This window comes from Folsomia candida, unplaced genomic scaffold, assembly GCF_002217175.1.
Source record: "Folsomia candida strain VU population unplaced genomic scaffold, ASM221717v1 Fcan01_Sc025, whole genome shotgun sequence".
In the NCBI taxonomy this organism is placed as follows: Eukaryota; Metazoa; Arthropoda; class Collembola; order Entomobryomorpha; family Isotomidae; genus Folsomia; species Folsomia candida.
In genome coordinates this window covers 855,853-1,953,740 of record NW_019091217.1, presented here as the reverse complement: position 1 = coordinate 1,953,740, position 1,097,888 = coordinate 855,853, and the positions used below count along the sequence as shown (strand labels likewise).

Below are 1,097,888 nucleotides of genomic sequence, written 5' to 3'. Positions count from 1 at the left end.
CCGTATGTATAACGAGCTCCCACTTGCTCGACACACGCTTTGGAGCATCTGCCCGTGTGCGGACGACTGTGTTATAGGGCAGGGAGGGTTATATACGTGCAGGTGGAGAGCATAGGACGGAAGGGGTCTCCCTTCTCCTATATCCGTACACAATCCGCCTGTGAGTTCACTCCTTTCTCCACACACAAGCACTTTCTTCCTCCACTTTCCTCTTCCTCCCGTCCTCTCTTTCCTCCTTCCTCTCTTTCTCTCTCTCTCTCTCCGAGCCATTCTTCACTTTCGTCGCCAAAGTTGTCGCCATCCTCGCCCCCACCGCCATGGGTTGGGGTCCTCAAAGAGAGGGCATCAGCAGTGGGACGGAGTGACTCAGGTGGTCGCGTTCAATAAAGTGACAACTTTCTTTCGCTGACCATCGTCGTCGTCTTCTGTACTCTTCTCACCACTTTCGCAGTTAATTAAGGTAACCACAATTAAGTTAATCTCTCCTCCTGCTTTCCATCCATATTTTTTTTACTATGGTACATATCTGGCTAAACTTTTGGCTAAAACAAATCATCGCATCTGTCCGGAATTTTCTGACCCCACGTTGATTGCTTACAATTAACCTCAGGAATTGCTGGCTGACACTGGAAGCAGTTTTAAATTCCTAGCGATTTGTCGTGGTGTTTCTTTTTTAGCATTCTGCTGTGGCATGTGACATTGAGCACGGAATTAGCTCTCATTTATTTCCTTCACCACCACTCCGAGGCTTCCATTGATGAATGTGAGAGTGGGTATTATTGGCAGAAGGCGGATAAGGCGACAATGATGTATGGCAATGATAAAAAACCGCTACGCGTTCACGCCAGCAGAACAAGGCCATCGATACCTTATCGTCTTCTTCTCTTTCGACATAAGTTCATGTATATGTACGTGGTTGCATCACTTTCTTTTGCCAACTAATAAGCACGACGAGCCTGGCCAAGAACAAAAAGCCCACGTTATCGAGGTTATCGAGCAATGTCTGTCCGATTACACTGCCCCTCGGCGTTAATGAGGCATTTGCATCAAATTAAATCAATTTCTTCCCGGTATCCAATTTCAGATTTTGATTAATACCGATTTTTGCACCGTCTCGCATATCCATCTGTGATCAGCATGCCCTCTTTCTTGCTGGGAATGGGACATGTTTTTGGTGGGGAGCGACTTATTAGCGACTTGTGCCATGTGCAAGAATAATTATGCGGTGGAGGCTACGCTAGAGGATTCGCATCGTGTTCTGCTTTCCTATCCTCTCGTCAACGGTATCGAGTGCCAACAACTATCTTTTTGCCTCTGTTGTTGTATTCCCTGCCAGACCTCGAGCTTCCAAATCTTCTGCTACTTACTAGTTTACTACCACAGACCCACGTAATACATATTCCTTCCAATCTCACATTTGCACTCAGTCAACCACCAACCTACTTGAGAACCACCGCTTGTCCCGGTAATCCACGCCGACACCCTTTGTGTACATTTTTAACTCGGGAATTAAATATTCGGTTTAATACCTCAGATTTTGAGGCTCGAAAAGTGAAATGTTATTCGGAGCGATCAATCATATTTCGAAGGATTTCTGATTTGTGTAAAGTAGTCAACTAATATTAGTTGTGGACAAAGCAATAATAATTATTTGTTGTTGTTGTGATGGTTTGGGGTGAATTAGTGTGACCTCTTCTCCGCCGTAGAAAAACAAAAACAAGGATGGGAATTCGGGAGGAGTCCGTATTCAGCAACACGCCACAATTTTGGTCAGTAAATAAATGTGTAGCTAATTGGCAGAACTTCATGTAAACGGAAGAAGAGAGGCAGGTTGAGACGGTGAGACAATGCATGCACACGCTTCCAAATCTCAGTCTCACCAGTGCGAGAGAGAGAAAGGGAGAAGCCGTGATTGTGAAAGTCTGTTCACTCGGACAGCATTTGTTCCATTCATTCGGATGATAGAATTCCAAATGGATCGATACTCTGTTGCCTGGCTCGCAAAGACCACATTCAATTCATTCACAACTCCTCCATTAGTTCTGAACCCGCACCACGTAAGGCACCCACGGGTAATAGATAGTCTACGTCTATGGGCACCCATTACACCGGTGCAATGCAAATTGACCTTGTCGTGACCACGTCGCGTTTCACCCACTGTGTCATTGATTTCTGTGCCATGTTCGACCTCCTCCAGATCAGCCACCAGTAAGGACATGAGAGGTTCTAATGAACGTGCTCCCGAGATGGATAGTCCAATCAATAAATCAAGCATCGAAAGCAAAACTACTTCTGCATTATTGCCAGCCACACATATTGTTCACATTCTCAGAAATCCTGACCAATTTAGGTTGCCACTGCCAGGACTTGTCCTAGCAGGATAAGTCCTGGCGACTTTGGCATGCACAACATCCTCGTGGTCAGGCTGACCTCAGCTCATCTCGTCATCAAGGCCAGCAGAGTAGTAAATAGGATGCCAACAGCAATCCAGCCTGAAAATGGTAGTATGTGTGCATGAGAATTCATGGGGTGGCCCATATTACGCTGTATGGTGACAAGCAGTCTCATAACCAATAACATGGATGAGCATAATCAGTAAATTATACTTAATGGAACAGGAGTCAGAAAATTATGTCCGGATCTCGGTAATTGGTTGGTCATATTTATTCACCTGCCTAAAAAAACTGGATCCACATTACATTACGACGAACGGGCGTGGTCCAACAACCCTGGGACATTTGTCCCCTTCCTGCATCCGGTCACCTCACCTCATGCGATGGTGATTCGATACTCGTCCGGATCCACCCATTAAGTAGAGCAAATCATCGCCTCCCTCGGCAAACATGGTGCATATTGAAATACTGTGCGAGGTTTTTTATGGAATCTGATCTGCAGATTCTGCAGGGAAATCCAATCCCATTATTACAGCCAAATAATTAATAGGTATTGATCATCCGTCACGCATCATTTTCTTGGCACAATTATCTGAATTTGGCTTTATCTAAATTTGCAATGCTAATTATGTATAAAATGGTGATGCTTAAAAACTTCAAATGCCAAAGCACACATAAATTGGTCAAGTTTGTCCAACGGTAACATTCCGAATATTTGTGCCGGTGACCTGTGATGCCATGAGCTAATTCTTGCATCTACATAAAATGTTGCTTGACTTTAACAAGTCCATTATTTATTGGTCATTTACTACAACATCACGATGGGTTCATCTACAATAAGGCACCACGATAACTTAACTTTTAGGGAGGAAAGCAAGGAAAGTAAAGAAACATAGCGCCATGACTACAAACATGTAGAGCAAAGTGTTTGTGTTCAAATAAAATTACGAATTGTAAATTATTACGATTACACTTTATCTTCCAAATAATAATTATTATTATTTATGAATAATTAATTCCACTTTCCGTCGAGCAGGAACCGATTTTGTTGATTTGTGCATACACAGTGTCCCTCGCCGCACTTTACCTCCCAGAGGTCAGTTCGAAAAGGCACATCGAGGGGAGACCTTGATGATCTCATCATGTCAACTTCTTTCACGCACAATGCTACTTCTCATCGAAAAAAGTGCTGACGAGTATTAATTGTACGGTTTTAATTGCATTGTTTTCTAGGCGTGACTTCGAAGCCGGAGTTAAATCACAGCTCGATCCTTGCTCCAACAACAATAGTCACACTCACAACAGCAACAACAACCACAACAATAGTGTCAATAATGGTGGTCGGATCATCAACAAGGGAGGCGGTGTCGTGGTGGTGCTAGTCGCAGCTGTTCCGGACAAGCGAGACGTCAACAACAACAACCAGACCTCGAGCAACCAGGGGGCGGAGGAGAAGGAGGAGGACTCGTCGAAAGGTCAGCAGCCGGCCACCTTCGTCCGAGACAGTCGCTTCCATCACATCACGATGGCCTCCGAGGACCTCCTCCAACCTGGTCACATTGTCAAAGAGAGATGGAAAGTGGTACGTCCAAACACACGCCTATTTTTCACACACACACAATGTATGCATGGGGTTTGAGAATAATAATGGTTTTGCAGACAAAGAAGATTGGGGGAGGTGGCTTTGGAGAGATTTACGAGGGGATTGACCTGGTCACGAAGGAACAGGTCGCCCTCAAGGTGGAGTCTGCCAAACAGCCGAAACAGGTGCTCAAGATGGAGGTGGCCGTCCTTAAAAAGCTCCAAGGTGCGTTTTATGATTATCATCATTATCACAATATAGATAAGTACGCCACCCAGCAGCCTTTGCCTTGTCAGTTGATTGCATCGGGCGCTGGTTGCGGTGTTTTACTCCATATTTTGGACCACACGCGGAGAGCAGCAAACTTTCTGCTTCATAATCTCACATTCCCATTAATTAGCATCGTCAAATTGTGGTTGTTGACCGACTCTTCTTCTGCCGGAAGTTGAATGAGCTGTCACTGCGACTGATCAGGGCGAATACCAGCGTCCTTTCTCGGAAGGAACTCCATAAACACAAATTAAAAGCCAGTCTCATCCTCATCTCAAAATCTGCCAATCTATTGAGCACAGTTGATTACTGAAAGGGAGTCGTAAACTTCTCGAGCAGCAGTTGGCAGGGTTTCGGGGAAGTGATGATATGTTCTTTCGGCGTAGGGCAAAGCACTCTTGCTCATCATTTGCCACCCGATTTGCCTGACAAGACTTGACCCGGAAGCATGATTGATGTTTACACACCTGCCCCCGTGACCACGTTGTGACCCCACTTCGATCCGATCTCTGTTTGTGATGGGTGTAGTGACCCAGGCGGCGAGACCCTTCCTCGCAGCTCTCCGAGACCAAGGTGTTGTTCTTCTTGGAAGAAAAAAAGAGTGAGCGAGACTCCTAATATTAGTCAACTTGAGATATTTGCACCTATTTTTAGCAACGCCTTATATTATTTTCCCCAATGTTTAGAACGTATACTTGTGAGAGTGGTGGAAGGAAATATCCATCGTTCTCAGTGAAAAGAACGGCATGAAAAAGTGAACTGTTGCATGATGCGCAACCTTTTTTTGCCCACCGATTTTTTCCTGAGCAGTTCTAAACTCGTTTAATGTTTAGATTTCTTGCAGATCCGCACTTTATGTTTGTGTATATTGCAGAAACGAGGGTAACACAGATCTCGCACTCTCGCAGCATTCATGGGACGAATCGAACATGGATTCATGAGGGGTTAATTGGTGCGGAATGAGAATGCATTCGTTTTTTATGTGGAATTATAGTAAGAGGAGTCGCCAGTAACGAGAATGAGAGTCCATAAAATGTGCATCTTCCATCCGCACTCAATCGGAGGAGATGCTCTGATTTTTTTGTCAACCGACGCGTGAATTGAATTCCAGTTCATAGAGAGATTAAAAAGTTTGTTGCTGATTGAGTTGGTTCACCCGGGCCAAATCCCTCCTCCTCCCCCCCATGCACCCAACAAAAACGGTTAAAAAGCTAAGAATACACACTACAAGGACTGTCGTTTAGAAATCAATCCAATGTCCTCCATCCGTAAAACGAGTCCAATACTACCGGGATTCAATAATTATTGTATTGGCAGCAGCACCAAGAGTAGTTTATGATTGCTCGCCGTAATTCTGGGGGTGAGATTTATGAGACGTTTTCTAAACATGGATGGCCTAATAGTTTTTCTCGTCGTCTTGATGTTGATCCCATCGCGTCCAAAAGAAACAAAATCGACGTGAACGGTGTTTTTTTTTGCTGGGCAAACATTGACCCATTTTGAATGCCCTGTGTGGCTGAATTCTGCATGTTACGTATTTTTACTGAGAACTAAATCTGAATTATGTATTTTTCCCTAAATAAATTGAATAAGCCAGGTTGTTTCTTTTTCCAGGAAAGGAGCACGTGTGTCGCTTCATCGGGTGTGGCCGTAACGAACGGTTCAACTACGTGGTGATGCAGCTCCAGGGCAGGAACCTGGCTGAGTTGCGGCGTGCCCAGCCGAGGGTAGGTATCCAAAATATGTTTTTATGTTTCCTATATTAGAACCCATCGTTCTTGTTCTTGTTTTTTTTATAAAAATGTAAAACTAACGGGAATAACATGAATTAATTACAATTTTGTCAACATCAGGGGGCCTTCTCTCTCTCTACCTCCCTCCGTCTCGGCCACCAGATCCTCCGGGCCATCGAGTCCATCCACGAAGTCGGCTTCCTCCACAGAGATATCAAACCCGTAAGTTCACATCCCTCACCACCACCGACACAAGAACGACAGTCGACAGACCGCTCGTAACCAAGCTGTCACAAATAGACATGAAGTTTGACCCCTTTCCACGTGACAGGTGACAAATTGCGACCTTACCACCCACCTCCAATCCCTACCACCACAACTTTCACTCAATCCGAGTTTTAAAAATATTGCCCGGATCAAACTTCTTCACGTTATGCACCTTAATATTTCCGAGTAACTAGACACTCCTCTTTCCATCGTCCCATTTGGGTGGTCTTGACACAAAATGTTGCGACGACAAAGTTGTCCTTTGTTTGTTGGTTCCTCTGTGGATGAAATGTCATCTCGTCACACGATACGAACTTAACCTATACATTTGAATGCTCTCAATCTTATAGTTGAACAAGGAAGCTGCTAATTAGTGACAAAGCTGACTATGTTTCAGAGGTCATGTTGGCCATTACGTATGTAGGGTGGGAGTGACACATGTCAGGATTTGTCTGTCAGAACGACCAATATTATTTTTCCAAATGAGGCGTTCTTGTGTGCACTTGGCCCCCAGTCAGAGATCATGAGGATGGAGATTGGGATCATGTAGGAGGAGGAGGGACTGGGTGCGCCTCGTGCCAAGCAAGAAATGGGTCATCCAAACTCGGATACATCTGACACACATCTCCGAGTGGAACCAAGTATTAATTTTACACGATACGAATTACGTGCTACGTACGACCGACGTGTTGTCACTCATGTCATTAGTTGTGTTTTGGGTCATTTTTTGCCACTGTTATACTTTCACGCGTTCTCATTATGATGTTGACTGATTGGGTGATTGATGACCTGAGCTGAATGTCCCTCTCGCTTTTTTTCTAGTCCAACTTTTCCATGGGTCGCCTCCCACACACTTCGCGCAAGGTGTACATGCTAGACTTTGGCCTAGCACGACAATACACCACGGCCACTGGGGAGGTTCGAGCCCCTCGCGCAGCTGCGGGCTTCCGCGGCACGGTCCGCTACGCATCCATCAATGCCCACAAGAACAAGGAGATGGGGAGACATGACGACCTCTGGTCCCTGTTTTATATGCTCGTGGAGTTTGTCAATGGTCAGCTGCCGTGGCGAAAGATCAAGGACAAGGAGCAGGTGGGCGTCATCAAGGAGAAGTACGATCACCGCCTCCTTCTCAAACACCTCCCCTCAGATTTCAAACAGTTTCTCGATCACATTGTAAGAATAATAAATCTGCTGCTCGTCTTGAGCTTTCGAATCGAAATTGCCAACTTAGATACTTTTTCCTTCTTGCAGCAAAGTTTGGAGTACAGTGATAAGCCAGACTACTCGGTGCGTCCCTACCTCACTAATAAATTGACCAGGTTCAATAATCACTAATTTATCGTGACTCCGTCTTGTTTACAGATGTTGGCTGGCGTATTTGAGCGTTGTATGAAGCGTCGTGGCGTGAAGGAGACGGACCCATTCGACTGGGAGAAACTGGCGAGTGAAGTTTCCTCCCCCAACACCACGCCCCACAACAACCCACCCCATCCCCCCGTCATTAAACCCATCACCGGGTACGAGTTAGTGTTTATTTCTGGTCCAATGTACCCTTTCCTTCATTTCTTTCTCTCTTTCTGCAGAGGTGTGTTGGAGGCAGGAGACACGGCCATCATCATGTCGAGTCTGGACAACAACCAGGAGAACATTGAGCCACCAGACAACAAGAACGCCTTGGAAGCGGCCAGGCTTGCGGAACAGGACGCGAGACGGCGTCGCCGAAGAGAGCCATGCATGCTGGACTCGGTGGGAGGTTCTGGTCTCCAGTCCGGAACGCTACCGGTGGCCAGCGTTAACCAGTTTAGCGAGGGGTCAGCTTGCGGAGGAAACAAGCAGATGCCTCCACAAATGTGCAATAACAACGTGGGAGACTCGCCCAAGAGGAAAAAGAAGGAGGCAGAGCTGCTCAACAACGCCACGGGTGGAGGTCTGGACGGTGGGCTTGGAGAGAAGGAGGACAAGGTGCGGATATGGACATGCGAGTGATATGATAATAATGACCCATAACAATCGGCTCTCTGTTTCCAGGCTGAACTAGGCGTCGCTCTGGACGAGGGTGGAGTAATGCAGGTGGCTCTGTGTGGGAGCAAGCCACCTTCTCAGGATGCGGGGGTGGTGAACAAAGTTCGGCCCAGGTCCACACCTCCAGTGGTAACGAACAAAGGCGGTGGCGGGGCGGCTGGCGTAGGAAAGCTGCGTCTTGGGTCTCAAATAGAAGACAGCATTGGTGGGGTGGATCCACAGCTCACTTGCAATGACTCAATAGGCTATGACTACACCAAAGGTGGGTCATCCCGTTAATTAATAATTATATAGCTACAGGAGTAACGTAAATTGCTTATTAGGACGAGGGGAAGGTCTCTCCATGTGCTCTATCGACCCAGACGGCGACCCTCAAGTCCACCCAACCACTCCTCCCACGACGGGGAAGGAGTCATCTCTTAACCCACCGCCATCCTCTTCTGCCGGTCGTCGCTCCTCTCACGGACTGAGCAGATCCCGGTCTGGTCGTGGGTCGCGACCCTTCAGCCACCCCCACTCGTCCTCGCACTACGGCGGCGGGAAGAGCGTGGCTGGAGGGGACCAGTCTATTACCCAGTTCGCAGAAATGGAGGATGGAGGGATGTCTGCGCATGGGCAGATTACGCGAGGCGGCGGCGGGGGTGGCCTCTTGACGATGGCCTCCCAGTGGAAGTCCCAGTTCGACGATGGGGACGACCAGACGGACAACGAGTGGAGAGCCGCAGAGCAACTGGCCAGTCCTGAGCACAACGTGACGAAAGGGGTGTTGGGCGGTCAGGTATACAGTGAATAATGACGTCTTTGTTTGTGTCGTGGCGTGTGTGGTTGTTGGGGTGATGTCCTGTTGGTTGTTCTTTTGGCCGTGTGTACATGCTGCCCTGTTCTTTCTCCATCCTCGCAGAACCCAGCTGGCAATTTTGTAACTAAGCATGGGATTTTGCAACCAGACCAAAAGAACCTGTTTTTGTACTCCGTACTGTCGAGGGTTTTTAAAAAGGGCATCGATTGACCTTGGCCCACTTGCTGATTGTGCTGGCTGGAACAAAGCCATGAAACATAATCACTTCCGCAATCCATCCAGACAATGACTCCGCCACCACCGACATCCATCCTCACATCACCAGATATTATTCTTGAATGTAGAACAGATACGGTGTGGATGTTGGTACATATGTAGAGTTCATAGAACTGCAATTCTGACATGACCTACTCCTAGCTTTTTTGTCATGAAATGAGCGTGACGGCTTTGGCTCCCCCTTTTGTGTGCCCCGTTCACTTTATTCACCAAGTTTTATGTTTTGTTGCCCTCCTCCGAGGGATGCAGTCTTCTGCATCAATGATGGCGTAGTCTTTTGTGTTTCCCATTTTTTGGTGACACCAATTTTGGAGTGGTTAGGTTCAATAATTTTTGTTGGATGTGACGGGTGTTTTTGCACCAGCAGGGGTTCAAATTGGGTGAGTTGCTGGAAGATGAGGCGGAGGAGGCAGATGAGCAGGGCGTGGTGGTGATAGTTACTCATGACCCCACACCTCCACCCACGATAAAAATACCATCCCCACCGCCAGTCACACACCGCCATCGGTTTGATGTGAGTATCAACAGTATCACCGCTCCCACACCACATCCACCCACTCATCGAGCTATAAAATGTCATGAAAATTAAACATTGCAAATAAATATGTCGAGTTTAGGAAGGAACAACGCAGCAGCAGCGTGGCGTCTGCGGGGGTGAACAGCGTTCTTCACTTAATTATCTCAACCTGGAAGCGTCCACTGAAGAGTCCGCCCTGGTCGGAAGTCTTCCCAAAGTGCACAGCAACCCAGAGATCTCGGAACATATTCGGTTAGTCCATAGATCGTCCTACCCCCTCAACACATGTCTTTGTGGTGAATGAATGGACAGTGGGGTTATCTGTTTTTGTGGTTATATACGTGCAGGCCTGGTCTGGAAGCACCTCTCGTCCTTCACGCCGCCTTTGATGAGTACGCCTACGACTTGGACCTTTCTCGCAACGTGGCTTCCAAACAAGTAATAAGGTTACCCTGTGATACCCAACAGCAACAACACCTCACCCTCCTGGGCGCGCCGGACGGGGAAAACATCTACCGTAGCATGCCGGTGAGTTGCTGCACCTCATAAACTCTCATTTGAATGTCAATGTCCTTCCTCACTTTGCCCATACTTCTAGGCCCTCAACCGTCTGCTGATTGAGAATGAGAATGGAGTCGGAAATGGTGGCGACCCTTCCGCGGAACTGGTCGCAGGTCGACTCGAAATCCGCGTCGTGTCGTCGCCCCTTCCTTCGGGCGATGGGGGCGGTTCTGTCGCCATGAGCAGCACACCACTTCATTTCCTAGGCAAGAAAGAGGAACTCCTGGCTGGGAATGATGGTGAAGTCACAAATGTGCCCCCACACCTGCCCAAGTTGAAGAGTATACTCAAGAACAAGGTGGAAGGAGTTGGAGAGGATGTATCCCAGCCACCTCCACTTCAAACGACGACGACGACGACGAGCAGGGCGGGAGAGGAAGAAGACTTTCAGACGCCCAAGGTGGACCAGATGACGGAGGCAGCTCTCTTCGCCACGGCCAACAATCCAGAGGACGCCTCAGTCTATTTCGATGCCACAGTGGGGGCAGGGCCAGAGGAACTCTCAACCCAACCACCACCACCCACGCTACACGACCACGAGCACGACGTCATCAACGGCAATATGCAAATACCTCTCAATAAGAACGCATTCGAGGTGAGGCAACGCTGATTCGATCGCGATTTGAGACGAGAATGGCGATTTCAAATTGGCGACCAAGTTACTGATTTCACTTATTCTAGATTGAGCTTGGCGGTGATGCTCCAGTGGCGCTGTCGCCAGCCCACACGAGCCTCGCCCTGGGTGGCTGCACACCTGGACTGAGGCGAAGGAGGGAAGCTAGTGAAAAATATGCCACTTCGATCGCCGAACTAGGTCTCAGATTTCAGAGAAGAAGACGCCATTTTGCCGGCAGGTAGTAGAAATTGTACAGAAATTATCGTGCTCGAAACAAACGTGCGAATGCCAAGTTGCTAATGATGCCTAGTTGTCATTATCAAATTCCGTTGGTGCAAATAAGCCTGAATATACACACTGCACTATTATCTAGGAGAACTGCAGGGCAATAACATAAAGGTAGCAGCTTGAGGGAGTAATCTTTTGTGTTGTATTTTGCAGCTCTGGCACTTCCAACGAGAGTGACTCGGGCGGTAGTCTTGGTGGCGGTGGGATCAGGTGCGCCCCACTCCTCGACGAGGCTGCCATGTAAGTCCAAACGAAACTAAAAACCCCCAATTTGGCAAACCCTTCTCACTTCTCACAAACTCATCTTATTGCAGTGATGATCGCGAGCGGGGCGTACCGACCGTGTTGTTGGGCGACAGGCCGAGCCCATCTGGTGGCGTAAAGGAAGATTCCTCATCGAGCAGCAACGACCCGGCCCCTCCCACACCTCCCCCAGGTCACCCACACCACCCGGAACTTCAAACTAGGTACGCACCCCCCACCATTCACCCAATTTTAGAACACCAGACCATATACATACATACATACCCGTCATATATTATTATCCGCATAAGTACTTGTATTGTTTGCAGAATACGACGTTACCGAAGCTCAGACCCATCGGATGGAAAAGACTAAATAATAATAAAGTTATTAAGACTTGTGAAGAAAACCAACCCTGTACACTGATTGATATACGATTGTTGTTGTTGAGTGAGGTTGTGTCCCACCCCAGGCCCCGCTTTTAACTATGTACGTCCTATACGGTCCTTGTTCTCATTGGAGCGAAGATATTTGTTGGGAGCTACGCGATGCGCTGTATTGTATTGCTGCCTCTAATTCGTCACCTCCCCCATCACGTCGGCCCCTCTAAACACCAAGCAACCGATAAAACCACCATCACATTATCATTTCCAAGCAGATTATTACGTACGGTCGTTATTATCTAAATATTATTTAATTTATGTGAACACTTGTATCGATTGAGTCAGAATTATTACTATTATTCAAAATCCTATTATTTTGTCACGTGGAGGCAGATGCATTATTTTGTGTTGAATAGAAAGTATTTTAATTTTATTTACGCGACTTGTTCCAATAACTGTATCAAGTGCCACACCTGGATCCATCTAGTCAGTAGTCGCCCCATAATCTCACCTGCCACTGCTTTTAGGCTAAGGAATACCCCAGTCATGAAGACGTTGATGATCTGACGCCAAGTGAGACGACCTGGTCGGTTCTACGAAACTTGGTGCAAGCCGGGAGGAGGGCGGTCAGGAAGGATATTACATAAAATTTTAGGAGCTATTTATTCGCAGTAAATGATACTCCTCCTCCTCCTCCACTACTCGCCCCACTGCTACTTATGCAAACATGGGGCTTTACTCACTCTTCATATTTGTACGATAAAATACGTGTATGCGGAGCAGCCAACAATTTATAGGAACTAAGATGCACTTTCTTTCGTCCACGAGAACACGCGTTGTAGGAAGACGGATAAAAGTAATGCAAATACTCGCGGCGTGAACAAAAAGTGACAAAGCTTTTTTTGCGCCTCTCTTTTCTAAGATTTTAAAATGGCCAGCGACTGCAGGCGCTATTACGACAATTAACTGAGGACTATTATGCGAGAAGGGTATTTACATTCATACAAACTACAATGCATGATAAGGTTTGAGCTGCGGCAGAACTAATAAAACATGTTGAGTGTGACTTTGATGATTATACTACTAATTGATATAAATGGGAATTAAGAGTGATATATATGTATGATTAAGTGTAAACCTCTCCCAAAAAAGACGGACTTTTATGATTACTGATTGATAATTGTTATTACGATACACACGGACAAATAAGAAGAAACGAAAATAAAGGCAAAGTTTGTTCATTGAATGTCGGTTCTCAACTTTTGTGCATTCGATGCGCATGCATTCATTTTATTCGTTCTCTTTCATTCCCATCTTAACAATGTTGACTTGATCATGATTGTATGTATAGTTTTAGACTCGTCATAATAATACTAATACTAATAATATTACCATTCATATAATAATATTATGTTCTGTTGAAAATGTTTCTTCCTCTTCTTAAATACACTAGTCAATAATCAACGAGGAAAGGGTACACGAAACATCGTCGTATGCGGTACGCACTCATCATGAATGTATGACCTTCTTGCTTCACATGTTAGGGTGGGTGGGTGGAGGAAAGTTAGCGTCATAATATTGCTTAGTTTCTGAGTAGTTGTATTTAGCCTCTTCTCAGCCAGTTCAAATAAGGGTGGAACGGGTGGCACACGGGCAGTGTCATCCGGTGGTAATGCGGGAGTACCGACTGATCTGCCTTTATGGATTGTGAATAGGTTTACTCGCTTTCGGAGGAAGTTTGGGTGGGCTTGTGGGCAGGAGGGGAGCGGGTCTGCTGCCAGGTGAACAGGGTCCACCGCCACTACCATTATTGCCAGCAGGAGAAAAGTGGAAACGTGAATTATTAGTCGTATTATGCTCTGAAGCGCAACTAGTTAGTCCTCCAGCTAAACACACAGATTAAATTAAGTGAAATTAGACTCGTATGATCATCAATATTATAGAATATGCGCATTGTAAAGAGTTAATTGAGTCGCTCACCTCCTGTGCTCGGCGATTGTGACTGGGGTCCATTGGCAATCAGTCTTCTGTTTGGAGAATGTGGAGGAGGCAGTGGGAGTGGGTGGTTGACATGTAGCGGACTCAACTCGGAGTTCGTTGCGGCGGAATTTCTCCTCGGAATAGGTGGGTTGGGAGTGCGTGGAGACACTTTTCTCGGTGGTAACGGAGGTGGCATCTCTAAACTGTCGGCATTGGTCGCAGTACTTGGTACGTGAGGGGTTGTTATGGGTGTCAGAATTTGAGACACTCTTGCCGGCGAAATACTAGCAGTATCCCCCGTGGACTCTTGTCGATTTCGAGCCGGTCTGGGTGGCACTGGAGGTGGGGCTGGATAGGAAGATGACATTTGGGGATGTGGCACTGCAGGGAAGGAAAGAATGAAAACAGAAAGATTTAAATATGTAAATTGGAAGAACTATGATGTACATGACTGCTTACGATAAGCAACTCAAACGGCTTACCTGATCCAATGAGAACTGGAGCAAATATAGAAAAGTCGCCATAGTTGTCCTGGGGTGACGAGGTTGATGGGACGGATGATGGCGTTTTAGGCGTTCGTTGTGCTTGTGGCTGGGCAGACTCGAGGAGTGGGTCGGACGAGTCTGGGGTGAAATTTAGCGTGCGGCTGGAAGCAAGTGAGACGAGGGAATTTTGTGATAGGCTGGAAAATGGAAGGTGAAGAGGTCCAGGATGGTGCACTAGTAACAGAAGAAAATTAAATTATGCTACGTTGAATAATGAGAGCAAAACATGTTGCTCTCAATCGACACAACAATCAAAATCTTACTTCCAATTCTCCCATTTCTCTTGATTCCTGGAGACTTTAATGGCAAATCTGGCCATTTCCGAGGCTATAAACAAGACAGATGAAAAGTAATTAAGCTTAATAGATTTGTGTACTTTTGGTCTTTGCTTTTGTGATCGTCTTTTTGAAATCTTACAAATTTGGGCGGCCCTTTGGCTCCTCTTGGTTCAATTTCCAATGACTTTTCGTAGAGATAGTTTGCAATTTCATATTCGGAAAAGTCCGGAGGGAAAGGTTGGAGCCGTTCGATGTATTCACGTATTTTTGGCTCTACAGAGTGACAGTAGTGAGAGTACTGGAATTGGCGAATCTCACTTGTGATCTCGGCAACTTTCCTTCTCTTCCCAAAATTTATGAGTTCCGGTGAATTTGGGAGAAAATCAAGATTACCTTCCTCAATGTGCAATATGTTGGTCAGGTACATTCCTACAGTCAGAATTATTCACTAGAGTCAAGCCAAAAGTCTATGCATATATTATTTGGGAGTCGTACCAAAAAAAGGAACACAGGGTGGATTGATCGAACGTAGACGCTCCTGGTACTTTTTGTAATGATCGTTCTGCAGTTCTGTTGAGAAAATATAAAGTTAAAAGTCAAGTCAAAATATAAAGTTGCCGAGATTACACGAAATACATTTTTGAACTGAACAGATCAAACCACAACAAATAAAAATTTACATTTACCTTGGGCATCCTCTAGAGCTTTCAACAATCTTGCTGAAACTGACTGCATCATACAAGAAAAATTAGACGTTAAAAAATGATCGTTTTTTAAGCATTGACACCTTATTACATATCTGCCGTGGTGGTTACCTGGAATGTGAAGCTGAGTCTGTGTACGGAAGCCGAACCCATGGCACTCACAACGGCTAGGACACCATTAAAGTTGTTAAGTTCTTGCATCATCACAATCATCACTTCAAGAATCCGGGACACGACAGCGACCCTCTCATCAATATTTTCCGTGTCGACGATCGTTTTTTCAAACCATCGAGTTACGCTGGTCGTATGTTTGATCATTTTTAAGAGATTTGGACTCTGTTGTTCCTTGTTCTTCTTGGTCCACACAGAGCCCACCAACTCTGACGGCTTGACGACCCGGTAATAGTCAAATTCGAGAAGAGATAATTGTCTGGCGAGCTCAATTGGGTGAAACTAGCGAGTTAATTAATTAATTAACCAATTAATAATCCAAAGTATTCTGATCCACCTCTATTTACATACCGTCAAAATATTCCACTCGCTAACGGGACATCGAATATGGTACTCGATGGGTGGGGGTGACTTTACGGCCGATAGATTTCGGTCACATTCAGAGTTGACACTCTCCACCTGAAAAGAGGAGCATGCTTATTTTTGAATACGTCGTTTTTATTAAGGGGGTCCATAAATTACGTAACGCAAAAAATCGCGATTTTCTAGATCTCTCCCCCCTTTAACATGTGTAACATAGGAACGATATCATTGGAGCCTTAGACCCCCACCCCCTACCACCTCTCGCGTTACGTAATTTATTGACTGTCCCCTAACGCCGGGTTGAAACTAATCTAAATTAGTTTTGTTTGTGCGTGTAAATGTAAACTCACAGCTTTTCTTAGGCATCTCCTGACAGATTCAAAAATGCAGTTCTTGCCCCTTCCCTCATCCGCCGTCTCAAGAAAGGCTTCCAGAGCACTCTGCAGGGTCGGGTCGCGCTCAAAGTCATAAAAATGGTGCATTACCCATTGCTTAATTACGTTGAGCACCCTGCATTCGAGTTAATTCATTTATATTAATGGTACATGACCATCCAATTTATGATCCAGTCATCAACATTGGCAATGAACTAACAAAATTTGTTGGGTAACAACAGTGTACCTGAGTTGGATATGCCTCGAGTACTCTTTTCGAAATCTCTTCAGCATCTCTCGTGCATGGATTGACTCTGCATCTTGTGGAGGAACTTGAGGATCAGGAATGTTGAACCGCTCGATAAGTAGTTCTAGAAATTCATGAGGTGAACAGAAGCTGCGGTACGTGGTGAGGAAGGTGTTGACAAAGCTGGGGTCAGAGTATTGATGATGGGTCAACCGTTCTACCAACTTGAGGAGTGTGGCACCCTGAAGAGCAAAACAATGTCAAAATACATGTCACAATGTTTCGTCAATTTCTTTACTTAAAAGTCCAATAATTGTTCACCTTGATGATGAAATGATTTCCGTTATCCTTATCAAACACGATATTTTTCTCAGAGTCTGGGACAGCAAAACGATATTTATCAGAGGGTGGCAATTTGAGGGGATGTTTCTTCTCCTCGTCCGATAAAATTCGGTCCAAGAGTCGATCCAACATGCTAATATAATATTAAAAAGACAAAAAAATATAGAACCCAGAGCTCCAAATTGGAATTACTAGCATATAATCCATAATAAATGGAGAGTAAATACGAGTGAATATTTTTATGGTACCTTTTAGTTGTCAGCATGACAAGAATGGCCATCCAATTCCTCTTTTCGTCATGCGTCCGACAAGAAAGTAGGATGGGTTGTTGGTCACGTGGTGCCACTTCAAACAGGTTTTTCCACTCGTCCCCATCCTCCTTATCGTGGACTTCCACTCTGGACAGATAGAACGCTTCTTTCAGGCGGAGATCAAAGTGACCACCCCCACCACCCGTCACCATCGTGGCTCGACTCCGTGGGTTGGGTTTGCACAGGAAAATGCAGCCATCAAAGAGGAAGGCGTAACGTTCGGAGGCTCTTCGACCAGAACTTATTTTGAGCAGTTCGCCCTCTGTACAACAACAACAACAAAAGGAGAACGAATGTATACATGATTTCATGGGGTTACAACAACCAGGTTATCGCCTCCTCACCACAAAAGAATTCGTTAAAGTAGCCGAGCCCCATCGAATCCACAAACCCTTCCACGAGTTTCTTGAGCTCAGCCACTTTTTGATGAGCGAACTGCTTATTTCCTTTCCCAGAGGTGCGTATCGTCATGTCACTACAAAAAGAATGAAAGTCAAACTCCTTTCTTAAAGTGTGTAAGGTAACAAGAAGAGTGTGGTCAAGAAGAGAAGCATATATGTCATACCCAGGAAGTCCAGGTTTTTTTGGAATGTTCAAGTTGGCCATGGAGGACTGGAGAGGGGTTAGAATGCTGTCCGTTTGGAGCAAATCAGTCTTATCCTTCTCAGACGGGGAGAGGCCGTACAATAGCTGCAAGTCAAATATTGCATATATAGTCTTTTCAGCTGGACAATTTAAAGAATATGTGGCCAATGAACATTATGTACAAATATATATATATATTAATGGCGTCAAAACCTTAATCAAGTCAAAGTATTGAGTACAGTGGTGGAAAGGTTCGAGGAGGAGTTTGGGGAAGTAGAACTTGACGGCATCCACATAGCCTCGCCCTGCCGTAGACACCCTCTTTTCCACGTCCGGCCGGCTCAGCAGCTCCTACAAGTCAAATGCAATGGTAAAATATTACATTCTTTTGGGTTAATAAATAATAAGTAACCTCCAACATTCGACGACAGTCTTCATCGTAGGTCTCGGCGTAGCGGTCGTACACGTCAAAATCCAAATTTTCTGCGAGTTCTAGAAAACAGTTCCCAACGGGTGGCACTTGATGGGGCTCAGTCATCTCGATTGTATCCTCCACTGAGATTGTAAAAACGAGATTGTAGTTCAGGGAAATTAAATTTAGTGTGGTTTTTAGTATATGAAAATCGAAGATGGAATAAATTGATTGAAATTTACCTTGCGACACGAGCGTCAAACTTAGCTCCGTAATGTCCTCAATGGACTGGAATACGAGCTCCAGGTTCTGACACGTAATTCAATTCATTGTTTAATTCGTTGTTTAATAAGTACTTATGATGGTTATCATCATATACCTCGTTCTCCTTTTCTAACTTATCCGCTAGTTGTTCCCTAAATACTTTGATCAGCATTTGGAGGTCCCTCAAATATTGTCGTTCTGACTGAAGAAGGTCTTCCACGACCTGCGAACAAAATATTATATAAAAATAATGGACGTAATGCACTAAAGTCGTAATATACTTTAGTAATAATTATTAGGTTTATGGGTTGCTTGCTTCGTTGTAGGTGAGTGAGCTGGTAGGAATGGTCTCCTCCTCGGTCGCACCCCCACTCAAACTATCTCCTAACTTGAAAAGATCACACAGAACTTTATCACAACACACGGCAGCCTTAATGTCCTGCATCGAAAACTCTCCCCTTCTCGAGTGTTTAACATAATTTCCAACCAAGTGGAGCACGTCTGCCGCAATGTACTCCAGCACTGCCGCAATGTAGAGCGATATGCTGTGGTCCAGCTTGGACGCCATGGTTGCTTCCTTCAAGAGAGGGTGAATCTTATCCATTGGGAAGACGATCCCACAACCCGGCCACGCTCCCACGTCCAAAGTCGAAGACGAGGAGGTCAACGAGTTCTTGCCACTGTGACCACTATTTCCACCAGTGTTAGTGGCCTTTTTGTTTCCACCGTGATTTTGCTTACTCCGATCCACGGTTTTCTGCGCTTCTTCCATCGCCCACTCGTCCACAGGATGGGGGAATATTTTCTTTACTCTGTCCTGCACGTCGTTCAATTTGTGGGGATAAGGTCGGGAGCAAATCATGCCCAGGAGTTGGAGGAGAAGGCGCTCAACATACTCGAGCGCGTCATCCTTGGCTTTCATGGCCGTCGAGGTTTGTGCGAGGACGCGGCGGAGGCCGGGGATGAAAAGACCACGCCAACGGGAGTCCCCAGCAGTGGATGAGAAGGAAAGGTTATGCAAGTCCAGGCTGGAATGGGACAGGAGGTCGGCGGTGGACGCGGCAGGGAACATTGTGGAGGAGGAGGCAGCAATAACTTGGTAGTTACGAGGTGGAGATGGTTGGACAGGTAGGCAGAAGATATTAAAGAGGGGGTAGGTTAAGGTAAGGGTGGTCTCCGTCCAATCTCCTCCGTCTGGTGCAGTAGAAGGGCTGACGACCCACTGCTGCTGCTACTATTATTACTTCCACCACCACCACCACAAAGACATATTAATGGCGACGACGACGACGACGACGACGACGAAAATGTTCCAAAACAAACAAACGAGAAGGGTGAGGAGGGGTTTATCACCATTCTTCCTATTCCTATCGGGATGATTGGATTGTTATAAATAGTAGTATAATAATGTGTAGTAGTGTTGCAGTAGTAGTGGTTGGTTTAGTAGATGGGTGGGTGTGGTTCTTTGTCACCTCAGCTGGCCACACACACTGATCTCTCAAGTCAGTAGTGGAGTCCTCCAACTAATAAACTTGAGAAATACAGTACACATATACACACAGAGTACACATGCAGTTGGTTGAGCTGCTCTCAACTCGCCAATAAAAATAACGTCAGTGAGACGAGGTTTGTTTGCTTGTCCTTGCTCCGACTTGCATGAATATACTACGGGGAATGGATTTCAATAAACAGCATTAATTAAGAGAGCCCCCATCAATCAAAATCGTAGTGGAGCGACCCTTGAAGTCGATGGCGGTGGTCGTATTCCCAAGGTCGAGTTGGAAGGGGGAGGTCCTCTCATCGCAAGTCGCCTGAATGGTCAGCGTCTCTTGTTCCCCATATCCGGCCCACTTTTTGACCATGTAGTTGGCATAACTTGTCAGCTAATGATGTTTAGGTCAGTAACACGACACAGTTGGGGCTGATAATAAATGGCATACGTACAGGTCACATGCATGCGAGATGTTGACATTCAAGTATCCAGTCATTCTTAAGTAATCTTAAGCCGTTTTGCAAATCATTAAAGTATGCTCATTTACTAAACTGATCCGTAACTTTAGAAAAGAATTGTCAACAATATGAAATGATGGGTAGGTAAATAATAACGGTGCGGTACGGACGCCTAGATTATTGAGGTACTAGTAGTATGTTACATTTATTAATACAAATCACGAAATTACTCCATGTACATCTATAATCTATGGACGAGAAGCATTTTATCTGGTCATTGCATCGTAAGGATTATCTCAAATTGATAATAGCATAAGGGGCCGTCCATAAATTACGTAACGCAAAAATCGCGATTTTCTAGACCCCCCTCCCCCCCTTTAACATGTGTAACATAGGCACGATATCATTGGAGCCTTAGACCCCCCCTCCCCCCCTCTTGCGTTACGTAATTTATGGACGGCGCCTAATTATGTTATTGTCATGAATTGCTGACTTTGGTTTCTTTATTTATTCTCAAAAAAACGTCAGGTTCGTGGAAAGGGAAAGATGGCGCCCGGGGTCCGCCAAACTGCTCCTCGCTTCGTTCCTGCTCAACTGGATTTGGTTGGACTCCGGTTTGTTTCGCTCCACACTACAAACAACGACTGCTATCCACACTTACTTTTTAGTATAGTAGTCAGTAATGCATTAAGTGAGTCTACCCTTCACAACAATCAACTTCAGGCAGTCGTAGTGAAAGAAAGGGTCCCATCACCCAAATCCCAACCACCTCTGCTCGTCAGCTCAAAAAAGAAATAATCATCCCCACGGAAGACAGCACAGGTCGTCAAGTTCAAACTTTTTGGTCACAAAAACGTGGACGACGTACCACTTAACGAATTTATATCTACCTTTCAACCGTTTTTGGCAGTTGGTTGACAAAAAAAATCCAACTTTATTTCTTAGTATTCTCGAGTCCTGTTTATCTATAAAAAAATAAAACGTGCCCAATCTTTCTCAACTGAGCGCTGCGCTGGCCGTTCCGCGTCCCTCGTATCATCGTGGCGCTTCTGGTTTTTCGTGACATGATGGACCTTGGTTCTGAAGTGATCACTGAGGTTGAAATCCAACCACAAATGGAAGAGGTTGAAATTGAGTCGGAAGCGTTTGAGGATGAAGATGAAGAGGAAGAAGAAATCGACGAAGAGGAAGAAGATGAAGATCAGGACGACGAAGACGAGGAAGAACAGCAACAACACTCTATTCACATCGAAGAGGAGGATATGGGAGCCCTTGTTTCTGATGACGAAGTTCTTCTCCAAGCTCAGGAGGAAATTGTGGGATATGATGATCCAAATATGGATCTTGTCGACTCTGAACTTCTCATCGACCCTCCGGGTGGACCGTCTTCCTCTACGTCCTCCTCATCATCATCCGCTACAGCCTTTCGTCATCATAATCACCATCATCATCATCTCAAAAAAATGACACCGACACGGAAACTTTATCACAATTCTCTCAATAGGTATAAAAAAACTCAACACACTGACACTCGATCACTAGTAGAAAAATATTAACATTTAAAGTGTATTGTATTCTAAAACCTTGAAAAGCTTATAATTTGTTATGTTTACAGACGTCGCCCCCACCTACATGGTCGTGGTGGCGAATTGCTTCGCGATCCTCTGGGCCCTGGAACCACGCTCACTATTGCGGCTGCGGGCTCGGCTCCACCCACTTCACACAACAAAACAAAACGCTGGGAACCCAAACAAGTGCAAATACGAACATTGGAAGGAGAATTTTCCGTCACGATGTGGGCATCAGGTGCAGATGATGGTCAGTTCCTGATTTTGTTTTTGTTGAATACTTGATTCGACAGAGTAATACATTTAAGTATTACACTTGCATGGTCCTCAATCATCTCATCTATGTAATTATAATTTATGGCGTAGTCCTCTCCGAATCATGTAAAGATCATATCGCATTGCATTTTTTCTATTTTCTGTTTCTGGGTGCAAATCAGGCTGTAGTTTATCTGTTCATTTGAAAGTACTCGACTTGGAGAAGGTGGATCCTTGAAGATCATGCTGGATCCTTTGTTTTGAGTTATGTTGGGTCAGCAGCCAGGCTTATAGCTACTAGCTAGACCGACCTGATGATGTTGTAGACAGTTTGTATATCTCTAAATCCCTACAAAAGACGTTTGAATCTCTCTTATATATAAGCTGATTGTGGTATAGTATTTTTTTGGCTTTTCGTTCGTTGGTTGGCTGACTGGAGGGAGCCGGCTGACGTCACCCATATAGAAAAGAACACACCACCACCATACTCACTCACTTTACTTACTGCACCACAATAACAAACAACACTACTGACTTGGCTACATAAGCGACGACAACTTGTTCACTTACCTGCTTGTCCCCAAATTGTTCTGCCCCCACTGTGTCCAAAAGTGTTGGTGTTTAATTGGAGCAAGAATTAATTCCACTGGGGAGCTGTGTCTGTCGTGTCTGTGCTGGTGGATAAGGTCAGCCATTGTGGAAAATGGATGCTGGGCTGTGCTGCATAGTTATGGCGGATCTTCCTCCATGTTGGCCGACTCCATTATTTTCAATCCGCAAAACCACTAGCTAGAGTCGTATTTATTGACTTCAGTTTAATTAGTTGCTTCATACATAACACGATTTATATAATTCGTCAATACTGATTATTAAGGCCTGACTCAGTTACCATAATGGGGTAAGCATAACAAAACAACAATAACGTGATTTCAAAATAATATATTAGTAATGAATCTAATAAATTAATAGTAGGCGCTTATTATTACATTAATCAAATTAATACATGGTTTGAAAATGTTTATAGGTATTAACATGTATTAATTAATATATTTTGCAGACCCTCTCGTAATGAAACAAGAGCTTGGAGACGAGTTGATCCAGGAGGAAGTAGGTGGGCAAGACGCCGACCCGGACTTTACAGGTTTGTTAGTAAATTTAAAAAAATCGACAATGAGAAATATATTTGTATATCGAGAGGTTAGACTAATGAAATTTTACATTTTTTCAAATCCAGAGTACATGACGGGGAGAAAGACGATCCCACCGCAAGGCATCCCAGGCTTGGACCTTTCTGATCCGAAACAACTGGCCGAATTTGCTCGCCTCAAGCCCAAGAAGCCTGCGGATGATGTTGCCCGAACTATTGCCTGTCCTCACAAGGGATGTACCAAAATGTTTCGAGGTAACGTTTTATTTGTAACATTGAACACCGATATTGTTTGTTATTCACTATATATGTCATGATATTAAATATTGAAATGTAGATAACTCGGCCATGAGGAAGCATCTTCACACTCACGGACCTCGCGTGCATGTGTGCGCCGAGTGTGGGAAGGCATTTGTCGAATCGTCAAAATTAAAGAGACACCAACTCGTACACACTGGAGAAAAACCATTTCAGGTTAGAAAACATTACATATATATATACTACTTGAACATCATCAGTAATTTTCGTGATGCCCGATGATCCCGACTTCATTAATATTTTTTGTTTAAATTCCAGTGCACCTTTGAGGGGTGTGGGAAACGGTTTTCGCTAGACTTTAATCTACGCACTCATGTGAGAATTCATACAGGAGACAGGCCTTACGTTTGCCCTTTCGACGGGTGCAATAAAAAATTTGCACAGTCCACAAATCTTAAATCTCACATCCTCACTCATGCGAAAGCAAAGTGAGTCTTGTTAATATCTCTCAACAATGCCAAATATTTAAGCTAAAGCTAATATCTATTTACTTATCTACTCCGTAGGTCGAGGAATAACTTTATGCGCCAAATGCAGAACATGCCCAACGAAGTCCTAAACGAGCCGCAATACGTTCAAGTGGAAGTAAGTACAGTTGAAGAAGCATAAATTGTACTAATTACTACTTGCGAAAGCCACAAAAATTCTGATAACTAAATGAATGAACAACTGAATAATTTTGTGTGCTTGTATTTATAATTTAAATAATGTATTCATTAAATTGTTTTCCAGGTTGGAGCGGATGACCAGCAATTTATTGTGTATACGGACTGAAACACACTTTGTACCTAATTATCATCATTCTCTCATCAGCCAGCTACATATATATGTATCAGCGTCTTCTCCTTCTTGAAACACTCTAAACAAATAATCCATCTTTTTACACGATAATAAATAATGGCGACGGACACATGATTTTTCATCAGCTGTTGTTATCGAATAATAATATATTATTTAGTTCGTTATTATTATTACTAGATAGTGATGATGATAGTCTTGGTAGTAGCAATATTGTAGCAGTGACTTAACTTGGCTGATTTAGTGATTTTAGTTGGAAAGCAAGGGTTTTAATTGTATCCATTGACGAGCAAGTTCTTTTGTGATTGGTTATTACTATTGAGATAAATATTCCGATGATTTTGATGAGTTATCATGATTCGTTCTGCTATGTTTTCTTCTAAATTATAACAAATTATGTATATCACTATTTCGTAGTCCTTCTTTGCTTGTTCGTTATGTTCTTATAATGTAAAAATGTCCCCGAAATTTATAAAATGTGTTACTACATAGAGAGATCAAATCACATGTGTAGAATTAACAATTGTCACCAGTGTCACGATACATACGACGAAAGTATATGTGGAAGAGGCAGATGAGTATGAATAAATTTGTGGGTTTGTTGTAAAAGAAATTGCTTTTGAAATTGATCTTGATCTCGCCGGACTATCCACTTGGTTTGAGTACACAGCGGGCGGTTGCTTTTTGCGCCGCCTTCTCCAAATTCCCATCTACCCATTCCAAGTGCTGTGATAGCGCCTGGGCCCTCTTTGCAGCCGTCTTCTCTCGTCGAAACGCTTGCAAATCTCGCCCAACATTTTTAGACCTGACCTAAATATATCCATCAATTATATGTTTAATACTACGTAACACAAAATCATTCTCTTCAAAATAATGAGTGTTATTTCTGTGGCGCGTGGTACACATACCTGAATGGCCGTGAGTTCTCTCTCCCTTTGGTACACGTCACGAGCTAGGTCCTTTTTGTGTACTTCGAGTTCAAAGTGTTGCATGGCCCTCTTCCGCGTAGTGAAATCTTGGAGAAGGTGTGTCTTCTCTACCACATTAGCCCCCAGCAGGAAGAACTTGTTCTTGTTGAGCAGGTTGGTGTAGCGCCACATGGCCGACCTGGCCGCCACAGCCCCACGACCAACTTCATCCTCTAGCGCCTTCATCCCCTTTGCTCGCTCCGCCTCGGCGGCCGACTTCCTCAATAACAGTCGCCGTCCCCGTTCCGCACTCTTCATCCGACCCCTGCAACACGACCACCAAAGGAACAAGCAATAAATAGATAGGCACACTCAAGGGGACAATAGCTTCATATATTTTTTTGTACCCCAACTTGTCACCCTGTTCCTCCACCTCCCTTTCCTTCCTTTGGAGTGTCTGGTACAGTTGACGGTTTTCCCCCAGTCTGGGCTCATAGTCAGCAATGCTGTAACCAAGCCTGGCCAGCCCCTGGTTCGTCTTTCCCTTCAAAACCCTCTGAAGGAGAGCGAGGTTGAGCTTAGCCCTGTAGTGACGCATGAGCTGGATCATGAGCGAGACATGGGCGGTGTGAAGCTGGTCACCAAACCCACCCACATCCCTCCTAAAGCCTCGCATCTCCCCCGCTGAGAAATTGGGCTGGGTGAGGACAAAGTCTCTAAACCCTTGAAATAGTTCCGCCAACGCCTCCCCATTCCTTCGCTCCATCTCCCTCCAAGTGGTGAGCTTCAGTTTGAGCGACATTTGGTGGGCGCGCTCTGCTTCGGACTTCCGTTCCAAGAGCGTGAAGAGTCGAGCAGTTACCTGAGCCCAGTCTTCTGCCGCCTGTTGGGCTGGTGGGAGTGGGGGTTGGGACGGTTTCGCCGCCTCCCTCGCCTTCTTGCTCCGCTTGTTCTCCAGGTTAAGGAGGGCTTCCCAGCTGGCGGACCCCTGTTGCTGACTGGCGAGGAGGGAGCGTGCACTCACCCGACGGGGAACCCTTCCACCAGGCATCGTGGAGTCGTCAAACCAGCGTGGTTTACGAAATCGAGCGAAGCGTTTGGTTGCCTTGACTTGTCCGTTGCAGAGGACAGAGGGTTTCTTGTCAACTTTTGCCAGAATATGGGAGGCTGATGAGGTTGCAAGTCGACCCTGGCCAGCCACACTCCTTCTGCTGCTAGTGCCACGTCCTACACCACCCCCACCTACATTAGACGATCATTTTATAATAGTCGTTCTTCTTTCTTATAGAATAACCAATTAAATCATGGTAATGATTGAATTTGCGAAGTATGTATGCTCGTACGGAGAGTGGCTCGTGGTGGTCCAAACTGATAATGAGGATCGAATTTTTGTAGTTTTCTAGAGGAGATGGGTACTCTGGGTTTCCGTTTGGGCTTAATCTGTTTCTGCTGATCCCTTCCCTTTACGACTAAAGGCAGAAGGACTCTCCTACTCGCAACAGGAACATCCGGATGACCCATTGTAATTTCCCTCCCCTTCCGAACAACCTGCAAATTTAATAGACACCCACGTTATAGATTAGACAGTGACCATAATAAATGAATATCAGTGAACTACATGTATATCTATGGTCTCACACCCTGATGACCTCCTCTCCGTCAACCCCCACCTCGACATCCTCTTTCCAGTTCCTTGTTTTGCTCCTCAATACCCTTTGAAACAGGGCGCCGTGAATGTTGACTACTTTGAGCTCCACTTTACGCAAAAAAGAAGGTGCCCTGGGATGGGGGCGCTCCAATTGACGAGCTCTCTTCAACATCCCACGATCAGGTCCACGCTTCAGGTCCGGAGGGGGTCTCGTGTCTCTGAACAACTCGTACGGAGTCCGAGCCTTCTTGGTTAACATTAGGTTGACCTCCCCGTCCCTATGGTGGTGATGATGATGGTGGTGGTGGTGGGTGTGACGGTGATGATGGTGACTCTTGGACCTTGCTTTGCCGGTCGAGCGACCATAGTTGTTATCTCCACCGGCAGCCTCCTTGATTAGTTTTTTTCTGAGACAAAGTCGGGTCAAGTAATCGCCAATGTAGAGATTGTGCTTGGCCAGGACACGGACGCGTCTCATGAGTTCGAGATAGACGAGAATGTACTCTTCTTTGTCAAACGTGTCAATGCTCAACTCTCGAGCTCGCAATTCCAGAGTGGCTTCGTCCAAGGGCTCTTCAATTGGGGTTGTCCCAAGGTCTTCGTCCTCTTCGTCTTCATCCTCCTCCTCCTCGTCGTCACCCTCCTCCTCGCTCTCTCCCTCAGAGTCTGCCCATTCATAGTTACAGATAAATAAATACATAGACTATCACAGATTTACAACCATAACCATACAGAAGATCTTATAAAAGTTACCTTCTTCTTCGTCTACCAAGTCACCCTCATCTTCCTCCTCCTCTCCTCGGTCCAACTGTTCATCCCCCAGAGCATTGTCCCGATCGTAATCCGTGTCATCCAAGAGGTCGTCATCATAGTCGAAATAGTCGAGGTCATTGTCGTGATCAGCATCCAAGTCTACATCCTGATCGTCATTGTTGTCAGTTTGTTGGCTGGGTTTCCTTCGAGGATGGGGGCGTGGTTCTTCTTCTTCGACAGTCTCAATCTCTTGTTCCTCATCTTTTACTGAAACCTCGTCCTCTTCTTGATCTTCAATTTCCTCTGCTATATCCTCCTCTGCTGTAATCAACTCCTCCTCGTCGTCTGGATATTCTAATTCTTCCTCCTCCTCCTCTTCGTCCGCTTCCAGCAGTAATTCTACATGATCTTCGTCGCCTTCACCATCAATGGTCACATCCTCTTCACCTTCGTCCTCCGCCACGATCTCCATACTAGGCGTCTCCATATTGTATTTTATCCTGTTGTAGTAAGAATTACATTGACGCAGCCAAAAATCATAAGCTTTTGTGCATCTTAGCCACAGGACCTACATAAATACCTTTCCACAAAAATCTGTACTAGCAAATACTGTCTTCCACAAAAAAACTCGCAATTCCTTGCAAAATTTTCGAAAAGATTATCATGATTGCTAGGCTTAAAGTGTACCTTGGTAACGCTTACGTCAAGTGTGCATGTTGTACGTGGGATAAGTCTCTTATGTGAGAATATAAACCGAGTCCGGATGCATGTATTTATCAATCCCTACTCGTTTCGAGTCACCCACAACTAGAGATGGGATTCGGTTTAGAAACATATTTGTTATATAAAAAAACATATTTGCTCGGACTCTGGTGACAAAGTGTCGAATAGTCTTGTGCGGAAGGAATCAATTGTTGTACCATTTCACGAGTGTCCGATCGATGAATCCGGCTTGTTATCAGAACTTGCTATTATTATAGGTAATAAAATATTTGACGAGTTAGTAGGGGCTTAATTTTGAAATGTTCTGTTATCTTTTCACTTTTTATTAGTTTTCAACGAGTCGTTTGTTCATCATCATTTTCGTGTACATATTTATAAAAGAATCTTAGCTTCGTCAACGTCTTCTTCCTCTCTCTCTTAGCAGGTCTTTCATTGTGTTCACAGGAATAAAGAACGACTTAAACAGTTAATGCTGGTGTCCTGCCGTGAGCAGGAGAGGTATAACCGCACCCAGCACCAGACCAAACAGCTCTTTCCGACTATATCCATGCTGGGAATCTTTGGTAACTTCCGGAAGCACGTGTACCGTTGCGACGTAGAGAAAAGTCCCTGCAGAAAATAACATGGCCATCGACGTGGCATGCATAGTTCCACCACCGCCGCTATCTCCTTCCTGAAATCCAATTAAACTATTTTGAGACGATTTATTACAACAGGGCGATCAGATTTACAACATACCGGGGAGATGCACATGTACGTCACAATGGCTGCGACTGGGGCAGCAAAGGAGAAAAGGGCGAGGTGCTTTCGGATCCGCTTTCTGTCAAGCCCCTCGTGGAGAAGAAAAGTGACCAGACCAAAGGCTGCAGGAGCCTAGAGAATAATGTATTAATTTGAATATTGAAAATCACTTCATGGGGTATGCCACCACTTTTTATCGCTTTTATAAAAGTAATTTCTCACTTTGTGGAGCATGATGGCAAAAAAGACAATCATTTCAACCTCGGTATGCGACGTGGTTGCGGCAGCACCCAGAGCGATGCCGTCAGCTGTGGATTAAAAAACAAAATATTCAATGTTTGAAATAGTTTGAATCCATTGTTCATAAAGATTGGTGTTGCCCTACCTGCGGCATGAACCACCAAACCCAACGTGGCTGTAAAGCTCTTCTTGGCGTGGGACAAAGATGAGGAGGACTCTAAATCACCTCCTCCCCTGCTGGACGAGGCTGAACGACTACATTGGTCCACCAGGAGCATAAATATGAATCCAAGAACTAGTGCCAAGCCTACAGAGGAGAGCGCTTCAGCTTCAGAGGATTCACCACTGTGTGCATGACCTTGTTCATGGGGTGGATCGTACATTTTGGCTGGAACACCCAGCACTCCTCCAGCGATGGAGGAAGGGGATGAGGACACTTTGAGAACAGACTGTTCAAAGGGGTCACTGTGCTGATGGTGCCGGGCAGGGGTGTTGTGCTGGGCAAGAATCAGGGTGTGGATCCCTTCAGGAATAATTACGGCAAGTGCAGTGCCGACCAGCAGTCCTGCACCCACAATGGAGACGAAGTGAACCTTCTCCTAGAATCAAGGATACAATTATAAATCAATCAATTATTAAGCAGAAGGACTGATAATCAGATTCTGATTATTCTTAAGGACTCTTAAGAGAAGCGAGACTCTCGTAACAATTTGACATTAATTCATCATTAAAATCATTTGAACAGGGGTAGTCAGTCCATTAACTTGAATTTATCAGAATGGCGAGTTGGTTGGTGGGTATGGTATGGTACTGTTATTCCATTTTCCATTGATCAATGGAATAAGTAAAATCAAGGTCTCACGTACCTCTGACAGCGTCATCACAATTGGAATGGATCCTGCAATAAAGCTCCCCAGCAACATGACCCCCGATAACATAATCAACCCTACGCCCCCGTCCATACTTGTTGGAGTGCACCGGAAGGGAGAAGGTATCAAGTAGACGGGTCAATTTAAAGGTCAACTAATAAGAATATAATCCCCTGCACTCATCCCTTCCCCTTATAAGTTAAAAAACTTATCACTGGCTGGTGGCTTATATTCAAAAGACGATAATATTATTTACCGTGAGACTGATTATTAGAAAGTTTTCAAAGTTGTAAATATTTAGCAACTCTGACGAGTGATGGAATGCGCCTTGCTGTTCGCCTACTCTGAAAGCAGGTACCCACAATAAAGCGTCTCACCTTTCCTCACGTCATCTGTCCGTTATCTTAAAGCTTACCGACTGGTAAGCTTAAATTTAGGTTATCTGTTGGTCAGATATGCAAATAGAAAGCTGCTCATATTCCAGCAGAATATTTCATGCATTAATACTATCCTTGATTTGCTTGAGCAAATGCAACGTCAACAAATAAAATCTTTTCGAATTTGTATGCAAAATAAAATTGCAATTTTTGTAAAAACATATTTGAGCTCCCTCGCAAATTCCGCGACTATACAAGCAATTGACGAACCAAGTAAATGCTGTCTACATAAGTCCAGATGAAATCTTTTTTTAATTCAGTTCTTTTTTGAAATATTATTCTTTATAATTTGTAAAGTCTGTGAGTATAATGTATATTATTCCCTGGAGTAATTAATAATATAAACTAGTGGTAATAATAGTAGTACGTAAAATGATCACAGACTCGTAGGAATGTACTTGGATAAATAGAGGTTCTTGATTTACATCGGTCGACATCGATTCATGCAACATCATTTATCATCAGTCAGTCACATCAAACAAGGTCCAAACTTTCAATCAGGACCCAGTCTCGGTCCTCCGGGTCGAGAAGCGTCCTTTGACGAGGTTGTCTCAAATGCCCCTCCAACTTGAGCTTTGTTGCGCAATGCTTGTGCATTCCAGCAGGGTCCAACGCCCACACCTGGTCGCAAAGGGAAACGGTCAAGTCTTGAACAGGAACATTGTCCATGCTCGGCCCCGGCACCCTCTTCCAATAGTCTCCCACAAAGTTGGAGGAGGATATTCCCACACGACGGAATATGGTTCCTTTCGGAGTCAAAGCCCACACACTCGTCTCACTGCACAGAAACAAACGATGAGAGATTACTGCCTTAATATTGGATTCTACATATCCAATGAAATATGTAACATAAGAAGAAAGTCACCTGAGGGCAAGTGACACCGCTTCCACACCCGACACAAGAAGCCACCGAGTTCCAATGGGAAAGTCGGGAAAGACGGCTTCTCTAACGAAGATATTGTTTTTTGAGTCAAGTGCCCAAACCATGTTCCCATTCGTCCCAACGTATACCTAAAAGATATAATATTATTATTGCTCAATGATTATTGGAAGTAATTACTACTACAAGTATGAAACTAACGTACTTTTGTGAAGGTAGAATTTTGAAGGGGTGTTTCGTCCTGGACTTGAACCCATGGTGGAGACATTAGCTCCATGGGAGATGGTGGTCGCAGGCTTCCCACACGAAAGAAGACTCTCCCTCCATGGTCACAACCCCATGCGATGTCAGAACCACATGAGATGTGGACCATGCGAAAGTTCTCTGTTGTTGATTTACATAAATATTCGTTTTAAATATTAAATTTTAACTAAGCCAGTTGAAGTAAGTATGTGTAACTTCATGACGGGCTAAATGTAGGTGGTCACCTTGGGAGGAGAGATCGATACTGGACCATCCATGCCCTTGAGGGTTCACGCTCGAAATGTTATTTCTGGCAAAAATAATGCCCTCCTCGTTGAGAATCCAGAGGGCATCTGGCGCAGGGACGACAGCCAAAAGTGGACTGCTCGTTGGTAGGTCAATAGCAATTGCCTCTCCTCGCCGTCCTTTTGATGGAGAGGACACGTAGAACAGCTTCCCCTTGTCGTCAACAACCCACAAAACTCCTACCTCCAGATAGATGCTCCCACCTAGCACCTTCTTCCAACTGTTGCCTGCCCGACATGGGCGATGCACTTGGATGCTGTCCCATCGGTGACCTGTGTATATATTATAGTTAGCACAATCAAGTCAAATGTTTAGATATAGTCAGGAATGAGTACACATTCAAATAATTGTCGACCAAACCTGTGACTAGAGATTGGTTCAGATGAAGTGTATTTGAGCCACGCAGACCAAACCAAAGAGCTGAGGTTGTTGCAGCTAATATGGGACTTTGACTGTTCTGTGTCCCTCCAGCCCTTGAAACCAGTGACGTCAATCGGTCTGGTCGAAGTGAATCACTCAGCTTGTGCCGAATAGACGACAGAGAAAACCCACTGCTATTACTGCTGCTCACACTACTGATGCTGCAAGCAATTCGAGTACCCACAAGGCAATTATTATCTACATATTTTATAATTGACTATTATAATCTACTACTACCTTCTGCAATCTCCTCCCCCTCCGTCCAATGGACCCCCCGAAGCAGTGTTGAGATATTCTCCTAGGCTGACCTTCCACACTTGATGCGTCCCTTCCTCCACAAAGTAGAGTCCACCTTGATCCCCAACCCACACCGAGTTGGAAGGGCCTGGAGCCAGAGATGTGATGGTGATAGGCATGGTCACCTTCACCCAATCCTCGTCCTCAGGCCCCCGACAAAAGAGGCGTCCATCCGCACCTAGACCCCACAACCGCCGAGAACCTCCCATTGCCACGTGGAACATGGGCGTGGGTGGTGTGGGCAATTTTGTAAACACTTGAGACTGTGCAGAGTAGGAGTATATGGAACCGTCCAACTTCACCACCCAGCCGGAGGGATCGTCAGGGTGATTATCACGACCGGAAAGAGAGATGGAGCTGATGTCAGAGAGAAGACGAGCCCAAGTCGTCCTTGGAGAATTCACTCCGAGAAGTAGGTTAGCGACGTTGATGTTTGGGGCGGAGTAAAGAACGCCACGGAGGAGCCGCCAGACGAGTGTACCACTGGGGGAGAGGGCGATAGCGTCCGCTTTCCATCTGGTCTCCATCCAGTGGAGGGAAGATGTGGTTTGAGACAGATGGGCCACGTAGACGCGCTTCCTCTTATCTATCCCCACCAGGTACGTGTCGCATGTCGTGATGGAATGGAGAGGAGCAGGAGCTGCAGACCAAATCCCACAAACAAATTAAACCAGTACGTGACATTTACATTCACTATCACTAGTACGAGATTAGTACATACAAGTATATTGTAATTTTTACCCTCGAATGAAATCCAGTGGTCGTGTTGGTCCATCATTCCGCCCAAAGCCAAGGGTTCTACGACCATGTCTCGAACCGGCACGAGCTCTTCTGATGTGCTGGGTGAGTCTGGATTGGAGGAGGACAGCGTCCCCTCGTCAATTTCGACAATGTGGGGATGAAGGGTCGTGAGGCTACAGGGGAGAACACTATTTGTAGTGGAGATGGACGAGGGTGGACCAAAACTAAGGGGCGGAGTTTCGTCATCCTCTTCCATTGCCCCCTTTTTTCTATACTTTGTATAAATATCCAGAGATTCTTCAAGGGCTTCCTCCTCCTTCTCCTCTTCTTTCCATGTCTTGATCAAAGTGTCTGACCCTTCATCCTCCATTCTGGAATTTAGATCTGTTTGCATTTGTGGTAGTGACAATGTTAGAGTGGAGGTTTCGAGCTGCGGGGTATTTGTTATATGTTTTTCTCCTGTTGTGGAAGTCCTCTTGTAGTTAGGAAGCAATTCTGGCCAATTCAGTCGCTTTGCTAAAAGTTCTTCCTTCGACTCCAAATCTTTTGTCAGAACTTCATCTTCTATAAGAATAATTTAAAGCCATAAATGTATGTGCATACATATATTGCATTATAATGTAATATGTGTACCCGCTCCTTGGCCCACACTCCAGCTTTGTGACATGGCCACCATCGGAACTAATAGCGGCGCAGTCGTCCCTTTACAACCCTCTTCATCAAGGGTGATATCCCTCGTCGTCATCAGGTTATGTTGCGACGACGATAAGGCAGAAAGTTTCCTTTTTCCACCGCCATTCAGTTGTCCTGCTTCTTCATCCGACGCCGTTGTAGAGTAAGTTGAGCTGGAGAGACTGTGGGTATCTCCGGAAGACTGGAAGACGGCCTCCACCACTGGCTCCTCAACCACTCGCTCTCGCCTCTTCTTCTTCTTGTTCCTTCTCCCCTTGTTTCCGAGAGAGGTCGAGGGGGAGGAAGTGGGTGGCAGGAGGAGGACGTCGTCAAATGGCAGATGTGAGATGTGACCAAACTTATCCACCCCTTCCTCCTCTAAAAGTCCATCCCCAAATAAATGACCATACTGATCATTCTGATGACTCTCTTGAGCCATCTGTGCCTGGGAATCAGGAGGAGGGAGTGGGATTGACGTCATTCCATCACTGATGTCCCCCTCAAACACCTGTCTTAACCCTTGGACGAGAGAGGCGTGGACTGGACCCACGAATCGGGAAGTTTCTTTGAGGGTGGAAGACAATAATTGAGACAGAGGTACCTCCAAGCCTCTTAACTCGATGGGAAGCGGGATTCGACCCCTCAGAAAGTTCGGTGGCCCTACTTCCTGAGCAATTGTCATTGGGAATGTATCTGGCGTCGGAGCAAGACGGATGAGATTCCTATTAGATTCCAGCACAAATATTTCCTTGGTATTTTCTTGGTTAATGGCTACATCTAGAATCCCTTGGAGCTCGGAACAGACGCCAAGAATGGTTGTCTCGATGGGATCGAGGAGGTAAAGACGACCAGAGTGAAATGTGAGGAGGGAAGTAGACGAGAAAGGGAGGAGGCGACCAATCTGAAAGTCGAACGATGGTGATGATGATGGTGTAGGACGAGCTGGGTTGAGGATTGGAATGTTTGCATGTTCAGCGAGAAGGAGTAGATCCTAAAGGAAGAATGTGTTGTATGAAATGTTTGCACTGATTTGAATTATTTACTACAACTGTGTGTTACCTTGAATTTAATAGTGTGCTGTACAAGGCCGGAACTGTCTGCTACCCAGAGCCTGCCTCCGGGACGTACAGAGTAAAGACTGAGTGGTTCCGTGAATGTGAGTCTCCTCCGAAAGATTCCACCAAAACGACCCTGGCTGTTCAAACCATACCCCGAGACACATTTTTTAAGCCGTTATTTATTAAACTACTTAAAGTTTTTATAATGGCATTGGTAGTACATTTTCCGTGCTTGGGATCCCACCCGAACAGTCTCTTTTGTTGTCAGTGAGTACACGACTGACTGGAAGGTAGAACATACAAGGAGATGTTTCCGGCTGTAGCTCAACTGCACAATCTCCTCCCCCTTCTCTTGAAGAAGAGCTTGTGACCTTGTCGTCCCCTGCAAGTCATGCGTTTTATATTTAGAAATCAACACTCCATCTTAATAAAATAGTCAAATTAATGCAACATACAGTATCGAATAGGAGTTCTGTGAGGACCACGCCCCCTCTAACATCACCGCTGAACAACTTAAGACCATTGCTGCTCCATTCTATCGCAGATATTTTGCAGCTATGAGACTTATGTGAGAGCTGGAAGCTACGAACCTAAACAGACATGATATTTACTATAGGACTGACGCTCGTGTCGTCGCCATACTACTAGCATAATAAACAAGACTACTCAAAGTAGCAGGCTTAAAGACTCACGCGACCCTCTGGAGGTATTTGAAAGACACTGAGCTCCCCGTCTGCATTTCCTGCCCCCACGAGAATGTCTGGCCTTGATAGTAGGCTGATGCTGGATATCGGACTGCTCGTGTTCTAACAATAAGGAAGCTTGAATAAATATGATCATTGTTTGGCTGGGACATTGTCCCAGCATAATTGGTACTGCTACCTCGGTCTTGAGCCGGTCCAACCTTAGAGAAGTCCTGTTGAACCAGTAGATGAGTCCGACATTGGTGCCGAGGGCAAGGAACTCCCCCGCGGCGGCCACGCAGGTGAAGTTGAGGGGAAGAGTGGTGAGCCCCTTCTGAGCCTTGAGGGGAATTCGGGAGAGGAGATGAAGGAGGGGGGTAAACTCACGGATCTGCTGCTGACCATCTGCTGTTCCTGTCTCCATCCTTTCGCATCCTGCCAGGCGACTTACGCACGATGACTTTTACAACAATTTGTGGATTTGCTGATAACTCCCCTCTGCTCCGTCTTGTTAAAAGTCTCGTGCCTTGCACACAAATGCTCTGCTGCAGTGCAGTAACTTCTTCACTGTTGTTGTTGTTATCAGCAGATCACTTTGTTTCACTTGGTCGTGTTATCTATCACGTGAGCTAGCCATCAAATTTTACTCACCAGCATTCACGTCGATTATTATATGTGTCCAAATTGAGGATGAGTCACAAAATCCCAAGAACAAAGAATAAACAAAAAATGCATGACTGACTGACTCCTTTATTATTACTTTGTCAGCCACTTTATTAATACCCTAAGTTCTTTCAACCCAGACCCAAGAGCTGAATAGACTTATTAGATGGCATGATAAGAGGCTGTTGGAGGAGAGATAAGTGGGGTGAAGGGGAGGATTAACAATAATAATAAGGCATCAGCTGGTTTGGTTTGTCATCTCACTTCGTCCTTCATTCCTGTACACACTGGGAAATGGACTGCGAGCGGTAGACTCAACTCGTAACTAACTTTACTCGGTCATCCTAATTTCAAAATTATTTCGGTTATTTCAAAAATTTCGACTCCCCACCCCCCTGTTTGTAATTCTGGTTTATTTTGAGACCTCGTCAAGTATTAAGTTTGGGTGTCATGATGGAGCGGACAGTGACAAGTTGGCAGGGTACAGTTTTCCTTCAATCACACCCTTTTTAATTACCAATTAACTTACTGTGTGCATAGTCAGTGAGTGTAACTCATTACTGTTTTTTTTACTCTGCAGATGCCCGTGAGCTCTTCAAAAAATGGCGTGACGAGAACGAGCGACGAAGTGAGGAGGTATTGGAGCTGTGGATCTCGGCTCTCGGACCCAATGTGTCAAAGTTAGGGGATGAAAGTGAGTAATTCATTTGTTATCACTTAAGCATGCTAGACTAACCGTCATGTCTGTACTTATCTTACAGAATGGATGGTGCTCGAGCAAGTGGCCACAGCCGCACTAGACCTTCACAACATGCCTCTAGCTGACGATACACTATTGGAACTTAAGGGCCGATTCCCAAAGAGTGAACGGGTCAAGTGAGTGATTAAAATGCATGCATCGGAATAATAAATAATAAACAATAGTGCTCTACATTATTGATTTTGTTAAGGTTGCTCCAAGTGTGTCGCCTCCAAGCCCTCAACCGCCACGACGAGGCGCTCAAAGGTTTGGACAATATGATTGCCCGAGATCCGACCAATTCTGCAGCGTACAAGCGTAAGATCTCAATCCTAAAGGGCCAAGGACGGATGGTGGAAGCTATCAAGGAGCTTGCGGATTACCTCACCAAGTTCATGAGTGACCAGGAGGGTTGGTCCGAGCTATGCGACCTCTACTTGGGAGAGGGTGACTACGCTAAAGCCGTCTTCTGTGCCGAGGAACTAATTCTTCACACGCCGCATAACTTTTTTGTCCACCAACGCCTTGCCGATATTCGGTACACGATGGGAGGTCTTGACAACCTCAAGCTTGCAGTGGCATACTACAGCCAGGCCTACACACTCAATAATGCCAGTCTTCGTGCACTTTGTGGCCTCTTTCTTGTAAGTCCATCGGCCAAGTTCAATCAATCCAGTGAATAACATAATCTTGGCAACAAGAATACATAATAATTTTTTCTAGGCATCTTCCAATCTCTGTTCCAACCCCAGACTTCCAGCAGCTGACAAAAAGGAGTTGACAAAAGTAGTGGGATGGACTGCGAAGGAGATATCAAAAAGGTAATGCCCAATTACTGTTTGATGAAGCAGCAAAAATAATAAATGACGGCTATTCAATCTTGTTGTTTGTCATTCAGATATTCTGGAAGTTCACTTTTGGAGGAAGCCAAGCAGGTCGACATGTTGGAAAATGTCTTTGGAAATCTTCAAATTCAAGCTTAGCTTTCTCGGTGCTCCACTTCCACACTTTCCGACTTTTCTTCCTTCCAAACCAAATACCAAGTAGATCGAAACAAGTGAAAAAGTCCGTCGTTCATCATTACCCATATTTATGAAGAGAGTATAACAATAAATGATAATTATAATAGTACCGTTATAATTTTAATCACACTGTTTATTGTAATTCCCACTGATTCCAAAGATGTGCAGTTTTCTATACAAAGCGATGCATACAAAATTGCCAATTGATTTATTCGGTTTATTTATGTATGCTAAATTTATGTTGCCCAAATGTCCATAGCTGTAAAGAGTGAAAACTGTAAAATATATAATGTAAAGCAAGAATGCTCCTGGATATGCGAAAATTTTTGTTCAAATTCAATGGTTTTTATTACAATTTGCAGGGTTGGCCAAGATATTTTGTTTCAAAGATACAAGATACAAAATATTTTGAACGAAACCCAAGATACAAGATACTAAATACAAATAATTAGAGTTACACAAGATACAAGATACAAGATAAATTTTATCTGCTGTGATCCCAGATACAAGATACAAGATATTTATTTGAAATAATTTTTTCAAGATACAAGATAAATTATTCGGAGCTTGCAAAAAAAACATGAAATAACGAAGCACCACTTGATTTTTTGTATTGTAGCCGAGTAACTTGTTAATAATGATAGTATACGACTCATAACTGGCATTGTAACTTATAATGCAAGTCCCTGTTTACAATTTATAAACAAATATGAGGATTTCATCTGTGGTGACCCATACTGATTTTTTAAAATTATTCTATGGAACTGAAATTATTATTACTAGTATATTCAGTTGAAATTTGGAATAATTGCTCTAATGGTGGTACAAATTAGGAATATAATGCAAATTAAAAAATTTGCCAACGTGCGAGGGTTTATTTACTGTGGATAAATAAATATTACGACGTTATACAACAGAACCTTGCGTCCGGCTCGGTAAAGCTGTACACTGAGTTTTTTAAATCTTCATAATTCCAAGTTTTAATACTACCAAATATGCAAGTTTCCAGATTTTTCACTAAAAAAAGTATCTTGTATCTTGACTAGTATTTCAAATAAAATATGATTGAAATAAATTCTCCAGATACAAGATACAAGATACAAAATACTGTTTGAGAAACGTTCAGATACAAGATAAAAGATAAGATAAACTCCGTTACACAAGATACAAGATATATCTTGTATCTTTTATCTGATATCTTGTATCTTGTTAAATTATCTTGGCCAACCCTGACAATTTGTAAGTTAATTACTCCATTTGAAATTGGTCTAGAATAATATTGGGTGAAGTTGGGCTCATAGAGAAAAGTAGTTGGAGTTTTAGTACGTACACGACGACACAGTCACAGTAATAAATCTTTGATATCTTGATTTTCCATTTACTTGGTGATTTAATCTTACAGTTTAATTGACAACTAGAGTATAATAATAGTATATGAACACGGAACATATACATTTGGAGCAAGGCATTTATTATATGTGCGCATTACAACTTCTTTTTATCTGGTTATACGTCAGGCTAGACTCCGTAGGCTTTTTTGGGTACTTTAAACTTTGTGCAAGAGTAAGAAAATACTTGGACAGCCCAATGTTGCATTGTGGCAATAGTTCAACAGGCGCACATAGACCATGATGATAATAACATTTGGGACACACATTAGGGAATCAGGAAATACAGTAAAATAATCATACTAATAATAGTTCATCTCTGTACTTATAAATCCTGATGTCATCAATCAACATTGTATATCACGACTTTAAAATGAGTCGAACATTGCATTTAGTGGCATTTCATGTGAGAAAAATGTATGATACACAAATGTATACAGTAGATATATGTAGCAGTCAATTGGAGGAACAAATAACACAGGTCCAGTTGAAACACTAATAAGAAGACCAATAATGGGTTGATGATTTGATTTAATGTGCTGTGATGGCTACTTAGTTGCTGCTGCTGTGATTCGCACCAAACTCATGAAACGGTTCCTTCAATTTCAAAATAAAAATCTATTTGGTAATAATTGTTCTGTGATTGTGAAAGCATGATTGGTTTCGGGCGGTGGGTGGGTGTGGTTTTGGTTATTGGCTGATCTTCCTTAGTCGCCCGAGTGGAAGGGACGTTTCGAAGGTGGGATAAGATGGCTAGGCAACTCGTCCGGTAAATCATGACCATCCAATTTGATATTGATTAGATGCATCGCTAATGCAAACTCGTCATCGTCCAACATTCCGTCCTTATCCACATCCGCCAATTTCCAAACCTATATAGTAATAAAAAGCAGTTTTTTTCAAAGGAGGTCAAAACTTTCAAAAATCATGGGCACCTTCATACATATGTACAAGCTAACACACATGAATTTGAATGATTTAAAAGCACCTTGGCCAAAACTGTGTTTGGAAGTTTAGACTTGACCATTTCGGCCTTGGCTGTAGCACCAGCAACCTTGTCTTCACTGTTCTTCAAACTCTCAAAAATTTCATCATACTTGTACTTCTCCTTGGCCACAATCCAGTCCGATTCACCACGACCTGTGTGAATCATTGCATGTTTAACAACTCATATTCAACTCTCAATAAGCATCCTTGCTTTCTCATACTGTAAATACGCAGTGTTTGCCACTCTTACCTGCTTCCACACCCTCAAACCGTTTGAATCCAAATGGTGTGGATGTGTCCTGATGACCCGTAAAGATTCCACCCTTGACGTTCGACGTAGCTTGTGGCTGGGCTGCATCTTCCAGCGGAATTTGGCCCATCAGCTTGGCAATGTCATTGGCCAGCATGTGGTCAACAATCTCGATAAGTTTGGGCTTCAGAGGGACAAACTTGGAAAAATCATGATTTGCAAGTTCAGCCTGTAAGTTTTATAATAATATCAACATTATAGTCCAATCTCTCTGTAGATATACTTTAACGAACAACCATTAATGAGGGTTGTTGAAAGAAATAGTAATTGTTGATATAAAGTACCTGCATTTTTTTAAGGTCTGGGAAGTCTCCTGGAGATATTTGATGCTCTCTCTGAATCTGGAGATAAATTTCACCCAAATTTTTGATGAGCTCCTTCTTTTTCGAGTCCTTTCCAAACATTGAAGGCATATCTTTCCTTAGCGATGTGATGATATAAGCGTGAACTTTAGCCAGCCTAGCTCGCTTGATGAGGTCGTTCAACTTACGGAGCGCTGCATTACGAGGCAGGCTCTCAAGGTCACGAAACAAGTCTTGTTCTTCAGCCTCAAACAGTCTGAAAATGTAGACATTTGCGGATCAATATTTTCTGGAAATAAATTAGTAATTTCTCGTACTACTCACTTTCGATTCGAGTCGTAGCGAAGGGGTTGGTCCCAGAATGATCCAATGTACACCCGTGCCACTTCTGAAAATTTGAATGAAAATGGCGAGGTTGGTTTTACATATTTGTTATTTACATGTTTAAAAAAATTAAGAAAAATCAATTACTTGCTCTCGGTCAAACCTTCCTATATATTTGTAAATATATTAATTATAATTACCAATACTTACCCGGAGTCTGAAGTACTTTGCCCAGAGACCACATCAAGGCCCCATACACTCTCATGAGTTGTTGATGATCAACCATATCCGCCTTCAAAATAGACAAAGTATGTCAAGTACTTTCTTGCTTTCACATTCAAGATTTACTTGTAGGCCCGTGTAATTATGGTCGCTTACCTTGTTGAGGATTATGCGTATTTTGTCATCATGCCCCCTCAAGGCTTCAATGGACCTCTTGAACTCGTCTGAAATGTCCAGCTTGTGAGCATCAAAGAGTAGAATGATACGATCCACCCGTTCCGCAAACCATTCCAGCACTCCCGTGAAGTCATAGCCACGATCAACCCTGCGGTATAGATACGTTTAGCAATAAGGACTTAAAAGTAAGTATCCTAAGGCACACCTCTGTTTTTCGCCTGACAATATTCCTGGAGTGTCCACGATAGAGATTCCCTTGAGAACATCCGATGCAACCATCGAACACTGGAAACGGTTGAGAAAAGCATTCCCAAACTTTGAGAGGGGGCGAAATTGTTTTTTAGGATCCACGACGAGGGCGTTTCCAGGGATTATGCCATCCTTGTCCCCATGCCTGCCCAAAAGGTTACAATGAGGTTGCTATTACAATCATAAGATTTATGTGCTGGCAATAATGAAGAACTGCTGACTCTTACATGACGGCAATGAATGAATCCGTCGTGGGCTCAGGTCCTATTCTAATCCCAGGAAAGTCCCTCTCCAACAGGTAGCGGATGAAAGTGGTCTTTCCCGTAGAGTACTGACCTACCAACATGATCATGGGTTTCGCCTCAAAGTCTGGATCATCCAGCGCCGGGGAGTGAAAGTCGTGGAAATGGTAGGCGGATTCGAGTGGGAGGAGTTTGTGCTTGTAAATGGATCTCAACCCGGAAGCGACCGTGTCGAATAACTCGGTCGACTTCTTCTTTGTCTCATCGTTTTGCAGCCAGCTGAACATGGTGAGAGGTAAAGTTGCAAATTAGGTTTCCTTCTGCTTGATCTCGATTGCAGCTGTTGTTCGGTTGAAGTGAAGACGTAAAGTGGACGGATTGAGAATTGAATTAAAAGAAGGTGGTATTAAAAGTGCAAACTTAATTATTCAGATTTGTGTGTGATGTGGTGGTGTGACCGTGTGTTTGTCCTGGTGGGTGGTTTGATCTCATTGAGGAATGTGCAAGGTTATTACAAAATTCACTATTTATTCTGCTGACTCTCTGTTGACTCTGCAGATTTGTTACTCACACTGATGATGGTGATGAATAATGGGAGTGACGAAAATCTGCTGACTGATTTAGTGACTGCCAGAGTCGAGTGTTTATTCTAGTTGCTTTCCTCGAGCAAAGCAACCTGCCCCAACGTAGTCGCGGGACACCATCATCGGCACTTTTTCTCGACACACACCAACAACACCTCGTCGTCGTTTTCACCAGGCGACAGACTGACCACACCCACCATGTCTCGTCTCATGAGAAGGGCCTTGCTCATCCGCTCGTCCCCATGTCAGTCGTCAGTGGTGACATCAACTCATCGTCGCCGCTGGGCTCACCAACTTGCTGCTGCAGGAGTGAAGAGAAATAATCTGCCGCACCCGATAGTCACAGCCACACCCACGCAAGCCCCTTACCAGCCCAGTCGTAAGTAACTCCTACTCTTGTCCAAACGGTCTCTTAGTTGCCTTTGTAAATTTTATTAATTTATCTTACAGTTGAAGAACTGATGGCAAAGGATGAAACCCTCCAAAGTCCAGATTACTTCCAAGTCCACAAAATCTTTACGACTAGAGACTTGTTTCGTGCACGTGTTCACCTAGGCCATAAAATGGGGTCCCTGCATCCCAATATGGCCCCTTTCGTCTTTGGATCTAGGTTTGACTCTGTCATACTCGATTTAGATAAGACGGCTTTTCACCTCAGGTACTCAGCCTTTCTCTCTCTTGACCAATTAGTTTTTTTTTAATTTATTCGAATCTGGTCTTAATTTTCTGACGCTACCTTTGGTTGGTTTGTAGACAAGCTTTAAACTTCCTGGCACACATCGCATACCGGAAAGGGATCATTGTTTTTGTGACACGTTCACCTCATGTTATCCATCTCGTAGAAAAGACAGCCATGGAGGTTGGAGAGTACGCTCACTGTCGAGAATGGGATACACACACGCTAACAGATTCACACGTACGAAAATAAAATCATTCTGTCACCTACATTAAAATACCAGTTTACCTTTCATAACTTTAATTTTCTTATTCAGCGTAAGTACGGTGGCATCACCCGCCTCCCGGACACAATCCTCATGCTGAATACATTGGACACGGTGATGGCACCACACCCAGCTGTGAAGGATGCTGCTAAAATGCTTATCCCCACAGTGGGGGTGGTGGACTCGAGCTGCGACCCCAACCTAATCACCTATCCCATCCCAGGTATTCTATCAACTTCAAAACTAGTACATTAAAATTTGTATTACAAAATCGCACTTAACCATAAGAAATGTTTTATGATGCACATTACTTGCTTTATGTACAATAGACAATAGCACATACTAGTAGATAATCACATTTTATTATATTTTAGGAAACGACGACTCCATCCAAGCCCTCACTCTCTATTGTTCACTCTTCAAAGAGGCCATTCTGCGGGGAAAGAACAAGAGGAAGCTGGTGGACGCAGCTTTACTCCAGAATAAGAAGGAAATGTGAACTTGGAGTAATTATTTTTGATACATCATAAGTTGTAGACGCACGTGTCCAGGTCAAGACCAGTTGCATTAGTTTTAATAAGCACACTTGTTCTTAAATAAAGTTGTTATTAAGAAACAGTTTATTGTCCTCTGCTGTTTAATGGAACGTAGAAAGGGAGAACCATTATATTACAAAAACTATTAGAAAATCCTAACTACTGCATTCACCATTACATATTATGAGATTGAAAATTTAAACCCCAGAACTTATCGTAACACTTACAAATATTACATGCACAAACCTGATACATTAAATAAATCTGTTTATGGTGGATTTGCTACAAAAATGATTTAATCATCTTCAAAGTCGATCAGTGTCTACCAAATTCCAATGATAGCACAAAATTGCATTACATACAGCTTAAAGCAAGGGACTTTTTAACCCCAAATACCACACAAAGCAAAGATTGGAAGGCCGTCAGCCACGTTTAATTGTTGCCGTTGCTGAGACTGCTGCTGACGATAAATTGTGAGAGAATCAGTCATTAGATAGATAGGTCGTGATGGTCTTAATAAAATAATAATAGTCCTGAGAGTGGAAAATACTTTCACTTGGAGATAAGCGAAGCTGATGCATAACTAACGGAGGAGTCCGAATGGTTAAAGCATTGGTTGGATTGGGCGTACTTGAGGAACCGCAGTTGAAAATTACTCTTCTCCTTCTCCGGCAAATGTTTCACAGCCTACAAATAAAGACAAATTATTATACTACCTTTCAGCGTCAGTCAACATCGTCTAATAATTAAGTGAGTGACACACATTGAGAAGTACGCCAATTGGGTGTCGGCCACAAATAGTGTTTTGAAATTTGCGGAGGTAGTCTGTGAACGCAGTCGGGTTCAGCGTTTCAATTATGTCCATCCCCTAAGCAAAGGTATAAAAAAACATCGGAGAGATTTATAATTACAGTGTATGTAATGATGTTGTAGTGACATCTCATCAGGTCTACGGGGCCGTTCTTAAATTACGTAACGCTAAAAATTGATTTTCTCGACCCCCCCCCCTCCCCCCTTTAACATGGCGTACATAGGCACGATATCATTGGGGCCTAAACCCCCTCCCCCCCCCTCAAGCGTTACGTAATTTAAGAACAGCCCCTACTTTTAAATTGCACTGCATGCTTACCTGCTTGTCGAGATGTGAGATTGACTGGTGAATGGCCCCCTTGCTCTGGTCGTAGTAAGTATAGCGAAATCGACTCCCCCAATGACAAAAGTCGGATGAAATTACAAACCTATAGTAATACAACCAACCAGCACATTAGAAGGTACTAATCATTTTGGAATGGGGAGCTTGGTTAATTACAAATTGGTCGGATCTGCAAGATAGGGAGCAAAGATGGCTCCGTATACGGCTTCCTTCTCGGGCGTCAATGATCCCACCATCACGGGCACAATTCCAAAATGGTTCTTTCTCCTGAACAAAAAAATCATTCATGTTTCAGATTTAATAAAGTGTACACCATAAATAGGATTTTAATGTCGGGACACTAACTCTTCCATGACCTTCGCGACGTACGGGATTGTCATCTCAAGGGAATGTTCGTCCTCATCCACACTGATCGACATTCGCTCAAATGTCTAGAATTAAATTCGTTAATAAGCAAACTCACACTGATATATATATATCTGTATCTGTATGAAATCCGCGGAATTTCTAGTTATTTAGCAGGATAAGATTTGATGAATGTATGTTTTCAAAAAGTTTGGAGGAGGTACAAATAGTGTTTCTCTATAACAAGGCCTTTCTAAGCTAAGCTTTGCTTCTAACATGTGTATCACTCCGGAATGTAAGGTATTTAAATTACATTGGGATGATCAGCTTCCAATTGATCGTAGACGGCAGTGTCCACATGAAGATCATATAGGGGGCTGGAGTACTTGGTTGCGGATGAGATGGCGCATCCGGACAGTCGAACGTGATGAGAGGGGCCAAGAATGAAGACTCGCGACACCACGTTGGGGCTCACCTGACGATAAGCCCACCCAGCGCATTCCCCACAGTACGAGTATCCAGCATGCCTAACAAATGTTAACAATTATTAAAATCTGTTCGCCAGGAAGAATGGGCCCTTTGTATGGGATGAGTGCTTACGGTACGATGATCGCTCTTGCTGGCCCATGATTCAACTCCGCTGCGGAAAGCCATCTCGTCAGTTGATTGTTTAATTCCTTGGCTATAGAAAAATTGAGGATTAGATGTTAGAAGACATGTCATTCATGTATACCATGCTTTGTAAAACAGTTCCCAAGCAGAACTCTGCCGGATTTAGCCAGAATGCCTGTGACCAAGAATTAGTTATCCTAAGAGTAAGATAACTACCCAGTTGGAATAACTCAAACTAATGTGACGGTTTAATTATTGTTTATATATGTCTGGTCTGTTCTTGAGCTTACGAGAGTCAGAGTACCAGCTCCCCGCATGAGACGCTTTCCTTATTTTGGACGACATTGTTGAGAAGATGGTAGCAGCTGGAGCCTTCTGTGACCGTGGGGTGGGAAGCTGGGTCCAAGTATCCAATTTTTCGAAAAGTTATTCTGGGAGGCGAAGGAAGAACACAGAGCGAGAGAGACAGAGAGAGAGTTGAAATTGTGTTTTCCCCATCAAGAAATATAGCGAGATCCGCCACTTTTGACGTGAGAAGAATTTCGCAGAGATCTCACATTTTGTTCACAGTTTGATATCTTGTTCGTCGTCGTTGTCGTGTGTCGCCTGGTCATGTTGCTGTTCTCCTCCCTTTTTAGGAGGTCTACTCTACTTGTCCTCAGCCCACAGATGCACCAATTCTCCACCTCCCCCATGTGCGCCCTCAAACAAAGTGAGTATTTATTCGATCGTTGGTTGTTAGTTAGTTGTTGTTTGTTGAAGTTCAAGGTTTGACCAACCAAGTATAAATACATGTTTGATATGCTGTATAGTTTTGCGTCGCGAGGAAGGGAATGCAATTATTGTTGAAGGTCAGTACATAGCATCACCTCGAGCAAATCGCCTCCTCCCTCAAACGACCACACTGAACAACGATCCGTGCTCGTGCTCTCTTTGCAAACTTGGACTTCACATCAAGCACACTGTAAAAAAAATACTTTAACACATAGTTAACTATTATATAATATATACTAATTGTAATGTATGATTTCGGTCGGGTCCAGGATGTATTGGTGCTTCATCAGTTCGTTGACACGAAAGGGAAAATTATTCCACGAAATGTGACGGGTTTGTGCAAGCTTCAACACCGACGGATGGATTATCTTTTAGTCATGGCTGAGAAAGCAGGTGAGCTCTGGTTATGACTAGTTGGTAAGGTTTAAAAAAAAATGTATTTGGTTTGTTTGCATTGTCTCATTTTTCAATTAGGTCTCATGAAGGTAAAGAACAAGGAGGGCGAGACAAGGGAATTAGTCGGTTGGGAAACCCTTAACAAGTACTATGACGAGGAGGCCATTGAAGAATTCCTCTACTACAAGACAAGGAGAAGTAGAGCATAAAAAGGATACAATAGTTCTAATAGTTACATAGTAGCATTTGCATCTTATGTATTAATCTTATACAATAAGTTTAATTAAACTATCTCTTCTGTAATCTTAAAATGAGATGAATGGGATCGTTTTACCTTGAAATTATATAAAATTTTCTGATATGAAATGGTCAAAGCAATTCGTTATATTTAGTCATCTCAATAATTGCATAATAGATTTTGCAATTTACATGAAACATGAAATATTGAAATTTAGCATTCATCATGCCCCGGACACCGGATAGGATTCATATGAGAGGCTGGCTCAATCTTCAAAAACATTTCAAAATCTTTTTCATTTCACATTTCTAGTTATCAGTGATAACTTATCACAATTCACAGTCATCATACATAAAGATTCTAAACATAACATTTATTGTGTATTTCGAGAACGTTGGGAATGTGCCACTCCCACTCTACTTGTCTGACATCTATTTCTGGAAATCGTATTATTTCGTAACCTCCAAGAGCCTCCCTAATTAATTATCGCCAATCAATTAGTCACTTCACTGCACTGCACTCAGTGTGCAATTGTGGTGCTGAAAATTTTACGTCTTCAGCAATTAAAACAATGGTTCGAACTCGCAGCGCCACCAGCCATGTTATTGCCACCTCACCCCTCCAACGACGACTTAGAAGTGCAACGAAGAAACCGGAAGCCAGCACCTCTACCTCCAGTACAAATAGTACAATTAATAATAAACCAACTACCAAATCATCCATCCCTCCGAAGAAGGTGACCCGAAAATCTGCCAAGAAGACTGATACACCTAAATCAACTACTACAAATCCTCCAAAGTCTGCTCCCTTCAATATACGACAGGTGGCTGAGCGCTATCTCGTCGAAGCAGAAGAGTATGTTGACAAAGCAGAACGTTTTGAAAAGGAGGCACATCGGTCCATGGATGAAGCTGACTGGTGAGTAATATATAATGAATAACAACTGTCACGTGACCGTGACCTGTGTCCCCGTACACCACACGTCGTCAGTAGAATTTATTAACATCATTCTCGGTCCTGATATTTTTGCAGCTATTCCAAGCGAGGGGAAGATTTTGTCGAGAAAGCGTTAAATGATCCGGGTCCGAACGCCATAAAGCTGTATGAATCCGCCCGTGACACGTACAATTCGGCCCGACGATGTCTCGAAGAATCTGGTGAGTAATAATTACCCTGAATCGATAATCCATGCGATGTATCATGTTAAAAATATGAATTGTATATACAGCATTTACTACATTGTGTACCAGTCATATAGTCACTTTAGTTATTATTATTATACTAATCTGGTGGCTGGTCCTTATGTTTTCAGTTCGATGTAACGATGCTGCAACTCGAAACTACAGAACCGCTCGAGACTACTATGAAGCTTATGCTCGCTGCTGTCCATCCTGTCCAACGACAAGTCCTACCCACTCGTCATCTTCCTCCTCCTCCTCCTCGTCATCATCATCCGCAGAGGATGTCGGATTGGATTAGAAGATTTAAAACATATAAACTATTATAATTACGATTAATTAACTACCAGAGCCTCACACGTTTTCGGCGACGAGGCTTGTATTCAGTATAATTTTTTAAACCCGACACGCAAAGCTCGAAATACCAAATAGTGGTTGATATTGTTTATAAATACTACATGTTTAACTTATTAATTCATATTTCTCTTGACTTAATTGATTAAGTGAATACTTGTTACGTAAGCAGAGTTCATGGTGAAAAAAACACCATGAAAAATGAACCCTATTCATTTTACAATTAAATTTGAGTCAATTACCCCAATTTCAAAATTATGTACTACCATTTTAAAACATGTATAAAGCAAAGTTGGTAGAATAAAATAATAAATCCAGAATCGAACACTTAATTTTTAGTTCATGTCAAATAAAAGCCAGCATTCACAGACTTGGATAGTATACACATACTGTATATAGTATAGATATGCCAGCATTTCACAACATTCCAAAATGTCAACTGTGGGGGAAAGAGAGTCATGCGCGAAAATCTCCTCGTGTTCTTTCAAATGAAAAATTTTATGGAGCTCGATTTTCGTTCAACGTTCCTTTAATTTCACTAATTAAAGTTATCAATTCGTATAAAGCCTAAATTTCAGTTATCGCATTCGTATGAACGTGATGTGTTCTACAAACTTTGCACAAATGGAATAGCTTTCACTAAACAAGTTTAGATACAAACTGTGGATACAATTACAAACCACAACAGACAAACCATACATTTCAATATTTTCAATCATGCGAATTGCTGTAATTGCCGTCCGAACCTTGCTGCATCGTCCCATCATTCTTTGCCGTTTGGGACCGACGAATCTGCCCCTTTGTAGTAGTTCCATCACCCAGTGTCGACAAATCTCAACCTCCAGGAGATTCTGCGGCGATGTGTACATGCCTCAAACTACTACCCAACCTTATGGCGAAGTCGAAGGTAGTATAAGATAGTTTGTCAATTATCAGAAAACCTTATTTGGTCTAGTCTTGCAAGTGCATAATAAATCTCTGATCTGATCATTCATCGTTTTGTAGACATAGTCCCACTCGTATTTTCATCAACATTAAAACAGAAACTGGCTGCGTCAAGGATGAATCGCTTCCAGAAGGTTTTTAACGAGACTCGGAGTCCATTCATCGCGCAAGTGGTCGAGACTCGCGACGTTACTGAGGTGTTAGACTTGACAGAGAAATACGCCGAGACGATGGAGGTGCCCTGTGTTACTGCAGCGATAGAAATCCTATTCAGTTTCATCAAAGACGAAAAGTAAGAGCAAATAACAACCTTATTCTCACTGACGCTGTCTTACTCTATATATCAAGATAAGTTTTTAGCCCGAGTCAGGGCTTATGGAACCGTCATGTCCGTCCGTCCGTCCGTCCGTCCGTCCGTCCGTCCGTCCGTCCGTCCGTCCGTCCGTCTGTCCGGCACGATAGAGCCAAAACGGCTGAACCGATTGACTTGAAATTTTTACCATATGCATATTGGACAAAATTAGGAAACGAGTTCGAAGATGGGCGAAATCGGTCAAGTGGTTGACCGGTGGGGGTCATCGGAGTGGGTGGGGTATTATGCACCAAAATTTCAAAATTGTCGTAGAAAGCTGAAATTTGGTACAGAGGTTGCTAATGGCTCCTAATAGATAAAAATGACTTCAAGTTGGAAAAATTTTCATCTTGAGGGACCCTACAGGGTTACCCATACCGAGTTTTCAAAATCGTCATACCAAGCTGAAATTTGGTAGATAGATTGCTAATGGGTCTTAATAGAAGAATATGGCATGAAATTGGTAAAATTCTTATCTGGAGCGACCCTATGGGGTGACCCATACCAATTTTTAGAAATTACTTTAAAAACATTAAATCTGGCACGGTTATACCTAATGGCTTCTCACGAAAGGATATGAAGCTAAAAGTGAGCAAATTTTAACCAGAGTGACCCTGGAGGAATCAGTGACTCTGTCCCTGACTCGGGCTATATGGAGTCTGCACTGTAGGTTTTTTACTTAAATGATTGTTAATGTCATGTTGAAGGACGCCAACGAGAAGGAAAGAGCTTTGCAATAGTGTGGGGATGCAAAAGTTGTGGAAAGTTTTGAGAAGAAAGGCCCGTCACATGCAATCCAGTGACATTATTAGTGGAATCAAACTCCTCAATCTTCTAGGTCTCCCAGCATCAGACACAAATATTCAAATCATGCTCAAAATTTTGACGAAACAAGCAAATTATTTGGAGCTGAGCGAAATCGTGTATCTCCACTTTCTCATGGGAAAGTGAGTTGAGAACTATTAAGCATAAATATGTGAGTTCTAATTGTGAATTCCACTGACAGATTTCATGGGGATACAAAGTCTCCTCTAACTTATGCCCTAGAAATGGCTCTACCCGTGGTTTTTGAGAGTCAAATAATGACCAAGAGTCAAAATGGAGAGTTGGACCAGGAAAGCATTCAACTTTTGTGTGACTATTTACACTATGCGTCTGATCGAGGCCTGTCAGATAAGACATTGAAACCTTTGGTTACGGCGATTGAAAAAAATGCAAAATCTCTAACACCAAGACATGCAATGAGCATTCTATGGTCTCTGGGTAAGCTGTTTTTCTGAAGTAAATCGCGATGTATGGAATAAAGATTGTAAAATGAATATATCACATATCAAAAATCTTGCACCCCACAGGAGAAGCAAAAAGTGACGACCCGTACCAGGAACACGTAGTCAAGTCCTGTTTCAAAGTGGTGACAGACAATATGGAGTCCTATGACTTGAATGTACTGAGCACTGCGATGAGCAAGGCAAACAGAAAATATGTCGTTAAAAAAGTACCATTCTTTTACGACGAAAATTTTGTTCATTCTTTCTGCAACCGACTCATGAAGAGGCACAACTCGAACGCAGATCAGGCATTGTTTTCCTTGAAAAATGTCTCACTATTTGTAAGTCCTTATTATTATGGAGCGATTCCATCATTTGTGGGCTATTACGTAATTCATCCTATGGATGTTTTATCACTTGTCAGAGGCACGTCCACGTGGAGTACATGGATCGAGGTGTTGCACAAATTATATGAAAATAGGACCAAGTACAATAATATATCTTTCATTTTATATTTCACAGTGGGAGAAATAATCGCATCAAACCCTTCGCTCGTGTTGAACAATGATTTTCTATTCTTCTCATTAGTAAAGTCTTTCTGTGGGTGTAACTACAAGCCTGAAAATTGGCACAAGATTGAGGCAATGCTTCTTAATCATCCTGCTTTATCCAAGGTATTAATCCTGTTTTTGTGCTAACTAGATACTTATTTATTTAAATATATTTGCTTCTATAGGATCTTGGGCCACTCGCCATCAATTTAGCTGTTGACTTTCTGGCGTTGGACACCTACCCTGAAGTATTAATACAGAGGATATTTTCTCCTCAAGAGTTACCCAATCTAGACGCTTTCATTCAGAAAAGCCCATTCCAAATCTCCTCTGCTCACACTCTGCTCCTTCTGCTAAATTCTGTTCAGCTCCTGCACCCGCACTACTCTGGGGCTCTACCCCCGTTGTCAATGATTAACAGGGTATAATGGTTGAAATGCATCGATAATTCCTAAATCACAAATAGTATAAAGCGATTTTTGTCTTTACTAAAAATATTTTTGTGTTAACAGTGGAAAGAGATAACTCGTAACGAGCCCATTAATAGAAATCATTCTCTCAAGGCTGCACTACAGACTGGTTTCGGTGGCGAAAACTATGTACTCAATGGTCTACATTATAACGGACTGCGTATCGGTACTCTACAACTATAATTATTCGATGCTATACTACATTACATAATTACATAAAATTATTTTATGTATATTATTTAGACCATGTTATTGTCATGCGGAAGGGAGGTTACCCCATCGCAATGAATGATACAAGTGAACTAAAAGAGCTTGCAGATATACGAAAACCTGCCGAGAGTGATATGTGAGTTTGGCGTGCGCATAGGGTATACGTAATACGACAATTTGGTATTTACAATTGGTTTGCTATTTTTAACAGAGTTCTCTTGAAAGTGTTTTGGAAGGATGCATATTCAAACAACACTCCGCGTCTTCGAGGGGTGAAAGCTTTGGAACAACGTCTCTTAGAAAAGCTTGGTCATCCGATGATTACGGTGGATGGTGAGAGATGGACTGAATTAGCAGATTATGAAAAAATACCCTTCCTAATGCACCGAATTCGTGAAAAAATTGACAAATTACAATGGAATCAAACTGGCAGTGATGTCATACCTAGATAAATCTAATTCATGTGTCCATTTTCAATATCCTAGTCTAAAATATCTTGTACTGAAAATTGTCAAAGTATAAGTTGTAAATAAATCACCAAATGACATCAAATTTTCATGATGGTAGTTGGTTTAAAGTCGTACATTACGTAATGTACATAAACGTTCATCATGACGAAATCAAGTCGAAATTTTCATCTCACCCTAAAAATGAGCCGGCAGCAGCGTGGCAAAAAATATAATCAACTACTTCGTTTTCTAGTTAGTCACACATGTTATTCATTTATACTGGTTTGTCGACTTTGTCGTTGACAACAATTTCGTCAGACTGAATTTTGAACAAGGCCTGGGATGCCTTTGTTGTTTAGACACATTTTAAATTTGGTCATCTTGATACCCAAGCAAAACCTCCACAGAACTTGGGTACATAGAAAGCACTAATATTTTGTGACAGATTAATTTAAAGGTTTTAATTTAAACTAACTACTCATATACGCTCCTTCTGTAGAAAACTGTTGGACCGTTATCTCCTCCTGCATCCCTTATCTTCCGGCATAACTGCTCCACTGCCTCCACCACCAAAAATATTACAGCTGTGAGAAGATATCGGTGGAATCTACCCAAGGGGTCACTAAAAACGATGGCCGTGTCCCAAGAGCTATTTGACCAAGTCCTTACCCCGGAACTTCACACCCTCGCCTCTCTGTTTGACAAGCACGGGTATGAGCTACGACTGGCTGGGGGTGCAGTTCGAGACCTGATCGCTGGCCAAGTTCCGGCTGACATTGATTTTGCCACTACAGCCACCCCCACCGAAATGAAAGCTATGTTTGAGGCAGAACAAATACGCACCATCAACGCGAAAGGGGAGAAACATGGAACAATCACAGCCAGGATTAATGACAAGGAAAATTTCGAGGTTACCACACTTCGCGTGGACGTGGTCACTGATGGGCGTCACGCCGAAGTCGAGTTTACCAAAGACTGGGAGATTGATGCAGCTAGGAGGGATCTCACTATAAATTCCATATTTTTGGGTAGGATAGGAGGAATTTGTAGTTAATAAACAACCTGTATTGATATTTATCGCATATAAATAAACCCCTTTCGTCAATTTTGCGACAGATCTGAAGGGGACGGTGTATGACTACTTTAACGGTGCTGAAGATCTTGCCAATAAACGAGTACAATTCGTGGGTGATCCAATTCAACGTATTCAAGAGGACTATCTCAGGATTCTCAGATATTTCAGGTGCGTCGCATTATAATGTCAACAAAGCGAAACGTGATTCTCTCAATCAGAAAGCATAACATGATGTGGATGGGTTATTTTTGCTATCATTTTATAATGATGACGTTTTTGATGACGTAATTGGTTGTAGATTTTACGGCCGTATTTGTGACAAGGAAGATTTGCATCAGCCTGCTACCCTCTCCGCCATTCGGGATAACATGAACGGTTTGAAGCAGATTTCCGGGGAACGGATTTGGGTGGAATTGAAAAAGATTCTGGCAGGAAAATTTGCTGATCACCTTACCCTCAAAATGGTGGAGTTAGGAATTGGTCCCTACATCGGACTTCCTGACGAAATGGACACATTAAATTTTAAAAATGTTCATCAACGCCTCGAGAAATTAGGCTCGTACAATCCAATCACGCTTCTAAGTGCTCTGCTTAATACTGAACAGGATGTAAGAATTATTTATTTATTACTTATCTCTATTTATTATAAATATTAGTATTAATTTATTATTTGCTATTTGACGGATTATATTGCGTTACCTAATTATGTGTTACTTATATGTGATGGTATATTTCTTTCTGCATTTGCAGGCAATCGCTTTAAATTCTCGCTTGAAATTGAGCGCATTTGAGAGAGATTTGGCTATATTTATTGTCCTATATCGCAACACCCTTGGGCGTGAACCTTCAATAAAGCAAGTGAAACAGATCATGACATGACCAGCGAGCTGTAATATGATCAGTATTTGATGTGATCTATTTCCATTTGTTTTAGGTCTTTCCAGAAGATTGTAATCTTCTCCAAGAGTAAAATGACTGATGTGAGACTTTGGGTGGAGGAGGTTTACAAGTACAATGGGGCTTTGGACTTGCTGGAAGAGTTTAAAGCATGGGATCCACCAAAATTCCCCATCTCTGGTCATGCTTTGGTGGAACATAAGGTCCCAGGCACGTTCTCAAAAACAACACTTTTGTAATTTGTAATAAAGTCTTTATCTGACGATGTTTTTGTCTGTACCCATGCAGCTGGCAAGACTATGAATCGTGTGTTGATGGCGTTGAAGGACCTCTGGATTGACTCCAACTTCACTGCGGGGGAGGAGCAACTCTTGAAGGAGATCCCAGAAATTCTTGAAGCCTTGGCTCGATCCCCACCTACAACGCCGCCCCAAAAACCTAAAGGAGCAGGCAAATCGAGTGCCCAAACCAAAAAGAAAAAGGAGGAATCATTGGTGGCTTCAAATTCTTAAAATTCATCATCCATTCTCATCATCCTGTTAAGAGTGGGTCGGGTTAGTTTTATAATAATGTATCGTTAAGTTTAATATCCTTCCTGGTAAATAAACTAATAGCTAACGTGATTTGCATAATTGGTTGTACATTTTTATGAGCAGGGGTTAATTGCTAGCATTCGTAAGTACAACCAGCAGCAATATAACTTTATATTTTACATCGTGCCATGGTATGAAAGTTCAGTGGAGCATTTGACTGAGTTCGGAGCATGTATGTAAAGCGAAAGGGAAACCCGGGTTTTTGGCTGGTCCAGTTTTTGCCCAATCGATTAATGTACATACCCAGTTCTACTTCCAGTGGTATCAACGAGTATTGTGGTTTGGAGTAGTCGTGCATATGTGTTACTGCTGGTCGACTTTTGTACCGCCTAGTTCGTCCTTGTCTATCTCACTGGATAGCTTTAGCTATGGCCAGTCCATCATCTTACGTCCTCTGGGCTCCACATGATTATTCTAGGTGTCATTTTAGCTTGTCTCACTCCCATCCAACATAATGCTCTCCTATTTTACTAACAAGCTGAACTTGCTGGGTCAGTCGTAACATCATCCCCTGGTTGGTTGACCTCTCGTGGGTGAGTGAGTGCATAGTAGTGCATACCATCAACTTGGCCTTCTCCATTTGCTCAGACTGCATGGCTCGACTTCAATGTTGTGTAGCTAGGTCAACCGAAATAACAAGTTATTAGTTGGGAGGAAGTGGCCAATAATAACCACAGTCTACCCACGTCGATCGGGTGGGGTCTCGCTATCCACTCTTGTCCATCCATCATTTTCACTCCCCTTCATTAGTAACCACTTAAAGCAGGAGTGTGAGGTATGTCCCTGAAAGACTTGGGTCCGGAAGCTCTTGTGGATGTGAGCAAGGGATTGGTGGTGGACGAGGATGGTTTGGCGGAGACTGGTGGCCTGGAGGGGGGGTCCCCACAGAGAAAAGTGGCGGCGACCGCTGCAGGAGGAGGAGGAGTAAAAGAGTTGAACGAGGACGATGGGAAGAACAACAAGGAGTCGGGTGACGGGGGTGGAAGTTTGCAACCCAGTCCTTGCCACTCATGGATTTCCAATTCTAGCTCCTGCACCAATCTCTTTGAGGACGACGATGACGAAGAGTGCGAAGGGGACGGGGGTAGGTCAACCTATTAAGATCTCCATATGTCTTGCTATTCTGAACTTCAACGGTCAATGCTATCGACTCTTTAGGTGAGGACGACTACGAGTATGACCCTTACACGCACGAGTATGTTCCTCGTATCAAGGAGCCCCCAGATGGAGAAGATAGTGATGACGGCCTTCTTGGTAATAATAATATCATGCATACATAAATAAGTACATATCCATAACTCTCTGATCTTGTGAAACTTGCAGTAAGTCGAGAACAGCGCGATGCATCGCTGTCATTTGTGGCTCAAGCCTTACTGGAAAGTGCTCGGGCGAATAAGGAGAGATGGGACAATGAGCAACAGGCGAGACGCCGATCCTCGACCGAACGAATCTCCTGTGTGGCCAAAATGTTGTTTTGCTCAGGTAATTTGTACACTGGAACTACATATATAGTTATTTATTTGTAGGTAATTATTTACTTACACCCAATTAATATCATTTTTTTAGGGAAAGCACTTTGTCACATCTCAGAAATGCCTCAACATCTACGATTCAATAAGTACATTTTATCTGGCTATCGACAATTAGGCGATTTTTGGACTTGTGTTCGCAGTTTGGGCTACTTGCACAACGAAACACTTAACATTCTTACGCATGGTTCGTGTCATTAATTCGTTTATGGTTGAAGCTTAAGCTAGTTATTACTAAATCAACCAATTATTTATTTGTAGTCGTTCCAATCGTGTACATCCTTCTCTATTGGCAAACCATGTTTCCGTGGGGTGCGATTGAGGGAAACACTTTTCTCAACATTTTGGGGTGGGCTCACATCTCAGCCTCCATTTCTCCATGGATAGGAAGCGTGATTTACCATCTCTTTATGAGCTACAATCAGGGTGGGGACCGTTTCTACCAGCTCCTTCTTCAAATCGACATGTTTGGAATTTGGGTCACAGAATGTTTCGGTATAACACGCTCAAAGTCAATATGTATTGTGTTTCATCTAGTAATGCGGAAATTATGTGGACATTTAATGACCGTTTCTTTGTTAGGGGCCCTGTCAAATCTGACGGCAGCAGCCTGGTGTCTTCCCAAGGACTACCAGACGGCCATGATGACGGTAAAAAAATATGTGACAATCAAACTTATGCATTTTTTTTAGTTATGCTGTAGAATTTGTTATATATTACATTATTACATGTGCACATATTTACTACAGGCATATGGACTGGCCGCGGTGTGGGGTTTGCAGAAGGCATTGACGGCATGGACCCCACTCGCCCGACGAATGTGCTTTGCTCCCGTGTTCATTTCGAGAATCCTGGCTTTCCTCCTGAGGATATCCCCTTGGGGAGGAGGCAACCCCGCCACCCTCAGCGACGTCGTTCTCCAGGCAATGATCCTTGATCCCAATCATTCAAAATATTTAGAAACAATCATTTGACACAGTCAATTTATGAAGCCAATTTCCCATGGCTGATTCAATATTTGGTATTAGAATGGTTGTTCGTTATCGATTGATGACGGGTGACATACATACATGGATGGCTCAGTTTTAGGGAAAACTCTTCATAATTTAGATGTATCGATTTCCCCAATTTCCATTTCAGTAGTTGAATATGGTTCAATCTAGTCAGGGTTGAACATAATTATTGACTTTCCACATTTCATGAAACTCTGCTATTACGTGGGAAAGTTAATCGATCATTCATAGTATAAATCAATCGCTTTCTTTACCTCAAAATGTGATGTGTAGCAAAATAACAGGGCCTAACTCCTGTTGCATTTACTTATTTGAGCCATTTTCATGCTTTGTGATGTATATTTATTATATCCATATTTTGTATGAAATGATGCTGCTACTTTTAGAACTAAAAATTAACAATACTTATTGCAGGATGTCCTGTCAATCCTGGGCGGAATAATTGGGGTGGTTCGCATTCCTGAAAAATGGTTCCCTGGACGGTAGGTCAATCGAATGCGTGAATTATTCCCGTTATCGCTAGCATCCCTACAAATTCATGGATAAGTACTTTTGCAGGCTCGACCTTTGGCTCAATTCCCACCATATCATGCACCTCATGGTTGTGTGGGCGGTGATGCACATGAATGCTGCGACAAACGGGGACATCAACTGGGTCATCGGCAACTATGATCAAGCTCAGTGTCCGGTCACCAATAATTCCTAAAAATTAAGAGACCATATGCAAAAAATGTGCATCTACCTACTCTACCCGTAATACATAATCCTACTTGTATAACTAAAAATGCCTAGTCAAACCAAACTCAACGTTTTACCTGTTATTTACCTGTCAATTAAATATTCCGCATTCTTGTATTATGCATGATGGCCTGTCGCCTTCCTTGTTGGCGAAAAATGAAACGGCTGTTTTACTCTAGTCTTGGTCATGCCAAAGAAGAAGAATATATGCTTCATGTGCAAGAAAGAGTCAAATGTATAGTAATAATATATTGCTAATTGTTAAGTCTTACGCAATAAATACAATGGACCATGTTTAGGCTATGGTGAATCAGCTCAGCTCATCACGCTGAATGATAAAATATATAATAAAAAGAAAAAATGTCCTTAATATTTGGTTCAAAACTATTAATTATTTCTTCAAACACCTTTCGCTAATGAGCCAGATAAAGTGTTTCATTCATTGCATTAAAGTTCTTCTTGTGATGGGCGTTGTTGGGCTGACCTTTACTATTTATGCGATATGTGTTGGTGCAGAAGCGTCGGATAAAAGCGGATCGATATTTTGTGGTGGTGGTTCGTGGTTCGTGGTGGTGGACGTGATGGAGGAGGACATCTTTGCACTCGTCACACGTAAATAAACCCACCTTCATTCCTCTCCTCAGTTTTATGGGTCACTTTTTATGGAAAGGAAAAATACAGAAATTAATTATCACCCTGTCGTACATCGTAGCAAAGTAAATTTAAAGACTTTCAACTCGATTGACCGCAGTTTATATAGGTCTTGTGCGTGTATTGGTAATCCCTACCAAAAAACCCCTTAGAAAAATACAGACCAACATCAACAACAGGTGAGTCAATAATTATGTGGTTTGGAGTTTATTTTTAATTAATAACAACAATCGACCATAAATAAGAGTTACTAAACCGTGACCAAATGAAGTTATAAAGTTTTTGGTGTGCTCCGGATAAAACGGGTTATGAAATTCCATTAAAAAAACGTGTACTGTCGCTGCACATTTTTTAACACGACTTATTTTGGCAATGTTGATCTCCGAGCGACATGGGCGGTATACAATTAGCGTGAGAGCATTATCGTAGTGGTCAGAACGAACTATTAGACGTGAATGATGGATAGATAATTTTGCGTTCCGTGTATGCAGTAATTTTGTGATTTTGCAATTTGCGTGACACTAGCAGCCAGTTGCACTAGCACAGGAGGGCAGTAATAGTTTAGTTAGTAGTGTGGATTTTGGTAGGAGACGAGTAATTGGTGCCATTAAGTTTTTACTGCGCCATTATTTCTCCACACCTTACGTTTAGTGTTGCCGAGCTCCTCTTTCCTCATTGAAATAATAATATTATATTGTTATTATTATCGGTATCTTCGACTTGAGTCTCATATATTAAGGGCCCGGGGGAAGATTTACTTGATTTTATGTTAGCAACAATAATTGCCAGGGCCCCAAGATTATTATCGCTCTGTTAGGTTACGACCACAATTAATTGACACCGTTTCTATGGGACACTCACGTTCAAAAGCTTTGGTTTTGTCACTGCTTTTGAAAAAGTTTCCCTCAAGTCCCTCAAGTTTTTGAAAAAAGTTGTTTCTTTTGTTCCATGGATACTCAAAATGCAATTCCTGCCATTAATTTGGCAATTCTAAGCCAATTTGTCCTCACTTTACGACCAAATATCTCCACTGCACAAGAGGGCAGATCGTCAAAACAAGCTATGCGGCAAAACCGCTGAAAATTTCTATTTTTTCATACCAAATATGAGTTATGGATTTTAATTTTAGAAATCGCGCCATATCTTAAAAACCAAGGCTTATTTCGAAAAAGTCAATCAGTCGAGGGCACTAGCCGGGACCTTCCCCAATACGATCCCGTTTAGTTTAGGTTACCAAAATGTATCGTCTAGGCTGTAGCTCAGTGGAGAAATTGGTAGCCAAAATTGCAAAATTTTTCGGAAATTTGAACTTACCGCCTGTACCTAGCATTATTTCGAAAAAATTTTCGAGTAAATATTATAGATAATGCGGTTATGAACATATTTGCTATTACATACAACTTTGTGTTATGCACCCAATTCATTCAGCGAAACATTTATGATTTCGAAACCGAAAAATCGGTTTTTATTGAATTTCTTGAAAATGGTTCAAGATACCATGAATTAGAAAAAAGTCATTTTAAAACTTTTCGAGAGGCATCTAATGCACTTTACGGCATCTCTTTACGCCCAACCGTTTTTTTGTACGAGCCCCCGACATTTCCCATAAGAGTGCCTGACAACATACTATATGTTCCACATATAGCGCCAAATGTCTCAGGTTGCCCCGACATTTGAGCTTATGGTGGAAAAAATAGAAAAAACTCAAGTAAAATCTAAAGATATGATTAACGCATTAAACATAATTTAAAAAATCTGCCCTCTTGTGCATTGCTGAATTTTATCGTCAAAGTTGACGTGATTTCTAAGCAACTTCCCCCAGGCCCTTAAGTATATTTCACCACCTTGTGCCTTGCTCCTGGCCCGAAGAATAATTGAATACGACCAATAAGTGGGCTGGGTTTGTTCACATATTCGCAGAAGCAGCATGATGGCGGAGGATATGTCGCTGAGGGACTGCGAAGCTTACGTCGCTCGTCACGATATTCAAGGCCTTCTCAAAGTAAGTGCTTTTCAATGATTTGATACATAATTTAAAAAATTTCGACAACAGCTCGTGGAGGCGATAACGATAAACTTTGATTTCTTCTCAAGGACTGTATAGTCCAGCTGTGTGTTCAGAAGCCAGACAATCCTGTCAAGTTCCTCAGAGAGTACTTTCAACGGCTAGAAAAGGTAATAACAATCAACTTTAAGCAACATTATAATGTGCATTTTCTTGTACTTGTAAATATGTAAACTATTTGACCAAATTCTATATTAACCTTTTAAAAACGGATTCCACCAATAAGGTGGAGGGCGATTTCGATCTCTTGGCGACGGACTACACCAATAAGGTGTAGGCCAAATTTTTCGCCTTAGCGACGGACTACACCAATAAGGTGTAGGCCAACTTTTTCTCGTTGGCGACGGATTCCACCAATAAGGTGTATGGTTACAGAATTCCGTTGAGACCGGGCTACATCAATAAGGTGTAGGAAAAAATAAAAATAAAATGACCGAGAAAATTTTCTCAGTTCCATTCTTTCCTCCTTATTTGTCGTTGGTTTTTCTTCAAGCCTGAACTAATTTTTTTAGAGTTTAGAGTTGTAGTTGTAGTGGGGGGAGGAACTCGGAGGAAGTGCATCAGAGGTCACGCCGCGCCCCCGAAAAATTATCCAACATTGGCGCCGCTAATAAATTGGTCGGCGTTGACCTCTGACCTGTATCATGTAAATATGATACAGTTCATATTTTTTTTAAATTATCACAACGTTCTCTTTAGCTAATATATTCGCAATAGTGTCACCACCGATCGGAACAAGTCACAGAACACTGAAGGACAAAATTATAGCTAATAACTTGTTTAAAATATAAAATGCATCCCAAAATTAGTGTCATCAAATTGATGACATGAATGATGACGATTTATTCGTTTAGTTTATTTTTGTAGTACTATCAAAATCAAATCCGATCTTTTTATCAAAATTAATATCGTGTGTTCATTTGGTTCAGTTGCAATTTCATGTTAAAAATGTATTATGTTATAATTTTTGTTGTCGAATCAGTTCCAGGTCTCTAATAAATCATAACTGCATCAGTAGAATATTCAAAATCGGTTTGCATTAATTCAGTCCCCAACTGATTTTATCACCGCCCCACAAGTCGGTCTCAATGGTATTCTGCCCCCCAGTAAATCCGCCCCCAAATGCAATAGAAACCATTTTTAATTCCGTTTTTAAATGGTATCCAGGTCAAAATTAATTAGTTTTTATAAGGTTAATTATTAATTTGAACGATTTTGTTTTATCATCTGTTCAGGAGCAGTCAGTACGCCGCGAAATGCCGGACCAGTCGCCAGAAGACACAGAGGATATGTCTCCGCTCCCAAGAGGAAAGCCTAGTCGACGTGGTGGAATCTCCGCAGAGCCGGTCACGGAGGAGGATGCTACCTCATATGTAAAAAAGGTATCGTGGGAGCCCCCTTCTGCTTAGCTTACTTTGTAAGAGTACTGCTCACTTCACTATTTAGGTAATTACTATGATTTGCTCCAGGTGGTTCCAAAAGATTACAAGACAATGGCATCCCTTCAAAAGGCGATTGGGAAAAATGTGCTGTTTTCTCATCTGGATGAGGCTGAAAGGTCAGACGTTTTCGATGCCATGTTCCAGCAAACGTTTCTCGCTGGCGAGACGATCATTAAAGAAGGGGACGAAGGCAACTATTTCTACGTCATTGATTCTGGTGAAGTTGAGGTATGTGTTGAAATATGCCATCATGAACTTTCATATTATTATTCGGTGGACTGGGTGGACTTTGGTATGAGTGTTGAACAAGTGAGGTAATCATGTGTTGGGTGAAATGTATACCTAGGTGAGCAAAGAGGGCAAGTTTCTGACGAGCATTGGGGATGGTGGATCATTTGGAGAATTGGCGCTGATTTACGGAACTCCAAGAGCTGCCACGGTCAAGGCTAAGTCGGATGTAAAGTTGTGGGTAAGTAGCACTTTTCAGTATCTCTCACCTACCCCCAACCCCCCTAAATATATCATTAAATTGAAAATACATATTCGATTGTAGAACATCGACAGAGATTCATACCGTCGCATTCTCATGGGATCAACTATCCGCAAAAGGAAAATGTATCAGGAACTGTTGAGCAAAGTTTCAATTTTGGGTAAGCCAGCCAGTCATCATCCTTTTTTCTGCAATGTGTTTTGTCTTATTTTTCATACAAATATTGCAGAGAACTTGGATGAATGGGAACGAATGACGGTGGCAGATGCTCTGGAGCCCGTGTGCTTTCAATCTGGGCAAACAATTGTAAAACAGGGTGAACCCGGTGACGAATTTTACATCATTGTCGAGGGATCTGCCATTGTGACACAAACCATTGACAATGCAGAAGTCAAGGTGGGTCTACTTCCTCTACCACAATATATATTTAAAAGGCATGTAATATCGATGAACGGCGACGATATTGTATTGTATCAAAATAATTTTGCAAACTTTGCAGGTCGGGGAACTCGAAAAATCGGACTATTTTGGCGAAATTGCTCTCCTCCTTGATCGACCTCGTGCAGCCACCGTGACCGTTGGACCACAGGGTCTTTTAAAATGTGTCAAGTTGGACCGAGCTCGTTTCGAACGTGTGCTTGGCCCTTGTGCCGACATTTTGAAACGAAACATTCAACGCTATCACTCGTACGTCAGTCTCAGCGTGTAAAAAAGAAACAAACGAAAAAAATCAACTTTTCCAACTCAAAAAACCAAAAGAAACAAATCAATTAATTCTACATACCAGAGAACAAAACAACCTAATCAATCAACCAAAAATTAGCGTTATTATAAATGAAAAATCACCAAACTGGAACAATCAAATTGTACGTACTACTTCTACGTTATGTGACACATTTTGTAACAACAACTTGTACATATGCATGTACGCAGCCAAATATGAAACAATTTTGTCTTGGAAGAAAATGTAAATGTTGTCTCTCGTTCGTTTTGTAAGCAAACAATCCTTTCGTCCGTCGTACTATTTGTTATGTGTTTGAAGAACTTACAAATACTTTGTTCTTTTGCTAATTTAATTATACATAATCTGTAAACTATGAATGCATTTTCGTCAGTGATTGAGTTTAGACGGGTAATGAAGCGAATGAAAATTATAGATCTTGTTATTCTAATATGATAATAATAAGTTGATACTACTAAGTTGTGGACGTGTTACATGTAGGAACTACAGATGTGTTGTTCTATAATTCAATCTGTACAAATAGCCTAGTAGAACATAGAGAATAATCAACGTGGTTGCCCATCTGAGGCATGATTGCAAACTTTGTACTCTGAGACTCTTCTACTCATGTATGTGACATGTCACAGCTATTGTTATCTATATTCGATCCACCCTTGGGATGAGAGTGCGTGAGCTGAGCATAGGCATTGGTATATACAGAATGATGCGGACTAAATAGAGTACCAAAGTTTGAAATGCATAATATACTTTCGCTGCAAATTAACCCTATTTAACCTTGTAGACTAGGTAAAACTAATCTGCTGGTCAGATTTAGTAAATGAACTAGTTTGTAGTACTTACCTCCTTTAGCACTATTACCCTAATTGCAGTGAAACTAATAGAACAAAAGATAATGTTAATCCAAATAATGAGTGTGTCGTGTAGCACTAACAACTCTCTCGCACATAAAGATCCGCTTAGCTGGCCAAAATAGGTCAACTTTAGCGACTTGTACTCCATCTTTTCTATATGCTAATGACCCCAAATAAACTTAGTCGCATCAACTAACATTGATAAGCAGTTAAATGTCATCTTATATTATAAGTGATGCTGTGAAATAAAACTAAAATTAAAAATCTACCCAATCTGTTTTCCTTCTTGAGATCTTTCGTTGCTAAGTTGTAGCTGCATCGTCTTCTTCTGTGATTTTAAGCATCGGAATCAAAACAGCTCAACATTTGAGCGTGAAATAGGCCTACCGAGTCAAACTGTAAATACAACAAACGAAATGGAGGTGCAACCATTAGTGACGGGTCTTCCTCCCCCACAGCCGACCCATGACGAGGAGGAGGAGGGCGAGTGGTCCGAGCTGGTGGGGACAGATGAAGCGGAAGACGAGGAGGAGGAATGGACGAGCGAAGAGGAGGACGAGGGGGACGAAGAAGAGGAATGAGACGTCGAGGAGGAGGAGGAGGAGGAAGTCGAAGAGCTGGACGAGGAAGAGGTGGAACGACTTCGTGCCAAAGCAGAACGCCAACGCCGTCGAGAAGTGAGACCTGAATCACAAAATGTCGAGGGAGCCATCCCAATTGATGTTTTGAGAAGTACGATGCGGCATCGTATTCAATGAGTGGGGGTTGGATCCGATGCCACCCCCACTCATTGAATCACTATCCTGTTGTCATTTTTACACTATGTGACCATGCGTTGTAGATGTGATTAAGAGTAAATGTTTATGAACAGCCTTGTCCAACTCAACACTCGTCCAACTCATCCAGTTCACGCAGAAGGACATTGAGCGTCTCAAGACGGAGAACTATTTCTACGAGCGGACGATCGAGCGGTTGGAAGAGCCGGATAAGCTAGTGGAGGAGATGTTCGCTTCCAAGAAGGGCGACGGGGACGAGGATTCTTCGATCCCCCTCAACACGGCCACTACCATTTGCGCCTCGGATGAGTCAGAGTCGGAGATCCCGGCGGCCGAGGATGGGGAACCCGATTACTCGCCAATCATCCCCATTGACGAGATCAATGTTTCAACCGACTCTTTCTTCGACAACATGTCCGACAATTCCAAGGACGTGGCGCTCAACTACTTTAGAAACATTGGGATCATTGCTCCGCCCCATTATGACGTCATGCGCCACAAATATGGTGACTTGGTCAAGGGGGCGGAAGAAGATCCTGCCTACACCCTCAAGGCAGGTGCAGGTGTGGCTGTAAGTGACAAGCGGAGCATCGTTTTCTATTTCTATTAAGTACTTCTGTCAGACTTAACTTCTTGGGTAAAGACCTTTTGCCTCATTTAGAAACCCACCCGGTTGAAGAGCTCCATGTTCAAGGTAGGGATGGCCTTGTTGGAGGAGAAAAACAAGAAGACGACCGTTTCCGATGCGGCCAAGAGGGTGATAACCATGTTCACCCAGTGGGTTGGGGAAAATGATCCGCAGAATGAGGACTGGGCCAATTTGGAAGTGGACTACCCAGATTTCGACCTTAATGACATCAAGCAATTGAAAGTAGAGGACAAGCTCAAGTTTGCCCTTCAGGTGGAGGATGAGCTCCGTAAACAGTTTCACCAGCATGAAATACGAACTTTGAAGGAGGAAGGGGCCGTGGAGGTCAACGTGGACGCTCACCAGCACTCCATCCGACTTCTCCTCGAGTTGAGCAGGGATTTTAGCATCATCATGCACGACACCAAGCATCCAATGTCCACCAGCGCCATGTCGGACTTTATCCTCAGGTACTGACATAGAATAGAAAGAAAGGGTACTGAGGGCCTTGGGAAGGTTAATACGTAGCAATGTAATTTAGAGACTTGTTTTAATGACTGGATTTGTTTGTTTGATTATTTTTAGGCTCAAACGTAAAATGAGGAATCAGATCTCTGCAGAGGAGACCAAGACGCGAATGGCCATCAGAAATATTATGACCGTGCGTCGTCGAGTGGCACATCAGCTGCGGTGCAGCAAAAAAGCAGGAACTAGCATTTCAGAGATTGACTTTGAATACCTCACGGCAGGTTAGTTAAATAATATCCAAGCAACATTAAGATAACCACATCGGTGTAACAATATCTTTTCAGAAAACGAGATATTCACCAATGAGATGGAAGAAATGAATCTGTACTTGAAGTACTTGAAGCAACTCTCGAGTAAATCAGACTAGACCATCACAAGAGCGGATTAAATTTACCTTCTAATTGCTCTGCTACTGTATGTTTGCAGGTAATTTCTTTCATACTTTGACCAAGGATCATGACGAGGTAAAAGGGCTGACTGCACAAGAGGACAAATTTTCTATCAGAATTGCAAAAAAGAGGATAGCGTTGAAAACGTTTGAAAGAACATTTATCAAATACAAAAATCTCATAAACAAGACTCACACTCGGCTGGAAGAACTCAAACGAAAACTTACGGAATACCATGTACGACTATATTTCATGGATTGATAAATATGCACAGTTCTTGATTTAATATGTAATTGTAGGCCCCCAAACCTTTGGAGTACATACGATTGAAAGCTGCCCAGTATGAAATGGAATCGGAGGTGGCGAGTTTGGAGAAAAAAGTCAAGGACTTGAATTTGAAGCTCATCACAGCCAGGAGCACATTTGCCAAACTTTGTCACCATTATCCCAGCGGGGACCAGACGGAAGCCGAGAATGAGGCCTGGTTGACTGAGGTGAAGGATGAGGTGGGGTCGCAAAACCTGATGGCCGGTTTCGAAACCGACTCTGACGACGACGCTCCCGACCTTCCCCCAAGTCTGCGACAGCCAAATCCCAAAACTCTGTCACGTCTCTCCACGGTTACCTCCGCATCGACGACCAGTGCGGGTGGTCGCAAGAGCAACTTCCCCCTGCGGAAACCCAGGCCAACTAATAAGGCTCCTCTGGAGACACAACAGACACCGAATACGGGGCCGAAAGGTGGACCACTGCGCACAAAAAAGAAGACGGCACAAGGTCTTACGCTAGCAAATGCTTCCGTGGGAGGGTTGCTGTCTCACAGGACGGGTCAGCCTGTCATTTATGACACGGATTTTGAGGCGGAACCAAGGACTCAGATTCACAAATAATTATCTCGAGTTGCTCAACAAACATAAATAAAATACCAGTCTAATTTTGAGCTCACACATGCCAATGACACGTGAAATAAAGACAAACAAATGGTAATTTATACATAGGCTCGTATAACTTTAATCAAATCAATCATACATACCTCATAAGTAAACAATATAAATTCATAACAAACTGCTACCAGGTTCAAACTAATTATTTAAATTCATAATATTGTTTGATGTCATTAACAATTTCTCGTTTAGTTGGGTTTGAACGCGAGTGAGTTGGCTGAGATACATTGCCATCAGGAGGTCCTATAACACGAATGTTGAATGTTAATTGACATTAATTGTGCTCGTTTTTATACGGAAATAAGTCCAATCAAGTAAAGGGTACCTTAATGTTTGCACTCATCATGTTATCCAAATCTTCCCGAGACATTTTTGGGACTGCTTGGACCAATTTAAGAAGATTGCGACCAACGGAATTGTCAGGTGTCACTTTGTCAGAAAGAACATCTTCCACGTAGCTCAGTACAAGAGTGATGGCATCTTCAAATTCCGTAGTTGCATCCGTGATCTGAGGAAGTTCCGCTTTTGGCTCGACTTTGCCCGTCATTCTTGTCTTTACAAGAGTTTTCACTGCAACAATCCATCCAACATTTCCAACATTAGAAATTTAACTCTACACAATTTCGTGGACAGTTATCATAGTTAGTTAACTATGTATGGTTTACACTACTTACGAGCTACAGCTTCTGGTGGATATTGCGTCAAGTCAACTGGAACTGGGCTGAACATGGCCCCTTGTGAACCCTCAGGGACTCCAATGTCAACCCTAGATTGTGAATCAGAAAAGTCGCACATTAACCAAACCATGATAACATATTGAAGATACAAAATGGTTCTTATAATAGCACTTACTGGACAAATCCTTTAATACCCATTTTTCCTGATCGTAACGTGGTGTCAACCAGAAGATGGACAGGGTTAGGACATTGTCGAGCATAGTAGTCGTTAATGGGGACAGCAATACTGGTGACTTCAAACCCAGTGGCCCACCAACCTACAATCACCTCAGAAGGATGAACCTGTTTGTTCAGCTTGTACATTGTGTCGGCGATGTGCATCTCAATCGAAACCTACAAAGAAGAGTGAAGAGGTAAAATTTCACAAACATGAATACTTCCAAGTCAGAGAAAAAATCATTCTTACCGTTCCATCTTGAGGACTGATACTATGTGGGACAACAAAACAGTTACTCACTTCAACACAGTTCTTGTCAATCGTACCTGGCGATTTAGAGAAGAAACAATTTGGATTACATATATTTGCACGCTACATATATTCACTAGTGTCGACTTACCCAAAAGCGTTCCTAGGATGGAAGTGCGGTCCAGATTCCGACGCTCGTAAGCGTTAACAATTTGGAAAAGAACAACAGGATGAACTTTCACCGTCAAATTGAGAACCATTTTGCCTAAATACACGGAGAAAATGCACCAAAGACATTATTACGAAACCATTTTTATCTAAAAGATAAGTGATATTACGTACCAGAATATTTGTTTCGATCCAACGATATTAATTTCAATTGATAAATTGTTGGAGCTCGCCGTTTGTTGGACAGCCGGAAGGGAAGGAGTGTGACTGAGGTGCGAATGGTGGCGGTTGGTTGGGGCAAAAAGAGAACAAACTTGTGCTTGTGGGCTTGTTGGCAGCACGCTCCACCGGCACAAGCACACACTATCCATCCGTCCACCTAATAAATATCCTTCCGTCCCTTCAAATCAACACAAGCAGCCAGCCAGCCAGCAATCAGCCAAATTTTACGAACGTTCAGCTAAATATTTCGAATTGTCAATTGTCTTATCGAGTAGTGATTAACTATTCTTACTGCTTCATCCTATTTACCAACTCCAAGTTGTAAAATAGACTCGTCAACTGCCTGAGGTGAAAATGGTAATAATATTTGACATTCATTTATTTACTTATAGTTATTAAAATTGACTTAATTATTTTCAATTGTATATTGAAAGTTTCAATTTGAAACTATTGAAAGGATGGTTTAAAATTTCCTCTCTTTAATGCTATAGTCGCACACAATTTTGCTGATGCAGCCCGGGCCGAAACCGGAAACTCGAACGTACAGCGACTTCGAATCTGTGAACGAGGTATGTCATCAAAAACTTTTAATAAAACTTTTTGAGAATTATGAATATTTACAGTCATATAGCAAAGAGAATACAAGTACCGGTTATAATTAAATGTTTTGCTAAACAGATATTACGGATTTATTTTTGATACGAATAATAATTATGAATTGACAATGGGATTAGAATTAGTTGTGGTAATTTAAAATTGAGTTTAATTTAATTTACAGTGCATGGAAGGTGTTTGCAAGATTTACGAAGAACACTTGAAACGACAGAACCCACACACACCTTCCATCACCTACGATATCTCACAACTCTTTGACTTTATCGACCAATTGGCGGATCTCTCTTGTCTTGTGTAAGCACTAAGCAGTAACTTGTTATCCATGCAAATTGATGTTTAATATGTAGCATAATCTAATTTGTAACATTAAAAAAATGTTATTGTTTTCCAGTTATCAGAAAAGCACAAGCACCTATGCACCCTACACAAAGGAGTGGATCAAAGAAAAAATCTACATCCTTCTCCGTCGCCAAGCTGCTACTGCTGTCTCATAATTAGTTAGTACTGTCTTATAAAAACAAGTTATGCTATAAACCCGAAGCAAGAAAGGCCATCTCATCCTACTTTACATGTATGTATACATTTGCGTCAAGTACATTATTATAAATATTAATTATTACCATACCTCCTACGACGTTTCGTTTATGTGATCGTAGTAGTAGTAGGATACAAGCATTATCTTTTTTCTGCTATTGACTTTTGTAAAAACGTTGCTTATTGTACGTAAATTATAAATTATAATAAAGTCGGCATTTTATATTTGTTGAAAAATTTACTGTGTAATTTCTGATCCTTTATTTTTCGAGTATCTGACATTCAATTTCGCAAAAAATTTTGAAAACATATCAAGAGGACAACAACAATCAAGACACGGCAAGCACTGGACAATCCTGTCTCCCTTAAATAATTTAATACTAATTATAGAATTTGTTAATCTCTCTCCTAACCCTAGAGATGTTAAGAAATGGACGCTAGAAGTTTATCAAACGAGGAAATAGATTTCGAGAGCGTTATTTTAAATCCTTTTGACACCGGGAAAAGTGGAAAGGGAGGACAATCCGTCTTGTTATCTGCGGAATGTATTTTCTTAATGAGTGACACGATGAGAACTAGAATCTTCAATAAGTAACGATTACCTTCTTGTGTTTCCGAACCACTAAGCTCCAACCACATTTTGTATCGTTTTACCATTCTGAAAAACAAAATAAAAGTTATAATTGTTTCAAACAAGAAAATATATATGCATAGCTTGGGTTTAATAAATAATGAGGAATCCACTCAAATCCACTGTTATTATTACCCAGGACCATGAGCTTTGATATGTTGAAGACATTCCGATTTCCAAGTGACTGCAGGATTTGCTATCATTCGAGACATTGACTGGACAAGTTTAATCTACGAATAAATATAAATACAAGTTGTAGATTATTGTGCCCAATCCACTCTTATTTTATTTTTAAGTATGATTTAGCTTAAACCACTCCCAATTGTGCGTTATGGAAAGTTAAACAATGCACCATCTCTTACCAACACGTTTTCATTGTACATTCTGGAATTTTCAGCTCCTTGCTGGGTGCCCTTCTGTTTCTCATAGCCTGCTTCGTTATAATACGGCTCCGGCCCAAGAATTAGACCTGTTGTTGTGACATACAAATACAAGATGAGAAAATTGACGCATAATAAAGAGATCCGAGCATACCTTGAATGGATACCAACAACTGCAACAGAGAGCTAGAAGTGGTCCAAACTTCTGTCCCTTTGCCGTTCCAGGTTCCCAGGAGGGAGACACAAACTTTACCCTCCTCATACAAGTTGGGATTTAGTCTGTCCGTGCAAAAGGCAATGTAGTGAACAAGAGGGGGAACAGAGGGATAGGCTGGTGGGAGGTGAATGTCGAATAAGAATAGGCCATCCTCATAGGGCGTTTTCTCTGGCCCTTCAATCATCACAGAGTACAAGTCCATCCTGTCTTCAAACCCTTTCACGAGGATACCAATCGGCAGAGATTCGCGAAGCAACATCGTTTCACGTTGAACTGTCTTGAGGAATTGTCTCTGATTCTGGGGAGCAAACGAGGTCAGCCTGTAGCGATGGGTGTCTGGCACGCTATCCATCATGAAAAAGTTTGATGACGAGACTTTCACATCAATACTGGTCGTGTTAGTTGTAGTAGCAGTTTCAACTTGATCGCCATTGGCGACTTTCTCTGTAGTAATACTAGAATCTGCAGCGACTTTGTCCAAACTCACCAAACTCAATTCGTTGGCCAATTCGTTGGGCTCATCTGATAGAACAAATTCAATTATGTTGTATGCTTATTAAATTAAATTATCATAATTTGTTAGTGTGTGTGCTAACAAATAATAATAAAAACTTCGTACCAACGATGTGCAAGCCTTCCAACAATTGTTCTTGAATTTGCTTGAATTTTCCAAATCGGTTTTCATACTCTTTATGAGCCTCAACCAACTTTTGAAGGATGACTGAACACAAACCATATAAAACCATCCCGATCCCAGCAGTTGGATTAGCTAATTGTTCCTGTGATGCTGTTGGAACAGCCGTAGTAGTAGCAATGATAGTAGTAGAAATTTCTGACGAGTTGGAGACTTCGCTAATTGGTGTAGCAATTCCAGGGGGAGGAACTTGAGTGGATTGTGAAGTGTCATCGCCTTTAAAAGGTGCATAAAACAGTCGAGATATTTGTTCAATGATTCGTGATGACCGTGCCGAGGTAGCAGTGGCAGAAACAGAAATATCATTTGCATAACGCCACTTTTTCAGATCCTCAACATCAAAAAACTTGGTTTCCATTATTGTGTCCAAATACCTACAAAAATGCACGTCGTTATTAAAGCACTATTTACAATACTCAAAGTAACTATTAAAACTCACTGGCAGTCTTTGTAAATCATGAGTAATTTCTTGGTCAATCCTCTTTCGTCGAAATTTCCAAGTTTTGTAACCGGGGTTGAGCAGACATTTTCTGAGGAGGAGTCCTCCTGCATACTGACATTTGACGAGGCTACAATGGCTTCTCTCGTGCTCACCAAAGTGGTTTGGATACGCTCAATGAGTTTTCCAATGTTCAGGTAGCGATCTACATCACCACCTTCTGCCGCCACCTCATTATTAGTTCCCCGGTGTTCCCCTCCGTCCTCGTCCTCTGTCTCCCAGGAGGAGTCCGAATTGAAGCTTCCGTTGTCCTCGTCCTCAAGGGCGTCGTCCGTGTCTGACAAGTGATGATGGTCGTCCCACATTTCTCCCTCATCGGAATCATAATCCCCAAGCCGAAATAGGTCTTGTGGCCAACATGAAGACATTACCCCATTAGCCCACCAGACGCGCACTTGACCATCCGGATAGTTATCAAGGATTTGACCTGAAAATAGACAAAGTCCATTGTTTAAAAATATGAAGTTTATTGTCATTGTGTATTTGGCTGAAAGTTGAAATTTTATTTTAAATTAGGTTACTCAAAACATTAACTTCTCTCCTTGCATGCGAAAATGTGTACTTATCAACAAATTGTAGGTCTCATTATTGTCGAATTATTAGCAAATATATCACATTATGCACAACCTAAAGAGTTAATTTGCAACAATGTGAAGGACTGAAGACATACCAGCAGGGCATTGCTGGCTTATCCAATTGGCAACACGAATCACAATTGTACCTGTGTAAATTAGTGTAAATTAGTATACATATTTACATTTGACATTTCTGTGTTAATAAAATAAAATCGCATTACAATCACTCACCAGGCCGGAAGCGGAAGTCGGGATGATCCTTTATATCGTAGACTGACATTTCGGTTTCTTCAAATAATTTGGGCTTCTGCTCATCGTTGAAAGAGTACGTTTCGAACCATTTGACTAGAGCAACTCGTCCTATTAATTAAAAATTATTAGTAACTAATTATAGATATAATTATGATGGCATATTAACCACTTGGAGCATGGAAATCATCTTTTATTTATAGTACTACTTAGTATTTATAGCCTACCACAATGATCCATTTGCTGGATGACGCCATATCGTTTAAAATCGTTGGATTCTGACAAAACTACGAAATCTCCAGGGAAAAATTCATGATCGTCTAAATGATGTATGGGGTACAAGTCTATACTACGCATTCCCTCCTCGTATGTCCCATCCTGAGAGACATTAATTAATAAGGTTTCTCATCTACATATTATTTTTTATCCCCTTTCTTTCCTTATAGAAACTTTTTTTGTCTACCTGCCAGACGACATCCACAACCTGGAAAGAGGATTGACAGATTTTTAGCATGTTGAATTAATTTGTATCAAGATTGATAATGAAGAAGGTTATTTTCTACTTACTGATTGGGTATGCAATGTCTCCACCACGGATAAAGTTTCAGTCTCAATTTTTGGCATGGAGGGCTTGCGCAAGGCTTTCTTTAACTTTTTCTTTCGGAGACTTCTGGTGCATACTTTTGGCAATAATTTTTTTGTGGTAGTCTGAGATTTCTGCAAACCAATTAGTATTTAAGCATAAATATGTGTATGTATAAATAAATTAATGATACCAGGTAATATCGGTCGTTGCTGCTAGTTTACCTCGTTGTTTTTGACTCCGTCCTCACCAGTGACAGCACCATCGTTTTCGCCATTGTTCTTTGCATCCGAATCATCATCGTCATCATTTTGTTGACCATCTACTTTCTTTGGTATACTCCTATGCTCCAATTTGACAGGACTACCACGCTGCTTGTTACACTCATTCCGCAGCTTGTTAGATACCTTCTTGTTCCATTCCCCTTTCTCAATCACAGTGTCCTTTTGCGAGGGCGTGTAATAGCTCACGTCCGAAATTTGCACCGTACAAGATTCAAAGAGATTCAGACATTTAATTCGTTTAATATCTTCCCCAGTGAGATCTTCTGGAGGTGTTTTAAGCTCCACGGTCCCATCAGAATTCCCAGGAGTTTGCCACTGCCACTGGATAGCTATCAACGTTGGTTGGACATCAAGGACCACAACATTCACAAGCTTACGATCCTTGGCTCGTTTCAAATCATCAGCCGCATAGGTAAACTCTGCATCCTTTAAATGTTTCATACGTCCACGAAGTTTTTGGCCAGGAAAAAATACATCGGATGCGGGGAATTCGGAATTACTCCGAATTTCCTCAAAGGTATCTCGTATAGTGTCCCCATCCACGAAGCAGGTGGTTCCATCCGCAAACTTTAATTTCAACCTGTATTTTGCATCACGAATGATTCCAATCCAAGAATCCAAGTAGACAGCCAAGTCAGGTTGGAGAAGCTATCATCAAATAAAACCAATTAAGATTGGATCAATGAGGAGGCTTAAAGGAATTAAATGTTATGCAGCAGCTGGTTATTTTCCTTATTTTATTTTTAGATAAGCCGTACTGGGACAAGGAGACAATATTGTACCTGCACGGGCACCAAATTAGTGGCAGGGACTCCTACGATCACCTTCTTTGTCCCGAGCACCTGCACGTCTGCGAGTAAAAAGAGAGTTGTGGGTTTGTGAAGACAAGTTGGGTTATGATAATGGGAAACTCGTAAATCATAAATGATTAAAGTGATATAAAATAAAGAGACATCAATTTTTGTCACCTGCCATGACTCGAACACTTCGACAGTAACCTCGCTGAGTATCTTTACCGGCGATGAGGCGTCGAACGACATCGCCAGGCATAAGACTTCGATCACTCAGTTGAACCTACGTACATAAATTAATAGTTTATATACGTGGTGTTGTTTTCATATTAGATATATGTATAATATATCGAGCAGTTAAACCTTCTTTTCTTGGACAATTTCGTCCTTTGATTTTGGAAGCCAGGTGACAGCTACACATCCATGAGGAACGTTATCAGCCCTGCCCCCATCCTCCTCTTCATCATCATCAGAGGAGTACATATCCCAGTTCTCGGTGACCATCCCAAACTCAACATCCCCAACCTTATTTATTCGAAATATTTCGTCTTCATAGAAGAAGGATGGTCCAATCGAAGATCTTGCTCCTCCGGTAACGTTGTCTTCCTCCTTTGGCACATCATTCTTCTTGTGCCTTCGATTCATTCTGAGACAGAATTACAAAAAATTAGGCAGCTTGATCGAATTTAAATATTTGTTTTAAAGCAGATCCTTCTGTCGTCTGACGAGGAATCTGCTACTGGAATTTACGACAGAAGGGAGAACTGCGTATTATAAAGATTATATACAAGATATACCCAAGGATTTAAATATTGTCATAGAAGTGTATTTTATATCAATATAAATGCCAAGTATTGCCAAGCAATCGTAATTTAATATTTTTGTGCTTTCTATTGTGAATTTAGTAAATATAATATTTTATTATTACCTGCAATTTTAAGTACTAGACCTCTATTTGGTCAAACCAAAAAGACTGACAAAAGTTGACGATTGGCACAAAATCTAAATGTTCTCAAGAATTGGTGCAAAATTAGTTTATGAATGACAATTACCAAAAGAGAAGGGAGTATTATGAATCAGTTAAATAAAGCGTAACGTACGTCTTACTGTCCAGTCTTCTGTTCTGTCTGACCAGCAGATCTTGTGTGACACACCTCACTTTAATATTGAGCAGTTCTTTGCTTGACACATTAAAATTTAAATAATGTAAACCACTAATTAATTTACATTAAAAGGAGGTGAGATTTCTCCACTTCCTCCCACGAACTCTATTGATCTGTCAGCAGGCAGCTTGTGCCAAGTCGAGAATTAAACAAATCCGCTCTCTTTGTCTTCCATTCGACTAACATGAAGCTCATGAAAGTGATGTACATATTTATTTGTCAAATAAACAAGCGTTTTTAGTGTAATGTAATTTTTTTAATGAATTTTACTTTACGCATTATAAACAGTAAAGATGACAAAACAAGGAGAATTAGTACGTCCGTGTTACTTTGCACAAGACATCCATTTTAGGGATGATCGAAGATGAGGACTGAGGATCTAGAACTATTATGTATAAAGTTAAACTAGATAGATTCCTATTTATTCTTATTATTATTACAAGATTTAACGGGAGTGAGTGAACGATTAAAAGGAAGCAATAAGTAGAATAAATTCTAATTGGCTTCCTCTCTCTTGGAAAGTTGGGGGAGGAAATTTGTTGATTCAGCATGAATTCTCCTGCTGATGAATCTCATAATGTTGTCCTTTGACAAGATTTGCCAAGTCCCCCATGAAGGGGAACTCTGTTTCATCATCTTCCTCATCTGCGGCTGTGGGGTCAGCTTGTTGATACTGATTTTGATACGTGAACGTGGATCCGCCAGTAGCATTTGTTAACCTTTTTCCGGATAAACCTCGTCGTTTCATATATGCGCAAAGAGTCGTTCGTGGAATGCCATAATGGGCGGCGGCTTGGCGAACAGTTATTCCAGATAGGGCGAGATCGGTAGCTTTTTTCAGTCTGTTGGCTCTGTCTGCAATTGAGATATAAATTAACATCGGAAGCGACATATTCAAATTTTTAACAACTAACCTGCTGCATCTACGACGGGGCCGCTAATGGGTGGGTCGGCAATTCTTGCTGCAATTGGACGTGCATCAAGTAGATAAGCTAAAATAAGACACAAAGAAAGTCATATATTATACTCGGTGACTAATGATTATTTGGTTACCTTGTCCAGAGGTTGCTTGTTCTGAGTATAATGTGCCGTCGTCGTACGTGTTATCAACCTGGGCAGAATGAGAGAGAAAAATAGTTAATTAGATTTGATATATATGATACAGCAAAGAATACCATATTAACTTAGCGCATTTAATAGGTAATAGTTTTAAAAAAATTATTACTTCATCGGAGTATCCTTCACCCAACGGGTCACCATCGCATTCAGCGGATTCTGACAACTTGTCCATGTTGTAATCTTCTTCTTCCTAAAATAAGTAATTTAATAATCAATGATGATATGAACGAGCTTACTATAAAGTAAGTAGTGTTGTGACTTTGTTCAGTTACCTTGCTCATATCTTCATCCCCTTTCTCGTATTCTCCATTCAATCGGTGAGACTGAGATTCCTCCAACTCTGTCGTGTTTCTTCGGCTTCCCAACTTACTTGACGACGACTTGTTCTGCAATGCTAAATTAGACGATGGTGACCACGATGATGTAGATGCCTCTGGAGTTTCAATTCTCCTCATTTTCAAAAGTTTTGGGGGGCCTGATGAACTACCACTACTTCCACCGCCATTGGAGGACATGGAAGGTCGCTTTACGGATTGAGTAATAGGAGCTGCCGCTGAGCTGCTTGTCGCTCCACCCACTGTTGGTTTCTGTTCTGGCTTATTAGCCACCCCCAATGGTGTCCTTCGAATTACTTTCTTTTGAGGTTGTGGTGGTGCTGAATCGAACGACTCGTCTTGGTCCAGACTGTTCCGTCTTATCCCTAGATGACTACTGGGAGACTGTTTCTCGTCAGACTCGGTGCTGAGACCTCGAATGTGAAGAGCTTCCGCTGCACGAACCAGCGGTGCGAGTCGGTTTTGTGTAACACTGACTTGCCCATTGTACATGAAATGAATTAGTGCTTGTAACTCCCATAGTTTTAAATCCTTCATGAAAATAACCAAATGCGGCTCAGATTGAAGCTCGTTTAGCAAATTTTCGAAATATGATGAGCAGGCGGAGAGAATTATTCTGTAAAAGTCAAATCAAATTTAAAGGTTAACACATGCCGTAGGTAGAGACAAATATTCGTAATTAAATTATTTAGGGATTATTGTTGGAGTCGTTCCGTGGTCAGTGTGAGACTTACCTGTGACATTTGATGAAACCACCTTCGCAAGCGAGAGTGACGTCGACAAGTCTTTCCTCTTCGAGAAGGTCACGAAAAACGGATTGGAGAACAGAAGTGTAGTTTTTCCAGCGGATGTTGAACTGCTCTGTTGACGAGTTTGCAGAGGTTCCCATTTTGTGTGAATTAATTTCACTGTTTGAGTCAACGGAGCCACTTTCAATTTGTTTACCTGTAAACATATTTTATGCTATTGCATTCATTGTTTTGGACAGCTGACTGACGGACGAATAAACAAATACATAATATTTTATATTTATTTGTTTACCTTTCACCTTTGCAGGTTCTAGAATATTAATTAATTCGTGATTCAATTTTTAGTCTGCTAGCAGGCCAAGAAAGAACTTGAACTTGAATTGCTCTGAATGATGAATTGATGAGGAGAACGAGAATGGTAAGGTCAATGTCTTAATTAATTAAAAGACGTACCAATAATTATCACTCACTTGGTTGTCGTCGTGGTCGTGGTCGAAATTATTTTACGTCCGTCCAGATCGACAAGAGTGAGGGAATCAGTTGGCAAGTGGAAAGTGTCCAGGAAGATGAGCGGAAGAGGCATGAGAGGAGAGTACGAGGGCTGACGAGCAGAACGACAAAAGCTTGTGTCACCAAATCTCACGGCAGCCACCACCAGCAGCATCACATCATCACCGCACGCAACTGGACACACAAAGGCGATGCAGCTATTCGTCACCTGCTATTTCTCATGGCGGACACTTCTGGCGTCTCGATAATACAAAGGCGATAAGCAATCATAAAGACATCTTTTTATGGAGGTGCAGATCAGTCCAGTACTCGACTCTCTTTTAACTTTATTGCGTTAACGGAACAATTAATAATATAGATCATTAAAATTTATCTGCATTTGTCAACTACATAATGTACATTTGCATCACAATTGGTGTTTCATAATATATCAACTTTTTCAACCACAACATAGGTCACGTTAGATTCAACAACAAAAAGGAAATTCAATATAAATGTAAGAATCATGATAAATAAGGGGTGGTAGTAACATCAATTGGGATTGGTGGGGTGGGGAGACTACACATATTTATTAGACTATCGACGTCTGCATTTCCTAAAGCAGCTGGGGATGTAGGAGCCCTGATGGCTTAGAATATACTTTCTGAGGAAGAATAGGGCGATGGCGAGGACAATGGAGGACAAAACTAAAAATAAAGCACATCATCGGTACAATAAAGTATCTTATGGTAAATACTTTATAATAAAGTACCTATGAGCCAGAAAGGTAATGTAGAGTCAACAACGTCTGCTTGAAACGGTACTTTAACATTCATCCCAAGAAACCCACCGATCGCCTGAATCGGAAGGAAGATAAGGGCTACCTCTGAAATTCGTTTCATCTGAAATAGTTAAAACGTGGAATGACCAATGACCATTTATCTCAACTTCATGAAAAAGTAATATTTATTTGCATTACATGCTTACCACTTTTCCCATCTCATTAGCTTCTTGGCTCTGTTGAACACTTGCCATGGTTAGAAATGTGTCTTGTGACCGTTCGAGTATGTGACTAAAGTGCTTCACGTCGTCCAGCAACTCTTCAAATTCTGTACAAATATTTGACAACAGTTTGATCACAGTTCCACTAAGTCTTTTGTTGCATTTGAGTTTAAGTAGTCTCAAAATATTCATCTTGGGCTTCACAAAACGAGAAATTTTGTAAATTTCAAACTCGTACTGGAAGTTCTTTCGGAGAACGCGAGATAGCTCGATCCCTGAAACATAACTGTTCTCACTCTCCGTCTCGGCGATTTTTGCATTCAGGATCTTGGGCTCCTGCATGTGCACGGAATATTACATTAACAAGGTTATAAATATTCAAGTGCTCAGGTGCATAATTGCTTGCATAATTAATACAATGGGAATTTATTAACTTATTAGTTACCATGTAGTTGACACTGTACTTTGCATCTTGGGCAAGTTCTGTCGACGAAAAAGGTCAAAGGTCAAAGGTCAAGGTCGATGACAATGGCCTGAATTAATCACGGAAGATTAGATTCTATAAAGATTACCTATAAAGATTGAGAAGAGGACCCAATCCGGTGACAGAATTGAATTTCCTATAATTAAGTATTACTAATTAATTAATTTAATTAATTAATTTTAATAAATTAAATTATTAATAAAATGGCCATTACCATATGTGCATAGCAAACTGAGGAACCCTGGAATGCACGATTACTTGACATTTAGTATCTAGCTAACGCTTCTTCGGTTGCGACAAATGGTCGAGTTGTAACAAAAATTATTATTTTGAAAATTGGTTTTCATGGGCGAAAAAAACAATATTCTCGAGCAAAAATATTTTTAAACTACATTACCCACGACAATTATTTTAAAATGCAAATTCATTTTGTAACTCGGGCATTTGTCGTCACCTTATAGACTGATAAAGTGAGACATAATCTTACCCAGAACGTCCTTAATACTGCCCCAGTTCTTGTCGTGAACCGTGATGATAAAGTCTGAGAAGAGGAGAATGTTAAAGTCCACGTCCTCGATGGGAGGCATGGGGTCCTTCTCCTCGGAGGACGATGCTGAAGACGACCCGATCGACACGTTGTCTCCAAGGTCGTCTCCACCCACGTTCAAAAATACTGACTCGTTATTGTCTGGGGATTCACCAGTCTTGATGTTGTTGAGATGATGATTATTTAGGCCCGGCTTTTTCTTGGAGTGCGTCCTGTGACTAGACGTGTCATTTTCGGACAGCAGTCTCAAGGAGATGAACATGTAGTGTTTGTACACCTCGATCTTTTCCTCCGTGAACCCATCACGTATGTCCCGCAGAGTGAGGTCATGCACGTTGAAGGCCGAGTTGAGGAGGGCCAAGTCCTTTTCGGAGGGGTCAGTTATGTTCAACCAGTACTGCTTCGACTTGAGTAGTTTGACGTAGTTCATGTCCGTGGATCCTCCCGTCTCAAAATTCTCGTTCGAACTGGAAAACTTCAAGTCTTCAATGGTCGGGGATTGGATGAGTCCAGTGGGTGAGGAAAAATAGAGATATTTCAGATTCTGCATGTTCTTAAACTTGTTGAAATCTAGTACTTTTTGTGCCCCGAGGACAGGATGGTCCGAAGACAAGGTTGACCACATCCCACCCGGACCACTCCCCTGAGCGTTGAATGGTTCGAGTGGTACTGATTCTTCAAAATCCGATTCCTCAATGTCAAACCCGAAATGTGTGGTGGAGGGACGAAAGACATCCGAAGTGGAGGTCGGATCATGGTCACGGGATTTTTTGAGTTTCTCATAAATGGTGATGACCTCGGTGAGACTCGTGTTCTCAATGGACATGGTTCGTCGACGGAAACGAGGTCGAAAGCCGGGTTGGTTGGGCCCTACGTATTCTGGGGAAGAATTCATCCTCTCGCGAGACATTATTTTATTCGGCTCAATCAATTAATTATGGCTTCAATCTTCTTCTCGTGGCGGAAGAGGAGCAAATCGATCCAACAAGAACGGAGTAGTAATAATACAGCTTCGACTTAGAGTTAATCGACTTGTGCTTAATACTTGTGACTATTGATTACGTTTTTCTTTTGTGACTGGTAAATAAATCCACAACGTAGAAATTCGATGAGGGCAAAAGTACTGCTCATTATACGTAAAACGATATGCACTCAAGTAGAATAATCCCTCGCGTGGTGGTTTCACGATACGTACGATTCGCTCTGCTAATGTCCTCACAATTTGATGTGAATGAAAATGACTCACTATGAATTCCGATTATTTTGTACGTTGTACAGATTTCTCGTTACTTGGTTATTATCTCACATCGGAAGTTGTTGGCACAAATAAATAATTCACGTCTCACACAAGATCAGTAGAAAAACATACATCCAACGAGGTGATCGAAAATCAATATGCGAATTCTTGACGAGCAATGAGCGAGTAAAAGTAATACTGACCGTTGTAATACCTTCAATATGCATATGTACATTCGTTTCTTGTTGACTGATAATCTTGGCCTCACGATTAGAAAGGAAATGGACTAGACTCCAGCAAAAGAGTAGAAGAAGCAGCAGGAGACGAGGCGAGACTGAAAAATTATTATTAGTTTTACACACACAAAAGGAAAAGGAAAGAAAGGGTTAAAAGTTGGTGGAATTGGAATTATTCGACCTTGCAGCGTGTTTTATGTTCTTGACGATGCTTCTTGTGGTGCCGGGCCGTCATTAAAGTTCACCAGGGCTGAGAAACACGTCCAATACTCTCCTCCTGACAATACTCTTGCAAGTTGCAACACTGTGTTCGGGCAAGTTCGGTTCCAAAGATATTTTGGGGAGATTGTTATGTAATATCTGCCAGAAGAGAGAAGAGGAAGATGATGCGAGAAGAACAACCGTCGTGCGAAATGTGGAGCAATGTCAGTGCAAAAGTATGCACTCAGCAATTCGGTGTGGTTGGTAACAGAATAAGGAATGAATGAACTCCTCCGTAGTCTCATAATTCTCACAACTCTGTAATTGTACATATTGCATATGTAGTACATGTACACAAGTAAATATGTAGCACAGTTAGTTCGTCATTAGCTCTTCATAATTATGCAGAGTTATTGTATCATTGTTATCTCTTGATGGCTCCGCTCGCTATTGTTTCATGAGTAATTCAATTATCAAGCATAGGCCAACCTTAAATATGAATAATTAAGCCAATGCCAATCAATGATTGTGTGCTTTTGGGAATCGGATAATGTGCGATATCGCCATTTTTAACTGCACATACACAAGTTTTGCATGGCGTGGTGCTGGTGTGTGTCTGGATTAGATTGTGTTGACACAAACCGGTTAGAACAAAGGGCAAAGGTGCATACATATTATTATTAAATAACTTCCATGTGTGATGCCCATGCGACATTTTTCCCACAGTATGTATCATATCATCTCTTCAGTCATCTAATCACCTTGCATGGGCTAATTGTATCCCAGATTGTATCCAGGATTACAAGTCTGACTGATAAGTGGACGTGGGTCGGGTCAGGTTGTTACAATTTCAGTACGAGCCTGTCTGGCTAATTAAATCATACACGTTTTAGAAAAAGCCAAGCAAGAGTTCTAGCATCCTGTGACCGAGTGAATTGTCCTTGTGACCCATAGTGGTACCTACCACGCTAGTTATGCAGTTGTCGGCTTCGAGTAGTTAGTAGAATAACCGACTGACGAGTGATTGATTTTAATTGTTTTGAGTACGCGGCGGAGCTCACTTTACAGCAGCAAAGGTTAACATATGCCGTACCGAAAAGTGTCAGATAACATAACCAGCTCAGCAAAAAATATTTCAACGAGTAGAGAATGTAACGTAACACCGGAGGCGGCGACATAGTCAAGTCCCAACCAAAAGTATAAATATTTAATAAAAATGTTGTAACATAACGAGGTAACAATTCATTGTTAATTAGCAAACTAATACAATTACAATACCCATGTACCTACCACTGCTCCTAATTTGACATTTGTAAGTAGGTCGGGTGCGTGTCATCCATAATAATGGCCATATCCTGCTCGATATTTTTGCTTCCCACGCCCACCACCGCCGTACTGGTTGTGATGAGACCACCCCCCTTTCTGACCCTCCTGGGCAAAACTGGTGGCGTCCTGCTTGTTGTTGAACCAAATCTGACCGCTGCTCGAGGAGGAGGAGGACAGTGTGCCCTTTCCTAAGGCCCGGTCCACCATTCGCTTCACTGCCGTAATCTGATCTCCTCGCTTCGTGGCTGCATAATTGTGTAGAATATTGTTACAACGACAATAATGCTACGAAATAATCCTCCTCGTGTAGAATATGTACCGTAAAGTTCACCAGAAATCCCGAATGTGTCCCAGCATCCAATGTCATTTTGAGGTTCACTCATCACAGCCTGAGGAAATATGAGAATCATGTCACTCGCCTCGGCGATCTCAAGAAATCCACTCTGCTCAATGTGCTTCGTCCCCTCGAATTGTCTGCACCACATTTTGCAAGTCAGTCTCACATTAGCAATGGCATATTATTAGTAACATGTAATTGCTAACCGGCCCGTGAGGCACCCGTGAAAGTAAATATGCAACAAACATCGCCTCCTTTCGCACGTCGTTGGGACGAAATAATAGCCCACCATGTCCAACTGTGGATTTTTGAGACCCGTGACAAATTCACGCTGGTCAAACATTTTAAGCTGCTGCATTAGAGACTGTTTACTTGCTCCTATCATATGTATTATTTGTTGTTTAATTTAATTTGTGGGCGTTTTTCACATAATATTATTCAATCGTGCGACTTTAATGAGATTAATTGATATAAAAACCTGTAGTTTCCCTCATGCGGTGGTCGGAACCATGGAGGAAAACCAGAGCTTCGTAAGGCCTAGATTATCAACACTCTGATGTCACGGATAATTATATAATTTATGATTACGCTTACCCAGAGAAACCGCAGTTTCCGATGAACGACGTATTATCAGGCCTTTCAGTGCAAGGAACTCCAAATTCGTTATTTGTGGGCTGGAGGATTTACATAAATATAAATATTATCAACAAACACAAATAATGAATGGCAAACCACTAATTAGCTCTTTTTCTTCCTCACGCACCAAAAGAAGCTCAGCATCTTGAACCCTAGTTTTGATTCGATGCGGATTTTTAATGTAGCGTTCATAAACTTGTAGAATACTGAGACTTTGATCTGGAAATCATAGGACTTTTTATTATTTGATGCATACATTCTTTGGCAGTGTGATCAGTTAATACCACTACGTACGCACCTGCAGTGAAGAGGAAGTTTCTGAGTCCAGTGTAGACGTAGAGGAATCGATGGCGGAGGTTGACCGGGTCGTCAATCAGACCACGGTACAAGTAGGTCTCGATATCCTTGTGCACCAACTCGGGATTGTACAGCTTGTCACCCGTCTGGTTGAACAGCTTTGTGCACACCTTGTCGTAGTCGTCAATCTTTCCGGATGGAGGGCCGCAGCGATAGTACGCTAAATGGTCAAATCAAAAAACTTGTTTCAAGATCCCCCGTTTAATTTCGACCATGAATAATGCAAGTTAATGTACGTATGTGGCTGCGTACTATGTGAGAATACTGCAATTCCATGGATCGTTGAAGAGTGAGAAATTTGATACATTTGAGCAAACGTTCCTCCACTTAAAAAAATTTGACAATTAGATCAGTTACTTTGTAAGTGAAAAACTGTTGACAAAAAACACCGGTTTTCCTTTCTGTGGGGGTTCGGGAACTATCATGAACCATTTTATGTACCTACCTTGAAAACCCCGAAAGAGTTACACGTTTCTCGTAAACGTTAAAGCTGGCTAAAAAATAATTTGGTTTATTACTGAAATTCCACGCATTTTAATTAAATACGTGTGGGTCGTACGCAATTTTCCTACCGGGACGGGGACGGTTTGTCCAATGGCCTTGCCGAGCAGAAAACCCACCAGAACGACCAAAGCTTTCTTGCTGGAGGAATCCATGATTCTGAGAACGCCTGCTGACAAGACGGTGTCAGGAGAAGGAATAAGCGAATTTTTTTATGGGAAACTCCAACAATGTGACGTATGCATGCAGCAAACATACATGTATAACGAGATTATGTCATTATTTATTCGTATTTGTGTTATGTTGTCGGCTAGTACATGTGTAGCTGTGGTTAAAGAATAGTGTAAATGTGGTTTGCGCAGTGTTTGGACAAAAAATGGCAAAAAAATTCCAATGAATCTCGTCCATTAATATATGTTTGTGCTGACCAATTAAGCAAAATCCGTCCCAAATATGACGAAAATATACTAACCAAACATAAAAGAGTATTTTATTAAGTGTTCTCACATGTTAAAAAATGCATGGTAAACCAATGTGTGAATGGCCAGAGTTTTGCAATCTGCAGTAATAAAGTGCTAAGCCCGAACTGCCCACACGCCGCCCACCTCACACTTGTTCGCACAACGACTCTCGTCATCCTTCTCTTGAAGCAGACTGGAGTTGGGACAGGCGTTCCGAACTCGTTCAACCGTCGCAGGACAATCCAATCTGAAGAGGGAAGAGTGTCCCTGGTCAATCCTGAACGCCTTGATGGCTCCCTTGATGGCAAAGTAGGCGGAGGCTGAGAGGACGAGCGGAGGTTCGCCCAAGCCCTTGGAAGAGTAAACAGCTTTCGGATTCGGACTTCCGCGTAGCAAGGAGACGTAGAATTCTTTCGGGATGTCACCCGCAGTGGGGATTTTGTAGGACCCTGGGCCCTTGGTGAGCATGAGACCTTCGGGGGAGTAGAGAAGCTCTTCCATGCAAAATAGGCCGTAACCCTGGATGAAGGCTCCCTCAATCTGACCAATGTCCACGGCCGGGTTCAAACTCTCTCCAGCATCCATCACAATGTCCGTGCGGAGAAGAGAGTGAAAGCCGGTGAGGCAGTCAAGCTCTACTTCCGTACAGGCCACGCCAAACACGGGGTAGTTGGAGGGACTCATCCCCACGTTGGCCGCAGCGTTGTCAAAGTCGTAGTTCAAGTGGCCCATCCTACATGGTGGTCATAAAGGAAGGGGGCAAATTCTCAGCTTGACACATGTTTGATAGAATTCAAATAGTATTTGTTTTACTCGTAGAATCCAGTCGCAGATAAACAGACGCGGTTTAAATATGCTGCCGAGACCCAGTCCTCCCAACTCCCACCCGGATTGAGGTCTTTGTAGGGCTTTAACCGCTTCCGCAGTTTTTCACATGCATCCTGCATTTCACATTTACGTCATATGTATGTACCGCCACGCACTTATTGTAATTATATCTACTCACAATCACTGCCATTCCGTTCAAGTCGGACGACATGCTCCCACAAGTGGCCGTTGCATTGGGAACCTTGTCTGTGGAACATTCCGAGAACCAGATTTTGTCCGCAGGGACTTCCAGAACCCTGCTTGCGATCTGCACCATTTTGGTGACGAGCCCTTGGCCCATTTCAATTCCTCCAAAGTTTAAAGAGACCGAGCCGTCCGTGTAAACGAGGACAAGAGCTCCAGCCTGGTTCAAGACGGTCGCACCAAATCCCACGTCGTGTTTGATTGGCATGATGGCAAGACCACGCTTCCTCCAACGATTCTCCTCGTTGAATTGGTTCACTTTTTTGAGCCGGTCCTCGTATTCTGAGTTTTTGAAACACTCTGACCAACATTTTGTGAGGGTCACATTCTCAAGTTGCCATCCACACGGCGTTCTATCTCCCTCCACCTTCAGGTGCATTCGTCGAATCTACAAAAACATATACAGCATCATTCGCTATCTTCGTACTTACAAGTTGCATATTTAGTATTAATTTGAATATTTCAATATAGTTCATTTAAAAAAACCTCGACTGTTGGCTTGCCCAAAGTTTCCGCCACAGCGTCCATAATATTCTCGCAAAACATTGCGGACTGAGGTCCCCCGTAGCCACGAAACGCAGTGTTAGATGCCAAGTTCGTTTTGCAGACGACGCCCACCAGCTCCCAGTTTGGAATGGTGTAGGCTGCGTCCATGGACAACAAGGCGCGTTCCATGACCGTGCGAGAGCCATCGTTGACAGAGTTTCCCGCATTCGAATAGAGCGTCGCTTTTACCACCGAAATTCGTCCGTCCCTTCCGAACCCCACCTTGTACTTGCAGTGGAAGGGATGACGCCCACCTGTCGCCACCATGTCGTCCTGTCGATTTTAAAAAAAATCACTAATACTTGGCTTACGTTGAGATTTTGATTTAAATTATAATTGATTCTCATACCTGGCGATTCATCACAGTTCTCACGGCCTTGTTCAACTTTTGAGCTGCCACAGCAGTGACAATGGCAACGATCACGTTGCGTGTTTCCTTGCCCCCAAATCCACCACCAATTCGACGACAATGAACTTTGACCTTGTGGTGGCTCAGACCTAGTGCGCCTGCCACTCCAGACTGCACGTGGTCCAACCCTTGTGCGGCGCTGTAGACGTCAATATCGCCATCTGAGTGTTGTCTCACGATGCATGACTGTGTCTCCAGGTAGAAATGTTCCTGTCCCCCGAGTCGCATCTCCCCCTCAATCAAGCAGTCGCAAGAGGAGAAGACCGAGCCAACGTCACTGTTTCCACTGCGCAACGTCCTCGTTATGAAGAAGGACTCCTGTTGGATGGCCTGCTCAATGGAAACGATGGCTGGAAGAACTTCGTACTGGATGGACACCAGCTTGGCACCCGCTTCCGCAATCAATGGGTCAATGGCAACGATAAAACCTATAATGTCACCTTCACACGTCACCTGCAACATTGCGTCCCAAGACATTAAACGTACATTGCTAGTGAGGTTCATTTGACATGGTAAATCTGTTTGGGTATAAATATGTACCTCGTTGGCCGCAAATATCTCTTGATTTTTCGGAGAAATGGATTTGGCATCAAAGAAATCAACGACGCCTGGGAGCTTGAGGGCAGCCGTGGTATCAATGCTGAGAATCTTGCCGTGTGCGACGGTGCTGAGGACAAGTGAGCCAAACAGTTCTCCCTGAACGGGGACCATGTCGTCGGTGTACTCGGCCTCCCCGGTGGCATGCTTCAGCCCCGAGAGATGCACGATCGGGTCGGCCAACCAAGTCTTGAGCGTTCTGTGACTTTGAAACGATTTGATACAACTGAGCAGTTTTGGCCTCACCGCGGTCACGACGACCCACATTCTCCACGGCGGATATGTCCCTCTGGTCGTAGAGGTCTGCCGCAGACATCAGCCCCAGTTCCACAATCCAGTTGGAGACGGTCAAGAAGAATTTGAAAAACAGACTGGGTGCAAACGTTTAATTCATAAATTAGGTCATTATCTTCATCTTGACTTGTATGGTATCGGATGGTTAATGCAAACCTGGAAGTGATGGACTGTCGATATGAAATCATTCCTCCGGGAGAATTTTCAGACAGTGAGAAATCTTTTGGCAACAATGCCGCAACTTCTTGGACAATGCTTCTGTTCCATTTTCTGCCGTCATATAATTTAGTAAGTAAATGGTTGTGTGAGGATGTAGGCCTAACCTAAAGGGCATTACTACCAATATGATATTAGCAGTTAGTAATTACCTTCCCTTCAAGAATGAGGTAGCACTTTCGGCCAGCCCAGTGACTGCCGACATCCCTCCAAATGCCAACCTGGCGTCGGTGATGATGCAAGTAGAGGAATCAAGCTTGACCCACATGCTCGTCGTCACAATTGAAATGTCGTCCTCTTTCCTTCGACTTTGTTTGAAAGACCAGACATATTCGTCCTGAAATTTTAGAAAATTGGGTAACTTAAAGTGTACACATTTCTGTGTGGTTAATGCACTACTTTTGATGGACACGGAATTTGAATGCTCAGCAGAATCTCATCAGCGGCCACCAGTGTTTTTCGATAGTTTTGAAAGAAGGCTGAGTCTATTGGGATTTTTCGTGTCCCGTTCTCTGTGTTTTTGTTTTTAAAAAGTTCAATTGAAATTATAATTTAAAAACTGATTTAAAAACTCCACATACGTAATAGAAGCAGATTATTAGTTGCTCACAAACCTGCAGAAATAACCGTGGCCTGTGCTCCCACGGCCAACCAGAGAGGATTGAGATCTGCTATTGGACTTGCAGTGATTAAGTTCCCTCCGATTGTCTGGCAATAATTAGCAAATTAATTGTTTGCAATTAACATAAAACGAAAGATTTCAATGAAATTGTTCGCATTACGGCAGCATTTTTCACTTGTTGTCCTCCAAACCATCGCAAAATCTCTTCGCTGGCTGTATAAACTGTACCCTTAACATTGGCACTACTTTTTCCTGTGTTTAAAATACCGCAATTTTATCTAATTCATATTATCATACTATTCTACAAACGCGCAATAATATACTTTTCTGAATTATGCAAAACTGTTCCAAGGAAGTGAGAGTAACTCCAGCTCCAGATGTTATGGTGTTATCATCCGCCGAAATCGTTTGCAAGTCTTCCAGTTCGCCAATGTAGATTAACGTGGGATGCAGGACTCTCTTAAACTTCATACCCACGCCTGAGAATAATCTCATCGAGGTCATTATTATGGATAACACACGTCCAAATTATTCAAATTGCTAACTGATGTGTGCATGTGGATCACCTATTTCAGTGTTTCCTGCTACAAGTTTAGCATTTGGGTACTTGACCCTGAGCTCGAGTAGTTCTTTCAAAGTCGACGGCTTCAACCAGGTCAACCTTGGTCCCACAAACTTTAGAGATTGCTTTCGTAGATGGGCCCCATCAAGCTTGTTAAAATATGCATGTTAACAAAGTTTTCCATATTTATCAATTTTTAAGTTTGTCGACTTTTATGAGGGCTGAGCATTTTCCAACCTTTTTCCCAGGACAAGGGATTAAAAGGGTCCTTTTGTTTTTATGCCTCATTAGAAGGGACACTTCGTTTGAGCATAACTCTGCGTAGTTTGTATGGTCACTTCTGACCACATATTATTACATATGTATGAATGTCTCCTATGTACTGTCAAAACCTTAAAACCAAGTTGTTTAATAAAAATCACCATCAGTCTAAAAATATCTTCCAGCGAGATCATTTTTACTTTCATGGTAGCAAAGCCGTTAGTTTGTATGATTCATATTGTTGGTCTCAACCTGCCTCATTGAGTGTCTCAAAAGTGCCCCAGTCTCAGAGTCTGTTAAAGTCTCACAACGAGAAGAACTGTTTCCTGTTCAACACTTGATAAACTGAAGTAGATCAGTGTTATTGTTGTGAAGTGAAAAGGTCAATTCATCAGTTAAGAATAGCAGTAAGTCTCCACTGCCCAGTGCCAGTCTGGACGGAGTAAGCCTGTAAAAGTGTGCCGTGAATTGGACCATTGTTTGGACAAGAGACATCAACCCTTTGACTCTACCCGAAGCTGAACCTTCCGCCCGAGGACGAGTTTTATTGAGGACGACCACTCTACCCAAATCCTGAGTTCCCGTCTACCAAATCTCGACCTTTTTCGATTCTACTGCTCTTTATTAGGCAAAGAGAAGGTAACAAGTCTATTTCTGTTTTTCGCTTCTGCTTTCCCTACTCCACAACGACAAGATGACATCAATAATCAAAAGAATAGATGTTACGCACATTGTCAAGCTAGACGACACCAATTACGCGAGGTGGAGACTTCAGATAACTTTACTTCTCAAGTCACATGACCTGTGGGAAGTGGTCAACGGCACTACCCAACGACCTGCAGATGAAGCACAACAGCCAGCATGGGATAAGAAGGATATACAAGCACAATCCATCATTGTCCCCACTCTCAGTGCCACTCAAACAAATCATATTTATGACTGCGCTACATCAAAAGCAATGTTTGACAAGCTGAAAAGCATCAATTCAGATTCAAGCTCGCTTAACAAGCAACATACCATGGCTAGATTCTTCAATTACAAAATTGGCAAGAGTCAGTCATTGATTGAAGCATTTGCAGAGGTGGAAGAGCTGGGCAGAAGACTAAATGAAATGGGAGTCGTCATGACTGAAGCATCCATTGTCACAAAGATTGTCTCAAGTCTCCCTGACGAGGAGTATAATGCCTTCAAAAAGGCATGGGACAGCGTTCCGGATAAGGACCAGAGCATGATAATGCTACTTGCCCGTCTGAAGAAGGAGGAGTTGGAGAGGAAGGAATCCAAACCAGCAGCAACCAATCAAGATGCAGCAAAGGCATTCTTGACCCATGACCAGAAGAAAGGCAAGAAGAAACAGAGCATTGAAGAGTTGAAAAAGGCAACAACCTGCCATGGGTGTGGGAAAAAGGGCCACTGGAAAAGGGAATGCAGGAGTAATCCACAAAATCAGAGCAATAAACCTTCAGATAATCCCGCACAAGCCAATAGAAGCCCTGGGAAAGCGTTCATGCTAAATGCAATACAAACCCCCATGCAAGCACCCGTGACTGAACAAGTGTGGCTAAGCGATTCTGGAGCTAACCAGCATGTCTGTGGAGATAAGGCATGGTTTACAAGATATGAAGAGTTTGACACTCCCAAGTCAGTCTTCCTAACGGACAAAAGGGCTACACAAGCACTAGGAAAAGGGACAGTGACACTTGACGCTTACATCAACGGCATATGGGAGGAATGTACCATAGATAACGTGTTGTACATACAAGGGGCTGTCAACCTTTTTTCTGAGGGATCAATGGCTAAGAAAGGGTACTCCATCGTCCGTGACAAGAATGGAGCAACATTTTATCAGGATGGACGGTTTAAGGGGCCAATTGCCGAGTTCAAGAATGATATGTATGTCATGAAGTTTCGTCCCACTTCACAAATTATTGCTGCATACATGCATCCCGTGACTAATGCTAAACTATGGCATCAACGCTTGACACACATTAATATGAACTATGTGGTGGACTCCATCAAGAAAGACGCAGTTCGTGGAATTGACCTGGAGGCCGTGTCACATAAAATTATGTGTGAAGACTGTGAGATTGGGAAGCAATCTCGAAAGCCATTTCCAGCCGCAACAAGAAATGCAACGATAAAACCAGGAAATGGTCCATATGGACTTAGCCGGAAAAATGCCTGTTGCATCCCTGGGAGGAGCTCAATATTTCTTACTCTTGAAAGACGATGCTACTGGCTTCCGCACTGTATATTTTCTCAAGAGCAAAGACGAAGCCAAGGATCGTATCAAATGCTACATTGAATTTATGGAAAATCAAACAGGAAGAAAGGTCAAGATATGCCGTTCAGACAATGGTGGAGAATTCTGTAATTCTACTTTGGCATCATACTTCAGAGACCGGGGAATAATTCATGAAACAACCGTCAGCTACAATCCAGAAATGAATGGGAGGTCCGAACGTGAAATAAGAACTTTAAAAGACTGTGCTCGAACTATTCTGCTGGCAGCTAAATTACCCGAATCTTTATGGGCTGAAGCCGTTGCCACCACCGTCTACGTCCACAACCGAATACTGGACAAGCAAAGTCCAAATATAACCGCATTTGAAGCAATATTTGGCAAGAAACCTTCACTCCGTCATTTGAGAGTCTTTGGTAGCGTAGCATTTGCACATATACCAGCCCAGAAAAGGACGGTCTGGGGAGCAAAGGGAGAGCGACTTATCCTGTGTGGGTACGCATCAGAGAGCAAGAAATATCGTCTTTACGACCCTGAGTCCGGACAAGTGGTTGAGGCAAGAAATGTATCTTTCCACGAAGAAGCTTTTGAACCGACAGTAATGATACATGGCGAAGAAGAAAGAGATGAACCTGATGAATCCAAATCTGAAAAAGATGATGCACAAGATGATGCACAAGATGATGCAGAATGGACGGACGAGGAGAAATACGATCCCGAGGACCCACAGCCTGATCAAGTTGACCCACAGCCAGTACAACCTGACAACGAGAAAATGGGTGACGAATTAGAAGTCCAAGTTAAAACTGAAAAAGGAGACTACACGGCTCGCATTCCATCGCAAGGGACGACACGTGCTGTCTTGCCTGAAACAAGTAAAAAATCAGGAACCACTCGCAATTTAAGAGACAGAGCTAAAATTAAGAAACCAGATAGATATCAAGCTCATGCCATTTATGCAGACAAAGAACCTTCAACTTATAAAGAAGCCGTTGAGTCTAAAGAGAAGGAAGAATGGACAAAGGCAATGCAAGATGAGATTGAAAGTCATAAGAAAAATGGGACTTGGAAATACGTGAAGAGGCCAGCCAATGCAAGATTGCTTGACAGTAAATGGGTATACAAGCTTAAACGTAAAATGGATGGAACAATTGATCGATTTAAAGCCCGGCTTGTCATACGAGGGCATAGACAGAAAGAAGGCGTCGACTATTTTGAGACATTCTCCGCCGTATCTCGGTACGAGTCCATAAGACTTCTACTAAGTATAGCTGCAGCAAAGAAAATGCATATCGCACAGCTGGATGTCCAGATAGCCTATCTCTACGGGATTCTAAAGGAGACCATATACATGTCACAACCTGAGGGTTTCCACAATGGAGATGACTCCATCGTGTGCCTCCTGATCAAGGCTTTATATGGATTGAAACAGGCTGGAAGAACCTGGAATGAAACATTCACCGAATTTCTCGAGAAATTCGACTTGCACCCATGTTACTGCGATCCCTGTATATTTGTTGGAGATGTTGATGCAATAATCACTTATCTCAGCTTATGGGTGGATGATTCACTGGTCATTGGAAAAGATAAAAATGCCGTGCAGAAGATCATCAATGCAATCAAATCCTACTTTGAAATAACGATAATGGAGCCCACAGCCTATGTTGGGATGCAAATAATCAGAGATGGAAATGATGGTTTACTTTTGTCACAACCTTTTTACATCCGTAACCTGCTTGAAAAGTACAATATGCTGGAGTGCAACCCGACGAATGTGCCGATGCAACCTCATGCAGGAGAACTCGTCCCAGCCGCAACAATAAACGAGACCCTTCCGTATCGACAGCTCGTTGGATCATTAATTTACCTAGCCAAGTGCACCCGCCCTGACATCTCATATGCAGTGTCCCGCCTGTCTCAGTTTATGCACGCATACGACGAAACTCACTGGAAAGCTGCAAAGCAAGTCCTCCGCTATTTAAAAGGCACCGAGGAACTCGGAATCAAATACAAACCGTGTGAGGATATGATTCTCAGGGGATATACAGATGCAGATTATGCTTCCGACAAGATGGATAGAAAATCTACAACAGGTTTTGTCTTCATGCTAAATGACAGCGTTATTTCATGGTCAAGCCAAAAGCAACCCATTGTCTCAATGTCATCAATGGAAAGTGAATATATATCTCTCGCTTCTGGAGCGCGTGAAGCCGTTTGGTTACGACGATTTCTAGAAGAATTAGGATTCCCACAAGAGTCCCCAACAATAATTCATGTTGACAACCAGAGTGCAATAAAATTGGTCAAAAATCCAGAGATGCACTCAAGATCCAAGCACATCGATGTCCGGTACCACTACACAAGAGAGCTAGTTAGTACAGGACAGTTGGCAATTGAATATGTACATACCAGTGAACAAATTGCAGATGGATTAACTAAGCCACTACTGAAGACCCAGCATTTCAAGATGAGACACGATCTCAGTATGGAAAGAAATGAGACAAAGGAGAGCAAGGACAACCCAACTAAAGTAAAGAGAGGTCCCCTCCAAGCCAACTTCTCACTGATGAGCCTTCTCACCATCCTTCTTATGTTTATTACGCAAGCTTGTGGGGTGACACATCAGAATGCGATCTCTTTACTATGGAAAAAGAGTCCAATCCCAGTTACAACGGGATATAACCAAGTCCACTTGCTCGTCAAATTCATGAACCCGTGCGAAATTTCAACACAGGATCTACTCCATAAGGATTTAAGTGCCTATGCAACCGAGAAATGTAACAAAATATACGACGAAATGTTCCTGGATGAGCTAGAAAAATTGTGCCCTAAAAGAAAATTCTCCGATCATATTAATTCGCGACATACCGGAGAGATTGGACGAAGAGTGAAGAGAGTCCTCCCATTACTTGCAGTTGGAGTAATAATTGGTGTGACTGTCCTTGTAGCCGGCTTATCAGTTGGTGGAGCAATCAATTCGTTTGTTCAAACTGGAAGAATCTCTGCTTTGCAAGGAACAGTAGCGGAACAAAGAGAGATGCTGGATGAATTGGAACGTCGCGTGGAAATATCGGAAAGAGAGATTGAGAAGCTTAAGGTTAGCCTAAATGCTACACTAGAACAGCTTCAGCTACATCAGCTTGATCACGACGAACTCAAGGGAAAATCCATTGACACCAATTTCGCAATTTCTTACCTTACCAGTCGCCTCATGATAGGTAGAGAAATAATTAGAGAAGCAACAAGACAGTGGCGGCGAGGAAAAGTTTACGCACCACTAATGGATTTCTTTAATTTCACGTTACCCTGTGGTGATGCTTGCCCAGTCAGCTTCGCACAATCTCAAAAGTGCGAAATATCAGATGACAGAACCAAGCTGTATGTGGACTTCACAGCAACTGAAATTAACAAAGATTTGCAACTCATCGAGGCAGACTCCTTCGATCTCAAAGTTGAAAGGAAGAATGAAACCTGCGTTCTAAAGTACAAGGGACCCCATAATGCCATCCTTTCTACGAAAGATGACTGCGTATACTCCATCAATGTTAAGGAGCCTACAACCCCCGACCTAATTGTTTCGCCCACTCGAGGATGCACGCCAACAGCGAAAACAAAGAACTCCAATCACTTTGACATAGACCACTGTTATGACAAGAACCTTGCTGAACCATGGGATTTTGTACAAATCAAACTACACCATGGACAATATCATATCTACTGCCCTGGGTCCAATATTACCATTGAGAGGAAGCTGCAACAATGCCCTGCTAGCGTGTTCATCCTTCCAATGAATGCTAATTTTAAAATAAATGATATTGAATTTTCAGGAACTGAATCCAGCCTTGTTCACCAAGAGGTAGTCGACCCACTATTCACGATGAAAGCCAACTGGCACTTGCAGCCTAGTTTCAACTGGACCAGTCTGATGATCAATGGTTCCACTGACGAAGGAGGGTCAATCCACTACCACACAAGCAATGAACCAGCCTGGTCAACAATGGAATGGATCTTAACCCTTTGCATACTAATAATAGTTGCTCAAGCCACTCTTTGTGTTTTCCTTTTTCTGAAAAGCCGGCCAAATGTAATTTCGGTTAGGGCAAATCCAGTGGAAACTGCCGATATTGAACTTTAAAAATTGAGGGAGGATGTTAAAATATGCATGTTAACAAAGTTTTCCATATTTATCAATTTTTAAGTTTGTCGACTTTTATGAGGGCTGAGCATTTTCCAACCTTTTTCCCAGGACAAGGGATTAAAAGGGTCCTTTTGTTTTTATGCCTCATTAGAAGGGACACTTCGTTTGAGCATAACTCTGCGTAGTTTGTATGGTCACTTCTGACCACATATTATTACATATGTATGAATGTCTCCTATGTACTGTCAAAACCTTAAAACCAAGTTGTTTAATAAAAATCACCATCAGTCTAAAAATATCTTCCAGCGAGATCATTTTTACTTTCAAAGCTGACATTTTTATAAGAAAGTGAAATTTTATATCATGAAAAAGTGTTGCCCAACTCTTGTGTCGGTCTAGCTTTAAATTAAAAATTGACCTGTAACTCTGGGGGGAAAATTATTTCCGCAGTCGGATCGTACGGGAGGAATTCTGACTCGTCAAACAAGATGTCAGCCACCTCTTCCACGTTCTCATTTGTGTCGTAAGCTTCGCAACATTTTCCAGCCGTGCCATTCCCCTGGAAAAGGTCTTTACAGCACAAAGTTCGGAAGCCATCCAGGATTGGTCGGTACCCTGTGCAGCGACACAGATTTCCTGCCGAGAGCGAACAATGCACATATCCTTAGAGCAAAATTACACCTTATTTTGATGGCGAGATAGACAACAACCTTGGAATGCTTCTTCCATGTCGTGTTCCGTAGGTTTGGGGTTATTTCGAAGCAAGGCGTACATGGACATGACGAAACCTGGCGTGCAAGCCCACATTGCGTCCCATGCGACTTGGCAATCCTTTCCTGTGTGATAATAAGAGTACAAAGACTCGGTATGAATGAAGCCATTTTTTACTCGGTGTGATCTAAGAAAGCCAATACGAAACCTGGACAGGATGAAGACCTTGCCGCACACTGCCAATCCCTTCGACCGTTATGACAGCAGACCCGTGGACGGAGCAGAGCGGTGTCAAACAAGCGTTGATGGCCATATTACTGCACCACCACCACCACATTTTTTATTAATTATCCTACATTGAATTACATGAATGCGATATGGCCAAATTACTGAATTTTTCGTGTCTCAGGGTCAAAACGAGACTGCATCACGGTGCATGCTCCACACCCACCCTCGCCACATCCTTCCTTCGACCCAACCAAGCGAACTTTGGGACATAACATGCCGAATTATTCGAGTAGTTCTGGGTTAGATAAGAAGTGAAACATTAATGTCTTACGGTGATGTCTCAAGTAGTACAACAGCGTCCATTCCGGATTCGGCGTATTCTCCACAACCTGTGTACGTATGACTCGAAAATATTTATTGTCGGCTGTGGTTTGTGCATGATATGGAACTTTTAATTAAAGTTAAACCTTACTAACCTTCTTTCCATTGACATAAAAAATCAATGGACGCGACTCCATGATGATGAATTATTTGAGTTTATTATTCTCTTTGGAATTCTACTTGTTGGTTTCTTCAAGAGATTATTCACTCTGCCTCAACGTTTTGTAGCCAAGTAAGTATGCCTACTTTCTCTACACTGGAACAACGTGACATTGCACGACAACTACTTAATATGCAAACAAAGCTTGTCCAGCAGGTTCTATAAGTAGATATGCACGCCTTGGATTCTATTGGCCATGGTAAAAGTGTCAAGTGTAACAGGATCATGATCCATGTAAAAGTATCCAAGGTCAACCATATCGGCCCCAGGGTAGTCACTTGCATTTGCATATGAACAAAGGTACAAATGTACAATCAAATCACACAAGTTATGCCAAAAAATCATTATTTGATTCATTACTTGAAATAAGTCCATTACGCCGAGAGATGATTTTTTAACGCCATAAATGAGATCGCATTTTATTTGCAGATTATACCTTACAATTTGTTGGTCATAGCATTACTTAATCTTAATTCTTTAACAATCTGAATCGGTAAAATTTGTTCGCCCGTTCTTTTAAGCATAATATATTTAAAGCTGTGCAAGGAGTATATAATCACATTGAAAGAAGTGGATTGCATGGAGGATAATATTTATGAAATAACTGGTGCAGTTTGTGAGATGAGAAGACTGTGACGACGGAATAAGAATTCTACAATAAAACATAACACCTAAAGCTGAACTTGATCATGATGAACGTGGAAATCTATGTATCAATTATATTACGCTACGTTTACTTTACAGTTAATTTCTGTTCAAGGAGCAAAACAGCAAAAAGCGCTCCGCTTTGTTAATAGCGTGCCGTGCTAATGTGCTTGCTACGTGATATGTTAACATTCTCGCTAATTGCAGCAGATCAATGCAATTGTCACTATTCAATAATACATAATTCTACTTAGCTAGCTATGTACGTAACGATTCTATTTATGATACAAATTAACTTAGTTTTACTCAATTACATTAAATACAAGTTGATTGATCGGAAAGCTCTGAAAGTTTGTAAATGTACAAAGAGGTACGAAACCAGTGTAAAAATACCACAATAATTTAAATACCACTCGGGCTGAACAGTTTCTCGTTTTGTGCATTTGTGGAAATCTGAGAGATACATTTCTGGACAGTGCGGAAATATCACAAGTTTGTCGTTACATTTCAGTTTCTAAAGGCATACTTTTGCTCCGGCTACTCAAGGCTTTAAAGTCTTCGGACGGAGCAGCTCTTTTGCTCGCAGCTCGACTGGAACTGCTTTGCGAGGGGGAGGAGCTCATGTGGGGGATGTATTGACTCTTGGCTGTCCTTATCGGAGGAAGAATTGGCTCGTCCACGTCCACATTCGTCTCCAAAAATGTGCTCACGGGACGTATCGTCTCCTCCAACTCGTAGTCCACCTCCAAGTCGTCCAAACTCGTCTCTATAACTCGAGCCTTTCGACTTCCAGTCTGATTTTTGTCGTGATCCTGGTCATCAGATCCTGTCGTCGGGGACTCGGAGATGAACGGCGTGTGGTCAAACTCCATGTCTTCCGCGGATGAGTCTGAGGCCGTGGGGAGGGGACGCTTCAGTGTCGGTTTGGTCGGCGGACTCCTCCTCCCCAGATCCTTGTGACTCATTTGTGACGGTGTTACTTCGTTGTTCAGATTGAAGGCAGTGGGCGGCATTGACTGTCGATGATGGTGATTGGGGTCGTGTTCAGGGAAAATGTTGGGGACGTATTGTTGCCCAGTTTCATTGGGGTTGTTTTTATTTCGGTTCACGTCCAACTGGTCGAAACTGTGGTATTGTTGTGGATCCCTGGCGCTGTTACTGGGATGACCACTTAGCGGGTGGCGGAGGAAGATGGGCGTGACTCCCTCGGAGCGAGGGCTGGGCTCGGTGTCAGTCAAGGGGTCCGTGGACGTCGAGGTATTGTTGGTGTTGTTGTGGAGAGGAAATATCGTTGTCGTGGCGTTCGAAGTCGTTCGTGGGAAGTCGATGGCGGACGAGGTGGTGGGATCATGATGCTGGGGTCGAGGAGTACCCCAAAACTCGTTATTGGGTGGGATGGAAGGCATTGATGGAGTCTCCCTAAAGTTCTGATTGTGATAGGTCAAATCAAAGGAAGGCTTGTGAAGAACGTCGGCCTGAACCATGAATCGATGGGTGCGAGGAGGTTGAGGTGGGATTATTGGGAGTCCGTGGATCCCGTTCTCGGGTCGTGGTCTGGGTCGCCCCATCGGGTGTCGTGAAACTCCTTCGGCATCAAAGAGTGAGCTGGCTTGGGAGACCCCGGTGCGTGGGGTTTGCGACTCGTAGTAGTCGTACGACGTGTTGTCCAACGACGTGAAGGCTGAAGGATTCTTCTCGATCGAGTCGAAACTCCCGTTCATTTTATTGTAGTTGTTCAAGTTCCCGGCCGAGGCTGTCGTCGTGTTCAGCGATTTTTGCTGCAATAAAAGAAAGCCCAAGTAAATATTTGTAGTTGTAGGAATTTGTCTCGTTCGTAACGTACTGAGCTCACGATCTCTGCCATCCTTCGCCGGTAGCCGACTTCGGACAGGCTTCCCATGGACGTGAGCGACCTGCTGGAACGGATCGAGGCTCGGACAGAATTCCTCCTCTCCAACCGTTCCACTTGACGCTGCTTGGATTTCGTGTACCAGAAGACGAGGATGAACACGATGAGGATGAAAGCGATGAACACCGAGACCAAAGCACCCACGATTACAGAGTCTGCCGTCCATGCCAACGGGTCAATCCGGATCTTGGGGTCTGATGTAAATTGATAAGTTATAAGGTCAAGGAAATTAAGCAGAAAAAATTGAGCACACACCCGTTTCACAAATGAATGGAAGTCGGTAGGAGCACTCTTCTTCCTGGACGCTGTTGGCCACAAAAACTGTGCACTGGCCGAACCGGTCCACGTCTTGGACCCAAACCCGGTCATAGTAGTCGTAGTCCTCCTGCCAGTTGCGGAGAAAGTGGATGACGGAGTAGTAGTTGGCCTCCACGTAGGGCATCGACGCGTTCTCACTGCGGCAAAAGTCCTTGGCCTCGCTAAACGTCATGTGCCCTCCGACGTACATGTAGCACGTCTCGGCAACCAGAGTGTACCTGAGAGATGGGTTTTAGATGATAAGTACAGTGCAAATACGTTACAACTATTGAGATGTCCTGTAGAGAATGGGAATAAAGTATGCTAGTAAAATTCCAAATTTACCCAGGAGGACATTTTCCACTCAACAACGTCTTGTTGTCCACGCGGAATGGGTCAAAGAGGACGCGGAGCAGGTCAATGTTGTCGTTTTCGTCTTTGATTCGCCCCATGACGGCGATCGTGCCGGGATATCCCCACCAATTGTGACGAGCATCCACAGCGCTCGTCCAGTCGTAGCTGAAGAAAATTTAGACAAAAGCGTCAACTCACAAGTACACTAGTCAATCAATAGTGTGAACTCGAGTTTATGCAAATATCGTAGAAATGCACAGATACATTTTTAAAGTGGTGAAAATTTACTACCTTTGAAGAGCCCTGGGTCTGTTGATGTAGACAAGAAACAGAGATTCATGCGAGCAAGAGATCAGTTCAGGCAACAATAATATTTCAGGACATTAGCGTCAATGGTATAGAGAAACATGCAACGAGTAAATAAAAACAGTTTTTGTTAGTAATTTACATGCATTTTGTAAACTTTGTAGAAAGCAATTGGTTTCGCAATTAAGTGTTTCGTAGCAGATTGCTTACCGTGACTTGTTGACCGTAACCAACTCGTAGGAATTTTCCGGATTTACAAATATATTGTCAATGTATTGCTGCCCCGTACTGGCAGCAACGATGGTAGTTTTGTCCTCCACGTCAATTGCAATATTCCTGCAAAATTATGTCTCAAAATTAACTCTTGGTAAAACAGTGACAACTACATACACATTTTCATTTCACAACCAATCATTATTTGTGCAATAAGTTAATGCATTTGGCATTTATGTAAATCGTGGGCTTACATGAAGAAGGAGTTGTGGGTGCAAGACTGGTAGATTGGGAGTCGCACTTTCTCAAATCCTGAGACTTCCATGATATAATTTCCCCGATTGTAATGGAAATAATTTTCCGTCAGATTGGACACCACTTGGCTCAGAGTGACGACATTTGCAAAGTTGGCATCATTCCTGGTCACAATGTTTCTGTAAAATACAATTTCTTGAAAAGGACTGCTCCGTTTTCCTTCCACGTGAAGGACTTCTCGGTTCGTGTTGTTCTCAAAGAGGTTGTTGTACACGTAGCCCTTCATCGCCGTGGGAGAGCCGCTCGAGTCGGCAGTGATGCTCAAACCACCCTGGTTCCTCCGAACAACATTGTTCTGCCGTGAACAAGAACACAATTCTTAACAATGAAAGGTGATCAATGAACATAATTCAGCGTAAATTATTTAGGTAAATACCATAAAATAAATGTGCTGCATGTTTTGAACATCGAATCGAACCGCACTTTCACAACTGGAGAAATTCCCATAAAATTTCATGCAATTGTCTTCAATCCGGTTCTTCTCGAGTGTGACGGTCGGGCTAATTTCCCCAGCAGAACCATAGTACACTGCACCTCGGCTATTGTTCTGGAATATTGTGTACGTAATGTTGTGCTGCACGTTGCGCTCTGCGAGTACGTGACAAGCGTTATTATTTAGATGAGAAATTATTTAGATGACAAGAGAGGTGCAAACTTTACCAATTCCGTGAGGGGAAACTGGCAGTGTCAGGATCTCGGCGACAAATCCGTTGTATTCCGTAGCACCTGTGGCGTGCACTTTGACACTGAGACTTGGCCAACTGGTGGAATAAAACTTGTTGAGTGGGTTGGACTCGTCACTCATGGTCAGCGTGGCAATTTCCTCCGTCGTGATGTTGTAAATATCACCGTCAATGAGTTTAATGTAGTCTGGCGGCCAAGGTTTTCCGGTTGAGTTGAACAAATTGAATTGCAACAGCCTGAAGTAATCAAGGAATTTAATTAATTAGTGAGAAAAAATGATGACCATGAGAAGAATGTCAAAATGTATATTGGACGCTAACCGGAAGCCTAGATTCTTAGCGTTGTAGACGCTTTTGAAGATTTTGACGCAGTCGACTGGAAAGTTGTCGTATTTGTAGTAGAGCACGACCCTCTCCTCCACAATGATCTCTTTGTTGGTGTCACAAACGTCCACCATGCCGAAAATGCCGTATGGAATTTCAATCTTTTTGAGAGGGTAGAAGGAACTCGAGTCGGACTGTTGAGACTCACCCAGGAGAGAAAGGCCACTGAATCCGAGCCCCATGTTGTCTACAATGCTACAAGAACAACAATATTATATCAAGCTGACCAGGAAGGAGGGTGGATTTATCATTGAAATACGAGCGTACTAGTTCTTTGACATTCGCATCGTTTTGGGGGCCGAGATGAGTGAGATGGCGTGAGAGGCCGATTTTGTAATGTTCACATATCGAATAAGTGGGCTCTGCATGATGCTCAAAACTGCAGGACTCTTCTCACCTATAAAACACAGCATGCAATTTTTAATTAGGCTGGACTGTGTGAATTTGGCATTTTGTTTTCGGTTTTTGTGTGTTTTGGTGGTTAGTAAAGCCACAAAAATTAATTTCATTTATTTGACGTATCACGTACCATGCAAAACTCCTGCCCCGTAGATTTCGACCCATTCCAACACACTCTCCTCCTTGGTGTAGCTGTTGTGAGTGACCGCGTCGTGCATTCGGTCTTCAAAGGATAAACAAAACAAAAAATTAAACCTATTCTTACGAACCACCCACCTATTGGGAAACCAGGAATTGGTAACCAAATCATCTACCACACATACCTTCAAAGAGGTGCTGCTCAAAATCCGGGACGGAAAATCTACAAAGAGAGAAAGCGACGCGGGTGGTTTCAGACAAGCTTTCAAACAAGTCGAGGATTATGCAGAAATATTTTCCTACCGAATTCCACCCCAATATTCCATCGTTTTATTGAGATTCCTTTGCCCACACTGGATGAAGATAAAGTCATTCTCCCAGTGGCACGGATAGTCGTACCCGTAAAGTTGGCCGTTCATCCGGATGGGGCACTCGTCCAAGGTTTTCTCATTCCCTGCACACAATCATAATTCGAATCATACATTACTGGCTCCTTATTACCTTATCACACTAATTGAGCAGAACCAACAATGGAGCGCATCACTGACTCACCAACACACTGAAATGGTTCGGGCCACATGCGGACACGAGAGACGGGGACGTGGTTGTACATGTACTCCCACCGCTTGCCGTAGTCCAAGTAGACGTTCATGTCGTCAAAGCCCAACTGCTTGCAAACCACTTGGACGTTCCTCTCGGTGAATCGATTGTCGCACATGGGCACCCACTGCAGCGTCGTCTTGTTGAAGTACTCGAGGAAACCCTCGTTGATGCCCGGCTCACACTTTTCCTCCGCGCACAGCCGGACGCCCTTCTCCCTGTGCATCGAGTCGTCCAAGTACCTCGCCCTCTCCATCAGCTCCAATTCCTCCATCCTTTTCAACATGATGGGTTTCATGACGATGGGGGCTTCGGGCAGGCCTTGGGCAATCAAAGGTCCCAGTGCCAATATTCCCACGCTGGGGTAGAACTCGAGCTCAACACCAGGCCCAATGGTCAGCATGGCGTTGGGCATGATGGTCAAGTCCGCCTTGACGACGTAAGGTCGAGATCGGCGGTACAGAGTGAGCGGGTGGAGAAGTCGTCCGCCCAGAGTGTCGATCGTGATTTCATTCTCTGGCTCAAAGGTTGTGGAGAACGGGGAGTCGAAATCGTCGCGGAGGAGATACGGCCTGTACGTGGCGATGGCGTAACTGTTCCAGTCGTCAAAGTCAAATATTCTCTCGCGAATTTTCTTGGGATCCGAGGTGCCCCACCTGAATGGAAGGCGAGGGAAGAAGCAGAAATTGTTAGGCAAAGGGAAAACATGACACATTTATTTAGTGAGAATTACCAGTTTTGAATAACGTTGACATAATTGTCCAATTTGGCAGTCTTCGTCCCAGCCAAGAGTTCATAGTCGAGCTGGTTATCGCCAAACAGGTTCTTGGTCACGTTCACCTTTTGATGGCCCTTAAGTCCCAATGCGTAGCTCATTGGTTGATACGTCGCATTGTTGATGGCCTTGACATCGTTTCGTAGACGGGGATTAATCCTGTTGTACTTGACTTGGTTCCGGACGAAATACGCAAACACGGACCCCACGATTTCTGACTGCGAATCTGTGTCGAATTGGACGGCAAACGAGCCTTGATTATTGATGAATTGATTGTTAAAGATGAGCATTTGTTTTTCCATCCCAGTCACACTGAAGAGTCCCCCCTTGCACATGTTGTTCTCAAAGAGACTGCCAATCACGTGCAGCTGGCTGTAATGTCCGGCAATCAGCGTCTCGAAGTCCATATTGTTCCGGAAAGTGATGTTTTCGAAATGGACCGAGTGCGTGTGGTTCTCGTCGTACTGCCACACGTAGGGAAGCGACACCTGGAAACCGCCCTCCTTGTTCCGCTCAATCACGTTATCCCTCAGAATCCAGTGGTACAAGTTGTTCGAGCTTCGCAAATCCCTGCGCACCAATACATTTAATATAGTTATTTGTAAGTACTAAGTCAAGGACAATGGGTGAAACGGGTCTCACTTGCTGTACTGCACCAGCCCTTTTGTGTTGTCGGATATGACCGTGTTGTTAATCATGAAGGTGATTTCGGAAATGTTTGACGTGTAAATTTCCCTGAATGGTGTGAAGACATGGAAGGCTTCTCCCCGGTTGAAGGACAGCTCACAGCGGAGAAGCTCCATCGACTCATTGGCTTTTCTCAGAAACAGGTCACCGTCCTCATTCTCGTACCGATTGTAATGGATTGCAGCAATTCCTCTCCCATTGTACCGGATTTTGGAGTCAATGAGCTTGAGTTTGGGGAGTGGACCCTCCAAAAGTCGTGACCTCGCGTACCGGCTGATGGGAGCACGGATCACTCTCACCAAGAGGATCAAGTTTCCTCGAGGCCTGGACCCGCTGCGGTACCAAATTGTGATCCCATAGGAGCTGCTCACCGTGGGGAAGGACACCTGGTCTCGTGTGACGGACCAGGACTCGAGGTCGTGGAAAAACTCGGTTCCCTCCTTGGCCGGAATGTCGTGCCGGTCATAGATGATCATCTCCTCCGTGCTGTCGTTGTGAATGGGGTTGAGCAGCTGCATGGAGATGACAAAGTTTTGATCTTGGGCGAACACGTTGTACACCTCGTTGATGTTTGGGTCCGTCTTGGTGATGAGATATTTGTAAATGTTCTCGTCCAGGAAGAGGTCCTTGCCTACGGGTTTTAATTGTGTGATGAGATTTATGCATCATTCGTGAAAAACGTGGATTTCTTATTAGTCAGGAAATTGGGTCAAGTTTAATCATCTCAAATAACTGCTATGCATATAGTTATGACTTCACCTTGGAGTGGGATCGTCTCAATCCGATCCTTTTTCCCCACCGTCACCCAGCCTGCAATCTCCCGTTGATGAGCCCTCGTGATGACCGGGTCGTGAAGGATCCCAGCCCCACGGTTGTGCTCGACCACGCAGTCTCTCAACTCCAAGCCCAACTGGCGAAGCAGCACCCCGTTGCCCAGATTCCTTTTGAACTCGGACCGCTCCACCACGTTCACCGTGTCGGGAAAGTATAAATCCGAGTAAATGATGCCAAGGCCGTCCCCCGTGTTGTCCGAGACGGAAATGTCGGAGAGGACGTGGTGACTAAAGTCCAACTGGAGGGCTGCACAGTAAATTGGTAGTTTTACACTTTTACATACGAAATATGATCACTCTGGTCCACATACATAAATGACCTGCATGCAGCGATTTTGCTGCTTACCTGGTTTGTGCTCGTTGGTGTGCGGATCGAGCAGTCCAGCTTTCTCTATAACCGAGTATTTGATGACACTCTTGTCGGCCGTAATGGCCATTCTGATTCCAGCCCACGACGTGTCATAACACTTGATCCCAACAACGTTGTCGTGCAGGCAGGAGTTTTCAATGTCCTCGCTCATCTCTGCGTCACACTGGGTCAAATCGTGGTCCCACTCGTCGCAATGGAGATTGCTGAAATGCGAGAGGACGGGATTACGTATAGGATAAAAATACTTGGCGATGATCACACCTCCGCTGAAACATGAGAACTTTCTCCAGCGTAGAAGAAAGCGAGAAAAGGCTCGGGTGGAATCAGGAGAGAGGAGAGAAACGAGCGAGATAAAACAAAACTGACTAGGATTACCTCATTAAAATGGTTTCCGACGGGGTGGCCTGTGGTATTTCCACCCTCTCCAACATCCAATCATCCGCATTCAGAACGTAGCCCATTTGACGACATGCCACGGCAGCGTCGTCAACATCAAACCCATAATTGCACACCGAGCCCCAAGTGTTCCCCACTCGCACCTGAATAAAAAAAATAATAATAAAACGAGAGATGCTTGGTGGTCTTCTTTCAGATGTTTTATTTTGTCCAGAATTTGACACCACGTTGCAAAAAATACTTGGGTGCGATGTATGTTAAGCAGAATTGCTCGTTTTCTTTTTTGTATATCGTACCTGGAGTCTGCCGTCCTTTCGCGTCCTTCCTCCCACGAGGCGAACGGGGGCGTCCGTGGAGTTAATTCTGCCCGTGTCAAAGAGTGTGAACCGAACGTTGGAACCTTCGGCGTGGGCAAATCCTTCGGCATGAAATTGACCTCCCACCATGATCCCCACTGACGGAAGAAACTTCAACGTCACACCGAATGCGACCTGAAGTTGACCACCAGGTCGGACACTTATGTCTCGGACGACCCTGCAGATTTGTACAATTTAACCATCATCGTATCTCATTGCCCCACTTTTTCATAAGCCAAGATTATGCTACGATATATATGTAAATGTAACATATATGTACTATCCCCGTACTTAGGCTTTGCACCTCATTTGCATATTTTAACGCATTCGCGAGAGCCATAGAGTTTATTCAACATGGAAAGCTCGTATCGCCGAAAATGGGCTATTGAGATTTATGCAAATGAGGTGCAAAGCCTAAGTACGGGGATAGTACTCACTTGTACTCTCCATGATTAAGCGACTCTCTCCCCGTGATTTCCCCCCCAATCATTCGGTCTGCAGAGTCAAAGGTGGGGACGAAGAGTGTCATCGTCATTGCAATCTCCGTGTTGGGATCCGTTGGTGACAGAATGAAGGGAATAAAGTTAATTTTGGCCAAATTGAAGCGATCTTTTCGATCAAAGACGCGATAATAAATGTCCTTCTCGTCCTTGCTCCCAAGCCAGTTGTAGGTGCAGTTGAGAGAGAAACTCTGGTCCGTCATGTGACTCCCAATCTCATATTTGGAGTCTGGATTTTGTAAAATGTTTCGAAACACGTCCACGTTGGCGGAGGAGATGACGACGGGAGCGGCCACTCTGCTCCTCGGGTTGAGTTGGCTCGAAAATGGTTCCGTGATTGTGTTCCAGCGGACAAAATTCTGAGTGAAGGTGAGCTTCTGTCGTGGAGCGTGGTGATTCAGCCCCAGCGACGCCACGAACTGACCCGTGTTCTTCTCAAATACGTTGTTGGACACTTCTAGGTTGACGGGCAGAGTTTCCAGCTCCTTCCAGTCCACACCCTGGATGACGAGGCAGCCTTTGTTGTGCAGGCTGAAGTAGTTGTGCTCAATGACCCCGATGGCGTTGATGAGAGGGTTCAACTTGATGCCAAAGTGATCATTGCTGATGAATCGATTATGCCCAATTTTCAGTTTGAGGGGATGGCCGTAGTTGAATGAACCAACTTTGGACCAGCACGACCACACTTCTACCCCAGGTTTCTTGCTATCCTTGACCACATTCCCACTAATGTTCACCACCGCATTCCCACAAAAGTTGCCCACAAAAATCCCAGCCTCCAGATTCCTTGAGATTTCAGTGTATTCCACCACAGTTTCCTGCTCAGATGGGAGTTTGATGGAGGATTCGTTGAACCAAACTCCAATTCCTCGCCTCGTATTGGCCGCAATTAGACTGCGAGAAATGTTTCGTGACCCACCGCCGTATGTGATGTTCAGCCCGTCGCCGATATTCGACATGATTTCTGTCCGAGAAATGTTGACGAACCCGACGCCCTCGAGAATGTGAATCCCTGCGATGTGGCTGTTCTCCTTGATGGAGGACGCGTGGACGATCACTTGGCTTCGCATGTTCTCCACCTGCAAACATTAGTTCCATGTTGCTATAAATCAGCTATTAAAAAATACTTGGTAGTGGAAACTTACCGCCAGCCCGCGTCCGTTGTTCATGGCGAGGACGGAGTTGGAGACTTTGAGGTCGTAATCCTTACCTGTTGAGTGGATGGGAAAGGACAATGAAAACATTTATGGAGTGAGACCAGCGAATGATGCAATAAGGAAGAAATTGGATAATGCAAGCACAGTGAGTCCCAGCGGTGACTGATTGAGCAAGGAAGCCGTGTGTGGTGAAAGTTTAATTAAAATCTCGACATTTGCACAATCCTTCCAAACCCTCCCTCCTGACTCCCTTGCTCAACCACTTATTATCCATGGACATACGTGCACTGTGCAGGTATGCACATACAAAACGATTCGACTAATCCCATGGGAAATTAGTGATCGGATTAAATTCCAGCCAAGCTTTGCCAACAACCAATAAAACCTTTAGAGGCAATCAAAATGTTTGCTGTCTTGGGTTTCTCTTTTAATTTGCATTCTTCTAATGGTAAGCCTGACGATTTTTAAAGCTTATTTATTATGCAAAAGAGGAAGCTGACGAGGATTGAGAATCTCACCTTTCCCGGCAGAGAGTTCGACGTAGAAGAGGACCCTGACAGCCGGTTTGGCCTTGAATTCCAGGTAGATCGTGTCCCTCATACCCGTGACCGACTGCGGAAAGGTCTCGTTCTTCACACGAATTGTGGTCAACAGGTTTCCCCGAGAGTCGGGACCATCATACACGCTTATCTCCGCCGCATAGTCCACCTTGCTCATCGAGTAGGGAAAGTGCATCGTCAACACGTAGCCGGGTCTCACTTGGAACGTCTGCAAATCCAGGTATTTAATCACTAATACATATGTGTATTGCATAATTTATTTATATTTTTTATCGATTAATTTGTGATTGGCGTTGGTGGGATCGTACGCCGTGATTCACTCGTCCAGGCATTTCAGCTCTGAATAAACGACTTTGCTCACCTTGCGACATTCCTTCCTCACGAGCGAATTCTCACTCTGGTCCAAATAGAAGCGAGTGGGGTAGAGTTGGCCAGCCACGGGGGCTGTGCAGAGGTCAAAAACTTCGATCCCGTCCAGTTTCTGATCGGGAATAGCGTCGTGGAAAAGAAACCTCACCCCGTCATTCCCGTTCGACTCCAGCGTCACCGTGTCCAAATGACAACCACCCCACGAGCTGTTCACGTACACTCCGAACCCTGCGCATAATCAATGCATAAGTGAATATATATATATAATCCAGGGTCCAGGGAAGATGAGGATAAATATTGGAAGCATTATGTCGAATGAAGACGGGTAGCCAGTAATAATTCGCACTGCTAATAATTCAACCCATTTTAGAAATCATAATAAAGGGAAAAGTGCAGAACAAAAGAATTGCTGACTCGACCCACGGTTTGAGCTCTTCGATTCAGTTGGTTGGTTGGGTTAAGTGGGTTCGAGTAAAAACCTGACAAATTCAATTTCGCTTACTCTGAGGCTGAGTGGCTGAGTGTAATGCTGGCAGAAAAAAGGATGAAAGAGGAAATGTAATGCAAAAGTAGTGGATTCACATCATCATCCAGATCAAAGACATCAAAAAATGGGATTTATCACTGAAAAGTGACACTTGAAGTGAAGAAATTGGTAAATACGGTGAGAAAGAAGGAGAGAGGACATCATCACACGGTGGATCATGACGAGATTATAAAATTCGTTCTAAAAAAAGTAAATATAAAGCAGTCGCCACTGAGAATGGACGTTTTGTCCCCGCAGATTCTCTACTCGACTCTATTGTTCGTATTACTGGGTAGATTCGTGTGCATGTGATGTATGTTTACTTTACACAAGTAGTGATCAAAAATATTGTCAACAAGGATGGTCATTCCGGTTGAAAAGATATTTCTTTTACTTAATGTTCATTCAAGACTTTAGGACAGTAAGTAGCACTTCAACAGTCTTGTTGTTTGCAGGCTAAAAAAATATATTTTCTGCTTTGTTAAAAAGTCTCAACTTATTCCCTGCAACTCCGTGACTAACTCGCTCAGAGAATTGCACGACCAACAGATTTTGACTTGACTGACTTGAGACTCGCGTCTTGCTCCATTTACTGACACCCAACCAACCAACCAACTAAACAACACAGTGCGACACAGTGCTTTGAAGCGACGACGCACACAGTTTTCATTTCACAACTGCCAAATCATTTCCTCTCCGCCCAGAAATCTAAAATATGCCTAAAACTAACGTCTTTGCCTAACGGATCTCCGCTATTTCTCTTCATTGTAGAAAACACAAATTACTCCGGACACGAATTAAATAGAATGTGAGTAACGTTCGTTCTATGTAGGGACGCGACGCACTGATTCATGCCGTGGGGTGGAAAAAGGTTCGCTTTGCAATCTCAATTTTTGTGTGTGCGCACATTTTGCAATCACGAGTAGTGATTTTTAGTAGAAACCGCCGTAGTCATTGCGAATATATCTTATGCATCATTTGCATAAATGATTGTAAACTTTCCACCCCGCTTACCAGCATTATTTCTAATGGTCGAGTTGCGAATGTTGATAATTGCGCCCGGGTTGGTGAAGTTGATCCCGTTGTAGGCCGAGTACTCGATGCGGACGTCCGAGATGACGGGGGGCACGCCGTAGGCTTCCACTGCGGAGGACGCGTTGTACGTCGTCCCCACACCCGCGTAGAAAAGGTCGACATGCTTCAGAAAAGAGTTGGATTCTCGCACTCGGAGCGTGTTGTCGTTGATGTAGGTTTCTCGATACTTGGCGTTCTCAAAGCGGATGCCACGCCAGTGCTGATCCACTTTGGATGGGAATCTGTGAAATGGGTCGCAGCGGATTCCCAAGTTCGGGTGGTGGTCTAAATTAATCACTCAAACTAATAAGTATCCACCTACGTACGTACGCCCTTTCTCAAAAATGTCGCATATTATCAGAAACACAAACAAGAATTTGAACGTAAACGAGCCCAGTGAAGTAACGGAGTTTGTATGTCGTGTCCTGGTGGCATGAAATAAAATGAAAATAGGAACAGTGTCCACGATAACTACTTTTCATTGCTGCCTGTGTAAAATTTAAGCCACTTCTCAGGGAATCAGACACGATGTACACACTAACCAACACACAATAAAAAATGTGTAAACATAAACACTCACCACAAACACCCGCCCCCAATTGTCGGGCTTGCCAATTTGAACAGTCTTTGAGATGGCCTTCCAAACCTTGGCAGGTTGGTCGTTCCCACAACATTTGCTTCGTATCATTCAAATGGTCCATCCAATCTAAAACATAGAGTCAACTATTTAGAAATAAGTTCAGGTTGAAATAGAGCTAGTTATTCAATAACATAGCGTAATTAAAAAACGAGGTGATAATAAAGTCGCTCAATCACTGGGTTAAAATCTCTGAAACAATTTCGAATGGGTTCAATAAATACAAATCTACTCACTCCAAAATTCGCCTCCAGTAAAACCAAGCTCTCGACACACCGTTTGCATATCCGACACGGTCCAACTGCGGAATAAAACAGGTTATTGACAGGCCATCAGAGTAAAATGACCTGCGATGGATACGAGCATAATAATAATATTGTTGTCTTGTGCATACTTTCTCGAGTTTGTGCAGACGGATCGCCACTGGGAGCGGTGGTAGACCTGCAGTCGGCCGATGAGTGGGGTCGGGCCTTCCATCAGGCGGATGGAAGGGTCACCTCGGTCTCGCTGGAAGTAGTCTCCCAAGGCCCTCTTATTCTTGTTGATGGGGTGGGGACTTGTGCGGTACTCGAGGAGGGGGGAAGAGTACAACGTGTTGTCATCAAAGGCGCCAAGGACGCTCGAGTCGTTCAGTCTTTCGTTGAGGGCGGAGGCTGGGATCTTGAGCGTCGCACTCGTCATCACGATCCGCTGAGTGCTCGTCCCCTGAGGAAGAAACATAAAAACACGAGTGAAATACTATGGAATGAGCAGCCACTGGTAATACCAGATATGTATGGATTCATTATATTCAAGGATTTCGGGTCTGTCGTTGGTGAGGTGAGAGTAATTGGATGGATGAAAAGGTGAAAGTTTGGAGCAAAGCAACAAGTTGGCTTCATTGAGACGCCGAGGTAAAGAAAATCTACAATTTGTTTGGCATGTGAAGAAGCGTGTGGCTGAATTGAATGGGATGCGGTGGCCTTTGTACTGCACATCGCTTTTCAATTCGCTCCCTTTCCCTTATTACTTGCCTAGAGTTTTATGGAATTGCCTGCCAATGGGAAACGACAAAGTTGCGAAAAACAACAATCGGCGCAAACTCTTTTCAAACACAATTCATGAATAAACACATTCTGAAAACATGGCAAATACCTATGTACAAGACTAACTAACATAAAGCTTAATTTCAGGAGTCAACCAACTTCCTTTTATTACATTCGACTGTATAATTAAATTTAAATTACTCGACTTGTATAATTCTGTTGAGAACGGAATTCGCAATGAATTTGAAGAGATTGAGACATTTTGCCATATGCAAAAAAGTCGTCATTTGTCATTCCATTTTACTTGGCGGATTTGATGTGTATGTAATACATAGAGATACGTATGTATTTCGTATTCCTCGTCGTCAGTGTCAACTCCAACTCATTGATTATCTGTATTATTGTGTCGAAAGGATCCAACCTCACAACTGCACAGTCCTCCTCGAGAAGAGAGTAAAAGGGGTAAAAAGTTGAGCACACGGCGACGAAAAAGTAATCGCAAAGGAAGTTCGGTCGAGTTGTGAAGCATGAAGTTCACTTAACTCCTCAGTCCTCACACCCAAACTCACCAAACAACGGTTCCATTGCGCGACTCGGCATAACAAAATAAGATTTGTCTTTGAATTTTATGCTGCAAAATGGAAATTCAACAACGGAAAAAAATCCACACGTCGTCGTACACAAATCTGACTCGTCTTATTTTACTTCCTCTATTTGAAGTGGAGTCTAATCTCTAATGCAAATAAGCCATCACGTCAATTTCTTCACGGAACATGAATTTCTCAGCTCAACTTTTTTCAAATGATGAAACTTATTACGTTATGTGTTTACTTGGTGTGTGCATGAAACAGATTACTCGTTCACTCACACTTATCATTATGCCGTTTAATGTGTGCTTGTCGTACGTACTTATGTAAAAGTGGAATCGTGAAATGCTGCGGGATTGTGTTTTCATTTTTCATTACGAAGCAGAGCAGATGAGATGCATATATTGTTCAATTGGACATAAGAGAGCAGCCCATGATTTTTTTGTTATGGTTTTCATTCAAGCAGAAAAATTATGTAAACTAATTCGCAAATATGAAAAAGTAGCGTGAGGGTTGTCGCCCATACGCAGCACGTAGTGGTTCAACTCAAAAGGAGTAATGGAGTGAAATTGTAATTCTATGCAATCATCCCACAAAGAAATTTAACGACTGAAAGTCAATCTAGTTCTAATAATGAGTTACCGCACAAACCTGTCATCAAAAATCAATTTCAGCAACATATGCACATAACTTAGAGCACAAATGAACGTGTGTGTATCCGTAACATGACAAATTGAGTCAACACTGGCAAAGATAAGCAAACCTTCGACGATAAAATCAATGCATTCATGGTTGAACTGATAACTGGAATGATATCCGATTCTCTTTAAATAATCTGCATTCGTCATGACACATGATACAAATCCAATTATCCGTCCCTCTTCGTCGGAAAATTTAGCATAGATACTGCAAATATTATACGTTTTGCATACTTGTCTGGGTCGATGTGTCGTGGTATTTAGTAGAAATTGGTCTAAATCGAGAAATTGATGACGACACATTTAAATGCCCATTTTACGCGTAGGTCCATTTCATAAATAACATTGTAAAAGTCGTGAGACGTTTTATCAAAGTCTCATTCGCACAAGATGAGATCGCCTCACGCAGTCCCGTTTACAAAGGGTTTGCTTTGACGCCCTGCCACTCCGTGTTTCTCTCACTTTTTAGAGGAAGGAAGAAATAGATTGCATTTTGCAAGCCTCCCCGTTCTTGGTATCAAACTGCTTCAATTTAGACGCCTTTTGCACTACTGCAAAATGCGGCATACTTCTCGTAATAATTGCAGCAAAAAAAGTTCTCATCAACACCTATTCACGTGAAGAACGACGACAGATAAGCAGTAAGCAGCAGCGGAGTTGATATAATTTTTTACACGAACTTGTAATAACAACAGTCAACAGATTGAAATATGTCCGTCATAATAAAAAGGCCATGCTATAAGTAAACTGCAAGCTGTTGTGTGACAGCCTAAGTTGAGGAAAGAAAGGAACGGTAAATTCGCAAATTGTTCTGGCCTTTTTATTAAAGTGCAGCCAGTCTGATTCATTGCTATTTATGAGTTCAATTTTTCACGGTGGATTGTGGATCTGAGAGAGATTAAAAGAAACCTAAAGTCAATGCCAGCTAATTACAGAAACCGCAGGGCAGACATTATAAAATAATAATTATAAAATAATAAAAGAAAAATTTGACTGCGTCATGAGAAAGTCGTGTTCAGATTTATGTATTAATTACTTCAAGCGGCTCTTTTAGCAAATATGCGAACATAATAATTCCTGTCTATCCTATTTCTGTGTGTACATGAATAGGCGACATATTAATGACATGATGACATGACGGAAAAGTCAATGCTGGTCGGATTATTTAGGGACGAAGACGACAATTTTTTTTACAGGTGCCACAGTCGACACCTGTTAGTTCATTCATATGCTGTTGCATGAAGAACGAACGAAGATAGAATAATTCATCGGCTTGTAATTTTAACTTTGTACAATAATACCAACTTTGGCAGGATAACAATTTCACAGTTTTTTTGCTTCTTCTTCTTCTTGATCTCAATGCTCCACTTAATTAATCCACCTTGAAGCTTGAAGAAGCAACCAACGCACTATGGGACCAAGCAGTCAAAATTTGGCCACGTCTTATAAAAATTTCTGCTACGGATTTCTGGCTACTGTGATAGCCCAAAAATCTAGTAAAACTCTAGATTATAATACACAAAAATCCAGCCACCCGATTTTACCCTAGAAATTAAATTCCAAAGTTTTAGATATTTTCTCATTGTCAGTTGCGGCAACAGACTTTAGCATAGACGTAATTAATTATTTACTAACTTCGCTGTATACATCACATCCTAAATACTTCCACAAGCTATAAAACATGACGTGCGTGGATGCAAGTTGGATTATTAATTACGTTTTTGCTAAAGTGTGTAAACTAAGAAAATTACTAAAGCTGATTTAATTTCTCGGGCAGCTGGATTTTTTTGCATTGTAATCTAGATTTTTGTACAATCACGCTACTCAGAAATCTCTAGGCTTCATAAGCAAATGGCATATGACAAATTTTGACCGCTTTGTCCCACAGTGCAATGGTTTACAGCAAAAAGGGTGAATGAAAATTAAGCAGGAGTACAGTGCAGGGGACTCAAGTATCGTTGCGGCATTTGAGAAGTATCATTACAAGATTCCATCATCTCTCCGCAGAAGAGGATTAAATTACGATGAGTGATTCCCTTTAATAATGACGAATGTTTTTTGGGCAGGTGTTGTAGTGCGCGTCTCTAAGGCCTGTCAAACTGGTCGTTAGTTCACGTAACAATCAAGTTACAAAGTGTTGCAGGAAAAAGGTACGCACGCTCGAAGCAACCGTACTTTAATGGGGTTTTGTTTGTAGATGGAAGTGAGTGGATGTGTCATCAAATGTTGAAAAAGACGGAAGTGTGTGAATGCCCAATGCTTACGCTCCGCAGTACGTAAAGTAGTGCACAGTGTATAAGCACACACTGATTGACCCGTGGGTTACTGTGGATGAAGTTCTAACCCTGCAGACTTATTACACCGCTTTGTAGCATTAATTTCACGACGTCACCGGTCAAAAAAATTTTTTCCTCCAAACTGGTCCAAAATAAAAGTCTAGCATGGGAATAGTATAGAAAAATTATTTTTAGCGTTCTATGACCCCTGGGTCATGAATTAAGGGCCCCTGAAGGGTCAAATAGCGTTCCCTGATAACCCCATGCAAATGGGGTATCAAATTAATCCCCTGGACCAGGGGAACCAGAAAAATATTTTTATAAATTTTTATGACCCTTGAGTCGTGAACTAGGAGCCCTTGAAGGGTTAAATATCATTCCCTCACAACTAAAGGCAAGTGGGGTATCAAATTAATCCCCTGGACAAGGGGAACCCAAAAAATATTTTTCTGGATTTTTTTGACCCTCAGGTCAAGAGTTAAGGGTCCCTGAAGGGTCAACATAGTAACCATGGTAACTAAGGTGAATGGGGTATCAAATTAATCCCCTGGACCAGGGGAATCAGGAAAATATTTTTATGCTTGCCCTTTGCCAGGGGATTAATTTGATACCCCACTTGCATGGGGTTACCATGGTTACTATTTTGACCCTTCGGGGGCCCTTAACTCTTGACCTGAGGGTCAAAAAAATCCAGAAAAATATTTTTTGGGTTCCCCTTGTCCAGGGGATTAATTTGATACCCCACTTGCCTTTAGTTGTGAGGGAATGATATTTAACCCTTCAAGGGCTCCTAGTTCACGACTCAAGGGTCATAAAAATTTATAAAAATATTTTTCTGGTTCCCCTGGTCCAGGGGATTAATTTGATACCCCATTTGCATGGGGTTATCAGGGAACGCTATTTGACCCTTCAGGGGCCCTTAATTCATGACCCAGGGGTCATAGAACGCTAAAAATAATTTTTCTATACTATTCCCATGCTAGACTTTTATTTTGGACCAGTTTGGAGGAAAAAATTTTTTTGACCGGTGACGTCGTGAAATTAATGCTACAAAGCGGTGTAATAAGTCTGCAGGGTTAGAACTTCATCCACAGTACGTTATGAGCTACTCGTCGTCATGATGTCGAGTCGACAGCAAATTGAGTCACAATTTATTACTCTTGGATGAATCATATGTCAATCAAGAGCACAAATGAGACGACTTGCACACTTAACACTGCATTTAGATACTTGTTTCTTTTTAATTCTGAATGATTTTCTCTAAATGCGTTCGTTCTGAAACAAACACAATGGCGTGTATAATAATAAAGATGTCGTAAATGGTTGAAATAATTATATTGTGGTAGCAAGTGACCGTAATGGAAACCCAGTGCATATATTGTCTGCGAGAACAATGAGAAATTAAGCGTATAGGGAAAACGGAGGAAAATGAGAACCTAAACCATGCACAGTCAACTCGGTGTTCCAACCCCATTTGCTGTTTTTTTTTTAGTTTTGCTAACCCACCAAAGATCACATATCGTCGTCATTAACTAACCACTATTTGATCGAAGATTGGACGAAGGAGCACGCAAATTTTCCCAGATGGATGAAATGCAAATGAACCTGTTCTTCACGTCTCCCTGACTCACTCTGGTTCTTTTTTAGCGCAATTTAATTTCGAGGTTGACTAGTTTGACCAGAGTTAACAAACTTTTCGGCAAAGGCGACGCTTTAATAAACTGAAACTGGACCAGATTCTGGATAAAATGATCCCTGATCGGTGGATAAACTGGTGCATTCATGATAAAATTATTTCGTTTGCGTCTGGCAATTTTTTCTTATGAAAACCCAAAGTACATATTGTTATCAAGTGTGAATGTACCTCTGCAATAAGTCTTCCAAACACGGTGATGCCCACCGTCGGCGAGAAATAGAGTTGAACACCTGGCCTAATGACCAGCTCTCCCGAGTGGTCCACGATAACATCTTCCCTGATAAAGTAGGGCGATGAGGTTCTGTCCAGCACGAGGGGGACGGTTATCAGGCCACCAATCTCCCCCCTCACACCTCCTCCCACAAGGCCACACACCACCAGCACACCCACCACAAACACACTCCTCACCGTCACCCCGACTGAGGATGAACCACTTGTTGATGCAGATGCAGATCTGCCACTTCCGCCCGGGCCTGGTCCATGGAGTCCCGGAGCAGGACAGAAGCAATCTCCGACCCGTCTCATTTTCCTCAATCTCACAAATCACCACCACTTTCACCACCACTCTGCTTCTCCCTCATCACGTCGTCGTCATCGTCGTCAGAAACGATGGAAGTGAGGAGGACAGCAGCATTTTCGTTCCTTGGCTGCTTACACCAAGAATCGTGCAACTGTCACTTTCCCCTGAAGAATATTCTCATCAAAGCTAAAACTGTGTATGGCTCCCTTTTGTTCTAACTTGTACTAATGCGAGTTCTTCGTTGGTTAGGCAGATAAATAGTGTGCAGTGCGGCCTATAAAACTTGGTACGTTCCTTCCTTTGCCGACGCTGCAGTTGAACTGATAAGGTTTTGCTACACCTTTTGCGAAAAGTCGACCGTTGTTGTTTTGCACAGCCACCACCACAACATTCCAATTCACAGAAGAGTATGTAATAAGTCGAGGAGCACAGCGAAATTTTCTAATGCATGTCGCTGCCACGTTAAAGTATTTGGTAGTGCACCCTAGTTTCTCGCACGTTGCTGCATCACCCAACTTTTCAATACTTGGTAACACGAACTATAATAGCTTGTAAAAATATGAAAGCAGTAGAAGAGAGTCCATTGTTTAGACGTGCGTTGCTACATTACTGCTCCAGTCAATCACCTACTTAGATAATAAACAATTCAGCAGTGTAGCCGTGCAAAAGAAAAATATGCAATCTGAGCTCAACAGTCAGAAATCACTCTTTCACGGTGCCACAGGAGGAGTACTGGTGGTTCTGAGAAGTGGTTGTGGATATAGTTGCAACAAGGGAGCAAAAGCCATTATATCGGTTGCAGCAGTTGATTTTTTACAGTGTGGGATTTGGAACTCATGGTTTTTCTGTTTGTTGTGTTATCGTTGTTACTGCTTTGGTGGGTTCATGAGATTATTGTACGTTCATCGTCGTCGTCGTATATGCCTTGCGTTGAGGCGTTGTGTGTGTGATGATGGGTTGGGGACGAGCAGTGGAGCTTCTTAGTTGAGAAAAGCTCGTCGAGAGAGTTGAAAATGAAAATGCATGCATGAAATGTGGAAGGAAACCCCTTTGCTCACCTGCCCAACGTGTTTTTTATATGCCAGGCAATCGCTCACCTGGGCCAGCCAACTCCTCAGAATGACCAACGCAGTCCCAGGGGATCGTCCCCATGCGAGCGAGGGACGCCGTCAGTTGGTGGCTTCGTCTCAACTCGCTCTGCTACCCGTAACAGTTGAAAAGGTCTTTTTTTAACCAACCATCAAAAGTTATGTAATGCGAGAGCTCCTCCTGGAGTAAGAAAAGCTTGGTGCGTCAACAAAGTGGATGAAACTTTACATGCTTACCTACATATGTACTCTACTATTAATAGTCGTAGCAGCAGTTTTTGATATTTTGTAATGGTAGTAAGTACACACCTCGTACAGTCTGGAAATAGTGGAGACGTGAAGAATGAACGTATAAGAAAGCCCTTAGCGTGGCTCATACCTTGCAGGTTACAATTGTAGGCACTTGGAAAGGGAGAGTCGACTGAGTGAACCCTAACTCATGTTACGTTGAGAATGGAAAGGGACATGCAATAAATTTAATAATGGGAAGCCAATGTTTCATGAATGGGTTTGTGGAGTGGGCCCTCCGCCCGGTATTCGACAGGAAGGAAGGAGAAACATTTCCATGATTGCACGCAATAATTGCTAGCCACCCTTTTCGATCTCACTCAACTCCGGCTTTGTGCTGCTATTGCTCGTTCAAATTGGTCGAATGTAATATTCAATATTCAACGATGGTAATGAGAATCGTCACGTCATGAGCGGTATTCGGACCGATTGCCTAGTTTATCTAGTTATGAGTTGTCATGTTGAATAAATGTGACAAAAATTGAATGTTTTTCGAGGAATGAAAATTTTGAAATAATTTTGAACCAGCATATTATAGCTTATTTTGCAAGTTGTGTCCCCCTTTTTGTACAGGTGCGTTTTTGTAAAGGATGGCGGAAGGGAGAAATCCGACCTTGGGATGTGGCTTTGGCTGTGTGGGCGCCCGGTGTGGGTGGGTTCCGCCCCCTCGTCTCGTTTTCCCCAGAAGAGATCCCTTAATCGACGCCGTGGGGAGGACGGATAACCCGTGCGACCGCCCCGCTCGATGCCCTCCCTGCTGCAAGTAAGACAACTGCTACCGACCCTCTCCATACCGATAATTATTGAATGACAGACATGAGTTTATTACACAAAAGTTCATAAAATATAAATTACTAAATTGGTTATTAAATTATGAAATTATGAAATTCTCTGGTACACAGACCGACTCCGAAGTTCCGACTGCCAAGAGAAAAGCCCGAGTGTGACATCAACTGCTACCGACAGGAGCAGGCGGAGGCCAAGATCCAAGAATATTGGGAACAACGTCAAAAATATTTGGACCGCTACTGCCCGTGCCCCCCTCCACAGTGCGAGATTGAAATTCTGGACCCATGCAAATACCCCGTGGCAGTAGAAATGCCGTAAGTCATTAAATACTCAAAGTATGAAGCAAATCAGTCTGATTGTGACGAAACCCCGGACAGTGAGGACGAGTCTCCTGAGAATGTGTGGCGTCTAAAGGACCAACCATGTAGAACAAATATAATTGCCGGATTTTTCAATCCCAACGACAACGTTCCAATCGAAGAGATGCGGAGGCGACGGTGCGACCCATTCTTCAAATCCTGTGGACCCGATGGTCTTGCTCCCTACCCTTGTCGAGGAGTGATCAAGTCCGTACCCATATTTATTCAACTTTTATGAATCAAAATGAGTGCTGAATGCTGCAAATGTCATATGTACATATGTGCAATACACAGTTCTCCCAGGCAGGCATGGGTAAGTCTGGCTCAAGAGCAGCGTCTGTGCGTTCCGGAGGATTGTGAGGGGTCACCATATCTGGACCCCGACTACCTCGCTCAACAACAGCAGATTCGCGACCAGATGGAGCAAGAAAAGAGGTTGGAAAGGGACCAGAAGAGTATGTTGACCCGGTCAAACCAACATCCATGCTGCCCTGAAAAGTTCTCTCAGAGTCCCTACTGCCTCTGCAACAAAAATTTTTGCTAATTCGCCACCTCTGGATTTGTGCACGCTTCCAAAATTTGATATGATTTGTTGACTAAGAAAAGATAGAAAATAGTAAATAAAGAGTGAATTTCAGACACTTTTATAACACGGGCTCAAAAAGAGAGAGGAATATGACACGACAAAAGAGTGAATTTATTTAAAACAAAAGTGATCAAGTTTTCACGAACCCCGTCGTTATATTTTATCCCTTAACACAGATTATCATTATTTTATTACTGTTTGCAGTTGTAATTAATTAGAGATATATATATTTTCTACTTTACATAATAATAATATACTCCTCGCTTTGAAATCGACTGATTCACAGGACAAATAATCATTTTATACGTCACAGAGTCGTCTAGAAATATCTGGCGATTTTTTATATAGAAACATCAGTTTAGTGTTGTACAGTTGTAGATTGCAGACTTATACAAAAGGGTTGGTTTTGATAGAGGTACGTACATAATAATAATAAAATAATAAGAATAGTTAGTTGGTTTTGGGTTTGTTTGATTTGGTTGAGATGATGATGATGATTTTATCTTCTTTTTTTCCCTCCCGTGAAATATTTCCGCTTGAAAGTTAGAATATATTTTTTGCACGATAAGTATTTGGCATTCGCTGCTTTTCTGAAGGAGGGCACAACCCCACCATCATCATCATCATAATATTATCTATATTATATTTCTCTCTCTCATCCCTACGATCACATCACTGTTGGTAGAATATAACAAGTAATACGTTAACTCATCCGTTGTACAAGTCGTATATATGTAACATTATTCTCCTGAAATGCGTTGGTATATATATTATATTAAGGTAAAGCGTCTGCATGGGGTATGGTGTACATGTGCTGGGTTAATATACGGTATGTGCCTCTCATTAATCGGTCGTCGTCATACATCAGACGGACCTTCTTCTTATTTTTCGTGTCAGTACACATTACTACTCATTACCACCAAACTCTTGGATACGCGGTAACACCAATTCAATCAGTATTATCATTATTATACATAACTCTATACCCCGCAACTAATTCCGCCTCGGAAAACCAAGTAATTAAAGTGAAACTTCTTCTTAAGCTACAAAGCAACACACCCACAGGGCATCTCCATTATTCATAATCAATCAATTAAAGCAATTAATTCTTGGTCAATTTATAAACGGAATTATTTATGCGGCTCTTGTGTCATTATCACACTAGAAGATACTGCAAGGTTGAAGAACTACTACTTCACCTATTTTTCTTTCGCCTACACTACAGCCACGAAAACAAAAATGTGATCATGACCACGCACATACATATGCAATAGAACCAACTTTATATATATCATCCTCCAATAAACACACTAATAATCTAGAAACGCCTAGACAAGTCCCGTTTGAAAGAATGAAACCAAAAATATTATCAGAGAGAGAGAGAGAGTACGGGAAAGCGTAAGAAGATTTGCATGTTAGTATGCTTTTTCTGAATATTTGGACAAATTATATATTTGTAGTGAGGTAATTGGCTGATACCCACAAAAAAGAATGCGTTGAAAACGTGGTACAAAATTCAAACCCAGTATATAGCATAGCAGTAAAACTACACATATAGTAAATCCAAGTTTGGTTGATGTTCAATTTAAATCACAAATAATGACGCAAAAAAATCAAGTCTTTTAGATAATATTAAACACGACGATGTACAAATATTAACAATTTCGTATTATAAAATTGCGTGTACAATAAGTAAAATTCTGTGATGTGTTTCAGCCACACGTTAAAATTGGCTAAAAAAGGAACAATTGTTATTGTTATAAGTATGTATGTAGAATAATAGTAAAATCATAATAAATTGGTAGGTATACATGAAGGTGATTGCCATTCTTTTGTTTCGAATGTCACATTACTGATTACACACCGCACACACGCGCGGAGTGTCTTGAATGAAGTTGACGAGTTTTGCATTCGGCTTGGAATAACTGGAAACTCTTGAACAGATGGATATACATTGACGATGGTGATGTTTGATGAACATGTGTGGAGTAGGAGTAGATTTGATGGGCATCATTAAGATTCCGCCTACAAAAAATATTACCAAAACTACAAACAGCATTCGACATTTGTTCCAAATCTGCTTAAAATCTGAGAACTTACAGAATCTGCACTATTTGGACATAAAACTTTGTACACCGATTCTATAAAGGTTCGTCTAAAAAGGGGGATAACAATAACGTTGTTAATAATTAATATCATATGCTTGAGTAATAATAGAAAAGTGGTTAATTATACTTGGCTGCTAGTCCTCCCCCAGGTGGCAAGTCTGAGATATTCTCGTCACCTGCAAAACACATCCAGGTTACAATCAAAATATCTAAATCTTTAGCTGCGTTTTATCCTTAATGTACCAACTATTTGGGTTACTATTTGTCAAAAATGTACAACCTCGCAAAACCCAAATGCAAGGGTGACAAGGGTACAAATATTCCGTTTAAAATATTTGTGGACCACTCACCTAGAGTCTGAAGAATATGAGGGAGCTCCACATTACCGTCCGATTCTTTAACAAGTTCCGTAACACGATTTTTCAACAGCTCTTCAAGCTGAGCTTCTTTCTTTGTCGCTTCGTCCACGGGTGGGGGGCATGCCGGAAAAGTTACCAGAACCATACTCATATTATCACGACTACCCTGCAATCGCATCATAAAAATATATAAATCTTCAAACTTATAGGGTGCACTGCACAACGGAACTAGCAGGAAGACACAAAGTCTATTATGGATTGAACTTTACGTGAGACTTACGGATAAAAACATTAAGGAGAAAAAGACAAACCTTGTACAAACAAGTATCGAGCTATTATATATAGTAAGCTAAACAAAGACGAACGTAAAGTAAATCGGGAGGAAAATGCGATATTTTTGATTGACGAATTAAAATGCAATGATAACCCTACACACTGATTTTGGTTTTTGAGACTCATTTCTAGATACAAATATAACAAGTAATGAACGAATTGATAGTTAAGTTATATCTTGTACTTTACCTTATAGAGGCAAGTATCGATGACCTGATTACAAATGCTAGCCAAGTCATTGGTAATTAGCAATCTTGATCTGATAAATCAAAACAAAAATATTTAGTCATTATTCTTCAGAGCTGAGCCTAGTAAATAATTAAGTTAATTCATCATCCTTCTACAAAAAGGCTAAAAATGAAAAACTAACCTAATAAACTCCACCAAATCCTCGTTTGACATGACATCCCAAACTCCTATTGCACAAAATATTTTGTTGTTATTAAAAGCACAAATTTGGTTACAGTTTGTTGTATTTGATCAATATTAATTGTTCATAGCAATTATTATTACCATCACAAGCTAACACCATGAACTCGTCGCGGACCTCGTCACGGGATTCCACTGAAATAAATTAGGATTCAGATTTAATGTAATTGACTCGATTAATTTCAATTGATTGACTAAGATCGTAGAATTGAATTGGTAGGATCGACGGGTTATCACTCGAGTTTGAGCTCAGATAGCTTTTTAGAAACCTTGTTTGCCACCAAATTGATTTCGTAAAATGCATTGAATGGTTTGAAAACATGAGTCGACCACAAAACATGTAGCTGAGCTAATATGTCGTTAAATTTTTATCTTGAATAAACTAAACTTGTACAAGTTTTGATAATAATTTCAGTATTCTACTGTATTACATTGTATAATAAATTATGTATAATTTATACGTAATTTGTTATAGGCATCACTATATTCTTAAATTAAATTAAAATTAGACTCACCTGAAATTTCAGGTTCGGGTGACACCAATTGCTCACATTGGCCCTTTCCTTCCACATTTTTGTATTCGTAATCACCCAAAGCCCTGGACACGGCTAGGGACCCATTTACTCTATAAACACAAGAAAAGTAACATGTCATTTGCAATAGACCAAATACTAAATGTATGGGAAAAGATTCACTACTCAACAAGTGGTGGGTTTGTACCTTTGTATCATTACACTACCTCCAGCATTTTGTATACGCTCTTTTTCTGAAGGATTGATAGGTTTGTGATCCTGAGTTGCAAAACACACTCGTCCATCTCGACAAAGGACAGAACGCGAGTCTCCACTGTGACAATAAAAGTTAACCAAACAATTAATTAACAACAGATAAAGTTAAATGTTGTAGTGTGCAACTTTTGTATTACTTACCAATTGGCAATATAAAGTTGAGTTGGGGAGATCAGTACACAAACTGCTGTCGAACCACTTTTGTCTTCTCCTAAAGTTTGACCACATTAAATCATAATGTGCAACGAGAAATGGAACAATACAACAATCGCATCATCTATAATATATTTTACTCACCACTGGCCATTTCTGGGATCGTTCTCATCTTGTCATCCAGCAACAAAAATCCTACACGCACAAACAAAAACACGTTTATGAATATGCATATTTATGGCTGACAGCCAGAGCAAAATCGGGCAACTCACCATCCCGAATTCCCTTTTTAATTTCGTCGATGGAAACATCCTCCTCATTGACACACTTTGCAATTTGTTCCGTTTGAATGATGGTTTCTAGCAAGTTATCCGCACAGTGGGATGAGACCCGTTCTCCAGCATGACCATCGAAAACAGCAAAGAAAGCCCAGTCCTTCAGATTTCCGGGAAGCCCCATGACTGAAATAAATTAATTAATAAATCATTAAACCCCCCGATTTTAGCACAAAAATAGGTCAACTCCCACTTCAATCATGTTGATAAGGATCGGGCTATCCTTAATTAATTAACTTTACAGTTCATGTTCCATTTGCAATACTGCCTCATACAACTTACTGTTCTGATACAAGTTACTAACCTGCACAGTGGGCATCCTCCATCTCAATTCGCCACCCCTGCATACTGGACAACCCATAGCGAAGCCCGTTCCACTCCCCCTGCTCGTTGTACTTGTCGGTCTTGGGCTTATCAAGCAGTGCCCCCATCTCATTGTTTCTGCATTCAAAGGAAGCACATTATACAACCAATGTTTATCGTTCCAGCATTATGTCGTCTCGCTTATTGGATACTCTACACAAGCGTTAAACCATAGAATCGAACCTCTGAACATCTTTCTTTGTGCGAGGTGAATAGTTTATATGCACAAAAATCTAATGACGTAGGCCAAAGCCAATATATAAGCACAAATTATAAACCTGTAAACCACTATTGTCAAGTAGTGGTACATAAGTATTAAGTACATACATATGATTATCATCTTTGGGCATCATATTTTTAGGAAACGTCGCTCGTACAAAAATGTGGCGAAATAATAAATGCAGCCAAGTTGGGAATAATCGGCAGCACAATATGGATGTTATTGAGCGAGTATTTTGGATTTATGTAATAAAGGTCTCACCCTCTCCCATTTGAGTTTATGGCAATGAAGTGAAAGCGGAAAAGCTTTCGACGAACTAGTTCGAGGTCCATAAATCTACACCTCCTCCTCCTCACCAGTTGGAGGATTACTAAATATGTGGGGACTAACAACAACAAATTGATTGCACAAGTGGTTCACATCATATATCACACGACTATGTATTTCATCCTACCATCCATATAAACAAATACGTATAAAGGAATATAAAACTAAACTCAACGGAACAACTTGAACAAAAGAAAAGAACAACAAGAAATCAGATAATAATTGACAAACGGAAAGAAGTAGGCGAAGCACGTAAAGTTAGCAAGTCAACTCAACATCCAACTTTTCTCTATACGTAAAAATAATGAGTGAAAAAAAAACGAGAGCGATGGACAAACTTTTTACTGCTCGTCGTGGTAGCTTGGATTTCCCAGAGAGAGACAGAATTGTTTTCCCGAATCCTCCTCTCCTCGAGCTATTATTGTCAACTTTCTCCAGGAGAAAGCACGTACTAAACTTATTGGGAGTATTGAGAGAGAGAGAGCGAGAGGACGGGAAGGGAAATTAATTCTCCAGCAACAATTCACTCTCGATTGCTACCACCATTCACTGGTAATATCGCCATGTACAGACATCAAACATGAATTTTACAAAGAAGGAGAGCCGAGCCATGCATATGTCTGATTTAGCACGCGTGGGTGACGTTCACAAAAACTGCATTAATCATTCCATGAAACAGTCGTACATATTTAGTGGTGCTGTCGGTGGTTATCTTTCGGCAATCCTCATGATCATATGCCACTTAACGTTATAGGCAACATTGATTGATGATATAATGGACTATGCACTATGCACTTTTATGATACCATCTAATCTTCCCATCTTCGTATGTTTTAAAACATATATTGCTAAATAGCAATATGTTATGAATACTACACTTAGTGTATACGTGGAGATAGCGGGGATGGATCTTTTATAATAATATACATGGCACATTTGAATTGTGCCATCGGTCTGCAAAGTCCTTTAGTCTCCTACTAATCGTGATTTGAATATGTCCATTGTCTGCTCTAGGAAAAGTGGGAACGTCCAATTCATTATGCTTCCAATTCTGGAGTGACTTTCCATATTCCAGTGAAGTTCGAACGAGTCAACATTATGGATGTAAAATAAGTGGGTTCTCTGCCGGGTGGTGAAAAAGAGGAGAAATCTCTTAACTTTCCCTCGCACTTATTTTCTTCCACTCATATTCCCATTGCATTCATGTACGTGTCACAAACTGCGAACGGCGTCCTTTCATGCAACGGAAATGGAGCAGAGCATATCTACACCACTCGACTCGACTCTGCTCCACTAGGCAAGGAACCAACTCCCAGAACCATTTATTATATTATTATCGCGTGGAATGGAGAGAAATTATACCAGAAAGAGAGGAGGAAGGCAAAGACGTGAAACTTTCCCTGACAGTTTCACGTCTTCTTGAGAAATGTTCAGAACTGGGTGGGCAGCAGCGAGATACCGTAAATGCATACATCTTCTAACGAACGTCTGCTACTCCGTACGTACAGGGTATTCAATTCAGGCCGTCCTTGCTTATTTTATCATGACAATAGCCACGTTACTACACCAGGATAAATAGAACATACATAACTACCTATTAGTCAGATGAGATACGGGGAGTCGCTTATTGTGCCAACAGGAAGAAAGTCACCAAGAAGTTAGTGGATTAACAGAGAGGAGGAGAGGTGATGACATGCGCACAGTCTTCACTGACAAAGTGACCAAATGAAGAGTAATAGTATGAAATAATCTGATAAGAAAGCACGTCACTAGCATCATCACAAATCATGAGAAACGTCGAAATTGTGCCAAGTCAAACCATGCAAGCCAGACTTTTCATAAAAATATATACTACTGCATACTCCTAATCTTAAGAGCAAGGCACATGCAACCAACCAACCAAGCAGAGAGATACTGGTGCAGTTTGCAGCCTGGAGGTCTCCTCAGAAATGAGAGAAAGTCAGACAGGTGAAAACTTGGCTAGGCCCACACACATAATATTTGCTCCTCCATCGAAAATAAATGAAAAAATGGAATGATGAAAGGAAGACCAAGATTCAAGCTCTGCTGTATCCCTTGAGATATCGTATCCACATCTCATCTCACAAGCCACACCACCCAAGCAGAAAGCAGCCTTCTTCGTGCCATGGGTTCTCTCCTCTCGCTCTGCTGGAGGTCAGGTCGTCCTCATCCTCGGCGGATATGTGAAAGGGAAGACAACCATAACCGTGCCCCTGCTCTGGCTCGCTGGATGGAAAGACATTTCTCCCCGCATCACTTTCCACAAAGTACGTGATTTTGCATACATTACTGAGCTGAGAATGAATATTTTATGATTCGCCTCTCATCATGGAGACATTGTTCTAGTGGGAGCTTTACCGGACCCCATTGCCAGCCATAGAACCTTTTACCAATCACCTTCTTTCTCCTCTCTCCTGCTGGCTAGGTTACATCCTTGGCTTGTCATTATTGTTGCGCAAAAAAATGAAGAAATTTCATGCTCATTCATGGGCGTGTGAGATGATGAAATGTGGCAATAGCGAAGCCTAAGCAGAGAGACGGTTGTTGCCCAAGCCCATAAAGGTCTCATGGTGAGGAATAAGAAGTGACTGATGAGTTTGTAGGGCGGTGAAAGCTGTCGCGAGCTGGGCTGATGGTGAAAGTATTATTGCGGACAAAAATAAAATTGGTCTCCCTTTCTGCTCACTACCATCTCATCTCACCACCAACAATTCAGCAGCAGTATGACTACGTACGACTAATCCTAAGCTACCGTCGCCAAATAATTTGTCATCTCCTCTCGTAATAACTTGGTCCAACCAGCAGCACCACAGATCAGAAAGTGAATGAAGGATATGCTCAAAAACTTATTGGCTTTACTTTCCATTACGGTTTGTTTGCATTGTGATGAAAGGTGAAATATCGAAACTTCCGATGCGACGCGAAACATGACAAGAAACTAATGATCTGCTGTTATCAATATAGAATCGCTAGAATCAGTTAGCAAAATGAATACAATGTAAAATACATAGGATAGAATAAAATGGTCAAAACAAAACTATATAAATATACTACTTGTAAAACATAATAATAATAATAATTTATGGAAATTAGATATGTATGAATAATAATTAATATATTTAAATATAGTGACGCACACTCGACGCCTGATGACAACCAGGGCAGCACCAATCTGCCACTTTAGTAGAACATGACGCTTCCTCATTATTATGGTCACCTCGAACTTCTTTCTATTCGGTTTGGTCCGGCCAAAACTCTCCGTCGAATGTTGAATCAATCCAATGTTTCAATGGGACAATACTAGAAAGTAGTTTTCTATCTCTCGAGACAAAAAAAACCGGCAAGTCACCCAATTCCTAACAACAACACTCGGTCTATAATCCCCGAAAACAGAGGCGCACAATAATTGAGTGTGAGTGAAAGTGCACACACTTACACCGCCCGTCTTTGGGAAAGCCTTAGAGCCCCCGTAAAAATGAAAACAGGATAATTTTCCGACTGGCACAATTGTGTAAACTCCCCCGTATTTTTCAAGAAGTAAAATCTGTGCAAATTCTAATTCTGTCCTTGAGAGACTACTAGTTTGTATGGATATATGTAGGTATTGTTATATGGATGGACTCGACTTTCTCAGTCAGTGAGTAGTTCAAATGTGGTCTTACCGAGCCCAAAGCAGCCTTGGAACTAAAGCAGCTCGACTCGGATCCACCAACTTTCTCCAAAAGTTTTCCTGCTTAACACACCAACCCGAGAGAGAGAGAGAGAGAGTGAGTGAAAGAGAGAGCAAACTCAGGCAAAGGATAACAGCCAGCTAAACTACATGCCCAGTATTTGCCCTCCTTTCAGCTTCGTCTTGGCCTTCTTCAAATACACCAAAGTCCAACAGGAGTCGTGTTTCCAATCCAATCTACTTTTTGGTGGAATGTGAATTAGGGAAGCCATTCGCAAAATCCTTTACTCTTCCAACATGGTGGAGGAAAAGGGTTGCATGATGTAAAGGATTTGCTAGAATGCATCGCACTTTGCACAAAATCGTATGTGTACTCTTTCCGCCTGGATGCCGAGATTCCAGTCCAAAAGCACCCAAGGAGAGTTTCAAACAAAGCTTATAGAGAAAACAATCTACTACCAACCTACGCTGGTTGGATTGTGATGAAATGGTTGTAGGACGAGTGATTGATTCCCTTACATGTACTCGCAGCTAACGGTGATGATAACACTGAATGTCTTTTATAGAAAAAAAGAGAAAGCGAGAGTGAGAGGGAAAAAGGGGAAAAATGTTTAAAATGAATTGTGAGCAAAAGAAATCAAATCAAAGTAAGAGTTGTTCAGAGAAAGGACAATAAATAGAGTTAAAGGTGAGTGAGACCTTGGCCCTTTCTCATTGTGACATATTTTACCGCATCTGTCTGCTGTTGTAATATCAGTCTATTTATTTTCTCCGTGTCGAAAGACATGAGACTATTCTGGTAAGAAATTGCATTCACATTTTCAAATGTCGGGAATATATCAGTTTGAGAGAGATTTCGAAATATGTAGGTGGGTCAAGGTAACCCTAAATGCAATCCTACCCACCACAAGACAGGCATTGCATGTTCCATGGGCCCACTGCCACCATTCGTCTTCGCTATCTCTCTCAAGGGAATGAAATGAGACAGAAACAACGGAGCAATAATAATATGCAAAAATAATTCCAATGCCATGTGTATTGTAATCATTTCGCCAACTCCTTCCTCTGACTCAGCGATTGAATGAACCCAAGAGATCAGAAGAGAAAACAAAACCTCATTTCTCTACTACGTTGTTAAGCTGTGGCAGACATACTTAGGAGTAGAATTCCTCATGGATGGAAAGCAGAAAAAATAATAGCACCACATATGTAAATATCCACCAATACAAAAAACATTTCGAGCATATGCACAAAGATAAACCCAAAACGTACATGCCTGATAAACTGCAAGAAGGCAACTGTGCGCCGTGAAGGCAACAAGTACGTTTTGAGAAAATAAGGCAAGGCCGGTGTATTTATAGGCGACTGACTGGATAGAGTGATTCCTGCCTTTCACCATCAAGACCAGAGAAAGAAGGAGACCATGAATTACACAAAAGAGCAATTAAGCCAACAATGCTGCAAACTTTGAGTCTAGTACTCTGACCTGTTTAATTCAAACAATACATTACACACGTACAATTAAGTGCATGCTGCTGATGTAAAGAGGATGAAAAAAAAGTGGAGAAAGTGGGCAAAATATTCGATCCTGGTATTCCTACCAACATAAATACATGTAGATTTGAATCAGGGATTCTTTCTTTTCTTGCAAAGTTTTCCAATCCCGACTACTCCGAGTGTGAGAAGAGAGTTGGTCGGTTAACGGGGCGTAATAGTTTGCTCTGGCCGCTCTATCAGCCAATACAGTCTCTCGCTCAATATTTCTCCCGTATGTTACCCCATGCATTATTTTTTGCACAGGTTTTTGATCTTGTAATTCGAAAACCGAGATTAAATGTGCACTCAAAAATGTGAGACTTGATGTATTACAACTATTGATAGTTGCGCAACAAGGGAGCATGCCCTTTAAGGAATTGATATGCTACTTTTATTTATATTAATCAATTAATCTCGAGGAAAACAAAATTTTGATGGAAATTGATATTGGTCATTTAATATAAATAAAAGTAGCATATCAATTCCTTAAAGGGCATGCTCCCTTGTTGCCCAACTATCAATAGTTGTAATTCAACAAATTTCACATTTTTGAGTGCACATTTAATCTCGGTATAAGATTGAGAAGCTCAAAAAATTGCATTTTTTCCTGATTCGTCTCAATTTGTCATATGCGTAATTTGAGTATGCGTGGTGGGAAGCCACCACCACACATACTCTTCCCACTGGAAACCACTAAAAACATAAACAATGCCAGATGATATTTGCAGTTTTTTGCAAAAAAATTCAAAATTCCCACCGAAACTTGTGAACTTTATACCCCACCGAGTTCGTCAGTTTCGCCACTATGTGATTTATGAGGATTAGAATAACATAAAATATTGTCAACTCTTAACTAAGAAAGCACTTATTGTTTTGCCACTACTCGCCTTTCACTCTTCGTTTTTTGTGCCTGTACATGACGTTGTAGTAAATCTGCTTTCACTCTGCCAAATCTGTGTTTTACTACGTACTCCTGGAATGAATGCATGTAGTTACCACTAAAATGGCTAGACAAATTGCTCGTACTTACACTACATACTCCACAAATAACTTCTAACTCGGCTTAATGTACACAACAGAGGTTAGGGAGCAAATATATGACATGACCACCCGACCCGACGCTCTGAATTATTACAATCCTTCGGCATTATTATTCACACTACGGGGTCAGAGTTTTGCCGGCTACTTTGTCTCTAAGACTGGCCCGTGTGTCAAAGAAGGAGTACGATTTGGTACAACAATGTCTCACCTGGTTCAATCTACAACAACGATGCACTAACAAAGAAGTATTATGCCACAGGCTGCGCTAGCATAATTGAACTGGCAGCATGCTAATAATATCGCCATTCGCTGGCTTATGATTACAATATATGTGTAATCACATCACGCAAACTGATATCAAATTCGGAAAAAATCAAAATTACGTCATGTCACGTCAGCCGACCCAGCCGAGTAAGTATTACACATTACATGGTTTTATCGTTTTTTATAAAGAGCAAACTTTAGTAAATTGGCGTCAAATTGATGTGCTGTAATTGACAACACATTCAGTTTATCAACCAACAAACCCTTTTGTTTCAACAGAGTTCATCCGTCAGCTTATTAAATGCTGTGGATCGCTCTATTACGAAAATTGTAACAAAAAGATCACGATAATAGAGATGTTCGAGGTCGATTCTGGTTCATTAAACTAAACGCGAAAGGTAATTGGGGATCATAGATCTATAAAATTTTGCAGAGAGTCAACTCACCATAACAGAACGATTCAAAATAAAAAAATAAATTTCCTCCCCGACGTCAGCGTGATGACTGCGTGTGAGCGTTGCACGCCCTTTCTTGACCAGAGTAGATTCAAAAATAGTTTCTTCTTACTGCTTCCTCTAAAATTTCCGACAAAGACACCTGTAACGAAAAACGGATAATAATTAATCTTGTCAGTTCTATCATATTTCGCATATAACCATGCAAAATAGCATTCTGGTGATTTTGATGATTGGCTTTAACTCGATGATAATTCTAGTAAATAAGTACTTAAATGCATAATCAATAAAGTGACCCTGACATCTTGATGTAGAGAAGGAAGCTAATAAACAAGTTAACGTTGTCAATAATTATTTTTATGATACCTATTTTTAGCTTTTCTTTCTACACTGTCATAAGGTCACAAGTTGCGAAAATCGCACCAAATTCTTATGATTTGAATTGAAATAAGAACCACGCCCAAAAGAATTAGCAACTTTCTTCATTCTTCAACTAAAAAACAAGTACTAATAAAGCTTGAAACTGTTGGTGGATTTTAAAATTACAAAGCCTTCCAACAATAAAACACCAAATACGCATCCGCTTATTATTGCTACTATTTAGTACTCGTTATTTTTTCAAAACTTTTTGCATTCTAATGACAAATTTGATTAATTCACAACCAAGCCTTCCACCTTCACGGTTGTTTTTTCCGCTCATCTTGATATTATTAACCGTATTATGCATCTTCTTCGCACTACTTACCCAACTAAAATTGAATCGCTTGTTCAATTGATAAGGAAGAAGACAAGGCCGCCGCTGTGTTGATGATGACCTTCCTTGTCGCTTATTATTATTCCAGCTATTATTAACCAACGAATTAATTGTGAGGAGGAGGAGAGGGATAACGACGACGTCGACGATGACAGAAGAAGGAAACTTTGTATAAAGTTGGGCAGAAAACGGTGCAAGTAAAAAGCCAAGCAATGATCTTATTCGTGTTATAGAGTCGTGTGCAGGGATGAATGAATGGAATGAGAGAAGCAGCACAAGAACTTGGCCTGGAACAAGCAACTTGATTTCTTTCGTGCTTCAGCAAAATTGCCAGCAACAGACCGCAGCAGCAGCACCTTCCATCAAGTTCATCAAGCCATCGTCTCCACCCACCACGTCCCCCTCGTCCCATCGCCAATTTCGACATGTGACGCCACCCTGAACCACACCCACGGAAATCCCGACCCTCACACTCTGGGTGGATGCCGTGCTCGCAAAAATCAGTGGGAGTGACGTCATCCGAGCCAATCATCTGAGATGAGGCAGCCCAGCGCGAGTTCTCAACACAAACTATGTTCACTCGCAACAATAAAGAATAACATTGCAAATTTTCACTTTTTGCTGTACACAAAACACAAAGAAATAGGTATAAAGGAAGGAGGCCACAAACTACTTTTACCACTTGGGGAGAGAAAGTGGTGTTTGGCATAAGAACAATAATTTTGACCATTGATTGAGGGACATGGTCAATGACGAATCACATAGTCGTTTTGCTGAGGTTAGTTGAATATTAACAACAGGACCATTCACCATTCTGTTGTGGTAGTTGGTCTCGATCAGCTGAGAAGTTGAATAATTGGATTTCATTTATGATTTCTTCTCATTTCTAGGCAGCCTGCTGAATTATTCATCCGGGAGTGAGGACGAATCAACAACCGGAATCGGTGAGAATGGATGAAGAATCATGCCCACCACTAGAACATGACGTAATTAAGGATGATGACGACGATGACCAAGACAAAGGGAGCCATGAAGATCAGATGACCACCTCGTCGACCAGCACGTTGGCAAAATCTACTGTTGATAATTGTGGAACAGTGTTAGCCATTTATACTGAGGATGCAGCCCCAGTAGATTTTCAGGTAAAAAGAGACGACGAACAGTTCCACCACAATAAGTTTTATAGGTTAGGATTATAATAATTTAATTTATGTATCCATTTCTTTGACAGGTGCCCTCCTCAGATTCAGAGGATGATGAAAATTTTGACCAACTGCTTCTCACGAGTCCTGCAGTCTCCACGGCTGCCTTCGTTGAAAAAGTGCCCTGTCCACTATGCAAAAGGAAAAGACAACGCCTCACATGCAAAGAGTGCCTTCGGAAAGGAGATTTTTGTGTTCAAAATAACAACTACAGAAATGCACCACAGTCTAAAGAACGGTAAGGCAAAACATATAGTGCGCATTACTTAAATTTCAATAATTTATTTTAATTTCATTGCGTATAAGTTAAGCTGAGTATTCAGTAGTAATAAATAGCTAGCTAAAATCAATCACCGTCGGAGTTCTGCAGTTGCCAAGAATGTCCCTATAATTTTAATAAGTCAATTAACTACTCTATGCAAATATTTAATAATTTATATGTACGAACCTCCTCGATCCAGCTGCGCATTTAAAAATAGGGACATTTCCAATAATTCTCGTATTAGAAGTACCCAAGCTTATGTCATGCAAATCCTGCTGACAATAAGGTTGGTTTGTTTCGGGATGAATAACCAATACTCCTTGTCCGTTCGATGTGCATGGTGAACCAAATTTGATGCACGAGACGAGAGGTTGCTGTGTCTTTGGAAATTTGAATAGCCCATAGTTTGGGAAAACCCAGTATGTAGAAATCTGTTAATATTGAAGTGAATGAAGGTTGTCTTTTTCACTAAACTACATATTTGCAGAAATTAATTACCTTTCGTTGTTCGCACTTAAAGTCTCCCCCACTGCAATAGTACCCATCTGTTTTGCATGGATTTCTTTTACACATTGTTGTTGTCCGTCCAACATGATCTGTTGTCGAGATAAAGACCATTCCTGATTTGCATGGACCTTGACGGTAGGCCTCATAGCAGAATCCATCTTGCGAGTTGTAGATGTGACCGTCCTTACAGTCACAGTCCACCACACCAGTCCTACGAAATGGCAAAATTGCGTGAGTATTATTCATTAGTTGATCAGACTGAAAATTGATGCCTACATACTTGTAAATATAAGTTCTCATCCCTCTGGGGCAGTTCTCAGATGATAGTTTGACACATCGACCTTTATAGAATCCAGTGTTGGCATTGTTGGGGCACTTATTTTCCACGCAAGTCCCCTTCCCGGACGCCGCATCTTCTACCAACCATTCCCCAGGAGGACAAGGGAGTCGTTGCAACACTTGCAAGCACTTCCCTTTGTACTCAGTTTGTGAAGGGTTGCTGCACGTGAAATTTAAACTAGAAGAGTAGTTTTGTTGCATTTGATGCGTCGTCATTGTAGAATCCTTCAATATTTGCTGCTGCTGTGGGGGCAGAGTTGTACTTGCAGGGTTCATAGTGGAGGTAGCGCCGAGAATTTGCTGTTCGTCATTGGTAACTTCAGCAAAAACCGGGTTTTGATAGTGCAAAATATTACTATTAGTTTTGCTGCCTTCCGTGCTAGAAGAGATTGCCATCGTGTGTCGTGCCTGAGCAAAAATTGTTAAAATTGGGCTAGCTTTGCTCGTAGAAATTGGGAAGGCTGATAGAGCACAAAGTAGAATTAAAATTCTTTCCATTTTTTAGCACTAATTTTTAATTTTAGCCTCTATTGATTAATACTGTATAGTCTACTACTCGATTTTAATGCTGGTGCTCTCACAAATGTGATTTGATGATTAGTCCTCGTGCCTCAGAAACTTTTATTTATGTACATGCCAAAGAAATGCATCGATCTTAAAAGGTGTTTTATGAATTGATTATGAATGACATCACTTGACGTAATATCCAATTTGGCCATTTACATTCATCATGGTCAAGGTGGATGTAGTGACGTATTCATTATGTTGGTCAATGCAAAAAGAGCAATCAGTTTAGCCTGCTGCTGAATGGCAACGCTTGTACCAAAGCTAAGGAACACTGTAGTTAAATTACGAGTCCGATCGAAATGAATGAAGCTGAGATTCTTATACATCCATGGCTTGTACATACTTACCTTCGAGTAATGACGATAAAAAATAAAGGTGCTAATGGCTTTTGCAAACTCCCAACTCTCACTAGCAAAATCTCAGATTGCGATACCTGCATATGCGGCGGATGGGCCAGATTCACACATGTAAAATCCAATGAGCTGTTTTTTTGGACTAATTTATGATCAAACGGTTTCAGGTAGCGTTATTTGTGATGTTAGAAATGCATTATATGATTCATCCACAGACCCAAGAACCAAATTGTTCAATCGGTAAGTTAAGGCACACTGGTCGTCAGTAATATTTCCCTCAATTCCTGGTATTTATTATTTTGCTTAGATCATGTACCCTGCTCCCTCTGTTCTAGCGAAGTGACTGGGGATTTTGCTAGGAAAGCAAAGTGCGTCAACCCGACTGATCATTTGGTTTTTAACAAATTTTCTACTATGATGAGGGTGTATCCGAAGTTAAAATTATCTACAATACGATACTACAAAGCACGGCACATGTTTTAAAGAAGCTCGACTTGGGGGTTTGCATGCTTATTTGATTATGATCTAACTAAAATCTATCGTTGTAGGCGTCCTACAGTTCCCGAGAATGTCCCTGTTAGAAGAACCATACTTGTTTTTAAGATTTGTATGGGAGACAAGTTAATTAATCTAATAGTTGAACAGCAGTGGATATACCTGCGTGATCCGGGTGCACATGTCAGGATAGGGACATTACCAATAATTTTAGGTGGCAGCGCGAGTTCGCCTTCGTTGCAATAAGGGGAGAATGTGACCGGGTCGAGGACATACTTGGCCGCGCCGTTCGCTCCACAAGGGGACCCCATTCGTTCACAATTTCTCTGTTATACATAAAACCAAATGTTGTATTGTACTACTGCAAGTGGTCATGCATCATGAAGATTGGGGTTCTAAATTGAGTACTTATATTATATTTAATTATATCCATACCTGCTTTGGGCATCGGGGCGCATTGCAGAAATAGTCTTCATGAACGCAGGGGTTGGACATACAGACAGGGGTTCCCTCCGTCCCTTTGGACAATTTAAAGTGCTGTCCGTTTGAACAGGGGCCTCGTGTGTAGGCTTGGTAGCAAGTCCCGTCCTCTTTGTTGAACAAATGTCCCTCTTTGCAGTCACATTCCACCACACCCGACCTATAAATGTACGTCTTCATTCCAGTGTGACACTCGCTCTCGTGACCCACAGTGATGCATTTCTTCTCTCCAAAGGAGGCCGTGTTGGTCTTGGCGTGACACGGGTTTTCCACACATTTGGCACCCAGTGTGTCGGGGTCTTCTATGAGCCATTGGGTGGGTTGGCAGTACTGATTTTGTAACAGGTTACGGCACTCCCCCTGAAAGAATATCTGGTATGTTAAGGGACACGGTTTGGTCACCTCCACTTGCTTTGTCGGAGCTGGCGTGGTAGTAGTCGTGGTCGTGGTCGTGGTTGTAGTCGTGGTTTTCTTCCCAAAGAGACTCCTTCCAGCATTCTGCAAGACAAGTAATAGCTCGAATTCATCTCCACTTCTTCGTTGCGCGAGTGTATCACGTGGCGTAAATATTTACAGAACTTACAGAAATTGGGCTAACAATTTTCCCAAAAAACGAGCTCGCTTCGTTCTTCACTTCGCTGATGATGGATGGCTTTTTGGTGGTCGTGGTAGTAGCGGCAGTAGTCGTGGCGTCAATTGGAGAAGGTAAAATTAAAATTGGGAATTCTGTTTGGCCTCCTTCTTCCTCGTCTGACAGTGGGGTTGACCTACTGGGCGCATCTGGTGCTAGAGATTCTGCTGATGTCACGACGTCGACGTCCACCGACTTCGTTGTTTGAACACTTTGCTTTCTCCTTCGAATCAGCTCTCGGACTTCCTCACTCTTGTCCTCCAAGTGGTCAAAGTAGTCATCCGGGTAGTCGAGGTGCAGTTTTTGAATGTCATCGTTCACTTGGACCAATAATTGGTCGACGTCCCCGTTCGCACTACTCCCTCCAAAGAGCTTTCTTCCTCCCGAGTTGTTGAATATGTTGGGGAAATTTGTCCAAATGTCTTCAAACTCCACGCTATCCGAGTTCTTAACCAGGCTGGAGTTATTTTCGGGAGAAACGATGGACGGTATCATGAAAACGGCGAATATGTCTTTGAGCAACATGTTTGTTCCTACGTATATGAAAAACCTGGCAGTAAATATGTCTCTAATCTGCTCTTTATCCACGGACCAAGACACGCAAATGGAATTTTGCCACAGATATACGATATTTATATACACCTCTTGTAATGTGATTAGCTTGACCATATTATTTTTCTACTGAAGGCTTTTATAAGTCGTCTTCGAGTATGGGTATACTGACCACCCAGTCAGTATTTTGGGGCAATAATCATTATTGTTGCTGGGTATTATGCATATCAAATCAACTACTTGTTTTCTTCTCTCTGGTCATCCAAACCTTGGCCGAATCATTTATGCTGTGCTTTGCAGATGTCATAAATTGCGTGACGACTGGTTGTGGTTATATGCAGAGGATCACGAATGATAACCTCTCTGCATGTGCAAGTTCTACAACACGGGGTTAGGTTGCGGTGGTTGTTTGTCGTCTAATTCTGAGATTTAATCGTGACGTGTTTTCATGAGAATTTAAGTCAGTCATTACTTTGAGTCTTTGTCCAAAAAGTGATGATGAATCAATAGAAATGATTAAACTAGTTTCCTTTGGAACCAGTTTTTGGGAAAAAGACTGAATCTAATCATTAATATTTACTAGAAAAGCACTAATATGAAACTGCGTGCACTTTGTAATTTTATGATTTGCTAATGCTAAATATTTCATGATAATTTCAGATACTCGGAACTGATGTCAAAATTTCTAATCACCCAACGTACTTTGCAAGGTTTGAAAAAACAGTGCTCCCTCTACACGGACAAGAAAGGCAGAATTTCAAAAATCGTAAGCACTTTATGCAGATATACACTGGCCAAATTACATAATATGCATCTATCGACGATTTTGTGTTGTTACAGGCTGACGAAATCGACAAATGCCAGGCTACAATAGCTCTGCAGAATCAGTTACGAGTTTCTTTACATGCAAAAATTCAAAATGGTACTACCTTTATACGTACAAAGGGATTTAAAAATGTATTACATGTTCATTCTGTTCAATTATTTTCTTTGTTTAGCAAAGAAAGAGAGCGCCATGTTGAAAGGGAAAACGGAAGAGAAGTTAGCTATATGGCCAGTTTTCCGCAAGAGATTAGATAACATGAAAACCCAATATGTTCACAGTTGCACAAAATTGAAACGGTTTCACGAAGAAGTACAAAGACGTCAAGAAAACTTGAAACGAGGAACAAAATCCAGAATTATTCAATTAAGACATCACGTTTTCCCAGTCGAAGAAGTAAATCAGGGCAATCGAAGTGGATCCAAAGGGTAACCGTTAAAAAACAATCAATTTTTTGTTGTACTTTTGGTTCTAACGAAATACTAATTTAAATAATATAACATTCAGTTTTGGATCTGGAAATACGGATTCATGGAGTGACGAAGAAGATGACACTGTTCGATCGTTAATGGCTGCCAAGAGTAATTACTGGAGCCGACCCGATGAACTTGTTAGCTCTTTTGGTGCCTGTTACTCAATCACCGGACCACATGGACCCACATTACCTGCTTCTGGGGACTACTCTGCTTACAACATGTGGGGTATGTACAATGTACACCACACAAATCTAAATCTCCACTTTTTATAAGTGATTTGTGTTACATGTACAACTCTGAACGTTATTAAACAGTTGATAAATAATTTACAGCTGAACGAAACCAAACTCCGAGCGGGGTAACTTCCGGGGGCTCAACCCACCGAAATCCTGCCCATTGCATTTCTGCGGCTTTAACTTACAGCACACAATTTGTCAATCTCATTGCTTACTACCTCGACCTTCGGTTACCACACCGCCTCTCATACAGGTACAAGACTGAAGATTTTAGTTTGCAATAATGAGAACTTGAAAATAAATCAGATATGTATGTATTCTGCAAACAGTGAATTTAGAAATGGTGATCTCGTGAACGGAAAATTTAACAAGAAAGTTGCCAAGTTAAACGCAAACGTCATTCATCTGTGTTCTTCTCAAGGTATTCATTTATTATTATTATTATTTATCTATTCATTTTGCAAGCTATTCTTTGATTCTAAAGGGATTCATGCAACTTCACTGCAACCAAGAAAAACCATTTCGAATTTACTTTTGCTATTTGATCCGGAGCAGGCAGATTTAGGACGGTGAGCAAACTCTAAGAAATAGTATAAAGTTTGTTTCTTAATTCTCATACTGTATTGTATTTTGCAGTAGGGGTCCATTTGAAGTCGCTTCACAACTCGCAAAATCGATGGAGGATTCAATTGAAAAGGATTTAGTGATATACGAGGAAGGATCTTGTGACTCTGACACCGAGTGGAACGACTCAACATTTCCATCCGACTGGGAAACGATAAATCGTGCCGCTGTCTGCGAAGAGTTTAGCCTTCAAGAAATGAAGGCAGCAGAATGTGCGAGTCCAACCTTATCCTTCACAACTGACAGTTTTTATCGGTCATCCAGTGCAAACAGTTTAGCTGGAACTGGACTGCTCTCCTCTGTTACTTCCTTTTTTCGGGGATGGAACAAATAAATAAAAGCCTTACTCGCGTCCTCCACTATAAATAATAAAACATGATAACCATATTATACATAGTCGGATGATAATTAGTCTGTATGGTGTTTACTACATTTATAAATACGGCGGATGACTTAATAAAATCGCATTGATCGTAATTAATTATTTGACACACCTTTTCTTTCATGAAAGTTATTTTTCGTTGGTTGTAAACTGTGGGGCTGGATGAATCGAGTTTTATAGGCGGCACTTGGAATTTGGTTCTACTCGTTCTGTTTTCTTTCTAAAACAAAACTCGGTGTTTTCAATTTATCAAATCAAAGTAGAACTGTAATTAAGTATAAAATAGATAGCATCATTACATTGCAAAAAAAAGATTCAAGTGTCGACTAGTTTTATAGATTTGCGACGACTATGCAGTCCACCGTGGGTCTTCGTCACTTGCTCCAGCAGACCTCCCACCGCCTTCCTCTTCATCACACTCACGTCACCTCCTTTAGTTCTAAAACCCCCATCAAGTCAAGCCTGGGAGTAGCCGCTCGCCCAACCTCGGTCACTCAAGGCGCACCCTTTCCCCACACCTACCAAGAGTTCCCCCCCTCCCACGGACTCAACCTCGTCTCCCAACAACAACAGCAGCAGAAAAACAAAACACCAGTGGCGGCCACATCTTCAACAGCCTTGATTAAGCGACAACCCAGGTTGAAGCGAAAAGAGATTTTGCGAATGGAAGAGTCCGAGCTAAAAGGTTACGCCCTGCTCGAGAAGAAATTACCTCTTATCGAACGTCGTGGCGAGGCAACCACGTACCCCCTTCTTAAGTTGGGAGACGAGGCCAGTAGAAGCTACCCGGACTACTTTGCATTCTTTCATGGCGATTGGGATCTCAGACCGCACGTGCTTAAAAGATGGTGGGCTTCACTGGACACGGAAATGGAACTCAAACAACAAGAGTGAGTTAGATAATGGTTCCCAGTTGATGGCCTGATGAGTATTATGTAATATGCTAAATAAATACATATGCACTCATTTCTGATTCTTATTGATCATTGGTACAGGATAAATCCAGCTCGCCAAAAGGTTTTGGGCTACGACTTGTCAGTTGCTCACTTTGTGGTGGCTCGTAAAGGAAAGATTCGCTTTCGAGGTCACACCGACTGGGTTACGGAGTACCGAATTGATGCCAAACCGGGTGTGGATGAGCTGGACCTCCCAGTCATATCCCATGCACTTTGTTCCCTTCCTACGCATTACGACCCGAGGTACAGGGTTGAAGCCATCGACTGCACCGGCCTTCCGCTAATGTACGAAGGGCTCGGCAATTTTCGTAAGACCTCTTATAAAAAACCTACAGTGCAGACTCTATATAGCCCGAGTCAGGGACAGAGTCCCTGACTCGATAAGTCAGACTCCGCTTCTAAATTTTCAGTTAGGAACTAATTTTCTAAATCCAGAAGTGGTTTTTGGCCTCCATACCAAATTTCTGATGGAAATAGCAAGTTTTAAAAACGGTATGGGTCAGCCTCCAGGGTTACTCTGGTTGCAATTTACTCACTTTTAACTTCATATTATTTAATACGAAGCCTTTAACTATCACCGTGCCGGAGTTCATCTTTTTAAAACAATTTCTAAAAATCGGTATGGGTCACCCCATAGGGTCGCTCCAGATAAGAATTTTACCAATTTCATGTCATATTCTTCTATTAAGACCCATTAGCAACCTCTCTACCAAATTTCAGCTTGTTATGACGATTTTGAAAAATCGGTATGGGTCACCCCATAGGGTCCCTCAAGATCAAAATTTTTCCAACTTGAAGTCATTTTTATCTATTAGGAGCCATTAGCAACCTCTTTACCCAATTTCAGCCTTCTACGACAATTTTGAAATCTTGATGCATAATACCCCACCCACCTAGATGACCCCCACTGGTCAACCACTTGACCGATTTCGCCCATCTTCGAACTCGTTTCCTAACTTTGTCCAATATGCATATGGTAAAAATTTCAAGTCATTCGGTTCAGCCGTTTTGGCTCTATCGTGCCGGACAGACGGACGGACGGACGGACATGACGGTTCCATAAGCCCTGACTCGGGCTAAAAATAATACCCCAAACTGCATAGTTAACAAGTAATAATCTAAGGAAATGAATGCTTCATTGAGACAACGATCATCTAATCATTGCAGAAAATCTTAATTATGTAAAATGGCTCAGCTTTAAAAGCACCCCATTCATTGACGATTGGTGCTTGGACAGGATAGCAAGATTGTTTTACGAAAACCTGGAATACATTGATTTGAGCGGATGTACCAGAGTATCAGAGAGAGGAATTGGAGCGTTGATAAAGTGCAAGTAAGTATGATGACTACATTATACTATGAAGAATTTTGTGTGGAAATACTTACATTGTTGTGAATTATTTTTAGAAATTTAAAAACGCTTGTGGTGGAAAACTTGCCGCATGCCAAACATTTGGAAATGGTGACTGCCATGTTGGAGGATCAACTCCCAGAACTTGTCGTCATTGGGGTTGACTATGACAAAAAAATGCAACAGCTTAGAACTGAAGGAGAGGAAATTGAACGCAAATTATTAAAAGCTGCCGAAGAGTTGGAGGCAAATACCATTACCATTGAAGAACCCACATCCGCAGCAGCACCAGAATCACCTCAAGACACAGAACATACACGGAATGAAGGTGTATCGAATAGATAATCAAGTGCTAATACCAATTATTAAGTAGGTAAACTTGTATGAGATATTGTAATTATACTGTTATTCGCAATAAAAATCGTAAATAAATAACAAATTACCACCTCAATTCGGTTTGTGACTAGTTCCACTTGTTTTATTTCTTTTGATTGAGTTTTCTACTGCTGACATTGTTATATTAATTCAAAATATCTCATTTAATGTGTTCCTATTATTTTACAAATCTGAAAAGCCTTCTATCTAGTAATTTACAAATTGGCAAAAGGATATTATATATTATATTGGATTAAGAAGGGATTTGTGAATATTTATTCTCGGTAAAGTATTGCCTACCCGAAATTTTTGCCTTACACGGCCACATACATAAATGCTATGAAAGCATTTTATAAAAAAAACGTGTCTCACTACTCATATCATTATTATTAGTTAGTTCATTACATTTATCATAGCTGCGTAATCAATTTTTCGTTATGTTTAATGATCACACAATTTCGTTCATTTTTGATTATTTATGGATTATTGACTGCAATCGTATTTAAGTCTAACTGTCAAACTGACTTAGGAATCCGGTCCAAGGGTTCGAAACCATCATTTTGAATTCTGTCCTTAAATTTGAGGTACTCTCGTTTCCTATCAAAGTGTTTCACCTACAAAGAAATGTATGTTATAATTTCATTCTAGGCTTAACAACTACCCTGGTTAGAGAATTTTCATACCCATTGAGACGGACAAGAGCTTTCATAAATTGTTCTAAGCTGAGCACACGCACTTTGGGGGTCAGCTTTATTTTGGTCAAGACATTTCCACAACTCGTCACGGGAAGTCCAACATTTCTCCCGTTCAGTTTTTGAAGGAAATGACATATTCCCTACTGGTCACTAGTAAATTGAATACAAATACAAAATAAGTTGCGTTACTCTTTTTGTGTTGAGACTACGTACGACTACAATGGTGTGTCAATTGTCAGCTAATAAAAACACGACTCTGTTAGGTTCAATTTCAATATCAACATTTTGTTTTGATGCCTCGATATCCAACCACCAACAATGAAACAGTAGACGCTAAATGAAACAGTTAGATGGAGTTTATCAAACGGGACGCACGAAAATCGTCAAGTTTTTCGTCTACAGGAAATATTTTATTGCACATTTGCACTTATTCAGTGTTGTTTCGTTCTAATCTAAGTTAGATTATCTAACCCAATCTAGCATATTGTACTTATGCAACAAAACTTAACTGCGAAGAAAAAATAGGGGATTCGTTCCATTCGTCGTCCCGTTTGACAAACTTCGACCAGCCAAACAAGTACGGCTAGTAAATCAAAATAAGATATACTACGATTTAAAAACAGTTCCAATATATTGAATTTAACGGGTGGCCTAGTTCCTAGCTTTTACTTATCCCCAAGTCGAAAGTATATAATAGCAGGTGACAACGATATTTATTGCAAAACTCGACACTTGCTCCACTTTTTTGCGCCCACCACAATACCAGACTGTGTGGCGAGAAGTTATAGTGTGAAGTGAGCAAATAAAATTTATTGAAGGTTTTTTGGATAGTAATATAATCTTACAAAGTCACAAATCAAATCGTACATCAAGGAAAACGACATGCAAATCCAACCCACCCGGCACTTATCCTTCCTTCAGATTAGTACCTACCGAAACCGAACAAACACTGTTTTTGCACAGACTAATCTGGAGCGCTGTTTTTTTTTACAGAAGTGCCGACCAACTTTCGGATTGATATCCAACTTTGAATAATTTGAGACTTTGTAACTTTTTATGTGCACCGACTGCCAAAATTCGTACTCGGTCGGTCAACATCAAAATAATTATTTTGGGAATGAAGAATCTTGCACGCGGGAAGTTTATCTCTATGTCAGCTCGTGCTGATTCAATCCTGACTCAAATTTTGATACCACGCGTTGTCTTTCTAAAATACTCCAATTAGTTCGTTCTTTTTGGTCGGAGTGACGAAATTCCGACGCCCGTCACACCATCATGGCCAAATACCTCATTCAGATCATTGTGCTGGGAACCCAGGCTGTAGGGAAAGCATTTGCAAGGGCGGTCAGGCAAGAATATCAGGTAATTGTGAGTCACAATTTGTGACGAATATCAATTTGTTATATAAAATTTTTATCCCGAGGAGACAACATTTATGAAATCATATCGGTCTGTCCGTCCGTCTTTGACCTGACGGCAGGTGACATTTGTGGTTGGCATACGCTTGATACGAAACCTAAATTTGTGTAATTTGTAGGCCTCACAAGCAGCCGCACAAGCCCGTTACGGTGGCCGACAAAGTGGTGATTCTTCACGTTCAAGTAGCAAGACTGTTGCAGAAAACTTACGACTGGGAATGACCCTAGAAGAAGCTAGACAAATTTTAAATGTTTCCGATAATTCTAATCTGGAAGAAGTCACTAAAAATTACGAGTTTCTATTCAATATCAACGATAAAGCCAAAGGGGGGTCGTTCTATTTACAATCAAAGTTTTATCGGGCGAAGGAACGGTTGGACAAGGAGATAGCAGAGAAACCATCCTCAGATAAGAGTTCTACTGATAATACAACTAGCTCTTCATCCTCCAATTCTAGTCCACCCCCACAAACGTAGTAGTTTCAGCAGGAAGGAAACGAATAATAGCACGCTAATCTTATTACATTATTATATTATTCTTAGGATTAGTTATTTCGTAGCAAAAAACGATAATAATCATATGACAAGTCCAAATATGGGATATATTTATTTAGTAAATATTTCGGAAAATCTCAACAGTATTTTTTTGTCTTATTTCTACGGAGCAAGAAATTGAGGAAAATTGGTCCTAATATATGCTCTCAGTCTATCACATTCATCCTTCATTTCTTCTGGCTTTCGCCAAGCTATGTCCGCCCCTTTATCATGGGTTGCTAGCTCCTTGTAGATTGAATCATTGTCTTCAAAATCGTTCACCTTTCTTGGCACAACGTGGATATGAACATGCTAGTAGTAGTTAAAAAAAGAGCGATGCTCTTGAGTAATTCGTTTAGTATTTAGGTATATGATTAAATATATACACGTACAGGCACTGTTTGTCCGGCATCCTTTCCATCTTGCAAGGTAACAGTGGAAGAGGTCACATTATGCACCGACTCCATGATTTGCTCCACCTTCTGTGCTAAAAGGAATAGGTCTGCTACTTCTTCCGGATAAAGGTCACTCAATCGCTTGGCCACCCGTTTCGTGGAGATCAGCACATCTGCAGAAAAAAATCGCGCAAATGTAAGTGGCACAACATCTACAGCTTAACCAGGGACTCATGCAATCACTTACGTCCGGGAACGATACACTTTCTATTCACAAATGCTCGAGCATTTTTATTTTCGAGAAACACAATTTCATACTTGGCTACAATTGGGCCGAACAGGAATGTTGCTGCTCTACTATTATCAGTGGTAGGAATGGTGCAAAGGCCAAGTTCAGATTTTGTCTCTGGAGCTGCTGCCGTAAGAATATTCGTGACTAATGCATTTTGAGCGGTATACTCGTCCTCCCGCAATCCACTGTCTTTGCCAAGAACGCTAAGCAGTCCAGGGGCCTTGTGTGAAATGACAGGCATTTCTTGCCGAACTTTCTCCAAATGCGCTAGGTCAATTTCGGCGAAGATGAGACCAGGATTCGATCCTTCTGCTTGAGCAAGAATGGTTCCCCAAGGGTCCACAATCTTCAAAATTACAGTAAACACTTTTTTGACGAATCTCAATTATTACTAGTTTTAAGAAAATAGAAAAAAATTACCACTGAATTTCCATAGCTTGCTCTTTTGGCATTGTGTTCGCCACACTGGGCTGCAGCAATGACAAAGCATTGATTCTCAATGGCTCTAGCCCTGCATAATGGTTCCCAGTGAGCCTGTCCCGTGTGTACGGTGAAAGCAGAAGGATACGTAAGGACGTGAGCGCCTTGGGCTCGATATGCCATTCCAAATTCAGGGAATCTGAGGTCATAGCACTGTCGAGAAGTTGAACGGAATTATTCATTGTCCATGACATCGTAATAGAGTTATTTATTCCTTATCTTACCACTCCCAGGCCAATCCGCCCAATTGGTGTCACTTCTGACAAGACTAATTCATCTCCTGGGCGAACATAGGACGATTCATGGAGTGAAATGTTCTTCTCTGGAATGTCAACGTTAAAAAGGTGCATCTTCCTGTAGACGGAGACTAACTCGCCCTCAGGATTGAGAAGAAGGTGGGCATTTCTAAGGCAAGGTCCCCCCTCGTCGTCAGCCTTCCCTCCAGTTGTAGGCTACTTGTGCCAAAAAGATTTTAGTTTTAATAACCAAATAAGTAAAACTGGAAACCATGCTCATGTTAATTTGGATAAATTGGGCTGTACCACGACTCTCTCGCCTTCATCCTTCTCATGTTCATGAAATCCACCCAGAGAAATCCAAATCCCAAACTGTTTCGCCAATTCAGAGTAGCGTGTGATCAGGAAGCCATCCAAAGGTTCCGCGAGCTGCAATGTTTGCGCCTTATTCTCTCCAACAAAATCGAAACATTCTGGAAAGAATATCATCTGCGATGCCAAGATAACAACAACAATCAGGTCTTGTCACGTAATATTTGGAAAATTGTGTTTTACTTACGGAGGCATGTTTGGTCGCCGCCGTTTTAATAAAGTTGATTGCGACCTCCAAATTCTCCTCCTTATCTTCCGTACAGTTCATCTGGGCTACAGCAATCTTGGTTTTGTTTGGTAGGAGTAGCTTTGCTGGTGGAGATGTCCATTTGTACTGCAAATAAGAAAACAAAGGCGTTATTCATCATTCCAGAGGAAATTAGTAGCCCACCATATAGATTATTTATCAACGACTATAGAATGTAATGTCTTCGAAATAATGACGACTACTTTGCCAGATCAGATCATGTTGTTTTGTACCAACCCACCTTCACATTATCAAGATGTGAAACACTTGCGATTTTTTGTCCTCCCCCCTCCCCACCATCACGTCCAGCACAACAAGAGCCCGTTTTCTGAACGAGCGGCCGTGTGGACCGTGGTGATGAGAGGAGAAAGGACATTATCGTCCGCCTCGATATTCCCAACATTAATGCAATATAATGTCCTCCCCAGCCGGTATCTGTCTCTATCTCGACAAGTAAATAGACTAGAACTGAATTATAGTTACCACCACAGGCTCGCCATCGCCATCTCCTTGTCCTGCATGGGTTTCAACCATCTCGTGGAAATCTTATTTACTACTAATACTAGTCTGTCCTATTTAAATTTCCTCTGCTATCGGATAACTGCTAATTATGCACTGACAGCTGAATGACAATAATATGATCGAACAATGTGCTGCACTGTTGCCGCAGGTGTAGTCAGTGCTGTTGGGGAAAGTGGGACGATAAAATTTGAGACTTTTCTTTGTTCATTTCGTTCATGAAAAACATGCTCGCAAAGCAACTATAGTGCGTCAATTGGATTTACCATCCATACAATAGGCATTTTGCATATCTACGAACAAGCGCATCTCACCCAGTCCGCCATGACATCATAAAAGGTGACATTGATTGCATCAAAGTTGCCCTCGTTCCATGCCATTTTCTGCCGGATGATGTACAACCACTTAACGATCTTCTTCCTCCTCACGAACCAGTAGTACCAGTCCCTTCGGTTGAACAGGTTATTGTAGGGGTTGACTTTTCGAGGGAGCTCGGCTTCTCTCTCCCTTGGGTCGTAGGCATAGGCGTCGTTGAACCCAAATGGTTCTGTCCAACGGGAGCGAAACAGGGTCGCGTAGGCCTGACACCCAAGAGGCAAGGGACACAAGGGACAAGTCTCCGACGACTCTGGGGATGACGAGTTACCACGAAGAAAGTATTCTGTCCAAGGTCGACCCCAGCAGAGAGTCCCGGTAATAAAATCAGCCATATTGTCTTCTTCCGGCCAGCAAATGCTGTGTAATCAATTCATTCTTCAGGGTATTGACAGATGGTTATGGTACTAAATATCTAATGCGATTAGTTGTATGTAAATATGCACTCTGCCTCTTCCTTCTCTTCAAAGTTCTCCCACTCTGGAGGGGGTGTGATGTTCTGGTTGAAAATTCCACTCATGACACCCTTCTGCACCGGTGTTCCTTCTGGGCTATCAATTCCAGGAGGTGGGAAATCTCGAAGACGTGCGAATTCCATTTCCTGTACGTTGTAAATCTCCCCAGTCTCCCGAACATCCCACAAATGGTAGAAGTATCCTCCAGGTACGAAGGAGGGGCCATTTTCCATCCGCAGGCGCCACAACCAGGCCCGATTCCCCTGATAGAAGAACGGTCTGGGTTGGGTTGGTGGGAATGGCCAGACTGTCACGTCGTCCCAAACATCAGTATCGTAGTATTGGGGTGGCGTTTCTTCATGGTTGCGGAGCAGCTTGGTCACGCTCTCGTTGAGGATGAGAATGGGCTTTGGTCGGTTTAACTCGAGGCCGCGGTCGAATCGAGAGGCTTGGGAAAAGTAGTGCATCGCTTCCAAGTTGTACTTGTACTTGTCCCAAACGTTCCGCTGAGCCTCGAGTTGGCGACTCTCCCACTCAAAATAGTACTGATTCCCGAGTGCGATGGACTGGGAACGGAAGGCTTCGTAAATCTCCTTCGCCTTGAGAACGTCGATCGCCCTCTCCTCCAGCTCTTGGTGTATGAACTTGGCTTCGTCCACAGGGTTCAACCTGGTCCAGTTCACCTTGCGAATGATCCCCTCCTCGTAGTGGGTCGGTACTGGGAGGATGCTCGCCCGGTTGTAGCGGTAGAGGAAGTGGCGCTTAAATGGGGGTGTGGGCGGTCGGTGGGATGGTCCTGGCAGGGCGGCCCCCTCATAATTCTCTGCGTACTCGGGGTCCGGAGATTCAAAAAGTAATTCACACCTGCGCCCAACAATATACACATATCAAGTTCTGAGTGGGAATAATAATAAGATGTGGCTTGCAAATGGAAACCTGGAGTGAACTCCTGGAGAAAAGTGAAGTCCGTATGGGTAGTCAGGGTCGACTTGGAAGTTTTCAAACGGCGAGGACAGACGGTGTACTTTCCCATCCGAATGGCCTCTGGGGAGGAGATTCATGGCCAAGTCCAGTGGGTTTACTCCCTTATTCCAGCTACTTCTCGGCTCGAAATGCTGGCAGGGGTATTTATTCCAGGCTGATTGACTTTCTCCCCGAGGGAGGATTAGCTCCACAGTGACAGGGTCAGCAGAGGTGTCAGGATCCAGGGCGAGCGTTTGAGGACAGGTGCGTTGCCGCCTAATAATTGACGAGGATCGTGATATTACAAGGTGAAAATATGGGAAGTGAATTCCAGTCGTCACTACTTCCTCTTCACCTCGTTGTGGTAATTCATTATTTATTACCTGTTCCCCGTTGACAAAAACATCCACTCTTCGCTTGAGCAATACGGGCGTGGTTGAGTGGTAGGCACGATCTGCTCCTCAGAAACACTCATGGGCGGTAGAAGAGAAGGTTTTCTGGCCCAAAGGAGAACGAGGGAGGTTCCAGAAGCAGGTTGTTGTCGACTTGCAGAAGGGATAGCGGCGCGTGGAAAGATTACCTGCGAGTGGTCCTTCCCATCCACCCGGTCCGTGACGCTCAGCGCCCGCAAGGAGAAGTCACGCTTCAGAATGAAAACCTCTTTTTCAATCTGATCATCTTCATCATCAAGCTCGGAAGCCTTCTCGTCCGGTAACTGAATTTGCACAAATTCAATTAATCGTAAATAGCATTTTATTGATATTTATTGTTTCTACTTGCTCATGATTCGCATCTTCGCCATCCCAGGCGAGGGGATTATTTTGGATGAGGGAGGAATGTGTGCCTTGGCGTGGGTAGTGGCTGGAAGTCTGGTGGTGGTCATGCTCCTCTTTGAACTCATTGTGCTTCGTCCTGGGTGGTGGGAGGATTTTCATGAGTGGGAGGTTGGATCGAGACGGTCGATGGGCTCGGAGGTCGACCGAGGAGGAGAGGATAACCCTGCGTCGTCCAACGAGGATAGAGTCCTCAACGACTTGCTTCGGGTTTAGGTAATGGACTGGGTGACGCATGATATTGACTGATCAAAATGTTAGGTGGGGGCCAAACTAATTTAAAATAATTACTAGAATTTGTATTACTTGGAATTATCCGCTAATCACATAATTTTGCTTCACTAATCAAAGGCGCTAAATTACAAGCATAAATTGACACCAGCGGGTTGGGTGTCTATAGGAACACCTTGAACAGGAAGACGTACAGTATATTTTCCTGCTCTCGCATCTCACCCATAAGTCCATGTCCGGATAACATGGACTTAAGATGACAACCCGACTAATCCTACATAAGCACAAATATGATATGATTTTACCATCTCTATAAATACATATATGTAACACTTTGCCAATCTCTAAATCTCGACCCTTTGGGGTCACATACACTACATACTCCTAACTTTGATATGCTAATTTTTCTCAATCTGCAATGTTGTTTGCATATTTTCCACCCAAAGGTGATTGAAGTTGATTATGTACGACAAATAAGAGTACTTTTTGAAGTAGCAAATGACAAAAACATCTGGATATTCGTTACACATTGTTTCTTTATTCATTTCATTTCAAAAATCTGCAAAACTTGTCAACAAAGTCCCTCCGATGAAATATAAAATGAGGTACTTGCATGGTTTTAATACTGGATTAATGCTTCATCATTGTGGTGTTTCATTTTGACGTCTGTGAAATAATTTCTTGTATAGTGGATAGATAGACAGCGAATAATGTGACGTGCACTATAAATGGTCATTACGGTTGACAACTCTCAATACATTTCTTATCCTAAGTAATCATAGTCTAAAACTTAAGTAAAATATCGTGTGTGTGTGTGTGTAACATTTTTACATACAAAATGTATAACAGCCTCTGTTTTCAGATTTTCATTGGCACTACAATGAAAAGAACCTAAATCTTCTATCCTCCCATAACAATAGCGATGAGGACCACCACGATTTTTTAACACGTCCCCATCAATAGTTTCACACACATACAATAAAGCTTCGGAGCACACCAAAATAGTTTTAGTAAGGTAGCACGTAGCATAGGAAGAAGAGAAAAGCCAAACTTGGAAGCAGGTATTATCGAAACGGAAACATGCCATCTTTACGAAAATATAGCTATTTAGCCTAAAAAAACCTTAAAAAGTACTGGTGGGGTATCTACATGCACCACTTACGCATTAACTAAGTAAGTATACATGCAAAATATCTTAGGTTATAATAAACGTAGCACAATCTAATTCGGTCGGCAGTAACGGCAATTCTGGAGCAATTTGGAAAGGCCGACTTCTTTTTTAGTAGAATTCTAATTATCGATCAGACGAATGATTGTGACGTGAAGGGTGTGGAGGAGGAGTTGTTTGGTCGGAAGCTCTTCGGCCTGATCATCATGGTCGCCTTCTTCAACGTGTAATCCCATCCCTACACAAAACAACGAAGGAAGATTTATTGACCACCTTCACATGTTCACCATGATAATTGGTTGACTTTCTGTACCTTCCATCTGAACCAAACGATACCCTGTCGGGCGAGGGCAGAGTCGGGCTGTTGGGTGTCGAAGTAGAGTCCGTTGAGACCTCTCCCACAGGACTTCCACCACCAGCCGCCCTTCAACATGCTCGCGCAATTGAGCGAGGACCTGTCGTTGTCCCGATCGTGTGTAGAGAACGCGGACCCATGCGCCCCGTACCTGACAGGAAAAGATGGGTGTCCGTTGATTACAAATGTTAGGGGAAGGTCAGTATGACATCATATGCAACCAAACCGTATTTACCAGGGGTCACTCAAGGCGTCGCCTGCATCTCCACTGTAGCCACCTACTTCCAGGCGGAATCCGTCTGTCTCAGATGCAACCTGCGTGAAAAAGTTGTTGCGATTCGTTATGTGAATTGGTACTAATTCTCAGCAGGAAACCCTGCCTCATGTGCACAACGAGTGGTTCTTACTCTGAAGGTGGAGTACTCTGCGTATCGTTTTTCCCCATCGAAATCCTCCAGTTCGATCCTGAGCACTTGGTCCTCGGAGGAGGTGAGGAGATGGAGGTTCAGATTTCCCATCCACAATTCGCGCATGGGGTCACCGAATCCAGACCGATATTCTACCCAGTTCCGGTGAAAGCTCTCCCTCGGCTCCCCATAGTCCGCCCTCCGTTGAATCACCTGTGCACATTCCACCAGTGTTGGTATCGATATCGAATCATGGCAATATATTAGTTACAACTCAAGTGTGGAATAATCGGGCGTGGTCCACTGTTTACTTATGTCTTGTGGTCGACCTTCCCGATTCATCGTCATGACCAACAACCAGTCTCATTTTGGAATAAATAATTGCATAATTGGCGTCACTTTTTTTAGTCGTCGATTCAGTGGCAATTGACAATAATAACAATGCGAAAAAATTATTACGAATGAAAAAGTCGAAATTATTTTTCTAATTTCATTTTATCGCCTATTATCTGATAATTCTGCTACAAAAAAAAAATCTTGGTCATCACATTAGAAGGATGGAAATCTGACAAATCTGCGGTTTTGTTTGTTTTGAAGGTATTGAGTGAATTGAGTGATTCAGTTTCTTTTGGCAGATCCTGCTAACTTTGTGATCACGATTTATCTTTCACGAGGCCATAAAAGGTGGTAGCTGTGACAAAGGTCAAATAGAGAGTAGCAATCCTGCATGATAAATCTAATCTGTTTTTAGGTACACTATAACCATTCACCATGTAATAAAAGGTTTTCACTGACGAATCTAAAAACATATCATCTCGCAATTTATATGTACGGGCAATTTCTAGTGTCCCCAATTTTCACTGGCATTCAAAACATTACCATCCATCCACCCCCAGAAATGTCCTGATCACAGTAAGTCAGCAATTGCCAGAATGAAGATCGGGCCCCTGGAAGTTTCTGCGACAAAGGAAAGAGTTGGATTAATCTACTTGGCTAGAAAACTGAATAAATGGTCAACTTACGATGTGGTAGAGGCCAGATCGACGCGCTCCTTGCGCCATAAGTTCCGCACAAGACCCCTTCGCCTGTCCAGACTAAAAGAGTTAAATGAATGACTTTGTTCATTTTTATCCAATGCACATATTTCGTTCTCGAGAAACGCGATGGAAATGACGCATGGACTCCTGCATGCCAGTAAATATGATGATTTATGGTTACCCCAGTGAGGAGAGCGTCCGCTCCGTCCAACGCTCCGGCCTCAGCACTCGGTTTGTTCTTGACGGAGGGGAAGACGACAGCAGGGACGCCGCTGGAAGGTGGGGCCCTCAAACTGGAGTTGCCAGGAACGGTAAACCGTTCGTCGAAGGTGACGTCGTTGGTGGTCTGAATGTCCGTGGCCAATTGGTCAGCTTGGTCAATCGAGATTCCACTGCCGGGTGGGAGAGGACCCTTCTTTTGTTGCAAAACGTCCAACTGCTGCTCCATTCATTGAAATTTCGCATGATATAAAAATCTGTTGGGAATGCTCGAATAGTAAAGAAAGTGTTAATTACCTGTTCCACCGTTCCCAACTCTGACATGATTTGTTGAGTCTGGAGGAAGAAGGACATAAGTTAAGTCATAAACACGCAGGTACATACGCATTATTCATAGGAACTTGGCAAAACTCGTCGGAAATAGACTTTCACCTCTCTGCTGTCGGTATGCAAGTAGTTTATCTCAATTTAAATTAACTGTCAGAGAACAAATCAAACATCCTCCCGAGTCATTGTTGAGTTGCGTAACATCGATCGATATCTGTGCTAAATTTTGACTTGGTTCAAACAATCGAAATCTACATCCTCCTCCTGTCTACAAATGCTTGATGGCTCTAAATTGCATAGTCAAACTGACGAACTGCGCCACTTCCTACTTATGTATGTGCATACACAAGATCTATAAATATATGCATACACGCAGCTACTCTAAAGCTATTAGGTCCTTTCAGGCTACTTCGTTTTGCAGGCCATATCAAGGCTATCGTATTTTACACATTGTATGCCTGGTTGGCTAATTATGGGGTGACTCACTCTGACGTTGAGATCGGTTCGGATGGCAGTGATGGCCCGTTCCTGCCTCCTTGACTCCGAGAGAAGCGCGTCCCCCAAGAATTGCGAGGGAGGGACGCTGCTCGTGCCTGGTTTGACGTTGAAGGAGTTGACGGGGGGTGAGGAGAATCCAGAAACGACGGACCACAATCCTTCCACCCTCGACACGAGCGGGGTCAGCGTCCGCAACACACGGTCAACTCGTCGCCCACACTGCGGAACGTCGTCCATCTGTTGCGACAGAGTGAAGCGAGTTTCCAAATTGTCAAACGACTTTTGAATTTGAGATTGGACTTGGTTCATCTGCTCAATTTTCGACACCAGCGTCTCAAGTTTGTTTACCAGCGACGAGAGGAGAGGTCTGCAAAACAAGAAAAAAAATTGATGGTTAAGCGTTTATTGATTCATGCTCATCTTTTAAATAGTAAATTTGTTGAGAACCGGAAATTTACAAGAAAAACAAAGTCATATCATAATTTGGAGGCGATTGTATTATTTCCATCCTTCATTTGTTCCGCTAAGGTTTTGACATCCACTAACGATATCATTGAGAGAGAAAAGCAGTAATAATAAATGCTTTTAAAATCGTGACAAGATTTAAATTGCGTTTCGCCACAGATTGAAAAGCTGTGTGTCTTTTATATGCCCTGTAACAAGGCAGGTGTTGACATATGACATTTTTATCACCAAATAAAAGCTGACAACTAATTAAATTTATTTTTATTAGCGATTTGCCAATGCATACATACTTTTTGTAAGTTTGTAACAACTGGTAGAGATGGAAAAAAGTTGATTACTCTTTCCCCTTACTTTATACTTTACATACATATAGCATCAGCAGTGCTAAAAAGTAATAAAGGAGCAAGCAAAAAATATCATAATGTCTTAATGACGATATCCCAAAAAAGAAATCAATTCGACTTTGCAGCTCAATCATCATTTTGTGGATGCAAAGGCAGAGTTGGAGGAATTGGCAATCGTCATTATATTCTGACCTGGACGATTGAAAGAAAAGTTGTCCATATTCAATTGAATTAGGTGAATGAATGGCGTGGGGATGGATGGGATAATTACACGTTGGTTGACAAGACACCGCTCGCTATTGACACTGTGTGTGCTTCGATTGGATTATTATGAAATGCTGCTCGTCATAAGGAAGACATAACGTCAATGCAAATTATTATATCATCATCATAATCGTCATTATTGCCATCCGACCAACCGACGGTCTTGTCCACGGATGCACTTCTTACCACATTGCAATTATTTCAAAAGCAGCATTTGACAACGAGAGAGGTAAAATAAAATCTCTGTAAAATAAAATCCTTTAAAAACTGTCCAAAAAAGGTAAAGCAAAATTAACGTGCAAAAATAAGTAATAATTTTATTATGATTATGATTATGTACGTACACGAGGAGAATTATTTACTTATTAACTATTATTTTATGTTCGTGTAAATTAACGACCACTTCTGGCTGAACGACCATTCCACTATTTCCACTACATACAAATTATGTATGATGACGAAGATCAAATTACATTATGATTTTATTTCATTTTTGTCTACAATTTGTAACGGCCCACTCCCTGTCGCCTCCCCTCTCTCAATCTGCATATCTCTTCTGTAGGTATATGCAAACAAACCTTAAAAATTTACATGAGGAAGCGTCTCTCACAAAATCATCCGATCGAAGACAATCAGCAACAGCGATTACGAGTCAAAGAATCAATTTTGTAAGTAAGCCGCCACTTTGTCTTGTTTAACAACATGAAGCTCCTCTTTGACTAAATTGGTAGTTAAAATGTGCATATTTGTGATTTATGTCTTCAAATACAATTACTGATCCCCACACACAAACACGACGACCAGGTTGCGAAAGGATAAGATTGAAAATCATGTTACGATGTGTGGGCGTCAAAAATTATTATTGATTTGAATGGATTTTTCATTATAATCTGTAGATTTATATTAATTGTTATCTCATCATTGAAGCAGTGGGACTGACCAACATGCTGAGCCGTTTATAAGGTCGCCTTAAAATCTCATCCGAAAATTCATCAGAGATAAAATCCTCCTCGCCCTGATCACCTTTGTCAGTGTCATCTAAATAAACTCGAGTCGTTGCGACTATGTGGAACAATTTTACTATCAAGTCAGAATTTTAAGCGCATCAGAATATGTGCATACGAAGAGGAAGTAAATACAGCCAAATGTCATAATGCACAGTGCAATGATTTCTTTTTGCAGAGACATAATTAAGACACGTAATATGTGAGTGCATGGTATTGGCTGACCAAGTAAATTGTAAATAGCAATGTCATTTCTGTTATCTCACGAGATACGGTCCACAACAAACAAGGAGTGACCACGCCATGCAGAATAGCCCCACGTACAAAACACAAGAAATCACATCTCTCTCATCAATGCTTTTCATTCATGAATGAGCAAAAAACAAAATGTGGATCAATGTTTTGGACGCATTTCAATTTTCCAAAGTTGACCATGCACTTTTCTCAACTCTTTTAACCAACCAGTACAAATACCTGTTGGCCTTATCCAAATCAATCAACTGGCAATAATATCGTATGCCTGTTATCTCCTTCCTCGCTAAAGTGTGCACTTAACCACGCACATAATTATATTCCACCACCACCAATTGGTTTAAACTCCTGACATTGACACTCGAATAAAATTCTCCCATTTCGATTTCTGAATTGTTTTCACTTTGTCGATCGTTTGCATCCGTCCGGCTCAACGTGTGTGTGCATGTGTTTATTTGGTGATCTGGGAATAGAAAGTGCAATCGCGAAATCTTGATGTGCAACAATTAATTGATAAAAATGCTTCTGCAACGCATACATTATGAGCGATAAGTGAGCCGCAATTGATCAAGCAGAGACACTTGATCAACTGGTTTACCTGTGTGGGTTTGATCACATTCTGCTCATCCATGGGCATTTAATTGCCCTGCCCAATTAACAACAAGAAAGAGAGACGAGAAACAAGGTGACACGACATGATTGACTAACAAAGGTTAAAGGACGGCTCAGCACATTTTTCTGGAAAACTTGACCTCAAGCTACAACACAACCAATAAATAAGTACCAATAAAAATATACGTGCGAAGGGAGTGGTGGAGGTGAGATGACCAATGGTCACACACACATCAACCTTCGGCCAAAAATAGCTACCAACAATTCACAAAATGCGTTTGGGGTGGATCTCACGTACTACATTTTGTTCTGGAAGTCGCAAATCTCGCGATCACGATGCATGCATATTTACATAAATAGAGCAACTACGCTGTAATATTTATCTGTAGGAGATGTCAACAAGGTAAAAAAACTTGCTCGTAAATCAGCAGAGGATACAAGTGAGTCGAATTTTTCTTTCTGCCGTCGTCAATTGATGGAGGGCAGAGGGAGAGGAATTTAAATTGGAGCGACAACAACAATCACTCACGTTTACAAAGCTCATAAATCTCGGGAGGAGAACGATTGGGAAACAATTCGCTTTTTGACTGACGATCGATATCACGCCAATTAACAGAAACTTTTATAAATTGGAGCAAAATGCTAGATAAAAACATTCAATGATTCGAAAGGTTATTGCTGATATCAAAAAGGTGAAAAAATACATGCAAAATTATTCAATACACTTGATTAATTTGCATATTAATAACGTACATAAGTATCGTTAGCAAAAACAATTGAACTTTTGTTGGTTGACACTTTAGTTGATTGTTCCACTGCCATTTGAATATTAATTGTAAATGCATATCAATTAAAATACATGTATGCATACGTAACGTATGCATGTATTACTTGAGAATCTAGGCATCAATTTTTTGCTTAATCCTGCGTAAGAAAACTGTACTAATTAACATATGCGTATAACAACGTAATTAATTATAATCAACGAAACGACAAGTTCTACTCTGTCTTTTTTCGAACGACGTTGTAGTTTTTGTGGATCAAATATTATGCACAACTCATACAATAAAAGGACCAATTTGTGTGTCATTGTCAATTTTGAACGGGTGCCAGGAGCGTCAGTAAACTACATAAATGCCTTGCTTGACCATCACTGTTGACTGTGAACTCGGCATCGTTGGCACATCTTCACTATTTGTTTTTCGACTTTTTCAGCTGCAATTGCCAACTGTAATTTGGCAATAAAATGAGATGAGTCGCACACGGCTGCCGGCTAAATGTATTTGTAGTTGTCTCGTTCATAAAAATATGATTTGTGAAGTAGATACACTTGACATTTACTTTGCTGCAACTATTTAACAGCCCCCCATTCGTCAACTACTGACGCAATTATTTACTGGCGCAGATCGCTTTTTACAAGCATTCTCATCATTTTTAAGACCAAACCATAAATGTCCATGTTTGGATGGATTTTACGACACGAACATAAACAATTTGAAGCAATTAGTGCCACTCATCAAGTTCAGACTTGTCACATATCGCTTCTGTACATTTTTAGCGACTATTTTCAGCAAATTCATGGAATTACCTAGTTGATACTTATCAATGTAAGCCTTATTAATGGACGAGAAACTGTGTTATAAGTGCAGAGACACAAAAAAACATGGTAATATTCATTCAAAGATTCATAAGAGCAACAATGTCTTACAACTAAATAGTTGTTGGTAGATATAGTTCCTCTACATGCATAATTCCACAAGGCTCACATGAAGATCAGGCCGCACTACTCACTAATTTGCATTTTAATTAAATAAAGATGATTTATGACACCCACTTCGCTTGTTCTTCTTAAGGAGCCGAAACATTTGCCTCAGTTCTAAATCATTAAACAAATTAAAACTCTTTAGTTTTCAGCGTATGTAAAGCAACCGACGAATCGTCAGAATGAATATCTGGTCCATGCAGAGTTAAGGACAACATTTCATACACAAACCCAGAAGAACATTTAATTTCAAGGCGACTTATTTATCAGTCAATCGAAGTTAAATAATAGTACGAATGAACTTGAGTTGCAAGTTGTATACTATAATTGACAGATAAATATTGTTCGTCCGTCGTTCAGCACGGAACAAGTCAGCAGGAAAGTTTGACAAAATACAAAAAAGTTGCACTTCAGGAATTGGTAATGGATTAATTACAAGAATTATGTACATACAACCAGTCTTTACGTGTATGTACTCACTTAACTCAGCGCAGGGCGTGGCCATTCGTCAACTTGGTGTGTTACTATCGACGCTAACTTTTTCATATAATCTGCTACTTGGATTTATTGCTAATAAGAGTGGAATGAAAATAATTTCTCCTAAATGCATTCTATGTTCTACAAGTAATAAATGTGAGCTGCTATAATTTTAGAATGGGAGAGGACCACAACTAACCATCAGACCAAGTGGTTGGAGAAATTCTGAGAGTTGGGACAAAAAATATTGCAATTGCAACATCGACATCCTTCCTTCCTACTCACAACAACATTGGGAATTTGTTTTTACTGAAATGAAAAGTAAAATCTAGAAGCAGGGAAAAAAGTGCCTCAAGTAAATATCAAAGTACCAACGAATGTAGTCAAACACTGCTATTACGATCTATTAAACAAGCGAACATGAAGATGATTGATGGATCTTGAATGTCATTGTGTTTCATATCGTCGTCAACCCTCCTGTTTATTTGTGGCCTCCGGTCATAAACAATGCAAGGACAAATCTTCAGACGTATTTTGAACTGTGCCACATTCATGTCAAACTGGCCGAAAATCGACACCAATTAATTAACAATTAGAAAACGATATGTTTGAACTCTGACTTTGCCGTTGGATGCAGTAGAACACTGCATAATTTAATAATAGCTTTCTCACAGTGGTATTGTCCGCTCATTCATTTGGAGCTCGTTAGGAAAGCCTTGCATATACTTTGCAGTGTGACAGACAATATTTAATGCATCAGTTCATTGTTAACTACATCTCTTATTTTTATTAATTTAAGTGACGATTCAGTTGGGAGTTATTTTTTGAATACAAAATGGTAAAATTATTTATTTATGAGGCCCAGCAATGTGGGGGCAAATTATTGCAAATTGACACGACGTGACCCTCGCTGGAACCAAGTATAATGACTCCTCCGAAGCAATTTACAAGTTGATAAATAAATTTGTATATGCGGTGGATTTGTCGCACTTGATGCATAATAAATATGAGAGGGGCAAGAATGGAGAGGTAAATTACTTTTACAAATTACAAATTGGGACCTCATTATCATTATTTAATTCCTAAATGGCTTCCTTCGGTTCACGACTCATAATTCGTCAAGCTTCGTTGTTCACTTTTGACCAGTACTCGCATTCCCAGTGTGTTTAGACTACAATACTACTCTCACAATGCGCAACAGAGTTATTATTACATTTTTCTGTATGTCGACACCCCCAGGGGCTGAAATAGAGAAAAAGGATGACTCTAGTTTTTACCTCCAAATTTACGACCGCTTTCATTTCATTTTGCTACAACAGTGAAACAAATTCCCCTTTGTCGACTAATCTCCAAGCCCTACTTGATAATTCTAATGCAACAAAAACCCCAGTAATTACTCGTTGGGGGTGAATATATTGCATGTCAGCTAATCCAACCTCCCTCTGTCTGCAATCTGCATAGCGTTGTAAATATGCAGTGCAAAGTGCAGTTGAGACCGTTTCCCCAGTGAAACTGCAGCCCAAGCGTCGTCGTCGTCGTCGTCATAATGAGTGGCATAATCGAGACAATCGACCTCCTCCGAGAGTTGGCTTTTCTTGAACCCTTATATAAACTGGTGGTGATGGTTGTTGGTTGGGAATGGCGTCCCACGGCGTGCATAATACTTGAATGGTTTTGCAAATCAATAAAAACTGGAGGGACAAGAACTAGCCAAGTGCCGTCGTCTAAAAGTCTCGTCATATTTTCCACAAGTGCACCAGCAGAATGGTCGCCCAGCTAAGGAACGCTACGTTTAATGACTTGTCTGCCCTTTTAGGAGCAGCAGCAGAGAGCCGCTGTCCACTCCAAGGCTCGTCAGCGTCTCTCTGCAGTCCAGATCATATCGAGCATAATTATACAATGACTACTTATTGGCTTCATGCATTTTATGACGTCGACGTCAAGAACTCTGGTTTGAGGGATTAATCACAATCTGATCAACAACTTTGGCTTTGACAACTACTTGGCTTTACCTTAAATCTGATTTAAATCTCTCGCAGCGGTGGTTAATGGTGTCAGTGGCATTGCGCGAGGGTAAACCGTATCCCACAATTGACACGTATTTATCTGTAGCAGGCCCATTCTGTGGGAAAATCCGTGGTTCACTGCTTTATTGGTGACAATGTCGTTCACTTTCTGGCAGGGATGTTTTTTTAGGAAACAAAACGCTTCGCCAACATTGTGCTTTGAGATGACCTTCATGCCAGCGACGATGGTAAGACATGAGTTACAGATATTGTGCAAAAACTGGTGCGTTTGTGACCCATTTACATTTTTCCTGGCGTGCTGAACAAATAACGAATGTTTATCTCTGGTCAGAAACACGGGGGGAGCAGTCTTCGTCTTGTGTTGGCTGGTGGACTGATTTAGGATTCTCTTTTGTGATGAGCAGTTCGATGTCTTTGAAAATAATGCAAATGAAACAAAGTGACCACAATGTCTTCATCAATGTCACACGTAGCAGCATCCCTCGTGCAGTTTACTTTTCTTTTCAAGGTGACAAAATCACGCAGCACGTAAATGAATTAAGAAGTACATAGCTCTGGTGATGTTCAAGGAACGACACCCCGGAGACAAAGAGGTTGGTGAAATTAAATCCGTGACCACTCCCCCCAGATTTCTATGCTCACCCACCCACGGCTACGTAATGACTTTTCTGCTGGGGATAGCAAATAGTGAAAAAGAAATTACAATAATTAAGAAATGCCGTATTTACATGTGTGCATATAGTCAGACTCGAGTGAAAACTGGAGCCTCATTGAACCCAATTAAAGACATCATCATTAGTAATTACTATTCATTGAAAATGCAGGAAGAATATGAAATACTCTCTCAGACTTGAAAATAATTTCGTTGCACTGAAAATGTGTCGATTGCTTCGAAAGGAAAGTGACGACAAATTTAGTTCCTTCACGCTAACTGATTGATTTTGATGGTTTGATTGAAGTCCGATCCTGATAAACAATCTTCTTCAACTCAGAGTTTGCAAATAAAACATTGGAGCTGTTATTAGAAAACGAGAATAGTACGATCCATTCATCCTGCAAATCATTATGCACATAATGCATCCACTGATATACTCTCTTCTTTTATGCTACAAATACACACTCGAATTCATCCTCGTCGTCCTTTGTCAATTATACACCCGTCAATAAAATATCCACCACCACCGACCGTCTGAAAAACATTGTCAAACACAAATATAAATGAAGAAACATTCAGACTCGATGGCTGGCGGATCAAATCTGTGAATATATTGATAAAATTAAATTCTATCTGGGCTGCCATTTCCATTTCATCGTATTATTCATCGTGCATGGTGATCAGTTGGATAAGTTTTTGTATGCGACTTATTCAGACCTTTCTCTGCTAATGTCGAAGTACGGGGCGCGAGATTGGTGATGTGTGGATGAGGGAATTTTCACCAATTTCTATGATTGAATTGGTGCATTGATCCAATCTGCTGCTGTTGAGTTGCAGAGAAGAGGAGATGACGAGTCGAATCTGAAAATAGCAAAGTGACGAATGGTGGATGAGTTGCAATTTTCTCTCATTCCAACCCAGCCAAGGAGGGTGATTGGGTGGGGCGCACGGCAGATTTCCTCCATCATCAGCTACAACATCGCAGATAATCTCTCAATTCGATTTCCAATGTGCATGGGCCTCTGTTCAAGCGTGTGTGTGTGTGGCAAATAAAATCCTATTGAACAGCTTAAAATATTTCCATGAGCCACAAAAACCCAACCCATTCACTCATCTGCATTGTTGCGTCGTTATGTAAAATAAATGGAGAAATACAAATACTTGAAAATTCACTCTATCTTCAAGCTTTACGACTCCCGAATGGTTTGGTGGACGCTGCTGCCACACAGTTGACTCGCTTTTTCACACCACCACCACCAGCCAGACCAACGCCCCATATTATGTGTCATGCCAATTTCGATCAGTCGACTGGCGTGATTAAAATTCAAATTGCATCTTGATTCAACTGAAAGCACTCAAAATGCAGTTTGAGCGTGACCATTGGATGCATCACGCGTGAACATGCATGCAACGTCAGATGTACATAAGACAAGTACACGAAGTATTGCATTCTGCATGCAATAATCAGAGGAGGAGGATGAATGAATAGATGATCATCAGAAAGACATAAATCATTCATCGAAGGGAACCAGAGCAGGGAATGTTCACAGAATTGGTGGTTCGAAACCCTTCAGGAGAGGAGTTGAAGAGGTGGGAGCAAATTTTCCTGCTAGGCGGAATGCTTGGCCCCAACACCATATAGAGTTTCTGCTGCACTCGCGAGTAATCAGGCGATGCCGAAAGAAGTAATATTCATAATTCGCAGGAGGTAGTGGTCGTAATCCACCTGTAATTATCTCATTTCTCTGCACCCGACATGTCCCCAGGGCACCCACCTCCTTCTAAGGGTCTCTCGATAGGTGCATATGTAGGTATTGCTCATATTCGTACGTATTGCTCAGCCAGCATGGCCAGCTGTCTGTCCCACCAATATCCAATAGTCGATAGTCAATAATAATGCGCCCAATTACTCCACTTTTACAATAATATGCAGAGAATTAAGTACGATGATATGTATTCATAAATATGTATCGAGTACCATTTTATTTCGTGCATAAATAAAGCAAATTTCTCACAACGTCATTATTTTGCATCCAATTTGCCAAATTGCCAATGTGCTACCATTTTTTCCCACTTCTTTCTTAATTTAAGAGGCCTCTTGACAAACAATGAGCAATTTGTAATTGGAAAATTATTAAAATTCTCGCTACGTGATATATCCACTCGTCGAGGGATTTACAGAACGTCGAATATGGTCGTGATGGTTGGAGAATCTGCATACATAATATTTTCTGTGCACGTATTTAGCTGCCGCCTTATAATAATTTTGCCTGATAAAATTGTGTGGAACAGATTGATGGTCAATTCTTTATGCAAATCTAATTCTCTAATTGTTCGCGTCAAGTCAGTAATTTACACCTTTGAAAGACAAAGAGGACTGCATGCCGGGCGGATCAAGTATATTATTGATCGATAATGTAGATCAGTCGTTAAAAAAATTATGCGAAAAACTGGCCACAAATTAAGTGTTCATATTCCCCTCGCAAAAAGTAGTGTCGTTCGTATTCAGGAAAAAATGAAGACAGACAAGGTTTGAAAAAAAATCAGAGTTAGTTATTCGACAAGCAAAACAATGGAAAAGGTGTGAGTTGCATTGATTTGGATCGGAAGCCTTATGTCATCTGTCAACACAAATTATCTCTTTCGCAACAGATAACATCGATCCAACAGAATGGGCAACAACATGCCGCAACAAAAGTAACGCCGATCGTTGAGTCTGAAACGGTATGTAACCATTTATGAAGTATGATGTATCTTTGGTCGGCATGCGTAGTGAAATTTTGCCCAAAACAGAAAATATGTACATATTACCACTTGTTGAGTAGTTGATTAGGAGCAATGAGGGCGCAGACAGCACATTTTTCCAACCAATTGAACCAATTTCGCCACTTTACATCATTTTCAAAAACCATCAATCGATCAATCACCATCGAATAATTGCAGGTTGCCCGTTAATAAGCTGCACAGTTTCCGCTCACCAACTGACCAAAATTCAAGAGCTGTTGGTGTACCTAAAAGTCCTCGCTTTTGTGAATGAAGAAGGAGCAGAAAATAATATGCAAGAATATTTAATTGACCAGTAAATGTATTTGCCCATTTGGACTCTTTCATTATTGGGCAAATAAGTGCATGCATAGGACCAAAATGTATAGGATCACGCAGTTGATGTAATCAGTGGGGAATCTCGATCCACTTCTTCTCCTCCACTATCAATATGTTACATCACACACACACTCTCTGATTGATGGAATCTAGATCTCCGTTGGTGGATAGAGATTGGAGACATGTGCATGCTGAAGAAATGGCACTTATAAATATAGCAAAACGAAATGGTGCTGCTGGCTGATTGTGATAATAAAATAGTGTCAGAAGCTTCACCGCTTGACTACTTCTCAAGAAGGAGGAGAGTAGCGGATTAAGCCCATTATCATCAGAGATAAGAGCGAGAATCACTCCAAAATTGGAGACTTTCTGACCATTGGAAAATTTAGGATTGGCCAACTCACGCACTCGCTTCTCGACGATGGTGATGACAGCAGCGGGTCATGAATGACAAAAAACGTAATGACAAAACAGGACGTAGTTTAGTTACGTATCAAGAGTTACACGAAATAGGCAATCCAGACATTTACGAGCATTTCGTACTTTTTTGGCAGAGCCGAGAATTGAAGTTAAACCAATAAACTCCAACAATTAAACAAGTCCTAAATTCTCCTGTGAGAGGTGTATGAGTCTCTTGACCATTGTTTACGAGTTTTTGGCAGGCTTGTCCCGATCGTGGCAAAGCAATTCGATTGTTTAAAGAGATAACAAAGAGCTAGAGAGATAAGTTTGTCCACAAGTTTTGTTCTTCAGTGAAGGCGTCTCTTCTTGGTGGGGAAAGAGAGAAAGAAAATACGGAAATGCACATACATACCGTTGTCAACAAGGGGTTGCACATTGCAAATCTTGCCCAAGGTGCAGATAGTGCGTTATTTTATGTCTTGTTTCAAAAAAAGGTGTAAAAATACTTACATAAGAGAAGAGAGGCGAAGAAAAGAGTTAGTCTTTTGTAAGTCTCATCATTGAAACATGTCAACGCTCTTTCAGACGTGTTTACTTTCTTATTTAAGCATACAGTTAGACTAGCCTCTCAGACGCTCGTCCAGTCATGTCACCTGATACAGGCAAACAAAAAACAATTGTATGCAAATCTCAGTTTATGAACTGAACTATTTACACTTGATGCGCTTCCTTTTATTTCTACTCCTCAACTATTAACACCAACTTACATGAACCTCTTTTATTGACAACATGTGTCGTGGTGTCAAATTTGGACATGCTTTTTTTATGTTGAGCAAAACTTTTTGTCGAAAATTTGCATAGCCAGCGAGCCTATTCACAGGTGAATTTGGTGGCAGTCTTGATTCTCCTTGTTTTACAAGAATAATATTGCAAGCAAAGCAATGATTAATTGCTCTCTTATCCTACAGCCACAAGTATTTACCAGTGAGACGCAAAAGTCAACAATCACGCTACAATTTCTCAATCATATCGTGTCGCAGGAATGCAGTTCTCCAAGTCGTCTCTTTATCAGACCTCACACAAGACATGCAGGCACACAAGAAATCTGAGGCAGGGGCAACAAACCATCATTAACTTTTATTTTATTGACGTAATTCTTTTCCCTAGAACTTCATTTTAGTTTTTGCATTTTTCGCACTTGTTAAAGTTGCAAAAAAACAATTGAGACCCCTGACCTAACAAAAAGTTGAGAAGAGCCAATTTCTGTAATGAATTCCCATCCACACACTACTCCGTACAATAGCAAATCAATGCAAGTCAAGTCAAAATGTGCGATGCAAAGCATAATAAGGTGTTAAAAAAGTGGGATGGATGAATGACGAATAAAATGGATAGATATTTGGAAATGACATTCATCTCAGCATGCAAAATGGGCAGCACTGCAATTAAATCTTGACTCGAATGTTACACTTATCGTGCACTATTTGACATAATTTATTTCCCCAATTTTCTCCCCCTTTGATAACTACGTACGTACTTAAGTACATAATGTGTGCATGTGTTACACATGCATGCCCAGCTCCTCTAAATAGCAAGGCCTCCAATAAAGACAATCAATAATAGTAAACTAATAATTAACAAGTCACACTCAAGATTTTTTTACACAGAGGCCACTCACCAACCGTACTTGCCAATAAATGAAATAAGTCGTTTTTTTCTTGGTGGCGTGATATAAATAAGAATGAAAGTTTTAGCACAACAAAGCTAAAAATGAAAGGCTGCCACTGTAATCAATTTAAATAGAGTATTTACAATTGTATATAAATAACGTTGTTCTATAGTTTTAGAGTTCAATAAATTATCATTCATTGAGCGCGTTGATGTAATTACAGGTTGTGAAATATCTGCGGCATTCTGATTTCCATTGATCTGACCGTGTTCAAGATCAGCCACCTTTGAGTTGGACTTTTCCCATCGATGATTGAGTGTCATTATCAGATTTACTGGGCTATCGAGACTTTTGAATTATTTACTGTTGCATTTGTACTGCCAAACACGTCGTCTCGTCAATTATATTCCAGTCCTGACTTGATCCTCATGTTTTTTTTTATAAAAAACGGTTCATTGCTCACTAGAACGACGACAGATATTCTCTACACGTTTCCACCAACGCGTCAATTTTCGCCACCCCAATTTGCTCTCTCATGTGTCAGACGTGATGCCGCAATTACAGTAAATATAATGTGTGTAACGAACTAATTGTAACTGCTGCACGGCCACCGTTAAGATTGGCGACAACCTTCAGACAAAAAGTACAAAAAGCCGTCTCGTTTAAAACTTTTGAACTGAAGGGTTTATGTTTGTTAATGTTTATTGTGCTGTAAAACGGCCATATTATCATTGCACTCGAGCAGTGTCCACCAATTCTGACGCAATTCGACACCTAAATACACACCTCTGCTGCTTGTACTAATCGAAGAGCTATTTTAACAAAGGAAAGCCCGTTACGAAATGAAGAGGATGCCATAAACATGCAGCACGATGAGTAACGTGGCAGAGGTGAGGGAGAGTAAATTAATAAATTGACTGATTTACACCAACAACAGAAAATCTGCTCCATTTTTGCATAAGTTGGAGCAAATTCACAAGTCACGACTCCGTGATCTCTTTATTTGTGTTGAAAGACCTACAAACCTTCAACTCTGGCTATCAGCTAAATAATAATCAGCAGCAGCTACTTATTTAACGGACCAACCATTAACAACTCTTGTTAACAATCAATAACAATATCTTTTTTATTGTTGCTACAATTTGCACCTGTTTGCGCAGAAGTATGTAAGGGGACAAAAGAAGAGACAGACACGTGGTTCGTAAATTTGTAACAATTTCCTTTGCTGTGACAAGTCCAATATTTGTGATTGTGAAAACGGTCTAAAATTATGACGTGTATAAATACACACATACAAAAAAGAACACATTACTGTGTTATCCTGCTTTTTTCCCTTTGGTAATGTAATAATAGGGGCAGAAAAATGTCGCAAATGGTAATAAACACGAAATATTTTCTGAAGTTTGCAAAATGTGAGTTGTGTTTAGCAGAGCGGACAGATAGTCACCTTTGAAGTACCCAACCTGCAGACACCGTTCTTTGTTTTTTAATTAGCACTGTTACATAATCCGATTTATAAAGCGAATTGATTTTTTTACGCGTTTCACAAATGAAATCTCAACTATGTACAGATGACAGCACGATTATGCGCTATGCTCCAACTATGAGGAACTGCATATTTATTGTTGTGCGCTGAGAATTCAGTCATTTAGATGTTTCTGTATTTTGAAACAAAAAACAGGAATTTCTAAATGTGACATGAATGCATTTTTAACAAGAAGTGGTTGCATTTTTGTACATAAACATGTACAACCCACCCACACATAAAGTAGTCATATCACATGCATAACAATAAGTATGCGGTCTGCGAAACATAAACCAACAGAGTTGCGTGTTTTATGATAACCATTAATAACCCAGAGTAAATATGTAATATGAGCGAATTCATAATTTGATTACATTACCAGAGCTGCATGCCACTAACTGCCGGTATTTCCTCAAAGAAGCAAGATTGATCGACTGAGTGACTTTTGCATGTAAACAAAATTAAAAATTACAATAATTTTTTATTGCATTTTTGCACATCCATTGTTCTCCACATGTACGAAATTGGTGTGAAATATGAAATGAGAATGATTTCCGTTCCTCATCGAAGCATGAAATTATGCGAGAGTTCTAATTCAATTTGCTCGTCTTCCTTCTAAAATTGAAACCATACTCGCCTGTGAAACACTGCTCTTGCTTTCATTAATAATTGCGGGGAATAATAACGGCATTGCATAACATTGACTAATGCTAAATACAGTTTGAAAATGTGAGGGAATAATTAGTCGACCACTTATGCAGCATAGTTCTCGTTACAATTAGGGTAACAATATAATTAAGGGCAGAACCTATTGTGTTTTTGTAGCAAATATTCGAGTGAAAAGGAATAAGGTGGCAGTAAAGAATCCATAATCATAATTTATCATAACGGAAATTGCAGAAGCCTCAAAAACTCATCAGCTCGTCAACCACGTATTTAGGAATATTGCGAATAAGTAATATAGTTATTTGCTACTGCCGTGGTTTAAGCGAAAGATGGATCTAATTTGCAATTACTTCATTTTTCACTCCTTTTGGTGCTGGGGATAATTAGCATGATTAAGGTTAGCTGATGATGACCCAATTTTAGATAACAACCAAATTATGAATTATCGAAGAGCCCTTTTACTTACACCTCAAGCACGATATTGTAATAATAAATAAGCAACCTTCTCAAGTACGTACTTATTTATTACTCTGCGTATGTGGTAGCAATCTATCACATGAAATTGCATTCATAAAAATATTTCTTACTCTTTGTTCTGATTTTTCTGTGGATTTGGTTCAAACGTGGTTTTCGAGTACCTCGAAAGAAATGAACTTTGATAAAAACAGATCCAAATTTCTAAAAGTTTTATCTGGTGGCGGTGGTTGTGAGGAAAATAAGAAACGTGAATTTTCACAAAGTGCATTGTTGGTTGCACGGGTCATAAAGCAAAAGTGCATTATGTTCCTAATGCAGCAAGTGCAATAACTGCAAGTTAATTGGAGATGAGCCAACGATTAGTCTCAGTTTGGTGGGTTTATTGGGATAAGAAAAGTACCCAAAGTCTTAAACCTACAATCCTCCCATGCTAAATTACTTATCATGAGGCGAGAAACTTACAATTATTAGACAATTAAAACTGAAAAGAAAATGCCACATTTTCGAGAAAAAAACAACAGCATTTATTTTATGACACCGCCTAATTGATCTAATTCATAAATTGATTACACGTTCAAAGCTTGAGAATATACTCTCGATTTCATTTCTCTATTCTCACCCATTCTTGAGAACTGCCATTTTAAACTATGTTTCATTGAATCTCAGACACCAAAACTAGGCATCAAATTCACTACTTAATAAAGTGGAAGTTTAAACGGTACCGAGTGCAACAAGAGAAAAAAAGTATAAAATGCACGTTATTAAAGTATGTATATCATAAGAAACTGCATAAAATGAATGACTGGAGCGTTAATTCACTCGCGTACGTACGTGATATTTAAAACGCTAATAATTGTTTTGTAAATTATTCTCGCGAAAATGAATTTCTTTTGATCTTTGCTCTTCCTGTGTGATAATTGGATTTCTTAAAAATCAAGAGTTCATAATGTGAAAGTACAAAAATCATAAAATTTTATCAGAATGTGAGACAGGTGTCAAAATAATTTTTGCAACTGCAAGTAATTGTTTTTACTTGAAGATGCGTTTCACACGCTAACTAACTCTGCTGTAAGAGTAATTTAATGCTTGACATATGTACGTACGTACGTAATAATAATAGCACTGCGCACACGTACATAAATAAATAAGCACATACGTGTAACCTGTGACCACCTTTTGCCGTGATATATTTCGACAGCTTTCATGTCACACTTCGTGTAATTCGGAGTGCAAGCTTCCTTCTGTGCCGTCTTCTCCTCTTCTCGTCTTACAAAATATTTCGCAGTGTGTACATGCACACGACTAACAATAAGTACATATATTTACATTTATGTCCATACCTACGCCATACGTGCAGCCTGCACTGATGTACTCGTGATAATATGTAGACGATGACCAAATAATATGTATATTAAGCATGTTCCTGATGCAACAAAGGACAACGAGCAAAGCAAACATTGTAAATAAGAGTGGTCATTTCCATCAGCGAGTGAATAAAAGACGCGAGATCGTAAATCACACGTAAATCAGCCGTAAATTTAAATGAAACTTGAGACATGCATACAAACGTAGCTAAATAAAATAGCGAAAATGGCACCAGCTCACAGTCGACCCCTTCTTCCTGTACAAAAGACATGGGCACGGCTTCCATTCAATGATCACTTCATTTCCTAATTAATTTATGCTTATCAAAAATTCGTTAAGCATTATTCTAATAAAAATTCCAACGTGATACGTAAAACTCTTGGACTGCTTGTTCAACTGTCATCAAGAGCTTGTGAACAGCAAAGTTTGCAATGCAGTGATGATGGCGGAATCTTCTTCAAAAAATAGCAAAAGGCATCTTCGATGTGACGAGACGAGATGCTGATGTGTTTGCAGATTCATATTGTGCATGAAGGGCTGAAATGTGTTGTAAGTCACATGTCTTTTCGTTGTTCATCCCTCTAATCGAGAGGATTTTGCATATCGGAAATTGCAGAAAAAGAGCATTCTTGTAAGGTGCACTCTTCTACATGTGTTGGAAATCAAGTACGAGATGTGCTCATCACCAAATAAGTCTTGTATAAATAAATATCTTTAATTAGGTCAAATTTCTGACACTTGACAAACCTCTCAAAATTCTTGGTACGCACTTACTGAAAATTTTGCGTGCGTTTACCGTGTTTTGTGCAATGTTGCTGTTTGATTGATGACAACAAGGTGTAAAAACAGGCGGAAAAGTATAATGACATAAAAATATTTAAATGTCCCTGCGCGTAATCTGACAAAATAAAGATAGGAGTGCACCAAATTCAGGAAATTAACAGTTTTGTTGGCTATTAAACGAAGTTGCACATGTTTCACAGATTCGCACATTTGGTTGGACACTTGTCAGCCATCAGTCAACTCAGCACCTACCCATCCATCCATCCATCCATCCATCTACCACGGGGACTCAATCTAGGTTTGTTTTTTATTGTGTTAAGTAATATATACCCAAAATGTGCAAAGTTACGCTAATTAATGTAATAGGAAATGTAAGCTGTCGTAATTTTAAGAGAATTTTTTCCTTAATTAATTCCTCGTTTCTGTTTGAATGCATGCAGAGGAGTGAAGCGTAAGCAAACATTTGTTCTGTTTCTGCATAAACAATCGCACATGCGGATCATGAAATTGAAATCTTGGTTTCGTGGTTGCGATGTGCATGTTGCATTTATCAGAGTCAAAAAGCCAGAGACCGTGTCCAATTTAGGGCTGCGGAATTGGTTTACACGTAGTTTTTGAGGAATCTGAATGAGCCATCGCAAATCAACAAATATACGATAGGCACGAACAGACCAATATTACATATTTATTTCTAATGTACATACGCACAACAATTGGACTACTACATAAATGTGTACACTATGTAATACTGTAAATAATAAGTACGTATTCACTACCTAGCCCAATAAAGGATTGCAAAATTGCTTGCAAAAATAATGCAAATATCTGCACTGGTGCTTAAACAACAAATTCAAGTCATTCCTATTATTACCAAAGATAGCGTAAAAGACAATGCAGCTTATCAGGCGAATTGAAGAAATGTCGCATTCCTTTATCAAATTGCCTCAGCTATTGCATCAAAAGGGAATCAAGACCAAGAAAACTGCATCCATTCCGCTACAAAATGCAGCCCCTGTCCTCCGTCCGTCATATCATTTCGTCTGCCTGCCTATAATTCCTGCCTGAGTGCCTATGCCCTGTTATTGTTGGCTTCTGTGTGTTGACCAATGCTGCACCTCGTCCATCCTAGTTCATTGCAGTTATAATGTCATCTAAATAATTGACCACGTAATGTAGTTGATAGGCCACCACCACCACCAGAACGACATGAAATGTGAATAAATAATTGGACGAAACTCAAATATTCAAATTAACTGAGTCAATACTCTGTCTGTAATCTGTCTGTGGAGGGATGCGACGATTTCTGGCTTACATTGTGCCAAAACTTGATCATCTTTTTGCATACAAATAATTTAGAGGTAAATTAAAATTGAGGCATGTTTTCTAATAAAGGTTGTGAATTTGGGGTCGTCTTGAAATCGCAGACGTTGTGTCTAGGCTTCCTTCCAACAATTGGAAGGAGATCACACACGACAGAAACCAGACCAAAAACGATGTGATTTATGAGTCTCGGAGATGATAACCATCACCACAATTCCAATCTTCCACCTGTAAGTGTTGCATAATGCCAGACACACATGCAGTTTGAGCATTATTATAGAATTGGAACTTATAGAAAATTACTAATCGACAATAATTAAAATTATTTTTTCTTGAAAAAATTTATTAAAAATTTGCATAATTAACTCTACCCATTCATGAGAGAGTAGATTAAAGAGAGCAATTCAACCTAATGGGTTTGCCTTGTATACATATTTACAATAATAACACGATGCCTTAGCCCATTGAGGAGCTGTGGGGAGTCGCTGTGTAGTAATGCGAGACCATTAAACTGTCTGAAGTACAAGGAACCAATAATGCAGATACGTATGCATTCGAGACTGGATGAGAATTAATAAGGGTGTGATCTCTCAAAAGACATGCGAATTTGGACTCATAAAACCAAAGGGAGACCAACACGCACTCACACAACAATGGGCAATCCAAATCTCTTCGGCTCACCTTTTACTCGTCAGCTTATGCAGGAATGAGTGCAATAAGAACAAGATCATAAATGTGCGATGGGTGAGTATGCAGAAAGGATGGGAGGGACGCCATAAAACGATTTTAATGTTGACTGCAGGACATGAGGTGGACATTGTTTGTGCATCTTCCCAACTTGACTCAGTTCCCATGCAGCAATCTTCTCGAGATCGTATTATCAGATTTGAGCACCAGTTTTCATCATCGTCTCATCAAATGGAGAGAGAGATTCGCTACCATTTAATCTCCACGCAAGATGAGACAATATAATCTGCTTGACAGAGCTCGCTCATATCTACACGCATATTTGTACATACATATTTACGTATTGGGAATCAGTTATATTGAGACGAAAATCAATCCAATCCACGAAAGAGCAGTCAGAAAATAAATTAATAAATTCTGCTCAAGAGCAGGCGATAAATGTCGAGTGTGTTATGCAACATGTCCACCTTCCCATTTCATTTACAACCACAATGGATGATGCAAATGCGCGCATTGTTGTGACCACCATTAAAATCAAACCAAACTCACACACACCTGACATCACACAATTACATAAATATGCAAACTGGGAGAATTAGAAGAGGCATAGTTTTGAATGAAATAAATTGGATATGCGTTTGAACAGGTAAGTTGCACTTGCTGTGGGTTAAACTGTTGCACTTTGTTGTGTGTCGCACACTTTCCATATTTTTGTCATGACGTGAAAATTGTGCACATGCATAAATATAAATTTAGTAACAGTTGATTAGCGATTGAAGCATGGCAAGCGAGCAGAATAAGCAAGGAAGTAGTTGTCGTCGTGATGCAATTGGTGTATCCCCAAGAAAACGGTGGTGGGTGGGTGGGAGTAGGTCTTCTGGCCAGTTTTCCGTTTAAAATGGTCAGTTCTGATGAGAAATAAGAAAGTAAAGCACCTGCCGTCCATCATTCCCATTATTCTTTGTTATTAAGTACGAATATGTATGGATGCGAGGAAGGGAGCGACACGGAGCGACCACCTGAACAGTTCCAATATAAATTGAAACTTAATGGCATGTTTCCTTTTCAATTGACATTAATGACTTTTTGAATATGAATTGTTGTCAAGTTGGGCTCAAGCGTGGTGGAGTGGTTGCATCAACTATTTATCAAATATCTCGCGCAATAATAATACCACTAAATATTGTTTGAATGGTGCCACTGCCAGCCAGCCAACAAATAAGCAATCCAAGTCCCTCTGCACATACGTGTGCATTGTGTTTCAAGTCGTAAAGAAGACAAATGGTGTTGTGGACATGTGTGGGCATCATCATCGCAGCACCAACGACACCGACGACGACGACGACGACGACGATGGGGGACAGATCGTTCAAGTGTTGAGCAAATAAAGAGAAAAGTTATGAGATTGGTTTTTTATTGGTGCATCATCCCACGTCTCGTTTATGACAGATTGCGAATGTAAATACATCATCGGACACTCGGCGTATGCAGTTTCTTCTTGTGTCGCTCATCAAATGTGTGCGCATTTTCCGACAACTTGATCATTTCGATTCCATGCATGCCTCCATATGCAGGCTGCATAGCAATCATCTCATTTCTTCCTTTGTCAACGAGTTTGAAGTTTAAAATATTTATTTATTTGTTCTTAATGATGATTTGGCATGATATGATCGTAATTCGATGCATACGATACTCCCACGCTCTGCACAGCCCTCCGCTATTTCCGTGTCCCTTGTACAACTTTGTGTATTCCTTGTACTCGTTCGATGTATGTGCACATAGGTTTTTGCATACATACGTCATAGTATTTTTGCCTAATATTAAAAAAACAGCATGCAAATGTGAAAGAAATCAATAAAGTAATTAACTTGTAAATTTGGGTAAACGCAATTTTTGATATGGGACACATGTGCAGGTCAATGGGTAAGAATTGTAATTATTTGCGTGTAGTTCTTAGGCACACATACGTCAATATCGAGTGGAGGACCTCACACATTCGACCAATAAATATTTATTGAGTTTAATTACCAATTAACAGAATTACAGAAATTGGTGGAATTTGTGATTGTTGTTTTGGCACTATGATACTCATGCGATATCATAATCTGCATGAAAATGAATCCTGTTGCGGTGGTCAATTTATGGCCGTTTCATGAGCTACCACACACACACAAGCACAATTAAAATCCCATATTTCTAGAAACTGAAACAATCTCAGAGGGAACATGGCAATAATTTCCATTCAGCAAGCGACATGCAATTTCCTCATAAATCAAATCATGACTATCATGAGACCCAAATAGTCACAGAGTGAGTACGACTGCATGCTCACCCACATGTAATATTTTAATATTAATTTCATTGAGTTCTTATCTATAATTTCCGGCCAACTTAAGCCAAGTTTATGTAGTTTGAAGGTTTCAGATTAAATTATATGCTTAAATCCTGCCCCTAAACATGTACTTAAAGTACCAATGTTGGTAAACACATTAAACTTTATAAATAATGAGCTTTGAGGACTAATTTTACACTAAAACCAATGATTTGCTCAAGGTAAACCGCAGTGAGAAATACGCACGTCGAGAGTGAATTTCATTTAGTACAAAGATCAAAGCCGTATTATGGAGCTTTGACTCCATGGCCTTTGACAATTGCTGAAACTGAACAAGGGCTCCTCCTCCTCTAAGAAACCTCGCCTCAAATTAAATAAACTCAAAATTAGTTCAAAAACTCATGGAGAGAAAGAAACAAATAAATTACGAGTAGAATAATGGCATTATTTTTGTGATGGAAAAGTGAGAAAATGAGACGTTTTGCTGTTGGGGCATGTTCACAACGATTTGCATGGTTTGCTCCCATTCCTTCATCTTTTGTGCATAAATACACAATCAGTCCGTCCGGTTGCATAACCATTTGGTTAGCTGTGCTGCGGGAAGGTTGGCGCCCATAAAAAAGCACCTCGTTCAGAACCTAGTAATTTATTGCAATTTCCAATAATACTATTTCTCATGCAGCACTTTACGTTCGTTCATGTTTACATCGTAGGCCCAGTTATCGAGCAAGAAGCTGATGATGAATATGTACAGTGAGGCTAAAAGAAGTCTCACGGCGTCTCACGCTGTGACTTAAAGAGCTTAACATTTTAACAAGCTACTAACAAATACAGACAAATGGCTAAATAATCCCAAACTCATTCTCGCAGATGAAAACATTCAATTGAGATTTTTGAACAGAGTCACGCTGCTCCATTTTGTTTGTCCTTTGTGTGGCAGGCAGAAAGACTTTTCTTTGTGGCTGGAGGATAAATCCATTGACCTTTTACGCACAAGAAATTAATCCTTTCCACAAAAGCTGCAAGGTTCCCAGTACTCAATTAAATGTAGTTCGTGTAGCAGCAGAAGCAGAACATACGAAAATAGTGTACATACACACAATTGACTTAAGCGTAAGTAAGTAAATAAATGAGTAGGCTAAAACTGCCTTCAGGAGTATTTGACATTTTATTAACTTTTAGATTTATTTACTCACTGAGAGTTGCTACCAAGTTGCTGCTTCTGCTACCACAAATTATACGAGATGGGAAATGAAGGTAATAAAAATTGGGTGGTGTGCATTCCTAGGTCAGCAACAAGATCATATTCAATTCGTACTCGTTGTTGGTCGAGGATGTTATCGACAGCTCTGTTTTATTGCATGGACTGTCAGCCTCCGTCTTGGTTGAGGTATGTCTCTCGTCTGATCAGGCATGTGTACCAGGCTTTAATTCTAGCCCGGGCTACCGCCTATCTCGTAATGCAAGTAGCCCGGGCCAGGGATAGGGGAGCCCGGGCTAGAATTATAGTCTGATGTGTACTATTGTGTTGCGTAGTCTTGAATGCAGCCGAGAGTTCATTGTGTTCTCGCTGGGTCATAATAAATACGTATCATTCCATCAAAAAATGAGACAAAGTGCTGTCAAAGCCTTCATATTCTTCTCTTGCCCCAGCCAACGCCAACAGTCGTCGGTGTCACTTCAGTCTTCTTATCGTTGGTAAGTGCAGAATGGGTAATGTCCAACGAGAGATTGAGACAGTAGCTGAACTCAGTGCATGACTGCCCAGTCAATTGAGGATTAGATAATTCTGCACTAATTGGCGAACAATAATATCTCACTTGCCCATTGTGCTCCTACTTTGAGAAGCACTTGAATGGCTTTTCGGACCTATCTTTTCATTTCACACACGTGAGAAACCCAACCCTCTTTTTTAATCCTGGCGTAACCGTCAGTCACATTTCAAGCCGTTTCTCGAGATCCGTTATCAGTGTTCATCTCTAAAAGTGGTGGAAATTGAATGACTATGAGCTATGTACGTATGCATGTAAGCTTGGACAATGCAATACCTACCAATTTCATTATCAAAATTAGTGTCGTTTGGAATGCCCCACATCCATAATATCTATCAGCACTCTGCAGTTACCTCATCACCGATGTTATCACTGATAAGCCACAATTAAACTTAAGGGTAGAAATGTTACTTGTACTGAATGCGACATTGAAGGACAGGCGACATTTAAATACACACAGAACTTCAAGTTATCGTGATTCACGATGCACGACATTTTTTATTTCGCCTAATTTTGAAATATATCACGACAACAAGTTCACATCCAGTAAAAAAAACAGTCCTCGAACGAACACGTGGGGACGCTGCTTCTTCATCATCGTCTCATTCGAAATCTGGACTTGGTTCGTGGTCGGACATGCAACCAAACGAAGGAACAATGCCATGCGAATTTTTAATTGATTATTTTTAGGAAGTGTGACATAAAATGTTTTGTTCAATGATGAATCGTGCGCAGGGACGAGCAAGCTTAAATTCGTGCGTATATGTACTTCCAACAACCACAGGAAATTGATAACATCGCAAGAAGGCTGGATTCATTTAAATGCAAACTAAGCAGATCAGAATAGCATGTCGTTCTTCTAAACTGCTGGATGGTCCATGCTCTTCGCATATTTCGGTGCATTCAAAGGAACTGCTTTGCTCATGATTAGTTGTTATTCACGTAGTAATAAAATCTAATGAGAGTTAGAAACGCCTCTTCTGTGTTCCCCTGTCCAACTTTTTATGAGGGTACAATTTCAAAGGGTACAAAATAGTTCGACTCTGAATTCTACACTAGCCAAGTGAGAATACATACTTATATAGACACTAAAGTGACTATTTGCAATAAAAGCCCTCGCCATCAATCGAGAATGGATGGGTAAATTGTGTGCAAATATGCTTTTTTGGACAAAGAGAACAAGCAAATAATGGATCCTTGGTCCAGCGTAATTCAAAGTCAAACGCATTTTCAATTATTTGCTAACCAAACATGGACAATTTTGAGGAAAGTGTGTGCATAAATGCCACTAAAGCTTGACAGATCCTTTGTTGGCATATTGCTTACTTGACATTCATGCGTTCGCGTTGAACAAACATAAAGAACTTGCTTCTTGACACTGACACATTCTTGAATTTTCAACCGCAGCCCATTTTTATTATTTACTACAGAGTCCTGTTTCACTAAAGTCAACAAAAGTGAGGAATGCATACACTTGAAGCATTTTCGTGTGGCAGGGAGATCATATTTTCATTGTATTAATTGTCGAAACCTCTTTTACACGATCTCCTTTAATACTTTGGTTCGTGGATTATGATGGTCAGCGAGCAAACAGCGTGACACTTGAGTTTCCGTCTTGGAATTACTTCATAAACTTGAGTATCTGAGGGCGTCATCTCCAAGAAAATATATTTTAAAATTATGTAGAACAAAACCGGACCACATGCTGCGACAAGGTCGGCACACGAGTGCACGAATTTCTTCTTGTCCACCACTGTGCTCTTCACAGTTTTTTTTACAATAAATTGGTGTCCATATATTTAGCATAGCACGAGAATCGTGATTTTGAGCCATCGTGAGGTATCATCATCTTCCTCTGTTTGTCATTTTTCCATTAGACGCTACCCATACTGCGTTTAGTAAATGGCATACTGATTTAAATAGGCTTCCAGCAACAGCATTTAAAAAATAAATAAATAGTAGAACAAAAAACTTATTACAATATGCGAATTAATTAGTTTGAATTTTTGCACGTTTATTTGCATCGAGTAGTGTATCCGGCATTGTGTATTATGCACATTTGGTATCCGCCCATGTGCACTGAAATCATCATTTGTTCGTCGTAAGGTTAACTTGCACATTATCTCCTGAATCTTAAGCAGTGAGCTGAGCACAGCAATTAATTTGCAACACTTTTGGGATGGTTCAACACACCACGAGGGTTGAGCTCATTCACTTCAAAATCAATTGATCAATGATCAAGAAACCCATTTTCTTTGAGCATAGAAACAGCAAGACAAAAGTAAATGAGCAACAAACGCTGCTGGTCTCACGAGCAAGGTCGTTCGACAAGTTGCCACCTAGATAAACATGTACCTACGCCGTTTCCTTTCATGAAAACAAAAGGGTAAATCACCAGATTCGCCAATTTACGCGAATTCAAAATTAATTCAGATTCTGCATGCAGCCAGCTAAAAAGGACAATCGATAAAGGCAATCCATGAGTCCGGAACCAATTCTTGTCATAAAAATAGATCAATTTCTATTATTATGAGTATAGCCTGTCTTCTCCTTCTGCTCTGTTGTCGTTCTGCAACAGTGTCCATACTCAATATTCACAATTTCAATGTTTCCAGTGAGTACAACACCCGAACATGTCATGGCCATATGTAGATACATGTTTACCAATATATTTAGATTAATTTATTAATTTTAGCTAGCGTAAAAACTTGGATTCCATGCTTCACTGATATCAATCAGTCTCTATTGGACAGCCTTCAGTGAGCACTTCATAAGAAAATTTTAATTGCAAACTTGTGTCGGAAAGCTGATCAAATTACTCCATCTCGAAATTATCCCTGACAAGTATATATAAATACGAATAAATAAATATGTACACGTCCCAACACCCTCAAAGATTATCTGGTACCATCTCCATTACGTTCAATCAGCTCGTATTATGTTGCAGGCAGGCATGATTTTTATGGAGTCGCAAAAAGGGAAGAATAGCGCAATTAATTTATCATTTTGTGTTGTTGCATTCGAATTTTACTTTACGATGATGGATCGATTCTGCTCTCAAGCCCTGACTGACATTGATTTCCTTCACGCGTGAGTTTTTCTACAAGTTTTGAAGTTTAATTCAATTTCATGCCTCATTAATTCCGATTGCGTAATGCGTTTAGTAAGTTTATTAAAAAAATATTTTTTACTTTGTGTGTCACATTTCAACTGTTCGATAAAAAATTCAAGTTGAGTCATGTATGCATCCAATTCAATTCACACATTTTAAACATCAACGTCTGGTAGAAAAAAAACACTTGAAAAAAGTCAAGTTGACAATCTTTCTACACTTGAACAACTCCAAAGCCTGCATGAGTAGATCCCATGCTAAAAATATTATGTACAACGAACAGTAAAACAAATATGAGATGTAACGAGTAAACATTTAATTGTGATTCACAATAATTTCTCGTTGGCCACCCCAGAATAGTTCTGTACTCGTGTATGCATATGTATGTAGCACTTGTGAATATCAATAAAAACAATTTGGTCCAAGTGGTCGGTGGGAGAAGGAGGAAAAAAGGGCAGCATTTGGCGTGTCTGACTTGGAGAGAATAAGTGAATAAATAAACCACAATCACGCTGAGACCTCTCTCTTGGAGACTTTTTATACACGTCTCGATTGTCACAGACACGATGGTGAATCCTGTTATGCGAGCACAAACAAAACAATTTAGCAAATCTGTGTGTTATCCAAATATGGTTCAACAATGACCACTACCAACAAACGTGAATGCAATGACAATCCATGCTTCTCGTTTACATGCCAATTTTACAACCAATTTGTTTCCATTTTACGATCCCCTTGTACAAATTACAGCACACCATTATGCCAAATATTACATGCACTGCACACCAATCCTTTCCCTTTCTGTCCGTAATGAGTGCGGCGGCTAAAAATAGAAACGTTTAACAATAACACTGTTCAAACTCAAGTTTACCTTTACCACGACTTGCAGTAGGTTTACTTGTAAAGCTGCATTGGCTTTTATTGTGTGTGTGTCGCTATCATCAAAATCTTGTATTCTCTCATCTTGTGTGAGATTTGATAACCTTTCGTTTCCAAAATGGACGGTTAAGTCTGAAATTAAATATTGTGAGCGAAAAGGTGCGAGAAGAGTTCAAAGGAAGGAAAAGAGCGGTGGTGCAGGAATGGACCTAAAATTGGAATAATTTATGGTCTCACTGACTGATTGACCAATTTTAAAGTGGCAGCATTGAAATTGATATTGATTACTGTCACCTAAAAAAGGACTGCGCTTGCACTTTATTAGTCACATTGTGCTCTATCGCGAATAATAATGTGTAGCACATATAAACGACTAATTTATTGACTGGACGCTCCTACATACACCCATCCTAAACTTTTCTCGTCTCCACATATGTGTACAGATCATGCAGATTTCCACAATCTCGTCATCCCCAAAAAATAAAAATAATAAAAAATTTATTTATGAATGAGAAACATTTCGATTGGTACTGCTCTAAAATTGGGACCAATTAATTAGCATTCAAAGGGTAGCGAATATTATTTATATTTTATGCAAAGCGTTTTTCCCTAGTGTCGCTGGTGGGGTGTGTGGTTGCGTCGTGTTGCGGTGTCACTATTACGACGAATGGATTGTTACACCTTTAATTGCTTCCATGCCTGCTGCTTTTGTGCCCTGGGCCCCAATTTCCAATCATAATCACCATTTTCTAGATCAACTCGTTCTTGGTGTAATTTAAGATTGCGATGCATAATCATTGGTCAGCAGTGAGCGCATTTATGTGCATAGCAGAGTTTTTCGAGAGATAAGGGAAAGAATTGGTTGACGATGACGATGACGACGACGACGATCCTTGATGGCATGCATGCAGATTGAGTGCTGAAATTTCTTCATGTCACCTACAAAACTGGTTCATTTATTCGCTGCGCTATTGCTTCCACTTTCTGAGAGATTTGATCTGATCAAAACTTTATTTACTTTCGATTGGATTGTTGACTCGATGCTTGAAATATGGCCGGTTTTCGCAAACAATAATTACTCCCTTTGTCATTAAATCATTACTCATTCATGGGTTCAGTAGTATATGTACATCTCGTGGTACGTACAGATGAATAAGAAGGAGCGGTGGGAAATTGATATCGCACACAGAGCCGTATCACTACTATTACAACTTAATTTACTGATTGCCATTGCGTATGCATTGGAATATTTGGAATGGGATGTGTGCGAGCACGAAATGCAGAATCAAGTAAATTGACCCATTTCTGCTCCGCGTCGACCGTCCGTCTCGGTGGCGTGGCTTTTATTCGCTCCTCTTCTTCGTCCAATTTTAGGCTGGCCGAGAAGCGTAATTGGATGAGGGCGCAGAATATTAATTAATTATTTTACACTCCTTCGCTCGCCGATCTCTTGATGCGTTGATGGATTGCACTTGCACTCGTCGGAAATAATGCTGAGGGAAATGCACCAGAAAAAAAAACAAGTAAATGAGTCTAATTGATAAAATAATCGTTAAATAAAATGCACATTATTTCTCTCAGCCAAGCAGCGAACCTTCTTCATTCAAACAATAATGGCACAGACGCATTATAGACAATTATTTCTGCACAGATTTAATTTTCTACGCCTTTTCTCGATACGATGCTGGTCGGTTTTTGAGGTGAAATATTGCTTAAAAAGAGTTGTACGTATGTGCATCAAATTCTGCATCGATGGATGATTAATGCCAATATTTTTCATCTCTAAAAAGTTTCTCTTGGAAAATCCTCTTCGAAAAGTGGCTCTACATCAAAATTACTACGAAATGCAGTAATAATCCTCTGCACAAGTATGTCGGTTGTTTATATGTGCATAGACATGTTTAAATGCATTTTGGTCGTATAGTGTTTATTAGCGTTTTCTATAATTTGCAAATCCTTGCCTCATTTGCATTTGCTTGCTAACTCTACGCAATAAATCATCTCGTAATAGGAGACTTTGGCTCATGTGTGTGTATGCTCACAAGTATGAATCTGATTACAATTGGAAACTCTAAACAATGACGAAGAGCCTCATCATCATCAGCCGGGCTGAAAAGCGTAGAGAAATTGGCAAAGCAGAAAGAGGATTTCCGGAAACAGTCTCAGCACGAAAGATTTATTTATACCTTCACATTCACGACTCCTCGCTCGTCAAATATCTCGTAATGTGCGTGCGTATAAAAATGACGAAGAAGCGGCCAAAGGACGTCGAGTGTACACTTATCTTCGTATTATTCATTGTTATTCGTATCTGCTTAGCATTCTGATTTCTTGATTGCATTAACTCGCTCCTCAATATTCCATCACATATTTATTCTGTTGGTGATAACACACATGCACCCACCACTTGATCAAGTACGAAATAAAGGGACCAGCACTGCAATCTTGGTGATTATTTATTCCCACATTTAAGAAATGTGAAGGTCCTACGTATCGTAAAACGCATTAAAAGTAGATTTATTGGGAGGTCCTCACTCCTTCATTTGTATGTGTACTTATACCACAAAATGTGTACGTATGTATGTTGCTGTGCAGCTCAGTAATAATTGGACGTGTCTAATTTAGCTTGCTCAAAATTCACAGGGCAAAGGCCAATTCAATTTGTTGGTCATGGCGAATTTGCGAAAAAAAAAGTTAAATGAGTTCCTGCACAAATTACGCTAAAATAAAAGAGGAAATTAAGCGATGTTGATGATCTGGTGTGGCATGTGGAGGAAGAAGTGAAGGCGTCTAAACACATCAATTTCTGCGATTCTCTGACTGAATTGAATATGTTGGCAATGACTTTATTCAGTAGCACTGACTGCATGACAATTCACTCAATCATCAGCAGTTACATATAAAATTTGGTGATGATTTGCATCCAACGCCAACGGCGACCTATGCCACCTTTTTACTGGCACTTTTCCATAGGTCAGCCAACCAACAGGCAAATGCATTATCGTCACAATGTATACAACACGTTAGCACATTTTGCTAACAATGGCAAATTAAATGCATACGTATCTTATCAGCTCAATTGCTACTGTTGGTTTTTGCTAGTGGCAATGGATCTGTCTGATCTTTCCCATGCATGCTTACAGAATTAATGTGATTTGACTTTTCAACTAAAATACGAGAATTACTTCCTCATATTTGGAATTAAAGAAACCAAACCCTCATAATTGAAGCTTATTAAATATTTTAATTTGGTTGAGCCTGAATTTTAATCACCTTTCCTACAAAAAGATGTTTAACATTTGAAAACCTTGCATGTCTTGGGACCAATCCTACGCACTCGTCGGCTATGTGTAGCTATTATCCATATGAATATGCAAATATTTAGCAGCACACTGCACACTAATCCGGATTTTCCTTTAACTTGCTACTTTAATCTGTGAATTAAGTAAGCGGTCGTTTGGAAGCACCAAATTCAGTGAAATTGGCGATTTCATTGAGAATAAGCGTCCACATGGCGGATTTCACAGCCTAAATCCCATCATATTGCTAATGCACAAAGGAAAGCGACCATTCCAATCTCATCATCGCCGATTGTGCTGTTGTGTGCATATCATTATTGTCATTGTGAGTTTAAAACGGTTGGTCATTTCATTTTCAAAAGACATCTCATCATCACTCAACACTCGTTGTTGAGACGAGTGCGAAGTGCGTATGGCGGAGTCGAGGAGTGACCTAGAATCCCACCATTTGAAACTCATCCGTCGCTAAATCAGAATAATTGACAATAAGCCTTCCTGCATCCTTGGAGTAAATTACAGCGGTGGTAAAGAAGTAATCCGCGCCTTAGTGGTTCGGACATTTGGGGAGCGAGTGCACTGTTTAAAAAGATAGGAAAAAAGATAGTAAAGCTAATGCAGATTTATTACGTTGAGCCCACAACAAGATCTTGAGATACGCCAAACCAACCATTGAGATTCTTTTATGCAAAGCAAACTAATGTTTGTGGAAAATGAGATAAAAAGGAAATAATAAAATGCATCGGAATTCTGAATGTCCGTCAACATGACCCAAAATGTAATTAGTGGTTTCAGCCAGTCATCATCAGTCGCTTTTCTTTCTCCCCGTCGTCGTATTTGCTACTGCTGACCATAGCACATCAGAAGTGGTCCATTGGCAGTATCATCATCGCGTAAACTACGCTTTTCCACAGATTTCTCACCATCACCAAAGTCTTTACCAAACGCAATTTCACATCCATTTATTATTGCAACCACGCAGCAAGGACTCTTTCACTTGGGACGACTAAATCAAAGTCAGACGACAAAATTGACAAAACTTTTTACAGAATCTTCAAACTACACTTTTGTTCAGCAAAAGACCATAATTTTGATTGAGTTTGAACATCGAGCAACCCATCTGCAACCCTTTTTTTTGAGTCAACGCTGGCCAAACAATCGACTTTTTTTCACTACCAATGAACTGCAAGGCTTATCCGTTTTATCGAAGGATATATAAAGAGCATTCCCACGGTCAACTTCCATCATGCACATTTTGCACGTGAAGCACTTTCTTTTCTATATTTACTTCCACTTTGTTCTTGTTACACATTTAGTTTAATGCGATGAACCACTTTGGCTACGAACTATAATACCAGAAGAGTCATCGCTTGATGTTACTAAGCTCCCCTCCCAAGCACCACGCAAAGCAATCAATCCAATATTTTTCCCTTCTGTCACCCAAGAATCAACCAGTGGCAGAAAATAATTGTGCGTTCACAGAAAATAATTGTACTCGCGAACAACAAAGTATGTCCAAGAGATACTCACTTACGGTAACGGCTCTTGGGAATTCACTCACTTCCTTCCTTCCTTCCTACACTCTTGTTGGTTCTCGTTACGCAGAGTCGAATTTATTTCTTGCATCGAAATTATCGAGGAACTATTATTCATTATTCATTATTGTGCGCGGACGGGGAGCGGACGATATCCCCATCAAGCACAATGACAAAGCAATTACAAGCCTATCATCAAAATCATTATTCTCAATATCGTACCACTTTGCTTATCAGTGCACTCACCGTACGAATGAAGCTGGTCGAATCTATTTTAAACTTTAACAAGTGTAATAACAATGTTTTGCTCAAATTATCAACGTCATTAATGTTGGTGAGATAAGCATCTTTCTGTTGAATGAGCTATGAAGCGAATAACTAATACCAACCAAACGACTCTTCTTCTTCTTCTGGTCCCTTTGTCTTAAGCGTCGAAACAAAGGTCCATTTCTGCACCTCCTTGGCAAATGGCATACGCAGAGTTAAAAAAGTTTCACTTTTCATATTCACCAAAAAAGAATGACCAATAATACAACAACAATGAAGTAAAATGAAGTATTTTTTAATGCGTTGCATTGAAACAATGGCAGATTCTCCGTTTCTGTCAAATTATGGCACGATTTAAACCAATTTCACAGAGTCTTGGCAGTAAAATATCGAGCCCAAAAATGGAACCATGCCGAATGTCAGGGTGAAGGATAAATAAATAATTCCATTTTACATTTTTAATGCCATAATGCACCAAAAACCAGTGATTTTTCTGACCTTGGGAATTTTCTTAAAGCGAAGCATCCTGATCCCTAAACTGCCAAAACCACATAATATTTATAAGGCAAACTGAAGAATTACAGGTTTTAAGTACTTGTGAAAACGTGAATTTGGCTTTTTCATCCTGCTCATCTTCTTCTTCACAGCATGGACCAAAAAGTGGGATCGAGGAGAAGAAGAAGAAGATGATGATGATGGGCGGACACGCAAATAAGCATATTAAATTATATGCAACTTAAACCGTAAATTGCACGACACAAGTTAAAATGTTTACAATCAGAAAACCACGAGATTGCTATTATGGCAAAAAGTCTGCTGGACTGAGGAGAAGAAGAGTCATTAATTAGCAATTTATGGATCTTCTCTGCCTGTAATTTTATTCTCATCCTGCCTGCCTGCATACGATTCCAATCAAGGACGACCTGGACACGATGTGGTTTATGGACAGCATTATCCACAAACAAACAAATGCCAGGCTCACATTATCATTACGTTCGCATCTAAATGTGATGGGGATCGTTTTCCAAACTTGTGGATTCGACCAAAACATTATTCCCACAGGAAAAATAAGGCCCAGCCAAAGAATAAATTTCCATGCAAAATGACGCCAATTATTTTAAGCAAGAGGATCATCAATTCCTTTCAATGGAGGAGCAGCAACTCGCCCGTCTGGATTATGTAACCTGATAAGCAGGGAACAGCCCATTTCTGATTTTATACGTAACTACTCATGCACTTGGACGTAAGTAAAAATTGGACACTTGTGGACGACTCTTACATATTCGCCAACTCTGGATGGAGATGCCCACCTTGAGCAAACGAAGGCAAACCCAAATTGCACATCATTTATTACATTTCTTCCAGTGAATTCCTCGCCCGTCATTTAACAAGTCTCCTCGGAAGACAAACCAGTGACTGTCCAACCATGTCCAACGTTAGAGAATAATTCATCAATATCGACAGTCGTCGACAGGACTCGATTCATTATGTGGTCTATTCAGGAGCCAGATTTTTACAAATTCTTCCACTTTTTATGACGAGACGAGCCCTTGATTGGATTTTATTGAAGCCAATAAATGTCATCATCCATCATTGCCAAGCGAATTAATAAATACGAAAGAAGAGATCGAGCGAGACGGGCAAAAAATAACCAAATTAAGATTGATTGCAAAGATTTGTATGTAGTAGGTACTTGCTTGTAAAGCTTTTAAAACCATGTTTTATAGGCAAAACGGGAGCAAGTAGTCAATGTCAAATATTGTTATCGCTCTATAGCATAGAAGCAGAATGCATAATAAGACTTATTTTTTGTCTAATTTTAAAATGGGATTGGAATGCATCCTCCTCCTCCTCTTCGCTTAATGCATGTATGAGTTTGCGCTAATGAGTTTGTTATCATGGATCAGAATCAGAATAAATAGCATTATGCGTGCAATTTGCTATAAGTTGTGTTCAATATTCAATAAGAAGGATGTGCACCACCCAAGAATTATTTTATGCTGCTCTTGGACTTGTATGTACAATCGTTTTTTAGACCAAATCAAATCTACATGCGAGATTTCAGAAATCATCGATAAAAAATATTTTTGAAATTGTTGATTAGTAATGAAAGCTTGAATTTGTGCAACGACGGCGAGCTTGTGGTTGCTTTGAAGGTGAATTTTACAAATTAAAGTTTCAACAAGGTATTAATAAGAATTGAAGCATAGTCTCGTTAGAAAAAAGAAATAGGTTTACCGTGACGCTTATCACATTTAACGAAACTTGCTACCCCACAAGAGGCCAGCAGGCAGGCAGGAGCATAAGAACTGGCTGTGCAATTTATTCTCTAGTGGTGATTACAAGAATGGAAAATATAATTCAAAAACCCTTTAAATCTACCAAGATTAGTTAAGCTGCAGTTAAATGATTCCTGTTTACATTATGTACAAGAACCAATCAAAGCAGATCCCAAATCACTAATCAGCAACAACGCTGTATAATTATCGTAATGCACTTTGCAAATTTTGAGCATTTCTCCCTTATCTTCGTCCTTTAAACACGTACAGAGTTCATAAAATCATAATCTGACTGAAAGCAAATTTCTAATTATTATTTTGCCAAATTACTTAGGATTGGTTTGCTCTTCTCTCGTATCTACATTTTTATACACGAATGTATGTGTGTACGTATATACGTATAGGAGGAGATGGATTGTAGGTGGTGGTCGAGTGCATCAATCTGCACACGCCGTAATAATTAATTAAAATATTATCTAACTCGACTGCATCAGCGCAAGAGAAGGAGCAACAATAGTGCCATTTCTATTATTGCATAAAACTGAAACAACTATCACTTACTTTAGCAGAACTAGTTGTGTGACTGCTTTTCTAAAATTTGAATAAATAAAATTAACCAATTTCTTCCCAATTCGTGTAAATGCAGCATTATGACAAGACAATGGGCAAACAGCAATAAGACGAATAACGCTAATAATAGTGATTCCGATGTAACAGGCACTCTCGTTATTTATGAAAGCTTACTTATATACTTATCCTTAGATAAGTATACGTCCATGCAGCTTCCTGTCATCCTAGATCCTATGCTCCCACTTTTTAACGAATACGCAAATATGTACATATTATTATTATTACTCCTTCGACGAAATGAAGTGTCCCTTGTTTGAGAAATTTCTCGAGTGCGTAGATGAAGTGTGCACTCACCAGACTTGACTTTGACAGATGACAAGTTTTGTACATTTCCTAAAAATATATTGTTGCAAACTTTTACTAAACATCCATGCATTTCCCTGCCATGCCTCAAAACTCACTTTTGCCAATAGCAATTTAAACGGTAGGTATTATTGAGTAAAATTTACTTATTATGCAAATTACAACTTGTTCCTTCCGATTTGGGGGAAACGATAATCTGCCAAAGTTTTCAACAATTTTCCACCCTTGTCAATTTCTATAATCACGATTTATTACGGCGAGTAAACAAATGAAGGAATACGAATAAGTAATCTCTGATGATTGAGTTTTCATCGACTCAATAAAACGACTTGATTGGGATAACTGCAAATTGGTGGTGCTCCTCTGAAGAAGCCGATGATAGCCGCAGTCCAACCAAACCATAAAACGGTTAATTCAGTCCCATTCTCAACACGATCCACAAAAGAAACTCTGTCACTTTCATTTTTTATTTCATATTCTGCACATCCAAGTGTCGTAATTAGGCAGTTTGGCTGTCTTACACGCCACTAAAACACTGCTCAAGCTGCGGGGACAAGGGAGGGACGGTACGCGGTGCGTACTTATTTATTTGCATGCATCATCATTATCATACGTACATAAATAAACACCAATGTGCAACTTTAGCCAGCCACCGAAACTTCATAATGTTTATTATTATTAGAGAAGCTAACAAACAAATTTAATTTAATTTACATAATTCTGAATTATGCACATGAAGAAAAGCAGAACAAATTAAGATCTCTCTTGCACACCAAAGCAGTTTTTTATATGAGTTGCATTGTAACGATACTCGTTGTACGTGCACGATATGGTCAGTCCTCGTGTTGTTTAAGGCGTCATGGATGTTTTTCCTCACCTGTGTAAACCTGCCCTCTGACTGAAACGGTGATGAGAAAACAGAAAGTCTAGAGAAGATGAGCAAGTGTCCAAATGCCTCATTCTCGTGCTACACAGCATGCGAGCAAGATTTGTCAACTAACCGGACAAAATCGTTTGACATGCAAATCTTGCGAGTGACAGAGGCGACTGCTGCACTACTTGCGATAAGAGGAGAGATGCGCCTTTGAACTCTGCTATGTTCAGGATCCATGAACATTTTGAGGTTTGACTTTAAGAGAGAATGCCCCCAAGACCTCGAGAAGCTCATTACAAACACACAAGCGTGAAATTGCATTATATTCGAAATGGAATCTCAAAATGAAAATGTGCACGAGGAAAATAAAAAGTCCATTTTCCATTTTCTGAGGTTTTATGCATGTTACATTTTGTGCGGTGTACACGTACTTGTATATGTGCATGCAAAAATGTGCATGTATGAAATACTCATCGGTCTCTCTCTGATCCAAGACGATTTCTATGTGCTTTCTGAGAATTTGGCAAAACTCTGCTGAAGAATTAAAAAGCAAGGTTGTGAACGAGACATTCATAACAAATTTGTATTATTTTGATCCGTTTTACAAAACCACAAGAAACAATTCACGAGCTGTTGGGTGTGACCCAACTTCTCGGAAAACATTTTTTGCACTCACCTGCCTCTGTCTGTGAGTGCAAAAAATTGCAGCTGCTGTTTTCAGCTACACCCATTCGTCCCATGAGTATGCAAATCCATACGAAACAAAAGTGTAACAAATTCATCTCAATTGAAATGAAAAGCAATTTCGCGAAGGGTGTCAATCACTCGATTCGTTCGTTATTGATAAGTGAAAACCTGCGGCAAAGTGGGAAAGCAAATGCTGGATTTAATCGCGCCTTACTTGTTTCTCGGGATGTTGAGCGGTCCGCCGGGTCCGCTGGGTCCGCTGGGCGCAATGTTGAGCATGCGGGCGGAGGAGTTGTTCCCAAAGGGGGGCGCCTGCTGGTGCTGATGGTGGTTGTAGTAGGGAAAGGCGTACTGCTGCTGCTGCGTGGTGGAAGAGACGGACGGGATGGTCGTCGTCTGGGAGGAGGACGTTCTGGCCACACGGACCACGGAGGCAGACGAGGCGAGGTCATGAGGACTCGGGAGCACTCGCGACCTCGACGACGACGACGAAAACGACCTCGACGACTTGGACACGTTCACGGTTTGAGAGGAACGTGGATCCAGAGCTGTGGCCACACCCACCAGGACGAAAAATTGGACCCAGAAACGCCGCATTTTTTGTACGTGGGGTCTCACTCTGTTCACAAAAATCGTCTCAGTTTCCCAACAACGAGAGATTCCGTCACTCACTTATTGGACGCATTCACATTCATTTTTATTATTTCGCACTCCAACACACGTTTGGTCAGTGGATATGACAGAATCGAGCAATAGTTCGATCAATGTAGTAATCAAGAGCAGGTTGATTGGCGTGGTGACACTCCTACTTTAAACAACCACAAATAACCACACGCTGAATGAATATGAACAGATTGGAAGCAGGTTAAGGCAACTGTCGCAACTGTCACAAACTCTTCCTCGTCACGAAATACACCGTTCACAACTTTTGCGTTTTTTTGTCACCCTTCTCGCCGTGTTTGTGAACACCGAGATCACGGAACCGAGGGTGCGATGTCGGCTGCACGGTCGTCAATATTGCTTCTCTGATGAGGTTCACAATCTTGAATCGCCAATTGGAAAATGAGACGATATTGATTTCACTTTCTTTTGTTGGGTGAAACAGGTTTGATCCCAAGATTTGGTCTCACAAGTTAAATAAAGAGTACGCACGCACAGAGGTTGACGCAGTGAACGCCAAGAAAGAACTAATACAAGATCGAGCAGTGGCTGCAACAACAATCCACCACTTGCATCGACCAAGAAAAGGTACCACTTGCGATTGTTGGGCGAGCGAGTGAGTGAGTTGGTTAGCAGGGGAATGGAAGTGCAGAAGAAGGCGAGATGCAAGTGAGAGTGAATCCGAGCCCATTCATTCATTACTTCATCAATAATAACTAAAACTAACAAGTAACGTTAAGTATGTGATACTTTTAACACGATTGTCTTATTACCGTCTCTCCTCTCGCACATTGTCCTGTCCTCAATATGCACAAACCAACGGAGCCTTAAGTTGTGCACATGCATGGTTCGAAACTGTGCTCGAAAAGTGTTTCGAAATTTCTATTTTGTCTCATTTTGAGAACTCGCAGCGTCCTTAATAACCTTCTTACTCAGCCTGTGCTGGGTGTGGAATCGTAAAAACGAGCTAGAAAAAGCATGCTTACTTTTCATAGTGACAATTTGTATGCCCTGCAATTTTTTGACTCGACGCTCACCTGCAGTGAATGAACTATTTTAGAATGGGAATGAACAGGTATGTGTGCATAAAAAATGTGTGCATACATAAATCCACGTACGCTTGTAAAGTGGGATTGGAATGATAACACTAGTAAATTACCCCTCACACACACATGTACAAATGCACTTGGTGAGGTGTAACATGAACACGAGGTGCACAAAGTGGTGCAGCAGACACCTTAATCCCATTCGGCTTTCATGTCAAGCAATTCCTGGGTGCTCAATAGTGCTCGTAAAGTCGATCAGTTAAAAATGTGATACTTGCTCAAAGTCGTAAAGTGAAGAGACTTGTCTTCACTTGCCTCGCAGCCACATAATAAATGTGCAGATTACAGGTTGTTGTAGCATTCTTGGTCACTCCAATTTTGGGCATGCAGAATTTGTGAAGGGCTGCACTGGACAGAAACTTTCTTTCGCCACGATGACCTCCCCCTTGTTCTTGGTTAAGGGTTCAGTCAACCATTTAATTTCTTCCCACTGCACTAATGTTCAAGGGCAATTTTGAATTCAAAGTAGACAAGTGTGTAACAAGGGCATGTGAGTGCAGGGCTGGATGAAAAACTTGTGGCACTTGACACTTCATAACTTATCAGATATGACATTTTATTTAGTTTGGCAAGCTTTTTAGATAAGTTTTGTCCAATTATTTCTACTTCGTAATAACTCTGGCAGCAGCAGATTCTATTGGACGCACGTGTCAGTCCTGGCAAAAACAATCGAATCCCATTAATTATCTGTAAAATGAAAAGTTTTTATTACTGCAGCCCATTAGGATTGATATTTATAATGTGTTTGTCTACTAATTAATTAAAGCATATAGGAATGCCCAATTTCAAAAGTGTCAACGGGGTTGACCATCATATTTATTAATCTTCGGAGGTTACACGTGACCAACAAACATTTTTGCAACACTTTTTGGCACTGCGACCATCTTCTCATTATCATTGTCATTATCGAATTCAACCGGTTTTAATTGTGCTTTTACACTGCTCGTCATATTAAATTAGTACAAGAGACAGGTTGAGGCAACACTCTTGATTTTGGTGATCAACATATTGCAAACCATGAGCAGTGATTAATTTGGTGTCAATTTTTAATGTTACTTGTTACAAAATTATTATAATGTTATTGTTTCTCATCATCAGAAGCCAACATTGCGACACTTTTGGTCGCCAGCAGTATTTTTAAATATCACATAAATCCGCTCAATTGTGTGAACGTAAATATTCGCACAATCTGATTTAAGTATTGTAAATACATAATCTTCATTCATCATTGCTCAATAAAGTAATGGATGCACATTCGTAACAGCATGACCGTGGTAATGGCAGTGATAATGAGAATGACAATTTTATCGAGGGTTTTGCCAAATTTGTACTTCTTTATCAGCCAAATGTACCCAATTTGTAAAACGGTAGATAAGTACTACTAGTTAATTCTACGACAGCAAAATTATGCGAATTTTACCAGATTTGTATACAAATGAGATAAAATAAAGACGATTGCAGTGCCAAAAGTATCAAATCAAATGGCAACCTATGCACAGTGAATAAATAATCTCATCAAAGAGAGACGTAAATAAATGGTTGTCAAATTAGCGAAAAATTAATGTGCGTCTCGTCCCAATCGTAGCACGCTGATAAGGTGTAACTTTTTCAATAATTTTGTAATAATGCAACTCTCGTCGAGTTGTAGCGCAAATTTGTCAGGGTCAAGTTTGTAAATATTTAGCAAAAATTGTTTTCAAAGTAGTTTAGATTTACTTGGCCGTTAAATTGGATGAACATTTCGCAACTTTGTATGGAATTCAAAATCTAGTTCAACTCGAGTCTCGACTTTTTCGCGTTCTTATTTTCAATTACGGGGAATCCTTTTGTGCATAAATAGGATCGTATAGTTTCGTAAAGGTGGAGATGCATGGCTAACAATGGGTGTGCCAGGCTTGTTCTTTCCAGATTTTTTTAAAACGGCTCCATTTTCCACGACTGAATCGGTGTATTCACGGTCCTCAAACGTATGTATGTACATAATAATTTCGCTTTGGAAAGGGTGCATTTTTTATTTTGAAAGTTAAAAAAGTCGATAGTTTTTTAGTACTGGCCCGAGTTTTGACCCAAAAGTTATTTATATTTAGTGAATGTGTGTAATTCTACATGTTGCAAAAAAAAATCTGGAAGGGACAAGTCTGGCACACCCATCGTAAGATGAAATACTGTTAGTATCAATATATCTCCAAAAATAGCTTACTTGTCATGGCCGCCCAAGGTGAAGCTATCCACCATATAATTAACTCTTTTAATTATGACGTTGACATCCAGTTAATAGTTAAGCATTATTTTTAAACATTTTCCCCATTATTGGCACAAAGTTGCAGAGTTGAGACTATTTCTCATGACACATACATAAACGTGCGATTTATTCAGTCAATTCCTACGCAAAAGTTTTTAATTTGCATTGATCAATTTAATTAAGAAGCGGTCAAGGTGCAATATCTTGGGTTGGGTTTTGTTTGTTGCACTTGAGGGTCAGCAAAATCGAAGGTGCGACACAAGTCACACACACCCCGTCCGACCAGCAGAGACCCTTGTTCACCCAATCTTATCGCCCATGCATTGCATTTGCAGGCCCAAAATTGGACAACGACAGCCCTGCACAACGTTTTGCACTCATCACTCACAAAACGTGTAGGGATACATGATGATAACATTTGGCTAAAGTTAGCCTGCAAATTACAACCTGGGCTGTGCGATGCTTTATTGGAAAGTGCTTCACATCTTGACAACCCATACTTACCGCTGCCTAATGCTTCACTTGGCGAACATTTCCATAATTTATCTCATTATTGCTCCGAGCTAAAACAAAGGCAAGAATTTTTGTAAATAATTGAAACATGTAATGCAGGCCTTCGAGAGGACAAAGTCCCCTTATTTATGACTCAATAGGCATAATATCAATGTGTATCACACACATACGCACTCGTATGATTCGTATGTATACACTTGTGTACTATACGCTAAACTATTCCATATTTCAATGATTCACATTCACATGGCATAGCGCATAATAATAATCACACTTTTTTTAAGCTATGAAATTACATTGCAATTAACCTCTTGCAACGAGCAGAGCAAGTTCACCCATCACTTTTTCAGTACATGACACCGAGTTGATTGATGGTGAGCATTGCAGCAGATCAATACTTGGTACCAAAATGTGTTAAAGATTTGTCCATCTAGATAGATATCCATTTGTTTCTGCAGATTTTCATGACATTGACTGCACACTTCATCATATCAATAGTTGCAATTTAAACATATCGCAATCTCTACTCGTAGCTATTTATGACAAGTTTTTTCTGGTTAACAAATCCAAAATCTTCGACAAAGACCCCACGCGGCGCCTATTTGCATAGGAATTGGCAGAACAATATTACAAATTGTGAGTACAGTCTCGCAAATTTGTCGCCCAGCGTCAATTTTGGTTCATGTCGTTTGTGCTCGTGATACAGCGGCGTCTGTGCATAAGCAACCAGGAATAAATTACTTATTGGCTCTGCATACCTGTGGCGGAGACATATTTTATGACGGAACAAAGGCGACAGTAATCTGAGGCACAGCGAGAGATGACAACGAGGAACCCATTTGCATACGTTTTTTCAGCTACTGCATCCATCGTGATAATTACGTGGGGCATTTGTCGACATCTTATTTAATTTTAATTAGAAAAATCCATTTGGGGACACATTTCACGTAAACGATGACAAGATTTGGAGTATTTATATGTAAACAAAAGTAAAAAGTTGCGTCATTCGAATATCCACATTTACTTATTTGCGTAGTTATCATCATGATAATAATGTAACAATATTTACACTTCACGGGGAAGAATTAGCTCAACTCATTCATCTCATTTGTATTGAAAAGGAATTGTCTGACATGTTGGACAGCGTGTTGTTGTTGTTGTGCAGCGTCGACGACTAAATTTCGTCTTATTGTTACAATTTGTCTCGTAAGGGATTAAGGATTCGAAGTGTGGATGGATGGATGGTCATTTTGACTGAGGTTGCCTTGAACTCTTAGAAATCATCGTGCCCATTTCATATTCGCAGAGAGAAACGTGTCGTTAGCGTTGCACTTGTGTCAACTGGAAGAATGGGCGTCGACGGTCCCCAGTTAAATTGGAATTTGAGAGTGAGTCGTGCATGATCCTTAATTATCTCGCGATTAGTTGATGGCTAATTCTATAGTTTTATGATTGATTGGGTGAATCGGCAACTTTTTGACAGCTCGCGATTATTGCTCGACTAAGGTTACTCAGGCAGGGCAGCTACGTGCACAGAGCGGTTTTGTATTATCATGCACACAGTGGTCAACACTCTTGAAAAGGCTATTTATTAAAATTAGGTCCTTCTCTTCTCAAGCGATCACTTGACACGTTGCCATTTTTACGCCTCTTGTTTAATGTCGACGGCCGGATCAATGCCTCGGCCATCGACTACTGTACTAGAGAAACGGCTAAATAAATATGTGGTTGGAGGATAAAAACATGGCCTACATTGATACTTCCGAGTTCCGACAAAAAACGCTTCTGCATATTTTCCAACACCACGTATCTTTGTGAGATATTAAGTAATTGTGAGAAGGAAGTAAACGGCAAGGGACAGGTAAGTGTGTAAAAATAAACGTTGCGGCAGTGGTGAGAATTTGAAAGCAAGAATTCTGCTGAGGCTGGATGGAGTTGCTCGAGAAAAACTGCACAAATTGCGACACATAATTAAGTAATTTTGCATTTGCATCATTTGTACTCGTTCGTTTGGTTTTGACCACGAGTGCTAATTCCCCGCTTAATTTTCTCTGACTTAACAAAGAGGAAGTTTGTGTGGATCGCAATAACTTTGTGGTCCACACACTTTGCAGTAATTTTCTCTGATGTAATGGCCAAGTGTAACAAAGAGGAAGTTCGCCACAAGTACTGCAATCGTGTCTGGTTGCTTGGTTGGTTCACCTATCGATTAATCCGTATAATTGCAGAAATGACCACTCTCTCAAACACGCAGCAGGAGAAGCAGTTTCAATTTTACTTTTGCCAAACATTCGTTTGACACGTTGTTATTCTTGGGTGAACGTATTTGCACAGAGTAAAATTACAGCAAAATATGAGAGAGGAGAGGAATGGGGAGTTTTTGCCGGTTTACAGCTCGCAAAATGAAATTTAATGAGAGTTGTCACCTCCTTTTGGGTGAGGCCATCAAATTTTAATGGGCAGAATCAGGTAGCACACCAACAAGAGGACTTGATGATGAATTTCTTGCATGACACGAGAGTCACGACTTTTGGTTTCCTCTCGGAGTTTTGATTCTTTTTCTGTGACAGACAGACAGCAATACAGCAAAAGGAATGAAATGGATAGCTTATTATTATTATTATTTTCATGAGATTGCGTTGCTGCAATATCATTTCATTACATAAATAGTTGACCATTTGCACTTACGATGGTGATGATATGGCCACAACTGCATTTTGCAAATTTGAATTGAATGCAAACAGCTATAGACTTCCTATTGAATAAAGTGAATACAATAATAATGATGGTAGTTTTCGCTTGCTACAGTGTTGATGAGCCATGCAAATATCAAACACGATATTCATACATAATTTTATTGAAAATGAGACCAATAAAATTAGCTGCAAGTGGAAAAACTACAAGTGTGACCGCATTTTCAATACGAAATCATGAAGCCTGCTGAAGGTTGACTAACTTTGTGATGCACGGATGTCTGATATTCATTTCTCATACCACTTGTTGTCACTTCGTTAATTAAGGGGACAACTTTCTCCCAGTTTTGTGGAAAATCTGCCAGTATTCGGGAACCTCTGGTTCCCGAATCTCAATGACAGTATGTTCATTTATATGAAGCTGAAATGTGGTAAATACCAGGTTTTTTATCGCTACTTCATTGCTGTGAATATGGCTGTAGTGAACGGACGTGTACACAGGGCCTTGTTTGTCATTGTCTCAATCATCTCACCTTTTCTTGAGCAGTAATCAATTCTTCCGTTTCCATTCGTTGGAATCAGTCTCATTTATCAATCAGCACAATCAAAGATCAAAACCAATCACCAAACTCGAATGAAAAACAAACAATAAATGAAATCAAGAACCCAAGCTCATGTCCTGAATGCAAAATAGTACCACAGTTTGTCGTCCTGTGTCAAATACAGTAAAAAAAAATATTAAGTTTATGCTCTCCTCCGGTCGCAAAGTGAGAGGAATTTTAATGAGTACAAGAGTCATTCGAACAATCTATTTTCGAAGGAGTTGAATTTAAATTTAAATTGAAAATGCAAACAGAAGCACAAGTTGAAACTTAATGATTCTACAGTTCATAATTTATACATAGAGGATTGATTACATTGGTTTGGCGCAAAATTATTGACACTTTACGACACGATCCAGTTCATAAAACAATTGCAGATTGACACTTTTGTCAGAATAAAGGCAAGCTTTAAAGGGTTTTGTCTTAATAAATAACTGATTATACACTTTATTACTTTGTGTCCTTTTGTTGTCCCAAAAATAAATCAGTCCCGTGTTGCAAAAGCACATTAAATGAGATAAAGGCCACAAATTGAGAATTTACTTATTCGACATGAACTGCTCCACTTTTGGAGTGAGTACTTAGGGTAAATATAGTCCATTAAAGTAATCAATCTGCATCAGTCATCATCATCGCAAAATAATAATCTCAGCAAAACCACATCCACAATTAAAACAAGGGGACTTTAAACTTTAGCTAAAAAACTGACAGTGACATGGATTTCGTCACCGTATTATTGAGTCTGATGTAACTAATATATTCTGTCCTTTGTGCGTAATGTATCTTTGCCATTTGGCTAAAATGGGTGGCGAAAATTATTTCTAGCGTTTTTCTCGCACTGGGATTTTCAGCGATGAGATTAATTTCGTAATAATAATTGTTCATTGATTTCATGCCTATCATCATTGACAATTAATTAGGATTTCATTTCGACAACTTTTCTCTCTCAGCAGTCACCACCTCATCTGCATACAATTTAATTTCCTCCCCGCATACACACCTACCTGCCTGCGTGTTAGTTTATGTGCATGATAAACTGTGACTAATCCCCGTCACGTCACTAACAAAGTCGTTCGCCATCATTTACAAAATCATTTACTTTTATAATTACTGTGACTAATTTTGATCCCATTGTCAATTTGTAATTATTGTTCATGTCAAATTAAATCAGTTCATGGGCCCGGCCATAGCCCGACCCATTTTTCTACCTTTTTGGAGCTGGCGTTTTATCAAATTGTCAAAAGTCAATGGGACTTAACTGTTTCGGACATTAAACTAATTAAGAATTTCTTAAGGCATGCGACGTGAATAAAATGAGATCAGATAGGTATTAGAAATATGTATATCATCAGATTGCGAAGTTTGGTATGTAAAAATGGAAAAGTTGCGTCAGAACAAGATGTGCATTTAATATCATAATAATATCAATAATCCGATATATCATCATCGATCGACAAGCTATTTCTTTCCGTTATTTATTCTAGCGCATTAAAATGTATACACGGAATAATTATGTTAAGGGGAAAAGGCAGCTGCGACATGCTTTAGTTATCATTCCGCCTAATTGCAGTAATTTTATAATTATTGTAACATTTTACCAAGAAGAACAATGCACGCACGTAGATGGCTGAGGGACTTGCTTCCAAATAAATGGAAATATCTTCAAGTACTCTCGTCGTTGGTTAGTGTTATACAATCGAGTGATTACATGTTGTAGCAGAGAATGCAAAATTTATTGGAAATAAAACTGGTTCACTTTATTGGGCGAATTGAAAAATTATTGTGGGGTAGCACTGCATAGATAGCAGCCTTTGTTAGCCCTTCATAAAAAGTTGATGCATTATTGGGCGAAACATGCAAATATTTTATTATTCATTCGTGTGATATAATTATTGTCAAAATATTTGCCTTCTTATTATCTCACTTTTGAGCAATTATCGCCACCAAAGAGTTACGACGAAGTTGGAATTTTGCACAACGTGTCAAAAACTATTGATGGATTTTCTCGTAAAATCGCAGCCAGAACTCTTTTGACGTTTCCTACTCCTCCATCGAAACGTCGACATCCAAGGAACAACAGAACCACTAAGGACGGCATACAAAAATCTAGTTTACTCATATATTGATCAACTCAGCGGCAATTATTGTGATGCGATTACGAATTTATGCACATACACGACTCCTGTGTTGCGCTTTGATTCTTTCTCAACAATGAGATGGACACTCAATAAATAAAAGTGGCTTAATTACGGCTTATTAGTCCACATGTGCAACGTGTTGGTAATTTGTGGGGAGAAATTCATTGCAATCAATTTACACCTATGTTACACTTTTGGGACAAACTTGCAGACGATTCTGACCTGAATTTCATATGCAAACTTGTCTCTTGTAAATGAAGATATTTAGAAATTGTGCATGAGATTGAGAGAAAAATGCAAAAATGAGACGAGGCGATGAGATTGGAGTTTTTGAGACGAAAAATGAGACGAATGTGAATCACGATTTTCCAACCCGAGTTCAGTCTCAGTTCATCCTGGGCAGTTTGAGGGAAATTCAACTTTATGCCGAAAAGTTATTAATTTTAATTTGTGTGTTCTAAAAAAAAGGTTCTGATTAGATTCGAAGGATTAGAATTAAAAATGACATTTTACCACTTTGGAAACTGCATCGCCCTCGCCTACTTGCCCTACTACCTGGCTTACAAACATTCTGGATTGTGAGTCCTTCGTCATTTAGTTAAAATGTATTAAAATTAACCACGATTTAACGATTTTTACTAAAATATTTTTTTATCCATGATGCAGGTCAGAGTATGGAGCATTCTGGAAATGTATCCAAACTGGATTTATCTACGCGTTCACACAACTCTGCAAAATGTTAGTTCTTGCTACATTTTTTCCAATCCCTTCCAGCGGTCACGAATCACTTAGCTCATCAGAACCGGATGTGTTGGATGGAAAGGATCGTCTCGCATCCGTTAGTGAAATTTCAATAAGAATATTTTAATTATCAAGTGCCTACATAATAAAGCATAAATCTGTCGGTTTACTTCTGTCGTAGGAATTTCTGAAAGATTCGATGGACCTGGTGGACCTCGTAGGAATGTATTTCGCCCTCTCACGAATCCCTGGTCGTGGCCATTCTAAAGTCTTGACGGCTGGAATTGGATGGGGAACTGCTGAACTTTTACTGACTCGTGTCTTTGCTATTTGGGTGGGGGCAAAAGGCGTAGAGTTCAATTGGCGATATATTCAACTGGGTCTGGATGCAAATATTAGTTTGGTGAGTCTACTTATCGACTTGGCACACTCATCGATTTGTTTTAACATATATTTAAATTATTCGTGGGACAGGTTCACAATGTTGCGATTGCAGCTTTAGTGTGGCTCTGGTCACGGCATGACATGAAGCGTACGTATTATCCGGTGGTCGTCTTCCTCGCTGCAACTTCCTGTTACAGGAACCTTTTGGTGAATTTCCTCAGTTTCAGTGATCTCATCGACCCTTGGACTGTGCTGCTCATCAAGTCAATTCTCACCTTACTCATTGGAGGCTGCACCATCAAAATTTATTCTACGGTAGCTTAAGCTTTAATGTTAGAAGTTACACTAGGAGTTATGAATGAATGACTATTTTCGTGCGAATAATAAGTTTGTGTTCTATATTAAACTGTTGTTGAGAAATGACCGCTTTGTTGCATGATTAGGATGGAAGGACGACATGGCTAAATATTATAAATAAAAAATGATTCCGTAAGGGCAACCAAATAATACATACATAATCAACTGTTTGTTCTTTAGAAAGAGTTACTGTATTTTTTAAAGACTCCAACAGCAGAATACAAATAAAAACTTAAGACCTAGGTCTCTCCTTCTTTTCCTTGTACAAAGCGAGGAGGGAGACGTTGGCGACCTTCACCACCTTGAATCGGACTCCGGGAATATCTCCGACGGCGTGACCTTTACGACCGAATCCTGCAACCAGAACTTCGTCGTTCTCTTCAATATAGTTTAAACAACCGTCCCGAGGTACGAACGCCGTGATCTTCTTTCCGTTCTTGATGAGCTGAACTCTTACACACTTTCTGATGGCAGAGTTAGGCTGCTTAGCTTCGACACCAACCTGAATAGAAAATAAATAAGCGTTAAGATTGGGAATTGCACACCAGTAATTTACTTTTAAGTTCCAGTATTTTTTAAGATTCATATATAAAATTGTAAGAACTTCATGAAGCGGCAAAGACAGTAATCAAAGACCACAGGGTTCGACTTTCTCTTTAATTTCGGTGCTATTTCAAGACTATGATTAGATGTTAACTAAACACGTTCTGCCATAAACACCATTCACATGATTTTTGTTGACAATTACGATTCTTCACCCAACTCACCTTTTCTAAAACGATTCCCTTGGCGTGAGAAGCACCTCCGAACGGATTGGCCTTCCACCTTGTTCCCAAATGGGCCTTTTTGTAATCTTTATCTGCCCATCGCTGATCTCTTCGGTGGTTCACGTGCTTTCTGGCTGTCTTCAAACCTCGGGGCTTCCCCATTTTCGACTCTTACCTACTGAAACAAACAACAAGATGACGAATTATTAGTAAATTGTCACAAGATTAATGAAACACTATTATTATTGTTCAACAAATTTGTAACTAATTGCTCCTGTACACCGTATGTGTATTTACAAACTATTACAAACTACTAAATGTAAATCAGCAAGCAAATTAAAGTCAAAAACTTTAACCCCTTTCTAAGGGGCACTCCAAATTTATATGATTGCAAACCATGATAATTCCAAAATGAATTTAAAATCCAGAAACTTACAAAATTTTCTCTAAAAAATCCTGGTGATTCCTTGAGAGCGAGCACGATGTGTGGAGTGAAAGAAATGTGGTTGAACTTTCAATGGCTGACGGGCTCCGCCGGTGATCGGCCGTCGCTCGCTGGGAGCAGATGGCGACTCCGGCCCCCTCTCAGCTTTACTACCAACTTTACACTCCCATATTCTCAATTTTCCGATCAAGTTTTTCAAAATTTTGAAATCAGTATTAGAATTTAAAAAAATTCTTTTGTTTTTTAATCTAAATGTGCAATGTCAAGTTCGATGTCAATCTGCATGAATGATAATATAAAGTCGGGATGAAAGCAATGTTGAGAAATCTCACGCAAGCATTTGACGCATTGAGACTTTTGTCGTGCGGGAGTTGAATTAATTCTCTTTGCGGCGGAGAGGAACTGTTTTTGTTTCGCTCTTTCCCTATTTCCGTGCTTTTAGGTAGTTCTCTCTAATTAATTACTTGATTATATTTTAAATTAAATATCCATTTAATTAATGATGATTTGTTTAAATTGCAGGGAGTTATTGGAAGAGAGACTCGGAAAAGACTGAATTAGAAAGGAAAACCATGTCGGACGATAAACCGGTAGCAGGTAATATATTTATGTAATTATGCAACTTTGAACAGTGAACACATAATAGCCGATTACAATTACAATTTATTGTACATAGATGTGACTTCCGCAGCAGGTGAGCAGATAAAGAAGGAGCTTGAGGAAGGGAATAAGATGGAGGTGGATATCGATAAAGGTTAGGCAGGGAAAACTAATAAAAACTGCTTTATTTTGTTTTGAATTGACGAAAAATTATGGGTCGAATTTGTTTGCAGAGAACAAGGCTGCAGAGGGGACAGAGAGCAAAACTGGAGCCGCTGATGGCGAAAAGAAGGCGGATGAGGCTGGTGCTGGAGGAAGTGAAGGGGTTGCCGAAGGGATGGTAAAAGTAGTTGGGAATGCTTCCGATGGAACTGGAACGTCATTGTCTGGACAAGTACAGGTACAGATAGCTAGAGTATTAATGACTTGTAATTCCATTTTGTACAATGAATTTGTTCTCAACATTTTCAAAATTATGAATAGAAAATCATTGCAAAAGAATTGGATGTCCCTAGCAAAAAGCCGCGTATCGATCTTCAAAGCGTTCCAACCCGACAATATCTGGATCAAACCGTTGTGCCAATTTTGCTCCAAGCTCTCGCCGCACTGAGCAAGGAACGTCCACCAGAACCAATTGATTATCTAGCATCATACCTCCTTAAGCACAAGTCAAAGTTTGACGGATAATAAGCTACGTATGCACGAATAAGGTATCATATTTATATGCATGTTTTGTCACTGTTCCAATTTTAATGCTATTGTAATCTCTGAGGCACTAGCTCAGTGAATAGGCTGATGTTATTTTGTAATTACTATATAAAATTATAAGTAATCAATTATAAGTGAATATGTGAGCGAACGAGCTAATATTTTTAAAATTCAGTTGGCATATTCATTCCTTGTCTTTACTTTCATATTTAATAATCTCGCCCATCCTGCAATTTTATTGGTATTATGTTCAATTTTTTTGGCAAGATAAGAGTCAATGGTAATTCTTTACAGCACTATTTTAAAGGAATATTTATGTGATTGCTTATTATGCGTGGTGACATGGAGTATCTGCTATATGACGTTCCTCTTATTAAAGTTATCTTCTATATAAAATAAGACATAAAGTAGAATGTGAATAATTTAGACGAAATAGTTCTTTAATTAAAAGTTTTTCACCAATGAATATGCGTAATCTCAATTTGTATTATTTGACTAAATACTTTATCAACCTAATTATTGCATCTGCATTAACCCTGAAGAAGACAATGTTTGTTTGTCGAAAGCTTGGTGAAGGAAAAATAAAACCGAAGTTTATTAAATAGTCCTTCTAAGCCGAACCACATTTTCATTAATTATTGCATCATAAACTAGGCCAAGAATGGGGTGCTTTACGTAGTCTCATTATTATTTTTTATTATTCTCATCAGTAGTACTATGTGAAGTCCAGAGGCAAAAGTTTCACCCGAAAGATGTCCATTATTGCTGAGAATTTGGAACTGAAACTCCATGATAATGACACTGTTAGTCGGTTATGTTATTCTAACGTAGTTAAACCAGACTTTACTTACAACAAGAAAAGTCATCATACACAAATTAACATTCTGTAAAAATACATATTATTATTGATTCCGTAATACGGAATATACCGTATACAAATCATAGCACTTACAGTTACAGCTTAAAATCTTTTAAAAAGTTTTATGATTTCGTGTGTGAAATAATTTTGAATTCATTAGAAAATGAGACTTGGTCTCAAATCAAATAAACGAAAATTGTTTTTTAAAATTATTTTCATGATGACTTATATGACTGAAGTCTGATGGATATTTTTCGGTGATTTTCATTGCTACGAATTCCGAAACATTCAAAATGCATGGACTGAATCTCTACTCTTGATCAAAAAAGTGTCTATAAGTACAAACCAAATTATTAATTTTCATCTAGCTTGTTTGGTAACGGTTAGCATTATTGCATGGAGTCCATTGAATAAGAGAGGTACACAGACGGACAGGCAGGTTACCAAAAATGCAAGCCTTTCATTATTGTCATTACTTGATAAAAAATGATACCATTCAATGGATAGATCCAGAGTCGACAGCGAAAGCGAGGCAATAAAAAAGGACGGAGAAATCCAGCACTGCTCCTCCTCAGCATTGTTGGTGTGCAATAAGGGGCCCACGAGACAGAAAGCAAAGGGACCTCTCCTGCCAGTAGGGATTTGATTCTCTCTCTCTCCCTGGTCATTTTTTATATCACTCCATTTAATCCAAAGTCTTTTCGTCATTGACGTGATTCTGGTCCAACTCGCCATGTTGGCCAAAGGGTACCACAAGTCTCATGCACAAGGATTTATTCGAGATACCCATTTCATGGCGTTGTTGAATGCAGAAGAACCCTTTCTCTTATTGTCTAGTAATAATATGAATCCTGGGATGATATGGCACAAAACGAGATGCTAAAATTTTAAACTGGTGTTTAACCATAACGTATACACATATTGCCCATATTGCCAGCGTTAAATTTAGGAAAGTAGGCCTTGGCACTGGGTATTGCATGGACAGCTATGAAATGATTTCACTCATCCGACTACTTGTGTTTGTTTGGTGTGGAGAAAAGGGTTCGCTTTTTTATATCAAAGTCTGATCAAAAAGATTTTTTATGCAGGTCGGAGAGAGGAGCATTTACTCATTTTTTATATCAAGTCGAGATTCAAAGACTGTAGTCAAAGGGTGCACATCCAGGGACCGGACCCTGGATGAAGCATTCCTTGCCCATAAAAAATGGATCTCCTTTGATCAAACACAATGAGCTCGTGCTATCAAATCAAACCTGTGCGGATGGCAGGCAGGCAGGCAGGCAAGGGTTGAATCCATTAAAAATGTTTTTTATACGCCAACCGATAAGTTTTTATTCATTAATAGCAGACATGCTTATGTAGACCTGAATGAGCCGCTCCACACTCTGCTCCCATCGCCGTAATCGGGCTCAGTTGCATTTTGGAAGCATTACGGTTAACATTTTAAATTATTTCACAACTTATTTCTGCTTGTCGAGTTGCCTTTCTCTCTCGCTTACTGCGCTACGGCAAAGCTGCTGAATTACAAGTTCAATTACTAACATCAAATATAATAGTTTGAGTTGAATCCCGATTTGGTGATTTTTGTCGGGTTTTGTCAAGTATCCAGCTCTATTTTAAAAAGTAGACTTTCACTTTCACACACAAATTCATCCACGACATTCAATTTTGAACTATTGATTTTTTTATCCACATACAAATTTAATTTAAAATCAGGTGTGTATGCACTTCAAATGATAGTCTAATTTTAAATTTAAAGTTGTAGGAATAAAGTTTGTTCTTTCTGGAGGAGTAAAAGCCTCAGGATTTTCTGTTTTCTGTGCACTTGGTGGGCGTTGTTGGACTTGTTGGTCGGATTGGTTGGTTGGGGGGCTGGGTGGTGGTGGAAGTTTGGTGTGGGATAAATCTAGAGTCCGCAGACTCGGCCTGAAAGCGGAATGGCCAACTCTGGTGGGGTTGGAGGAGTTGGAAAGCAAATTTGGTTATGCTCGTCGACATTAAGCAGGCCGACTCTGGTCTCCACCGTTCAGTTCCCCTCAACCCTTCCTCCCATGCAAATCCTGTTCGGCCCAATATTCAAAATGCAGCTTCGTTTTCTCAAGTGCTACCACACTCTCCGTGGTGTTACAAGGCGGAAGAGTGTCGAAACGTGGAAGTCGTTGTTCAAATTCAAGAAAAGAAAGTTTACAGTTTCGGAGTTATTAGTTTAATTTTAAGGAAAATTAAAATTTTTAACGGTAATAATAGTTGAGCAGAAGCATTTTGTAAAATATTTTTTTAATGCAAGTGTCGCAGAAGTTCGTACATAAATTCATTTCTCCGAGTTTAGGAAATATATATCCAGGTTGAAAATATTTCTGAAATTAAAAAAGAAAAAAATAATAACTTTCACTTCTTATTTAGAATTTCATTATTTTTTGATCAACCTTCACTTCCTTTATCCAACTTTCGACAGACGCATTGTTGCAAGTATAGAAAAGTAAATAGATAATCCAGTTGTTTAAAGTTCTCAGTAATATTTCCACTTATTTGAGCTCCATCTGAAAATATTACAATGAATTTACTGATATGTATTACATTTTCTTCACTTCTCTCGTAACTTTTAAAGGCATTTTCCATAAAGATGCATTATTTTGTTACTGCTGCTAGTTACTACAATCTGTGCCCTTCACTATTACCGACTCTCACTATTTTTGACAAGTGCTTTCTGCAAAAATCTACCATATTTTATCTACTTTCTGGATTGGCTAATCTTTGCAAATTAATTGGATCTTTTCATGGGTAAGTACGAAGCGGAACTTTCTCGCCTTTTCTTTGCTTGACCAACTCATTTATAAGTAATTAATAATTGCATAGTTGAAATCATCAATTGACCACCTGAACCTGTCCAGTGTACTAGCAGCGAGATTTGCCAGAATGAGAACTAAAGTCATTTTGCTTCACGAGCCGTTAGAATTTATTTTACAAAAATTAGCAAAATTATTACAATTATTAAATTCGTATAATTAAAATCAAAGAATACTGTGTAATATTAGGAATGTCAAATTAAAGTAAAAAGTAGTGTTGGGCAGAGCAGAAAAAAAAACTGGGTGAAAGCGTGCCAAGAGCTTCACAATTTAATAAAAATACAATACGGCGTGATTCGGAGGCAACAAAAAATTCAACCCTTTCTTTCGATTTCGACAAGAATCCCTTTTCCATTTAGGATGATGATAGTGGTTGAGTGTTTTTTATAAAGCACGCACATACGCACCAACCAAATGCTGATGCTGTAGACAGCCCACCTGAAATAAGTGCTCAACCCTTTGATATATTTTTTTATATCAGGTTTTTTATACAGTTTAAATCCAATCTGTCTGTATTAGTTCAATCATTTATTCCCTCTCAGCCCTTCTAATACATACATCCGTCCATTCATACTCGTGAATGGGCGAGAATGTTTTCCCTTCGTATAAATGCAAAGTCATGATGTCAACTGAGGATGAGTGCTTGCATGTGCCGAGATCAGATAATTAACAAATTGTTTATATCGGAATCTAAAGTGTTTTCATACTTTCTATTTCACACTCAATAAATAATGCATTGGATTTAGCCAGGTCCCGACGCTGATACATATTATGTAAAAACAGAGCGTGTTTCTATAATCCGGCACTGAGGATGAGTTAGGGGTGAAGATCTGCAAAATCATAAATTGTCATGAAAAATATTTAGCAGATAGATAAAAGTGTATGCAAATATGTACTCTTTTCAAATATGTCCACCAGAAGTGCTAGGCAACAGAGATTTATAATCCATTCGCTCTGTGTGGTGTACAATCCAATAAATTTGGTCTTCATATCATCCGTTTAGTACAAATAAGTAGTTCTTTCTTGGCTGGTTGGTGAAGAAAGATCCTGATTCGGAACCAGTTCAACCCTTTCCAGTGGTATTAATAGCGGTAGCATCTTCGTCATACTGATTTCTTTCTTGGTTGGTTGGGCATCTCGCCTCCTCAGCCACTTGTTCCCCATCCTGTAGCATTTAAAGGATAAAAAACGGATGAATAAAGATGAGCTCAACCCTTTTTCCTCCCCTCCTCTATTCTAATCTATGTAGATATTGCTCGCATGGTAAAAAATTATAGTGCTGATAAGAGCAACGCCCTTTTGTAGACGCTCCCGACAAATCGGAGGGACGCTTGTTAAATTTAAATTAATGCTCACGCACTCCTTCTAAAATGTTTCACCAGCAGGAAATTGCCACGAGAAAGAAAGTCTACATAGTTGGGAACACAATCCTTTCTATTCATTCTTACACCGACTTGAATACATTTTTATGCACTTTAATAATTTTTAGGACTAATTTATTGTTCGATCTTGGACCAAATTTTACAAAATGTTCAATTCAAAATGTAAATTTTGAAATATGGAGAAAATTACGTACCATTAGAATTAAATAATCGTAAGTGTAAAAAAAATTGTGACAGTTATTTACCTTCGCTTTCTTCTTAATTTTATTCTGCAAACTTTTTCGCTGCAATCAGTGTAATTACTAATTGGTCAAAGATTGGATTGCGTCGTCGTGGTCCTTTCTCCTTCCTCAAGGGTGCGTTCTCTGTGCTTTCACCAGTCTGTGGTGGCTTTCTTTTTTCCCCTGTGCCAAGCTTGGCCACAATCTAGAGCTAACGGATGGGAGACTGAGTGAGCCCGTATTCCGTAAATGAGGAAAGGCTGAGCCCTTGAGGGAACCGACTGGAAGGACGAAGTGAGATCTAACGGTTCTTTGCTGCTCCCAGGGCTCATTCCATTCAAGGCTGCCTTTCAGTGATGCATTGTTACGGGACGAAAAGGTTCCAGCGATTTTTGGGGAAAATTCACAAAATCGAGGAAGATGGAGCGACATGAGTCATTTTAGGCAATTTCTCCAGATATTTTCCAGCGTCATGAATTTGAATTATGAAAAAGTTTAGTTACCGAGTTTTTCAAAAATATTCCAAAAATTGAACTTAAAATGGTCATTACAATAATCTGTACAACGAGTTTTTGGGCCTCATTGAGAAGGAAGGTTTGATAAGCTTTTGCAAACTCAACATTTATGATATTTACTCCGTTCGGTATTTACCTCCAATAAAAAAAGTTAAAAACATTTCAAAGTAGGTCATCGGTCGGAGTGAGCCTTTTCTTTTTTAGAAACAAAGTAGTCGTAATTTACCAAATTAGTATACGAAGAAGCAAAGTCTAGCAACAATGGTTTAAATAAAGGAGCACGTAAATATAGGAAGGTGGCTTCATTTGAGGGGAACCGTTTAGTGCGAGGAGGGCTACTCACTTAGGGGGCTTAGAAAAGAAGGAGGGCGAAATAAGGTTCCAAGATTTGAGAGCCAGATTGTAAAAACAGAGCCGTTTTCGTAGCAGAGACGCTGTTATGAAAATGCACAAGAAGATGTTATTAGCCCAGCCAACCTCGTCCACAATCTGTTATTTTCAAAACTCCAAATCATCCTCGTCAAGTGTGCCTTTTCGTCTTCCTGTTATTCTAAATGCATCCTTGGATAAATGCATAATAATCTTCGGGAGAGGGTTCCTCCACCCCACTTCATAGTCGTAAAACCTTTTTTAGGGATGCAAGATGTAGAAATCCCAGAGAAAAATCACTTGTGCATTGTTAGTCGTATATTTACCACGGATATCTCTAAAAATCTCGCATCTTAAAAAAGGCAACTTCACCCCGAGAGTAATGAACATCATGATTTGTTAAAGACCTGGGCTGATCATGATAGACATTACAAAATCCGTAAATTAAGGGTACACAAATTTCAAAATGCAACCTCATTTTGTAACAAATAAGTGAAACCAAATAGGCGAAGGTGGCTGTGAGATTTCCATTTCTCATTATTTCGCCTTTCTTCATTATTTCCTCTCTGCGACCAAGGTGTTATTATTATCATCATTATTGAAGAAAGATGAGTCGTCATTTTTCTAAGGAATTGTAAAAGCACCGTTACGCATTTTTTTTGGTGGGAAGAAGAAGGCAATTCTGTGGTTTTGTGATATGTATTCACATACATATGCATGGACTAGCTGACTGATAAATACTACGTAAAGTAAAGTGGTCGAGTGGATAATTTCATGAAGAAGAGGAGCGTCATTTTGTAAACCAGATCTAAAAACTGCATCTGTTATCGAATACATGCATCACTAATCTCGCGTATATTTTACAAGATGTTCTCTCCACCACAATTGTCGCTTTTAGTCGGTAACTAAATATGTAGCGTCGCATGTATCTGCACAACCTGTGCACATGAGACAATAATGACCAACCTTGTGTATACATAAGTACGTCGTTTGACATTGGGAATGAATATAAAATCTGGCACATTTGGCAAAGAAGGAGCAGCAGCGGCGTTGGGAATGGGCAAGGTAATGTTCAGCCTGCGCGTAAAAAGGTGGGGAATCTAATGCATATTATACGGGATCGTAATGTCCCTTTATTTTATGTGGCCCACCACGAAACCAGAAGCCGTACATACATTAAGAGTGCAAAAGTAGGCTGGTGAATCTTTAAACTCTTTGGAATTTTGCACTCTGGAGAGTCTTAACCTGCGTCTTTGGAGAGCATGAAACTCTTCCTTTGTTGTTATCAATTCGCTGGCTGTGTGTGTAGCACGGGAGGCATAATGGTCGGAGGGGCAGAATTAGTGAGGAGAGCATTTTTTGAGTACGGAGGTCTCTGCCAGGTGAGCAAGCTGGTCATTTCGTGGGAGAGAAGGGAGGAAGGCGAGGTGGGGGATTAGTACTTTGGGACGTTGCAGAAGGAATTAAGTGGTTTTTAGTATTTCTGGCAGAATTGCTGTCTACATGTTTTGTTTTATTTTATGCTCAAGTAGCAGCTTTCTCCCTTCGTTAGTTGGTAATTCTATATCCGCTCTCTCCCGTCCCAGCCTCAACGTCTTCATGAATCCAATATGGATGAGCATCTCCCACTCACCCAGCAATCCTCCTTCCGCACATCCAACAACCAATTTGGTATCAAGTCCCTCGGCCTATGCACACCTCTCACTTACACACTTTCTCCAAGCCCACTTTCGCCCACGCGGACGACCAACTACACATGTACTCACTCAGGAGAGGAGTGGAATAAAAGAAGAGGATGTTAATGAATGACTACCATACACAATCCGTAATTTGCCCTCTCCTTTTTTGAGAGGGAGAGCAAAGAAGATGGATTTTATTTATGCGTTCTTGAGGGCACCGACAGTGAGGTTTTCTTGGGCTTTGGCGGCTGGGGAGGCAGGAATTGTATATTTATTTATAACTACTTTATAAGGAAATGGAGAATGGATGGCGGCGAGCTTCCCCGAGGAGCAGGTCGAGCCATTTCCTAATGTACATCTTAAATCACACCATGAATAATTTGTGGAGAAAGTCTAAAAAGCATTAATATGGCGCATAAACCTCCACCACCGAGCACTCCGGCTCTGGAGAAAGCGGAATATGTATGGGGCAGGGAATAAGGGTCGTGCAGGGCTCACTCGGCCAGACCTCCACCAGTCCACACTGCTCGCCCACCAGCGTTGTCCACGTGCAGGGTACGCGATGAGAACGGAGGGGTGAAAGGAGACGTTAGTCTGGCAAAATAGCAACATTTTGGGTTCAAGAGATACTCCTAAATGACCTCATATATTTTTATGAGGCGAGTTTTGTGGTCAGCTAAACTTAACTTGGCCACCGTAACGCTCCTGCTCCTCCTGCTCGTCCGATGGTCGTTGGAATGGAGTGAGGATCTAAATTCGCCTTATTACACATATGCACGATAACTTTTGCCCCAGAGCAGATTATGCCATTTCCATTCCACCTGGCAGACACTCCTCCTCAGCTCCCCACCCGAGCTCAAGTCCTGTCGTAAACTTCAACTAAATTTTACTCCATTCACTCCCACATTCCGTCATCATTAAAATTTACATCTTTTTCACTGCCACTTTGCCAAGTCGAATATGCATTCGTCGCTGGGCTCCCGTGGTCTCGAATGCCTCTTGCCCAACACGTTTAGAGGAGAAAACGCACGAGCTGAACCGTTGTTCTTGGGTGAAAGAGCAGAGGAGCAAATCTTGTCATCTCCCATGTACGAGTAAAATTAGTTTAGACTTTCAAGTGGTTGTGGTGGGGGAATGTGCGAGGGGAGAGGAAAGATTGGACCAAGATATGGTCATCCCCAGTCTCATTTTTTTTACAAATGCCCACTTCAAATAATGCACAAGATATATGTGCACGCAGGAGAGTGACCAATAAGTAGATGATGTGATGATACATTTCTGCGCCACCCTCGGAAAAGTCTGTTGAGCTGGTGCAACAACATGGACTTTTAACCCTCCGACTTATTTATGACTTGACTCTGTGATGGTCTTGGTCTCGGCTTATTCACAGCCCCCGAGAGGGAAAGCCCGACAACAATGAGGAGGATGATGAGTATGCAAAGATAAAGTCAGAGCTCTGTTCGCTCCGAATAAAGAAGAATGAGTGGAAAACACATCAATCCAATCCGACAGGAGATGAGAATAAATACGACCTCCAGCACCAGTCCCGTTCCCCTGCAACGACTTTCAGCCACTTTTTCCATAAAATCACCACTCATTTCCATTATTTTTAGCAAGTATTGTCTTCCAACTGCCCCATTCTTCTCTCCTCGTGGATAAGCTGCAGGACGAGTATAAATAATTCTACAAAGTGATACGTGGATCGAGTCTTACGACACGTCTGACGTAGTTCAGAGGAGGACAAGTAATTTCCGGGTGGATTTTACATGGTGGCAGTCTCTCTCTCTCTCATTTCATTGATTTGACACCTCTTCCTCTTCCATGCAGCTCAACTCTTGCTCGGAATACATCACCCGCTCTGTCGTCGTCTTTTCAGGAAAATGCCAAACATTTTCTATCCATCGGATCCCTTTGAGTTCCTTCAAAAGGGAACTTTTCAATCATGGGATGCTTGCTTTGGCTGAGTGGCGATGGCGATGGCGATGGTGGTGGTTGGTGTGATGCGAGAATTGAGATTCGCCCATCCAACACGGAATGAATCCTTTTGATCCGGATTGAATAAACTTGGTTGGACCACACCACGCACTCCACGGTGCATGCCAAGCACTCCGTTATTATTCCCAAATTAAGGTGCAAAAGAGTTTAGAAGCTGTGCAAGGAGAGGTTATCTTAAAAAAATACTTTTATGAGAATGCAGTGTGGATTTGAAATGGTGAAAAGCAGGAAAAATAGTTGGGTTGTTAATTTGCATTTGATGTGTATTCAAAGCGTGAATGGGCATAATATTCGGTTTTGGGCTGAATGACGAGACGAGGAGGACGACGAGGACTGTGATTTCCCCGAAATCCTAAGCCATCATCACCATCACTTTCATTCCCATTATTCCGTCAGACAAAAAGTCCTTCTTTGGTTTTGGCGTTCAAATGCTTTGCTTTGTAAAGCCAGAATTCCCGGATTGATCCTCCTCCGTATTCTATTTTACTTTCTTGTTTCCTAACTAAATTGCATTGCATTCTATTAGACAAAATAAAGGCTGAGGGAATCTGGTGCTCCTGCTCGCCCAATATATTTATTTGAAGAATTGAGGAATCTTCACTTTGTTGTCCGCTTTGAAGTGAGAGCGGATTGGAATTTGAACACCGGACACTTGGTCGGCTGGGTAAATTCGGGCTGGACGTGTGGTCCATGGATATCTACGCGTCCATGTTGTGCAGAAAGGTTGACTGATAATGGAAACGCCAATTCATTCCTCCAAGATCAATTCCAAAAGTGAATCAAGAATACGGATTGCTTTCCTCGGGCGGCTTGTTTCATGGCGCTTCACGTCGAGACTGGCTGGAATAATGGGACGGCAAATGAAAATTGTCTCAATTTGATCAAAAATTTGAAATGCTGGCCGGAGGAATGAGAGATGGAGAGAGTGTGATAAATGGCGTAATTTTTCCTAAATTGAGCTCAACCTATCCAATTTTGATGGAACCTTTCTCTCTCTCGAAGCATCACAGAATTGGAATGAATTTGATATTGAGAGCGAGTTTTTGTTGGCTACATAAAATCCTCGAGTGGATGCCATCACTCAGCCAGTGATCAAAGAAGTGAAGGATGGGATGGAGCAATTTCTCAAATTGATGACGGCAGTTGAACATCTCACTTTCATCCCAAAATTGACCTTTTACATCCAATCCAATCTCTCCTATTTTACATTTCCACCAACCAAACCAACGACTTTGTGTACTCGTACCTCCAATGTCCTCCTCCTATAAATGGATGCTATTAAGTGAAAGTTTCAAACTTCTCTTGTCATCCATCGTTTAAAAAGTCAAAACTTTTTAGGAATATAGTTTTGTTTGATTTACGAGTAGGTATAAAGATGACTTGTTCTATTTCGTGTAAGACAGAGGAGGGGATCTCTGGGAAGGGAAATATATAAGTCTCCACGTCTCTGAATATGTGGCTGTGCGTGCCTTGCTAGCCGTCGGAGTCTGGTGGTCATCTATTTTCCTTCCTATGACGGATTTCCATGTCCATTGAAATAGAAGAAGAAAGTCAAAGTGGACGAGTTATCAGAGGAGCCCAGGCATGGAGGCAGAAAGGGAAACCAATTCCGCTGCTCGTGTATGTAGCACCGACCAATTCAGAATGAGACAGGGTGCTGCATATACAAAATCCGATGGCCATGCCTATACCTCATCCCATGCCTATGCACTCTCCATTTCCAGAGAGATGGTAATATATCTGCTGTCCGCGGGTGGACAGGGCGATAGGGAAAGACAAGGGATCGGATGGGAAAGCAAATCAGAATCCGATGGATGGAATACCAATTCCATATCTTTGCCTTGCAGAAGGGCTGCTCCTGCTTCCCTAGCTGGACAAAAACTCGGAAACTGGACTGTCCAGTTCCTCCTCAGTCCAACCAAATTGCTATTCCATTCTCAATTCTCGATTCACAATCCTCGGCCGCCATCCCCCCTCAGTTGGCAGTACATGCATACATCGTACATGTGCATCCACTCTGCATGAGCCTGGCTGGTTCATTGCCCAGGTCATTCATGTCATCGGGGCAATTAGACAAAGGTTGGGCGAAGGAGTGGTTAAATATGACCATAAATAAGGCCATGGGGAAAGGTGGTTTGAGCTAAAAATGGGCCACATGGAGGGTGCACACTCCGCGGAAGGAGGACTCGATGGCATTATTCGAGGAAGAGATGGACAATTCTCAATTTTCTTATTCTTATTTGAGGAGGAATAAGAAGAGGAGAAAATTCGGTGGGATCGAATACATACAGAATATCGAATAATGTGCGAGAGAGTTGAGCCTCCTGAGCTGGCAGCATTTGTGATGACGATGCAGTGGTCAACGATTCAAGAAGAAGCCCAGAGATCGGATCGGATATTCTTATTCTTCATATTTCTCCCCCTCCACCTCCTCCTCCGATCCTCAGCCACTCTCACAATCAGGCAGAGGAAATGCAATGGCAGATATTCCAAAGAAAATAGATCCATCAATAACAAGGTCCAACCAATAATAATATCCAGATCACAAACTTTCTCCACTGCTCACCACCACCACCTCCACCTCCACTGCACTCCTTCCGTGCATCGTGGAAATTAATATCTCATCTGATTGGACATTTGCCTTTGGAATGACCAGCCATCATAAATTAGCTGTTGTCGAATGTAAAATTATCATGCTGCTCAGAATGGACGGCAATATTTGGACGAGGGCGGAGGAGAATTAAGTACAACACAAAAAAGTGTGGTGAGTGGGAGCGGATGGAAATCGAATGGGAAATCTTTTCCGAATTTGCTTGACCAACAAAGTGGAAAGGAAGGCAGGCTGTCCAGGGAATTTGTGTATTTGTGTATTAACATTATTTTTCCGAGGAGATGGATAAATATTCCTCGGGCATTTTATCGCTCTCTTCCTCCTCACGGACGATGATGATTTTGGTGGTGGCCAAGTGGCGATGATGAAACGAGGAGGACGATCGGGTCTCAAATTTTCTTGGCCACATCCATTCTCGCACTCCTCAGTGAGGGCGTAAGAAGGCAATTCAAAGTAGGAATTTGTAATGCTGAGCGTTTTGGAGGAAGGTTGTGAGTGAACAACAGCTCAGGGAATAGGGCTGGACGGGAGTCCCTGGAAGATTACTTTTGCATTGGGCAGCAGACTTGTGGCCGTGGTCTCGTTTTAGTGGACAACCCGATCCACTTTCGGATCCGATATCCAGAGGAGAAGGAAAAAGAAATGGAATCGGAATAACATAACGACACCAGGATCACATTCACATTTCTTATTTGCTGCGCTTTTGATATTTATTGCCACTCAGCCTTCTTTTTGCTTATGTATAAACCACTTGTACATTCTGCAGAGTGAGCTTCTTCTTGTCTAGTAAACAAGGCACAAGCTCATAACGATCACTATCCAATTTCCAATTTCGCCATGTGCTGCTCCTCCTCAAGCCAAGCAGATCCAGGATGTGCAAAATTCAAGAAAGTGGGCTGGATAATAATATCAAATTCGGATGGGAAAGAAAGCAAACCACATTTCCACCAGAATACAAATTCACATCGTCGCATATAGTTCATCTCGCTTCCAACACAACTCTGCACGACTCCGAAGCGGACACTTCTTGTTGGAGACATGCAAAGTAGGCAAAGCGTGTATGTAGGCGTCTGGGGGACCTCCCATCTGATTCCCACCGCCACATGGAGGACTACGTGGACTATAAAACGCGCGATGTGGGGGTGGGAGAAGCCACACTACATATTTTACTGTTGGAGTATTTTATGAGGGAGTGAATAAGAGGCTGGTAAAAAATGAATAAGATCCGACCGAGATGCTCATTGTAATATCTTGGCGACGCCCACTTCCTTCCTCGCCACCAACAAGGACGCTCCCTCCGTCGTCTCCTTTCCCCGTCCAATTTCCATACCGCTCATGCCGAATAAAACGCTCAATTCATGCCTCACTTCCTTGACGAATGCCGGGATTGGAAAATTGTGTAAACGGATGGGGAGTCGGGTCGCTATTGTAAATCCTCGCGTATTCAGCGGGGAGAGTGTGAACAGGAATTTGTTAACCCTTTTGTGCTCTTCAACTGGGAAATTACAATCACGAAATTTGCTTGTCCAAGTTGATGTTGGCAGTCAAAGTGCATCACATCGCCATTGAACATGGCTCACTTTGGCTGGTTGGAGGTATGGGATGGGGAGAGAAAGTCTACTATTTTTGTGCTAGGAAAACTTTTCCCCATCCACTTGCCTCCTCTCTCTCTCTCTCTCTCTCTTAATGGCTAATGCGTAATAATTTCGTCGCTTATTTTTATGTCACCTCATCCCTCGTAAATTCTCAAATGTGCCACTCGGGAATTACACATTTCTCATCCTTTCAAGTGGAGGCTCCTCCATAAACGAATTTCAACTCGGCCACCATCAAATGCAGATTACGTGGAACCAAAGAGTTCTTCACTCTCATTTTATCTCGGAGAAAGTGCGGTGGTCGCAGTATCGAACGCTGCTGCTGCTGCCGATGGAGTTCATAAAATTCATTTCCAATGAAGTTGGAGTTTATGAAATGAAGTGGTGCTGGTGGTGCTGATGGACATTTGGAGCATAATGTCATGCGATATATTATGGAAAATTCTTGGCTTGGTGAATTTTGGTCTCTCCTCCACCGAGGGCGAGGAAGAGAGAGAGAGGAAAAGAGAGGAGGGTTGGAATGACGGGAGCAATAAAAATTGACATTCAAATACCTCCAGTCAACATCACACTCTTCTCCCTGTCTCTTGGCCCAGTGAAAATTGGTGGTTGAGGGTCCTTCACTAGAAACAAGGCCGCACTTTAAAACCTCCTCTGGGTGAATTGGTGAGAGGTGAAAAGGCTGTTTGACTGGAGGGATGGGTGGGAGCTACATAGGTGTGAGTTGGTTGGTGGCTTTGGTGGGGACGGGGTGGCTGAACGTCTTGGCCGGGAGTCTGGGCGGCGGAAGGAAGGAAGGAAGCGAGGCTCGTGAGGGGGCTTTTCATCCATCTCCTCTCCTGGAAATGAAGTTTGACTGGGATCCATCCGGGCCTTTTACAACCACCACCACCCGCCTCCCCCTCCAACGCCAAGCCAATGCATATGCATTCGGCGGAGATGCCCGCATCATGATTTGTGTATGCATGACTATACATTCACTGCCCAGATCCGCTCCTTCCTTCACACTGCTCCCCATCACGGCTGCCTGTCTGTGGTGCTCTCTTGTCAGTCCGAATTTCCTCCAGCCCGTTCCTCCGTTGGTGGTGAAGTGAGAAAATCAATAGGAAAAGAACATGAATGCTAAAGTAAGTCGATGGGCAATAAAAACGGAATCGTCTCTGAATCTCATTTCACTGGAATTGGAATGGACTTGGATTTTTGGCTGAATTCTACAATCCCACAATTTCCACTCCTCCACTGACGGCTTAAGGACGACGACGCGGATGGAGAGTTCATGTGGCATGTAGTTTTTCTTTCCTTCCTCATCTTCTTCTCTGGCACGGAATATCTGTGCGGGAGAATTTACATGAAAGTTAATGTCCACGAGGGAAGTTCATCGTGGAACTTGGACTTGGACTGGCTGGACAGTATGCAGTCGTGAGGAGTGAGTGAGTGGAAGTGGGGAGAAAGTTGAGCGTGGTGGCCACGGTGGATGGACAGCCGGGGTGGAGGACGACATACATATTCCATTCTCTGTGGATTTTATTTTTATTTTATTCCATTCTATTCTGTTTTATTTGAGAATTTGAGCCCTTCTTGCCTCCGTCTCCTCCTTTGATGTTTGATGCTGGAGAAAGCGGCTTGGTTTTGCTGGTGAGACGTCGGACTTATGTAGAGCCAGAGACGCACATCATGCACATAGTTTTTGGTGGTGGAGGTTTTTAGTATTTTTTAGACTTTCCTCCCAACCCGTGGAGTAGAACGAGGAGGATAAACTTACTTCCTGAGAAAGGGGGCTCCATTCTGTATTCAGAGAATAAAACGGCAATAGAATTGCTATAACTGAGTAAGTTGAACCGACTCCGAGAGGAATAACAAGTTTGACTTCTTTAGACTTTTAGATTACATTCCTCTCCTCCATTCTCTTCAAAGCCAAAATTCCTCACAAAAATACGACCGACTTTAACCCGACTTTTCCTTCTTTTGTATAAATTTCTCAGAGTTTTCGAATAAAGATGGGCTCCCCAAACTCAAGCTGCTCTGCTAACTATAGGCTCACCCCTATGTCCCATGTACTATGTTGCTACATATGTGTGTCGCTGTACGAGGATGGTTGAGAGACGGATTTGCGTGTTCCCCTCTAAATTTCCATTGCGACCAAGTTTGCACTTTTTTATGCTGGAGTGATTTAAACATTTCCACGCTGTGTCCTGCATATTATTGCTGCCTCTGCTGATGCTCCTCGTAGTGGTGAAATCAATGGGGGGAGCAGACGGGAGAAAGTCAGCCAAGCTCTGTCCACACACACAACTTTCTTAATTGGACATGACAACGTATCAACTACACTCACTCTCATGCAACACATGCACAATTCTGATCAACACCGTCTTCCGCGACTTGTCATTCTTCGTCCACATCACCCACACCCTGCAATGGCCAGGGAGCCGTGTAACTTTCACTCTCCCAGCCTGGCGACATATCTGCCATTCTAATGACTCGCATATAAGATCCTGCATGGGGAACATCCATCCAAACTGCTAATCATGTCAGTGATCAGTTGGTGTGTGTGACTGGACGCATTTTGACAATGTGATTTCGTGGCGCATCCCTCTGGCTTCAATTACCATGTGGCTCGTGTGTCCGCAGTCGGTGCGAGGAGGGAGATGTTATTAATATGATGAAGAATATTAGTGGCGGAGATGGCCTGGCATCAGCATGGAATGGCACGAGGAAGGAATAATGTGTGTTGAATGTAGCGAAAACTTTCCTCCTCGAAACGACTGAGGTTGAGGAGCGTGATGATGATAAGAAATAAGCAAGCAGGGCGGCGGTGGTGGTGGTAATAAGTCCTGAGCACCAGCAGCACGGACTTCTTGAGCCAGGGAGGAAATATTGCATTATATTACATCGTGTTATGTGCATTACTTATGAAAAGTTGGTTTCATTTCTTTCACTTTCTCTCATCTCGCCTCCTTCCTTCCCGCTCTCCTCCACATTATGCCAGCCACCAGTGAAAGTGGCTGGCAGAATTTCGGGGAAGAATAATAATACCCGCACGGGCATGTAATGACATGGCCTTATATTCCGTCGACTCGTGTCCTCCGTGCTTAGGCCGTGTTGGCAGCTTAGCATACTTGTTCTTAATGAAAATCACGACCCGACTTTCCCTGAAATGAAATGTGACGCAATTTGAGGAAGGGATCATGCAAAACGTTGACGAAGACGGTATTTACAGATGTATCATCACGATCCTTTTGTAATTTTTTAGTGTAGTGTCGTCATTTCTTGTGAAAACTTGATCGGGGAGTTGTGGAAAAGGGTGAAAAGGAGTTCTGTCCGGAATAGTCAAAAGTAGTAAATGCACTCAATTGTGCAACTGCCGAGCATTGTGAGGTCACCTCTTTCTCCGCGTCCTCCCCACGGATTTAGACTTTCTTTGGAGAGTGAAACGGACGGAATAAGATGTGGATTTTTTAGCATGATGGAAAAGCCATCTCCTGAGTTGTCATCTCGAAGAGAGAGCACTCACTTTGGGGACAACCTTCACTCCCAGATCCGGGCGGGCGGGCGGAGTGAAAGAACGTCATTTGTATCCTCCTTGCCTATGTATGAAACTTTGATGTCGCAGCCGCTCCTTTGTGCGACCAAGTTGGAAATCGAAATGTCTGTCAACCACGAGGGATTTACGTATTGTCCACGTTCGATTTCAAAAGTGTCAAGTGTCGCGGTGTCAGGTTGTCGCCCACCCATTTACCGACTCGAGAGTAATACGCTCACACACAGACATGTCATCTCTCTCTCTCTCGCTCTCTGACGGTGTGTAGCCGTTCGGTGTGGTCATCATGTTACAAAGATCATATACAAACTTTACTGTAAAAAATACATATTCACGTCCAAACGTCGTCCTCCAAGAAATATGGTCAGAGTGGCGATCTCTTTTCCGAGTTTTTTTAAGAAGTACATATTCCCTGGAAATCCATGCGTACCCCACTATCTGAATGCATATCACTGTCTCCTCGTGCACATTATCTTAATGAACAATTGTGTATTCTGAATGGTAATTCTGGTTGGACGCGGCCTGGTGTGATGATAAGTTTGGCGGTGGTGGCATGCTTCTTGGCTGGTGTGATGTTTAATTTGATAAATGTGAAGCTTTGGTGGGTGAATGTGGTGGAGGTCTGTTTTATGTGAAGGCACGTTCTCTCTCCCCACCACGCGGCCTTCTGCTTTCTCCCGTGGTTGGCAATGAGCTTCTTGGCAGGGAGAAAATAAGCGTAATGTATAAAGATGGTGATAATGGGAATGCTCTAACTGATGATGATAATGATGATGATGAGCTGGAAGAGAGATATGGCAGCTCTCTCCGCTGCTTCCTGCAATTGGAATGCCAAAAATATTTCCTTTCCTCCACCACCACCAACGCTCGCTTCTCTGCAATCTACAAATTAAAGCTGCTCATAAATTCTGCATGTAATGTAGAATTCTCCTCTAATTCGTGTGGGCATGGTGGCTTGGTGGGACGACTCTGCTTGTATTTAGTACTGGGTGCGAAACCCGTTTAACACACCTCGAGTCAATTGTGACTTGGTGAGTGAAAGTGGGGGCTGCGTATACGGAGTAATTGAGGCGATGTTGGGGTTCGTATGAGCCTCTTGGTCAAAGCTCCATTTTATTAAACCGCGTCCACTCACCGCTTCTGAAATGAGTTGCCTATAACTAAAACAAAGTTGCAACTTTTTTGGAGAGTTGTGGCATACAATAAATACGTGATGCGAATTTGGGTGACAGTTTTAATGGTTGGTATTCCATGCCTGCCTCCTCTTCTTCCTTCTCTCTCACATCATCTCCCTCGCATGGCGTCGTAATTCCTCCTTCCACAGTTTCACATTCAAAGGAGAGGGCTCCCCACACTTTGTGCTCATATCGAAAAATAAATGCAGGGCTAACAGGTCGCAAGGTGTGGACACATTCGTTCTGGAGCACATAATCCGAACTTTGGGAATCATCTCCATCCTGACCACGACGAGCACGACTAGTCAGATGAGGAGCGAGGCTGTACATATGTATGTAGCGCACAACTTTGGAACTTATTGTCCAAAATGAAGGAGCGAGTCGTCAACTGCTCTCTGGATTCGTCTCATCAACTCATCATCACATTTACCCGCCGCCGCCGCTCCCCATCAGCTTCCTTCTCTTGATAAGTACAAATACACGTATAATTTATCCAAGACGCTACAAAGGGACGTTTCCTCATCTCCAACCAGCCCAATCCAATCTAATCCATTTTGCACGATCTGCGTTTGACTTTTGTTCTTCTGGGGAGAAAACTTGATCGGAATATCCAAGACAATCACCAATAACACACACACACGGGTCTCAGGTGGAGTGGTGGGGATCAACTCATCTGCTCAGGGACATCAACACACAGACGAGACAAAAATGAAGCTTCTCAAGTGACGCGAATCCTAATTGTTCATTTTCCATTCTGGGAGAGTCGCATCTTAACCACCACCACGATCAGTCGTCCTCTATTAACGAAGGTTGCGTACATATGTATTATGCCCGTAGTCGGAATTAAGAGACCGTGGCACGGCGTCCGAGAGAAGCAAACCTGGAGGAAAAGCAGGTTGTGTAGTAGTACATAAGTAGAAGGAGGCAGAGTAAGAAATGGGAAATGGAGGAAAATCTGCCGCATTAATTCTCATCACTTATGGAACAAAAGTCTCTCTTTTCTTTGTCTCGGGCACATTAACCTGAAAGTCTTCACTTAATCATACTTCCTGCTCCTCCATGTTGGTGGGTGGACTCGGTGCTCCTTAATTTTTGCCAAGATTGGATGGGCTCCAATTCATTAATTTCCAAGAAGCAATAATTTGGAAGACTAGCAGAAAACTTATAACAATCCAACTTTGATTTGGGTGGATGATGGATGATGTGTGCACCTGATATTATCCTAGCATCGCCGAGACGCAGTAGTACATGGTGGCAATGGCAGTGTACAGTATACATACGTGCATGGGGTATAGTGGCCAGTTGTTGGAGGATGATGAGGGGCTGGGAAACTGGGAGAAAGTCGTCGTTAATTTATTAGGCAATGGAGGAGCAAGTGAACAATGCAAAAAGAAATGTTTCCTTTTTACTTCTGCATCCTTTGTGTTATTAGTGTGTGCAAAGGGAAGTTCTTTATCATCCCAATTGACGGGGCCCTTCTGCCTCCTCCTCCCCCACATTATTCCGCCAGTGTGAACTCCGCCAGAGCGTCCAACTCCTTCACCACACCAAATGCAAATATTTCTCCACGGGAATCAAACTCAAATGGTTGGAGATTATTGTCGTTATTAGGCAGCAGTTTGTCTCAGTGGTGTGGAGGACATGGTTTATGCACACTACGGGCTAACTGCTATGGGGTACTAATTCCACTCACTACTTGTGTGCTCAATATTACGGGCTGTTGCTGATTGTTAACAATCAAAGAAATCTGGACTAAGGAGAGTGGAGCATAGTCAAAGTCTGTGATTAATGAAGGTCTCTGGTTGCCTGAGCCCCTAATTTCTGAATTTCTTGCCATTTCTTGACCCATTCCGCACATATGTACGTATGTGAAGAGAGAGAGAGCAACTTCTGGATGTGGAATCCATGTGTCGATATTATTTCGACGTGTACATATGTATTCCACACATGCCTCTGCTGGCCATGGCTTTCTTTTAATAATAATGATGCCCTATGCTCCCCGTCTTTCGGAAATAACTTGCTCCTCCAGATTACACACGGCTCTTTTCATATAAATCTTGGCATTTTCTCCTCGTGTCCATGGGGCTTTGAGGAGAGGAAGCATATTCACAAGGCGACTGACTTCCTCTACCCGGCTCATGTTTTATATATCGCTAATCACATTCCCATACCTGCACATTCAGCATTCAGATACTTTCCGTCGAGCAGACACCATGTCGTATCGGACCAGGTTCGTGTCAAGGCAGGGGAAATGTGGATTTTAATCCTCGCGTCGTGTACACAAATTGGAGGACGGATGAATGTGGGATCCGCTCCTTCTCGCTACGCCATCCATCTGCTCAGGGAAAGCAGATCAGATTCCGTTAATGCTCTCAGTCTCATTATTTTCTTACGAAATAGGAATACGAATTTTTCTACGGAATTCATCATCTTTCTCTCCTTCGCCTCCCTCCTTCCCCGCCTGCCTCGATCGCTATTCGGAGAGAGAGCATAAAAATTCTGCCTGAGCCTCCACCAGCAGATTAATCCCTTCTCTGGATTTCCAGATTAATGAGCTCGCCATTAGTTGGATATTAGACTTTCCATCCATAGTCAATAGCTCCAAGCCTGCTTGTTAAGCCAATTTCGACGGACCGTTGTTGCCTCGCCTTCCTATTCATTTATTTTACTCGGATTTATTTATGAGAGCGTCCAAGCCGAATTTTGAACCTCGTATCATCACGCCAAAGGCTTCTTTCATAAAAAAGTGGAGGACTTGTTTGATGTGAGGCTGAGGGAAGCTCTGTGCATGCACTTATTAGGACAAGCAGTGAATGGGGGTGGTTCGGACCGGAAGGAGTTTATCCGACTAAAAGTTCTGTCATTTTCATTTAGCTTCATCTTCAAGTGGTGGACAAATGAATGGATGGAATTCATGGAGGCCAAAGGATAATTTGAGACGAGAGAGTGATGAGTAACCCTTTTGGGTAAGAATTAGCCGTTAGTCATGCTCTCCCTCTGCCGATGGAGTCGACTGCTTTAGCAAATTAGCCTTCTCCCAATATCTCAAATTTGGTGAAATAATCTCGTTTCAAGTGGAATCATCATCGGCCGGCTCAAATGTTCAGCCTTTGAGAGGGAGAGAGAGAGGAAATAGGGAAAGTAGTCCCTCCGCTACCCGATCACTGCTCCAAGTACCTAAAGCAACGAGATGGGATAGTCGCCTGGGCAGAGAATGGAATAGCGTATGATGAGCAGGCAGAATCTTTACACAAGCGTTACATAAGCAAGCGACGAGGACACGGAGAGTTTAAAGTGGGAGCAGAATGTCTCCAATCTCATCACGTATTTAAGGTATGGGTCCATCTGCCTCGTTTTGAGAGAGCCCACTTTGATTAAATTTGTCATTTACTCAATAATACAACCTCAATCAAGACGCTGTTGACTTTGGAGTTTGTCTCAGAAGACCTCGAGTACATAGTCAATTTATTTTATACAAGCAAACTCGCTCACAACGACCACTGCTGCTGCCTGTAGCAAAGAGAATGGGAATCAAAGTTGGCTATTTTGAGGAGACGTAGAAAATATTTCATTAGTTGCCACAAAGAAGGAGGAAGGGTTGCCATTACATTAAGGAACAAAGTCAATGTTTGATTTGAACTCGTTTAGTTTACAGTCAGTACACACATGCGACTCCTGGTTTGATTTTTAGAGCAGCATTCTGCAAGACACGATGGAAATAGTCACTTAATTGTCTCCTCTTAATATAACATTCCTCTTTCCTACTCCTCTCATCGTATAATGCTTCTCACAGAAATGACAAACTTACGCCGTATTCTCTCCCTAACACTGAAAAATTACACCTACCGAACCATAAATTATAAAGTACCATAATAAGTATATCGTAGCATATATATAAAATACTTGATTTTTGAGTAGAAACTTCTCCAAATGAAGATTTTTATTTAATACATAAGTAATATGGAAATCAACAAGTCAATGACCAAGCTTTCATTTCACAATAAATCATGGAAAGGTTTCTCCAAGGAGTCTGCAGTCCACTCCAACTCGAGCGACTTCTCTCCGCATGTCACGATATTCGATTGTGAAATTAAATTTCTCCTCATCTGAAGTTATGTAAAATTAAACAAATGATTTATCTGGCTTAATAAAATTTAGGCATATTCATTTCGTTTAAAAATCTGACCTGACTGAATGTTTCTCTCCTTGAGCACCTTGTCCGCTTCTTCAGAAAGCTGCACTAATTTTTTATGGTAGTCAACTGAAATAAATGAATTTGTATTCCAAAAATTTTCACTCTGCACAAACTCATAACTATAAATCTTAATACAATAATAATAAACCATACAACATTCAAGTTTTGAATTACGAAAATGGTGAAGCACTTACTCTTGGCTTGTTTTAAGTCCTGAATTATTTTACGAACTCTTGGGTCTATTTCAGTAACCTGCAAAATTAGATTTTTTCTTTGATTTGGTTTAAGTTCTTTGAAGTTGTTCAGCTCAAGAGTAAGCAAGACTCAATTTCATTTACTATTTAGAAACGAATGAATTCACATTTTTGCTAATTTCTTCATTCTAATGTCAAGGCAAATATGAATGTATCACTGCATGGTCAAATATTCAGCTAGTCTTGATACGAGCATTGATAAACCAGAATCCCATACATTTTATTATCATATCTGTAAATGAGCATAATTCCACACAAGTATGCGGCTTTAGTCATGCAAGTTTTGGTCAATATCCTGCATGAAACTGTACAAAATGCACACCATGCAGGCAAATTAGTAATACTTGTAATTTACCTCGGCAAGTGGATCACCGATGAAGCAAACCATTTCAGACTTTGATAATGAGATTTTGAATATTTTAGTTGATGGTCTGTATTCCAAGGTGGCAATGAGACGACTAAACCCCTTCAAGTTTCCCATGTTTAATAATAGCACGGCTTAAATACTCTCAGCTATTTATAAATTGACCCTAGAACGAGTTGGCTTTTATCTAAATCAGTAGGTTTACATCTACTTATATACGTACGTAAATGCCTAAAATATGTAGTTACAAGATAGGTGGTGAAGCTACGAGTTTTATGGATGCATTCTCCTTACAGTGAACCTGCTTTGATGTTTGGCTTTCATGATGTTGGACATGTGAAATTCTGATGTTTGATGTCCCATGCATTCCAAAAAGTCTCAAGTTCCTCTGATCTCTTGTCTGTTAGATGAGATCCTGAAACAAATCGCCTCTGTTTAAAGTGGAGAGTGGTACTTGAAATATTTAGCAATCCGGATCCATATTGCGCCGAATTGTATCTCAGTCATTGTAAATTGTAGCTCTGATTAATGAATTCGGCAGATGTGAAGAGATGAATGTTCATATTGCATAATACTAAATTTTGTTGAAACCTGCATGAAATCATGGAGTAAACATGCCTAAAACAAGAAGCGAGACAAAAGCGCATCTAAAAAAAACTTTTGTGACAAAAAATGCTAGTATGGAATATCAAAGGGCAACACTTTTGTGGATTTTTGAAGTTTCTATTATTCCGTGCATTCAAATTTTTTCACCTTTTTGCCCCATTACACCTCTGCCCGTCTCCCCATCTCGCTCTCCCCAAGCTCCACAACACTTGGCATACTTGGCCGTGTGCGTAACAAAGGGGTGAATGAATCTCGTTCTGAATCCGTGAATTTGGAAAAGGAATCCTTTTTTGAGAGCAACTCTAATCCTTTCATCGTGAGCAACAAATGGGTTGAATTTATTTCGTGAGAAACTCCAGGAATCGAGACTTATTCGCCGGTCGCAGTCCTCACCACAGGCCCGGCTTTATCTCCAGTCGCATTACAAGATGTAATCACCTTTTGGCCATTTCAACCCCAAAATGCTAATTTCAGGTGTAAACCTAAAAGTAGCAAAAACTGGGAAAGGGTTTTCCACATTTCAAGATTTTCACATTTTTACTCCTTTCTCGAGGGTTGAATTAAGCTCATTTATTTCCTATGGATTGTCAATACTTGGTTCGTTCCGTTTTTTAAGAGATCCGTCCGTTCCCACAGATTTCTACGGGGTTTCGATTCCCACAATTCAGAAATTCTACGAGAAAAATATTGTAACCCATTTTTATGATTTTTTCAGCATAAATGAAAAAGGGTAAAGTACTCCCAAAATTCAATGCATCTCTTCAATGCTAGAATCCAATGCTACGTTATCAATCCATTATTCCATTTTATTCATTCAAGATACATTGATTTTGTGGAGTTTTAAGGTGTAGAGATTTCCAGAAAAGGGTGAATTCCAAATGATACACTTCTGCTTAGTCTGATCTCAGAGTTCATCTCGGATATCACGATTTGGGCTACATGCTTAGCAATATTTTGAAGTAAGAAAAGCGTCTCAAATATTGCGACAGGTTCTGTCGCAATATTTGTAAACATAAAGTTGATTGACACTCCCACACACCCACGACTCTGTTTTGGTGTTGTTACATGGTTCATTTCATGGGTGCAGTTATTATGCAGACCAACATTTCAATTCCGTGAATTGACTCTCACTACTTCAGTGAAAGCGCGTCTCTGGTTCGATTAAAAATACTCTGGTTTCGGAATTATTAAAAAAACTGTTTATCAAGTGGAGTTGAATCCAGTTATTCAGAAACAAGGAGATAAGTCATCAGCCGTCCTGCTGCGTGTATGGTAAGTATGATTTATTGTTGGGGATTCAGCCCAAGCCAGTCGAAACCAGAAATATATTTACGGCAGCATCGGGAGCAGTGAGCTTATTCGTCCCACGCGTTGAGTGCTTCAATTTATCACACTTTGCCTAAACGGCGAGGAGAATGATTTATAAAATTACGCATTAGATTAGGTAGCGAATGATATGATTTGAGAAATGGCTGGAGCACGGGGGAGCCCTGCACAAATTCCCCCGGAGCCGGGCAGTTTCTACACAGAAGGATCGCAAATGCGGGGTAAAAGTATTCTAAAAACTTGCATTTTACTTTTCCCATTCTGACAATGATGACTCAAAGACTTTTTTAAAAAGATTTTCTCCTCGAGGCAGTTTCTTATCCGAATGTTTAACCAAAGTTGCTCACTAACACTAACAATAAGTCATTTCGAGAAAAAATCCGTGTCTGGGGAATGCCTCCCTCAAAAAAGAGCACTTCCTCTCCGTCCAATCCTTTGAAGAATTACGAGTCGAGTATGTAGAGGAGGACCAAGAAGTAGACGAGAACAACCAAATTCTATACGAGATACTTTCTCCCACCCTCATTTTACTTCCGGGGAGCAAACACACACCACTCGAGCCCACCGTCTGAGCCATTTCACTCTGACGAGTCGGACTGTGACCTTCTTGCGCATGATGGGTTGACCACGTGGTCAGTGAGACGGTCCTTCGAGGCTGACAATGAGCGTATCTTTATCATAAAACTAAACTCATAGTTTGGCTTTGCGTTGGAGTTGGAATCAAAGATGAGTTAGTTTGTTGAAGGGATGAGGAAATATATAAAGAATTCGCAAAGAATCGCAGAAAACTTTTCTTTATTCAATTATCCCATCTTTCATGACTCCCTTCTTCCCTGCTGCCATGATAAAATGTTTGACTTTAGTTGCCAGCAGTCAGAATGTAGAATGTACCAAAAATCCAAAGAATTGGAGAGAGGATTTCTTTCATGGTATTCATCCCAATCATTCTCCTCTCCTTTGATCTCCTCTTAATATAATGTTCCTTCTTCCATAATCTAATGTAATGCTTCTTCAAGAAATGGAAAACTTGCGCTCCTCGTTTCCTCCTCCTTTCGCATCCTCCGTGAAAAAGTGCTGAATCTACCAGGAATTAGAAATCATGCATATGGCTAACGGCTGTCACACTGGACCAGAACAATTCAGCAGAAATTTGTCACATTGGACGATTTTTATTGAATTCTTATTTTGGAAATGAAAACTTCAGAGGCCAAATAATTAAAAAATAGTTTTGACTATTTTCTAAACCAATTCTAGCAATCAGACAATTTATATTTGGTAGGTTTCCCCAAGATCCTTGCAGTCCCCGTCCACGCGTCGCATTTCCCGTCTCATGTCCCGATGTTCAACAATGAAGTTAATTTTCTCCTCAACTTAAAGTATATTACAATTTAAAAAAACAACGATTTTCCAGTCTTGACAAACGTAATTTTTATTAAACAACTGACTTGACTGAATGCTTCCCTTCTTCAAAATTTTATCCGCCTCGTCAGCTAGTTCCGTTAGCTTCTTGTGATAGTCCACTGAAAATAACTGAACTTCTTACCACTGTATTCTAAATTTAAATTATGAAAACGGTTGTCAATCACCACTTACTCTTGGCCTGTTTCAAAGCTTCAATAACTTTTCGAACCTCAGAATCCGTGTTTTCAGTCTACAAATATTTCTACTCTATTGTTACATTGTATCGTATATGTATTACATTGTATACGTTACAGTGTTTCACAACTCATCGTATAAATTTACACAAAATACTTATGGTGTATAGTTGGTAGCTTCCAAATCAAATATTGCAATTACCTCAGCAAGAAGAACATCACCAGTGAAGCAAACCATTTCAGAGCTTAACAATGAGATTAATTTGAGTTAATAGTTACGTTGAAGATTTTATAGCAAGGATTTATGTATTTGAATTCTAATGCGGGACAAAATCAGGTTGCAATTGAACCCTTTACAAAGTTTTTCCAAGTTTAATAATAGCCATACCAAAAGCACCATCAGCTATTTATAACTTGACCCAAGGACGATGAACTCTTTGTGTAAGTTAAGTTGGCCTCTGCATAAATACATGAAATGAATAAATGCATGCATGCAAAGTATACTTTATAGTCTCTTGAAACACCAGACTGGTTGTGTATATGTCCAATTTATATTTCAACATTTGGCATACAGTGGGTGACCCCAAACAAATTTATTTTCCCTGTGAAATTACACCAACTGTTAGGAATGTATGATATGATGAAGCTTATGTATCAGGTTCATACTAGTCAATGGAAGTAGGTATATACATATGTATGAGAGCTTTTCAATCCTCAACTTTGGGTCGAGAAGAATTGAAACTGTCAAAGTTCGCCCAATTTATTTTATCCAAGTCTTTGTTTGGTAATGACACAACTTTTTAAATTACATTATTGTAATAGATGTCATTCAGAAATTTCAAATTAACGTGGATTTGACAACATTAGTCTGAATTTATGGCTGGAAGGGGCCTGTGCTTACGAGGACATTTACCAAAATGCAATTATATTTTTGGAAACATTGCAGCACATGATCATAAAGGAAAAAATTAAGGATTTTACAATGCATTGAGGGATTTATAGTAAAATGCACGAGGCGGCTGTAATTATGGTGCGCAATGTGCCATTATACATACGCTGTTTTATATATGGATATATCTAGTGAGCAGGATCCGTGTGCTGGGAGCAAGTGCATCTCGAAAGAAATAAAAACAGTTGTTTATCATCCATAATAATAGATTACAATAAATGTTACACACTCTCATTGTCCATTTCTGGCAGTTTGTAAAAGAAAAAGGCCATTTCCGCAGCCCATTGTCCATTCGCCTCGGAGGGAGGAAAGAATTCTCTCCGGGTCAATTTTTGAATAATGACAATTTACGAGGCGGCTGGAATTCTCGGGATTTTAGATTCCTCGTTTTGCTTTCACCTACAAACAACGGGAAGTGCCCATCACATAACATGTCATAGATCACATTACATTATATTCAGAATTCAGATGGGAGCTCAAATGGGGGGCTGCCTACCAGACACTATAAAAGAAGACTATATCCTGCCCTTTCTTCCCACTGACTCCAAGACTTTATAAGCGTCACTTTCCTGTAAAATATGGCGCTGTCCACCGACCTTTATTACTCGCCATCCCCGCGTCCCTCCAGGCCTCTCGTCATCCCGCAAGAATAATATCAAAATCCCCACATATATTCTCATTTCTCAAATATGAGTAGGCATAAGCATTACATTTCGCCTAATGTAAATCACCTCATGAAATACATGGCGGTGCAGTGGAGTTACGGAGGACTTAACAAATTCTGTCCTGCGTGCGTGGTATGTGAACCGCCGTGGAACGTCTTCCTTCCTGGAATATGTATTTTTCTTCGCAGTCGTCGTCTTCGTTTCCATGTTTGAAAACTGTGTGTGTTGGTTTGTGGTTAGGTCTGGCTTTTGATTTGAGTCTTTGAGTGGGCAAGTAAATCATGATGAATGCTTGGCGGCGGGGAATATCATGGCCACCACCCTAGCCGGGTATCACCCGAATAATTCCACAATTGTAGAATCCACATCTCCGCTTACATTATATTACATTAGGAGATCTGACAGTCTATTTTTTGCCGACTATCCTATCTCCAGGCGGGCAGAGGAAGGAGAATAGTTGGAGAAAGTGGCGCATGAATACGCAGAAAAAGTGAGCCTGCATCTCGCTCTTCCCGGCCATACATTTTTATATAATGCCACTTTACACGATTTCTCGTGGGATGGGAATTTATGGGAATGTGCTCCCTTCCTCCACTTCCACCTCCATCCAACGTCTTGGCTTACATTACATTATATTTTACTCTCCGCTAAGATGATGGCTTCCACTTTCTCCGCCACCCCAACCCTCAAATACACAGGCTACAAATGCATATTACGTGTACGTATGTGCAGCTCGTGCATTGATCTGCGGAAGAGGATGCCGTTTCACACCCACACCAATCTATTTCCTCCCATTATGAAGAGAATAAAGGGCATAATGAGCTGACTAATTGGTGTTCCATTCCACCACACCCCACTCTCTTTTGGAGACTATAGTGCTTATTTAGCTATGCATTTCTCAAGACAAGGGTGCTCATGCATAAACACAATTCATTCATTAGTTTGGCAGCCCTCCTGCAAATGGAAAGTTGCGAGGAAAGGAGGCTGAGTGCTTGGTGGCAGTCTCTCCTCAGTGGACACGATATATGTAACTGCTCACCATGAATCATAGCCAAAGGCGACGAGAGTGACACTTTCCTCCCATTTTCGCACCTTGATCGGAAGGAAATGCATGGCGAGAGTGTGACAGGGAGACAAGTCCAAATGTGAAATATGGATCGGCTCAGCATAAAGTAAAGTGACAATTGTCAACTCCACTTTTTGGGGACAAAACATCAAAAATTGGAGTTGGGGATCGTCTGCACAGTGTGGCGATGACTTGCACTTTTTGCGACACAAACTCCGTGTGTGTGCAGCATAGATCTGTCCGTCCGTAGAACAGGGTACGACGAGGAGCAGGGTTATGAATAATGACGTCGGAATTATTGAATTGTGACACTCAATTGAATTATTGAATATCGACCCCATCTTCCTTCTCAAAGGACTCCCGACGATGCTCCGCTGCTATCTCGCAACGGCCTCAATGCAAAATTCGTCGCATTCTTCCGTGCTCCACTTTGACTCGTGAATCATTTATTATACGTGTGTACACACCCTTCGAGAGCAGTGTCGTCTCGAGTGTCAAATATTGAATAATAATAAATGATAATCCTTTGTGTGGTGGGATTCTTACAATAAATGTCACACCTCGTATAATGTCGACTCGTTAAGAAGAATGCTGGTTTGTAATATGTTTTGATTATTGTTGATGGTCCGATTTGTCGGATATGGCCAAACCGTTATCGAGTATTCCTCCTTTCGATGATTATGCTCGTCGCCAAAATGTACATATGCCGGTCTAGCTACCTACCTGGGTATTTTGTGTGATTTGTGTATGGCGCACCAATTTGGAGGAAGTATCGATAAGATAAGAAGTGCAGATGCATATAAGTAAATGCAGGTTTTGTTTGGGGATGACAAGAAGAAGCAGCCCAGCAATAAATATGTACACGACTGAGCACTACGTAACAGTGGTCGTTTTTTTGAGAAGGGGACTATTCATCATTTTCCACATTTATTTCATGTCATTATTGAAATATCGAAATATTGCTGAGTGAATGAGTGTCTGCTTCCTTCATGTTTTCCTTCATTGTGCTTTTGTACATCTCATTTCCCTCCCACCACGAAACTCCTCGGCCAAGAATTTCTCTCATTTTCTCTCTCTCATACATATTCCCGTTTTCCCGTCTCCATCCCCTGGCCTCTCTTACGACGTGTGCATAGGAGGCATTATTCTCAACTTTCCACAACATTTGACTCGTCCTGCATTCGTAAACAATTTCAGGAATAATGCTCCAATATACAATTTCTGGGACAAGAATGGAACATAATATTCTTGGACTGGCTGTCTTGATTTATGCCACTTCATTTTCAGACCTCGTGCTCACTCCAATATTTAGAAATACGTAAATTGCAGACATTTCTTTGAAAAACTTGTGTCAAGTTTCAGATTCAGATTGTTTCAGCCAACTGCTTGAGATCTCCTCTGTTCCGCTCACTTATAAGCGAGTTGATGCAAACAGTGAGTGAGTCGGGTGGACATTGGTTGTCCTTGGAATCGAGTTTTTGTGAGTCTTTGTTTCAATTCATTAGATTCGCAAGAATTCAATTTCCAAGCAGACCGGACAAAATGAGTTCAAACAACCCAGCCCCACTTTTAGTTGGCTGGCTTCTCCTTTTCCAGGAAAATGCCACTGCTGCGTAGACCCTGTTTTTGAAGATGATCCCGAGAAAACCAACTTTTATCCAACTCTCAAAGTTATAAAAAAAACTAAATAAACAAAACTCACTTTTCGTTTATTTAAGCTTTCTTCATTCATTTCTGAAACTTTTTTTTCCAGTTTGCGTAGTGCAAGTGGATGGACATTGAAGTTGTTTTGTTTGGTTGGGGACATGATTATTATGATTATGGATGGATTTCAGGGTTGTTGTGAAATACAAACTTATTCTCTGAAGCAGCAGCCTCCTGGAAAAAAATATCCGTATTGTCCTCTCTCGCTCTCTGGACTCATAAATAAAAATCCATTAGAAAATTCTGAAGGGTTGCTCAATCCAGGAGTGGAGTGGGACCAAGAGGTTCTCCATGTTTCCGGCTGCTGTCAGCCAAGATTTTTCGGGGTGCATTATTATTTTGCCATGTGATACGAATCACAATTCACAATGAGCATTCTGTCAACTAGAACATACAGAAATGGTGTGTATCCATTCTGGTCCGCGTGTATTATGTTTCAATCAAATGTGCATCCGCAGAGGAGAGAAAGCAGCATGTCTGTTGGGGAATAATATGGTGGATGGATGTACAACAAGTAGTGAAGCACCCTTGTGACGACTACCTTGGGAGGAGGAGGAGGGAGGGAAGGGATGGAGGAGCAGCTTTACTGGGAAAAGGCTGCTTGGCTAAAATAAATATAAATTAAATTAGAGTAGTTCGGCCTGTACATTAAAAATGATGAAAGATGAGAGATTCATGTTTGAGAGTGAAAGTAGCGAGATTGAGCAAACACAATCATCAACAATGAGAAGATGGCGAGTTGAATGCGGTTGCTCACCAGGCTGGGATGAGTCCAGAGCGGAGATGACCACGTCCTCGCCTCGCTTTTTGGAAGGCTAATGTCTGTTTACTTTTACTTTTTTATTATTATTAGGGACCACCAGAGGGGAATTCTCAATTTCTTCCATTTCCCATCCCTCCAGTCATTTTAGCAGGCGGACCGGTGTGTCACGTTATGCGTGGGTCCACTTCGTATTAGTGGCTCACTAAAATTTGGTCTTTCTTCTTGGACTTTCACCCACGTACGTACGTAGTTTTGGGAAGTGGATGGATGGATTGAAATTGAGCTGGATTCCAATAATGGGAAAGCAATTTCTTATACCACTCACTTTTCGAGATTTTGGTAAATTGAAACATTTTGTAATTGTCCACGGTCCACTTGTTTTCCTTCATTTTAAAATATAATAACTTGCCAACTGGCTGGATGATGATGGTAATAATGAATCATGCATCAAGGAGGATCTGCACATATGGAAGTCGTATAAGGTGTATAACGATGGGAATGGTCAACTGAGTAAATAACCAGACAATATTTTTCTCCTCATGATTTTCTTTAAAGTGAAAATTCTCAAGAGGAGCAATAATAATCCGTCCGCCCTCGTTTCACTTTCTGTTGCGACATGTGTGTGTGACTTGACATTTGCTCTTTGTTTCCCAACTTTTGAACCCGTGGTCAGATCGTGTGAGGGATAAGGAGCTGGAGATTGGCTAATGTTTTCTGGTCTGGAAATTCATACATTCTAACATAGATACGTGGCGGTAGGGAAAGTGAGAAAGATACGTAGGGGCGAGTGTGTGGGGTCATGGTCCAGGCAGGTGTGCATATGGCGTAGCCTAAGATATTTACCCAGTCGGTCGGTGGGTTTGTGTCCATACGAACTCCTCCCACGACGTCTGGACTGATAGATTCCCGTGAGTGGGCAATAATGCGTAGGGATCGTAATAATATAAGCGAGTTCTTGTGTAGTTCATGAATAAGTGAAGAGCTCCGTTGTTTTTTATTCGTTATGTAAATGGGATGGGGTGAGATGTGGTAGTTGGATGGTAATATTTCTCCATTTCCATCATTCCCCGGATGGTCAGCACAGCATGGGCTCCTCCAACATTTTATTCCTTCCGAAAAATTCAAATGGAATCGTCTGAGAAAACCATAAAAACGGAATTTATTGACCGAATCCCATTCCTCCTCTGCGTAATTCAAATAGATTATCATACCACCACCAACCAACTAACAATCCTCGAATAATAAGAGACACCACCACCACCACTTTCTCAAGGAAGACCCAGGAATGACTCCCTCCCAACCTTGCTGCCCATTTCCTTCTTCACCTTCTTACGTCGTGGTCGTCGTCGTACTTATTTGGCTCATCCTCTGGCTCCGTTTTATGGCCTTGAAGGCAAGAGCAAGGAATTCAAATCCACCACGAGACGGAGGCTGGATGACAATGTGGCGATCTCATGAATAGTTTCCGTTGTTTTACGGCTCTATGGAATTTATTTATAAGCCAGGTATGACAGCCTCTTGGACGCCGTCCAGAACAACAGAGAGCGAGCGGAGAGAGATGAGGATCGATTATTGCGACGGCTTAATTGGGTTAGATTTCCTACAATTTTTATGCTTTTGATTGGATTCAGATGTATTATGAAAGGCAAAAGAGCTCGCTGGTCTGGTGGAGAAAGGGGAAACACGGGCATTTCTGTGCGCAGTCCTTGAGCAGTTGTTGGTGGACCCCACTTAAATTAAAAGGACCATCAATAAAACATACTTTAACTTTAATGGGATACTCTCCAGCTCTTCTCCAACTTTCTCTCTCTCGAAAAGTCGGAATTGTAAAAAAAACCTTAGAAATTCCTCTAGCCGAACGCCGCTTTTATTCCAATTTTCACTCAATTTGCCCTTAACTCACTCATCCCAAGTGAAAGTGGAGAAAGATGAGAAACTTGTTGTAAATTCGATTGTGTCATTTGACCAACTGAATAAAGAGTCCGAGTAAAAGTTCCTTGGTCTTAAAAGGATTTTTTTCTTCGTCGTCGTCCTCGTCCTCTTTGAGATTGAATGACGCTGCTGGTTCGACCACAGACTCTGCCGCGGCTGTCATAATCTTGGTCAACTGCTTTCTCATATTTCTCATTCAAGGCCATGTCATCTGTGAACCACTCGGGAGTGGAACGTGTAGAAAGTAAAATGGATTTAAGAATTTCTTTACTCGACTTTCTGCGACAAGTATTGGTTGTTGACTATGTAGTTATTTACCAGTTTTTGAGCCGGCAAAAGTCCATTTTCCATCGCAAAGGACAAAGCGAGAGAGAGAGAACTCTGTCCATTACTTACTTACATTACATTGCATTACTCATCAGAAAGCTGCAACTTTCTCGCCCAGCAAAAGCTGCGTACTTATCTCTCCACGAAGCAGCGTCTGTTGTTACCTGGGGACATTATCACCTTTCTATAACTCAATGCTGCTCTCAACTCGATTGAGAGCTAAACTTGTATTTCGTCGTGTTTGGGACAGGGGCTAAAAAAATTATGATTGAGTTTCCCCTGCGAGAGGAAAATTTTAATGGTGTTCACATTAAGTTGGATAAAAGTCCAATTTTTGTTTGTTTGGTAGCTGGAGAGAGTTTGTGGAGGGCGAGAGATGGATCGCGAGTCAGAAAGTCAGTCACTTTGCGTATACTTTCGCTTCCTCTTCTCTATTACGACATGTCCATTTTATTTCACTTTTATTGTGCCCTGCTGCTCCTGCTGCCTCGCTGTATAATATGTATGAAGGAGGGAGCGACGAGGGTGGGGCTTGTTGACAGTCAAGTCATAGTCAAAGAGAGAGACTCGCACAAAATTTGGACTCTGGCTACGCTAAACTTCCTTTGACTTTCACCAACTTTTATTTCCTATTAACTTTGTCTCTCTCTCTCTCTCTCTGTCAACGGGGCTTGGCATTTGGAATTCTGATTCTGACTTCACCATCACTTTCTCTTTGATGTGTGTCCATGTATATGCATTCTTTTGAACGAGCAGTGGTGGTCGCAGCTCCTGATTTTTCTCCCATGCGGGGCCAGCCACACATCATTGTTCAGTTTCTGCGTCAGGAAACGAAGGGAAAGGCGACTTGCGGCAGGTTGACAAAGTTCACGTGGTTGCCCCTCGAAGCAAAGTTATTGTTGGCGCTTGTTAGTCTCGGCACGTTTTGGGCGACGGGCACCCCAATTTGCGACGGCGAGCAGGAGCTTGACATCCGTGTTCTCGGATTGACATTCTGAGAGGGAGGTCAGGCAGTGACAGGGTGAGAAGGCTACCACCACCACTGCCTCCTCCTCCTCCCTCTTTTGGTATTCTGATTCACCGGACTTCTGGACAGAATGCGGAATATGTAACATCACATCAGCTCCTCAGACAGATAGGCAGAGACGAAAAAAAGTTGCGTTTTGAGAGCCTCCAACAACCAGGTCAGCCTTGGTTTGGGCAGAGATTAACCTATGCAGTGCATTGTTATTCCTCTTTCCAACGTAATTGACGGGCTGAATGGTGGCTCGTTATGTATGCTAACTGACCCAGTGCATTATCATCAAGCCGTGTGTAGTTGGGCATTCAATGATTCAAAGTTGGCATGGCGTGCGTGGAATAGCATATGCTGAGCTCCCCTTTGAAGTGGGGTCTTTGATGAACCCCTCATTTCGCCATGAATTCATTACACTTCTTTAAACGTGGAGACGAGAGGTTATCCAGGACTGGGGCTTATGTAACACGCCCTCCTTGACTGCTGCTTGGGCATCGTCTCTCCTTCTCAAAAAGATTCATGGTTGCGCGACTTGCATCCAAAGCATGTTCATACTTTGTACGTATGCATCATCATTGTGGCGTTGTGGTCCCTGCAACAATTCGAGTTTCACTTTGGTTTAGGAAGAATTGAGCAATAGGGAGAAATTGGAACTGAGTCAGCTCATCCATATGTGTTATTTTATGGTGTGGCGTGGTGCCGGCCGCCCGTGTCTTGGTCGGCGGAATGATAAATTGCCTCATTCAGGGCAGGCTCAGGTGGTCAATTGGTTCATATAAATCGGTTCCTCACTCCAACTCAACGGAATAGCAAACGGGCGTTGACAAATTGAAATTTCTTACGTAGGCTTTACTTGCACTCATCTCCTCTCCCCACACCAAGGCACAAGAAGAAGAAGCAGCGGCAAATTCGTGTACCGCAACAACAAACAAAAGAAAAAAGCAACTTTCCAATTCAGAGATATCGACTTTACACCAGGATCGAGGGATCAACCACGTTGCTCATCCCCGCCCGGCCACCGAGGGGACAGCGGCTACCCATCCGCTCGATGATGAGTGGATGATCCTGGGCCGAGCATTTTCTTTGTGGCAGATTTGGCTTGGAAATGGAAACTTTGAGAATTTGGTAATAATGCGATGCGGATGGGCAATGGAAGTGCGGCAGGAGAAGAATACCAATACTCGAGGAGGAATAATGGGCCTTATTTATCTGTTTCAGTTCATGTGGTGCCATTATGCCTCACCTTCCAAAACTCTTATTACACATTTATTTACGTCCTCTCCTCACTGCTCCCAATCCGAATTTCCAATCTGCCAAAATTTATCTCCTCAGATGAATTATTGGTGCGATGTGTGCCCTTTAAACTCGCAACAACGTTCCTTATTGCTCATTTCGGTCATCTCTGGCTCTAATTGAACCCTCGCCGCTTGTACACAGTTGCATTGTTACCAACTAACTACTAAATACACGGTGAATATGGCAGTTGGTTACACAAGAAGAAGACTAACCACCGACTACTAATAACTCTTAATGTAATTTTGCCTCGCATACATATTTCCACTTTAAAACATCATCAATTTAAAAGCCTCAAATTAGATTAGCTTTGACGGGTCTTGGATTTATTTTTGGCCGAGTGCGAAACCTATAATTATTTATCTTTCTTTGTAATTGGATTCCTCTTCGATTCTCGGAAGTGGATGGATCTTATTATTATTAAGCAGAAAGGAGCTTCTGTTGTTTGGAAGCCCAAAATTTTAATTTTGATTTTGAAATCTTCAATATCATCAACCTTACATATTTTTTTTTATCTCGAGCCGTTCAAAACTAATAATTCATGACCACAGACAAACAAAAGATTGTTAAATCCAAGCACGTAGCGTAATTTGATACGTTGTATGTAATTATTCAAAAATCAAACAAAGGGCCCAAAATTACACTTGCTGATTACCCTTCAGAATTTAATGTACTTTCCACCCCGGTCTGACAAGGGTTGGTGGGCTGGCATTGGAATTAATTCACTCTGAGATTTACTCGGAGAAAATGAGAAACATTGTTTTAAACATTTTGTTCATACATAAATTTGAATTTCAAATTTAGGGATGGAAATTGGGTGAGGAACCCTTGTGAGCTGTTGATAGCTTTTGTGCATCCTTCTCCACATTAAATATTCAAAGGGCGTCCGTCTCATCTACCACAAAATCAAAAAGTGTTGGTCTATATTGTTCTTTAAGCAGTTGATTTTCCTCCTCTCGAAGGAAGAAGCCTCTCCTCTGAGCATGCAAGAGTACCTCCACTGGCATCTCACATTCAATGTGTGGCAACATGCACAAGCAGGTCGAGGAGATCTTGAGGAACTCAAGGTCTTCCAGGTTTCATGGAAATGGAGAGTGGTTTTGGTGCACGAACAAAACAACGGGAATGCTAATGAGCTCCTTCACCAAGACCTTCCTCACTCTCACTCGCTCACAAACTCCCCGGAAATACTGACCTTGAAATGTGAATAATATTTGGAAACAAGCTGGAGCATATTTTAACCGAGGGCGAAGAAAGAAGCGTCGTCGCCTCTCTCGCCTCTTATCATGAGCAAACATCCAAAACCTTGGTGCATGAACAGGGATTTGTTGGTGGTGTGACTTTAATGAGATACTTGAAGGATCATGACATTGAATTTAAACAACACGCTTAAAAACAAACAAAAATGCGGTGATAAAATTTAATGAATTCAACAGCTTTTCAAACCATATACTTTGTGTTCATAAAAATTTCGAGTTGTTGGAGTAGGTTAGTTTAGTTGGCTACATATTTAGTGAGTGGTTGGTTGGTGGCGTGGAGGCAAAAAATCGGTTACTATCACTGTGTTTGATTTCAATTTCTTCATTCATTCACAGATCTGGAGGAGCCCTCAATATTTTGTTGTTGGGCTGGCTGAGCTGCTAATGTTATGTATGCGCAGCCGGGATGAAACAAAAATGGATTTGTGGGACCGGAAGCCTCGCCAACAAACAACCAGTATCCAAAGCTCATTAAGTTTAACGTGGAAATTTATTTGATGTGATAATAAGTTCAAAGTCGGGATGAGGAGAAGTTGACTGATTATTTCCACTCCATTCAATCATTTCTTAAAACTTTTCAAACCAGATCCAAACCTAGCTCAAAAAACGCTCTTCACGCCGCTTAAAAAAGCGTTTACCTTTTCAAAGAAGTCAAAAATACCCCAAATAATGATGATTTTTTATTTCTTCATACGCACCAACCGCGATCAGGGGTCTTTGGATCTCATTACAAGTTGAAAAGTGCCCAAATTGGGGAGAATCCCCGCAGAAACTTTGTCTACTTTTCTCAATAATTGCGTGATGCATGGAGCTCCTCTATAATAACTTATGTAAAATGAGGATCATAACAATTATGATATGATTGCTATTAGATTTTTGACCGGATGTGACTCCATCTTAATTTGGGTATAGACGGGAACGGAGTTGGTGGTGGATATGGTTGAAGAGGAAGCTGAAAGGTGTGTCCGTTGACTGCTTGCATTACATCTGAGCAATTATAAGGGCTTTTGAAATCAATGGCATTTTGGACTCTGGAGTCTTTACGGATTGTTAACAAGTCACTTATTTTCTGAAGATGTTCCTCCAGATAAATTTAGGGTACGTTTCTTCTGACTATAATTTAGGAACGACCTGTGAAATCCTACGGAGAGACTTGAGGACCTGCATAATGTGAAAGAAGGCCTTATTTCATTCTTATCTCCCATTCTTATTACGAGAGGAAGGACCCTGCGAGAGCTAAAAGTGTATATAAAAATATTGTGTGTGCTTACTTTTAGCTCTCTGCTGCTGGGCATGATCGGTAATAGGCTTGCATATTCATCTCGGGTTGTTGTTAAAGAAGGATGTTTGCCCGTGGATTTGTGTGAAGTAGGAAAAAGATGGGATTTATTTGGCTGCACTAAAATTACCTCAAAATCCAGACCCTTTTTAGCTGGAAGTAGGTCAGGGATTTATTTTTAAGGATGAGTAACTAAATTATTTTAAATACAAGATCGTTAAAAATACAAAAGGTTAGAAATGCAGACGATTCCGACCCCAGATATATTTTGGATAGGATTTAGATTCACTTTCCAACCTTATAGACATACTTATTTAACTTTTGAGAGATTAGATTATTAGTTCTGGTGCTGGTGCAGTCATTGTCAGTCACTGAGTGAAAATTTCATGAGAAAATGTCCAGAATCCTCAAAAACATATAGATTTAGATCCTGACCATATTATCATCTTTTTGTGCTTTTGGAAATATTTGTCTTTTTTTGCTTGTCCTCATCATCTTCGTTATCGCGTGGTTCTCGGTCTCTTGTCCTTTTCTGAGCAAGTATGTAACAGGAAGGGCAACTCGTTTTCAGAAATTAGAAAAATCTGAACGATGGATTATGAAACCCTTTTGTTTTCGTATAAAAAGAACGTGCGTAGTTGTGTCATACATGTCATTGTTGTTTAATTTGAAACAAATTGGAGTCCTTTGGTTTGCAGCAGATCACGGCACGACGTCGGAGGAATCAATTGGACGAGATCGGATTTTGAGGAATATAATAAAAACAGAACTCACGCTATGCACCTCTCATTTCATCGCGTTAACAAACAAACGAGGACCAAAAACTCGACCGGAAAGGGCTTTCGTTGGATTGAATAAAACCAAAATTCCAAATTCTGTAAATACTTATAAGTGGATTGTAATTGATATTGGTACCACGCACTGGTCATAATTACTGTTTCATGAGTCATGACTTTTCCTAATTTCGTTCAATCCTGCTTTATTGTCTTTCTTCACATTTTTTTCGTAATTTTAGTTCTTTGAAGAATTGAATAAAATAAAATGATGTGAACTGAAAAATAACTGAAACTGGGGTGAAATGTGGTTTTAACATTATTATTTTTTGTTTTTTGTATTTTTTAATTTATGATTTTTCTTGGTTTTATTTATTTTAGAGAGCGGAGTTTGTTGGTCGATTTATTTATTCAGCATCTGAATATCCATCATTCATTTATTTTCCCGTGAGCATATTTCCCCAAACTTTGGAAAGCTGGACGCCTCCACGTCAATACTTCCCCAGCGCCAGGACCTGTTTGGCGTGACGGGAGGGAGTTCGGCCTTTCGGATGGAGCGGCGTGGTCGACCTCGCAACATTTTGTAAGTCTTGAGAATAATTCTGCCTCTCTGATTCCTTCTTTGAGAATAATAATAATAAACATTATGACAAAGGGCAAGCTTTTATTATTGCATTGTGGAATATGATAAAGTTATTTCCTTCTATTTTCATCCTCCTCGGGAGAGGAAAGTAATAATAATAGTTGAGAGAATGAGAGGACGACTCGGGCCCTGCTGTTTTTCTCATTAATTTCCATCAAAATCCAGTTGCTGCTGTCCATCACGAGTGTAATGAAATACCCGGTGCATGTGCAAATCGTATAGCACACACAACACTACAGCCGCATATGTATGTACCTTCCACCTTCCAAAATATTATACCCAGCAACTTATTTCAGGACTTGCTCATTACTACTAATGATTCCTAGTACGAGGCCTAGTCGCCTAGGAAAGGAGACGGCGAGAGCTAGGCGAGAAATGTGGCTGCGACCAGTGCGGGCATTCCGAGGGAGATAATGAAGGAGAAAGCGGAATAATAGATGATCCAAAAATCCGTCAAGGACACTCCGCTCTCCTCCCTCATATTCATGATGAATTACCCAAAATTGGAGGAGGAAGAGTGATCTGTTCCGAGCTGGAGATGAGACCCATCCTGCTTGACTTTGACATGGATGTGACGTGACTATGAAGCTCGGAAAACTTTTATCACGACGACGACCAAGGCAGGTTCGTCCGTTGGCTGGTTGGTTGGTGGGTGGGTGCAGTTGGCAAACTTACCGAGGTGACGCAAAACAATGTCTGCGAGGACGCTTCATAATATAGCCTTCGTCTCCCAGAAATATTATAATGGAGGAGAAAGTGGAATGACGGCGGAATGGCAGGCCGAGGGAAGCGGTGTATAAATATACGAGGTTGGAAAAGTAGGTGCACGGGCGGAGGAGAGAGAGAAGAGGTGTCACTCCACATTAGAGCATATTGCATTACGCCAAAGTGTGGGCTGCTGTCATGCTGGGAGGAGATTGGCAGGAAATTGGAAAGATTGGACGCCTGTCACTTCATCAATAATCCCAATTCCATAAATTTAGAATTCTACAAAATCTCATTCATTTCAATCAATTTATTCCTGTCCGAGGGAAATCAGCTCTCGAATTTGGAAAATTGAGTTATCATAATAATCCCGTCGTATTTTTGATGGTCGCCGTTTCCGTCCAATTATTTTTGATCGCTTCACGGGAGGCAACTTTCATGGGGAGAAAGGAATAATTTATATTTAGAGTTGAAAATATGTAGCATAGGATTCGTACTTGGTGGCGGCTTGGGCTCCCCTCTCGTCCGCGCGTTCTCGTGGTGTTGCTGAGTTGACGACGAAGGCGAAAGAAGCCATTTCCATTCCTCGCTTGAGGAAACTGCAGCAAGTTAGCAAACAAAGTTATGCCGTGGGATCGTCGTTATTATGGAGAAAAGCAGGAGGTTTTCATGTCATTAGAATGGCATTAACAGCGGGATGTGTCCACTCCACGTCCGTTCCATCCGCCACAGACTTTCTCTTTCTCCTCCAACCAGCCAACCACCACACTACCCGACCGTTCACTTGCTTACGAGACGCGCCACACAACCGGTGTCATCAGCGCATTGAAACACACTCAAACTTTCAAATCATGACGAAATAATGACATGCATTCTTTAAAAAAAACTATTCAGATTCGTCACCCAAGTGTCATCAGTTTTGCAAGGCAGTTTCTGGAGTGAAAGCAGGCTTGACATTTCAGGATTTGTGCATGGTCCTTCCACATTAGGGAACCAGCTATAGTTTTTGAGACAGTTTGGAAATCGGAGTACTAATGACGCCATTATACACCAGTTGAGTACATGACATAATCTGGGAAGATGCTGCAGCAGCTGGAGGGTCGTTTTTATACATGCAGAGTCTCCGAGAAGGAGGAGCAGCAGCAGTGGAGCACAGCTTTTGTGAAAATACATAAATGCGAATATTCTCCGGACAGTTATTCCTCCATTCTCTGGGAAAATATTTGAAGCACGTTTTTCCCATTTATTTCTGGTGGTGGCGATTTTTCCGCCGCTGCCTCCTCCGTGGCGAGCGGAGAACTAATTAAAGTTGCTAATAACTAATGGCCTATTTAGACTCGGGCTGGAAAGTTCGGAATAGAATCTTTATTTATTAGCTACTTGCATTACATTAGTAGTGCACACAGGGCCCAGAGCCCCCATTTTTAGCTCCCATTTCCTCGCCTTCCTTTCTTGGCGTGTTGTTGGTCTCTCTCTCCGCATGGGCTGCCTCCTCCTCCTCCGTATAAACAATTAGAATCAGAATGAGATGGTGGAGAAGTCGCTTAATTATTACCCGAGACCAGCCTGGCATCGCAATTTTTTGCCATTTCATTACTTTCTCCATCTCATACTAATTTGGTGAAATTAGGAGCCTGCATTCTCTCCTCTTCTGAATAAGCCGACACTGCCCAATTATTACTTCTTCTCACAAAAATCTCGCCTCCTTCTGGACGGACATTCAGCTATAATTTAAGACACTGCGAGATTCTAACTATGCGACGACGATACATAAACGGGGAGAAAGCTCGTGGTGGAAATGTTATTAAGTTTCTTGCTGCGATACAAAAGGATGACTCGGCTACCCGACCCTCCAGAACTGAACACTCACTTAAGCACGGGCGAGTGTGGGATAATGAGAAGCTGAGAATTCAGGTGATGCTCCACACTCATTTGCCTCATTAGCACTTCTTTCTCTACTCCTGGGAAAAATCACCTTCAATTCCCAACTAATTTGCGATCGCATTCAAAGTTTCCGATTGGGAGAAACTCTTCATCCTGATCTCATTAAGGAGTCGCACGTGGCGGAGAAACTGATTTCTCGCTATAAATGCTATCCCCATCGTCGTCGTCGTCATCATCACTCTGCTAATAAATACGCTGCACATACATATTTACCTCAAGCGGTGCATGACATTCAAATGACTTCCAGTCCAGCCTGGGTTTGTTGTTTGTTTGCTTTATTCGTGTAAGTGACAGATATTAATTTCCATTGTTCATTTCTTGACTTCTTATTAATGCGGCTGGTGGCAATAAATCCAGTTTGACTGGACCACGATCACTCACTCAAAGTTAGCTTAATGAGTAAGAAACCCAAACAATTTTCCATCTGCTTTGAATTACACTTGTGTCTCGTTATTTGCCTTTGTTTGATTAAAAAAGTGACCTTTAACATGCACATATTTTGGTGAAACACGTCCTGCGAGGAGGAACGTTTCAAAGTTATCAGTCAAAAATATGTGATTAATACAGCGAATGAATAAATATATGCACTTGTCATGTTTACGGCTCATGTTTATTCTCACTCCTTATTTGAATCAGAAAAAGATTAGGCCTGCTTTATTAGCCACGACGTCAAAAAAGTGTTTAAAGAGTTATTCAGAAAACTTTTGATCTCAAAGTCGAACACGCGATTGACTAGCGAATCATGGACAAGAGGAGCCAAAAGGGTAGAAAAATGAGTCTATGAAATGCGCATATGCAAAACGGCGAATAAATGCAGGTGGTATGAATAAATGAATAAAAAACGACCAATAACGACGAGCAAAGGGTTGAGATTCAAATCATGTTGGGCTGGCTCGACTTTGTTCATTTTCTTCACTCTCGCCCATGACTCGCATAGCACGGCGAAGCAGGAGCAGGGCAGCCTCCGAGAGTCGCGCCACTTTTCGGTAGATGGAATCAAAGGGTTGCGCAAACTTTTTTTGCGAATCTCGATAAACGGACGAGTCCTGCCCTGATACATAAGTACGAATTACACACTTGCAACATGAGATTTCCCATCGCTTCAGCACACGTAACACGATTTTGAGTTGCAGGTTGAACTGTTGTGTAACACGTTCGTTGAATTATCATTATTTCCACATTATGATAAATCTGAGGAAGAGAAAAAGCCAAAATGGAACTTCATACACCTGTGCACTCGAAACAATTAAAAGTAAAGCAATCCCATTTCGCTATCGGCATGCAGTTACGTTGAGCGAGTTACGTTTTGGTATGCATGTGATCCTCCAAGATGAGCGAGATGTGGGATGATGGGCTTATGTAAGAGGCTTGTTTTAGGTGCAGCAAGCATAGAGGGGAACCAGATTTTAATAATCGGGAAGGACGGAAGTGGCAAATGGTAATTTTATGTAATTTGGCCCCACATTCAATTTCACTCTGTTTCAAAGGCTTCAGGTATCGCATCATCGGTTGACTGCTCAACGATTTCGCACTCACCTTTTCCTCCATGTGCATATGCATGTAACTCATGTGCTGTTTTAAATGTAAATGATATCACTGCTCGGCAAAAAGAGAGAGAAATTAATCACAAAAAAGTTTACTGTTAATTTTACATTTTTACAAATTATAAGGCTCGCCTCATTTCCCAGTCAAATTCACGACTTCGCAGCGTCTAATGCATGCGTCGTAATAATATCTGTAATGGTGGGGTTTGTGGTTCTTTATAGTTATAAATACATCCCGTTTCCCCATTCAAATTGCCTCGAAGACGGCCAAATTAGAATAATTTTCTGTAATTGATTAAATAATTATGAGAACGGCGGAAGTCGCAGAGGTAGTTTCCTCCCTTCGTCTCACTTTGCCTCTTGGACACCGATCAAAGGCCACCACAACCAAGCAAGAATACGAGATAGTCACTAAAAAAAAGTGGAGAATGGCAAAAAGACGCACATTAAATACCTCTCTCTCTCTGCCATAAGATTCTGAAGAGTTGTGGATACATGAGTATGAAAGGCTCTTGCGTAAATTAACAAAAAAGTGAATATTTCACGGCGTCACGAATCCACTAATTAGCCTGAATATACTTACGCTCGTAGCGTCAAACCACAGTGAGTGCTTATGCCTTGCACTCCTCTCTCTCTCTCGGATAGGAGAGCACATCACATCACTCAAACTTAATGGACGATGTAATACTAAACAAATTCAAATTTTGAACCCTTCACAATTTTTGCTTGGCTCGATTTTCTTTCATGGCGAGTATTCACAATTTGAATGTGCATATGTGAAGGCTTTTAGTTTTTATGAATTGGTGAGACTTATGTAAAAGGGTTGCATAATCATGAAAATAAGAGAGCAAAAACAGGAGCTAATTATTATCGCCATGCATGATGATGATCCCGTTTGGGTCAACATTGTTCGAGTAACGATCCAATTTGTGAGGCTTTTGTCTCACAATAATAATAACTCTTTGTGTCTGCATTCTTCCCATTTAAGCTCGAGAGACGGAGAATCATTAACTTCCACTTTTTCAACATTCGGCTGCCCATGATTTCGACCAGCAGCAGTAGGAGAAGCAGGAGCAATATTACCAATGCACATACAAGTGGATACATTTCCGTCTTATGGCATCGTCGTCCTCGGCATTCGATTCCTTCCTCGCCACAAGTTTCGCCTTCATGTGTGTCTCAAATATCCATACACAAATTACGGCCTGGGAGAAAAACTTGGTCCGCAGCAGAAGTTTGCTCAAGTAGGCATAATAAATATTGTTATGTGCAAAAACTTTGTGGGTAATAATTCCCGAAAATGACACAAAGTGGTCAACTAAGCGTAATAAAATATGGTGATATTTGTTTTGTGGAATGCACGTACGTACATGTGTAGTTGGTTGGAGGAGGAAAAAAAGGATAATTGCTTCTGTTTCAAGTTTCGGAAAAAGTTTTGAGAAAAATATTGCTGCCTCACCTTTCATTTCCTCATTAGGCTGGGGCAGGCTGTGTTATCATAATTTATTGGTTCCTAGCTCAAAGAAAGACTCGCTCATTTCCAAGTTTTGGACAAAGACTGCAAAAGCAGGTACACAAGTAGCTCGGTGGAAGGAAGCGAATATTGTGAGCTTGCAAGTTGTGCTTGCTTGGCAGTGAATAATCCAATGGAAATCATGATTTTCCCTTTGTTTCCATTTCCTCGGTATGAAATGATGCTTGGAAATGGTTCACGTCATCCAACGTAATTATATAAATTCCTCCCGACATGTGTTCTTATTTAGATTCGGCTCTCTCCGCAATCCAACTGATTCATTTCATCCGAATATCATTATTGTTCTTCCAACTTTCGTTCTTCTTTAGCGGCGATAACAATCTGTCTCTCCAACCTTTTTGACAACCACCTCGTAAAATTTACCGCTCAACAAAAACTGGGGGCGAGGTGGAGGCCAGCGGATAAATTTGATCCTAACGATGACATTTACGTTGACAGGGGACGGACTAATAATGAGGCCACTCAATTCCGACGTGGACACTCATTACTGAAAAGGACGAGGAATCCTTCTCTCACAAAGTTGGCAGAGAGAGCAGATTTCATTGTGGAATTATGAATCTGTGCTGAATCATGCAATAAAAAAGTACTTGCGACATATCGTCACTTGTTGAGACAACTTATTTATTAGGAAGACTACAAGTTTGCTCCGAGTGTCAGGATGCCCCACGACCAACTTTTCTCTCCTCTCCTTCGCGATGATAAGACCTGCTCAGGAGTGAGACTCGCCTGGAGAAAGTGAGATCGTTGGAGTGAGTGCATGGTTGCAGAATGTGTTTACTCAAATCCTGTGCCCAGCCAGACTTTGTTTCGCCTCTTGTTCAAATCCAACTTCCGGTTATCTAATGAACTAATGGAATTAAGTCGCTCTCTTTATCCTCCTCCATCCAATTGTTGGACTTTTCCAACATCGTTCGACTCGATAAAACACTTGAAATCACAATGAGAATTCATCCGAGAATCCGAATCGGGAAGTTGCTCTGCCTGGCTGACTGGCGGTGGAGGAGAGATAGCTCATCTGCCCCGTAGTAGTATGCATGCCTCGTCTGAATGGAGGAGGAGGAGGCGAGGGGACGGCAACCGAGGTGGTACACATACATACACAGTCGTGTGTTTGGTTGTGGAAATTCGGAATAAATGCACCGAATTTATTTGGTCTTGGTCCCCGAGATAATTTTCACACTTGGCGAGGTTCTCTTTATACTCGATTGGAGTCTGATGCTCAATGCACACAAAGGCAAGACAAAAGAAATTCCAAAGGGAGTCCGGAGCCAAGGTAAATCAAAGAAGTGGAGAAATCTGGAAATCTAAACATCCGGAAGAAGAAGCTCCAGCTCAGACTTTCTCTTATCGCTCACCCGATAATCACAATCAGCCCATTCCAAAGATTTCCCTGCTGAGGACTGACACGGCCCAACTCATACCAACCAACACAAAATGGCCCACGGATTGAATACAAGAACCTGACTCCGATTCACTCCCATACTCGCAATCACTTGATCCCATTTAATTAGTTCACCTATGTACATGGTCCACTCGTCCAAGGCGTCCATCCACCCACCCAACGCCGCACATTTAATCAAGAGGTTGCCCATCACGGTAGCATTAGTAACTCGCATGGAAATTGAGAAATTGCTGACCTGACAGCCGCATATTTTAAGGCAATAATGAGATTGAGGTAGTGCCAGCTAAATAATTAAACACAACGGAAGTGAATTCACACTCTTTGCTCATTATTATACATGAGCATGAGGATAACTAATGATTACATGGCGGAGGCAAGGTTGGAAGTGCTAATTGAGAGAATTTATTAGTACGAGAGGATCGTATCAAACTACAAAATGAACGTAAGCACATACACCATGCAAATAATATTCGGTCCGTGATTACCTCTGAAATATGTACATCGACAAGAATTGTTTCATTAATTACTCGACCGGGCAAGTGTTGCATAACGTACGGCTAAAGTGCAGATAAGTACATGGTTATATAGCACACACCCACCCACATTTCCCCTCTCGTACACTGCCTGCTCCTGCCACGGGAAAGTTGGCGCATGAAGTGATACAATTATTTTGTGAGGAGAGGTATCTTTCTACCCAGATAGCCTCAGATTCAGATTTGATTGTTATATAAGTTGTTGCACAGGAAGTAAGTGTGTTGCGTTAGATCATGATATGTCTTTTACGCTAATGCAACAAAATCAACCTCCGTCTGCGAGCATGCATCCACCAAAACGAACATCTTTGTTGAAATTTTTAATTTTTTAAGACGGGATACAGGAGATCGACAATTTTTCCTTAGATGCCAATACGTACGAACGAATGCAGGTGATGAGATTCAGAATTTTATATGACTTGTACATAGCACGGGACGAAATATGGCGTGGTGGACTGACAACCAGGTGGTGACGTTGACGTTGTAGCCATATCCACCACTCTCAGGTTGGACATATAACTCTGTCGATGGTCGTTTGATGAAATGATGTCAATGGCACTTTTCAATTGAATAAGATTCATGTGGATAATTGTAGAATTGAAATAAAACCACAATTCTCTTGTCTCTCTCTCATCGACAACCACTGCTGAACGGAACGAACAACACAAAATGGGAAACGCACTTTTGACTAGATTTCAATTTTTTCGGTATAAAATTGAAAAAAAAGTTAATCGGATGTGGTTTGACTGGATTTCTCTCATTATTCGAGCCGTGGTGCATCTGTCATTTGTCACACATCAAAAATTTTTGATTCACATGAGCCCAGCCATGCAATCCGCTATATAGGTGGCAAAATCTAAAACTTTCTCATTTTCCCGACCATTTCTTGACTTATCTTCTTGGCCTCTTAATATTTAATGGTAAATGTTTTCGTGTTTCTTGTATCGCAGGTCGTACAACAATGACAGCGACTGGTTCCTCCTCTGTCTGGAAGAGCAGCGTCGACAGGAAGAAGGTCAGATCTTCGTTTTTTTAACACACACACGTTAACAGTTTCACTCTAGTTGGGCAGCAGCAGGTGAAGGAGAAGTGACCAAAAGCACAACGAGTACATATTTACTTAAATTACGTCACGTTGAGTTTGTTATATGTGTCACTCCATTTTTTTCTTGTGGAGCTCTCATCATCGCCATCATCATCCCGCTTTCCTGTCAACATTAATATTCATCACAATATTAGCATTGCATTAGACGAGCTGCCAGAAAGGAAATTAAACGTCAACGTTTCCTTTGAAGAATGGGCTCTTTGTCATCTCTGCTCGTTGTTCTGCGTGCTAAATGGAAAGTGATGATGCGGACACACCGCTGCAACAAAGAGAGAGATTTATTCAGATTAGGTCTGGTTGACTCGGGTTGGATTAAACAAGAAGGCTCAGCTCTTTTAGAATAAATACAACTTGTCATGCATCTCTGGCTTCTCATTTTGCATTATGCTTCAAAATTAAGAAAAAGAGGTTGATTCTATAAGAGAGCCGAGATTATGAGCATCACCCACAAAGAGGTAGAGCCACAGACAAGTAAATACTTCTCTGACCAGGGAGAAGGACAGGCTCATCTATTTGTGAATTTATGTTTCTTTTTTAGAAACTTGCAGCAAAGCAGATCCATAATTTGTGTGTAGGAATTCGTCCCATCATTTCATTGGATTTCATTTCATTGCCGGATCCAAATGAGTGAGGAATGGAAATTGAAAAATAAGGTTCGAGTAATTCACTGAATGTATAAATAACGAGAGGAGAGTATAAAACATGTAAATTGAGAAGGAATCCCTTACTCACGCTGAGAAACATAAATAAATAAACACACGGTGGACAGAGAGATGAGATCGGCTAATAACAATGCGCTCCTCGGCACGACACTGCCTATTAACTCGCCTTTTACTCCCCTGTTTATCTGTTCCTCTGACCATCTCAACTTGCCCAACCTCCGAAAAGTGAGTAAGTTCTGACCGCATTTAAACGGTCCGCATTTACATGGATCTGAGGAGCTGTTTCTATTCCTGAGGAAATTAGTATTCCATCTCCTCGCACATAAAATCCAATTTCATCCACCGCAGAACAGCTCCCAAGTTTTAATCTCGAGAATAATGAGAAGGTTCAGTAATGACAAATTGGCTCGAGAACGTATAATTGCTGGGAGAAATGCTTATTGAGGAGTTTGGAAGAATGTGGAAGAACATAACCGCACTTATTTCACGCTTTAGGGAAATCCAGTGGTGAATTATTGCCCGCATATTATCCTTCCACCTCCACCTCCACCTCCTCCATCATGGTGATGAGCACAACGGAAACCCATGCACCAAACTTCCTACTGATAACTTGTTATGATGAGCTCATGATAATCACCACCACGTCGTAGGCAAATTATCATGTGCACAACAACAATAACGACGAAATGAGACGCCCATCTTGTTAGAAGATGTGACACCAGCAAAGGCGCAGGTACTTACTTAAATATGTATGTATGTGCGTATCTCGTAGGCAGTGCACGGTGCGAACGGACTCTGCTTAACAAGCTGGAATGGCTTGCACATTATTATTTCCTGTATGAGATTCATCATCATCGCATCACGATACGGTTTCATTTATTTATTTTCGTAATGGTCACAATGACACTAATTCTCGGATTTGAATGACCGTTCCTACTTTAAGTCTGCCAGGCGTGAAATTAGAATCTAGACCGGGACAAGATTTTCTTCGTGGTGACGTGTTTGCTAATTAGTTCAATGGGAAGAGGTTCACATTTTTCTTGTGTGTGCACTGCATATCATTTCGGTCTGATGATGATACGACAAACAAAACACGCACTTAATAATGCGACGAAACAATGGATGCGATGTCGTGAGTTTGCATATTGGCCACGAAATAATTGGTCAACTTTAAATGTGCGTTCCTCACCTGTTCCTACTTATTGTTATTGTTGGATTGTGACAATGAGCAAAAAGGGGCTTCGCGTATGTTACCGTTTGTGGCGAAGGAGGAGGAGACAATTTGTATACCGCACCGGGAAATCTGTCTAATTGACCATTGTACACAACAATGTGGCGTGTCTCAAATTAAGATTATTCTCAACTGCAATCACACCACCATTTGTGTCTGTGGAGAGCATTATACGTGGCATTGGATACGAGCATGAATGAATGACACAGTTTGCTGATGAAGTGTAAAAATGTCGAGCGTTCTTGTATTATTATCGCTCCAATAAAACTCACACTTGTGAGACAAGCATAATATTAATTTGCCTCAAGGGGTGTGCAGCACATGTAGTGCTGAGCTAATTAAGAGTGAGTTATTACCACCTCCTCAGCCTAAATTACTACCAGAGACAACAACAGCAGCAGCAACATCGTCGTCGTCGTGTGAATCGTGCACCTCGAATTGCTCGAGGATGTTGATTCACAATATGTTCAAATTAGACATCGTGTCTCAAGACGTGCTGAATGAATGCAAAACCCAATTGTTGAACGAATAATGTTTGCAATTTGTATAGTTTGCCAAAAATCCTGCAATTAGAATTAAGAACTCAATTAATTTTTATCAGCTTTAATACTTATTTCGGGCGATATCACAAAAAGATGCGCTGAGAGAAATCTCATCGTCTTTACCCAATTATTATCTCGGCTGAATGAGAATAGCAAAAAGTCTGACTTGCTGTTTGACCGTATAGCTGACTGAGAGTGGAACTCCCCGTTACTGTTTATTATATTGTTACACAATGTTTCCACTCTCTTCGGTAATTTATTTATTAATTTGACGGCTTTAACGCAACTAATTGTAGCAGTGTGATTAAGAAGTTATGTTAAAAGTTGTACATATCGGCAGATGCATTTCTTCCCATACATTTATTTAGCGTATGCGGAATTCTGAGTCGAATTGAGAATGAATGTATGGTACATATGCATTTAGTTAATTATATTAATTTGGCAGGAGACTCTGCTTGCATGAGAATCAGGCTACGCCAGGAGATGGTACATACATATTCACACATGGATATGCGGCACGGTGCAGGTCGTTCACCACCAGCAGCAGCGTTGGATTAAGAAATCCTGTGTCTTGAACTGGACCACGACTCTGATCTGCAGAGGATCGTATCCCCTCGACGCTGAGCTTGGTACGGTCAACAACAGCGAGCATTTCCTTTTTCTAAATGCCAGAAAAAGTCATTAGAATCCACCTCTTGATTATTTATTATGCGAAACGAGGCTACGAAATTGAGTCGTGCATGCGATTCTCCGCTTACCAAAAATTATTTGAATTTTAACCCATGTATTCCCCATTCCGTTTAACGACCATCGCTAAATTATCCATTTGGCTCTGTGATGGAGAAGGCGGTTATGAAAATGGGCAAGTTTTCATGATTTCTTGCAAAATAAAAGTACACAATTCAACTACAACACGGAAAATGATGGTCATTCGCTCGCTGGCTGATACGCTGAGAAATTGTGAACTCTTTTGCTGTTTAGTTGGTCGAGTCGTAAAAGCGAATTACTTATTACTATGCATGCATTTTAATTTTAGGATCCATCCAGATTTCAAGATAACCAACAACCTCAGCCAACTCGACGGTACAACTCAGTAACTATGCATACATCTGTCCGTACACATGCACATGCGGCTGATGCTGAGAGAAGAAGTATTAATTATGGCTCAAGGTTTATATCTCCTCCGATATTTTATTACACTCACTCCTTGTAATATTTATGCATAGAGGAAGCTCGTAATATGTAATTAGTCACATTAGAAAGCACTTTACACACGTATGTGCATACATACAGCGCTCCTCCAAAAGTCCATCAGCTCCTCGGCTGCCATTTATTTATTCGCCTTTTGTGGAAAGGATTAGCATTTCCTCGAAATGAATCGCAGTCATTTCGGCGTGCCAAACAAACCCCAGGCCAACTGAGAAGGAAGGGATTTTCGGATGATGGCCATGCATTTTTATGACCACGATGATTAAGTACTTGTCGAAATCGATGATTAATTAATAATCAGATTATTGCACACAATATGTAAAACTCTGTGTGCATATGTAGGTAGATGTTGAAACCACCAATTTGTAGATTAGCAAAGTGTGCAAATTTTTGAACTGGTTCCACTCGGATGAACCCTTACATAAACAAAGTAATCAATTTAGTGATCTGTAGAGTAATAATAAAATGAAGATGTGAATGAATTGCATTTCTGATGTGGGAGATTCACCAGAGGAGCGTGCATCTACATTCGAATACGTACGTACGTATTCATAGGTGGTTCGAGTGCAATAAAAAAGAAGGGTTGATTAATCCGTCTGAGGTGGGAGCAGCGGACCGTGCCAAATCCGGATTTCACGGAAGGCTCAAAAGGTACAATAATTAAATATGTAACATCAACAATAAGGATGAGACGTACAATGTTGTTCGTCCATACGTACGTACGTTCGGGCGATAAGGTAGCCGTGTGGTGGGTAATTAACAAACAAGCTCATTTCTTCTTCATCATCATGCCACAACAGGTGCATCTTCCTTCCCCGCATTTAAATAAAGCCCTCGCCATATACACACACATAACGTTGGTAATAATGAGGACGGTGGGGGTAAAAATCCTTCATAAATCCCATTTTTCTCTTCATTACAGTATTCAAATAAGGTTGAAATTGGGCATGTAAACTACCTCACATCGAAATTGAAGATGTACTCGTCGATTGCCCACTTGTGTATTTGCTCATCGAGAGGGGTATATATTTGGACGTCACGTTCAGCTGGGTGCAGACTGCGTTACCTAAAAATCCACCTAACAAACAAACAGTAGAATCTGCATGAGCGAGCTTATTGCTCTTGAAACAATTTTATGAGGGCGTACATACATGCATCGCTCCAAATTAGCACAAAAATCACATTGTATCGTTTCCTCCATTGAAATTGCACTTATTCACATTGTGCTGGGTACATAGGTTTGTCTGTCTGGGCTTCGGCACAATAGCAGCCGCATAATGTTCACATCTTGAATTATCTCGGCCTCTGGTTCGCATAATTAATGTAAAAATATTAAGAGATAAAGATTAAGTGATAAACTACCACCGCCGCCCGTTTTTTAAAAATTCAATTGACGTCAGCAGCCAGATTGAACGAACGAGTGTATAAAAGCGTGTGTAAGGAAATTTCTAACGAGGAAAAAGAGATGCATGAGCAAATCCCGCTTTTGTAATATGCACTCGTACGTATTCATTCTCGCAGAGATTTCCTCTCACTGAAAAATCAATTGGATTTTTTTCGACTAGATTTGTCCCAGCCTGATTTTAAAGGTGAGCGAGAGTGGATCCGAGGATATTATTTACGGCTCATTAATTTCCTGTGGACAAGTGTGAATTGGATGCTAATTGAATTTGTGGGATGTAAGGAGGAGAGGAGATGAAGGCGTACGTGCATGTCGTGACTGGGAAGAAGAAGATGCATAAAATGGAGCTAAATCCATCATGTCGCTCCTCGTTGGGAAAATGACACATCAAGGCTCACTTTCCTGCAGAGAGGAAACGGGCCTAAAAAGTGGTGTGGAGGATGAGAAATTAAGCACACATTGGAAATCTGACTTGCTGATGGGCACAGGGAGATTGGAAACTTAATTGTTTTGTGACAAATTGCGTGAATTTATGGCTCCCAGTGTCCAAATTGGGTGGCATGTACACGGTGCGAGGTGGTTAACCCATGCGATGTCTGCGAGTGAGTGGATTGAAGTCTATGATGATATCGTGCTCATCTCCCCAAAAAAGGGTTGAACATCCCAATGCAGATTGAGACGCAGGCAGCCAGGGATTGGCTGGTTTAGTATTCAAATGGATTCAAACTTAAAATTCACGACAGTTTGAGTGGGTTGCAGGAGAGGCCGGCGTTCGACGATCTGCTCGCCACCCCGACTATAAAATGACGAGTGGATGGAGAGGAAGAGTTGGATTGGCAACAGGGCTTGTTTGCATGCGCGATTTGCATATGTGGACACGAGAAGGAGAGCATATTTCACGAGGAAGGGCGGACTCTCTGGCTGCTTTATCGTCTATTTATTACGTATGAACGTCTTCCCCTCGCTCGCTCGCTCTCACTCAAAAATCTTGCGCCTTCAAGAGCCAACGGCATTCAGGCATGAAAATATCCGACCATAAAAATTGGGAGAAAGTCGGGAGCGAAGGAGAGGAGAGCGTGCTGTGCTGGCTGGCTGGCGGATGGGCGGGCTGAGAGAAAGGGACGGATGGAAATGTATGCAAATCTGCGCCTGCTTTCCCCAGAGTCGTCGTTTACAATAAAATATTCAATATTCGGGCGGGAGTTGGCATGCAGAAGGCTTCCTCTCGCTTCTCTTCTAGTCCTCGTCGTCGTCTTGTAGATTTTCTCCAGAATAGACGAATAGTGGGAGCGTCCACGTGGAGAAAGCGGGGGCTGGTCAGGAAAAGGCGGCTCGTGGATGGTGTCGTGGTGCGTGGAGGCCCTGGACTGCAGGGTTGAGTGAGTTATGTCTGCATAAAATCAATATGTTATGCATTCCTTCCTCTCACCAAACACATTCAGCATTCACCACAAAACCTTCAACTTTTTTTCTGGCTTTTCCTCCCAAAACTTTCTCTCTCTGCCATTTTAGTGGTGTCCGAGCCACTGTCTCTCCTTCTCTCTCGGTGTGGACGGACGGACGACAAGTTTTCCACGCACGCAAACTTTTTTTGTGGGGTTGTACGAAAGTAGGAATGTCTGTGCTTTTGCATGTGCCCTTATCTCGAGTTCCTTCGTTCGGCACTTCCTGCATCCAAGGAATGGATGGAGCACAATGAGGATTTTTGTGCATAAATGAATGTTGAGACGACGGTGCTGGCCGTTTTTGTTCATTCCAAGGAAATTGGTCACACTCAATTTCCAACGTTTGGTGGATGATGATTCTTTTGGTGGCAAAAAGTGGGAGCCCAAGTTGACTGTGATTTGCGTGATAATTGCAAATTACTCTGAACTTTGAATTCAGAAGAGGTGGAATGGATGATAATGGGCCACTTCCTACACACACACCAACACCTTGGTTGGCAGGGAGAGAGAACAATCGGTGATTTGGAAACCCATTAGCTCACCCAAACAAAAAAGCAATTTAAATTGAATTGAATAAAAAATTACTTAATTTACTCTTTTCCTTTTACATAAACTGCGCGAGTAAGTATGTGAGCGAGTGTACAAATGTCAGGCCATGGTTCACTCATTTTTTACCACTGCGAGAGCCGAGGAGTGGAGGAGAGAACTATAAATCATTGCTCTGCATTTTGCCATGCCATAGACACATTGATACGTAAAATTATGGTAACACAAATTATGCTGCTGCAGATGAATGTGGCAGAATAAAAGTAATAATGATTCCATTGCCAACTCCTTAATGCGCCAGACAATCTGTGCACCTTGCTTGGACAGAGCGAATTTTTGGACGTAGCTGGCCGTGCGGAATGTGCAATAAGCGAGAGGATTTGCGTGTTTGATTGTTTACTCGAAAGCAAGAAATGCGAGGCCCTCATTCGTCATTCTCCTCATTTTTGACGTCTGCTGCTTTTAATATTAAAATCTTGGCACATGGTAATGAGCATGCAGGAGTGGTGGTGCAATGCATATGCGGTAATTAGGCTCTCAGATCGCTTGTTCTTTAGCTGGGTCCTCGTCGTCGTTTTCTTGTGGGGGCAAAGGGGAAGGCGGCTTGGACGAAGGAGCAATTTGTTACTTTTCCCAACTTTTTGCTCCGCACATCAACATAAAATTTACTTAAGAAGACATTAGCCAGGCCCAGTCTCCGTCTCGACTGACATCAAATTATTTTCCCACAATCAACAATCCTCCACAATCGCGTGCTGACCTCAAGTGTCTTGAGCACTGTCTTGGTGCATTTGCATGATGCATAATAATTAGTTCTCTCACAATCCCAACATTTCCACTTTCGAGTTTACAACTTTTTGTCCAATTTCTTTTTATTCACTCGTCATCTCAACTCTCCCCAGCTTATTCCATCTCACAATCTCACTCCTTCCTCACCAGCAATCACAACTTGTTCACAGATTCTCATAAAAATATGCTAAAATTTTGCCATCCAGATTTCCCCACTTTTTTGACTAAAGTGTAATTGATGCTCGTTAGCTTAATGAATTATTTTAGTGACATCTTAATAAATGCTGTGTGGCTTCCTTTTGAAGTGGTTTGGTTTATTTAGCCTGCCTCCTGTCAGCTCTACACATAAAATAATTTTAAAAAAGCTTGCTTAGGTGAGGGGCTGCTAAAAGTGAAAAACAAGGCCTCTGGCATATCTTTTAAATATCTCGCACCTTTATCATTGTAACAGGAGTTGGTGGCTTTGCATCACCGCGAGGCCAAACATTTTTACCGTTTACCATACCACGACGTTTATTACTTACATTTTCTGCTAAGAAATTCAATTATTGCTAATTAAAATTGTGTCTATATGTATAAACGCTTAAACAAACTTATTGCTTCGAAAGGGTTATAAAATTGAGTGGATTTTTAAAATTATTATGCAGAGGACCAATATGATCAATAATGTTTATTTAGCTCATAATTAAATTCGATAGTTAACCAGTAATTCAGGTAGCTAAAAAAATTTGATGGATGTGCACAATTTTAAATAGGTGTTATGCAAAAAATTAAGATGCCGACGCACGAATAACAACGCGAGGGTATTTCCTAATTTTATTTACATATTAAAACAACTAGTTTTCAGTACGAACTAAAACGTGATAAATGCTAATTTTGACGTGAACCCAGATTAGGTTCTTGTGAATTTTTTAGAATATATTCTTTATTGCTAGAGGCTTGGCGTAAAATGTTTGGCCTCGCGGTGATGCAAAGCCACCAACTCCTGTTACAATGATAAAGGTACGAGATATTTAAAAGATATGCCAGAGGCCTTGTTTTTCACTTTTAGCAGCCCCTCACCTAAGCAAGCTTTTTTAAAATTATTTTATTTCATGAATTTTAGGTGATGCACATTTTCAGACAATTAATTGCACCTCAAAATTGTTAAACTTTTTGAAATGAAGACCGAATGTCTTGAATCTTTTTCATTACAAAATTAGTTGAAAATATGTACAGGGGGTCGCAAAATTAATTTAAAAACGGATTAAGGATCAAATAATCCAAATTTTTTAATTAATTTAGCAGATAATAATTTTTCAGATATTAGGTTTTACGAGGATTAGTTATTTCACGAGAACAATCTGGATTAGGGAGGAAGATTATTTAATCTGGATTAGATTATAAATTACAAAATGAACTTATAAACATTTAAATCCAAAATATATGCATATAGGATTTTCAAATTTAAAATTTGTAAATTTGACACAGTACTTAAATATAAAATTATTGAAATTTGAATTTGCAAAAGAATTTGTAATTAATATAGATTAATAATCGTGCCAACACTGATCAGGAGGAAAGTTTTTGTGCGATTGGCCAAAAATGGAAATTACAATTGACCAATTAATTTGGCAAATTAAAATTGCCTAACACAACTACTTGTATTTGGAAAATTGTTATATTGATAGCTAGTAGCAACCAACTAGGAATATTGTAATTCTTGGTTAGCAACATGAATGGTTTCAGATGCTTCCATCAAAACTTTTTCAGTTTTGGACCGATCTTAGTCGGATTTGTTTTAAATGACGCACAACCGATTTCTGCATGATAAAATCAGGTTTTATGCATATAGTCCTGTGGCACAAGTATCTCAAATTTTGATTTTAAAGTTTCAAATCCAAATTTGAGAGCGAAGAATAAAACTTTTCTATCGGGCATATTGAAAAACCACATCTCCTAATTCTCCTCTGCACGATTGCTCTTTACACCATTTGCGTAGGATTAGCTCTAGGCTCGTTTAGGCTCTAGCCTCGCTGACAGTTTCAAAGGGTGTATACGAAAGCATACTTAGGCTTCGCCGTAACCATGGTGACGCTTTTTTGCGGGCACCCATTGTTACTTTTGCCTCACCTAAGAAAAAGAGCCTAATTTGCATTCAGCCCTCGTCCATCTCTCTTCACCAAATTATGTGAAATTGCATAACTTTGTACATCACCTGCCTGCCTGCCTGCCTTCGACTTCTCTGCGACTTACTCAAGCATCAAAATCTGACATTTCTTCATGAATTTCGGCATAATAAAAATGTCAAATTGTGCTGTTCTCTGCCCCCGAGCACTTCCTCAACTTTGTCGGCCGATTTTAAACGTCAAGTGAGAATGTCATGTTTTTATCCCCCAAGAAAAAGAGGAACAGGAGTTGGGATTGAATTTAAAACGGACATGAGATGGGAATATCTAAGCACTCGAATATAAATACGTCCTCTAAACTGGTGAGGGAAACGAGAAACTCGTAATTGCTCTAATTGTGTTCTTAAGTCATTACTGCTGAGCAAAACTAACTGTTGTGGAGGGTATAAACTTGACACTAGTTCTAATGTCAAACCTTATTACTTGTGCCACCAACCATCAGAAGCGGTGCACATAATAGTACTAAAAAAAAGCCATATCTACACATAGTTCACCTGGGATGGGAGAGATTTGCAAGTGCCAATTTTTCCTGCTTTACGACGACGTTTCATTCAGTGAATGAATGTCCACCCCGGCAGCAGATTAAAAGTGGCAACTTTTTTCTGTGGATTTTACGATCGCATCATTTACGAGGATTTTGGTATGTACGAGGAGCGGAGGAACCCGTTAATTTCTTTGCCTGCCTCATTTTCATCTTTCGCTCCAATTTATTACCTTTTCGTATTATTCCTTGATAATACATATTCGTCTCCTTCTTCTCGTGGCATTGTACGTAGAAGGATACATATTTTGTGCTATGGAGCTATTTCCCTTGTTGTTGCGTTTTTTCTGTGTCGTCCCACTTGTTCCGTGGAGCACTAAATTATGGAAGAGAGACAAAAGTGGCAGAGTGTAGAATTGGGGTGTAATTGGTAATTGGTGTTCACATTGTGCTCACCCGTGTTTATTTTAGAATATAAAATTATTTGTCATACATAGAATTTTCGTCTTCCTCCTCCTTTGAGGCGACTGGGTAACGACTTGAATAAGTGACGGACATCTAAATAACCCTTCGTTTACGGTAGTGTCAGCCCAATTGGAGAATCGCATGCTTTTTGAGCTTAACTCGGAGGGTAATTATTGGGTTGACAAAGCACAGTAAAATCTGTGCAATCTGAACGTACGGAGATGGGCAGCGGAGGAGTAAAGTGCAAGGACCCAGCAGAGCAGGGAGAGAAACAGCAGAGTCAAAAGAAGCACAATGGGCAGTTGCAAGTTCAGTTATTATTATGTAACAGGCTCATTTGGAGATCACCACCACTTCAAAATGCAGGCAACAAACTTGTTAAAAAATCTGCTCTTCTTTTTTCCCCACGTCCACCAGCCCAATAAATAAATGCCGACTTTCAATGGATTTTAGAGGTTGTAAAAGACGCAGTATGTACCAGAACTGCACAAAAAGTAACAGTTGTGCACTACGTGGTGCTGAATTCCAAAAAAGCAACTAATACATGCTGCTACGTACGTACGTATTTATGTGCGTCTGCTGGAGAGATGGACCGAGTTCCTCTCTGGACAGGTCAAACCTTAAAAAATAATAAAGGAGCAAGATAATAATATTAAGAGTTGGCCTTGTTTTTTTAGAATTTGACCAAGCATGCAATCTTTGATCTCTTTTGGGCAAGATTCTAACGCACTGCTTATCTTCCTGCAATAACACCGAAACTTATTATGAAACACATTATCCATCCAAGAAAAAAGGTTTTGGTTCAGAACTCGGCTGGAGAATTTGGCCGACATAATGACTTCGACTCGGTATATGTGCCTGATTTCTTGGCTGATCTTGAGTCTATATATGCCTTGCTACACGCATCTTTTACCTTCGATCTCGTCATCATCCTTCCTCTTCACTCTCCTCTTTTTACACTGTTGAACTTTTTAAGCTTCTTCTTCTGCTCATAATTATTTTCCACTTTGGGGTTTCCAGTTGACTTCTGGTTGTTCTTCCAACAAATATAACCTGACCCAAGCCGTGGGCAGCCAATAATCCTTGGACCATTTGGTTATTTAAGAGCACTGGATAAGAGAGAGGGAAAGGGCAAAGGGATGGGTGCTTGTTCAACTGAAAAGTAAAAAAGATTGTTGCATCTTCTCAACTAAATGGAAATGATCATCTCTCTCAACTCAACTAGGTAATAATGCTTTGATGATTTCGTTATTGCATAATTTGGCGAGGAGAGGGGAACCCCTTTGACTGCACCACCGAGTAAGTAAGCAAAGTGAGCGAGTTTCCCTAAAAACGGAAAATTTACTCCACGTTCCCCTTCTTCCTTCGTATATACCTACTCGTCCACATTTGCATGAGTAATGCTCCCTGCCTGCTCATTCTTTCTTTTATGCCGAGTGAAGCAGAGTTGATTCATGGACAATATTTGAATACGACGGAGGAAAGTTTTTGGGCGAAATCACCCAATTTTTGTGAATAGAGTTGCCAAGAGCATTCTCGGATGAGCGTCACCCTTCTCCACGTTTCGCCTCGTGTCAACTCGCCATCACTCCTCAACCCCTTCCATTTCCATTATCGCTCTTCATTATGATTAAAATAGGAGGAATACTCCTCAGTGGGTGAGTGCGTTGGCTGGAGTTGGGGTAGGTCGCTAATAAGCAATGCATGATACAAGCTCCCACTCAAAAATTAAGAGTCGGATAAGTGCATCATTTTCAATTTTGGGTCCAATATTCCGGACAGAGCAGAAAAAGAAGAACTAATAATATTGTAGCTTATTTATGCTGAGGTTCAATGAGCACAGCATCAAAAATAAATTAAACAAGGAAGTGGAGCAGAAATGTGTATGCGATATTTTACCTGAAAAAACTATCATCGTCTCGCATTTCTCTTAATTAAGAGCCATACGGTTGAAGTGGAGCTCCAGCCTGCGTATGTATGTACCTACGTAGGGCTGATGTGAATATGTAGGATTCTCTGAATTTATGGTATTGTGATTTACTCGCGTTAAGATTAAACTGAAAAATTAATTTAGGGTTTGGTTTCGTAATGGATCTCTGCAATTCGACCTCAGAATGGATAGCGTCATTATGAGCCACAAAATATGTAGCGTACTTATTTAGGTATCTGACTGACTGAGCCATTTCCCAGAAACAAAGGTGCATTACGGGCATGTGATAATGCATATTACGTATTACATGGGAATCATAGGAACACGGTGTCATTATAAACATGAGAGATCTGGAAGATGCCCATTTTATCGGGGATTTGGACACGGCACAAGAGCCAGCCACACCACAAAGTCCATAATGATCGTCTCTCAGGGCGAATTCACATTTACACGCAGAGTGGCCTGCGTAATGTGAATGGTGATGAGCTCGTTGTTTCCCAAAAATGGGTACGATTTTGAATCTCATCTTCCCATATTACTCAATAACCTCCATCTCACACATATGTATGCACCACCACAATTACTACGTCCATACTGCATGGGGAGATGCAGTCCAAGTCCAATTTATTAAAATAAATGTTCACATTCCTTGATTTTTAGTATCCATTTTGCATTCTTCGTATGCATGTTTGTTTTTCTGGGTAATTCGCCACCCTGTTTGGACCTTAACTAAAAAATAAATTGAAAATTTATCATTCCTGTATCGTGTCGGTCGGTGTGTGGAAGATGCCGAGCAAAAAATCTCTCTTGCCCAACGAAGAAGGAAAAAGAAGTGAAATAATAAATGTGGAAAGCTGAGATATTTGTTTTGAGTGAGATTCAAATTATTCGTGTGAATGTGGAGAGGAGGACATTTCGTGTTTCGTAGCCATCAATACAGCCAAGTGTCCGTACTCCACTCATATCTCACGACCCAAAACATTTCCATTATTTCAAACCCGATTTAATGTAATCAAATTTGTCCAGGGGAGCGAGTCAGCCTCCAGCAACAATTTCCCATGTGCACCAAATCTGCAGCACCGTATACGTATTACATCTCTCAAAAAAGTCTTTTTATTATTTACACTGACTGACTGCTGGATCTCATCTTCTTCTTGGTCTGTCCGTTCCTATGTGCGTACATATTAAGTCAGAATGGGTGAGGGAGATGAATAATAGCTTATCTGCGAGGGAGATAAGAATTTGGTGGATAAGTGCGCGCGGTTGATCACTCCAAGTCTAATACATATTCTGGGACTTGAACCCATTAAGAGATTCCATGCTGGTCTCATCGTCGTGGTCCGCATGCATGTCCCACCACAATCTTGGGTCGTTCCCCCAAATTCGGAAATGCTTATTGAATATTATTCTTGGCATTAGTATGGAAAAATGGTGGAGGCAGCGTGTCCACCTCGTCCGCTGCTTCCCAAATTGAAATATTATTTAATGGAAGAGCATCTGATTAATGGACGAAATTACGCCCACAACAACTCGCATTCATTCACCAAGCACAAACAATAACTCACTTGACACTGCTTGCTTGAGAACAAACATTGGAATAATTACCGAGCTTGCTGCTTCAGATTCGTCCACTTTTTCCTCCTTGTTCCCATCAGAATATTTCTCACCGTATTCACATTTACATGTGCACCATAAATAAATACTTTATGTACCAGATTCTGTAAGGAAGCAGCAGGATTGTACCCAGAATTCTTGACTTAGGTCAGTTTTATCTTATCCTCATATTATGTAAATGATGAAAATGTGTTACGAGGAGGAAACAAACATTGGACCCAGATAAGTGCATACGTCGTTGGTTGCCCTTAACCTTCCCAATGCTGGTGGACGATCGTATCATGTCCACATCTGGACGGGCTGTGGATGGGCCCTGCTCATAATTCCCTAATTATGCGTTTGAACGACATAATTGATTCCAGGGCAGAGAGCGTACACACGTCGTATGCATGATATTCATGGAAATGTGTATGTCGAAGAAGCGGAAGAGTGAAATTGCTGGGGAATTGTTGAACCCTTCATTCACTGGGTCCGAACATAGCTCATTGAATAACAAGCGACTTTTTTCATCTCGAAAAAACCTGGAAAGTTTTTAAAAAGAGACCTTGAAACTTCCAATTTGGAAGAATTTACAAGTTTAAGCAATTTGGGTTTGAGTGAAGCAACAGAAGGTGACTGGGCAGGAGGAAAGGTTGAGCATGCTGGAGACTCCACTTTTCCGCTGCTATCTTTATTTGAATCATTGCCTTGTTGTTGGTGAGCATTTTAACAATTTGAAAGTAAAAGGAACAACACAACGAGTAAATCTTTGGGTAGGTTAAGGTCGCTCCTTGCTCTGGAGGAGAGACTCTGAGCTTATCACCCACCGATTTTAATACCCTCGTGGAATACGTTCTAGTAGAAGACATGCAATGGTTATGAAATTTTCAAAACTATTTAAAAGTGAAAAAAAGTTTAGTTTGATAAAACAACTATCTTGAGCAAGAATTTTCGAATCCGAGAAAAATTTTTGGCGAGCGCATGGCGCATGAAGACGTTAATTTTCGCAATTTCGTAATTTTTGCCCCTTTGAATTGACGTGGGGGGCCAAATGGAGTCAACCCATTCGGAGTTTTAAAAAATACACTCTTCGGGCACTTAACATATCCAAAGGGCATCAAAATGGGTGGGTGATAAGGTCTGAGTCCCTCTTTCTCAGTCAGTCAGCGGTGGTGATGAGGATGGTGGATGACTCGGCTGCATTATTATTGTGTCTAAAAATGCTCCAATCCTAATACCATCTTTGAATGTAAAACTCTTTTTTACACTCTTAGTCGGTGGTAGTGAGTTAGTTAAACCCATTAAACTTATCTGAATATGTGCAAGTTTGGGAACGGAAATGCAGGTTGTTTCGTCATCCTTCTGTTTAAGCAAGTATGCACGAGGACTTTTTTGCGTCAAGGTTAGCTCCTGTAAGTTCGGTTAGGATGAGACGAATATCAGGTTAGTTTCCAGTGAATTTCATTCATTGACTTAGATAATTAAGCATCGGGGTAATAATTAAAGAACGTCCGGGAATGAATGGGAATGCGCGCTCTAGCGAGTATATTGACAAATCAATAAACCCGCGAACTATAATAATTTAAATTTCTGAAAGCCCACTTCATTAGGGTCAATTTGGTATATCACTCTTAAATTTCAAAAATGGATAAGGGTAGAAGAAGCTTGTTTGAAAGGGAGCTGTTAGCAAAACGAGTGATGGAGTTCTACAACACGACAGCCAACCGAGACTCCAAGGTGACCTGGAACTTTTTTAAGCAGGAAGGAATTCCAAGTTCAAATGTGTATTCCTACATAAAAAAGTTCAAGGATTCCGAAAATGTGCAATTCAAGAAGCCAGCTGGTCGTCCGGCGAAGCTAGCGACCACTCGAGTGAAAAATAGAATTGAAAAAATTTTCAAAACCAAGCCCTCAACGTCAGTAGCTGTAGCTGCCAGGAAAGTCAAAATTTCCAAAAGCTACCTGGGGGAAATTAAGGTCCAATTAGGAATCAAAGCAAGGACCAAAAAACCTGCACCAAATTACAAGCCCGTACAAGAAAGTCGGATCAAGGATTGCTGTCAAAAATTGTTGAAGAAAATGCGTGGAAAAGTAGTGATCCTGGATGACGAAACGTATGTTCCGGTTGACCCTTCAAATCTTCCAGGGCGTCATTTTTTTCATAGCTCGGATCCCTCTGAAGTGGCTTATGAAGAAAAAGTACGAAAAAAAGACAAATTTCCAAAGAAATATTGCATTTGGCAATGCATCTCCAGTCACGGACATGTATCAGACCCGGTAGTTCTCGAAGGGAATATCAATCAAGATATTTATCTGAAAAATTGCGTCAAGGCTGGATTGGAAGCATTTATTAATAGGTTTCACAAAAATGATAAAGTTTTGTTTTGGCCTGACCTCGCCACTTGTCACTATGCAAAGAAAGTGACCGAGTACCTCAGAAAGAAAAATATTGATTTCGTACCAAAAGATATCAACCCACCTAATGTACCCCAACTCCGCCCAATCGAAAAATTCTGGGCACGTTCTAAGTCAGTATACTCCCGGCTTCAAGATGTGCCTGACACCTTTCGAAAATTCAAAGGACGATGGAAGAAAATCACCTCGGAAGTGGCAAAAACTTCGGGAAAAAATTTAATGAAAAATCTTCGCAAGAAAATCGAACTAGTCGCCAACGGGGGTGTGGCGGCCTTAGCTATTAATTAAATTATGTAGGTACGTATTTGGTATTATACATATGCAAAAAGTTTAAAATTCCGATAACTCATTGTGATTTTATGACCACATTTTCAGACCATTCCCATTCATTCCCGGACGTTCTTTATATTGGGTGGACGGCATAGTTGGCGTGGTTGGTGAAGGGTCTGTGATCTGCATGTGCCGGGCGAGGCGGAAGGAGAAGAAGTCATCTGCAACATGGGCAACGAACGTGCCTGCTTCGTCATTATCTTTGAGCCTTTGTTGTCTAACCTTAACCCAATAATGGGCCAAGATCTACCTGTTCTTCTTCTGACCACCAACCAACAACGCCATCCAGACACTCACTTTCAGCCAGTCCGCGTAACAACCAGTTCTTTGGCTTCGTCGTCTGGAGCCAGGCGAAGAAGAAGAAAAGGATGGAACTCCGCTCCAAAAGGTTGACGTGAAACGACTTCCTCTCCTCCGTACTCACTTCTGCTGATTTTGCAACAATTAATTAAGTGCTTGCCAAAAATTGAATATTCCGTGGCTCACGTTTTTTTTACTGGCAAATTGTAGTTATGTAAATGTATGCGAGGGTATGCGAGGTGGGGCAAGAGCAAGGATTTCCCCATGCATATTAATCACATTCTTATTATTCCAATCATATTTTGAGTCATCATGTAATGCATAATTATACATGTGGCCGAGGGTTTTCTGCGCATGTTGTAGTTCCCAAAATTGCACAAAAACTGTGCTGGCCACCACCTTGTGTGAACCACGCTCGCCGCACATCGTTTTCATTACATTACTTTTGATGTTGGACGTTTGCATTACAAAAGGGTCAATTAGCAGCTGAGCTGATTAATGCGATGTGATAAATGAGTAGGCATTACATCGAAGGAGCCCATAAAAATGTTGTTATTTAAATAATGGCGTGTTTTTCTGGGAAATCTTTCCTCCAGATTCCCAAAGAAAGAAACTAATGTCTTGGACAATGAATAATGAATGAGCGAGGCAACTGCCGATCGAGGTTCAGGCCAAGGTCTTGCCTTGCCTCTCAGTCAGTCACCAACGCATGGAAGCAGCCACAATTCAAGGAAGACATTGAGACCACACTCATGACGAACTAAATATCGGTGCCGATATTCATACTGACGTTGCGATTATGCAAGAAATCAGGATGTACGTACCTATGTACATATTGTACCTGGGAAATACATGGCAAATGAGCATATTATTATGTACCTCGTGGTAGTGGCGGCACTTGCAGTGCATGACGCCATCCAGAATCCAAGCACAATCAACTCGTATTAATGAGGATTTGTAAAAATTTAGTAAAATCAGAAACGAATTTGTTAAGGGTGAGATAAGATTATGAGGGCTGTATGAAAACGAAAACTGCACAGAGATGGGAAATACTTGTGCGTTTACGTACGGATTAACGGGCAGTGGTTTATGCAGTGATGGTACGCTACATATGTAGAATACTGGTGTGGATGAAGTAGTGGTCCCTTAGCTCGTAAAGGGCTTGCTGCTACACCCACATCTGCCTCGACGACGACGACCACCACCCGCATCATCTCTCATTGTTACCTAGGTAGAAACCTGCTCATACATTAGTAGTCCGTAGTGAATAATGTTTTCCGTATCCCCAACGAAGCATAAGCAAGTAAGTTAGCGTATTGTTGGTGAGCACTCTCTTGTTGTTTTGGCTTCAGTCTCACTGAGCGAGTTCCAGCGTGCGTACGTTCATGTAGAAGAAGGCGAGTGTTGACTGCGCTTGTCTTTGTCTCCATCAGAAGTGGTCACTCTTCTGACTCCGATTTTTCGGAGTTTCTTCTCAGCCTGATTCCCTGGCTCCCGAGTTTTTACCAAAAGTTCGGGCTCTCGACCACTCTTTCCTCACTCAACTCTGGCCCAGACACCACCACCGCTGACCAGGTCGCCACGTACTCCTTCCCACCAAATCCATGTAGTCCGGTGACGAGCCAGTTGTCAAACTTCTCGGTCGAAACAGGTGCAATACCTAAAGACACGTTGGAAACACCTCTTCGACGGAGACATCCACACGATATTATTATTATCGCAATAATATTCAGCTAAAAGGCTAAAAAACGAAATAACTTCCGGTGAAAAAGTCTAATCAGCGTATTTAAATAGAAGTGAATAAATAGGGTTGTGAACATTTTTGGGACAAGTTTTTTGGTGGACATAAAAGAACAAGTCACTATTTAGTGGTTGGATGTAGAGGAATTTATTTGTTACGTTGCTCTCGTATTCATTGCGTCACACGGCTCGGCTCCCAACAGCGGCAGGTACGACGACATTTCACTCATTCACACTTTTCCCCCTAAACCCCACAAAAGAGAAAGCGGAGAAAGTCTGTTGTTTTGAGACTGTTGTGCTGTCTCACCTGTCCAAGTCTCGCATAGCCCCGAAAGCAAGGCAAGCAAGCCACTTTCATCACCTAGTAGTTGCTCACATGCGAGGCGGTGTAGTTGGGTCATCCAGTGTCTCATGGTGGTAGGAGAGTCGGTCGTCATCGTGAAGCCAGTCTCAGTCTCAGAGTACCGTTCAGGAGGAGGTGGGGATATGAAGCGTGTGCTGGAGTTGGAGGCACACCACCCACCACTGATCCAGCACCTTTCCAACGGTGGGGGCAAGATGACCCGTCTCTCGCCCTCCTCCATCCCCACAAATAACAACAACAACACCCTCGCCACCATCAATAACCTCATCAACGCGTCTGCCCTCAACCTGGCCCCACCCAACCCCATGCTCCTCTCACGTCTCGTCCTCCCACCCAGACCATCCCCGGGGGGAAGTGAGACGCCCCCGCCACAACACGACAGGGACCAGGAGGACGCAGACTTCTCCGACGAGGACGACGAGGGGCCCAAAGATTTCAGAGGTGAGGTCCCTTCCACTCCTGTTCTCGCTTATTATTGTCTTATTATTGTCTTATTATTGGCTGCTCTGTGTTTGTACCTTGGCATAATCATCCTCATTATAATTATTAATGCGGCATAATCCAGAGTCACGGGCAGCCATCCATTCATGTATTTGTTTAAAATCAGCACGGCACACGACACGCAGGATTGAGAAAGTGACCCTTTCTCTCTCTCTCCAGCTCTTTTGTTGTCCTCCAAGTTTGTCCAACTAGGAGGACACGGTTCAGCAAGTTTGATGAAATTCTTTTGAGTAGGCAAAGTGCTCGAGTAATAATTCATGCGACGGAGCAAAGGTCGCACTAAATTCGTCAGTTGTTTCAGTTTTAAGTAAGAGTCAGCAGATGAGGAAATGACCACTCTGCTTCCTGGATGTGAATCAGATTTACAGATTTTGGGGCTTTGGTCAGCGTGCCTAATGCGAAGGCTGGCGTGTGGGGACCCTTCCTCCTCCGTCGTCTTTGTCCCAGTTATTTATGTCCTCTCTCTCTCTCTCGACGACCCAAACTGGTGCATTGTGGATGCAATTTAGCATCAATTTTGTTCGTGGAGGAGTTGTGTAGGTGGTGGAGGAGGAGGACGCACTGATTAATGCGGGCTGATCTCCAACTCATTTCTCGGGCTATTGTTGCTGGGTTGGAACCAAAGCTGACCAGATTTCCGAAAGCACCACATTTGAATGCAATTTTGAATTTCAATCGTTATTACAATTACAATCACACATTATTCCCATTGTCCAGGTTTGAATGGGGCGAACAAAGGTGGCCATCCAGCCCGTGAACTGTGAAGTAGTTGGGTGTATGGACTTTTAAGCGAAAAATAAAATAAATACTTGAGATTATTCATTTCTGTGGCCGAGAGCATCCAATGTGGCAAATGGGTCAGAAATAATTTTACCACAATTCACAAAAATCCAGAGCACAAATCATTAAACTGACTGACTGACTGTTCACCCACTCACTCGTAAATACGACGTGCCTCATGTATGCACATACATCATGCATGCGAGTTGTTCATGCAGTCTCAAAGAAATGAAAATCATGTCTAAAATGACGACCATAATTTCCAGCTCTTGTTTATTTTACGACCTTCGAATCCATCCAGCCAGCAGAGCAGCGTCATCATAAGTATGTACGCACATACATAGTTTTGATCCTCGCATACATACATGGATTCATTTATACCGTTGCATTGGGTAATGAATTCGGTAACAAAATTCATTCAACAAATCAAATCCTGTGGAGGATTAAATCCAGAGAGAGCACAATGCTCCAATCGCTTCGTTTCCATTCGAAATCCGAATTCGTTAAGGTCTGGTCCACACACTCCTCTGAACGAACGAAATGACGAAATTCTGCTGCTGCCTGTTCTATTCTAGGCTCACCACCATTTAATTTATGAATAATATGCTGATGTACTCCCACACCACCACCACCAGCACGAGAGAGCCATGTATGTATGTAAATAACAATGCCACCCTTCTCCCCCACCACATGTAGTAATCGAGGCGATGGATATCCGTCCATGACCCACCCTACCTCAAAATGCCTTGTTCCCTTAATCACGACATGAATTCTTCACTGAAATCAAATGTAAATCGGTTTCCGAATCAAAAATATCAAGTTACGCAGGAGGCCAACCATCTCAGAAATTCTGTTCTGTGTCATGTCAGCATAAGATTTGAATTTCCTATAGGTGCATGCATTACTGTAGTCACTCCTGCACGGTAACTTTTTATGGACCAATTGTCAATCTCACGTCACATGTTGAATGAATTAAGGGCTATCGAATTATTAAAAAGATTGTGCAACATCTCAGCAGAGTCCCTTGAAAATATTGCCACTAATGTAGTTTAATGTGGCTTTACTGCTAATTGAATAGCATTTCTTGAGCTCATGCATCGCGTTGGTTGAAGCGAGAGAGTTGAGAAGAACAAACTAATTCAGATCGTTAAATAAATTGAAAGAATAATTTATCTTGAGCTGCATTAATGTACCAATCTCTCAAATCTCTCAAGTTGGGATTGAATATTGATGGAGACACACAACAACAACAACTTTGTGTCTGCTATTTGTTCAACAATCACTTTTCCTTGCATTGCACCCCAAACGCAGGATCCACCAACCAACCAGCTTGGAGATTATTCACACTGAGATTGTTTTTATGTAAATGTTGTTCTGATAAAAAGTGGTTCAATCATCACTTCAAACTGCTTATCAAACTAAATGAGTAAATTAGTTAGTGTCGAGTCGTATGTATGTATGTATTGCGTTGTTTGTAAATGAATGCAGTAAGGATTTTTGAACTATAAATTCCTCGTTTACGTAACACAATTTGTTTACACACATTGCGATGATGATTCATGAGTAGATTTTCTCGTAGTTTACAGAGAATTTAGAATTTATTCTGCTGCGCTTCCAACTAAATATTCAGGAGGACGTTTTCCCTGCTTGCGTATGTAGTTTGGTAGTCGGAGGAACATTTACTTAAACATTTTGGATGGATGATTGAAAAGCGAAATTGAGTTGTCTGGTGCTGTTTGTGAAGATAAAAAGAAGTTTCAAATGTCCACCACCACGAGACCATTCAGCATTTGTCCTTTATTTGCTGGCATCACAATTCGGAATTAGAATTGATCAGACTCCCTCAAATTCTCCACTTCTTTTGATCTTTTCCCATTTTATGAAAACTCGGCCCTTCTCCACTTATCATCATTCCCCCCAACTTTCCACCTATACCCTCCCATTCTCCTATCTCACTATGTACGTACGTACGTACGTATGTATATGCACTGTAACCAGCCACCAAGAACATCCAATTTCCAATAAGTAACCCAACTTAAATATAAAATACGCATCTTTTTTCCGTTTGTTTTAACAGGAAAAAGTGGGTATTGGATTGCATGTCGATCCTTCATAAAGAAAGGGCTGATGGAGAAAGAATTGATGAGATGCAATTCGTCAGCCCGACTTCCCTCCGCCTCCTTCCTTCAAAAACGGCATCGAGCCTTTTTTAATGTCTGCGCCTGTGGTCAAAAATTGATTAGCATTTGACCATACAGAATTTGTGATTGATTTCCTCTCCTCTACGTACATGGTCGATTATTTGCTTAATAAAAATTTTATGAATACTTGAAATTCGTGGAATGGAATATTTATCGAGGGATCATCGAGGGAAACTAGAGCATTTGGATCGTCAAGAAAATCTCATCATCGTAAAGCAGAGAGTGTAGGCAGACAATAATTTGTGAGAGACAGGTAACAAATGAGACTTCGTGCACAATTTACATCTAATCTAGTTATCCCCGCATTCAAATTTCAGCTCGTTGAGCAACGCTTGGGGAGGTCCTGGCCATATTTGAAATTTAGATGACGCAGACATATTGCCAATTGTTGAGCTTTTTTTCTGCTCAAGAGAACAACTTGGAAATATGTAAACTGATTGATTGGTCCATTATTGCTCTAGAATCAATCACCACGTATGCATGCATGCATGCATCGCTATATTGCACGTAGCTCCACCATCCAATCGCTTCGAAACGACCATTTTGAAAGATTTAGGACGCAGAGAAATTAAATCATGGGTTGGGCTATTATGCAGCATTGTTAAATATTATGAAGCATAATAATTTCTCACGTACATAATTAGTTAAGAAAATAAATAACAGTAAGAAATATTTAGCGGTTGTGGATTAGAAAAACGGAGGATAAAAAAGAAGTTGAAATTAATGCTTTTATTCAAGTATTTAAATTTTATCCACCATCGAGTTCCAAAAATATAAAAAAACAACATCCAATTCGAGTATTCAAATGGAAATCAAATCCAATTTCAGCTTTCTACCTGAGACGGGGGGAGAATGAAGGTCTCCTATTTTTGTAAATCTTTTCTCTCCGCGATGAAGGCCCCCCGTGCAGAGGACAGATTGTTTTTGAGCCCTTTAGGGATGAAAAATCGGGAAATTATGCTCACTTACATCAAAGCCATAAACTAATTTAAATTTTAAAATGTAGGAATGTAAATTGTTTCGTTTGGTTGAAATATATACGATGGCGAGATGTTAAATGAGGATCTGATTTCAAATTCAGCTTAAAAGAGGCAATTTAAGTGGCTGACGACTGGTAGTGATTCTCAACATGTTCCCCACGGTAGGGGGTAAATGCATGCAAAGTCGACTCTCATAATTCTGAGTGAGGGACATTGCAACCGTTCCGTGAACGTTGACTCCAATGACAGCGTGGAATAAGTAGGAATGCGTATTTGGAACGTACGACTTGTGGACGAGCCGCACATCAGCCAATCCGTTGTGAATCGTGAATTGTATAATTAACCCAAATTTTCTGCCCATTCTCTTTCCTTTGATTCATGATTAAGATTGCTCTCTTTTGCCCAGACGAGACTCCACCATCCATCCATCCATCCATCCATCCGCAGGTAGATTAAGACGGATAGAGACAATGAGGCAGTTTTGAGCTGAATGTTTTAAATTATTATCATTTCCACTCGGTAACATTCATCCTTATCATCCTGTCCATCAGTAGTGGCAGTTTTTTCGTCTTCTTCTCCTCCTTCTGCTCCTGCTCCTCCTGAGTGCTTTGTGCATACACAGTTGGCTCATGATTTATACAAATATTGCTCCGCTCAATGCATGCATAATTCAGTAATTTACCAGGCAGATTAGACAGCAGTACTACACTCATTATGCGCCTGATTATTATTTGGATTTGGAGTAATCATCTGGCTTGGTGGAAAATTGAGGCATTTGGGAAACAATTTTAATATTATCATCATATTCAACAAGTCATTACGCATGATTTGCTGAATCGTTTGGAAATTTTCAACTACTTTGCATGCACCGATGACGAATATACGGCTTAATACGGGGAGTATTATTCATGACCTGTAAACAGCCATGTAAGCTCATGTCTGAAAATTCGCTGCTATATATTCCTCTCGTCTTTGCGTCTAGTTTTTATGCTGAAATCAGCTTTGTCATTCCGCGTCGTGCACAATTTCGATTTAATGCGAGAGATCGAGAAATGGCCATCCATCAGAATAATGAAATCAATCTGGGGAAATATGCAGAGCATGGGCTCGATATGGGTGCAGGAATAAGTACGAAATGCTGCGATGGTGGGGGCGGGCGAACGAGGGCATTATTGCATTGCAAATGGTGCAAGAAGTAGAGTAGAAGTGCATCCGAGAAAGTGTTTTTTCATGTGAAGGATGGGAAAAAGTGCGTCTTGTGTAGTTGGGCACGCGTTTCCTGGAATGGTGCTTGGGTGGATGGAGAAATGAGCTTTCTCTCATTTTCTTGGCAGTGGTGCAGTGGTGGCGGTCTTGGGAGTGATGGGTGCATTACTGGGGCTGACGACGGTGGTCACTTGCACAGGTCGTTATGGTCGCGCCAGCAGCTTCCTTTATGCTCACGGCTCACACTTTATCTGCTTTCTCTCCCGGGGAGATGCCAGCCACAATGAGATCCAGAGAGCAAGCTTCTTGGCCGAATCAGCATTCACAATAGCGGATTTATTTATTTGGCTGCACATTGTACATTCGTATTAGTGCAAAGTTGGCATAAATAAACAGAAGCCCTCTCGGAGGAGAGGAAGGAGATTTGGGGAACAACAGCCAAACAAATAAATTTATTTTATCTCTCGCTCCCGCTGGACAACGGCTCGCTCCGGCCTGCTCCACACACGACGCCTTCGACGTGCCCAACTTTTGTCAACTTTCACCACCAACCACGGCCAAACTCGTACGCAGACTTTTACTCTTCCCACGAAAGCATGAAGTTTATGCAGAGCACGCCAAAGTTGTGCATACTTAGTGGATTGCGGCATGTAGAATGTAGATGATGGGATCAGTTAAGGCAAGTCGGCTCAACTGCTATGCTCACCACGACCAGTGGCCGTAGCGTTCTGCTGGAATTAGACTTATTCCCATCGATCGATTTCTCCGGGACTTTGATGATCTCTCTTCAACTCAAGTCTCTGCTTTTCTCCTATTTATGCGTCCAACCAAATATTGGAAGGGCTTCAATGTGTTAAGCAAATAAGTTTTGTCGGAGAATATTCATTCTTCTTCTGCTGCTGCTCCCGTTCTTCGCTCATTCCTTCCCTTCCGCCTTCCTCCCACTCAAGTGCGGGTCTAACTGCCGACGGGAATCTCTAATTTCCACCACCGCCAAAGTTATTGACTCTCCCTCCACCCAGCAAAATGAATTTGGCAGCAGCAGCCAGCAACTTACTTACTTAGCCCAACTCCCTCCATTAACGAAGGTAATGAATGAATATGGAAAGAAATAAGAATACGTCTCTCTCTCTCGTCGTTGAGGCGATGCCATTTGCCCAACTGGACGAGAAATGGTAATTAAGTTATAGCTTTCTGAGCAAACGTATGGCATCGATCGATTCGGGACTGGTAGCAAATACACACATCTCATCTCTACGTATGTACATACGCAGCGTCTCATTTTCCCTTTCATCTCTCAGACCATTTATGCTGTCATATTATATTTGGAAGAATGCGTCGGGACGTAATTAGATTGGCAGGTGGGGCTGTGCAGGCATGTACGAAAACTGTGCGGCGATATGGGAGGATAATTGGGGAGTTAGTTTGGTGGGTGTAATGGGTGGTGGGACGGGAGATTGAGGTGATGATGAGACGGGAGGAAGGAATTCTCATCCTGCGATCAATAGTCGTCTGCTGCGCTCGTAAAGAAGACTGAGTGAGAGTTTTCCCTGGTGCCAAGGAGTGAAAAACGGGTGGCGTTGCGCCGTTTGGGCAGGGAAAGCTGTTTTAAAGTTGGACGATCGATATTATGTAAATCCGCCTCCTTTGCATACAACACCTTTCTCTCGCTCTCTCTCTGGTGGCGCAACACCCAGCCAAACCCCGCCTCCTCCTTCGTCATCAAGAGTCTATATAACTTCATAGCTGGCTTTAATATCCATCCCCAGTTAAAAAACACAGAGTCTCGATTATGGGCATTAAAAACCTCAGGAGTGAGCAGCAGGGGCAGCATTGATGGTCTCACATTACACCCACATTACTACCCACCACAGCATGTCGAACAATGATGATGACGAGCGAGTGAGACATAGTCTCGCGATATTTGATCATCTCTTTAAAACAAAAGTACGTCCAAATCCAATTATTTATCTGCTCAACCAAAGGCTAAAAAGAGACGGGACTATATTAACCCGATTAATTTGATATGCAGACCTTGGGCATGGCACAAGCTGGCCTTAAAATAAGGACAAAAAATCTACTACACCAACCACGACGAGCACAAGAAGAAGGGTTCACAGAAAAAAAAAGAACTCGAAAGGGTTTTGGTCTGGACGGATCAAGTTTTTTTATATTTTTTAATATGGGACGACTTGATATGTCATTGAGGAATATGGCTGGGCTGCTGCTGGAGAGATGTGCGAGGGTCCATTGTTTGTGTACGGGTCGAGAGTGGGGCAGCAGCACGTGAGCCAGCCGCACGGTCACTACTTACCGCATTATTACAAAGATGATCATAATCAGTTATTTATTTTGCTGGCGTGTTTTAAAATGGAAATTGAACTTTGATAATCTACGTATACAGATTTGGCTACATATTCTGCGTCTTCTGCGGCTCTTGTTGCGTCAAAGCATTGCACCACCACCTCATCTCACACAAGGTTTTACATGCATTTATGTATTTACAGCAATTTGCGTATTAGTCACGGAATATTCCTCATAGCATCGCACAAAAGATTTAAAATGCTGCCTTGAATGCATACAAAAAAAGAGCATTTCTTCCCCTAATAAGATGGATGGATGGCGCAATTTGTGAAATAAATGAGTAAAAGTGACGCATATTCCCATCAATTGAGCAATACGAATGTAAAGTAATGCTCTCCTTACATATTGCTTTCATGATGGGAGGCATTTAAAGATTTGAAGGATTTTCTTCGCCATCTCAATTGTAGCCGCAGGATTATAGACAACATTTACAACTTTTTGAATCAAAAAATTCTCTCTAGCTTGTAATAAATGATTTCATTATTTATAACCCGTGCTTTAACGGCGACTTCATGTATGTACTGTGAAGGCTAAGAATTTGTGTAAACAAAACTGAAATCTAATATTTTCCGAGATTTTTTCCTGCAGAATTTAATTTCCGTTCTTTTCATGTTTAAGTTTCAACATTTGTGTTGTAGATGTGTGTGTTTGGTAAGTATTTTTGTAGAAAATCTAAACATGGTTGTGTAAGAAAGCGAGTACAATGAAATAATCCACTCGTTGCTATTTTATGTAAGCTTTATTATTTCGTTTGTCAACACCCAAGGGCCCTTCGCCTTCCTTCTTCCCTTCCACCACTCCTTCTTGAGCAAACTCTGCTCCACATTTTATTTGGGAACAAATTGCCGCATCACAATGGAAAAACAATTTTCTCTCTCACGAATTCCAAATTTACAAAAATTGCTTCTCCTCTCTCCCACAATACAAAAACACATAAAGCAGGAAAAATTGGGCCCTGCGCTCAGCCAACTCGCCCACAATCCAACAGGACGATGGAATAAGTAGGAACTAGCAGAAAACATAATGGATTTGCTCACTTATTCACCAAATAAGTGACTAAATAATGCATGCATCACATCCATACGGCGTCGTCGTCGTCCAGCTTTTTGGGGGAAAATTTGGGAAATTGCGAGTTGTGTGAGCAGCTCGGCTCAAAATTAATAGACCAATAATAATTCCTCAGCCTGAATATTTTCCACGAGGTTGGACAAAAATTGGACTTTGTAATTTGGGAATTTCTTCCTGGACGCCGTGTCGTCCACTCAATATTTATTTCTCCCAAACTTGTCATATAAGTAAGTAGCATAATATATATTTCCACATTATAATGCAGGCTGTTGCCAGGCTGGTGGGGTGGGTGTAAAGCTGGGTGCATGGGCCGTGCTTCGTAAATATTAAATAAGCGATTGAATATGAATTTGGAGCATTTCTTTGTGTTGAGCATATGAACAGTAGAAAAAAGTTGCACGGCGACGACGACGACGACGATGTTTGTCTTGCATTGTGTGTTGAAGGTAATTTTGGACATGCGATATGGCATGATTCTCTCCAGTTTGGGCACTTGAACAAAGTGCAGACGAGTCTTTGTCCAATTGTTACGAATTATTGCTCAACATTTGACATTCGTATTCAAGTACACCACCAATTTCTTCCCTCCATGCAAACTTTTCCTGGAAAATTTTCTTACACTCGGCCCCACACACACTTTCGCCGTGGAAGTCTGTGTGTGCTCGTACATATGGACGGCAGTGAGTCAGGTGGAGGAAGAGATCAATACGTATTAGAGCATTGTGTTGAAATAATGGAATATTTAATCAAAAATGTACAAATAATAAGTATTTTTCTGTAGACTATGAAACGCTACTACCTGCCAAGCACAATGTGCGTACGTACATGCATACGGAGAAGTAGTCCCCGTGTGCATACGAGGCTGTGAGGAGTTGAGGAGTAAATTGAAAGAGTGATGATGATGACACACCGAAATTGTGGAGGTGAACAATGCTATTTTCTGAGCAGGAGGGGTCTATACTGAAATTTTGTGTAATATGCTGAATATTATTTGATTTCCGTGTATCCGGTGTCCATTTTCAGCGTCCTAGTGCAGGAGGTGTCATTAGCCGCGGAGAAGGAGAGACGCGCGTCCCGTGGCGTCTGCTTTCACAAAGTGGCTTCCAACCTACACCGATCCATTTAAATATTTCCCATGCATTCGTCATTTTCAGTCAATAAGTCCGCATCCTGCTCACTCACTCGCTCGCTCTCACCGTCATCATGCTGAGCGTCCCCATTTAAATTCACGACTGATGAGTCCACCTCAGTTTCCCAAATTTTCCTAAATTATGAAAAGACCAAGAAGAGCGAGAGCGAGAGAGTTGAATAACAAGGCATTGTTGTAGGAAACTCTGTGTAGCGCGTTAAGAATTCCATGTCCGTTGTTATTATTATTATTCCGAGAAGAATGTCAATAGAATTTGACAAAGAAAGTCGCAATAGATTCACTCACGGTGATTACGAGAGTCGGTTGGGTAAAAATAACCCTTTTTTATCTTTATTTCCCTGATTTTACGAGGAAACCTTTTATCGACACGTTGATCGTTTTAAATTTACGAGCAAAAAGGTACATTTTTGCCATTAATTCATTCTAATTATTTACGGTTTGATTCAATAATTTTGAACGTGGTTCGTTTTCGTTGGTTCCCTTGCATCTCGATCGACCGCATCAAGATCAACCAGCGACTGAGTAGTGGTTACGCACACTGCTTATTATGATGACGAGGCATAAATTTTTGTCTCTCTGAATTTGGTACACATTTTGTGTAATATGTACGAATTAAAGCAATTCCGTTATGTTTGCGTGTCATGGAGGAGCGGTTGGTTCGTGTTTGTCCGGTTTTGATTTTGTGTAGCGGAGTAAAATGCATGAGGCCATAATTGTAGGGAATTTATGAACTCGTCTGAATGTGTGAATGATATATTGTGTGACACATGTATTACACGAGTGGAAGCATTGTAATTGGAGTGAATCGCTTTTTTACCCCTTTCACTTGACAATGCGAGTGTGTGAGCCACCCTTTGACTCCGCCTCGGCAATATTTCATATCTACTTCGTCTCCTCCACCACCACCACCAAAGGCGACTACATAATGCTACCCTCTGCATAACCTTACCTTCGTAATGGCCCCAAGAAGACGCTTGGTTTCAAGATTTGAATAAGGAGCGAATGCAACAATAATAGTCTTGTTATTATTCAATTAAGTGCCTCCCACCGCCCTCGTAGATTCTCACACAGGATTTCTGACAGTTCGTGTTAGTCTCAAAGTAAGTGGGCTCCATAAAAAGCGATTTCTTTCTTTCTCCCGTGCTTTTGCTAGGTTTTGAGTGGGAGTGCGGGTTTGGTGGCTCTTATAAATATTCGGATGGAAGTGTCACATCCATATGCCACTTTTGACACGGGACTACATTTCGTACTCTCGCATTGCATTACAAAGTCCATTGGATTCCATTCAACTTTCTCCGGATTTCCATTTGGTGCTTGGCCAGTGAGCATTGTGTGAGGTGTGAAACATATTGGGAATACATAAAACGGAGCACTTGAGAACTTTGTCGTACAATTTATACTCAAACTCAATCGCCTCGTATCGTCAATCTTGCCTAAAATCTTATCGCATTATAGTCACTTACAGAATGCTTGTCACCTTTCTCCTCGGTGGAAATGAAATGCGGGGCTGAGTCCACCACCAGCTCACACAAAGGCTCCCTCCACCACTGCTCCAGTCTGGCGGAGAAGGCAATGATGAGGTTTTCCGAATTTCCGAATTTCCATCCTGCCCACTTCCACACCATTCTTATGTATGGAGAATGTTGACGATTCCTCGAGTTTTCGAGTATTTTGACTCTTAATGCCATTTCAAGAGCCCACACCACCACCACCACCGCCACTCACTTGGTGGACGCTTACTTAAATCGAATGGATTCCTTCCTGATGGAATACATTTCTTTGAGAGGGTCCCCATTCAGCGCGTCGTTCATGTTGATGGACTGTGGAGTGGACAAGGCGGCTGAATTTCGCATGGCATTTCTTCCTCTCCTCAAAGTCACACCGATAAATCCATCGACTTTATAATCCGCCTCCCACTCTGACCTATCGTCCGTCCAGATGTGTAGCACAGTCCAAATTTAGCCTCTGACTATTAGCTCAGTTTTCACCCGAAGGTCCCAAAACTACAATTTTTTAGACTTTAAACTTGAAGGCAGATTTTTGTGTAAAATTGTCTCGTCATCCTCAAGAAAAGCGTATTTTGTAGAATTTCTTATAAAATGATGAAATGGAAATCTTTTTAATAAGCATGACGTAAAAAGGAGAGATCCATTAGTTATTGGAGCCATTAGTTCTATGCATGTGGGAGTGGATGGCCTCTAGTTCGTTAGTGGTCGGGGTTGTTGTTGGGCGAAATGGAAAGGTGTGTGTGTAATACTGCCGACGGATGTCATCTTGTCAATGTCAGTTAACATAATAAATAAATACACCTACACATAACTAACTGACACAATGCGGCTGTAGGGAAAATCGCATTTGAATGCATGTCTTATTATTATTATTGCCAAGAAACTTGCATCATCATCGTCGTCCCTCCTCGGCTAATGCCTCGTCCTAATCCACCCATTCTTCTCCCTGCTGACCCTTTTCCTTCGTATTCCACAACCACACCGTGGCACAAAGTAGTGTGACCTAACCATTTCTATTAAATATGTGTGTATTATGGGCTGGAGTGTCAATTTAAATGGGCTCAAGAAGTATACGTACGAGGAAAAAGTTCCATATTTTCTTATTGTTCTCCTCCGTCTTCTCGTGTTTGTTCTCAAGAAAAGTTTGCATCGATTGATTCCTCTGTTGCCTGGGTCTGGGGCCGTCCTCACCATGGGCCTCGTCGGCTAGGAGTGGGATCGGCGAGAGTGTGAGAATTCTGGTTGGGAAGAAAGGAGATCAAAGAGCGTTTTAGAAGAAGTGAATGGAAATGCTTTGTGAGTTTTAATTCTAATGGACTTCTTCACAGTTTTCCATTTGGTTAAGTGAGTCAGAAGCAAGTTCAAAGATTTAAGTTGAAGGCTAAGTTGGGCCCAGGGAACCGTCACACTTGCTCCCTGATCTCGTCCACTTTTAATTAACCCGGAGCAGGAGGAGCGGATCTCACAGAGAATGCAAGGGAGGAGCGGATCGAATAATAGGATCCCCACCAAAGACTATTCCGTGTCCCATCGCTCCTCAAATACCCACGACAGTGAGGAGAAGGACTAAAAAGAGAGAAAGTCTTGAATTCAACGGGTTGAAATTTTTTGATTTCCATTCTTTAAAGTGCGTGGGGGCAAATCTGGGAAATGATTTGGTGATGGGAAAGTTTTTCATCCCAAACAAACTCTCTCTCTCTGCATCTGTGTACATGAGCTTTGGTCAGAATGGCGAGTCCATGAAGTCCGGCCAATGCCAATGTCAATAAAATAGTGGACTCTTCTCTCGCTTTCTTCTCCGCCGATGTTGGATGGATTAGTGAGTGGGGAAAGCAGCAGCAGAACACACACAGGGAAAGCAAAGTGAGGCTTTTGTGTATAATCCGAGCGATGATGAAGTCGCAGTCGACGCTTCTTCACCACTCGCTGGCTGCTCTGCTGCTCCTGCTGTAAAAGTCGGAATGGAAATGCTCGAGTGTCCAAAGTGTCGAATATAATTAAACGCGGAGTGAGAGGAAAAGCAGCCGTGGTGAGGTCATCCATCGAGAATATTATCTCTTATTGGGGACGAGATGAGCGGCGGTGGTGGATTTTTATGAGGAGCTGTGTGCCTGCCCCCTCCAAGGCGAGAGAAAGAAAGAAAGGCGAAGAGAGAGAGTTGTTTCCCAATTCCAAAGATTTTCTCTCACAATCATCATCGGCCCTCATTCCGACATCTCCGCCGCCGCTGCTGCTGCTGCTGGTCATTCTGCATTAAGAGATTCAGATTAAGGGAGCCGTGAGTGACTGCATTATTCGGGTGAGGATATGCACAGGCCAATCGATAGTGGTGCTGAATCGCTGAGTGTCGGGGGAGGTCAATTGACTCCACTCGGCTCCGACGTGAACACTTTAGCATGCGTACGTACGTATGCATGCACGTTCATATCCGTCCGTCCGTCGTGTCCATTATTTCTGCGTCCCTCCTCATTTTCCGTGCAAAATTATTCCGTCACTTAGCATTCCGAATGACCATTCAGATGAGCGGCGGAGAATAGTGCGGTGGCGAGTGGCTGGGCGACGCAGCCTCAATTTCCTGAGCAATTCTCCTAATTGAACTTGCATGTACTTTTCCTTCACCAAGTCCAACACACACTTGGAAACTGGGAATGTCATGCAGATGTTGCGTCCCACATCGTAAACTGAACTGACTGAGAACGGGTAACAAAATTACATAAGTATATTTGGTGGACGCTGCTATTACCATCGAATTACAATGTTTCCCAACCCAGTAATTAAAATGATTGACACTGACGACGAGAGGTATTGTATGTTAAGGTACTCATCAGCAGTGTTTATATCTGGTTAATTTTTACCATCTTGAACACGATACATATTTTATCGGGGGAATTGTACCTCTCACAGCCCTGTGCATGCGAGTAAGTACATTCGTTCGTAGGTAGGTACGTGTATGATGGGTGAGGATCGAAACAGCGAACAAGTGACAAAGAATCCTTGGAAAAGAAGTGAATACCCAAAATTCAGGGAAACGTATATAACATCAAATGGTTCCCTTTGTCCACATTTGTGAGCTAGGATTCGTTTGATTTTCTTCCCTTTTTCCCAAATCCGAGGGATACTTGGTTCGAGGGTGGGGTGGGATCTGAGAGAACATGACATAATCATGCAAATATGCAGGATCTAATATATTCAGGCAGAGAATAACAATAATCATATCTTTCACCATGTATTATGCCAAATCATTCGATTCATTTATCAGAAACTGGAATTCCTGATTTTATCCACATCAGATCCACGCAGCGGCGCCACATTTACATAAATACATCCACACACGTACATATGTACTTACTGACTGCTGGGAATAATATCTCGACTCGGCAATGCAGAGTTCAGAAAATAATATCCACCGACGACGTGGAGAGGAGCAAAAAAACTGGGCCAACATGCAATTTCGCTGGTTGTAAACACTGCCAACATAACTTTGCAAGTTTGTTAATAATGGGTTGCAAATGTTTCATCCTTTCCATCGTGTAATTAACTCTGGTCTAGCGTTTCAACCCCGTCGGTGGATTGGTGGGTCATTTCTTCTCGGACGAGTTAATTCCATATGCAAAAACGTGAGACAGTTGCGGATTTCTTTTTCCAGAGGAAATTACATGCTTCACTACATACTTGGCGTACTCACTTCGGGGAACGAAGGTCCTCTCATCATCGGGAGGACATACTAATAGAGGAGGAATCCTGATCAGGCTCTCTCTGCTCATGTCTCATGGTTTCCAATTTGTTCGCATCTCTCTCGAGTACCAAGAAGACGACCAAGAAAATGTTTGGAGAATGTTGGCTGGCAGTGGAAATGAGGGGCTACTGCGTCGTATGTAAATTGGGGGCTCCAGTGGAGCAGCGAAGGGCCATTTGGGTCAGGAAGCAGAAGGGATGATTGCTGGTGGATGCTCACTTGAGGTACTTATTAGTTGCGAGGTACCAGTGAGCAGGGCTGTTGCGAGGATAAATATGCATGGCTTGGCTGAAAGTAATTTACGAGTTCCAGGAAAAGCTCGCCTCCTTTCAGAGATGAGATGATGATGGTGGTGCTGGTGGTGGTGGTAATGATGAGACGGAGGGTCCACATTATCACGCATCCCTCCCAAAAAGAGGACCCTTCTCCGTCGCTCACTATGCAAAACTCGTGAACATTAGGAGAATGTGCATCAATAAGAATGGTGAAGATCAAGTTGGAAAGATTTAGAAGAAATGCACAACCTTCTCTTTCGTATCTATTTGCTATTTTTATGTACAGCACTGTTTGAACGTGGAGATGATAAATATGAATCGGTGCTGATAGGAATACGTGGGGAGCACCCCGCAGATATCTTGCAATATTTTTCCAAACAAGTGGTTCAATTTGTAGACAAGCACTCGGGGAAGTTTGGACAAACTTTTATGAAAATATTTTCATAACAAATACTGCTGAATTGAAATTGAATATGATAAGTGGTGAGTTGAGAGAGATGGGAAAGATGATGATGATGACGGGGTCCAGCCTAGTGACGTGTGTGGAGGACAACCCGATCGGATATCCACATGTAGTTATACGTTGCCCGAAATAAGGAGGAATGATTTGTTGGACAACTCGCGATAAAAACAGAGAGCGAGCCCTTATTTGCATTGGACCAAGTCGCTCGTCCAGTGGTTTGCTCGTCCATTCATTTCGTGAGGGATTTGGGACTGGGGTGAGTTTCAGATTTGCATGAAATGGCTGTGAACCACCAGAGGCGAAGGAGAGAGGAGAGAGATGGAGCGAGGGGACTTTGTTTGTTTTGGGTGGAAAACACGGAATTCGGATGACCTGACTAGGAGAGAAGACCACTCCATTATTATTCTGAATAGCAAAAGAACTCAAAAAACTAGAATTTAAATAGAAAGCTCTTCGTCTGCAAAGATGACAATGTTTTATGCATTTCCATCCCAGGAAGGTCCACCAACCACTCTGCCCTGCTACTTGCTTGGTCAGAGATAAACTCAACATTGTGTTTTTTGGTCAAAGAAAGGCGGTGAGGAGAAAGGCCGTGCTTCTCATCTATTTTCACAGAAAGAACCCCAAATCAGAATAACAATGAGTTGCTTAAGCAGGACTCAATTCCCGTTTAAGCAAACATTCTCATACAAATGGGTGAATGTTGACCAGCTTTTATTAAAAAAAGCCTCGTATCTTCGAGACGTAGGCAGCTCACAAACACGGTTCACAAATACCTTTATTTTTAGTAGAAGAGAAGAAATTACTCCGCGGATGTGGACGTTCATTAAAATACGAGGAAATCCAAGTGAAATCAAATGTGCGGGTTGGAAATGCATGTATTCCGCTCCTCCTCATCCTTTTCTCCCATCTCTTTGTTTGAGTTTTGATGAAGGGAAAGGAAATCAAGCATTTTCCTGTGTAAATTCAATAATGTATTCCACTTCACCAGCAAAAGCAAGGCAGCCATTTAGATGAGTGCACAACCAAACCTGCATTTCTTCCTCCGAGTCTCTCTCTGTTTTTTAGTCATCAAGAATGTAAAAAGTGTCCTGAGCATCCAAAAAATCTTGTTGGCATTCCCATGTTCCCACACATTTATCCAGCCAAACACATATTACATAAGTGGGCTGCATATACATGTTCTCGTCTTTTTTGGGTGTTTTTTCCACTGCTGGATTTCCCCTGAACACACAAATACATAGAAACAAGGCCGAGCATGTTATGTAACCCTTCTGTAGTTTCACACAATTCTGGAAAGTGCAGCCTCGCTGGTTCATTCAGCGTGGAATTAAATCTCTCTACCTCTCATCCACTACCTGTCTCTACAAATTGGGATTTTTGGGGTTGTGTTTCCATTTCCCTGAATAAACTCAACCCATTCTGCCAAGATTTCCTTAATTTCGTATTTCACTCGCATCCCTTCCTCACATTTTTACCCTTTTTCCATTCAAAATTATTCAAGATTTCCTTCCATGAAAAGGATTGGAGGACGGACGGGTAAAAAATGAAATGCTTCGAGTTCTTCTTCTATGGGCGTGTGAAATTTACCTAGAAATCCTTAAAATTCAATATGCAATATGTGCTCTCGTCGTGGAAAGGAGCATAAATTTATCCTTGATCATTTAACAAAAAATAAATCGTAAAAATAAAAGAATGGGTAATATGAGACCCGTCCGTTGATATGGCTTACATCAAAATGCAGAATACTGATTGATCGCAGGATTTGTGTAGCAGAAACAAACGGTGAAAACTTCTCTCTGTGCAAATAAAGATATTCACACTGGATATTCCATGTTTAATAAGTACTAAAAGTTTTTATGCGCATTAAATATTAGAGCTGATGGCGAATAAAAAAGGACGATAAATAGCAGTTGTAGACAGGGTTTCGTTGCACCTGGATTGGAATATTATGCGAGGTTGGTAGTCATTGAATGGTGTAACGGGTTATATCCGCATGATAAAAGGAGTCATTAGCATTTCAGATTTGTAGAATCAGCATCCAGCACGTTGTGCGTACCACTGATCCCAACCGTCCTCCGACTTACTCACCAACCCATCCGTCCATAAGTACGCGAGCGTTATTATTTATTAAAGGGTTACATTATTCGCATTTTTTGTGAGGTTGGTCCATCCAGCGTTTTAAGGGTTCCATAAGTAGTACTTGTTCCATCCAGCGACGTTTTTGTCCCATTCACCCAGTGTTCGCTGGTTATAGGGAGACACAGATCGGGATCACACACACGTAATAATAATGCACACGTACACGCGAGCCAAAACCAAGGTTTCCTCCGATCAAGAAGAAACTGGAGCATATGAGTCCAAGTATGCACTACATCTCATTCAACAGTCAGTCATTACTGGTGAAGAATTGGGTGCAAATTTGTTTTTTGATTCAGCTGCCAATCTTATTTGAAATGAAGATGAAATGGAAACCGTTTCTCTCTTGGAACAAAAGTGGATGTGTAGCTCAACCCTCTCCCAAACAGAAAAGAAATGTGTATGCACTCTGAAGGAAATCTGGCTAATAAAGAATCGATCTGATTTAAAATTCGGATCGTTTCTTCAGAAATATTGGGCAAACAATTGTTCTTTTTTTTCGGGAGGGCATGGTTAAACTGAACTGGTTCCATTCAGAGTTAAATCTTTCACTTTTCTTCCTTTCTTCTTTTCTTTGGCTGTGTCATATGTGGCGTGATTTCACATTATTATTGGTTTGGCTGCTAATCTGATCCCATGCTGGAGGTGGACGGATGGATGACTGACTACTGCCTGGAATGCAGCCGAGCTATTAAATTTCATTGGGAATGTGTGACAATGAAAGCCGTTGGACATGTGTGTCTCAATTCGGAAGAAATCCTTTACACTCTCTCATTCTTTCGGAGTTCAGTTCAGTTGTAAATAATAAATGCTAAATTGATAAGTAGCCGGATCAGGGATAGTATTCCACTCTTGGTTTTAGCCAGCCTATCCGCCAAACTGTCGGGAGGAGGGTTGGGTGCTCAGGCTTCAATCAAAAGTGGAGCGACACAGCAGCAGCACCCAATTCCGATTTTAATTCCGACTAGAATTTCAATCCTTTCACACACACACGCGGGGACAACAACGTGGTGGGGAATTGGTGACTGAGAGGACTGACATCTCATCAACTGTGAGAAATGGAGTCCTTTTGTCCATCTCAACTCTTGAGCTGCTCGGCTCCAATTCAGATCCGACTAGAGAATCTGAAAATAAAATTTATGTATGCGAGTGAGCCACGCCAAAAAGTAGCGATGGTGCTCCACTTTAAAGTGGAATATGGGAGAGCGGAGAGCCCAATCTAGATATTTATGATTTGATGCTCTATTCAATTTCGTATACATATTTATAACCCTTGTAAAATTCAATAATGCTATTAGCTCATTTCGTATTAATATGCATACATATTTGTAAAAGTAAAAGTGAAGAGAGCATTTTGGAGAATTATTACGAGAAATGCCCATATTCTGCTGCAGAATTTAGTGTAATATCCGAGCAGTGAAGCAGCAATGGCGACGTGGGATATGGTGATGCCCCCCTGACGGAGGCATCATGTTGAATCAAAGCCAATCTGTTTTTTATAAGATTGATTATCATTTGAATTGAAATGAATGGAGTTTGGTTTTTTCACACAAGGATTTACTTATCGCCAGCCAGCCAAGCAAGCTCAACCCTTCCTCATCATGTTCTGCATTTGTGGGCAAGTGACAAGCCCCGGTTTCGATTAGGCCATCAACCCTTCTTCGCATTCATATTTATATGTAGCCATCTCGCTCCTCTCGCATATTCACGACTCCGCGGTACTATGGCATGGCAAGGAAATTAATGCAGAAGCCATATTGCTCAGGCCGGCCCACTTTTGATTCCATAAATAAAATCTAATTTGCTCTCCTTCCTGATCCATTTAAATTCGGGTGGCATATGGGCAAGGAGAGGACGTCACGAATATTGCGTGGGGCGTCATGTATGAGGGGAATTAAGGAGAAGCAACGTTTATGAAAAATGAACAACTGCTGCGACGTGTTTCCAGAAAGTAAACTAATAATTGATTCTCTCTCGGGGAATTGTATTAATGGAGGAATTGAGGCAGCAAATGAGGTTGTCATTAACAGTCGCACATTATCCGGCGCACTGAACTTTACGACATTTTGCCAACTACATCACGAATGCCGTCGAGCTGTGCAGGTGAACGAGGAGAAAATGATTTAGTCTCAATTATTTGTCGTGATTGTGCTCCTTAATAAAATAAATGAGTAAATTAGCTCCCTCAACCACAGACCTGGTGGAGCTGAGAACCCTTTGTCGTCGTTGAGTGGCTGGAGAATGGTCGGCATGGCGAAAAAGTCGTCGTCGTTGGTTTTCCTTCGTCCAGCACCCGAGGCAGCAAGTACTTGACTCGTGACATTTCCATTTAAACGGAACTCGATTCCGGGTTGAGATTTCAAACTTTATTTCATTTCTCATGACTCTCCTCTCTCCGCTCTCCTTCAAAGGACCCCTGCGAGATATTTACTCTCCTGAAATTTCCAAATGCAGGGAAAATTGGAGTGTTTAACTCAATGCACGGGTTTCTCTGAAGTACGTATATCGCCTGCCTCGCTTTCTCCTCTCCTGCATCATCGTCTTCCACCCTGGATGCGTACACGTAGTGAGAGATGTGGTACGAACGTCTAGCCTGCTGGCCATTGGGCTGCCGGATTGGTATGCATGCTTCTTTGAATCCCAATTGAATGTATGCACCGAGAGGGAGTTGGGACGTAAATTTGGCTTTGAAGTGGGGGAAGGAGAAAGTACAATGTCCGCTGGAGCTGGAAAGGGCCCCCAGAGAGCACTATATTAAGAAATAGAGTCCCCGAAGATCCCTACATTGTAATACATTTGTAGCCCGCCAGCCTCGGTGTCCACCCTAATATGAATACTCCCAGAATGGTCACTTTGAACTGTCCGAGTTCACGGGAACCAATTTATGTCGCCTTTTGCATTTCTACGAGATTTACGCGACAGACACACTCCTTCCTCTCTCAAATCTCGACACAACTTTGTCAACCAAATGTCCTTTTCTGGCTCGGGTAAAAAAAACTTTCTTCCTACGTCCACGTGATCATCGGCGTCTCCTTTCTCTCTCTCTCAACTCAGGAGAAGGAGAGAGTAGTCCTCAGTAATAGTCATGGAGGGCATGAAAATATGGTGGTGGACCTCATTTCGCATAATTCATCCCCAGTGAGCTCTCGGGTCTGCGACTTAACGAGAGGAATGAGCCAAGCATTAAATATTTAATCGGAAATTGGAGTATCCATCTTAATTCTGATGATTTTTGATGGGATTTGAATGAAATTAGCTTTCCCTGACTTGCCAGCGGTTGCATTGCCCGGCGCGATGCTTCCCCTCGGTCACTCTGACTCTGCGATATTTCATAACCCTTTATCTCTCTTCATATTCCAGTGGAGATTAGGGGCCAAACTTATTCAAGATAACTTGGCAGCTAATACGGTTACTTTTTCCACACTTGATTGTGGGCATTGTGCGGCTGTGTGAATGGAAGCCCCGCACCGAGTTCTCTGTAACTGGCGAGATTCTCTTGGACGAATGTAATTCCCACCCGCGGAGGATTCCGCAAAATTCGTAAACTCTTTTATTTCTTGCTTCCGATCTGTTGCGTCTTTACTCACATTAGAACTAAAAATCCCCACAAAGCCCACTCTCAGCTCTTGAGCAGATCTTCTTGGGCCAACTAAAATGGGATGACCCCATCATCCATCCATCCTTTTTTGCCTCCTCGTCCTCCTGCATGCACGCCAACCACAAATCTCTGACCCTCTTATAAATTCATCCCGACTGATCCACATGACAATTTGCTTCTCCAAATAGAAGAAGATGCTCCGTGTTTACTGTTTACATCTTCAACCTGAGTGGATTTCCTTTGAGTCTGCGGACCCAAAATAAAATAAGTAGCTCCCTGTTCAAATAGAATTATACGCAAAACCACACATCATCCACTAGCAAATAGCTCTGTGTGCATGTTAGCTTGGTGGTTGGCGACCAAAGAAATAAAAAGTCCTCCACTGTCGAGGATATTATTTATTTCCTGAATTAAGCTAAATAAGTACGGGTGACCCAACCATTTATCCGGATACCCGGACTCAGCCAGCTTAATAATCCATCCGTAGGTGGTAAATTCATTCAAAATTCACTCTCTCATTCATCTTCATCATCGACACCACCATCGGATTGGATTGATCAGTATATAGTCGAACCGCACATGAAAAGCAGTCGTGGCGTTGTTGGGTCTTTTTTTGGTGGCGAGAATCCATCAAGCCACGAGGGAAGGGTGACACACCAACATTTTTGTCATTTGGCAGCTGCTATCCAAATTCAAAATTTCCACATTAGCATGAATGTCAAGGGTGCGGAGAATAGTTGTAGTAGTCGATGGGCTGGTGAAACCGATTTAATTTAAAATTTAAAATAGGAGAACATAAGCTTTGAATGGTTGCACTCATTATAATTTTTTCGCTCCGTTCGTAGCAGTACGAATAACCACCCGTTGTATTGGAGCCCCTCATTATTCGACAATGTCTAAATTTTAAATTTCCTCATTGGAAAACAAAGCCTGTTATTTTAAGCGTCGCATCAACTACCCCTCAAACTGTTTATATATATTTTTTGGAAAGTGATCCATTACAGTGACAAGTCCATCTGACCATTAATGTTATTATTCCCAATGTTGTTATATTATTATCGTTGCTATTGGGTCCAAGTTTTTTAGCCATGTCGGTCGGTGAGCAGGACCCGAGGCCGAAAATGTATGACAACATATCCGTCTCTCCTCCTCGTCGTCGTCGTCTGTTGTTGTTGCACGGGCGAAAGTGTTGACTTGCCCGTCATTACCGTTATCGTAATCATCATCATTAACATCATACATCACTCCGGCCACACTGAAGGAGACAGGCCGACACGAGCTTTCATTTTATTTAACTCCATGTTAATTACGTAATAAAATTAAGTGCTCTCTCCTCCATGGGGAACATGGAGGTCCTAGTATTTTTATCTACATGTGTGTGCATTTGGTTGATGAGAAAGGGTTAAAATTTAAATGTTGAATCATCGTCCTCCGCCCATTCGACGGAGGATAGGAGTTAATCGGACTATGAATATGCGTGTCCACATTTGCGTATACCTGGGATATGCAGAACACTCAGTTGGTGAGTGTGTGCTAATGATATCATCGTCCGATAAAAAAAGGGAAAGGGTTGAGCTACTTGATAGTCACCTTCCGTCTCCTCCAATAAAAGCGCTCATGAATATTCTCACCCTTTCTCTCTTTTTTGCCCCATTTGAATATTCCGTGGAGCAGGAGCGTGTAAAAAATGTCTATTACACAATGACGAGCCACCGATGAACGTCTTCTGGCAGCTGCACGATGCTCGTCGTCGTCGTCGTGCTGGATGGAAGCGAAGGGTTGTTGGTTATTAACGCGTGCTTTGTTGGAACAAACGTGTCAAAAGGGTTTTTTATCGACCTTCATCTTCTTAACTCTTTATTGAAATGTAAGTAACATGACGAGAGATAAAAAAACATCTTGGTTTTTATGCATGCCTCAGCACACCAAATAATCCTTGTCAACCGTTAAGTTTGCGTTTGAGCTCAAGTAGTGGTGATCCTACAACGAAACCACCAAGACCAAGAAGGGCACTGCTGCTGCCTGCTTGCACTGACTGCTTCCTTTGAGCACACATACGCAGTTATGTAATAATAATACTAATACGAGAGAGAAACCCGAAGGTGCATTCCGTTATAGGCTGAAATGCACACTTAAGGCGAAACTTGAGCCTTGGCAGCCTTTGTGCCTCGCTCAAAGTGTGGATGTTGGTTCAGCGAGTAGGAATTTTTTTACGGAGGGGAGAGTAAAAAATGTCTAATTTACATCTTAATGTGAAAGGGAGGGACTCTGGGTCGGAGCCCTTCACACTCTTTCCACGATGCTGCTGCCTCACATTCTGCAGGAGAGCTCGGGACCAACGACATGTTCCTCTCGTCCTAAAAACCTATCCATTCCTGATCGCTTTTCTCGTGCCGGGTTGAGACTTTGCTGACTTTGTGCTGTGCTACTCGAAAACTTGAGACTCATAATTTAGTTGGTTGGTACTTGGTTTTTAGTGAAATTTAACTCGTTTGCATATGTGACTTAATGTGACTCTAAATTATTGCCACCCATGAAATACTGCATACAAACGGGCTCAGTTAGAAAAGTGCACAAAATGAATATCATCGACTCGAGACGATTTGTAGGCCTGCCAGGTGTGTTGCCATAATTAGTTGTTGAATTTATACGATTTGTATGGTGTTAAAGTTTAAGAGGAAAATCAGCAGTGACCAATTTGAGACGAAAAGCTAACGTGGATTTATTTCTTGTTTTTTAGCCGAACCATTGAAGCGGATGGACCGGAGTCTCAGTTCCCCAGCCACAGGTTGGTACTCCTTTTGAGCACATTTATTATTTTACAACTCCATCTCAAACCACTTTACATGAGTTGAATGTTTATGAATCATGCATCGTGTTCATAACTCCCTTTCACCCGCTTTCACCCACTCCCATCCAATCTGTCACATATCTGTTGCATATCTCGCCATTGACCATGATTCAGTGGAGCAGCAGCATTAGTGACTCCGACCTGATAATGGAGACGACACGGGTGACACATGTAAGGAGGAAATCATAATATGAAGACATGACGATGCGGGGGATCAGCGAGTGAGAGATCGGAAATAAAATCACTCCTTCCTCTCAATGTAGTCCTACCCTGCTGCACTGCTGGGTTTGATTGATGGACTTGCCACACATGGGATCAACTGCTCACAATCTCTCCAAATCTAAAAAGCCCAAAAGTTTGGGAGGAAGAGGGTATTTTTTGACACGATATTGAATATTGGATGTGCAGGACAATGCACAAGTCGGCGGCTGCACATTTCCATATACTCTCCGAACTACCAGATTTCCATATTTCTGGAAAAGGGCTGCGCAGTCAAAGTAATAATGATGTACGTATGTACTCGGCCAGTAACACCCGTCAAAGGGTGAGGACACACATGGCACACACTTTACAACTCCATTTCTTCCGCACACATGCATTATTCTCTCGTAAAATGCCATTCATGAATCCTGGTTTTGCGAAATTTGGGATGTGCATCAGAAATCGGTGCAAACAATGTGTTGTTATTTATTAAATACTGGGAAATCGGATGAAATGGTTTGCATTGTGCTTCAGTGGGCCATTCTGGCTCGGAGAGATTTATCAATTTAAATATGTAAGCATTTTGGGAGTGGTGGTCCCCATGAGGAAGCAGGATTTGTGCCCTTGGTCTCATTTCGTCCCCGTGTAGGCTGTGCAGCAGTGAATATGGAAATCTCCCTGAAACCAAATCTATTCCATTTATATTCGTTTGTGACAAGTTGTCCATATTATCAGTCGTCATTATTATTATTAAAAAGGTTCCAGGCAGTGAACGGGACTGTTCCGAGAGCTGCATCTGCATCTGTTTTCCTTAAATAAGAATAACTGTCTTTTATAGCCTCTCTGTGAATTCGATCCCTACTTACTAAATGCTAACGGTGCTTTGAATTCATTACGAGAGTAGGACGGTGAGACCTTTCCTCGTCTCGCACAAAGAAATATCTGCATTCAAATCTCTTGTAAAAAGCGACACTGTCACCGACGACTAAAATGAATTGCGTCCCGTTCTCCGCATATGTAGCAATATTCCTCTCGCTCTCTTGTCTCCTCATAAAATATGCACATCGTCATCTCTCAGTGGGAGAGCACCGTGGTTCTTTCCCCATTTATTAAAAATGGGTCGTCCATCCATCAATTAGTGTGAATATCATTCAGTGAGCTCGTCCTCCGAGTGACACTCACGGTCTGTGTGTGTAGACGCGAAAGATAAAAAGGCAAAACTGTGATCCCATTATAAGAATTCTCCCAAAAACTGAAACTTGGCCCCACTCTGCAGATGATGCATAATCCAGTGCAGCCATGGCCAGTGGGGTTCAGCCACATAAGAACCGACCCTCATCTCACATCCACTTCATGGAGTAGCAAAGTCAGTAAAAAGAAAAAAGAGCACGACATCCATCTTCCTTCCGTCTACATTTCCGGCACATTTTTTTTGGAATTCAGAAATTTACATGTTGTACGTAGATATATATTTAGCTCCTCAGTTCTGTCTGCTTAAAACCAGTCAAAATGTTGTGTCGGGTAGGCTGCGTATTTATAAATATATCGGACTCGGCCTGGTCCATTAATGACGCATTCAAGAGATTATGTGTATGGGCCAAAAATCCAATTCCGCTTATCTCCATCTCCATCCGCTATAAACGTGAAGTGTTGAGTGTGTCCGAGGCATGACATGAATTTAAATTTGGGGATATTCACATTCAATTAAATGCTATCGATGCTGGGCAGTAATCTTCCTCCTCTCAATGATGCTCGTCATTACCCCTCCGAATTATCCAGCATCATTTATATTAGACGGCACGGGCTACTTGAGAAAGTGATTACTCGGATGATAGACCAGAGACTAGACTGCGACTAGAGAGCCGTATGTATTTTATAAAGGAGGCGGCCGTGGATGGGAATAAAAAAGCGAGCGTATGCAAATAAGGCGGAATGGGAGGAGAGTTTGATGTCATCTCATGAATATGTGAGTGTTCAAAGGGTTGGTCTTCCACGGCTCGAGGTGGGAACGATCTGGTGGTTGGCCAGCGCACGTTGGTCCACGGTCTTGCATCACGCATAACTAAAACTTTAATGATGTGCGTGTCTCCTCCAAGAGATGAATGTGAATATGTAATCAACGAGGCTGTAGACTTGCATTCACAAAAGGGTTGCCAGCAAAGGAGCCAGATCGAAGAGAACCCTTTATTCAATTCTCCTCCGGATTCAATTATCATTTCAATGAGTGAACCCTTTCCTGCTACCTGAGATTTTTTTACCTGATTGGATTAGACTATCAAAAAATGAGAAACTGATAGCAGTCACCCTCCAGCAGGAGCAGCACCTCGGCATCATCTCCCTTCGCTCTGTGGGTATTACTAATAGTAATTTACTATCATTATTCGTGGCGTGTGATGAGATGAAGGTGGACGTGTGCTCTGCATTTAATGTCCTCTCTTTTAATCCTTTGATTTCTTTTCCGTTTATTTCGTCCCATTCTCTTGTGATCCGATCCAGGGCTGCTTGTACTCTTTTGCTCTCGGTGATTAAGGCTTAATTGATACAATGGACGGAGGAGTACGATGCGACGGCCATAATTAACTCTCCTCCTTTCCCACTCGTTGATTAATGAAATGTTGATTCATTAGTGATTGACAACAAGGGAACAAAAACTCACAATTCCACTCATCCATCCATCCCATATCCTTCGCTTTCCTAATGATAAAGATAATTCCACTCGCGAGAACAACTCTGTGTGATGCAAAATCATTGAACTGCAGAGTTTTACTGGCTCTTTATTAACAATGCAGTGACGCTCAAATTTACGTAGGTTGTGTACACGCATATGTATGTGCATAGTAGTTAGAGTGCGAACGAGTACATCGACCCATGATGGTGAACGAAAAAATTAAGCAGAGTTAAATGTATATTTCTTCTTTAATATTTATCAAGCCGAGTTTGTGTGCAATGTTCATAAAGACGACTCTCATGTTACACAAGCATGAGCACTTTTTATCCATTTTTTGTCCCATTATTACATTATTTCGAAGCAACAACGGACGGACACTTTTGCCATCATGCACCATCAACGAGTACCCAACAGCCACTCGCTATATGCTCGTAGTATGTACCAGCTCGAAAGAGCATTATTCGAGTCCATCCCTCTTCTCGTAACGATTTAATATTTTTAATATTTACAATCCGACTCGCACCACCATTTGATTTTAAATTTGGACAATGGACTTTAATGTATGAACATTTCGGAGGAAGCAGCGACTCTAAAATTGTCAACCCTTTGTATCAACCGTGGAAAATGCTATTTATCATATTTCTGCATTTTTTGTATCCCGTGCAGCAGCCCTTTCACTCTCTCTCTCGCCGGACTCCTCGTATCCCCGCATTAATCGAATCACGGCCCAAGGGTTGGATTTGATTGGGGGCAAAAAGTGGTGCGTTTGGTTGTTGATGGAGAGAAGCATGCGACAAATGACAAACAAATGCGACTATCAGCATAACCAGGGGTAATAAATTAGGCCCATCCAATCCTTTCCCTGCTTCGTTTGGAATAAATGTAAATTTTTAATTTTGAATGGGCATGCACGATGTGAAAAATAGATGTGAAATATAATATAGGCTCCGAAAGTGAGTCTGGATAGGATGCGATAACGATGGGCAGATGAACAAGTCCAACCCTTTCTCCGTTTTTTGTCCATCTTCATCTTGAATCTCATTGAATTTTGAATAGGCGATTGGCCCTGTTGGGAGGCTGACTATTTGATGAGCTCCTCTCGATGAGGATGATGATGTCGAGATTGTTTGGATTTTAGATTTAAATTGGAGATGCAGATGGTCCACGTCAGCTCAAGTGCTTTTCCTCTACTCGCTCCAGGTCTTCAATTACAATGGCTCGAGAGTCGATTGTACTGCATCGTGATATTTAATAGCAATGAAACGATGTGCATGCTGCCATGTACATATTTTAAATTGGTGTCAGTTTTAACTTTAGACTTTAACCCGTCGTCCAGCACATGCCCCGGCTCAATTTTCTTATATCTACGTCTCCCTTTCTTATTCTTATTTTTTGTCCCACTTTGTAATATTTATCATCGGGAGAGGAGGGAGGAACATGTGCGTGTGCGGTTTGATTATACGTAGACCTTTGATTCGATTCAGAGTGTTTTTATTGCCACTGATGTTTATTTCAAGAGCTCGTCATCGCTCAATTTGGATCCTTTTTTATCTAATCTGTCTTGAAGAAATTTGGTTCTTCTACACATATATGCATTTCGGGCAGGTGTGTTTTTGTAACAACTTAAATTACATGCATTCTTGTTCATTTATTTTTCACGTGAAGAAGATTCAGTTTGGTGGACGGCATATACACGAAGAAGACGAAATATTTATGTGGGATGGAGTAAAAGGTTGTTGGTAACTCTAAACGTCAATCGACAAAGAAATCCCCTCTTTCCCGTCTCGCTGATGACTCGGCCTTTTTCCAAAACTGCATTTTTATTCCTACTTTTGACCCAAATTTGCTTAAGTGCCTTTTTCAACTTTTATGGAAACATTTGATCTCTAATGAGCCAAAGTATGAATAGTTCTTGCGTTGGGGCTGACAGTCCATCAAGTCTCGAATTACAGGGAGAGGTGAGGCAAAGTAAATATATTGCCTCACCACGTATGTATAGCAATACGTAAGCAGTCCTATCGTGTGTGCAGCTTCTATATTTATTTACTTGGTTTTGGGGACAAAGTTGTCTTTTTATGTTTAGAGAATGACGAGTATTTCTGTTCAAATATATTCAAAAGTTGGGTAATCGATCTGGTTTGACAAAAGTTCGTGACACTTTATTCCATCACGTCCTTTGTCCAAAAGGAAATAAGAGTCCCCTTCGTGTCAGGACCAGTCAAAACGACAGACTTTTGTTCCTGGCTCGCACAGGTATGCTTGCTTCCCATTTTGGCCACAATTTGGAATTTTTCTCACTCTCCTCAATAATGAATATGCAATATCCTATTCCTATCGTATTTCTTTGGTATTGGTTTTGGGAAATTGCTGAAAAGTATTTTTTTTGGAATAGTTATCTACGGACAGATGAGGCTATCGTTGGTTCCTTAATTTGCATCCCAAGATTTCGTTTAGTCTAGTTTAGTTTAGATGACAGTCTAAAGTTGGGATGGATTTTATGCCTCTATAAATTCCGCCATGGTTTAATTCTTCCAACCGAGTCCACGGCTATTTACGTATGTACATCGTCGTCTTAAGAGCTCCAGATTGGTGGCGTATTATATGCTGAGAACCGTTCTCTGCTTGCTACCCTTCCCTTTCTTCCACGTCTCTTAATCTGAATACGATTTTTTGTGAGCCCAGCAGTCAGCACTTATTTCTTTAGCAATTCCAATCCAGTGCGTGGTGGATAATGCTTGTGCTGAATAAACAGAACGAAATTGAATACAACAATTTATTCTTTGTTCTGGGAGCGTCCACACGAGGAGTGGAATTCGTGGTGCGACCGGATTGTGGGCATCGTCGAGCAGCGAAGCCTGTTCGGATGGGCGACGTAGTAGTGAATTTGAGTGAATAAAATGGGGTGAAATTTGGTCATGGAGTTGAATGGGAAAATATGCAGGTGCTCTTGATTTCTTGGACTGTGTAATAAAGTGAGTGAATTTTTCTTTGCTTTTCTCTCTCTCGAATGGAATATTGAATGGTTGCTGGTGAGTGACTAGGTGAGTGCGAGTGGTGAGCAGAGGATGTGAATAGCACGTAAGTTGAGGTCCTTTATGAACCATCATTGATCTGGAAAAGAAGGAATATCTAAAATCTTATGGTCTTCAACATTTCCTCAAATATTCCATTTCATACGCCGAGCAGCCAACTGTACTCGTCCCAAGAATACAACGAGAGAATAATACTTTCTTGCTATTCCACACAAATCTTGTTGTTGGTCAACTCTCTCAGCCAGCATGAGCTTAGGTGCGTCTAATAAATGCGTCCTTGCTTCCGTCCCCTCAAGAAGTCCGAGCACTAAATATCTGCTGCTGGTGGATATTCTATATTTATACCCCACGAAGAGCATAGGCTAATGTGGCTGGCTGACTGATATGGATTGTGGCCGAGGAGGACGGAATGCTGGACGGGAAAGGGTTTTATTCACACGCGGAGAAAAGTAGTGGTGAATTTCCAAATCCTCCGCTGGACTCCACTAATCCTTCCCATTCAATAACTTTCCCTTCACTTTACATGCATGCTAACCGGCATAATATGGCTTATCCTCCACTCGTGCGTTGCTGGTGGGTGGGTATTTTCGGCATACGTGAGACCTGCTTTCCCCACATTTCGGGATAATAAAACCGAGTGGTCAACTCGTCCATGCAGCTTTTCCCCAACTCAGCACTACAGACTTATTTGGGGAAGAAGGCAATCGGATATGGACATGCTGATTAATTCGAGAAGGGATTTCCACTACAAAATAAAATTCCTATCTGGACAAATGATCCGAGGAGGAGGAAGCGGTCGTGGCGGCCACTTTTCTTTGCCACCTCCCGTTTTAATAGTCGCTTTGTCACCCGGCTCCTCCATCGCCTTGTCTCCCTAATTAACTACGACTCCTGCTACTCGGGAAAGGTTCCTTATCTGAAGGAGAGGTAGTGGTGCATGGTAGCATCGCCTGGACAAAGGTTGTGGAGAGGGAAATTATTCCACGAGAGAAAATGTGGGCAATTTGTAGTCAGTGGCTGAGAGATAAATGGCAGAGTGGTCATCCCACTTGCAATTCTGGTCTCCAAATTAACTACTCAGCAATTCAGATCTGATGCAAACTAAGTAACTGCTGGTCCGTACTACATCCACGCATATGCGTCTGTGCAGATCTAATTAAATCGTGACTGGATCTCGCTATGCATCACTCTCGGAGTCCTAATTAAAGTCATCTGGGGTGGACGAGGAGGAAGGAGTGACATGGGAAAGAAATTGCCCGAATCGTAAAAGCAGTTCAATAAATAAGTAAATTGCAACCACGCAAGATTTTCCGATGATGACCGTAAATATTTGGAGGCTCCTTCTCGCAGCTCCTGTGGTGATAATGACTCCAGAACATAAATAAGCAAACCAACCAACTGCCACCTCTTCGTGAAATGTGGAATTGGCCTCTGAATGAATTAGCAATTAGTGGATGCGCAAAAGCTCCTCCTCGCATATCCAAATTCTGTTAATTATTCAAATTCAGAGGGGAGTCACGTCACGCAACCCGGGGTCGTGGTGGTGGAAAACCCGTAGAGTTATGGTGGGTGCTAAACGCTCTTGATTCCCATCCAAGTGCAGAAATGAAATATGGCGAGGAGAGCGAGCGGAGAGGAGCTTTGTTGTTGTTGTACGTTCGACTATAAAAAAGTATAAACAGTGCTCCCCAGGAGGTTGGCGAGATTTGTGGCTTATCTGCATATTCCATCTTCTCTTGTCCTTTAGCTTATCGTCCAAACAACCAAAATACGACGAGGATGATACGATATAAGAAGAGCTGGCTGAAAACTGACCACATCAGCATTCAGGATTTTCAGTGGATTTTGTTCCCTGGCATTTATTGGCATAATAATGTTTGCGATCAATTTTTATAAGCAAGTTCTCCTCCACGGAGAACAGAACCTTCACCATCCACCGCTTATTGTTGGCTTAAACGGAGAGATAAAAGTCTTTGCGAGTTCTTTCTCCTCCTGTCACCGCGGAATCATCCCTCTCGTCACCATGGGCCGTCTTCACAAAGATGACGTGAAGACGGACGACGACGGGTGGAGGAGGCCAAGAGCTGAGGTCGTCACATTTTTAGATGCCAACTTCCCAGCGAATGCCCCCTTCCTTCTCGCACCCTCCCATTGTTCCGCGCTCAGAAAGCACCTCACGTCCCACCATCGGCGACCTGCCTCGCTCGCCCCACTCTTTACCTCTTATTATGCCACGTTCTCCGCCTTTTAAGCCGTTTTGCATCCACAAATTTGCCTGGAGAGGAGGAATATCATCAAAAAGCTTACACTTTTTCACCTCGCTCACACAGCTCTCCAAGTTTTCCAACAGAAAAGCAATGCTGGATTTGCATGCATCGAACGTTGCTCAAAGTCCTCACCTCCATTTTTCACTGTTGGGTCGGAGAAAGTTTATATGTTTTCATAGCATCTTGAGATATGTGTTGAGAAGGAGGTATGGACTGATCTGCGGATGAGCACGGTCAAAGTGAGAGCTAAATCTTTTAATGACGTGCCACCAACTTTCAGCGTGACGTTGACACCCATTTATTTCTATGATTTCTCCTCTGCTGGCAAGTCCAATTAAGTGAAAAATGATTGACGACGGATATCACACGGGATTTTAGATAATCATTAGAGGCGAAGGTGTTACGTTCCTCGTCTCCCTCTGATGACTTCTGAGTCTGAGAAGGAAGAAAAAAAGATGAGTCGACATTAGTAACTGATACAATTTCCAAGGCTGATGATGCCACATGACGATAATGCCGGACCGTACCTGTCCTGCCCGTAATTTATCAATTTAGCAAAAGCTCTGATAATATCATCATCATCATGCCAGCCAGGAATTGCCACGCTGCAATCCCAGCAATGCGGGCGAGATATTATTTCCGTGATGATGAGTGGCAGGAGTCCGGGGTTGGGAGTGGATTTCTGGATTTTCATCGGAATTACTTTGTCCAATCAAAGTGTCACCAGAGACTTGCTCATAATTCATTAATGTGTCGCCTCGCCACCATCAAATGTAATCTCATCATCATCTTTTCCTCCAAGAATGAGGTGGAGAAGGTGCGACACTAAATATTTCTCCAGCAAAATTAATTACAAAATACTACATTTTTTGGTCCGTCGTGCCTCTGCTGTTGACAGAATAAGCCAGCAAAGGCATTCACACCTGTCCATAATCCATCCGGACTGGTCTCGATTCAAAGTTATTGTCTGTCTTCCTTTCACTCCTGGTGCACCCGACGCGTCTTCCTTCTCAGACGGTGCACGGGAGACGGAGAGAGAGAGAATGAAATGGAGATTGAGAGTTGGATTGATTTCAGTGGTGAGGCGGTGAGGTCAGTCTGTTTGTTTGGGAAGAGGAAGACGGATGAATGGACATTGATATTGGTCAAGCAAACAGGCAGAGGACACATGCATGGTCCAGCGTCAAACGAGATTCATGAGATCTCACTACTATTCAAGAACCAAATCCTGTTTAATACAACTCGCTCCTATTTTTCATCCCATTCTGGGACCTGCGACTACGTAACGTAGCATTGTAGATTCGAGGGAAATGGGCTTGCATGACATGCACTGTGTGGAGGAATAGATATTGATTCGTGTCGTCCAGCCCGTGGTCCAGCCATGGAATGGACGTCACGCTGTGCCCGGAAGCCAGTCTCAAATCCACTTTTGCCATTAACTCCACTCTTTGTTTTCTCCTCCATTTACATCGACCATTTTAGCATTTTTCTTCCTCTCTCCATCTCCCACACTCCTTCGCCATGCCACCAAGCCAAGCCATTCCTCACTCTGGGAAAAACATGGATAAGTCCTTAACACAATTTCTCACTCTTTTTTGGATAAGCCCACGGCGAGGATTAAGTTCTCCAGGAATGGCTAACAGCTGTCCTCTCCTCCTCGGGGGGCTGTCTCTCAAATTTACATGCAAACTAAATCTTTTCTCTCCGAATTTGCCAGACAGAATTCGACGGCCACGGAGAAAGTCATGTCGCCGAGAGTAATACATAGCCCACGACAGATATATGTATACATCTGGTGGTGGTGGACATGAGAAATGCGATCCGTTTCTCATCTCCACTTACGGGGGAGAGAGAGAGTGTATATGTAGTCGTGATTTCTGGTCCTTTCTTCTCCTCATGCCTGGGGAAAGTTAATCGGATCGGGTTCAGAAGGAAATGGAAAGTCCATCTGATGTTTGCGTCCTCCAGCTGCAGAAAAACTGGACCCATTCTTCTCGTCCATGTCCACCTCTCCTCCTCCTCCTCGTCCAGGATCCATTTGCTTATCTCGTGAATTGGACTATCAATTCATCCGCCAGCCAGAGAGTCCATAAAATAAGTAAATATCTGGAGTGGGTCAGATCAAAGGTGGTGGTGGCCACTGGGGATGAAGAAAAGAGAGGATAATGGTACTTTGTAAATGAGAGAAAGAAATTGAAATAGTCAACGGTGCATGGTGAGAGCGAAGATAAATATCTCAACTCCGCATTATTGTGCATTACATTACATTGGATGAGGATGAGGCACATGGGGATATATGTCCACGTATGTATGCTCGTAAGTACCTAATGGTGAAAGGGTTGGGGACGACACAGTCCGACTGCTTGTCCACTACTCCGACCCACCCTGTTGCTGGTCAGGCTGAGCTGGGTGGCAGGAGGCGTGGAGGGGGACCAAGCCAGAGTGCAGGCCTCGTGTCCCAGGGGAGTGAGATCATTGAGAAGTGACCCAAGTGTCCGAGAGAGCAAAATGAATAGCACCTTCTTGTTCTCTTTATATAAATTAAATTGAATCTTCGCCAACTCTTCCCCACCCGAAAATCACCACCACCAAGAAGCCTTTCACAATCTGCCTCTTTATGACATAACTTTATCGCCACTTCGAACCCCCATTCTTATCCGACGCAATAATACCCACTCAGCTCTTTCCAAAAAATCGTAATTTTTTGAATTTTCATTTTGCATCCAATTTGAATAGAGAGATTCATGGCATGAAGTGCAAGATGGATGATGACTTTGTTGTTGGCAGTGGCCGTTGGTGGTGGCGTGGGGTTTGCCATTCGGAAATGAGATTCTGATCACGTATTTTTTGGTCCGAGCGGAATATATTTGGGAGCAGAATAAGAAGAGCAGCAGCAGCCGCGTGGTGGTGCAAGTTCTTGAGAGAAGATGTATTTTAATCGACGTATTTTACATGCATCTTGCATAAAATGGTCAAAGCGCTGCCCAGAAGTGACCATCTCGTAACCATTCGAGGAATACTAATGTCTCAAATGTCCACCAGAGAGAGAGAGAACAACGTCTCTCTTTCCATTCGTTGTATTCATTCAGGGGGAATTCTGGACATTTGCTCTTCTGGGGGAGTGGGTATGTCGCGTCGTGGCGTGGTCGAAGCTGGAGATGTGGGTGTAGGTGTTGGGAGGACGACTCCGAATCTGTGGGTCCCTCTTACGAAACAGGAAGGGAAGACGTACATGGTCAAGTTCTGCATCAAAGTTCATCCCTTTCTTTCACTTTTTAAGCTATTTTACGTTTTAATCTCCCTCAATAAAGGGAAATCGAGCCCCAAAGACAGTAGAGCAGGGAAAATGTTATCGTCGTCATCCGTATTTTACTATTTTGAATGCATCATGTGTGCTCAAGTTGAGGAAATTGAGATTCAAATGCTGTCCACTACTTCCTCACTTGTACGTACGTACGTATGTACAAGTATGTATGTACGTACTATAAGAAGATCGAGTCTTCCAGCCAGTGAGAGAGAGGAGTGTAATCGATTTCTGAATTTATAGATGACACATGCAACGAGGACACGCATACCATTTAAATTCAACATTCTTTAGACGATCCAATTTGAATTCGCCAGCATCGTTTGGGTGGAGAAAACGAGTTATTGCAGTCACAACTCGTGCTTATTTATTCTTATGCTTATTCATATTCCTTCGTTATTTGGTCGTAGATTATTGTGCTGCAGTCTTCTCTCGATGCTACGGTTGCTCTAAATTATGGCGAATTTAAATCAGTTCCCGTCAACATGTAAATCGAATCACATAAACGAATGACTGAATGACTAAATATTTTTGCCCGCATACCAACCAATGATCATTATTCTGTTCCCCACCACAGTTGTTACTTATTATCCTTCCTTGAAGGGTGGAGGTCGCATAATTGTTATTCTTAGGCTTGCAGTCTCACCTCCTCAAGTCTTTCTTTCTTCTTTTGGCAGAAATGGACGCTGCTGCTGGTCCGACAATTAGTTCTAGTAGTACTTCACCTCCCTCACGGCACCACACGATAAATAGCACAGTGAAAAAGTGTCTGCTGCAAAAACTGCACAAAAATTTCATATCTTCTTGTATTCGGACTCTTTCAGACAATGGGCTCAACGGGGACCTCCTGTCGGAAGAGGAGGAAAGGTCACGCTCGGACTTGGACGAGGAGGATGGGGACTCAATGGACTCGGACAAGGTCGTCGGCGGTGCCCTCAACCTCGTGACCTCCGCCACCCACTCGCCCAGAGCAAGGTCAAGGTCCAACAACAACCACAACAGCCATCGTGACCGTGAGAGGGAACGCCACCTAAACAATAACAACACCAACCTCAACAACAACAACAACAACCATCATCACCACCACATTCACAGCCATCTCTCCAAGAATGGGGGTGGTGGTGGGGGACAGGCGAATGGGCATCATGGAGGTCAACTTTCCCCACCGTCCCCTTTGGCCCCTTCCCCCGCAGGGATCCAGGCTGCACTGGCTGCGTTACAGGCTGGACAATTATCACTTAATCAGGTATGAAAGAGGAAAAATACATTTTCATTCATTCGCCCAATTATTTTAAACTTTTGGCTGGAGTAACCTTGCAATTTGCTGGAATATATGGACTCCAAATGAATGGAGACATTCTTTGTGTATAATTTCTCAATTCTCTCTCGTCAGCATGCAGCCAAGTCAATTTCAGAGAGTCCGTCCAACGGAATAACATTGATAGATTTGCATAGACAAAGGCACCGTCCAAACCCGGCGTACTTTTCATGCTCAACCAACTCAGGATTATTAGCTGGGCTGCACTGCTTCGCGATTTGTGAACGTTGTGCATAATCATAATCTTTAGAATTAAGAGATAAGAATACGAAGAACTGAAAATTGGCACTAGATTTTAGATTTTAACTTATTCCTTGCTTCTCGTTGCAGTTGATGAGTTTGAGTGGTCAGCAATTCTTCCTACAGAATCAGTTCGCATCCGCAGCCACCCTTGGAAGTCAGGAATTACAGGTGAGTTGAAAAACCACAATAAAACTTGCATTAGCAAAGTAAAGTCAGAAGTGAGGCCTTTCCCTCCTCGAGAACCACGATTCGGAATAATTTATTCCATACTTTTATTAGGTTATTATGCAACGTGGTTCAATTTAAAATAATTTTGAATACCATCGAATTGAATTTAGCAAATCATACAGATTCCTCGAATAAATATTAACTAGTTTTACAAGTCTTTCAATTGTTAGAATTTAAATCAGGCAGTGGTTAAATTTGTTAATTTGTTGAGAATCGCATAGGCAAGTGAAAGTGTGATCATCATAATCATAATTTTAATATTATTTCTAATTTGTGTGTGTGGTTAGGCACTTCAGCAGCAGTTGCAACAACAGCAGCAAAATATTCAGCAGACGTTGCAGCAGTTAGTCATGTTTGGTCAGACGGCTGGTGGGACGGGGGGGTCGGCGCTGCCTCCGCCCACTCAATTCTACCTCCAAAATCAGGTAAATACAATTTATTTATTAATAAATACTGCTGGAAGTATACAATGCTTATATATTTTATCCAGTCATTATCATTATAATTAGTAAGACCACCTACTTTTATTTTGCTTATTGTATATACATACTTACCATTTATTAGCCGCCTATGTTCCAACACCAAGCGCCAATAATGTCCTGCTCTTTGGATGCAAATAATGTAAGCAATCTTATAGAAGCGTCGCCTAAAAGACTTGTTGCTTTTTCCTTAAAATAAATATGATGAAGCTCATTTGAATAATGTTTTAATTTATTCAAATTGTTTTTGAAGGTTTCATTCATATTAAGTATTTCTGTCTTGTTTCCATCTGCAGAGTTTGTTGAATCAAAGTCTCTTTTCTTCAAACTTTTCTGGCTTGGCTTCGTCAAGATCGAGCAACAATAATCCTGCAACATCATCTTCCACTTCTTCTTCATCCTCTTCTGCTGCTGCTGCTGCTAGTACTCAGGTGAAGAAACATTTAAATGTGAGTACCACGAAAGAAAATTGTCTGTATTTTTTGAGAAAATCTACCTGCATGAACGTACGTTGGCCACCGCTGGGCAATGTCATGAATCCAACAATGTCCTACCAGGCGAAGGACTTGTAACTCATTAGCATTCATCACATTCAAATTTGCTCAATATTTCAACTTCATGATGTCTTACAACTTGCTAATAACTGGACTATGTAGCTGCTGATCCTGCTTTTGAGACTCGCTTTTGCTTGTTCTTGTTCTTGTCGAGATTACAAATTACATGGCTGGCAAGTGAAATCCGCTTCTGTCTCAACTCCGTTTAGTCAGAATCTGCTTCTTCCTCTCTCTCTCTCTCTCCTACTTTACATAAATATTGTTTTATCTCCTGATCCTTTGAGATGATTACATATTCCTCAGTTCTGACTTCAAAATGTTGAAATGCTAAGCATTAGATGGCACATTTACACCTTCCAACCAAACAAATGAATGCAATTAACGAGTTAACAAATGATTCGTGTGTAATATGTGACTGGACTCTGTAAGATCCCCGCAGTGATGATCATGAGAGAAATGATAATTCGTAATTTGCATGCACTCTCCCTCTCGTCTTGTTTTTATGATGTGCCTGCATGATAATTAATCCATTTTGATTTATGGCAATAAGAATAAACAAAGTGAAATAACAAACCATTAACTTTTTATTTTATTCGTTGATTGAAATTTCAGGTCGCGCAAGCAGCAGCAGCTCATGTGGCGCAAAGCCTGCAACAACTACAGAAATCTCAACAAAATTCCCACTCTCAACAACAGCAGCAACAGCAACAACAACACATTTCACATGGGCAGAATCATCATGGTGTAAATCAGCAGTCGCCGTTCCACCACGCCCATCACCACCATCAGTCGCCCACCCTTCTCAACCATGATCATCACCAGAGGAACCATCAACCCAACCGTGTCACCCCGTCGCCAATTTCTCCAGCGTCCCCTCCTCAAACGCATGTTACTCATCATATCAAGTCATCCACGCCCAGACTGCTCGTTTCTGAACCTCCAATCGACGAAACTACAGACTTGGAAGAGTTGGAACAGTTTGCCAAAACTTTTAAACAGCGACGAATAAAGCTGGGTGAGTTTCCCGTTTCCTAGAAATCGAATGGCGTGTATTCATCATCTTAAGTAGCAGGAAATAATGAGATTGATCTATTGTTGCAGGATTTACACAAGGCGACGTAGGTCTTGCAATGGGCAAATTGTATGGGAACGATTTCTCTCAGACGACAATTTCCAGATTTGAAGCTCTCAACCTGTCCTTCAAAAACATGTGCAAGTTGAAGCCTCTGTTGCAAAAGTGGTTGGAGGATGCGGACAATTCTCTAAACAACCCAAGCGCACTCTCCAATCCGCACACCACGCCGGAAGCAGTGGGTCGGAGGAGGAAGAAGCGCACCTCGATCGAGACCACGGTCAGGGTGGCGCTGGAGAGGGCTTTCATCCAAAATCCGAAACCTACGTCCGAAGAGATCTCAATCCTTGCGGAGAACTTGAACATGGAGAAGGAAGTTATTCGCGTGTGGTAAGTAACCACATACATATGTCTACAAGTGAATTAATAAGTTAATAGTTTGTTTGAATTTATTGTATTGATGTATTTACTTTATTATTTTCACAGGTTTTGCAATCGGTGAGGCTCAAATCTAATTCATTGGGGTTGGGTATTCCTAATTTAATTTATTAAATTAAGAAACATTTAATACCACAAAGTGGTTTACTATATTTCATAAAGTGAAGTTGTACATTCCTTTGTTTTTCTATATTGTCAAGCAGGCGACAAAAGGAGAAACGTATCAATCCGCCGAGCGCAGGGATGGGTAGCCCCCTCGGAAGCCCGAGCCACCCGTCGATGCATCATGCAATGTTTTCCCCACACGGAATGTCTGGAGCCCCGTTGTCTCTTGTCACCAGCTACCCCTCCTCCCCAAGTCACACCCCACCCCACTCCACTAATAATAACCCCCTGACTATCAAATCTGAATGACTGAGTTCCTAGGCTTAGGCTTCCGAGATTCTTCACCATCATCATCATTATCAGCAGCATATTCCTCGTCCTCGACCTACTCCTCCCCCTCCCAAAACCCAGTTCATCACCCAACGACAATTTATAGCTAACTAGCAGCTATATATTGCAACTCCCTATAATTATTACCATGATGGATGACGTAAATTGTAAATTATTTAGCGAGGGCATCATCCTACGTACATACATAATTTCCTGGTGAATATAAACCTGAGTTTTAATAATTATAATATTAATAATCCCGTTGATAAACGGTCCCGGTTTAAAACGATTTTCATAATAATTTAGTTCAGTAGCTGAAATTATTGCAAAATGTGGTTATAATTTTAGGTGATGATAATTTTGTACCTATGTATGACCTAGAACCTAGTATAATTATTAATTATAATTTTGCAGTTGTTATTGCTCGATTATTTGTTATTATTTATTAACCAACTTCATTTAATATGTATGAAGTAGTAAAATGGAACGGTTTTGTTCACTAATTTTTTTATTATTTTATTTATTTTCCATATTATTTATTTTTGATGCATGTTGTAGTTAACATTCCAGCCTGCAAGGTTTTTTGTCTTCATTTTGTGATCAAATTCCATTTATTTGATAGCTCTAAGTAATAAATAAATAAATAAAAAGTGTTTGTGTACTGTACAAAAAAGAAATCTCGTCGAAAATGTCTTGAAAAAGTTCATACGAAAGAAAACGGTGAAAGTTCCTACTTTGTCACATAAAAAATTGATACTTCTTCTTCTCGTGGTGGTGGTGGTGGAGTCCTGTCAAATAAAAATGCAAATTAAAGGTGCAGACTCAGTCAACATGGTAAATGTTCCTACTATTTTACGTGAATTAATAGCAGTGTAGGTTTTAGCCTAGGATTTTCAGGTACATAAATAATATAAAGATCTATGATTTTCACAACCTATTATAACCAACTCTACAGGTAGCAAAATTACATAATAAACCAATAAATGTCGTGAGTCTTATTTGTGAGGAGTACTCCATAGCTCGTAGGATTAGGATATGATAGTCCAACCACACACCCAACAGAGGCATATCTGAGGAAAATCAATCAACTTTTATCTCATCAATTCACTACTCACTACTTACCAGTCTAATAAATAATTATGTACAGGTGTCCACTAATAGCAGGGGACAAGATTATTATTTCTACTTCGGCTACAGATACATACATACATATTCCGTATTACATACGATAGCGTTTCTGTGTACACTTTGTAAAAAATTGATCTGCAATGTCAACTATGATAGAAAATAGAGTGTCTCCGTATGAATAACTTGTAGACTTTTTTGTCGTATCAAAAATTATTGATTTTGAATAACCGAATAAATAGTTACTCAAAAAGAGATGCCAAGCTTTTATATAAGAGTTGGGTTTAAGCGACACACGGTCTTTGTCTTATTTTACGTGTACTTTTAGGATAACAAGGATCGTGGTATTCTTGAAACTGTATGACAATTGATGGAGCGTGCATGTGCGGGGACGATGGAAAACTGTGCAGATTGGCACGATTGAGGTTTACATTCTGATATTTAGTTTGAAAATGATTGTTAACTTTAAATAAAAATTTCGCATTAAAGGCAACAAAATTATAAACTATGAACAAAGCTAATTCTCAATTCAGTCATCTAAATGCATATCCTTACTTTTCATACGCGATTTTCATGCATGAAAACTCGCCGTGCATGCACTTGGAGAAAGATGCCTCCGAAATTCTGCAACGTCCACCCGATGTCCATCTCCGAAAAAGCGTCGACGAAACAGCCGAGTGGCCGAGCATTGACTTTCCCTCGGAATTTCGAATGCTTTCTCCACACTTGCTTTCTCTCCACGGCTGAACCCGCTCTGTGGGCATGCACGCAGTCTGCCTTTAACTAATTCCATAAATTAATTGTTCTTCCGTACACCTATGTACATACTCCACCCCAGTTCTCACAAAATGGACCAACAAGCATTGCGCTGTAATACGTATCATAAAATTGACCTCTTTACTGCGGATTTACACGATTTCGACACCGACTGCTACTAACCGGCCACGAATTAATACACCAACTGTTGAATATTTGCAGGAGATATTCATGAAATGGAGGAGTTAGTGATTGCGATATAATCTTGATTTTCATACGCTTCTACAACGCAACATTATTCAGTTTTCGTTGGGAACTCTCCAGCGCAGTCAAAGTGGCGTGTGTAACGTAACCAACTCTGGAGGAGAGTCAACCAGCAACAGCGACTCCGACCTTGAATATAAATGCCATCAAGTTAACCTGATCCACCAGCAACACATTCCCTGACGGGCCAACCAACTAGATTAAAAAGTGGTTCACAACAACATAGACCCATTGTTGTTACATATCCCAATCCAACAACCAGCAAGTAAACCTCTTGTTTTGATTTCTGTAAAAAATATATATTTTGAGTATTGTCGTAAATTTAATAGTAAATATTTTAACGCTTTCATAAATTCGTCTCGTTTTCCCAATTACATAAGTATCATTGCTGTCTCGATTGGTGAAACTGGTTGCGAAATAGTAATTGCCTACTTCATATTGCACTTACACACTTTATTGCTGAGCAGACTGATTCATCAAGTGTTTGGGTGATGATAAGCCGTGTGGTTCATTGGTGCTGTTGCTGCTGCTGACGAGGATGGTTTTTTATGTAACGGGGTCTTCGCCCAACTGAGGATGAGTTTTTAAATTGGACGACCTTGGCACTCAATAAAGCTGCCGATCAGAATTTGTTTAGTTTACACAAGCCACGGAGACCAACCAACTTTTACACTGCCACACGGACGGCTGCCTAATAAATCTCTCCTCCTCGCAAAACAAGAGTTATTTTCGTTCCATACCACTTAACGGGACCAAGCGAATTTACCAACAGTTTTATTGCAGATTCCATCCAAAGTGCTCGGTTGTATTAAAAAACTGAAAATTTATTGCAGTCGTCAATATCGTTTTTTTCTTCAAATACAATGTTACGTTCACTCCAGATTCTAGGACGGGCGTCTTCCCACAAGGGTAACATATTGCATGCATTTGAACTGAATTGTAAATTAAGCAGAATTGAAAATGTATATTAATATCTTGATAACTGTACAGGGGTAGTTGTTCGGGGTATGGCGTCGTTAAATATCGCAGGTGAACCTTCCGGGCCTTCCATGAAGACGAGCATGCCTGGACCAAAGTCCAAGCAACTGATGGATGAACTCAACAAACTCACGGTTGGATGAAATATTTAAGAAGCATTACGATGCAAAAGTCATTCTTTAAATTACTTATAACGTGTTAACGTGTATGCTATGATTTTCTACAGCAAGCGGGCAGTGTTCAACTTTTTGCAGGTGAGCATAACCACACACACCAATTTTTCATGCAATGCCAGAAGTGGTCGGACTTGATGAAAATTGAGTGTCATTGGCAAGAGTAATAAATAAGACTAATTTGCAGACTATGACAAATCCTATGGCAACTACTTGGTTGATGTTGATGGGAATGTGTTTTTGGACGTGTACACCCAAATCTCGTCCATCCCCTTGGGTTACAACCATCCGGAATTATTTGCCCTCTTCTCAGATCCTCATCACATTGTGAGACTCTTTATTTATTTATGTGCATACTAAACTTGTAGCAAAATTTATGGCGGCGGATTTTGATGAATTGACAGCGCACTCTTGTGAATCGGCCTGCACTCGGCGTTTATCCTGGAGGAGACTGGGTCCAAGAACTGAAGGATTCCGTTCTCTCGGTAATTATTCATTTTTATGCCCCACTCACTCAAGTGTCAGAATCAGAGTTGAAATAGCGTCAATGTCACTGCTACAGGTAGCACCCAAAGGATTAAAACACGTAACCACGATGGCTTGTGGCTCTTGTTCCAACGAGGTAGGATTTTCTCAAACTATTGGTGTCACTTGCCCATAAATAAAAGTTGTCAAAATAAGCACCGTCATTTGTCGTTTCCAACAGAACGCCTTCAAAGCCATTTTCTTCTGGTATCGGAAGCAACAGCGCGGAGGGAAGGATTTCACTCCGGATGAGCTGACTTCATGCATGAACAATTTGCCACCGGGCAGCCCACCTCTTTCCATTCTCGCCTTTCATGGTATGGAAATCAATTTGATTGCCGTGTGAATAATGATTTGATGTACATTTGACCAGTGACCACTAAATATTTTTGTAGGAGCGTTCCATGGCAGAACTCTTGCGGCCTTGACCTGCACTCATTCCAAAGCTATCCACAAGATTGATGTCCCCTCGTTCGATTGGCCTGTTGCCAGATTTCCAGTGTACAAGTACCCACTGGAGGACAACGTTGGAGAGAATAAGGCCGAGGACAAGAAGTGCTTAGCCAACGTTGAAGAGTTGATTGACATTTGGAAGAAGAAGGGCAATCCGGTGGCTGGAATCATTGTGGAGCCCATTCAGGCCGAAGGTGGGGACAATCATGGATCCCCCGAATTTTTCCAAGGCCTCCAAAAGTTGGCCAAGACGAAGGGTGTGGCTCTTCTCATAGACGAGGTTCAAACGGGAGGAGGACCCACGGGCAAAATGTGGGGCCACGAACACTTTAATCTCCCCGAAACGCCGGATATTGTCACTTTTAGCAAAAAGATGCAAACTGGAGGATTTTATCATAAACCTGAATTTAGGTACAAAGAACTTCGAAGCTTATCAGTAGCTACAGCTATAAGTAATCCAAAATTTCGCTAATGTTTACTGATGGAATCTATTTAATTTTCAGACCGGACCAAAGCTATAGAATTTTTAACACTTGGATGGGAGAACCCTCCAAGATTCAGATCCTGAATAAAATTCTGGAAATAATTAAACGTGACAATGTGCTGGAAAATGTGCAGAGTACGGGATCTCTCATGCTGAAGCAACTAAAGGAATTCCAAGTATGTAAAACTATATTTGCACAATATCACAATATGCCCACATAAACCTGCCGAGTATTTATTTTACAATTCTGATTAAAGAACAAGTATCCAAATCATCTCAACTCTGCTCGGGGCTTGGGAACATTTTGCGCCATAAACTGCGCAAATGGACAACTGCGTGATAAGATCATCAACCTCTTGAGAGAACAAGGTATGCACTTTATCTAAGTATTTTGTGGAGATTAAGTTTGTTGCACTTGAAAACCTTTTAATCTTTTTCTTATATCCTTGGCATTTCAAAGGTGTGCAAGCCGGTGGATGTGGCGAGAACGCGCTACGTTTCAGACCCACCCTCGTTTTCCAACCCAAACATGCCAGCATTTTCTTTGATAAATTCGAAACTGTGTTAAAAAAATTGTAAGCATAACACTCTTCTTCTTCCTGCAGCAGGTGGGAACAGTGGGTGCAAATTGAACGCCATTATTTTTATGGCTGCGGTGGCTATAACTCTTACTCTTGAGCTATTAAATCTACATATTCTACTCTGGTGATTGTTACGTACATATTGAACGTATGTAGTATAAATTTACAACAATGTCTTCCATACTCTCTGTCTAATAAATCAAGTCTTCCACGTCTCGACTTTTATGCATCAGGATAATCTTCACGCTTTTTCACACATTACTTGTTTGCTTAAATAAAGTTGTTGAAATAAAGCCTTCTCAGAAACAAAATATCGTGACTATAAAAAATATATGTTGTATAAATAGTTCTCTAAATTGTTTATTGCAATTAGTCCACCACACATTTCTTCATAGCCTAACTCGATTTTAAGTTAGTATCACGCTTGATTATTTTCCGCTTTGTCTTTCTTTTTATTTCTGTCGTCCTCCCATCGTTTCACGCAGTTGAGGGGGTAGCACATGACGCCGGAGAAAATTATGAAACTCCCAGCCACCCAGAAAGGGATGTGGTAGGCTCCAGTCGCTTCGTACAAGAAACCTGCGATGACAAGAAAATGCAATCTTGTCATAATTAATACCACATACGCTAGTACACGAGTGATCTAAATACCTGCTAACGGAGTGCCCAGAATGGAAGCAATGCCTTGAAACAATAGGGTCAAGCCGAACGCATTCGTCAGTTTTTCCAATCCGAGCAGCTCGACGAGTAGAATGGACCTCAAGGAGGCGTAAAAGGCTGCAACACGTTAACGATTAATTCAACATTTACAATTGGTTTTAGCTGAGTTAAGCTAGTGGGTGTTACCCATGGCCAGTCCAAATACGCAGGCAAATGCAACCAGAGCGTTGAACGAGTTGAGAAATGGGACCAATGCAGTGGCCACGCCGATAATGGTCACGGACGCGTTGTTCAGAAAGAGTACGTTGATCTCAGGTCTGTCAGCGATATAACCAGCTACGACTCGACCCGTGGTGTTGGCGATGCCGATAATTGAGACCAGCATTGTGGCGATGGACACGGTTAGCCCCACAGACTCGGTCGCGACACCCTTCAAGTAGATGAATGGCACCTGCGGAATGCAAATGCGCTCAGTGAAGGGGTGTTCTTATATTGATAAACAAATTCATGGGTTCATACGAAGAGGCCCAACATTGTGAAGAATCCGGAAATGGAGAGAAGGAGAAAGGTCGGAGAAACCAGGAGGGAAACGTCCAGCATTTTCTTGAGGATTCCTGGAGAGCAACAAGCACCGCCACCAGCAGAATCGAACTCGTCCTCTCCTGTCGTTCCTGGAGGCACGCTGGACACCGCGGCTGTCCACTCAGTGCTGGTCATTACCTTATTGACCTACATTATGAACTCTTCAGGTTATCAATGTACATATTTGCATGCTACATCCATGATATATGTATTGCTTACGTTATTTGCATATTGTGGAAGTCGTAGCAAACTTCCAGAGTAGAAAATGTCATCTCTGTACATTGGTTTTGTTAGAGAAACTTTGCTCGCTACTCGGAGGATGCGAGACTGCGTCATCTCATTCACAACTAACATCGAGCTCCCAATTTTGGCTACGAATGTAGAATTGCTTCTGGCGACGAGAAGGGTGTGATTTTCATTCCCGTCCATTGCGACATTGGAAGAAGGATCAGGTTTATGGTTCTCTGTAGTATTCACAGAGTTTATTGTTTGAATTATTTGGCAATTGACTAGTGCTGAACCTTTGAGTATTTACTTGCCTGCTTTCTGCGGGATGACGCTCCCTTCTCTCGAATGCTCCTCAGAGTGGTCTTCCTCTGCAATTTCCTTGAGATCTGGCAGCCCCACAAAACTTTTGCCTTTTGGTGGTTGTGCAGGCACGAGGAATTGGTTGTCCACACTGGAGCCCAGCATTGTGGGGACGGAGCCGCGTTTTTGTGCAAGAACGGCTCCAGTGCCACCCAAGGAATGTGCAGACGTTTTCCGAGCGCGATTGTACAACCTTTCTGACTTGACCTTCGTGTCAACCTCTGGAAGAGCCTCGGTGGATGTGAAGCTGTTAACCGAGTCCCACTTTTCCATCTGACGAGCTTTCTGAATTCGTTGGAGCAATGGGGTCCCTTCTGGAGATCCGATTATTGAACTAACTGCACTTTTCCGGCGATTCATATCTGGAAGAACTGCACCAGGACAAATAGATAAGTTTAAGTTTAAATGACTAGCTCATTTACATATTTCGCACCTTTGGTAGGCTTGAGTGGACGATACAGCAATCCGAACAGACCGCACAAGAGGATGCTGCCAGCCTGGAAGAGAAGCGCAGACTGCCACCCGTATCCTTCAATTATATAGTTCATCACCGGCGGAAAGAGGAACGTCCCAATTCCTACATACATTTTTTTAATTAATAACGGCTGATTTTGTCGATAACTGTCGACTTACCCGAACCGCAGATAGCCAAACCAGTCGCCAGAGCTCTCTTGTTATCAAAATAAAATCCGACGGCGATAACTGCAGGGACGTAAATCATGCCAAACCCAATGCCTCCTACAACCCCATAGAGCAGAAACAATGCCAGCATCACGGGCTGATCTCGACATAGGAACCACGCAGATAAAACGGCCAAGGACGCCATAATACTGCCACAGATCGCTACCACCCGGAATCCGAAGCGATTCGCTACCGCGGAGACGACGGGACCTGTACAATTTGATATTTTGCTAATTAGTCAACGTAAGATTGTAGAGTGTCCAAAATGTTTCTCACCCGCGAGGAAGTAGAAACCCGTCGCAAGGGAACCAACCCAGGCAATAGCTGAAATTGGGATCGTCTTTCCAGACGCTTCATGGATTGGGTTGAGCAAAATACCAAAGGAAAATACAGTCCCGTCCACCACTTCATTTAAATTCGCAATAATTACGATTAATGAAATTAATTATTGAGAGAGAAAATTCAGATAAGTGAAGACTTTAGACTCACCCAAGTTTGAGAGGAAGGAAGCGAAAACGATGACCCAACCCCACCCACCATCCGGCGGAACAATGACTTCTTCCAACGTGATTTCCTCGTCATTCGGACCCACAATCTTTGTCGGAAAGGAAAATGACAGAATGCAACGATAAGACAAATAATGACTTCGACAAGTAAAGTGCACACCTTGACCGGTTTGGAATCTTGCTCTCCAATGAAAAAACTTGGCCTTTTCTCATCGTCTGCTTTCTTCTTTCCCTTTCCCATGTCGATACCGTATATATGCAGGAAGAACTATTTGTTAAATATAAGTCACAAGGGTATAACACGAGGTATTAGCTAACACGAGGTTTCTAATTACTTAAGGACAGCTCGGATATTCGTCAGGATGGTGTGGAGGCGAATTGAGACATTTTTAATTGTGACTATGTTGGATATTTCCTAGTAGGAGTTCATTTGAGATATTTTTTTTATTTACGTCGTAATAATCAGTTTCGTCGCGTAAAGAACAAATATTTTCACTGCATCCGCTCCAACGAACTTTTTTAAAACCCACTTCAGTACGATATTCACTTATCAACTTTGATTGAGCACATGTTTTTAAGAGTGCATTGTCAGCAGCACACGTCCAGTTGTAAGCCCAACTGCAGTATTGATTCGATTAGGCGAGACTGCAAATAATGTGCACTATTCCCTCCTGGGTTATCACCCTCTCCCCGTCTCACCATCCAACTTATCTTGACAACTTGACATCGCAGTCAGTTGACACACTCAATGCGTGGTGCTCGTCTGATTTTCACTATCTTCCTCACGTAAGAAATATTGCGTCTTTCGCTTCTCGACTCAACTTGTCCACATGAGAAGATCGCAGTGTAGTATGAAAAAGAGTAGAAAGTAAGCGCATGGATTAGAGGATCCGAGGAGGAATGGTACTGACGACAACTTTTGGTGCATAAGGACGACGTGAAATGGTCACTGATCACCCGTTCGAGGTTGTGGACAATATTCCGCTTATGAATGCGAGGATAGTGACGACACGACGACGATAAGGTCTCAAGAGGAGATGTTGGAGTGGTTTGTCCAAAAAAAACACACAATAATAATTTGTTTGTCTCTTGTTTGTCACTTGCACAATGCTTGGTAGTAGTTGGAAAGATGAGTGCGAGGGTAATGTAGTCGGGTGGTCCGTAGGTCGGTGGGTGATGATGATAAGGAAACGACAAGCGTGCCGTGATTGTCTCTCATAGCTCTCTTGAGCATGTAGTTTGTTTTGCTCAATCACTGCTTATCGATTCCAATTACACTTTCGCCTGCCTATTGCCTCACATGCCTGAATTCCTTATGCAATCCACCAACCCTGTTACACGCTGACTTATTGGCTTGCATATCTTTAATTGTGGCGAATGAATAAATCTGCCCTCACTGAATTGCAGATACATATTTATACATATTGGTCGTTCAAAGTCACAACATGCACCGTTATCTAATGTGCTTCTTCGGAATGGAGTGGTTTTACTTACATGCATGTAACTACTTGCTTGGGTGGTAAAATGAGAATATAAATAACAACGTGCATTTCTGGAGCATGAATTTATAGGAAATAGAGCAGAACTTGTCCAAGCGATAATAATGAAACGATTATTTATGTGTTGACGCGATGAAATGAATGGAGTGAAGAGTAGGAAACTGTGATAGTGCAATGTCACAATTAATGTAAATGAGCTCAAAGTCTTAAAAATTCAGACGACTTTTTGGTCTTTTGCTGTGTGACGATTATTTAACCCCACTGCTTGCAGAGCAGAGTATGAATATTCGCACAGGACAATGGAAAGCAAGACACTGATCTCTCAAAGCAACCACCACCTTGCCTGTTATAACCAATTTTCCTCTCTGCTCTCTTCATTAACGAAGAAAATAAATTCCTCGTTCTCAATCACTTGATCGTCACTTGTGTTTTGGAGCTTGGCCAAAGGTCGGAGTATTGACATTCAACCAGGCATGGCAGAAAGAAGGATGAATGCCTCGTCACGTTTTCATCTACACTGCCTCATGTATCGCTCCTCGATCTATTTGGGGGTTAAATACTTTGGAAATGAAAAAATGAAATCAGAGTGAAAATGTTCCAAATTAAAATCATTTGCAATTTTTCGTTAAACATATATTTCTTTGTATTTTGAAATGATAATAATATGTCAAGTACAATGTAATAAGTTTCAGTTTATCGTCACGAAAAGTAAAATTCCTCAACTACGTAACATAACTAATTAATTATATATGTACAACGTTGTAAAATAAAAACTACACACGCTATTCTACAATTGAAATGTACATAACCTACATTAATTAAAACAGGGTTGAAGAAATCTTGTACGAAATCTACATGGGTTTCGTTGCTGCTTAGGCGAAGCCGTCGTGAAAGAGAAAACCGGTGAAAGGTTTGAATTGATGGGTTTGATTGTATTCATTGAGTTAAGTATTTTATAAATATGAGGCAAGAGTCGCGTATCGCAGTGCTGCTGTTGGCAAGTAACAAGAGGGCTGTGAGTGATGGTATTCCGTTCGGCATTATATAGGTGCAATTTTAAATATATTGTAATTAAGTATTATTACCTTTAGTACAGTTCTCTCAAGCAGCAATTACTTACAAACTATGTATGTATGTAGCATATCATCGTCCTAATCATATTAATCATCGTGCTTTTCTGGTTGGGAGTCGTTGGGAAGGTGATATCACAGAAGTTGCCTACCAAACCACTCATCCTCAGTCTCGCTTGCACAACAGCAAACGCTACTAACTGCTCGAAATGCTTCAAATTATATAGTTTCAAAAGGCATAAAGAACTATATAATGCTGCCATTGAATACAAACGTACACACATCTCTCTCCGTTCTACACAAGCCGTGCAACGTACCGATATTGGAAAATATTCCTAAATTTTATATCATCACATTTTCACATAGGATTCGCCAACAGTTTGAAACGGCGAAGAGTATCCACACCTCAACACACAGAGTCGCATCGGAGACGTGTATGAATATATTCGTATAACAGTATAATTTATGTACTTAATGATATTCATTCTCATTAAAATTACTAATAATATTAGAAACGCCCCCAAAAAATTAAGGTACGTACCTTGTTACATTCATATTCAAACACACGATTCCATAAAAAATATGAAATAACAACAATAAATTACATAAGTTTGAAAAAAAATTATCCTCTCATCACGGCAGAATCACGCATCTCTATAATCTAGTGATTGATGAAACTGTCAAGGAATGCAAAACACTTCATTCATCAGTCGATACTTATACTACCGAATTTGTCAAATATATGTACATATGAACATATTAACAAACAAGAACAACAAATAAACATAACAATAAATGTCATATATGTACACATAATGTTTTAAAACAATAATAATTAGAATCACTGCATATAAGATGAAAAAATAAGATTCATTCCTTGGATCTCCTTGGATTGAAAGGATGTCCATCGTTTTCATTTTTTGAACTACACATCACTGGACAAATTCGTCAAATTCTGTCTGTTTAGTATTTGATGGGAATGACGAATTATCATCTGGGGCGAGGGGTCACGTCTGGATTATTATTTCCAGTTTCTTTTCTTAATTGTTGTCACATCAATGTTTTGTCCTAAATTGAAGAATCTCATAGTGTATGTATATGTATTAGCCTCCTACTCGTCCTCCATTTACAGTGAAGATTCAACTTGATCAAATTTTTCCTTCTTCTCATTATCGTCCAACTCGCCACTATTGTTGTGCGAAGATTCTGCGGCTTCTGGAATATCTTCCAAGTAGCCAACTTGGTAAAGTGGAGGCTGCAGAACTTTCTTGTCTGGGGCAAACCTTGTCACACATGGAACCATGAAGCTTATAGCTGCTGACGTGATTAGAAATCCCCCGGCCACCCAAAATGGAATTTCGTAACTCTTAAATGTGTCGTATAAAGCTCCTGCACACAAAACAGGACAATTGCATGATTTATTTGAAAATCTACATTCTTCAAACTCGGCATGCATCATATATACTAACTCGTGTATGGATCTTACCAGCTAATGGAGCGCCAACAATCGAAGCCCCGCCTCGGAAGAGGATAAGAAGACCGAATGCGTTTGTCAGATTGTCCAAGCCGAGTAGATCCACCAAAATGATGGAAGTCAATGAAACATAGCCGCTCACAAAGAGGCCGAAAAATATTGCCACGCCGATGTAGGAGTAGTAGCTGCTGCAAAAGGGGACGCAAGAAATACAGATTCCGGATAGAAGTATGCACATATTGTTCATGAAGAAGGAATTGATTTGCGGAAGATCTGATAAAATGCCACAAACCACTCGACCTATCGTGTTCGTCTGGAATGGACAATTATAACACAAGGATCAGAATAATGCAGGTAATCAGAATGTGATGTGACTAGAAAAATTTACCACTCCAATGATGGACAATAGTAGTGCAGCATTGTTGCTATCAACACCCTGTGGCAGACAACATGGATTTAATATTATATGCAAACATTTGAACTGGTTAGGAGAGAAATCACTGGATTATTAGCTGTGGAGTACTTACGCTAGCGATCGCAGCATCCATAATGTACACGAATGGGACATAAAACCCCAGCATTCCAAAAACGTTACTGATAGCAATGAATATGAAAACGGGGTTCTTCAATAATGAAAAGTCCATCATTTGCGCCAAAGCAGATTTGAAGGCGCCCGGACCCGAACCGAAGCAAGGGCATGAGGATGGCGCCTCTTTAGCTGGTGACATCTCTGCGTCTAAAGCTATAATATGAAAGTCAAAATAATTAATAATTAAATTAGACTGGTAGGAAAATTTATTTTTATCCGTCCAGATATTACCATCCGCCTGTGTGTCTGTTCTGGGAAGATTGAGAATGCTTTGGCGATAAGAATGAAGGCTTTTCTGACTTTGATACTCTGGGAGATTCTGAAAACATTTAGATATTTATTTAGTCCGGTCTACTTTATTTAGTGATAAATTAACGAAAGTAGTGCACATACCACGATAGATCCCGAGTAGAAAATGTCTTTACGCGACATGGGGCGAACGATATGGCGTGGCTCCGCGGATTGTGTTTTAATAGAACTGCTAAATATGAGACCGTCGGACAGTTCTTGCTTGCTCCACATGGAATTGTAATCATCCTCTTGGCCTCCTGAAATTAATTAAGAAATTACTCACTCAGCAATTAAACATCCACACCAAGGAACACTGACCATATTTATTCATTCCAATTTATAAAAGGCAGGTCTCACCATTTAGCTTAGGTTTAGATGAGACAAATGACAGCACTGAATTTTTAATGGAACTTCTTCTTCTTTCCTGAAGATTTGGTTTGCTGTTTCGTGTTGCTGGATTAACGGACCCGATGGGCACTGCTTTGAAAGAATGTTTCCTTTGCATTTGGTTGAACACTGGGACGCTCCCATTCTTCGGAATGCTTCTTGCATAGTTGAACTGAGGTGCGGAACCGTTTCTCGGTATATTTACTCCAGTTGTGCCTGCAGTGGAACCTGTAATGCTCTTTCTCACAGGGATAGGTTTACTAGGAGTGCGATTTGCCAGTGCTTCCCGTTCCTGATCAAACAAAGACACTCATCAAGACGAGTGTTACAAAATATCCGTAATTAATTTCGTTATGTTTCACCTTGTAGCTGGAACTTGGAGTGCCCTGGTTGGACGAAGGTGATGATGAAGACACAACTCCTTCACTGTTTCTTCTCGGACCACGTCTGGGAATTGGGATGCTCATCGACATTGGAAGATCCCCATCTGGGCTTTCACGCTCTTCTGGTGACTCTGGAATGGGTTCAGGAATGGTGGGCAGGGGGTTTGAATTTGAAGAAGTCTCATCCTGATCTTTCTTATCCCCTCCTGCACTAGATGAATATATCCCACTGCTACCTCCACTCACAGATTCTACAGTTTTCGCTTCCGTGATTGTGGGCAAGGTCGGAACGGGGGTGAGTGCATTTCCAGGTACCAACTGGTCTAGATGAAAACTGGAGTGAACGCCTGGATCTACGTTGAGTGGCATCTTTTGACGACGTTCCATCGTTCCATCGGGAAGTTGAACCATAAAATATGCAGATCCTGCATGTCCCATTGTCAAATAAAAACAGAATTTCAAAAGTGTCAATAAATAATAAATTAGTAATAACTTATTTGTTTTTGTTTTTTTACCAGAGAGTGATCCTCGATCGAAATAATTTCTCTTGTCCTCTGCCATTCGTTGAAGAAGTGGTTTAGTTTTCGGAATGCGATCAGGATCTTCTTCATACTCTTCTTCATCTTCCATCTGAACTTGCACTTCAAGAGGTTTCATGAGCAGTCCAAATCCCTGAAATAACGTATCACATTATAATTAACGATAACAGCAAAAATTTGACACTGGATTTTGTTAGTTTAAGTTTATATGTTACTTACTCCGCAGAGGAGGATGACACCGGCAAATATGAGGTTTGCCTGATCCCAGGTCATCACGCCGAGCAGCATCTGAGCAATTGGGGCGAAAACAAACGTTCCCACTCCTGCCACAATATTAATCAAAATTAAACGTGCATTTTTATATTACTTTAATATGTTAGAATTACACCATTTACCTGAGCCGCACACTGCAATTCCTGCAATTCATGTACATCATAAGAAAATGTGGTTCAGACCGTTGTAAACAATTTCATGACACACTTACCAGTAGCGAAGGCTCTCTTGGACTCGAAATAATACCCGACGCAAACGACTAGAAATAATAGTTATGTTAAATGCAAATTCGAAACGATGTACTCATATTAAGGGGCCTATTAAAAATTGCTCCAACCTGCCGGAAGATAAATGAGACCAAAACCGACCCCTGTAACAAATAAAAACATTAAGAATTTCAAAATTTGATCTCACTTCATCATACACATGTACGCCATTTGCATACATTCAACACATTAATGAATCTTACATAACGCTTGCATATTTGTATATAATGAGGACTGAGGAGATACAAAATCGGCGCTTTTCAATAATTTCATCAACATGTTGATGGCGTGGTAAATAAAAATGTGGTCATTGACAGATAGATTTGATAATGTTCTTGCGCAAGTGAACTATGTACAACTGATTGGTTATGGTAGAAATATTTGGTGGTGGATGAGGTGACATAACCGAGAGATCTCCTCATTATGTTTGTTTTCGAGAAAAAGTCAAAATTTTGATAGACAGGCGACAACCTTTAGCCTCACATCATCATGAATTCATCACCACTACCCTTCAACTCAGCAGAAATTTAACTCAAATATTTAATTGAGTTGAGTAATATTGTAAAGTACGGAATTATTGTGAGTTGAGAGAAAAAGATTTCATAATTTGATTTCATCACCATCCGCTGCCTGCCCTTCCCTGCTTACCTCCGACCACGCCATAGGTGATGAGGAGGATTTCCAAGGAGGAGGAGAGCGAGGACAGAGCGAAGCCGACCGACCTAAAAATGGGATTCACAGACACAAATATTTTTTTAATGAATAAAACACTGTGGGATTTTTGGCGATGGATAAAAATGATGGAGCTTACCCCACGATGGATCCCGCAATACAAACCGTTCTGCATCCAAACTTGTTGGTCAAAGCGCTCACAACCGGCCCTGTAACAGATTGGCATTACTTGTTGATTGTGCAGGTGTAAGCAGGTATCTTGGCGGACACATTATTGTTTTAACATGGCAATCGAAGTGCATAGTACTTGTTGGATATCATGTCTCACATACCTGTTCGTCGATAATAATAAATATGATTTGTGACTTGTCTTGCATTTTGTGTCAAATTTACTCGAGTTACTACCTGTACACATCTACATACGCAACAGTATATCAGGTTAATCAGTAATGAAATAGCAACTCCCAATTCTTATTGTTAATGAAAATCTGAAATTGGTCCAATATTATTCAACTGTCAATTAGTCATCAACCATAAAAGTTGGCATTTACGTATGTATGTACATATATTTATATGCATATAATTGAATAGACTATGTTATTTCCTCCTTCCCTTCAGCCAAGTGCCAAATCTAATTCATGTCTCATTCCAAAATTCCAATCTGAAGCCACTCAAGTTCTTGAGTACACGTATTTACAATAACATTCGAAATAAATTACGTGTTGCTGAATGAAAGCAATGAATGTGCATCCCATTCCTTCCATGTACATAAGTATGTACATAAATATGTATGTATACCTACTAATAATTTGTGGATGCTTCTACTTTTTCATCCAAGAATGTGAAACATGATGACAAAATTGGCTGGATGATTGAGTATGTAAATAGGAATTTGCTTAATATAGTCAACTAAAATTAGTTCGTGAAAATATTGTTGGGGCAGCGTAAACAGGATTTATGCGACACTGTAGAGATAAGAAAAGAGCTGGCAAGCCATGAACTGGAATAAAAAAATGTCATTCCGTCACACAAGTCAAGTTGCATCTATACGTATGTATTTATATTAAAATAAAGATATATATGCAGGCTGTAGCTCCCTCCATCACAAATAGAAAAAAATGTATCACACTTTTCTGGTGAGATTAAGTTAATAAGTCTGCAAAGTTCAGCAGGGATTCAATCCAGAATATCCAGTACATGGACTTACCCACACAGAGATAGACGCCACACAGGAGGGAGCCGGCCCAGGCGACGCTTCCCTATTTAAATGTATTTAAATCAATAAATAAATCAAATAATACCAATAAATTATAAATCCCTCCCCTCACCTTCCCCACACCGAATGCTTCCACGTATTTCGGAAGGAAGACGCCAAAGCAATTAGCAATTCCGTCGACGATAAGATTGCACATGAAGGAGGCGAACACAATGACCCAGCCATAACCTCCATCAGGGACCTGTCACGAATGGTATCATCACAACTTTCCCTTGTACACATGGCCATCATGAATCATGAGTGAGGGTTCTTCACATACCGAAGGTACTCCCACCTCGGCGACATCGTACATCATGATGCCCCCATCGAAGTCGTCCTCGTCGATGGCCTCGCTGACGGGAGAGAGGGGCGCTTTCTCCCCCTTCATGTAAATCCCGTCGTCCTCCCATTTCCCTGAGTTTTCGCTCTCCGACTGAAATCATAGGAATGACTGACCTCATTATGACAACCCACGCAACAAACACTGATTCGGATTCGATGTATTAATTTCGTCACTTATTTGTGCAGTTGCACATTATAGTTTAAATTGTCTGGTTTAGTAGTTCAACAACAAAGGGCCCGCAAATCCAAGTCAGTGCTGTCTGACCAGATGCAAATAGATACTCCGTTCGTCTGCTGAGCACATGTGATGGAAATTGCCTTCTTAACTTGTGGGACATTCAGACCAGCCAGACACCATATTACCATCAAAATTTATGACCCATTCATTCGCGTCATCTCCTAATGGAAACCACCGGGACTCTACGGAACCAATATGCAATGCATAATCTCTTGATACATAAGTTTAAAGTTCTCAGCCTGCCTGACCACATCACCATTTGATTGAACTCAGAAAACCGAAATGCGAAACTTATGAAATTTGAGCAAATAATTTGCTCAAATCGAAATTATTATACATGAGCACGTTCACACTCCATCGACGTGTCAAGAGTGCTGGCAGTAAGTATGTGCATACATATGTAGAGGTGCAATATTTTACATGAACACAGGTCACGGTCGCCCAAGTCGATTCGTGTAGAGCACATGGCAGTCAAAGTACTAATCATTAATCATAGCGATACTATTATTACTACGATGTGCTTGCATCCTCATCAAGGACACAATAATTCGTCGTCTGTCAATCAGTGAAGATAGTGACGAAGTAAAAAGCACGCTTATACATATATATCCATCAGTTGGATAATGAACGTCAACACGTCAACGGGATGTTGATGATGATGATATGGAGACGACAAAATAATGATAAGCCCTTTATTACACCATGATCACAACTACTGCGGATTTTACACCTTAATTGTTATCAGGAATGTGGAGGTTCCACAAACCCAACCTTAACCAGAAGCGGGAACAAGTTCAAGAATAATTTTTCAATGTATTCTCATCGCGTGTGTGGCGTCAAAAGGATTGGTGACAAGGACCTGTAGTATTCCACGTTGCGGTACTGGTGTATGCCCAGCAGGAAGCCGTGTATTGTGCATATTTCAACTATTTCAATAAAGAATGGAAAGTATTAAAGAACACGCTGCAAGCACATGCATGCCCTGGCTATAACTGAGATTATTATTAATTCCTACTATACAATAAGTTCGCGACGACCAAGTAAAGTGGTGACGGCATGATTTCCTGTTTGTTTGTCAATAATTTGTCGAAGTGAACAGAGTCAAACATGATAACAAGAGGACAATAGCTTGTTTGGTCTTAAAGTTTAGTCTCCAATTACAATATAAATTAATCAATTTTTACTCCAACAGCCTCCTCTTTTAATACACGAACAAAGAAGACATTCCAGCTATATATAAATGACTAACTAAGAAATATTGTTTTCGGTGACGACTTGGGTTCATTTCAGGTTACTTAAAAAAATTGTGTATCGTTTCGTTACCTTTGGTCCATTTCCATTTCTATATTTTTGAGATTTATTTGGACTTGGACTCATTTTCGATGCACCACCGCACCCAAAACACCCACCAGAAGTACTAATATACCACTAATATTAATCACGAATAAACAATAGTTAGCTAACTATACGTCGCTTCACAAATTTCACATCCCTTTCCACAATAACTGTGAAATAACACAAAAAAGCTCAAAGAGTGAGATCAATAATTTCTCAAAATGCCTCAAACCCTGGACAAAGATTTCTTGAAAACAACTTTTTCTTCCAAACTACAATTGTGTTTCTTTGTTCAGCTTTGTACAGCGAGGAGTCCTTCCTTCAAGGGTCCTTCCCTGTAATATTTTTCCTTAAGTCACACCAACAGTTGAGGCAATTGTATATATTCTTCACTTTCGCTTTCAAGTTCAAGGCCTTCTGTTTATTGTAATATTGTAAAAGGTGGCAATCTCTGACTAACAACAATCCGGTAAAAAAGTGTAGAAATGCTGAAAAACTAAGCGGAGAACGGCAGAGAAACGCTGCTACTTGCAACGAGGCACGAAGTGAACTGACGAAGTAAACTGATGCTCAGAGCACCACCAAAATCATGTGCTACGCTGCAATGCAAGCACATATTATGCCAGCCCCTTCTTGCTGCCATTTAATCGTTGGTGAATGTCGAGGAGTGAGTCCATCATATAATCTTTTTTAGCGAAAGTGAAGTTCAAAAATAACCCATGGACTTATTATTCGACAACAGCAGGAGCAGGCAGGAGCACCATTTGCACAAAAAACACCCGGGTTTATGAATATGCAACGCCACCAACCAACTGCCATTGCCCCACAGAAGAAGAACCCCTCTCTCGCCTGCCGTTATAATTAAATGGGTGCTGATAAATAAAATATACCCACGGTGACTGAGTCATGGAGTTGGTTGGTTGGTATATACATATACTGACACGATATTTGGCAACACACTTTCAGCAACTCTCACCCAACAAGAAAATGCAAATATTATGCTCACTCCATTTGGTTATTTATTTATATTTGGAGTTTAACGAGTAAAAGTGCCGTTGTGGTCACTTGGTTGGACCACGACAGCTTTCCAAAGTTGGCGAATAGATGTTTGCAAATTGTACAAGTTACTCGACATCTCACTGCCCAGCCAGTCAATGCCACATGTTTCAAAGTACAAAGTTGGTCCTTATTTAGTTGCCAACATAATTTCTCATGTTTAATGGGGTCTAAAAAACCGCACATCAATCACCAGAACTTTCCACAGAAAAACAACGTATTGTTCAAGAAAACGGATGATGTGTGATTCAGCTCTATTTTGAGAAATCTATGTAGAACCGGAAAGGAACTTGGCATCCCCAAAATGAACGTATCAACAAGGATTAAGTAGCATAGTTGGAGCAATTACTATATGCATGTAGGCAGTATTATAAAGAGATACAATATTTATCAAATGGGTTGATCTGGATCAAAAAGTTATTGGAAAATGAATGATTGTTGAAATGCGATTCCCGGAAACAAGTCAAAGATTAGTCAGTCAGACGTTGTCGACAATCAGTCAGCTGCATTCCTGGTTCTGGGACAATATAGTTCGAACATCCACTCGAACTGCAAAATTACATCATCACAAAACTGCACTCTCTGGCTGATAGTTATCAGCGATGGCGATATAAGAATTACAAGATAATGACTTTATTAATTTCAACATCGTTTAACAAAATGCAAATCGTGTTTTATGAAGTGGCTACGAGCTCGTGAAATCCATCATTTTAATTGTCCATGAATATGGATGCACAAACCCGAGCACTCCTGCTCAGCCATTAGAGAAAGAGAGGCTGTTGATTATTTGCACATCACAAATGTGGCTTCTGGCTGTGATGTGCAATGAAATGAGAGGGTTTGCAATTTTTGCAGTGTTCACATTTCGCATGATATCGTATCGTTGGTGGCTGGCTGGCTGGTCCAGTGTGAGGACATTATTATCAGGAGTGGCATATTATGTGTTGAACATGGCACGATGATACCGGATCTCAATGGGTTGAAAAATAAGTTCTGGATTAATCCCGTTTGTTCATTGTCACTGGGTAATCTTGGGCTGACAGCATCAACCAAGTCAAGGCGAGGGCTTCCCCCAACTTTGATACAGTTTTTCATGGCAAAAGTATAGAATGGGTTGGGCGGCTGGATGATGATCTCATCAAATCATGATACCAGCAAAAAATATTACTCACCGAGTACAAGTTTGACTAGCTACTAGCGTGCAAAAAGCTAAATCACTCCAATTTCGCCAAAACTCCCGAATTTCCTGCACAAGACTAATGTTGCGAAATCTTCTCCAGAACAACAAGCTACATAACCCAAATTATCCATAAATATTTGTCCTCCTAATGTTTTTAATTCAGTCAGCAAACTTTTAAGTTTGCTCTTTTTTTTCTTGAGACGCCAACATGTTTCTGTTTTGTACATGAAGTTACTTGTTATTTGCAAAATCAAATAACATCCGATAACAACACATCTCACGTTACATACAACAATAAAATTCGCATACATAGATTCCGTCCGTGGATCCATTTATTCCTGCTAATAAACCTGCTTGCTCTCGTCAAAAGGCAATAAATGTGTGAGAGCAGTTTTGCAACAGTTGCAATATAATATGTATACGTATAGTTAGTGACGTTACGAGCATTACAATAACAGTATGAATAATTGCATGAATAATTGCACGATGGGCGGATCTTGCAAAAAATCATTTGGCATTTATGATGCATAAAGTATTTTTTAAATGCAAAATATTAAAGACCAAGAAGACGAAGGAGTCAATTGGTATTCTGTTGTTGAGACACATTTACTACAAGAGATCCTCCTTTCTCGTGTTTCTTAACTTTGCAGCACTTTGCATACTCGTATCAATAATTTGGAGCAGACCAACTAGTTTTGCAGTGAAAAATTAAAATGCTCCAGATTGAGTTGGCAACAACCACTGACTTGACTGATTCTGATTCTGATTCAGCAACCTAAAAATGACATCATCGCCCACAAAGCCGATAGCAAAGGCGAGCATTGAGAAAGAACCGCTGAGGCTGTCTTATTTTTTGGACCACAAGAACTAGACTGCAGGACGACAGGGCATGGTTTCAGTGGAGAAGCAATCAAATTATTATTTAATCTTGGTCCCCGTAACGCAACGCTACATCAGCAGCAGCAGTCACCAAGCCAGAGCCACCAGAAGCAGGTGAATGGCTTGCGGCTCTCGTCTCAAAGTCCAATCAATTTGTTCCTTGTTATGTTCTTACTTATTGATCAGTAGTGTTGCTGCTGCTGCTGGTGCGGTGGCCATTTTCTGGTTTACTTACATTTGTCTATAAGTAGATAAGCAGTGTCGCCAATTAAACCGTGAATTTATTTTGCTCATTTTGTAGTCAAGAGATCCTTACGTCTCCGCCGAGATCTCCTGAGGCCGAGTTGGCAATAACGAAGAGGAATGATATTTGCAAACCAAAACCTTTCATGAATTCTCAAGTCCATGAGGTTTTTCTCCATCCCGTCGCCTTTCATCAGTTTCCAGCCTAGTCATATTCCTGCCCGATGATGTTTGTCGAGTGTCAACTCTGGCAGATCCCTATTGTGTTGATGCCCATTATTCCGAGAGCTATTTAAAACCAAGCTGTCCTCCATTGAGGAGAGGAGCTGGAAAGCAATTATTTGCCACGACCAAGAGCACGAGGAGTGAGAGTGAGGATGAGATGGACTTTTTTATTCCCGTCAAGAAGCTCAACTTGATCATGAATTCGAGAGAGGAATTTGCTTGCGGTGCTTGGCTCACGTGTGTGTCAAGGGAATAAATCTCATCAGCATTGCTAATAATATCTCATCTCTCTGGACTCTAATCGGTCGTTGGTGTTGTTGCTACCCGATTTATGCATGGAGTTCTGAAGGATTATGCTGCACTTCTCTCTCGGCTAAAGATTTTCAATTTGCTCCAAATAATCGATCATCGACCTGAATCATCATCATCTAAAACACGAATCAGTTAAACGAGAAAGCAGAAAATACCTCTGTGGGCTTCAACCACCCAGCAACAACGTATGCATCCACACATCTCGACATACATACTTTTACAGTGTGATCGAGTTACCTGCTCAACGATAAAAATGAAGATAGCGTGATCACAGGTAATCATGAAAATCAATGGGATGGGTGATGCGATCAGGAGATGGTCCAAATTCATAGAAATCGAATCATATTGTCGTGACATTTACGTACTACTACCTGAACCCAATGTCTAATGCATGTGTATGTATGTGCCTATATGGCAAAATAATGCGAAAATGAGTGGGTCAGGTCAAGGAAGTCGTAGTGGAATTTCCCATTTCTCAAGAAAATTCCGAGAATATGCATGTACAACCATTCTAAGCTTTTGTGCAGTATTTAGAATATTTCCCCACTTCTGAGATAGGTCAAAGTAGATGGATGAAACAAGAGCGAGATTAAATTAATGAGTGCATAGAAGTCTTCAGCAACCTTCCGGCCAAGACCCGCTTTCATCTTTCTGGCATAAGCAGCATAATTGGCTTAATTAAGAAGATGTGCCAAGGCTAACAAACAGGATGGGGAAAAAGATCTCTAGTATGTTCCGTGCTTCTCAATGTTCTGCTGACTGTCTGACATTTCGTTCCCTCGTTTTCATCACGACGACGACGACGGTTCAACCCATTAATCATTAAAATCTCGCTCTTACGTACTCAGTGAGTACTACTCACGCACTAGGTAAATATTTTAGCAGGAGCCATTCCACTAAATACCTGGAAATATTTTGCCGACATATCTCTACATTACACATTTCCAGGATCCACGCTCGCCAATTTTGGCAATAACAATTCTACCGAAAACGGGGAGGAGCAGCATACGTAGCCAGCGGAGAAGAAGAATGTTCTGTCATGTCATCGGTGGCACTTGTTCACTATCGAACACGAAGTGATATAATACTGCAGTGATAATACAATTACGGTGACATTGACAGATATTATGTGCGGACGGACACCGACATCATGTTCGTAAGGATGTCCCTCACTCTTGAGCAGACGATTGCTTAATTGTCGGCGCGTCAAATAAAATTAAGTGCAAACGTTGTTGTGAAAGGTTTGCATTGCCTCCTGTCTCTGCCACTTCAAATAGAATTATTACACAGCCGCATTGTGTGCAATTATTCAAGTATTAATTGCAAAGTGATCTCACCCACTGCCTGTGCTACATTATACAAAAGTCTCAGAATACATGTTTGTTATCACAGAAGGCGGATGGAACTAATCAATAATAACCCGATTCAGCATTTGTCCACTTGCAATTTTCCTCCGCGTGTGTGTATTGTGTGCATACTGTGATTGATCGATGCATTGGCAAATTCTATTCTATACTTTGCAAAACCAATCATCATGCCATCGTGATACCCGCATTATTTGCAAACTCTGGAGCATGGTGATTTATGGGGCATGCAAAATGTCCCATCCTCCCGCGGTGACCTCAGTCGTTGTGCTCAAAACCTCCTCTAATGATACTCAATAATAATTTGGAATAGAAATAATGAGCTCACAATGCAGTCGTCGTCCACTCCGGTGATGAAGATGTGTCCCGGGTAGGAGGAGTGGGAGTAGGACATGACCACCCCACTAGAACTGGACACAGTCACATGGGCACACGAGAGATATTTTAGATATGCCTACACACCACCACGAACTAGGACCAGGAAGGGCACCCGAGCGGGCCCCTGCCCTCCACACCTTAACCCCCCATTTCACTGAGAGCAGCACTGCTCAGTCGGAAGGACTCTTGGTCGCACAGTGTTTGAGATTGGCCGTCGCGGTCGCGCCCACTCTGGAGAGAGATTAGCTGGAAATGTGTGGGAAGATTGTTTTTGCGAGAATTTGGAGAGAGAGGAAGAGAGCGGAGGACGGAAGTGGGCCAGAGAAAGCGAGTAGAGTGACTGAGAGAGAAAGTTGGTCGCACCGGCGTTTTGCGACCCAGGAAAATCGATCCATCGTCCCAGTGAGATTGTCTGTTTTTCCATGCTTTATTATCGCTCGTCGACCTGAGCTGAGTTTTACCCACTCGATTTTGCCAGAGTAGCGTTATTAGTGGCACACACGCATATAGGCGAAATAAGCAGAAGCTTGCTTACCAGTGGATCAAAAGCTATTCTTTGGTTACACATTTTGAGAGATGTTTGGACTGAGCAAATAAACAATTTCTGGCAGAAATAAAGTCAAGATTCCGAACGGGTTGTTTACTCTTCTCTTTTCTGACCATGTTATCAAGATACAAAAGTAACGTAAGAAGAGACTAATCTAATCTGAACGTGTATTGTGTTACATACATGTTGTATTACAAAAATTATGAAAGTAGTAAATAGTACCATTAAAACTAAGAGGTAATTAGTTTATCAGTGCCAGACTGACCATTTTCTTGGTTGAGCGTGTCTTTAGCCCTGGATGACACCCATTTTTGTACTTCAAAAAGTTTGTACTTTTGTGCAGCATCACGAAATAAATGTCAAGTCGACGGTTTCAAGAAAATTAAGGAGATTATTGCGAATCCCAAAAACATTATCCCCCCGATTATCGTAACTGTGTAAAAACAAAAAAAAAGTTATTAATCCATCCGAGTTGGCCAACGACTTTGGCCAAAGTAGAAATGAGACGTTAAAATGAAAATCTTTTGTACCAGTTTTGACGGAGATTTTTTTGGCAATTAGTCTGCCCCCCACGACAGCAATACTGCAACAAATGGCATGACCCAGCAGACATCCGACGCACGTCCCCCAAATATTCTCCGTCGCAGCAATCACAATGACCGCCAACTGCGACCTGTCTCCCCACTCGGCTAGAAATGTCATGGTCAGAGCTTGAAGGTACACGTGGCAACGTTTCGAACGCCAAAACTTCCGTAATCCGCTCCTCTTCTTTTTCTTGGTCGGGTCCTTCTTCTTGGGAAGCGTAACTGCGCCCTTGTCCAGTTCTTCCTCTTGGACGCTCTGGAGGGCTGACGTAGTGGTGCTCCCATCGTCACCCGAGGTCGGAGGTGGCGCAGTGATGGGGTCGCCATCCAGAGGTGTACAACACCCAGAATCTTCAGAGTCGGAGGTTTTATTCTTTTCCACTCCTGCAGCTGCCACCTCAGTCATGGGCACACTTGCTTCCTGCATGAATAAAATTATACTTTGCACTATTTTGAAAATGTGCATCAGTTCAATTCTGTAAATTAATTGGTTACTTCGTCCTCATCTTCATCCTCGGCTTTCATGTCGTCGTCAACTTGCTGAATCTGTTCATCCACGTCTCTCGTCTTTTTCATGGTGAAGCCGTCATGAAGCATTTTGACTCCAAAGCACGTAAATATCACGATTGAGAGATAGTACGTGTACATGCGTGGAATCAGGGTGGACACCAAGCCAAACAACGCTATTAGAATTGGTCACAATGAGTACGCAGTCCTTAGAAATTTACTTGGTGATCTATGTATTACCCGTGAAAATGGTCATGAAGAAGAAGGCCGACATGGCTCTAAAAATGATAATTTATCTTTTGACATATGACAGTGAGTCTGGGATAATATTTAATAGTAAATACGATACCCGATGAACACGACGATTCGCGAATGTCTCATGGCGAGAACGAGGGAAATGAAGAAGGAATTGTCTCCAAGTTCTGAAAGGATGGTGACCTCGAGTGAGGATATGAAGCCGGTCAGAAATCCGGGGCCTTGATTTTCACCACCACCACCATCATCCACCCCTGTGCCATTAATCAGCGGTGAAATTGTGGATGGTTCTCCTGAGGACATGGTCACTTTGCAGAGTGCTGGGATCAGAAGAAGAAGGACGGCGAATGCAGAAATCTTGAACATTTCTACTATAAGAATGTTAACATGCATATTATGTAGGCATATTTTTGAGTAACGGTTTATTGTGTCTATTTATGACTACTTACCAAATTATATCAAATTTAGTTCAGTTTTGAATAACTTATCGAAAATTGCTCAATTCTGAGCAAAAATTGAACAATGTTGATGACGCTGGACTGCGGCGCATGTTGTTGCTTGAAGACCACTCTTCTTTATGACCACTCCACTGGAGCCGCATTATTACTGGACAGATTTCCTCATCATCAAGTTCACTGACAGGTCTGCTTCTCCAGTTCTCATTGTCAACTTCAACCTCTGTCAAGAAATCCCACCGTCCCACCACCACCAGAATAAGCAGCATATTGCCACATTGCCAATTAAATGAACGAACGCTGCATGGATTTCGTGAGCAGCTCTGAATGATATTTTCCATTCCGCTCGACGTCATCATCTTGTGTGGAAAAGGCATAAAATATTTGCAGAGTTCACGAGCTGATTACGCTTGGAAGTTGGATCGGGCAGTTTGGATTAGCGTTAAGTTTCGACGTCCTGATTTTCATAATGATAACCTTTTTCATTTAGCATGGAAAACTACTATACACATAGCTGAGCGAGATTGTTGTGACTGTGCTGTGTTGTGCAGAATGTAGTGCTATCTAATCCTAAGTAAATTGACACTCTTCTATATATTCGTGGCTCTCTAAAGCAAGGACAACAACTAGGATTCTTTTTTACAAGCTCAGCACTCAACTTGCTAAAAAACACCACGTTACTCATTCTGATAAACTGACCAATTCCATTCAGCACAAATGAGATACACATTCGCTAAGAATTGCAAACAACATCCAATGTGTCGCTGTTTCTTGTGGTAGTTCACCGCTGAACACTCTCAAAGTTTCTGGATGCCGATACGATATGCATGTGTATCTCGAAACTGTAGCGAATAATAATGGCCATGACATGACTTTGTACTTCTATCCGCCCGTTCATTATGGAAGCATTGTTCTACATCAAACACTAATTAATCACGAAATGGAGTAGGAAAAAATGTCATGGCATGTATACCGTCGTTGGTTGAGCGATGGAGAACTTATTCTCCTAATTAAATAGTAGGAGTCGCCGTTCAATGTCAGACTCTGGATGTCCATGAATAAAGTCGCATCCGAACAATTGCATGGAGCAAACCAATGCATATTTCACACACGTATGGACATAAATGCTTGCTGACCAGAAGAAATTGGACGTATGAAAATGGCCAGCTGGTCAGAAATAAAAGTTCCATTGACTTAACGAGGACGAATTGATACATAAAATAAAAGTCATTACGTATTATACGATTTATGTTCATAAATTCATGTTCATGACTCGAGTTTGTGTCATCCAAAAGTAGGAAAGCCGCAAATTACATGAATAAACCACAGGGAATAGAACAATATGAAACATTTCGACATTTTTATACAGAAATTGTTTGCATAAAAATATTATTTACGCATGTTATATTGCTTAATATAAATTTCTGCCACTATTTTCAAGTTTATTACCGAAATAGCCGTCGAAATTTTGTAGATAATATCATGCAGCCACCAAGAATTTTAATTCTGGAGATTTTGCTACAACTTTCAGTGGGAGGATCCCTGATCCACGCTTGTGACCTAAACAATTGTCCCTGTACTCAGAATTATATTCCATTCTGTGGGTCGGATGGATCCACCTACGTCAACCATTGTCAGCTCATCTGTGCTCAGAGACATTGTGACTCAGGTAATGGCATCTTGATTGAATTTGTGACTTAACATCTGACCTTTCATTTTACTTTCAACTTATTGCAGAGCTGCGTGTGAAATTTGAAGGCGTTTGTGCAATCCCGTACAGTCGTCACACGGATTGGGGCCTACCCACATTTACGACCAAATCCACACCACGCCCATTTCCACCACCTTCGTGGTCCTCACCTTCCCCCAAAGGTCGAAGGACGACTGGGTTCCCAGCAACGAATAATAGACCGCGACCACTTCCGCTGACCACGACGAGGCGGACCGCTTCACCTCCACCTGCAACAGAACAATATGATCTCAAGGAGGAAACAAGACCTTACTATAACATTGATTGGAGAAAATAAGCCACTTCTGATACAGCATTCCAAACAAAACTGCAAATGATATCTGCAGTGATAAATATACCCCTCTACACATTAATAATTACGAGTAGTACATACTTGCCATACGTTTATACAACATTACTTAATGAAGTTTACATATTTTCATGATTGTCATCTTTCGTAATTTCATAGTAAAAATTCCTAAATAGTTTTCGGGTAGGAAATGACTCGGGAGGACGTAGAGGATTTATTTCCCGAGTTTCAAATCTCCTCTAATGGATGGAGCTCCCGTTCCTGACTGGAAACGCTGGATGGTCGGCTCCAGTTCCGCTTACACACTTCCCAAATCATGTTTCAAATTCACCCTGAACACAAAAACGGCATTTTTCCCATGTTCGTTCATAGTATTCAGTTCTTTCTTAACGGTCTCAGTTTGTGCGATCCCATTGGAAAATAATATTAAAGCTCGTCAACTTTCCACATCACAAGTAACGTAAGGCTGAAACCTTAATCTAGTTCTAGATAGCGGTGAGAGTTGATTTATCGAAATGATTTTTTTACCTGTTTCTTTTACCCATTTCCTACAAGGAAATTTGAACCTGATTTCAAGCATATTTTCATTTTGTGCCTGTGTCATTTCGACACACATTTATGAGAAAACATTGGGATGGAACAAGTATGGAGTCCAAGCGAGGAGTGGATGTTGAAGAGATGCCCACATTTTGACGCATGGAATTTGTGTAAATGATAAAATATGATGATTGCCCTCCCGCTTTTCGGCGTCCTTTCTGTCCTCCGCCGGTGTAAAATACTGTCGTATTCTTATTTTTAATCGGAGACAAAACACGAATGCGATTATAAAGTCCTCGCACCACGCACAAATTGTCACGTCAAATAGTGAGTGGAAGTTTGGATGCAGTTCTTTTTCATTTCCCCCACCCACAAATCTCCACTTGTCCTTGTATCCCTCGTGAGGACGGAAGATAGTCGAGGACGAGGAGGAAATCCCCTCTTCCTTCCTGCACAGGAAACATAACAGCTCCGGCCTGGCTTTTCAGCTGCATTCCTATTATTACGTACATATATTCCTCAGCGGCCGGCTATCTCCCCCCAAAATCTCTCCTCCTTCGTCGTCCAGCCGAATTTTGTAGTAAATTCAGTTTTGTCAATTTCTCAATTCACCAGAATAGAATGGAGAGGAAATAAATATTTAGGGGAACCCCGCGTCCAATGTTGACCGTCATAGGAGAGAGAGCTTTGACATTTCATCTTAAAACGAGTTCATGTGTGGAGCCATTAATAAGAAAGAAAGTTCAGAGTCGGGCAGTGGTCGTGGGCTTTGGTTATGTAAGCTCCATCCGCTGAGTGAGGAGAAAGTCGGTCCATGGGGTGGGTGGATTTTGGTGGTGGTTGTTGGAAGTCAGTTTGGTGAGCCGACCGACTCTTTCCTTCTTCAGTTCGTGCCACTCTTCTGAAGCGGAAGGTGTTCTCTCGCTCCACTCTCGACCAGCGTCTCTCTCCTTGCGTCGTTCCTTTCGTTGGGGTTGTTGGTGAGACTGACTCATCACCACGGACTTCCTCTCATCGCTTTTGAAACAAGCTTCGGATTCAAATATTTCTACACTGAACACGAATTTGAAACAGAGTGAACAGTGTCCGATCTCAACATATTTATTGTTGACGACGAGAAAAAACAGGAGAATAGTAAGGGGTGCATATTTATATAGTGAAGTTGACATGCAGACATTAAGACCACGCGGTCATGTGTGTGACACATAGGCAGCGTCCTTTGATGAATTCCTTGTTTAAGAAACTGGACAGAATTTAAGGGGAAGGTGACAGTTTTATTGTTATTGGGAAAGTAATGTTCCCACTATGCCCCAATATCGGGCAAATGTGACATAGTTGAGACACTGTTGATCATCACACAGGACAGGATAGGGATCCATTTTATTGTGGAGAGACAAAGTACCGCCGCGGATGCAGCTGTTATAAGAACTTCGCGGAGAATTAGTTGCACCATCGGTTTCGTGTCATATCGTTGCCAGAGTCAAAGTCATAATTCTACAGGGACGAGAACAATCTTTTCTGGGAATGGTGGTGGTGGCGTTCTTGTTCGTTATTTGGTGTGACTTGACGTCCTCCTCAGAGAGAAAGTATAAGTGATGTGGATCTGGCTTTATTGATAAGGACGCTCGCACATTACGCTGGACTTTAGCGGCGCTTCTTCACTCTACTTCATCTTCTTCCTCGTGGAATCACGACTGCTTTTTCTGCTGCGAGGAGTGGAGGCGAGGCAAGAAGAATGATTCCCTCGTGGACATTAGCCCTGTACATTTTGGCCGCACTGTGGCGAGGTAAGTCTCACATTTGAGATATTGCATAACCCAAGCGTCATATGATACACACGAGCCGTGTGGTCAATTCTTATGTGAATGGATAAAATATAAGTAGACAGCAAGGAGCGGTTCAGCCTCCCGTCGTAAATGTCTGCATGGCTCTGTTTTTGGTGGAGCGACGGCTTCCTCCTCCTCATCCTCCTCATCTGCAACATTCATCAGTTATGGCTCATTACGGATAAATAAGTGCATTACAAGACGTTAACCCGCTTTTTCCTTTATCTCTCCAGCATTTATTTGTGTATGTGTCGTCATTTTCTGCAATTCCGTCCTCCTCCTCGTCCTCATCCGTGTAATACACGATTGAGACAAACGTGTACAAGGAAAAGAAATAAAGTCGAAGGAATGAATGCGACTGGGGGACCTTGGCTCGTCTTTCTTACATTGACGTGTATATCCATACGTAGATACGTAAATACGTGGCAATGCTGAAGCCATGATTAGTACAGGGCCATGTTCGGAGGGGAAACGGACATTATTTCCAAGACTTACATTATCAATTGAGCGTTAAAGCCGATAACTCTTTTGGATTTGTGAAATGCAAATGAGACCATTTATTAAGTCAGGATGACTGATTCTCTCTCCATCTGATTAAATGCATATGAGTGACAAATGTCCTATTTACAGAGGAATAAAATGTGTGGGATTGGGCTCTGGGGAGACGACGGGCTGAGGAAAGAGAGACACGAGGAATATTGAAAAATGTGCGAGCAATTTTAAGAGACAAAAATGCTGGTAGAATTTCCCACTTAGAGTTTGATATCGCATGCGATGTGCAGTCGGAGAAGCAGGCAGTCAGTCAGTTTGTAAGTAAAAGGGGAAAGTTTTTTAATCGAATGAAATCAAATCATATTGCTTCTCCCCCACTACGCCAAGGGTTATTGGGTAATGGTTTGTAAGAGGAAGCCAGCAGCAGCAGCAGCACATCAGTGTAAAACTGTACTCCTTGCTCCACGCTAGGATCGACCAAGGGCAGTTTCTGAATTGATTTTCCCAGCCCACGACTACTTACTGCATGGGACATACAGAGCTACAAAGCACAACTACCAAGTGTGTAGTGTCATTTATTTCCTATATCTGAGTCATCAAACTAGAACAAGGAGAGAAATCTTATTCCATTTAAATAAGGAAACCCACCACGACACGCGAAAAAACGGCTGCGCTGCAGTGTGTGCTAAAGACTCGGCCCAACTTTTGTCACCATTTTTGAGACGACTTTGTCCATTCACACTGCTCGTATGGCGATGACGATGATGATGGTTTGGCTTTACCACCTTCCACCACTTCCTCCAGTTCCAATTTTAAAACTTTAAATCTCCTCGTTCTGCAAGTGGAGCAACTGGGAGAATGAAGCACGGATTCTTGCAAATGTTGGCCAATGCGGCGTGGTTTTTAAAAAAAGTCAATGTACTTCCGCCTCTCTCTTCAAAAGATCCGACACCTGCTGCTACTGCTGCCTGCCTACTTATGCAATGGAACTGGCTACCACTTTAGCCTCCCACACATGCTCCCTCCTCGGTGAAACCACTCTTTGTTAACGCGCATTTAATTGCAAATGAGTTATTCTCCATTTAAGTAAAACTGCTCATTACGGGCAAAACATGTTTATTTTACTCGATATTGCACACACACCTTTGGCTTCAGGCCGACGCTGCTTATTACTAATTCCGAACTCTGTGCTTTATTTATTAGTTGTTGGTTAGCGGAATAGTCTGACGTTTAATTGACTGGGTCTTTATGCAGACGACGGAACAGACAGACAGAGCTTGCACTGTTGTCGCCTCTGCTGTTTGTCGTGGCGTGGGTGGGTGCATGGATGGATTTTTAACAACTCATGCATAATTTCTGAGGAATACTAATCATTGATGATATGGGTTTGTGACATGGCTTGTTTCCAGCGAGTGAGTGAGCAGGAAAGGTGATCATGTCCCTCACCTCCATCATCCAGGCTGACCCTTGGCTGGCGATGCTGGTAGGCAAGTTTTGGAGGGGAAATAGTAAAATAAGCAAATAAGGTCCAGCCGTAAAACAGACAGGGACCAGGTGTTTTCTTCCTGCCACGAGTGTAAGCCATATGCTTTTTCATAGATATGACCCAAGTTTATTCCTCTTTACCTTGGAAGAGCTTGCACCTTTCTTTACTATTCCTGTTAGTTCCTACTCCCCACGCACACGAGGAGTTCACTTGGTCCGTCCAATGTAGGGCAGGGCTCTCTCCACGATTGCTTCATCATCATCTGCCCAATTAACACCAGAGCGATATTACGTGTACATATTTCATGCCCCATCCTCCCTCCAGCGAGCCTTTGTTTAATCAACTCATCATGTCGTTGGGCTTAAATTAAAACTGGGCCAATTCATGTAGGGTTAGAGTCAACATGTCGCAGAAGCGAGTAAATATGTATGCTCAGTATATGCTCATCGTCATCATCATGCTCAGCATAATAATAATAGTGGCAATAATAATAATATTGAGCTCACCCAGTTATTTCTGCCGATGCAGACCAATAACGATGTCGCCTGGGTCAAATGTTGGGCATTATTGTCTTATCTGCAGGGCGTATCATGTTCTGCTATGATTATGATCCCACATTGTACATAATTCTGCTAGCAACTTGGACTCGAGTATGTACAACAGATGCATGTTGTCCTATGTACATATGTGTGAGTAGGGGTCGTTCGTTGGCTGGTTAAGCAAACCACACACACCATGCATTAAACAATTAAGGAGCCCATGCACCACTAACTGGCCATAGATCTGTGTGTAAGTAAGTGGACTGGTGGTAGAGCCCCACAGACTTTATGACCAACGTCCATGATTCCTTTTACACGGATAGATCTCAATCAGCGAGGGCCATAAAGTACGAAACAAAATTAAGTGCCCCACACCAACACCAATGCTTTATTTCGGACTCAAATTTCATCCAGAATTCATTATTGCGACTTATTTTCCCCAAATCCTTGTTCGCTGAGTAATGAAATTGTCCATGAGCCTTTTGTTCCCGTTGGTTGGTTACGCGTTGAAATGAAACCTGGCCAGGTGTTGCAGCTGCACATGGTCCTCCTCCCAATGCCCAACGCTACGGACTTACTCCTCCGATGTTGCCTTGCTGAAGGTAAAGCTGCCTTGTAAATAATAATCACTTTCCCTGCTTCCTGTCTCACTCCATCCATATCCACCACCAGCCCCATACCTTTCCGCTGATTAGATTTCCAAAGATATTCACAACCTGGCATTACAAACATGGGTTCTGACGCCAGCACATATCGACGTCCACCTACGTCTACATATTATGTATACTTATTTGCTTACTAGCAGTGTGGCAAGATTAAGCAATTCTTAACTCGCCCCTTGCCACACACAATTCTCATCCTCCCCACTCGCTTTTCCCATTGTGAAAAATATTTGAAAATATCCCCTGCCATTATATGACCAACACGTATTTGTCGACCGACACGACCATAATTGCGTGATGAGAAGATGTCGAGCAGAGAATAAAAATAAAAAAGGGCGAATGAGGAACTTCTGGAAGAAAAACGGGTGTTTTTTTGTGTGTGCTGACGACGATTTTTATTTGACATCATGCCTGCTTTTTACTCGCTGACGCCGTTTCTCATTATTGTAAAGTGTGGCAGTTCCGTGATACTGAAATAATAGAGTGTCGTGGTTATTGTTGTAAGTAAAAAAAGGAGTGTGAAGACGGCGGCGTTGTTGTTGTCTGGGTGGGAGCGAGCGAGGAGGAAATGGGAGAAACTTAAAAGCATCGAGCAGTGGAGGAGGATGTGGACACTGCGACAATAAAGTAATAATAAGACGGAGGAAATGGAAGTCGTATTGAATTGAATTGACCGTCCAAAGTACGAATTGGAGTACTTCGGAAGGAAACAACGACGTGGCGACGTGCATCCTTTCACAACAACCACTTCGTCGTCGTCTTCTTACGATTTCAGCACTCTCGCTCCTCTTCCTCACAACGTAAATACGCATAACTCGAGGATTTCTTGACATTATTACAATGCTTTGTAACAATATGGAGAATTTTATGGCAACTGCGACAAATGAGACATTTTGGTGGACAGATTGCTCACATTATTATATTTGCATTACTAAATCCGTCCATATCAGGAGAAGGGTGATACGAGGACGAGGCTCCATTTTTGCATTAAATGTAATGAAAACTTTAAACCAGGCAGGGAAGATAACGACATAATTCATTAGAGCTCTGGCTGTTTGAAATATGAGGAGGCAGAGTTTGTGCAAAAGATGTGGGGATGTGGATTACCTTACAGCCAGCAATTATTATGCTTGTCTCGAGATAAGCGTGTGTTGAGGAGAGAAGGGATTTGTTAATAATGCAGCACCGTCGAAGGAGCAGGAGGAAAGGAAAGTGAAGATGGGATTTCAGCTCCCAAAAGAATTCCTCTCATTTTTGCATACACTTATTTCGACGTTGGACGTACATATCCCGCTGTTATGCAGCTCCTCTCTCAGGCAGGCAACCTCAAACGGAGTAAGTTATCAAATGAGACTGAATGCAAATGCTCCACTTTATTAGGCGGCCCTGACTGAGGAGTGAGTGGTTTGGTTGGTGGTGGTGCGAGTTCAACATGATAAGAACATATGTAATTTGCTTAAAGACATTTGCTCTCGCTGTTGCATTTGCCTGCCTTCGTCGCAAATCCGACGTCGTCTCTCCTGCAGATATTTTCCCGTGAATTGAATCAAACGAGTGTAACTTTTTGGGCATAAAGGGAGAAAGAGTTCACAAATGACAATTTATTTCCACAATGGGACTTTACCATCCAACCACCACGAGCTCCATGAGAAGAGAGCCGTGTGTGTATCCAGTCCTCCTCCTCTCCTTCATCTTTCCCACTTTTCTCCATCTCAAAAAGTCGTCTTCTCGCTTTTTAGTTGGGATTTGTTTGTTGGTGATTGCAGGGAATGTGAGAGTGGTCGTGGTGGAGGAGTGAAAGTGAAGGAAATGATCTTCCCCACTTTCTCCCAGCTTTATTTTCCTCTCTCTCTCTCCTCCTCATCCGCTGCATGCATGGGCACAACTATTGGCATCTTGGGATTACCTTGTCTGTGTGTGGGGATGGAATTCATCCGCTACAATCTTATCCTCCTGCTTAGGGCATGCACAGAGACGAGTCGTGTGGTGGCAGTTAACATGCAAACAAGTTCCTACGTGAGGAAGAATCTGGTCGAGACACGTGTAAAAGGTGGAGAAACAAGGTGGAAATGCCAACCTGGCCTGAGGGATGAATCAATTATTGCCAATAATTAATTGAGTATAGTTACACAGATTGGTCTCATTAAGTTGGTGTCGTACGAAGAGAGAGAGAGGAAAAATGGTTGAGAACTCGTTCTTGTACACCGTTGACCGTGTTCTACGTTCTGCGTCGTGGTAATTCCTTCGTCTTCTGTTCACCCAATTATCTGCAAAAGTTTAGTTCTTCTCGGAGCAAAGTTTTTCTTGTTCTGCTCCATGTTTGCAGGTTGATTTTGCTCCCTTTCTCCCGTGTACGGATGTATGCAGTCCTCTCTGGCTGTTGGGAAGGAAGTGATCAAGATTAGCGGCGATGGTTGAGTTGGGTTGCTGGGTGGGTGTGGGATGGATGGTGCAAGTTTTTCAATTCTTGGTTTTTTTCGCTTGGCCTGGTTTCCTTTTTTGCCTCCTTTCTCTCGGCTCAGTTGCACAGCATGATAATAATTTGGGCAATAAATAGAATGGTAAAGTGTCGATATCTCACATATTGTTTCCTTCTTGATTCATGGACGACGTGGATGCTAAATTTAAACTGTACTTTGAGAAAGCATACATGTGTGTGCAGGCATAATAATAATACTCGCATGTACATATGTACATGTGTACTATAGGTGCATACTTTGGTTGTTGGTCGTACACAATGTGCAGCTGTACATATGTAGCTATGTAGTAGATACGTGTCGTAAACATGTGTCCATTGGTAAGAATAGAAAGAGGTGTAATCATGATGGAAGTTTTGGTTGCTTGGTTGGTGAGGTGCATCACATCAAGTGCTGCTCTGGATATTCATAACCGACCAAGCTGACGGAGATGGTGATGGGTGCCACACACGCAAAGATGTGCTTTAGTTGGCAATCTAAACCTGCCAAATGAGAATTTATGCCCAACTTTTCCTCTCCTACATTATCTCCGACTGGTGGAGGTGTCCAATCCGAAGGAGCGTCTCAGGACACAGGGAACTTTAACTTTATGCACATCCGCCACCACTATCGCCATGCAAATGAAATGCGCCACACCGTTTGGGTTGGTATCATCAAATTATTGTTGCATGGCCTCCCGGCTTGGTCAACATTATCGTGTCATGTCTTACACGAAGTAAGAAAGAAGGATTACTCCGCTATCATCATCATCATCATCATCGCAACCGTTCCAGATAATGACACTGGTGCATGATTTGCGAATAAGGTCAGCAGCCCCGATGATGCAAATCGTTTCATTGGAAATACATCATATTACTCTTTATCTGTCCGTCTTGCTCGCGATCCTTGATTCGAGGAGACTATTAAACGGAATGAAAAGTGAATGGCCAGCTCCCCAGTCACTCTGTAAACGTGCACACGTAGGTATCGCGTTCTCTGTGTTGTGATGAATTATTAGTGAACCCACATGCGGCTCCTTGGATCAAATAGATTTCAATTTCCTCCAAAGTCTATAAACTTATTGGTCTCTCTCTCTCTCTCTTTCACCAGCTGTACATGCTTCGGGATTATTACTCCATTCCTGCAACGGACCCATGCAAAACACGCAATTCATTACTTTCTCCACCACCTATACGTAGGTATGTACGAGTCCAATCTCTGAAATCAAACCTGGTCGGGGCTGGATTCCACTGTGTGCATGGCATGGCCAAAACCCACTCGGATAAATAACGTTTATCCAGTTCAGAGTTAAACAACAACAATCCAATCAAATTGACGAGCCAGCATTATAATCCGTCATCCAGCGCCACGGACACAAAGTCAGATTCAATTCATGGGCTTAGCCGACAAGTACAAATAATAATTTCACGGACTATGATTCCAACAACTGATTACGGACGGGTTTGTGGGTGGGAGGGTTGGATGACATGGCTGCACCACGACCAGACTCGTGTGTATTTCTCTCATGACTTAATTGCCCAACATCTCCTCCTTCCTGTCGCTGGTCATTTGTTCTAGTTCAAGGTTTACATTAAACTTTGCTCTTTGGTACGTTGCAATGCGAACGGGGAACAAAATGAGCTCAGGAGTACATGACCTAACCTCCGCCACCACACAAAACCAATCGTTCCTTTGTTACCCATCCCTTCCTTTGGTTACACGTGATGAGATGATAATGCATACGTGATAATGTGTGAGGATGAAAATGTAAAATATCCATCACACGGTTCGCCTACTTTTTTGCAAAGTTCAAAGATTTCTTATCCGCCTTTATTTTCGCCCACTGTATATATGCACATTGTGGAAAAGATTGAATAGATTGACCCCTGGAGCTGTCACGCGGCCGTGATGAATCGACATGGCGTCGTCGTCGGCGATGCTCCTTGGTCCATCACTTTGTTGTTGATGGGTGGATTGGATGGATTGATTATACTCCTCCTCGTGTCCTGGTGCTGGTCGGTGGTGGGCTATCTCCAGCGTTACGTGAATGCACATCCATCTCATTCTCCATTTTGGTAATCAAAGGGATGGTTCGGTCAGTCCACCGGCAAAGTGACGACGACGCTACTACAACAGACTGCTCTATAATTCTCTCCATTATTTTCAACCCCAATTTTTTGGGTGGATTTGAAGCGATAATGGAATAAATTCTGTGGCAGCAGTCAAGTTGCTCACTGAATAAATGGAATGGACTGATCCATCATCATGAAAAAGTGTTGTGTCAAAGGGTGAATGAATGAATACATTCAATTAATGTGGCCCGCTCTTGCTCACTCACGAACCAAAAAGTACATACATGAAGCTGCTGGGAGAAACGAAGGAATGACCACCAGCAGCACCAACCAACCAAGCTATCAATCCATACAACCACCAACGCCAAGCGACGCAGCAATGTGTGCGTAATGTTTGTAGCACCGCTGCTTCCTGAGCACATTTCCCCCTCAGTCAGTCACATCGTGTAATAATAATGCACGGGAATGTACAAACAGGTTGCTTTGTGGACTGGAGGAATGATTAGTATGTGTGGTTTCGTTTCGTCGTCGTAGTTGGTAAAATAAACTCAGGAAATCTTTACACATAAAATTTCCTGTTAAATGAATGTGAACCTGGTTGTTACGCGTTATTGTTACATTGTCGAGCTCTAATTCTAGATCAAACCCTGCAACGACTGAACGTGTGTAGTGATAATCTGTGAGAGCATGCAGTTCAAAGATCCATCCAGCACCACCGGAACTTGATTTTCCATTTCCTCACACGATTGCACTCTCTCTCTCGCCGTGATCGTGACACTGGCTGCATTTGTCATGTCACACAAAACAACATTTTACAAGGAAAGCTACATTTTCGTCACATATCGTTATTGCTCAATGCCCGTCCATACGTTCGATGCTTGTGTGTTACCACAATAGGTTTTGGGATAAAAGTGAAGAGTGTGGTAAATGTGAAGCAAGTCGTATTTTACTTAAATTCATACACACACAGCGTGTTTGCAAGAGTGAGTAAGCCAGAGCGGAAGTTGGAACCACTCCCATTCAGCTGAACTATTCATTCTCCACAGCACTAAAATTTCACAGCATTTATTGTCAAGCTGGATCAGAGTAGTGGAGCGATTCCGAGCCTCCACACACACCAACCAACCAACGGACGAACGAAATTATACTTTGGTGGTGCAACTTTGTTAATCGTAGTAATGAGCCATGAATAGCATTCAGTGAAATTGCCAACCAACCATCAAATGCCACCATTTCACTCACACACAGAAAGGCAAAGGATTAATATTATTAGTTGAATCCTACTTTCGCTTTGCATCTACACGCGAAATTACTCAAAATAAGTAAAGTCTATTCAGCAGTCCTCCTCTCGAGCCTGCCATGTCGTGATGTGTGCATACTTTACACATCTCAAAACTTTGATTCACAACGCACCAATTTACACGTAAATGCTTTAAATTTTTAATGCTCCATTCCATCCCAATTATCCTTCCACGAGGCGACACGACACAACTTCATCCTCCTCCTCGCCTCGCCTCGAATGGGGACGAGAGAAAGGATGCGAGCTCGTCTTTCTTGCTCGTGGTGGTAAACTGCGTCGCATTAATTTATTTTCCAACTCATCCTTTGTTTCGTCGTCCCGTCACACAAAAAGTGTTTTTCTTTCTCTCGCCGCCGTCTGTACTAACGGGGAATGAGTGATGTAATCCGCCACATTACCATTGAATGGGGCTTAATAAAGACCTTCAATGAGAGACCTGTGTTCTGCCGACGAAGAAGCAGGAAGAAGAAGAAGAAGAGGCCATGGAATCTCTGTCCGGAATGGGAAAAGAAAGAACAACCCCGTGCGACACACAAAAGTAATGACACTCGCTTCGTCGGGTCCTGCACGGAGAAAGCACGGCCGAAATTATTACACTGGGATGATGACTACTGAGATGATGATGATGATGATGAGTTCGCAGCCATTATCACATTTATTTCCGGCTCCCTTTCTCTTTTGAACTTGTTTTAAAAAGTATGGAAATTGGGCAAAGTTGTGTCTCGGGATGGAAAATGGGTTACACAATGGGCAGAGTTCCTTGATCTTGAGGTTGGGGTTAGTTGTTTTTTAAGTCGACTCACTCTCCATGCCCACCTTGGTCCACGCAGAACGGGGGATGTGGACGCGTCTCCGCAGTTTTGGAACTCGAGAGAGAGAGGACAAGGAGGGAGATATTATTAGTCTATATACTTTCAATTCCACCTCGTGTTTTGTTTCCCCATGGGAGCGCGTGAAAATGGAGAGTGGAATTAGACTCGTTGTTTAGAGTTCAAAGGAGTCAGTCAGTGTCTTATCTGGACCGTCAGTTAGTTAGCCCAAAGTAGATCAGATTGGATCAAATGCAACCAACTTGACTTGTTTTCGCTTATAGGCTTCAAGTGACACGGGAGAGAAGAGGAGGAGAAGTAAAGGACTCGCTCTCTTCCAAAGAGTACAAGAGCAAACCAATACATGGCAAAAACTTGTTTGAACTTCCTTCGTCTTCCAACAAGTTTCTGCCTCACTGCTTTCTCCACACAAGTTTCAAAACCAAATAAATTCAACGCATCATCCATTATAGAATGGACAAGAAGGAGAGAAAAACAACAAATGTAGTCGTCCTCCTCCTCGTCGGTGGAGAAGGCAGTGGTGTGACGACCGACGGCATAAATAAACTCGTCGAGCAGAGCTCATTTTTTACTCATTTTTCTCCTTGTGAGTTGTGAGGAGAAGAAGATAACATGATCTTACAACAACTTTTATCTCTTTATCTTTGGTGAACAAAGTTGGGAATCCTGGAGAATATTATATTGGAAATCAGGATAAGAGATGAATCTGTGAATCTATAAATGGTGACATTTTAAGACATTCTATGGGACATTATATGCTCAAAATGGGGGAATCCAAGTGGAATAAAAAAGCTCCCCTTGCGAATATTCCTCCCATATCGGGTTTATTGCCTGCTTATTCTTTTCCTACTCGATAATACATATTATTCCTCGCTATTTCGCCAACCTTCCTTCACATTTGTTCTCTGCTTGTGCATCTCGCGAGAACAAGTGCGAGGAGGATATATAACTGGAGAAAAGCTGGCTTCATTCAGTCACTCGCTCAGCCAGGCCGTCGGTGAGAGAAAGGAGTTCAAACAAGCCTTTAGCCAAAACAAAACGACCCATTCCTCCCACTCTGCGCCCATCCGCTGATCCCATCCCAAAACTGTTTGCACGTTTCCTAAACATGTGAACATTGTTTTGTCATGTGGCCCAAATCGTGTATCAAAAACCTTTCGCTGCTGCTGTTGCTCATACTTTTTCCTCCTCCACTTCTGCTGCTCCTGCTGCTCCTGCTGCTCCTCTTTCCAGGAATCCAAATTTCTCCAAATCGAACCTATATATTTCCAATTGTTATGAGTGAGTAAAAGTAAAATGGATCCTTTTGCTGTTTCAAATTGCATTTGACTTTGAAATGTATTCTCGGGTTTCCACTTTCCCATCTTTTCTTCCTTTGCGCTTCTCCTTACTCTTCGCAAGAGCACGGAATAATAATCCGGTCGACGTCTGTCTTTGTGGCTCGTTCTCAACACGACGTAATAATATCATCATCTCACTCACACAGCCTGTTGTGGATGATGATCTCCTGTTTTTAAGCAAGAAATTTGTCCAACCAAATGTCTTTAATTCATTGGAAAGGAGGAAGAGCGAGAAATTCGCTTGCTTTCTCCATTATCATAAAACTTTCAAGTTTCACGTATCACAACATTGGATCAGATGTTGCTCTTTGGAATGAATATCATGTTGCTCAAACAATGGATGTATTTATGTATGCGGAGTAAAGAAAGAAAGAGATTTTCTTCCCCTTGAATTTCCTCCGTTTGCCTCCACGTCTCTCTCTCTCTCCATTTAATAACATGCGAAATAGGAAAAGTTTCCGTGTTATGTTTCCTACTTTTCAATATTCACTGCCTAAACCAGCCCAATAAGCTCGGCATAATCCACAAGCAGGGTGCAGGCGTAAAGTTCCAAATACACAAGCCCACTCGGAGTCAGTGATGATGTTTCTTTCTACTTTCATACACATGCTCAAAAAATCGCACATAAAATAAAATACTTTTCAAAGTTTGACATCTGTTAGAGTGAACTTTTTCCAGAAAAATATTGGTTACATCGTTGACCAAAGTGTTTGAAGCGTAAAATGAATGTTGTAATCATAGGATTGTGCTGGTTGGTTAGAGATGAAGAGGAGAAAGCCGTACGTGTGTACGTCCGTATGACAGGGGGAGAGAGCGAGATAAAGGCAGCCATAAATTCCTCAACTTTCCATCTCATCATCTTTTTCCTTTATGATTTAAGTTGTGAGTAAGTAACTGGGTTGTTACGAGCTAATTGGAGACGAGGAGGACGAGGAGAAGAAAGGATGATGATGAGAAAGAGCAGGCTGATGATGTGATGCGTTGGTTATTTCATCACGCAAATCCTCCTTACATCCGCCCGCCCTGCCTCCCCCGCTGGCAAAGCTTTTCTTTTGTGTCCCCTATTAGAAGATCGCATCAGATTGCATTGTTCTTATTGTTGCGTGCATAATGCTGCCACTGCTGCTCCTCCCGCTCCTGCTTGATTTTAGTATGAGGATCATAAAAGAGAAAGCAAAACTAGGAGCCAGGCTGATCCAAGAGGCTGGTTGTCGGAATTTGGGATATATTTCCTATTGGGATTGGCCGGGTTGTTGAGTGGTTGGTGCGTGGCGTGGCGTGGCGAAGCTGGTGCTGGAGAGCGAGAGAGATGTAATCGCTGTCTCGAGCTAAGAACATAAATTTCTAAACTCGGTTATGAACCAGGTTTAAAAGCAGTCGAGTGTTCAATTTCCCATCATCGACTCTCTCACGCTGCACTCGGTCTTCCCAACCGCACCAATTTCCGTAGAATTTCCTGCCTGCATCACTATTTGCGTAGCACAAGTGGTTTCCCTCTCTCTCTTAATGGATTGATGATAAGTTTGGGAAAGTGGTGAGGAAAAACTTGGACAAAAGATAAAGTAGCCCTCACCACGGACCCCTTGTCTCATCCGTAAGAAAAAATTATTAGAAAATCGAACTCATCATTCATTAGTTTACGAGAGGCGATCCTTGCAAAAAACAAACACGTACGTATCACATATCCAAGAGGAAAGACAATTTCAGAACACTGCACGTTGATTCATGGGAGTTTGGCATGTGATGAAATTCGGAAAAAAGTTGGACCACAGAAAAGCCGCGTTTTTTTAGAAAACCATACGTCACTTTTTTTTAAGAAAAACTTTAGGATTTTTTCTTCAAGAGAGAAATGATGATGATTGCTAATGTATAAGTTGAGAGGAGTAGATAAGTAGGCGAAAAGAAGTATGTTCTGACAAATTGTAGTAATTCTTGGAAGAGCGGTATTAATAATTTGTGTAATTGTAATGGAACCTCATTTCTCTTTCTTCTCTGCTTTCTTCCCAGGAAGGACATTTGCGTGGGCATTTTTTCATACCTTTTTTCCAAGACTGTTCTGCACGTATAAATTTATTAACTCTCACATTATCCTGGCTGTCACCATGCATGTGTACGTAATGTATGCATGCATACAGAGTTCAGGTCGCAGGTCGGCCAGAGTGAATACAATTCATTAAGATCTCATTTTTATTAATGGTATGGGCCGCAGGGCGGAGCGGGGTAAAAAAAAAGTGGGAAACGGGATTGAAAAATCATTTCAACTTGGCATGGAATTGCCCCACTTTTTTAAGAATTAATATTTATGCCACATTACTTATTAACAAATACAAAAGTCTGCCAAAGTCCACTCTGTTTTGGGCAAAATGCAGACAATGTACGAGAGTACGCATTATTCTTGGGTCTGAATTTCTGGAGGGCAGCTTACACAACACAACACTCTGCTGCTACCAACCTCCAAGACTCGCATCGCATAGTCATGCTGATCTTCTTACTACGTAGTAATATTATTATTATTATTATTCTTATCCGTGTCCTGTGCTTTCTCTTCTTTTTGGAATTATGACATTGTTTGTTGGCTGGCTCCCTTCCTCTTGGACCAAACTTTGTTGCTCAAGCCATGCAGCATGCATGGAGAGAGAGGCGATCCATTCTTATTACGCTCTCTCACTTCTCCTCCACCACCACCACCAAACTTTCTCCGCCATGGAAGTAGCGATGGTGGTGAAAGAGCTAATGTTTATCTACTCGGTCTTATTTATCCTCAAATTAAATACAAGCACACACACACACACATCCCATCATCGCATCATCATCCAATCCAACACATAATACTCGCCTGTGTAGCAGACAAGTTGCCAACCAATTGGTCCACATGGAAGTTGTGGTGTTTGAGCTCGCTCGCTTTCTCCCCGTTCAGCCCACCAACCAACTCGGGAGCCGCAGTAAAGTAACCCAGTTTGCTGTAGTGATGATTATGGGGTTCTTGGTTCTCGAGCAAGTTGAGCCAAGTGACGCTCATGATTTAACTTGTCTCATCTTCACCAGGATTATGGAACGTGTTTCCAGGAAGGAAAAACCGCACTCATTCACAATTCCTTGATTATTGTCTCGAGCTTTCTCCACACTCACCAACCCACATTTGCCTAAAGTCATATCAATGAAGAGCCCTGTCTGTTGTGTGAAAGTGGGTGGCGAGGTTTAGAAGAAGTTTTGAGGGGCACAATGTGCATCCCGTAGCTCGGAGGTAGGAAGGAAGGAAGGAGTTTGAGCTAGTTCTTATTATTCTGGTTCTTTCTTGTTCTTTCACTTTTGCTATGATAATTTATTGAGGTGGTTTGCTTGAGTTAAACTCATGAATATCGTTGCGGAGAATGCCTCCTTCGTCTTCTCGGGAGAAGGCGGCAGTGCAATATGCTCCCTCATTCACTTTATGTAGTGTGAGGATAAAATATTTAGCTCATTCTTTCCTGTAAATACCATTCAAACTGCTAGTTCCCAGTAGTCGGGGCACATACGAAACTTGAATGCGCTTTACCACCACCACTACCACCGGTCGTGCTTCTTTCTCCACCGTCGGTCTCCCTCCTTCCACATACGTGTACATGCTACGCCAAGTGGTGCCACATAATGTGCAGTAGTTGACTCGTTGGGTGGGTCGATAAAAATAGTTCTCCTCACAAAATTAACACATAACTTATTGCACCGAGAGATTATAAAGGGTAAAAGTGTATGCATACTAAAAATATTTGGCTAAGGGCTGAAGAGGAGCGTACGTACGTACGTACGTATGTTTGCATGTACACCACATTTGTATCGTTCCTCTGTGTCTCTGCTGTTGCATTTTTGTGAGGATATGGTTATTTTCTCATGCGAGAGATATGCGACTCCATCCCTTCTCGGCGTGATGGAGGTGGCAGTGGAGCGAGAGGGATATCGAGCAAGGTAGGCATCTTGATGACAGCTGAAGCAGCACTTTGAGACTGGAGGAGATTTTGGGCTTCATTTGCTTTGCTTCCGAATTTCTCTCTTCTGAAAATCAAACCCGGAGCCAGGACGGTGGAAAATATCTTTAAAAGCCAAACCACTCCATGGACGTAGGTCTCTCTTCTCCTCCTTCACGGCCTACCCAGTTCAGTTGACCAATTTCTCTTCCTTGCTGTCCGCACTTCATTCTAAATCTCAATTTCCACTCCATCCAACCCACTAAACCCCTCGGCATCCCCAGTCAGAAGTGGTCAGCCGCCCAGAATGGCCTGCTCACAGAAGAAGAATTCCATTTTTCAGAAAAGCCACAATTCGTGGAGGAATCCTCCACTATTTCTCTCTCCTTTCTGCTGACCACCACTCCTCCTCTATATGCATGCACACTCACTCCTGAGGCCTATATGGTGGACAGGGAGGTTGGGTAACTGGGAGCAAATGCGCTCGGCCTGCCTGAGGGGAGTGGGAGAGGAAGAGGGCAGTTGGACTTTGTGGGATTTGATTTAAATTCCAAATGGTCATGCATACCTTCACATATCTCCTGCTCTACATAACTCTTCATCCAATTCACCGTCCCCACCGTCGTCCATCCACCCGCAATGATTGAGCCCCACGTTCACTATCCACCGAGTTGCGAAAATCTCTTGTCTCACTGCTCCCAACTCACTCCTTGTGAAATTACGTCTAATAATAGCTCACCTCCAGTGGCCGTCAGTTGGCTTCCACCCCAATTGCAACAACAATCTCGCATACACGTCGATGATTTGGTCAACGGTGGAATTATGCGAATATTTGGCAATGCATTCTTGGAACTCATTTGATTTTGATGGGGGGTAGCGGATGACGGGAGGGGAAGGAGACCTGGTTTGCACTGAGCAGACGGGCTTTATTTCTACGTGACTGTTCCCACCACACGTTCTCCTTGCGGCCTTTGTTCCCTGCAACCATTTGTTCTTTTAATGTCCTCCAACTAATCTTGGAGCAGCGGAGGAGACACTTTATGTCTTGGGTCTGTGACTGCTCTGTGGCGTCGGTGGTGGTGGTGGTCACACCGGTCGGAGATTAATTAAGGAAATGGGGCAAGTAATGAGAGGAAATCAATCTTTCCCAATTTTTGTCCCCTGCATCTCGATCCCTGGTAAATGGCTCTGGCTTTGTCATGAGCAGCATAGTAATGGCGTCTGCCTGCGATATCATGCGCTCGTGTATTATTGCTCCTAACCCACTCTGCTCCTTTCTTCTCACATTCCCACATTGAGCGTGACATTTCACCGTTCATTCTTCCTCGGCAGTTAAATCCTGGCAATTCTCAAGGGTCTGAATTATCTCTCTCTCCACTTTCCACTCCTGCTTTGCTCCACTACTCTGGCCCAACCACTAACTAACTAAATATCTGCAATTCTGCATTCATCCACTTCAAGAGTTGCCTCCATAAGAGTTGCGCACCATGCTCCGTAACTAACCAACCAGGGCAGCAGGCACGGATTAGTTTTGCAGTCGGATTAATTAAATCAACAACATTTCATTCCCACAGCCGACATTCGTTCTCTTTAGTGAGTGATTAACACGGGGTGTCAACTAACTAAACCGTGTTTTTATGGGGATTAATAAGACTGATGAAAAATAATCGATGGGATTTGACTCATTCATTTCGAGGAATAGGGGATCGAGTTATGCATGGCGTCTCCTCAGCCCACGCCATCACGTCCATCAGCCCTGCATAATATTTGGCCTTGTAGTTATGCATCCGTACTCTTTCTTCCCTTTGCTTCCTTCCTTCCTTCTCGTCCCCTCAAAGCGGAACTGGTGGTGCATGGCAGAGGCTGATGGTGACTCATTCCTTCCTTGCCCAACAACTTGCTACTTTGTCTGTGCATCTACATGTCCTTCTCAGAATGCTGCTAATAACACAAGAGAATGACATTCATGGAGGCGGATGGGGTCGAGTTGGGAGAAAGCAGCAGGAGGGGCAGCATTTATGTATGTGTGGTGGTGGTGATCCTTGTTGCATAATGGAGAGAGTCGTCCTCCTCGTCCTCCTCGTCGTCGTTGTTTGTTGGGCATTGTCTAATAAAGCTAATGACTGCTCACCCGTGCTTGTTCTTGGGCAAAGTGTGCGCGTACTACACGCCAATAGTTAACGAAGATAAATTGTTTTACACTCCCAGTGCATCTCCACACTTGGCTAATTATTTATTCACAACCGGCATCGTTCCTCCTACTTTATCCTCTCCATTATCTTTCAGCTCCTCTTTCATGCCCACCTAAACTAGGTTTTATTACTTCATCTCCACACAACCTCCACTCCGCCACACCACTCGCACGCATTCCATTCCTCTCCCTCCCACTGCAGAGAGGACTGGTGCGGATAATACGAATTTCCGTGGACTGCATTTTTTTTACCCATAACCAGGTTCACAATTAAGGACTAGTTCCCGAGAAAAGTTTGGAGGAGGAAGAAGACATTATTGCTACATATGTATGTACATACTCATGTGAGCAGAGCGTTGGCCTTCTTGGCGTGTCCGTATGTTACGGGGTCATGATGATGGGGGGATGATGATGATGATGGTGGTGGGAGTGCAGCTCTTGAGAGTACATATGTACATACATAGATACGCCGTATGAGAGGATGGTCCGAGCGACTGTTATCTGCAATAAAGATCATCAAAGCAATTCCTATTTGAAGCCATTCAGTGGGCCTTAAATTGGATGAAATTAACTGGGCGTCAGAGCTATTAGCGTCAGCCGGGGGTCGGGTGGCACACCATCAGGATTATTGACTTTACTGCCGGACCCTGCTCCAACAAACCCCCTCCCCACTCATCCGCAAGGTTAGCCGTTTCGATCGCATGGTTACTCTTTTCAGAGGGACTTACAGTGCGCCTAAGCCGACCGTTGGTGGGTTTATCCATGTTTAACGACTTGGATTAAAGTCGACGTTGGTGTCTTCATCAATTGGTTTTGTTGCCCAGTTTTCCTTTCAGGGGATCGTCTTCATCAATTGGTTTTGTTGCCCAGTTTTCCTTTCAGGGGATCGTCTTCATCAATTGGTTTTGTTGCCCAGTTTTCCTTTCAGGGGATCGTCTTCATCAATTGGTTTTGTTGCCCAGTTTTCCTTTCAGGGGATCGTCGGATGCTGGAGGAGAAAGAGGTGGTGCCATATGTGGTGGGGAGGGAGGTGTAGGCATCGCAGGAAATAGCATGTCTTCGCCATCTTCGGAATCAGAAAGGAGAATGAAACTCCGTGTAACGTGACGACCTCCATCGCTCCTACCGGGATGTTCAGGTGGTGGAACATGGATTGCCAGTGGAGAGGGAGGAGCCGATGCCATTTCTACATCAAGAACTTCAAATATTGGCATTTGGACAGGTTCAACATCTTGATGAAGCAAATGGGATTCGAGGACTCCGACATGTGCTCTTAGGGCGTCGATGAGCTCATCCTCACGGAACACATCAACTCCTACTTCCAACAGCTGGCTGTGCAGCTCTGTGACATGCGCCATCAGAGATTGGATCAGTCGATCGTTATCATTCATCGTGAATTCTGAGATGGTCTTTGTTTGATAAAAAGGAATACTACAAAATGAATATTCACGACAATTAAAACCCAACCAAAACGAGTTAAACGAAATGAATTGAACTAATATTTGCATTGGGTACCTTTGAGGGCAGCGTGAGGAGTAGATGCTCGGAGACCTCAAAAAGGTAAAAATTACGCGGTGATTCTAGCGACGAACCATGTGCAAATTAGGGTCAAAAGTGCACACACAGGGCGGATTCTAATGGGGAAACTATCAAATAAGGAGTGAACTAGTCGGACGGTGGACGAACCTTTAACCCGGTACTAACGAACACTCTAAGCATACAAAAACGCAAAAAGACATGGGAGAATATGGCAGGATGAAGTAACCGAGAACCGCCCCCCTTCATCTGGAGCGACTGTCCACCCTCACAATATACTACCGTTCCAGTCTGTCGGCTTTTACAACTGTAAACAAATGAGGGTGGTGGTTTTGCATGGGCGACTGAACAAGGTCTCCCACCTAACACCTAACGATTACAGTCGATTTAGCACTCCTCTGCGTCATTTCCATGTAGTTGTTGTGAACAATTGGACTTCATATGAAGGAATATTTTAAATTTGTGAATTGGATTGAAATGTAACATTATCTATAAAAATCACGTCATATAATTGCAACAACTACATAGAACTGGGAGATTTTGGCAACCTATTCCACTGAATTAGGCTTGTGAGAGCTCTCTTTTGAAGCACAAATTAAAAAAACAGAAAAAAAATAGTTTTTCGAATTGACCATTAAAAAATTTGTGCTTCAACAAGTGGTGACGAAATCCACTAACTGCCATGTGATATGTAAGTATGTAGTGATTGCATGTATTGAAAATTTAAGTTTTTAATTCGACTAGTACAGTTAAGACCAAAATAGACCCTTCTACGTTTAAATAGATATGTATCCGTTAAAGGGGGGGATGATAATGTGTTTTCAATTGTACACCACAGTCTGATTTTCAAGAATAAACATGATAAATGTTTCAATATTTGGTCGGAAGTCCTCCAAATTATCATCATCATTATTCCAACATAGAGTTACTGCATGTATGAATAACGAGATAAAAAAACCTACAGTGCAGACTTAATTTAGCGGTGAGCATGAATTTGGCCGGTGAGCGGTGAGAGTCCGAACTATGGTCCCGGGGACAGGGGACGACGGACAGTTGAAAACTGTGGGGGCAGGGGACAGGGGGACAATGGGACATTTTTTTTCGTCGTGACCCACTAATCGCAATATCCAAGGCTCCTTTGTGCATACTGGATTAAGTGGGTCTAAATATATTATGAATATTATTATGCAGTGGCCGAATGATATCGCACCCACGATCTTCTCTTCTTATTTCTTCTTGGTTGTATCTTTACTCGTTGCGAAGTGTTAGTGACTACCTTTGCACATTTCGAACGGAGGGTTGCCATCGGAGTTGAGTTTAATGTGTCATCCATAATGATTTAATCATATGTCGACATCTCACAAATCGTCCTTCTGACGCACCCTTTATCCGCCTCCAACGTGCATTGGGGTCACTAAAAAATTTGAATTTGAATTTTGCAATTTGAGAACATGTCTTGTTAATTTTTAAGAATATTATTTAATAATAAAGTTAACACGTTAATATGACACGTATTAAGTGTATGCTAGGTAACTCGAATATGATGTCTCAATGCAAGGATTAATCACCTCACTTGGCCCAGCGAGACCAAGGTTAAGATGTGTGGGAGGAGTAGAGGGTTAAGGAAGGGGGGAAGGGTGGGGGTGGGGGGCTTGTTAATAGGGGCTAGTATTTGTCGAGAAAATTTGCGAACAAGAGATCCAGTCACCAGCAGAAGCATGACGAATCAATAATCAAATAAGGATGAGAATGAGGATTACATTCCGTACTTCCATACGTCTTTCCATCTAGGGTTCTTAATATCCTAATTCCATTAATTCTCTCCCTTTCTCTTAAACCCAACTTTCCGAATTGCCGGATGTAAATTTACAGATTAATGTTAAACTTAATTAAATTTTCTCTTTCTCACTTTTATCAAATTAACAAACAAACAAACAAACCTCGACAGTATGTAATATTCTGGTAGTGCGAGTTTAAGATTCCCTTAGACAGCCTTGCATTGGTTCAATAATCATGATAACAAATTTGGAGTAACGTGGAAGGGCGATGTAACAGATCATAGTGAAACTGAATGAAATGATATGGGAAAATTGACTAGTATATAATAGCACACGCATACAATACTTGTTGTTTTATGCTGGCCCAGAAATTATACATGACCAATATTTTAAAATTACAGATCCACGGGTTTATGAGCAAGTGAAGAGTGGAGCAGGTCCATAAATATGCACCATATATGACAATATAAAATATGGATAATGCATGCTTGATGCCGACTCACAAACATAAATTCCCAACGCTCTGTACTGACAGAAACCTGTTGCGCAAACCGGGTTGTGAGCCACCTATTGGAAATCTAGCATATGATAATGACTTGTATTTGTTGGTAAGGTTATTCAATGTCTAATGTTCAATCCTCAAACCTAAAGCCTCTGAGAATGTCTGCCAGTGACCAAATAGCCTGAAATCACTGTGTCTCAGGTTTAAAAGAGAATTAGCTGTGGCTCAACGGGTAGACGAATAAGTACTTTCCACATTAGTACTTCCGAAAAGCCCGAATGTCCAGTAGAGCTCTCAAATCCTGAGACAGAGAACCAAAGGACAGGCTAATCGTTTTCATAACGTGTACTAAACTTTTAGACACTTAGTTTCCACCCTAACCAGCAAGCCAGTTTATGAACACAACCCGAATGAACCCCCCCGGATTGTGAAACCTTGGTGTCTTCAGCAAACCGGTTGGTTGAATCCACTGGAATGACAAGAGTGTCCAATTTGTACCCACCTGGTAACACGATACAATCATGAGGGTCCCGTGACGTCTTCAGCATCCGGTTGGAGTTATCCCCTGAAATGACAAATTTGCCCGTCCACACTCACATTGTATCCACATTCACCTTTCCTGGTCCTCCTGGGTCACAAGCCGCTACTCTGCATAAAGCGCGACACCTATTTTAGGGATCCGTGGATGATGCAGGCCGCACCCATGGTATCCATTCTTCTTCCATCAATAAATCACAAGAAAAAAATGAATTAGTTTGAGGGTGTTTTAAAAAAATTGAAATTCGTTGAATATTACGGACACAAACACTCAAAACTTCGAAACATTTATCGTTTTTTGTTTGTTTTTTATCAATTAAAAAAAACCCATCTTATAAACATCTTGAACTTGAAATTAGAAAAAAATTGTCGTATTTTGTACAAGATAATTAACTGAACTGGTCGTACTCACTCTGATGTTGTCGTCCTGACCGGCCACGTTTCCGCTGAACTTCTTGAGGGTAATCGCTCTCATTTTCTGGTGAGTGGGGAGACGAGCATCTTGGAGCAGTTGCAGCGCAGGATTTTTACCGTTTTACTGAGAAATCCTGGATGGAAAATGAGGTCCATATGACTCGGCCTGACCACTAGCGCACATTTGGATTGCAGAGTTGGTCATCACTTTAACGACCATTGTAAAATTAGTAAGAAATAAGAACTGGTAGGTGCAATTTAATAACCAATTTCAATTCGTTATAAAATTGTATGAACGCACCAAATAAATAACAGAATTAAATCTCTTATTCACTTACGAACTTAATCTCCACCCGTAAGGTCCTCCTTTTGTCGTAGTCATCTGGGTCGTCCATTTCAAGAGTGGCGGAGAAGTCATCTCCGTTACGGCCAACCTCTTGGCAGTGTAGATGTTCTTCTTTCCGTCGATGGGAGTAGTGTACATTAGTATCTGCTTCTTTCCGCTTCTTGGCCGCGGTGGCTGCGGTCAGATCCGATGAAACAGTTTCCACATTTTTAATCACGCCGTCATAGTGGTAGAGGACGTCTGGGAACTTCCTTTCAAAGTTGACCTAGAATATAGTAAATACCAAAATATTTCAATTAAGCAATAGATGAACAGGCAACCACAAGCAGGATTGTCAAATAAGAAACATTAAAATAATAAAAAATAACCCATAAATAAATTTAAAATCCCAACTTACCGGGTAGCAATTGGCGATCAGCTAAATTTTACCAACGTTCAATCGAAGCGCTCCTTTGACCGGTGAAGTGGTCTTGCCGGGATGAGAGGAAGGTTCGGTCTCTTTTTCACCGGTGACGACATTCTCATATCCTTCATCTCCTACCAGTTGTTGAACTCTGTCAGCATCTAAGAAGCAAATCACACCAACACAAATTATTAGATCTCTCCATCAACAAGTCTCACAGTTCTTATAAAAACGAGGATAAAATCCTTTTTTTAAAAAACAGTAAAATTGAAGAAAATGGTTCACTCACCTTGTTAGATTCCGATTCCTTGTTAGGTCCACCGCCAGTGGGTTCCCATTTGTGAAAATTTCTTCAAAACTTCCAAAAAAATCCGAGAGGTGAGAGCGAAGTTGGATGTTAGATGAGAGTTAGATGTTGACGAGAGTGGAGTTGGTGAGAGACTGAGGGCGAGGTGGTGGCACGCTCTGGGTTTTATAAGCAGAAGTAGGCAAGCAAGCAAGCAGCCTTCGAGTGACTCAATCCAAGGGCGGCCCACGTCTTCTCCAGCTTCGATCCAAAAAACAAGTCGAATCTTGTCAGAAATTCATGTGATGGCTGATTTTCGTGCGAGTGCTGGCTAACGTGCCATCGGCTGCTCAGCTCACCGACCTCACATATATATAACACGATGATATACATATATTACTATAATTATATAACATCGGCTTTTGACTGGTTGAGAAAGAGGGAAATATATTTTTATCAAATCACAAAATTTCTACAAATGACGACAATTTTCAAGAATGTTAAACAGTAAACGAGCAAAATTCACTGATTTTTATGCAAAATGAACACAAATTGCAATTAAATTGGACGAGAAAGATTATAATAATTGAATCGAGACGAGCAAGTTATAATCTTATTTTAATTTATGATTATCTTAAAATTGTTATAATAATGGAAAACGCCACCCATGGAACACTGGGGGTTCGATTTAGGATATTTGCTGGTGGGAGGCTTAATGAAATTTGCAGAAGTCGGAAAACTGGCTTTAAACCAGTCAGGAAGGTCTCCTCCACCCAACACGGTATGCCCTACACCGTCCGTGTGCGTGGGTTATATGTACTGCATTATACTCTACTCTCTGGTCCATCTAAAATCAAACGAGGAGAAAACTGCTTCGTTCCTCTCTAACGGGAATTTCATGAATACCGTAAACAGGAAAAGTGGTTTCCAAATTCCGCCTCTCCACCAGGCCAACAAGCAAACAAATATGACGTCGTGGTTTGGTCAAGCCTGCCTCCCCAGTTTTTCTCCTGTTTTTTTCCACCAGCTCAATCAGCCACAATTGATTTGGGCATAATATTTGTCTCCAAGCCGCATAAAAGTGTCTCATTGGATGGGCAGTGGAAGGCAATTTTCTACTCAGCCAGACATTCTCCTTGCTGGGTTGACGTAATCTAGTCTCTGACCAGCCAGGTTCCAGTACTTGGAGACAGGCAGCAGCGACCAGCACTAAAACCTCGTTAATTATTGATACCTCTTTTCGTAATGAGTGTGTACATTGGATCCGTTCACGGAGTTAGTCCGAGTTGCACAACGAGCAGCAAAAGTCTAATAATCCGCCACCTCCCCAAGTGAAAGCATAATAGGGAGCACAGTGGTGTCGGAGGCGTGTGTGTGCATGTATGGTCCTAGAGCTATGTCAGTTAAATGGGAAAGTTAAAATGAGAGTGGTTTGCTGGGTTGGTTCGGCTGGTTGTGGGATCCTCGAGCTCATGATCATTCTCCAAATGCGATATTATGCTCTTTTATTATCCATGTTCAGTTCATACTCAGCCATTCCGTCTGTAAGGTGCGGAACAGCCTCCTCGACCAACATCAGCCTGCTTAAAAAGTAAGTGTCATCGTACAACTCACTCATTTGGGGCTCAGCAACGGCACGTTTGGGACTTGTGTGTGCACATACGATGAGATGATGGTTTGTTTTGGGGAATAGGGAGAGATATTGTTACATCGAGGTCTGACTCTAGTGTGGAGGTTGGTCCATATATATATGCCAGAAGTATTATTTGCCTCGAGTTGGGTGCATGGATGGATATCAACTCGCAGATTAAATACGAGAACTACTTGCATAATAAAATTGCAAACTTCTTGATTCCTAAACTTTCTCCAATGTTAATGTTTAATTTCCGCTCAGAGTTCAGGTGACTCGAAGCTATCTCGTCCTCCGCCTGATGCTGCATGGTCGTGATAATGATGATGATGCCAATGTCATGCGGCTCATTCAAAGTCATTATTCCCCTTTTTTATGAAAAGTAGAATAAAACTTGTTGATGAAAGCCCATTGTTTCAAGCGGACCTCGTGTGCGAGGCGCTTATACTTCACACTCCTAGACTACGTATAGCTACGTACATAAGTACGTATACGTATCACTGGGTGCCTATGACCTGGTGGGGAAATGGGTGCTCACCAGACTGTGGCATTATTCCCCCACGAACGCCACATGAGCACCTTGGCCTAAGCGTTCTCTCCTAATATGCAGCCAGAGCGGTAAACACGACGCAGGCTGCAATGCACTACTTACTTATACCCTGCCAACTTTATCACGGGTTGAAAGTTTCCGAGAGTAGCAAAAGCTGAGATGTATTTTGTTAATGGAATTGTTGGAAAAGTTTATGAAATTCAATTTGATTTAGAATGGAGAACATTTTAGTTTAGAGATGAATCTATTTGTAGAATTTATAAGGTGGCGTGGTGGGAGTGGTGGTGGTGCAGTGTGTGCGAGAAAGAAGCAGATGAGAGAATGGAGATATTATGACCATTGAGGCATGGAATCATCGAATGAATACTAATTCTCCTGTTCGTGATCGTGATTCCATTGTCTCTCATTTTCTCCCAAGTCCTCCTCCTCCTTATTTCTCACACCATCGTCGTCGTCGTCGTCTTCAGCGCTAACTTGTTGTGTGAAGAGTGAAGACCGGAAAGCGACTTAGTCAACTCTTCTTCTGCTCCGCCATCGCCGCCCCACTTGCTGAATAGAAACTCATTTCCTTCGACTTCTCTCACTCCCAACAATTCACTCAACATTTCTTTCCCTAATATTATATAAATTCAATCCGTGCTATTAACCAACGCGAAGAAAGGCCAGGTTTGAAATGCAGCTGACAAGTTTCAGGCTGAAATCACTTCTTTTGCTTTTTTAAAAACCCTTGAGAGAGAGTCTTATTCTGCCCAAACGTCGAGATGCATACGAACGTGTGAAGGGCTCGGATTTCGTTTCAGTCTGTAATTTGAGACTTTGACGCTCGATGTGCCAACGAAGGACGAGGAGGACGTGTGTAAAGTGTTTAGAAGGCATCACACTTTTAAACTACATACATACGACAGCCCAGTCCAATTTCTTCGTCATAATCACACGTTGCTATAAATGCCATTATCTAAATACACATGTATGCACAGTATGTAATTATACAGACTGTGTGCTCATTGAAATTGGACAGGTTTAAATAAATGCAAAGCATCAGCACTGGTTTGGACGTGGACGAATTCGAGAGTAATTAATCACGACCCTGCGCAGCTCGTGTGACTGAGTGATCCATTTAATTTGTGCGGAACAAATTATTTTCAATTATTTCTGCTTGTCTGCAACGTGATATAGTTTGGATTGGACAATTAATGGGTCGGATTACACTTGATTATTGTGGTGTTACATGATCTGATACCTGTGTGCCATGATTTGATGTGGTATTTGGTGGTGGAGGATGCCGAGGATTGTTTGCATGAAAACTTCAACCGGATGACGACGATCGTACGTACATCACTTGGTGATGATGATGATGATGATGCTAAAACCAACCAAAGTATTCGTTTCATGTTTGCTTTCAAGCACATTCCGCTCTCCTCTTCTGATATCCAGTTGCAATTCTAATTCAAATAATAATTGTGATTTTAGCGAGCTCAGGCATTCGCAAAAGTTTGTGGGTCTCATGCATTGCAAAGTGCGAGCTATGAGGATATGCAGTGTAGACAAATAGTGAAAAACACTTAAGGTTTGGAATTGGATCGAGGCTGACCTCACTCGGAGGATGATTCCATCCCAGCATTTGAATAATTGAGGATGACGAAAACAGACAAAATTTGAGAGAGTCGAATAACGAATTCCAATTCACAAAGTAAACAGTGAAGGATTTCTCGGGTGAACAACAACGTGTAAAGTTACGCCATCGATTACTCACATGTCCGTCGACTACTCATCCCTTCAGAATCTGAGTACTGCTCCCACCTCCTCCTCGTCCTCATCCTCCCTTTCAAAGCATCAAAATTCGATACCTCACAGTTTCCAGTTTGAGCACACTTTCAGTCCCACAACTACCGCTCGCTCGTTGGGAGATTCGGCAGAATAAGCAGAACATGATGCCAGCCAACCCGACAGCAAGCCAGCAGAGATTTTGTGTTTTATTGTAAAAGAACAATGAGCCTTTTTGAGGGCACTTGAGGACCACCTCGACTCCTCTGCATGCACAATTATTTGTCAACCGCAGCAACTCTTGGCCGTCTCCTTCTGCATCTTCTTCACCAGCCTCTCCTCGTGGTTGGAGCACTTTTGACAGCATTTACCGTAGAAGTTTGCATGATTCACTTTATAACAAAACCTTTACAACTGCCTTTTTAGGGTAATTCAGTGTGGAAGCAGGTTTCCATGAGGGGAATCCACCATGCATCGCCTCATCATCCATATGGAGATGAAAGCACCAGAGTTATGTGTTCATTTGGTCATCAATTACTCCTTGCTCCTTCTTCTTCTTCTTTGCTGCTGTCACCACCGAGGTATTATTAGTATTTGTAATTGTCAGTCATCCCGCTTGTGTTGGGTGCCTGGACGTTTGACAAATATATGCACAGCGTGGTTTGGAGTCAGCGGTGTTAATTTTGGTCGCAGCATTGTTCCCCGTCCACGAACTAACTAACTACTACTTGATCCTGGGCATATCTGGCTGATTGTGATCAATTGTAGTAACGGTTGAGGAGAGGGAACAAAGCAGGGAAGGTTTGGTGTGATGGCCTCGATGGCATTCTCATGTAACATGTCGAAATTCTAAATAATCATGGAGCAGAGAAAGGAGTTAGTCAAGTGCTTGGAGCTGTAATGGTCGGATAGGATCACATAATAAATCTGAGGACAAACAATAAATGACTGCATAGCTCAACATACACACATATTTATATTCCACTCTGTGAAGGACTGTGAAGTATGTACGGCTGGGTTTGGTTTTGGTGGTTCGGTGACTGCGTCGAATTTGGATTCAACTTTGTGCTGATGTATTTGCTTAATGATCCTCGTGATGTATTTGCTTTCTTCTTGGGAAATGATTATCCAGCCAGAGTCGCATCATCAGTGACAGAACATTTGTGCCCCCGTGCTCCTGATTAAATAAGCTTTTGTCTCGCTTTCTTTCCATTCATCCTCTCGCTCTCTCAATCAGTGGTGATGATGACACATCCCCCCGGCCAACAACCTACACACGTACACTGCACATCAAACGGCATGGTTGAGCTTGGTGAGCTTGGTTGGTGACATCAATCGTCAATCCATCAACGCCACATTCCGCGAATTGAAAAACAAAAAGAGCACGCAATAAGGCATGAGAGAAAACATGACAAATAATACAATACATGGAATGAATGAGGACATTTGTCCAATTTGCGCAACTACTTTGTGGCTGATAAAGTGTAATTGAGTCAGATTTGGAGAGGAATGAGGACTTAAATTCTTGACGAGGGAGCGGTGGTGGTGGTGGGGCTGTCGTTACTTTAAGATGAGAAAGAGTGGGTTCCTCCAATAACGGAGGTGGTGGTGTTGGGAGAGAGACAGCGACTGGGAGAAGGAGGAGGAGGAAGACATCATTATTTCGATACCCGATGGTGAAAGAAAAGCAACTTGACTGTTTCATGTGGACTGACGTGTGACTTGATTCTTTGTCAGGGCGAGTTTGATGGATGACACTAATCGCCCAACTTTTTTATGCGCATACCCAATTCATCTCGCTCGCTGCTCATCAGGCGAGCGAGGCGCGTAGGATAATGGCAAGGTAGCAAAGCACATAAATAGTTGGACTGAAATAAAAGGGTTCATTCCTCGCTTTCTCTCCTCGATCCATCCATCTGATCAATTATCCGGGACAAATAATGCTTCCCCGCATGAATTAATTACTCCTGTTTGCTTCTGGTCATTACACACAAACAGAAATGAGAGCAGTATTTGCCCTCAATGATGATGATGACGATGATGGCGATACTCTCGCAACCTGGGCTGGGTACGAAACGTGGAAAATGTATCCATCCATCCACCGAGTGAAATAATATAACGTCAATAATAGCATTTTGCAAAGGGGGAACATTATTTGTTCTTGCTTCGTATGTAATAAGCCAATAATTTAATAACTCTCTGGGACTGTGTTCAAAGAGATTGCTTTCTCTCTCCTCATCTCGCCTAATTTGGGTGGCTGCTTGGGTGCGAGTCCCATATTCTCCCCACTCCTGGGGATACATGATAATGGAGCCCACGACTTATTTATTTCCCTCAACAAAGTAATTCCCGTGTTGTGGTTTGATTCACGTCCGCGTTTACCTCCTCCAAAAAAATTAATGTGGTCGTCTCTCAGATCCCTCCTTCTGCCTCTTCTTCGTCTCCTTGTGATGTTTGCCTTCTCCTTGCTTTCCCTTCAACTGCGGAGGAAATGAAGAGTTTGGTTGTTATGTGGTTGGGAAAATGCTTGGAATTAGTTTTAGCAACAACTTTAGCAAGCAAAGAAACAAACAAACGGATGAGAAATCTATCCGTTTACAGCTCCTGCACTGCTTTGTGTTCTTTTTTTTCCTGGGGAATAAAGAAGTCCGTGCAACAGAGCTTTTGTCTGCTGGTGTGGTGACCAAGTGGCCACTTGAGGTGGATTTATGTCAAGAAAAGACACACAAAGTTCGCTCAAAGAAATATCTGGTCGGAATGACCTTTCCTTTTCGCCGTATGATCTCTGCTCCCAGCGGAGGGAACGGAATGCAATAATCAATAATAATTATTACTGTTATTATTACTTTTAGACACTTTATGGGGTTTAGGGAGACAGGCTGGCAAAAGTCATATCATCGCTCAGCCAGACTTCTCTCATGAGTTGCGAGTTTCCTTTCTGAAGGGCACACGCATTTTTCTTCACAACTGCGTACGTACATACATGACAGAAAGTGAAATGTTTGTTTTTTCATGTTGTCGAGAAACTGAGCTCGGGTTGAAATTCGGTGCAAGTGTTTCACGCAGTCTTAAAGATCGGGATGATTTTTCATTTTCCTTTCATTTCGTGGAACAACGTTATAATCGGGAACAAGTTGTAATACTTGGAGACTGCCTGTTCCCCGTTATATGGATTTCATTCAACTGCTTATTTCCGCAGTAGAGCAGTTCCTCCTCCCCTTTTCATCTGTCCCGTAGTGCGGGTTATTGTGAAATGTACGTTTTTATCTGAGAGTAAAAGCATCAACGTCACGTCACTTTGTCTTCTTTTTCTTTCTCCATGACAGACTGTTGAGTTGCGAGAGTGAATATCATACCAAACCAGCGAAACTGAATACGAGTATCTTCTCTACGTGTGTAGCCAACGGGAGAGGAAACCACACACAGAAACCACGTAAATCCGCTCCCACTTGTGCATTTCCTTCAGCTTATGAATTTCAGATTTGGGGCTTTTTCTCAACAAGGCGGAAACGAGGGAGGAAGGAAATGAGATCTGTCTGTCGAGAAAAACAATCTTGGTCGTCCTTTTCCTTCCATTCGCCACTCAGTCACTCACTCAGCAGTCACTTGCTACAAGGCCCACGTTAAATAGTAGTCGTACATAGTGGCTGCTGCACAAGTGGTGGCGGTGGTGCAGCAGCAGTTCCCTTCCGTCCATAACTAGATCAGGCTACAAAAATGCAAACTGCAACAGGGCAGCAGCACAACAACGACAGGAATGCATGTCCGGAACGCAAAGAAAGGAAGGAATTCGGGGCGGAAAGTGATACAACTTTGACGAGAGAGAGAGAGAGAGGGAGATTCTCGAGGAGAAAGTGGGTGCAGTTGCTTTCTCTCCCTTCACGTCCATCTACTTTTGCTTTTCCCACCACTTTTTCTGGTGCGTCCTCGAAAGTGCATCAGGCAGGAGCATTTATGGGGGGTTGGGTCTGATTAATTCCCGAGACCTATAAGCACCATATTATTTATTATACCTGGTTTAGTTTGGATATCTGGATATAGGTGCAGCCTGCTTCTCCTCAGTTGCCATCCGAGGACGGTGTGGTCGGTGAAGGGGAACACTTTTCAGTTTCACTCTCGAATGGAGGGGGATCATCATGATGATGATTATGGTGATGGGCTTGGATCCCACCACCACCAACCAACCCAGTCTCAACTAGTCTCAAGTGTTCAGCAGCACTACAACTTTCTAAATCCGGAGAAGATAGATTCAGGTTAAAGGAGCGGAGGATGAATCCAGAAAAATTTGTTTAGCTCCTTCTCCAGAGATTTGGCTACAAGGAAAAGAAGGGAAAAAGCAGTGCTGCTACGTACTTATCAGGTATAAGGATGGATAGACTCGTACTCGCAGTAGGAGCAACTCCTCCAGGATTTGTCAATAGAATGCTCCAACAAACCAAACCACTCTCTTGTTTCTTCTGTTCCCCCATAAAAACTTATTTACTAACTCACTTAAACCTTTCTCTCTCTTGTTCCATCATCTCATCATCATCATTCTCCTCTTCCGCCTCCTCCAAATATGGCGACAATCTAGAGTCAAACGGGACACGGCCAGGTTGCAATTGCTCTGCAAATATTATGCGTAATTCTGCTTTTGCCGTCTCTTCTTCCTCTGCTAATTGGGGTTCAAAGGTTAATTCTGGTGGGGTGAGAAAGTGGGATATTTCCACAATGCGTATTGTTCGCCCTCAAATACGCGTTCCTACGCCTTGTGCGCATATCTTCTTTTTACAACCTGTCATGAACAAGTCTCTTGCTTTCTCTCTCTGCCTCCTTCGAACGATGTGGTGGACGTTGTTGTCCATCCCGTCATAAAATAAAATTGAAGAGCAGTGGAGAGATTAAAGGAGTGCAACTGTTTTTGGCTGAGGAAACAAGAATGAAATTACAAGTGGGCCCAGTTTATGGGCGTGGATGGCCCAACAACAAGTAAACTACAAAGAGTATAAAGTAAGTGGTGCTGGTAATAAAAAAGTTGTTGTGGGAGCAAAGTTAAAAAGCTTTGGCCTATCAACTACGGGTTCGAGCTGCTATATCCACGCTCCTATCAGCCGCCGACAACCTTTTGCTTTATTCACTAAATTCTCAGAGTTGGTTCAATCCAAATTTTTGGGATGTTTCTCAAGTCCGGCAGTAGTACCTAGTAGGAGTGGTGGTGGAAGGAGTTTTTAGTGGTGCTGGTGGTGGTGGTTTGGTTGGATAAAGGCATCCGGATGCGAATCAGTCCGGTTGGTTTGGTGAGTGAAGGGCGGAAGTTGCTTCTTCGTCTTCTTTTTAGCCTCTGTTGGTCTGCTCGTCTGGCGTGGTTCACGAAACAGGTCGACCCATGCCCCCATTTTTCTCCTCTCTTCTCGGCATTTTTATAAACCAAACAAGGCAAACGTGGTAACCAGCTCCTTTTCTGTTTTCACCTCACATTTCATCTGTATTCCGCTCCTCGTCTCCAGACTGGACAAACATCAGCGAAAGTAGCAGAGTAGCAGCAGAGAAGGAGTGACCTCACATCCAGAGCCGCTAATCCGTTCATGTCCTGGCTGAGCAGGATTTCAACTTTTTTCCCCTCCACCACCACCGACGGCTGCCTCCTCCCATCATCTCCGCCATGTGACACAGGTGGGTGGGTGGATATTTTGGGATGGAAATAACCCTGGTCAAGTCAACTTCGGTCAGAATGACCTCTGCAGATGATGCACGAATAGAGCGTGACAGGGCGAAGAGGCGAGAAAAGTGCTGCTGACATGTGTATTGCTCTCCTCTCGCCGTGTTGTAACATGTTGAGGATGGGTCCGTGGAGACCAAATCCGTTCTCATCTGGGAGAATGTTGATGCTGTGACCACTTTGCTCCACACCTTTCACTTTCACCACCACTGATCGTAGTCGGCAGAGGATAAGACCATTCCTGTCACTCGCTCCCAGGTTACCCGAGTGAAAGCAGCAGTATGGCGCCAGGTTGGAGGAATGAGGTGCTAATGGCTTCATTGAAACTGAAGACCTGCAGCACGTACCCAACAAACACCGGTGGTCTTGTTGGTGGCGATGGTGGTGGTGGATGCGCCGCCACTTTTCCGGTTACTTATCACTCACCTAATCATCACAAACAGCCGGCCAATATGATTACGTACGTGGCTTTTGGGAAATCAATAAACGCACCAATTTTTAATTAGCCATCCTTCCTTTCATTTCCCTCCTTTCACTTTCTGGTGAAAGTGCATAAATAAAGTGTGATTTTTGGTCGACATGCAATAACCCGAGTGCAATTTAGTTGGTGTGTATAACCTCAGGAGCGAGTATTATTAAACTCTTTCCAAAAAGGGACCGGTCGAACACAACACAACACATCAAACAAAAGTAATAAAGCGACAGGCAATTTGTGCAGCAAATGCTGCAGTTTCTGTAATAGCGTTTTCCGTGTGGTCAGTTTAATCTCCCGTGACACTGGCGATGTCATTATGTTGGCTGACATTTATTTGTGGAAAACACGTGTCTCGAAATACGAGATTCTCTCTCGGCTCGGATTTTACCATAATTTGAGTAATTTGTTGTTTGGAGAAATGGTGGAGTGAAAGTGCGTGGTGATATTTAAGTGAATATTATGCTACGTTCCGGGTGTATGGTTGGCTGGCTTATTATTATCCTCTTGATGGGGTGTGGTGTGTGGGGGAGATAGCAATTTGCATTTGCCTACCTGGTGCCTGGGTCCAGGTCTGGATGGCCACGAAGCGGGGGGAGCAATGAGGCACGAAGGAGCTGTCGCAGGCATCGGAGGGCGAGAGTAATAAAGTGAGGGAGGACATTCTTCTACATTATCCGAGCACTATTACGCCTTGTTATTGTGTTGCATTGTTCCCTCGAGCTGTTCGTTCCCCTTTTGCCATTTCCTTCCTCTCTCTCTCTCCACTTTGGCAGATCATTCAATATCTCATGCCACAACGGAGCCATTTTATTGACTTTGTGTCACATGTCGCACCTTTCCATATGCCAGCCAGCCAGCCACACGACCAGTCACCCAACTTCCTACATTGATATGGATATGCGAGGGTATGAGGGAAGAAGAGCTCTGCTGCAGCAGTCCAAAAAAGCCATTGTTGCTCCACACATGCATAATAAATAACTGGCATCCTCTCTCCCACTCTCCCGTGTCCGATGGTCCTACTCCTCCTGCGTATCCCCCTTTTTATTAGTGGGCTATTACGGAAAGGGTGGCAGGAATTTGACACTTTTGCAGAATTATTTCTCAATTTTGTGTCCATATTTTACTACATCCCATCATAACCACCAGATCGCAGGCTGCATGATACAGATGCTCTATTAAATACAGCTATGCAAACGTGTAACAGATTTACACCCTTCCATCGCCGTCTTCTTATTGATTCCTCCTCAGCCAAATCTTAGACAAGAATGCTATTTTTATACTTTCATTTGTTCTCCTCGCTCAAATAAAAATAGGCGTAAATATTTGTCATCACTTTCTCCTTCGCAGTTTCGTCTGATATTTTAGCTCACGCTAATTTATGGGAAATGTTGCTCACGTTTCGCTTCTCATCCTCCTGTACTTGGAGTAGAAGGACACATGGTGAAGTACTTTCTGGTAATTTGGCAAGATACCATCCCTTCGCCCTTGAAGATGCATAACAATGTACGTTGGTCACATATACGACGTGTATCAGGTCGTCCAGATGAAGTCCATGGATATGAATTGTATGGAGGAATACATGGGAAAGGAAGTGGCCTGGTTGGACTGGCCGGAGAGAGATGAGGAGGAGAAGGAGGAAACTATAGTGAAAGTGCTCGGATGCATATTCAACATTCATGGAAGCTCTAATTTTAATTTCTTCTCGCCAACTTTCTCTTGTCTCTGAGAGAGAAAGTCACAAAGTGAAATGGTTAGTTGGCTAGCTAGCTGTTCACTTTGCTCACTTGTGCAACTATGAATTTACTTTATTTTCTTGCTCGCAAAACTTGGAACACGTTCCCTCACATCATCCTTTAAGAGGAGGAAAGCAGAATGAATAAGAGAGTCGAGGCATGAGGGCCGTGCAAGGAGCTAAGTACACACGGCCAACCAGCACTGGATAGGGTTTTAGAGTCCACACTGTATGCATGACTTGGTCCCTTCGTACGTAGCAGTGATGGTCGTGCGACATTTTAACATTTGAGTTTTCAGTTTTGGCAAGTTGAGATGGTGGTAGACTAACTAATGGGAACGGAGAGGATTAAGTGGTCCACTATAATTTTATTCGGAGCATGAACACCACTTTGGATCTTTGTTTCACTTTGTGTGTATAAGTATGTACATGAGCATGCAGTGCGGAGCGACCAACTCCACCAAGAAGTCAGGAGGAGATGCTTAATATCCTCCATTTGTACTCCTTCACTTATTGCCTTTCTCTTCTCCAGCCAGGACAAAAATGGCAGAGAGGGAGAACGGGACCCATTTCTCTAATTGGAATTAGCCAACGAATTTTTCTCTTTGCAAAAACTTGTTTGTCTTGAAGCAACTTTCCAACTTTGTAATGGATCTTTTTCCATCCCGCCTCCTCCTCGGCCAGTGACAACCTTATAATCCGCGCATCCTTGATTTCACCCCCCTCACACATTCAACTACGCCGTCACGCTCTGCAACGCTCCTAATGAGATGCGTCTTAATTTCTTTGCAGGTGTGTCAATGCTGCGACTCGCCGACTTGAAAATCCCCTCTCACACCATCCGCGGCCAACCCGTTCGACTCGAGTGCCACTACGACCTGGAAGGCGAGGCGGTAAGGGGAAAATCCGCGCTTATTGCAACTCTGCCACTGTCATTAGATGTAAAATGTAATCGTTTTTTGCTCTATTTTCTCTAGTTGTACTCCGTCAAGTGGTATAAGGTAAGCTCAACCGTAAGTGTTTGGGTGGGGGGATGACAGGCATGGCACGAAGAGTGAGTGCCTCCTCTCCAGACGGAGAGAGAGGCAAAACAAACCATGTCCTTCTTGTGTTTCAATCTCGATGATATCAATTTGGATGGGATTTCAGGATCAGCACGAGTTTTTTCGCTTCATCGTGGCAGACAATCCGCCGGCCCAAGTTGTAAGTGCTCGTATCTAACATTGCGCTGTGCCTTTGATACATGGTTGTTCATCCTTGCAGGTGAATCTCACTGGAGTCAACGTTGACGTAAGTTAACCATAAATCAACCTTATCCATCCGCTGATGGTAGTTGTAGTGCTATTGCATGAGACTCAGCTCGGAACGTCTAATGTGACCGTGTGTGTGCCATCCAGGCTTAATAAGTTTGAATGCATGCAGGTGTCTTGGTGGGTGGGTCGGTGGTGGGGTAGCCAAATCAGAGGCAACAACATCCTTGGTGACTTACTCTCTGCTGCTCTGGCGTGAAATATGCCAGGGTGTTAGGGAGAAAGTCGACGACACTGAGGAAAAATTGCACCCTCTCAGCCGCCCACCCAGGCCTCGGAGAGACAGAAACCTGTCTCTCCCCATGACATAACATTTTAATATCGCTCCTGCTACTTACTCACTGCCTTCCACGGCGTGTTGCTCCTCCAACCTCAGCTCACACACACGCTCCGCCAAAGCCCCCTCCACCAGGTACAAAGTCACTTCTGGGTTAAAAGCTTATTTATTTTCCTAAACTTTTCTTTAAATGAAAAGTTCCACTTTTTATTTCCTCCGCCTGCCTCCCACTCGCTGGGCCCAGCTCTGCGCCAGTTTTATTTATTCGCAACTTCACAATATCAAGTCCTCTCTCTCTCACTTTCTCTCCTGCCCGCGATGATTTATCACCCGGATACATTACCCGCTCACTAATTATTGTATTTTCTTGCTACGAATTACGGCCCATCTTAAAAATTGTCCTCCTCCTGGCAAAATGTATCCCTTATTATTGCTTCCCAAATAATAGTGGGGGACACACCACAGCTGCACCTGGCTGCCACATGCATAAGTCCGCGTGTCACTTTTATCTAATTTGCAGACCCAAGACCAGAGAGAGAAAGGCATTAGCCTCATTTTGGGAATGAATTATTGTGGTCAAATGAATGACATTCTTCGTCTCCACAACACAATAATACGAGTTGTTTAGAAATCACACTTTCATTAATTAACATTCATGACAAAAATGGGATTCCTTCGCGGCAGGGACTCTTCGTTCGCAACGCGTTGGCTCGTGTCGCAGTTTGCATTGTTTTATGAACACACTGCTGCGTGTCCCAGGGTGTGACATCTCTATGAATTGAGTGAGTGACAACCTTTGTTGGAGGCAGACAAGACAATCTTCTTTTTGGTTTTATTTGTCGAGAGGAATGTTTACGATGGACTACGTAGGCGACCACGGAGAGAGAGAAGGAGAGAGGGGAGAAAGTGGGTGAATTTGGTGTGTTAGTACAACAAAAGTTTGTTTGGTTGGGTGGGTGTGGGTTTGGTGGTGGTGCGTGGAAGCCACTGTGCAGTTCTTGAGAAAGAAGAAGGTTTATCAGATCCGATTCTTCAGCCTAAACCCAATCGAACAAAGCTCGTTACCATCCACCCATCCATCCAAGCTCATGTTTGTCCTCCTCCTCCTCTGCTACCTCCGCCGTGTGTACCTTTCCACTTTCTCCCTGGTCCACCGTCTGCTAGGTAGGCCAGAGAAAGAAAGTTTCATGCAAAATACGGCATCAAGTTAAAATTCTGCTGTGAAAATCCATCCGTAACCGAAACTCGATTAAAAGAAGACGCCACCACTGCTCCTTCTCCTTGGTCTTCTGTCTTCTTCAGCCTGCCAGCCCACGCTAAAAGGAGACGCTGTTACCAAAGAGAGAGAGAGAGAGGAAGATGGATTTCGAGATCATTAGAATCGGAGGGATGTTGTGCATACGGAATGAGTTTGACGACGATTCGACGTGGACAAATATTCCATGCAGATTGCCCACTTTCTTGGCACTTCTCTCCATGTCGTATATGCCGATGAGACGAATTGAGTTACTTTTCTGGCCGGATTGGAGCTCTCCCATCAACTTTGTCTCTCCTACGACTTTTTCTGCCCTACATGAGGGAAGGAAATGCTTCATCTTTATTAGGAGAGAGGTGTCGTCCCTGCATGTTGTCTCACTTTCTCTGCTGACAGCCTTTATCTCACTCCGCTCTGTCTCTCTCTCTGCTAATTTATATGCACCGTCATACTCACTTCATCGAGATGAATACTCGCTCACTCTCTCAAATTCGCATCGAGCCAAGTTAACGAAACTTTAAGTGAAAGTAAATCATGGCTCCAATTACGTGTTCTTCTCTCCTCAAAAGCACGGTTCGGGTTCTCCTCCTCCTCCGCCTCCTTTGAGCACAATGGACTTGTTCCTCTCCTCCTGTTGTAGATTGTTTTATGAGTGGATTAACTACATTCCGTCAAAAATTCTCTTGGCATTCACAACACGCCCGAGATGAGAGTTTTCTTCAATATAAATCAATCAGAGGCAGGCCGAGCGGGCGAGAGGGAAGCTTCTTATCTTTTAAATTATGCCAGTTATTTTCCTGCTTTCTCTTTCTCACTTTCTCCTCCTTGCCTCCTTTCCGTCACCTTTCGCAACCTCAGGAAATTATTAACCGACGCCATTCGGCCACCAGGCTCCTCAGTCCCTCCGCAATTTGCATTTTTTAATATTAGCATGCATACAGTTTCATGTACATATTTTAGTCAGTCATGCACCCGTCCACGCCCACGCCCAGGTTGGCTGTTGGTGACACTGGCAATATGTGTGTGGGGTGGGTTGGCGGATGAGCAGGAGGAGCAGCAGCTGATAAATATTAGATTGAGAAATGAAGTGAGATAAAAAGTAGAGGCGAAAATTGATTTTTCCGTTTCGACGTGGAGTATAATGGATCTGTGGGTGGTGGTGGTGTTAGTGTTGGCGTTGGAATCTACGTACGTACTAAAATGTAGATAGTTTGGGGCTCAGCTCATCCATCAAATACGCGCCCGGAGGGGTCTTCACTTCCCATTATCCTGCACATTTCAACCCGAATATTTTTATTGCACATCCATCCATCCACCACCACCTTTCTCCCAATTTGCACTTTGCATAGCCCGGAAACTCATTCACTTCACGCCAGATCGGATTCAGATCACTCACATGAATTAATTTACTCTCTCTCTCTCTCAGCCGAGGAGGGATCGAGGATGAGTCTTCTCCATCCTAGAATTAATTTAAAAAATTGCTGGGGCTCCCACACGCCAGAAGACACGGCAGTTTTCCAGCCAAAAAGAGAGAGAGGAAATCTCGTCTTCTTATTCTTCTCTCTTTTTTTATTATTAACTCTTTTTTATTCCCTCCTTCTGCGTATTACTAAATCTGGCAAAAATGTGTATCTGCTTCGGTGAGCGGGTGAGTGAGTGAGTGAGGTGACCTCTGATAAATGGCTCGGAATTAGGTTGGAGACAGCTCGGGTGAAAAATGGATTGGTGCAGAAATTGTGAAAATATGCGGAGATTAGAGAGGAAAAAAAGTGGATCTCCTTCATCTTGCTCCATCGTTTTGATATGGCTCACCACTGCTTATCTTGTGGATAACAAAACAGGGTGACACTCACTTAGATACAGAGAATATCAGGAGGATAGCAACTCATCATCACCGCACACAGCTCACTCACTCACTCACTCAGTTACCAAGAAGGTGGTGATACACACGGGGTGAGTGGTTGCGTGGAGAGTTGGCTTGTTTATTTTGGGCTAGACTTTGAAATTTGAAAGTAAAATTAGGTTGGGAAATATGATGGGATGCATGTGTTGGGTGAAGGAGTTGATGTTTATCTTCATATTCACTTATCCAGGAGGAGGATGAGATTTCGCCGCAGTGGTGGCGCTTATGTTATCATGTCTGCACTGCTCAGTTGCTTGGTGAAGCTTGGGGTGGATTACCCATCTATCACGACTCTCCACGACCAGTTTCCCCACCGAGATGGGAATATTATGATAATAGCACCAGAAACAAATGCGGATGTGTAGGTAATAATTGATTTGCTCTTTTTTCTGACACCGCCACAGCTCCCCAACTCCTCCGACAACACGGTGACACTCAAGAGCGTGGACCTCACCGGTTCTGGCGTCTACCGCTGCGAAGGTGAGTAGTTGATGAGATCGTCGCAATACAATTTTAAAATTTTGAAGGAAATTTTGAAATAAAATCTTCTTTTGGTTTAAATTGTTTCAGTCTCTGGCGAAGCACCCACATTCCAGACGGTGGGGGAAAGTGCGCAAATGATCGTTGTGGGTAAGTGTCTTAATCTTCTCCGTTTTTATGACAGCCCTCCTCGACGTGTAACTGATCCGAGTAAACAAGTCCCGCAAGAAGGAAAGCTATGTAGAAGACTAGTTTGTACGTGAACCAGAGGCGGACAAAAAAATGCCTTAATCAGCACATCAATTCTCGGGCAGTTCCCATTTTTTCTTGTAAATGTCACCCGCACGAGACGAATCCTTCATCCTTATAAACAGATTCGTCGTCAGAACAAGTAGATCGCTTCGTTAGCAGTATTGATTTCCACCACCAGCAGCACAAGCATGTAGCAATAGCTCTGCAGCATACCCACCATGTTAGCCCAGCAGTGGCACAGGGCAGCATATGTACAGAGATACGTACGTTCATGTATGAAGTGCAAGGAGCATCAGTCAGCAGGAAGCGAAAAAGTGCATCATAAAGCATAAAATGAAAGGAAGGGTCGTCGGGTGGTGTTGGATGGAAGAAGGAGCCGCGTTGGTCGTGACAGTGAGGGAAGCGGATCCAGAACTGAATTTGCAGTTTGACAAGTGGTCCAATGTCAAGTTCTTCTCCCTCGATCCGATCCGTCATGCCTATTTATTTGTTTTGCCCTATGATATGCCCACCCACACTTATCCGACTTCTGCTTTGGTGACCATCCGTGTACGCAACGGCGTGGTGATGAAATTAGCAATGGTTGCTGCAGTGAAAAGCCTAGTGTTGCATGCATGGTGATGGGGAAAGCATTCGAGTAGGATTGGCACTTATTATGTAACTTGGATGCATGACTCATTCATCCGTCTCGTCTACCCATCGACGAAGGAGGAAGTGGGAATGGGTCCATTTGATGCCAGAGTTGGAAATGTGCGGGATGTGTCGCCATGCATGGAGCAGAGACAACCACGCGACGCCATGCAAGGAATGGAACCAAGTCGAGAGCGAGAGTGACACCCGCAACCTCTTGAATCTTGATGAGATTGAATTTGTGCCTTCACTCTCGCCCTACCTCAACGTGACAAGGCGGCGATGGTCGTGGCGGTCCATTCGTCGGAGGCTCAATGGTTATCTGTTGCATATCTGTTGTGTGGCAGCTCTCATGGTGATTCCAGCACGTCCGCATTGATGTCCCCGCTGCTGCTGCTCCTTTAATAAAATGTTAAAACCAATTTGGACAAAGTGTACGTTTCTGGTGTGCGTGAGGAGAGGGAAAGTAGCAAGAGGAGTAAATTACGCTTTACGAGTCCCCTACTTTCCCACCACCATCTTTGGTGACAATACGAGATTTATCCTCGAAGCCGCACTGTGCATAGTTTAGCCAAGTCTGTCCTGAGTTTTGTCGAGTGAGGTGAGGAGAAGACAAGAAGATACAAATTCGAGTCGTCGCCCGCCTCCAGAAGAACAAAGTCCCCGTTGCGGTCGACTTTGGCCTCTCGAGGTGTACATAGACCGGGATGTATCTGTAGGTACGTACATGGACATGGAAGTGGGGAAGGCGAGAGAGTCTCATCCACGGCCACAGTATTCATTAATTCATCAAAATTTCATTAGAGAAACAATTGAGCCTTGAGCCCTGATGAACTACCGACCACTGGCACTCCTACGACTATACACTCGCTCCTGCTGCACGGACTGCTCTGCTGCCTTTGTTCCGCCAAATAACTTTCTCCCACTTATTTCAGCCGACACCTAGAGAAATGTTTAAACTAAGCCAAAATCTATACAGGCGAGAGAGAAGTCTTCTTGGCTCGTGATATGGAATCCGTCCGTGGTTTGGTTTGGTTGAATGTCGTCCTCGTCGTCGTCCTGGGTGGTGGTGCGGGTGGTGGTGGTGGCGGTTCGTGATGGTCCTAGTAAAGTTCTGTCTTTAGCCAATTATTGTGAGCTCAACCATGACTAACGTGTTCACAACTGATGCAAAACTTTCTCTTGTGTGGAGTGGGAAGGAGTCATAATGAAAAATTGGGTGGGGATGAGCCAACAGGCCTTCAGCACTTTCTCTCCCGATCTCGCTAATTCTCCTCCTGCCACGGTCTTAATTTTAGTGATGGGCACATGTAATCCCCAAATCCACTCCGTTTCTCTCTTGTAAGCCAATATCTGCCAAATTTCAAGTCACTTTCCCTCCTCATCAACGGGGAAGAAGGAGTGGTGCTGTGTCTCCCTTGTTGTGCGAATGTCACTTTCACCTCTGCGTTCACTCTTCCTCGCATCCCACGTCGCTGGCTTTGCTACTTTCCTCCTCTCCGCCGGCACTGTTGGGACGTGTCAAGTAATTGAGGAGAGAGTGTTCATAATCCATAAATCTATTAAGAGCTTTTCTTTATGGTCCTGCATCTACCTCTCATCTCATCTCACTTCCTATTTACAACCTGGCTCTCCCATGTGTGTGGCTCCCATGTGTGTGGCTGGCTCTGCTTAAGGAAAGCCATCAACAATGTGGATGGACAAACAGCTTTGGGCGTCTTCCAATATTAAATTGACGTTGACGTGGATTGCTGCTGCTGCTGCCGCCGTGAGTGAGTGAGTGTCCATTCTAGTGAAGAAGATGACACGCCGTCCGCAATAATAAAGGACGAGCAGGGAGAGAGAGAGAGCAGCCGGACGACAGATCAAGACGACGAGGACGAGGACACAATCGAGGAGTGCACACACTTGGTTAAATTGGCAGAGTGGAGAGTCAGCTCTTAATTGAAGCTAGAGGGAAGAGAGAACAAAGCATTTTTTTCCACATGTCCACCTCACATCAAACTATTCATTGGACTCGACTCGGTCCAAACTTGTCCGTTTTTCTCAAACTTTCCCCGTTTTCCTCGACGACGTCGACGAGTCATCGTGATGATGGAAGTAATAACGGGATGAGGAGGAGGAAGTAATTCAACTCCATTTCTCTCCTTTCCCTGCCATCCTCCTCCGTGGAAAATGAGATGGATGAGGACCACCTCGGGGCATTTTAAGTCGGGTATTTTGCTTGAGAATTGGATACTTTGGTGGTGGTGGGCTGGTCATTGAGGCAGCAGGAACGATGGTGGTGGTGGTGGAGGACAGATCAAGAAGTGAGGGCGGAAAGTGACTTGGCTCTGGGCATTTGGTCAATTGAATTGGATTTCTCTCTTTCTCTCGCGGAATGGGAGAAAGGAGCAGAATGGGAAGATGAGGGAAAGACGATGGACGGGCAGAATTTACGACCACGCCACCATCGTCACGGACTAAAAGCAAGCCAGCACATCTTTGCTCCTTGTCCAGGCGACACTTGGACTTGTCACTGCCACCATCACGCCAGCCTCGTCTCCTCCACATTCGTATGGATCTGCCTGGATGCTGTCCAGTCTACCAATGCTTGATTTACAGATCATGAGCTTTTTATTCCCCTCGCTGCCTATGTCTCTCTGCCTGCCTCGCTAGGCTCGTCCTGGTGGTGGCTACTTCTTTATGAGCTCTCCCAACTCAACGCCAAAGCCAAACTGTATTTCATGCTTGGCTTCTCCAGCCTCCACCACCACTTGATCCATCCAACGGCCAATTCATAAATCCGATCAGGTCCACCCACCCACGCCACGCCGAACCACACAAGTACGTGGCGGCAGTGGTGTAATCCTCTCCCTACGTCCTGAGCTATGTGCGACCTGCATCTAATAAATTATGTACGAGGAGTCGAATCTGCTCCTCATTATAAAATGGTAGAACATTTTTGGGGTGAAAGAGTCAAAGTGAAAGCAGCTCGCTTCGTGTAATCGAATTATTTCACGCGACCCAATTCTGTCCTCCTCAGTCTCTTGATAATCTCTTATTTTAATTGATTTGTCACACATACGTTCTCGCATCCTGCTCCACTCGCACACGTAGAATTGCAATTCAATTGAAATTGCTAGCTGCCAAAGAAGTCTAAAAAAGTCTCACCACCAAAAAAGTGGTTACACAACATAACGCATCCATGCAGACGCGTGTTACGCATCTGGTGAATGTATGTATGTGTGTACATATATTTGTACAATATGCCTGCACTTGGAAGTCGTGTCCTCTGCGTCTTTCTCCTCCTTCTCGTCCCAGTGAATACTTAATTACACGTGTCAGTCCCATTGTTACAAATTCTTATCGTGTCTCCCAAATAGGCGACAGTCCAATTAAATAATGCAGTGGGAGCGTAGGGAAGCTGGAAAGAAGAAGAGCAGTCGTCGTCGTCGGACTGACGAGGATATATACATTCTTCGCCCCGTTTCTAATTACATCATCACGTTTCACGCCTTGGGAATTCCCATCTCTTCTCCTTTCCTGCGACGACTGCTTCTTCTTCCGAGATTTCCTCTCTCTCCAGCCGGACTCGTCCCCATATTCTCCCCGCTCCTTTGTTTCGTGGGGATGGCCGTCATTTGAAATTTTGAAGTGCAGTCATCTCGCCAAAGTATGAATTGTGAATACAAATTTTAAATTTGGATTGTATCTTTGCCGAATGAGATACCTTATTTTTGGGAGCGGCGATTACGTTCCAGTCTTTCTCACGTAATCATCATCCCCATGCCATGTGCGGAATGAGGATCGGTGGCGGTGGTGGTGGTGGTGGTGCAATCCGAGTGATCGGACTTGGATCTGAACAAAGGAACGAGGATGGTTGGAGAAAGAAGGGAGAAAAGAAAGTGGGAGAAAATGGTCCAAACTGAGTGCAATGTTCATCGTCTACGTATGATGCTGGTGGTTGAGTTGGCTCGGTGCATATGGGCATTCTCCATCTTTCTGGGCAGGGAGGCAGGGTCGGGGTGAGTGAGATCGGGTGAATGGCAGTCTTTGAAACTTGAGCAGAAGGAAGAATTTCGTTTAGTGCCCATCTAATAACCTTCGGCTTAGTGACATTCTGTTTCTGTGTCTTAAACAGCTCCACTCCACTCTTGTGTCCTGATTTGCTCTCTCTCTACCAAAACCACCACCACCACTTGTACATACTGAGGAGAGGAGTTTATGATGCAAAATGTGTGCAGAATCCCGGCTGCCCTTTTATTGTGGCTGGGAAACGTGTTCAGAGTTCCGTTTCGAGGTTTTATGACAATTTTTCCCTCTCGTTTTATCACCTTTGGTAAATCTAATGCCTTTGCATCACTCTCCTCCTGGCATGGGACACACGAGGCGGCAGAATTTTCGGCGTGTCCACTCCAACACGCCACGTTGTATGTACATGGCACCTCTGCTTTCACTCGAGCTTCCTCTTTATTTGTACTCCCATTATTGCCCTCCACTTGACTCGCTACAAGCAGCCACTGTTCAAACAGACCACGACAACAGTAGCGAGAAGAGGACCCTTCACACCTGACACCACGACGCTGGTCATACACACAGGCGAGACCCAGGATAATAGGGACGGCTGGAGGAGGACACACGTTTGGTGGAGCCGTTCGTGTCAGTTTCTGGTACAGAGAGTTACGGAGAGGAGACTACTAAGTGGCAGTGTGGGCCACGTTTTCAATTACCGTCCTCACTCTCTCATTACTATAATCTGATAGTGAAATCGAGTGCTGTGGTTGGGATGGACGGACTTGTGTGCATGTACATAAATGGGTACATACATACATATGTATAAAGTATGTACGTAGGTAGGTAGCCTGATGTGGGAGTGACACGACACTCGGTTCATGAGTGCAAGACTTTCTACCTTTTCCTTCCTGCTTTCCTTTGTTTGTTGGTTAACAACTTTTCCGGTGATGCCCAGGAGTGGTGCTGAACAAGTGTGTGCCATGTGTGCGATCGAATGACCATGTCATACCACATGCTGACCATAGTTGAGATACGCTCGTGATCCCAAATATATAATAATTCCGGACCCCTTTATTGTTTTATTTCCCTTCATCTGAAACACAAATTTGGTGGTCAGACGGGGTGTGTGCAATAACTAACTGCTTTTCAATTGCTTTTCCTGGTGGGAACCATACCAGACCTCGCTAACTATATGCTCCTCGCCATTGTTTGTCTATTCCGGATATTCCTCTCCTGCATTTGTTGTCTCGCTTGGTTGGGGCGTCTGCTGGGGCTGGAGTTGGTTTTGTAGTGACTCCAAGAAATTGGGTGGAGAGGAGGAGAAAGCCCTCGAGAGCTGGAGAAGAGAAAGCAACTCTTTTGGACGACAAAAGATGTATCACATGCAGGAGTGCAGTCAGTCAGTGCTTCTGCTGCTATGCTGCCACCCGAGCGAGTGACATCCCGACACTCTCGTCGTGTTATGTTTCCCTGATGCTGCCGGAGAAATTAAGTCAGACAGAAAGAGAGAGAGAGACAGGAGCAAGTTTTTTGTCTTCGTCTTGTTCAAATTAAATGGGTCGTAATTCATTATTTCCTTAATTAATTTTTGCTGGCAGAGTTCAAGACGAGATAAATATGGGATGTTCTGGTCGTTCCATTTCCATTTGGAGTACAATCCTTGTTGGTGGTGGGATAGAGCAAGTGGTGTTGTAATCCTTCTGCAATTTGTGCTCGAGACACACGTTATTGTTTATGAGGCGGCCAAAGTAGGGCGGCTGGCGTGGGGAATGTTTAGTATTTACAATTTATGTAATTTGGGCCTGGTGTCGATGAGTATGTTGCTTGGCTCTTACGCTCCCTGAGGAGATGTTGCTGCCTGACTTCTTTCGCCCTGGAATGGGTTCGGTATGGGCCCAGAGGTTGTTGGTGGTTCTGCTGTGCTGGGTGACCTCATCTGGTTCTGGAGCATTTTCATCTCAGGTCCGGTGGATCTCTGCCAATTCCTTCCTTTCATCGCCATCCAATCAATAAATGTGCTTTATTTTATTTAACTGATCCCTTCGCACCTGCTCTCCACGGATTTCTCCATCTTCAGCCACTTTCTCCGTCTTCCTCTTCATTGGCCAGCTTGACAAATTCTCCAAACCCGCACCACCACTTGACTACTTGGCTCCTTTCCACTCTTTCCGCAGCCTTCCCTCCCGATCTCTTCGTGGGCAGGTAGGTACGTGCGGCAGAGACGGGATCGCATTTAAATAAGTCGTTTATTCCCACTTTGACACCTACAGCTACAGATATTGCGCGAGAGGAGTGGTGCTATCAGCAGAGCAGTCACCACAATAATCCACCGCTCCCATAAATAAATGGCATTGTAGGGCTGACTCTTGTTGACGGTTGTAAAACGGGGGCAAGTTTATTCCTTCCTTCCGCTGCTGCATGTTCTGCGAGGAGGACGCGATACCTACGAGGACATTGTTGATCCGTGTATACGCCGAGGTGGTGGTGATGTCATATCCTAGTTTTAATGTTATTTATTGCCCCTGTTTGCCAACAGATTTACCCGACTCGGGCGGACCACAAATTGAAGGGACTCGACCGCGTTATGGGATTGGAGACACCGTCAGAATCAATTGCACGTCATCCAGATCAAGGCCTGCAGCCAAGTTGGCCTGGTTCATTAATGCCGACCCGGTATCTCAGATGCTCGTACACATACCTTTCTCTCTATTTTCTCTCTCTCTCTCTCCCCACCTCCACCTTCTCCATATTTCTCTCTCTTTCTCCCGTCGGAGCCACCTTTTGTGCACCACTGGCTGTGCGGATGATGAATATCTAATTATTTCACTCTCCTATGTACTCACTTACTCGCGGGTGGCGTCGGTTCAAGCAACAAGGCCACACACAACAACAGCACGAGGCAGTCTTTGGCCAAAAATAGGAGCCATTTCCTCCCTGCTTTCTTTCTCCCACTCGTCTGCAATCCCCGAAGGAAGGAAGAAGGAAGGATTGGCTGATTTATGGGGAAGATTTATAAGATATGAAATCAGGAGTTGAAGAAGAGATGAAGCAATTATTGTTATGCGTGAGAGGCAAGCTTCACCAAATAACCCACCGTCGACGACTCTCTCTGCCCGCTCCTCGTCCCTATTCATAAGTCTCTCAACGGATTTATATAATAATGCGGATGAGAGAATTCCTTCGTGGGCTGCTTGGTTGGTTGGTGGTTTGGTCGACTTGGCTCTGGAAAACATTGCATTATTATTCCGCAACCAGCCAGACAAACATAACATAACGGAATAATGGGGAGAGCGGCGGAGAGACGGCGGCGATGCGGTGGTCGTCGTCGTGTTGTTGTTGTTTGTTGCTTGAACTGATGATGAGAAGGAGCTCATTCCGACTGATGGGAGTAAAAGATGTGCTCGAGATTTCACCCGCTGTCAACTTTATTGTTCCCTCTTCTTCTTCTTCTTCTTATTCGTCGACCGTCCACTTTCACTCTCTTCTTCTTCCTCCTCCTCGTCCTCCTCCTCCTCCTCCTCTCGCTTTGTTATCTCGCCTCTAATTGTCCATGTCTTGTTGATGGTGATGCATTCAGGCGGAGGAAGCTCTTCTTCGACACTTCCCTGTCATCATTGACGACGATGGACTCGAGACGTCCATCCTGGGATTAGAATTTAAGGTACTAATAAGCCTACTACATAATCAGTAATCCACGGCGCTCTAATCTCGCTGGTGGTGGAAGAGGAGAAAAATAACGAGGGCGGTGTGGGTGTGGTTGTTCCAGGTGCGGCACAAGCACTTCAAGAAGGGTGACCTCAAGATGAAATGTTTGGCCACGATTGCGAACCTGTACTGGCGAAGCAACGAGGAGAGCGTGGAAGGGGACCGACCCCAGAAAGCCCCCGTTCTCGAGAGCAGAGAAACCTTTTCACCTGGAAAGAGAGGTATACTTACATGAAAACGCGACTTACATGCTGCTTGCCCGAGAATTATTATTTGTGTTCCGAGTCGTAATTCAGTGTGGCAAATTAGTGCGTGGAAGTAAGTGAATTGGGTCAAAGAGCATTTAGTTGAGCTTCCTTGAGTGTATTAATGGCATGTTGTGGAATAATCCCTGAGCAATTGGTTCCATCCGGAGGGAGACGGATTAGGTAAACAACCCAGATTGGTCTGGCTGACGGAGAGAAAGCGAACCAATAACCCGGCCAACAGTATTTATTCAATATTTATTTCCCCGAATCTAATAAACCCTTTGATGATTATGATGTTGCTTTATGTGATGTGATTTACTCTCTCTCTTCACTCTCGCTCTCTAATGGGAGGCATATCCTCAGTCCTGGGTTTGATTGAGGGAGACGGCAGGGTGCTCGGTATCCATGCATGTTTCGGGCATTACGGGTGAAAGTCTTGTTGATGCTCGGCGGATCGTCTCAGGCCCGTATTAACGTAGTAGTCAGTGAGTGAGTGAGGAGTCAGTCAGAAAGTGAGGCAAGGAGGGAATTACCACCACTAATTGCGAGCTGAAGCATGAGGTTTTATCCCGATGATGATCACATCACCTTTTGGAAGATTACATGACAAGGCGAGTTAAGCTAACAAGAAGGAATTACGTGTACATATGTCGTGTGCTTATGGGTCGTTGTGTATGCATGGTGGAAGGCCTTCCATACTGCCGCCTGCCTCAGTCAGTAGTGCCTCGTTATATGTCACGATTACATCGACCTATTGCAGAGCTAAGAGAGAGAAAGAGAGAGATGTTATCATCGTAAAGTGTGTGGTTTGGATGGAAAAAAATAAATGGCACGCCAACAAGCATTGCCTTACAACATGGCGCAAGAAGCAATCAATTCCTGTCACTCTTTCCGATCCGAACCACTATTTTTGATAAGTAACGCCGTGTAGTGAGTGAGCGGGTTTATAGTTGTACGTACACGAGTCATAACATCTTATCATCAATAATGTCCAACCACCACATACATGCATAACTGCAAATAGCTCCACGACGCGAAATAAAATACTCTCCCTTTGTGACGTAGGCATTGTCGGATTAGGTTTTATACCTACTTTCACAACGTGATGTCTAAAATTACGTAATCGCTTCAGCCTATTAACTGCCGCTCCTTTATGGACTAGTAAATGCGCTCGATGGTGGAAATCCAACCCAGCCAATTACACGATATTTTACAACATTGTGCAGAGACCAATTAAGTGCTTTTGACAAAATTCCGTATTGACAGGAGAAAAGAGAACGCGTTGGCGGAACCATTTGCCACACATTTGTACACATGTAGTATGCATATGCATGTAGCATCTCAGAGCATAATGGCGTATGTACATGTGTGTAGTCGTAGGAGAACGAGTGGCATTTCTTTGTAATATCAAGAGCCACCGGGGACTGTGGTGGTACATATGTAGGGAGTAAGCAAGGAAAAGTAGTGTGACTTGTGAGTGAGTGAGTGAAGTGAGCAGAGTAATTTGTAGATGAAATTGATTTCCATTCCCATTTTTGTGTTTGGTGAGCAAACTGCTCGTTAAATTAAATGACTTTCCTTCTCGGCGGTCGACAAGTATGTAGCCAAAAAAAGGACTGAACTAACCGAGGACCGTTTTCTTTTCTTGTCGTTCTTTTTGCAGAAGCGTCAAGCAGCGTTGGACGGACGGGCCAGCACCCCAGCAACCCCACAACCCTGGCTTCCCTGCACCACCTCACAGTCACCATTACAACCCTGTGTAGTTTAATAGTCAGCTCTGCATTCGCCTCTGATCTAAGATAAGCTTCGGAGGCAGCGCTAAACCACAACCTGTCAAAGATAATTATCCGTTTATCATCTCGTCGCCGCCGGAATATATTTATGCAATTTCTACATAGTTCTAGGAAACATTTTACCAGGATAAAAAAAACACAAAAGAGTTGCAGCAGTTGCACATTCAATTGGACTGTGTCTAAAGTGTATAAAGGATATACAAATTTTAAGTAGAATAAGTTTCTCAGAGTTTACAAATGAACCCGTGCTCATGAAATCATGCAACAACAACTAACAACAAACTCTGCTGTGACGCCATGCATACGACGACGACGAATATGTACGTACTGCATGCCATCATCATCATCCGGGTGGTGGGTGGATGAGTCGGTTTGCTACCCCGATTAGTCGTCGTTGTTGTTTTTTTTACCCCGAATGGCAGGTCACACATTCATTACATTGCATAATGGGATGGTCTGATCTACGTCATTATTATTATGATTACAAACCATTTGGCCATGCGAAGTGGGCATTAGCCGAGAAAAAGAAAAGCATAAAACTCAATTTCACATCCCACTTCTTGCTGCATACATACACTCCACTGCTTCGGTTATCACGGTCCAGCCGCATAACTGTATCCAGCAGGAGTGGATGGTGATACAAGCCTGATTCCCCTTCATAAAAAATGTTTACGTAGGCAAACACAGCGAAAGAGAGAGAGAGCGAGCGAGGAAAAAACCTTTTAGATTTCCAATGAAATTAAGCCAATGTAATGTGAGGGGGATAATAAAAGTATTGCTATTATTATTAGGGCGAGGGTGACCTATAGCCTATGAAGTCATATGTATTTACGTGTAGCTATATGGCTCCTGGTCAGCTCGACTTGTTAGTCGCCTATAAATCAGGAGCGACATAAAAGTGGGGACGACGCTGTGTAATTATCAAGTAACATAAACCAGGAACCAAATCCAACATTAATTACTGCCCATTAAAAGAGCTGTTTATGGCTGAAACATGAATCGGGTTTATTATGCACAAGTACCAGAAGTCCCACACTCCTCCCTAAATGTTGGACGGTTGAGGTTTTGTTGGTGGTGTGTTTACTGTCGAATGGGAGTTTTGAACAGCTATCAAAATCAAAACGTAATAGCTGGACCCAGGACGACTGCCACCACCACCACGTGCACTCACAGGCCAAATGTGGAGCATTACTTTTTACTCAAAGTATTTAACTTGCTCTCCAACACTTGCTCCTCTGTGCTGTGTCCCTTTCTGCTATGTGATCCGAATTATGAGGCGGAATGTTGGTCTGGTGGTCGGGGAATAAAATAAATGCAAATGAGGCGAAATTGGAACAAACACTCTTTGAGACATTTGTTGTAAGTGGTTGTTGTACTTTTGTTGCTTTCCTTACTTAACACGCCAGGTCCCATATCTCCCAAACGTGTGTAACAACCCAAATAAATGTCGTGTTTCCTTTGTTCCGTTCCGAGTTAGAGCAACATGTTCCTCTTGCTAAGCTCGGTCCCGTTCTTGTCCGGGTTGATAAGTGGTTAAGGATAATAAATGTTTCTTAATTACTATATCCACCTGCACATATTGAGCACCCACCTTTCTTTACTTTCCCTCACTCTCTCTCCTCCCCTGCCAACCTACACCGCACCGCACACACCACTTGACACACTAATCTCCCCCAATCTCCTCCCCCATCCGAATCTAGTTGCCCCCATCCCCCCCATTCCCCATTCTCCGTTACTCCGTATTCCTCAGGCACACCCACGTTACACAATTTGCAACTTTTTCATACATGTGCGTCAAGTGAGATTTGCAATTCCAGTCAGTCAGTTAATTATTCCTAAGCTACTAACACATGTATAAGTACGTACGTACATATGTAAGTAAGTATAATATAATGTAAGGTGTGTACGTTTCCTGTATAACGTAGTAGGGTTGGCTGCTGTATGCATAAACTAATTAAGCACGAGTTAAAGTAATTATAAATTAATTGGTGTAAAAGGAATTCAGTGCAAATATGTGTAGCACATGGAGGCGCAAATCAGCATGCATGCACTTATCCTAATTAATTGGGTGGTGGTGGTGGTGCTTGGTATTCATAATTACTTGTTATACTCGTCTAAATAATAAATGTGTACAGAAAAGTCATCCCCTTCTCCGAGCAACAAATAAATACCCACAACACACCCACCCAGCCAACCAACCACCCAAAAAGAGCTAAATACTATTTATAATAATAATCATACCAATAAATGTTACATCGTTGTTACTCTAATTAATTCTAACTGCATATTTAATGCGATGCGATGATGATTAAGTGATTATTGAGTACGACACCGTGTGCACTCCTGCTGCCGGGAGAGAGAGAGGACGAAGAAATAAATAAAGCGTGCGAGTAAAATGAAGTAATGAAAATTGTTTAGCCCACTTTCTTCCTCTTTCTCTCATTTGAATAAAAGTCTCGTCGTCGTCGTCGTGATTCTGCTGCAGCCCTCTTCTGTTATCTCATCAAAGAATGATGCCTTTTCTCCCGTTTTACTTGGCGGGATTGCATTGCACTCATTACTTTCCTCCTCCTCCTTCACTCTGCGACCCACATTCATTCATCCCATTCGGAGGAGGAGGAGGAAGAAGACGAAGCTGAATATATAAAGCGAGGAGAAGATTCATTCAGCCTATTTCGCCCAGATTACACTCACTTAAATTTGAATGAAACTGCTCAAAAGTACAAATCTTTTGCTGTACGAGACAAGTGAAAGTTATTACCAGGCTGTGCTACACATAAGGATAATGCGGTGCATAGCCATGGTTCACCCCTTCACTGGAGCAACGGCTGAGCGTTCCTCTTAATACGACTCCACACAATTACTAAAACTCCCACTTGCTTTGCTTACTCGGATGATAAGAATTCTTCTTAAGTTCTGAGATGTACGTCTAACTTTTGAGCTTTTGACTCTTCCTTCGCTCCTTCCTTACTCCGTTGGTGGTTCGTTTTTGGGCTCAGTCCGTTCATGCAGCATGAGTCGTCTTCCTACTCGGACTAATGATCCCCCTTCCTCGCTCGCTGGGTGGGTGTGGCTGGAAGAGAGGAAGAAATAAATAAGACGGGGCAGCAGTAATTCCTGGTTTGATGGTGGGCATGGGCTCGTCTCGTGCATGGTGGTCAGCGAGGGGAACGAGATGATGGAACTGACCCGGAAATGAAATAAATCGAAATATTAAAGGGAAGGAGACGTGATTAGGAGTCGAGTAGAGGAGAAGTTCGTGGATGGTCATGTCACATACTTTCACCGGAGATTTATCCTGAAAAAGCTCAACTCTTTCTTTCCCCGTCCTTCGTGGGTTTCAGAACTGAGGAGTCGTCTCGTCATTTTATAGCCTTCCACTTTTTTCTGCCGAGATTTCTTTCCCTGAGCAGTGCAGGGTCGTGGTCGTCATTGGAGCCACAAGTCGTCGGTTCATCCGAAGACGACTTTTGGGGGCAGCGAAGTGGAAAAAAGATGTTGCTTCTGGAGCTCTTTTATCTGTTCAAGCGGTCCCATAATTACCAGTCTAATGGGCCCCAGTTAAGAGAAATTGAGGGTGCTCAGCAGAAGACCAAGATCTCCATCTTAAATCTCTCCCAACCTCGAATAATCTGAATTTAAACGGAGGAGCGTAGATTTGTGGCTGGAGATAGACAAGGAACAGGAGGAGATTGGGACGCAGAAGAAGCAAGGGCAGCAGAGGAAGTTAGGCCATGTCCATTATTATCCACAAGAACCGCTGGCCGTCTCCTGCCCTCCTCTCCTTCTTGGCGGCGGTGGTTGGTTAGTTAACCAACTCACTTTAAATGCTAATCCTTATCCAACTCGGTCTCAAATGAGCGATATCATTTTGTCACTCGTCCCATTACTTTCCTTCACGTGACACTAAAAACCCTTAAAACTTCATGACCGACGACCAGTCTGTATCGCTTCATCCCCGCCAAACTCTCGACTGCATCGCTTGCTGCTCATTAATAGATTCACGGCCCGCTGTGCTCCGTCTTTCCAATTGCTCCGCCGCCGCTTGCCAGGAGCAAGAGGAGGACGGATGGAAGGGTTGGTGGAGGAGAAAGCAGAGGCAAAGAGGGCACTGAGTCAAGTAGCCATAAAAAGAGCACTTTTATGAGAGGGACACAGGTCACAGTGGGAGTTGTAGATGGGAGATGAGATGGCAAGTAAATGTCATAAAAAAGCAGAGTCAATCCCAATAAAATACCTGGTCACCACCACATCCAACCTCCAGCAGCACGGACAAACCCCTGTGTCAATTTCCTCACTAAAAGTAAAAACTCATTTCCTCCGCAGTCACATATTGCGGACAGAGTCAATCAAACGAATGGCCATTTTTTGTTGCCCGCCTGCATATGCATGCCTTCGGAGAAGAAAGCAGTGATCAAGTCTTGGGAAAAGAATGGGTCCACCACCACCAGGACTGCTTTCACCAGTCAGTTAGCAGACTTGTTATTATTCCTATGATTTGAATAAGAGTCAAGTGTGCATGGTGGTTGGGGAGCACAATGGCTGTTTCGTTTCCTCGGGTGGAGGAGTAGTGGTGGTGAGATCTTGACATGTGAATTTGGTGGCCTCTGGACTGTGTGGAGGTGGACAATGGGAGACGGACGGCAGGAGGGGGTGGTCAACAATGAGCAGGCCACTCACTCCGGGAGCAGAGGAGGAAGGAAAGGTAATAAAGAAATGGTCATGGATATGCGTTGGCCGTGTGTGCGGAGAAAATAAGAAGCAGGAGCCTCTCCGCCTGGGCATGTGAGTTGGTAATTGAGGAGAAACATGCAAAAAGTACATCAGTTCACATTTCCCCCTGCACCCCATTGTTCTTCTCTCCTTACTACCACTCTTAATCTACATATTATTAGTTCAACGCCATGTCCCTCGTCCTCCAACAACGTGAGCGGCTCTCTCCCTCCCTCAACATTGTAAAAATCTGGAGAGAAAACAAATTTCTCTTGTTTTACAACACGGTGGATTGCCAAATATTAATTCTCTCCAGCAGGAAACATAACCACGGTGCGCAATAAAAATCCGAGGAATTAATAGCTCTCCAGAAGCAGCAGCAGCAGCGTGGCAGGCAGCAGCCTTTCTCCAGCTTTCTCTCTCCCCTCGCTCGTCAACCAAACTCCTCATATTTTGTATGCACTCACTTTTCATCCTTTATGCCAACTACCACACCATGATGACATTTAAATTTGGTTGGCATTTCATTCCATTTGCTGGCCCAACTTATTTATCGCCAGTGGAATGAGACGTTCCCTGTATCATTTGGATTTACTGGCTGGGCAAGGAAATAAATAAACGGGAAGGCCAAAATACCAACCACCTTATCCCGCAACCAGTAGTCTCTCCCACTCCATTGTCATAAGAACCAGTGGAGGACGAGGCAGCAGAAGAAGAAGAAATTAATTGGTGGAGTGAATAACTGGACTAAAGGCTTAATACGTACGTACATAAGTTTTGAGGGAGAAATTGTGCTGGGTCAAATAATAGCGTAACGTGGAGGCAGGGAAAGTGGTGGGGGTGGTGGGCACATAAAGCATGAAATCCGTTTTATCTGATTCTTAATATCCCAGAAAGGAGCAAGTAGGAGAAAAGCGAGGGTGGATGATGGCTGACCGGGTTTGGTTGGAACTGCTTTTTGGATCTAATGATATAATGGAATTACACTCTTAATCCAGAAATTACACGAGTGGACTTAGAGGCGGCGGGTGTATTGCAGTGGACACGCTTTCCACACTAATCCACACTTGAATAATGGGAAACCAAGAAAGATTTATGCCCTCTGTTTCACGACGACGACAACTATTATACTCTCCGGCCTTTATGCACAACAATGCCTCCCTTCCCTTATCTCTGGCCAGTGCCTGCACTTGTACCTGCACTCTCTCCGACGAAACCGAGGCCGAGAAAGAAGAAATTCTTACTAGTGTCGCAAAAGTAGACGGTGCATAAATGTTGGGCTGGTCCATTATCATTGTGAGACGCATATTTATTTACTATTGTCGTGATGAGTCAGGACATGATTTCAATATCCACAAATCCACCCCAAATTCATGGCTTAAAAGAACGAGGAAAGGAAGGAGGGAGGGAGACACCATAAAGTAAGAAATCAATCGGAATATTAGCCCAGTGACAAGCGGTCATCCCCAGATTATGGGTGGCAGCAGTGCATCTCTCTCTCTCTCTCACTTTCTCTCTCTCATCTCCATATTTATGATGTGAGCAGATAGATGCGAACACAAGTCAACCGGGACGCGATGGGATCACGGGACAAATTCGGATGGATGCAGCCGTACAAATCTGCGGGAGAAGGTTTATTGCTTATTCTATTCCCCTCTCTTCTTTTTGACCGGATTTTACTCACCCTCGCACCAACCATCGTACCCACCCGCACTTTTACCATGGCAGTCGGCGGAACCTTCCCTCCTCGTCTTCACAGATGGACTATCAATGACATGACACCACACCCAACACTGCCATGGTTTTGAATTGATTCCATCATTTTTTTTTTGTTTTTCACTGCAGAAGGGGCTCGATGATGCCATTCCACTTGTTCATCATCTCTTTCCAAAACATTTCCCGTTTGTTTTTAGATAATGGAGTGACTGGCATGGTGGTTGAGAGGAGCTCTCAGCCATAGCGGCTGAGTATGAGTTGAAGTCGGTATAGTCGTCGTGGTATCACACAGGGTCCTCAGAGAGCCGCGTTATATCTGGGACCAAAGAAAGCACTTGAGAAGAAGAAGAAGAGAAAGCAAAAGCAAAGAAGCCATTGTCACAAAATTGGGAAGGGCTGCCTCTGCTGCCGAGATTGGGAAAACGTATGTAAACCACTTTGTAAATATTTAAAACTCTTCTTATTCCGGATAGATTCCATCCACTGCCTGGTCCCGACTCGAATTTTTGGCTTCCATTATTTCTCATCCCACTTTCTCCTCCTCCTCTCCGCCGTCGCTGCTGCTGCTGCATCAACATCATCTCATCGTCCTCCTTGTTTGTTGCTGTCGACCTCTCCAAAATATAAAGAAGAAAAACACTGGAAAGAAGTTGTGCCCACATTTAATTAAAATTTGTCAGCACAACGCTCTCTTTGGCTCGCTGTCCTCTGACATTGTGAGGGTGTCGGACGCAGCCAGGCCAAAGGAGGCGTACGTACGACACTGGGTGTGGTGTTGTTGTTTTAGGATGTTGGCAAATTTTTCATGGTGTTATAGTCACCCACTCACCGCTCAGTCAGAACTAATGCTGCTCGTGCTACCCACGAATTAAAATTCAATGAGACTTCTCCATCTCTTTCTCGTTCTCATGAATCTTTCCCCACTCCTTCAGCCTCCTCGTTTCATTACATGTTTTGTGTATTCGAACCACAAAGAAAGTTAAAAGTATAAACTTCTTCTTGTGGGCTTTTGGCTACGGTCGTGTCGCTGCACAAGCTGAGTGGTGTGTGGTGTGTGTATCTATGTGTGTGTAGTTGTGCCTGCCTCCCAGCTAAACTCGTCCATATTCATGGAGTGTGAGATGGAGATAAATTGCACTTTTTCTGATTTATATTCCCCGTCTGTTCCTCCTGTATTGCATTCTAATTCGCATCTCATCTAACCAGCAGCAGGAGACTGCTACATGGTTGCCGAGGCCTCTCAAATCCACCCATCAGGCCACACCACACCAACCATTTATTTATTATGCATCGCCAACGTATGTATCACGGAAGGAGAGAGAGAGAGATTCAGCCCCAAGGAGTATTACTTCCCCATTTTTGAAATGAAAACTACCATCATCACCGACCTAATTAACTAGTCCACTCCAGAATGAACTGCAGAAAGTGTATCAAGAGAACGGATGAGATGAACTGAGGATCCACCAACCAACCAGCCAACCAATCAACCACCCTGTAAATTCATACGACGACAAGGACAGGCATCATCCCTCCGTGATTTCTCCCGTGAAAGGAAGGAAGCCAACCCTCCTCCTCTACCCGTCTCATCTTCTCAGGCACAATGAGAATGTGTGTGTCGCCCTGGGCCACATGTCAAAGCAGAGGAGCTCAAGTATACAACATGCACAATAAGACAAAATGATAATAATAATAATAATGTCACTCGTCCTGGATGACGAATATGTAATGCGGTTGATTACAGCGCCCATATCAACCATCGAGCCATCCATCCGTCCGTTCTAAATCTAAATAGTAATAATATTCTTGCTCTGTCACAGGAAGGATTGCTGGGCCCCTGACTGAACCTAAATGCGTTATCTGTCTCACTTCCTCCCCTCGTCGGTGGATAAGCCTTTCGTCCCACCCACCCACCCAACTCTGGTGGTGGTGGAACAACGGGCGGGAGGTTGTGTGTGGGGGTGGAGGAGCTGGGTTCGGAAATTGAAATTCATGAAGATGGCAACATTCTGCAGATGTGATATTTCATTTGAATACTGCGAGAAATTAAATGAACCCATCGAACTCGAGGAGAATTGGATTGGCATACGGATGGGATGATGCGGATCAGAAATGCGAGCTCCTTCTGCTTACAACTTGCTTATTATATTGCAATTTATTAGAGAGAGAGAGGGCAAGGAGGATCTACCTGTTTATTCAAATGGATCGAGATGGAGGCGGCCGGGAGAGGCAGATAGCATCATAATCTGTCAGAGTGAGTGAAGCGGCTATAAAAAGGGAAAAGGCAGTTTGAACATTAAAATTCAGGGAAGCATTTGCTTTTGGGGTGAAAGTAATGGATGGATGGAAGATATCCACCCAAACCACACCACCACCCATCTCGAAGAAAGAGGGAAAGGAGGGTCTACATGGGGGCGTGGTTGGGTCTACTTTATGCCCCTCATAAAATGATCACTTTCTCCCAGCCATCATAACCACCCATGAACACTTATGTGTGCCTACCTACCTACGACGGGTCTCATCCTCCACTGGCCAGACGAGGAGAGACTGAATGATTTGCATAACTGCATCCAAAGATGACAGCGCTTTTATGCAGCAGTTTCATTCATTTTTTAGCTGTCCCAGGCACTCCCACCCACCCAGACCCACCCATTCCTGTGATTCTGGGGTGACGGATCTTCAATTCATTTCAATAAGTATTCAATCGCAATCCTCAAGTTTCCGTTGGCAGAAAGAATTTGGAAAGGGCATTGGAAGCATTTGGCATTGGAAAGAATTTGAGACGACCATAAATGGATTTGGAGCAGTTTTGTCTGATTGCGACTGCAGCGCCACGCAACGCCGCCCAGCAAAGTCTATCGCTTGGTGAAATCCGTGACGCTGCCCACCTGATCTCGCAGATGCCATGTAGCTCTCTACTTACTTTGGCTACTTACTTTACACTTTAATAACAATGGGCCAGCAGTAATCATATCTCATCCTTTCTTTCTTAGTTCTGTCTGTACTGTGAGCAGAGATCTGTTTTTATTTCTGCAGATCCGATATGTTACCATCCTCCAAAACGTTTATTCAGCTGTGAACCAAGACGGAGACTCGCCCACATCGTCCAGCACACCCACTCACTTTCACCGCAGCCGCAAAATTCCTCCACTGCTGTTATCCTGTCTTGTCGTCGCTAATGAATAGTGTGTCGTGAGGTGCAAGAAAGTGGCGATAAAAGGACGACGACGTTGTTGTCGCCTCTTTATTTTTTGATAAGTGTCGGCCCCAACCTGAGGGCTCGGAAGGATAAGGGGACTGGTGGCCTGGGCAACAGGGCAACATGCCAAGTGCCTCCGTCACCGCAAGATCCAGGACTCGATCTAAACGGCGTACGCTGCGTAGGACAGGTGTGTAGACATATATTCACGTTATTTAGTTGGTGATATGTTATAATTTAACAATATTGTGGTATTGTGCTTTATTTTCTAGAAGTGACGGAAGAACCAGAGTCTGGTGGAGTCGCAGGATGTGCCATCCAGGACGTCGTTGCACCATCCATCCCACTGCCTTTGTTAGCTAGCAATAATCCATGTTCGTCAGGAAATTCTTTAGTTTCCTCGTCGTCGTCGTCGTCGTCGCCGCCGCCGCCGCCGGTTGGAGGTAGCAATGGAGAAGGAAATATGGCGGCGACAGCATCCTCTTCCTCGTCTTCTACATCTTCCACCCTCAATCGCGAACCTTCCCCACCTCTGATTCATCCCCCCTCGATTGTTGCTGTGACGGGGAGTTGTCACCAGCCGCCGTACGACTTGCGAAGAAAACAACCAACATCCTCATCCCTCTTTGTCAGCCATCTGTCTGAAAACTCGCCACAAACTGGGACCGTGCCAGCTCATTCTCATCCTTGTTGCGGTGGGAGTGCGACGGAGGCGGCTGCGGGCTGTTCTAGCGGCGTAAATTCTCCGTCCCCCGCTCCTCCCTCCCCTGAAAGTCCTTCCTCCATGCTCCCGGCGAGAAAAAGACCTAGAAAGTGCACCTCGACCCTTTCTTCAGATAGTTGTAAGGTTTTGGAATATCGATTTTTTGCCAATTCGACCAATAACACTCACTCTTTTTTAGGTGAATCTGGCACCAGTGTTGCAGCTCAATATCTGCAGTATGAATTGCCGGACGAAGTTATGCTGGTAAGTCTACCAAACCAACTTAACAATCACCAATCGTCCCTATATGGTTCATTATTTTGATATGTAACTCTTACTATTATAACTTTCAGACAATATTTAGCTATTTAAAGGAAAAGGACTTGTGTTGCCTGTCTCATGTGTGTAAGTACCTAACCTATTTTCACTGTAATATGTGCCCTTAATCGAATCCTCATATATATATTATCATACATATATAATATATTTTTAATGTTTAGGCAAACGCTTCCAAATATTAGCTAATGACTGTAAATTATGGTAAGTGAACGTGACAGATAATTCGAAATATTTATTTGTCTTAATTTTGTTTAATTTTCTTCTATATTACACTCAATAGGAAAACGATTTATCAAAGGCTATTTGAGTATGATCTCCCCATGTTTCGAAACACTTCTGGGACTTTTGATGTTGTGTCGGTGGACGATTCTGAGTATGAAAATCCCTGGAAAATGTCCTTGATGCAGCTCTACAAAGGGATTCACGTTCGGGAAGGATGCAAAGATATGTATATCGACAATCTCTCAGGGAGGAACATAGTCTGCGTAGATTCAATCGGAGCTGCGTGAGTTTAACTGATAACTTTTCTAATAATTTGTCCATCTGACTTTTTAAACTTTGAATGTAAACTCTTATATTCTACATTTCAGCATCAGCATTGGAGGAGACAATCCTTTAATTTTCGTCCACGCCAACAAATATGTTGGGGAATCGTTGGTAATTGACAACAATGCCGAAATCGTGGGAGCTGCGTGTGGAAATATTGCGGAAAACGTTGTGTTCGAAACGGATCGAGAGTCGACCGTCGTGTTCGTTGAAGGATCGCTTAACAGTTATTTAGGTTACGTCACATTGAAGTTTTCTCCAGATCTTGGGGTGAGTGTGTCAAGTGTTGTGGTTGCTTGTAATTTACGGTACTCATGTGGCTGTTTTTATATAGGCTTCCAATGCACCTCATCAAAGACACTATTGTCTCGAAATTAAAGAAAACTGCTCTCCCACCGTGGATCACTGTGTCATACGAAGTCAGAGTACAGGTCAGCACGGTTTCTTTATTAATAAATTATTCAAATAAAACCACTATTAATCGTTGCATCTGTATGCATTTTTGCATATAGTTGGAGCAGCAGTTTGTGTAAGTGGGGCCGGTTCAGAACCCGTTATAAAATGTTGCGACATAAGCGACTGTGAAAATGTTGGGTTGTATGGTAAGCTAAAGTTGTTCTAACTAGAATTTTCTTGGTTAAATAATCAAAATATTATCATAATGTACTCTTCTAATAGTTACTGATCATGCGAGTGGAACATATGAAGACAATGAAATTAGCAGGAATGCCTTAGCAGGAATTTGGGTAAATTAAGTTAATTTACAAAGTCCATTGTCCATAAATAAACACATGAAATATTAATATTGAATTTACGGCAACAGGTAAAGAACCATGCAAATCCAATAATGAGGAGGAATCACATTCATCACGGACGAGACGTTGGAATTTTTACATTCGACAATGGACTTGTATGATTTTCTTTCTTCGACAATTATCATCTTACATTTAGAAATATTCCGTCTATTGTTAACTATTGCTACAGGGCTATTTCGAATCCAATAACATTCATAATAATCGCATAGCGGGATTCGAGGTCAAGGCAGGAGCCAATCCTACTGTGGTTCATTGTGAGATTCATCACGGACAGGTATTAGAAGTTTACATTTAGTGTATTGATTGTCAGTGTGGATAAGTTTCAACAAGTTAATATTTTTCACTTGATTATTTATTATTTTATTTTACAGACGGGTGGAATCTATGTGCATGGTATTTTAAAACACTACAAAATACGTCGCAATTCTTGTGCTATTTTAAATCTGTTACATATAGTGATTTGATCTATATACATATTTATGCTACATTTTAGAAAATGGACAAGGACAATTCATTGAAAATCAAATACACAGTAACAATTTTGCTGGTGTATGGGTAACAAGCAATAGGTTCGCAATTTTTTAACTTTCAAACTCTTGCACAATTTTACAAAATTTAATATGAATACAGTAATCCCACAATTCGTCGGAATGAAATTTACAACGGCCATCAAGGTGGGTTCTACACAGATACAAATCAATTTGGTAATAAATTGTTCAATGTTAACCCAAATGTAATATTTTTTAATTTTTAGGTGGAGTCTACATATTTGGTGAAGGGCGTGGGCTCATTGAACATAACAATATATACGGAAATGCTTTAGCTGGGATCCAAATCAGAACCAATAGGTCAGAATATTTTTATCTCTTACCAAATATTACAAAATCTTACAACATTTTATATACAATAGTGACCCAATTGTTCGACACAATAAAATCCATCACGGCCAACATGGGGGCGTTTATGTCCATGAGAAAGGAAATGGTAGGTGGTGTGGTGGCATACTTTTCAAACAAAACATTAAATTTACATTTGTATCTATTTGCGAACTCATTGTCATTATTATTGTGCTTCTACACAAGGTTTGATTGAAGAGAACGAGGTTTACGCGAATTCTTTAGCAGGTATTTGTATTTGCATTTATTCAAGTGTTAATCGGTCATAGTCAGTTGATAAAAATTAGCGGTTTATTCCTATGCAGGGGTGTGGATCACTACCGGCTCAACACCGGTCCTTAGGAGGAATAGAATTCACTCAGGAAAACAAGTTGGTATGATGTGATATTTGACCATGCATCATGCACTTGATACTAATGAATGATTCTTATAATAATTGATTTACTTTTTGTTTAAACAGGTGTCTACTTTTATGATAACGGACATGGTCGCCTGGAGGACAACGACATATTTAATCACCTCTACAGCGGGGTCCAAATAAGGTGAGTGGTGATTACGGGCACCTATGCAAATTTGTTTGATGTTTGTACATACATATTTGATGTCAGGCCATCACGACTGTACAAATATTTATTGTGTCATTAGTTGAATGTTGACTATTGTTTTATAGAACGGGTAGTAATCCAGTAATTAGAGGAAATAAGATTTGGGGTGGACAAAATGGTGGCGTTCTCGTCTACAATGGTGGTTTAGGCTTGTTGGAAAACAATGAAATCTTTGACAATGCTATGGCTGGGGTAACAACAACCAAGAAAATTATATTTATAATGATTTAAATAAATTAATAATTCAAATATGAAAAGGTTTGGATAAAAACGGATTCAAATCCTACCCTTAAACGTAATAAAATCTACGATGGTCGGGACGGCGGCATATGCATTTTCAACGGAGGAAAAGGAATTCTGGAAGAAAATGATATTTGTAGGAACGCACAAGCTGGCGTGCTCATATCCACTCAAAGCCACCCAGTTTTAAGGAAGAATCGGTAATTGAAAACTGAAATAATTTTTCACCACTAGTGTTCTACAATCATTTAAAAACTATTTTTCATATTTAGAATATTCGACGGACATGCAGCGGGTATCGAGGTGACAAACAATGCCACCGCAACCCTGGAACAGTAAGTGATACAATAATGTAAGATCAAAAATACGAGAAATGTAATATACATATAAAAACATTTAATATTTTAGTAATCAAATATTTAACAATCGTTTCGGCGGTTTATGCCTTGCAAGTGGTGTTCATCCAACGTGTCGAGGTATGTTTTTATGTGTCTATTCAATTTTAACGCATTCTCGTGCGTATATTAAATGCGCACACGCTCTTATTGTTGTTGACTGTTTAGGTTTAATTCAAATTAAACCAGATAAAAATTAAACCCATTAAATGCTGACTAGAATTAATTACAATTGCAGCGAATAAGATTTTCAAAAACCAAGACGCCGTGGAGAAAGCAGTTAAAAATGGACAATGTCTTTACAAAATTTCTTCCTACACGAGTTTCCCAATGCACGACTTTTATCGATGTCGAACATGTAACACGACGGACAGAAATGCTATATGTGTAAATTGCATCAAAACCTGCCATCATGGACACGAAATTGAGTTTATTCGGCATGACAGGTAAACCCCACAAGAAATTTTGAATGAATTTCATTGATTGATTGATTGATTGATTCATCTCTTGTGAATGAACTCACGTATCCCTTTCGCACTCTTCCCCGTGATGAACTATAAAGCCCATTTTTTCCTTAATAAAACCGACAATTTCCTGCACGGGTCAGTAATAATTCGATTTTAAAAATAGGTTCTTTTGTGATTGTGGGGCGAATACATTGGAATCGCTTCAATGCCAACTGCAGGGTGAACCAACAGCTGACACAGACACGCTCTATGATTCGAGCCAGGTATGTAGAAAGAATGCAATATTTTTTATGAAATTCCGTCTCAAATGGGTATCCAACATTTTACATTTATGCAGCCGACGGAATCTCATACGCTGATGGTGAATTGAGATCTGTAGAGATTAGACGGTTTCAAGCTTACGTTCTAGTATGACGCCGACACTCAAGACAATTCGCTATGTTCCAAAGTACGGGAAACGGATGATGTTAACGTGTTTCCCCGTCCTCCGTCAATTATACACACTGACTGTAATCATTAATGTTATGTAAAATATACATTTATATATAGAGTAGAGAGCAGCTAATACGATTTGGTTGCCAAAATCGCCATATTGTCAACGCGCAGGTTGGACGATCTTTAGATTTGATGATGATGTCGCTTTTGTCCCGTTTTAATTGCCTTAAATGTGTGTACGAAACTCTCAAAGGCCTAATGGACGTTGGTCAAAAAAACCAAAATAATAATGCAGCTCATTATACACGTTTATTCTGTTTTTGATTAAGTATAGTAGTTCCAGTAGCACTCGCATTGTAGAATTTTTGTGCCCGACTCCGCCACTATTGGTTTGTACAATACAAGCATGGTGGGTTATGTAATATTTGACTTTATCAATGTTTTAACAATAGATCTGTCAACTTAATATGCAAGTTGTTTTATTTATTTGACTGTGTTCTCTTCTTTTACCCGATTTTAGAAATTCTTGTTGCTCATTGTTTCTTTTGTTTTTATGAAATTTTACGTTTAGTTAAAAAATTGTATATCAATCATATTTACACAGCCTTTTGTGTGGTAGATGTTTTAATTTTATTAAAGAATATAAATATGTAGTAGTTCAATAATTAGATGCAGTAGAATTTATTATTATTGTTGTTTTTATTGTTATTATGATTCATAAAACTTGGTTCGTTTTACACAAGCAAGCGATCGTGTGTGTAGGTGGGTGGTGGACGGTAATCAATCCAAAGAATTAGAATGCTCAAGAAAGCTAGAGTGGAGGTTCACTCTATTAAATATTTCCGAATCCGTATCAAGAAAATAGATGGATATAATAACACACCCAGACAAATAAGACCCAGATTCTCAAAATAAGTACGGAGATGGACTGGCATTTATTTAAAAAAACGTCTTTAATTACTTGTGTAGAACTCTGTATAGTATTTATAATTTTATTATAAAAACGAAGTTTAACCGAGCGCAATAATAAATTGTTCCATCTCTAAATGTATGTGTATTGTGTGGCCGGAGGAGTAGTTGTGTGTGGATTTTCATGTATGTGAATACAAATATGAAATTAATTAATCTATCTAGTTTTCCACGGATTCCGTTCCAATTGAGCAATTTCTTAAAATAAGCTTGCAAGTGCCGAGCCATTTCGCCTTGTGAGTCTGATGAGACGTGGTCAAATCTCTGGTCATGACGGTCGAGCAACTCCCATCACAGTCAATGCAGGGCCTTGTGAGGGCATATCCATCACATTCCAGGCAATCTAGGCTGGCTTGGTTCTCACGCCACAACACGCCGCATCTGCAGTGAATAAATTAACATGAGTATTGCAATTTTGTAATAGGAAGAAGGAAGGTGATAAGTGGGGCAAATGTCAGCTTAACTACCAAAAGCACGTGCGGATTAGTAAGAACTAATGACGAGATTCATGAGCATTCAATAATATGCATAAAACTCACGTGAAGCAAGATTGAAGATGATCCCGTAATCCTTCGATCGTGATGCTGGCGCTTAGGTCAGAATCCACCGACGAGGCTGCAGCACTGAACGAGTCTGCCGGGCTCACCCCGTAGAAATGGAAGCGTGGTTTCGGACGGATAAATGTATTTTCTGGAAACACAAGGCATCATACAAATTAAAGCATATTTGACATATTTCTCAATTTGAAACTATTTTCAATGCACTGACCAGTCTTTGAGACGGAAAGGAGCGTCTCATCTTCGTCATCGTCCCCGAATTTCCTGCCCAGACCGAGACCCCCATCCTCCAGCGTCATGTATTCGAGATCGTGCATCACAAGGGCGCCCAGGCATTGCGAATTGCTCGTCCTTCGGAGCTGAGGAGGAGGTGGTGGCGGTGGTTTACTGTTGTTGTTGTTGTTATTGTTGGATGTCAAGTCTTCGTCAAACATGAACATTTCGTCCTCGTCCACCCTGGTCAAGGCCCCTGCTGCCTCCAGAGTCCAGTTGGCCACGCTCTCCATGGCGGCCCCCATCATCGCTGCGACGCCTCCCCTGGTCGAAGTCATTTCGAAGGACTGGTCGATCTCACTTCTCTTGTGTTATGAGGAAGAATCACCTTGAAGTTAAGTACGGGAAGGGAGTGAGTGAGAGTAGTTTCACCAGCAACAAGTGGCCACCACTTTCTGAGAGAGCGTTTGGCGATTGAGGGTTCACTCTGACGGACTGCGAGAGTGTGAGAAGAAGAGGAGATTTGTGCTCTTAAAGGTTTATTATTAGGTTTGGTTGAGCTATTTGGTGGTAGTAAGACCTTCCTGCAGGGTGATAATGTTAATATCGTGGAGGGTAATGGTGATGATGCTGTTGGGTTATTATTTATTGCGGAGTAACCTCGGGCTTCTTTTTCTTCACAATAATCATAAAATGGGATGGATTCTTTCTTACGCCTTGCTGAAATCAATCCGAGCTGAAATTAGACTATGGACCGGTCTGGATGAGATGCTGACGGGGACGACGATACCGTCTCGGATAACAATGCGCAGGAAGACTGCTCTGCTGAGGTCGTTTGATACTTGTGTTCTGAGGCTATATTCAGCAGCAGCAGCAGTCAGTTGCTGCAATTTGTATCACCGTTACTAAACACTCTGCCTGCTATTCGAACTATATGCGATTCTCGCACACGTACTCACAAGTACCAAGAACTGCGAAAGGATATGTTCCACAAGTGGAAAAGTACAACTTTCCGTGAAATCATCCGAGCATGAACAATTAATAAATAGTTTGTTTAATGAGGAAATGTGAGACCTTTTACTACCAGCAGCAGCAACTTTTATAGTTTAACGGCGACGGGATAATGTAACGTAAGTAATCGGAGCTATTTCTTGAATCCAGCAACACTTTCAGCAGCAATTAACGCGAGAAGATGCAATCCAGAAGGACATTCAATGCACAACAACTGTCTGATCTGATCTGGATTGGATACAATTTTGCTCTTCTTCTTATCCTTTGGCTGGACGATGTGATGAATTATATTTCTGTCGTAGTGGATGATTTGTTTAGTGTGCAGGTAGTCTCGTCTGTGAGCAATAAATTTCTTCCAGGAAATGTCTTTGTCTCACCGCGATCACACACCCCTATTTATTCAGCACTGGGTAGTCGTAGTGAGCACGAGAGCATTGTTCACAAGTCCATAAAAAGAACCTACCAAATAGTATTTAGTAGTAACTCGCAACGTAAAACTGTCTCACATTTTTCTTCTCGAGTGTCGTTGTTGTACATACGACACGACTAATAATGCGCTGCTGTTACGACTAATAACAAAATCGTAGCAATGTGATTGACTTGTTCCTTTTACTCATTTGATTGATTATTGTGAGACAAAGGCAGCAGGAGCAAAGTGCAGCAAGAGCGTAAGAAATGTGGCAATTCTGCTATTTACCTCGTAGCGTTGGTTCAGACCTGTAAGTGGTGCAGGTCTTCCAGGCAATAATAAGTAATTGGAGCCAGCAGCCGAACACAGAAAAATGCACACGCCCTTCTTCTTCCTTGATTCGATTCGCAAAAAATAGCAAACTTTTAATATGATGTGGATGGATCTGACTATGCTGCACTGCACACAAGAGACGTCGACGAGTGATGATTCTTAATTGGTCCTTTGTTGTTTCGGAGGAACAGCTACAGATCAGCACCTCAAGCTGTTTTTTTACTCTTTACTTTGTGTCACTTTCTAGTCTATTTCAGGGCTTGTGCAATGACAGGTCGTCCATGAAGCACTACCTGAACTGAATTTGATGTACTTTTTGACACGAATAAAGCAGGATGCCTTGTGCACATCCACTCTGACTCGGTCAAATGTCAACTGACTCCTCCAATACGGCTTGGATGGAGATGGACTTGGTAAATTGTGCCATTATCTGAGAGCGCAGATGAGGAGGATGAGCTGTGATATGACACCAACGAGCCGCACTGCATTATTATCAGGTTGTATCAACATAGACCACCAACAGAACTCGACTAACTAATAAATATCCCCCAACAAACCCAATAATATGATATTCCTACTCACGGTTTCCTAAACGGCGTTGGCATTGGGTGATGCGATGGTGGTGAAGAGAGGAATGCTAGTTAATGTGATAAACGAATGTCTGTCAGTTCTTGAGTGCATGAATAAATGGTGAATTGAATAGGAGATGGTGATGAGCAGCTTAGTTTCTTTTATTTGCCAAAGCTTTATTATTACTCATGTACTTACTTTCCTTTCGTTCCTTTTGCATTCAAAAGTGAGGATTTTTGCAACTTTTTTTGCCAACAAGCGACTCAACACGAGCAATCCTGCCCTATCTCATCCCCAACATCAGCAGTGGCTTGGGCAACCATGAAGCAACCAATCTCACCATAACCATCGCCGAATCATCCCCCAAACGCATGAAGATGATGAGATAGCTGGCAACAGCAAGGTTGATGAAATTACTTGCTCAGCTTATATCACTGGTTGGTTGGGTAGTCGCGATGAAGCTATCGGAGGTGCCCAAGAGCAGAAAAAGTTGCTAAATTCCCATGAATTGCTCCTCTCGTTGTGTGGTGCTTGTTATGTTGCTGCTGGCGGAATGGATTTACCCAAATGCCTACGTTATTTATTCGCATTGTTATTATTATTATTATCCATCTCCTTGGGTAAAAACTGGTCTTTTTTATGGAAATCGTAGAAAATGAGACTATACACACACCTCGAGGAAGCAGCAGCGCAGAGGACAGGTCAAATTACACACACACTACGCGTGGCAAATATTCCCAATGTGCACACATATGTAGAAGAGAGGTGAAATGAGACAAGGTTATTTTATTCGCATAAATTGTATTTCAATCCCATCATCATCGCCATCATCATGCCAATTCAATAGTGAGATGGAACAAGTACGAGGATGAAATGGAAATTACGACGAGTGACGATCGAGGCATCTTCAACTTGAGCATTTATTTGCACTTATCAGCAGCGCCATGCACAGAATTCCACGATGACTACCGACCTTAATCAGCCTGCTAGCAAAATGCGATAAATAATCTCGTTATCTGCCCAATGGAGTACTTGACTCGACACTTGCCATAAAAATAGTATGCTTGCCCTTTCCTCCTAGCCTAACGATATACTATGTACGTACGTACTTACATACGACCACTGCATCATTAGTACAGATTTACAGATTACCAAGAAAAGTACCAGCACAACACAACCACGACATGAACAATAACATGATCGATAAAGGTGTTGAGCTTGACAAGGAGAAGGGACACCGGATAAATAATAAATCCTTTGTGAATGTTTTAGATTTATTTCACACGCTAAACCGGATCTGGGTTTGTGAAGCCATGTGAATTTATGCAACCTACCCACCACCTAATTAGCTATGATACTCCGAATTTGCGTCACGACAATATAATTTTTCTATTGCTTTTCCCTCTGCCTGCTGCGGTCTCATTTTACTGCCGGACTTGATTTTATTGGCAATTCTGTTTAAATACGCAAATAATGGTTTTGTATTTATATGCGTGTCTGTTGTTGAATGCGAATATTGTAAATAAAATACGTATTTATATTTAGGTTGCATCCTCTGTCCCACAATTGTGATCCAGTCTGAACTTCAAAACTGATCTGATGTGTGCAGTGCTATCTGTGATGAAATGACCTTGGCAATGAACCAAAGTTAGGAATAATGACCCTTCAATTATTCTGTTTTGCATGTCACACATTATTTATTATACTGATGCGAGCCCCACTTATCTCAGCCACAGATTAGTCGAGATTATTATATTTTTATTATACATCTCCCAATTCACTCCATTTAGCTCTGACTGACTAATCGGTTCTGCTGATAGTGGACATGCACATGTAAGCAAATATGTGTACAGATTATGTGCATGCTAATGTGTATGATTAACTCGAGTGAGTGAATGATCATGTAATATATAATTGTCCGCATTGTGGTTAAGCTGTTTTTGCAGATAGGCTACATCTCTGTGTGAAGAGTGTACAGTAAATGAACCGCTTTTTGGGGCATTTTTGGTTACATCATTCCACTTTTTATCGTCCATGTCATGACCATTGAAATGTTTATGTTGATGAACTGTGTGTTTGGCAATACTTGATAAATCTCAGTTTTTGTTCCCTCAGTTCCAGAAAAGACAGCTGGAGTGGCGATGGATGATGGTGTGACCAGCAGAAGACATCTGCTTATGATGCATACATAATATCTTCACCCCGATGACCTCCTGCCCTTCTTAACTTGCAAGAATCGGGTTTCACCCAATTATTTGCATACAACACGATGATGAAATAATGGAAGAAGGGAAATTTTAAGGAAAGTATCAATGTCTTCATTTCAGGATGTAAAGATTCAATAGGGAAAAAACTACCCGTTCCAACAATGCGGAATAATATATTGTACATATTCGTATGGATACAAACACATTTGGCTTACTTATTACCTCCCTCATAAGGTGTTGCTGTTTTCCATGTGTGTGGGCTACAGTTTTGATGCATGCAATTTGCACGAGGTGTACTGTACATGTCATTTTTTGTCAAAGCTTTTTCATCAGGATGTCAAATATGTGCCTATTTACATGTGCTGCATGCATTCAATGAGTGATGCTTATCAGAAAAAAACTCTTAAATGCACAGCTATTTATGGATCTGCATGGGACCACTGTTAATACTAATAATTCATAATAATAAGTACTGCACACAAGTCGACGTTTTGTGCATGGGCCATAAATACGTACATGGAACTTTGTGCCAGACGCGTGGACTCATCATGTCATTTATTGTCATTTAATGCATATCGTATCAATAATCCATTTCATGTCATCCTCTTCGACTGCTGCCCTTGCTGCTAAATACATACTATGAAATTACTTAACTAAAAGAACTGTCACTTCTTCCAGCATGATTTCACTTCCAGCATCTCGTTCACCATTATTTACATCAGCATGTACTGTGACCGTACTCAATATCTAAGTACCTCCTATACACACGCAGTGCATAAACACTGCCAATAAATAAACCGACAAAACCACGTCTCCATACGTAATGAGAGTTGATCTCAAATGGAAACCAGACCACGAAACGAGCGAGACTGATGGAAAAAGGAAACCCAATCCGCAACAATATTTACAATCCAATTGGACATGAATGAGTGAACGATGGTCATTTGCTGGTCTCGTTAAAGTGATCCACTCACAATTTTCAATTACGTTGAGAAGGAGATCATCCTTTTGTTTATGTCTCAACGGGAAATGCTCCCATCTCGTAATTTAAATGGGGTAACATTAACTAATCCGCTCAACGGGACGAATATTATTTAGGATGGATTTGATAAAAGAGCAACATGTATGTATACACAGTGAGTAGGACACAGCGTCATCGTTGGACTGGAGTGAACTGCATATTACGTGTTGTTCAGGTTATTATTCTGTGTATTCAATGGGATTTGGTGGGTCAAAGTATCAGCAGCGTTCTCAAAAATCCTTCATGAACAATCACATCATGCTCCTTTGCTCACAACTCTATCAACGAAATAAGTATTACATGACAACTCTCATGAATAATGAACCGACTGTTGAGATCATGGAGGAAAATGGGTCCGTTGGCTAATTGCTTACACTGCGAGGTTTGTACGACGTTAAACCTTTTTCTGCTTCTCAGAGGGAAGTTGAGACAAAATCCCAACTAAATCACTGATTAGCTATTAAATCTCACTCGTAATAAGCGTTAGACATTCGTAAATACGTTCACCCAGGTAATTCGTTCAAGCTTCAAATAGTTGTTTACCTTTCAGGCAAGAAATTTCACCTTATCTTCGACAAGCCGGATTATGATGATATTTGATGATCATCATCATTCTTATGATGCACGGATGTACTCAAGTTCTAAAATTATCATCTCTCAATCAAACGTGACTAAAGAACAAAATTCCTCTTTCAAAGTAATTCCTTATGACACGCCACCACCGACCAAAATTCTATCAGGTATTGGGTTACAAAGCAAAGTGAAAGGATACAAGGCACTTATTTGCCTGTGCCTGTAATAAAATAACACTGATTTAAGGCATTCATTGACTTGTATATTTAAGTTCTATCGTGATCAATCTGGCCCCAATGTGACGAGACGATATAACGACAATAATTAACATAATTCGATGACCCTGGCATGACAGCAAAAGAGTTAAGAAAGTGTCAACTTACATGTACTGAAAAAATTGTCCCCTGACATAAACACTCTGAGCATAACAAAAAAATAAAAATAAATGTGCTCTTCGTGCCTTCGCCGGCTTGATTGCATGTGTGTATTAGGTTTTGTAAATACGTTGTAATAAGAAATTGTAACCGCGTAGTAGATGTTCGTAACCTGATAGATTTGAAGGTTCGGTAGAGCGAGGATTGTTGATTAAAGTTACAATATTAAGGAAACGGCATACCCCAGAATAATACGTATCCACACAAATTCGACCTATTTTTTAATGTGGGCACTGCATCAGCAGAGTTATTTCTAATATTTTCATGAGCCAGTTTCCAAACGTGCATGCTGCTATTGTAAAAATATAGGATGCCACTGTTGTTTGTGCCTTATCGGTATATATTGAGGAGAATTATAAGACGGATGGAAAAGGTAATTTAAGATGAAATTGAGCTGTCTGTCTGGATCTGGAGTACGAGTCAAATTCAGACATTAAACTCTTTCTGTTTCACTTTCATCCTTAATACATAGATAGATTTGCAGGATCTATGCTTTCATCTCATATTTTGGTTCCGTTGTTTGTCCGCATTTGCCTCGTCCTCGGGGTAGGAATCTAATGATTACATTTTTACTTAATTAGCATATCAATATCCACTCCTAAAATTGACGGATGTTTTTACAAGGTCTGCTTTTAATATTTTATTACACCCATCGCTACATTTCTGTAGTGCATACATTAGTACAGCCCACAAACAACCGAACCGGGGGATTGTTCTTGGGTAAAAATCGGACGCCTAAAAATGTGGTAAAAGGGAGAGTCGGACAGACAGGGAGATGTATTTACAATGCACAACGTATGGACATGAAGGGTCCGCCCTTCTGGAGGCGAAAAGGCCAATGATATCAAGGACTTTAGAGATCGAAGCTGTCCTATTAGTGCTCATCCCTTTGTTGTTTTGTTTTCGGGAGCATTATACGTTCTTTATCCGCTCATCCTTATTTCCCGAGATAATGGTGTTTGGATACGGTGACGAGACACGAGACCTACCACACCATCGTATCTCGAAATCTACAATGTATCTCTCCTGGAATTACACCACTCCCCGTGTCGTCTTCTTCTTGTCCGGGGATTAGTGAAGAACAAACAAGCATTATCCACCAGCCTCATCGCGGTTGGTGGGTTGTCGTTGTCTTTGTGGATGTGATATGATGATGATGCACATATTGAAAAACTCTTGAAAAACTCTGCATTTATCCAATAATCCAAATCAACGATTACGATCTGATATTTTTGTGGTTTTGTTTCGTGGAAGAGGCATTTTCATCCTCAGTGCAAATCTGAGAGGGCTTCCGTGTCAGAGAGGACTCGACATTATTGGTTCCGGTCCGATTACAGATCGAGCATATTTCCCACAGTGAGACGACTGCTGAATAACTTTCCAATTTAATTACCACAAAAGCGTCTATCGTCCACTCGTATCGTATTGTTCCATGACAAGAATGCATCAGGGGACGGAGGAGATTTTAAAAATGAACGGCAGTGACTCTGGAAGAAACAAGTGCTTCGACTTTAGCATTGAGAATTTGTTGAGAGTTGAGACTGGGAGCAGAAAGGTGTCACAAACTTTCTCACATGTAGGATTTATTAGAACAGATTATGCTACATTGGGTGGGATGGATCTCCGTGGGAGTAATTCTAAGACTGTTGAATCTCATCGTCAAAATATGGTCTCATCTTCACCTTTATCTCAAGAAATGACTCGTCACGAAGAAGAATCTCCAACCTTATCCTGGCTCAACTGCACAAGATTTAATCCCCCAAAAGTTACCCGTACGTTCCATCCCCCATTGTTTCGTGACATAAAATTGTGTACCATATTTAAATGAGGTAGTTTCTTATATACATAAATTCTGATTGATAGGATCCCGGAAACGACCCGGTGTTCAAGAAAGACGACCCGGAAGAGGTCCTCGAATCCCATTTTCCCCAGGACAAATTTCCCTTCTGGAGAAGACTTTCTCCAAATCTCGCTACCTTTCAAGCGACTCCATTGCACGACTTGCGAGTGCTCTAAATCTCAGCAATGACAGGGTAAATGTTATTTTCGTACTCCAATGACAAGCAATTGTTATCAAAATTTCTCAAAATAATTCTCAGGTGAAAATTTGGTTTCAAAATCGTCGAGCTCGATTCAAGCGGGAAGTAGGGTCACACTCTTCAGTTCGAGATCAACTGTCCCCCATTTCTCGCCCATCCACGAGCCACACCCACTGGACGACGACCACCACAAGATCCGCCAACTTAATCAACCTTCTTCGATAAGGCATCCTGAAATCCCATTCTTTGCCACTCGTTCCTCCTCAACCTTCAGTGTATTTCCACAGCTCTGCCATCACGTCAACATCATCACGTCATAGATTCCTTCTTGGCTTGTCAGCCACTAATGTTTTCAAATGACGAACACGGCAGTTTTACAGGTCAATTTAATTTAATTTGTCAAAAAATCCAGTAATACTGTATAACACACACTATATCTTATTAGCTTGTAAATCAGTTTCATCAACTCGATTAACATTTAAATCCATGACACAAATGATGCTGGAAACGTTGCTGGAAATAATAGTAATTATTTGATGCATAATCAGAGACCAAAAAATCAGGGGACACTCGGATTCGAACCAAGGACCTTCCGATCTGCAGTCGGAAGCTCTAACCACTGAGCTATATCCCCACGTACTTAATGTTAACGCTCTCTCAACTCGCTAACCATTTTGGCATGCCAATTCACATTTCACATCCCGTCATTCTCAATGTTGACCTGCGGATTGTATTGTAATCGTTAAATATGCAATACTCCGATGGAAACTTTGGATTAGACTATATTGCCTTGCAATTCTCTACGAATACATCTGCATATGTAGTGAATCTATGAAGACGTCATGTCTGGAAATAAAATACATCTCTAACTTCAAACTTGCATGTATATAATTGTAATTTTATTTGAGCTTGGTATTTTGATTGTGAAGTTAGTAGACATGAGAATAAAATATTAATCGTATCTCATAGTAGTGAATTAAAGTAGTAAAGGAAAAAAATAGAACGACATGATGGTCAGGCCAGAAAGTATCATAAAACTTTTCACAATAATTGGTTTATGTTACTCTTATTGTCAGTCAAGCCACAAAAAAGTGCTGAAACTTGTGTGCTCCTCATTCCTCATTTCAACGAAGTTCGTTGAACGAACTAAGGAATACATACGGATGGTGAACAATCAATGAATTCTGCTATAATACTTTTTCACCAATTGTCAAGCTGCTTTACAAATTAACTATCCAGTAGTATCCAGCTAGACATAGGTAAATATCTAGGAAAGAAGCATATCACTTTTGATAGAGAATTCCTAAGTGATAGACTATCACTGATAGTCGAAATTTCCATTTCATAATGAAATGTTATAATCCGCAGCTCAAAATTGAGGATGATGGGATGTGAATTGGCATGTCAAAATGGTTAGCGAGTTGAGAGAGCGTTAACATTAAGTACGTGGGGATATAGCTCAGTGGTTAGAGCTTCCGACTGCAGATCGGAAGGTCCTTGGTTCGAATCCGAGTGTCCCCTGATTTTTTGATCCCATCTTTTTGCTATTATATTTAATGATTGATTAAATTTTAACCCCAACAATATTGCTTAATTTTTTGCAGCCCTTATACTCTTCTCCCCTTGACTAGATTTAAACAAACAACATGTCCATAACGCACTTGTTCAGAAATAAATAGACGATGTAAATGCGTCAAATAGTTTTAAATACTTGATGAGAAGAGATATTAAAGTTATCCTATTTTTTTAAACAAGGCTATTCTCCTGATGTATATATGCATGGGACCATTTAAAATGATCTACATGATCCGATTCGATTAAATTCATATTTAATTATGTACTCCTGGTTGACTGTATGCATTATATTCTAGCTCTGCGTAAGATTGCGATTACGTAACATAATGAATGTTATCTGTCATGCATATACATCTAATGTATCTCTCTATCCAATAAAACTGCTCATCCTCTTCATTCAATGCCACATGTACGCTGATGCTATATTATGTACATACATAGAATGAACTTCCATAATTCGCGTTCGCTGGAAGAACGTGTCTACAATTTAGCAATTAATTTATAGACTATAATTAAATTGAGTTATAATTGTGGGGTTATAGGGTTTGTTGTAATTACACCTAAAATGAGACTTATTAGAATAGGAGGATCCAAAGTGTGCCATTTGTGGCGTAAACCTCTCGATCGTAACATTGCAGCAGGACATTGGAAACAGTACCACAGTGAGAACGGCGTTTTTGGCCATAATCCACATGGGGAAAACTTGATTCAAAGGCAGCCAGGTAAATACTTACATACATCTTACACGCTTTTTATTACAATTTTTTGACGATTTTAACCATGATCCCAAGTGAAAGTTTCACTTATACTAACTTTGAATATTTTTAACAACAGATTTCACAACCAAGGACCAAAACCGTTCCAATGCTCCAAAGTATACACATAATTATGCACATACTATATTTGTAGGCTTGCATTTGAAAATAACCTTTTAATTTTAGGATTCGCTATTAATTGCCAATCTTGAAAATAGTTTTTACAGACTAGTCACAGCGTTTCGTGAGCATGGTCATCGCATTGCTCAAATTGATCCCTTGGGATGTAATGATGATCAGAGAGACACTGTTCTTGAAATTCTGCAGGAGAGATATTCGCCTACAGAGGAACGTTACGTCCCTGAAGGAGTTCTCCATTTGGGGAATGACAAGGCCAGCGTCAGTGTGTCCGATGGGGTCAAACAACTCAAAGAGACTTACACCAACAAAGTTGGCTATGAGTTCATGTACATTGAGGTAAATGCTGCTGCACCATGAAAAGAAATAATTAGACAATTATTAAAAATAATTTGTCAATGACCCTGAATGCTTATATATTAGGATGAACTTGAAAGAGACTGGTTTGCCCAACGTGTGGAACAATTAGCTAGCGAAAAGTTGGAGGAAAGCTACAAAGTCCAGATCGCACTGGAAATGGCGAAATCTCAAAATTTTGATCACTTTTTGGCAAAAAAGTTCCAAAGTGTGAAGCGTTACGGAGGAGAAGGTTGTGAGAGCATGATGGCCTTCTTTCTGGAGTTGATTAAATCAAGCCGTGAGTTAGGCAACCAATTTATTTATACTTTTTTGTGGTTTTTATGCAATTCAAGTTTTGACCATTCTTCAGCCTCCAACCAAGTGGACCACATAATCCTTGGAATGGCCCATCGAGGCAGGTTGAATTTACTCACCGGTCTCTTGGAGTACCCTCCTGTCAAAATGTTCCAGAAAATGAAAGGGATGCCCGAGTTCCCCTCAGATGCTTTGGCGACGGGAGATGTTTTATCCCATTTGTGTGAGACGCCCAAACCTTCAACTAGTTCAGACTTGTGATTTATGTGTGGTCTCTTTTCCTGTCAGTTACCTCTGTGGACATAAATGTTGAGGGCGGCGGGAAGGTCAGGGTCGGCATTTTACCCAATCCTTCCCATTTGGAAGCTGTAAATCCTGTGGCCGTTGGCAATGTCAGAGGAAAATTAAAGACGCTTAAATCATATGATTACTCGAACGGACCAATTGATAAGGCTTCACGAGTTTTGTGCGTTCAAGTATGTGGAATTGTATTATTTTTATTAAGATTAAAATTCACACGATTCGTAATGTACAATCAGGTCCACGGAGACGCTGCCCTTGCTGGTCAAGGCATCAACCAAGAAACGTTGGGATTTGCATACGTACCTCATTTTCGCGTAGGTACGTACATTGTAATGCATCTGGGTTGAAACATCCAAGCCTCAACTGCTGGTCAATTACTGTTCGGTGGATGGATTTAATTTTGAGTATAAATCCTCATGTCATTCAGTTGATCTCAATTTACAAGTCTTGCATTTTCTAGCAAAGTACTTAATTAATATGTTAATGGGAGTAAAGTTGGTTTTGAAATACATTTTTACACTTACTCATTTTCGCGTAGGAGGTTCCCTCCATTTGGTCGTCAACAATCAGTTGGGTTACACGACCCCTGCCAATCGGGCCCGGTCTTCTAGATACACAACGGACGTGGCCAAAATGATATTAGCACCGGTCATTCATGTTAACGGTGATTATCCAGAGGTGCCTTAAAAGCAAGTACTTGAATTAATATGCATGCAAAGATTCTGTTATTATTTCAATTTAAAGGAATTGGCCAAAGCAACACGATTGGCAATGGAGTACAGGGCCAAATTTCACAAGGACGTGTTCATTGACTTGATCTGCTTTCGTCGTGAGCAACTTTTATTAGTCGTTTTGAGTCTTATTTATTTGTGGTGTAAACGGCCAATGATTCGGTATAATTTTTTCGCCATTTAGGTTGGGGTCACAACGAGTTGGATGACCCAACTTTCACGAATCCACAACTTTACGACTTGATCAGTAGCAGAAAGTACAAAGTCATTTATATATTTTATTGTACATAAATGTCAAATTAATTAATAACGACACCAATGAGTTATTATATATAATTATTTGACGGTAATTTATATTTAGATCGATACCTGACGCTTATTGTGAAAATCTAATCAGCACTGGAGTGCTCACCGACTCCATCCTGAAGGATCATCTTTCCTCTCACAATAATCTTTTAAATGACAACTTTGAGCAAATTGAGACTCACGAACCACAAAAGTCTTATCTTCAAGCCCAGTGGAATGGATTAATTCAGGCACAGGAAGAAATCACAACGTGGGACACGGGCGTTGACATTCCTCTTCTCCAGTACATTGGAGTCAAGAGTGTCCACTATCCAACCGACTTTGTAAGTGGTATCAAAAATAATAATAAGAAATTAAACTCTCATGTATTTATCATAGAAGAATACGATTAAAATATCAAATTTGACGCAGAATGTGCACTCCCACTTGCTCAAAACATTTATTAAAGCTCGCATCGCCAAAGCCACGACGGGAACGAAAATTGATTGGGCGACGGCCGAGGCGATGGCTCTTGGGTCGCTCTTGTACCAAGGCTTCGGAGTCAGACTGAGTGGTGAGGATGTGGGACGTGGTACATTTTCCCAAAGGCACGCCATGCTGGTGGACCAGAAATCTGGGCAGGTATGCAAATACAGTGGAAAGCCAAAACGTCAACTTCGGTGGCGTCCATTCTTCAGTTTTTTGCAGTTGTGTTAAGAAGCGTGATTTTAAATTTCACTTGCAGATATTCATTCCACTAAATTCCATGGTGGAAAATCAGGAGGAAAAGTTGGAGGTATCACTTATTTGTGACTAAGTAAACATATGAATCGACTGTGCTAAATGAAATCCTAAATATGAAATACTAAATGAAATAACAGGTATGCAACTCAACCCTGTCGGAAGAAGCCGTGTTAGGCTTTGAGTATGGCTTTAGTATCGAAAATCCAGGGAATCTTGTCATTTGGGAGGCTCAATTTGGGGACTTTTTGTGAGTTACTTTTAACTGAACTTGTTCTGTGGGGAATTTATAACACAGAACTGGGTTAACATTTCTGTACAAGACCATGACAAATCTCGTGAAGGTATGGAAGAAAATCTGTTTTTGGTTGTCAATCTTCTTGCTTTGTGATGAAAAATCACTTCGTGGTAATCACATTTCTTACGACCAAGTTCTTGATTATATTACAACATATGATTCACTAATGTTCGGCATATATTTTGTTGACCAATTTTCTTCCATCACAAACATTATGCAATAATGCAGATTTTGCTCTTAACCCTTTAAAATACATGTAGCATAAGTAACAAAGTTTGTTGAGACTGACAAAATACGGTCCTTTGTTTCAGCAATGGGGCTCAAATTCAGATTGACACTCTTCTCGCGTCAGGAGAAAGTATGTGAAAAGAGAACATCTTATCTTATGCAATCTGAATCTCATCACAATGACATTTTTAGCAAAGTGGATGCTTCAAAGTGGTCTCGTCATGCTGTTGCCACATGGGATGGATGGGGCTGGACCTGAACACTCGTCTTGTCGAATTGAGCGATTCCTTCAGATGACAGATTCTAACGAAGATGGGAAGGCGGACGGCGACTACAATTCCTTTCAAGTAGTTAACCCCACTACCCCCGCCCAGTACTTTCACTTGCTACGCAGACAGGTTCATAGCTCATCACGGTTATCGAGTTATTTTTTCCTGTCACATATATCATTGACCAAATAATTTTTTTCATGATTGTAGATGATCCGCAACTTTAGAAAACCAATGGTCGTGATTGCTCCAAAAGTTCTGCTCCGTTTGCCAGCAGCAACCTCCACAATTGAGGAATTGGGACCTGACACATTTTTCAAACCTGTGTTGGGTATGCCATATACATATCCATTGAACTGTGTAAATATATGACATTGCTTGCTTATTAGACGATGAGACCTCCACTGTGAAATCTGTCAAGAAGCTCGTGTTTGTGTCTGGAAGACATTTTTATACGTTGAAAGAGAAGCAAGTCGAGCTAAACAGACAAGACATTGCCCTCATTCGTCTGGAATCTCTGTGTCCATTCCCTTCCCTGGAGTTGCAGAGGATAGTGAAAAAATATACGAGTGCTACAGGTGAATCCTTAAACTTGTCGGTCAAATTTTGTAACGTGGTTAGTAGAAAAGAGGTAAACAACAACAAATGAATATCTTGCAGAGTTTGTCTGGAGTCAAGAAGAGCATCAAAATATGGGAGCTTGGTCATTTGTGAAGCCTCGCTTCGAGAATTTTGTGGGGAGACGAATCCGCTATGTTGGAAGAGGTCCACTGGCAGCGCCGGCTGTGGGCGTGGGAAAAGTTCATCACAAAGAAGTAGCTAAATTAATCTCGGACACCTTTGCTCAATAAATTGTAGTGCAAAAAAGGGTTGCATTTATTTTTGTAGTTTCTCATGACCTTTATATGGTATCCTATTCCATGTACAGTACAATAAAGCATTGGATGTGACCACCACAATTATATAGTCGCAAATGGCATTACCACCATTACCACAAAATAATTAATTCCATGTCATAGTATTTCTATTTTCAATTGACTGACCTTATCCAGCCGTATGTTGACGCCGCAAGATGAGACGAATCCACAGCCGCGATATTCATGCCATGTTTCATTTCATTACAATTCACGTTTTACAGGTTCCAATTTGCTTGAGTTGTTTACTTACAACTTACTACTTGATACGCGATAATCGTTAGGGTGGAAAAACTATTAGCAATGGCTGGGAAGCAAACTTTTGGCGTAGTTGCTGTGAGCCTATGTCGCCGGAAACATACAATGTCAACAGTGTATCGTCCCGTGAAAACAATAGCACCGGCGAAAGGAGGAGGTGGATCAACCCAGCAAGTCAATATTTCTAAAAGTCAAAGGGTGGGTAAAAGATTTAATAAGTTTAGCATCATTGCGATGTTATATACTGACCTTCCCTTTCGCACAGTTGATGGCTGACAATGGTCTCATTCGTCAGTCCAGTTGTCCAGGATCATTTCACTTACTTCCAGTAGCCCTCAGGTCACAGGAAAAATTGGTTCGTCTCGTGGACAAATTCATGGAGAAAGCCGGCTGTCAGAAAATACAAATGCCAATATTAACTTCTGAAAATTTGTGGAATGCCACTGGTATGAAATTGTTTAATTCATTATCAAGAAAAGTTACATTTCATATTGAATTGCAGGGAGACTAAACGAATGTGCTCCGGAGCTGATGACCGTGGCTGACCGACACAATAAACGCTTCCTCCTGAGTCCGGTAAAACAGCAACTCAAATTGTTTACTGCATACAAATCAACGGATGATATTTATTTGGTTTATTAGACACACGAGGAAGCAGTTTGTGACTTAATCAATGGTTGCCAAACAAGTTACCGTCAACTGCCTCTTCGATTGTATCAAATGACAGATAAGTTTCGGGACGAAAAAAGACCAAGATTTGGTCTCCTAAGGGCAAGACAGTTTCTAATGAAAGATTTGTACACATTCGATACCACAGAAGAGAATGCAATCAGGACATATGATGAAATTGTTACGATTTACGGACAACTATTCGACTCTCTTGGTCTCAAATGGATGAAAGGTTTAATGAAGAATAATCATAATTTTTGAAGTTGACTATTTTGTTCCGGCTGCTTCGCCCCCCTTTTGGCCCCTCATTATGTAACTTTACATAATCCGAACCAAAATTAATTGTTGTAGCTTCTGGATCCACTGGAACGATTGGAGGAAAGCAATCTGACGAATTTCACTTAATTTCCGAAGTCGGAGAAGATAATTTAATTCATTGTAACTCGTGCAACGTCGCCTTCAATGAAGAACTATTAACGAATACGGAACATCGGACGGTAGCAGTTGGTGCAGCAACGATGTCGCAGTCAACTGCTTCGTCTCCAAATCCAACTTGTATTAAATGCGGCTCTTCAGATCTTTCCTCTTCGAAATCTATCGAGGTAGTCACAATAAATAAATTGGACGAGAGAGAAACTGCTGTTAGATATGTATGCATGTCTTGTATATTTACAACAGATTGGACACGCCTTTCTTCTGGGCACCAAGTATACCCAGCCGTTAAAGACGATGTACATCACAGCCGACAACGAGTCTGTCCTTATGGAAATGGGCTGTTATGGGATTGGCGTATCAAGATTATTAGCTGCTGCATTAGAAGTGTCTTCTACTGACAAGGAACTTAGATGGCCAGTGTCAATTGCACCATATCTCTTGAGTATTTTACCACCAAAGGTATTAATACCATTAATACCTTACCTTTATGTTCATATATCAGCGGAAAACTTATTAGACACCAACAATGCAGTAGTCGATCAGCACGTTAACAATGTCCTTTGTCCATTTTTCGACAGGGTGGCAGTAAAGAAGCAAAAGTCGGAGACTCGTTATTTCAGAATTTTTATAAAGTTATGCACGAACTTTTAGGGAATGACGTTATAATTGATGACCGTTTAGATCAAACGGTTGGCAAACGATTACTGGACACGAAAAAATTGGGAATTCCGTATGTTGCTGTTTTTGGGAAAAGTCTTATAACTGATTCTGGCACTCCCTTGATTGAGTTACAAGATACAAATAATGGAACTGTGCAAACGCTTTCGTATCGGGAGGCAGTGAATTTTATATATGATGCCAAAGTTAAAAGTGAAGTGTGACTAATTAAATGCTAAAAAAATATATATGCAAATAGTTTGTGACTCACAAGTTCAAGCTTTCGCATATTCATTCTTATTTTATGACCATAATCGTTTACAGTTGTACGCAACGCAGGATTACCCAACCAAACAGAAAATCACATAAATATGTACAAGTTTTAAACAAAGTGTTGTGCAGAAAGGAAGGTGCAACTTAATTATCTAAATTAATTAATAGTTAAATTTTAAAGGACGTGGACGCATAAACTCATCAACTTCTTGTTCCGTTATTTTTGCCCTTCGTAGTTGGAGATCAGCAACCATTTTTTGTAGTTCAGCTATCAAAATAGCTTTCAATTCTCCAGTGAGCATTTTCCCAGATGTATAATTCTACGTGAAAAATTGGGGTGAAATTAATTTAGTTTGATTTATTGGTGACGGAGAAAAATTTACCTGACGAATTTCTTCCAATTTATCATCATCTGGGCAAAAGAATCTCAAATACTGATAGGAAACGTCTATATCACAATTTCCACCAAATTCTCGGTGTTCCTCGACAGATGCTTTGCCCCCAGAAAAGGCGAATTTATTAATCTGTAAAACAATCAGTACACCATAATATTACGCAGTTTATGTAATGCCACTCACAAATATGCACTACAAACCTTCTTTTTAATTTGAGCAGCCGTGTCCGTCACAAATATTGCAGAATTTTCATCCGACGCAGACATTTTGGATTGGGCACCTTGTAGGGCAGGAAAAAATGTGGAGTGCATGAGTGCTGGTTTGAGATATCCAAGTCGAGGGGCCACATCTCGCGTCATACGGAAATATGGGTCCTAATAACGGGAGTAGCACAGTTATTGTTTTATTTCTTCCACTCTTACACACATTTAATTAAACATCGTTATTACGAGTTGAAATTGTTTCACACCTGGTCAATCGCACAAGGAATTAGACACGGAATGTCCTTTCTATTTTTGAAGATGTGTGGAAAACTTGTAGCAAGACATGGGGCAGCTTGGATGGATGGAAAGTGAATTTTCCCAATACAATCTGCAACCATTAGACGATATTTCGAGTGTCAGAGTAATTGAATCAACAATTTTACGAAGGATAATACATATGTAATTTGATTTATTTTAGTGATTGTCATACCGCTGTCTCCAAATCCAAAACAACCTCGGGCTTGGTTAAATGTAACACTTCTGGAGACGAGAGCAATGTTCTGGTAAAACTGTGGACACTGGCTAAAAATAATAATTTTGATGTGTTTAATTAATCGTCTCTCAATTCGCTATTCGTTCGCTTAGAATCCTACCCAATATAACTAAAATCTGAGAAAATAAATGTTTTCTCCATGTCAAATCCCACCGAGATGATATCCTTCGCATTTTCTCTAGCCAACTATTGAGAAAAATTACAATGTAATCAAGATGAATGAAAAGTAAATTATGCTACGAAAAAAACAGTTGCTCACCATCATGCTTTCCTCTATCGAAATATTTTTCCATAAAAACTTTTCATCGTCCGTCAACTGAATGACGAGGGGAACATCAAAAGCATCTTGAAGCCATCTGGGACAAGAAAGAATAATTATAATACTAATCACATTTGATATTTAAATATTACTACAAGTTTTTGTGGCGAATTACTTGGTGAACATGAAAGGCACCATGTGTCCAACATGCATGGCCCTCGACGAAGGTCCCCTTCCAGTGTACAAATAGAACGGCTTGTTCTGTTCTTTTCGAGTAATAATGTGAAGGAGGTCGCGATGACTGAAAAACATTCCTCGCCGCAAAAGTGGATGTGCCGTTTGTCCCGTCACTTTCTCCAACCGAGCAATCAACTCGGGCGATATCCGTTCACAGCCAAATCTCTCTGCAGGATCAGGTAATCAATTAATTTCCAGTAAGAATTAAGAACAAGTTTTAACCAAAATAACAAATACTAATCTATAGGAATTAATAATTGAGTAACTCAATTTGAGTTTGGGAGTAGTACGTAATATTATGCAATCTAAATTTAAACATTAGTAAACTTACTTATAAGCTTATCGTAATCAATTCCAGTGTCTGCCTTGCCCGCAACATTCCAAGGATCCACAATATCGTCGTCTTCGTCTGAGGGTGCACCGTCCCCACTTATCCGAGCTTGGTTAGCGAGCTGGTCTTCTAGTTTGGATTCAGCCATATCGTTTAGAAATGCCGACCTGCTTCCAAATTACAAGATTACTTGTATTTAATCACAAGCACAACTGTGAGACTGAGACAGCAAGCTATGAAGTATTATTATGAACTAAACTACAAACCAAATCAAACCTCTTGGATTTTCCGGATATCCTGATGAAACGACCCTTGAAATCCGGTCGCGAGATTACACCAGCAGCTTTCCTAGTGGTGGACGGCCGACGTTGGAGGAGGTTGGACGAAAATAATTGCACATTCAACAAAGTCGGCACAAAAAATTCTGTGCAAGCTGCCGCTGAATCACTCCTCGTGTTGTGAAATGAGCCACGTTTACCAAGCGCCAAATGCCATCACCCAACGATCCAACCCATCAATATTATTATTGTGACTATTGTGAGCTGTCACACAACACATACTTGACCCTTATCAATTGTAGATAAGCTCCGTATCACTACTACTCGACTGTTATCTGAGGCTCTTACGTAATAGGTGGGTTTAGTGAGGTGTCAGTTGTCTCCAAATTTCAAAATGTGGGAAAGCTTTTGAAGATTGACAAAATTAGCTAAAAAATTAATTAACTGTTCTTTTTCCAGTGAACTGGGTTTAAGAGATGTACAGTGACCATCAAGACTACTACGGAGGAGCGTATGGACCAGACGGTGGTTACGGGAATTATGGTCCACCTAACGGTCAGAATCAGCAGCAGCAGTCGTATGGATATGGAGGTGACCCAAATCAAGGGTACGGTCAGTACGGCCAACAACAACAGCAACATGGGGGATACCCACCTCCTCCTGGAGGCGGTGGATTTCCAGGAATGATGGGTGGTCAGATGCCCTTTACGCCAATAATGGCCGACTTTGCAAAGCACTACGGCGAGAATTTAGTTGACCAAGGCAAAACGATGGTGGATGAAAAACTTCAAAAGTTTGTATCCGTTTCCAAGCTCAAATACTACTTTGCGGTGGACACGGCGTACGTCATGAAGAAAATAGGACTCCTCTTTTTCCCATTCACCCATAAAGTGAGACCTTAAGTTGTCACTTAAAATTTAATGTAGTTGTTCCTTTTAATTGAAGTACTTATTGAGTTATCTACATGACCTTTATATGCTTGCAGGACTGGTCCATACATTACGATAAGAACGAGGATGACGCTGTGCAGCCAAGATTTGAAGGTAGGGAAGGAAGAAGTTGAGTTCCCCTTAAATACAAGAATGTACTTCATATATGTCTCTTCGTATTTCCAGTCAACGCTCCAGACTTATATATTCCACTCATGGCTTTCATTACGTACATTTTGATAGCTGGTGTGTCTCTAGGAATGCAACAAAAGTGAGCAAAATATTTAAGTAAATAGTCAACTGGATAAGAAAATCTACAATAATTCGTATATTTTTTTAAAAGATTTACCCCAGAACTTTTGGGCATTCAATGCAGTTCGGCTCTAGGATGGTTAATTTTAGAACTGATGATTTTTACTGGATGTACATACATAATTCAAACCGATCTGAAGGTGTTTGACTTGCTAACGTTCTGTGCGTATAAGTTTGTCGGGTAATAAGAATACGCTGCAAATAGTAGATAACCAAGTTGGCAAACTCAAACTATTAATCCATTGTATTATTTGACCCGTTTTTCAGCATGATTTTTGTCCTGGCGTCGTCCTTGGTGCTGAGCAAGACTGGTTACTACTCTGCCTTGGGATATTTTAGTCTCTCCTTGTCTGTCTTCCTGGTAATCTTAATCTATATAATTAATTGTACATTGGTACATAGTTCGACCATAAGTTCCCGTGAATGCATTTCCGGTGATAAAGCCCAAAGTATTAGAGCTATCTGATAGAAATTTTTGTGGATGAACAAGGTATTAATCTTGTTTAGAAATCATAACTTCGTTTTCACAATTTCCTCCACGGGCTTGTACACAAGACATAAGTCGTGGCGAAAACTGCTCGATCGCGGCACGCACGGATTTCCAGGGAAAAGCGCCAGATCTTCAGTAAGTGCGACCTCAGCCCTTCCACACTTGGGTGAAATTTAGAGCATACTTGTACCTATAATTTTCACCACCAGTCATAATTTAGGGGATTAAGGTCTGCAGATACTGAGCACCGTTCTACGGATGAAAAAAAGTCATGAAAATTCGTCTGAAGCCAGTTTTGGACAATTTTGCACCTTGCGCAGGAACAGGGTCTTGTTGAAAGGTCCAATGTCGATTTTCGGAGGGTCCAGGGTTCAGGTTATTAACGTTTGGCTTTAGGACACTCTGAAAATAATTCTTGGCTTCAACTTGTACCCTTTGCGGTAAAAAACAGAGATTTCATTTCTCCAGCCAACTTGCTCCCATGCACACCACGGTGATGACTTCGTATTGACTTCCGCATACTTAAACGGATGTCAGACTTCTGTACAACAAATATCTGGCCTTTTTTTCTATTAAATTTTTTGCCAACGGTGAAAAGTCTGAAATACTTTTTGCACGAAAATTGGCGCGTACCACGATCAACCTGTGGCCGTCACGAGTTATGTCTTGTCTAATTGCCCGTGGACGAAATCTTGACAAAGAAGTTATGATTTCTAAACAATATTAATACCTTGTTAATCCATAAAAATTTCGAACAGATAGCTCTAATACTTTGGGATTTATTACCGGAAATGCATTCACGAGAACTTATGACCCCACTATGTATATATATTTTTACGTTGACAATCTTTTGTGAACCTGGTCTAAACTATTTGTCCAGATACGAACATTGAAGAAGCAAATCTACAGCGTAACAACTCATGAACATGTCATGTCTGGAAATAAAAGACGTCTCTACTTTCTCCTCACATTGGCTGGTGTCCAACCTCTGTTAATGTGGTGGCTAACATATCATCTTACCAAGTGGTAGTGAATTAAAGCAATACAAGAAAAATTTTATTCGGACAGCCACGGGGAACGTGTTTTAATCATCAACATATTATGTAAAACAATTGCTATTATCCAACCAATCATACATGTTAGTTTAGTCAAAAACCAATGATATTTTGTAAGTGGCTGAGATTAATCTCATCGGAATGCGTACTTATAGTGTCTATTTAGTTAAATGCAGTAACTGTTAATCTAATAATATTTTGACCATTCGCTAAGTTACTTTCAAATTATCTGTACATGAGAAAGGAATAATATTTTCGCTAGAGGATGCATGCAGCATGTGGACTAATCACGTTTTCGAGTCTATCTATTGTTTATTATATATTACTTAATTACTATTCGCAGCTTTCTCAAATAAATTACAAGTATTAACATTCAAAAATACTTAGTTCTGATTAACCCAGAGAGTTGGGTGTAATATTAAACATTTAAACAATTTTTTTAATTTCATATGCAAGTATGAAGGAGGACTTCGTTACTGTCGAGTGATAAAAAGGGTATTAAGCATGTCAATGATGTTGCAGGTATAGTAATATTTAGTACAGGGCAGGTGGATGTATGTAGTTGTATCCTGTATTTAGGTTTCATAGAAATAGACTCTACAACAGGTACCATTAATATTTGCGTGGCACCGATGATTCACATGAACCAGAAGCATAATCAATTTTTGCTGTGCAAGTCGCGCATTATCTCTGGTGGGTGAGCTTGCGCGATAGTTTGGGACATTTGGGATAACCATTTCCCTCCTTCCAAGAAAGTTTCTGTTGCATTATCATTAATTTAGAAAAATTTATGCATTTATGAAGTTAGGGTCAAACCAAACCATTGTATGTTTTTAAGGAAGGAGTTCAATTTTGTTCCCTCCCCCGAATAAAGAGATTCAAGAAGATTATGATGTTTCATCAATCGTTCCATTAATTGTAAGCTATTAGAACACCCGTACTCATCATTTAGCATCAAACAATGAGCGTTCGAATCCGAGCTGGAGAAAACTTTTTGTGCTGCCTCAAACTCAGTTTACAGAGCAAAGAAAATAAATTACTTATGAGAGTATAACTTTTTAATGACAAGAATATGCAACTTCTTCTCCTGCATAACCAAACAAGGTACATTTTATTAACTCCTATTATCCATTATTATAATATTAAGGTAGGAATGATCCATCCATATCTCGTATAAAAACAAATCAGTGTCTTGTATGCATGAATACAATAATAATGACGAAAGGCTTATGTAATAGTATTTTCTTGCAAGACAGAATCAACTTAATTTTGAACTTATCTTTAAAGTATCTGTTGATATAAACAGTACAATGCGTGCACTGACTTGAGACTTGTATAATAATAATTGTCAAAATTCGTCATCTCTGATTCCATTCATACATACAACACAAATAAAAATTGTATCTGCAATGAAGTCAGTCAAACTACAGAGAACATGCATTGCAGGTCTCATATAGGTGTAGTAAGATCTACTCATGTATCAGCTATATAGATATATATGTATACATATACTTATAATATAAATTCAAATATTTTTCTTTTGTTGCCTTTCAGACAACTCTCGCAAAACGACTAAAAATTTTGTTATTTCAATCAAATTGGGAAACATTTACTCAAAAAAAGAAAAGTAATTCCTTCTTCTACTAGAAAAATCTTAAATAAATCAGTTCAGTTAGTAGAAAAAGGGGGTCCAAGCAAATAATTAAATTTCAAATTGTGTCAACGAGTCTTAAGAATAATTACAATAATAATGGTAAGAAATTAAATAATAATTGGAATAACGTTTTTTGTTTCAACAGAAGAAGGTTGTTTCTGAATCCTCTGGCTGATTTCGAAATTTTTTCACTTCCTGAATGTACAAGTAGATATAGGATTATTATCTATTAGTGATACCAAATGATCTCAATATGACTAACTAAATTCATAAAAAAAGCTTACAAAAGGTTGAAGATAACTTCCGGCACGGCATACTCAAAAACACCACTGTTATCCTTAACTGGATGCACTTGGAACTGAAAGTTGACATCGGCCTGGCGATTCTTAACCGTAGCCCAGGTTTCCTTCTCAATTGAAGAGGCTCCTTGTCGGCCCTGCTTCAAGAAAGGACAGAAGATAGAAGGATTAACAACAGGTGAATTCATGAAACATGAATTATTACAATTCAATAATTTGACATGTCAATATTCAGGCACGATAAAGAAGAAGTTGCAATACCAGTGTCATTTCTGACGAGATGTACCACTCGTTAGGTCGAATGGTGATGGGCATTTTGAATTTAACAGAGAATCGATCTTTCCCTTCCGGAGCAACGTTGATTTCAGTGTAAGAAGTTGCATAGCTGACACCCTTTTTGCTGTTATATAAGTAGAGTGAAGTGGGGGCATAGCCAATCTTGGTGGCGTCAAGTCCAGAGAAGGAGAAGCCAAGGATGGACACTGGGCGATCGGACATTAAACTCAAGTTGCAGAGTGAAATGCGCTCACGGACCAGAACGCTTTGAATCTTGCGTTCCTTAGAGTTGAAGGAAAGTCGGTATGCGTTGGCACGTTCTGAAGGAGGGAGCGAGTAGTAGACCAGAACACCCACCATCTCCTTATCACTCAACAAATCGGTGGGTGCAACGTGAAGGGAAAAGTCTTTTACGGACATCAGCGGGAAGCGGATCAGAGCGATGGCCTTGGTCAACAACTGGCGAAGGTTGTCTGCGTTCTTATCGAGACTCTGTTTCTCGAGCTCATTAGATCCCCACCTGTAATTAGATCCCCAATTACGATGGTTTCATATTGTATACCAAATGTACAATTACTATTTTCAAGATAATCGTTATAATATTGATTTACCGAAGCAGACTCTGCCACATTTCCGTTTCCCCAACGTTCAAATCATCCTGTTCAAGAAGGGTGCACAAATTGGTGTAGGAAATGTTAAGGAAATCCATTTCTTTCACCACAGCAAATCCGCGTCTGCAAATCCCACAAATGACAAGATTAACAGACTGTGATGGTTAGTTACATTATGAAACTGGACATACCTTAGAATGTACGACCAGGCAATATCAGCCAGAGAATCGTCTCCAAGCACTAGTAAAATATAATATGATTAATTGCAAGTGTGATGGGGTCCATACAGAGTTAATGTCTTAATAAACATAATTTCAAAGCTTGGTTCCCAAAAATAAAACTATCAAGTTTTAAATATTACGTCCTCACCCCGTAAATAACATTACAATATAATTTCAAGTAAATCAAAACCTCTGAAACACTACACTCACCCTTGGCAGCTTGGAAAATGCTGATGGATGTATTATCACCAACACTGCTCTTGAGGAGTGATACACATTTATCTCCCAAAAATGCTACATCGTATGTCTTGGCAATGAAGAAGACATTCATCACTTGTTCCACAGAAACATCAAAGTTCTCAGTGTACAAGACCTGTCCCCAGAAGAAGAAGAAGGAAAGACATTAAATAATCTTATAAACGAATCAATTGGGCTTACAGTTTCACTCAATGAAATATAAAATTAATTCCTCACTCACCTTCAAGAAAGATCGGAATCCACTCGGATTAAAGTTCATAATTTCAATGGGTTCATCACTATCCGATCGAGCTTGGAACATTTGTTCAAAGACGGCTGACCATAGTGCGAGGATGAACTTATGTCCAAACACTTTTTCACGCTGTTCTCCAATGACAAAGACAACGTCTGAGTTGTAGTGGTTTTCATACATGGACATGAGGTTGAATTTGAGTCCAGCCATTGGGTTCCTCCAGTCGCCACCGACACCGAGGGAACCAGGCGTAGGGCTGCTCACCCCATTGCTCGTAACAGCACTGTCGTCTCCTTTCTTCTCATCTCCATCCAAAGTGAGCACGACAGATGGCTTCAACACGTCAGGGAATGAAGCTCTTTAACGAAATCATCACATAACTTTCATTAGTAATTTAAATTTAACTATATACCTGAATTAACTATCCGCATGTATATTAAAGAGCTACAAGCAGTATCCCCAGTACTCACTGGAATGAGCCGAGCATATATGTATATACAAAATATTTACATACCTCCCAGTCTTTGCCCTCTTCTTGGGTGGTTCCTTGTTCTTTCGTTCACGATCAGTGAAACCATGGGCGAGAAGGGGCAGTCCGGCACGTTCTGAAGCAGGGATGCTGTACTGAATGAGAAGACTGATCATTTCCTTATCCTGCAGGATCTCAGTGGGGGCGACGTGCACCGCGAAATCCTTTGAAGACATGAGTGGGAAGCGAATGTTCTTTAAAGTTCCCTTCAAAACCAGACGTTGATTATCTGGCGTTGCTTCAATTTCTTGCTTCTCACACTCTTTCTGTGCCCACCTAATTGCAAATGGATTAACTTTATTTAGCAGAGAAACTCATACCAAAAACAAAGAACAAGAACCCAATGCAACAATACATATATAATAAGGAGCTCCTTACTTGCAAGCTGCTTGAAATAGTTCGAGTTCCTCCACCTCAAAGTCATCCCGTTCCAAGAGAAAATTCAAGTTGTCATTGGTAATGAGCAAAAAGTCCTCCTCTTGTACGACGGCACTTCCATTCCTATAAGCACATTTCATTCGACAAGACTTGATTAATTCATGAAATTAAACTAAATAGTAACAAATAATCAATTCAACGTATTGACTTGCCGAAGAATGTAGTTGAGCGATTCTTCTGCCAAAGTCTCCTCCTGTAATAGCTTCGCCGCCTGGTACATACTGACCGAAGTCGAATCCTTGATCTCACTCTTCAACACGGACACACATTTCGCAGCCAATAGTGGAATTTCAAATCGCTTCGCAGCGCACAGAACTGGCATCAAGTCTTCCGCTGAGACTTCAAATTCTTCAGTGTACAAAAACTAAAAAAAAGAGTCCCCACAAGAACGTTAACTCAATGTCTAACTCAACTTGAGTCAGTTCATTATTTTACTCATTAAAAAATATACATTTTACCTTGAGAAATGATCTCAAAGCAGCAACACTCATTTCCGGTATTTCCACTGTATCCGGCATCTCTTCAAATACTTTCGACCAGAGCACGAGCAAAAACCTGTGTGCTGGGACAGAGTCCTTGGATTCTCCGACCAAAAAGGTCATGTCACTCATGATGGAATTATCCAACATGTGGAAAAGGTGTCCCTATGTAGAGAAATAAGGACATTGTAATTCTCGCAATATGTTGGTGAATATAATATAGTAATTTCACCAAGCTACCTTGAGGTCCATACTTGAACACCGCCAGCCAGTTTTACTCCCCTTGTCAAAGATCTTTTGCGTCTCTTCCATGCTGATTGAACCACCAGTGCCAGTCTCCATCTCCTCCATAATGTCCATTAATGCCTGATAATTTTCCAGCATAACAAAAAATTCATTATTGAAATTCCGTTACCAAACAAACATTGCATTCCTATGTAGATGCACACGACATTCCTTTCTAAAGGAATTTTCTCATCTCTCACATATTCATTAATTATGTGCATTAATTCTCCAGTACCTCATACTGGATACCCCAAGCCAATTACAGATATACCGCTATCATAAGATAGCTAATAGAAAGATAATAATTATGTCAAATTTGGATAAAACCAAATTAGCTCAACTTTAACGAATTGTCGAGATTAGCCGCCTTGAAGAAAAATAAGAAATATTGAGGGGTCCCTTTTCTTAAACTTGAACGGAGTTATTTCAAAAATAGTGAACACTGTTATTTAGAAACAAGAAAAATCCAAACTAAAAGTACTCTAAATTTAAGGTGTATGTATGTTGTAGGAAAACTAGAACGAGATATTTATATTTCAAAGAAATAGTTCCTGAACGTGTACTCTGAAATAACTACTGCAAACCAATATAAACCCTGTATTTACTATATTTATATAACGCGCTGGTGTTTAATAAACTTAAATGTTATAAAACAGCTCATTCCTAGATATTAATAAAAATCAAATATGCCTTTGCTTACAAGCGCATGTTATTTTAAAATTTATAGTATAAAATGTTGCAAGGCAAGAAAAGCTGGCTCCTTTTCACTTACCGAACTTTGTCCGTGGGGTCCTTATCTCGTCGTCCTTTCTTATCTGCGGACCCTTTGTTTCTTAACAATGGCGAGCGAGAGGATATTTATTTTCTGTGTCTTGGCGTGAAGTTGGAGAGCGAGTGAGAAGAGAGAGGCGAGAATGGCGTCGTCTCTGTCTCTTGGAAATGGTGAAGCCGGCTGGGTTCGCGGACACAGCACGGCGCAAATTTCAAAACCCCGTCTCACTCAACATGTAGAACCACACTCGGTGCTTTATGCTCTGGGATTTGGTGCTGCATTAAATAAAAGTCGGGTTATCCGGATTACCCAGGAATCGGCTTCTAGAACTACTGCTTAATTAGTCTTGCTCGTAAATCATGGTATTTATGAGCAGAATTTTAGTTTCAATCCTCATTTTAATTGGAAAGGCAATCCGCACCGATCCAGTGGCACAAAGCTATAAAACTCTTTGTTTATGTATGCAACTCGGATGACTTTTTGGACTTTGAACAACAAACTGGTCTTTGGGTCTCTTTCTGCACTATGTTCATTACACAGTTTGCATGTAGCTTTGGAGGTGGTTGCTACTATTCGTTCGTGTTGTTATAATCCGTAGCTTTTGAAAATCCTTCAGTGAGTAAATAATTATTATGTCCCTATATCTTCAAAAGGGCTCGCTATTGGGTAGGGCATTACAGAGAGCCGGTATTACAGCTAATTGCAGTGTTGTCCACCAGAAACAACAAATCCAGACTCGCCGAAATTATGAAACCTTATCAGTTAAGCCGGTGGGTCAGCACGTTTCCCATGTTGAGATTAACCGACCTGACAAATTGAATGCGATGAACTCTGTATTTTGGAGGTGAGTAAATGGTTTGCAAATATTATTCGTTTCTAGTTACTGAATAGAATGATAAACTAAATTTTATTTTAGGGAGATGCGTGAGTGTTTCGCAGAACTTAATGATGAGTCAAGGTGTAGGGCTATCGTGTTAAGTGGGGCCGGCAAGATGTTCACCGCAGGACTTGATTTTTCTGACATGGGGAAACTAATGGAAGTTTTACAAGGTGACGACGACGTGGCCAGAAGGTTTAAAAAGATGTTGGACTTTGTGAGACCGTATCAAGAATCATTCACCGCGTTGGAGAAGGTATTTTTAAATAGTATGTAGTGACACTTTAGACTCGTATTCTATGAAATGAGATTACATTCATCATTTATGATAATTTTAGTGTACAAAGCCTGTGATAGCTGCTGTGCATAATGCCTGCATTGGCGGTGGCGTGGATCTCATCACAGCCGCAGACATTCGATATTGTACGCAGGATGCATGGTTTCAAGTGAAAGAAGTTGACATTGGTGAGTAGAATGGATTTATTTATATATGTATTTGGTATGATTTCTTCTTGGCTATGATTGAATTTCCTACATAATGTTACTCTTTCTTTGTTTAGGCATGGCTGCTGATGTAGGAACATTGCAGAGACTCCCAAAGGTTGTCGGAAATGATAGCCTGGTGCGTGAATTGTGCTATTCGGCTAGAAAAATGATGGCAGACGAAGCAGTGACTTGTGGTTTGGTTAGCAGAGTGTTTCCAGACAAAACAAGGTATGCGTATCATTCAACATCCTATTGTATATATCCTTGTTTCATCAGACAAAATAATAAAGAATCGATGACCATAGGTATTTATACATTTATATGCATTCTTGTCCCACCATAGTATGATTGATGCTGCGCTTCAGATGGCTGCCACTATAGGGACCAAGTCGCCCGTAGCGGTGCAAGGTACCAAAGTGCATCTCATATATTCGAGAGATCACTCGGTAGCCGAAGGTCTCCAGGTAGTTTAATTATTTGAGGACAAATATTATTTTGAGTCATCACAAACTAATTATCTGTATGTACACAGTACCAAGCCATCTGGAATGCGGCCATGCTCCAAAGTGAAGACCTCATGAAAGCTGCCATGGCACAAATGAACAAAGCTGCAGCAGAATTTAAGGATTTTTGAATCACACAAAATTACTCTTGACAAAACTTGTATATTTTTATGACTGATTCAATGACGCGTCTAATTGTTCTCTGCGTTATCGATCGTGTTGCATTGCATTCGACAATATATAAAGACATTTATCATCACAGAATGAATAATCCCCGAGTTCTCTTTGTTTGATCCGGAGGGGCAATCCGATTTTTCGGATATGGAACCACCACCTGCATCCAACTTCTTGACAACCATTTGTTGTCGTTCCCTATGCCCAATGGTAACAAGCACACCAACAACAACGTGCCACCACCAACCATTTGACGACGGATCACCTTTATAATACTGCTGCGTACTTTATCATAAAAAAGCCAGTCAGTTGGTTGCATCTATTAAACCAAACCAGTCCGTATTGCCTTCAGTCAGTCATATTATTAACCTTCATTCGACCAACATGCTTACTACTACATGCGAGAGAGTGATAGTATAAGTTAAAATGCAACATACATAGAAATAATTAGGGTAGAAATGTGTAGTAGAACGAATGTGAGAAAGAATAACAATGCTCTTGCTCGTCATGTTTGGGGAGTTTACCATCTTTCTACCGAGAGAGTTTGTTGTATAGTGTGGGCGCAATAATCTACTGTTATTTCAAAGTGACCCTGCTACTGCAAAGCTGCTGAAGGTCACTCCTTATTTCCACAAACAGCATGTATATAGAAGCATCATCCACTTAATTGACCGACTACCGACATAACTCATAATAGTTGCCTTCTGAAGGCAGCCTTCACCATTCGCAATTTGTGTACAACAAGCAACAGTGGCCACGTCAAAGCACGATTATAAATTATAATAACTAAAGTCAATAGCCACCACTCAGTCAAATAATTAAACTATATATATAGTATATACATATAACTTAAAAGTTAGTGCAACTCTTTACCGTCCATACATACATTGTCCTTATCAAATTGCAACAAATACTACACTACACACTACAGCCTTATCCGAAGATACAAGTATTTTTAAGAGTGATTCATTCGATGTTATTAGGATATGTTCAATTAGCTTCCTAATCGTTATACCAGTTAGATGATTGCAGGAGTAAAAGTGAAATCCTCATTAAAACTCAATCGAGAGATTATTTTCAATTTGAACAAGGTGCAGATCGAGTAAAAATGGGTGAAGAATTTGAGCCCGACCAACTGGTCGAATTTTGTCAACGTCTTGGACTCGCGAATGATGGCTACCTGGACGAAAAGGAATTGGCCATTGTGTGCAACTGCATTGGACTTCAGGCACCAGAAGAGGTTAAACAATAAAGATTATTAATTAAGTGGTAGCTTTATTATATAAATAAGCTCTTTGAGTTCTTCACTATTTGATGTCTTCATTAGATGTTGAAGGAACTGTTTGAAACTTTGGATACGGACAAAGACGGTCGTGTCTGTCTGGATGAGCTGAGTCAAATGCTGAGAGGTATGCCCAAGAATCCTGCGTCCCCGGAAAAGCATAAGGTGTGTATGTATGATTTAAAATTATAAAACAGTTGAAACATACTATGTGGAGAAATAATCTTGTTGATTAAATAAACATTGTCCTTGTTAGAAACCCAATGATTCCACCACCGCGACCACGGGCAACGGCGGGCCTTCGTCATCATCGCGTCCAGTAGATTTTTCATCCAATGTGTCCATAGCGAACGGTGATAGAGCCTCTTTTTCAATTTTGGACCCCAACTGTTCTGGTTTCACGACAAGTGGTTTGGTGCTTGACATGTGGTCACAGTGGGGAATAGGACCAACCGAGGGTTTGTCGATATTGAAAGACCTCGGATTTCCTGTCTCCTCTAAAACCTGCTCCATCAATGTCTACGACCTCACGAAAGCACTGGAAGAGGTTGTTACCTTGTCCAATTGACTCGTATCTAAATTTAGTATCGACTATGACTGCAATTCTGATAATTTTCTACAGGAAACCGACAGCGCCAAAGATGCATTGTCACCAGTCATTCAAACAGCTTTGCTCACCTACAAGACGGAAACGCAATATTTACGGTGAGAAAATCCTTATATTATGTGTAAAGACATTATTATTGTGTGTAAAGAAATAGTGATTTTAAAAAGTTAATTTATGATTTCCTGATCAGATCCATCTGTGAGAGCATGGAAGGTGAGCGTGACAAGTTGCGTTCCGATATATTCGAAGCGCACCAACGATCATCTTTGCTCGCACAGGAAGTGGTAAGAGTTATTTTAGGGCACATATTTTAGTGTTATATTATACATTATAACATATTATTTTAAATAATATTTTAAATAATGGTAAGATTATAAATTTGCAGGACGAACAAAATGCCCGTCTGGAGAAGAACGGTCAGATCCTTCTGCAGAAAATGGAAGCCAAATATGCCGAACAGTTGCACGAGTTACAAGTAAAGTTTGGCAGTGAAAAGGAGTCCTTGCAACAAGCTCTTTATCTTGCCGAGTCACAGCTCAAATCATTGGCAGGGGACGACTCAAAGTTAAAAGGCCATATTACAAAACTAAACAATGTAAGAATCCTAATAGTAATAACAATTATTGTTATTCGTATTAATTGATTTCTATAAGTATTAATTAAATGAACTAACTGTAAAATAATTCATTTTTTGACCAGGAGAATTCTGCTCTGGAAAGAGAACTTCAAACTCTAAATAAAGAGATTCGAAACTTGAACAAGGCAAAAACGAATTTGGAGGCGGACATTTCTAGATATGTCGACCTGGAAAATAAGGTTAGTACATACACGGAAATAATTTCTGACGCTCAATAGTATTCTACTTTCATTAATGTTCTTCGTCTCCCTTATTTTCCAGTTACTCGAGATTGAACGGCGTAGTTCAGAAACAACAGCCATCAATGAGGCCAAACTACGCGAGGCCCACGAGGAGGTGACTCTACTACGCGATCAGAATGATGAATTATCCGCCCACGTTGAGACCATGCGAGAGAAAGTGAAGACCTTGAAGGCATTTCACGAGAAAGCACGCTCTACGAACAAGAGAAGGAAGGGTTCGGCCAGTGCGAGCGGAAGTAAATCATTATCTCTTGAAGTTGATGATCGAGGAGGTGGTGGCGGACTGGATGATACGGACAATGAATATCCACTTGAGAAAAAAATGGGCAAATTTCACCTCCACCTCGGTCCGGGTTGTGGAGATGTCACAATGTTATCGTCTGATGGTGAGCGAACTTTATGTTCTCCTGACTCGGAGTATAAATACACAATGTGTTACATAATCGACCTTTTACCCGATCCAATTTCATCATCCATACCACTCGACTAATAATAACGAAAAACTAAAATTTGTGTTTCATCGCTCTCTCTCTGCAGAAGTGGAAGAGTTGGAGACATCGCTAGCCAACTCTTGTGGTGCCAGTGAACCAGATTCTGGCAATTTTCCAGCACTTCGTGCCATCGTAAGTTGCATACGTATCTAATACGCCTTTACTTTCACTTTTACGACTGTGAGTGGAATCTGAATTTCGCTAGGTTATATTGTTTATTTGCCTGGCTTCCACACACACTCTGATTTTCTGCGTTGTTTCGTTTTATCGAATTGGGTCGTATAATTTGTTATTAATTTGTTATCATCTGTGTTCGTCTGTATATCCAACAGAATTTGTCGGCCTGTCTGGGTGAAACGTCCACCGACTCTCCAGTCACATCTATCATGCCTCCAGACGATTACGGCAGCAACACGACGTTAGAACGAGAGCTGGAGACTGTTCAGCGCAAGATTGACAGCACTATACTCGTGGAGAATAAAAAGTTCCACTCTTTGAAGCATGAAATTGACAATTCGGCAAGTAGTGAAAAATTTGGTAGGGAGGCTGTCGAAGTTGCAACACAAACGATGAATACCGATGATCATTCTAAGGATGACGTGGACATGGAAGATATGACCAAGGTTTGTTATCCGTCTTCTGCATTATGCATATATAATTTACATATATAATTTACTGTCATTCTTCAGGACGGAGGACTGGCCCAACTCACCTCCAGAATAGCACAACTCGAGAGTGACGCTATCATCATGGATAAGGAGCGTCGTGACCTGCGGGACACGTGCACTGACTTGGAATTGAGGTAAGTGAAATGCATAAAAAATGCTAACTTTAAATAATCACGACATACGGAAGATTATATCTCCGTCATAAACAGAATATAAAATGGGAGTCCAAGTTCACAGAGAGTTACTACATACTAAGATTTTTAAAGTCAGATAATCGTAAAGATGGAGCTGGTATATATTTTTTTTGGCAAATGGAGAAGTAAGCTGCGCTTCAAGAAAGTGGGGAGGGGAGTGTACGGAATAAAGGCTCCGATGATTTTGAGAGTATTATATTTGCAATGTCTGAATGATGCCATTTTTTCCTCACATAGCCTGGACCTGTTGAGGGAAGAGTACGAAAAGTGTGAGGATTACTGGCACGACAAACTGACGGAAGCTCGCGAGATTTACGAAAGTGACAAGTCCGCCATGGACGAAAAATTTCAGGACCTTCTCACCAAAATCAAAGAGTACGAGGAAACTTTCATAAACAGTTCCTCCATCTCAAACTACCAGCCCATGCGTCTGCCTCCCATTGAGGAGAGGGCGAATTTGGAGCAGCAGGTAACAGAGCTGGAAGATGAATGCGAAGGCCTGCGGAGAGAGTTGAGGTCGCTGAAAGTGGAACAGGACTCGATAATTTCCAACTATCAGCGCCAATGGGAGGTGAGTCAAATTTTAATGGTGGCATATTATGTTTCAAGCTCGGCTTTTTCACGAACTTGATTAATGTATATTAATGTATTGCTTGATTGTGGACAGAGTCGTGCCATGGAGGAATGCAGTCGATTGGAACAGCAAGTGTCCGTCTTGACTAAAAAGTGTCACGAGTATGAGAATCGTCTGAGCTCCTTGGCTGAAGAAGGTTGTTGTGCTGCAGTCTCTCTTGATAAGTTCCACTCACTCTCACCACAGTATCATGATCACCACTCCTCCTTAGAGTACTAATCACAAACACAAACAAAAACTCCATTCATCAAACCATCCCTCCCCCAAAAAACAGTATGAACGTTGTTATCAGCAAATCTGTAGTTTCGCTTTGGGACGTAATGTTTCATCCCTTTTCTCATTTCATCCTCCTGTAGTTTCTTTCCGTATTCCTATTTTTCTAGATCGGCGGTTGTAGGAACTACTTTAACACACAATACATAAATGACAACTTTAAAAAATTTAACAACAATTTGCTTGGGTTCTTTCAGAAAGAAGCACATTGGACTCTTCTGGTCTTTTGGACATGCTTCGTGATCGCGTGAGACAGCTCGAGTTCCAATTGAAACACCAAGAGGATCAATTCCGTACTCAGATATCTCAACTGGAGGAGAGAGAGAAGAAGGCTAAGATGAGGGACAAGACAAGGAGAAGCTGTTCTCCACGAATAGAGACCAAGAACTATTCGAGTGCTAGCAACATTATGTCGTCCTCCCCACAACCGCCACAGTCACTTCCGGCCCAAATGTGGAATAGTAACAATAACAACAACAACTCGCAGGAGGCAGTGGATCTCAATGGGACGAATCTATTGGGATTACTTCAGAACCAAACGAAGAAGGAGGAGGTACAGGGAGAGGAGAATAAGGACAAACTCAGCCCATTTCAAATTTGGCCGCAGCGACATGCTCATAAAGAGGAGGCTATGGGCAACAGCAAAAGCGCGAGTCTCCCATTCATTCCTGTCCCTGTTGGAGAAGGAGGAGGGGAACAATACCCCACTCAACAGAATCTACCATTCTCTACCCATGTGAGTGTACTGATCATGACTATTTATTTTTCTACTGTCCACAAGTACATATATATTCCTGTGAGGTGGAGGACAATATCACTTGATGCATTATTTACATGTTTCTCTCATTTTTCCCAGGTCTGGAACAATCCATCATCCCAATCATACCAGCAACACCCAGTCTTTAGCGACCCTTGGACCCCACACACCCAAAATGGGATCAATGGTCGCAAGGCATGGTGTCACGTGGAGCTTGGCTGGCTGCAGGCTCTCCGGGCTCGTTTAAGACAACGGGAGAATCAGTGTCACGCGCTTCAGAGGGCACTGAAAATTAAAGAGATTGAGACGGACAAAGTGATTACGGGTACAAAAAAAATTATCTGCGTCTTCTTATTACGTATGTAGTATGTAACTAACTATAGTTTTATCCTGTTCCCTCAAGAAATGCGATATCAACGAGACACTGAGGCAGCCCATTGGTCCCACATGATGCAAGCTAACCAGGATCTGCTGTGTCAACAAGCCACCCAGTACAAGGAACAGGGGAGTAAGCTAGCCCAGTCCGAGCTGGTCATGAAGAATCTCTGGGTGGAAAATGGAAAGCTCAGAACGGCGCTGAACTCAACTGAACAACGCGTCCTCCAATTGGAAAATCTGCTGAAATACCACATGAGCCTTCAAAATCAGCAACTTCAGCCTCCTAAACCAGACAACCACTCCCCACGTAGCCTCCCCTTTAACCATCAGCCCAATTTCACTATGTAGACTAGTTAAATCCACAACTATTTATGATTCTAGCAGCGATTAATTAGTGACTAATTTAAATTAGTTTATTGTTGTGCGACCCTCTTGAAGACTATTCTTCTTCTTTCGAGAAGGAAGCAGTCTGCCTACTCTAGAACCCTTGTTTTTTGTTTAGTTAAGTATTAAATATATATCGACGAATATATGAAAAAGTAACGATTGTGATAACTTGAGAACCAGGTAGTAGATTAGACACAAGTCGAGAAACGTACAGTTACCAACCACTAATAACTAGATAGTACCACTACCAAACCTCACATTTCAAATACATTACCACTGTTGGACCAATTTCGAGGTCACACAATGTTGTTACATATCATTGTATTTAGCAAATTCCAAGCACTGATCCTACGGAACTCTTTTGATAAATGTCTCAAGTATGCAACCAGAACAAAGAATTTCGTGTCATGTACTGTCTGTAGGCTAAAAAGTAGAAATAGACACCATAAGCCATATCATAATATAATCATAAAATATGAATAACCAGGGTTATTTTGTGACTGCATTTCCACATACTAATACAGAATCCGTCATTTTCTCATGTGCAACTATATGCAACGATATATTTACTACACGTGTACATAAGAAGAATATTTATTGTGCCCTGCATGAAAACGATGTGCCTGATTTGTTATAAGTTCTAACAAGACTCATTCTTAGATAATATTGTGCTAAGAAAGAGATGAAATATTTGCCTAAAATTATATTATTATATTGTATTTAGATGATAATGACGCGACACAGCTTGTGAACAATGATCAACTAATCCATCCACAAAGTCAGCCTTACTCGAATTATTCTAGTAATATTAAGAAATTGTCAGACAATTTGAGCAATTACCACGTTTTATTTTACCTCGTACATATCTCGTTCATCGAGACGAACAAAATGATAAAAAAATAAAACTTCTATAAAAGTAAGAAATGTGGAATTGGACGGAAGTTTTATAATGCATACGATAACTTGGCATTGGTAATACTATAGTCTCACTTAGGATTAGAGTCACCATTCTAACCGCGTGGGTGCGCCGGAACCTTCTTTGGGAATGTTAGTATACATTTTGTATAGGCCAAAGATTAGGAAGGAAGCAAAGATGAGGACGACGGCAACCACTGCCGAGCTTCTGTTATTTTTCCGAAGTGACTGGAGCCGGTTCTCCTCCCGTAGGAGAATTTTCTTCAATTCCGCTACGTCTTTCTCTGCGGCCTCCCTGCGCATTAAATTACAAATAAATATTTCCGAGGGTGGTCATTTTATTTTGTAATCAAATCCCAAAAAACACATCATATTGTGGAGTTACCTCTCAGCATTAGTCATGGGTTTGTACTTGAGACTACGTTCCAGTCCCTCTAGTCTGAAAAAGTACGAGTTGATAAGCTGCCCTGTCCTGTCCAACTGCAATCAATTCCATGAACAGTAAGTAGCAATATCTAAAAAGGAAGCTCAAAGTAATAATTTCGTAATATTAGTCATGCATACCTCAGACATGACGGATCTCTTTGTTGAAATGGCGTCCCCCTCCATTTGTGTCGTGTATCCACTCAGCCCCCCGCTCCAACTGCGGAGTAATAAAACAGATCACATTATGTCACACCAACAAGACGGTGGGAAAAGAAGGAACATCAGTTTTTAGTCAAATAAAATAAAAGGTTCGAAAGCCATACAAACTTTCATTCCATATGACAGTTGCAGCAATCACAGCGTTCGTTAGTGGAGCATGATGAATGCATGCGGAACGGGTCATTTAAACCTCATCGTTTCGTTTTTATCTTTAAAAACAACACAAACAAATCTGGATGTCACTATTCGCCGGCTCTCCCAGTTTGCTGCCCGATTTCTGAAAGGTTATTTTATCCTCGCCTCGAGTTGGGTTGGTTGTTTTCCATATTCCACCCACCGACTCCTTTTTGATGACTTTAGTTAATAATCCACGTTTACCAACAGTGACACAAAAACTACTTAAGTAACTTTATGTATTCAGTATTAGGATAAGAGAGTCGACTGCAGTCGGGTCGAGAATTTCCATAACCAAGAGCAAGAGCTTACCAACCGTGAGCTAACCAAACCGCAACACGCCATGAGGAGGACGAAAAAGCTATAACCATCACTGCACTGAAATCACCTCATCGCATATCCTCTCATCTGATAACACGTCCACGGTAGGACAGGCTACATAGCTGCACCAACCCAATCGGATATCCACAAGCACAACGTATGTATTTACATATGCCTAGTCACAACTGCCAATTCTAATTTTAGGCCGTCTGCCGGCCCAAGAATGAAGAAGAGGGAGTGAAAATAAACGTGGGGTGGGAGCAACCATGGTCCTCATAGCTCCACAAAGGAGAGCTGGGAACACAGACCTTAGCAGATAACGTCGTGAGGTGGATGGACCCAACAACGACCGGTTCAAATTCAAGTGATGGCCTAATCTCCCGTCTTGTCTTGTACACATATCTACATATCCGCATCATCCGCAAAAAACATTCGGCACTTTCTTCTCTACTCCGTTTACTTGATTGCTTCTCATCTTCGAATATCATCATCATCATCGTCGTCATGAAAAAGGAGGTGATAAGAAGTTGGAGCAAACGAGATCCGATTTCCTCCACTTCTAGGCCGCTGTGCAAGGAGAGGAAGGCTGTGTGAATTATTGCTAACACTCTGCACTGCCAATTGAAACGAAACTAAGCCAGAACGCCACCAAATAGGACCACACATAAAAAAGAAGGTCGCCTTCCACTCCCCCCATTCATATCATCCTCCACAACTTGTTTGTGAAAGACAGCTATTACGAACTCTGGTGACATGCCTGCCCCACAAGTCAACTCGCTCCTTGATTAATCCCATAATGCTCATATAACGAGGGGATGATTAGTGCGATTGGAAAATTAGTGATGTTCTCCTCCCTCGTCACAAGTGATACAACAACAGTAGTGAGATTATACATATAACGCAGATTTCATAAAAAGATAAAAGTGGTGCACTCGAACTCGATTCTAGCTGCAATAATAATAGGCAGATTTATCAGCGGAGGTGAGTGAACTGTGCGACAATTAGTGCAGGGTGGAATGTCGGGCCATGGGGGTAGATGGCCACCGGGCAGCGGTGGCGGAAATAATAGCAGCCGACCGCAATCGCCTTCTCCTTTTCGAGGCCCACCGCCACCACGCCCACCTGGATGGGCGTCCCCAGTACCGCTTAGAATGACCCAGTCCCCACCACCCTTCCTCATCCGGTGAGTACGCTTTCTCCATTGGTATTTTAGAAATTGCTTCAACTATAACTATAACCAACTGCGTTGAATCCTGACAGGCCCATGGTTGGTGGTGGTCAAGGTCAGGGTCAAAGTTCGCCATTTGGTCGACCCAGTTGCACATCGCCCTTCAGCCCTCCAGCACCCCCACAGGGCATGATACAAATGCAACCACCACTGAGATGGACACCAAGCCCGGGACCAGGCACGCCACCACCGCGACACCATCCCTTCGCTGGACACGGCACACCTCCGCCAAGACCTGTCTTCAGGCCACTCATGCAGGTGAGCTTAGTCAATAATATCATTGGGCACAGCTCTCTTGTTATTGTAAATTACAATTTGTAATTGATGAGTGAGTGTAGTTAGTACATATTATTACTTATTAATTACATTATTCTGGACATTCGCCAGAGTCCGGCTCCTGGTCACCCAGCACCGCCCCCACCACCTTTCAGCCCAGAACTCATCCAACTCCAACCTTCGTTCGACATGGAGTTTGTCTATCCAAGTGGCATGGATCCCGACTCGATTCGGCGACACCACGCCATGTCGATTCCCCAGGAAAGCGTCGACGATGGGCCTTCTACTGCAGATATCATTGCGGCCCAGTCACAAGATTACGTGGACGAAAGACTAGCCGAGTACCAGGCGACAATTCAACATCTTCAGGGTAACTACTATGCAACACTTTTTTTTCGCTTTGGTTTTAGCCAACTAACTTGCGACTAAGTAATTTTCCTTTAATACACTACAAATAATATGACGTTACTTACCTTAACTAAGATTGGAGGAGTTTGAAAAATTCTGCACCCTTGCCTCACACGTTCGAAATGTTTTGCATAAAATTTATAAATACAACTTTAAAATTAAACCCGACTACGAGCAGCTGTTTCGGCGATGGTGGAAATCCTTTGTCTCTCTCGCATGCAAACCATGGTTTGGTGTTTTTTAGCTACTCCAAGTCCAATCATGGGTCGATATCATCTTATTATTACACAGAGCAGTCGGTCTATGCTTGCAGTTTGGTGCTGCCTCGTGCTCTTGTTTGCGAAATCTGACCTCGTTTGTGCAAAAGTAGTGTAGCATCAGCGTGGCTTGGGAACCACCGACACAACAACCACCGACTCGATCCTCAGCTGAATTCTGTTTTCGACTGACTACTGCTGATCAGAAAATAAGCTGATCTCTCTCCGAGCAGTGTTTAAGCAATTAGCCGAGTACCAGAGGAAATTAATTGCAGACGAAATTGCCAATCACCTTGTACATATAGTATTTTTGCATAATGAAAATTCCACTCGCGCATTGGCGAATTGAGTAAACACGTATTATATAAAAAGTGCATGAGCTCTCAATGTTTGTAAACACGAGTTTGTGGACGAAACGGAAAGGCAAATAAATTCTAGTTGAGAATAAAATGTGCGAATGCTATTGTGCATTGTTTTCCTACGATTTTGAACTCGTTGGTGACGTGAAGCATAGTCAGAACTGATATGACGAATAGTAGTACCATAATGGTACCACCATTATTTGATCTCGTGAAAGGAACAATAAGACGCAAAAAATTGTGAATTTTAGTCCAAAAGTTTGATTGCAGCCTACTTTGTGGTAAAATACATTTTATACTCGATTTTATCCAATCTTCCTCACAAGGTAATTACGCAAATTTGACCTATTAGACTACTTTTTACTGAATTTCGGATCGGGACCGGGTCGTATTACAAAGTTAGCCCTACTTGATGGACGCAATTTCATTGTTTCCTCCAGAACACGGCCGAATGTGTACATATTTAGTCACAGAATAAACTTGACATTTTACGATTGCATGGCAAACAATGAGGCTACTGGACATTTTTCAGCCTTATCCCATTCAGTGTGAGTTCGAAATTGGGGATAATCGGAGGCTCCGATTAGGAGCACGCTTAGTGAATCATCCTCCAGTCGAGTGACCTCTCATGCCGTAGAAAACGGTCCAAATGTCGAATTTTGTACCAAACGATGCATATGAAAACGTTTATAAAATATTTCACCGGTTAACCTTGCTTGCATCTCAATGTTTAAAATATTCCATGCCGAACTGTCATCACTTGGCTTCCCCCTAAACTTCTTTATCTTGCTGACGGTTGTTGCCTGAAGAGTGTAATGACTATAATTATATAGCTCGAAGAATAATAATCGCACAAGTTCAGCCACCAGGTCTTTATCTCTTTATCCTTTAATCCTCCCTCATGCAAATGCCGGTATTACATGTGGTAATAATGTAGCAGGGATAGTTGTAACACCACTATCGCATGTCCCGTATAGAAAATGTTGAGCTAGGTCAGGACAGGCAGACCTGGCTCAGAGAATATGTGCGAACAAAAATGTTAAATTGCAGCATAACGCTTCTCACATTACGGTTTGATAATTGTCCAATTATTTAGATGCCATTGAATTGATGGATCAAGTTGCATGTTCACATCATGAATGACACCGGCATGAACTGAACTACATACATATGTTAGCAAGAGGATTAGTATTTGTTATTTTATGCAAATGAAACGACATGCATATCATTGAGCAGGATTTAAGAACCAAATCCAATAAAGTGGTTGGGCTCCAATAGTGATTTGATTACCCATGTTTTCCAAGAAGCATCATCAATTGAAAGGATCTAGTGGACCAGTTCATGGTATTATTTGGTATCCAGTTTTTTTATGAGAAAATGCTCATTTGCATAATGCTCTAATTAATATTTAACCATAAACCATGGACATGAAAATTATCCACTTGATTGCAATCAGTCCAAATCCGCCCACCTGCCAATGTTTAGGTTTTAGGTAGTACGGAGTTTGGTTACATAAGCAGGGAGGTAGGCAGCCAGGTCATAAACATCTTCCAGAGTAGTTTTACATAAGTCCATGCATGCAGAATGCAGCAGCAACAGAAATTAATAAAAGTCTAACAATCAGTGCACATAGGGAAGGCGAGACTGTTGTTGTGAATGCATTCTTGAGTACACAATTTGCATTCTAGGATTAGCGTTACTTAGAGTATGTGGAGGTCCGTGTAATAATGACGCTTATATAACCGAGTACCTCGTACACACTTATAATAATAATATCTGATCCGTAGAAGAGTTATAGAGTTGGGGAGACGAGCAAAAAGTGCGAATATGTAAGTCGACCTTGTTGTTGTCTTGGCTGGTTATGTGCTCTTCTAGACAAAACTTACAACTAACTGCCATTCAAGTTACTATCTCTTTCTGCAACCACTTTTACTTAATATCGGTAGATGTATTTATTATGTACCCACTGTGACTATGGAGTGGTCATAAGCACGACTCGCCAGCAGTGTTTGGTCCGCTGTTTTGTATGGGACAATAAGTATTCACAAGATCAGGATGATTATGAGGAGGACTGCAGTTCCTATGTTATTCTTCGTCCAAATGACCAAGGCAAAAGGTGCGGAGAGTTTACTTTTCAGTCAATGTGCACCTCTTAAAGCAACCGGACCTCGATCCGCGTCTGCCCATTTCGTTCACATCAACTTTATCATTCGTTTCATTTCATTTGCGTGCGTGTGTATGTCATTCATATTTCAGAACATGTTAATAGTTGTATCTCCAGAGCAGTGCAGTATTATTATTATACATTTGTTCTAACAGTGCGGTGGATCAGATACACCGATATTTGCAACTATTTATATTAGTAATTAGTAGAGCTACAGTGATACAGAAATACAGTAAATTCCAATCAACAATTAGAAAGTTTGTTAGAAGAGTATCAGGATGGAGAGTGACGATCATGAGTATCATCCCGAGTTGGACGTGATGGACGACGATGAGGGAGAATTATTGAGTGACGAGGATCAGTCGGGTGATCGAAGTGCGAGGGCAAAGCGTCGCAAAAAAACCCGGTCCCGATCCAGATCCAAGTCTCGCTCCCGCATTCTGAATGAGCGAGTCCTATTTTATGAGCAGGTGTTCAAATCTGAGCAACGCAGCAGTGGTGACCCTGATCTGCTCCTCACTGGTGAGAGCAGGGGTGGTGACGAGGAGGGGACTTTGTTGAAGGGAATTGTGGAGCTGGAGAGGAAGTTGGAGGAGAAAAAGAAACGCCAACAGCGAGGGGGAAGTGACAGCGAAGGAATTCTAAGGACACATTCCCCATTTGCCGTCAACCTTAGGCGAACCCCGTCTCGGGAGGGGAACAACTTTAGTCTTACAACTTCCACTACGATGGACGAACAGGATGGCGACATTCCTCACGTGGTCAAGAAAACCTTTTCCTACGAACAGCACTCTTTCACCGAAACGGAGAAGGGGTTGCCGGGAAGAGAATTTGTGAGTCCTGATGGCGAGCGATTTTTCTCGCGAAGGGTCGAGTCGGCAAACTCCTCCTCCCAAAGAACTGTGCTCATGAAAAAGACAGAAACACGAAGAACTGTAGGACAAGCAAGTCAAAATGACCCTGTGGGATTATTAGACTCGTCAGAAACTGGGATTTGGAGCAGCGTGGGTGCTTCTGGGGCTTGGACTCGACCAAACACAGGCACCACACCTCAGCTGCAAGACCATCCAATTTATCAGTCAAAGTCCCCATCGGGCGACCCCAACATCACCACCATCACCAGGTCATCCACTAGCTCCTCCTCTTCCACCAACCGAACTCTGTCCACCCGCATCCTCAAGTACGAGTTCTTGGGGGTAGCCACAGACAATCTCGCCCCAACCACAACGACACGGTCTTCCCCATCGCCTTCCTTTAGTCGTCCATCTTCCGGATCAATTCCATCCCCGTCCCCACCAGCCCAATTTATTGTTCCGTCAGGCCACGTGCACCGAAAACTCCTCGTCAGCACGACAAAGGAGGAGAAGGACGTGGGGGAGGAGGAAGCGGCCTTCAACATTCCCCTCTTAGCAAGATCTCCGTCGAGTGGGATCGGAAGTCCGCCAGACTCTTTCAGAGGCTCGTCATCCTTGCTTCACACCGTGCCCCACACGACGACGACGACAGAACCACCGCTGCCACGCCCAGCTTCCTCCTCCGCGGAAAGTGAGGGGAGCAGTGCTGGAGGGGGAAACCGGGTGTTGGACTGGCGTCGTCAGTTTGAGGACGTGGAGGAGCGTGTGAATCGAAGCATGTGGTGGCGCCACACCCCTTCGCCCGGGTGGAGTGAGGAAAGTGCAGAGTTCTACTCTCAGTACTCCCGCCAGATTGGGGGTGGGGGTCGGCTGGAGGACCAGTTGTCACACCACAACCCTCAGTACACAAGTGCCAAAACTGTGGGGGACTCTTTCGACTCCCACATTGCAGAGATTAGAGGCAAGAGCGACGAGTATTTTCTATTCTAATGAGCAATAATTAATTTAATGCTGCTTCTTCCTTTTTCTCTCGCGCCACCTTCATTAAATTTAATTGCTCTATTTATCGCCCATTATTCTTACTTATTTATGGCGACAAAAATACAGTTAAAATACGACAGTTAATATTACTGGGTTAGTAGTGCACCGTGCAGTGTCGCGTCGTCCATTAATGTGCAATTCTATCGACACCAAGTGAAAAATGGATGGATGACTTGATCACTTGATAGAGTTTGAAGCATGTTGTCGGCGTCTCATGTTGTCATCGGCATTCATTCTTTGTGACATAATCCATGAAAAAAGCGAGTGAGCTTATGTGGAGCAAACGACTTGACACATCTCTCGATTCCTCAGGCTGGCCTCGGCTGCTAAAAAGCTTATTCATCTGTTTGTTTTCATTCCTGACATGACGCCTCGATTCATTCTTGATTTGATGATGATTCAAGTTAAAGTGGAGAAAATCATGGTGGCCAAGAAAATAAACATTATCGATCTCTCGTATTTATGTACGTGTTCTTGCATAACTCGAGTCAAGAGTTTTACTGGAACTGGTTTGGGCCTCTGACCAGTTTTCGCATTTCTTGCCATACATGGAGAGCTAGGGAGATGCAGACACAATAACAATAATGGACGTGATTATCTAAGCAATTTTCTTGACCAGCACCAATCTCTGGCTGTCAAAGAAAACTCCAAAATTGTGATTTATTCACTAGCGACCGAGGGTTGTTTGCAATAAAAGTGCAGCAAAGTCATTCATTACAAAGAGCGCAGTTTGCAATTTTGCATCACAACGAAGTGATTGTATGACTTTGTGTTTGTTTGTTTGGTGATTAGGCATCTCTCCAACTCCAATTAACACTCCTTCCGTCCGTCACCCATTGAATTCACTCTTAGAGAAAATCACTTGATGAGCGATAAGTGTGTAGGGAAGGAGATTATGTACCTGTACTTTGGGACTTTTGAGCAGGGGGTCCTAATGCCAGGGTCTGCATTAGACTACTTGTAATGAGAAGTAAAATGTGAGGTCGGGTGGGTCGGGTGGGTCACGTTATTCGATTTTCTCTACGGATGCTGCCAAGAATGCTCAGAATTTCTATTTGATGGCGAGGCTGGAAGTGTGGTATGCAGTACACCCATTACCAGTTTTGTATTGCTGGCAGATGTTCCCCCACCAGGGTTGGACAATAAAACGGGGGATGATCTCACCTCATGCACTATGAGAGAGAGAGCTTCATTTCATAAACAAAATTCAATGGCAATAATCTATGGCAATAATACACGGCCATCCTTCTCTCTTTGACGTAGGTTTTTTGCCCAAGTTGTTGCTTTGAAAAAAATGCACAGCAAAACCATCCAGCGTGTAGTTATGTGAGAGCTAATTCTCTATTGTTTTCTCATTTCATTTGTCAGCACACTCGGCGTGTATCGGTATATGTGCATACGAATCTGATGTGCCTATGATGTTGGTTGGGTTATCTACGATTTCAATTGCAAAATCTCTTTAGCGTAGAATTGCATAATAGCTTGTATGTAGTTTAATGGGATGATATAGTGCATTTTTAATTTTAACTCCACTACCGTCGTCGTGCGTGCTGTGCTTCGTCGATATGCTGCGATGACCTCACCTCAGTGTACACACACCGTCTCGATCGGCATTAATTGAGTGAATAAGTGCTCATCAGAGTTTTGTCAACTTAATAATGCTGCTCCTACAATTTGCTCTCGTGATTTGTGATGATACGATATCATATTAGGCAGATGATGCGTTAAACGATCCGTAGATGGATGTATGGTGCGTCTTACCATGCAATACAGCCAGTAAATAGATACTTGTGCGTTATTTTGTGTTCCACGATTTGTCTAATTCGCCTCACTCTTGTTTCTCATGTCGCTGTCTATGCATTTCCACAAATGACTTCTTCTTACTCAGGGAACGCATTTTTTGTCCATTTTTTGCACTACTTTACGCAACCTTAGGTACATTTGAACCCATTCCTATGTATTGTATTATTTTTAGCCGAGCGAGTGAGTTAGCGCGACTGAATTACGTACTCGTGAACATTTGTAAACATGATCTTGTCAAATAGAAATCATATGCAAACATAGAGTCAATAATAACGATGGATCAATAAGTGATTAAAATTTAAAGAGCTTCTCATCCTCGTAAGATGCTTCCTGCTGTACTTTAGGATGAGGTTGCTATTTCGCCGGTGGAGGCGACGACGTCGTTGTAGGAGTGTCAAGTATTTTGTTTGTTAATCAATAAGTAAACTTTGGGATGCTGCTGCTACTAAATATTTCCAAGATTGTATTCTTATGATGATGACGATGGCGATATTTCGAGAGATGGACTAATATTGACACACTGGTCCACGCTGGATGTGCAATTTGCATTCTCATACATATTTGTTCATTATTTATTTGTTATTATGAATTCAGTGTTTCTCCGTTCAAAAGGTGTGATGGATGGCAAAGGATAAATTAGAGTAGGTATAATATGCTTAAGTTATTTAGGAAGCTGCAGTAGTCAAGTAGTCCCAACAAGATTGGGAATCTCAATTTGAGTGTGTTGTTGTTGTTAAAAGTTATTATTACCTCCGCAACACAGATTGGCAAAGTCACAATGACGACGACGACTCGAGTGGTGTCTCATGGATCTCCACTATCAAATCAAAGTCAAAAGTATAGTAAATTAACAGGAAATATGACCAAATTAACAAGTCCAGCCTTGTATTCTTAGTTAAGTCAGATGAGCTGAACTCGAGTCGATTAGTATATTTAGGTATCCAATACTTGTAAAAATTAGGCATGAATCAGCCTCTAACGTCATCTTCATTCCTGATCGTGTGCTCATATAATACCGATTTATTTGAGTGGGTTGTGACGGAAAGATTACTATTTGTTGGACCTGGTAAAAGTCAGAGAAAATGGAACATCTTGTGGATGAGTAAGTGAATGTGTGGGTGGGTATTTTACACTGCCTCAAAATTATGGTCAGACAATGTGACCACTGGTGCTGTTAAAATTATGATATTGTTAGTCAAATGAATGTCTGGCTTGCTTGTTTGTTGCCGTTGGTTTGCTTAATTGCTCTATGCTACTCATACTTACAAAACTGATGGCATGCAAATCCTGGCAACTAGGATGCACTACAAAATTTGAGATTAGCATTACCTCTCTTTTTATACCTCTACAGATGAGCAGGAGAGGGTTCAAAAGAAGACTTTTGTTAACTGGATCAACTCGTACCTCGCCAAGGTAAGTAAGAAAATAGAGATATGCGTCACTTCTGTACAAAAACAAACCTGGGTCTTCCCATCATTTCATTTAACGTAGAACATTTTTATTAGCTTGCCATCCAATCGCCCAGCAAAATGACTTATTGCTTTATCATCGCTATTTTCGTTACTTTCTCTCGTCACCAGTCACCAGCAGATATCTATTTAGCTCCATATGTGAGAGAAAGCGTGAGTGCGTACACACGTGCGTTATCACCAGAATCCGCATGGGCGATGATAGATAGCATGACTCCAGACTGTCAGCAGCACATTATAAATAATTTGGGGACGCAGGAAATGATGGAGGATGAATGGAGTTGGAGGTGGCGTGACCTTTGCAAATTAGCCGACGGCCGATCCAGTAGTCAGACTTTGATTCCCTTTATGACAGCCACACAAGCAGCTAGTTACGAGCATATGCATATGTACGCATGCTAAATTGAACCAGGAGGAATCACGAAGGACAGCACATTAGATTAAATAGGTGTTACAGATGGATAGGTGGAATCTCAGCTCATTTCTTATGCCAATTTTTGTAATCGGTAACCTCCGATTGATCACACACACGTCCTGTCCCTGTCTACATAATAGCGAGTCTAAATTTAATATCACGATTATACGATCCTCCTCCAGTCCTCCAGGCAAGACTATAGCATAATCATAAAATGCATTAAAGGCTTATCCTGCATAGAAAGGTACATGTAGGGGACAGACGCGTTCGCCATTGTTTGAAAGGTCATATGATAATTATCTTGTGGCTTCCGCATTTCAGCACGTTCCTCCGCTGCACATTGTGGACCTTATCGAGGGTCTAAAGGACGGTACCCACCTTCTGGCCCTCCTTCAAGTCCTCTCCGGCGAAAGACTGGTGAGTATGCGCTCAAAAGTAGTGCCGGGCACGACGCATCATCTCTAAATTGTTTGTTCTCACTTTTTTCTCCATCCTCCGAACTTTTCCTTTCTTTCGTTCGCAGCCCGTGGAACGAGGACGGAACGCCAAACGACCCCACTTTCTCAGCAACTGCAACACTGCCTTAGAATTCCTGCAGAGGAAAAAGGTAGGCATAAATACACTGCGAGAACCTCGAGTAAACAAACCCTGTCAACTCACTGCTTGTTCTCTAAACATGTTAGATTAAACTGGTCAACATAAATTCTTCTGACCTGGTGGACGGGAGACCGGCCGTCGTTCTTGGACTTGTTTGGACAATCATCCTCTACTTCCAGGTAAACCTTTTCACCTCGAAAGCCATATGTACACCAGGCCATAATTAATTCTCTTGTCAACTATAATTAATTAACCATCACGACTCGTTGTTGGTGGACAATAATTGAGCAATGTGTTCTTGTGTATCTACATAATGAATAATAATCATAACACTGTGCGAATTTACTTGATTACTAATTTTATGCTCACTAATAATGAATAACGTTATTTGTATGTGAATTTCTCCAGCTTCGTTGTAGGGACCCCAAAGTGGTACGTATCTCTCTTTCTCTGTAAATAAACATCTCATTTCACTCCCTAATTTTCTCACTCGTGTATTTGTCTCAACTCGCCTCTCGCTTGCTTCACTCACTTGTTTGTCTCGGCTCGCCTCCTCTTTTTATCAATATTCTCTTCTTTTTCTCTTCATTGTGTGTGATGTGAAGTGTCTTTCCCGGTGTTTATAGTAAATAGCTGGGTGGGTGGAGGTAAATAGTTTCGAGTATAATTTGTAACCTACACAGCAGCATTTTAAAATTATTTATACACTTTGTCACATATTATTGATGATGCGTTTATTTGTAGAAAAGTAGAAACTTGAAACGTCACACAGTTTGCACAAAATTGCATCAAAATATTTCGTAGCACATGAAGCTGACCTTTGTGTTTCTGACAGATCGAGGAGAACACGAAGGTGCTGGCCAGTCTGGGCTACCGTTTCGGCGCCCCCACGCCCACCCCGACTTCACAACTCGACGGTGGCAGATCAGACTCTGCATCGCCAAAGACAACGACCCCCAGCACGCTTGGACGCATGACCCCGTCAGATCGGTGGAGAGACGGAGCACGAAAAGCACTTCTAGCCTGGGTCAAAGAAGTTGCCCACAAGTGAGATACAAAAAACCTCTTTCAACTTTATTTATCTCGATTAGAATTTGCATTCAGAACGAAGTTAGCACTGCACAAAACTTGTATTTAATCCTTTTAACGGCCTTTCAGGAGATTCGGTGTGGCGGTGAATGACTTTGGATTGAGGTAATGATAATGATTTAATTTCCGAAACGAGTAGAAATTATTATTTAAAACTGAGGAAACTTGAGAAAATTTATTTTTATGTAAATATATGAGGAAAATTCATTCTTCTTTACTTATTCGTGGCATTTATACATAATTATTGAGCTAAAACTAAATTACCTAACAAACTGTTCTGCTCGGGAATAGCTGGCGGGACGGGAACGCTTTTCTCGCCATCATCAACAGTATCCATCCCGGCCTAGTTGACATGGAGGGACTGCGCCACGCCTCAAATCGCACTCGCCTGGAGACGGCGTTCAGAGTGGCGGAACAAGAGTTGGGCGTGACCCGTTTGCTTGACCCCGAGGACGTGGATGTGCCCCGACCTGACGAAAAGTCAATCATGACCTACGTAGCCCAATTCCTCCACAAAAGTAATGAGCCCCGTCTTCAGGCCGACTCGTTCTCCTCTGTCCAAGGGCTATACGACGAGCTGCAAACGTGGCTGATGCAGAAGACTCAATACATCGAACACATGAAACAGACAGGGGCACTTCCCCTCTCCTTCCAACAGTACGAAGCCATCCACTCTGAGTTCCAGTTGAAGCAGGAGCAGTACCACAGGCTCAAAACATTGATCGAATCTCACTCCCAAGTTGGAATCACGCCAGAATCGTGGTCCCAACTCCAGTCGCTCTGGAGAAAGTTGGAGTCTCAGGTAATTAAGCACAACAAGTGGCAACAACACGTGCAACTGCATATTGATGCATAACGGTCTTTGTTTGTGGTGTTGCAGTTGAAGGAGTGGGAGTGGAGGCTTGATGCTGCCTTGCCAGATCCCTTCGGATCGTTTGGCGAGTGGCTCGCAAAAGCAGAAATTCTAGTCATGGGGTAATCAATAATTGATAAATGGGTGATATTTGTGAATTTTTGCAAGATTGGAAATATAAATAGCAACAATATCATATCTAAAGAGCATTATGAAACGCAAAGGAACGCGTTGGGTTTTTCTGCTATGTTGTTGTATTCTATTTGTACTATTTTTTATATTGATATTTATTTTCCTCCAACACATTATTCACAAAAGCTATTTTGGTAAGCGATGCTAACAGTCTAGTGTATTGTGTTTCCATTCCAGTGATGACGTACCTTCCGTGATGGACGATGAAGCTGCCAGAATTCTTAACGCCAAAATAGAAGACCACAAAGTAGGAACGACGTGTATTACATTCGATGAACAAAGTCACAATGTTTTTTTATCATGTTAATTCACATTGCCTTTTATATTGGCTTGCAGGCATTTTTCATAAAGTTGCCAGAAGTGTTGTCCCAATTCACAGAGGCTCTGGACACTCCCATAGCTAACCAAGTGCCTTCCGGACAATTGCAGTCGATGGCCACGAGGTAATCAGCGTCCCACTCGTAATTCCGTTCTAAAAAATGCTGTAGCAATATGATGCATAACATTATTTTGTTTAGACTTCACGCGATTGGACCACTTGCGACGAAGCGAGCTGTCAAACTGAAATTCCTGGAACATAAGGTATTTATTGCTAATGATATTTTAGAGGACAGGAAATCAATCATTTTCTTTCCTTCCTTTATTCAATAATTGCATATGTTATCTGTGCACAGTGCTGTTTGGTAGCGTTTATCGTTCTTGTCGAGAATAGACTGAAACAATGGACTGTAAAATACGGGAGAGAGGATCACGTGAAAACACTTCTCGATGGTGAGCACAAATATTTACTTGCTATCAAGAAATGAGCGAAATTAGAAGAAAAAAATTCTAAATACTGCACCTGCAGAGAGACTTCAATTTTGCATGAATTGTGTCAAAATTTGCATTGTGTTTTTTTTTTAATTTTCAGCCTACAACAACTTTGTCAACAGGAACAAGATTTTCCAAGAGTTTGAAAGAGCTGTAAGTATCTTTTTCTAAATAGAAGAGTTGTGTATCCAGATTGTTTGAAAATTAATTGTTCTCTGTTTGTGACAGTATATTGATATGCAACATGTGATTGAAGAATTTAAACGGGAGGGAGGAATCGGTTAGACTAAATTCTTGAAATTATTTATACATAGTTCATGTAGTTAAGTCCTATGTAATTTTTATCGTTTCATCCATGTAGACACACGAGAAGGTCGCGTGGCGGACCACTTTTTATGGGAAATTGGTGAACGGTGGAAGTCTGTGAGCATGGAGCTCCGATGTCTTCAGAGCATGTTAGAGGAGGTGATCGCATACTGGAGGCGATACGACTCGGTGGCCCCTGAGTTGGAAAACTGGATTGACCGATCTCTCCCCATGGTCTCTCACCTCCCGGAGGAAGAACGGATGGAATACTTCCAAGACCTTGGCGTCTGGCACGACAAGTTTAACCTGCTCAACGACACAGTCTCCTTCCTCGGAGCCACATGCGATCCCAGCGTGGTGGATGACGTAAGTATTATTACAGGCTTTGCATTTTTCTTTCACACCGAGAAATAATCTAACCTCATGTCCAATTATTTAACTGGATTTATTTCATAGCTGAAAATTCACTTTTCCGTCCTCACGTCCAAGTGGGAGGCCCTTTTTAGTCACGTCAAGCAGTACAAGTACGCTGGACAGATGCTTCGAATGCGAAAAGACTTTCTCCAAACGCTTTCAGGCCTTCAGAAATGGTTCGTTTTCCTTTTTCCATCAACAATTAACATTATTCTATTCAATTCGAATATATTCTATATTATTCGATTCTAGGCTCCGAAATTCGGAAGAAATTTTGGGCGCCCCCCACCCTCAAAATCTGGATGCTGCAAAAGATTATCAGAACTCACTCCAGGTAAAACTCTTGAACTTTTTAATAACGGACACATCAGAAGATTTTGTGCGACTCAGGACGTGGTTCTCCTTTTTGTTTTGCAGAAAATAATGGCTGAAATTGACGATAAAGACGAAGAGTGGCGTGTCATTAGTAAAAAGTTCCAAGCCCTACTTCCCGAACTGGCCGGGGACGAGGTAGACCGACTGATGAAGACGATTAAAAAAGAGAAAGGTAAGTCCACATTAAAATGAAATTTAGCAACTTCAATTATTACTTACACTTGTGCTAATATGCAAATTTATTTTCTGCACAGAATGCTTGGTCCGCATCCGTGGCGGGGTAAGTATTTATTCATTTGTTTAGCAATAATACTCAATAAAATTACCCAATTTCAAAACAAAAATGAAATCGTCTTTCTAGGTGCCTCAACGGCAAGCACAGATTCATCAACTCCTGACACAGCAAGAATCCTTGGAGGCAGGGCAACAGGAGATCGCCGAGTGGTTAAGCAGTGCCGAAGTCCTTCTGAATTCACACGTTCTCACGGGTGGCCCCCAACAGCTGCAGCAACTGTTGGACAGACATCGCCAATTTTTTGCCAAAACTCTCTACTACAAGACGATGCTGGAGAGCAAGAGCAAAGTGGTGGGAGGGATTGTTCGATCCGGAGAACGAGGTCCAGGTGTGGAACATCTAGTCAAGAACATGCAACTCTTAACGGACCACTTCAAACGAGTAGAGCAGAGTGGGCAGGCTTGGGAACACAAGTTGACAGAGTGTATCCGTTGTTGGCGAAACTATGACGAGAACAAGCAAACTGTGATTGACTGGATGGGCACAGCCGAAAAACTGTTGCAGGAAAGGAACCTCGAGTCAAAACAAACGGTGGAGGCACACAAGGTTGCAAAACACATCTCACTTTATACTTTAATCATAATTAGTCTGACAAGCAGTCCAGGACACCAATATGACAACAAAAATAAGGTATAATATAATGTGCTTTTGGTACAGAATTATTTTGACCAAATCAACGATCGTCCGGTGCGCCACATGACGCAAGCAAGTCGTGATCTCCAACAGTGGGTCAGCCCCGAAGAGATGGATCACATCAACAAGACTGTAACACAACTTCAAGCCAAGTGGAGTGTAAGCCATACCTTTATTTTTACACTCTTTGGTCATTTAGTCAGTTTTAAATATGCATAATTTTTACAAATGTTCAGAAAATAATGGCAGCAGCTCCGATCCATCTAGCCAAACTAGAGTTTCGACTGGAGGAGGATAACTTGGCTTCCTTGCTCAAAGAGATGGACAGAGAGATTACCAATGAGCATCAACTCCTCAACCGGAAGGAGGACTCACAAGCAGTATTAAGCAGACACATGGTAATATCAAGAAATTACTCGCTATTGTGATGCGATCATCATTGTGAATGTGGTATTTGTGTGCAGACGTTCTTCGACAAGGGGAAGGTGAGCCATGATGCAAAGGCCTGCTTGACAAAGTTGAGCCAGATGGAGTCGCGCTACACGGTCCAACACCCAGAGGACACGAGTCTCAAGGTAAGCTGCCACGCCTATAAACGAGTAGCTATCTGATGTTCATGTAGCAAATGTAGAGCTTCCAACTCATGATAAATCAAAACTGACATCTCCAGGAACAACTGTCCCAAGCCAAGGCTGCCTCCAACACCATCACTGAACGCATCAAGAATTTGCGAGTCATTTTAGAAGAAATCCCTGTCCAGATGAATGCCTATAAAGCAAAGTAATAAACCGCTCCCCTTCGTATTCGTATATTTCTGTGTGTGTGGAGGTCGCAAATAAATATCGTAACCGAATTGACAGGTATGAGGAGGTTGTGCTCTGGATGGACTCGGTGGACGTGGCCTTGAAGAGTATTCTAGTCGAATGCACCGACACCGTTCAATTTGAGACTGAAAAAGCCAAATTCGTGGTGAGCTCCCTTTCTTTGGCCTACATAGCCATATGCGTACATCTATGTGCATGTGTTATCCATGTTTTGACTATTTCCTACCGTTGAAACTTTTAAATTATTGCATGTAATTTATTGGCCTAAAGAATGTTGTACTTATTATGCAGCTTGTGCAGTTGCGGGTAAAAAATATTGCTTTTGTCGTAGTAATTCATCAATCGTGTTTTGCCTCATTTCATTCATTGTCAATATTGACGGCTTTCACATTGCTAATAAATAAGGGGCACATTTATATTTGACTTTAATCTATCCACCGCAGGAAATTTGTCGTGAAGTTGACCGTCGTCGCGAAGATATGAAGCAGGTGAGCATATGTATCAAATATACATTACGTAGTAATTATGTATTTGCAGTACAAATACTGGAGACAACGCCTGATCTTATTTTATTTGTCATAGTTGGTCCAGATGTTGGATTCCCTCGTGTCCCGCAGAGCAGACGAGGAGGCGTTGAGAGAGCAAGACCAACTTGAGCAACTTATCACGCGATACAAGAATCTTGTCCCCACAATTGAAATGACCATGATTAAAACGGACGTCTACTCTCGCTGCTACACGTATCGAGAGGCATGAGACTTTGTTCATTTTATTGTTCAGCATTTCTTCAAAATTTCATGGACAAATTAAACCACTTGGGACGCAAAAAATCCCTCGTCATTGTTAACAACCTCTTTATTATAGGAAACTCATCGCGTCATTGGTGCCCTGGGAAATGTGGACGACTTCGCCGTGAACGAGACGCAACCCTCTTCTCTCGAAGAACTCGAACACCTCATTGGGCAGCAACACAATTTCATCAAACAGTTGGACGGCCAGCGGACCACGATCGTCAGCTTGCTCCAAAAGGTATGCAGCAAGCAGTTTCGACGAGCAGATGCTTATGAATTAAATGAAAATCGTAAATGGAAGTAAATACTAACATCTATGTATTTGTGAATATGTGCCCAGGGGAAAGACTTGCAGAAGGATGTCCACTCGCCAAAATTTATTCCGCAGCAAGTGCAACTCTTGGACAGCACCTGGAACGACACATATTCTCACGCTTCCGACAAACTGAAACAGTTGAAAGGGGTGCAGAAAGTGTGGCTCGAGTATAGTTCTCAACGAGACGATATTCTTAACCTCTTGGGCCAAGCAGAGTTCGAACTCAAGAAACTAGTGCCAAAGCATGACCCCAAACAAGTAGCAATGGAACTTCGGGCGAAGCAGGACATGAGCATCGCGCTGAGAGAGGCAACGGAGAACATGTTGAAGAGATTGAGAGAATTGGCAGTGTCTTTGGGCAGCGTTTCCGCACCCGAGAAGGTATAGCCTGCATTGGTACCCACAAGGTATAGTATATTAAAAGTTGGTCTAATGCGGGATGCGGTTTTGATTAGGCGAGCGTTTTGGAAGATGAAGTAGGCGAGATTGAAGAGCGGCTCAAATCCATGGTCGTTTTGTTGGACAACAAAGTAAAGCACTTGGGAGAGTCGAACGCAAAGTGGGGAGCCTTGGGTGACAAGATGGAGGAAATGCGAGGATGGATGAAGGGGGCGCAGAAAGCAGTTCAACAACTACTCTCCGCCAATCTCAGTCCAGAGGAGAAGCTTAGAAAGACAAAAGGTAGCATGACAAAATAGTGTACACGAAAAGCACATGCACGAAAATACCATTGTATTTTCGTAATCACTCTCGTTTCATAGAATTGCAAGCGGAGATTGGGCGTCGAATGGGGATGTTGCAAGCGTTGGAGAAGGAAGCACAAGAGCTTTTGAGGGCAGAGGCGGCTGAGGCCGAAGGGGAGAAGAGTGGAGACGACAAATCATCAAGCGTCATGACACCCATCCAAAACCAGGTCGTGTTGCAACAAGTGGATTCCATGAAAGAGGAGCTGGTAAATCTACACGAGACCGTGGCAGTTCAAAACGCAGCCACGTCGCAGGTCATGGCAGAGGTTAACAAACAGTTTTTCACTTAATTTCCAAGTTTTTTTGCTTGAAGCATACCATTTTTATTATACATGCATTCTTTTATTTATATGTTTTAGTTGGAGGAGTGCAAAGCAGAATTGGGCCAAGTGACGCCATGGTTGGACGCGGCCGAAGTCAAAGTGAGTTATGCTGGATAACATAATATTCATACATTGGCACCTATACCTATTTATCAGGTTAACAACTACTAAAATTTTCCTCTTTTGTTCCTCAGATTGCCATGGGTTGGGGTAAACCCACTGTTCTTGGAGACGCTGTGAGTCACTACTGATGCATACTCTTGTGCAATAATTTAAAGTCGTCAGCTAATAATAAGTTGTGATGTACTTGTGTTGCAACAGAAACAATTGGTGAGCCAGTTGGCCGCCTTTTCCACCGAGTGTGCTGCTCAGCAGGGGAAAATCTCTACCACTGCGAAACGGAGCGAGAAAATTGGTCCCCTTGCGTTGGACGAGATGGAATTAGCCGTCACAAAATGGGGCACAATTCACAATGCTGTATCGCAAAATAAAGAAAAGGCAGAGTTATTGCTCAAAAATTGGGAAAAGTATACGCACAAACATTTGAAGTCAAAACGATTTGACAGTGAGTACTCTTATTCTAAACTTGATACTTGTTCTGCAGGTATGATTCCTCGGTCGAGTCCTTTGGGAAATGGTTGACTGCAACGGAAACGGCACTCCAGAAACCGCTCGATCGACGAATGATGACTATTCCACAGCTTGAACTCGCCCTCACAGAACTGAAGGCTGTGAATAAGGTTTGTGAAATTTAGTTTCAACCTGCCTTATATACTTTTGCTTAGCTTGCGTTGTTCATTTTAAGGGGATTTCCGACCATCAGTCGAAATTGATTGGAGTCACACAAGAGTGTGACTCTGTCGTACAAGGAGTTTCCCCCGAAGGGGCCACTGCTCTCAATGCCAGCCTCACCAAGCTCAAAGCACGACTCTCTGCCGTGTCCAACGAAGTTCGGGGCAAACTTAATTACCTCTCCGACTCCATCATAGCACGACAAGAATTTGATGCCAAAGCTGCCGACTTTGCTTCTTGGGTGGCCGACTTTGAAGGAAAGCAAAAGGCCAGTGACGTTTACTACGACAAGTTGGACCAGGCCATGGGCACTCTGCACGCTGCGATGCAAGAGCATGCTGACCATCTTGGCCAATTTAAGGAGCTAGAGGAGGATGTAAAAATGTACAAGGCTGGACTTGCCGGCCCTGCGACCTTTGAAGAGCTGGGTTCCCAATTAGCATTGAGGAAGGACCTGCTCAGCCAGTGGATTCACTTGTCGGGATGGGTGTGTACAAATTATGAAATGTTATGTCTTATCCGGAATGAATTTAAATACTTTATGGATTTTTTTCTTATAGGTTTCCGAAACCAACGCGGCCATCGAGTATTGCAACAAACAGTTGATGACGCCAGGAATTAAAAAGAGTAAAATCCACGAGATTGAACACACTCTGGACAATTTGGGTGAAAAATGTGAAGAGTGGTTGCCAAAAGCTTTGAAGTTGGATGAGACGTGCCTTTCTGCCAATTTCGCTGTCCTCGACAAATCTTCCTCTCTTCCATTGAGGGCAGAGAAACTGGTTTTGGACACCAAGCAAAAACTTTCAAGGTATGAAAATAAATCAGATATTGTGTCCAAAAATATTTTTCTTATATAAACATCTCTTTGCGTGTGATAGATCTCAAAAGAGCTCGGCTGATCTGATCCAACAAACGGAAAAAATTGGATCTCAGATGGAAAAGGTATTAATTTGATCCTACTGTGAATAAATCCACAGAATTATGCCTGGGAAATAGTTATGTATGTACATGTGAGTTATATTGCAAATATTTCAAAATTTTTAGTTAAAGGAGCTGGACTCTGAGCTAAAAAGATATTTTGCTGACACATCGAAATCATTGGAGCTGCTCAAACCAGAAAAATGCACCCTGGAGGGAGTGGAAGGAACGAAGGATAAGCTACAAAAATTGGTAGAAAATCACGCCGGGATGGAGAAGCTGAAGGCGAGCGTCGTTGCGCTGGGGACCGACCTGATTCGTTCCGACCCAAACAGCTCTTCCGAGTTTACTCCTCTCCTCAAATCCGTGTCCGACAATTATGATCGTTTACAAGGGGCGATGACATCGAAATGGGAAGGACTGGTTGATGGAGTGCACCTCTGGAAAAAGTATGGCGAGGCCAAAGAAGCTGCTCAGGCCTTGTTGCGTGAAGGAGACAAATTGGCGTCGCCAGTGCTTACACAAGTCCCCTCAAATTCGGCGGAGGCCTCCTCTCTTTTGGAGGCGCTCAAACGTGCAGCCGATCTTTTAAACAAGAAAAAAATTGTGGTCGAGAATTGTGGGGCGCTAAACCAACAACTCTGCTCCTGTCTTGGACCCCTCACAGACACTGCCAGCTTGGGTCAGGAGATGGCCGGGATTAAAGTAAGGACTGTATATTGAGAAAAAAAACATTCGATATATTTACAAAATATTAATATTTGTAAAAACCTTAAAAAAATAATATTGAACTATTTCCTGATTTTAACAAAATCTGTTTTGTCTGAAAGATTTTTCATGAGTTAAAAAGCGATTCGGCAGAAATCCATGAAAATATGTAGATAAAAATAAAATGTAATAACGAATGGATGCATATTTAAAATAAGTATTTTTTCTTATTAGGGCTCTTACGACACTTTGTCAAAGGCCGTAACGACGCACATCCCGAAATTGGAGACACATCTCCTCCTCTGGAGAAACATAGAAACGGTGCAAGACGAGCTGGACAAATGGCTTGATGACACCTTCTCATCCCTCCAAGACACCCAGTCCGGTCTGGGAAATAGTGAGCTGGCTCGGATGAAACTTGGCCAGTACAAAGACGAGCTGGGCGACAAGTACAATGCAAAAATGTCCCTCATCTCCAAGGTCAATCAACTCAAGAAAATGAGTGGAGGGAGCCCTGGGTTTCCAAAATTGGACGAGCTTGTGACCAACTTGGATAACAAGTTCAGAGCTCTGGACCTCTTGGTTAGTATTCAATTCAACTATCAAATTAGTACTTGAAATTCAATCACTGGAAATATTTTTTGTTTACATATTACATAATGACCTTTATTTATTCTCATACTTCAAAAAATTATTCGTAAAAAATAATCACACAATTTTTAAATCAAAAGTCGAAAGACTTGGAGAAAACCTTGGGCTCGTTCGAAGATAAGGAACACGAGATCAAGACTGCACTTAAAGGAAATACGGACGCTTTGATCAAGGTTGGTCACTTTTCTTAGCTGTTTTCAGACAGACTGAATTGCGTGACATGCAAAATATCATGTACATGCTTCAAAAATAGTTTTGACTGGCATCTATGCCATTCAAAATATTAAATATTGAACAAATTAGTGGGGAATGTAAAATAGGGTTTGAACTAATCCCCTCACAATTTTATACTTCTTGTAGCTGAAGGAGGGTATTTCCAAGTGTGAAGATAGAAGTGGAACTCCGGCCGATCTCATTGCACGAATTCAAGTCCTCAAACGAGCAAAGTGAGCTTTATTTTATACATTCGGGTTATGTACATTTATGGCGTAGATTAATTTAATTTAAACGGTTGAGATGCAAAATATCTATGTTTCAATTTTTTACCTCCATTTAGATTGGACGTAGATGCTCTGAAACCTCACATTGAGTCAGTCTCGGCCAAAATTACCTCTCTGAAGGAGCAACACCCCTCGTGGGACAATTCAATGACTCTCAACGACATGAAAACACAAAAAAAGCGGCTCACAATTTGCGAAAACCAGGCAAATATGGTTCAAGCTGCGCTGATTACTGTTCTAGAAAAGGTTAGTAGTTCCCAAGTTGTTACGTTTGCCACTAACACTTTTATTTATGAATGAAATCCGCAAGCTGAGAATTATCCGGTGGGTTTAAATGACGCTAGTATTATCCATTCGTGGCTAAAAGATTGGTTCTTTCTTCAATGTTGCAGAATTTCCAAGACAAATATAATTCGCTCGCCAAGATCGTGCACGGACTATTGGAAAAGATAAAGTGGTGCGACCCATCCTCCATCAGCGATAATTTTAGCCTGGAGGCCAAAAAGTCGTCTTTGGCCGAGGTGTGAAATTTATCAAAAATATTTACGTTAAATAATAAGACGAATCTCTGAAAATCATGGTTTATTTTAAGGTGGGAGAAGGGGTGAAGGAGGCGCATGAAAAGATTCCTCCTCTCCAGGACGCCTTTTCCGTCCTCAAGGAAATCCCGAGTGCTGACTACATCCCTAAACTTCAGGAGCACGGTGACACGCTGAACAAGATTTTAAACGATCTCATGATTGTGGAGAAGAATCACAAGCACATGCAAACCAAGTTTAACGACCTGGCCAACCTCTGGCATTCTTTCGACAGAGATGCCGACCAGCTCGGAGCTTGGCTCAAGGACTTTGAAAATATTGTGCGAAATGAAACTCTGAGTCAGATTAGTCTTCCCGAACTCCACGACAAGATCAACGAGACTAATAACCTGTTAAGAGATGTGAAACAATGTGAAGAAAAACTTAAAGACTTGAACAGCACAAGCAGTCGTATTCTTCAACTTTCTCCAGATTCGAGAACTGGTCAGATTCAGACTCACTTGACCAACAGGGTGGCTGCAGTAGCCAAATTTTTGAATAATTTGGTGAGGAAATATATTATACGATTTCTACCGCTCCGAAAAATATATTATTACAAAATGTTATTTTTGGGGTCACGATCTGTGAGAAAAAACAACAGAATTTCTCTAAAGTAATATTTTATTTCCGCTTACACAGAAAGAAAAGTTGAGTGACCTTGATGGGTGCAAGGACAAGTTTGACGGACTCCTGAAGGATGCCAACAGCTATATTGACAGTGCGAATAAGAAGATGACGACGTTGGACAAATCGAGTGCGACCCATCAAGCAAAGGTGAGCAGGGTTTACGCAATCGATGGGATTTCAATTCATCGGGGACATTTTTGGATACTTTATTTGTCATTTTAGCTGGATCAGGTGAAGGAAATATTGGAGTGCAAGGAGGGTTTGGACCTCCTCAACCGAACGATGGAGGCAGGAGAGAGCATAATTGCTGGCGTCACGGCGGAAAGCAAGGAAAGTGTGCGTAAAGACTTGAGGGATTTGAGGGACAAATGGGAAGCTCACCTCGACACGGGAAATGCCATGGCCAAACGAATGGAAGCCTTGCAAATGCAGTGGACTACGTTTGATGGTAAATCTTGTTTATGTATATAGAAATCTGTTTTTATTAATTTCTGCAGGTTCATAGTTGCAAAATTAGCAAAAATGTAGTCATAAATCTGCAAATTCAATAGTTTATTATTGGCTGAACCAGAAATTAGAGGGTATAATTAACTCGTATAAAAATATTACTATTTGTGCAATATGATGAGGCTGCAAAGGGATTGTTCCGATTCGGGGGTTGAAAGTTTGAGGACGACGACGGTGGTGTAGTGGCCTGACCTAAAGATAATTACATACTTGTTTAGTAACGAATCACTTGGTCATTTGACAAGTTGTCCGACATTGTAGAGGAAGGTTTACGAGACTTGTTGAGTGCAGGTCAGAGTGCTCCTGAGAAAGGGACACCACGATTTTGGAAGGAGATAACAGAACGACGCTATTCATCTAATTTGTTCTGCCTATTTTTACCTTACAGAGAGTGTGACCCAGTTGGACAAGTGGTTAAAGGTCAGTCTTATTAATTACGTCACCACTATAAAGATGCTTAAGATTGTCAATCAGTAATTTTGCGCTAAATGTTCTGCACCCGTTACACATGTTCATCGTGACATAATCTTGCTTATGAAATCTATAACTATCATTTTTTTATAGGACGTATCCTCCAAAGCAGAAAAGAGTGCAGAATCTCTCTACCCGACGCTTTTGGAGAAAAAGAGTGGGCTTCAGTCGAGGAGAACGCTGCTCCAAGATGTGTGTTCACACGGGGACATCATCCTTGGTTTACAGGGAAAAGCCACCGAGTTTCCAGACTCTTCCCCCAGACTCACATCCTTTTCCAAGGAGTACGAGATGCTCAAGAAGAGGACACAAGAATGTGTCTCAGAATCCGAACTTTACGTCACGGACCACGAGCAATTTGACTTCCTTATCGACTCCTTCAGCGACTGGCTTAAACGACTCCAGGGTGAACTCGATACTGCGTCGTCAGCGGACATGGGCGACACAGAGTCCCGTCTCCACACGCTCAAACAACTTCAACTCCAATTTCCTGAAGGGAACGGACAGCTGGTCAAATGTGAGAAACAACTGGCCACGATTCTTCCTCAAACCCACCCCTCGGGTCGCGACACCTTACAGGTCACTCTGACCGAGTTGAAACGCGCCTTCCAGGACTTTCAGTCCAGCTGTGGTTCGAGGAAGGAGAAGTTGGAGAAGGAGCACGGCAAGCTGAGCCAGTTTCAGAAGGAAGTGGACGAATTGTTGAGTTGGCTGAAGCAAAAGGAGTTCCAGGTGAGGGACCCTTCATTGAAAAGCACTGTTGAGGCCAAGTCTGCCCATCTGTCAAAACTGGAGAGCATTTCGGGAGAGATGGGAAAGCAAGAGCCACAATTTACTCAACTCGTCCAGGACTCGGAATCACTGGACCCCGAACTGCAGAGCCAAGCGGTGGAGATGAACAGCCGATTCGTCGCCTTGGCGCAACCGGTTCAAGAGAATATCAACCGATACAAAGGCTGGCTGAGGGCACACGAATCCTTCAACATTGCTCATGCCCAGTTCCTAAGATGGGTGGAGGGGATGAAAAAGGACACGAAAGAATTGAGCGAAGTAAGTAAACTTAAGACTAATTAGTATACTGCATACATCATTCCTAAATAATTACGAGTCAATCTCTGCAAACAGGTTCTCGGTGACATGAGTGTGCTACAGGATCGGAGACAGCAACTATCCGCCTTGATGGATCAACGCAACCTGAAAACCCCTGAAATGGAGAGTCTCGTCGAATCTGGAGAAAAACTGTATTCTCAAACAAGCCCAGATGGACGCGAAATAATTCGGCAGCAAATCCGAACGGTTCGCGACGGATGGGAGACGTTGGGCGAACAGATGCAATCATCCTGGCAAAAGGTTGGTCACTTTTCTTAGTTGTTTTCAAGCGTATCGAATCATGTTCATGACATTTAAATTTTGTTTTTACCTGGCAAAAGATTGACGCCTGCCTGTCCCAATTTGGAGACTTTGCCACTTCGCAAGAAGACCTGACCAAATGGATTCAGTCCATCGAGTCGTCTATCCAGATTCATACTCAACCCAAAGCCACACTTCAGGAAAAAAGAGCCCAGCTACAAAATCACAAAGTTAGTTGGCGTATATATAAATTCAAAAAGCATTTAAAGACATAATTTTCTACGTATTTGCATTTTTGTACAGATTGTCAACCAGGAAATCGCGTCGCATCAGGTTTTAGTGGAAGCAGTGTGCGAGAAGGCAACACAGTTGGTGGACTTGACTCAAGACTCGTCACTCCAGGGCTACATTTCTTCCATTAAAACACTCTTCCAGGTGAGCTAATAAGTAACACATCCAATAAGCTTAAAACCTGTGCTTGGATAAAGCTATTTGTAAAAAACGGGACGCTCAAAGTCAGTGGGACAGTATTGAGGTTACAATGCTGAGGGAAAAGTGGTCACCTTTTACGATTTTGGTGTCTATATACTAGGACATCAAGAGAAAGTCTAAAACCTTATTGGATCGTCTTGAATCCTCCGTGGCTGACCATGTGATGTTGAACGAGGTCATGCGGGAATACAACGACTGGAAGACTGGACAGCGGGACAAGATTAGCTCCCTCGAAGACGTAACTGGTGAGAAGGCGGACATCGTTAGGAGACTAGAACAACTGGAAAGTCTCAAAGTTGATGCCCGTGGAACGCAACTGCTCGAAAAGATGGAGGAAATCGCCGGAACCGTATGTCTCAGTACGTCCGAGGCGGGCTCGAAATCTATTGAATCTGAGGTTTCAGGTGAGTTGGGAGTTACTTCGAGTATGATTTTTTAAAAGAAAAACTTGCTGCAAACAGAATTAAACATTTCGAGTGAGGTTAGGGTTTCCTGAAAAATACATTTTCGAAGGTAAATTTTAAAGGAGAATTATTTTTTTCTGTCAAAATTAAACCAATGCAAATAGTTACACACTTAAAAAATATTCCCTTTACACAAAAATTTTGTGGGGGTTCGAGTACGATGTAGATATATTTTAACACATGAAATTATATTGCATGCATTTTTTTGGTCATGCCACACAGCTGCCAGGGACGGTCACGAGAAGCTTGCGGATGACATTGACCAACGTCTTCAACGCTTGCAAGCCATGCTAACCAACTGGCAAACCTTTGAAGCGGGGCTGCAGAACTACACAAAATGGTTTCGTGAGCAAGAAGCCGTCTTCCGATCTCAAGTTCTCCAAAATACCCTTCCCGAAAAAGAACAGGCGCTGGAGAATTTTGTTAAGCAACGCCAAGTCGTGACTACATTTGAGAAGGAAGTGACCGGGTTTCTCGACCAGAGCCACACGCTCTTGCAAACTTCCAATGCAGAGCGCATAAAACCACTCGTGATGCAGATTAGCAATCGCTACCAGTTGCTCCACGTCCTCAGCAAAGAGGTAAAAAACATAACTAGCTACTTATTATTCAGACTTTGATCTATGTTTATCTTATTTCTATTTCGTCCAGGTGGTGAATAAATGGCAAGGAATAGTTGACGACCACGCCGCCTTTGACACCATATTCTTAGAAGCCTCCGATCTCCTCTCCGCTTTTGAGCACAATCACGCCCGACTGTTGGACGAGCCCAATTTGGAGCAAAGAAATTCTCGCCTGGCTGCCCTTACTTCTGAAAAGGAACAAATATCCCTTAAAATCAGCGTTCTAGTCCAAATGGGCGAAAAACTGTTTCCAGACACAGGTGCGAATGGGAGAGAGAAGATTCGCCAAGACCTGCGCTCTCTGCGGGACCGATTCGACCTCGTGGGCCAGGAAATGGCAGAACTTCAAAAGAAGCAAAGTAGCGAGAGTCAGCAGTGGGACATTTATCACGACCAGTTGCAGTCCACGCTCGCCTGGTTGACATCCATGGAGGCAGCTGTAGCTGCAGCTACCGAACCACCAAACTGGCTTTCCGTTCCCGATACAAAGTCCAAGCTTATGAGGGTCAAAGGTGTTTTGCAAGACGCCATTTCACACAGGTACTTGACCACTGTAGTTTAACAACTGTACATGTGTACATGATTAAACATCAACCTGTGGTTTTAGACGAGTGGTGGAAGGTGTGATTGAAAAAGCTGAAGCGCTCTTGGCCAAGAAACCATTTGGTTCTGTCAACCCCGAACAACTCAAGTCCACCATTGACGACATCAACACTCGATACGAATCCTTGCTGAATCACATGCTCACAGCGATCACCGGGATGGAAGAGACGTGTAAGCAAACAAATCGAACTTTGACATTTGTTTACTTGAGCAAATCCCACTGTTTCAAACCCCAATAAATTTTAATTTTTTCATGGAAAATTGAGTTGACTGCTAGTTATATGTTAACATGTATTATGTACAGGTGACCTGGTTCAAGGATGGAATGATGCATCTAAAAAGGAGGCCGACTGGCAGAAAAACCAGTGGGAGCAACTTAATCTGTGCACGGACTACTCTGGAGGGAAGCCGGCCCTTCAGAGCAGACTTAGCAAAGTGGTCGAGTTGCAGGCCGGGTTCGGCGAGGGTGAGGCGTTGCTGGGAACACTGGACGCCACCCTCACTTCGCTGAGTGAAAAGCTGCCATCTGCCTCCAAAGAGAGCTTGGCCAAGGATCTCACAAACATGAAGTGATCCCCACAATTTTAACTTAAGTAGTTAATTATAGAATGACCTTCTAAATACTGACGAAACTCTTGTAGGTTTGACATTGACAAGTTGCGCAGTGGGGCGGAGGACGTGCGTCACACTTTGCAGGAGCGACTCCAACAATGGGGAGAGTATGAGGATGGGTTTGAGCGTTTGTTGTGCTGGTTGGGCGAGGCGGAGGGGACACTCAAAGCATACGCCCTTTGCAACAAGTTGGACGAGAAGGAGGCACAAATGGGCAAGTATCAGGTGCGTATCAGGTGCATACTTGACTAATATTTTATAGATCACCTCCGAAAATTATCCAGGTATATAATATTTCGCTCACATAACGTTCACTCCGACATTAAAAAGATTACTTTTAATTCTTAAATATTATGTTACCAATTTATTTTCGCTTCCCGAGTGAGTGCGTTTGAGTTAATCTGTATTTATTATGATTATCGTATTATCTGACCACCATTGCCATCAAACGCTTACCAATTTACCATTTCCGTATGAAACTTGTGCCTTTTTTTGCACAAACAACGCGTTGATTTCTATGATCATCCGTCACGCCCACTGTTGTTTTTCTACGAGGAAGAGCTACGATTTTTTAAGCGACAATTTTTTTTAAATAAACCTCGCCGCCATTTTTGTATATTTTTGTGGTATTTTTGAACCTCATCATTTGTACAATTTGGTGGATAGGATTTTGCAAAAGTAGTAGAATCCCGGGACAGAATGGTCGAGGACACGGTCCATCTTGCTGACCACATACAGCAAGTAAGCGACCTTCATCTGCACAATAGTAACAAAGTAACAATCTTCGTCAACGTTTCCCTCCATGTCGCCTTTGTTCTAATCATCCGTCAATTTCTTTCACTAATCCTGCTTTTGTGGTCTGTCTTGTAAGTTGTGCGTGAATGCGACTCTCTCGGCATTTATAAATTCACCCCCCACTCAAATCTCACAAGAATCTTACTTTTAGGCTTATACCTATAGTGCAGAAAAGATTAAAATCTTAATCTTATGCATACTTATCAGTTGGAAAAAGCAATTAAGATATCAGTGGGGATGAGGGGGTGGGAGTACATCTGATAAATGCTGGGAGACTCACCTTTTTGTTCTACTTTTCGCTTCTCTTCGCCTATAAAGAAGTATTGAACTCCGACTGCGGAATGTCATGCTCACTCTGCATGATAAAGGATCCATCGATAGGAGGACTCGAGTTGTTTCTCATGTTTAAAATATTACGCTATAAAATTGAACGTATTTCAAATTTCTGTATGATTGCGAAAGGTGATTTCCGTCATTTGGTATTATTTTGAGCTCTCTATCTTTTCACGAGAGGGAACCAAAGTTTAACCTGACAATAGCTTGGAAATTGACTATACAGTTTCACTTCTTGGTCATGAAAATAGCATAGGCAAAAAATCTATTCCAATTCCAACGTCATCTTTCAAAATTACGATTCCCTCAAGAGAGATGTTGCTATATATGCCTAGCTCGCCTTTTGTAAACAATTCTTGCATTATTTTAAACATGTGCAACTCAGTCCGGATGGATTTTTCAAAAAAATTTGGATAAATAATCTGAACATGCTTTCACAACTCCCTCCCGGTTTGTGTGCAGACTTTGCTCAAGACGCTCAAAGACAACGAGGCGTCATTCGACAAGATTTGCTTGGAGAGTTCCGAGTTAATGCAGGCTACGGGCGAGTCGAGAATTGCAAGCAACATCCAACAAATCACCTCACGCTTCCAATCCATACAAATGACTGCAAAGGTACAAACGCTAAAAAATATATATTCCAAAGTTGCAAAGTGTTCAGTATTACCGTGTCTGGAAATTTCAGGAAATTTTGAAAAAGTGCGAAGAAGCCGTCTCCGATCATAAGACTTATAATGACAAGTATTCCAAATTTGTGAACATGATGACCCAGAATGTTGGAGAGAAAGCGGCTGCACTGAACTCGTTGGAAGGGACTCAAGAGAGTCTTAGTGCCAGGTTGGCTGCCATCGAAGCCTTGGAAGCGACGAGACCCTCACACCTGGCCGCCTTAAACAGCGTAGTGGAGGATGGGGAGAAACTCTACCCGTCCACTGCTGACGAGGGGAGGGAGGTCATCAGGATGGAATTACAACGACTCCAAACCTCCTTCGACATGGCATATGACGATCTCAGCGCATTAGAAAGGAGCTTGAGCAACAAGCTAAACAAGTGAGTACTACATACCTCTCCTATGGAAGAGCTATATTTTTATTAACCATGCACCGATTCACAACACGTCCAAATTGCTCATAATTTCAGGTGGTCTGGTTTTGAGGAGAGCAAGAATAAGTTGAAGGGCTGGTTGGGGAAGCTGGACATGCCGAAAGAAATTATTCTTCACGCCACACTAGACGAGAAGCGACACCAACTGCAGCAGTATCGAAGCCTCCTCTACGACATACTTTCACATCAGCAGGACGTACTAGAACTGCAGGGGATGGCCTCTTCCTTGTCCGAGGGGGCGGAGGACGCAGCTAAATATGTTGACTCCCTTAGCGAAAAACATGGCAGCGCATTGACCAAGGCGAAGGATTTCGTAGAGCAGGTTAATACAATTGCGATGTTAACTATAAATCAAAAACTAAGGGTTAAATTGAGTGGTTTCAAAATTATGTTTACAGTATGAGGGCATCGTCTGTTTTCATCAACAGTACAGTAAAGCTGTACAAGACACGACTGAATGGGTCGATGGTACTCACTCGACCGTTCTTATGTGGAGCGATGACAATCAGGAAAGAATCAACCTGCATGCCAATCTGGAGAAACTTAAGGTAACGGAGGTTCACAGGGGTTGATCAATAATGTCAGAATACATAAATGTAAAAATGTCCATATGCATATTATATTCAACTAACAGAATCTGCACATGAGCTTTCCCGAGGAGGAATATCGGATCGAGGAGATTCGAAGTGTTGCGGAGAAAGTAATTCCAGGAACGGTTGAGACTGGTCAGCCTAATATTCGGGCTCAGGTGGATAGTTCACAGCAAGGCAAGTCCCATCACTGTTGAAAAATGGTTGACAACATGGTCAACATAAGAGATGCATAAAAGTTGATTTTGCAAATATGTCATTATGTGTTCATAAATTATAAAATTAAAATGTTAACTGACAGTTATTAACAAGCATTCATCTTTTTGCAGAGTGGGAAGCCCTCCAATCTGCTGTGGGGTACGAATTTACATGAATTAATCCTCGACAAAAATCACCAAAGTGTAGATATCTGACAAATCATTTTATCCCTAAAATTAGCAACAATTTGGGAACTTGTAATTATTACAATTATTTCTCAATGCGAATTTTTTGGGTCAGATTAGATTTTGCCCCTTTTTCATTATCGTTCAAAAATTAAAAAAAAACATTGTCCCCTCATAAGTAATTTCGAGTCCAGATATCTACACATTAAAAATCTGTAGTAGATTTATAGATTTGATTGTGGAATGATGGTTAATTGGGATCTTGTATGTTTGTGCAGATCGAGCATCGAGTCTTTAGTCCTCAAGTTACAACTGTGGAATGATTTTGAGGGTCAGAAGGAGGCTTGCATGGTCTGGTTGAAGGCGACAGAGTCCAAACTTCACGCTGTTGACTTGCAACCCAGTCTCGACGGGAAAATGAAACAGCTTAACTCGCTCCTTAGTTTACAGGGCGAAATTAAGGCGAAGGAACTAGAATTGGACGCGATCTCAGAGCTGGCACTAAATCTACAACGACAAGTCATGTCCTCGAAGAGGGAGTCGGGAGTTTCCTCATCAGATCTCTCCATAAAGTATCAGCAAATCTCGCACAAAATTAAGGTGATAATTCCGTGATTTATGTGTGGCGCAAGCAGGGTTCATTCTTGTTACTACTTTGTTGTTTGAACTGTTTTGTGTAGGAACTTACAAGCAAGTGGGAGGGCTATGTCATTTCGCACCAAGATTTTGACTCCCACATCGACACCTGCTGCCAGTGGTTGGATGACATGAAGGACAAGTTGGCCTATTGCTCCGACCTCTCGGGAGTCACTTTCTCACATAAGGATCTAGAAGCCAAGCTTGGAACTGTTCATGTATTTTTGACATATAATTCCATATAATTTTTTGCATGATAATAATGCTCGATAATAACTATTTGTTTTTTCTTGCTAATTTTACGCAGGATTTGCTTATGTACAAGGACGAAGGTTATGCCAAGATTCAGAGTGTGGTAGAAATGGCTCAAAGCATCCTCGCCAACACAGCCACCACTGGCCACCAAGCAATTAATGACGCCGTACAGAAAGTGCAAGATGAGTGGAGCACTTTGGTATAGCGATTTTTTCCTTGATACAACTTAATTCATTTATTCACACTTCAATATCTCATCATCAACAAAAAATCATTTCATTTCAACATCCTTTTAAAACATACTAGAAATTCTCATCATTACTGTTGGTCGGACCCTTTGGTCCTAAGTACACATCAACTGAAAACTTTTTCATTAAATAACCATGAATAATCCCCCATGACTTCTTATCTACAAAACTCGAATAGGTATGTCGGTTAATACATATAGGGTGGCCTACATCTAGAGGCTTGAAGTCTTTTGGTGTGATACTATTTTTCAATTGTAAAAGGGACGCTATAAGGGTACACATGTGCAAATGAAATTCCCACTTGTAGCGATCCTCTTTACGCACAAGTCCAATAGGGACATTCTTGGGATCAGGATGGTTGCCCTTGTTGTTTTTGTAGTCGGTTACTGCGTCTCCTCTATTGGTGTCCCTTTTATGCACTTCAGCCGTCAGTGCTTGCCCAGCGTAAATGATGAATGGATTGGATTCAAAATACAGAGCAGCAACTTTCACCTCTTCACTCTTTACTTTGACGTTTACTTTCTCGCCCTTCTTTCTTCCTCTCGCCAACAGTTCTCCAAGACTTTCACCCGCTTCTGCTCTGAAGAGGAAAGGAATCTCTTGTGCAGGGTCCAAATTCAATTCTGCTGCTGCTGTTGATGACAATTTGTCGTGAATCTTCAACTCTAATCCACTCTAATCAACTCTAATTCAGAATTTTTATTGCCGAAATGTTCAAAATCCTTTTCTATTCCAGGCCGCCAAAATGGTGGACACGAAAAATCAGCTCGACGAAAACATAACGAAATGGTCTGGATTTTTAGAACAAATTCACCAACTTCGCAAAACTACCGACTACTTGCAATCTGTGTTGAAAGATGTAACACCGTTTTTGGCCACCTTGCAAGAAAAACGCTCACAACTGGACACGATTCGAGTAAGTGAATATTCATTTCATGAAAAGCTATAATTTCTCAGTAGCGATTGATTATTCAAGTAAAAATATCATCTTAATATGTCCATGTATTTGTTATGCAGAATCTTGAAGAAAAAATGGTCTGTGAACGCCTTGAGGTTGAAGGTTTAAAAGCCAAAGCCTCCGAAATGATGGCCTCAGGACAGCAAAGCCAAGCAGCCAGCCAAGCGCAGGAAGTCCTCAAAACTTTTGACACTGTGGGTGATGAAATAAGAAAACTTTTAATCGACCGAGAAGCTCAGTTTCGAGATCATAAAGTATACGCTGAAGCTTTGGAAGAGCTAACTGGATGGTTAAACCGCACAAAGGAAAAGATCCCATCCTTCAAACAGCGCTCTTTGGGGGATCGGCTCATGGATGTGGAGTCGGCGGGTGCAATGTTGGCTTCATTGATGAATAAGAAGCCACAAGGATCACTTCTTGTCGAGAGGTTGCAGCAGTCGGGGGAAGTGGCGTCTGCGTCGTCCTCCCCAACTGGGAAGTCAGCAATCCAAAGCGAGGTGAAAGCTGCCAACGATTCTTTTGAAGCATTGTTTGCAGAAATCCAGGCTCAAAAAGACTCGCTGGAAACCACGATGCTTAAACTTCGGGACTGGAAGGAAGAGCTTGAACGTCTTTCGGACTGGTTACAACAGTGCGAAATCCTTATAAAGGCAGCCAAAACTACGCTGATGAGTTCGCTCGAGGACAAAAAGAAACAAGTCGGCGACATGAACGACGTCATGGCCAAGTTGGAAGCTGGAAATGCTCAGATTACGAAATTCAATTCCGCCGCAGAGGATTTATTGACATCGCATCTCGACACGTGCGTACACAATATTTTAAAATACTTACCTCCAAGGACTAGGCATGATTTTCCCAGATTTCTACCGAACTAATTAGCCGGAAGTGAGGACTTATGAAATCGTTGTGTCTGTCTACCCGTCCAAGCCACGATACTGCCAAAACGGCTGAACCGATTGAGTTCAAATTTAGATAAAGTTAGGAATTAAGTTAGAAAATGAGCAAAATCGGTTAAGTGTTAACCGGTGGGGTCGTAATATGGGTCGATGAGATATAATAAAATTTCAAAATAGTCCTGCAAAGCTGAAATTTTGCACTCATTATAATGTGTGCAAAATGTGGCTGCCCTAGTTCTATTTTTTCTCATTCAAATGAAGTCGGGCCTGTGGGTTATTTTAATTAAGCATGTCTTGAAAATATCTAGATACGTGGGAGGGCAGTTACGTCAACTCAACTCCCGATACCAAGTTCAGTTGAATGTTGGGAAGGATGTGCTCAAAAAGGTGGAAGGAAACTTGGAACAGCATCAGCAATTCTTGAACAATTATGAAAAAGCGCAACAATGGATGGAAAAGTTAGTCCACATACCCATATTAACTAATGTTCCCGAAATAATATATTATTAACCATGTTTTTGTATATTTTTCCAGTGCACGGAAAATAATTAGTGAATGTTCCGCTCACTCGAGTGGATCCTCCTCCTCAGAGGCGCAAAAAGAACGGTTAATTTCCGCATTGGCCAAAATCCAAGAGCTTGTGTCTCGTCAAGAGGAAGGGCAAAACTTTGTCCACAACACGGTCAGTTGGGGCGAGAAATCACTTCGCAACACGCGATCGGATGGACGAGACAGGATAAATGAGCAGGTCAAGGAAGTCCAGTCAGAGTGGGAACGCGTCGTCAAGAAATTGGCCTCTGCAAAAGTTAGTTTGGAAACGGCCATGCTGCAATGGGTGAGTCCATCATCAAAATAAAAGGTTCCCAAAGTCTTACTGTTTGAAATTGGTCTATGTGTCTGCACAGGCGGACTACAACACGTCCTACTCACAAGTTAGTCAGTGGATATCTGACAGGGAAGCCAAACTTCAAAAGGTGGCTGAGCCCAAACCCAGCAGCAAGCAAAGAAGCAGCAGTTCCCGTAAGCGTCACCCAACTCCAGGAATGAGTTCCGCCTCGATCGGGGACAAAAAGCAAGCCCTACGGGCCACAAATACCATTGTCCAAGACATTGTGAGTTTGGAACCCATGATTGAGAGCGTGACATCCAAGGCGGAGAACTTGATGCAAGAGTCATCCCCCGCCTCAGAAATCTCCACCAAATACCAGTCCCTAACTAAACAAGCACAGGAAGTGTATGCTCGCCAAAAGGTAAGCAGTTTGTGAGTGTTCATGTCGCTATGCATTCGATGTAGATACACACTTACCTACAGTCAACTAAATTTTGAATGCCGTTAGAAACTGCCGTTAAAGCGAAGACTATTCAATTGAAACCTAAACATCATACCATTTGCATGAATACATAATTCAGAAATTGCTTCAGTTCTTAAATAAAAATTGAAATTGATACATTCTTGGATTTTCTATGTGAATAGGAAATCGTCGAACAACATCAATCGTTCGTGGATTTGGCTGCAGAGTTCATGAACTGGATGCGGGCCGTAAAGGAGCGATTGGCAAAGATTTCCGAGCCTGTTGGAGACAAGGAGGTCCTTTCGAGCAAGATCACTCAGCTCAAAGTGCTGCAGTCAGAACTACCCGAAGGGTCTGCCAAGTTGGAGGCTGCTCTTATGAAGGGATCCCAAGCCTGTGGAATCGTGGACGGCGAAGATCGCGAGTTGATTGAGGAGGAGGTAGCCGTGCTACAAGAAGAATTTGACACATTCTCGTGAGTTATACCTCTTTTTTGCGATCGCATTTTTCATGCAGTTCAGGTCGGTTCTCATACATGCGTAATCTGTGTTTATTTTTTTGTCCAGGGAATCTCTAGGGAAAATACAACAGCTTTTGGAAATTGGTCTCGTTCGGTGGAAAGAGTGGGAGGACCAGCATCGCGAAGGGTTGGAGTGGCTGAGTCAAACGGAGGAGCAAGTCAAGTCATTCAACAAATTGCAGAACACGTTGACAGACAAAAAGAACTCGTTAGAACAGTTTCAGGCCCAACTCCAAACAATATTTGACTGGCAAAAGGAATTGGACAAGCTTAACCTCAAGGCGCAACTACTTCTCGAAACCTGTGCTGATTCCAGAGTTAGTAATGCCGTGACCCAGATGAGCACCAAGTTTAGCGCTCTCTTATCATTGGCGAAAGAGGTGCATCAATCTGTTACTAATGCATAAACTTTGTTCAATATGTTATGGTTTACATATATACTTGTCGTTACACTGTTTTGATTTTTTTCGCATTACAGGTGATTCGTCGTCTCGAGTTGCACTATCAGGAACACCAACAGCATTCAGCCCTTTATCAGGAATGTCAGGACTGGATTGACCGAACGAGAGAAAAATTAAACCACATTTCTGACCTCAACTACAATCTGAGCGACGTCAACTCCCGTTTACAATCTGTCAAAGGACTTAAACAAACTTTGGAACAAGGGCAGAATAAACTCCGGTATGCTTTAGAGCTCAAGGAAAAAGTCATGCTCGCCACTGAGCCGAGCGGAGCCTCCAAAATCGACGAAGACACCGAATTGCTCAAGTCAGAGTTTGACCGCCTCATGGCAGACATTCAGGACATTCGACAAAAACTGGCCGCCCGTGCCTCTCTCCTCGAAGAGGTAATTTCGTATTTATATCCGCTTACTACAATATGCATATTTGTGCTCATATGTAAATGCGTTATCTTTTTGAAGTTGGACAAGGCGGACAAGTTAATAGGCGACTGGTTACAAGAGTTGGAGCTCAAAATAAATGTGAGTGAGGGGAACCAGTACGTGGACCTGAGCGAGAAGAGGAGTTCCTTGGAAAAACTGCGTGGGATTGAGAAGGAGGTGATCGCCCAGTACGACATGTTGCAACGACTGGAGACGAAGATGGCGGAGGAACCTAACCTACCGAAGGAACCCTACATGCCAACGTTTGCCCGCTACGACTACATAAAAACCAACCTGGAAGGCCACATTAAAAGAATGGAAGGAGTGGTCAGGACTCACGAAGATTATTCCACCCAATTAAACACCACCACCGACTACTTGCGTAAATTGCGGATGGAACTGCAAGCCTTTGGTGAAACACCCAACGCACAAAAAACAGAGGTTGAGAACAAGCTGAGAGATCTGTCAAAGTTCAGTGACTCCCTGGCTGAAGCAGACTCGTTGGTAAAGACGACAAGAGAAAAAGGACAAAATGCTAGCTCGGCTACATCGTCGGATGGAAAGGACGCCATTTTTCAAGAAGTGCGACAACTCCAGTTCGAGCTTGACTCCCTTCATGCCATGTTCAAAGACCAACAAAAGTCTTTCAAAAAATTCATTGACGTTTGGAACGAGTTTGAGAAGGCATTGGAAAGCGTGAAATTACTAATTTCGAGCTGTGAGGTGAAACTCAAATCGGAGTTGGGTGGCGTGGAGCTGGATAAAGCAACGCCAGATGATCTAGAAAGATGCAAGGTACGTAGTACATACACGGTTGGCTGTTTTACGTCAATGCGTTGATGATTAAATTATTTTTGTGTAAAGGGGCTGGCGGCGGAGGTGAGTGGGATTAAAGTACCGCTCGAAGATTTGAGCGACAGATGCGAGACTCTGCTAGAATTTAGTTCCACACCAAGCATTCGTGACGCTACGGTTCAACTTCAAAGCCAATATTCTACTCTTCTTCAAGGCGTGCAGGCATGTTCCTTGATTATTTATTGATCAATTAGTGTGTATCTAATTGGCATTTCTTGATGTGCACAGGCCATGTTGGTCAAGATTCAAAAGAGCTTGTCGGATCATACCGACTTCCTCCAAGAGATCAAGGATCTCGAGGCGTGGTTGGATCGAGCGGAAGGAACGCTACAAGACAGCTCGAAATTTGGAACGGAACTTGCAACCAGAGATAACCTTGAGACCGTCAAGTTGGTCTCAATGCGTCTCACGGAAGGACAACACCTTCTCTCCCTCGTCCAGGACTCGTTTTCACGCGTGGCTGCACTAGTTCCATCAGAACAACAGGTAGCAAATAATGCATCATTACGGCTTTATGAAATTATAATAATTGCTGGACATCATCCAATTTAATTCCATGTACAACGTCCTCCCATTCATTCATCCTGCTAAGACCATTTTCTCTTTGTCTCTAGATTTCCATGCGTCATGACGTGACTAGCCTGCAAACTCGATGGGAGACACTCAACATGGATTTGAAGAATGCACTCTCAGACCTCAAAACCGCTTGTCAACGATGGGACGAATTCAAAGACAACTGCGGCAAGTTTGCACGATGGGCAGACGGGATGGCGGACACTTTGAGAGAGAAGCCGTCCCACAAGGCCGAATTGGGCGACATGAAGGTGAAGGTTACATAAGAACAAAATGTTTTTAAAATAGTGAACAATTCATATTTGTTAATTAGACTCTGCTGGAGCGGTACAAGAATCTGGATGCGGATTTGTTGGCTCAGAAAGGAGAGTTGGAGTCGCTGGAAGGCGAGGCTGACCAGTTGGTCCTCTGGTCTGGCTCGGAGGCTGTGAAACAGCCAATCAACAAGTTCAAGCAACGATGGGCAGGTTTTGAATCGGATGTGAAAGCTACGCAGAAGACGCTAGAAAAGGAGATTGGAGAGGTTAATTATTCGATACATTTGTTTTGGATAATTGAAAATAGTGTTTATTTTATACATAGTTCACCGACTACCATAATGGCCTCCAAGAGACTGAAAAGTGGTTGCTTCAGACGTCTTTCCAGCTCATGGCGCACAACTCACTCTACATCACCAACAGGTCGGTGCAAATCTTAATATGAGAAAATGTGTGTATTAATGATTGCTTTTTCGTTTGTACATGTCAAAACTAACACAACAGGGAGCAAACCTTGGACCAACTCGCGCTGCACGAAGCCTTGCTGGAAGAAATTCAGGCTTACCAGCAGACGCTGGAGGATGTAAAGTCCAAGGGGAGGAGACAGGTCGAGCGATATGTTGGAGAACAGCCGAGTGTGCAAACCACGATAGAGAAACAGCTCAAAAATGTGCAAGACTCGTACGACTCTCTGCTGCACACTGGGCACCAAATAAAGAAGCGACTGATGGAGTCACTCGCAAAATTCCAAGAATATGAGGATGCACTCGAAAGCATCATGCAGAATTTGGACAAGTGGGAGCCGGAAATTGATCACAATCTCGAAGAGCCGATTCAAAACGTTGATGCTTCGTCAAAACGGCTCGACTACATTCGAACCACGCACAATCGCCTTCAGGGCGAGAAGAGTAGACTGTGTTTGGCAGTTCAGGCATGTGAAGCAGCCACAGCGACCTTGTCCCGTCCAGCGTCCCCACAAGAGGCCATTCTCCAGCCAATTCCAGATAAAGAACTTGTGGTACGAGGACGGTTGGAAGACCTAATTGACAAGGTTTGTACTTGGCACAATAGTTGCATGCAATTAAGCACCTGTGATTAATTAGTCTTATGTTTTTTTATTGAGTGACGATTTTTAAGAGTTTTGTTATTTTAATATTGTGAGCTATTTTTGTTTTGTTTGTTTTGTTGAATACGTTAGCCAGAGCATGTGCGTGCTACTCAGGTGGCGTTGGTGACGGCAAGTTTACCTGCTGGACCGCACCCACCCGTTGCTGCAAGTTCATCTTCTCATTCGTCGGTCATCATTTCCAAAATTGACCAAATTTGTGACAAGGTATATAAAAGCAAGACCTCAATCAGTGTAGAATTTTACGGTTTCATGCGACGGGGTTTTACTTATGATGCACGCCTTCATCATCCCTTTCTAATATCTAATAATTTAACATATCGCGCGAGCAGTGGAAATTTCTTGGAAAATAATTTTTTGTACTTTATTTTTTTATGTGTTCAATTTACTGTTTGTTTTTCCCTTTGGCTTATTTATTTAGTATGAAACTTGGATTCTCTGACGACTTGACAATTGGTCCATTGATTTATTGTACTTTACCTTTTGTTTAGATCCAGACACACATGGCACAATTGTCCAGTGCGAGCGTAGAGTTGGAAGAGGTTCGTGGGAACAAGGATGTGATAGCGCGATGGGTGGAGGATTCGCTTAAAAAGTTGAAAGAAATCCAAAACCGACCAGCCAAGCTCCGACCGGACACGGCACAAGTGGAAATGAACCAGTTGCAAGACATTCGCCAGGTCAGAGAGTAGCCCAGTCCAACCAATTAACATATATGCATTTATTATAATAAGTAATGAATATTGAATATATTAAGTAATGAATATAATGCTGCAGGGCGTCGTTGACCGCATGTTGCAATTGACTGAGGTGGAAGTTCAAGAGGCTGGTCTTGTTCAATCCAAATACCTTCCACACCTCTCTGATCAGCTTTCTAGTCTGGACTCGGAAGTCTCAAAGGTGATCGATTCACGACTCGACGTTCACGCCAAGATCAACGACTACCGCAACGCTCTTGCCCACTTATCCACTTGGTTGGAGGAAATGGGCAACAAACTTGATCCCCTCGAAAAGGGTGGTGGTCTAACTCTTCCCAAAAAGAAGGACTATGCGACTGCGATGGAGGTTGAACTGAACGCTGGGTCCCCACGGGTTGATGAGGTCAAGAGGACGGCAGAGGAAATCATGCCGTCCCTGTCAAACGTTGACGCACAGGTGGTGGAAGAGCAGGTTAGTCTTTTTTAATGTTATCATAATTTTCAAAAGAATTAATGATTTAAAATAATTTTCATCGTGCACTCGCAGCTCAAAAGCGTGGACCGGAGATACGGGGAAATGAAGAAAAGAATCTCGAGGAAGAAACAGATTCTCGAAACCACTGCCAAATCCTATCACGACTTTCAAGTAGACTCACAGCAGGTGAATCTCAATTGCACATGATTGCTAATTAAATAGTCCAAACATTTTAGTACACACGATTCATATACTTCTGCACTATACTTAACATGCGTTTCTCATCATGCAGGTGAAAGATGAAATTGAGGCCAAGATGGGAGAAGGGGATGCAAAGCGTGGCTTTGAAATCGGCCTTATGGAAGATCACCATCAACGACTCAAGGCCGCCTTGAAAGATGTCGAGGGAAAACAGACGATTTTGGACACGTTAGACCGTCGGCTGACAACTCTGCAACCGGAGCTAGAGGAGGGAGAGATCATCGAGGCAGAAAATTCGCTCGCAGAAGTGGTCAAACTCCACTCCACCGCCTGTGACACCCTTAGACAAAGACTGAGAGAGCTTGCGGAAGAGTTGGGGTCCAAGAGGAAGTTTCTCGACAAGCTGGAGCGAGCCAAGAGTTGGGTGATGAAAATGGGAATGGAAGTTGACGACAACCAAATATTTCCACTCCAATCCACTGACCTCTCCAAACGAATCGAACTATTGAAGAAGCACCAAAGTGCGGTCAAAGACTTTGGTGATGGTCCCCTAGCTGAAATCAAGCGGGAGGGACAGGGAATGCAAAAGGAGTGCAATCCAGCACAGCAGACGGAACTAGTTGGAATTATCTCAAGTATGCAAAAATCTATAAAGATTACTTTCGCATGTCTGTGTACAAGTTTTTTTTCGTCCATTTCTAGACTTGGAGAGTTCCAAGGGAAAGTTACACTCGGATATGGATTCCCTCATTGCCAAGCTTCGTGATGCCCTACGATCTCGAGAAGAGTTTGAGGCAGGTTGTGAAAAGTGTCAAAACTGGTTGAGCGAGGCAGAAACTGCTCTCGCCTCTGACCTCAAAGGTTCCTCCAATTTGAAAGTTTTAGAGGAACAATGTGCCAAATACTCGAAACTACAGGACGAAGCCACAGCGCTGGGGCCAGAACTTTCCGTTATTATGGAGAAAAGGAAAGCTCTGCTGCCCAGCCTCAAGGAACCCGATCGTCACGTGGTTTCCGATAGGGTGTCATCACTCACGTCGAAAATGTCGCTCCTCTCCTCTTCCATACGCGACAAGTTGGGAGCTCTCCAGACGGCCATTCAAGAGTTTGCAACATTTTCCAACATCATTGAGGAAGCGATTCGTTATACGAAGGACGTCAGAGATCAGGTCAACAACCTTAACAAACCAGTTGGGTCTGCTCTCGAAGACTCCCAAGGTCTTTTGGCATCATATGAGGTGGGTGTAGTTCAAAGTTAATCCAATTTTCTCACTGCTCATGTGCGTTTTCGAAAACAGTGAGAGTTTTTGGTTTATTAATTAAGTGACTTAAACGTTTTTAATAGAAACTGCTGGACGAGTTGAAAGCCTACCGGACTAAACTAGACGGACTAAATCTTCCTAGTTTCAAACGGCGAGGGGAACTGCAGAGTGTGATGAAGGTGAATTTGGCATTTGAAATTTTACACTATTTTTGAAAATTAATTTTTATTAATTAACTAATTTTTACTGGACATGGTTTAGGAACAAGACGACCTCATTTCACAAATAGAATCACAAATTCAACGCCTACGTCACCTTCTTCTTCTTCAGCAGCAGTACCAGTCCCTCATCACCGAGATTACAAACTTTATCATCAAGTACGAAGAACTCGTAGGCGAAGTGGAGAAAGTGGGAGACACCGTCGAGGAGAAAGTCAAACGCTACACGGACATCTTCACGCGAGTCCAAGAGTGTGAGGCCCAGCTCTCGTCCGCAACTGACAAGGGTGAGTACATGAAAGCATCACGGGAACAATTTATCGATCACACATTGTTGAAAAATAAACCATAATTGGTTTGGTTAGGTGCACGTATCGCGGAAGAAGGGACAGTGTCTGACCGAAACGCAATCACTGAGCAGTTGCAGTCTCTTAAACAACAGGTTAGGTTATCTTTTTTTGTATGAAACCATTCAATCTAACTATGCAACAATGATTGTACATTATGAAACAGTTGCACAATCTTCGTCGCATCGTTGAAATGAAACGAGCAGAGCAGGAACTTGCTCTGGCTGAGCATAAAAAGTATGCGGCAGAGCTGGACGGTGTCATTGGGGATCTACATGAGAAAGAGACGATCATCCGGTCCAGACCATTGCTCGAGAGGCCTGCCGCCAGCGTTGACCTCGAGTTGAGGAGACACGAAGAACTCGTGGCAGACGTTAGTCAGAAACTTCAGCAGATTTCCGCCATTGAAGAGTTGCTTCGACCGGAGGAGGTCGGACTGCCTCCAACGCTCGTTGAGAAACTCAGCGAAACTCGGCTTCTATTAAAAACCCTGCCGTTGGAGCTCCAAGACCGCAACTTGTACTTGGAGAGCAACAAGGCCCTTCGAACTCAGTATGAAGAATGTGTGGCTGGAATTGAGACCTGGATTAAGGAAGCTAACAAACGACTCCTTTCCTCCGACGGAGGTCTCGACATGGAGAATATATTTGCAAACATTTCCGCACACAAGGTGAGTCGTAGCAAAGCATTGTACTAACTTGAAATAATCTTGTGTATTTTATTCTAATTGGATGATCATGGTTATTTTTTTACTTTCAGAGCTTTCTTGGAAATGAAAAGATAATTCTGGGCCAAGTTCAGGCGATGAAGGGTCAGGTGGACAAAATGTGGCCCTCCCTCATTCCTTCGGAACAAGAGACCCTTCGAAAGGAACAGGACGAGCTGATTGAACGGGTTCAAAATACCTTCAACTCGGCGAAAACCCATCACTCTCACCTCGAGCAGAATGCTATAGTCTGGAAAAATTATTTGGACTTACTCGCCGTTGTTCAGGGTACTGAGTCATATTTGCCAATTGAAACCATGTCAAATTTAATGATGTAACAATAATTCTACTTCATGCAAAGTCTATCAAACGTAATTTGTATTTTGTGACAGGCGTGATTTCCAAGGCGGAACATCCCGACGAACCGGCCACCACTCTCACTGCCCTTCGAACCAATTTAGCCAATATCCAAAACACTTATGCCGCCCTCAACGTGAGTACATATGTACCTGCATATTATTTTATACTGAGAGCACACTCCAGTGATTGTTTATCTGTATGAGTACGTTTGCGGAATTCTATTTTTTCCTCTTCTTGGACAGACCCAGCAACAGGAGTTGGACAACTTTAACGAGCGATCCAAGAGTGTCGAGACAGAGGCAGACTTGTCGAATCGAGAGCGTATACGAGGACAGACGGAAATTTTGAACGGTAGGTGGATGGAAGCCATGGCTGCTCTGGACTCCAGGAAGGACGCCATTTCCAAACTTGTGACTCAGTGGGAGGTACAAAATTCACAAAGATTTCTGATAAAGCTTACGCCATTCATATTTTGTAAATTCATTTTATTACCATTTATGCAGCAATGCGAGTCCTTGTGGCAAGCATTTGAAGGAGGTTTGTCTGGAATTGAAGAACAATTTTCCCAAATTGACCCCTCGATCCGATCTCAGAGTCAGCTTCAGGAGACGAAGGAAGCAATTTCGTCCATTTTGGAGAAAGCGGTGGCGCTCGGCCCCGTGCACAATAATCTCCTTCAATACGCCCAATTCATTCTGGGTCATCTCCAACACACATCCGACATTTGCTACTCCACCCTCAAATCCAAACTGGAACATTTGTCAACGCAGTACAGCACGTGAGTTGTTTGATAGCAAAATCTGTTCGACACACTGTGCAAATGAATAAGACCTTCTATTATTTGTCTACTGAATTATTAGTATCCTTAAACTCCTGAAGGAGAAGATGGACTGGTTGAATAATCAGGACGCATTTTTGTCCGAGATTGACACAACGATTGAGGGATTACAGCGACTGGTGGACAACTTGGAGAGCGGGGTTGACGCTGTCAATCCATTCAATCCTGATGTTCCCAGTCTGCACACAACACTCGAGGTACGTGTGTTCATGTGTATATTTACATATTTATTCTCAATGACGCCTGTGCCTGATGTTGATTTTTTTATAAAGAACTTGGGACGCCAAGTGGTAGCAGGAGGAAAGTCGGTCGCAGATTTTAGCACAAAAATCAAGGAAAAGTTTTCTTCCCTGAAACAAGTTCTGCCAACTTCCATTGGGAAGAGTATTTCCAATTTGGAAGTGGATGTGGAGCGAATCGGTGGCAATTTGGAGGAAAAGAAACAAGCCGTCACACGCGCCGCTGCCACTCGCCATGAATTCAAGAACGACTTGGACGCCGTGAAGAAATGGATGGTCGAGTCAGAAGACCGGCTCCAAGGACGAAGTCAAGAACCCCATTTGCTCAAAGAAGTCATTCAAAGCTTACAATCTCAACTCCCTCCGATTGTGGACAAATTTGAGAAAGCTCAGAAGAACGGAGGGGTCATTGTGGACAGGACAACGGACGAAGAAGAGAGAGCGAGCGTGAAGAGTGCCCTCGAGTCTAGTGGTGCACAATTGGACCGGATTAAGGCAGCCATTGACGAAAAGAGAACAAAGGTACAATTCGCTGAAAAATGCTAAACTATTCGTATTAATTTTTTTTAACTCAGATCGCTGAGTCGATGGATTCGTGGCAGCGTTTTCTCCAACTTCATGCCCAAGTCAACAATTGGTGCCAAGATAAAAAGGGTCTCATGACGGAGCCACTCGTCCTCAACTCCCTCACCGAAACGAGACAAAAACTTAACGTTTATGACGTACGACACATTATTTATTTGTGCCTTTCTGCATAAATTATATTTTTATGGCGAATTTCTAGATGGCTTCGAAAACATTGAAGACTGTGAACAAGCAATTGAGCGAAATGGGGAAAGAAATTGACAAAGTGGGAGAAACTTCTTCGACAGCCCCTCTTACAGAAAAGTTTGAGGAAGTGGAACACAGAAAAATTGAGATTGAGGCACAACTACTGGAAAGGGTGAGTTATATCACATGCAGCCAAGTACACAATATTTGTATTGTTATTGAGCCTTTGCATTTCTTCTGCAGAATGCCCTTCTCCAAGAAACGACCGAGGAATGGGAACAGTGCGAACGAAAGTTGCGAGAGACGCAGGCCTGGTTGGAAAAGACAAAGCAAGGTCTTGATACTGCGGCCGGCAAAAGGAAACCTCTCCGTGACCAGCTCACCGCTCGGGACAAGGTGCTCGCCGACGTGGCAGTCCAACGAACCAAAATAGGGCTGGCTGTGGAAAAACTGCAGGCGAGTTGGTGGAGGACTTGAACTCATTTTGTGAGACTTGGTCAATAACAGTGTTGGTGGTATCGTTGTACAGGTTCATTTCAAGGCTGGAATCAGTGGTGTCCCCAACGTGGCGAAAGAAGCGGCCGATATGCAAACTCATCTGAATGGCTTTGAGAGTGAAGTGAAGGCTCAGTGCACCGCATTGGAGGCTGCAGTTGCCGAAATTGATAAAATTCAAGAGGTTCGCTACATTTATTTCTCGTTGACTTTTAGTAAAATACCTTTTCTATTTACAAACTCCAGTCGATCATTTGCTTCCACTTGTTTTTTTATCTTGACTTGTTTACATCGTTATCTCCGTCGTATCGTCGACCTAATTGGCATGAGAGAGAATTAAGTCAATACTATTTCCTCGCATCATTTTAATTTTATTCCCCGTTCTGGTTGATTTATTTAGGAACTGCAACAGTTGCGAAGTGAGTTGGGACAAGCGGAACAACAACTTCGCAACGTGAGCAGTCCCGGCTATCTGCCCAACGACCGAGAGAGAGCCGAGGGGGAACAAAAGGTAGGCCAAAAATGTTTTTCACTATGTATGCATAATACGTCTGTTTATTCTGTAATTCTAATTGCTCTCATCTCGCATCGTCATCACGATTCACGATCGCATCGCATCTGGCGTGGAGCTTTATTTTTACTTTTCGTTCCTTGGAATTTGGAGTGGGTCCAAAAATCTAAGTTATAAGCCAGCCACAGTCGGAAACTTACAGACGACAAGTGTGTGGTTTCCTGTTTTATTACGCAGTATAATGGTTGTAATAGTGGACCGTGCAAAAGCGATACTTTTTCATCAGCGTAAATTGCGATGGAACTGGCTCAGTCTCGTTTTTATGTTTCGTCTTGGTCACATTCTCATCCTACGACATTCTAGTGTTAGCCTAGATAATCTACTGTCCATCGTCCAGGGTGTTTGCTACTACTAACTCTGTTTAACCGACGCTGGCGGTGGCTGCCTTTATTCCTTAACTCCATCCATCCATCCTTTTGTTACATCTCGACTCATCATTACAAGGTTTATTCGCTTCATACGCGGCGGTACCAAGAAGTTGAAAACATTCGTGTGTGCATACAGCTCGAATGAACAGCAACAACAACCAGACCTGAACACATGCCATACATGCAAGTAGTAATATTTTTTGGAACTATTGACGCAGACGAGGTCGCATACTTTGGCAAGTCCTGAGATTCTATCCCGTCGTAGCGATAAGAGTGACGCGTATGCACAGACTTTAACTGCGCCACAATCTGACTTGCCCTTCTATTTCGATACTTTCGGGCGTTTTTTTGTATGTTTCGCTTGTTACACTTAATATATGCTATACTGAATGTATGTACTCATGTTCAAATGCACAGCTTTTTTCTTTATTTCCTGCAAGATCAAACCAGCATTAGCAGGTTGGATTGGGAACAAAAGCTCATTCATGTCTCGTTGAGGTTACAGTTTGAAGTCAAGGGTAGACTGCTTGATTCATTACATAAGCGCTTACGACGAACCCACCTTTCATTGTTAGTTGGGGGGATTCAAGTTCACGCCAATGTTTAGAGCAATTCGCTTACATCACGGGCACACGAATTCTGCACACTTGATAAGTCTCGCTAGTGCTTTCATCGCTGAAAGTGGAGAGAAAGTTGTTGAGCTAGATATGTAAGACGGCGACGATGAACGCTCTGGTTGAATGCATCTTTACGTATGTATGTATAATTCCGTATTGATGAGGATGATTCCCGGATAGCACAAGCACGATGGTTTGGGAAAAGATGCCGGACTGGTAATGGAAAATTCTGGAAAATCCCTGTGCGTATTGGGACGTTGTGACGTAGCAGGACTTAACTTTTATGCAAATCATCATCGTTGAAGCGTTATGTGATAGCCAAAATTTATGAGAAACTTTGAAACTAAAAAAGAATTGAATGAATATTAATTTTTATCACACAAAATTTTAATTTTAATAGGGTTAAAAACCATACAGCATACCTTTACACTTTCGACAAAAGTTTGAAATTATGTGATAAAAGTTAATTAATTTCAATTAACGATTGCTCTACAACTCGGAATCTGAGTCAGATTTCACGTTACAGAGAAAACCCTGTACACAATTTCACACACATTAATATATTTAAATATTTCAATTGACCAATCTGCGCATCCGTTATAGGAAGACGAAGAGTAAAGATAGTCATAAGATGTTAAGATGGTCAAGCAATCGTGCTCGCTCACCGTAATGCCAGAATTTTCGATTACCAGTCCGGCATCTTAATGTAATGAATGAAGCGAAATGGGCATGCTGGTGCTTTGCCGACACCGGTGGTGCGATGACTTACCATCAGGCTTATGCTGTCCGGGATGTATGTATGTATGAACATATGTGCTGTCTTCAATCCCATGTCTTGTGCTCGAGGAGCCTGCTTATAAATATGCAAATCTTTTTTCCTTTATTCGTACTTGGTGGTGCTGGTCTAATTTTGGGTTGTTGCTTAATTCTGTTCTTCGTCATGATGCAGAGCTTGCGGGATCGGGTGAAGGGGATCCAGTCCAAGATCACGGCACGCAACGAGCGCATCAAACTCCTCCTTCTCCACGGATGAGTTTGGTCAATATTCACAATTCTAATATTCCCCACTCTTCGCACCTTCGATCGCTGCAACCACCATTCCAGGACGACCACTAAGACGACGAAACGAGGAGGAGGAGGACACACACTGCCCTCGCTTTAAGTGCTTCTTTATTTAAATTTTAAACAGACAATACACTCATTTGTTCTTATTTGCTCATGATTTGCCACGTAAGTAGGATTACGTATGTAGATATTATTGATTATATGGTGCTCGTGTACCCTTCTTCTTCTGCTGCTGCTGCTGACGGTGCTACATAAGTACATATCATATTATTGCTACATTATTACTATTGTATGCTCTTGTAGTTTAAATAAATTCGGGACGAGAAATCAATGTGTAGTGGCTCTAAAGATATTTTTCTTATTGGCACACGCGACTCTGCACAAGAACGCACTTCTGCTTTACAAGGTGACGCAGAGTGCTAGAGACAGCGAGTGGACAATTGGTGGACGAGAGAAAGTGAGGAATAAAGACAGCAAGCGGCTGGTGCTACATAGTAATCGCACAAAGCAAACTGAAAATAGCAAGCCCCCTGCGACATAAGGGTTTAGTTGTTGGATGTTGATCAGGAATTGGAGGGCGTGGTGCTGCTAATACGGAGCAGAGAGTCAGCACTGGTGAAAACCCTCCAAGTCAAGGACCCCCATTCCTCCTTCAACGACATGGCCGCAGAGTCATCCTCCAACCTGACTACCCTCTCACCCTCGCTACGCTCCAGCTATGCCGATATTGCTTTCGGAAGACAGAGTCCTTGCCCACCCGGAGGAGCAGAAGCATTTGTTGATGGTCCTCAAGAGAGAGAATCTCCTCCACTTTCCCCTCCACCACCACCACAAACACCGCCAATCTGCGAGAAAGCGAGTATAATTGTTACGAGTCAAGAGCTACAGCAACGTCCTGTGAACGTACCTGAACAGTCACAACCGCAGAACCACCCTGAGCCACCCCCACGCCGATACCCTCGCCCATCTGAAAAGAAATCGTCCTTCACCAAAAGTTTGGAAAGTGGCCGCCCTGCTTCCGCCAGTCCGCACACCGCTAGCCGACCCCGACGCCCCCCACGACTTGGTCATCCTCACCTCAAGGACTCTGGCCGGACGGAAAGTTTGGACACGCAGAGTGAACAGTTAAATGTTCAACGACCACACTCAGCCCTGCCTCCTGACACAAAGTCCCTGACCTATGACCTCCGCACAGAGAGTCCGAGTGGAGGTGGTTTGTTAGAAGGGGGCAAGTCGCCTTCATATGCTCAAGTCTTTTTTCAGTCCAATGCCTCCCTCTGTTCAGACCAAGACTCTGACCACGGTGACCTCGAGGAACTTCCTCTGGACGGAGTGGCCATTGCCGAGTCTGGTGCTGGCCTTCCCCCACCTCCCATCGACTGGGATGCTTGGGACGCGCTTCCGTCGCCCCTGCGGAAGGAAGGGGTGGACCCAGAGGCAGATATTCTCTATCGTCACCCGACTATACCTGGACTCATTCTGAAGAGAGACACGAGTCCGAGACCGCCTTCACGAAGCAGTCGGCGTCATCGCGGTGCTGGGAAGAACAAGGATGTTGGCGGGGACAGAGGGGAAGAGGAAAATGACGAGTTTTCACTTCCGGAGAAAGTCGAGGTTCAAATTGGTGATGCCCATACACCGCCTCAACCCCCAAAGAGAAAGCAAAAGAAAGTTGGAGTCGCAGCCGCTATAGCGGACGACAAGAAGAAGGTGGACCTTGATTCCTCACTCTCGGAGGCTGGGAAAACGAAAAAGAGCAAGGCCAGTGAAAAGGCATGCAGTGTAAAAGTTGAAGACAAAGTCGCGTCAAGTCCAAGTGTGCCACAGGAATCGCTGAAACAGACAGAACCAGCGCCACTTGACATTGACGATGTGTCCATGTCCTCTGTGTCGGAGGCATGCAGAGGCAGTAAGAAAAAGAAGAAGGACAAAAAGGCCAAGCAAGCCGAAGAGTTGAGCTTAAAAGACGCGACTCCTCAGCCCCTGCCAACTCCGATGAAATTAGAAGACGACAATGATTCGAGCTCCGCAGCCGCCATCTCGGAGGGCGCCACTGGTAAATCCAAGAAGAAGAAGAATAAGGTGAAAAAGCCACAAGAGGAGGACGAGTTGGAAAAAGCATTGAAAGAAATTGCCCGTGAGGAAGAGCTACGGCAAAAACGAGGGGCCGTCGCTTCACTACTCCCTGCTCCTCCACCCCAACCGAAATCACTCGCATTGGATATGGAGACGGATTTCTTTTCCGAGTCTGTCTCAAAACCCAAGACAAGCAAGAGCAAGAAAGCGAAGCAGCAAGAACAACCACAGCCTCCAAAAACTGAAGAGAAAAAAGAGAGCGTGGTGAAAGTTGAAAAAGTTGAAAAATTGCCCGATTCCAGTGTTTCAGTAGAAGTGTCAACGACACCAAGCAAAGTAGATGACGAAGTCGGGGGAGACACGTCCGAAGCTTCCAAATCGAAACCTCAGCCTAAGAAGAAGAAAAAGACGAATGCGAAAGATGGCAAAGGAGAGGACGAAGTGGAAAAGGCTCTGAGAGAGATCCAAAAGGAGGAACTGAAGCACAAAAAGCATCCACCACCAACTGACAAGGCGGAGAAGAAGCAAAAGGGAAAGTCGCCATCACAAGACTCTAGCAGAGTTGACTTTCCCACAGGTTCTCCAAAAGAGGAGGGCATCTTGCTGACGGAAAACGTGACGGAGAAAGCAAGTGCCACAATCAATGACTCTGTTCCACCGCCAGAAAAAGACACTCTCACCAAATCTAAATCTGTTGTGCCGGAGCCACTGCCTCCAAGTCCTCCACCCAAGGCGAGTAAAAGAAAGTCCAAGAAATCAGAGTCGAGTGCTGCTGAAGTTCCACAAGCAGCACCAACGAAAGTGGATGACAAACCTGTGATTGTGACACCAAGCGAAGAGCTTCCAAAGTCCTTGGAGAGCGGTGAACGCCAACGCACTATATCCCTGCAAGCTGGGGACGACTGGATGGCAATTTTGGACGACGACCCTTCTTGCATGAACTGGGACGATGACGAGGAAGAGACTCCATCAGTACCCACAGTTCCAGAGCAAGTAAATGTGACCCCAGAAACTAAGCCGCCACCACCAATGACTACAACCATACCAAAAACACCATCTAAACCACAAGCAGAGACGACCACCAAATCACCTCCTAAAGATACGCCAAGGCAGAAAAGTGGGAAGAGAAAGTCCAAGAAATCCGAATCGGAGAGTGAAACAAAATCGGTTTCCTCTCCAAAGAATGACACCACGGAGCAGCAAGAGGTCAGAATTTCCACACCCCTGCCTGCTGCAGATGTCCCCCTTGCAATTTCACCTGACAAGACAGTAAAGGGGAAATCCAAAAAGTTGGACCCTCCCTCCAAAAATGCTGTCACGGAAAAGCCGACAGCAGATGAAGCACCTCTTCCAAAACCAAGTCCCGTCGTTGCAGAAGTTCAACCAACTGCAGCACCAGCAGTACCGCTACCTTCGAACGAGGTCAAGCCAGCCGCCCTTTCGCTTCATGGAGGCGATGACTGGATGTCCCTCCTCGACGATGACTCCCCAATGATCTGGGATGATGACGAGGACGAGACAAAAGCTGCCACGCCAATTTCAACGGCGACGATAACGGCAGAGTTATCCAAGACTAGCACCAAGCCGACTGATGAACTTGCAACTCCTGTTAAATCCATCCCTCTTGAAAATCCAGAAGTGACAAAACCACTCACTCCGCCTGCTCTTGCGCCTGCTGCTGGAATTTCCCTGGTTGGAGGTGACGACTGGATGTCAATTCTGGACAATGATTCCCCATTGGTGTGGGATGATGAGGATGGTGATGATGAAGGCAAGTCGACAGTGACAGTGGAACATGTCCCAGAAGTGTCACAATACTTGCTAGACACGTACTCCACCTTGGAGAAACCTGTTCAGGAGAAAGTCGTCTCTCCGCTCTTCAGTGCAGAGAGAATGGCCCAGCAGCAGGGCAAGAAAAAGACCCCGCTTCCAGAAGAGTATCAAGTTTTTGATGACCCAGCTCAAGCAAAAACGAAAAAGTCGGAGCCAGTGAAACCCTCACCAGAAGGGAAGGAGAAGAAGGTGACAGGGAAACAACAACAGGCGAGGCGAAAAAATAATAGAAAGTCAGAGTCGGATGATGCGAAAGTGGAAGTTCCAGTGTCCAAGATGGAAACTACCACGCCCACCACCACGACTGAATCAGGTGCAAATGACCAAGGAAATTCTAAGAGCAAGAAAGGGAAGAGAAAGTCAAACAAGTCTGAGAGTGAGGAAGCAAGCATCCCTACGGTGGATGCCATGTTATCACCAATTAAGCCTAAAATAAAGGGCACAGTTTCCATCTCTCAAGTGGAGACTAGTGTGGTTCTGGAAATTGCTACTCCATCCGCCACCCCCACTGTCCCCATGGACAAGACGGACAAGAGCAAGCCAGAGAGTGATAAAAACGTCGTTTCAGCAGAAGGGCCATCCGTCTTGCTTCCACCAGCCCCCACGAAGCCAGAGAAGGACATGGGCAAGAAGAAAACAGACGAGGACGCTGCGACCACGGCTGTCGAAGCTTTGATAACCGCCGTAGACCCAGCGCCCATCAGTCCGGGTCCCCAACGCTCTGGTTCCAAGAAAGGAAAGAGACAGACCAAAAAGTCAGAAAGTGAAGAAATTAAAGTGCTCAACGAACCTCCAAAGGCACCGTCCAGCGAAATCCCACTCCCAAAGGAAGCAGCCAAACTTGACAATGTTAAGGTTGAGCCTACTTTGGAAATTGTTCCTTCACCAGTTGCTACATCCAATTCGAGGGCATTGGAGGCTACGCCAGCACCCATTACTCCTAATCGACCAGGGTCCCAAAAAAAGAGGAACAAGAAAAAGTCCGAAAGCGAGGAAGTGAAAGTGGTGGACGAACCACAAGTACCGTCACCACTGGTCCCACAAGAACCAGTAAAAGCTGATGTCGTTGAGGTCGACTCAGCTTTGGAAACTGTTCCTCCACCTGTTGCCACACCCAATTCTGAAATTGTACCACAAGCCCAAGCAGCGTTTGAAGCTGCCTCAGCACCCATTACTCCTAATCGATCAGGGTCACAGAAAAGGAGGAACAAGAAAAGGTCAGAAAGTGAAGAAGTTAAAGTGCTCAACGAACCAAAGGTAGCATTAAAGGAAATTCCACTACAGGAAACAGCTAAAGATGATGTTGTTGAGATAGTGCTTGCTTTGGAAGCTGCACCAGTTACGACGCCCGATTCTGGAATCTTACCAGTGGCCTCGGTAGGGCTGGAGGCTGCACCGATTACTCCTAATCGAGGAGGGTCCCAAAAAAAGAGGAACAAGAAAAAGTCCGAAAGCGAGGAGATAAAATTACCCGACGAAGCTCCGGTAGCACTGTCACCACCACTGGTCGCAAAGGAAACAGCTAAAGTTGACGCCGTTGAGGTCGAGTCTGCTTTGGAAATTGTTCCAGCACCAGTTGCCCCCGATTCTGAAATTGGACTACAAACCCCAGCCCAAGCAGCGTTTGAAGCTACCTCCGCACCCATTGCTCCCAATCGACCCGGGTCACAAAAAAAGAGGAACAAGAAGAAGTCAGAAAGCGAGGAGATAAAAGTACCCGAAGCTCCCGCAGCAGTAAAGGAAATCCCACCACTGGTCGCACAAGAAATAGCTACACCTGATGAGGTCGTGCCTGCTCTAGCAACCGCGGGAGTTACCACACCCAATTCTGAAAGTTTGTCTTCGAAGGCTATACCAGACCCCGTTATTGAAAATCGTCCCGGGTCGCAAACAAAAGGCAGGAGGAACAAGAAAAAGTCAGAAAGTGAAGAAGTAAAAGTGGTCGACGAACATTCAGTACTGCCGTCACCACCACTGGCCCCACAGGAGTCACCTAAAGTTGACGTTGTTGATGTTGAGTCTATCGTGAAAACTGCAGCAGCTACGACACCCGATTCTGAAATTTTGCCAGTAGCCTCGGTAGCGCTGGAGGCTGCACAGATATCTCCTAATCGACCAGGGTCGCAGAAAAAGAGGAATAAGAAAAAGTCAGAAAGCGAAGAAGTGAAAGTGGTCGACGAACCTCAAGTACCGTCACCACCACCGGTCCCACAAGAACCAGTAAAAGTTGATGTTGTTGTGGTCGAGTCTGCAGTGAAAACTGTTCCTGCATCCGTTGCCACACCCGAACCTGAAATTTTACCACCCCCAGCCCAAGCAGCGTTAGAAGCTTCCCCAGCACCCATTACTCCTAATCGACAAGGGTCACAGAAAAGGAGAAACAAGAAAAAGTCAGAAAGCGAAGAATCACAAATCCCGGCAGAAAAGCCAGCTCAACAAATCGAGCCCAATTCCGTCGTGGAACTAGATTCTCCCCCCGTGGTCATAATTTCTGAACGACCACCGAAAGTTGACCAGACGAACCTTAGTTCCAATCGTCCAGTCTCCAAACAAGGCAAGCGACCAAACCAAAAATCGGAAAGTGAAGAAGTAAGCGAATTGCCAATTGGCCAGGAGGTGAAAGTGGAAGCGACGAAGGGGAAGCGACGTGGAGCGGGGAGAAAGTCCTCTGAACCGGAACCACCGACAGTGAAGGCAATCCAATCTCCCACAGAAGCACTACCTGCTCCTGGTAATAAGGATAAGCAGAGTTTGCTTGGGGAATTAGGACCTGAAGCTGTCGTCAGCACGACCACCACAACCACCCAGTCGAGTACTACACAGTTACCACTTTCTACCAATCGAACGGTAGAACAGACTCCTGGCGTCGCGGCTGCCACTTTGCCCACACCAAAATCTCCGCCTCCAGACGACTCGGACGTGGATCTGACTTCAGTGGGCCCCTCGGACGAATTTATGGCCTCCCAGCAGCTGCTAAATCTCCAGCTGAAGCACCAACAGCAACAAGACGAACAACGAACGGCTGTTGTGGATGATTCCCAACCTCACAAATCTGGATCTCCCAAAACGGGACGATCTGCCAAGACGGGAAAGCTCATGAAGAAGGCGTCGGAGGAGGATTCGTCCTCAGAAGAGAAGCGAGTTCGTTTCAAAGAGACACCGGAAGTAGTCAAGTACTCTCCGACAAATAGCAACGTCACCCCCATTTCTGTCGCCCCAGCCATTGCTCTGTCGCCTTCAGCAGATGGAGACATTGACACGGCCTCCGACGAGAACAGCTCCTCTGCCCCCTCGTCACATTCTGGGGGTATGAAGCACAAGAAGAAAAAGAAACGCTCCGTGACATCCAAAACCAGTGGTGGTCTTGCACAGTCTCCGTTGATGTGGGACAGCGACCCGCCCCCTCGCTCCCCGTCACCACTGCCGCCCTTCGAGAGGGGAGATGATGAGTTTACACTTGTCAAATCCAAAAAGAAGAACAAACCTCCAAACAGCAACAAGGAAGAAGAAGTTGGCGACAACGACGTTCCGCCGTTGGAACCGATTGTTGTGGGAAAAGATGCTGCTGAAATCAGAGACACAAATAGTGAGAAAAAAGAAGAGACCATTGTCGTCGTCGTAGCCGAAAAGGAGACAAAGGCTGCGTTATTTGTAGACGACAACCTGCTGCCTCCACTCGTACCTCCTCCGTTGTTGGAGACAGAGGTGGACGGCAGATCCGATTCTACGGGAGATAGCTGGACAAACATCTTGGACGAGGAAGAGCCTAAACTCACCCTCGCAGTGGAAGACATGGAATCACTTCTCAACCTGGAAGTGGAACAAGTTGTTCGCCACGACAGTCCTCCTCCTACTGGCTCAGATATCAAGAAGAAGGCCAAGACAATTCTCCAGCCCACGCGAACGAGTAAAAATAAAGAACCCACCAAGAAAGAATTACACAAGGAACCGGAGGAAAAGGCAGTGAGCCGTGCGGGGGAAGAGGGGGCTTTGTTTACCACTGCATTTCTCTCTGCCATTCACTCGGAAAATGTAGACACTCCGACCAACTATCTGGACTGCTCATCCGCCGAAACCTTGTGGCAAGAGTACGTAGCTCTCAAGTCCTCTAAATCTGGAAAGACAGAGTCGAAGGACGAAAACACTACCACCCCGATTGTTCTTAAGGACCAAGCAGAAGATAAGGATAAGAAGAACAAGGCGGGGGCTGCCTCTATCAAGCCACAAACCTTGGCTGAGGCAGCAAAGGAGGTTACGGCCCAGATGGAACAGTTGACGAAAAGCATCATCACGCCAGGACCTACCACAACGAATGAAGGAGGTGACGATGGTCGTCGAGATGAGCACGACTACTTGTCCTCGTCCCTAATTCACCTCATTCTCCTCTACAACGACTATGAGCGAGAATTCAGAGAAGGGAGCGAGAGGAGGAGATTACAGGCCCACGAGGAGGAGGGCAAGCAGGGGAAGAAAGAAAGCGGTGGTGGTGGGGGTAGTGGTACTTGCCCTAAAAAACCCCCAGGTTCAGACCAGCAACCTCCTTCGACCGGTGGTGGTAGCAGTGGGGGTGGCAGAAAGGGTCCCGTGACGGAATTGCTTTGTGCAGGTCTGCCTTCTCTCAACTGGGCGGACTGGAGCACGTCTTTGAGTGGGGGCGATGGACTCGTGTGCCACAGCCCTCCGACACCCGCCATGCAAGCCAACTTGTGCAAAATCAAGGTGACAGAGAGAGTGTCCCCTCATCCCCACCCACTACTTGTTGTCTTGTCTCTCTGCATTTTGTGTGGCTAACAGATTGGCAGTGACTATCAATCAATGAATACTGTGTCGTTCAATAACTCGTCCAATGCTTTCCTCGTGTTCATTAATTGTACTGTACTTGCATCCAAACTAATCAACTCTGACCAGACTAATAGATCGTGAGTTTGTGCATTAATTAAAGTATGCGTCATAATTAATTTGTCGTGTCACGTATTTGGTTTAGCAAACTTAACAGCACCTGCATAATAAATAAACCATCGCATAACTCATATTGTGTGGTATATGATAATCATACATATTTTATTATGTGTAATTAATGTGCATCACAGATAATAATGCAATATTTACTATGTGTTCGTGATTGAAGTGTGTCGTTGCTGAGCTGTATAAAATCTCTCCCTATGCCATCAATATATTAATCACCAACAATGCGATGGTGACAGGTGATGCACTTGATCAGATTTCGATCGGACCAAGTTTAATTTGTTCACAACAAGCAATACCAACAATAAGCCAATTGTCGATTTTGGCCTGGTCTGTATCACCTGGCACGAACGCATTGGAGGTTGAAATGTGCGACGGATGGACCATATTTCATACGCTTCTCTCTCAATTCTTTACATAGGAGTCTGCTTTAGAAGATGTCGCAGTGCTAGGTCAAGCTGTGGACGCTGCAATCGCCACCCTGGGCACGTTGTCCTCCGCCAGTCTCACCGACACTGTAGAACGAACCTGGGTACAGACTACTTCAGACATATTCCCCGTACGCAGTTACTCCCCCACACAAAGTCTGTCTGACCATTGCCTTGTTCACTCACAGGAGCTGCTCGGTGGTTTAAAGGACTTGGAGGGTGCGTCCCGTTCTCTGGGAGAAATTCTGGCCTCACTGCCATCGTCGGACGAAGCCGTGGCGGGGCTTGTACGGTCGCTGGGGGAGGTGGAGAAACGGTTGGTCATCGTGACAGAGGAGACGCGTCGGTTGAACGAGTCAGCCAAGGTAACACGATCCACGGAGAGTAAGCGGATGATGGGAGGCCGTCTCACTTTCGGGGCCGGTCCTGCCATCGCCCTCCTCCACCTTCGGAGGCATCAAGCCACCACGTGCAACACCAAAGGGCAGAGGTCCTAGTAGTCCTCCCAGCACTTGTAGTGTCGTCGTCGTCATCGTCGTCGTGTATTGACTATGCAGTAGACCTTGCTTCTCCTGCTATCCTCCAATCCTCCCAATACTTGTAATTGTACATCCACTTGATGACACATACGAATGATGATTATAATAATAATAGCAATAATAATAAAAAGTTAAACTTGTTGGCTCATCGTGATAATCCGGTAATCCTCCCACGCATTTCATGATCCTGCTTATTAATGTGCTTCTCTCTCTTCTCTGGCCGGCCAGCCTTGTGCGGTCTGGTCTGCATATTCGTGAAACAACAACAAGACCACATCTTTGGCAGCATTTCCGCACGGCATTCTCCACCACTGCATCCATCTTATTATGAAGATGATGCAAGCAAGAAGTGGAAAAGTGAAGGTCACACGCCGGGCTAAATATAGCAGTGAGTGTACCACTGCCAAGTGGATATTACACAACGACCAACCTGAGCAGTTTTGGGGTATAGACGTTGACAGGCTGAACGAGCCATTAGCGTCACCTCCCATATGCATACGTACCACGGCTTGTTGGTACGCTCGAGAAACTTGGCCATTTACTTGCACCGTTAAAATGTTGTCGTGTCTTGTTGTTTTATGAATGCATGGCTGACTAGTTAGCGGCCTGGCTCCCACTCCAATCCAATATTTCAGAATAAGCGATACCGACGACGACACTACTACTTCGTGAGTTTTATGCAGCGACCTCGACCTACCTTTTCCTTTCGTCTTTTAATCCTATCTCGCGTGATGGTGTTTCATTTGTAATTTTATAATTGGCTCATTTTCACACTTTCATTTTTCTTCGTCAGACCCAGTTGGAGAGGAAAGAGTGCCCGGTTGCCAGAACGGAGACGACTGGTGATGACGATAAGCAGAGAGCTGACGGTGGAAGCAGCACGCTAGCACCACCATCACCACGGGGTATTAAATCTTCTCTTCCTTTTTTACTCGATCTCTGATCTCTCGCGTGATACGTTTTCCGGATTATGTTCCAATTATCCGACGAGGAATGTCAGTGTTTACAGTGTGTGTTAAATCTGTTACGACAGTTACAACAGTGCCATTGCCGGAGGTGTTGCATGATGATGTGGACACTCATGACACCACGCTCAACACCGAGGACGACGACGTTGAGCAGATCACAGTGAGAGGAACCTTGGTGGCTGCAATCAATGTGGAGGGCAGCCCTTCAGAGGCAAGAGGAGGAGGAACTGAGGATCAGAATCGACCTGCGAACCTAGAGCTAGACATCTGTCAAATGGAGGACAAGGACGGGAAGCTGGCTTTTGCTGCTGCTGAACAAGGGGACGATGATTCCGGGAATTCCTTCTTCAAGACGGTGGAGGAGTCCACATACACCATTCCACCACAAGGTAAGCATTTACATATCTTGTGGCATATGCTCAATTCGCAAATTGGATATCTTGCACTCATCCCATTGTTTTTTATTCGTCTTCAGAAACCATGAGCTTTGTGACGGGTCCGGATGGGTCCAACTATCTGACCAACATGCAGCGCACCGTAGTCGTCAATCAGCGGAGAGAAATGACCCAATCTGTCCAAGTGTCCAGCAGTACGTCTGGTATGGAGACGAGCACCAGTTCAATATCATCCATGACGATGGCATCAAGTGGTGAGGACCAGCGTGCCCTAACTCCGGACCTTGTCGAAGAAATCCCAATCTTCGCACTGCCAGCTGGAATGTCCCAGGAGACGAAGGAATTGGTCCACTCGCCCACACAGAGCAGACGACTCATAACCCCTGACGATGGGGACAGCCTCACTGTGAGGGTGCGACAGGTAAAGTAGATACATTAATTACTATGCAATACTCGTTGTCATCATCCCTCGCTACATATAACACATCTCATGCACCTACAGGTAACGAAACAAGTTACACGACGAGTTATCCGAAAACGACGCCGAATAATTAGAAAAGTAGTCATCGTAAACGGGGAGGAGATCGTGACGGAGGAGATAATTGATGAGCCGGACGAGGTTGACGAACAGACTGCGGAGCTGACGAGTGGCCCCATTGTTGACTACTCATCGTCTTCATCTGCAGTGCAAGGAGGGGGCGGCGACTTCCCACCAACCTCGCCGGGTGTGGTCATCACTGAGATTACCGACTCTTACACGCCACGAGGGGGCGCAACTCCCATGCCCGAGGACATTCCAGACATTCCGCAAGAAGTGGAGGAGGCGGTGAGGGAAAGTCTCGAGTCTTCCGTAGGCCCCATCCTTTCCAGGTAAAATACTTTCATAATCTCAACTGCTACATTTTACAGAGTCGGAACGGGTTTAGTCAAAATCATTCAGTAGCAATTGCACTTTCTCACTTTTTCCCATGATAAACTTTGAACGAGAAGTAAGATTTTTCAGTTCTGTTGTTGAATTTATCAAATGTGACATCATCCAAAGGCAGAAAAATTGAAGATATCAGAGCTTATTTACATTAGTCCATTCCTTAATGTCGCCATTTTTAGGTCACAAGTGGAAGAGTTAGTGCAGCAGTCACTGCTTGTCAAAGATGGGGTCACTCCACCCGTGATTGCTCCACATTCACCGATTGAGACTGAGATTTCCAAGCAGCAGAAGAGTGTAGTCGCACCACCAGTTGAACAATATCCAGAGAAGAAAAAGCAGGAGAAAAGTGACGACTCGCCTGACTCGGTTCATAGTCTTGGAAAGAGAAAATCTTTTCCACCAACTCAAGATTCGAAAACTGAACAAAAACACATAGAAGCTGACACCGTAAAGCATGAATCGACATCTAAATCCACAAAGATAGATTCCACATCATCTGAACCGCATTTTGTAACCCACGAGTCACAAATTCCGACCCAAGAACTTTCCCCCGAGAAGGTAATCACTTCGGATGAGTTACATTTAGAAACCACAGTGATCACATCTCCACAGAAAACGGAACAGTATTCATTCCCAGTTGAACTAGACAATAAAACTCCAGAGGAGACCCCGTCACAAGTGTCACAAACTGTACCGGAGAAAGTCATTCACAGTGTTGCAGCAGAACTGGTGGCGACACAGATTCCAAAACCTGAAGAAGGAACACGAAGAGAAGAGTTTGAACCCGAAAAGCCCATTCCGTCCAAACACGAAGAGGCGGATACGGAGGAGCTGGTTCAAGAGAAAGCAGAGGAATGCAAACTTGAGTCTGAGCAATTGAAGGAACCAGTTCAATCAACCCTTGTTTCTTCGATTGAGGTTGTACAATCAACAACTGTTCCTGAGCAAGTGAGTCAAATTAAAGAGACAATTAAAGTGGAAGAACATGCACCTTCCGACAAACAGGATTCAAAGGAAAGCAAGAAGAAGGCGAAAAAGGGAGGCAAGAGGAAGGAGAAAGAGGAAGAGAAAACTAGAGAAGTTACCTCAGTCCCCGCACTCGATCCAAGCGAGTCAAAGCATTCTGTCCCCAAAACTGACACACCGCCAATGGCTGCAGAATTCGCAGATGATAAACCCTTTGTCCAAAACCTGGAAGATTTCTCGTCGTCATCTCAGACCGAGAGTGGAATTGGTACCCTCACGGACGATGCAGCAATCGACGTGGTTTTGAGTGTCCACGTGTCACAAGAAGAACGCAAGTCTCCGAGTCCTACTCCCAAAAGGAAAGCAAGCAAGACAGACCTGTCTGCAAAAGCGGAAACCACCAAGATGAGTGACATCCCTGAATCCATCAACGTAATCGATCAGCCAATTGTCGACACATGCACGTCCGAACCTCCCTCGCTGATTACTCAAGAAACTCTACAACCCCACGACCTGAAAGTATCAACTGTTGTTGACAAACCTGTAGAACTCAAGCAAGATGAAAGTTTGCTGGTTTCGGATGGTACACGATCGGAGGAAGATGCGGCAGTCACTTTTGAAGGGGATCAGTTTTCGGTGGTGGAGCCAACGACAGTCGACTCACTGCCTAAACCACACTCAATCCCACCCATGACTTCAGAGCCATCCGAATCTAAAGAACCAATCCCAATACCAGATTTAGTAGACCTGGTAGATGTGACTTCAGCTGAAACCATGAGTAAACCGAGAAAGGGGGATGAAATTGAAGTGAAGGAACCAGTGGGTCCCCAGACAGCGATAATTGGAGACACTTGTCAGCTCATTTCAGAATCAGTGACATTCACCGCAACAGAACCTGAGTTTGTGGAAACGGTGGCGCCTGTGGGGAGTCTGGAGCCATGTCAAACAACAATTCCAGAAGCACCCACCAGAGGAGTTCCAACCGAGACCCCCGCCTCACCGGATGTGGCAAAAGGATTTGTGGAGGATTCAAAGGAAGCGGGTGACAAACCGAGAGCGTCTTTACACCCGGTGGAGGACTTGATTTCATCGTCAGACGTTTATTCCACCGTTGTCGATTCGCACATAACTCCACAACCGCCGGGGTCAAAGTCAGAGAAAGATCTCGGAGTTGTACGTGAGAAGGACGTTTCGACCCTAATCCAGAACACCAAGGATGGATTGGTAAGGTTGGAAGACGCGTTACGATGTGAGGACAATCTCACTGTGATCCAAGAAATTGTTTACATTATGGAAACAATAACTGAAATTGTGGAAACGATTCGAATGACACTCGTGAGATTGGAAGAACCGTCCACTTCAATTTCGCCAGCCGACCGGGTGAAAGCAGTCGAGGAGCTTAAAGGTCAGCTGAATGAGGCGTTGCTGCCAATTCACTCCTTCCGAAACATGGTGGCAGAACATCCCTTCATCGATGGGACAACCCGATCGGACGTCTTGTCTAGCCTTGAGCCGGTACTCACTACGATCACGCCCGAACTCATTGAACACATCACCGCGGCATCAAACTCGCTCAGGGAAGGAGAGTTGGCAAGGTCAAAATTGGTTGCAAAACCAGAGCAAGCTTTTGATGACCTAACACCTCAGCCGGAAGTCAGCCCAACGGATAACAAAGAGGAGAAAGTAGTGGTGACTCCATTCGATCCGTCCCTTGAGAATCAAGAATTCAGCGTCCTCGGCGGCGTCCCACCTTCCTCTCAGCCTATTCAACAGACAGGGGAAATTGTTTCCGACGACCAGTCACAAGCTGCATGTCTTACGGAACCATTAACTTCCGATTCATTCCAAACATCTTCATCTAGTAAAGCGACACACACCGATCTAGAAACAGAAAACGGAGTAACAAAGGTAAAAGTGACCCAACTCGAAATTGCCCCACCAGAAGCGTCACGTTTATCCGAAGAAACCACAATGTTAGAGCAGAAGACACAAATTGTTGAGAAGGAAGAACCGATGGACCATCAGAAAACTACTTTGAGCGACTTAGAGACAAAAATCAGCCCCCAAGAAGGCGAGAAAGAGCAACAAGAAGAATTACCACCTGCAGCGCCATCAGCCCAACAAGAAGTTGAACCACAAAAAACGCACCGCATTCGCAAGTCCAAGCGTGACAAAATCAAGCAAGATGTGGAGGAAGAACTGCCACCCGTGGTCTCAGTCGTGGAGATTCTCGAACCCTCTCCACAAGAGCTTGAACTAAAGTCCAAACTGAACAAGGTGATGAACAAACTCAAACAAATTGAGGGACAAAAGTGGAGAAAAGCCTCAGGTCAGCCACCTTTTAGCCTTGTAATGTCACCCGAGGACAGCAAGGACGTTTCCACTCTAACACAGAACTCCAAGGATGGACTGGTCAGATTGGAAGACGCGTTACGACGTGAGGACAATCTCAATGTGATACAAGAAATTGTTTACATTATGGAAACAATAACTGAAATTGTGGAAACGATTCGAATGACACTCGTGAGATTGGAAGAACCATCGTCTTCTATTTCGCCAGCAGATCGGGTGAAAGCAGTCGAGGAACTTAAGGATCAACTGGACGAGGCGTTGCTGCCAATCCACTCCTTCCGAAATATGGTGAAGGATCATCCCTTCATCGAAGAGACAACCCGATTTGACGTTTTGTCGAGCTTGGAACCTGTACTCACTACGATCACGCCCGAACTCATTGAACACATTGCCGAGGTGTCTAACTCGTTGGAACAAGCAAAGACGAAAGAAGTTGCAAAACCAGACAAGAGCTCAGAAGACATAATACCTCAACCGGAAGTGAGCCCAAAATATGATCGCGAAGAGGAAAAAGTGGTGATGAGTCCAATTGTTCCGCCCAAACCGTCTCTGGAGAATCAAGAATCAATCAGCGTCGTCTCGCTTTCCTCTCAGCCTGCCCAACAGAGAGAGGGAATTGTATCCGTCGAACAGTCAGAAGTTGTACGTCTTACGGAACTATCAACTCTTGATTCATTCCAAACATATCCACCAAGAGACGTGACGCACACAGAGCTGGAGGAAGAGAAAAGACGCGAAGTAGATGCTGAACATTCCGTGCCCCGAGACCGGAAGAAGAAAACGCCTGCGAAAGAGAAGCGAGGCGTTGAAAGAAAGGAGACGTCACCCGAAAAAGTTTCACCTCAGCAGAGCCTGATCGAATCAGATCCGAAAGTAGAAACTGCTGATGTGTCCTCAACTGCAGACATAACGGCACCCAAGTCCACACTATCACTAACGCACCAAGAGATTCTCCCCATATCAATTGTTGAACAGGAAAATGATGAGGATGTGAAAGATGGAGAAATTGTGGCGACGGATCGGGTACAGGTCCAAGACCCAGCTGCGAAGAACCTGACGAATGAAGTTCGTGTGGCTAGAGAAGCTGAGGAGAATAAAATCATACCCGCAGCGACGGTCACACACGCCACGTCACTTGAAACGGAAGAGATTTCCACACCCGTTGTTCCTAGAACAGAAGACGAGACGAAAGTAGATTGGGAAACCAGAGTGATCACATCGCCACAGAAAACGGAACAACAATCGTTCCCAGTCGAAGTTGACAGTAAATCTTTTGAATTTACTCAAACTCTGGAGGAGACACTGTTGCAAGTGGCACAAAATGTACCGGAAAAAGTCAGCCAACTAAAGCAGGAAATTGCTAATATTCCAGCAGAATCGGTGGTGATGCCACAGTCCGACCAGGAAAGGGCAACAGAAGCAGAAAAGTCAACTCCCCCCAAGGTCAAGGAGGAACTGGTTCAAGAGAAAGCAGCGGAGGAGTCAGGTCAACTTGAGTCTGAGAAATTAAAGGAACCAGTTCAATCAACCCCTGTTTCTTCGATTGAGGTTGTACAATCAACAACTATTCCTGAGCAAGTGAGTCAAATTGACGAGTCAATTAAAGTGGCAGAACATGCACCTTCCGACAAACCTGATTCAAAGGAAAGCAAGAAGAAGGCGAAAAAGGGTGGCAAGAGGAAGGAGAAAGAGGAGGAGAAAACTAAAGAAGCTACCCCCGGGACCGATCCACACGAGACGAAGCATGTAGTCCCCGCAATTGAAACACAGGAGAAAATCACTGAAAGTGTTGCAGCAGAACTGGTGGCGACACCGACTCCAAAATCTGAAGAGGAAAAAGATAGAGAAGAGTTTGAACCCGAAAAATCTATTCCATCCAAACAGGAAGAGGCAGAAAGTGTCGTTACGGAGGAAGTGGTTCAAGTGAAAGCAGAGGAGGTAGGCCAACTTCCGTCTCAGCACCTGGAGGAACCAGTTTCGTTGATTGAGATTGCAACTGCTCCTGAGCGAGTGCGTCAAATTGAAGAGTCAATTGAAGTAGCAGAACACGCACCGTCTGATAAACCTGAGGCAAGGGAAAGCAAGAAAAAGCCGAGAAAGGGTGGCAAGAAGAAAGAGAAAGCAGCCCTCGATCCTGATGAGACTCTCCCTGCAACTGAGGGACAGATAATTACAAAATCCGCAGATCCCAAACCTACGGTCCAAAAACTGGAAGATTTTTCATCATCATCTCAGACCGAGAGAGGAATTAGTACCCTCACCGACGATGCAAATCTGCCGGAGAAAGTCGACCAAGTTGAGGACATTGACAACGTTGCAACAGATCTGGTGTCTGAAGAACAAAAAGAAAGTGGAGAATTGGGACCCGAAAAGTCAATTCCCTTCACCAAAGAGACGGAGAGTGTTGTTACTGAGGAACTGGTTCCAGTGAAAGCAGATGAATTACGTCAACTCGAGTCTCAGCAATTGAAGGAACCAGCTCAATCAACCATTGTTAAGTCACAAGTTGTAGAATCGGCCCTGGAGGCTAATAAACCGACTGAATCGTCTACAGAGTTTAAAGGCGACGACGTTTTGTTGGGTTCATCGCTGCCTGAAGTCAAAGAGCCTGACCATGTAAAACCCGAGCCATCCACTGCCAGCGAAGATCAAAGAAAGAAAACGAAAGGAAAACGACGTGGAAAGAAAGAAGATGAGCCGTCAGACAAGGGAGTTGCTTCTCAAGGAAAACCTGACTCCACTCCAGGCCACCAGATTGTGTCAGAGAAAGCTGATAAAACCGACGAACCTGTGCATCTGTTGGCCTCAGAAATACTGTCTGTCCAAGTTGATGAGAAAATGGAAAAACCCACAGCAGTGCAATTGTCCCAACGGGAAGACCAGACAACTAAGGATATCGGAAACCGTAAAACTCGCGAGGAAAAGGATGACCGAGTCGGCTTAATTTCACCTCTGGAAATTCAGGAACAAGAACCCGGAGCAATATTTCCACCACACGTTGAACCAGTGGATGCAAAAATACAAGGAGAGATAGGTGAACAAATAGTTTCAGCGAGAGTGGCAGACGACGGTGTGACAGAGACGGATTCCAAAATAGCACACGATCCGGAAGAAGAGCATTTGGTGTCCTCCCTTCAACAACAGCTATTGATGTCCACGGAAATTGAGTCAATTGCTACTGCTGATCATCACTTGACCCCTGTGGAGGAAGTTGTCATCACAAAAACGCACGCGTGGGTATGTGGCACTCCGGACGATGAGGAAATTAGAGCTGACGAATCCGTTCTGCTCCGTCCTACCTCTGCAACTGAAGAGAGCGAAGGAAAAGTTGGATCCCGTGATGAAGAAAAACGAAGTCACGTGGTTGAGACAGAATTCAGCCCAACTGAAATTGCTGAGCCAGAGATCCGACAAGAAGTTGCAGCAACCACTACACTCGCACCATCGCACGATTTGGACGAAGATTCGAAGTTTGTGCATCCGACTGAACCCCGTGTGCCATCAAAGGTTGAAGAACAAGTACTCACTCTTCCATCAGAGGAACCAGCCCACGTGCCCACACGGGCAGGAGAGAAGAAAACGAAGGGCAGACGTGCACATGAAGACAAGGAACTGGACCCATCAAGGACACAAGATCATCAAACGATGACTGGACCCAGCAGCAGTATCCAAGTCTCCCTGTCTTCATCCCCTGATAAACCAGTGGCGCAAATTTCTGAGCCATCCCAAGCGCCCAAAGAATTGAGAGTAAACAAGCCACAGGTTGCTGAGGACATAACCATCGTCCCTGCTCTGCCTACCTCAACCGAGGGCGAGGAAACGAGTGACAAGACTGGTGAAGACAATGGCTCCCCAGTAGTGCTACATGCTATTGTTCCAAAGAACCTTGAACAAATTCCACCTTCTTCAGATGATCATTACGCAGATCCTGCATCACAAGTCTGCACAGATGAACGTTTGTTAAGGCCATCACTGCCTGAGGTCACTAAGACGAGTGATGCCCAACCAGAACCATCACCCCCCGAGGTTAAACCGACGGATGATGAAAAACCAGAACCACCCATTGCTAGAGAAGATCAAAGAAAGAAAACGAAAGGAAAACGCCGTGGAAAGAAAGGAGACGAGCCCTCAGATGGAGGAGTTGAGTCTCAAGGGAAGCCTGACTCCACATCAGGCCACCAAATTGTGTCAGAGAAAGCTGATGAAACCGACGAACCTGCGCATCTGTTGGTCAAGTCAATTCAAGCCCAAGAAACGCACGAACTAGGATTTCCACCAGACGCTGGATTGATATCGCAAACCACAACAGACGAACTTCTAGTGGCGGCACAAGAGTTGGAAATTGATGATTCCATCCCAAAGGACGGAGATAAAGCTAGCAAGCAGGATGAAGAGAAAACGGCCCAAACTTTCCCCGGGTCTCCTTATCCAGATGGGGAGCCAGTGCCCATTCAGACTGACCAATTCAATGTTCAGGAACCTGAACTTACAGTTACAGCAACCACGCTTCCGTCAGTCCGGGACCAAGAACCCGCAAAGGAGCGCGAAGAAGCTGTTTCCAGTGGTCCACCCCCTAAAGCTGAGACTAGGAAGAAGAAAAAAGGGGCCAAAGTGAAACCTGCAGTAGCCGCAGATGACGAGACGATGGGGGTAACAAGTCCATTGGATTATCCCTCTGATTTGCCAGAGCAAGAGAATCCGGTGGATCCGACGTCTATACGCGTTCTCGAACCATCAACCTCGCCCAGTCTGGTGGTCAAGGAATCAGAAATCACAAAAGAAACATTTTCCTCAATCAGCACACAACCTCCTGCAACTGGCACAACTTCCGCTGAGTCGACAATAAATAGTACCAAGGAAGCTATCCTCTTAAAACTTGAACAGTTTCCGTTATCGCCGACAGCAGAAGTGGGGATGAAATCAGAAAAAGTTATTGAGTTTTTGCAACCCGAAACTTTATCCGCGAATTTAGCAGGCACAACTGCAGACACTGATATTGCCAAAGTGATAGTAGACGAAGAGGCATCCCAACCACAAGAACAAGGGGGCGACCATAAAACTACTTCGAGCGACTCAGAGGAAAAAATCAGCTCTCAAGAAGACGAGCAACAGCAGCAAGAAGTTCCATCAGTCAAACAGGAAGTTGAACCCACAAGAACGCACCGCATTCGTAAATCCAAGCGTGACAAAGTCAAGCATGATGTGGAGGAAGAACTGCCACCCGTGGTCTCAGTCGTAGAAACTTCCGAGCCCTCTCCCCAAGAGCTAGAACTAAAGTCCAAACTGAACAAGGTGATAAAGAAGCTAAACCAAATTGGGGGACAAAAGGAGAGAAAAATCACCAATCAGCCACCTTTTAGTCATACAATATCACCCTCCGAGGACAGCAAGGACGTTTCCACTTTAACCCAGAACTCCAAGGATGGATTGGTCAGACTGGAAGACGCGTTGCGACGTGAGGACAATGTCACCGTGATCGAAGAAATTGTTTACATTTTGGAGACCATCACTGAAATCGTGGAAACGATTCGTATGCAACTCGTGAGATTGGAAGAACCATCGTCTTCTATTTCGCCAACCGACCGGGTGAAAGCAGTCGAGGAGCTTAAGGGTCAACTGGACGAGGCGTTGCTGCCAATCCACTCCTTCCGAAACATGGTGAAGGAGCATCCCTTCATCGAAGAGACAACTCGATCGGACGTTTTGTCTAGCCTGGAGCCAGTACTCGCTACGATCACGCCCGAACTCAATGAACACATCGCTGCGGTGTCCAACTCGCTCAAGGAAGAAGAATTTGCAAGATCGAAAGAAGTTGCAAACAACGTAATACTTGAATCGCAAGTGAGCCCAAAAGATGATCGCGAAGAGGAGAAAGTGGCGATGGCTCCAGTTGTTCAACTCGAACCGTCCCTTGAGAATCAAGAATTCAGCGTCCTCGACGTCGTCTCGCCTTCCTCTCAGCCTGCCCAACAGACAGAGGGAACTGTGTCCGACGAACAGTCAGAAGTTGTACGTCTTACGGAACCATCAATTCAAGAGAAGGATCTGAAAGCGGTAAAAGTGACCCAGCCCGAAATGGCGGCCCCACCAGAAGCACCATTTTTATCAGAAGAAGCCGCAATGTCAGTGCAGGGAGCACAAATTGTTGAGAAGGAAGAACAAGGGGACCACCATAAAATTACTTCGAGCGACCCAGAGACAAAAATCAGCCCTCAAGTAGACGAGCAACAGCAACAAGAAGAGATACCAAGTGAACCGCCTTCAGCCCAACAAGAAGTTGAACCTCAAAAAACACATCGCATTCGCAAGTCCAAGCGTGACAAAATCAAACAAGATGTGGAGGAAGAACTGCCACCCGTGGTTTCAGTCGTAGAAATTGTCGAACCATCTCCACAAGAGCTTGAACAAAAGTTCAAACTGAACAAGGTCATGAAGAAACTCAAGCGAATTGGGGGGCAAAGGGCGAGAAAAGCTACAAGTCATCCATCTTTTAGCCTTGTAATGTCACCCTCCGGGGAGAGCAAAGACGTTTCCACTTTAACACAGAGCTCCAAAGATGGACTTGCCAGATTAGAAGATGCGTTACGGCGTGAGGACAATGTCACCGTGATCCAAGAAATTGTTTACATTATGGAAACCATCACTGAAATTGTGGAAACGATTCGTGTAAAACTCGTGAGACTTGAAGAACCGTCCACTTCTATTTCGCCAGCAGATCGGATGAAAGCAGTCGAGGAGCTTAAGGGTCAACTGGATGAGGCGTTGCTGCCTATCCACTCCTTCAGAAACATGGTGACAGAACATCCCTTCATCGAAGAAACAACCCGATCGGACGTTTTGTCGAGCCTTGAGCCTGTACTCACTACGATAACGACCGAAATCATTGAACACATCGCCGCAGTGTGCAACTCGTTGGAGGAACAAGAGCTTGCAAGGGCCAACTTGGTTCAAAACCTAACCGACACACACCAAAAGCTTGACTCCATTAAAACAAGGATGGACGGGATCGTGGGAAATGGAGAGGATCAACCAACTTCTATCCAACTAAAAGCCTTGGACGAATTGGAACTTGAACTTCAAAGAAACGTGAGACCATTAGCTCTTGATGTGATTGAGAAGGTGGACCACCACGCCCACAACTACTCACACCAGGACGACCGCGACTTATCCGAGGAGTCGAACCACCTGCAATCCGACCTAGATCGCATCTGTCTACAATTGGCAGAAGAGAAGGAACGTCTTTTCCAAGTTAACTCGATCGCTGAGGAGTACGAGATGACCTTGCAGGAATTTGAGAAGGTCATTGAAGTGGCCGAAGGACTAGTTTCTCAAAAAATTGTGGTCAGAAATTTACCACACTTGCAAAATGAGGTGAAGAAGAATCGTAAATTCTTTGGCAATTTGAAGCGGTGTCAGCAAGCGCTGGAAAAGTTGGAGTATGGGTTGGACCCCTCGACGAAAAAGACGCACGAGGTGCTGCACCATCGACTCTACGATGAAGCTTCAAGTATTTTGGAACGTGCTGGCAAAAAGCGACAGCAAATGGCAGTGGCTTCCGCACGTTGGGGAAGGCTAGAGCAAGGGCTTGAGGAGGAGAGGAATTGGCTGGGGGCCGTGTCCAAAAAGATTCCGTCACTGGACCAGGTAGCGTCGGGCGAGGTGGACAGATACTGCACCACCTACCAGGTAAAATGCACTCGTGATTATGTATTTTGTGTATAATTTGAAATTATGCTAATGTCACCATCACTCGCAGTCCCTCTACTCTGACATGATCGTCCACCAAGCTCGTCTCATGCAGCTTCGAACCGTGAGTGAGAGTCTGCAAGAGGTTTTGACTTGTGAGACGTTGGAACGTGGGTCGGACGCCCTGGTGGAACAACTCTTGGGGCTAAGTGGACGAGTGACGAGTGGGCTACAGTCACTGGTCGCCTATCGAGACTCGCAGTCCAGCTACGACCGACTGTGTACCCGGCTCCGGGCCTGGTTGCAGAAGGCAGAGGGAAAAATGGACGCCTTAGCACTCCAACCCCTCAGTCATCCCTACGACTTTTGGGTAAGTAACAAAACATCTTTCTGTCGAATATTTCCCTTCCCACGTGTATGCATATATGACATTAAAATACCTTGTTTTCATTGTTTGTGGCGACAGGAATTGAAAGCACAGCTTGAAACCCTTCAACCTTTAAGGAACGAGGCGTCTGTTTTATTGGACCAGTGTATGCGTGCTCTCCACGTGACTGATGAACCCACAATTCGGGGCGTATTTGCCAACTTTGATGACCGCTGGTGTTCATTGGTAGCAGCAGTGGCGTCAACAGAGTTATCCTCCTTTTATGGAGAGCCAGACACGGAGTCTTCCGTCTCGACCAGGCTTGGCGTCATGTCTGATGAATTGTCCACCATGGCTTCCGAGTTATCCACCATGTTGGTCAATGTAGACTCGGAGGACGATCTCTATGTCTACCTGGAAAAATTACAGGTGCGTACATATGCACAACTAGAATGCGATTGCTGATGTAGCCCATTTTAATCATCTCTCTCACTCATTGGCAGATTCTAAAGGCCCAAATTCTGAATAAGCGTCATCAACTGAGCACTTTGCTGTCGAATGAGGGAGGGGTTTTAGAGCCGGAGGATGCGGAGCGAATCAGTGCCATGCTATCCCTCGTTTCGACACTGGACAGCGAAGTTTCTGGAGAGCTGAACGTGGCGCACACTGTTCGAGAGAAGTTTGCCACTTTTGGGAGAATGTCTCTCAAAGTGCGTACTTTACACATAATTATAATTTATGCATATTCATATGCACATATTATGCGTATCTAGAAGCATTTATTTTTATACTATTTTCATAATCATTCAAATGATGCAGACCCGACGACTCCAAGACACCCTTCGTGCTCGTGTTGACCAATGGACGTCCTTTTTCGAGTTATCTCAGGACATTCTCAAACAATCTCTGCAGAACTGTCAGGTATGGATAAGCTTAAATCATCACAATGTAGATGTGCACATGTTTTAACCAATTTGTATCTTCTTCCATTAACTTTTGTATTTTTGCAGACTCTGGATGAAGACATTTCCAAGAATAACGTTGACCTGGACAAGATGCGTCACCTCCTGACCACTTTCCCCTCTACCACCCACCTCGCCCTCAACAAGGGCAAAATGGACCACGAGTTGCACGAGATGGAAGCCACAGTGCACACTCTCAGCGCCAGAATCCAAGTAATTTTATCAATCTTTCTAATTAGGTGTAGATCGTGTAATCCCTATACGAACAGATGCAAAGAATGTCTCATTCGATAGATTAATTCCAACACATTTTCCCCTAATCCATAACCATTTGTTTTGTTTTTGTTGACTCGTTCAATTAGTAATCGAGTGAGTGTGAACGACAGATAAAGTATGTCACGTCACATCGTCGTTCCTCGTCTTGTTGATTGTGATGACAGAGATTAGATAACAGAGTTAGCTACACATGCAACAACATGACGAATAACATGACTAGGATAACCATCAACTTGCAACACAACGCATACACATGGATTTAAATGTACGTACGTACGGAGAGTCGTGCAGAGTTGGGTCTCGGTATTTAAATTCAGTTAGTTGGCATTTGGACTCGGTGGAGTCGGCAACAAATAACTGTTCTGCTAAAAATTGCTATTGATCTGGCCATTGAAATATCCATTGTGCTCTGCGTGCTACGTACGTACTTCTTAAAGTGTGTGTTATGAGTTGAGTAGTCGAGTTGTTGGTAAAAGAAAACGTGTCAATTGTCCTCTTTGGCTGTTGACTTTATGTTCATTAAATATTCTGTATGTTACCCTCCTCGTCGTCGTCAATAAGGATGATTGGCAGTTTTAGTTGTTTGTGACACTCGTCCAATTGACTAACGCAATAATAATGTCCCACAAACTCGTGGAGAGAAATGAGGACGTGACATTTATTCTGAACAGTAAAAAGAAAGTGACGCTTGTGCGAGACGTCGTTGTGTAGGGGGGAAAAATGAGAGATGAGATGCTGTTTAACGTGCTTCCTGTCTAAAAATAGGATCTGAGGAAACGAGTGCAGGAGCAGTTGGGATTTTGGGAGCAGTACGACCAACTTTTAACCTCCATCGCTCTCCTCACCACACAGACACAGACGACGTTGGATCTTGTCGCCGAAGGCCCCACCAAACACGGCCTCCTCCTCGCATCCGACCGACATCTCAAGGTACATGGCTCCACCTTCTCCAGATATTTTTACGTACTCACTCATCTCAGCCCTGCATCTCCGCACCAAGGAAGACGAGCAGTGACCCGTTCGGCACAATTAAGCATAAACTACATGCATTTGCATACCGGCATATGCACATGTACATTTATTTGCATCTGGTTTGGTTGATCGAGTGATGATGAAGCAGTTATTTTAATGGGAATAGTGGAATTTTTACATGTTGAGTCAGGAACACATTTCCATATGGCACAATGCAAACAGAAACAAGTTCGTATAACATAACCCTGGACAGCTTAGACTTTTATAGCACACAAAGAATAACAAATATGTATTCGTACTTCGTACGACTGTATTTCTTGTACTGTCCCAAAACGACTGAATTTGAGAGCGAGTGAGACTGGCTGGAAGCTTTTATTATATGAAGCCAATACTGAACCGTCATCGACCAAGTTGTCAAACCACTCTCTCGTTGCACAGCATAAATACGTGAGGTCCTTTCATTCATGCCAATCCCAAATTATTTATTAATCTGCACCATTTGCTACGATTGCTGGTACGAAGCACATTTGTGTGTGCGAATTACAAGAGATCGAGGCTGACTATGGTTTGACTGGAGGATGGGAAGAAATGTGGATAGAAAATAACCAGCGTATGTAAAGGCATATATGTAGGTTCTATAGAAGAGGAGATGAGAATCAGCTTATTGCTCTTCTAGGGTCACGGCCCAATCAAAGTAGCAGCAAATAACAGTCAACTAATTTTAGCGTTTTCATCATCACACAAATTCCTTCTCTCTCTCGACTCCTGATCCATCCCAGATTACTCTTACTTACCACTTTTATTAGTACGTTCAGTCTCATTTCCTCTCCATTCACGACTCTTATCGTTTCTCTCTCTCTCTCTGCATGAGACATTGAATGACATTCGTACAGTAATTCTTCCTCAGCTGCTTAACTTACCCCGTCTTTTCAGACAGATTTCCTAATAAATTAGGAAAATTCTCAATCACGCATCACTCCTCTTGATCTGGAAGAGAGATAACGACGAGAGTGAGCAGGTAGTTGAGGTTTACATGACAAAAGCAGTATACGTATGCAGGATATGGAGATCTGAGTACTGAGAAATTACATCAATTAGCACGCATAATTCTGACTGACAGTCTAAACGAACCATTCCTCATCCTCTGTTTTGATTTCGAGTAGAACGCTGCAGAGTTGGTGAAGCAAGTCAACATAGCGGATGTGGAAAGGATTGCCACGCAGCTCAAAGCCGACTCACCAGCAGATATTCAAAGGGAGATTGACCTCAGAGTGCAGGAGGTGGTGGGAGAGTGGGGTGCGCTGGTGGGGAAACTCCAGACGGCGATATCTCGCACGGAAACGGCTCTCGTCCTCTGGAACCGTTTAGACGAAAGGAAGAAAGGGCTGGAGGACTGGATTCGACAGTTCTATCCTCAGATTCTCACCCATTATTCCTTCCAACAGGAAGAGCAAGGAGAAGGAGGTGACGGTGGTGGGGTCGTTCTTATTTCAAAGGTATGGGTGCAATATTTCAAAATTTATCGTGGTGGTGCTGGTCTGTTGTGACAATGTGATTATTTCCTGTCTTTGATTGTGGCAGAAATCATCCATCCCAACTGACCTAATCCAACGGCTTGGCTCGGAACTTCCTGCCCAGGAAGAGACGATGAACGAACTGCGAGCGTTGGCCACAGAGCTTTGTCTCACCCTCTCCCTGGACAGTGAGGAGGCCTTGAAACAGGGCCACCAGCTCCCAATTACACTGGAATTGGAAGGTTTGTCTCGAAAACTCCAGTTCCTCAAGAGCTACCTTTCCTCCGTCCACAACCTCATTGTTCACACCCCAGCAGAACAACAACTCTTGCAAGAAGCAACAGTCACACTCTCATCAGCCTCAGAGGTACGCACACTAAATATTTGTGTCATATATACAAATTATTGATGAAGGAACTACTGACATGGATTTATTTGTTGAAACCTTGCAGTTGCTGAATCGTGATCATGGGGAACCAACTCTTGATCTTGTGCAGAAACAGTTGCTCAAACTTGGAGATGCTGAAGGCAAAATGAAGGCTCTCGAAGTGGTTTCCTCCTCTGCTACTTCCGGTGGTGATGGTGGACAGCCACATTTAACACAACTCCTCAAAACGTCACAAGAAGTGTTTCACAAAACGTTTCAAGAGTATGTGCGAATTTGGAATGCAGTTCCGGATAGGGCAGATGCAGAGGAGGTGCTGCAACTGTGGCACGATTCTCTGGAACAATGTCGTCACTATTTGAACCAACCGATTCCAGGTGATGAGTCTCAGTTGGTATCGGACTCGAGCCTTTGTTCCGTCCACCACAACATCCTTCAGGGACAAGGGGACTCTCTCTCCACTCTGGTGGAACAGCGCCCCTCCGACTTTGCTCCCATCCAGGACCAGTACAATCAGCTCGAGGCCGATCTCGCTCAACGCCAAGACGCTACATCACTCCGGCTTCGCAACTGGAGTGAGTACAAAGCAGCCCTCGACGCGCTGTCGATCTGGTTGCAACAGGTGGAACAGGAAAAGCAAACCTTACAACTTCCATTCCTCTCCATGGGTAGAATCCCCCATGTCAAACAACAGATTGAGGTTAGTATACTCCCAACACATAGCAGTACTAGCTGCATATGTACAATCAAATTATGTAGACCATTTTGTAAATATATGGTTTTCTGTAGATCCTCATTGGTCGCCTACCCCGTGGGGAAGACCTCTTGGAGGACTTGAAGCGCCAACACACCACACTCGTCCCCTTGTGCGCCCCAGAACTTGGGACACGACTGAACCAAGAGTTTGCATCCTCTTCCACCCGCCTGGACAATCTGCGTGCCACGTTACTCAAATGGCTGGACCATATCAACCGATTGTTACAAATGAACACAGACACTGAGGCTAAAATGTCTCAAATTTCGTCTAATCTGTCCTCAATCAGGGATCGATTGAAAGAGGAAAGGCCACCCAAATCATTCGCCGAGTTAAAACACTTTATAAAGTCAATCGAGGTATGATTATTCATTCGACCCGAGTTGGTGTTTTGAGTTCCCTGTGTATGTAAAATTATTTTTTTACGCAGAAAATGTACAAGGAAACGGCCGAGCTGTCAAATTCGTTAGAGTCACTGAATGTTTTCATAGAAGAAATAAAGTCGTCCATTAAACCAAGTGATGCTCGACTTCTCCAACAAGGACACACTTCTCTCTCTCAACGCCAGGTCGAACTCCTCGACGATTTGAGCCAACTCAAAGCTGAAGCTGAACAAAAGTTGGACTTACTTCCCATCTTTGACACAAAGTACGCATTTATTTACCTCCTGAACTTGTCTACGACACATCGTGGCAATATTATTGATTTTATTTGTTCGTGAAGGTGCAAGAACTGGCTGCTCTGGGTCAAGGATGCCAAGGATCGGTTGGAACGTCCTTCTACCCAAAACTTGGAGGACTATTTGACCCACATAGAGACCGAGCTTCATCCAGAGCTGGCCATGAAGATGCCCGCCTTCCAAAGTCTGTCAAGATGTGGAGACGACTTGGTAGAAATGACGGCTGGGAAGGAAAAGAAGGAACTGGTGCGCATCCTGAAAGAAGTGCGAGGAAAGTGGAATGAGCTCTACACGCTCGTCGAACAACGGAACGGAAGGGTCAATCACTTATTGAAGGTAACATAAAGGATTAAAGTTATTGGTCGCACGGTTAGATAATCTAATGTGCAACTAACTCTCTCGTTGTTAGTTGTTGCCGGAACTTGAAGTGCGATCATCCACCGTTGAGACCAAGTTGAAACAACTGGAGAATTATTTGAGCAGGCCCATCAACCTCTCCACCTTCTCTGCCCAAGAAATCTCAAAGGCTTCCAACAAACATGAGGTAATCATTTTACTAATTTTGCTTTCACATATGCTAGGACGGTTTTTTAATGAAGCACAAATTTGGTTTGTCTCGCAGACTGAACAGAAACGACTTAATAACGAGTCCGTTGAAGTGAACGAGATTCTAAAGCTGTGCGAGTTGGGGGCGACAGAGTGTGAAGATCTTCGAATGTACACTGACTCCAACCGTCTGCGGAGAATGTCGGAGAATCTCGATGATAGGTGGAAACATCTCATTTCCGGGTTTAGCAGTAAGAAGGCGAGTCTTGTCAACCTCAGGGAGAAAGTTGGAGAGCTGGACGAGAAATGCGACTTGTTGGAAATGCTGCTAACTCAGGTGGAGGAAACTTTAAATGGTCTGGACGAGCAGCAGAGTTGCACTGCTCAGGTCATCGAGCTAGTGACCTCCCTGCAAGCCATGGCACCCAAAGTGGAAGACTTGAGCAACGACTACTCGTTTCTGACGAAGCAGGTCCATGCCTCTGACCCAGGTGCCTTTAGTGGGCGTGTAAAAGGTGTGGTTAGAGACTGGAGGTCTCACCTCACGAGGTGTCACCAACTGATGGAAGCTCTGCAGCGAACCGAAGCTCAAGCCCAATTCGACGACGCCTATTCTTACACGAATGCTTTCTATCAAAGTTTGTGTCACCAGGTACGATTGGCATTTTTTGGAATACTTAATTGACTTATACTTCGTGTTAGTTGATATTTAAGTAATTTATCATTATTTCTTAAGGCGGAGCAACTCCAGTCGTCCACTTCTCTGGACGCAGAAGAATTGTCCAAGAAAATAATGGAGATTCGGGACAACGTGGATCAAAACAAGGGTCTCACGTCCAACTTGTCTGCCCTGGGCAAGATTTATGTGGGAGTGGACTCGAGTGTGAAACAGGCTGTAAAGGAGAAGCAAGCTAACGTAAAATCTCTGAAAAGTTACCTAGAAAATTTACTCATGGGATTGGAACGCGATGTTGAGCGAAGACAGAGGGAGGAGGAGGAAGACGAGGCGTCTGCGGCTGCGGCTGCGGAAGAGAGGGACAGCGTGGTCCAGGTGGACACTCTGAGTGGAGAACATGATGCTGCGATCCAAGTGGAGACGCTGCATCTGTCACAAACGAAGGAATTATTATCGTCATCATCATCGTCTTCTCCGACCGGGCCACAAATTTTGGTGACATCAGCTGCTGCTGCACCTCCTGAAGATCAGGACGAGGAGGATGAACTGAATAGTGAGTCAATGTCATCCGTCACGTTGACCAGACAGGACATATATCTCGAGGTACTCCATTTTCCATACATACATAATATTTAATACTATGTACTTTGTGAAGTATTACGTCTTACTGAAATATAATAATAACCCTACCCAATTCAATTTCTTTCATTTCAGGAATTGGCCAAGACTCTCCACGGCTCTCTTTCCAACATTGCAGAGTTGAAAGAATTGGTGGACAAATCTGCCCCACACGACATGCTTGTCAAGGTACTTGCCCTCGCCCAATCTCAAACTGATCATCTCAACCACATTCATAAGCTGTTGGTGGAAGAGCATCACTTGAGCCCAGAAGAGGCCAATACCTCCCAAGTTTCCGGTGTTCGGACAAAGTTAAAGTCGTTGGAAGAAAAGGTGCGAAGTGTGGGACAATCGTTGAGGGAATCCAGGTGAGTACATGTCCAGGCATATTTAACATATTAGACTGTTATATATTAGAGGGATATTAGACATATTAACATTATTTCATTTTTTTCCTATGTCATAGTCCCAGCAAGAAGGAGGTGACGTGCCCGGCTTGCACCCCAGCCCAAAGGGGGGCTTGGGATTCCACCCTCTGGCGTTTGGAGCAGTGGTTGACCCACGCGGAGGGAAAGTTGAAGTCGACCATGAAGAAAAGACCACCCACTCAAGTGGAGCAGTTGGAGGATGCCGTGTTGCGACACAGGGAGTTGGTACTGGATCTAGATTCTCACCGAAATTTGGTCCACCGACTGACCGGAGTCCTTTCCCACCTTAACGAACACGGGGAAACCTCGACGATGGGCTCCCTCGAGTTGGAAAAACTTCGCGAACGACTTCAGGCCGCAATAACCCTGTGGAAAAAAGTGTGCCACCAAACGGCCCTGTGGCAGGCTCGGCTTCAAATCGCTCTCATGGAGAACTCTGGATTCCACGAAAATTTGGAACATTACGAAACTTGTGTGGGCCAAGTTCAAGACGACATTCAAGCCCTGGAACCCGTTGACCTCTCCCAACCCCGAAAAACTATCCTGGCCAAGTGGAGACGCTTTGCGGTGAGTTGAAATTTAATGTCTTAACTTTTTAATATCAACGGAATTATATGACTGAAAATGGTCACTAACTGCTGTTGATGTACATTTGGGTTTCAGGCCATGCGAGATCAACTAGTTCGGCTTGAACCGGAAGTGACAACGCTGCTGGCTACGGCAGAGCAACTGTTTGTCAATCCTACGGCCATCGAAAGGGAAGGAATCTGCTCCCCTGGACCATCGGACCAAGATGTCTTTGTTGGAGAAGAAAGTGCCACGATCATTGATCGCATCTCGACCGTGAATCATCAACTCAAAGCACTGATAAAAGTCTGCGACGCTTACATCCGACACTTGTCCGCATTTATCCGAGACAGTGGGGCTGACGGAGACCGTGGAGAGTCACCCATGCTGAGCTTATCTGAGGAGGTGACATACATAACCACATTTTTCCTCTTTTTTTATTATTCTATCTGTAGCATATCCTTATCCCTTCACAAATTGTTTGGAATCACTCTTTATGATTATTATTTATTGCCAACACTATTTACGCAGTTATTACGTAGTGCTCACTTGTTTAACAAAGTAGAAAGCGGTACTAAAAACTTATTATTATTTACTTTTGTACTTGTGTAGATACTTGAGAGATCTGCAGGTCGCTCGAGCCCAGCTCTCGCACGAAATCCCCATCACAGCACCACCTCAACCGAAAAGTAATCGTCAAATCCCTCTCAAAGTAATTATCTCAATCGCTAACATTAACTTTCTTATTTGCATGTCTGCAGTGAGGACGGACCGCCACCAGCTTCTGTCCTGGTTCGTGGGGGTCGTTACGTTGCCCGCGTGGTGCGAGCTTCCCTGCCAATCCAAGCCCTCATCCTCCTCCTCCTCGGAGCAGCCACCTTCATCCCCTACGGCGAAGACTACTTGTGCACGCACCACAACAACTTCAAGTACTCGCTCGAACCTATGCTACACTATCCGGATGGACCCCCACCTATTTAGGAACACCACAAGGAAAAAATAATACAATGCACGTCGTTCGAAAAAATTTGAAAAAAACATCCAGTGATTGGTGCTATTTATTAGTCGATATCTTTACAAATATATCTAATTAATTAGTCATGTTAGGCATGAAAAAATAATGTGCATCCATTTTGTGATCTTTTTCCTTAAGCCAAACTCTGGTTATTATTAGTGTAGTAGTGTCATGATTTATCCGACGCACACAAATATATTACAAGAAATATTTTGTAGGATTAGTTTCAGGTTACTTTCCATCCTCTGAGATTATCGAGTATTATAGAGAGCGAGAGAGATTTCCGTGATATTTTATTTTTATTGTGTGATGATAATGATGATATCAATCGATTAATGTACGAGAGTATAGATTAAAATTCCAGAAAAATTGACATCCAACTAATCCATGCCAAAATAAGTGCTTATTTATGGTGGCGTAGATCAAAGTGTCAGTATGGAAAAAGTCGACTGGCTGGAAATCTATTACAATGGATTACATTACGAGTGTTTGTCTGTGATTTAGTCATTGGATGGTGCCTTCTCCTCGTTATTCTTCAAATACAAATGTAGAGTCGTTTATGTAGAAACACAATATGCACAAACTGCAAAGGATGGACTGGGAAAAATAACGGTCGTGTGATCGATCTTAAGAAATTAATTAGTCACTCATCGCTAGTTATCTCATTCAATGAAATTATCTTCGATGGTGGTTTAGCTTTAATTATAATCAACTAATATTAAGTTACTAAATATTCATACATTATTTTTTTCTGCTTATTAAATACACATTACGCAACGGAGTTCAATGGAAGCAAATAAGCTGTGTTTCGTAGTCGTGGTCTCGCTTCCGCCTTATTTTAGTGCATCTTATTGACTGGATTTAAGAATAATAAAGCAGACAGTAAAAAATGTATGTTTTGAAAACTAGGAGGAAATGCAATAAAGAAAGCAAGCAAAACATTATGAACCAAAGAGTAATGTTATTCATTCATGTAAAACTATACTACACAAACGAGCTCGGATACATACAATGTGTGGCGTGGGTGCCAGAGGAGGGTGGCCAAATTATTTTGAGGGTGAGTGAACAGGGTGCAACTCTCTCTCCGGATTCGGAGTATTCGGAGTTCGGGGAGACGGACGCCTTCTGAATCCATGGTTCTAAAAATCAACTCTCACCTCCTATCTCTCTCTCTCTCTTTGATGCAGGAGCATGCATGCATTTCTGATCTACGTCAAATTACGAAAATATCGTTGCGTTTTGGCACAGGAAGGAAGTTTCCCATCACTGGATCGATGTAATGTAATTTGCTTTCCGTTGAAGATGTAGTGATTCCTTTCCTTGCACATATTTGCCAAGTCTAAACGAATGCCACTCGTCGCGAGTGTATGGGCGAAATGAACGTTGTAGTGAGAATGCCCCCGGGTCCGGGTTTGATTACTCACCAAAAGCTCGCATCACAGACACACCAAGTTCTTGATGATGCTCCCCCATCCAACAATGCAATAAATAAGACGGGATCTTGTGCTGGTTGGAGTGGGGTGGGATATGTATATGCAGTGCTCAGGAGGATATAGTGCTCAGGAGGGTGATGAAGATTTGAAGATGGTGAAGAAGTTGTCGGAGAGTTAGAAGAACCAGTTCATTGTTGAGAGCAGACAAGAAAACTCTAGTGCTTCGCTTGTTACTCGTCTGCATCCTACGATTGCCTCACAACAATCAAACCTTCGCCAAAGAAGACGACTCTGAAGATTTGAATATCTTTCCCTGCATATCCTCCACGGCTGCTCCTACATAAGTACATACGAGCTCCGTGTCTGCAACTAATAAAACTTGCTCAACTGCATCTCGCACAAAGAAAGAAATTTTAACGAGCTGTATTTACTCTTTAAAGAAGAATTATTGTACTCAATGGATCGAATGAGAGAGCGGATAAAAGCGTACATTAAATGCTAGACACATTTAATATAGATAAAGCCTAAATTCTGCACCGGCATGTTGTAAATTATAAGTACAACGATACCACGACGAGTGGGGTTGCCTTGAAATTAGGATTAATTACACAGAGCGAGAGCTACTCTAAATATTTGTGATCTTCATTCGGTTCGGTTGTGTAACAATAATAACGTGGTGTGGACGATGAGTCGGTGGTGTTAATGAGGAAGTCATATCTCTGCAAAATTTCTCATTGTCGTCGTGTGTTAATTTGTGAGCAGCGTCTTAATATGTTTTAAATAAGTCTCATCATAATCATAATAATAACGGAGAATTTCTTTGTTGGTGTTGCTGCTCTTGTTGTTGTTAATACTTTGTGATTGTTGTGCGTGCAGCAGTTCTCCTGTCGATGTCATTTTCCAAAAGTTGTTAATATTCTGCTCCTACTGTTCCAACAAAGAAGAAGAATGACGAGGAGGAACGGGATTCATTATTAATATACCTCAATTTGGTGTCATGAGGCTGACGGAATGCAAATGAGCATCATGATAATTATTTCTATTGCTATTATCAAGCACTTGTTGTGATGTGACGACGATAAGGAGAAGAAGAAGAAGACTACGAACAGATACGACGCGATCGAGTTGCAAACACACACATTTTTCAAGACAAGGGTTGGATTTAAAAAATTGCAGCAATTGGAAGCCCATTTCACACGGTGAGTCGTATGACAAGGTCCACGTTATGGACTCTGACTTTAGCTGTCTATTACATGACCAGAATTGGCAATAAAATTGCAAACTGGCCACGAAATGAGTGTGTAACATGATCCTGTGTGAGTGAGACACGTTCAATCTTCTCCAACCATGTAAATACTTGACCATTGTTGACATATTATGGAGACATTTAGTAGTTTGGATTAGACGGAGAGTGGACATTTGGTGACATTTATTTCTCCTTCTTTTCTCTCTACTACAAAAAGCCTCGAGTGGTGGTGACAGTATTAGGAGAAGTCTTAGGAGAGGGGACACCGTGTGTGTGGTGGACATACACTGACAAGAAATCCGCTTAATTGAATTATCCATTGTTGACCTGCCTGCCTGCTTAGGAACGAAATCCCCATAAATTAAACGCTGCTTATTAAAGAAACTGGCCTGTGTTGCGGTGACATGTGCACGATGGTATTAAGGGATTAATTTGCATGATATCCACACATTTGTTGTACACCGCTCTCATCATCAGCATCAAACCATTACTTTCCGTAATTATCCCATTTCATATGCAACAAACTCTTTTTAACTTACCGATGAGAGATATCTGCAATTATAATTATTTTTATGCTCACAATTTTTGCATGGGAATCAAAAGAACATTTATAGGTAAAAAGGTGGGACGGGTTTGTCGTCGTATTCTAAGAAAATGGTGGGCTCGGTTTTTAACTCAACTGGTTAAATTAAAAGTTTACAACAATCAAGATTAATGGAGGCGTTTGTTGAGAGATTGGCGAATGGATTTGCGGTATTCTGCTGCATATAGTTTTAGCCGGTAGTGCTGATTAATCGTGCGGTATATTATAAGAGGGAGGGAGATGTTCATTAGCAGCCATAAATGCTGCCTCTTATTAATAATGAGACCCCACTTACAGAGGGACTCCACTGTAGGACATTTGCATTTTCCTCGTCTCCCAATTTTCCTTGAGATGGATAGATTGATGATGAGCATGCTGTTATTTCGCCAACGAGCGGTACGTGATCCTGGATTAGATAAACACACATATTGTGGGCATTAGTATTGGGTGGGTGGCAGTTTTTTGCGGGTATCATACCCGTGGGCAGAGAGAGAGTTTACATACGTCGTTCCTCCTGTTGTGAGAACCAAAACGACGTCTTCTTGACGGGATATTCATCTGTACAATAATGCGGATTGGCTAATGATGAGCTTTTCATAAGTTCTCTTATTCATCTCTCTTCCTGCTCTGTCCCGTGGTCGGACTCGACCACGCAATACATATAATGTCCAAATTGTATTGTGACCAAGGGATTAAACTAATCCGACCCAACTAATCCCAAGACTAGCTGACCAAACCAAATCAAGGCAAAAATCTAACCACTTACCGGCTTAACTTTTATATTATCGACTTTTTTCTGTCCCAACACGATGTATGTACAAGTATAAAGTATGCATTTTACTCGTCATTTTCCAGACTCAGTTGTTTGTGGCTGTGGTGCAATTTTGGTGTCATCATCCCCTTACACCACCCATTGTATAACAACCCACAAATTAATGAGAGGCAATATAAATGTATTTAGCTGGGCAGCAGAAATATAAGTGCTTGCATGGCTCTCTTCATGCATTAGTTGTGAGTCGCATATAATATATTATTTATTATTCGACGACTCGTTATTGCCCTCACTTTGAGCCATCGTTTGCTATGATATGGGAACATTCCGCATGCAGAAGACGGTGGATGAGCAGACATAATAAAATGTGAGTCTCATTGTATTCGGGCATGTTGTGGATGCAATGTTGTGGAGAAACATGTTCTTCTTGGAAATAGTGGAGTGGCCACTTTTTTCCTTCCGACAGGTTGATCGCCGTTTGCTTATGGTGGTAAAGACGGTGGTGGTGGTGGTGGTGGTTCGTTGGCGTGGAATGAGATAGTTTCATCATAAAATGGAATATTACCTGCAAGCGGATGTGGCTGCCTTTTAGACCCCTTTTACAGGGCCTCCAGGGGCTCTATGATCCACATTACGGCGACTACACGAGTATTAAGAAATCCCTATCTCTCTCTCTCTGTGGGAACGACGAAGGCGAGAACGCGAACTCGAACATGTCTTCGGCCGTCGGTGGAGAGAAAGGACCGAATTAAGAAAAAGGGCTCACCACAAAAAATACGATGAGGCAACAACCACACGAAAGCATACACACCAACGGACAAAACTCACGAAAAAGGAATCATGATTCAATGCACAATCACAACCAACGCATCCTTCATTTCGAACAACTCAGCCCATTTACGCATGCATATCTATGACTAGTGTTCCTGTCATTCCCTCATTGTCACCATTTCTGTCGTCAAGTTGGTTTTTGAAACAATCCCGAGATTTTGATGCTAATTTTTGCAGAAAGAGAAAAAGTCAATTTGGCTCACGCGTAAAGTACATTTTGCTTATTGGACCTGGAGGAGGACCTTTATTCGCGTTGGTGGTTTACGAGTTTGTACTTGATGGGCATGTACTTTGCCCACCTGCCAAATCCCACAATTCCTCCCATGCTTCTGCTGATCTTTCAAAAAATTATTGACGGTTTCACTTTACTTTACTAGTGGTGGCGGTGGTGGTGGAGGGAGTATAAATTGGTCAGCTCGTTTTATGAGAAAGGCATTTTCTTCGTGTCCTACGTAATATGAGGCTGGAGTTGTAAAAGAGTGTGTTGCGTGAGTGGTTGGCCTGCAATAAAGGCTCATCAGGATCACATTGGAATGTTTGGGTGGTGGAGAAGGGAGCACTTATTTTCTTGCGTAAGTAAACGCTAAACTGTGAACTGATGCTCGTGGTGGAGAACAAAAGGGTCGTCCCTGCTTACTCTGAGCACCCTAAGCAACCATCTAATCTACGGACGAGAAGGTTGTAGCAGACGGAGTTTAAATTGTAATTTTTAAAAGATTAGGCAACAGCAAAAAGCTGGCCCAGATGGTGTTCAAATAGATTCGGATTCAAATCACAACAATGTGAATCAAGACAATGACGTTTGCGTTGCGTTGCGTTACTCACTTTCCGCATCTTTCGACACCATCTCACCAAACACCCAGAGCAGTTTCTCTTACTTCTTATTCTTGATTTTATTATGAAGAAATCTCTGAAAAGATTGAATAGCAGTCGACGACGGTCGGTTAGAGATAAGTCCAAGGTTTGGGGATTATGAGATGATATTAAACTTAACCTTTCGTTGCATCATCATCATCTGAACTCTTCCCAACACCAACACCACAATTTGTTTGTGGATTGGATTGGATGCCTGCATAATGTGACCATCACTGCAGTGCATCGTGCCTACGTCGGAACCGTGGCGTTCCCAGGTGGTGGTGGTGATGATGGATGCTCCTCCGACAAGCGTGACATTCAATCACTCCCAAACTCCGAAATTCGACACGCTTCACAAATTATTCACACACATGTATCTAGCAGAGTTGAAGTGCGGGGAGTAAGTAATCCCGTCGTTTCGGGCGAAATCAAATCTGAGCCATGAAATGAAATTCCTCCCAATTTTCGGAAAACTTTAAAAGTTTTATTGCCGGCCACACAGACGGCGGAACGGGGACCTTTGTGGACCACGACATTAATTGATCCTAATTTAAGAAATCAAAGGGCGCTGCATAGTTTGCTCCTGGTCTTCCTTTGTTGCGCCGGTCGCGGTGGACGACGACCAAATAAGAGCCAATTTACGTACTCTTTATTTATTTGGCCCTCCTCGCCTTCCTTTATTATCTATATGACAAACAAATGTGAATCGTGGTGGGGTTCTAATTGCATTTCTTGAACTCGAGTTCTCATGGAATATAGCATTCACAATATCAAACAGGCACACAGACGCTGTGGATAGATAAGCTTCAAAGAGATTGTATGTATGTGCATGTTGTCTCTCTGTGTGTGGGGTCACAAAAAAGCAATCAAAGATTTCACCGCAGACTTTACGACGAGATAAGAGCAGAATTATTTGCGGTTTCGAATGAGAAACTTCTTGGGACCCTGCTTCTGATACAAAGCAAACAACAAAGGATTGTTATTCTTGTTTGTTGTGATTACCAATATTATTTTGCTGTCTTCTTCCTCAGTCAGACACTCGACTTGCAAATGAAATCAAAGTAAACCTCTGCTAATCACAAGAGTGCTACACACAACGCAAGTGGCCGACAACGCACATATGCCTTGCTGACCGACGCCATTAATTATTACGATATCTCAAAAAATTGTGGAATTAAATGAATTCTGCGGTTTAAAGTAAATTGAATTTTTGCGTCGGATCAAAAAATCCTAGTCTTAAAATTTATTTTCTACAAGGAGATGAAAAAATCAATTAAATTTATTTCCATACTTTTTTTGTGACTTGTAATTTATTCTGTTTTACATGCTGGGAAAACGGGGAATTATTGGTTGAGATTATTGAGAGACTGACTCACGACTCGAGGGATGATGCAAAACCAGTCATCATAATGTAATCATCATCATTCCGTGGGGAACACAGTCCGAGCCTACGTACGATCTGTTCGAGAGAAAGTTGATGATGATAGGTATTTGGGAAATGGACAGTTGAAGCTCGTAAAAAGTAATGGTGCGCTGGTGGGAGGAGTTGGGCTTGTTATAGTTGTTATCGTAATTCCATTCAAAAAGCTCCCATCAGCTCCGTCCATGAAGCAGCAGCTCAGCAGAAAATCGGACGCATATCTAGGATGAGTAGTGTACATATGTAAATATCAGTAAATAAATACATACGCAGTGTCGAAAAGAGAAACAGCCACGCAAAAATAAAAAAAAGACATTTCAAAAAATCGGACCGTGAATAGCGTGCAAGGAGCCTTGTTTGTTTTGTGTGCTTTGTTGTATACTTTGAAGACTGATGAAAATAAGAAATACGGTTCTTCTATCCGCTAGCTAAAATGCCAAGTAAGGAGGAGTGGTGCTGAGGAGGAACTGCTATTATTTGGTTAATAAATTTAATTCCCACCATCACCGTGTCATTACGACTAACAAAGTATTATTCATAAGTGGTCACTACTTACTTGGACAAGCACTTTGGTCCATCGGCAGCTCTTCAAACACTGTTGTTTCGTAAAGTATGAAATAATGTGGGGGTGCTGTTTTGAATTCGGCAACACTCGGCTCATGATTTCTTATTATGCTCTCTTTCCGACCTGCGGAGTCACAACGACGGCGACGACGAGCGTGTTGTGTTGCATGTAGAAATGTTTAATGTACAACTCAATTTGGATAATTAATATTTAGGAAGGAGTACAAAGAGAGAGAGGTGAATGCTGCTCATAGCGTTGAATTATTGGTGGTGTTGTGCGATGGGAATTGGCAATTATGTATTTTATTTTCATTCAAAATGACTCTATTCAAAACTCGAGTTGAGCTCATGCAGTCTCATGGACGAGGGTGATGAGATGAAAAATACATGCTTCTTGTGCATCCGAAGGAGGAATAATGGCCAGTGAGCTTTTCTTTAGTGCTGTTTGTTTCCGGTTCTGTGAACAAGTCAGGATGAGATGAAATGGTTGCTTTTTTGGTGCTCATCTTCGAATTAATTTGCTCCTCTCTGAATAGTTACATGAGCTCTCTCTCTCTCTTTTTCTTTCACGGGGACAAAGGAATCACGGTTGTGCGCTCTTTGGTTTGGGGAGGGGGAGGGCAGGGGATGACTAATTGCTGGTTGGTTGGGTGGGGCAGTGGCGCGTGGAGGGGAGGATGGCGATCAGGCATAATTGCAGCCAAGGCAAACCTGCGCCAGGTGTCAACCGACTGATTGATTGGATTGGATCTGCATCAATGATCAATTAGCCATAATCACTTCATGCCGTTCCATACTTATTTGTAGCTCGAGAATCAAATGAGCATTATTAGCATCAAACACATATGAGTGTCACCTCTTTTCCATCGCCAATAATACCACCATTCACATGTGGCACCATTCTTTATGTGTAAAGTCATGAACATGTCGTTGTGCTGGTAAAATGCTCCTTTGATTTCATAACATGTTTAATTTTCACTCACTCGCACAACAGAGAACCGCAAGTTGTTCTATTAGCAAATGAGAAAGATGGAATGTGAGAGATTATTCTGAATCGAGATTTGGTGTGAGTGAGCAATGATGAGATGGGTTTGAATAAAAAAGAGACAAGTGTTAGCTTTTTGGCGAGTGGTGGGTAGGAAGAAACGAGGATTGAAAAATCTCCTGGCACCACTGTATTCCTCTTCTGCTGTGAATTTCTGCTGCGAATGATGATGAGATGGCTGTAAAATTGTGAATGTGGAGTGAAGTTGCACTTTCCCATTGTGAAGCTCTCCTGGTTTTTGGCTTCCTCACAAAGGCAAACATCTCCATTAGCACTTTCAATCAAACACTATTTTCGTCCCCACCACCACCACCGCAAGAGAGAGACCAAGACGCCGGAAAGAGGGCGATGACTCGAACAGACAGAGAGAGACAGAGATGTACACATTCTGCAAGTTTTACATATTTCAGTTTGATTTTCTTCCTCAAACACAATTTGTTGGAGGAAATGCATGCGAATAGAGCAGAAATAATAAATAAGTTGACAATCGCTCCCGATCGTGTGGCACCTGGAATGGATGCGCTGAAATATCAATGTCCAGTGTGTGGATGACTATGGTACAAAAATGGCTGGTGGGTGTTTGGACCAAGTTTTGTAAAATTGCGTGGAAAGATTTTACGATTTAGAGTCCAATCCTTTTCTGTGCTGCTCCCGGTTTTCTGGTGGTTATCCAATTAGGGGTGACATTTATTGGCTCTTTTTCTCTTATCCGTCCCACCACGACTCCTCTCGCCAGCAGAGTTATGATGAATCCCACCAAATTGATTGGCCTCACTATATGCGAACATTTAACTAACTCCACAATTGCTTGCATCAAATTCCCAATCAAATTATTCAACTCTTCAAGTGCATATTCAGTCACTGCTACGAACAAATCGACCAGAGCAGCAGACCGCAAACATTTTTGTTCCTTATTCTTTATAGCGTGATCATTCTGATATCTTCTGATGAGAGCATCAGCACATTAGCAGCACTGTTGTTGGTTGCTGCCTGCCTGATGGGGTTAGTGCACGAGAAGAAATTTGATTAAAAATGAGAAAAAGCCATTCTTTCCCACAAACCGAACCATAAGAATCCAAACCAATAACTGTACGGCGTAATAGCGCCACTAAACAACACACCTTGCCACTTAGGACTGCAAATAATAAAATTCAAGAATGGCAGAGAGATGACGACGACATTCCTCCAATTCCATGTTATCCATATTTATTATACTTGCATGCAATATATATATATGCAAATGGTGGGAAGAAAGATTAAAAGTAGCCGAGTCGAGAGAGCGGAATTGTGGCAGCATAAAAGCACATACAAGGATTTGATGTTCCGATGATCTTGATGAGAGTAAATCCCATAAGCACCTGATCAAGCACCCAATCCATAGTCGCCAAGTTGAGATTTCGTACAATGATGTCGAAGGAGTTCTTGTAACCACTTCATAAGTCACTTCTCCTGCATAGCTCGTCGTATGTACATATACACAAACTTATTGTGCCTCCTCGTCTCAAGTCGCAACTTTTCCTTTGATGGCACTTGTATGTGCATATATTTATTTACTTGCTCCTCCGTATTTGCTTTTACCAACTTGTTCCTCGCTGACTTGTTGATTTGTCAGAGTGATAAAGAAAAAGATTAAAAACACATTTTTTACATGGCTGCTGTTGCTGCGTGATGGGTGTCAAGTTTCTGTGGCTTGTTGTCCCCGGGGGTATCGGGTAGTTGTTCTTCTTGTCGTTGTCATCTAATCCCAAATTACGCTGGATTACGTTGTCACCCTGTCGTTATATTCTGGTTGGGAGCATCTCATTTCACATAATAACGTGTTCATGTTCATTTGCCAGTGACAAGACTATCCACTCTTGGGAAAACAATACCGTGTCTCACCACTCCCCCAATCTTGTTGCCCGTTAGCTTGCAAATTTCACTGCAACTGGAACAGGCTTAACGTTGTGCTTAACCCTTGTTGATGGGAAAACATAATATGAATGAAATCAAGCGGAAAGTGATGTGTGCATAATTTCAAGAGCAAAAGAAATCAAGGAGAGAGAGAGAAGCGGAGCAATTGTAATCTGATTTCAGAACGGATTGGGTTTTGTGGTGAGAATTGGATGGAAATTTAATACAGGAATTTTTTAGACGGAATATCTGGCTTTATTACACATCATTTTACGGATGAGAATGATGATGATGCCCGCATAATGATGTAAATATGGATGGATTTGCATGGATTGGTTGTACATCAAGTGCTGCACAGAGTATGTACATTCCCCTCTGGGGACAGCTCTCTCCTCTCTCTGATTTATTGCATTTTCCCACAAAAAGTGCGGTTTTGAAGTTGACCCTCTAATTTAATCAGTTGATTATCCACACCCCCACCACCACCACCACCAGCAGCAGCAGCGTGAATGCAGAACATAGATGGAGGCTGAGTGTGCGAATGAAGTGGAACATAGCTTCTAATCTAATCCGCTGAGGAGCTAATGAGAAGGGGATGTTTGTCTTTTTTTCAGGTAAAAAGAAGTCCGTTCGTCCTCGTCCCATTACCTGCTACATTAATTTACGCCATAAAAGCTGCTCCCGTGTCCTCTGCTCTTAACTCTGCAGTTGAGGCGACTTGGTTGGTGGTTTGGTTTGGTTGAAACAAAGGAGAGCATTGCGTATTAGAGGAGGAGGAGCATTTAAATCCAATCCACTTTTGCTGAGGCTTCTTCACCGACGACCTAACCGACGCTTCATCATCCTTTGGCTGCGCTGGGAAAGTTTTTGTGTCCACACCATCACAGCTCCGACTGATATTTAGCTCTGACTATTCAGGTCTGAGTTGTTGGTCGTCCAGCCAGTGACCTCTCACTCATCTCAGAGTCGTACATAAACTGCAATACACACGAAATGAAAATGTGTGTGAGCAAAAACCTGTTCCTTCTTTCTCTCCTCGAGTCGACCATCAGTTTACTCAAAATTTCACAGTTTGAGTAACCACTACATCATGTTATTAGAAGAGCGTCCTTTCAGTCCCGCTGCTTTTGCCGAGGCGCATCAAATGTTTGATGGATGGGCAGCCAAATGCCAAAGCCAGAGGTACAAATGTGGGGAGTATTGTTCAGCGAAATTTTGTCGGACTGACCTCATCATCATAATCATCATCTTCCTCTTCTTGGTCGTCTTCTTGGTCGTCGGAATGACATATTGACTGCCCTTCGGGGCTCAAGTTCTGAAAGAGTTATCACGACCATTCATTCCCTGGCTCGTGGATCTTGTTTCCATCATCACGCTGCGTTCCGTCCATCCCTTGAGGGGACATTCGATACGATACGCTTGGTGTTGATTATTTCGACAAATTTTCCGTAACCCGATATCATTTTCTACACCCACATACATATACTTATGAGCTAGAGTTGTGGTGGCCGTAATGTGACGCCATGACGGTGGGGACATGCATAGTTGCATATGGATCACATCACACATGCCAAGCTGGAAGAAAAACCTTCCGAAAAACGGGTGGTTTGGTGTCATTGTTGCTGATAAGCATTTAAAGACTTACTAATGGGAGTCGACTTGTTCAGCAGTACATGCATATGCGAGTGAGAGTTTGCTTAATGGGCGAGAGCGGTGTCATTGTGGAGACAACTCGTTTTCCAGAAAGCAAACTCGTAAAAATGTCCTCGCTACCGTCCACCCGCTGAATATGTACAAGTATGTGCATACGTATGTACATATGGTCTTGAGGCAGTTGTAAGTGTAATAGTTGGTCAAGTTAGTGCTCTCGGTAGTAAGCCGTCGTTGGCTGCAGCTATTCAGAGATCTTTCCGAGAGATAGCAATAAATCAACGACATTTAACCATCTCCATCCATCCGTCCGTATACGCATGCAGAGTGCAGTAAACTAGTTGTACACATATCTCTCTCGAAGCAATGCACTGTCATTCGTGTGTTTGATAATGCTGACGATGTATTGATTGTTGTTGTGTGAATTGACTTGACTTGTGTATTTGCAGGTGGGGTGGCCCATGCACACTGCCACCAACGCGGCCACCACCAACAACATGGACACCGAGTCCTTGAAGAGCGGCTTCTCCGAACTGAGCTCCCGGTCCCGCGGGGGGAGACTCACCCTCAACCCCAACGGCAGCGTCGTCTCCCTCCCCGGAAATCGACCCCATCACCTCAGACCCCAACACCACAGGTCACACAACAACCACAGGTGAGCACGTAGTCTACAACAATGTATCTACATCTCTCGTCGTGGACCATTTTTTGCCGTCCTGCTACTTGTCTGACCACGAACAATGAGATTCCTTCCACCACCATCGTCATCTTTATCATTATTTCTTTTACATTATTTACATATGTACGTATACTGTACTATTATAGCAGGTTCAAATTAAACAGTGCCATATGGCCGATAGAATGCCACTGTCTCTTCGTGTATGAATGCATGCAAGAATTTCCCATGACTCTGGAGAAATATTGATATAATGCTCCAAGAAAGAATAAATGTGGTGGTGCATATTTTTGAGATTGGGCAGCACAGTCCTCGACATGGTCGCCTCCTATTCTTTTATTTTTACTCCCTCCGTTTATCTCGGTGACCTCAAGTGCAGGTGGAAAATTGTCTGGTGGGAAGGAAAATATTCTGATTCCTTCTCCTCTCCAAGCCCTTCTTCAGTGCGTGTGAGCATGTCTCGTAGATGAAAGCAAATGTGTCACGTTGACGAGACAAGAAAGAAGACGAAGAGTAATAATTCATCATCTTTGTCTTGAGACACATTCTTGTCTTGTTCTTGGGCTGAAAGTATTTTGCGTTTCGTGTCTTTTGCTAATTGCAATAGTGCATGATATGAAAAAGAGTACGACAAACTGTGTGCATGTGAGTTTTTTGATGCTCGATCCAATTTAATTTTGTCATCTCTCTCTCTGCGACACTGAACTTGACTGCTGATGATGGAGTTTTGTAGTATCTCTCCCTTTCTGCAGCGTCTTTGTGGCTTGGCAGTGATGGAGTGGTGCAAAAACGTCTCATTCAGTCTCATCAACATTTGTCTCCGAGAATTGCAGGTAGGCAGGTGGACGTCTGCATGTAAAGATGCAGACTGCGAGATGTGACAGGGACGGAAATTACAAAGTTTTAGCAAGTCTACACAAGTAGCAATATTAAGAGGACAACAACATTAAAGTGCTGCGATTTGGCTGCGTGTGGTATGTACTGAAATAAGCTCGAGATGATGATGATGATGATGACGATTGTAGGTGATGATGGCGTGGTGGCAATAATACTTAATTATGGTGACAGTCGTTCTCTCTCTCAATCTCTCCTGCTTACAGTGAACGTTACAATCTAAATGTATTTATATGATATTTTGCAGTCGATCTGGTCGGAACTCTCGGAGGGAGGAGCCGCTACTGGAAACACCAGAAAGCTGTCATGGTTCGGACGGTCTGATGGACTCACCAGAAGCCAACCGTCCCCCGCACGAGGTCATCGAGGTTCAAATCCTACCCCAGGTAACAGCACGTATTTATAGTTGAAGATCATGGTTTTAGCCCTCGCTTGAAGGCTACAGATACCAGTTTCTTGAGTTTTTAGCATACGCACAGGAATAATTTACTCGGTGCATTGTCGTCAGTTTACGCATACAACCAGGAGCCTATATTTTTCTATTGTTGTGGTCGTAATAGTGCTGGTGGAGGTGGTGTTTCGTGTCAAGTGCCGGGTCGGTCGGCAGTTCTCTGTGGGCTCTCTTAATTTGAGGGCATGCTAGGTGAACCACTTTTTACGCATCCACTGCTCCCACTAAACTCTTGCTATTATATTCTGCCAATTACGACGTGAAGGGATCATCGGTTGATCATTACGTCGAAATGTTATTTGCACCCCCGCAATTTATCCCATTTCTCAGATTCTCAACTCTGCATTGCATTGCATGACGGCAGCGAGATTACATGTCCAGTAATATCAAGTAGTCAATAGCAAAGAAGCAAGCGCCATGCTACTAAAAACGACCACTAGTTCCAATGTTTGAGCTGTCACTCATCTCATCACGCCACGCCATGCCGACATGCCCAGCAATTGACAGCTCTTTCCGAAAAGTTGTTGCTGACATGACACGACAGGGCTGGCCATGGGCAGTGCCACATTATAACCAATCTCGGCAGAATCTCGGCAGCAACGAAACTGGCAAATTGGCTCAGTTTACTTTTTGCCAATTATGATTATTAGTTTAGTTCTGCTATTTCACGTTATTTATTGTTTGCGTGTCATAAAGACGATCCCGTCCACAGATTAGAATTAGAACAGTGACATGAACTGTTGGGTACATTCGACTGTCTACATGTGCACTTGGACACATATTGTGTGTATCCAGATAGATAGATAGGTGCCAAGAGGATGACTTCATTATTATTAATTTTGTATATATTTCGATTGGCAGCGCATTTTTGTAACAAAGTTATATGAATTGATTTCATGGCATGGGTTTAACTGGTTGAATGTGTTTCAGGAGGACGAATGGAGAGACACTGCTACGGCTGTGACCGGAAACACCTCGGATCGGTCCAACTCCCCCGTGGGCAATGGGGGCAACCACTCCTCCGTCAAGTGGGCCACCATAGTCACGGACGACAACTCTGGCAACGATGACCTTTCCTGGTGTCAGCGATATTTGGGGAGCGTGATGGGGGCTGGAGTGGTCGTGATGGCAGTGGCCTCACCCATCCTCATGGTCGTAGGTCACAGGATCGGCTGGCCCCCGGCGTCCTCCTCCAGGGGAACAGCTCTAAGTCGGGAATGTGGACCCGAGTGCCACGCCCTCCTCCTCACGCTCGCCGTCAAACTCATCGCCCTCTTTGGCGCAGTCTGGGCGATATTCTGGAAGGGTTCCCCTGCAACAATGCCACGAATCTTCTTCTTCCGCGCCATCGCCCTCCTCCTCGCCTTCCTCGCCGCCTTCTCATTCTGGCTCTTCTACTGGGTGAGCACTATGCGAAATGGTTGATGATGAGGTCATATTTGCACTGCGAAATCCAATAATTCTTACTGTACGGTGCTCCCCAACTGTCTCTCAGCTTCGAAAACTCTTGTTTTTGTCATTTATTTTCTCGAGTATCTGTTTAATGCCCCAGGATTTTTTGACGTGAAGCTGTCATACACATAAGAAAATATTAACCAGGAAAAAATGTTGCTGTATGAAAGAATCATGACGGAAAACTGTGCTTCTTGTGTGACTTGAATTTAAACCCAAGTTTATGACGTATAATTATCCTCCATTAAACAGAAGAAAAGTTTTCCACAATTAAACTTTTATGACTTAATATCTACCTCCACATAACTCGACACTTTTTGCCTATCTAATTCAACTGCTTGTCATGCACATATTTCTATATTGTCAATGACGCCCCGTTTTTTGTGCACCATTCAACAGGTGAGGGCTGAGGAAGAAGGTGACCTTTCGATCGTGGGTGCAACTGCCTTTGCTGGAGGTTTAGCCGATGGTACGATGCATGTCACTTTTATTTTATTACAAATAATTCTATCGTCACTAAATATCCCGACAAATAAAGAAAATCCTTCAGCAATTATCAGTTACATGACTTTACACGTTTTTTAGCCCTCCTTGCCATTCACTACCTCGGCGTTTTGCTCACAGAAGTTCGTCACCTGTCACCACAGTTCCAGGTAAATCAGTCTGACCAATTATTGTGCACAAAATAATTCGACGTGAATTTTATGTTTGCCAAACTACACCGGCACATTTATTCATCCAAATATGTTTACATAATGATACGTACATAAATGGACTGTATGTACGGTATAAAAGAATGTTGCAATTTCTTCCAGATCACCGTGCTTCGATCTCCCGACGGGGTGTCGGTAAGTCCACTTGCATTTTTAGCAATAGCTTATCGTCGATGCCTCGCACACATTAGACATTGAGGCTTTTACTCCTTTCAGGCGTCCTGGGTGGTCGGGAGTCTGAGCATACAGCGTGCAGCGGTGTGGGTACTGCAACGCTACTACGCCGAGTTTCCAGCTTACAACCCCCACCTGGAGAGATTGCCCCTGCTGCGGAAGCGCCATCCCTCATCCGCCATCTCCTCCGCCCCCTCCTTCAAGTTCTACGACTTTGACTCCTCCACATTTGCACCCACGTCAGGAAGTCGCCTCTCGCGCCGAGCCGCCTCCCACAATGAGCGCTTCTACGAGGAGCACGAGTACGACCGGAGAGTGAGGAAGAGGAGGGCGAGGCTCGTCGCTGCCACGGAGGAGGCCTTCACCCACATTCGGAGGTTGCAGGACGAACAAGGTATCCCGACACGAGCACTGCTTTACACACTTACATAAATACACATGGGAATAGCATTGGTATTACAATTTGCATCATGTTAAGGTCCAGCCGTCCCTTTGGATGCGGGAGAAGCAGCTGCAGCGGTGTTTCCATCCCTGGCACGCCCACTGCAGAAATACCTCCGCGTGACACGGCAGGTATGTGTAAATAGGTCGGCCTAGAACCTCGTGCAGTCATGAGTGCACGCATTCCAGCCGATGCCATAGTTCATCACCACAAAATGTTCCAATTTAGTTGACCTCTTGTTTTTTTGCAGCAACCTTGGCACACGGCGGACTCTGTCCTCACCCACCTGGCCACCTGTCTTCGGCTGGGGCTTGCTCCGAGATCATTTCTTGACCGATACTTATCCTACCAACCCGTCCTTCAGGTACAGACAGACTCGTATTCGATATTCCGTGGGTCGTGGGAAAGTAATTACAGCAAAAGAGCCTAAAAAATACAACTCCAGAGAAAATCCATCAATAACTTTAGTTTCAGTCAATCTTATATTCAATCAAGTTTCCCCACTTTTTCCCCCACATACGATGACGATGATGCCAATAATTGGTTTGGTTTTGGTGCGGAATGAGCAATTAGCACCCCAGATCGTGGCTTGTTCATCTATTAACGCCAACTCTGTTCCGTCAAAGATTTTAAGTGTGCCAATCAGAGGATCGTATACATACGTATTCACTGAATCCGTCCAAAAAGCCGGCCGGTCGATTTGCAAGCTCGTTGTTTAAGCCTTTTAAACTATTAATACAAGGACACCATTTCTTCTGAGGGCTGAGCTGGGCTGACTGACAGGGATTAGCACTCACCTCATCATGAAATGAAATTCCAATCCATCCTTATCACATTTATAAATCGATTAATTGCTAATTGTTTGAAAGAAATTCTGATTAAAGATTTATTTATTTTGCTGCAATACTTCATTCCAATGTCCACTCGGTCCAGATGGATAACTTTTTAGTGGTGGTTTAATTGTCAGATCAAGTTTTGGTCAAGAGTTATGGCCCAACGACTTTTACATGCATTGTGATGAGACTGGTACAGGGCACTCGTGGTTGTGGTAGCAGCATCGCGTCTCCTTCTTTCTAAATACTACATATATCTCGATCTGCTCTTTCATGTCCTCTGTACTATTCATGCGAAAGTGAAGCAATTAATCATATCACACTCACACCAGGGAATATAATGACCACACCACGACACCATTTATTTACCGGCCAACCCGCTCATGGAGCATGATATAAATCAATTATTGAAGAAGCAAACACAATACAATCATAAATCTGGTTTTCTTAATTGCGCCCTTTTGCCCCTCTCTAATCCATCCCAATTTGCGGCCCATTAGAGGAAAATAAAAACTACCATTACCTCGTATGTACGTGATAGATTTCTATATTTTACTCAATCCGTTGTGTGAACAGGGTTCTCGGGAAGGGAGCGTCTCGTCCTGGGCGTTGGTGAGCGACCACTCGGTTTCCAGATCCTTGGGAAGGGACAGCCAATTTCTGCTAAAGTCGGGCGATGTGAGCCTCCTCGTCTCCGCCACCCCACTCCCACATTTCAACCTCATGGAGCAAGTGGTCGACCCAAAGAGCAACAAGTTCACCCTGCGATTATCTTCAGAAACCTCTGTCTGAGTGACTCCTCAGGGACCAGGATAGCAGTGGATGCACACCGTATACTGCCCACTGAACCATGAACACAAAACAATACAAAAGGAACAAATACTTATGATAATTACTATACGACACGCTAATTATTTAGCTGCTGGTGATGCTATTAATACTTATTCATTCATCATTATGTTAACTAGTTTCTTTAAATATACCTAAGCATGAATGCTATACGCAGCGAATGGACACACACTACGTATTTATATATGTATACAAACTGCTATTGCATGTTTCAATGTTTCCTGGTTATAGACCAAGGTGGAATTGTCATCATGATATTCTGGTATAAAAAAAGTATTAATTTATAAATGTATGCGATGATGATGTTTAAATTATGCCAACAAAACCACCCTATTTTTTATACACTTCACTATAATATATGCAGTTGGTTCAACTATAATTTATTTACTCATATTGCTACTTGATATTGCTACTGTTATGCATAGTATACATATTTATTTTACGTATTATGTAATGTGTGCCACTCAGTCAAGATATTTGTGGCTGATTAGTCAAAAAATAGGCATATTGATTATAACTATTGATTATAACCGATAATTTTAAAAATATTTTAGGAAAATGAAAGCAATCGTATCATGGAAAGCAAAATATAGAAACCCACGCCAAAGTGTGTTCTTGATAAATCCCATATCATCACCACATCACTTTTCTCCTCTCTACTTTTACATACTGTCGACATATCCTCATGAACTTGACTATAATTATCGTTATGAATATCACCAAAATAATTCATGTACGGCTTTTATGACGTTGTGAACTTGATGTGCATGCCTGTCTGATTTTAATAACTCAACAAAAATCAGTACGTATTCTTCAAATTTGAAATGACAAAACGTGCACTATTTGTTATTTATGTGCCGCATTACGGAAATATCTTTTACCAGAAATGAATATATGCATATATATCGTGCCTAAAAAACTGTCTGCCTATTTATTGCTATGTATGTCGCTGATAAAGATTGTCTTACAACCTGTTTTGTTTTTGTGCTCAAAACTTCTTGTAAAACTTGGAAATTAAAAACGCTACAACTTTGAACAAAAATTACTTCATTGTATGATTTATTTTTGCGCATCGCGGTGCCTCATTGTCATTGTAAGCAACTGACATCATCCTGATTTTATTTTTTATTAACCGTAGTTGTGATTCGTCGTTAAAATGACAACGATTATTGATACTGATAGACATAACAAGTTAATTTTAACGGGTAATATAGAAGACATGGCTATTTATATATAAGCACTTATGTAAGAAAATACACTCCATCCCCAAAAGTACAAGAAATTGTCAACAAGTGTTTCGTTTTGAGAGCATTATTCTTATTCTTAACACTAATCTCTGTCTTCGATTGTTATAAACTCACTTTACACTTTACCATACTACCAAATAACTAAATGCTATGAATAGCGGGGTCATTTCCTCCTCTTTTACCAGCAGCTCCAGCATTTTTGTTGGCATCACCTCCACCCCCTCTGCCATTTGAAGCTGGGCCTGCGGACGACGAGGAGGAGGAGGGACCGCCCCCTACGGAGCACGCATTTTTGATCAGCCTTTCTCTTGCGATGGCCATGCTCACCCGCATGTTCTCCTCCTGATGATAACGCCACAACTTCAGAGTGGCAAATACGAGCAGACCCACAGACGTCGCCCAAGAGGCCCACGCTCCAAATTGTGCCACTCCCATCTGGATGTAGAAAGATGACGTGTCAATCCCATCCTTCTTGTCAATATCGTTGTCCTGCGCATCTCCACACCTAACAAACCAACCAAAGTCAAAAGCAAATTGAATTAGAGTCGTCTTTAAATGTATACCATGCATAGCATAACCAATTAAAACCAACAACAGCTTATCATGAGCTGCTCATGGAATTATGTACAATCGAGTTTCTCACGTTTCGAATCTTTTCGTAATGGATTTACACCAAAAGTCGAATCCGAGCGTGATCATGAGTGCGGCAATGATGGTTAGACAGGCGAGGAGGGCGGACGCGACGACATCAATGAATGCAGACACGAAGGACGAATCTTGTCCCCGGTAGAGGAGGAGGCTGAGTCGATACACTTGGACGGCTGAGACGACAAAGAGGAAAACGCCAACGAAAATGGTGTAGTTACAAAATCCCTGAGACGCCCAGTCCACCTTGAACTGACCATCCGTCTCTTGCCATTCTCCGACCGAGAAGAGGAGACAATAACCTCTGTATCCAACAAGGTGACAGTTAAATAAAATCGTTATATGATATATGATCGTTCTTAAAACAATTGCTTGGGTGAATAAATACCGGAAGTCGTCTTCGTGGATGGACATAGGGATGGTGATACAGAGGGAGAGGATAAGAGTCACAATATGACCCGTCAACTGACTCAAGAGGAGGATGTTGGACAGCCCCATCGTCCCTTTTTTGTGCAATGTAAGTTTTATTAATTTCCAAATCCAGCAGAGTCAAAAGTCGTTTCCCTAATTAATTGTCACTCATTGCTATAATCTAACACCTCACAGTCTCACACACCACATGTTCAACTTTGCCCAATGTATTACTTTCCAGTAGTACTAAAAACTTCAACAATAATAATTCAGACAGATTCACATAATTATAGAGAGGTGGTTATTTGTGTACTTTTGTAGTATTATTATATCTCCGCAAAATAGTTATTTACAAGTTGATCTAAACATTGCAAAATGAGTTGTTTCAATGAGTCATGGGAGTCAAGTCAGCTGAGGAGATTCGTGAGATTCTAATGTCATCCTGCTGAATCAAGTTGTGCTGAGGCTATGTATCTGTGAACTTGAGTGAGGCATGTTAATATGCATAAACAAAGTACTTATCTGGATAAATATGTATCACAAACTTTTATTCCTTCATTAGCATCCAGTATTTAAATACATCATAAACATGTCTCCTTCAATCATACTCATTCGAGTCTAAATTAATGAATTAATTATTAGTAAGGCAGCTGCTCAGTTCTCAGAACAGCAGTGGACACTAGCGTAATACTTTGAGTATAAATAGTGTGTAATAAATTAATTAAATAAGTTATAATAGATGATGATTACGCTGCGTAATCAAATAGATTAAATAAGATTTAACACTTTGTTAAACGTCAACGCTCATCTTCTCGTCTTCATCCGCCGCTGACTTCACGGGTTCGGGCGGAGGAGCAGTTGTTGGCGTGGCGGGCGGCGGTAATTGTTGTTCTGCAGCAGAATTCCCTGTGGGGTTACTTGCCGACCTGATGAGAGCGGATGCGGAGGAAGAACAAGACGGGGCTTGGAGTCCTTCGGGAAACAAGTCACCCAAGTCCTCCAATCCTGGTGGAGGTTGCATGTTCATAAATTCTTTCTTTAACATGGTGAAATTATTCTGCAAGAATTTCAAATAAAAAATAGGATACAACATTAGATTTTATGCTTCCAGTCAAATAGTATTTAGGACAAATTGATTTATATACATATATACTTACCTTATAAACGGTGACAGGGTCTGCAGAACCAGTCACACTCTTTCCAGCTCGCTTATCACTGCGACATGTCACGGATACTTCTTCCATCCATTGATCCAACTGGGCAATGATTTCGGCTCGCTTCATCCAAAAGTGACGTTGGATCACCTAGTTAGCATAGGACATACAATGCAGAAACTATTAGATACGTCCTCATTTATTGACAAGAGAATAAGACAGGATAATTAACTGTATCTTAGTTTGTGAATACTACGGAATGCTACTACTTACATCTTTAAAGCAGGCGGATGGATGTCTCAATTGGTCGAGCATTGCCCACTCCACGGTAGCGATTTGAATGCCAACATTGTACTCACGATTGTTTCTTTCTCCCTGTTCCGTCTGTAATCAGTTAAAAGTTATGCTAATTAATTATGCTCCAATAACATAAAATATGCTATTTATATACTGTACGAACGTTTCGACTCTTTTCGTATCCCGGCTCATTAAAGTATGGCTCAGCGTTCAAGATGAGAGACTGAATAGCGACCAAGACGGGGAGGAGACTAGATGTTTGCGGGTTCCACTTTTCTTCGGGACGGCCGTGCCACGTGTTGAGGATACTGAGACAAACCTTCCCATCCGTGTACAGGTTTGGGTTGAAACGGACTCGCTGTCGTCCGTTCGTTTCTAAATTAATCATCATGGGAGACTGGGGGTAGTCATTGGGAAAAAACACGTCAAACTCAAAGCATCCGTTAGCATATGGAGTTCCAGAGGGGCCGGTTATGAGCACCTATGAATTAAACAAAGAGACAATCACAGCACAAATTAATTTTTAAAATATTTACTTAAGCTGCAACTAAGTACCTTCATGACATCCAACCGATCATTATCGCTTCGAACAAAAATTGCACTTCCGTAAGCGATAGGGAGGGATGACGACAGCGTCACACTTTCCTGGGCTAAACGCTTAAGTCTGGCAGCCGAGCTTCGAGCCCAGTTTGTCCTTACGTTGCTTTCATAATGGTAAGGAACTGAAAATCGAATTCCTCCAGTTCCTCCACCGTCCTCGTCGTCAGTAATAATTTCATAAAAGGCTGCAATAATAAGTAAACCATTGTTATCATCGTAAAAGACAATTTAATTGAACCAATTGCAATTTAAATTCATTGTGCTTGTGTTACTCACCGAATTGCAACTTTTTCATTTCATCAATATATCGTTCCTCCAAAGTTCTGGTGGATGGAATTGCAAGGGAGGATGGATCATCCATCATTTCAATGTCTTCTGGACAACGCTTAAGCACCAACTCGCTTACCGCTTTCTAAGATATTCAGAAAATTCATGGCATGATACATAGTAGAAAATGCATATTATTATTCTATATTTTACAATTATATGAAAGATTGTACCTCTACAAGTATCGCAGTCATTTGAATATCTGGGATAAGGATGGCAAGACCTTCGTCGTCCAATTCTTCCAGTAACTTTGTTGTCGACTTGTTCTTTCCTCCTTTCCCCTTTAGGTTATTTCTAAAAAAACATTATTATTAAATAGAGATCTTACAGTTTCGAGTATTACTTTTTGAATTAAATATTTTTGAAATAATTAATTATTATTATTATTATTTTTATCTATTAAACTCATTAATTATTCTATTCTTACGTCAGTCTTTTCGAGTAGTTGTCTACGACATCTTTCATTTTGCTGAGCAGATTGGAAATGCATTGATCGTCCGCACCCGACTTTCCAGAAGAGGACTTTCTCTCCCATGGAGCAAGTAGGGGGAGGAGTTGGGGGCTGGAGACCAGGGCACGAAGAAACTCTAGCACAGCTTTGTATAATGGGACGTGTCGAGACATATCCAACACAGAGTCGTTCCGCAGATAGCCAGCAATGGCCGTGAAGAGGCACGAGCTTCGCAAGAGATCAATGACCACGTCGGGTAAGGGAAGAGATGTCTGCGACTGCTGTTCTACTGAAGAAGAGGGACCAGCCGTCGTGGTGTTGGTGGTGGCGGCGGCGACGTTGTTTCTGGATATTTTGGGGTTGATGTAGCTGGACATGAGGTGAAGGAGACAGGTCACGTTCTCCTCCTCGTTCTTCTTTTTCTGAATCGCCATCTCAACATCCCAACTTTGCGCCGTAGAACCTGTTCCAAACCCAGTGCCCTTGGCCCAGTAAACGTGTGACTTGTCGTCAGACTTGGACGTAGCAGTGGTCGATTTGTTATTGCCGTCCGAGTACCCTGATTGCGCTTTTGTAGCAGCGATGACGAGCTATGTATACATCAAAATTGAGTAAAGTATTTCATATTATGGTAAAAACAAAATGAATGGACTACATTAACAATTAATTTACACAACATTGATAAAATTACCTCATGTTGTAAGCCAGGGACTAGGACAGGGTCACAATTTTGATGTGTGAATATGGCTAGACAAGCTAAAATGAAGTGCGTGGCATGTAAGTCCACCATCACTCGTCGCAGAGTCCTTCCCTCCTCTGAGTGAATGGGAAGGGCGTCCAATAAACAACGGAGAACTTGGAAAGGCAAGGTTGGCAGAGTTTTGGCAACGGCAGAATTAAAAATGTCATCTAGTTGAAAGAACATAAATAGAAACCAACACAATCAGTACTATCATTAGTTTTAAGACCTTTTGTTGGAGACCGATCGGGGCTGAAGCATGAAAATGTTAATGAAAAATTTAAAGTGTTTTATAAAATCACTTAAGGGGCGAGAAACAACTGCCAGTTGCAGAAAATTTTTTTAAATAACTTTTTCGCCCCCAAAATACAAAAAAAGTGTTAAAAATGCCTTTTTTGGGGACAAAAAAATAATTTTTCGCGGTGAAACACATTGGACCGCATTCCCCATAATTATTTACATTTTTGACGTGAAAATCAAAATTTTGACAAAAATTGTTAAAATTAGTGGTTGACCTTCTCCATAAGTAGGATTGAGTAAAATATGTAGCGTGCGGATGAGTAGAAACCCCTCGCCTCCAGACAAGAGAGTGGAGGAAGCCCCGAGTTTCTTATCATTTCGGCCTCATCGGCGTGCTACATATTTTACTCCATCCAACTTATGGGGAAGGTCAACCACTAATTTTAACAATTTTTGTCAAAATTTTGATTTTCACGTCAAAAATGTAAATAATTATGGGGAATGCGGTCCAATGTGTTTCACCGCGAAAAATTATTTTTTTGTCCCCAAAAAAGGCATTTTTAACACTTTTTTTGTATTTTGGGGGCGAAAAAGTTCTTTAAAATTTTTTTCTGCAACTGGCAGTTGTTTCTCTCCCCTTAAGTGATTTTATAAAACACTTTAAATTTTTCATTAACATTTTCATGCTTCAGCCCCGATCGGTCTCCAGCAAAAGGTCTTAAAATTAATGATAGTACAGATGGAAGCTATTTAAATACATATAATATTTTGCTCAACAACAAAAGTGGCTCACTTCCATCCGCATCGTCCGTTACTCCCATTACAAGTCGAAGCATGCACTGCGCTCCCACTCTTTCGCCCAGAAGGATCTCTGAGAACCTCGGTAGGCTCAGAAAGAGTCCGAAGGCTGCCATTGAGTGGGGTGGAATTCCTGGAGTCACGCTAATCTGTCGAATCCCAGGTGCCCTCTTGGCCAGTGGGGTTGAGGCGACCATGGAGTCTAACATTTCGTCATAAAAGTCATCCGCAGCTTCAATTTTAACCCAGTCATTGTCGTTCATCATGACAGGGCTTTCCTTGTCCATGTTCATCACTACGCCCACAGTTCCCGTAAACTTACTCCCAACCGCGATTTGTCGCAAAGTTTCGGGGTAGACGATAGGCAGATGCTTAGCCAGCAATCCTAGACCACCCAACATACTGAACACTTCCACAGTTGACGGGAGTGGCGGTATGCGAAATACTCCTGGGATGATCGTGGTCGCTGACTCTTTCAAGTTTTGTACTTCACCAATTCCGGGAAAGAGTTGTTGTTGTTCTGGTTGATCCACCAAGTCGGGGACACTAGAGGACGAGGGGGATGGAGAGACGCCGGAGGTGGTGGAAAATCTGTTCATAAATGGAGATCCAAGGTCTGATCGGATAAAGAATACTAAGCTATCCAAAAAGGCGTCCGGCTTCTGAGCACGAACGGCAGCCATTAGTGTCGCGATGGACATGTTTGTTGGAATTTTGACGTCGGGGAACTCTTCCAATTCCAAAATCTAATTACCATAATAATAATAATAAGAGTAATAATATTATTATACACAACAAGAATAAGGGAATTTGAAGCATTGTATAAAATTTTCAATATTTAAATAACTGGGTGTATTTAATAATTTTGACGTACCAGAGTTGGACCTCTCATCTTGTCTCCATCCCCATTACTCTTACAGTCTGGAGCACCTTCAGGTTTCAACTTTTTCGAAGCCATCTTGATTGGGCGTTTCGCCTCGGCAGAAGCAGTACTGGACGTCGTGGAGGACGATCGCTTATCTCTGACGGCGTGGGCCGCCGATTGCATGGCCAGCGTCATTTGATCAATCATTTCCAACCCAGCTTCTGTCAACCCTTGTTCTTTCTTGAGCAGACTTAGAAACCTATTTGGCTCTGACACGGCAACCGCTAACTTTTCCAATTTCACTCCGTTCGGTTCTGTTCGGTGTCCAAAATATTAGTAAATTTTCTTAATTTGTACAAGTGGTGGATGACAACTTACCAATGATACTTATAAGCTCATATGCCGTTGAATGAGTGCTCATGTAAAAGAGTCGATCCCCACCGTTGACGCCCATGGATGGATGTTTGTCCTTGAGTTGGAGGGAGGTCTGAGGAGATTTGAGCGGATATTTGGAACTGCTTTTGATATGAACCACAACTTTTTCGTTCTCCAGGAGGAGCTGAATTAAGAGGCGGCGACAGAATGATGACATGGAGTGCAGAAAGACAGCTTCTACAAACAAACAAGCAAAAACAATTGGTCGGATTGAGACGGACTTTGAAAATAAAATAAATGGTACGCTGAAACTCACTATGCGAAGATGACTTTTGTGTGAGGATGATTTCTCTCAAACAAGTTGCAATAATCTTTTGGTTAGAGGGATGTGACCAGCAACATTTGGAGAGAAAATGGATCACTACACTTTCCAACTCGTACATGTTGGATCCGAAAAATGCAGCCTTGAGAGCACCTGGCAGCGATGACAGTAAGTTAAGGATGGGAAGCCAGAAACCAGACCCTTCTTCCCCAAACCAACTCTTCAAGTCGTTGATTTTACACAGTTCGCCGTAAAAGGCAAGAATCGAAATGAGAAACTCGGTGGAAATGACATGAGTTTGGATCTGAAAAACAACACAATCAAAACATTTCTGGGGGATATATATACGAAAAACTGTGTTCAATAAATTTAGAAAGTATAAGTGCAGATATACTATTAAAGTGAACTAAAATATATTAATAATGCCTATTGAGTGTACCTCCAGTGGGTTGGCCCATTTTTGACTAAAATATCTCCAAAAGTCCATAATGGCCGTGTTGAGGAGTCCCACAAACTGCGACTTTTGCAGGAGTCGTGATGCCATTGGGGACTGGCTGGCTCTGCCCAAAGTCATGAGTTTGCTCCAGGTCAGTGTGGATCGGATGGTGGAAAGGTCTTCCAGCTGGAGTCGATCCCAGACAGCTTCTTCTTCATACCATTGGTAAATGAGATCCTCAATGGGTTGGTTCTTTTCGGTCCAGTCCATCGGCTTCAAGACTTGGGTCATATGATAAAATAAGATAAAATACGATTATAAGTATTATAAGAATATTATACTTATAAGAATAAATGAACTATTCCTTTTGAATACTCACCTTGCATTCGGGTCATGAGGTAGACAAAGAGCCAAGGCTTACTGAAACATATGGAGCACATGACGTGGTCCAACGCAATCTTGAGTTCCGACTTCCCATCCAGTTTTAGTGACCATTTGTACAGTTTCCTAAATTGTTCAGAGGAAAATTTCAAATTATTTAAAGGTTCGTACATAAAAGTAGGCCAGAAAATAACTCACCAGAGAAGTTTTGCGGTGCAAATCTCACTGAGATCAGTCTTTCCAATTGAAGCAATTTCCCAGATGGAAGAGGCGATGGCTTGGAAGTAGGCTGGAGCAGCGACGGAACAGCTTACATTCTGTATCGTCATATGAACCAGGAAAGGAGTAAATTGAGTACAACTTTTTGGGTTTACCTTATGCAAATATTAAACCTAGAACGAGATTGTGTCACTTACCGCAACCGAATTGTCTGCACACGTTTCCAACCATGCTACCATCGCCATCAAGTTGTTGAGACCCCACTGCGGAATGTCACAGCACAATTTGAACAACAATTCCACCACAGTACTGAGTTGAGAAAGACCTCCTCCCGCCGCCGGATTCGTGGCCACCATTCCTAAAAAATACACATTGAAACAACATGTTACTACTACTACTATTCTTTAATTTTCATCACTGAATGCGAAACTGAAGTTAATTTAACAAAGCTAACCATGAGTGAAGCCCATCTGCACCGGGCCCAGGAGAGCGTCCATCAACTGCTTGCTTACGTCGTAGCGGAGATTCCCAAACTGAAATAATACTGAAGCGACGTGCGGCAAATAAATGTCTTGCGCTTTCCCATTCGACACGGGGGCTATGAGCATGGAGTAGCAGGACTCTAAAACATCCGGAATGTTGACAGACGTCTCGATTATCCGGCGACACAACATCCCAGCCGACTCGGAGACTTGGATGGCTCGGTCGAGAATGTACAGCCAGTGGGCACTGAAGATAAAACATGAATACACGGTTTCAAACGAGTTATTTTCCTCCATTTCATTGTTTCTTCCTCAATCCTTCCCCGGAAGAAATTAACTTTTTCACAAGCTTCCTTACCTGGACTCGAAACTCTTAACACAGTCCACTGCTGACAAGCCTTGTAGAGCAGCCTCACTAAATGTGGTCGAGCCCAATAGTCGTATCTGAGAAAGACCGAGATTGCTGGAATCCTTGGGTTTGAAGAGCCGGAGCAACACCGTCTTGGCAACTTCCGGTTGAATCAGCTGGATGATAATGTTGGACATTCCACTGCAATTAACGGGGGGGCCCATGGGAAGGGTTGTGTTGCTCTGATCTCGAGACACTTCTACCATCACGGCTGATGGACATGCTACACATTAATACAAAAAATACAATATTATAGAGGGCAAATTGGGACAAAATGAAGACAGTCGACTAAACTTACTGGAGAGAGAAGTCATGTGCGGAATGATGTGAACTTCTCGAAGTAGGACGGCGCAGGGAAGAGATATCACGATCTGGAATGATCAATCATCATTTATTGTGGTTATTGAAATTCTTAAATTTTTAACCGTTCGCAACGTGAAAAGTTAATATCGTTCATTTCATTTTCTGATATTTTTTATATCTACCACTAACCTCGAGGTAAGTCTCTTCAGGGAAGAAGTGGTAGGACCAAACCGGGGTTCGAGCCCTGCGGTGTGGAGGGGTGGACTGGAGGAGAACTTCGGACGGATGGGCAGAGAAGTTTGTCGAGGTTATGGAACCAAGTGGAGCAACGTTAATTTGTCCTTCTTGAATCTCGATCGGCTCATTGCTCAACTTTTTGGAACCGATGCCAAATAATGCGTTTGTGTCAGTCCGCCCAATGTACTGAGTGAGGATGGAGACGAACGTGGGACACGAGCTGAAGAAGCGTCTCGCACTCACCACAAACTTGTCACAAATGGCTTCCACACATTTGAGCTCGGTGAACTGGCGGAGGTTGTCCTCCTGACTAATCACTTTTAGCACCATCAAGACAAAGGTTTCCGAAACGATAAAGGGACAGCAAAAATCGTCATACGGGGTTTCTGTGAGTGATTAAGGAATAAATATAAAATTAGTGCCAACATTTGTGGGTTTTCTTTTTACTGAAACACGATTTGCACAAGACATTTTTGGGAGAGGCGAAATTATTGAGGCGTCGACACTTACTCGCTAAAAATCTAAAGATTGGCTCTATCAACCATTTGGACTGGGAAGCGCTGTTTTGTATCTTGCAAAAGAGATGGATCACAGCATCGACGACGGTGGCTGGGACTGATGTCTCCATGATGTTGAAGGCACTCACTAAATCACCACTAACAAGGACGTTGATGTTGTTGGGGTTGGCAAGTACGGACATTATACGCATCATGGTCGACTCCATTTGAAGAACTTTTGTTAACGAAAAAAAAACAGAACAAACGCTCAAGATGAAAATAATGGTAATAATGTAACAATATCTTGTTTAACATATCTCACCAATATCTGCAATGGTTTTTGGCTGACTATCACCACATTTTGCCACATAGTGTACCAAGGCATTTTCATACTCGGTCAACTGGAACGACTTTGACATCTGACTCAAAAACTCTTGTACAGTCTTCTCAGACTGCAACCACCAAACAAAAACTCATAAAATAAATAATAATAATAATAATAAAATTTATGGGCTGGTCAGAGATTTAATAGTTTTTTCTTATAGCACATGGAATTCTCACCGTTGATGTAGTTTTGTAGGGAAGGCTCACAAAGGATGCCATAAAGGACATTAATCTAAACATGACATGGTCGAACGTTTGTGGTTTGGCTGGCTTCGTGTCCCCATTTCCATTGTTAGTGGAGGAACACGTGGAATGAAGAGATTTCATCTCACCACCCGGTTTCACTTTTAGCTTGTTTGGACAGAAAATATATTGATGAAGAATTTGAGCTAAAAGGAACAAAGAAAATCCTCGTTTAATAGCTTCATATATATGTAGTTTGGAGGGGAAAGTATGTACGATTATTGCTTGTTGATAACATACCCAACTGCTGCATCAGACTAATTATAGTGGCAGGATTGACGTATGAAAGGTCGGGACAGGTAAGGCGATCCAAGAACTTGTTGAACGCATCGATGGGGAAGTCTGTGGTAACAAATGGACCAGAGAGAAAGAGACTAAGCACGCGAAGCAGGATTTCCTTTAGACATGGAGTCCAAGGCGTGTCCGCACTCAAGTGGCGAAGACGGAGGAGGAAATTGTAAAAATGTTGACAAACGGTTGGGCCGGCCTAAAAACAACACATCAATAAAGGTCCATATTTCAACTCAAACGTCTTAGTATAATTTAAAGAGGAATAGGAAGAAGTGGTGTAGTCTTACAGAAACAATGTGGTTTTTCTGCAGGTGCATCCCAGTACCAGAAATGAAGCGAAGAATCATTTCCGGGAAACACTTGTCGCTCATGATGTACAGCCACATGCCATCAGTCGAGTTGAGGCTCAATTGATTAGAAACTAGTCCTAAACACTGGAAAGCAAGGCCCCACTCTTGAACCCCAATCCCCGAGTTCCTACAAGTCAGAAAGTAGGTATCATCAAACTTGTTTATATTACATTACATGAGTGGTACTACATAAATCCGAAAATGGTGGGTGACATGCAACTCACTTTGTAAAGGCCATCATGAGGGAGGAGACTGAGGCTGAAGAAAGGGGGACCACGGGTTTCACTTCGTGGCTGTCGCCCATCATGCCGCCCAGTTCGACGTTAATACTGATCCACAACTGGAGAACTTTCTCAATGCTAATGGAACAATTTTCGGAAGCCATCATTTGAAAAATCTTTTCAAAACACTCGGACAAGAGGTGACTGGACTGGATTGGGGGAGGAGGCAGGACATAGGCGGGCGGTTCCGGCGTGTCAGCAGTGGCGTTTGCATTCTTGAGCACTTCACTCGGCACCTCGATCGCAGCTTTCAGTGACTGGCTCAACACTTCGGAATCCACGACAGCCATCATTCGTAGTCTAATCTCCGTCGTGCTCTCCACCCCGTTCTCAAGTCTTGAAACAATAAAAGAATGAATAAATATCTCGCCGACTGTTGCATTTTCCTTATTAATGTTAATCAAGGGGCAACTTGGTCCTTTCTACTTTTTCTCCCACTTCATTCAAACTCCACATTTTCATCTTCTCTCCTTCTTCCTCATCACTTGTTTTTATTTTTCTCTGACTAAGAGAGACATTTTTTTGAAACATGGATCGTTTCGTCAAGCGGCTAAGTGCCACCCCCACTCTGTCAACCTCCACCTCCACTATTTCTTCCGGAATGGACACTCCTCCCCCTTCACCCGCTGAACAACCCCCCGAGAAGAAAAAGAAGAGTTCTGTCAAAATTAAGGCTGTACCCCCAATAAGAGATACTTCCGTCGACTGGAAGAACAGGCTCACATTGAGTGAGGACAATGAGGTCGGATTCCTCAACTCTCAAGAAGAATTTGAGAATTTGTACAGTGAGGGTAATGGTTATTTTCCTCATCCGCGTCTGATTATGCAATAAAACCAATTAATTATACAGTAATAATTTCTTGTAGGTCCACCCACCCCCTCGTCATCTAGTACTTTCCTCATGCCGAGCAGAAAGACAGAATCTCCTCTCTTCACAGTTCGGATGGAGATTTTTCACCATCTTCAAGTGAAACATCCCTTCGTAGAGTTCAACTTCGACACGATGGAGTCAACCTCACAATATAAGGATCTCATGGCGGTTTGGAATGCACATTTCAAAAAGTATGAGAAGAGCGACGCTTGGAAAGCTGCTTGTCCTCCCGGTATCACAATCATCCATGAAAATCAACCAGTGGGGGTAAAGTTTGATGGGGGGAGATTATTCTACAAAGTCAGGAAGGTGGGGGACAAATTTAACTGGAACGAGGGCTCAGGTTCCAAATGCAAATCAGAAAATTGCGGTGATAAAAGAATTGTAATTTGATTTAAACATATTGATATCCATCATTTTTGTTAAATGCCTAATTATTATAATATTACTAGCTGGGTGAGTTCTGTCGCAAGCATGCAATTGTGAAGAGGGAGATTCTTCTGATTAGGGACGTAGCAGATTTAGAAAAAATTAATATTGCAATTGTTCATCCACAAGCAAGGAAGACTAAATTTAATGATCTCAACATCAATGCTACTTTGGGGGGATCAAGCTACGACCGGACGAGTATTAGTAAATATATCGCCAATTCACCAACAGCATGGTTTGTAATCGAGAAGCGTTGGGAATATCTACCCGAGGAGAGTGTAAAAATGTTTCAAAGTTTAGAGGTATGTGGCATTAGGTAAAAAAAATCATTTCAATTATTAATATAAATATAACATTTTGTCTACCCCTCCCCCTAGATTCAAATGTCTCTCATGGTGTCACTACACAACTCTGTCACTACAGAACCAATGGAACAAATTCATTTCATAAACTCCGACATCACCACAAACGAAGGGAACTTAGCTGAGGTCAAGAAAGGTTTGGAATTAAACGACATGTGGTTTGGAATTGGAGACGACGACAACTCACTTAATTTCGCACAATCTCCCTATCGTCCCACCAATTTCAGCAACACTCTTCCATTTGTATACGTGGGTGACAACAATGAGGGTGGTTATCGCTTTGGAGAGGATCACGCAGTTTTCCGTACATCAGTTATTAAAGGAGCACGAGGTCATGCAACCCAAATAACAACGATGCAGGGGGTCGATCCCAAGAACATTCATCAAGTGTTTCAATCCAACTACACCACGTCCACAACAGAAGAAATGTTACAAAACGCGAAGGAAGTTGAGACCTTGGGACACCAAAGTGTTGTCGTTGCTCAAATGTTGGAGATGAAGTCGGTTAACGGGAACAATGTTTACAATCTCGCGGAGAAGTTCACTCATTATGATAGTGGTTGGGACGGTGCTATATTTCATGATTTGGTTGTGATGATGACAGGTAAAGAGATTGTTGTAAAGAAAGATAAATTTAAAACTGTTTCGTAACATTGTTGTCACCCACGAATGTTAAGTATATGGTGCCTATTTATAAGACTGTTGGGGTTGGGGAGAAAGAGAGACAGATTTTAGATATTGATAAAATGAAGAAGGCGGATGTTCACACGAAAGTTTATGAGAAGGTTGTAATTAATTGGATTTAAGAGTACTTAGTAAACTGATGTTTTTTCCGGTTTTTGTTATACTAATAAAATGTTGTTGATATAAACCCAGAAAGATTATGTAGGATATTATTATTAGTATTACTTTTTTTGGTCATATTGAGCATCATTTTGGAAGGAAATTTCATCCAGAACTCAATGACGTCAATATTTTTGACTTATTACTATATATATATAATTAAAAAAAAGCACCTGGCGTCCAGTGCAGTAGATACGCTTGTGGCACATGGGGCGAGTCTCTTAGCCGACGAGGAGCTCGAGTTATTTTTCTTTGGCAAAGGCATTGGCTTGCTCGTCAATTCGTTGGATCCAGGGACACAGAAATGAACACTTAGCTCGTCTATCTCACTGTCATCAGATTCGCCAGAGGAACACACGTCCATTGCCACAGGGTCATTTGCTGCCAATTATTAAGATTTATTTATTACCAAATCATCATTATCATCAATGGTGTTTTTTTGTTACCCTGCTCTTGTTCTGCATCCACCTCATCCATCAATATGTCTTCTGCGACAGTTCCAGAGATGGTGTCGGGCGGAGTGGTGGAACTACTACTCTCGTCTACGCCAGACATAATGTCTTCAGCATACAGGTTGGCAGTCTCTGTCTCTCTTAATTTTGAACCATTTTTTGAAGGGAACAGTTTCTCTCCTTCCAAAATATCTTGAATGAGGCACATCACTAATACAAAACACGGAGCACATTGTATAGAATTGATACTACCATATGTAGCTTTAATGTCAATTATTGAATGCCACACTATAATAAATGTATTTGTACATATTTATTTAGACGCTTACCAGCATGTGAAACCCAGGACGAGCTCCAATTCTTCTGTCGAATAAAGTCCGATCCGACCGCGTTCAGGATGAGATTAATGAGTCCTTCACTGTTGAAGATGGAGCCGATGGAAATTGCAGGCCGGCAGGCGGTAGCGATGCGGGCAAGAGATTTACATGTGATGAGAAATACGTCGGAATGGCATGTGGAATCCATACGGAGAAGCAACAGCCCCAAATTTTTGGCTACTTGAAGGCACAACTTTGGGTCTAGATTAAGATTAATCTCAACGTCTGAAGATGGATTGTTCTCATCTTTCCCATCCTTTTGATGACCAGAACTTCGTTTCAACATCATTTCAGACCGTCGCATTTGCAACAAGTCTTTCTGTAATAGCACAATGTTATTATTTAGAAAGCATCTGTTGCATATAGATGTGGGTTTTTTAAGTAAAATTGGAATGAATCCGCATTAGATAAAAAACCCAAATGGATTGGTTGATTTGTGTGCCAACTAAATTAATGTTATTTATTAGTATACAAGTATACTCCTTTTTTACGATAGGATCCTCGACGTCATCACGCTCATTTCTAATATCATTGGTGACGTCGAGGATCGTATCGTAAATAAACGAACCGTAGTTCATAATTTTTCTGGAATATGTAAATTTACTTCTGTTTTTAGCCCGAGTCATGACTTATGAAGCCATTCATGTCCATCGCACGATAAATCTCATTAAACTCGTCCTATCGACTTGAAATTAATAGTTTACCGTATCTGACGACGTGTAGGACTTACAAAGTGTTTGGAAGACTGGAGTTTTATATTCTTTCCTATCGAGGCTTGTTTCTGTTTAATGGCTTCAATTTTATTTCCCAGAGCAGAAAGCTGCATCCCAAGACCAACGGGCGGTTGCTGAACAAATGCAAAAACAATCATACTATAAGCATATAATTATAAATGACTGCATAAACTAAAGTCCAAACCGAAATAGGCAGAAGAGTAAATTTAAATAAATAATCTGGGCAACACACCGTGTATACCTGACTGACGTGGCTCAAACCCGTGGCCACAGTGTCAAGTTCTTCCAATTTTTGCTTCGTGGCCAACATTTTCTTTTGAATTCGTCTCCGAAATCCGCTGTATTCTTGTGGCTTATTGGACCCCGCAATCCTTCGGTAAAGAGCACTTTCTCCTTGGATAAAGTCCCATCGCGACGAAATTCTGAGAGGATTTAACAATCCATAAGTATAAGGTATAGACCATGAGACATCAGTCACAAATACCAATATCGCACATTGGTAAAATAGTGCAAGAAACATAACCTGACATTTTCGTTAATCTTACCTCCAGTCCCATCGAGAAGAAACACAGTTAACTTTAGTTTAAAAAAATGAAAAATACACAAATCAGTAAACACTTGATTAATTAAAGGACTGATTATTAAATATATTTATAAAATGACAACTCACCGTCTTTCCCATCCTTCTCCTTCTTTCCACCTGTAGAGTTTAACCCGTCAGTGGCCAGGGTACAGTTGACCCCGTCCAAACAGAGACAAAGGTACATAACGATCCAACCTAGAAGCGTCATGTCAAGCTTGGAACTCAAAAATCCTTTCGTGTTCTCAACTGGAGAAAGAACGTCGACCAAAAGTTCAAGAGCACTTTCCAAAACATGGGAATTCTGCCAACTGAGCAACGACTTTTGTCCCAGATATACGAGAAGTATAAACACCCTGCGAGTGGAAGTGTAATAAACACAAGATAAGTAAATGTCCAAGACTGCCTACATACTACATAACATATACATGGACTAGTCAAGACATCAGTATCCTTTTACCTGTCCTGAGGGAAGAGACAATTGGTTCCTGAAGAGAAGAGGGATTTGAGCGTGGAGGCGAGAAACTTGCCCCACCAGGACTGAAATCCGCATACGCGAAGCATCAACATGCACGTTGACAACTGACACTGACCGTTCTCCAGAACGCAAATATTTTGAAATAAGGCTTCACAAACTTCTTGGTTCATGTGCGAGTACATCGAGTAGGGCATCAACTGTTCATCAAGAGAAATACAAAAGCATGTTTAATTTCCACAAGTGTAAATAATTATGAACACCAGACTTATATTGTGAATATTAAAATATGGAATTCTCTCCCACGCAACTGAAAGAGCAATCTTTTGCTAAATTTATCCAGCACTATAAGGAATTGCTTCGAGCAAGAAATAAGAATTGTTACATATATTGTTAATTATTTAATTAAGCTAGTTGATAATTTTATAGATTGGTGGCTTTTAAATTACAGCATTTCTGACATGAATTGGAAATCAGTTTGTATTAGCTGATTTTTGTTGACAGTTGAATAAAAGTTTACATACATACGTAAGTATTATATAGTAAGCAAAAGGCTTACATTGGGTCCGAGGGGGGCATTTGAAGCCAGAAAGCTAATTCCGAGTAGGGTTTCAATGAGAAATTCTGAGAGAAGATGAGCCTTGTCCGTCGATATTTCCGACAGAGCTTCGAAAACTTTGAGGGAGGCTGGCGAGTAAGGTGCGAGTGACTTTTGCAACCGTCTTACAACATTCTTGGCCACGTTCAGTTGTTGCTGAAGCGTTATGCATTCCTGTGGGATGACATTTAATTAATTAATACTGAGATGAATCAGTTTGACTCTGATTAATCGAATAGTAATTATTGAAGAATCCACAAGTGCTATCATTTACATGTGCGTAAATACATGCACATATGTGCATGGTAAATGTATTTACCTGATATGCTGCTAGAATAGTTTGATCCGTACAGTTATTCAGTCCCAATTTGTTCCTCTCTTTCCCTTTGGGTAAGTAGTAGGAGATGTGGTCGATGGAGGATATTTCCGGCTTGAGCAGGGGTTCCAAGAGTCTTCTCAGTTTAGCACAGGCCAGCTGGTAGCGACACCCAATGTCCTCCAAGAGGTAGGACAAGACTGAGAGATGGGTTTGCACGTTGACTGGAGTCAGGATGGCCACCTCTGGGGGCGTGGGTCCATGAGCTAGTCCTCCCGGTATATCGTTGGGTAAAAGGGTCGTGTGGCCGTAAAAGAGACCCAATGGGATCCGACACTTTGTTGTCCCCATTCCATACCGGCCAATCACAGTAATCTGTCAATAAAATGACAATATATATTATCGTAAATCTAGTCGACATTTGCATACCGAATAACTCATACCTTTAAATATCGACAAATTGCGGCTGGTTGAAGGTCGCTCACAACCAAAGTTCTTAGTCCAATGTCCGACGCCACGACCAACCGCTGCCCGTCAGTATCTTCACGTTGGAGCCAAATATCGATCGATAGAGAAACGAGGGAACTGCAGGACGGAATTATCATATCCGTGAGAAGTACGGGGGCTCCAAAGTCCAACACGACGAATCTTCTAGCTCCTGAATGCATGCGGTCTATCACGATGGCCTGTTGCGGAGGGACATACATCATTTGCTGCCAAGGGGTGAGAAGAAGGCGCAGCCCGTCATTATCGGGTGAATTTTGTTGCGGAAGTGAAGATGAGCTAGTTGACGCTATTGCTGCTGTGGCTGCTGAAACTGGTATGGATTGTTTCGAAGATGAGGAGATGGGCGCAGAAGCTATCGCTGCTGCAACCGTCGTCGTCGTTGTAGCAGAGGCAGTGGTAACACTGGAGGAAATGGCACCACTGCTACTAAGGGCACCAGCAGATAATGATTTTGATGGGCCAGGTGGGGGTGGTGGGGGCAGTGGAAATGGTTGTGATGCAGGAAGCATGGCGTGAGGGGGTCCAGCTGCAAAACCAATTTGAGCTGGATTAGTTATTTAAAGTACAAAATAGGACTGTAATACGAATCATGCTACTCTTATAGAAAGGAACTTACCCATGTGAGATGATGACGTGTAATGTGAGAGCGTGGGCATCCCAACCGATTGAAATATTGGCGAGTAGATAGATGTAATTTTACCACCGCCGCTGCCACCAGAGCTACTGCTCTGGTGTGTCACTCCTCCACCGGGCTTCATCACCATCGTGAGCACATTTCCGGGTAGATGACCTGCGTGATGGGACAGGGCGGCGAGCAGGTCGGGATTGTTAGAGTAGGGTAGCTCCACCATGGTCCCACCGTAAGCGGAATTCTCCATAAACTTGAGATTGTCAATATAATCAAACATGACGTCAGAGCCGTCCATTTTGAGAGCCTTCTGCAAGGTTAAGGATTTTAATACATATTTGCATTATTATAGTTTTTTAATAAGCAGAATATGATAAAATCTAACCTGCAACATCATCATGTGTTCCATTTTATCGGGCTGGAGTTCAGATTTTTTGGACCCTTCCCCAGTTTGGAGGTTGGTAAATGGCTCGTACGGTGAGGGGAGGGGAACGGTAGAAAACGAGGAAGACGTGATTCCTGCCAATTCACAAGGATAATCAGGAGGAATATACACCACTTTAAAATCTTATCTCGCCTTTAGAGCATGATTTAATTCGGCAAATTATCATTAATCAATCACCTAAATCAATTTTTTCAATGCGAGTTCCATCCGAGGCTGCGTGACATGTGAAATGAAGGGGTTCAACTTCTAGCAGTCCTTGGATTTGCTGTTTTGGCGATAGTGAGCCCATCTTTCCCCACTTGACATTAAGCGGATTGCCCACTAAAAGGTCTCGAAAATCAACGTCCTTGAGTCCCCAAAGATGAAATGTTCCGGAACCCACTGCATTTTGCAAAACTTCAGCTCCGTACAAACCAGCATACGTGAGGGGATGAGAGTACGATTTGGTAACGGGCGGAATTTCCAATTCAAATAGTTCCGACTCGAACGGCGTTCCATATAGTCCAAATCTGTTCCACCAGACAAACATATTGAGGTTTAAAAAAACTCCACAGCAGTGTCTGGAGTAGCGCCGTTCTATTAGTTATAGTAGGTATAGTGGTAGTACCTTGTCCTAAGTAAGGAATGGAGTGGATCCGTTCTCTTTTTGAGCTCTGCCGACACGTCTTTCAAAATTCCTAGAAGTGAGTCGCTCGCAAGTCCTAGATTTTCGCCCCTCACTCTGTTCAGGAGGAGAAAGTACCATTGCAAGGAGCCCGCAGAGTAGCAGGAGACGATATACTGGAGAAGGTTTAAAAGTCCATGTAGGAGAGATTTTGAAAAGTTCACTTCTTCGCTGCTGTGGAAGTTCTCGGACGCTCTGTGAATAATAACAATTTGAATTAGTCAACCACGTTTACTCATTTATTAATTAAGAATGCAGCCACGTGCAAAAAAAATGCTAAAAAGAAAGCAAAGTCTCCCTAAATACTCACTCTATGCAAAGGACGAGCAGTTTGGCACATTTGTGAGCGGTTGAGCGATCAGCCATGAGAATCCCTTGCATGACTAACGCTTCCAGCTTGTCTTGCACAGCTCTGATGAATTTGATCTGGTAGGCCATGGATCCGACTGGAGGGCCACAGAGATTCACAGCAGCAATCCAAACGAGTAAGTCTAAGGCTGCCGACTGCGAGGCGTAGCAACTGTCGTCCGACTCAAGAACCGCAATTCTTAATAGATTGAGAAATACAGGCTCTGACATGAGCAAAGCTTTCCGTTCATAACTAGAAAAAGATTAATTAATTAAACCAAACCAAGAAAACATGTCCTTAAGAATAATAATAGCCTTACTCTTCATTGCGATGTGACGTGGGTTTCACTTGTCGAATTGTAATGGAGATTTCATTGATCCAATCGCAACCCGTGTAATCTCTTCGTTTGTCCTCAGGATTTCCAATCACTCCACCACCGCCGCCGGAAGAAGAATCCCCGCCTCCTGGACAGGAGCTAGGTTTATGAGGACCAATTATGCTGGATGACATCATGTTGGGTCCAGCACCAAAATGTGGGTGGAATGAGGGTAGAATGTCAGACATATCCATAACTGTTTCTTTTCCCCATCCTCCTTTCAGGGCCGTCTTGATCCCTTGAAACTTGGCCTTTTGCATGGCAATTTTTTCCTGATGACTAGCCAGCACAGCAGCCAGACCTTGATTAATTTTTTTCCGTGTGGAGGTGGCTGCGTCAGAAATGTTGTAGTTTGGGGTTACAGAGGGAGGATTTGTAGAAGTCAACACTGATGAGGAATCTTCTAATTTGCCTAAATTCTTGGCCCGAATGTGGAGATAAAAGTTGCGGCCTCTTCTCAGAATCATGGAAGGACTGGTCATTACCACGGTTCCACCAGTGGCAGAGAGATCAACATATGACCCCAAGTCCAACGGACCACAGACCAACTCGGCATGGATAGAAGTAAGAAACTCATTTGTCGGACTTTTGTTGCTTTTTGTATTGGGCTGACTCCCGAAATCAATCCTTTTCTCAATATCAGGCAAATCCTTCAACGAGCTGGATTTGGTCTGAACAGCGCGATACAACGTGATTTCGATGGATGGAAGATAGGCTGCCACGCATCCAGGTTGGAGTAGGAATTTGAGGTCCAAGTGTCCCACTCGAGTAGACTTTGGTAGGGTAATTTCAAAAATGTGTTCTTTCCTTGAAATCCTGAAATTAAAAGGTGTACAAATTGAAAACACGATCTTAAAGGTAAGAAATTCACCAATCTCTACAGGGCTATCTACTCACTTGTTTCTTTGCAACTTCCAAGTCAATGTGCTTCCATTAAACTCATTCTCGTTGTGTTGTAAATGTTGGGGATGCTTTCTTTCTTTCTGGGCTTGAATAACCTTTTGCCAACAGGAGGAAACGTTTGCGCTGAAGGACGGCTTGATATTTTCAAAGTTTGTGAGGTTGAGGAGTGACTTGAGAGAGGAAACGTTGAGAGCCTGGTTCACGAGTAGAGTTGGATCATCCAAGATGAGGGCGAGCTGCGGCAGGTCCGAGGATGACTTGTTGGCCTGTTGGGCGTTGGTAGAAGTGCCCCCTGAGGTTGGAGCCGAAGGGATGGATGAGGAGGTCGTGCTGGTACCTCCTAGTCCCCCTAATTTGACGTCCTCATCATCTAGAACATCCACACCTTCAGCTTCGTCGGAAGGGATGTTGACTGGGTAAAACTCCAAAGTTCCAGAAGATGTGCCACAACAAAGCCGTTCCAAACCTAGAGCACAACATGCATTGATTTATTTTTAATTATTAAAATGACATTTATGGATAAAGAAGCATAATATGAAAAAATAAAATAAAACCAGGTCACTTACTTGAAACATATGAAATGGCGGTGACACGAAGCTCACTTCCGGGTCGTTTTATCACACTGACCACGCTGAGATCTAGAGTTTTCAAGAGCCATACTTCACCACTTTTGAGTGCCGTGCCGAGTAAGGAGTGGGTATTATCAGGGGGCACAAAACATGTTCCGACCACCAACTCTTCCCTCGATGTGAGTTTTCGAATGCAGGAATTATCATTGGATACTCGTACGGAAGTAATATCTGCATAAATTTTGTAAGAAATGATTGCACCGACAGCTTGTTCTTGTTGTTGCTCCGATCTTGAAGCTTGCTTCTTGTCTCCAGAGACTGGCATGGTCCCTTCTCCAAGTATCACAATAAGTTGGGCTCCGTCTGGAGTGGGAAGCAATTTTTGGATGACAACGTGTTTCCAAGCCCCTTCTGGACCAGGTAACGGGACAGATTGAAGGATGAGCACGGTCGTTGGGTTCTTTTTATCTTGTTTAGTAACGACGGTGGTGGAGGGAGGAGGGAGGCCCGTCGCCGCTGCACTAATCTTCTTGGCAGCACTCTTTTTCTTTTGAAGAAATCCAGGAATTGAGGACGCGATCGGAGGCTGACTGATTGTCTGTTGGGAAGTGGGTGAGGGTGGGACTTCAGCGGCTCCCATCACGACAGGAAACTCGAGAAACGCACCAGGACAGGATCCATGCGAATCGGACATGTTGAGGTCAGAGAAAATACTTACTGAGTCTGACATGAGCTCTGCCTCTGAAATGTATGAGGTGAAAGCATCGTCGTCAAATGCTTGGGATTCCTGCTTCGTTCCTAAATATTGTGTATCATCAAATTAAGATAAGATGGCTCAGCTATACGTTAGTGGTTTCGCATGCATATCTACTACCTACGTATCTTTATTGAATAATGTTCAATAAAGCATATGCATATGCATTTGCTTAAGCATATGATTTGCATAAGCATATCCAAATGCATATTATGCATTTGGCCACAAATTAAAAACTTGAAACTTGAGCTTTGCTTGCATTGAATGCCATAACATTGGCCCTGTGTCCAAATGCTATGCACGCGATTTCGAGATGTACCCGAATGCAAAACTAAGTTTTTGATTTGTGACCAAATGCATATTCAACAAGTCAATGATGATATGCTACTTCAAACTTGATAACATACCTGTACTTCCTGAGCTCGTGTAAAAATCGTCACTAGGTTTTGTTCCAGAATCTTCATTGACACTCAAGTGAGCTGCATTGACACCGAGATCATACACCACAATGAATGGCGATGCTTGACTTGAACGGAGGATGATACCACCCACGACAAGGGATGGAGGGACGGGCTTGTTTTCTGCAGATTTGTTCTCAGCATTTGTGGATGGACATCCCAAGAGGGCCACAGAATGTAGAATGACTTTCTCTCTACTCGTTACATTGTTTTCGAGGGACTCTGAAGTTGAAAAGATTACATTTTAAATTTAAAAAGTTTAAGTACTATACGCAAAAAAAATTATTACGAAAGTTTAATAATAATCCAATAAATTTAATAATGCAAGATATACCTTTGGCAATGTGAGAAACGTCACTTCCCAACGTTTCTGAAGTGTCCATCACCCAAGCCTCCTTTGGTTTGAGGGCTACGTCGCAATAACTAGAAAAGTCCTTGAGCTGACTTGCTTGTGCAATCGCTTTAGCAGTCACTTCAATTTGCACCAATTCCTAAAAAAAATACCAGCAGAAAACATGTTAATTTACAAATTCATCACCACAAAATAATGGAAAGCGAGTCATTGATGATGAGATCATATCTGATGATCATACCTTTGCTTGCTTGACAATTTCCCACACGACCACAAGTCCTTGATCATAGCCAATAACTACGCCGGCTGGACATGATGATTTTCCTAGGATAGGAGCGCCCATCCCATTCCTGCAAATTCTTGAAGCGGGTGCAGTAGCAAAGGAAAGACTGAGAGGAACGTTATGAGTATGTTCACCACGAACAAAAGGACAAAATGGAGAATGACGCTCATGTTCAGACCTGAAAACATAACAAAATAAAAATAATATACCAATAGGACTGACTATTTGCCGTAAACAGAATATAAATAATGATACAAGAATACTAGTCTGTCTCTGACAAACTCACCATGGTTCATCAGTAGGTTCCCAACTAACCAGACATACATTGCAAGAGAAGCACAGTGCCCTGTCATCCCCGTTTGCACTGGGATGATGGTAAAATCCAGCTTGGGCCATTTTATCTGGGAGAGCCCACCTACGATAAGAGAATAAAAAACAAAACAAGTTCTAGTACTGGCTGCTTTAAAACAATAATTTAATCTACATAGCATCTCATCCTTACTTGTAGTCACTATGAGGCCAACTGTGGAAAGTATCCAGTCTGGCAGATTCAGAGAACATTTGCGTCTTATCAAGCGGAGGAACCTCGAGTGCTGATTGGACATCTTTCAAGCCTGAATGCAGCATGAGCATGTTGAGCCTCTCTAGGATGGATGATGCGATAGAAAGTTGGGGGATGTAGTGATTTTTCTTAACCAGGTCGGTAACCAGCGATTGGACGCAGTTCTTGATTAGATAATGGGGCAACTGCAACTTGACTGTGTTCCACTAAAATTGAAATACAGAGAATAATAGACAGACTTACTTGGTGTCAAAATTATTATGTTCACTCCACACGTTCACTTAATAACAGTGATTGATAGTACGACATTGACAAAAATAACAAAGTGCGTACCTTTTCCATCTTTCCACACAACAATGGCGACCCTGTCTCCACTTCTTTACTCATTAATGACTTTAACTGGTTATGTACAGAAGATATTTCTGCGTCGTTTGTCTCCAATGCTGAGAGTGAATGGGACAAACTTTCCGCCTGTGATGCAAACAATGTTAATACTAACAATACTCTTTACGAAACTATATCCTCCATCACTTGTACGTGTATTATGTAACATCAATGTATTGCGTATTTTGTTATTCACCTCTGACTTGTTGAGCTCAATCTGGACAATGTCCTTTGAAGATTTGACTTGTCCCTGGAGGACCGAACCCAGGAGGAGAATTCCATTATACTCGCTGCGAATCCCCACAAAGTTCTCTTCCACCACGATTACTTTATCAAGACCAATACCAAAACTCCAATCACGTCTAGTGGGTGGTGATGTGCCAGCTGATGTGATGGGCTGGTCACCTGCAAACAGCCAACCATACAAGTTACAAGAATATTTTGCATAACCCTTCCTCTGTTAATCTTTTAGGTTCATAATCCCCCAAACAAAAGAAAAAGTGAAAAGTGGTGCTCACGGGTGGTCGTAGAGTAGAGGACGTCCCGGAGAGTAGGGTCAACAACGTAGAACTTCCCATCTCCCGTCCCAACAAGAATGACGTTCAGATTTTCATGGTACGCAATTCCAACAATCGTATTACCTCCACCGGCCTCCTCGATGGGCAGGTCAACATTAGTCCCATCATTCCGGAGTTCCTCCGTCATCATGATTCTCAAAACAATCAATCAGTAAGCGAGCAACCGGTCGGGTCAGGCATCGGCGTTTTATATACAACTTCACTAATCCGATTCCTTTAATCTGATGAAAAAGAAAGAGGTAGATAGTAGCTCAAGGCATTCACGACAATAAAAATAATACGCTAAAATAATTACCAGTTATTTAGAAAAGTTTTTGATTTCCTTTTCCTAGACGTCGTAATATGACGTTTTTATACAAAATTTATCCTACAAACCTGCTGGCTTGGTTGGAGGAGGACCTCGAATTGATCCACCCAGACCACCAACCAAACAGGCTAATTCGATAATGCGTCTCCTAATTAAAACCGGTGCGGATTTATTTCAACTGTAAAGTCTAATTGTAGTTGGGTCAATTGGAAAAATGATAGAATAGAATAGGGCACAGAGTCCGACTGACTGTGGCTCTGGTAGCAATATTCTCAGCACACTCACTCACTCACCCAGGAATCGAGTGGAATATTGGCGAGGCAGCAGCAGACAAGACTCGCTGGAGCTGAGATGATCAGCAAATTCACTTTTCCCACCACACCTTCTCACGTCGCCCCCTCGGCCACTGCTCATGCACACTCCTACTCCATCAATTCAGATTTTGCATACTTTCTCCATAAATAACCGTGATATTAATACATTTTATACATATTTTATATTGATGAATATTTATATAGAGTAGCTGTCGGCGATTTACAGTAAACAATTAACACTGTGTTGATAGACTAATTGGGCTAGGTTTAATGATGATTTTTCTACTTTTATTTTATGCCTGGTGGAATTGTAAATCAGCTTTCCATCAAGTTTGCATTCAGTTTTCCATATCGACATTTGCATCGGGTGTCTGAAAGATTTACTCATTTATTTGAAAGATAGGCACAAGATTAGAAATGTATGAAAAATCCAAAAATCCAGCTAAGGCAGACATAAAGCTGCGAAATGCAGCTCAATCGCCGCTATGTTCAAATTCCTCTCATTCCATCACTGAATCGAGAAAGCACGTGTGAGAATTTCTGTATCTTTTTTCCGAATTACTTAGAGCGATTTATTTTTTGACTGACTTCAAAATGGACAACATTAAGCGTTCCAGAAATCTGGCAGTCATGCAGCAGCATGAAGTCATAGATGTGAGTAACACATTTGTAAATTATACATGTTATAACTTATAAGAATCAATATATTGACTTGCAAATATTTTTATTAGACGAGCAGTTCCTTGTATAGTGGAACTTACAGCGACTATGATGACCGATGGGACCTTAAAAAGTTTAAGAAGCAGTTAGAAATGCACGTGATTCGGTGTGACAACACAGAAATGGAGTTTGACATTATCAGCATTGACCCCTCAATTGTGAATGCTTTTCGACGGATTCTTCTGTCCGAGGTTTTCTGCATTACATCATAATTAACAATTTTATAATTAATGCGTAAAATTAAATAATTCGTATGACGAGAAAGACTTAATGTAATAATATTAATCACAATTTATAATTTCGTGTGCTTTTATTGGTCAAAAATGCAGGTCCCATCCATGGCCATTGAGAAAGTATTCATGTACAATAACACGTCCGTCATTCCGGACGAAGTGCTAGCTCACAGGTTGGGGCTGATTCCCCTCAAGGCTGACCCCAGAAAGTTTGAGTATCGTCAAGAAGGTATAAAAACAAAAGAAGTCACCACATGATAGTTACATGTTAAGCACTGAGAATAATAAATTGGTTATGTAGGAGACTTGCATGGAACGGAGCAGGACACGCTGGAATTTGAACTGAAAGTTAGATGTTCTTGGAACCCAGACAAATCTGCAGAGTCAACCGATCCAGATGAACTTTATATTAATCACAAAGGTTTGATAAAGAGAATGACATTCACTTTTGGGACGCAGGCACAAAAATAAGTTCTTAAAAATGATGTTTAGGGCACATTTTTGGACAGAATGGAAAACGGATCGGTAATTCTGTGAAGAAACCCAGTCCCCACAGAATTACCGATCCGTTGTCCATTCTCTCCAAAAATGAGCCCTAAACATCATTTTTAAGAAATTCACTGTCCCAGGCACGGTTAAAACTAATTCATCATTTGTGCTGTAATAATATTCGCATCTGTTTCTAAAGTGTACTCTACTCATCTAAAATGGATTCCGATTGGGACACAGGGCCATCTTTTCAGAGCATCCGATGTAGGTCCTACGGTTGGAGATGTCTCCAGACTTTTAGTATGTACCAAAAAAAGTTAAATGGGCAATACTATTGTGATGACAAATAATGCATCATGGATCCAATTTATCTGTTTAGACACCCACCGAAAAGAAGGGAGTTCTTATCAACAAATTACGCCCAGGACAAGAATTGGATATGAAGTTGCACGCGGTGAAAGGAATTGGGAAGGACCACGCCAAATTCTCCCCTGTTGGTATGTGTGGACGGATGAACGAAAGACTTGAAGCAGAAAATATGTTTTATTAAAACTGTTCTTTTTAGCGACTGCATTTTACCGACTCCTTCCTGACATTCAATTAACGAGATCTGTAGAGGGGGAACTCGCAGAAAAATTACAAAAGTGTTTTTCTCCTGGAGTTATTACCCTCGTAGAAAAGAATGGTAAGATAAAAATATGTAACTACCAATGAACTGACAACGGTCATAGTTGATCCCAAATATTTACTTTATTATTGTAAACTATCCTTCCGTAGGTAAGAAAGTGGCCAAAGTGCACGATGCCAGGTACGATTCCTGCAGCAGAAACGTCTTGAGACATGAAGATCTCGCAGATTGTGTTCAACTAGGAAGAGTAAAGGACCATTTCATTTGTAAGCTTTGTAATATAAATTTTCATAAAATGTCGTATTTACATATGTATGTATGTATGTGCATATGAAAAGGGACCATAGTCACAGTCAGCCGAGTTCCGTTCAAGATTTATTTCTAGGCATTATTTACATCAAATGAAAAAGTCCGAATTCTTGACTTTTCCATCGCAGGAACCACTGTTCGAAACTTAAACAGAAGAATTTCATATCATACTCAGGATTATCCTATGTTAATTTTTAATTCTAAAAAAATAACCAAACAAGCGTTACACATAAGCCCTAAGTAGGTTTTTAGCAGCATTGTTACTGATATATTGAAGCAAGTGCGTATGTTTTTAAGCTCACAGCATTATTTCCAAAATTCGGTCGGCAGGTTGGTAAATTTCTTTGGCTATAAATCTTTTCTCTCTGAAAAGGTTGAGTTTGTGTCGATGGTCCTTTTCAAAGGTCGCACAATACACTACGAAAGTATGCATGGCGTGATCAGAGTGATGATTTTTTGCTTTATATTTTCAGTTACAATAGAATCTCTCGGAGCCATGCCGCCAGATGCCTTGTTCCGAGAGTCGATCCGAGTTTTGAAGGGGAAATGTAGAAAGTTTTTGGCCGAAATTAATCGTGGATACGGAGATGCGTGATGCTTAATTTTGTTTGTATATTTCCTCCAATCTACTCTTTTATGTAGATACGTACATATTTATCGTCATGCTATACATTTATCTGTACTGCGTTTTATACCTGATTAATAATATCCATAGTTTGAAGTGGTCAATTTAGCTTGGTGTCCACTGATGCATTTTGCCTACATTGCATATTAAGTATTAATATCCCATTTTAATTGCGTCAATAGCCCCCAACACGCCTACTTTTCACTTCACGAGGGAAATTAATTTGCCGAATTAGCCAGTTGATTACGTCCGTCTTCCTGGGTGGATATTCCACACGGACTCGACTCACTGACGCGCTTGCATCAATTGTTTCGTGCCAGAGTATAATGAGCGAGCCGTGTAATCCGTCATGAGCCACACTTTCTCTCACACAATCTCGTAATTAACTCGTTTTTCTCTCTCTCTCTCTCTCTATCTCTCTCTCCTTTACTCTCTCTCTGCAAACAAGCCGAGACCACACGTCCTCCAGAATCTGGTCATAAAGTTGGAAATATCTAGCGCGTCATCCTCCCGCACCTGGTTCTGTGTCCTCCTGTGACATCAAACTAGATAGAACAACGATCGCATATACGCCTTATCCAGCCAGTATATTTATAGCCACAAGACTTCACACGTCACCCCCATTTCTGGAGGATGATGATAATTCTGGAGCAAGTCGCCCAGATTTTAATACGTATGTTCCACAGCTGCTTAACTTACCCGCACTAAATATATTCACCATTATTACTTGACATTCATTCAGTTACCTACATACATTTGACACCCGTCATTCGACTGTTCCAATTTATTGTTGTGCTTGCATAATCTCAACTTGTTTCATGTAGAATTTCTATGGGCGAGGCTGGAAATATGTTTTTGTCTCGAGGGGGCTTCACATGTGATATCTACATATCTACACATGACACCGTCGCCTACACAGTAAAAATTTTTAAGTCCGTGCAGAGTAAAATGTAATACTGTGCGGACTTGAAAGTGATTCCACGCTGTGCAGAGTAAACCGAGCGAATTTGCCAAAGGGTAACCGACTTTACCCTGAGCGAGTTGGTGGCTATCCCCGCACAGGGTTAGCGTATAACTCGTAAAGGGGTTACCGTTAACTCGGTACCGAGCTACCACTTTACTGGTTACAGGGTTGTTTTTACTGGTTATGAGTTATCCATGCAATGCCTGTATTAACGGACAATTAATATTATATTCAATTAAAAACTTTGTATTTAATCAGGTGTAACAAAATTGTGTGTAACAATTTAAAGTTATTTTTATGCTTTTCAACTATCTATCTATAACTATGTAAAATCAAAAAATAGAAAGATAGTTGTCCGAATTCTTAATGGCTGTTCAAAGTTCAGATGATGTCCAATGCCCTGTACAAGTTCAACTAGGTCGGTGTCTTTAAATGTCGACAAGGGGTCATCACAGATGAGTTTATCTAAATAATAAAACAGCGTTAAGTATTTAGTACGAATGATTTCAAGTCCCCAAAAAATTATAATAAAAACTGACCTTGAAACTTATGGAAGTAATCACTCAAATCACATTGCTCCAACAGCCGTACACATCACTATATAGTAGTTTGTGTACCAGAGAGTATAGATGGGATTATGCTAACTAATTATTATTAGTTAGAAATATCTATTACTAATTGTTTATATAAGTAAAGCAGAATTATTAAATTTCTGACAGTCAGGTAAAGTAAAAAAAATATTTTGGAGAGTGACGAGTGGTGGACTGACAAAGCTTCGTGCCCGCTCGTGATAGATGGAGTAAAAAGGAAGCGTCCTTTTTACTCCATAAAGAGTAAATCACAGTGTCATAACCCGTGCATGGGTAACATTAACACGGGGACGAGTAAACCAGTCAAAACTTACTCGGCACCCTGTTACTCGTGGATTAACACCACATCGCATTAACGACTTTACTCCCGGTGGGACACGGTTTACAATGTACAGTGTTGGAGTCATTTTTACACAAAAAAGGGTTACCTCGAATTTTTAGTGTGAAGCACATAGTGCACTCGATGTTGCTGGTTCATATTGTTTGCGATGAGCCCAAAGTGATAGGTTTCATGATGTCCTTGTTTGTTGGCCGCAATGGCAGCCTCGCCTCCTACCACACATGTATGCACATGTGATTACGTTGTGCCCATACAAACTCGCTATTGACTTACATACATATTATTGCGTTCATGGAATTCATAGATTTGCGTACTCTGTAAATAATGGAGCTATTTCTGTCATATGTTTACGTGAGTTAGTTGTATCGAACTTGTATTCGACTCCCAACTCTATCAGAGATGGATATTCTATACGAGAGCGAGTTAGGAGGAGAAAGCAACAACACGGGCAGTTAAGCCACCCATAGTTTTGCACAGTCAACGTCAGTGAAACGAAACCTTACACCGCTTTCCTTCCACGACTAACTACGTGTATTATATATAGCTCCAACTTAACCAACGGCTCCTTTTCCGACCGGATGGTTCTCTGTTTTATGGAGCAGCGAAAAACCCGATTTTTGGATGACATGACATTTGATACCCTTTTTCCAGGTTCCAAATAACCTTATTACGCTCATCAGTCGTAAATACGTACGTACGTACTTGTATACTTACATATACATTAGCTTATTGCATCCCATCCTCTCTTCTTCCAAGTGTTTGTATTACGGAAGAGTTGCCCTTAAAATCTATTTCTGGAGAAAATGCTGGAGAAAGCGTTAAGAGAAAGTCGAGCAGAGTGAAAGTATGCACGTTATTTTGTTTGCAAATACAGCTTCATATCATCATTATCATCATCATGGCCGCATCCCATTGTGCTGTTGTCAGTCGCCTAAGCTGATATTTATGGCTTCACGTTTAGCCCGTGTTTCTAGTTCCGAAGATGAGAGAAGATGAAATCAGGGCACTGCTCGCCCGTTTAATTTCATCTCGCTCATTTTCAAAATGAACACTATACATAAGCTATTGGATCACTCCACAGTCCACTCCACGTATCCATCCCATCCACCGTGCAAGATGTCGTTTCCTTTCCTTGTCCTGGAGAGAGCCGCGTCGTCTATTTTGAGCGAGCGACTTTCTCTCGTTCTATTTATGGTTAGCGTCGACCGTGGGAAATATTTACAGTAAGTTGATCCATAGTTGATCTCGTCATTCTCATCCTCGTCCTCTTGGGGTCGAGGACGACGAGCAGGATATCATCCTTCCTCCTCCTTCTGCAGAACGAGAGAGAAAGCGAAAACTTTCTCCAGAATGCCCCACATTAATCCACATTCTCCACTTCTCATTCATTTCATGGCATCAAATTTATTGGATTCCCTCTTTTTTATAAACTCTACACACTCTGTACATCATCATTTCATACGATTTCAGTGATTCCTGGGGAAAGGGAAAGTTTTGACCATATCCTACAAATAAATTGAAAGAAAACCTATAAATGGATTAAATTCTGCTTGTTTGACAGCGAATTAAAAAGTTTGTGTCAGTCATGGAGAACCAACAGAGCGGAAATGGGTGATCAATTTTCCTCCCTCACACCGCCACCCCCACTCCTCCTGCTCAACAACGTGCCCACCAAGCTCGCCTCTGGCCATCACGTGGGGGGAAGGATGATGGATGACGGAGAGTCCGCGTTCATCGGCCGAGTATTATTAATAGCTTCTCCATCACCCGCCTTCTTGTGGCAGCGTGGTAGAGAGAGAGGGAGAATATCGGCGTATGACCAACAGACCTGCTGCTGCCAAACTTTCTCTCTCATCCCGGGCTCACTTTCCTTGTCAAACTATTTTATTTTCTCTCTCTGGCTACAACTCGGCTCGGCCTTTCTCAGCGACAAACAGCTTCCCAAGCATTCCTTCAGACAAATACTTTTCCTCTGCCAACCAAACCCTGGTGTACGCCGAGGTTGAGGAGGAGGAGGGAAATGAAAATAGTAGTTGGCGTGGTCTCCCCTCCGCACGACAGCAGCCACGGTCTGGTGTCTGAAGCGATGTATGTAGAACTGAACATAAAATCAAATCATGGAAACTTTCACTTGTGCTCAACTTTAGTTTCATCACATTCACCTTGAGTCCACAATCAAATTATACGTTGTATCCTTCCACTTGTGTACCTGTGAACACTTATCCTGCACAATGATGGTGGGGGGAAGGATGGGCATGCTGGGAGTGAACTCCCATCGTGCCGTCGTTTGAATATGAGTGAAGGATGCGGATTCACATGCATGGATTTTGAGATGTGTGTGTATGTGGAAGGACCCGAGGGAATGTGGATGGATTAGAGAGTTTGAGACTGGTCGTTGCCTGGTAGTTTGCTGGTTGAGGAGTGCATAGTCGTCATCGTCGTCGTCGTCGCGTATTTCTGACTGACTGGTGGAGGAAGCTGGCGGCTTATAATAATCGATAGCAAAACTGTACCAAGTCACTCTGCTCGATATATGTACAAACATATAGGACACATAAAAGTATATGCTATCCTACTAAATACGTAGTCGGAGCTTCTCATGCCCTCATCTGCCCAACCAACCAGCAAACTTTCTCTTCCTAGGCCTGCTTCATTCTCTGTGGGTGGCTGCAAGGAAATCAGTCCAATGAAATCGGGATGACAGGACCCAGCGGAGGTGACGATGATGATGAGTGTGCATTATTCTCACCTTATCATCATTTGTACTTTTCACCCGCAGCCATACATATTTAGTCCGAGTGTTTGCAGGCTCTGTTTGATGCCATGTCTCATCGCCCAATTCGTGTCTAACTCAAAGTGGCCAAGCGTCCCTTACCCTGGTCACCCGACTGCTACATACCTGCAGGAAGTGACCACCTGCGTAACCATCCCAGACTCATTTGCTTGCATTTGTCATGCCAGTCGTTAAAAAACCGGGCCAAGAAGTAAAATTTATTTTGAGCAATTTGGATAATTTCTTTTGGCCACACAGACTTATGCAAGCATCACACCAATCCCGTGTTCAGTTCATATCGCTTCAATTTGTCGGCCCCATGTTCCGATCGTGGCGGGTGTATGGGCATCCTTATTTTATTTAATGTCATGCTATGTGAGCTATTATTCTGGTAGTCGCGGAGGTCCAATAACGATTAGATTTTACTAGATTTGAACATGTTTCAGATATTGAGCGAGCGGGGACGACGGCGAGGAGAGTTGTTGGATGGAGAAAGTTGCTCTCAGAGTCCAGGCAGTCAGTCCAACTTTCGCCTCCAACCCATTCACACACACGTCCAACGACTCTGCTTTCCATCCTCTAAACTGAACGGCAAAACTCTCTCCCTTGTGAGGCCAAAGTTTCCTCTCTCCTCCTCCCCCCAAAAAAATAAACGAGCCCCCTTCTGCATAATATTTGGACCAGGTCGTCGTAGTTCACATGCGATAGAAAACTTTGCAGTGATTCCAAAAAAGAAGCTATTCTTAGAAAAATATCAAATATTCGCCTCGTCTCTGAGTGATTGTGCTGTCAGCATATTGTTATCCCAGTGTTTGCCTCGTCCACAATAAAGTGCAGACAATAAACACATGTTAAAGAATCATTGTTCTGAAGGGTCAGTACAAATGTACATGAATCATCATTTACTCACTGAACGTACATATTTTTATAACGCTGGGTGAAAACTTGCCTGTCACATGTACAGGATTTTGCGAAGGGTCGACTATTTTCAAAAGAAGTAGTACAGCTCGATCTTTATGATACGGACCAATGCAAATCAGCTTTCACCTGACAGCCATCCAGACGTTAACTTTTATTAACAAGTAATTCTCGAATGTTATCCTTAAATGAAGCTGTGATCAGGTTTGAGGGAGGACATTTCTGTTCCGTGCTGCTGATTGTTGTAGTGGGCGATGGGAGAAGGTCAAGGGCAAACCTTTGAAGTGTCCCTGTCTCCATGCAAAATTTGAAATGAAACTCAACCAGTCCGATTCTCAGAGGTAAAAGTCAGTCCCTCTCAAGGGATGAGGGATGAAGAATGGATGAGGGGACAAAGGGAAGCATCACGCCGACGTCGACGGTGGCGGCGGCGGCAACAAAACGTACAAAGTTTCGACGAACAGGTGGATCCAAGAATGCTTCTTCCTGGTCCTCCTCGGCTGGCTCGAGCTCGGCCACCACCACGACCCATCACCACGCCGCCCTGATTGCCTCCCTACTCGCTGACCTCTCCTCTGAGGTCATCTTTGAGGACGAGCGACAACTTCACCCCGGTCTCCCCATCCGCGCCGCCTCCATCCGCGCCCTCGTTCGCCTCTGTGTTCAGTCATTCAGTGAGTGCCCAGACCAAACAAATATGCGCTTCCCCTTTCGCTCAGCCCATGTCCCACAAATGTCATATATTTTCCCCCTCGTTCTCTGAGTGCGTAAGTATAATGAGAGTCATAATTGTGCCGGATTGTTTGGTCCTTAGATGCCAAGGGGGAGGTTCGAGAGGACCTGTCGACGTTTCCCCGCACTCTGTTCCTCATGCACCAGTGGTTCACGTCGTCACCCCAGCTCGCCTTCCTCTTGATCTCGAGTTGGGAGGGGGCGGGGGTCGTGGCGCCATGCTGCGACCCCCACTGCACTCATTTCATGCTCACCCCCTCCGCCTCCTCTGAGTCATCCTCTTCAAACTCTTCCGCCCACTCCTACGCTCCCCCAACTTCCCACCCGCCCTGCAGGACCCTCAGGTTTCGAGCTCAAGTCATATTCGCCCTCAGGTACGCACACACTATATAAATTTACTCCTCCCCCACATCTCTCCCCACAAATGGTCAATGCAGATTCTGCCCGAGTACATTATGAGAATTCAGTAGAGGTGAAAGCAATGCCAGCGTCATTCGCACTTAAATATGCACTTATTTCCACGTAGGATATGTCATTAGTTAGTCACCACTCTCTTGTCTCTTGCTTATCGTGCCCCTCCTCTCAAGCGCCACGAGTTTCGGCAAGGCAGATATATATGCGCGTATACAGGAGCGCGCGAGTATGTACGAGGGATGAAGTATAATATAGAATCCCACTCCATTTTCCGCGTTGGCTGGTGTGTGACCTTTCCAGCTTCCACATGCATGCATTACACAGAAAGACTATCAGACTCAGTAAACGTGGGCTGGATGGAATTGATATTGCTGGTTGATTCACTTTCTCTGACATTTTTCCGCTTTGATTCACATTTTGAGTCCATCCTCCCAACTTTGATAAAGAAGATGACAAAGTGAAAGTTGGTTGTTTTCGCTGGTCTTGTGCCGTTGGCAGCAAATATGAGCAAGTCTGAGATGAAAGTTGGCAGACAATCAATTGTGCAATGAAAGAAGATGCCCCCAACAAACAGAGGAAGGAGAGTGAAAGAAAGAAAGAAAGCGAGCTAAGGAACTAAAACCAAGTTGCGAGACAAACAGAGCATCAGCAAATGTGATCTCTCCTCTATTCAGGTTGGAATGATGAGCAAATTGCACGCAAAATATAATATCTGTATGCACACATATTTAGCAAGTAGTTACTCAGTATATGGGCAACAACGATGTAAAAAAACTACCAACGCCACGGAGACGTGCCGATATGTATGTGCATACGGTAATATCTTGTCGTATGCTGGTCGCCGATCTAAGGCTGAACTACCATTTGGTTGGTAGATATTTCACCATCATCATCATTATCCTCCTCCACCTAGTGCATTGCATACTGCTTTTCCCCATACTTTACTCTATCACTCGTCCCTTCTCTCACTCTCTGCCTGCACACATACAAACACACACAGCTCACCAGTTTTTTTGCTATTTGAAAAGAAAAGAAGGCTTAATTTGGGTTTTTTTTGGTGAATTTTATCGATCCATTGTCATGCATCTAACCAGCCAAGCCATCCAACCAACCAAGTCAGCCATGTAATGTTTAGTAACCTTTTCCACAATATGCATCCGCGCACCATTTACCACACAATTTCCACTTTCTCCCAGAGAGAGAAAGCAACGTGTGACACGACATGTGCCACCACGCCACCACCACCACCATCCGTCGAATCCAGGAAGAGGATAATGCCTACACACAGTTCTGATGATGTGAATAATGCTCTTCATTATTACGACTCAGCTTCGTGTTCGCTTTGCAAACGGCCTGGTTTCATTTTCTTACATTTTTCCGTCATGATACAAAAAAGTCGTGGACCGTTAATTCTCACTTCACCTCCATCAACCTCATCCTTCTCAATGGGCAAGTGCTGGTGAGGAGACGTATCCAATGGGATCTCACCCAGTCCTGTCACAAAGGGCAGAAATGGAGATGCGAATATTCTCGGAAGTAAGATCAAGTCAAAAAGCAGCTTTTATTCCCTCGGTCGATCAACCGATTTGTCATCCTCCTCTGCCCCCCATGATCCTTTGATCTTTGACTCTAACCATCTCCCCACTCGACAGTTCACTCAATCTGTGCTCACCATGCTCACTTCACAAAATCAGGATGCTAATGATATCATCATTATCATCCGGATCCTCCTTCCATTCACATTCGCAGCCCAATTCTCAGAGTTTTGTTCTGTTCTGCTCAATTTCCCAGAGCTCGGAGGACGAGTTTTTCTCCATGCAGGTTGGGGTATGAAATGAATAACCGGAAAAGGTAAATAGGTGCGTAGTAAAGGATCAAGAAAGCTCAGTTAAATATTATTAATAATACATGTGCTCACTGGGGTGGTCAATCTAAGCCAGGAACTAAACCAATGTCATCAACAAATCCTCCACGTTTCCTGTGACAAATCCTACACGATATGTAGCCTGCTGCATGTGTGCATACAACGTATGTCATGAAAATAATTCATTTCATATGTTCCTGGTTAAATGAATTATGCACCCATTCGTCCATCCGGCTCATATTACATGTTTTAACTCGGATGACACCCATGTTAAGATTATGCAACTTTCGGATACAAATTACAGCTCCAGCTCTATAATTAACTATAGCTCTATAATTAATTAACTGAGCTAGCGTTGGCCGGGTGTGCATAATAAATAATATCCTCAAAGACACTCGCGTTGAGTAATTAATTATACGGTTACGAGTTTCATGGGCAGTGGAGACCCGCCTTGTCTAATTAGCCGAAGGTGGTACCACTCACCCGTAACGGTTTCTTTTTGTGTGTGTTTAGATTTTGGATACGGACCTTCCCGATGCATTTTGGGCTTGATGAGCGGTTGCAGCAGAGCGTGGAGGGTTTTCGAGGCCGGTTAGAGCCATGCGACTCTGCCCTGCTCGACCTCTCGACGCTCCCCAACTATGACTGGATTCGGAACGTGTCGATGCGAGAGGTGGAGGGGGCACGACCCTCCAGAAAAGTCTCCCTCGTTTTCAACCACCTCGAACCCAACGAGCTCGCACTCCATCTCACTTTCCTCGAGCACAAGATCATCCGTCGCATCACGGTCAGACCCCTGAAAACATCTCTGGTCACACCCCAAAAAACGTGAAATGAACACATGAAATGACCTAAAAACACCATTTTTCTTTCAGTTTGAGGACTTGAAGAGCTACGCCGAGAGTGGAACGCTGGAAGAAGTTCCCAAGTTGGAGCGGTCCGTTGCTGTTTTCAACGGACTGAGCCAGGTTAGGTTGCAAAATATGTGGGAACAAAAAGTTCGAATGATTTAAGCAAATTATTTAGCCAAATGAAAATTAGTAGAAGAAATCTCGATATCAGTTACATATGCCGAATTATATCTCGACATCAACGTTTGAAATTAAATTAATTACTTTTTTCAGTGGATCCAGTGTGTCGTTCTCAGCAGACCCACTCCTGCTCAAAGGGCCGATGTCATCGTCAAGTTTGTCCACGTCGCTCAGGTAGGTCATTATCAAACCTATTGGCATTGTTAGTGTCTCCTCCCCACATAACTGGTCACACAACTTGACGAAATTGCGACATCACTTCTAGAGATACATAGGTCTGTAGCATATCAACGCTATGCAATTTCTCCACAGCAGCAAAAACTTTACTTCAAAAAACTTTGTTGTTTACACGCGGCGCAATTTGTTGTAATACGTACGTCAATCACGGACGTTGTTTCAAGGGCAGCAGTTCTGCTCGTCTCTCTCTCTCCTTGTTCAAATTGCAGGCCACGTAAACAAATTCATAGCCAACAGCTAGACACATGTCGTGAAGGATCGGCGTCTCAAAAGCTGAGGCGGCACGAGATGAGAGGATGCGTTTATTGGACACGTATTTCGACCCAACAAAAGCTTATCATTACGCACCGAGGATGGTCCGAGGAGGATGAACATATTTATTGAGTCTCAACTCCAAATGCAATGAATCATAAATATGTGATTTGTCACGAAATGTATAATTGAGACGTGATGGGCCGAGGGGAGCATCAAACGAGGTTGGGTTGGAAGGAAGTGGGCATGAAAACAAGTTCATTTCATGAACCAAGAACTCTTGATTTCGAGCGATTATCAACATGGAGTGTCCTCATCTACGGCTGATGTTTGTGACCAATTCTTGCTGCCTCACACAGCCGGCACATGCATGTTCTTATGTGACGCATTTACTGTAATAATATGTCACACGAATACAAATAAGATCCATGTACGAGGGTGTTAGTTGCGACGTGATCAAGATCAATTCAAATCGAAATGCGTCGTCGCATATCGTCGTCTCCCGCAGGAACGGGCACCACAACTTTAGTGCTTTTCTTCCCATAGATTCCGTGGCTGGCTGGAGGTACAAGTAGTGGTGGTGGTGGTGTCATAATTATAATTTAGCAGGAAGACTCGTGCTATTCAGCAAGGGTCCCTTCAAAGGGAAATGCCACCAGCCATGCTCAATTCAGGTGTCAGCTCGCTCGTCAGACATTCCTGTGCTTTTCAATTCAATTAAAACTTTCACCCGAGAGAGATTCACCTCTCAAATCAAAACTGGAGCACGAATGAGAGCAGACGACGACCATAGACGAGGATGCCATAGTTCTAATAATACAACACGCCAATTACGTCTCATTTCCACTTAACCACGCAGCACTTGGCAAGTGCACTCTTGTCGAAAGAACCGTAGCAGCAGCAGCAGCATCCATCCATACATTCCGGATTCCTCATAAATCATCATATACATTCTTTCTCCATACAAACTCAACAACAAGGCCACCGCCTCAACCAATTATTAAAATACTGGGTAGCATCGGAACAAAAAGAGAGCGGATATGCATGCAGTTACGAAAAATCGATTAAATCTTTATAAAATGAATATCTATTTACAAAATATGTACGAAAGAAACAAAAATAAGAATTTTCGAATTTCTTGAGTACCTAAAAATATGCGAGTTAGGAAACACATTCACAAAATTTGACCATCGGTCGTCATCAAATGGAAAAGTTGAAAATAAACGCATATCCGCCCTCTGATCATAACGGTTGACTTGGCATAACAACCACTTGACGACCCTTCATCCAACCCACGTTGTTTTGAAGGGGCAGTTTGGCGGAAGGTGGATGACCATCTTCTGCGGGTGGCAGCAGTGACGTCGTGTGGCGAGGAAGAGAGGACGTTCTTTCCCCGGAAGTCAATGCCTGATGTGACGTTGACGCCACTCCTTGCTACACACATGCACGCATGCATAGGTGCAGCCTTTGAACGGCACGAGGGGCTAGCTTAGCTCGCATCGAAGGGGTTGCCTATTTTTATGGAATTTAATCTAATTTAATTTTTAATCACGATTTCACAGTTTCGCAGGCTGCTTTAGCAGGTTGACTCCTGTTTGTGGTGAAAACACATCCATCTGCTTGGCCACGACAGTCTCATTTTCATTCTTTGGAAACAGCCATGGTTCCAACTCTGAGGTGAAACGAGGACCACAAAGGTTCCCATTTGAACGGAGAGCGAGGTTTCTCAACGGGCGTAAAAATGGACGGGTGGAAGAGGTGCACATTGTTTCGCCCGAACAGCATTACATATTAACTTATGGGTCCAATTTGGTCTGGTGGTGGACTCTTTATGTGGAAGGAAATTGCTTCAGAACGAACACCTTATGCTCACTTATTTCGCGAGGTGTGGTGGCATTGAAACTCTCAGTCTCACCGTAGCATGATGGTCCCTGTTCCGGTCTTTGCGGTTGTGTAATTATGTAAAATTAAGGCTCCTCTGAATTATGAAGGCTTCCATTCCCTCCGACCTTCGCGAGTTAGAGGGAAGGAGGGGGAATTGGAGGAGCTGGTTATTAAATAGGAATGGGAGGAGATCAGAGATTAGGCCATCAAGGACATGATGAAAGTTGTAACACGAGGAGCGGAAGGAAGGCAATTATGTACGAGAGTCTATTACCCGAGAGTCTCTCTCAGGCCGACAATGGGGAGCTCGTTCATGTTTCAATTAGGCAGCCCTCACACAGAGCTTGTTGTTTCGTTACATCACATCCTGACCGACCGGAATCCCATATTATTGCAGGGCCTAGCCTGGCTGAATATTATGCGTGTATTGTATGTACATGCACATAAATAAATATGTTGGGTCCGCAAAATCCTGCTGCTTGAGCATGAGGAGGATTATCATGGTCCCAAAATACTGCATTTTGTGGAGTGCTGGATGATAAGAGATGTCAAAACCTGCTGCGGTAGAACATTGAAGGCTAATTGCCGCGGCCTGAAAACGCTTCTTTCTCTGTCTTCCTCTCACTTGCTTATTTATAAGACAGATATTTGTACGTGAAAGAGATTTGCATTTGGGACATTCGCTGAGCAGAATTTCGCCGGAATTTTGTTGAGATGCCGTTCTGAATAATTCAGCAAGCCTGGGATGGAGCAAACAACCGAATAAATTCAATTCCAATTCAATTGCGGAGGAGATAGAGCCAGAGAAAGTGAGAGAGAAACTTGTGTGGTACACATCTCTCTCTCTGGAGATGTAGTACTCGTAGTGGCAAAGTACACAAGCTGTTGACATTCGAGATTGATTTTCTTCTAGCTACTGATACAAGTAAAAGAAGGACGAAGCAATTATGATGCACATTCTGGGCTGAGAAGGCGGGATGAAATTGGCAGAGAAGAAGAAGTAGAAAGCCGTGGTCGTCGTGGGTGGTGGATTTGGGGATACAATTACTGACGGGTTTGTCACGACAAAGCCGTGTGTGTGACCCGAGCTACATGGACGTACATTTGTCTCTCCCTTCAGAGAGCCAAGTGAAAGCTACATAATTAAACCTCAAGCTCTGAACCACCAGCCCAAGTTGGGAGGCAGAAACTTTGCTGCTGTATATTTTCTTCTATATATTTAGAACCAGCAACAGGCGCTGGTTCTTCTACTCAGGATTAGAGCATAATCCAAGGGGGATGTTTTTTTGGGTGATGGTGAACCAGGAGGTGAGTCCCTCGGCCCACTCAAAGTGATCATCTCGTTACATTTCAAGTGTCGACTTGATTGCGGCGGAGAGGGCAGCGTCGTTTTCTGCTCACCGTTCCATAGTCGAAAGTGAAAGCCAACTCTCGTGTCGTATAATCGCGATCATGGACACCAATTTGTATTCCCATCAGTTGTTTGGTAGTCGGTGGGAGGATATGTGGGAGGGTTCGTGGTTCTGCTCGGTGCAATCCATCCACACACAAAACAGGCAGTTTAACTAACCAGATGACCTTCATACACGTATTGTGCAGCTTCTGGAGAAAAGGGTCGAATTAGCGGAAGGAGAGGATAGCTTTTTGAGGAAATTGAGTTAACTCCTCTTCTCCTCGGAGAAAGTTGACAACGGGACCAAAATCCTCTCCCTCTCAAAGGCGCTGCAGAGCTTCACTTAATTACTCGCTCAACCTCCCAAGCTGAGATGGAAGTGGAGGTTCATATAAACCAACTACCCAACAACTTGGCCCAATCCTGCTTCCACGTTTCAGACTGGTCCACACAATCAATTCATGCTCCACGCCCGAAAGGGCAAAGGTTGTCAACTCTCTGCCAGCTTCTTCTCATCCGCCAATCTGCATGTGTGTCCAGTTATTGCTTTGTGAAATGTTGGGGATGCGGGTGTGTGGGTGGGTGGAAGGGTTGCTTCAGAACCTGCAGTATAATTTCTTTGACACATTTATACGTGTCACCCACAGATCCGAGGGCGAGAGATTCAATCAAATCCATGAATTATGTGCATATGTGTACTCACTCTGTATACTTGTCCCAATCCAACCAACTATCCAACCAAAGTAAGCAACTAGCAGGGAGTACATTGAGCCACTCGCTCTTCTCCCCTCGGCCTGGTGGTGTTCCTATTGATGTCCTTTAGATTCGGAGCAAAGTTTTAATTGGGAATTAATGTGAACACGAGAGAGAAAGTTGTTTCCACATGACATGCTTGTTTGTTGTCGCCGACGTGGGTCTTTCTCACTCACCTATTTCATTATTTCGCTCGCCCAGTGGCCCAGTGGCTGTGTGAGAAGGAGAAATACATAAGTCGGGAGCAAGGGAGAAAGGAGGATGCAAGATCCAGCAACCAGCCATCCGCCACCAAATGTCAAACTTTCACCAAAAGTCTGGCCCGTCGTCTCCTTATTCCTCATCTTCAAAGGACACAGGTGGTGGGTGTGTGCATGGCGGAGGAGCGTGAACCTGGCATGACAAACTCATGCGGTTGGCAGCCAAGTGAAAGCCAACTAATTTGAGGACGGCCGGAATATCTACAGCTTATCCATCATACGTATGTGCACACACGCCAGGATGATGATGACGATGATGAACCACGACCAACCTAGTCGACGACGACGAGTCTCTAGTGGAGAGTGAAGCACGAGTGGAAACTGGATTTATGCATAAAAGGTTCACAAGTGGAAAGGAGGATCCATTGATTGAATGGGTGGCCCAATAAATATTTGGCTCGTTCCACTACTCTCTTTGGTGGGAGGCAAGTCAACTGCACACAGTCGGCTGCTGGAAAAAAAACCTGGGTGGCTGCATAAAATCTCAAAGAGAGAAGCTGTTACCCAGCTATACACATTCATGCCTGTTGGGAGTACATGTGTATGAAGATCCTGCTGTGGCTGCTTGGCCGGGTGAATTGGATTACTCAGTTGAGACGACATCATGCAGTCATTCAATTTGGCTCTCGTCGTCGGTTTGGTCTCACTCCAAATTCTCAAACTTTGACACTTTCTTGGTCTTTCTGGGTTGGATGGATTCAAAGTTGTATGATTTCCAAGAGTTGAGGACAAATTGAGTTTTATTGATTAGTCTCTGAAATAATTGGGCGACTCTGGGAGAAAGCGAGCACGGCTTTCTCCTCCAATTTGGGCACTAGCGAAGAGCTGCACAATATGTACTCACTCCTGGAGAAAGCACTAGTGGGACGTGTGGTTGGGCCACATGTTGTACCACGTACATAATAAGGACATATTATTGTAAGGATATCTACGAACCAACGTACGTACGTGCGTCGTAACAATGTGAGCAGTGAGTGCCGCGTGGGAAGATGAGCTTTTTTGAATAGTTGAGAGAGACACACGTACCTCCGGCGGGTGAGAAATTGTATGCGGTTAGGATAACCCGTTCTTGAGGGACATGTTCCGTTGGTTCCGCCCGTTGTTCCGCAGTTGTGATGGCACACAAGATTACGCAACAATAAATGTGAATGGAGAGCATATGAAGTGGACTTGCTGATGAAATGTGAGAGCTGGGAAGCAGGTGAAAGTGAAAGCAGGATGAGAGACAATCATCAGAGAGAGACGACTACTCCACGCCACGAGTGAATGGCACGACGCGAAGAAAGCAGACCAAAACTGAATTAAGGAGACGAGATTTTGCGACTGGATGGGTTTTGAGAAAGCAAAGCTTTCCCCACAGAATGCCCACAAAGTAAACGGAACAATTGCCAGCTGAATTCTCTCTATTTGCTCGTGTAGTCAGCAAATTGCGAAACTGTTTCGCACTCATGTTCCTTTGCAAACCAAGAGGCGAAAGATAGACCTCTGATGAAGGTAAATAAATAAGACATTTTCTCCTTTGTTTTCTTTCAGAACTTACGGAAGCTGCAGAACTTCAACTCATTGATGGGTGTGGTTGGGAGTCTTAGTCACAGTGCCTTAGGTACGCGACTAATTGCATTGCCGAGAGGAAAAGTATGGTAAACAATGAGGTAGCTAAATTGTTTGCTCATTCATAACTACAGCTCGGCTGACCAAAACGATGGATTGTGTTCCCGTGGAGGAGCGGAAGGTGTTGAAGGAGCTGACCGCCCTGGTGTCCTCCTCCTCAAACTTCTCCGCCTACCGAAAAGCTCTCACCGAAGGAAAGGGATTCAAAATACCCATTTTGTAAGTGCCCTGAAGTAACAACTCCTTAATGCTCCTAGTACAAATATGTGCAAATATGCATGACTTCGTTTTCGTAAAATGGGTGAAAATTTTAGTGGAGAAAGTTTCAACCTAAGTTCAAAATTGCATGACCTGTGAAAACTGTAAAACAATGAAAACACGTTAAACATTAGTTGTAAGTATGTACAACTCGGCTTTCCCTCCTCAGGCTGCCTGAGAGGAAGTATTTGCTCTCACCACCACTGGCTGATTCTTTCCTAGGTCCCCGTGTACGTAGGTAGCTTTGCCAAACCAACCGAGCACAAAGCCATGTGTTACCTGGACGGAGAAAGCAAGCACAATCCACTAATTCCCCTGAGATTTGTTTAGTCTGTTTGTTCTCCTTAACCAAATTTTGGGGAAGGTGTTTTGTTAACTTGTAAAAATATACTCTGGCTTCGCAAAGGCAAGACGACCACCTCCTGGGCATACATAATGCCTCATTCTGCGGGAGGGTGGAGAATGCGTGCACTAACACTTTCCCCAGAGAAAGTGCAAAGTGGTCCTCTCCTATCGTCCTTCGAATGGAGGCTAACAAGGTGATGATGACATCTCCACACATTTTCACTCCCTCGTGCCTCACTCCTTCTTAGAGGGCTGACAAAATCAGGGTTAATATTCCTCACTGTATTCGATCCAGGTCAGATATGGTACATTCCAGCGATCGCTAGTCCAACAGTAAGCCATTCCCACACCACTCGACCTTTACCAAAATTTAAAGGGAATTTAAAAGCTTTTAGAAGCATTTTTTCTGTCAACATATTTTCTTCAGGGAACAAACTACAAAAAGTATCACAATCAATTGTGCAAAAGTCGACATGCTTTTTAAGTATATAAACCTATGTAGAAATCTATAAAGTTGCATAATTAGTATTTAATCGTGGACTACGGTTCCATAGACTTACACAGCTGTATAAATGCCGTCGGTCGATAGATTTAGGGTCCGCTCTGAAAAAATTATGTCCCTATAATTGATTTTGGACTGTAATGACTGATATTTTCTGACTGTGATCGTGGAAGCTGCCCAATTGAAGATCTGTTTGTAAACCAGCGGCCAAACGCTTAGATCGGAGAAAGTAAATTTCCCATCCGGTCGGTGTACATACATTTATAGGGACGTATGCAATACTTATTCAGCTCCCTTGCGTCGTGGTTGGTTGTAGGGATTGCATGAACGTGTGTTTGTTAGTGAAGAGCGAGTAGATGATTCATATTAGCATGAGAGAAAGCAATGATGATGATGGGATCCAGCAGTCTGTCTGTCGGCCGCCGCGATGTTGGAGTCGATGGATGGCTCGACTCCTCCCAATCGCACCCAATCACCATGTGATACCACAGCCACCAAAGTTCTCATTTGTTTGGCTAGACGCCTATGTTCACACACCAGAAACATTAGCACTTGCAAGACATCCAGCTCCTTTTCTCCAAAAGACTCTGCCCCAAAGATATGTGGAGTACAATAATGTGTGTCATTGATCGCTTCTGCTGCCTAATTGCCTCCTCCCATATCAACTGAGGAGGAGAGGGACCAATGTCGGTTATCTACATAAATCAAATATATGTAGGAACAGTGCTGTACATGTAATTTACTGTAAGAGAGCGACTATAAGCAGCTGATAGTCCTGATTGGTGAGCTATTGTTGTGATCCTCTGGGGGATAAGACGAACCTATTTGGACCCAGAATTGCCTGTAGCCAAGGTTGATACCCGGTAGTAGCGCCTTACCTCGTGCGGAGAAAGTGTACAATAAGAAAGAGAAAGTTTTGTTGCTCGTGTTTGCGTGAACTCGATTGGATTGATTTGCTTTCAGTTGGTGCACTCCTGAGTCATACGTAGTGCTAATTTGATGCGTGGGTTTACTGGGTCTGATCGTGTCTTTCTTTGCAGAGGCGTTCATCTCAAGGATCTCATCTCTCTACACACCGCACTCCCAGATTACGTCGAGGGAGGCTTGATCAATGTGAGCCTTTTCAGCATATCCTTTGGAAATGTTGACAACCAACCAACTTGCACATATTTATTGCATCCAATCTAATCTAATCTCTCTCTCTCTCTAGTTTCGAAAACTGGCTCAGCTCGCCGGCATTTTCACAGAGTTGGACAACCTAGCTCAATCCATGCCACCTGCTCAGGCCAACGTGGATCTTCTCAACACGCTCCGGGTGAGTGCCATGCCACTGCAGAAATTCTATCATGGACAGTGTATGTTAGTTCTGAGAATAATGCCCATGCACACATATGTAAAAATCATTGGTGAGGATCGTCAAATTGTGTGTGTGGGCGACGTGGTGGTGAATACGCCAGGAGAGGAATGCATGGCAGTTGTTCCATGTGGTGGTGACCTCCTGTTACCCCCACACGGTGTGGTCACTTTATGTATGCTCCTAATCACTAGAGTGCATATCATCCGTCCTGATCTCAACTGGTTCGGGGTTGGCTGGTGATTTATAAGCACTCTTCCCAGTTCAACGGTCTCGGGGAAAGTCAAACATGTGATTACCATACATTGCCACTCTCTCCTCTCTCTTGTGTTGGAATGTGAGGAGGAATAATGGGCAACCAATACGAGGGAGCACATTATGTGCAGTCCTTCTTCCTCATAAATCACTTTCACTCGCGCTCGCTAAATTGGAAGAAAATTCTGTATTAGAGCCCTCCAAATTTGTCGGCTCCTTCTCTCACCAGTTTTTACTCTCGTCTAGCCTTGCAAAAAACTGAATGCTAACGTTGTGGATATTTGGGTATAAGTGATTGAATTAGCATATTCATGGTATAATACCAACACAGTCTAACTGGACAACACTTTCGAGCAAAAGTGACCATGGACTAGTACATATTAGACAGGGCAGAGGGATGGGGCTGTATTTATGCAAATTAGTGTATCTGAGAACAGTCTAGTAATTTCTCCAGTTATATAGTTAACTAGAACTAAGTCAGCGTCATCCCCACTAAGCTTCCCTGCCGATACTGGACAGTTGAAGTGGTAAAGATATTACATGGATAGACCATCACGAGTCGCGTTTATGCACAATTTAGCTGTGCAAATAGACGAGACGAGCAAGGATGAAAATTAATTCAACGGGTCATAGTCATCATCCCCTGACTGGCTTCCTTTAGTCCAATTTTAGTTGTACCGAAAGAAAAATTGCTGTTGTTGACTCTGAGGCCACCAAGAATTGCGTATTTGTATCCGTACTGTACTTTTTATATGTATAAATATGTTACCATCAGTATAGGTATTAGTCAAGTGAATGTGACAGTCTGGGGAAGTATGGACCTGGTGAAAGTCGTCAATGTGAGATTTATATTTGTGGCTTCGCCACATCTGTTGGTTCAGGATTTTCAAGCATGACAAACCGAATAGGTGCTGCACAGGTGCCTTATGGTGTGCCTGTGGTAGGAAAAGGGAGAGGCACAAAAATTTTTCCACAAAAAATAAACACCTATTTCAACCTCTCTTGTGTCAAGTGCCAGGTTTTGATTCGGTCACAAAAGCGTAGGAATCATGACAAAATTAGTTTGGTGTTGATCTACTACGAGTGTCGTCGATCGCCTGATGTTTGGTTTGATATGAAATTACATATTTACTATACGCAATAAAGTGGCTCGACTGGGACGGGGAGATTGGAGTTCATATTTGAGATATTAAAATATGTATTTTTATCACTACCATCGAAATCATGCATGTTCGCGTCACTTTTCTGTCACTTTGGGGAGGGCCACAAATAGATGGGATGGATGGTCACAAATAAACGGATGCATGTTGGGCACGCTTGGTTAATCGAACAAGCGGAAGGAGAGACTTTCACTGATTCCATCACTGCTCCTCACACTGGAATTTCGAGCTCCAAGACAGACAGATAGACTTCTATTGCCTACGGAGTGATGTGCTTATGCTGCATCCGATGATGATGATGAGAGTATTGATTAAACATGGAAATTGAGATCGGTCGTCGCACCACCACCTCCACCACGCCAGAGGTACGACCAACTGAGTGGACAAGGTTACAAAGTTACTGCCACGAACATGATGGAATTCCTGCACAAAGGTTGAAAAGCACTATGTGCATACTGAACATGGAAAGAGTTTTTTACGCAGTAGAAGACTAGCCTTATAATTTTAATTTTATCTCGCGTTTGTGAAATTGTTTTGTTTGTTCAACATGTTCCCCAGACTTCTAGCTACATGCAACATAGTCCAAGTCCTCGTTTCCACAAATTCATCACTTTTCCTTATCTTTAAGGCTAGTCTTATTCAACTCATCTTTTGGAAGTTTCCAAACCAGGTCAGAAGTGGCTGTTCGTCTTATGGTCTTCTGCACTATGGTTGACCAAGTCTGTCTTTGTTAGTAGTTCAAATCCAAAAAAAAATCCATCGGAACTCTTTACAGGCATCTCACTTTTATAGTTCATATTGATTTTTGTTTCAAGTCGGCTGCATACGCGGTGGTCCATCTGGAGAGTGTGTGACATGGCAGCGTCATGACCAAGCATTTCTAGGTCTCACCACACCAGTGTGGAACTTGGGAGCAAAAGAACAAGGGAACTTGTATCTCCAAAAGTGGTTTGAGAATATATTGCTCAATATGTTCCTGAGTTAACCTTAACATTGGTGGACATCTTTGATAAGTGGAAGGGGTCATGCCCACCTCCAATACCGACCAACATAACTTGTTGGAAACCTTTTCACTTTTTCGCGAGGTTTGGAAAATCACATCACAGTGGTTGGTGTGGTGGCACTGTGATTTCATATATCATGTGTAGAATTTCTGGAATTATTCTTTAACATGCGTTTTAGATATTAAAACAGTATTGATATTCGGATTCAGCATAAAATTCTGAGCATGTTCATATTCGGTATTTTGACCAACGTTAGCATATGTACAAATCAAATGCAAAATGTAATTTTATCCTTTTCATGAAAAATGCTCAGAATTTCATGCTGAATCCAAATATCAAGTTGGTTTAGTCCTAGAATGTATTTTAAATAAGTTGGTTTACTTTCCCCCAGTAATGTCACAAATAACAAAAAACACAATTAGCGAAAAAATCATGGAGTATGAAAATCACAGAAATCACGCTGAATCATAATGTAATTTCCACAATTCAAACCATGCTTTTCTGAAATAAAAATTCAGGGTGCCATTTTCCGTGTTGTTGATATATTTTTCTGGAACAATCTTAAATGAAAAGGAATCCCTCGTTCAAAGGCACAAAAATCGGGATTTTTTACTTGCCTGAGGATTTTTATATATAGGGCTTTGTCTTCCAGTTTTTCTTGCGATTTTTTTAGACACGAACTATGCTCTTCTTGTGAACAACTCGTTCGTGTCGAATGGCTTTATCAGTAGATGCTTGAGATACATTTAATTGTTTTCGAGTCTGTCGTGGGTTTTCTTTACTGGTGTAGAGATCAATTCCTCGAAAAAAACTGCTTGTCGGTATTGGGGGTTGTTGCGTCTTTGACTCTGATAGACCAACACTTCGATATTTTCTTCCAATTCCAGTTTGGTTTAATACATTTGACCCTGCCTTATAACACATGCATTTCCGGACCCTTGGAGTTCTAGATGACAAATCATCTTTGGAAAAGAACCGGCCGGCCGGGTGAACTTCAGATTGCAGTTTCTTCGTCATTTTGAACCAATTTGTTTCTGATCTGAATAATTATTTTCCACACATTCATGATGGGTGTTTGATAGAAAAATAAAATTTGATAAATCTTTGAATAACGACAAGCATGGCCAGATCACAGGCCTGAATGTGTGGCACAACTTTATGCCTCCTATAGCATCCACTTTATGCCTCCACCTACAATTCGAATTTGTTTTCATCTTCTTATACATAAAAGCCGAAACGTCCTGAATCCTGATATGCAACACACATGGGGCCAGACTGGTCGTTCACCGACCCGAAAGATGCCCCCTCCCTCATGCAGCGAGCCACCATTAGTGTGCACATTTCAACTTTCCTGTTTTTCAGGCGTCCCTGGACCTGGCATACTCGGAAGACGAAATCTACGAACTTTCACTTTCAAGGGAGCCCAAAACTTCGGTATGTCCTTATAATTTGGACGAACAGATTAGCACTCTACTAAATAATGGGCATTGATTGACTCTGTGTCGCGGGTGTGAGGAATAAAGTATGGTGTCGTACGTAGGTCTCTCCCACCCGCTCCCCCGGCCTGGGGGATGGGACGGGCAGTTACGAGAAGCAGCTGCAGACCATGGTGGACGCCGTTTTTCGCAACTATGACTCCAACCACGATGGATTCATCAGCAAGGAAGAGTTCCAACAGATTTGTACCAATCATCCAGCCATCGACGCCTTCTTCGTCCTGGACGAGAACAGGTGAGTGCTTGGTTGAGTTGGTGGGTGGGAGGAGAAGCGGTTGCTCAGTCTTTGTAACTAGAGCTGCAGGGCTGAGAGATTAACCATGCTAATCTTGTAATAATTGTTCTAAGGGACGGAAAGATTAGCAAGTTGGAGCTCGAGCGCTACCTCCGCAACAAGAAGAACGCAGGATCTCGGCACAACTTTCATGAGCAGACCTATTTCAAGCCAACATTTTGCATCCATTGTTCCGGACTGGTGAGTGATCACACTACACCAACTTTATTAACAAGATTAATACCACATTATGCCAAACCTAAGAATTCGTATGTGACGCTGTACAAAAGCCAGGCAGTAGCTCCGTCCTGGGCACATACATTGATTTCCAGACTGCGTAATTATTTTTTTACTCGTTGCTTCCAGTTGTGGGGTCTCATCCGACAAGGGTACAAGTGTCGAAATTGTGGCGTCAATGCTCACAAGTACTGCAAAGAATACATGCTACACGAATGCAAGATGGGTTCCTTGCTCTACTTTCCCTCACCAGGTAATTTCCTCGCCTCAGACTCAGACATTCCACCACGGTGGAATTCCTGAAACAATTCCGCAAGAGAGGAATTTGGTTAAGAACTAATAGTCACAGCCACTCTAATTATTTCCTACAGAACCCCACTCAAAACGGAGAGGTTTCCGGATACGCAAAAAGTCGAGTAGTCAGTCCGAGTCGGGTTCCCCACCAAGTCCCAAATTATTCAACTCCTTGGAACAGTTGTCTCTCTCCGTGGAGTCCACCGACCTTCCCCACAGCCATCACAGCAGTGACCACTCCCTCAAAGCCATGGTATGATCTCACTCCATAGTCTTTGATCTGGTGCGCACTTTCACCCCAATGGGTTACTCCCCCATGAGTCATGTGAATGACATGACTTTGGCAACTCTGCCTATTTACTTCGCCTATTTATTTACTTCATATTAATTCGGTGTTTGTTGATTGCAGACGTCGACCGTATCCACGCCTCGGCGTCTGAGCTCCGTGCTGAATCCCTCGTCCTCCCGCCGACCCTCGACTTCTGTTCCTTCCAGCCCCAAACTCGGCTTCTCCCTCCCCCTCTGGGCCCCCTGCAAGTCTCTCTTCCATCCACCCACCTCGCCTGGAGGGGCGACGTCCTTGCCACAACCCTCCAACATCACGACGACCAACTCTCAACCTCCTCATCATCACCCCGCCGCCGCCTCGTCCTTCGTGTACAGGGCGGGACAAGGTCTGGGAAAGTTATTTGGGAGTCCCAGCTCCAGCCCTCAGTTGTCCAAGGGGCGAAAAGCGGTCGTTCCATCACATCCACCTCCGTCCTCCTCGGCTGCAGATGCTACGAGCATACCACCAAAAACGCCGCACTCGCAAGTATGTACATACATATGCAGCAGTATTTATTACAACTCTCACGACATGCGTCAATATTGTTTAATCTGAAAATAAACCTGGGTGTTTTTTTAGAATCCGTCAAATCAGCAGCAGCAGCAACAACAGCGACAACACATTGGTGGAGTCCACTGAATTTAATATTTTAATACGCGAATTGAATATTAAGCAAGGAACACTGACCAAGATATTTTTGAAATTTTCCACAACGATGACAAATCTTCCAATAAATAACAGACTGCGTCCACACCATTTAGATTGATCAGGAGATCGTATATTTCCAAAATCCCAATCGACTTGTACTCAAATGAACAAGCATAGACTATACGCATTAAATCTCTAAATTAATAATCACAACTTTACACATAATAAAGAAACTCGAGCAAATATCAATACCGTGGAGCTTCGTCTTACAACATATTCCAAAACATGTATGTATATGAAAGAATCATATGACCAAGAAGTATGTACACACTTAATATGTATGTAAAATTCTCTTTTTTATAAAACAATTTTGATTTCTACGTAAAAACCGTTCGGTGTGGACATCGATGTTTGACGATTTCTCAATACGATAATAAATTACATGTTTAAATATTGAATATCACTAGTAAAAACGTTACTGGAAGTGGAAATAATAGGGTGGGAAAGTAGAGAAGCATTTATATAAATTCGATACACAGAGACGTATATCATTAAACCCTAGATTTTAGATACCAAGTATTAGCTTTATATAAACTTTGTAAGTAACATCTTATTCACTGGGTAGATTTATATACTAATTTTAATTTACTGCAGCTAGAAAGCTAGACCGATTTGTCGATCTTGATGCCAATTTGTCAATGCGGCTGGCTCTGTGTTGCAAATGCCATCTTTTTAAATCTACTAAATATTTAATTATTAGTAATAATTTATTACTGACTGTGAGTGACTGTTACCAAACTACTACACAGAATGCATTTATGTAATATGTTTGAGTTACATGCAGTTGTATGACGCGTGGCCAAAGAATCTTTTGGTATGGGATATTACAGTTCTCAATGTACTAGTTTGGCATTTTTGTCCAGTTTACGTTCAAACTTATGCAAAGTAAATATATGCATTATAATTTTTCCATGTTTTTTTTTAACAAGTCTTTGGTGATGCACTAGTTTTTATGATTACATGTCGCAATTCTAATCCTATTCTATTTGAGAGTCGAGCTGTGGTGATTATATCACTTCCATAAGATGATGAGAGATTATTATACATCTATGTTACTTAATTATTAATGTAATACGAAATCTCTAATTAAATCCGATAGTCCCTAAGTAATAAAGGGATAAAGGTATTCATTGGTTTTATGCCTTGTGTTGGTTATTATAATTAATTATGTGCATACATAAGTATCATGTGTGCGTGAGTATCCTTAATGTGAGTACATGCAACTTTATCTCTGGACAACAATTAAAAACATTTGATTGTACTATGCAGATACCACGGGCCAAACAATGTAAAACAAGTTCCAAATTATGGTAAAGTCTCGTGTTTGGCCATCAAACTTATGACTTCTTAATCGTGCATAAAGAATGTGATCGATTGGGGGAGTGGGCGCAAAATGTAATATGCTAATTGATAACCAGGTAAGAGATAGTACATCTCCCCTGTCTCATCTTTACTGATTTATAGCGCATACGGGTACCCCAGGGGATCGAAACTCCCGAAAATCGATCGCAGACAGACTTTGTGTCATCACTTCCCTTCCTTTACATGAATAACAGGTGAAGATGCGTGCGAGTTTAGCTGATATTTTGATTAATTAATTATTAATGAATTAAAGTGACTAAAATGTTAAATATGAGGTTTGATAATAAAAAACCAACCAAAAAATTAAATTATGCTTCATGAGATTTCCTATTGCACCTTTTGCTAATGCTAACATTAAATAAGTTTTGCAACGGGTATCATTGATGACATTTTAAAAACATTGATTTTTCCAACTTGGAACAATCAATGCTGCCATCTTCTTCAGGGAGCGATGTTGAAATTGATATCAAATTACTGTCATTAAATAAATGGTGTTTTTATCGATTATGACTTAATATGACATAATTTTGGTCATATATAGCAATTCTGAAGGAAAGTGGCGCCGTCGGATGTCACCAAACTGTGATGAAGGAACTCACATCATGAAGGGGTGAGTTGGGATCGGAGCCGGAGGAGCGGACTTCATCTGCTCGTTGTTGATGTTTGGGTCCCCTTCACCGTGTCACTTTTTAAATCCCATCATTCACCGGCCCCCTCCAAACATTCTTGGCCACGGTCATCCCATCTCTCGCGGTACAAATCCATGCATTTATTACCACCAGGGAACGACGGGGTGTTATTTTAATAAGTACGTAATTCTGATTTTCCAGGGGGAGAGACATGAAGAGATCTGTGTGGAAAATAGAAAAAAACAAAGAGTAGATGACACTCAAAGTAATTTAGAAATATTATAAAAAGGCGGGGAAGTGACACTACAGAAAGTCGCAAGAAAGGTAATTGTATTAAAGGTAGTGATATGTATCAGGATGTATGTATACACATTATTATTTTGTATAACTTCTGAAAATTTGATTAGAAGGATGCGACGGATCCCTCAATTTGACGGTGGATACGATCAGGACGACGACTACGCAGAAGAGGAGGAGGAAGGATCTGTGTCGTCGTCCGACTATTCTTCCGCGGACAGAACAGAATCAGAGGACGACGAGGAGGAGAAAAATGTGAGGACTGGAAAGAGAAATTCACAACGTCTTCGACAATACATCGAAATGAGTGTACACCACGAGAAGGAAGACACAAACAATGAGCAAGCAACCAGACGCAAAAGTCCTCAACAGCACACAATAAAAGAAAAAACAAAGAAGAGTACAAATCCCCAAGAAACATTTTATACTTCACAACAATTAGAAGTAATGGCTGAGAAGGAGAAACCGAAGCGGAAGCGAGGTCGACCGCCCAAGGAAAATAAAGATACTACTTTAGTCCCTTCTAAAATTCATAGGGGCAGAGGGCGACCACCAACAGTGAAAAAGGGGGCAACAGGGACAACAAAGTCACAAGAGATAACTAAATCACCAACAATACATCAGAATTTACTACTTCCGCCGCCGGCCCCGAATCATCATCGCCATCGCCATTATGATTCCAACTCTTCCATGTCAATTGCTACCTGCCTCAAGTGCAGGAAACCGTTTGAAACTGGAGATGCTCTAAAAAACCATGCCTTTTGGTGTGATAACTCTACAAGAATGACGAGGAGCAAGAGGACAGGGTCAACCTCGTCATCCTCATCTCTAAGTGTAAAAAGAGTGTCAAAACCAAACAAGGAGCCAAAATCGAAGAACGATAAACCCGATACCGGTACGTCAGTCGTGGTGACAAAACATCGGGGTCGGCCGTCAAAGGTGAACTTGGATAATGTGGTGTCGAAAGCAGGCCTATATGAACAAGGGAAACAACTACCTGATCTAAGCAATAAACCAATGATACGCACCCATATTGTCGACGTTGAAGCCAAAGTTAGTTTGGTGACGACTCGGGTTGGACACGATTTGAATGGAGGAAGTAATTTATCAGTAGAACTGAAAGAAACTGAAACTAGTATCGCTGATGACGATGACGACCCAGTTGTTTGCCCCAAGTGTCATGCGAGGTACCGTAAATTAGTCAGCCTCCAGAACCATATGCCCACTTGCGTCGGAAGTGAAAGTAGTGAAGAGGAGGGAGAAGAACCAGAGAGTGATGATGACAGCTGTAATGCGGTACTTGAGCAGAAGTTTGAAAATAATTCCGCTAAGGTTGAAGAAACTGGTGAAACAGAAACCCCGATGGAAAGACTATCACACCCTCTTCGTCTGGTGTTACCACCTGCACCTGTAACATTAGATGGAAGGGAAAATAGGCCGTCGCCGCAGATAAGATATGAGCATCAGTCACCTTGTCAGGATACAAACACGTTTCGAATTCAGAATGGAATTCAACAACAGAAAACTGGGGAGCCCTACGAGTCAACCCCAGTTTTACCACCTCTTCCTCACCAAACAATACCCTTACAAGACCACGTGTACCCACCACTTAATCTCCCTCAGTACGACGGCACTCAACAATACCAGCGTGTGGAACAACAACAAACGCAGCAGCAGCAACATTCCTCTCCTCAAATCCAACTTCAGCAACATGAGATGAGCACGATCCTTCAAGATACAGTCACAGGTCAATTGTTTCGTGTCAACATTCCAATTCCTTTTCACCAAACTCATCAACCTGTCACCTTTACCTTTCCCCAGCACCAGTTGCAGGGACAACAAGTCAACGTCCAACAGAGTCATGGGGGTCATCATCCAGCTCCCCAACCGTCAGCAGCCGCTGAGGTGACGGCAAGTATGTCTCAAATTGACCTACAACAACAGCTACTTCATCATAGTCGTAATATTGATGCCATGATTCAACCACCACTAACGGTAGTCCCCTCAAACAGTGTAGCTTCTCCTCACTACCCTCTCCAATTCCAAAACTCGACCCAACAATTGAACTCTTTCCAAATTAAAACAACTCAACAACCACAAGTAATGTCACCTCCTCTACCTAGCCACCAAATTCTACATCCAAGCATTCCACCCCACACCTCTCAATCCCAGGGCATGGATTATCACAACCCTCAACATAAGGGTCATCGCTCGCATTCCTCAACTATTGCGGGAACCTTCCCCTTCGTCCAACGAGAACGACCCTGTTCACAACAGAATCATAATGAGTATATCCCAAAGCAACAACCACAAATATCAGCACAATTCCAACAACATCCGCTTGGTCAGTTACATGGTTCTTCCAATAACACTGATGAATTTGTTTCAGTATCCGCTCAACCATTGTTCCAGTCATGTTCTTCTTCTCCAAGTTCTAGTTCCGTGGCTTGTTTGTCTGGGGCAGTTGAGCCGAACATTGGAGTTTTATCATCATCTAGCCCCCTTTATGTGGCCCCCAGATCACTCCAGTACCACGACGCTGAACCACGTTTGCCCCACCCACACCTACCCCAACATCAGCACCCACCACAGCTTAGTCTCAACCAACAGTTACAATTGGCACAACAAAATGCTTTTCATCGGACGCAGGTACAACAACTGTACCACAATGAACTTGTTCAAAAGCATCTCAATCTGAAGTCGATTGGTCAGCCGTCGTCCCAGTCGTCGCCGCCCTCTTCGCCCAACGTTTTTCTACCCTCTCAACAACAACCTCTCCAGCTAAGTTATCAGAAGAATCAACAACAGCAACCTTCTGTACCCACCCATTCAAACCAACTGGAACAAAATGGTTCTATCCTCTCACCATCAGTGGCCAGTGAGTTGCAATACCCCTCATTCAGGACTACCTCACCCACCTTCTCGACGAGGCAAAGCAGCCAAATTACTGAAAACCATGAAAAAATTGCCCAGCCCCAACTCCTCAACGCATCCCAAGTTCAAGTGCATCACCATCAAACGGCTGCACTATTACACCATCAACAGCAGCAAGTCCAACAAAACGCAATGTTGGAATCCTTGCAGAGGCAGATTCAACTGCAAACCATGGGTCAGTGCATAGGCCCACAAGTTTCCCATCATGACCTATCCGCTTCGCCGCAGCTCAATCCACCCAGCCAAGTCACCACCATGGCCTTCCAACTGCAACAATTTCCATCGGGCGGAATCGTGCTCCAACCACAGCTGCCTCACCACCACGGGATGGAAAAGTATAGAAAGGTCCTCCCTGCTACTTCGTCCCATGTTCCTAGACCTATCGAGCCTAAACCAGCCCCACAGGTGGTGGAAGAGGCCACAACTTGTTCCCAAAGCAAGCTCGGCAGTGTCAAATCTCAGCTGGCGAATATGATTTTGGAGAAGAGTCAGAATCAATTTCTTCGCAAAAATCAATCTGAAGTCCATCTTAGTGGCTTCCAGGATCAGCATTTGAAACAAATTCCACCCAATCTGCGCAAGAATCCCATTTTGACAGCAGTGGTTCGTCCCATGGAACATCCTCTCCAAAAATTATCTCATCAAATTTCTCAGATTGAGTCGACCTTCAACAGTTTGAGTGGAGGTACTGTCAGTACCTTTGCATCTCAATCTGTTGACACGCTTCAAGGATTCTTAAATCCGAATAATAATACTCACCACACTGCCACCCCCACGACTACCACCTTTAATAACACTCCCCCTTGTGGCACACTTGGGATTCAGAAGGAAGATACAGAGGGAACTTTGGAACCAGCAGCCCGTCTACACCACTCATGGGATAACGGCCAAGGTGCAGTTCATCGTCCGCGACAGAAAAAGAAGGCCAACACCGCCGCCCTTGCAACCTCACACTCCTCGCCGGCCAAATGTGCCACGAGTCCTCCTAAACCTATACAGCTCACTCTCAAACGGAATGAACGGGGAGGTTCCTATTCAGTGAAGCACATTAGTGAGACGAGCAAGTCGGAGGCCAAGTCCAAGTTCAAGAGTTTGAAGATTACGGCCCGCATCACTTCCGGGGAGTTGGAAGGGACAATGACGAATGTGGTGGTAGAGCCCAAGATTCACATCATTCCCACACCAGACCCGGATGGGGACGAACTGGACTCGAATCTTACCATTCCTGAGGGTGGGGAAGGATCAAGTTCCGTCATTCCGAGTATTCCTGTAGACTTTGCAGTGCACGAGGACACGCCCAAATTGGTAAATGTTGAAACAAAAACTCTTTCGTGTGGTCTAGCACACACCATTCTTAATTAATTATTGTGAGAAACAGGTTTCTGAATAAGCTGCTTATTGATAATTATATCTGGGTTGCAGGCCTACCGAGCTGTCGTCGTGTACGAAGTGTCGCATGGGAGCACCGTCATATTCCGATCGAGCGACGTGAGGACCATATGGTGCCAAATTTTTGAAACGGCACAAGGCACTCGGCTCAAGAGGAACCTTCCACCCCTCTCGTATCCTGCAACCACAGTGCCTTTGGGTACTTTCTTCTCCATGCTCATACGCATTCTAAACTCAATTTGTACATTATATTTAAATCCATTTAATCGATATAATAATTTCCTAATTGCTTTCAGTTCATACGTTTAATATGCTCGGCCTCACCCATCGTGCCGTTCAGTTCTTGTTGAACCACTTGCCCCAACCGGATAAGGAGACACCATTCAAGGAGCTCCCGCTCAGGAAAGAGATTCAGTGTGACAATGAGAGTGGGTTTGAGTCGGGTTGTGCCCGGACAGAGGGGTACACGGGACGAAAACCCTTTGACATGTTTGGCTGGTTGGCTTCTAAACACAGAAAACCGTTGGAAAAGATGCCCTCGTAAGTTTCCCAACATGGAAAAGTATCTAGAAAATGTTCCCAGTCATTTTTTTAAATACACTCCTCTCTTGGTTTGTAAATAGGATGGGGGAGGAGATTTGGAAGCCTATCGGCATCCCATTGATACAACGATACCGAAATTTAAAGGAGCGGACAGAAAAAACATTGGTGGTGATGTGGTCCATAATTCATGGGAGGGGACTCTACACGCGGAGGGACATTGACAGGGGGGACATAATTATTGAATATGCTGGAGAGGTATGCACACACACACACCTTGGGTGATTTGGTTAACGATACAATTTAATTGTGGTGAACGTTCTTAACGATATTTGTATGGATGTGCTAGGTCATTCGCTCCCCAGTGTGCGATCAGAGGGAAAAGTTTTATGAAACCAAGGGGATTGGATGTTACATGTTCCGGATCGATGATGAACACATTATTGATGCAACTATGAAAGGAAATGCTGCCCGATTTATTAACCATTCATGCGAAGTAAGTGCTTGGTGGTACTAAAATCCAATTATCCAATATGTATTGTAGCTAGACTAATTGGAGGGATTTCACTTTCAGCCAAACTGCGAGTCTAAACCTCTTCGGATGTCCGGGGCCGAACGTATTGTGATTTTAGCGCTTCGTAAAATATTTAGTGGGGAGGAACTCACGTATGACTACAAGTTTGAAAAGGAAGAGAACAAAATACCTTGCGCGTGTGGTTCCAGAAAGTGTAGAAAGTATCTCAATTAAGGATAAATAATTTGTAATTATTATTATTCCCAAAAGAATACTGACACCATGTGTTCCAAAACATGATCTAACTTGTCTTTCTGTAATATACTTAACTCCTATTTTATTAGGTATGGTAAATATCTATGATGCGATTACGATGCGATTACGATAATTATTATATCAGTGTTTTTTGTTGCAATGCATAATTTCACTCATCATCACGATTTACTATCAATAAGAATGAATTTTTAAACTTCATGACCAACATTTTACTAACTTTTTATACGATGATTATATACAGGCTGTGATATAACAAATGTAAGAGTTTATTTATATGGCTGTCTACATTATTTTATTTTATACTACGTTTTTCACTAGTTAGATAGAACATCTAAATATTTAATTTTTATTGAATATTAAATCATACTTAGTATTTCGCGTTCAGTTCCATAGGATAATATTTGTAAAAGAGTCGGAGAATGACGAGCAAGAACAAATATTTATATTACAGATTCAATCTGAAGATACAATGTATCTACAGGTTAAACTTATATGTGATGATTTGACCCTTCGGAGCAATTCTATACCCCTCTCTCAGCATGAAATAAATGTATTAAATAAACGAATTAAAATCAACTCTGTGTAAAAATATCCCCCGTGGACGGGGGATATTTCTGATGGATAATTATACAACGTTCGCCTCGTCTAATCTTATGCTGTAATAGTACATTACTATTAGTAATATCATAGTTGTTGGTGCAAAAGTCGTCGGTTGAGAAATCAGTCCGAAACATAACTTGTCAGATTAGTAGAATGCGGAAAACACCATGTTTCAGATTGATCGTCAAATCAAATCACACAAAAAAAATGTATCCGACAACTTGTGTTCCAATTGGTTTTGAAGGCGACAACTTCTGTTTCCGACTGGTTCCTCAACGAACAACTTTTGCACCAACAGCGATGATATGCATATCATAAATAAAAATAAATTGACCTATCCTGTTTTATACACACATGGGGCAAGTGGAATCTAAACTGGATACGATTTTTTGAGGGAATCAAGCAACCGTTAATTTCAGATTGCAGTCTGTGTGCACATTGCATAATGCAATTTGCATTGCTTATCCTGCATTATCTACTTGGATTTCATATTTCCATATTATAATATTATTCATTGTCCTGAAATGTTGTATTTGATAGGACTAGGTCTTGGTGATCCTTCTGACATCACGGTCAAGGGTTTGGAAATGGTTCGAAGCTGTGAGCACGTGTATTTAGAGTCATACACGTCCATCATGACTTCAACCTCTTTGTCGGACATGGTGAGTTTGTTGTTGAAAGAATGTTAATAGCCTAGTCAAGTAATCAGTATGTTATATATACTTAACTTAAGATGATTATTATATAGCGAGCGAGTACTATACTAATTGACATTACTGATATCTGCGTAGGAGTCCTTCTTTCAAAAGAAGTTGATCATTGCAGATCGTGACCTCGTGGAGCAGGGGGCTGACCAAATCTTAGAGCATGCAAAGACGGGAAATGCGGCATTCTTAGTGATTGGAGGTGAGATTGAGAATGAGAACTGTTAAACTTTTTTAAAATTAGATACGTGTCATGTAAATATGATACTTGCTAAGCGGTTAAATGTACCACAGACTGGTTATGTGTATTATTGTATTGTTCCTGTTCCAGACCCGTTCGGAGCCACGACCCACACGGACCTCGTTCTGCGAGCTAGAGAGCTCAGCATTCCCACCCAAATCGTGCACAACGCCTCTATTCTTAATGCTGTTGGTGCAACTGGGCTGCAACTTTATTCCTTTGGGGAAACCGTTTCAATCCCTTTTTGGACGGATACGTGGAAACCTGATAGTTTCTTTGACAAGATTTGTCAGAATAAGGCCAGAGGGTTGCACACGCTCTGCCTTTTAGGTAATTAAAGCTTCGATGAGCCTGAAAAATCTCTATGACCATTGATAATTTTATTTAAATATGCCCATATAGTGATACTGGATATGCTGTTTGTTTACAGATATTAAAGTCAAGGAACCCAATTTAGATGCGATGATGCGAGGAAAAGTCGTGTTCGAACCTCCACGTTTTATGACGGTGGCTCAAGCTGTAAACCAACTTTTACAAATTATTAACGCACAAACAACTGATGGTATTTCAAAATCTTTCCAGAGATTATATTCACAAGCGTACTATATAATCGTCGAATATTCTAATATAAGTGCATTTTTGTTGGCTGTTCGGTCTAGATTGTCCCGTAACAAATGGTGACGTTTGTCTGGGCGTGGCTCGAGTTGGTTCCCCCACTCAACACATTGTTGCATGTCCCATTGATCAAATGGTTAACCAAGATCTGGGACCTCCCCTCCATTCTCTTGTTATCCCTGGCAAGTTGCATCCCCTTGAATCCGACTATATTGCAGAATTCATACCAAGGAACACTGTTGAAAATAAAACGGAAGCAGTTGTATTATGAAAAATATCCCGAAATTTATTATTATTTTTATTGTTACATATTACGCATACTTATGTATTCCTAGTACACCTTATGCTGCAATTACATACTTACAATCATATATCTTTATTAGACACATTAATATTTACATACTTTAGGGAATGAGTTTATAGCGATACGTACAAGATTATCAAGCTCTCTCTCTCTCCCTGAAAATTTAACACGTGCAATCAATGATAATCGCCTGGCTTGCAAATATTAATCGCACAGTTGACAGTATTATTATATCCAGCTCATGTACATACACATCTCAGCCTGTTTGTATAGCTGATTCGTACCTAAGATTAGGTACTTTGTCAGACTCCACTTTGAGCGACAATATGAGAAGCTAGGATAGTAACAAAGATAACAATAATTTCACTTGATTACTTGCAAATACTTTAGAGAGGGTATACAGTTAATAGTGGGTTCCTAATGGAGAACGCCACTCAGCACTAGGGCTTTGCGGAACCGATCTATGGAGTAGAATTGTGCAAGGGCTGGATATCTAAGGATATATAAGGATATATATATTAAGTATAATAATTAATGGGTCAAAGACAAAGAGGTACATGAATTTCTCAATAACACACAGATGAATAATTATTATCGATCAACGTGTGGTTTGGAGTTTTTACTTCACAATTACTCATCACCTCCTATTTGACCAGAAGCTTGCGTTTGATTCGTGGTCGTGGTAAATCGTTGCAGTCTTCGTTTTCTTAGTTCGTCCTGCTCAGAAAGAGGAACTGAAGATGAGGAGGAGGTCGACGTTTCTGTGGTAGGGAGACTAGAAGTGGCATCTGTTGTACTAGCCTCTTTAAACTTTTCACTTGAGGATGACTCCGCTTGAGAGACTACTACTGGCGCTGCTGGAGATTTGGTTTGTGAGCTCGACTGGAAGGCGGAGGAGGTCCCACTGAAGCCTGGTCCTTCGGGGGAGGGGACAGATGTGGACGATTGGGTGGGTGGTGATGTCGCCAAGCTAAAGAAATATTAAATATTGCAATAAAAACTGCCATAAAGTAATCAGTTCAAAGCAGATTCGGATTAAGTATATGTATTAACATGTAGGAGCGGTTTGTCGTCGACTTACTTGAGATGGGACATAATAGCACTATATTGTTGCATCTGAACAACTGCAGAGTCTAAAAGAATTTGAACATTTCTTAAACATCGTAGTCGAGCTTCTATATTTTCTCTGGTCACTCCTTCCATCCTAGCAAGGTCGTCATCACTAAGTCCAGTAGTTTGCAAAAGTGGTGGGGGTGGTGGTACTATAACCATTAAAATACACAATCTTACTATATATTTAGCAACGCTTCTTATAGCCAATTGTTATCAGGTGATATCAGGCCGATACAAAATAAGAATTAAGCTATATCAGACCTACCCAGTGGGATGTAAGGCATGGGAGGAAAGGTAAATGGGGTTGATGGTCCTCCAGCAGTCATGAAATCACCAAAAGATTCACCCGTTGGTCGGAAGGCAAATGGTGGAGGAGCCATTGCGGCAAAAGCATTATTCCAAGGTATTTGTGGCCCCCTCGCTCCTAATGTAGGGTCAACTCCCTGCTGCTGCCTCTGCTGCGCGTCTCCACCACCAGCTGCAGGTTGTTGTGGAAGGTCATTTTGCTCACCAGCTCCTCCTCCCCGTGTGGGCGGCATCGGTTGCTGCTGTGGAGCCCCAGCTGTGTAGTCATTTATATTCATTAGTTTATCATTCACAATTTACGCCACCACCAGACCAAATACAAGGAGGTTCTGAATTTAAACTCAAACCTTGTTGTTGTTGTTGTTGAGGAATCCATTGTTGTGGAAAGCCACCCCATATTCCGAAAGGTTGTGCTGCTTGTTGTTGTTGTTGTTGTTGTTGTTGCTGCTGCTGCTGTCCTCCGCGAAACATTCCTTGTCCTCCAAATGCAGGGAACTGATTGATGAAGGCATTGAAATTTCCACCTTGGATCCCAGCAGCACCCCCAGTTGGTTGAGCAGGAACTCGTAGTACATTTAGACGACATGTTGGACACGTTTGTTGTCTTTGAAACCAGGATCGGAGACAGGACACGTGGAAAATATGATTACAAGGAAGCTTTTTCGCCCCTCCGGTCATCTCCTCGCGACAAATGATACAAACATTGTCAGTTGCGGCAAGTTCTTCCTGGGTCACATCGGGGTACAAGTTATTCATATTGTTTATAGCACGCCTTGACATGATGACATCGTTGACAGCTTTCTTAAACGCTCTGAGTGAGGAAAACACGTTAACATTAATTAGCCATCATTAGTTAACTAGTAAAAAATTGATTGCACATAATAATTCAACTTTAATTTACCGTAATGCCAAATAGGTTGGTCGAAGAGCAAATAGAGGTAACGTATACACTCGAACCATAATCATTACAAATACGACGTACAATATAACTTTAAACAGACCTAAATGGAAAAAAATAATTCGTCCGGTCAATAAATAGGCACTAAGGATTTATACAATTGTTGCAAACATTCTAGTGTGTACATACCGATGATAACTTCGGTGTGTAAAACAAAAACAGCTTTATTCTCCCATGGGGTGTCGTTCTGCATGTCAATAACATGAAACACATACTTGGCCACCGTGTTAAGGACAATCGTCGTAAGGATAGCATACTCAAATCCAAACACTAACTGGACAGAGGCCCCCTTTGTAATGGTGGATTGATAAGCCACATTCACAAAGTAGACATCCATCAGGAGTAGTATTGAAAGTAAACCTGTATTAAATAATATAATAATATAAAACAACTTGATAAAATCTACGTATAGATGCTACGCAATGATTGTCAATTGAACTAACTCAAAACTCGAACATGAAACACCCAAGTGATGACTGGACTTCTTTCCATCTGCACCAAAATTAAAAATAAACTTTACCCGTTTATAATATTCACTTTGTTTAGCTGATAAAGAATATCGTACATAGTCGACTCGTTCTTCCGCTAACCAATGGAAGGATTTCAGAAAAAGGAGTAGAGTGAAAAGTGCAAGGAATTTTGGACTGAAATCATCTCGAAAAACAGTGAATGCTAAACAAGTTTCGGTCACGGCGTACCACGATCTTTCTACCAAATGCTGTTAGGAAAATAATAAAAAATATAAGTTAAATAATTAGTTAAACAGTCGTAATACAAACTCATATATTTAATATTTGGGGAACAACTTCACCTCAAATTCTGCAGCTCTCAACTGACCAAAGAACAATTTCCTGAACAGTTTTCCCAAAATGACCACAAACAAAAGAGCTTGTCCATACATTACCTAGTAGTACAAAATACTCAAATTAAAAACAATTGATTCAAAACCAGTTTGTTGATTTTGAATTAGCTATAAAATATTGGGAGACTCACAACCATGCTGGGTTTGGACTTTGTAATGTAGACCACAGTGGGATAAAACTGTTTCTTTTGATAAAATGCATTTCCAATAACCACCGCAGTTGCGAGAGCACACCCCACAATCCAAATACTCCATCGTGCCCACCACATCCTTAACATTGTCCGGATAAAGAATCAAGGAATTCGCTGGGCTTGCTGTTCACTAAACTAATCTTCACCTCAAGGAATAATAAATAATACATCCACGATAATTAATCAATCTTCCTTTTGCCTCCAATGCAATCCAATGTATAACAACGTCAGCAGTAGTGCAACTACTGCTAATTAGTAAATTACTAAACAATTACTCCCAGTACAACCTACCGTTGGGAGAAAGACGTTGACAACCAGAACGCTGAAATCAAATAAGAATTTTTACGAATTAAAAAAATTCCAGGATGAAAAGCAATAGTAAATATCTCCAATGTTGTAGTATTTACTTGAATTCACTTTTGGTTTACATCAAGCATAGTGAATTGTATTTATTTACAATTTCAAAACCTAACGTACTGAACGAATTGGCGATTTTATTTGTGCACAGAGAATATGATGGATTAGATTTGTCCACGTATACTTGCTTGATAATACAGCTCTGCAGAATTCACTTTTCCCAAACCGTCTCAATTTTTTAGCAACAGAAAACTAGGCACGCACACGTTCACGTTTTGCTCAAAGTATTTAAATTAGCATAATAAGCCACTACTTGACTACTATCGAACTTTCAACACATTTTTAGGTATTTACCTAAAAACATTGCCATCACAAATCATTGAGGTATGAAATTGGCAAACGAGTGTGGCCAAAATGGATTTTGTGGAATTTTCAAAAAGTCTCAATCGCCGCAAAGCTGTTTAAAATGAGCTTTACAGTATCGTTTTCGTATACATCCATGATCGTTTTTGAGAACTAAAATAAAACGCAATTGAAACACCTTTAAAAAAAATCTGCATGTCTTGTCAAAAAAGGTCCAACACATCATGATCAACATTGACTGTGACTGTGACTCGAGCACAAACTCCCATGCACAAAGCACTTCATCACTCTTTGCGCGATCTTCAAGCTCACACCTTCATTTCACATTTCGCAACAATGAAATGAAGACATTTTGTGTAACGCAAAATGTGTTTGTTTTTTAATTAATAGTTACTACAAATTAACATAGTAAGTAAGCCACTTCTCACATTCCACAGTCTTATAAGTTCCCACGATGACGGACCAGTTGGTCGTAGAGTTATTGACTGAGTGGGCAAAGTTATCTGACAATCTGTTATCCGGCTGCGACGGGTTGAATGATTTCTCCGAGTCAATTCTCAACAATGAAGACCTTTTCCAAGCGGTGACTCACGTCTTGGAGGAAAACGACAGGTTTCGTTCGGTGGGTGGATAATTTTGTTTAGTAGTATACGGATTCAACGAACTCTATAAGTCGAACCTTTTTAATTTTGCAACATATTCAATATAATAAAAATACCATTATTAAATCATAAAGTTCCAGTCATATAACATCTGGAAATCTTGTTTGTTTTTGCAGCTATACGGGGATGTCATTGCCGTTTTGTTCTCTCTTTATCGAGCACCTCACGGAAAACTCCGCGTCTTCTCTGGGCAGTTCATCCCATCCCTTATTTATGTTTATCTGAACCAAATTCATTCACAAAAGGTAGCATGTCGACCAACAACATGTCAGGAATACGATTATTTATTACGTTGATCTGTTACTTTACTAGAAATGTGTAGCCCTTGAAACTTTGCTGCGAGGAATATTTGAACTAGAATTATCATTTGAAGAAATCATTCCGGCTTCTGCTAGAATCGCTAACGTCAATCTTCCTTCGATTTACCATGATGTAAGACTTACAAGTTGGACGTTGAAATATTCGACGGTCAATAAGAGTAATTATTTAACATTAAACTATTTCAGCCTGGTGGCGTCTCTACATCTTGGTTATCAGACAATGATTTGGACCGTTTGAACTTGAAAACTGTCAAGACGATTACAAGGCAGGCTTTGGTGCTGAACGATGAGCGGATCAGAGCCCCACAAAGACTTCCGCTATGTGTGGAGCTATGGTGGATATTCAATCACAGGCTTCCCCATATGCCAAAGCACTCAATTCCTATGCATCTTAAGGTGATAACAAAGTATGGCCGCCCGAAAATATTATTTGGTTTAGTGCTGTTTAAAAAACTGAACTGACCAACAATATGCGAACTTATGAAATAAAGATATAAACTCAATGTGGAATTTTTTCGTTTCTTCTAGACTAATAACGCAAGGGTTCACTCCCATGAACTCTCAAAAGCTGCAACCACCTGTGAGAATTGTTCTGTCATCCAAATTACTAATTGAGATGGTTCAAACTGCATATTTTTCAGCGTATAATTTCAATCTAAGATCAATTAATTAACTTATTGTACGTAACTGTGATTAGTGATGTCATTGAGATATTTTGTTGACTATAGATATAATGGTTCTCCAACGCTGGCAGAACAAATTTTGGACGAAATTTCTGCTCGTGCAAATTACCAACTTTGGGCAGATGCATTGCTAGCTTGTCATGCTGTCCAGGATTATCTTAAATCATCAGGTCAGCTAACCACCCTTCAATTTGTCATGTTATTATTTTACTTTATTTTTGATCAGGTACACGAGAACGTGGGCAGATTTATCGACATCCTTTCCATTCTGAAAAAATCTTTCCCAAGTTACTCGACATAAACTTCGAACCTGATTGCCTTCCCTGTTATCGCCACCAGTTTTCTCTCTTTGACATGATCCAATCCAAACATCATCATCCTACTTCTTGCTACTTGTCAGTGGTATCTCGAACAGCAGCCAGTTATTCCAATTATTCGACTGGTTCTTTGAGTTCAATATTCCTCGCCTGTATCCCATTCAATTCTAACGTGTTCATTTAATCCTGATAACCCAACTTTAAATTCAACTCCTGGCCATCTCAATAATTTTTGATTTAATAAAATAGTTGCAACAAACATATTTTTGTACCATAAATGTTTCAATTATTGTGATTTTAGAACTACCCATCCAAGTGGAAGTCAGCAGTTTCAAGAAATCTATAATCACGAATGCTTCCTTTCGGACAAAGAAACTTCCAGGTAAATTAATTTATAGTGACATCTGCCTTGTGGTCATATTCGACAGCTCGGGAGGTCTGAGAACCAAAATCTTTATACTGTATACCGCTTAGAAGATTTTTTTAACCTTAGATGACATAGTGGGTGGTGGTGATGATAGTAGTGGTGTTGGGGGAGAAATATGTGCATGACATCTGATTTCTGAACTGTGCATGAATGATCTTGTTGTGCGTGGCACTGCACCACTCCTTGGAAGGACTACACAACTGTATAATTACATTAATCCCTCTGAATTAATTTAATCAACTCGACTTTCACTCTTTCCTATCGATTTGTCTTGAAAATTTTGAACTGGGTATGTATCTCATAAAAATGTGCAAGTCCAGAGTGCCACTAAGGCACAATGTTGTTGTTATATTACCTTATAATATCCATGTTCGTGTATCTTATGTTTTGCATATTATGACGTTAATTTTGACTAAACGTTCATCTGAGCTATAGCAAGTGAAACTTGACTAAACCTTGCATACTTTTCATCTCTATTTACATTTGCTTTTAAGTATTTAAGGTAATAGTAGTAGTAGTAGTAGTAGACGCGTCAAAGACTTGAAACTGACACTCCCCCTAAATTATTTCAGATGACATTCCAATTATTGAGAGGACAGACTCAACCGAGGAACCCGAAACGCCCACACCCACATCACACTTGCATGGATTTAAAGCCAAAAGCAAAATTCCACATATTTTGGCAAAAATCAAGAGAAATTCTGTGGTCGTCATAAACGAAGAAGGTGACGTAGAGACACTGGCGTCGCCTCCAAATGCAGAGAGGAAGAAGAGCATTGATGCCACGGCCGTTTAAATTAAGCCTGACGATAAGTGAAAATAGCTACACTTTTAGTGTATTAGCATGTATAATTGTGACCGAGTTCTACATTATTGATAATATGTTCACTCATAATAATTTGTTGACACATATCTAATTGACCCACTAATATTCTTTAATATATTGTTATTTTATCAAGTCGCGCATTATGGTATGCAATAAATACACAACATGTAAGCCTTCACCATGCAGTCGTAGAAAATATTTCTAATTATAGAATGCATGTAGATACAAATTTTGCATAGGTTAATATAAATTATTTTAAAAATCATAGTAAATTGTTATCGATTAAAAAATAACACAGAACTCCATAGACTCCATGTCTAACTCTGTCGCCGTCAGCTCCCATTGTTATTAGATTTTTCAAATTTCTGAAAATTAGAGAAACATTTCACTAAAATAATGTTTATTTGGTGTCTGGTATCACATTAAAGTGCATCTTTGTAACAGTTAGGTTAAGTTTACTCACGTTAAACTCTTCCTCCAAATATTCATCAATAGCGTTTGACAATTCAATGTTTTCTTTTTTAACGTTAAAATGAACTCGCTTAATGTCCGTGATACTAGAGTCCCAGCCAAACTCATGCGCTATTTTGATATCCAACACCTCCAATCCGTTTGCCAATAGTAGCGCACCATGAAGAAGACACTTGTACTCGTTGCTTAAAAGTTCGACAGCCATTTCCGAGGTTCTTTTCAGTACTTCCGTGATATATGTGCATGTCCATGTAAGAAGTTCGTCGTAGTTCTTCAGAATCTAACACAAGTTAAGCAAGATGCATTGTCATATTTTCAAGTATTTTCTATACTCATAAATTTACTGTAATTAGTTTTTACTACCTTCATAAAAACTTGAACAAGCATAGGTTGAACGTCATATTCAGGGGGACGAACCAATATTTCGATTAAAACTGACGACATTTTCCTCATCTAGTAAAGTATAATCACATAACAATAATTAATACTATAATTGGTATTAAAGTTTTGAACTTTATATTCTTTACAAAAGTCGTTGAGGGGATACGCGAACCGCATAAAAATGCATCCACAACGGTGACCATCCTATGCAAGGCAGTTGAAGACACTTGTGTAAAGAGACCATTGAGGTGATCACAGAAGAAATCGCAAATCACGTCTGCGACCGGAAATGCAGAGTTACTAGTTAAATCTTCTATGATACATTGAAATGTATTTTCATTGTCTAAATCAACATCCTGGTTTTCATCTACTAGGGCATCGTCATCCGTCACCGTCGGCAATTCAACATGTTTAGTGTCCAGAAAACAACTAACAAACACGCGCATATATTCTAACCAATCTTCGTCCAATTGCATGTATTGTGTATCTAAAAAAACTTTGGCATTGGAGGACGCCTCCAATGCTAATTGTTCGTTCTCTTGCAACAGTTGCAACCCTTCATCAGCAGTTACTTCGGGAGGTGAATTCAACGTTGGACCGTTTCCAACGACAATTGCAGCATCCATGGTATTGTTTGAGGGCGATCCTGAAGCGTTTCCAGCATCACTGTCAACATTTTTGCTTATTTCACCATGGTCGTTGATATCTTCTAAATCCAGTTTGGGTAAAACTTGTTCCTCGAACTCTGTATCCTCTTCTTCCTCATCGTTGTCCTCGTCGTCGTCGTCGTCGTCGTTCTCTTCTTCATCCTCATCCTCCACTCCTTCTTCCTCCCCTTCCTCTTCTTCGTCATCATCAGAAGAGCTAAGAACAGCGAATCTGCTATTTACAACAGCTTGATGAACGTAAAATTCGGGATCCAATCTCCGCATTATGAATTCTGATATATTTGGGGAGGATAGTGTTGTATACAAGTCGATTTCTGGTCCTTCGTCTGCAATGCAAAAGTTTCCTGGGTCAATTGGTCGAACTGGTGGTTCGGCTTGAGAGGATCGGTGACCGAAACTGGGTGATTGATAAACTTGCTCGGCCTTGGAAAAGTCCGATGTTCTGAATTGTTCAAAAGAGAAGAATAATAATAATAATAATATTTATTAATCAAGCTTGCTTCTTTACAAAGCTCGTTATGCCTGACATATTCGCATTTCACAGCACATAAGTTTGGTGTATAATTGTCAAATAATTGAATATGGAAATTAATTAATTCAATATAAATTTCAAATGAATTTCTCAAATTATTGTAAATATGTTATCAGATTTTGAATAAATTAATTGGATAATAAACAACAAAAATCACTCAAACCTTAGACCTGGAGCAGTTTCATGGTCCGCAAATCCAATAGCAAGCTGATAAATATATTCAAACCATTCTGATATGTAACTTGCATATTCATTCATATATCAATAAACTTAATATTAAACAAGTACCAATGTTGCAGCCCTTAGTTTTTTCAATGCGAGATCTCCAAGAGCTATTGAAACCTCTTCAGACAAATTTACGCCAATACTTTGTGCCATGGCCTGGATACTTTCTGCACTTAACCTGTACAGATTTTGTATTGTATAGAGCGTATGTACATTCCCCTACATAATATTGAAACGACTTACTCAACAGATCCTGAATATTCGACTCGTTCCTCTTCTTCCTCCACCTCATCATCATTACCATCTTCTTCGTTATCATCGTCCTCTTCCCCAGCGTTATCTCCGTCCATTTCCGTTTCAAAATCTGGGCTATCATTGCTCATCGTCTCATTAGAATTGGAATTATTGGAACTTGGACTTGGGTCTAATCCTGAAGAACCAGAGTAAAGAACAAGTTGGCCATCTTCCTCCATTGACGTGTTCTCCGAGTTCTCCATTGTGAGTATCTGGACAACCAAGTCACCTGTTGTCGGATATGATGATGGTGTAATGTAATTAAAGTTAACCAACACGTAATGATTATAATTTATAATGAATAATAAAGATGAACGAAGTGTTTTTTTCTAAAGCATTTAAGATTTAGTGTTCAAACAATTAAAAATGTGCAAACTGTATTATTTCGCATATGCAATATTTAAATAATTTTTTGTACCTAGTCAATTGTTGTATCGATCTTATCCAGGAAACGAACGGTGCTCCTTCATGGCCGCCCTGCAGTGAAGCTTGCTGGTTTCATTCAACAGTATTTAAAACAAGTTATGATCAAATCAATGAAACGCAATAATAAATAGATACCATTTGCTGATGGTTCGTTCATTTTGTAAAAATAAGCCTCATATTGTGACGGGAAGATTGACAAATACTGTAGAATTATATGAATTTTGTCGGTGAATCAAAAATAGTACAGTACAGTATGTTCTTTGTGTTCCTTTATGTCATGCGGGGGAATCTTAGATTTACGTCAGATTATATCGTTACTATACATAAAGTGAACGAGTTATGTACTGTGCGGGTGGAGCTTAAACCTACGGCCTCCTGAAGTACCTTGTGCTGAGACTAGGGTTTCTCGTGAGTTTAGCTCCATTCGCACAGCACATAACTAACTCACTTCAAGTATAGTGTATACGCCCGTCGATTGGCCCTTCACACTGATCCAGAATGTTTTAAATTGGATTATATGACATGACAAAAGAAATAATATATGCACCTAATTTAGTGCGAAATTTTAGGAAAACTTCTCGTCCATATCCTCCTTCCCATGATGTCGCAATCGAAAAACTGACTTCAGATTCGAAATCAGCGACCAAAAAACTATAAGAATCGATATTTTCCCACTTCCAACAACATTGAAAAAATTAATTGAATTATTTGTAACAATTGTAAACACGGAACATGTGGACATGTAGATATTGGCATATCAGCTATAAGCCACCTCTCCTTTTGAAAACCCCCACTGACCTTTTTGAAACTTTTAATGCACTAAATGCAAGATCATACTGCCCTACTACCAAAAAATAGGCTGATTTGACCAGTTTCAAGTCCGGTCATTGAACTATTTTCTTGCAAAAGTGGCCACATTTAGTGGTTAGGGGGACAAAGTTGCCTAGTACAAGTTCCGTTCCGCAATTTTTTTAGTCTGCGGGAGGCGCTTGTGGGGGACGTGTCCCTGGGTGAGCTCCCCATTGCAGCTGCGCCCCTGGACCGCCCTGCCTCTCTGGGGAGTCGGGTCCACCCGTGGTTTGTCCCACAGCCCCGACTCTCTTCCCGTCGGAGGGGTGGTCCGGGGGAGCAACGCTGCAAGGGGAGAGCCTTACGGGAAGGTCCCCCCTCCAATGCTCCTCCCACCAAGCAGGCTCACCGGGTGGGGAGCCGGCGGGGCTTGCCAAAAGTGCGGGTGGCGCTTGGCAAGTGAGAGGGGCTCTCTACCTCCAACTCTTGGGTGACCGCGCTCTTTAGCGTGCACTCCCCTTGGGGCTGGCCGGGTTCCCGAGTTCGAAGCCTTAATGGGGGCCGATTTACGGGTGCGCTCCCACCTCGTAAGGCGAGCGTCAGACGGGCCCCCTAGGGGAACGCGGTTGCAGAGGCGGTGACGTGGGCAGGGCTTTCCCGGTCGGTGGAGGTAGACCCCCCTTGCGCCTCCGGGCGCAAGTGGGGGCCGACCCGCGTGGAGCACGAGGGAGCGACGTCCTCGTCGTGTGCTCTGGAAACGCCCTTCTTGGGGCGGCTAACAGCTCCCCCCATTTGTAAAGGGAAGGCATGGCGACAACCTTTGTCGCCATGCCATAACTTCGCCATTTTTCGGCCGATTTGCATGACATTTGGCAAAATGCTTCTTATTGGTGTTATCGACATGTCGCAAGGTCACACCCGCCGCCACCACCTTGTTTTCGCCAAATTTCGTCGCCATGTCATAACTTCGCCATTTCTCGTCCGATTTCCATCAAACTTCGACAGAGACTTCTTTTTGCTGTTATCGACATGTCGCAAGGTCACACCCGCCGCCACCACCTTGTTTTCGCCAAATTTCGTCGCCATGTCATAACTTCGTCATTTCTCGTCCGATTTGCATCAAATTTCGACAGAGGCTTCTTTTTGGTGTTATCGACATGTCGCAAGGTCACACCCGCCGCGACCACGTTGTTTTCGCCAAATTTCGTCGCCATGTCATAACTTCGTCATTTCTCGTCCGATTCGCATCAAATTTCGACAGAGACTTCTTTTTGGTGTTATCGACATGTCGCAAGGTCACACCCGCCGCCACCACCTTGTTTTCGCCAAATTTCGTCGCCATGTCATAACTTCGCCATTTCTCGTCCGATTTCCATCAAACTTCGACAGAGACTTCTTTTTGCTGTTATCGACATGTCGCAAGGTCACACCCGCCGCCACCACCATGTTTTCGCCAAATTTCGTCGCCATGTCATAACTTCGTCATTTCTCGTCCGATTTGCATCAAATTTCGACAGAGGCTTCTTTTTGGTGTTACCGACATGTCGCAAGGTCACACCCGCCGCGACCACGTTGTTTTCGCCAAATTTCGTCGCCATGTCATAACTTCGTCATTTCTCGTCCGATTCGCATCAAATTTCGACAGAGACTTCTTTTTGGTGTTATCGACATGTCGCAAGGTCACACCCGCCGCGACCACGTTGTTTTCGCCAAATTTCGTCGCCATGTCATAACTTCGTCATTTCTCGTCCGATTCGCATCAAATTTCGACAGAGACTTCTTTTTGGTGTTATCGACATGTCGCAAGGTCACACCCGCCGCCACCACCTTGTTTTCGCCAAATTTCGTCGCCATGTCATAACTTCGCCATTTCTCGTCCGATTTGCATCAAACTTCGACAGAGACTTCTTTTTGGTGTTATCGACATGTCGCAAGGTCACACCCGCCGCCACCACCATGTTTTCGCCAAATTTCGTCGCCATGTCATAACTTCGTCATTTCTCGTCCGATTTGCATCAAATTTCGACAGAGGCTTCTTTTTGGTGTTACCGACATGTCGCAAGGTCACACCCGCCGCGACCACGTTGTTTTCGCCAAATTTCGTCGCCATGTCATAACTTCGTCATTTCTCGTCCGATTCGCATCAAATTTCGACAGAGACTTCTTTTTGGTGTTATCGACATGTCGCAAGGTCACACCCGCCGCGACCACGTTGTTTTCGCCAAATTTCGTCGCCATGTCATAACTTCGTCATTTCTCGTCCGATTGGCATCAAATTTCGACAGAGACTTCTTTTTGGTGTTATCGACATGTCGCAAGGTCACACCCGCCGCCACCACCTTGTTTTCGCCAAATTTCGTCGCCATGTCATAACTTCGCCATTTCTCGTCCGATTTGCATCAAACTTCGACAGAGACTTCTTTTTGGTGTTATCGACATGTCGCAAGGTCACACCCGCCGCGACCACGTTGTTTTCGCCAAATTTCGTCGCCATGTCATAACTTCGTCATTTCTCGTCCGATTCGCATCAAATTTCGACAGAGACTTCTTTTTGGTGTTATCGACATGTCGCAAGGTCACACCCGCCGCGACCACGTTGTTTTCGCCAAATTTCGTCGCCATGTCATAACTTCGCCATTTCTCGTCCGATTTCCATCAAACTTCGACAGAGACTTCTTTTTGCTGTTATCGACATGTCGCAAGGTCACACCCGCCGCCACCACCATGTTTTCGCCAAATTTCGTCGCCATGTCATAACTTCGTCTTTTCTCGCCCGATTTGCATCAAATTTCGACAGAGGCTTCTTTTTGGTGTTATCGACATGTCGCAAGGTCACACCCGCCGCGACCACGTTGTTTTCGCCAAATTTCGTCGCCATGTCATAACTTCGTCATTTCTCGTCCGATTCGCATCAAATTTCGACAGAGACTTCTTTTTGGTGTTATCGACATGTCGCAAGGTCACACCCGCCGCCACCACCTTGTTTTCGCCAAATTTCGTCGCCATGTCATAACTTCGTCATTTCTCGTCCGATTGGCATCAAATTTCGACAGAGACTTCTTTTTGGTGTTATCGACATGTCGCAAGGTCACACCCGCCGCCACCACCTTGTTTTCGCCAAATTTCGTCGCCATGTCATAACTTCGCCATTTCTCGTCCGATTTCCATCAAACTTCGACAGAGACTTCTTTTTGCTGTTATCGACATGTCGCAAGGTCACACCCGCCGCCACCACCTTGTTTTCGCCAAATTTCGTCGCCATGTCATAACTTCGCCATTTCTCGTCCGATTTCCATCAAACTTCGACAGAGACTTCTTTTTGCTGTTATCGACATGTCGCAAGGTCACACCCGCCGCCACCACCATGTTTTCGCCAAATTTCGTCGCCATGTCATAACTTCGTCATTTCTCGTCCGATTTGCATCAAATTTCGACAGAGGCTTCTTTTTGGTGTTACCGACATGTCGCAAGGTCACACCCGCCGCGACCACGTTGTTTTCGCCAAATTTCGTCGCCATGTCATAACTTCGTCATTTCTCGTCCGATTCGCATCAAATTTCGACAGAGACTTCTTTTTGGTGTTATCGACATGTCGCAAGGTCACACCCGCCGCGACCACGTTGTTTTCGCCAAATTTCGTCGCCATGTCATAACTTCGTCATTTCTCGTCCGATTCGCATCAAATTTCGACAGAGACTTCTTTTTGGTGTTATCGACATGTCGCAAGGTCACACCCGCCGCCACCACCTTGTTTTCGCCAAATTTCGTCGCCATGTCATAACTTCGCCATTTCTCGTCCGATTTGCATCAAACTTCGACAGAGACTTCTTTTTGGTGTTATCGACATGTCGCAAGGTCACACCCGCCGCCACCACCATGTTTTCGCCAAATTTCGTCGCCATGTCATAACTTCGTCATTTCTCGTCCGATTTGCATCAAATTTCGACAGAGGCTTCTTTTTGGTGTTACCGACATGTCGCAAGGTCACACCCGCCGCGACCACGTTGTTTTCGCCAAATTTCGTCGCCATGTCATAACTTCGTCATTTCTCGTCCGATTCGCATCAAATTTCGACAGAGACTTCTTTTTGGTGTTATCGACATGTCGCAAGGTCACACCCGCCGCGACCACGTTGTTTTCGCCAAATTTCGTCGCCATGTCATAACTTCGTCATTTCTCGTCCGATTGGCATCAAATTTCGACAGAGACTTCTTTTTGGTGTTATCGACATGTCGCAAGGTCACACCCGCCGCCACCACCTTGTTTTCGGCAAATTTCGTCGCCATGTCATAACTTCGCCATTTCTCGTCCGATTTGCATCAAACTTCGACAGAGACTTCTTTTTGGTGTTATCGACATGTCGCAAGGTCACACCCGCCGCGACCACGTTGTTTTCGCCAAATTTCGTCGCCATGTCATAACTTCGTCATTTCTCGTCCGATTCGCATCAAATTTCGACAGAGACTTCTTTTTGGTGTTATCGACATGTCGCAAGGTCACACCCGCCGCGACCACGTTGTTTTCGCCAAATTTCGTCGCCATGTCATAACTTCGCCATTTCTCGTCCGATTTCCATCAAATTCGACAGAGACTTCTTTTTGCTGTTATCGACATGTCGCAAGGTCACACCCGCCGCACCACTGTTTTCGCCAAATTTCGTCGCCATGTCATAACTTCGTCTTTCTCGCCGATTTGCATCAATTTCGACAGAGCTTCTTTTTGTGTTATCGACATGTCGCAAGGTCACACCCGCCGCACCACTTGTTTTCGCCAAATTTCGTCGCCATGTCATAACTTCGTCATTTCTCGTCCGATTGCATCAAATTTCGACAGAGCTTCTTTTTGGTGTTATCGACATGTCGCAAGGTCACACCCGCCGCCACCACTTGTTTTCGCCAAATTTCGTCGCCATGTCATAACTTCGTCATTTCTCGTCCGATTGCATCAAATTTCGACAGAGACTTCTTTTTGGTGTTATCGACATGTCGCAAGGTCACACCCGCCGCCACCACCTTGTTTTCGCCAAATTTCGTCGCCATGTCATAACTTCGTCATTTCTCGTCCGATTGCATCAAATTTCGACAGAGACTTCTTTTTGGTGTTATCGACATGTCGCAAGGTCACACCCGCCGCCACCACCTTGTTTTCGCCAAATTTCGTCGCCATGTCATAACTTCGCCATTTCTCGTCCGATTTGCATCAAATTTCGACAGAGGCTTCTTTTTGGTGTTATCGACATGTCGCAAGGTCACACCCGCCGCCACCACCTTGTTTTCGCCAAATTTCGTCGCCATGTCATAACTTCGCCATTTCTCGTCCGATTTGCATCAAATTTCGACAGAGGCTTCTTTTTGGTGTTATCGACATGTCGCAAGGTCACACCCGCCGCGACCACGTTGTTTTCGCCAAATTTCGTCGCCATGTCATAACTTCGCCATTTCTCGTCCGATTTGCATCAAATTTCGACAGAGCTTCTTTTTGGTGTTATCGACATGTCGCAAGGTCACACCCGCCGCGACCACGTTGTTTTCGCCAAATTTCGTCGCCATGTCATAACTTCGTCATTTCTCGTCCGATTCGCATCAAATTTCGACAGAGACTTCTTTTTGGTGTTATCGACATGTCGCAAGGTCACACCCGCCGCCACCACCTTGTTTTCGCCAAATTTCGTCGCCATGTCATAACTTCGCCATTTCTCGTCCGATTTCCATCAAACTTCGACAGAGACTTCTTTTTGCTGTTATCGACATGTCGCAAGGTCCCACCCGTCGCCGCCACGTTGTTTTCGCCAAATTTCGTCGCCATGTCATAACTTCGCCATTTCTCGTCCGATTTGCATCAAATTTCGACAGAGGCTTCTTTTTGGTGTTATCGACATGTCGCAAGGTCACACCCGCCGCGACCACGTTGTTTTGAAGTTGAAGACACTTGTGTAAAGAGACCATTGAGGTGATCACAGAAGAAATCGCAAATCACGTCTGCGACCGGAAATGCAGAGTTACTAGTTAAATCTTCTATGATACATTGAAATGTATTTTCATTGTCTAAATCAACATCCTGGTTTTCATCTACTAGGGCATCGTCATCCGTCACCGTCGGCAATTCAACATGTTTAGTGTCCAGAAAACAACTAACAAACACGCGCATATATTCTAACCAATCTTCGTCCAATTGCATGTATTGTGTATCTAAAAAAACTTTGGCATTGGAGGACGCCTCCAATGCTAATTGTTCGTTCTCTTGCAACAGTTGCAACCCTTCATCAGCAGTTACTTCGGGAGGTGAATTCAACGTTGGACCGTTTCCAACGACAATTGCAGCATCCATGGTATTGTTTGAGGGCGATCCTGAAGCGTTTCCAGCATCACTGTCAACATTTTTGCTTATTTCACCATGGTCGTTGATATCTTCTAAATCCAGTTTGGGTAAAACTTGTTCCTCGAACTCTGTATCCTCTTCTTCCTCATCGTTGTCCTCGTCGTCGTCGTCGTCGTCGTTCTCTTCTTCATCCTCATCCTCCACTCCTTCTTCCTCCCCTTCCTCTTCTTCGTCATCATCAGAAGAGCTAAGAACAGCGAATCTGCTATTTACAACAGCTTGATGAACGTAAAATTCGGGATCCAATCTCCGCATTATGAATTCTGATATATTTGGGGAGGATAGTGTTGTATACAAGTCGATTTCTGGTCCTTCGTCTGCAATGCAAAAGTTTCCTGGGTCAATTGGTCGAACTGGTGGTTCGGCTTGAGAGGATCGGTGACCGAAACTGGGTGATTGATAAACTTGCTCGGCCTTGGAAAAGTCCGATGTTCTGAATTGTTCAAAAGAGAAGAATAATAATAATAATAATATTTATTAATCAAGCTTGCTTCTTTACAAAGCTCGTTATGCCTGACATATTCGCATTTCACAGCACATAAGTTTGGTGTATAATTGTCAAATAATTGAATATGGAAATTAATTAATTCAATATAAATTTCAAATGAATTTCTCAAATTATTGTAAATATGTTATCAGATTTTGAATAAATTAATTGGATAATAAACAACAAAAATCACTCAAACCTTAGACCTGGAGCAGTTTCATGGTCCGCAAATCCAATAGCAAGCTGATAAATATATTCAAACCATTCTGATATGTAACTTGCATATTCATTCATATATCAATAAACTTAATATTAAACAAGTACCAATGTTGCAGCCCTTAGTTTTTTCAATGCGAGATCTCCAAGAGCTATTGAAACCTCTTCAGACAAATTTACGCCAATACTTTGTGCCATGGCCTGGATACTTTCTGCACTTAACCTGTACAGATTTTGTATTGTATAGAGCGTATGTACATTCCCCTACATAATATTGAAACGACTTACTCAACAGATCCTGAATATTCGACTCGTTCCTCTTCTTCCTCCACCTCATCATCATTACCATCTTCTTCGTTATCATCGTCCTCTTCCCCAGCGTTATCTCCGTCCATTTCCGTTTCAAAATCTGGGCTATCATTGCTCATCGTCTCATTAGAATTGGAATTATTGGAACTTGGACTTGGGTCTAATCCTGAAGAACCAGAGTAAAGAACAAGTTGGCCATCTTCCTCCATTGACGTGTTCTCCGAGTTCTCCATTGTGAGTATCTGGACAACCAAGTCACCTGTTGTCGGATATGATGATGGTGTAATGTAATTAAAGTTAACCAACACGTAATGATTATAATTTATAATGAATAATAAAGATGAACGAAGTGTTTTTTTCTAAAGCATTTAAGATTTAGTGTTCAAACAATTAAAAATGTGCAAACTGTATTATTTCGCATATGCAATATTTAAATAATTTTTTGTACCTAGTCAATTGTTGTATCGATCTTATCCAGGAAACGAACGGTGCTCCTTCATGGCCGCCCTGCAGTGAAGCTTGCTGGTTTCATTCAACAGTATTTAAAACAAGTTATGATCAAATCAATGAAACGCAATAATAAATAGATACCATTTGCTGATGGTTCGTTCATTTTGTAAAAATAAGCCTCATATTGTGACGGGAAGATTGACAAATACTGTAGAATTATATGAATTTTGTCGGTGAATCAAAATAGTACAGTACAGTATGTTCTTTGTGTTCCTTTATGTCATGCGGGGGAATCTTAGATTTACGTCAGATTATATCGTTACTATACATAAAGTGAACGAGTTATGTACTGTGCGGGTGGAGCTTAAACCTACGGCCTCCTGAAGTACCTTGTGCTGAGACTAGGGTTTCTCGTGAGTTTAGCTCCATTCGCACAGCACATAACTAACTCACTTCAAGTATAGTGTATACGCCCGTCGATTGGCCCTTCACACTGATCCAGAATGTTTTAAATTGGATTATATGACATGACAAAAGAAATAATATATGCACCTAATTTAGTGCGAAATTTTAGGAAAACTTCTCGTCCATATCCTCCTTCCCATGATGTCGCAATCGAAAAACTGACTTCAGATTCGAAATCAGCGACCAAAAAACTATAAGAATCGATATTTTCCCACTTCCAACAACATTGAAAAAATTAATTGAATTATTTGTAACAATTGTAAACACGGAACATGTGGACATGTAGATATTGGCATATCAGCTATAAGCCACCTCTCCTTTTGAAAACCCCCACTGACCTTTTTGAAACTTTTAATGCACTAAATGCAAGATCATACTGCCCTACTACCAAAAAATAGGCTGATTTGACCAGTTTCAAGTCCGGTCATTGAACTATTTTCTTGCAAAAGTGGCCACATTTAGTGGTTAGGGGGACAAAGTTGCCTAGTACAAGTTCCGTTCCGCAATTTTTTTAGTCTGCGGGAGGCGCTTGTGGGGGACGTGTCCCTGGGTGAGCTCCCCATTGCAGCTGCGCCCCTGGACCGCCCTGCCTCTCTGGGGAGTCGGGTCCACCCGTGGTTTGTCCCACAGCCCCGACTCTCTTCCCGTCGGAGGGGTGGTCCGGGGGAGCAACGCTGCAAGGGGAGAGCCTTACGGGAAGGTCCCCCCTCCAATGCTCCTCCCACCAAGCAGGCTCACCGGGTGGGGAGCCGGCGGGGCTTGCCAAAAGTGCGGGTGGCGCTTGGCAAGTGAGAGGGGCTCTCTACCTCCAACTCTTGGGTGACCGCGCTCTTTAGCGTGCACTCCCCTTGGGGCTGGCCGGGTTCCCGAGTTCGAAGCCTTAATGGGGGCCGATTTACGGGTGCGCTCCCACCTCGTAAGGCGAGCGTCAGACGGGCCCCTAGGGGAACGCGGTTGCAGAGGCGGTGACGTGGGCAGGGCTTTCCCGGTCGGTGGAGGTAGACCCCCCTTGCGCCTCCGGGCGCAAGTGGGGGCCGACCCGCGTGGAGCACGAGGGAGCGACGTCTCGTCGTGTGCTCTGGAAACGCCCTTCTTGGGGCGGCTAACAGCTCCCCCATTTGTAAAGGGAAGGCATGGCGACAACCTTTGTCGCCATGCCATAACTTCGCCATTTTCGGCCGATTTGCATGACATTTGGCAAAATGCTTCTTATTGGTGTTATCGACATGTCGCAAGGTCACACCCGCCGCCACCACCTTGTTTTCGCCAAATTTCGTCGCCATGTCATAACTTCGCCATTTCTCGTCCGATTTCCATCAAACTTCGACAGAGACTTCTTTTTGCTGTTATCGACATGTCGCAAGGTCACACCCGCCGCCACCACCTTGTTTTCGCCAAATTTCGTCGCCATGTCATAACTTCGTCATTTCTCGTCCGATTTGCATCAAATTTCGACAGAGGCTTCTTTTTGGTGTTATCGACATGTCGCAAGGTCACACCCGCCGCGACCACGTTGTTTTCGCCAAATTTCGTCGCCATGTCATAACTTCGTCATTTCTCGTCCGATTCGCATCAAATTTCGACAGAGACTTCTTTTTGGTGTTATCGACATGTCGCAAGGTCACACCCGCCGCGACCACGTTGTTTTCGCCAAATTTCGTCGCCATGTCATAACTTCGTCATTTCTCGTCCGATTCGCATCAAATTTCGACAGAGACTTCTTTTTGGTGTTATCGACATGTCGCAAGGTCACACCCGCCCCACCACCTTGTTTTCGCCAAATTTCGTCGCCATGTCATAACTTCGCCATTTCTCGTCCGATTTGCATCAAATTCGACAGAGCTTCTTTTTGGTGTTATCGACATGTCGCAAGGTCACACCCGCCGCACCACTTGTTTTCGCCAAATTTCGTCGCCATGTCATAACTTCGTCATTTCTCGTCCGATTTGCATCAAATTTCGACAGAGGCTTCTTTTTGGTGTTATCGACATGTCGCAAGGTCACACCCGCCGCGACCACGTTGTTTTCGCCAAATTTCGTCGCCATGTCATAACTTCGTCATTTCTCGTCCGATTCGCATCAAATTTCGACAGAGACTTCTTTTTGGTGTTATCGACATGTCGCAAGGTCACACCCGCCGCGACCACGTTGTTTTCGCCAAATTTCGTCGCCATGTCATAACTTCGTCATTTCTCGTCCGATTTGCATCAAATTTCGACAGAGACTTCTTTTTGGTGTTATCGACATGTCGCAAGGTCACACCCGCCGCCACCACCTTGTTTTCGCCAAATTTCGTCGCCATGTCATAACTTCGCCATTTCTCGTCCGATTTGCATCAAACTTCGACAGAGACTTCTTTTTGGTGTTATCGACATGTCGCAAGGTCACACCCGCCGCGACCACGTTGTTTTCGCCAAATTTCGTCGCCATGTCATAACTTCGTCATTTCTCGTCCGATTCGCATCAAATTTCGACAGAGACTTCTTTTTGGTGTTATCGACATGTCGCAAGGTCACACCCGCCGCGACCACGTTGTTTTCGCCAAATTTCGTCGCCATGTCATAACTTCGCCATTTCTCGTCCGATTTCCATCAAACTTCGACAGAGACTTCTTTTTGGTGTTATCGACATGTCGCAAGGTCACACCCGCCGCCACCACCTGTTTTCGCCAAATTTCGTCGCCATGTCATAACTTCGTCATTTCTCGTCCGATTTGCATCAAATTTCGACAGAGGCTTCTTTTTGGTGTTATCGACATGTCGCAAGGTCACACCCGCCGCGACCACGTTGTTTTCGCCAAATTTCGTCGCCATGTCATAACTTCGTCATTTCTCGTCCGATTCGCATCAAATTTCGACAGAGACTTCTTTTTGGTGTTATCGACATGTCGCAAGGTCACACCCGCCGCCACCACCTTGTTTTCGCCAAATTTCGTCGCCATGTCATAACTTCGCCATTTCTCGTCCGATTGCATCAAATTTCGACAGAGACTTCTTTTTGGTGTTATCGACATGTCGCAAGGTCACACCCGCCGCACCACTTGTTTTCGCCAAATTTCGTCGCCATGTCATAACTTCGCCATTTCTCGTCCGATTTCCATCAAACTTCGACAGAGACTTCTTTTTGGCTGTTATCGACATGTCGCAAGGTCCACCCGCCGCCGCCACGTTGTTTTCGCCAAATTTCGTCGCCATGTCATAACTTCGCCATTTCTCGTCCGATTTCCATCAAACTTCGACAGAGACTTCTTTTTGGTGTTATCGACATGTCGCAAGGTCACACCCGCCGCCACCACCTTGTTTTCGCCAAATTTCGTCGCCATGTCATAACTTCGCCATTTCTCGTCCGATTTGCATCAAATTTCGACAGAGGCTTCTTTTTGGTGTTATCGACATGTCGCAAGGTCACACCCGCCGCGACCACGTTGTTTTCGCCAAATTTCGTCGCCATGTCATAACTTCGCCATTTCTCGTCCGATTCGCATCAAATTTCGACAGAGACTTCTTTTTGGTGTTATCGACATGTCGCAAGGTCACACCCGCCGCCACCACCTTGTTTTCGCCAAATTTCGTCGCCATGTCATAACTTCGCCATTTCTCGTCCGATTTGCATCAAATTTCGACAGAGGCTTCTTTTTGGTGTTATCGACATGTCGCAAGGTCACACCCGCCGCGACCACGTTGTTTTCGCCAAATTTCGTCGCCATGTCATAACTTCGTCATTTCTCGTCCGATTCGCATCAAATTTCGACAGAGACTTCTTTTTGGTGTTATCGACATGTCGCAAGGTCACACCCGCCGCCACCACCTTGTTTTCGCCAAATTTCGTCGCCATGTCATAACTTCGCCATTTCTCGTCCGATTTCCATCAAACTTCGACAGAGACTTCTTTTTGCTGTTATCGACATGTCGCAAGGTCCACCCGCGCCGCCACGTTGTTTTCGCCAAATTTCGTCGCCATGTCATAACTTCGCCATTTCTCGTCCGATTTCCATCAAATTTCGACAGAGACTTCTTTTTGGTGTTATCGACATGTCGCAAGGTCACACCCGCCGCCACCACCTTGTTTTCGCCAAATTTCGTCGCCATGTCATAACTTCGCCATTTCTCGTCCGATTTGCATCAAATTTCGACAGAGGCTTCTTTTTGGTGTTATCGACATGTCGCAAGGTCACACCCGCCGCGACCACGTTGTTTTCGCCAAATTTCGTCGCCATGTCATAACTTCGTCATTTCTCGTCCGATTCGCATCAAATTTCGACAGAGACTTCTTTTTGGTGTTATCGACATGTCGCAAGGTCACACCCGCCGCCACCACCTTGTTTTCGCCAAATTTCGTCGCCATGTCATAACTTCGCCATTTCTCGTCCGATTTCCATCAAACTTCGACAGAGACTTCTTTTTGCTGTTATCGACATGTCGCAAGGTCCCACCCGTCGCCGCCACGTTGTTTTCGCCAAATTTCGTCGCCATGTCATAACTTCGCCATTTCTCGTCCGATTTCCATCAAACTTCGACAGAGACTTCTTTTTGGTGTTATCGACATGTCGCAAGGTCACACCCGCCGCCACCACGTTGTTTTCGCCAAATTTCGTCGCCATGTCATAACTTCGCCATTTCTCGTCCGATTTGCATCAAATTTCGACAGAGGCTTCTTTTTGGTGTTATCGACATGTCGCAAGGTCACACCCGCCGCGACCACGTTGTTTTCGCCAAATTTCGTCGCCATGTCATAACTTCGTCATTTCTCGTCCGATTCGCATCAAATTTCGACAGAGACTTCTTTTTGGTGTTATCGACATGTCGCAAGGTCACACCCGCCGCCACCACCTTGTTTTCGCCAAATTTCGTCGCCATGTCATAACTTCGCCATTTCTCGTCCGATTTGCATCAAATTCGACAGAGCTTCTTTTTGTGTTATCGACATGTCGCAAGGTCCACCCGCCGCGACCACGTTGTTTTCGCCAAATTTCGTCGCCATGTCATAACTTCGCATTTCTCGTCCGATTGCATCAAATTTCGACAGAGACTTCTTTTTGGTGTTATCGACATGTCGCAAGGTCACACCCGCCGCCACCACGTTGTTTTCGCCAAATTTCGTCGCCATGTCATAACTTCGCCATTTCTCGTCCGATTTCCATCAAACTTCGACAGAGACTTCTTTTTGCTGTTATCGACATGTCGCAAGGTCCCACCCGTCGCCGCCACGTTGTTTTCGCCAAATTTCGTCGCCATGTCATAACTTCGCCATTTCTCGTCCGATTTCCATCAAACTTCGACAGAGACTTCTTTTTGGTGTTATCGACATGTCGCAAGGTCACACCCGCCGCCACCACCTTGTTTTCGCCAAATTTCGTCGCCATGTCATAACTTCGCCATTTCTCGTCCGATTTGCATCAAATTTCGACAGAGGCTTCTTTTTGGTGTTATCGACATGTCGCAAGGTCACACCCGCCGCGACCACGTTGTTTTCGCCAAATTTCGTCGCCATGTCATAACTTCGTCATTTCTCGTCCGATTCGCATCAAATTTCGACAGAGACTTCTTTTTGGTGTTATCGACATGTCGCAAGGTCACACCCGCCGCCACCACCTTGTTTTCGCCAAATTTCGTCGCCATGTCATAACTTCGCCATTTCTCGTCCGATTTCCATCAAACTTCGACAGAGACTTCTTTTTGCTGTTATCGACATGTCGCAAGGTCCCACCCGTCGCCGCCACGTTGTTTTCGCCAAATTTCGTCGCCATGTCATAACTTCGCCATTTCTCGTCCGATTTCCATCAAACTTCGACAGAGACTTCTTTTTGGTGTTATCGACATGTCGCAAGGTCACACCCGCCGCCACCACCTTGTTTTCGCCAAATTTCGTCGCCATGTCATAACTTCGCCATTTCTCGTCCGATTTGCATCAAATTTCGACAGAGGCTTCTTTTTGGTGTTATCGACATGTCGCAAGGTCACACCCGCCGCGACCACGTTGTTTTCGCCAAATTTCGTCGCCATGTCTTAACTTCGTCATTTCTCGTCCGATTCGCATCAAATTTCGACAGAGACTTCTTTTTGGTGTTATCGACATGTCGCAAGGTCACACCCGCCGCCACCACCTTGTTTTCGCCAAATTTCGTCGCCATGTCATAACTTCGCCATTTCTCGTCCGATTTGCATCAAATTTCGACAGAGGCTTCTTTTTGGTGTTATCGACATGTCGCAAGGTCACACCCGCCGCGACCACGTTGTTTTCGCCAAATTTCGTCGCCATGTCATAACTTCGCCATTTCTCGTCCGATTTGCATCAAATTTCGACAGAGGCTTCTTTTTGGTGTTATCGACATGTCGCAAGGTCACACCCGCCGCGACCACGTTGTTTTCGCCAAATTTCGTCGCCATGTCATAACTTCGTCATTTCTCGTCCGATTCGCATCAAATTTCGACAGAGACTTCTTTTTGGTGTTATCGACATGTCGCAAGGTCCCACCCGTCGCCGCCACGTTGTTTTCGCCAAATTTCGTCGCCATGTCATAACTTCGCCATTTCTCATCCGATTTCCATCAAACTTCGACAGAGACTTCTTTTTGCTGTTATCGACATGTCGCAAGGTCCCACCCGTCGCCGCCACGTTGTTTTCGCCAAATTTCGTCGCCATGTCATAACTTCGCCATTTCTCGTCCGATTTCCATCAAACTTCGACAGAGACTTCTTTTTGGTGTTATCGACATGTCGCAAGGTCACACCCGCCGCCACCACCTTGTTTTCGCCAAATTTCGTCGCCATGTCATAACTTCGCCATTTCTCGTCCGATTTGCATCAAATTTCGACAGAGGCTTCTTTTTGGTGTTATCGACATGTGGCAAGGTCACACCCGCCGCGACCACGTTGTTTTCGCCAAATTTCGTCGCCATGTCATAACTTCGTCATTTCTCGTCCGATTCGCATCAAATTTCGACAGAGACTTCTTTTTGGTGTTATCGACATGTCGCAAGGTCACACCCGCCGCCACCACCTTGTTTTCGCCAAATTTCGTCGCCATGTCATAACTTCGCCATTTCTCGTCCGATTTCCATCAAACTTCGACAGAGACTTCTTTTTGCTGTTATCGACATGTCGCAAGGTCCCACCCGTCGCCGCCACGTTGTTTTCGCCAAATTTCGTCGCCATGTCATAACTTCGCCATTTCTCGTCCGATTTCCATCAAACTTCGACAGAGACTTCTTTTTGGTGTTATCGACATGTCGCAAGGTCACACCCGCCGCCACCACCTTGTTTTCGCCAAATTTCGTCGCCATGTCATAACTTCGCCATTTCTCGTCCGATTTGCATCAAATTTCGACAGAGGCTTCTTTTTGGTGTTATCGACATGTCGCAAGGTCACACCCGCCGCGACCACGTTGTTTTCGCCAAATTTCGTCGCCATGTCATAACTTCGTCATTTCTCGTCCGATTCGCATCAAATTTCGACAGAGACTTCTTTTTGGTGTTATCGACATGTCGCAAGGTCACACCCGCCGCCACCACCTTGTTTTCGCCAAATTTCGTCGCCATGTCATAACTTCGCCATTTCTCGTCCGATTTGCATCAAATTTCGACAGAGGCTTCTTTTTGGTGTTATCGACATGTGGCAAGGTCACACCCGCCGCGACCACGTTGTTTTCGCCAAATTTCGTCGCCATGTCATAACTTCGTCATTTCTCGTCCGATTCGCATCAAATTTCGACAGAGACTTCTTTTTGGTGTTATCGACATGTCGCAAGGTCACACCCGCCGCCACCACCTTGTTTTCGCCAAATTTCGTCGCCATGTCATAACTTCGCCATTTCTCGTCCGATTTCCATCAAACTTCGACAGAGACTTCTTTTTGCTGTTATCGACATGTCGCAAGGTCCCACCCGTCGCCGCCACGTTGTTTTCGCCAAATTTCGTCGCCATGTCATAACTTCGCCATTTCTCGTCCGATTTCCATCAAACTTCGACAGAGACTTCTTTTTGGTGTTATCGACATGTCGCAAGGTCACACCCGCCGCCACCACCTTGTTTTCGCCAAATTTCGTCGCCATGTCATAACTTCGCCATTTCTCGTCCGATTTGCATCAAATTTCGACAGAGGCTTCTTTTTGGTGTTATCGACATGTCGCAAGGTCACACCCGCCGCGACCACGTTGTTTTCGCCAAATTTCGTCGCCATGTCATAACTTCGTCATTTCTCGTCCGATTCGCATCAAATTTCGACAGAGACTTCTTTTTGGTGTTATCGACATGTCGCAAGGTCACACCCGCCGCCACCACCTTGTTTTCGCCAAATTTCGTCGCCATGTCATAACTTCGCCATTTCTCGTCCGATTTCCATCAAATTTCGACAGAGGCTTCTTTTTGGTGTTATCGACATGTCGCAAGGTCACACCCGCCGCGACCACGTTGTTTTCGCCAAATTTCGTCGCCATGTCATAACTTCGTCATTTCTCGTCCGATTCGCATCAAATTTCGACAGAGACTTCTTTTTGGTGTTATCGACATGTCGCAAGGTCACACCCGCCGCCACCACCTTGTTTTCGCCAAATTTCGTCGCCATGTCATAACTTCGCCATTTCTCGTCCGATTTCCATCAAACTTCGACAGAGACTTCTTTTTGCTGTTATCGACATGTCGCAAGGTCCCACCCGTCGCCGCCACGTTGTTTTCGCCAAATTTCGTCGCCATGTCATAACTTCGCCATTTCTCGTCCGATTTCCATCAAATTTCGACAGAGGCTTCTTTTTGGTGTTATCGACATGTCGCAAGGTCACACCCGCCGCCACCACCTTGTTTTCGCCAAATTTCGTCGCCATGTCATAACTTCGCCATTTCTCGTCCGATTTCCATCAAACTTCGACAGAGACTTCTTTTTGGTGTTATCGACATGTCGCAAGGTCACACCCGCCGCCACCACCTTGTTTTCGCCAAATTTCGTCGCCATGTCATAACTTCGCCATTTCTCGTCCGATTTCCATCAAACTTCGACAGAGACTTCTTTTTGCTGTTATCGACATGTCGCAAGGTCCCACCCGTCGCCGCCACGTTGTTTTCGCCAAATTTCGTCGCCATGTCATAACTTCGCCATCTCTCGTCCGATTTGCATCAAATTTCGCCAGAGGCTTCTTTTTGGTGTTATCGACATGTCGCAAGGTCACACCCGCCGCCACCACCTTGTTTTCGCCAAATTTCGTCGCCATGTCATAACTTCGCCATTTCTCGTCCGATTTCCATCAAACTTCGACAGAGACTTCTTTTTGCTGTTATCGACATGTCGCAAGGTCCCACCCGTCGCCGCCACGTTGTTTTCGCCAAATTTCGTCGCCATGTCATAACTTCGCCATTTCTCGTCCGATTTCCATCAAACTTCGACAGAGACTTCTTTTTGCTGTTATCGACATGTCGCAAGGTCCCACCCGTCGCCGCCACGTTGTTTTCGCCAAATTTCGTCGCCATGTCATAACTTCGCCATTTCTCGTCCGATTTCCATCAAACTTCGACAGAGACTTCTTTTTGGTGTTATCGACATGTCGCAAGGTCACACCCGCCGCCACCACCTTGTTTTCGCCAAATTTCGTCGCCATGTCATAACTTCGCCATTTCTCGTCCGATTTGCATCAAATTTCGACAGAGGCTTCTTTTTGGTGTTATCGACATGTCGCAAGGTCACACCCGCCGCGACCACGTTGTTTTCGCCAAATTTCGTCGCCATGTCATAACTTCGTCATTTCTCGTCCGATTCGCATCAAATTTCGACAGAGACTTCTTTTTGGTGTTATCGACATGTCGCAAGGTCACACCCGCCGCCACCACCTTGTTTTCGCCAAATTTCGTCGCCATGTCATAACTTCGCCATTTCTCGTCCGATTTCCATCAAACTTCGACAGAGACTTCTTTTTGCTGTTATCGACATGTCGCAAGGTCCCACCCGTCGCCGCCACGTTGTTTTCGCCAAATTTCGTCGCCATGTCATAACTTCGCCATTTCTCGTCCGATTTCCATCAAATTTCGACAGAGGCTTCTTTTTGGTGTTATCGACATGTCGCAAGGTCACACCCGCCGCCACCACCTTGTTTTCGCCAAATTTCGTCGCCATGTCATAACTTCGCCATTTCTCGTCCGATTTCCATCAAACTTCGACAGAGACTTCTTTTTGGTGTTATCGACATGTCGCAAGGTCACACCCGCCGCCACCACCTTGTTTTCGCCAAATTTCGTCTCAATATCATAATTTCGCCATTTCTCGTCCGATTTCCACCCAATTTCGACAGAGACTTCTTTTTGGTGTTATCGAAATGTCGCAAGGTCCCACCCGTCGCCACCACGTTGTTTTCGTCAAATTTGGTCGCCATGCCATAACTTCCCCATTTCTCGTCCTATTTCCATCAAATTTCGACAGACACTTCTTTTTGGTGTTATCGACATGTCGCAATGCCCCACCCACCACCACCACGTTGTGTTCGACAAATTTCGTCGCCATGTCATAATTTCGTCATTTCGTGGATTCGCACTTTTTTTTGGTGTTATCGACATCCGACATATCGCAACCGAATTTCGCAAATGGAAGTTGTAACGTTTGTTTTATTAAACATCGACTTACCACATCTTAGGTAAATAAAGCGAGCCTTTTAAAACATGTCTACTGTCTAAGGTTGCTGATTTCAATTGCCAAAAATTGCTAATATTTAGAACCTAAATAGTACTCACGGGGATTAAATTAATTATTCTTGTCGACACATTACTCATAGTTAAAAATCGAAGTATTGTAAACAGAAGTTCAACGGTGGAGTGTGGATTTGTGGATGATTTACTGTGCGAGACAGTGCGAGATGAAGAAGCGTGTTTTCATGAAAAATACAGAATCCGAATGAAAAAGCAGTGGAATTTTATTAACATCTTTTTTATTTTATTGACATCATTTTTTATTATGCCTCACATAACATAGAGTAATTAATTACATAGATATATGGGTTTGTAATTCATTCTAAACAAGGAAACAACCCAATTTGTAATAATATATTTTTATTTTATATACCATTTTCAGAAATATATAGAAATGCATCTACTAAGTATTTGTTCATCAAATTGCGGTTGATAAATTGTCCTCAGAACAACTACGTATTTGTCAACACATTTTGTCAAGCCACGTTAATGTTAGTATATTACTGAATTAATAATTCAAAACACGGCGAGTACACATTTAGTAGCACCATTATTGACAAAAATTGACAAAGTTTGTTCGATATTATTATATGGGTTTGTATAACAAGGTAGTCACGTATTTCTTTCTGTAACGATGCGTTGCACTCAAAACCATAACTCCATCTTTAATGGACAAAGCGTACAAATGATTTAACATGACGTGATTTGGTTCCGGTAATAGTGTTGGCTCGCACTGTTAAAAAAACACAATGCAATGTATATTACTAAATCACTATATCGTGTACGAAGTAAAGATTAAATGATGGGTAGATGCTAAGTACCGAGAGCGGCGTATCCTTATTCAAAATGACTTGGAGCAAGTGAGGTGGTAATATGGGAGGTCCAGTTGTTTTTTCCCATGGTTTGTAACTAGGGATGTCCTGACCCCATTCGCTTGAAAAGATTTAATAAAATAAATATTTAAATTGAAATAAACGGAATAGTTCTTCCTTTAAAAGAAAAGGTAAAGCATGTAATGGTGAACTTAAGTTTCAGTTCTAACTATTTTTGAAAATCATTTTGATGTTTAAAAATAAGTTACATATGCAATAATTCCAAAAATCTTTAGTTTGTATCATGTTAATGGAAGCCAAGCCATGATGGTTGCGGTTTGGCGTGGCTTTGTATCCAAAAATAGGAAACGATAAGGAGTCGTGTTGCTTGTGTGCTTTATTCGTATGAACCTATCGTAGCGCAGCACTCGCTCAGTCAACAAGGTCTGATTTTCACTCCCGAAATTACATCTTTTCGAATTTATTTGTTTCGACACATCCCAAATATTCTCACCTACTGTTACGGTTATCATGTCGTCGAGCAGCAATAACCCATCTACATCGTCTGCTACCACAACTCCTCCAGCGAAGAAGACGAAGCTGAACATTAATCAGACAGTTTTGGTTTCGGAAGAAACCAAAACATCATCATCATCAGTTGATCAATTGTACGTTAAAAGAGATGACGGTACATTCGAACCACTAGAGCGTAAGTTTATTTCAACCAACTAATTATTGCAGCTAATAGTAGAATGAAATTGTTTTATAATTAATTAATTGTTTATCTTTAGAATGTTCCCCTATTAAGACAGAAGTAGCATCATCTAGATTTAATTGGGAACCCCACGTAGAAGTTGATGATGATGAAAAGTGGACGCCACCAGCACAAAATACTAGAGCGGGAATGGTTTTCAACGCCGTGAAAACCTATCTGAAATGGATCGGAGAGGACAAAGATATGAAAAGCTCGCCAGAAATGAAAAAGTAAGTTATACATAATACCAATCCATTTAATACATTAAATTATTTGAGTAAGATAAAATGTCAAACGTTTGAATAGGTTGTTAAAATCTGGGAAAACCTTGGTGGTTAATCTACCTGGCAAAAAAAGATTCACAAACGGAGATGCAAGTCACTTTCAAAGAAGGAAGGATCAGTTATGGCCGTACAGAACCGATCTGCAAGGACGATTATTGCTGGAAACTTGGAAGTGCTGGGAATTTTTGTGATGAACATGGAAACTGGAATAAGACACATTTTCTCATACGGGATACGAGCAACGCCACACCAAGTTTTGCACTTCTGAATACTCGTAATACCCACTCTCCTAAGACGATCGTCACTTTACAAGACATCCTGAAGTCCACGACATAGCTGTTCAAACCACAGTGTGGATCCACAAAGTGGACTGTGGTGTGGAAAGTGGACACGACTTTTTTGTGGTTTGTGGAATTGTGGATTGTAGTTTGTGGAAGGGTTTGTAGTTTGTGGAATTGTGGATTGTAGTTTGTGGAAGGGTTTGTGGTTTGTGGATTAGTGGATTGTAGTTTGTGGAAAGGTTTGTGGTTTGTAGTTGTGGAGTCCATAACTACAATCCACAAAACCACAGACTGGTCCACAATGTGGACCGGTCTGTAGTTTATAGTTATGGTTAAGTTTTGTGGCATTCTTGTGAATGATATAGCCTTAGATAAATATTTAAACACAGGTTTCATGGTTTTTCAAAATGCACACTGAAAACCATGTTATAATCCGTAAGCGGGAATTTTGATCTTCAAATTTCGCTGTAAAAATGCAAATTGTCGCTCACGTACATATACCATTATAACTTCGTTGCAACTGAGCATTACGAAAAATTCTGAAACACGTGTTTAATTATGTATGTAATTAGCCTGTGTAGCTGTTTAAACCAAAGTGTGGATCCACAAAGTGGACTGTGGTGTGGAAAGTGGACTAGATTTCTTTGTGGTTTGTGGAATTGTGGATTGTAGTTTGTGGAAAGTTTGTGGTTTGTGGTGAGATGAAATGAACAGCTATGGTCCACGAAGATCCCTCACCAGTTTTATGCATTTAAGAATTATGAAAACCAACAAGTCAGAACCAACGATGCTGGACAGAGTCTCCCTTCACCATGGGTCTAGTCACCAAGATACTGTCCGGATTGCTATCTCAATCCTGTTCTCACTTGTCAACTCACGACAACCCGACCCTGACAAGCATTACGTGTTGATCGCTGACCAAGTTTTTATCCGGAATGCAAACTGGTCGTTGGTCAAACAACTACTCGAGCATTTCGGTGGTGGGGTAAAGTTTAGTGGGGAGTCTGAGCTTGGGGTCGGTACTGGATCACCACTCATGGATGGGATTGTTTTGGATCGAGCAACGGGAAAGTCTTGGATTTATATGAAGATGGGTACAATTGGGAGGATTCATATTGGTAATATACTATAAGAATTATAATGATGGTATTCCGATCTGATTCAACTTCATAACGTAATATTTGTTCAGGTATCAGAACTCAGAAATCAAATTCCACCGCCAAAACCATTGCTGAATACCACAAAACCGATAGGGATGGACCTGCTATTTTTCAGTGCCAAGATGACAGTTTGGATAAGAAAAACGAGACGGAGATGATGGAAGGCGTTGGTCAAGTAGCAGTTTGTTTCTGTGAGATGCTTGGTGGAGAAATCGACGGGGCTCCCATTCGATGTGATTTTCAGAAGATTGAGAACAAGTCAGGATGGAAGGGACGATATATTGATATGTTGATTAAATTGGTTGGGTTTTTTAGTCGGATAATTCAGATTGATATTCCAGACAGCATTGATTTTAGTATTGTTGATTGGCAGCCTGTGAGAGATTATCTCCGGCCCCCATTGTTCAATTAGTTTGATATTTCTGAAACTGTTTTGTAATAATTGGATTGAATATGAATTGACGAATAAATTGACTTATTACCTTAATACATACATCTGTAGAGCCAAGATCTTTTTTCATTATCATTGTTGAATTCATCCAAATATTTTAATGATGAAGCTTCAGTATTATTTCCCCAAAATTTAACTTACTACTTAGATTCACCATTACAATGCATTACATACCTTCCAGGTGGAGAGCCAGATACTAGTGGAAAAAAATTGCGCATTGATAATACCAACCTTATAACACCACACTTTACTATTTATGATACGAAATGTAGATTGCGTACTTAATTGTGTGGCCTTAGATGACTTAGAATTGCACTGATCCATTGCTAATCAATATATATACATGGTTAGATAATAGATTACGAAATATAGTTTAGTCGATGGGCAAAGCTTGCAGTTTTAGAAGGTTTATACTAACCCAGTGCATCAAAAACTTCAAAGTCTGTTTTCCTAACGGTAATTATGTTGTTAACTGTGCCATCCTCGGTTTGGATAGTTGGCTGGAAGGAAAATTATGGCATGCCCCATGAAATATATGAGACACAAAAAGTAATGAAAGACAACAATAACAAATAAGTTGATTATTACCTCAGATGGGTTAAATTTCCACTCGTCATCTATTAAAAACTTGTACTGGTGTTCTCCTTCTGGCAAGTCCACAATGGCGACATAGTCTTCCCCATCCTTTGCCGTAAAATTACTGCAATGACGCACACACCGTCACATTAGAAATTGTGTTGAAATAATATGTTTAATATGCTATGCATATATTTCGGGTAAACTATTTTTATTTTAGAACCTCTTCACCATCGGTATTGTCTTCCAATCAGAGAACGTGCCACAAATAAATGCAGTTTTGCCACCCCCATCCCATTTAAACACTGTTGGTAAAATTTTAGTTTCTGCATCAATCGATCCACCAAAGTTTGTCCCTTCTGAGACCGTGACTGATCGTGGTCTCCCCGTTTCTGGATAATCTTCCTGTTTCCAAACATATAAGAAACAATCAACAAAACTTTTCAAAATGGCAGAATAAAACATTATCCAGAGTTGACACTACAACACAAATATAGTACCGCCCATGTCGAAAGAAAGCACTACCTGCACACAGAACAGCCGAGCGTGTGAATTTAATTATTGTTGTTATAATCAATCATAGAATACAGTGCAAAAGTTATATAATGTTGTTGGCTGTGAGCAGCATATTTATAAATTGCAGTAATTGCCACTGTTTTAATAGCTCATAATTGTTTTGACTAATCCTGTAATTTCGTAGTAGTTCATCTTCGAGGTTGTTTTATACATGCGTGTATACTGCTCATGAGTGACTAAATTAAAATTTTGAGGTATATACAATTATAATAATGATCATACTTTAAAGGATCATTTCATTGCTTACATATTGCATATCATCTAATTCTTGTCTTTAGTATAGTTATACGTCTGTCAGATTTTAGTTAAAGACAACGAATTGTAAAATGCCTGACACAGTGACACTTCCAAGTAAAATAAACGGAAGAAAAAATTGAAGAAACTTAAATAAAACCGAAAGCAAATAAATGAATACATAAATAAACCCACTTAAACCCAAGCCTCTAATAATAATTTTGAAAATTTAAACCTGAACCATATTGACACAAGAATAACACAAAAACTTAAATAGAGCAACAGATTTTCACACAAAACATCAAAGTTAGGCATCCATTAGTGCAACCATGCTGTTATACAAAAAGCAACCTAAAGAAAAGTAAGAATTACAGAGGAAACATCTTTGGACAGTGACTTGGAAATTGGTTGACGTGTGAAATAAGAAGGTTCGTCATCCTCATTAGATTGAGAGTGTTGTAGAATGATTTTGTGGTGCGGAGGTTGAATGTGAGCACTGTGCAAGTGCGTAGCAGGAGATGACGATGGACTGCTCATTGTTGAAACATTGTTCACATTTGGGGTTCCTACCGATGGACGCTTGTCGAAGGAAAAGGCTTGGCCATCCTTGACCATGCCACAGGGGGACGAGGGTGGGAGGCTGTCTCCAGACTTGTGACGATCACGGATATTCCCACTGTTGGCGTTCCCCATGATTATTAAATTTGTTCCACCTCCAAAAGGTCACGCAGGTGGGTATATTTTATAAACGAACGCACGAGGAAAAATATATCTGCGGGCAAATAGTAAGAATCAAATATGAAATAAATAAGTATCTAATCACATGGCCAACATAAATTATAAATTATAAATTTTGATTTTTAAATCAAAATTAATATAGTTTTTGATTAAAATCAAAAACACAAAATACTTACACACGCTCTTCTAATGTTGAGTTGATGGTATATTAATAAACCAGACGATAAAATTGATCCAGTAGTTGCTCTTTGAAGATAAACTGTTACGGTTGCCTAATAAGCTATTAATAATATTGCGTCTTTGGAGGTGGTTTAATTAATTATGGATTGCAATTAATTAAAGGACAAATTACTTCCTGCTGAGGCGCAATGCGTGAGAATGAGACTGGCTCAGCTGGGTAGAAGGGGCGGTGATTTAGTGCTTTATGCTCTGAACTTGCCTCACAGCTTTCTCGTAAGAAGTTGCTACTTGTACGAAATTTCAGGTCAATTTTTGTCACCATCGTTTTAGAATGTCACCAACACGATGACGGTTGTAAGGTAATAACACGCCACGGTCATACAGAACTATCTTATTTCATTTTCGCCGTTGTTGTTTTTTCATGGAACAGTGCAAATTGCCAAATGCTGGCACATAAAGCTGTAACATAGCCCTGGACTGGATTGCTGCTCTGCCTGCTGGCTGCCCATAATATTTCGGCCCGAAAGTGAATAGTGAATCTGTGTTTACTTAAAGATGATGTCATTTAAAGTTAACATTAAGCAGCCGGAAGTGCAATGAAGTTACATCTCATTAGGCTCGTAATAACGACAAGCAAGCTTGCAAGTTTCCACGTTATAGGCTTAATTTTCCTGGTGTAACATATTGAACAATCGAACCATTCTTTCTTTCATTTGTATAATTCGATCGAATGAAATTGCTTAGCCAATTTGTTTGACAGGCACACTTTCACTGGATACGATAGATTGTGTATTATATTCCTGTCATTTGTCATTAAATTATACTGTGATTATCCCTATTCACTGGTCGGTAGTGTTTTTGTATTTTATTGTTGAGGAGTACGACCTGGATCTCTTCTTAAATTATTAACTAACAATGTCCTTTACGAGCGTCATCGTCAAACTCTTCATCTCCCTCGTGATATTCTTTACGAGCGTCTTTTCCTTTCCAGAACAAGGAAAATGGAATGCAGTCATTAATCAGGTTGGGTACTAGTTTTATGTATGTTTAACATATAGGTTAGAAATTGGTTAATTATTTATGTTCTGAAATTATTATATTAATGCTGAGGCTGATATTCTAATGTTGTAGACTCACAAGTACTATGGGGTCTCCAAGAGTGTTTTCAAAGAGTCGCAGATTTTCATGAGAAGTGAGTTGCATAATAAATATTTCACTTTCTGGTAGCCTTGTAAGTGTCATTATGGTTTACTGAATTTTAGTAAAATGCGTCGACTTATCGGACATGTTAACTGTCCGAATCAACTGGGAACTGCGAGAGACGCCGTGCTGGGACGAATATTGGAGATTAGAACTCCTTGTAAGTCTATCTGCTATCTAGATGTATGTATGTATGATGTATCCGTATTTTATTGTAGGGTAACGATATATTTTTATATAGAGTAAAGAAGAAAGACAGCAAATATGGAATATATACTATGCAGATTCCGTACAAAATACTAATGTAGCAGAATTTCAAGATCATTTATTCTTTAAGCCACCTGACGAATATCGTCACAGATGTGATAATACAATTCATCTGGTAAATAGCAATCTTCTTCATTCTTTTAAATGTATAGAAAATAAAATGTTTATTTTTCTGACAGACTGAATATGCTGAAAATTGTACATTAGCAACATCTACCAGTGGTGGCAAGTCATCTGGCACAGCTAAAAATGGAGTACAAGGACAAAGTACATTCGAGTTTCAAATGTGCCAAAATGACGTATCTTCCTCCGCAATTGTGGTTAGCTTGCTTTTCTTCCTAAGTAAAAATAAAATACGCTTTATTTTAATTGAAACTTGAATAATATTAATAATATTCTTTAGCAATCATCGAGACCTGTGTTTACAATCCCCAAGGATGGAGTCTATTTATTTATCGTAAAATTCGAGCCAGAAGGATCGAGCGAGTTTCACGCCGAAGTTGAAGTGCAAATTAAAGGACCACATGGCTATTTGTCTGCAACTGAATATCCTCTTCTCATTGTAAGTTGTTGTATAATGCATTATAAATAGCATAATTGTTTTAGTGTGTTTAATTAGCCTCCTAACTTATTTAAGTGAATGTTGTAGTTTTATGGTAGCTCTTGCCTGCTGTACACACTGTATGGAGTCGTGTGGCTGGGATTATCTTTCTGGCAATGGAGGGATCTTATTCGAATTCAATTTTGGATTGGAGCCGTAATTTTCCTCGGAATGGTTGAAATGGCAAGTGATTATAAACACTGATTATTAAATAATAGCCACATGTTATATTTAAATAATGTTGTGATCACTTTATGTTGCAGGCTGTATTTTATGCTGAATACTACAACATTAATTCGACGGGCGTGTCCGTGACAGGAGCTGTACTGGTGGCCGAAATCATCTCTTGCGCAAAGAGGACGCTGGGTAAGGTTTTGTATGGGCTAGCCAAGTGCGAATTTCTTAGTTGTTTGTTGATGGAGTTTGCTGGACCAAGAATACATTTTGTGTATCTTAGTCTCAAGTCGGTCCCTGTCTCCTCATGTTCCATTAGTATTGTCAAGACATAACAAATTTGTTTCAAATATATTTACAGCTAGAATGCTCGTCGTAATTGTCAGTATCGGTTTCGGGATTGTAAAGTATGGATTTTAACTGCACATTATAACAGTTGAATTCTATAAAATTCTAATCATCCATTTATAGACCCCGACTTGGAGCCACGTTACACCGAATCCTTATTGTCGGCTCTCTCTATTTCGCATTCGCTTCTTTCGAATCTTGCTTGAGAGTACTACACCCAGTGAATGGGCCTTCAAATAAAGCTCTGATGGCAGGAGTCCCGCTGTCAATTTTAGACGCGGCTATATTCTACTGGATCTTTCAGTCATTGATGGCAACGACGAGAACACTGAGATTGCGACGGTAAGAATAAACAAAATGCATATGACGTAGTCTCGAAGTGTGACCATAAATTTTATTTTAAAATTTCAGAAATCTTATCAAACTGAATTTATACCGGCATTTTACTAATACTCTATTTTTCGCTGTTATTTCTTCCATCATTTTTATGGTGTGGTCAATTCGATACCTGAAGACGACCACGTGTCTTCGGGTAATGTGTAATGACAATCTTGGTTTTCGTATTCTAACTAACTAACAAGTCTATGTATAATTAGGACTGGAAGGAAATTTGGATTGACGAGGCCTATTGGCACATGTTGTTCAGTCTTATTTTGCTAGTCATTATGGTACTTTGGCGGCCAAGTAACAACAATCAGAGGTCTGCATATGTATATAATTTTAATTTTGTAATCAAAGTTTCGTTATATGTACTGACTGCTTTATTGTATTATGTGTCTAGGTTTGCATTTTCTCCTCTTTTGGATAACTTGGACGATGATGACGAGGAGGATCTTGTAGTCAATTCTGCATTTTGTAAGTTGACGAATTGCTCTAACTCCAGCTTAGCACGTTTAACACAATTTTGTTGTAGCTGGAAATATGAAACTTCGTCCTAAGAAAAATGGTGCAACAAATGGAAAACTCTACGGGCGTAGTCAAAGTGTGGTAAGAGAACAATTTACGTCAATTTACAATTTAATTAACGTCATATCATCAGCATAATCATTTACCTTTCTCTGTTGTACCCTCTTTTCAGGAAGATGAATTGAGATGGGTAGAAGAGAACATACCTGCTGACATGGCGGAGGGGGATTTACCTGCCCTGGATTCAGAGGAGGTATTTTCCTAGTTTACTGTATTTTTCATGAACATTAAAAAAAATTAAACTCTTCATTGTTTACAGGAACTCTTGTCTACCAAATTTGAACTGTCGAAAATGCAATAACGACTAAATTCATTGCAGCACAAAAGCACAGTATTTTTTCCAGACACATCTTCTAGTATTTATTTTGAAAGTAACACGAAAAAAAACGGAAATTTCGATATGACAGTCATTTTCCAGTATGAATAGGTATGTACGTGATTTTATGGCAAGCTGTTGTTTTAGTTAGAAGCAAATGCCTTCTAACACACCACAACCGGTTAAGTATTTACCATATTATTGTTATAATGAAAATGAAATAATAATGATTAATGTTAATAGAACATACTCTAAGAATAATCGATTTTATCATCGTTTTGTTTATTATCACACTAAAAATGTCTACATTTAATTGTAAATAATTTTATTGTACACGCACACAAGTATATAGAGCCTACCACATTTATCTCACGTATCAAAATCCGCAGCAATGTCAAAATTTGTCTTGGCCTAGCATAAAAATAATTACAAAAGCTTTATGTTTCTGTCTTTTCCGAGCTATTTTTATGTAGACGCCGTTAACCACACAAAACTAATAATTTGTATAGGCACCTCGTACATAAATATCTTCATTGCAAGCACAATGTTGATCAGAATATGAATAATCATAGGCTCGCACTCTCAACTTATCAAAAAAAACTTAATATGTATTGTACATCATTGAGACCTTTTGTTAGATGACGACTCGCGTCACTCTATAGTCATCTACAAAAGACATAATTATTGTTATGAAAAATGTTTGCATCTTGAAGGAAGCTGCGGAAATCAGAATCTGCAAGAAATGCAATTGCTATCTTATTTATTTACCCAAGTTTTGAGGAAGACTATTTAATTATGTAGCTCTCATGCAAATTCCTGGTTGCTCTTATGCTTTCTCTTATAAGTTAAACGGTGGTACAAAACATAATTGAAACTAATTTGTGTTAATACCCATCAACAAATATTAGGGTTGATTGATTTCAGTTGTTGTAGGAGGAGGTGGAGGAGGAGTAAAAACGAGGTAGTGTAATCTGTCACGAAAAAAAACAAGTCATAATACAACTGTAAATCATTCAACTTTAAAATGTCGAGATCTTATGTCACCATCATCACCACCTCACAATATAAAGTTATGTTTAATTACTACAGATAAATTTATGCTTTTCCTAATTGCCGTTCTAAAAAAAGTCTACGTAACTGGTCTCTAGATGTGTATGGTTGGTATTACTAATGGTTTTTACTCTTTTTAATTAAAACTGTGTCATTTTGTTGGTTTCGGGACCACGAGTAGTACTCGGACAGGAGGAGGCTTCAAGGCGTAGTGAATTACACGGGGCATGATGTGTATTGTAGCATTGTTCTCACAGAGTTTTCGCTTTGGATATCACCTCGTCCACAAATTTCTGCAAATTATTAGGAAATTATTATATAGCATGATGAGTTTCAAAATTTTCAAATAGAAAATCAACAAATCGGTTGAAGGAATCGTAAATAGTGCAGCTTATACACACGCTTACATTTACTATGTCTTGAGACTTCTTGGCGTCCACAAGAAGTGGGAGCAGAAATTTCCGACGTTCCTCGTCCCCGTCCATGTCAAGCACTTCGTCCAAGTCGATCTCAACGTCATGAGTGGAAGATGTCCCTTCCTGCGCATACAAGAAAAAAAGTTTTGTTAGACACTTGTCCTCCAGTCTGACATTTAATAGCCTGACATTTACTACAATCGAGAAAGGAGGTGTAGAGGTTACAGCAATAAAAACATGCATGAAATGCTATATTTTTGATATTCCGTACTAATTTGGGGTAATTTCCAGTAAATCTTAATACAGCTTGACTAACGAGCAACGTAAGGAGGCAATTATTACAGCGAGAGAAAAATTATGTAGTATGTGATTAAATGAAATCTCGATTGGTGTGAAATACAAATGGAATACTTTCCAAGCAATTTGATTTCAACTCCAATAAATCGCTTTCAAAAAGAGGCGTGGCAAGAAGTGACCGATTAATTATTTGTAAATCCGTGCCGGCCGTTCTTGTCGTTGGAGCTAAGCTAAAACCAAGCTGACGGATTCGAAGCACGCTAGAACAAAATATTTTACGAGGGGGATTTTTGTATAACAAAGTAATAAATACAGCATTTTACTAGAAAGAAATAGAGATGGTTCCTTTGAGATAAAATTGTGTGTAAAAAATTATTCTGTTGTTTGAATGATTTTTTTCTCTCGTCTCCTCTTATCGCCCGTGTAATCTTCTCTCAAGTTCTCTCGTAGAATTTGGAGTAAAAGTACAATTTCTCAATCATCATAATCAAAAGAATTGTAAACCCCATCTTCACACCACCAACCAACGCCACGCTACATATATTTTTATAGGAGGAAAATCACTCGCAGGCCACCAAACGCTTTGAAGCTAAAGGAACAACACCACCCTCCGAAGACCCAACCCACATTTCTTGCGTAACCCGTTAATTATTTTTCTGCAGCGCATCTAAAAACACAACTGTCTTGGTACATATGTAGCCTCCTAAATATATCCGATTCGAACACTTTCGTACATTTTCTCGCATTGCATGATAAATTCACTTATCACATTTCTGCGAAATATTCTGCCTACGGATTGGTTTCTTTATGTACAACTCGTATACATATTATGATTTGATGCAGCTCAATGGAAATAATTATATATGGTTATGGGGGTAACAAAGCTTGAAGCTTCGATAAGGGAACCAGATTCACATTTCGAGGAACATTTTCCTTGCTTAGCACCTCAGTTGAAGAATGTAGTAATTAATTGATAATTTATTCATCTCTTGTACCTTCCATGTTACACTACACATCGGAACTTGGTTTTAATTACTCATCCTCTACTGAAATGCAAGTAAGAGCAGCCATTTGAAAGCTTCAGTTCGAAGTGGATTGAGTGCCCAAATTTATCATTTGTTTGAAATATACGCATAAAAACTTGACGTTCTGGTCTATGAGGTTATGATATGCTTGAAATTCTTGAATTGTGAAAAATGCGAAAAATAGCCCGAGCCTGCATGGGCTGGTTTGTTTGGCAAATAAATACGATGAGCATTTGGTATTCAGTTCCTCAGCATTCGGACACATGCAGCGTTTTAGCTGTGGTTATGCACACCTCATCCACCTCCAAAAAACTTCAAACCCCGTTGGGTTTCCTTTCGTGACCGCTTTTGCCAGCGAGTTGCTCACGAAACTGCACATGAAAGAAGACTACGCTCATTGCAAAATTATAGCCCTACCAATTTCACTAACATCTGCAGTTTGGCCTGTACTTTGTAGGACGAAGACGAATCTTATGGAACCTCTTATGGAGGTTGCATTTGTTCATGGGTTTGCCTTTCTTCGGTCGGTAACTTGACTAAATGCGGACAGAAGTTGGAATTTGACAGGAGTTGGTTTAGTAGACGGTTGCTGATTGTTGCATATGTACGTATGGAAGTGAAAGAAAGAATTTTCTCAGAGTAAGTGGTGTAATTAGAGGGCGTCATACTCGTAAAAACAATTATAAAACATGAATATCATGAAAAATTTTGAACTATGACCACTCAAAACGCCATGGGTGGTTTCCTATGCAAGCACACTTTACTCGGGAGTTACTCCATAACAAGAGTCCCGATAAATACATGTAATTTTGTATTCCGCGAGAAAAAAACATGCAGGTGAAATTCTCGTAAAAATGTCTTACCTCGTCTTCGTAAAGTTTCTGGAGCTCATCGTAAAGCCACATTTCCACTGCAAGACGTTTCCGGATGAGACTCATTTGATGACTCCCGTATTTGGCTGTCAAAATAGATAAATAACCTCAATGCTTAACAAGAAAAGAGAGAAAAGTAGAAATTCGACCTTACCCGTCAAGTACTTTTCTCGCTTCTCCTTCACTTCGCCGTGCTCAATGAAGTCGACGTGGAGTTGGGACTTGCCACTCCCCCCGCCGGTCTTGGGCACGGGGGAGGACGAAGTGACGACGGAGGCCGAGGGGGGACTACTACGACTTCCCGCCCCATTGTAGGCCGCAGGTTGTGTGGAGCTCACTTCGCACTCCATGTGGAATGGACCCTTTGCCTGAAATCAGGTAAAACAGGCAACTTGGTGAGTACAATCGTTGTTTTAAAAAAATGTCAAATCAATGCAAAAATATAGTTTCAAGTGCAGCCTTTTTAACGTATTGAGCTTTATAACTTAATACCAGTTAATGAACACTACGTCCAAAGTGGAAGGCCAAACGAGGTTGCGTACCTCAAACGATAACTGCTTGGGGACACTTTGGTCCAATTTTTGTATTTTACTATGTAGCAACCTTTCCCTAACTGCAATAAAGCTCTGATAATCTCATTCGGCTGACTGGTAGGATAGATAATAATTTCACAGTTACATATGTAGCTATTTTTGGATTTATTGGATAGAATTATAACCCAGAGGCCAGCTTGACTTCTTCAAACATTTATGTACTAACAGAAGAAAAGTTTGCAAAATTAGGCCGGCTGGAGCAGAAGCCGACATTTCGTTCAAGCCTGCTTATGATAAAACTTTTAGCCAATACTTTCCCTTATTTTTGCAAAGGAGAACAACTCGACTTCTGAGTTGGCCAGAACACCAATAAGGAACGAGTATATATGCTCCGATTTTGCAAATCGCAATCCTGCTTTGTTGTTTCATATTTTCCGTAAGCTAAGCACCGTCTGTCTGTACTGTTGAGCTAGCTAACTAATTGAAGTATCAAATCAAATTATGATTCATTCTCATTAACCAATTGAGACATGAAATGGGTTTGGTTGCATAATTAGCCAAATGCAAACGCAATTTGTGTATTTATGTAAGTACACATATGAGACTTCCAGGAAATGCATACACGTATTTACAATCATACAGTTCTGTATCGAAGAACAAGGACCCGGACCTCGCTCTAGCATCCCAAGCTCATGCCAATTGATGCACGCACAAAATAATTTCTCGAGCGATTGCAAACCTCAGAAATAGAACTAGCTCGATGCATATTCTCCGTTACTAATGAGCAAACAGTGTGTTTGACTTGTGGTGAGATCACGCTTGCTTGATCTCTTATGCAAATACAATTCCCTATCAACTAGCAACTGCGTTATTCCTTCCCACAGTTGACTTTGTTTTTATATGTACTTTGATGATGACGACGGATCCACTAAATCTGATCCCGTTGGTGTGGACAGGATTTCAAGCAACTCAAATACTACAATTTCGACCATAACATGATGTATGCAATAAAATACTACGCAATAAAATATGTTGGAAAATATGAAAAAAACCTCTTGTCGATCCACCCAGAAAATCTCTAGCCAGAGGAAATATAACAAGGTGCAGCAATATTAAGGACACATCGGACAGCAGGAATTTGTCCTCACTGTCGTCAACAGTTAATAAGTAACTGACAACGAGACGACCAGCCAGGACCACTCAACTGACTAACTACTGGGCTCATGCAGTCAACACAAGCCTGATAAAACCTTTGGATGTTTGAGGAAGGATAGGATGATGATAAGTGTGACTGGAAATTAGAGGATGGGTTTGTTGGAGGTGATAAGAAGATGATATTCATATAAGTAGTCAAGTGTTGACGAGTTTTGTAGCTCCATCTTTTATGCTATGCTACGATGAGGTACAATGGCAAAGTGCTGCTAACTAACCAACAAATACCATGAATGCCACCACCAGAACAAAATAATTATATCTTTGACTTTATCGTCTTATTATCACCCTCGCAGTGCAGTGTTACAATGAGAACATTTCGTGCTTGCTCTCAAATTCATGCACTTTGGTGAAAATCACTTGATTTCCAAACGTCAATATGTTGTAAATATATGCATATCCGATGACATCTCTTAAACTGTAAAAAAGGAAGCACTTAAACTAGCGAAGCTGTTAGTTGTAAAAATAAAAGATTAAAATTGAACGAATCCTCTCCTCGGTATTTTCGATAATTGCATGGAAGATCTAGCTAACTCCCCGTTAAGAAAGAAAGCGTATATTTATTATGGCATCGAGTAAAGGAACCACACCTGACACAGGTACTTGCTTAATACACACATTATTAGGAACGAGTATGCAAATGAATTTGTGGATTTTTCCACTTTTATAAACACTGCATGATCAGTAAAACTCACTGGCAAAAGTGTTGGCGAGTGAGTACAGGAGACGAGACTTACGCGAAATTAGCAATGCCACGCCACAGGTGCTGAGCCCAAAGCACTTCTCCACGTATGCCGCTGATCTGCGGCACGATGCCCTTTGGCCTTTTGTGAAAGGGTTCAGAGTTGACGAGTTCAACAGTCACATTATTGTCGTCACTAGAGTTCAGTCCTGATTAATATTTTGCGTTCTCTCTCTCAGAACACTCACTGGTCACCCGCGTCCAAGGTGGACATATTAACAGAGAGAATGAACGTGTGACAAGTTACATTTTGGTATTATCGATATCGCTATTGCTCAGATATGCACTTGCGGGCGGTGGATGGAGAGATAGTTCACCAGGCGAGGAAACTATGTAAAATTGCCAACAAAATCACCAACTGACGCTCTCAGTGCCAAGAAAAGTGGTGTCTTTGAATCCAAGTGGGAAACGCTACTGGCTGTAGAATAATAATCTCATCTTCTCAACCTCAATATAAATAATAATCACTTTCTTGCAGTTTTACAACAATGGGCAAATTGAATAAATAAACAGGAGATAACTGAATTACACAGCACAGCCCTCACTTCGTATGAACGTACGGCCCAATGTTTGCAAAAGTGTACTTACTGATGTATTGTGGTCAAAAAAGAGAAGTTCAACGTTAATAACTGCTGCGTCGATGAGTAGTTAACCGGACTGCAGCTCGAGGGGAAAGAAACCAACTAAAAACTTGGATTCGCATGGATCAGTTGCATCAAAAGAAGAAGCTTTTATTTTACTACATATATACAACTTTTGTATACCAAACCATCATCATGGCTCATCATCATCATGATAATAATGTGTGTGCAGCCTCATCTCGTATCTCTCTCCCTCGTATTATTACATTTACGACGACCATTCTTCTCAGTATTTGTTAAACCGTGCTGCCTTGACTTCTGACTCTGTATGTGCACCACAAAATGTTGTGGCCGTACGTACTGTACCGAAACCGAAAGGGCTTTCATTAACAGAGGATAAACGAGTGGGGGTGCAGATATTTTGTGGTGGCCAAGTCTTATCTAGACACCACTGCCCAGAACAGCGTATGTTACAAATGAGAAGATAAACGAGATGCTTTGATCCTCCATGATTTCATGAAATGCACAAATTTCTATTAAAACTCTGTACTTCTAGTTGGAAACTCCCCAAGTTGGACATTACGGAGAGTATTATGTATCATTGCATTGCACCAACTTTGCACTATCATCTTCTGTCCCTAAAAAAGCGAGGGATGGTGCGGACGACGATGAAGGGACTTTTTTATGAGGGGATCGATCTGAACATCAGTCCTCATTTTCTCTCGTGCATGGCTTAATCGTCGCTTTGGCTAATTCAACCCCACATTTAGATTATGACATTCCCCATCCGTATGCATGCACACATCTCTTTGTGTGCATCTCTTCGTGGAGGGTTTCAGTTGTGTCATTTCGTGCCTTGTGTGAGTAAGCAGTTCTCTTTTTCATATGTGCTTAAGTAGCTCTGTTTGACTTAAGGGCCCGGGGGAAGATTTACTTTTCGAAAATTGATTTTATGTTAGCAACAATAATTGCTAGGAATCTAGGATTATTTATTACTCTATAAAGATTAATTGACACCGTTTCTATGGTACACTCACGTCCAAAAGCTTTTGTTTGATCACTTTTCCCTCAAGTTTTTGAAAAAGTTGTTTTCTTTTGTTCCATGGATACTCAAAATGCAATTCATGCCATCAATTTTGCAATTCTAAGCCAATTTGTGCTCACTTTATGACCAAATATCTCCACTGCGCAAGAGGGCACATTGTCAAAAAAAAAGTTAGTAAAACCTAAAGATATGATTAACAAATTAAACATAATTTGAAAAATGTGCCCTCTTGCGCATTGCTGAATTTTATGGTCAAAGTTGACATGATTTCTAAGCAACTTCCCCCGGGCCCTTAAGACGCGATGATTATTTTCCTTACGGGGCTGGGGAATTGAAATTATTGTGCATCGTATAACAAATACTTAGCGATGATTCATCAGCTATACACTCCAACACACACTCTGTGCAAAGTGCAGATAAGGAGAAGAATAGTGTGCTTTGCTCTGCAAATATTTGGTTAGGTTAGGTTATTTCACATGATGGCAAAAAACATGGCTAATAAGCAAGCAGTTTTTAGTGGGTCTTGGGCATTATGTAACACTAGGCATCCATTTTAACCAGTTCTGTATACAAGGTTCATCTGTTTAACATTGCTGCTTCATCAGGAGACGTTACATCATGGTTGTTGCATCTCCAAGTAAATGGGTTGTGTTTTGGACGACGCCATGTAAATAAACTGCATACGCAAGACTGAAACCATGATGGGATAAAGGCCTTAAGTCAGTTTTTGAGAACTGGACTTTCAAATCGTCATATGGCCCGAGCTAATACGCAGATTTTTTTAGGACGGATTTCTAGCTTTCTCCAAACGGGGTTGAAAACGTCCAACCAAATTGAAGTTTCTAATACGATTTCGGGCATAGAAGCTGTTGCTCGATGGGAGAGTTGTCAATACTTGTCATAATTTATTATTTTTTTCTTAGATTTTTTACATGAAATGGGCATGGCTTTCAAATTTCAAAAACTGTCAGCAATATGACATAACAAACTGGATGATTTGAATGGTTATTGAGAATGGAGTTCTAATTTTCTTCATTGGCTAAAATCCGTGTCGTCATGAGACACGCCTTACGCAATAGGATCACCCCACTCAAAAATTAGCATGAAAACCAAAGTACACATATGTATGTTCATATGTTATACAAGTGTTAAACCTCAACTTTTGAAGTGGTAAATTGGTTTTCAGAGATTAGCGGATCATGGATTAAGTGCAATAAATGCCCCACGTCAACCCATGTTTACGCTATTTTCATAAGTAAAGAATAATAAGCGTGAAAATATGTAGCTGGTTGGGATTCTGTAAACTGAAGTCTCATGGCTGATCTGCCGAGGCTATGATCTCATCCACCACAATTATGCACAACTTCTCCAATAACTGAGCAATATTCGGATGGAAAGTTACATTCACAATCAATCCAAGTATAGCAATAATTGGTCGCATGTTGAATAATGACTGAATCATCGCAACCATGTTTTCTTTCACACCAAAAAGAGGTGCACGATTTCTAATTACAAAAATAGAGTTACGGGTGCATGCTAACTTTCGAGTCTTGTATAATATGTGCATACATGTAATAGGAATGACTTGTAGGCGGAATTACATAATTTGCTATCCCATTCGAATTACTTTTCTAATATGCATACGAAAGCCACTTTTTACATGACATATCTAACTGAAAAGCTGCAGTTTTCCACTTTTCATCATTTTGTAATTATGTAGTCCAACCTAAAAGTCCCGAATCCGGGTATTTGTATAACGGCGAGCCATGGAAAATCGATGCACGAGAATTTCCGACACATAACTTTCTCCTCCACGTTCTTCTGGTCAGCAGCCCCTTGGAGTCAGTCGAAAGTCAGTGTTTCCCAACCTGCTGCTCTACCAACCATTTGCCACTTGACATTTGCAAGTGAACATGCTGGAATTTCTGCTGGCCTCTAAGCAGATATTTGCCCGCTATGCCGAGAACATTCTCCCTTCGTGGGAGGAGGCTTAATTAGATAACAACTACTCAGATAACTACATATCTAAATAGATTTCTCCGTCAACAAGTTTTCTCCAAGTTTATTTCCTCGTAAATCTAGAATTTCTAGTAGTGTAAATTCGGTCAGCAGAATGGAGCTTTTAGGGCAGACGAGTAAAAATGACAATCTCGAGACATCGTCTTGTCGTAGTCGCACTGTGGTTCTCGTGGTATTAGCAGTGTTGTTGTGGTCTCCGAGCTGCGTGTCCTCCTCCCACAACTCCAACCCCTTTGGCAGCAGCCGCATAAACGTCAACAACGGTCCTTTTGAAGACTCCTTGTTCGACGACGAATTCCCAGCCAATTTGGGTGGTCCTCGCACGTCGTCGGGGGGTGGAGGAGTCGTGTCGTCGTCCATGTGCCTCCCCAACTATGAGATAAGCGAGGGGAGCATCATTCGGACCAAGGATTCTGTGGACTTGGGGGCCCGCTTCCTGAACGAGTCCGACCTGGGGATGAACGGAAGGGAGGAGTGTTTGACCCTCTGTTGTCGCACCCCGTACTGCAACGTCGCCGTCTTCCAAGAAAAGGTTCGTATTTATGCATGGCGGATGTGTCAGTCAGTCAGATATTTAAATGTGGCATGCGTGCGACGGACAGCTTCGTAAACAATGAACTGCATGATGTCCTCTCCATTGATTACTTGACATTGGTCCATTCAAAATCACTCCTTCTCAGCATGCATGGCCAATATTTATTATTTGTTGTGGTACGCACTGGTAGTAAATTACATATGTCTCTTATCTCTCTCTCTCTCCTTCTAATAATTGAGTCTTGTTTGACACTCGATTTTGACATAAACAGTAGTATCAAGATGCGATATTTATGGTATGCACACTAATTATATTCATTCATGCCCACTCGACGAGCACAAGTTTCCAACCCAATTGTAGAGTATCAACAAGTGTTTGTTACTTGTGGCAATTTGGTAGAAATTGCACAACAACAGGCATTAGTACATATGTACCATTGAGCTCGTACATAGGACATTTCAATTGACAATGACAGATCGTTGTGCAAATTATTAGCAGTGCGTCATCAATCGTCGAGCTTCGTTTGCCGTGCTGCCCAACCTCAACAAGTTGCTTTCCTATATAATCTAAAAATAAATAATCTCCGTCTCCCAAATATTATTGAGTACGTAAATAATAAGCTTTTATTGCTTACGAATTTATTTTTTGTTGGTTTTCTGAATTAGTATTTCAGTGGAAAAAGAGAGTCAATCAGAGCCAGTGTCTACAGGTGTAAATAATTGGCAGTTGCACATCTGATAATCTCATTACTACTCAAATTTTCAAGACAAGAAACACCTTACAATCTACATCTAATCTTGTTGAATGGATTTTTGGGAAATTATTCACTTGCATAAATATCTTATTTGCTTTGCATGATGCACAGATTTCAAATGCAAATAAATCAATGTGCGAATTAACACATGAAAAGTTGAATTATCTGAGAAAAAGCCATATCTTGAAAGTACCAGAAATGAGGAGCGGTGTGCATGATGAGCTCATTATTCATCGCATTAATTTATGATTAGACTCATTTTCAGTCAAGAAGATAATGCCAAACTAGTAAAAAAAAGTTACCAATAATGTGATAAAGATTTTCCTCATTGAAAATATACACTTTTATTTTTAACCGTTGAACAATAAACAAGTGGTTTTTGGCTCTGTTGCAATAGACTCGTTGCATTCTAAATTTGAAATTGCGAAGGATTTTATTTGCTCACTTTTACAAATTCCTCAACAGCATCTAAATCGTGATTACAGCACGAGGCGAGGTACTATCTAAAAATGTTCATGCATATGTAGGATTTTGGCTACCGAGACCAATTCTATGCATTTGTCACGCTTGGTGTAAACAATATGTGAATAAGTTAAAGGCTCCTTTGTGGAAAGTTCACTAGGAATAAAAGTTCAATCTCCATGCACAAATTGCAAACCAACAGAGTCGCCGGCTCGAAAAAAACATGGTGCATACAGTTTGGGGCTGTCTGTCCTTTGTAAGGCTGATTAATTAATGCGCAATTTTATGCAACTATTCTACGTTGCAGGAATTAGTTAAGATGAAGAATTTGTAAAAAATAAAACAAAAAAGTATTATACCAAGTATTTAGTAAGGTTGATGGATGTTTTGAGTGATAAGTTTAATCACATGTCCGCATATAATGACCAACATTGGAATAACTGTGTGACATTTTATGCATAAGCTTCCCAGATTAAAATAAAGAACATAATCTCTTGGTTTTCAGAGCTCTGGAAGCTGTTACATGTTCGACTGTGGGCCGCCGGAAGACTTTCGTTGCAAATTTACTTCCCAGATCCAATATATGAGTGGAATTCTGAGAAGAAAGGAAATTCAGACGTCCTCCAACGTACAAAGTGATAATAATCCGCCGCATTCTTCCAACGCAGGTTCAAACGGAAGGGGAAATAACCAACACGAAACAGAGCTAAATCAACTCAGGTATGCACAAGCTTATCAACCATTACATAATTACTTGGGGGATGTGCAGATGCATTAGACTCTGAGTCTCTAAGATGCAGTGATTTATTTCGAAGTCCGTGTTTCGTGTTGTGAACCCAAGTAAAAGTTGTCATTTATCTTTTCGACCCTTGTCGTATTATCAGGAATATGTCAAAAATGGTCAAGAGCACTCTGACCAACCAAACAGCATCTGACAGAATGTAACTTCTGACATGAAAGTAATCTCATCTCCTCAAACTCATTCGTCACCTCGGCTGTACGTCTTCTCTATTTTGATATCAGCTTTTTTACTCTTTCTTGACTTTTCTACTAAAACTAGCAATGATTCGAGCATATTTGGCTGATCCTGAGAGCATAAATTGATTTTACATGCTCATTTTGGTATTTTCTTGATATTGAAAAGGGAGGATAATGTTCAGCCAGATAAAATTGGGACGCATGTGGCACGATATTCTCAGCCCCCATCCATAATCAGGAGGGGAAAAATTACCATGATGATAATGTGATATTGCAAGCCTGTCATTACTACGGAATTTGAAATATGATCCATCATAATGGTAATGAAATGAGACTCATCGTAGCATCGCATCCGCCCAACGTATATACGCCAATCCTAAAACAAATTTACAAAAAATCCTCCTCACAAATTCCAAATTGATGTATCCGTGTTGAGCAAGTTGTAGTAACAACGCTACAAAATGCATATTATAAAAATGAATCGTGAATCGTGATGATTAGAAATTTGTTATTTGCGACACTTTCTAAAGGCACGGCTGGAGTTTAACGCCATAAGGAGAAAGACTCACAACAACAAGAACTCAGTGGGTGAGAAACTTGTTCCGTGGTCTTGTTGTTGGGGGAGCCAAGGCTGCCTGTTCTCTGATATTATTGCTAAATGTGACCAAGATCAGCCAGCTTTCCTGATTTCGTATGCAAGTGGTGTTCACAGAAAGGTAACTTGAACCCAAAAATGGTGCATAATACTCAAAACATGTCATAATGTGGAGCAAGGCAGGCGAATTCCGTAAATTCTATTGTTGCGAGTATTTATCTGTAACTGACACGATTAAGTGGGATGATGTGCACTTCTTGTAGGAAGGAGCAGAAGAAGTAAAACAATGCCCACTGATTTTATGGCATGGGCTTACGTAACGCATAATAAAATAAATTTGCATAAATCGTAAATGAACGCAACCTTATCGGGCAGTCGTACCGTTGTAAAACATGCAAACTTTCCATTATTTGGCAGGAGCCGTGGGGACGAGTTGTTGGAAAAGGGGATGAGCAAAGGCAACCTGACTCCGATTGTCAGCAGCAGAAGTGAGGGGAACAATGTTGGGGGTGGAGCCCTGCCACCCACGTCAGCATCGGCCATCGTCCCTTTGCTAGGCCCACTCGACGGCGGTAAGAGTCACAATTTTCTAATTAATACAGTTTTGCTGTGGGTTTGTACTAATTAAAAATATTTGGACACTCTTGTAATAATTGCGAATTTTTCACGATTTGCGATTTTATTTCCCCCCCCCCTTTCTCATTATGTAGAAAATCAACGTTTGTAAAATTACTGAATAAATCAAAAGTCGTGTCATCTCATGTAGATTTATATTCGAAAATAACCCAGATTATGTTCCTTTGGAAGAAAGAGGGGAGGATAATAACTTGCAGATTTGCATTATATTTATATGGTTATTTTATTGCTAATCTATTGCAAAAATTGAGCGTACAGCGTTAAAGTTGATATGGCTGAATCATTGCCAAATATTGGAAGTTTCCCTTGAACAAATGCAATGGAAGAGATTGGAATAATTAATGAAAGTGGAAGGCGAAAAATTGTTTTGTCACTTGACTGATTTTTTCTCACACAGATCAAAATTGTTTAAAATGAAACCACGTAATTTCATCACGTTAAAACTTTCCCATGAATGAATAATATGCAAGGCTGATTCCAGTCAGACGGCTAAAACCCTTCTGCATATTTTATAAAATGGATGGGTTGCGAACATTTTGATTCTTGGGTGGATTGGCCAAACGTGTAAATTTCATTTTTATGTCGCCCATAATTTTTCCTACACCCGTAAGTAGGCTTTTCAGTCAAAATGGTATCGTTTTCAGCATTTAACAAAGTACTTTAATATGCCAGCCATAGTAGACAAACTGTGAGGAAGATTGTCGACCCACTTCCTCCTCCTCCTACTTTTAAATATTAGTGCTTTCTATTTTGCTTGTTGACGAATTATTCGTACAAGGAGTCGAGAAGAGTGTTGCTTTGTTTCTCCCGTTTCTTGCTTTGATCAGAGTTCGGTGTCATTGTTGTGTCTCTTTTAGCAAGTTATGTTACCAGAAAAAAGTAGAAACTGTTGCTTTGTCTTCATCTTCTTTTCATGAACATGAGAAACTTGTACGTGCTGCTGCTTCTTCGCTCTGTTCACATCTTTTATCAATTAGCAATTCATTATCGCGTCACTTGTTCAGTTTCATTGGTTTAGGTAATCGAAAAGAATGCAATTTCGAGACACTCGTACTCTGATCGTCGTTTCATTGCAAACTGACGACTTGTGCAGGTAATCAAGGAATTACAGAAATTTGCAGATTTTAAATACAAATAAGTTTCTCGCAAATAGTAAAAAACATTTAGTAACAGATTTATCACTCTGCTTGTGTGTAACACATGTACTAATTATCAATTTTACATTTTAATAAGTACATCTTTCAGGCAAGTTTACGACTTCATCAACAAATCATAAAGGGAAACTTGTCATCGTAAAATCTGCCATCATTTTTTGATAACGATAATTAAACCTGTGTAGCGATTATCGACATTTGAGATTTCTCAATTCTTTAATTTTGCACTTCTCAGTCGTCGTGGGGGTGGTGTCTTCGTGACGGTCCTGGGGATATTTTTCCTATGCTTTCTTTGTGAATTAGTACATATCTTCAAGTCGTACAGTGTATCAGACTCAATTGTCGGAGTTATTATTATGATGGTTGAATGTGTAATCATCATTGGTCTCTAATGCATCTAGCACAGCCAGTGGTCACGATGCACCTGTCTGTGCCTCTTATCCTGATTGTGACACGATTCGACTTTACATTGGCACCACTCATTGCAAAATTCACTGATGAAGTGAACCACTGAAAGTCGCAAAAAATGGCATCGAAGCCTTTTATTCAGGAGAGATATTCATATGGAACATCTCTCTCTCTCTATTTATCGTATCGTGAATTCATCGTCTGTCATGAATTTGCACTTAACCTGCGTCCACCACCCCCTGCTTGGCCCCATCCATAATTATGAGGCTCTCTTAATACTGATTTCACCATGTGACCAGACCAAACAACGGCTCAATCACGCACAACATATCGCAAGACACGATTAATTCGATGTTGCGAATTGTAAATGACACATCTTTAGCATTTTCATTCCTTCGATACGCATTTTCTATACGTTGTGCTGATCATATTGGGAGGCTGTGATAAACAACATCACCAAATTATTATTAGTAGTAATAGTATTTTCGATCAATTTTGTACTGCACAAACTTTTAAAGAGAATGTAAGCATGTAACTGATGTATGTACGATAAATCGTCATTATTAAACTGTCATCAACATACGCATTTGTTATTCCTATACATAAGCATAAGTATGCACAGATGGTGCAATGCTTATCAAAATAAGTACGTACTTTGCGTAGAAATCAAGCAACAAGTATGTAGCGTTGTGGTCAATCATACATATCATGAGGAAGCTTTTAGTTGGGAAAAGGTTACAATTCCCTTCAACATACATACACATTGCTTTACATGAGTTGGCTAAAGTTCTGACGATGAAAAGATTCCCGTGGTTAGATATACTTATTGTTGGATACATAATTACACGTCGTCTCCACAAGGAGGTGAAAGCTCCAAGTATCATTACGAATAAATCCGACCATTCAGAAAGTTTTAAGACCTCCCCAAGTAGCACTTTTCATTCAGGCGTTGAAAAGTAATGTGACTGATATGTAGCATCTGAATCTCAGTCTAATATGCAGACTTTATTCCAATTCTCAGCTTCATAAACCCCAAAGTTTTTGTTCCACGAATTATTTCTCATTTTACTTCATTACGCCGGTCAATAGCTGGGTGAATGATACTGTGTACTCGTACATTACTTATTTAAAATGAATGCAGACAGTTTTTTCAGAGATGCCACTATAATAATCTTCCCTTTCTTCGCAGTGCATGGTATGCAAGGGATGAATGCAGGCTTTGATTTGTGGATAGCTGTTGATAGCGTGACGGCTGTATGAATTTGACACGAAGCCGATTTTGAGAGACGACTAGTGATGAACTGATTATACTCTTGCAGCAAGAATAAGAAGCGAGGAATAATAATCCCTTTCTGCAGAATGAAATGTGGGCAACTCATCATAATTATGTCGAGTAATAATGATTGATCGTGATTTCCTGATTGATGGGATTTTCTGCAGTTACGGTCCTTGTATAAAAATCTGACCAGCAGCCGTAGAATAGAAAATAGAAATGTTATGTACGTACGTTCAGATCGTTTCATAATTTGAAACGCATGATAATAATTGCATTTGTTTGCACTTTGCACGTCTAAGCATTTCGCAAACAATCTGCAGTGCAATTCTGATGAAGTGTGGAACTAAAGGCAATTTTATCAAGTCATCAAATGCCAAAGTCGCTTTTCAAGTCCTGAGTGGACCGCCGTGTTTCGGAATGGGAACGGAAGAAAAGCGTTCCCATTTTTGCCCAGTTTCATTTCATTTCCTAACAATTTGGGCCAGATTAATTAAAACAGGCTTAAGACAAGAGTGTAATGTTCCAAAAGAGCTACTTTTAATTCTCTCTGTAGAGCTGGGCAGTAAGAATGCTCTCTTTTTGCGAGGCCAATTCAATTGTTTCCCATTTCCTTGCACTTTATGGAAGGTGTACGTACGTACTTCCTCCTGTGTCAGGTGCTATGATAATTAAGTCGCAATGAAAATGCAATTGGGATGGAGATGTCTCTCTTTGAAAGCTCACAATTTGTTTCCGTGACGAGCACACACACCAGAAGAACAATGAACTATGGCTAACAATCCTGCGTGACATAACACGAGTTCCACATGTGTGGGAACATCCATCTCAATTGCCATATTATACACAAGTAAATCAAGCAGTCATAATGAGAACTATTGAGAATCATGGATGGATGCGTGTGGCTGCCATTTCCTTTAAGACTTTCAGCATTTTCAGAATAAATATCGTGGTTTCTTGTGATGAAGGGTGTTGACCCAACTGAATCGGTGTAAAGCAGATCAATTGTCCCACGATTGAAAGTGGACAAAAAGTTGGCGTCCTTCAAAAATAATACAATCGTGCGGGTGTCGAAATAAAGAATAATTTGTACGGATTGGCTCTTCTCTTGTTGAAATTTAATATGTACGATTTCACAGACTTTTACGCACAATTGTATGAGATTTACCGACCAATTTGAGAACCTTGATTAGCTAAGTGTTACACCTTGCGGTCGTTTCATCTGGGTCAAAAATAAATGTCCCATTATATCACCATTATCATTTGCTTGTTGTCGTCTGCCATTTCTTGCTGCGCTGTGGTTGCAGCAACAGTAATGATTATTGGATGACAACAAACGCCTTGGATTAATTTCATTTGATGAGTTTGACAGGGATATGTAAAGGGACGAGTTGAGGGAACAAGTGTTTGTACATTGAGGACATGTGTACATTTGCAGATTAGTCAGTCAGCGTGGATCGAATTACGCTTTTCTTTATCGTAATCATGTTTACAAACTTCTCAACCTGCCACGGGAAATGAGACATAAATCTCGAGGAAATCTAATAAACGTGTATCTCGAAGGATGTGCAAGGGCTTTGAGTACTGCTGCGAATTTGATATGAAAAATTTAGTATGTAGTTCTTGTCCCTGTCATAAATCGATTTGGGTTGGCATCATCCTGCGAGCAACAAAAGATTTGTGATATTCTTGTACTATCACGAATTCTCACTGAATGAAAGCCACATTTTCAGAAGGCTAGCAATAAGTTAACCTAAATGCAGTATCTTTCGTATGCAGATTGCTGCATGGACTTGTTACACATTTTGCTATTGTGCAACACATCGATTTCACCACTAATTTGATAAACAAAGGAAGCAGAACGAGATGATTAGAAAGATGTGTACGCTATTAATACAAATTATGACATTTTCTACCTGGTGGCAGATTTATAGGTGTCGATTGAAAGCATATAATTCGTACCCTGTTGCGTATACTTGCGAATCAAGAGGAAACTGGTAATCCAAGTGGACTGATTACAACGATTTCACACAACTTCAAGAGTGGAATAAAAATTAGTAATTTGGTTATTCCCATAAATTGAAACAACATTTTGCATATTGCATGAAATCCCGTTATTTGTAAAATTGCAATTTGTAAAAGTTGGTGCACGGTTAATTAATTGGCGAATTTGAGAATAATCAATTCAAAGCTCGCTTCTTTTGATCCCCGTCAGCAAAAGGGTTACAATGGTCTCTCGCTGGGCGAGGAGAGTAATTAACACCAACAACTTTATGCAGCATACTACAGATATGTTGCGATGCAGAATATGAAAACGAAAATGAGATTATGGGTCAATATGTACATATATGCTCACAATTCACCCGATGAACGAATATTAATTGGCTCTTTTGGGTATAAAATGGTTTAAAATGGCTAAAATGGTATTACCTTGGGTTTGCACGGGGCCACGATGGAGAATCCACTATCCATTCCAAATAATGGTGCTCGTCTTAGCTTTGAAGCCATTATAGCGGATTATAGCAGAAGAACTCACTTTAACAACAAAATATACATTTTACAATCTTGTGCACAATTACGAAATGATTAAATGAGGATGATTATAAATCAATTAGCACCGCAGGCAGCGACACGGACTGAACAAGTCTCGTCAAACTCGCTTAATAATGCTCATTAATACAAATATAATGTGTTGCAGATGCTTGAATGAGCTCATTACAAAGACATAAAGCCTTGTCCATAGGTATCTCGTCAGATCAAATCATCGACACCCCATGAAAAACTCATACCGTGAGCTGAGGAGACTTATCATCCTCTGTTATTGCCATTATGCACAAATGTATGCCGTGTTCTTATCTAGAGGAATGTTGTCGAGATTGCCATCCTGCCACCTCGTAATTATTCATCTACATGCATACATCCCATAAATAATCTTTCAAATGGAATGGAATTTTTTGACAAACAATGCATAATCCAAGCTATCAGTCACCAGTTGAGAGTGGAAGTATGCAGATTAAATTTAAACTGGTTGTAAATGTTAATCGGCTAAATCAACTTTTAATAATAAATTCCTATAATCTGTCAGCTCGTAGTTTTAAAAAAAAAGATAGCATGCAGAGCCTGATAGACGGACAATGATAATCTCCTCTCCACTAAATCGTACATATTCCGCATTTAGTTACACATGTATCTGATCATTGCTAAAAACATTGGACTCTTTTACCCCTGTTAATTGGTGGCGAACCGTTTATACCGTTTTCCAAGAATTGAATCAACTGAAATCTAAATACTACGCCACGCACAATAGCTCAACTTGATCCACTCGACATGTGCAATGAAATAAATACTAATAATAACTCTCATGAAACACGAATAGATTCAAAGCAACTAAAAATAATTCCCTTATCGTCTTTGCACTTACAAATCACAAAAAATGATGGAAAAATAGGAAACCAAACACAAATGGATTGGTACGACTCGATCCACGCACAAAATACTGCTCGCGACCACTTTACGAGGAAAGGTAACAACGTTGGCGCACAGAGAGTGGGAACTGAACTACTCTCCTCTTGATGCACGTTATTGGGCAAAGCATAGTACCCCTCGCACAATGTACTTACAACTCAGGTGACTTTTCCTACAACGGCACAATGGGCTTCATCGAGGTACACATTTCACTATACGTAAAACCACTTCAGCTTAGGAGACATCACAGTCCCAGCTCAACTGTAAATTCTCAAAGGCATTTATTATTACATTATTCTGCCCTTATCACACACACACTTTTGTGATGGTCGACGAATCTCATCTTCTCGTTTCGAATATTTCAATGAGCACATCCGCAGCGCAGACAAGCAGATTTGGTTACAAGGCAGTAGGCACTGCTGCTGCAAACAATTCGACATGGTGAAAGAAATGACTTACCGTTCTCTGCTCACTCTTTTTTTAAATTCTCGACTCATTGAGTGTTCTTTTTTATGTTGCATAGAAGAGGAGCTGTAATTGGGTGTGGTGCTTACACATGACGTATTTATGCAATTATTCATAGCATAATCTGTGTGCGTGGCACTTTTGTGGTGATCTAAAAATTACGTGTAATGGTCAATCTCATAAATATTGGTATTTGACGCATGAGAGGGGCTACTCACTTACTTATTATGCACATTGATTTACTAGCAAATGTGTGTTTACTTACTATGATTCAGGTTATGCAGATATGTGAATGAGCTCTCTGTTGGAGTGCAGAGTCCCAAACAAGATCAGGTTGATTAATTGCAAATAATTAGTCATTGCCCATACTACAAATTGTCGTGCGTAAATATAGCGACAAATTTAGATCAAATCACTCAGAAACAACGCATTAGAGGTAGCTCATTTAGCCATGGAATATGCTATGTACGGATTTGGTTAAATATTTACGCATGTTTGGTGACAGGAGTGCATAAGTTCTAATATTAGAGATGTTTAATTAATCTGGTCTGGTGGTACCCGTTTAGATATAGAAGAGATGATTATTTTGAATACTGGCCCCACTCAGATCACGTATAACGACTTTTTGTTGTGATTCTGACAGAACAAATTAATTTTAACATTGACCTGTCCGTCCAAGTTCTGCATGGCACACACATCAACGCATCCCAGTAATTCCACTATTTGAGTACATTTTGGCAGAGATTTGTGCAGCACCAAAAAGTACTTTGAATTTGGCTATAAACAACGCAAAGCATACTTGAGTTGAAAAACCAAGTGCTGCATAAGTACGTACGTAAATATGCATAAAAATGGTTTTGCAGGAAATAAGTCATATTAAAGAGCGGACATTTAATATAATTAAGATTTGAGAAATTATCAGATTCTTATCTGCTTTTGGTCTATAGCACTTCCTCTCATTCTTCTGAAATGAAATGTTAATTTTGACGACTTTGTGCGAATTAAGAAATGCAATTAAAAAAGTTTTGCATATGTATATTTTCCAATTTTTGAAGAAATTTGCCTGACAAGAATTTCAGTTTCTTCATATTTTCATGTTTCACTCACTAACTTTGAACAAAGTTGTGCATATGCTTTTGAACGTGCTGCATTGTGATTAAAGGATGAAAATGGCGCAATCAATTGACGGGATATTCACCCAGTCATGAAGTGCTCATAAAATTGGGCAAACAAAAGAAGAGTAAAAATGAACGTAGCGAACCAACGAAACTGCCACATCTCTGTTGACTGAACAGGAAATTGCTTTCTGCTTTTGTGACTTTTTAAGCCTTGACTTTGAATTTTTGTTTTTAATTTGCAGAGAAGCCTGTAAACGAACGACGACGCTGGTCGTGGTGAAACATAAAATTTTATCTCTATTAACTTTATATCCTTGGTTTTGGGTTGTGCAGCCTCCCTCGCTCAACTCCGTTAGGAAAATTATGTGCTTCTTAGTTGATGTTGACAGTGATGATTTATCGTTTATCATCATTTCGTAAAAGAAAAAAAAACAACTTCCAAAGTTGTCTTGGAGGGAGACGAGTTTTCCATTCCTAGTATCATCTAGTGTGCTCATGATAGCGAGAGGATTTACTTATTAGGCACCATCAACTTTTTGCTTTTAAAAAACGCAGCCCAACTTTGATCATGAAGAATGAATACATATGTACACCAAGACATGACATGAATCGTCGTGAGGAGTAAAAAAGAAAAGTAGGTAACCCAAAAACATCCAATAGCTTGCCCTCCTGCCTGGACCACAGACACGGTCGCATCCTAAACATTGCATACATGTTTGCAGACCCAATTTCTCAATATGTCGAAGATCGATACCAAAATTACACGTAGCATTTTGTAATGTTTGGTTGTAAATATGTGGATACAAATAGTGTGGGATCGCAGTCTACAATTCTACTGATGGAAGGAGCATATTAAATAAAAACTTGGAATTTCGTGATTCATAAGACAATAGATCACCAGTTTCAAAGACAAAAAGTACTTGCACCTCGAGATTTGCATTATTCTCGCTCTTCCTTGCGGGACAGGTTTTGTATTCAATCTCACTCATCCAAAACCAGGATTCCCGTTATGTGCAAAATTAATAACAAAACAGATTCGGCATTTCGTCTTTGTCATCTCCCTCTTGGTTCCATTCTCTTCAAAATTGCAAGGATTCTGAGACGACGGTACTGTCGTCTCAGTATTCAATTGCATTCAATTGGCATGTACAATGTCCACCGTTTATTTGAAGCGACGACGACGACGGCTACTGCAGTAGTTTTACTGTCGGCGACTTTGACTCGAGTAGGTTGACAGTTGACGGTGACGACGCTAATGATGACATTGCTGCGATTCTGTTAAAGATTATAAATTACCTGAGAAAGGTACATGCGTCATGTAATAAATGTGTTGAAAAGGGTTGTCATTTGTTCACGTAATTGCATTTATTTATTACAACCCGAACAATAAAACTGTATGTATGCATGCGTAACTTAATCCATATAGTTGTCGTTCTCGTCAAAGTCAGTTTTATGCAAAAGTTTTTAAAATTCTAGAAATATTACTCGCAAATCTCACCTTTCCGGATATGTCAATCAAACTTTCACATTTCAATTTGAGTCATTCTAGATAATTGCGATTTTAGTTCAAATCATGTGTAATCAGCCACACAGCTATTCAGTATCGTAATCATGATGAGTGTACATATGCACTACTCTTAGGTCAGCTTATTGCATTGACTTTACATCGGAACTTTAATGACTTTCTGTATCCGATTAATCACTTATCCACTCTGTCAGTGGGAGTAACTCATACCAATCTCTGCAACCGACCGACCGACATCGCGTCGGATGAGACCTTAATGAGTTTTCAAAAGTGAATTAACCTCGTCCACCTCTCTCATTTTTTGGCTGAATGTGAGCTCTACGTCTTTCACATGGGATACTGATTTCCTCATTATTATGATACGTTATTGATTTATGTTGTAATCTAAACTTGATTAATTTTTTATAGGTGGGTGAAATTGCTAAAATTTCGAACATTAAGTCCATTTATAGGTTAGGTTAGTCGACGAAGTGCACCTGTGACCTTTGTCTCTCTACAAGACCAAGCAATACTTGGCTATTCTGTATACGACATGCGATGATGATGCGTTGTTCCTTTCGTCTTTCGCCGACGCCACTTGAATAATTCTAATAATTTAGCAACTAAATATCGATCGTCAATCTGATTTGGGTGGTGTTATCAGTAGATTGATCACAAACAAGGCAATACTTGCAAATACCAATTACAATTCAGATTAAAAAAGACAACGAAAGTTTGCATAGTGAGTCAATAACTGACTGAGATTGCATATCTTTGGCCATCGTATAGTCACCCCGGAATAAGAAAGCAGCCCCCGCAATAAATACTGCCTGACATGACATGCTACTTGACTAATAATGGTAGTGAAACACAATTAATATTTAAATGATGAGACTCTCGACAGGTAAGTATGTATGTTGTGCAGGTAATTTGTGTGCCAGCCATAAACATACCGCGAAGCAGAAGCAGAGGGGGTTGACAAGCATGCAGCAATTAAAACTACTATTTCTACTTTATGCATTTCATTTTATTTAATGAATGCCTTGCACATTAGAGAGCTGATTTATTGATCGTACCAATTAATTATTCGTTAATTTGACATGACCTTCAAATTCAAGAGACTGAAAGAATTTGACTCGATGGCGGTGTGGTTGACCTATAATTCTTCTAAAATGAGGTTCATTTGGTCATGGTCTTGTTTAAGACATGCAGCAGTTTTCGGTTGATTGACGAACAACAGTGTAAATATATTTGCTCATTGTTCAGAAAAGGCTTGATCGTGTATTAGAGGTTATAGAGCTAAAAGTACATATGTAGCTGGTGACGTTGCTTATTTATTTACGACTTGTACGCGATTATGTGTATGCAACTACTAAGGACATGTGCATGTGAGTCATTGTCATTGTAAAAACAATCGTTATTAACTGTCGAGTAAAACAGTGAACTAACACTAATTGTTTTAACGTGATCGCGATCTCATTTTGTTTTACTGTGTTAATTACATGTCGTGTCATTTTCAAGCTCGTTTTGTTGAGAACAGTTATTTCGGAAGCCATTTATATATCTCGGGTAAATGTAGAACAAAATGATGATGAACCATGTAGCTCTATTAATCCACTAACTACATACGCACATACATACATACGTGCTTTTCTTGCTGTTATTGTGGAAAAATTTCCCATTCGATTCAATTACTCGGTAATAATATTAATAATATTACGACAATGACGACATTAGTCGTGATAAGTGTAGCACACGATGATGTGTTATTACTTATTGGTCAATTATAACGGATAATCTGACTCTAAACAATTGAGACAATGTCCGTCAACTCTGCGTTATGACGTCATCATGATAATTTTATGAGTCCCCTGCAAACAACTTATTTCTAAATTTTAGCTTTAATTAGCCTAATTAAAAAAATAAGAATACAGTTTTCATGATTTAATAAAGCCATTATTTTTTGCATTCTTTCAGTTTCACGCAGATGCAGTCGATGGCAGTTTGAGTGCAAGTCTTCTGGAGAATGCATCGCAATTTACAACGCCTGCGATGGCATCCCCAATTGTGAGGACGGTTCTGACGAGAGCCCAGAACTTCATTGTCCTTCAGGTACACCTGCAGCTATTTGGCTACCCCAAATAATAATCATAATTGGTGGCAAGTTTTTTATCATTTCTCTGACTCTACAACCTTCTCGCCTCGTCGTTCATGTCCTTTCAACACATTTGTGACACGGTTGATATCATAAACCTCATGTAAAAGGCATAATATACTCACAAGTATTTATCTACGCATGTCGTCAACTTCCCTGAAATTGAAGGTTGCACTTATGCAATTGTTGCTTCACTTTGCATATGTGCCTACATTTGAAATGCAACGGTCCGGTCGAAAGAAATTAGAAAGGACCGTTGTGCAGAATGGTGATGAGGTCCCGTTGCTACCGTTCTATGCATTTGCATTCATACGTATATGTGTGCATACTGCTTCATTCGGTGAAAATGGCGAGGGCAAATAATGACTTTTTTCGGCTGAAATTGTATTCCTTCACAGTTTCATCCTTTTTCATAAGAACTCGACAATAAAAGACTTGTGAAGCATGTGCAAGAAATTCACAGTTGACAAGTAATGCTGAACGGATGATAAAAGATCACAAAACAACTGTGGCACAATCAGTCGGATATTGTGTCCCACCTTACAACACAATGGCTGCAAATGGACACGTGGTTTCTTTCATACGTTGTTGACGTCGCACAAGGAGATGATGTGCTTTTATGCGAATAAAGAAATTATTCAGCTCATCTGCCATCATTATTCGTGTGCTCAATGACATTTGAAATCAAGTCATTATCCTTTCCAAGATTCAGGATGATTAGTACCGTTGTTTGAAGTGTTTCTGGTCAATGTGCAATCACATCACGTCATTAATGACGCCATCATCCAGATTGTTTGTTGCATTGCATGAGCTGATTCTTAAGACTTGAACATGAGGAGAGGAGAATACGAACAGTTTTTTTGTTTTGGAATGTGAATGTCACATGAAAAATATATGTATTCGAAATTGGGCTTTGTTGTTGGATTTGGAAATGAAAGCATTCCCTCCTCCTCGTATTCCTACAAAGGAGAGACCGAGAGAGAGAGAGAGGTACTGAACACTGGGAGCAATAGATAACTAACACCAAGTCGTCAACAAAGGTGCAAATTTTGGATGAATGATTCTGCAATTTTGATTTGGAGAGTGTCTTAAAGGTAGCAAAGCCTTCATTTGATTTCTCTTTCTGAATCACCATTATTGCTCTGATTTTATCAAATTGTCACAGCTCAGCCGTCGTATTTAAATGTCTTGCTATTTCTGCACTTTCGTCTCTCTCAACCGTCACAACAGCGAGCAACTGAAATGCAAATGCATCCCTGATTCGATTATTTGTTTGATCCAAAGAACTTTTCAGAGCGTGTCAATTGAACGCAACATCACACGTACGTACGCCACTCCGCCAACGACGCCATCAAGAACAAAGACATTGTCCTCAGCGGCTGTGTAAAAAGTAGCAGCCGTCCAATATCAATTAGAGATGTGTAGCAGGAGAACCCGTGGGGTTCATGTAACAAATAAGTACGCTCTATGAGGCAACAATAAGGATGCGAGTACAGTAGGAAACGCGTTGCAACTTGATCTCCATCTTATTCATCTACAGCTCAGCAACAGCAGCAGTGATTTGGATTCTTGTTGGGCTTTACAAATTGTGCTGATTTATGGTGAATAGCGTCGTGATATTCTTGGTCAATAAGCCTTGGCTTGACTTTTCCGCAAAGCTGAGCATCTTTCGCTTCCATAAATAATCTTGCGTCACGTAATTATTTGTCACTTTAGATATTATCATGAGATTTTGTTACTAAACCGGATCTTCAAATTAGTTCAAATTGTCAAAACGTTAGAAAGTCGCTTAGTGTTTTGATGTATGGTTTAAAATGCATACAAAAATACCAATTGTTCTCTTATTAAATGGAGGAAAAATGCTACACTTTTGCAGTGATTGGACAAGCACCTCCCTCGACACATGTACATCCCTCAAACTCACAATCCGATCCCGCTTCCGGAGGCAACAACCCCGCAGGGCACAAAACCACTGGCAACGAAGTCAACCCGGGACAGAGAATGGGACAAAGTAGCAGTGGCAGTGGGAGCCCTTTGGGGAAGGGAAACAGCGACCACATCTTCAACCACAAGGGCGGAGGTGTCATGGATCAAAATTACGGGGGCCAGTTGCAGCAGCAGCAAAAGCATTTAAAGTATTCATATACAAATCCAATAATTTGACATAGGTGTGAAATATGTGAAAAATGTTGGTAATGCTGTTTTTGCACAGTCCATTTATGAAGCAAGGGTACGACTATCCAAATGGGGATCAGTTGCAGAACTCTGGTTACGTGGGGCAAAACTATCTTCCGAATTCTCCGCTTTCCAATACTGCCTATGGTACTTTTACTTTTATGCAGATAAGCACAATATTCAGTGAAGCGTGGTACTTAATCGTCATATTGGGTTTTAGGTGGTGCTAGTGGGCCAGGGTCCTACAACCCTTACAACAACGCCGGTTACCAAAACCAAGCCATGAATCTCCCACAATTTAACGGACAACAACCCAACCTGAACTTAAATAACTTCCAAGTTCCCCCCATCTTGCAGCAACAGCAACAGCAGCAGCAGCAGACCTACTACGGTCCACCCAACAGCAATGTCGCCCTCAACCAAGCATCCCAGCAAAACCCACTCTTCAACCCAAGTGCAAGTAACAACAACGCCATGTTGAGTGCCGTTGGTGTGAAACCAGGGGAAATCGAAAGTGCAAATTCACAGAGATTATTGCAACCAAAATCAGACACCACAACGGTACCAAAATTAGACTCGCAGTCAAAATCTAACGCTGTGACAAGTTCGCCTTCGATTCAAAATGCAAACTCAAATGGAGACAAGTCAAGAAAGGAAGGAGTGAAAATAATATCGACCCAAATTCATGGTGGTGCTGAGTTGGAGGCCGAGAATAAGTTGGAAGACGAAATTTTAAAAAACCTTAAAAATCAGCCTTACGACGAGGCTGCAACCGCAGCAGTTCACTTAGGTAGCTCTTCTTACTTTGTTAGTACTATTGGAATCCTTAAAGTATTTTTTATTTGATGGCCAAGTTGTGCTTATTTCAGATTCGGACGAGTTGTCCCCCCACAAGGCAGGTCCAGGTGCGGTCTTTCTCTTTATTGTGGGACTGGGCATGAGCGTCGTGCTGGCAGTGATAGTGGGGTGTCGACTGCGACGTTTAGGGGCGGGTGCAAGAAGGCTGAGGAAAAACAGACTCGACCCTGATTACTTGGTCGACGGCATGTACCTCTAGTAAACCTTGGAGGAGAAACTCTGTAAGAGAACGTGGCGGATGATCCGATGAGAAATTTAAGAGCAAACAGCTCCAGTTTGACATCAACTCTTCCATAATTATAATTTGTACTAAATGCATGCAGACATGAAGGAAATGGTGTAGTACCGTTCATACATATAGTCAGACGATGTTGATATTTGACGTGTTTAAATCTGTATTCGAATAAAACTAATAATATGTCTGCAAGTTTTATCACAAAACAACAGTAAATTTATTCTCGTTAGTTGAGAGAGGGTTTGGTATTATCATTATATATGTATAGGTTAAGATCGAGCGGTTATACGAGACAAACATGACTGACTTGAGTTATAAATCATATAAATAGCAACAGCAGTATCGTTAGTTTAGTTTTAAAACTGAATCCTTTGGTTAGATGTCCTTTTTTGGTTTAAATAGTCTCATGTGTGGCATATCTCATGTTATTTGGGGTTCTGATCGGAACTTTACACGATCGAGTTGCACTCTGATGTACACGTGGGAGGAGGGACTTGTTACTTGTTTGGGGGAAAATTTCAAAACTCTGGAGCCCTAAAATATAAATATTACACATGAATTACATTTTGAGAAGGCCTTGTTCGTTGAGTCAAGAAGAAAGGGAAACTTCTTATTGGAGCTTCATTCTAGCAAAAATATCAAGAGCTTTTTTCAGGTTCACTCGTTCTGGAGTTTCTCTGAAATCCAAAATTCCAATTTTCAGAACTTCTGTTCCATGTAAAGACGCTTTACTCAAATTGTGCTTTGTATTTAAACATGGCTACTTAGTTTACATAGTGCTAAATATTTTATAAGAACGGATTTCTTTAAAGTCATTGATTATTCCTATCTGTCACCGACTTTACTACTTATCACTGATTATCGAAAGTAGAACCGAAATAAACATAGTGCAATGGTCAGAATGAGAACTACGCAAGACAAGTAAAGTCATAACGTTGCACACCTTGTGGGCCACTGTTCGCTTCGGTCAGTGAGCGGAACATAGATAACACCAAACAACGGTTTCCTTGTCACATCACCAGTCAGAGATTTGTCAACTTGTTCTAGTTGTTGGTCACCACCAGCAGGGCCGACTGGCAAGATCAAACGTCCTCCAGGTTTCAACTGCTCAATCAGCTACATCCAAAATTAACAAAATTAGCAATCAGGTAAAATAGCTCAATAATGATGATAATAGTCAATATTACAGCAGGTGGGATTTTGGGTGCAGCAGCGCCCACGTGAATACAGTCGTATGGACCCCCGTCCGCAAAGCCCAAGCGCCCATCGCCAGCTGCGGAATTAAAATAACATGTGCACATGAAATTTACAGAGTTTACTTTGATCAGTCCACCCACCAATAAGTTTCAATTTGCCAGAGTCCAAAAGTTCAGGATGATTTTTTCTGACATTCTGAATGGAAACGGCAACCAGCTCTGGAATATGTTCAATGCCTATGACTTTGCCACTTTCTCCAACCTATTATAGTAAATACTAATGTCATAAAATCCTAACACGTCATTTCATTAATCAAATTATTATTATTACCATCAGCGCCATACATGCCGCAAGATATCCAGAACCAGATCCAACATCTAAACAAGTTGCTCCTTCGATCAAGTGTTCTGACAAATACTCGAGTGCTTGGGCGTGCTGGTAGGGTTAGAGAAAAAAAACATTAAAACTAATCAAAAGCATTCCTAAAAAAGCGTTTGCCATAAATACCATATGAGGGGCTGAGATCTGAAATGAAAAATACGTATAAATGAGCAACTCAAGCTAATTTAGTCAAATCAGTCAAACGGTGTATTGAATTTGTGTCTAACCGTAACACCATACCCAATTCCTTGGGGGGCATCGTTATAAGGGTTGTTTTTCGAGTAGTCGCCGCGGTCCACATTTCGCATCGCCTCTTCAACTCTGTTGCTCTTGATTATTGAGTACTCTGTCCAGGAAATGCGATAATCCAGTTAAACTTGTCGACAAATAATACAAGTACAGAGTTACAACTTTTACTACTTACTTTTCAAATTACTAACCAACTCCTCATTATTATTCCCGTGTGCTCTCCAAGCCATTGCAGAAAAAGTAAAGAAGGTCCGATATGCTAATCCAACAACGCTCAGATAACCCAACGTTTTGCGACCAAATCGGGCCACCATCCAAAAATATTAATTAAATCAACAATTTCTTTTGTGTTCTATGTTGGACACTTGGAAGATCAGCTTTGGAACGATTCAATAATCAGTCAACAATTTAAAAAAATGTCATCGGAACACGCTCAATAAACGGTTCAGAGAGATTTTTTATGGGCGATCTTCCAGGTATCTCACGTAATCGGTATTATATAAAATTCTAACAATTCAATCGTAGTTTTCCCTTAATTGGTAAATTGAATTAAAGGTCAAATATTAAACTTTATTTGACTTAAATTTCACCGGATTGTTTATCACTAATTTGTTTTTGTTTAGATTAGGAGTTAATTGTTTGCTAAACTACAATATGCAGTAAGGTGTTACAAGTATAATTACAAATTAAAAGTACAGCCAATTTCTACACGACTGACTATTGTGTGTGTTGATGGCGATATTTTCTCTCGTCCTTGGTTGGTTTGTTTATTTACGTCTCGACCCCTTCAAAAATCGCTGCTTTGATAAAACGGGGCTGCTTGCAACTTTTCCTTTGTTCCCTCAGCCTCCGTGGTCAGCCCAATTTTTCAGTGCATGCAACAAAAGAATTATCCAAAAATTTATTGATGTAGCGTTATCAATTAATTGGTACCATTTCTGAATTTTCAACTATTATTGCATAATTGAGGTCTCTTGTATTCGTACTGAAGAGAAGATTTGCATCCAACTATAAACCGGCATGGCGGATGAAAAGTATTTTTATGGAGATTTAGTAAATGATAAGAATCTTATCGTCGTTGCATAATATTGGTCAACATCATCGCCGCCTCGTTTGTTGGATTGAATGGATCTTGTGACGGTTCTTCTTGTTCATTGTCCATGTCACCAACTTGTTATAAATCTTTGACAAAAGTCACAAGGGCCCACAATCGCACTCTCTCTCTCGTTATCTCCCATTGTCTTTGGTGTCAGGTTGTAGACATCTCGACTCGTTACCGACCGACTTTCTTATCTAAATCTCCAAAGTCCTCATGCCACTATCGATCCCAACTTCAAGCCTACTCTTCGTGTAGATGTGAGATACGTATGTAGGTGCTCTTACTTATGAACATATGCATGCGCGTTGTACGTAAAGCCGGTAGCAGCTTAAATATATTGTGAGGTTTGACGTACAACAAGCCGCAGAAGGATTATCATTATCATTGTTTGTCCGTAAATAGCGGAAAGAATTTCAAGGGGACGGGATAAAAGGGCTCTTTTCACTTCAAAAGCGGGATTCTTATTACTCTTACTCTGCTAGGCTGCCCACTTTTCACAGGTTAAGGTTCCCATGAGCCAACATATTTCAGGAGAATGCCTTTTAGTCCTCTGAAATTGGTACGAAAATGGAAAGGACTACTGACTGGAGTGAATAGTAGAAGATCCCACAACCTCAGCAGCCAAGGACTATGTACATAAGTACGTATACATACATGCCTGCATGCCAGATGCTCCTACAAAAAAGGATCCCTGATGGATGATGATGATGGTCATTCAATCACTGCAACGAGCGAACTATTTAGCCATCAACATAACCCAACCGATAATCTTGAATGAAAAATGTTTTAAGAACTTGTCCCCAGTTCAGGAAGACCAGGGAGTGGTTCTACACCCCACAAAGTATATGCATTCTGAAACTACATATTTACTCGCAGTGGCCTTTCCAAGGATAGTTTTACCCCGATATGACACTTGACCTTATGGTCTTTCGACCCGAAAACGACAGTGGGTGAAATTTTTCACAAAGTTTTAAATTGGTCTGAAAATATATACACGTCATTGAGATCATTTTAGAAAAAGATAAAGGTAAAGAATATTCACCAAGGATTGGTAAAATGCGTGCTAATTAAAAACTAAAGACAGGATAAATACATTGGCACTGATATCCTGCTTACGGCCGAGCTGGGTAGTATCTGGGGTCGGGGCTTATGATAAATTAGCTCATGGGGTACTACAACATAAGTATACAAAATTAGAAAATTTAACATTAGCCACGTTTTCATTATGGTGAATGTCCCCATCTTTCCAAGTGGAACAATTTTCTTGTCCAATGTACATATAAATTTATATCTACTGACAATGCGATGGTGTGAAGTGTAACCCTCCGAATTGGCTGAAATTTTGAAATTACGTGGTCCAAGTCACTACAACAAACGTTTCTTGAGGCAGTTGTTGCAATGGTCAGAATTTGGCAAAATATTTGAGGTCAAAGTTGAAAAATAGGCAATTTTTCCCTTTTGAAGGAATGGGAGTCGGGTTTGCTCCCTGCGCTTGGTAAAAATCGCCCATTTTTTCAACTTTGACCTCAAATAGCTTGGCAAATTCCAACCATCGCACAAACTGCCTCAAGAAACGTTTGTTGTAGTAACTTGGACCACGTAATTTCAAGATTTCAGCCAATTCGGAGGGTTACACTTCACACCATCGCATTGTGAGTCAGTGGTACTGACTGCGAGTATGTTTGGTGGCAATGTGGCGTGGTTTGGTGATGATGATGATGATGGTTTTAAAAGGAATTTCTAATCTTGGGCCAATTTTGTTGTATCTTTGGTTTGATGGTTGATGGAAGGGCCCTGCTGACAGGTGTGCTGCTGTTGTTGCAGAAGAGAAGAAGGGATCCCCACCACAGCACTTGATCTCATTCTGAGTCCTCATCTTCCGTCGAATTCCTCCCTTCTGTCGTTGTTTTGTTCTGCTTCAACAGGTACCAAGCAATCAAAGGCAAGTTCATCCCTTCGACGGAATCGACCTTTAAAGGAATCCGGGGAAAAAATTTGACTTTTTACTTCAGGTACATTTTTCCCAAGCTGCAATAACATCTTACGTAGTGCACACATAGATAATAATATGTTCTCCTCATTTTTGCAAAATTTGAAAATTATATTTCCTTAGTATGTACATACTCTTCGTAAAATCCGGGTTTAAACCATCACGTAAATTATCTCACGCACACACACCACCACCATCATAAAAAGTCATTCCAGTGTCTGGGGTCGTCTATTTCTCCGATCCAGTGACTTTACATGAACAATAAAAGACGACGATAACGTGCAGTGCTACACGGTAAGACGAACTAAGGAACATACGTACCTAGAAATGCATGGATGGAAGAAGGAAGTTTTTTTTCAAGAAGACAATAATTATTTTATTTTACAGCATTTTCAGGTTTCGTATTGTCTTAAATCTTGCACCGTGGCAGTGTGTTGTCTCCTCCAGCGAGTGATATAGTGCCGTCCTCGTCCAATTGTTGTGTTTGATCGTTGATATAAAAAGACAAGGGATCCCTCTCACTCGTAATACTGACTACACCACAAACTCATCTCCTCCACCAAAAAACGATCCTCTCTTTTATGGGTGGAATTGAAAATCCTGTGGAATTCCTCGTCTCTTTTTTCCCTATTTATGATTCCCCATGTCGTCTTTTTTTAACTTGAAATAAAAGAAAAGACCTAAAACAGCTCGGAACAACTCCAACAATGCCCAACAACTGAGATGGGTGTCTCATCCAGTATTGCACCAACCAAACTGCTATTTATTTTGGGGTCGTCTTCTTCCTCCATGGATTGTACGCAGTGGAGATAAAAATGGTCGAGGAGAATTAATTCCGGAATCAAAGTCGTAGTTTTTAATGGCACTTGCTCACCAGCAGGTTCTAAATTATGTGGATTGAAAGAAACGACCCAAACATTTTTTTGTGGTTGAAATAAATATTTCAAAGTATGTGGTAAATATGTGGGTTAGGTAAGTATTTAAAAATACAATGCGTGCACCTATCTCTAAATCATAAAAGACAAAATGACTATTATTCCGAGTAATTCTCATAACGAAAGTGCTAAATATGCACTTATTTATGTGGAGTCGTATGACTTTGGTGACATTTTGGCATTCTGAGGTCCACGTAGACATGTTGCATGCATATTTAAGGGTAACAATTTCTTATTCAATACTAATCTCTGGTTTGATTGTAATGCGAGTTGATTAATCCGACGTCTAGACAAAATGCAAAATGTCTTTCAAAAAACTGAAACAAAGAATGTCACGAATTGAGGATTAGCTTCGCAACGACGAGGTGCAACAATCTTGTTGGGGAATAAGCAGAGGAGTTATTTGATGACACTCATCGTCATCCCGTCACTATTATATCGCATCCTTGTCTTGTCCTCCATTTTGAAATTAATAATAAGCAGCAGAGCAGTAGGAGCGCTATCATTATGGATGGATTACATATTGATTATTACTTACGTGTACGTATGAAATAAATTGTTTCTCCTTCTTGGCACAATGGAAATGATGGGTTGGGCTGGCTTCTTTCGTCGCTTATTATTATTACGCTGGTATTTCATTCTAAATCTCTAGTCATTCTGACCAGACAGGATTCTTCGCATTTTTCAGACCACTCACTTGCAATCTAACAATGCAACGATCTATACGAGCAAATCAGGTGTCGTGTTTTCGTAACAACAACACAAGCGTCTGCTAGTAACATCATGCAGAATAGCATATTTCATACGTGGTCAACTATTTAACCAACTACTAGCGGAGAGGACTAAAATCTAGCTAAAATTCCCCACCAGCGTTTTTGTCGAAGAGGAGAACGTGAATGAGGCGCATTCCTCGTCATACGTTGTCGTGGTCGGACCACAGAGAAAATCCGGATTTTTAAAGATTTTGCTCATCATATCATTATCTCTTCTTCTGCTGGAGTTTGATAAGCTTCGAGCAACTGTCACATTTTTTTATAGCTCAGAAAAGATTTAGACGAAATTGTTGAATTTAAAGGAATTTTGGAGGTCCTTTGTGTTTGTTGTTGTTTTTGACAGGAGGAATTTATTTTTGTAGGTAGGCATACATATTCGCCGAGTGAGGAATGCAAACTTGAGAGAGAGAGATAAAAAATAACGAATCTTCTTCATCATCATCTCAATATAAATTTAATCACCCATCAACATATACATATTACGTATGCATGTATAGCAGCGTGGAATGCCAAAAACTAACTCACCACACGATATGCAAATACGAGACGAACACAATAAAAATGTAAATTGCACACGAACGACTATTGAATATTGACCATCAAAAAACTAGCATCGCCATGAAGCGAATAATGGATGGATGGACTAGCCCAGAGTCCAGTTCGGCTCGGCATAGTCCCATTCCTTATTATGAAATACATACCATGAGAACATTTTGTGAATAATAATGTTCACTCAGGACCACGATATCGTAAAATGCTCAATGGATAGATACATGTACACAATTTTGGTTAGATTATGGACCATGACTTTGCTATGTGTTAAATTTGTATTTGCTAATAATTTGGCATCTGGCGTCTTCAATCATTCAAAAATCGATTATCGGTCGGATAATTAATGCAATTCGAGAGGAGAACAGCAAAGTTTTTCGGATCATTTCATTCGCCACAAGGTTTATTTTTTTTACAAGTTCCACAAGGGAAATTAATTTCACATTTTCAAACTCACACAGCAGTTCAATTTGGCAATGGCTAAAATAAACGCAATCAATCAGTCATCACATGAATAATATGGGAAGATGCCCAAAAGCAAAAAGTGTGTAACCGTCGTCGTCGTCGCCATCGTCCGGTTTAGTTACCGGCATCTGTTCAGATCTGATGATGAGATGAGAATTCTTGATTTTTAATTCTTTCCACACATTCATTGCAAAAAAGTAGTTTTGGCGATCGAACGACCAAGACGAGGATGGATGATCAAGAAGAAGATGAGCATCTGCTCGCTCATTTTTATTTGATGATGATCGAAAGAGGAGTTTGATTTTTGTTGCGTTTTAACTTTTAACTCTGAAATGTGATGTGATGTGATGTGATGCAACCACATACTTATCAGCACAACCAGGAACGAGGCTTATGTATGCACTACGTTGTTTCATTTCAGGTGTAACTTGACCATGTCAATTCTCAGATCAACCTTAATCCAACGCCTTATTAGAAGTAACCAAGTCCTCTCCCTGCATATCCACCGATATCTTCTCGCTGCTGCTGTGTTGTGAATCGTCTTCTTCTCCTAACGTTAGGAATTAAAGTTGTCAGGCAGGATAAGGATTGGATTGTGGCTCTCGAGACTCGACCGGCTCGTTGAACCGTGGGCTTTATTTTATTTCAATTTGCAGTTTACACTCGCACTCCTCGTCGTGTAATTTTGAGGCAAGTGTGTCGTTTCTCTAGAGGGCTTGTCAGCCTGGATCCGGGTGTTGAAATTGGCAGATAAGTGCAACCTGCGTTTTAGATTAGTCATGTTGCAATCAAGTCGCATGTACCTGCTGCTTGAATACATACATCTGCCTGCAGTTGTTGAACTAGCACCTCATGCACCAATATTGCAGGGCATGCTCAAAATTCCTCATGAATTTAAACATCCTATTGTGTAGCAGTTGCTGACCACTTCTAAAATTACTAATTTACGCTGATGCACGTGATCAAACTATTTTAATTGCTATTCATCAAGAATGTTTTTTTTCGAAATTAGTTGTTGAGGAGAGGAAATATTAAGGTACTCCGGGTTTCGTTGAGATTATGGTCTTTGAGCAAAAAGGCTCCAAGAGCGAGACGACCCCCAAAAAATTTGAGACGTAGTTTAAGTACCTAACTTAATTTAGATACCAGGAATCAATTGGAATTACAATTAGCTTTTGTGCATGCTTGATTCAGGGAATCCAAGCAATTTTGAAAGAACCTTGCCAAATTATGTGGTACTACACAGGGCGAGAGAGAGAGAGAACAATGAAATGTGTGGAGGGGATCCCAACGTTAATTTCATATTCTCCGAATTATTTATTCCCTGCCAAATTGAGGCCTTCGCATTGACGAGCTCTTGTCTTGTGTCATTAGTTGTGAACATATTCAATTATGCTCCATACAAACAGATATCCATTCCTCATGAAAATGTGGATAAATCAAATCGAAAAAGTTTGTTCGTAATAATAAGAAAATGACAACGTGTTTTCGAATTTATCGTCCAAGATGATCCCAATTATCAGAGACTCGCTCCTAAATATGACCATGATTGCTATTTGAGAAAAGTGATACTGATGGATGATGGATGATAACGAGGACTTGGCAGGTTTCTCTCTTGGTACGTAGAATGCTATCCATTGCAGTACGAGAAGGAATACCTGCAACAATTAGTTCAGCTCAGAAAACAACCATTCCGAGTTTATTACTCATGGTGAGTAGATCGAAAGAGTCAAAATAAAAGGTAACCAAACCCTCCTCCCATATAATTAAGCTTGTCATGAAGTATTATATTAGTTCACAGTTCAAAAACCAACAAGAACAAGCATCCCAGATTTCTGGTCGAATTTCTTCGGACCAACCAATTATGGACTGTTCAAATAGCTCGTTGCGATTCACACTTATCGTCCAGTCCAGTCTTTTCGATGCTGTCATTTTAAACCCTTACAATCATAAGCGACATTCAGTTCTTAAAAAAAATGCAATATTTGAATGAGCACATAAATGACGCCAATAACTTTGTGTACCTATGTAGCATCTCGTACCTTGGTAAATTCCTCGACCCTTTGATCCATGCAGTAATGCGAAAGAAATAGCAGGTCATGTTGTCAGAGAAGGATGCACCAAGTAACTGATGACTGGTTAAAAAGACTAATCGTCTCTCGTTCAATTTCGAATCTGAACAGTCCACCATACAAAAAAATATGGAAACTTGGATTACTTGGATGCCGTGTGGCACTTACAAACACATATTTTTATATGTTGACCAGTGGAGCAAGTAGCAAGGGACTTATGATCATAACCATTTTGGCTTATGGCGATCTGGCCAAAGAAAGATTTCCTACCAAACAGTAAAAATTGTTATTTTGCTACCTACGGTTTAGCCAAAGTATTCTTTGCCAAACTGCTAAACCTGAGCTAAAAACAATATAATGCGTTGATAAATACACATGGAGTCGTTAGCGTTTCTAAGCCTGCTCTAAGTCTGCTCTGCTCCCCTTTGACATTTCTAAGATTCGGAGGATGCAGGAGAAGATGCATTGGCATGAAAACGCTCTCATGATCAGTGCGTCTGTCTGTAGGTACACGTAAATAATAAATACGAGATTGTGGGTACACGGAGAAGCAGAATGTGGAAGAGTTAACGACTTTGGGAATTTGAGAGTGCTGGGTCAAGGCTTAAGGTTAGAGTCATCATCATTATCCCTCTTGTTGGATTTCAGTCAGTGTGATTGTGATGCATTTGCATTGTGAACATTTCAGTTCGGAATTTGAACTGACGTGACTTGACAGCAGGCAGGGGCGTTGCTGGGTTGACGTGTATTTCAAATTTACATTCGAATCTTGACGTCAATTGATTTCCAACCATGATTTGTTTACCTTTGGATGGATCTCTAGTACTACGTACAGCGTATGCAATAGTAAGTATGCATCTGCATATGTGTCTGTAGGAACGCGGGTGTTGATTAAAATGGATGCGTGGATGGATGAATAGATGCACAAAAGTAGGATGCACTTTCTCCTGGCTGGAGAAACAGTATAAAACATTACATTTTGATTACGCCTCAGGACTCACTCGCTTCCTTCAGAAAATTTGATAGTGATGGATGTGCTGCAACATCACAACGAACAGCACACAGATAAGCACATTAAATCTGGGCAGCTGAAAACACATTTACGTACGTTTTCCTCCGTAATTGAATTTTTTAAAGCCATTAAAAACACAAAAATTACACAAGAAAGTTCAAATCATCTCATCCCAGAATATCTTGGTTGCTTTCATGGGAGTCTGCTTGTTCAGAAGTAGACTCACAAAACGTAGTACGAAGGACCTTTAGAATAAATTTAGAGAACTTTGACAAGATTTTGGTGGAAGCATTGCAATGGATAAAGTGAAGGGACGAATGTTGCCCTTGGTGGCAGTGGGAGAAGATGCGTCGTATGCACTTGGGACGTGGTGGTGCACTTACATATTTGAGTTGAACATTTAAACATCCGAGACCTGATGAGATAACGATGATTCGGACAGCTGGGCATTTACGAAATACGAACACAGAATACAATTAACACAATGGACGTAGCACACATGGATGGAATGAATGGTTGCCTCTGGTATTGTTATAGTTGGGACTCAGGACTTGGTACTATGAAGCCTTGTGAAGGATCTTCTCATCTCTTACAGCTCCACCAACCAACAAGTTCAAGACGCTGCTGTATACATTTTATTGTCCGAGATTGAAAATGCACACAAAAAAGGGAATCTCTGCATCTTCCACATTCTCTCTTCTTCTGGAGATGAAAAAGGATACTTTTCATGGCGAGGAAGCATACAAATCCATCCAGCAGCCATTCTTTCTCCTGGAATGGAGGGACCATGAGATTCATCCAATCTCTCCCTACGCAAGGTCTCCACACTCTCTTGTACGTAATGCGCTCGTTACATAAGTGGTGGGACATACATATGCCCATTCGCAGTAAAAGTACCCATGTGAGACGGGGTCATAAAATTATATTACGCACACGACCAAATCATACATTCGTGATGGAAAATATGCGACAAAAAAAGTATGTTCCAGGAATTTGTGCAGAAAGCAGTTGGGTTAAAAACTTGCAGACCCACTCTGAGGCGGATGAGATGAGGGTGCATGGTCACATGTGCATATTTACGTGGCGTAAAATGAACATAATTTGTGGCGCCTCCTTAAAACCAACAATTTTCTTTTGGGAAATCAGAGCCCAGTGAGGGAGAGAGGGAGGAGGAAGCAATAACGACCATTGGGTGAGTAGGATGAGGTTCAAGAAAGATTGTAGATTGTCCATACCTCTGAATTGTATGTAAAATGTATGTATGGCATAGGACGACTGGATGAGTGCACATTATCTCCGCAGAAGACGTGTTGCCTGTATAACTCCCACCAAAACTATTCTAGATTACGTTCGTACAAGTTTATAATTTCAAAAGGAGTTTGGTTTACTCCAAGATTTGAATTCAAAGCTCGTGTTGTAGAGAGAGACGTGTAAAACTATGTAGATTTGTGATAGCCCTCCAGGCCCAACCAACCAACAACATGTAAAAAATCCTGCATACAAACTTTTTCGCTTTCCTTCACATTCTCTCTCGCTTAATACATTGCATAACAATGCCTCAGAAAAACATTGTCTAAGAAGAAGTATGCCCTACGTACGACTACGGGCTTGTATGATTGGTGGAGATGGATGTGCATGTGCCTGTCCAGTGGTCATTCTCGTTTTGACAACGACTTTGAATTTCAGAAAATGCTGGCTAATTTCGTTACGGAAAAATTACTTATGTACGTAGTAATTATTTACTATCCTGAAATGTTCCTTAAAATGCAAAGTCCGGTGTCGCATAAAGTCTCATCGTATGATTTTATGCAAATATGTGCATAGTATTGCTCCATGTAAGCTGAACACTGTTATGCACACACTATGTAGTCCTACGCCCAGAGACCAGAGAGCTCTGGCAATAATGAAGGGATTGTAATGGGTGATGTTACAACCATTAGGAGCACAATGCATTCCTTCTCTTCTGACAACAATGAACAATGTTAGTGAACGTAGAACGCTAAAGTGTTACTCCATTATAAATTGTATGTTAAAGAGAGCTCACCTTTAGAGTCCTCCTCTCCCATAACAGCAGCAACAGATCCGTAGCGTAATTGCAGGCAATGTATGCAGCAAAAGGGTTACCTGTTGCTCGCTGCTTCGAAATCCATTCCCAACCAGCCAGGAAGCGTCCAAAAATGACATCGTCTGGTAACGCTGGATGCAAATACTCAATACCGTTTTGGAGTATGCTTGCCCCTGATGGGACCAAGAATTTGAAAAATAAATCCAGATTTTCTAGAAATTGTGACCAATTTTGAACGTGGAGTGCACGGACGTCCCCCGTGAATGTCAGGTTTGGTCATTGGGGGTTAACCAAACCAAGTGAAGAAGGTTAAACCGAATCTTCTTGCGATGATGATGCTGCTGAATATGCTTGTATACCTACCTTTGCTTACATCGTTTGTGTTATAGCTTATACATTTACATTAAGAATTCATAGGATTTATGTGTAATAGAGAGATCGTAAAGGAGTATTACTTCCACCACTACGACGACCACGGTGGAATGGGCCATGAACGAATCTCAATTGTGGAGGGATGCTGCATACCACGACGACGCTCATGAAAACTCCATCCTTTACAACAATAATAACACAATACGAAAACGCCACACCATCCACACCAGCAAGTCATCATCATCATCCTGGTCGTCGTCGTCGTGGTCGTATGCAGTATACGAGGAGTTGAAATGCATTACAAGTTTTACAGTCTTTAAGCAGCATGAAGAAGAAGAAGCCCAAAGGGCAAATTCCTCAGCGAACTGGTCCTAGTTATTTCTCTCTTCTTGACTCGAACCACCATCATCAGCCCCACAGCCCAACGCTGCTGCAACAACGCTTCACAGTTTTTACTGCACACAATATAATACATCTTCTTCTAAACTGCATCCATCCTTCTTCTTTCCTCGAGTTGCGTGGGCTCACCACCACCATCAGATCATCATACAGCAGTTTTTACTATATGAAAACCCATCCAACATTTTTTACCAGTTGGTGAATCCTCGTATAGAAACACAGAAAGAAGCTCCTCTCTCTCATTCCTCACAACAATTCGACAATGTCGGCACTAAACTGATGAGGACGACGAGGCAGGAAAAAGGGTACCAGCAGAAAGCGAATTCCATCCTTTCATCTCCAGTCAGTCTTGCTTCCACTTTGGGCTTGGTCGTACTCACGTCCAGTCCTCGACATAATCGGCATACCGGGTGCATTGCTGTTATTGTTGCAAGAGTACACATTCCGTCAAGCCGACCGCACGAGTGTGATACTTTATTTATTCGCGAGCTCATTATTACTTGTTGTTCAGTGACATATTCTTGTGCGAGGCGGAGAGGATTACTGCTCCGCTGGCGAAATACATAAGCCGCCCAAATCAATATTGACGACCACCCCACAGGCACTGAGTTGAAGGTGGAAATCCCAAAATTGGTGGCGACCAGTACAATTTAACCTAAAAATTCAGCCAAGTGAGGTTGTTTTGTGACGAGGGAGCGATGATCATGAGGATCGCTTAAGCGAACGTACCAGAGCATAAGCCTTGTTGGTTCGTTTGGTGGTTGTTGGGCGAGTTGAGAGTGGAGTGGACCGCATTCCTCAGTGGTCACCTCTCGCATCGCATCCCATCTCATCAACAATCTCCCATCAAAGGAGCTTTATTATACATCAAGCTATACGACGACCACGACGACGGCTACTACCACCACTACTCCAACTGGGCAACAATTCAATGAGGTGACCGAGTGAAGTGAAACTATTTTTTAACTACTCTCTGCTGCAGTATTATTACTACACACACACACCGTGCATCCGCCGTGGAGGGATAGATACAGAGTGATTGGCCACCATTGTTGTTGTCCTCTAATAAAATAAGATAATAATAATTCGCGCATTGGCAGAGAACAAGGGGCAATTACTCGGCTTGCACTACCCCTCGCCTAATATTCTCTGTCACAGGAATACCTCATATTATTGGCTGATCCATTGACAACCACAAACTCGTCTTTCTGTCTGTCTGCCCACTAATTGGAGACGACGACGACGACGACGATATTCATTTATTGGGTTCAATTACTTGAGAGAGAAATCAAAAAGGAAAAATTCGAGTTCGACTATAGGACAAGAGTTTCCACAACTAATTCTTTAAACATTCCTCGACAAAAGTAGGAAAAAAATACTTGAAAGTGAGTGGTTAAATCAATCGTGCAAAAGCTGGAGGATTTCTGAAGAGACAAACATCCAAAAATTCTCACGCTAAAGTTTTTTGCTACGTATTTATTGCACAATAATACGCACATAAGAATTAAGGAGGAGAACAACAGCCGAGTGAATGTGTGGAGTTTGCTAAATAGTAAATGCTAAGAAATTCGAGAGAGAGAGATGAAAAGTGAATTATTGTGCCTCTTATGAATGTGAAATTGGAAATTTATTTGCGGTGGATTTATTATGGTGGGAGCAGCAGCAAAGTGAAAGTGAATAAGTGTGCATGAGATTGATTGATTTGTCCGCAAAATGGATCATAAAATTGGACGAAGAATGGATTGTGCATTTGACCATTCTTATATTTTTCGTGTGCCGTTGGATGCAGGAGTGGAGATGGTCGAATGAGCGGCACGGATTTTTACTTGGAATTGGATGACCGTAAGTCCTTAACTGACAGCAACAATTAGTCTAAATTACGCAGAGAAAGGGACGTTAATCATTTGTGGCATGATTGGTGCATCGTTCGTGCATATTTGTATTATTATTCGCGTCGTTATGAATTCTGTACGTACATACGCGAGGGGATGAAGCATTTGATGTGCACATAAGCCGAGTTAGCTGCATACCACAGCAAGTCAAAAGAGAGAGAGATGACCACCACGCATTTAGTTAAATGGCCACTGAATGCAATTTCATCGCAAAAATAATAAATAATAGTCATAAATTACACGAGCAAACAGCTTTTTTTTCATCTCCAACAATCTCATTACTATTTTGAAGGAATGTGAGAATTTAGGCCGATAATATTCGCTCATATCCTTGCTCATAACTCTTCCTCCTTCTTTTCCCAACCAGCCTTCTACGATTTTATTCATGTTGATGGCAAAAAGAAGGTGGCAAATTTGTCAAACGCACAAAAATACTCTGTATGTATTCATCAGATTGCAAAGAATTCAGCCAAACGAAGTGTGGAATGTTCAAAATGCAACTCGAGACTCGATTCATTTGCGTTTAATTTTCTTTAATTGACGTCAAAGTCTCGTTCCATGAATGAGCAGAGAATGAATGGGAGCTTGGTGGAATGTCATTGTGCAACAAGTGGTCGGCTTTTTCTACCCTCGACGTTACGTTACGCGAGTAACTAAATAATTCGCATAAAAGATATTAATTGTCAGACTGCATAAAAACGGCTTACATTTCAGTAACCAACAACCCAGCTAAATATTTACTTACTGCACCAAGAGAATGTCAAATGAGGCAACAATTACTTATTTACAAGCGTTTTGAATTTAATTGAATTCCATTCGTGTTACGCCAGCATTTCGGTTTGCATATTAGCATACATTTTTTGACGCTGGTAAATAATTCCAGTTGTGAAAAGTGGAGCAGCGCCGCAAAGGATTTAATGGGTTGGAATAAATAATAATTTGGCGGAATGGGAGGAATGTGGCGAATGCCAGTGAAAAAATGCGGCTGACTGTTCCATTTATGCGGACGTAGGAATGCGCGCATTCTCGACGGACGGATGGATGGATGGTGGGTGAACCCTATTGTACTGCCAGTCGTATTGTTGTTGTCGTCGACGTCCTCGAAGAGCAGGGGGCAGAGCTCAACCGTGATTTTTATCGTCTGAATACCTCATTCCATTTTCCATGTATTATTTATTCGTTGAGCAGCTATCTCGTAAATCAGCGCAGCATGAGCATATTGTCAATTGTTGCTCAGCTCACTCAATCCTCTGGTAGTAGCAACTATTTAAATAGCAACTTGTACTTATTTAATAGGTGCATGCGATGCATGAGATGATCTATGTTACAGTCTCAGCACAGCAGTCCCAAAGATTATTAAAATTATATTACGTGCTTTCGCAGCAGTGGTGCAATTTTATGTGCAGAATATGGAAAAGTCAATTAACTTTTTGAAATGGAGTCAGTTCCTCCATCACCTCAAACTTTGTTCCTTCTTCTGCTGAATAGAAATAGCTCTGCCATCCATCCACAATCGGACCATTTTTCCTACTCCTCGTATGGACACTGATGCTGTGAATCTGTCCGAATCTACCTTTCAATGATAATTCGCAGTCTTGCCTACGAATTGGTTTATTAAAATACAAGCAAAAACTCATTTGTATAAAGTTCATGGACAACAAAATATTTTTTAGACCACGTGAAATTGCTCTAAAAACATGACCATTATTACGTGAAGACGTATCTGTGGGTATAATTATCGTCGTCATCATCATCATTGGTACCAGTCAATGTAGCAGAGCAGCTTCTCCCTTCGGAAAGCTCTATGAATTGTATTTCATTTTATGGGCTGTTACGAACAACAGCAAAATAGTATTTATTTAAGATGACCATTCCTTGCATACGGTGTGCATGAAAAAGCAGTCAGTCAGTCGCTCGCTGTGTTACTGGTTTCCTTCAATGTTGTTCCCTGCCTGCAGTCGTAATAACGAGTAACCATCCGTATTATTATATAGCGTTCGTCGTTTCATGTAAAAACGTCCATCCAAGCCGCAAGAAAGAAGGGGCAGCTAGTTTGTTGGCCGTGCAAAAACTGCATTCCATCACCAACAAAGGGCTGAGGAATTTCATACTTTTTTACGCTTACTTACTCGTTGGCTTTACATACAGCACGACGACGACGACGACGAGGACCAAGTAAAGTAGAAGAGGATGATTCTGTGTGCATAGCAGTGATTTAGTGATAGCTGGCAAAGAGTTGCTGCTCCCATGCAATCCGTCGTATTGTAAAAGACAAACAGTAAAAGTCAAAGAATGTAAATAGTTGCGGCGTCATCCATCCGTCATTTCCATCCTCCTCGGCTTCATCTATCCATGCATGATGGCATAAACACACACATTTCTGCTTCCCCAGCTAGATATGCACACACGCTGCATGTATGCATTGTACGTGTAGCGTAATAGATAATCCATCCATCAAGCGATTATAAAATAATTGATTTTCGAAATTATTTTTGCAGCGTTGAATAATGGGGCGAGGGGATCAGCATGCGAAACAACGGGACTGTTGAGGGAGTGAATTTTAATACCAGCACGACGACCACAACGACGACAACGACTGTCGCTCATCACCAACACCATCGTTGTCTTACCGTCGAACTTCTCACTGGAGAACAAATCGTCATCCCTTACGAGGTAAGAATTATTTTGTCCTTCTCGTTTCTCCATTCGCGCAGAATAATAGTCATAAATAGATCAATAGACAATAGTGGTGATGCTGCGCGTATGACAAGCATTACCCACCCAGCCAGTGTCACCAAGTAATGGCGTATGTCACCATGAACGCCATAAAAACCATGATTGCTTGGCTAATAAAATTGTGAATAGCCCAGCACTTTGTTCCTTAGGGATCAACGTCAAGCAATTACTTACTACATGCATTCCGACCCTATCAGAAAATCAAATCACCTGTCGCCAGCCAGCCAAACAATCGAGGAGCGACAAATAATAGTCTTTTGGTGGGTTGTTGCAGTTCATCAGCGTTGGCATGAGTCCGTGGTGGTGGTGAAGGTGACCTCTGCCTGAGTGTCAAAAGTTGGTTAAGATGATGCAGATTTTATTTGGATTGGAATGCGACCTTAGCGCAGCGAGTGGCCTTTGGCAATGATAATTTAAGCTGTCGTTCCCTCCCTCTATGTGCCTGCAATTAATTCCAAATGTGTTGTATATCCAGTTGCAGTGAGTGGAATAATATTTTAATATTTGGATAGTTGATGGTCGTCTCCTATGTGTTGGCTGTACGTGGTGCGAGTTGGTGGTGGCGATGATTTTTGGTAGCTGCGAGGCAATAAGTTATAATAGTTGAACAATAATGGCAATGACAAGTGGAATGAATGTTTGGACGTGTGATGGGGTTTCATTTCAGTTTATTAAGCAGGAATGCTAATTATACGGACGGCATAAATAATATTTTGCCGTGGCACTCACTCACTTGTGCATAATAAATAGTTGAGAATAAGTAGTTGAGCCAGTGACGAGGTGCTTGTGGCGAGCAGCTATTATTGGATGGAGAATTGAAATCAATGCTCATGCCCGTTAATGACTGCTCATTTTTAACCTGTTCTCCCTGTCGCAGTAATTACTACCCTTCTTCCCGTACCGTTTAATTCAATTCTACTCGCCGGATTGGGAAGTAATCGGAGGACAAATGGAAAAATCGCTAATTATTACGCACTGCCCATGTGTTCGCATTGTAAGGTTTACAACCAAGGGTGTAATTAGCACATCACTGTTTAGAATTATTTAGAATTTTGAACTGCTCGTCTTGAGTAAGTGATTGTTGTGCACATTTAGACATTTATGTGCCCAATTCAATTACTGCTATACTCACGGCGTATGTATGTAGATATCTCTACGTATGTAAGTATTATTTAGTGCTATTACTAGGCTTTGATACGTTCAGAAAGGCATTGTTTTCGTACGGGCTGTGTGATGTGATGTGAAATTACGATTGGCATTCAATTCCATTCTTCTTTGAGACTCTTTTGCTTCTGCTACACGGGTGAGGAAGGATTGGTTGGTGCGGAGCATATATTTATGTAAGGACGTGTCGTAGGTATGTATGTATCAAGTATGAAAAGCTGGTAGTAAGGTAACTACCTGTAATTAGCAAATGGTGATTCCTATTCAAATAAAAAGTCCTGAGCAGCTTAGAAGCAGCACCTGCTGGCTTACTTCATTAGTCACTCTCACTCCTCATTTAATCTTAATCTCGCCGTAATTGTTGTGTTGAGCCAGTAATTTATGAATTATGAGTTAAATCTGTTTGAATGTCTTGCATCCACTCGTAGCCATACTGCATATGCATACGAGTGCATACACCCATACATATGCAGACCCAGGAGAGCACAATGTATGTATGTATCTGCATAATGCTCAACATTCCGTTCATGTCTCAATGAAATTTTTGATTGTTGCTCAACTAATAAACGGACAAGTAAGTTGCAAGTACAAATTGATGATGTTGGATGAAATCTCTGATTCTGGTCACATCCACAACATTCCGCTTGCAAAATGAGTTTGTACATACGAACAGAGAATCTCGAGACATATTAATTTTACAGGAATGAATGAATTGCAAAAAAGAGAGTTAAAAAGTGGTCGTGGTTGAATTTTCATTAAGGACTTTGTTGCTTCGTCCATCGTGCCCCCCATTACAACACAACATCTCAGAGTCAGAATTAATTTGCAGTTTTGTTCAGCCAGTCCGACTGACGGACTCCCTCAAGCTGTATTTGGTGTGTCACATCGATATGCAGAATGCTATGTGAATTCCTGGGTGGATGCACATTTTGAGGGTGTACATCTATACGTAGATAATAATCAGTTGGTGAATTTGAATATGAATGGAGTCACATGTCCATGCAATAAATTAGCCGATAGTGTTGGGTGGGAGGTGGGAACTTGCCAAAATTATGAAGCTGCTTATAATAATTTCATGATTAATTGCAGAGGTGTAAATTGAGCATGACGACGGTGGTGGATGAAAACTTGATTTCCACTTCTTGATAATATTTAATGCTGACGATGATAATTTCTGAATTCCAGGGGAAGACAACATGCAACACGATATGGAGAGGAGTCGAGGGGGAGTTGGTGGCGCGTGGGTATGTATTACTATATTATTTATTTGAGGTCATTATTATGTAAATAAATTTAACAACTATTGTTCCTCCTCAATCCCTCCTGGATTCACAGTAATAACAACCTTTAGACGATACTCATGTGCTATCCATTGCATCAAAAGCTCTAAATTGGTCAAATGTTGTGAATCATAAATTTGTCCTTCGTCCTCATAACTGCAATCCTCGTCGTCCGTCTCTCGATCTTCGTACTCCTCAAGAGCAGTATCCTGCATTACACTAATTGGTCGTCTATTAACTAAAAATCTACTGTCTACTCTACAATTAACGTTAACAAAATCTTGTTTGTTGTCTGGTCTGGGGGCATGCAAATAACTAACTATAAATGATCCAAGAATGGTTAATAATTCGGTCTTTTCCATATCTGTTTTGTCATATAATATCCGTCGTGGTTCTAAGGCGAACTGCTGCCCACGATCCTTGCATGCAAAAAGAAGGGTTTTGGAAGCATGCTTCGTTGCCCATTGCTTCTTTGTCCAATCTGTGGTTACTCCTCTATATTCAAAGTGATTATTGCATTCACGATATAACACAATTTTGGATTCTTTAAGTAACTCTTCTTCAAAAGGCATCCCGAATAAGTCAGAGAGACCGACTGACTCCAGTTCTTCATCTGATACGGTTCCTTGTAAACTAATTATTATACCCAAAGAGTCGAGAATTGGTCCAACTTCGTTCTGCAGATTTACGGGGAGTGTGATATTATCCGGTATATACTCGTAGGTGGAATCATTCAACGCCAGGAGAAGATGACAGAACTGAGACAAAATGTAAGACATCATGTACTACTCTGGAGTTATATTTGTAGTTGTTATTCACCTGAAGAGATGCAATTTTGTGCACTGCTGACTGGTGATTATTGAAAATCCATGCTTCTGTGACGATGGATGGAACATTAGGGGTGTATGTCGATTTGCGATCAAGCCACACATTTTGTAAATATGTTCTCATTTGTACATCACTCCAATTGCCATCCACCGAAAGTTGGAACAGTACGTGTCGAATTGGATGGTTGTAATCATATTCTTCGTCTTCATCATCACTGCCACGCGTTATCTCCAATACTACGTGGACATTTGTATTATAATGTTGTGAACAGTTTGGAAAACCAACGGAGATAACTTTGGCTTCTGTTCTGAAACAACCTGCGAAAGAATGATCACTATCATCATCTTAACCTCAACAGACTTTGCAACTCTCATCTTACTTGTTGTCATGCACATTCTACTGCAATATGCAGAGTAACGATAAAAACATTGCTGCTTGTGGCTATACCGAACATGACACTCATTTCCCATCAAATTGACCAAAGGTATTCCCAATAAAGGATCATCCACGACACCGTTGATAAATGCAACAAATTCTAAAACATCAGTTTGACCAAGACCATATGTGGTCTTGGTCATCCCCTCGCGCATTGAAATAATTGTTCCAGATAGTCCTCATCTGATCAGCTACTGAGTCTGGGTGAAATATAATAATAATTACATGTCAAGAACAATTTATTTCAATACAGTGCATTACCAGGCACGGTGTGTCCGGTAGCTTTCTGTAGCTTCACAGGATGTATGTACGGAGCTAAATTCGGTAGTGGGACGCATTCAGGATTAATAATATTGAGTAAAGGTATATCATCATCGACATCCATTGTGTCTGCAAATTGTTAACGTTGTTAATCATCATCATACTTCACTTGGTATTTTAATCATCATACCATCATATAAAACATCTTGAGGTTGGAATACGTGCGTGTAAGGAAGTTGGGCCGTTTTAGCGGCCTCCAAAATTCTGTCCAACATCAAAATTTGTGGTCTGGTCAGTTGTGGATAAGGAGTGCCGAATAATTCTAATATTCTGTTACACGCTGCTTCATCAATTGGATCAAGTGGTTCAACCACCTCTTCAATTTCCATCACATGGTTTCTGTTGACATATTATATTATGAGGTTATTTTGATCCCATTTAATCATTTAAACATGCAAATAATGAAACAAAATAATGAGAAATTTTATATAATACGTACAACCGGAACGTCATTTTGAACCAATTAGTTTTCTATTTAAATTTCATACTTTTTTATTACACGGGCAAAATAGAGTAAAAACACCGGAAGGAAGGATGAAGCAATAATTTATTCCCGCCTTCAAATCTGTCTATCTGTATGATTTAATGCGATTTACCTTATACAATTTCCATTTCAGCGTCGTCCATCCCCAAATTTTTGGACTAGCCATCAAGTCTGGTAAGCAAATATCGCATCGATATTTTCAAAATTCAATAATTTCCAAAAAAGTGATCAACCGCCAACCAAGAGATTTTATTATGTTAACACGAATCGTATTGTTTGACGATGGCAAAAAAGTCTGACCAATGTTGACCAGCGGAGTTCAGGTTTATATTTAAGAAAATAGCAGTGTTGATATTCATGTTTTTAAGGTTCTATCATGTTTGGTTGACTCGGAGTTGGGTCGTTGGAGTTGAATAGTGTCCAAATATGGAAAAGTAAACTTTTACATTTTATTTTATGAAGCAAGTTGGAAGACATTTAGTTGGTTGGTTATTGCTCGCTTGATTTTTTATTCCCCTTCTTCTTCCTTAGGAAGTACATACATGCATTTTGTGTGTATTTCTTGGGTTGAGGAGACCGTGTGCAGTCGCAGTGGTTTGAATTTGAATAAGACATTTGAGGAGGAGGGAGTTGTTCGTTGGGGTGTAGGCCATAAATTTGGGCAACACTCTGGTGCTAGTTTCTCTATTTAAACTGTCCTGTCGTCAATCCTCCTTTCCTTCTTCCTTGCTCACCAACGAGTGAGAGTGCTGTTGACGAAGGTCCATAATGTCCAGATGCCCATCGTCATCGTTCGATAAGAATAAAAAATATACATGGCATATTGAATTTAATTTTCAGGATCCGATTGGGTGTTTGTCGATCCAGACGCGAAGCTGTCCAAGTACTACCCCAATATTTGCAAAGAGGGCAAGTCACAGAGTCAAACCCATTTGTCATCAGCCGGATCTGGGTCAATTAGTGTAAGTGAAACGCTAATTATGAACTACTAGAAATTTTCTATGTTGTCCTTATCGCTATTTTCTAAATATTTTCTTTGAATTCTTATTACGCTTGGGCTTTACACAAAAAATTGTGGTTTCTTATCATATTTTTTTGTTTTTCTTTGCTGCGCTTGGAATATTGGGTAATTCCAAGTTTCGATATGTTGCATCTGTCCTTTTGGAATGTTGGTGCTGTCAAAGGATGACAGGGAAATATGACATTCAAACACGCTCAACCCCACTCGGTCGGTGCACACCTTATGTATGAAGTATGGAAATTAATGCACGGAATTCCAGTCCATTTTGGTTTACGGCATCCAGCCCCAAACCACATTACATCACCGTCAGAAAAGATGAAGATCGTTCGTTTCCTCCTCCAGATACATAATAACGCAGTCCACGGCTTTGTTGCACTGCTCTTTTTGCTGCCTGCGTAGTGCGGCCAGCAATGGACAAAAAATGGAGGAAAGAAGCGTGCGTTGGAAGGAATGTTGTTCCATGTCAAATCGCTTTAGACCCCACAGAATTTGGAAATGACTTTGGGATTGCTGCATTTCTGACCATACCACCACCGGCCATACCACCGACGTATGCACCACAGCTTTGTATGCATTTCCTATAATGTGCGGTGGTCGACATTGGAAATGGAACGATTCCACACTTATGTACCATCATTCCTCGTGTCCTATTCTCTCAATGGTCAACTGCTCTGGAGCTTTCTTTTAGCGTACTTTTTTGGGTGTAGAGATGAGATACGTGAGGATACCGCCGCGTTCCTTGATGGGTTTCCAAATTCGTGTGTGGTGGGTTCTTCGTAATTGTTGCAGCGTATCTGGCTGGATAATTGTTTATGACTCTCTCCGGCACATTCCACGCTTCATATCATAATCATATCAGCACTGCCGTCGTGCTGCAAGTCTTATCCAACCTGCGACCAGGATGAAGAAAAGTGCCATAATTCATAAAAATCATCTAGGTTTGCATCCCACTCAGGAATTTAGATCTCTATCATCTCTCTCTCTCTTATGCAACAATTGCTCCAAGTCATCATTCCTGTTTTATTATTGAAGAACAATATGTTGCAATATATCAGAAACGCACATATTGCTCGGTGGAGAAAAACAGTTTAAAATTCCTTAAAAAAAATTGTAGCTCGAGGAGATAAGTTTTCCGCTCGCTGCATAGACCCGTCAATGGGGATGTTTTTTCTTCTGCTTGGTCCGAGATATTTTGAGAATTGTTGAGTCGAGCGAGGTGAGACCTTTGAGGGGTTGGGTCGGCAGTTGGCTATAATAAATACTAAATACATACAATTACACGGAACACAATGAACACAATGGGGATCGTAAATAAGTCCTAGAAGCCGAGGTGGTGGCCGTCGTAGCGTAGAAATATCAGTCAGGAAGGAATTCTGACCCAAAAGAAATATGTAAGCGATGGATTTCATAAATTCTCCGATCGCATAAATACAATTAGCTGCAGTCACTGAGCATGTTGCTCTCCATGTAATAATTCCACCTCTTTCCACCTCCGTCGTCCCCGTCCTCTCCTACGCGACGAGACCTTTAGGACTTTGAGACCAGAGTGTACGTCCTGGGTCCACACTCGCTCACTATTTATTTAGGTCTGGATTACGAGTTGGAAGGACGACCAGGAGTACTTTTCGAAGCCAGAAGGACGTTCAGTTAAAGGGACGCCTCCACAAAGAAGGTTCACCAAGACGAGTAATATTTTTTGGGGTCATTGGAAATGAGATTGCTCTCGCTCATCCAGTTCACCTCCCCCTCGTTCCACACAAATATTTGAGATCCAATAACCCACCACCACCACCAAAAGTATGCATGTAACTCTAGCAGAGCATGATTACTTTCCGGTGTGATCATAGGCGACTGGCTTTTCCCAAATCAAGTACGAAATGCATGTTCTCGGAAGCGTTAAATATATCAGACGGGATGATTTTAACGGCTCCTTTGTAGAAATCATCGTCCTGCTTCCACCATCGGCAAGCCACGCTTCCAGAAAAATTTGAAATTCTAAAATCTCATTTGAATTCATCCAGAGTAAGGCTGAGGTTCAGGGAGTGCGAGGTATGCACAAATCGGTGGGCAGTTGTGGTGAGAGAGGAATACGAGGAAAATGCTAAGCAAAGCACACAATTATCATTACACCCAGAGGGGTCAACGGTTGAATGGCTGAAGGAAGTCACAGCAGAAGCATCATCGTGATGCTATGTTGTTGTTGCTGCCCGTTGTTGATTACGTATTTCAAAGTCTGCTGGAATTGGTCTTGGCTGTATTCCTTCCTTCCAATATTTCTCGTCTTCATGAGCAGGAGAGCTTATGTAAGTACGTGGAGAGTCGTGGACGATGATGATGCTGAGCTTGGTCTGGGAGTTGCTGGATATCAAATGCTTCGTGTTGAACGCCAAGGATCGAGATTTTAAGAGAACCCATTAAACTTCAACTTGTTACCCAACACACACACACACCTGACTGACTGACTGCACTTGTGTCCAAAAGAAGAATAGAAAAAGCAAGGTTAGAGTATAACGACAATCATGATACGATATACTTTTCCACATTTTTCAAAAATGCAGCTGAAACTGACTAGATATTAAAATTCAAACGATTCTGGATGATACATATTGCTCATGAAGATATGTATTTATGTAGCTGGTTATTATTATTGATGGTGCCTAAATAAAATAACGTCCAAAATTAGGTTCGCCACAACCAATCATGGTTTTTTCCCGTCATGCTGGTCATTTCTGTCGACTATTTGATTGTTATTATTACACCAAGACGTGTCAAAATGCATCCAAATTTCTGGACATGACAAAAAACTTGGCCCAGTTCAACTCCTCAGCAGTCGCTGTTGAGGCGTCGCCGACTGAGACTGGCTAACTAAATACGTTTGTGGGTATACATTTTGGTATGTGTGCATGTGATGAAGTGCACTTTTTTGTCTAATTATTCTTGCCTTTAACAAATAACCGTATTAAATGGAAGAAAAATGAGAAATTCTCATCTGCTTTGTATTCATCATGGGGAGCGATTGATGAAGTCTCGTTTTAATCTTCAAAGCCTTCAAATTGCTTTAATGTCCCTCGTGAACCAAGTCTCGAAGCTCGTGGTTGAATCATAATAATCAAATAATTTTCTCAGCATCAATCAGCCAGACATCAACAACCACGAATTTTCCTATACATTCTTCGCCGTTTCATCCTTACGTCTTCTTCCTCAGAGACGCATTACCTGACTACGCTTATGTCCCGTTCGATATGTATGGATCAGAAAATAGATTACAAAAAACAAGTCATTTTCCAGCATGTTTTCATGCAAGTAACATTAATTTTGTGGAAACTCTGTTTTGTGTTTTCAGAGACAAAAGATCACTAGTTACTTATTTAATTCCGCCACAATTTGTTTAATTTCTGATCAAATAGAAATGAATCGGTCCTCGCACTGCGCTGCATACGGCGTGTAGAAATGTATATCGTACATACGGCGAGGATTGAGGATACCAGATTTTGTAAATAATCCACTCTCCATCATTATCTCTTCGAAGGTTGTTCTAGGATCGCCTCCAGTGGCGAAGGATGAGGAGAGATGGACGAGCTTGATTTTTTTACTCTCCATTTTTCGAAGCTCATGAAGTCTCGTCTTTTTGTATTTATTTCATAATCCAACTTAACTAATCGCTAATGGTTTGAGAGAGCTCATTCCCCAGCACCACCACCACCCGCTCGAAAATACCTCTGGGTAATCATCCTTGGACAACAATAGCTGACTTTGATTTAATAGAAGTAGGAATGACGACTCACGAGTAAATTATCTGGCCTCCACAATAAATTGGTGCCCCATGTTGTTCCCTCTGCTTTTTCCTCTCCTCTCATTATTACATTAATTTTATCCTGGCATTTATTACCATAATTTTCGGGACCAAATCAACCACAATTATATACCACTGCGCCTTCAGTCTCTTCCACATGCACTTCTGCGCTCTATCCATACGCGTATGTCGAAGGATATCTCTCTCATTCAGTGGGTACACTTCTTCTTTTGGGCATACGAATTAATCGGAAGGCAAAACAAATCGCTCTAATTTTTATTCAATTTATGTAGTTCATCCAGCTCAAATTTGACTGGTTCGACTAATGCGCTTGAATTTAATGAGCTGTGGCGAATGAAATGAGAAACTTTGTGATTTGATTTACTTGGGATGCACACAATGTAAGAGTGGCGATCGATGGAATAAGGCTGAGGAATGTGAATGTACAGACGGCATATGAAATCCTTGAGAGAAAGATGAGACGTATTTATTTAGAAATGCGGCTGGGCTGAGGATTATGCTCACTGGATTGGATGGATGCCATTCATTTTGAGATCAATTCAATCAGTTTCATCTGTCAGAATTAATAATACATAATACTTAACACGCATAATTTGACGTTTTTTATGGTCCACTTACACCTGAGATGGGATGGGTGGGTTGTGGTGTGGGCTATAAATTATTCCAATGAAAATGACCGACACATGTATACAAAATGCACACAGGTCTCAAGTATGTTCGCGTATATGGATGCATGCAAAGGTAGAATGTCTTATAAATAATCCCACCAACACCAACGACGTTCGTCCATCTAGAGATTAGTACCAAAAGATGGATGATGACCTTAGCAAATGAATGGCGATTCGCTCAAGGAGGAATTTTTCAAAGTTTGAATTATCGAATTTGAATAAGTTGACGGCCGTGTCGGGCCACGCTCGTCGTTTCTTCCAACGACATTCATCACTTCGCATGGTAAATTTTTTAAACTTATATTACGCGTAACTAGTAAAACCTCTTCGAATGATTATGGTATGTGAAATAAAATTTTTTCAAATGACCGAGGCCCAAAACGACGTGTATGCATTCTGAAATTAAGGTGTTTATTTAGTCGTGTTCTGTACTGTTAGATTTTTTTGTGAGGAAAACCTCATATCAGAAAGCAATGTCTTAGGTGTCCAGTCAAATTAAATCATCCGAACGGTGAATGGAAAGATTCTCATGACATTTCACCAAGTTTATAATATTTACCCCAAGATAAAATGTCCAACGATTTAAATATTTAATTCGACCACAATTTCATTCGTAATTCATAATTTGTGTGGCTCATCAACTCCAAACATGCAACTACCAAGGCGTCGACACCTTGAAACAATTGCATGCCAGCCAACCAATCCACATCACGAACATGTTACGGGAAAATTGTTTATTGTTTGGAAAATGTTAATTAAAATAGAAAGAAAGGCGTGATTGTAGAGTTTGTAGATCCACAACTAATTTGAGCAGAGATTGAGAGACTGGTTTTGTTGGGTTCTTCCTCCAAGAATGTGTACGGAGATGAGGCACGACTGATGTAGTGCTTGAGACTGTGGGACACTTTTGGGGTGTTTTGGAACGACGGAAATGGAGACACTTCTTTATCATTGTTGAGGAGACTGAGTAATAAGTATTGTGGGACAGGACAACATTTTACTAAATCAACAACAGGAAACGACGATGGGAAGAATAAAGAGCGAGGTTGACTTGGTTAGGTGGAAGGGTACCTTCTTCAACAATTTAGTGCCGCGTTCATGTCATGGTGAATGGACGGATGGAATGTCGCCCTAAATATGTATACCCTTCCTTCCTGTCTCATTCTGAACACAGTGCATTCATGAGAATCCACACAATATGTACATACCAAAATGTACTCACTCGGATTCTGGAAGTACATTCTCAAATAATGTTGTTAAAAATTTGTAATTTTCGCACTGCGAGTATTATTTTCTTGGGGTGGTGCAGCATGCCATATTGCCCACATATTTGCCTTGGCTCATCTTTTATCCTCGTGTTTTTTATACACCTCGCGTCGAGATGCAGAGTTTCGATATCGGAGGAGAACAAGAAAGAGGATGAGCACGTATGTAGGAGAGGAGAACAAGTGGATGGATGAAAGTAAGCCAAAGGTCTCTCTCTCTCAGATGCCATGTCATGCCGTGGTTGTGGCAGTGATTATAAAATGTACAATCCGATACGTTAAATAATAGAGAGAGAGAGAGCAAAAACTATCATTACGCCTCGAGGCCATTTCACTCAATTCCGGAAGCTGGTAGTTTCTCTAAAAATTTTACGATCCTCAATCCTCAAATCTACAAGAACAACCACGGAACGAACGAACCTCTTCAAGTGCACACACCTACCAAAAAAAGTACCTCCAGCGCTATATACTGTATCACCCTATATGCATATCGTCATATAAATACGTGCTTAAGTATACCCACTCATCCAACATCTCGCCGTATGTTTGAGGCTTCGTCACTGAGATTCCTTTTCCCCATACGACGACGACGACGAAGGGCGAGAGGGAAGGAAGAAGAGGTGCGTCTTGCATATCACATGCACGAGTAAGATCTTCCCCGTGTCCAATATATCCATGTTTGTACATTCGTCGTTCTTTTCAATGGGGAGAGATTTTCAAGATTAGATGAGCTCTGGAAGAAAAAGGACGACCAAATAAATGAACGGCATGCTTCGTTTTTTTATTGCTTGAAAACGCTGCAGTGATATTTACTGAATTTTTGAGCGGCTTCCACATATCACAGACACGTAAATATGCAACTCGATGAAGAGTCGGACTTTTGAAAATATATTTATGCTCGAAAAATATGCAAGCGGGGATATCTGTAAATGTTTTGGCTCCCTGATTTGATGCTTTAGAAGTAGTTCTTCACCCCAAAATTGTTACGTTAAATTTATGCTTGCTTCATTTTTATTTTTACGCATTCCTCTTTTTCTTCACCCTTTCATCCCCTGAGCACTAGCAAGGCAACCCTTTCCTCTCCTGCTCGTGGCCATTTTTCTCCTTCTCGAGTCATCGAGTTAAAGAATCATCGACACATGAATTGCCGTGGGTGAATTATAAAGGAGTAATTGTTGGACTGGATTTAATTTATTGCAGGACGGGAAGAAACCAGCGTTCCATTGTCGAGTCCACTTCTATTTGGATGCCCTACCCCAAAATTTGTAAGTTATTTACCATCCGAATAAATCTTGTTGACTTGAATATGCTTTCAGTCTCAATTTACTGACAAACATGAATGCTTTCCTCCTCAATAATCCTTCTTCCACGGTGGAGGTGATTGACAGAGTCCATAAAACACTAATTACTGGTCTGGTCATTCTGTCCCACCAACCAGCCAACGTATTCAACCAACCAACTTTTAAGCAGCCAACAATACGTTGTTGTATGTCATCCTTCGCCTCACCCTAAAATTCCACAGATAATTTACAACTGGGAAATTGAAAAAATATTTTACATGCATCTACATATATTTATCAAGCAGTGACCATTTAGTGGATGGATGCTACAGTTAGAAAAGTACAGTTTTGAGCTGAATCGGATTGAAATTGATAAGTCATCCTGCCTGATCTGAGGAGGATGAGTTGGTTGGTTGGACGGTGGAGTGTCTGGTAGTGATCATTTTTCTCCGTCATGTCAACCCCATACATATATCATTTGTCTTGTAAGTTTGACATTTGTGACACTCGCGAGGGCATGACGCAGTATGGACGCTGCTGTTTTGAATCTGAATGTGTTGCAGTCATCCAGTCGTTTATTCTTATGAATTAAATCCAATTCTTCTCGTGTCAAAGCTTTTTAACTTTTTGCTCCAAGAAATAATTTTACATAGAATTTTGGAACGATTTTCGGGACAGATTTTATAATATTATAGTCGCTGCAATTTGTACCAGATTGGTTCCTCGATCGATCTGCTCTCTCCCTCAGAGTTAGACCCAGTACACCACAAACTGATGACTGAGGAGACCTGAAGTCAATCGAATGCATTTTATTGTAGATACTTTACTAGCGATTAAATTATTCGAAGGGAGCAAGTGGGCGAGGTTGGTTGAGCGATTAGGGAGAAAAAGATACGAGATGGATGATGGGATCCCTGTGAAGACCGTGACACCGTGTCCCAGAAGACAACCAACAAGATGCCCATGCCATGTTGCACCACGTTCGAGTTATAGAAAAAAAGAGTCAAACTGATTGATTCAATTTCCAATTCTTTATTCTTTCGTCCGATATGACGACGATGCACTCAATTTCATGACCATTCATAAAAGCATTGCTCCTTGGAAGGATTACAATAGTAATAATAAGATAGCGATCATCATCATTCGAGTCAACATGAGAATGGACGCATGTATCAGCTTGATTTTCTAAAGTGATCAACAAGACAATAATTACGCTGTACTCTTATTTTTCTAGTGATGTCATTTCCCTACATCATTATTACCTCCAACTTCGCCAAAACCTAATATCCGCCCCACGCTTCCCGCCCGCTAGTGTGGTTCAGCCCTTAGCCTATGCCTTCCAATTTGAGCTGGGCGACTGGCGACCCTGTCAGGAATTGCCACGATGGACGAGTTCGCAACCGCTCTTCTCCTCCCTCGCAAACTCCATCGTCAGGGCTCACCAAATGCTCTCAAGCCTGGGGAAGGATGCGGCACGACTGGCCTTCATCAGGGCAGTGATGCCCCAGTACAACATGCATCTCTTCGGGATGACCCTCAAAACCAAAGAAGACAAATATGCTCCGGCCTGGGTAAGTAGATATGTGACCATTTATACAAATCAAAGCACAGTCTGAAATAATTGGGTAACAGGTGCAAACGGTTTTAAACAAACTAAACGAAATTGGATTGATTATTATTATTTTTTATTTCTTACAATTTTTCATAGGTCGGTGTCACTCCCAAAGGAATTGAAGTTTATCAGGTGTGAACATAATAACTATTTTAATGTCATGGTTCGACGGTTGATTGATTCATCACCTGAATTTGCATTTGCTTGCACCACACTCACATTACTCAGTATTTTACTATTTTGTTCTATCTTGCACAGAACGCTGTTGGCTGCAATGAGATTCCTGCTCAACCCAGACTTACGTTTTTGTGGGCTAACATCACCAAGCTCTACTTTGAGGTTAGTTTGGTTCTTATTTGCCCATGTACATAGCCCAAAAGTCGTCTAAACTGCCAACTTAGCAAAGCTGTCAGTGTGTACAATAGTGGTAGGGTGGGATACTACATGAAAATTGTTGTTTACAGAGGAAAAAGTACGGGATCCGGGGTCAGGCGTTTCCGTGGGGGAACTCGACTCAGAAGTTGACATTTACAGCTTCGACCGAGTCGGTACCTCAGCATCTGCTTCACCTCTGCCGCTCCACCCACCAGTTCCATCTCTCCAACCACAAGATTCTCACCGAGTCCCTCAACGGAGGAGGTCAGACGACGAGCGGAGGGGGCAAAGGGTCATCGTCCCTCGGGGAAGGGAGCACGAGTGGGGGTGGGGAGTCGACAAGCAGCTGCAATTCCACCCTCCTCAGCTCCTCCTCCAAGAACAATAACAATGAGGAAAAGATGCTGGACCTGTCCCTCTGGGCGGACGGCCTCCTCCTCACCGGCGAGTCCTCAGAGCACCAACGCGTCTCCGTCATCAGCAACGCGTCCTCCAACACCACGTCAGGTAATACCACGTCAGGTTGAACTACATATATCTCAATTATTGAGATTTTTACTATGGCATTATGTAAAATTTAAAAATCCTTAAATTCTCATTTTCAGGCATCGTCTCGGACAGAGTGTACAGTTTGGATGGCAGCGAAGGTATGTCGTTGCGACTCTCCCGTTTGTTTGTACACACAAATAATGCATGATTGTACCCAACGGGTTTTCCTGTTTACTTACAACAACACAGCGACGCAAGAGCGATTTATTTTTCAGTTCACCCTACTCACAATTTTTACAATTTAAAACGACGGCCAAAGTCACTCGTCTCCTTTTGATGTTTTAAATTCAAAACTTGCTGGTTTACATGCGGTTCGCATGCAATACGTATGATCAAGTCAGCGAAGTGCATATGTACACATCTGTTTAAAATGAAGGTGGATGAACCACATAGCCATTGCATCTAGATACGTAACCTGACCCCTTTAGTATAAGTATTAGACTTGGCTTTTATCGAATAATATGTAGGAACATGGAGAATGTAGGAATTATAATCACGATGCATGTACTGTGCGTCTGGATATGCACATACACCAAGACGTTACGTGGAATAAGCATCATTCTGGTTCTATTAAGCGAGTAATTGTTAGATTTTGACTTATACACGTCCGTCCACATCAGATTCTGGCTGACTGGAGATTTTCTTGGAGCAAAAACTAGTGTGCAATTTGGCGTGTAAAATCAGTCACAGTAGGATAAAAAGACGACGACGAAGAAGAAGAAGCATACTGCTAGTTGGATGTTACGCCTATAATGCAATGCAGATGAGGGAAAGCAAAGTGCAGCCTGATGCACAATGGGATGTTTGGTTTGACCACAATATGTAATCCTAGCCGTGGCGCTATGTATGTAGATGTTGTACGTGGATAGGTAGTTGGAGGCAAGGCTGGCATGGTGGAAGGGACCTGAGGAACAGGTATCAAGTCGCAGGAGTCCAGTGGGAGAGAGTGGACTGCAGGTGTATCTTTTTTTGTGGGTGGTGGAATAATATTCCTCCTCCGAGACTATGTCCATGAGAGACGAGATTCAGTTTTTCAAGGCGAGATGCATCGAGTAAGGGACAATTGGCTACTCGCTCCGCAGGACTTCTCGTGTGTTGTTGTATAATGCTCATCCTTCTCGACTTGCTCGTCTCTCTGGAGGACGATGTGAAGTTAAAGTGTAATCTAATGCATGTTTTCCATCCTTTTTTGTTACTATTAGCAGAAGACTTGGAGATGCGCGAGTTGCCGGATTGCTGTACGGAAAGAGCTCACAATCGAAATTCCACATCCCTTGAATCCCTCAGTCAAAGGCACCCACCTCCACCAAGGCTGCGTCACAACCATCAAAACCTCGCCATCAAAAGAGCTCACAGTCATTCGCATCATTCTCACCTTGCTGCTCCCTCCTCGTCCTCAAACTCCAACGCCACGTCAAACCACAACCACGTCGTCGTCAATGGGACGTCAAATAATATTTCTAGTAATAATAGTAACTCAAAGTGTGGTGCTCCCGGTGGTGAGGACGACAGCGAGTCCAAACACTGGTATTGTGACTCTGACTGTGAAGACTGCGACGACTCCACAGGTCCCTGTCGCTCCATGTTGGTGCGAACCATTGGAGACAAGCGGGGAGGGGGAGGAGGAGGACAGATGAATAAGTGTGCTGGTCACTGCGAGTGCAACTCTTGTGTCACGGACGAGGAGCAGGATGAGGAGGACGATGACGTGGAAGAGGACGAGTGTGACGGTCACCATCACTTCCACCACAACACGCCCTCCATGGCCAGTGAGACCACGCTCAAGGCAGTCGACTTTGGCAGTGGGGTGAGCAGTACGAACAATAGCAGCATAAAGTATGCGGAGGGTGCAGTGATCGGGGCTAAAAACTCAGACTGTGGTGCCGAAAATGGGAAACAGAAAGTGCAAATGATGGAAGGGGAAGAAACGGAAAGTGTCGTCGTCGTCGGAGGGGAGGTCGACGACAAGGATGGCGACAACACCGACGACGACGGAGGAGGAGAGATTGAGGAATACAAATTAGAAGATGAACATGTGTATGGTGAGATAAGTGAGGATCCTGGACCACCCCTCACCAATAAGTCGGGCAGCAACAACGGTGGTGGTGGGATCATCATGAGTGGTGATGCAAAGCTGAAGACTGAGAAGAAGAAGAAGTGCAGGAGAAGAAGTGTAAGTGACCAGCGGTACTCGACCATTGAAGATCAAGGGGATGAGGAGGTCGAGGCCAAAGCACCCAAACCCAAACCACGCTACAGCTGCATCAAGTCAGTAGAGCAACCTCAGCAGAAGCCGGAAAGAGGGTGCCAGTGCAGAGGAGTGAAGGACAAGTGTTGTAATCCGAGTAGGAATAATAAGCATACAAACTACAAAAAGTCGGGGGATCAGAGTAGCAGTAATTGTAGTGAAAGTATTGTGAACAATAATAAGAGTGCAAAATCTACTTGTGCCAAAGACTGTAAAAAGTGCTTGTCTGCTTCAACCTCAAACGTCGCCTCTTCTACGGCACCAACAGGCGCTGGTGGGACAAAGGAGAATGGACTCACACCCAAAGTGGCATCCCTTAAATGTTTACGGAAATCAAAGCCGTCCTGCTCCTCGAACAATGCGCGGAGGCATACGAGCAGCCGACATCACAACCACCAACACCGCGGAGAGATCAACTTTTCTGAACTTCCGCCCGTCAATTATGTGGAGTTTGGAGAAAAGCTGCAACAAGGTCGCTACCCCAGCACGAGAACCGTGAGTGACAACTTTGACACTGACTCGGACTATGTGCAACTCCCACCCCTCGCCTGGTACCCACCACCACGACCACCTCCCAAGAAACCAAATTCACTCAAGTTGTGGAAATGCGTGTCAAAGTCTGCGCATGGAAAACCCAAGCAGGCGTCACCACCCTCATTATCTCCGCCCGTGGTCAATCTAAGTACACTTCCGCGACGAAAGTCGTCTGAACTTTCTTGCGGTGGTGGTGATGGTGGCGGCGAAGGCCGCGGTAATAACAGAGGATGCCAAAGCAGTCTGGTGACGAGTAGAGTCTCGTCCAGGTCCACTAATGCAATCAACCTCGTGGGGCATGCAAAGCCAGAGCCTCCACCAAAACCTAGGAAATCTTTGGCAGATTTGACAACCATTGGGCGAGGAGATGACGACGGGAATCACGAGTACCACAACATCAAGACTGGCGGTGTTCCAGTTGTGGATGCCAGATTCATTGCAACTAAACCTCAAATTTTGATTCAGACGGCATATGCAACAACCGCCCCGGTCGCCATCCCCAGTCAGGCTCAAGTCCTCGTCCGAGGGAGTAAAGTGCTTGGGAATATCACTCCTGTCCCAACTAACAGCCATCTCACAACGTCCCTTCAGCATTCCCAGAGTGTGGACAACATTTACGATACTGTAGCTTCGGAGGAGCCTTCGTCCTCAGGATTCGCCGTGCCCTCCGCAGTCACCCCGCCACCGTACTACCTACTCACCAAAACGTCTGCCCCTCTCATCATCCGACCCAACAACTACATTGACGTTCACGCTTCCTCCGTCAAGAGCAAGTTGTCCACCAGCACGAAGGGTAATCTGACCTCCTCCGCCATTGCCAACCACTACATCACCAACCCTTCAACCACCACGGCTGCCGGTGGTGGTGGTGGAGTTTTCATGGGGAAAAACATTGGAAATCGGTGCGGGAGTGTCCCCAATATCAACAACTTTCTCATCGGTCTCCAAAATCTGAAACCATTGTCTCGCACTCCGATCGTCCATCCTGCGGGTGCCACGAGTTGTCTCACTCTGAACAACAACAATCATCATGGGTCCACCCAATCTCACGCCCAATGTATGCAGGGTCAAATGCAACAACCAAATAGTGCCTCCAACACCACCACCACCACGTCGTCCTGCTCATCCTCTTCAGGAGCATGTCTCAATAATAACAACAATCCGAGATTCACCACCGTCTACACGAATCAACTCACGAGGTCACAAATCAACCGGTACAAAGCACAATTGTACTCTGACATCGACTATGTCATCTTTCCTCCAAAGGACCCACGGGTTAGTCAGCAAGAGTACTTTGACTCCAAGTACACGTCCTCCACCAACAGCAACCCAATGTTGAACCCCAACAACGCCGCCACCTCTGCTGCCTACCAGCTCAATGACATCCCACCCCCGTACTTGCCCCCTCCGCCACCCTACCCATCCACCGCTGCTGTCGGCACTTGCTCAAATGGCCTCTCAAACATACCTCCTCCACTGCCCAAGAAAAACCCAAAAATGTCGACCCGACCTCTGCCAAATCCTCACTCGTCCTCCACCAATGTGACCTCCTCCTTGAGCAATCACAGCATTCCGGCCACAATGGCAACGACGACGACGGGGGTTCCTCCCTGCCATCACAACTCGTTTCAGTCACTCTACCACCCTGGCTCCACCAACTCGCACTGTTCATCCTCCCAGTACGGCTACTACACCGCCACGGCCGTCAGCGGAGGGCTCAACTCTGAGAACCTCCAACGGTTCCTCTCCACACAGAGCTTTACTGGGAGCCATGGCTCATCTGCGCCAATCTACTATCCCAGCTCGGTCCAGTCCGCACCTCCACTTCCGCCCTACAAGCCCTCGGGTCACGTCATCATCGAGAACGGGATGCGGAAAGCAGTGCAGCAGATGATGTGCAGTCGGAACAGCGCCGCACTCACGGCCAGCGACGAGCGGTTGAGGATGAACATCAAGCTATGCCGATCGGAGGAGTCCCTCTACTCGCAGCCAACCAACGAGTCGATGACGGCGGCGGAGGAGCAATTCCAGGCAATCAACAACCTGCACAACCTTCCCCCACCGCCTCCCTACAAGAGGCCTGCGTCAAACCACCCTACTTTCAGTTCGAAACAGGTAACGATTCCTACCTTGTTTTTTTTAGACCGCTCGAATTTGTGAGTGCACGAGTCTAAACACTTGTTTTTTTCATGTCATTGCAGGAGGCGTTCTCCGCGGCAGAGCTGGACTTGGCTTATCTTCGGGCGAGGTGTCACGCGCTAGAACTTCCACTTCTGCGAGCTCTCTGTTCCGAGGGGGAGATGTTGAACAAAAACACAAGTACAAAGGCTATCATGCAGGCGGCCAAGAACAGGATGATTCGTCCAACGGCCCATGCTCACCCCAAGCTCTCCCTCCCCCCAAAGAACCCTCTCCCCATTCCCCCCAAACCAAACAACAATAGTAATCACAGTAGCAGTAGTAATAACCATAATAAAAATACGACGACTAACAAATAAATTAGATAAAGATCGACATGATGGATCAACAATATATGTTATCGAGGATATTGAAGAATGGAATAATGAAGGTTATGTCCATCCCACCTAAAGAGTAAATTATGTTACAAACTACGAAATAGTATTCATGAGCTGCCAGTGAGTTTTTATTTGACAAAAAAGCATGCCAGGAGGACCTGCACAAGTATTTTGTGTCCTTTCTACTACTGACCATGTATTCCGGGTATTCAATTTTTGAAGCTTTAATATTTTCATGCAATTTTGTACAGAAAAAACCTGTCTTCCATCCAGTGCTTCGCATAGATACGTTATGTTGGATAGATAATGTAGGGGGAAATATATAGTTACAAGTTAGTGTTTTACGGGATAATTAAATACAAGGGAGGGATAGTTGATTCAAGATATTGTACAAACCCTAAAAATGAGGTAAATAATGTAAGGAATAATACTGCAGAATAATGATGTACATAAAAGTGTAAATAGTTTGGAATGGTGTTGGATAGATAGATAGACACATAAATATCACAACAATAATGATACACAATACGATACAAGACAACAAACAGTTAAAGCCATATACAGCCATAATAGAATAGATGAATAGCATTCCCACCTACTTGATTACATAAAGCAGCAAAAAATGGTTTAAACACTCTGAATAATAATAATTGTTAAAGAAAGATTTAATTCTAGCCAAAGTTAGAAAAAGAAAAATTATAATAAGTATTGTACTGCTGCGTATGTACTACTCGACAGTAATTACCTCGAGGAGAAAATTTTGCATGATGATGATGAACGAAGGATATTATTATTTCCCTCTTGAAAATCTTGATTATTTTATTTTAATGTGACTACTAATTAATGCAACAAATATTTTGATGTCATACTCAATTGTTTCTTCCATTTCAGCTTTGATTTATCTCTACTTAGTACTTGTCATCAAAATTGTGTGGGTTGTTTGTTGAGCTAATAAAGATTGAAAATTATACGATATTTAACGTTCAGACGTACATGGTATGCGTTGTGTAATTAATTATCCAAAACTATACTCATATAGTATGCATTTTCTATTTGCCAATAATTAGTGAAAAATATTGGTCTACTTATAGATCATATTATTAGTTCATGGTACATTCAAAACCTTACAAAGATGGAAAAGTTATTCGTTCTTCGACGGGAACAATGCTCCAATTTGGCGAATGGGATGCTGACAGCCAATTAAAGTCATCAACAGCATCAAATCTGTACAAACAAGCCAATAATTAATCCTGTATGATTCAAAAAATTTTACAGCCAAAAATGCTCCAAAATTTCAAAAAGTCCAAATGCTCTTTGATTTATTTACTTACCTTTCCAAGTCCGAATCAATTTGCGTAGCTTGGTGCAACTTATTAGACAAAGGATGATCCCAAATGTATGGACCAAATCTAATTCCATTGCATTCTTCAATTATGGCTCTAGATCGGACCCGAAGATAAATGTCAGTGTTTTTCGATGAGTGGGTCCGAAGTTGTTGGCAGCAAAGGAATAGCACGGAATCAACGGAGGACTCCACAAACACAGAAGTGTAAACTGGACCGCCTACATATAATTTTAAAACACGGCAAAAAATTAGTACTTATTTTGTAAACACTAACAAAACAAAAATTTATTTGATCTACATTCTTACATAATATTTTGCAATTTTTGATATTAGTGATTCGAAGGGTGGATGGACTGCCGTGCAAATAAATCACAACATTTGTCAAGTTCCGTAAGAGAACATCAGTTCTGGACACCTTGTCGTCTTCAAGCACGGATGTTGTATTTTCCAGATTCTCAATGGTTATAAAATTTGAATCTACAGTGCTCTGACAAGATAAATGTCATTTTCATTGATCAACTTATAAGTACTCAAGTATGAAATGCACGGTTCCTGCAAATATTAAGCTTGTGCTACCTTGATTAGTTTTATAGAGGCATCGAGCGAATCAGATTTCGGAGTAGCACCAGTGGAATTTTCAATAACTGGTCCTTCTTTCGGCTTTGATTTGAATCCAAACCTTTTCTTGGGAATTAGTTCATCGTCCTTATTCTTCAACGACTTTTCCAAATCTCGAATCTCATTTTGTCTCATCTACAACAAAATATGAAGGAGAAAATATTTTATGATAAACATTTTTTTAAATCAGTCAAATTTTTTTAATAAACGAAATTCCAACCTTGATGGAGTAAGATGGAAGAAACATAGAAGCATCATGTAAGATTTTGTTCAGATTTTGGATGCCATTGAGAATTTCGGTTAGCTTCTCATTCGCGTTAGTAGAATCGGTTGACAAGCTGTCAATTGATACTGATAACTCGTTCTTTTGCTTATTGAAGATAGCCATAAATTCCTCGGACAACTTGGACTGATTGTGAGTGGTGGAAGCTGCTGGAGGAGCGTCACCCATTTTAGATTTTACTTGTTAGACAACTAGCTATTACGACTACAAAGTGCACTTTTAAATGTTAACAATAGGACGAATACCACAGTAAGCCACAGTAATCTCCTACATAATGTACATATGAATACCAAGTATAATTGGTTTAAACTGTCTCTAGCACTATTAACTAAAGACTACAAAAATGTTCACTTGACTGGTGAAGAGCTTTGATTATTATTTCTGGGCAAAAACTGTTCGCCAGGTTTTTGTAAATAAATCGGTTTTGAGTTGGGGTCAGCAGCAGCTCTGAGCACGTCTGAATATCCTTGTGTTTTGCTCGAGTATTCCCTTATCTGACAACGTTACAAAAGACATGCAAGAAGATGTAGCAATAGATAGGGGATTAAATTAGGATTATTAATTTAGTTAACAACCTTATTTACTTCTTGGGGACTGGGTTTAACTATCGCCATAAGCGCAAAGCCAGCTCCGGTCCAAAGTACTAAATATTTAAGGGCTTTTCCATACATAACTTCAAAAATTTACAACTCTGGACGTAAATTAGGCAATCAAAATGCTAATCTTTTTGACTCAGAAATCCTTGGATTCTGGCTTTGCCAAAGCCCAAGTTTGGTTGTCTGTTTGTCGAATTACAATGTTTTCTTTCTTTCCCAATTCGCCAAGTTGATAGTACTTTTCCAACAGCCAAGGGAATCGTTCCTTCAACTGGAAGCGAAAATCTATACGATACATACACAATCAAGAATGAACAATTTAAAAAGCTTGCAGTTATTATTACTTAAATTCAATATTTTCATACTCACCTCGGTCCCTGTTGGCCTTTGCGTAGACAAAATATGTGACCCCAAAACAAACTGCTTCAAAAATGAACAATCCCCCTATAATCTTGCGGCCGAGTGGAATTTTTTTCGGAGTCTTGGGAATCATCACCTGCCTCAAAATGTAGGAACGAACAAGTTGTCCCTGGGTTAAGTAAATATCAATTTAACTGAATGGAGTAACAATTACCCCCCTCGCACTTTTATAATTTTAACTGCAAATTACTCTGAATTTATTATGTGTATTGTGTATTGGAACTTCGCAAGTCGAAAATACAAGGCATGAGGCAACAATTTGCCCGCATTGCATATGGGCTCCATGCGACAAGACAAGATCATCATCATCATGCATGATATGTATCTATAAATAATTAAACTAAACACGATAGTTAATTTAATGGGTAGAAATTACACATGCCTCAGGACCGAAGAATTTGTAAGATTATCTGTATATGAATGTTTCATACTAATATACGTGTATTCTAAATTCTACATACGTGACTTCATATTCACTCGGTTATGAAATTTCATACCATAAAATAAATTTCAGGAATTTTCAGAACGGAGTCCAAGAAAGAGGTGGTTTCAGCAAATAGAAGCTTTACTAGATAGTAAGCTTGAACCATCAGACTTTAGAATGATATTAACTAGCAATTTATTCAATTATCCGAATGGTAATAAAGTGGAATTATAGCTTCTTTAGAATATGCAAAGCAAATGAACAGCACCAAAAATAATATTTTCTCTATTATTAATAGTCCTAACAATTTTATTAATATTATTCCTTCTATCAGTTGGATTTTATAAGTAAGACAAGATTTCTAGTATTCCACATCAAGCGAGAGGATGACAAGTCGCTCTGAAACATCTTGACGTTGACCGTTTACAACTTTTTGATGAAGCTATTGGAGACTGAACAAGTGAGGCCAGTCCCATCCGGCTCAACTTCTAGTGCCTTCACCACCCCATCGTCGACAAGCATGGCGTACCGTTTGGAGCGAACCGTTCCCAAAACGCCAGTCAAGTCAATGTCTAGTTCAATTGCTTTGGTGAACTCTGCACGAGGATCAGCTAACATTTGAACTTTCCCCTCTGCCTTGTGTGCATCACCCTAATTTAGAAAATTAAATAACCACACTCCTTATTGTAACTGAATTATTATTTTAATAAACTAATAGTTTGTTAGACAGACATACCCAGGCGGAATGAACGAACGGGTCGTTAACAGAGACGCAAATGATATCGCTTATACCCTTCCCTCGGATTTCTTCGACTTGCTGGACATATCCTGGTAAATGGGTCTATCAACGGCCATGAAACATTGCGATTACAGATACATACACCACAGAAACAAATTACATCATGCGCACGTTATTTATTAGAACAGTACCTTGGAGCATCCTGGAGTAAAACTTCCAGGAACACCGAAGATGATCACCTTCTTTCCCTTTGTCGCGTCGCTAATGTTGACCTTGTTAGCCGGGGTCCCTTCAAACAGGTCGACACTGGGAAGTTTATCTCCAACCTTCAAATACAAAACCAATAATGAATTATGTTTATAACGAACAACTAACGACGGTAACGACTAGTGACCTTAATGGGCATGATGGCAGATAAGTGGATAGACTTGTTGAAATTTCTGCTGATGACAGGAAGAAGAATGGAGGAGGTGAAGCGACACGCAGTTTGCATTAGGAACTGAATAGAAGATAACTGTCGGTTGCGAAGATTCCCGAGTCCGAATTAGTTCAATTAATCGATACTTGGTAGCCGATCAAAACCAACCGGTGACTCGATAAGATAACTTGCAAGTTGCAAACAAGAAAGAACAATTATTTTCTGTGACGAGAGGCCGAGAGGGAGAGTCATGTGTTTTCCATTCAGTCGCTGAATTTCAGTGGGAGTCTCAACCAGTCGTCTCATCAGCCCCATGTTTTCCGGTCCGGCTCAATAAATTTCTTTTTGATTCATACAACTTCGTAAAATTCGTTCAAGTTTATTTTTATTTATTTTTCTAATTTTGTGAATGAATCCAGTCTAATTTTTTCTAATATCTTGTCTACTACTGGGTATTGGTTTATTACAGTGTAAAAATGTAAAATTGTAAAGAAAACCCCAAATACTAGCGCAAAACAATTTATAATTTACTTTAGTTTACATTTGTCCCATAAACTACGAGATGATGGCAGCTACGAAATTGTTCAGGACCACTTTGACACTAGGAAATCGTTACATCTCGAACTTACCTTGTAATCAAGGCATATTGTCAATTTCACATTCGAGATTTAAGCCAGGAAATCAATCTTACAACAGAAGTTATGGGAGTATTTATGAGCCTGAATATTTAGATGTAAATAAACAATACTAGAAAACAAGATAAATAATAAATATTTGCATGATTTAACCGTTTCAAACCGGCCTTATGTCATTCATTCTTTTTGTAGGCCAAAGTTGTCGAAATTCCAGCGTACGACCTACTAAACATCCAACTAAAGGGGTATGATTTCCCTGTATTAGAAAAATACGGCAAATATGTCCATCACACGGCTGAAAGGTTTGGAATTACTGTAGAAGCAGCGTGAGTAATCTAAATCGTATGCTTATCTCTAGTTATCAAATTGTTCAGCTCATAATGTAGATGCTGATAATGTATTTTTAGATGGCCACATCCCTGCAAAAAACTTAGAGTAACCAAATTGAAGCCGGAAAGTACTGCAATTGACTGCGAGTATCCACTCAATATTTATGAACGCACCGTTCAAGTAGGAATAAATGAATATCAGTGTAAAACTGGTTAATTATTTAGATATTGAATTAAAGGTTGTTACTATTACTTGTCAGATGTCTGATGTGCCGTCTACTCTATTGCCAGTGTTAATCAACGTTGTTGAAGCTGCACTTCCGGCTGGAGTTACGCTCAGGGTCCACCCCCACCTCCCAGAATATACCGAAGATCGGTTTGTTCCTGACTTTGAACTTTTAAAGCTCAAAACCGAGTTGGATGATATGAAGGGGGATAAGAAATAAATTATGTTCTTGAATGTCAATAGTCAAATTTGCTACTATAATCTACTAGACTAAGTACATTATTAATAAACTACTGAATTAATTTGTTTTCATAATTTAGTTTAATAATTCGCAAGTTTGACAATTTGACATGAATGAGCCTCTTTGCTCTTTCTTTTCAAAATCCGAACAAAATTGAATTTTTGGTGAGCCTTTGAGTTTGGCTATTATCTTTTTTGGTTGCTGGCTGGTGGGCCATGACATTAGTGTCACCACTGGTCACTATGATTGTGTTTATTGCATAATTGAGCCTCTCCTCTAAACATAGCCAGTTTATGGTTTTGTTGACGAATGCTCCTGTCTACTGTGTCTAGTACTAAGGATAAGTTTATTTTTTTCACGATGCAATTTGCAAAATTATGAAGTTATACAACATTTACAATACGATGAGTACAATAGATGCGAACACACATAAAATATGTACATATGTGTCTAAATATGTACATGTGTTCTGTCAAACCTTTCACTACAGCCATCGTATAACTGATGTAATTATATGTCATTAAACTTTCCAAACTTTCTTTGGCAAATGAATTCTTTCCAAAACGAGATGAAACCTATCCCCCAACCAATCAATAGTAACAGAAGAAGTGCGTAAATGTGTTTAAGTTTCAGACTTTGTGGTCCGTTTCCAGCTAACTCTGACACAAGTTCCTGCTGACTCCTTCTTGTCTCGTGACCGTCTTTGTTACTTAAAAAATTTCGTGTCAACTGGTGAAAGAGGAGAGAGTAGTCAATCAGGTCCTGCTGTCCTTGGAAATGGTCAAGGATTCCAGCATCCCTTAGGCGTCTCATTACTTTCGTCACCCGGCGTTGAAACGGACCAGGACTCACAGTCCAATAAACCCGATTTGAGATTGACTCGGTCGACAACTCGTAAAACCTCCCACCCACAAAACGTTCGAATCCTCTAGCGCAGGCAGACAATAAAAAACTATCCGCTACGAGGATCATATTTCCCGATGTGAACTGTTTATTTATGTCATACAACTTTTCATCCGCTAGAGCCTTTGTATCTGCTATTTCTTGCAAAATATGCTGCAATAATTCGACCCGCTTTGGATTAGTGTGGCGACATGATTCTATTTCTGAATTTATAAACTCGTCAATTGACGTCGTTTGCCCAGGGCGGAATCCAAGTGCCAAAATTCGTCGTCTTTCCTGGTCCGTTTTCAATTCGGGAAATGTTTTCAGCCATGAAATCCCGATTTGCGGTCGCATCAAGTAGCTCACCAGCGAACTCCGATACGTGTCTGTGATGATGAGACAGTAAAACAACCAGTTGCAGAGAATCAACCGGAAATAGAATTTGATGGAGGGCAATGTCTGGTGCCTCTCTTCACATTGGTCCAACAAGGGACGGACTACCACGGAGGAAATCGTTGTATACTGATCCTTGGAGTTTATATTATTTGTATTCCCATTACTTCCGACCAGTTTCAGTTCCAAGTTAAGCGTCAGTCCTAAAGTGAGGATGTGAACAGCGATAAGAACAAGTGTGGCTAGGAAAATGTTAAAGCCGAGGGGTCCAACGAGCAACAAAAATGTGAGGAAACGGTTGACTCTTCTACACGACATGAATTTTACTTGCACAATATTTCCAGACCAGAATAGCTCGGAACCTTTCCTTCGATCCAACTGCTTCTGGAAAGTGTCCACGGACCAGTTAATGTCGACATGGTGGGCCGAGTCTCCTTTTGGGCACTTGGAGTAGCTCACATTGAGATGCGACATGATGACTTTCAGCGTCATGTGGACTTGACTACGCGCATCTGTCCGTCTCGTAGTTTGATTTAGTTTATCGTAGAAGTCCAAAACAAGGCTACTCATGGATCTTAAGAGATTGTCAATTTCATCGTGAGATCGAATATTTGACCTTTTAGATATTTCAGTGAAAATAATGAGACATTTTTGTCTATCTTGGAGAGTGCTTGTATTTAAGTCAAATTCGCTAAACTTTAGCTGATATGAAAAATTAAATCCAAAAACTACTAGTTGAAATGCGTAATAATTGACAAATCGTATAACTCTCGCCATACTTCTAGATGTGCAATGCCTTAAAAACACTACGCAAGTATATACGCACCGCTTGAGAATAATATGAGTGAAGGAAGAATATACTCACTCGTCATTCGCCAAGAATGGACTAAATTTTGAGACAAGATCTCAAGTACATTTGTATAACTCAGAAAGGCTCATCTCTTATTCTGACGAGTGTTTGCGTTCTTGTTCTATTGTTCACTCATTCAATATAGCTTTCTTTCAGTTTGAAACATTCTTTTGTTACATTCTAAGCACTACATATGTTTCTGAACAATTGGTCTTCAAACATAACATTCAACTGAGTTTATTCTTAAAAAATCAATGGCTACTATTTTATGCTCACAATTTATACACTATATAGTTAAAAATGTGCATTATGTAACAAATATAAATTAGGTGATGTAGTGTTTAAATATATGTTTTTTCATTGTATGTCACGGGATTGTAGTATTGAACGTTTATGAATGCCTTTTTGCATAAAAAGCTACCACAATACAGCTTTGATTTAGCCCGAACCAGTAGTGATTAGTTTATCATTTTAATTCATAAAACTCACCAAAATCATCAACTATGATTCCTAACGCACGACATTGCTAAAGACTAATCAAATTATGTAAAAAAAAAAATAATAAAATGATTGTTAATAGTCGTCAAATCATAGTCGGACCATGGTCCATGGTGCATCGACCATTTTTTCGTGATCCATCCATAGATGGTCCATTGCGAAGTATGGTCGCGAGAAGAGCGAACATGGTAAATGTGGGTCGAGCTGATGCAACGGATTAGGACATCGCCTGGAACTTGCTGTAGAAGACGTATTCGCTCATTTTTCTGAAGAGAGTTTATAATTTGTGCATTTGCATTTGTAGGATAATGTAGGTACAAAGTCATTGAGCGGCGTTACCCATGTTCAGGTGTCCATTCCTTGGTGGAGAGGCATGGGATGAATGAAACAATGAAACCACTTTGGGAGTCTTCTTGTTCCATGGGGTTCTGAACGCATCAAAATCTGAGAGGGGCAAGCAGTGAGAGAGCCATGGAACAAGATATACTTTCCTCAGTGAAACTGATTGGGTTGGCGCTCAACAAGGTTGGATTCTGGTGAATATGTTTTAAATAAAACCAATTCATATAAATTAACGAATATCAAAGTGCAGCAAAATACCAAAATTTTGATCATCTGTGATAACATATAAAATAAGCATGAGAGCTGTCATTCAACGGGTGACGTCTGCTAGCGTAACAGGTAAGATCAATCGTATAGAAGAGTTTATTTTTCAAATGGTAATTATTTTACCCTGCCTTATAAAATAATTTTGATTGTTAACAGTAAACGATGAACTGATCAGCTCTATTGGAAAAGGGATCTGTGTCCTGGTTGGTATATCTAGAGATGACACCGACAAAGATATGGAATACATGTAGAGAAAACAACATACATTTTGTATTTAAATAATTTTAACTTGATGATACTTATGTAAGTAGCTTAGTTTTCTGAAACTTTTAATATTATTACGTATGGAATTAGTGTTCGAAAACTTCTCAACATCCGGATTTGGGACGGGGACAGCGGAAAGCGATGGCAGCAAAGCGTGACTCAGAAAAAGCTAGAGGTGCACCTTTCTAGTTAATTATTTACAACTAACATGTATTGTAATTGATAAAGCCGCTTAATTTTTTTAATAGATTTTATGCGTTAGTCAATTCACTTTGTATCACGTTCTCAAAGGAAACAGCCCTGATTTTCACCAAGCAATGGCAGCAGCAGAATCTAAAGAATTCTTTGACAAGTTTGTGGCTAAACTGAAGGATGCATACGACTCAAATTTAGTGAAAGGTAGCAAAATATATTTAATTATTTAATTGCACTTTTATACAAATGTATTTAATTTCCAGAAGGTAAATTCGGACATTATATGCAAGTAAATATTCAAGGAGACGGACCAGTAACAATTCAACTGGAATCGCCAAAACAAAGTTAACGAATGTCAAGATATTTATATTTTAATTTAAAGTTATGTCTACATACACAAAGACTAGCAAGTTTTATTATTTGTAATATTTAACATTCGAAATATGGTATAAAAGTTTAGTATGAAACTACGAAATCTAAAATGGCAAATATAAAATGCTTTTGTTCATCTGTACGTCATTTTCATTTTGTAGTTAATTTTTGTGCTATGCAAAAATAGACGGTGATGCATAGGATGCATCATCAGCAATAGTGTCGCATCATTTTCCATTTACTTGCAAAGCACTAAAGTCAAATGATAGAGGAAGTTCTGGAATGGGTGGAGCTACTTGTGGCAATTCTGGCAGGCCTTCAATTTCAAGAAGTCTAAGTTTAATTTCCATGTGGAGCAAGGTTTCAAGGTCTTCTTTGGCAGCATCGCTATTCATTGGTTTCCCTGTATTGAAGACAACGTGAAAATTAGTAGAATGAACGAATATACGATAAGATATTTACAAAATATCTAATTTGTAATTACCAAGCAGGGCATTAATCCCATCGGTCCAAACATCAAATGTACGTTTATCTGGGGCGACAAAGTCAACAGTTTGAAAAGACTCCTTCTCCGTAACCAAGCTAAATGCTAAAGAGCCACTGCTTTTCTTGCCCCTGAAAAATTAGCACAAATTTATACACAACCATCACTCAATCACACATAGCTTGGGCGAACAAGAAGACAAATGAAACCATAATTATTCTTCGTACTTTGATTCTTTCATGTGAGGACAATCCTTTCCTGTAAGCAGATCCTTAATATCAACCACGTTTATCTTGCTCGGGAGCTCCTCAGGGAGTGGTGTTGCCTTTTTGGTTAGCAGTAAGAAATATATAATTAATTATTATGCAGTGTCGCATAGAACAGGACAGGATTATCTATCTCGATTTATATTGCAAAAAAGTGACTCTAACCTTTTCTTCACATTCGCCATAATGAAACACCTTTCCATTTGGAGATAATCGGCAGAACCAAAACTTTTCCCTTACTCTAATCAGCGTCTGCCAAAAAATAAGCATGGTTGCATAGACATACAAATAAGGCCAACTTATAGGACCAATTGCGTAATAAATAAAAACTCACCAAGCCACGGGATGTAAACTTGTTAAATCTGGTCCCTGTTACCAAATAATTAATTCTATTTTGCTTGATGAGGTCAATCATTTCAGGTTCCAGCTTCTTTCTTAATTCTTGAATAGGCTGCGCTTGTAACTCCCACTCTTCACGACTAGACCGCTCTTGCTGACGAATTTTCATAATTTCAGCATACGACATACCATTTAATAGACTTCTCACAACTTCAAATGTCTCAGGGGTTTTCCGCAAAGTGCGAACAATTTGTTCTCGAACCACGTCAAATACTTTATCAAAATCTTCAGCGGTTGCTCTCATTTCTTTCCAAGTTTTTGTGACCAACTGGGAACAAATGCAGAACAGCTCTTCGAAGGGCTTATCCTGCATTCGAAGCAAGTTACACATTATGCAAGTGTACCGTAGAAGAAATGAAGCAAAGAGAATGAAAAAAAACTTACATGGCGAAAGAAAAAGGGATAAAAAGTTCCGTTTTGTTCGTCTGGCTGTTCCCCCATTTTGAGTAGTTCAGATAATACATTGACCAAACTAATTGATGATCGGGCAAAAGGACACTCCGCTCCACTGGCTCGGCAAATCCCATCCAAAACAATTTTATTGTAGTTTTCAGTGTGCACTGTTGCAAGATGATACCTATATAAAAAAAATAACCAACATTACGCAGGAGACTTCGTAGAAGGGTTTATCTGATTTTACTGCAGATTGTGTGATTGTGTCAGTGGCTCTTTAAAATATTCAATGATTTTTCGAACTCTACAAGTCTGGAAATTCTCACATGCAATCCAGTGCCAGTGTCCCGGGTGGAACGACGGTAAAATCCATTTCTGGATTAGAGTCGTTCGTGAATCCTAATCGTTGATAGTCCCTCTTCGCATTTGGTTTTTCCCTTTTAGCCGCATACGTATTCGCAGTGTCAAAACTGATGGCGGTATAATTTCCAGAAGAGTCTGCAGATTCGAATGCAATTCTAAATAACTCTTTGATTTTAAAGAGAGCCCCTTGATCCTGGTCCTACAAAAGACATACTTGGTTGAATTTAACAATTTAAATAATTTATCCACTCCACAAACTTACGTCAGAAACGAAGGTGTAAGGATGTACCTGTTGTACATTAACTGGTGTCTGCCTTTTCTCATCCAACATATTCAAAAGTAATGTTTGCATGACATATAACTCGTGTGTAGTTTCTGATGATCGATCTCCCGGCGACTTTAGCTATAATTTTTAATAGCTTAACTCTTCATGCTCATCAATGGCTCTCTTCTTAATATTCTTAAATCTCGTTACTTACAAACTGTTCAATGATAGTATCGCGGAACTTTGGAGATCCGAGTGTCGTCGCCAGTGATTTCCGTTTTGAGAGGTCAGCTTTACTCAATAAAGCATTTATAAGAGCAAGAGCATTTTGCTTAACTCTAGAGTCCGCAGAGGTTTGTATATGCATTTTCATAGTTGTAAGGCTGACTTCCTTTTCTATTTGAGCGTAAGCATTCCCAGAAGCAATTGCGTTTTCCAAAACCTGGAAAAAAAATCGCAGTGTTCATGGTCAAACTATAGATCCAATTTAGAATGTGATAGATTATTATTAAGCAGTCACTACCTGCAACGCAGGGCCGATCAATTTTGGTGGAGGAGATGAGGAAGGGCGATTTACGTAGAACGCGACCCTTTAAATACAAACGTTCGTCATTAACTCAAGACATAATTATCAGTACTAATTTGCTGTAAATTATAAAACAACGCAGGAGTAGTTACCTCGAAATTACTCCAGATTGCACTTTGTCCCACGTCGCATCGTTGGACAACATCATAATGTCCAAAAGAGCTTGTAGGGCAAAAGCAAATCCCTCCTTTTGCCAATCAATCGGCTTCTCTTTCTCCATCAAGTCCAGCAGTGTTGGGAGACCCCCAATGCCCACAAACACATCCGCGACCGTGGGGTCTGAAGCGTTTCTCGAAAGTTTTGCCATCCCATCCACAATTTCCTTGTCGTTGTTGCTCTTCATTTTGGACATGATTTCTTCACAGAGTTTGATTGGAGAGAATTGCATGCTCACTAATTTTCCACTGAGCTCCTTCCTCCTTTCCTCCGTGACGTAGTGACTTGGTGGTTCTGAAAATTTGAGGGCGTAATCACTGGGGTTTGAATAACACCAGACTTTGCAAACGGTTTCCACTGCGAATGCAATTGGTTTGTCATGCGGCAAATGGACCAGTTCTCCTCCTTTGTCTGATTCGCGAAAAGGAGTGGTTATTCCGAATTTGATGTCATTGGGGTTCGACAAGGTCATGGCAGTTGTGTCTCCTGTCTTATGGATCATTGATGAATTGATCTTTTCCGCCTGCTTCGACATTTTATTCTGTAAAATCATTTAGAAATAAATCTTTCATGTATGTCAGATTAAAATATTATACACTCTAAAATGTTGTGTACAATTACAGAGAGATTCACTATTTAATCCGTAGCAAATATGTAAACCCTTGGACTGGTTATTCTACGCCCCCTGAAATATAGAATACATACATGTAATGACATTTGATTTATGTGCAACTTGTTTAAAATTAAATCGTGTTACCTTACATTAATTGGTTTCAAACGCGTGGAAAAAATATATCTTTTAACGCTCGATTCTAGTAATTTTAAAAATTAATGTAGGACTATCTCTGAGCAGTCAGCTCATTCAACCAACAGGATAAATATGTGAAACTTGTAAAGTCCGACGTACTATTAGTCACATCACGAATGAGGATAAATTGACCACATCCGGTACTCTTGTACGGAATGATAGCTTGGCTTGCCTGGTCCAACCAACTTGACAATAATGTTAATAATAGTTACGTTTAAAGCTGTGCAGAAACAACATTTGTTAACTATGTAAGTTCCCGAAACTCGAAATCAAAGCGTGGTTGTTGTAACTAGTTGTAAGTCAGAACACCGGCACGTGGGACAATAATCCTAATTTTTTATAGCAACGTCCAGCCCAGCCCCAATTAACAATTAAAACATTTGACAGTGACACCTTGACACTACACTCGCCGAAGAAATTAAATGTCTGTTTTGATGGGAAGATTACTCATCCAGACTCCGTGTTGGTAAACATGCTTGCTCTATGCTCCGCTCTATGTACCATTACAGCCTTCACTCTCTTGGATAGCCATCCAGAGTACTGGACCAGTACGCTTTAAATTGGATTATATGACATGACAAAAGAAATAATATATGCACCTAATTTAGTGCGAAATTTTAGGAAAGCTTCTCGTCCATATCCTCCTTCCCATGATGTCGCAATCGAAAGACTGACTTCAGATTCGAAATCAGCGACCAAAAAACTATAAGAATCGATATTTTGCCACCCCAAACAACGTTGATATAATTAATTGAATTATTTGTAACAATTGTAAACACGGAACATGTGGACATGTAGATATTGGCATATCAGCCATAAGCCACCCCTCCTTTTGAAAACCCCCACTGACCTTTTTGAAACTTTTAATGCACTAAATGCAAGATCATACTGCCCTTCAACTAAAAAATAGGCTGATTTGACCAGTTTCAAGTCAGGTCATTGAACCTTTTCCTTGCAAAAGTGACCACAGTTTGTGTTTAGGGGGACAAAGTTGCCTAGTACAAGTTCCGTTCCGCAATTTTTTTAGTCTGCGGGAGGCGCTTGTGGGGGACGTGTCCCTGGGTGAGCTCCCCATTGCAGCTGCGCCCTTGGGCCGCCCTGCCTCTCTGGGGAGTCGGGTCCACCCGTGGTTTGTCCCACAGCCCCGACTCTCTTCCCGTCGGAGGGGTGGTCCGGGGGAGCAATGCTGCAAGGGGAGAGCCTTACGGGAAGGTCCCCCCTTCAATGCTCCTCCCATCAAGCAGGCTCACCGGGTGGGGAGCCGGCGGGGCTTGCCAAAAGTGCGGGTGGCGCTTGGCAAGTGAGAGGGGCTCTCTACCTCCAACCCTTGGGTGACCGGGCTCTTTAGCTTGCACTCCCCTTGGGGCCGGCCGGGTTCCCGAGTTCGAAGGCTTAATGGGGGCCGATTTACGGGTGCGCTCCCACCTCGTAAGGCGAGGGTCAGACGGGCCCCCTAGGGGAACGCGGTTGCAGAGGCGGCGACGTGGGCAGGGCTTTCCCGGCCGGTGGAGGTAGACCCCCGCGGATGCATTCGGGCGTCCGCGGGGGCCGACCCGCGTGGAGCACAAGGGAGCGACGTCCTCGTCGTGTGCTCTGGAAACGCCCTTCTTAGGGCGGCTAACAGCTCCCCCCCTTATAAATGCACTGCATGGCGACAACCTTTGTTGCCATTTCGTCGCCATGCCATAACTTCGCCATTTATCGTCCGATTTCCACCAAACTTCGACAGAGACTTCTTTTCGGTGTTATCGACATGTCGCAAGGTCCCACCCGTCGCCACCACCTTGTTTTCGCCAAATTTCGTCGCCATAACTTCGCCATTTCTCGTTCGATTTGCATGAAATTTGGCACAACACTTCTTTTTGGTTCTGTCGACATGTCGCAATGTCCCACGCACCGCCACCCCCTTGTTTTCGCCAAATTCTGTCGCCATGTCATAACTTCCCCATTTCTCATTCCGATATACCAAGGTTCTGAATCTTACTTAGTTACGTGTCTACATAAGGTTAGCTCACTTGATGGTAAATTTTGTGACCGAGAGCTTGGGACGAGTTTGGGAGTATTTTTGGAAAAAAATTCGTTTCCACGCGGAGTTAAGGCCATTTTAATGTAAATTTATAAAATAATTATAATTGAAGCCTTTTCTATGGCACCGCGCCATGAAAACGGTGTAAATTAATCGTGGTCACTGCCGGTGATGACAATTATCATCATTATTTTATAAATTTACATTAAAATGGCCTTAACTCCGCGTGGAAACGAATTTTTTTCCAAAAAATACTCCCAAACTCGTCCCAAGCTCTCGGTCACAAAATTTACCATCAAGTGAGCTAACCTTATGTAGACAAAAATAAAATTAAGTAAAATTCAGGACCTTGCGATATACCATATTGAACCAAATTTGAAATGTGTCTAAATGTGAGTCATTAATCCAATTTCTCAAAATTGGCAAAAACAATAACGGTTTTGGGACATTTTGGACCCCCTCCAATTTTATAAAAAGTTGTCATGAATCGGCTCTTATTTACCTCTTCATGCACATAAAATTACGCAAATTCTAACTATCATACGTCAAAATCGTTGGAATCTTATACCCACCTGTGGATGCAATGTGAACGGAAACAGGGCTGAAGTATATCAAGAAAAATAATTGCATGACAGGATTTTAATAAACATATCTATAGTATTGTTCGTTTGTGACTAATTAATATGAGAGTTGGAACCGCACCGGTAGCCTCTTTGTCTGTTCAATTTCCTGTGGCCACAGTTACAAACACATTGCACATTGTTTTAACTTAAAACTAATTTGTAATATACAGGGTGGTTTAATTGTCAGTTTACAATGGAAAATTTTGCAATGGGAAAAATTCGCAAATATCCATTAGTTACCTCAATTTTGCCTCTGACATTCAATATTTTAAGAATTTTGTCATAAGTTTTAATAAAAATTAATAAAAATCTCAATCCCAAATCCGTAACTAATGGAAATTAAAAAAATTTTCTAAAAATTTTCTAAAAATTTTCTAAAAATTATTTACGGATTTGGGATTGAGATTTTTATTAATTTTTATTAAAACTTATGACAAAGGGTGGAATTCAATATACGCGATCATAAGCATTTGCGTAGATAAGCACATGCTCAGCAAGGTTTTTGCTGAGCAAAATTTCGTATTCAATATAAAGTCGACTTAGGCATGCGTAAGTTTAAGAATGCTTAAACTTACGCAAATTCTGAGCAATGGCTAGGCATTTTGCCTAGCCATTTTCGTTGCCTAAGGCAACGAAAATCTGTGACCTCGTGTGAACTGACAAAATTTTTGCAAAATTTTGATGCTCCGCTCTTTGCATCTTATTTCATTTCGGCTAAAATATCAACCCGACATTTACCACTTTTTAACAAACTTAATTTTTTACAACCTAATTAAACTTTAAGTGTACCTTTTTTGACGTTTTTGAAGTTTGTTGTTGATGGTGCAACTCACATGCAGCTGACATATACCTGGGGAAGCATAACCTCCATCAAAATTTGGCTCCCGCGTGCGTATCCGTACCATGCTAATAGTATGGGAAGGATACGAGCGCGGGATGATGGAGGTTATACTTCCCCAGTATTATTTTAACAACTTTTCCACTGAGTTTGGGCCTGGGTGTTTTCCTGGCTTGTCAGAGCGTCGATTTTTCGAAAAACGGTACGCGTTACGTTTTTGGGGTCTGGTACCTTACAGAGGATAGCAGTCCCGCTAATTTAGATTTTCATCCAATTCCAAAGGAAGTAAGTATACTAGACTCTGTAGAATGAGCAACACTATCCGGATAATTTCAGCTTCTCCAAAATTTTCGTTTGTGACAATTTTCCTTCCGAAAAATGTTTTATGCGATGGTCGACTTCGGATGGGCATTTTCATAATTTCTTGGGCATTTTTTGACGAATTTTTGTCAAAAGCCCTCTAAACTTCCCCTATCCGACTCAAAACAAGATTTTAGGCTTTGTGTAGGAAGAGGTACTTCCAGCTTTGAGAAACGGACGATACTTTAAGAAAATTTCTGTTCCGGTGGAAGAAAATTAGTAATGAACTTGCAGTCTGCCGGAAAAGTACTAATGACGGAGGTGAAGAAAAAAGTTAAATACGAGATGGATAATGGATTAAAGTCTTCTTTGTCCGTAGATATATCCAGTTCGATATGTTTGGAATATTCTACAAAAATTTCAAATTTCTAAACCTATTTTTGACCACTTGGCTACTAAACTTACAAAGTGATGCACTATTTAGTAGATCCAGTATATGTGAAACTGTTTTTGAAGTTTTACTTTGTATGTAATTGCAAATAATTAGAATATTTAATAAACCGTTGCAAGCGAAATGTAACAAAGGGGTGAAGCGAAACGGTCACACGGTCATAGCATGTCAAAACCATGTCGATTTCTGTAATCCTCGCCCCAAACTACGTCTAAAACGATGAAGACACAAAATTTGACATTTTTGACTTTGGTGTCGTCTACACGGTCACAAGGTCATGGCACGTCAAAACTATGTCGATTTTTGACATCCTCGCCCCAAACTACGTCTAAAATGGTCGAAATAAATATTTTTCTAAGCTAAATTATAGTTACGCAAGTCGTTATTCCACCTCCGAGCTGGAATAACTTTAGGCAAAAAATTTAGGAATTTGTGCATATTGAATACAGAAAATCCTACATATTTTGCTCAGCACTTGCTTAGAATTTTTCCTAAGCAACAAATATTGAATACAAATAAAATTTGCTTAGGCAAATTTCTCTTGCCTAAGCATTGCCTAACGTATATTGAATTCCACCCAAAATTCTTAAAATATTGAATGTCAGAGGCAAAATTGAGGTAACTAATGGATATTTGCGAATTTTTCCCATTGCAAAATTTTCCATTGTAACCTGACATTTAAACCACCCTGTACATATAAAATAGTACGACCAATTTATGCGAAATAAATGCAAATTAATCAAAGAATTTCTACTAAAAAAATTCTAATTCCTGATTAATTTATTGAGCTCGTGCACCAAAGTGATCCAACGATCAATCAGACCAATCTGGTGTAATTGTTGACCTTTTTACCTTGCCGATCGAGAGAATGAGAAGTTTCATTTCATGCATGCTTAATATTTATGAACATTATGCACGAGTACACCAGGCGAGAATTATTGGGATATGTTTTACACTTCAATTATTACAAAACTCGCCATCTTCCATTACAATTTAAGTGTTTATTAATTTTTGTAAAGCACATTGGGTCTCTCAATACCGTGCTCATTCATTTTGAAATTGAGAATCCCACTTGCATACCAAACCTGACTGAAAATTTGAAAATGGTCAAAAGTGCAATGTCTAACACAATTCCCTCAAATCCAGTCGTGACAGTAATCCACACACACGTTCCTTTCAATATTAATTTCAGAATTTCCATTTTCCTTGGTGCAATCTTTCATTACTGAAAAATTGGATGAGGCGTTATGGAATAATGATGATGAAATGAGAGTCCTCTCATCTCATCATCATTCTCTACTCCTAGGGGACGGTTACAGACAATGGCCAATGAACAATAAATGCGTAGATAACGTTCCTCATCTGTGTCAAAAATTGAAAGCATAAAAAACATCAACATGTGGTCATCAACATGTCTTTCGCGATTCTCTGGCCACCTCATAATTCTTGTGACACTTTCACCTACCCAGTTAATTATTATCTGTTATGACAGACAGTGTTGTGACGAGAATTGTCAACAGACAAGACGTTGAACAAGATCTTTGTACATATTTCGACTCCTCGTCGTCTCTGTGTGTCCCCCATTATTCAAAATGATGTAAATTGGTGAATTACGTTTAAATGGTCATTTCATCCATCTTTAATAATCTGACTTTCGCGTAGTAAAGTGGAAAAATTACCAATAGAGCGCATCCATCAGAGATTATAACCAGACGCGGACGAAGGAGAAGGCAATAAGCGACGGCCACTCTGCAAGACAGGGCCGCATCTCCCATAATTCCATCAAGGGATCGAGTCGAAGCATTTCACGATCATATTATCTCTAATTACACGTTGTGCTAGTGGCTGGTTACGAGATCAATAAAAATAATGAAAAATTACTCGGCTGGGCTGGGATATCGGCACTTAAGGACAAACCCGCTAATGAAAGAGAAGGCTCATGAAGCACCTTCTCTCCCATTATGTTCGCCTCTAATCTTCATACGAAATCTGCTCTGCAATGAGAAGGATTCGCAAACAGAACAACCATACATAAGCTCAGCCAGTGGGCATGCATATTGTGCGAATATGCCCAAAAACCAATAAAAACCTGCTTGTGCTAAAATTAAATCTTTTCAACGATTCGTTTGTCGCTGTTGCTAAATGGCGAGTCTTTAATTAGCGAGTAGAGAGAGGCAGACACTAAAATGATACATAAGCTTTTACGCCCACCACCCTGCTGAATATTTTTGTTGGTTCAATATGCTTTCGCTTCTCGTGCCACGCTTCAGATTTTAACCAATGCTGTGTACAGATTACACGCATCAATTTAAATAATAACCTGGCTAGGAAAATTGGGTCCAAAGAAATATAATATTTGGCCCTACGGATATTCATACATACATAAAATCTGAGGTGAAAGTCGCATATGGGGAAATTGAGATTGTGGATGTGGAACGGCTTGAAAATGTCATGATTTCTTGCTCTATTATTGAGTAATATTGAGAGGATTATTTTACTGTATTCAGCATACGGCTTGTCTTATACAACAAAATGTTCTTGGTATGGCTACATATTTGGAAATGACCGGAATTGCCAGAAGAGAAGCAATAAGCAGAGTCTCACCATTGTTGTGCAATGTCCTAGTTGAGTTATTATTATGATGCCATACGTAAGCACACATTATTTCGTATCGTCCATGTTCAGTCCTGTTATGTAATGACAGATAGAGCATCATTTTGTCTTTTTTGATATAGCCAACGTAATTGCAACTGTGCTGGGCACTGCTTGGTTAATGGTTTGTGGGAGTTAGTCGAGTGTAAAAAGGGACGAGAGGACATGAGACTGTTTGTGCAGTGATAGTAACGCCTCCAGAATGGGCGAGCCCCCACCGTTTTGTGTAATAAAACGTGATTTAGATTCGAGAGTAGATGGCGATGAGAGATCGGGAGGAGTTGTTATGGTCTCGGACGTGCTGATTTAATCCCCCTTCACAAAGCCCATGTCGGACGCAGTCAATATTTTTACGGCAGCCTGAACGGTTTCTAGGTTGGTGCAACTGCATTGTTTGCGCATTCTTTATTATTTTAATAGTTTCAGCAGCAGCAGTCACATCAGTTTTCGTTGGTCATTTTTGTCGCATTCCTCCGTAACCATTCAGTCTCATGCCCAAGTACTGCAGGGATGCAATTGTACTTAATGGAGGATGACGGAAAGATTTGTCTTTAAATAAATCCAGAAGGAGTACAAAAACTTAAAAGAGAAAGCTGGAATGACAAAATCCGTCTCACTTTCCACCCGTGACTCCACTCCTCGAACACAATGTGACCACAATGCCTCATGCACGTATTCACGCTGATTCTCTCATTAACCACTCGCATCTCATCCTTTGTTCCGGTCGTCGTTATTGTTGCGATCCCTGCTTTTGCTTGGAGACTTTATTAACGTGATCACATGAAATATATTTCGTTTGGTTAGTTAGTGATGACGAATCGTTCGTTGGTGTGGCGCATATCAGACAGAACACAACCAACTCATGCTGCTGCTTTCCCGTCTCCGTTCCTCTCCGCATTTGAGGATATCGAGTTACTCGGACAAAAAATACACAAAAGGGGTTGTCATGACGACGAACGATGTGTAACCCGATCTGTTTGGGTACATTTTTTAGAACTGCGAGCGAGAAGAACAGCAGAAGTTGGACCAAATAAGTCCCAAACCCAACAAACCACCCCTCCACTTACTGCCTGGCTTTCTCAATGGATGCTGAAATGATGGTAGTGCTGATACAAGAACGCATCTGAATCTGATTATACGGATCTGCCATGCACATGATGAGAAAGGGTGTAGAAGAGAATCCATCAATTTATTTCGTGGCAGTATTAGTTGGATAAGCAGATACACGTCCTCTCGGGTTTCCCTCCATGAGTAAATGTGGATCAGGGATGACGATAAGTGAATTTTGGTGGATAAAATATAGGTGCACGTCGTATGTTAACTAAGGTGGATTATTCAGTTCCATTTACCTCCACACACACACCAAGAGGCTGGTCTTTACTTATCTGTAGATTTTCGTTCCTTGAGCACAGAACACACAATGTCGCCCTTGCTTCTTGAGGTGAGTGAGCAGTGTTGCACTTGAGATGGACCGTGATGATAAGATGAAATATCAGATGTCTCACAATGAAATGTCCCACATCATAGATTATTATGCTCCTGCTGCCTCCTTTGCCATGTATCAATGTTGTATCACTAACAACCAAGCCTGGTCGTTGTTTGTCGTCCTCCTCTCTCTTTCCCTTTTGGTGCTGGTTACCTTTTCTTCTGATGGAAATCTTACACCCTCATTTATCATTTTCTTTTACATCCCAGTATCAATAACGTTCTGAATTTTTTATGGTCCAGTATTTCTCCCGTAAGCAGAATCCATCCTTGCGTTATGTTGACACAACAAACATTTTCTCCTGTTCTGCATTTCGTGGAGTGTATCACTCTACATGTAAAATGAGACATCTCATAGCAGTGTTTTTAATAAGCTGTGTGTGTGGATCTCATTGCACCAAAAATTTTCACCTCGTCCACATTGTTGCGAAGGGGGTGGTGGTGGTTGGATGTAGTCATGTTGGTTAAACCAGTAATAATGATGCTTATGTGGGACTTGGGTTTCACTAACGATGCCATTCGATACTTTTCTAAATACAAACAGAAATTGAGAACCTGTCCATTCAACAGATACGTGGAATGTTTAGATGAAAATACATGCACCTATGTATGTACTGTGTATGTATGCACACGTAGTATGGATGTACATATGTACATAAATATATCTGCTTGGGCTGATTTCTTTGTTAAAGCCCAAAAACATAATGACAATGACAACACTATTCTCCGATTTTCTCTGCTGTCGGATTAAGGGATCAATAAAAAGCCAAGCATTATTGAGCTGATCTTGGGATAAGCAATTAAAAGAGTCTTCTGTGGTGACTTTTTATTACGAGATTTGATTTCATGATAAGAGATGAGTGGCTGAGCAAGAAATCATCCTGAATGTTTTGGGCAAACAGGGCAAATTAAATTATAGAAGAGGACGCGATAATAATTATTGTCAGAGGACAGTTTGATTGGCCTCCGGTTGATTTGCATAATTTATTTTGCATAATGCACATATCCCATAATGGGAATTTGTCTAATTTCAAATTATGCAAAATAACAATTTCGCATAACTAGTATTTGCATAATCTTAGTTTTCTTTCGATTTGTACAAATTTTGGTTCTGTCCAGCATTTTTGGTGCCTTGGTTCTCTCACACCACGCACAGTGTTCCAATAAACAAACTAAATTTCAAGAATAAGGAATGGGCTTCTAAGAAATTGAGTAGAATTTCTTCACTAAAAATAGTTCAAAAGGGGAACCAAGCTAAGTATTCCGTGAAATGCCTGGCCCTGAAATGGTCAGATGGTATAAGTATAAGTTCACTTTACATGATCAATCTACATTTAAATTCCTTTTGAAGCTAGTACATAAATCTTTTTTCAACCCTTAAACATTCTTGCAGTTGATTGTATAAATACCTGTGCCAGTTATATTAATAACCCAAAAATACACTTACAAAAATATACTTGAAATCCTAGACTTACCAATTCATTGGCTATTGCATGCATGAGTATACTCAATCCTAAAATTATGTGACATTCAGTTATGTAAAAAGTACTGTTATGTGAAAAGGTGTTTATTCAATAAAGATTAGGCAATATGACCGTTATGCAAAATAACTTTATGCAAATCAACCTATAACCCAGTTTGATTGCATCTGCCACAATGTCTGCTATGCACACGTACGTGTACACCTCTGCCAGAACGAAATAAAGAACAGGTAGCCCGAACTTTGGTATTTCTGTCAACTTTTTTTCCTCAATCCGTGGAGCAAAGTTATCTATCCATCCACCTCTCCTGCAAAACCTTGTCAAGTGCAGTGTCCCCATGTTTTCTTCTTGTTTCATTCCAGTGGAAACAAGTCAGAGTCCAGGAGATAGGACGAGCAGGATAAGCGTACATTTAGTGGACATGTGTATCATGTTCATGTACGATGCACAACGAGGAGGAACATAAACCATTTGAGCTCAGCCCAGTTGTGCATTTGGTTGATGGTGAGTTGTTACCTGGGCGAACCTTATCCCGCATCAGATCTAAATGCTCATCCCCGTACATAATTTGTCACAACAAATTTAATCAGTGAACCATCACAGTTCAGGAATCTCGATCCGATTTGTTTTTCACAGCGTTAAACTGATGGCTCATTATTCCTCCTCGCTCAAAAAGTAAAAGGGGGAGAACAGAACGATACGAAGGGTACATCATCAATCGGCTGTGGAACTATGGGATGCAGCTCGACGTGTGTTTGCTTATGGGGGTGAGATTCTTAGGGTACGTTAAAAATATCAAATTGCCGAGTAAAATGCTGAAATTCCTGACTTTATTATTACCTAAACTGAACCAACCATTCCAATTCACAGTTACACTCACAGTTTTACACTATGTTCATCATCTCCTCAGCATATGCATGTTCAATGCTCACTGAATCAGGTTCATCTTTCGACACAAATTTCAGACCGATTTGTTAATTTTCAATACGCTCCCATAATCGAATTGTAGTTGCAGTTGTACCTCCAACGAATTTTGACTCATTAATGATAACCCGACGTTGGTTGGCTGCTGTTGGCTCCTCGCTATTACTGTCATTAATGGTACATTGGATCTTTTGTTCTCCCCGAAAACTGAGCGCACCTCTCCTCCCTCCCTCCAGTCAGTCACCCTGAGCAGTGATGAGGATAATATGCGAGGTGACGGATGTCGGTCGACTGATTGAACATTGATAATAATAATAATAATAATGGACCCACGGACGAATGGACGGACGGTGTGCCTTGTTACCTGTGATATTATGTACACATCTACCTGTTCAATCCAACTCATTTGAGCATGGAGTGCACACACAAGGAATAATTCCTGATTTCGATTTTCTGATTGGATTAAACGTGGCATGGTTATGCGTTCCTCATTCAAGGGCAGAATTTTACTCTTGTTAAGGCTCAAATGTATACATTTTTATGGCTTTAATGACCCACATTCATGCCCATATGCTGAACAAAGAAAGTTTCCAAACTCTATTTGTGGGTCTCTTTCACTTTGATCCGATCTGACTGATGCATGCTCTGATAACTGGACGTTCAAATCGAGGATCATCTGCTAAATGAGGAGGCAGTTGCTTCTGTGAGTTTTAGATTCAGATTCAGATGCGAGATAGATAAATGTACATAGTCTCCTAATTCAGTGTTATTTGTGCTAGATTGCAAAGTGTGCAAAAGTGCAGATGAATAAATGAATTAGAGCTGTGAGCGAATAATGACGTGAATTAGGAGATCATCATTGGTAGCATTTTCTGTTTCTGGTTTGGTAAAAATCTGGTCGTGTTTCGTTCCTAGTGCAGCCAAGGAGTTGGAGAACAAGGTGAATTGATTGTATCGTAACTGCGTCAATAATGGGCTGCAAATGGACAATAAATAATTTCGGGTTTGGTTGCATTTACGTACGCAGCTTCCAAAAGGCCAACCATATAACTACTCACCCATGCACAAATGCTTCTCCCATTTTCATGTCGTCGGTGTATGAATATTGGGATCGAAATTATCATCCAGCTTGTTGTTGAGAAGATAATCATCAGAGAGCTGTTACAAAGGAGAGAACCCTTCAGTCTTCTTATTATTCTGCTTAGAAATACTTTCCCCTTGCTTCGTCGGTCCTGAACAATGGGGAACAAAGTGTCCAATGGCCTATCCAAATAAGTAGACACGGCTACTTACTACACGACTGGAAGTAAGTGCTTGAATGGGTTTCCTCGGGGTACTTATCAAGACTCTCGAGAGACACCTACTACACAAATGTATGGACAAATCCAGTCCACAATTTCCTCGCTCCCGTGAATTCCAATGCACAGGTCACTCAATTTCGACTCCTTATCTTTGGCGAAATGGCAGGCTCCGTAATCAATGGACAAAGTGCATGTCAAATGAACAGTCCATTCCATGCAAGTAGCAGTTATTATTCTCTCTTTTCAAGCTTATGTGTGTTTGGTAATTCTACCCATTCCACCCGATTAAACAAACCCTGCAGGCAGACGCTGTAAGCTCACAAGCGAATTATGAAATTATGCTTAAGGATTATGTGAAAGATTATCCCACGAATAATAATCATGAGGTGTACGCACATAAATGATTTCAAGTATTCTGTACGATTTTATTGTTGACATTATCAAATAATAAAACATATCTCGTAAATACATTCAGCTTGTTACAAAACAACAAAATATTAACTTTTTCATCACATGTAAGACACAACTTACTAGAATAACTTTAAATGGCTAAATCTGAACATGGTTAAGTTATAGTTAACGGGCCTGCTGCTATGCTCTTCTTTTTTTATCCTGTCGGTGTGCAGGGCATCATAATAAACTAGCATTTTTTGCTGTTGAATATCTGTACAAAAATCTACTCCCAAAACTTGAAATACATACATACACATATGCATGACATGCACAGATATCTGTGTATATATGAACCGCTATATGAACTGTTACGACTTACAAGGTATAATTTGTGCATGTACAACTGCAACTCATAATAATAATACTGGAAAGTAGATTTAAATCATAAAATTTCAAAATAAATTGGTAATTGATTCGCAATTAATCAAATGGAACGGTCATAATTCAATGGAAACGTCCACCCTCTGCGCACCTTGGTGTATCATTACATTAATCATTTCTCGATTAAATATCAATTATCTTTACGCAGTGAATGCCTCACATGATGCATATAAATATTCCTATCCTAGCATAATCATACGATACCCAGAAATATTAAATAAAAATCAAAACTGCACATAAATTTTACACATGATCATTCACACACGAAAATTATCTGTCGTACTCTTTAAAGTAATATCACAAAATTGCATGACCTCATAAACACCGCTGAATTGTATGCAGGCATGCTCGTATTTTTCAGAATTGGAAATGTGCTGAAACTTTTAAAGCTATTTTCAACCTGGGATTTGTCGTGCGAGAGAAATTAGAAAAGGTGAAATGATTGTGAAATTTGTTTCCGAGATAAAGCAGGAATTCTCGCCTCGTATGATGTCTAATGCTTATTGTTAGGGGCCTATTTAGATTTTATTCTGTTTATGGCATGCATTTTTTAAATTTCGAAATACGAATTATTATAATATATATCATCATGAGTAAGTCAGTGTGCAAAGGAATTATGACTGCATGTATGTAACTGGTATAGGATGTATCTGGGCATGTACGTCATTCCTCGCCCAATCGAACGCCAATAATTATGTGTCACATGTTGGGCATCGTGATTTGTTAAGATTACAACAAGAGAAAACGATGGCAATTGCCCTAAGGAAGCTACCAGCAGGATGCACACATTTCGTACAATATTACCCTCGATAACATGTATTTGGTATGCACGACGACATTTCCCATGCAAAACTAATTATGTATTAATGCTGAATGGCTGACGGATATCAATTGCATTGCGCAATAACTTGCAAGTATTCGTATTTATAGATATATCCTAAAAATGTATCGTTTAAGAGTTTGAAATTTTTGTGGAGAATTAATAATTTACATTACTGATTTATAAGTAGAAGTATTTAGTCAAGATGTAAAAACAATGTTCTCGATGATAAATTAGATCGGATTATGCACCAGACTTGTGTTGGATTAACACGTCAGCCAAAGTATTATTTTAATGTGCTTTTATTCTCACGGTGCCAAATGTGACTGACGAGATTATGATTTTGAACGAATGTGTAGGAATATCGAATTGGATTATATTTTAATTCTGCTTGTAGAGGTTATTGAATGAATGAATGAGAGAGAGTAGGTATGCGTAGTAATCAGTCCGCTATAACTGATGATCTCCCACTTATTGTACCTACCATATATCTTGCTCTTATCTAAATGGAGGATTACTAACCCCGAAATGAGTAATGGTGGATAAGTTTCGTGTCACAGGAAATAAAATATCGCGAGTGTAAAGATTTTGAGATTCGTGGCCAACATGCAGCGTGTCTTGCGCCATGAACCAGAGTAGAATGCCAAGTTGGTTGGGGACAAAGAGCACGAGTTATTTTATATGAATGAGACAAGTCTCAGAGTTTGGTTAATAAACAAAGAGTTGGATTTCACAGGGTGGATAAGATCTGTTACTCAAAGAACTGTCACAAATGGTGGTATTCGTGATGGACCCCCAGAGAGGACACGGGAGCGCCCAAATGATGACCACTGCTGCTTAGACTGAGATCCGTCTGTCCGTCCACCTCGCTCCCACCTCCTCCTCCTCGCAGTGACGAAACGCCACCGGCCGCAGCCGCCGCCATTAAATGATGGTGAGGAATCCCTGCAGCAGCCGCAGCCGCCATACTGTGAAATCCTCCCAGTGACTGCATCGCCGACAGGGAAGCGAGGCCGGATGTCATGTGGTCCTACAAAAATCAGCAAATTTTCAAACGTCACAATATGTTCATCACTTAACGTCGATATGGAGCGACTCGTGGAAATAAATTCCACTACGAGATATTACTATTTATATTGTTGTTTTAGACGAGTGTCTCATTTTCCTCGATAAAAATGGGTTTACTGCTAAGCCTACCTCTTCTCCTTCTTCTGAGGTAGCGAGTAAAAGTGTAAAGGAATGTGAGATCAAGAGAGGTCATCATCATCTCCTCGTCAGCATCATAAAGATCATCAATCACGAGAGATAGGAAACGACAGGAAGAGCAAGGTGTGACTTGTGATCAGATTATCACTCTCCGCAATACGTGTGACTTAACAATCCAATGACTTTGCTCCTTTATCCAACAACCTGTCACACTTTCTCTGCCTCCGTCGACTAATAAATGTGATGCGCACTCTTTCCAACAACCCTTCAAAATCAGGCCCATTCAGCGGGGTTGACAATACAATACTTTTTTTATCAAAATCTGCTGTACCTCTCACTATGCGTTACAACTACACAGTTCTTAATCTCGATGGACGGTAGGCATGCATAATGAGATTGCCAGATTATTGGCATGCCACTAGATGAACATACATACTTATTTACGGGCTTCACTACTCAACAGCACAAAAAATTGACTTGCCATTTGATGCTGAGAGAATAGGTTGAGACCGGGAGGGGATGATTTTTGGTTTTGATTGAGTCCGAGCTGGTGGTGGTGGTGGTGATGGTGGTGATGAAGGAATCCGGAGGAATCAATCATGGATGGCTTCTCGTCTTGACTTTCTCCAGAGCTGGAGTCACCATCGGGAGAACCCAGACCGGAATGGGTCAGTTTCTTCCCACTGCTTCCATCCTCTGACCTGTTGTGGATGAAAAAAATGGACAAATCAGCCAAGAATTCACGACTTTTATTAAAACGGGACATTCACGGCACGGCCTCTCATATTACAGGGGAGATAATCGACCCAAGCCCAAAAATTGATTGTGATGTGATCCTCCACACGAAATAATTGAGATTATCGAGTCGAGTTTAGAGAAAAATTGTATTAAGGGAAATTCATGAGAGGTGCTTGCTTCGTGTTGCTCAAAATTAAATGTTTGACGCCGTCGTGTTCTCACCATCTCTCTCGAAACTTGAATAACTATGTAAAATCTGGTTACTCTTCCCCCTCAAGATAATGATAATGATTATGATGATGTGGCTGCATTTACAACCTCAACCACCACCACCACCACAACCGTGGTCATTACATGCATATAACCATTTCCCCTTTGTTTCACCTCACTTATTGTGCTGCCATTTGTGTCAAACCCAATTTCTAATGGTATTTCACTTTGACGTGGATTACTGATTTTGTTTGTCTAGGATGTCAGCACAACTGCACGAAATGAGAAGTACACATACAATCATATCACGAGATGCTGCTCTCAACCTCAAGAATTAACACATCAATTTGATGGATGATGAATAAGGGAGAAAAAAATGTGACTGGCTTGTTGTTCTTCTTGTTGTTGTGTAGATAACGGAAATTACTGACGCGACATTAAATTGATTAAACGTGAGTTGTAGCAACAAGCCCTCTGAATTCGAGACTGTGCATATAAATATATCTTCTAAACGCGCATTGTGTGTGTACATGCATGTTCCATCACGAAGGGCAAAAACTCATTCATGAACCAATTTTCATTGAGATAATCTCCTCTCTGCTGTCTGATTGCCAACGAGAAAGGACGCTGGCTGGCAGTCAGTTGTCACCTTTGACTCGCTGGTTTGAAGTTGGACAATAATACCCAGCAAAATGTGAGACGAGTCAATACTCAGTCAGTCACTAATAACTCACTCTTCTTGGAAGGAAGTTATGTTTCTGTTATCTTAACACTAGAGCTTTACAAGATTCAACATTAAAAAAACAAATAGGAGCTAACATGCGGATAAAACAATGGCTGTTATGACTCTGAGTGTGTGAAATGGTCCGTCTTGTTATGCTATGCGTATAAATATCTATGTAGCAGTGAGTGAAGTAGTCAGATCCACCAGTCCTTTCTTAATCCTTTAATCCGACTAAATGAGCGTCGTCCAACAATGTTCTTCTCACATCAGAGATCTTCATCTTTTGTGTACAACTTACAACTCAGCAGCAAGTTGTTTGGGACCAAGGAGAGACGATGACAACGGGAGTTGTCTGGACTTTCCAGTAGTTTACGCAACACATGTGCGTGATAAAAGAGGAAGGACGACCAGATGCTCCTTCTAACAATCGAACAAGTGTTTTTTGACCGGGATTATTATACGATGACTTTTGGAGACAACTAACCAACTATAAATCACATTATCACATGCCTTGCTCTCGGTATTCTGAGCTGCTGAAGTTACAAACAACTTATTTCAATTTCGAGCATGAAGTCGTATGCACATGTTCGTACGCATCTCACATAAACTCATAAATATCTGCGTATGTTGATTGGAGTAAGTGTCAAAAGAAATGTTTCAGCTTAAGAAGGTTAATTTCTAGAGTCTTGTAGCATTAGTGCAGTAAGTAGTTGGTAGAATATAGACAAAAAGAGACACTAGATATGGGAACTTTAGTTATGCGATCCATATGGCTAACCATCCATCCCTGGAGTCGGGTTACATTTAAATTACAATATTTTCAACTCCACATTATTTTAAAAATTCTCTCCTCAAACAGAACAGAGTGGATTCCTGTGCTTGCTTAAATTGCAACAACAAGGCGTTAAGAGGGCAAGTGAGTGCTACAACACCATTACATGTACATACAGAAGAGGGCCAGAGCCTCAACATGTAATGCCACTCGGGGAAGTTTCCCTAAAAACAAGGTCATTTTAGGATTTCGAGCAGTTATGCCTGTAAAACAATTAAATTTGAAACAATAAAACGGATGTTTGAGAACTGGAACATCTTGGGTCTTTCCGTACCCATGAGTTCTGAGAACGAGCGACTACAGCCCATGCACTTCTTCTCGATCCATCATATGCCTACCCGTAAAACCTGCTGCTGCGATGATAGTGCTGATTGTGTACATGAACGCCTAGTGGTTCTTCCTATATGTTCCCCGTCCTATACAAATTTGGTATAAAGGAAAGTAAGAAAAAGCAAGAAGCCCGGATATCGGGTTTCAGTATTTTGCCACCCACAATGGAACTGAGGAGAACATACGGCGGAGAAGATGAAGTGTATTGAGGATTCTCACATTTCGTCCCTAGTGTGTCCCAGTTGAATGTTAGTTTACTTTGGTGCAGTTTGAGAGAGGAAAAGTAGTTTAGTTTAACCAAACTCTCCGATGAGTTCGGTCGGCCAGAGCTGACACTAATGGAACCTTTCCAAGATCTGATAACCCAAACATTATTATCATTTGCAGATTCTCCTCGTCTCACCCATCCTCCATATGCGCCCATCCACAAAACCTCCTTCCAAGTCGAGACAATATCAATGCAAACATCACAACTTTGAATTGGCGTAAAACATGCATGCAAAGCACAATTCTGCATTATCATAAATTATTACGAGCTGCATATTACAATTAAGTTGCTCATTTTCTTGTAGAACTGCACGTTCTGATTGATTAAAGTTCCACCTACCCAAACCCTGGCACCCAAGAGACAACGTGACTCGAGTTCTCATCTCTCCTGAGCCATTTCCCCGGTGAAAGGAGATAATAATGGGATCGAGAGGTAATAAAGCGAAGCCAATAGTGTTTGCCCAGATGCGCTTCAATTTGATCTCACTCACTCATAGGCACTAAAGCTCTGATGAGTATGAAGAAATGCTTCTTTTGTGAGTTAGCCGGTTCATCGGAATGGGACCAAGAAGAAGACAATTCTAGCATTGAGCAGCTCGCCGTGTGCGATTAGTGAGCAAGAGAGGAATTTTGGAAGACGGTGGAGAATGAGATGACAATGACGCTTTTAAGAACAATACACGGTATCGGTTACAGTCACACAAGTCGGAAATAAGTCACATGTTGGTTGGCTGGCTGGTTGTTTTCTTGACATTGTGCAATTGGCAGCTGAAGAGGAATACCCATTTCCTCACCAATTGTTCACAAAACCGTTCTTTTGTTTCGCAGAACAAGAAAAGAAAATGAATGATGGCGAAAAGAAATAAATCTTTGCTTCATGCCAAATCTCAAGTCGGCAATCGTCACCACACTTTTAACGCTCCCTATAAAATGCTGAATTTGCCGAATTCTAAAACAACAAAGTTTGAAATACATGTGTTTGCAATCCTATAATGTAATCGAGTCGTATGCGATATTCAGCGTGTAAGAAAATTGTGCAGTTTACATGACTTGTTTTCCCAGTCAAATGACACAACGTAATTTAGGACTTCCGATACAACCCCAATAAGCTCAACAACTTGAAAGCGATTAGCCCGACCGAGGACCGCCACCGTCATCAACTCATTGTCTTGTTTATTGTTTAAAATATGTGAGTAGAAATTTGCTTACCTTGGAGGCCCGTCTTTCTGCTCGGCTGCTCTGTCCCGTTGGCGTCTATTTTTGAACCAATTGCTAACCTGTTGTATCACAAATTTCGAATTTAGTCTGATTATTAACCCCCAATCTTGCCATATTAGTAATTCCTGACCTGAGTTGTCGTTAAGCCCGTCGCCTCCGCCAGTTCCCGCTTTTCTCTCGGAGATGGATAAGGATTGTGGGTGTACCTGGCATTATAAAACATGAGGCTTTTCAGAATGTTAAATATGTATTTTACATTTATTCTGTGACGAAAGTAGAGTCTCATATCCACCTTATTTTTGTGCATTTATTTGGCTTACCAGTCTCGCAAAATGGTTCTCGACTTTTCCTTAAAGCAATAGCTCGTCTCTTCGCCTACGAATTTAAATGTTTAATAATTCTGATAGATAAGATACGTACGAGATTTAAATTGATATCCTCACCATCCCAAATTGTCCTTGGTAATGGGAACTTCCTCCGCACACGGTACTTGCCTATTGGGAGGGGGAAAGCCAGAGAGATTGCAGTATTAATAAAAATATTCATATCACATCATCATGAATAATAACAAATAACAGGCGACTGCTTAACCTCCTCCTCCTCATTTGTTTCCATTTCAAGTTACAAAGTCATCAATCAAAATTGATAAACCTTTTAACAACATTTGACACAATACTTGTAAAAAGCGGTGGAATGATTTATCTAATTTATGCGTGGCCTGAATGTCATCTGTTTCTCTCTCGAGAAGGGCGACAAGAAGAAAGGAGTGGTTTCGTTGTGGCAGTCAAAATGAGATTCATTATTTTATTAAAGACAGATAAATTATCGTTATTATGACAGTCGCATGGGGCATTTTGCTTTTAAGCAGTCTGAACTAAATTATCCCTAAGGACCTGCTCATATTTATTAGCATCGTTATATCACGCATATTTTCACTTGTACAGTAAATACCCAAGTTTGAAATTCGTACTGTCAAGTCACTTTTTTAAAAAATTAAGGAAACAAATTTTGAGATTTCAAATAAAGCAATTTTTCGAAGTGATTTTGTAGAGTGAAATAAATTGTATTGATAAAATAGGCGACGACTTACCCACTGCCCCAAGTGGTCGTCCCCTCAATTTCTCAGCTGAAATTATAAAACCCCCGTTAAACTATCGGCACAAGTTATGCTCAGGAACGGGTAAACTATTGGAAACATACCTTCGATGTAGTGCGCCTTCAACCAGAGAGCTTGGAGCTTGGGATGATTATGAGGAGAAAATTGGTGAGATTCCAGAATTTTGTAAAGTTCCTTGAAATTTCCTCGGTGGAAAGCAACGACTGCTCTGGCCTTCAGTACACTCTCGTTCTTTTGCAATTTCTCACAGCTAGAGAAGCAAAATATTAGTCTTAAAATCTCTTTCATATTCACATACCTAATTCTAATTTAAATTATACCAGAAATAAAAATGTTGTGCTAGTTATTGAACATTTTCGCTTTACAAGACTGTCCAGAAAGATATTTACATAAATATATCGAGCTTAAGTTATGATACGTTAAGATTACCTTGGAAGGGACCACAGAAATCTAGCGAGGCGTTCCATATTTCCTGATTGTTGCAAAACTTCGCACACACAAGCCACCTATTACAACAAATTAGAAAATTAGATCTTATAAACTGTGTGGTGTAAAAGCATCACAGAAAATGGCATGTCAAAATTAGCAAACAATTACGCAAGAAAAAATTATACGCAATTTAGTAGATTTTTTCTGACATTCATCTTATTCTTATATGTACAAGAAAATTGCGAATGTTAACTCATCGTGTATGGTTCAGAAGGCTTGTTAAATAGTTTGTGTTACACATCTTCTGAGAGTAAATCAACCGGGTGTGGATTTGTGGGCTTTGAAGTAACACCCGGGTCTCTGTTTTTTTATTTCCTATTTATCCTCTACTTTTCTCTCCCATTTTTTGCTTGGTAGGTTCGAGTTGAGATTAGAGTTTGCAGAGATTAGCGTTTACACGTTTCCCAAGTTTTGAACTTTGCTGTGGGACATTCGAGTTGACATTTTATTTGGAGTCTTAAACTTTACAGCCGTACAACAATAATAGTTAAACGGCAAAGTCGCCTCCGAATGAATAGCTTCCACTTGGCGTTTTGGCTCTGCAGAGTTGTTGAAGATGCAAAAGTCAAACATTGCAATAATATTCCGACGATTATAGCCGACTTTAACGCCCTTTACGTCACGTCCTCTTAATTATGTTGCATACAATTCAAAATTTGCGAGCCTCGAATAACATGATCCGTGTTGAGTAAGCCATGCAAATACATATTTTTAGAAATATTGTCTTAAAATGTTTGCGTATTTAGCCACACAAAAATTATTTATATTTGAATATGTAGGAATTATTGCGTCGTTTACATCAACAACACATGAGCAAGCACAAGTCTCAAATTTCCTTCAAGTTGGATTGAATGTCACTGGGTTTTTATATGGCTTTTTTAATTGTGCTGCTGGAAAAGAGTCAAGCCACCAAGTGCTTGTCAAGTTTCAAAAATAATCTAACCCACCTTTTACTATTTTCGAAACTTGATACGACACTTGATACCGAATACGAGACATTTCATGGTCCCAGTCAGTTAAATATGCGTACTTAGCGTGTTGTTCATAACAGTGTGACTCGACCTGAGGTTGTCACACATATTATTCTAGCCCAGCTTTTGCTTCGGTTTTATTCAAACACGTGTAAGTAAAAAAAAAGGCTTCACACACACACTACGGCATTCTACAGAATCGTATCCGTAAAACCAGACTGGATTTATTTCTACCGTTAACTTATGCAAGCAAAATTTTGATTAGAAAAATGAGAAGGATGCTCATACCTGTTCTTGTGTGAATCCGAATGAGGGTAGGATTGGGTTTGGGGAGGGAGGTCCAAGGCTGAGTGACCCCACGGACGTGACGGAAGGGAGGCAGCTTCCTCCCATGAGATTGTGGCTGGACAAGAGCCCCCCACCACCGTCGCCCATATTGCCCAGAATCATCACAGGGGAATATAGTCACCAGGAGGAAAAAACGAATACTTTTTTGTCCTCAGTTATGTAGTAATTGTTCCCCGATTAAGAGCAATTCTCCACATTACACAAGTCAAAGGTTTTGGGACGTCTGCCAAAAAGAAGTGATCACACTGCGATGAGTTGAGTTTGTCTTCTTGATAAATCGGATTCTTTGCAATGGCGTAAAATTGAATGTTTTATCGACCGTTTTAGTTTTAGTCCAATGTGTGAATTTTCATCGATCACACTCAATTGGAATGTAACTCTATCCTCGTCTCTCGAACACTACTTGACTCACGACAGATTTGTTGGTTTATATGGAGAAAAAATCATGCAGTGATTTTTAATTAGTTTCATTACCGTTTTGATTAGAGTTTTCACTACCCTTCAGAAGACTTGGCTTGATCCGCTTTCTCCACACGAATCAAATTACTTTTTTGTACCACACTCTCAACGATTTGAAAAAGGTTTGGCCTGAATCACCAACAGCATAATTTTTATTTGGAAGAAAGGTTATATTTTGTCCTTATTTCACGTGGTTGTGAAGATCATTAGTTCAACATGTTTGGTGTAATGGTATCAGTTTCACATAAACAAAACACAGCTTGCACATGCAACTTCTCACCTTGATACGTCGATATTTTGTCAATATTTTACGGTCACTATCCATAAAGCAAATCGTTGTTCTTGGTTCTGCCACTTTTCTCAAATTATTCTTAACAACACCGCCGTTGTGTTCACTTTTCTTTTAATAATTATTATGTAAAGTGAGATTTGAGATGGAAATATCCACCTTGAGTTGACGGCGTTAAATCTCTTCAGCTGCTACTCTGGCCTCTTGAAGCCATTCTGCCCTGTCTCAACAACGTCTTGACCTTTTCGGCAGCAAAATGGGCATCGACTGAGACTGGAGTGAGACTTGAGTCGTCTTTAAGTAAGAGAAGATTTCCAGATCGCACTTACTCCACACGGGAGTGCATATCGACCATGCATTTACTTACGAGATGCTAAAGTGAGACCCCTTTTCCCAAGACGACCTTTCTGTGCTCCAATTTGTGCGTATGAATGAACAGAGATTAAGGTGGATAATGGATTAGCGGATGAGAGGATTGCCAGTAAACCGGAATCCGGTTAAACACCAGCCCAACTAATCCAGCAGTGTGAAATGAAATGAGGTTCGGTTAAAAGAGTTTTGTGCAGTTCGTGTCAGGCCAGAGCGGATCTGCAACTGAATCTTGTCGACTCTGTGTGTATGCATTGAATTGAATAAGGTGCTGCTGTTGAGGTTGAACGAGTTGAGTCAATATTTTAACACAGGTTACAACATATGTACATGCATGCATACACATCAAGTGATGTGGGAACGAGATGAGACTCTTCACCCAAAAATCTCTGTGGTGTTGCTTCTTGTTTGTGCATACACACATTCGAATATGAGAATTGGTGCTCATCATCAAATGCAGTACGACGCTCAACCCTTTTCTTGTTCATCTCTACGTGCAGAGATAGTTGTCGTTGGTCCACGCACGGTGTTCGCGGAGGGGTCAGGCTGAGAGGGACGTTGAGATATCTGGCACAAAATCTCACGTGCTGCGTGGATGGGGTGGAGGAGAAGCACTAAAAAGAGGAAAGATACGCCGAGCAAGTGATACTCTCGACGATTTCCAAGTTAGCCAGCCCACGTTTGGTGGTTGGCTGTTGAGGAAGTGAGAGTTTGGGCCGGAGCTTTGATCATTGTGATAATACGACTGTGCGCCCAAGCGCCCATCCCAGAATCGGGTGGAGTTTTCATTTTTGATATCAAAGGAGTTGATATCAAAACTCCTTCTAATCGCCACAACTGGATCCCCTTTCACTCAATTGAATGGATACGCTGCTGGGATCTTGGTTGGTCGATTGCGTCTCATGCTCACATTTTTATCATATTTTCATGCGTATCTTTATATGCGCTAACTCGTGTCGATGTGCTTTCCTTCTTTTTCATCATCGTAGTCTCACTTTAATAAATTTGCCCATTGTTGTTTGTTTCTTTCCTGCAGTGCACTCTGGTAAAATATTTGGAAGCAGTTGATTGTTCGGGGTTTATGTTGTGGATCGTTAATTGCAATTGACGCAAACGTCATATTTATCATCAGAGCTTCTGATTCGTAATTTATGATCGTATAAAAGTGAATAGAGTGTTACACTACTATTACTATTGTAATTATTGGGCTGGTTACGTTTATGACTGCATTCCTCGTTAGAATGGTGCATTTTCTTGGTGTATATATTTTGGAAGCACTAGTATATGTGTACTTATATATGATTCCGAATTAAATAGAATTCAGGGTAGAAAAACATGAAGAAAATATTTTGTATCACTGTCACACAATAAATATTCTCACCGTTGAGTGGATTAAGCTCGTGTGGATTTATCTCGGAGGGGGTAACCCCAATATCTCGGGCGTTATCATGTCTCATCTTCCCGTTATCTCATTTGTGCAAATTCACTCGCAGGGTGTTCATATTCAGTTCCTATCAAATATGTCAAGTCATTACGAACGATTAATTTCCTCCTTGTAAATGGAAATTGACCAGAGCAGGTCGATTCGTGTACTACAAGATTTTTAATGTCAAAAGTCATTTGAAAGGACGCCCAGGATAAAAACATTACGAATTGAGGAGTGAATCATTATGAATTTTAATAGCGATGGGGTCGTGGTTGGCTCGCTGTTTATGAATTTCTCAAGTGCCAACCTCCCATTAACTGTGCGTATGTTTGTTTGTTGTCTTTACCCACTTAACATTTTGATCCCAACCCTCTGTGTGGGATAACCTTGTTTGTAAAAACATACTCACAATTTCCACCTTCTTCCACCTTTCACAATGGAAATTAGATTAGTGGACGGTGACTTGTAGAATTTTCCTCAGCAAACACATCTGCCCTCCTCCCCTTCTCACCTTCACCTCATCATTTTTCTAATAATATTCAATTCCACACTTATTATTACTAGTGGCCCATGGGGAGAAAACAGAACAAGTCGCAAGTGGGTGGGTGGTGGTGGTGGTGGTCCTTTTGGGTGGTGGGTGGCTCTTGTTCTATTCACGTCGACATGTCCGATACATAAATCCACAATTAGCCCATTGTTCCGTCCATGCGAGTGATTCAGATCTCTCGTTTTTAATCTTAACAAAGGGTGTGATTAGGACACAAGTCAGTTATCCAAGTGGAATTGAAGAGTTGAAATGAAGGGTTGGCAGGGGATTTATCGTTGGTTCATCTTTCTCTAAATTTTAAAAATATGTAAAACTTTTCCTAACTTTTGTTAGTACATCATTGTCTTTTTCGTTTTTGTAATCTTGTTTTATTGGTATTATTCAGTGTATGCTGTAATTTTATATAATCTCAAATATTCTTCATGATAAATCATGAGCGCTGTAAACTCAGATATGTACATAACCCAACACGAAACAACTATAAGTGCACACAAGAAATTTTTGGTCTTCTTACATACTTGTCAGCCCATTGTAGAATATTGTGTCCTGACAAAGGGGCGAGTTAAAGGCGGTTTGTTTCCACCATGGTTTTGAAGTTTTGGAAATTTTGGGATTTGGGGCTTTTCATTGTTCATAATTTTGAAAGTAGTTAAACGGCAATTCAGAGTACAAATAGGTGCGTGCCTTTTCCCGTCCCTTCTTCTTTTCACAATTCGACAGTTCTCAATACACTCTAAATCTCTATTCGTTCCTTCCTCTTTCATATTTATTTATCTTTCGGGAAACATTTTTCATTGACAAACTGCTTTGTCATATAACAGGCGAAAACTGTCCACAATTGAGCTTCTCGACCCATTCGCTCTGTGTGCATCGAAAGTCATTCTTGCCATCGTCGTCCTCATGATCCCTCACTCGGCCAGAAACCTATAAAATTTTTGTCTGGTCCTAGCTTCACCAAGGTTTTTGCACTATTAGTACGACTGAGGTTAACAAGGTGAAGAACAAAGTGTGCGAGAAATGATGGGGATAATAACGCCCAATTTCCCTTTTGCTTGTGATCACTCCTGACTACTTTTCTCCTCTTTATTAAGACCACTTCATCATTTTTAGGACTCATTCATTCATCCACCCAGGATTTAGATCCAAACAATCGACCAACAAATGGACAAGGAAGTGAAGGACTCGTGGGCACTTATTCACACAATTCGTCTTGTTCTCCACTTCAGCTCTCCTTCTCCAGTTTTCAATGGACAAAGTGTAACAATAACAAACATCTGAGCCATTGCCATTCTTTGTCCAATGTCTAAACTCTTGTCTACGTACGTAGTAAGACATCGCTACTTGCCTGGCTTCTCTTTCGACGGGGTCTCACTCCCCCGTGGAACAAGATGAAGATGTATTGCCATTTTGTACTCGTTTCAAGCGAACAAGCGCACGGAAAAATCTGAATCAGGTATTTGTAACAGAACACAATAAAAACATCATTGTTCATTCATCAACATCAACTCGGTCTCTGGCAAGAGCATTATCAAGCCCACTTCATTATCTTATTGTTATTTTATCAGCTTACTACTTATCCAGCCAACTTTACCTCTTAAATACTTTTTCAGTCGTATGTATATATTTATGCACGTATTTTAGCAGGCGTTCAGGACAAAATCTTCATATTTCAAGGATGACCCAAACTCCTGCAAATTGTTCAGCTCAGCATGAAACTCAATCATTTCGTGTCGTCGTCGTCGGCACATTCTAAAATTTCCAAGAATTTTATGCTCATTAACAAAGTGTACAACATTTGTACTAGAAAGTTTTTGAGCACTTGGAAAGCAAACCAGGACGAGCAGAATGGAGGACGTCCGACAACTCACTGCTGCTCTGTCATCTGGCCAAGTTCTGTTGACTTTGTCCAATTTGACTTGCTCAATAATGTTCTTTAATTCTGTGTTGGACCTCGTTTAACTGCTGCTTTAGTCGTCCCATGTTTGGATTGTCAGAGTCAACTGTTTATTTAGGACGGCTAGTCTAGTCACCACATCTCCACGCAATACTTACCGTTTTTGGTTGGTCAGTCCTTCTAAACGAACAATTCATGGGCATAATTGCAAACCATCTGCTTCTCTCTAAAAAAATCATCTCGAAGGTTGTCAACAAAACATTCGTCAGAAACTACACGTTTACTACTAAATATTTTGCATGTAAAAATGCATTGAGGAAATTGAGAATAAATTAGGCAAGTCACTACAAGTTCGCCTCTCGACCGTGTGAGATCTCGTTTGGGAAACTTTATTAAAAGCAGACTCAGGTAAATAAGCTAAAAACACGGATAGCGCATTTTGAAATTATTTCATTCGACGATCTGACGACCAAGCAGTTCGAAGCGACTCCATTTGTGGATATGTTCATGCCTAAATTTTCGTTTAATTCAGTCCTCGTCACAACGGTGCTGGTTGTTCATCGAGCCTTGCTTGTGCGTTGTTGCTACAAAGTTGAACTCCTACGTACTGCTTTGGCTGAGAGATGTGGTGCTCTTCATGAGGGATATCGGGTTTCCAATGCATCTGTCTACTTTCTGAGTTCGGATATTTGATACCCCCGTTCCTCCATCCATCCGTCCTTCCTCCAGCCTCGTTTGATGCTTCATGATGATGTCGATGGCTGTTCCTCCAACTACTTCCAAACTTTAGACCCTCTCCAAATCGCACTACTCTGCGGAGCAAACAACATTTTCAGATGTGCAATACGTAGAATATTTACCTACCTACGTATGCAGCTCAGAAAGTGTGTGGTGGTTCAGGTGAAACACTTTCATAATTCATTTCCAGATATTTCTAGTCATAATTGGAGCCGTAGATATTATTAAATTATGAAATTTTGCTATGCTACTAGACAAAATTTCTAATGGGTGCATGAATATCTAGCAGAATTTGGTATCAGTTTAAATGGGGACGTAATTTATGTGGAGTCCTGCCTTGGAGGACAAGACCTTCTTTCACTCTGCTCGTTAGACATGCTTGTTAGTTGAAGTCTTCAATATGCCACCACACCAGACCAATAGCCAGCCAAACCGGGTATTAGCTTACTTTTTACTAGCTTAAAATATGACGGATAATGTTTCACATCATTCAAATTCAATGGTGAATGTCTCCTTTATACGGTGTAAACAGTCCACCCCTTCATTCCTCTAAAAAGCTTTCTTTTGTTGCATCTCATCTCGTAGGCTGCCCATAATTCCGCTGCCTGCATGCATCTCACTTATTCTTTGGGTGAGGGAGACTTTTCTCAGGTTTCTTGTTTACTTTTTCAAGTAATAAGGCCAACCAACCAAGCCACATCATGTGCATATACGTACATATACACACCTCTATATATGTACATGCAGGGTACGTATGTGCATAATGCCATGACCGAAGAATAAGGGACCCTTGGAAGAATTTGACGAAGGAAACCAGAGGGCCCGTGGGAGGTCTATTTATTATACATACGTAATACTCGTACACATTTGGCATTGTTTTCAACTGCTCATCTCATGTTTTAGTGAGAAAATCTCCTGCCTGTTTGTTTTTACAGGTTGTACATACACACTGCCAGCTAATACTAATCCTGTGACCCGGCATGGACATTTTTGTACAAAAACAACGTTATACTACCAACAAATTCAATAACCTTCGTAATAAGTTTGTTAGAAATATGTCGTATGAAATGGTGGCGCAAAAAGTTAGTCAAGTCCTAAATATTCGTGAACCACATCAAAGTTCAAGTGTGATACTCAAATCATGTGTCATTTAGTAAAGTCATGAATGCTAGGAAATAATTAAATTATGATTCATCCACAACTCAACTCTTTTTTCTCCAGCCAGAAGACAAACATGGCTTCTTGGTGTTCAACCCTGTCGCCATTTTGAAGAATGACATTGCAAATATGGCCATAAATCAAGGCGCCTGACATTAATCCCCATATATAATTTCATACTAATGAAATAATGGGAGAGCGAGCTGATCGTGATGATACAGAGCGTGGAAGAACTATTTATATTCTGAGCACTTGCGACTAGAGCAAATTAACTGAGATTTTATGCCTCGGCCAACCAACATGCTCAATTTCTCAACTCGTAATCAGAACGTCGTCTCAAATTTCACGAGTTTCAACATTTGAGACTTGAGACCAAAACATTTTCGTTTCATTCCAACATTAACACTTCATCCCACAAAATTCTCCATAATTCTTTCCCTTCACTCACTCGTCGTCGTCGTCCACGTCGCTGAATTCTTGGAAGAGCGGATATGCTACGCTCTGTACGAAAAGCAAGTCGTTGGGCGACGACGATGACGACGACGAACAAATATTTTCACTTCATTTCTGGCTTTCATTTTCGGAAGGAGGTTGAAAGACATTTTTCAAAACCAGTGTTGAACAAATGGTGCTTGTTAACAGTGGAGGCAACGAGTGAGACGGGGGAAGAGCTATCTGCCTGCACCACACATAACGCGCACATGGAAATATGACAACGATGCAGAAATGTCATCCACACTTTTTTAAATGTGTGAATAGTGTCAATGTCAGGTTGGTGTCAGTCATCTCATGAGAAGATGAAACGGAATTAAATTGGGCTCCAACTGGTGGGACACCAACAACAATGATGCAATGCAAACATGGGAAAAGAAGATTGAAATGTCACTGTCCTGTTATTCCGTCCATTATTACACGCTCTTGTGTATTTACAATCACCTTTTAAGCAACCACAAGAAGTAACAACAATGATGGTGAATGCGTGAACTTAAAATAGTGTCACTCGAGCGAGATAAGGGCCATTCTTCAGCCTCCAAATATTTTTGTGTCTCGCTGCTCTTTAATCCAGATCGGAGTCAGAGATCAACTTCATTCATGAGACACAAAAGATCATTTTTTGAGAGACTTGATTCTTACGAGGATCAGAAGCTGCTAACTATTCATTCAGCTGGGCCCTTGGACCTAGTTTTACATCGTCTTCTTGTACAATAAAAATCACCTCTGAACACCACACTACAGCATTGTTACCTCTTTTTCATTACTGCATATTTCTCTTGTTCAATGGGAATGTCTTCTGTGCATGAAGTTGTAAAAGCCAGAAGATAGATACGATATGAATCAAGTCCATGAGTAAAAAAAATCGAATAAAAATTCCGCACATTTATTTCTCAGATTTAAAGTAGCACTTCAACTCTCCATTATTGCGTCACGCCTTTGTCCGCGGGCAAAGGACATGTCTTCGCAACCGCAGGGGACCAGTCCTCGCACCTTCCAGCCTTTCTGCTCCATGTAGGATTTTGCCTTTGCTGGTTTTTTCTGTAAAAAGTCAACCAAGCTAAACCCTTGGATTTTATTTTATTCTGAATGTTAGATACTCATCTGAGGAAATGTGGAAGATTTTTAAAAATCTTGGGATCTTGGAACTGTGTATCATGTCATGCGAATGATGATGGCTCTCGAGAAAGTTGAAGTCGACACTTAAAACGTAGGAAAGCGAAATTTATTTCTTTATTTGTCTTTGTAAATGTCGACTTGCCCAGAAAGACGGCTTATTGGAGACGTGTGCATAGCAAGCCCATGCAATTCCCAGGGGGTGCGGACTCTAAAAAACAATGTGGAAAGGGAAGAAATTAATCATACATAAGATTCACGTATAAACTTTACTACTTTATTTTTACTCTGCTTGTAATTATTTTTTTTGTTATTTGGAGTTTCGTTTTTATACGCGTGTAAAATATTGGGGATTTTTTAGGCCACGACAAAGTAAGTAGACGCACCACAACACATCAATTACTAGGAAATTGTGCAAGTCGTGTTGGTGAAATATAGCGGAGAAAATGTCGTTTGTGTCCATCTATAAATTTATTTGCTTGCGGATCCAGCCAAGCAAGACGAGGAGGAGGAGGCATTATTACATGAATCACCGTGTCGTTGCGTTGGTTGGTTTGGTGGTAGGAAAAGGAGCCATGATGATCCCATAGAAAAGCTACAAAAGGACACAAAGGGAATAATAATGATATGGGATTGAGTGTGTTTTGTGGATGCGGGGAATTTCATTATTGCGAATGATGACAATGATGATGGGAATTGTGGACGACTGGGAGTTGTTCACTGGTTTTGGGGCTGTTTCCACCCGTTTTGTGGCGAAAGCAACGTCCCACGGTGACGGTGGCATTATGTGATTAGATTAATGGTGGCACCACAACCCCCCAACAAGGCCGGACCCGAATGGGCAATCATTCACAACAATGTTTCTTCCTTTTCCATGCCCTCGTCCTCTTCATACTTGTGTCTACGGGACTTCACATATGCACACATCTCCACACAATGCTTGACAAACTCGACCGTCCAATAGGTGATACATCCTTAAGAATACGTATTTCCTGCATAATTTAGCACACTTTTGTGACGAGACGAAAACTTTTGTTATCAGAAAACTAATAATTTATTTCACATCGGATGAGTTATTTTTTTCATTATGTAGAATATGTATGCAGAGCAAAGTTGACATCCCTGTTGTGCTGTCAAACTACATACATGCACACATTTTTATGTATACTGAAAATTTATCCCCCACCCCAACAAGTTTGTCGACGATTTACCGAAATTCAATTTCGAAACTTTATGCAGAGAGGGTAGACAATGGCAATTCTCAAGTGACTGACTGGACCATCATTATTTCCTATGTTTCAAAATTACACATGATCATCCGACAGATATCCGGCAAAAAAAGCAGTTATAAGATCTGTGCAGCCCTTGAGGGACGGAGACTGGAGGATAAAACACATAGATCCATATCCAGTTGATAAATGGTCGTGGTTACGAATGACAAATGACTCCGCAGTTCGAAATTGACACCTTCACAAATTTCTTTGCTTCCAGTTCTGCTTTTTTACACGTGCATGATAAAAACCATCAAGAAATTTGAAGCAGCCCTTAAATTACAATGTACTGGAATTCATGGTTTAATGCACGATTAATAGATAAATATATGTCCGTATGTGTGATAAGTCGTTTGCTATAATTATTCCTCAGACCACAATTCGGAAGAATATCGTTTCTGTAATGTTGGATATCTGTAATGATGAATCATTTATTTCACGAATGAGAGCTGTTGTCTCTTTTGGATTTGCTTGATTCCAATCAAAATGTTATCAAAATGTTCAATGTCGCATGCAATTAATAATTTTCAAGCGCAGCCATCACTTAAACATAAAAGTAGTTCTGTGCATTTCAAATAGACTCTCGAGGGAATCTCGACAATGACATCTGCATGAGGACGTAGTTCCAGTTGTTGACACATCAGTTGATCAAACTAGTTTCTTGTTGAACCAACTAAATCACACTTTACTAATGACTTTCATCGCTAGAACAAAATTAACCACTTCAACCCTAGGAGACGAGTTTTTTAATACCTTTCACCCCTAGTAACCGCGAATTTTTACCTCCCTTGACCCCGAAATTTTTATCTACTGCATGACGTTAATTCCTGGGCCATGAATTAAAAAATGGTGTTCCCACCGGAATTATTCTGGACACTTTTTTGTGAAAATTGGTATGAATAACCTTTCAAGAAGGTATTTTGAGTTGTAGTTTGCATTTTTGAGTTGTGGCGAACCACCAATGTTTATAGCCGAAAATAGCCAACACGCCGAATTTTAAAAATGATTGTAATTGCATGAAAAGTTAAACAAGCATGGAGTAATACTTGCATAATAGTACGTAAACTCGCAAATATTGATTATAGCGCATAAAGCGCCTTAGGAGCCGATTTTGGGCGGGAAAACCAAAAATCCTTACAATGACTTTAAATAGACAGCAATGACAATGAATAATTATCCCGTGAGAGGAAATTGCTCGAACATAGACTATGGCGCATCTGGTGAATAGAAATCAATTTTAAGCGGGAAAACTAAATTCTACTAATTCCTGGAAATCTCTCAATTTTTAATTTTCCCGCCCAAAAGATATTTCAGCGGCACCCGGTACGTAATCATTAATTTTGACGTAGTTTACCCTACCGGCAAGATTATTTGTGGTATATAATTAAATCCATGCAATGATGCAATTCATAAAACTTTTAGTTTTCTCGCCCAAAACGCCCATTTGTGCTACATGCGAGCAAAACAATTTCTCTAATCTTATCGTAAAGCGTTGTTGAAAGAAATCGGTGTCGAAATTTCCTTGCAAAAAACAGTTTTCACAACTCGGCGTCTTGGCTATAAATTTATTTTGCATCCATTTCTAATATTATTTCCTAAGAGACAATTTATCTTCCCGCCTAAAGGGCGGGTTGTTGACTCATAACTCTTGCTTTGCTTTGCTTGGAGAGGCAATGACCTAATTTTTTTCCGGATACGACACATAGTCGTAGGCCGGTGTGAACGGAAAATACGCCACATAGTCGTATCCGTTGTCAAGGGTCAATGGGTGATATGAATAAAACCAGGGAAATCCTTTTTCCGAAAAAATTGAGGAGAATGCCCCAATATAGATGAATAAAAATTTGGGCATTTGCTTTTCCCCGAGGGAAAGGAAAAAGGGAATAGCTTTTCCCTCAACCTCAAGATTTTCCCTGGAGACGGGGATTTTCGTATGAATAAAACCAAGGTGAAAGCCTTTCCTTCAGGCAATCTCCCCAAAAAATACCGATCAGCTACTATGGTGACCCCAACTAACAAAATTAGCAATAAAACTTAGTTTTTAAGCATCTGTTGTACTTTTTATGAATGTTGGACACTAGTTGGACATGTTAGGGCTTTGAAACTCACAAAACCAGATTTATCGACAAAAATATAGATTTTTATTTGCTATCGACATCGAAAAAATGTATTTTATATTTTCATTGAAAACCTGAAAATATTTTCTGAAATATTTTTAAATTCAGATTTCGGCCAACTGGTCATGCTACCGGTATCGCGCAAGTTGCATATAAATGTTGAAAATTTTCCAAGATTCTAATTAAATTCTGCTTTCGCTCATTTATTCGCCGTTTAAGGGTCCATTGCATGTGGGTTTTGAGTTTGAATTTTTGTGTCTCAACTTTCCATTCCTCCATATAAATGGCGATTTTGAAACCCATTCATCGTCGTGCATATTTTACAAAAAGGGAGGTTTCAAAATTCGAAAATTTTTAGCTTTATACAAAGTTAGGAGGTTAGAATTTTAGTATTTTTCCTGGTTAGGAAATTTTTGAAAATCTATAAAAAATTCAAAAATGAGTTTGATCTTGAATATTATAAAATAACTGTATGGGACAATAATCGTAAAAGAGTTTTTAAATTCCGAGAACAATTTGATTTTTGGCGAGCATTTGAAGGTGGTTTTTTCCAGGTTAGTCTGAGTGAGTTTGGAGGGTGTTCAAAAAATCAAAAATAGATTAAATTAAATACACTTATATACAACAAAACAACGCTGAAATTTCCTTGATTTTTGCAATTCTGAGATGCGCCGATACCGAATTTTAGCCTTTTTAGCGAACATCACAAACCAGTGGGGGTCATTGGGGGACATTTCTTTAAGAATTTGATCAAAATCATGGTCAGAGAAATTTTTGAAATGCATTTGTGTTCGTTGCGATGGTATTATTTTAATTACATGTAATTGAAGTCAGGGGATTTGCCCGAAACCAAGGGGATTTGCCTGGCGAGAAAGGTAAAAGTTTATTCATACGAAAAGGAGCAATAGCCTTGACCTGTGAGACTTTCCCTCAGGCAAATGCCTTTCCCTTTTCCCGTTTCCTTGGAGGATTTCCCTGGTTTTATTCATACCAGTAAATACGACACATCGTCGTATTCCGGTGCCAAGGGAACTTACGCCACATGGTCGTATTCGGTGTAAAGGTCAAATACGCCACATAGTCGTTATAGGGGCGAAGTGGTTAATGAAATTCAGTTTCAGATTCTTATCAAGATTGGCTGTTTTTTCTTGTGTATCACTGGTAGAATGGTACCCTGTATACATATGTACACATAAATAAACAGAATTTGTAATAATACCACGGTTGACGGTAGCGCCATTAAAAATTAAACTGTATGTATGGTCAAGTTTATGTAAAAAAAACATTGTGAAATGGATTGAATTAAAATTCCATCAACGTCGGAGTATCCAAGTTTTCGGAAAATTTCATGCAGGCGCTAACAACCCACTTAACGCGTCACAAATAATTCCCAGTTTTCTTATCAAAAATTTAAAGGCACTCAAAGCCTGTAATTATGCCAGCTTGCTACTACACACCAAAAAAGCCCAAGCAACACTTTTGGTACGAACAAAACCCTTCTTTCACACTTGACTTGTGACTCCACGATTAAACAACATTGGGCCATTAAATGTCAAAATATATTTTCTAATGATTTAGAAGCCCGATCAAGTCTTGGATTAGACTTGGAGATGAAATAAAGATAGAAGAACCAAGAGTGAAGGGATAACAAGCGTTCAACAAGAAACAAAACATGCAGCTTGATTTCACTGAGGCTGAGATGGCAGCAGTAATATGTATGCGTACGTATATCTGGTGTATGTACGTCCGTGTCGAACTAGCACATGTAGTGGTGTTGATAAGTAATTTCATGGAAGTTGGACTGCCAGTTTCATTAGCCATTAACTTGATTGATAAATGACTGTTTTCCGCACCATGAAATTATAGTTATCAACAAACCTCTCGGAGAAATAATGTTTGATTAAGGCACGGCGATAATGCCGGCCACCAAATCAGCTACACAATATTCTTCGCCCTCCCCAACCACCACTTCTTCATCCCACTTACAAAAAAAGGTTTATGCTCTGCAATGATTTCTAAAAAATCTTGATGTGGCTGTGTTTGCATACAAGTTTCTGTGCAGGTAAATCAAAGCATTGCTAACAGTTAGCTTCGTTGATCAATTATAAAATTAATACATACGTAAATCTACGGACAATTAATTTCACAAAAAAATCATATTCCTACACACCATTTCAAAAAATTGGGCCAGAAATAATTGTGTTTCCTCAAAAATTGAATGAACTGCGAGTTCTCATGAAAAGTGCTCGTGTGTACGTACAAGAGATGGAACGAGCGATATGAACCCTTTTTCCAGTACCACGATCAGAATAATATCACCCAGTTTGAGCTAATTGAATCAGGATTTATGGCCAACTAATTGACGCCTTTCATTCTGGGGCTCGCTTTTTTATCGCCAAAGGAGCAGTAAGTAGCGTAGTGGTGGCCAAATTGTAATAGTTTTCGTGGGGTGGGAATAATAATCTACGGCGATGGGAATTTTGTTGGTGTTGAGTTAAGTGGAGGAGGTCGGCATCATTTTGAGCCTAACAAGTTATTATTATTATTATTTCGTGCGTTTTACTGCTTCGCCTTTTAGTTCTTCCGGCACCGAATTTGGATCGGAAACTGGAAAGCTGGAAACATATGCTGGCTGGCTGGCTTCCTTTATCAGCACGGAGGTTCAAAATTGGGCTTGGATGACGATTAGGGTTTTCTCTCCGTATCGTTTGTTCGTGCCCCGCACTTGTTATTTTTATTCTACCCGAAAGTACTTTTATTACGCCATCGCCAGAAAGTAGTATCGGGGTTGCTTTTAGTCCTCGTCTGTACAAACATTTGTGCAATGGGACGTCCCATTACTGCCAATATTGAGCACAAAGGATTTATAGGCGAGAAAGCAATGAATCCTGAAAGTCGATTGGTCCATCTTGTGCGTGTGGTGACATATAAAACAAGTTTTCCCATTGAGATGAACTACTTTGAGGGCTCATCAATCAAGTCCTGCTAATAAATGAATGTCATCTTTCGTGCAAAGACAAGATTAGAGGGAGAGATCGGCAACCGGACTGCTCAAATCAGACCATTTCTCCTTCAAGGCTGTCAGTGAGAAGCCATCAGAATAATGAGGAACCATTGTTACATTTAGCATTTACAATTAGCAGAGAAATGATGATCAAGTCCATGGGTCCATGTGCATCAAGATCAATCACACTGTAAGAGCAGCAATGCTGCGAAAGAGTGTCTCGACTGTTTCGAAAGTCCACCTATATCTACATGCACTTGTCTCCCAGTTCGATAGGAAGTCTGCATGTGGAAGTAAGTTTGGTCGTAGATTTGTGAGGATGATATCACTTTCACCTCTTCACTGAACCATCCATAGATAATCGACAATGAGATGAATTGCCGTCCATCCCACTGTAATTACTTACACCAACACCCGCTCCTTCCACTTTCTGTACAGGCATCACCAACACCTGTTTAATTTAAGGCGTAACCGATCCATTTAATAAGGCGAATGAGAGCCCATTGTCCACTTGCTGAACCTCATTGTGCTAAACGATCTCACCATCATCGTCCGCGCCAGAGACCACCAAAAGAAATTAATCCAACTGCCGACACCATTTTTAATTACAAATTACAGAGCCTTGCCTTCACGTCAGTCACACAATGTCTCGCATGCATTTATCCCTTCCTTCGGTTGGTCAGTTGCTTCGTACATAAGCGATGCCACGACAAACGGAGCTCTTGATTTCTGATTCCAATTGACTGACAATGATTAATTGCAGACGACATCAGAGTGGAGATAAGTGTCGTACCAAAACACCCATCTTTTACTTCTCCGTTTTGACATGCATCACAATACATCATGAGCATATCATTATTATTACGCTTATTATTATCATCATTTATGTACTCCAATAATATTTTCGTCACAAAAGAACCTGCACATACTGTGATGTCTGATGCATAAAATCTACGTATGTCTGGTCAATGTAAATGCTAATAAAAATGGTACGGTTGGTCCTAAGTTTGGTCTCTCGCCTGCATCACCCCATTTGCTTATTGATTAATTGATTAATCAATGTTGTATTGATAAAATAATATGCTTCGACCGTACCATCGTCTCCATTTTCAATCCAGCAGCGGGGCCAAGAGAATGGTGGCTAATAATAATATCTGATATCCGGAAATTGTATATAGTTGCGTGCCTTCGTCATAATCATTGATAAAAACCATGGGTCGTCGCAATCTGATTTATTTGTCCTGGTATTTATAGCAAAAACTTGTCTCTCACAACAATCAGTCTCATTTTATTATCCAACTTTTGGCTTTGCCTTGCAGTATTTGCAGAATCAATGGCATACATAATAAAAATACCTTGAATTGAACAAAAATGTATTCGACATATCTATTTTATATCCCACAACGCAAAGAAAGGGTGAAATAAATAAGTAGTCCGTCTACCCGTTGGGTCAAATAGCCTGGAAATGCATATTATGTCAGAATAATTCATGTTGTACACATCAGGCATGACTAATCGGACAGTGTGACCTTATCATTTAATTATTTACACATCTTACATAATTATACTTATGTATGTGCATATACTGTTCCGCTCAAAAAGTCCAGTCTACTCTGAGCATAAATATTTCTTAAATTTACATGTATGATCGATTTGAGACAATACTTTCGATCAAAATAGCTCCAAACGTAATCCAATCATATTCTGGAACAGTAACATCAGCAATAATTATGCTGGTGCTTCAAGAGACTGAAAAGACCTGTCGTACACGTGGTGCGTTAAGCGCAAACAATTCCTGAACGTGAGTTTTATTGAGTTAGGCAAAAATTTGAACCCGATCCGTAATGTATTTACTTGTGTATCTGGCAATCAACTTAATGAGGAGCCATTAGTACTTTTCTTGACGAAAATATTTTCTCATCTTGTTCTTTTGTTCTATTGTAAGCGGATATGACCCCTGGAACAAAGCACATCGCGATAAACAGGGAAATCATTAAAAATGTTTTGTATTGGATCCACTGCACAAATCACCATTAAAGAAATCTACACTCCTTACTCGTCTAAAGATTTGTAATAATAATAAGTTTCCAGAGTTGGATGGATTCCATTTTGCGCCTGTGTCATTAAATAAATGGAATATTAATGTTGTATAAGCTTCACCCAGCAATTGTGGAATCAGGAGGATACTTTTTCCCAATGTTCGTAATCAAATTCATTGGCGTGATCAGATTTTTAGATGCCATGTTGAATGCACGTAGATATTCAGATGCCAAATGAACGATATGGTGGTACATGTGCACACTTGGTATCATTATGGTGGCGTTCTCCGCGAGCTGAGATCGTGATGTATTTGATATCCTCCTCTCTATCTCTCGCCCCATTCAAATTAAGGGATTTGAATATTAAAATGTAAATTGTAATTGGATACTTTGGTAAACTTCTTTTCTTCCTGATTTCCATCCAGGTGAACCTCTCCGAATAATGGCGCATGACAATCCACCAGTTTGTGGGGAGTCACATTATTATCGAAAGCTACCCTGCTTGCTTCTGCCAAATCAAAAATCAGATCTATGATCTTTGTTGAACATGAGACTCTCCATAAAAAGGATGCGTCTCGTTCACTCCGTTATATAAAAGGAACGGGAAACTTATCCACAAATCTGTTGTTGATGAATGCATGCACAAGTTTCCCAACTTTTGATTTATTAACAAAGAACTCTTACAAACTCCTTTTGGTTTGATGATCGTTACCATTTTGATCATCAAGTTTGTATCTTTTGCATATGCACAAGTAGAAGGTCGATAAAAAATGATGCTGCTTATTCATTCGAGTTGATTGAGACGCTTTGTGCGAATAATGTGTATCAGGATCAGTGAATTTAAATTGTTGGTTGCTACTACTGAAATCGAATCCCAATGGGCAAACGGTGTAAACACAGTTGTACGAATCGGTTTGTTGGTTTTACATGCATTCTACGGCTGCGACCATCCTTTCGTTGGGTCTGTTATGATGAGTTACAATTTTCAATCCGAATCTTGACAAGAATCGCTGTGATGATCAATAATGAGGGATGAATAGGTTCAGCAGATCACTTTCACTCCTCCCCAAAGTTGGGGTTTCCCTTAATTAAAACAGAAATGACTACGTGAAACCGAAGAAGGATGCGAGGGGATAAGGAACAAGTCGAGCGTATGTACTTACATATGTAGGTAAAATGGATATATGTATGAGTTTGACGCAGGAAAATGTATGCTTATTATTTGAATGCATCATATTTCATGTTGTTTTAAGTTCGACATATGTATCTCATGATTGAAAACCAGAAATATTGTACAATGCAAACTTAAAAATGATATTAAACAATTCGCAATAATTGTGCTTTAAAATGCAACAAATTGTCGTAACGTCAATGTGTTTTAGCCACAAATACTTCCCATTGTACATACATATGTATGTAACAATATGCGTTTGTATGAAGAATATATATCTACATTTTTCCTTGTAATACGCGTCTTAGTTCACGACGCGAATAATCAAAAGTGAAATTTCAAGGTTGAACATTACATAATTCCGGTTTTGGATGGATTAATTGCTCTAAATGGAAGGGTCTATTGTTTCAAAAACGAATGCATTCAACTCATTAAGGTCAGAGGATATTTCTTGGATTGATTTTATGATTGATTCGTATGTTTATTAAAATACACGTTGAACTGTTCAATTTTACTTCTCCATCACAAATTAAAGTCACGCCATGAGATCTCGGAAGTACTTCCAGGCAGCGAATCTTCTACTGTTTGGAATTATCCTGTTGTTCATTCAGGTACAACGAGCAAAAGTTAGTGCTTTTCACCATTTTTACGTGTTATTAATGAAACAGAGATTGTGTGATCAAATTATTTATGGTCATTGTCATGTATTGCTGTTTGAACGAGTAAAGTAGCCGAATAAAATTTTCAGACGAAGGAAACTTCGGCCGGAGCGAACCGAGGGGAACGAGGGAAGCTGGTCGTGACAAATAAGAACGACTGCAAATGTCCGAAAGGGGACGACTCGGACTGGAACAATGGAGACTTCTTCTACTGTGGCAGCCAGATCAACTCGGCCAAATGTGACCTCAACGCAGTATACTCTTGCGAGGGGAAGGCGTCAGGTGACGACCCCGTGATAGTGGCGAAATGCAACACGGAATGTCGTCTCAACACTGTCAGCCCTGTCGCCTACTGCGATGTGGAGTACAAGGTTCCCAAACGTGCAAAGTATAGCGGAAATCCAGAAGACCTGAAAAGTCAAACCTAACTTATCATGCTAAAATGACCTAATTATATGTACACAGTTAGAAATGGATGGCGAAAATGATTGACTTGATTAAGGAATGCTAAATTCTTGTTGGTTAATAAAATATATATCTTGTGATACAATTAAAACTGCAGCTATGATAATAAGTGCTTGTGGTACAATTATATCAAGGGTAACTTGTAGTTTCCCTTGATGGGCACCCTGTTCAGCTGATATGTCAATATATCTAATTGTAAGGAAGAGTTTGTGTCGAAAAATCATGCAAATCGGATTAGAAATGACGAAATTATGACTTTGCGATTGTTTGCAATCCGGAGACAATGTCACACGCCACAGTCACGACATATAACAATTTGGGTGTTTTTTCTATTCCGCAACCATACTTGTAACAATTAACACACCTTGTTTATGATCAGGATCCAACTGGACGACACATTCCGAACTAAAAATAATAAAATTGTGCATAATTCCACATATTTCATATAAATTTTTTCTGTGCATTTAACCAACAACTTATTTCCGCTTTTTAATTGCCTAAAAATTAAGTGGGAATTTTTCGACTTCTACTCCGGATGTTTTTGTATATAATTCTTAAATGTGGATTAAACTGATTCAAATTGTAGCAAAGTCAAAATGCACCTCCACACAATCTAAAGTACAAAAACCTTGGGTGTGGTCAAAATATAGAATTTGGACTCCTGGTAGCAAATATTGTGCAGTTGGACATTTATACATACAGTCATAACGGTATCGCCACTTTCTTACATACGAGCGTATCGGTTTGCTATAGTTTATTCTTTTTTAGTTTAATATTTTATTACTGTTTAATGTTTGACTGTATTATTTGAGAGCAGTCTGATGCTCAGCCTCCACCAACTTCATTTGCATGTCTCGCGTATCGTTTCCGACAAATGAGATCCTTTTTCATTTTGACCGTCTCTTCATCCAAAATGCAGCTTTCTGGTTTGGGAAGGGAACATCTGACGACTGGAATGTCCAGATCTGGCTGATGTCCGGGATGTACGGTGATAGGAAAAGCTGAATATGCAAAGTTAGTTTAGCCTTCAAAATTAAGATTTGTGCACATAAGCGAGGATTAAATATATTCCTGATTACATTTGATTTTCAACAGCATTTCTCTTGCCTTGTTGCAAAGAGGTTTAGTGAACGAGGTGCTGTACTCGGACTTGTAGACGTGTCCGTACTGAAAGCAATTTTGAATGAATTAAGCTATGTCTGGCTGGGTTGTTATCGTCGCTTTTGATTCATATGCAGATTATCAGAGGAATTTAATAATCAGTGATTGAAGTCTAACCTCTGAGAGCTTGGGAGCATTGTCGTACTTGATGTGCTGCCGATCTCGCCGTTCTTCCACCCAGTTGTTGAGAAGGACGCGACGTTCGTATCGACATTTCATGGGATTCTCCTCCAGCCCACTTCGCTCCTTGATGTCCGCAAGTCCCAAGTCCACCTTCCACCCTGGCTCGTCGTACACTTCTCCGTAGCCGCCTATAAAGTAACCAAGAAATTAAAAACCAATGCGGGAATATTTGAATTTGCAAACGCGATTATGTAATCAAACCAGAAAGTCTGGGCATAAATACCGGCTCGCATTTGGTAGTGAAATGGTCCTCCAGACACTCTGATGTCCGACATCCGGTTTAACTTTCTCATCAGTATATCGACAGGTTGTCCTTGCATTTTGCATTGCTCCTCGCAGTTGGATATCATCAAATCTCGGCATTTTCCACTCTTGGGAAAGACGTCTGTGCCGTTCGAGGGCATTGAGGAATACATGGTTGAAAATGTAATAGTATATTTAAGGCAATTTTTCGGAAACGTAATAATTTATAAACAGTCCCAATACTATTTGACACTTTATCATTCAATACTTTATCATTCTATATGAGACACCTCGCCATTACAATGGTGTGGAACCAAGATTCCTAAACTTTTTAGCTTGTTTCCGTGGAGTGAATGTATTAGGATTTTGTAATGTAATTTTGTATTAGGATTTTGCATTACAAAATCCTAATACATTCACTCCACGGAAACAAGCTAAAAAGTTTAGGAATCTTGGTGTGGAACAGATTCGTGGAACAGATACCAAAAGTCAAGCAATCTTGGATTTCTTCTAACGATGTTGAGATTGCTATTCGTTTCTATAGTTGAGAAAATTGAGACTCTGATAAATGGGAATACATTTTGGGAAATTGAGACTGGTTGAACATGAAAAGCAACACTGCTGCTGCCACGAGAGGGGAAAATGAGAACACTCGGCTGCTGTTTCAGAGAAGGTTCGCTAGACCTCGCTTCACGTTCGAGTCGTCTCAAATTGTGCTCCTTTTTACTCCCTTTACTTTTAACAAGTCGTCTCACTTTCATCCTCTCAACTAGAATTTGATGTTGTCTGACTTTGACGATGACATTAATGACGTTGAATAAGTTATGCACAACGAGTCTCGCGCGACGATAAGCGATAACTTTGCCAGTCCCATTTTCATCATTGCTTGCTACATTTGACAGAAAGTCGTCATAAATTTTGCTAAATAAATTATGAACTGGTAAATCTTGTAAAATTATCCGACTGGTGACCACCAACTGTCGAGAACACCTGTCAAGGGATGTCGCCACACACGATTTATTAGTTTCCTATCGAGTTCATTGTTCTCGTGTAACGGGGACATTGTTATTTTTATAAAATATGATTTCATGTTTAAATGCACTATTACACAATTTCTGGTCTTCAGCTAGGAGAGCTTGAGAAGAGCGGAGTAGTGCACTGTCCACAGCATAAATAATAAGCCCACGTCAATTTCAAACGTCGAAAAGACACGAACGGCATGAAGGAAGCTCGTTGTAACCAACCAACGCCTCGTCCCAATAACATTTTCATGCAACTTCAAAATCTGAGTCAGCCCGACGACGCTACTTACTTTGTAGCCATGCTACCAAGGCGAGTGGATTTCGGATTAGCAGTCCTCACCACCAAACCAACGCGTAGCAGCTCAAATAACCTAAAACGGAAGGCTGCATATATGAGCGGAGTGGAGAAAGCAACACATTTTGAGCATCCAGTTTGTATAGAGACGTTGTTATTTAGTAGTGCATTGCTGCTACGTGTTTTGTGAGCCATGCTGGAAAAAAGTTGTTGCCTGGATGAAATGGACCCTCGTCTTGGAGATGGTCACCACTGCCATCAATTCAACCGGCCCCTTATTTCCTCGCTCACTTTCTTCCATCCATCCACCAAAGAACGCAGTTTAGCGTATAGCATCCACAAAGATATTTTTGGAACATTTGTCGTAATGATGCCCTTTGTTAAGCTGGATTTAAAATTAGTTTTGCACCATATCGTAATTGAGTTGTTAAAATAGGTAATAAAGGTGATTGGCTATTCGGAATTCTTAATCAGCCGGAGGAATGGATGCAATGTCATAAAATTCTGGTTCTCCGTGTCGTTACAGACCATAGGTTAGCATTTAATTGGTTTAAAGTTTCAAGAAACTCTTTCTCCGTTATCAGGAATGATGATTGACATTGTCACTAAATGTCATTAAATGGGTTTTTAAGGAATGACAAAAATTGGTTGTGAACATGGCCCGCAGTAAAGTTTGGTATGCTGGCTTGGTTCCATTTGAAGTGGTTGGTGAGTAAAAGTTGCATGGCGTTCTTCATTCTCAAAACCCGCTCGACTCAGACGCATATCTGTTTCGGAGTAAAAAGCTTTTGTTGCATTTTCCGACTTATTACTTATTTCTTTCTTTGCTTCCAAGCCTGCCCCACACACGGGCAGCAGCATTGTTCCCCCCACCACCACCACCACCATCCGGCATGCATCCGACCAAAGCAACAAGGTTCGCTCTCCTCCTCCTCGCTCGGCCACTTTCAGAGCGAGAGAGAGTCCCGAACCGATCAGGATGTCGTGTGTGGACTGGCGACGGCGATCAATATTTTTGTTTGCGTTTTCGAGATTATATGTCTTGTGCATGGCTGTCTTTGCTACTTCTCACCACGACAAGAGAGAGAGAGAGGGAAGGAGTGGGTTTGCACATTTGCACTCACAATTTGACTCCTATGTCGCCTGAATTTTTAAAATGACACCAACGAGAGCATTTTGTGGAGGTTCCTCATGGTTTAATGGACTCTTTCTTATTCTCACTCTTTCAATCAGTACATGGTCACAATGCAAAATACGGAATTTCTGTGAAGGAGCATATTTCAAAATGATGTTTGAATGAATATTATGTGGAATTTTGTGTCGGATTGAGAATACTGATTGTGAACTGAATATGCTTGTTCGTGGTCGTGGTGAGGTCGTGTTCTTTCTTCTTTTGAAAGTTCATTTGTACTCATGAAGGGATAGATTTGTGGGAACAGAGTTGGTGGGCATTGGATTGGCATCAAGTTGGAAATGGATGGTGGATGGAGTTGCTATGTGATTTTCTACGACCGACGAGATGCTCAAATGCTAACTATGCACTCTGCACATGACGGTGATACTACCACGACGACTTACAACTATGTACATGTGTAATGCTAATGCATATGTATCATCTCTATTCTATCATCTTGTAGCACACAATATCTCGCTCACTCCCTGCATGCATGCATTACCTAATAGAATCGCCTTTATGTATGAATAAGGTGTATCTCCGTCTCCTCTTCTTCTTCTTCTTGTCGAGTTAACTTTTCAAGCACATGATGATGATGATGATGATAAAGGCATTTTATTTTATGTGGAGAAGGAGTATCAAGAATAAGCAGAGAAGAAGAACAAGAAAAGGACGACGACGACGAAGAAGAAGCGCGTCATGCTACAACCGCTTTGCTTTGTGCCTAAAGTTGTTATTTAGTTGGTGGGGTACAAGTATACAAGTAGTGTTGGAATACCGAAGTCAAGATAAACGACCAAACCCATAATAATATTCACAAAAATATATACACATCCACTCCTCTGTCCCCGTCCGTCCAACGCTGCTTGATTGCTTGGTGGAAGAAGAAGGGGGAGAAGGATTGTTGTTCTGCGCTTATTATTTCATACATGTTACGACTTCCACACACATACCACTCACCTTTTCTTAAACAATGCACTTGGTACGAATCGTGCAATTATTGGAAATGATTTTTATGCGTTTTAATAGATTTAAAGGGTTCGTACGACTTTTCTGATACTATTGTGTAGCATCTCTGCGTTGGTATTTCAATGGTCATTTGCATATAAATACTTTCGGATTGCTGTTGAGGATCCTGCATTACATGCATATTTGTCGTTCAGAATGTTGCATGCAAAACGATTCTTGAGCCAATTTAGGCATTGGACTCAGGTAAAGTCCGGGTGGGAGAGATCATCAAAAGGAGGGTGAACAAGTGTATTTAGCGCAGTTACAATATGTACCTGTTCTCTTTTCCTGCAAGCTGCTGGGGATGAGGAAGGTCCACTCCACACCAATATTGAGCATAGCGTAGGAATTTTTCTGGTCAGGTATGTGTGTGCGAGAGTGGAAAAGGTTACTCGAGAGAAACTGAGGAAAAGTCAAGGCGAGGAAGGATCATTCATGGCGTAGTTGTAGTGGAACAAAAATGTATCTGCCACCATCTCTGCACATGATTTGAGGGCTGTGAAGGACTCAAGGGGACAAAGGTATGCTACGTTCGTACGTATTTAGTAGTGGATGCGATATAGTAAAAAAGGTTGTTGTAATGGGTACGAGAGCTGAGATAGTACATACGACCCTCCAAATGTAATGCCATTAAATATGCTGTTGCATGGTGGATACGTGTGTGTGTGTGAGCTCATAGTAACGAGGTCATTTCGTAGTAAAAGTGATTTTATACACTGTGATGATGATGCTGATGGTCTGCTGTGTGTGTAGTTGGCTCTGGTCCTATTACGAATATTACGATATCGTATTTAGCCGTAGTATTACAATGGATTCTCTGTTTCCAGGTCCCAAAGAACTCTGTATATCAGCAGCATTCGAGAACTCGGCAGTCCACGACGCTGGCCACTTCCACACCACGGAGCAGAGGGATCCTCGTCGTTTTGTGGCATCGGCGTGGTTTCATGGCGCAGACGAGCTTGTTGGAAGTTGGGGTATTGAGTTAGAGTCAGTCAGGGAGTTTTGGAGATTCCCCTTCGCTGGGGGCTGTTGCAGGAGGCCAAGTTCATTCATGACACATAGAAATGGTTTGGTGGTGGATGGAATGGAATTAAGTATTGAGACTTTCATGCAGACTTTACACTGAGAGAGCAGACTCGGATTCCTTCTCTCTCTCCCTCGACCGACGAAAAAACATAAAAAACTTGTAATATTCTTCTTCACCACTCAGGATATCTTCTTTCAAGAGAGAGAGTGTAATACCTATTGGCTGGCAATCGCGGTGGCAGTATGACCATCAGCCTATACATTGCTGGATGATAACATTTCCTCACTCAGTCGCCCATGTAAAAGGGGCAGCAAGCTTGGAATTGCTGCTGAATCAAATAAATGCAGAAACGTCCATCTGAATCCGAGTGTGCATTGGTCATCCACAACGCGACGACGACTGATAACAAACGGTGCGCTCATTAAGAGGAGGTTTGCTCCAAGGATTGGGTTGTCAGTCGGACAGAGAGTGCAAAATCACACAATGGTTCCCATCACCAAGTGCTTGCTGGGCTTGAATCATGGAGTTGGACAGAATTGTTGGGAGTCAAACTCAAAATATTATGATTATTATCCACACGATAACCCAACTCCAGTTTCAGAATGAGGAGGAATTGTTGTAAAGTGTACAACTGGAAGGTCAGGGTTCGGTCGTGGTGTGCAATTGAGACTCAATTTACGGAACTTCATGTCGCCTGTTCTCATCAGTGCTCTCGTCGTCAAAGTCAAAGTGTGACCTGCTCTGGTTTTCTTACGAAGAAGAAGCAAATAAGTTCTTAGCAAAACAATGTAATACATTTTGTGTTCATTATTTAGCAGTCAGCAGAGTCAGTCGTGTGCTTACTTGTATAAATAATTGGACCCTTGCGTATCATCATATTTGACAAGTTGGACTTGGACATTGTTTTTGAGCAAATACAACTTCATACTTCATACACAATTGAACACTTCTGACTCGAAATCATTGTAAAAACACGAGTGCTTTACGTTAAGTTTGATGGCCAGCTTAAAATTTCTGGAAACTTTAACTGAATTGAATAACTAATTTATTATTTGACTGTTCTTCTCCCCACCAAAAAAAAAGTCAGTCCGTCAAAAGTATTAATAGAGTTCTCATTATTTAATGTTTAACGCAGCGTGAGTAAAGAAATTTATCATCGTCGTCGTCACTCTTTATTTCCAGACTTACAATTTATCCGCTATATTTTAACATTTACCAAGATTACTACAACTCTTCCCAACAAGCAGCTCCTACCCAAAAGGAGACAAGAAGAATAAGAAGATCAGTGTAAATTACACTGTGTAATACATATTATTTGTACGAACAAACACGTCACATTATTCGATGAAGCTTTTAATCATCAGTTCAATTCTAACATTCTAACTGCTTGAAGAACGTCTTGGAAATTTAGCATTGCTGTGACATCAGCATTCCTCCACCAAACTTGCTGTTCTCTCCTCTCGACTGGTGAGTTTAAGTCTACGATTTTTAATTACCCGTGTCAAAAAATGAAATTGATTAGAAAAGATAGCAAAATATACATAATATTGTTGTACCCATGCACATATTGTTACGACCTCTGGTCTGACTAAAATAATAAAAAAGTAACAAGGCCGGCCTCCACTTTGAAAAGTATGTACGCGTTGTTAAGAAGGGTGTGCCCAGATCCGGTGGGTGTTTCATACATTGTAGATCGTAGCGTAGATTTTGACTTTGATATCAGCCTTTCCCATCTCCCCGTCAAATTGCATTGCATTCAGGGTATGAAATAGTACGCAGTTAATATTTCTTCTCTCACCCTCCTCCCATTCGGAATGTGCATAAGCCCGTCGAAATCCATTTTTTCTGTAGGCACAACGCTGTAGTAAGACTTTGAACCGAATTGAATTCGTAATTCTTCCCCTTCATTCAAATTACTTGGGTATTTAAACAGATTGTGCATACAAAATAATACTTTGCCATATTAGTGCACTCGAGCAGAGTTTATTATTGGGAAGCAAATCGACAGTAGTAAATTCTCCATTCTTAGATGCAGGCATAATAATGAAACAAACGCCCATAATAATAAATAATAGTAATAATTTTAATAGCATAGTACAAAAACATGGCTGAATGAATAAGGTGCAACCAGAGAGGGTGCTTAACAAAGTGTAAAATAATAGCTAGATACATACAAATTAAGAATGGAAGACTTTGAGTTTGCATTGATAATTTGCAGCCAGAAATTCCTCTCGTTTTCTCACCATTTATTTCATAAAGTATTATTTGGGACGAAATTCGTCCAACATCCACCAATTCCAAGTTAAGTAAAGTCCAGTTCAATATAGGCAAAGCAGATACTTGTTAAGCATATGCCATCAGACAGGGCAAAAGTGCAGAGTGGTGTGTGTACATTCAAAAGCAAGGCTTAAACAAGGCGTTTAAACGTAGCATTACATGTCCATTCAGTTTGTTGGTTGGTTTTGGTTGGAGTACACAAAGAAAGAAGTTGGAATTGTACAACTTGTAGTAATAAAGTCTTATACCCCTTCGATCCACCAACTAGCAAACAACCTGGCTGGATTTGGATTGCTTTTCCATTCCAACCAACCAGTACTTAACGTCACTTTAGTTGTACAGAGATTGTGGGCATATGTATGCGCATAATCATATCCACGCTTTATTTCATCTTCTTCATGGTCCGCATTACATGGCGCACAATAATAATGTGTGGTGTTAAACTAGCTTTAAACCCATTCCATGCAGTAATGAATCAATGGGCCTCCTCAGACACACGAAAATATCGTCGCTTAGAATTTCGCTTCGTTTTTCGCTTACTTCATGATAAGCGAGCTCTCGGATAAGCGACCAAAAACTCCACTCAGAAGTGGGGTTAAGGTCGGTTAGTTGAAGTCTCAACAAAATTTTGCAATTTTCATAATTTTGGCAATGCTATCGATAAGCGAAAAACAAAGCGAAATTCGAAGCGACGATTTTTTCGTGTGTCTGAGGAGGCCCAATATTAAAAGATGTACAAGCAACTAACTAGCTAACACGAGTCATATGCAGGAGAAGAAGCCTTTCTTGGGTCGTCATCATCATGTATCTGCTGCAGTTTTAGTTTGCATTTCGCTTCCGAATTAGGATTTTGTTATTTATTGCGCTAAACGTTTTGGCATCCACCAAGCACAAGAAACCCTTTGTCCATCCATCCATCCATCCATCCATCCATCCATCCATCCATCTAGCCACATTAAAAGCTATAAGGATTCATAAATACGGGTTATGGCTGCTTAAATAAAATGGCGAAGCGTGGTTACTCCTGCGGCCAAAGGAATAATTATATCGAGGGCATCTTCACAGACTTGTTAAGGACGGAAAATGATTGTTGAGTGAGTCATATCGTTATAGTAAATTTCGCTACGTTTCTCGTCGTACGCTGGCAATACTGTTAGTTGGTAGTAAGTAACTGGTCCAGGTTCTATTTACGATTCTAAAGTACAAGAATAACTATTGTGGGTAATTACAAACAGGTAGAAGGACTAAAAGAGTGAGGTATATGAGTACGAAATTGAAACCATCCTCCATTTATCTAACTAAGGTATCTCTCACTCGGTGTGTGAATGTTGTAGTAAATTCAGTCCACCAACTGTCATGAAGCACGTAGCAACAGCAGCAACGAACTTTTAGGTCTGACTAACTTCCGCTGCTGCTGCTTTTTTATTAAATCTACTTTTGACTACTTTTAAGTTGCTCACTAGCAGAGTTGCATATGCATATGTGGAAAGAGCTATTTAACCAGCTCCCACTTCGTCAGTTGACCTTTGCGTTTACCAATCTACGAAATAATAGACGGAATACGCGCATTGTTGAGCGCTAGCTTGGGACAACAAAAACAAAAACAGTAATGGTATCTGCATGAATATGAATATGAGTGGATGGATGGATGGCTGTGGAACATCATAAATAGGTACAAATCTCTGGCTAAAACATTATTCGCTCAGATTTGGGAGGTTTCCTTCCTCTGACAATAAAAATAAGTTGGAGCAGCAGCCAGTGAATAGAAACAATGAACAATTACATTTTCTAGCCATGCTGATGATGACGGTCTGGTGGTGTTGATAATGGAGAGGTATGTCTTGTCCGTACATATGCACATACCTGCACCTCTGCAGCGTCTCTTTTCTGAACGAGCGAGCAGGAAAGTGGGGAGAAAAGAATTATTCTATTATTTTTCATTGAAATTCAACAGCGGAATGTTGAACATGAGTGTAAAAATAATTTGCTAAACTGAAATTGGTGTGGACAGGATTTGAGTAAAAAAAAAGGTTCGTTCTTATGATGGTTACAAAGGATGTAAAATGTGTGCGCTTATTTAAAAGTAATTCCATTCTGTCAAACAATGATTTGAAACAATTGTAACGAGATTAGTACTAATTGAAGTAACTACTCGCTCCTGCAGATTTATGAATTAACGGGTAATTTTAAAGACGAAAGTGCACATGTGATGGATGATGATAATGACGGTTTGTTTTCTTACTACTTATGGTGTACATGTGTACGTCTGTAGTACATACAATTGTACTCGCTGGCGTGCTTAGTTAGCGAATCTTGTTGTGAATATAATGCTGGAGCATGTAATATAATAGTAGTTCGTACAACTAAATGTACGTACGAATTCCCACAGGCAATTTGTATTTCAAACGCCAGATTCCTCTTTTTGGATCGCAGATAGAAAGAGAGGACGTGGAGCAATTTTGTGCATTAGTTCACATACAGAGCAGCTAATTTGTGAAAATGTGAAATGACAATTTACTCGTAGATAATTTCCGTCCTTCCTTCGACTACACTTTTGAAATTGTATGTAAAACATGCATGCTACCGTGTCCCGTCGTATCACTATTATTACACTATGCTCATGTTGTTTTTGCTAAAAATATGTATATAACTGCGGGATTTGATTTGCGAATTTTCACAGTATAATTTTTCCTTCCGTTTTACCCGAGAAATTCTCAGGCTTTTTATTTAGCTCTGTCTAGTTTTGTTTTAGTTGTTGTTTGGCTGTGCGTGAGTCGAAATTATATCTCTCCTCTGCATCTTTAACAACCGGCAAAGAGCTCAAGACTCGAGAGCAAAATGGAATAATAACCTTTAATAATCCGCAATAATAAATAATTTCATGTTTTTCTTCGACGTTGAGATTTATGCTCCTCGAAAAAATCCATGTTTCACCATTGCTATTATGAATGATCGTCGTTTCTGCAATTCCTCTTACTCGTCGCTTATTAGCATGCTTTTCTGGCTGCAAGTATGACATGAGGAGGGAGATGTGTAGAAAGATTTGCATTTAATCTGCTCGAGTGCTGTGAGACAAATCTTTCAAACTTTTGTTTCATTTTCCAATCCAACACACAATTATTTTCAGACCAGCGGGATCACTCGGTGGTTTATCGCTGCGGTTTGGTTGCATGAGCCGTGGCCAAATTAGCGACATTAAATTGTATAAATTGCAAATTGTACATGTTAAGTGGATTCACAAGTTCGTTTACTCAGCTCACGTTGAAAGTTGTGCAATTTCCCCATGTTTTCGATTTGGACTTTATGGAGCTGACTTTTGTACATAATGTGTGCATATCTACGTATGAAGAAAGAGGGAAAGATTACCAAGCAAGCAGTGCACTTATACAGCGTTCATTACATTGGATAAATGTGGATGGATGGATGGGAGATTAGGTTTTGTGCTGAATTTGTTCAACACTGACTTGAGAGAAGTCGCAGCATTATTTTATTTGCCATTTCGCTTGAATATCTCTCGTGTGTGGATAAAATGTGGTGGCTTCAGAATAATATTCTCTCCTCCGGTACATTAGCAGCAACATTTATCTGTGTTCCTTGTTTGTTGGTGACTCAGAAAGTAAGCAATATAATGTTGTGGGTGTATGTCCACCTAAACGTCTATGTAATCATTATGTTTATGTATCTGATGATATTTATTCTCATTGCATTGCTCACTTTCTCGTTCCAATAAAGCCTTACTTTTAATGTGCATAAATCCTGCTTATTATTTCGATATATCACTCCCTCATCCTCTTATCTACATAATACGCCATACGTATATCCAACGCCACTACAATAAATCGGGTGCACATATGTATAAACTTGCAGTATTGTTTGGCTGGTATATACTACATAAAATTACTAGAGGTTGTAACAATGCAGAATTGCATTAAATTTTAACCACTATCAAATCAACCACATGCATGAACTTGGTGTTATGAAGCCATTCCATTTCATACTATTTGCAGTCCTCGTATTTTTGTGTAAAATGTTTTCGTCAATCTTGGCCGGTATACATATGTATTGTGACATTTATTATTCAAGTTGTAAAAAATAGGAGCACGTTTTATTAGCAAGAGCAGAAAAGCAGAGGCTTTTTACAAGGAAATTAGTTATCTGATTTCCAGATAATGCTAGTGTGTTGACTTTATATCACGGAAACCACTAACGTACAAACGTATAAAGAGCTTGTTGGGGGGATATATATGAATTTTTTACTCATAGCATATGCCTATAAATTTTTAAAAATTTATAGGCATATGCTATGAGCCAAAAAAAAATTAGACAATAATAAGTTTAAACTTATTATTGTCTAAATTTTGTCAATTTTAAGTTTCTGCATACTCGCAATCGAGCCGATTTTAATTAGCGTAATGGAGTTTTGAGGGAAAAGTGGAGTGAATGAGAGGAGAAGAGAAAGTAGTTTTGTATTGAGCAATCCATACTTGTGAAGACCTAGAAAAGCTGTTACATAACATTGATCATTATTTATATACCTGCCACTGCCAGGATCGTAGACTTTCATAACAGTCTGCGAATTTCCGAGCTTTCCAAAGCAGCAGAATTGACAACAAATTAATACGCGTATTGGACCAATTTGATTTGTACTTTCTCCCTCAACGAGCAGTTTCTCATTTTTTGTCACAGGTCACTGCTTGAGGTAATTCCAGACATGCACGCAGCAGGAGCGGGAGACAAAGCAGCAGAGATATGAGCAACGTAAATACGTAAAGTGGGAGACAGTACAGTCCCGATGACCGCTCGTCCCGTCAAGTAAATTGCTCGATAAAATCCTCAAAATCGGGAATCGAGGGACGTGTAAGAAGACAAGCAGCACAAATCATACACACATAAAAAATCTGTTCCTTGGTGCATTTCAACATTGGGACTGGTAACTCATGGGACGTCGAAAAGCAACAACTACGGACACGACTCATAATGGTACGCATAATTTTTCTATTTGCTTTATTCCCATGAATAAAACATGCCATTTCAATTCTGCTCCTCCGACTCTGATTTGTATGCGACTACTCTTGTACGAGTCATTATTCTGAGCTTGCTATTTGATTTGATTACGTTGATTAATTCCAGCTCGCGACACGGAAGTTGAAACCCGTCGAGGGAGAGGTCGTGGGGGTGGTGGTCGTGGAGTCCAACGAAGAGGCGGAAGTATTGGAACTCGTGGTGGAGGACGACGACAAAGTCCAACGACGACGACTCCACCCCTCGCAGAGAACAAAGCGAGTCACACCACCACCATGACTGCCGACGTGGGAGCAGAACAGACGCCAAATGTGAACGTGGTCGGTGGTGCCGTCGGAGGAGGAGGATCAGCTCATGGCAAGACATTGAGGACGACAGAAGGGACGACAAATTCTGCATGTGATAAGGATGAGGTATTCCACTCATTTTCCTCTCAAAGAATTTGCTGGGTATGGTATATACATATTCTTCCATCCAGCCAGATGTGTAATAATAATTTTACCAGGCATATTATGCGTTCATTAGAACATCGTCTACTATTTATTACCAGAGGAGGCAGAGAGAGAGAGAAGTCGTTGTTCCGCTATATTAACTCTGACAGTAGTTGTTGACAAAGTAAATGCACAAAATGTTGCTTGGAGTTGTATTTCCCTGTCTGGCGTGTAAGAAAAGAAGACTTATCACAAATTCTTCTTCTCCTTCTTCTTCTTCTTGGTGGATGAGAGAGATCTAGCGGAGTTGAAGCTCTCGGATCCGAGGCGTCTCTCAGACACACAAGTTTGTCCAGGCAGCATGATGCATGGGGCGAGTGAAGCACATTCCTGAAATTTTATTCTCGGATTAAGATTGATTGCGACTTATCTTCTGCCTTTCACAGTTGCCCTGTTGCTGCTCAAGTTGCACATGTTGGGCGAAATAGCGAAAAGATTTAAATGATTAGTAGACATTCAAATGTCATTGTGTATTGTGCAAACTTTACTCCAAGGTTGGTGGATCTACTACCTACATTTTACTCTCGCAACGCTAACCACTGCTAAATATACGGTGGTAGTCAAGTGATAGATGTGTTATTATTTTATCCATGCTGCATGTACTTGCCGTCTATTAACTGCGAACGTAGACTCGTTGGCACGAAAGAAGAAGTCACAGCGTTGTTGGTCACAGCAAGAACACGAACCACATCATCAGAAACAACCAACATGTGTGCATGGTGCTCATATTTTACTCGAATTTCTTTAATACTGCCAATAATAATCTGATCCGCCGAGTACATGTCACTAAATAAGTTGCCTCTCTACACTCTAGTTCTCTCTTCTTGCATCTCATACTTTTTTTAGTCATCATCGTCGCCGTAAAAAAATCACCAATTTGTTTTACGTTTCCTTCATTTCCTTTTTTCTTCTTGCACAGATGAGCCAGCAATCAACAAGTGGTGCAAGTGGTAATAATTCTGGAGCAAACAAGTCGAGGACGAATGACACTAATAAAATTGTAAGTTGGATTATTATGCATACATGGTTAATTCACGTATGTAGTTATAAAATTGTGTGCCAAAGTTCAGGACTTCATTATCTCTCCTTCTTATGTATTATGTTTATGCACTTAAAACAGGACTCTCCCGATAAGGATGGTCCAGAAGTTGTCCACAAATCAGTGTCATCCAACGAGTCTTTCAAGCTTCGGCTTCCAAAGAAAAGAAAATTTGATTTGTCCGATTTTGAAACTCCGTCATTGCCAGAATGCAACAAAATTACGGTCACCTCCACCCCTGAGAAGCCAGACATTGCCACCCCACATAATTTTAATTCCCAATCCCACTTGAACTCGTCATCAGTCTCCTTCTACGATAACCAGACAACTGCTGCTGCTGGTGTGGAAGTTCAGGATGGCAGCAATACTGGTGCTCCTACTTCAGCAATAATAATGCCATCAGACTCGATCATTAACAATCCGAACGGCAACAGTGTATCGGGTCATCATCATCATCACCATCATCATCAGCGAAATCATGACAATCGACATTCACCACCACAACCCTCGTTTCAAACTTCCTCCACCGTTCCGACGATTCATCCGGCCGATATGCGAAACATATTACCTCAACAGCAGCAACAGCAACATCATCACAGTCACAGTTCGTCTATGCATAGTATTCAAAATATGTCCAGCATACAACAGCACACCTCCCATTCAAATTCACACATTGTTTCCTCACCGAGTCGCCACCCTTCCCACACGCTAAGCATACCTGAATTACAAGGTCTGGCATCCAAAGCTCTAATTAACCCACAACTGGACACCCATCTTGGCCAACTTACTCCTACAACCGTTGGAGGAGGAGGAGGAACGATGTTAAAGCCTGGAGGAAATTACTCGCCTTCCGTTCAGCCTTCATCAGAGTCGTCTTCTAATAATAAAGCCGTTGTATATGGTGCGTATGGCTCCAACCCAAACAGGGGAAATGTCCACATGTCCCCAATTTATTCCAATACCGGAAGCAGCCGAGATGCATCTCCCTTATCATCTTCGTACTCAATTAACCAACAACAACACCAATATCCATCATCTTCCCAGTCCGAGCAACCCATGGATTTGGGATGCAGATCAACAAACCAGCAAGCGGCTCACCTAGGTCACTCCTCTGAACCTTTATACAGTACAAGCATGACGCACATGACCCAACACCAACAGCAGACGACTATTGTTAACTATACAAGCAGATCGCCATCCCCGTCTTACAGAATTCAGCACCAGCATCAAAATCATAATAAACCTAGCGGTAGTGACCCTTCTTCTCAATCAGCGCATAATAGATCCACCCAGTCCTCGGTCAACACTTCTCAATCTTCTCATCACCAACAGCAGTATCCGGCATCATACCGGGGAATAGTCCAATCGTCAAAGGTACAGATTGCTACTATAAATTCCATTGTCTCATTACGTACTTGGTGTGAACTAATCAGTGTAAATTATGAATCACAAAGCAGGTCTCATCCATGCATCCCTATAGAATGGGTGCAACTTCAGAACACGAAGGACTGAACTTGGTCGTAGAACGGACAAAGTCACCCACGGAGTACTCATCCGTCTATTCCCAATCTTCTTTGCCGAGTGCAGCAACTCAATCAAACCCAATTTCAATATCAACCACTCCTGCAGAAGTGACGTTTGCAAAAATTGCTCCACTTCTGAGTCAAGGGATGATGCAACAACAACAACATCATCAGTCACATTCTCATCCTGTCGTCGTGGGGTCCAGTCAACAATCTCATGTTGGTAGCGGGAGGCTATTGATGGCAGCTCCGTCTCATCATCAGCAGCACAAGGAACAAGGTCACGATGCACTTACCAGATCTTCTCCTGCTGCTCCTCCAGCTCATCATCAACCCTCCTCAGTCATTTCTGGTCCTGGCTCAGATAGGGTAACAATCGAGATCCGTGACAACAGAGATTTTCGAACATTGTCCAGGTCCAATTCTGTGGATGTTTCTCGAGAAGATGTAATTACAACGGAAGTTCGAGGAGATGAAGCCCAGTCGTTGCCCATCTCTGCGTATGCACCAAAATATGAGTTCCAGACAGTTTTACAGGTATGCACAGTTCAATTTAATGAAGAACTGATTATTCATATTACTTAAGTATGTACATGAATAAATCTGTCACTGCTTTGTTGTAGACTTCAAAGTTGGAAGAACCAAAATCTAGCGAGCATTCCTGGAGAGACGGTGGAAATAATACTATCACCAACAATAATAATAAGAACGAGAGCAATGTCCAAAGAGCTGACATCAAGCCGCCCACGGTGGTCAACCCTCCCCCATTGGACCTTCGAGAGTGGAAAGGTAGCATTTCATTGTTTTTATTTTCATATTTAATTGTAATATTTAAGACAAGACTTCAAATTAATTTTGTTCGTTTCCGTCTAATCAGACGGAAACGAACAAAATTAATTTGAAAGAATTAAAAACATCATAAATTAAATTTCCTTCAGGTCATCGAGTTCTGGCCAAGCGAGCAAACTTTTATATGCCAGGTGTCATCACTGGTGTCAGCGGTAAGATTAGCTTGATAATCTTGTATTCCAGTGTTTAAAATAACAGATCTCCTAATCAGCCAATCATTTTTTTTTGTTTTAGGTCATTCAACGATTACCGTTCTCTTTGACAGAGACAACGAAAGCATGTCTTACACGGACGTCATACTTTCCAGAACTTCTTTCTATGATATCGTATCAGACGCCAGTCCAGCTCCTGCTCAGGTAATTATTTCCATAATTTCAGGTAATACTGCTGTACTATGTACTTACTTTTCGAAAAACAATTGTAGGTGACAGTGGGGTGTCAGGTTTGTGTTAGAACCAGCACCGACAGCAGTTTATTTGTTGAAGGAGCAGTATCTCGCATAAGTGGATGGCCCCCTCAGGTATTATATAGAATATGTTGATATGCATCAGGTTTAGAAAAAATCCTTTCTTCATTGTTTCCTTAATTTTCTTCATTTTAGTACGTGGTTCACGTGGCTTTGGAGAACAAGGATTACACGGTGGCAAGGCCGAATTTGCGCCTCATGCTGCCACCATGGTGGGATGAACTCAAAGCTATAGAATCGATTTATGCTCTACCACACAATCCACCACCACAAGTGTCTGACAATCGGGAATCTGCTCATGGTGGAGGTGTTGTCGTGGTTGGGACATCGTCGTCGTCGTCCTCGTCACGGCAGCAATCAAATGGCCCGTCACCTATTTCCAACTCCAACCACAGTTGTAGTGACGATAGAAAACGCCAAACGGAGTACGAGTTCTGCGAAAGTGACGACGACTTGCACCGTGAAGATATTCATTTCAATGAGGTCGGAGCAACGATTGGGGGTCGTGGAGGATGCGGTTCTTTGACTCCAGGCACTCAACTGGGCAGCAGCAAATGTTCTAGTGTTCAGAGCCATGTCAGTTCTGGCAGTTTGATTGGAGAACGAGGAACTCCACGAAGTCAGGCAACTACTCCAAGATCACAGAATGGGACACCTCAAAGTCACAAGTACAAGAAAGGAGACGTTGTGTCTACACCTACCGGAATTCGCAAGAAATTTAATGGGAAGCAATGGAGGCGACTTTGTTCTCGAGAAAGCTGTACCAAAGAATCGCAAAGAAGAGGCTACTGCTCAAGGCATTTAGGAATGAAAGGAAAACCAGGGTCACACCATACCAGCTCTTCATCGTCTTTGAGGTACTTGTTAGCTATTACTTTTATCCATATGTACATACGCAATTCAACTATATCGACCATTGTTGAAAGATCAACAGCGGTTAATATGCAAATTGAGTAATTATTCTGATTTTGTTTTTGCTTCTTGTAAATCAGATCTAAATCCAAAGAGAGCGAGGCTGACGAAGCGAGCTCGAGGGACTCTGGAACATCTCCGAGCAGCTTAAGAGATGTACGTTACGCCGGACGCTTTGATGCGGATGAAACCGAGGCAGCTACAATGTTGGTCTCCTTGTCCCGGTCCACCTCCCCGTCCTTCTCACCTCCCTCATCTCAGAAAAGTGGGTGCAACTCCCCACGAGTTCTACAGTCACCATTAACCGTTGGATCGAGACACAACCTTTTCATGCCAATTGCAGGAGCAAATATGTCTCCAGTCCCACACACGTCACCTCCATCCTGGCAGAACAAACCGGCTGTTGAAGCAATTGTCTCCATCAGCAGTCTGGTCACCTCTGATCGGTCTCAGTCCGTTATTCGACCCGAAATTGTTCGTCCCAAGTTGAGTGTCATTCAAATGAGTCCACTCGTATCCTCTGCGACGTCGACCACTTGTTCTGCTCCAAGTTATGTGGTTCACGCCACCAGTGGATTGAAAACTTCAACAATAGAAAATCAATCTGCTGGTTCACGAGGGGGCACATTCATCACGCCAAACAACAGTAGCAACAACAGCAGCAACGCACATCACCACATTGGGATTGTGATTGCCAACAGTGCTAACATTAATCACGTCGTCACTTCTGACTCTGGAAATACTTCGTCAGTAATAAAAGAAATCAAGCAAGAAAATTCTTCTGGGGACGTTCACGAAGGAAATAGCGGAGTTCGTGGTGGTGGTGGTGGGATGATCACTCCACTAGCTCCACCCCCTCTGACCCTGATGAAAGGTCCCATGACACTTACTCCACTCGTGATGCAAAACACTCACCCGAATTCCAAGGGACATCAAGTGCAAATAAGCCCAATGTCCAGGTACCAAGTAATACCTCTCACAACAATGTCAACTTCCAATTCGGGGACACAGATTGTGCTAGCTCATCCAATTTCTACAATGGGACAACATACGACTTACCAACAAACTCGTCAAATTATTACGACTACCAGCAGCGGTGGTGGTGGTGGTGGCGGCATGGCACCGACGACAAGTGGTGGTGGGCAGACTCCAACCACCACTGTTGTAATGACGGGTGTGCCCGGGAGTACTCCCATCACCTTTAAAAAGACCATTGTCCCAGTGCTAACTCATAGGAATGAAGTCTTGTCTATTGAAAATAGTCACCAACACTCCAACACTGCAGAAGACAAGTCGGATGGGACTGATTTGAAAAGCAAAGCTACAGAGATGACCAGTAAGCAGCATGTGCCAAACGGTGGAGTCAGCTTTAATGGGATCCCTATCATCAATCCCTCATCTCCCCCTCAGTTGATAATTCCCGAACATTCGTCCATGGAAGACGGAGGGGGCATGGTCATGGTTCGACCCAAACTGGATTCTCTACAAACTAATTTCATTCACTTGGTGGATGGCCGCAAGGGAGCGATCGTGAGCAGCAACACGTCGGGCAGTCACACAAATACCATTGTCATCACCACGTCTGGAAATCATCTCCAACCTACTCAACTGCTCCCCGTCATTCCTGCCGTGACCGCATCCGATGGTGGGCAAAACATAGGAAATGAATCCGAAAGCAATCCAAAAGTGTATCCTTGGCAAGCTCTGTTGCCCTTTCTGACAGTAAGTTCTTACTACAGTACATATATTGTTTGCAATATGACAGTACTTATGCATTGGCATTGGTAACAATAAATAATGACAATTTTAGCCGACACCCTCACCGCCCCAGCAGCACTGTTCCAATGGAACCCCAGAATCTCCGTCGTCCAAGGATGGATCTACATCCACCTTGATTCTACCGTCCCATGATCCAGACTTGGGGTTGCCTGACATTGGCGATGACGACGACGACGTTTTTGTAGTAGGAGTGTCGGAAGAAATGACAAAATTGAATGGGGCTAATAAACGACGAGCATTGAGTCTGCCTGCTTCAAAGCATGACGATTGCAAGGAACCGGAAAGGGTACGAAGACCAATGAATGCCTTCATGATCTTCAGCAAGCGTCATCGCGCCCTTGTCCATCAGCGACATCCAAATCAAGACAATAGAACCGTGTCCAAAATTCTTGGAGAATGGGTAAGCATTAAATTATGGAAAAGTTGCTTAAATAACAAGCATATACTTAAATCACATGTTCCTGTATGACAGTGGTACCAGCTGGGACCTGATGAAAAGCAGAAATATCACGCCCTTGCGTCGGAAGTGAAGGAGGCCCACTTCAAAGCAAATCCAGGTTGGAAATGGTGCAGCCGGGACAGGAGAAAGTCCTCCAGCGGCACTGGCCCACCAGGCTTGGATATTGGCAAGAAAGGAAGATCCAGTTCCACTGAGGATGGTCCATTTGGAGCACGACCCCCCGGCGTTGCAGAAGTCCCTGGCAGTAGTTCCGTAGAGTCCGGAATAGGAAGTGGAACCACGGGTGGAGAGGTGCATAAAAGTAGTGATTTTTCAGACGAAGAAGATCGAATGGTAAAATATCAAATTTCATCACATCATCATTTTATTCCACACTTAATTTTGCACTTCGTGTTTGCAGGTAATTTGTGACGATATTGATCTTGTCTGTAAGGAAAAGGTGTTGGAGGTAAGGGCACTATGTAATAACACATTGATTTGAAAATTGGGTGAACGGTATTTACCTCCACCAGGCCCAAAGTAGTCTGTTCAAATCATTATATATTATTATTTTCTTGTTTTGTCAAAATCTTGAATAACGTAAAAATATTATATTTACCTGCTAGGATTGTGAATCTGACTTTGAATCCGAGAAGGCTCATCCAACTCCAGCAGCTTCTAAACCAAACACCCATTTTAAATCACAAATTGGACCGTCTACTTCAACTTCCATCATTTTGACAAATTCTACTCCAATATCAATTGTCACACCTACCAACACCATCAACAAGCCAAAACCAATTAGACTTCCTTCCGATCCCACGCCTGTTAGTGGTCAATGGTCATCCATTTCTCCATCCGTTCCAAAGTTAGTATTTCAACCTACCGGTAGTGCATTCCGATCTATGCCGAGCCCAAAAGAGCCTCTGAAGGTACGTTTGATATAATGACCGTATTTTACAACAATTTTTTCATAGGAATAATTGATTGGAATTGATTAATAAATGAATAAATGCAACCATTTTTGTTTGTCAATTGTTTAGGGTCCCGATGGAGACGATAAACCGACCAAAAGTCCGGCTCCCGGTCCAACGCATCTCGTCACATTCACGTCGTCCGCTGGTGCACCCACCCAGACACTTTTAGTTCGACCAACATTTACTATTGGAAGTAACAATAAGACAGCTTACCTGACTTTACTCAAGCCGGTTGAAACTTCCCCGTCTACAACTGTTCCTACAATCGTGTCCCAGGATAAAATAACTATTCCGAGTATCTCAGTGACTGAACCTATCACTGTTAGCCAGGTATGCAGGAAATGTTTTCGCTTAAATCCATGAATGTTTATTTTGGTCCCTAGAGATGCAATTTTAAAAAATTTCATAATCAAATCTGGATGAATGTAGGGATCTGGAGGAACCGAGGCCAAACCGTTGTTCGTATTAGCTCCAACACCAGCACAACTAGGAAAAGCACCACTACAGCGGCGTCAGTCACAAAGCAGTTTGACACTATCAATGTCCTCTGCTAGCGAACTGATGGATGTTGACATAAAGCAAGAAAGCTCAGAAGATGTGACACGGGGTGATGCTATGGAAGAAGAAGACAACCCCCCTGCAAAATCAGAACATGAAACTGTACAGATTACAATAGAACATGTAGAACCAGAAATGAATCCTTCTACTCCTTGTACACAAGAGACGGAAAAACATGAGAATGAAGAATGTCATGAGACGTCTATCTTAAAACCTTTCTTTAAGAAAAACGTTGAAGATGGGATGGAAAAGTATGTTATCCAACAGTAATACTGTCGCACTATTAAATCGGTATATTTAATGCCAATTTTTTTACAGAGTTTTGGAGCAAGTTCATTTCTCGCAAAAGTTCTCCAGTCTCCCCCAATTCAAGCCGGATGATTGTCAGTCTCCAAATACTCTTTCTTTGCCCTCTAGTCCTAGAGTTATACTCAACAGCTTTAGGAGGTGAGTATCTTGTCAATCAGTACAATTCAGCAACACTTTCAAAAACCAAGGGGGTTGTGTCGTAGATTAGTAACATAATGTGCATACAACGGCTGAAATTGATTACGTATCATATAATTTGCCGAATCGGAATCCTCCATACTTGAATGATGGCGCATCAGGTTGCATCAAGTGCAGTCCAAGAATGACGTAAAATAATGTGACACGCCTAAAAAACTTTTCTATTTTTATCCCGTAATAATAACAAAGGCGAAAAAGACGTAATGGTTCAGAGATGCAAAATGTATGAGTAGAAGCTCTAGAATACCGTAATATATATTTTATACGGTGCGATAGTTTCAGTGACACTAACCAAATATATTTATTTCATATAATTGAAATATTATTTACTTATTGGCAGTTGCTTTAATTTCAACGTATAATAATGCTAATAAAAACAGAATAACAAATAGTATACAAATTATACTTTTTGTAACTGTTAGGTTAAGTTACTTTTTATTTGTTCAAATTGGTTACACATCATATTACAGAGATTGACTAGCATTGGTTACATATCACAGAGATTGACTAGCATTGGTTACATATTACAGATATTGACTAGCATTGGTTACATTTACATATGTTGAATGATATGTCAGGTAATTTCATCCGTCTCATAGTTGATATATAAAAGTAACGACAAGGACAATTCATTAAAATCTAATATTTAGTAAAGTTCATAGTCAATTAAAAATGTAACATCAGTTAAAATTCATAAATAAAATCAAACTAAAAGCAGAAAATCGGAACAAAATTAGTAAAACTTATTCAGGGCGCCAGAATGGGTCAAGGGATCATAAACAAAATTGCCACATACATATTTATACATTTCCTCGCATCTCAACATGCTTACTCTCGTGGGAAAGTTACCTTCAATAATTGTGTATCGTCGGTCGTTGGGGTTATGCACAAAATTGAAATGCACGAAAGGGTCTTGTAAAAAATTGTCGTGGTCCGCCTCGTCTCCGTTAAGTCTTCGGATGATGGTCGAGATCAGTGTGTGGCGGGGGTAAGATATTTGCATCTGTTGGTCACAAGGTTTCTGAGGATGGGTGGAACATCGTTTATGAAAATTTGTGTCCTTAACGAAAAAATATTCAAATGTTAAATTCAATCCACATAAATAATTCAATTCAAATTAAACTTATTTGGAAACTTACGTTATGACTCGACCCCACATAAGTGCTCCATATCCCTGACGCTACACAAGCGGCACAGTGTATGAGGTATACGTTATTGTTGGAGGAGCAGAGATATCTTTTCCTTACTTCGAGGCGTTGATGTGGCAAGGGTCCCCACTGTGTGGAATTTGGTGATTGAGAGATACACGGGCCCGTTACTGTACAATTCGAGTGGCGACATCGAAAGGTTCCAGGACCATAAAATCCACGAGCAGCGTTCAGGTTGACCTCGAGTATCAGTTCTGTACATAATAATAATGAAATAAAACATTAAACAGGCATGTCATACATAACAAATTATTATTTTTTAATATTTAACTTACCAGGAACTGATTTTCTTTTCGTATCCATCTCCCGTATTACTCTCAATGAACGTTGTCGGTAACTATTGTCAAATGGGATGAGTGGGATGGCAGTTTTCGTAATTATCAGGTTCGACCCAGAACTTCTAACGTCGATCTTTTTGACATCCTCCATTAAAAGAGAACTGAGAAGATCTCTTTTCATTGTTCCAGTGCAAACAATAATAAATTGTTGGTCATTCCCCGTCAACCCGTTAATTAATCGCTGATCAGTAATACCATTAGGTACAAATCTCTCCCATGCTAAATCAATACAATTTCAAGCAATAAATATAAAAACAAATTTTGATTTATCATTTTTGAACAATTCAAAATTATACTTACGTCGTAAAAGGCTCTCAAACACAGGTAATCCGTTACTTTGCCATTGCCAAATGTTGTCCAGTTCTGGAATATGTGGGGGAGGAATTATTTGGAAACCAAATCTAGTGTAATCAGTCAACTGTTGGATTATTTGTTGCTGGTTAGCCATTTTTTAGAGTTGAAGGAGGAGTAGGAGCACGAGTGAAGGGCACAATGTCTCGCTTCGAAGGGCAAGCAGGGAATGGTGAAGAAATGCATGCATTTACTCATAAAGTAGCGTTTGTTCTTATCTTATTCTATCGGGTGGCGTGGGTACGCCACGAAATAACGAAAACGCTTCATGATAATGAATCCGTAAATAGCAAAGTGGTGGTATAAATCTTATATATTAAGAGTTGTTGCGGCTCCATGCCGTACCATGCACATATTACATATATGAAATTATTTACTTGGCAAAATTTTAATTTTTAATTTTACTATTATTTATTTTTAAGGACGGACAGCTCATTTAGGAAGAAAAGGATGCCTTCCGGTAAAAACATTTATATTGTCATACATACGTATTTACCTACTTGATGCATGGTTAAAAAATTAACATTGCTGTGTAATTGAATGTTGCAGCGAATGATGGAGAGCTTTACCAACAACAAATGACGGGCTCTGAGCACATGTCGCATGTAGACTGTGCCTCAGCTCCTGTAAAACTTACTGGGTCTACATTTTTTGGTCCAGACTTTAACTTGGAAGCATTTAAACGTAAGTCTGAAAAATACTACTATGTGCAAATATGATATTTCATCTATATTTAATTAATTTAGATGACAATCCTGGAGGAGTTTCTTCCAAGACAACTTTGACAAAACCTGGTACGAGCGATGATTACAATATACCCTCATCGCCAATGATGTCAGGTCCATGTCCTGGCCCCCTAAGCGCTAGTTTCTCTTCTTTGAGGTCACCAAGGACTCCGAAAACTCCTGCGAGTCTTAACAGAAGTCTGGATTGTGGAATGGAAAAAGGTCATAGAAAGGTAACTAATTTTCCTAGTAAATATATTTTATCTTGCGTGGTTTGAAATATAATTTACAAAGTAATATAATGTAAAATTTGTTCAGGTGCTAGAACAAAGAAGGCAACTCGTCGTTCAATTATTTGAGGTAAGAAGATTTTTTTTCAAATTGTATACATACATACTTATAAAGAATGGGTGGACTGCGCCAGAAAATGAAAACAAAAACTCATGTTTCATAGTCATTAATATTAAATGAGTCTTATTGTAGTAATGTAGTAATTATAACAATTTATTTTACAACTATCATAAATCTGAATAATAAAAATATTTTAATTCTGCTTTTCTAGGAGAATGGAACCTTATTCCCCACCACACAAGCCACGTCATCCTTTCAGGTAAGAATTCACGGTTAAATACATGCCCTAAAAGTACACAAGTGCATAATTTTTATATAAATCTAGACCCAGCACGCGAATGTATTTCCAAACAAAGCTTGTCTACAACTTAAGATTCGTGAAGTGAGGCAGAAACTCATGTCAACTAATCAATCAGGGCATTTGGGGTCGGCAAATCAAAGCCCCGTCACCCCAAGCGCCACACAAGAATCTACAGGAATTTTTGACCTTCCTTTGACTCCTGCCACTCCAGTTGACGCTGAAATGCCCTCTTCATCTACACAGCTACATCATCCTCCTCCAAATTGTCCCACGTCAGCACCTACGACACAAGAATCCTCTTAAAATATTTATTATATACGTGTTAAGAAACCTATGTAAGAGTCTAATACGAATTGGTTGTCGACTGACAAGTCCAACCAAACCAATCACATACAATAAGTTACCCGGTGTATTGAAAATGATGATAAGCAGTGTTGACTATGTGACTCGTGTTGTTGACTTGTTATTCTGACACGCTCTTCACATAATATTACGCACTTAGCTATACACTCTTCCCGAATTGGATTGACCAGAATGCAAAGTCTTTTTTTAATTCTCAAATGTTGCATTCAAAAAGTACAAATGTTTTCGGTAAAAAAGAGGATGAAATGGAAATGTAAGATTGTACGTATAATCACAATACAAATGAAATGGAGCTGATGGATAGATCTCGATAAGAGCTATAGATTTCTCTAAATGTATTTTGATAAGAGCCAAACCCAAATAACGTATATATAAATATAGTATAAATATATTGTACTTAAAGGTCTTTTCGTCAGTGAACCTATTAACGCTTCACATATGATTTCGTATGATTGAGGACGGGAGGGAGGAGTGTTCTTCAATAGATAATTAATCTATGACGGGGCCGACAGGAATTTAGTTTACGTTTGTTTTTTGTATGTATACAAATATCTATTTCCAACAAATTAATAGAAGATTATGAGGACGAGTTGTATCTCTGATTCTTGCAAAAAATCAATTCCTGTATTATTCTGCATGATGAACAGTCTTTCTTAACTATTTCCTGATAGAAACATGGTATTCCGGAGAGAGTAGGCACGACGACACTATACGTTCTCTTCTATAACGCCATACAGCCTCCACCGTATGTAGCTCTAATGAAACTTGACTTGGAGAACATTATATTTTTAGGGTATTTTATAAAGTGCAATTTTATAAGGATGCCAAAGGATAATACAGAGTCGGATTAATTGTTGAAATTTGTGTAATGGTGGTAAAATGCAATTATTATTATATATTTATGGTGACGACTCCGTCAACGGACGACGATACGGTTTATAATAATTGTACATACGTAACGTATAGTAATATGTCTTTTACTATTGATAGCAATATAATCAAAAATAACAGCGTATTCTCTTGTACTCTTCACTATCCTTTCCAATGCAATACGTTCTACGAACCATTGCATTTTCCAGACGCTGATTTGGAACCAATCAGTAATGACAGCTTGTTGTTGTCATTGTTTTTTATAGTCGTCAGTCTCAAGTGGCATTTGTTAACTCATTAGTATCGTCAGCCTTCTTTATTGCCGTCGGAATCAAAGCCAGACTAATTAGAGGAGGTTATATATTTGTTCATCATGTGTACTGTTCTCTGCAAAAATTTGACTTTATGCAAATAAGTTGGTTAGAGTAGATTTTATTTAGCTCCAGAAACTAAATAGCGATAATTGATATGGTGGTAATAGCAGCTTTATTATTATAAAAATGTCTCTTCACTTCACATACTGCCCCTCAAAACTAATTGTGAACTGCGTAGGTATACATAGATCGTAAGGCATAAGGCTAACTTGGTAGAACTAACGCAATCAATACGGGACTCTGTATCTCTTTGATTACACAATGTGCTATAGCATGGATAAAAATATACTATTATTACAATTTTAAAACTGTAATGTGACTTAAACCTACAATCTCATATGTTTAAGTACAATTGCAAATACTTACGTTGTTTCTATTAATTACTTTACGGTTGGTTGTCCTCTCATGGAGTTTTCTGCTATGAAATATATTTATGCTGATTATATATGACCAGTGTGAAACATTACCAAATGTTGTCATACCCGGAATTAATTATTTTACATGTACTGTCAGTTCCTACCATTTTAATTGAGGTAGGAAATTCGGGCACAAATGTAAGTGAACTCTATATATTTAACTATATTATTCAATTGACAATGATCGAATGAAGCAATTTACTTTGTTTAATTGCAATTTGGAAATGAATAAACAGAAACATACTGCACAAGAAGTTGTATGCGCAACATTTTAATTATTTATTCTGCATTAACAGATTGCATAATAATATCATCCCCGTTGTAAGCATTCCAATGAATCTTTACTAATGCATTCCAGGAGGTTTTTGTAAGCGTTCGAATCTGGATTAAAATGAGTCAACAAATTAGCCCACAAAACATGCATTAAACCGAGAAGATACGAGATTGATAAGCTGGGAAAGCTGTAAATAAATCGTAAATCTAAACACGTCACACACTCCAGAGTCGTCGTCAGCTCCTTCCTGCTTCAAAGTATCATCATTAAATTGCGACAAATTCGCTGACTTGAGTGCGTGATGCTTTAATTTTATGGTTTCGTGTACTTTCCTGCTGCAACTGTCTGCTTGAGAAGCAAGATTCGCCGTAAAATCCAAAAAACAAGCCACAAGTACGATTTACGACTTTCTCGCATTCAAAATTCTTGTGTCGACTGCCAACACTAAACAAAGTGTAGCGCATGAAAATCATGGGCAACACACGATAAGTACCATACCATCGTATCCATCTGTGCTTATCTGTCTATAGTTGCGAGAGGTGAGTCAGAATTGAACTTGTAAAATTGACGTATTTTTGTGTTTTTCATCAAATGAGCGGAACTGTCGGATTAGGAGATGACAGCGAATAATTCGCACAGTGCGAGTCTACTTTCATGTCCGTGTCGGATTTTTCTGTGGGTGTTGAACTGACGACAAATCTCGTAAATTACACAGTTCCCTGCACTCCGCTCGTCTCAATTTCCTCGCGCAGGTTAAATGTAAAAACGTGTCGAATTTTTCAAAAACATGTCAAACAACTCGGCAACATAAATCTCGCCATCGCCAGCTTCAATTCCGAGTCGAGGTATTAAGGATGCAAATGATTGTGACATGTGCAAATCAGGATGGTGCGTCAATTCCTTGTCAAAAAATGGAGTAGGGAGGAAAAATGGAGGAAAAACGTCCATTCGAGATTGTACGTAATCAAAGGCGATTGGATTGATTATATTTTTGCTCTTATTAGTACAAACATCATCATAATAATACAGGTAATATCATAAATCTTGTGCAGTGTTGAGTTAGCTATTCAGACTACACCCCAACATTAATTTCCTTGCCGTATCTTGAGGGGTATTTATTTATTGAGAAGTTGAGATTTTCTACAAAGTGAAAATGACAACCTTATATTCAGTCACAAGAACATTCATCTCATCATCATTGAGTAAAAGATGATCATTTGGAGTGTGTGTATCTTTTGAAAAAAAATCCATCCGTTGGAGATGGCCACCCAAGAAGATGCGGAGAGATGGAACCGTTTAGATTTAGAATCTCGCTTATATCCTCGGAATTTGTTTGGTTTGAAGCACATTTAGGAGACGCTCAGTCAATTTATATGTACTTATGTACACAAGTAGGTGTATACGTATGTAGATGCAGACGATGTAGCATGAAGAAAGGCGTTGATCTTGTCTTAAATAAATCCTCTTAGCTTATCATGGACAGCGACAAATATCCAACGAATGGTCGATCGGTGTCCTACTTTGGGTTTTTAAAGATAAGAACTGTTGACGGGGACGTGGAGTCCAGTGGGACAAAATATATAAGCAGGGCTTACCCCAGATTTTCGAAATTATCTAAAATTTTGCCACTGCAAATCAATCATTATTTGAATTATTTCGAGAAATAAACTTTGCATTGTAGGTGGGTGAGACTCGAAAGAACCTGAAGAATATGAAAGACTTCATTTTTAAATACTCTCCCAATTAGCTTACAATTAGATTTATGGAACATTGCTTTTGTTGGATAATGATGGAGAAATCAAACGACTAGAAATTTATTCTCTTCGTTATTATGGGCCGTACGGTAGTTAATGGCCAATTATGTGACAATTCATGGGTCATTTAATGGTTTTATGGAGACGAAAGCCTTCATTTGTCCTGGAACAGTCTATGTACATACCTCATTTGGTACTATTTTCATGGACTCACAAATTACTATCCAAACTCGCAATCAGTCAGCTCATTTGTTGAACGACGTTAAAAACATTTTTGCCAGCAATACTTCCCAACACCTAAAAAAACTTGGATTTAAATGTACAAATCTTCCGACAAACTATAATTTGTACTTTTATTTTTCTGCGCATGAAATCTGAAAGTTCAACCAAATTGTTGAATCACGTTATCATAAACAATTATAATGATCACATTAATTCAGTGCCAACTAATAATTGCAGCATTTATTTTATGGTAAGGCTGTCACGAAATGATAAATTGCGTTTGGTGATCACTTCATGATTTGCATGGTCAACCTGGAGAGACAAATTGGGCTGACACGGACCACAAAAGGAGAGTGGACAATGCATTTACGAATAAGTGTACCTTTTATGGAATGAAGACATCTCCGAGTTAAATCTCTGTCATTGTTAAGACAAAGACGCTCATTTGTGACCACAGAATTAAGTGTTTAGTGATTTAGCTTTCGTGTGTAGGCTGGTTACTCATACAGATATTTACCTTTATCTATCCGGACTAAGGACCGAGAACGCAATGACATGTCTGTGATTACCACAAAAGAAAGAACTTCATTACTGCAAATGGTGGAGCAACATTCCTTTCGCACAAACGGATGGGAAAGACCAAGAAATGTGCCTTTTATTGATGGGCTATGCTAAAGTAGATTGAATTCCGGAAGATGTAAAAAAATACTATGAAAATCAAGGTGAATAAATAATTTATATGACTAGGTATACAATTAATTGATCAATAGAGTGATTTATTTTGTAGACACAATCATAAGCAGTTAGTCTGAATCGATCTTTGATAAAAAGACAATCTGGAAACTCTAGTGAGAAAAGTGAGCTCAGAAGGAGAGAAGAAAGATAGAGTGGTGGAAACATGGAGGAAAGAATAGCCCATATCAATACTCCATAGGAATAAAATGAAGACAAGCGATCGACCACTCCAGCTTATTATAAATAGATATTTTACTGTAAAAAGTGTGAAAACTGAGTAATAGTATTGAAATAAATAAAACGTTTTCAAAATAGTGAAATGATTTCCACAAAACTATATGAAATAATCCAGCAAATATCGAAATTAAACGTATTTAGAAGGAGCATAATGTCGGTTTTATCTGATTGCATGTCATGTAATGGAGAAGTATGACCTGCTCCAAGACACGAATGATTATTACAATTAGGTCCACTTACTTATGCCATGATTAGTCACCAACAGTGTTTCGTTATCCCTGCATAGTTAAGGAAACTGTGAATATCGTATGGGTTGCCTTAAACTTGCACTAATAATTCTATGGTCTGGTCTGTATGGTCATCCTCTATACATCCTTCTAGAATGGATGAAAGTCTTTTGTGCAATTTTATCTAAAACGGCATCGCAACGTTGCTTGTCGGTATTTTTTAGTGAGCAACTCATTCTTGGAATAATTTATGTGCAATTTGACATTATCTTTATTTCTTTGGAACCAGCAAATTGGTTAGAGCAGTGGAGGCATCCATATGCAAGGTAATGCGTAAGGGGGAGTTCGTAAGTGGAATTTGTATTTTTATGTAGAATGTCCTGCAGGTAAGGATGAAAAACTTAAATTTGCGTCTTAAATGCGTATGTATTTTTAATAAGTAATTAAGTCTTTAGTGCTCTGGGAGCGTGTACGTGTCAGAACTAAAAGCCAATCAGATCTGAGTCATGATGAGGCAACAAAGGAAGAGCTGATCGGAAAGTGCATAGATGTCCATCACACAATCAGAATGCTGCCAAATTCTTCTTGGAGCTCGATACCGTGTTGTATTGCGTCTTCAATTTACAATTGACAGACAATGACGTAAGCGAGCCACTAATTAATGGCCTGCGTCTTAATTAACTGCCAGCATCCATTAGGAAGCGATGGCTCCGTGCTGGCTGATTTTTTAAAGGAAATTGTTGAACAATAACTGGGAAACAAAGAATGGGATATTCTATCGGTAAAAATTTTAACCAGTTGCCTAAGGACGCATTTCCACACCTCTTGAGCTAATAGCACAGAGCAGCTAAAACGAGTGAAATTATGTGCTAAAAGCTTTTCAGAAAGGTGTCAGAAAAGTGGATGGTGATGCCAATGTGCTGCGATAAATGTACGTATTACATTACATACGTCTCGCTGCAAGTGTCAGGATGAATGATATTTGACAAATAGAGAGCTGGGTAAACGAGAAGCAATGCAAATTCAGACTTAAATCCAGTACTTGCATATCAACATTAGTCATATTCTTCACTGACCATACATATGTTAGCATGTGCGGTTGATTACAATTAAATCAGGTTTAAGCAGTTTTGTTTTTGCAAGTGTTGCAACTGCACATCTGCTCCATTTTTACGAAAATGTCCACTGGAAGACTTGGGTGACACTGGACACTTGGCTTGAATACACAACAAATGGAACTTCTTTCTTGTTCCTACTCAAACAAGGTTTACATTGTTTACTTTCTTAGGCACATGCCCCTTGTCCAAATACCAAACATACTGAATTTCATTCACTTCCGTTAGAAGACGGCCAATGAATCGAATCGGCCACCGGATATGATTTGAAATCTGGTGCATGCTGCATTTGAGCCTCATAACGAACTCTGCAGCGGCTTCTTTGTGCTTGCATAATAGCAACCAGACCAGCTCCAAGATGCATTTCGTATCACGAGAATTATGAACCCTCATACCAAGCAATCATTTCACTTTGTGCATACTTTGGAATTACGGAAACTGACAAGTGTGTGGAAAGTTTACGCAACTTAAAACGTTAATCCGAACGAATATCAAATGAGCATCAACACTTTTGCAATAAAACAAAACTTAAAGATCCACAAAAATTGTTTTTTAACAGCACGTTTCATACCCGTGAGCAGCCACTATGTTTTATGCACAGACATCTTAAACCCAACGTCTTGTTTCATTGCTTGGATTGGATTGGGTCTCATTCCTGGGCGCAGTGAACGCGTATTTATGTATGTGCTCGTACATGGTTTGTGTAGTGACGGCCTGGAGATAAATCTTACGGTGAAAGCCGTAATGCAATCGAAGTATTCTTCTTAACAGCAGACATGATAATCCGATCTAAACTTTCAAGATTTATTTGTTCTTCCAAATTCCCTTGTCGGCTTGGGCTTTAAGAAACACAACATGTCCAACTCTCGCAGACGCACGGCCCATTTCATCATCTTCTTCCAGAGGAAGTAACGGCATTAAGAAATTATAAATATTGTGCACGCGTCGCGTGTGGCTTTATTTATGTTGGACGAATAAATAATAAATGTCTCGGGCTCAAATGAGTTATAGATGAGTCGTTGGGCGGCGGTGGTGGTGTGGGTGCCAATTTTCGATAGTTTATGCTGCTAAAAACCCGTCATCATGCTACTCAATCAGCACAGTATCCGCATTTAGTTTTATGACCAACCATCCAAAATTGACAAGTGATGCCCGATGCTTAGTTGCACAGGGGCTCAAATATTTGGTGTTTAATATTTTCGCGTCAAAGATTTTCTGTCACAACATTGACGCCGTAAAGTGAACGACCGACGCTTCCACATGAATGCGAACGATGCATATTTTCTAGTCCAACAAATCACGGGCCGAATGTACACACACATATTTCTATTTTCTGGCTAGTAACAAGCCGTGTGTACATGAATGCATGCATATTTATGTATGCTCTGTAAGGCAGAGTGAAACATATTCGTTTGTAAGCAAGGACAATCATTCCATTTTAGTGCCTTTGAATTAGCTGTCATCATTATTAATGGATTTCTTGAGAAGACATGAAAAGAAATGGGCATCGGATCGTCGTACCCTTTATGCTCGGGTAATACATGCGTATGCAGCATGCTAGTTCTGCTCAACTGCTCGTAAATATGAATTAGTCAATAGTTTCATAGTCAACTGTACCATATCTTAATTGTTTTGTTGGTTTTAATTTGGACAATTCTTGAATCGGTAAATTTGACAATGCGGCCTCGGTTTTTACGTGTTTAAGCAAAACTAAATTTGCAAACTTTACAACAAATAATATTTGTTATTTGTATTTAGGCCTTGCTGCCACCAAGTCCACCGCTCTACTCGTTATTTTTACGGTGTGTGTGAAATATGCATATTTCATCAATTCATACCAGAAGAATGAGACAGGCGGAGAGGAAATTGTAGGAGTTGAGAAATGGTTCAAGTTCCGTAAGCATTAAGCCCGTTGCCGTCGTTATGCGACATGACGCTTTGCTTTCTCCAATCTTCCCATGTGCCATACGACGACTGTGTAGAATTCTACGTTATGCGCTGGCTGGCCGAATATGTGCATATGTGAATAGCAGTTTGAAAAGATAGGAGCAAATGACATTAGATTTTCATCCAAAGGTACGTGTATGTGTAAGGCCACATGATGCATACGAGCTGAGCGAACAGTCTCCGGCTTAAAAGCATCGTAAAAAATGCTACCTTTCCTGCAAATATTGAAGTCATTTGTCAAATCTTTCTTTGAATGAGAAAGGAAAGGGACGGATTGACTGTCAAATTTGAAATTGACTTCACTTCCCTAAAAGAGCCGCATTTGTTCACAAAAAACGAACACTGCTCAAGTCAGAAAGTGCGTAAAAAGTGCAGCACCATAGATAAAGCAGAGATCATTAGCACAATGCACTCAAACAAACCGTAGGCAATACAAAGCAGGACATAACCATGTGGTGTTCACTAAACATTAGACACACATTCAATGCACGTATGGATTTATATAAGCTGCTTCTTTAAGAGCAACGCGTCGGAACCAAAGAAGGAGTTGGGGGCGAAGAAATTCTTGCATATTTCCTAATTTTTACTCGAACTCACTGTTTGCCTGGGAGAGAGTGGTGTAAAACGAGGAATTTAAAAATAGGATGACAACAACATGAGAAAAAACGAGATGAATGAACAAGGTCCAAAGTTTGGAAGCTAGTTGACATATGACGAGCCTCATGTATTAGTTACTAAATGTAAACGTCAGCATTCTCCTTCCCCTGAGAACTGAATGTAAAGCAGGCGATGTGCAACTCGAGTAATTGTTCAAAAGGCAAAACGGGAAACTTAAAGACGATCGGACAATTAGGCTAACGGGGGAACGGACAATCCTCCAACGCACCTCCCATCCATCCTTCGTTCCCTCTCGTGTATATTTACGCATTTTGATGTAAAATTAAGTTTACCAAGAGTTTAAAGTGCGCTATATGTAACATTTCGGTAATGTAATTAATGTCACATTTCACGTTTCATGCAACCGACAACGACAACTGCATGGAAGCAATAACAACAAATGCACTTTCCGTTGGACTGGTCATTTCCTGACGAAAGCGCAGAGAGGGTCCAGTAAGTGCACCACTTACACGTACTTTCTTCCCAAGAGTGAGGGTTACCACGGCCAAGGGTTGCTCTTTGACAGAGTGTAAACTTGCTTATCCATGACATATGACATAACATGAGCATGCATGCAACCCTCCCCTTCGTCTGCGGCGTCGAGTTGACATTGGACACTTTTGCACCAATACCACGATTTTCTGGAACCCATGAATGAAGGGGAATGCAGAAAACGTGCATTAAAAAATAAATGGGAAATCTTAGGGTTATTCTCCTCAGTGGACATTCAGTTGCATGGAAAAGCATCAGTAGCTTATGCTTCACAAGAACTCTTTTGTAGGTGCACAGAAAGTTGAGGTATTGATTTCACATCTTGCTCAACAGCAAGAATGAATAGTAATGGACGAAACCCGGTGCAAAACAGTTGCATTGTGTAGAAATGCTTAACGTAACGCATTCATATGAGCTCTGTTGACTGAGGAGTCGGATGAAATTGGAAAAATAAACTCTGCCTTAGTCTGACTTGCATATCATTGAATTGTGATGCTGGAATTTCCAGAAATTTTCCAGCTGTGTCCAAAACAGTTGTCGTCACTTTTAGCCTAAACCTTCAAACCTTAACCTTCGCGAACGGTATGATTTTGGAGTACAGGATCGAAGGGGTAAACTATTCGTTTAGTCTGGTATAGAGAAGTCCTTATAGAAGAAATTAACCAACGGGTTCATGCGTAAGTGATCCAGCCCTCACACCGGGATTATTGTCGCATTATGTTAACCTAGCCCAACTAAAACGGCAAAATGATACACAAATACGATCACTACGTAACATTGTCCACCAAAAAGGGTTGCTCGTCTCACCTTGAGAAAGTCCAACGTCCCACAGCGTCCTTGAGACACGGCTACTGGCATTCTATTCGAATATGTATGGCTCATACATATTCTGTCAATGCATCATCCATAAGTACCACAAATTCATAGCAAGCTTTGCCTTACAACTTTTCTCATTCGGACACAGCAAGTTGTAACGATCGCGTCTCGAACTTTTATCACATCGCAAAAATGGAGAGAAAAACTGATAAAGGAACCGATGTCGTGTTCAAATTCTTAAAAAAACTGGGATACAATTTGTGTGTTTCACTTCACGCCATTGTACTTTTTATCCTGTTTCCCATCTTCCTCCTCCTATTCCTGCCAATGTGGCTAACACGGCAAAGTGTGAAGTTATTGGCAAAAGTAATCCGTCCAGATTTATGTGAGATGGTAACATGTGGAACGAGTACATGTGCCAACGCCAACGGAACCGAGGACAATCCGAGGATGGTAACTCTTGTGGAATTATTGTTTAGAGACCAACTCGACTTTGAACAAGTCGTGAGGGAGTTTAATTCTCGAGCCGTGGAGAAAGTGGACAACGAGGGGTCGATGGTGTACCCCAAACTCAAGCAGCGTTTGACCTCATGGCTTGGCATCTGGTTTTGGACCAAGGACGACACGTTCGACATAAAAAAACATATCACTTGCTCCACGCTGAACAAAGATTTTGTGACGGAGCAAGATTTACGTCTTGTGGAAGAGCAATTGTTGAGCAAACCCTTCACAAAGAGGGCAAGTCCGTGGGAAATGCTCGTCGTTCCAAACACTCGCCTTTCACCCGATTCATCTCACCGTCATCACTCCTGCCCCGATTTTTCACCAGCCTTCTTAACAACAACGATAATTTTTCGAATCTCACACATCCTAGCGGATGGTTACTCTGTAAAGAAACTGTTGGAGGCCGTGAGCACGGGCAAAGCCTGTCCCAAGCTCAAGATAAATTATCCGTCGAAAAGCCTCTTTCAAAAGTTTGTCTTTCCATTCAAATTCTACTTCACGATGGCAGAAGTTCAAATTCTCTCCATGATGAACTTTCCTTTCAAAACGAGGGATGTTGAAAAGTCAAAAGTTGATTCACTCCAAAGTTCGGACGTAATTCCGATCGAAACTATACGAGGGATCAAGGAACGGTACGGAGTCAGCTTCACCAGCGTGCTCATCAGCATTGCCACCGGGACATTTAGAAAGTTGGCGATCAAGAACGGAACTGAACTCACCGAGTGGATGCCTTGTGCCATTCCTCTGCCAAAACCTGGGCATCCAGACGGCTTAACAAATCATTTGTACTTGATAAACAGCAACCATTTTAAATACAAATAGGACTTTGAAGTATGTATTTAACAAAGTTGAACTTATAAAATATCGTGTTTATGGTTTACAGCACTCTGGCCGTCATGCCGCTTCCGATTGGAATTGAGAATCCAGTACAACGACTCCGGATTTGTCATAGAGAACTTTTAAATCTGCGATCGTCGGCGTATCCCGCATCAGCGGCCTGTTTCATGACCGTGTTTGGATCATTTTTCAATAAAGTGGGTGAAATAATTGGCATTAACACATTTTCTGCCGTCAACATATCCTACTTGCCGAGTGGGCTGGAGAATATTTCATTTCTGGGCGTGGACATTATTGGCCAAACTTTTTGCATGCGAGTTCAAAAGGGATCTATCGGTAATAAGAACTTATGTATTCGTACTTTATTAAAACTGTACGTATAAAAGGTGCAGAGTAAGAATGTGGCATTTGTATGAATGGAACAGGAGCTGTGATTGCCATTTCCAGTTATAAGGATCGAATCCAAATGCATGCCACCGTCGACACCAATGTCGTGCCAAAGGAGATCATGACAGACTTTGAAACTATAATCAAGCAGGAAGTTGCAGGATTGAAAGAGCTGAACGGCCACAATTATCGTGATGTCTAATTCAATGAAACACATGAAAATAAAGCATCATAATTTAATTTAAAGAGACAAGCAAACTGCTGCACCTTGATAGCTTTTCGCACCCAAATCACGACAAAATCTCAAAATCCTGTGACACAAGCATAATAATGATAAAAATATTTGAAATTTTACTACTTTACCCCATTTCAACGTGTTCAACCTGTCAATGGAATGGCACAGATTATCATTATCGTTTCATGCGAAAGTATGCCTTGCGATTAAATCATACTTTAATTCGACCAAACCTACATATTTAGGTATTTAGCCTTCGTCTTCTCGTGGCTAAATAAGTGTATGCTCTTTAGAGCTGTCCACATGGCATAATTTGGGTCTTGGTTTCTTGGTGCGATGGCGTAATTTGGGGAGTGTCAGTCATTCAAAATCTCAGGTTTTAGCTGAACATCTCAGAGAGCCATCCTGCCATTACGAAATTATGATTTAACAAGTCCTGCCACCCAGAGAGAGAAAAGTTTCCCATGTCTGAGCCTTGGATGACGAAAATTATGATGATTATTACCAATCTGGCATCGACCTAAGGAGGAGAGTACGCCAACCTGATAATGACAGATCTTGATGTCCTTTGGATATATGGTAGTACCCCCTCTGAAAGTAAAAAGTGTGAAGCGGTTTGATGCCATGGCCCAATTTACGCCCGTCACACCCCTTTGAAGGCGCGCCCGATGCCAAACTAACTGCACTAAAAAATTCGCCAAAAATCCAATTTTGTTCGGATTTTCATAATAATTATATATTTGTGATCCCAGATAGTCCCTTTATCATATTCAGTTGCAAAATTAACTTTTCAGAAATTTTCAATATTTTCGAATATTTCCTGAAAAGGGCATGGCTTGAAAAAATTCAAAATTCCAAAAAAATTCAGATTGATATCTGATATGATAAAGCAACTATGTGGGATCATAAATATGTAACTATTATGAAAATCCGAACAAAATTGGATTTTTGGCGAATTTTTTAGTGCAGTTAGTTTGGCATCGGGCGCGCCTTCAAAGGGGTGTGACGGGCGTAAATTGGGCCATGGCATCAAACCGCTTCACACTTTTTACTTTCAGAGGGGGTACTACCATATATCCAAAGGACATCAAGATCTGTCATTATCAGGTTGGCGTACTCTCCTCCTAAGTTTCCTCCAACTGCATTCGCGTACGCATTATAATAACGCTGAGCCCGCACATTTATGTAGATCTGATCGAAACTGATTGAGTCGAAGCACCCATTACCACGTTAACAGTTCAAATTTAGGCAAAGTCTTGAGCCAAGATGTTGCCTGGCTGAACTAATCGCCAAGAAAAATGATGACGACGATTTCAATTTCCTACGAAATAGTGGGTGATATATAATATCAGACAAACGTTACTTGGCTGACAAACATGAGGGCAAAGTAAGCGAAACTCTGGCGAAAGCAAATCAAGGAGGTGACCCCACTCCTTGTTTCTTCCAAGACCATAAATTATGAATATTAATTGTCGATGAGAGTAGGATCGCGGTCTTGAATAAAAAAAAATCGCTCAAGGTGTATTATTTTGCTTCCAAAATATAAAACTGGTTCAACTGCTGGTCGATTCATCACAAGTTATTGGACAAAAGGCAGAAACTTTTGGTCTCGCTCGCTCGAAAAGCCGTCCACAAGTTTTGGTGGTCCAGAAGTTACTTTTGTCAAGAGATGTTTGGAGTTGAAATATGCAAATGCCTTTATTATTTCTCGTGAGTCATGATTTAGTCAAATTTTAAATGTGGAAAAGGGCCATCGGACAAGTCATTAAACTAAATATAGTGTATCCACCGTTGAATCGTATGCATTCCGTTGCATCCTATACGCTTATCAGAGTGGGTTCATATTATTGTTATGAGATTCCGTTTTGACATGCCGGCATTATGCACAAACTGCTTTGTTTCAGCTCCTAATGTGAAATTCTTACGAGACAGGCGCATTTTTAACAGTTCCTTAACAAATGAGGATGACCGTGCATCTCTCGTCGTTTATTGTTCCTTGTTCCAGGCGCTTCAAATACGCGTCGTATACAAATGCATTGATCGGGATGATGCAGGAATCTAGAGATGTCTGGACACGACAGAAATCGACACGGATTGGTATAAATAATATTCGTTAAGTGAAGCTTGTTCACTGCTCACAAAAAATTGCATTACCTGCCCCTTACAAGTTCAAGTTCTATTTATGTAGTGACAAACAATGCCATTCCAGGACCATCATCATCATCGCAGCTGGGATTGATTTATGCAGCATGGGAAGAACGCGACAAAAAATTTGTGACTACGATAATTCACGTAAAATGATGGAAAGACCACTCCTCTAACGACGGGGCTTGTGTTCGGGGGCATTGTTGCACGTGGATAGTGTTTCTCACGGGTTCGGGTTCTTACTTCGGGTTTCGGGTTCGGATTCGGGTTCGGGTCCTGCTTCGGATACGAAATTTCAGAACCCGAAACTTTCGGGTCCGAAAAATTTGATCCCAAAATTTCGGGTTCGGGTCGGGTTCGGGTTCCGACTAACAACCCGAAACCCGAATCGACAAGAATTTTTTGCCACAACGAACGCGAAAAAGTTAAAAAAGAAAATTAAAGTGTTGACCACACTTGCCAGGACGGTTATGCTGCCGTGATTCAGTAAACAATTCAAATTTTTAATTGTCGTAATTTTTTTTCACAAGTGTCTTCAATTAGTGTTATGATTTGAATATTAAAATAAAATATATTTTTTTATCAAAAATTTGCTAACTAGTTAGCTTGAGCATACTTTAATATTGGAAACTTGAAACTGAAAATCATTTTCAGTTTTCAACTAATTTAAAAATTACTAAATGACACGGAAAGCCATTATTAAGGGTCGATTTTTTGAGATTGCATTATTGTGGTCGAGGAATTAAAATTCAGAACATTTTAAAATGCATTATGTACTTATGCAGAAATGTGCTTAATTATAATTCCTAGGCCATATTTACAGATAGTATTGTTGGTTTGAAAGCTTCCAAAGAATTTTTAGCTAAAAATTCAGCCCACCCATTAAAATTAAAATATATTCGGGTTCGGGTTTCGGATATGATCTGCTAGTTCGGGTTCGGGTCCTTTCAAACGGGTTTCGGGTTCTTCGGGTTCGGGTTGCCCTCGGGTTTCGGATCAGTGGTATCGGGTTCGGGTTCGGGTTTCGGATTTGCAAGAACCCGACCCGTGAGGAACACTACACGTGGAAAAGGCCAGATCTGATGCAAAAGGTCCCTTTGTACAAAACATCGCTTAACGAGAATTCAACGACAATGGTAATGTTCACATTCTGAGGGCAGACATTTATACCCACTTGGGCTCATTTAGCCAGAAAACTTATCCACGGTATGCAGCACACTAAAATAAATACGGCTATGCATTGTATCAGTGGGATGAAATAGATGTGGTATGCACATATGTATGTAGCTTTTGAAATTGACCCAACATTCATTTCCATGATATTTTTCGAAACATTGGATCACAAGCTACAAAAATATTGTTCTCACTTTCACTTCATTCAGAACTGTGCATATGAACTTACACACACGTCTGATTGTAGTATCAGTCTTCATAATAAAAACTACAATCTTTTATTATCAATGCACACAAGTCAAAATAAGGGCGCTTATCTCTCTCATTAATTGGAAACGATATGCAGTAATACATAATCCAGCCCAACTGTGGTCCAAGTAAGTACATACGTATGTGCCCATATGAAAAATAGGTCAGCCGGCTTGGGTGAGCTACGCAGGGTCTTGGTGGCACTTTAATATAAACTGACAGCGACAGGACAGGACTCATATCTCGCGAGGGGCCAAGTCCGAAAGTGTTGAGGAGGGAAGGGTCCGATGTTTTCATTATGATTATAATAAACAGTCAGTTTTTATGACGAGTCTAGACACATGTGCTACCTTCCCACTCTCTCCGACTCTTTTACCATTGCATTTACAACCGATATGGACTGTATGGACCCGGAACGACATGCACGTAATAGTACCGTGATAGGGCTGAGAGGGGCCCTTTGTTAAAGAGGCCCTTATTCCGGCTTGTTAAGAGTGTATTCCAGGACTTGTTGTTGGGCTGGATCATTCAAAAACGGCAGAATTCATTACAAACTTAATATTTAATCACGCCACTATAAAATTGGTTCTTCGATGCTATCAAAATATAATCCCGCAAGAATTTCTTGCCTCTCTTAATTTTGTGTTCTTGTCAACTTTCACTCACCACGTTGCTCGTAAACTTCTCATGTTTTCTTATCATAAAAATGATCTGAAAATGTAGTGCATGTCCCCTCCAAAATCTGGTCACAATCTTTCACTGCATCCCTGAAAAGTGTGAAAGGGCTGTGTTGGCTGAGTGTGTGTGTCCCTTGACATCTGTCCCAAAGTAAATCACCATCACGAAGCACAACCCCAACGGTCCCTACCCTTCCTTCTTTGTACATTAAACCTTAAAACCTCGCGGTTGTCAGAGGTCCATTCCCAAGTTGTAAAATAAACATTCAGATCGACTTTAGGATCAACACCACCATGCATTTGACTAAATGCATATACTGCGAGCCGGCGTATTTGCTTATGGACTTATACTTTCCAGCTTACTCAAGATCTCGAGATTATTCTAAACGCGAGATATTTCTGGCTTATAATTCTACAAAATTCAAAACATGGTAAAAGTTGGAGTAAAACAAAACAACTTAGTAAACTCTCTCCTTTTCACGAGAAAACTTACAAGGTCTGACTTTTACTGTTTTTCTACCTAAAAGCTGCATGCCTTGAATATTTTTATGGCCTTCGTTCTTGTTTCTTTAAAATCGGTCATGTTATATCATTGCAGTGGAAGTTGACTGGCTTAAAAGTTGGGATAGGAACAAATGTTCCACTCGTCAGAAGCTCATGCAGTCTTAACATTTGCTCTCGAGTGAAATGAAATCCGATCTGGGAGGATTATGTACTTTTGAAAATCTGAGCAAACTGGAGACGAGGATGGATATTGAGCAGTGGACAAGTTGCCCAAAATTAAAACGTTCAATTTTTAGACGACGGGGGACAAACATGCCAAGAACAAATCGATGCTTGAGTGTTGTACACTCCTCCATCATGTATTTAGATGTTGCGTAATGTAATGTCATGGTTGGTGGGGAAGAGGCAAAAATGTAGACGGCAAATTACTGACCAGTGACTGCCAGCAATCCGTAATGCCAATGACTGCCTAAGTATAAGTAAGCCCAGAAATAGCTCAAGGAGACGTACATGAAATCTTAAAGGAGGCGTTTAACTCTAAATTTATAAAACTACATGAATATGGGTTTTCCACACAACTCTTTATGACCACCAAACAACAAAGGGTTCACAAAAGAGGATTTATCAGCCCACCTCATGTTATGACTCACGAAGGTTCCTTTTCAAATGTTCGTTTGCTTCACACTCTCCTCTCGCCCGTTCCTCCAGAGAGAGTGACCCTTGACCCGTCCTGTGGTTTGTGGCATTAATTTATCTCCGTAATGATACTCACTCACTACAACTCCGTACGGGAAAAGGAGTGTCCGTGTGTGTGAAATTGCTCATGATGATGATGATGATCCATGTAAAAGTATTTAATTTTTTGTTGGCCGCATCTTAACTTGTGCCACGTTGAGAGAGAAGGCACATCAGAAATCTTGTGAGAAAGCTGCAATTAAATTACCAGCTTGAAACTATGCGGTTGTTTGTGTTCGGAATCAAACGCAAAATGTGCACTGTCCGCACTAAATAATACACAGAGACCGGCACAGCTTTTTCAGAGTCTTTTCGATCTGATCTAATGATTATGATGGATTTACTTTCAGGAAGTTTAAAACTACTTTTTACATTGAATTTTAAGAGAAATATTTGCTTGTGTTTCACGATGAATGTGAGAATGTTGCTGTCCTCGTCTGAAAACTTTGAGAGGATTTCGTTGCGTTTTGTTTCGAATTAGGAAAATGCACACTCGAGACAGGGCAAATCCAATCTGATGTTTCTCAGACTTATTGCATTAATGGTTCAACGGTTATTTTAGAGTTTCTTGATAAATGCGCTGTATTGCGTAAAAGGTCTTTGAGCAAAGAAATGGTGGTAGAACCATCGCCGCCATGCAAAGCCTCTTAACTCTCAGCATCTGATAATATTCCACGTTGTAGAAAAAAAACACACATGAAAAGTCGGTAATGCTCATGGGAACTTCATAATCCGCATTTGACAGTTACATTCTTCAACCATCGGCTGTACGCGTTTAGCCGTGTGTACATACAATTCCAATTAAAAGTAAAAGTTAGAAACTTGCAATCTGGGCAATCATAATGTTTAACTAAGCCTGGAAAACACTATTTTTTAGGGGGAATCGATTACTATTAAATCTATTGTATAACCATAATGTTCAATATTCATAAAAACTATGAGGACAATAAAACAATCCATTTTCCGATACCTAAATATTGCAGCATTGGAACTCGAGGTTTTTTTGTATAAAAAAAAGGTCTTTCACACATCTGCACTAAAGATCTTTCGATTTCCGATCCAATTCAATCGTAATCTGATTGCCTTCCAGTATCATGAGTCCAAGCAAACCAAGGACAGAATAAAGCACTTTTGCTTCCCTCCTCTGCCAAAGACAAATACTTGCACTTCTCTCTGCCAAATCCGAAAATCCGATATTTTGACAATTTCACCAGCTGCAGATGCAAACGGAATCGTTTTTTCCAAGATAAGACCATTTTGTCGCTTCTCTTGTGGTCCGCCTTGTCTCTGTGGTGGTGTCATCCCGATTCTGACAACTTTGGTGCTTTGAAACGAATAGCAACTGCAGGACTGATCTTGATCTTGATAGATGTGCATTTTTCGGTGGGCTCAAATGCTTTGAAAATCACGCAATAATAACATCCGGGACGTGCATACATAGAATTATGATAAAAATCTTTCTTCGATTGAATGAACGGTACGCTGTAATGGCGTTCAATTAAATATTCCAGTTCATACATACGTGTCCACGAAATAAATAGTGGTTAGTCGTCATTTCACGGTATCGATTAACAAGATTTACCAGAGAATCTGGCAAGCATTTGCTCTGCACTTCTTGGTTGAGGGATGTTTAGTTGGCAGGATCCTAAAAATAAAAAAAATGTCTTCACTATTTTCACTTTTTCACCCCAACCTCCAGTTTTCCGCACTTTTACTTCCATTTCATCAAAACGATTCCCCACAAAAAGTGGAAATCCAAGGAAAAAGAGACAGTGAAAGACACAAACACACCAAAAGAACTTTTTTTCTTTTCTTTTCCCCCTTCCGATCCCGATTATGACAGACTCAGGCTCATCTCATCTCCACCGATTTTGACCATTTTGTGTCGTCTCCTTCTATTCCATGAAAAGAATTCTGGAACTGAATGAATTCTCTTTCTATAACTTATCTCATCCTATTAAAAGCTTGTTCACTGTTCGAGATTGTTCATCCACAAATTACTCAAGCTTGGAGCAGTAATTCTCCTAATCAATACACGAATCCAAAAAAAATTGTACTGGGAAAGTTGGAAATAGTTTTAAGACGGAAAATTGCACTGATCAGAATTGTGTGCACATTTTACTACGCACACAGAGAGAGAAGGATGCAGCAGACGCTGGGGCTAATCTAATCTTAGCCAGAGACAGTTGGAACATAGTGCTGCACTGCTTTTCAATGAAGTGTCGCATTTCCTGGCAGCATATCGAGCCCCACGGCCTGTGGGGAAGGAAGAGGAGTGGGAGTTGAGGAACTTTCTCCAGTCCAGAGCGGAGAAAGATGTATGATTATTGCATTTCCTCCTCTTCGTCTGCAGCAGAAGCACTTCCTCAACTCATGCTCTGTGAACCCGTAAACTCTTCAGGTGAGCTTTTTTCTAGCCCTTTGTGAGCTATGGATGCATGCTACGAGAGAACGTGCACCTGAACCCGGCAGACTCGGATATTTACACGGAAGCATTTTATCTCGAAAAATAACTTTCTCTCTCTTTCCTTCAAGTCGCAGAATTTAACCCTATTTCCTTCCCCTCGGTTCCGGACTCTGTTAATAATATGTTGCATTGCAGTCTTGGCGTTGTGTGAGGTCTCTGAGGTGAAAGAGACCGACTAGATTAGATACACATATCAGACCTGTTGTATGTAGCACACCAATATCGACTGCTTGCATAAGCGAAATTGAAAATAGTGTGAAATTCCAACTATATATGGATCGAGTTTCTCTTAAAAAGTAGTCAATCTACACAGTACCACTGGGAACCTTGCTCTATCAATTTCATGGAAACACAATTGCAAAGTTACGCAGTTACAAAATCACATGGTGAGAGTGGGGCCCAAAATATTTGAGCCTCCTGTTTTGTCAAGCTCTTCACCCACCCCCAGTCAGCCAGCCGTCTCTTCTGCAGGAGAAGAAATGGTGTTTACATAGCTCAAAGAATTATAGAATTCATAATGGTCCGGATTTTCCGAGGATTTCATAAAGAATTAATAACATCTCCCTTCCCCATCAGACTCGGAAGACCAAGGACTGCATTTGTTAGTCTGGATCGAATTATGGGAGCGCTCCGTGCTTAATAGATGATGGAGTTAGGGAGATGCAAATTGAACCGACTCGCAAGCAATTAGCTCCCAACCTCAACCGTGCCCCGTCCGTAGCAACCCTTTCACCTCTCTCTCTCTCTGCGTAATACACGCATTTGCATCTCCACAACTGACTTGCACGCATTTTCAAAGCCAAAGTCAGTCAAGAATAAATCGAACTCTTTATTCGGTCACAGGTATGGAATATTAATTAGCAGAGGGCAGATTTTCCTTGTAGATATGCAATCCATTAGACCAGATCACTCAACTTTGGTCCTAGCAAATTCCTCAATCAGTCGGTAAATAGCGCAATATCTTCTTTCGCTATTCCGCTCCATTAGCTGGGAATTTCGTATTTATTTAAATCCAAATGTGTTGCAAATTCTGAGCAATAAACTGCTTCAAAAGTTGCAAACTGCATGACCAGAAAACAATGCATTTAGAATAGTTAAAAGCGAAGGAAAGGTTTTTGTGAATTGCATTGCGTTGCATATTTGCATGGAGTGTGTTATTGGGCAGGTTTGGCTGGTTCTCGTTGGCTCACTGCCGTGTGTTCTCCCCTTTTGCCTCAGTTCAACTCAGGCTCTCGACGGAGTAAGTCTGTGTCGCTCTTCGCCTCGTAAACTTCTCTCGGATTCTCACAAGTGCTGCTCATCGTTATTATCATCCGACGGTTCAAGGAAAGTAATTGTTGCTGGATACCGTTATCTTTGCCTCTGCAAACAACGAGGTTTCTTAGCGAGGAGTGCTTTGGGAAGTGAAAAATTAAAAGTATATTGTCCCCAGTAAAGCCATCTCAAGTAAGTTTGATCATCTCTTAAAAGTGAGCTGTCTCTGTTTTACGACGGTCCCAACGTCGCCTTCAAGTTGTAAAAGTGGAAAAGGGACGGAAAAGTGAAAAACTAACAGTGATAAGGACGAGATTGTTTGGCACGAGTGGTAAAAGTGACCTCCTTGTCGCCTCTTCTCTGACTTTCCGTCGTCGTCGTCGTCTCATGTGAATGCATTTCTTTATCTCATTTCAATACTACTCACTTCATATGTATTTAGGAGTTAGCTAACTAAGCAGCAGTGAAAAGCGTTTGTTTTGCTCGAGAATTATTTAGTTAAATCTTGTCAAAATAATAAGGCTTGTGTTTATGAAAAATTTTGAATGTCTAAAGGACTGGGCATAATTTAACGGAATTTTGTGGTTTTGTGTGTGCCAGAGTGAAAAGTGAAAAGGGACCATAATTAATAGTCCTGCCTGTCTGCCATCATAAAGTGCTATCATTTCCAACAATCTTCTTTTCTGAAAAACGATAATTCAAAAGTTAATAAGACACTGTAATCACGGGTTTGATTCAAGACAAAGTGTGTTTAGTGTGGTCGCATTTTTTGGAGTGGATCAGATGGATTACTCAATTTTGGACTTGGATTAAACGCTGAGACGAGAAAAGGTGAGATAAGAATAATAATAATACCCTTCTTCGTTCTTCATAAGTCTTGCCCAGAAATAAGTTGGGGAATTGGAACCGAGTAGAAATGGTGAGACTGGGAATTGAGTCGGAGGTAAATCGCTGAAAGGTATGAGAGAAAGAGTAAGTCGACCTTTCATAATTATTACCTGGATTCGATTTCTCTCGAGATTGGTTCCATTATGTCACCCAAAAATATGTCGTATATGGAGAAAAGTGATTTTTTTCCGAGTGAGTGTGCAAACTCATCAAATAGCGGATCAATTATTGCCTCGCTCGTCATGTGTCCAGTCAAATACACCATTCTCCACTTTTACTTTATCTCAATCTGTCTCTCTCTCTTTCGTCTGATTGTGATTTACTCATATATTCTTGGACGAAGGGGTTTCGCAACTGCTCTTAAACAATAAATCTCATCATTTGACTGACTTTGTTACTTCTGGGGTCGGTGGGGTGCGGTGGTAGTGATGCGGGTAGTAGTATGAGCAAGGAAGGCAAATAAATCTCTCCACGTTAAGATTTCAGTTTAAAGAGCTGCAAATTACATTTTCCTCATCTACTCTGTGCTACCTTGGCCATTCTATGAATAGAAAATTAAGCATGAAATACAGTTTTGAGAGATAATGAAGAAAGAGCCAAGACCAGAAGGAGCTGGGTCATAAATTATACTCAGCGGTTTGTTAATTTGGCCAAACCTGGCAAATTCTCAGTTCTTAAGTAAAATAGGGTGGTAGCCTGCAGTACGTGTACAAGTGGCGTCAAAGTTTTGCTACCTCAGCATTTCAAACAACGTAAAGACCCTTCATCTCTTCACAGCAAAGAACCACGGCGACCAACCACCACCTGCTTGCCTTTAGGATAAAGAGGAAGTGTTAATTAAATCGTATATTTTATTCTAACTTGATTATTAATTCGAATGAGTCAAGTTTGCTCGTGTTTCCTCATAGCGTACCCAAAACAACGTTCTGCCGGAATTTGATGCAATCGATCCGCACTTAATTATAGGCTTGCGTTATTTTTCACTCCAGACGGCTGACCCCATCGCAAAAGCTGCTGGCATTCTGTGTTCATCTAACATGAAAATTTGTACTTTTTTTGAGATATGTTAAAACAGTTGGACCTTTATAAGGCATCATTCGTTTGGTGAAATTATGAATTTTTATTTATTTACCGCTAATTGCGAACTTTTTAAGGAAGTGGCATAAATAACGTTAATTTTCGTACTTGTTTGACGTACGACATTATTGCAAATAAGTTTTAATAAACTTGTAAGCAAAGTTTTGGCTTGATGGTTGTCAGTGAAGAGTATTCTTTACGATGTTTTCGTTAGTTGGTAGCCGTTCGCTTTAAACAATTACTCACATAAATATCTTTGAGGGATTATTCAAATTGAATCCATATTTGGCCACCCATTTTTCTCCGGTGCTAGCCTGAAAGTTACTTTACGATGAATGAATCCGTGTGGAAATGTACAACAATAAAAAACAATCAGAATTCTATTAACATTTCAAGTCTGGAGACGTTTGGCTTTAGGAATTGTGTAACATATTTTGAATTGTCGCTATCCTTCATCTTATTCATATTTTGTTGTTGTTGGTTTGTGTGCAAGCCAATTCATGCTCTGTTAGTTCATCTCGATTCGAGATTCTCGAATCGTTAATCGTATCTCTCACAATCCAACAGCAATCTCAGTTTGTCTCCTTATAAGGGAAATTGTTTTTATTGGCTTTCGTTGACTATTCGACATTCCGGATTCTTTGTCTGACAATTATCTATATTCTTGTATAAGTTTATGCTTGTAAAAATCTTGTCATATTTGATATATGGAGCAAGAGAATGGCAGCTATCTGCAGATGATGAAAACTTGTAGTGAGCACACTCATCGTCGCTTCTTGGGATTATTTGGTACAATAAGTGAAACAAAATGTGTGGAGCCTTGTAATTAAATCAGAAGGTTGCAAACTTTTGTAACAAAGAATCAAGTCAGTTTTGGCAATGTTGTGGCGTGACTAAGGTGTTTGAAAAGGAGTTGCACATTGCACTACTAAAATCTGATTGGCACTAATGATAGGTGTCGATAATCGGTCATCATCATCATCTGGCGGCTTTGGCCCACCACACCATTCAGAGAGGAGGATAGGGATAAATGGGTCTGGAACTTAAACTGAATCATCTTTATTTTGTTGATGTACCAATTACAAATTAGTCCATGATTTTTTGGCAGAGTGAAACCTATATACATAGCTTTTGTTACGTCTGGATTTTTTCGCATTTAATTGCACGGTGTCGCCAGAATTTTTTTCTGCAAATAAGAGTTATATTAAATGCTAATCTAAATGGTGGTTATTCTACGAACAAATTTGGAAAATGTTCTCGGATTCTACATAGCTGGCTGAACAAAGAAATCAACTCAACATTCACAGTCTCAAGTTTAATTTCAGTGTATTAAGTAAGCGTTGGCACTGTGGGCATCTGCTGATCTTGAAAATTGATCTCCCTTACATATTGTCTTGATTCTATTGTTTTAGAATTTTGATTAAGTACTTGATTAAGATGTTGGAGTAGGCAGGATAATAGTTGGATAAAATACGGCGTCATGTCAGATTTCCTTCCTTCCAAGGCATGATTAGCCAATGAGTAATGGTTGTAGCTGTTGAAGTCGCATGCAATTTAAAAAGCGGCTACTGCTTAATGCTATCCAGCTACAAACCTGAATCGAGTACATTGATAGATAAAACGCTAGAAAGCATAAATTCTGGAGTGTATTTCATGAAATTGCTCCACGTTTAAGAGGTTAGATAGTGAAGGATCATTTATTTAATATTTAATCCGGATTTCAATCTGAATAATATAAACCTATCTCGCCCATCGTTATTCGGCGAGATTTTAAGAAGACTTGATTAGCAAAGTGACCTCTGGAACTGATGGCTTACGATTCGTAACGTCTGGAACCAGATCTCCGGGTCGAGTTTCGTGTAAATTAAATAATTTTGCGGCCTAACCACATACCAAAACGTCCAACGTGATGATCATTTTATGCAAACCTTGTTGTTGAACATGAATCAACAAATTAAAAAGAAACTGACACTCTGCTGATCCTTCACTGCACACACATTATTATGATCGACAAGCATATTAGAAATCTTGGAATGCATCGAAGATTGACTAATGTGACTTTCAATTGAAGTATAGCATAGCGTTCATGGGCTTGTCGTTGTCATTTGAGAATCTGAAAGAGCTTGATGTGTGTGTGTGTGTAGAATAAATCACGAGAACGAGCCTTCTTGCTTGGTAATCCATTGGCGCTTTATGTAGTGATTATTGAAGCGAAAATTTAATGGCTAATCATTAATTTAAACTTAATTACTAAACCGGTACCAGACAACCCAACCAACTTAATATACCTGCTGATTTTAGCAGATTACAAAATAGCTGTGCAGACTAGTAATTCCAAGTAAAACACTTTAGGAAATTACTCGACAGTAGTCGTGGTGGTAGTCACATAATGTTATAATGGACACGAAATTAAGAAAATATATTGACTGGTACTATACATAAACATGTCCAGTCTATATTGAGTTTACTTGAGTTGTGATAAATTGGCAAGGGAAGAACTTGTTTTATTATAAGAAAAGAAGCCCCATCGAGTACTAAGGAGTTATTGTAGACAAGAAAGCAATCAGCAACTGTTGAAATTATTACCCGTTTTTAATTTGATGCGTGAATGATGGATTTACATTTAAATGCAAAAATTCTGCATTACTCCATGGGTTTTTGATTCCCTGTTGTGATAAATAGACAGGACCCTCTTTTTTGCAAAACATAGTAGTATGCGCATATATGTATGCACATATGTTACTTTACAATATTTCTGGTTGTTAATACAAGTCGTGGTCATTTGCAGCGTCAGTTATTATTATGCTTGATACAGAATCAACCTAAAAAGCAAACATCAGTTGAATTATGGATAAAGTTTGGTGGACCTCGGAACAGTTGAACAGTTGAACACGAAAGTTGGAAAAGTCGCAAATAATCAGCTCACATTAGTTTTGGTGCCTCTAATACTTACATTCGCTCATAATTTCGCCTTACTTCATTATTGGAGCAGATGGTTCCCATTCCAACTTCCACCACAGCCACTCAAATGTTTCAAGAAGGGTTCAATGAAGAGAGAGTCAAAGAGATAATCTTCATCATCTCTCTGTTAGTGAAACAAACAGATGGGTCGCATAATTTATTAACTTAAAGACACATGCCAAACACAGTATGCAAATTATCACAATGTGGGCTTAAGTCTTTTTTATTTGTGACGTGTGCGAGATGAGGATTGTGCTGCAACTATGTAGAAAATATTGAATAACATTACTTGAGGAGTAGCCCTTGTGGAGTAGAACGAGGATTTCGGACGAATAGATACATAGCCTTTGCATAAAAAATCTATCATTTGTGCAACCACCACCACCATAGGTTTGCGTGTTTTAATAGAAATATCCACAAGTCTGGTCTACTATTCGGATGGCCACTTGTGAAACTAGGTTGTGTTTGCTTATTCGACTATTGTGCTTGGTTGGTGGCGACTTGAATAAATGGCGAGTCATGTCATGATTCAGTTTCCCGTGGACGGAGAAAGTAACACATTAATCATTCATTTATACGCTGGCGTCCATCCATCCGCCCGTCTCTCAATTTCAAAATCCTCTCTCACAACCAACAACACAAAGTATCGCCCATTTATCTCCCGTTCATTATTCCCATTCATGAATCACTTATGAAACTTGAGTCTTGCCGTATGCAAACTTTATTGCTCACCTGCACAGTATAGCCAGCAGCAGAAAAACGCTACAATACGATGTGGGATATAATTTGTACGGTTATATGTACCTTAGGCTGCTTCCGAATTGAATTTAATGGAGAACGGCATTCAGCACACATGGACAGTTGTCTATCTGTAATTTATGTTGTGTTGTGCATGCATGGTATTAGAAATTGTCTAAAAACCCTCCTCTCTCGTCATACGGGGTCAATAATGCTGTTTGTTTGTGGGTAACCAACTAATCACAAGGAAGACGCGGACAAAACGAAGCAGAACGAACTGGTAGTTTTAAAATCTGCTGCTGTTTATTATCTCCTCCAGATTTCGCTGATTGAGGATATGAGGTTGAGTGATGAGAGATTATTAAACCAGGAAGGACTCGTTGTACATACTCATTGCGAAACCAACGAATTGGACTGCCGTCGTCGTCGATATTATAAATTCTTCTTGAGTCAGCAAAACAGGCTTGCCTCATCACAGAAACTGAGAAAGCTTCGCTCACGATATCGTTAATTGATTAACATGAAATTCTTTGTTGTTCAATTCATGCAACGGTTTTTATTGGTCACTCACCCGAGTCAGTCATGAATAATGAGAATGGCAGTTTAGGTTTTGGGATGGGGTCGTCAATTTTCTATATTCGTAGAAAACTGCGACTGCAACTGCCACCATTGTTCTCGTCTGAGTCATTTCCTCCACTCCTTCTCGGCATCCTCACATTAATTAAGACAAGTGGGAGCAGAAGTCATGAGTTGCCTGTCTGCATATATTCTTATCATGGGCTAATTAGGGTGAAAGTTTTTCTGGGGACCAAGTGGAGGGTTGTGTGTGCGGGGGTTGATTTGATATGATCTGAGATTGAGATAAATGTCCCAGTTCAAAAGGGCGGATTGAAAATTGAAATGGAAGGAAAGCAAACCATCATCAAAAGTATGTGTCACATCGTATTCATTTGTCAGAGCCCATTACACACCACCCCGAAGGACTCGTACATTTCATACATTTTGCCATTCGATTCTTGCTTTCTTTTCCCTCGCATGAAAGGCAAAGGAAAGTCGATAGTGCAAAGTTCCGCTCGCATTGTGACTTCCGAGTGACTGTTTTATTCCATTCAAGCAGCCAACATTCATACATGAACTCTGCTGCTGATTGTCCCTCAATGAATGAGTCAAAGTAATAAGTAATGGCACTCCTCCATCACATAATAATCAATGTCATCCACACATTTTTTCCAGAATGGGGCTGCTGGACTTGTGTAATTTTAGCTTGAATGAAAAGTGCATACTTTCATCGCTCTCTCTCTCTCTCTCTCTCTCTCTTTACACGAACTGCCACAAAGGAAGCAGATCAACTTGCAGCCTATCCATACGAGCCATCGTTCCATTTGATCATGGTATAAAATTCACAGTCGAATGAACCATTACATACAGACGGGGAACGCAAATTAAAAATGGGTTCCAAATTGGGACGATAGGGAATAGAGGAAAGGGTCGCGTGCCAATTGAAATCTCAGTTTGAGTCTTTTGTCCAAAATGGTCCCTTTGGATCCGGACTTTAGTGGAGAGTAACGAGAACTCTGGGGATTAATTTTATATCATGAATTTATATGCACACACCAATAATACTGCGTACAATAATAATAAATAATGCAGTTGCGGGGCAGATGATAAAAAATATACAAGTGAGCTATAAGTAGATATAAATTGGGAAGGGATTATAATCTATACATCTGACATTACTTCTCATATTTCTCGCATTGGAAAAAAAGAATTCATTTCGTTTTCATTCATTTCATTTCATCCACTTCACTTGATCCAGTTTCCAATTCCCGTTTTTGATGATAGGGCTTGTCCATGTCGGCGGCAGGCAGGCAGTGCTGGCCTTTATTTCTGAGAAGACTCTCGTGAAATGTTCCGTCACATTCGTTCTCGACTCACTTGCTCCACTTCTCCAGTCAAAATCAGAATGTGAATCAGAATCGGAACTGGAACCAGCCGACGGGTATCCTTTCTTTTGGCCGTTCCTTGGTTTTCCTCCTTTTCTGCATTTTTGAAACGCTTGATCCTATCTATCAAACTTATTCTCGGCTGTGCGGAGAATTTTTTGGAATAGTCGCGTCCTCCTTCACCCAGTCAATCTCTTTCTCTTCCTCCCATGGTCTCATCATCTTATGAAACGGTTCGATTAACTGGATGGCTGAATAGAGGAGGACGCAGCCACATGCTTGTATTTGTATGCGGGCGAGTGATATCAATACATAGTCGAACGTAATATCCTGTGCACTCGCTTGCAAACTTTTATTCTCCGCCAACATCGTGAAGGCCTGTGGGTGGGAATGGATCGATGATGCGGTGCTTTTTACCATGAGTACCATGTTAGCCTCAAATGTGACGACTGTTGTCATTGTGTCCTCGCATTTGCTTGCGGATGAGAAACACTTGGATGGGATGGGTTTCGCTTGTACACATTTTATGTGCCAAACTTAGGGGCGAGAATGTTCAGAGATCACGGCGTGGGAGGAGAAGGCAGGACTGATTTTGCCAACTATTTATCTGTGCTGCTACCGGTCATCTCGTCCCGTGATCTGCACTCGGCGGCAAGAAGCTCAGTCAACTGGAAATTGAAGTAGTAGTGTTTCGAGGAGGAATGCTTTCTATTACTCCCACGTTTGGCCCAGAATCGACTCACACAAGTCACCGAGCGTGGAGGTGGAGATGTACCTGCCACAAATGATTATTATTTTGTATGACGAGTGTCTGAAAATTGAGATGAAATACGCACATTAAAAGTAGTGGGAAGTATTGTTCACTTTCATCAGGTTTCTTTCTGCCGCAACCTTATCCTTGTTTCCGCACCAGCGGCTTCTGATTGATTCTGATTGCCCAGCGGGTCACTATCGCTGGAGATGAAGACTTTTCCCCCACTATACGCACATACTGCCACCAGTCCGTCCATACGTGCGTACATGTTGGTCCAAATCATGGTCACGGCGTTTTCTCTTTTATTATTTTGTGTCATTGACGAAATTATCGGATCCACTTTAGTTCAGCTTGAGTGACCCTGACATTAAATTACATGCACTTTGCTGGATTTGGAGAAAATTGGTTTCGATGTTCGATTCTTCATTTGAGATTTGGACAAAAATATATTAATGAAAAAGCATAAATGTAATTCGATATTGTTCCATCAAATAAATTGTAATCGGATCACAACTTTTCTCTGGGATTAATGTGATGATGCTATTAATTTCGCTTCATGAACGAAGCATTACCTATTACTTATGTACATACATAGTCTTATCATTATATTCCATTCAGGATGCTAAAAAGTTTTCGTTTTAATTAGTAAATAATTAAACGCGTAATTTGATCGATTGCAGAATAATTTTCCTTCGCTTGACGGTGAGTTTAATTCACAAGACTGAAATAATGCTTGGAAGTTTTTTTTTTTGATAGTTTAGTTTACCAACTGTAATGTGAGCGCTCAATTATCATTGCAGAAGTGCCAGTGGAGGAGAATCAGTTTCTTCTTGTGCTCATCAACTAGATAACTTTCGCTATTCATTTTGTCTTCTGGAAAAGATTTTGATCCGCACCCACAGACTTGGATATTTGTATCCAGGCCATCTCAGCAGCAGCAGTTTCATTTGATTTAAACTTCAATTAGAAGATTCTCCATATGTAAAGGCATACATGACGGGGCGAGCCGTCTCAAATTTCTCCTTTTATCTCTCAGGCAGTGTCTTCCTTCACAAGTAACAGAGTTTATTTGCTTAGTTTCTCATTCCATTCATTTGCCAGTTCGTTTCACTCAGCATGTAAACAACGCATCCATGGCCGAGTCAAAACCAAAGTCAATTCACTTCACATGACATGACATGCTCACCTAATGCCTCATCCGAGTTTATTTATTCAGCATCTAAAGTGCGAATGATTTAGATAAGAATTTTGCTTAAATTCATCCGAGCTTAGTTGCTGATGCTCGTTACAAACCAAATGTTTGTTCCTCTGCTGACTGCGATTGAAATGTAAATCTGTTGGTGGAGCCAACGAGTCGCCGATGGCTTATCAAACTGTAGACAATTATCTTGTTGTATTGCTGGCTGTGCTGATGATGCAGTAAATGTTTGGAATTGCCTTTGTTTAGATGATCATTCGAAATGAAATGACTAATGCGATTTCCCTGTTGTCACCAATCCTTGTTTACATTCGCATTCACAAGTAAATTTAGATCTCACTCTGCCTGGTTTCTCAACTGGCGAATGAATCGCAAACAGTGCGGATGGCAACGATCATAATATGCAGATATCAGTAATACCTAAATACTTGTGTACGTACACCCTAGTAAATCAGTCAAGTGTCTCTTAAGGAATTTCAGTCAGACAAGGAAGGGTTCTTGATTCATCACCAAATGAGCTATTCCGTCCAATAAATTATTTAACAAAGCCACATTTCACATTTCTTTTAGGAGTCAACTATCACTTTCGAGAGTACGTGTTAAAGTATATTTAACGGATATGCATTCATTGCATGCGGGCAAATTAATTTACAGTTTCATTCGATCCCATCTGTGCTGAATGGATTCATGTGCATGCATCCCATGAAAATAAGTCTCTGCAAATGTCGAGAAATTCGACCCGTTGCAATAAACATTAATATTATTGTGTGTGTGAGCAGTAATTTTTTTTACAATTTGCATAAGCAGTCTGCAAACGTTTGACTACCGTTATTGTCATTTGTCCATAAGTAAATACACCACAAAAAATTGGAATGGCAGACAGTGGATGACGTAATGGCGAAAAAATGAATAATTCTGTACATGTAAATGCGGGTATTTTTGTCCTGTAAAGTGTTGTAACAGCTTCTTTCGTGTACTCTTATCGAGGAAAAATATGCAATTTTAAAACTTTCTACATAAAAGTTGACACCATCCATGTTTGGATTTTTCACTTCTCAACACTTTTACAACTGTCCTAAAATACCCAGTTATCTGCGCAATAAAGTTTACTGCCCGCAATTCCATGCAACTATGCACAATTATTGTTGTGTGAAAGTAGTCTAGTAAACCCTTTCTGTTGACATAAATACGCATAGGAGAAGCATATTATATGTATTTAACAAAGTATGTTACAGCCTGCTGCATCGGTTCATATATATTTTTGCACAAACGACAAGGTTGCATTCGAAGGGAAAATTATGACCACCTGGTCGCCTTTCAATGTTGGTTTATGACCCTCCATCATAATCCCGATTTTATTTACAACCCACGAAATTAATCTCTCACCCTAATCTCGAACGTCAATGCAAATACAAGCACCAATCTTTTAACAGGACATTTTACACTTAAACTTATCACCAACTCTTGCGTCCACCAGGAACACACGCGCATAAGTGTCTGCAATAATATTACAAAAATTATTTTCTTACGTAATGAGACACTCGTCGTCGTCGTGAAAGAAGGAATTTGCTCAGAGGGCGTCAGATTATTTGGCGAGTGGATGTGCAAAGTGGTTTGGTAACAATGGTTTAAATCAGAGGGTACGTGGCATGACCTCACATGCACAATCGTGCTTCTCCCTCGTAGGACTCTGATTGCACAATTGGACTCAGAAGTTGGGAGTCGTGACGGTAGGTCGACCAGATTCAATCTTGGCTCCCCAATTCAATAAAGGCCATCAGGAAACATGCTGTCGCCGTGATAAATTTATCACGTTTGCAAATGCAATTTCCATTTACATATTTGCACCCGGTCAAAACCGCACGAAATAACAAATGGCTGCTGTCCACAGTGTATTTATATTTGTATGTATCAAAGTTATAAATGGCGACTACATTCCCGGCATAAATAAATTATGTACGTATAAGCGGCATTCAGTTTGCATGATAATGGTGGAGGATTTCTGCGCGATAAATGCAGAAATTTCAATCTGCTCTTCACGAGTCCATTATTCTTTGAGCAGGTCAGATTCGCTTTTGTTTTGTTGTTGGTTGGAGTGAGTGAGTGACCAAGTAACTTTGTACCCGGCGTTTAATTGTTCTCGGGTTTCCATTGATTTCCAAATTCAGCTTTAGAACTAACTGAGCCCAGAGACATATTCATTTCAATGCACTTCAGTGAACCCATTTCAATTCATTAGATTTGTCCTGTGGGAGTTGAAATGTGGTTGGAAATCACACGGTTTTGGTTTGGAAATGCTCTCAGCTCTGCCATAGGCCATCTCTCTTTCAGAAATACCAAAAGAGAATCGAACAGGGAAAACCTGTAGTGTATTATTCGAATATAATTCTTAGAATATGTGCACGTTTGTGAATGGATTTACGGCAGAAGGGCGGACCATCAGCTCCTTATTTCTCCACAAAATGAATCAATGGTCAACAAACATCGAGTGACCAACGCCATTCTTTTATTCTTTTGATGTTGTTGTTGTTGTGGAGCACTAGTTCTCCTACCTAAGCTACTGCTGCTACGATGGTCTCAACATGGTGTCACAGCTCACCGAAATGTGTCGGCAGGGAGTCCATGCATGTCAGGTAGTGAGTTGTAATTTAGGGTTAAAAGGACTTCTTCTTCCTTTTCCCTTCCTACGAATAGGAAGTTCCTTCTTCGCCAGGAACCATGAACAACACCAGTGTCCTGATAACGGGGACAGTTAATGCTGTTTTTCGATTCTTGATAAAGCAACTTGTTCAACTTACTGCGGTTTTAAATTTCAAAATTCATAAAGTTGACTCAAAGTATTTCCTCCTCACAATAAAACTTTAATGGGTTGCATTTACACTCGTTGGTTGGCATCATTTAAAGTGTCCAGACTTGTAAAATGTTTGAATATCCCCTCCTGGTGTCCATGACTTGTGAAATATATCCAGGGCCGTTGGCTTCTGGTCTGGTTTACAGTCTGCAGTCTTACATACGTCTACATTGTATAGCAGAACAAGTTTTAAATTCTCATCCCTTGTTCCTACTCATTCTTCTCAATTTGACAGCAGCTAAGCTATAGACCATTCCTTGCATATTCCTTACAAAATAACCGTCTGTCTCACGGGGTTTGTCGTACATTTTTAAGGTGTAAATCTTGATTGTATCTTATTTGATAGTGGCTGATTTAGAGCTGATATGTTTTACGATTAGGGTTGCCAAATTTAAGCAATGCCTCTATATATCAGCCATCCAGCCAGATACTTTGTTTCTCTTTTGGGTTAGTGCAAATTACGAACTCATGCGGGCTTATTATTGGACTAAACTAACGCAACAAGGACACGAGGTCGCCTGTAATCAACAGTCAGACCGGATCGACGCCTTAATAAATTTTTAAGAGGCAAGGGAGGTGGTTCAGAATGAATTATAAAATCACGTAATTCGTCCCTAGGTTGACAGTTAGCAATTAGTAAAATTATTTATATGAGGAAAAACCTGGGGTGACTGACAGGGGGTTGGTATCATGCAATTTGACTCCTGTGTTCCAACCATAATTGCAGATCTTTGTAAAATTTATCTTCCAATTCCGATCTAAATTATGCAAAATTACGCATGTTTACCTTGGAGGAGTTTCCCCACCCTCGTTGCACAAACAATGCCGGTGGTAGCGGATCTTTGCGTTTATTTGGTTTGGTTATCGGTGTTGCACAAGAAGAGAAATCCAACTTGTACCATTCGCATATTTCCTTCTTACCCAGCAATAGAAATATTCTGGCAGCATTAAAAATTCAAAGTGTAATATAAAGACTGCAGTGGTTGTTGAATGTGGGATTTATTCGGGCAAAGAGAACAATCCAAAGGCATCAAGGGACTAATATCTTGAGTAAATATTGCATAATAAACATTCGGATCCGAAATTCCACAATAAAAAGTGTTTGTACTGCCAGGCCAAGAAGTGGAGGAACTGACACCCTCACCACCAAATCCATACGCGATGCAGTTTGTTGCCCACAGTAGACCGTAATGTATACTGCGTTGATATCGATCGGTTTATCCGTCTTAATGGAAGCACCAACGGGAATAATTTATTTGCCATACATTCCCTTTAGTTTCACGGGAATGAGACAAATAATTTATTTCAAAGTGCGTCAGTGGATTAGGAAACGCGGAGCTGAGTTTTAGCCGCCTTCTTCTTCGGGTTCAATGTATGGGCATACTTTCTCCTTCGAAAGAGTTATTTCCACGAGCAGTATCGCAATCCGAGAACATCACAAATGCACCATCTCGTCGTGAAAATTAATGGGAATGGAAAGTAGATGAAAGCATCTGGGTGCAGCCTGAGAGTAAAATATTAAATACGTCGCCTTATTATGACGACACAGGTTGGATAATTTAATGTTATGTCTCTATTCCCGTATTGCCGTGTCACATTCATCGTGAAGAACAATATAAATTCCAAACCTTCTTCATTATCTTTTGCTGGTTTTGCGTCGGGAGAATTAGCATGAACATGAGTTATTTTTCTGCGCTTATCAACAAGGGAGGAAAGGAAATGTGGGACACTGAGGAGTGCATAAAATTAACTGCTCTTCTCACCAGCGTTGAGTGTCCCTTGTTTTCCCCAAATTCGAATTGTTTGACTATTTATACGTATATCTTGGCAAGTGATCTAAATCTTGACTACGATCATTCCCTTGCCAGAATTGCGTATGTACTTACTGAATAGAAAAACAGGCTAAACAATGGAACACATTTTGCTGTCAAAGCCTATTAAATATTACTATGATATCTGTTGTCTCATGTTTCTGGTGCTGGCTAAGGAGGGGAGGTTGTGTACTATCAACTCCCGGATCTCGATGCCCTTTGGATATGTTGTAGTGTCCCATGAATGTACAACAACCCTGAAGCGGTTTGATGCCATGGCCACATTTGCGCCTGCCACACCGACTCAAAGGTGCCCAAAAACCGCTTTCACTCCAGCTTTCACTCACTTAAATTTACCCCAAAAATCCAATTTTACTCGGATTTTCAAATTTCTTTCACCATTATGCTCCCAGATAGTTGCTTTCTTATTTCCAACATCAAACTCGACTTTTCAATTTTTTTAGTATTTTTAAAATTTAAAATTCTGAATGAGCATTGTTGTAGCAATCAACAAAGCTAATTATGCCTGCGAAATAAACATCAAACAAGTTGAGTTTGGTGTTGGAAATAAGAAAGCAACTATCTGGGAGCATAATGGTGAAAGAAATTTGAAAATCCGAGTAAAATTGGATTTTTGGGGTAAATTTAAGTGAGTGAAAGCTGGAGTGAAAGCGGTTTTTGGGCACCTTTGAGTCGGTGTGGCAGGCGCAAATGTGGCCATGGCATCAAACCGCTTCAGGGTTGTTGTACATTCATGGGACACTACAACATATCCAAAGGGCATCGAGATCCGGGAGTTGATAGTACACAACCTCCCCTCCTAAGTGATGAAAATGTTAATTGCCAAAGTCCATTATCTAGAAAGCTGAAAAGAAGCATGAAACGATAGCCGGGCATCATAATCTCTTTTGTTTGCTGATTTTTATCTCCAACAACATTACCTGGTAGTAGGAGCCTCTGACTTGTGACATCTTTAATGCTACATAAAATCTTATTCTGAATGAAACTGCTCACCTCCCCATCAAACCTTCAAGATTTTGCTGTTGATATCAAGAGTTTATGAATATGTAGGATGTATGTATGCATCCATATGTATGTAAATTTATTTTATAAGCTGCATCACAAACTCGGCATCATTCACGGCTCCTACACGTACTCCAACAAGCTTGAAAAACTTGTCAAACCTGTGATCAAACAATTCAGTTCTATTTAGCAACCTCCAGACAGTTCCCATGTTCAACTCTGGTCTTGTATTAAACAGCTTCAACAATAACAAGATCCCAAGGTTTTTGCACTTGTGGTTTTTTTCGGGGTGGGATTAATTTTGACGTTGTACACATTTAATCGCCTTTTAAAGTGTGTGAAATTTCTATCCTTGTTAATAGTAAAAATAAGTAAGGTCCTGGGTAAAAATGGAATTACATACACAAATATCTGCATTGTGAGATTTTAAACTGGCAATCTCGTCCCTTAGGTAAGACTTATTGTTAGTTTGGTTGGTGACATGCTCGTATTATTGGCAGAGCGGAACATATTAAATTAAATTCGTTCGCGTTTTGTATGTAGTGTGGGTTTTTTATTTGGTAGGATTTTTATCTCATCCGTCAAAATCGTCGAGTTAGAATTCTAGCCCACAGTGGGTAGTTGGGTACAGATACATAATAATGATAATAATGAGAGTGATGTCTGTGCTCGTGGTATGTGTTTTTGATGCAACCATATAAACTCTCTAAATTTCCAAGTACTTCTTCTGGTTCCCCTCTCCTTCCTTTGATAAACAAATAAAAAGTACGCAATCAAATTGAATCAGACAGTTGTACAGTTGAGTCAACCCGAGATAGCGAGGACCCCACTGGCATGTATCCGCATTTATTTATTTTGTTGAGATCTACCATCTCCTCTTGAACCTCAAGTAAAAGCATATTTTACTTTGTATATAACCATGCAGACAAAGTTAGAGCGAGTGACAACAAGGGGCCTCCTACAAGCACACACACAACTGCATTTGAAATTGACAAGGAAGATAGATGAGCAAATATTGAATTTGGTTTGGGTTGTTCGGACGGCTTTCGAGAATTTCATGTTCCACGAAGCGTAGGACAGAAATCATGAAGCACCGCTGAGGACACATCACATCATCGCGTTGCTCAGTTGTCGTGTGGGAAGTAAATCAATGACTAATTTCATTGTAACTTATTAGAAATGAGTATGACATTTATTGTTGACTACGACGCATCTTTTGTACGCAGGATCAGAAAGTTAAGACCACAAATAAATAGGCTGCACATATTGTCTTCTGCTAATCACTAATTACATACTAAATATGGCCAAGGCTTGGAGTGTGTTCACAATCTCTCTACAAATATGTCATAAAGTCCATGCCAAGGTATTTTTAATAATGCGTACATGCATTTAACTTCACCCACTGCTACTACTCATTTAGTCTTAATAGTAGCAATTCTATTTTGTTGTACTGAAATGTTTGTATGCACACAATCGTAAAAATGCAATAATTTTTACTTGCAGATTTCTTTAGTGGATGAAATACTTGGTGGAAGAATATTGTGGAGAAGTTGTCAAGAAACGACGACCAAAGTGTGTTCTCGCATCCACACCATCTCAATACCCAATTGAGCCATTAGCTTGGAGAAGACGACTTTCGCATTAAAAAAGACACTGAATTATGTCGAGTCATCTATTACACCCTTCTCCTCCTTCAAGCGGCGTCTTTCTCGACGCTCGAGTTGGACAAGATCATCGAAGCTAATGCAGCTGAAGAGAAACTTGTTGTTGAACATTGCATTAGTCTGAGATTTTAGCTGATCGTTGATCTGCCACTTACGCATATTTCTTCTTGAACACTGCTCCTTGGTGGCATACGCAGAGAGGAGCATCAAGAGCAAGTGGGAAAGAAAAAGCGTTGGTAGAATGAGTCTCGAGTCGTGCACTCGATAGTACTTTGACTCGCCATCAGACAAGTCATCTTCTCATCTTCACCCAGCCTTCCTCCTGTTGTCTTAAGGTAAAGCTTTCCATTGACTCGGATGAATATTAAATTTGGAGGATTTAAGTGGATGCATGATAAACTCGAGAGTGTAGCTGAGAGTGAAAGAGGGAAATCACGCAGCACATAATATTTTGATTTTTAGTTGACGACGACGTGATTTTAATATTTGCATATAAATTCTTCTCCAGCAGTTCAAGTGTAAAAGAGAGGATTGATAAGAAGGAATATTGACGAGGAGGTGCAAATGTGGTGATAGGAAACTCATATGGAGAGAAGCAAAGTAATTTTGGGAGCTGTCGGTGAACATCTTTAATCTTCGTTCGCCGTGTCAGATTCGAGATTAATCAACTCTCTCAAGAATCAAGTGAGGAAGCCGCAGGAGCGGATATCGAATCTACTATTGGACTTATCGACTTGTTCCTCTATAGAGAATTAATACTCCACGCATAACCCACGTCTTTCCAGTCTGTGGTTTTTCTTCACATAATTTATTGCATCCAGTGAAGTGACTATACGAACTCTATCTTAAAGGCTGCAGAGTAGTAGTATCCGACACCAGACGGGGACGAGAGTCGTTCGTGGACTGGAATTAAATAGCATGTCAGCCAGTTCTGAGTCGGTTTAATAACCACATTAAATTGCTAGTTATTCCGTATTTTTTAAGGGTTTTGTGAGATTCTTCAGTGAATCCAGAACAGAATGTGCATCATATAATATCATATAATACTTTACGTCGATTATCAATTGACGGAGCGAATCCAAATATTGAGGTAGAAAACAACAGTCGTGTATCACAAACATCAATCCAGTTTTACTACTTTGTTAACTACAGTAGTATTTTATTGTTTCCACTGTCCAAATAAAAAAGGAGTGACGAACTGGACCCCACGTGGAAAGTACAACTCAGCGAGTATGAAAAACGAGTAAACGAGAGACAAACTTTTGCCGTCATCGTCCTCCGAACGTAATAATCATACGACGACAAAGTGTGTGCGTCCTGTCGCATCTTTTTAGAACTTTGCTCCAAGTCCTACTCAATCTTCTTTCCTCCTCATCATCAACTTCTTATCGAGTTATTACGGATCAACAACTTGGTCTAGCATCAAGTTCAGTCCACGTGTAGCGGAAATTATCTGTTTACTTACATCATTCCAGGTCTCGGTGTGATCGATAATGGATGTGCGACTCCCTCAAGTGGAACGAGAAAAGAAAGTGATGAAAGTTTGATGCCGGTTTTACCTGCAATATTTCCAATCTGACATTTTGTGACTCTTCGATATCGACCATTTTGTCCAAAAACGGATCTTGCCAATGAAAAAATGTAAAATGGATCACAACATATCAACAAGAAGATTTGCAGAGAGAAAAGTGAACCTCTTCTTCTGGTCCGGGATTCTGATCTGGATTTTCCTCCTTCAAAATGTGCAAGGTAAGAGGAATATTTAAACTTGACTTTTACAAATGATTGTTGTTGAACGATGATGAGCATTCGACTTTTGAGTAATTATTTCCTGTGGAACGCAAACAGAATACGCTCAACTCATTTATACCTCGTGGCACATTGCAAAGCCACAAATATGCAGATTAGTGAAACTGATTTCAATTTACATACATGGCTTTATTACGGTACATACATCATGCCCGAACTGATACCGTCGACCTTACTTTAGCAGGCAGTTTACCTTGTCGCAATTTTTTAAAGTCTTATCAGTTAAAGGGGTTTAAATATGTAAACCGGAAATGAGATAGGCCGCACATGGACATTTTTTGATGTATGCATCTGTTGTCTTTTCCTTTTATTTATGGTGTTAGTAAGTACTGACGAATCAGAAAATTAAATTCTTGAATAAATATCACCACCCTTTCTCTCGTCCTCCTAGTCATTAACTGCTACATTGTCTCCATTGTTCCTCTGCATATACTGCCACCTTTCACATCTAAATGTCCGTGCATGCATATGTCCAAATACTGGTATGAATAGTTTAGTATACTCATTCGCAGCAATGGCGATGAAAAATACGCTGAAAGAACAAAGGTGGATATGATGGCATGTCTTTAATAACACAGCTATCAAAAGGTGGACAATCACTCATTAAGAAACGCGCAGCATTAGTGTCATGAAACGATGATGATCATCACAATCTCTCCAGACAAACATGGCCATCTCCCTTTCTTCTCTTCTCTCTTCCTCGGCAGCTCCTAAATAATTTTTACCATCTTTGACTTGAAAGAGGCAAAAATTTTGAATACTTCTGGAGATATTGTGCGTGATAAACTGGTGAAAAATTTGTCTCTGACAAACCAAGTAGGTTTTTTTGCATGCCAAATTCGTCCCCTCCTTAGAAATGTTTTCATAACAAGGACGCCCACTCTTCTATACTTCTATCCACCCGTACTCGTATATGTATATACCCAACTAAAATCGTAGGTCTGGTTTCGCTCTACTGCTCGTTACAAATCTAAATGTGGATCTGGAATTGAGTTTCAAAAGAGAGCACATTTATCTCTGCTTTCTTTTATTCTCTATTATCCATCATGGACTGAAGGTTCAAAGAAAGGACAAATCTTTGGCTTTAATTGTGTTCTAATGACGTCGAGGTTTTTAAACGTATGAAATTACTACTGAATCGATCACTAATATTTGATTATGATTTTTTCCCTGTTTGCCCATCGGATGATTTCTTTGTAATGTAGGAAGTTTTGCTGCGATTTCCAAATTATATGTCGTGTCTTTTTTAGAAGGTCGTTAAAGTTTTCCAGCACTCGTCACAATCTTTTGAACTTTTGTGCTCTGTGATTTTGTTCTCGTTAAATTCAAGTTCATTCAAGTTGCAAAAAACTGCAAAAAAGTTTCTTTACTGACTCGGAGCATCGTGGTCGTTAGTACAAGTTACTTATTGTTAGTTTGATGCCTGCGTACAATTATTTCTCCATGTCAGAGCAAATTTCAAATTTTCTGTTGCTAATAACACATTGCACACAATTGGGCTCATTGTTTGTTACAAGTTTTGATAAATTGGTGGTTGAGCTGCACATTTTTCCACCTGTCAGAATGATAATCATATCAATTATACGCATCGAATGCTCAAGAACGAGCTACGAGGGTACAACTAGTAAAAAATGTAGATTTCAAGGAGAACTCTTATACATTAGCCTGGAGAACGGGAGCAGGAGCCCATTATAAATTGGACTTCTTGGTCGGTTGAAGATGACTGAGACAATTAGACGCCTCTTCTGCTTCATATCTTTGTGTGTGTGTGTGTGATATCAAAAGCATAAAGACTTTCGATGAAAGGCTACATTGTTATCATTACGTGATTATGTAATAAGCTGAATCTGGTTGGTTCCACTAATTCTCAGAACGTATGCACTCACTGGCTGTGAGATGTGTAACTTTCTTGTCTTACCCTTTATAAAATATGGAATACTGTGAATGTGAGCACTGTGAATTGCTCATTATTCAAACTGGTACCCTCTTCCTTATCCTTTTCATCACCATTTTCAAACGAAAGTTCCGATTTTTCAGCCTACATTTATCTAAACGAGTATACACATATATGAAGGATAAATTGAGATTGGTGTCGACTATTATTGGCGTTTGCAGGAGTGAAGGATGCATTAGCGTGATTGATATTTGATACTGAACAACTACTTCTTGAATATTCCACATAGAAACGTTAGCTGCTTGTGAGTTATCAACTGTTTAGTCTACCAGGGACACAACTGCCGCCAGTAGTTAACCAGAAAATTGTATTGGTAATCATTATGCTAATGCTCGAAATCTTATGTTGCATGGAGTCAGTATCAGTTATGATCAGTTAAGGCTCAATAGTTGTCGCTGTAAATGTTAATGGGCTGGCAGATACATACATACGTATGCAAATACATCAAGATTAAGACTGGTTGTAGTGGATTACTTACTTCTGGCATGAGATTGATTGGTATTAGTTGGCGAACAATTATCTAGCATATGCTGTTTTATAAAAGAGATGCGAAATTACTCCGTCATCATTAAACTCCACATGGGTCTGGATTTGTGCTTAACTCGGGCAAGATTAATTTGGCATGACGTTCAACAAACTATGCATGCATGCATGTTCTCTGTTCTTGTTCCATTTCAAATGTCACTTGAACATAACCAAAACGCACTTGTGAACAGTGTACTTTTTTCATGATGTTGCATTTGTTTCTGTGATGTACGATCTGTACATGGTGCATTATTTTTCCAGCTCAATCATTAAAGCAAATACTGCAAAGTGGGTTGCTGAGATTTGCTCACCAGACCCCAATGCAATATGTACACACGTCTGCTCTGTACTTTGTCAAGAAGTTTGTTACATGGTCGCCAAACGTTGCTTGCCGTTTGGATTTAAGGGTTAGTCAACTCTGTCCAATTAATGTGACCTGGACTGAGGCAATGTGGAGCATGGACGTGATTTCCACTGCAAATGTGGATATGTGACATAAGTACAACCTCGGAAGATTTGTTGATTCGATTACAACTTTTGACTTTGACTGATTAAATGTCAACATGAGTTTCTACATTAATCAATAAATTTCCATAGGTAAATAGGTCACACAACAGCCAAGATGTTGAGCAGACACGGGCAGACAGAGAGAAAGAGAGAGAGAGGAGAGAATGGAAGGGCACGGAATCGTTGAACTTTTACATTTTGAATAGAATTCGATATATGCACGTATGAAAAAATACGAAACTCACGTCTGCACCCAATCTTGAAAATCAAACGAAAATTGTATTTCGATCTAAATGGGAGTAGATTATGAGAGGAGTAGGAAAATGAATTGCTACGAAGCGAAGCGTTAAAAATGCAATGTTTCCGAACATCTTTCCAATTGTAGTCACTTGATAAAATGAGAAGCACCCACCAAGACCTCTCGCATTGGCTTTTTCCCAAAGCAAACATGATTCCTCATCTTTCGTCACTATATTCTATCCCTGTTCACTGTTAGCAGTCAAGTTCTCCAGCATACATATTATGCACATTATGTGTAGCAACTCAATTCAGACGAGCACTTTCTCACGCAAGAAAGTCAATCCCTCCCTTCATTCTAAAGCTTTTTTTTAAATTATCACTCTGTATGTGTACGCATTATATTGTGTGTAAATACTACTAAAAAAGTCAGCTCTCTTCAATTTCGAGCTTACATTTTGGCCGCAATCTTATCTTGAAGAAACAGAAATGTATCGTCGGCTTGTGTTGCCGCTTCGTGAATCAGAACGAAAGGCAATGTTTCAATTTCAAGAGTCTCACATTGACTTTGAATGTATCACATTCGCAACGGTATTTGTATTTTGAGGAGATCGATACTTGATACTTTGCGATAGGGTCATAATATACGGTCATGATACCGCATTGTAGGGTGAAAAAGATGTGGGATGCGTTAAGGAGAATGTATAAATATGGATGCACTACTGTATCTGACACGAGAAATTCCAGCACTTCATCTTCATTATTCCTCCTTATGGTCGTGTACGTAGGAAGTTGGGTGCAGTGCAGTGAGAAAATACCGAACCGAACTAGGATTTGATTCTGTCTGGTTGAGTTCTACATGGCATTCGTTCCCTTCAATCTTTGCACTGGGGAACGGAATCCCAAACAAGATCTGTCTGCGAGAAGAGTGTGATCGCTTGGGTCGTTCTTCTCCACTTACGTAACATTGCATTCAATTTGGCTTTAGTTCCACCAGCCTGACTCCGATCTTGAGATGGATGCCGGAAGAAATGAAGATCTGCGGTATCTCTCTTTTCCTCCTTAAATATTGAGACGTCGAATCTGCACGTGGTGACTTATTCCCTTGTCCTCAGACTAAATATGGTTCTCTGAAAATATCGTGTTGGTGGTGATAGGAAATTGAAATTTGAGGTAAGGTTTGGTTCGTAACTGTTGTGGTGGTGGTGGTGGTGCCATGTGTGCTGGATTTCAGCCAAAGAGATGGCGAGGGTACTTGGAGCCTTGGTCACATTAAAAAGGCCTTGAGAAAGTGGGGGATTTGTAACGGAAAACAGACTTCCGCATGGAACGGAGAGAGGAATGTGCAAATCAAATAAGCACACGGGAAATGTAAAATTTGTCTCGCTCACTTGCACCGTGTGTGCTGTCAGGGCTGAGACGAGATCAGGTAGACACAAGAGATTCAATCCGACCTACAAAAGAAAATCTCGAGGTTTGCCATGGTATGCGGTACTCGCCGAAATCCCTCCAAATCTGGAATTCAGATCTGGATCCTTCTGGAGTATTTGTGTGTGGGGAAGCTCGTCACCTCCGTTTGTTTTAGTAGTTAAGTTGTTCCGAGGAGATGTTGCACGGATACCCGATCTGATCTAGATTTTGGTTTTTATTTCCTCACTGATTTCGCAAATCAGAATAAGAGAACCAGCACAACTGCGTTTACGGATGTTTTGGTGTGATTTAGGAAAAAACCTCATTCAACGGCGTTCTCCACTGTGGCACCCACACTGCTCGTTCCCTCAATAAATTTTTACTTTCGCTGCTAGCCTTTGATTGGATTCGAACTTAACGTTGGTTGGCTGCACGTTTCTTTCTGCACAAAATCTTATCCCACCAAAAATCTCTGTCGAATCTTCTTATCCTTTCTTTCCTTGTGGTTTATGAAGCAATAAACTTAAATCGAATCAAAGCTGTGGATTGTGATTGTCTCTCTTGCGGAACCGTTTGTTTGGATGCAGGACAGAATTTATGTGTGCGGGTCACATATCCATCGAACCCTACTTGCTCTGATTTTGGCTGTCTTCTTCGCAGCAAGGTCTATTCTGGAGGAGTACAGAGATTGAGAAAGTCGAAATGGAAAATGTAGAATTCCCATTTTTTCCGCCAACACAATTCTCCGTGTTGTTGGTGGATAATTGCAGTCTCGTCCTTTGGTGGCATCTGTGCTAATGGAATAGCCGTTTGAAACAGAATTGCAAAGGAAGCCACGCTTTGATCAGAACGAGGATCACGAGAAGATGAAGTCAGTCGAGTACCACAATTACCCTGATTTTTAGGACTTTTAGATCCTCTCTAATCTTCTATGATAATGGAATACATTAATAATGGTTCTACGTGAGCGTTGAGTTGTGAATCTAATTCCAATCCATGTGGGTAGGGCTTCATTTTCAATTTCTCTTCAGGGCCAGAGACTCAGACCTACTACACACAAATTTCAATTTGGGAGAGAAATTCTATCCATTCCGATGCATGCAAGTCATCCGAAAGAAAATACGAATGAAATGATCCACATTTTTTATGTCTAAAACGAAAATGAGAGGCTTCTTAGGCTAAATCCAATGAGAAAATACTGGGATTACTTTGTCCGACAGCCGCATTTTCCCACCTTCCTCCTTCCGTTGTGCAACACATAGTGGGCGATGATAAGAATATGGCGCATTTCTTTAGACGGAGCATCATCCGGACGCTATACGGTATCGACTTCATGAGCAATCCCTTCGCTATAAAATACGCGTTAGAGATTATATCCAGGGGAGGAGGGTAGAAAGCAATGGAATTGAGGAGAAAGGTGGGGGAGGGACGTTAGTGTTAGTGTTACTGCTTGATGATATCATTTCTCTGTCTTCTCCCGTCTCTCCCACCACCACCACGACCACCTCTGGCCGCTAACTTATTACCTTGCAAAGAGGGAGCGTTTTTACTGATGGGCTAAATGTTGCACTCGCTGCAGTCTCGAAATGGAGAAATGGTCGCATTTTCCTGCACAAAGGAGGAGATGGAGTCAAGTCATGTATCCATTCTGCTCCTGCCTTGTGCTGCATTAGACTCATTCCGGTGGGTGTGAGAACGGAGAGGAGAGAAAGAGAATTACAAATAAGTGGAAGTTGGACCAGTGGACAGGGGATCGGATTGGATTTTAGCCAGTGTTTCTCTGTACACGCGATGCATGTCTATACATTCATTCCGTATTAACTGCTTTCTCCTGCTTTCACAGCTACTGAACTGACACGGAATACGGACGTACGTACGTGGAAACGACTCGGGTCATGGAGAAGGGTGGGCGGCTGTTGGTTGCCCAGCAAAAACGAGTATCATGGAAAATTCATTTCCAAACCAAAAGGTCTTTGTTAGATTGTATTAGATTCAAAACTTTGAACTGCTCAGAACCGAACGGACATGTCTTCATTCAATGTTGGTTGGTTAGCGGTGGTGGTGGTGGTGATTCTATCTCAACAATAATATTTTATTTCTTGTGCTCCTGCTATGACCCAAAGTATTAAACATTAAGCATTTGAGGCTAAGGTGCTTATTTATTTCTTATTACGGCGACGGATCATTCTTCCCCCTCGATCACTGGACTTTTGGTCTGAAATGAAGTCGTGGTTTCTGCTTTCCTTTCTTACCTCTCTGTATCATGCAATGAAATAATAATGAATCGTGAGCGTTTATATTTTTGACAGGGTTGAAATAACCAACTTGTTCCACGTAATGATTTTTAAGGTGAGTTATTAGCAAGGGGAAACAGGAAAGGGTTTGAAAGGAAATTTCGGAATTTCTTCCGTGCTTCCTTCTCCCTCAACATGTCCGGCTAAAAGTTCACTCACTACAGTTTCTAACTAAATATATAAGCAGTCTTATGTACATACGTCTAAATATGAGGCCAGGTAGCAGCAAGGCATAGTTCTCCTTCTCTAATGACAAAGTTTTTGTAGCTCTTGGTTTCGTGTTTCTCTCATATTCGAGCCATATTCAAGGAACGCGTGAGTCAGACGTCTGAGAGGGTTGAGAAATGCATTTTATTCACTTTGTGTGTACCTGCGATGATGTATGAGCTGACGATTGCGAAACGAGTCGGTACATGATGAAAACGACGAGATATGAACGACAAGGAAGTCGGTGCATACATGTGGACTCAGGATTACAGAATTAGTTTGATTACGGGAAGCCAGGTAAATTTGATAAGGGATGCGATAACACTTGAAGAAACCTCAGAAACTTTTGGCAACTAACCTTCTGGGCAGAAGCTGGACAGGTTTGTTCCATTTTTCTTAAATACGAACCACTTGAAAGTTACAGTACACGTATTGCTATAAAATTGGATGGGATTGTCACAGTCCGAGAAGCTGGGATGATGATGTTACGCGGATAATTATCAAGTTGGGGAGTGAAAAGTTCAAAATCGTGGTCATGATTGGGTTCGGTGAGCAAGAATGGGAATTTCAACGGTAATGTCGTGCAAGTCTGGAAGGGGAAATTATCGTGAGGAAAAGAGCAATTTAAAATTATGGGAGCATCGTAATTATCGTAATGTGATGCTGCTAATTTGTAATGATCATTCTCAGGAAATTCACGCGTGGTTTTTTCACGGTTTTTGACTTTATTCAGTGTTTTTGGATGTGCTGCGTGCGTGGGTCTGCACTTTCGATATGTGATAGAAATGCATTTTACTTATTATTTTATTTATTCCACTTTTGTTGCAAACTCCAATTTCTTAATCCCAATTCTGGAGACAGATATTTATTTATCTCGGACAAAATGAATCATAATTCATTCCATTTGGATACAACATGACACTCGCAACTCTAATTTTTAATTTGAGCGTCTGAGACAACCAACCACATATCGTTCCACTGGACAACATCTCCATTCACTTCGATTTGTTTGGGATACTTCTCGAATAAATCTGGTCTGAATTATGAATTAAGTGCATTGCAAGCACAAGACATGAGCATACATACATATGTAGTCCATCTTCATTCATCATATCGCTTCTGAGCTACTTGACACCAAAGAACATTGGCGTGCGGAGTATTGAATGGATTTTTCCCGTTACTCAAAGTCAGAGTGTCAAACGGAATCACCATAAAAATTGAAAACTGTAAATTAATTTGCCACCATAAACAAGATGTTGTCCAAGTATTTATCGAGTCGCCGTTTGAATGCATACTTTAATTAAATCAAGTTGTATGCCGAGTTGCTGGAAGGGCAGATTTCCGACCGGGGGTTGTCACTCTCTCATCCTTCTTGCGGCAATGGCAAGTGTTTCGGATTAAAACAGTTTTGATTTTTTTTCTGGCTGCAAACAATTCTTCTCACCCTTTCATTTCACTGCTGTGGGAGGATCTGATTCAGGGTAAAGACAGCGTTGGACCCTTTTCACTTTATGTATGGTTAGTTGTGCTATATTCGTAATCCTAATCTTCGTGCCCTTTCACTTTTCAGTTCATATCGCCACCCTCCATTCCTCAAAGTGTCACGCCATTGAACCCACAGTGCTTTTTGGCACAGCATGTTCTGGCATTCGACTTGACTATACTCAAAGATTAAATTACTCTGTTTTTTTATTTGGGGTGAGAAGAATGGAACAGATTGAGATTTTATTAAATAAAAACAAACCTACGAATTATTGTACGGATTTCATAAATTTTGTTCAGCACCGTGTGCAAGATTTGTTATCAGTTCATTGCAGAAGCGGAATAGCATTATAATTGCTCATGGGGATGAATTTCCGCCTACGGAGTCGTTGTGTGGAAACGCAACGCCCTTTCCATTTTTTGTCGCCGATGCAGGTCGATGGTTCACATTGAATATTTTTGATGATTATTGTGGGAATGGAAAATTGGCAATTTTACCTGCGACATGTAGCATGAGTGGTATTAATAGCTTTCCATTGTATGTTTTGGCCTCCCTTTAGCTCTGATTTTACGACTCGCTAAGTAACACTACGGTATTTAATATTTGCTTTCCTCATCCACATAACATTTATACGACCTTGTGAACTGAGAGACTGTCAGAGGAGTTTTGTACACAGTACGCTGGGCTTCGCCGTTCTGCCGCGTTTGTTCCTTTGGGTGACAAATGGTATTTCATGAGGTGGTGTAATTACGTTTCCTAACTGCTCTCAAGTCCCTCGAAGACTTTTTTCCATTTCATGTGCAGTCACGGTTAGATTTCCAGCAACATTTGGTAGATGAGTTCGTGCCTCTTAGAACAAAGGTCTCTCTCTTGATGAAAACAATGATGGTAGGTTTGAATGAAAGTATGGATGGTGGCTGTTACGACTCATAATAAGAATCTCGTAATCTCAAAGATAATCCATTTTCATGATCATGATGATCGAAGGTTAGGCAGCCTATGAAAGTGATCGAAGGAAGTGATTTCGGTGGTTTGGTGTGACGCCATCGATAATTGATGAGATAAACTTTATGCCTTGAAAAGTTTATGCTTTTTAAGCACAAGCCCACATCATCTCAGCCAAGATCTTAGAGAGGCGAGTGTAATAATGAAAGCATATTTTAGGCCACGGTGTTGCACTGCTTTATTGCTGCCGATGGGATACGCTTTATGCGTGTTCGATACGAAGAATATGATGATGCGATTTGTTGGTCGCTGAAGAGTATAAAACGCTGTCTTCTTCAATGCTCTTATATTTAGAAGACAAGAAGAGGCGCCGTAAGAACAAATCGTTTCGAGCGAGCTCTAAACCGAACCGTCCGTCAGGTTGAAAAATGATGGGCTTTTAACTTAAGAATTTCTCCCTTCTTCTGCCTGCTGACGTTCGTGTTTTCGTGTTCAATCTTTGTGGACTCCTCTCGCACCACACCACCATCGCCGGAAGAGAAATTTAATGAAAAGATGTTGAAATTTGAAAGGAGAAGGGAGAGAAGTTTTAAAGCTCAGTGGTATCCAATCTTGGTAGTGGCGGCGGCGGTGGTGGTGATTATGATTACGGCAATACAAAGTGGATGAGAAATAATGGGTTGGATGGAGAGGGTTCCTTTAATTCTTGGATTTTTGCTCTATCCCCTTCTTCATCTCGACGGTGCAAAGAAATGAAAACACTGCATTCACATTTTTATACAGAAAATCCCGGTCTGTTATCGTTTTCTTTCCCTTTACAGCGAAAGGCGAACACGCCGAAATCGGGGCACAAATGGCATTTTAGATTGGAAATAACTTTTTGTACAACTTGAGATCAGTTTTTTTCACGCATTGAATTTGGTTTGGTGACAATATAAAAAAGTAGATGCTTGCAGAGCTCGAGATTGTAGATATGAAAAAAGCATAACACTGTTGACTGTATGTGATCCAGATCATAAGGTCATGCCCACACTTTTACGAACCATTATAGCTACAAAATGAAAGGAAATGTACGTATCAGGATTTTAATGAAGGATGAAATAAGCTCGCAGAACTATGCTTCACCATTACTTTTGTGCCAGACAGTTTGTCTGCTCAACGATTTTAGTAGAAAGTAATAAGTGTAACAAAAACTGGAATATTTAAAATTGCTGCGTTGCAGTTGTCACAAAAACGCTGACATTAAAGATTATGCAATATTTTTTTTCGTTGTTTCGTTGTTTTCAGATGGAAAAGGGATTTTCATTGAACGGAATTTTTTATTTTTGTTTTATGATGGCAAAAACAACCGTAAATGGAGCCTAGGAGTAAGTTTTAAATTAGCATTCACAATTTACAAGAGTCAGTGGGAGATTTTACGCCGCATAAAATAAAATAACATGCTGCATTGTACTGGGATCAGTAAGTAAACATTCCAGCATTGCTCTGAGCATAACTTACTGCGAACGGAGTCAGAATTTCTGACTCTTTAGGGTGTCCCAACTTTGTAAAAAAAAATCGCTTTTTCCGCTCACGATTTTTTCGCTCTTTTTGTAAACCGCACTGCGCATGCGATTCCGATCTTTTTTCCGCTTTTTCTGCTCAAAAATAAAATCTACTTTAAGATGATTTTTTCGCTCTTTTTACTACTTTGAGTGAAAAATCAGTCTCTCAGAGACATGTTTAAGGGGACATCGCCCGATTTTGATGCCCTATGGAATATATTGCAATATCAGGTGAGTGTATGAAAAGTGAGGGAGGATTTTATTCCATTGCCCCACCTGCGCCCGCCACACCCCCTGAAAAGCATTGCAACCACTAAAACTACCGCATTCAAACCTTTGCCAAAAATCCTATTTTCATCCCATTTTGGTAATTTTTGGATTTACATGATCTTAGATAGTTGTTTTATCATATCCAACATGAAGCAAATTTAAATTTTAAAAGAAACTCCAAAGTTTCTTGACCACCCATTCTCTGCTCCTGAGTATTCAAGCGATAAAAAATCGGGACAGTCAAGTATTGAGCGAAAAAAGCGGATTTCAGATTTTTTAGCTTTTCGCTTTTTCAGATCTTTTTTACAAACTTGGGAGACCCTTTTATTTTCCTTTATTCGTTTTACTGCCTAAAAGAAGCGCATAACCGAGATTTGAAATATCTTTGGCGAAGCTTTATTGGGGTACTTGGTCCGACGTTAAAGTATGAACTTTTGTGTAAAATTGCGTTGTATATCATGTTGCCAATTTTTTCGAAAAATACGGGTTGGGGCGATAACGCATTTTCTTGGATCGACAACCTTTCGCGAAGGGAAGATGTGTAGGTATTTATTTATTGCTGGGTGTGAGAATATTAATGCATGCACGTAAGGAATGAACGAGTGACAACGACGTTTGGGTGTCGGACGAAATTCTTACTTCGCAAAATCTCGAGAGCCAGTTTTATTACCAAAACCAAATTTGGCCGTTCTGCATATCTCACTAAATATTTTCATGTCGCCTACTTCCTCCGCTGCTCCCATCAGAGTTCATTGGAATTTTCACAACGAAATGGTGCCTGTTTGTGCACCCTTTTGAAATTTAGAAGCACAATGGACCTCACAGTCGAACAATTCAAACAGTCAGAGAAAAGAAGTCAAGCTGCAATTTTAAATGCCAACATTTGTTCCGTGAATTGGCTCCTATTGCTGCTTCCCTCCGGTAATATTCTTCCTGTTTTCCCGTTTTTTGGCCAAAGTTATAGTTGCACGAGTTGAGTTGGACTTTGCAGCTTGTAACTTTTATTATGTAAGAGATGTCCCATAAAATTCTGGAGGCTGCTCCATGTTTGTTGTTCCTTCGTTCTTTCCTATGCATTCAAAAGGTAAGCAATGGGAAACACAAAGAGTGATCTCAAAAGAGAAATGCAAGAGAAAGGTTATGTGCTTGTGATTCTGTTATGTCGTGTTCTTTGTTTGAGCTTCGAATTGTTTCCTTGTCATTGTCACATTGTTCGGGAATGATGGGTGAGCTGGTGTTGTTGACGGTGAACCTGGCGGACGAGATGAGCGTTTCATAATAAAAGGCAAAAGTTGAAATAAATTCTAAAGAATGGTCATGAAATAATGAGTGACATCAGTTTGACTTGGCTGAAATCTGAGTGGACCTGAATTATTTGCAGCAGTTGCGGAGGTGAAACTACGTTTGATTCAGTGTAGAACAAAATTGGGAAAACGTACGTAAAACTGACCAAGTTTGGGAGAAGAAGGAAGGCATTCTGATTCTATCTATTACAACTCTTTGAGTGTGTTTTCATTATCGTTGAAGTCACGAGAACAATTGTGTTACAGATTCGACAAGGTCTTTAACCCACGCATATTATCCGAAACTATTGCAGTTCATATAAAAATTGACGAGTTGTACCAGTGGTTATACACATTTTTGAAAATTTCTTTCGCAGTTTCATTCGATTTGCTACGTGCATACACAGTTCTGCTGCTGCTGCTGCTGCTATAAACCGATGGAAACCCCATGATTGCTTTTGGCAGGGATACGATGCCTTTTCTCATCCTTTCTGCCAGCCGTTATTTGCCGAGTAAGCGAGATACATAAACGGGACAAATGGTATGTGCCAAACTGCGTGGAATCAAAATGAAACAAAAGAATGGTCCATTATTCCACGCGTAATGTCCAACTCAAAACTTTATTTCATTTCATTGTCCTCTCATATCAGCAGATCAGTATGACACTTGGACTTTATTAAACTTTTGCTCTCTCACTACAATGCGGATCCTTGTTGCATAGTGTCCGCCCGCAATGGTGGAAGGAAAAAAGTAAAAGTTTTTTGGCTTTCAATAATAATACTCTGGAGGAGGTCAAATTTAGTTTCACCGGCGTAACCGCTGTGGAACGTGGACTAAAATTCGTACAGGGGGAACCCAAGCGTCCCCACAACTACACGTGAACTAAGCGACGTATGCTTTTGTCGGAACGACGACCCTTGTCCCTTGGGACCCAGGAACGTAGAGGATCCGTAGAGGATCCGTCATCCGCCCCAGGTTTTAGTTGACCGATTGTTTCGGATATTTGCTTCTTTTTATTCCTACACCATCACTCCACGCTATTCAACATTTATGGGAAAGTGGTGTGGGGTCACAAGTTCAGGAGAAAGTCGGTCTATGCTCTTATTCACGACGTGCAGTGATGGGTATTAGGTGTGGTGTTTCCCTATATAAATAATGCAGCATTTCAACTCAAACCAACTTCACGTCTCTCTTTCTCTCTCTTCAGATATAGTGCAACTACGACGAAAAAGTCTTTTATGCGACTTTCAGCCAGCTCCTGACATGGTGGAAGTGGGCGATGGACACATTTTGGGAGGACAGAGCATAGTGATGTCAATGTCCCAGAGGACGTGAAGAAGAGCTCGCTGCCGTGCGGTTGCTGCTGCTGGTCATGGATGGTCGTCATCCGCTGGTGAAAGGCCAAGTTGAAAGCGTGTGTTGTCTCACAATGACGGCCGGCCAATGTCCCACTGAATTCCGATTTCTCGACTCAAAGAGAAACAAATGCTTTTAGTCTGTAATTCGTCCTCTAATCCATCAGTCATTCGTCATTGTTCATTGTCCACGGAAAATAAAAGAGATGTCGTGTAATTTGGGTGTATTAGTTTTATGCTGCTTTTACTCTCACCCTCGTCATCCTCTACATAATTCCCGTCTCATGTGGGATCGTGGTGATGCCAAAGGACTGAATTGTGGTTTTCATCTCTTCGTTAGCCACGGTTTGGTCGTGTTGTCTTTCTCTCATCTGGTGTGATACATTTGTGATGGGTGGGAGCAGCAGAGGACGGGGTGTTGGGCTCTGGGTGGTGGGAAATTTTGTCCTGGGGTTGACAGGAAAGATGAAAATCTCTCTCGGGTGATTTGGTTAAGCAATTTTGGGCACAAAGTTGGTGACTCTGGAGAGTATCAAATTCTACTCATGATGATGCAGTACAGTGTAACCTAACCCAGCTTGTTTGAGTACCAGTGGATAAAAACACGGCATAAATTATCCGGTTAATCATACCAGCGGAAGACTTCTTTCCAATCCCAAACTGCTAAATTGTTAGTTTCCCATAAGTTTGGGGAGGAATTGGACCCGAATCCCCAATTGCGAGGCGTATTTAGTGGCACAAATCAGAAAGAGCGAATTAAATTGACACAATTGTCCCAGAATATTGATGCGTGCCTCCTCTTTTAGATAAACACCCGATGGCTAATGGGGGACGGAATTGGCCCGTTCGTATCCTGATGACAGTTTGAGAAAGCTATTCTTTGGAGTGAATCAAATTGAATAATCCCTGCATAACAAACAACAAGGCTCGGCTAATGAACTCTTCTCATCCTTCCCTTCACTGGATATGTACCAGTGCAAAATTGTCAATCTTGTTTCATGCAGTAATTGAATTCTTGGAAATAACTCAAATTCGTAATCAAATTCCAAGCAATCGGCGATCAAAATTTAAATTTCTCCATTTAAATTAGAATGTTAGAAAGCTATGCAGAAAACTGAGATTAGTTTTGAATATTGTATTGGCTGGTTGAGTGTGTCGTCCGTTAGTTTGATTTGCAGTCGTAGTTTGATGGTTGCTGATTATCATGATAATTTAATTCTCATTCAATACAATCGAATAATTGTGCAAATGTAATTTAAATCCGATTCCCATCTACAGAGCCACTTTGGATTATCGGACAATCAATGTGTGCAAAGTGAACTAACGAGCACAATTTATTCGATTGTGCACAGACTTTTACTCTGTATTACACCCATGCACCTGATTTGAGCTGCTGCTTAATCAGGGTCATGTACGTACGGTGAGGGAGCTGATAACGTAGTTGTGATTGAGTTTAAATTCAAGATACAAGAATTTTGGGTGTGGACTTGGAAACTCCCACCGTAAGCTCATCGTACCTTGATTATGCTGTTATGCACGTCTATGTATGTATGTATATATAGCATCGCTGTGAAATAGTTTGCTTGGAAATACCCATTTATTTCCACACATTTCATTATTTGTAAAAACTAAATCAAACTAAATGAATGTTCATTAGAACCGAGAAACATGCGATGCTGCTGCGTTCCTATTTTTACTTTGCTTGTAGTCCCACCCGCCGTGCATCATTTTTTGTGTTGCTTTGAGGCCTGATTGAATTCGAGTCTTTAAAACTGGAGGTGATCATGGGGACGCTCCCATAAATAAATAGACGTCGGCCAAGACACCTCATCCAACCACAAGGGTTCCGACGTTCATCAATTTCCGACGCTTTTTTTAGTTATCAATATTCAATTTACTCTTTTGACATTAAACCTTCGGGCTTCACATTTAATCCATTATGTAGCTTTCTTGTGGCGTCGGATGAGTGTCAGGTATTTTAAAATGCTTGGGCAATTGATTTCCTCTGATTCCAAATTGGATTAGGCCTGGTTTTTTTCTGGGCCGAGGAAGATTTGGGACGAATGATTGATTATTTCAATTTCGTGTTTGTGCCACACAGTTGGAATAATAGGATTTGGGTGTTGGTTAGTTTGGCTGCTGTTTCTGGGTGCATGTTCTTATGCTGAGGAGCAATCAAACTTTTATTTTCCTTTTGTCAACGAATTATGCAATTACAAAATCTGATAAACTCCGATTTTGTAATTGCATAATTCGTTGACAAAAGGAAAATAAAAGTTTGATTGCTCCTCAGCATAAGAACATGCACCCAGAAACAGCAGCCAAACTAACCAACACCCAAATCCTATTATTCCAACATAAATCAGGGATCTGGGCATCATCAATATAATCATCAGGCATAGCTTCCCAGATTGAAACGTCGATAGAGTGACTAAACATTCTTAGTTTCAAATCTCTGATCTCTCAATGCATGGCATTTCCAGAAGGAAATAAACCGTTACAACGCATGTAACCAAGGGGTGAAAGGAGTGTCATACGTCAATGTGAATATCAAATTGTTCGAAAATTTGTTAAGATTGACACTTCTGACGTGTTTTCGACTTTTGTGTCTTATTTGTGTCAAATTTAACAGTTGATAACCCTTATGTGACCTTTATATGACCTCTGAGGTCAAAATGGAGGTCACCATTGAATTCGGGGTTAAATTTCAGTTGAAATAGAAATAGATATGTCCTATGACCTTTACATGACCTCTGAGGTCAAAATGGAGGTCACCATTGAATTTGACATTGAAAAATAGTTAAAAATGATGTGTCACATGTCAAAACTGACAAGTGACACTTTTTCGTCACTTTTCGTCACCGTGATGATGTCATCGTCACAGGTGACGTCCAAACACAAAATGACCTGAATTTTCGAATTCCTCATTGAAAAATAGTTAAAAATGATGTGTCACATGTCAAAACTGACACGTGACACTTTTTCGTCACTTTTCGTCACTGTGACGATGTCATCGTCACAGGTGACGATGTCACAGTGTCCATCTTCGAACTCGTCCTGTCCATTGACGTTAGGAGTTTACGTTCAAAATTTCAAGTGTCTATGTCTTTTCGTTCAAAAGTTATCGGAGCTACGGACGGACGGACGGACATAACGATCTTATAAAGGGCTTTCACCCCTTAATAAGGTGTCGCATGCTGAGGCATGCACAATGAAATGATCAAAACTTAAGCTTGTCCAGCTGTTTGTGGGTGGGACGACAACGACGATGAACAAAACAAGAAGATATTCATGGAAAAATATTTCAAAGTGCTGCTTCTCCTGTGAGTAAGAAGCAGTGTGTATCCAGCCACGTGTGCACCTTAGCTGTCTTTGTGATGGTTGAATATAAGGCCAAGGTCTCACACATTCAAACTCCAGAGCTCGGCTCCCTACTGGAAAGAACCATTCAAGATTTCCGTTTTGATGGCGATATGGCAGAATGCAAGACTTGTTGTCTATTGAACTCCTGTGCATCACGGTCTTTTGTCCAATTTTCAATCTTGGGTCTCTGCATTTGTAAAAGATTGAAACTCGTTTGGAAAACGAACTGTAATTTCCGGTCCCTGACTTGGAACTTTTAAAACTTGCGGAGCAAACGTGAATCTTCACATCCAATCCTACTGAATAGTATGATTACACGAGACGCTACATACATGCTGCAGTATTATTGACGATATTATATATGTTATGCTGTTTGTAAAAATAAATACAGTCATGCGTGGCATTTAAATAAATGGGATAATACAAGTTGAATAGGAGAGATTCCGTTAATGGGAAAGGGTGGAAAATAGTGCAGGACACGTTACACGTAATGTGAACGTACATATGCGACACGTACTCTTTTGCTTTTTTAGCATTTGTGCACAATGGTTCGAGTCAAAAGGAGTCGATGGCACAAGAAGAAGAAGAAGGGTCTCATAATAGCATTCAAAGGTATGCACGGGACGAGGACATCGTTAGATTTGTATTGAATTATATTTCTTCTCGTCCTATTTACTAGCTCAGCGTTCCATGAGTTCTCTCAACCCTCTCAAAAAGTACAAGCAAGTTGTGTAGCAGAGAGTTTTTGCTTCATACAATTTGATCCCTGTACGTAGGTACACATGGCTGATGGCAGAAATCGGAATACAATGCCATTCTTCCATCCCATCTCGAGTAATACACCCTTTTGCTCGGAGGAGAGAGAGAGTTTAAAGCGGAAAATGACTGCTCAGAGTCAGCCCTCGTTATTTCACTGACGAGGAAGAAAAATCTTTTTTTAAAGATTACTTTCGCTCGGAGAATGAATTGTCTGCCAGGTTGACTTTGACTGTTTGCATACACACTGCATGGGAATTGCTGGAGCTATTATTCAAAATTCACAGAAGAATCTCTGTACCTGGCAGTTGGTAAAATATGACTTGTTTAGTTTCCTATTTGCGCTCTGCATGGTCTTTCTTTCCGCTCGCTCTCTCTCAGGAAAAGCCAACCAGGGAATATTTTAGCTTTGATTTAACTGTTTGACTTACTTGTTTGAATTGGGCAGAGCAAACGCAAAGAAATTCAACGGATATAAACCCATCAGAGAGCGAGAGAGAGAGAAGTCAGCATTATTGCAATGTCGTTCAATATCACAAATCCGTTCAATATTTCGACCCGTTATTCTGTCAAATATCGTTATACATATTTATTACAAAGTCAAAACTAAGGCAGGGGAACGAGAGCAGCATTTCGATTTTCCAAGAATACGCTACTCTTTGAAGTACGGTGAGGAGGGTGTGGTGGGCATGTGGAAGGTGAAGTGAGTGAGTAGTCAAGTCGTCGTTTCGCACAAGTCATCGTTTTATTTTATGCCTCGATGGATATTAATTTTCGAGATGCAAATCAACTTTGAAAGTGAATATGCTTCCATTTCTGCTTTGACGTCTTTGATTTATAAAAGGAAACTGAACCTGAGAGCAGAATGGTGTATATGTCGGCTGCGGGTAGAAATGTAGTAGGTCTGGAATTGGGACAAATTCTGTTGATGTTGTTGGATGTATTTGTCCTCCTTCTTCAGGTCTGGCAAATTGGCACTTCTGTGGGTTGACAACGAGCTAATTATCTCCATTGATTTCTACTTCTCTATTATACAATTCATGCTCCAGTGCTCGGTTCCAGGATAAAAAAGCTGGAATTCGGGCCTGCTAAAATTCTCAGCTTTCTCATTGCAAGTTAATTAGTCACGTAGCTGCATCTTAATAAATTGAACAAAAATCCAACTATGTAAATATGTTTTAGGGGACTCCTGAGATCTATTTTTACTTGGTCCCTTTTCACTCACGTTACCCATGTTGAGCATCTTCTCTGAAAATATTTCTTGTTTGGAAAGAGGATACGGAAAGATGACCTAGAGAGGTCAGAATGAGATGTTAGTGATCTGCTGTGGATATGTCGAATGTAGTAGAGCAACTCTAACTAACGGAACAGATGTAGGATGAAATCTGCATGTCTGGAGCTGACTGTATGTCTCCCACGTAAGTAATAAGGTTTAAAGCTGCAACTGTGAATAGAAAAAGCCAACACATACTACTTGTATTATTGATCTTGTGTCTTCGTGTTGGGATATTTTTTTAAGTTCAAGTCTTCCAAGCACTTAACACTCTGACAAAAAACCGTTTTACACATCTTTACCCCAACTATCATGTGAATAGCTAAATAGTGGAAGCAAGGGTAAACGTAGTAGATAGTAACGCGCATATCAGTATCTGGCCCTGTCAATTTTTTGGTTGAGAAAATTAAGCACCAAGCTTTGACCGGTTGCTTCTTCATCGTGTTTATATGTTCTGGAGGATGCACATATGAAATGGCTTAAAAACTCGAGACCCGACGTTTTTTGGTGGACCCTAGCTAAATATGTAAAGAGAGGCTCTCTTCTTGTTCAGGAAAACGTGACGTGACACACTCAAGCGTTTAATATTTAACGAAATAACGTCTTTTACTGCTTTCCAGCAGCAAACATGTAAAACAACCTCGTGTGTGTGCAGGGCTTATCTGAATGAAGAATGTCACATGTGTGGTTTGTCGTTGTTGTAGAAAATTCAAGGTTTTAAGAAAATAGTATGCACATGTATAATGCACTCCTCTGCATGTGCAAGAATTTAGGGGTTGATTGTGGATGTGCATAATTCGTTTATTTACTTATTTACTCCTGCATTCTATTTGAGCTCCATTGCCGTTCGTTCTACATTGCGTAACACTGACTTTTGATACATGTGAAGTAATTTATAATTTTTGTAAAGTCCCTGACTGTGAACATGGTTTAAGCTGCTTCGCGTATGGGAACATGGCTGCGTATCTGTTCCAGATATGATACCCTGTTAGTCATGAAACTCGATATCTCTTGGAGGAATGAGATGATAGTACGCAAAGTGGATATGCATACGTTATGAAAGAAAGGACATCAACAAGAATTCCAGTTTTTACTGCTGATTCTTCATATTATTTTGAATGAGTCTTCTATTTGCTTTCTTCCCGTTTTTTGTCAAGTTCCATCTATTCACTCCATGCATCGGCCAGCTTGCATGCATATCTTCATGTTTTGTTGTAATAAGAGCTTGTTTATGAAAAATAGCATCATTTCGTACTGCATAATCAGAACACGCATAATAAAATGAAGTAAAAAATCTGCTCATTCTATTTGTGTTTGTACAACGCCTCGAAATACAAATCATATTATACAAAAGCCAACGTGACTTGAAGAATTTGAGCCACTTACACTTTGATGGAGAGTGAGTAGCTCAAAATTGTCTCTTTGAGAGTTGTCCCTCTTGTGAATTTTTTCCATATGCCGTCGAAATTTTGATATTCCTTGGCGTAGTGAAAAATGCAATTCAAAGTTCGTGCTTCTTGGGCTTTTTTCGAGAATTGTGTAGGACTTCTTCTCGTGCGAGACATGCACTTATCCATCTTCTCGTCGGACAGATACTTTTCCCACTTTTTCGTTCTTGTAGTTTATGTAGGAGTGGTGCATGCTTGCTTGCTTGTTGATCTCTTCCCATGATATCGCAATCGTGCCTGCAACAGGACAATTTCACAACTCTTACAACAACCTAAATAAATATGTACGAGTACATTATACGAATAGATGTTGGTTGTTGGTTGAGAACAGAATATGCATGCACGCCATTTTGTACAAATGCGTGTGTATGAGTGGATGGGAGGAGGGTGTGTGTTTTATATTTTCTTTTGCTTTTCGTGGTGCGTGAGGATTCTGCAGTTTTCACGGCGACTTCTTATTCCTGAGAGTAAAAATGAAAGTGGATTCATTTCTCGTAGTGATAGCAGGTAAAAGTGGTGTTGCCTCCTTCGTCCTGCCACATATGACATGTCATGTTTGCTTTTCTTACTCTGGTCTTCATGCCCTTTTTGAGGTTCAAAGAATAGTGTGAAATGAATGCTAAAATTTCCATCCTCAAAGGTAAAAAAATCCAACTTTCTTTCTTTACTCGAATTTAATTTTAAATTTTAAAGTTCATAAACAAACAGAGGACAATCTGCGCATAATAATGTCAGACATGCCAAATAACCTTATTTTATTCGCGATACACTGTGTAGCACCTACAGGTTTACATATTTTGTATTTCATTTGAGTGAACATGTATGCATACAGTTTGTTACGGAATTTGACTTATTTTTTCAACATTTTTTCATTATGTGGAAGCAGTTGGCTCCGTGTCAGGCAAAACTTTCAGACTTAACCGGAACAAAACTTTTAGGAAGAGACAAAAGGCATTGAAAGCCAACCGGATTAAATATTTCATTTGTTGTGCAAATCTCAAAAGTTGACGCGGCTCATCCGTCGTCTTTCTTGAAAAACTTTGTCTTTTTCCCTTTGTTCTCAATCAGAAGACGTTTCTCCAAAGCCACAACAACAAGAATGAGACCAAGTGGAACGAATGGTGTTTCTCATCTTTCTTTACATTTGAATAGGCTCTTGTCCAAATACGTATTTCATCCCTCTGGTGAAATCACACGGGATTAAAGTAGCGAGACTAACTGGCTGTGAGAATGTAAATGGTCAAGTTGTCGCCTATTTACATTATTTTACTTGATTAGCCGAATTAACTCTGCTGGAGTGCATTGTGTGGAGAGAGAGAGAAAGATGGAGATCCAGATTTCGTCATTAGTTTCACCTCCTTCCTTCGCCGTGTTTGGAGAGGCTAATCAGATTTTCCACGGTCAAAAGAAATCTCACGGCAATGGAAACTTTGAGGGCGCATAAGGAGGACTCGGAATGAGTGTGTCAATTTCACGAGGAGGGATTGAGTAACCACCAACTTTGCTTAAGTAGGCATACCAAGACGACCAAGTTGTAAAGGAATCATCCGAGTGTAAGCGATTTGATGAAGTTTGCTTCCATGAGAATGCATACGCTTTCCTTCCGTTCTTGGATTTGGAACTAAAGTTGGTTTGCTTTGCTTGGGCTGACAGAAATGGAGGAGCTCTTTAACTCTTTACGTGTTAACTCGAGTGTGGCGATATAATTTATCCGAGGCTGAGATGGGAGTTGGAATTTCAAATTTGGTATTTGAAATGGAAACTTTGCCATGTCATGCAGAACCAGATGGAACATATGCACGTTCAAAACTCTGTTTCAAGAGGGTCCCTCGAATATTATTAATCTGCCAGTGACGCAGGTAGACTTTTACACACGTAAATACCCTAAATGTACCACTTTAATTCAATGGTAGTAGATACGTATAAGTTTTGCACAATTGCATCTCATGAGTTTGTGCTGAATTTCACAATCCAAAGGAAATAAAACGGCAGATGAGGCGAAATAACTGCATGCTCACGTACATATCAGGCTGGTAGTCTCGCTAGTTTCAGATTATCCAGTCACTCAGTTATGCAAACTTTCCCCTTATGCACATACCTACTTACAACTACATAGCGAAGGAAGACAGGTCGAATTTCCAGGTTTAGAACCGGGTGACTAAGCACACGAACAAGGGTGCAATTGAGCAGTCGGTCGGTCGGTGCAGCCTGAGGTCATTATTTACTTAACTTACGCCATCGTCAAAATGAGGCTCCATTACAGTCAGTACCTCCTCCTCGCTGTATTTTGCCTAGCAGTTCAGAACTGACTGAGTGGGAACACAAGTCTGGAATTACCGAGGGAGTAACAAGCTATGCGGCAAAACCGCTGAAAATTTCTATTTTTTCATACCAAATATGAGTTATGGATTTTAATTTTAGAAATCGCGCCATATCTTAAAAACCAAGGCTTATTTCGAAAAAGTCAATCAGTCGAGGGCACTAGCCGGGACCTTCCCCAATTCGATCCCGTTTAGTTTAGGTTACCAAAATGTATCGTCTAGGCTGTAGCTCAGTGGAGAAATTGGTAGCCGAAATTGCAAAATTTTTCGGAAATTTGAACTTACCGCCTGTACCTAGCATTATTTCGAAAAAATTTTCGAGTAAATATTATAGATAATGCGGTTATGAACATATTTGCTATTACATACAACTTTGTGTTATGCACCCAATTCATTCAGCGAAACATTTATGATTTCGAAACCGAAAAATCGGTTTTTATTGAATTTCTTGAAAATGGTTCAAGATACCATGAATTAGAAAAAAGTCATTTTAAAACTTTTCGAGAGGCATCTAATGCACTTTACGGCATCTCTTTACGCCCAACCGTTTTTTTGTACGAGCCCCCGACATTTCCCATAAGAGTGCCTGACAACATACTATATGTTCCACATATAGCGCCAAATGTCTCAGGTTGCCCCGACATTTGAGCTTATGGTGGAAAAAATAGAAAAACAGAGAATAATGTAATGATGATGCTTGTGCTTTCCCTTTAAAGCCAGTGTCTCTTCTTCCCTCCTTCATGCTTCACAAACAAACGAGAAAGCAGATTGCGAATATGTATGCACGTGTACGCACGAGTGAGTGTACAACCAACTAATTTTACCTGCCTTACCAGACTAATGTTCTTTTATAATTTATTTAATATAATAACATATGTTAGACAAATTGCATTCCTGAATACACCAATGTCTTGCTCACGTCATAGCTCAACTGCGGAGTTTTGCTAAAATATTTAAAACTCATAAATATGTTATTCATCATATCCATGTGATCCCAGTTTTCGTCAGACTTCAAACTTGACAAGTCGGCTGAGCCAACACATTGGGACAATTTGTACTTCATGTTCAAATGGGCAAATATTTATCACTAATTAAATTTAAGGGGCAACCTTCGCGTAGACTTGCATCGTTAAGGGGTGTTTTTATGTTTGGCCGGAATTTTGTAGGCAAACACATTAAGGCGTGAAATAATATGACGTTAGGATGACGGTTGAGTTGACAGTTACACAAAATTCATGACTCGAGAAGAATTCCAATGTTTATATGTGAAAGTGTAATGTTGTCTTATCTCGCAAATGATACACAATCATGTCATCTCGTTCCCCTCTGCGCTGCGGACATAACCGTTCAACTAGAAATGTACCAACACGGAGCATAAATTCTATCCGTAATTCAGACTTAACAACATCTTGTTTCATTATCATCATCGTTGTGCCATTCCGTTTGTTACGGTTATTATTTCAATTAGATCAATATGCCTAATTATGAAAGAAACGGTTTTGTATTTAGTTTTGTAACATACCAACACGAAACTGCATAATATTTAATTTAACTCGAGAGAGACGAGAAGCGAGTCAGTCAGCATTTAATTGAAACTCGACAAGGATTTCAATGTCTTGCATCATTTTTCTTTCTTTCGGAGGGTGTGGGGCTGTCAGTGGGAGACGAGACCAAAGTCAAGACCCCTTTTCTTGCCTATTTAAATTTAAAAAAACTCAATTCAAGGCCAGACTCTGAGAAATCTTGTCGTATTTCGTTTAGTTGAAAAAGTGAGGGGAATAAGAGGGTAAAATTGAAAATGTATGGAAATGACAGTGCTCGGTTTTGTTGTGCTTTTCCTCAAGGTTGGCCATACCAGACAGCCAATAGCACCACGTTGTTCATTTTTATTTCAAGCCAGCCTTCATTTTGGTGGTAAAAATGCGAATGGGAAGCAAACAGTCACGCAAACAGCTCAAATCGTGATTGACACCACGTTAATCCTCGTGCCGATAAGAGCATATAGCGAAATTTGTGAAGCCATTGAGTTATCATGCAGTATTTTTTGACGACTTTAAATCTAGTGCGATTTAGAGTAGCGATTGGTATCCATGTTGTTCGGTCGAGCATGGGATGATGCTGTCCTGAAGATTTAGCACTGAGGAGATAGAAATACATTCCGACTTTTAGTGCCATCTTATTTTACACCTCAAGGTTCCATCCCATGAAATGCTGTTATAGAGCGGATGCCGTTGAGTACAAAGTTTGACAGTGGTAGTTGAGAAAGAATTTTACTGCCATGGCTGAGGTGAAAGTTTGAAAGTATTTCGAGAAAGTTACGACCACTTTGTCTATCTTACAATGGAGGCGCAAACCATGTTCAGCCCAGATTATTTTTTGACCATGTTAGTTTGGAAGAGCAAGTCTTTAGAAACAACATTTGGTTCACCACTTGCGCAGATGCACAAAATTCAGCACGTTATGGGCGCCACAAGTTCGCAAAAACGCATGATTTTTGATCCAAGGTCCAGCGCGAGCTCACTCTCTACCACTTTTTGCGAACTTGTGGCGCCCATAACTTGCTGAATTTTGCGCATCTGCTCAAGTGGTGAACCAAATGTTGTTTCTACAGACTTGCTCTTCCAAACTAACATGGTCAAAAAATAATCTGGGCTGAACATGGTTTGCGCCTCCATTGTTAGCCAATGTTCCAGTTTGCTCAGCTTATCCTTTTTGACTCGGCCCACAAGCAAATGCAAACAGGGTCGCTGTTCTCTTCCACAGTGAAAGTTGCGTAAAATAGACATTGAACTTCTGCTAGGCTGAGGAGACGGGCGCGTTTCAGGGAGCGATATTAGCAGCGTGTGCAGCCGTGTTGGGACCACCACCACCCTTGAAGATTGAAACATGCATTAAATTGCATTTCTGAACAGTTCTAGAGTTCTTGAAGGTCATAAAATCTGGATGAATGTGGATTCGTCTTTGGTATACATACGCACGACGGTGGTACGTCCTTCCAGTTTCCTCGGTGGCAATTCCCTGAGCATTATTTTATATTACATTTTATATGAGATTAGAGATGAATCCGGGACTACATGAGGAGAGAATTTCTTTAGTTTTCCATCTCTGGAATGGGTTCTAAAATTGAGGTTACGCAACAGTAGCTGGTACTTTGTAGGAAGTGCGTGCTGAGCAGACTATGCATAACCCTGAGTTCCATGTAGTACTGGCAAGAAGAGACAAAATACCCATCGGATTTTCCCTGTAATGAAGTTCAGTGGCTGGGCAGGCGACACATCAGAAGCGCATTTGATGGCCTGGTCTGGCACCATACAGCGATTCAATAACCCTTAACGAAACCGTCTGAAATTCCTTAACAAATTCTCTACAAAATGCCCATTGGATCAATGGATGGGAAAATATATGAGGAGGCAGATCGTTGCGTAGAAGATTCATCTGTGGCTTTATGTTCCTCGTTATGCCCGAGTTTGTCGACCAAAAGATATGCTAAAATGGCCATAATGTGGCCCTTCAAGAGCTCAACTGTTTTGAGATAACAGAGAACAAAAGACGCGTTAGCCGCCCACCAACATTGCATGCCTCGTGTGTGTTTACGTACTTTCCCTTCGCATCATCGTATTACTGGTGCAGGTTGATTATTCTAGTGCACAACATGACCCTCACATGCTGCTGCATCACGGCCGTTTTTTTCAAGTTACAAAACGGGATGTTATCGCGTATTCTGCATTACAAGTGCTTCTTTTCCAATTCCAAAAGCTTGGTAGTCGTGAGTGCAGCGCATTTCCCTCACGAGAGAGAAAGCTGGCTACAGTGCCTGCGAGGGTGGTTTGGTTGGTAGCCAGGAGATCGCATGGGGACGGGAAGACAAGATTCTACTTTCTTCTGCTCACTTTCTACCCCGAATTGATTTCTTCTTGGCTTAACTGCCCTGTGCTCGCTTCCCCTCATCACCCTCCCCACGCGGAGGATGTGCGAGGGTTGTGCTCGCCACCAGGAACTAAGAAGCACTGCTTATTCCGAGAATGTCTCGATCTTGAATATGTGATCTTGGATGTTCAACTCTGCAGCCGACGACAATGCGTCTCCTCGTATTCATTGTTCCCCGGAAAGAGGCAAAGTGTTGAGCTTTAAGTGCGGTGCGTAATGTAATATGCATGTATAAAGGAGGTTAACTCTACTTCCCCTGCACATTAAGATTCAACATTGTGAAACTGGCAGAGCAGCAGCTCGTCAGTCATGATAGGATGTGGCTGTGGGTTGATATCTCACGGTTTACTTGAGCAGAGTGTCATATCGTATCGTTCTAAAAATCCCGATTCTTCAAGACCCTTCACTTTGGCTGAAGAGACCATCTTTCCCTCGACGAGAAATTCCTTATTTTATTTTATTACTCGTATTTTGCACATAAAAGAAATTGCTCGTCTGAAGAGGTTGGGGTGGGTGGTGGGGTTCTCCGGGAGCATCCGCTATCCGCACCCTCTTCTTTTTCATCTTATCCTCTCGCGCCGTAATACAACCATCCATCCCACAGTCAGGCATCGAGGGGCTTCCCCATCCTCGCATAAGAATTGATTGCAAGGTTTTAAGTCTTCACGAGATTGAAGAGAAGATGAAGCTCCAGTCAGTCGCCGACTTTGCCATTACTATTTTTACCTCGCCCTGCCAATTCCACTCCTCCGCACCCAGCCTGGGATGATGATGAGGAGACAGGAGTGAGTGAGGGGTTGCTTGTGAATTCTGCAGTACAAGCTCTATCGCATCCTCATCGTGTCTTGTTTAAAGAGCGATATTTGGTTTGTGTTGTTGGTTTGGTCGGTGGGGTTTTGCTGTGTAGTTTGGTTTTGCTGAGAAATCAGGGTGCAAGTCGGGGTGAAAGAATGGAAGGGGAAAGTGGAGAACTCGGCAGACGATGGTATGATGTGTAAATACAAATCTTCATTCCGATACACGAACTAATGATTTCTTGGTGTGCCGGATTCCAGGAGAGGAATACGCTCACAAATGGAGAGGAAAGAATAAGCCACGATTGGATTAGCGAGGGAAAGTTCTTGGCAGATTCCGATGTTGATATTTTCCCTGTAAGCGTTTATTGGGTGATCACACTGCAGCGTTGGACAGGGCGAGAGGGTGACTTTCGATAAGAATTGTCGGGAAATATCGCCGCTAACTAATCTAATGAATGCTCTCATTCCCTCGCTCTCTGCGTTGGAGAGGAAGAAATTGCTTCCTGCCCTCTGAGTACCTTTAATGATTATTATCTGCTGATGGTCTTCGGATTCTTGGATTGGATTCGAGGTAGTTTTTCTCCTGCTCTCCTTCATCCACTCGAACAATATCACTCACAGCCAGTGACAGCAGCCAGCTATCCAACTCTATCCTGATGCATGAGCTTTGTCAGATTTGGAGCAATTAGTGAAGTTGGAGCTGATTTTATTCGAGAAAAAAAGTCGAAAAGTATAATCACGGAAGAACTTTGATAATTTCGTGCTCAATTTGGCATCATCCATCAAGGGAATAAGTAATTATGACTTTTTCGTCTGTATTTTTCTCTGAATTGAGTTGGCCATAAGATACGCATTATTATACGTACATGAATAAGAGCAAGGTTTTTGCACAGGGGTGGAGAAATTGCTCGCTTAAGATGCTATACTTATTTGGCACCTTGAAGCTCTTAGGCGCTTATTTGGATATACTTGCGGTTGAATTAAACAAAAACGTCAAACCTTTGGGGCACCCGTTTTCGCATTGCAATTATTCGCAAGATGAAATGTTTTTTAATTCCGTCATCAAGTTATTTCGGGATCCGGTTGTCCCATCGGGACGGATAAACCCAAAATGCTTGAGGGATCCCAAGACTTTATAGATTCACATCTATTTGTGCAGTTCTTACCTATCCACATATAACCTGTATATGTACATACCTAATATGTATGTATACTACGTCCATATGTATCTGTAATACATATGCAGTAGCATTGGCAATTTTAAGCTGTCACAAGTTTGACACTGACGTACACATTTCATTTCAAATCTTCAATTTCAAAAACCTCATCAGTCCCAAAGAAGAAAAGCTTTCAAAGATTCACAATGCGCAATTGTGACATTTGCTGATTTGATTTTGAGCATTTTGGTTTATCTCTCTTATATTCACGCAGCATGGCATGTTCACGAAGTTGAAGGAACTCGAAATCCTACATTTTCATTCTTGAAAAATAAACAATGTATTCAATAACATGATGCATTAGAGCGGGTGACATGTCGCACTAATGCTCAACGAGACAAAGCTTTTCGGACTTGGAATGCAAAGTGACTTTCGTCGTCAACCGTCCTAAAATCCAGCAAGGCAAGTATGATTCCACGTTGGAATTTGCCATTTAGCATTTCAGCTGCTTATATAAAAGTTTAAAAGTGTTATTGGATTTCAGCTGAAAATCCGACCTCAAAGAATTTCTGCATATTTTTGGTAATGCAAATTCCAGGTTTTCCAGTTGTGGATCTTCCTGTCACCACCGTTGGCTGATGATGATGAATCGAGAGGATTTGGTTGCACCGATGAAAAGTACTGTACGCACGCAGGCGACTTGACGACTTTTTTCAGTCCTTGTTGTTGTTTACCTTGAGGGATTGTCCTGATGTGATGTCATTTTGTGGATGAGAATAAAAATAAACGTCCAAATTACGAGTGCTTAAGGTTCATTTAACTCTTTTAAAATCGAATTATCCAGTATCTTGAATTGGGCGTTGCTTCATGTTTTTATTGCCACACACTGATAGCGATATAACCGAGATACAAATGTATGCATATTCCTATTCTTTTCTACGTGGAGTAGCAGAACGAGGTTTTAAAATTCGTTTTGAATAAAATCATCAAGCCTGCATAACCACATGGATACATCGTATAATCGTCTCTCCTCTGCATAGGTGCGTAGTGTGTCGTGTACGTATTTAATTGCGAGATAGTGAACTGACGGTGGTGGTATCCACCATTATGTAGAAAGGAAACTCCTTATCTCAGAAACTTTTGTGACACTTATAAAATTGTCTCCACCCTTTTCCCTGCCAAGATTACAATGACAACGACCGTGTCATTTGGACTGTGCGTGCCATGTGGTTCTTCATGTGTTTAGTGGATCTCTTATAAAATCAAATCCTATTTAGCTCCTCGGCCAAACCACGTCGTCATGCATTCGCGTATAACCGCAGCTCACACTCCACTTTTTAAAAGTCTTTTAGTTAGCAAGACAATCACATCAACATCCATCCCGTTTGGTAATAGCACCTCCAACGCAAAGTAATGGGCTCTTGGCAGAGAGAGAAAGATTGATTCTGACCCACACCCAACCCAGTCGTCGTCGCTCCTTCCTTCCTCCCAGATTTCTTTGTGAACCTCTCAGTGTAATGAGTCCTTTTACGTTTTCTGAGGCGAAAAAATAATTTACAGGATAACACATTCAACTCGACAAGATTACTATTACCTTCCCTCCACTACCATTCTGACTGACTCTCTGTATCCGTGTGCGTACCATGATGATGATTGGAGTCAGTGAGGGGATGGAAATAGAATTGTCGACTGAAAGACCTCATGCTGCTTCATTTCATTTGCCGGATCCGACTCGATCCAATAATTCGATCGCCGTATGTCCTCCTGTCTCTATCGCTGCTTTGTTTTGCGGGATGGATGCGTATCAAGCTTTCCGTTGGTTGTGTTATCATCATCAAATAATATCGCAGTAAATATCAAAGCATGCAACGTACCGCTGTAGCTTTCTTGGCGGCCTCGACTCATGGCTTGTTGACTTCTTATCAATTTATGACCGGCAGACCCACCCTCGACAATCACTCTTCAATTTATGGAAAGAATGGTTACCAATAATAGAAACGTGGAAGTAGTAAAGCGTCCACAAAGGAAGAAAGTGGACGTAAAAATGTGGCAATTACTGTCTTCCTCCTTCTCCTTCGTAACGCAAGTGTAGTTAATGTCTCATGCTCGCATCCAAGCTAACGCAAACTTTCTCACTCGTGTGCTTTTACCGTTATTGAAATATTTCGAAGCAATCAAGCATTCGCAGAAATAGTTTTCGTACCTTTGTTAGCGTGCTCCGTAGTTACTTTGTACATATCTGTTCTTTCTTGTTTCCTCTCTCTCTCTCTTTTCCAAATCAAAGAGGATGAAAAGCAATAAAAGTGAATAAACAGTGACATGGTAGGATAGGTTTTGATTGAGGTTGGTGAAACTTCAGGGGGCAGTAGTCATAGGGAAATGTACAAGTCTGGTGCATCGGCTGGATTGTGCTGATCTACTCATCTTCATAAATTGTATTATCATTACAAGGAGTACTCTTGGAATCAGTTAGTTTAGTTGTAACGCTGAATAATTTCCTATCTCTTCTTCCGTCACAGTTGGTGACTAATAAATTATTCGGAGAATATTTATTATTAAAGATTCCATTCTTTTACTTGGCGTTCATCTCATTATTCGGACCTCTTCCTGACTCCCTCTCACTCCCCTCAATGAAACTCGTACACAAGTTGTTGTACAGCATAAAATCGTATATTTCTCTCCTGCAGCCAGTTGAGTCAGACTAGGAGAAGAAGTAAAAGTAGGTAATCTAAATAAAACACTGGACAAGGAATGGCTTGTTATCTTCCTCGTCCGTTTGGAAAAATTATTTTCTGAATCTTTCAGAACCACTGAATCTTTGAAACGTTTCAGCTCATAAGACAACGTGAAATGTAGCGTGTATCCCCCACAGCTGCTCCTGCACTGACTTTGGAGCTCACGAAATGCTGTTTGCCAAATATGGATTGCAACCAAGATTTATTAGAAAATACTACATTCAGTGCTCACTGGGTTAAACTTTAATCTTTCTCGAACACAGGGAATCTCTTCAGAGTCTTGAGGGTAAAAAAAATCTCTTCCTTGAGCTAGAATTTCTCTTCCTTTACGCCAACACAAATAATTTAAGTGATTGACCCGAGAAAATTGAGGGCAAATGTTGAATAGTGACTGCTCTCGAGTTAAATTTAGTTGTGTGTGAGTGAAGTTTTAAGTTGGAAAGGCGTCAGAAAGGGGTGTGTCTTGTCACACTTCAGGACCACTGTTTCAGCTGAAAAAATCTTGCTCTTTTTAGCTGAAAAATATTACTTTGTCTCAAGATGGGATAGAGATAAAAATAAAATGTGGAGATTTTTATCTACATACCACCGCAAGTTAGCATTTCATATTTTATGACTTCCTCATTCCCCTCGAATGAGCAGTTTGTTTGTGGCAGTTTTAAAATTGGAAGTGAAAAATGACCCTGCGGCCCTTAATTTTTAAAATGTAATGGCTATAAACAGCCAAAGCCTGCGTGATCCATAAACCTGGGGGCAGACGCACAATTATTGAAGAAGATGTGCGTTGAAGTCATTTGCATTCCGGTCACAATTTCGCTGCACCTTGATCACTATTATTATACTTTTACACCCATTGTCCCTCGGAGATTAATTTACTCTGGTCCGCGTTTCCAAGTGCGTCCATCTATCTTTATGCCCAAAGTTTATTCAATTTCGGAAATTGAGTAGGTTTTCCTAGTTGCACTCGATATTTCGAAATGCATACAGTCGAGTTCAACCCTCAAAGCTTGTCCGCATTTGGAAAGTGAAATGAAGTGCATTCTGTTGCATCGTAATTCTATGCAAAGCAGACAGTTAATCAACTCGCTCACTACAAATGAGCCAGCAGCGGTTTCTGCTATTAGCTCTGCGTGTAAAATTGTAGCTTGTTTTTAGCACGGCAGGCTTTTGGAGCTTCTAATATCTTGTACAAATAGGACCTTTCGTCTCATCTCTACTCCTGCCTGAATAGCCTGGACGTATTTATGCATGGAAAAGCATTAGTCTGGCCTTCTATTTATGTGAATAAATGAAATGACACGACACGAGACCATCATTACAAGTCGCGTGCTTACAGCGTCGCCGTGATTGCTCGCATTCAAATGTAGGGACAAACAAGATCTACCGCCTGGTCGTTTATTTGATGCGTCGTCGTGTATGCGTATATGTGTGTACATCATTCCATTCCATCGTTTTCGAATGTTTGTTGGAGAATGACTTAATTTCGAATGTTTGAAACACTTTAAATTCTAATGGTGCGATGGACCATTGAGTTCTTTCATATTCTTCTGTGCATGCATATGCTTCTGAGGGTGAAGGTTAATAACTAGATTGGTGTCGAATCATGGTGCAATGCCACTGCGTGAACGAACTGACCTTTAGTGTGCAGCCACCGTTGTAGTTTTCGTTAGCAGGTTGGACTTCTCCTTTTAATCTTGGGAAATTCTTTCCGTCATGAAAGTATTTCGAAAGTTGTGGCGAAGAATATTAAGCTGGATCTTAGAACTCTCCAGGAAATGGTTCCCATTCAAGTCACACTTTCGCTCCTAATTGCATTGCATTATGAGGTATTAACTGGAGTTAGTCTCCATTATTACTTGCAAAATAGCTACTCGTGTTGTGCCGCAAATCGAATTTAATAATTTGGCTTGCCATTAAATTAATATTTTGAATTCTCAGTTAGTGAGTAGAATCTTTGCTAAATATTTCAAAGTATTTCTATGCATGAACGCCACGAGTGATTCGTTTGAGCTCTCTGTTACTTTCTCGACTTGGTTGAATGAGAAGGAAACATCACTCACTTTTTTCGTGCAAGGCAGTGTAAGAAACTCTATCTTAAGGGTTACGGTTATTACTACTTCTCGGCAATATTCGTCACTTTAAATACTACACACTTCATAAATAAATGTATTGGATACGCATTTCCAACGCTTACTTGGTATGTTAATCCGAATCTGGCTTGGTCGTTGGTTCATAAACACAATTTCCGGCAGTGACAGAGTCAAAGTTGTGAAGTTGTGTCACGACTATTTACAAGGAACCATTATTATTAGTGGCTGCTGCTTGGTATGCAGTGTTAAAATATGAAATGCTTCAAGCATAAATGTCATTTATAATGCGTCACATGTTTTAAATGTGGTAACTAAATCCGCCATTGGTTTCGCATTTCGAATTTCTAGTAGGCTGTGACTTTGGTTCTTGTAATAATTTTATGTCATGCATCGATTCAGACATTTTTATTACTTTTTGAATTAGTTACGTTTCTTCAGGCTTCTGTTTTAATCTTCCCAAACCCTGCAACTGATTGGGTCGGCCGTATGTACAAATTAATAACATTCTATCCCAAATCATCCCTTCAGAGTTCAAACTATGAGAAATATTTGTATACATACTTCCTTGAATATGGTACATAATGTGAGCGTTCGGATTGCTTAAAACTCCATTTTGTACGAAAACTAATTTTATGAAAAAATAGAATTTGTTGTACACACTTACGCCATTTTCTTAAAACGCTTTTTTTAAAAAATTTTCTTCCAATATGCAACCACCACTCTGTTAATTAGTACACGGTGTTTTTCCCCTCCTCGCCAATTAAAGAATATGTCAGAGTTTTTAATACCAAGTGATGAAGCTCCTCATCCATCCGTCCTCCAACAACCAACCAAAAAATGAGTGCCATGAATTTCATACAAAATAGGATTCCAGCCTGACTGAGCACTTTTGGTTACTTTGCTTCTGGGCTTATGAAGAACTCTAAACTGCGAGTTATTAGTTAATACAAGTTTAATAATGCGAGGAGGGATCTTATTACGGGGTGAATTATTAGGAAAGAATTATGATGACAGCTCCGTTTGGCTTCTTCTCATCGGGTCTTGTCTCCACAATAATTGTTATTGCTCTGCCTCTTGCATCCAGCTTTATCGTATTCAAATTCGTCGTAATATGCAGCTTTCGAATTTTGTACCCACACACACATGCTCACACGGTAATGCATTATGCCCACTAGCAAGCACCATCAACTTCTCCATTAAATGTTTCAGATCAGGTTTACTTTGGCTCTTACCACGACGAGAGAGATTGTAAATAGTTGTGAGAATTAGTGGCTGTTGAACGGTTGAGTGGGTTGCATAATTCAGAATGGGTGCATCGAGTATGCGTGTATGTACTCGCTATAATTCCTTGTTCCGTTTCATTAAAACGTTGAATGGGCCAACATGTTTTGTTTCAATATTTCAATCTCATGCACAAGTCGCAATGTAAATGACGTGTTCAATTGAAGCCAATTTAGATTCACATTTGTTGCCTTAAATTATACATTTGACGAGGAACAGTAGGGTTGTAATGAAACTGAGCCCTTGAATGGACAGGACTTTTAAATTGCTACTTACGCACATGGCACGACGATGATTGCAGTTAACTTGACCCTCCTCATCACCAGCCTCGTGCAGGCTGTATGCTCTTCTCGTGTTAATTTTCTAATTTAAAGTGATATTTAATTGCAACTGTTATTGTGTTTCGTTCATGTTCTACATGGAACTATAGCCTCGATGATAAAGAGTAGTGAGCAGTTTTTTATGACACATGCCGAGCTCCCCGATAGCTTTTTTGCATCGCGTATGAAATAATGATCTCGCTGCCCTCGTTCTCATCATCACTGAATGGATAATTATTGGTCTGCCTACGGGCATTCAGCAATCACCAAAAATTTACGAGACCTAACTTTGATTGGGTGGTTAGTTAGCAAATATATTGCAATTTCACTTTATTATTTATCTCTAAATCTTAAATGCTGATTTTATGCAGTTGAAATAGTCTGAAATCAAGTATGTAATGTCCACAAATCATACACTTTCTGACGAGGAGATGCTCTACTTTTAATGTTTGTGGTTGCCCCTGCAGTTCTCAATTTACACGTTGTATTCAGGATTAGTGTGGCGTAGTAACTCTGCATGAAGAACCAAATGTAAAGTTCTTATTACGAAACGAAATGGGTGTGTTCATTGTCCGTTGAACCTCAGTTGTCAAAATGAGCATACACCACAGCAAATTAGCAGCTGTCAGAGAGATCAGAATCGGCACAGCGAGTGGTGTGATTATCATGGCTCTCGTGTATAAATAAATAATTCATTTTCACTTATAACCATCTCCTGAACCAGATCATCTATGAATCTAGATTGCAACGTCTTCAAAAGTCGAATGTTCAACAACAACCATATCCATATCCATCCAACTTATGAATTTATGAATTTCATCTAAAATACGTTTTTTTTTATTATGAACAGGTCAATTTCGGTCCCCGCGAGTAACAGAGGTAAGTTTCTCAATTAGATTTGCAATGATTTTGGTTTTTTTTTATCCCTGTCCAGTTCAGCAGTGTGATTGTGAATATCAATTTTTCTAGCATCCAAAGGATGTCCTAGTCAAAAAGAACGAGCCGACGACGCTGAACTGCAAGGCGGAAGGGAAACCTGAGCCGCACATCGAGTGGTACAAGGACAACGAACTTCTCAACGGTGGGTCGCAACCGGATGGTCGCCGAATATTTTTACCAGGCGGTGATCTCTTCTTCCTCTCCGTGTCTGATGGAAAGAAAGAAAGCGACTCTGGTGTGTACTGGTGCATAGCAAGAAATCAGGTATGTACGATTTTTAACCCGTTTTTCTCCAGTAATTGCTTGACGAGTGAAATTATACTCGGTTCTAAATTTACAACTCGTGATGACACGCAGGTCGGAAGTGTCCGCAGTCGAAATGCAACTCTTCAAGTCGGAGGTAAGATTGCACACATGTGTTTCCTTATATTTGTAATTTTCTTAAAGTGAGAGCACACCACGGAAATGCGAAAACGAGAATTCTCCTTCTTATTTTCTTCTGGGTGAAAAGAAAAAAAACAACAAAGAAATACATCTTCTCACCAGCCATGAAACTCACCCTTTCTCATAATCATGGCACTTTGCCGTTTTGTCGGTGTGTGTCAATGCATCCAGATCTCAATCTATCCCCATTGAAAGATTTTTACCCGTCCGTATACCGCCATACCCGGCCCACCTTGCGAATCTTCCTCCAAACACGTGCCCAACAAATAATTAATTAATTGACCATGTGAAGTTTCTTTTAGTTTCATTAGATTAACGAGGAAACTTTAGTCATATTTACAATTTAATTATATTTTTTGTGACGTGTAAAGTAATTAAATCAGTGATTCAAATCCTAACTTGACTCTGAATTCACATACAGGAGTATTTATTACAAAGGTGAGCAATTTTTAATGCTGTTTTGCAAACACTCAGTAAAAAAAAAATTTCGGGCAAACACTTTGATTAAATAATTGGAAAATTTTGTGCATCTCACTTTTTTAAATTTGCTTTGCTTACATACAATTTTTCACAAAAGCCGCATGCTACACGATTCTTCGCCGATTTTTTGGGATATGAGGGGGGAATCAAGGCAATTTTTGTACCATTGTACAAATAATGCTCAAATATTTAAAATTTTATATTTTACGATTTAAACGCTTAGTATATTAATACATCTCACGAAATATCATAGTTTATTTATTTTCATTGCTTGAAATTGTATTTATTATTAAATTAGTTACTTTAAATATGAAAAGTGGCAAAAATGTTTTCATTGCATAAAAAAGTGTATAATATTGTTGAGAAAACTGATCGATTATTTAGAAAGCTAGTTGCTGAAACTAAAGGTGTAATGAACATTTCTTACTTGGATACAAAAATTGCTAACAAGATTCTCAACATATTTATGAATGGCGAATTATTTCCACATGCAGCTGACCATTTTATGACTTTTAGTATTGCAGAACCATCTCATTTGTCTAAACTTGTAAAGGATGTTGTGCATCATTATTGTAGAATTAGATTATTTGACCACGGTAGACGATACGAGTTATTCAAAGAAATATCAGAGCGTCATAAACGTAATAAGTTAACTTTGTTCAAAAACCAGTGACTAAATCATTAATGTAAGAATTCTTTGTCGTGAAAATTATATATGGATATTCGTAATTTGTTCTTGACTAAAATTTTGAAAATTTAATATTTATAGTATTTACTTTCTCATTGGGTATTGATTTGTAAACTCTGATAATCAGCACCGATTTTGTAGTAATGACAAAATAAATATTTATGCTCCTACTTATATATTTGCTCATCACAATTTCCATAAAGAATATAAAACTTAAAACTGATCTCGTACATTTCGATTTTACAGTCATTTTAACGGATTGAAAAAAATATTTACATGACAAATTGGCAAAGTTATAAGATTTATCGTACTCGGGCGAAAAAATTGAGGAAGGTAAGATTTTTGACACGAAACCCCCTCATAATCATTTTTTGCACACCACCACCACCGCGATGGCCGCAGCCTGTCTTCTCCATTGGCAGAGTATTGTCATTTCCTCTATTTATAAATACACCTCTGTGGTGTGTGTATATTGCAAGTTTGTCCAGCTCTCAGCCTGACAAGAAAAACAGGAGGAAGCAAAGTAAGTAAGAAAGAGCAGCATCATCGTTTGAGTTGAGGTTTGGGGCATTCTTTGGGTGTAATGTTTTGAGTGAGGAAAAGATGAGAAGAAGAATCTCGCTATCCTATTTGCTAGCCTTCTTATTTAGAAGCATAACATGGCACGAGAGGTGATCATATTAAAGATAAAACTCTCCTCACTTCCTGCATTCACTCGAGGAAATTTCTCTCCGGAAGAAAATTCTCAAAAACTGACTACAACCCTGAGAAAGTGGAGATAACTGGCTAGCTGAGCTGGAATAACACACGCAAGCAAACAGTTTTTGTCCTTGGAGAATTTCTCCGTTTACTTTGAGCTGCACCACACGCCGAACAAATTTCCAAACCATTTCCCTCATTTGGTGAATAGGTGTAATGTGATGGAGAATGGAACGGGAAGAGAGACCGTCATTTTCTTTTATGAAATCATCCCATCGTCCCCATCCCACCCACCCACTCGCCAAACCAACAGCCAAACCCGTGCGACATTTTTCTATCTTCCTCGCTAATTCGCTTCCCAATATTTCACCCCATCTTGTCAGAAAACGTGTTAGCGTGTAAGCAGCTCTGCCCAAGGATCGTATGGTTAAAATTCATGGACTGAAAATCATTTTATTACATTGCTCGCCATTATTCCGAAAGGCATAAATGCACGTGGTTGATGTATGGCAGACTTCACTGTGTTCTTAATTGTTGCATTTTTTTCGTGTTTCATACTTCCAAATTTTCGTCCGAGATGAGCTAAAGATCACCATCACCGGAGGGTGGCAAATAAATATTTCGCATTTGACAGCTCCAACTGGTCTGTGGTGTTGGTGGCGGCGGCAGCGATGGTTCTGTCTGTGTTTGATCACCAAGTCGAAAGATATTGATTATAAATCTCTAAAAAATGCACATGTCAGCAGTCACCGTCAGCTATTCCTAGCTCCCTTTCCCCTCAATGCTATCACGAGAATTATTCCAAATTGATGCCCTGCTTGGTTTGCATAACTGGCTCATACTTCATTCTCCATTTATATTAAAGAGAAAAAAAAATTGAAGGAAAATCCTACTTGTTAACCAGCACACTTTGTATACCGTCCCACAGCGCCCAAATTGTAATATTGGACCTGATAACGTCCAAAGGAGTAGTGTGAACCACAAGTAAAGTAGAAAAATGCAGTTTCCTTTTGCCTGGAGAAGATTGAACGCATTGCTTTTCTCTGTGAAGAGAAATTTGAAATAGTTGCCGAGGTGGTGAGTTGAATCCATTGAAATTCTTGCTGGTTGGGAAAAGTTACTTTCCGCTGAAGGCAATGGGAGATTCTTGTAGACGATACCTTAAAAAGACGCGGAACCATATTTTACAAATTTCAATATTTCATTTTTGTATGCGTGTGGAAGAGACAGGTTTAAATCAGCTTGTCATGTGAGGTGTTGGTTCATCGTGTGTAAGAAGGACTCAAGATTTATTCTGGAATATTTTAACTCCAATCTGCGTAATACGATTCAACCGAAGGTCTTCTTCTTCTTCTTTGGTGGTGTGGTGATGATGATGATTGTGGAATATGCATTGTTATCCAATGTCTTTGTCAATGTCTTTTAAAAACCGAACCACAAAACAGCATATTTCACCCTTGTCGTAAATACAACAGAGTGCTTGCTCGATTTGGACCGGTGTGAGTGTGAACTCTCATTTGAATTTAAATTTCTAGCTGGATATATTTATTTATGGATAAAGTCGTTAATTTTTCAACCTGGAGGAATAGAAAGTTGTTTTTGAGACTTTAAAATCGTATTTTTCGTGTAAGTCTTATAATCTTGTCCATATGATATCGTAATATGAGCCCCTTGAGAAATATAATCCTGTCATTACATCGTAACATACATGACCATGACCATTGTGAGGTGGTTGAGAAGTGTCATTAATGACAGTTCACATGCAGTTTCAAGCCAATGTTTTTTATTTTTATAGCTTGGGAATGAAACGAGGGAGTGAGCTCAACGTGGGCAGCTATTCCTAAAATTCTTACTGCACACAAGGGCTTTCTTAAGAAGGCCGTATTGTACAACAACGGGCCTTTGTTAGGAAAGATCGGTCCCTGGGACGGACAGTCTTGAGACGGTTTATTAAAATACCACTGATAATTCATAGTCGGGTGGAACTCCTGTTCTTAAAACAACACCATTATTAACGTGTGAGCAATTAAGGAGATATGAACTCATGTGGATGAAGCTCATTGTACATATTCCATCATTACGCATAATTGTGTGTTTATTTGTTCTAACGAGGAGCGCAGACGTTCATATGTAAAAATTGTGGCGAAAAGAAGTTAATGATATCCGACAGGAAAAGTCCAGTTTTTCATCACTCCTCGTTTTCTCGACTCAGGAAACAAATTATCCATTACAAGGGAACTCTCAAAGGAAATTCACACCTGCATAGCTTGGTCATCCTTCGAGACTCCATGTCACTCACTCCCACCACTTCAACGTCCAAACCGTTACACTTCCACTCAGGAGGAGAGTACGCCAACCTGATAATGACAGATCTTGATGTCCTTTGGATATATGGTAGTACCCCCTCTGAAAGTAAAAAGTGTGAAGCGGTTTGATGCCATGGCCCAATTTACGCCCGTCACACCCCTTTGAAGGCGCGCCCGATGCCAAACTAACTGCACTAAAAAATTCGCCAAAAATCCAATTTTGTTCGGATTTTCATAATAGTTACATATTTATGATCCCAAATAGTTGCTTTATCATATCTGATATCAATCTGAACTTTTTTGGAATTTTGAATTTTTTCAAGCCATGCCCTTTTCAGGAAATATTCGAAAATATTGAAAATTTCTGAAAAGTTAATTTTGCAACTGAATATGATAAAGCAACTATTTGGGATCATAAATATGTAACTATTATGAAAATCCGAACAAAATTGGATTTTTGGCGAATTTTTTAGTGCAGTTAGTTTGGCATCGGGCGCGCCTTCAAAGGGGTGTGACGGGCGTAAATTGGGCCATGGCATCAAACCGCTTCACACTTTTTACTTTCAGAGGGGGTACTACCATATATCCAAAGGACATCAAGATCTGTCATTATCAGGTTGGCGTACTCTCCTCCTCAGACAGCTAGAGAGGCGTTGGGCTAAAGGCCGAGTAGAATTCGCTGGGTCATGATGTGGGGCTAGGCGGAAGGCATCCCCCAGCCTACAAAGGCTCCACAAGGCCACGAGCCTGCCATACGTTACCATACCTGCCTGCCTGCCACATTCCATCACATCACATGACACATAATGCAATGTGGTGGTTCAGAATGACTTTTTAAAACCTTTAAAACTTGACAGGCATTAAAAAGTTCATTCAAGTAATACATTTAAAGTGCTCCACACAAACGATCCATAATAAGAAGTGCTTTTAACCCATCGGTCAGATTGAGAGGAGGATGCACACGTAGAAAGAGAGAGGTGATGGAACGCTCAAAAAACGCCTCGCCGTCAGAAAGACAATTAACCTCTTTATATGGAAATGAAAATGAGCTGTTGGCACCATGACACTTCATTTTCCTTGATCCGTACCAACAGCAGCATGCACTACTGAACTGTCAGAGAAAGGCCGTCCGTCCCATGACGGGCAGGAGGTTGATTGGGATTTGATGCTGATTGTTGATAGCAAAGTGCAGCATCAAGTTGGGTTGATTCACGTGGTGGTGTAATTGGTAAGAAGAATAAAGTCTGACAGCCTTTATGGATCATCATTACTGCACAAAATTGCCATTCGGTCTTTCAGTGCCAACCAAAATCAGGTCCCATCCTAACCTACAGCACTTTCGTAGCTAATAAAATTACGTTATTGGAGTAATTCTGTTTTAACTGCGGACGTGCTTTAATTGTCTCTCCTGCTACGTCTCTACGCACATTACTGGTACTGCATGGGTAGAAAAGGTACCACTGATCCTACATTTAGCATATGACTTTTGTATGCAGTTTACGGATCCTAATCATGGAGAAACTCATTAACGGTTCATTTCCCACAATTTTAACAGCTTCATTACCATTTATTTGGATGTGCATCATAACCTAAAATGTGAATAAAAGGTATTTTTTAAAAGTAAAAATGATCTCGCTGGAAGATATTTTTAGACTGATGGTGATTTTTATTAAACAACTTGGTTTTAAGGTTTTGACAGTACATAGGAGACATTCATACATATGTAATAATATGTGGTCAGAAGTGACCATACAAACTACGCAGAGTTATGCTCAAACGAAGTGTCCCTTCTAATGAGGCATAAAAACAAAAGGACCCTTTTAATCCCTTGTCCTGGGAAAAAGGTTGGAAAATGCTCAGCCCTCATAAAAGTCGACAAACTTAAAAATTGATAAATATGGAAAACTTTGTTAACATGCATATTTTAACATCCTCCCTCAATTTTTAAAGTTCAATATCGGCAGTTTCCACTGGATTTGCCCTAACCGAAATTACATTTGGCCGGCTTTTCAGAAAAAGGAAAACACAAAGAGTGGCTTGAGCAACTATTATTAGTATGCAAAGGGTTAAGATCCATTCCATTGTTGACCAGGCTGGTTCATTGCTTGTGTGGTAGTGGATTGACCCTCCTTCGTCAGTGGAACCATTGATCATCAGACTGGTCCAGTTGAAATTAGGCTGCAAGTGCCAGTTGGCTTTCATCGTGAATAGTGGGTCGACTACCTCTTGGTGAACAAGGCTGGATTCAGTTCCTGAAAATTCAATATCATTTATTTTAAAATTAGCATTCATTGGAAGGATGAACACGCTAGCAGGGCATTGTTGCAGCTTCCTCTCAATGGTAATATTGGACCCAGGGCAGTAGATATGATATTGTCCATGGTGTAGTTTGATTTGTACAAAATCCCATGGTTCAGCAAGGTTCTTGTCATAACAGTGGTCTATGTCAAAGTGATTGGAGTTCTTTGTTTTCGCTGTTGGCGTGCATCCTCGAGTGGGCGAAACAATTAGGTCGGGGGTTGTAGGCTCCTTAACATTGATGGAGTATACGCAGTCATCTTTCGTAGAAAGAGTCTGCCTCGATGAGTTGCAAATCTTTGTTAATTTCAGTTGCTGTGAAGTCCACATACAGCTTGGTTCTGTCATCTGATATTTCGCACTTTTGAGATTGTGCGAAGCTGACTGGGCAAGCATCACCACAGGGTAACGTGAAATTAAAGAAATCCATTAGTGGTGCGTAAACTTTTCCTCGCCGCCACTGTCTTGTTGCTTCTCTAATTATTTCTCTACCTATCATGAGGCGACTGGTAAGGTAGGCAATTGCGAAATTGGTGTCAATGGATTTTCCCTTGAGTTCGTCGTGATCAAGCTGATGTAGCTGAAGCTGTTCTAGTGTAGCATTTAGGCTAACCTTAAGCTTCTCAATCTCTCTTTCCGATATTTCCACGCGACGTTCCAATTCATCCAGCATCTCTCTTTGTTCCGCTACTGTTCCTTGCAAAGCAGAGATTCCAGTTTGAACAAACGAATTGATTGCTCCACCAACTGATAAGCCGGCTACAAGGACAGTCACACCAATTATTACTCCAACTGCAAGTAATGGGAGGATTCTCTTCACTCTTCGTCCAATCTCTCTGGTATGTCGCGAATTAATATGATCGGAGAATTTTCTTTTAGGGCACATTTTTTCTAGCTCATCCAGGAACATTTCGTCGTATATTTTGTTACATTTCTCGGTTGCATAGGCACTTAAATCCTTATGGAGTAGATCCTGTGTTAAAATTTCGCACGGGTTCATGAATTTGACGAGCAAGTGGGCTTGGTTATATCCCGTTGTAACTGGGATTGGACTCTTTTTCCATAGTAAAGGGATCGCATTCTGATGTGTCACCCCACAAGCTTGCGCAATAAACATAAGAAGGATGGTGAGAAGGCTCATCAGTGAGAAGTTGGCTTGGAGGGGACCTCTCGTTACTTTAGTTGGGTTGTCCTTGCTCTCCTTTGTCTCATTTCTTTCCATACTGAGATCGTGTCTCATCTTGAAATGCTGGGTCTTCAGTAGTGGCTTAGTTAATCCATCTGCAATTTGTTCACTGGTATGTACATATTCAATTGCCAACTGTCCTGTACTAACTAGCTCTCTTGTGTAGTGGTACCGGACATCGATGTGCTTGGATCTTGAGTGCATCTCTGGATTTTTGACCAATTTTATTGCACTCTGGTTGTCAACATGAATTATTGTTGGGGACTCTTGTGGGAATCCTAATTCTTCTAGAAATCGTCGTAACCAAACGGCTTCACGCGCTCCAGAAGCGAGAGATATATATTCACTTTCCATTGATGACATTGAGACAATGGGTTGCTTTTGGCTTGACCATGAAATTACGCTGTCATTTAGCATGAAGACAAAACCTGTTGTAGATTTTCTATCCATCTTGTCGGAAGCATAATCTGCATCTGTATATCCCCTGAGAATCATATCCTCACACGGTTTGTATTTGATTCCGAGTTCCTCGGTGCCTTTTAAATAGCGGAGGACTTGCTTTGCAGCTTTCCAGTGAGTTTCGTCGTATGCGTGCATAAACTGAGACAGGCGGGACACTGCATATGAGATGTCAGGGCGTGTGCACTTGGCTAGGTAAATTAATGATCCAACGAGCTGTCGATACGGAAGGGTCTCGTTTATTGTTGCGGCTGGGACGAGTTCTCCTGCATGAGGTTGCATCGGCACATTCGTCGGGTTGCACTCCAGCATATTGTACTTTTCAAGCAGGTTACGGATGTAAAAAGGTTGTGACAAAAGTAAACCATCATTTCCATCTCTGATTATTTGCATCCCAACATAGGCTGTGGGCTCCATTATCGTTATTTCAAAGTAGGATTTGATTGCATTGATGATCTTCTGCACGGCATTTTTATCTTTTCCAATGACCAGTGAATCATCCACCCATAAGCTGAGATAAGTGATTATTGCATCAACATCTCCAACAAATATACAGGGATCGCAGTAACATGGGTGCAAGTCGAATTTCTCGAGAAATTCGGTGAATGTTTCATTCCAGGTTCTTCCAGCCTGTTTCAATCCATATAAAGCCTTGATCAGGAGGCACACGATGGAGTCATCTCCATTGTGGAAACCCTCAGGTTGTGACATGTATATGGTCTCCTTTAGAATCCCGTAGAGATAGGCTGTCTGGACATCCAGCTGTGCGATATGCATTTTCTTAGCTGCAGCTATACTTAGTAGAAGTCTTATGGACTCGTACCGAGATACGGCGGAGAATGTCTCAAAATAGTCGACGCCTTCTTTCTGTCTATGCCCTCGTATGACAAGCCGGGCTTTAAATCAATCAATTGTTCCATCCATTTTACGTTTAAGCTTGTATACCCATTTACTGTCAAGCAATCTTGCATTGGCTGGCCTCTTCACGTATTTCCAAGTCCCATTTTTCTTATGACTTTCAATCTCATCTTGCATTGCCTTTGTCCATTCTTCCTTCTCTTTAGACTCAACGGCTTCTTTATAAGTTGAAGGTTCTTTGTCTGCATAAATGGCATGAGCTTGATATCTATCTGGTTTCTTAATTTTAGCTCTGTCTCTTAAATTGCGAGTGGTTCCTGATTTTTTACTTGTTTCAGGCAAGACAACACGTGTCGTCCCTTGCGATGGAATGCGAGCCGTGTAGTCTCCTTTTTCAGTTTTAACTTGGACTTCTAATTCGTCACCCATTTTCTCGTTGTCAGGTTGTACTGGCTGTGGGTCAACTTGATCAGGCTGTGGGTCCTCGGGATCGTATTTCTCCTCGTCCGTCCATTCTGCATCATCTTGTGCATCATCTTGTGCATCATCTTTTGCATCATCTTTTTCAGATTTGGATTCATCAGGTTCATCTCTTTCTTCTTCGCCATGTATCATTACTGTCGGTTCAAAAGCTTCTTCGTGGAAAGATACATTTCTTGCCTCAACCACTTGTCCGGACTCAGGGTCGTAAAGACGATATTTCTTGCTCTCTGATGCGTACCCACACAGGATAAGTCGCTCTCCCTTTGCTCCCCAGACCGTCCTTTTCTGGGCTGGTATATGTGCAAATGCTACGCTACCAAAGACTCTCAAATGAAGGAGTGAAGGTTTCTTGCCAAATATTGCTTCAAATGCGGTTATATTTGGACTTTGCTTGTCCAGTATTCGGTTGTGGACGTAGACGGTGGTGGCAACGGCTTCAGCCCATAAAGATTCGGGTAATTTAGCTGCCAGCAGAATAGTTCGAGCACAGTCTTTTAAAGTTCTTATTTCACGTTCGGACCTCCCATTCATTTCTGGATTGTAGCTGACGGTTGTTTCATGAATTATTCCCCGGTCTCTGAAGTATGATGCCAAAGTAGAATTACAGAATTCTCCACCATTGTCTGAACGGCATATCTTGACCTTTCTTCCTGTTTGATTTTCCATAAATTCAATGTAGCATTTGATACGATCCTTGGCTTCGTCTTTGCTCTTGAGAAAATATACAGTGCGGAAGCCAGTAGCATCGTCTTTCAAGAGTAAGAAATATTGAGCTCCTCCCAGGGATGCAACAGGCATTTTTCCGGCTAAGTCCATATGGACCATTTCCTGGTTTTATCGTTGCATTTCTTGTTGCGGCTGGAAATGGCTTTCGAGATTGCTTCCCAATCTCACAGTCTTCACACATAATTTTATGTGACACGGCCTCCAGGTCAATTCCACGAACTGCGTCTTTCTTGATGGAGTCCACCACATAGTTCATATTAATGTGTGTCAAGCGTTGATGCCATAGTTTAGCATTAGTCACGGGATGCATGTATGCAGCAATAATTTGTGAAGTGGGACGAAACTTCATGACATACATATCATTCTTGAACTCGGCAATTGGCCCCTTAAACCGTCCATCCTGATAAAATGTTGCTCCATTCTTGTCACGGACGATGGAGTACCCTTTCTTAGCCATTGATCCCTCAGAAAAAAGGTTGACAGCCCCTTGTATGTACAACACGTTATCTATGGTACATTCCTCCCATATGCCGTTGATGTAAGCGTCAAGTGTCACTGTCCCTTTTCCTAGTGCTTGTGTAGCCCTTTTGTCCGTTAGGAAGACTGACTTGGGAGTGTCAAACTCTTCATATCTTGTAAACCATGCCTTATCTCCACAGACATGCTGGTTAGCTCCAGAATCGCTTAGCCACACTTGTTCAGTCACGGGTGCTTGCATGGGGGTTTGTATTGCATTTAGCATGAACGCTTTCCCAGGGCTTCTATTGGCTTGTGCGGGATTATCTGAAGGTTTATTGCTCTGATTTTGTGGATTACTCCTGCATTCCCTTTTCCAGTGGCCCTTTTTCCCACACCCATGGCAGGTTGTTGCCTTTTTCAACTCTTCAATGCTCTGTTTCTTCTTGCCTTTCTTCTGGTCATGGGTCAAGAATGCCTTTGCTGCATCTTGATTGGTTGCTGCTGGTTTGGATTCCTTCCTCTCCAACTCCTCCTTCTTCAGACGGGCAAGTAGCATTATCATGCTCTGGTCCTTATCCGGAACGCTGTCCCATGCCTTTTTGAAGGCATTATACTCCTCGTCAGGGAGACTTGAGACAATCTTTGTGACAATGGATGCTTCAGGCATGACGACTCCCATTTCATTTAGTCTTCTGCCCAGCTCTTCCACCTCTGCAAATGCTTCAATCAATGACTGACTCTTGCCAATTTTGTAATTGAAGAATCTAGCCATGGTATGTTGCTTGTTAAGCGAGCTTGAATCTGAATTGATGCTTTTCAGCTTGTCAAACATTGCTTTTGATGTAGCGCAGTCATAAATATGATTTGTTTGAGTGGCACTGAGAGTGGGGACAATGATGGATTGTGCTTGTATATCCTTCTTATCCCATGCTGGCTGTTGTGCTTCATCTGCAGGTCGTTGGGTAGTGCCGTTGACCACTTCCCACAGGTCATGTGACTTGAGAAGTAAAGTTATCTGAAGTCTCCACCTCGCGTAATTGGTGTCGTCTAGCTTGACAATGTGCGTAACATCTATTCTTTTGATTATTGATGTCATCTTGTCGTTGTGGAGTAGGGAAAGCAGAAGCGAAAAACAGAAATAGACTTGTTACCTTCTCTTTGCCTAATAAAGAGCAGTAGAATCGAAAAAGGTCGAGATTTGGTAGACGGGAACTCAGGATTTGGGTAGAGTGGTCGTCCTCAATAAAACTCGTCCTCGGGCGGAAGGTTCAGCTTCGGGTAGAGTCAAAGGGTTGATGTCTCTTGTCCAAACAATGGTCCAATTCACGGTACACTTTTACAGGCTTACTCCGTCCAGACTGGCACTGGGCAGTGGAGACTTACTGCTATTATTAACTGATGAATTGACCTTTTCACTTCACAACAATAACACTGATCTACTTCAGTTTATCAAGTGTTGAACAGGAAACAGTTCTTCTCGTTGTGAGACTTTAACAGACTCTGAGACTGGGGCACTTTTGAGACACTCAATGAGGCAGGTTGAGACCAACAATATGAATCATACAAACTAACGGCTTTGCTACCATGAAAGTAAAAATGATCTCGCTGGAAGATATTTTTAGACTGATGGTGATTTTTATTAAACAACTTGGTTTTAAGGTTTTGACAGTACATAGGAGACATTCATACATATGTAATAATATGTGGTCAGAAGTGACCATACAAACTACGCAGAGTTATGCTCAAACGAAGTGTCCCTTCTAATGAGGCATAAAAACAAAAGGACCCTTTTAATCCCTTGTCCTGGGAAAAAGGTTGGAAAATGCTCAGCCCTCATAAAAGTCGACAAACTTAAAAATTGATAAATATGGAAAACTTTGTTAACATGCATATTTTAACATTTTTCATAAGCGATCGACCCACACGTGAGAAATTATAATCCACCAAAAACACTGGAAAATATTGAACTCTCATTCAATTTGTATAAAATCTACAAATTTTAGTTTTGAGCCAATCCAAAGGTGTGTGAATGTAAATATTGATTTTGTTCCCTCCTGATTACGATTGCAGTGTGTGCACTGCAGTCGTGTGTACTTACATTGTAAATACATATACCGTATGTATTATTGCGTGTGTCAATCATGTATCCAACCACACTCATCCGTTTCCTATGAATAGAACTGAATACGTAATGAATTGATCTATTCTTCTTAGCATCGCAATTAAAAGTTGAGTTCCGTCGGATTTTTGGCAGGCGTCCGAAATCTTCATCCCGACGACGGGGGAAAGATGTGCATAGGCCGGAGACGAAAGAAGAACTCACGAAGCATGAAAGGCAATTAGAGAGTTTGCCATTGTCAAAACTGTTTGGTTTCATCGGGTGAATGTGATGTGTTGGAAATTGGTTCCCATAAATCACTAGCGAGTGCTAATGAGTCTCGTGTCTCGTGCACAAAACCGTTTCGTGCATCATCAGCTCACGCACAATCCACTATCCATCGTTGTTGTTTGGCTATGTATACTTTTATATACGTATACACACCCTCCAGCTCTATATATATAGTCTGTGTAATTTCCTGGATGAGCAGTTTTCAAAATTTCGGAGATTTTACAACATTTTTGTTGGGTTTCATCAACTATTCTGTTGTGTGTATGTAGTTTACTTTCTATCGGAGAGAAAACTCGTAAACTGGATGGACTCTGCTGAGATGATATCTACCTCGTAAACCACAAAAATTATACATTTATATTTCATTCTACTCACCCTCCTCATCGGAAAAAATGTGCCCCACTCGCATTTCCATTTCACAAGGTTGATAACGCCCCAGAACGAAAACCCCAGTGAATTATGCGCTGCTACTTTTGATCGAATAATGGAATAAGGAAGGTGACTGCGGCTACAGTCAAAATAAAAGCATTTTCATTTTTTCCTGTTTCGTTCATGATCAATTTCTTTCGTTTGTTGAGTCGTGTGCTCAAAATGCATCCGACATGCATCAAAGGGTTGGGAATGAAATTGTTCGGTATAAATACATACACTCCCACATCCAGCAGTGCGTGGATTACTGCCTCCGCCACTAAATACAATTTCTGTGCCATACATGCCAGCTCGTCGGATTCTGAGAGCAGTATATATTTATGTTTATGTTGATGGGTTCGAGGAGGGAGACGCTCAGGTCTCGAGCACAACTGAATTTTTCCCTTATTAGGTGTTTGCAATTCCACGTCTGGAGAACGCACAGCGATTGTTTTAGACGAAGAAGCAAACACGGAAACCTTGGTCTGCTTCCTGGAGCAATATTTTCCAATTACTTGGGGACCCTGTGTAACTAGTCAGGTCTGACATCACACACACGCCACCACATACGAGGAAATGTGTCAGATGAGAGAATAAGTGACGGAAAGACTGCTTTCCCCCGCGTTGCTCGACATTCGGAAATTCTACGTCAACACTTAATAACACTGGACATGAATCCAGCAGGAACCTCAAGACGCACTCAGCAGAACATGCACCGGTCTATTTTCGGATTTCGTGAAATTATTTTGCGATTTCAAATTACGGGGTGTTCATGCATATGCCTAATACGGATGGCGTAATGACTGTTAATTTCGTTAGTTGGTAGTATTAGCCGTACATACTACCAAGTATGCTGGATACATTCGTCATATTGGAGAAGGCGAGAATTGTGCCCAACTTCGTCATGATTTGCGACATTATTCAATTATTTTATTCCGATGCCAAACCAATTTTAGGTTTATGCCGATTTAAGTACTTTTCGTCTCGTCCATTAATTTGCCTCCATGGATTTGTTTGTTCTTTCGTCTTCCGTTTCCCGTCCATACTTTTAGCATACATCTGAAGGAAATCGATAGATAAGGAAAAGTTAAAGTTTGTTATTTTGTCGTAAAGAACGAAGCGCTAAATATACATACGCACGTCAGTAGAGTAATATTGAGTCTCCCACATATTCGGATGCATGCAGTTATTTCCTCACATGGAGAAAGGTAAATGGAAGTTGGAGCCCAATATGTGGCAGGGAAAGCAAAGTGCGGAAATGGAAACCCCAGGACACACAATAATAATATTTGCGAAATCGAACGAACTCTCCTCCTCCTTCCAGAACCAAGTCGACTGACTGATGAATAACTGAATGAGCAGGTTTCTTGAGCGAATTGTTTTCATTTTATTATTGTATTTGTCCCTAAATTCTCTCTGCTCAAAGCGACGGAAGAGGGCTTTCTGTCCGCTATTTACATTGTGTGTGAATTTCTTTTTACTGTTCAAAATTGGGAAAAATCTTCGCATCTGTTCCTGTTCCGAGAAGAAAGATTTACTCTTCAACTCTGTCTGTCAAGAAGTTTGGAGAAAGTGCATGAAATGAAATGATCTTGATGCGCTGGTTGAGTGATGAGACTCCGGATGTCACGAGAGAAAGTCAATTTCACTTTCTTCCACCATCCTACACGCATTACATCCGTTGATTCAATATGTCTTCCCAACCGGCTCTTTTCCTACTTCCACTTTCTTCGCGAGAGAGAGACGAGCGAAGGTAGGCGAGGCAAGTTAAACAACGTTTGCTTTAGGCCAAGGAAATTTGTTGACATTGGGACTTTCTCCAGAAAATAGACGACTAAAATAGCAACGAGGTAAAATATATTTGTTCTTCTGAAACCGCATTTCTGCACCAGCCTGCAGTTACTGCAATGCGTGAGCTCCGAAATGCATAATGCAGAATCTTGAAGAAGAAGGTCTCCATCATTTTGAACATTGAATGATTATCAACTTTGGAATATTCCGTGTTGTGGCGACATTGTTGACTTTATTTTATTCCACGCGAGACCATTTCGGGTTCGTTGTCAGGTTGTGTACTTTCGTTAAGATGGAACCTGACACGAACGGAAATGCGTATGTTCGCATTAGCCATCCAAAAATTACAAGGTTGCTGCCAACAAGAACCACATTTTGCAAGGAAGGCTAAAAATAAAGCCAAAAAGTAAACTATGGCGGTGGGGAAGGAAATCGTACTTTCCTGCACAAGTTGTTCCACTGCGAGGACTGCTTTCTCCATCACGAACGAAGGGAAAGACAGTCAAGTGTCGGCGTTGGTCTTGGGATACATGCACGGAATAAGGAAATGTAATAAAGCTGAATGTAAATACACATGTGATATTACAAAGCTTAAGACGTATGCACAAAGGCTTCTGAGGATATCATTCTTTCTTACGCGGGCATTTTTGTCACCAAAATGCACAGGCTTTGGATGTCTTCTTCTTTTCAACTTGTCCTCCAAAGTTAAATTGAAAGCCATGAAAAATATAATATGGTAAATATACACACACACAGTGCGTATGTTTTATGCTTAATCATACCAAAAAACATGCAATCTACGCATTGTGACATATTTTATGAGTACAACACTGAACAACAGTGATTCATTGGGTTCTTTTGGGTAAGAGAAAAAACTTGTGTACATTTATACTTTCTGCTTTATATTTACGAAGCAGAGACGCCAAAATTTTGCCGTTATTGTGCAGTGCACAATGTGCACCAAGTATTTATTTGATTTCAGACGAGTCCTCGTAATTTTCTTGCAGAGAGAAAGAGTTGAAGTTGACAAGAGGCTTGTATTATTGTAGGAGGAACAACAACTTGGTTGGTTTCTGGTCTTCTGGTTTGTCCTTGGTTACTTTTCTTCTCCTGCTTGGCAAGGCATGGCTGGCAGAAATTGAAGCAGATGGGATTAATGTAACCAGGCAGAACATAAAGATGTTGGAGTTGCTTTTCTTCTATGCTTGAGAAAGTGGCTCTTACTTTACGGGAACTAGGAAGTCAGATATCCACGCTTTCTCTTCTTTTCTCCTCGTCCTTGTCGTTGGGTGGTGACGGTTACGGTTGCTTCCTGCTCTCGTTTTTGCACTGAATTCAAGCCCCCAAGTTGAATGAAATTGCTTCTGCTAAGTAGTGCTTATTACACCCACTTGGAACTCATCCATGTGACATGGTCGTGGCCGTGATGGTGGGTGGCGGAGAAAGTCTCTACCCTTGTTATGATGCCAAGTAATGTTTTCTACCACCCACCACTACTGCCCATTCCAAATGCACCATCAGTGCACGTATTTTCCTCATAACTCGGATATTTTTTAGAGAAGTAAAGTAAATTAGTTTTCCAGAAATTTGCAGTATCAAATTCTGATCCAAAATAGACAGCGTCATTTAATCTTCTCTTTCCGACTCTCGTATCGAGGTGCTCGTCGTGAAAGCGGCGTGAATGTGTTTCTACGTGTACCTCCATTATCTCGGTTCAAAGTTATAGTTTGGAGAGTGTGAGGAGAAAATGAAGTAAAAGTTCCTATTTTCTCTCCATTCTTCAAGTTTTCATCTCCATCTCATCCACTTCATTTATTTCATAACAAGAAATATTTCTCATTCACTCGTGATGACAAGGGAGGAAAGGACGACGAGCTTTGCGCTCTGGAGGGGCGAGACAAAGGAGAATCATCTTCTTCTTGAGAGGATGATGGATGCGAGTTGTGAAGAGTAATGAATCTTGGAGACTTTAATTTTTTAAACGTAACTGAGACAATGGAGACGTTAGGATGTGATAAGTTCTGCTGTGTTACGCAATATTTTCGCTCTTATCCAGTCTTCAGAAATTATTTGAGGGAACGTAAAACGAAAACGAAAATCGCAAGCGTAAGAATGAAAATAACGCCTTCGTTAAGGATTTTGATAACGGAGGGAAAGAAAATTGTTGGAAACCTTGAACTTGATCTTTCCCCTTCCTCCTAAACTCCCAAATGCATGCTCAAGTTTTATTAGATTAAAAGTTTTCTTGGTTTTTTGAATTTGAATTATGATTATTGTTATTGCATCGCATTTCCTTCACACGCGCCAACACCACGGCCAGTGCATTTTTTGCATATTCGACCCTTCTCTTTGACTTCACTTTCATCCTTCACCCTTTTTCCAAAGTTTTACAAGAGTTTTGGAAATGGTGTTCAAAATGCAGTTTTAAACTGTGTAATGGCTCCTTCTTTCCTTGAAAATTACACAACTTTTTGTCTTAACACGAAACCATTGGAGGGTGAGTGCACATTAGCAGGAATATTTAGAATCCATGCTATCCACTGCTTATACATATAAATGGGTATGCTGTGCAATGTGCATTTATGGTGACGTTGAATGCATACATGCTAATGTCGTAATAACAATAACAATAGTTAAAATCTAAAGTAGGTAATTAGCCTGGAGATGGAGATGCAACGCAACGCCGTAATTACGAGCAGTCTACAAGACCCGCCGATGTGCAATATATGGACAAAAAGGCAAAATTTGAGTTCAACTCTGCTCTGGCAACTTTTGTTCTTGAGCATTTCCAGATTTCTGAATCCAAGTGAAATATTATTAAATTCCAGATTTGTTTCCATTGATGGAAAACAAATGAAATTCATGATTAACGAGTGTAGATTTCACTTTGCTCACAATAACGTCCCGTGTTGACAGTGTTTAATTTGATGCAGGGATTTGAGTTGAAAACTAGGATTTCCAGCTCGAAAGGCTGAATAGCAGATGAATGAATGAACAAATGCATTTCTCTCTGTGTGAATAATGAAGATTGGAAATTTATCATGAGATTGTACAAAGAACAGTTGATTTCAATGCAGATGTAGAGAGGTGGTACATAATTGCAACAGTGTTGCTGTAGGTGGAGGAGGCTCGGCGTTATTTTATTCTGCTCCCCCCAATTATTCCTCAAATGCGTTTGTGTACCTTATGCACCTGAATGCCAATCAATCTGTCCAATGTCTGACTCAAATTTTACATGACATAACGAACGAACGAACGAACGACTCTCGCTTCCAGTGTCACGATTGTCTTTTGGCTGGTTATTATTAGCTGTGTATGTATCTATTCTTTCACTTTTACTGCTGTGTTTTGTTGGTTGGGGTATTTTGGGCAGAACATGGGACGAGGAACGAGGGGAGGAAGGAGAAGGGCGAACACTACGATGTCACTTTCCTTCCGACGACGACGACAACGGTCGATTAATTGTGTGTCGTGTCGCACGTTTGCTGGAGTGCATAGACTCACTTTCGTTACTACAATTGCTTTGTTTTCCGTGTGTGCATTTTACTCGCTTCCTTCCGTTCTCATAACTGATACGACCACTTGTTCCAAAATATTGACTCATTCCATTTCTTAAAAGTTGTAGTCTGACCGAAAGCCAAACAGATTTTGTTATGAATCAGTATTCACAAGCTTCTTGAATCTGCAAATGTGTAGTTTTTGCATGCAGAATTTAAATTGTGAGTATTGTGAATCTGCCAATCAAACGAGTGAAGATGATTGACGCATGCATTTGGTTTATTGTCATTTTTCTGTTTGATACAATTTATTATTCTTTATTTCGTTCGTTGTTGGAAGCAGTTTTCAATCCAAGTCCTTCTCATGAAGCTTCAAATGTCTCGTTACATTGTTGTTGATTCAATTGATTTTTTTTACCAAATGTCAATCTTTCATTTATATTAATCAGATTAGTTTGTGTATTTATGTATGAACCGTTAGACCTGTTCCTCAACAGCAGCACAGCGGTGGTGATAGTGGTGGGGATGTGTTGGATCGATGACCCTATTTTATTTCTAAAAAAAACAACTGTGATGAAACACCTCATTTTCAGTCCCTGTGAAGTTTACTCATCTTCTTTATTGGTAATTTATGCCTTTGAGCCCTACGGGGAGCAACATTAGAGCTGAAATGGAGGTAATAATGGAAATTGGAATGCAATTCAATCCATTCCGGATTGCCCGTCGTGTTCCCGTGTTTTTCTTTTACTTACAAGTTCATCATGCAGCAGAAAGAGAGTAGTTTTCCATCCACGGAGGGGTAATAACCCATCCCTTTTCTGAATATATCTAGTATGAGAATGCCTGTAATATGTGTGTATCTGTGGGGTCAGGAAACATTGGATTCGGTTCAGGTGTTATATTCTTCTGCCTGGTGTTGAATTTCCTGAATGACACGATAACTCGTATCAATCGCTTTCCCTATACAAGCAGATATGTCGCATAAAACTCTAAATTCTTGATGAATCAGTCGATAAGTGTGATATGAAAATTTTCACTTTGTAACACCATTGTCCACAAGCTAAAGGGGACATCTATCTCCTCTTGTTATGCCAAACTTGATATATTTCTTTCTTTCATACATAGATCTATTTATGGACAACGGCAATTTAAAATTATGGTTATTTTATTAGCTTCATTACAACTTTAAAGCCTGTACGTTTTAACAGTTTTGCTTGGATCAAATGTTAACAAGCCTCCTTAAACTCCTGGCAAAATGCTGATATTTTACCCGAAAATGACGCATTTTTCCACGAGTTTCCTCTTGTTAGCCACATAATGTCGCCACAAATGAACGTACTTGCACAATAGTCTCACTTCCAGCAGACTCTGGCAACAAAAGCAATTTGCGAGCCCAGCTTGGTTCTATTTCTTTGGAGCAACCAAGTAAATATGTATGTATGCATACTCCATGAGATCACTGCTGAGCTATACTTGCTGAATTTTGGTATTCTCGTGCTGGAGCACATGGCTCGTTTGTGTGCGTGGTAGTTTGTGGGGTAGCATTTATGAAGTAGGAAGCCCAAGCTGTTTTTAATTTCCTCTCAAAAATAAATAAATAAATTGCTTGTTAGCTGCTGGAGTCTTATTATTGGCAAGGAGCGTAAGGGGGAGATGGTTACGGACGGTGCGAAACGCAATTTCTAGCAACAACAGAACGAATGCTAATATAACGATTATTTATTAATTTGGCATCTGCTTCTTCACTCGCTGGTTGCAAACATGCTCACATTCCCGACGACGACGAGGATATTATTAATTCTTGAGAGAGGAATAATGATGCAAATGTGATTGTGAAGAGTTCCCAACGAGGAGTTCTCTGCGTGGTGCCCAACATCAAGATCTTACCTTTCGATATCTTCAATTTCTGATTCTTGGGCCGTCATGTCACTTTTTGCATATTAAGATTAGCTACGCGTTCCACTGACATTACGCAGTCGGAGCTCTTGTCACTTAACATGACATGATTGCGCAGCTGAGGATGCTTCGATGATTACCAAGATTTATGCTTAAAATGCAAGTGGGTGGATAATTTGCATTTATTTTGAACTCTGATACCTCTCTTGATTGCATTGGATTACAATTTTATCAGCTAGCAAAATAAACATGGAATACTCATAATTTTCCCGTAGCCCCATGTTGGTTGTGTATTTAGAGGAATATGCCAAATTCGCATCCGGAGTTCCTAATTAAGATGATGAAAATACATGCTTTTCTTATCGATGGGATACGTGATTATCATGCGCAAGGAACGCATTGGCATCTTAATAGTGTCTTTATCCTGGCGTCGAGTTTAAAATTCTGGTCTGGAGACAAATGTTCGACGACACCATGCACAATCGGTAACGCAAGTGTTTGGTCCATCAAGTTGAAGCGGATTTATAGCTTTATTCTCCTCTGGCCTAGCCTTCTCATGACTTGAGAAACTTTCCTAGACGCTGCATAGTAATGATTTCTTCGATTAATTTTGTATCTCGCCTCCTGTCACTGCCAGAGTGCTCACCATGTCATCCACTTACAAAGCACTTCCGACGATCCCTTGTGTAAAAGTAATTTTTAAATGTTCTTCTCAACGTGAACAATTGTTCACTGGATGCCTCGTGATGTGACTTTAATTTTAACGTAAGGTGGTGAACGGACATATCGTTCGAGGCAAATTTGTTGCATGTCTGGCACATGATCCGCTCGTAGCCAACAGTTGAAAATGTACTTGTGAACGCTGTTGGTCACGCTGGTGAGCCTGTGACAAAATGAATTATTATTATTATGTGACCCGCACATGCATATTAAGAAACTTTTAAGGCATTTTCCTGCATGGACGTCGTCATCTCTCATCATCCTGCCATTTTTCATGATATTGTGATAACCAACTTTGCCCATATTTGTAGGCCGCCGTCGGTCGCATAACTTTATTAATGTTGCATGATTCAGTTTTTATTTCCTGTTTTTATTATCTCGTATTCTCGCAGTTGTTTAGATGGGAATGATAGAATTACTTCAATTTCGATTTAAGGATCTCCCAAGAAGCAGTCAGGTTAATTTATTGGTCTATTTGAGAATGGTTCTCTCCCATTTTGGCTCTGCTATCAGGACATAATAATGCCAGCATATATTTCACCTCCTTCTTTGCCTGACAATGGAAGGAGCGAACATTTCCATCGGAGAGAACATTAAGAAGCCATTCAGCTGTCTTCTGGATCATCATCATCATCTTTTATATATCAAAAGTTGAAATCATCCCCCGGTCTGCCTGTCAGCTCTTCGGCCTGACGTGGACATCGACATTGAAATACACACAGGTGGACCCTGTTTGGCTTTTGATAAGATAAGAATTTAATAATCATAATCAACATTGTGCTATATTTTAAATCCGTCTTGGGGTCTGATTTAAGTAAGCACTGAGAATTTCCTAGTCGTGTCTCCTATTTATAATACTCGAAAAAATAATCACCACAAAATGTTTATGGGTGTGCTGTAGAAAGGCAATGACAGCAAATCGTAACTTTGTATTATGAGAATGTCACCCAAAAACTCGTGTCATTTCTGGTTGAACACTTCACTCTGACTTGAAGAAGGGAGAGTTGACATGTCGGATATTATACGATCACCACAAATTGAGTCACACGCACCACATGCTGTTGCACTTTTAGGATGCTGGATTTACTCTCTGGATGCCGGTGTTGAGTGAAGATATGAGAGAGTCAAACGGTGAAGTCCAAGTGTCGAGATGTCATCCTCAATTTCTGTTGCTTCTTAATAATCTCTTCATTTGCTCCGATTTTATGTGCATTTCCAAGTTGACTCAGCTTGCTGAAACATGCATATCCTCAATATGTAATACATTGCATACGTAGCAAGCAACTATCAAAGCTCAGATTCGAAATACCCATTCTTTCCAACTTTCGGGATCTACATATTTCATGTGGCCAAAATAGATGAAAATAGAAAAGTATAGAGAATATGTAGTGTAAATTTCTAATGCGAAGCTGAGCGAGTGTATGGAAAGCTAAACTTTGTATTCTTTCTGAAACTGTAGATGAAGTTTTTGTTAGTTCTGTTTTGTAAGCTATATGCGAAGATAATGTGACGTATAGTCTCTAGCTCTACGTACATAGATTATGTGAGCATGCATATGTACATATGAACGTATGCGGATATAGTTAAGTCGGCATGTATATTCGGTTAGATTAATGCCCTCATCTGTGGTGATGTCGACGGAAAAAGTGAATGAATTTATGCATCCTTTTTAGGCTGAAAAGAATTTCTAAAATGCAGAGTATTTCTACACGTAAATAATTTTGTAGATTCCCGAACCTACTTTTTTGCTGCAAGCTAATGTAACAGTAAAATGCATACGATTTCAACAAATGCAAAGATTGAGGATACAAATAGTGTTGACTTTCTGTCGGAGCACTAAGCATCCAGATTATTACAGTGTTTTCCTTCGGTTTGTAGAATGGTCATAGATTAGTTTGTTGGTAGTTAGCAGAATCGGCTTCAACGTGATCCTCCTCCATCCGCCTCGCTTTCCGAGCATTTCCACCCGCACCACTTTTTTACGTGCGAGGGTTTAGGGCTGTTTGGATATAAATGAACGCGAATGCTCAACATTTCATTGAGATCGTTGCATTGCATTTCTCTCAAGTGGAGCAATTCGGTTTTTACCTCGGGAGAAATTTAGTGTTTTGGTTTATCAAACTTTACCAAACCATTCATCTCCGTCTGCTGATCCCAGCTACTCAACATCAACCACTCTGCCCGTCGGCCTTGTCTTCTTCATCGTCTTCTTTTGGCCAGAAACAAAACGGATGGTTTCCAGCATTTGAAATTTAAATGGGATTGGATTCACATTCACGCTCTTCTCAAATGGCTATAAGCCATTCTCTTGCTATACAGCTAATATACAGAGTATTAGCTTCATCCATTCGGCAGGGACTAAGCTAAAGAAAGCCCGAATTATTCCGTCACTATTGAATTGACTGTTCGGCTCTCCTATTAAACTGTTGGCTGGAATGGCTCAAGATTGAATTGATGAATGCCTTGTTTACGCATCAAATTGACTGGAGAATTGCAAATTTTATGCATGGCTGAACGAATGAATGGCATCGTTTCCAGTATTAGACAAATGTAACGTCCCACTAGCCAATAACAATAACTCTTTGCTCAACATTTTATATTTCTCGCCTTTTTTGTGCCAATTCAATTTGGCCGAAATGGAGAGAGAGAGAGAGAGAGAAAGTGTGTTATGAAATTTGACGCGTGTAGTAAGTCCCAAAAGCATTTCATTCTTTTTCATCCACACCGAAACATTTGCGCTTGCTGGTCTACAAATTTTGAAATGTATGCACGCCTCACTTTTTCCATGCACTGAAAAGTTATCCATGCCATTCTTCCTCGACAAAATGGAGAAGAATGCTTTGTTGGTTAGTTGTGGTTTTGTAGATAAAATGCCTGTGACCATTTTTTGATGCAAAGTTACTAGTTCCTCCCTGCAAATACTTGGCTAACCATCTCTTTGTTTTTCTTCCTCCTTATCTCCACTACTTGAACTACGGTAGACAAAAGAAAGGATGGCAACGTAAACGTAACTCAGCCACCCACGAATGAAACAAGAGTCTTTTGTAGTAAATGTGGTGGTGTGGGTGAATGAGTGACAGGATTTGGCATAAGAAAGTACTGATCTTATCCTCCAATTCACCCGTGTAAGTTTATCTAACGTGCGCACATCCTTCCATTTGTAATATACGTACTGTGAACGCATGTGTGTATGAAAAACATCCACGACTGGCACAGCAGTTTCCCTTACGTATTTAGATCATGTGTTTCCTTTCACATGTAGGAATAATTATTGGTTTCATTGACATTAGTGAGATGGGTCATGGGTCGTGCTACTCAAAACTTGCATCAACAAAGGCTGGATGACCTCCAAATCAACAACAACTAACTTTAGTGAACCCTGAATGGATCAATTCACCTAAATGGTAGAAAATGCATGTCCTTGCTTCTATGCACCAGAATAGAGAGAGATGTGAATTAGGATTATTTTCTACTTAATTCATTCATGTCTCCTTGCGGGGGGCCTTCTCAGTTGTGAAATTCCACTCGAAAGCATGTAGCAACACAGAAATTCACTTTGGTGTGTAGTTGGATAAGACCATTACAAAGATTAAAAACAGGGTAATCGTGTACACCACCCGGAAGGATTAACTGCGGTGCCCTGGACGTTTATCAGGTTTGGAATTGGCAGGAGGATGTGTCCATGTCTGTCTACTGCACTTTTCGGATTGTCGGGACTTTGAGTCCTAGGAAAAAAATCCAACCCGGTTGGGTTCCTCTTTCTGTCCGAGATTCCAGGTGTTTTTTTTTATTTCGTTCGTTTCGTCTGAACAACTTGGAAATGTACGTATGTAGGCATAACATGGTTATATATTTATTTGTGGCCCTGGGTGTCAGCATTGGTTCACTGGGCAGTATGTTATTTTAAAAGGCATCATTTTTGGTGTTCAACGTCATAAATAAATCCCCTTGTTGCCGTGTTTTCCATGCATGGATGGCTGAGAGAGGGGTAAAAACCAATGTCGTGCCATAAGGTTAATTTCAGGGTGCGAGTTTATTGGATGTTTCACGCAGATCACCTGAACTCATCATCCTGCTAACTATTTAGTACTCACTCGCAGGCATTCTTATCCTTTCTTTCTGATTGATGATTGATCCATTTTCATTTCATTTAATTTTCACTGAAGGTGGATTAGTCATCCTCAACTTAGAAAAAGTTGGATATAAGTTGGAACATGAGTTGAATGACGAAGTTTCTCAGTTCACCTTTTGTGTGGCGTGAAGTGGGTTGCATTGCGTTCGTACGTATTTTAGCGTAGCGTGGCTTAATGCGGTACTTTTAGTTATCGGATCTCAATCGCCTAGGGTCATGGGTCCCCTTTTCTATACACATGCGGAGGCCTTGTGATTGACAGGTTCTCAATGGATGAGCATACGAGTGATGGGCCATGCAATAATATTGTTGTTCTGGAATTCATGACTGGATGATTTCGTGCTTTGTGCATACCTGCAAACTTATCTGGCCAAGTACTCGCTGAACAGATGTCGAGCTTATCATAAAATCTCCATGTTTAGTTGACTTGAAGTTGAATCATATACACCGAAGTATGCAAGTATATCTTTCTCTCTTCCATATCTGCACATAATCACACAAATACATACGAATAAACTCATGAGACTTGGTAGAAAATGGACCCTTTTCGATAATCTGACACTTGGCACACCAGCGAAGGATTATGGACACACGCATTTGATACAACTGCATATGCACGAGTTTTTCAGTTGAACGTCCTGTTGATGACATGGTGAAAAGGGTTGATGCATTGTTAAGATACGTATTTGATGATAGGGTGAACAATTACCAATGTTGTTCATCAAACTTGAAGTGTACTTGACTCAAGTGGACCCTGCATATTTATTCTGCCATCTGGCACAAAAATGAATTTTGTAGCCTATGCTGATGCACTTACACACACCACCAGACCAAACAATTTCATATTCGAGAATGAAATTGAAAAGGAATTCTCATTCAGAAGCAATAATTGGTGTAATTCAGTTAGAACATATGGTATCAGGTGTTGGACTCATGATTAAATCATGCTGCTGAACAGTTACAAGTGCACCATATAATTACCATTATCATGCAACTGAATCTGTAGCTCATTATTGATGCCAAGAATATGTATGTACTTTCAGAAACAAAGTTCGAAAAGACAAAATGAATAAGACCAACCTAATGTAATTGGGAAGCAGATTTTGTTTAAATTTTACACATTTTTACAAAAAATCGGTCCGGACCCCGAAACCGAGTTATAATGTTTCCCGTTAAGAATGATGTCACCAATTCCTTTGGGGTTTAATGACTGTCTGTAACACGAATTTTGTTTTTGTATTTTTTCCAGTTATCCGAGACGATTTCAGAGTTACGCCACAAAACACCAAAGGTACTAGTGAATTACCAAATGACTATATTATAATATATCTAACTCCTGTCTATTTTTTCCCATAGTACTCGTTGGTGAAACCGCAGTATTTAAGTGTCAGCCCCCCCGTGGAACGTAAGTATCTGGTCACTTTAGTTGCTTTTCTTTTCGTTAATTCGTTAATTTATTCATCTGCAAATGGTCCAATTTATTATCCAATTCGAAACTCACTTCATCGAGTGATGCACTTACTTGTTAGATAAATAGCAAGATTTACAAATGTGTCCTTCGAATGTGACAGCCCACATGCAACATGTTGTAAAATATTAAAATATATATATAGATAGTCTATTAGTCTATTCCTACTTTTAGATACATGCATTAATTAGCACTACATAATTTATTCTTGTAATACCATCTTCTTCATAATTTATAAATTTTTCAGGCCTGAGCCAACTATAATGTGGCATCGAAACGGTCAAAACGTGGAAACCCGAATGCCCAGGTAAGCAAAGTGGAAGCAGATAATAATGTCCAAAGTTTGCCAATTCAGTCCCCTCCTTTGGAAAATCAGGTACAATAAAAAGCAGCTGGCGACGAGGTGGAGGAAAAGCGTTGGAGTTAATCTAAAAGTTTTATTGGATCAAAGACTTTGCTTCTCCGCCGCCGCCTCGGAATCAGATAGATAAAGTCGAGGAGTGGAGTTGACTTTGACTTGTTGGTTGTCCTCAGGGATCACATAACACCAGCAACTCTTATGCTTATCCTCGACATGAAAGTGCCCTTAGCACTCCAATCCCAACACTTTTTTCCGTTCTGCTCCATTGATCTCGTTCACTGATTCTCCACTTTTTTGGGCGAGATTAATGGTTTTTAAAATTTAACCCGAAAATCTAGATCATTCATTCCGATTAGAGCTGGAAATTTGAGACGCGTCACGCAGACACATAACCAATGCTAATTTATCGCTTCTCCTTGCTTTTCAGTGGTAACGGACGGATTTCGAATGATATGGGCAATCTCGTCATCAAAGGTAGCTTCATACGTATAAATATAATAGCGATGCCCATATAATGGAGTCGAATATGCATGTGGCCATTAATAAAATAAATCCACAGATGTGAGGGCGACTGACGCTGGAAGGTATCAATGTTTGGCCATCAACATTGCGGGAACAAGAACGACTCCTGAAGTCCTTTTGAGCGTAAATCGTAAGTTTCTTATTCTCTCATTTCCCTCATCATAACGATCATGAGATGGCGATGAGATGCAGTCGTAGTTGTAATAATACGCAAAATTGTGCGTGTTTCTGTTGATGCTGTGGTAGATTTGGATGGTTTGTCAGTTGTGGTGTACAAATACGTACGAAACGAGAATGAATGACTTTATTCAGTAAAATGACGTGAAAACACGACCTCAATTATTCCAAATGAGCACGTCGTACTTTCGATCCGAGCTCATTTGTGTTTAATGGCAGCAAGTTTGCTTTTATCTGAACAAATATTCTCTTTTTCGTCAAGAGATTTCATGTCAGAAACGGAAGTTAGCCGGAAACCAACCGAACGCATTATTCGGACAAGAAAGTTTACGTCTCATCTCATTTGCCAAATTATTGGCTACTTTGCCTACTCACAATGTGCTTCTTGTTGATTTACAGAAAAACCATACTTTAGTCAGCAACCCGAAGACGTTACCGTTCTCGTTTCTGAGGACGCGAGCTTGTTGTGCGACGTGAGAGGGATGCCCCCACCCGAAGTCAGTTGGTTCCGCCAAGACAGCAACATGCCAAGTGGTGGGAGGACCGAGCCGATCGATGGGGGATTGAAAATAAAAGAAGCCCGGATGGAAGACGAAGGGATATATTTTTGCCAGGCAAATAATGATCTTGGAAGTATACGAGCCGCTGCTCGACTCACTGTTCATTGTAAGTAAACCAACTTTTCACTTTTAAACTCTGGCAAGTAAATTCAGGAGAGAGGAGAACATACAGATTGTAAAAGTCTCTCTGCATTCGGAGCAAGATTCCTCCCTCCGTTAAAAATAATGAGATCGTAACTCTTAAATATCTTACTTCCTAACTGAACTGAACCATGGCGAGGGAGTAAAGATGTACAAACTAAGCGGAATAGTTAAAGTCAACCCGTTCTTGGTGGAAATGCCGTTGTGACCTAATAGACTGCCGCGCTGGTATACGTACATTGAGTTTTTGGTGGGGATGAGCTTCAGGAAGGGTTCCCGAACATCGTGTTCACAATTTTCGTGAAAAATAAGTAGAAACTATTAATTGAATGAGCACACTATCAGTTTGGTCAGGTGAATTCGTGTTCAAATTGTCATTCTTAAAATGGGGAAGACTGTGAAATGTTGTTGAGACGCATATCTAACTAATCTTGAGGTAATTAGGTAAAATCTGGCACACGATTTCATGTTTGATCCCCCACTGTGAGTTTAACAAAGTTTCTTTTCCAGTTTTTTATTACGAGTTGGGTACTGGAGAAGGAGGAGGAAAGATTTAATTTGATCTTATCCTTGGCGTAATAGAACTAATGGAGAGCTAAGCAGAGACTCGAGTTGAACTTTTCTTCTACTTTTTTTTAACTGGTAACTTCTTGTAGTTGTAGTTTTCCATTATCGTGCAAATCCTTGTCTCATCCGTTTCTTACCGACAGTTTCGATCCCTTCTTGAGCAGAGTCAACAGTTTTCGACCCCATCCGGTCCACATTTTCCTGCTGCATGTGGTTTTATAAATGACGAATGTAAGCAAGTCTCAGGCATGTAATTTACGTAAAATGTAATGGAGAATCGATTGATGGGACTGGAGGGAAAAGAAGAGCAACAGCATTAATTGAGACGACTGGAAATGTCCAGTAGAAAACTTGGCGTGGCGTGTTTGCGTAGTACACTTGCATATATTCAAGGAAGGCTACAACTCCATCATCACGGCATTTACCCAAAAGAAAACAGATTAGTTTTCCCTAAACACAATGGTGTTGCCTAGATAAAGAGATAATTTAGCCTCCAGTGCCAGCATAGCACATCTCGTCAAGATGAATGGTTGGTTGAGCTTGTGGTGATGGCGTTTATTATCTCGTGTCTGCCATGGGACATTATGCATTGCATAACCTCCTCAACCAACAACACAATGGTATCATTCCCACTATCACGAGTCGTAAATAAAACAGAGCGAACACAGCGACACCACCACAAACAGAGACGGAGACGATTATAATGAAGACCAAGTTTTAGCTCTCCGTTGGGGCTTTCTTAAACTGGAGAAAGACACGATGAAGTGATAAAACGATGAATGAAGTGACTTCCAACTCTTCTTCTTGGTCAGATAACTCGTTAGTGGCACCGAATCCAGAGTGAGTGCGAGCAATGTCGTCTCCGAGGGTGAGGAGGAAACCAAGAGCAGTTATTAAAATAAAAGCCACATTTTTCATTATGAACCAAAACTACTCAACCATTAAAATGCCACTCACTATATACATCCACACTACATGAAAGTCTCTCCTATCATCATCAGCAGCAGCTAACTACATAAACACACACAAGAGTCAAGTTCAAACTAAATTGTAAGTAAATCATTGTGCCGAGTTGAATAACTGTCTCGTTCTGAATCAACAGAAATTACGTTGAGTGTAGATTAAATGTCTCAAGCGAGACCTTTTTCTACTTGTAAATTGAGACATTCTTCCAGAAGCAAATTTCATGTGAAATCCTCAAATCCAAATATGTATAATGCTCCACTAAAGATAATGATAACCAAGTTAGTTTCACTTTCAACAGGCTATTAATAAATCACATACATAGCTTTGGTTGGTGAAGATATGTGGAATAAGATGTGGTACGAATGGACGAGATTAAAGATACAAATGTACCTTGGAGTAACTATTAGGTAGAATCAGACGTTGTCTGCATTCTATCGCACAAGTGAAGCGTTGAACCCATAGTTAAAAGGTTAAGTGCAATGGGATATCCGATTTCATTTATTCACGTCATTTTTTAAACTATTCAACATCAAATTGTCCCATGTACGGGAGAAAGATCTACATTTTCCCATTGAAATGGGTTATTGAGACATTACCGCAAACAATGATTTAAGTCTTGTACACACTGACAGCCATAACTGCTTCGTCATGCATTCAGTCCGAGCTTGTCCCACCTTTTTAATTGAATAATTGTGAATAGATATTAAAGGGAGGCTACCACTCGGACGAAATGGGAAAGGAGTGTCTCTCAAGTTTCACATTCGAGTCCATCCATTCATTCCAGAGAAAAAAAGAGACGTGGACAGGCTTCGAAACGTGACGATCGTTGAATCATTCACACGTCGTCGTTGACTTGGTGGTAATAATAGGAGGCGTGTTAAGCGGTGATGTTAAGTTCGGTTAAATATGAGATGCGTGAATTACCATTTCTTCAGTCATTTCATTTCCATAATTTACGCACCATTTAGATGGTAATTGACCAAACTTTTTTATTTTTAGTTTGCTTGTGTGCATGAATTCACTATTCTGTTCAGAGTGGACAGTAATACGCGCTGGTGAAAAAAAACTTGCATTGTTTTATAATGCACCCTTGACGCAATGCAAAACGCGCTTCAATCGCAAGCTGTCATGTCGTGTCAATTAAATTGGTTTCATAATATTCCTCTGGACAAGACATATAAAATGTAAAAACCAGCACTGAAAACGCATTTTGAGATTCTTGGTCTTGTTAAATATTACTGTGATTCGTTCTTCTTGGTTGTTGGACGGGCAGGGCGGCTGGGTGGTAGAAATTTACATATCCCTCTGCTGGGAATATGGCCATGATTGTTTGAAAACTTTTGTCGTCAAAAATCATTTACATGCCAGATGGTTGGGATTTTGCTTGTAGAGTATTGTTCAATATGCATAATGTGTGGTTCAAGTATGTGCTGCAAATTCTCGAAAGTTGGTTTCCACAATTCCCTTCATACGTACATATTTCGTCGTATATGTGTATACCATACTTATGAATCCGAGCTTATTATAAAATCTCCAACATGTCATCAAAAGTTTCCTCTGAATTATGTTTCTATATTTAAATTCCGTGTGCCAAGTTGGACACATGACACTTGGTTTTCTAAGGAAAGTTCAAAAAACCTTTTGCCATCGCAATAGTGTGAGCAGGCAGGAGAAGGTAACATGTACAATTGTTCAATATTCAGTGCATCACGAGTGCGCCGTTAGCAGTGATAAATGTTCCCCTTTCCTAATTTCCAAGTGGATGACGAGAGGAGCACAATTTCCTTTTTATCTCAAGATTCTCCTCCGTAATTCAGCTCCTGTCCACCGAATTACAGAGACGGAGGGGAAAGATTTTGTGGATAAATGCACTTTCTCCAATTCTCCTGCTTCGAAACGAAACATGTTTTCCCCACGCACACACGTGATCACAATGTGCCGTGCCGCGTGAGGAAGTGACACAGCCTCGGGAGAAGTATTTATGTGCCCCTGGACACACACTGGGGAAAATAGGATGGAAACATTTTAAGATTTGATTCCCTGCGTAAAGCCGTATAAATTGCAATTTCAGAGATAACAACAATAAAGCATGCTCATGTAATACAAAATGATTCCTCTCGATCTGGGTTGAATCAAGGTGACTGTGAAAATAAAACAAACTAATGTTTTTTCCTCTCTTTTTTCCGGTGGACTTTACAGCAAGGCCCAAGTTTACAACTCGACCACGCGACGTGCGAATTGGATTAAATGGAGTGGCGAAATTCGAATGTGCTGCAGTAGGAAGTCCACCTCCCGAGATTCGTTGGAGAAAGGAGGGCTCCACGCAGTACTTTCTCCCTGATTCTGAGGCGAATTCTCGAGTGCAGCTCCAAGGTCCTGAGGGAGTCGTACTTCGCATTCAAGGAGCGAAGAGGGAGGATGCGGGTGTTTATGTATGCTCTGCCCTAAGCGCTGCTGGGTCTCGAGATAGCATCGTCAGATTAGAAGTCACCTCACACGACCCACCGCCAATTATTAGTCACCTCCCCACCAATCAAACCCTCCCCATCAAAAGCATGGCCACAATTCCTTGCGAGGTGGGTCCATCCAGTTCAAGTGGTGGTAGCGCAGCGACGATTGGACCACTCCCTACCGTGAAATGGTTAAAAAATGGCATGGAATTGGAATTTGATGCTTCCGGAAACAATGGGGGAAGAATTAATATTTCGCCAAATGGAACGCTTCACATTGGAGGTAAGTCACGATACTGCCCAATAGCTGAAACCTAAGTACATACATATCCGAGTATGACCGCTGCACTACATATCACGCGAACAAGTTTCACTAATTCAGCAATTTTCTGCTTACTTTCACTTTGCTTTTTGGGAAACATATACACGCTATAGCTTTACTTCAAAGCTGCAACTTGTACTCACTTGCACACATATTACGAATGCTTCTAATTTGTAGTAATAACTCAAACTTTTATTTCTCTGGAAGAATTCGACAAGAAAATATTTAGTTTTCTTAACCAATTACAGCTGGAAAAATGAACAGTGCAACATGCGAAAATATAGTTTGTGCACATGGTACGATACTGAACTGATACCATTGCATCACTTTAAAAATTGCCATCCTGTCTTGATCACGTACGATTTCTCGTTCGAATTTGAGCTCAAAATTTGATACTTTCTCCAGAATATTTTTGGAACAAATTACAATTTAATTCACATCGCATGTACTCAAAAACCTTTTGCTCACACGAGAATCATGCAAGCTTGGAAATAAATATCGATTACTCGTTTGAAGTTTAAATTTTTATGCTCCTTCACCAGAAATACTTCGAACATTATGATTAAATTTATTTGAGTCAATTTGCTGAAACGAAGGAGCACAGATGTACATAGGAGGACAAATTAAGTTATTTCCACTTTACATAGCACATAAAAAAGTCAGATCAGTTGACATGGGACACATATTAATAGGTTTATCAATTTTATGATGGGTACGTCTGTGCATGTGTACAATGAGAGTTCAAAATATCCACATCCTTCCATATCAAGTTTTTATCTGCGCGCTTTCTCTCGTGGACATGGATGGACGTCGTTAAAGCAAAAGTTATTGCTTCGATTGACCCCTTGTTCGCCACACACCATCACAATTGCAGCTTGGACTAGCCATCCGTTTGTGAAGTTCACGAACTTGACTTTTTGTCGTGACGAAAAGATGGAATGAAATTGAGGAAATGCAGTTTTATGGTCGTGGTGCACCACTTGGCAGTACCATTCCGGTAATTGACTTTATGGCAGAGCAGTCACATCAAACCCTTCAACCGTGGACTCATATCGACTTTGTGCTGGTGTTTTTCTCTACGGCTGCTAAATAATGTATGCTCCCTCAGAAAATCCACTGCTCTGGCCAAGTCATAAATTTCTCAACTGATTAACCACTCCAATTAAACTAAATCTAACCTCCACCCCATCGTGCATTGTCAGCTCATTGCAGAATGCACATGTTATGGTGTGATTCGGTGCATGTGCGTATCGACCATCATCAGCTCGTAATAATTCCGCTAAACTGCATTTTATTAGGTTGCTCATTTAACAATTATTGTTGTGCACTTGACAAGTTTGATCATTCGCTTTCAAATCTCCATTGAAGGGTCCAGTGGTAATGCTACGTAGCACATTTGAGTTTATGGATGAGGATCATTACTTGGAGAGCATTTCGTCTGTTTCGCTTTTTTCCATGCTTTGTTATTTTGTCACAAAATTTATAGATCTTCTTAAAATGACAGAGTATAGCGCACCTCTTGATTTATTGTTCAGTTCTTCTTTCTGAACATCCAATTTGGGAGAAAAAATCGAAACCTGTCCAATCTAGTGCAGTGAATTGCACCGGCCGCCATCATCATGCTGGTTGGCGTCTTATTCTTGGTCTGACAACTCCATTGGCGACGCAAGAAAAGTCCACGCAAAACTAAGCCGTTCGTCCACTTGGCCGGTCTTGGTTTCCTTTTACAACCAGTTCACTACTGCTGCTACTATGCTACTACTGCTCTCGTAAACTTTGTACTTTCCTCACAATCAGCCTCTTGTATCCTCTTGAACCATGGGCACAGAGTTCCCCGAGAGTGATCGTGGTCATTGTGTTTTCCTTCCCTTGAAGCTGGACGGATCTCTCCATCTCTAGATTTTTAATAGTGCTATCTATAAATGTCACTTCCTAGCCTCTCGCTCTCCTTCTCTGCTTTCTTTCTGATCAAGATAACGCCTTGGACAACTTCATGCACTGAACAATGACTTGTCTCTATTTTTCTCCTTCGTCCTGTCATTTCGCTTTAGCCATATCCCAATGTTTTTATTTATTTATTTATATATACACAAATTATATATGCTTTCATACTTTTTGTTATACATGCTTGGCCTATATGTATTTATATAGTTCTTCGTTTTCACTCTTTTCGGAGTGTGTAAGAGAACCTGGAAAGTTTCACAGAGTCTTTGGTAACATGGTCGAGTTGGTTGACTAAGACAAAATATTTATCTCTTGGATAGATTTACGATCCGTGGACGCGGGGCAATATACGTGTGTGGCCTCGTCTTCATCGGGGGAAACGTCGGCTACGGCCAGTCTCAATGTGGAGTCTCCAACAAACCCCAACATTGCGTTTCATCGTACCAACCTCGCCCTGCTCCCACCACCCCCATCCCAACCCATTCTAGTCAATGAGACGCAGCACAATTCGGTCACTTTGTCCTGGACGTGGGCCATGAACAAGGTGGCCGTCCCCACAAGGACGCAGCCACTCTTGGGCTTCAGTATTGAAACCTTCAGCCCTGATCTGCAGTCTGGATGGATGAGCATTGGGGAGCGAATTTACGGAGGGACGCGGATGGGGGAGGTGATAATTCACACGGTGGATGGGCTCAAGCCAGACACGACTTATGTGTTCATCATCAGGGCGGAAAATATGGAGGGTTTCTCGGTACCTTCGGCAGCCTCGGATTCCATTAAGACGAAGCCAAGACAAAGTTCGCGAAGAGGGAGTGCATCTGGAGCGGAGGAGTTGGACGACGAAGCAGCAAGAAATCAATTATCTGCCAGTGATATCGAGTTAATTAGTGCGGAATCAGCCTCATCAACCTCCATCAGGATTTCCTGGAAAGTTAGTCTCCTTACTTACTTATCATTATTGTAGCTGTAGTTCCAGAACAGATCCTGTCTCACTAATTCCGATGAGAATTCCTGATGCCCTCCACGATACATACACGCAGTTGCTTGGGTTGGAAGGGGATTATAGGCTCGCCTTCTTCTGGCCAGGAATTATATCTCTCTATTTGGTCACAACATGGTGGCATCCAACCTCTCATGATCTGATTATAATATTGACCTTAAGCCCTGTGCACTAAGCTGCTTATTTTGGACGAGGATCTGTATTTCTACTTTGAATGTTATTGTACACCCAATCTAAGGAAAATGAGGCTGAGATGAAATCGGTATTTAGATTTCACAGCTCCATAAATAACTGGTTGATGGCTCTATTGTACGTATTTCCACCAAGACAGACTTCTCACCACCACCAACTATGTCTTTATATTACCATGATATTCACTGATACACATTGATATTTATATACGAATCAGTGGATTATTAGGACCAATTTTCCCAAACTGCTGTCATTCAGTAGTTTAATAATACTGCTCTATCAACGTGATCTCAATAATGAATGTCTCAATCCACCTTCTTGTTAGACGGATGATGTATGTATTTATGGGACTAATGGCAGGGAGTAAACGAATGAGCGAGTTTTCCCCACAAAATAAAGGACCTGACTTTTCGTGTCCCATCCCATTGTGTTATTATTGCATTTGTATTGTGTGGGACCATAAGTAATCACATCCAGAATCCCGAGCAGATCCAGATCCACCCTCCTTTTACCCCCTCGCTCTGTCTCTCTGCTGTCTCTGCATTGTAAACGTAATGGTATTATTTATAAGGCATTAAACAGCCATGGCTCATCAGCTCCATCCGTTCCCTGTCCATTTTATTTTGATTAATTACATCGACTCCTCCAGAGCCACATTTATATATTTGTAACCAACCAAACCACCCAACATTCCGTCAGAGTCAGGAGCAAGTCAAGTAGTTAAGACCTGCTGCAACCACGCCATGACTCGCTTTCCCCTTAATTATGTGATGATACTTGAACTTGTGACGTCCCTCAGGATATTTTCACTCCGGATTGGATGCACTAGGTACTTCATTCATTATGCAGTTTCAAAACTAACTCAGTCAGCAGACGATGATTGGACGAGGTGAAATTTCAAATCCAAGGTTGAGATTTGTTTCACTGCAAACGCATTCATCCAGCGAGTGAGTGAAGGTACTCCGTTTGGAATGAAGAATTCCTCCTCTCTCGTTTACATCGCTATCCGCTAGCCTCATATTTTATTTATAACAATGACGAACGAGAAAGCTCACATGTTGAATAGGACGCTGTTGGTGAAAATATTACAAAACTCGTCGAGTTCTTTGAACTAAGCTGCATTTATTCCGGCTGAAGTGCAACCATTGCATTTCTACCATGAATTAATAAAAAGTTTACAGGGGTGGATAAATATTTACTCAAATTTGGCTTAGGTATGTATAAATATATGCAAATAGTACTTAATCACTGTGTATTTTCCAGGGCATTAAACGTACGTGGCGTGGGAGCAGTGAAGTCGGCTACTATATCCGCTACCGTGAGATTGGGGAGGGACTGGCCTTCCAGGGGTTCAGTATTTTGACCGTGGTCGCCCAAAAGAACGACTTTGACGTGTACTCCCATGTTATTCAGCATTTGAGAAAGTCCAGCAGCTACCAAGTGTTCGTGTCCCCGTTCTACAGGAGCGTGGAAGGCCAAGCGTCCAACACTAAGATCGTCTCTTCTGCTGATGACCGTAAGTAGTTTTCCTCCATTTATTATTTACTCTTCTTCTGGTGAACGTTACGAGTGGATGCATGTACACATATTCCATGATAAATATTGATGCACCCTTCCAGTCATAAATCACTCTTCGATCGAAATCTTTAGAAAAAACCTGACAAGACCTCAACCACAACTCTAAATCTCATCCCATCTCGGTTCCCTTGACTTATTAGTCCCACAAAGAAGCATCTTGTGTTGGGCTGAATGAAGTTGCTCAAGTTGAAAAGCGACCGGAGGCTCTACATATATATACACGCACACTATTATTACGACAATATTTACCATCCATTCCGAGCAAGGGAAAACTCAAGAGCGATGAGTAATTATGATGTACCGTGAAGAGCCCTTGTCAAAATCTTGATAAACTTCATTCGTTATAAATTGCTTCGTTGTAAATTTAATGGTTGATGCTGTAGAACAAATACTCTGCATGTGGATAAAAGTATAACTGTACGTGCTATAAATGTAGATTTACTGTTATCATGTCTAAAATGCAAGCTCATCTCTTGATTACTCACGTGAGACAGAAATGCATTCGTTAGTCTAGGAAGCATTAATGCAAGTGCAGTGCATCCCATCAATCCATGACTTGGTGTGGGTGGAATTGGGAGGAGAAAGCAGCAGCATCCGCAAGAGGATAGATACAAAACTCATCTGGGCTCATTTCCAGAATAGACATAAAACACGACAAATTCACCGGCGAGACAAATATTTCGCAGCGCAGGAGAGACATCCCCCACGAAACATGGCTGGTTTAAAATTAACGATAAATTTGCCCACATCCTGGATGAATTTCTCCCCTCGTAATGCTCATATACTTTGTGTCCACGTAGTCTTTTGTCTCTTGCTAAATGCATTAACATTTTCTCCTCTGTTGATAAGCACACGGAATGGTTAGCGAGTTTGGGGTTGGGTTTAGTGTTAGTCGGATTCAATGAAACATAATTTAACGTGCGTAATTATGTATTTCAGGACCATCTGCCCCACCGCAAGCTCTCTTGATCAAGATGATGAATACTACGGCGGCGTCGGTGAAATGGTCACCACCGCCCCTGGAGCAACACAACGGCGAACTCAAGGGCTACCGGGTAAACTTTCTTTCTATTTCTTCACCGCCTACGTACTTTCCCTCTCGCTTTATTATATCGAACCACTGGCTTTTCCTTGATTTCACTTACACCAGCAAGACCATCCTCTTGTCCATCTTACAATCTAGCTGACCCAATGTAGTTGAAGCTCTTCATAAATTCACCCATTGTTTGAGCTTGTGTAGTACGTATGTAGGCAGGATCAGGTATTTCGTGATGGTGCATTCTCCTGTTTTAATGTAAAACGGGAGAAAGTCGGAATGAGGAGGAAGGAAGTATTTATTACGTTTTTCTATTGTTTCCTCCTCCTCCACTCGGTTTAATGCATATTGCATCACACTAACATTAATGGTCACGGTGTTGCACGACGACGTTTCCCTCCAGTCTTGTGTGCGACAGAAGACAATGCCTATTCGAACCATCCAGCAACCCAGCGAATAATGCCTTTCCCTGTACCGAGTTAAATTAGGAAAACACTGATCTACTACTCTTCGTCTTCTTCCCCCTCTGTTTCCATTATTGTTAATCAATGAGAAGTTTCTCTTCCGCATCCACTACCACTTGAATTTTGAAAAGCTTCTTGTATTCTTCCCCCTCCCAAATTCCACGAAAATTCAATGCGAACCTTCCCACTCTCTGCAGATCATGTGGATGAACGGTGAAAGTTAGGTTTCCGGGGGTGTTAATAAGATTTTTATGCTTTTTAAAAAAATTTTTGCGGAACTCTTTTAACATGCAGATGTGACAATTTGATATGGTAATTATACAACAAAATTGTCTCCAAAATGTTATATGTATTTACAAAAACCAGATGAAAAACTATTTGGGTCATATTCTACCGGGTGTACACAATGTATGTACGTTGCATATCCATTCTACTCAGCATGATCATATTGCTACATATTTCCTACACTTGAAACACTCTCAATAATTAGTTCAAGAATGCGGATGAAATGAACATGATCTCGACCTACAAATTAAAAATTTAGAAGCAAAGTCAGACAGGAGGAGCACAGTGTTGAGGGTTATCAATTTTTCAGCAATTTAACTTTGATAAAACATGATATTCTTTCCTTCGAATGCTCAATTTTAAGCGTAGATCTGGCACTTTTCTTCCTCCATAAACTCCCAATCTTTTTCACTGGGTATGTGGTTTTGTACACACACAGTGCTCAAGAAGAGGCATGGCAGGAGTGGAAAGCGTGAATAAAGTTTTACGGCATACTTTGTCGGGCCGTAAATTTCCTCGTTGATTTAAGACTGCAGAAAGCAGTGGTTGATTGAACTCTTACGGCGTTGGATGGTGCGAGCATTTCTGAGATGCGCAACCTAAATAGCATTTTTACCCCAGACCGTGACCACAAGCTTGTGTTGGTAAACCGAGACTACTCGATGTCATAAAATTGTGCAGCTGTACGTACTCTCTACGCACTTTAATTTGGTGTTGGGTACTTAATGAGATTCTCGATTGGACAGTATAACTGATGACCATGCTGCTCTGTCATTCGCATGCACTGTACTATTTTCTCCTCTGCTTTCTCTGTACTAGATTTCCCTTCTACGAACCTGCGATAATTTTGTCTGCCAAAATATTAATGTGTTTTGTAAATCTACTTTGTGAACAGGTCGAAGTTCGTGGAAATGACTCGAGAATTCATGCTGAGATGGATTTTTCACCCAACATTTCGACCATAGTTTTAAATAACTTGACCCTCGGGTAAGTGAAAGAAGTTAAATGGGAGAACCATCAGTGTGCTCTCAGAACAATGTAAATTATGTGATAAACTCTTTTCAGACGAGCCTACTTCATTCGCGTGTCCGCTTTCACCTCGGTGGGCTTGGGTCCTTTTTCTTCCCCCGTCGAGGTCACAATGGACCCCGTCCTGCTGGAGGGTCGTAGGGAGCACAACGGAGTGACGGCGGAAGATGGTGGCGGAGCTTCCCAGATTCTGAAGGAAGTTTGGTTTATCATCCTGATGGGGTGTCTCCTGGTCGTCTTCTTCATCCTTCTTTCAATTATCCTCTACACCAGGCGACAGTCCCACGGGAAGAAGGACCACCATATTTCAAGTGAGTGGCTCAACTTGCCTTTGTTTCATTATTTTCTGTGTCATTGTCAGCGTCATTACTTGCACTTGTTCAGTGGGAAGGAGCAGAATGGTGTTGGTGGGTGGGTGACAACTGACGGCCAAGTTCCGTCCTCTAATTCGGATTCTATACGTGCCACCAGTATATACTCTGCAGCAGTCTAGCACTCAATTCGGCCTAAGAGAGCACTTTTAGATAGATACATACAGAACTAACTACCATAAGCAAGTTGCTGAGAGAAAGAGAAGTTGGTGGAGAGAAACAGTTCTCTTGGTTTTGATGTTGAGAAGATTACTTTGCCATTAATTTCATCAGTCACGCCACACTGGGTGAGATGATTTCAATTTCGAATATGAAATTATTATCTCAGCTTGCGACCAACTTTTTCTCTTCGCCCCCCAGATTCATTGTATTTACGTATTCCTGCGAGGTTAACTAACTCTTTGAAATGTACACTTACTATTTTTAACTTGACGTGCATTTTTTTGTGTACATTAAAATCGTAACAGAATTCTATTAAAGTGTCATGAATAATTTGGGACGATCTCTCATTTTTCTCACGCTATTGTTACCAATATCCTCCCACCGCCTGTTGTTGGCGATGATGTAACTACACTTGACTCATTCTCCCTCTGCCTATGTATGTACAATTGATGGCAAAAGTATGGCTTCATTGTCCTCCTCCTCTTCTCCCCAAACAATAGAGAGACAGCTGGACATTAAAAAGCAGTAAAAGTTATGTTTCGAGAGCATAACTCGTAAAGAGGTGTTCATTAAGCGGTAAGATTTTATGCTTCGGCGACGAAAATTAAAGGGCAGGAACTAGGCAAATTATTATTATAGCCAACAATGAACGAAAGAAAAGGGTTCTTGCTCTTTCGTCAGGTCCACAGTACATAAGTGCATCGTGTTACTCTGCCACACTGTTGCCTGTTATTAACGGGTGGAGGGTACTTAAACTTTCATTGCTTTAACGTTTGCGCATTTTTAAACGATGACTTGAAGAATAATAAACTAATGGTTAATTACATCAAGACATGGAACTGCTCATATTAAAATATGTTGTCTTCTTTGTGCATTCACAGGTGTGGTAGTCGCCCCGCATACTGACTCTCAGTTTGTGAGTGGAAAACAAAGTTTGTGGATTGATCAGCGATGGAGACCGTCAGACGCGTCTGATAAGGACTCAAACAGGTCTGAAGCCAAGTTGTTGAGCAATCACCACTTGATGAACGGCGAAATGACAGAGGCGACAGATTACGCCGAGGTGGACCCACAAAACTTGACCACTTTCTACAACACGACCAGCAAAGGAGGCGTGATGATGCAAATGCACCCACAATTTCTCCACCAGTACCAAGTCCAGCAGCAACAACAGCAGGATCTCACGCCCTATGCCACAACTACCCTGATTCAGCAGAGAAGACCAAATTACGTAAGATCATACAAATTGAACTTCATGCCTGGGTAGTTTTCACACAACCTTTATGAACTTTCAAGACATGCTGAGTAAACTCATGAAATAAGCAGTGCTACCTACTTGGCTACTGAATACAAACCAAATAATGTGCCTTGAATATTTTTGAATTGGTTTTGGTGTACAAACAAACACTCACGTTTAGTTTTATGCAAAATCATGAAACCATGCACTGAAGCTATCTATCTAATTGTGTCAATCGGACCAGTATTTTTTAATTTGATTATAATTTCAGGATCCACTGCCATCCAATCCTGTGTCTCTGGCCAAAAATTTGATGAACGAAAGCCGAGAATCGGATCAATTCAGTTCGGGTGAGTTGAGTCTCAAAAACGTAACTTTTGATTCCCCACACAGCATCGGTTTTTCTACGAGGAATGATTATTCGTACTCGATAAAGCAGAAGAATGAAGAAGGGAAAGCATGGAATGCTCTTATCTATAAAATAATGTTTAAAATTTGCATGCAAATGGCGTCATTGTGGTAAATGCTGATTTTCTTGTGATTTGTTGTAGGCCGATCTAAACTGTCCATGGGGTCCAACAATTTCAACAGATTCAAGTCAGCTCACGCTTCCCCATCTCCGTCCCCTTCAGCACCCATGAAAATGGTATGGTGATCTGATATCGATAAAAGCAATTTGCACTAATTGCAACACCCACCACCAGAATTTGGGTGGTTTGTGTATGGTTCCTGGCATGGTGTTCTAATTTCACGCTCTAATTTCTTATCTTGCCACAGCTCCCAGCATCCGCCCGTGGTGGTGTTGGATGTTACCCCAGTCCTGGCCCCAACCGATCTCACGAGCAACCACTCTCCTCCCAGTATCATCATCCCTATCATAATGCTCATCATGTAACGGAGAACCTTTATCATATCGGGGAGATATTCAGCCCAAACAAGTCAGCCTCGGTAAATAATAGGCTGTCAGAAGCAGTGTATCACCAAAGTGGCGACCCCGAAGACAGTAATTTCCTACCCCAACACCCCTTAATTGACAGAGAGATCCAGTCCTCCCTCCCAAGTCTGGCTTCTGATTCGACATCCTGCAATTTATATGCGGAGGCGGAAGATGTGATTCCAAATTCAGGAAATAACTATTTCAGTGGACACAGCAGTGGTGGCAGTGGAGGGAATAATAGTGGCAGCAGTGGAAATTGCAATCCAGCAGCTACGACGTGTGGTCCAAGACCCACCAAGAATTCACGATGTACTTCACCTGCCTATAGTAGTGATAGCTTTAACAGTGCCAACGGCAAATCCGGTAGCAAAAAACTGTACAATAAAGGAAATAAGAAAAAGTTTGACAATTCATGTAAATCTTTGGAGCGAAGACATCTCGCCCCGTTACTACCTGGACGAATTGGTATGTCTTTACTCCTTCTATACGTATCTCTAAATGTTCGGACTGGGTATTAATGAGCTCGCTACTATCTTAATTACACGCTTTTACAACCACACGCACTTGACCACCAAGCACTTTTTATAAATACATATATAATGAAAACTACTCTACAACCCGTTTTACTACATTCACGTTGATACTTATGTACATATGGGAAATGTGCTCTGACTGAAAATCTTTCATGATCCGCTTTCTAATTAACTTTTGTAGTAATCTCCCACAGTGTAATGTTTGTAATTAACTGTACGGCTCTTTAGATTAAAAATCTACACACGCAACTTTCATGTCGTTAAAGAGCTACATATTGAGTATGTAGAGTAACGCAGTGGATTTTGTAGAAAAGCAAGGAGTTCAACTCCCCGATTTCTTGTAGTCCCATCCACGACTTCTGGAGGTCGGTTGTGGGACTAGGGTAGCTATCCTTTGTTCAAACGTTTGCATCCGAGAAAAAGTTTCAACCCGGGTAGGCAGGAGGCGCTCTGGGTCACACTGGAAGTTTCGAGCTTTTACTTTCTACCCTCACTTTCACTCTACACTTCTTGCCTAGTCTTCTTTTTATTATCTGATGCCGAGTTTAGTACCAAGGTTTATTTTTGGATGGGTCGGCTTGACTAATTTCTTAAAATGTTATATTGCAGACGAGTCCTCCTACTCGAAACCCGCATATCCTGAACTCAACGGATTCCAGAAGCTGTCCAGGTTTCCACGTCCCACAATATCTCAAACTCAATTGGATAATGAGTATCCCGATTGGCAACAAGACTGCTCCCCTGCAACGAGACTTCCAAAATCACTCAAAGAGTCGAACGCATGACATTTAGGACATGACGCAAATCAACCGGCCATTATTTCTTCCAATGCAACAATGTCCTCCACCCATCTCGCTTCGACCTGCTTACAAAATCCGCGGCCATCGCTGCAATACCAACAAGATGTTGAATTACTCTGGACAATGATGAACTATGGCTGCGCTGCCAGCAATCCTAATCAAGGCTCATTTTCTACTTTTTCTACTGCTGCTGCTTCCCCAAATAATCTCAACACTTGTCCGGACTCCAATGACATGATGATGAGAATGACTGCTGCTCCAACTGATTTTGATTATCAACACCAGCATCTTCACAGTCATCATCTTGCCCAACACATCGTTCAGCACAACAACGGCCAACAAAATGTGACTCCAGGAAAGACAAGGGCTTCCCATGGCAGTTCCGGTGGCGGCGCAGTGCCGACGACTCCGTCCCAGTTAGAATCATCTGGTTGGATTTGACAACAGTGATGATGATAGTTTTTTCGAATGTCATGATTACACGGATCCGACTTCATTTCGACTATTTCAACCACCACTTTTTGTAAAAGTCGTCTCGTGACAGATTCAAGAAAATCCATCCAATCCGAATCAATTCATTGTTTGATGCGAGTTTGTTCCATCATGATCATCCTCTCAAAAAAGCTGTGTTAGTTAGTTACTCTACTACCACTCATGTAATCAACTTTTTTGGCATGGGATGGACCCCTTCTTCGAAATGGCCTGAACCAGGCAATTTCTTCTCATCATCAAAGTTTAAAACTTTTCTCATCCTTTGTTTTAGAAATTTCGTTGATTTCCCAACGAACCTCGAAACTAAAGACTTTGGAATAGCTGCGAATATTGAATCTTTAAAATTAGGCTAACTTTTGTCTTCTCAAGGAGAGAGGAACCGACGAAGGAGAGAGCGTCTTATTACATATTAGCCTTGTCTAGTCCCCTTTTTACGTTTCTAGAACGGAGATAACAATGAAATTAAATTAAACAAAGTAATTTAGCTAATGAAATGAAAATTGTGTAAATATTTATCCTGCTGCTGCTACCGTTTCCTTTGATGTTTTCTATACATTCTATGATACTCTGCCCTCATTATTATTATTAGTTTCAACTATCAACAGGATTTTTCCTTGGGGTGTTCCACATAAATATTGCACAATTCTGATATTGTTAATATTGTTCAAAAACAAAACTGTGTTTCCAAATTCCTTCGTGCAATTCCAAATTCGTGTTTCGTAAATTAAAAACACTTAATTCATCTCAAACTTTTTAGACGGTGATAGATCAAAACTTTCTCTGGGTGTGTCGCATTTATGATATTAAAAGCAATTAATTTACCGCAAGTCAAATAACCACTGCCGACTGATGTGTTTTTCAAACCTTTTGTATTTCTTTAAAAATCATATCAATCGAAATGTCACAAACAAGCCGTTCAAGATAAAACGTAATAAATGTGTAGACGCTAAAAAATGTGCTGATGCGTATGTTATGTGTAGATTTACATGTTATTTGTATTTATGCATTGTAAATATCGAGTGGACTATCAACTAGTTAACGTAAATAAATATGTAAATGTACATATGTATTATGTGCAACCTTTTGTAAATTTTGTAAATAACGAATCGTAACAAATGTTTCTGGTGCGTGTTACATACTTATAAAATACAGTTGTGTTCTAGATTATGCTTCATTTTTATGATTTACATGTAGACGTTGACCTTACCGAATGATATTGTTCAAGCGTTAAACTTACTCGTATTTATGCTGGCTCGAATCGCTTTACTTAAATCCGTAGAGTAATTTAAACATAGGAATAGTGGTAGATAGTAGTAAATAGCGGTAGATAAACTAAAGTTATATTATTTATCAATCGAGTATAAAATAAATCAATTCGCAAAATGATGCCGACACGTTGACAATTACTTATTTCCAGACACACCCATGTTTTACATCAAGGCTTTGCACTTGGAGGAATCATTTGATGTCATTTCATCCGTTGTGTCAATTAAACGACTTTTGCAGACATACATATGAAAATCCGGACTTGGCGAATTTAGAACAATTGACCCTTCATTTTTAAGTTTGCACAATTGGCAACGAAAAGGGCGCAAGTTAAAGATATGGGTGCCGCGTTCTGTATTGATAAAAGATTTTGAATCATAAATATTTGCATCCGCCAACTAATTGATCGTCCACTCTTCACTATTTCTAATGCATAAATATAAATAACCTGTAAATCTACACATGGCCTCGATTCTCCCCTACCGACATTTTCCGCAAACTCCAATTGTTTGCAGGAATGTAGAAGGCTGTGCAAGTTCCTCTCAGGCACTATCTGGAATCCGAAAGTTGCCATCTATTTCGCATCTCCATTCGAGAAACATTGAGGGAACTCACGTCACAGTTGTAACCTTCGTAACTGCGTAAGGTTTGTAAGCTTACAAACTTTAACAAACTTTTACACACATTTCTAAGGAAAATTGACTTACGAACTTTTACGAAACTTACGCACTTCAAAAGCGAGGCAATTCACGCCCTCCTTCGTAACTACGTAAACAGCGTAAAATCCGTAAACTTACAAACGCTTACAAACTTTTACAAAAATTGCCAAGGAAAATCACTTTATAAACTTTTGTAAACTTACGCAGCTCACAGGCGTCTTTTAATTTTGTAAAGTATTTTGTAAACACAATTTAGGGAAGAAAAAAATTGTTCGACACTTGCACACGTTTCATTTTGTAAATTTTCTACAAATTTTCTATAAATTTTCTACACTAGCAAGACTGGTTCTGCGACATATCATCGTGTCAATTCTCATAAATTATGGCACCCAGAGGAAAATTGACGAAAACTAAACCAGTGACCTCGACGCTGGAGGAAGTCCAGGACGAAACTCAAAATTCTGGAAGCACTGTGAAGAAGAAACCCACGAAAGTCGTTCTGAAACGCCGGAACTGGTCCGAAAATGAAAACCGCAAAGTTTTAAAGCATTTGTTGGACGTAATTCAAAAAGGGAAACAACTGGAAAAGCCTAATGCTACGATATTTTACAAAAATATGATAGAGTTATTGAAGTTCGAAAGCTGCACGGATCAGCAACTAAAAAATCAGGTGCGAAATTTGAAAACGAAGTACAGCAAAGCTTTGGAATGGCGAAATAGGACTGGTCAAGGCGTGCTGGAATTAGAAGGGGAACAATCTGTTAAAAGTACTAAACTATTTTTTGCTCCTATACATATGTATGTATACTTTGACATTCTTGCTTTCCCCAGGGACGTCCACTATTCGACGAACTCGATGAAATTTATGGTGAAAAAGCTACATTCGACCCACCACATCTTCACGATTCCTCCTCGGGAACTCTTCAAGCACAATCGTGGAGTGATTTTGGACGAGATGATGAACTGAATGCTGAAGATGAAGAAATACCGGAAACCGAAATTAATGTGGATGTTGAAACTGTCTCCCAGAAGCCATCAACTCCAGGGAAATTGATCGCAAATAATCTTACTTCAGCAAGAAAAGACCTCGGAAAACGAAAGCACGCTGATTCCGGAATATCTGCTTTAGCTGAAGCGTCCATAATTCGAACTGAACTTCAAAAGCAAGAGATAATTTTAGCCAGGGATAAATGGGAAGAAGAAAAAAGACTAAAAAATTTGGAATATGAACTGAAATTGAGGCAGTATGAAGATGAACAAAAATTGCAAGAGAGAAAATTAGCTTTGGAAGAATTGAAATTACAAAATGAGATGGAAATATCGCGATACCGAATCGATAAAGAATACAGTTTGAAATTGGAGTTGGCACAGATTAAAGCAGAACAAATCTAAGGTTTATTAATGATTAAAATGCTGAGGTAATCACATCATGTTGAGTTTTCCATTAACAAATTGAAATAAAGCGTTGCGTTTGTAATCATCCCCTTGGTCATGATTTCCTTCTTGGGCATCATCATCAACTTCTATATTAATTTCCTCCGATTCAGTAAACGAGTCCTTCAGAATGTTGTACAAAATAATACACCCCCTGATCCACGAACAAGCCAGCGTGTGTCCATTTGACCTATCCACACGAATTCGCCATTCCTTTAAACTCCCAAAAGTTTCTTTAATAATTCCAAAGCAGCATTCTATCTTGCCACGAAATCCCGATAAATACTTGTTAAATCGCCGTCTCTCCGCAGTGGTTCCAGTTGACGCATTATTTTTGAACGGTGTTATCATGTAGTCCGTATTTTTGTAGGCTGAATCCCCGGCAATCCACTGACCTCTGTCCAAAAATTTTTCTGGATTTTTCCCGATTTCTGAGTTAGCAAAAACTCTAGCATCATGAACCGAGCCCGGATATCCGACAAAAATGCTCCTGATCATCTTATTGTTGTCACAAACGGCTTGCAGTTGGATGGCGTAACGCTGCTTTCGCGTAAAATATGACTCGGGGTCATCCAGTGGTGCTTCTTCAAGGTTGATGTGAGATCCGTCAATATATCCAATACAATTTGGAAGTTGGTCAACCATATTCCTTGCAATTTCCAATCGTTCGGTTTCGTCTGGCCATCTTATCCAATCTTTTTCTAATTCTAAAATTGCCTGAGAAATACATATTTTTTTAGACACTCCTATCAACTTCATACTTGTGAAGTCTATTGTGTACCTTTAGAACTCGAGTGACCACTTTCAATATGGTACCACCCCCACCAACTCCAAACAACGCTGCCGTAGTAGATACCCCGCTTCCGGTTCCGTCATGCCCTAACTTATGAAGTGTTATGGCGAGTTGCTGGTCGACTTTTAGTTGTTGACGACTGTTGGACTTAAAGACGTTGCTGTTTTCTATCATCCGCAGAATGAGAGTGAAATCCTTTCGAGAGACTCGCATAAATTTTTTGAAATAGTCGTCGGAGTAGTTTGGCAAGATTCTTCGGAACCAATCATCTGACTTCGGGACAAATAATCGTGGAACAGAAAGACGGTACGTAGAAATGGTCAGAACATCATCTATCGCGTTATCGAAAATGATATCTGCCTGTGTAGGACTATTTATTATATCAATAAATGCAGCTTCACAAATTTCTTCCATTAATTTCCGTTTTCTGGAAATGATCGGCATTTTGTTTCGATTATCAGATAAATTTTTACGAAAATAATTACAAAAGTGAATTCACGGGAAGCTGTTTGTAAACGTTCGTAAGTTTACGGATTTTACGCTGTTTACGTAGTTACCAAGGGTGCGTGAATTGCCTCAGCATGTTTTTGGTTCGTAAATAAAAGTTCGTAAATAATTCAAGTGTTTGATATTTGCATTTTCGGTTGAAATTGTCTTAGAGATGAATTGTCTATTGTAAATTTTTCATCATCATGCAAATTAATTTAATTACTCAAACAAAAGATTGCTCCAGCGGAAAATATTGGTCGCTATCCGACCAGCCCCCAAATGTCAAATCCGGGCTAAATTGACACACTTCATCCAGTGGGGTGTCAATCGATCGGTCTTGATCATACGATCATTTTGGTATATTATAGAATTTTATGACTTAAGAAATGGCTTTGTAATTCCTGAAAAACTGATATTTTGGGCAAAAAAATTCAAAAATAATTGCATTTTATTTGGTCTAATCTAGGATAAAGTTGGCTAGCAACATTTTGATGACGTTTTATGTACGATATTTTTTTCACTAAAAAATGTTTACGAAAATGTTTACAAACTCAACTCACGTCAAGAGTGTGTAAACTTACAAACCTAACGCAGTTACGTAGGTTACGAACTTGACGTGAAATCCCTCATTATTCTTTGTGGGGAATGAGATGGAGAACGAGGTTCAAGTGCTCGGCGGTGGTTGAAGTAGATGGACTTCTTCTCGGGATCAGTTTTTGAGGAGTCGACGGAGGAAGGAACAGGACACCACGGCGTGGAGTTTCTCTTTCTCCTCTCGCTTTCTCCCACGGCAGGGAAAGCAAAGTACTCACTCACTCGCCCACTCCACTTGAGTCCTGTTTGCTCAGCACCAACACTTTTTAAGAGCCCCTAATGCTCTGCTAACTGATATCTTAGATGAAATTAAAAGCTGAACCGAAACCCTCAATTGCTCCAAATACAGTCCGCTCTCCCTCCAGACACCAATCGTATGCTCGGACATGAAATATGGATTTCGGGCTTTGTTCCTCCGGAAATTTTGGGCCTTCATTCTGCTCGGGCGTGATGGTACATTTTAGTTCAGCCATTTTCCTGGTCCCAGTTCTTGAAAGTTTATCAGGGAATGTGACTAATCCTCGAAATTAGGTTGAGAATCCAATTATTGTTTTGTGTGTTTGCATTTATGTACGGAAATTTTCAGACTCGATACTTTCCTAATGGCAGGCGTGGACATGAAGTTATTTATTCTCCATAGGAGAACACGAGATATGGTGAAAGTACATATCCGTCTGGATGTCTGGGATGAGAAGCAGCGAGTGAGTGAGAGGTGCACAGATGACACAAAGTTCTACCTCTCACATGGATCCACATACATATGCCTGTAAAGGGAGGAGTAATAATATGCTTTTAAGTCAGCCGAGAGAGCCGCAAGTAAATCTCTAATGGGCCATATGTCCTCTCGCTACATCCAATTTCCAAAAAGACATTTCACTTCTCTTCTGCTTCATCTTTTGCTTTCACTCTTTTTGTTTGGATCTCATTCCTCCCTTCGCCCGGATCACCTTTCACCCTCCTCAGCGACATTCCAAAGTTCAACGTTCCCTCGCCTAAAAAGTGAAAGTATTAAAATGCAATACTTTCACTTTTATACTTCCCATGCCCAACAACACGACATTCCAATTTGTAATGGATGCAGAGTGGAGAAAGTTAAACTTTAAAATGTTTACAAATTCGGAGAGAATCGAAGCGTGGAAGGTGAATCTCTAAAATATATCTGAACAACTTTAGCGTACAAATCTGGACTTGTGCTTTCACCTTGTGCATGCAAATTGAGACATGTTAGTACAATGTCAGAGAATACTTTCGTCGTGAAGGTTCCATCCCCTCATTCACACAGTTACCTTATAAATAGTTGTTTGCAGGATGGTAAAAGTATGGAAATTCATGTGGATGGATGCATTCAAATCCGTCCTCCCAGAGTGCACCGACAGCATTAAAACAATAACAATGAACTAACTATGACATAATTGTTAATTTGTTCCATTCTTCTGTGATGACGACTCCTTCTATCAAACAATCAACCGAGTGAGCAGCAGCAGATGTCCTCGCTAATGACAACTGCTGCTCATTGGAAGCTGTGTTGTGAAACCTTGTCGTTGTCTCTCGGTGAATTTTTAGAGGCGGAAAAAGCCTGTGATAATATTCATGCGGGTAAAGGTAAGTTTTTAGCCCGGCAACATAACAGCATTGAGTTTGAAGAGGAGGACGAGTATGTCACAGATCATTTTGGGCTACAGCTCACCAGGGACATGTTTTATTGCTTGGGAGAGTGGAATCATAAGTAAGGAGGAGAAATTGTCAATTTCATTCTTACATTTTATGTTTACTTTGCATCTCCGCTGCTTGGCGACATTTTCTTCCCGTACTTGGTCCTTGTCGTCACAACTTATGTGATTCAAATGGTAAGTTCATGTTCATCATAACGAGACAAAACTACATTTCAGCAAATAAACTTGTATCATATTCCCAACCCCTCCTCGAATAGAGTGCAACGCGGCTCCAAACGACCAGCACTCGCCTCAAGACATGCACCGTAATAGGCAGCGCACATTACATACACATTTAATTATGCAAGTTGTTGCTAAATTTTGGAGAAATATATGCACACATTATGCATACTGCGTACGTGACGGCTTATTTACAAGCCCATTGTCAATCCTGCAAAGTCATTTTGATGAATTTAAAAAAGATGGCTCATTAAATAAAAGTAGTAATAAAAATATGATAAGAATCAAACAATAAATTTTCTGATAAAGAGTCGCCACGTGATAATATTTTCCCAAAAAAAATCAGCAAATGCGTGTAGGCAAGACCTCCTTGCGAAGTGCGCACTGTTGCCTTTCCTCGCTGTCTCTGTGTGTCTGTGTAGTTAATTAATGCTAATTGACAGCTCATGGTGGAACGGGATGGGAAAAGTGGAAAACATGTTGACAAGGGAGGCGGAATTAGCCGTGGAATAGATACCATGATCATGAAACCCGTTTTAATTCTGCATTTCCCAGCAGAGCAGGAGCATCAAAAGAAGGGCCATCGCATTATTGGGCGTGATACATTGGGGTCGAGGTTCAAAGAGGGAAAGTAGTGGAGAGCATAATTGAGCGAGATAATGAATGGAAAGCATGTTCAGGCCACACCTATAAATAATCGATGTCCCTCTTTTATAAGTCCATTTACAATTTCCCTCTCTCTCTCTCCTCGCCTCCTCTGCGCCCTTCCCTCCCTTCGCACACATGGACGGACGGACATTTGTATCTTGAACTACTTACGACTCCAATAATGTTTTGCTTTCGTGGTCACAGCAAAGCAACCTCATCGGCGGTATGTTTAGTCAGCCCCTAACTAAACCAGACGCCACTGCCATGTCCCTCCCTCGCTCCTGGTTGTTTATGCATGCTGTGGCATAACCCACTAAAACTAATGAATGGATTTACAAAGAGACCTTAAGTGGCTCCACTTTGCTGGTCAGATTTTTACTTAAATAGTCGCAAAAGGAAAGTATACATATTTTCAATCAAAATTTTGTCACTTTTGTTGGTTTGCAACATTTGACTGTAGACATTTTCGTTTTTGAAAGTTCTCGGGGTGGAGAACGGCCAGAAAATGCTAGAAATTGTGAAATGTGATGGAGGAGGATCGTTGCAATGTAACTTTTGTGAGGGAGCCCACAGCCAAGAGTAAGTGGAAAGTATGTGTATCCAGGAAATGTATAAAATTGTCAGAAAAAGGCAGTATTTTCTGGTGGCATCATCATGGACACAACAGCAGCAAGGAATAAGAGGTTGATAAACTGGTGGAGTCTTTCTTTCCATGAATGAGTCTAGTTTTCAGAGTTTGGTGGAATTGCTTCATGTCATTGTTAAGGAGGCGGACCCGCTGCACAACTCTTTCTTATTCTTGGAGAAACTTTGCAATCAAGACTGATAAATTTCGTCCCCACTCTCCCACAGATTTCAAAAATGAATCTTCCCAAGAAATGGATAGAACCCTGTTGTTGCTACTTGTTAAAATTTATTTCCGCACGCCTCAAATTATACATCTGAGCGTATAACCACTACTTTGTCACCCTGTTTGACATTTCGTCACACCAGGGATGCATGCCAACATTGAAACCCATGCTCAAAATCCTTCGAAGATTGAATATCATGCGTATTCGAATTGAAAAATCGTAACGTCTTAAATTATAAAAGTCCGATGATCATCCGTTCTGGTTTGTACCGAGAAATACGTACGAGGCGTATTTATGCATATGCAATAATATGTACATCCAGAGTTCCAACTGGTTTGCTAACATGACCCAAAAGCAAGTAGCCTCCGTTGCCTGGGTCCAATGTCCTGCCAACTTTTTTTATGAAGGCGATGAGGACAAATACAAAAATATGATAGTGCTTGTGCCGAGAGAAACTGATCCCTCCCACCCTTTGATTTATTCTCCGTAATGTCTCCATTTTCTTCCACGGTTCCCTCTCCTCAAACGCTCGCCCAACTTTGGGCCGCTCCACACAAGACATTAATGTTGGAGTTACAATTTCTGCTAAGTACGTCACCGCCTGGAGTTAGTTGCCAATAGAGTGGTATTAAATAGACAGTTGGCGAGTATTGCATAAATCAGAAATTTTTCTTCACTTTCTGTCCCCACTTCTCAAAACTGCACATATTATTGCTCACATTCATTGCACCATTGCTTTTTATCCACACATGCTCCCAAACTTGCCACTTAAACTGCAGAATAATCCGATCCAAATCCATTTAGCTCCCTGGAAGAACGCCGGCTAAATTAGGCCACTGGATTTTTAAGAAGAAAACTTTACTTTCCTCGCGAGGTCGTTAGAAATTGAGAAAATCAAAGGCTTGTTAGCCGTTGGAGTGTTATACCAGTGCGTACATCCATCCCATGCATCTCCCTGTATGTGTAGGAAGAGGGCCAACTTCCTGTTTGGCAAAGTTGCCAATGCTATTATTGCCAGTCAATATCTAATCACGCAATTTACAACGCAAGATACCGCACCATCATCAAAATCACGGATCGTAAACTCTGGGTTTGTTTAACCGAGGATTCGAACGCATTTCAATCAGCGGAAGCTATTGCCCAGTGACTTCAAAGTAGGATATGTACCATTTTCATACCGAGTTCAAAATGTCATCCTCAAGTTGTATGAAAATGATGGGCCGAATAAACATAACCACAGATCAATAACGTGTACTTGCATACACACAATTGTCAACCATTAGCAGCCAGCAATTACTTTTTGATGTTGTTCTCAAGGAGTTCTGGGTTTGTCTTTCCCATCTGAATCTTATCGAGACTTGCTTTCATCATGGAGTAGATTATTGCTTTCTCCGCTTATCTGATCTGGACGTGCCAACTGTGTGTGTGTGTGTGCGACGCCTGCTTTTGTCTTTTATTGGTGCTCCACTGTTTTTATTTTAGTTCAACATGCACTTCCCCCTTTCGCGTGGGAGATAATGGTGTGAAGAGTAATGATCACACTCCACTTTCTCCTGCACACTGTTCCATAATAAGAAACGAGTGGAAATTCTGTGAAAGAAAATATTGCCTTTATTGGCAAACTACAAAATGGTAAAAGCAATGGAGATGCAATGCATTCATACGCAAGTCTTTTATGTAGAACGGACTTAAACATGTGCACTGACTGAGTCACAAATTGAAATATGCAAATTTTGAAAACTAGAGTGATTTTGCTATTTTGATTTATCAAATTGAAAAATCGGCTGTTGTAATGAACCAGCTTTCTCCGCTGCAAGAAAAGCGAGAAACACGTTCTAAAAATACATTGAGCTTGCGACCGAGGTTGAAATTTCGGAGGGATGAGAGATACACATGAAGAGAGAGAGCGAGAGAGAAAGAATGGGGAATCGGGTCCATTTTTATCTCTCCAGATATCAATAGGTGAAGGAGAGGAGAGAGGAAAGAGTGTGACGATGAGAAAAAGACCGAGACGTTCATCTTCGTCTCTGGTGAAAGCACGGGGAAGAAGTCTAAAATTGTGTGTAAATGCACCAAGAAGACACATGTTCAGCATTCGAGTCGCGTTTTAGAAGCTAGTGAACAGTTAGTTGACTAGAAGAACTACGGCAAAATAAGAAACAGGAGCATTGCCTCAACTCCATCCACCGACTGAAAGAATAGTCTGCAGCCAATTCTAAAAAGTTGTACGTTTTCGATTCCTATAGATTTGATACGGCTGCTCCTTCGTAGGTACATCTGATCGTGCCCCATGTTCAATTGGACGTGCAGAAAAAAAATCTTGGCAAATTATTGGCTCGTTAAGTAAATGAAATATACAGCGTACATGTACCTCTGTGACCTAAATACTATGAAAACAAATTGGCTTCTACTGATCCTCCTGGAAATCCAAAATGCAAAAAGTTGAGCTAACTAGGAAAATTTGGAAACAAAATACGTTAACATAAAACACCATGTTAAAGACTCACTTATGTAACTTGAGACGATAAGTGCACCAAGTGTGCACGTGGCATGTAAGCATATGCACATAAAATCACGTTTGTTCCACGCTCGCACAAAGTGCAAAAGACTTAAAGCGTCCATAATATTTCTCAATATCTCACTTAAAGCCAAGATCGGTTGCAGTCTGCTGCAGAAGAATGCACCCACTGCTACCAAATATGTACCCGCTCAGTTCACCAAGATGGAGATGAAATGAAGCGTAAATGTGGTGTCTTACTCGAGAAGAGTGTTGAATGTGTGGATAAAATGTCCTGCTGCTTTGGGACGACGAGGACACAGAAGATCCCACTCGGTGTCCTTTTACAGTCTCCCAGCGTCTCTCTGCTCCCGAACCCTTTCCTCCCACCACCACCTATGACTTCCCATTATGAATGTATTGGTGAAAGTCGGAATTATGAAATATTGCAGTCTTATGAGCAGTCACACGACACGCCGCACAAAATTTTCAGTATATTCTTGTTTTCCTTGACGTCCTTCGAACTACGAAATAAAACAAGTCATTCAACCTTTACGGCTGCTGCGCCGCGTGTCTTTTACTTACACTTTTCACTTTATGCGAAAAAGAACAACGGCCACTGCTCAGATCGGGCGTGGAAATGTTGCCATATTTCCATTCAATTCCATTTGGAGATTAATTTTACTTACTGACTTTGTGCGTAAGAGTTGTCACTCATATTTTTTCCTGCTCCACATTTCAGATTCATTAATGTTTGTATTTTCCTGGTCTGATAACCGGACTCAATTCTGCACAAAACAATATTGTCGAACCTGTGGAAGAAAGTGTGAGAGTTGTTGGAGGAATAATAAAAGTGGGAGAAAGTAAGTTCCACATTTCGCATCACCTTTTTTCCCCATTTTACACGGCAGTAAACCGGAATCGTGGAATAAAAATGTAAAACTGTTGACAGGAGGGAAGTGTGGATGTAGGTGGACTAATGTGCAGGGAAAAAGACAAAATAAAATTGTAGGCAAGGTTAACTTTTCCCTGCCGAAAACCAATTTCTTTTTGTCTTTTGAGAAATTTAACGTAAAAATGTAACATTTGGATGGGAATTGAAAATTGGATTGAATTTTGAAATTGCAGCCCGGTTTACTCTTGGCTTGGCACAGGTCGTGCATAAAGATTTACATGAACGACTTGTTCTTATGTTGCGTTACGTTCCCTGTTATTTTACTTGCTCCTCGTTGATTCATCTCGCACCATTCCAATTCCTTTCGCCCTGTCCTCCGTATTGTGGCCACTTCACGAAACAAATGCCCGCAAATCGGGTGGTGTCTCGTTGCATAAGCGATGCCGCCTCACACATGGAATTTTCAACGTGACGCAATATGTTTATGCATTGTTTTAATTGGTTTCTTACTGCGAGTGTAATTGGAGGGTGGCAGACCCAAGTTTGCTTACGGAGTGAGTGACATTGTGATGATTCAGCGATACAGCTTCATCTCGTCGTCGTCTGGTGTGTGATGTAGGAGGCGAGTTAATACGATAGGTTGATGGTGTGATAAAAATGATGTGTGTAACGAGCGAGTATAACTGCTAAATAATGTAGAAGGCAAGTTCATTCCGAATTCATTGGAAGCTTACACACTCTTTTGCTCTTATCATATCATTTCACATCATCATATGCTACACTACACGGCTCCCCAACTTCACGAGATTTTTCACACGCAAGCGACTTTCTCCTGCTCCGTAAGCCTGCTATCCCAACTCCAAGTTGGTTTTTGGCATTGTGTTCTATAAAAATTTAATATGGCGGAGCAGCAGCAAATGGAACACAGAAGAAGCAACAGCAACGACACAGTTCGTCTTTCCATCCACCTATTTATTCTGTAAATTGCTTGTGTAAACTCAGACTTGGATTCAAAAGTGTGTCAGGCGCAATTGGAAATGTCAACAAATATTTAGTTCTGGGCGGCATTGTTGACAACATAATCAACCAACGTTTGCATATTTACTACGACTGCACCAAGGAGTTCAACACTGCGACAATTTCTGAAACTGAGAGATATGTACATTCTCCCCCAAAGTTTAAATTGTGTATCTAGCTGCACCCATCTCGAGAGATCCACTCACGAACGAACCACCACAAATAAGTATGCATGACTCTCAGTCTTAAAAATGTTGGATGACTTTGAGTAAAAGGAGTCATTCTCGTTTTAAGCTGGAGATCACTCATGTGTCCAGTAATTCACTTTGGGCAAGAAGTCTGTCTCATCTCGGGAGAATGTCTTGTCCTTGAACTCATTCCATCCAATCCTCTCTTCGCAGAAAGAGAGAGACGTAGTGTCCAAGTCAATTTTTGTCACTGCATCTAATACCGCCTATTACGGGGACGGGGAAGAAAAGCATTTGGTGAGAAGCTGCACAAGTTCCATGTCCTCAATTTCCTCTCTTTTTTTAGAGGAAAGCGACCGAGGGTGGCTTCTTCCCAGGCTGCCAATGGTGGACGGACGGACGGACGGACGTTGGTTTTTTGGGGTGGTTGGTCGATTGGGTCAGCTTTCCCTTGACGGGATGGGATCCGAGTCTCTTTGTTTTCTCTCTCCCACAGAAATCTCCTAATGTGGAGAGCATTCAGCTTTATGGCGTCCACTTTCTGCTACATATTTTCTCACTCTGGATATTCCTAAGACCGTCAGCCACCCCATTTGTACTCATCCCCTCTGCATTTACAGAGGAGACCTCAATTGTGTTCCGAGTGAAAGCATCCCCAGCCAGTGCAGCAGCAGGGAAAGAAATCGGAAACCATTTCCCTGTTTTGTTTCCTTATTGGACAGGAAAACAATGTTGGTTTCGAGGGGAAAATGAAGAGAAGACGGATGCGAAGGAAAAGTTGACCAGACGAGGATTACGTAATACTTCCAAATATCGAATGACACAAAGGAGGCGGGTTCATTGGTTTGCATGCAAGTCTTTGGGACCCTCGGTGCCGTATTTTGTTAACTTTTCCATTCATGAGAGTAAAGTAACTACTTGCACTTGCACCACTCCCTCGATATGTGTAGTAGATAAATAATTGTGTGTTTACTGGAACAAGTTGTGCAAATGATGCACATGGTTTATGAACTGCTCCAACGACAGCCTGCATGCATTTCATTCTCCGTTAGCTTTGCTTCCCTTCACGAAATAATTCCATTATTAGAACATGTTCAAAATCTAGATGCACATGTTGTCAAAATTATTCACTTTGATCCACATGAGCAGACGTGGCTGTGCGGCTGCTATATACGAGGAGAGGCCACGTAATAATTTTGACTGGAAATGATGCATCTCGTGACATCAATCACCACATATTTACCGTAATTTGTTTATCCTCCTGTTCTATTATTGTCCAAAAGCTGACCATCATCATCATCTCTTTATCCCACTTGAGACAGAAACCCGTTTACTCAATCCTTCCAGTTTTGACAATCACTTGGATAATATTTTTACCCCTTTTACATCCACCCTGCTTTCCTTTTGGTAGCACAATGAGCGACTTCACTCTCTTAGAATCACTCTCCTCAGAATTTGTTTCGTTTTCTAAGGTTTATTATCAGGAGAGAGGCAGGGGCACATGGGACACGTGGCCCATCAATAACCTCAAATATTTCAAAACCCACTCGTCCATTTGCGGAAGAGAGAAAGAGAGAGAGTTATTTATGAGAGAATCCTTTTACTTTCACTTTTAATTCATTTCTATTTTCTGTTGTGGTTATTGAATTTGAGGCGAAATTTGGTTGGGTGAACATGCGAGGGCACCGCTCCTCAGTTACGATACATCATAAATCCATAATCCATCCGTTCAATGTTGTTGGCGAGTTGAGTGTGGAGCCAGAAAGTCATCCACCCTCTCGCTCTCTCGACCCTTGTTGTCGATTTCTGGATGGAGGCAGCAAAGGAGACGACGACGACGACCAAAAAGGGGTAGAAGCCTCTCATCCGGTGGCAGAGAAATCATCATCTTTGTGTGTTTGATGGTCAAGTCACAGGTACGATTCAATTATATTTCTCATTATTCAATTACTCCCCGTTTCATACGCACCGTGAAGATCTGCGCCCAACAGCACAAATGCACGTGCAGGTCTGCCACCCATGGAATTGGAGGTAAATGTTTATTGAATTTTGGGTCATTACATGCACGCCCAATTAGTTTTTGATTCTACACACACACGAATTGGAATTCAAACCCGGCGCAACCTTGATGAGCAGGGCTGCGTGGTGTAGTCCCCGCAAACTGACAGTGTGAAACATAAATTGTTAATTGAAACGCCGTAATTTTTCATTTTTCATGTCACATTAGAGTTACGAGCAGGAAGGAGTTGAGGAAATGCATGCAGGGAGAAAATGTGTGGATGGCAAAGTTTTATCCGAAATTATCTTTGTCACGAGGAGGGTTCGTCATAAGCCGTGTGTCCTCTTTCTCCTCGCATATAGCTTGCAGCCAGGAGTAACCGGAACGCCTGGCAGCTTGTTACTTGCTACAATGAGGATTCTGCCGGTGGGATATAAATATGTACTACGCAGCAGTACGTATTTACAAATGTATGTACGTACTCCTCCAAATTAGCGGAGAACACAGACCATGTCGGATGGCCTTAATTGCTTCATATTTATTTGACGTGAATGATTCATGATGTTGATGATTACTGCTCTGCATCATGATCTACTACTACTCATTAACTCTTCTATCTAAAACCAACAAACCCATTCCCATTCCACATCTGTATAGACAAAAGTTTCACTTTTCCTGCGCATTTTTTAAAAACTTTTTTTCTGCATTCTAATCAATCTCCTGCACCCCATGCTGCGAAAGTGATGAGGTGCGACTCCTCCGAAGGGCGATTTATTATTGCATAACTGCATACGAGCTCCATCGTCTGAACTGAACTGGGTGCAGCTCAAGTGGCGGGGCGGACGGAGGTGGGGAAAGTATGCAAGGAATTTTTGAGGAATTCCGTCATGTGTCTGGTTGAGTTGGCGGCGGGAGTTGGTGGGATATTTGGGAGCGAGTGAAAGACAATTTCTTCATCTTGGGTTGAGTGAGAGGTGGACGGTGATTCATGAGGTGGCCTCGGAGGAGCTGTAGCCTGGCTGCCAAGTCACCTTCTCTCTCCGGAGAAAGTGTCATTTCCCTCCGTCTCCCGCAATATTTCCACGTCTCCTCAAATACCAGACGACGACTTCATGTGTGCCCTTCTCCAATCCGACCGGCCTCGTCCTCGCAAATGTAATGCAAATGCAAAGCGATTCGTATTCTTATTGCGATGCCAATGTTTCTTGGAGTAAAGTGAAGCCGTATTAACAAGTTGTGGTCCCGAGTTACTGCTCCCATTCTCTCCACTCACTCCGCCGCTCTCAAACAAGGATGAAATTGAACACCCACAACAAAACTCCTCAGTTGCTTCTTCTTCTCCTGGATGATACAGTGGAGGAAGACTCGCATTATTCCGCCGCCTTCTGTAAGCATTCAAGTTTACAACACGTCCACTCTCTGTGGGGCAATTGTCGTTGTGAGGTGGTGAATTTGAATGTACAACATGTAAACATAACCGTGAGAGAGAGAGAAGGAAGTGAAAATTGTTAACAAGATGGAAAATGGGGCAATGGGAGAAAGTCAACTGGGTTTACTGGCGAATTATGTACTTCAATTGATGCCTGCCACCCAATTGGATATGCAGGTTCAGATATTCATGGATGGCGATGATCTTGACGTTCTTTGTCATATTTCACGCAAATCTAGGCATTTGAAAAAGTTCACCTACTTTTCAAGCTGTATACACTTGTTTGTTTTGATAATGAAGCCTGGGTTCATGGGATAAATTGTGTGCAGAGTAATTTATATTCGTGCCCTATATTCGCTCCCACATTTGCCACACCCGTTTGTGAAAGTTGAGTCGTAAATGCTTCCTCAAACTGCGTAAAAACGAAGCCTGCTTAGCTGACGAGGGGGAAAGGAGGAGGGGAAATCGGAGCCACAATTTTATGCGAGAATGGAAAAAGTTTTGTCTCATCTTGAAATTTGGAGCATTTAACCACCAAAATAAATGTCCATCAGCCACTAACCAACGTGGTCTCAATGACACAGTCAAAGTTCAGCTGCGTCTGTGGGTTCGTGGGCCTGATGATGTTGATGTTGTTACTCATATTCTAATGAAATTATGTCCCCCTTCTAATGCACTTTGTTTATGATCGTCATTTTGCTAATGGAAATGGCTTGCTCTTCCTGAGATTCGCGTATTCAGTCGTGTGTACGAAAGCACCTCTTGTACGCAGTTGGTGGGTACATACATAAGCAACATTTTTGCACCGTGTTTTACATGAAACGCGGTTAGAATATGCAGAATATGATTGAAAATTATGGCCGTGATCTACAAATCTGGCAACATTTTATTAATTTAGCTGTCTATACGTATTTCCGTGGATGCGGGTGAATTTCACCTCCTCACGAATAAGTACGACAAAGTGTTTCGTGAAGATTAGCTGGTTGTTGGTATGACACTGAGGAGCGTCGTAGTAAGATCACACATCACGACGAGTCCTCACGCTGTTTCCCCCACCGTCGTCACCGTCGTCATGCAGTGAGTGAGTTGCTGGCATGGGTTCCGTCAGAGGTGATGTTGCTTTGGGATTCGGCGAGAAATTTGTATGCGTGACACGGGCAGGGTCTGATTCTTCTTTTTTCCTCTCAATTTTCTGATTGGAGTGGAGAAGGCTCCATGTTCACCTTACAACACGATCTTTCCACGCTCATAAAAGTGCTTGAAAATCGGGATTTGCAGGATTTGGAATTTGGATTCACCGAATCAGTTTCAGATTGCTTCATGATGTTCAAATCTTCAAATGGATTTTATTACCGTTTTCTTTCACAACTGAAGAGATGATCACATTCATTGCCCAGCCAGCTCCCTGCCTTTCAGCAAATTCGGATCGTCTGGCTCAAAGAGTGCAATAATCCTTTTATATACTTATACACTTCAAATGTCCTATTTGATCAGGATTACGCTTATCAAAAATAAAATTACATTCTTCTTTGTCACAAGCGGAACACGTGTCCAATACAAAAGTTTACTCAAAACAGTCCCGTTTCCACGAATATTATACGCATAATCGTCGTAGTAAAGAATGATGATGACTTTTCTGCACCCTAAAGAAAATCTCTCGGAGAATGTAGGTACGTAACTCTAAACGGTCCTTAATTTTTGCAGTAATCCATTTGTAAACAACCCATTTCCCCAAAATCTTTGACCCAATCTATCCGTCGCAAAATCCCAAGATCGATTTGTTTTGGTGTCGTTTGCCTGCCAATTGGCATGCATTGAGAGTACAATTTGTACTCGTTTGTCCGCTGTCGAACAAATCAAAGCGACGGGGACATGGAGTCGAATCAGAATAGAAAGGACTCCTAACCCACACTCGTTCCGAGGCAGGCTCGATTATTTGGGCAACGACAACAGCAAGACAACAGCACGATGCTTATTTATGGTGAGCAGGACACATTCCGACCTTTATGCCAGCTTTTACTTCAACGCCCAATACAATCTGTTACTGTCATTTCGCCTCCTTCACTGGTCAACATCAACAGTCAGTCAGTCACTCGAGGAGAGCTTGTCCAACCGATGAATGTCGTGTAGTAGTAATGACTTCATCCGTTTCACAACGTTCCTTAAAATTAAACACATCTTTGGGTGAGTGAGTATACATAATTCTTATCAGCATAATGTTTTAGCTTTGCCATCATAAAATCCACAATCAAAATTTTTCCTAGCCTCATAAAACATCTCATGTCAAGTGCAGCCGAGAGAGAGAGAGATTCAGTTCTTGTACCCTCTGGTCACCATTCCCTTCCCCTCTGCTCCAAAACGACATTACGACACAGTGCCATAGACCAAGTAAGTAAGCAGGGTTCCATTTATATGGCAGAGTGTCGCAAGTCTGGAGGCGGAGTCGCACGACATTTGTACACAACCTACAAGATCGAGATAAAGGTTAGGAGTACAAAGCAGAAGAAAAGTCAAAAGAACATTACATTATTGCAGCACTAACTACCAGCGTACGTAGGAACGCGAGATGTATTTGTGGATGTGTAGCAAGTGGGGAATGTTTTTCTGTGGGGAGAAGGATGGAGTCCATCTCGAAGTGGTGGGACTGGGATTGAGGAGTAGTTATAAAGGGATGACAAAAAAGTCTCACAATGCAGTGGGCATGAGAGCTTCGAAGGTTCGATATTTTATGCTGTCAACGAGACGTCTCAATGCAAAAAGAAACAAGTGTAATCAATATCACTGAGCTAGTTTGATTCATGGAAATGGTTTCCACTAAAACTAAAAGTAAAACTGGAAAAGTGAAAGCCGAGACGTTCTCTGCCTTCCCGTCCTCGTCGTCGTCGTTGGGTGGGAGGGAGGATGGCACGACGACGAGGACGATACATTGTCCCATCTTTCTCAAGGTCTTCCTTCCAGGAAGGAGCGACAGCACATTGCTGCTCATTTGCAAATTTTTAAACAACTGATGAAACCTTGTGGCACATTATTTGCAAATTAGTGCAAATTGATTGGTCATGTGACAGGATTTTTGCAGGTCGTTGTTTCCTACCCAATTTGGTGATATATTTATTGTGAGGAGACTACATATGCAGAGTCATATAATGCCTGCCACATTACCCATACATTACTTACACATTATTCCATTCACCACTTTACTGTGGAGCATGGGATTTACTTGGGTGACATTACATTACATTATGCTCCGTTGTATCATTGTTCTGCTTGAGTAAGAAGCTGAATACATTATTTTACATGATACTTATGTGCGAAACACAAAGCGGGGGAAAATTGTACAAAATTTACTACAGTTTGCATTATATTTGGACTCGTTCTCAATTGCGAGGTTGAAATGCGACTGGATTTTTTATTTCGCATTTATTCAATGTATTTCTTCATGTCATGGAGAGAAAGCCAGCTAACGAAATGAAGCCGTATGATAGCATTAAATTACATTATTTCGAGCCTCCTCCATCCAAATTCATGACATGGGCTTGTTTTCTGTCAACGTCTTTTTGCACCCATGTTCAACATGCGGCACAAAGGGAAACTCAACGGAACAAGATAAACCCAGCCCCCACATCTCCCTCCTTTATGCCTCCAAATTAGAATCTAATATAATAAAATGTTATGCATTATAGCTCTGCATACACACACTTATCATGACTTGAGCAAATATCCCCACGCTAATGTTTCCTCAACGAGAAGAAAAAGGGGTGGATTCCGAGAAAAACAAGCTCGCTTCGGTCGTCAAGAGAGGCATTTCGGATTCTGAGCCCAGTTTCATAATTTAGGCAATTAAAGCCCTGAAATATTAATCTCTTCCACTTATTGTTGCTTTCAGTATGAATGAATTAGCGCTTAACCTGTGCTCTTCCCTTGAAGATTTCAGATGCTTCTGCACACTGCACTCTTTGCACAACTCTTACATGCTCTTTTTTGCCACTGCCTGGAATGATTGATAGAGACACTTACTGCTTATTACGTAATGCTGATGATACCCTCCACCGTAGATTTATATTGCCTATTAAAATCCGAGATTGATCATAGGATTTAAGTGGATTAAGCAATGAATCCGCCCCTGGCTCAATGCAAACCCGCCCTTTCTCTCGTCCTCGTCGTGAAGAAGACAAAAAAGTACCAGCATCAATAAGGACCTCGTCGTCGTCGTCGTCGTCGCGGACCGACCCAATGGCGAGAAGCTTCAAATAATATTTTTATTTGGAAAGAGCAGAATATTATTATACGTTTCACTCCAAGTTGTAAAAATGACTTTTTTCCAAGGGAGGAAGACGGACGGACGGACGGACGATTTTTGTGGTGGTGGAGGAGTAGGAGGCATGAATAATGGTCGGGGTGGATGGTGGCTGTGGATGTTGGATGTGAAACAAGATTGTAGCAGGTTGAGATTTTTCTCTGGATTTCGCCTGGAATGCTAAACTAAAACAGGACACGAAATAGCGGAGAGAGTTGGTTGGGGGAGAGAAAGACTGATGTCTCTGCTGGGATATGAAACCACGGACGTGGCATTGCATTCAGTGAACAGGAAACCAGCACCTACTCACGGGCTATTGGTCTGCATGGATTTCAGCCCATGAAACAAAACGCAGCTCAATTGTAACAATTGAGCTGCAATTAATGTTGAAAATATGAATAGATATTTATAAACAAAAGTAACCTTTGAAGAGAATTGGGTGTCAACGCGGTGTCAACATTGGGACGTGGCGTATCCTCAAATCGTGAATTCCATTACTCTAATAAATACAACTTTCACCTCGTCGTCACACTCTCGTAGTCAGATTCACACACAGAGTGGCTGTGCATGCACATTGGTAGGAAAAGTAGTAAGTAGGAGAGTAGATAAGAAGAAACTGTGGTGTCGTTCCGTTCCACATACACACGCAGATCCGATCCGTGGATACATGCTTTCAGCCAAAGTGCCAGTTCGACAGCGGAAAAGTGAAAGTTGTCCAACAAAAGTCCGAACTCTGGGCAAGTGGTCATTTAGCTTTTATGCGAAAATCAAATCAGAGTGGAACATGATACGCCGTGGCCATTTAGTAAATCACTTTGGCTGGGAAAGAGGAGTGAGATAAACTCTCAATTTTTACCCCCAGAGCTTATTCCTCTCCCAATCCGTGTGCTGAGAGAAAAGTGGAGCTGAATAAATCAACGGATTCAAATCTTCGTCTCAACACTCTGAGAGAGTTCCGATTCAAAAACGTCTCCTGGGTGTTGTAGGTGGATTGGAGGGTTCCCCCTTTTTCCTTCGCCAGGACACCGCTCATTGAGAGCTATGCGAGTTGGAAATTGCTAAAGTGCGGCTCCATCACATCATGAAACAGAGCGTTTCATATCATGAGCTCCTTTTTTACAGACATCGATTTATGCATATGAATTAGAGTGTTAAATACTCCATCGTAGACTGTAGTACTTACGAGTAGTGGAAATTATGCGGCAGGGTTAAGAAACTTGTACTCAGCTATGTCCCTTAATTTTAATCCTAAAATTGAGCCAAATCTTCATAATACCTATTGTGGCATATGCAAATAGAGAACTCCACAATGCAAACAATATGCCACAAGTGTTCTTTAAAAATATAAATCGAGTCGAACACGGAGCAAAGTTCAAAGTTGGTGTGACAGGTGTTTGTCTTTCTTAAATAAGACGTGGGTGAAGGTTGCTCTTATTTCTACACAACTTAAGCAATCCAGAATATGAAGCTGGCGTCAATATTGCGACACGACACCCACTCGTGCACGTTGAATTTTTATGCGTGATCACGCGTCCTGATTTCCGTGTGGGCTTATCCTTTATCCATTTTTATCAATTTGGTTGTGTAACACGACATTGGGAAAGTTTTCACCTTATCATTTCAACCTGACGAAAAAAACATGGGGTTTTTTGTACCGGTCAATTAATGGCATCGTGGAGAAAAGGAGGGTTTAAATAATTGGCCATCAACGAGTTAAAGACCATCCACTAAGGTTTTTGACTGACGCAATAAAATGCTCAGAACTTTTTACACAGTTAATGTAATTTCAAAAAAATTGCATATGTTTATTACCAAAGGGTCTGGATTGCCATACAGTTCAAATTTTAATGATTCACTTCTGCTGTCTGCTACAAATTGCATTTTCTTCTTCCGATTTCGCGTCAAATTACGCCCATAGACTGCACCTACTTTCAAGCTGATTTTCCTCCATCTGTTCTTAAATTTTCGTAAGGTATCTAGCGTTTCTGAAAGCTTAGAATATTTGGACTTAGTCAGCGCTCAGAATTTCTCAATGGGTCGCAGTCAGGGTGCATAAACTTTTTTGTTGTCCGTGGTTTCTCCTAAGAGGGTGATGCAAGGATGAATTTTTTTTCGAAAAATTAAAAGTTCGGGAATTGCATGCTATTTTATTATCCAATTAATTTATTTACACAACAAATATTATTTATTAACATCAACATTGATAAACTATGAAATACACTTAGTTGGCTTGGGGAGTAGAGGAAAAACCCGATGTTGGTGGGTTGGGAAAACCTTTACTTGATCCGGATAGGCGTCCGAGATCACCATTCGGCCCCTTACAGGATTTTTGTAAATAAAACGACCTATCATTTAAAATATAAAATAATTCTTCTAATCCTCGTTGACTGGGGACAGCTCCCATGATTGAAGCCGCATTCCCGAATTGCATGCGATTTTGCCATGGAAACCACCAAATTCAAAGCAAAATCGCATGCAATTCCCGAACTTTTAATTTTTCGAAAAAAAATTCATCCTTGCATCACCCCCTTAGGAGAAACCACGGACAACAAAAAAGTTTATACACCCTGGGTCGCAGTTGAGGAAAATTTGGTGGGTTTCCATTTTTTGGCACAAATTCAATTTTTTTCAGATGTCGGTATTGAGTGACCTTTTTGGCGTCATGGGACCTTGCGAGGTCAGGCCAAAACAAAACTTTATTTTTTTATGATGTTTAGTAATAAAAGATTCCAATCCCCCTTTAATGCATGATTTAAGATAAACCCCCTGGTTTACAGTGCCCTCCAAAATAACGGGATCGGAAACATGACCAATGCTAGACATGCGTTGCCAAATTCTTCATTTTTTTGTGAATTGGTCTTTCTTTTGGACTTTGTCTTCATATTTTACTTCACAGGGGTTGGAACTATGGAAAAAATGCCTTCCTGGAAGATTTGAAGTGTCAGCTGTGACGTGGGGCTCATCGTCCATGATGACAACTTTTCCACGAATCTTCTTCAACAATTTCTTCCAGCACGCATGAATCCTTTCCTGTTGTGTTGGTTTGTAATTTGGTGCTGGTTTTTTTGCCCTGGCTATAATCCCTAGTTTATGGACTTTGATTATGCACAGATAGCTTTTTGAAATCTCGACCTTACCTGCGGTGCCAGCCGTTGTCGTTGATGGATGATTTTTGAAGATTTTTTTTATCCGATTTGTGACTTTTGTCGTCGCTAGCTTTGCAGGTCGACCAGTGGGGACTTTGAATTTGAGTTCATTGGATTCCTCGTACTTTTTTATGTAAAAGTTGACATTTGAATGAAAAATACCTTCTTGCTTGAAAAAGTGCCAAGTGATTTTAGAATCATAGTTTGTTCGATTTTTGTGAAACTCAATCACTCTTTTTTCTAACTCTTGCCTTTCAACCGAAGTTTTTCTAGTCTTAGCCATGACTCAATAATTGGTGACATATATCAATGGAAAGCTTATAACTTGGTCTATTCAAAAATATTTTTTTCGAAATTTAATTTCGCTGTGTTCCCGCCTAGCGCGCCTTTTACGGGGCAGTCAAAAACCTTAGTGGATGCTCTTTAGTAAATGGTGAGCGTATTTATGTAGTGATTGATTTACAGCATTGTTCGTTAATACGGGAGGATCCAGCGATCTGATGGCATGTCACTCAATCCTGAACTGCTGTGTGTGCCTGGATTGTGTTTCACCTCTTCTTGGTCTCTCTCCATCATCTTTTTGATCTACTGTTGTCGGACCAAAGAGATTATGACGGCTTTGTGAGATGGAGGCAAGCAAAGTGGACTCGGTCTGTTTCCTCCGAGACGACACGGGCATCCGATCCCCCCGCCGCCCTTGTTTGTGGCTCCGCTTCCACCACCTCTGCAAATAAAAGAGGAATTACACAAGTTTATTGCCTTTATAAGACGCCCCAAGATAATGAGCAAAACTTCGGAGGGGTCACACATCTCGTTCTCGTCACTCTCATCACTCCGCTACTATACATTCACTGTGTTTTTGATTTTGAAAAATTAATTTTTTCAAGCCCCAAACGTCTCCAAACTGATCTGTTTTGAAACTTTGAATCACTGCTTGTATCGACACAAGTATAAAGAAAGCTACTTGTGTCGAACTGGGTATGTGGAGGATGAGGACGGGAGCCAGATCAGCATCAGTAACTACACAAGTCCCATCAAGTTGTTTGTAAAACTTGGAGCTGTTCAACGTGATCAGCAATTGTGTGTGTCGGAGGATCGCGCGATCCTCTCGAGTTTTTCTCCGGAACAAGATGATACAAACATCAAAAGGTTGCCTATAATTGGGTTAATGGATGCTCTCTGATGGACTGATCCGAGGGGAGAGGTTTTAAAAGCATCACATTCCTCCGACTCAAGAGCTGATGAGAGAAAGCCAACTTTCCTTAACTTCAACGTACAAGAATTTTTAGTGAAACAACAACACGGCGAAGTAAGGCAGTAAGAATAAGCGCGTGGAGCAGCAGCAGCCACTCGGTCTCTGCTCAAGGAAAAAGTTCACTTTTATCAACTTTTACTTTGTGTCTGCTCAAGTTCAAAATAACGAAAAAGTAACGCAAAGCCTACAAATATTCCGACTAAATTGCATACACTCTCTATTTACCACCATTCATAGACGCACGTGGGTTTTTATCACGTAAAATCAGACTAATAAACGAGTAAATCATTGTTTCAATTCCCTTTTGCTGAATTTTTCGAATTAAAATATGAATTAAGTCTTGGCATTATTGATCTGTTTATACAATTACACAGAAAATGAAGGATTGTATCCCTCGTGAATTTAATTAGAAGGAAAAGAATGTGCAGGATTTGTAACGCAATGAGTTTTTCTGCTTCCTCAATATTACGCGTACTCCACTTTCTCCGCTGCTACCTGTTTTTTTTCGCTAACTGAACCAACAGAGCATCCTCTCCAGGAGGATTGAATATCCTGGAAATTCGCTTAATGAAAGGAAGGGGGGAAATGGGTCTGTTGGCTGGAGGAGGTATTGCCATTTGCTTCACTTAGTTACTTCTTCTCTTCCACTCCGATTTAATTATTTGGGTAAACAGTAGTCGTCCTCGTCGACGCGAGCACGGCGTCCAGATTGAACAGCAGCGAATTTCTTCTCCTCCTCCCTTTGTTAACTTTTGGAAGGAGATCTCTTCTATTAGTCCCTATTATCAAATCGTGTTCCGACATCCGCCAGAATTTCTCCACGACTTTCTCCTCCTCACTCCATGTTTGTTGCAGAATCAAGGATTACCTCTCCTCCAACAATAAAAAGATACACCAGCAGCAGCAGCACCTTCGGGCCCTTCTCCTTTGCCAGAATAATCTCACTACATTTCCTTCCGTGAGTGAGTGACTGAGTCCCGCTAGTCACACACTTTTTCCTCCTTCGCACTGCTGCTGCCAGAACGAAGACGAGTTGCTTTCTCACTTTCGCTTAACCCTCAACTCTAAAAAGTTTTGGAGATTTAAGTCGAGCCAGCTTGTTTTCATTGTGACGTGATGCAAAGGTGATGGCACCGTTCCTTTGACTTGGCACAGATGGATCGCATTTCATTTCATTTACAAACTGCTCATTTTACACCCCGCTTCGTCATCTCTCATCGTCTCGGCGAGCACTGAAGATCGCTAAGTGGCGGAAGTGGTTCATTTTGATATCTTTATTTCGTTTGCAACACTTTCTCTCTTTGTTTCACTCGCCCGCTCCGCAAAACTTGGGCTCGCTCCCTCATCTCGATTTCCATCTCCGCCAGGAAAAAGAAGTCAAGTTTAATCTTTATGTTTCCGGGTGTCGGATGAGTCAGAGAAGCAACTTCGGATCATCAACACACAGCAGCAGCACCGTGTGGAATTAAGTGGCTACAACTTCATCATCCCATCTCTGGTATCAGATCGGGATACATCTCCAACAAAACATGACAGCCAGCTCGAAAAGTGGATGATTATATACTTGCAGCCAAGATTATCATTGATATTGACTCAGAAATATTACTTATTGATACACATTCTGTCTATTATTTTATTGTTCTCGCAGCCGATATCGATGAGATTAAGCAAACTGTCCATGCACATTTAGATATGTAGTAACTGAAAAAGAGGGAGCTTTATTTATTTGTGCTGCATTTCACTCGCTCATCATCATGTTCCTCGTTACCACGAAGGAAGCGAGGGACGCGGAGGTCTAGCACAACCCCAACTCTTCTCCAGCCTCGTCTCTGGTAGGGTCTCAAAGTGGGGAAAGTGAACGGCAGCATGCGCGGGGCTAAATGGGAAAGCTGGCTGTTTTCCCTTCGTACCGGGCTGGTGTGGCCACATTTCGTCAGAGTGGATCCTCCGAGACACCTCCACGGCTAACTTGGCTCTCTCGCCCAAACACATAAATACCAGTTACTCTCCTCGACCTCCTCTTTTCTGGTCCACTTTCTCCAAGTAAGTGAAAGCTCATCCATTTAATTCCCAGGATTACGTTCACAACCAGGCAAGTCACTCGGCCCCCGTTAACTTGCTCCACACCAAACGTCGCAAATATCCAGAAAGTGGTCGCGGACGAGGGGAAAACAGGTCAGTTTAGTGTTTCACATACGCCTTGAACTTTCACCGCGTGTGGTTGGTTGTGATTTTTGGTGTCATCTCCGTTCAGGGGGAGATATTTGATCCGACCTGTCACCTTAACCTGGTGACGGGCCCACACACTCGCCACATCTCTGACCGCAGCATAAGTCTCATTTGAGACGGCATTGCATAGCGTGTTGGCTCAAGTTGAGGAGAATTTAGTAGGCGCACCACCGAGGAATTTGGATGCAGAGAGCAAACTCTCAATCTGCAAAGTTTAAATCGCATCTCATCTAATTCAATTCCTACTAAAAATCTCAGCACCGACTTCTCACTCGTAGACGAGCAGTGTTGACTGTTGAGCTGATGCGAGCATGAGTACAACTGAAAATCAGAGTTAGTTTTACTTTTCTTTTTCTCATCGGTTGTAAATGTAAAACCCTCGACAATGACGACGACGACGGCGATGGCGACGACGACATAACACTCATTCCAGATTCCTTTACTTGCACTGGCGAACATCTCCTTTTCTCATTTTACGACAAGTTTTACGTTTAACATTACACTCGCAGAGTCTCAGGCTTCACGACTGTTGAGATTTCGACTCTGTGTGCGCTCACTTCATTTTTAACATTTTCTTTTACTGCCAACTGTAGAAATGTATTGCACCAAATCTACTTGAGAGAGACTGAATTTCCCCTAAACTTGAGCCTTTTGTCTCTAACTTGTCATATTTTCACTCAATTTTCACTCCTTCCGCAGGTTCTCTCCCAGGTCTCCTCACATTTTAGTGGTCGGACGTGAAGACTGGCTGGCGGTGTGGTGAGCAAGCTGCACACACACTTTGGCTGTTTGACATCATGTCAAATGTTCAAATATGAGTCTGGATTTATCAACCATCAACCAACAATCAGAGAAACTCTTCTCATGTCAATTTACCACTTTGAGGCTTTCCTCGTAAGCTCTCCACTTCCTGTCCCAACTTCCACCACGACTTGAACCAGTCGAGAGACGATTTGTCTCCGGTGACAATTCTCCTCCACCAACTACTTCTCGATTTCTTCTCGTGACCTCAATTCTTTGTTCCCACTCGTCCTTGAAAAATTGTGGCCACTTAAAAACGGTGTTTTAGTGATATCTAAATATAACTTTTCGTACAATCTATTGTGGAATTTGTTAGGTGATTCGCGTGGGTTTAATTCAGAGACGTCGACGCTAAAAAAATGAGACAAGTGGATTTTGTAGTGATTCGGTGGAAATGTAGGTTTGGACTTTAATTGCAAATGGAAAAGTGCAGCTAATTTGAAGAAGTTTGAAGAAAAACGTGAGCACAATGGATCATTTAGTCTCAAAGTTGACTTACGTTCATCTCGCGCTGTGGATTGCAGTCGTGGTTTCAGGTAAATTTTCAATTTCAAAATTTTATGTTGATAAAAAATGTGGCTTTTGGTCTGTTCCTGCCGTTGTGTGTGAATTTGGGGCTATGTGTGAATACAATGGCTGGAGACAAGCGAAGTGCATGCAAATAATCTCATCTCCTTTTCCCATACATCACCGCAGATAGGAGCGATATTTCATAGACCAACAAAGAGTGAAAAGTAATAAAACTGCGTAAAGTCAAGTTGACTTTCTAGAACATGTATACAAGGAAAATGTAAATAAAACTACACGCAAAATGCAAGCACATCACAAGCTCTGCACACACACTGTGAGTCGCTCAATGCTCGACCGGAATATTGCGTGTAAGCAGCGAGACATTGAGGAAAAGCGAGAATAACAAAGAAACACACTTTTTCCTCAAAAGAGAGGAGATTGCGATTGTCAATTGCCGGAAATGATCATTTTACAGAGAAGTGTTGGTCCCGCAGCAGGAGGAGGAATGGCATGTATCTACTCCGCATATGCATCTCACCACGACGAGCGAGCGAGAGGAGATAAGCTGCAAAGTCGAAGAAGAAGAAAGTGACTGAGTCGCTGATATCTGATTGCCAAGTGACAATAAGTACCAGCTCGGCTCGGATGAACTGAGACAGAATTCCTATTTCCTTGTTGACTTGAAATAGCCAGAGACGAAATTGATGTCATACTTTACACCCACTTTCTCTCGCTCACTCTCAGCAACAGGGCAGAAGGTGGCGAAGAGAAAGCAGGTGGAGGTACAAAACTATTGCATTCATCAAACAACAGAAGGTTCGAGTCATACCCGTAGGTAAAAGTTGCAAACTACATTTCTGCGAAAATAGTTTGTTGCCAGAAGCAATGAGAGGATGCAACTTTTATTCAAAATTTGGAATGTAGTTCACCCTGATGCAGTTAATTTTGTGGGATGGCTTTATTAGAACCATTCATTGAACTGGCTCCCTCCTCCTCGAGCGAGGGAATATTGGAAGGTGTGACAATCTTTCTCGCTCCGATCTTGATGGTGATTTGCTTCAATCCTCCTCCGTAAGTTTTTCTCCTTGTTTGCTGCGTGACAATGATGTGGGCGAGGAGCTGGCTGGGTCATTTCTTGAAATTTCTTCCCACAAAATCGTTATTGTCACTCCTCAGTAATCGTCCCGTTTATGAGTCCGCTCTCGATCTCTCTTTCTCTTCTCCTCGTTGGGATGGGATCGAAATTGCAAGTATGAAAATGAGTCGAGTCTATATAGTCATCCCAGCCCAAATGTACTCACCCAGCAAGTGAGTGAGAGAGTAAACTAAACTTGTTCATTCACTCATTCATCTCTATGTCTTCCTCTCGCTCTCTAAGTCCACAATCTTCTCCGGCTATCAACTATGAAAGGCAGCCAAAACCGAAAAACTCATCTCAATACCACTTTCACTGAGGGGACCACCGTACACCACGTGTTGTTGGAGAGAAAGTTTTTCCACGGCTAGAGAGGGACGTTCCATTTTCGGACGGAGGATGTGGAGTGAGAGAGGAAGAGCTGCCGATCATACTTTATGGATGAGCCGTGGATGAGAATGGACGTGGGGAATGAGACGATATACACTCAGGCAGGGCTTCCTCACATGTTCGTAACGAAATCCGTCCACTTGGCGTCTTACGAGCCAACGTCCAACCACTTCCTGCCTTCTCATCTGAGAGAGACTCTCAGCTTATGTGCCATTTCATCATCTCCTCTCTTGTCCTCGTCTCCTCAATGTCAAGTATCCTCCCGAAATAATAAAATAAGATGGAAACTCCGAGAATGGGCTCATATTTATGATACAAACTGATGAAGAGAGAGAAAGGGAGAAAATTTGTTGTGGATGAGTGGGAAAAAATCGTCGTTCTTGACCCTTTTAACCTGATCCAACTTTCTCCTCCTCCTCCTCCACAATAAGCAAGTTGGTCCGCCAGCCAAGTCATGTGTTCCTCCCGCAAGGAAAATAATTCTAATAATGTTCACTCACTCACTCACTTCTTACTTTCTTGGAGACCAAACTTTTGCCAGCATTTCCCCACTCGCAGTAAATAGTTACGTATTTAGTGGGTTACATACATAGTTATTAGCGGCAATGATAAAGTTTCAACTGGAAATTTCCTTGCGAAACGTATAATAAGTAAGTCCGCACCCTCGATGCAACTGGGTGGCTTAAGCATGTGCAGATAGCATGGGTTTTATGCGTATATTTCTGATCGTTTTCCGAGGGGATGGAGAAGACTGTTCATCCACTTATCCATTATGATAGCTCTTGCAGCCGTAAATCCTTCTCATCACTTCTTTCGGGATACGACCCCATTACGAGGGGATGATGGGGACTCGTGCAATTTGTAACGTGTGTACACTCACATGTACAATGGTCGTGGTGAGTTAGTGGGCACTAATGCACTTATCGTGCCCAACTTATCGTATCACCATTAGCCTTTCTTTCTCTTCGGAGGATCGGAAGCTCATTTGCAACGCGGACAGATTGTATGCATCCACCCCTGCGTATGAAGCAGAAATGAGGCTCCAGGAAATTATCAGTTTATCAATTGATCCGTAATGACGTTTTAATATAGGCCGTTATTGTCCTGGGATAAACATGACCAACAAAATCACCAAAATAGACTAACTGCAATCTGCTAAGTAATACTTATTTAGGTAAATGAGCAGGTCATGTACGTATGTACCATACCAGTAACACACCTTTTTTGCATGATACAACAAGCGGATCCTTATTAACCTGAACCCCAGCAGACTTGAAATGCCACCACCTCATCAAACTGTTCAGGACTCAATACAAAATTATGGTACATATTTCCTCGCTAGTCCATTAAATGATCCTCAATACGAGCTCGTAAATGCAACACGTGCAAACATCACAAATGTGCATAATCAAAGAGTATAAACCGCTTTGCAAAATAGTTTACCCATTTCCCACCCCGTTTTGAGCGGAGGCATGAATTCTATTGCGAGTGTTTGTGTGTGTGTGGTGGAAAACGATAAGGGGCGATGAGGATCGGGAGGAAGAGGAGCGGTCGAGATCATCTGTTTCGAATCCCTTCTAATCCCTCCATCAACTGGGTGGCATAAAACTTAATATCCTTCTGAATCGCATCTATCTCTCCGCAAATATGAGTATCAAAGGACGACGGACACCGCTCGCTTATTTCAAAGTGCCACTCTTCCTGCGGTTCCTTGTTTCTCTCTCTGGTTGCTATCTCCATCTCACCATTTCCAGCTTTGTCACCCAACCCAACCATCATCTAAATGATATGAATATGATGCGGTTCATCTATTACAATGGGTCGTTGAAACTGAGGAGAAAGCTGCTTCACAACCCTCCAAATGTCCCACCAATACTACATTCACCATTTACTGCTTGTTAATGCGATACATGTTCAAAATTGCGAGAGAAATTCGCATAATCCTGCGGATCAAAGTATAATGGGCACCACCACCACCGCACTCGTCATCATGCACAGTCTCACTTTCCCTCTGTCGTCCTCGTCCCTCTGGTCGTCGTCATCGAGGTGGGTGTAACTCGCTTGGTTGACTGACACACAGTTTTCATTATGCCCGGCGTGGAGCAAGTGTGGGGACATTGTGAACAGATTTCTGTCGACAACAAACACGTGTCGTCGAAGAGAAAGCAGGCTGTTTGTGAGAGCAGGATTGGATATTGAAATAAGAATGGTTGGAAAGTCTGAAAAAGCCGAGTCAATCCCATCATGGAGCATATTATCGAGTGTGGAAGAATGCAAAGCGGATGAAGTGTGGATGGTGCAATTTGTAATCTGGCTGAGGAGGCTCGAGACAGCGTTTGAGACCAACTAGGCCCAAATTCCAGAAGCATGTGAGCCTATAGGAGCACGTCGAATGAAGTGGGATTTTTGTCTCCTAAATCATCATCACTGATGGCTCTCTGCGTACGTATGGTTGAGGAGAATAAGATTTTCTTTCTGAGCTGTGCACACTTATCCAAAATCCGGCTTTCGGGTTATTCGAGGGTTGAATAGAGTCTAGAACTTCATCAATTACTCTGTCCAACCACCAAGTTGCAATTATTTATGCAATCTGCTCGCACACAAAAGATTTGTCCTCTCTCTCTCTTCGTTACAGAATGGGTGGATGTGGTGGTTTACACATAATTCGCGTTCCTTGTATCCCAACAACTCTTATTTTGATAGCAGATGGGCTAAATCTGGTTAGACGCTCGTTTTTGATTACACAAAATACAAGTGAAAACCATATGCGAAAAGTGGTGCCAGTTTTTTTCTTGCATTGTGTGTTTGTCATTATCCATTTAATTTTTCGCGAATTTATAGGTATATACGTAGTTTTTTGTACTTTTAATTAGTTGCCCGTATAAGGAGAACATCGTGAAACATGTGCAAAAACAATGGAAAATGCTATGGCTTGAAATTAGTTTTCCATTCATCATTCTGTAAACATATTCCTCTACATCCTGGAACAACCAACAATCACACGCAGAAATAAATCAATATGCATTTATCGTTTAGGTTTATTATTAAAGTTTGAAGTTTCAATACAACAAATGAACAACTCACATATTTGTGGTCGACGGAGTGCTTTGTTCACCGACGGAATCTGAAAATAGTGAAAATTCAGGTATTTGCCCAAGGTAAATATTCCACTCCACGATGTCGCGTCTCGATCTCATCTCCTCGTCCGCAGAGCCCCGTATCCAAGCTAGCTCTCGAGTTTTTGGGCTGACGACGACCAAGTACATTTTCCTCTGTCAACTAACTGTTGGTCCTCTCAACGCACACACGTCCCTCAGAATGTCTCCCTCCTCCTCGTCGCTTTCTCCACCGTAGCAATGTTGCGGTTTAAGTTGCATCATTGTACTAAATTACACGCCGTACTGAACTGGATTTCACACTGGATGATTCATTTAAAGCCTTCGATATGCTTCACAATCCTTCATTTCATCACCCACCAGGACGCAGGGCTATGTATAGCTCGCTCCTTTTCGCCGTCTCCAACTAGCCCGCTCCTCAACAGTCGACTTTCACAAAGAAAAGCAAAGAAACGCTTGAGCACAAATTTAGAATGTGGTTGAGAACATGATAGAAACGCGAGTCTTCTTCGTTCCCCAGCAGGACGAGGACCACTGATGAAACTGGTTCTGCTCGGAAACGCTACTGCAGTAGGTTGGAATCCGATCTGGATTTATTCGTGTCTCGGTTGGTGAAAAGAGAGAGAAGAAAAGACCGGAAAAGGTAGAAAGACTGATGTTGCAAGGACTCAGTTGGGCCTCCTTTCAATTGACTCACGCTTCAATATTTAAGCAGGTACGGCCTGCTCCACTATTTGCTGTAATTTAAGGGGAGACTTTCCCCATTTATTTCTGGCGGAGAAATGACAGAAATCTCGGCTTAAATCTCTGCTATGTACCTACGGACCACAACTCCTCACGAGTCGGTTAGTTACATCACTACGAGTCCTTGTGGAGAGAATAATTTGCGCACTCTTAACTAACTCGAGTCTCTATTAACACAATGGATGACAACTTGTATAAGAGATTAATGCAAGAGTGGGTGATGTTTTTCGCTTTGTTTTCTCCTCAATGTAACGCGTTGCAGCAGAGAGGAGGGTAAAAAATGAGTCATAAAATGTATGCAAACTAATGCGCAGATGTGCACCGTAATGAAGACATTTTTCTTCTTGTTGTACGTATTTTCTTGGCCAATGCACCCAGCCAGCGTCAGCCAGGCTACTTACACAAAGCATTTTTATTACCCTCTACATTTCCATATCTAGATGAAGGATACGGCGGAGCGGAAGCAACCAGCAATTCATAGCGTCGATAAAATGTACGCATTTTTCAACAAGGCCAGGGTTTCCTCTAATTGCTCCAAAAATGATAATAATATTCACAAACGCTTTGCTTTTTATACAGTTTTCGTAAATATTTTCAAAACTTTTGTATTGGAAAGTGAAATTCATGGACAAATCAGACTTTTGTAGGGGAAAGCATTGACATAAAATTTGTAGGGAAATCCTACTTTTCTCGTAAAGAGGTAAGAAACCCTGATTCTGGTACGATTAAAATAGCAACTGGGATGGCTAAAAAAATCAGTGAAGGGCATCATCACAGCATTTTGTGTTGTGCCCACGACTTACTTTCTCTCATCGTCTCAAATTGCAGCAGTCTTGTTGGCTGCACACACAGGGGAGCGTGAGGAAGAAGAATGGCGTTGATAAGAGGAGGACGCTCTGGTGAAATGGGATCCGTGTTGTTGTTGATGGTAATGCCTTCGCACGAGACACTTTTCACAACTAAATGTTGTAATAATTTGTCTTGGGTGCGATATCTTTCTTCAAATCAGGACTCATGTTCATCTAATGTTCTCCTTTTCCCTGGTGCATCATCATCTAATGCCAACTAATGGAAGGGAGAAGTATAAAAGTGAAAGCATTTGCTACTTGACTAAATATCGCGCTAAAAGTTGAGGTGGAGACGAAACCTGATTTACATTTCTTATATAATTTCGCAGAGTCGCTCGGATTGAGCAGCGTCCAACCTCAGAATGTGGACCTCTACTTTCCAACACCAATCGCGGAGGGGGACGACTTGACGATGAGTAAGTTCAACAAAAATAGAGCGTGTATCATGAAAGCAAGACATCAAATTCATGCTTCTTGTTTTGGGTTAATAGTCAAAATCAGTAATTACAAAATTTCTTCTTACAGATTGTCGGTTTAAGGTGGATCAAAACTCTTCAATTTACCAAGTGAAGTGGTGAGTGAGATATTTCTTACATATTTGCCTCCTAATAAAAGCTAAAAATAAATACTTTGGAGCCAAAGCTGCCCTTACTTCTTGAACCCATGCAGTCAATTACAACTTGCCAATAAACAGCGTGACACTACACACGTGTGAAGCTATTGTCATTCTTTCAAGTTACACCATTTACCCTACAACCTTATATTTTTTATTATCCTTTAAGAACTCCCCCGTCACTCGACACATCTTATTTGTCTTCCATCTCAACAACAGTTTTTCCTCCTTGTCACCATTGTCATTGTCACGACAGAAATAAAAATCCGAAACATGTCCTTCCCGCCTAAAACGTATCGCTATCCTCCGATGCGTTGCGTCGTCCCGTTCGTGTATAAATAAATAAGTCTGAAAAAGTTTTGGTTGGTTGGAAGGTGTGGGAATATATATTTCGCAAGAATTAAGAGCGGAGAAAGTTTTGGAAGAGCACACTCCGTCCACATTCAACATTAAATCAATGAATCTTTTAATTCCGTCGGAGCATCTGCTTTGTTTTTTATTTACTCTGTGAGATGATTGCAAAATATCTGCAGTCTGCGTCCACGTACTTTCACCGGCTCAAAAAATTCGCTTTGCCCAGTTTACGACGTCCAGCACGGTGCGTGCGTCACTCCTTCAGAGAGAATAAGATGAGTGGTATACACTTCTTTGTCCTTTTCTTTTCAACTGTTGTGACATACTTTCTGGGTCTGAAAATAATTTAAACATTTTAGTACTGCAGACACGTATAGGAAAAAAAGTAAAACTGAAAAACTTGGGCGGCAGTGGAGACAAGGAGGACAAATATTTATTTTAGCAGAGAAGAGCAAACGACAATACCTGTCACTACATACGAACGAGGCGGCTCGGATGTACAAGTGATGATGCTCCGAGAATAATGAGCATCTCGTCGGAAATTAAAAACACCGAGTGCCACCAACCACACTACCTGTCAGACGACCAACATCGAACAGCAACGGCACTCGAACTAAAATAATGAGAAACTTTCTTTTGGCGCAAACGGCAACATCATTCATTGCATGTCTTTTTTGGGATATGGATTGATTGATACTTACACTCTTAGAAAACTGGTATCAAATCATTGCCGAGCAGAGTGCATGACTCGCTGTGGTAATGAGAAACTTACCACTCAGAAACAAACTACTACTAGTTCGGTAGGAAGTTATTACCAAATCAATACTAGTACGGAGAAGATATGTCCCTACCAAATTTTTAAGTGTGCTTATTTCTAAACTAGGTGCACAAATAATCCATAAAAAGCATGTGTCTAATTTAGTCTCATCTGAACAGATTAGTGTTTATTGCCAGGAAAAATTATGTTATCCATTTTTCAAGCGGATTATGTAATTAATTTTAATAGTCACCTACATACAAGAATAAACGTTTTCTTGTACTACAATTTCACTTGAAGTCAATCCGTGTTAAAAGAAGTCAAAAATAAGTCTACTTTCTTATCGCACGTTGACTCATCATTCTTCCTTCGCAGGTTGACATTTATTATGTTGCTGATTTTGTGTGCAAATCTTGGCCTTTCGACAGTCTCTGAGCGTTGACAGGTCGGAGAGACGGTAGGAAGACGAAATTGTTTTTGTATTTTGTCTTGTCTCACCCACTCCGACAAACCATTGGCTGTCCAGACCGTGCTGTGCATTTATTATGAACACTCGTAGGAAAAGGGTTCCAACGGAGAAATCAGGGCACTGAACGAAGGAAATTGCCTCAACTATCATCGGCACAGCTTATATTTCACCCTTTGCCTGGCTGCAACTGGGCCACCTACCTCGTTGATATTCCGCCTCCGTGTTCCCAACCATTGTTTATTGACTGCACGGCTTATGTCTCACAAAAACACGCCAATATTCATCCGTTTCTTCCTCCCCTTAATAAACAAATAAATAAATAAATAAACCAAAACATGTGCACACATCTTGCTTTTTGATTCTAATATTTGGCTTGACTCAAACTTTTTATACTTTTCTTTCATAAAGCAGTAAAAGACATTTGGTACGCATACGGACGGAGATTTCAGTTTGTTTGTGTGTACATGGTCGCCCTGAAATTGAGTGACAGAGTATGTAGTAACCCACTTATTAATTCTACAGCTGCTGGTCCGAAAAACTTTTGAATTTTAAGCATTAACGAAATGTTTACCGAGAGAAAGTTTGGAACTTTTTTTGTGCGACTGAGTACGTAACAGAGAGAGAGAGAAAGTTGGAGGAAGGGAAAGAAAGTGAGTGCCACGTATGTATGTGTGGATGTACATGGCGCAATTGTTTCTTGCGGTGGTGTTTCTGTGCATCCCGTTTTGAAGGAAGTTGGCTTTTTGGGCTGCGACTTTTGAAATTCTGTTTCCTTCCTCCTCCGCGTTTTCGGAGGAGGGAGACTCCGAAAACCGCTTTATCTGAGCAGATTGAAGATTGGTTCGAGTTGGGAAGTGACACTACTCTAATGTCATGCCAGCCACGGAAAAGAGACAGCCCAACTTCAGATGGGAGATAACAGCTTGACAAACGGGAGAACAGTAGGAGATCTCGAGCAAGTTTAGGTCACAGCGTGATCCACAATTTTAATGTGACCAACTTTTTCTAAATGGTTTCTAAAAATTTTATGCAAAGTGCAGTTTTTCGTGAGTGTGTGTATTCAGTTGGGTTTGTGGTGGCAGTATCGCTCCTCCTGATCGCTAGAGAATAGGAAAAACTGAAAGTCTGTCAGTTGCAAAGGTCGAGCGTGGTTGTTAGTATTTTGATTTGCTTGAGGAGGAAAAAAGAGTCTTCATGTGTATCATCCGCTCCTGCTGCCTCTCCAACTTATTACGTATATGGAAGAACAACATGCCCGAGGTTATGTGAAGTGGAGATCAGACAAAACTATGTGCAACTGCTACTTAGAACTGCTTCACAAAGTTCATCCTCCGAGTCTCGGTGACTACATCGTTCTCACATATTGGAGCAAATTATATACGTACACACATCTCCAACTGCTGCATTTTTGCTTATAAAATAATAGTTGAAAGGAAGACAGGGTTTTAAGAATGGTTGCTCAATCATAGTATTCTCCGTCCTATGTACACTACATTCTACTAAATAGTTGGAATAATTGATCAAGAATAATGAAGGTGGAAAAACAGAGTTGGGAAATTTAAGACTAATTCCTACCTCGGAAATATTTCCATTGCTTTTACACACTTTGTTATTTTACGCAGGTACAAAGGGAACCGAGAAATATTCAGGTGAGTACGCAATCTAAGCATTTCGATAATTTCATGGGAGGAGAAAGTACACAAACGTGTTGGATTCCAATTTAAGGTATACGCAAAAGGAGAGTCCACCTAAGAAGTCGTTTCCCTTGTCTCACGTGATAGTGGACGTAAGTTTTCTACGAGTATATTTCCCTGACATACAATTTGCCCCAATTTCGACCAAGGCGTCACTGGGTTTTGTCACCACGGAATGTGGGACACATGTAAATTCCCTAATTAATTTCGCACATCGATATTTGCTCTCTCTCACACATCCCAATTCCGTGGAAGCTCATCATTTACTCGCAACCAGCGAATTGTTGAATATTCCCAAGTTTTGCATAATTTTACTAGTTCGTGTCGGATTACTTGCAAACTATTAATTAAAAGGAGGTAACTGCAGGCTATAGTCAAACGTAATAAAAATGATGCGCGTCCTGTTATCATAATATCGTCGCCATCTGCATGGGATGAGAATGTCAGGCGGTAATTAACTAAAAGCAGTTTATTCCTGGGAACAGAAGCCTCGTAATTTGTCGCGTCACGCAGAGCAGAGGAACAGCAGCGGAAGGTTGTGTAATATGCGGATGATCAATTTATTTCGTTATTGTGCACTCTGGATTAGTTGCAGTTCCGTGCGGATTGGCAATATTTTTGTAGTTTTTGCATATGTGCTTTTATAAAATATTCGGTAATTATCCTTTTGAAGAAGGTAATAAGCAAAAAGTGCGAGCAATAATGGTGTAGGTCACCTTGAAATATATTCGTACATTGTCCGTTGGTTGCCATTTAATTCCACGAGGTTTCCAGACGAGACTATCTGTAATTCTGCCCGTCTTCTTTGTACGTTGATTAGTCTGGAAGAAAGTGGGAATCTCAGAATGCATACAAATTCTCAATTTGTTAGTAAACTTGAGCATTTATTTATCTCTTGAGTGACACATCCATTAATCTTCTTGGCCATATCGTGAATGCTGAAATGTGATGTACAACCAGAATACTCGTCTTTCTGTTGAATTATTTTTCTTGGTACCGTCCAGGGTATGACATGAATATGTGTGCCGTCAGTAATTATTTGCCATCAAAAATTTCAAAATATCGAAAAAAAGCATAACTCTGGCCAACATATGATTTTCCAATTTTCAAGAATTAGGTGAATAGAATAGAGCAAGGAACTCGAGCTACTTACACACGATTCGCATCCCTGTAAGTAGTAGGAAATATGGAGCACTCTTAGATTTCGATGTGACTGGGAGAAAGCAAAAACTATTATGACGCTTGTTCTCCGTAAGTGTTATTGAAACCGGAAAGCATTTTGGGTACAAGTTTCTCAACTCTTCTTTCTGCTCCTCCATAATTCCGAGTGGGAAGAAGGCAGGCAGCTGCTGCTGCTGGAAGCAAGACGACGTCCAAAGTCCAGACTACAAATGCAGTTTGCGATTGTGTTTCTAAATGTTGGAAATTCCATTTCTTCTGAGGAGAGCTAAGCTGGATGTGGGATGAGTTTTGTGAGAGAGAGAGAGAGAGTCGGATAAGTGACAGCCGTACAAATGCCATAAATCTATGCCTTGGCTAATTGGTTTTATGTGCCTTGAATCACAATAGGAGAAGCAATCGGATATGAACAAACTTGTCCTGAGAAAGGTAAAATTACATATTTCTCTCAATAATACATTAACAAGGGGCAAAAAGAGGTCGTGTATTGTGGATGCATTTCCTTAATAAGCTATCATTCGCCTTTCTCCTGAACGCATAATGAGCAACGACTTTCTCCATGTTTGTTGTTACACACATGTGTTGATACGAATTGATGGTGTGCGGTTTCAAATGTTGCATGTTGCCAGTTTTTAGTAAGAAACCGCAAGAGGGAAATGTCCAAGGTTTTTGAACTGGGGGGTTGTTCGGGGGATTAGCTTGTTCTCATTTACTTAATTAATCTGCCAAACAAACCCCCAGTTCAAAAGGCTTGGGAAATGAGAATTATCCATAATTTGATGGATAATATTTCCTGCTTTTCAGGTACCCCTGGCGCTGAGAGGGGTCATATCTTGTGAAGTCAGTTTTGAACCGTCATTCCAGACAATCATCAAAACCAGTCAGCTGCTCGTCGTATGTAAGTGACTTCCGCGAAATTTGCGTCTTATTTTTCTCCCCAGAAGGTCAGGAAACCTTAAAAATTAAATTTAGTCGGATATTATAATACGGCCCAACAGTTGTCTTATATTTAGCGAAGACAGTAATCTGATTGAATAAAGAGAAAGCAGGAGGAGAGATTAAGTTACACGAGTTGTTGGCTGCTATGAACATGCACGGAGAAAGTGGACGAGTCTGGCGGTTGGTGAAAGTCACGCGATGTGCACATTTATTCTCCTTTGCACCCTGTCATGTCTTGTTTAGCTTTAAACAACAATTTCCACATATTCCGTGAAAATTCATAATTCAACTACATTTCATTATTATGTCATGTAATAATTTAAATACCAACGCATTTCATTTTCAAGAATCAAGAATTCGAAATTACATTTGTTTTAATAGAGTTTTATTCCAATACGGAATAAATAAAAACCAGTTAAAAGCTTCAATTTAAAGTCGTAATTTTGTTAGGAAATGTTTCGTAACTTGGATTTTTCATTAAATAATTACAATTTTGCAGAATATTTTGATTAGGTTTTTATTTCTTTCGCTGTTTACTGCTAACAGCAGTTAACTTGTGCAAAGAAGCATTGTGCAACGAAACTTTTGAACGTCTCGTCTCCCACAAACTGTTGAATTGGGTTGTGTTCTCAGGGTAATTTATTTAACTCTCTCTCGACCCAAGAAGAGCGAAGAGTCCCAAAAGAGCAGGCAATTCGTGGCAGGGTAAGAAGCCAATTCTTTGATCTTGATTCTTGATCTGATTTGAGAAAAGCCTGCCCCCAGAGACGACGACCTCGTTGCTGCTGCTGCTTAATCTAATCTCTCCTCAGTTTAATCGCAAATGAGATTCATAATATCGCGGAACATGGTTCATTCCCTTGTTGTCATGATCTGACCATGTTTCTCTGATTGTTTCCCTGGTTGGTATCATCCAATTTTTTCTCTCCAGCTAAACCCAAAACAAGGCCCTCGTTAACCGTGGAGTTTTATCCCCTCAACAAACCCAATTCCAAAACCGGCGTGGAAACCGTGATGGTGAAGAAGGACGACGTTCTAACCGCAAACTGCACCGCCGGCCCATCAATTCCTTCCCCCAATATTACGTTCTTCATAAACGGGGAAAATTACGTAAGACTTTTTCCGTGTCCTTGGTTCTTACCCGGCCCAGAAATTTTGTTGTCCACCATAAAATCTTGTCTCCTTAATTTTCTCCTCCTTTTTGCCAGAATTCCATAAAATTGGGAGTTCTCGAGAGGTAAGAAATAAAATATGAAATTGCTATCTGAAATGAAAAAACAAACCGGAGCTTACTTAATACTTGCGTTGGCCTTTATTTGATCTGTTATTTTATTTATTTTTTATTGTGGTTCAGATGATTCATGAATCTTAATGTAGAAAATCAATTAAATAATAAATATGATGATGGTTTTAATTTAAAATGACGAGTGTTGGGTGTATGTATCGCACCTAAAGTAAACACATAATTAATATGCATATTATGGCAATGCCAAAGTACATTTGTGCATAAAATTATTGCTGTAGAAGACATACCTGGTTCCTATCCATGAATGAAAATAGTGCGTCCAGGTTGACGGACGATTTGAGTATCGTCCGCTTCGGGGTCGAATCCATACTTCTCCTTTGTTTTAAATCGATAATCCAAGTCTTCATCTGTTCCTGGAAAAGGGTTGCTGAGGTCATTGATGTGACGTTCCATGGCATCGCTAGAAAAATCCATCCACCTCTTCATTTTCGGATCCATGAGATCAAGGCATTGCCTGGCGACCTCGTTGAGATATTCTGCACAGCCGTGGAGCATCTCGATGCATTCAAGAGGTTTTAATGTTCCCATCGCCTTGACCATCCATCGGAGATACCATTTTGGCTTCTTGGTAGCCAACTCTGAGTCTCCATAAATCCCGAGTCCAATTGAGCCATGCCGTGGTCGGAGTTTGTTCTTACGGACGAAAAGTCTAACAAAACGAGTTCATTTCAAAATTGACATTGTCAGGAATAATTTGAACATATGTATGAAAATAATTTGAATACCGGAAACTGCAGCCTCTCTCGGTCCCATTCATTATCGCGTTGTAAATGACTTTTGCTGCATCGTCCATATTATTGTCTAAAGTGATGCATACTGACGTTCCCATCTGCACCCCTGTTTCATCCTCCCAAAACGTGAGATACAATTTCCAGAGTTTAGCTAGAAATTAAAAAAGTTAGAATGGAATGCGAGTATATTGTGTGATGGAATTACGTACAGGTATTCTCTGATGGCAACAATGGGCGCCACATCATCCTAGTGCCATCACCAGTTTTCAAAATAGAAAAAACTTGAGGATTTATGTTCCTTGTCGGCATTGCTTGCAAAGGAGTGTTCAGCAAAAGTGGGGTGGATCCTCGGAATCTCCGATCCGAAAACCAGTTCTTAGAGAAAATTAGGTGAAAACGAAATAAATCTAAATTCAAGGACAATGTCCTACAACAAACGTATAAAATTAAACTAATTACTTTGAGTCGCATATCCCAGGGAATTTGTAAAGCCGATGAAAGGCTAATTTTTTCGTTTTGATCAGGAAAATGATTGATCTTATAGGATTTTTCCAAGATTGCCACCTGGTCACGTGTAAAGGTTTTTACATCACCAGGTTTCTTTTGTCTTCTGTGCTTAAACCAGTTCTAAAATAACACGTAGACAAATTATTCCTTATAACTTCATGTAAATAAGAAAATTTTATTTGCTTACTTTAATGTGGGTGGGTGTCTTTTCGTCATCGTCAGGCGATGCCTCGTTAAGTCTTGTTGCTATTTCATTTCTTTTCGTCATATCAGGATTTCGGTCAATGGTAAACTCTTTTTCCAATGTCTCCCTATCGACATCTGAGAAGCGTGCTCGATGTGTAATTCGCTTTCGCGGCGGTTTTGGCAATGCCACTTTTGACGTCACAGACGACGAAGAAAAACTGTTTTGGGACGATGTCCGCCGAGATCGCCTTTTCACTTTTCCAGCTGGACCGATGGTGTTGGTCCGAGTCCTTTTTCGGCCTTGCCGTCCCACCAACGATTCGTCTTCTTTGTCGTCATCCATGTTGACCTCGCCTTGATCACTTTCTTCATCTGAATCGTTGGTTTCTTCCTCGCCCCCGTTACTACCTGACTCGGAAGACATTCCCCCCTCCCCATCTTGATCACCACCTCCCTTCCGCCGGACCTCCCCTTTGGTAGTTCGCCCGCCTTCAGTGCTGGCGGCCGAATGTTGGCTGGTGGTGTCATCATCCGAGTCGCTGTCTTCTTCGCCACTACTTGACCTTGTCATCATCGCAATCTTCCTGGCCGCCTTCCTCTTTGCTCGACGAGTTGGTCGCACTCCTATCTGCTGAGGCTTCATTGCTGCAAATATGACAATATCATTCAAAATGAAACAATTTCAGGCCTTGTCTTTCAAAATATAAAAGAAGAAGTGATTCTTACCTTAACTTTACTTTTTCGACACTTTTAATTGTTCTTGGAATCAATTTATTGAATTTATTTTGGGGGAGAATAATTTATTTTGCTGCATGCATAATTCACTTTCTTGAATGATTGTTTGGTGTCGTTTCATGAACCAACAAGATTGAACAAGATCGGAATGCATGGAATGTGAGCCGTCTCATATTTACCCCGAGCGCAACAACTCAAATTACTGTGTTTATTTTATTTGTGTCATCATTCTCTCAAACTAAATAATTTGATGGAAACTACAATTCCAAAGTATTACTAAAAAGCGGATAACATTAAAAAAGTAAATGCTGATGATTTCCTCGTCGGGTCAGAACCTGACCTGGATCGACATCCAATTTATTGGAAACTTTTCGACATTGTCGTTGGTCATGAAATATCTGCTGAATTCCCCAATCTGAAGAAATTGCAGAAGACTGTCTTTGAAACTCCGGCAATTAAAAAAAACAACTGCCGAATTTTAAATTCATGAATATTTTTAATCTGTATAATTTCTATCATCATATTTGGTTTTCATAAAAGGTTTTAATAAATCCAAGGAGCTTTGTTATTTAGTGGAATTATGAAAGTAATGATAATGATGGAGTCAAACTTATATGCATGTAGCAGTAGAAGCAAAAGAAATAAATAAATACATAATAAGCCTCTGCCGAGTTTAACATACTTTTATTTGTGGTTTGAACTAAAGACTAATCTTCATAAACCTTTTCCAGAAAGCAGGAAGTCACGGTCGACCCGGTGAACAAGACGGAGATTCGCTGGGCCAGCCTCCGCCTTCAAATCAGCTATGCCCACTTTGTGGCACATAAAATTCGCGTGAGGTGCGAGGCCACATTGTTTAATTTGTACAACGAGACTTCTGACCAGTACGAGGCTGAACGGTTTCGGGAGACAGTCATGCTGCCCTCCAGTTACGGAGGGGTCTACGGCAAAAATGGTGCTGGCTGGTCCATGGGCTGCGGAGGCGGCAAGTCTCCCGTCATTTTCGGTAATTTTACTCCACTTTTTACCATGCATTTTACTTTCACCTCTTTTATTTGCATGCATAACATTAATTATTTTTAATCTTGGCCACTTTCTACAATTTTTACGTGCTTGCTGTTTGATTTGAGTAACCGATCCTGCAGTCGCTTTTGCTCATCACCGCTCAAGATTATGTGTCTCGAGGATAAACTATATTTAGGTTTTCATAAATAATAAAGCAGCCTTTTCTCTCTCCGTTCTCGCGTCGCGTTACGTATCTCCACACACATGCGAAGACATTCAGGTTTCAGAATCCTCCTAATCCAAGTCGAGATTAATTGCTGTGCGATTCTTTATTGCCAAGCAGCAGCATCCTGAACTTGAAATAAGTAGGCGCTTGGTGTGCAGACGCGCGTGTGTGTGGGTGGTTGTTTGTTATTGTGCTCTGAAATCATGATTCATTCAGTTTCATAGTTATTTTATGGCTTTACTTTCACACACACGGCCACAATTACCAAGTGTTAACTACCAACAACCAACAAAGGAACACGACTACCAATCATTTCCCGTCTTTTGAACCACCACAATCATAAATTCCTTAATTGTAATGATGAGTTCAAGCTGGATCCATTTCGTGAATTAATAAAAGCGTGTTAACCTTTCCTAAAATTTTCTTGGTGCAGACATTCATAAACTTTCTAATTCGGCAGCATCTTGCTTGTACCCAAATCTCGTTATTAGACTTTCCATTTTCATGATTCACTTTATTTTAGGGCCAAACAACATTTCTTTATTTGCAGTCATTGCACTTGCTTGAGCCCAATGAGTTGAGGGAGGGATTGCCAACTCCCTATATTCATACGGCTATGTATATCTGTCTCCTTAAAAAGTGGTGGTGGTTAAGTTAAACTTGACTCATTCGACACGAGCGACTGAGTGTTTGGTTGGATTTTTCTCCCAACCAAGCAACCACTCTCTTCGTCTTGTATCGTTTTACCATTTAACTTTCTCAACTAAAGAAATTTCAGGCTGGGCTGTTTGCTTGCTTTGCTTTCTCCACTACTTTGTTGGCATTGGGTGGCTTACTTTTTTATTCCTGCCTTTGCTGCGGCTTTCTTAAGTCTCTCTCCTCTCGAGGAAGCGATCAATGGTTGGAGTAACTGGAGTTTGGGTGTGCCGTAAATTTTAACAGGACGGCTGGTTTGGTCCATAGCCATCGTTGGGGCTGTTCAATTGGTGCTGCTTCTTACCACGTTGTCAAACACGACGCCATGATCGTCCCGCTTCACAAAGGATCCTCAATAAGAGTGAACCACCATCTCAGCGAGGACTATGTCAAAACTTAGTGAAATTATAAACTGGAGCAGCAAAACGAGTGGAAAGCGAGCAGTGAAAGCAGCATCACATTGAAAGGGGTAGACTGAAACATTGCGAAATGCCACCACCACCGACACGAATACAGCTTAATAAACTCCAGTTTTGTCATAATTGATGTTCCAATTGAGCTTTGTGTCTGTAATCTTGTCGATCCAAGGGCAAGTTACTTTTCCTCTGAATTTCCTCATCCCACGAACAAAACTTTCCCTACGAAAAATAGAATTAAACTCCAAAAATCACCAGCAACAGGATAAAAATAACAATCACGCTTAGTTTCGTAAAATCAATTAAGAGTACACCATAAATATTAAGGATAAGGGTTAAATATTTATGCAAAAGTTGAAAACAAGTTCGAAATACGTGTAAAAAGTTTGGATCTCATGAAACATTGAAGAATATATATCTACCCACCATGCTACCAGTCTTAGTTTTAACACGTTTTTATGCAATCACACTTGAATAATGCAAATCTTTGTAAATTGGCGTTACACCATTTCCAAAGCATTCTTGTAATAGAGACGTAGTTTTCATTTGGTAGATTTATAAGGCAAGTGTAAACAAATGTGTGTCTGTCTATCTAGGTATCCAAGTACGAATGGCAGCAAGCAGGTGAAATTGTGCGCCGTAGGTTATCTTTTTTAAGGTATGATAGGACGTAACCAGGTATGGAGAAAGATGAGCAGGACGCAATTTTGTGTAAGGTGGGCGGGTATGCGAGGCAAGAGAGTTTTATTCCCCAGCGACTACTAACCCTAACTGGAAGAACATTTAATACTCGGGGAGAGGCCGGAGCGGAGGAAAGTAATGCGAATAATAATGGGGTATGATATGTATATTAATATCTATTATGGATAATGCACTCCGAGAGCGTTTGTCAACTCTCTTTCCTATCCAACCTTCACGACTTGTGACTCCAAAACTTTTCCGGGAGCCACTTTTCTGTTTTTATTTTACTCAAGTGCTTCTTCTCACAACGACTCGCTTATTATTTTCAACATCCTCCTCGCGATCTGCATACCCAGCGAAGGCGAAATTCGGGTGCACAAAAATATTTATCAAATCTCTTTAAGCTGCTGTTTGGAATTGTTTTAACGAACTGAGTCTCTCGTCAAGGGTTTCCTCAAGGAATAATTAGGGGTGAATTTTTTTAAACGTGATACAATCCTTAAGCTACTCGAATATATGGTATTTACTAGCAAAAGTAAGGTAATTGGATAACAAGTTTGTGTAAATTGGAGGCAAATATTCTGAAATGTGCTCACCTCTATTGTAAAAATGTATAATTCCTACTACACTTTGTCGATAAGCTTATTAAGTGATAAGTACATATATAAATTAGCCTAAATAAAACAGAGATTTAATGGTGTCATTCTCATCCCCGTGAAAATTTGTTGTTTGTTACGTCACGAAGAAATCTGGAATTCTTTGTTCTGTTTTTCCTGTTCTCGGTGTCGCATGTCCAAAATTTATGTTTACAGCAAGAGAAATTTAGTTATTGTACTCATTAGTAAATTGAATAGCGCACTTATTAGATTTTGGTCAAGAAGTTCTCAATCTTCTGCACGACTAATGGTGAATGCTGTCAGTGAAACGAGAGATACAGGAACATATATTGCAACCATGCATTACACGAATTGATGAATAAGTGACCGGATATAGTATTATTTTGCCCATTTATTTTACAAAAACCCAAACTTTTTTGACTCACTGATTGCGAGAGGAGGCGGAGTTGGAATTTCCATCATCAGGACGAATGATCTCGATGCTCTTTGTCCATTTCGTTTGGCGTGGTCGAGGGAAAAGTGCACATTGAAATGGTATTCCATGTCAAGTGAGCATTTAAATGGGACGCCATGGGACCATTTCTATTCATTTCGCGACAACTTGAAAACTTTCTCTTGGACAGAAATGAGTCGAGGAGGTGTCCCTGAGAAGCAGTTATACAAGTTTTACATCTCACACTCTCTCATACTTAGTTGCTACTTAACCCATTTCTCCCCTAGTAAATTCAGGGGTGTGGCTTTTAGCACTTTTTCCATCTCGCCAATTGCACACCCGCAATGCACCTCCATCAGCTACACACATACATATTTTACTGTTTTGATGGTGACCTCAAGTAATAATCGACTACTAAATAAATAATGCAGCTCGTATCATAAGCTTACTCACTTTACACAAATAATTACATTTGCAGACGGATATACTTACCACATATTATTGTACATACATACATTTCTAGTCTATCAACTAAATGCTTAGACCATAATATAGAATAATATAACGTATGTATAATATACTTGCTTGGGGTATAGTTAAATGCAATCATGTACCTAAATACGGTTAAAATTTGCAGTTATAAAGTTTGAGCATATTGTATCAATAAAATTAAATCTATTGTTAATTCGCTGTCTGTCGGTAATTTATTGGGCATCATAAAAAGGGGGCATCGATCATGTTTAATAAACGAATAAAAGTTGATACTTTTGAAGGAGCGGAATAATTGGAGCAGAAGTCGAGACGAGCATGAACAAGGCTTCAATAAAAGAAATAAAATCATCGCATCCAAACAATGCATTTCACTATTTCAGAATAATCTTAAGAATTCGGCAGCGTCGTTTGACAGTTATCTGTTCCCACGACTTGAGATATTTAGTGGAATTGAATTCATTACTTGGCTGACGAGGCAGATCTCCAGGACGAAGGAGGGAAGACGAGTCGATTACAACAGCTCCTCACGGAAGTCTTTCATTCCATATGAAGCGACAGTTTTGAAGACGGAATCCAGATCCAGCTGACTCTTTTCCCGTTAATGAAACTTTTCTTTCACTCGCACTCACCTCAATGCCGACTCAAATTTACTGACAAAGTTTTCAAAGAAGTCGACTTTCCTCCGCGAGAACATCCAGGCAGGTTGGGGACGGATGGTGACGAAACTGTGGGGCGTCTGAGGGCTCGCTTTCTGCAAAAGTGACAACATGTATGGACGGCGAAGTCGGAGTTGTCAACAAAAAACCCTGTCATCCATTCAAACCATCCCTTCGATTAAAACTGTTTGCAGAGCACTTGATTCTTCGGGATTTCTCCAATTCAGTAATTTTAGAATTTCAGATAACCGCAGCTTAAAATACTTGAGACAGGTCTGAGCCAACGCGAAGAATCAGTTTTATTCCAGCAGGAGAAAGCAGTTTGTGGAAAGTAAGTACAGCCATGAAGGAAAGGAATCCGTTTAATTTCACTTTGTTTTTCCTCCGCAAAGATTCTCTAAAGCAAACATGATGAGATGATGCTAAACTTGTGAATGAAAATAAAAACATCCCTCCTCCAACAAGAGACAACTGGCAACAAGACCAAAATACTAGTCGTGACAGCGTAAAAGCTTAATCAGGATGTTGCACGCTATCTGATCCCATCGATTGAAGAGGAGGAGTGAAGCCTGCGAAGGAGATAAAAGTGCTCTGTAATTATTTGTAGACTCGCGTCATTGTTTATGCATTCAATTCTTGAAGAATAAACTCAGATTATAGATAAATAAACCGTAGTAACGTTAGAAGTATAGTGTTTCTCACGGGTTCGGGTTCTTACTTCGGGTTTCGGGTTCGGATTCGGGTTCGGATTCGGGTTCGGATTCGAAATTTCAGAACCCGAAACGTTCGGGTTCGGGTTCGGGTCCGAAAAATCTGATCCCAAAATTTCGGGTTCGGGTCGGGTTCGGGTTCCGACTAACAACCCGAAACCCGAATCAACAAGAATTTTTTGCCACAACGAACGCGAAAAAGTTAAAAAAGAAAATTAAAGTGTTAACCACACTTGCCAAGACGGTTATGCTGCCGTGATTCAGTAAACAATTCAAATTTTTAATTGTCGTAACTTCTTTTCACAAGTGTCTTCAATTAGTGTTATGATTTGAATATTAAAATAAAATATATTTTTTATCAAAAATTTGCTAACTAGTTAGTTTGAGCATACTTTAATATTGGTTGAAACTGAAAATCATTTTCAGTTTTCAACTAATTTACAAATTTCTGAATGTCACGGAAAGCCATTATTAAAGGTCGATTTTTTGAGATTGCATTATTGTGGTCGAGGAATTAAAATTCAGCACATTTTAAAATGCATTATATTTATGCAGAAATGTGCTTAATTATAATTCCTTGGCTATATTTACAGATAGTATTGTTGCTTTGAAAGCTTCCCAAGAATTTTTAGCTAAAAATTCAGCCCACCCATTAAAATTAAAATATATTCGGGTTTTCGGGTTCGGGTTTCGGATTTGATCTGCTAGTTCGGGTTCGGGTTCGGGTCCTTGCAAACGGGTTTCGGGTTCTTCGGGTTCGGGTTGCCCTCGGGTTTCGGATCAGTGGTATCGGGTTCGGGTTCGGGTTTCGGATTTGCAAGAACCCGACCCGTGAGAAACACTAGAAGTAGCTCACCCTGTCATAATGATTTCCATATAACTTTCCACCAAAGGTACGGAATAAGGCGACAAAATAGATTATAACTCTCATAGATTATTGCACCAATGGTGTAATATAAACGGAAAAATTTAAAAAAAACGAAAATAGTTTGCACCACTAGTGGAACATTAGCGACCAACGGGATACATAATTTTGAAAACTTTGAAAAAATTGTATGGTTCCTTATCCCGACATTCTGCATCATTGGTGCGTATGGCATCCCTTTCCCAATTATTTATTATAAAATTTATATATTTTAGCGTCAATGGTGCAGAAAAATCGAACAAATAGAACAGATTTTTTGGGGGAAATAGATGGTCCAATTGTTAGGCCTCATTGATTTTTGGGGGTAAATAAAGGGCCCAATTGTTACGCATCATTTTTAATAACCAATTGCTCGGTACTAATGGTGCTACTTATTCCATAATTATAGTCCTATCTCGATCTACTTGCACAATTAATTCGCACCATTTACGCCACGGATTATTCGATACCAATGGTGTGCCGAACTTATCCAATAATGGTCAAGGAGATATTTAATTAGCATCAATTGATGCAAAAAACTCGTGAACACGGTGCGCTACATGTGTGTGGAAGAAACTCCTTCCAAACCAGTGGAAGTCTGGGATTGGCTGGTGGTGTTTTTGGCTGCACACTTAAAAATGTAATGCTAAAAGCTATGATGTCGGACAGATTGAAATAATCGGGATCAGTTTGTGTCATCATACGTAGACCCCAGGGGGAGGATCCTACCAACTCTTGGGGTCAATCGGACCACCCCCACTGGGGACAGAGGGTGTGGTCGGGGCAAAATGAGATTTTTAATGCAATCGAATCTATAGATGAAATAAAGTGAAATGAGGTATTCCCTCGATGTGGCACACCCTGTGGGTGTGGTCAGGGGCAACATGAGATTTTATTGAAATTAAATCCATATATGAAGCATGGTGAAGTGAGGCAACACAATTTGATGGGTGGGGTGAATAAAATCTCATATTGCCCCTGACCACACCCACAGGGTGTGCCACATCGAGGGAATACCTCATTTCACTTTATTTCATCTATAGATTCGATTGCATTAAAAATCTCATTTTGCCCCGACCACACCCTCTGTCCCCAGTGGGGGTGGTCCGATTGACCCCAAGAGTTGGTAGGATCCTCCCCCTGGGGTCTACGTATGATGACACAAACTGATCCCGATTATTTCAATCTGTCCGACATCATAGCTTTTAGCATTACATTTTTAAGTGTGCAGCCAAAAACACCACCAGCCAATCCCAGACTTCCACTGGTTTGGAAGGAGTTTCTTCAACACATATGTAGCGCACCGTGCTCGTGAACACACAGACGGACAGACGGACAGACAGACGGACAGACGGACAATAGGAATTCAATAGCTCTCGTGCTACGCAGGGCGAGCTAATAAAAGAAAATGTGTGCTATGATGTGCAGTATAACCTCGCCATGTTTCTGAAATGGGTACCAGTAAGAAGTCTCAACAACTCGATATTGTTGGTTGCTGACACATGAAACAGACCTCTGCGACCCCTGTCGTGGCCAAATCGAGAGAATTTCAGTTGGGAGAAAGTAGGGAAAGTTCTCCGAGAAAGAAGTCACTTTTTGTGCCACCAGGCTACGCACCAGGCGTCGTAGCATTTCATTCCTCTACAACGGAGACCCGTATCGTCCCCATGAGTTTGGAAATTATCTGGCTGAGCTAAAATTAGCAGAATATGGTACATGCATGTAATCCAAATACATAGTTGCAGTAAATTAATTTCTGAGTAGTTTTACCTACTAAAACAACGTACATAACAAAACAATTAGGAATGCTGAACCAACGAGCCTGTGCATTTATGTCACGCAAGAATAAGATTGCAGAGCATATTTCGTGCGAAACCTTGACTGCGAACTCTGACCCATTGCAAGTGAACGTCATATTGACGCAAAATTGATTAATTCTTCCAGCCGATCTCATCTTAGTATTTTTTCTTTGCCTTTCGCTCCGCTTGCTTCCCTGGTAAACGAGCGAGGATGCCAAGCAGCAGGGTTGCTGGCTGTATTTGTCGACTGCACACTTTATATGAACTCCGAGGAGTGAGTTGATCTTGATGATGATGTAGTGCCAAAGTTTTGCTTTCCTGTGCCTTCATCCTGTGGCCACAACCTAATGCTGCACGTCAGCCGAGGAGGAGCCCTGGGTGCACGGAGGACGCGAGGACAGCTTAAACTTCATAAGAGCGTAATTGGATTTGAGAACACGTCATAAAGTAATGTGAAATAGTGTTGGCATCCCCAATCCCTAGACGAAATTGGTGACGATAAATTTGTGCTCTGGATCTATAAATTGGCATTAACATGAGAAAAATGAAAATCATTTAAACTTCCGCGACCTTCTGGGCATCGGGAGGAGGACATACGCGGAGTAATTATCAAATCCTTGGGGTGGCCACCTCTCCACACTTTTTCACCTCACGTCGACAACAACAACTCGACTTTTTTCCGTAGAAGGTGTGTGAGCACTCCTTCAACACAATCCCAACAGAGCGGCGAGAAAAGGAGTTCTTAAGACAAATCGTACCCCACGACTTTCTCCACTATTCTTGAAACGTGCTTTCATTTGTTGTTGTCACTCGTGAAATTAAAGTTATTGAAAACTGGTAATTTTAACAGACCGTAACCTGGTTGTTGATTATCAACATTGATGTTTGTACCTAAAATGGGGTAAGCGGTTGTCTAGCTTTGTAGCATTATGCGCAGAACACGTGCTCGCTTACGTAACATTAATATGGTGGGAGTTTAACTCTGTGCTTAAGAATCGTGTTATAAAATATGTGGGAAAGTGGTCATTATGTGAAGGTGAAAGTGGCCACACAGGACGTAAAGGGAGCAGCGAAGATACAGCCACGGGTGGACAATAAGCCCAGAAAACTCTTCCTTAAGAAGCGGCGATGGCTTCTACTGGACTTTCTCCTCGAGATTTATGACTGTTAAAATGGTCCTGGTTAGTTTATGGGTTCGCTTTCTGGATTCCGGCTTTCTCAACTCTGGCTGGATGCTGTTAGACTTTCCACTTCCGTCCTCCGGATATAATATAAAATTGAGCTGCCTCGTGTTTTGAAAACTTACCACATCATATAATTTATGGGATGGGGTTCCCATGCAGAGATTTCACAATTCTGACCCAGTAGACTTCCACTCCACTTCTTTCCTTGTCTATCAACTGTTTAAACTATAAAATTAATTTGGCATCCTCCGAAATAAGTAATATCCACAAGAAACAACAACACGAGTTAAGACAGATCAAGGAAACGTTCTTGTCTGCACTGCTGGTTTATTGCTCTTTTGCGACGTATCCACAATTGAGAATGTTTTGCTCAGCGAAAGTTCTCGCTGTGTGTAGTAAAAAGCCGAGACTTATTCAAAAGCGGGACAAGAGAAAGGATTGAGCAGAGGGACAATAAGATGCAGTAATTGGACCCAAAAGTCCTTGCAACAAGAGTCGCAGTGGATGGTGCGGTTGGACCATTATTGTCAAGGCTATACGGCTACTTTAGATGGATCATTAGTTGTTTGGTCCTGTTTGGAGGACAAGTTTTCTGTAGCGTTGGTTTTTGTGGTTCCATGCCGCGATGGGGGTGATATTTCACACCGTTCCCAACAAGAAGGTGAATACGAGTCTTATCAAAACCGCATAAGACGAATATTGGAGACCCCATTTTTCTCTCCGCTCTGGTTTTCCTTCTCTTCTTCTTCTGTTATTGCTCCGTCGTGGGCATTGCAAGAATTGCAGCGGTTTCCTTTTCCTCACTCGTTCACGACGTGTAATCCAAATTGTTTCACTCTGATCATGCCTTTGCCCACTTCGGAATCGCACCATGCATTTGGACCACGAATAACGTTTGTGTAATAACTTGGCTTTTACAAACATGCGGGCCGAGGGAGTGTGTGGGATCAGGGGGAACACGGTCTTTTGGGCATACACGTTATCGAACAAGGCGGAGGAGGAAGAGAGATGAGCTTGGTCTGGCAGAGTCTCATTGTGTTGTAGTTGTGGAGCTAATGACAAAGAAATATGTGGGCGAAGGAGGAAAGAATGAGGGCACAATAAGAATCTATTAGCTGCACCCGTAATAAGATGGCTCGCCTAATGGGCATTCACTTGCTCACTCACTGTTTACTGTATAAATAGAGACGCGCACTTGCACGATGGAATGCTCCCTCGTACACAAAGAATGGAAGGGGTGCGGAATGGGGTCAGGCATGACGATGTGGTTTCGTATGAAGGAGATGGCGAGGCTTTCACCGAGCAAGACTCATGGCCAATTTGGTTTGTAAAGTGCAGTAATGCCCGCTTTCAGAGAGGATGGAGTGACGAGGACCATGTGCAGCGGGATATAGTATTTCGTGGCAAGATGTTTGGATGCTGAATGGAAGAGAAAGCAGATATGCGAGCGAAGGAGATAATTTGTTGTGGAATAAAATGAAGCACAAAACTGAGGACTGCTCGCGACCCAGTTCTTGTCAACATGGTCGTCACATAAACATCCTCAAAACCAAACCATAGTGAGCAGCCAATGATGAAAGTGCCGTATTATGTGTCAGACATTGCAAAATTGCCACAAACGACGACGAAGACGACTTCCAGAAAACCGACCAGATCAGACAGACCGAGTTGAGATGGGATGAATGAAGGTCATCAGGACGGTCATTATATAAATGATGATTATGCCATTTATTCAACGACATCTCCAGTTTTACTGGACGCTTGGGCTCTGTTTATGCCAATAATTTCTTTAAAAAAGCACTAATGTGTTTCTCAAATTTCCCAAATTGGGTAAAATCAACACTACAAAAGTGGAGATAATTGTGGTCTTCGATGATCACTACATCATGCAATATTTAAGAAAGGGACAATTTCCCCCGAATCGCGTGGGGTGGTCTGCCTCCTCCTCGTAGTGCAGCCCCTCCCTTTGGCCCTCTGGATGCGAACCATTCATTTTAATGGAAATTATGATCCTTTCCAGCCTTTTCAGTCCTCCGCGATGGAGCTTTCTTTGCGGGAGACTGTGCTTTGAAACTGGCAAGCCTGGACATCAATGCTGGGACATTAGCGTGAATTACGGTGACATAATAAAAAGAGAAAGCAGCTCGTGAAAACAGTTATCACATCCACAAAACTCGTCTCTCAGGGAAGAAGAAGAGTCGCTGTTTTCTTTCCTCCGCCACAGTTTGGAGAAAGGACATGAAGACTTAAACCCACCAACATACCGCATACACACATCCGTACGTACGTACACACCACATTATACAAGCCCCATCCTCGTAAGAGGACGACGATGCGGTGTCACTACATGCGAAAGTGATACTCTTTATTCCTCTTCTTCCCAGTCTCAAGAGCTGAATGCATCAATAATCGAATTCGACGGAAAATCCAGTTCCACCTGCGGGTTCTTTTGAAAGGCCTGATATTTGATAATGTTCTTTGTTCGCGTCCTCCTCCTCTCCCGTACTTTACATAAGTTACTGCACTCTGGCTGGCGAAAGTGTGGCAGAGCAGGTATTTTAGCAGCACGAGGAGCAGTATGTGTGTAGCAGTAGTGTGGTGGGCCAGGCAGCTCAGGTGGTGGTGAGGAATAAGGAGAAGATGCATTCTATTTCATCCCAGACCGCACTTTCTCCCTCCAACATATTCATGGTCACAGTGGTTGAGGAAGATGGAAATGGAAATTCCAATCTAATGGACGTAAATCTATTCCTGCCTCGGCCTGCCCACGTCGAGAGGAGGAAGAAAGTGCTCCGAAGATACCACAACCATGTTCGACACGACAATGGGTTATCAGCCATCACGGCTCCATGTATTGAATAATGTGAGAGTTATTTATAGCCTGGAAAAGCGACGATGTACTTACACCTGCGGGGTATTAAGAATATTGATGCATGCATTGTATGAGAGCAGACGCTGGTTAGTTGATGGGGATTCGTACCGTACAGCGAAGCCCGTTATTCATGACCTGACCATTGTGGGGTCTCATGATCAAGGTGATGATCACATGCAGATCAGATCATCGCTTCCTCCCATTCAACCAACCCCTCGTGGTCACGACGGAGATCCGATATTCGAAAAGGCTTTTAGTTAACGCTCTCACTCTCGCTTTCACTAATCTAATTCAACCTTTATTCATGTGACGGAGATAAAAATTTGACAAATCGTACGCTTCGTAATTTACTACACCGTATTGCATCGCAACCATGATTAAATTAATTTATGAAATTGCACGCACATGGTTGACAGTTAGTTATGCAAGAGTAGGATAACCCGACGACGGTACACAGGGCTCTGAAACGTCGTTCCCACCAGTAATTTAGTGTCGAGATCTTCTTTCGTACAAATATTGCGGACAAACTTGTTGGAAAAGTTTGCACAAAATTTATCTGCGGCTCTTAAAAGAAGCTCAGGCCTGGTCTGCGACGTATGCATGCATGGAACTGTGAATTCCTTTTCATATTTTTTCAACTGGGGCGAGACGACCACTTAAATCCATTATATTCAATGCCAAGACTGTATGTCCCACCATTGCAATAAATGTAATGTGCGAGACGTGCTGTGATCCGGCTGTGTGACGCCTGGTGGCAACGGACCCAGCACCAGCAATAATAAATTATGAAGCAGTGCAAAATAGTCTGAGTGACGGAGCCATGTCAAAGGCAAAACTCTCAAAATTGTGGTTATGCATGTCTCTCATGCCATTTCCGTAATATGTCTGCGAGGATATATTTATATCGACATGCAAACGAGGGAAATATCACTTTGCTGACTGCCGTTTTCGGAAAATGTTTGCAAAGCTGATTGTAAAACCAATAAGAAAATTGGCGTCCACACTTTTTGCGTGGCGTGTCTGCTTCGAGAAGCGAGAAGGGAATAAATATTTCAAAGGCGGATATGTATTTGTATCCTGCTTGTTGCAGATGTTTGTGGATTGCTGTTCGACACTGGATGACAGCGAGCAGACTAATCTGCGAGGCTCCTTCATCTGTGAATGAAAAGAGAAAACAGTGCGTTGAATTGAGAGATTCGTTGGATTATTTCAGTGCTGGAAAGTAGGATGCATTTCCCCAAGGACGTGCTCCTCCTTTCCGCCATGTTGATTTCGATTACCATCAATTTGTTCACGACCAGTTTCAGACCGGGCGTCTGAAAGTCAAGATCAAGTTGGCCAACCAGAATCAAAATATTGAGAAATTGAATGGAAAAAAGGTGAATGAACTGGTTCAACTGTTGTTGATACTCCTGCGGAAAAACTTATTGTTGTTCAGTTCTGCTCAATAATAAATATGTATTAGTTTGCATGCTATGCTTAGATTTGCGAACCCTGGTCCAAGATTAAAACCTGCGAAAAAAATGAGACGAAAATAATCAGCACGATTTTGTCGCGATGTGAAATTTAGAAGCAAGAGATTGAAGGAATAATTTCAAGTTTGTCTAAAAAATCAACGAGCTTTGAGCTAGGAATTCTAACCTATGTACATGGATGGCTAAAAATGTAAAAGGACAGAATGGGATTTTGCACCCAAGCCCATATGGGGCGCGACATTGTGCCGGTCCAGCATAAGCAAAGTTTTAGGTTAAACGCATACAGTCAGCAAATTTTCAATCTTGCGTTATGTGTAAATAAGGTCTCGCAGATCTGCATAACTTTTTACGAATCAAAAGCTTTTTCGTCAGCAATGCAAATCACTCGAGTGCTCTCGGTTTCCTGATTCTGTGCATGTACATATTTTCACAGCTTGCTTCATTCATGCAGTGCTGACGCTGACTAATAAAATATACTACCGACTTGTCTCTTTTCGGCTGACACCATTTGTTGAAAGCAGTTTACACCCTCATTTTTCATACTCGGGTTTCCTTCCCAGCTAAAAATTTGTTGATGAATGTGAAGGATACAAATGGGACAAATGCACCGATTTGAATATGCATAAATCCAGAGAGTTGAGTTATGCGAAGGCAAATTTATGTATGTATGCCTTGTTTTCCAGGCATTCACTTTTTATTTGTGGAAATTTCTTCCCTAATTCTTATGTATATTTGCTCGAATTTTTCCATCTGGTGGACATGTGCATATGCAAATTGTAAAATATGAACGCTAACGATAGAGTTGTCATGAGACAAGTTGTCACTTTATGTCATAGCAGTTTGAGCTATGGGTTACTTTTCAACACAATTATTTAGGATTTTTTTTACTAATGGTAGTTAAACAAATCTCAATCACAAAACATAGCACACTTGCTGCTCAAGTCGTATTTCCTCAATGTCACTCATTCGAGCATCTGTACTTCTTCGAACCCTATTTTTTCTATTGCATATTGGTCGTAAATCCTCCATCAGCTCCATCAATAGGATTACGAAGTGGTCTTGAAAAAAATCTAAATTTGGTTTAAAATAGGAATCACATTTATTCGAAAATCGTTAATCTCTGCTCTGGCAAAGGAAGAAGGAAAGGAAGGATTTAATCCGCCCTTGTCTTGACACGTCGGGAGGAAGACCTCGCCACTGCTTTTGGTGGCAAAAGAGGGGAGCATGCTGGCAAAACGGAAGGAAGGAAGCGGGCGCTGTGTGACAGGTGGTGAACTCATCAAGAAATTTTTCTCGTCGACTTCTCAATTCTCATTATACGTCTCCTCCGAATAACAAGTTCCCAATTCGAGGCTTTTATTGCCTCCCATAATCTCCTGCCCATAACATCTTGAAGGCTTGTTTTATATGCAGCCCAGCCCACGCGAAGATGAAGGAACACAATTTCAGAATGTCCATTTTGAAACAAAATCAATTTCAGGTGAAGGCTGCTCCGTCCTTCAAAATAAAAGTTGCAGTTGATGCACATTCGTTGCTTGTTCGCTCCCCTCACGAATTATCCAGTGCAGCCGAGTGGAAGCGGAGTTTATTTAAATAGGAAAATGCAACGTGGTTTGTGCTGACCCAGCCATGCACATTTCTCTCAAAGTGAAGACATGCACAGACTTTCTCCAGTCCGGATCGCATGGTAATTTGATGCACTGCTGCAACATTTGTTCTGCAGTTAGCGCTTCTGATTAAGATGCACCCTTTTCTCAGCCCTTTCCAGCTCCTTGAACACTGGACTTGTTCTATGGAGACAAGACCAGACCTTGATCTCAACAACGGAGTGGAGGAGCCAGATTGAATCTTGAGATTTATGGCTCATTGCTGAAAACTTGCAACCCATGCCCGTTCTTTATTCCTCTCCTGCCTTCGGACTAGCTGGGTGGGACTGAAATCGCATCACCAAATCTATAATTTCTGAGTTATGAAAGTTGGCTCATCCATCCCTCCTCTTTTCTGCGTTTTCATCTAACTGATGCCCTTTACGGCTTTATTATTGCCCTTGTTGATGCCAATTTGTCGTCGTCGTCGTCGTCATGAAGAGAGTCAGCGGGACGAGGAGAATGTGAACGAGGAAGCAAGAAATTGTCATCTTTTGATAGAGTGGTTTTAATACCTTTTTCATGTTATTTTATACCTGTTACAAGTTTTATGTTATGTTTCCTGTCATTGTACATGGAGAGGTATGCGATTATTTGAGTTTGGGATAAGTTCGGAGGAACGGAGGCTTTTGTGTTTCCGATGATGAAAAGACGGATGATGACCGTGTATGGAAAAGTGTCGCAACTCTTCGACTTTGTTCATGACTCACTCCACGAGGCTTTAATAACCCTTTATAAACTTTATTTTTGATCATAAAACCAAACTCGAAATCAAGGAGAAAGAAGGAGGACATTGGGACAGAGGACATTGGGCAGAAGCCGTTGGATGGAGGAGAGAAAAGTGAAACTACTTTCCTTTACTTTATCTCGATCTGTAATCTCAAATCAACACAAAAGTCGGAGAAAGTCAATCCGAAACCAAAAAGTTTTTTCTCTAAAGAGCTTTTTTACCTGTAAAGTCAACGAAACTAATCGTAAAATCCACGATAAGAGAAAAAGTAGGAAACTAAACAGTTTTTGTACATGTGTATTGCATTTCTTGGAATTGATTTTATTTGATTTACTTTGTCGAATCCACTCCACTTTTCTCCTCGCCAAAGTAATCGCACTGTAGCCGACGACGCAAACCTTGTTACCTTGAGACATCCGTAGTTTTTACGATTGTTCATTCCCTATTTTCTGGCCGATATTCTTCTGCCCCATATATTTAGTTATTAGGTATGAATTCACTGATAGGCTCGGTATTTTTAATTAGTGATAAAATTTAAGAGTACATTCAGTAGCATTTGACTTTCAAAATTTTACATGATTTTATTTCATCATTTAAGTCTTTCATATTCGTTCATATTCAGATTTGTGGCAAGTTTTTAATCTAAAAATACGGGGACCATCCATCCCTCTGCTGTTTTTTGTTTCATTTTCTACCTTTCACGGTGCGGAGGTACGCCGTGTACCTGAAAAGTGAATGGTTACATGGAAAAGTCAAATGGAAAGTAAAAGTTGTTCTGCCTCTCCCACCCACGGCCACGACTCCTTTGGAAGAAACAACTTTTTATAACAGGGTTGGACACAGAGTTGTATGTTTTGCGAAATGATCTAAGACTTGGTGCCTTAAATCTAACGTCTCTCCAGCCCGATTTCCAATAAACCCGACTCCTCGCATCAACTGCTGAAATACCACACTTGACTTTGAGACAGAACTACGCCAACTTTTTAGTACACACATTTTCCCTCTCTCTCGAACGTAAATAGGTCCATGGGAAGAGCCAGACATAGCCGGACCACAAGTGTAGGTTCGGAATGAATCATACGAGGGATGAGATCGAGGAGAAAAGAAGTGATACTTTTATTTTTCTTTGGTCCTCCTTTCAAACATGGTCCTCTTTCTGTATAAGTTTTAGGAGGCTCAATTTCTGTCATAATTTCCAACTCGGTTTGAGACAGAAATCCTTGAAAATGTTGGAAATTCCGAGATACTGCCAAACTTTGGTGATTTAGCAGCAATAATATTCGACAGGCTGGGTTTGTAACGTTGCGAGCAGAAATTGTGGTTTTGACAGGGTACAAAAAATAGAAGGTGTTTTTCTTCTTAGGTTTTGAGTCTCTAATTTAACTCTTTGTCATCACAGCTTATGGAATGAATGACGGAAAAGATTCGAAAAAAATCTGGATGACTGACGTTTCACAACCACCACACTCAACTTTCCCCTTTGTCTCCTACTTTCAGAAGTGGGATTAAAGGAAGGAAGGCCATGTCATTGTTGATGTTCGACACTTTTCCATGCGTGCATTTGGAGGAAAATTCTCCATTTCTCTGCGTGAATGACATTACCACTTTTAGAATTGTCACTTATTGTCAATCCACTTCTCAATTAACTAATGATCCCTCTGCTGCTGTTCGGAAATTCACATTTGGTTAAACCACGTGCCTACTTGACACCGCACAATGGAGAAGAACGTCTCAGATGATAACTTGTAGATTTTTTGATCCTCGTCAACCAAACTTTTTCTCCTTTGTTACTTTTGCTGAGCAAGTCAACCCCTCCCACGTAAAATCCGTATGTATTCGAGATTGAATGCCGAGGGAGGTGATCACCTAGGAATAAACCAACCCAAAAGAAACTACAGCGTCTACCTGATCTGATTCAAATCTGACCAAAGACCAAGTTCATTCTTTGTCTGAAAAAGTTTCTTTTTCAAAATAAAGTTGAAACAGTTGGATTTTGGGCTCAAAGGTCTCTTGAAAAGGAATCCATTCTTCGGTTACATAAAAAGTGTAGGTGGGTGACAATGTTGCGAATACAAACTGGATTACCGTGCTGTCTTGCATGCATGCATACGTACGCAACGCAAAACAATGAAACTAACCCAGGAGTACGATTTTCCAGAGTTGAAAATCGCAGGCGCCGTGCTAACTGAGAACAGAAGTATTTTTTGCTTTTGTGGCGTTTGTACTTGCCGAAAAGTTAGATTTCTTTTTGCATCGTTCGAAATGGAACTTTTCCTCGTGACGAGCCACGTATGAACTTATGTAAGGGATGGATTTTCATGAAAGGTTTTTCATTTCGTCACGAATCTTTTTTCCCTGGTTTCATACACTCGGTGAGAGTTTCTACATGGACGAAGGCAGGGTCTCATCATCATGATACGTACGAAATAGATATTGCAGGAGCCATACGCACATCCATCTCGCTGTCCTCCTTCCTTTATTTTGCTTTATTTTATGGAAGTGGGGCATCCCATTGTCAACAGTGAGGAGCGCCCAAGCGCTCCTCCGGATGTGGAATGAGTGACACTGCCATATCCCAAATTCCTAATGTCCTCTGCTCCTCGCCATGCCACCCCTCAGTTATTTATTTGGCTTCAAAATGCTCCGTAATAATTTGTGACATCACATGAAATGGAAATGAAATTTGTGCCCAACAACTGCATCGGTCAGCAAATGTGGAAAAATGTTGAGTTGCATTTGACAAGTTTTCTTTTTGAAAAGTTTGAGTGAAAGTTTTGCATAGTTCTTTTAGGATTTTTTTGTTCCATTATTTTTATTATCATTAGCAAATGTAAGCCGTGGAAAATTATTGAAGCGGAGGAGAAGGAGGTGGTGGTGCGATGGGACTTGAGCAACTTTCTCTTATTTTAGCCACAAAAGAATATTGTGAATGCTTAACTAGCTGTTTTTGAGAGTGGATTTGATCCCTCTCTTCAATTCCTACCCAACCAACTCACACTGCTCGCAATGATGCTTTTGTTATTGTAATAAAATAATAAGTCTCTCTGAGCTAAATTGCAAGTGAGTCGACTATCTGACTCACAAAGTTCCACTCCTTCTCCCCAAAAACTCCCCATTGTTCCGCGAGAAGAGAAAGCAGACTTATTTTATTATTTCCAGGTTTTCTCTCGCTCGCCACCAGTTAAAATTCGGGAGGGAAACTTTGTTGCTACTCTGGAGTAAAACTTGGTGCTCTGCAAGTATGTGTATTATAGGAGCAATTAGTGGATGTGAAATTGCAGAGTATGCGATTTTCGGTGTGTTTGACTAGCTTGATATCAAGATGGTGGAGTCGGAATTAATTTTCAAAACGAGGATGTTGCAACCAAATAGTCGATGGTGAAGGGGAAGAAACCACCCAATTCATTAAGAACTAGAGGTGCACTAATAATGATTGGCTTTTTTAAACAAGTTGAGAAAGCATTTCACATGATGTCACCTGCCAATAACTAAAAATAAGTGTTTGTACTTTGCAATTGTTTAAAGTGTGCTAAATATGACTGTATTATATATCTACCTATGTCTCATTAAGTACATATTTACATTTGTGCATGGAGTATCTCTAAAGCAAATAAGTTCGTGCGACCACATCTGTAGAAGATTGTTTCTGGTGGCAAAACTAAACCTAGAGTTGTCCCAATACTACAATATCTACTACTTTTCATGTCACTCGAACATACTTATTTCGAAGCCAGCCTAAAGCAACATTAATTTCATCCGAGTCGTCATTTCAAAACGAAACAGCATTAGATTGGAATATATACTCCTGTATTCTTACCTCACCTGTATTCTTCTCATTATTGCAATCGCAGTTAACGACGCTCATCAATTTGCTCAAGTTTTTACTGCTCCTGCTTATTGCAAAAGCGCCAAACAAGGAGGAGTCCCATAAGGCAGCACATTAGTAATGCGAGATTATATCGCATCGCACTTAAATCTGTGAAATGTTTAATGCATTTCTGTTACTACTACTTACACATTACGACTGCGGATCTGAGGAGGTTCAGTGTAGGAACATATTGAGCCAGCAATTGTACAAATATCTGGTGCCATTGTTCGTGACCCAGATCTGCAAATCGTGTCAGCTTATGCTTTTATGCAGAGGGAGAGAGAAGGAGAAAGCGGAGAAAGTAATCCAGACGGATTGTTGCTCTTTTTCTGACATAAAGCAGGAGAAGCAAAGCAGTAAAAGAATTCTTTCGGCGATGATGGGAGGCTACTATTTTGTGAGTTAGTCCGATGATGTCATGGTTGGGCTGTAAATAAACTGGGATAGCGTCCTAATGGAACTGGAGTCGTTCAAGTGCTCCTTTCTCCTCATTAAACGCACTCTTCCATGCACTCCGGCCGTATTAGGATCCTTGCATAACGTGTAAATATGTAGACTGTGGGAAGTGGATAATGAATTCAGAAATGCACTCTTCAAAAATTAGAATGACTTGAGAAATACATCTGCACTCTTGCAAAATGGGTGTACACATTTATCCATGTAGGAGATTGATTTGACTGCTCCTTTGCCGTCCCGACTGCCCATTAGCGATGATGATGACTGCTAAAGTATGTGGTTGGAATCAGTTGGTCGCATTGTGGGTGTGGTCAGGAGTACTTTTGAATAGGTCGGGTTGACAAATAAAGCAAATCAAATCAATGCAATTTCTGCGAGATGGCTTCGGAATAATTTATCAGACCGGAACCAACCCATTCAGCCTCTCTGCAAAACCCAGTGCCGTCCTCTCCTCGTGGATTCGCGAGTATTGGGCAAATTTGAAATTTGAATCATTTAAATGTGTTGATGTTGGTCTGGTGGGCCGCAGGACTCAATGGAGTTTTGAAGCATAGGTCCGATGAGGACGAGGAGGACTTCATCTGGAGGAGATGAAAGGCTTTTATTTGGGGAAAGTTTTGAAGCAAATTCAATCAAATTTGGGTTGCTTTGGGTTGACCAAGGCTAACGGCTGACGTGATGGGCAGAGGGAGATAGAAAAGGAGAGAGCACTGAAGTGCAGTATATGTATGGAGTTCGTCTCTCTCTCTCTCCCATTTGTGCACAAGAACGGATGCACAATACAGATTTTATTCAGCATAGCTCCCATCTTCCAACAACGGCATAGGCACACAGCGAGTCTGGACAGGAGAGGGTTTGGTTGTAGATTCCGAAGTGAATTGTAGATTGTAACTCTAACTCATGTTGCCCTACTTCCTTTGTGTTCTCCTCTTCCGTCGCACAATTCCACTCTCCAGCAAGGAGGCAGGCAGGAGTAGTGGTGGCAATAATACAAGTGGTAATATGAACATCAAACTTTCCCCTGACCAACGTGAGATTGGAGAAGAATTCGGAAAACTCAAGGCCCTCTGGTACATACACAAGTAGTATACGTAATGTGGGATATTATCAGGGTGGCATTTGTCCATGCCCGTGATGAGAATTGCGCCTGAATTTTGGAAGCATATTTGGACATATTTATGCATAAGCTGTATCTTTGAAGAGAGAATTATCACATCACTTGGTTTTTGGATTTCTCTAATCCTCACATGTGCGCCGATGAACAATAGGTTTGCCCAATCTGGGGATATTCAGGTCCAGGTTGCTCCACGTATGTGGGTGGCCTTGCCTGGAGATGGAATTTTGGAAAATGTTTATTTTGAACTTGTGCACAGAGTGGGACTGGAATTCAGTTGTTATTTGCTGCCCGAATTGCTGAGCTGGTTCCATATTTCCCATTGAAAATGAGAGAACTCAAGAGTTGCGAGCCCACCCATACAACCCACGACCAAGTGGGGAGCACAATGGAATGTAAATACAAACACAAACAAAAGTGCAAATACAATAAATATGTTTTATTTCCGCCCATCCCAATTCCATTCGAATTCATAAATTGATATCAATATGGGTCACTGGTTTGTGCGAGCCTCACAAACCGGATTTTCATCCAATTTACAATATTTTACATTCGGCTTCTCCAACCCAATCGAGTGTGCAGTGGACAAACGCAAATTGTTTGGAGATGAAATTGCAGAGTTATTGAGAGCACGTTGATAGGTATGTGCTACATGCACTGATAAGCATGCATCCACATCTTCCAATGAAATGGGATTCCCAGTACCCGCTGGTACGGATTATTATTATCGAACCATGTTGACCAAAGCATTTTTACGAATGTGCATATATTAGCGTTTCTGTGCATGTATTTATGCATTACTTCATGGAACTTATTGAAATTGGTAAAAAATGACAGCCTCGCCATCATAGTCTTTGATATTTGGCTTAATGCTAAGAAATCACAACTTGTTATTCGGAGAAAGTAGAATTTGGGACTCGAATCAAACAAATTACCAGCATATTCTTATTCCAGGCAGACTCCACTCATATCTTAATGAGATTATGCTTTTATGTGGCATAGTGAAAGTTGGAGTCGTTGAATCCATAGACTCCGTGAGGTGCGAAAGTGAAATTGCTATCAGCCAACGACTGAATGCATGTATCTTGTGGTACAGAGCAAATCGCGTCGGTGGGTCAAAAACCCTTTCGACATTTCTCGTGGCGTACCATTTATGTGCATTAATTGAAATGTCACAGTTCATAATCTTTAACTGTTATCGAGCAAGCAGAATTTTCTAAGGTCTTTTAATTGTCTGATTTGTCGGTTGAATAATCTACTTGTGTTTTATGCATAGAAAGTGTGCATTATGCGCATATGTGGAGTCTTGTTTCTTTCTGTATAATCTCTGCTTCTCATAGTTGGGCATTCCTTCACACGACATAAACAGGAGGGCAAAGCATTTCCGTATTTGTCGTCTTCCACACATTCTCTCATTTCCCACTTTCTCACCCCAACTTTTTGCAATGCAACTTCATTCCCGTTTTACAAAGTCCAGCCACGTAGGATGCTTAAGGGATGAGTTACACTTTATGTTACACTCATACTTTCCACTGTTCCAACAACCTTTATGACTCGGCGATATTGGTTTGGTTTGCACATTTTCTCTTCTCGACGTGGATTGGATTTTTCATCTAATTTTATGGCACGCAAGGTTGAAAAAGTCTCAAAATGAGGGTGCCACACATCTCTTGAAATATTCTTGATCTTCCTGATTAAATAAGTTGGCTTAAAAAATGTTTAAAAATACCTTCCTTTGCATCGTTATAAAATCAATTTGCCAACGATTTTCTGATAATTTCAGGTGATAATTGTACAAATAAAAAAATGCGAAATCCAGCTGCTTGCATATGTAGTAACCACTACTCGATTATGTTGGGTTACAAAGTTGCTGAGTCTGCAGCTAAGATGATCAATAGCCGTTCATCATTTATTTTCATGCAAACTTGCAATGTTTGTGAAAAACATGTCTGCCATCCAGTCAAAACATTTCATCGTGCAACCCACCGACCGACCTACCGATCGTCGCACCATAACTATTTTAATCATTTCATCTTCCTACATATCCTATAGGATCAGTTTGGTGCTGGACTGTGTGTCAAAAAAGTCATGTCTCATCCACCTCGGATTTCCATTCATCTTTCTCTCCCTTTTTCACTGAACAACAGTTTTTTCCCAAAAATTTAGTTTGAGTGAAACCACATAAACTGAATGGAAGACCGCATGGGAGAGTTTCTATCTTCCTGAATTTGAAAAATCGTCATCTGTCAACCAGTAATCCGCCCATTCCTTCTCCATTTATTCATTACAAGATTAACGGTGTTGGAAGTTGCAGGGCGATGGAAATTTTACGAATAATTTTATTGCTCCATCTCGAATTCTCAACCCTCACAACAATTCTGTTGCTCTCGTTCCGAGCAATGTTTCTGCTCGGGACTATACGTAATATTACACGAGCAGCCATAGAATGCATAAGTCTAAATGACAAAGCATGCCAAACTTTATTCCATTAAAATGCGAATAAAACTCTGCATCATGTAGCTATCGTTTTGGTTGTTATTGATTTCTGGGTTATAACTCGACCCATTGTTTACATCACATATTTGGGAAATCAAGACTGAATTCAGTCAAGGCGATTAGAAAGAGTAGGAATGTGATTCCAAACATATCAAAAGTGATGCTAAAGACGTACAAGGCATATGCAAATATGTAAAATTTAATGCTCGGTGTTAGGCATATTCAAGAAACAGTACGTTTAAAAAACAAAAGGGTTTGTCTAAATATTTGTCATATTTAGATACTATGCATCCTGTTTAGCAAAGTATTTATCTTAGAATTTCATGTGACACCTATTCAATGTTACAGATATGTTGTACGGAAGCGATAAATGCCTACTGTTAATACTTCATTTTATTGGAATTTTGTAAGCGGATTAACATTGACCGGTGCATTGTATTTTTCATTCAAATTTTATAAAGCTCCCCACGAATACTAAAATTACATACAAAGTTATTGAAACACTAATCAAAGAATAAATTCCAAAGATTCCTACAACAAAGTTAAATATTTAATCTTCTAATTTTGAGCAGCAACGAAACATTGCGTAATGATTTTCGCACAGTTCTTCGTTCATCCATTTCACTGTTGTACCTACGTAAGAAAACATTGCAAAAAAATACAAGCTATATGCAAAAATATCACTGATGATATTACCTTCGGGACACGGATTCTTAATACTTTTTTTCTTGCATTTACTTGTCGTGCATTTATATCCCGGAATAGCATCTGTGTCAACCTCGTTATCAGCACTTGCCTCGTCGTCTTGTCCAGCCACATCAATTTGAACATCATCCACATTATCCTCATTCTTTGCACCTTTCCCTGTGATTTTTATGTCTCTGAACATTTCTAGCAACTTTAATATCGTTAGCGGATTAATTACCCTTGCAGCAAGAATATTTTGCCATCCCTGCATCGCACCCCTTCGGAAGCTTTCCGGTTTCGACTGGATAAGGGTCAGTGCACTTCATTTCTTTGCTTTTGGTGCTCTTACATTTAGTTGTGATGCACTCCTCAGATCCTTCGCCTCCTAGACCTTCGGTTTCGCTATTACCTGCACGATTACAAAGATTTTGAATGTTGCATTCTAAAGAAACTACCCGATTTTTGTAGTTAACAGACTACGCACCTCCACAGCACGAAAACTTGGCTTCTCCTTCGTCACACTCGTCGGTAAACTTATCCATCTCCATTGGGAAAGGGTCGAGGCACTTGGCTTCTTTCGTCGTGAGACTCTTGCACTCAGTTGTCATGCAGTTCCCAGAGTTTTGTGCCTCCCCATCTCCGTCCTTACCTGCAAAATTAATTATCCAACTTGAGACAAATATATTTAGCACATTTCCTTGATTATTACAAAAATACGCACCTTTGCAGCAAGAATATTTGGCTTCGCCTGCATCGCACCCCTTCGGAAGCTTTCCCGTCTCGACTGGGTAAGGGTCAAGGCACTTCGCTTCCTTGGTTTTGGTGCTCTTACATTCAGTTGTGACGCACTCTTCAGATCCTGCACAAGTTAGAGTCAATGTTTGAACCGAGGAACGATGAATGTGTCAATAGAACATTGAAAGCCGTCAAAGTTATCAAACAGATTTCTGTTGGCATTGCATTTGAGTTATGAACCATCATGATTCGCCTGATTGGTGCGGAGACACGCCATGTGGAGGATTATCTTAATATCATTACAGCTCAGATATACAATTTTGTAACGCCGCTTTGCCATTTGAGGTTGATGAGATCTCGATAAAACCTCTGAGGCCCCTGACCAGTGTGGGAATGCTCCGTCGGAAAATCAAAATAAGCATAAACTTACCCTTAGGTACAGTGTAGACCTGTGGCGTAAAGTTCGGAGGAACTATTAGTCCTCCGTAGCGGCAACATCTGAATTGTGCTTGGTCAGGTGGGCACTTACCAGGAACACTTCCGTAATGAAAAGTACCTTTCAAGAAATCGTCGTCAGTTGCGTAAATCTCAAACTCCAACGGCATCTTAGAAATTGGTCTTACCAGCTTTGCATTTTGCTTCCTTTGTTTTTATACTCTTGCACTCGGTTAGAGTACAAATTCTGGATCCTTCGTTAATGTCGGGTTTTATTCCACGACCCAGGCCTAAAAATATCAAGAATTGCCGAGTAACACCAGGATGAACTTGTTTGTGAGTGTGACAATGAAAATATGTATGTGACCTTTGCAGCACGTATAGCGTCCATGATTTTTGGGGCAACCTATATTCGTGTAACCTCGTATTCTGTATGGATACATGCATTTTGCCTCTCGAGTCAAAACATCCTTGCATTTGGTGTTGAAGCACCGATCCCCACGCACACCTGAATTTGGGACTTCAATGTCCTCGCTCGGGGCTTAAGCAATTCAGTTATCACACATATAACACATACGGATTGAGCAAGAAAATAAGAATTTTGGAAACTCACTACAGCACAAGTATTTGGCATGGTCCTTTGGACATCCTATGTCGGATTTACTTTTTTCGGTCGATGGGGGTAAGCATTTCGCTTCTTTAGTCAACACACTTTTGCAAGCCGATATTTGGCATTCACCTAAATTAAGTGAGATTCCTTTCAATAATCATCTGATTTCAAGTCAAAAGTGATCTTACCAGAAACAAAATGCCCAACATTGCAAATAATGCCAAGATTTAATAAAAACTTGGCAGGGAACTTCATTTTAAAGTATCGTCAATTTTTTTTGACTTTCTCAATTTTTAATTATCACAAAATGCCAGTGACAAAATTGTCAAATAACCATAACATGTAAATGACAAACATAAAGAAGCATGGATGCAAACTTTGTAATTAAATTATGACCTTTATTTTGTACTTTTGCTTTTTACTTTCTAAATGCTGTTTTATAAATGTAACACAATGCATGGGATGGAAAATGCATTTCCATTGATTATTTCATTGTTTCATGACAATAACAGTATGCCAGCATGTATTTCGAAAATTGAATACAACAATCAAGTGAAACTTATTGTATTGACACAAAGTTTTCAATTGAATTAAGTGGTTGATACGCACCTAATAAATAGAAATTATACATGTATACCTTCGCCAGGCGTTTTTTTTACAGAAATGGCAGAATTCAGTTCTAGGTGAGCTTTAAATAAGGTTGATCTCAAGCATGACTATTTTCGTCACATTTTTTCCGAACTTCCCAAAAAACTTATAACCCGTAGAGAAAACTGCAATTAAAATTTACGGTAATTGAAACTAATGAAAAAGGCTAAAGGCTGAATATGTACTTGTGTAAATGGACACAAGGTTTCTTGAAATCCACTTCTTATTTTCATCTCAATATTTCCGATCCTTCTTTCCTTCAGATATTATTCAAAGGTATATGTGCATACTTATTTATTTTTGTACTATTGAGCACCCTTCTCTTGCTTTCATGATGCTCAAAATATATGCAGGTAACAGTTAATCAAATTAGATCTGCTTATTTTCATACGCTTGTTGCGAGTTCTTTTGAAAATTAGTCTGATTTTGAGAAAAGGGAAGAAACTCGGTACCAAATATTTAGTATCAAGAGGGCCCAAGACTAGATTATGTAAGGAACCTGCAGACACGGACAAGATGCACTGATTGAACTTAATTCCCATTATTAAGTTCATAGAAAACATAATTTGTTGTTTGAGCCCGGATATATGTACGTTTGTCAATTCACTATGATTTGCAACAAATGGTGCCATTCGTGTTGAATCATAATTGAAGTATTCTCGTCGACTTCAAACAAAATTACGATTCCAGAATTGAAAATAAGTTTCATGTTTTTGAGGTACGATTTCCAAAATACGTGATTTCTAAATTATTATATACACTTACATACACTTACATAGTTCAAAATTTTGTACACCATGTTTGAGTCAGTGCATTGGTAGGTAAACAGATAATTATGGGGATATTTATATCGCGTCGACTTGTGATACAAAAATGATCAGGGTCCATTTTATTATGCCAAAGTTTCAAGTAGTCTCTGAAGCAGGTGCTTGAAACTAAAACTCAATCTCAAAATTTTAGCGAGACTTCATTTCTCTCAAGAATTGAGCTAATTACTTTCCAAAGACGTTGAGCTATTCCACACGGGCTTATTTAACCAAATCACCCCTCCCGAATCCAATCTCGCTACTCTGATCATAAGTTTTTACACTTAATTCTTATTCCGAACGGAGGCTCATCTTTGCATAAAATTAAAAGTTGCGAAAGTGTCGGTAATGGTAAGTGGATGAGTTGCGCTTATCAACCCACCAACGCACTTTTGCATACGCACCGTATACGTATGCAGATGAGCCACTCAAAACCTATCCCAAATTAAATTGAGTTTCTGGGGGATTTCTCATTTAACTTCCACTCCTCCACTTAATACATGCTCCAAGAAGAAAAAAACAGAGATAGTCGCCAATCACTCACCCAATTCAAAATTAAATTTTTGGAGAAAGTTTCCAGAAAATATTTCTATTTTAGTTGTATTAGCGTATAAAAATAAAATATGTATGACTGGAATGAGCAGAAATGTTTCATGCACTAATCACAATTTGATCGAACCTCTCACCAGAAATGCATTTAATTCTACATGCACTTCCATGTACATCAACTTTTTGCAGTTCCATAACTTTCTCTTGACAAATTTGTATACTTTATGGTTTAGTTTGACATTTCGTCATAAAACTTGAGCTTATCCATGTTCACAAATCTACTGCAGACAGAGTGTAGTTGGGCTGCATTTGGTTTAAAAAAATGATATAAGCTGCATCTATGTAAATCTAGAATTGCTTAAGAGAGCGACACCGCATAAAAGCTACATATCAAAATGTAAGGATTGTAAAATGTCGTTATTCAATTTGGAAACACATTTGGACTTGTTTCAGCATTTGTATGAGCTTAAGTAGACTTGAAATACTTCAAATTCTGGAAGCCGTGCCACTCGCAAGTATCAACAATATATTTTCCATCCGAACCAATAAATCTTTTGCGAGGAAGGATTGAGCGGAAAAGCGAAGGCAGGAGAGGAAGGAAGGAATCGACTAACAACCAGCCAACCACCCTCTCCCAGAATCCTCTCCAGAATTCCAAAACTCCGTACACAACCTGCCTCCCATGCTTTCACCCTCTAAACGAATCCAATTCAACACCAACTGTATCGATTCAGCCTCTCCGATACACACACATTTCCAATTTTCGATATAACCACCGATAAGCGATCCTTTCATGTAAACTTGTCCCATATTTTATATTGTTGTCCTTCCCTGTCAAGTCCTACTTAGCCCTCTGCCCACATACCACACACACCTACCTCACTTTCTCCCACATACGTGAGAGACTTCTAATGTGTGGCCTAAATACTCGCAAGAGAAATTTATGCACAGTTTACAACGCCAAGTCTGCCATAATTCCAACAGAGGTGCCAAGTATTGAATCCTGGTGTCACTTTGGAGCCACTTTCGCCACGTATCAAACTCCTTCCTTTCCTCCAGCCGAAGACGGTGCGGAATGCCAAAGGACGCTCGTATATCAGGATCTGCTGCGGTATCGATGGGAATGCAATTGACCGTGTTGTTTCGGGGCATTAAAGGAACGTCCACGAGTTTCTGCAGATTAATTCAGTGCTACGGATCGTAATTTTTCATGGTTTATGAAAAGATTAAACTGCTGAAAATAATCTCGTTTTTATGTGTGCGCCTGTTTGCTGTCTTCCCGTTATTATTGTTTAACAATGTAATTTGAGAATGAATGCCAAGTCAATGTAGTACGTGAGACAGCCATTTCTAATTTTGGAACGATTGAATGAACAAGAATAAGGAAGAGGAAGATGTGCTTGAAATAATATTTGGAATTGGATCGGTTCGATATTCAACTCTGTATTCCACTGGTTCAAAATTTGAAGATATTGAGTGACAGGTGGTGTAACTACACATAAACTGTGCATACCAATAATGACAACGTGCACCTCAATGTCACTCTACGTCTAATCATCATCTGTTTGTTTGCAATCGTGGAAGAACAATTATTATTCGAGCCACAAGTCTAATTATTAATGACACCAGCCGCTTATTGTGATCCTTCTGTCCGTCTGCTCGAATCAGGATATCATTAGAACTCCTCAACATAATCAAACGCTATTTTCGCCATTGTGCTTCTAATTTTTAGTTCTCGGTTGAGTTCGATACCGGGGTCAATTGGACTACCCCACACAGCGCCGGGGGTGTGATCAAAAATTAAACTGAAACTTAATTTTCATATGGAGTGTCATTTTACAGGAAAACGTCAACGTCAATATTTTTGACCTCCGACCGACCGGTCAAATGTCAACAATTACATAATTGTTATACCTGTATGGTGTCATTTAAAAAGAAATTTCGATCGGTTTGACGCCACTTTTTTATGTTCGTTTGACACGGTTTATTTTCTTTCCCTGCGACCTATGATGAGTTATACATTCATAGATTTCTGAATCGCAATACATAACTACCCACAGAAACGACGGAGTAGGAAAATATTTGTGGGTATAAAAATTGCCCCTCAAAGATCATTTAATCATCCTCGTCCATTCGTTGGTGAAAACCAATGATCCGTGTCATGAAGTGATAAAGTCTGCCACCAAGGCCAAATGTAAATACTTACCTAACTGGCGACTTTCCGACCAAAACTGCAAAAAGCAGTTACGCAATGGGTACAGCAAACTGGCCCAAATTTGTACACATCGCTTCCATCCACATAAGCAAAAATCAACTCTAAAGTTCTGGCTCATAACGGAATTACAGTTCGTAATGTATTCACTGTTTTCAGGAGTTCATTCCTACGTTTCAATATGGAAACTAAAAAAACCACTCACAAACCTGCAACTGAATGTCTAAAGAAATCTCCATATTTTTGCATTGCAATGTGATCCCGGAGTCACGGGATGATCTCTCTCGCATCCGATCCATCCATCGGAGGATATTATTTGTCTCAAAGAAAGGAGATAAAATGACACGGGAAAAGACTTGACAGTTTTTATTTTTGTGACCCAACCCCACACGGAGAATCCTCTTTTCTCGAAATAATTTCTATGTTATCAATACGCCCCATTGGCTGCTCATCCTCCTCCTCCTGCTGCTGTTTCCTATTGTGCCTGTCACACAAAAAACCTCTCCCGTTGTTGCTACTTGGTTGGAGGAAGAATTCGAAATATTTCCGAGGAAGCAGATGAATTTGATATGAAGACAGAGAAAGAAACCTTTTAGATTCGATCATTGATTCCAAGATTTGATCCCATTTCTGATTTCAGATGTCTCGACGTGTGCCTTCTCCCATGACGGATGATAACTCTTAGCTTTTAAGATTTCTCTGCTTAGAAAATATCAAAATCAAAAATGTCGGTCGCTCAAGTTGGGTTCCATCGTCATCCTCGAAATGAAGCTCGTTCAGCTTGTTCTATTTTCTACTTTTGTATCCCTTGCATTGGCTCCTTTGATTACGTATCTTTACAACAAAAGGAAAAGCACACATGTGTAGATTTGCATATTTATGTAAAAGGTCATAATTGATGATGGGAAATTACAGGTGGACTGTTAATTACTGGCGTAATTTAGTGGCAGAGTTTTATTTATTTTTATGTATGAATTACTTTCTTATGCGAGCTGTACAAAGTTTTTGATTGCACTTGGCTTGAATTTTTGGGAAAATACGGAACCCACGCAGGAAACTTATAGTGAAATGAATTGATGACACGTCGCCTTTTAATCTCGCTGAGGACCGACTGCGAAGATGTGGGGGAGCCATTTAGCCCCATTATTGGCTTAATCCTGCCACTCCGCTTTCAATACTTGATACTTGATGCTCCCCACATTTCAACATTCAATTAAATCCACGACGACCCAACATTCTAACAAAGTTTGGATTGAAGTGGAGTGCAGTATCGTATGTAAGGGCATTCTAATTAAGTTTCCTTCGCCACCATCGCCCCATGACCCATCCTTCCTTCCTATGGTCACCGTGTTGTACCCTCACTCCCACACTTCGTACGGGAAATGTCATCAGCAGTGAACAATATCCTCGTCTTGACTTTTCCACCCTGTGCACATACACCACGCCACGAGAGCCAACTCATTTAAAGCCAAGAAGCTGTAGTCTAGTAAATTTCATCTTGGCGTTATTTTATTATTTCCTGTAAGTGGAGAAAGTCAGGTATCCAGTGGCGAGGCGCAAAGCGAGAGCGATCCATGCACAACCCACACAAATTGAAACCATGTGTTTGCACTATTGGACGAAGCGTCCGAAAACATATCACATGCAATAATATCAATTTATTTAGCATTCTCGTCGTTTTTATCATTTTTTAAAGTTTTGATATGGAAAGTTTTTATTTCTATCAATGCTGTGAATATGATTTTGAATTTTTTTGAACGGTGACCAAGTTTGTGCATGACATCGAAGACGACTAGTTAGTCGAACTAGTTGGAATTATCCCAAGGTACCACTTAAAGCATTGGTGACTCATAACAGTCAGAACAAACTGTTTCAATCAATTTCAACGAGCATTGAGCCGCTCTATGAGGTCGTTTATGTACGACAAACGAGGTGAAAGCTATGGAGTAGTAACTACACAAAAACAGTTATCCTCTTATTGCCATTTTCCGACTTTCTAGCTCCTTCTTATCCTCATAAAAACAGGGCTGTTTTCCTCCCAAGAAGTCCAAGGAGCATTCTTTGGTGACCAACCCACAGCCTGTTTCAGGTTCAAACATCAGGATGGATAGAAAGTCTAGGTTTTTGGCCATGATTTCTGAATTGAACTAACGGATTCGACTTGTACGTGTTCCCGGAAAGAGTGAAAGCAACAAACCCCTCCTGCTTCAATTACTCTTCTCAACATTATGTACATTTCTGTGGGGCGAGAGGATAATGCCGTCTCCGAAGCCACCAACGTGGTCTGGCTCTGCGTGTGCGATTGTTTTATTAACACAAGTCCATAACTCGACAAAAGTTATGGCCATGTACATACTAACTTAAATATGTACTTACTGCACTTTTATGTCCATTCATTTTTGTGTTGTACAAATTGGGGAGGAAATATTCAACTTTTTTAGTGCAAAAGTAGAAAAATATCCGTGGTTTCTGGCCAGAATAACATAAAGCAAAACTGCAATTGAGTGAGGTCGAAATTGACTGAGATGTTTCACTTTTTATGGAATATGCGCATACTCAAATAGTGAAGGAGAAATTCTACTCTTTCAATAAATTGTAATGTTTACGGATTACGAGAGCCATTTTTACACTTTGGACTCTTGGCTTTATTGCACATTGGAGGAAATATCCGTTTACGTTTACTGCTCTATTCAACAAACAAGGCCACGCAGCACGAGGAATGGAAGAAGGAACGAGCAGAGCATGTAGCGATGCATGTCTTTATTCGCTTTAGGGCCTATTTCCGATACATAAAATGATGTGATTTGCCCTTTCGTCAGTTTATTGTGCAAAAGTGTGTCAGTTTTTTTGTCCAAAAGGGAACAATCAAATATTAGTTTTCTCTTCGAAACAATATGTTTTGCTCGATTTATTCGACACTGTAGAAGAAAGTTTAAATATCTGCACAAGCAAAATATACGACCAAAGCTGAATGTCAATATATTTATGTAGGGAGTGAGCTACTACTCTTCCGTGCATGCTGCTTTTAGTTTCAATTATTCCATGTGGATAAAGGCTGGACGATAAATGCGAGTGATGGATGAGCATTTATCTGCAGAGTCGTCTTTCAGGATGTTATCATATCTTTGTATAACAAATTTTAGGTCCAGCGAGCTGTGGTAGGGACACAAATTGCATTTTCCTTGGTAAGTATGCTGGTTGATTGGTTGGCTGGTTGTGGAGTGGGGGATGAAGTAGTAGCCATCCACTCACTCCTCTCGAAACGCGTCGCCATCGAATCGACATGCACAAGTTGACGACATCTCATCACAACATCCCCCCGCTCGTAATGTGACGCATTGTGTTTATTTTGGGGAGCGTTGTGCCAGCAGCAAGCAAATAAAATGCCGACCACGCGAAATCCTCGACGTGGAGATTCAAATTGTGGAGAAAACCTCAGCTTGTTATTGGAGATACAGGCTCAGCCCTGGTAGGAAATGGAGCAGCGGTTTGTCACTGTCACTGTCAAACGGGAGTTAATGTATTTGATAGGAATAACGAATATGCTCACATAATAGGAAGAGGCATTGACTTTCCTCGCCTCTCAATCCTGTCAATGTGCGCTCATTCATTTTCCAAAGGAGAGAGAAAGTGGATGAATGACTGCCTCCTGCTGCATCAATACCAATAACCCAACCATCCTCGCTCGTGATCATGATGACGACGACGACGATGGTGATGCGACATCAGAAGAAGCTCTGCCTCCTTGCACCCAACCCCAAACTAAGTACATATTTCGAGTAATTCCTAGTGATAAGCCATCATTAGAGCTTTTAACAAGTCGAATCTGACTGAAAATTATGCACTCCCGATCTCATTACTTATTAATTTACAAAACACCCTTATTGGAGAAACGCTTCACGTGTAATCCCAGCCATTGTGGGGATTCGGAGCCTTTTGATTTGTCAAGTCCATGATACGAAAGATGGAAACTTGTTCCAGTGAAACTCGGATAGTTATTTAGCCACAAAAATATCAAAGGAGAAGAGCATTATTAAATGTGCTCGTCCTTTGTGCGAGTCTGGTGAAAGTGATGAGAAGGATGATTGCCCCTTTGATATTACATCAGTTTGCTTCACAAGACCTGAATTATACGTAGCGTAGCAAGATGGTCATTCATCCGTGGAACTGCTATTAGAACTGCGGTAGACAAGACAAGACAAACCGTGTATGTACATGCACATGTCTGCAGCCACATATTCTCAAGACACACGTACTTATACACATTTGGTGGTGAAGTGAATGCGCTTATAAATTCAAGGCTCGACTGAACTAGGGATGCGCATAATTTTTCTTCTCGAGAATCGACCATGAACATGAGAAATTGCAGAAATTCGTAGCAGCAGCTTTCTTTCATTAAAATATCGTTTACCACCCAAGTGACCTCGATAAAATATAATGATCCATTTTTAACCCAACCCATGCATCCGCGCGTATTGATCAGACTTCGCCTAGTGTCAAACTCATTCATTCACCCATCAAAACCGAGGACTTTCATAATGCGCAAAATAAAATGGGTATGGTTTCCGAGTAATATTTTACTTCATGCTTCTCAAGATCAGCCCAGACATGCTTGGATATTGTAGACCGCTCGGTTACCATTTCCGTGAATAATACCCCCCTCCAAGTAAGTTTTCCCATGTATGTATAATGAGTCGATTTAAGTGGGGACGGTCCTTTGTTCTTGTAAACTTTGTATGCTTATTTCACCTCAAAATGTGGTGAATCAGTCATGCCTTTTTCCATCCACACGGATTTTGTGAGTCCTTGGGCTGCGGTTTCAGAATTTCTGAAGGCGTCCTTGGCTTTTCAAATTGTCACTCGAATTTCCCATCAGACGTCGCGACGTCAATGTCCATGTGTCAACATGGCATCTACATTTCAAGTGGCTTCCACTCAAATCAGCCCAACCTAACCACTCCTCATCCACTCCCAACTTTGACACTTGACAAGTTTTAAGAAGACCAAAATCAATTTAAAATATGTTCATCTCATTCAACACAGTTTTTGTGGAGTCGCCTGGAGCTCAAATTTCTGAAAGGGATGGATTAATCAAATTAACATTTCCTAATCTCACCTGTCCTCCAAATGGTAACATACTCTCCAAAGTTTTGCAGATATTCTAATTAGCGAAAAAAATATATTATCCCCTTGTTCACATTAGTGGGCCAAGTTTTGCGAAACTTTTTTTCGCAAAAAAAAAACTTTTTTTACTCATCTACATTCAAGATCTGGGAGAAAAAACTTTGTTTTTTGCCAATTCAGATTTGAATAGAAATTCGACATTTTCGACATGTGGAAAATCCATTTCCAGATTCAGGTTATCAACATATGTAGCCGAGCTTTATGTAGTTTCGTGTGTACAAAGGTCTTCTCTCTCTCAACGGAAAAGTTAACTTTTGGCAACTTCGTATTTACCTCCTCTTGAATTTGAAAAGAAAATGAAATTCGCGTCGAGGCAGAATCGACTGAGGGAAAGGTTCCGGTCGAGGAAAGTAAGTAGGTAAGCAAAGTGAAGTCACAGCCGCCAGGCCAAGTTCCCTGTCCGAAAGTCCAAACGACGATGGAAAAGTTGGAAAGAACTCGTCGACTCGAAAATCTCAACTTTCATCATTGAGTCCGGAAATGAAATCTTATCGCTCTCTTGTTTCCTGTAAAATTATGCAGTTATTATTCGCCCAACCAGTGCATATGCATTTACTAGTACTAGTGATTATGCAGATTTAAATACGTGTCCGATCCAATGTGCAACTTGTAATTTTCGAGTATTAATGTATATACACATGTCTTGTACCTTTAATTGAAAAGATTTTTAAAATTCCAATCGAAAACTTTTTGAATGGTTTTGAATCTGCACTTTTGGAATAAATTTGAGGTTATTCGGAAAGGCTGATGGTAAAAGTTTTGGTTCTATTTTAGTTCATGCCCTTTAGCCTAAAAAGTCTGAACTTTTAGGACCTGACCATCCTCTCCCGTGTCATGTCACCACTGGCCTGGTTTTGATTTGTGGAAAAAGGGAATCGTGCCCAAGAAATGAAACAGGGTCCGGATGTTCCCTCACAAAAATGTGGTGCGACCCTGTTTCCTGTAGAAATGCTGAGACAGCTCCAAGATTAATAGTGGAAAAGTAATTTGTCACACGGAGAAATAAAGAATGGACAAAATCGCAAAAACTTAAAACATTAAGCCCAACGTCGAGCATGATACAAATCTTTAAAATCTTTAAATCCTTGCTTGCTTAGAAAACCATTTCGTTCCCGTTGGCTTTAGCCCGACTACAGAGAAAAGGTTGGTTGCCAAACGTCTGGACATGAGCGAGAAAAAAAGTTTATAGAAAAATCCTTGTTTTTTTCAAAGAGAAAGTTTTGAACTTGAGTTTGTGGAGATTAAATAAAATGGGAAGGAAATACGTAATGCGAATGTGTACTTTTTACGTAAACTTTTCCAAGAAAAATATTCATACAATTAAAACTTACTTTGTATTCCCAGGCTAATTTTCAAAATAACTTGTAAATAAATAATTTCGGATGCAGCCAATGCGATAAGAATATAAGAACTTATCGGTAACAAGTAATAATCATGAGATAGAAATAACTTGATTTGCCACTAATCTAATAATAATATGGATGCGAGAACATATAAAAACAATTCAGTGTGCGATTGCATTTCCGGAATTGATAATTCAAATTTAAAGTTTTTCGAAATACGTGCTTATAATGAGATAATTGTATGCATAAGAAAAAGTTTTTGCTTCTTTGAGCAGCGATTTATTAGAAACTTTTTGCTCACGGATTTGCTTAAATATTTCCTCGATTGCATTTTCTACAAACTGATAACTGTAACTGGGATCCGATGGCAGTCGTGTGTACGCAAAGGAGACATGGTGGTAAACCCAGTGCATTTCTTTCCTGTGGTTACAAATAAGAGGAAGGAAAGCAATAAAACTTTTGCTTATCTTTCTCGCCTCCTGTCGTAGAGTGAGATTGAACCCTCTTCGAATCTCTCTGAGATATTTCAAACTCTGCTCCAAATCTACAACTTGAGACATTTTTTGAAGCATTTGCAATCCCAATCACAATAGAAATCGTGTCTTCTCAGTCACAGATAGTCGGTTACAAATGGGATATATCTCATCTTTAAAATTTTATCGGGCACTTTGCCTCCTCGAGAACAGCCAACATGCACAACCTCATCGACTCGATCCTCTCTCCAACAAACTCTGAACTGCTCCATGGATGGAAACCTCAATTGTATATTCCGTTCGTAATACAAGAAGATGTGTGGAAGAAAAATTGCTAGTTTCCTAAAAACTTGAGATTTCAAGGAGTTGCTGTCGTTATCTGGTTACAATCTTAACAACTCTCCCACTACCAAAGCCATTCTTACATATGTGGCAGCAGGCCTCGTCTTCTGTCTGCTGCAGATAGCAAATAACAGTTGCAGTTCCTCTCCTCGCTCTGCATATCGCCTGTCGCCTACTTGTGAAAATGGATTTCTAAAAAAAGTTCCCAAAGCGCTTTACATGTTGTTGAACTCTGATAATATCGTGTTATGCATACGTTCCCTTAATAAAGTGGGCGATGTTCTGCCCATACGACGTATTTATTTAGTTCGATCACGCGGTATTTGCCCGCTCCATTTGAGATTTATTACAAATTACAATTACAAATTGCACTCGCCTTAAAATCTTTGGGACGTCTTTAGTCGTAGTTGCTCATACAAATCACCCGACACGCCAAGAACCGCAGCTATCGTTGTATCGTATCATTTCCTAATTAGAATCCTAAGATTCCTGGCCAAGGAGCAACTAATCTCGGGCTCTTGTGGTTGATTGCATTTCACGGAGTTGTAAACAAGAGGAGGAGGGTTGGCTCCATTTGGAAATTTTGAGGAACACTGCCAGCACATCCACCACCGATTGAACGGTCCCTTTGTGCATGGCATTCTTGCTCTCCTTCTTATCGAGGACATTGAGCGAATGGAGGGAAACCAAGTTTGGTCGCCGTGTTTCTTTAAATTTTGTCATGTCTGGCGTGAAGGAGAATGCAATTTAGTAAATGAAGTCAAATCAACTATAAAATAGTGATGTTGATGCCAACGAGGTCTCAATTATTTTCACAGACACACACACGACAACAATCACGTGTGTCTGGATACATACGGACATATCGTCTCGCGTCTGGAGCAGAGTTTTTTTTGCAGGACGACGAACGGGGACAGAGTTGGGCAGGTCTAGCAAGTGAATTTGTTGAGATAATCAGCTTTCTCCTGCGGAAACCAGACTTATCTCTCGCTCGCTCTTGTTTCTGTTTGCTCATGTTTTGTTATGGAGAAGAAGTAAAAGTAATAAAAGAGAGGAAGCAGTAATCTTTTTCCACTCTGGAATCTCTGTAGAGTAAGACATGTGAAAAACAAAGTGCGGGCTATAAAAACACTTAATGCTCCTCCAATAATTACGCCCATAAAACATCGGTTTATCTTCCATTTGTATCATTTAAATGTTTATTTCAATTGAAGTTCAACCACCGACGCCGCAATTCCGGATAAAAGGATAGACCTTCAAATGAAATTAGGTAGTTTGCCATCTCATTCCTGAAATTTACTGGCCTCTTAACCATCCCCGGAGCCGATGTGAGAGAGCAAAATCTCCGTACTTTTTCCCCACACAAGTAGGACGGCTGTTTGGCTAACGATGGTCGCATCATGTCAGGTAAACTAGACACAAACTTTTACTTTTCGCAATATCCTACCGAATAAAGAACTGCCTTCGAGCCACCATAATCATTCCTCCTTAAATTCATACATTCCGCAAATGGATGAGACTAATGATGGGAAAGTCATTCATTGAGCAGTATATTCACATTTTTGAGCTGAGACGTGTACAAATTCTGCCATATAGCGAAAGTAATATCGACCCGCAAACCCCACATGTCTGGTTGACTTGATTGGACGGCCTTGATAAATGTGCGCCTGTATTTTCCTCCAAAAAAGATGTAACAGATTGGGTGTCGCCTTCACCCCGTGAACAAATACAAGTTATCGAGTGTCAGATCCTCGGACACGGAAGCGTTCATCAGATCGAATGTGGCCATGAGGTGACATAAGTGCTGCGTTAAGGTAACATATAGCCCCCAAATAGGCACGAATGGCTTAACCGCTACCGTCTTCTGGGCAGAACTTTAGATAAATTCTATATAGAACGTGTCTTGGTGATGCTGCTGGTCTCGGGAAACATTGACCATTCTGCTGCTTGCTACTTGTAAAATAAATAAAAATAAGAGTTTGAGGATTCATTCCCTTTCTCGGAATCAATCAGCCGCCATCATTCACCCGTTTTTCTTGCCAAAGTGAAAGACCTTCCAACTAAACGCGTACTCACCTCGTCCGCACTAATCTCACCACCACCGCACTGAAAAGACGAGTGGAATGAATGAATTGGCGAAATTCGACTACTTTTATCGAACTTTGTCTTCCCCATTTTCTACATGAGCCAATCTAATCTAATCTTTTAACGCTGTCTAAAAACCCCTGCCAACCAACGGTCGAGATCCACCAACCCTGTTTCCCTACCAGTTCTCCGCCATACGCACAATTTTCTATGTGGATGCCGTTGAATTAAATTAGAACCCTTTTAACCCGGGATGATGTCATCCACCCCGTTTTTAGAGGTGTTAGTAGGTCAATAAATCGGAGGGATTTGCGAAAGCACGTCAATAAAGCGTACAATGCGGCAGTAATAAAAGTTTAACGAGTCAATCTGGCTGCTCCATTGTCAATTCTAATTTAAAAATTTGTCACAGTTCCCATCAAACCCTTTTAACCCTTTAAACTGTAACGACGACAATAGTCGTTTTATAAGAAATGGTTTAATTCGGGAGTACGACAAAAGTCGTCTTCAAAAATTGTGGTCATGGCGCGGAAGGACGACAATTGTCGTTTCTAGGAGGTCATTGATTTTCACCAGTTTCTCTCCGCGACCTAAAATTTGTTGAAATTTTGAGGGATTTCTCCTATGCCAACACAATGCTAAATTTGAAGATTTTCTTCCCGAAAATTTGGATATTTCCCTATACAACTCAATGTTAAATTTTTGATTTTTCAGTTTTTCGAGTTTTATTAAAAACTCCTGAATTTCTCCTCCCGCACCATGACCACAACATAAATATATTGTGTCCCCGCACGATTGCTTGACATTTAGTATCTAGGTAACTCTTGTGTCTTTTAACGGTTGCGACAAATGGTGGAGTTACAAATAAAATAATTATTTTTTAAATCGTTGGTACACGTCCCATGGTCGTGTGTACCAACGACTTTGACCTTTAATAACTTTTGAATGGGCAGACATAGAGATTTAATTCGTTAAGATGAAATCATCGTAATTTTTAGCTTGATTTTTTAAGATCAAAATCTCGAGGGTACTATTTCGAAAATTAAATTTGAAATCCCAGTGTGCAGCGTTTGTTTAGCCCGAGTCAGGGTCAGTGTCAGCTTCTAAACTTTAGTCAGACGACCTGCACCAACTACTATTCGTAATCGGCAAAAATGTTCCCACAATCCAGCATGCAAAATTTCAGCTCCTTGACCAATTTTAAAACCAGTACGGGTCTCAGTCTTCTGGGCTGGGCCCACAAAAATATTCATATTCGATGAATATGAACATTATTCATATTCTTTAGTCTGATGTGCCCTTACCCATGATACCGAATTTTATTTTTATTCTACCAATATAAAAAGCAGCGTGGGTCACCTTGTTAAATCTCTGTGGAAAAAATCTTAATATTTAGTTCATATTTTTCAATCTGGTCTACCCCCACGGGGTCGTGCCAAATTTCAGTCTTCTACGAGTGTCTAATTTCATCTTTTTAATACAATTTTTGAAAATCGATATGGGTCACCCCCTTAAAGGTCCCTCCACATAAAAATGGTACCAATTTCAATTCATATTCTTTCATCAGGGGCCATTAGCAATCTCTGCACTAATTTCAGCTCGATGGATAATTTTCAAAAATCGGTATGGTATCGGGTCCCTCCAGTCGGAAATTTTCCCAATTTAAATTCATATTCTTCAATTAGACACCATTAGCAATCTCAATGCCAGTTTACAGCTTTCAACGAGGATTTTGAAATACTCCACCCACCCAGATGACCACCACAGGTCAACCACTTAATTGATTTCGCCCATCTTCAAACTTAACTCCTCATTTGTCACATACTACATGTATACCAAATTTAAAGTCGCTAGGCCGAGTTTAACGAAAGTTATCGTAAAATGATCGGACGGACAGACAGACGGACAGACAGACGGACATGACGGTTACAAAATTACATTTCCAAAACTGTAACCAATGGCATATTTTCAACAATTTTTAGTTTTCTAAAAATGAAAATTTATTTTGTAACTCGGCCATTTGTCGTAACCTTATAGATTGATAAAGTGTCAAATAATCTTGGTGTCCCCGATTTAATGCATTTTCTTGTCGTCAATCATACACGTTAAAGGGTTAAGGATTATCTTGTAAAGCCGATGCCTTGACTCTTGGATAAATTATTCATTAAAGAGGAGAAATGAGGGGAAAGTGCAATTCAACAACTCCAGCCAACCCACCACCACCAGTCCACAAAAGGAGAAGCAAAAGCGAGTGAAAACTGAAAACCCGTCCTCGCAACGTACGTACGTAACTTGTGACAGGCAGTAAAGGAGGAGACGAGAAAAAGAATTCTGTAGATTCTGTCAAGTGAAGAATGACACCAATGACACCAATTTCCCTCCGACTTATCTGCTAAACATGACCTTTCAGATTGTAGATTTGCCCAAGGGCTGCTCACACACCGTGACACACGCCATACATTTCCCATTCACGACCATGCATTTACTTTTCCCTAATTATTTTGCAAGCACTTTTTGCTAAAAATACTTCAACACTGTTCGGATTAATTCCATATGAAATGCATGAACATATTTTCTCTACTGTCTGTCGTATAAATACACGTACATGAATACGCTTGGAGAGAATGAAGTTGAGTTGGTCATTCGTGAATGCCTCGCCCCGCAGAGAGAAGAAAGAGTCTTATTTGAAGGCATCCAGGACATCAGAACGTCAGTTCCAGTTCTGCTGGGGCATTTTCTTGTAAAATGCCACATTTCAGATACTTCCAGCTTATTGGATTGTCAGAACATTTTCTTCCTGCTCCAGCATCCACAGAATTTCGAGTTTCACGGTTTTTCAGCTTCCATTTGGGTAATGGCTCCTCTACTCCCAGCTACTTACGAATACTGCCCACCCGTCCACCCCACTTGACTCGCAAGAATTCGGGTGAAAGCACTGGGTTTGTTTTTCCATCACGGAAGTATCGAATCGTCGCTCTCTCCGTATGGAAATTTTCTCCCCGTCTCACACGAAACATGATGTGAGTTGTTTTGATGTAACTGAGGTTGGTATTTATCTAAGTGTACCAGCCATTTCCGCCTCGCAGCTTTCAAGGTCCCTCAAAAAATGGGCTCGCCACGTTTTTTCCCTCACCCACCAGTTCTGCCCAGTTCTAACAATCATACTTACGCATGGCCTTGAAGCATATGTATGCAAATGGTGGCAATTGATTTTATTTCGCACATGCAGACTGCGAAATACATAAATGCAAATCTCCCCGAAACGTAAACATTTATTCATTTGAATTATTAATAAAGTTGTCATCAACACTTTAATCAGCTTATCTTGATGGGAGGAATGGTTTCAAAATACTAAATTATTAGCATACTTCGTTCGAAGCGTATGCCTAGAAACATTCATTTCCAGATTAAAGAGGAACAGCGTAGTCACAACCGTGTTCCTCGGAAAGTGAAAGCGTACATACACAAGTATGTCGTATTACGTCGTTACATATATTTGTGCATATGTTCAAGTGAAGTTTAAGCAGCCTCATATTTCTGAGGACACGTGCATCTGACTGAAATTGGAAATATGAAGCTAGAAACTTGCAGTTGGACAGTTTCCTAAACCGGACAAAATTACTTGTTTGCTTGGCTGTCCTTCGCATGGCCTTTGCTCGTGTCTTGGTGAACAGTAAATTCCATTCCAGCCGACGGAGGGGGTACATTTTCTCCTACGGGTTGAATGCCATCAGGTTTCAGCAGTTGTTGTTGCTGTTGGAATGAAATTGCAAATGGTAATGCAATGCAATAGTATTATTATTATTATTGTGTTATGCTTGTTCCTCGCTGGCCTTCGAACGTAATCTCCGTCTCTCAAAACTGCCATAAGAGCTATCTGCGAGAACCATGACTGCGCCGTTTACTTTTCCAAACGACAACCGTAGCCTCAATCTTTTCCCACTCAGGAAAATGACCGACTTAAGTTGTAAAGGATTTGGCAAAGCGGAGAACAACGTGTCCAACATGTATCATATTCTGGAGATTTTGCGATCCAGGAATAAATAAAAATTGGATATGCTCATATTTGCATTTTCCTCCACAAATCAACATTCAATTCACATCCGCGATGAAGATAACATTCACAATTTATTTTCTGTTTACTGACAACCAACCATGTTGCATCAGAGGCTGACTGGTTTGAAGCAGGGAGCAAATGTCCATCCCATTTTTTATGTTCAATGCTCCCCTGGCTGTTAAGACATTTAGACTTACGACTTACTTCACAAAATACATAAAATACCGTGTGTCAGCCCAGTACTATATTCTTCAAAAACGAAAGATTTATGAGCCTGTGTTTGAGTGTTTTCCAGCCACTTTTATTCACTCGCTTCAACTTTGGTTAGGTTCTAGGAGTGGTGTGTATGGTCATGCATATCTAGGCACTCGCTGCGATTCGTGGGTGGTAGTCGTTTTGCAAAATGGTTGTAGTCGGGATATATGTATGTAGAATAGTAGCTAAAGTAAATACGCCAGATAAAACTTTCAAAAGGTGAGTGTGAGAATTTTTAATGGCAAAATTACGAAAGCCTGGTGAAATTCTTCACTTGGTTGTTATTTTACCACATGGCTTTTTTTTGGTTCCCTGCATAGATTTTAATCAAATCCCGGTGAACTAATTGCTTCCCAAGCTGCATGCACCTATGAATCTGAGGAAATCGTGACCATATGAACCTATTTTGACTGAAGACCAAAATGGATCGGATAACATATTTAATTTGTACATGTGTGAATCGAGCATTATGAGATAGAAAACGAAGAGGAAGATGTGGATGCGTATCACAACAAGTTTTATAAATTTATTCATTTCGTGATTAGTTCGATGGGAATTAGATCCAAAATCAATCAATCCTTAGAATTTAGAGCGAGTGAATTTATCTTCTATTCACCTCCTACTTATTATGTTCGTTAATTAATTAATGTGCATGAAGTATTAAATTTTATGGTTCATAATTCGGCCAAATAAGTCCTTCCACATTTTCATGAGCTTCATAATCTGCATAAAACAAAACATTTCGGGACATGTCACAAAATCAAGGTCAAATTGAGACGTCCAACCATGAGTGACCACTCTATTTTTCATAACCCATGTCGGGCCTTGTTTTTGCAGCCAACTTTAGTAACGAATGGATGTGCAGAAACCTCGTAATTGTAGAACATACATATGTACACTGGGCACAGTGACAGACATTTATTTATTTATTTACGAACACGGCAAATTTAAGAGAGATGTATGTAGTTCGCCACATGGACTCTGAGCAAAGAAGGTGAAGGTACACAAACAAAGCGGAACATTGGCGACATTTGCTCTGTTCGACCAAGTGACTGACCACCCAGTTGGAGAGGAGAAAGTGTTGTCGGTGAAGCGGAAATGTTCATCCGTCTGTTGGTCAGTTGGACACTATTCCTTTTTCAGGTTAGTTTACTTTAATGAAAGTAGACAAGCGACAACATGCTACTCCTTCAAGGGAGAAGAAGGGCATTGGACCAAACCCTCGGCTGAGTGGACAAACCAGAACAAACGTTATTGAATCAGCCACACACCACGAACTGCATGACCATGCACCCTGAGCAGAAATAGAGCGGTGCCCATCATGCACGAATTTATATGGAAATCAAACATTGCCAAGGAGTACGTGTTGCATACGAGGCAGAATAAATATGAACACGAGGCACTACACATGTACTACATCACTCGTTATCAAATAAAACAAATACTACACGACTGCTTAGCCTCGTTTACATGTGCATTAAGAGCGAATAATAATGCTGCCTTCAATTTCACAGTCCGCTGACACACGATAATGACATCCTCTATTAAATTTCAATTAAATTCCTTGCTCTGGTGGATTGCATGGGGTGGAAGGAGTGTCGTCTTGGGAGGACGCACTCATCCTCATCCATTCTTTCCGGTTCATTGCTAAAAATGAAGGCAGAGTTTTTTGAGAGTCTGAAACGAGGTCAAATTCCAAGATAATTTAAAATACAGCCCAGACTCCACTGCGATCCGAGTGTAATACCCATTTTCGTATTCTAACTGCATGGGAAACATTGCACCTGGGAAAGTTGGAGGTTTTTCGATACAAAACTTTGGCAGTTTGAATACAATCCAAATTTATTTTATTCTCAAAGTATCGTCAGCACATTTCACTTCAACACGAGTAAAAAGTGAGTCTTTCTCTGACTGACTGGACTCTTTGTTCCTTCGGAGAAAGTCCTCGTCGCAGCCACACCGCATTTATCAACACCACCAGCCGCTGCCGAGGAGGAGGCGAATATAAAGTTATAAAGAGAAGACAATTGGTGCTGTCGAAAACTGAATGCACAGCACGTCTTGTTTTCCCACAGCTGTCAACATTCATGGCTCAAGTAAGATGCTCCAGAAATCGAACGCACCAGCTAATTCCGATACAATGGCCCAATTCTTTTCCACTAAAGCAGACCCCCCACCAGCCAGCACACCACCAATAATAATACCACCAGACTTTCCCTCACTTTATGGCATTTTCCAGAAACAATGCATGCTACACATTCACTTTCTCCTCGTTTTTGTAACAATGAGACCTTCCCGAGGAAGTTGCTAACAAGGAAGGGACATGGTGCGGCGGGAGAGCACTGGACTCCCTGCATAAATGTGTATGCATCTCCCCACAGGGCTAATTCCTCCTGATAATTACCTCGTTTATGTGATGTCCCATAATAAAGGGGAGGCTGAAACATTCCAGCGTTGCTTTGGTTTTCTGCCGCTGTTGCTGCTGCTGCTTTGTCTCGGCGTATTTTCTCGCCCTCATTCTTTCCGAGATGAAAGGTCTCTATGAAGCGAGACGGGTATTATTCCAAGTCCCACTTGAAGGTGCACAAGGCTGCTTGTTTGTCTAATATTAGGTATTCACGAGTACAATGTAAATACCAGGTTGGGAGCACAAAGGGCGAAGTGTGGTGCATGTAAGACGACGACGAAGAAGATGTGAAGGCGAGCCGTATTTCGTTTTGTTCCTCCCCACGGAATTCAATCCTCCTCCTGCACGGCAAGCTGCTTGTCCTTCACTTCCAATCCAATCCCGGCCAATCCAATGATGACGATGGGCCTAGCTTCAGCTTGAATGCAAATTCCGATTCGAAATTCGACATCCGAGTACGATTGTACATTGATCGGGTCAAAATTTGAATAAAAAGTAGGAAGCAGAGGAGTACAAAGTTGAGGATAAAGGAAAACGGATACCAATACAATACAACATTCTAATGCTAATGTGATGAAAAAGAAATACAAAGTTTCCCTTTCTCTCCCTCCGAACGCGACTCAAATGGAATTCTTCCCCGAGCAACCAATCCATGCATGTTCATGTGTACACATGTAGGTATTTACATGTGTAGATGGAGAGCAAGGTAGCAAAATGTGACAGTCGCTGTGTGCACCAACTCGGTAAATCTGGAAATTGACGAGAGTATGTACTTTCTCCTCCAACGGTGTCATCCGCACATTTATTATGTCATTATGCACTGAAATTCAAGGGTGTGAGCATCCTTCTCTCTCCATTGTCTGATGTGTGCATGTACATATTCGTACGTGTGTTCGACGGAGCTCTCTCATACGAACTTGTGTGTCTCATCATCACATAAAACAAGGATTCCAAGAATGTAAAGCTGCACGAGTTTGAATCCAATATAGCAGTCGGCAAATAAATTACGTCTCGCCAGGGCTGCCACCAACCGCTTCTTCTCGCGAGAATGTAATTCGCATGGAGAACGGAACCTGTGTTGGATTAACCACGTGTCTCGTTGAAGGAACAAACCTTCGCACCCGTGCACACTTCAATCTTGACTGGTCTCCCCATATTTTATCACTGTTCCGATGCTTGATCAGTTACTACTTAGCGGGCGATAACTAGCCGACGAGACGGAGGAAATATCGTCGGGTGTGCACCGATGGTAAATTTTCACTCGTACAAACATATGCACACAGCCAAATGGTATATGTAATGGCGTCTCTTCATTTCATACCGTTCTAAGTTGCATGCTGAAGAAATATCATTTCTGCATTCAAACCCCTTTTCTATAAATTGTCGACTGTCTTTGCTACTTAAATATCGCGTCTGATTATCAACCTTGGCCGATCCCCAGCGGGCATGCATGTGTTACTCCGACTGGGACTGGTCTCACTTCTCTGAAATAATTTATCCTTCAGGTTGAAAGGAATCTCTCAAGAAAACGCCTGGTGGATTTCCCATTTGAATCAATTTCCTTGGCGAAAGTGGGCGTCAAGATTGCACCCACGCCCTTATGAATGGGGCAGATAAAACGAGTGCAATTTTTCTTATCTCCCAACCAAATGAACACTCTTTACATTCCCCACACACGTTTGTTTTCCTGGCTTAATGTGAAGTCGGCATTGCAGATTTTCCACCGCCTCCTGATACTTTATTAGCATTGCGTAAGAAAATAATAGCTATCGCTGCGCTGCTGCTGCTGCAATCAGTGCCATGTGAGAACCAGAATCCATATTCAATTTGTAGTTCCGATTGCACTCCCATTAACTCCACTTTATTAGGTGATACTTATCAGCAGCAGAGCATGAATAATGTTTCGGGTAGCGTTACACTCGGTCGTTCATCCCCCCTCTTCCACTCCCACAATGTGCATGTAAATGTGTACGTGTACGTGTGCATTAGGTTGACGCATAGGAGAAAAATAAAAATTTAAGTCAATTGCATCGTATGACATGCGCCACGTGCATGCAAATTTGCATGAATGTTATGCAATAATGACCACCCGAAGTGTGTGCATAGCCAATTGAATGGAATTTAGCAATTTGCCTCCCACAATGCTCTACGTGTCACTTGTTTACCTCGAACTGGAGCACACCCACAAGAAGGGGCGAAAGTGTGATAGTTGCGGTGCTGTAGGGTGTGTGTCGCTGTGGGTGAAGGGAGTCAGTGGGGCAAAAAGAGTTATTTGTGGAGATACTTAAAAGATAGATGGAGAGGGGATATCTGACAACATAACAGAACACTAAGCTAACTTATATCTCTAAGCTTCCAGAGTTTTGTTGGATTGTTGGGAGCATTGTCAGCAAAGAAGAAGAGAGCTCCTCTTTGAAATGTGGCTGTTGGCTGGTTATCTCCTCTCCATCCAACAACTCGGCAAATATCCCTTATACCACGAGGCCAGTAGTTCATACATAGTTCTCCCGAGTAGTACGTACCTATACCGCGGCTCGTGGTGGTAGGGACGGGATAAAGGAGACCAGAGTTACTGCTCACTCAAGGAGGATAGATGATGCCTTCTCTGATCTACAATCCAGGCTCCTCCACATTCACATTACATTACTTACATTACTCAGAGCAAGAGCCAAATTTCTCTCAGAGTCAAGAAGACCCTTTCTCCAAACACAATGCTTTCCCTCAACTCAGCGCGCCCTGCAACTCGCAAAACAGCCACCACCGCCAGAACCATCAAATGGAGTAAAAAGTAGATGAGTGGAGGAGAGCACTGGAGAAGAAGAAAGCTACACACGAGTCCAGCCCAAAGTGGACTTGCTTTCTCTCTCTCGTCCAAAAATCAGTCTCCTTTTTTGTGATTTTCCTCAAGATTCGAGATTCCTGCTTCTTTTCCCCTGCTCGAGATGGAGTTGATTCATTTCCCAAAAACAGTTTTTTTCATATGTAAGTGCGTCGACACGAGTACACACACGCATTTGTAGTGACGACAGTTTCAGCTTTAAAAATTAATTCCCTCCAAGTAAATCTGAGTTATTTTATCCAAATACTGGGCCCCGGCTGATGTAAAAGGTCGTCTTGTTACACAATGAGATGCAAGACATGGTGGTTTTGTTGATGATGGGTTAGTGGCCCATGTTGTGAGGAATGGGTTCTGATTTTGATTGATGAGTCTCAATATTTACTCACTTGAATTTGGGCTAAACTCCACACCCACCGCCGTTGCTCCTCAAAGCACATTCTCAACCAAGGGGAGCATTATTATTGCAGGGAGGGAGATCTCTCTCGCTCTCTGCATGCATGTGTGGGACAAAAAATAAGAGAACGCTGAGCCAATACCAATAATGCAGATCCAGCCGCAGCAGCATCCTTCATTTCGTCGAAAAACTCTCCACCACCGACCGAGCAATAAAATGAGGAATGTCCTTTATTGATTTTAAAAATAAAGGGGCAAAAATATCTGAGAACTATTTCCGCCTCAATTAAATTGAATTACTTGTGGGGAAAGATAGCGGGGGAGATTACGCTGGGGAAAGTCCCCTTGCATACGGAGCACTAAATCATTATTTATCTTTGTCCGTCTTACATAACTTAATGGAATTAACTTATTGAGTTAGTGGGTAATTATTCCAGCGTTTGTGGCAGGCTGAAAGCCACCTTGTGCGGTTTGAGAGACTGCTGACTGTTGTTGCATTAGGTGCGACGATAAACTCGTTGGTTTGCTCATCAATTACCGCGGCTAATTATTTGTGACAACTCGGGCTGTAGGCAGTCGAACTAATAAATTCTACAGCTCAATGTCCAATCTCATCCCAGGACATCTCACACCTTCAAAATTCTGGCAAATAGCTCCGTGGGTTGAGGTTGAGACGCAATAACACAAATTAGGGAATTACGCAAATCTATCCCTTCCCAGAAAACAATTTAGCGAGGTTTGCGACGGCACAAAAGTGGAGCAAAGTTGGGAGGAGAGAATTTATCAAAATAATAACTCTTGGACTTTTGCTTTCTCCTTTTCCTCCACGGGGAGAAAATCATCATCAGCTCGAGTGCTGCCTGCCTGGCGTTTGTTTGCCCACGGAAAAGGAAAAGTGGAGGAATGAGAGGCCGCGTTATCCATATTATTCTTTCCAACCGACTACTAATACACTACTGAATTAAGATTAAGATTAACAAGCGCCCAGGCAGGGCGTGAGGAGAGGAGTCGAAGTGCAAGAAGAAGACAACGCGTGTTTCCATCCCATATATTACACTTTATTACGGTCTCTTAATGTCATGGGTATAATAACTAATCACACACTCCTCTCCCCAGCCAAGCCACCACTCCTCCTCGGATTTCCTTGGACTTGGACGAAATAAGAAATCCGAATTAGCATCCACCCACCAGCAGATGAAGAAAAAGAGAAAATATAGGAGAAAATATAGGGAAAAAGCTCCTTCTTCGTCCTTACCACCACGCGTCCATGCTGCATACGCTCGACCTTCCAGCGCGGCCGTGGTGCTTCTCTCCTCGATTACTCATTGTCCTCGCCGTGACATATCGTATTTTCATTTTCATTTCATAAATTCATAAAATAAGTAAGCAGTTCTCTGAGAAAACACCTCACTAAATACCCTCTAAAAGCCTAAAAGAGCAAGGACGCCCACTTGAAATGAGGCACAGTCAGTCCTAATAACAATAACTTTGTGAGTATAATTTATTACGGGCTTACGTTCTGGACGGGCACTCCAACCAACGAGCCACCAAGTTGGACACAATTTGCATTCTTAAATGTGGGTCCGGGTCGTCTGAAAGCCAAGGAGACACAGTTTCACTTTCACCCAGTAGACTCACTTCCTCTGCAAACATGCTTTGGCACGTTTATTCAGCCGCACTACCAAGAATTCCGTCCTGATAATGAAACTGCGTCGCTCTCACTCTAAAATTTCTACATTTTCAAACGAACCAATTTTAAATTGCAAATGAACGCCGTCGTCGAAATATGATATACATATTTATAATGGAGGCGTTAGAACGCCACAAAACACGGTATTAACATTGCTTTCGTAAAAATTTTCAGCATCTGACACGATTGTTTGTCAGAGAATTAGGGGAAACTATTATTAGTGAGGAGAAAGTAGGAGTAGGCATCATTTTGGATGATTTGACACGCGATGAGATAAAATAAATGGGATGAGTGATGAAACAGGAAAAAAATATTTGTCTCTGCTCAATCTTTCTTTCAATTTTTCCCCATTTTCAAAATTACCTGCTTTCTCTTTTGATTGCCGTAATATACATTTGTTCAATGTCACTCTGACTCGGCAGCCACATTTACAGCAGGAAAGTCGTGGATTATTATTTACTGAAAAATTACTGGAGACACGACAAATTTGCAGTATGCAAACAGGAATAAATAAGTTGTTTAACTGGGCTAAGCCGTTTCAATAAGTAGCAAAATAAAAGCTTAGTGGATTAAATCAGTATGAAAGTGTAATGTGACTTGTGCATATCGGGGCATGCGTTTTATTAGCATCCTCCTGAAAAGTAGCTTTCTTCACGAGCAGAGCTACCAGGAGATGATTTTGAGTATCATATCGGCCTGGGAGATCCAGACTCGCTGCGGCTCAACCAGACACACAAACATGTGAACATTGCGGATGAGAGGATGCTTTACAGATTTCGGTCATCTTTGCTCCTAAAAAATGGTCACCTTACTGAACTGAAAAAGTGATCCAGAAGATGCAAATTATTTCAGTGTTAATGGACATTGCTCATTCCGTAGTGATGTGGTTGTTGGTGAAGAAAGTGCACGGTGAAAGAAAGCAGAGGGGAAAATGTAGCGAAAAAGCAACTCCATGGTTTGCTTGAGACCCTACTTTCGTACTTACTAGATACGTACGTACATCGTGAGACTGTTTGCCCCTCTGCCTTTGCACTCACTCAAACCCTGCTCTCAGAACCAGGAAAGCAAAAGTAAAGCAAATCCACACTCACACACTGGTCTTCTCGAGCGAGGAGACTTTGAGAGCGTTCGCCTCCCAGTCTCAGTTCGAACACGGAGCGAGTGGGCTGGTTTCTCCCGTGCGTCTCACATTTCACGCGTTGAATCAAATAAAAGATTTATAACACTTCATTTAATAATCGAATCCAAACTCTAATCTCACTTTAATCCAGTCAATGTCAACAACATTTGCTCTTCCACGACGACTTTCCTTCTCCACGCGGCAGTGCAACGCTGGTGAAGAAATACTTACACCGAGGACCCGTCAACTCTTGAAAAGAAAGTGGAATCGCCATCGCTAAAATTGTTTTTGACGTTGAGTAATGTGAATCATAAATTTTTGGAATTATTAGCCGTGTAAAGACCTCGGTGTGGAGTAAGTGAGCAAATAAACAACAAGCTCCTGTCCGTCTCTTCATTAAAATAACGACTAAACTTGTAACTACTTTGAAGGAGGAGGAGGAGAACGTCGAAGTTAAGACAAGAGCAGCAGCCGAAGCAGCAGCAGCTCAAAAATTAAAATGCAGCAACAGTAGCAAACCCATTGTTCGCAAGTTCAGCCAGACTTTGCACTTTCTCTCCAACCAGCAACTTGCTCAGCTTAATCTACGACCTCTTCTTTTTAATCACCTCCACTTTGCACTTCTCTCTTCGCAATTCGCCACCAACTTTTAACTCCTTGGCAGTGGCGTCGTGTGTGACTTGAAGTTTCATCCTGCTCCCTAATCTCCTTCCCTCTCCCTCAACGTGAGCAAAGAAGGCGAGCATGTGAGTGAGAATTTTAATAGAAAGTAAATCGTTCCGATATAGCCAAACGAAACTCAAACTCTGCCCTTCTTCCGACTCAAACAACGCAAAGTAACTAAAACCAAGAGTTATTCTTGGGCGAGAAGTCCGGTGGTGGAGAAAGTGGGAAGCAATCGTTTAATCAATGGGACGTGTGATAGTTCCGGCGCTCGTCCATCAATTTTCCCGAACCTTAAAAGTCATCAAAGCCCTTGATTAAATTTTTAATTAATTTTCTCTCCACCTCGCACTCCAGATCGTAATCTGATTCTGGTAAAATTGTGTAAAAACAAACAGATTGTGCTAAGACCATCGTGATCGTGTCTCCTTTGTGAAAAAGAACAAATTGCAGTGAGACGCCAGCAACCAAACCAAACCAAACCAATAATAGGCTTACTCGGAGAGAGAGAGCCAAGCAATCCAAAAATCGGAAAGGTACGTATGTCTCTTCTCTTTTAATTACTATACTGAGCACCACAAACCCTGCCTACGTACGTGTTTACGTGGCGGATATTTTATTACCGTGGTGGTGGTGGTGAAAGTCGAAGGATGATGATCGTTGCAGTGCACCGCATTGGCACTTGTTGTGTCTGCTTATCTGCATAACTGAATGGCACATGTGGATGGATGAGGGTTGTGGTGGGAATAACATTTGCACGTTAATACTCATGAAACCAAGTGTTTACCTTTGTTACACATTCGTTATTCCACTTTACTGCTGCTTGTCTTCCGTGGCGGGGCTGGTGGGTGCTTCACTTTATGTGCGGCTCTCCTCTAATTCCCTACGTCGGAGATAATCAGGTTGTCTTTTGTGGCACGTTCAATTCATGCCCATCTTCCCGAGCACCTACCTAGTGCACAGCAGTGGTTGATGAATGGGTCGTGTAGTCGTGTATATCGTGGATCTCATTAAAGATTCCTTTTGTCTGGGTGCCTGGGATTTGTTTAGTCCGAAAACGTTCGAATAGAGATTTCTAATCACACACAATCATTTCCTTGAAAACAACTGCTCCTAAAATTGTGTCTATTTTATTCGTGCAGCTAACGATGGGCACGACAAATTTTTTAGAGTACAAGAACACGGTGGATCTTCACATATGTATCTTATCACTCTTTTACACTTCAAACTTTTCGAGTCTCGAATTTGGTAATGAAAAGGCACTGAGATTGCCTAACCTGTTTTTTCTCCGCTGGTGGCATGGTTATTGCAGGAAAGAAGCTGGGAAAATAAGACTGGGATCGTTATTGCAAATGACGACGTGGAGAATTGAATTTTCTCTGGGTTGCACCTTCTCGTCCTATTTCTCCGAGCTCGTCGAAAGGGTGGTAACACCAGAAATACACGAGACGTGCATTTAGCTGATTACCTGTGCACAAAAAAGTTGGGCGATAAAGTTTGCGGTGACAAAAATAAAATCAGATTGCTTTCACACTTGTTACGAACTGGAGGTGCTCTAACCAAATTAGGATCCGCGTGCTTGCTTTTGATGCAAGAAGCAATATCGTGGATGAAGTGAGTATCCCTCGTTCCCGATATCCGCTCTGATTGAACGGCTTATTTCCCATATTTGGATTTATTCGTCCCTCGTGAATTGCAATTTTATTGCATCGACTCCTAAACTTGGCATTTCATAAGAAACAAAAAAACTTTCAAATACACAAGAAACATTTCACTGGTAAAGAAGAACCCACAAAAGTGAGGACAAAACCAAAGCCGCGTAACAAAAATTATGTAAGTACACTGTTTTCCTTCATGCAAAAGTGAGCACTATTGTTTGTTGGGCGATCCATGTCTGCTCTCTCCCAAACTTTTCGACTCTTTGAGTTGTTTCTGTGATATCTCTCGAGTGAAAGTTTGAACTGGGAAGAAGATTGCAGACATAACAGAAGGGCAGCTGGGCAGACGACCGGGTTGAGAGACAAGGATTAGTTCAACTCTAAGAAAACAGACACTTTGCAATTCGGAAGTTGCCAGTCCACCAACTTGCTCCAAGCGTTTTATATCAATAGATTTTTGGGAAACTTGATCCCATCTTGCAACACACGTACGAGATGCTGCTGCAGTTTAAATGCGTGAAAATTCAAGTTTGAAAATGTAATTTTTCCCTAAAATTTGAACTATCTAATATTGTACACATTCTGAGTAATAGGATTGTAACTATTTACTTGATTTACCGCGTTGGCAGCACATGACGTGGACATTGTCAGTGGTTTCAAAGAAAGTGTCACATGCATCTGAGCGCACCAAATCAAATGCAAGGCAGGCTCTCCTCATTCTCAGAATCTATTCCCACCAGAAGCTCGTCTTTCACTTCATGACACTTTTTCAAACTTTTGGCACAAACTGTTTGATTCATGAGTTGATATAAATAGCCAAAGTTGTACTGCGTATGGTGGGGCTTGATCTGGCCGTGGTGGTGAAAGTGCAGTTGGTTGTGGGCACAAAGAGAGCGAGGCAGAGACGGCGGAGAGTCAATCTCTTTCAGCTCAGAGCCAGAGTCAACCTCATCATTCATGGCGTATCACATCACAACATCACATCAAGCAACCAACCAACAAAATATAATGTGATGCATGTCATGTCATATCATCCATACAGCTCCCAACCAACCTAAGGGCACAAATTCGAAATTTAAGCAAGTCTCGGCTTTGGGAAATGAGTTTCTTACTCACACACAAGTGAATCACATCCCGTTCTTATGTGACCGCTTTCATGGGAAACCACCGAGTCGGAAGAAAGTTTGCAGCAGCAGCACGGTGAGAAATTGGCTCCAGAGTTTGCATAGAGTGACATGCTTTCCATCACAAATTCGCTTCATTAAAGACAGGATATTTAATTGTGCCTGGCTGGAGTTTGGCGGGTCTATTTGAGGAACTAACACGGATTTCATTTCCAAATCAGATTAATAGCTAATTTAACTAATCTCGTTTGAGTACAAATACAGAAATTCTGTCTTTTCGACGACGGAATTCTGCAAACGGAAATATCTCCACAGAGCCAAAACTTACAGTGAAACCTAAATTCGTATTGAGATAAAGTTGACTTGCTCATGAACCATAAAATGTTCGGCATTGAAAACTTTTTAGATGGAAGAAGCATTTCCGATCAAAGAAATCATTACGACGGAGAAGTAGGTGTAAAAATAGGTTGGAAATACGTGTCATTGTGCACTTCGCCATTACTGATTCAAATCTGCATCATTCACTAATAAAATATTCATTTTGAAATTCGAATCAGGGAAAATGTACAGTGGAATAAATCTTATGGTTTACAGCACGGCGTAGAAGTGTCTTGTTATAATTTTCGACAAAGGACATATTTATTTGCAGCTGAAACTGACAATGTCGTAATAATAAGAATAACAAGCCGAGGAGCCACACTATGTGCGCCGACTGTATATGTAAACACTTGACTGGAAGGAGTAGTAGATGCAAAAGGATCATCTTTTGTCAGTTGACACTAGAGATTAAGCGAGTGGAGTGGAAACTTGAGATGTTCGAAATGAAGTGGGAGTACATAGGTTGCTGCTGCATCTCGTGGAAAGGGAAACGTGTCACTTTACAGTGTAGCAAACAACCTAAATAAAAATGAAACGCCTCGCAATGAGAAAGTGAAAGCACTCCAAAGGACATTTCTCCAACAAAAAATCATTTATTTTAAATAATTTCAGCGACCTGAATCTTTAGGAAATTTTGTTTTCATCCTGATTTTTAAGTTTCTCCGCGTATAATTGCATGCTACATGTGTAGTTACATCATCTAATCGTAAGAGACATAGGTTTAAAATGTCACCTAGATACACACACGTAGTATAGACACCGTTATGCACATTAGCCCGAAAGCACATCTGGACAAGACTTTTCTCCATACAATTCAGTCAGACGGCGGAGGAGCGTGTATTTTAAGGCTGGCTGGGAGAAGACGGGTGAGGCAAGAACCACGACATGACATGATTGCGAATCGAGAGTCCTCATAACAATGGGCGAGAGAGGAGAAGGACGCGTTGTTGTGATGAAAGTGGCAGTAACTGAATCCATACGAGTTGAAGAGCTTGAATGGAAAGTTGGCCGGCCGAGGTTTTCGTGGGCAACAGAACGGCATCAGTTGTCGGCAGTGGTTCGTTCGTTCTCCATCGCAAAATGCAGAACAGCAACCAAAAAGTTCTGGCTTTTGAGAGGAGAATGCATCCAGTCAATCTCACTTGATGGCCTTTGTTTAGCCTTTGTTTAAAATTGGGTTGTTCACATAACATGTCATGTGTACGCAACATATCATGACGTGACACGTTACCAAACTCCGTGTAAAATATGACTTTCTGTTTTTAGAAATGACTAAAATTTCACAATACATCTTGATACATAAGTGTTACATAATTCCATCCACTAACCAACTCACTTCTGCTCTTGGTGAATGAGTGGAGGGTTTCAGTGTAATAGTGTTTGGCGTCCCTGAAAGTCCTCGGTTTGCTACTCTTCATCGTCTTCCATGGTAAATAAATGCGTAGGTGCTTTGTTTGACATTTTCTTCGGTGATGACTCCTGACTCGAGTTGACTTTGACATGACATGACGAGGACAATTCTCATCTTTTGTCGAGCTGCGTCCTCCATTATTAGTAATACGTACTAACCTCAAAAACTCGTCCAGACTCCTCCAAATCCACACTCTGCTACAGATTTGGTCAATAAAGACGACACAGTTTGCTCTCCTTCTCCACCATCTCGTCACCCACCATACGCTTCACTTAATATTTGCTGTCGTGAGGAAACGCAGAGTTTTACTTATTACGCTGGTGTGGTGTCGTTGTGTCAGCGTTTCCGAGCCAAATGAGTTAACCGAGTTGCAAAAAAATCTCATAAAGTTAGGTTTATGACAAGAAGCAGGAATTGCTTGGGGATGAGAATGCACAAAAATATACACAAAAACATAGCCCTAGTTTTGTTCCTGAAAATAGAGGAAAGCAAAATGTCTCCCTTTCTCTCTTCATGGCGAAAATATATTTTCTTTGGTAATAATTCAGTTTCGTAACGTACGAAATTAGTGGAGGGTCCAAAAATCGAGCCAGCCATCGACCATCATTGACGTTTGGCTGGCTGTCAGGACGGATGTGTGTCTCCCCGCCAGAGTTATCGTGGGGCATTGTCCACGTATGTACAAATGTGTAAGTGAAAGTATGCAAGCCTCACGGGTGACAGTATCAGTTCAATTTCGGAGCACAACGTGACATTCACACTGCTGCACTTCCATCCGCTCCAGTGGAGAAGGGCTGTTGGTTGTCGGATGTGTTGGGCTGATATGTGCTCGGCGGACCAAAACTTTCTCCAGCAGTGGATGGGTAGATACATCTCTGGGTGGTTGACACCCTTGCCAATTCCCATCTCTTACTCCACGTTTGTTGTCGGAACGTTCGGAATTCTAAACTAGGCGACGTTCCCGACTAATTTGGGATCGCAGAGTCACTTGCGAGGAGTGAAGGGAGAAAAATATGAGAAAGGTAGCAATAACCTTGTTGTTGTGAAACCACTCTCATCAGGATTGGACGTAGGAGGAGAGAGGCAATTGTGTTTTCCATTTTCATGTATCACTGCAAACCACTTGGCGCTTTGTCTTGGTGGAGCACATCCGTTATTTTATCGCAGTCCCGACACTTTCATACTCGGTCCTCGTCTGGGTGAAGTGAACGTGAACAAGGACAAAAATAGCGGTGGAGAAAGCAACCCAAAAGAGAAGATGACACAGCAGCCACCCTTTTCCTCGTACCTGATTCTTATGACAATGGCCAACTCTGTGTGTGTGCGAGAGAGGAGAAAGCACTCGCAACGGGATCCGTCACCATTTTTTGTCAGGGTTGCTGCAGGAAGCAAAAGTGCTGCTTATTGCCCTGGCACATGTATACGTACGCATCTACCATCAACGAAACAAGCCGTGTATTTTTTGTGTACTGCTAGAATCTATATGACAATACAAAAAATCTCGCCTCTAACAGAATCAACTGCCCACTCATGCACGTGCTAATCTTACTTTGCTATACTCAAAATACACACACATTGGTAATGTAGACTTTCACTTTCGATATGACAAATCAATTCTCTGCACAAACCACGCACAAGTTATACAAACTATACTCGTATAAGGTACGTATGACATAAATAAGAAATGTACGTATCCGCCAATGAATTTTTCTAAAAGTTTCAATCTCAACTTTTGAAAAGACTACATTGTGTCACTTTTTCGCTCCAAACTTTCTTCAGACAAAAGGTGGAAGTTTCTGCAGAAATCAACAGAATAAATAGAAAATTCCAACTTTCTGTAATCGAGATAACTGTAAGAAAAAACTTTGAAGTTTAATTCGGACCTGTGTCCGTAGGATTTCGAAGAGAGAAAAATTCTGGTGCTGCTATTGATACAGTTGTGCAAATATACTTCTCCCCTTTCATGGGAGGAAAGCCATTCAATTTATTTTATATTTCGCATTTGAAGATGGCATAAAATGTTAATGGGAGCCTCCCCACAATGGAGAGTGGGTCACGAGTAGGTGTTGGATATTTGTTGTGCTGCAACGCAACAGTACGTGCTGTGTGTGTGGAGTAATGGAGACGTATTTGTGGAGCAGCATACCAACTAATCTTAAGAGAAACTTAGGAACGAGTGATTCTTGCTCAACGCGACTGGTGGCTTTGACTGGGCTATTTTTTCCATGAACGTGATCAAAGAATGGGACATGAGGAAGCAAAATAAAATTGTAGCAGAACACCCATCCTCCTGTCACCTCGGCACTTACTTTTTTGTCACCCTCGCAATCTCGCAGAGTTCTCCACACAGATCGTGAAATGAAAACCATTCCTGATAAGCCAGACTTCGAAATCCATAGTTCCAAATAGTACTACAGAGAAAGCATTTACACGGATAAGTAAATATTTATAAATTTGTATCAACGACTTTTGTCAAGAAAATTATTTTTTATGCACACGTGCTCCCTGAAGTTATGTTTCGCGTGTGACGAGCGTGCATGTCGGGTGATGTTGTTGATTCTATTTACAATTCGCAATCAGTAGTCCTTCGTTTGCAGGAGAGGACGACGACGACCACCACACCCAAGTTTCGACACAATGCTTTCAATACGTTTCATTGTGTCGTGAGGACAATGGTACAATTCTCGCGTATTACTCGCACTCTGGACCTGCTGCCACTCCGGAATCTGGAGACACATCTTATTTATTTCTCTCCAAGACGAGGTCGCAATATCAAATTTCTCTCCCTCTGCACTGGGAGGATCCTGGCTGTCACCGTATGTCAAAAAGCATGACTTAAGTGCATCCCACCCGACTTCCCCTTCATTGGGCAAAATATATCTCGAAATCATTTCTCCCACTTGAATTCTCCTCTGCTCAACCCTCTCGTGTGCTGCGATGGGATCGAAATACATATTATTTCGATTTCCACCACTGCCTGCCTACATATATCCTTCTTCGAAAGTAGTAGGTATACGGGCGACGTCAGTATGATCAAGATCTCCCCCACGTCGGAACCTCGAGTGAAATGAAGCCAAGACACATTTTACTTTATGACCCAATACCATATATAAATATATCGGACGACGTAGTACACGTACTCCTGCATTCGTCGATGAACTCTCGAACCTCGACATGATCTGCACCTGCCAACACTTCTAATGCCCGTATTAACCATAACAATGAACAAAAGTCTGAAAAGTCGGTCAGTAGGTTGTTTCTGCCACTTTTTTCGCTCAGCACTTTCTCCCTCGTTCTTATTATTCTTCGTCTTCTTCCTCTGTGAACGGAGAAAGGGAGCTCAAGCCTCACTCGCGGAATCAACAATATCAAACCGAGGGAGAAAGTCTTCAAGGCTACACTTTCTCAACTTTTGGGTCGTCCATCTTTTCCCCCTCTCTTTCTCACTCGGAGAGATGGATATAAGCAGTGCACAACTTTGCCATTTGATATTCTTGGAATCCTTCAAGCCCCGTTTGATGAGAGTGTAGCCTGCTTTGGTTTATTAGATTAGCAAGAGAAGGGGACGATCAATAATTCCTGGCCCGTGACGACTTGATGTAAGATAATAGAAGAAGAATGAGACTGTTCAAGATATGGCTCGTTAAAAACCTCTTCCGTTTTTATCTCAAATTACGAAGCATGATGTGACAAGGAAGAAAAAAACGTAAGGTTGCGAGGAGTACGATACTGCATGGAAACTTTCTCCCTTGTAGTCACCACGGCCTCCTTGTACTTGTTACACTCTCCGCGGATGACAAAGTGGAGGAGGTGCCCGGTTAATGTAAATTACTTAATGCCTCCTCTTCATTATGTGTCGCTCAATAGTTTTCATCATCCGCCTCGTGTTCCAGATTAATAGGAGCACGTTTGACGACAATGCCTCCTGACATACCTGTAACAACTATTTAGTTAGCCTCGCACAATAGCGAGACAAAGGAAAATGTCGCCCATTTCTCGTCATAACACGACGTTTGAGAGAATAAGTTGAGCCCGCGACTATTTTTTTTGTTGGGAATAAATCTTTGTGTTATTCCAAGGAGGAGAAAGACAGCATAATCCTTCATTACTGTTTCTCCTCCTAAGTTCATTTCCCTCGAGCAACGGAAGCTTAGTTTCACTCTCTTTGTTCCCCAACTGCGAGTGCTTACGTACAAAAATACACAAGAGCATCTCGCGTACATTAATGATTTCTGAAAAATAATACCAAATTATTATTTTCCGCGTCTCGAACCTGACACGAAGTAAACAAGTTGAAGCCAATTTAATTAACCGATTTTTTCACCCAAAGAATTAATTTAGTTTGTTACGTATAAACGTAAATGGGTGGTACAAAAGCAGAAAGATTTATTGCACAAACACGGCATTCGAACTTAACTTGCGTATGAATACATTGAGCTGACGAGGTCTGTTGTTGCGTTTCCGTCTTGCTCCACCAGTGGAGCAACTTTCTCCAACTTGTTAGTCGCGTTTGTTCCCATGCTAAAATATGAACTTACGTAAATAAATACTTTATGATATTCCAGTCTAAAGGACCTCATTAATTTCGTGTCATTCGAGCGTATTTATTTGCAAATCAAATTAGGAAATGGAGCGATATTTCGAGGAATAGCTTTCACAATTTTAATAAGGCTGCAGTAAATTGAATAGTGTTGTCTAATAAGAAGTTGTTATTTTTTGGTGCAGGTCTAGCGCAGTCCTTGCCCTTGAAGAAGGAAGACGGATTACTCCTTCCCCCGAGCAGAAAAAGCCTTTTTAAAGGTCTTCAATCAGTCCGAAAAGAGAAAGAATAAAGTCTTGACATCCGGATCCAGGATGGCAAGAGGGATAAACATATTGAGGAAATTGGACCTTTTCTGTTCCTCGTTTGGCTGAACATCCAACCAACCAACCAACACAGTCAGAGTTGAACTTATTATTGGACTCTGTGCAGTTCGAAAAGAATTCCCAACCTCCGGCACTTTGACTCCACTTTTTGACTGCGTACGCTTCTTCTCAATAGACTACTACACAACCGACTCAAAATCACATCAGTCAAATGCAGACACAAGGAAGGGAATACAAAAAATAACATAACAGGCAGCCCAGCATACGGCGGCAGGTTTTCTTCCACCCAAACATTTTGGTCGTGCCAGCAGCAGCGGTGGTAAATTTTGCTCATATCTCAAAACTGGAGTAAGTGAAGTGCAAATAATAAAGTCGCCAGTGAGTAAAATCAAGACTTTGTTCCCCACTTTCTTCCCAGGAAGAAGTGCATCACCTAAAATACAGGAGGAGAGAGAGAGAGAGAGTACATATAAAGGTGTTCGTTAGACTGAACATCCGCTCGATTTTCAATCTCAACAGAGGGAAGAAAACCACAAAGACCGTATTACCAACTTGAGAGCTGCGGTGGACAACTATCCTCCATTCGGAGAAAGTGAAAGAATTTGAGGAAGGAAGAAGGAGAGAAAGTCTGGAATCCAGTTCCGAGAAATTGGTGGACATTGCGGAAAGTGATCGACAATGAGGGAATTTGTAGCTATGCCCTTAGTCGCGGCTTTGTTCCTCCTCGGAATAACCGGTAAGCAGATGAAATTTTCCTTCAAAAAGTAAAAACAATGTAACAGTGAAACTTCATTTCATCAAAAGCCTACAACAATGCATTTTAGAATCTGAGCAGAGGCTTTCTCAGGTTTCCTTCTCTTTCTTGTTCTCCTGCTGAGGTGGCTTGGCAAAAAAACGGCATACGTGCAAGAGTACAGCAGTATATCCGCTTATATTGAATCGGATATCTGTTACCAAGGCAGAAGGATACCTTTCTTTACCAGAGGCAACTTCATCTCGCTCACTGCTATTGACAAGTGATGTAAAATTAGTGTAATCTGACGCTCGCCACTTTTGACGTGGGCATAGAATGGACTCGAAATGCAAACTCGTATTACATTAGTGCAGACATTGACGAGATCACATTTGAAGTTTCGTCCAGAATTTAAAAGTTTTACATGCATGTGCACAAATTCAGCGTGGGTAAGGTTGGCGCATGAGAGAAAGTCGTGGTTTTGATCTCGAACAGATCTCTTCTCCACGAAATCCACATCATCCACACTTCAAAATTTTAGCTCCGCTCCGCTCAATCAAAAGTGCCGATGGAGCCCACTAGTACTCGAAAGGAGAAGAAACTAATTAAAACTTGTTTCAAAGTTTACAACCCCCGTTGGCCATCTAATTAGCAACCAGATCGGGAACGCCAAAAGCCAGAGAGAGAGGAAAAGTTTTTAACATGAAAAACTAGAATTTCCATGCTCGAGAGAGTTTATTTCTTTTTTGCCACGTCATTTCAGCCTTAATCTCGCCTCCTTTAAATGTTTTTAACAAGTCATACGCAGCCAATTTCTTCTCGAATACTTTCCTCCCGTCAATCCCAAAATTGGGAAAATTGGGGGAAAGCAGATTAGAGGACTCGGGTCAAAATTTGAGGTGATCGTGGTAGGAATCGACGGCGTGTGCATGTGTTCAGATTCCGCCAACAGGTAAATTTTAGATGGGAATTATGTAGGTCACTTCCTCACCCATGTTGTACTTTTGTGGTCTCTTACTGCAAACAATAGGTAAATGAAGAGGGAAAATCCTTGTTTAAACAATGCCCAACTCGATGGGATGATTTAGTCGTGCTCTATTGAAACTGTTAAAACCTGCATAATCCGCTTGATCCACACTGATCCGTGCTCCTTGGCGTCGCCACCTCGCAATAATGCTCCCCAATTGAGCAAATATTAATCTAGCGACTGCATTATATTCGTAATTCCCCTTATCCAAATCCACTTTACCAATGTTTCATCCATCTTCCCGACGGGGAAAGTCTGTTGGCAGCAGGATAAAGCAGAAAAGGTTGGAAAAGGGAAAACTCTTGAACTTTCACTCACCATCTTTTTTGAACAGCTTTTCCCCTTTTCTTTCACCGTCATAAAGAAAACTTTTTTAAGTTTTGAGCATCCTAGAAAATGAACCTTGACAGTGGTCGTTATCGTTATTATTTTCTTGTTGAGTGTGTTTGTTGCTACTTTTCCCGTCATTCAGACGCCTCTCAGAAGTAATCCAGAGCTCAAGTGAAAGCTCTTTAGGTTTTGAAGCGTTGGTCCCGTACAATGCACCTTTTTACTTCATCATCATCGCCTGCCTCAAAGAAAAAAATAAAAAAGTGTGCGTGTCCCGTTGCCTGATAGTAATTTCAACGTAAATAGATATTTCTGGATGATTGAAGAGGTACAAAATGAGCCAAAAGTGCAAGTCTTTTTCGCATCGATTTCACCAAATTGCACATAAAAAATTACAAATTCAGTTTTGGGTGGGGAGATTAATATAGCATAGCTTTTTTGAATTATATTCAACCACACCCCCTTCAAAAATTGGGGAAGAAAATTGGGAAAAATGAGAAGGTCAATGTACACTCGGTACAGAAAGAAGTAGATACCAACTTGCATTTGACATTTGACTTCCCTCATGAGTATGAACATTTTGATGCATCAAGACTTTCAAAATTCGAAAATTGGCGGTTTTTCGACCTACATATAAATCGTTAAAAAAGTGACCTTAGCGGTCATTTTGCGGCTGACAACCTGATGCCAGATTTTTCTTCGTCAGAAGTGCCACATTTTCCGCTTTTGTTGTCCGCTGCGAAATGACCGCTACCATGACTTTTTTTGGGGTCAAAGTTTCTGAGGGAGGGGCATATACAGCAAGAGCCATAACAAACTCTGGCCACTAATGAGTACAGAGAGAGAGAAACAGAGTGAGAAAATGGATCGCGCATACGATCCTAACGCACGATGGTGGTGGATACCCACCGCCAACTACTTTTCTCACTCTGTCTCATCTTCTCCTGCGAAATATGGGAAATGATTTTGTGTTACATTTGGCCTGGTTTTTATCAAGAGCACCTCGTCCTTTATTTTCTAAATTAGATGATGAGCCACTAAGAATGTAGTCACGTACTTCACGAGCAGCAAAAATTATCTGGCAAAAAATAATAAAAAATGTAGCAATGCACACGTATATTTTTCATTATTGTTCGCCACACGATATGCTATATATTCCAAGTGTAACCGATAAAAGCAAACATTCAGTTTACTTTCATTCATGTTAAATTCAATGTTTATGTTATTACGAGGCTGAGCTCAATTCTCGAAATTATGCGTGTATGCATTTCATTCAAAGCAAGCAAAACTTTTCTCATTTCACTCCAACTTTTTGACTTGGTTGACAACATGACAAAGATGGACGATAAATGTGGCGGCCGTTGTTTCCTCCCAGCTTTATTTGGCTTCTTCAGAGGACACATGATAAAGGCAAGGACGGAATAGTTTAAGGTTTTAAGGCTGCATAAAAGCCGAGTTGGAGGAAATCATGATGAAAATAAAAATGCTCTGCTCCTTGGCAAAGGGAAAATGTGCCGGATGAGGGAGAGGCTTTATTCCGCTATATAAGTGAGCAAAGGACGTGCTCGGATATGTACCACCGGACGGACTTTGGTTTAGTGCACGTACAGATAAAATGAATTGAGAATGGCGTATTATTTTCAAGGGAAGAAATTTATTTTTAGCCTTGACGCTTCAATAAAGCATGCGCTTGATTAAAAATGTATTTGAGATGTGCTGTATATGCATTATTTAGGGAGCATTTATTTATGAGAATTTACAGGGTGAGGAGCATCCGAGGAAAGGGAGGATGCTGTTGTTGTGCTGAATAGAGAATGAGGATTGCCTTGCACAATTTCCACAATAACAGTTTACGAAAGAGGAGGACGAACTCAAGTATCTGCTGAATGAGTATATTTGTGGTTGGTGGATTTAGTTTTGGATATTTGCCGATGGCCGTATGCTCTGCAAACCAATTCCGCTCCTCACTGGCCCAGTCAACAGAAGCAAATTATTGAATCATTCGTACGTCTCTGATCCGTGTGGGGTATTGCAAATTATGTAATTTTCACAAGCCTCTAACACTTGACGCTCATCAAATCCTCGGCTCGAGAGCTTTATTCTTCCACTTCTACAAGTCTACTCAATTTGGCTTCAACAAGCATTTTAATAAAAGGATTACAAGCCACGGGTTTTCTCCGAATCCAGATTTGGCCAACGGTTATAAGAGAAATTCTAAAGCGAGTATTCGTTTAGGTAAACTAGTTTCTAGTTTTTCAGTGTCTGTTGAGAAAACATTGCAAAAATGCCCGATCGATGAGAGATGACACGCCACATTACAAAATTAATTCGGCATTCGGAGCAGATTACGTATCAAAGACGATTAAAGTGTTGAATTATAGACAAATCGGTGGTTCATTGACTGAAGCGACTTTGGAATTAGTTCAATCCATGTTTAATAAGGCGGGGTTGAGTCCATTGATTTTTTATGACTTACCCAATGAGTAATATTTCCTCTTTCCCGTGCCATTCTTGCCACCAAGAAATGATTTCCTACGCTGAATGAGTATGAAGTGACCCAACTCTGTGGCGTGACTCCGTGTGGAGTTAGTTTCCAGACGGTTTGCGCTGGTTCATTGGCTTGCCTAGTTGACGGTGAGTCTGACCTAAAGCTGGGAACCTGGGCGAATTTTGCGTAGCGACATGGCGAGGTGAATTCGTGTGGTTTGAAGGTTGGAGCTGGAGGAGAACTTTGAATAGATGGCTGTTGGCCAAATGGCTTTCGCATAGGTGTTGGAGAGCAAAACCGAGTTACAGCCTGACACACAATCCATCAAAGAATGTAACTCGATCCAAATTTCTAAAGACCATGTCACCCAATAAGAGCACAGCCAGACACACACTTTTCTTCCTCCACTTTCTCCGTGCTCGTCCACCGCTAAATCTGCAACTTTTCACCCATCATCATCTTGCCCAGAATGAAAATAGTTTTATTATGCCGCCGTTGACACAACGTCGGATCGGCTTTCTCCAAACAAGGCGACGAACAATGAACCAATTTCACTCCGAGGAGGTTCGGGACAATAAATAAATACCTGTTCTGCTCCCACTGATCTCGTTAATCAGGCTGATTTGCGAATTTGGCTGAAACAAACGCAGTGTGTAATGCCAAACGAGTCCTTCTTTGTCCTTTCATTGGCAATTGAGAGCAATAAATTTTCTTTGACTCACTCTCCACCCAAATTTCAATTACTTTTAAGATTAAAGAAGCCCAGCAAGTTTTCCATTATTCTCTCCGCGGTTCCTGAAACGTGGATTAGTTGGAGAATTCTATTTATGGGGGAAGCGATTGTTCTCGCATTGTTGTGTTGCGTGCATATAATAATGTTCTGTTTGTGCAGAAAAGCGTGATGAATCAGTGGTCTTATTGGAAGAGAGTTTCTCTCCCATCGCCACCACTCCGTCACCACGGCATGCACGGTGCCAAGAAGTGAAAAGAAAATTGAGCCCCTAAGACTTGATGATGAATAGAACCCTTCATCTCGGTAAATGGGCATTTCCTAATTAATACTCGTCACACGCAAAGCACAGCCACCACCACCACGGCTATTGACTATTTTCCTAACCAACATCCCAGGATAATGGTGGGGTCCAACAAGCACAAGAGGAGACGGATGGATTGTGTAGGCCAGGACCAGTTTTCGTGACAGAGCGACAGGCGGAGACGGACAATATGAGTGGTGGTCGTAATAACGCAATATTAGTTTGGCAAAGTCAACCAAGTCGCATTCAAGATTTAATAACAGAGGCCGACGACTCTCATCTCATCTGAACAAGAAGATGAAGGTCTGCCTGCGAGGCCAAGACAAAGTCAACTACAGGCAATCCATTTTATTACCCCCTTTGACTATTCTTCTCGGCGTAGGCGTGTGTTTGTAGCAGCAGTACAATGGCCGGAGAAAGCAGAGCTCACACTAGCGGAAAACTCATCAATTATACATTGCCAAACCCAAACCAATGTGCCCCCTGGGACTGCACCACGTTCTCCAAATCGCGTATTTCCAAATACCTACTTGTACCTTATGAAATATGTGGGATCAAATGGTAGGACCCAAAAAATCTTAAATCTTATCATTGTCATTATGACCGTACGACTGAACGGTCCTTTTTATTAGGGATTAGCCCACGTATGTAATTGTCCCTCTTCAATGTCGTCACCGACTTGTTCCACTTTTTCGCCATCGCACAGTCCAGATCTTCAAGGAAGTACTTATCAATCTATCCAATGCCTGGCACGTCTCCACGACCCATGCAGAAAGAAACATGGACTGATACGTTGGACGCAATCAAAGACGGTGATTTTGCTTGGCTCATCTCTCGGCAAACAAGCCAATTTGACGATTGCCATCAATCCCCAAAGACACATATTTCTTATGATGATGGGTGTTTTATACGTGTTTATATCGATCATATATAGAGGTTCATTGGGTGGATGGCTGGCTGGCTGGCAGGTGGGTGGGTGGGTGGGTGCGATTGTGTTTTATGGAGGGAAATGGCAGTGGTCGTTTACACTCTAATTGCGACTCTTCCGTATTACTGTTGACAGCAGTGTTGCATGCATCGCGTGTTTGGGATAAACGTGCCAATCAAACATTGTTCAAAGTCTAATTTCATGGTTTACTCGCTCGCTCAACTGGGGAGCTCAATGTCAGATTGTGTTGCAGCAGGCTGCAGTTGTACACGTACAGGAAATATAATTGCACCTTGTAATGATTATACGGTTGATAACCCCTTATCCGCTGATTGATACATTTGTTGCTCTGAAAATAAATATAATTTCACGGAGCGAGAAACACGATTAATTTTAGTTTACATACATACTTTACGCATAATCTGAACAACACGATACGCAGTTATGTACACTCTTCCGCTCGTGTTGTGCCGTTGCATTTCCTCCAAGAAGGAGGCACCACAACAAGGCATTGATTACGACCTGGCCTTGCTTTCACCGTGGAAAAGCAGAGGGGAATTTGGGCGAGGGTTGGAGAAAGTTGAGAGTGAGAAGTCGTAAGACAACCCGAAGGAGGAATAAACGCTGCCCAAATGAGTCATGGCTTGCCCATAGATTTCCATTTCGGTGGAAAATTACGTCCGCCGTTCCGACTTGAGAGATTCAAAGGTTAGAGTTTGGCCGTTAGTCTAATGGAGTAATCGTTAGTCTAACGTCTCTTGTTGAGATGTACGATGCGAGACAGTGCCCATTGCATTGCGCAATTTACAGAGAGAGCTGCAGAGCACAACCCTTATGCGAGGTGGAGAATAAGACTTTCTCCCTGTGTTTCGGAGGTCTTTAACAATTTACAATTTAGCAGTTTAACAGTTTAGCTTAACCTTTATTGCATCCTAAAAGCCTTTTCACTCAGCCAGCAGCCAGATTCATCCAGATTCGAGCAAAGTCTGCGTTGAAAAGTTTAAAGGTCTGAAAGTAAACTTTTCCTTTCAGCGGAAAAGGGAAATCTGGATAAAAAATGGAGCCATTATTTGTGCACTACTTCCACTCCCATTTTCCGTGTTGCCTAAACATATCCACCCAGAAAATTTGAGAGCAATGAATCATAATTCGTGAAGTAGCATAAATTATAGTTATTCCTTGCCAGCTTTAATTTCCACCTTTCGAGGAATGGAGCTGGGATGTAATGAATTCCAGCTTTTCATAAATTGGTAAATGACTGCTCCAGATTCGGGGTTGACATTAAGATTGCAATCATCCACATTCATCAATTCCGCTAATGGTAATGGTGGAGAGAATCGCTCTCTAATTTGCTCCCCAACTACTTGCTGACAAGGGTTACCGACCTTCGCTTTCCAGGTCGACCCCAACCGATTCAAATCAGTATTACGACAGCGGCAAAATTGGCAATTTAAAAAACGAAAATTGGAAACAGATTATTTAGAGAACATTCCCAGCTAACGAAGGGTTTCGTAATAGTCCTCATTTACGAGTGCAAAAGAAAGTGTGGGTTGACATACCTGTTTCAATTGCGATTCTCGACACCACCACCACGCCGTTTGTCATCCTATGCAAATAAGTGTGTGAGTGTGTGTACTGGTGCATACTTGATCATACATACGTACGTACATGCATGCATGCATACGTAGTATTCAACAAAGCAGTCGTAAATTAAGTTTCACCCAATTCACTGGTGCGAGTAAAACTCGTTGGTAATGTCATAAAAAGCTGCCTTTGATCTCGCATTCTGAACGAGTTGTACATGGGCGCAAGTTACGCCCGCCACATTATGTTTAACTTGTTGGAGGAGGGTGGAGGAGTGGGAGTTGGTGACACACGTGCCAGAATTGTTACCAAGAACTTTGTTCTGAAAGGAAATGAATGCCATAGTCTCAAAATCTGTATTCTTTTTCTGTAAAATTGACAAAGCTACTTTCTCCGGTCGGACATGCTCCGCATTCGCTGCGAGATCACATCGCATCTTAGTCTGCGAGAAGCAATTAAGATATTCAAAAGAGGAAAAAAATCTTCATTTGCTCAGAGAAAGCGAGGAGGAGAAAGAAAGCTGGCTGGCTTTGTATCTTTCCGACTTGCGATCTAAATTCTAAATAAGTAGATGAGACTTCCGTCGCTCTGTTTCCAGACACATTTTCCCCAGTTTAAATACTCCCTGGCTTTGAATGAATAAAGATAAAAAAAGTAAAAGAAAGCCGTGGGAAGGAAGTAGGCACGGCTTGGTTAAGTTTCTGATTGGTTACCGAGTTTGGAGGAAATTCTTATCCGAGAAGAAGCAGCATTGTGACTTAGTGGCACAGTTGACGCGACTAGAAGGATGTAGGCGGCCTGATAGATATGCATATCACGCCGCTGGTGTGGTGTCATTTTAAATAAATGCAAGATTTCTGGCATAAATGGGATTTTCTGCCTTATTATTGCTCGAAAGGACACATTTTGCTATTGACCGTGTGACCAAACTCATTGTATTTTATCTTATTATGACAAGGCTGTACGTGGAGTTGAATGAAATTAATTCCAAAATGAATTCTGCTTGCCAAAATGTTGTGAATTTCCCCTACTTTCCATAAAGATAGATAATAATCCTCTCCCTCGAACTACTACTGAACTAGTTTCTACGCAGAGGAGAGACAAGAGAAGTTTCTTCTTCTTGTTCTTTTCCCCATAGTTTGTGAAACGTGGAGGAGGAGGAGGACGAAGAAGTGTGGCGGAAAGTAAGTAAAAGTAAGCATCGCGTATGATGAATGGTTTTGTGAATTCGTTTTATGAAGGAAAAGTACGACTTGGCTTCGTGTCTTCGTGTCTGATGGCTCATGGTCCTCGAGTCCTACCACCAAACTCTTCCCTCCGCCTTGGTTTGGTTTGGTTTCCTCCAGAGTTATTAGTCAGTCCGTAGTTCAACGTTCTCCATTAAGTTACTTGGCGAGATAGAAATTTGGGATGTCTAACTAAGAATTACTGTGTTGAGTTGTATGCCCAAGTGCTTTCACCCAAAGCTTGCCTAGCTCCTTTCCCTCCTCACAGTCGCTGCCACCACCAACCAACACCAACTCAAACAACTTTTTGCTTCATTCTCCTCGGCCAGAGTGAGGGCTGGCAATTTGTGGAGAGACGCTGAATGTGTATCTTGTTGGTGGTGCCAGTGCGTGAGTGCGAGGAGGAAGATTTTGACATGAAGTGTGTAAAGAGAGAAGAGTTTTGCGAGGAGAGGACGACGAACAGAGAAGGAAAGTTAGTTGTTTAGTGCGTGTTCATTGCAGCTGGCTTTGGATTTCAGGAATCTTTGCTTTTGCTTTATTCCTTGTTATTACTTGGGAAAGATGTCGGAATGAATGAGAAAACTTTGCAGAATTTACGAGATGTGCCGTTGTTAAATATGTGTGCATTCCTGAAGTGGGCACGTCTCGAGGGTTGTGGAATTAATATTTCCACTCTCGCAACATCATTAATAAAAACGTTCCGCGATCCACAACAGATTGTAAATAGCGGCAAAATGCAGTACATATTACTTATTACGACGCTTTGAAACGAGACGATTCTGAGAATAGGATGCGCAGCTAGGACGAGATTTAAGGAAGGGGAAGACGACGACGAGGTGCTGGGCCAAAACAAAATAACTTAATTAAGTCATTAGTTAGTTGTACAAAGCAGTGAGACGGAAACGAAAGTGGTGTTTGTAATTAAGTAATCAAAGATTCACAGCAATTTGTCACCCAGACGAAGAAACTTTAAAAGTAAAGTCTGAAAGTAACCTTGCTCCTCTGATGATTGTAGACTAATTGGTAATTAGTCTGACACCGCGTCGCTACTCTACTTTATGGCCAGTGACAAAAATACGTTCCTAAATAACGTTACGTTGAAGAAGGCAAAGTGAATCAACGTGGAAGCATTTTTGCAGTGGTATAAAGTCCAGAAACCATTTAAGCAGCTGAACATTGGTTAATGTTTGCATAAGAGCTCCGCGTATCATGCCCGAATTAGAAGTGGTGGGGGACAAACTTGGAGACGCTGTTTGTCACCAAGTTAGGCGACTGATAGAAATATTTAGGATGCCCAACTCGTGATAATCTATTATGCATTGCTGTGTTATGCATAATGCATACACATTTGAAACAGCGGAGGCAAACAGAGCCGTGCCACGGTCCGTACAGTTGACACGATCTCATTAAATTTCCAGAAAGATTTAACACTGCTCGAGTGGCACTTTCAAGAAGGGACACTTCTCGCAATTCATGGCTGATGGCAAATTAAGGAGTGTGAGAGATGAGATGATGAGCTGGCTGACGACAACATTTGCATTTACATAAACCATAAAGTGGGAGCGAGGCGCATTAATTTTGTCACACTTTTAGACTGGGTGTCACCCTCGCTCGCCAGACTTTCTCCTCTCCGCTCCGCCGAGATATTTCCCTCTCCAAATCCACGCTTCGAGATGTGCACTAATTTAATTAGGCGGATCCTTCCTCATATTTATGGCGTGCTCCAGAATGTGACGAAGTGTGAGAGGAGACCGACGTGTGCAGTGTCGCACCAGCTCATATTTGAAGATATGCTCGTTTAGGACTATTTTATTTACCTGATTGTTGACTTGCGTAGTGGCTACATTTTTCCCTCTCGATTTAATCTATCAGACCAATTTCTCCCCTCTCCGTTCAAGAAGATATCTAAATGTGTATATTCAAATTTTTAGTTGTTAAAAATTCTAACCACCGCCGACCATCGTTTGTTTGCTGATATGTAAATGCAGGTTTTTTTCCTTCCGAAACCGCCGTAATCAGAAGTCAACAGAGATTGAGGGAAAGTGGTGGTGGGCAATATCCATTACGAGCTAGGCTTCGTTTACACTATGTAAATTTCGTTGCTCAATCAAACCCTGATCATATAGTTTATTGACTTTTAATTCCCTGGGAAGTCTGGCTGCTTACATTTGCGGTGCAGAAATGAGTTCCGACGAATCACGGCGTATCTACACCACATCAATCCAATCAAAACTTGACGACTTGTACATAAACAGAGCTCGCCGATTCCTTTGAACGTGGCTCATTTTCTTACTCTCGATTTCTTCATGCCTATCTCTGCTTCTTATTTCGGAGACTAATTATGTTACGCGAGGAAATAGTACAAATTGCTTCAAGACGAAACACCGAAAATAAACGTAATTTTTTATCTATTCAGTTTTACATGTCGAATTATTTAAACTGTAACCATTTATAGACCACTTTCCTGGAATCTTTGCATGAATGGGTCTCATGTCTTACCTAACTCTGCAGAGATTTGAAGTGAAAGCGTATCAGAAGAAGTATACATACCCAACAGACAGACGGGTGCATTCAAAAATGGACAAAGCAGAACCGCATTGTGTGCATTTTAGATGGGATTGCACAGCACTTAATTCCTCAAGGACTGTAAAGTCAAAGTAGCCCGCATGCACAAACAAGCGAGGCCATGATGCTGTGGAGTGCACCCTTTCCTCTCAAATCTACGTATCGCCCTGTTTTATTGTGGTCCTATTGTCTACTAGAGAGAGTTGCAGCTAGTTTATTATTCCAAGTTGGCCTGTGGTCGTCCGGCTTATGCAATCCTCTCCATCCATAAAATCCAAACTGGCAGCAATCCTGTGCCCATTACTTATCATGATGGAGTGGAAGCGTGGCAAGGTCCAAGACGTAACAGGGGCGGACATGTGGGTCACCACAAATAAATTAGTTGCATCACTCAGGGTCGAAAGGACAAAAGTGGATGATGGGAGGATGGAGCGAGTGTTTGGGTGGACATGGCACAGACGGCGACCACCACAATCCATCCACATCCCACAGGGTCGGATTATAAATAGATGATGAATGGGATGATGGATCAGTCGGCGGAGAGGAGAAAGTTGTTCAACTGGAAGAAATGGTTTAGTTTAGTTAAGGAGAATTAACTCGAGTCGAAGTCTGCAACAACTGCGGACTCTTCTTCTTAATCTGCTCCCAGAGTTTCTCATCCTCTTCCTTCCGTCGTCCTACATCTTTCTTCCGCAACTCCAAGTTTGTGTCCAATTGAAAGCTTTACTTCGCGTGAGGATGCTTTCACTCTCTCACTAACTCGTTCATTTGCATGACCTCTGGTGTAATTTACGAGAGAAAACCAATCTTCACTTCCAGTGGTTAATTTGCTCATTACACATTGCTCCACTTGGTTATGAAGTTGGAGGTGGGGAGAAAGTGGAGAAAGTCCGGAGGATATGAGAACGAAGGCTGGCTGGCATGTCGATAGTGGTGAGAAAAGAATACCACCAAGCACTTTCGGCAAGCGAGAACTTGCTGATTCTTGCAAAATCTAATACAAACTTTGGCAGGCTTGCACCGAAACCAATCTACGTGTTCCTTTCTCAGTCATGACCAACCAGTAAGGACGACTCGTACTACACCGCCAGCGTGTAAAAAGGTCAAGCAAAGGTGAATGGGGTGCAGCAGAGTTCTAATTTTTAGACACAATTTTTCCTGGATTTTTTTTGTATCCCGTCACACTCCGTTCTTATTACAAAGTGGAGAAATATTGGTCAGAGGAGATGAGGAAAGAAGGAGAGCACATATTGCTCGCAATTCTTTTCAACTTTCTCTATATACGACCCCATTCCGCATCCAATTTACACAATGTACTGCTTCATCCATGTGAAAAGAAAATTCCATAATCCAGGTCTGCCATGGATATTACCACGTTCAACTCAAAAGTCCAGACTCGTTCAGCAGTGGTGCACGTGGTGTTGCAAAGGAAAGCACAATGAAGTCTGCGAGGATGTAATATTCGTAATGGAAATGAAATGAAGGTGGTCGTCAGAGTTTGTGGAACGTTGCAAAATTGCGTGAACGTCATCCAATAATGTTTCCAGGTCGAAATTGCACTTGAAAAAAAATCAGAGTGTGTCACAACACAGCTGCAAAATTGGTAGGGACATTATTATTGGGACACCTTTTCGGTAATAAGTTAGCCTTTATATTAACATGTATGGATGCATATTTCCAGCAAAAAGTTCCCCTCATGGCAAAATTGGAGGAGGGAAGGTGGTTTGGTGCCTGCTGTTCCCGTGTGTAATGTCGGACGGGAAGTGAAAGCACAGGATTCCGTGGTGCCAGACCAACGAAATGTTCAAAGTTCACTTTGTATGTGAAATTTTGGACAACATGCTGTTTGGTACAAATCATAAAGAATTTGGGAGAAGAACACCTTAAATACGTGTCAATAATCATCGTGTTCAGTCCGATGAGAAGAAGGGCGAACAAGTTGTGGTGTTTTCCATTAACGGGAAATACTTTAGAGAAATATTGCATGGTGTACAAATGTATTTTGGTCTCGGTAAAACCATTACCGAATTCTTTGATCTTCTTTGTACCAGAATTAATTAAGAATGTCATTCTATTATTAGTTTTTGCAAAGTCGTCGTAAAAATATGGCGGTCTTTATGAATTAGAGAAGTTGGAGGAGGGAGAAGGCACGATATAAAAATGTGCCGGGAAAGAAACTTCTTTTGTGAGAGAGTTGTCATTAATGGAGAGAAATGAGTTGAAATAAAAATCCAAAATTCGGCTAGAGCCTTGTTCTAATGTCCTCTGTGCATCCAACTCTTGCCCAATCTCATTAATTCCAAGTTGTACTTAGCACCAAATGATGAAGTAGATATTAGACGTAAAATAAAAGTGAATGGCTCCTCCTCCATGTTCTAATGCTTCTTGGTACTAACAAGTCAAACGAAATAAATGGTCGTCGTCGTCCTTCCTTCGTCACAGGAAACCTCGCGATCTTCTCTCTCTCTTTCTCCAGAAATGGTTTTATTGACCTAAATTCCAAAGTTGGGAAGCCTGGGCCTTGAATTTTTTCGAACGAGTGGTTCAGATATTCATGCGAAAAGTTGGTTCGCCATACAGAGCTTCCAAACAGCAGAGACACTTGACTCAAAACTTTGGCCAGAAATACTTTCTCTTCTGGAATCCCTTCAATCGTGTAGCACATAATGTATTGAACATGAAATACGCAATTCAAATGTCAGGAATCAAGTAATTTCTATAATAGTATATATTTAGATCAATTTTATAGTGGAAATACTTGTACATATTTCCAAAAATTCTGAAAATCAAGAGATACAATTAGTTAACCAGTGAATCCTGATAACTAAGAAAGCAGACCTTCTGCCAAAAAGTGTATTGACTTGTGACCAATTCGATTTCTTCACATTTGTAATATCTTCAAGTCACAATCAGAACGAAATAAATCAGGAATCCACAACAATTCATTTGTGTACTTGACATTTGGTTTAGAACCAAAATGTTTTGTCTTCCGAATTGGCTAGGGAATCTATGTATGTTTACGAGTATGTGCATACGATCGGTATTTTGGTGCGTTGTGACATTTGCATCGAACAAAATTCCCGTGGAAATTCCCAAAAGATCGCTAACAATGCGTTCACTGTGCGGGACGGGTTTTTGTATTCCAATAAACTGGCGGTTGACAGGTTGTGTTATTGATAACGCAATATCGCAGACACGATAAGCAAGTACAGGAACCTTTTCAAGATTTTGGCACCAATATTACTGACTGCAGATTCAGTCCGCCGACGCAGTTTGTCAAAAGTTGCAAGAAAATAGAAATGCTTTGATGTTAAATAAAATAATGGTTGCCAAATCTTTTAGTTTATAAATAGAAACACTCAGCGAGTTTTTTCTCTAAATTAGCATGTTGAACCAGAGCTCCACGCTGCCAATTTTTCGCCGGCGCGCCGCCGACGCCGACCCGATTTGACACGCCGCCGCCGCCGAGGAAATTCATCGGCGCGCAGAGGCTCGCCGCCGCCGCATAAGTGCCGGCGCGCCGCCGAGAAAAAAAATATTTCGTACAATTAAAACCAGTTAAAACGAGAAAAAATGTCGAAATTTGGGTTTTAACGGTTTCGTTTGTGATTGAAATTGAGAAAATGAATAGTTTTTAACTGATACGTATTTTTAATTAGAGATCAGTTCAAATTTTGACGGCCTTATAGAATCGATAACGTATATTTAAAATATAATATTTTGGGCAATACAAATTGAGTTCATAAATAGCCTGACTTTTCGAAATTGCTGTTTTTTGAGAATTTTACATTTTGCTAAGTCCTGTGGTTTTTTAAAACTTACAATTAGAAAGATTTCAAACATTCCATTTTATGAAAAATCAAGCAAGCTTTTTAAATTTTCGAATTTCCGTCAAGAATCGAGTTACATGGCTATTAAGGCTGATGGGTTTAGTCGAGAAATATTTTTGAAATTCTGTAATCAGAAAAAAATAAACTAATTCTTAAAAAAAAACTTAGGTGAGGCTTGCTTAAAAGGGGGAAACAAGAGGTTCTCATCGTGTAGTAAAATAATATGCTACATCAATGTTCATCTCATGATTTATAATTTTAGGTGAATACAACAACAAATTATATGCGTTTCGGACCATTTGCCTCGCCGTGGGCCATTTTATGATTCAAATAATTAAAATAACTTGAAAATTTATTAGCGCTCAGTGCATTTGATACACATATGCAGTAATAATTCATATGAAACGATACAGGATTTAGTTAGATAATTTCGTTATCCATAATCTATTGGTGATGTAATGTACGAAGCTTGAGTTAGTTTGTAATATTATATTTCAGAACACTAAATTTTAAAAACTTCGACCTATCTTTGAAATATATTCATGTAGGCCACCAGTATAAGCAGAATCGAATAGTAACGAAGATTGCAACTTATGTATATTTAGGTACAAGCATCAATATGGCGCACATACTATATATATACATATATGTATTTGTATGGAACAATTAATCAGGCCCACGGCGAGGCAAATGGTCCGAAACGCATATAATTTGTTGTTGTATTCACTTAAAATTATAAATCATGAGATGAACATTGATGTAGCATATTATTTTACTACACGATGATAACCTCTTGTTTCCCCCTTTTAAGCAAGCCTCACCTAAGTTTTTTTTTAAGAATTAGTTTATTTTTTGTTTTTAAGTCTCGTTAAGTTGTCATCAATAATAGATACCAAATTAAATCCTCATTAGTCTGGATGCGGTGCATATGCAATTAATTCTCCAGTGGGTGTGGATGCGTGGAACACCAAATTAAATTCCCCTGTCACCCGTGGACGTGGACAAGAAATGCATCAACATCATACATATGTATGTATATGCACACACTTAGAAATCTGGTATAAGTGAATTCTCAGTGGTACCTATTACTTGCAATATGACGCCAGCGGTCTAGCTCCGATTTTGACGAAAAAATGATAATCATGTATTCTTAGATAAATGATTAAACACGTGTTTCAGGATTTTTCATAATGCTCAGTTTAATTAAACAAAGTTATGATGGAAAACGTGAAAGAGAATTTGCATTTTCACCGTGAAATTTTACTCACATGGGAGAAAACGAAACATGATTACGTCAGAGCATTAGTTATGAATACCATTTTTGTAGTCATTTCTGAATACCACTTGGTACTATTTTAATACTGGATTTCTAAAAGTGCATACATGTACATACATATTTACATGTTTAGATATTTGCATATGTAAGTGCAGAGCTTACATGTTTCTATTGTGCTGGTTGCTAATAGAAACGAGTATTTATTATAAGTAATGAAGAAACATTACAAGTAACGTAACTGGCTGCACATGCTACCAAGAAAACTTTTTCATTTCTTATCCGATTTCGCTCGGGTTTGTTTTAAATGACGCGTTATAGATTTCTGCACATTAAAACATAGACGAGTCACAACCTTTGCATTGCAAAAGTGAATTTGCAAGTCGTTTGAAAGTTTAAAATCGATTTAAAATGGGTTAAAATAAGATTGTCATGTTTCTAGACCTGACGGGCATCATCTACCCAGCAAGGTCTGCACGATTGCCTTTTACACCATTTTGATACGATTAGCCGTTTTGCCACAATCTTGAGTGGAATTTTGGGAGGGGGGGGTCTGTTTGCATACTTAGGCTTCGCCGTAACCATGCATTTTTTCATGTGTTCATGGTTACTATTATGCCTCACCTAAGAAAAACTCGAATTAACACGAATTAAAAAATGGGTCGGCTTATTTTTTCGCTGAACCAATTAAAATTAGCACGCGAAATACATTAGTATGTATTAGAAAGCTAAATAAAGAGGTCAGTTATGATCACTGACTGGTAAACTGAGGCAGAAATATCGGCGCGCCGCGGCGCGCCGCCGCCGCCGACGGTTTTCACTACTCACGCCGCCGCCGCCGATTTTTCAACGGCGTGGAGCTCTGTGTTGAACAAGGGTGTCATTTGCAGTCAAGAAAAGGCATCATGCCCTTAAATAGACATTTTAAATTGCTTTCTAAAGCGGGCCATGTAGCGCCCATTCTTCGTTCGGACGACTGAAACTATTTATTCAAAGTGTTTCATTTCATGCCGCGAGGAAACATTTCGGTGAAACTTATTCCAATTTTCTGGTTCAACTACACAATAAAAATGAGCGAACTGGTCGTAAATGAAAGCTGCACATCACGTCAGTCAGTTGTTGCATGTGCCCAACTTTCACCGACATGATAAAGCTTTAAACAAGAAGCAAAGAGTGCAATTTCTTCATTAAACATTTAACAAGTCGAGGAACTGGCTGAGCAGGAGGTAGAGGATCGCACGAAGGAAATGATTAAGGGACGTCTCTCTTGAAAATTGAATCGCAGTCGACAACGTTGCAACACCACCACGTTTTCCCCCCGACCAGGTAAATCCGCTCATGTACATACTTATTCCCTCCACTACGTCGTTCCGTGTACGTATTTGTCTTGGAACAGAGAGCCGACGAGATCATTCATAAAATATTTCGCCTCTCATCCACCAATTCCCAAACCCATTATTCTTTTGTGGACTCAAGGACAGCTTCCTGGCTGCCTGGAAATGATGATGATGATGATGACGACGTTATTTCTCCAGCAGGTGAATGAGATTCTAAAAGATGTGAAAGTAGTTTTTTCTGGATACTCATTAAAAGTTTCACGTATTTCCAGAAATTCGTGAAAACTTGTCAGAATTTCGCAAGCTTACAATCTGATAGGACGATGTTTTCATAAATTGGAAAGTTGTCCTAACATGTTTACACATTTCTGCCTGGCCTCATTATACGTAGGAATATAAATATAATGAGATTATTATTTTCCTGCCGAGTTAGTTTTTCGATAAATGTAGCAATGAACTACATATATACGCATATCCGCTCATGTACAAAATTCGTATGTACACACGCAGCACGGAGTTGTTGGAAGGAAGGAAATAATAATTACACAAGAAGTGAAGTGACATTCCTTTCGAATTTGGCTTGATGTTTGCACAAGGAATTCGTTCCACATAGCTGGTCTTTCTTTATGTGTCTTTCACTCCTCTTTTTTGGCCTCACAATCGCGAGCCTATTTCTATTTATTTACTAATTTCCTTCTCTCGTGAATAGGAGCAGGAGAAAATAAATCAATTGCAGAATGGTTCATCGCGCATAAAAATTCTGCACATCCTCAACTTTATTTCTCTCTAAATTCCTTTCAGACCCTTTTCTAACTCTGTCTCCAATTCATTCCGCTCCAAAAATGTCTCCTTGAAGTTAGAAATCCGTGTGAGTGAGTGTGTATGTGTAATAAAGGATTTCTGTATATGTGAGTACACATTTTCTACAGTGCATTCAAAGCAATTTAGATTTTAGATTAGAAAATTTATGTCTGCACAGAAGCAACGGGGTCACAAAGCTAATAGTGCAGCGAGGAAGATGCAGCTGTTCATAAATTGCAATTCCCTTCCGTACATGGAAATTTTGGAAATCATTATAATTGGGAAATTTGTCCCAGATAGAAGTGCGAAAAGGGAGCCACATTCAGAAATGCGTGAAATGGTGAGACAAATTTTTATAAAGTGGACACCCTGATGTGGATATTACACTTTTTATGTGGGTTGAGTCTTTTGAGAGGAGAGCATTGACTGCAAAAAGCAATTTTATGAATATATGGATGAACCATTTCCGTGTGTCTGGTCGTGAACACTGTCAGGTCCTCTTCTCCTCCTCCTCCTGCTTCTCCATGCAGGCTGCGAGGTTTGTGGTGTGCCTTGGTGGGTCTGGACATTAAAGTGAAAGTAAGTATACCGGAAAAAGCAGCCGAGGATGGAGTCGTCCTACGTACGTACAACGTAACACAGCCACCATTCCCGAATCAGATTCAGAAAGAGTAGTGTCATGTGGTTTGCTGTTGGTTGGGTTATAAACCTCGTTATTTGGATAGGAAATACATTTTTATTTTGCAAATCTTGAGCACACGAGAGCAATAAATGTTTCAGTCGGTTCTGGTTTCCCGTCGACTTTCTCCAGTTGCGAAGGAATTGCATCGCCGTCATTGTCTGGTCTGGGTTTCCTTGTCACGAGGACAGTTAATTTTAAAGGTAACTGACTGGTTATAAATCACACGCTTGTTCAATTCAACCAATTAATTATTTCCTGGTTTATGGAAATTCCAATTTGTCCGGGTGTGCAGCTGGGTGGGTGGAGGTTTGACATTTCTGCATTGCTCTCTTGGTTGGTTGGCTGGTGGGGAGCGAGGAGATGGAAATCCGTTTCCAATAATTCTGGTCGTATAACACACGTCCTGGGAGTGAGATGAAGTGCTGCAAGGTCCAATCTCCGCGAGAGCAGTCCCACTTTTCTACGACATAGTAAAAAACTCGTAATGCCCGGCCAGACACTGTCCTGTATTAGTGTCACTCTTGAGTGCTCGTATTAGTAGTACTACAGCTACGGCCATTCCCTCCGCACACTTCTCTTGCACATGCCATATTTGGCCGAGGAACATGGTACGATGGACTTTATGGAGGCACTCCAAGCCCCAAATACGTGAAATTCGAATCATTCTAATGGTCATATGGTGAAGTGGAATATCAGCAGCAGGAGCAGGAGCTGGCTGGCTGCATGGCGGAGAAAGTTTGGCGAAAGGAAGGACAGAAAGCATGCTATTCTTCTCGTCCATGCATATGTAGCACGTTGGTGAATACAAGTAGGGAGTGAATCGATCGTGGAGAGTGAATGCTACCACATTTTCAATCTCTTTGCCCCAGCCAGAGTCACGATTCGCCAATATATTTGGCGAGAGAAAGAATGAAATCGCAAAAATTGTGCTCATATTTCCCTCCCTTGCGGAACCTTATCCATGTCAGTGTCATCTTCCAGAGCTTATCACCGGAAATAAGTTTGGCAAACTACCCTCTTTCTCTCTCTCTCTCGCTGTTTTTCTCGAAATCCAACCACTCCAATAAATTCTTGTCATCACTCATTTCATTCATTCATAAAACATTTGTTTGCCTGATGCCACAAACGAGGAGGAGATGGAATCATTGGTTTGGAATAAAGAAGAGAAGATGCGGATAAGAAGGAGCCAAATTCATTCCGATCCTATCGCATCCGATGAAGGTAGCGGCACACATCGAGAGAGGATCGATTGTATCGCATCATCACTGCCTACACATGCAAATGGATGTATGTAACCGTAATTTTGGAGAAGATGGCCATCAACGTCTCGCGAAATGGGGGATGCAATGAGATGAATAAATAGAAATGGAATACATTTGATTACATTACACACTCGAAGAGTTTGAAGAGAGAGATGGGGATCAGACAATGGATGCGAACAGAGAGAGAGTCAATACTCAGCAGTCAAGAGTAATATGTAATCATGTAATCATGTAGGAATGCAGCAGGAGTTGAATTTCTCCATTTGCGATGACTTTCTCCCTATCTGCACACCATGTACGGCTCCTATCTCGCTCTCCAATTTCCATTCCGGACAGTGACAGATATTCTCAGTTTTCCGTGCTCCTCACTCCGCTTCTATGTGTGCCAAGAAGACAGAGCTCATCTTCCGATCTCACTTCCTTCGCCCTGTTTCTCAGACTCCATGCTAGGAGGGAGCCTTTGTACACATCCTCCTAAAATGTGGGTCACGTGCCCTTTTCCTTGCACATCAAGAACGAAACAGCAACATTTTCTGTACCACGACTCGCATTCCATCTGCAGCAGTCACATTGGATCACAGACAATGGCGTACGTGCAAGTTCCCATTCACGCCTCCTGATTTTTTTGCACTTGCCATTATTACATCTGCTGTCGATGGAGAAAGAAAGTAAAAAAATGCAGGGCACTTATTTAATATTCAACACGACCCAACATGAGTACTTCCTTCCCCATTTTGTTCGAGTCGGTGATTTGACTACTTCTCAGCCTCCCTCTCGTCGCATGAATTCAATAATTCTCAAATCATCAAGTGAAAAGACAAGTGGGTGGAATTGCCTTAAATTTCTGGGGACACTTGGGCACCGAATCTCCTTTCCCTCCGCCATCAGTTTCACTTGACATCCAGGATTGCATTTGCTTTCTCTCTCCACAACAGACAGCCAACTCGTGAAAGAAGAAGAATCTTGCCAGCCAGTTGACTGCTATGTGTGGCATGTTGAAGTCTGCATAATATTCTTATACGTTTCACAACACAACCAACCCCAAAGTTTGCTGCAGGATAAAAATCTTGACTGGAAAGAGATAAAATGCCGGGCTGTCCAACCCAGATGTTTTTTTTTCCTCCACATTTTTATGTCTCCCGTGCTACAAAGTTTTTTGTCACTGACTTGGATGACCAAGAATAAGTGTCGAATGAATGATGAGAGCCTGTTAGTTTTTCTCCGCCATGACGAGTGAACGACCCACTACACACGACATTATAAATACAAGCCACACAATGAATGCGGCAGAATAAGAGCATCAGCATGGTCGCCTGTGGGCCATTTTTCCTTTGTATCGCTCTCGACTCCCACGATGGGAGTTGCTTCTTCTACTTCATCCATTTCTCTATTTTACATTGATGGCTTTTATTATTGCTCCCGGGATGCGAGAGGCAGAGTGGATCTGCGTCTTATAGAATCACAACATTTTTTAAGCTCTGCTCCTCAATCTGGTGGAAACGCTGTTCATGAGTTTTTTGGGTGAGTGGTGTTGTTCGTATAGCCTTTCATTCCGGAGAGGCTGTAGTGTCAACTAGTCAAAGTGTCAATAACCACCTCCACCCACACTTCAACACTTCAACCCCCAATTACTCAAAAGTCAACCTCAACTTCTGCCACATTTTATCATTCTGCGCCTGAATTGGACCAAATCTGTCATTCTCACTCGGCAAAAGTGAAAAGGGGTTGGTTTGGGTCGCATGTCAAAGCCAGACACACGGTCAAATTGATACCATGCGGGGATAAATAGTTATTTGGTCTCCCAAACAAAATTCCAAAGGACGTGTTAATAAAGGATGGACACACACCAGCAGAATTTTGCGGCCTGGATATTTGCATCGACTCCTGTTACGTCAGGCCGGTTGGGTGGAAACCATTTCAAGGATGATGAAACCGGTTCAGTTGAGAGAGCAACTGTAAAGAATCACTTATGCGTGAATTGGTCCAAATTTAATGGCTCCATTTTAAATTCTATGGACCGTTATTCAACCGGCGGGACGCTATGGGGTCTCGATGGCGACGCCACATTCCATTTTATGGGGAACGTGGCCCGACAGGTGAAATAAATGGGTGGTGTGGCCTATCGTCGCCGTGTCACGCTGCACTGGTCACTTTCCACTTTTTCAGCCATTTTTTATTCCTCTCATTGTCCAGAAATCGACCACTCTGTCTTCCTAATGGGCCAATGCGTCCACACCTCGTCCCGCTTGACTTTCGCCAAATGGAGATTGCGGCCAACATTAATTTATCAGAGATCAAAAAATGACCAAAAGACTTTCCCCCGTTGTCCCACTTTCAGACCATGTTTTGAATACTGATGGCCACATTTGGGGGATTGGTGCCATGTAATAACTCTGTTTATGGCGAAAATGTGTACTCATGCGTCAAATTTCAAGTGTTAAATTCCCCACTTTACTTTCCCTATATAATTTTAGATTCAATTAATTTTGCACAAATTTACCGGGTCAAATTTCGAGAGGCTTCTTTATAAAATAAATGTACACATGTTGAATGAATGGGGATTTGAGTTTGAATCCTGACGAGCAATGTGTATATAGTTGTGGAGCAGACAATGCACTAATTTTCTGGGTATTTAAGTCAATTAAAATTACAAAACGCTTTGTTCCGTGGCTTACGGGTGAGAAGGGGATTTGAGGAATGGAGTGATCTGATGATGACTGTTCTCTTTGAAGCTAATTCTGTAGCAAATTACAGACCTACATAATTCGATATTCGTCTGACGAGGGAACCTCTTATAGTGCCCGGAGCTCCCAGCATAACCACTATGTACATTCGACGCAGATTTTAATACTAGTCCGATGATGTGACAAAATTTCCGTGTCAAAATGACATTTCGTCAAGTGGTGACGACTTTAGTGACGCGCCGAACGGTCACTTTCGTCCATGCTTTCAAAAGAGGAACGCTTGTCACCACTCGCTCCTCACTCATCTCACTTAAATCTCAACCGATCTACTCATTGAGTAAACTCCCCATCTAATTTAACTGTATTTGAATTATTGACAAAATCTTCCGCAAAACTCGGTCGACAATTTCAACTTTATTAACTGGAATTGATGAAGCGTTGGAATCCCCTGAATACCTGTCCTTTGCGATTTTAAGAACAGCCACACAAATTGATACAGTTATAGACATTCTATAATTTTTAAACTCCGAATATTTCAAGGTAAAAAATAATATTAAAAGACTACAAATAGTAAACAAAGATTATATTGTTAACACAATTAAATTGGATGCGAGTTTACTCAATGAGTAGATCGGTTGAGATTTAAGTGAGATGAGTGAGGAGCGAGTGGTGAAAAGCGTTCCTCTTTTGAAAGCATGGACGAAAGTGACCGTTCGGCGCGTCACTAAAGTCGTCACCACTTGACGAAATGTCATTTTGACACGGAAATTTTGTCACATCATCGGACTAGTATTAAAATCTACGTCGAATGTACATAATGGTTATGCTGGGAGCTCCGGGCACTATAAGAGGTTCCCTCGTGAGAGAATCAAAGAACTTCGTCCCACGCAAATTTATAATTTTGGACTTGTTGAAATGAAGTGGGCATCGATTTTTAAGGAATTAAACATTATTCCACAATTTGCAACCATTGAAAGTATGTCTACCTGTACATTTACACACAAGTCCCTCACATGTAGGCGTGTCAGAACGATGTGCTTAGTGAAGTCAGGTCAGAGTATCTTTGAACAGGTTAATATCCTCGTAAATGTAAAACCTTACAGTCTTCCGGAAAATCGGCAGATTTACATTTATTCGCTATTATTCGTTATTCCCCAGCGAAAATCAGAGGGCAATTTATTCTTTCTGCAAGAGTCATTTTACAATGTATGTATATAAATGTACACATTATCCTACTTCCTACAAGTGCATATATATGTAGTACTTGCGAAATCATCGGTAAAAGTTACAAGGTTATACATTATAACGGATATTGAGACGAGAATTGTACATATATTTTGCACAAGTAAAGATGGACCTCATCTGGGAACACAGTGCCGGAGCGGTTTATAATCCCGTTCTGTGCGAAGGCAAGACGTTTGTCCTCCTCGTCGTCGTCGTCGTGGGTTATAGATGTCACATGTCAATACCATCTCCGTCCTCCAGAAGAACATATCATCATCATTAAGTCATTATAGAAAACAGTCTTCACCTCCTATTAGTCACCACGAGGTGGCTAATGATCCCAATGTGGAACACCACTCTGTCCTTTTAGAGGGACGGGGAGAACTGGGTAAAAAAAGGACACAACCCACGTCTGGCGTCGGATGTTCCACCGGAGACGTGGAGAGGACGACCCTTCTCCGATAAGGGCATTGTTTGTGTCTCTTTGCAGTTCCTGGCATCAAGGACACGATCCAAGTATCTCATCCAAGTATCGACTTGTTCTTGTCCTTGTGATTAATGAGCCTCCCAAACCTGCAACCTCCCGCTTTCTCCACATATCTCCACACTGACAGAGAGAGAGCCTCCTTCTCCACCCCTTTTAACCCATCTCCAGTCCATGTTGATGATACGCGAGGTTGCTGCTGAACCAACTTTGGCTGGATATACGTACGTACGCGTATATGTAATGATGCGACGCTCATTCAAAGTTGGTTGATAATAATGTAATTATTCCAGCCAGACTCCTTTCTCCTCGGACGTAATGAATGGTAAAGAGGAGCTGAATAGATTTCCCTCCTCCAAAGTTTTACACGACGAGAAACTCGTTCGTGGGGAGCATTTACATCCAATCTGGAGCATAATACGAGTGAACAGGCACTGCTGGCCGACGTCTTTTTCATGGTGGGTGACATTGAACTGGGAAAATGGTGGTAGCCTTGCCGTGGTGGGTGCTGGGCTGAGGCTTGCGTGTAATTTTGAAGAAACAAAGGGAGGAGGTCGACGAATGCACATTTAACATTGTTTCATGGTCGATTAAAGGATGGCTGCCATTGTCTCTTTCTCGTCTCCCTAAGGCCGGAAACCCCTCCGTGCAGCGTCGCCGTGTATGTATGTAGGAGGAAAGATGAAAATTGTGGATTTTCTTCTTCTGACGACGACGACGAACGGTTCATCCGTTGTTTGGGATGCAACGGACATTAGGCACTTGATAGACTGGAGCTAAACGTCTTTCCGATATTCCCTCTCCGTTTGTGTGCTTCTGATACTTTTGCTTACTTGGTCTCGGGTCCGCCCCCACGATCTCGGCTCAATAAATGAACTCAAGTGCTTCCGTTTGATTCCTTTCTGCCCTGATGAGATTGCGGTGAAGCCTTAAATCTGCTCTGGCCGTGAACGAAGGAAGACCGATAAGTTTGATTGAACCATACCTTTCTCCCACATAAGCTTTTACTCTCCGGCCTCTCTTCCACCACGCTCAATGAAATGAAATGAATTGCCGGCGTGACAGATTTACTCTGCTCCTGGTTGCCGAGAGAGATTTTTCAATTTCAAGGAAAACTACACCTTCGGGTTTTTCGCCGTACATATTTCTTACGTAGCCCTCTATCTATTCAAATATACTTATATCTGGGCATCCTGGGTATATGCAGCCATAAGTCATGTGCGCTACTTGTATAAACACATGCATTGGATGCAGCATATATTTTTTGGTTCGAAGTGCTAGTTAAATTAAGATCTATTTATGAAACTGCCAATGGTCTCGTAAATTCTTGAATTCTTGTATGTTGTACACACTTGAAATTGTACTTGCTCGTAAGTGGTGTCCTGAAGAATTTAGTGGCACGCTGTCACTTTCGTTTAAAAAAAGTGGACGCCATTACGAGATGTTGATGTTGCAAGTTTAGATTATTTTAAGAATTCAGCCACTTACATAAAAGGAAAGCTGTACTTGAACTAATTGAAAAAACAAAAGCCGATTACACGCTAATGACAGAGTCCCAATAAACACCGAGTCTAATTTGAATGAATATTATGCTTTCTCTTCATATTCTGCTCGGATAATGAACTTTTACGCGGACCGTTTCAAAGGAAAACGGGTTATTTATGTAAGTAGGTTACACAACAGCTCTGTTAACGTTTTCATAATTCCGACATTCCTCTTCATCATCATCTCACTTTCACCCCATTCCGCAGTCAAGTCGAGATATTTGATATTCATTACTGGGAGTGGATCTTGTACAAATTGTGACTAAAGGACTGCTTGAAGGAGGAAGCAACAGGGATATTTTACAAAACGATGCGATACGCGATACTTCATAACTCTGCTGTCTCGCTTACATTTCGTCTCATTTCGAGCAGAAATTAAAAATAATTAGAAAATAAACAAGAGTCGGAAAGTATGCGCGTTGTTTTTGTTCGTCCTCGTCGTCGTCGTATGGAAATGAAGCCAAGGAGTGAATAGTTCATTAAAGTGTAAATTTTGGAATGCATACGCTTCGTTTCGAGAGAGAGAGAGAAAGTTGTTAGGGAAAAGTAATGAAAATTAACACCCGAATAATTCATAAATCCTAATGAGTGAATGTTGGTTGGAATTGCAGGGGCAGAAGGACTGAAGAACGTGCAAGTTATTGTGCCAGGATCCGTGGTAATTAATGAGCATGTTACCCTCCGCTGCCTCTTCGACCTGGACCACAACGAGTCGCTCTACACGGTCAAATGGTATCTGGATGGGGAGGAATTTTACAGATATGTGAGTCCTCTTCTCCCCTTCTTCCGATGGCCAAACATAAGCATAAAATGACACAAATATGGTTTCTTGTGCAGGTTCCGAAAGAGGTCCCACCCATCCAAGTTTTTCCCCTGAGCGGAATTCTCATTGATGTAAGTCGTACACTGTTTAGTAATTTTAGCCTCCTTTCCATGCACTTATCTTTCTTTTCCTACACACCGATAACGATTATTCAACGATGAAAAAATACTCAAATTGACAAAACTTTTTCATTGGTTTAATATGTACTGGTTTTTTTTAAGAGCAAGAGCAAATGTATATTTCCATAATGTTACACTGTTTCTTGCAGACATCAAAATCAGACGCTCACATCGTTCACCTGAAGTCCGTCAGACATGAGCAGACGGGAACATTCAAGTGTGAAGGTGAGTAATAATTATGTAAATGTGCTCTTTTTTTCCAATCCATCTTGCACGGTTATGGATTGGGAACAATGAAGCGGACCATTTGGAATGTTCTTTATTCTTTATTTTTCCATCAAATGAAAGTATCTATTCATTCCTGCCTTTTAATTTTTTCAGTGTCGGCAGATGCTCCCGGTTTCGACACTGATGTAGTTCAAGCTCAAATGACTGTCGTAGGTGAGTCCAGTAAAACAGGGCAAAGTCAATTATGCTGAGAAGTGAAAATGTAACAATTCCTTATTACGACCACCAACACCACGAACGGGGCTAGAGCGTGCCACCCACGGGTCGGATAAATATAAATTGCTGAGCTTTCCTCCCATCCATTCAGTCGGGTAAACCCAGAATTGATCCAGAATCTAGAAACTTTCAATCCACTTGAAATTGAGTTGACATTGGCATTATCCATCCACCCATTCCACGTACGTTTCACGTATTTGAGCAGTTTTATCCCGAGATCTCTCCTTCTCGGTGGCAAACAACTTTCCACTCTGACTTTCCCTCGGAATGATCATCATCACCGCAACGTAGGCACCATTGGATGCAAGCAGCGATGCATGTGTTTCTCCACACACCTTATCGCGGAGATGACCCTCAGCTGGAAAAGAGAGGCGAAGATGGGGTTTCATTTCAGAGGAGAATTAAGCAGAGTAGTAGTTGCACCCACACACACACGCTCAGTTATACGACCTCCTTGTGCAGTGCAAGTTTGGTAATTGAATTGGCGGAGGGGATGGAATGGAAGTCGCCAGTGCAGAAGAGAGCTGTGGTTGAATGGCACTTTCACTCCCTGTCTGCGCCCCATTGTAGTCGGACGAGGAGGAGAAGTTTATGTTGTGATAACAGCGAGGATGGTTCGAGTTGCTGAAAGTTGAATCCCCCTCTGATCCACCATATCACAACAATGAGGGTGCCCATTAGATAAAGCAAACTGTCGATGATATGCGCTTATGGTGTAACGTGGGGAATGATGATGGGATGAAGATGCCTTGTGAAGACCGGAATAAGAGGGACCTTTCAAGTGACTGAGTTGAGCAAGAGGAATATTTGTGCAATAACGGGAAGAATGGGGACATTTCAACTCTCGTATAGAAAGTTGAATAAGAGGGCGCAGGAGACTGCTCATTCATACGAATGGCTTAGAATTCCGGCTGAATTTCCATCTTTTTAATGCACAGGCGTCTTTCGAGATGTGCATGTGTGTCGACGTCCTCAAATCAGCTAAATATTTTGCAACCAGAAATACAACCAATTACATTATGTGCATAAATATTTACCGCGATTTGTGCAACAACAACAACACGCCCAGTCTGCAGCAGAGTTTTGTAATTATGGCACATTTTTACGATACCCACAACTCCACAACCTGCGCAATGCTATATGTTTACAAATGAATCCTTAACCAGAATTATTGTGACCTAACGTGGTGCACATATGTACATGTATGTATCAGTATGTAGACGGAGTAAATATGCAGTGTCGTCACCCGCCTCCCAGAAGGATTCATGGCGTAACGACCATCTCCATGTACGTAGGAAAGAGCTGCGGTTTAATTTAATACGTAAGCCGTGCAGGATTATGAAGGCCGGTTTGAAAGGAAACCACCACCCAACATTTGTGCCATAACTGGATGAGGGCAATAATATTTACATCCTCCTTCTGAGCTCACATGCAAAGTTGGCGATTCAATAAAGCCTTTAAAACCCAAAACTACTTTTATTAAGCTGGATGCATAAACCGTCCTCATATTTCCGACTCGCCTCCTCCAGCTCGAGTGGGTCTCTAGAAAAACCTCGGAATATTCAAAGTAGGCGACACTAAAACGTTTCATGGCGGTGTCGGTCGGTGACTTTCGAGATTTTATTGAAGTTTATAAAATAAAAAGTTTCACAAGGATGGAAAGAATGGAAATACTCATCAGAAGACGGAGACGGAAACGGGGAATATGTGGGAGTCTGTCTGTTGCTGCTGCTGCTCGTCCTGATAAAATGTGCCATTCCTTCCTCTCTCCACGCCGACGGTATGTGTGTGTGCACGATGATGGTTTTGGCATCAATTCCATGGAGCCCTTCTTGTGACTACACGACGACACGGTACAGTTCACCTCAGCAACCTACATTACATGACATTAGGGAGGGATGAAGCCAGTTAATGGGGCATTGAGCACTGAGAAATATGAAATCTTCTCCTGTTTACCACATCCACTCCGCTCCTCCCATGCAGGATATTGTATTAAATTGCGATTCCTCTCTCTCTGCCCCCACGCACTCCGTTCTATCCCTGCTTTCACCACCAACTACTCACACGTATTATACTCAGCTACATATGTGCTAGTCATATGCATACACGTTTTTCGCAGCTGTTGTCGTTGGTCGAAAACTACCTCAGGCATGTTCCGTGTGCGGTACTTACATTCAGGGTTCAAAAAAACCAAATGTTTAAAAAGTCTTGAAGCAAGTTATGAATTTTCGAGGCATAACCATTCCATTATCAGAACTGCCGCTGCTGTTTTTTCCACGTGCGGTTTCCTTCCCAATGTCCAAGCACATAGGTACGTACGTGGAGTGAGTTTCCTACGTATGGAGGCTTATGCCGAGAAGCACTTCATATGTGAGGATTTGTTATGTGTGGTTGGTGGTGAAGGGCAGCGAACGAGACCGCGTATTCAACAAGAGAGGAGAGCCACTGACTTTTGGAAGCCTTGGGCCAAGAGATAAAAGCAGCGAGCGGAAATCCAATACTAAACCAATTTGCAGTTTCCGCATAGTGCAAAGTGCTTTAACTTATGCTGCCTTGTGTTAGCATGTTACTTACATTACAGATTTCAGGATCTGCTCTAGTTTACGGTGAGCCTGGTGGGCACACTTTCTCTTTCTCTCTCTCTGCTCGTCAATACCGCGTACACGGACCACCTCTCGCCCGTGCTCCTAATGCCATGTCCAACCTTCCCTCGGCTGCGTTAGTGAAATTTAATGTGTCATGAAGTTAAATCTAAGGCCTCATTCACCCCGGAGAAAGTCCATGTAATTCAATTTACATCTTTGATCCTACTCACCCTTAGATTGTTGGCACAATATCGCTCCTTTCCGGTACACGAGGAATATGTGCTATGCATTTAATCTGCAATAGGTGATCATTCTATATAAAAATTCACGGACAATCGTAGCGTGTGTGTCCATATATTTAAGCACACGTAGTGAAAGTGGACTCATTGTTTGAGCATTATTATCGTGAGTAATATGGGTAAGCATGCACAGAATGATTAAGTTCACTACGACGCTATTTTATGTGCATTTTTGGGTAAAAAGGAGTTTGTACTTGAAATGGATTGGAATTAATGATGACAACGTAGGTGGTGGTGTTGGTGGTCGTGACTTTTGTGATTTTATTTCTGCCAATTACCTATGAGAAAGGACAAAGTAACCAAGTTAAGAAGTAAGTGACTGATTACACCATACTTTTTTCTGTTCCTTTTAGAGTTTACAGAAAATCCTCCACTTATCGAGCCGGGCAAGAATCGCTACGAAGTAAATAATTCGATTCTTAAACTTGTATTAACAACGCCTGAAAAGAATTATATGCTGATGAATGTTGTTGATTAATAGGTTGGTGAGAGGATTCGAGCTAATTGCAGTTTTGGACCGACTCGCCCAGCTGCGAATATTTCATGGTTCATCAATAACGTGCAGGTAACCACAAGGAGCTACCGATCCGCTATTACCGCTCGCTCTCTTCTCCAACTTTCCCAACTTTTGTCGTCGCAAAGAAACTTTTTACTTAGCCAGCACACTCGGAATCCTCCTCCTGCATGAACTCAGAGACCGCACCAACATCTTCTTAAGTCGCCCTTATATTGAGTCCTCCTTGAGTGCAGAGAGATGTTCGAAAAGTTTGAACCACTTTCTCCCGAGCAAGCAGGACATTGTCCAACTCTCGTTCTTTGTATCTTAGATCATAGTTAGTGATAGTTGTTGGACATTGTGTTGGCTCAACTTCACTTGTACCACTTAACTGAGCACCATACGTCTTTTATTTGGAGCATCTCTCCCCACTTTCTCTCTCCGGACCTTCCTACTCCCAAATAAGAAGAGGACGTATGTGTTGACTCGACTTTTTGGTGGTGGGACCAAATATGCAACTCTCGCAAAGTTGTGGCATCATTTGCTTTGTGTCCATTCCATAATTTTCGGTTTCACAATTTAGCTCGTACATTGGCCAAAGTCCTCGAAAAGTCTGCTGGTGGAGAGAGTTGTGTCCCAAATATGTTGACTTTAACAAAGGAGGACAAGCGGCAGTGCAAATTATTAGAGTACACAAAATTGAGAGGGTTTATATGAACCTGACCACCAGGCTTTGGTCTTTTCGCACTGATGCTGCTGCCCCATATGTAGGTACCCATGGATAGGCCGAACAACAATCTCGAGCGGGAGACAAAGCTGCGGTGGTGGTGGGGAGAAGGAGGCATTAGTTGCGAGTAAAAGTCCCCCAAGAAGAAAGTGGGGCAGCTCCATCAGTTTGGTTTTGAGTTGGTGGCGTATTAAGGAGACGGAAGTTGGCGTTGGATTTGGAGAGACAGATGGAGAAAGCAGCCGGGGTTTAGACTCCCTCAGAGCCAATTACTCATCAGCCTTTCCCCAATTTCGCCCGTCTTAAGTCTGTGGATTTATTCTGTCTTCTACTTCTTCTACCTTGCTGCCTCCGAGATAAAACTGCAGTCAGGGCCCAATCTAATAATGCATATATCACTGCCAGCCCATCACCCGTCCTTCCAATCCGCAACATCTCCTCCTCCGGGGTTGTGAGGAGTCATCTAAATCTTGGAGATGACTGACTTGACTCTCTCTCTCAAGATTAGTCCTGGTCCGCTCGGTGACTCCATCTTTCTCCAGCTTAAATAAAATTAGAGGCGGAAATGTATCGTCCGAATCACTCTGCGTCAGACCCAGAGATTTTCATCATGTAGACCAAAACACTTGTGGACGTGGAGTCGAGTTATGGCTAAAAATTAGGCCAGTCTTGAGCAACTACCAACACCGACCTTTGCACTTGCTATATTTCATAAGGCATTGTTATGCGAGTGCAATAAATATTTAACATACGTAAGCCTTTCTTGCGTAAAATGGCCGTCATTGTATAACTGTGTACATATATAGTTTTTCAAGTTTGATGGCGATCCTCAAGGGGGAAAGTTGCACAATTCAGATCATAATCATGGGACCCGTGCCCCCCAGGTTTTTAGAAAGATTATCAGACGAAGGCTAGAATTTCATTGGCAAATTTTTAGCATTCCCTATAAAATGCGTTTTTGGAGCGAGTAGAATCTTGGTACGCAACTTTATGTAAGCAACGAAGGTTAAATTTCCATTCATAATCGCAAGTCTTTAGTTGTACGGTGTATTTACATGTATTTACTTTATTGACATACGTATCAAGCCCTTCCACTGTCAAAAGCGAAAGCAAACTTGATTGAATATTTGCCATCCACAATTTTAACTAGTGGCCATAATTATATACGTGCCATGGATAAAAATATGTGCACCAGTTTAGAAAACCAAGTATTTTCTTTGTGCCACAAGTCTTAAATTCTCGAGGGAAAGTATGTAAGCTGTATTTTTTAGCCTATAAAGTCTTCCATGTCTACGAATGAGAAGGGTTCACCATTCGTGTGTGCTACTTTTGACGTGATCTCCCTCGAATCTAAATCCACATGTAGCCGTACACACAGTGCTGCTGCTCGTAGGACTTGTTCTACGTCTGATCGGTTTTGAATCTTCTTTAGTTAGCGGCCTCATCCGAAAATCAGATTTATGAGCCTTTCAAAATACAGCATGTGTCTTCAAATGTATCCCCAGGGCTCTCATCCCCGCCGCCGCAATCCACATACCAAGTACAACCGTGTACAGCTTACGTTTTCCTTCCCCCTTCCGAAGACGTACGCTGTTGGTGGCAACCAGGCGCTCGCACTTCACCGGTTTCCAATTTCTTCTCCCCATGCACGCTCAAAAATCCAAACGGAACCAACCACCACTTGTTCCCATGATTGACGATACTGGTCTGGCGAGAATATAAAAAAATATGAAACCAAGAAACAATATGTACGCAATACGTTCTATCTGATTTAGATTTAAACAATTTCTTCTCCTCGTCCTCCAACCCTTCACTCGGTTCGAAAGCCAGTGACTGTGTACACACGGTGGATGCAACTTTGTGCGTTGTTCGGGAAAGGAAATGAACTGATGGGTAACCTTCGTTGGAGGGTTGAATATTTTTATTTGCTTTCACACATTCCTACTTTCACTGGCATTATTGGATGCGCCTTTCCGAATGAAAAATGCTGAAATACAGCCTGAACTTGGAGTGTTGTGTTTTCACATTCCTTGTTTGCACTAAAAAATAACAATTCCGTAGCCCAACGCTACAATAACGTCGCAGACTTTGTGAAATATTCATGAAATTGCATATTGCGTTGGACTGTTTAGTCTAGATAAGTTTTTTTTTTGTTTTTGCGACATCAGAAAAACAAGTAAATTGCATTTTTTTAGTGATGAAGCTCAGCATTGAGAGACGGGATGTTGTGCAACCAAAATATTTGGAAGCTTTAATAACACTGTCGTAATGGTATCGTATTTTATTTGAGCTATAAATAGTCTGACATACGCAGTAAGTAGATTCCGTTGCCTGTAATTGCGTCCAGGATTCGTAACTTATATACACGTACATGAATACGAATAAGAACGTATAAGTTGAGCAGTCAAAAATGTTCATGGAATTAGGAAGGCCGTTTTCTGCGGGTTATTACACAAATTTGTTTTAGATGAACCAAATTGAAATCACCAGGTGGACGAAGTCACAAGATTTCTTACATTTGAGCATGTTTCTCTTAGCCGTTAAAGTTGTTGCAGAGATTTAAACTCGACTCTGACTCTTGAGCTTTATGGCAAAGTTTAAGAAAGAGAGAGCGAAACAAGGGAGAAAACATGAGATCTCTCAAGAGGCGCATTCTCTTTAGTCTTCTTGGGACCTTCACAGATTTCATGCGAGTAATTCTAACCATTTGTGCCGTCACCGTCGAACGCGAACCCTGTTCCGATAAATAACTTGGAACGTGGTGCGACTCTGTTATCCATTTCATAATTCGCAACGAGCTATGAATCTTTCCACGATTTTGCAAACCCCAAACATGTGGCGAAACTGAAAACGCCTGAAACCGTATTCTCCCCAAATCTCGACGGAGAGGATCTCACTTCTTGAAGTGGACTTGAGACTTTGTATTTACTTAGCGGGTTTCAAAATACTCTTTGGCTCGAGAAAATGAGCTCAACTCCTTGAAATTCTATAATCTTTAACTTTCACTTGCTCGCAAAATCTCCTTGCTTCCCAAGGTAATCACAAGTTGGGGAAGGAAAATTGGATTTACCGGATGCATGCCAAGCACCCACAAGTTAAAGTCAACCAGAAATCTTATACATGCATGCATAATACTCCTATATGTTCATATACTGCGGAAAATTGTACAGATTTTGACTAATTTTTCCCTTGAAAAAGTCCAAGCTGCATAATAACTTGTTCTTTTTTGCCTGTCTTTCCTTTCTGCTACGTTCTTTTGCACTTTCTTTTCTCATTTCTGGCATCTCTTTCCCTTATTTCTTAATCAAAAAGGTGACACAAAAGGTGAAAGTTTATTTGGATCCAACTTCCGAAATTTCAGTCCCAAATGGAAGGAATCTAAATAACACCCAGGACACGAATGAGTATAAATAACCCAATTTTGTTCTTTCAGGTAAAGCCTCACTTCATCCACGACGCACCCTTATTCATTGACGGTCAGGGGGGAAACTGGGTAAAATCCACGGTGGAGATGGACACAGACGCCAACAGCTTTCGCGGAGGACGCCTAAAGTTAAAGTGCGTCGGGAGTGTTTTCTCCGTCAACCGTAGGTCTGCTGAGGTGCAAATTGACGAGGAGAAGCCAAGGTCCGCCTCTGTCAAAGCGGGGTCGAAAGACGCGTCAGGGAACAACAGGGAAGCAGGACTGCACAATCCAGGTCAGTACTAAATACGTTCCCACTTCTTGCATGCTTTCTCCTTCCCAAAGTTGCACAATCAACTCGGCGGACAACAACTCTGTCGTCATCTACTTAAGAGTGAAAGTTTTGAGCTCACTAGATTTAGATTTGTTGGATTAGTTTACTCAATTTCCGAGTTTCACTACTGGAAAAGAGAGAGAGCGAGGAGGGAGAAAGTGGGTAACGTTGCATAAAATAACGAGATTTGGCTAAACACGTTCCATTCACCCACTTCTCTTCATCTTCGTCTTTGCTGCTCCCCAAGTCGGCTATGTCTCTTGGACATTTGGTCAGAACCTAATCCAGAATCGAATCTGATTCAACATCAACAAACAAGGGTTTAATGGGGACGTGAAGCATAGCAGTCGTTCTCCATTTAGCAGGCAGCCAGGGAACCGACCTCCTTGGGTCGTCAAGTAATAGTTGTTTATGTAGCACACCCAGCAGCGACACGACTGGATAGGTCTTTGCACCCAATTCACTGCTATGCTATACTCTACGTACGTACATAGGTTCATGTCCACTCTTCCTGAAAATCCCATCAAATTTATTTACATTCATCAGTCCTTTCGCCACCAAAGTTTTCCCATTTTCCATTCTCGCCATCCCTCGTTTCCCTCCCACCAGCTCAACAATCAGCTCTCGTTCACTCCCTTTCTTGAGCTTTCCCCATCCTCCAACAGCCTGGGTTGCAAATGGCAATGTCTGCAAATCTCCATAGATTCATATGAATCCCAAATACGAGTTTGCATAGGCCCTCGTTCGGTCAGGTTGTCGCAATTTAAAAGTTTTTGCATCTGAATCAAAATATAGATTTTATTAGCTGTGTCGAAACCTGCTTTGTATGCATTCTGATTTTAGCCCTGAAAAAGAAAGGGTCGCATTTTGACGAGATCAAGAAAGGCGTTTTTGTTTTCACACAACGGTGTATTTTTGTACTGACAAGGGACACTCACGACCTGTCGTTTGAGTCCAGGGTACCCACTATGTTTTTTAGAATCTACTAGGACCCCAGATGAAGGATTCATTCATATTTCCGTGTAAAACTCATATTTGGCGACGTGGCGTGGCGCCAAATTCGCCAAAATTGAATGTTTTTATTTTTGAAACCGCCATAACTTTTGAAATCCTGGACGGATTTTCAAAATTTTTGGCAAAAATCATGACAAAGAGTTCAACTTTCTTATTCCATGAAATTTTTTCTAAAATTATCGCTTTTAACTTTTCGCAAAATTTCGTAATTTTCTTCGAAATGGGGGTTCGTCGAAAAAATCCTAAAAATATTGCAAAAATTAGAAACTTTTTTATTTTTATTTTTTTGTCAAAAATTTCGACTTTTGTGATCATTTTAAGCATAAAATTTTGAAAATCCGACATAAAATGCAAAAGTTATGGGGGTTTGAAGTTGGTCGAAAATGCAAATTTTTAAGTTTGGCGCCACGCCATGGCGCCAAATATGAATTTTACACGGAAATATGAATGGATCCTTCATCTGGGGTCCTAGTAGATTCTAAAAAACATAGTGGGTACTCTGGACTCAAACGACAGGTCGTGAGTGTCCCTTGTGAGATTGATTTGCTAAATAATGAACGTTTGTAATCTTGAATATCTCCGAAACGGGTTGGAATTTCGGTTCCAAATTTTGAGGATGAAAGCCAGGCAAAGTATTTATACCACCCACATCAAATTAATTTTTTCAGAGTTTTAAAAATATAAGAAAAAGAAAGCATAAAAAATTGTGCAGTTTTGGAAAACTTATTTTAGCGACTTTTGTTCTGACACAAATATCTCGGGCGTTGTTGACACTATTTAATTGAAATTTAAAACCAATAATGTCGCCTAAGCTGTCTACCAATCTTCAAAATTTCAAGGTGAAATTGAAAATAGAACCGAAGATATAGAAGCCCATCAGCCGTTCAATATTTAGCCGCTCATTCTCAGTACTTGTTATGTTGAACTGTTTCTCCCTATTTCGCATTTCGTATTTATTGTGGAACACCACCTGACGATTTCTTGTTTCATATTTTACGATGTTTTCGCATGTCAAAGGGAACTTTCTTTTCCTTTCTCACAATGTGCTGATGTTTATACGTCAAGAATGGCTCAAAGTTGAACCACAGGAGCAAAACAGGTCGGACAGACAGGGCATTTAGCGATTGACGATCAATACTTCATACTGGAAATTACACTGGAAAAGTAAACACATTTCGGGTGGAAGTTGTGGTACAAAAAAAACGACGACCCACAACTGAGATGAGCAGACAGAGTTTGCTTCACAGGTTGAAAACGAGAGAGTCTGAGAAAGTTGCGAATGTTCATGTTTATGTCTCAAATTCTACAAACCAACCACAAAACCTTTCGTGGACTGTCATAATTTCTTGGGAGAAACCATCCAGTTCTTTGAGCAGCCCTGCCGCGTAGTTCCACGTAGAAAGAAAGTAGTGGATGATATAATAACTGTCTGCAGAATGTGCTTGTCCGATACTTGAATGTGTCCAATTCTATTTTCTTTTCAGCTGTTGCAAGCGGTCTGCCCAACCAAGTTTCAGACGCATCTTCTTCAACGTCATCGTCCATCTGCACGGGAGCTGCTGCTGTCCAGAGCATAGTCTTGGCGGCTCTTCTCATAAATTTAGGCTTCGTCTTCAACACCTACTCAATCTCATCCTCCTTCTCGAGTTCTTCCAGCAGATCCAGATAGAATCCAGTTCACAAATTACTACTCCATAGGCTAGAGGAAAATGGTACTAACTAATTTTTATCCGTGGACGATGTGTTTTATACCCAAACCATACTTACTTACTACTTGTGACTGCGGGAGAGACGGAGGAACCCGTTCACCGACAACCACTCGAGGAAATGCTATACCAAAAGTGATGAGGAGTTTCCCAATGTCAGAATAATTCTCAATTCTCATGCTCCCCTATTTTCTCTCGTGTCGTTCTCTGCACAGAAACTAAATCCTGTATTACTCCCAAGTACATGTACATAAACTATGAAATAATTTCCTCTGTGTAATAGCGTGACGACGTTGAGGAGAAGGTGAACGTGCAGTTTCGTATAAGTGAGTACTATGTGTTTATAAGATAATAAATGTCGTGGTGTGATCTTGTAGAAGAAGAAGACGGTGAAGGAAGACTGGGTGAACTTGAGAATGTTTTGGGTAGCACGTTTTCCCCGATTTAAGATTAGGATCTGTAAGATTTCAATTATTTGAATCAACTAAAATGTTGACCATTGTTGTCCTTATTGTCGTCTCGGAGAGCAGAGCAACTCCACTCGGCCCGAATTAAGACTCATCTTCCACCACAGTGTTAACAACGTGATCTAATAACTTGAGCACTTTGAAGAACAGTGGTGCATACAAATCCCAGATAAGATGTGCTCCTCGGGTTGGCGTAGTCATAGGCTGTCTAATTTCTTGGGCAAAGATTGGAATCAAACGAAGCGTCCATTGTAATTCGGAGAGAAGAATGGAGTGTCGAGGAGGAGAAACGCCCCGTGCATACGATTAGGAAACGACGTGGTGGTGAAAGTTGGTATAAATAGGAGCCGGCAGAACTGTCGGTTTCTTCTTCTCCGCCCTGCCTGTTGCCACCATCCCTGCATACTAACGACCACCAACAGCTCCAACCAAACCAAAAGGAGAACACCAAGGCAAGTAAGTAAGCAGGATAAACTGAGCAAACATTTTACCTCACTACATCAACATCCACTTTCACTACTCGAACACTTGCTGGGAATCAGTGCAGTGCAGTGGAAGAAGAATGCAGTGTTTGCTTGTAGTAAATTTCTCTAAAACCACTGCAGTAAATTGGCACTTATCTTTGGGATAATCTTACGACAGCAGCAATTGCATCCTTGTAAAATGGTCGCCAATCCAGCCCCACACAAGTTCGGCACGATGTTCTCTCGTCTCTTCGCATCAGAGTGACGTCTCATACTAAGCGATGGGTTTTACAAGGAGAAAATGAAACGATTCTCAGTCAGCCTCTGTTCAACAAAGCAGTACAACTTGGCTAACTTCAATTTAAATTGGAGATGACAATCTGTGAGGGTTTAATTTAATTGGAGCAGCAAACAGAACGCTCTGTATTTCTGAAATTATAAGGTATGCATACATACATGTCGTTCTCTGGTATATGTAGTAAATACACTGTGGTGCTACCTTATAGGAAAGTTTCATATGCATGAAACCCAGTTCGGAGGTTAAAAAAGAAGTTGTTTTATTATTGCGTTAATAAAAGTCTATCAAAATTTTCTTGTAAATATTGTGTGTACAGTGCTTTTGATATCCAGAGTAAAAAGAAGGAGGACTAAATATTCATTAATTAAAATCATGCTCATTCATGGGCTCCAGGAGGACACGAAGTAATTAATTGTCTCTGAACTCGACACGGTGTCATTGGCGAGTCAAATCTAATTAAGCGTGTAGCTCTATGTGTAGATAATACTTGTAATTCTTAGTCTGTATAAAATACATACGAAATCTGAAAAACACTGCAAAAGGGAATATGTTAGTTACGTACATTGTTTGTATCCTGTAATTTTAGCGTAAAAACTAAAGTGGTGATCCGTGTTTCGAATCGTAATCGCGTGAGATGCTACATATGTATGCACAATGTAATGGTCGTGTGTGAGTGAGTGAGTATGTCTGGATGGATGGACACGGGTCAGAAATCGAAAATGCTGATGACAAGAATGGCCAGACAATCTATTTTGAAATAAATATCTACCTCAGTAAAAGAGTTAAATACTAACTACATACACAATTTAAAATCAAGTCTTTTTGACCTACATTTAAATATCTGAGCAAACATGTAGAGGTTTATTTTGATTTTGAGAAAGTTGAAACTTACTAAATACACTAGCTTCAAAATAAATTAGAGATTTTTCGTCTAATTAAATCAATAGCTACATAGGTAAATCCTGGGTTCCAATTGGCATTTCATTATTGCACAGCATTTTCGATTTCCGACCAGTGTGATACGATAAGGCTAGACGTCGTGTGCATGAATCAAACGAGGGTATGAACTGTATTAATATTAGGTGAAAGAAAAGTATGTAAAGCGAGTATGTATGTGTGTGTACCACGCCGTGTATAGATATTTAGTTGATGTGGACGAACCTATATGAATGTACATGACAGATAAATAGAACGCCACGAATTTATTTGTTGTAGGTAATAGCACACCGCTGACTCCCGTCGACCCAAATTCCCATCAAACTAATGAAATTGAACGCGTCTACTGTGTCACACACAATGACTGGTGGCGATGACAAAGCGAGACTTATTTTCTCTAACGATGTATGTACATAGTTTATGGATGAGTTAACTAAACTGCTCCCATTATAGCCGACTATTAATCAAAATCCGAAATTCGTGTCGTTCATAATATTGATGATTATAACTCTTATACAGTGTTGCACCTAATTTGTGAATGTACTACTCATACTTGTATTTACGAATGGCCCAAAATTATACATGTTTGTGCAGCATGCAGTTGGTGACTTGTTTCTCGTTATTATTTCTGATCTTTGCGGAACGGAGGGACGAGGACGGGATAAATGTTGATATCTTTGTTATAGGTTTTATAATATGCTTAAATAAATTCATATAAGTTTGTAGTTTAGTAGAGACGTACTCAATTCTGATCTCGCTGTCCTGGATTTAATTTTACCGTCGCGTCGAGTAGAGTAGAACATTATCCGATACAATATGTAAGTTTTTAACCTGTATTCCAAACTGAAACAAAACAATCGTGTATGCTAAACTATAATAAAGTCTATTCATTAAAAATCGATGTGGAATTTAAAGAAATTTTTACATATTTCATTTCATCACGTAAATAAGGACAAATTGCAAATGTCGTTTAACGGTTTACAAAAACCTTTTTTACTTTTATGTACTTTCACCAAATTTAATGACTGAAAACCTGCCAGAGAATTATTCAAACCAGTTTTTTCACCAACTTTGTTGAAGCATGTAAAAATTTCGAGGCGTGGACTGTTGAACTTTCACCCAGCGAATAAATCATGGAGAGCGACAGGATTAATCACAAAGTAAATCATCATGCAGCACCACTTCCTCTTCTTCTCGCCTGGTTACATGGACGCCCTCATTCCTTCCCCAACATTAATTTTTCAGCCTCAATTGCTCAAATCCTGTCTTGGGGCAGGATTATCAAGGAAGAAAATGAAGTGAAGGGTTATCAGCGGAGAGTAAAAGTGAGTTTACACATTCCAATCGTCTGCACTTTGCTTTCTGAACAGGAGTCAAAAATGTAATTTTTCTTTTACAACATGACCCAGGAAACAATGAGATTTTTTTGTGGAGTGTGCATGGATGGGAGTGCAGTTGGGGTGGAGAAATAGGTGTGGGAATAGGAAACATCCCGTGATGGGCATAAAACACCAAAATTTCAAATGTAATGGTGCGAAGGGGAGGTGGAAGTCGGAACTTTTCACGTTTCCAAGATTTACTTTAAACGTAGCTTCCCTCGTGAGTTGATTGGATTGTAGTTTTTACTGCCGACATTTAACATTTAATGCAACTGGGAAGAAATACATTCGATATATTCCGCCAGCCAACCCGTCTTCCAATTCAGAGGAAATCCAATAACTTGCCTGTAATACAATCAATCGGTGTAGGGTTTCCTCGTTCTTATAAAAAATGTGAATTTTTTTCGGAAATGTTGTCGGGTCCAGTTATAAATTATTTATCAAAATGCCCTTGAAGATTCGCAAATGCAGAAATATGTGCACGTCAGCATTTACATAGAATAACAGCATGAACCACACAATTCTCAATACTACTTGCACGATCTCATAACCCAGAAATAAAAGGGCCTGAAACGGGAATGAAACCTGAAACCACACCAGGAACCGTTGACCATCATCAACAAAATGTAGAGTAAGTTGAGGTGCACCAGTAAATGTAGATTCTGGACATGCTCGCAGTTTAACTCTTAAGCTGTCTTACTTATCGACACTTTGATAACTCTCTGTGTGTGTCCATCGTCAAGTATTTATAATGCTCTGGAGTTTATTTGTTGCTGATTCCCACATACAAGCGACTTTGATCCGAAACCTAATGAGCTTGCTCAAAGGAATAAAGCAAACTCTGGAGAGAGTGCAGACCACACTGGACTTTGGTTGGACTAGTAAATTTGTGGAATTCTGCCACAAACTGGCCAACAGCACTGGCAGCAGCAGCAGCAGCAGCCGCCGCCGCTCGTCGGCACTCTATCGTCGTCGTCATCCTAATTCCTCCCAACATGTCCAATTCCTAGTCTGCTGTTGTATGTGTAGTGTGGTAACTAAATTCCGATTCGAAATTCAGACACCACTAACGCTGCCCACACCAGACCGCATACAACCACCCGCCGCACAAACTACAAACAAATCCACCGAGAGAAAGCAAAATGTTACTTCGTTTTGGAGAAAAGCAGCGAAAACCGAGCGAGCCTTCCACTGCATAACAATCATCTCATCTGTAACACATTATTCTCAAATTCTCACATCATGACCTCGAGGAGCAGCCATCAACCACGACATCAACAAATAAATTATGCCCGTCTTGAGCCCCTTGGTGTCCGCCGTGGTTGATCCCATTATTTGTGGATGCAGGGGATTGAATAAATTTTTTCTTTTTCCAAAAATACTAGGAGAAAGCGCGTGTATTACAGGGTGGAATCCTGTCTTTCCGTGTAGAATCCTACGCTCCGTATACTTATCATCACCATAGACGCATGTACATATCTTCTATCCGATGTGCAAGGCTATCCCTTTTGGTCGAGTTAAGTTAATTCTTCATATTACTCGCGGAGAATGTACAAAACGTGGACCGGGATGTTGCTCTGGACATTTCCTCCTCTTCCATGTAGCTCTCTTTTGGTACGAAAAATATAGAGTTTTCGTGAAATCGGCCAAACACTGTTTGGTAATTTCCAATGTAAATGTGGCTGTAGTTCGGATTTGGACACAAAACATGTTCCATCCATTTGACACATGACACCCAAAGTCGCGTCAACAAAAATTGCGTTGTTTGTTAGCCAGGCTGAGTCCAGATTTCGATTCCCATCTTAACATTTCTGATCGTGTCTACAACTCATAAAGGGCAAAATGTGTGATTTTGAGCAACTTTATGGTCCTTTAACCTGCGAGTCATTCCTGAAAATGAGAGTTGATTCCAATTTCTTCCCAGGACGGAAAGTGGTTCTGGGGATGATGCCAAAAAGTCATCAGTCTTCGATTGTCATTCGATTCATGGTATTGGCACATGGCGACACTTTCACTATAATCAGCGCCTGGAGGGTACAAAAAGTAGTGTCCGTAATGAAGAAACACCACGCGCCGCGGTGGGTACGACTTTCACTGTTGTAAATGTTTGGCAGTGTGCAAATAAATGTGTATCAGTGCTTTCACCTTGTCACCTGCTCCAGTCAGCACTACACACCCATCCTCTCGCCAAGTCAGACATGTCCATATTTAATCCGTATATGCGGAGAAGAAATATGACAACGTGCATTCCAAAATTCACCTTAATTGCGTTGTTCTGCACAACATCAACACTGTGGAATTTATGATAACCACCACCACGGGCAGAAATTATGAGCGATATTATATGGGCCACATTTCGTAATCAGACCTATTCAGTTCAGACTTGTCTCATTTTCTTGTCAGGGCGATGATGATGATCTGTATCATCATCACAACTCTGCTGCGAGAACTACGTCGTGGAGAGGAACCTGAGTCGATGATGTTGGAATGTGTGCCAGAATCTCGAAATTCCAGTTTTGTTGAAATAAATATCTCAATCATCAACCCAAATCCACTCCTCCAACAGAAACTTTGCACTCTGCTGCTCCCATTTCCCAGAAAGTAATCGTCTCAGTCTCTGTTTATTTGATGCTGAATTAGGACCATTTCCGTGCCCACGTTGCCTTACATTTCAATGGGAATAAGCATACAGACAGACTGGATTTAGAGTCCATAAACGAATAATTAAATCCTTGAAGGGTGAATTGGAATGCTTGCTATCGTTTCATGGGATTTGAATAATAAAATGGGCTTCTGAATCTGGTCTTGTGCGTATATGAAGTAGATGATGTCCAGATTTTAGTAATATAATTCCGCCAACTGTACATACCCAACGTTATCAATGTTGCGTACATAGAGTAGAGAAGATGGATTCTCAAATTTGTTAATTTTTAGTGTTGTTCAGACATTACTTTGTTTGTCAAAGTGGAGTTGCAGGAAATTGCCGAAAGGTCATCATGGTTTAGATAACCAGCGCTTATGCAAAAAAAAACTTGTGTCATGTTTGTTGTTCCATTTTTGTAGCACCAGTTTAATCAACGACGTCTGCGGTGCGAGCATTATCCAACGGTAGCGTGGCCGAGAGGTCTAAGGCGGTGGTTTAAGGCACCATTCTCTTCGGAGGCGAGGGTTCGAATCCCTCCGCTGCCAGATTTTTTGCATTTTTACACCCAGACTATCACAACTTTTATATTTTTTAATAATTAAGACCCTGACTGGTTCTCTGGGGAGGCAAATGCACTTAAGATACATTACACATGCTAAAACTCTGATGTACATATTTCAGGATTGTGTTTTATATGGACTACAGTTTTAAACAAATGAATGGCTTTAATTTATATCAAATGGTTTTAGTGAAGCTTAAAGTAGGAAACGGGGATTTCACATATGTGAAATTTCACAAACATGTGCACATGTTTGTGAAATTCATGATGTGTGTGAATCATGAAAAAATTCCTGAAACTAGAAACTTGTAACATTTTGCATAGCTTATTTTCTCCTGCATTCTCTTCTTCCCTGCCTTGTGTGTATACAAAATTGTAAGCAAGACGACAAAAAATAATTCCATATTTTCATACATTTTGTGGTTTCTTATGCGTCACACTTAATTTCTATCCTACACACTTGCTAAACTACCAATGCATGTGTTTGATAATATTGGCATATACATTTACCAATACCTGAATTATCTTATCATGAGAGAGAGACCACATTATATGACCCTTATATAATTCGTGTAGAGTGATCTGTGTCTATACTTTATGTATACGTTACATGCACATTACATCCCAGAAAGATGGAGCATGTGTAATGGATCTTAAATGCATTTGCCTCCTCTGAGAACCAGTCAGGGTCTTAATTATTAAAAAATATAAAAGTTGTAATAGTTTGGGTGTAAAAATGCAAAAAATCTGGCAGCGGAGGGATTCGAACCCTCGCCTCCGAAGAGAATGGTGCCTTAAACCACCGCCTTAGACCTCTCGGCCACGCTACCGTTGGATAATGCTCGCACCACAGACGTCGTTGATTAAACTGGTGCAACAAAATCAACCTTCGTCACAGGTTATCTAAACCATGATGACCTTCTGTAAAGTGAATTTGCCACGATTCAATCCATGTCATGCAGTTATGCATATTACACAACGTACACATTCATCATAGAAACGTGGATATAGTTACGTATGGATTAGTACGATGCGATGTACGATCAATCATTGTCATGCACATCTCAAAACTGCAAGTTTTATGTAAAAAGCAGCCATCGGAATGAAATATGTGTTTTATTAGCCAAGGAATGAAATTCAATTGAATTGAAGATGTGGAGAGATTTGTTACGAAATCCTAAAATCTCCACTCCGAGAAGAATTGGAGGAGATTTGTATTCATTTCCCTTTCTTATTTAACCGTCTCTTGGGAATTAAGTCCTCGTCGGAAACCGTTGGACTCTTGACATTCAATTTTAAAATATCCAATCTCTTGTTGCGCAACCGAAAAGTAAGTGGTTTTGTCCGAAAGAAAGGAGATCCGAAATTGGTTCGTCCTTTGTCTTCGCTTTGCCCACTCCATAAGCTTTCCATTTTCGCATGCTTTAGCCCTGCGCAAATTTACATGTATAATTAGCAAAATGTAACATTTCTTACTGACGATGAAATAAAATAAGCCTAATTTATTGATACTTGATGTTTATTGTATCTATTATTCATATCCACAGATGTGAGAGCTAATTTTATAGATGCTCCCTATTAAATTCATCCCACGATAAGCTTTCTTTCTCCACTGTCCGTGGCCAGTCATCCATTTACATGCATGCACAGATACATCTCTTCCAACAAAGATACACAATTTCATCTCTTTCTTTCGTCTTCCAAAAATGACAAAGACTTTCATGTCTAATGTGCGTAGGTTGGCTACTTCTTCTGAGATAAAATGTTGCAAAAGAGGAAAACAAAATATTCTGTAGATTTGTGAGGGACATTAATACATGAGTGGATCTGTGTGTTTCTCTCATGTGATATCTATTTCCGTTGGCCAAAGGGGTAATTCTATATATGGTTTTATTTTAAGTCTTGGAATATACAATAATCCGAGTCCTCCGTCCAGAATTCACGGGATTCATGTCCACTCCACCCACGTTTCTCATCAACAAAGAAGTTTTGAAGACTTTGACTCTCTCCAAGCTTTCTTTATTCGTTCCCACTTGCCTGACTTGGCGCTGGGCGTTTTGGTTCCAAAAATTTGACAGTGTGGCCAATGAAATGGACAAACGAGAGAAAGGACGCGTGGACGGTATGATGATGTTGACTTGTGGATATGTTACTGTTATACCACGAGATGAAATTTAATTTTACGACACAAGCCAAGACTTTTACTCCTCTCTCCCTTCCGCTTTGTCTCAATTCACTCAAGGGAGAAATGCAATGGATCAAATCTGCTGAATCAACAGCTATAATAAATTGAAATTTATAAAAGTGCTCAACTTCTCGCCGTGTCGGTTCACATGTACGTAGTTGTGGATTGTAGGATTTAATATTCCTACTACTTTTGTATTACTAGATTCTAGCCAAAATTTAATCCTGGTACAATTTCTTGGATTTGAAAGTTGGAATACATACTGGGTCCCTTATTCTTTAAAAAATATTTGGTCCTTGTGTAGAAAATACAATGCACAGAAAATGTTGAAAGTTGAAGAAATTCTTGTAACTTTGAGATTCAACGGTGGATGATTTTGTTTCAATGAGAAATTCATGTGAGTGAGTGGCGAACCCTTTTTCATCCAGTCCGAATTTAGTAGTTTGTTCTGAAGGCTCTCCCAGTTTTAATTAAATGAATTGGAAACGTTGCCAAAAGTAGTGAGGAGCGATGTAAGACGGAAAGGATGGAATGTGTGGAATTGTCCAATTCATTCAACCAAGAAGAACAAGTTATTGGTATGCGTAGTCTCCATTTGTGAGGTTACTCATCCATCCGTATAAGCATGCACCACAGCGAGTTACACTTATTGTGGCTCGCTCGAATTGCACAATAGCGTAGGAGTTTTAAGATCGTAATTTATTCAGCAATTTGGCAGTCTGTGAAGAGTTGTAGTAGGAAGAGAGGCACTTTTAGTATGGTTGAAGTGGTTGGAAAAAGTGGACGTCCGTAAATACGTCATGGTTCTTGCCTCGATGGATGAGCCATTAGTACAACAGCAGAAATGTCACATTTTTCCTCGTTTTCTTCTTTCTCTCATTGTGGCAACGGTCTCCTTGTCAAAAATGGTCACAATAGAAAATTGAGGAGACAATCATCCAACCTTTTGTACAGACAATGTAGGTCGAGCAATTTGGATGTTATCCTTGGAAATCAAAGGGTTGCTCGATGGGAGTTCCGGGGGCTGTTCCTCCACGGAGGAGTTTAATTTGCTTCTGATGGGTGATAAACGGTTTAATCTGGCGAAGAAAATTAAACTGTCGGATTCTTGAGTTATGACATTTATTTCCCACTCGTCGTCTCCACTCCACGGAGTTTGCCAAACTGGATAAGCAACTTTGTATTGCTTTGATGATAAGTACGTGGGTTTGGTTGAAATATGAATGATTATGCTTTGGTGGACTTGTTGTGCTTGGGAATTGCACTCTGTCATTGTCGCCATTCTGCACTTTTCATGGAATGCGATGTGGATGTGGGAAGAGATCCTTGGTTGGTGGTCCTTCCAGAAATTACTTGTTAACGTGGGGCGTCGTCTCCACTCGAATTTGACTAGCGACCATTAGGTAACGAGGAGACAATGGTAACCAATTCTTTAAAAATGGTGGTTAAGTCTATTGTCCCTTCGGACGGTTGTTAAATACAGATAAATATTATCAACAACATTTCTTTCAATCGTAGTAAATATATGTATGTTCAAAGGAAACGAGGACAAAATCCTTCAAAAGTAAACAAAGCAAGCAAATTGAAGCGAGATATCGAGGAAATAAAATAAATCCGAACGTTGACGCCGAACTTTTAGTGCACGTTGAGTCGTACGTGTTCAGTCGTATCATAGAAAAGGTTTGTAGAGTGTAGTTGATAACGAACGAATGAGCTCGCAGGTATTTTTTTTTACTTTTACTGTCCGCATGTCCTTAGTGGCAGACGAATTGTGAATTGGACTCGAATGGAACAGCATTTACGGAATGTATTTACCTTTCCACCTTCGTTGAAGTGTGCATTGACTCGCATTTCTAGATTCCATGTAAAAGGGAGATGAATTTTGTACTCGAACAGAACTAGCCAAAGTTTATCCGCAGGTTGTATGAAACACTCCTGAGATAAAGCAGTCATGCAGATTTCTTTCCGGTTTTTGACTTTCCAGAGTCTCAGCAAATTCAGACGTTTATTTCCACTTCTGCGTCTCTGGGAAGTTTTGGAGCTGGCTGCAATTGGTTCCATAGTTGAAGGACAAAGTTAAAATTTTCGGCGGATGTTGAATTTGAGATCTGGGTCGGAGAAAAAATCTGTAATGACTGCAAGGTCCAAAGTTGAAAAACTAACAAAAAAGAGTTAAGTAAGGGTTCCCGACTTTATTGGTTTACTTTGCTTCGCTCTGATTCCTGCAGTTTTTCCACTTGGACAAGTGTTCAAACCGAAGCAGAGAACATTCCCTCTCCAATACTTACATAGTAGCTGTTTGTGACATTAAATTTCAAATTGGTTTTAATGAGGAGCAGCGGATCAGACGATTTTTTCCGAGCAGTTACTTATGTGGACACTATTTAATTACTGGTGTTGAGTTGTTGAATAAACCAAGTTATCTGGAGCTAGGTACAGCTTATCCGTCACGTTTATGAAGGCAAACAACACATGAGAAAATTCGCACGAGAATTTCATAAAGTTTGACTATTGGTTTGTGCCAGTTATGACTAATTTCGAAAATTGACCTCACACTGTGAGCGAGACACGTATTTGATTTACGCTTGTTGGATCCGCAAAAAGTTGAGATTTAAAAAATATGATGAACTCTCAGCATTTCAGAAAAGGAGGAGGAAAAGAGGAGGAGGAGACGTCCCTTTTGTTTTCAATAAGCGCATCCAACTATGAATAACTTAATTTTAAACTCGTTCCAGTCTCTTTGTGTTATGGAAGAGAGAAATGAAAAATGAACCAAATTTAGGCAAAAAAGCATT

At 41.5% G+C, this 1,097,888-nt stretch overlaps 92 protein-coding genes, 8 long non-coding RNA genes and 5 other non-coding genes across 173 annotated transcripts; 54 read left to right on the top strand and 51 right to left on the bottom strand.

Annotated features, from left to right (window-relative positions):
* Positions 1-1,416: 1,416 nt before the first annotated feature.
* LOC110859188 (tau-tubulin kinase homolog Asator) lies at positions 1,417-13,199 on the top strand. 2 transcript variants are annotated; one of them, XM_022108065.2, is made up of 19 exons: positions 1,417-1,769; positions 3,627-3,975; positions 4,053-4,200; positions 5,860-5,972; positions 6,099-6,200; positions 7,068-7,421; positions 7,500-7,535; positions 7,611-7,765; positions 7,832-8,210; positions 8,277-8,532; positions 8,594-9,048; positions 9,713-9,859; positions 9,963-10,114; positions 10,210-10,390; positions 10,461-11,018; positions 11,105-11,277; positions 11,481-11,567; positions 11,642-11,794; positions 11,900-13,199. In XM_022108065.2, exons 1-19 carry the CDS (start codon positions 1,723-1,725, stop codon positions 11,943-11,945), a joined length of 3,891 nt encoding a protein of 1,296 aa, XP_021963757.1. In that variant the 5' UTR covers positions 1,417-1,722; the 3' UTR covers positions 11,946-13,199. The 2 variants fall into 2 exon arrangements, with proteins under 2 accessions (XP_021963757.1, XP_021963759.1); XM_022108067.2 differs by lacking the exon at positions 9,713-9,859.
* A 9-nt stretch (positions 13,200-13,208) lies between these two features.
* On the bottom strand, positions 13,209-20,565 carry LOC110859192 (protein son of sevenless). The gene is made up of 20 exons (XM_022108071.2): positions 18,846-20,565; positions 18,645-18,752; positions 18,508-18,574; positions 18,266-18,408; positions 18,067-18,204; positions 17,834-17,958; positions 17,613-17,743; positions 17,206-17,530; positions 16,937-17,090; positions 16,616-16,857; positions 16,345-16,504; positions 15,983-16,090; positions 15,572-15,913; positions 15,443-15,485; positions 15,252-15,326; positions 14,896-15,185; positions 14,742-14,805; positions 14,416-14,652; positions 13,934-14,314; positions 13,209-13,839 (listed from the first exon to the last, which is right to left on the bottom strand). The coding sequence occupies exons 1-20, from the start codon at positions 19,599-19,601 to the stop codon at positions 13,652-13,654; spliced, it is 4,077 nt and encodes a 1,358-aa protein (XP_021963763.1). The 5' UTR covers positions 19,602-20,565; the 3' UTR covers positions 13,209-13,651.
* Positions 20,566-21,113: 548 nt separating this feature from the next.
* Positions 21,114-25,178, top strand: LOC110859286 (transcriptional repressor protein YY1). The gene is made up of 8 exons (XM_022108204.2): positions 21,114-21,983; positions 22,095-22,297; positions 23,360-23,443; positions 23,537-23,704; positions 23,787-23,923; positions 24,026-24,195; positions 24,274-24,352; positions 24,500-25,178. Exons 1-8 carry the CDS (start codon positions 21,544-21,546, stop codon positions 24,539-24,541), a joined length of 1,323 nt encoding a protein of 440 aa, XP_021963896.1. The 5' UTR covers positions 21,114-21,543; the 3' UTR covers positions 24,542-25,178.
* On the bottom strand, positions 24,934-28,903 carry LOC118438718. 2 transcript variants are annotated; one of them, XM_035859371.1, is made up of 7 exons: positions 28,795-28,903; positions 27,875-28,681; positions 27,114-27,787; positions 26,817-27,021; positions 25,881-26,715; positions 25,474-25,798; positions 24,934-25,375 (listed from the first exon to the last, which is right to left on the bottom strand). In XM_035859371.1, the coding sequence occupies exons 2-7, from the start codon at positions 28,359-28,361 to the stop codon at positions 25,211-25,213; spliced, it is 2,691 nt and encodes an 896-aa protein (XP_035715264.1). In that variant the 5' UTR covers positions 28,362-28,681; positions 28,795-28,903; the 3' UTR covers positions 24,934-25,210. The 2 variants fall into 2 exon arrangements, with proteins under 2 accessions (XP_035715264.1, XP_035715263.1); XM_035859370.1 differs by lacking the exon at positions 28,795-28,903 and having other exon boundaries at positions 27,875-28,374; positions 28,562-28,759.
* LOC110859214 (zinc transporter ZIP9) lies at positions 28,898-30,798 on the bottom strand. The gene is made up of 5 exons (XM_022108098.2): positions 30,445-30,798; positions 29,724-30,177; positions 29,561-29,646; positions 29,336-29,470; positions 28,898-29,270 (listed from the first exon to the last, which is right to left on the bottom strand). The coding sequence occupies exons 1-5, from the start codon at positions 30,538-30,540 to the stop codon at positions 29,064-29,066; spliced, it is 978 nt and encodes a 325-aa protein (XP_021963790.1). The 5' UTR covers positions 30,541-30,798; the 3' UTR covers positions 28,898-29,063.
* Positions 30,799-31,117: 319 nt separating this feature from the next.
* On the bottom strand, positions 31,118-37,051 carry LOC110859321 (tectonin beta-propeller repeat-containing protein 2). The gene is made up of 13 exons (XM_022108250.2): positions 36,384-37,051; positions 36,194-36,307; positions 35,957-36,091; positions 35,723-35,883; positions 35,503-35,638; positions 34,405-35,434; positions 33,772-34,335; positions 32,971-33,670; positions 32,674-32,894; positions 32,253-32,585; positions 31,970-32,148; positions 31,750-31,895; positions 31,118-31,662 (listed from the first exon to the last, which is right to left on the bottom strand). The coding sequence occupies exons 1-13, from the start codon at positions 36,606-36,608 to the stop codon at positions 31,359-31,361; spliced, it is 4,248 nt and encodes a 1,415-aa protein (XP_021963942.1). The 5' UTR covers positions 36,609-37,051; the 3' UTR covers positions 31,118-31,358.
* A 59-nt stretch (positions 37,052-37,110) lies between these two features.
* On the top strand, positions 37,111-39,989 carry LOC110859323 (ER membrane protein complex subunit 2-A). Of its 2 annotated transcripts, none has more exons than XM_022108252.2 (7): positions 37,111-37,328; positions 37,428-37,541; positions 37,609-37,723; positions 37,798-38,230; positions 38,310-38,407; positions 38,485-38,950; positions 39,881-39,989. In XM_022108252.2, exons 1-6 carry the CDS (start codon positions 37,298-37,300, stop codon positions 38,567-38,569), a joined length of 876 nt encoding a protein of 291 aa, XP_021963944.1. In that variant the 5' UTR covers positions 37,111-37,297; the 3' UTR covers positions 38,570-38,950; positions 39,881-39,989. The 2 variants fall into 2 exon arrangements, with proteins under 2 accessions (XP_021963944.1, XP_035715265.1); XM_035859372.1 differs by having other exon boundaries at positions 38,485-38,971; positions 39,881-39,978.
* Positions 39,990-40,056: 67 nt separating this feature from the next.
* On the bottom strand, positions 40,057-43,386 carry LOC110859322 (EH domain-containing protein 3). The gene is made up of 9 exons (XM_022108251.2): positions 42,795-43,386; positions 42,524-42,712; positions 42,298-42,466; positions 42,130-42,211; positions 41,920-41,983; positions 41,578-41,851; positions 41,234-41,462; positions 40,985-41,136; positions 40,057-40,868 (listed from the first exon to the last, which is right to left on the bottom strand). The coding sequence occupies exons 1-9, from the start codon at positions 43,094-43,096 to the stop codon at positions 40,704-40,706; spliced, it is 1,626 nt and encodes a 541-aa protein (XP_021963943.1). The 5' UTR covers positions 43,097-43,386; the 3' UTR covers positions 40,057-40,703.
* A 98-nt stretch (positions 43,387-43,484) lies between these two features.
* LOC110859237 (28S ribosomal protein S2, mitochondrial) lies at positions 43,485-44,952 on the top strand. Its single transcript, XM_022108130.2, has 5 exons — positions 43,485-43,772; positions 43,844-44,051; positions 44,147-44,309; positions 44,386-44,557; positions 44,709-44,952. Exons 1-5 carry the CDS (start codon positions 43,592-43,594, stop codon positions 44,831-44,833), a joined length of 849 nt encoding a protein of 282 aa, XP_021963822.1. The 5' UTR covers positions 43,485-43,591; the 3' UTR covers positions 44,834-44,952.
* LOC110859236 (protein MEMO1) lies at positions 44,937-47,500 on the bottom strand. The gene is made up of 8 exons (XM_022108129.2): positions 47,271-47,500; positions 46,969-47,050; positions 46,682-46,895; positions 46,369-46,454; positions 46,180-46,290; positions 46,000-46,108; positions 45,634-45,738; positions 44,937-45,557 (listed from the first exon to the last, which is right to left on the bottom strand). The coding sequence occupies exons 1-8, from the start codon at positions 47,323-47,325 to the stop codon at positions 45,423-45,425; spliced, it is 897 nt and encodes a 298-aa protein (XP_021963821.1). The 5' UTR covers positions 47,326-47,500; the 3' UTR covers positions 44,937-45,422.
* A 2-nt stretch (positions 47,501-47,502) lies between these two features.
* Positions 47,503-48,516, top strand: LOC110859238 (39S ribosomal protein S18a, mitochondrial). The gene is made up of 4 exons (XM_022108131.2): positions 47,503-47,692; positions 47,793-47,944; positions 48,024-48,147; positions 48,229-48,516. Exons 1-4 carry the CDS (start codon positions 47,593-47,595, stop codon positions 48,357-48,359), a joined length of 507 nt encoding a protein of 168 aa, XP_021963823.1. The 5' UTR covers positions 47,503-47,592; the 3' UTR covers positions 48,360-48,516.
* A 130-nt stretch (positions 48,517-48,646) lies between these two features.
* Positions 48,647-50,252, top strand: LOC110859255. The gene is made up of 3 exons (XM_022108154.2): positions 48,647-49,306; positions 49,421-49,545; positions 49,701-50,252. Exons 1-3 carry the CDS (start codon positions 48,960-48,962, stop codon positions 49,865-49,867), a joined length of 639 nt encoding a protein of 212 aa, XP_021963846.1. The 5' UTR covers positions 48,647-48,959; the 3' UTR covers positions 49,868-50,252.
* A 144-nt stretch (positions 50,253-50,396) lies between these two features.
* Positions 50,397-54,268, top strand: LOC110859242. The gene is made up of 11 exons (XM_022108134.2): positions 50,397-50,827; positions 50,926-51,157; positions 51,925-52,164; positions 52,224-52,480; positions 52,570-52,826; positions 52,910-52,940; positions 53,008-53,159; positions 53,222-53,458; positions 53,549-53,672; positions 53,750-53,852; positions 53,928-54,268. Exons 1-11 carry the CDS (start codon positions 50,638-50,640, stop codon positions 54,166-54,168), a joined length of 2,064 nt encoding a protein of 687 aa, XP_021963826.1. The 5' UTR covers positions 50,397-50,637; the 3' UTR covers positions 54,169-54,268.
* Positions 54,269-54,404: 136 nt separating this feature from the next.
* LOC110859234 (CCA tRNA nucleotidyltransferase 1, mitochondrial) lies at positions 54,405-56,769 on the top strand. Its single transcript, XM_022108127.2, has 7 exons — positions 54,405-54,579; positions 54,665-55,193; positions 55,282-55,408; positions 55,539-55,848; positions 55,991-56,094; positions 56,175-56,347; positions 56,426-56,769. The coding sequence occupies exons 1-7, from the start codon at positions 54,508-54,510 to the stop codon at positions 56,647-56,649; spliced, it is 1,539 nt and encodes a 512-aa protein (XP_021963819.1). The 5' UTR covers positions 54,405-54,507; the 3' UTR covers positions 56,650-56,769.
* Positions 56,770-56,890: 121 nt separating this feature from the next.
* Positions 56,891-60,382, top strand: LOC110859410 (progestin and adipoQ receptor family member 4). The gene is made up of 9 exons (XM_022108357.2): positions 56,891-57,814; positions 57,889-57,984; positions 58,054-58,212; positions 58,297-58,446; positions 58,521-58,754; positions 58,842-58,909; positions 59,009-59,182; positions 59,687-59,754; positions 59,831-60,382. Exons 1-9 carry the CDS (start codon positions 57,508-57,510, stop codon positions 59,976-59,978), a joined length of 1,404 nt encoding a protein of 467 aa, XP_021964049.1. The 5' UTR covers positions 56,891-57,507; the 3' UTR covers positions 59,979-60,382.
* Positions 60,383-60,642: 260 nt separating this feature from the next.
* Positions 60,643-66,519, top strand: LOC110859412 (cAMP-dependent protein kinase type I regulatory subunit). Of its 2 annotated transcripts, none has more exons than XM_022108362.2 (9): positions 60,643-60,840; positions 62,582-62,663; positions 62,756-62,836; positions 63,962-64,108; positions 64,196-64,396; positions 64,515-64,637; positions 64,722-64,818; positions 64,888-65,054; positions 65,158-66,519. In XM_022108362.2, exons 2-9 carry the CDS (start codon positions 62,589-62,591, stop codon positions 65,365-65,367), a joined length of 1,101 nt encoding a protein of 366 aa, XP_021964054.1. In that variant the 5' UTR covers positions 60,643-60,840; positions 62,582-62,588; the 3' UTR covers positions 65,368-66,519. The 2 variants fall into 2 exon arrangements, with proteins under 2 accessions (XP_021964054.1, XP_035715216.1); XM_035859323.1 differs by lacking the exon at positions 60,643-60,840 and adding an exon at positions 61,237-61,370 and having other exon boundaries at positions 62,531-62,663.
* A 309-nt stretch (positions 66,520-66,828) lies between these two features.
* LOC118438739 lies at positions 66,829-69,693 on the top strand. The gene is made up of 7 exons (XM_035859442.1): positions 66,829-66,928; positions 67,123-67,598; positions 67,689-68,125; positions 68,241-68,404; positions 68,468-68,536; positions 68,610-68,809; positions 68,872-69,693. The coding sequence occupies exons 1-7, from the start codon at positions 66,829-66,831 to the stop codon at positions 69,460-69,462; spliced, it is 2,037 nt and encodes a 678-aa protein (XP_035715335.1). The 3' UTR covers positions 69,463-69,693.
* Positions 69,557-71,134, bottom strand: LOC110859413 (eukaryotic translation initiation factor 3 subunit F-1). The gene is made up of 7 exons (XM_022108364.2): positions 71,002-71,134; positions 70,811-70,924; positions 70,660-70,736; positions 70,369-70,586; positions 70,191-70,282; positions 69,842-70,086; positions 69,557-69,759 (listed from the first exon to the last, which is right to left on the bottom strand). Exons 2-7 carry the CDS (start codon positions 70,917-70,919, stop codon positions 69,655-69,657), a joined length of 846 nt encoding a protein of 281 aa, XP_021964056.1. The 5' UTR covers positions 70,920-70,924; positions 71,002-71,134; the 3' UTR covers positions 69,557-69,654.
* An 86-nt stretch (positions 71,135-71,220) lies between these two features.
* On the top strand, positions 71,221-72,435 carry LOC110859414 (enhancer of rudimentary homolog). Its single transcript, XM_022108366.2, has 4 exons — positions 71,221-71,406; positions 71,541-71,618; positions 71,828-71,958; positions 72,056-72,435. The coding sequence occupies exons 1-4, from the start codon at positions 71,404-71,406 to the stop codon at positions 72,156-72,158; spliced, it is 315 nt and encodes a 104-aa protein (XP_021964058.1). The 5' UTR covers positions 71,221-71,403; the 3' UTR covers positions 72,159-72,435.
* Positions 72,436-78,384, bottom strand: LOC110859408 ((E3-independent) E2 ubiquitin-conjugating enzyme UBE2O). Its single transcript, XM_022108354.2, has 18 exons — positions 78,202-78,384; positions 78,030-78,103; positions 77,465-77,747; positions 77,279-77,384; positions 77,093-77,160; positions 76,251-76,958; positions 76,011-76,160; positions 75,907-75,927; positions 75,671-75,821; positions 75,426-75,554; positions 75,290-75,340; positions 74,560-75,046; positions 74,046-74,494; positions 73,364-73,948; positions 73,192-73,298; positions 72,965-73,059; positions 72,801-72,856; positions 72,436-72,734 (listed from the first exon to the last, which is right to left on the bottom strand). Exons 3-18 carry the CDS (start codon positions 77,744-77,746, stop codon positions 72,622-72,624), a joined length of 3,558 nt encoding a protein of 1,185 aa, XP_021964046.1. The 5' UTR covers position 77,747; positions 78,030-78,103; positions 78,202-78,384; the 3' UTR covers positions 72,436-72,621.
* Positions 78,385-78,512: 128 nt separating this feature from the next.
* Positions 78,513-81,070, bottom strand: LOC110859411 (longitudinals lacking protein, isoforms H/M/V). 6 transcript variants are annotated; one of them, XM_035859318.1, is made up of 8 exons: positions 80,938-81,055; positions 80,760-80,852; positions 80,453-80,681; positions 79,656-80,334; positions 79,490-79,573; positions 79,318-79,375; positions 79,179-79,256; positions 78,513-79,119 (listed from the first exon to the last, which is right to left on the bottom strand). In XM_035859318.1, the coding sequence occupies exons 3-8, from the start codon at positions 80,671-80,673 to the stop codon at positions 78,809-78,811; spliced, it is 1,431 nt and encodes a 476-aa protein (XP_035715211.1). In that variant the 5' UTR covers positions 80,674-80,681; positions 80,760-80,852; positions 80,938-81,055; the 3' UTR covers positions 78,513-78,808. The 6 variants fall into 6 exon arrangements, with proteins under 6 accessions (XP_035715211.1, XP_021964052.1, XP_035715212.1 ...); XM_022108360.2 differs by having other exon boundaries at positions 80,453-80,663; positions 80,760-80,777; positions 80,921-81,051; XM_035859319.1 differs by having other exon boundaries at positions 80,453-80,663; positions 80,760-80,777; positions 80,938-81,051.
* On the top strand, positions 80,721-81,349 carry LOC118438712. The gene is made up of 2 exons (XR_004837011.1): positions 80,721-80,885; positions 80,985-81,349. It is a non-coding gene; the product is annotated as an uncharacterized LOC118438712 (long non-coding RNA).
* LOC110859409 (manganese resistance protein MNR2) lies at positions 81,275-84,979 on the bottom strand. 2 transcript variants are annotated; one of them, XM_035859316.1, is made up of 8 exons: positions 84,644-84,963; positions 82,930-84,560; positions 82,657-82,683; positions 82,531-82,578; positions 82,404-82,441; positions 81,944-82,294; positions 81,729-81,858; positions 81,275-81,663 (listed from the first exon to the last, which is right to left on the bottom strand). In XM_035859316.1, the coding sequence occupies exons 2-8, from the start codon at positions 83,897-83,899 to the stop codon at positions 81,554-81,556; spliced, it is 1,674 nt and encodes a 557-aa protein (XP_035715209.1). In that variant the 5' UTR covers positions 83,900-84,560; positions 84,644-84,963; the 3' UTR covers positions 81,275-81,553. The 2 variants fall into 2 exon arrangements, with proteins under 2 accessions (XP_035715209.1, XP_035715210.1); XM_035859317.1 differs by lacking the exons at positions 81,275-81,663; positions 81,729-81,858 and having other exon boundaries at positions 81,944-82,065; positions 82,197-82,294; positions 82,930-84,979.
* An 836-nt stretch (positions 84,980-85,815) lies between these two features.
* LOC110859407 lies at positions 85,816-88,403 on the bottom strand. Of its 3 annotated transcripts, none has more exons than XM_035859322.1 (11): positions 88,328-88,403; positions 87,892-87,989; positions 87,765-87,813; positions 87,572-87,645; positions 87,261-87,479; positions 87,090-87,181; positions 86,921-87,000; positions 86,805-86,863; positions 86,533-86,704; positions 86,309-86,463; positions 85,816-86,234 (listed from the first exon to the last, which is right to left on the bottom strand). In XM_035859322.1, coding segments are annotated over exons 1-11 (1,239 nt in total). In that variant the 5' UTR covers positions 88,330-88,403; the 3' UTR covers positions 85,816-85,995. The 3 variants fall into 3 exon arrangements, with proteins under 3 accessions (XP_035715215.1, XP_035715214.1, XP_021964045.1); XM_035859321.1 differs by having other exon boundaries at positions 87,879-87,989; positions 88,328-88,348; XM_022108353.2 differs by lacking the exon at positions 88,328-88,403 and having other exon boundaries at positions 87,879-88,145.
* LOC110859404 (xanthine dehydrogenase/oxidase) lies at positions 88,284-91,468 on the bottom strand. Its single transcript, XM_035859315.1, has 7 exons — positions 91,355-91,468; positions 90,848-91,275; positions 90,248-90,760; positions 89,839-90,171; positions 89,288-89,740; positions 89,095-89,222; positions 88,284-89,014 (listed from the first exon to the last, which is right to left on the bottom strand). Exons 2-7 carry the CDS (start codon positions 91,169-91,171, stop codon positions 88,396-88,398), a joined length of 2,370 nt encoding a protein of 789 aa, XP_035715208.1. The 5' UTR covers positions 91,172-91,275; positions 91,355-91,468; the 3' UTR covers positions 88,284-88,395.
* Positions 91,469-99,535: 8,067 nt separating this feature from the next.
* Positions 99,536-100,800, bottom strand: LOC110859405 (xanthine dehydrogenase). The gene is made up of 6 exons (XM_022108352.2): positions 100,655-100,800; positions 100,510-100,567; positions 100,341-100,437; positions 100,159-100,267; positions 99,950-100,075; positions 99,536-99,875 (listed from the first exon to the last, which is right to left on the bottom strand). The coding sequence occupies exons 1-6, from the start codon at positions 100,694-100,696 to the stop codon at positions 99,678-99,680; spliced, it is 630 nt and encodes a 209-aa protein (XP_021964044.1). The 5' UTR covers positions 100,697-100,800; the 3' UTR covers positions 99,536-99,677.
* Positions 100,801-101,106: 306 nt separating this feature from the next.
* LOC110859386 (protein bark beetle) lies at positions 101,107-122,501 on the bottom strand. Of its 2 annotated transcripts, XM_022108333.2 has the most exons (30): positions 121,653-122,501; positions 115,597-115,907; positions 115,439-115,503; positions 115,146-115,271; positions 114,506-114,850; positions 112,958-113,193; positions 112,555-112,804; positions 112,025-112,089; positions 110,817-111,958; positions 110,320-110,557; positions 110,003-110,166; positions 109,604-109,830; positions 109,184-109,504; positions 108,380-109,055; positions 107,696-108,307; positions 106,915-107,618; positions 106,666-106,816; positions 106,548-106,585; positions 106,355-106,447; positions 106,093-106,222; positions 105,763-106,020; positions 105,419-105,678; positions 105,135-105,346; positions 104,698-105,053; positions 104,441-104,566; positions 104,216-104,233; positions 103,916-104,089; positions 103,529-103,809; positions 103,208-103,467; positions 101,107-103,142 (listed from the first exon to the last, which is right to left on the bottom strand). In XM_022108333.2, exons 1-30 carry the CDS (start codon positions 122,007-122,009, stop codon positions 101,865-101,867), a joined length of 9,474 nt encoding a protein of 3,157 aa, XP_021964025.2. In that variant the 5' UTR covers positions 122,010-122,501; the 3' UTR covers positions 101,107-101,864. The 2 variants fall into 2 exon arrangements, with proteins under 2 accessions (XP_021964025.2, XP_035715199.1); XM_035859306.1 differs by lacking the exon at positions 104,216-104,233.
* A 754-nt stretch (positions 122,502-123,255) lies between these two features.
* LOC110859384 lies at positions 123,256-125,552 on the top strand. Its single transcript, XM_022108331.2, has 4 exons — positions 123,256-124,143; positions 124,283-124,483; positions 124,547-124,735; positions 124,823-125,552. Exons 1-4 carry the CDS (start codon positions 123,971-123,973, stop codon positions 125,070-125,072), a joined length of 813 nt encoding a protein of 270 aa, XP_021964023.1. The 5' UTR covers positions 123,256-123,970; the 3' UTR covers positions 125,073-125,552.
* LOC110859315 (protein phosphatase 1B) lies at positions 125,205-138,559 on the bottom strand. 4 transcript variants are annotated; one of them, XM_022108243.2, is made up of 15 exons: positions 138,262-138,559; positions 137,508-137,658; positions 129,924-130,060; positions 129,557-129,745; positions 129,429-129,479; positions 129,273-129,342; positions 129,064-129,189; positions 128,859-128,968; positions 128,428-128,478; positions 128,285-128,330; positions 128,104-128,173; positions 127,573-127,747; positions 127,350-127,398; positions 127,215-127,269; positions 125,205-127,139 (listed from the first exon to the last, which is right to left on the bottom strand). In XM_022108243.2, the coding sequence occupies exons 3-15, from the start codon at positions 130,048-130,050 to the stop codon at positions 127,128-127,130; spliced, it is 1,131 nt and encodes a 376-aa protein (XP_021963935.1). In that variant the 5' UTR covers positions 130,051-130,060; positions 137,508-137,658; positions 138,262-138,559; the 3' UTR covers positions 125,205-127,127. The 4 variants fall into 4 exon arrangements, with proteins under 4 accessions (XP_021963935.1, XP_021963936.1, XP_035715203.1 ...); XM_022108244.2 differs by lacking the exons at positions 137,508-137,658; positions 138,262-138,559 and adding an exon at positions 130,868-131,359; XM_035859310.1 differs by lacking the exons at positions 137,508-137,658; positions 138,262-138,559 and adding an exon at positions 130,464-130,811 and having other exon boundaries at positions 125,205-127,160.
* Positions 138,560-138,885: 326 nt separating this feature from the next.
* LOC110859313 (beclin 1-associated autophagy-related key regulator) lies at positions 138,886-146,298 on the top strand. 2 transcript variants are annotated; one of them, XM_022108239.2, is made up of 11 exons: positions 138,886-139,048; positions 139,161-139,412; positions 139,502-139,710; positions 144,319-144,424; positions 144,499-144,580; positions 144,657-144,909; positions 144,989-145,182; positions 145,290-145,446; positions 145,523-145,614; positions 145,678-145,762; positions 145,833-146,298. In XM_022108239.2, exons 2-11 carry the CDS (start codon positions 139,221-139,223, stop codon positions 146,149-146,151), a joined length of 1,689 nt encoding a protein of 562 aa, XP_021963931.1. In that variant the 5' UTR covers positions 138,886-139,048; positions 139,161-139,220; the 3' UTR covers positions 146,152-146,298. The 2 variants fall into 2 exon arrangements, with proteins under 2 accessions (XP_021963931.1, XP_021963930.1); XM_022108238.2 differs by having other exon boundaries at positions 138,888-139,048; positions 145,830-146,298.
* LOC110859314 lies at positions 139,735-143,814 on the bottom strand. Its single transcript, XM_022108240.2, has 7 exons — positions 143,059-143,814; positions 142,431-142,973; positions 142,158-142,321; positions 140,522-142,074; positions 140,233-140,452; positions 139,921-140,165; positions 139,735-139,857 (listed from the first exon to the last, which is right to left on the bottom strand). Exons 1-4 carry the CDS (start codon positions 143,773-143,775, stop codon positions 142,026-142,028), a joined length of 1,473 nt encoding a protein of 490 aa, XP_021963932.2. The 5' UTR covers positions 143,776-143,814; the 3' UTR covers positions 139,735-139,857; positions 139,921-140,165; positions 140,233-140,452; positions 140,522-142,025.
* Positions 146,299-146,405: 107 nt separating the features above from the next.
* LOC110859173 lies at positions 146,406-148,957 on the top strand. The gene is made up of 4 exons (XM_022108049.2): positions 146,406-147,089; positions 147,195-147,463; positions 148,323-148,488; positions 148,563-148,957. Exons 1-4 carry the CDS (start codon positions 146,551-146,553, stop codon positions 148,849-148,851), a joined length of 1,263 nt encoding a protein of 420 aa, XP_021963741.1. The 5' UTR covers positions 146,406-146,550; the 3' UTR covers positions 148,852-148,957.
* On the bottom strand, positions 148,958-150,687 carry LOC110859175. 2 transcript variants are annotated; one of them, XR_002548836.1, is made up of 3 exons: positions 150,422-150,687; positions 149,565-149,726; positions 148,958-149,495 (listed from the first exon to the last, which is right to left on the bottom strand). It is a non-coding gene; the product is annotated as an uncharacterized LOC110859175 (long non-coding RNA). The 2 variants fall into 2 exon arrangements; XR_004837007.1 differs by having other exon boundaries at positions 148,961-149,495; positions 150,476-150,667.
* Positions 150,688-150,703: 16 nt separating this feature from the next.
* Positions 150,704-151,629, top strand: LOC110859174 (mitochondrial import inner membrane translocase subunit Tim16-like). The gene is made up of 2 exons (XM_022108050.2): positions 150,704-150,938; positions 151,114-151,629. Exons 1-2 carry the CDS (start codon positions 150,852-150,854, stop codon positions 151,468-151,470), a joined length of 444 nt encoding a protein of 147 aa, XP_021963742.1. The 5' UTR covers positions 150,704-150,851; the 3' UTR covers positions 151,471-151,629.
* Positions 151,570-154,793, bottom strand: LOC110859172 (nitrilase and fragile histidine triad fusion protein NitFhit). 3 transcript variants are annotated; one of them, XM_022108048.2, is made up of 8 exons: positions 154,033-154,202; positions 153,490-153,636; positions 153,237-153,419; positions 152,919-153,146; positions 152,635-152,847; positions 152,170-152,560; positions 151,920-152,095; positions 151,570-151,839 (listed from the first exon to the last, which is right to left on the bottom strand). In XM_022108048.2, exons 1-8 carry the CDS (start codon positions 154,081-154,083, stop codon positions 151,651-151,653), a joined length of 1,578 nt encoding a protein of 525 aa, XP_021963740.1. In that variant the 5' UTR covers positions 154,084-154,202; the 3' UTR covers positions 151,570-151,650. The 3 variants fall into 3 exon arrangements, with proteins under 3 accessions (XP_021963740.1, XP_021963739.1, XP_035715200.1); XM_022108047.2 differs by lacking the exon at positions 154,033-154,202 and adding an exon at positions 153,791-154,010; XM_035859307.1 differs by lacking the exon at positions 154,033-154,202 and adding an exon at positions 154,383-154,793 and having other exon boundaries at positions 151,582-151,839.
* Positions 154,794-154,849: 56 nt separating this feature from the next.
* LOC118438709 lies at positions 154,850-157,320 on the bottom strand. The gene is made up of 4 exons (XM_035859308.1): positions 156,638-157,320; positions 156,245-156,576; positions 155,835-156,137; positions 154,850-155,762 (listed from the first exon to the last, which is right to left on the bottom strand). Exons 1-4 carry the CDS (start codon positions 156,929-156,931, stop codon positions 154,868-154,870), a joined length of 1,824 nt encoding a protein of 607 aa, XP_035715201.1. The 5' UTR covers positions 156,932-157,320; the 3' UTR covers positions 154,850-154,867.
* A 123-nt stretch (positions 157,321-157,443) lies between these two features.
* On the bottom strand, positions 157,444-200,015 carry LOC110859281 (angiopoietin-2). Of its 2 annotated transcripts, none has more exons than XM_022108198.2 (10): positions 198,975-200,015; positions 160,925-161,303; positions 160,409-160,447; positions 160,074-160,331; positions 159,878-159,940; positions 159,735-159,812; positions 158,856-159,068; positions 158,684-158,763; positions 158,407-158,599; positions 157,444-158,331 (listed from the first exon to the last, which is right to left on the bottom strand). In XM_022108198.2, exons 1-10 carry the CDS (start codon positions 199,355-199,357, stop codon positions 158,227-158,229), a joined length of 1,791 nt encoding a protein of 596 aa, XP_021963890.1. In that variant the 5' UTR covers positions 199,358-200,015; the 3' UTR covers positions 157,444-158,226. The 2 variants fall into 2 exon arrangements, with proteins under 2 accessions (XP_021963890.1, XP_021963889.1); XM_022108197.2 differs by having other exon boundaries at positions 159,878-159,949; positions 198,975-200,011.
* LOC110859282 lies at positions 165,978-167,150 on the top strand. Its single transcript, XR_002548844.2, has 2 exons — positions 165,978-166,155; positions 166,293-167,150. It is a non-coding gene; the product is annotated as an uncharacterized LOC110859282 (long non-coding RNA).
* Positions 200,016-209,105: 9,090 nt separating the features above from the next.
* LOC110859270 (transmembrane protein 147) lies at positions 209,106-210,245 on the top strand. The gene is made up of 4 exons (XM_022108179.2): positions 209,106-209,292; positions 209,381-209,552; positions 209,637-209,858; positions 209,930-210,245. Exons 1-4 carry the CDS (start codon positions 209,216-209,218, stop codon positions 210,161-210,163), a joined length of 705 nt encoding a protein of 234 aa, XP_021963871.1. The 5' UTR covers positions 209,106-209,215; the 3' UTR covers positions 210,164-210,245.
* Positions 210,246-210,362: 117 nt separating this feature from the next.
* On the bottom strand, positions 210,363-211,558 carry LOC110859271 (40S ribosomal protein S23). 2 transcript variants are annotated; one of them, XM_022108180.2, is made up of 3 exons: positions 211,400-211,558; positions 210,964-211,141; positions 210,363-210,698 (listed from the first exon to the last, which is right to left on the bottom strand). In XM_022108180.2, the coding sequence occupies exons 2-3, from the start codon at positions 211,123-211,125 to the stop codon at positions 210,429-210,431; spliced, it is 432 nt and encodes a 143-aa protein (XP_021963872.1). In that variant the 5' UTR covers positions 211,126-211,141; positions 211,400-211,558; the 3' UTR covers positions 210,363-210,428. The 2 variants fall into 2 exon arrangements, with proteins under 2 accessions (XP_021963872.1, XP_021963873.1); XM_022108181.2 differs by having other exon boundaries at positions 210,964-211,138; positions 211,400-211,550.
* Positions 211,559-211,730: 172 nt separating this feature from the next.
* LOC110859262 (protein dpy-30 homolog) lies at positions 211,731-213,323 on the top strand. Its single transcript, XM_022108169.2, has 5 exons — positions 211,731-211,850; positions 211,931-212,005; positions 212,085-212,162; positions 212,242-212,408; positions 212,492-213,323. The coding sequence occupies exons 2-5, from the start codon at positions 211,981-211,983 to the stop codon at positions 212,693-212,695; spliced, it is 474 nt and encodes a 157-aa protein (XP_021963861.1). The 5' UTR covers positions 211,731-211,850; positions 211,931-211,980; the 3' UTR covers positions 212,696-213,323.
* A 1,555-nt stretch (positions 213,324-214,878) lies between these two features.
* Positions 214,879-218,349, bottom strand: LOC110859331. Its single transcript, XR_002548848.2, has 5 exons — positions 218,049-218,349; positions 217,318-217,586; positions 217,129-217,251; positions 216,002-216,115; positions 214,879-215,932 (listed from the first exon to the last, which is right to left on the bottom strand). It is a non-coding gene; the product is annotated as an uncharacterized LOC110859331 (long non-coding RNA).
* Positions 216,109-253,002, top strand: LOC118438717. 2 transcript variants are annotated; one of them, XR_004837015.1, is made up of 4 exons: positions 216,109-216,356; positions 249,109-249,387; positions 249,481-249,794; positions 252,795-253,002. It is a non-coding gene; the product is annotated as an uncharacterized LOC118438717 (long non-coding RNA). The 2 variants fall into 2 exon arrangements; XR_004837014.1 differs by having other exon boundaries at positions 252,792-253,002.
* Positions 235,409-236,579, bottom strand: LOC118438716. The gene is made up of 4 exons (XM_035859351.1): positions 236,306-236,579; positions 235,891-235,948; positions 235,688-235,762; positions 235,409-235,607 (listed from the first exon to the last, which is right to left on the bottom strand). The coding sequence occupies exons 1-4, from the start codon at positions 236,429-236,431 to the stop codon at positions 235,507-235,509; spliced, it is 360 nt and encodes a 119-aa protein (XP_035715244.1). The 5' UTR covers positions 236,432-236,579; the 3' UTR covers positions 235,409-235,506.
* A 28,120-nt stretch (positions 253,003-281,122) lies between the features above and the next one.
* On the top strand, positions 281,123-324,581 carry LOC110859261 (protein nubbin). Of its 7 annotated transcripts, none has more exons than XM_022108165.2 (11): positions 281,123-282,329; positions 306,598-306,645; positions 319,005-319,426; positions 319,829-319,909; positions 320,257-320,394; positions 320,534-320,590; positions 320,745-320,879; positions 321,615-322,017; positions 322,104-322,464; positions 322,561-322,572; positions 322,713-324,581. In XM_022108165.2, the coding sequence occupies exons 1-11, from the start codon at positions 281,936-281,938 to the stop codon at positions 322,924-322,926; spliced, it is 2,265 nt and encodes a 754-aa protein (XP_021963857.1). In that variant the 5' UTR covers positions 281,123-281,935; the 3' UTR covers positions 322,927-324,581. The 7 variants fall into 7 exon arrangements, with proteins under 7 accessions (XP_021963857.1, XP_021963855.1, XP_021963858.1 ...); XM_022108163.2 differs by having other exon boundaries at positions 320,745-320,897; XM_022108164.2 differs by having other exon boundaries at positions 281,124-282,329; positions 320,745-320,897; positions 322,716-324,581.
* A 255-nt stretch (positions 324,582-324,836) lies between these two features.
* On the top strand, positions 324,837-328,597 carry LOC110859194 (probable 4-aminobutyrate aminotransferase, mitochondrial). Its single transcript, XM_022108073.2, has 11 exons — positions 324,837-326,001; positions 326,083-326,204; positions 326,297-326,324; positions 326,431-326,570; positions 326,648-326,728; positions 326,806-326,865; positions 326,950-327,085; positions 327,164-327,632; positions 327,725-327,881; positions 327,963-328,074; positions 328,166-328,597. The coding sequence occupies exons 1-11, from the start codon at positions 325,956-325,958 to the stop codon at positions 328,282-328,284; spliced, it is 1,470 nt and encodes a 489-aa protein (XP_021963765.1). The 5' UTR covers positions 324,837-325,955; the 3' UTR covers positions 328,285-328,597.
* Positions 328,598-328,619: 22 nt separating this feature from the next.
* Positions 328,620-333,145, bottom strand: LOC110859193 (monocarboxylate transporter 3). 2 transcript variants are annotated; one of them, XM_035859424.1, is made up of 12 exons: positions 331,639-333,145; positions 331,464-331,571; positions 331,287-331,392; positions 331,074-331,202; positions 330,750-331,007; positions 330,550-330,693; positions 330,068-330,487; positions 329,748-329,992; positions 329,466-329,675; positions 329,133-329,397; positions 328,938-329,063; positions 328,620-328,865 (listed from the first exon to the last, which is right to left on the bottom strand). In XM_035859424.1, exons 2-12 carry the CDS (start codon positions 331,542-331,544, stop codon positions 328,705-328,707), a joined length of 2,145 nt encoding a protein of 714 aa, XP_035715317.1. In that variant the 5' UTR covers positions 331,545-331,571; positions 331,639-333,145; the 3' UTR covers positions 328,620-328,704. The 2 variants fall into 2 exon arrangements, with proteins under 2 accessions (XP_035715317.1, XP_021963764.1); XM_022108072.2 differs by having other exon boundaries at positions 331,464-333,144.
* Positions 333,146-333,413: 268 nt separating this feature from the next.
* LOC110859243 lies at positions 333,414-348,066 on the bottom strand. Of its 2 annotated transcripts, none has more exons than XM_035859421.1 (19): positions 347,504-348,066; positions 340,282-340,434; positions 340,075-340,203; positions 339,954-340,005; positions 338,886-338,955; positions 338,723-338,796; positions 338,146-338,178; positions 338,020-338,067; positions 337,931-337,951; positions 337,755-337,858; positions 337,512-337,668; positions 336,976-337,421; positions 336,584-336,905; positions 336,329-336,483; positions 336,167-336,254; positions 335,874-336,088; positions 335,735-335,782; positions 335,359-335,659; positions 333,414-335,261 (listed from the first exon to the last, which is right to left on the bottom strand). In XM_035859421.1, the coding sequence occupies exons 1-19, from the start codon at positions 347,567-347,569 to the stop codon at positions 334,999-335,001; spliced, it is 2,745 nt and encodes a 914-aa protein (XP_035715314.1). In that variant the 5' UTR covers positions 347,570-348,066; the 3' UTR covers positions 333,414-334,998. The 2 variants fall into 2 exon arrangements, with proteins under 2 accessions (XP_035715314.1, XP_021963827.1); XM_022108135.2 differs by lacking the exon at positions 347,504-348,066 and adding an exon at positions 341,905-342,474.
* A 101-nt stretch (positions 348,067-348,167) lies between these two features.
* On the bottom strand, positions 348,168-350,188 carry LOC110859320 (GDT1-like protein sll0615). 2 transcript variants are annotated; one of them, XM_022108249.2, is made up of 6 exons: positions 349,896-350,188; positions 349,541-349,814; positions 349,432-349,469; positions 349,180-349,367; positions 348,631-349,105; positions 348,168-348,533 (listed from the first exon to the last, which is right to left on the bottom strand). In XM_022108249.2, exons 2-6 carry the CDS (start codon positions 349,810-349,812, stop codon positions 348,460-348,462), a joined length of 1,047 nt encoding a protein of 348 aa, XP_021963941.1. In that variant the 5' UTR covers positions 349,813-349,814; positions 349,896-350,188; the 3' UTR covers positions 348,168-348,459. The 2 variants fall into 2 exon arrangements, with proteins under 2 accessions (XP_021963941.1, XP_021963940.1); XM_022108248.2 differs by having other exon boundaries at positions 349,541-349,817; positions 349,896-350,173.
* Positions 350,189-350,378: 190 nt separating this feature from the next.
* Positions 350,379-352,048, top strand: LOC110859352. The gene is made up of 2 exons (XR_004837026.1): positions 350,379-351,570; positions 351,639-352,048. It is a non-coding gene; the product is annotated as an uncharacterized LOC110859352 (transcript).
* A 1,307-nt stretch (positions 352,049-353,355) lies between these two features.
* Positions 353,356-407,512, top strand: LOC110859285 (cell adhesion molecule 2). Of its 2 annotated transcripts, none has more exons than XM_022108202.2 (11): positions 353,356-354,264; positions 390,056-390,156; positions 390,241-390,264; positions 390,413-390,466; positions 390,527-390,553; positions 394,413-394,488; positions 394,579-394,638; positions 401,903-402,039; positions 402,944-403,027; positions 403,133-403,292; positions 404,983-407,512. In XM_022108202.2, the coding sequence occupies exons 1-11, from the start codon at positions 354,213-354,215 to the stop codon at positions 405,120-405,122; spliced, it is 915 nt and encodes a 304-aa protein (XP_021963894.1). In that variant the 5' UTR covers positions 353,356-354,212; the 3' UTR covers positions 405,123-407,512. The 2 variants fall into 2 exon arrangements, with proteins under 2 accessions (XP_021963894.1, XP_035715247.1); XM_035859354.1 differs by having other exon boundaries at positions 401,903-402,054.
* Positions 407,513-414,468: 6,956 nt separating this feature from the next.
* Positions 414,469-421,299, top strand: LOC110859430 (F-box only protein 11). Its single transcript, XM_022108394.2, has 27 exons — positions 414,469-414,927; positions 415,010-415,579; positions 415,640-415,704; positions 415,794-415,845; positions 415,941-415,980; positions 416,060-416,284; positions 416,370-416,595; positions 416,660-416,756; positions 416,838-416,927; positions 417,004-417,071; positions 417,149-417,235; positions 417,310-417,414; positions 417,512-417,533; positions 417,634-417,709; positions 417,771-417,814; positions 417,895-417,988; positions 418,051-418,124; positions 418,223-418,264; positions 418,342-418,410; positions 418,497-418,578; positions 418,707-418,833; positions 418,900-419,081; positions 419,154-419,216; positions 419,290-419,357; positions 419,515-419,722; positions 419,907-420,006; positions 420,081-421,299. The coding sequence occupies exons 1-27, from the start codon at positions 414,861-414,863 to the stop codon at positions 420,111-420,113; spliced, it is 2,976 nt and encodes a 991-aa protein (XP_021964086.1). The 5' UTR covers positions 414,469-414,860; the 3' UTR covers positions 420,114-421,299.
* Positions 421,097-424,291, bottom strand: LOC110859431. The gene is made up of 3 exons (XM_022108395.2): positions 421,916-424,291; positions 421,687-421,837; positions 421,097-421,528 (listed from the first exon to the last, which is right to left on the bottom strand). Exons 1-3 carry the CDS (start codon positions 422,253-422,255, stop codon positions 421,309-421,311), a joined length of 711 nt encoding a protein of 236 aa, XP_021964087.1. The 5' UTR covers positions 422,256-424,291; the 3' UTR covers positions 421,097-421,308.
* Positions 424,292-429,756: 5,465 nt separating this feature from the next.
* On the top strand, positions 429,757-431,228 carry LOC118438742 (homeobox protein engrailed-2-A-like). Its single transcript, XM_035859447.1, has 3 exons — positions 429,757-430,247; positions 430,339-430,508; positions 430,575-431,228. Exons 1-3 carry the CDS (start codon positions 429,908-429,910, stop codon positions 430,737-430,739), a joined length of 675 nt encoding a protein of 224 aa, XP_035715340.1. The 5' UTR covers positions 429,757-429,907; the 3' UTR covers positions 430,740-431,228.
* Positions 431,076-431,148, bottom strand: Trnac-gca. The gene has a single exon. It is a non-coding gene; the product is annotated as a tRNA-Cys (tRNA).
* A 734-nt stretch (positions 431,229-431,962) lies between the features above and the next one.
* On the top strand, positions 431,963-432,035 carry Trnac-gca. The gene has a single exon. It is a non-coding gene; the product is annotated as a tRNA-Cys (tRNA).
* A 488-nt stretch (positions 432,036-432,523) lies between these two features.
* Positions 432,524-437,453, top strand: LOC110859206 (probable 2-oxoglutarate dehydrogenase E1 component DHKTD1, mitochondrial). Its single transcript, XM_022108087.2, has 19 exons — positions 432,524-432,811; positions 432,924-432,963; positions 433,063-433,321; positions 433,406-433,619; positions 433,692-433,859; positions 433,925-434,112; positions 434,176-434,257; positions 434,478-434,617; positions 434,684-434,768; positions 434,855-434,927; positions 435,032-435,299; positions 435,388-435,597; positions 435,701-435,751; positions 435,837-435,946; positions 436,306-436,352; positions 436,415-436,620; positions 436,702-436,822; positions 436,881-437,069; positions 437,152-437,453. Exons 1-19 carry the CDS (start codon positions 432,655-432,657, stop codon positions 437,340-437,342), a joined length of 2,799 nt encoding a protein of 932 aa, XP_021963779.2. The 5' UTR covers positions 432,524-432,654; the 3' UTR covers positions 437,343-437,453.
* Positions 437,454-437,589: 136 nt separating this feature from the next.
* Positions 437,590-440,999, top strand: LOC110859419 (probable proline--tRNA ligase, mitochondrial). The gene is made up of 8 exons (XM_022108372.2): positions 437,590-437,861; positions 437,929-438,109; positions 438,166-438,239; positions 438,306-438,564; positions 438,684-438,934; positions 439,011-439,226; positions 439,346-440,486; positions 440,774-440,999. Exons 1-7 carry the CDS (start codon positions 437,709-437,711, stop codon positions 439,646-439,648), a joined length of 1,437 nt encoding a protein of 478 aa, XP_021964064.1. The 5' UTR covers positions 437,590-437,708; the 3' UTR covers positions 439,649-440,486; positions 440,774-440,999.
* Positions 439,699-442,126, bottom strand: LOC110859420 (tryptophan--tRNA ligase, cytoplasmic). 3 transcript variants are annotated; one of them, XM_022108374.2, is made up of 10 exons: positions 441,952-442,126; positions 441,676-441,842; positions 441,283-441,511; positions 441,108-441,204; positions 440,949-441,034; positions 440,786-440,877; positions 440,562-440,683; positions 440,293-440,466; positions 440,081-440,221; positions 439,699-440,017 (listed from the first exon to the last, which is right to left on the bottom strand). In XM_022108374.2, exons 2-10 carry the CDS (start codon positions 441,821-441,823, stop codon positions 439,859-439,861), a joined length of 1,248 nt encoding a protein of 415 aa, XP_021964066.1. In that variant the 5' UTR covers positions 441,824-441,842; positions 441,952-442,126; the 3' UTR covers positions 439,699-439,858. The 3 variants fall into 3 exon arrangements, with proteins under 3 accessions (XP_021964066.1, XP_021964068.1, XP_021964067.1); XM_022108376.2 differs by having other exon boundaries at positions 439,859-440,017; positions 441,676-441,845; positions 441,952-442,090; XM_022108375.2 differs by having other exon boundaries at positions 439,859-440,017; positions 441,942-442,087.
* Positions 442,127-442,166: 40 nt separating this feature from the next.
* LOC110859421 (protein YIF1B) lies at positions 442,167-445,121 on the top strand. Of its 2 annotated transcripts, none has more exons than XM_022108377.2 (7): positions 442,167-442,308; positions 442,413-442,843; positions 442,939-442,996; positions 443,069-443,153; positions 443,226-443,375; positions 443,462-443,555; positions 444,565-445,121. In XM_022108377.2, the coding sequence occupies exons 2-7, from the start codon at positions 442,430-442,432 to the stop codon at positions 444,712-444,714; spliced, it is 951 nt and encodes a 316-aa protein (XP_021964069.1). In that variant the 5' UTR covers positions 442,167-442,308; positions 442,413-442,429; the 3' UTR covers positions 444,715-445,121. The 2 variants fall into 2 exon arrangements, with proteins under 2 accessions (XP_021964069.1, XP_021964070.1); XM_022108378.2 differs by having other exon boundaries at positions 442,207-442,349.
* Positions 445,122-445,818: 697 nt separating this feature from the next.
* On the bottom strand, positions 445,819-450,953 carry LOC110859283 (BTB/POZ domain-containing protein 2). 2 transcript variants are annotated; one of them, XM_022108199.2, is made up of 13 exons: positions 450,794-450,953; positions 449,977-450,102; positions 449,716-449,901; positions 449,410-449,621; positions 449,198-449,320; positions 448,805-449,095; positions 448,279-448,648; positions 448,011-448,173; positions 447,771-447,819; positions 447,580-447,702; positions 446,954-447,488; positions 446,678-446,832; positions 445,819-446,588 (listed from the first exon to the last, which is right to left on the bottom strand). In XM_022108199.2, the coding sequence occupies exons 2-13, from the start codon at positions 450,094-450,096 to the stop codon at positions 446,582-446,584; spliced, it is 2,334 nt and encodes a 777-aa protein (XP_021963891.1). In that variant the 5' UTR covers positions 450,097-450,102; positions 450,794-450,953; the 3' UTR covers positions 445,819-446,581. The 2 variants fall into 2 exon arrangements, with proteins under 2 accessions (XP_021963891.1, XP_021963892.1); XM_022108200.2 differs by having other exon boundaries at positions 446,678-446,829; positions 450,794-450,951.
* A 339-nt stretch (positions 450,954-451,292) lies between these two features.
* Positions 451,293-452,927, top strand: LOC110859233 (delta(3,5)-Delta(2,4)-dienoyl-CoA isomerase, mitochondrial). The gene is made up of 6 exons (XM_022108126.2): positions 451,293-451,637; positions 451,710-451,926; positions 452,009-452,135; positions 452,231-452,384; positions 452,500-452,620; positions 452,689-452,927. The coding sequence occupies exons 1-6, from the start codon at positions 451,426-451,428 to the stop codon at positions 452,788-452,790; spliced, it is 933 nt and encodes a 310-aa protein (XP_021963818.1). The 5' UTR covers positions 451,293-451,425; the 3' UTR covers positions 452,791-452,927.
* Positions 452,928-453,066: 139 nt separating this feature from the next.
* Positions 453,067-460,303, top strand: LOC110859179 (ninein). The gene is made up of 16 exons (XM_022108053.2): positions 453,067-454,073; positions 454,161-454,280; positions 454,372-454,662; positions 454,738-454,820; positions 454,913-455,006; positions 455,108-455,317; positions 455,422-455,538; positions 455,621-455,987; positions 456,139-456,224; positions 456,425-456,715; positions 456,782-456,894; positions 457,192-457,525; positions 457,622-457,724; positions 458,059-458,597; positions 458,718-458,943; positions 459,022-460,303. Exons 1-16 carry the CDS (start codon positions 453,942-453,944, stop codon positions 459,342-459,344), a joined length of 3,429 nt encoding a protein of 1,142 aa, XP_021963745.2. The 5' UTR covers positions 453,067-453,941; the 3' UTR covers positions 459,345-460,303.
* LOC110859182 lies at positions 460,211-461,609 on the bottom strand. Its single transcript, XM_022108057.2, has 4 exons — positions 461,048-461,609; positions 460,863-460,941; positions 460,684-460,778; positions 460,211-460,593 (listed from the first exon to the last, which is right to left on the bottom strand). The coding sequence occupies exons 1-4, from the start codon at positions 461,125-461,127 to the stop codon at positions 460,386-460,388; spliced, it is 462 nt and encodes a 153-aa protein (XP_021963749.1). The 5' UTR covers positions 461,128-461,609; the 3' UTR covers positions 460,211-460,385.
* A 312-nt stretch (positions 461,610-461,921) lies between these two features.
* LOC110859381 (nesprin-1) lies at positions 461,922-521,116 on the top strand. Of its 6 annotated transcripts, XM_035859324.1 has the most exons (110): positions 462,300-462,621; positions 462,699-462,924; positions 463,054-463,312; positions 471,180-471,241; positions 472,034-472,129; positions 472,236-472,319; positions 472,396-472,488; positions 472,718-472,741; positions 473,145-473,356; positions 473,468-473,503; positions 473,690-474,200; positions 474,279-474,373; positions 474,621-474,690; positions 474,780-474,886; positions 474,962-475,025; positions 475,118-475,214; positions 475,354-475,406; positions 475,482-475,533; positions 475,615-475,925; positions 476,016-476,149; positions 476,226-476,307; positions 476,391-476,520; positions 476,603-476,628; positions 476,710-477,189; positions 477,301-477,435; positions 477,513-477,674; positions 477,741-477,851; positions 477,947-478,056; positions 478,137-478,245; positions 478,544-478,588; positions 478,683-478,850; positions 478,965-479,129; positions 479,232-479,588; positions 479,663-479,888; positions 479,969-480,219; positions 480,313-480,375; positions 480,471-480,512; positions 480,598-480,803; positions 480,881-481,016; positions 481,082-481,555; positions 481,629-481,879; positions 481,950-482,013; positions 482,116-482,694; positions 482,932-483,279; positions 483,429-483,521; positions 483,709-483,794; positions 483,905-484,094; positions 484,241-484,369; positions 484,441-484,932; positions 485,066-485,200; positions 485,276-485,501; positions 485,949-485,980; positions 486,125-487,081; positions 487,157-487,381; positions 487,462-487,611; positions 487,685-487,816; positions 487,974-488,277; positions 488,560-488,918; positions 488,989-489,500; positions 489,568-489,734; positions 489,868-490,132; positions 490,205-490,400; positions 490,842-490,916; positions 491,766-491,918; positions 491,989-492,353; positions 492,444-492,729; positions 492,806-492,955; positions 493,042-493,174; positions 493,327-493,354; positions 493,659-493,980; positions 494,061-494,234; positions 494,324-494,470; positions 495,256-495,435; positions 495,537-496,279; positions 496,682-496,831; positions 496,908-497,208; positions 497,279-497,623; positions 497,848-498,140; positions 498,232-498,565; positions 498,664-499,032; positions 499,108-499,863; positions 499,933-500,085; positions 500,152-500,409; positions 500,538-500,747; positions 500,810-501,019; positions 501,079-501,176; positions 501,258-501,804; positions 501,952-502,086; positions 502,371-502,559; positions 502,657-503,049; positions 503,125-503,238; positions 503,345-503,888; positions 503,956-504,491; positions 504,599-504,694; positions 504,777-505,020; positions 505,099-505,175; positions 505,247-505,750; positions 505,840-506,074; positions 506,179-506,279; positions 506,389-506,571; positions 506,650-506,924; positions 507,007-507,181; positions 507,257-507,745; positions 507,799-507,945; positions 508,008-508,166; positions 508,238-508,450; positions 508,524-508,673; positions 508,890-509,000; positions 520,406-520,516; positions 520,601-521,116. In XM_035859324.1, exons 1-110 carry the CDS (start codon positions 462,455-462,457, stop codon positions 520,907-520,909), a joined length of 24,393 nt encoding a protein of 8,130 aa, XP_035715217.1. In that variant the 5' UTR covers positions 462,300-462,454; the 3' UTR covers positions 520,910-521,116. The 6 variants fall into 6 exon arrangements, with proteins under 6 accessions (XP_035715222.1, XP_035715217.1, XP_035715218.1 ...); XM_035859329.1 differs by lacking the exons at positions 520,406-520,516; positions 520,601-521,116 and adding an exon at positions 510,995-511,441 and having other exon boundaries at positions 461,922-462,621; XM_035859325.1 differs by lacking the exon at positions 472,718-472,741.
* A 600-nt stretch (positions 521,117-521,716) lies between these two features.
* LOC110859380 (titin) lies at positions 521,717-544,953 on the top strand. The gene is made up of 25 exons (XM_035859331.1): positions 521,717-521,856; positions 521,985-522,308; positions 522,395-522,735; positions 522,817-523,184; positions 523,422-534,246; positions 534,317-534,616; positions 534,713-535,042; positions 535,117-535,323; positions 535,433-535,534; positions 535,624-535,788; positions 536,617-536,781; positions 537,987-538,319; positions 538,405-538,704; positions 538,790-539,422; positions 539,512-539,835; positions 539,907-540,124; positions 540,200-540,491; positions 540,565-540,699; positions 540,778-541,353; positions 541,438-541,980; positions 542,092-542,363; positions 542,462-542,990; positions 543,087-543,395; positions 543,603-543,679; positions 543,752-544,953. The coding sequence occupies exons 2-25, from the start codon at positions 522,194-522,196 to the stop codon at positions 543,969-543,971; spliced, it is 17,679 nt and encodes a 5,892-aa protein (XP_035715224.1). The 5' UTR covers positions 521,717-521,856; positions 521,985-522,193; the 3' UTR covers positions 543,972-544,953.
* Positions 544,954-545,413: 460 nt separating this feature from the next.
* LOC110859180 (vang-like protein 2-A) lies at positions 545,414-563,826 on the top strand. Its single transcript, XM_022108055.2, has 11 exons — positions 545,414-546,637; positions 556,747-556,952; positions 558,115-558,253; positions 559,249-559,719; positions 560,170-560,239; positions 560,356-560,423; positions 560,586-560,618; positions 560,700-561,051; positions 561,136-561,230; positions 561,350-561,463; positions 562,509-563,826. The coding sequence occupies exons 2-11, from the start codon at positions 556,759-556,761 to the stop codon at positions 562,722-562,724; spliced, it is 1,752 nt and encodes a 583-aa protein (XP_021963747.1). The 5' UTR covers positions 545,414-546,637; positions 556,747-556,758; the 3' UTR covers positions 562,725-563,826.
* On the bottom strand, positions 550,968-552,430 carry LOC110859183. The gene is made up of 3 exons (XR_002548837.2): positions 551,702-552,430; positions 551,477-551,615; positions 550,968-551,366 (listed from the first exon to the last, which is right to left on the bottom strand). It is a non-coding gene; the product is annotated as an uncharacterized LOC110859183 (long non-coding RNA).
* Positions 563,824-565,497, bottom strand: LOC110859181 (transmembrane protein 179). Its single transcript, XM_022108056.2, has 3 exons — positions 565,062-565,497; positions 564,672-564,977; positions 563,824-564,533 (listed from the first exon to the last, which is right to left on the bottom strand). Exons 1-3 carry the CDS (start codon positions 565,169-565,171, stop codon positions 564,170-564,172), a joined length of 780 nt encoding a protein of 259 aa, XP_021963748.1. The 5' UTR covers positions 565,172-565,497; the 3' UTR covers positions 563,824-564,169.
* Positions 565,498-565,615: 118 nt separating this feature from the next.
* Positions 565,616-590,228, bottom strand: LOC110859326 (baculoviral IAP repeat-containing protein 6). 2 transcript variants are annotated; one of them, XM_035859368.1, is made up of 55 exons: positions 589,910-590,228; positions 589,555-589,835; positions 589,233-589,441; positions 588,986-589,123; positions 588,593-588,858; positions 588,377-588,505; positions 588,049-588,268; positions 587,790-587,946; positions 587,405-587,677; positions 586,241-587,041; positions 585,669-586,140; positions 584,715-585,587; positions 584,357-584,647; positions 583,990-584,241; positions 583,560-583,891; positions 583,323-583,456; positions 582,926-583,247; positions 582,246-582,835; positions 581,806-582,177; positions 581,448-581,660; positions 580,874-581,088; positions 580,504-580,769; positions 580,379-580,409; positions 580,066-580,255; positions 579,830-579,946; positions 579,052-579,418; positions 578,717-578,932; positions 578,444-578,651; positions 575,709-576,101; positions 575,422-575,611; positions 575,084-575,330; positions 574,778-574,989; positions 574,539-574,668; positions 574,230-574,451; positions 573,672-574,105; positions 573,478-573,550; positions 573,129-573,402; positions 572,743-573,017; positions 572,486-572,646; positions 572,268-572,386; positions 572,068-572,195; positions 571,692-571,969; positions 571,247-571,556; positions 570,934-571,167; positions 570,565-570,869; positions 569,686-570,436; positions 568,605-568,822; positions 567,890-568,503; positions 567,636-567,756; positions 567,412-567,547; positions 567,091-567,320; positions 566,699-567,016; positions 566,512-566,622; positions 566,242-566,388; positions 565,616-566,141 (listed from the first exon to the last, which is right to left on the bottom strand). In XM_035859368.1, exons 2-55 carry the CDS (start codon positions 589,742-589,744, stop codon positions 565,875-565,877), a joined length of 14,742 nt encoding a protein of 4,913 aa, XP_035715261.1. In that variant the 5' UTR covers positions 589,745-589,835; positions 589,910-590,228; the 3' UTR covers positions 565,616-565,874. The 2 variants fall into 2 exon arrangements, with proteins under 2 accessions (XP_035715261.1, XP_021963946.1); XM_022108254.2 differs by having other exon boundaries at positions 580,075-580,255.
* Positions 576,205-578,318, top strand: LOC110859327. The gene is made up of 4 exons (XM_022108255.2): positions 576,205-576,556; positions 576,632-577,020; positions 577,089-577,367; positions 577,443-578,318. The coding sequence occupies exons 1-4, from the start codon at positions 576,295-576,297 to the stop codon at positions 578,076-578,078; spliced, it is 1,566 nt and encodes a 521-aa protein (XP_021963947.1). The 5' UTR covers positions 576,205-576,294; the 3' UTR covers positions 578,079-578,318.
* A 500-nt stretch (positions 590,229-590,728) lies between the features above and the next one.
* Positions 590,729-593,347, top strand: LOC110859266 (DNA-directed RNA polymerases I and III subunit RPAC1). Its single transcript, XM_022108173.2, has 9 exons — positions 590,729-590,889; positions 590,967-591,146; positions 591,285-591,417; positions 591,490-591,609; positions 591,877-591,977; positions 592,057-592,174; positions 592,243-592,362; positions 592,455-592,571; positions 593,088-593,347. The coding sequence occupies exons 1-9, from the start codon at positions 590,830-590,832 to the stop codon at positions 593,207-593,209; spliced, it is 1,071 nt and encodes a 356-aa protein (XP_021963865.1). The 5' UTR covers positions 590,729-590,829; the 3' UTR covers positions 593,210-593,347.
* A 5,066-nt stretch (positions 593,348-598,413) lies between these two features.
* Positions 598,414-619,140, top strand: LOC110859379 (ras guanyl-releasing protein 3). The gene is made up of 16 exons (XM_022108327.2): positions 598,414-599,498; positions 599,639-599,930; positions 602,348-602,621; positions 602,710-602,802; positions 602,959-603,039; positions 609,178-609,247; positions 609,330-609,474; positions 611,401-611,473; positions 611,571-611,675; positions 615,496-615,567; positions 615,674-615,864; positions 615,978-616,104; positions 616,270-616,393; positions 616,512-616,687; positions 616,844-617,248; positions 617,342-619,140. The coding sequence occupies exons 1-16, from the start codon at positions 599,204-599,206 to the stop codon at positions 617,399-617,401; spliced, it is 2,583 nt and encodes an 860-aa protein (XP_021964019.1). The 5' UTR covers positions 598,414-599,203; the 3' UTR covers positions 617,402-619,140.
* Positions 619,141-619,428: 288 nt separating this feature from the next.
* Positions 619,429-625,987, top strand: LOC110859227. Of its 2 annotated transcripts, none has more exons than XM_022108114.2 (8): positions 619,429-619,585; positions 619,663-619,785; positions 619,872-623,997; positions 624,115-624,280; positions 624,378-624,621; positions 624,705-624,879; positions 624,971-625,117; positions 625,196-625,987. In XM_022108114.2, the coding sequence occupies exons 3-8, from the start codon at positions 619,873-619,875 to the stop codon at positions 625,367-625,369; spliced, it is 5,031 nt and encodes a 1,676-aa protein (XP_021963806.1). In that variant the 5' UTR covers positions 619,429-619,585; positions 619,663-619,785; position 619,872; the 3' UTR covers positions 625,370-625,987. The 2 variants fall into 2 exon arrangements, with proteins under 2 accessions (XP_021963806.1, XP_021963805.1); XM_022108113.2 differs by having other exon boundaries at positions 619,869-623,997.
* Positions 625,988-626,408: 421 nt separating this feature from the next.
* LOC110859232 (diphthine methyl ester synthase) lies at positions 626,409-627,848 on the top strand. The gene is made up of 5 exons (XM_022108123.2): positions 626,409-626,673; positions 626,803-626,917; positions 627,047-627,286; positions 627,387-627,518; positions 627,616-627,848. Exons 1-5 carry the CDS (start codon positions 626,536-626,538, stop codon positions 627,840-627,842), a joined length of 852 nt encoding a protein of 283 aa, XP_021963815.1. The 5' UTR covers positions 626,409-626,535; the 3' UTR covers positions 627,843-627,848.
* Positions 627,849-631,914, bottom strand: LOC110859228 (E3 ubiquitin-protein ligase synoviolin A). Of its 3 annotated transcripts, none has more exons than XM_035859403.1 (13): positions 631,713-631,914; positions 631,597-631,627; positions 631,246-631,451; positions 631,064-631,156; positions 630,818-630,970; positions 630,696-630,744; positions 630,382-630,612; positions 630,196-630,295; positions 629,642-630,105; positions 629,254-629,550; positions 628,957-629,137; positions 628,517-628,845; positions 627,849-628,368 (listed from the first exon to the last, which is right to left on the bottom strand). In XM_035859403.1, exons 3-13 carry the CDS (start codon positions 631,390-631,392, stop codon positions 628,337-628,339), a joined length of 2,076 nt encoding a protein of 691 aa, XP_035715296.1. In that variant the 5' UTR covers positions 631,393-631,451; positions 631,597-631,627; positions 631,713-631,914; the 3' UTR covers positions 627,849-628,336. The 3 variants fall into 3 exon arrangements, with proteins under 3 accessions (XP_035715296.1, XP_035715297.1, XP_035715295.1); XM_035859404.1 differs by having other exon boundaries at positions 631,246-631,445; XM_035859402.1 differs by having other exon boundaries at positions 631,246-631,627.
* A 347-nt stretch (positions 631,915-632,261) lies between these two features.
* Positions 632,262-635,438, top strand: LOC110859230 (protein FAM126B). Of its 4 annotated transcripts, none has more exons than XM_022108121.2 (9): positions 632,262-632,647; positions 632,804-632,932; positions 633,000-633,119; positions 633,194-633,414; positions 633,536-633,649; positions 633,736-633,860; positions 633,917-634,085; positions 634,309-634,389; positions 635,007-635,058. In XM_022108121.2, the coding sequence occupies exons 1-9, from the start codon at positions 632,480-632,482 to the stop codon at positions 635,008-635,010; spliced, it is 1,131 nt and encodes a 376-aa protein (XP_021963813.1). In that variant the 5' UTR covers positions 632,262-632,479; the 3' UTR covers positions 635,011-635,058. The 4 variants fall into 4 exon arrangements, with proteins under 4 accessions (XP_021963813.1, XP_021963814.1, XP_021963811.1 ...); XM_022108122.2 differs by having other exon boundaries at positions 633,917-634,092; XM_022108119.2 differs by lacking the exon at positions 633,917-634,085 and having other exon boundaries at positions 635,007-635,438.
* On the bottom strand, positions 635,349-648,179 carry LOC110859229. 4 transcript variants are annotated; one of them, XM_035859406.1, is made up of 10 exons: positions 647,028-648,179; positions 646,885-646,943; positions 646,416-646,695; positions 646,236-646,350; positions 646,111-646,154; positions 645,011-645,857; positions 636,259-636,375; positions 636,095-636,184; positions 635,724-636,011; positions 635,349-635,625 (listed from the first exon to the last, which is right to left on the bottom strand). In XM_035859406.1, exons 3-10 carry the CDS (start codon positions 646,667-646,669, stop codon positions 635,593-635,595), a joined length of 1,788 nt encoding a protein of 595 aa, XP_035715299.1. In that variant the 5' UTR covers positions 646,670-646,695; positions 646,885-646,943; positions 647,028-648,179; the 3' UTR covers positions 635,349-635,592. The 4 variants fall into 4 exon arrangements, with proteins under 4 accessions (XP_035715299.1, XP_021963809.1, XP_021963810.1 ...); XM_022108117.2 differs by lacking the exons at positions 645,011-645,857; positions 646,111-646,154; positions 646,236-646,350; ... (1 more) ...; positions 646,885-646,943; positions 647,028-648,179 and adding exons at positions 637,476-637,519; positions 637,601-637,715; positions 637,781-638,060; positions 638,250-638,323; positions 638,393-639,550 and having other exon boundaries at positions 636,259-637,222; XM_022108118.2 differs by lacking the exons at positions 645,011-645,857; positions 646,111-646,154; positions 646,236-646,350; ... (1 more) ...; positions 646,885-646,943; positions 647,028-648,179 and adding exons at positions 637,476-637,519; positions 637,601-637,715; positions 637,781-638,060; positions 638,250-638,308; positions 638,393-639,550 and having other exon boundaries at positions 636,259-637,222.
* Positions 648,180-658,237: 10,058 nt separating this feature from the next.
* Positions 658,238-664,295, bottom strand: LOC110859296 (5'-AMP-activated protein kinase subunit beta-1). Of its 2 annotated transcripts, none has more exons than XM_022108215.2 (9): positions 664,058-664,295; positions 663,516-663,915; positions 662,557-662,738; positions 662,346-662,457; positions 662,176-662,257; positions 662,039-662,083; positions 661,932-661,953; positions 658,837-658,948; positions 658,238-658,748 (listed from the first exon to the last, which is right to left on the bottom strand). In XM_022108215.2, exons 2-9 carry the CDS (start codon positions 663,834-663,836, stop codon positions 658,602-658,604), a joined length of 1,023 nt encoding a protein of 340 aa, XP_021963907.1. In that variant the 5' UTR covers positions 663,837-663,915; positions 664,058-664,295; the 3' UTR covers positions 658,238-658,601. The 2 variants fall into 2 exon arrangements, with proteins under 2 accessions (XP_021963907.1, XP_021963908.1); XM_022108216.2 differs by having other exon boundaries at positions 663,714-663,915; positions 664,058-664,293.
* Positions 659,223-661,925, bottom strand: LOC118438738. Its single transcript, XR_004837039.1, has 2 exons — positions 661,789-661,925; positions 659,223-661,734 (listed from the first exon to the last, which is right to left on the bottom strand). It is a non-coding gene; the product is annotated as an uncharacterized LOC118438738 (long non-coding RNA).
* A 209-nt stretch (positions 664,296-664,504) lies between the features above and the next one.
* On the top strand, positions 664,505-668,194 carry LOC110859354 (transmembrane protein 87A). The gene is made up of 16 exons (XM_022108302.2): positions 664,505-665,084; positions 665,193-665,253; positions 665,324-665,421; positions 665,503-665,643; positions 665,708-665,848; positions 665,932-666,090; positions 666,178-666,312; positions 666,393-666,495; positions 666,665-666,710; positions 666,775-666,993; positions 667,063-667,183; positions 667,248-667,351; positions 667,433-667,506; positions 667,565-667,638; positions 667,730-667,810; positions 667,877-668,194. The coding sequence occupies exons 1-16, from the start codon at positions 664,977-664,979 to the stop codon at positions 667,916-667,918; spliced, it is 1,707 nt and encodes a 568-aa protein (XP_021963994.1). The 5' UTR covers positions 664,505-664,976; the 3' UTR covers positions 667,919-668,194.
* LOC110859357 (protein phosphatase 1 regulatory subunit 14C) lies at positions 668,195-688,096 on the bottom strand. 5 transcript variants are annotated; one of them, XM_035859436.1, is made up of 6 exons: positions 687,942-688,096; positions 686,951-687,055; positions 671,748-671,961; positions 671,585-671,679; positions 669,391-669,522; positions 668,195-669,276 (listed from the first exon to the last, which is right to left on the bottom strand). In XM_035859436.1, exons 2-6 carry the CDS (start codon positions 687,026-687,028, stop codon positions 669,235-669,237), a joined length of 561 nt encoding a protein of 186 aa, XP_035715329.1. In that variant the 5' UTR covers positions 687,029-687,055; positions 687,942-688,096; the 3' UTR covers positions 668,195-669,234. The 5 variants fall into 5 exon arrangements, with proteins under 5 accessions (XP_035715329.1, XP_035715331.1, XP_035715332.1 ...); XM_035859438.1 differs by lacking the exons at positions 686,951-687,055; positions 687,942-688,096 and adding an exon at positions 674,076-674,662; XM_035859439.1 differs by lacking the exons at positions 686,951-687,055; positions 687,942-688,096 and adding an exon at positions 673,179-673,332.
* On the top strand, positions 677,146-696,687 carry LOC110859377. Its single transcript, XM_022108325.2, has 8 exons — positions 677,146-678,257; positions 679,982-680,196; positions 681,467-681,621; positions 693,050-693,184; positions 695,104-695,362; positions 695,440-695,549; positions 695,623-696,192; positions 696,272-696,687. The coding sequence occupies exons 1-8, from the start codon at positions 677,820-677,822 to the stop codon at positions 696,457-696,459; spliced, it is 2,070 nt and encodes a 689-aa protein (XP_021964017.1). The 5' UTR covers positions 677,146-677,819; the 3' UTR covers positions 696,460-696,687.
* A 1-nt stretch (position 696,688) lies between these two features.
* Positions 696,689-699,096, bottom strand: LOC110859356 (protein-L-isoaspartate(D-aspartate) O-methyltransferase). Of its 2 annotated transcripts, XM_022108304.2 has the most exons (9): positions 698,835-699,096; positions 698,498-698,636; positions 698,301-698,419; positions 698,200-698,217; positions 698,023-698,127; positions 697,833-697,953; positions 697,683-697,768; positions 697,439-697,611; positions 696,689-697,172 (listed from the first exon to the last, which is right to left on the bottom strand). In XM_022108304.2, the coding sequence occupies exons 2-9, from the start codon at positions 698,634-698,636 to the stop codon at positions 697,106-697,108; spliced, it is 828 nt and encodes a 275-aa protein (XP_021963996.1). In that variant the 5' UTR covers positions 698,835-699,096; the 3' UTR covers positions 696,689-697,105. The 2 variants fall into 2 exon arrangements, with proteins under 2 accessions (XP_021963996.1, XP_021963997.1); XM_022108305.2 differs by having other exon boundaries at positions 696,689-697,029; positions 698,498-699,094.
* Positions 699,097-710,173: 11,077 nt separating this feature from the next.
* LOC110859423 (protein expanded) lies at positions 710,174-736,067 on the top strand. Of its 2 annotated transcripts, none has more exons than XM_035859386.1 (13): positions 710,174-711,895; positions 714,444-714,618; positions 717,031-717,089; positions 719,327-719,367; positions 720,034-720,155; positions 727,162-727,226; positions 728,476-728,812; positions 728,950-728,985; positions 729,112-729,192; positions 729,318-729,735; positions 729,834-729,875; positions 730,983-734,674; positions 734,761-736,067. In XM_035859386.1, exons 2-13 carry the CDS (start codon positions 714,472-714,474, stop codon positions 735,055-735,057), a joined length of 5,337 nt encoding a protein of 1,778 aa, XP_035715279.1. In that variant the 5' UTR covers positions 710,174-711,895; positions 714,444-714,471; the 3' UTR covers positions 735,058-736,067. The 2 variants fall into 2 exon arrangements, with proteins under 2 accessions (XP_035715279.1, XP_021964072.1); XM_022108380.2 differs by having other exon boundaries at positions 730,980-734,674.
* On the bottom strand, positions 717,091-719,380 carry LOC110859424. 2 transcript variants are annotated; one of them, XM_035859389.1, is made up of 6 exons: positions 719,306-719,380; positions 718,840-719,048; positions 718,650-718,778; positions 718,333-718,588; positions 717,945-718,270; positions 717,091-717,883 (listed from the first exon to the last, which is right to left on the bottom strand). In XM_035859389.1, exons 4-6 carry the CDS (start codon positions 718,541-718,543, stop codon positions 717,146-717,148), a joined length of 1,275 nt encoding a protein of 424 aa, XP_035715282.1. In that variant the 5' UTR covers positions 718,544-718,588; positions 718,650-718,778; positions 718,840-719,048; positions 719,306-719,380; the 3' UTR covers positions 717,091-717,145. The 2 variants fall into 2 exon arrangements, with proteins under 2 accessions (XP_035715282.1, XP_021964074.1); XM_022108382.2 differs by lacking the exon at positions 719,306-719,380 and adding an exon at positions 719,149-719,267.
* On the bottom strand, positions 735,877-738,590 carry LOC110859426 (tubulin-specific chaperone C). Of its 2 annotated transcripts, XM_022108383.2 has the most exons (8): positions 738,287-738,590; positions 737,897-738,202; positions 737,259-737,815; positions 736,997-737,173; positions 736,727-736,907; positions 736,407-736,638; positions 736,204-736,299; positions 735,877-736,023 (listed from the first exon to the last, which is right to left on the bottom strand). In XM_022108383.2, exons 3-8 carry the CDS (start codon positions 737,487-737,489, stop codon positions 735,984-735,986), a joined length of 957 nt encoding a protein of 318 aa, XP_021964075.1. In that variant the 5' UTR covers positions 737,490-737,815; positions 737,897-738,202; positions 738,287-738,590; the 3' UTR covers positions 735,877-735,983. The 2 variants fall into 2 exon arrangements, with proteins under 2 accessions (XP_021964075.1, XP_035715284.1); XM_035859391.1 differs by having other exon boundaries at positions 737,259-738,202.
* A 448-nt stretch (positions 738,591-739,038) lies between these two features.
* On the bottom strand, positions 739,039-740,181 carry LOC110859300 (peroxiredoxin-5, mitochondrial). Its single transcript, XM_022108228.2, has 4 exons — positions 739,895-740,181; positions 739,692-739,826; positions 739,498-739,602; positions 739,039-739,412 (listed from the first exon to the last, which is right to left on the bottom strand). The coding sequence occupies exons 1-4, from the start codon at positions 739,991-739,993 to the stop codon at positions 739,185-739,187; spliced, it is 567 nt and encodes a 188-aa protein (XP_021963920.1). The 5' UTR covers positions 739,994-740,181; the 3' UTR covers positions 739,039-739,184.
* Positions 740,182-740,250: 69 nt separating this feature from the next.
* LOC110859299 lies at positions 740,251-741,423 on the top strand. The gene is made up of 4 exons (XM_022108227.2): positions 740,251-740,651; positions 740,746-740,879; positions 740,961-741,063; positions 741,143-741,423. Exons 1-4 carry the CDS (start codon positions 740,481-740,483, stop codon positions 741,326-741,328), a joined length of 594 nt encoding a protein of 197 aa, XP_021963919.1. The 5' UTR covers positions 740,251-740,480; the 3' UTR covers positions 741,329-741,423.
* A 2,192-nt stretch (positions 741,424-743,615) lies between these two features.
* Positions 743,616-744,453, bottom strand: LOC118438723. Its single transcript, XR_004837020.1, has 2 exons — positions 744,315-744,453; positions 743,616-744,241 (listed from the first exon to the last, which is right to left on the bottom strand). It is a non-coding gene; the product is annotated as an uncharacterized LOC118438723 (long non-coding RNA).
* A 50-nt stretch (positions 744,454-744,503) lies between these two features.
* LOC110859259 (D-aminoacyl-tRNA deacylase) lies at positions 744,504-745,525 on the top strand. Its single transcript, XM_022108160.2, has 5 exons — positions 744,504-744,656; positions 744,741-744,831; positions 744,939-745,023; positions 745,097-745,247; positions 745,307-745,525. Exons 1-5 carry the CDS (start codon positions 744,614-744,616, stop codon positions 745,390-745,392), a joined length of 456 nt encoding a protein of 151 aa, XP_021963852.1. The 5' UTR covers positions 744,504-744,613; the 3' UTR covers positions 745,393-745,525.
* Positions 745,399-749,691, bottom strand: LOC110859257 (engulfment and cell motility protein 2). Of its 5 annotated transcripts, none has more exons than XM_022108158.2 (14): positions 749,235-749,690; positions 749,085-749,139; positions 748,949-749,012; positions 748,264-748,868; positions 748,109-748,175; positions 747,800-748,027; positions 747,583-747,723; positions 747,284-747,519; positions 746,949-747,141; positions 746,500-746,871; positions 746,331-746,417; positions 746,127-746,224; positions 745,900-746,030; positions 745,399-745,818 (listed from the first exon to the last, which is right to left on the bottom strand). In XM_022108158.2, the coding sequence occupies exons 4-14, from the start codon at positions 748,860-748,862 to the stop codon at positions 745,643-745,645; spliced, it is 2,328 nt and encodes a 775-aa protein (XP_021963850.1). In that variant the 5' UTR covers positions 748,863-748,868; positions 748,949-749,012; positions 749,085-749,139; positions 749,235-749,690; the 3' UTR covers positions 745,399-745,642. The 5 variants fall into 5 exon arrangements, with proteins under 5 accessions (XP_021963850.1, XP_021963849.1, XP_021963851.1 ...); XM_022108157.2 differs by having other exon boundaries at positions 749,090-749,139; XM_022108159.2 differs by having other exon boundaries at positions 747,610-747,723; positions 749,090-749,691.
* Positions 749,692-761,617: 11,926 nt separating this feature from the next.
* LOC110859376 (homeobox protein SIX1) lies at positions 761,618-772,681 on the bottom strand. Its single transcript, XM_022108324.2, has 10 exons — positions 771,261-772,681; positions 769,942-770,018; positions 769,596-769,762; positions 769,486-769,521; positions 768,839-768,889; positions 768,716-768,770; positions 768,526-768,601; positions 768,387-768,454; positions 764,558-764,777; positions 761,618-763,900 (listed from the first exon to the last, which is right to left on the bottom strand). Exons 1-10 carry the CDS (start codon positions 771,420-771,422, stop codon positions 763,637-763,639), a joined length of 1,176 nt encoding a protein of 391 aa, XP_021964016.1. The 5' UTR covers positions 771,423-772,681; the 3' UTR covers positions 761,618-763,636.
* Positions 772,682-789,911: 17,230 nt separating this feature from the next.
* On the top strand, positions 789,912-790,582 carry LOC110859375. Its single transcript, XM_022108322.2, has 2 exons — positions 789,912-790,021; positions 790,159-790,582. The coding sequence occupies exons 1-2, from the start codon at positions 789,953-789,955 to the stop codon at positions 790,495-790,497; spliced, it is 408 nt and encodes a 135-aa protein (XP_021964014.1). The 5' UTR covers positions 789,912-789,952; the 3' UTR covers positions 790,498-790,582.
* A 681-nt stretch (positions 790,583-791,263) lies between these two features.
* Positions 791,264-792,450, bottom strand: LOC110859374. The gene is made up of 4 exons (XM_022108321.2): positions 792,102-792,450; positions 791,813-792,006; positions 791,614-791,701; positions 791,264-791,535 (listed from the first exon to the last, which is right to left on the bottom strand). Exons 1-4 carry the CDS (start codon positions 792,292-792,294, stop codon positions 791,360-791,362), a joined length of 651 nt encoding a protein of 216 aa, XP_021964013.1. The 5' UTR covers positions 792,295-792,450; the 3' UTR covers positions 791,264-791,359.
* A 4,261-nt stretch (positions 792,451-796,711) lies between these two features.
* LOC110859349 (mucin-4) lies at positions 796,712-819,037 on the top strand. 2 transcript variants are annotated; one of them, XM_022108298.2, is made up of 25 exons: positions 796,712-798,114; positions 803,611-803,904; positions 804,055-804,359; positions 805,357-805,437; positions 805,558-806,850; positions 806,934-807,536; positions 807,623-807,788; positions 807,938-808,000; positions 808,083-808,204; positions 808,273-808,368; positions 808,450-809,171; positions 809,307-810,948; positions 811,037-811,405; positions 811,478-811,798; positions 811,866-811,913; positions 812,071-812,376; positions 812,488-812,751; positions 812,851-813,230; positions 813,298-813,426; positions 815,806-815,843; positions 815,933-816,067; positions 816,130-816,341; positions 816,427-816,468; positions 816,671-816,718; positions 816,785-819,037. In XM_022108298.2, exons 2-25 carry the CDS (start codon positions 803,862-803,864, stop codon positions 817,061-817,063), a joined length of 7,707 nt encoding a protein of 2,568 aa, XP_021963990.1. In that variant the 5' UTR covers positions 796,712-798,114; positions 803,611-803,861; the 3' UTR covers positions 817,064-819,037. The 2 variants fall into 2 exon arrangements, with proteins under 2 accessions (XP_021963990.1, XP_021963989.1); XM_022108297.2 differs by having other exon boundaries at positions 806,931-807,536.
* An 8,317-nt stretch (positions 819,038-827,354) lies between these two features.
* LOC110859334 lies at positions 827,355-829,235 on the top strand. The gene is made up of 3 exons (XM_022108266.2): positions 827,355-828,548; positions 828,647-828,936; positions 829,026-829,235. Exons 1-3 carry the CDS (start codon positions 827,452-827,454, stop codon positions 829,187-829,189), a joined length of 1,551 nt encoding a protein of 516 aa, XP_021963958.1. The 5' UTR covers positions 827,355-827,451; the 3' UTR covers positions 829,190-829,235.
* A 9,172-nt stretch (positions 829,236-838,407) lies between these two features.
* Positions 838,408-940,463, top strand: LOC110859373 (roundabout homolog 2). 3 transcript variants are annotated; one of them, XM_022108320.2, is made up of 23 exons: positions 838,408-839,257; positions 855,174-855,669; positions 856,810-857,083; positions 893,476-893,504; positions 893,595-893,828; positions 893,922-893,964; positions 920,733-920,774; positions 920,840-920,888; positions 921,199-921,258; positions 921,740-921,786; positions 921,872-921,964; positions 922,411-922,677; positions 926,445-926,978; positions 929,282-929,892; positions 931,417-931,669; positions 932,671-932,786; positions 934,412-934,503; positions 934,582-934,856; positions 935,960-936,309; positions 936,587-936,665; positions 936,867-936,961; positions 937,093-937,717; positions 938,395-940,463. In XM_022108320.2, exons 3-23 carry the CDS (start codon positions 856,966-856,968, stop codon positions 938,568-938,570), a joined length of 4,188 nt encoding a protein of 1,395 aa, XP_021964012.1. In that variant the 5' UTR covers positions 838,408-839,257; positions 855,174-855,669; positions 856,810-856,965; the 3' UTR covers positions 938,571-940,463. The 3 variants fall into 3 exon arrangements, with proteins under 3 accessions (XP_021964012.1, XP_035715205.1, XP_035715206.1); XM_035859312.1 differs by lacking the exon at positions 855,174-855,669; XM_035859313.1 differs by lacking the exons at positions 838,408-839,257; positions 855,174-855,669; positions 856,810-857,083; ... (1 more) ...; positions 893,595-893,828; positions 893,922-893,964 and adding an exon at positions 894,021-894,446.
* A 1,961-nt stretch (positions 940,464-942,424) lies between these two features.
* LOC110859371 (protein ANTAGONIST OF LIKE HETEROCHROMATIN PROTEIN 1) lies at positions 942,425-943,786 on the bottom strand. The gene is made up of 2 exons (XM_022108319.2): positions 943,218-943,786; positions 942,425-943,153 (listed from the first exon to the last, which is right to left on the bottom strand). Exons 1-2 carry the CDS (start codon positions 943,671-943,673, stop codon positions 942,425-942,427), a joined length of 1,185 nt encoding a protein of 394 aa, XP_021964011.1. The 5' UTR covers positions 943,674-943,786.
* A 22,556-nt stretch (positions 943,787-966,342) lies between these two features.
* LOC110859370 lies at positions 966,343-988,293 on the top strand. Its single transcript, XM_035859377.1, has 12 exons — positions 966,343-966,598; positions 967,352-967,989; positions 974,526-974,612; positions 974,722-974,770; positions 978,012-978,038; positions 978,115-978,175; positions 979,653-979,691; positions 980,067-980,160; positions 981,133-981,311; positions 981,410-981,438; positions 984,398-984,672; positions 985,840-988,293. The coding sequence occupies exons 2-12, from the start codon at positions 967,923-967,925 to the stop codon at positions 985,920-985,922; spliced, it is 990 nt and encodes a 329-aa protein (XP_035715270.1). The 5' UTR covers positions 966,343-966,598; positions 967,352-967,922; the 3' UTR covers positions 985,923-988,293.
* LOC118438720 lies at positions 981,526-983,667 on the bottom strand. Its single transcript, XM_035859376.1, has 6 exons — positions 982,933-983,667; positions 982,698-982,865; positions 982,448-982,613; positions 982,233-982,389; positions 981,735-982,156; positions 981,526-981,650 (listed from the first exon to the last, which is right to left on the bottom strand). Exons 1-5 carry the CDS (start codon positions 983,572-983,574, stop codon positions 981,742-981,744), a joined length of 1,548 nt encoding a protein of 515 aa, XP_035715269.1. The 5' UTR covers positions 983,575-983,667; the 3' UTR covers positions 981,526-981,650; positions 981,735-981,741.
* Positions 988,294-1,008,558: 20,265 nt separating the features above from the next.
* LOC118438736 lies at positions 1,008,559-1,025,559 on the bottom strand. Its single transcript, XM_035859435.1, has 9 exons — positions 1,025,556-1,025,559; positions 1,010,367-1,010,540; positions 1,010,188-1,010,289; positions 1,009,995-1,010,120; positions 1,009,551-1,009,688; positions 1,009,314-1,009,478; positions 1,009,068-1,009,238; positions 1,008,839-1,009,006; positions 1,008,559-1,008,775 (listed from the first exon to the last, which is right to left on the bottom strand). Exons 1-9 carry the CDS (start codon positions 1,025,557-1,025,559, stop codon positions 1,008,693-1,008,695), a joined length of 1,131 nt encoding a protein of 376 aa, XP_035715328.1. The 3' UTR covers positions 1,008,559-1,008,692.
* Positions 1,025,560-1,037,024: 11,465 nt separating this feature from the next.
* Positions 1,037,025-1,089,234, top strand: LOC110859312. Its single transcript, XM_022108237.2, has 10 exons — positions 1,037,025-1,038,211; positions 1,046,972-1,047,848; positions 1,074,763-1,074,914; positions 1,074,989-1,075,045; positions 1,075,243-1,075,318; positions 1,075,475-1,075,534; positions 1,078,835-1,078,884; positions 1,078,963-1,079,046; positions 1,083,138-1,083,402; positions 1,085,940-1,089,234. The coding sequence occupies exons 2-10, from the start codon at positions 1,047,791-1,047,793 to the stop codon at positions 1,086,122-1,086,124; spliced, it is 987 nt and encodes a 328-aa protein (XP_021963929.1). The 5' UTR covers positions 1,037,025-1,038,211; positions 1,046,972-1,047,790; the 3' UTR covers positions 1,086,125-1,089,234.
* Positions 1,089,235-1,092,812: 3,578 nt separating this feature from the next.
* Trnal-aag lies at positions 1,092,813-1,092,894 on the top strand. The gene has a single exon. It is a non-coding gene; the product is annotated as a tRNA-Leu (tRNA).
* Positions 1,092,895-1,093,656: 762 nt separating this feature from the next.
* Trnal-aag lies at positions 1,093,657-1,093,738 on the bottom strand. Its single transcript has one exon. It is a non-coding gene; the product is annotated as a tRNA-Leu (tRNA).
* Positions 1,093,739-1,097,888: the final 4,150 nt, after the last annotated feature.

Bases quoted from the DNA above. Each gene is read 5' to 3' on its own strand.
- LOC110859334 (XM_022108266.2), top strand. From the start codon at position 827,452: ATGGAGAGAAAAACTGATAAAGGAACCGATGTCGTGTTCAAATTCTTA. The intron at 828,549-828,646 runs GTACTTGATAAA...TATGGTTTACAG, and splicing joins GACGGCTTAACAAATCATTT to CACTCTGGCCGTCATGCCGC. The intron at 828,937-829,025 runs GTAATAAGAACT...TGAATGGAACAG, and splicing joins AGTTCAAAAGGGATCTATCG to GAGCTGTGATTGCCATTTCC.
- LOC110859424 (XM_035859389.1), bottom strand. From the start codon at position 718,543: ATGCGCGAGGGGATGACCAAGACCACATATGGTCTTGGTCAAACTGAT. The intron at 718,271-718,332 runs GTAAGATGAGAG...ATTCTTTCGCAG, and splicing joins TAGAATGTGCATGACAACAA to GTTGTTTCAGAACAGAAGCC. The intron at 717,884-717,944 runs GTGAATAACAAC...ATTTTGTCTCAG, and splicing joins ACAAAATTGCATCTCTTCAG to TTCTGTCATCTTCTCCTGGC.
- LOC110859354 (XM_022108302.2), top strand. From the start codon at position 664,977: ATGTCCTTTACGAGCGTCATCGTCAAACTCTTCATCTCCCTCGTGATA. The intron at 666,496-666,664 runs GTAAGGTTTTGT...ATATATTTACAG, and splicing joins TTGCGCAAAGAGGACGCTGG to CTAGAATGCTCGTCGTAATT. The intron at 666,711-666,774 runs GTATGGATTTTA...ATCCATTTATAG, and splicing joins ATCGGTTTCGGGATTGTAAA to ACCCCGACTTGGAGCCACGT.
- LOC110859405 (XM_022108352.2), bottom strand. From the start codon at position 100,696: ATGGAGTCGCGTCCATTGATTTTTTATGTCAATGGAAAGAAG. The intron at 100,438-100,509 runs GTAAGACATTAA...TATGTCCCAAAG, and splicing joins GTACTACTTGAGACATCACC to TTCGCTTGGTTGGGTCGAAG. The intron at 100,268-100,340 runs GTAATTTGGCCA...GTGGTGGTGCAG, and splicing joins CCTGAGACACGAAAAATTCA to TAATATGGCCATCAACGCTT.
- LOC110859323 (XM_022108252.2), top strand. From the start codon at position 37,298: ATGATGGAGCGGACAGTGACAAGTTGGCAGG. The intron at 37,329-37,427 runs GTACAGTTTTCC...TTTACTCTGCAG, and splicing joins GACAGTGACAAGTTGGCAGG to ATGCCCGTGAGCTCTTCAAA. The intron at 38,408-38,484 runs GTAATGCCCAAT...TTTGTCATTCAG, and splicing joins GCGAAGGAGATATCAAAAAG to ATATTCTGGAAGTTCACTTT.
- LOC110859188 (XM_022108065.2), top strand. From the start codon at position 1,723: ATGGGAATTCGGGAGGAGTCCGTATTCAGCAACACGCCACAATTTTG. The intron at 8,211-8,276 runs GTGCGGATATGG...CTCTGTTTCCAG, and splicing joins TTGGAGAGAAGGAGGACAAG to GCTGAACTAGGCGTCGCTCT. The intron at 9,049-9,712 runs GTATACAGTGAA...TTGCACCAGCAG, and splicing joins AAGGGGTGTTGGGCGGTCAG to GGGTTCAAATTGGGTGAGTT.
- LOC110859230 (XM_022108119.2), top strand. From the start codon at position 632,480: ATGACGGACCAGTTGGTCGTAGAGTTATTGACTGAGTGGGCAAAGTTA. The intron at 632,933-632,999 runs GTAGCATGTCGA...TTACTTTACTAG, and splicing joins ACCAAATTCATTCACAAAAG to AAATGTGTAGCCCTTGAAAC. The intron at 633,120-633,193 runs GTAAGACTTACA...AAACTATTTCAG, and splicing joins TTCCTTCGATTTACCATGAT to CCTGGTGGCGTCTCTACATC.
- LOC110859423 (XM_022108380.2), top strand. From the start codon at position 714,472: ATGCGAAACAACGGGACTGTTGAGGGAGTGAATTTTAATACCAGCACG. The intron at 727,227-728,475 runs GTAAGTTATTTA...TTATTTTTCTAG, and splicing joins GATGCCCTACCCCAAAATTT to TGATGTCATTTCCCTACATC. The intron at 729,193-729,317 runs GTTAGTTTGGTT...TGTTGTTTACAG, and splicing joins TCACCAAGCTCTACTTTGAG to AGGAAAAAGTACGGGATCCG.
- LOC110859320 (XM_022108249.2), bottom strand. From the start codon at position 349,812: ATGTTCAAGATTTCTGCATTCGCCGTCCTTCTTCTTCTGATCCCAGCA. The intron at 349,368-349,431 runs GTAATACATAGA...CAATTCTAATAG, and splicing joins CTTCATGACCATTTTCACGG to CGTTGTTTGGCTTGGTGTCC. The intron at 348,534-348,630 runs GTACAAAAGATT...GTTTTTACACAG, and splicing joins AAAAATCTCCGTCAAAACTG to TTACGATAATCGGGGGGATA.
- LOC110859259 (XM_022108160.2), top strand. From the start codon at position 744,614: ATGAGAGCTGTCATTCAACGGGTGACGTCTGCTAGCGTAACAG. The intron at 745,024-745,096 runs GTGCACCTTTCT...TTTTTTTAATAG, and splicing joins TGACTCAGAAAAAGCTAGAG to ATTTTATGCGTTAGTCAATT. The intron at 745,248-745,306 runs GTAGCAAAATAT...TTTAATTTCCAG, and splicing joins CGACTCAAATTTAGTGAAAG to AAGGTAAATTCGGACATTAT.
- LOC110859314 (XM_022108240.2), bottom strand. From the start codon at position 143,775: ATGGTCAAGCTAATCACATTACAAGAGGTGTATATAAATATCGTATAT. The intron at 142,974-143,058 runs GTAAGTTCTGTA...CTTGTCTTGCAG, and splicing joins AAATTGTTAGCCCAATTTCT to AATGCTGGAAGGAGTCTCTT. The intron at 142,075-142,157 runs GTATATCCACTG...TTCTTCTAACAG, and splicing joins TGTGCACCCGGATCACGCAG to GGACATTCTCGGGAACTGTA.
- LOC110859179 (XM_022108053.2), top strand. From the start codon at position 453,942: ATGGGTGAAGAATTTGAGCCCGACCAACTGGTCGAATTTTGTCAACGT. The intron at 456,225-456,424 runs GTAAGTTGCATA...TATATCCAACAG, and splicing joins TTCCAGCACTTCGTGCCATC to AATTTGTCGGCCTGTCTGGG. The intron at 457,526-457,621 runs GTGAGTCAAATT...GATTGTGGACAG, and splicing joins ACTATCAGCGCCAATGGGAG to AGTCGTGCCATGGAGGAATG.
- LOC110859386 (XM_022108333.2), bottom strand. From the start codon at position 122,009: ATGAGACGGGTCGGAGATTGCTTCTGTCCTGCTCCGGGACTCCATGGA. The intron at 115,504-115,596 runs GTATGCACAAGA...TTTATTCCGCAG, and splicing joins GTCTGCACAAACTCGAGAAA to TTGGACCGTGTCGGATATGC. The intron at 105,054-105,134 runs GTATTTACCTAA...TGTTCACGGCAG, and splicing joins TGCAGCACATTTATTTTATG to AACAATGTTGTTCGGAGGAA.
- LOC110859420 (XM_022108374.2), bottom strand. From the start codon at position 441,823: ATGGCTGAATCCAAACTAGAAGACCAGCTCGCTAACCAAGCTCGGATA. The intron at 440,878-440,948 runs GTAGGATTCTAA...TATTATTTTTAG, and splicing joins TCAGATTTTAGTTATATTGG to CCAGTGTCCACAGTTTTACC. The intron at 440,018-440,080 runs GTAAATTTTTCT...TTTTTCACGTAG, and splicing joins AATTGGAAGAAATTCGTCAG to AATTATACATCTGGGAAAAT.
- LOC110859375 (XM_022108322.2), top strand. From the start codon at position 789,953: ATGAGATCTCGGAAGTACTTCCAGGCAGCGAATCTTCTACTGTTTGGA. The intron at 790,022-790,158 runs GTACAACGAGCA...TAAAATTTTCAG, and splicing joins TTATCCTGTTGTTCATTCAG to ACGAAGGAAACTTCGGCCGG.
- LOC110859322 (XM_022108251.2), bottom strand. From the start codon at position 43,096: ATGTTCAGCTGGCTGCAAAACGATGAGACAAAGAAGAAGTCGACCGAG. The intron at 42,467-42,523 runs GTGTGCCTTAGG...TCTATACCGCAG, and splicing joins TTGTCAGGCGAAAAACAGAG to GGTTGATCGTGGCTATGACT. The intron at 41,852-41,919 runs GTGAGTAGTACG...CTACATTTTCAG, and splicing joins CGCTACGACTCGAATCGAAA to ACTGTTTGAGGCTGAAGAAC.
- LOC110859430 (XM_022108394.2), top strand. From the start codon at position 414,861: ATGCCAAGTGCCTCCGTCACCGCAAGATCCAGGACTCGATCTAAACGG. The intron at 417,072-417,148 runs GTAAATTAAGTT...TTACGGCAACAG, and splicing joins ATGCCTTAGCAGGAATTTGG to GTAAAGAACCATGCAAATCC. The intron at 419,217-419,289 runs GTAAGTGATACA...TTAATATTTTAG, and splicing joins GCCACCGCAACCCTGGAACA to TAATCAAATATTTAACAATC.
- LOC110859421 (XM_022108377.2), top strand. From the start codon at position 442,430: ATGTACAGTGACCATCAAGACTACTACGGAGGAGCGTATGGACCAGAC. The intron at 442,844-442,938 runs GTGAGACCTTAA...ATATGCTTGCAG, and splicing joins TTTTCCCATTCACCCATAAA to GACTGGTCCATACATTACGA. The intron at 443,154-443,225 runs GTGAGCAAAATA...TTTTTTTAAAAG, and splicing joins TCTCTAGGAATGCAACAAAA to ATTTACCCCAGAACTTTTGG.
- LOC110859299 (XM_022108227.2), top strand. From the start codon at position 740,481: ATGATGGCAGCTACGAAATTGTTCAGGACCACTTTGACACTAGGAAAT. The intron at 740,652-740,745 runs GTAAATAAACAA...TTCTTTTTGTAG, and splicing joins ATGAGCCTGAATATTTAGAT to GCCAAAGTTGTCGAAATTCC. The intron at 741,064-741,142 runs GTAGGAATAAAT...ATTACTTGTCAG, and splicing joins TTTATGAACGCACCGTTCAA to ATGTCTGATGTGCCGTCTAC.
- LOC110859255 (XM_022108154.2), top strand. From the start codon at position 48,960: ATGGTTCGAACTCGCAGCGCCACCAGCCATGTTATTGCCACCTCACCC. The intron at 49,307-49,420 runs GTGAGTAATATA...ATATTTTTGCAG, and splicing joins TCCATGGATGAAGCTGACTG to CTATTCCAAGCGAGGGGAAG. The intron at 49,546-49,700 runs GTGAGTAATAAT...TTATGTTTTCAG, and splicing joins ACGATGTCTCGAAGAATCTG to TTCGATGTAACGATGCTGCA.
- LOC110859271 (XM_022108180.2), bottom strand. From the start codon at position 211,125: ATGGGGAAGCCCCGAGGTTTGAAGACAGCCAGAAAGCACGTGAACCAC. The intron at 210,699-210,963 runs GTGAGTTGGGTG...TTTTCTATTCAG, and splicing joins AGGGAATCGTTTTAGAAAAG to GTTGGTGTCGAAGCTAAGCA.
- LOC110859261 (XM_022108163.2), top strand. From the start codon at position 281,936: ATGGTGGTAGGAGAGTCGGTCGTCATCGTGAAGCCAGTCTCAGTCTCA. The intron at 319,427-319,828 runs GTATGAAAGAGG...TTCTCGTTGCAG, and splicing joins GACAATTATCACTTAATCAG to TTGATGAGTTTGAGTGGTCA. The intron at 319,910-320,256 runs GTGAGTTGAAAA...GTGTGTGGTTAG, and splicing joins TTGGAAGTCAGGAATTACAG to GCACTTCAGCAGCAGTTGCA.
- LOC110859312 (XM_022108237.2), top strand. From the start codon at position 1,047,791: ATGAGGGAATTTGTAGCTATGCCCTTAGTCGCGGCTTTGTTCCTCCTC. The intron at 1,074,915-1,074,988 runs GTGAGTCCTCTT...TTTCTTGTGCAG, and splicing joins GGGAGGAATTTTACAGATAT to GTTCCGAAAGAGGTCCCACC. The intron at 1,075,319-1,075,474 runs GTGAGTAATAAT...TAATTTTTTCAG, and splicing joins GGGAACATTCAAGTGTGAAG to TGTCGGCAGATGCTCCCGGT.
- LOC110859410 (XM_022108357.2), top strand. From the start codon at position 57,508: ATGTCCCTGAAAGACTTGGGTCCGGAAGCTCTTGTGGATGTGAGCAAG. The intron at 57,985-58,053 runs GTAATAATAATA...TGAAACTTGCAG, and splicing joins TAGTGATGACGGCCTTCTTG to TAAGTCGAGAACAGCGCGAT. The intron at 58,447-58,520 runs GTTCGTGTCATT...ATTTATTTGTAG, and splicing joins ACTTAACATTCTTACGCATG to TCGTTCCAATCGTGTACATC.
- LOC110859412 (XM_022108362.2), top strand. From the start codon at position 62,589: ATGATGGCGGAGGATATGTCGCTGAGGGACTGCGAAGCTTACGTCGCT. The intron at 62,837-63,961 runs GTAATAACAATC...TCATCTGTTCAG, and splicing joins ACTTTCAACGGCTAGAAAAG to GAGCAGTCAGTACGCCGCGA. The intron at 64,819-64,887 runs GTAAGCCAGCCA...CAAATATTGCAG, and splicing joins GAGCAAAGTTTCAATTTTGG to AGAACTTGGATGAATGGGAA.
- LOC110859408 (XM_022108354.2), bottom strand. From the start codon at position 77,746: ATGAATCGAAGGCACAAGAAGAATGATGTGCCAAAGGAGGAAGACAAC. The intron at 76,959-77,092 runs GTACAATATTGT...ATTTGATGATAG, and splicing joins CTAATTTGGTGCCCGTGCAG to CTTCTCCAACCTGACTTGGC. The intron at 74,495-74,559 runs GTGAGTTTTAAT...GCATTTTTGTAG, and splicing joins ATGATTTACAAAGACTGCCA to GTATTTGGACACAATAATGG.
- LOC110859313 (XM_022108238.2), top strand. From the start codon at position 139,221: ATGGATGAAGAATCATGCCCACCACTAGAACATGACGTAATTAAGGAT. The intron at 145,183-145,289 runs GTATGTACAATG...AATAATTTACAG, and splicing joins CTCTGCTTACAACATGTGGG to CTGAACGAAACCAAACTCCG. The intron at 145,763-145,829 runs GTGAGCAAACTC...TGTATTTTGCAG, and splicing joins GAGCAGGCAGATTTAGGACG to TAGGGGTCCATTTGAAGTCG.
- LOC110859181 (XM_022108056.2), bottom strand. From the start codon at position 565,171: ATGGGGCTGTCCAACATCCTCCTCTTGAGTCAGTTGACGGGTCATATT. The intron at 564,978-565,061 runs GTATTTATTCAC...TGTTGGATACAG, and splicing joins ATCCACGAAGACGACTTCCG to AGGTTATTGTCTCCTCTTCT. The intron at 564,534-564,671 runs GTGAGAAACTCG...TTGGTTTGTTAG, and splicing joins ATTACGAAAAGATTCGAAAC to GTGTGGAGATGCGCAGGACA.
- LOC110859242 (XM_022108134.2), top strand. From the start codon at position 50,638: ATGCGAATTGCTGTAATTGCCGTCCGAACCTTGCTGCATCGTCCCATC. The intron at 50,828-50,925 runs GTAGTATAAGAT...ATCGTTTTGTAG, and splicing joins ACCTTATGGCGAAGTCGAAG to ACATAGTCCCACTCGTATTT. The intron at 52,165-52,223 runs GTGAGTTGAGAA...TTCCACTGACAG, and splicing joins CTCCACTTTCTCATGGGAAA to ATTTCATGGGGATACAAAGT.
- LOC110859357 (XM_035859436.1), bottom strand. From the start codon at position 687,028: ATGGCTTCAAAGCTAAGACGAGCACCATTATTTGGAATGGATAGTGGA. The intron at 671,962-686,950 runs GTAATACCATTT...ACCTGATTTCAG, and splicing joins TGGCCCCGTGCAAACCCAAG to GCAAAGGGTCCATTCCACAT. The intron at 669,523-671,584 runs GTAAGACATTTT...TTGTATGCGCAG, and splicing joins AGAAACTTTACGAAGACGAG to GAAGGGACATCTTCCACTCA.
- LOC110859413 (XM_022108364.2), bottom strand. From the start codon at position 70,919: ATGGTTCTCAATTTGACGGTGAAAGTTCATCCTGTTGTTCTTTTCCAA. The intron at 70,587-70,659 runs GTAAGAATGATT...TCTTCTTTGTAG, and splicing joins TCAGTCCTCAAGATGGAACG to GTTTCGATTGAGATGCACAT. The intron at 70,087-70,190 runs GTAAGTAGTGTA...GGATTGTTGCAG, and splicing joins TCCACCAGAAGCTGTAGCTC to TGAAAACTCTTGTAAAGACA.
- LOC118438718 (XM_035859371.1), bottom strand. From the start codon at position 28,361: ATGGAGACGCCTAGTATGGAGATCGTGGCGGAGGACGAAGGTGAAGAG. The intron at 25,799-25,880 runs GTACAAAAAAAT...GTCGTGTTGCAG, and splicing joins GAACAGGGTGACAAGTTGGG to GGGTCGGATGAAGAGTGCGG. The intron at 25,376-25,473 runs GTATGTGTACCA...GGATATATTTAG, and splicing joins GAGAACTCACGGCCATTCAG to GTCAGGTCTAAAAATGTTGG.
- LOC110859192 (XM_022108071.2), bottom strand. From the start codon at position 19,601: ATGTTCCCTGCCGCGTCCACCGCCGACCTCCTGTCCCATTCCAGCCTG. The intron at 18,409-18,507 runs GTAAATTTCAAT...TTACAATCTCAG, and splicing joins TTTGACGCTCGTGTCGCAAG to TGGAGGATACAATCGAGATG. The intron at 15,327-15,442 runs GTAAATGTAAAT...TTTTCTCAACAG, and splicing joins AGCTCTAGAGGATGCCCAAG to AACTGCAGAACGATCATTAC.
- LOC110859266 (XM_022108173.2), top strand. From the start codon at position 590,830: ATGGACAACATTAAGCGTTCCAGAAATCTGGCAGTCATGCAGCAGCAT. The intron at 590,890-590,966 runs GTGAGTAACACA...TATTTTTATTAG, and splicing joins AGCAGCATGAAGTCATAGAT to ACGAGCAGTTCCTTGTATAG. The intron at 592,572-593,087 runs GTAAGCTTTGTA...TTATATTTTCAG, and splicing joins AGTAAAGGACCATTTCATTT to TTACAATAGAATCTCTCGGA.
- LOC110859281 (XM_022108197.2), bottom strand. From the start codon at position 199,357: ATGCGGCGTTTCTGGGTCCAATTTTTCGTCCTGGTGGGTGTGGCCACA. The intron at 158,764-158,855 runs GTAAGAACCACT...TTTTTCACGCAG, and splicing joins CAGAGTACTCCACCTTCAGA to GTTGCATCTGAGACAGACGG. The intron at 158,332-158,406 runs GTACAGAAAGTC...TGTTTTGTGTAG, and splicing joins TCGTTTGGTTCAGATGGAAG to GGATGGGATTACACGTTGAA.
- LOC110859243 (XM_035859421.1), bottom strand. From the start codon at position 347,569: ATGTCCTACTCCCACTCCTCCTACCCGGGACACATCTTCATCACCGGA. The intron at 336,255-336,328 runs GTATGTGCACTA...AAATGTTTTCAG, and splicing joins TCTACTCGGGATCTATCGTG to AATCTCCCAGAGTATCAAAG. The intron at 335,262-335,358 runs GTAAGATCCATA...TTTTGTGTGCAG, and splicing joins TGTTGGCGCTCCATTAGCTG to GAGCTTTATACGACACATTT.
- LOC110859257 (XM_035859388.1), bottom strand. From the start codon at position 748,862: ATGTCGAAGCAGGCGGAAAAGATCAATTCATCAATGATCCATAAGACA. The intron at 748,176-748,263 runs GTAACTACTCCT...TTGTATTTAAAG, and splicing joins CAATCTGGAGTAATTTCGAG to GGTCGCGTTCTACGTAAATC. The intron at 746,225-746,330 runs GTTAGAGTCACT...CTAACCAAAAAG, and splicing joins ATGGCGAATGTGAAGAAAAG to GCAACACCACTCCCTGAGGA.
- LOC118438720 (XM_035859376.1), bottom strand. From the start codon at position 983,574: ATGAAGCCTCAGCAGATAGGAGTGCGACCAACTCGTCGAGCAAAGAGG. The intron at 982,866-982,932 runs GTAAGCAAATAA...GTGTTATTTTAG, and splicing joins AGACACCCACCCACATTAAA to AACTGGTTTAAGCACAGAAG. The intron at 982,157-982,232 runs GTATTCAAATTA...TCGTTTTGTTAG, and splicing joins GAGAGAGGCTGCAGTTTCCG to ACTTTTCGTCCGTAAGAACA.
- LOC110859173 (XM_022108049.2), top strand. From the start codon at position 146,551: ATGCAGTCCACCGTGGGTCTTCGTCACTTGCTCCAGCAGACCTCCCAC. The intron at 147,464-148,322 runs GTAAGACCTCTT...TAATCATTGCAG, and splicing joins CGAAGGGCTCGGCAATTTTC to AAAATCTTAATTATGTAAAA. The intron at 148,489-148,562 runs GTAAGTATGATG...AATTATTTTTAG, and splicing joins GGAGCGTTGATAAAGTGCAA to AAATTTAAAAACGCTTGTGG.
- LOC110859384 (XM_022108331.2), top strand. From the start codon at position 123,971: ATGGCGGAAGGGAGAAATCCGACCTTGGGATGTGGCTTTGGCTGTGTG. The intron at 124,484-124,546 runs GTAAGTCATTAA...AACCCCGGACAG, and splicing joins CCCGTGGCAGTAGAAATGCC to TGAGGACGAGTCTCCTGAGA. The intron at 124,736-124,822 runs GTCCGTACCCAT...TGCAATACACAG, and splicing joins CCTTGTCGAGGAGTGATCAA to TTCTCCCAGGCAGGCATGGG.
- LOC110859426 (XM_035859391.1), bottom strand. From the start codon at position 737,489: ATGGGTGACGCTCCTCCAGCAGCTTCCACCACTCACAATCAGTCCAAG. The intron at 737,174-737,258 runs GTTGGAATTTCG...ATTTTGTTGTAG, and splicing joins TTCCATCTTACTCCATCAAG to ATGAGACAAAATGAGATTCG. The intron at 736,300-736,406 runs GTAAGTAAATAA...TTGTTTGTACAG, and splicing joins ATTGATTCGGACTTGGAAAG to ATTTGATGCTGTTGATGACT.
- LOC110859370 (XM_035859377.1), top strand. From the start codon at position 967,923: ATGGATCATTTAGTCTCAAAGTTGACTTACGTTCATCTCGCGCTGTGG. The intron at 974,613-974,721 runs GTAAGTTCAACA...TTCTTCTTACAG, and splicing joins GGGGGACGACTTGACGATGA to ATTGTCGGTTTAAGGTGGAT. The intron at 978,176-979,652 runs GTAAGTTTTCTA...GAATCACAATAG, and splicing joins TGTCTCACGTGATAGTGGAC to GAGAAGCAATCGGATATGAA.
- LOC110859206 (XM_022108087.2), top strand. From the start codon at position 432,655: ATGAGACTTATTAGAATAGGAGGATCCAAAGTGTGCCATTTGTGGCGT. The intron at 433,620-433,691 runs GTGAGTTAGGCA...ACCATTCTTCAG, and splicing joins GGAGTTGATTAAATCAAGCC to CCTCCAACCAAGTGGACCAC. The intron at 434,113-434,175 runs GTATGTGGAATT...ATGTACAATCAG, and splicing joins CACGAGTTTTGTGCGTTCAA to GTCCACGGAGACGCTGCCCT.
- LOC110859236 (XM_022108129.2), bottom strand. From the start codon at position 47,325: ATGTCGTCCAAAATAAGGAAAGCGTCTCATGCGGGGAGCTGGTACTCT. The intron at 46,896-46,968 runs GTAAGCACTCAT...AACATTTGTTAG, and splicing joins GCAAGAGCGATCATCGTACC to GCATGCTGGATACTCGTACT. The intron at 46,455-46,681 runs GTAATTTAAATA...ATTTAATTCTAG, and splicing joins TGGAAGCTGATCATCCCAAT to ACATTTGAGCGAATGTCGAT.
- LOC110859233 (XM_022108126.2), top strand. From the start codon at position 451,426: ATGTCCCTATATCTTCAAAAGGGCTCGCTATTGGGTAGGGCATTACAG. The intron at 451,638-451,709 runs GTGAGTAAATGG...ATTTTATTTTAG, and splicing joins ATGAACTCTGTATTTTGGAG to GGAGATGCGTGAGTGTTTCG. The intron at 452,385-452,499 runs GTATGCGTATCA...GTCCCACCATAG, and splicing joins GTGTTTCCAGACAAAACAAG to TATGATTGATGCTGCGCTTC.
- LOC110859326 (XM_035859368.1), bottom strand. From the start codon at position 589,744: ATGATGACGGAGGAACTCCGGAATGATGGGACTAATGTTGACCTGCCC. The intron at 586,141-586,240 runs GTAAGTGACCTG...GTTGTGCTCTAG, and splicing joins CGCCATTTCATATGTTTCAA to GTTTGGAACGGCTTTGTTGT. The intron at 567,548-567,635 runs GTACAATCTTTC...TGAATATCTTAG, and splicing joins TGACTGCGATACTTGTAGAG to AAAGCGGTAAGCGAGTTGGT.
- LOC110859373 (XM_035859312.1), top strand. From the start codon at position 856,966: ATGAAAAAATGTAAAATGGATCACAACATATCAACAAGAAGATTTGCA. The intron at 921,787-921,871 runs GTAGCTTCATAC...ATAAATCCACAG, and splicing joins GGGCAATCTCGTCATCAAAG to ATGTGAGGGCGACTGACGCT. The intron at 932,787-934,411 runs GTAAACTTTCTT...CTTTGTGAACAG, and splicing joins GCGAACTCAAGGGCTACCGG to GTCGAAGTTCGTGGAAATGA.
- LOC110859228 (XM_035859402.1), bottom strand. From the start codon at position 631,392: ATGTTAAGGATGTGGTGGGCACGATGGAGTATTTGGATTGTGGGGTGT. The intron at 629,138-629,253 runs GTAGGTCTGATA...TAATGGTTATAG, and splicing joins CATGCCTTACATCCCACTGG to TACCACCACCCCCACCACTT. The intron at 628,369-628,516 runs GTGATGAGTAAT...ATATATCCTTAG, and splicing joins AGCTTCTGGTCAAATAGGAG to ATATCCAGCCCTTGCACAAT.
- LOC110859431 (XM_022108395.2), bottom strand. From the start codon at position 422,255: ATGACTTCGACCAGGGGAGGCGTCGCAGCGATGATGGGGGCCGCCATG. The intron at 421,838-421,915 runs GTCAGTGCATTG...TTGTGTTTCCAG, and splicing joins CCTTTCCGTCTCAAAGACTG to AAAATACATTTATCCGTCCG. The intron at 421,529-421,686 runs GTGAGTTTTATG...TATTCACTGCAG, and splicing joins CATCTTCAATCTTGCTTCAC to ATGCGGCGTGTTGTGGCGTG.
- LOC110859194 (XM_022108073.2), top strand. From the start codon at position 325,956: ATGTTACGTTCACTCCAGATTCTAGGACGGGCGTCTTCCCACAAGG. The intron at 327,086-327,163 runs GTATGGAAATCA...ATATTTTTGTAG, and splicing joins TTCCATTCTCGCCTTTCATG to GAGCGTTCCATGGCAGAACT. The intron at 327,633-327,724 runs GTACAAAGAACT...TTTAATTTTCAG, and splicing joins TATCATAAACCTGAATTTAG to ACCGGACCAAAGCTATAGAA.
- LOC110859327 (XM_022108255.2), top strand. From the start codon at position 576,295: ATGGATCGTTTCGTCAAGCGGCTAAGTGCCACCCCCACTCTGTCAACC. The intron at 576,557-576,631 runs GTAATGGTTATT...AATTTCTTGTAG, and splicing joins TGAGAATTTGTACAGTGAGG to GTCCACCCACCCCCTCGTCA. The intron at 577,368-577,442 runs GTATGTGGCATT...CCCTCCCCCTAG, and splicing joins AAATGTTTCAAAGTTTAGAG to ATTCAAATGTCTCTCATGGT.
- LOC110859214 (XM_022108098.2), bottom strand. From the start codon at position 30,540: ATGGACGGGGGCGTAGGGTTGATTATGTTATCGGGGGTCATGTTGCTG. The intron at 29,471-29,560 runs GTGAGAAATTAC...ATTATTCTCTAG, and splicing joins TTGCCATCATGCTCCACAAA to GCTCCTGCAGCCTTTGGTCT. The intron at 29,271-29,335 runs GTATGTTGTAAA...ATTGGATTTCAG, and splicing joins CGTACATGTGCATCTCCCCG to GAAGGAGATAGCGGCGGTGG.
- LOC110859180 (XM_022108055.2), top strand. From the start codon at position 556,759: ATGCACACTGCCACCAACGCGGCCACCACCAACAACATGGACACCGAG. The intron at 556,953-558,114 runs GTGAGCACGTAG...GATATTTTGCAG, and splicing joins AGGTCACACAACAACCACAG to TCGATCTGGTCGGAACTCTC. The intron at 558,254-559,248 runs GTAACAGCACGT...AATGTGTTTCAG, and splicing joins AGGTTCAAATCCTACCCCAG to GAGGACGAATGGAGAGACAC.
- LOC110859349 (XM_022108297.2), top strand. From the start codon at position 803,862: ATGGGACGTCGAAAAGCAACAACTACGGACACGACTCATAATG. The intron at 808,369-808,449 runs GTATTATATAGA...TCTTCATTTTAG, and splicing joins TAAGTGGATGGCCCCCTCAG to TACGTGGTTCACGTGGCTTT. The intron at 813,231-813,297 runs GTATGTTATCCA...ATTTTTTTACAG, and splicing joins GTTGAAGATGGGATGGAAAA to AGTTTTGGAGCAAGTTCATT.
- LOC110859229 (XM_035859406.1), bottom strand. From the start codon at position 646,669: ATGGAGAACTCGGAGAACACGTCAATGGAGGAAGATGGCCAACTTGTT. The intron at 636,376-645,010 runs TTCTTCTGTGAT...GTGATTTGCGAT, and splicing joins TCGCAGACGTGATTTGCGAT to TTCTTCTGTGATCACCTCAA. The intron at 636,012-636,094 runs GTAGTAAAAACT...AACTTGTGTTAG, and splicing joins TTGTTCAAGTTTTTATGAAG to ATTCTGAAGAACTACGACGA.
- LOC110859174 (XM_022108050.2), top strand. From the start codon at position 150,852: ATGGCCAAATACCTCATTCAGATCATTGTGCTGGGAACCCAGGCTGTA. The intron at 150,939-151,113 runs GTAATTGTGAGT...TGTAATTTGTAG, and splicing joins CGGTCAGGCAAGAATATCAG to GCCTCACAAGCAGCCGCACA.
- LOC110859381 (XM_035859324.1), top strand. From the start codon at position 462,455: ATGTCGGGCCATGGGGGTAGATGGCCACCGGGCAGCGGTGGCGGAAAT. The intron at 481,017-481,081 runs GTTTGTGAAATT...GTTCATTTTAAG, and splicing joins AACTGAAGGCTGTGAATAAG to GGGATTTCCGACCATCAGTC. The intron at 485,502-485,948 runs GTAAATCTTGTT...TTTACCTTACAG, and splicing joins GCAGTGGACTACGTTTGATG to AGAGTGTGACCCAGTTGGAC.
- LOC118438716 (XM_035859351.1), bottom strand. From the start codon at position 236,431: ATGGGAAACTTGAAGGGGTTTAGTCGTCTCATTGCCACCTTGGAATAC. The intron at 235,949-236,305 runs GTAAATTACAAG...CTAATTTTGCAG, and splicing joins TCGGTGATCCACTTGCCGAG to GTTACTGAAATAGACCCAAG. The intron at 235,608-235,687 runs GTCAGATTTTTA...ACATAACTTCAG, and splicing joins GGAGAGAAACATTCAGTCAG to ATGAGGAGAAATTTAATTTC.
- LOC110859380 (XM_035859331.1), top strand. From the start codon at position 522,194: ATGGAGGACAAGGACGGGAAGCTGGCTTTTGCTGCTGCTGAACAAGGG. The intron at 541,354-541,437 runs GTACGATTGGCA...TTATTTCTTAAG, and splicing joins ATCAAAGTTTGTGTCACCAG to GCGGAGCAACTCCAGTCGTC. The intron at 541,981-542,091 runs GTACTCCATTTT...CTTTCATTTCAG, and splicing joins GACAGGACATATATCTCGAG to GAATTGGCCAAGACTCTCCA.
- LOC110859300 (XM_022108228.2), bottom strand. From the start codon at position 739,993: ATGCAAACTGCGTGTCGCTTCACCTCCTCCATTCTTCTTCCTGTCATC. The intron at 739,827-739,894 runs GTCACTAGTCGT...TTGTATTTGAAG, and splicing joins CTGCCATCATGCCCATTAAG to GTTGGAGATAAACTTCCCAG. The intron at 739,413-739,497 runs GTATGTCTGTCT...TTTCTAAATTAG, and splicing joins CGTTCGTTCATTCCGCCTGG to GGTGATGCACACAAGGCAGA.
- LOC110859404 (XM_035859315.1), bottom strand. From the start codon at position 91,171: ATGTGGGTCGTCGTGACCGCGGTGAGGCCAAAACTGCTCAGTTGTATC. The intron at 89,741-89,838 runs GTTTTTTTAAAT...ATGTTTTTGTAG, and splicing joins TGGGCAAGCCAACAGTCGAG to ATTCGACGAATGCACCTGAA. The intron at 89,223-89,287 runs GTGAGTAGATAT...TGTGAAATGCAG, and splicing joins TGAACGGAATGGCAGTGATT to GATGCATGTGAAAAACTGCG.
- LOC110859232 (XM_022108123.2), top strand. From the start codon at position 626,536: ATGTTGTATTTGATAGGACTAGGTCTTGGTGATCCTTCTGACATCACG. The intron at 626,674-626,802 runs GTGAGTTTGTTG...ATATCTGCGTAG, and splicing joins CAACCTCTTTGTCGGACATG to GAGTCCTTCTTTCAAAAGAA. The intron at 626,918-627,046 runs GTGAGATTGAGA...TTCCTGTTCCAG, and splicing joins GGCATTCTTAGTGATTGGAG to ACCCGTTCGGAGCCACGACC.
- LOC110859283 (XM_022108199.2), bottom strand. From the start codon at position 450,096: ATGGACATTATGGAGGAGATGGAGACTGGCACTGGTGGTTCAATCAGC. The intron at 449,096-449,197 runs GTAAGGAGCTCC...ATTTGCAATTAG, and splicing joins CTATTTCAAGCAGCTTGCAA to GTGGGCACAGAAAGAGTGTG. The intron at 446,833-446,953 runs GTATTGCAACTT...CCTTTCTTGAAG, and splicing joins TCTCGTCAGAAATGACACTG to CAGGGCCGACAAGGAGCCTC.
- LOC110859182 (XM_022108057.2), bottom strand. From the start codon at position 461,127: ATGACCCGTTCCGCATGCATTCATCATGCTCCACTAACGAACGCTGTG. The intron at 460,942-461,047 runs GTATGGCTTTCG...ATTACTCCGCAG, and splicing joins GTCATATGGAATGAAAGTTT to TTGGAGCGGGGGGCTGAGTG. The intron at 460,594-460,683 runs GTAACTCCACAA...TTTAATGCGCAG, and splicing joins CCCATGACTAATGCTGAGAG to GGAGGCCGCAGAGAAAGACG.
- LOC110859411 (XM_035859318.1), bottom strand. From the start codon at position 80,673: ATGTTTACAGGTAAACAAATTGAAAGTGGCTCCGTTGACTCAAACAGT. The intron at 80,335-80,452 runs GTAAGTCTCACA...TGACTTTTACAG, and splicing joins GGTTTCATCAAATGTCACAG to AATAATTCTCTCCGCCTGCT. The intron at 79,574-79,655 runs GTAACTGAACAA...TACTTATTTTAG, and splicing joins GGGATGAAGATATGAGCAAG to GAAGAAGAAGATTACAACAT.
- LOC110859419 (XM_022108372.2), top strand. From the start codon at position 437,709: ATGGCTGGGAAGCAAACTTTTGGCGTAGTTGCTGTGAGCCTATGTCGC. The intron at 437,862-437,928 runs GTGGGTAAAAGA...CCTTTCGCACAG, and splicing joins ATATTTCTAAAAGTCAAAGG to TTGATGGCTGACAATGGTCT. The intron at 438,240-438,305 runs GTAAAACAGCAA...TTGGTTTATTAG, and splicing joins AACGCTTCCTCCTGAGTCCG to ACACACGAGGAAGCAGTTTG.
- LOC110859172 (XM_035859307.1), bottom strand. From the start codon at position 154,778: ATGGCTGATTTTATTACCGGGACTCTCTGCTGGGGTCGACCTTGGACA. The intron at 152,848-152,918 runs GTAAGATAAGGA...ACTTCTCGACAG, and splicing joins GGCGGATTGGCCTGGGAGTG to TGCTATGACCTCAGATTCCC. The intron at 152,096-152,169 runs GTAAGTGATTGC...TTTTTTCTGCAG, and splicing joins AAAGTGTATCGTTCCCGGAC to ATGTGCTGATCTCCACGAAA.
- LOC110859238 (XM_022108131.2), top strand. From the start codon at position 47,593: ATGTTGCTGTTCTCCTCCCTTTTTAGGAGGTCTACTCTACTTGTCCTC. The intron at 47,693-47,792 runs GTGAGTATTTAT...TATGCTGTATAG, and splicing joins CATGTGCGCCCTCAAACAAA to TTTTGCGTCGCGAGGAAGGG. The intron at 48,148-48,228 runs GTGAGCTCTGGT...TTTTTCAATTAG, and splicing joins AGTCATGGCTGAGAAAGCAG to GTCTCATGAAGGTAAAGAAC.
- LOC110859414 (XM_022108366.2), top strand. The intron at 71,619-71,827 runs GTATGTCATCAA...TTTAATTTACAG, and splicing joins ACTTCGAATCTGTGAACGAG to TGCATGGAAGGTGTTTGCAA. The intron at 71,959-72,055 runs GTAAGCACTAAG...ATTGTTTTCCAG, and splicing joins GCGGATCTCTCTTGTCTTGT to TTATCAGAAAAGCACAAGCA.
- LOC110859377 (XM_022108325.2), top strand. From the start codon at position 677,820: ATGGAGCTTTTAGGGCAGACGAGTAAAAATGACAATCTCGAGACATCG. The intron at 678,258-679,981 runs GTTCGTATTTAT...CTTGGTTTTCAG, and splicing joins TCGCCGTCTTCCAAGAAAAG to AGCTCTGGAAGCTGTTACAT. The intron at 696,193-696,271 runs GTAGCTCTTCTT...TGCTTATTTCAG, and splicing joins AACCGCAGCAGTTCACTTAG to ATTCGGACGAGTTGTCCCCC.
- LOC110859321 (XM_022108250.2), bottom strand. From the start codon at position 36,608: ATGGAGACAGGAACAGCAGATGGTCAGCAGCAGATCCGTGAGTTTACC. The intron at 32,586-32,673 runs GTTTGGTCGACA...ATATATACACAG, and splicing joins GAACCAATCTCTAGTCACAG to GTCACCGATGGGACAGCATC. The intron at 32,149-32,252 runs GTGACCACCTAC...AATCAACAACAG, and splicing joins TATCGATCTCTCCTCCCAAG to AGAACTTTCGCATGGTCCAC.
- LOC118438742 (XM_035859447.1), top strand. From the start codon at position 429,908: ATGACAAGAATGCATCAGGGGACGGAGGAGATTTTAAAAATGAACGGC. The intron at 430,248-430,338 runs GTACGTTCCATC...TCTGATTGATAG, and splicing joins TAATCCCCCAAAAGTTACCC to GATCCCGGAAACGACCCGGT. The intron at 430,509-430,574 runs GTAAATGTTATT...AATAATTCTCAG, and splicing joins TAAATCTCAGCAATGACAGG to GTGAAAATTTGGTTTCAAAA.
- LOC110859374 (XM_022108321.2), bottom strand. From the start codon at position 792,294: ATGTATTCCTCAATGCCCTCGAACGGCACAGACGTCTTTCCCAAGAGT. The intron at 792,007-792,101 runs GTATTTATGCCC...GTTACTTTATAG, and splicing joins TCACTACCAAATGCGAGCCG to GCGGCTACGGAGAAGTGTAC. The intron at 791,702-791,812 runs GTTAGACTTCAA...AATTGCTTTCAG, and splicing joins ATGCTCCCAAGCTCTCAGAG to TACGGACACGTCTACAAGTC.
- LOC110859371 (XM_022108319.2), bottom strand. From the start codon at position 943,673: ATGCCGATCATTTCCAGAAAACGGAAATTAATGGAAGAAATTTGTGAA. The intron at 943,154-943,217 runs GTACACAATAGA...TGTATTTCTCAG, and splicing joins TGGTCACTCGAGTTCTAAAG to GCAATTTTAGAATTAGAAAA.
- LOC110859285 (XM_035859354.1), top strand. From the start codon at position 354,213: ATGATTCCCTCGTGGACATTAGCCCTGTACATTTTGGCCGCACTGTGG. The intron at 390,467-390,526 runs GTAAGTGCTCGT...TCATCCTTGCAG, and splicing joins ACAATCCGCCGGCCCAAGTT to GTGAATCTCACTGGAGTCAA. The intron at 403,028-403,132 runs GTACTAATAAGC...TGGTTGTTCCAG, and splicing joins TCCTGGGATTAGAATTTAAG to GTGCGGCACAAGCACTTCAA.
- LOC110859193 (XM_035859424.1), bottom strand. From the start codon at position 331,544: ATGGGAAAGGGAAAGAAGAAAGCAGACGATGAGAAAAGGCCAAGTTTT. The intron at 331,008-331,073 runs GTGAGAAACATT...CAAATTGTACAG, and splicing joins GGGTTTCTACTTCCTCGCGG to GTCCCGTCGTCTCCGCGGTA. The intron at 328,866-328,937 runs GTATTTAGATCA...TTGTCATCGCAG, and splicing joins TCTGGGCACTCCGTTAGCAG to GTTTCTTGTACGAAGCGACT.
- LOC118438709 (XM_035859308.1), bottom strand. From the start codon at position 156,931: ATGCGTCACCCAGTCCATTACCTAAACCCGAAGCAAGTCGTTGAGGAC. The intron at 156,577-156,637 runs GTAGAAACAATA...GTGCAAATTCAG, and splicing joins AAGATGCGAATCATGAGCAA to TTACCGGACGAGAAGGCTTC. The intron at 155,763-155,834 runs GTTTCCATTTGC...TGTTGGGCGCAG, and splicing joins TCTCCAGGAGTTCACTCCAG to GTGTGAATTACTTTTTGAAT.
- LOC110859409 (XM_035859316.1), bottom strand. From the start codon at position 83,899: ATGTCTCGCGAGAGGATGAATTCTTCCCCAGAATACGTAGGGCCCAAC. The intron at 82,295-82,403 runs GTAACTAATAAG...GTGCACATGCAG, and splicing joins AGTACAGTGTCAACTACATG to GAGCCCAAGATCCTGAATGC. The intron at 81,664-81,728 runs GTACTTTATTAT...CTTTATTTTTAG, and splicing joins ATTACCTTTCTGGCTCATAG to TTTTGTCCTCCATTGTCCTC.
- LOC110859237 (XM_022108130.2), top strand. From the start codon at position 43,592: ATGTCTCGTCTCATGAGAAGGGCCTTGCTCATCCGCTCGTCCCCATGT. The intron at 44,310-44,385 runs GTACGAAAATAA...TTTCTTATTCAG, and splicing joins ACACGCTAACAGATTCACAC to CGTAAGTACGGTGGCATCAC. The intron at 44,558-44,708 runs GTATTCTATCAA...ATTATATTTTAG, and splicing joins AATCACCTATCCCATCCCAG to GAAACGACGACTCCATCCAA.
- LOC110859407 (XM_035859321.1), bottom strand. The intron at 87,001-87,089 runs GTGCGTGAGGAA...TAAATCCTCCAG, and splicing joins AAGATGCTGAGCTTCTTTTG to CCCACAAATAACGAATTTGG. The intron at 86,864-86,920 runs GTAAGCGTAATC...TTGATAATCTAG, and splicing joins GGAAACTGCGGTTTCTCTGG to GCCTTACGAAGCTCTGGTTT.
- LOC118438736 (XM_035859435.1), bottom strand. The intron at 1,009,239-1,009,313 runs GTGCGTAGTCTG...GTAATCGTGCAG, and splicing joins CAAGTTTTCGTGCTGTGGAG to GTAATAGCGAAACCGAAGGT. The intron at 1,008,776-1,008,838 runs GTAATATCATCA...TTTCTTACGTAG, and splicing joins TAAGAATCCGTGTCCCGAAG to GTACAACAGTGAAATGGATG.
- LOC110859262 (XM_022108169.2), top strand. From the start codon at position 211,981: ATGTCGGACGATAAACCGGTAGCAG. The intron at 212,006-212,084 runs GTAATATATTTA...TATTGTACATAG, and splicing joins GGACGATAAACCGGTAGCAG to ATGTGACTTCCGCAGCAGGT. The intron at 212,409-212,491 runs GTACAGATAGCT...AATTATGAATAG, and splicing joins CATTGTCTGGACAAGTACAG to AAAATCATTGCAAAAGAATT.
- LOC110859315 (XM_035859309.1), bottom strand. From the start codon at position 130,534: ATGGACCTCGAACTAGTTCGTCGAAAGCTTTTCCGCTTTCACTTCATT. The intron at 128,174-128,284 runs GTTAGTTTTTCA...TTGATTTATCAG, and splicing joins GATTTGGTGGAGTTTATTAG to ATCAAGATTGCTAATTACCA. The intron at 127,748-128,103 runs GTAAAGTACAAG...ATGCGATTGCAG, and splicing joins TCGATACTTGCCTCTATAAG to GGTAGTCGTGATAATATGAG.
- LOC110859270 (XM_022108179.2), top strand. From the start codon at position 209,216: ATGACATTTTACCACTTTGGAAACTGCATCGCCCTCGCCTACTTGCCC. The intron at 209,293-209,380 runs GTGAGTCCTTCG...TCCATGATGCAG, and splicing joins GCTTACAAACATTCTGGATT to GTCAGAGTATGGAGCATTCT. The intron at 209,859-209,929 runs GTGAGTCTACTT...TTCGTGGGACAG, and splicing joins TGGATGCAAATATTAGTTTG to GTTCACAATGTTGCGATTGC.
- LOC110859227 (XM_022108114.2), top strand. From the start codon at position 619,873: ATGCGACGGATCCCTCAATTTGACGGTGGATACGATCAGGACGACGAC. The intron at 624,281-624,377 runs GTACTTTCTTCT...AATTGCTTTCAG, and splicing joins TGCAACCACAGTGCCTTTGG to TTCATACGTTTAATATGCTC. The intron at 624,622-624,704 runs GTAAGTTTCCCA...GTTTGTAAATAG, and splicing joins CCGTTGGAAAAGATGCCCTC to GATGGGGGAGGAGATTTGGA.
- LOC118438739 (XM_035859442.1), top strand. From the start codon at position 66,829: ATGAGACGTCGAGGAGGAGGAGGAGGAGGAAGTCGAAGAGCTGGACGA. The intron at 67,599-67,688 runs GTAAGTGACAAG...TGCCTCATTTAG, and splicing joins AGGCAGGTGCAGGTGTGGCT to AAACCCACCCGGTTGAAGAG. The intron at 68,537-68,609 runs GTAAATCAGACT...GTATGTTTGCAG, and splicing joins GTACTTGAAGCAACTCTCGA to GTAATTTCTTTCATACTTTG.
- LOC110859379 (XM_022108327.2), top strand. From the start codon at position 599,204: ATGGATGAGGGGACAAAGGGAAGCATCACGCCGACGTCGACGGTGGCG. The intron at 602,803-602,958 runs GTTAGGTTGCAA...TACTTTTTTCAG, and splicing joins TTTTCAACGGACTGAGCCAG to TGGATCCAGTGTGTCGTTCT. The intron at 616,105-616,269 runs GTGAGTGATCAC...CGTTGCTTCCAG, and splicing joins GCATCCATTGTTCCGGACTG to TTGTGGGGTCTCATCCGACA.
- LOC110859356 (XM_022108304.2), bottom strand. From the start codon at position 698,636: ATGGTGGCCCGATTTGGTCGCAAAACGTTGGGTTATCTGAGCGTTGTT. The intron at 697,954-698,022 runs GTAATAATAATA...TTACTATAATAG, and splicing joins CGGCATGTATGGCGCTGATG to GTTGGAGAAAGTGGCAAAGT. The intron at 697,769-697,832 runs GTGGGTGGACTG...TTAATTCCGCAG, and splicing joins TGGCAAATTGAAACTTATTG to CTGGCGATGGGCGCTTGGGC.
- LOC110859286 (XM_022108204.2), top strand. From the start codon at position 21,544: ATGATGGACCTTGGTTCTGAAGTGATCACTGAGGTTGAAATCCAACCA. The intron at 22,298-23,359 runs GTCAGTTCCTGA...TATATTTTGCAG, and splicing joins GGCATCAGGTGCAGATGATG to ACCCTCTCGTAATGAAACAA. The intron at 24,196-24,273 runs GTGAGTCTTGTT...TCTACTCCGTAG, and splicing joins CTCACTCATGCGAAAGCAAA to GTCGAGGAATAACTTTATGC.
- LOC110859234 (XM_022108127.2), top strand. From the start codon at position 54,508: ATGCCTTTGTTGTTTAGACACATTTTAAATTTGGTCATCTTGATACCC. The intron at 55,194-55,281 runs GTAGGATAGGAG...ATTTTGCGACAG, and splicing joins TATAAATTCCATATTTTTGG to ATCTGAAGGGGACGGTGTAT. The intron at 55,409-55,538 runs GTGCGTCGCATT...AATTGGTTGTAG, and splicing joins AGGATTCTCAGATATTTCAG to ATTTTACGGCCGTATTTGTG.
- LOC110859296 (XM_022108215.2), bottom strand. From the start codon at position 663,836: ATGGGGAACGCCAACAGTGGGAATATCCGTGATCGTCACAAGTCTGGA. The intron at 662,084-662,175 runs GTTAGTATAAAC...TATATTGATTAG, and splicing joins TGAAGTTTTTGATGCACTGG to CAATGGATCAGTGCAATTCT. The intron at 661,954-662,038 runs GTACGCAATCTA...TTTTTCCACTAG, and splicing joins ATCTAAGGCCACACAATTAA to TATCTGGCTCTCCACCTGGA.
- LOC110859376 (XM_022108324.2), bottom strand. From the start codon at position 771,422: ATGATTCTGGGCAATATGGGCGACGGTGGTGGGGGGCTCTTGTCCAGC. The intron at 770,019-771,260 runs GTATGAGCATCC...TTGTTGTAATAG, and splicing joins TCGGATTCACACAAGAACAG to GTGGCTTGTGTGTGCGAAGT. The intron at 769,763-769,941 runs GTAATCTTAACG...TTGCTTCTCTAG, and splicing joins TTTCTGTGGTCCCTTCCAAG to CTGTGAGAAATTGCAAAAGA.